Source organism: Pleurodeles waltl, chromosome 11 (genome assembly GCF_031143425.1).
Source record: "Pleurodeles waltl isolate 20211129_DDA chromosome 11, aPleWal1.hap1.20221129, whole genome shotgun sequence".
Classification (NCBI taxonomy): Eukaryota; Metazoa; Chordata; class Amphibia; order Caudata; family Salamandridae; genus Pleurodeles; species Pleurodeles waltl.
In genome coordinates, this window is record NC_090450.1 from 150829664 (window position 1) to 151983096 (window position 1153433).

At 45.1% G+C, this 1153433-nt stretch overlaps 2 protein-coding genes across 2 annotated transcripts; both read left to right on the forward strand.

Moving 5' to 3' along the window:
- Positions 1 to 378577: 378577 nt before the first annotated feature.
- Positions 378578 to 896270, forward strand: GPR149 (G protein-coupled receptor 149). Its single transcript, XM_069213318.1, has 4 exons — positions 378578 to 379873; positions 381492 to 381684; positions 396023 to 396486; positions 889153 to 896270. The coding sequence occupies exons 1-4, from the start codon at positions 378923 to 378925 to the stop codon at positions 889720 to 889722; spliced, it is 2178 nt and encodes a 725-aa protein (XP_069069419.1). The 5' UTR covers positions 378578 to 378922; the 3' UTR covers positions 889723 to 896270.
- On the forward strand, positions 537222 to 541905 carry LOC138265523 (uncharacterized). The gene is made up of 2 exons (XM_069213317.1): positions 537222 to 538542; positions 541510 to 541905. Exons 1-2 carry the CDS (start codon positions 537237 to 537239, stop codon positions 541539 to 541541), a joined length of 1338 nt encoding a protein of 445 aa, XP_069069418.1. The 5' UTR covers positions 537222 to 537236; the 3' UTR covers positions 541542 to 541905.
- Positions 896271 to 1153433: the final 257163 nt, after the last annotated feature.

A 1153433-nucleotide genomic window follows, 5' to 3' on the forward strand; every position in this document is an offset into this window, starting at 1 on the left:
AAGAAACACCCAGAGGGGAAACCCTAAAAAGCCCTGGAAGGAGGATTGGTCACCTAACCACGTAAGCACTTATCAGGGTAGGGCTCTTACGTCACCTGCTGGCACTGGCATCTCAGATGCTCCCAGAGTGTCCCACCACCTTGGAATCCAAGATGACAAAGCCCATGGACACTCTGGAGGAGCTCTGGGCACCACCGCTGGGGTGGTAATGGACAGGGGATGGTCACTCCCCTTTCCTTTGTCCAGTTTCGCGCCAGATCAGGGACTGGGGGTCGCTGAATCGGTGTAGATTGGATTATGCGAAGATGGCACCATCTGTTCCCTTTAAAGCATTTCCAAAGGCTCTGGGAGGCTAACCCTCCATGCCTGTAACACCTGTTTCCAAAGGGAGAGGGTGCAACACCCCTCTCCCAAAGGAAATCTTTTTGTTCTGCCTTCCTAAGCCTGAGTTGCTCAAGCAACAGGAGGGCAAACACCTGTCTGTCAGGTGGCAGAAGCTGGGACTGCCTGGAAAACCTCAGAAGGCTGGTATGGCAGTACTGGGGATCCACTGTGGAGCCCCCAGAGTACATGGGATTGTGCAACCAATACTGGAATCAGTATTGGGGTACAATACCCAGTTGTTAAACACCTTACATGGCCCTATTCAGGGCTACCATTGTGAAGCTTGACATAGGAATTGACCTATGTCCAGTGCTCGCGTAAAATGGTGTCCCTGCACTCACAAAGTGTGGGGAAATGGTCCAGGATGACATGGGGGCACCTCTGCTAGTGCAGGGGTGCCCTCACACACAGGTTCTTTGCACCCATCCATCTTAGTGGGAAAGCCGGACATATAGGTGAATTATAAGTGACCTGGTGCAGTTAAAATGGCTGTGAAATGGTGCATGCACCCTTTCATGCAGGCTGCAATGGCAGTCCTGTAGAAGCCTTTGCATGGGCTCCCTATGGGTGACAAAAGTAATGCTGCAGCCCATAGGGATCCCCTGGAACCCCAATGCCCTGGGTACCTAGGTACCATATACTAGGGATGTATAAAGGGGCACCAGTATGTCAAGTTGCAGTGACATACTGGGTTACCAGTATGTAGAGACAAATTTGGGAACAGAGAGAGCATAAGCACTGGGGGCCTGGTTAGCATGATCCCATTGACACAGACAAGCATACTGACAAAAACAGTGAAACATACTGACAGGTAGGCCACAAACCATAAGCACTGGAGTCCTGGCTAGCAGGATCCCAGTAACACAGTCACACACACTGACAGACATGCCAAAAATTGGGGAAACCATGCTAGAAAGAGGCTACTTTCTCACAAAAGCAACATTAAATTACAAATCATGTGTTTGATGTTAATTTTGTGTTTCTAATGCATCACACAATGATGTAAGGGCGGTGCTAACCTCTCATGAATCCGACCCCTAGTGCTGTCCGACATGGTGTGTGCCCCTTAGCACACCCCTGACAACACTATGGCCCTCATTACAACACTGGCGGTAAAAGCCGCTTACCGCCGTGCAGAAGACCGCCAACACACCACCGTGAAATTCCGCCACAGCTATTATGACCCACATCTCGGAATCCGCCAAAATTCAGACACCAACACAAGTCCGCCACACCAAAGGTCAGTGATAAACTGGCAAAAACAAAACCTCCACCATCACACCAACAGAAATACGCCCACACTATCACGACACACGATTCCACGCAGTGGTCTTTCAACCGCAGTATTCCATTGGCGGTACACACCGCCGCGCTCAAAATACACACACATCTCCAAAACACCACCACATTGGACAATTCAAAATACACACACCTGATACACATACACACACCACTCCCACACACCCAATACAATATAAAACACACACCCACATCACCCACAAACCCCTACGACAAATTTACAGAGAGAAGTCCAGAGAGAAACACTACCAGCAAGAACAACAGCATCCACAGGCACACAGCACCATCACCCACACAACTTCCACGCACCTCACACAACACACTACTACATATCACCACACTTATCACCACACAATCCACCCCACACATCACCTACACCACCCCATGGCACGGCAAAGACACCCCAGGTTCTCGGAGAAGGAGCTCAGGGTCATGGTGGAGGAAATTGTCCGGGTAGAGCCACAGCTATTCGGATCACAGGTGCAGCACACCTCCATTGCAAGGAAGATGGAGCTATGGCGAAGAATAGTGGACAGGGTCAACGCAGTGGGACAGCACCCAAGAAATCGGGAAGACATCAGGAAGAGGTGGAACGACCTACAGGGAAAGGTGCGTTCCGTGGTCTCAAGACACCACCAGGCGGTTCAGCGGACAACCGGCGGACCCCCACCTCCTCCCCCACAACTAACTACATGGGAGGAGCAGGTCTTGGCGATTCTGCATCCTGAGGGCCTCGCAGGAGTAGCTGGAGGAATGGACTCTGGTAAGACAAAGCTTTACAATTACCCCCCCCACCCTACCTGCATGCCAGCACATACCCCCACCCTCACCCCCAGCACCCCTACTCCTCACAAATGTCCCAACATCACAAACCACACATCCTAACACCAAGCCCTGCATGCAACAACAAAGCATTGACACACATCACCAAAGCATGCCCACTGCACATACCCATACACCCCCCTAAACCATCATCACACAAGCTCCCACACAGGAATGCTAGCACTGGGGTACACGGTCACCCACCCATTGCACACCATTACACACACAGATTTAATAAACATCCTTTTATAACCCTGCAGGAGCCCTACCCAACTTCTCCGGACAGGAGGGTCCACACATGTCCACACCACCAACAGAAGAGGCCCACAGTGATGACAGCACCTCTGTCCAACTGGATCTAGATGACCAGCCCGGACCATCGGGGACCTCTGGACAGTTGGTTCCCCTCACACAGGCACAGGCCACCACAGACATTCCCCCCTCTGGAAACACCAGCACAGCACCCACCCAGCGGGCCCATACCTCCGTCCCTAGGACACGTCAATTAGCTGTGTGTCCACCACTACAGGGAACCAAGGATAACCCACCTCCCCAACAACAACAGGGTCCTGGGGGCAGTGATAGTGGGCACACAGTCCAGGGGACGGAGGCACTGGAACACAGGGGAACTGGGAGGGCTGCCGTGTGACAGGGGGAGGACAGGCCAAGGGAACCCACTCTCCACGAGGCCCTCTCCCCCATCATGGGAGCCTACCACCATTCCCAGGAGATGATGGCAACGGTACTGGCCAAGTTTCAGGAGACCCAGCGCCTGCAGGAGGAACAGTATATGGGCTTCAGGGAGGAACTCAGAACCATCAGCTCCACCCTGGGCACCATCGTAGGGGTGCTGAAGGAAGTACTCAACACCAGGAGGGACACTGTGGCACTACAAGGGGCCCCTAACACTAGCATGGACGATGAACTGCCCACCACCTCCGCCGGCGCTAGTGGACAGGACGCCCCGCCACAGGACCACCACACCAGCACCCCACCCCTGCAGAGGGAGAACCACCCCACAAACGGTCCCTGAGATCCAGGACAAAGACAGAGCACGATGCCAAGACCCCCACCAAGAAATGAGACCACCCTGATTGTCATCCTACTGTCCCACCTTGTCACCCTGTCCATAATTAAACTGCCCCAGCTCCACTTCCTATGCCCATATGTGCAATGCACCTGTGAGACTAATAGACTGGACTTTGCCATGGACACTCCTCTGCCATCACCCCTTACCATTTCACTACCCCCTCCAATTTTGAGCATTTAAATAAACACACCTAAAGCACAAAAAGATCTGGAGTCTGTCTGTGATTTCGAAATAGTGTATTAGCAATTACAGTGACAAAATGTTTTTTTAAACTAGTTATGTCAACATTCCTATGTCACACAGCTCTAGTCCATGAGGAATCTAAGCAGATGTCACATAGTGGGACCCAAATCTGTGAAACCGTAAGGGAAAGTGACAACTCAGTGACCATACACTGGGTGAAAACGACAGACAGCAGAGAGGTAGTAGTGTTAAAGTACATGTAGTAGGCAGGATTGTATTCTTACCTGTGTCTCACTGGAAATATTGAAGGATCACTGAGTCCCCGTTGTGCATGTCTTCTTCCTCTGCTTCCTCCTCATCACTGTCCACAGGCTCCACAGCTGCAATAACACCTCCATCTGGACCATCCTCCTGCAGAAAAGGCACCTGTCGTCGCAAAGCCAAGTTGTGAAGCATACAGCAGGCCACGATGATCTGGCACACCTTCTTTGGTGAGTAGAATAGGGATCCACCTGTCATATAGAGGCACCTGAACCTGGCCTTCAGGAGGCCGAAGGTCCACTCGATCACCCTCCTAGTTCGCCCATGGGCCTCATTGTAGCGTTCCTCTGCCCTTGTCCTGGGATTACTACACTGGGGTCAGTAGCCATGACAGGTTGGGGTAACTTGAGTCACTTGTAAATGGTGAGGGGCAACTGTTATACACACACTAACCTGGAGGGATAACCTCAGACCCAGACACCCATTCCCACTGACTTGCTTCCAGGTGCTCACCTAATAGCCACACACAGTGCCTCTGGAGTTGACCCATCACATAAGGGATGCTGCTATTGCGCAGGATGTAGGCGTCATGCACTGAGCCAGGGAACATGGCATTCACATGGGAGATGTACTGGTCTGGCAAACATACCATCTGTACATTCATAGAATGATAACTCTTCTGGTTTCTGTACACCTGTTCACTCCTGTGGGGGGGGGACCAAAGCCACATGGGTCCCATCAATGGCACCTATGATGTTGGGGATATGTCCCTGGGCATAGAAATCACCTTTCACTGTAGGCAAATCCTCCACCTGAGGGAAAACGATATAGCTCTGCATGTGTTTCAGTAGGGCAGACAACACTCTGGACAATACGTTGGAAAATATAGGCTGGGACATCCCTGATGCCATGGCCACAGTTGTTTGAAAAGAGCCACTTGCAAGGAAATGGAGCACTGACAGCACCTGCACTTGAAGGGGGATTCCTGTGGGATGACGGATTGCTGACATTAGGTCTGGCTCCAACTGGGTACACAGTTCATGGATTGTGGCAAGGTCAAGCCTGTAGGTGATTATCAAATGTCGCTCCTCCATTGTCGACAGGTCCACCAACGGTCGGTACACCGGAGGATGCCGCCATCTCCTCACATGTCCCAGCGGACGGTGCCTATGAAGGACAACAGCAAGCACAGAGTCAAACAACTCAGAGGTACGTCCCCAGAGTTTACCCAGAACACCAATCATACGCAAAAGGTGGCCTGTATGTGTGTTGAGTCTAGGCCTAGGCATGTGTGACGCAGTTGAAAATTAAGCCATGTGGGGCCCTGAAATGGCAGTTGCCTGACCTCTGAAGTGGGACAATGGGATGTGAGATAACTGCGCTGGCGTTGTACACCGTCGTGGTAGGCGGTCGAAGACCGCGGCGCAAAGCTGCATTGGTTAACATTGGACCCTATGGGTCCCAGGAGCCAATGACGATGTACGCCGGCGGTGACGGTACGCACCGCCGCGGACGTGACCGCTATTTTCTATCACTTCAATCACTCGATACCTGATCTTCGACAGGAGAGGGCCTACACTGCAAGTGCTGCGCTGACCTCAGTCTGGAAGAGACAATGGCTCGTGCGTCTGGGGAAAGGGCCCCTGCCTTCACATCGGAGGAGTTGGAGAAGCTCGTTGATGGGGTCCTCCCCCAGTACACGCTACTCTACGGTCCTCCAGACAAACAGGTAAGTACACAGGGAGCATGTTGTATGGGCTATGCCTGTGTGGAGGGGGCTGGATGTAAGAAGGAAGGGGGCAGAGTGCTGCGTGCATGAAAGACGGTGAGTGCATGTGCCACATGGCAAGGGTAGGGATGGGGGCCACTCACTTTGAAGGTGCAGTTGGTAATGACTTCTCTTCTTCCCCTGTACATTTCATGTAGGTCAGCGCCCACCAGAAAAAAATATATTTGGCGTGCCATCGCCAAGGACGTCCGGACCCTGGGGGTCTACCACAGATGGAGCACCCACTGCCGGAAAAGATGGGAGGACATTCGCAGCTGGAGCAAGAAGACGGCGGAGGCTCAGCTGGGGATGGCCTCCCAACGTGGGAGGGGTGCCCGTCGAACCATGACCCCCCTGATGTTCAGGATCCTGGCGGTGGCCTACCCGGAGTTGGATGGGCGCTTGAGGACATCACAGCAGACACAAGGGGGTGAGTACACTCATTCAGCTGACTTTGCACGCAGTGGAGTTGTCTGGGTGGGGGAGGAGGGCTGTGGGTTTCCCTAGGCCAGGGCGAGTTCCGTAGGCTAGGCCCCTCCGTAAGGCATGGCCCTGTGGCACCCCACCCCACCTCTGTAGAGTGCCAAGTACAGCTATTCATGCCCCTGTGTCATCTATGTGTGCAGATGTCGTCCATAGCCTTGTAGGCCATTTTCCAGGAATTGAACTGTGGAGCCCAAGAGCACAGCGTAGTGAAGGGGGCCTCTGTGTCTGTCTTGTCCGCAAACAGTAGCGGTAATCCTTGCACTCAACATGTCTTTATTCTGTTTCCCCCCCTTTTTGTGGTCTCTCTGTTCTTGTGTGCATTAGCATCATCAGGCGGAGGAGCAGTGGCACCGGAGCACGAGGGAGCTGCATCCCACATGGCCATGGAGGGCCACACTTCGGACTCAGAATTCACCAGTGGGACGGAGGGCGAGGGGAGCTCCACAGCGAGGACAGGAGCTGACACCAGCGACACTGACTCATCCTCTGATGGAAGCTCCCTTGTGGTGGCGGCAACATCTGTGCCCCCCGCATCAACAGGTATAGCAGCCACCCCCCCTACCAGCACCGCCATCCCAGCAGCCCCTCAGCCTTCGCCCCGTGCCCGCTCACCCAGGAGGGTGGGCATCACCTTCGCCCCAGGCACCTCAGGCCCTGCCCCAGTCACCCCTGCTGCCCTCAGTGAGGAGGCCATTGACCTCCTCAGGTCCCTCACTGTTGGGCAGTCTACCATTTTGAATGCCATCCAGGGTGTAGAAAGGCAGTTGCAACAAACAAATGCATTCCTGGAGGGCATTCATTCTGGTCAAGCGGCCCTTCACCGAGCTTTTTAAACTCTGGCCTCAGCACTGATGGCAGGCATTGTCCCCGTCTCTAGCCTCCCCCCTCCAACTTCCTCCACCCAAACCCAATCCCCTGTACCTCTGCCTATCCCAAGCACACCATCGGACCAGCCTGCACACACCTCACCACACAAGGGAAGCTCAGGCAAACATAAGCACCACACATCCCACAGGCACTCCCGCAAGCAACACACGCATGCAGACACACCAACATCCACTGCCTCCACTGTGTCCCCCTCGTCGTCGTCTCCCTCCTCCCTCCCAGTCTTGTCTACACTCACACCTGCATGCACTACCTCCACAGCCACTTCGTCCCTCACCAGCACACCCCGCTCACGTGCAGTCACCACCCCCACTACCATTTACACGTCCCCTGTGTCCTCTCCCAGTGTGTCTGTGACGCCCCCTCAGAAGATACACAAACGTAGGTACACACCCACCCAACAGCCATCCACCTCACGGCAGTCTCCAGCACATGCACCTGCACCCAAAGTCACCAAACGTACACCTCCTACTACCACCACCTTTTCCTCCACTCCGAAACCCCTTCCAGCTACCCGCCCCAGTGTGTCCAAAATAATTTTCCTGTCCAGCCTTGACCTTTTTCCCACACCTCCCCCCCCGGTCCATCTCGTAGGTCCCAAAGTAGCACCTCAGCCACAACATCTCCGGGACCAGTGGTGCCTGTAGTCACAGGTATGTGGAGTGCGCTGGCCACCAGGACAGCCAGTTTGGCACGGAGCCACAGCACAGCCAGTCCCCCCCCCCCCTGTGAAGCATCAGAAGTTGGCCTGTGCCCGGCGGGAGAGGGGGAAGACACCAGCCACCAAAGCCGCTCCCAGGGGTCCCGGTGGGAGTGTGGAGTCAGCTGTTACACCTCCCAAGGTGGGGAAGGGCCACAAGAAACCCAGCAAGTCTGGGAAGAGCTGCACGGCGGAGAAGACCGCCATAATCCCCGCTGCCCAGGAGGCCACCGCCAGCCCCAGCCCAGCTGCCCAGGAGGGCCCGCCAGCCCCAGCCCACCTGCCCAGGAGGGCCCCGCCAGCCCCAGCCCAGCTGCCCAGGAGGGCCCCGCCAGCCCCAGCCCAGCTGCCCAGGAGACCACCGCCAGCACAAGCCCCGCTGGGCCATGAAGGACCGCCAGCACAAGCCCCGCTGGACCGGGCACCGCCAACTCAAGCACCGCTGGGCCATGAAGGACCGCCAGCACAAGCCCCGCTGGGCCATGAAGGACCGCCAGCACAAGCCCCGCTGGGCCATGAAGGACCGCCAGTACAAGCCCCGCTGGGCCATGAAGGACCGCCAGCACAAGCACCACTGGGCCATGAAGGACCGCCAGCACAAGCACAGCTGAACAGGGCCCCGCCAACTCAAGCACCGCTGAACAGGGCACCGCCAACTCAAGCACCGCTGAACAGGGCCCCGCCGACTCAAGCACCGCTGAACAGGGCACTGCCGACTCAAGCACTGCTGAACAGGGCACTGCCGACTCCAGCACCGCTGAACAGGGAACCGCCGACTCAAGCACCGCTGAACAGGGCACCGCCGACTCAAGCACCGCTGAACAGGGCACCGCCAACTCAAGCACAGCTGAACAGGGCACCGCCATCTCAAGCACCGCTGAACAGGGCACCGCCAACTCAAGCACCGCTGAACAGGGCACCCCCAACTCAAGCACTGCTAGCCCATGAGCGGCAGGGGCACTGACGCAACTGGGTCCGTCATGGGGTGAGTGATGCACTCTGGGCACCAGTCCCCCTCCAGAACCAGTGGAGAGATCCATCCACTACCTCTGTCCTTCACAGGATGAAGCGCTCTGGGCACCAGTCCCCCTCCAGAACCAGTGGAGACATCCATCCACTACCTCTGTCCTTCACAGGATGAAGCACCCTGGGCACCAGTCCCCCTCCAGAACCAGTGGAGACATCAATCCACTACCTCTGTCCTTCACAGGATGAAGCACTCTGGGCACCAGTCCCCCTCCAGAACCAGTGGAGACTATTATCCACTTGAGAGACTGTGGCTTTTCACTCCCCAGGAAATAGCAGTGGGCAAACCACCCACTGCAGAGACTTGAGAGACTGTGGCTTTGCACTCCCAAGGACATAGCAGTGGGCAAACCACCCACTGTAGAGACTTGAGAGACTGTGGCTTTGCACTCCCCAGGATATAGCAGTGGGCAAACCACCCACTTGTGAGACTTGAGAGACTGTGGCTTTGCACTCCCCAGGATATAGCAGTGGGCAACCCACCCACTGTAGAGACTTGAGAGACTGTGGCTTTGCACTCCCCAGGATTGAACAGTGGGCATTGAGCCCCCTCGTGGATCTGGCATCGTGCCCTCATCCGGCTGAGGTGCCCCCCCCTTCCCTTCCAACTGAGGTGCCTGTTGTATTTCTATCTGATGCCCCTGCAGTGTTCTCTCTGTTTTGATCGGGTATCGAGTGTGGGCCTCGCCCATGCATTTTGGGCCCAGTGGTCCACGGACTATAAATGGTGCAATACCTGGACTTGTATTATTGGTGTATATATTTGTTTATAGTGTATATATATTTTGGAGTACTGGATTTTAATATATTACAATCGTTACAATCACTTCCTTTTGTCTTTGCATTCTTCCGGGGGGCTTAGGGGGGTGTAACTGTAATGTATCAACATGTATTAGTGTGTGTGTTGTAGTGGGTGAGGGTGGGGGTGGGGGTGTTGCGTGTGTGTGTCCCTGTTTTTTGCCTCCCCCTTCCCATGTGTCGTAGGTGCAGTACTCACCGTGGTCTTCGCCGCCGGTGTTCGTGCTCCTTGTAGAGGAGCAGGAAGACTATCGCAGGTAGAATTTGGAGTTCCGGTTCCATGATGTCCTCGTTCCTCATGGGGTGTGTAGAGGTGAGCGTTTTCCCTTTGAAGTTCCTGTTTCCGCCGTGTTTTTATCCGTGGTGAATCCGCCCCGGAAAAGGTGGCGGATTGGCCTGTCATATTAGTGTGGGCGGTACTTTGTCCTCCGCCTGTCTGTTGGCGGTGACCGCTGCGTTGTTTGTTTGTACCGCTGTGGCGGTCTGAGTGTTAAAGTGGCTGTCTTTGTTGGCGGTTTCCGCCACGGTCGTAATTGCAATTTTTTTACCGCCGGCCTGTTGGCGGTCTTACTGCCGCTTTAACACCGTCCGCCAGGGTTGTAATGACTACCTATGTGTGGGATGTCTATACAAAAGGGCGCAACATGGTGTAAGAGGGAGTTGTGTAGTAAATACATGACACTACCCTGGCGCTTTGCAAGACTTACAACTCAAATACTTAAGCTAGTCCTGTAAGGCACCCAGAGGTGCTTTGTGACTGAAATGCAGCTCTATGGAAAGTCTGCAATGATTAGGCATACAATATTTGATGTGGCAAAGTAGTCTCATGGAATCAAATGCACCATATTCATTGCCCCCTTAAGGTGGGTAAACCCCTTTGCAAACATAATGGCTGGGACAGGGCTCAAGTGCATGAAATGCTGACAAAGTTGCTCTGTGCATGCATTGCGCCACTTTTTGACACAATCCTGGGAAAAATGGTATGGTGGCGGTGCCTTGGCATTTCAAACATGAAAAAATGCCAGTGCATAGGTGATGCTATGGGCTCTAAAATGTATGCCTTTGTGATCGTTGTTCAGGACTCATCAGACATCTGACCTGCATTGGTATAATTGTTGGAAATGTGTACTCCAGGCATGAACTGGCGCAGATACTCTTAATACCGGTTGCATACAACCTGTTCACAAGCATTGCATGCAGCACTCCAACTTATCTGCTACTGTCATTCAAAAGCAGTAAACAGTCGACAGTATGCCAATGGGAGACTTATCAACAGTTACACCGATCTCGATCCTCAGGTGATCTAGCAATCCTGCTCCCTGGCCACCAGATCTGCCCAGCAATGCCTCAGCTGGTGGTCATTCCGGCCTGTTTGGTGTACACGCCCCAGGTGGTGGAGCACCTTGCCTCACTGCAGGTGCCTGGCCCCTGTCCAGTAGCCGAAGATTAACCTGGTACCTACTTCCAGCATCATTGACAGGTAGTGTGCACCTAGCCAAATGAATCCTCCAAGCTCATCCACAGACATTCTGCTCATCTTCCCCTTGGCCAGACATGTCGACAGATGTATAGAGTTCACCCCAATAAATTATGATGCAATATGAAAGGAAACTTAACACCATTAACTTACCCCATCTATTCCAACTCATTAACAACCCCTGACAGAGACCCCACAGTACAAATACAAAACTGGACAAAAACTACACAAAACTAAAACTTCTAGAACAAAATGCACAAAAAGATTTCACAGCACACGGCACAAGGTGTACCACAAACTTGCAATCAGACTCAACAATCGACCACCAGCTCCAATACACAACCACACACAGTCACAAAGTCACTGACTGTGAAGAGAAAGTGAAACTACAACCACTGTCCCATGCTTGTAGACAGCATTTCCTGTTACGTCACTTCCTAGGCGTGTGCGTCCCATTTTTCAGTAATGCATGTTTTTATTTGATGCATTAGGCATATGCATAGTTTTTTTAGATGCATAACGCACGTGCGTCTTTTACATAGACGCATGACGGTTATGTGTCGATTTCACACAACGCTGCATTAAGAGGATTGTGAACGTAGTATTCATGCTTAGGGCACATGTATCATTGTCTTAATGTTTGTGGATGTTTTTACGCATTTGTGTCATATTTTTTGCCTAATTTCTTAATTAAATGTTTTATTGCATTGTCCTTGAGTGCACCCTGGTTCACCATACATATGAAATGAGCCGTGCTGCAATGTAGCAAATGGGGTACGGCCACATGTGGAAGTTAATGCAGCAATGTGGTAAGGGTGTGATTGGTCGGTTCCACCAATAAGTGTGTTATGGAGTCAACAGATTGCAATCATTTGCACTTCATGCACATACGTGCATGTGTAACAACAATGTGTCCACATATGTTTGGCACATGTGTGCCCTATTTGTAGATATATGTAGGTATCTAAATGTGTGGGTGTGCCACATAGTAAACTCTGTGACAATAGTGTTTAGACATTCCCATGACTGACGATATGAGATGACCTGACTCCAACACATGCTCTGTCATGTGTCAGCCATTACAATTTGGACTCAAAGTATGCAGTGTACTTGACCTGCTTTAACATCACATTTCCACTGATACGTTACGTGGCATTGTGTGGTTTGTAATTTTATGTTGTGTCTTGTTGCTCAGTGTTAGAAATTTGGTTTCTGGTTGGCTAGGGTATGCACCTCAGCCAGGCAGAACTTACCCACTCTAGTCAGGGCAAGGGAGTTACACGTCCAAGATAACCCCTGCTCACCCCCTTGGTAGCTTGGCACGAGCAGTCAGGCTTAACCTGGAGGCAATGTGTAAAGCGTTTGCACAACACACACAACACATGTGACGCAATATCCCCACCACAAAGGAAAGACAACACCAGATTATATGAAAATATACTGTATTGTACACAAGGCAATTATCAGACCAAACATCACATATCAGTACTATCCTGCTACCTTAGCAGTTGTCAGAATGTTACACATTAGTTACTTTGCAACCTAGCAGTAGTCACACATAACACACAGGTTACTCAGTATTCTACAACATAAGCAGTAGTCAGGAAAACACGTTATTACATCACAGCACTTATCATAAGAATATCATAAAATGCCCATAGTAGGACCATTAGAAAACATATGGCAAGTTAGAAAAACATATTAGCAAGCATGTCCATAAAAGGAACATTTGCATACACATAAGTAAAAACATAAAACGCAGGTAGGTAATATATGAATCAAACAAAAGTCTGTAGAAAGAACTTTGGATTGCAACTATATTGGTCCTTTAAACAGTACCTGGTTGGATGAAGGCACCTCCAGTGCCTAGAAGGCGAACAATGGGGGCCCCGGCGCTCCTATGCGCAAAACGGGGGCCTCCCTTATACTCTGGGGTCAGAAGAGGGCGACATGCACCTCCTCTCTTTTATAGACAGGCCCTTCTGGGGACCGTGATTACTGGGGGCCCCCCAGGGCCTTAACCGGCCCTCACAAGGGGGGCCAAAGCCAGCAAAAACAACTTAGGGCAGGAGGGGGGCACCACGCACCCCCTCCGGTTTAATGACAGGCCCCTCCCGGGACCCGCGATCTCTGGGCCCTCCCCCCCGGGCCTCCACTGGCCTTCCACCAAGGGGGAGGGCCCACAATAATGCCCGTTTTACCTAACAGCAGAAAAGGAGCATCCTGCTCCTAACGCAGAGGCCAGGGGGAAGGGAGCACTCCCCGCGCCTTCCCCTGGTCCTGCCGTGAAGCCACAAGAAGATCAGACCCCTCCTGGGGCCAGAGCAGACACTCGCCTGCACCCGATGCGGTGCGCGAGTGTTCTTCCAGCTTCCCGGGCCGCTGCGGTGATCTTATTTAAAGGGGCACAATGCAGTAAGGAGCCTACGAGCTCCCAAGGCTCCATAAGTGCGCTGCAATCAGCGCTATGGCAGCCGCAACCACGGAGAAGCACCCCTCGTGAAGAAATGGATGCAGGCGTCAGGGGCCACAGCACCCTGCCCCTGGGGAGCAGAATCTTAAGACAAGGTCCTCAGGTGGAGGGCCCAGCTACAGGCCAGCAGAAGGGAAAGGCAGCAAGTGGCAAGTCCTTCACAGTGACCAGGCAGGTCACAGGTCAGCACAGCAGCAGCAGCCCATGGTGGTTCCTGGTGAGTCCTTTCAGCCTTTGGTGTCCAGTTCAAAGATGATTCCAAGAGTCTCCACATTGTGGGGAAAATTCCCCTGTACTTATAGTCAGTTCTTACAGTGTTTTACAATGGTAGGGAGAGGAGGTTCCAGCCAGTTACAACTGGTTCTGGGAGTGCCCCCTCTCTCCTTTCAGCACAGGCTCCAAACATCAGTGGGGGGTTAACAACCCTATTGTGTGAGGCCAGGGCACAGTCTTTACAAATGCAGGGGTGCCCCGCCTCTCCCTTCTCTCAGCCCAGGAAGACTATTCAGTATGCAGATGCACCTCTGTGACACCTCCACCGTCCCTGTGTACAGGCTGTCTGAAAAGTATGCACAAAGCCCCAACTGTCACTCTGCCCAGACGTGGATTGGAGTCAAGCTGCAAAACACCAGAGTCATAAGCACAGATAAATGCACACTTTCTAGAAGTGGCATTTCTGTGATAGTAATAATAAATACACCCACACCAGTAAGCAGCATTTATTATCACCATCAGAACCATACCAAACACGCCTACGCTACCCCTCATAAATCAGACAATACCCCTTACACATAAGGCAGGGCATTTCTAATGCAATCCTATGAGAAGGCAGCACTCACAGCAGTGAGACACCAGTTAGGCTGTTTGTCACTACCAGGACAGGCCACGCAACTTGGCACATGTCCTGCCTTTCTACATACATGGCACCCTGCCCATAGGGCTAGCTAGGGCGTACCTTAGGGGTGACTTACATGTAGTAAAAGGGGAGTTCTGGGCCTGGCAAGTAAGTTTAGATGCTAGGTCCCTGTGGCAGAAAACTGCACACACAGGCCCTGCGCTAGCAGGCCTGAGACAGGTTTGAAAGTCTACTTCAGTGGATGGCGCAAGCAGCACTGCAGGCCCACTAGTAGTTTTTAATTTACAGGCCCTTGGTATAGAGATACCACTTGTACAAGGGACTTGTAGGTAAATTAAATATACCAATTAGGTATAACCCAATCATACCAACTTTAGATGGGAGAGCACCTGCACTTTAGCACTGGTCAGCAGTGATAAAGTGCTCAGAGTCCTAGAGCCAACAGTGAGAGGTCAGAAAAACCAGGAGGAAGGAGGCAAAAAGACTGGGGATGACCCTGCGTAAGGCAAAAAGTCCAGCACTCAGATACACATTTGTAATATGGTTACCCCTGCATCTCAGTTGCTGGTGATGTGATGTACACCAGTGTTTGTCATATATATGTAATATGCCCTGTGTGTTTAGAAACAGGTGTAATTGCATTTTGGTAACACAAATGAGATTGGTGTCTGAAGGGGATGTTCAAGGTCACACTACAATCTTACAACATGGGTGGATATTGGAATTTGACTATTGCATATGCAGTCATATCACTGGCACCTATTCAATATGTATGTGGGTACACATGTGGAGGTCATATATGGATGTCACAGGTGTTTTCCTACCCGGCCATCATAGTACTGGTAGGTTGTTTACTGTCCTCAATCTTGACACGTTACAATGCCAGAGCCATTATGGTTGAAAGTGTGCAGTGATATGTTGTATATGTGTGCTAGCCTCCAAATGAACTATCAGATTTGTCTCATTCATGTTTGTCATTACTGTCACATATTCTGCTGTACCACGTGGTACATCTGTTGCATTGTGGCTTAGTTTGCTGGGCTACTCTCCATCATCACTGTGTGTGTATGAATGGCAACAGAAACACGTTTGTTTGGGAGGCTGCAAGTCCCTGGTGTTTTATTTTGTTCATGCCCCTGTGCAGCTACAACAGGCACCTGTCTATGTCATAAGTTGATGTAGTCAGGACAGTGGTCCGTGACTTAACAAAGCTGGGATCTCAGCCATTATGATTAGAACTCAACAGCCTATGCTGACTCCCCATTGGTTCTACACGTGCACAAATGTATTAATACAGACCAGGATGTGCTGCTTTGCTATGTGGCACTTGATATCAGGCCTTCCCCTCTCAGGTACAGTGCTCAGATGCTTGCACTTGTAGGACATCTCACATTCATGGGACTCATCATCTGTTTCCATTTGCAGCATGTGTAGGGGTTGTATGAGTGTAGTCTCAACGATCAACTAATGGCATGGTACAGATGGTATTATACATAAGATGCTCATGTCATGGTGCCAGGTGTAGGCCAATTGTCATGTCATGGTAGTGCCAAAGATGTCTGGGTCATGTATGTACCTGGCTAGCCTCAATATGCATATGTGAACGATAGACCTGCAATCATTGATGTATTGCACTGTCTGTTTTAGAGTGTCTCTGTTCATTTTCCTACTAATTTGGGCATTACTGTGAAGTTATGTATTATCTCCTCCATCACTCACAGATATTTGGCAGCTACTGCTTTGTACGCACTTCTACAACTACATTGTGTGGTGATGTGGGGACATATGACGGGTGATTTTGGGATCTTGGCATCTTACCTGCGTTAGACTGAGGACCTCCTTACTTTCAGGAGACTACTCAAGACTTGGCTGTTCGAGCAGTAGCAGCTCCCCTTTTCCCCCAGCACCTTGAGACCCTCGGGGTTGAGTAGGGCACTTTACAAACTCCCTGACTTATTGATTGATTGCCTCCTCCCCCTACTGGCAACTTGTTAGTTCCCATACCATTGATGGTATTTGTGAGATGTAATGAGTGCCATGCACACATATCATGACTTACGGCTCATCACTTTTGTAGTCTCCAGGTGACATGGTGTGTACTATTTGGAACTATCAGTGGGTATCTCTGAGATGTCCATCCACACCCTCCATGAAACATGGTCATGCAAATCTTCCAGTATCCCACAACCTAGCTGACTCTAACCATGACTGTATGATGTAACAACTAGAACTCACCTCAGGTCTGTATTCATCTCTTGGAACAACCTCACTACATGGCTAGGTGTACTCCGACTCAATGTGATGTCAGATATCTAATCAAATTGGACATTGTAATACATAGTAGCGCACCCACTAAAGATTGTGCTTTTGAAGTCCATAACATGTACGGGACACATTTTTACATTTAGAACCATGCAATTGTTCTGTATTGTGATTGTGTATTGTGTTTTGGTATGAGATGTGTGATGTTGTCATACTGAGCATACTCTTTAAAGCAGTATACACAGGTCAGGCATTGTTGATGATAGGCAAACTGTTGCTACCTAGGAAATACAATCACACATCTGCCTTGGTATTTAGATTTAGATTTGATTTTCTGGAGACATGTGTGAAGACAGCATATTTGTCTGACATCTTTGGTACACAGGCCCTCTTTATGACATTGGCAGTAAAACCCCCTTACCGCCACGCTGACGGGCGCCAACTTACCGCGGCGGCGAAGGATATCCGTTCACCATATTATGACACAGACACACACACACCAAACCGACAGAATTCAGCCACAGACACAAATCCACCAGTCCAAAGGTCAGTGGATAAAACGGGGGTCCCAAAGCCCACACCGTTACGTCAACAGAACAACGCCTATCACATTATGACCAACAAATCACCACAGCGGACATTCAATGGCGGAAAACCATTGGCAGTGCATACCGCCACGCTCAGAATGGACACCCACATACAAAACAACACTACATTGGACAATTCAAACAACACACACCTGACACCCAAACACACACCACACCCGCACCACTATAAAACACACACCCACAGTACCCACAACCCTTTACGACTACAAAGCATTGCCACCAGACAGATACCAAGATCATTGTCACAATTAGAGCCACACACTACTCACACCTATTCAACCACTCACACACTCCACATCACACACCCCAACACATTGCCCAACACATCCTCACCAACACACCACACATGACACCCATGGCACCACAAAGACACCCCCGTTTCACAGAGGAGGAGCTAAGGATCCTGGTGGAGGAAATTGTCAGGGTAGAGCCACAGCTATTTGGAGCACAGGTGCAGCAGATATCAATAGCCAAGAAGATGGAGCTCTGGCAGAGAACTGTGGACAGGGTCAACGCCGTGGGACAGAACCCCAGAACTAGGGATCACATCAGGAAGAGGTGTAACAACCTATGGGGGAAGATACATTCCATAGCAGCAAGACACCAGCTCGCTATACAGAGGACTGGCAGTGGACCCCCACCTCCTCCCCACAACTCACAGCATGGGAGGAGCAAGTTTTGGCAATACTGCATGCTGATGGCCTGGCCCAAGTTGGAGGAGGAGTGGACGCTGGTAAGTCAACTTTCAACAATTATCACCCCCACTACCTACATTCCAAGACACACCCTCACCCTCACTCCCATCACTCCACTACTTCCCACACACTCCACCTTCACATCTGACTTAATCCAATGCCCAGCCCTGCATGCTGTACCAATGCATGGACACCCCTCACAGCCCTGCATGGACACTCATCACTAAAGCATGCACACCATAGAGAACTAACAATCCCATCATACACAAACATACACAAGTGAAAGCTGGCAGGGCAAATCCAACAATGGAGGGGAAGCCACGGATGTACAATATGTCAGCACTAACCAGTCCCCCAACAGAAGAGGCCCACAGTGACGACAGTAACTCTGGTCTTCAGAATCTGGACGATCCACCTGGCCCATCAGGGACCACTAGACAGCCAGTTATCCAAGCCCAGCCACACACCACCACAGAGCCTCCACCATCTGGAAACACCACCACAGCACCCACCCAGCGTTTCTGCAACTATGTTCCCAGGACACGTCAATCAGCAGTGTGCCCATGTCTACAAGGACACCGGGCCACACCTCGCCCCCAAGACAATCAGTGACCTGGGGTCAGTGGCAGTGGGCACACGGTTCAGGGGACAGAGGCACAGGCCAACAGGGAAACTGTGAGGACTGCTGTGCACAAGGGGGAGGACAGACCCAGGGAACCGACTCTCAAGGAGGCACTCTCCAAGATCCTGGGAGCCTATCAACATTCTCAAGACACGATGGGCAAGATCCTGGACAATGTGCAGGAGAACAGACGGCTGTAGGAGGGACAGTACCAGGGGATCAGGGAGGACTTGCAGGCCATCAACAACACCCTGATCTCCATAGCATAGGTGCTGGCAGACATGGCCAACATTATGAGGGAGGTAGTGTCACACCAGCGAGCCCCTGTCACTAGCCAGACATCTGAACAGCCTTCCACTGCTGCTGCTGCTAGTTGCTATGAGGCCCCGCTACAAGACTCACAGGCCACCATCACCCCTCTCCCTTCAGAAGGTGAACCACCCCAGAGACACTTGCCAAGACCCCCACCAGGAAATGAGACTCTCCTTATTGTCACCCGTTTGTCCCACTCAGTCACCCTGTCCACCTTGAACTGCCACTGCTCCCCTTCCTTTGTCCCCTTGGACAATGCACCTGTTCTACAAACAGACTGGAACAATACCCTGGACTTTCCTCCATCATCACACCATACTATTTCACTTCCCCCTATATGCTAGCACTTCAGTAAACACCCTTTGAAAAAAATCCATGCATGGTATGTCATGTATATCAAATATGTGTTCTTTGAAACAGGTACAAACATTGCAAATTAACTGTACATAGAATGAGCATAGATTAATGACCTGTAGCTGGCTGTAGTGATCACACCAGAAGTATATGTCAATTCACCAACATCTGCAAAATGAATTGCCAGAGGGAACAGTAAGTGGGCATAGAAGTGGGAAATATCAGGATGCCATTGCCACACAGATTACAAAGTCATTGAAATGCAAAGTTACACTGTCCTACTTGTGTGTCATTGGAAGTATTGTTGTATAACTGATAGTCTGTTGTCTTCATTCTCATACTCTGCCTCCTCATCCTCACTGTCCACAGGGTCTACTGCTGCCACACGGGCATCTCCAGTCTCCTCCTCCTGCAGAAAAGGGACATGTCGTTTGAGGGCCAGGTTGTGCAACATGCAGCATGCCACTACTATCTGGCAGACCTTCTTGGGTGAGTAGCACAGGGATCCACCTGTTAGATGGAGGAACCGGAACCTGGCCTTCAGGAGGCCAAAGGTCCTTTCAATTATCATTCTGCTTCGCCCATGTGCCTCATTATAACAGTCTTCTGCCATTGTCCTGGCATTCCTCACAGGGGTCAGCAGCCATGATAGGTTTGGGTGACCAGAGTCACCTGCAAATATTGAGGGACAACATTTAGCCACACACTATCCTATATGGCCCACACCATACCCATACACCAACATTTACTAGGTGGGAACCAGGGCTCACCTATTAGCCACACCCTGTGCCTCTGTAGTTGGGACATCACATTTGGGATGCTGCTATTCCTCAGGACAAAGGCATCATACACGGACCCAGGATACTTAGCATTGACGTGGGAGAGGTACTGGTCCACCAAGCACACCATCTGAACATTCATGGAGTGGAAACTCTTACGATTCCTGAACACCTGTTCATTCTGCCAGGGGGGTGACAAATGCAATATGTGTACTATCAATCACCCCAATTATGTTGGGGATATGTCCCATTGCATAAAACTCGGCCTTCACTGTGGCCAAATCCTCAATCTGGGGGAAAACAATGTAGCTGTAGTTTTATCAGGACAGACAACACTCTTGTCAGCACATTTGAGAGCATTGGCTGTGAGATTCCTGCTACCAAGCCCATTGTCACTTGGAAAGAACCAGTTGCCAGGAAATGGAGTACAGGTAGCACTTGCAGAGGGGGGATCCCAGTGAGGTGACAGATAGCAGATATCAGGTCAGGCTCCAATTGGGCACACAGCTCTGTGATTGTGGCCCTGTCAAGTCTATAGGTGAGGATAATGTGCCTGTTCTCCAGTGTTGCCAAGTCCATCAGGGGTCTGTACACGGGGGTATGTCTCCATCTCCTATTCATCTGCAGCAGTATTTAAGGGACACAAGAGTGAGGAGGCTGTCGCAAACGGAACATTGGAGCCACAACAGGAGTTTGCAATCTGTGAACTTGTAATTGGTCAGTGTGATTTGTCCAGTATGTGCTTATTTCTCCTGTGAAGCAGCATGAATCCATAGGGCAGCACCCCCCATGAAATGGCGTCCACCTGTCCTGTGTGGAGGAACAGGTGGAAGTGAGGTAATTCCGATGACGTTGTGCGCCAGGAACTGCCGTGCAACTCCTCATTGGTTAATATTGTACCTATGGGTTACAGTGGCCAATGGTGATCTACGCTGGTGGTGACTGTATGCACCGCCGTGGACGTGACCGCTGTTTTCTATCTGATTCCTCACTTGCTACCTGACCTTCCATGGGAGAGGACCTACACTGTATGTGCTGTGTGACCTGTGTCTGGAACCTACCATGGCCCATGGGACCGGAGAAAGGGCCCCAGCCTTCACCTCGGAGGAGTTGGAGAGACTGGTGGATGGGGTCCTACCCCAGTACAGACTGCTGTATGGGCCTCCGGACCAACAGGTGAGTACACTGTGGACACGATGCATGTGGCATGAATGCATGGAGTTATGTTTGTGAAGGCCTTGTGTAAGGGGGGTGGGTGGATGTCCTGTTTGTGGTGTACACGTGTGCAGGGCTATGTGTATACCAGTGGTGATGGAAACAGATATGGTGGGCCATATTTGTAACAGGCTGGATTGTTTCCTGTGTGTACTGCTTCTGCCGGTCAGTGCCAGTCAAAAGAGGGTATATGGCATGCCATCACTAAGGACATGCAGACCCTAGGGGTCTATGGCAGGCGGAGCACCCACTGTCTGAAACGGTGGGAGGACCTGAGACGCTGGGCACGGAAGACGGCGGAGGCCCAGATGGGGATGGCCTCCCAACGAGGAAGGGGTGCCCGTCAAACCCTGACCCTCCTGATGGCCCGCATACTGGCGGTGGCCTATCCAGAGCTGGATGGGCACTTGAGGACATCACAGCAGCCACCAGGGGGTGAGTACAGTGGCTATCATTACAACTTACTGCTGATGGGGAGGTATCCGGGTGATGGATGTGTGTTAGTGGGTGTCCCTAGGCCAGGCCTGATATAGCAGCGTAGGTCCTCTGGTGGCTAGGGTTCTGAAGAGATAATCCTACCTACCTTGCCTGTAAGCATCCACTACTGGTCAGGGCTGCGTGGGTCTCAGGTGTGCTGCAATTGGCGGTGTGTGCCCCTCCTCATGCCTTGGTGGCTAGCAATATCAGTGGTGGTGCAATGCATAGTGAGTAGGCCTGTTCCCTGTGTGTGAGGGTGCCCACCCTCCCCCTGAGGTGCCTGCCTATTTGCCAACTGATGCACCTGCAGTGTTCTCTCCGTATTGATGCAGGTGACAAGTGGGGCCTTGGACTTTGCCCTGTGGCCATGTAGGCCACGTGAACTGAGGACTGGGCAGTGTCCCTTTTCAATACATTTGTAGATATCTGTTACATTGGCTAAATTATTTTTATAATGTGTTCTTATTGCAATAACTTTAGTACATTTGTGTTGTCCTTGCATTATTCAGCCAATTTAGGGGGATTAACTTGTTTTTTTGTGCACCTGGTTGTGTGTATGGTGTGTTTGTGGGGTGTGTGTGGTGCATGTGTGTGTCACTCTCTTTTTCCACCCCCCTCCCGTGTGTGCGTCTGTAGTCACCGTCGTCGTCTTCGCCGGCGTTGGTGTTCGTGGTGGAGCAGAACGTGGAATATCATCAGAAATACATGCAGTTCTGGTTCCTTGGCGGCGTGGTTCTTCCCTGTGTGTCCAATGATGAGTCCTTTCCCTTCTGAGCTCTGTTTCTGCCAGGTTTTTGATGTCATTGGTACCGCCCTAGAAAAGGTGGCGGATTGACTGGTCATACTATGGTGGGCGGAACTTTGACTTCCGCCTGGCTCTAGGCGGCTACTGCCGTGGTGCCTGTTGTTTCCACCCTGGTGGTCGGTGTGGTACATTGGCTGTCTTTCAGGGATCTTTCCGCCATGATTATAATTTGGCGATAGTTACCGCCGACCTGTTGGCGGTATTACTGCCACTTTATCACAGACCGCCAGGGTCGTAATGAGGGCCATAGTGTGTAAGATCTACATTCCACCCAGAATATGGTTTGATCACACATTTTTTATTTAACTCATTCCATTTACCAATAGTTGTTGTCTCTGTATTGTGGACCTGCAACCCTAGCTGCATATATTCTCATCCATACCAATGTGCATTCCACAGACGTGTCTATGCAATGAGAGAGATCATGTTTACCCTGTGTCAAGGTTGTGCCCCATGGGAGTGGCAGGACAGTCTACCATTGATAGACTGTGCAGGCTCAACTTCTCCCATTGGTTACTATCCCTGGGCAAATTATGATAACCACAGATACCGATGAAGTCCCCCCTCATCACACATGTTCCATACAGCCATTGCAACTATCACACTGAGTTGTGACAGTGTTCAGTTCCAACATTACTTAATTTCAATATTTTAACATCCCCTACCTCATGTGTGGTCCCCTTGCATACATTGTATTAGGACATGATTCAGTTGGGTGTGATGGACTATTGATTAGCAAGTTGGCAACGTGAATGTAAAAAATATGTAGTGGTTCATGGATTGTGTCCTTCAGTTGTCACACACCAGTGATAAAGCTGTAAGTGATGCGCGTGATGGTGGCAGTATGATCTAAAACATCACATATGATGTTCCTACAATACTTGTCAGTTTAGTGTTTGTTGCATGCTCCCTGAGGTTAGAGTCACATTCCTATGGTATATATAGTGGAGATTGAGTAGAACAAAGCCGGATAGGTGGAAAAATGTGAACTGTTTATTTACAAATTTTACATGGTAATTTCTGTGGCTCTTATGTATAAAAGTTGTCAATATGTTGTCTCCGGTGTACCCCAGCAGCTGTGTTGTGCTGTTCCCCCTCCATATCATCAGCACCATCCTCCTCCTCTTCCTCCTCCTTAGGCAGGTCAGCTACCTGGTCGTACAAAGGCACATTCATTCGCACACATATGTTCTGCAGGATGGCACATGTGAGGATTATCTTACACACAATGGATGGAGCATGAAGGAGGCTGCCTCCTGTCAGGTCCAGGCACCTGAATCTGGATTTGAGGATGCCAAATGGCCTTTCCACCACATTGTGTGTCTGATGGTGTCCCTCATTGTAGACACGCTCTACTGCTGTGTTAGGGTTTGCAGATGTGGTCATCACCCACAGGTGTATGCTGTAACCCTGATCCGCTGCAAACGTAAAAGATGTAAGTTGTTGTTAAAGCTTGCAACACAACACTTGTTAGTTGGAGTTGGTTGCGTCTCAGACATGTTTGTGGTATGTGTCATTTCCCAGCCTTGTGCTAAGTTTTATTAGCACTGTGTTGTTGGACATGTCAATCTTGGGTAATTGGGTCAAGGACCTAGGACATATCATTTGGATTCCTAACTGATGTTCAGTATATATGTTCTATGTGTTGTGTAGTGCATCTTTAAAGCAGTCTGCTATCACTAGAGGGGACATGACACATCCTTGAACACAATGGGGTCAGATGTAGTGACAACATGGTAGCCCCACAAAGCCTGGACATCCCAGCCATTTTTACATGTGTCAGTACAGATGAAGTGCAACACTTAGGCCCATTTCAAAGACTAAGGCCCTCATTCTGACCCTGGCGGTTTGAAACCGCCAGGGCAGAGGGCCGCGGAAGCACCGCCAACAGGCTGGCGGTGCTTCATGGGCAATTCTGACCGCGGCGGTAAAGCCGCGGTCAGAAAAGGGCAACCAGCGGTTTCCCGCCGGTTTACCCCTGGCCCAGGGAATCCTCCATGCCGGCGCTGCTTGCAGCGCCGCCATGGGGATTCCGACCCCCTTCCCGCCAGCCTGTTCCTGGTGGTTTACACCGCCAGGAAGAGGCTGGCGGGAACGGGTGTCGTGGGGCCCCTGGGGGCCCCTGCACTGCCCATGCCACTGGCATGGGCAGTGCAGGGGCCCCCTAACAGGGCCCCATAATGATTGTCAGTGTCTGCTTTGCAGACACTGAAAATCGCGACGGGTGCAACTGCACCCGTCGCACCCCTGCAAATCCGCCGGCTCCATTCGGAGCCGGCTTCCTCTTTGCAGGGGCTTTCCCGCCGGCCCAGCGGGAAAGTTAGAATCACTGCGGTGGTCATTTGACCGCGGTGCGGTGTTTGGGCGGTTTCCGCCCGGCGGGCGGTGCCCGCCGCCCGCCGGGGTCGGAATGACCCCCTAAATGACAGTGCACAACACAGATCCAAAATTGGCAGCACTGTGCTGCATCATTTTCACTATGCAAGAATGAACCATGTGTAATATGTTACAAGGTGACCCTTTGTTGTGCCCTGCGCCGGCACCAAATATGCAGCCTTGCATCAGGGGGCTTGGCTGGCTGCCCTGTGGAGGTGGATAAATCTGTGCAGGAAGGGACACCTTCCTGTACATATACTATTTTCATGGGCAATTTGCTCTTTCTGTGTGTGCAGTATGCAGCACGCATAGCTGGCTCATTCATATGAGGGCAGATCACAGTCTCTTTCCTTATTGCAACCTCCAAACGCCACCCCTGGGGTGGTGTTTGATATTGATACTGCCTCAGGTTTTAGGAGACACCTACATCTGGGTCAGTGTCATCATGCTATGAGTCTTAAGGTGACACACCTATGGCAAAACACATTGCACTCCCCTTCCACGCAAATTGCTGCGTGGGAGGGGGCCCTATTTACAATGTGGCATCAAGTCACAAGAGAGTGGTCATCCCCCAACTTGTACATACAATGCAGGGCATGACAATGGCACCAGGAGCTGTTACATATGTCCCCTAGTGATCGTGAGTGGCAGCTGATGTTTCTGCCAGCCATCAGATGGCCAAGGGTGTGTATCTCATTTTTTCAGGATGATCAACATTACTACCAATGTTTCTCCTATCTTCCAATACATGAATCAGTATTTATACTGTCAACACATGCACAGTGCAGGCTATGGGATGGGGCACAGCTACTTTCCAAATGTGTCCCTTACACAGTGCATGTAAGGTCAGTGATGTCCTAAATACTCCTACAGGGTCTCACTATAGCATACATGATCTGCACTGTCTAACAGTGATTCTGCCTCATGGTGGGCATTTTATTGTTTACGGTACAGACATGATGGAGTTGTGGGTCAGTAAGTGGTGCATGTGAATTGGCACTACAGTAGGTGTGGTGCCATTTCTCACAAATCTGGCACATGGTATGTAATGGCCATTAATTTGGTATTCTTATTCGTGTGACCCAATGCATCAGGCAGATGTATATGCACACTACAGGTAAGTCAGGTATGTGCTGATGAGCTGTAGTTGTTATTGGCACCAGTTGTTTGGCATTTGCTGTATGCACAGCTTGCACAGCATAATTGAAGGGGTCTGTGCGTATGTGTGACTATCTTTACATGACAATGGTGTTTGCCATTGACATTGCTGTGCTATTCTTTGTTTGGTGTAATGTGTGTGCGAAGTGTATTTAGTACCCAATCTGTTTGCACTTGTAGTGGTTTGTGGACATCTTCTGTAAGCAATGGGTACATAGCTTCACCTGCCCTTCATGTGGTGTGCCTGTCAAGTTGTGGGTGTGTTATGTACATGTGGGTGTATGTGTTTGTGCTGTGCACTGATTGTTCTGTACTACAGCATGGTGCATATGTATTATTACCTGCACATCTGTGTTACCCTGGCCATGTGTTTTGGAGTGGTGTATGTATTGTGTGTCCTGCAGGGTTGGTGTGCTGTGGGTATATTGCTAGGTTTGTTGACTTACCCGCAAGTAGGCCATTACTATATTGGCCATCCTGGAAGTGTTTGTTGATCCTACTGTGCCTGAATATGTAGGCGTCATGGACACTATCAGGATACTTGACTATAATGTTTGTAAATTGTCCCTGGTGGTCCACTATGGCCTGCACATTTTTGAAATGCGTATGTTTCCGGTTCCTGTATAAATATTCTGTTGTTGCAGGTGGTACAAGTCAGACATGGGTTCAGTCCACTGCACCCTGCACACACGGAAAACCAGCAAATTGATAAAGCCTTATTTTATCTCCTGCTGTATTTGCTGGGTGTTGGGGAAGCAGATGTGACAGGGTGTCAGGAAGATGATTGCATCTAATACCTTCGGCAAGAAGACCGAGAAAGATGGTTGTGACACACTAGCATCCAATGCACCCGTTATCTGGAATGAGCCACTTGCCAACATATGCAGGACAGCTAGCAGCTTTGTGACAGAAGGTATGTTATGTGGTGTCTGCAGCCTGGCTGTGATCTGTGGCTCAATGTGGTGCAGCAGGCGTAGCAAGGCTTGCCGGTTGAGACGGTAAGTCCTAATGAGGTCTTGTTCCCTGAGGCCAAGGAGGATTGTCCTGTTCCCTAAAATCCTCTTCTGCCTTCTGCGTTGCCTTTCTGGGTGCCGTAGTGGTGGTTGTGGATGGTGGTGTAGTGGTGGCGGTTGCTGTTGTGGTTGCTGTCCTCTGCATCATGTCCCAAGATGGAGCAGTAACACTTCCATCTTGTCCTGTGGGTTGCCAATGTTGCTTCTGTGTGTTTTCCTTAAGTAGTGGTGTGTTGGCCTCATTTTAATGCCTGGTCTGACCAGGTGTTAAAACTTAATGCAAATCAGAGTTAACATCATATTTTGGGTCTGCCTTTCACCCGTGTGTGATTTTTTTGCACAGGTGGATAAATATGACGCTAGGGACTTAGAGTCATTTATTGGATGGAACGCCAACCTTGCATCTCATTAATTCAAGGTGGTTTCACGCATCCAAAAAATGACCATTAACTCCTAACTTTCGATGCTAGACGGGTCTAAGGTCAAAATAAAAATATGGATTTAAATATGCCCCTAATTCTTTAAAAATTCATATCTTTGGTTCCCCTTATCCAATTTTAATTGTTTTAGTGTAGTTTTAGATATACTCTATTGTTTATAACTTAGTGTTGAATTTTTATTGTGTTTTGTCCTTTACTTATTTACTGTTTTATACTGTTTGTATCTCAATTCTCCAAGTAAGAGATGTTCCATCTCCCAGCTTATTGTGAACCCAGGTATTCGGATAAAAACATATTATAAGACTAAGTTGTTTTGAAGGTGCACCCCAAGCTGTTAAATTTTGCCTTAACAATTTTCTGGGAACAATGTGAAAAGCTGCCTTCAAGTCTATGAAACAAATATGGAGCTTGTATTTCCTTAATAGGCAGACTTAACCAGGAGCATCAAGGTGAGCAGGTTGGTGGTGGCTACAGAACCTTATGAAAACTGGTTTCATTCAAAGGAATTTGGGGCCACATGTACGAATATTTGGAATTGCAATTCCCTATTGCGGTTCCATGTGAATCGCAATTAGGGAATCGCAATTCCAAATGTAAGAAACTCCACTGAGTTTCTTTTAATAATAATGAGGTAGGTGGCAATTTGCGACCAACCGGGAATCACAAAAATCACAGGGATGGTGGCCTGCTGGTGTCAGCAGACCACCATGTCTGTGTTTGCTTTTAAATAAAGCTATCTTTTTTTTAAACAAGCCAGTTTTCCTTAAAGGAAAACATCTTGCCTTTAAAAAGAAAAAAAGAAACGTTTCAGTTTCATTTTTTAAGAGTAGGCAGTGGTCCGTGGGAACACTTCCTGCTCTTAAAAACCGTTTTCGCATGCATTCACAAAGGCGAAGGGGCGCCTTGGGGACCCCTTCCCCTTTGCGAATGGACTAGCACCAATTTGAAATTGGTGCTAACTGCGATTGTTTTGCGACCGCATTCAGGGTCACAAAACAATTATACCTACTATTTAGATTTGGTATTAGGAAGGGACGCCCTGGACACGCCCCTTCCTAATACCAACGGTCAAAACCCAAATTGCAGTTTGGGCTTTGCACATCCCAAAAAGCATTTTTGTAGATGCAAACGGGCCGATTCTGTGAATTGGCCAGTTTGCGACTAGAAAAATGCTTTGTACTATCTGGCCCATAATTCTCTGCAGCCGCCCAGGCTTCAAGCATGATATATTCATGTCTGTTCACCTTTACATCTGTTAAGGCAATTAAAAGGTAATTTGCAGGTAATTCTGGCGGGCTGCTCTTATAAATAGGTTGCAAGTTACTTCCTTGCCAAAATTCTGCGAATGTCTCAATTAGGATGGTTTCATTGTAGAGGGAGGTCAATACCCTAGACCACATTTCGGGGTTACCCCTAAAAATGGCATTTGGCATGCCATTTTGATCTGGTGCCTTGTTACTTCTAATTTGTTTAAGACGTGTTGTTGTATCTTCCCGTTCAAAAGTTACCATAGTAGTGTCAGACATAAAAAATTGATATTTATACCTACGAGTCATTTTTAATGGTGAACAAGAACTAACGTGTTATTAATGGAGTCTCGTGAAAGTCTCCATGTCTCTGAATAAGTGTGGGTTTCATTTTCAGGTTATTTCTGAAATGAAAGTCCTCACAAATTTATATCTAACTCTACATTTGCAATCCTTGTGACATCTATTGACAGACATCCGAAACCATACATTTTCAAAATTCCAAAGAATGTGAAATCATTTAGAATACACTTTTGAAGACAGCTTTAAAATAAGCTGTAATGAGATCTTGTCGATTCATATTTACGAGGTTGAACTGTAGCTCTGTATAACCATGTCAATTATGAGTATGAGTCTTCACCTCTTTGCTAGTCAATCAAACAGCAAACAGCATAAATAGATGCGAAGAGCCTTCTAGAGCCGTGTAAAAGGAGTAGTGAAAATGTCTGCTAGACACCAACGTAGACAACTGTATATTTTAAGCATATGGACTTATTGATTTTAAAAGGAAGAAGGCAGTGCCTATCTCCCAAGCTGAATATGAGCAGAGAGACTTCCACAAGGCGAGGCATGGTGCCGGATGTGCAAGGGCAATGCATTAAAACAAGAGTCACTGCGCTCGAATCCTGGGTGGCTCTCTTCCTCAAAATGGCCTCCACAAAGGCTTCAGGTCGGTAGGCTTTGCTCTTTGTCTTTCTAGTTAGAGCTTGACCATTAAAAATTACAACTATAGATTTTGGATTTTCTAAGGGAGGTTGCAGTACCATGACTTCTCCGGCTCCTAACCCCTCAAATATGTCAGGAGGCATGCAGAGTTCAGATACTGTTGCCGCACTGAGATGGATTTTCGAGGGATGGGGAAGAAATCCTCAACCTACTTAACTAAAAGAAGGTAAAAGACAACGTGCCAAGTAGCATTGTGCACCCTTTAGCACATCTAGGCAATTTAGGACCAAGCTGGATTTCACGAGGCAAACGCACATCAAAGTGTTTGCTTTCATGGCTTTATGTTAAATAACTGTACCTCGGAACTCAAATTAGGGCCCTCATTACAACCCTGGCGGTCGGTGGTAAAGCGGCGGTAAAACCGCCAACAGGCCGGCGGTAAAAAAAATGGAATTATGACCATGGCGGAAACCGCCAACATAGACAGCCACTTTAACACAATGTACCACCCACACTATTATGACAGGCCAATCCGCCACCTTTTCCGGGGCAGATTCAATGCGAACAAAAACACAATGGAAACAGGACTTGGAAGGGAAAACACTCACCTCTACACACCCCACAAGGAACCAGGACGCCATGGAGCCTGAACTCCAAATATTCCCTGCGATTGTCTTCCTGCTCCTCTATCAGGAGCACGACCGACGGCGGCGAAGACCACGGTGAGTACAGCACCTACGACACAGGGTAGGGGGGAGGGAAAAGAGAGTGACACACACCCCCACAACACGCAACACCCCCACCCCCACCCTCACCCACAACAACACACACACCAATACATGCTGAAACATTACATTTAGACCCCCCAACCCAACCTGGAAGAACGCAAGGACAAAAGGAAATGATTGTAACCATTGTAATCAATAAACATCCATTAGTCAAAAATGTATCTACACTATAAACAAATATGTACACCAAGAATTCAAGTCCAGGTACTGCACCTATATAGTCTGTGGACCACTGGGCCCAAAATACATGGCAAAGGCCCAGACAAGATACCCGATCAAAACAAAGAGAACACTGCAGGAGCATCAGATTGAAATAAAACAAACACCTCAGGGGGAAGGGAAGGGGGGCACCTCAGCCGGATGAGTGCACGATGCCAGCTCCACGAGGGGCTCCATGCCCATTGATGTATCCTGGGGAGTGCAAAGCCACAGTCTCTCAAATCTCTCCAGTGGGTGGGTTGCCCACTGCTTTATCCTCAGGAGTGCAAAGCCAAAGTCTCTCAAGTCTCTCCAGTGGGTGGTTTGCCCACTGCTTTATCCTGGGGAGTGCAAAGCCACAGTCTCTCAAGTCTCTCCAGTGGGTGGTTTGCCCACTGCTTTATCCAGGGAGTGCAAAGCCACAGTCTCTCAAGTGGATAACAGTCTCCACTGGTTCTGTAGGGGGCTTTGTGCCCAGAGTGCTTCATCCAGCCAAGGACTGAGGTAGTGGATGCCTTTCTCCACTGGTTCTGGAGGGGGCTTTGTGCCCAGAGTGCTTCATCCTGCCAAGGACTGAGGTAGTGGATGTGATACTCCACTGACGGTGGGGAAACATGGAAGCTGCCCAGGCCCCTGGAACTGACCACCAGCCATGTACGGATGACCACTGGGGATGGCAGCCATGTCTGCGGTTGTGCCACTGGCTCAGGTTGTCGCGGGGTGCTTGCGGCGGTCATTGTGGCGGCAGTGCTTGCAGCGGTCATTGTGGCGGCGGTGCTGGTAGCGGCCTCACTGACTGTGGTGCTGGTGGCTGGCTTACTGACTGCCGTGCTGGTGGCTAGCTCACTGACCGCGGGTCTGGCGGCAGTGTCAGTAATGGCGGTGCTGGTGGGTGCTCACTGACCGCGGTGCTGGCGGCGGTGTCAGTAATGGCGGTGCTGGTGGCGGGCTCTCTGACCGCGGTCCTGGCGGCGGTGTCAGTAGTGCCGGTGCTGGTGGCGGGCTCACTGACCATGGTGCTGGTGGCGGTGTCAGTAGCGGCGGTGTTGGTGATGGGCTCACTGACTGCGCTGCTGCTGAAGGGCTCTGTATCTGGGCTGCTGGCGGCGGTGTCCTTGGCGATGGTACATGTGGAGGTGCCGGTGGTGGTCTTGTCCGCCATGCAGGTTGGTGGCGACATTGACTTGCCTTTCTGCTTCAGGCCCTTCCCCAACTTGGATGCTGGCGCAGCTGTCTTGCCACTCCCCACACTTGTCTTGGCTGAGCCATTGGTGGCTGGTGTTTTAGCCGTCTCCCTCCGGTATGTGGGCAACATTTTCTGTTTTGGAGGTGGGGGTATGTTCTTGGCCTCGCTCCTTGGGACACTGGCAGCCCTGTTGCTTGGTGCACTCCAAAAAGCGGGTATTGCTGGCACCACTGTGCCCGGTGATATGGTGGCTGAGGTGCTGGGTTGGGACCTGGAAAGGCGGGCCCTAGGGGACGGACGTGGGGGGAGGTGTAGGGAAGAGGTCAACATTTAATAGGAATCGTTTTTTTTTACACACTGGGACGGGTAGATGGAGGGGGTTTGGGAGTGGAGGAAGAGGTAGTGGTTGTAGTAGGTATTCGTTTGCTGACTTTGGGTGAAGGTGCATGGGCTGGAGGCTGTTGTGAGGTGGATGGCTGTTGGGTGGGTGGGGACTGCGTTTGTGTAGTTTGGGAGGAGGGCTCACAGACACACTGGGAGAGGACACTGGGGATGTGTGAATGGTAGTGGGGGTGGTGAGTGCACGTGAGCGGTGTGTGGTGATGGGCGTGCTGGTGATGGAGGTGCGGCTGAAGATGTAGTGCATGTAGGTGTGAGTGGAGATGTGACAGGGAGGGAGACGTGGAGGATGGGGACACAGTGGAGGCAGTGGATGTTGGTATGTGTGCATGGGTATGATGTTTGTGTGAGTGCTTGTGGTCTGTGTGGTGCTTATGTTTGCCAGAGCCACCCTTGTGTGTTGAGGTGTGTGCATGCTGGTCTGATGGTGTGCTTGGGATAGGCTGAGGTACTGGGGATTGGGTCTGGGTGGGGGAAGTTGGAGGGGGGAGGCTGGACACAGGGACAATGGCTGCCATCAGTGCAGAGGCCAGAGCCTGAAATGCTTGCTGTTGGGCTGCCTGGCCAGAATGAATGCCCTCCAGGTATGCATTTGTCTGTTGCAACTGCTTTTCTACACCCTGGATGGCATTCAGAATGGTAGACTGCCGAACAGTGATGGATCTCAGGAGCTCAATAGCCTCCTCACTGAGGGCAGCAGGGCTAACTGGGGCAGGGCCTGAGGAGCCTGAGGTGAAGGAGATGCCCACCCTCCTGGTTGAGCGGCCACAGGACACACGCTGAGGGGCTGTTGGGAGGGCGGTGCTGGTAGGGGAGGTGGTGGCTGTACCTGTAGATGCGGTGGGCACAGAGGGTCCCGCCACTGCAAGGGAGCTCCCATCAGAGGAAGAGTCGGTTTCGCTGGTCTCAGCTCCTGTCCCTGCCGTGGAGCTCCCATCGCACTACGTCCAACTGGTGAATTCAGACTCTGTTGTCTGGCCCTCCAGGGCCATGTGGGATGCAGCTCCCTCCTGCTCCAGTGGCACAGCTGCTCCGCCTAATGATGCTAATGCACACAAGACAGGGAGACCACAAAAAGGGTGGGAAAGAAAGAAGAAAGACATGTTCAGTGCATACAATACCGCTACCGTCTGTGGACACTACAGACACAGCAGCCCTCTGCACTACGCCATGCACTTGGAGTTCCCTAATTAATCACTGGGACATGGGGTACATGGCCTATGCCCGATTGCTGCACACATGGAAGTCACAGGAGCCTGACTAGGTGTAGATGGCTCTTACCACTGGTGAGGATGGGCTGCCACTTAGCCTGCTTCACAAAGGGTCCTTGTCTACAAAGCTCGCCCTAGCCTAAGGGAACCCACTGCCCACCTCCCCCACTCAGACACCTCCAATGCACGCAGAGTCAGCTGAATGTGAGTGTACTCACCCCCTTGTGGCTGTTGTGATGCCCTCAAGCGCCCATCCAACTCCAGATATGCCACCGCCAGGATCCGGAACATCAGGGGGGTCAAGGGGCAACATGCAACCCTCCCACATTGGGAGGCCATCCCCAGCTGGGCCTCCGCCATCTTCTTGCTCCACTGGCGAAGGTCCTCCCATCTTTTACAGCAGTGGGTGCTCTGTCTGTGGTGGACCCCCAGGGTCCGGACGTCCTTGCCGATGGCACGCCAAATATCCTTCTTCTGGTGGGCGCTGACCTACAGGAATAGTACAGGGGAAAATGTCACACTTTTACCGTCCGGACCGTCACAGTCATTATCTCACGATCCCACCCTTGCCCTGACGCACATACACTCACCGTCCGATCATGCAGGCCTCATCTCCCCCCCATATCTTCCATCCACCCCACTCCAAACATGCATTGCCCATACAGCATGCTCACAGTGTAATTACCTGTTTGTCTGGAGGACCGTAGAGTAGTGTGTACTGGGGGAGGACCCCATCTACTAGTTTATCCAACTCCTCTGATGTGAAGGCAGGGGCCCTTTCCCCAGACACATGAGCCATCATCGCTTCCAGACTGAGGTCACAGCAGCACTTGCAGTGTAGGTCCTCTCCTGTTGAAGATCAGGTATCAAGTGAGTGAACAGAGAGAAAATGGCAGTCACGTCCACGGCGGTGCGTACCGTCACCTCCAGCGTACATTGTCATTGGCTCCTGGGACCCATAGGGCCCAATGTTAACCAATGCAGGATTGCGCCGCAGTCTTCGCCCGCCTACCGCGACGGTGTAGAACGCCAGCGCAGTTACCTCATATCCCCTTGTCCCACATTACAGGTCAGGCAGCCGCCATTTCAGGTGGCCACATGGCATTATTTTTTAATGCGTCACACATATATAGGCCTTGTATATACACAGAGACAGGCACATAACGTATTGACAAAAGTGTGCAATACAATAGTTTTTTTCCTACCTCAGTGTTGGCTGACTCTGTGCTCGCTGTTCTCATCCATAGGGGACGTCGGCTGGGGCAGGTGAGGAGATGGCGGCATCCTCCGGTGTACAGACCGCTGGTGGACCTGTCGACAATGGAAGAGCGACATGTAATAGTCACCTACAGACTAGATCGTGCCACAATCCAGGAACTGTGTGCCCAGTTGGAGCCAGACCTGATGTCAGCTAACCGCCATCCCACAGGAATCCTCCCTCTAGTGCAGGCCCTGTCAATACTCCATTTCCTGGCAAGTGGGTCTTTTCAAACAACAGTGGCCATTGCATCAGGGATGTCCGAGCCTACGTTCTCCAACATGTTGTCCAGAGTGTTGTCTGCCCTGCTGAAACACATGCGCAGCTACATCGTGTTCCCTCGGGTGGAGGATTTGCCTACAGTGAAAGGTGACTTCTATGCCCTGGGACATATCCCCAACATCGTAGGTGCCATTGATGGTACACATGTGACCTTGGTACCCCCCAGCAGGAGTGAACAGGTGTACAGAAACCGGAAGATCTACCATTCTATGAATGTGCAGATGGTGTGTTGGCTGACCAGTACACCTCCCATGTGAACGCCAAGTTTCCTGGCTCAGTGCATGACGCTTACATTCTGCAGAAGAGCAGCATCCCTTATGTGATGGGGCAACTCCAGAGGCACCGTGTGTGGCTAACAGGTGAGGACAAGGACCCTATACCCTGTGAATAGTTGTCTGGGGCTGGGGTTGTCCCTAAGGGTTAGTGTGTGTCTAACAGTTGTCCCTCGACATTTGCAGGTGACTCTGGGTACCCCAACCTGTCATGGCTACTGACCCCAGTGAGAAATCCCAGGTCAAGGGCAGAGGAACACTACAATGAGGCACATGGGCGAGCTAGGAGGATTATTGAAAGAACCTTCGGCCTCCTGAAGGCCAGGTTCAGGTGCCTCAATATGACAGGTGGTTCCCTATACTACTCACCAAAGAATGTGTGCCAGATCATCGTGGCCTGCTGTATGCTGCACAACTTGGCTTTGCGACAACAGGTACCTTTTCTGCAGTATGATGGTCCAGAAGCAGGTCTTGTGGCAGCTGTGGAACCTGTGGACAGTGAAGAAGAAGAGGCAGAAGAAGAGAACATAGACAACAGAAACACCGTGATCCAGCAATACTTCCAGTGAGACACAGGTAAGAAGACATCACTGGCTCCTACATCTGATAAATTTTAGACCTACCATCGTTCTGTCACTTTCACCCAGTGTATGGACCCTGATTTGTCACGTTGCCTTTCAATTTCACAGATGTGGGTCCCACTGTGTGACCTCTGCTATGTTACCTCATGAACTAGAGCTGTGTGACATAGGTATGTAGACATTAGAATGGGCATTGGTTTTTTTCTCAGTTATTACAAATACACAATTGTGAAAGCACAGACTGACTCCAGATTGTTTTGTGATTTAAAGGTGTTTATTTAAGTGCAAAATAGTGGAGGGGGTTGTAAAATGGGCAGGGGTGATGGTGGAGGAATGTCCATGGCAGAGTCCAGTCTATTTGTCTCACAGGTGCATTGTCAAAAGGGGCATAGGAAGTGGAGCTAGGGCAGTTTAGGGATGGACAGGGTGACAAAGTGGGACAGAAGGATGACATTTAGGGTGGTCTCATTTCTTGGCGGGGGTCTTGGCATTGTTCTCTGTCTTTGACCTGGATGTCAGAGACTGCTTGCGGGGTGGTTCTACATCTGCAGGGGGTGGGGTGCTGGTATTGTGGTCCTGTGGCGGTGCCTCCTGTCCTCTCGTGCCGGTGGAGGTGGTGGGCAGTTTATCGTCCAGGCTAGTGTCAGGGGCCCTTTGTTGTGCCACAGTGTCCCTCCTGGTGTTGACAAGGTCCTTCAGCACCCCTACAATGGTGCCCAGGGTGATATTGATGGACTTGAGTTCCTCCCTGAACCCCAAATACTGCTCTTCCTGCAGCCACTGGGTCTCCTGAAACTTGGCCAGTACCATTGCCATCATCTCCTGGGAATGATGGTTTGCTCCCAGGATGTTGGAGAGGGCCTCGTGGAGAGTCAGTTCCTTGGGCCTGTCCTCCCCCTGTCGCACAGCAGACCTCCCAGTTCCCCAGTTTTCCTGTGCCTCTGTCCCCTGAACCGTGTGCCCACTGCCACTGCCCCCAGGTCCCTGCTGTTCTTGGGGTGGTGGGTTTGCCTGGGGTCCCTGTAGTGGTGGACACACTGCTGCTTGACGTGTCCTGGGGACAGAGGTATGGGCCCGCTGGGTGGGTGCTGTGGTGGTGTTTCCTGAGGGGGGAGTCTCTGTGGTGGCCTGTGACTGTGTCAGGGGAACCGACTGTTCCGAGGTCCTAGATGGGCCGGGCTGGTCATCTAGATCCAGTTGGACAGAGCTGCTGTCATCACTGTGGGCCTCTTCTGTGGGGGGAGAGGACATGTCTGGAACCTCCTGTCCGGTGATGTTGGGTAGGGGTCCTGCAGGGGTGTAAAGGCATGATTATTGCATCTGTGTGTGTCATGGTGTGCAATGGGTGGGTGACCCTGTACACCAGGGCTTACATTCTTGTGTAGGACCTTGTGTGATTATTGTTTTGGGGTCTGTGTGGGTATCTGTAGTGGACATGCATTGGTGATGGGTGTCCATGCTCTGTTGTTGCATGCAGGGCTTGGTGTTGGGATGTGTGGTTTGTGATAGTGGGACATATGTGAGGAGTTGGAGTGATGGGGGTGAGGGTGGGGGCATGTGATAGCATGCAGGTAGGGTGGGGTATATGGTAGTTAAAGTCTTGACTTAACAGAGTCCATTCCTCCAGCTACTCCTGCGAGGCCCTCAGGATGCTGTATAGCCAAGACCCGCTCCTCCCATGTTGCTAGTTGTGGGGGAGGAGGTGAGGGTCCACCGCCAGTCCTCTGAACCGCAATGTGGTGTCTTGAGACCACGGAGCGCACTTTCCCCCGTAGGTTGTTCCACCTCTTCCTGTTGTCATCCCGTGTTCTTGGGTGCTATCCCACTGCGTTGACCCTGTCCACGATTCTGCGCCATAGTTCCATTTCCTAGCTATGGAGGTGTGCTGCACCTGTGATCCGAATAGCTGTGGCTCTACCCGGATGATTTCCTCCACCATGACTCTGAGCTCCTCCTCAGAAAACCTGGGTTGTCTCTGCGGTGCCATGGGGTGGTGTGGGTGATGTGTGAGGTGGAGTGTGTTGTGATGTGTGGGGTGATGTTTAGGGGTGTGTGTTGTTTTGTGCGTGGATGTGTGTGAGTGATGGTGTTGTGTTTCTCTGCATGCTGGTGTGGTCTTTGCTTTTCTGTCTCTGTGCTTCTTCCAAATTTTTCATTGTAAGGGTTTGCGGGTAATGTGGTTGTGTGTTTTATATTGTATTGGGTGTGTGGGAGTGGTGTGTGTATGTGTGTCAGGTGTGTGTATTTCGATTTGTCCAATGTGGTAGTGTTTTGTAAATGTGTGTGTATTTTCAGCGCAGCTATGTGTACCGCCAATGGAATCCCGCGGTTGAAAGACGGCGTGGATTCGTGGGTCGCGATAGTGTGGGCATATTCATGTTGGCGTGACGGTGGAGGTTTTCTTATCGCCAGTTTATCACTGACCTTTGGTGTGGTGGACTTGTGTGGGTGTCTAGATTTTGGCGGATTCTGAGCTGTGGGTTGTAATAGCTGTGACGGAATTCTGCGCCCGCCGCTGTGTGTTGGCGGTCTTCTGCACGGCAGTAAGCGGGATTTACCACCAATGTTGTAATGAGAGCCTAGATGCCAACAATCTTCTAGTTTCTTACAGTCTCTAAATGGTCTGACAAGTGTGAGAAATAACAACACTCACATAGAAGTGATAGAACTCATTTGGGGTTTAACTATTGTTACTTTGAGGTGGTGGGTTTGGCAAGCATGAAGAGTGTTTCTCACTAGCTCACCAGTCATCCAGCTGTAGTGCTATGTAGAGTATTAAGTGCAGGGCTCAAAGTTTCTCCCAGAAGTCTGCCTTAAGCCACGCACTGTGAGCTGCCCTCTGTGGGCAGGCAACCAACCCAAATGTTATTCACAATGGTGGCAGATTGCAGGGCGTACCCTGCAGTTGGTCCTACACAACGCACTACAGAGAGTCAATGTTTTTCTACTGTTGTTTATTTTGTAAGTGAAATTTCTCTTACTTAAAACGTTTTTTAAAATTATTATTTTGACATTTTTTGGAAAACTTGAAAAAAATATTTTCTTGAGCTTTTTTTATATTTTGAATTCTTCACTTTTTCTTTTAAAAAAGATCCTTATTCTATTCAGGCCTTGCAAACCTCTGTCTGAGGATGGATGTTCAAGCAACCCCACCTATACCAGCCTTGGGCCTGGGCCTCTACCTCCTGGTTATGCCATGAATCTAATACTCTGCCTGTATCTGACCACCACTGCATTTCGTCTTTGACGGGTGCGCAGTAAGGGTGAGCCACAGGATATGGCTTCCTGCCATGCTGTATGACCCACCTCATGTGGAGGGGCAATCCTCACTGCACATGGATGTTGGCTGTGCACCCTGGTGGTAGGCCACAGGGTCTAGCCTCCTGTCCGGCCAGGCGGTGCACTGTTTGTGGGTGGGTGACCCATCACTGTGCATGGTCAAGCACAGCATGAGAGGGTTATACGGTCTGGACTCCAACCATGACCTGCAACCCACCTAACATAGGCAACCCACCCTAACTGTGCATAGCCTTTGGCCAGGGACAGTGGGGGTGAGCTGCATATTGTGGTCTTCAGCCAATCCCTGTGAACCATAATTCCAAGTGGGTAGACCATCACTGTGTACAGTCTTTGACTGTGTACAGCCAGTATGGGCCACATGGTCTGACCAGAGGGCAGTCTCTCCAATCCACCCTTAGGCCTCATTATGAGTTTGGCGGTCACTAGACTGCTGCGGTTTTGATGGTCCGACTGCCAAATTAAGAGTTTGGCAGTCGGACCGCCAAAAGACTACCTTCTCTGACAGGATCAGTGATCCCAATAGGATGATGGCAGTCATGGTTGTAATCAACCAAGGCAGCGCTGAAGTCGGCACCGCCATGCTGATTACAACCTTGTTCTCCACCAGTCTTTTCAAGGTGGTACACCCACTATGAAAAGGCTGGGGGAGAACAAGTTCAGGGGGCCACCGGGGGGGGGGACCCCTGCACTGCCTATGAAAATGGTACGGGCAGCCTTGAAATGTCTGTGCAGACAGTGTGCATTTTAAGGGTGATGGTGCACCCTGTGTGCTGCAGCATTGCCGTTGGCTCTATTATGAGCCAAGAACAATACTGCAACACCTTTCCCACTCGGCTGACCCATGTAAACCTTGGTTTCCACCAGTCAGCCCAGTGGGAAAGTTGTGATTGTGCTGGTGGGGTCACCAGCACCATGGCGGTCTCCTCATCAGGAGTTTGGTGGACGGATTTTTCCACCCATCAAACTTCTAATGACCCACTTAGTGCACAGTTGGATGACCCCCACCTGGTCTGGCTTCCAAACAGGGCCTGAAGCCCAGCCTGTGCATGCATCTGACTTACACTGCTCAAAGCCTTTGGTCTTGAAGAGTGAGGTGAGAATAGGACCTAGCTTTCTACCACATCCAGTGTCCCAACTTACATGGGCAGTCAACAATCACTGTTTATGGCTTTCAGCTGTGAACCATAGGGCCAAGATCCAGCTGCCTATTTGTGGGTTGGTGACCCCTGCTGCAAACAGTCTTAATCTGTGCGCAGCAGCGGTGGGTTTTACAAAAAGTCGGTAGCACCCCACATGGGCCTAGTAGTAAGGGTAACCTTACTTTGCCACTCTACATGTACTATTTTCTTTACCTTAAGGAGGTGGGAATTGAGTGTCAGCATCCTGCACTGGCAGCCACATCATGTAACCCTGATACATCGGCCAGACAAACATATTTTTCCGCTACCAGAAATCCGCCACTTGTTTCCAGGTACTGAAATGGCTGACAAAAGAAAAACACCTGTAAACTAATCAAAGTATTTTTAGAATTCTTTGAGCCACAGAGGTCTGCTAATCAATGGTATATATATCTCTAAAAGGTACCCTCTTAAAACCAACCCAAGCACCTTTTTCAAAGTGAATTTCCCAAACGCTACTACATGGATTTACACCAAACCAATCAAAAGCACTTCCTTGTGTAAGTTCAAACCTCATGCCAGTTATGGCTTAAATTCTGGTCAGACATTTTTTATGCATTGATGAGCAAAGAATTCTATTGGAATTAAAATGTAAAATTACACTTTTGAAACCTCGTCCTTTTAACCGCTTGACAGATTAACCAAATACTAGCCTTGGTCTAGGGGTTCCCCATGGACCCTGCCAGAGGTAAAAAAACATTTAAGCATTTAAAAGAAAAATTCAGAAAAATCTGCAGCTGGGTCTGTGGATTTGTAAGAATTCTTTTCACCTACCCTTTTATTTTATTTTGCCTTTAGGAGGGCCAGGTTCCATGTGCATTGTGAGCTTTAAAAAGGAGTGGGTAACGTGGGCCCCCCTCCTAAGGTTTGTATTAGTTCCCGGGACCGCCACATCTCCGGGGCGATCGCAAATATGCAGGGGTGGCAAGGCAACCCCACACACCAGGGACTACCACCTCCCTGGTGCAAAACATTAATTTGAAATGGGGATGCCCGTACAGCCTCCCTCACAGCCCCAGGGACCACCACCACCTTCCTGGGGTCATTCAATACATTTAGGGAGGGCCATGCAGCCCCCTGAAGTCCCGGGGACTGCATCTCCCTGGGGCTGAACTAAAATAATGAAGAGGGTCGATCGCAGTACCCCAGCTATATGGACCATCACCTCCCTGGTGCAAAATTGGTTAATTATACTAGGGGGGATCCGCAGGACAACCTTGGGGACTGCCACCTCCCTGGGGCTGACAGTAAATTATATGCAGGTGTGGTTTGGCACCTCCCGCAGCCCGCAGGAACTGACATCTCTCTGGGATGAATTATTCACAAAAAGGGGGGACTCATGGCCCTCCTGCAGCCCTGAGGAGCACCACCTCCAACAGCTGGAAAAAAAATAATGAAGGGGGTCCAATGCAGACCCCTGGCCCTGAGGACCGCCACCTTCTCAGGGCTAATTTTAACACTGGCGGGGGGCTGCATAGTTGCCCTCCAGGAGCCAATAATGGCCCTGGGACCACCAACCACCAGGATTGGCTCCTGCTTTGTCTGGGGTTGCCCACCCCATGAAATAGATGATTGCTCAGACTTGGCAGGAGCTTTGACAGCTCCCACCAAGTCACAGCAAACACTCCAGTTCTAGCAAGTGAGAGCTGACAAACCCCAAATCACACTGAGAACACTTTCTGGATCAAAATCGAACTCTGCCAAATTTGGTGTAATTCCGTGAAGCCATTTGAACTGTAGCACTGTTCATAAATCCCAATAGAAATTGTATGAGAAAACTGTGTTTTAAGATCGCCATTTTTTCTCGACCCCTGCTTGACAGATCACCCCAAAATTTTCAAGAAAGGAGCTGAGGTGTGTCTATATATATATATATATATATATATATACGATCACGGTGGACCATGATCAAGACTCAGTTGGAGTTGAAAAGTGTTGGTGTTTGCAGCAACAGTTTGCTTCAATACATTTTGCTGATTTCCTGAGATCTTGGTGTGCGGTGGTTCTTCTCTTTGCTTGTATACATTTCCCTGAGGTCTGGTCTCCCCCAGCCACCAGTTCCAGCAGTTGAGTATGCCTCCAGGGCCCTGAAGGTAACTATAACTCGTGCCCTTGCCGTGCCCTGCTAATTACCTAGATATTACAGCAGTCCTGATATGTTTTGTAACATCATTGATAATATCACTGTACCATTTGCAGTAACACTATTGATGAGAAACTTGTTCATGTTGTTGGAGTTATAGTTACCCAAGGGCACGGGTTATAGTTAGTTAAAATAGCTCTAACTATAACAGCTTTCTGTGGTTTTGTACATTTAAAATGAGAGTCTAACTGAAACATCCCTGTAACCTTTGTTTTTTTAAGTGAATTTCTAAGTTTGTTTAAATTCTATGTTCTAACTATAACATCACTGTAACTTTATTTTTCCTAAGTGGATATATAGCCCAGAAGTATCACCTGTGGTGCCGGGATCCTGAGCCGAGTCAGAGGACCCGTACCGGATAATGGGTAGGCAGGGGAGTAAGGAGTGGCCAGAGATGTTGAGAGAGTGATTGAGCTGCTGTGCAGAGGAGGTACTACTGCCGCCGGCAGTGAAGTAAGGCAGTTATGTCCGCTGACGTGCTGAGGAACAGCAAAGTGGCCACTGACCAGATCTTTGGAAATATAGGTTCAAAGAACACCTCAAAGGAACGTAACTTGAATACAGTAATGCAGATTATTGGAGGATCAAAATATGCACTAGAGAAATATTAATGAAGTTTGAGATGGCTAGATGGTGAGTGAAGAAGTCCATGATGAAGTATACGGAGGTGGGGCGTGTACTGCGGGGACTAAGAATCCTCATTGCACCCAGTTATGAAAAAATGAATCCGAGTATGATGAAGGAGTGGGCGGAGAGCAACATGATAGCATACAAACAACTGGTTGGAAATTCGAACTAAATATGCTGAGATAGCTCAAGCTGAGCTGCAAGCATTGATTGATGTATTTTGTATTGAAATTGATCAACGCGAGGAACAAGAAGTTATTAAAAAACTTCAGGAGGAATTGACTGTACATTTAAAGAAGTTTGAGGATACAATAAAAGCTAGAAAATTGCAAAACTTTTTGGTAGATAAGATAGACTATGAACAGGGTCAGATATTCACCTTCACCAGAAGGTTTGACACAATAAAGAGACAATGGCCCTCATTATGACTTTTTTGGTTTTTTTCAAAGACCGCCAAAGCCAAGGGCGCCTTCCGCCCACCATTTTACAGGTAGTGCTGGATTTCCGCCAGATTTTGGGCAGAAATCCAGCAGTAGTTATGCTGGCGGGTGGAGGTGCTGGGGTGGTTCCACAACAGGCCCGACCCACCAGAAGGACTCTGCCCACCATTATGTGCAATACTACAGCCTGGTGATGTCCTGCTGGCGGGGTGCTGCTGTAGGTGGAAGCACCTGTTCCTGTTCTCTGTGAGAGGACCTCCTCCCCGGACAAGGTAAGTTGATCGTACGACGGGAAGGGGGTGGGAGGGTATGGGTGTTATGTATGTATGTGTGATTGGTGAACTGAGTGCGTGTTGGTATGTGTGTGTGAATGCTTGTCTGTTGGTGCGAGTGAATTAGTGTATGTATGCGTGTTCGTGAATGCGTGTATGCGGGGTGCATGTGGGTGTGTGTGTGCGTGTTAGTGGGTGTTGTCTGCGTGTGTGCATGACTGTGTGTATGCATGGTTGTATGCATGTATGAATGTTGAAGTGAGTGCGTGTATGAATGTAAATGTGTATGCGTGTGTGAATGCGAGTATGAGTGTTCTGAATGCGTGTATGGATGCATGTGAGTGAATGCGTGTATGTCAGTGTTGGTGAATGAGTGTATGCGGGGTGCGTGTGGGTGTCTGTGTGCGTGTGCATGAATGCAGGGAAGGGGCGATCTACCTGGGGTGGGGGAGGGACCAATCCACCTGGAGAGGGGGTGAGGGATGTCTACCTGGGTTAGGGGTGGGGTGATGTTGCATTGTATTGTAATAGTATTTATATAGCACTTACTATTCCTGATGAGGCGTTGAAGCGCTTTTTGGCAAACAGCACGCTACACCGGAACCCAACAAGAATTAGTGATGGATTAGTATCAGGAAATATGAGTACAGTTTTAGTATTATTATAAGTTAATTTGAGCCGCGGTTATGAGAGTTTGTTAGTTAGATTGACTGGAGTAATGAAGGGGTGGAGGAGGAAAGAAATCCAGAAGTGATGATTGTGAGTATATCCCTCATTTACTCATCCCAAAGGCTTGGGATGAGTAAAGGGGGATGGAGGAGGGAAGAGTCTGTGGAAGGGTTAGGGAGATCATAGTAGCAGGGTGAGATAAATGAGGGCGAATTTACTAGGGTTGTTTGAGAGGTCATGGTAATAGAGTGAGGTTTGGTGAATTAGATGTGGAAGTGGAGGGGAGAGCTGAGGCAGAGTTATTTAGGAGATGAAAGTAGTAGAATGGATTTGGAATGAGTCAGAGTGGGAATGGAGGATAGATTGATAGAGACATGACATATGATGATGGGTAGATAAGTGTGATAAGATGAGAGCATGGATTCATAGATATCTAGTATAACAACCCATCTAGGAGCCATGCAATGACCCACGAACATGCCAAGCACAGAGCAACATACACACATACATACAAATATATATATATATGTATGTACATACAATACATAATTAGAACCATGGGTAAATATACTTAGTCAAACAGGTTTGAAAGAGTGTGTGTGTATTTTATTGTTATGACATAGTAGCGGTACATATTTTCAAAAGAACTATACATAACTATGAATATACACATAATCAGAAAACAAATTTATCAACATAGGAATATGCAGTCCATAGTTGGTTGAATATGGTGGTTATGAAGGAAAGAGCCAGCTCTTGAGTAGTTTTCTGAAGACAAGAAAGTTATCTGTGACTCTTATAGCTGGGGGTAATGAATTCCATAGTTTGGCTGTTTGAACGGAGAAGGATGTACCACCTATAGTCTTTTTCTTGTATGGTGGTGTTTAAAGGCGGGGTGACAATCTTGAGCGGAGGTTTCTTTGTTGGATGTATTTGGTTATTTTATTTCTGATAAAAAGCGGTCCTGTTCCATGTATAGCTCTGTGGGTGATACAAAGCAGCTTGAAAGTGCATCTTCTGGCAACGGGTAACCAGTGTAGTGCTCTCAAGGCAGGGGAGATGTGAGCTTGCGGCTTTACATGCAATAGTAGCCTGGCTGCGGAGTTCTGAATATGTTGTCGTTTTTTAATAATAGATAGAGATGGTCCATGGTAGTGGCCATTGGCAAAATCCAGTTTGGATAGTATAAGCGAGATAGTAGCTTGCACCTTGTGTGGAAATTCGAGGTGGGGGAAGATGCGTCATGGAGTCTTCAAGGTGATGAAGCTTGTTCGTGCTAATATGTCCACTTGGGCATTCATAGTTAACTTGGAATCCACGGTGATTCCAAGTTTTTTAACTTCCTTGGATAATTGAGGAGGTGGTCCGAGATCGTCAGGCCAGATGCGCAGAGGGTCATAACTTTTCCAGTCACCACATATGAGTATTTTAGTTTTGCAGGTATTTACTTTGAGATGGCTCCACATCATCCACTGATCAACGGCTCTGAGGCAACTGAAGATTTGTGAGTTTTCAATGTTTTTGGGGCATTCTAATTTAAGTAGTATTTGTGTGTCATCTGCATAGTTGTAGCATGTGAGATGAAAATCATTGATCAGTTCTGGTAATGATTTCATGTAGATGTTGAAAAGCAAAGGTGAGATGACTGATCCTTGGGGGACCCCTGTTTTTGTGAGGTAAGGTTTAGACGAGAAGGGGGGCGAGTAGATGATATTAGATCTTTTTTGAAGATAGGAAGTAATCCAGTCGAGAGCAGTCCCTTGTATGCCGGCTTCGAGGAGTCTTTGAATTAGGGTGTCATGGTCAACCGTATCAAAGGCAGCCAAGAGGTCCAAGAGAAGTAGTGCAGCAACTCCATTGGAGTCGACTGTGTTTTTAAGATCATCCCAGATTGCTATGAGTGCTGATTCAGTGCCTCTTCTTGGGCGGAATCCAGTTTGGAAGTCTGAAAGTATAGAATTGTCTTCAATGAATTGTGACATCTGGGCGAATGCTTCTCTTTTTATCAATTTGCCCAGGAAAGGTTCATTTGTGATTAGTCTGTAGTTGTTGGGGGTCTTGCGGGTCTAGGTTTGTTTTCTTTAATAACGGTCGTATGTATGCCTTTTTCAGGTCTACAGGAAAAGTTCCTGTAGTTAAAGAGTTGTTGATGATTCTTCTTACAGGTGTGGCAGCAGAAGTAGATAAAAGAATGTTCTTGAAGATTTGTGTTGGACAAGGGTCAGAAGGGCAAACGGAAGGCCTGCTTGCTTTGACCAAATCCATAAATTCACTTTGGGATATTTATTGGAAGGACTGTAAAGGCTGGGTTGGTTTATTCTTAGAGGGTATTTTAGCAAAGGGGTTGGTGCTGATGGTTTTCTTCTCTTTTAAAAAGGAGTCCAATGTGTCTGCCTTGGTTGTGTAGTGAGTTGCCAATTTATTTGTGAAATCTTGAGTAGTGGGATGACTTCCTTCCATGCATGTAGGTTTTCGAAATCCATTGAGAATTTTATAAAATTCCTTGGTTGTAGATTTAGCATTTTGAATTTGTCTGATTAGTACCTTTTTTCTAGCTTTTTTGATTGATGATTTGTATATTCTGTTAAGTTTGTGTAGCTGCAGTTTGTCTTGACTGTTGTTTGTTTTGAGTGTGGTAGACTGACAACTTCCTGATTTGTTGCTTTATCTTTTTAAGTTCTGTATTTCTCCAAGGTGTTGGTTTTCTTTTGTCGTGTTTTGTTTTCTGAGTGGTATTAGGATATCAAAAGCTTCCTGTAGCCACTCATAAAGTTTTGGCACAGAATTAATTGTATCTAGATCTGTGTTGGCTGTTAGTTGTGTTTCTAAGTCATCCAAATTGAGTTTTCTCCATGGTCGATAGGTGCATGTATGTAAGTAGTTGTGGAGTGTGCTGATTTGTGGAGTTTTATGTTGAAAAGTTACCAAATGGTGGTCTGACCAAGTGATTGGCGTGATGCTATGAATGGTAATTAGTTCAGGCTTAGCAAAAATTACATCTAGGACGTGTCCAGCGATGTGTGTGTGGGATTGTGTACGATCTGATGTAGGTTCAGTGCAACTAGGCCAGTGGTGATAGCTTTTGGATAGGGCATATTGGGTTTGTCAAACCAAATGTTTAGATCCCCAAGAATGCATAGGTTGGAGTATGGTGTAATAAGGTTTGAGCATGTATCTAGAAAAGCATCTGGGAATATGGAGTTGTTAGGTGGAGGTGTGTAAAGGAGGAGCAAGTTACAGGAGGAAGTTGGAGTAGGGTGGTATCTGGTGAGGAAGGCTTCACAACCTTGTATGGAAATGTTGTCTGTTTTACTGAGGTTTATGGTCTGTTTGAATATAATAGCTAGTCCACCTCCTCTCTTGCCTATATGATTTTTTGTGACGGTTTGATAGCCCGTAGGAAGGGCTTCGTGCAACACTGGGGTCATGCCATTTCCCAACCAGGATTCAGTTATGAATAGTAAGTCAGGTTGTGTGTCTGTGAGGAGGTCGTAGATGTGGTGCTTGTTTTTTGAGAGTGATCGAGCATTTATGAGCTGGCAGTTTAGAAAAGGTGTGTTAGTGGTAGTGGTGTTTTGTTTAGGAGAAGGGTAAGTAGTATAGTATGAGCTTGAAGCTGGAGTGTTGTTAGTTGTGATAACTGTGTGAGGGTAAAAATAGTCTTGCTTTTCAATACAGTGTTCCTCTTCCAGCAGGTTAAGGAGGCATTTTGTTGGGTCTGTCTGTGTGGGTGGTGGACTTGGTGGCTGAGAGAGACATGAAGACTGTACTGTTTTTTGTAGGGTAGTCTTATTATGTAATAGAGAAGGGGATGCAAGGTTGTTCAGAGTGGCATGTTGTTTATTTTGTTTGCGTCTGTTTAGTGTGGATGGAGTATGGGTTAGGGGTGGTGAAGGAGCATGTGGATCATGATGTAAGGCTGTAAATTGTGCAATGGAGGAGAGGCGAGTGAATGAAAATTGCTGGGTTGGGGTGCTTGTGGTAGGTGTTTGTGAAGAGTGAGAAAGTAGGGGTAAAGATAGGACGGGACTTGTATTCTTTGTGTAGTCCTGAGGGTGGCAGTGGGTGTGATGATAAGTATAATGAAAGTTTGTGTTGATTTGAGGTGCTGATGTGTGTGGTCTGTATTGTTTTGTGGAATAGTGAGAGGGGATATTCATGTTGTTGTTTTTGGTGAGGGATTTGTATGTGTTTGTAGGGATTTGGTGAGTGGAATTAGAGTGTTAGATGGGTGTTGATGTGTTAGGAGATGAATGTGCGAGGTGTGTAAGGGGCGATGGATGTGTGTCAGGGGAGTTAGTGTTAGTTGTGATGACTGGAAGAGGTAATATGTGTGGTGGAGTGAAGTGTGGGGATTGTATGGTTGTGTGTAATCGGTGAAGAGAGGGGAAGGGTGTTTGTAGATGGTGTGTTGCAAGGCTGAGTTTGGGCATTGTTATGATGAAAGGTGATCTGTGTGGAGCAAACACAGGATAATGTTGTTGGTTAGTATGAGCAGGGAGTGTGTATCTGGAAGGCTGAGACTGAGAGAAATGTGTAGTGTGGTTTTGTGTTGTGGAGGTGATGGCAGGTTGTGTTAGTGGGAGTGGACAGAGTAGTGTTTGTTGTGAGAATGCAGGTGTTTGACTGTTGTAGTTGTGGGGGGTATGTGTATATGTGTTGTATAATGGGTATTGTGTTGGGTGATGGGACATTGCAATCTACCTGCAGTCAGTTTGTGATGCATGAGTTGGATGTCTTTGCAGATAATGTTTTTGCATGTTGACGGATGTGTAGGGACTGTAATCATTCCTGGTCAATTGAGATTTGGGCAGCATTTCTGGCCCTAGTCCCTAGTCCCTAACAGGCCCAAACAGGCAACTGCCCTTGTCCTCTCCGCCCTTTGCCTCGACGCCCGGGCTGAGACGCCCTGAGTCCTAGGCTTAAATAGCCCACTGGCCATTAAGAACCTGGTCCTAACCCTAACCAGTCTGATTTCTAACCCTGATTCAAACAACTAATGGGAGACCCAGCCCTAATCACCAATCATTCCCCTAATCCTGACCACCAATTATAGCCCCAGCCCTAGAACCAGCAGCCAATCAGATTATCAGCCCTATCCACCAATCACAGCCCTAGAACTAACAGCCAATCATAATCTCAGCCCTATCCACCAATCACAGCCCTAGAACTAACAGCCAATCATAATATCAGCCCTATCTACCAATCACAGTCCTAGAACTAACAGCCAATCAGAATCTCAGCCCTATCCACCAATCACAGCCCTAGAACGAACAGCCAATCAGAATCTTAGCCCTATCCACCAATCATAGCCCTAGAACTAACAGCCAATCAGATTCTCAGCCCTATCCGACAATCACAGCCCCAGGCCTGGAGCCAGCAACCAATGGAAAGACCAGCTCCCAACAACCTATCACAACAACATATGCAACAACCAATAGGAACATATATAAGGAGCAAGTTAACTGAAGTCCAGTCCCTGTGGCCAGGGAGGAGGCAGCTGCTGCTCTATTCAGAATCTCCTTGGATACAGACAGGCTGAATCCATACTTCCAAGCTAGCAGAGTCTACTTTCCAGGTAAGGGAGAGATTATTTAAAAACAAACACTGAAACACTGCTAATCACGCGCTCAGAAATGTGGCTTTTTTTAAGGCAAAAAACAGGGGAGGCAGACAGTTTCTAAATACAATTTAAATCACAGAAACAGATTACAACAGTCTCCTAAAACACACCCTGCAAGGTGTACGTAGCCTTTTTACTTAGAAAAGAGGGGGGAGTGGGGGTGTTATGTAGTCATGTGCCACAAACTAGAAAGGTAATTCACACAGCCACGGCAAAAACAAAATTTAAAAAATACACAACTTTAAAAGGCCAAGCTGCCTGAAACACAGAGAGTCCACAGTAAAACAGGCACAGGTAGCTGAAAGAAACACTTTTGAACAAATAATACTATTTACCCAGAAAAGTCTGGGGGCCCCTTACCTAGGTCTTTTAGCAATCCTTGAACACTGGGCTGTATTAGGACACAGGGAAGATGGTGAGGCTCACAAAATGGAGGTGTGGGGAGGGTGGGGAGAGGGGTTGGGGAGAATGTTGGGGAGGATTGTGCTTGGGGGGAGTCATCTGCGAGTGACAGGGAAGTGATTCGCTGTCACCGATAGCCTTTCTGCCAGGGTTTTTGTGGCAGTGCTACTACTTTGTAAACCCTGGTGGAAAGGAGGCTCCTAATACCGCCGGCGGTCTGCTGTGGACCGTCGGGTCGGAGATGCTCATCTCCGGACCCAGCGGGTCCGACCGCCCTGGCGGTATGATCGTAGATGTGGCAGGTTGGCAGAGGCCAACCCGCCACACTCATAATGTGGCGGTCTTCACCGCCAGCCTGTTAGCCTTTCAATAGACCACTAGGGTCATAATGAGGGCCAAAGACTGACTAAGAGCATAAGCCGCACCCAAGCAAAAAGAACAGTAGAAACTGGCTCTGAACTAACTTCTGATTCGGGAACTGAACCTGAAGAGAGCAGGATGGGTGCAACAAGCCTCACATCAGATCAGAATCCAAGTATAGTGGATGAGCTGGATGTTTTGAGACAGGATGGTTTACAGCCAATAAGGTCCAGAAAACAAAGGTATCTTCCTAAAAAAGGAGGAACAAGACAAGGTGGGAGCACCAAAAAAAAGCCATAGGCAATGGCAAAGCACAAAAATAGAGGAACTGGAAGAGGAAATAACACAAGGGCAAAATATGACAGTGATCAATCTGACTTACATGGAGTTAAATGAGAAGGAGAAGAAGATTTTATTGTTGGGGCTCTCATTTGTCCAAGCAGAAACATGAACTATAGTGAAACTTGCATTGATCTATTGAAATTTGTCTGGAAGTTGAAATTGACAAAGTTTTATTTGCAAAAATAAAAAAATAGGTACCAGTGAAAGGAGTGCTGAGGACCCCAAACATCAAAGGGGTTAGCAAATATCTGATTTAGAGGTGCAAATTTAATTCTTTGACTTGGAAAAAGAGGACAGTAGTGCAACAAGTAAAACTTCAGGACAACAGGCTATTGAAGCTATAGACCTAGAATTATATGTATCAAGTAGTACACCATTTAAGCTGAAATATACCTTCATGCCATTATGCCAAAAGATAGTATAGATGTTGTTAGAAATGGGGTCTTTGGTTGACAGTCAGGTTACCTCCTGTTCAAGCAAGGACCCTCACTCTAGTCAGGGTAAAAGAGAATCACCCTCAGCTAACCCCTGCTTACCCCCTTGGTAGCTTGGCAGAGCAGTAGGCTTAACTTCAGAGTGCTAGGTGTAAAGTATTTGTACCAACACAAAGTAACTTAATGAAAACACTACAAAATGACACAAAACCAGTTTAGGAAAATAGAAAATATTTATCTAAACAAAACAAGACCAAAACGACAAAAATCCGACATACACAAGTCAAGTTATGAATTTTTAAAGATTAAACCCAAAAATAGCGCTTAGAAACACAAAATGCTTCGATGAGGTGTTAACACGTCGTCGTGACAGAGTCGTTCCCAACAAGCCGACACCAGCGGCGCCAGACACGGAGTCGCCTAGACCCCCAAGTACAGTACCTTTGGTGAAGAGTGAAAACAAGTCGATGCGCGAAGTTGGGGATTGCGGCATCTGTGCGAAACATTGAATCCGCACACTTCGAGCGGCGTCGGTCACGACGTGGTGCAGCAACTTTCACGGAGTCGCGGACTTCAGCGGGGCTGCAGCGGCATCGGGCCTGCAAAGGTCGCTGCGTTCCAGCGAAGATCACGGAGTCAGTTAAAGGCGGCGTCACCAGATTCAGCAGCGGCGTCGGTCCGAAGTCGATTTCCTTGGATTTCCACCAGCTTTCCTTTGAAGGGCCCAGGGACTGGATAGGGCACCACTTGTCATAGCAGGAGTCTCTCGAGAGACTCCAGGTGCTGGAAGAGAGAAGTCCTTGCTGTCCCTGAGACTTCAAACAACAGGAGGCAAGCTCTAAATCAAGCCCTTGGAGATTTCTTCACAAGACGGAAGGCACACAAAGTCCAATCTTTGCCCTCTTACTCTGGCAGAAGCAGCAACTGCAGGATAGCTCCACAAAGCACAGTCACAGGCAGGGCAGCAGTTCTACTCAGCTCTTCTCCAGGCAGAGGTTCCTCTTGTTTCCAGAAGTGTTCTAAAGTCTGTGGTTTTGGGTGTCCTTCTTATACCCAATTTCTCCTTTGAAGTAGGCCTACTTCAAAGTAAAGTCTCTTTTGAATGTGAAATCCTGCCTTGCCCAGGCCAGGCCCTAGACACTCACCAGGGGGTTGGAGACTGCATTGTGTGAGGACAGGCTCAGCCCGTTCAGATGTAAGTGACCACTCCTCCCCTCCCTCCTAGCACAGATGGCTCATCAGGAAATGCAGACTACACCCCAGCTCCTTTTGTGACATTGTCTAGTGTGAGGTGCAACCAGCCCAACTTTCAAACTGACCCAGACAGGGAATCCAAAAACAAGCAGAGTCACAGAAATGGTATAAGCAAGAAAATGCTCACTTTCGAAAAGTGGCATTTTCCAACACACAATCTCAAAATCAACTTTACTAAAAGATGTATTTTTAAATTGTGAGCTCAGAGACTCCAAACTCCACATGTCCATCCACTCCCAAAGGGAATCTACACTTTAATCAGATTTAAAGGTAGCCCCCATGATAACCTATGAGAGGGACAGGCCTTGCAACAGTGAAAAACAAATTTAGCAATATTTCACTGTCAGGACATATAAAACATATTACTCTATGTCCTACCTTAACCATACACTGTACCCTGCCCTTGGGGCTACCTAAGGCCTAACTTAGGGGTGCCTTACATGTAAGAAAAGGGAAGGTTTGGGCCTGGCAAGTGGGTACACTTGGCAAGTCGAATTTTCAGTTAAAACTGCACACACAGACACTGCAGTGGCAGGTCTGAGACATGATTACAGAGCTACTTATGTGGGTGGCACAGCCAGTGCTTCAGGCCCACTAGTAACATTTGATTTACAGGCCCTGGCACCTCTAGTGCACCTTACTAGGGACTTACTAGTAAATCAAATATGCCAATCATGAATAAATCAATCAACATTACAATTTACACAGAGAGCATATGCACTTTAGCACTAGTTATCAGTGGTAAAGTGCTCAGAGTTCAAAAGCCAACATCAACAGGTCAGAAAAAATAGGAGGCAGGAGGCAAAAAGATTGGGGATGACCCTGCATAAGCAAAAAAGTCCAACACAACTCCCTACCAGCCTAAAGCCAGAGGAGAACAATCAATACCTTGACGTACTTCCCTAATTGGGGCGATAGAACAAGGACCTAGGCCCACAGCAGCAGGGGCATGTTCCAGTTCTACGTCTTCCTGACTCCAGTTGGATCCCTCTGTCCATACTCTCAGGGCCCACTAAGCTAACCCATGGAGAACCCTTCTCCACATCTGCAGATACCATCTGTGCAGCACCTAACTTTACTTTGCTCACAGATGTATCCCAATGGGCAGATAGCATCACCAGGGCCAACACAGTGGTGTTGCCCACTCCACCCCCGGGGTGTGACTCTTGCCCCCCCCAGGGGCAACTCTGTCCACCAGGACAGCAAGCCACAGTGGCCCCGGACCACTGTCAGGGAGGAGAGCCCGAACTCAGGTCTCTCCAACCACTATGCCTGCGGAGAGTGGGGGGCCGTGGCCCCAGGTGCCTGGCACCCTTTGACCACTCTCTCTGCCATCAGGTCAAGGATGACAACCTGACCCTGGTCCTCCCCTCTGGGGCTCTGTACCCTCCCTGCAGGAGCAGCATCCCTAGAGTCCAAAATTGTCAGGGTGCTTGTAGAAGCAGTCCTGCACAATTCTCCCACCAGTACAGGGATGTAAACCTGCAACTGGCCCTCCAACCTGTGGTCTGTACCTTCAGGTTGGGCCAGGGGTGAGGCTTCCCTCCCCCTGTCCTCCCTTCTGGGGTCCTGCACCCCCCAACAAGGAGTGCCCCCCCCCCTCCAAGAAGACAACATGGTAGGGGCACTGTTAGCAGTAGCCCCTTCCTCCAGGTCAGGGGGGACACCCTGAACCTGGCCTTCCAATCTAGGGTCTGTACCCTTAGATTGCACTGGGGCAAGGGGTGAGTCTCTCTCTACCCTGCCCCTACTCTCAGGGTTCTGCACCCCCCCTCAGGGAGAATACCACTTGAAATCACACCAGGGGGGTGATAGGGCAAACTGCCCACCCCTTCAGGTCAGGGTTTACCCCCTGTACCTGATCCTCCAGTCCAGGGTCTGTACCCACAGACTGGACCACTGCCTTGCAACCCAGGACTTCCTGGGGGGGCATACCTACCCCCCACCAGGTCAGAGTTTACCCTCTGAACCTGGTCATCCAACCCAGAGTCACCACCCTGTGGTTGAACCACTGCCTGGCGCATCAGGACTTCCTTGGGAGCACACTTATACCCCATCAGGTCAGAGTTTACCCCTGAACCTGATCATTCAACCCAGAGTTACCACCCCATGGTTGAACCATTGCCTGGCACACCAGGACTTCCAAGGGGGCACACTTACCCCCCTCAAGGAACACACGGTCCCCAAGGGCCATACAAGAGTCTGGCTGGTGCAGGTCCCCTGACCTCTGCCCATCTGACAGAGCCTGGATTCCCTTCAACCCAGAAATGGTCTCACCAAGGTCATTCCTGGGGGGCTTTGCTCTCAGAGCTGACCCCTGACCCTCCAGGTTCTCCGCTGGGGTCCGCAACCCCCTCTCAACCCTCTCTCTGGACTTCTGCATCCCCTCACTAGGAGTGGTACTGCCAGACACCAGAACTGGTGGTACGCTGGCTACAGCCTCCCCCCCAAGTTCTCCAGACACTGTGGGGTCTCCCTCAACAGATGGCCCTATGGTACAGGCTAGGCTCCCCTCCTGGTGTTCCCTCATGGAACCCTCCAGGACCTGGGACCGGATCCTGGGCACCTTGGGCCTCAACCCATCCCCATTCCCTCTCCTCTGAGACTGGACATGGGGTCCCTCACCCATCCCACTACACGGGGACCTACCTGCGACACTACAATCCTTCCCTACCTCACCTGCTTGGGAACTACCTAGACCACTCCTCTCAGGAGCACCCCCCAATGCCTCTTCAGACTCTCTGGTACTCACCCAAAGGTCTGCCTCCAGTGTAGGTTCCCTGGGGTCAGAGAACTCACACTCCCCCGGGTGTTGGTGTAGCTCTGGAAAATAAGGACTAGACATATGCGCTCCAGTAATTACATCACTCAGCCCCTCACATGAATTAACCAAAGTACCCTTCACCCAAAACATTCCAGTGACTCTGCTTTGAAAAGCATCCCACATCACCCTCCTGAGACTGGTGAGACAGTACATGACTGTCCCTGACACTCAACCCACACTCTTCTGGGATGTCGTCACACTCCTTAACTTAACCAGGACTTCTACCTGGGGGGAAGCCCTCTCCCTGTCACTCTCACCTAGAGTCAGTAGAGTGTCCCTCCCACCGGTAGGAATATGACTCCCCATGCCAGTTCCCAAATTCACCTCAGGGACCCTGTGCATCACTGGAGCTACCTCATACCCCTGAGCTTCCTGGCGTGTGTTAACTCCCTCCTTCAAGTAGGGCACCACATCTCTGGGCATGTGCACTTCTTCAGCAGCCCTGGATATAAAATTGTTGCTGCCACCATTCCAGCTGGACTCAGCCCTCCTGACTGCTAGCTCTTCCAGTTTTAGCTCATAAGCCCAAATCATAGTTTCTATCTCTAAGTCCCTTTTCCACTCGTCGAACTCCCTTTGCATCCTCAACTTTTCTGCCTCCAACCGTTGAGCCCTTTCTGCCTGTCTGTCCTGCACATCTTTAGGATTTAGACCTTAGAGGACCTACTGCTACCACTCCTGGAGACCCTCCCCCTAGGTGTAACAGGTACCTCTACTACACCACTTTGTAGACTCTGCACTTTCCCATCCATATCTTCTGTGTGCCCCCCAGCTACCTTGACTGTCATCCAGGCACTCAGTGCGATCTTGAAGCTCCCCCTTCCTGGCAGAGCTCTTAACGGGACAGGCAAGATCTTCACAGAACTGTTTCAATTGAGCAACTGAGTACCTCTTCAGTTTCCCTAATTCAAACACAGCTCCAGCTGTTGCATCTCCAGATTGAGACATGATGGCAACAAGTGTAAAGTTCCAATGGCAGAAAACACGTTAACAATGAAGTAAAAAGAATCAGTCAAGGGATCAGCAAAATCATGGAAGTAGAACAAAAAGGAGGTCTTAACAGAAAAATGCAAGATCACCAAACAAGTAGTATGTGGTCACATAGTGGTCTGAGATCAAAACAGTAGTGTACACTTAATAACTGTATGTCAAGTACAAATACAAGTCCAAATCCCAACCGCTGATCACCAGTGTTAGAAATGGGGTCTTTGGTTGACAGTCAGGTTACCTCCTGTTCAAGCAAGGACCCTCACTCTAGTCAGGGTAAAAGAGAATCACCCTCAGCTGACCCCTGCTGATCCCCTTGGTAGCTTGGCAGAGCAGTAGGCTTAACTTCAGAGTGCTAGGTGTAAAGTATTTGTACCAACACACACAGTAACTTAATGAAAACACTACAAAATGACACAACACCATTTTAGAAAAATAGGAAATATTTATCTAAACAAAAGAAGACCAAAACAACAAAAATCCCACATACACTAGTCAAGTTCTGAATTTTTAAAGATTAAACATAAAAATAGCGCTTAGAAGCACAAAATGCTTTGATGAAGTGTTAACACGGCGTCGTGACAGAGTCGTTCCCATCAAGCCGACACCAACGGCACCGGACACGGAGTCTCATAGACCCCAAAGTACAGTACCTCTGGTGAAGAGTGAAAACAATTTGATGCGGGAAGTCTGGGATCGCAGCATCTGTGCGAAATGTTGAATCTGTGCACTTCGAGTGGCGTCGGTCACGACATGGTGCGACGACTTCCACGGAGTCGCGGACTTCAGCGGGGCTGCAGCTGCGTCGGGCCTGGGAAGGTCATCGCGTTCCAGCGAAGATCACAGAGTCGGTTGCAGGCGGCGTCACCGGATTAAGCAGCGGCGTCGCTCCGAAGTCGATTACCTTGGATTTGCACCAGCTTTCCTTTCAAGGGCCCAGGGACTGGATAGGGCACCACTTGTCATAGCAGGAGTCTCTCCAGAGACTCCAGGTGCTGGCAGAGAGAAGTCTTTGCTGTCCCTGAGACTTCAAACAACAGGAGGCAAGCTCTAAATCAAGCCCTAGGAGATTTCTTCGGAAGATGGAAGGCCCACAATGTCCAGTCTTTGCCCTCTTACTCTGGCAGAAGCAGCAACTGCAGGATAGCTCCACAAAGCACAGTCACAGGCAGGGCAGCACTTCTCCTCAGCTCTTCTCCAGGCAGAGGTTCCTCTTGTTTCCAGAAGTGTTCTAAAGTCTGTGGTTTTGGGTGCCCTTCTTAAACCCAATTTCTCCTTTGAAGTAGGCCTACTTCAAAGTAAAGTCTCTTTTGAATGTGAAATCCTGCCTTGCCCAGGCAGGCCCCAGACACTCACCAGGGGGTCGGAGACTGCATTGTGTGAGGACAGGCACAGCCCTTTCAGGTGTAAGTGACCACTCCTCCCCTCTCTCCTAACACAGATAGCTCATCAGGAAATGAAGACTACACCCCAGCTCCTTTTGTGTCACTGTCTAGTGTGAGGTGCAACCAGCCCAATTGTCAAACTGACCCCGACAGGGAATCCACAAACAGGCAGAGTCACAGAAATAGTATAAGCAAGAAAATGCTTACTTTTTAAAAGTGGCATTTTCCAACACACAATCTCAAAATCAACTTTACTAAAAGATGTATTTTTAAATTGTGAGTTCAGAGACCCCAAACTCCACATGTCCATCCGCTTCCAAAGGGAATCTACACTTTAATCAGATTTAAAGGTAGCCCCCCTGTTAACCTATGAGAGGGACAGGCCTTGCAACAGTAAAAAACAAATTTAGCAATATTTCATCAGGACATATAAAGCACATTACTATGGCCCTCATTCTGACCCTGGCGGTCCTAAACCGCCATGGTCACGGGCAACGGAAGCACCGCCAACAGGCTGGCGGTGGTTCAGTGCCCATTCTGACCGCGGCGGTAAAGCCGCGGTCAGAAAAGGGGATCCGGGGTTTCCCACTGGATTTCCCCTGGGCCAGAGAATCCTCCATGGCGGCGTTGCTTGCAGTGCCGCCATGGGGATTCCGACCCCCTTCCCGCCATCCTGTTCCTGGCGGTAAAACCTGGCAGGAACAGGATGGCGGGAACGGGTGTCGTGGGGCCCCTGGGGGCCCCTGCACTGCCCATGCCACTGGCATGGGCAGTGCAGGGGCCCCCTAACAGGGCCCCACAAAGATTTTCACTGTCTGCTATGCAGACAGTGAAAATCGCGACGGGTGCTACTGCACCCGTCGCACCCCTGCAACTCCGCCGGCTCCATTCGGAGCCGGCTTCCTCGTTGCAGGGGCTTTCCCGCTGGGCCGGCGGGCGATCTTCTGGCGATCGCCCGCCGGCCCAGCGGGAAAGTCAAAATGACCCCCGCGGTCTATTGACCGCATTGCGGTCTCTCGCCGGCTTCCGCCCCGCGGGCGGCGCCCGCCGGGCTCAGAATGAGCCCCTATATGTCCTATCTGAACCATACACTGTACCCTGCCCTTGGGGCTACCTAAGGCCTAACTTAGGGGTGTCTTACATGCAAGAAAAGGGAAGGTTTGGGCCTGGCAAGTGGGTACACTTGCCAAGTTGAATTTTCAGTTAAAACTGCACACACAGACACTGAAGTGGCAGGTCTGAGACATGATTACAGAGCTACTTATGTGGGTGGCACAACCAGTGCTGCAGGCCCACTAGTAACATTTGATTTACAAGCCCTGGCACCTCTAGTGCACCGTACTAGGGACTTACTAGTAAATCAAATATGCCAGTCATGAATAAACCAATCAACATTACAATTAACACAGAGAGCATATGCACTTTAGCACTGGTTAGCAAAAGTAAAGTGCTCAGAGTTCAAACAGCAACAGGTCAGAAAAAATAGGAGGCAGGAGGCAAAAAGATTGGGGATGATCCTGCATAAGCAAAAAAGTCCAACAGATGTCTTTAATGAATTGGTCATAAAAGATATCAAGACATTGGGGGTTATTCTAACTTTGGAGGAGGTGTTAATCCGTCCCAAAAGTGACGGAAAAGTGACGGATTTACCACCAGCCGTATTACGAGTCCATTATATCCTATGGAACTCGTAATACGGCTGGTGGTATATCCGTCACTTTACCGTCACTTTTGGGACGGATTAACACTCCTCCAAAGTTAGAATAACCCCCATTGTGTTCACATATTGGAATGGATGACAGCAGCTTTATCAGCAAAATCAACAATATTTTGAATTAATTATTAATATTAGATCTGACAATAATGTACTTGTGAGATATTCGGATAAAGGTGGAAACATAGGTCTCTTGCTGATGAAAATGTACCTAGAGGAGGATAATCACCAGATGAGCAATCCTAATTGTTATATGGAAAGTGATCCGAACCAGTGCTCATCAATGAAAGAAAAATACCACAGGGAACTTTTGACTTGGAGGGATGAGAGCTTATTAAGTCATGCACAATATCTGTTCCTTAAAAATGATTACCCCAGGATCCCCATATTACATCTAATGCGAAAGATCCACAAGGTTAACTCAAAGCCTCCAGGGAGACCTATTATTTCCTCAAACAAGAGGTTTTTTGAGAATACATCTAAACTTCTGGATTTCTTTCTACAAGAACACATGAGCAATCCTATATAAAGGATACAAATGATTTTCTGAAGCATATTTATGAAATTCCATGGGGTCATGACTCTAAATTATTGACATAGAATGTTACTTTCTTATAAGTGAGTATTAGCCATGATCATGGCCTAAGAGCAATTGAATACTATTTAAAGAAAAGACCTCTTAGGACGTTAGAACATACTAGAATGCTCTTGATAATGAGCCGTTGGTGTCTTAAGAATGTGTTATTTTTGTTTCAAAAAGAGATGTACAGGAACACGATGGGCACCTGGTTTCCCCCCCAGCTCTGTGTGTTTGCACATGGACTGGTGGGAAGAGCAGGTGCTCATGTGGGGCCAAACTTCATACAACACTGACAGTATAATGTGTTGGCTGTGATTTATAGACAATATTTTTTTTGGACTGGAAGGGTATAATGCAACCCGCAAGAAAGTTTGTTGAGGTGATAAATAAGAATGATCTTAACCTCAGATTTTCCGAAAACGTTAGCATGAATCAAGCGGAATTCGTAGACCAGCAGGTATATGTAAATGAAAACAGTTTACAGACACAATTATTCAGGAAACCACTGCGGGGACCTCTTTGTTGCTTGATTCTAGCTTTCTCCCTAAGCGTAGCATCAAAAGTATTCTGTATGGAGATATGTTAAGAGTGAAATGCAATACAAGTGAGGTGCCAGATTAGCAAAATTGCAAGATGGAGATCACACAAAGATTTAGACATAGGGGTTAAAATGAGAGTGTGATCTTTACAGCAATCAACAAGGTTGAAAGTAAAAGCAGTTGATTTTGTTTGGAGGTGAAAAAAACAGCAATAATGATAAACACCAAGATTGATTGATTACACCATATAGCAATCAGCACAAGAAATTACAGGCTACCTTGAATCAGAATTGGAAGATATTGCAGTTCGCTATTATATTAGGGCCCATTTTGCCAGAACATCCCCAAATTACATTCAGGAGAGCATGTTCCTTGAGAGACTCCACAGTTTGCAGTAGTCCTGAAATGAGGAAATCTCCCTCTTGGTTAAAGAAAAGTGGGTTTCATAAATGTGTCACAGGTGTAAAGACTGTAAATATGAGAAAAACATAGGTGAAGTAGTGACGTCATTCAGTAGCATAACCCTTAGGATCAGGGGTCCCTTTTTTTACAAAATGGAATTTGCAGTTTATGTACTAGGGTGCCAGTGTGGACTACAGTATGTTGGTAGCACCAAAATGCAAGTTGATAAAAGAATATTACAACATTTATGAGCCATCAGTAATAAGGACGATTTATACCCAGTGGCCAGGCATCTTACAGATGTACATGGAGGGGATGAGATGGGTTTTAAATATTTTGTAATATATTCAGTACCATTGCAACTGAGGGGGTGTAATAGATAAATTAAATTGAGGCAGCTAAAGAGCAGATAAATACTCACATTGGACACTAGATTCTGAATGGACTTAATATTGAAGAAGAATTGTTCACCTTTTTACGTGACGTTCAGTAATGGTTACATTCAGGATGTCCATTTTAGCATTTGACAGGATCTGGTGCAGTATGAATATGTGCAGGGGGAAGCTGATAGGAACCACAGGGAGAAGTTTGTTTAGCTAGGATATATTGGTCCACTTGGGAATGACCGTTTTGATTATTTATTTTTATCATTTGTTATATGTGTTAGGAAGGCAATGTCCATGAAAGTAATGGGATATAGGAATATGTGATCAAATGATTGTGAAGGAAATTTATTAAATGATTCATTTGTTTACCCACTTGGGTAAGACAGCTACAAACATTTATTATGCCATTGATGTGTTAATGTGAAATGATGAATGAAGTGAAGTTATACGGTTTAAGAATTGAGCAAATGTGTCAGGCTGTTAGGTACATTTTTAAGATTAATGTTAGTGACAAAATATGTATTTGAGTAATTCTTTTATGAAAAGGTTATAATAACTAATGATAATAATGATTACGGTGGGTTTTACATTACATTGAAGGACTGAATCTAAAATGATATTCGGATTGGACAAAGCCGGCATGTTGCAATCAAATCTTTTGTTTGTGTTTATTTCATTATTGGTGTTCAAGGCACTTTAATTGATAGGAAAATTCACTGTGGTACATAATGTATTGAAGGCCGGTTGTGAGGCCGAAACGCATGATGGCGAACAGTTAAATTGAATAAACCAAGCAATACTATGTGGTTGTTTTTTGATTGGCAAAAATATATACATTAACTAGTGGCAGTAACCACTAAGTAGTTATAGTTGGGACCTAGTTTCCATAGAAAAAGCAGCATTTTACATGTCTATATCTTTGGCACAAGTTGACAAATCTTCATGAAATTCTCCCAAAAAACTTGACAGTCATGTCAGCTGCTGTCTGGAATGTTTTCGGGTGATACTCCAAGCGGGGGCCAAGAACAAGGGAGGGTCCAAAAAGGAGCATTTCCAATGGTCATTTGAACAGCAATAGCACCCAAACCACTGGACGGTAATGCACCAAATGTGGCAGAAAGGTACCTCTTGGTCCAGTAAGTGCCCTTTTTGTTATTTTGTGTAAATTTATTCAGTAGTCTTGGATATATTAATGAAAATCCAAATTTGTAGATATAGGGATGTGTAGGATTCGCAACTCCTTCCGATCTTGTGCTGAGATCTGATTGGCTACCAATACTTCAATAAGGAAGTATTGGCAGGCATCTTGGGACTTGGCTTAAGCAGAGTCCCAGAAAAAAGGTAAATAATATTTTATAAAAACGGGCCAGGGTATGGACACCCTGACTTCTTAGCTCCGATGGTAGAGCCCCCAGGCTAAAAAGTGCTTTTTAAAAACTATTAACTGTAAATTTGCGACAGGGCCACAAATCCATGGCAAGGGCCAATTCCCAGATGCATTCTTAATTTTAAAGCAGGGTCTGCCCGCCCTCCTGCATCCCAGGGACCACCACCTCCCCAGGACTGCTATGTCCGGCTGTCACCACCCTAGGGCTTTATACTAATTTGATGCAAGAGCTGCGAGGCCACACACCGGCCCTGGGGACTGCCACCTCTTGGGGGTTACTAAAGAATTGTTATGGAGGCCACCAAGCCCCCCACCCTGCAGACCCAGGGACCACCACCTCCCAGGGCACAAAAGAATTCTAACAAGGGGCTGCCTGGCCCCCACATGAAGCTCCGGGGACTGCCGCCTCCCTGGGGCTTTAAAGTAATATGCCAGTGGGCTGTGCAACCCCCTGCAGCCCCGGGGACTGCCACCGCCTGGGGTTTCAAGAAAAAAGTAAAGAGGGTCTGTTTGTGATCCCCATGCCCCTGGTACCACCATATACTTAGGGTTTATTTTAGTTGGAAGGGGGCTGCGCCGTCCCCCTCAAGGAGCCACTGATTGTTCTAGGGACCACCACCCCCCAGGACCAGCTCCTGCTATGTCTCAGGGTGTCCATTGATTGGAGCTTTGACACCTGCTGCCAAGTCCCAGCAAACACTCTGCTTGCAGTGAGGGAGAGCTGTCAAGCAGCTCTCCCTCGCTGCGAGAAGAGGTTTCCTCTGTCTCGCTGCCTGCAAAAATGCATGCAGAGGCAGAGGAAACTGCTCTCACAGAGAGGCAGCTGCTGAATTTCTATGGTTTTGTATGAGTAAATTCAGAACCTAACTATAACGTCCCTGTATCCTTTGCTTTTTTTAAGTGAATATATAGAAAGAGTTTGCCACATATTTATCAACATTGTTTGAAGGCTTTATAATTCCCTGCAACACAGATCACTCCGTTTTTTTAATTGTATTTAATAGGCATATGCAGAGGGACAGGCCAGCGTTGCTCACTATGTACCCTACTTTTTTTTTTTTTTTTAGCTGATCCACTATTGCAGCCATAAAGCAGTCAGTGGATGTAAAAATGATTCTAAAGAACATGAGACCTAGTAAACCATTCCTCCAGCCTTACAATTTGTTGTTTGCAACTTCCTCCCCAGAATCTACTTTCTCTGCCCTGGTATCCCTAGCACACTTATTTCCCATGTTTTATTGCTATTAAATTAAATGGAAGAAGTACAAAGTGATACCTATATTGGGCTTTGCCACTAAGGGTGGCTTGTGTGAATACAACACAAGTGTCACGTCATCAGAAAAGTGATAGAACAAGGTATTTTTTCTGCATAGTTATGGAGGAAGCATGTACCCAGCAATCCTAGTGATCACTCCCTCACTATGGAGTAGTAGTTGCCTGCCTGTGGCATGATGAGTGACCACAAGGAAGGGGGTCAGATCCGAATAATAAACTAAAAAAGTTAACTAAAATAACAAAGAACAAGTATTGGTTTTCATTCTTTGCCTGTGGGCAAAACATACACAACCTTACCAGAATTGTCAATTAGATCTAGACACCTATGCAAGGTATCACTAGAGTTATTACTACACACCTCCCTAAATGGGTTTATATAAACAGATGTCTTTCAGGTATTCACCAGTTGAGCATAGCTTCTTTGCTATTGTTAAAAACAAAAATATCATGACAGGTAAATAGCACAACAATGAACAAGGACCACCCCTTATAAAGATTCCTCTTGGCCAATGTCCAACTGTATAAAGACTAGTACAGGTAGGATGCATTCAAGACAGACAATTTATTGTAAAGTTATTTAAAACATGTGTGACTCAAAAGGAACCTATAAATAAGAAAATGACCGGTCAAGTTAAAACATACTATAAAATGATTTCAAGTTATCCCCTTAGACTAGGTCATAAATGAGTGTAGCAGCTGTCATTGACGATTTGAGTTACATTACTGAGGAGAGCTTATATAACAGCAACTAAATAGGAAAACAACTGAAATGCTAAGGAAAGATTTCCTCAATTTCCCAACCTCAGACTCGATCTCTGGAATAAAAAATGCTACTGCTAGGATGAGTTGCCTCACCAGATGTCGGATACTTAAAAAAAGGTTTGAATGAGTAAAGTGACCATTCATTCCTGACATCATTTTATCTGAAGTTGTAAAAAAAACACAGGCACAACCAGCAACATCTCTGTGCCAAAAGTGACTTGCAAATACAAATAATGTGCACTATGGACTCAGTTGCAGATCCGCAAAGTCTACAGGCCTGATCCATTATTCCAGTCATGCTCCCAAAGTGGAACCTTTGAGAGGGATTATGCCACTCCTCAATTGTAGTAGTTGTTTTCTCAGGTGAAGTGTCAGCAGATAATCCCAAAAACTTGTAATGCTTCTTGTGTTGTATTGAAGTGAATCAGTAGTTATGAATGTAGGTTTGTTGGCAGCTTCAATGTTGAGGTCTATTGATATTAATTTTGCATGTTTTGTCATGATAATGATTTTTCATCTGAAATATTTTGCCAGATGACATTTTTCAATGTTCTGCTGGTTGCGTTCTTCGCTTTCAAGCTATATGCCAAGAAGCATGCTTTTAGCATCAGGCTTTGCCTTGGTAAATTAACTTCCAACAGCAAACAGGGTGCTGGTGACAAATTTGGAAGGGCAAATACTGTACAAAGGCATTTATTTTGGGCCTTGTCCAGCCAAGTCTCCAGGGGATCTTTAAACGTCAACACTCCATAAATAAAATTGACAAAAGCTTGCTATTAATGAATTTACAGGTTGTTGATAAATTAAGCCCATTAATTTTCTACATCAGTTTACAGAACGTCAAAGTCTAAGTGGACCTGGTGTGTTTCTGGGGTGATAGGTGATCAGAATGGCTTTCCCGTTGAGGCACACTCCCAGATACTTTATTGATCCAACTCTCTTGAGCTTTTTTTTGGATAAATATTAGACCCCCCTGTTGTGTGACTTCTGGCTTATTACTAGGATCTTGCTTTCGACACTGTTGAGGTTCTTAACCATCACAATTTAGAGTACAGAGATTCTGGTATTCTACTTATTTTTGTATGAGAGGCGTAGGCAGTCAGCTTGGCTCATTTGTGTTTTGGGACATGCTCCTACCCACACTGTCACCAACTGGGCTTTGAACACCAGTTTCTTTCAAGGCATCATACCAGGAGGCTGAAAGCTCAGAGTGCTGTTGACAAGTGTCACAGTCTCCCCTCATTCCCTCGGCTACCGCCTCCAATCTTTGGCAAGAGGAATCTGCCTGACCCTTCCCCCTGTCAGTTGTTCAGCCTCAAAATAGCATGTTGTCATTAAGATTTATATGAGGACCTCTTCTCCATTCTCACCTGTTGTAGGAGTGGGGCTACAAAGGCCACACCACAAGGCCTCAGTGAAACAATTAGTCTTAACATTGGCAGCACTAAGCACATATAACAATTAAAACATTAAAGTTATGTTCAGTTAACCCTGATAAAACTGCAACAAAATAAATGATTGCAAAGTTGCTGTGGGCAGCCTGGTCTCCCTAAAGTGTAAAGGTATCCACAATCTGATTGTTTATCAGAAATGGAGGAGAGGGGCTTTGAGGGCTATATAGAGTCCTACTACTTTTGACACCTACCTGGCCTGGATGTGAGCGACAAAAGATCTTACTGATGGTCTATTACAGTGATTCATTGCCACTCTGAAAAAAACAAAGGACTGTTTCCGGCATAATGTTATGTTTGGCCTTAGATTGGTACCCAGTCATGCAAGATAAATTCAGGCCCCCCAAGGGTGGCCTGACACCCATTTGAAGGCCCCCGGTCTGTTGGGAGCAAAACCTTGCTATGAATAGATCAACAAGTGGATGATCCAAGTCATAGAGGCAAACAGACAGGTCAATATGGTATTAGGAAGGTAGAGGCAGGTTAACTCAAAGCCCTTCAGATAATTCTTACTTCTAGAGTTAGAATGGATGACATTGTACCAGTTATATATGGATTTTCAAACATCTGAAAGCCTAAAATATTGCATAAAATCTGATGGATCCCATTCACAAATCTATTTACACAAGTATGTTTTGGCTCGTATGCACACCCACTCGCCTGACTATTTGTTTGTAGACCAACAAAAGAAATTCAAGTCTCCCGGGTAAAAAGGTACTGATACTATTATGTGGTTCCTACTTAGGTAATAGAATTACATTATTAGATAGCAGCATGGAAAAGTGGGGAGACCAAGGCCCATATTTATACTTTTTTTGCGCTGCATTTGCGTCATTTTTGTGGCGCAAGAGAGGCGCATACTTACAAAGTACAATTGTATTTTGTACGTTTGTGTTGCTTTTTCACCAAAAATCAGCACAAATGTGGCGCTAAAAAAGTATAAATATGGGCCTAAGTCCATCCATGCAATTAGTAACTGTCGGCCTAACTCCTGGCTCACTCAGGTGATGGCAACCTGAATATGACACTCTGACTTCCAAGGGAAGCCATGGAAACAGATCTTACCCCTTTAGTGTTCTTACTCATGTATGCCAAGGTGAGACAACAAAAGATGAGAAATAAGTTTTTCAATACATTTATTGAAACAATCACAATCTGACTTATAACTAATAAGCTGCCATAATTAGGCAGATGAAACAAAGCAATAAAGAAGATAAATAATCCAGATCTAGAGGTTCCTACCAAACCCTTTGTCTACACTGAGAGCATAGCGGGTATACCCTTCTGCCTGGACCCATCTAAAGGATTAGTCCAAGGTCCAGACCTAGAGATAGTGTCTGGAGTTGGCATGTGGTGTAGATGGCAATCCTTTCAGAAGGGTGGTAAATCAGCATCAGGCAAGCTGCATGTCACACATGTGAGTCTCAGGATAGTCATGGCCATGGCCCTGGGTCAGTGCAGAATATATGATACTGTATTGGAAGTACAGTTCCAATGCAATGATGTGTCTAGGTGTTAGAAGCTGTCTCCTGAATCGGCAGCACAAACCCCTCATATGGTGTACCCTGTTCTTAGCCTTGGACAGAAAGTGCTGATTATATGTTGTGAAAAGGCTAAGCTCTACTAAAATGAATACAATTTGAATTGTAAAATGAAGCTAAGACAGGGACCACTAACTCGGGTCCTAGAAGTACACACGACAATACCTAGAAAGGCAAAAAATGGCAAATCCCTTTTTCTCCCCCTTACAGAGGGCCCCATAAAAGGAGCAAGAGCTGAGACACAAGATTGGTTCACAGGAAATGACAATTTGAACATGTCGTTGTAGCCATATGCCGAAGACCTCAGTGCATTAGTATGAACCCCAAGATGAGAGATAAAAAATGAAAGAGGATATGAACAAGGTGACACACAACAGATGTTTACTCACTGAAGAAAAATAACAAATAAAGACTATTCTTCAGAAATTTGCAAATCAGAAGTGAGTTTGTCACCAACAAGGACTATATGCCATGGCATTGAATCTTACATTATACGTAACCATTGAGTCAAGTATTAAGGGCCATATTTATAAGGAATGAGGCATTGCTGGACTAAGGCAGTGATGCATCAAAATTACTGGTGCTGAGGCAAGGCAAGGCATTGAAGAGTCATATTTACAATGCAACACACCATGGTGTAAGGTCCCAAGGAGGAGAAATTCTAACACAAAGCATCAGCCCCAAAAGTAGCGCATTGCTGAAGTTGAGCTTAAAAATAGTGCAACTTCAGCAATGCCTCAAAAACATATGCAAAGCATCAATTCTGACTGATGCAAGTAGCCCAGTGTGTGGGGACCAACGTAATAGAGTATGAAATAGTGGAAAAGTCACCTTGAACTCTATTACATTGGTGCTGGATGTAATGCAGACAAGTATGAAGTATGGCTTTGTGTCACAGTAAAGTGGCCATAGTCTACTTACGTGTACGTAGATACCTAGCTGTGTGTGACATACTGAGTGACAGTTGAATGTGAGTGGATACCCTTATATGTTGTAATGTAAAGTGACAATTTCTGAGTTAGCTACCTAATGTGTGTACTTACCAGTTGTTCTTTGGAGTGCGCTTGGCTGGTCTTGGGGACCCATTCCTATAAACTTAATATGTGACAATCCTCGACAGTCCCTTACATGTAGTGCACAACATCATATTGCATTGCTGCAGTGGATGATAATATATCAAGTGCCATGGTTCCAGGTTGGTCCAGGGGTCCTACAACAGGAATGTTGCATGTACAGGCCTATTACTAGTTGAGGGGATGTGATTTTATTACTAATTACAGTGTGTTAAGTGATTTCAGCTAGTTACACAGCCACTGCATCATTTCCTATGCATTGGTCACAGAGGCATAGGAATTTTGACGCATTCCAGGCTGAAAGTGATGAAACGAAAAGATGCATCACACATTGCCAAACTCGTAGGTATCACTGTGTCAGTTGAGAGTGAAAAGTTCTGAGGGGAAAGCCTACCCTGCATCCATTATTAGCTGTGTGGCACAGTCACGTCTAACTCAAGTATTTTTTGAAGCAGACCTACAAAAACTGATGCATTGGGCCTAATGCATCGCCTAGTAGACATGGAGCAAACAATACGCCATCGGAGCATCAAAACAAATGACGCTATGCGATGCAAGCTCCTTGTAAATATGCCCCTAAGTATTCATGAAGGCTTTCATCATTCATCCAAACCATGGCCAATATTTAAAAGGATGGACGCATCACTACACTATGGCAGCATTCCGTCAAGATTACTTGCACTGACGCAAGACAGGTTATGACACTATGGATGTGTCGTATTTACAGTATGGCGACAATGGTGCAAGGTCCCACGGATGTGTCAGAAATTCTGCTGCATCAGTGGGAAGGATGCTGCAGCACATCAAACCCAAACATGGCACATTGCTGAAGCTGGGCTTAAGATAAGCACAACTTCAACAATGCATAAAAAAACATAGGGGATCCGTCAGTTATGACTGATGCAAGTAGCCTAACATGTGGGGAACAATGTAATAGAGTATGAAATGGTGGAAAAGTCACCTTGAACTCTATTACATTGGTCATAGATGTAATGCGGACAAGTATGAAGTATGGCCATGTTTCACATTACAGTGGGAATAAGTATGTGTGACATACTGAGTGACACTTAAAAGTGAGTGGTTCCCAGTATATATTGTTGAGTAAAGTGGCAATGTTACGTACTGCGCTGGACTTCTCACCTGGATACTGGGTTGGCGAATACACCAGCTCTTCTACAGGTTCTGGATACTCCCAGATAAGGGCGACCCCTTCTAGTAGCCATGGTGCCGCTTGACAGGCTACACCAAAGCAGACCATACCCTCCAGAAGGAGTCCCAGAGGGAAAAAAAAACAACACTGGGGAAAAACCTCCAACAGGAACTCCTGAAGAAAAACAAGAAAAAACAGGACTTGACAACAGGAGTAAAAATAGGTAAATCACCCAAGGCAAAAAGCAGGAACAAAGAACAGGCAAAATATCCCACGGCAAAAAGCAGGAACAAAGAACAGGCAAAATATCCCAAGGCAAAAAGCAGGAACAAAGAACAGGAGCGAACAGCACAACCAGAAGGAATTGTTTGCAACGCAAGGTGTAACAAGACTGACTGACTTATATACTGAGAAAAGGGAAGTGACATCACAGGAAAAGGAAAGAACATCATCTTGAATTGGGAAGAGCCCATAGAACAGAATAGAAGAAAGAAAGTAGTATAAAAGAAAAACAGAACATGCTGGGACAAAAACACGAAGAAGACTACATGGACACAACATGGACAGAGTCAGGAAAAAAGACTAGACAAACTCACCACCAACAACAAAAAAGAAGAAAAAAAGGCCTACAGGTAAGTGTAGCGCGACCAGGAGCGAAATATGTGCTTCCCAGGATATGCAATAAAAAAACGCGGGGAACGGCGCTCCGAGTGTGGGTAGCGCGTTCCATCCACGAGGACAGAAAGAGACGCAGCGTCTAAGCGCGGCGTTACATTAGGTCCCCTCCCCGAGGCCCCAGGTTTGTCAGGATGACGGTCATAAAACAGGCGGACCAAATGGGGAGCATGGACGGAGGAATCATCCTCCCAAGAACAGTAACTGAGAGGGTATCCTTTCCAATGAACCAAAAACTGTACTTTGCGCCGAAAAATTCTGGAATCACAGATTTCCTGTACTTCATACTCATGCTGTCCAGTAATGGAAAGAGGAGGAGGACTTTGGAAATGGCAGTGGTATGGATCAGGAACAAAGGGGTTTAACTGGGACACATGGAAAACAGGATGAACCCTCCAGGTATGAGGTAAGTGGAGACGCACAACTATAGTATTCAGGACTTGCGAAATCCGAAAGGGTCCATAAAAGCGTGGCTTGAACTTATTGATGGAAAACCGGGAAGGTAGAAATCTGGAAGAAAGCCATTCCTTGTGGCTCACTTGATACAAAGGTGCTACTTGACGATAACGATTCGCCTTTCGTTTCATTGCTTGTTTCGAAGCTAGGAGAGTTGTGTGAAGTAGGCCCTGGATCTGACGGATATGACGTGAAAAAGAAGTGACAGCAGGCACAGAAGAGGATGTTTGGGAAACAGTAGTGAAAGTCCTCGGATGAAATCCATACGTACAACAAAAGGGTGTAGCCTTGGTCGCACTATGTACTGTGCTATTATATGAGAACTCAGCAAGAGCAAGATACTCCGACCAATTGCTTTGTGTGGCATTACAATAACATCTCAGATACTGCTGAAGTTCTTGATTCACTCTTTCAGTTTGCCCATTAGTTTGTGGATGGAAACCAGAGGATAAGGAAATCTTAATGTTAAATAAGGCACAAAAGGATCTCCAGAAACATGATGCATAGTGAGGCCCTCTGTCCGAAATGACCTCTTGCGGAAGACCATGGAGGTGAAAAATATCCCGCAGAAAAATGCGACTCATTTCTGGGGCTGTCGGTAGTTTCTTCAAGGCTGAGAAATGGGCCCTCTTGGTGAAAGAATCTACGGTAACCATGATTACTTGGTTACCAGAGGAGGTAGGTAGAGAACATATGAAATCCGTGGATAGAGTACACCAAGGAGCGGAAGGAACCGGTAAGGGTCTTAATAAACCTGCCACCTTAGTTTGGGGTGTCTTAGTCTGAGCACATACTGGGCATGCTGACACATAGGTTTCAGTATCTGTCGTAAGCGAAGGCCACCAAAAAGATCGCTGAAGCAGCTCCTGGGTCTTCTTGATACCTCGATGACCAGCTATAGGAGAATGATGGCACATTCGTAGAGCTTCTGTCTGCACCTTCTTGGTAGGTAGGAGAAGGGCATGTTGATGATAGAAGTAGTTGCGCTTCTTCTGAAAAAAAGGAGTCACTCTATCCCATTCTGAAGCAGACAGAAACTGGTACTCAGATCAAACGCGTTCTTGAAAAGATTGAGTAGCTCCGATGATTCTGATAGACTCAATAAGATGTGGAGAGGAGTTCTTGGCTATGTCAGAATATCTGCTGAATAAGGCATTTGCCACTGAATTCTGGGAACTGGGTATGTACGTGATCACGAAATCATACTAGCTAAAGAAGAAAGCCCATCGTGCCTGATGACTATTGTGACACTGAAAACTCCGAAGACATTGGAGATTGCGATGATCAGTCCTGGCTTCAAAAGGCTCTCTGGAACCCTTCAAGAAATGCCTCCATTCCTTACAAGCTACTTTGAGATCGAGTAGTTCTCATTCCAGTACAGAATAATTGCGTTCAGCCTCAGATAAAATATGAGACAGATAGAAGATAGGATGTTCCAATCCATAGTTGTCTTGTTTCTGCAGCAGAACTGCCCCAATAGCTCTGTCTGAGGCATCAGTCACAACGATAAATTTCTTGGTATTGTCAGGATGATGCAAAACGGGTGCTTGGGTAAAGGCTGTCTTCAATTCTTTAAATGAGCGTTCAGCATCCTGGGTCCAGAGGAAACCCTTCTTCATGTTCTTTTTCTTAATTGTTTGTGTTATGAAACTTTGTAGGTGGGCAAAGTTCTGAATAAACTGACGATAAAAGTTTGATAACCCAAGGAAACATTGCGTTTCCTTAATGGACGTTGGAGAAGGCCAATCTAATATTGCACTGATCTTGTCAGGATCCATGAATATTCCGTGTTGATTGATACAGAACCCCAAATACTTTACTTTGGATTTATGGAACTCACACGTCTCTGGTTTACAAAACAATTGTTTTTTCTTGAGTCTTTCCAGGACTTGCAGGACATGATCTATATGTTGCTCAGGATCACGGGAATATATCAAGATATCATCCAAATAAATGACTACATATTGGTTGAGTATATCAGAGAACACTGAATACATAAATCGGTGAAAAACAGAAGGAGCGTTGGTCAGTCCAAAGGGCATAACACGGTACTCATAGTGCCCAAAAGGGGTACGGAAAGCTGTCTTCCATTCATCACCTTCCTTGATCCAAAGAAGATGATAGCACCCCGTAAGTCTAATTTAGTAAACATCTTGGCTCCTTGAATGGCATCCAATATATCCCTGATTAAAGGCAACAGATATCAATCCTTAATCGTTATTCTGTTGAGTTCAAGAAAGTCAACACATGGATGCAGATCCTTAGTCTTCTTGGGGACAAAGAAGAGAGGAGCCCCACCAGGGGATGTGGAAGGAGCAATTAAACCGTTGTGTAAGTTATCATCTAATTATTCCTTCAGCACTTTAATTTCTTGGTCTGTCAGAGAATACATTCGACCAAAGGGTACGACTTCAAAAGGAACTAAAGGAATAGCACAGTCATAACTGCGATGAGGCGGCAAAATAGGATTACTAGGTTTCTGAAAAATCCTGATATATTCCTGATAACAATCTGGAACTCCCTGGATCATATTGATAGAGTTAATGTTATCCTTGGTTGACTGACAGGGCTTTTTTGGGAGACCAATAAGAGGTAGTGAAATAATAATTCTGTTGACAAAATAAAGACGTTAGGGATATAGGTCTTGTTTCCCAATTGATATAGGGGTTGTGTTGGGCTAACCAGGGCATTCCCAATATCATGATGTGATTTGGCAAGGCTATGAGATCAAAGGCAACATGTTCTTGATGCCCCCCAAATGTCAAACAAAGAGTAGGAGTTGAGGCCATCACAGGACCTGAGGTTAACAGAGAGCCATCCACTGTGTGTACCTGCTCAGGAGTTTTTTTAAGAATGCAGGGAATTTCTTTATTCGTAGCCCAGGTCTCATCCAGATAGATTCCACTGGCTCCACAATCAAGGAGAGCCATAAGGTGTTCTTCTTGCTCTTGTGAACTTTGTAACTTGACAAGAGGATAAACAGGGTGGACATGCTTTCTCTGGAGGAACATATTGATGGTACTTCAGCTCCTCCCGTCTCCTTCCTCCTTACAGGGGACGGGAGCTGGCGTTTCCCGCAGGTCTTGAGAGACGTACCGGACAACTATGGATCAGATGGCCAGCCTTACCACAGTACAGACAAAGTCCCTTTCGTCTTCGTTCCTCCCTTTCTGACTCCGTCAATGGACCACGAACAGATCTATCTGCATGGGTGCTTCAGGGGGAGGTGGAGAGGCTTCGGATGGAACATCTTTCATTTGCTGACTGCTAGTACGAAAGGTACCAGACTGGTATGACGCTCGCGTTCTACGTCTTTCCATCTTGCGCTCTCGAAGTCTATATTCGATGGTCATAGATTGATCCATTAATTCCTTCAACAAGCTGGAGAAGAATGTACAAGCTCATCTTTTATTTCTTCACGCAGGCCTCGGCTGAAAAGGGTTCTGATGGTACGTTCCACCCAGGAAGTATCAGCTGCCAGCTGTTTGAAACGGGTTATATATTGCAGAACATCCTGATTCAGATGCTGCTTCTACCCCAGGTCTCTCAAACATTTGTTTGAAAAGAGTCAGGAAAGCGGGATAGTTAGCCAGGACTTGGTCTTCTTCAGAAACCAGAGGAGTCGCCCAAGCAAGCGCTAGACCAGACAAGGCGCTGATCAGATAGCCCACCTTAACCTTATCCGAGGAAAACTGGAGTGGACGAAAGACAAAGAAAAATGTCAGGGCATCCAGAAATTCCTTCATCTTTAGAGGATCTCCAGAATATCGAGGAGTAGTGGCAGATACGGGTGGTATGTCCATTGATCGGGAAGATAAGACCTGACGTAGCGCAGTGTTCTCTGCCCATAACTATTGTAACTCTTGGGCTTGTTGTTGGACAGTCTGCAACATTGCATTTTCTGACACCTCTCCTTGTGTATCTTCCATGGCGATCTCGCAACGCAGAATCTTTTGGCATTGCAATCTGTTACGTACTGCGCTGGACTTCTCACCTCTGGATACTGGGTTGGCGAATACACCAGGTCTTCTACAGGTTCTGGATACTCCCAGATAAGGGGGACCCCTTCTAGCAGCCACATGGCCACTTGACAGGCTACGCCAAAGCAGACCGAACCCTCCAAAAGGAGTCCCAGAGGGAAAAAAAAACAACACTGGGGAAAAACCTCTAACAGGAACTCCTGAAGAAAAACAAGAAAAAACAGGACTTGACAACAGGAGCAAAAATAGGCAAATCACCCAAGGCAAAAAGCAGGAACAAAGAACAGGCAAAATATCTCAAGGCAAAACGCAGGAACAAAGAACAGGCAAAATATCCCAAGGCAAAAAGCAGGAACAAAGAACAGGAGCGAACAGCACAACCAGAAGGATGTGTTTGCAAGGCAAGGTGTAACAAGACTGACTGACTTATATACTGAGAAAAGGGAAGTGACATCACAGGAAAAGAAAAGAACACCATCTTGAATTGGGAAGAGCCCATAGACCAGAATAGGGGAAAGAAAGTAGTATTAAAGAAATACAGAGCATGCTGGGACAAAAACACGAATAAGACAAGATGGACACAACATGGACAGAGACAGAAAAAAAACGACCAGACAAACTCACCCCCAACAACAAAAAAGAAGACAAAAAGGGCTACAGGTAAGTGTAGCGCGACCAGGAGTGAAATATGTGCTTCCCAGGATGTGCAATCAAAAAACGCGGGGAACGGCTCTCCGAGTGTCGGTAGCGCGTTCCATCCGCGAGGACAGAAAGAGACGCCGCGTCTAAGCGCGGCATTACAAGCAATTCATGTAGTACCTACCTTATGTGTGCATTTACCTGTTGTGCTTTGGATTACGCTTGGCTGGACTTGGAGACCCATTCAGATATGGGACAATCCTTGCCTGCCCCTTGCATGGAGAGCTCAGTGTCACATTGCATTGCTGCAGTGGGTAATATTATCTCAGGTGCCATTGTCCCAGGCTGGTCAAGGGGTGCTATAACAAGATTGTTACATTTATAGGCCTACTACTAGTTGAGGGAATGTGATTTTATTACATATTACCAAGTGACTTCACCCCTGGCATGCCATGGACGTAATGGTTACGTCCATGGCTGCGCCTGTGAGGCGCCATGCATGTAACCATTACGTCCATTAACTGGCCCTCAGGGGAAGCGCTAGCGCTCCCTCCAAGGGCCGCCCCCTTAATCCGCAGGTCAGGGCTGGGAGGGGAATCGCTTCCCCTTCCACCCCGACCCCCCCCAGTGACGTCTGATGCGCGTGCTGACCTCAACAGAGGTCACCTCCCATCGCGCTGGGAGATTGCTTCCAGCACGATTGCGGAAGAGGAAATGCTGAGCATTTCTCTTCTGCTCAGGAGGAGGGGGCCAGCAGAGACATGAAAGGAAAGGCCTTTCCTTTCCTTTCATGTCTATGCAAGCCTTTCTGATTGCGATGTGAAATGCCCACTAGACACCAGGGATTATTTTTTTTAAATGAACATAAGGGGAGTGGCCCATTCGGATAGGGCCGCTCCCCAGGGGGGCAAATAATATTTAGGCCATTTCTGCTCCCGGGTGGGGGGGCAGAAAACCCCCTAGACACCAGGGATTTTTCGTTTTTGTTTGTTTTATCTTTTATACAGCAAGGGTCGCTCCCTGGGGGGCCAAATTGTGTCTAGGCCTAATGGGGGCAGAAATCACTAGACACCAGGGATTTTTTTTTATCACATACTTACGTATAAGGGGAGCAGCCCCTTGGGTAAGGGACACTCCACAGGGGCCAAATCATTTTTAGGCTAGGGGGGCAGAAAACCCCTAGACACCAGGGATTTATTTTTCCCTTTTATGTATAGGAAGTGACCCCTTCAGCAAGGGTCGCTCTCTGGGGGGCCAAATTGTTTCTAGGCCATTTCTGCCCCCCGCCGGGCCTAATATAATTAGGCCGATCTACCCCCGGGGGGACAGAAACCACTAGACACCAGGGATTTTTTTTAATCATATACATACATATAAGGGGAGGGGCCCCTTGGTAAGGGCCGTTCCCCAGGGGGGCAAATAATTTTTAGGCCACTTCTGCCCCCGGGGGGGGGGGCAGATAACCCCTAGACACCAGGGAGGTTTTTTTTCTTTTTTTTTCTTCTTTTATGTGTAGGGAGCGACTTTGGCAAGCGTCGCTCCCTGGGGGGCCAAATTGTTTTTAGGACATTTCTGTCCCCCCAGGGGCAGATCGGCCTAATATAATTAGGCCTATCTGTCCCCGGGGGGGGGAAGAAACCACTAGACATCAGGGAGGTTTTTTTTTTTATTATCCTATTATCCTTACGCCTAAGGGGAGCAGCCCCATGAGCAAGGGCTGCTCCCCGGGTGAGCAAAATATTTTTTTGCATTTTCTTCCCCCCTTGGAGGCAGATTGGCCTAATATAATTAGGCCAATCTGCCTCCTGGGGGGGGGGCAGAAACCTCTAGACACCAGGGATATCTATATATATTTATTTACTTTATGTTTTTATGTATGGGTCGCTCCCCATGGGGGCAAATTGTAGTTAGGCCATTTCTGCCCCCCTTGGGGGCAGATCAGCCTATTTTTGTTTGGCCAATCTGCCCCCAAGGGGTGCAGAAATCACTAGACACCAGGGATTGGTGTGTGTGTATGTGTGTGTTTTGTTTGGGGGGCTGCCCCTTGGGCAAGGGTCTCTCCCCATGGGGGCACATTACTGTAGGCCATATCTGCCCCCCTTGGGGGCCGATCAGCCTATTTTTGGAAGCCCATCTGCCCCCAAGGGGGGGCAGAAAGCCCACCAGAGACCAGGGAAGATTTTTATTTCAAAATAAGAGGTTGGGGGTATGGCCATAGCCCCACCCTGAATAAATGGGGCCAAAGTTGTTTTGCCCACCAGTGGGCAGATAGGGCAATTACCCCAGATCCACACCCTGGGGGGCAGAAAGTCTACTAGATGGCATGGAATAAAAAAAAAATAGTGGGGTGGTGGCTATCAACCAGTATGGGCCTGGTTATGCCCCCACCTCAACTTAAGGGGGGTAACAGTCTTTCAGCTCTCCCCCCACACACTAAAACATCTTATTCCATGACAAGCAAGAAGACATTTGATTATTTGGGGTTTTACATTTGTGCCATGAGAGTTTGGTAACTTTCAAAATCGTCCCACTTAGAATGGTGAGGGCTGCACTTTTTTGACTTTGGGATGCTGCCATGTAGAAAAATCCACAAGAACCAGGCACATCTGAAAACTAAACATCTGGTTGATTCCAGGGTGGTGTGCTTCACATGCCCCCGCACCATTTTCTTATCCACAATGCACTGCAAACCTCCAACTTTTCTGGAAATCATACATTTTTCCCACATTTTTGTGATGGAACCTTCCGGAATCTGCAGGAATCCACAAAATTCCTACCACCCAACATTGTCCCATCTATACCGATAGAAATTCTGCTGCACTTGTCAGCCTAAAAATGTTTTTTTTGCCAAACTGCCCTTTTGGACCCACTTTGGTTCCCCCTCAATTTCGACATGTTTTTGTCTCTTCCCTGTCACAGGCACTTGGCCCACCTACACAAGTGAGATACCATTTTTACTGGGAGACTGAGGGGAACGTTGGGTGGTCAGAAATTTGTCCCGGTACGGAGATCCCACACAGAAAGGTGGGAAAAAAGTGATTTTTTTAGCTAAATTTGAGGTTTGCTGAGGATTCTGCGTAAGAAATCATTGGGGTATCCACACAAGTCACACCTCCCTGGACTCCCTAGGGTGTCTAGTTTTCAGAAATGTCTGGGCTTGGTAGGTTTCTCTAGATGGCTGCTGAGGATTCTGGGTAACAGAATCTGGTGAGAGCCCCACAAGTCACCCCATCTTGGATTCCCCAAGGTGTCTAGCTTTCAGAAATACGCAGGTTTGGTAGGTTTCCCTACGTGCCAGCTGAGTTAGAGGACAAAATCCACAGGTAGACACTTTGCAAAAACACCTCTGTTTTCTTTGGGAAAATGTGATGAGTCCACGATGTGTTTTGGGTCATTTTCTGTCGCGGGCACTAGGCCTAACCACAAAAGTGAGGTATCATTTTTATCGGAAGACTTGGGGGAACGCTAGGTGGAATGAAATTTGTGGCTCCTCTCAGATTCCAGAACTTCCTGTCACCGAAATGTGAGGAGAAAGTGTTTTTTAGCCACATTTTGAGGTTTGCAAAGGATTCCGGGTAACCAAACCTGGTGAGAGACCCACAAGTCAGCCCCTCTTAGATTCCCCTACGTGTCTACTATTCAAAAATTCACAGGTCTGGTAGGTTTCATGAGGTGCCGGCTGAGCTAGATGCCAAAATTCACAGCTAGACACTTTGCAAAAAACAGCTCTGTTTTCTTTGGGAAAATGTGATGTGTCCACGTTGTGTTTTGGGACATTTCCTGTTGCGGGTGCTAAGCGTACCCACACAAGTGAGGCACCATTTTTATCAGGAGACTTGGGGGAATGCTGGGTGGAAGGAAATGTGTGGCTCCTCTCAGATTCCAGAAATTTTTGTCACCAAAATAAGAGGAAAAAGTATTTTTTGGCCACATTTTGAGGTTTGCAAAGGATTCTGGGTAACAGAACCTGGTGAGAGCCCCACAAGTCACCCCATCTTGGATTCCCCTAGGTGTCTAGCTTCCAACAATGCACAGGTTTGCTAGGTTTCCCTAGGTGTTGGCTAAGCTAGAGGCCAAAATCTACAGCTAGGCACTTTGCAAAAAACACATCAGATTTCTATGTAAAAATGTGATGTGTCCATGTTACTTTTCCTGTCACGAGCATCAGGCCTACCCACGCAAGTGAGGTACCTATTTTTATTGGGAGACTTGGGGGAACGCAGAATAACAAAACAAGTGTTTTTGCCCCTTGTCTTTCTCTTCATTTTTTCCTTCCAAATGTAAGACAGTGTGTAAAAAAGACGTGTAATTGAGAAATATCCTGTAATTCACATGCTAGTATGGGCATCCCGGAATTCAGAGATGTGCAAATAACCACTGCTTCTCAACACCTTATCTTGTGTCCATTTTGGAAATACAAAGGTTGTCTTGATACCTATTTTTCACTCTTTACATTTCAGCAAATGAATTGCTGTATACCCGGTATATAATGAAAACCCATTGCAAGGTGCAGCTCATTTATTGGCTCTGGGTATCTAGTGTTCCTGATGAACCTACAAGCCCTATATATCCCCGCAAACAGATGTAACGGTATATTGCTTTAAAAAATCTGACATCGCAGATAAAAGTTACAGCGTAAAACATTGAGAAAAATGGTTGGTTGATTTTCACCTCAATTTCAATTTTTTTTTATTTCAGCTGTTATTTTCTATGGGAAACTCTTGTAGGATCTACACAAATGACCCCTTGCTAAATTTAGAATTTTGTCTACTTTTCAGAAATGTTTAGCTGTCTGGGATCCAGCATTGGTTTCACATCCATTTCTGTCACTAAGTGGAAGTAGGCTGAAAGCACAAATAATATTAAAAATTGGGTATGTCCCAGTAAAATGCCAAAATAGGGTTTTCTGATTCAAGTATGCCTGTTCCAGAAAGCTGGGAAGATGGCGATTTTAGCACCACAAACCCTTTATTGATGCCATTTTCAGGGAAAAAACCACAAGCCTTCTTCTGCAGCCCTTTTTTCCCATTTAAAAAAAAGAAATTCGCTTTATTTTGGGCAATTTCTTGGTATCCTTCAGGGGAACCCACAAAGTCTGGGTACCTTTAGAATCCCTAGGATATTGGAAAAGAAGGACATAAATTTGGTGTGGGAAGCTTATGTGGACAAAAAGTTATGATGGCCTAAGCGCGAACTGCCCCAAATAGCCAAAAAAAGTCTTGGCAACTGAGGGGGAAAAGGCCTGGCAGCAAAGGGGTTAAGGTGGTCACGGCCAATGCGTCATTTCCTACCACTGGATTACAGAGGCGTAGCACTTTTGATGCATTCCAGGCTGAAAGTGACAAATGAAAAAGATGTGTTACACATTGCCAACCACCTAAATGTCACTGCATCAGCTGTGAGTGAAAAGTTACAAGTGAAAGCCTACCCTGCATCCATTATTAATTACGTGGCACAGCCAGTTCTAACACAGGTATTTTTTTATGCAGGTCTACAGAAACAGTTGGGCCTAATGTGACACCTGGTAGATATGGAGCAAGCAATGTGCCACCGGAGCATTAAAAAAAATGACACAACAGCGGTGCAAGCTCTTTGTAAATATGCCTCCCTGTATCACCCACACTACTGGAGTGATTTACAACTTAGTGCGGTGTTATAAATGGGTTCTCTGGTTGGCAGTCATTTCGCACTCTGTCCAAGCAGGGACCCTGACTCTAGTCAGGGCAATGGAAATGCACACTTGGATATGTCCTGCTTACCCCCTTGGCCACTTGGCACAAGCAGTCAGGCTTATCTCAAAGGCAATGTGTTTAGTATTTGTGCCAACATACACAATAATACTGTAAAAACACCACAAAATGGACACCACACCAATTTAGAAAAATAGCCAATATCTAAATCAAACAAGACCAAAATGACAAGAATCCAACATATTCAAGTCAAGTTATGAATTTTTTAAGGAAAAAGAGTGTTACTCCATAGAAAACAATGGAAATGTTCTTTTTACATAAAGTTCCTGGTTTGCGTCAAAAATAAAGCTGCACGGGCAAGCGTGCATGGGAAAAGGCAGCAATGTGTTGATTCCTTCACCGCAAGTGAGGCCAGGAGTCGTTCCTTCTCCGGTCGGGTAGGCGATGCGTCGTTTTTCCATCCCAGAAGGGAGCGATGCATCGATTTCCAGACAGGGCACCTCGGATCCGTGCAGGTTCACGATGACTTTGATGCCCAGCGCTGAAGCGTGAGAAATCCAGCCACATGGAAATGGAAAACCGTGTTGCATGAGGTTTGTGTCATTTTAAGCAGCCTCAAGCAAGTGTTGCATTGTTTCTCCAGCAGCGATGCAGGTGATGCATTGAAACGAACCGCGAGGCAGGTGCCTCGTTGTTTTTACAGCTGCATTGCAGGTGGTATGTTGAAATTTTCCCCACACGGCTCCCTGTGCATGGATTTTTATCCTTGTTCTACTAACTTCACCTATCAAGGGCTCAGGGCCTGGATAGGGCACCACTTAGCAGGGCAGAAGTCTCAGCAGAGTCCAAGTGCTGGCATAGGAATTCTTTTATGGGCCTGAGACTTCAAAACAGGAAGCAAGCTCAATCCAAGCCCTTGGAGACACCTCACAAGCAGGAATATACCACAAAGTCCAGTCTTTATCTTCCTTCAGCCAGAAGCAGCAACTGCAGGCCAACCCAGTAAAGCATAGTCACAGGCAAAGGGGCAGAACTCCTCCTCCAGCTCTTCAGCTCTTCTCCTTGGCAGAGGTTCGACTTGGTTCCAGAACTAATCTGAAAATTTTGGGTTTTGGGTCCACTACTAAATACCCATTTCTGCCTTAGAAGGAAGCACACTTCAAAGGAAAGTCTCTGTTGTTCACAAGACCCTGCCTTTCCCAGGCCTGGCTCTAGACTTACACCGGCGGGTTGGAGACTGCATTGTGTGAAGGTAGGCACAGCCCATTCAGGTGTCAGTGACCAATACTCTCTCCACTCTAGCCCAGATGGTCCATCAGGATATGTGGGCTACACCCCAGCTCCCTTTGTGTCACTGTCTAGACGGGATTCACAAACAACCCAATCGTCAGTCTGACCCAGACAGGGAATACACAAGCAGGCAGAGTCACAGAATGGTTTAAGCAAGAAAATGCCCATTTTCTAAAGTGACACAACTAACTAAAAATCTAAAAAACAACTTTACCAAAAGATGTATTTTTTAAATTGTGAGTTCAGAGGCCCCAAATTCCATATCTCTATATGCTCCCAAAGGGAAACTACACTTAAAAGTTATTTAAAGGCAGCCCCCATGTTAACCTAAGAGAGTAGGGCCTTGCAACGGTGAAAACTGAATTTGGCAGTATTTCACTGTTAGGACATGTAAAACACATCACTACATATCCTAACTTTAACGTACACTGCACCCTGCCCATGGGGCTTGCTAGGGGCTACCTTAGGGGTGGCTAACATGTGCAAAAAGGGAAGGTTTGGGCTTGGCAAGTGGGTACACTTGCCAGGTCGAATTGGATAGGTTTAAACTGCACACACAGACACTGCTGTGGCATGTCTGAGCCATGTTTACAGGGCTACTCACATGAGTGGCACTATCAGTGCTGGAGGGCTGCTAGTAGCAATTGATTTACAGTCCCTGGGAACCTCTAGGGCACTTTACTAGGGACTTACTAGAAAACCAAGTATGCCAATCATGGAAAAGTCAATCACTAATACAATTTACACACACAGCATATGCATTTTAGCCCTCTTTAGCAATGGTAAAGTGTCCATGGTCCTAAAGCCAACAAAAACAGGTCAGACAAAATAGGAGAAAGGAGGCAAAATATGTGGGATGACCCTGCAAAAAGGAATGTAGCATGTAGGAAATGGGCAGAATGTTGCTGGCATGCAGGAAGGAAACAGTATTTTTTTATTTCTGCTGAACGAGACACCCAATTTGGGATTTAGGGTCATATTTATACTCTGTTTGCACCGAATGTGCGTCACAAATTTTTACGCACATTCGCGCAAACCTTGCCCCATATTTAAAGTATGACGCCCAACACCGCTGATGCAAAAATGCCTCCGTGTGCGTAATTTATTGGATGCAGGAAGCCACCTTGCGTTAATGACATGCAAGATAGGCGTTCCCGTAAAAAAAATGACTTAAAGGCCTGTGCGCCTTATTTATACTCCTGTGTCATTTTGACGCATAGGAGGGGGTGGCCCTTAAAAAATGGCGCACAGCCTGATGTGCGCCGTTTTTTAACACCTGAGTGAGGGCAGGCGTTAAGGGACCTGTGGGCTCACTTCCATGGTCTCAGACCACGGACGCAGTCCAGTGGTGCCCTTCCCTGCCCCCCAGGGACTTCCCCTGCCAGCCTCGCCCACCCCTGGAAGACACCCATGGATAGGGGGACCCATCCCAGGTAGGGACAGGTAAGTTAGGGTAAGTATCATTTTTTTTTTAAAGTGGCTTAGGGGGGACTAACTTGGGCCCCCCTACCTGCCACTGTGCCCAATGGCCATGCCCAGGGGACAGAAGTCTCCTGGGCATGGCCATTGGGCAAGGGGGCATGACTCCTGTCTTTGCTAAGACAGGAGTCATTTCAATGGGGGTTGTGCATCACAAAATCGCACAAGTCCGGTTTGAGCCATGATTTTTGACTCAAACCTGACTTGCACATTTTTTGACGCACAATCCCCATTTTCCCCTACGCCGGCACTGCCTGGTTTGAGTCTGACCAGCCCGCAGCGCCGGCTAACGTCAATCCTTAAATAAGGCGCCCACATGGTGCGTGGGAATGGCGTTAGCCGGCGGTAAATGTTTTGACGCAAACCAGCGCCGGCACTGGTTTGAGTCAAAAAGTATAAATGTGGGCCTTAATTCTGCACAACAACAAAGAATAAAGGGATGCATAAACATTGCAGCCTGCTTGCATTCCGGTATGCTGAAAGTGCATCCCACAGTGGCAAATACAGTTCCAGCCCAGAGATTCCCAACATTATGCTGGGTTCTTTAGACAGGGCTTGCAATTCTACATTCAGAGAGGAGGCAAGTGCTCCTAATTCCTTGAAGGCCAAATATCCTACCTTTTTGGCAGGCTTCAAACTGAGCAACATCATTGGCCCAATCATGTGTCTCAAGTCTGAATTAATGAAGGTATAAGAAACTAATGCCGTTGATCAAAACAAGCTTAACCCACAAAAAATGATCACAGAGAGGAACGTCCAAATACAATTCTGGTCTGAATGAAAGAGAAGTTTGGGTCACAGATAATCAAGCTGATGTGAGTTAGTGTCACCAAATGGGAACAAGAAAATTATTGTATCATTTTTTGGGGTTCAGGATGTTAACGATATACTGTAACAGATAGTTGAGGATAAGTAATTCAAAACTCAAGGTGATATCTGAAACATCCCCACTACTATCACAACCTATATTCAGGTCTAAATCCTTTTTCAGTTGCTTGTATATCTATGATTTACTTGTCCAAATCCAAGACCCTACTACACATTTGGGTAAACCCAGGATGAGTTCACCATGCTACAGATTTTGTTTTTTGCTGTTTTGATTATCCTGTGTAACAAATGATTGTAAGTACTCTGATGCAACAGCGATGAGCAGACCTAAGCTTATTTCATAAAAATGTAATCAAATAAATTTGGACCCTGACACCGACCAACAGATCAAGATAGTGGTCAAGGGAACTCACTTCTAACTTTCTCTTCCCTGGAACATCCACCATATCCTACAAAATAGCAATAAATAAAAGTGAGTCTTACATTAGTCATGGCTGCTTGGACACTGATCATTTAAAAACAAATCATCTCTATGTTGCAAAGGGGGGAAAATTGAGGCAGCCAGATTGTACTGACATGTACACAAATGTGACTTTATTAAGCAATCTTTTAACTGGATCCTCAATGGATTCAGGAGCAAATTCAAAATACTATACGTTAATCACAATCCACTCTGGAGCAAAGGTCATGCCTAACTTCAACATGAGTCATGCCACAATGATTCAGATGGGAATGTGCAGTTCTCTTTTTCTTTCCTGGTCAAAAACGCCCTTTTACCTGACTAAGGTATGTTGAAAATCCCCTGGACCACAATTATAGAACAGCCTCAGCCCCTGACTACATTCATTTGTCAACAGGAGGTTGACGAACGAATACCAGATCAACATTCATCATTCTCATCTAGTTTATTTTTACATATTGTATGCTCAGAACTTCTTTTTGCCTTATTTTATGGCCGATTTAGACATGACAGGTCAGAGAATGGAGAACTCTGTCCGCCAATGTCTCAGTTCACTGACTGATCAAGAGACAGTCAGACCATAAACTGTCCCTTCATGGAGCCCCCATTGGTTCAATTGACAGAAAGCTTCCCCAGATTGCGTGACAGAGTATGGGCCATTAGAGTAAACGCACTAAACCGCGCGCACTATTTAAGGTGAGTCGATCTGAAGTATTTTTTGCTTGTCCATGACTTTTAGGAAAAATATAGATGCGAGGAACAGTAAAAAAATAATGACTCCACACCAATCCATAAATCTGCCCCACCGTCTTTAGTGCTCTGGATGATGAGTTCTATATCATGTGGCATTAGGCACAATTCCTTAATAAACACATAAATATTGATACTTTCAAACCCTTAATTGTGGTACAGCTGAGCATCTAAGCCACTGTATATTGTCTCATGTTCTTATAGAGTTATAGGCCCCCGGACAATTCTTTGCTTCTCAGTTTGAAAATGCTTCAATAAAGCTGCTGTCTTCTTTCTGCTCTGCTTCTTTCGATTTCCCATTTGTCACAATGAAATTAATAGCAGTAACTGTGGAAGTGATGTACTGTCAGAGGTAATGGCTTTATTGTATTACTGACCATCATACCCTGCAGCAAGCCTGATTATAGCTTTATCCACCGGCTCACGCCTCGCCATTCATTTTCTCGTTCGACTCAATAGTACCTCACTTGTCTAAAAATAAGACTATCTCCTGTCCAGAAAATCCCAGTTGCCATTTTGTGCGCGCAATTTTGTGTCCGTGTGACTATATGCGTTACAGTAGATAATACAGCTGAAGTAAAGAGGCGAAATTTATTTGAAATGTATCATCTCCTGGACTGGAGATAAGAAGAAAAGAAAATATTAAAGAGCGGCCACAGGGAAAATGACTCATTGTAATATTTAGCGTGTTGTGTTCACGAGAAAGAGTTCACCTACTATACCATACTCATTTTATTCAAAACTGTTTGCAAGGTACAGCACTTATATGAAAAAAAGAAATGAACCTAAAGTGAAACATAACAATACTTACAATTAAACATTGTCTAGATAAGTGTATGAGCAAACCAAAGGATTGTTCATTAATTAGTTATTGAATCATTTGGGTATAGAAGGTAGCATCCCTTCATAATTACCACAAAAGTGAGCAAAATAAGGACAGGCGATATTTATAGTGTTAATTTGTGCAATGTGCTCTGGATCAAATGGCCGTCATTACATTGTATGGCAATGTACCTCTCTGTAATCACCGCCCATTGGTGTGCAGCAAATGTACACTGTGGCCTCGGTGCTGTGCCATTACTCTAACGTGAAGTAACTAATCATCAGTCGGCAGTACAGTGTTCCTTCAGTAAGAAACAGATATTATGTCAGTCAAGTCCCCTGTACATTTGGAACTAAGTATAACTACGACTATTACAACCTCTTCTGTAATGTGCTCAACAAAGGAAGTGATACTGTAGTGCCGCCATTTTTAATGTAGCTTTATACGCATTTGCTTAAAGTATTAGGCCTCTGTGCACTTTGCCCTAGATGCATTTTATTTAGCCTTGCACTGTTATTTTACAATAACCAGTTTCACGGTCTTGTTTTATTTTTTTCTATCACACTGTTTAGCTTACTTCAGCACTGAAGTTCTCAAACAATACATTCTTGCTCGCTCTGTGCTTCAGTCAAGGATACAGTCTGGTACATTGCCGATAGACGTGGTAGAAGTTTAGCCTTTAGGGTTCATAGACAGTACACATTCTTACGTTGGGACGTTTCTTAGAACACCGGCGTGTTAGTTATAAAAACACTTTCTAGTCCTGGTACACGTAAGAGGGAGATTCCGACCAGGAACCCACAACTAGATGCTGACTGCCCTGTTGCAAATGCTGATCCAGATCACAGGCTTTTGCTCAGGTATGAGGGTTGATGTCCTCCCGGGGGAACCTGAAAGGCAGGCTTAGAGCTTAACCTGCTGTGCTCAAAATATAACTTAGAGAGAGAACGTAACCTAGTTGCAATATGATAGCATTATTCTTATGTTTCACTCTCCTCGTTACTATTTCAATCCTACTGTGTTGTATGGTTCTGGTTATTGCAGCTCACGCCTTGTTATCTAAAATGCAGTTGTTTTATTAAACCAATCTTTAAAACTCAAACTGCTTTTGTCATTTATATATGAGACCGCACTGTGTATAAGAGAACTGGTTGTGACCTGAGTGACCACGACTTCCCTGGGAAGCACTAAGATGTCATGCGCTAGGCTGCCCAATTGTCTCTTCCCTTTGGGAAAGATAAGGCACTGCTAGTTAGCCGGAGCTTACCCGAGTTTTGGGGAGACAAGGGTTCTTCGCCGTGGGTCAGACTTAGGCGGTCATTCCTACTTTGGCGGGCGGCGGTCGCCGCCCGCCTGGCGGGAACCACCAGAAGACCGTACTGCGGTCAAAAGACCGCGGCGGTCATTCTGAATTTCCCGCTGGGCTGGCGGGCGACTGCCAAAAGGCCGCCCGCCCGCCCGACCGCCCAGCGGGAAAGCACCAGCAACGAGGAAGCCGGCTCCGAATGGAGCCGGCGGAGTTGCTGGTGTGCGACGGGTGCAGTTGCACCCGTCGCAATTTTCAGTGTTTGCCAAGCAGACACTGAAAATCAATGTGGGGCCCTGTTAGGGGGCCCCTGCAGTGCCCATGCCAGTGGCATGGGCACTGCAGGGGCCCATGCCAGTGGCATGGGCACTGCAGGGGCCCCCAGGGGCCCCATGACACCCGTTCCCGCCAGCCAGGTTCTGGCGGTGAAAACCGCCAGAACCAGGCTGGCGGGAAGGGGGTCGGAATCCCCATGGCGGCGCTGCTTGCAGCGCCGCCTTGGAGGATTCACAGGGGCAGCGGGAAGCCGACGGTAAACCGCCGGTTTCCCTTTTCTGACCGCGGCTTTACCGCTGCGGTCAGAATAGCCCCAGAAGCACCGCCAGCCTGTTGGCGGTGCTTCCTCCGTCCGAGACCGCCAGGGTAGGAATGACCCCCTTAGTCCCCCACACTGTGAACGATCTTGCTGCCCAAAAATCCAGTAGTGTCATTAAGGATAATGAGAGCCTACGCTACATGGCGCCGCCAACATTTGGTCTGGCTCTAATTTTCGGGTCCACCAGTTTCTCTCAGTCTCATATAATACAGTGATACCTCAGTTCCTTTAGCGGAGACGTCCGTGGCACTGAGGACTTCCACCACCGCGGTATAGGTAACCCTAATTACAGCGGATGGTTGTTCAAGCTTGAACCTTAAAAGAAAAGCCCCCGTTTTGTTGTGCCTTCTCTAAATTATCGCTGTTTCTCTAATGGCGAATCCCCAGGCAATACAAATAGCTCTTAACATGAGACAACCGCTCACAGCACATTTGCTTGCACATGGTCTTACGATCCAGGGTGGTCCGGTCACGTTTGTGGTGGCCACCCACGCAGCCTATAGAACTGAACTTTTTTACTCTTGGGTCACATTTCCTGCAGTTGATGGGAACATAAATACATTTCATACATATACGGTTGCGAACACGCCTGGACAGTACAGGGCGTACGCGTACCTAGAGATACCTCTATCTTATCAAGAACATAATAATTGGCTTGATGGCGCCCTACCCCATACAACAATACCAGTAAGGTTAGGTCCACTAAGTAATGATGGTCCAACCTGGCCTTTATTGGCTACGTATACACCACATCCTGCGGTTGCAAATATGGCGGTGGCTGAAGTTCGACGTTTATATACAGACTTAACGGCTACATATAGACGCTTAGTACAATTTGTGATGCAGACACTTAATACAAACCCAGCGCGTGCTGCTCCAGCACAACCACATGCAGTAACACCAGGTATAAACCCAGTGACTGTACACTCTATTATGGGTAAAGTTCCAGCAAAACGAGAGGAGACTCCGTTTTAGCTGGCACAAAAAATAAATACGCTGGAGGCGGTATTTCACCATACGGGACCTCAGGACAAACATAGAATACTGACTATGTGTTTGCCATTTGGAATGGTTCCCACAGTGGAACATTGTAATACATGGGGAACGGTGTATGCCGCGCTTTATGCAACGGCACACGGTACTCCAACATTGGCCAACCTACCGGAAGTGATTAAACAAATTCAGGATGAATACGGGGATGCCCCAGCCTTAGATTTAGGAATGCAACTGGATGCAAATTTGCCACGGTTTCTTCAATAATCCTAAGTAATCTTAAAGGGGAAGCAGTTGCACTTGCAGTGCATATGCGTCTTCGTGACGTCCTGCAACAAGATCAGGAGCGGGAACTGCCAAAAATAATAACGGAAACATATTTCAGTATCGGTCGAGATAGCCTAGGGGCTAGACCACAAAAACCTCAATTTCAGGGAAAATTTGCTAGGAAAACGCTAAACAGCAACCTGAGGGTAATAAGAAGAGCTGGGAGAAAAAACAACAGACACCTAAAAAAGAAAGGGGAGAATCTCCACGTACAGAGACCCCGCAGAATAGGTATAATCGCTGAAATAGGGATAAAATAAAAATGCCTGATAGATATCAATATACTGATACACGTCAATCTCGTTCCTTTCAGGACTCATCGGAACAGAGAAATGAGAGAGGTGGGTGGTCAGAGTGGAGAACAGAGTACGTTAAACCGAGACAGGAATCACAATGCTCTTCGGAGGTTTCTGTCAAGAAGGAAGAGACACCAATACAACCAAAACAACAGTTTAAAAAGAAAAAGGTGGTGGCAGTCTCAGTTAGACATGCCACTCAGGAAGAGAGTTCTCTTGAAGAACAAGACATGGGCACTAGCACTGCTAGACCGCGCAGCAGAGGTCACAATAGTTCGCCGGAATCTTCTAGAGCATCTGCAGATGAAAGCAACTGATGACTTCATACAAGTTGAAATAGCAGATATGCGTGTCTCTGAACCTGATAGGGTGTACACAGTGACTTTACAATTGGAGGGAGACACTGAATGCACTATACACGCAATCTTTTGGGATCGTGTAGTTAAGATATATGAAATTTTGCTGGCTGAACAAGATTGGCCGCCTGACTTTGTCCGCACCTGCCCAGTGGGGGAGGAGGTTATTAAGCCTTTGTTCTCGCCCCTTGTTCCAGGGGAACTCGCAGAGTCCTATTGCATTAAATGGGCTCTAGCACAAGCACCTGCCTTATATAGAAATCACGTAGGGTGGGATAGGGATTTTCCATATCATGTAATTCCGATTAAAGGTGAACCTCAGCCACAACCGCAATATCCCATAAAACATGAAGCAAGGGCACCGGTGAGGGAAATACTTACACAACTGGAATACCAGGGGGTGATTGAACCCTGTGTCTCACCTTTGAATAATCTCTTATTCCCTGTAGCTAAACCAGACCATTCATATAGAATAGTCTTAGACTACAGACATTTGAACGGACAGATACGTACATATGCTATACAAAATTCACATAGCGCCGCACTGATCAACAACATTGTGCGGAAAAAATATAAAACGACTTTAGACATCTCAAATGGATTCTTCTGCCAGAATATAGCACCCGAAAGCAGGGATCTGACAAGCTTTAGCGCATTAGGCTCCCAGAAAAAATTCTGTCAGTTGCCTCAGGGGTATAAGAACAGCCCAGGACTGTTTGTGGCTCGTGTGACTGCAATTTTACACGAGTTAGACCCTGAAGCATTGTCATATGTAGGTGATATATATCTCACGGATGACGAGTAGCTACAACATTTTAGACAAGTAGCCCGCATTGTTGTAGGGTTTGCCGAAGTCGGCTACAAATTTAACTTTAAAAAATCTAAAATTGCCTTCCTCAGCGTCATATTCCTGGGATACGAGCTGTCGAATGAAGGTAAGAGCCTAGCGCCCCACTTCTTGGAAAAGTGTGCACAATTGCAACCACCTAATACGATTAAGAAACTCCAATCATTGTTGGGCTTTCAAAATGTTGGCAGAACGTACATTCCTGATTATGCTACACGCATTAAACCATTATATGAATTAATCCGTCCTGATTTTTCAAGCAAATTCTGGACAATTGAACATACACATACTCTTCGGGAGTTGCAAGCAGATCTACTAGCCACTAATCATTTACATACACGGGACAATAAGACGCATTTGGTCATCCGGGTGATAGCTGGGGCCATTGGGTTTACGTATGTCACATTTAATGAAGGTGAGACAGTCCCGATTGGGTACAAGTCCCACTTGTATTCGGCTGCTGAACAACGATTTGCACCCACAGAGAAGATTCTCACTGCTGTGCAGATGGCTGTTATTAAAGAAAGACCTCTTGCCCAGGGAAAATGCATTATTTTCGTTTCCCCTATTCCGGCCCTCGAGGCTGTTACAAAAGCTAGCATTCTGAACGCAAAAGCACTGCACCCTCTTTAACAGCCACTGATGTAGATTACATTTTTGACCCAAAGTTACAAACTCAGGAATTTCTACAATAAAAGTTGAATATCTAGTTCCCGCTGACACGTTGCCTATTGATCAATATCAAGTAGTCATGTACACCGATGGCTCTGCGCAACCGGCGGTTGGAACAAAACACCAATATTCAGCTGCATGTGCAGTAGTGAGCGGCCATATGGAAGGGGAGAAATTCTGCCCCCAACATACTTATACACAGACCTTAGGGGATTGTACGGCACTATTGGCTGAGCTAAAAGCTCTACTGATGGCATTAGAACATACAGATCCGACGCAGTTTACACTGATAGTTTGTGATTCGTATTATTGCGTCCAGTCTTTTAATGAATACCTACATTACTGGCGCTTGAATGGGTTCAGAGATTCAAAAGGCAACACCATAAAACACAGACTACTGTGGGGGAAGGTAGCAGACCTGAAAGTGACGCTACCCAAAGTCCATGTTGTACATACTCTTGGACACCAGCGCGTTGGAATGCACGTTGCTGTGAATACTTTGGCTGATGAAGCCGCAAAGTCGGCAGTGGCGGTTGCCACTGTAGCTGCAGTGACTTGTTCGAGTTCCAAACCAGACACAGAGATTATGGCTGCCATAAGGGCTACGGTTGATGGCACGCCTTATCCTAAAGGACTTCCTAATAAATATCAACACCTCATGGGAAGTATGCTGAACGCTGAAGTTAAAATCCCTAGCATAGGCGTACGCGACATCCCCAATAAGAATGTAAGACCAGAATTGATTAAAGCAGCGCATGAGGGAGTGGCATCTGCACATGCGGGCGTGGCCGACACAATTTCGCTATTGCAGGCCCATTACTGGTGGTCTGGTCTCTATATAGAGGCTAAGCAGTATGTCCTTTGTTGTGACATCTGTTGACAAATTCAAGTTTCAACAGCTAAGCGCCTGCCGCAGACACCCCTCTTAATATCCAACACACCATTACATTGTGTGTACTTGGATCATTGCGGTCCACTAACACCAGATAGTGCATACAAATATATACTAGTCGCTGTTGATTCTTGCTCCAGATTTGTGTGGGTGTGGCCACAGCGCTCGGCTGACGCTCAGACTGTTATTAAAGATTTGCGAGTCTTTGTCTGTACATATGCCGTTGCGGCATTCCATTCGGACTAGGGCCCTGCTTTTGCCTCAAGGGCATTCAGGGACACAATGGCTTTGTTTGGGGTCCAGCTCCAGTACTCGTCTCCATTTCATCCCGAGGGAAATTCTGTCGTGGAGCGATTAAACCGCAATTTAAAGCAATCCTCAACAGCCAGAGTCTTAGGTACGGGTCGTAGTTGGCTAACCCACCTGTATGGAGTTCAGAGAGCACTAAATAACCTTCCTAGAAGGTCCTTCGGGGGTCGTACTTCATATGAGTGCCTGTTCGGAACACAAATGTTTGTTCCGGATCTTGATGGTCCTGGTGTGGAGGCGGCGGAAACGCCTTTTGACATAAATGATCGTGTCACTGTTTTGCAGGAATTACAGCAGTTCCATGAAGATAACTCTTCTAAAAGTGCTACCTCCACAGGAATTAAGGATGTGCCAGTAACACCTACCGGCTGGATTCCCAGGGTTGGGGATCTTGTGCGTGAAAAGGTCGCAGTGAAAAAATTATTTGGCCAGTCCCTGTGTTGGGGATACACGGAACGAGAACTGTTATTCTACCACCGTTGCCGGGAGCCAAAGAAAATCGCTTTGTTTCCATTGACAATGTCAAGTTACAACATTTGGCCGATTCTACACAGCAGACCAAGAGGAACGTCCAGTAGTTCCTGAATCCCTCTCACTACTGGGGAAGATGTTCCGCTTCAAGTTATCTATACCAACACTGTTGCCTCTCCGAGCTTGGGGAGGGTGGATGATGGTCTTGCATTAGTTCCACTGACAACAAATAACTTAGAAACTTTTGATCAAGTCACCATGACTACTGACGTGACGGATGGTGCTATCTACAGTGTACCACCGCGAGAAACACCAACTCCTCCATTGAATACGGCGACACCTTTTGCACGAACTGCCTCTGGTTACTTTGCCAACAACAATAGTGGTACATCGGCCTCGTTTGCCTCTTCGACTTCTGACCTATCAGGTCCACGTAAGCTGATGTGTTGGCTTAAAGATACGTATTTTGTTTTTCCATGGACCTATCTGTGGCTCTTTTTGACTATGCTAGCATTTTTTCTTTGGTTAGGGTTTGTCATTACGTTTTTTCTGTTGATACATGGTCATTTTCTTCCTGAGAGATCAGCGGTTGAACAGGTGGAGGAGGTGTTGAAGCCACATTTTTCATCACATAGGGTTCGAAGAGACTTGTCCTTTGTGAACATTTCTGCAGTACCGATTCCGGATGGGATTGTGTGGGATAAAGTAATGTTTGATATATACGGTCCCACTGAGATAATTCAAATACCGGATGTCCTAAAGTTATCTATGAATGATATAGTAGTACCAGCCATTGTATCTGATGATTGGGATGTGAACACAGTTGATTCCATGATGACTGAATTACAATATTGTACTGTCTATGAAAATGAAGATGTTTACCAGTTTAAGGACAATTATGGTGACATGTTTTGCTATAATTATTATGGACACCATTTTATACATAAAGCAAGTAGTCCAAAAATTATATTTGACTTTACGCAATGGGAGCATTGCCCAACTCCCCCGCAAGGGAGTTCCAAAACGTATTCTGACAAATTTACGTATTTTTCTGGGCATCATCAAATGAATGCTAAGTCATAATATTTTAGGTTAACTCCGTTTAAAGATAAACAAATGTTGTTGACTAATATGAAATTCATATACTCAGATTCTTTTGTTTCCCGACTGTCAATTGAAGGTTATGAATATTGGTCAAATAATGTTGATTTGAAAAGTGTTTGGGGAACAAAACATTGGCAGACAAGGGATAGAGAAACATTGTTTAGAGCATGTCTCATTCCAGTCCAAATGATTTTTTTAAATTAAACAGTACAACAGACTAGCTGTTTAGGCTTAGCAACAATCAGAGACTTGAATATGCCTAGTATAGCTGTCCCTGCAAAAATGAATAACTGGCAGAAATACATAAATGCCACTTTTAGTGAGCTTACAGACTGGGTCCAGAATGGTAAATTTAACACTTCATTGACACGTCCGGGCGGGTTGTTATTGTGGCCCATAGACACTAACGGGTGTCATCAACATTTTGTCACTTCTTCGGGGGGTTTCCGAACGAGTAGGTCAGACCCTCGCTATATATCACCAGAACATGTTGAAATAATTACTACATATAGTGTGGGAAAAATTGCCAACAATGGTTAAAATCATCCTCGCTAGATGCAGTTAAGACACATCTCACTCTCCTGTCTAATAACACTGACTTACAAGATTTTTTGTCAGGCCCAAAGACACCACGTAGGAAGCATTTCCTGTATGAAGTATACAATGAAATATGGAAACTTTCCCAGCAGGAGGCTGCAGCCCGGTTAAGGCAGATAGATCAGGAAAATATGGAAAAGGCATTAGCTGTTGTGGATAATGGAATTCACACCTTGTCCGACCGAATATATACGATTAACAACATTGTTTCTTCTGCGATAGACATAATACGATCTGATATGTCTTCTTTATATCATGGACAAAGTCAGACCAGGTGCATTATGCAGTTGGGTTGGACACTTCAGACATTGAAGGCGGGTCTCGTTACGTGGCAGCACATCAGTGCCAGGGAGATCTTTTTTTCCTTTAATTTGATGCGACAACAACAACTAATGGCTAAGAAGGAGGCGACTTATGTCATGCTCAACATTGAAAAATTAGAAAGATTGCCTTTTAACGTGGCCGAGATCCCCTCTGAAGAGTGGTTGATACACGGGGTTATTAATCTGCCCATTTCTACGTTACAGTTCACTTCCTGTTTGAAACATGTTCTGGTAGGCAGATATGAGAAGTTGGGAGATAATTATATACATGAGATGTGGGAGCTTCCCTTCTTATACAACTGCCTCAATGGCATGAAAGAGGTCTTTCTTAGCGGTAGTCAATGGGAGACTTCAGTCAGCCATTCGATGATTTGTAAGCAGCTGTCCTTGCATGGGGCATGTAATGCCTCGGTTGCGAACTTGGCTTGCTATCTGAAGGGAGTTCCGGTCCCCTTGATTAAACGCACATTCCAGGTGCTTTCAAACGGCAGCTACGTCCTCCTCAATAGTGAAGACTGTTGTGGCATGCGGGCAGGAATAGTTTATGTTGTTTCGGTCACTAAGGTCGTTACTTGCTGCAGGAGTGTGTTGTTTCCCCCCACTAAATTAAGGGAGGTAGCGGATATCTGGCCTCACATTGCTACTTCCAAGGTGAATTTCGACAAGTTAATTAGACTAAAGGCTTTATTGTTTCAGAAGCATGTGGCCCTTACATCTGCACGCAAGACCTACGCACTTCAGGTGGCAAGGTCATCGGCGGAAATACAGTCCCTGTTAAATACCAACTTTCCGAGCCACTTTGGTGAACTCGTGGGATGTATATTTAATGCATTCAGCATGGCTGGATCAGCACATTTTTTCAAAGCCGTTGGTGTTGGTTTCGTTCACACCTTCTCTTCCATATTCGGTTTTATACCTTCGGCTATTCATTCAATTTTCGGAAGCATTTATGGGGGATTTCCGATAACTTTGGCCTTATTAGCCGGCATTTTGCTGTTGCTGTTGTTTTTCCGCAATTGCTGTCCCGCCGCAACAAGGACGGATGTGGGCGCTCCCATCAGCGCAGCTGTGTCGTGAACGCATGATGCCGCACTTTGGAGCAACACTCCTGGGACATTTGGAGTGTAACTGGTCTCTGTCATTCAGACCGGTTTTGGATTGTGTGCAGCCCGTGTTTTGGTGCCGTTGGTGCGATTTGGAACATGCACTAGATGTCTGTCTCTCACAGCAACGCCCCCCAGTGGTTGATGCTGATCTGTTAATGTTCCTGATGAGGGCTCATTACCAGACATGAGTGCTGTGGCTGCGTTTGCTTCGTGAGGCTGATTACAAGATACCCTTCCTGGAGGAAGTTGATGTTAACTCGTTCACAGGCTCTGTACGGGATGCCGCCCTGGTTGACACTGGGGCTTTGGAGCACACCTGCTCTTTGATAGTCTTTGGCGTGGATTTTCCCGTTTTGTCATCTGCTGAAGTGGAGAATCTCCTGCTTTCCATGACCATTGTTTGACTTGAATCTAGTCTAAATTGACACTGTTATATGAATTTGGCATTCAGCCACATGCTTATTTTTAAATTGAGAATTAGTGTGCTTTGATGTCCTCTTGACTTGTTGAAATTCTGTAGGTTTATAATTATGATTTAGCTTAGGGCACTTTTAGCTTTGACTTAAACCACTTTCCACCGACAAGGGGAGGGTGTAGTGTAGCCATTTTTAATTAAGCTTTATGCGCGTTTGCTTAAAGTATAAGGCCTCTGTGCACTTTGCCCTAGATGCATTTTATTTAGCCTCGCACTGTTATTTTACCATAACCAGTTTCACGGTCTTGTTTTATTTTCTTCTATCACACTGTTTAGCTTACTTCAGCACTGAAGTTCTCAAACAATACATTCTTGCTCGCTCTGTGCTTCAGTCAAGGATACAGTCTGGTACATTGCCGATAGACGTGGTAGAAGTTTAGTCTTTAGGGTTCGTAGACAGTACACATTCTTATGTAGGGACGTTTCTTAGAACACCGGCATGTTAGTTATAAAAACACTTTCTAGTCCTGGTACACGTAAGAGGGAGATTCCGACCAGGAACCCACAACTAGATGCTGACTGCACTGTTGCAGATGCTGATCCAGATCACAGGCTTTTGCTCAGGTATGAGGGTTGATGTCCTCCCGGGGGAACCTGAAAGGCAGGCTTAGAGCTTAACCTGCTGTGCTCAAAATATAACTTAGAGAGAGAACGTAACCTAGTTGCAATATGATAGCATTATTCTTATGTTTCACTCTCCTTGTTACTATTTCAATCCTACTGTGTTGTATGGTTCTGGTTATTGCGGCTCACGCCTTGTTATCTAAAATGCAGTTGTTTTATTAAACCAATCTTTAAAACTCAAACTGCTTTTGTCATTTATATATGAGACCGCACTGTGTATGAGAGAACTGGTTGTGACCTGAGTGACCTCGACTTCCCTGGGAAGCACTAATATGTCATGGGCTCGGCTGCCCAATTGTCTCTTACCTTTGGGAAAGATAAGGCACTGCTAGTTACCCGGAGCTTACCCCGGATTTGGGGTGACAAGGGTCCTTCACCGTGAGTCAGACTTAGTCCCCCACACTGTGAACGATCTTGCCGCCCAAAAATCCAGTAGTCTCATTAAGGATAATGAGAGCCTACGCTACAATACTGATTCACTACAAATGTCAGTCAATGTCAAACTGGGTTCAAATACCTTTCATCGAGTTAGTGGGCAGAAAAAAATAAATACTGCATCATTGTACCCACATACATAACGGCGAGAGCGAGTCAGTTTCTCCCCATAAGGGCTATCCTTTCATATTTCTTATATGTTCTCTTTTTACTTCCTTCTACTAGCTCTTCCTCTCACTAATGAGACTATTTTCCTCTCTCTCACCATTCCAGTGTCTCCCTTCCCACTTTGTTTCCCTCCTCCCTATGTACCCCTCTTCCTATTATCTTCCCCTCTCTTCCTCCTGCCTACTCCTTCATTCTTCTATTCCCACTGTCCCTTCTCGCATCTCTCCTCTTGTCTCACTTGAAAACATAACTTTGTTTCTCTCCTCATCTCTCGTACATCTGCTTATTCCATGTATCCTTCTTTTCTCCCATTTGTATTTTCCTTTCCCTCGCACCCACCTTGTGATCCTAATATTCCCTTTGATCCTTCTGTCTCCCTTTTTCTCTCTCTCCCCCCACTTCTGCAAAATTGCCATAACAAGAATGAACTTGTTTTGGCCAGTTTTCTATCCCTCATGTGTGCTATTTAAATATAGACTAAACATTAATGCAGTGGATACAAGAAAGCTATCATTTAGACAAAAAAGGAAACAAGTTTAGTGTTCCTCTTCTATAAGGTCCAAAAATATTATGAAAATGACGTGCCTAAAAAATTAGTTTTGACAGCTATAAATGCCTTTCCAACACTTTCTATCGTGAGCTGTATAAGTTTATGGTGTTTAAAACATGGATTGACATAGCTTCTGCAATCTTAAAAGCCTGGTAGGGAAATACGTTTTTTGTCTTATTTTCAGTTCTTATTTTCAAATTATTAATTGCATATGAGACGTTTAGCACTTAGAAAGAACAGGAAAGTTTGGAGCATAAAGGAAACATATTTGAAGTGTATATGGTAGTCTTCCCACATGGATAAAATATTCCACAGATGCACATCATTACATTAGAGGAGGGAGACAAAGGCAGCTATGCCCTTGCTCGCTTCCTTGTTCAACACAGCTTCTGTCAAAAGACGAAAACGACGTCCAGTGATGGAAGCTAAGACTGGGTCTGAAGGTCCTCGACAGTATGACAAGCGAGATGATTTAATCTTACCAGACTGGGTAGTGCAACAGTGGCAGAAGTAACATATTGTGAGAAGAAATCCTAAAGACTAATAATGACAATAACATTAGCGTGAATCAAAACGCAAATAGATGCATCTATACGTAAAGGAACTCTTGCTTAGTGTATTTGTCTCACATCTGACAAGGCATTGAAGTGCTTTGCAGCTAGAATCACACTACTCCACAATCCGAGGTTAGTAGTTAAACCTGGTTGTTGTTCACTGTGGGTTATGGGGATTAGTCTTTTGCTCTCAAGAGAACCATTCCATGCATGCATCTTAGTGGTAAATTAAATTAATAGGAGTGAGGTGTGTTCATTAAGGGGATATCAGTCAAGGACTTTCTGTTACATGGTTCAGGAAACCTAATAGATTACAGTGCAACTTGTCTCATACATGGACGTCATTTAGGGCTCACAAGCGGTTGCATCTGCGATTCTCAGCGTGCCCCTTGTGTCCCCTGGCACTGCCTCTGCGACCCCTGTCCTCAGAGGTGTCAAAATCAGTGCCAGGAACACTGGGTCAGCTCGTCCTAATGGACGTTGCATGGGGCTCCACTTCCTTGTTTTCAAACAGTTTTTTATTAAACGAATAGTGAATATTATTATATTATTTCTTATTGGAGTAATAAAAAAATGGAGTACAGTTAGCTGGAATATGACCCTCCCAGTTAGTTGGGGAAAGTAAAAACCACTTTTAAATGTATGTTGTGTTCATGCTTGCAGGTGAGAGTGTGCTTACGCAAAAGAGAGTGTGTATGAGTCAAGGTGTGTGTATATGTAAGCATGTGTGTGTGAGTGAAAGTACCACACAACGACCACTGGATTGACGCAGCCCCTGTGACTTTGTCCTGAAATCTATGCATCATTCCCTTGGTCGTCCGAAAATCCAGCAGCCCAAAGAGATCCAAGACCGAGTCTCGGAAATCAATGCAAAGCCTTCCCTGCATGACGAATAAAAGACACATCTCTGTGTGCGCGGTTCTTTGCGGAGATTTTGAACGCAAACCAGGTACTTTGTGTTTGCAAGAGACATTTATTGCTTTTAAGAAACTAAAGACACTTCATATCATTTTTACAGTGATATCGCAACATATACTTATTGCATTTAAATCGTTTTGACCTGCATTTATCCAGGTAACTATTATATATTTTTCTAAACAGTGTGTGGTGTATGTTTGTGGTGTTCTACTGTGTTATTGCATGATTTATTGCACAAATACTTTACACATTGCCTTCTAAGTTAAGCCTGACTGCTCAGTGCCAAGCTACCAAGGATGGGCACAGGATAATTTGGATTGTGTGTGACTTACCCTGGCTAGAATGAGCATTCTTGCTTGGACAGGGGGTAACCTGACTGCCAAACAAAGAGCCTATTTCTAACACTCACCATCTTCAGCAGCTCTTGGAATACTCCGATCAACAACTCCATCAGAATGGAGATAAAGTGCAAAAACAAAAACAAAAACAAGACAAAATCAGATTTTCTCACTCTATGTACCCAAAATCTGGAACAACTTTTCTATATAAACGAGGACCACTCTATCCCTGCTCCAGTGTGGGACAGAACTGAAAACATGCCTCTTTAAAAATAACTGCATGCGAACGCTATGATAGACCACTTCCACCATTAGAACCCAACTGTCCTTCACATGTTGACTGTGTTTTTGCCTTTGATGTATGCAGCTCACAGTACACAAATACCACACAGAGACATATATTTTGAATGTTGTAATGCCAAATATTATTAACAGTAGGTTTTCTATGATGAGAACTAGACAAAAAAAAGACAGTGCCACAGCTGATGCTCTCATTCACTTGGTGACAAAGTTCACCATATTCAGTGGCCCTCGCCATACCCTGAGGTATGGTACCATCAGTATAGAGCTGAAGCATGGCAAACACGAAGAAACAGGGCAACAATCTCCATTTACACATCTGACTTCTATAACTAATAATGCATAACCATCAAGGACCATCTTGAACCTTCTGCAATGTAGAGAAGAGCTGCAAATATGCCCCTTCAAAGACCATTACATCACAACACTGTACAGACCACTTCTGCACTCGGAACCTGGCTGCCTCTCCCAAGAATTGTTAACTGTATTTTTGCTTTTGAGTATACAGAGCTCCCTGCAGCCGTCTCCTTCACATTATGCAAACACCCCTTACATACATACAGAATATTGTAAAAGAAACAATTAAAATAACCCAAGTCAAACAATAATGACTGTAGGTTTTCTATTATGCAATATCTTTGACAAATGGATAGTATACAATGTATGTGTTTTGTGGACAGGCTGTTACTGAGCAATCTTATTGACTTTGAACTGCGCACTTGTAATCTTTGGAAGCCCAGTGGGAGTGGTATTAGACTTAAATCTACTCTACCTCCCACGAATTGCTCTGGCGGGAAGATTGACATTAGCCACAAGCGTACTTTGACCTCGACAGGAGACAATTTTCACTCATTATCAGGTATCGACTGACTATCCACCGATTCTAATTCAACAATTACTATCCAGGTTGGTAGGTCGGGGGCATCTAATAAGTCTGTTGGTTTTGGGGAAGCAGTGCCCTGACTCCAATTTACTAATTTCTACCTGGGGTCCAGTGGGTAGGCCTGGGATGTCCATTGAGTCTATCGATTATGGGGAAGCCCAATGCTTTGGGCTCAGGACCTTGGGAATTAGAGTTGAACTTTATATCATGTCTTGGAATGTGGCTGGGCTGGGTAGGAAATTGTTGGATCCTGCATGCGTCAATTATATAACCAAGAGAAATATATGCTTATTCCAGGAGACTTGGGCCATGGACCCTGTCTCTTTGGATGGGTTTCTCAGATACCAGGTGATGGCACTATCTGCGGATGGAAATGCTGGCTCTGCCAAGAGAGGTCTAGTGATATTGCTTAACAGGAGGTTGCAGTGCAACCACTTGCTATTAAAAATTGATTCCCCGGATTTACTAGGCGTGCAGCTCGTATTTAACAGAGGCTTCAAGATTACTATAATTAATACTTATGCAAGGTCAGTGCCATGGGGACAGGAGTCTCAGACCCTAATTCAGTTGTCTGAATATATAGACACCCTGTCTCCTGACACCAAGGTAGTGGTTGCCGGGGATATGAACTATACTTTTGAACCGTCCTATTTAAGCAGTGATCTAGTAGCTGAAGAGGATGAGCAATGCGTCATCCCTCGTTTGGCTAATGAGCAATTTTATGGCCGCTCCCGTGTTGCCCTACATTTAACATCATTGTGTCTTAAGTCTGGTCTCAGGGCCTGTAATGGCCAAACGTCTTCTGATTCAAGTATTGCGTCCACCTTCAAAAAAGGCAAATCGTACAGTGTTATTGATTACTTTTTACTGGACATCAGGTTATGAAAGTGGAATTTCGCCATGATAGTGATCATAACTTCCTGCTTCTCACGTTGCACAGCGTTGAATTCAGGAGGTCCTTCAATACTCATTACACTGTTGTCCCTGAGCCACAATTGAATAACAGTTTTACTGGTGTCAGTTGGCCAAAAGTACTGTCCAATCTATATATGATTATGGAGATTTATAAATTGCTTATTGGTGCCATGTTGGATTATGAGGGATATGAGGTTGCCAATATCCCAATTCTTACCATCCATGAGATAATGCTACATAAATTGCAGAATGTTTTTATAAGAAAAGTCCTATCAAGCAATCTGATCACCCACCAAAGAACAAAGAGTGGTTTAATAAGAACTCTTTAAAGGCCAAACATATATTAAAACTAGCCATTGTGTCCCGCTCCCAGGGGGGCGATTAAAGCAGCTGACTAGCCTAATAAAAAGTTAGAGTGCAGGCAAAGAAAAGCCGGGATGATTTAATCTGGTAGGACCTGTTGGCTGCTGCCAGATCTAATAACAATAGGTCTTTTGGGGAAGTGCTGTCTGGTAGTCATAGAGAGGGCAAGAATTTAATTCCTACCAATATCCACCCTGAGAGTTGGGTTGACCATTTTTCTAATCTTTACGCTATGCCCTGTAATCCCTCCCCTTGTAACCCTGACTTTCAACAGTTAGCTGAAGTGAGTTAACCATCTGGTGATTCGGGTACGGATGTGTGTAAACAGGATTACTATATTGTCTTTCACCCTGGAGGAAACATTAGCTGCAATTAATTCCCTGGAACCCTCCAAAGCCCCAGGTCCAGATAAGATACCGGGGACCTATATAAGTCTGAGCCAGTGATCTGGTCCAGGTATATAAATATGATATGTGATGCAGTAGCTGCGGGGGGTCCAATACTTAGTACTTGAAAATGGGCTGAAATAGTTCCAATCTATAAAAAGGGAGTGGTGAGCTCTCCTGACAATTACATTCCTATTAACCTTATTAATAATATTTTTTTTTAAATCGCCAAGCAACTCCTGGAAAGGCTTTTAGACTGGGCTGACACCCATTATGAGATGTCTTCTCTTTACTTCCATCAGGTTCTCACCCCAAAATCAGTACTGTGGATCAGGTTTTCAGGTTGGCACTTTTATATTGGAAATATGTAACTTTGGCTAAAAAAAAAATATATGTTGCCTTCGGTCTGCATTTGACATGGTCCAGAGAGGGAAATTATGGGATGTTCTATATAAAATAGGTACTCCAACTAACATAATCTACCTCCTACAACGGTTACACGAGGGCACATATGCCCAGGTGAGATGGGGCAATCAGGGAGAACTGACAGACCATATTGCTATCCAATGGGAGGGTCCGTCAGGGGTGTGTTTTGGCACCAACCTTATCTACGTTATACATAAATGAGGTGATACAAGCGGTGTCTTTTTGTCAAAATGATGTCCCTTCCTTAAACGAGTAAAAGATCCCTATACTGCTTTTTGCGGATGACTCTCTCCTCATTTCCAAGACCCCATTGGGTCTCCAGACCCTTGTGGACAAGTTTATTACCTTTTGAAGTGATCATGGGTTGGAATTAAATGCTAGTAAAACTAAATTGATGGTGTTGGGTCCGCGACCAGCCAGAAGATGCACTATCACTCTAGCTGGGGCTCCTCTGAGGGAAGCAAGTTCAATAGATAATCTGGGTGTGAGGATCTCTAATAAATTGCTCTGGGAAGAACAGATCAACAAGAGTGTGTCCCTTCTTCAGCATAGATCAGGGGCCATTTTGCGCTTTTCTAAGAGCACAGCTACAAAAGCAGTTTCTCCGGCTACAAAGTTCTATCTAGCCAAAGCGCAAAATGCTGCTTCTTATGGTGCTGAGGTGTGGGGCTCCTGTAAAAGTTCTAAATTACTGGGGGGTGAGAACAATTTTGCTAGAGCACTTCTGGCGTGCCCAGGTAGCACCCCTTCGGTTCCCATTTTTTGGGATCTTGGCTTTAACCGTGTCTCTGATATGATAGCCCTAAAACCGCTACTTTTCTGGGTAAGAATCTGGACAACTCCCCAGCTCGCTGTTTATAGGGACTCTCTCGTTGATCTTCTAAAAAAGACCTAATGTAACTTCTATTCCATGGTTTGGGCATGTTTCTACTTAGTTCCATACCCTGGGGCTTGGGAACCATTGGGAGAACCCACAGGATTTAGAGAAGGTGCACAAATTGCTTTTGAAAATAGCATATTGGTCCTATGTCGGGAACAATTACCTTCTTGGCTCATCATATGGAGGATTGACCAATGCTTTCCTATTTTAAATGATATCCCGAGTTTGAGCCTTTTTTAGATCTTATCCTTGATACTCTGGGGAAGAGTTTGTATGTTCGCTTCCGTTATGGGTGTTTACCGCTATTGTCTTTTGCCGGCAGCTGGAGGTCACCGATGATATCTAGTTTATGTCCATGTTGTAATACTGTTCTGGAATCAGTTGAACATTTTATGCGTAAGCCCTCCCTCGACGTAAGTGGATTCGCCCAGTTTGCCAAATGTTGGGCGTTAGGCAAATTGTTATTGGCCTTAGGATCCTAAGGGTGATACTTCTGTTATTGTGATCCATGCAGTTAGCAAGTTCCTTGTGGCTGCATGGCATATACAGACTCATTATTAAAATTTATTGTAATTTATAACTCTGTATGCTTTGGGATGAGTACTGAGAGATCTTCTTGGTTTTACCATAAAAAATGTGTGATATTTTTAATGACTGTTACTTATTTATTATTTCTTACTAAACATTTATCTGTATATGTAATTATGTGAATAATGTTTTTTTTTTTGCTTTGGTGGTTTATGACCGATTAAAGCTTGTGTTATAAATATACAATTTAGAAAGGGCAATAATACAGAGATAATAGGCAGAAAGAGAATTTAGAGTCTGACAACCTTTAGCATAAAATTTAAGAATTATTTTGTTTTCCTGTGTCCGGTCAAACATGGCATTTCAAATTGATGGATTTTAACTATTTGTTCAGTTCTCCAATCTTTGATAGAGGTTTGTTTCATTGTAATGTACTATCAGTTTGAGTCTGTTTTCTTGATGACAGTTGTGAGATGCAAAAGTTTTAAAATTGGGCTTTTGCTGAAATGAAGGGGCACAATCAAAGTTTCCTCCCCTCCTCCTACAATTCTACATCTGACTCTTTATCATTCAGTTATACCAGTTCCCTTTACAAATTTCTGATAATTTGATAGAATCATGCTTTGACAGGTGCGGCTTCACCATGAGGGTGTAGGATCGTGACCCTGCTGAAGCAGGTGTTTTACTAAAAATATTAATGAATATTCATGTATTCTGAGTAATGGATTTGCGTGGAAAATGTAGTAATATAGAGAAAAATAATGTAGGCATTTGAAAATGTGTCCACGTGAGTTGCCGCCAATGTTCATGAAGTATACTTTTAATGGCTTATTAATATGAAACATGGAGCTTATGTTTGATTAATATAGTAATATGTCATATTGAGGGTAATGCATTATGTATTAGCGTTATAAATTGTAGGCCTTAACTTAGCGGAGGTCTCGGCCTAGTTCAACGACCTTATGTCAAGCTGTATTTCTGCACCGATTAATGAAACTTTTGCTTAGGGAATTAAATTGTAATTTTCCACTGGCTGACCAAATGTGTTTGTGGCTAAAAGTCTTTCTCATGAGAACCGCTTGCTAGGAGATGCTATTCTTGCAAAATGTAACATTGAAAGACTGGCTTTCCCAGGAGGAGAACAATGAAGACACTGACTGGAGTATAAGCTGCAACAATATTGTTACCTGACCAGCCGGATGATGAGGACTTCACAAGAGAAGCCAATCAGCGACATGTGAATTGTGTACTAGTAGAAATTACAGATTTGAAGTTTTAGTTTTATTGGACAAAGCGCGAACATGCGATCCCTTGACCAATAGGGCCTTGGGAGATAGTTTTATTTTAGGAAATCTAACTTAGCAGGACTGCACTGAGGGCAAACAGCCATATGCCCATTTTCTTTTTGCCAAAAGACCGTTACTTTCTTGAGAGTCATGACAAGAGACGTGGTAGCCTTTATTGCTCAAAGACTTTGCATTTTCTGAACTTTGATGCTGAATCCTGATGCCTTGCTGACCGAACTGTCCTGATGACGAAGACTATCTTAGCTTGCCGATCCACTTGAGGAGAGGTATATTATTACTGATGTGTTTGCTTTTAATTTCTGGGTACCAACTGCACTATTTTGATTGAGCCATCGTTAGATGTTTTCCAAATTTGTGCTGACTAAATTGTTTTGCATGAATCCCAACATGCTGATGACAATTTGGTGTTAGATCCTCTCTAATGAAAGTTTGCTATGTGGAGTAACAATCAATGTATTTTCTTTGCTTAATCTAAGTGTATGTGCTTTCATTTGCTCAATTGTTCTTATTATTTATTTGCACTGTAACTTTAGAATGTGTAGTGGTGCAAGCTTTGATTTGTTTTTGTATGTTTACCATTTGATTTTGAGATTCTCTTACATGACATTAGCATTGTTAATGGTGGAAAATAAATGGTATAACTTTTACTAAAAGGTATGGTTATTCATGACTGAAAGGTCATGGTGTGTGACAATTACTGACTCCAATTGATTGCTAATGCCATTGATTGTCATTGATTATTATTGTTACTGATTAGTTATTGATTATTGAACTACATGTACTGGAGTTATGGTGGGAACATCTTAAATGCGAGTCGAAAGGTTCATTGACCTATTCGTGTCACCTTGTAAGTTTACTTATTAAGGTCTGACGTGCTAACAGACGTGGTAGCAGAATGATGGTTTGTCTCCTTAAGAGCCCATCATAGATGGTCGGTACAGGTTCGTCTCCTGAAGAGCCCATCATAGATGCCCGGTATAGGTTTCGGATTTATTTTTCAATTATACAAATTAGAGAGAAAATGTTTCCCTAAGTCCTGAAATGACTTTCCCAGAATCTTGGAGCCTTCCAATGGTTGTTTGAGGATGTTCTCATCATTCTAATGATAGAGTGAATGAAGGAGGTTTTGCACTTGCACAGCTAATGCAAATTGCAGGTGAATTGTGATGTTTGTAAGAGTTTAAGGAGTTTGCATACTCCAAATGAAGTTGTAGAAGGAGTGTGCGTACTCCTCAGTGTGAGAGTAGGGAAGTCATCGAACTTCACATGTGTGTGGTGCTTTGTGCTCAAAAATTGTCTACGTGATTGTTGATGTACAGACCCTGCGTGGTCTAAGACTCGGTGTATATTAAAAGGTGTATGAGACACTTGCTTTCATGTTGTAATTTGTCTGGTTTAATAGGCCAATCGGGCGTGGTCGACAAGTCAGTGTGTGAGTCAAAGTGAGTCAAAGAGAATTTCGACTGAGATCTGGCCAGGACACACCCACTGATCAGTTGAGAGTAACATTTTTGGGTTGAATTTTGCTTGCAAATCAGGGAAGCTGAGAAAGAAGGAGTAGTTGTAAGAGTGGGAAGAGCCGTAAAGTTTCTCAAGCGATTGTGTTACCTTTCTTGTAGCAAACCAGTAGATTTGGGTTTTGATTTTGGGTAAGTGCTCGCAAAAATTTTGCATTAGTTTCGCGTGAATCAAAGTTTAGGAGGACAAGCTGCAAGACTTTGTCAGCCACAGTACATGTGAGTGTGACATCATTAGAGTCGCACTGGGATGGGTCGGTTTGTGAGTAGGGTCGCACACGGATTGCCTGCCGTTCGTGAGGCACAATTAGTTGAGAAAGTAGGCAAAGATTATTCTGAGATTAGACGTAATTTACTGATTTTATTTGGAATAACAAAAAGGTCAAAAAGATTACATTTTCTAATGCTTTAAAGAGTGCTTTAAGGGGAGAGACATACAATAAAAACATGTATAAGCGAGGCTACACCACCAGAAGGCACACCAGCTTATATTGTATGGAAGAAAAGGGTGTCACGCCATGTCTTTGGCTAAAGCAATGGTGCAAAGTGACAGAGAAAGATGTAAACTTAGCATTTCCTACAAATAGAACTTTCAACTTGAGGGTTCTTGACCATTTAAGGATGGTGCTATATGAATCAAAGCCCCTTCCGAGACCAGCACAGTTTGAGACATTAGCGATCTGGGAGCTAGTAGCCAGACAGCAACAGAATTTCGAGAGGAGAATGAGAAAGGCAGAAAAGACATTAACAGAGGCTAGGTGGGACAGTGCTCAGAGAATTTGGAGAAATTAGACTTTGCACGGAATTAAGTTGTTTCCAGCAATTACGCAGGAGAGTGAGAAGGAAGAAAGGAAAGCTACTATAAAGACTAACAGAAGCCCGTCCAAAAGTAGGGAGGCTAGAAAGACTTCAACTGTGGAGGAAGAATCAGATGATGATGAATTCATTTTATAGCTATTGAGAAATGTCCACTACCATATGCAGCACATGAGAGTGGTCCAAGCACCAGTGCTAATCCTTCAGCCCTGAAACAGGTTAATGGGACAGTGAGTCCAGAGCAGGTTAATACTAACCTGACACAGAGTATGATGCAGAGTAGTCTTAATGCACCCATTACTCCAATAGTACAGAATCAGGTGTTACAGCCAAATGTCGAGTGAATTTATTCTGATGTACCCATTATGGAAACAGCAACAAACTTAATGGTGCCTACGGTACAGGTTTTTCCAAGACCGATGTTGGTTCAGACAGAATCAACTCCACTTTTACTGCCCCAAGTATAGTCACAAGTCATGCTGAGATTCACTCCAGTAAAAGGGACACAGTCAGATATGTCCTCGATGAAGAATCAGTTACTGTCCCACAGAACTTATTTACCAGACCAACCCCAGATGCCATATCTTTACCTATTACTGTTGGACCAGCCGTGCTCTTATTTGCACAGAAGAAACCTAGTGTATGGAACAGGGTGTCATGACACTCAATGGGGGGAGGACATAACAAAAGCACTTGAGTAGTCTATCCTGTGGGACAGACCTTTGATGAATCAAGGTCCTTGTTAGACCTTAGTCCATTTAAAGTACTTTCAGATACTGTGATAGAGTCAAACATTAGCCAGAGCTTAAAATTACTGACAGCACAGAACCCGAATGCAGTTTCACAGCAGTTGACTGAATGGTTAGACAAGCTGAATACCCCGCAGAGTGCTCCTAAGGGAGAGGAGTATTTGAATTACGCTAAGCTAATTATGGAGCGAGTAAACTCATGGAGGGAACTATGGGTGTGAACAGGTTGGAATCCTACACAGAAGCAGAGCTGAGATGTCTGTGCCCGAAGATTACAAGGGAAGTGAGCAAGGTGTATCAGAAGCTAGCAGACCTGAAGAGAAGTGCAGCATAGAAATAGAGAAAACAAATCACTTGAAAAGGAGTTAAAGATTAGATTTTGAAACTAAAGATTTCAAACACATGAGATCTGCCGGAATGAAGGCACATTTAAGGGAATTACTTCAAAGTGTCAGACCTGGGGAGCATTAGACAAATGGGAAGGCAGAGGGATAAAGAAAAGAGACAAAAGGAAAAGGGATGCTGTGGAGCTGACAGCAAATGTGCAACAGGACAAGGATCCAGTGAAGATTTTACCAATGAGGGAGATTCCAGGGAAAAATGTTGTTCATGTCCCTTGGAGCAGAAGTGATATTCTATCATTTACAATTTATTATCCAAAATTGAGAGAGAAGCCAGTAGAGTGGTACCAGCAGACAGAGATGTTTGTCAAACTTGCAAAGTGCCCGTGGGAGGACCTGAACATCTGATTAGAGATAGTGGTTCCAGCTGATCTGTGGATAGAATGTAAGAGAAGTGTACATTGGCTATCCAGAGAACCAAGGAGAGATAAAATTACAGGCAGACCGTCTCCCAAAGTAATGAAATATTACTATAAGGTGATTGAATTTTTCAAAATGAGAATTTCACCTAAGAATATTGATTGGCAGAGAATTGACAGGACAGCTCATGAAGCAAATGAGTCGATTCATGCGTATTATAAGAGATTGCTACAGGCGTATAAGCATTACAGTGGTACAGAGACAATTGAGGCAAAGGACATGATTCATTTTGTGTTCAGATTTGTGGAAGGATTGAGACCTGAAATTAGCCAGATGATTAAGAGTCATTTGATTTGCTGACAAGCAAAGCCGATTGATGAGGTGTTGCAGTATGCAAAATACCGTAGTGATGAAATTGAGTTGAAGCAGAGAAAGCTGAATGAGAAGGCGATAGCGATGCAGATTAAAGCTTCTCAGACAGGCATGTAAGGGAATTTTCCACAACAGCTACTACAGCAGTCGCAGGGAAACATGATGTTTGAACCCCATATGAGAGGTAGAGGTTGCGGAGGTAATGTGAATCGTGGTCTAGATTTGGGTACTGTAGTGGTTCAGAAGGATGTACATGGAATTAAGCAATTGTTGCCTTGTCACGTTTGCGGAGCTGTCGAACAATGGAAATGGGAGTGTCCAACGTTGGTGCAGGAAGGTGTTGTTCACCAAGCTAATGATGTAAATTCATTCCAGAACATGAGAGGACTGAGAATGAGAGGTCCAAATGCAAATTTCCAAAATAATGTGAATCAAATGCAAGGTTTTCAACCCATGCAGCACAAGCAAATGCCACATGTACAAATGACACAGTAACAGCCAATGCAGCAGCAGGTTCCCATGGCACCTAGACAGCAAATTCAAATACCTCAAGCCCCAATGGAACAGCAGCAAACAATGCTTTCTCAACAGGTCACAGGTCAGAAGCTTAACCAAAGTACTAACACAGTACACCAATTCCAGTTACACAGTAAGAATGGAACAAATGATGATTGGGTGAGCGAAAGTTCAAATGAGGAGCCATGTGTGCTTGCCACCTCCTTAGAAGTAGAACAGAGAGGTCCTTATGTGAAGGGGAAAGTCATGGCTTACTGAGTTTCATTCTTGGTTGACACGGGAGCTACACCTTCTACAGTAAGATCAATTTAAGTTCCAAATTTGCCCCTTTAAGGTAAAACAGTTCAGATTGTAGGAGTACCAAATCAATATTCGACCAACCCGATTACAGAATCAGTTCAGGTTAAAATTGGGAACTTCCAGGGATTGCACAAATTTGTAGTCTGTGATTCAAGTCCAGTATCCCTGATGGGAAGAAGCTTGCTATGTAAAACAAAGTGCTTGATTACTTGTTCAAATGATTGAATTGAGTTTCAGACGAATAGCGATGATGAAGATGACCAAGCCCCAAAGACAGAGTGTGAAACAATAAATAAAGAATACCCTCTGATAGAATTTTTTTCCCAGTATTCACGGTGAAGGAGATTCATCCTGACTTGCAGGGAACAGTTAAAGAGAAAGTGTGGGATCTGACAGGAAAAGAGATAGGTCTCACATAGGGAGTTGAGCCAGTTAAAGTTACTGTAAAGCCGAATGCTATTTTTCCTCAAATTCCCCAGTACCACATGCCACAAGATCTTCTTATGAGGGTCGCTCAAATAATTGCAGACTTTGTAAAGCAAGGGGTTTTGAAGGAAGTATTGAGCAGCCCATGTAATTCGCCGATGACAGGTGTGACCAAAAACACCCTGTGGGAAAGTTCACATTTTTCAGGATCTGAAAAAGGTAAATGAAATTGTGGTATAATGTTGTCCCGTGGTGCCAAATCCAGCTGTGATAATGTTTCAGATTCCATGTGATGCTGAGTGGTTCACTGTCACTGACTTATCACAAGCCTTCTTTTCTGTGCCTCTTCATGAGGACAGCCTATTTCTCTTTTGTTTCAAATTTATGGATCGAGTTTACTGTTGGTGCCAAATTCCTCAAAGGTTTTCAGAGTCACCTTCCAGATTCAATCACATGTTCAAAAAGAATTTGGGGTCGTTGGAATTGCCTTTCTAATCGACCTTGCTAGGGTACATTGATGACTTGCTGATTGCGTCCAAAACAAAGGACGGGTGCAGTATGACACGATTGCTTTGCTGAACCATTTGGGAAAGAATGGTCATAAAGTGTCCCCGCTTAAATTGCAATACTGTCAGTAAGAAGTCAAATACTTGGTTACCAGATTGAGAAGGGAATGAGAAAGATATCCAGAGAAAGGGATACAATCATATTGCAGATGAATCCCCCAACCACACAGAGAGATGTAAGGCTGTTTCTTGGGATGGTGGGCTATTGTCGCCAATGGATTCTCAAATTTTCAGTCATTTCAAGACCACTGCAGAAGCTGACTCATAAAGAAGTCACCGATCCCATAATGCTAGACCAGGCTGGAATGAAAGTGTTTACTGAATTGAGAGAGAGTCTGTGCAAGGCTCTGGCTTTGGGCATGCCTGACTACACAAAACCTTTCACATTGTTTTGTCATGAGTGTGATGCATGTTCTTTGTCAGTCTTGATGCAGGTCCATGGAGTTGTAGACCCAGTTGCAGCAGCCTTACCAGGTTGTTTGCGTGCAGTTGCAGCGGTTGGACAGAGACTTACTGTGATGGGATATCCCTTGACTATAATGGTCCAGAACTCCATTGAGATCCTACTGACAAAGACGAAAACTCAATATTTGACAGGTGCAATATTGACCAGATATTAAAATGAGTATCCTAAAGTCACCAAATGTGTCACTGAAAAGATGTACAGTACTAAACAAGGCAACTTCACTTTCAAGTGAAAATGTTGAAATGTTGAAATTGAAAAATTGGAAGACATTGAGCATGATTGTCTTGAAGTAACTGACTTGTGCACAAAACCGAGACCTGTTATTAGAGACACTCGATTGGCAGAGAATGACCAAATTATCTTTGTTGTTGGTTCTTGTCCAAAAGACAAAACACGGACACTGACAGCAGGATATGCTGTGTACACAAATACAGGTATCCTGGAATCTTCTTGGCTTTGAGGAGTATATTCTGCCCAAGTAGCAGAACTAGGAGCCCTTACTAGAGCGTGCCATGTTTCTGCTCAGTTGAAAGTTACTATCTATACGGATAGCCAGTATGGATTTGGAATAGTCCATGATTTTGGCCTGTTGTGGTCACAGAGAGGTTTCATTACCTCTTCTGGTTCTCTAGTGAGAAATGGTGAGAGAATTAGAGATCTGTTGGATGCTATTCAAATGCCTAAAAAGATTGCCGTGGTGAAATGCAGTGCACATCTTAAGTCTCAGGACTTCATGTCAATGGGAAACGAATATACGGATCAAGACGCAAATTTTTACGCATTGAACTGTATATCGTTCAAAGATAAGTGGGAACTGTTACCCGAAGAAGATGAAAACTGTCCAAGTTTTGCATTGAAAGTAATTAATTTGTTGGAGGAATTGAAAATGTTACAGAATAATGTTGACAGGGAGGAGAAACGTTTATGTACAAAATTAAATGTGTGCAGCGACAAGATGAATTGTGGGTTTCAGAAGAGGGTCAATTAGTTTTGCGTAATAGTCTGTTGTCTCAAATGGCTAAGTATTATCATGGTCAAGCACATGTTGGGATTGATGCCATGATTCGTTTGTTCAAGCACGATTGGTTCAACCCAAGGGTTAGACAGTTGCTGAAGCATTTTGGCATTGTTACGTCATTTGCCAGTAAATGAACGCAGGGAAAGGGACAGTGGTTAATTGGAGCAACACTGGAAGAGCAGAAGGTCTATTCAGCAGAATGCAGATCGATTTTATTGAAATGCTTGTGTGTGGAGGTTTGCGATATGTGTTGGTGATTGTTTGCATTTTTAGTCACTGGATTGAAGCTTACCCCACACGAAGAAATGACAGTCTCCCAGTAGCGAAACTGCTGCTTAGGGAACTGATACCATCTTTCTGTTTTCCGATCTCTTTCGAATCAGATAGGGGAAGTCACTTCAACAATGAAGTAATTATATTACTGTGCAGCATTGAACACTGAAGAGAAGTTGCATTGTAGTTACCGCCCCAAAGCATCAGGACTAGTAGAGCAAATGAATGGTACCTTGAAGTCAAGAGTTGCAAAGATGTGTGCCTCCATGAATCTGAAATGGCCCGATGCACTGCCTTTAGTTATGATGACAATGAGAAACACACCTGACAGGAAGACAGGATTGTCGCCTCATGAGATCTTTATGGGCCGAGCCATGAGGGTGCCAGCAGCGCCTGCAAATGCACTTGTCAACATTACAGATGATATGGTGTTAGACTACTGCAAAGGTCTGGCTGATGTGGTTCGCCCTTTTTCTCAGCAGGTGGAAGCCACCACACTGCCGCCAATCCTTGACCCAGGGCACAATCTGAGGGCCGGTGACTGGGTTGTGGTCTGGAAACACATGAGGAAAACATGTTTAGAGCCTCTTTGGAGAGGGCCTTTCCAGGTAGTTTTGAAAACTACCACAGCTGTGAAGTGCACTGGAGTTCCAAACTAGATCCATGCCAGTCACATGAAGAAAGTGGTATGCCAGACTGATGAGGAAGCAGAGTTGTTGAAAGTACCAAGAACATCAGAACAAGTCTCAGGGCTAGAAGGAGAACAAAGGGGAACTGAGAACGGATCTGAGCCCTTTGAGGATAGTCTAGTCACTCCTATGATAGACGAAGGAGAGGACCTCCGGGAGGGTGAGAGTGAGCCTATCTCAGTTGAGGCAGCAAGAGAGCCTAATCAGAGGAGGGCTTTCCCAGAAGCAGATGATTTTGAGAGACAAACAGAGCAATTGGCAGACACCGAGGGGGAAGGAGTTGAGGCGGATCAAAGCCACTGTGATCTGACTCCTCCTGAACCAGTTGCAGGTCTGTCAAGAGAAAACACTATAGAGCAAGGAGAAGTTTCAAGTTCAACACTGAAAAGAGCATTCACCAAGGGTCCACTGAAAGGAGATAAGTGGCTGGAGTCACAAGCAAAAAGGAAGTAGTTGTTGTAACAACAAAGGAAGAAGAAGTAGAAAAAACAAGAAGAGAAGATCTGAGTGAAGGAGAATTGAATTGTGATTGAAAGTTGAAGAGAAAGAGAATAGCAAGTCGAAGATACGTAAGTCCTAAATGGGCATATGCAACTACAAGTGAATGGCAGAAAGAATGATTGTCTTTTTGTTTTGATAGAGACATTCCAGGTCAATATTTTGGCACTTGAAGGAAGCTGATGAACTGAACTGCCGGAACAAACTGAGAACATTTTTGAGAAAGAGACTATTGAAAAGGTAACCGGAAAAGACTTTGATAACCTGCTTTGACCTTTTGAAACCTGATTTTGACAAGCTGTTTACCGATTTTGAGAAGGGATCCTAGAAGAAAGGCTGAGATCTGTAAATAACTGCTGAAAGAAGATTTTGTTATGATTTTTGCTGCAGTTTTTTCTAAATTCCTCTTCTGCTCTCTGATTCTTTACATATCTTGAGTAACATTAGCCAGCAGGGAAGGAAAAATAGGTGCTGTAAATACATGAGTGTTGGTTTGGCAAGTGTGTAGGATATTTTTTGTGGTATTGATTTTGGGAGTGTCTGTTCTTAATAAGAGCAAAGCCAACCATACTTCTGCTTTTGAAACAACTACTGCACTAACAGCAATAGAGAAGTTTAGGTTAGATGAGAAGTATTTGCATGAGGGTTCTAATGCCCAAGGAGAACTTTCTTCTAATAACTTCTATCACTTGCTGAGTGAGTATGTTTAGATGATAGATGCGAAGAATTGTTATGTTTGTACGCAGATTCCTTCATCAGTCGAAGAATGAGTTACTTATCACAGTCTGCCTTTAACGTATAGGATAAGTTGTAGTCTGTTACTAACAAGATTCTATAACCAGGAGTACATCCAGTATTTCTACTCCAACTATGACGTGGTGTTTTCATTTGTTCCTAAAATTAGGAATTTGAGTAGACTAGCTTAGAATAATGACATAGTATTAGTTAAAGGTTTCTTTGAACCTACATTAACAATTGGCACGGCTTATGCACACTGCAATAACCTGACATGCTTGCTTACACTTTTAGAAGAGAGTTTTTTGGATCACACAGATGACAGGAGAAAGGCATTGAAGGAGAAGTTAGAAAAAGGCGTAGAAAAGAGGACTTACAGGAATGATCATACTTATAGTGCAATTAAAACACAAGGGAATTAGCTCTAGATGTGCAACACGTAGGGAACCTTTGTATATATAGGCCTAAATAATGCACTGACACTTTATTTGTGGGAACGCATGAATGTAGACTTGGGTTTTTGTTTCAGAGTAAATGAACATTTATGTTGAATGGACAGAATCAGGTGATTCCTGGGATATATTACATTTGTGGTCCTAATGCCTATTACTGTCTTCCAAGAGGATGGTATGGGACGTGTTATTTGGGAATAGTTTTCCCAAAGATTTTCTAAATTGACGACTTAAAGAAGTTTCCTAAAATGGCTGAATTGCATCATATGAAACAGATGAGAGAATCTCCTTCTGGTATAGTCAGAGATATATTTGGAGCAATGGCACCTTCAGTATGAGTTGTTTTGAATTTGCTAAACATTCAAAAGTTGTCTGCTATTGTGGATAACATGGTGAAAAAAAATTCGGGAGCCATACTTCTGACAGATACTGAATTAGCTGCTGAAAGAGCCATGACTCTTCAGAATCGGCTTGCTTTAGACATTCTTTTAGCAAAGGATGGCGGAGTTTGTAAAATGATTACCATTAGGCATTGTTGTTCATTCATTCCTGATAATAGTAAAGAAATTAGAAGTTTACTTTCTAACCTGACTAATGAAAGTGCTTATTTAAAAGAATTGAAAGAAGATGGTGTTTGGGAAAAAGGTGGTAAAGGTTTTGCTTCAGTGGGAAATTGGCTCAGCAACATTGGGAAAGGGATTTAATTGAAAATTATACAGGGGATATTAATTATCATGGTTTGCCTAATTTGAATATGGGGAATATGTAAATTGTGTAAAAGAATACTATTGAAAAGGTCAAAGAATAATCAGAGGAGGGAAGAAAAGAAAAGGGAACATTTGTTTAGTGAAAATTCGAAAAGGGAACAAAAGTATAAAGGGATTGAAATGACAGAATTTTAGCTGATGCAAAAATTAGTGAGAAATAGTTTAGTGTTATGACACATTTAGTCATCAGAGGAAGGATTGCTGAAGCAGGTGTTTTATTAAAAATATTAATGAATATTCATGTATTCTGAGTAATTGATTTGCGTAGGAAATGTAATAATATAGAGAAAAATAATGCACGCATTTGAAAATGTGTCCACGTTAGTGGCCGCTATTGTTCATGAAGAATACTTTTACTGGCATATTATTATGATACATGGAGCTTATGTTTGATTAATGTAGTAATATGTCACATTAAGGGTCATGTATTAGCTTTATTAATTGTAGGCCTTAACTTAGCGGAGGTCTTGGCCTAGTTGCACAGCCTCATGTCAAGCTGTACTTCTAAACAGATTAATGAAATGTTTGCTTGGAGAATTAAATTGTAATTTTCCACTGGCTGACCAAATGTGCTCGTAGCTAAAAGTCTTCTAATTAGAAACTGCTTGCTAGGAGATACTGTTCTTGCAAAATATAACATTGAGAGTGTAATATGTGTAAGACTGGCTTTCTCAGGAGGAGAACAATGAAGACACTGACTGGAGTATAAGCTACAAAAATATTGTTACCTCAGGAGCCGGACGATGAGCACATTACAAGAGAAGCCAATCAGCAACATGTGATCCGTGTACTAGTAGAAATTACAGATTTGAAGTTTTAGTTTTAGTGCACAACGTGTGAACATGCAATCCCTTGACCAATGGGGACTTGGGAGATAGTTTTAGGAAATCTAACTTAGCGGGACTGCATTTAGGAAAGATTGCCATTTGCCCATTTTCTTTTTGCCGAAAGGCCATTACTTTCTTGAGTGTCTTGACAAGAGACGTGCTTAACTTTATTGCTTAAAGACAATGCATTTTCTGAACTTTGATGCTGAATCCTGATGCCTTGCTGACCGAACTGATGTCCTGATGATGAAGACTATCTTATCTTGCTGATTCATTTAAAGGGAGGTATATTACTCATGGTGCGTTTCTTAAGACTGTTTGCTCTTTCTTTCCAGGTACCAACTGCACTATTTTGATAGAGCCATAGTTATATGTTTTCCAAATTTGTGTTGACTAAATTGCTTTGCATGAAACCCAACTTGCTGATGCCAATTTGGTGTTAGATAAGGATCCTATATAATGAAAGTTCACTATATGGAGTAACAATCAATGTCTTTTCTTGCTGAATCTAAATGGATGTGATATAATTTGCTCAATTGTTCTTATTATTAATTTGCACTGTAACTTTAGAATGTGTAGTAGTTCAAGCTTTGTTTAGATTACGTTTCTTCTGCCGCTTTGGACAACCAGTGTTGTTTTTGTATGTTTATCCTTTGATTTTAAGATTATCTTATGTGACATTAGCATTGTTAATATAGGGAACTAAATGTTCTAGCTTTTACTAAAAGGTGTGGTTATTCATGACTGAAAGGTCATGGTATGTGACAATTACTGACTCCAATTGATTACTAATGCCCTTGATTGTCATTGATTATTATTGTTATTAATTAGTTATTGATTATTGATCTACATGTACTGGAGTTATGATGGGAACATCTTAAATGCGAGTCAAAAGGTTCCTCAACCTTTTCGCGCCCCATTGTAAGTTTACTTATTAAGGTCTGATGCGCTAACAGACGTGGCAGCAGACTGATGGTTCATCTCCTTAAGAGCTCTTCATATATGTCAGGTACAGGTTTGACTCCCTAAGAGCCTATCATAGATGCCTGGTATAGGTTTTGGATTTATTTTTCAATTATACAGATTGGAGACAAAATGTTTCCCTAAGTCCTGAAATGACTTTCCCAGAATTTTGGAGCCTGCCAATGGTTGTTTGCGAATGTTCTCAGCATTCTTATGATAGAGTGAATAAAGTAGGTTTTGCGCTTGCACAGCTTATGCAAATCACAGGTGAATTGTGATGTTTGTGAGGGTTTAGGGCATTTGTGTACTCCAAATGAAGTTGTAGAAGGAGTGTGCGTACTCCGCAGTGTGAGACTAGGGAACTCGTCGAACTTAACACCCCCGCCAACAGGCACAGCTGCAAAACCTTTACCAATCAGCGATAATAAACTGTGTTTATTATCGTTGTTTGTTTGTTTGCTGGGGTGACGAGGAGTGAGGGGAAGTGCTCAGCTCTCCCCCTCAAAGCGCATGTGTGTTTCACTAGCTGTCTTGGGCCGGCCAAACACACATGCACTGTAGGCTCTCTGTAGAGAGCCTGCCTGGGAGCACCCTGGCTGGGCACTCCCAGCCAGATGAGGGACAGGGGAGCGGTTTGCGGTGGAGGGGGTAAGTGTTTGTTTTTTGTTTTTTTATTTCAAATTTTATTTTAATCCCCTCCTCTGTGTGCCTCCCCACCCCTTTACCTTGCCTCGGCCCACTTCTGTGGTTTGACATAATGTTTGTATAAACTAAGCTGACACTTTGCTTTTATTGCTGCTTTGGATTTGCTTTGTCCAATTCATAGAAGACTGAGCCATGGAAAATGTGGTTTTCCTTCATAGTGGCATCTTTGTTTCTGACTCCTAGTGTTTCAGACTTCCTAATACGAACACTCTTTTTTTTTAGCTCCCTTATCTTCAAAACAGTTTTTGCTGTTTTTTACTTTTGATTCAGGCCTTTCATCTACTCTGACTGCCTTTTCCATTCCTGTCAAGAGTCTAAATGTTGATCTATCTCCCTAGAGTTGTTGTGGGTTTCTAATCAATGTGTGAACAAATGCATCATGACATCTCAGAGGGGCCAATTGTAATAGAGCACACTGGTTTTACTCCTAGATCATCATGATTTTGTTCACAGAGATATTATTTCTGTTGAGCACATACAAGTTCTAAACTGTTTCTTTCAGCCATTTTGATAAACTTCATATTTGACTTACTGTCAGGAGTACTCTGCATCTTCTTTGTCGGATGAGATTCTGGACAACATGCTTAACAGGCTTGACTCAAGACAGCACTGCAGTTTTGTTGAATTGCTACATACTCTTCCATCACACAACTCTGTTTTTCATCTTTATCCTTCAAGTTCAGTCATCAGATCATCTACAACTAATGATCTTCATATGCTCCAATGTTTCCTGGTAATCCTGTGACAATATTAAGATGTCATTCAGTTAAACAATAGGTCACTCCTCTTTTCTTTAAATGTAACACTACTAGGTAAAATATTTGTAAAACATCAGCTATGATATGATAGGTCAAGTGGTAAACATAGATATTTCTAAAGTTCACATCTTCATCTGAACTGAAAACACATTTGACCACACTAGCACTGTGAAATAAGCATCTTTCAGATCCAATAGCACGAGCCAGCCTTGTTCATTTATATCTCCACTATATATGTAATGGTTAAATATTCTCTAATTCATTACTAAGTGCAACTGCTTGTCATTGTTTTCCATTGAAAATAGAAAGCTCACTTGAAACTTCAGCATTTTGTTCATTTCCTTCACTTAAAATGGTGTCCAGAACCCGCAAGACCCATTCTAATGCATGGTGCACGTGTCAGGCCTAGTCTCTATGTACATTGGTTGCATAAATCCATTCTCACACTCAGTGCATCTGCCAAACATTAAGCTCCTGTTCTCGCTGTTCTTGTCTCTACCTAACGACAAACTCTCAGAATACACAGTGGTTTGTCCAACATAGTTTTATGTTGTACCAACTTATGATTCCATGCTATCCCAACATATGACTCATAAACCCATCCTGACCTTTATCACTAGACTCTACAAAAATGCATTGCCAGTAACATAGCAAGACATGTGTGAAAGACACATCCATAAAGAAACATCCTCCACCTAATCCCACTGTATTCTTGAATTCATCCTACTTTTGAGACATACAGATTAACAATATTTATTAGGATTCTGAAATCATTAAACCATCAACAGTCCTCTATGACTTCAATATTTTCATGTACAGCCAAACAGTCTCACTGTACTCATGTCAGAATATCATTTTTCTAAATTGCACAAACTTGTTTCCAGCTTCTACTGCAGCCCCTGTAACAATTAAAGGGAGGTGTTAGTTGCTTTCACTTAGGGAGAAGAGATATGTACATCTTGTTTTTCAAGATTCAGGCTGCAGCCAGGACCATCAAGATCACAAGAGGGTGCCCACAACTTATGGGGGACTCTCCTCAAAATATAGCCCTCCCTAGCAAACCTGCAAGATTATTTTAAGGGTTCTCACCAACTGTTTTTCACTCCAGTGGCATGATCCATCATCAAGTCCTCATCACAGATATTTTAAACATATCTCAGTGGGCTCAACCTCGGAGATTGCTAGTGAGCTCTTATGATGCTACCTATTTTTTAGGAAGGGGGGTCTACTTCATTAAAATTGCCTCATGTTGTCTTTATTATAAAGTTTATTTCTCAAGGCCCCTAGGTAAAGTTAAAATTGCATTTGTTGATGCCTACAGAGTCTCATTAAGTGTTCAACATCATCTCTGGTATACATGTTTCTTGCTACGATGATCTCAATGGGTCACTTTGGCTTTATCAGGACCATGCTTGTTCTTGGTTAATATCTGTTATTAGCCCCATAGATAGCTCGAGGGTGGATATCTATGAACTCACACTATCATCGAAGGACCTGACCGGTGACTTGTTCATTTGTCTCCCAGTGCCTGCATCTTGGCTGACAACCCTTGAGCTGTCTATGAGTCTAATAGCAGATACTAAAAAAGAACAATCCTGGGGAAATTCCTTAGAAGGTTGCATAAATGTGTGGCATCCAAAAGGGAATGTGTACATCTGTCTTGTATGGTCACTAGAGAGATTTAACCAGTAGTAGAGATTGATAGGCTGGTGCTCCTGGTATCACCATAGGTAGGTATCACCATAAGAGCTCCGTTGGATTCTCCTAGGTTGAACCCACGTAGATATGTTTACAATATCCATGGTGAGGGCTCAATAATAAAGCAAGCCACTGGATTGAAAACACAGTGGGAGAGAGCCCTTAAAATAATACAATAGGTTTGCCAGAGAGAACCATATTTGGAGGAGAGTCCATCATAGGATGTGGACACCCCCTTGTTATTTTGATGTAGTAAGTGTGAAAGCAGGGAGTGCCCAGTCATTAGCTTCTTTCTCCCTTCATTTGATTGAACCCCAGTCAGGACCAATTCAAATTATCTTTCTGAATCTCTATGTTTCTCATCAAGAGGACTACAAATGTAGACTGCTTTAGAAAAGTGAAAAACATTACAGTTAGTTGCTTGCAATGTAGTTATAGGTGACTATATTTATGGGTAGAGTTTTAATATTATTAGTAACTTGCTCTAGTTCATAAAAGGCAAACTGATGAAAACAATATATTTTAAATATGGTGAAGAGGCAGATGAGTGTAATATATTTAATGTTAAATGAAAGGAGTATTTTACATTTCAAAGAGTTTTACTTGAAGGAAAATGTGTTGTACATATGCAGTAAATAGCTTCCGTAGTTCAGACATTTTCTGCCTCACTAAGCAGTATTTTATCTTCCATACCTAACCCAAGAGAAAATCTGGGCAACTGTGCTGTGCAGGAGGTTGAGTGTTGCTGAGGGTTAGATTGGAGTATCACTTTCATATGGATATTTTTCATCCCACGAGATTGACAGTGACTGAGATTAATTGAAGCATTCTATCCATCACCCTAATGTGTTTGCAATACTTTTAGAAAATTGTCAGGTTTGTACCCTACTTATGCTGTGCTTCTTCCTTGGTCACATGGCTGGGTGTAGTTGGCTATTGGACTTTGTTTATTCCTCCCAGACAGCCATACAATAGAGGTATTAGGTATGCCTGTATGGGCCATCACTGACAGGATGGGGCGAGCTGGGCACAGCCTCAATTACAAGTGAATAGGCTGCACCCCATATTCACATAAAGGACTTCACCCTATCTCATTGTTTATGTAGACAGGCTATGACCAAGGCAGAGGAAAAAGGAAATTAAAGGCACTTAAAAGGGAATTCTCTAATAATTACTTCAAAACGTTACACCAGGTATAAAAATAGGTCACTCACCACGCTCTTCAATTCAGTTTCTGGACCTGCAGAAGGACTCTCCGAGTACGGCCTTCTGCTGTTCACCTGCTATGTATTTCAGAAGACTGTTTTGCTGCCCTTGGAAGGACTTCCCAGCTGCCTGAAGATTGCTTTAAAGCCTCAGAGCGCTGCACTGCTGCTTGAGTCCAGTTCCACCTTTTGAACCCAGGTCTATCAGAGTGACTTGAGGGCTACTTTCCTGGCCTCCTGACCAGAGCCTCAGGGACAGAAAAGGCTCCAACCATCTTGAACCAGCACCTGGTCCCAGCCTGAGTGAGTCCTGATTGTCTAAGTGGTGCCCCTCCCCTGCTAGACTCTTGGTAACAAAGATGCCCAGAACTCGGAACTTAGAAAATGTTTAGCTAAAAACTGCTCTGAGAACCGAGAAGAGACTGAAAATAACTAGCTTATCTATCCTACCAAGGTGCATCACCAGTCAACCTGACTTCACTGCAGCTCCTGCTACGTTCTTCCCCACAGCAGCAATCCTTCACAGAAGGCGTATCCTGCCTTGTGGATGCAACAACTTCCAGCCTCTCCCACTGGAGTTTTTTAACTTTGAAAAAAGAGACTAGGGCCTGATTTATAGTTTGGCTGATGGATTATTCCGTCACAAACGTGACAGATATCCCATCCTCAGTACTGCAATTCCCATAGGATATAATTGGAGTGTAAATCAGGACCTAGGCCTGAATGTGGAAATCTTCACTGTGTCTTCATCCAGTGGCTCCCCAAAGGCAAAACCTCATCCTTAGACACTGACTGAAATCTTTCCCAGCTGAACTTCTACCTCCTCAAACATTTGTGTTGAAAATTCTTCTAAGTTCAAAGGTAAGTTTGGCCTCCCCAATCGACTTTTTGTAGTTGATTTGCACTTCATTGTAGCCAGTCATATTTTTCAACTTTGACTGAATGTAACAGGTCCAGATATCTGGGGTTGGTGCTTTAATGTTTTCAACTCTGGATTTTACCTTAAAATTTAAAAATGCATAACTCCGGTTCTACTGACTGGATGTTTGTGAATTTAGTGTCAAACTATTTATTAAAAAGTACTCAATTTTTATAAATTGTGTGGGATTTTTCTTGTGTTGTGTTTCCTTTATTGCTGTTTGTATGCTAAATAAATACTTTACACATTGCCTCTAAGTCAAGCCTGCGTGCTTTGTGACAAGCTACCAAACGGTTAAGCATAGGTGAATTTAGTGAGTTTTTTGGTACACCCTGACAGTGATTGTGACTGTTGCTTGAGCAGGACTAACACCACACTCAATCAACAAACCAAGTTTCACAAAGACGAAATCCAGCCACTTAACAGGAGTTTACTTTCACATAATATAATGCAGTGGTGGAATTATGGCAAGTGCAAGAAATTCTTTTGTGAATACCTTGCCCTCACAAAACTAGCAATTTCAGATCCTAACAAAACCTTGTTAGCACAGATTGCTTTATGACTCAGCCCCAAAGAGCTGTTGGTATTAAGCATGTTGTGAAAACCCAAATGTCAGAATACTTTTAGGTTATAAAAACTATTAAGTGCAATACTCCAGTGCTGACTAGTATTAAACTACTATAATTTTGTTTTTATGTTTTCATTAAATTGTTGACTTGGTGTTTACTAGCTGTAGTGAAGGCAAGAAACATCTTACTGTAATAGAAGCACCTCAAGCATAAAGATCTGTAGACAGAGCAGTAAGATATTTAGTTGTTTAGGGCTAGGGTTAAGCCATATTAGAGAAGTTAGGAAATGTTACTGCTGAGGGAAATGCTAACAAGCAGTTGAGGTTTTTATCAGGGGCATCACACACCTCCACCCTTAGAAGCTTGAGCAGGGACTGAGTCTCACAGGGTAGTTCTGATTATCATAGAAACATTTAGCTTTTTCTTTATAGCTCCTTTTCCTTTGATGGAAACTGCTGGTCGCATAACAGATGCAAATCTATATAACTGTAAGTGGATAGTACGATAGAACTATGGTGTGGGTAAAAAATGAACCAAAAGAGCATGCAGGGAAGGAAGGGAAATAGGGTGAGAGAAATATGCTCCATACATACTTTACACAATGCTTCTAAGTTAAGCCTGACTGCTTTTGTGCCAAGGTACCAAAGGGTTAAGCAGAGGTTAATTCAGAGACCTTTGTGGTTCACCCTAACAGGGACTGTGGGTGTTGCTTGAGCAGGGCTAATACCCCACTCAACCAATAACTCAATTTCTCCCATTTGCCTACTGTTTTCCCCCTGAACACGTAAGTGAACTCCAGACCACGCTGCCCCGCAAAAGCAGGCCAGTGTTTTTGGCAGGTTTGTCACCTCTTTGTCTATTACTTTTGTCCCTTGTATTTTCCTACTATCTTCTCAATGTTTTCTTCAGTTCCATCCTTGAACTTCATCTACGGTCCTGACTCCGGATACTGTTCAGCTCAGCTTGAATAGTCTAGTACCTGGTACATCTTCATTCTTAAACTGTTATGCTCAGGTTAGTTCTTGCAGAAAGGTTGTTTTACTTTCGGCTTTTCCTTCTTTGTGATCCACTCATAGAATGGCTTCCACAATATTTTCTTATACAGTGGAGCCATGAAGCAACTACTGAGAAAAGTTAACCTTAAACAAGGGAATTTAGGACCAAAGGACACTGGCATACTGCTACTGACAGGCTATTTCTGGTTTTGTCTTTTTGTGATTATGATCCCCAGAGTTTCAAGTGAAGTGTAAGTTATTGAAACTTTACAGTGGAGTTCTGATTCACTGTTTAAAAGGAAAGGATACTGATGGGAGTGCTGAACAAGAGTATCTGACAGTTCTATATAATAACTTAAGATTCACTGAAGAACCCAGGGATCTCAAGATGTATGAATCCAATCCACTTTCTTTTTAGAATGGAAGTGTAAGTATGGTTAGGAAGAACTAACTTGAGGAGCTCTGCTAGTAATGGACATGATTTTAGAGTCCACTTTAGTAGTTTAGAGCGCCTCATCCATAGTGTATAAAAGGGACACTATGAGCACATAGGAACACAGTCTTTCTTTGGAATCAACATTTTCATTCAGTAGTCAACCATAGTCAACAAAATCAGCTATATGTGGGAAGATAAAATAGTAAACGTACAGTCACATTAAATGACACGGGGTACAATATCATATTCTCCAGTAAAGATATTCAACTACTGAGTGGTGCACAAAGGAATTAGTGTTTTTTCAGTATATTTTTAGGTTGCAAGGACTTACTTGACTCATTTTCATAAGAAATGAGATTGGGTGAGCAGAAGGTGGAGGCATCATTGTAGAGGATTATGGCCAAGGTCAAAATGAAATGGCTCTCCCTGAATTAAATCTTAAAATGCGACCACCAAAATGTCTACACGCGGTGTTTTTGTACACTGAAGAGGAGGAACCTGCATGATGGTTCACTTATTCCAAAGGATGCTTCTCTAAAGTAAGGGAGGGATGTCTGTGTGTGTTAGTGTAGAATTAGCCAGAGAGGAGTAGTGATTAAAGGGAAAGGTATCTCTTCACTATAAAGTCAAACAAAAGCCCTCCTCTAGGCCTGTTAACTGCATCTTCAAAATGCCTGGGTCATGTAATGAACCTCCTGAAGGTGCAGAGTTAAAATGTGGGAGGAGCTAATGTAAGACAAGGAGGGTTTAAGTACAAAAGGGCAGTGCAGCTTATTGTAACCTGAATACCTAGATTTATGTTTAAGAAGCCCTCCTAGGAATTACTATTTTACTTACTACAAAATGACTTCATGAAAAGTTCTCAATTTGTATATTCAGACCGAAGGAGAAGTGCAATTCTTGTGGTCTTACTTAAGTGTCTTGGAGTGTCACAAAACTATTCAATTAGCACATAGTTTATGATTTTCTCAGGTGATAGGAGAACCATATGTGGCAGAAACAACGTGCCAAAGCCGATGGAAAATAATAGTAATGCTGTTAAAATGGCATTTTGTGTCTACTACAAACACTCTTACCATTGTGTACAATGAAATGGAATCCAAGGCATGATAGCTCCCACACCTTAGGAAGCTCATCACCCTGCGACAAGTGACACATAGCCTGACAGTAGATAGTAACTCCAGGCACACACGCACAGAAGCATCAGCGAATTACAGGCGGCTGTCAGGACACCTGGTAGGGATTATTTTTACATATGAGGAAAGTGTGAGCTAATGGAATGCACAGAGCGGGCATTAGGATGTTTGTAGGACTCCAAGTTTTTTGTGTTTGGGTGGGGAGAGTGGGTGGACACAAGGTCATGTTTTACAGTGAATGGGAGAGTGGAGACTAATGCCAATGGTGGTCTGGTTATGTATGGCTCCTCCATGACACCCTTACACATTTTCCATAGGAAGTATGTGGGAAGTATGAGAACCATGCAAGAACATAGGAAGGCATGGCATCAATTCAGAAAGACATTCAATCAAATAATTGTTTTATACACAACCACAGTGAAAGTAATAATAGGTAAATGTAACAGGATTCAGATGTAATCTGAGTGTAAACATAAACACTGTGATCATCAGTTAATAAAGGATAAGCCATACATACATATACCCCAAATACATCAGAAATCTTAGACACAAGCCAGTGTAGGCTCTGCGTTGTAGTCCAAAAATATTTTATCATTATCTGAAACTAATAGGATGGACATCTAGCTCCCTTATTCACCACAATGGTGATTAAAAATATATGTGAATGAAAATATATGTATATGTGAATGAAAAATACATTCTTAGAATAAGGGTTATTTATATAATCCTAAACTTTAAATTATTCATTACTTCAGGTGATCCTGGGAGTGGTTTTCAAGAAGTGTGTTTTGTGCACACTGATTAACAATTAAAATCAAATAATATAGATATATTCCATAGATAATAATTGAAAGCAAATCCTATAGATAATAACAAATATCCTCCATTCTGCCTTCCCACCCCTCTTCTAAAAAAACAGGAACCCAGGTGTGTGAGTGGTTCTGAAGCATGGCGCAGGTACTTTCCCATACTTCAACATAGGAGGAGAGGAACTGATGAGTAGGTAAGAGACTACATCCATGGAGCTTGTCTGCAATATATGGGACTACAATTGGTTGTCAAGCAAGGAACCTTTCCAAACCCAGACATTTATGAAAACTAAAGATTTTGGGACTCTAAGGTGGGGTGGTTTGCATGTATCCCATCATGCTTTCTTAACCAGAATGTCCTGAAAACAACAGAATGGAGGTGAGGTCATAGAATTTCCAAAATCTGTGAGGAAGTACAAAATTCCTTCCACGTCGCATTCTACTACATCCTCCAATGAAAGTATTTGCCCACTTGTGTACATGTCAGAGTAGAAAAAATGAAGAACTTTGGTTTAAATTTATATTGAGTTTTAAGATGAGCTAACTGTGGTATTTGAGCCTGGGGTCAGCCTGCATCCTAAGAAATCAAACAGTTCTGGGCTTTTCTGTAAATTAAGGGCACTGGAGAAACTGTGGTGCTGTGGCTTGCATAGACCCACACATTTTCGCACCCAGGATGCCCTGCAAATATCATAAATATGCCTGAAACATCCTATTATCTCACACTTTTCATGAAATAAATACAGTATTAGGCCCTTGTTCAGCTGACACACTGTGAAAAAACAGGGCTGATTGCAGAGGCCCCCTAACTTTTTGCCCCCATTTTCCACTTTTTGCTGGTGCTTTCCTGACTCTGATGGTGCCCTGGGTACTGCTAACCAGTCCCAGGGCCTGTGCTCTGTGTAAAATCAATATGCAAATTAGGCTAATTATAATTGGCTAAGTTAACCTACCTATAAGTCCCTAGTATATGGTAGGGCATGTAGGTTTAGGGACCACAGCATAGGTAGTGCACCCATAGGTGCACTGCTGAGGTGCCCAGTGTCATTTTAAAGACAGGCCTGCCTTGCTGGCTGCTTTTAAATTAAAGTTATATGCAAATTCGACTTTGGAATTAAAAGTAGTTCCAAAGTCTTAAACTACCTTATTTTTACATATAAGTCACCCCTAAGGTGTGCCCTATGTGCCCCTAGGGCTGGGTGCCATGTAACTATAAGCAGGGACTTTATAAAAATAGTTTTATAAGCCCTGGTGAGGTAAAAACAGCCAAATTCGTTTTTCCCTCATTGTAGTAAATGGCCTTCATAGGCTAGAATGGGGAGACTTTGTTTTAAATTTTAAAGTCTCCTTAAAAGATGCATACCAAGAATTTGGTATCAAATTAATTGTTGTAATAAATCCCACAACTTCCAGTTGTGGGATTTAATATAACTTGTTCAGGTAAAAAGTTTTAGACTTTACCTAAAAATTTGCCAATTTCAGCCCTGCATTGTTTTTGTTGCTGTGCTCTGATTGGCCAGCCTGCAGCAGCTTAGCCAAGCTGCCTTGATGAGGTGTGAAGTGGCCTGGCTTCACACAAAGGAATGTGCTTGTGGGAGAGAATCTCCCCTCAGCAGATGATGAGGCAGGAAGGGGGAGGGCTGCCAAACTGGTCTTCAAAGGCAGAGAAAGACATTTGGAGCAACCAGCAACAACCCCACATCCTGCAAACCCAGACAACTAGGTGCCCCCTTGATTAGATTAGGAGAGGGCAGGAGAGGGGTGTGTTTATGATTTTTAGCCACACCAGTGGGTGGGCTCAGCCAGATGTAACCTCCAAAAATCAGATTCAGCCATGTTGGATTTTTAGAGAATGTTGCCTTCTGGGGTGGATTTTTCCACACTTCCCAGGAAGTGGTCATCACAGGGGGACGACCCTGTACCTGATTGGAGAACCAGGACCCCCCTGCTTTTCACCCAGGTGCAAGGATAAAACTGGCAGACCTGCACCCACACCTCAGATCCCCACCAGATTTCAACAAGAAAAGAACTAAAGGAGAAGAAGGACTGCCCTGCTGGACCCCTGGCCTGCACCTGGAACCTGCACTCAGAAGGACTGCACCAGCTGCACACTTGGGCTTCACCACAAGAAGGACTTTGCCTGGCTTCAACTGGTTCAAGGAGGGACTCCCTGTTTGCTACAGGTGAAACATTGCTATCCAGAGTCCCCTGCACCAACTCCTGAAGAAAGTGACCAGCTGACCACTGTCCAGTGGCCAAAAAGGAGTTTGCGCCAGGTGCATTCTGGGAGTGGTAGTCCGCACCCCCCAAGGACCATCTCAGAACTTCTGGACCCTTTGGGTGAGCTATGGACCCCAAAAGAACCTTAAAAGAACATCTGGGTGAAGCCCCAGAAGTTTGGAGAAAATTTGAGAATTTTTGTAAAAAAGCTCCATAGAGGGACCGACCCGCCGCGGAAATTCTAGCCGGCTTGCCTCAACCGCGACCCGGCCTGATTTGGTGGTTCGTCCCGGTAAAGAAAAATCTCCGAAAAAGAGACTAAGTCCGAAGGTAAAAAGTTGACCGGGACCTCCCAGCCATCGTATCCGAGAAGGGCTCCATGGACGTCCGATCAAGATACAGGTTTACCCCGGTCGAAGGATTTTCACCTCGAAAAAACGACTAAGTCCGAAGGTAAAAATCTCCAACGAGGAATCCAGCATCGCGTATCCGGAGAAGGGCTCCAGGAGGTCGGATAGGACTGGCAGGTTCGTCCCGCTGAAGAAAATCTTCAAAATAAAGACTAAGTCAGAAGGTAACTTTTTAACCGAGGCCTCCCGCGACCTGTAGCCGAGCAGGGCTCCATCGCGGTCGGCCTGAAAGTTTGACTTTGTCCCGGTCGAGGTGGAACCAGATGACCCGATTGGTGCTTTTTGTTTCTAAGCGCTAGAAAAATAATAATTCTTTAAAAATTCATCTCCGGTTCCCTTTATCCGATTTTATTCGTTTTGGTGTCATTTTAAAGATAAAAATATAAACTATTTTTATAAATTGGTTTTGGATTTTTAAACTGTTTCCTGTGTTTTATTTAATTACTGTTTTGTGATATTTGAATGCTTTACACACTGTCTCCTAAGTTAAGCCTTGACGCTCGTTGCCAAGCTACCGAGGGTTGAGCTGGGGTTAATTTACTGAGACCTAACTGGACCTAAGTGGAGGTTAGTGGCTTGTTGCTAGGTGTAGGTACCTACCTGCCCTTACCAATAACCCATTTTCCAACATTTTTGGTGGCAGCGGTGGGATCCTGTACTTGTGTTCAGTATCACGTTACAGTTTTAAGTAAAACAAATTAAAAATCCTTTAAATTGTCTTAGTGCAAAAATTTTTTTTTTTTTTTTAAATAGATTTTTTTTTAATTTTGATTAATTTCTATTATTTAATTTTTGAAATTTTTCTAAATTATTGTTTCCAATTTTTGCAAAATGTTTTTGTTGACACAAAACTAGGGAACCATGGAGCTTGATCTGGCTAGCCTACCCATACTGACAGTAGTCCAGCTTAGGGGGTTGTGTACTAAAAGAAGGTTCCCTGCAACCACTGACCTCAGGAAGCAAGTCCTGATCAAATCCCTGACAGCATGGGCTGAGGCCCAAGAGGTAGACCTAGGGGAAGCTCCAGAGGAGGAAGAAACAGGGGAGGGTGCTAGCTCTAACCACTCAGGGGAGGGAGGGCATCTGAGCCTAAGTGAGGATGAGGAAGAACGGTCATCAGTACATACAGTCACTAGGGGCAGACCCAAAGCTAGTGGTGGGAAGGGGGTCCTTTCAGGAGGAGAGAACCCATCCATCAGGGAAAGAGAGCTGGAGGCCCAGCTAGCATATATAGCTTTGGAAGCAGACAAGCTGGCCCTAGAAAAGAAAAAGTGGGCAAACAAGGAGAAAAGAGATGGTGGCAGCGATAAAGAAGCTGAGGTGTCCATGGGTGGGGGAGTTTGCCCCAGATTACCCAAGGGGGTGGTTCCTGCTTATGTAGAGGGGGATGATATAGACAAGTGGTTGGAGGCCTTTGAGAGGGCACTCCAAATGAGAAGGGTTAGGCCTCAATACTGGGGTTCCCTTTTGTGGGAGTTGGTCCCCAACTCAGGGAGGGATAGGCTTCTGACCTTAAGGGGGGAGGAGGCAGATTCATACCCTAGTATGAAGAGCTGCTTGACTAAAAAGTTTGGTCTGACCCCAGAGCAGTATAGGCTCAAGTTTAGGGACACCCAGAAGGTCAGTACCCAGTCTTGGGTTGACTTTGTAGACACCTCACTAAAGGCACTAGAGGGCTGGATTATTGGTAACAAAGTAAATACTTATGAGGGGTTATACAATCTGATCATGAGAGAGCACATCTTGACCAATTGTACCCAAGAAAGGTTACGCCAGCATCTAGTGGACTCTAAGCAGACCAACCCTAGAGAGCTAGGGGAGGCAGCTGATGAGTGGTTGAGAACCAGGGTGGTTGTCAAGTCCCAGGTGGGAGACTCCAAGAAGGGGGGGGCAGGTCCCCAAAAACCTAAGGAGGGAGGTGGTAAGCCAACCACAGAGACTCCCTCTGTACCCCAGAACCCTAAGAAGGAGGAGAGTAAATCCCACTCCCACTCTGACAAGCAGAGACAGGGAGACGCAGGGTTAAAAAAGCTCTTGGACAGTAGGGCTTGCTTTGACTGTCAGCAGACAGGTCACTTCAGAGGAGATGCAGCCTGTCCAAAGGAGGTGGTTAGCACTGGGCTGTCCAGTGTAGCCATGGAGGAGGACTCCTCAGATGATGAAGTACTCCTAGCATTGAGCTGGGAGACAGGACCAGATGGTAAGCTGGTGATCCCTGAGGGTGGAAGTAGGCACTTCCACCCCATTCAGGTGAATGGGATCCCTACCACGGGCCTGAGAGACACCTGTGCCAGTCACACTATAGTGAGTGACCGGTTAGTGACCCCAGACATGTATGTCCCAGGAGAGACAAGGAAAGTCAGGATAGCCACAGGGGAGGTCACCACCAAACCTGTAGCCATAGTGCCCCTAGAGAGGGAGGGTATCCTTGACTGGTTTAGGGTGGTAGTCAGTGCTGACCTCCCCATAGATTGTATCCTGGGCAATGACCTCCCAGAGGTGGGTCTGGTCCCAGATGGGGCGGTCGCCCAGGGCGCCCCCCCAAACCAAAGTCCTGGGGAGTCAGTCCCTACAGTTAGGAGACAGGGATCCCCAAGAAAAGGAAAGAAGAAAAGGAAGGGTAGGCCACTCTTAAAGAGAGTTCCAGGGAGCCTAAGGCCTTCTGCCCCAGTAGTGGGGGAGCCCAGAGTTGGCACTGGTGAGGCCTCCCCTGACCCCAAGGAAGTCCTGAGTAGTCAGGCAGCTGTCCAGATGCAGGGTGTTGCCCCTGCACTGACAGAAGGGAGAGTGGAAGGAGGGTGTCTGCCACAGGAGGTGGTAGCCCCCCACTCTAGACAGCAAGAGGGGTGCCTGGACCCCAAAGTTGCCCCTAAAGCAGCTCAGCCACCTGTCAGTGGAGAGCTTAGGGTGTGGTTCTGGGTACTGACAGCTGTCAGTAGCCTCTGCTGGGTGCTAGCCTTCCTGGCAGCACTGTACTTGGCCTGGGAGGCAGACCCCAGGGCCAATAGCAAAGTAGGCACCCTGACCCTGTTGGTCATGGTGGGGTTGCTCAAGTGTTGGGTGACCTCTTTGGGTAAGCTAGGTGTTGCCCTAGCAAATTTAGGAGTAGGGGAGGGGGGCACCTCACTACCCAAGTTGGCAGAGAGAGTGGAGGAAGACCCCCCTAGAGGGAAGTTTCAGTTTGAGATGGGTCCTTTCACTGTTGGGATGGCTTCACTACCCAGAGGTAGTGACCATGACAGGAGGAAGTAAGGCAGAGTAGGCCCTGCAAAGGGACAGCCAGTTTTCTTCACTGTCTTCCTCGCCTAACAAGCCAGGAAGACTCTCCCAGGGTTGGGCTGAGTCTCCTGGGCGTGTGGGCTGGGGGGGGCTTGTGTGAGAAAACAGGGCTGATTGCAGAGGCCCCCTAACTTTTTGCCCCCATTTTCCACTTTTTGCTGGTGTTTTCCTGACTCTGATGGTGCCCTGGGTACTGCTAACCAGTCCCAGGGCCTGTGCTCTGTGTAAAATCAATATGCAAATTATGCTAATTATAATTGGCTAAGTTAACCTACCTATAAGTCCCTAGTATATGGTAGGGCATGTAGGTTTAGGGACCACAGCATAGGTAGTGCACCCATAGGTGCACTGCTGAGGTGCCCAGTGTCATTTTAAAGGCAGGCCTGCCTAGCTGGCTGCTTTTAAATTAAAGTTATATGCAAATTCGACTTTGGAATTAAAAGTAGTTCCAAAGTCTTAAACTACCTTATTTTTACATATAAGTCACCCCTAAGGTGTGCCCTATGTGCCCCTAGGGCTGGGTGCCATGTAACTATAAGCAGGGACTTTATAAAAATAGTTTTATAAGCCCTGGTGAGGTAAAAACAGCCAAATTCGTTTTCCCCTCATTGTAGTAAATGGCCTTCATAGGCTAGAATGGGGAGACTTTGTTTTAAATTTTAAAGTCTCCTTAAAAGATGCATGCCAAGAATTTGGTATCAAATTAATTGTTGTAATAAATCCCACAACTTCCAGTTGTTGGATTTAATATAACTTGTTCAGGTAAAAAGTTTTAGACTTTACCTAAAAAGTTGCCAATTTCAGCCCTGCATTGTTTTTGCTGCTGTGCTCTGATTGGCCAGCCTGCAGCAGCTTAGCCAAGCTGCCTTGATGAGGTGTGAAGTGGCCTGGCTTCACACAAAGGAATGTGCTTGTGGGAGAGAATCTCCCCTCAGCAGATGGTGAGGCAGGAAGGGGGAGGGCTGCCGAACTGGTCTTCAAAGGCAGAGAAAGACATTTGGAGCAACCAGCAACACCCCCACATCCTGCAACCCCAGACAACTAGGTGCCCCCTTGATTAGATTAGGAGAGGGCAGGAGAGGGGTGTGTTTATGATTTTTAGCCACACCAGTGGGTGGGCTCAGCCAGATGTAACCTCCAAAAATCAGATTCAGCCATGTTGGATTTTTAGAGAATGTTGTCTTCTGGGGTGGATTTTTGCCACACTTCCCAGGAAGTGGTCATCACAGGGGGACGACCCTGTACCTGATTGGAGAACCAGGACCCCCCTGCTTTTCACCCAGGAGCAAGGATAAAACTGGCAGACCTGCACCCACACCTCAGATCCCCACCAGATTTCAACAAGAAAAGAACTAAAGGAGAAGAAGGACTGCCCTGCTGGACCCCTGGCCTGCACCTGGAACCTGCACTCAGAAGGACTGCACCAGCTGCACACTTGGGCTTCACCACAAGAAGGACTTTGCCTGGCTTCAACTGGTTCAAGGAGGGACTCCCTGTTTGCTACAGGTGAAAAATTGCTATCCAGAGTCCCCTGCACCAACTCCTGAAGAAAGTGATCAGCTGACCACTGTCCAGTGGCCAAAAAGGAGTTTGCGCCAGGTGCATTCTGGGAGTGGTAGTCCGCACCCCCCAAGGACCATCTCAGAACTTCTGGACCCTTGGGGTGAGCTGTGGACCCCAAAAGAACCTTAAAAGAACATCTGGGTGAAGCCCCAGAAGTTTGGAGAAAATTTGAGAATTTTTGTAAAAAAGCTCCATAGAGGGACCGACCCGCCGCGGAAATTTTAGCCGGCTTGCCTCAACCGCAACTCGGCCTGATTTGGTGGTTCGTCCCGGTAAAGAAAAATCTCCGAAAAAGAGACTAAGTCCGAAGGTAAAAAGTTGACCGGGACCTCCCAGCCATCGTATCCGAGAAGGGCTCCATGGACGTCGGATCATGATGCAGGTTTACCCCGGTCGAAGGATTTTCACCTCGAAAAAACGACTAAGTCCGAAGGTAAAAATCTCCACCGAGGAATCCAGCATCACGTATCCGGAGAAGGGCTCCAGGAGGTCGGATAGGACTGGCAGGTTCGTCCCGCTGAAGAAAATCTTCAAAATAAAGACTAAGTAAAAAGGTAACTTTTTAACCGAGGCCTCCCGCGACCTGTAGCCGAGCAGGGCTCCATCGCGGTCGGCCTGAAAGTTTGACTTTGACCCGGTCGAGGTGCAACCAGATGACCCGATTGGCGCTTTTTGTTTCTAAGCGCAAGAAAAATAATAATTCTTTAAAAATTCATCTCCGGTTCCCTTTGTCCGATTTTATTCGTTTTGGTGTCATTTTAAAGATAAAAATATAAACTATTTTTAGAAATTGGTTTTGGATTTTTAAACTGTTTCCTGTGTTTTATTTAATTACTGTTTTGTGATATTTGAATGCTTTACACACTGTCTCCTAAGTTAAGCCTTGACGCTCGTTGCCAAGCTACCAAGGGTTGAGCTGGGGTTAATTTACTGAGACCTAACTGGACCTAAGTGGAGGTTAGTGGCTTGTTGCTAGGTGTAGGTACCTACCTGCCCTTACCAATAACCCATTTTCCAACACACACATAAAACCCTGTCAACCATAGACATTTCTGAAATGTAGAGATCATGGGAAAACCATAGTGGTGTGAATGTCAGTAATTCTTTGTACCCAGAATGCCTTGCAAATATCACAACTATGCCTAAAATAATGATTGCTTCTCTCTTGGCATAGCTGTCTTATTCGGCCTGGGTAAACCATCAACCAGGGAGACAAGTCAACCCTAGGATATTTGAAAAAAATAATTGAAAATATCTCAAATTTCTCATACTTAATTGACAGGAAACTCAAAGCTATACATATCAGAGAAGGTCTGTAAGGTAAGTGACAGACTAAAGGCAGGGAAAAACACCTAAGAGCACAATATGTAATAAAACATACTGTAAAATAGAATAATATGCTTGAACAAGCATTTACAATGTATTCATGGTGCTCTTTTACAGCATAATATGATTTAGTCTGTCACTTACCTTACAGACCTTCTCTGATATGTATAGCAACTATTTTCACTTGCTCTGTAGATCTCCCTCTTGGTTTTCTCTTTTAATAACCCCTCTCCTCTACTATGTGGCTTTTGGACGTTTCTCTGTCAAAATACACATTCCATTATTGTGGAAGGACTTTCCCTAACCTGGTTTTCATGCCCACTTCTTGTTTTTCCTTACATTTTTATACCTTATCATACTACTCCCTTGGTACACACTAGACTATACTCTCAAGATGGCGCCCGTAATTTTTGCCCTGCTTTTCATTTACACAGTGGAACTCCCTTGGTACACGCTAGACTATACTCTCAAGATGGCGCCCGTAATTTTTGCCCTGCTTTTCATTTACACAGTGCTCGGTGAACATTGTAGTTAGTCGTAGTCCTACTTCCATTTCTGAGTGCGCGTTTTTATACGCAGACACTCCGTGGGGACGGGGTTGCACCCATCGCTGGCAGCGTTATCATGCGCTGCGTTGCAACCTGACACTCAAGGAATTCTCCGCCCCGCACGCTGGACGGGTGACCATACAGGTAGGCTACATTCTATGGTTGATTGGCGCTTCTTTTATTTTATTTATTTTTTGTCACAATAACGGGAGGTTAATACCATGGAGGCCTCTTTTTGTGCAGTATTTTCGCTACCTCCAGTAACTGACATAGGCCCTCATTCTGACCTTGGCGGGCGGCGGAGGCCGCCCGCCAAAGTCCCGCCGTCAGGTTACCGTTCCGCGGTCGAAAGACCGCGGCGGTAATTCTGACTTTCCCGCTGGGCTGGCAGGCGGTCGCCTTCAGGCCGCCCGCCAGCCCAGCGGGAAAGAGGCTTCCACGATGAAGCCGGCTCGGAATCGAGCCGGCGGAGTGGAAGCTGTGCGACGGGTGCAGTTGCACCCGTCGCGTATTTCACTGTCTGCGCAGCAGACAGTGAAATACATTTAGGGGCCCTCTTACGGGGGCCCCTGCAATGCCCATGCCAGTGGCATGGGCACTGCAGGGGCCCCCAGGGGCCCCGCGACCCCCCCTACCGCCATCCGGATCCCGGCGGTCGGACCGCCGGGATCTGGATGGCGGTAGGGGGGGTCGGAATCCCCTCGGCGGCGCAGCAAGCTGCGCCGCCTTGGAGGATTCTATGGGGCGGCGGTACACTGGCGGGAGCCCGCCAGTGGTGCCGGTCCAACCGCGGCTTTACCGCCGCGGTCGGAATCCCCATTGGAGCACCGCCGGCCTGTCGGCGGTGCTCCCGCGGTCCTCCGCCCTGGCGGTCTTTGACCGCCAGGGTCAGAATGACCGCCATAGTATTTTGGATGCACGGAGGAGTCTACGCGTTTACTTTGTGTTAGTTACATGTCCTTTTGGCACATCTACATCATACCTTTGAACATGTTTCAAGACTATGTTATGAGTTCTTCTCCTCCGTAACCTCTCGAATTGGCCTGTTTGGATATTTGCGATTTAGGCTACTGCCTACATCTTGTACTCACCATGCCTGTTGTAATACGGTAGCAAGGCTATCTCCTCCTGATATATATCTGGATTTTTAGTACAAACCTGGTGGAAACTGGCCCCACCTCAGTTCATACTAAGTGCTTTATTTTCCACGCTTAATTCAAAGTTGTTGCTTATTAATCGGTCATCGAGCATTGTTTGTGTTTTTTGTTTTTTTGTTTTTTTGTTTTATCTTTTTGTTTTTTCCTTTTCTTTTTCTACATGTAGGGAGTTTTTACATAGTGTCTTTTTTCATCTGTCTCTTATTCTGTACAGATATTGGTCCAGTTTCAGACCTACAGTATATTTCCTTCTCAAATTTGAGAATACACAGAACACTAGTTGTCTTCAATTTTGGAAACTCATTGTTTTTTTATAACTCTACGGACTTTCGCACTGAAATACTCTTTTTTTGGTAGGTCTACTTTTTCCCCTTTTTCCTGTCTTGTTTTTGCTCTTTGTTGTTTTTTTGGTGTTCCACTTCTCCATCTCAGGAATCTCATTTTACATTCCAATTTTCTCTGCGGTTCTCTCTCTTAGATATCTACGATTTGGTCTGTAATTCAACAGAAGCAGTTTTTTTCGGACAGCATTTGTCCTCCACCATAGTTTCTGAGGTAAAATTGATCTTTCTATGGACACCATTGTATCCCACTCCTTGTACTCAGCATATGTACCGCACTCTTACTCGTTCTTTCTTAAATACAAGCAACTATTCCTCACGTGGTGACTTTGCATATTTTCCTCCACCAGTTTCATCTCTATCTTACCTCTCTTATGTACCCACCATTCCAGCACAAGCTGGCATGATTATGCTGTTCAATTATTCACTAAAGGACATTTCTCTGTTTTAAATCACGTGTGCACGCGTAATGGGACTTGCATTGTTTGCAGTCTTCCTGTATCTTTTGGATAATTTTGATCTTGTTCTACATGTTGCATCTACCGATTGTTAGTGATATTACTTGTAAATAGTTCCTATCTGTTTTATTTCAGCCTTGAAAAAGTCTGATAGGACGAAACACGTGTTGGCTGTTTTCTGTTATGTCATTTATGGACTTGTATACTTATTGAACACTATTTCCTTTTGCCGTTCTCAAAGGAATAAAATTTCTCCGGCAACTTGACTTACATGGACTTATTATTGACTTTGGAGTGCCCTGGTCTAGCTTTTTTTCCCCTGCATTTTGTATCTACAGCACTTAACATAGGTGGTTCCGCTTGTTCCACTTGTGTTCTTGTGTACTTCTAAAACCCGTGGTGGTTGGGTTTTCATACCAGGATGGCACCATGTGCACCTTTCTACAGATGGTATAAGACTTTCGAGTACTTTCAGATGTGCAACGAATAGCATCAACCACCACCCTTCTTTTATAGAACCCTTATTTTAGAAGATGGTGACATGTAAGCCTACACTTTTGAGTAGCTTTACAATCATCAATGAAGAATAGCCAAAAGTAGTAGCTACTCAAAGGCGTGGGAGCAAATTTACACATGTAAATTTACTCACATGTATGTTTACCTTCATGAAACGCCTCTATGTGTCTCAGTTTTTGACTCACCATTATGAATGACCAGTGGCTGTCGGTCCTGTAATTAGTGGGTGCTCAATTTCCGTACCTTACAATCCCAGGTCTGGAAACCTTAGGGGCAATAATTGTAGGTCCAGGGACAATGGGCCTAGTTTTACCAGGTGTAAATTTGCATCTGGTGAAACTGCTGCCAAGAGAATGTTTTGGATTAGGACAGGAGCAAAACCCTGTACCCGCCCAACACCTGCAGCACTATGGGTGAAGTTAATAACGTTCGCTCAGTCATGCCAGGGCCTTCACTAAGCCCCTCCCCCCACTTCCTCCTCCACTTCCAAGAGGCAAGGCATTATGCAGTTTTGCACCTGGCCACATATAGGCCCTCATTTGTCATTAGTGGTTAAAACTGCCTACCGCGGCGGTGACGGGCACCAAAATACCGTCACTGCAGCTGCCATCTGTCTGCCATATTATGATCACTTCTGGACTTCCGCCACAAGAAGGGCGGAAATCTGGCAGTGATCATATTGGCAGATGATGGTAAGCGGGTGCTGCTACCCCCAGCACCGCCATGCCAGTTGAATGCTGCCAGCTGTATCATGACCTGTGATATGGCCTGGCGGTGTTCTGCTGGCGGGCGCTGCTGGTGTTAGCAGCGCCCCTTCCGGTTCCCTGTTGGAAAACCATCTAGATCAAGGTAGGTCGGGTTTCTGACAGGGGTGGGGGGTGAAGGGTGTTTTGTGTGTGTGTGTCTGGTTGTGTGCATGAATGTGTGAGTGTGTGCATGAATGCGTCTGTGTGTGTTGTGTTGTCTGCATGGTTGTATGCGTGTGAGTGAATGCATGTAAGAATGGTGGAGTGAGTGCATGTCTGCATGTCAGTGTGATTGTGTGTAAGAATGTGTGCGAGCATGTCTGGAAGTATGCTTGTATGACTGCGTGTATGCCAGTGTGAGTGATTGGGTGTATGCGTGGTGCATGTCTGCGGATGTGTGTGTGTATGGGGATGGGGGAGTGTGAGGATCAGAGGGGGTGGGGCAGTGAGAGGATCGGAGGAGGTGGGGGAAGTTTGGATGGAGGTGGGGTGGGGGGTGTCAGGTGGGTGTTGGGGAGTGGGGGAGCTGCCTACCGGTGACAAGGAATTCCTTCCCTGTCACCGGTAGGGCCTACCGCCATGGTTTTCGTGGCGTTGCTAATACCACAAAAACCATGGTGGTGGGCAGGCTCAAAATGCCACCGGCAGTTCTATGCTGACCGCCGGGCTGGAGATTGAAAGCTCTGGCTCGGCAGCTGATACTGCCACGGTGGTATGAGTGGAGAAGTGGAGTGTTGGCTGCAGCCAACCCGCCATTCTCATAATGTGGCGGTTTGTACTGCCAGCCTGTTGGCGGGTCTACCACCACATTATCACTCACCACAGGGATCATAATGACCCCCATAGTGCCTAAGGTCATAAGCTGTAGCCTGTGGCCAACAGGACCCCCAGACACCTCAACGCCTGCTGAGGAGGAGCAGACCACACTCACCCCCAAGCAGGCCCCAGAATGAGAGATTCCTGTGCCCTGATAGTCTTGCACCAAAATCTTCAATTCTCACCATCAAGCCCTAAATCAGGGCATAATTATAATGTTCCCCACGTTACAACCTTCCCCAAGTCCCTGAGAGTACACCTACATACAAGAAAACGTGTTCCTCAAGGTAACTGACATGACATGAATAACATGAAGAGATATTACTCACTTTGGTGGCCTGCTAAAACTGTATAAATGAATGGCCTTATTTAGAGTTTAGCGGTGTGGATGCCAAATGGCCATTATGATGATGGCTGGCCATCTAACATAATGGCAATTGGGCCATCAAAATAACTGTATAGAATTGTATGTATTTTACAGTGGCTTTTAAACATTTTCAAGTGATGAATGGATCCTGGATGAGCATGAACCTCATTTTAAAAACATGACAAACGCTTCCCTTGTCATCAAAATCTCTTCAAAATTCCAAAGATTCATACTAAATAAAGTTCAAGGACTGCAATCCAATTACTTTTTCTTTTCAATTTCAACTATGGCATTTCAATCTTATGTCATCTATACAAAAATAGTCTGGCAGTAATAAAAGCTGTCCTGAATGCTTCAGCCCAGATCAACTCCAACTCTCCTAAATATGAATCAAGATTTGTGTCCCGTTCTCCCTTAAATGGCTTCAAATTGAAAGAACAGTCTTTTTTAACCTTACAACCAACACACTGAAAAGTGCATCTGAAGAAGTAACCATCTCCAAGGCCCCTCTAGAAGAAAAAGAAAGTTATCAGCTACAAATTCATTATTTCTAAAAAATATTCTGTTCTAAGACTAAGATCAAAAGTTACATAACTCTTGCCCCTTGGTTATCAAATTATCTCACTCAATCAACCAGTTTAGTACACCTGAAAACTTCACCTGTTTGAGAACTACTCTAGCAGAAGTCCTCTACGTTTCTGATATCCAGTTCGTGAAAATGCACACCTATTAACTCCAATTCGCTGGCCTAAAATAAGTAGTTTACTCCTGGAAAGAGTACCACAAGCGCGAGTAAGTTAAAGCAAAATCTTTCTGATTAGGCCCACTGTTTTAAATTGTTACACCTGAAAATGTTAGCTCCCTAAATGCTGTGAAATTAGTGATGTAAGTCTAAACTTACAGAAAATGTAAATGAAATATTGTAAAATGTACTTTATTTCACCTAGTATATTACCATCAGTTTTTGCACTAGTGAGCTATTATATAAGTGTAGATATGGTGATTGATAATCTCCTGAATGGCTGCCTAAATGTGTTGTAAATTCCTAAATCTGTTATATCAATAATTCCGAGAAGCTTTCTAACACCCTCTAAGAGCTCTGTGGCAAGAATATAAAAGTACATAAATAAATAGGCAGTATATCAAGTGTTAATGTATGCCAGATAACAGAGGGGACGTGTGCCCATATTTCCTGCTTGTTTTAAGCAAGCTGCAGTGCTTTGATCCTTTCACTTCCATTCTTTCATTTGGTCTCTGCTAGACCTGACAACCTTAGGGTGTCTTCCCCCATGCTTTTTCCCATACTCCTCTATGTTTGCTGCTCTCATTTCTGTTGGACCTAGGACTCTATGCACTTTACCACTACTAAGCAGTGCTAAAATGTTTGTGCTCTCTCTATTAAACATGGTAACATTGCCTTCCAACTAATTGGCATATTTAATTCACCTGTAAATCCTTAGTAAAGTGGCACAACATGTATTGAGGGCCTGTAAATTAAATGCTACTAGTGGGCCTGTAGCACATATTGTGCCACCCACTCAAATAGCTCGTTAAACATATCTGCGCAGTTTTAAACTGCTATTTCAACCTAGCAATATATACCTCCTTCAGTCCCATACCTCCCTTTTTAATGCGTATGTCACTGCTTATTTAGGCCCTACATAGCCCAGAGGGTAGGATGCAGAGTATTTAAAAAGTTGGCCATGCCCATTTAAGCTTTAAATGTCCTAGTAGTGAAAAACTCCTAAATGTATTTTTCACTACAGTGAGTCCTACCTCTCTCATGCAAGTGATAACGTTCAATTAGGGGCAGGTGACAGGTTTAGCTTGTTGTCTAAATAAAGGCTCTTCAATGGTAAAGTCAGGTTTGAAGTCACAATTCTGAAAATGCCACTTTTAGAAAGTTGACATTTTCTTGTCCTAACCATTTAGTGTCTGCTACCTCAACCCTGGTCACATATTTAGGTGTAGCTGGCAGTTAGTCTTTGTGTTTTGCTCCCAGACAGTGAAACAAAGGGCCGTAGCTATTGGCTGGATGGGTCATGTTGGACTTGCTGGAACTCTCACAACCACACTTGCCCACCACAAAGGCTTTGCCCAAAGCACATTTACAAATGGTTTGGCACTAGCCTATTGTGACCCCAGAAAAGCTGGGGCCAGGGCAGGGAGGTGGGAAATTCCAAACACCTCTCTGGGTCCAAACCTCCTGAACCTTCTCCTACTTCAAAGATGGCTCCAAGTATAAATGTTGGACCTTTAGGCGTATCTCGTCAGTACACCTTAGGACCTGTGGAAGACTAAGAAGGACTCTTGTGCTGCTCTACCAGAAGGACTGATACCTGACTGAAGTGCTGACCTGCTTCTTGAACCCAGGGCCACCAGAGGTACTTCAAGGGCCAGTTGGCAGGCCTTCTGATCAAAAGCCTACGAGTAGAACAGGATTCATCAATCTTGAACCCATCACCTGGACTCAGTCTGCTATGAGTCTTCTATCCCCCAAGTGGTGCCATCCCAGTTCTGGACCCTTGGAAGTAGACTTGAAGGTGCTCTGCTAGCCCAGCTCAGTCCTCATTGAGGGACCACATAACACTCTGAAACCAGTAGCTTTTTTTACTCTTGTGGCCTAACTTGGTCCCTCTATCCAGCCCATACTCCATCACCGTCGGCATGAACTTGTGCCTTTGTCCTCGTCACAATCCACATCGAGCATCACCATCTTCTATACAACACATTCAGAATTCAAAAGAACCACAGCACTGACTCAGCACTCATCATGACCACCAATGACATTTGAATTGTTCCTGACAGAGAAGAAACACCACCCCTCATCCTGCTCAACCTCATCAGAAGGCTCCGTGAGCTTGACACACAATGATGCACTCTCAGTTGGATCTGTTGATTTCCCACAAGACGATTCCAAAGAGTCAGGTCTCCACATTTCACATCAGAGATAAGAAACTGATATGAATAGTCCCACAGGGATCATCTCTCAGCCCATCCTCTATAGCATTACAGCATATATATGACACTGCTCGCCAATATTACCTGATTACAAGACATCACTGTCATCTCCTATGGCGATGATCTCTAGCTCACCCTCTCCCTGACAGACAAGACAACCATCACAAAAAACAACTTCACTTCCTACATGACCATGGTAGCGACTAAGGGCAAGATGTAGGAAAGTTTTTGTACGTCGCAAACAGTGAATTTCGCTGTTTGCGACGTGCAAAAACCACATCGCGATGCCCAATCCCCGTTTTGCGAGACGCAAAACAGGACTGCGAGTCGCAATTAGGAAGGGGTGTTCCCCTTCCTAATTGCGAGCCGCATCACGATGCTGCATTGCTTTGTGACCGCGAGCGCGGTTGTAAAGCAATCGCTGTTACCACCAGTGTCACACTGGTGGTAACCCATGCGCAAAAGGGAAGGGGGTCCCCATGGGACCCCTTTCCCTTTGTGAATGGCATGTAAAACATTTTTTCAGAGCAGGCATTGGTCCTATGGACCACTGCCTGCTGAAACTAAAGCGTTTCATTTTTTAAATTTTGTAATGCATCTTGATTTCCTTTAAGGAAAACGGGCTGCATTACAACAACAACAAAAAACTGCTTTATTTAAAATCAGTCACAGACATGGTGGTCTGCTGTCTCTAGCTGGCAACCATCCCTGTGAGTGCTGCGAGTTGCAAGGGGGTCGCAAATTGTGACCCACCTCATTAATATTAATGAATACTACCCTGGCGGTCGGAGTGTAGAAGTGGTGGTTTTGCATGGCGGTAACAGCCATGCTTATAATTCCATTTTTTTTTCCGCCGGCCTGTTGGCGGTATTACCGCCACTTTTACACCGACCGCCAGGGTTGTAATGAGGGCCTTTTTCTTCTCACCAGTGGGTCTTCATTTGCACCTTCATTCGGGTTAGCGGGGGCTCCTGTTCTCCCTGGACTCTTCAGTGCTTCTTGGACTTGGTCCCCTTCTTCCACTGGTCTTCAGGTCCAGGAACTCATCGTTGGTGTCTTGCAGTCTCTTCTGGTTCTTGCATTGTCTTCTATTACGACTTCTAGTGTGTTTCAGGAAACTTGCTGTGTTTTACTCCTGCTTTCCTAGGCTCTGGGGTGGGTGGGGTACATTACATATCTTTGGTGTTTTCTTACACTCCCAGTGCCCCTGTACACACTACACTTGCCTAGGTGGGAAACTGACTTTTGCATTCCACTATTTTAGTATATGATTTTTGTTCCACCAGGCCCATTGCAATGTATTTGCATTTTCACTATTTCCACAGTTTTCCTACTGTGCACCTACCTGTTTCTGGTTACTAGTGTATATACTGTGTGATTTACTTACCTCTGAATGAAGTATAGCCTTCAAAGTATGTTTGGCATTGTGTGACTAAAATAAAGTACCTTTATTTTTGTAACACTGAGTATTGTCTTTCATGTGTGCAAGTACTGTGTGACTATGGTGGTATTGCAAGAGCTTTGCATGTTTTCTAGTTCAGACTTGGCTGCTCTGCCTACAGCTACCTCTAGTTAGCCTGGCTTCTAGACACTGACTACCTTTCACTAATAAGGGATAACAGGACCTAGTATAAGGTGTAAGTACCTTAGGTACCCACTACAAACCAGGTCAGCCTCCTACACATATCCATAGTTAAGTGCAAAGGATGATGGTGATGATTCTACATGTTCAGTTCAGAGGTATGGGCAAGTGATTTACAAGTTACAGGTGGCCTTCATTTCAACCAGGTGTCACACTTACACGCAAACATGTATTTGGAGGTTACTGAGAGCTACAGGACGGAGATAACTGGGGTGTCTTGCACTGCCTACCTTTGGACAACCTTACTTTTAAGGGGCATCATGCATCATGTATCCTATGTATGATGTGATATGTGCTAATTTGTAAAGAAGTCTTCCACAACATTCAGAGCTGGTTCATCTTTGCACATCAGATTTTGCCAGTGCATTGCAGAATACATGTTCATTATATACAATTATCAACCAAGGTATGGTTAACATTCATTCTACTCCCCCCCCCCCCCCACCCGATGGAAGATTATTACCCATTGTGGACTGTGAGGTCAGCTATTTCTGCTGTGCACTCTTCTGGCCTGTGTTCCTAATGTACGAGAACAACATCATGGTCTATTTTGCCTGACACTGTATACAGTTATGTACAGCACACAACTTGAAGTCCTGTATTCCAAAGATTACTCATTTGTGATTAGGAGGCGAGGCAAAGTGAAATAAACATTGAGTCTAGGATCACACAATTTGGTCAACTGGAGAAGCTGGGTTGATACCCACTTTTACTGGTTTCATGCTGTGCAGTTTAACCACAAGATGTATATGCTTCCCCTCCTCTACACCCACCTTACCAGCCACAACCCTACTACCCAAACACAAGCATGCTGGTATCAGCTCACCCCTCATCCACATCATTACTTTAGCTGTTGGTTGTTGGTATTCTGTCAGCAAGTATCCATGTCATGGATTTCCAAACACATTTTGATTATTCCTCTCTATGAGAGATTTGGGAACATATTTATGAGCCTCTCAAGGCACCGGAGAATCACTCTTTGTATGACTCCAGCTAGTAGATCATCTCTATGAGGCCACGACACGTCACTTTGCATGGTTTGGAATGGCCTCCTCGTTATAGAGTGAGTCAAGGCTGCACAAAACATTGTGTTGCCATACTGTGCACTTGAGTGACATTCCATGAACATTGGAGGGGGAGCGTGTTGCCACACGGCACCTATGGATTGTGACACTTCCTCAGAGTGAAAGAACCATGTACACCTAGGGAGACCTGCTGCACTGATCCATGCAAAATCCACCTACATGAAGGCCAAAATGAACCCTTAGGTAGGTACTGTACACTAACATTTTGGGTTGACCTTTCATTGCCCAAGATGTTAGGATGTGTTATACTGGTATGAGCCATATGTGAGCATCCGGAGATGAGTGACAAAAGTGATATTAGACAGACAACACATGCTACTGACATTTAAAACACAGTTTAGGAACATAATCATTTGGTAAAGTAATTTTTATGTATCCTTAACAGTGTCTGACATCTGCGCAGTGTGTGGTGCCTGACCAGATGTCACACCCATACATGTTGCCAAGGTCACTGGAAGATGTGTCTTTCTGGCCAATGTCAGGGCCTACAACGATATGTGTGTTTTCACTTTACTTTCTAGTTGACACATGAGATACAAACTTTACTTAGTTCATTTCCCAGGTTTGGCACAGTTTATAGATTCCATGTAAGGTATCTATCAGTTAACTGACCACAAAGAAGGAGTTATTGCCCTCTCTGAGACATATTTATCTACCAGTTTGTGCTGATGGTATGGGTTGTTGTGGTCTGTGATGTTGCCTCCCTGGTCCTTTGCTCCAGTGTGTGACTGTACTCTGGCTATATGTGGCAACAAAAGAGAAAGGTCATCAAACGCAACCAAGATATTTGAATATGTGCAACCTGTCACATTTGTACACAATTGCATCTACATCCCAAAAGCAGTGGTAAGTGAATGAGGGACATTATCTATTGCCATTTACCAGGGTTAATGAGACTGCAGTGATGGGCCACTGCTTGGGACTGAGGATTTGGATGTTGCAATTGCCACCACAAAGGATTCTGGGACTTGGGCAATTTACTATCTGAGACACATGATGATCTAACTCACCATGCAGATTGCATATACTTGAGACAACATTCATGGTTATGTTAGTGGAGTACCACTGACATTGCTCATTCGGTGTCCTTGTTAGTATCATCACATATTACCTGGCACCACATTTAGGCCATCAGTCAGAGGCAGCACATGGAGCAGTTGGGGTCTATGGTGGAGAGAACATCCCTCTCATTTGGATGAGTTGGAGGTGGGCTCCAGTAGGCCCCCAAGAAGACTCTGGCCACCTCTATCCTGGTGTACTTCTCCTTCACCTTCCTCTTCTCATCCTGAGACTTCTTTTTTATGCCAGTCACAGTCTGTATGCCCTCCCCCAATGCAGTGAATGCAGTAGCCAACTGCTGCTGTAGGGTGGGAGACCATGCATTCTCTTAAATTTTCCTATTATGTAGGTAAGGATCATGGTGGTTTCCTCCTCAGTGTAGTTTCTCTTCCTCCTAGGAGGTAGCATGACTATTATGTATGCAGAGCAGGCAAGCAAAGAACAGTTGTAGAGAAACCAGAACCTTGCTTGTGTGCTGCTTTTATCTGATTTTTGGTGCAGGGTTGCAAGAGGCATTGATCATGTGCAGGTGCATGCAATTACAATGATTCCGGCCCAAGGTCGGATCATCTGCCCAGAGTATGGATGGTCCGCCCTCAGTGCAGATGATCCACCCTGATTGCGGATAATCCACCCCAAGTATAGATGATCCACCGTGAGTGTGGATAGCCCACCCGAGTGCAGATGAGCTGCCCCCAGTGCAGACATAAAGTTACTACTTGTAACTTACTTTTGTGAATACCAAAAAGTCGTAAACTTAGATCTTTGGTCTAAATTCAGACCAAAAGTTTAAGTTTACCTTTGTGAATCGGGCCCACAGTTTAAACATCAATAATAGCAGCACAGCAGCACATGCAGACCATTCTCACAGCTTTGGGTAACCTACAGTAGTGTAAATTGTTGCACTTGTAGTAGTGTGATGATTAATACTTGTGTTGGTACCGGAAGTTAGCAGTGATAACAGCAGCACTGACTGATGCAAGCTGCAGTTGTGTCTTAAAAAGTACCTGGCCAGTCCCTAATGATGTAGCGTTGTATCTCCTGTTGATGTGCTACTTCACAAGACTCTTTTTCGAACCTTGTGTCTTTAATTGCAGAATCCCATTTCCTGCACTGAGCATCATTAAAGCAATAGGAGCAGGCCTTAAAAATTAACAAGAGAAGAACGTGGAAGGGTTGCATTGAGCCTCTTAGACAATGTATGTCTTGAAGTGATGTGAAGAAATAATAACACGGTACTACATCTACAGAACAGTAGTCATTTAAAATTGTTATGCAAAACAAAGCTACATCTTTCAGGTAGCAGAGGAACTTCAAACTGACTTTAAAGTCCCTTATGACTGACAAAGACTTTAAATAGCCACAATTAAAACGAGCGTAGCTCATTTACATATTCTAAATAGCAAGTCGAAAAAATTACAGTATATCACACACTCCAGTTAGACTAAAACGTCAGTCAAGTGCAAACACTGTAACATGTGACAAACCAGGCATTATAGCATGCTTTTCAAGGTGTTATGAGTCACTGTATTAGATGCAGGAAAATGTAGCACTCTTTTGAATGCCAGAGAGATCACTTAGCCGGATTCATTTGGAAGGAACGCAATTACCTACAGCACACTTTGCGTGGAATCAGTGCATGCGTGCAGTGGCAAACCCTCATTGCTTTGCAGATTCGGCGCTGGGAGGCGTAATGCTGCCCCTTATTAAACGGTTCTGTGGAAAGGGCATTTTAACCATCTATTCGCTTTGATTTGGTGCCGATAGCTTTGAAAACTACTGCTTAAATATAATAATGCACGCATAGTGCTGAAAACAGCTTTCCTGGCTTTGTGGAGCAGAAGTGACACAAACCACAAAGTGGATGTTGACTCAAAACTAATATTTGTCAAAATCGCTTTATTTTAGCCCTTATTTGACGTGTTATATTTTCACCTGTTTTTCCCTGCCGTATATTTTGTATAATCTTTGCCGTGTAATTCATTCAAGAGAATGTCTCCGGATGTACAAAAATCCAAACATTACACAGCATGCAGATCTCTACCACCTTCCTAATTTCGACCAGTCCATCCCCTGGGGAGCTCTGATGTGGTCTTAAAAATATTCTAAACTGGATTAAGCTTTCTGACACTTCACAATCCTCTATCAGTGTTCTACTCAAGCTCATTCTCAGAACAATCCTATAAAATGTGATTTTGAAATATACCTTGATACCTACCTGGCATTATGATGCTCTTCGTCAATCCACCTCTCAACAGTGCTCTTCGCATAGGACAATATTTACTGTGGGTACTGGTGAGCATGAAACACAAGCAAACCTAAATTAACCTGTGCTTAACACACTGGTAGCTTGGCACGAAGCAGTGAGGCTTAATGTTGGGGCAATATGTAAATAATTTATGCATCAATTCGAACAGAAATAAAGTAAAAACACAACACCAGAGAAATCCCACACCAATTTTAAAAAATAGAGTACAATTTTATAAAGTAGTTGAGAATGAGGCAGAGTATAGGTGTCTGATGGATTGGTTGAAGTGTGTGCAGCTGTTCAGGTATTGTGATCCTGTGTTGTGTAGGGCTCTGTATGTGTGCATGAGAAGTTTGAATTGGCTGGGCTTGTGAATGGGAGCCAGTTGATCTTGCTTCGGTGCGGTGTTATGTAGGATATAGGTGCGGTGTGGGAGGTTCAGTCTTTATCTTGCTGCAGTGTTTTGAATGGTCTGGAGTCTGTGTAGGAGTTGTTGGGAGATTCCGTCGTAAACAGTGTTACCATAGTCCTGCCTAATGGTGATGAGTGCTTGTGTGACAGACTTTCTAATGTTCTGAAGCAAACATTTGAATATCTTTCCCAGCATGAGAAGGATGTAGAAGCAGAAGGTGCACACTGAGTTGTATTGTGATGCCATTTTGAGCATGTCGTCCAGGATGATTCCTTGATTTCTTGTGTGGTCTGTGTGTGAGGGTGTCGGTCGTAGTTCTGACAACCACCAGGTGACCCATGGGGATGTCTTGTTGCTGAAGACCTGTTCTTCTATTTTGTCAGCTTGAGCTTCAGGCAGTTGGTTCAAATTTAGGGCCAGATGTACGAAATTCCTGAATTGCAACTCGCAAATTGCAAGTCAGAGAGACTCTAATATTCATCACTAGATCGCCAGCGGTATCAGGACACCGCATACCGCAATGGATTTTGTGGGGTTTTGTACCTCCACGAAATCCACGGCGGTAGGCACTATCAGTGCCAGGGAATTCGTTCCCTGGCGCTGATAGGGGTCAACCTCTCCCCCCTCCCCTGAGTCCTCCCCCAACACCCACGACTGCCTACCACCATCCAAAGGTGGCAGGACCCCCTTCCCAACCCTGCACCTCGAAATACCCACACACACACCCCCACCCCCTACACGCACGCTCACACCATTCATAAACATACACGCACACATACATGCACAAATGCATGCACACATGCACACAGACATATACAACACATTTCTCATACACACAATATACCCCCGCATGCACACACATACTCACACAACCCCTCTACACACGCACAACCCCATGCATGCACACAACACCCCTCCACCCCCCTCCCCTAACAGACGATCACCTTACCTGGTCCGGTGATCTTCTGGGAGGGAACGGGATCCATGGGGGCTGCTCCACCGCCAGCACCCCGTCACCAGAACACCGTCACACCAAATCCTGGGACATGATTCAGTGAGCGGTGTTCTGATGACGTTGCAGTGGAGGTGGAGCAGCCTCCATTTCACCGCCGACCGCCAGTATGGCTGCTGGTGGCTCTCTGTCCGAAAAAGGGCGGTGGGCTGCCAGCAGTCATGAACGGTGGGCGGGAGACTGGCACCACTGGCGGTCTTCAGCTAGGAGTAACCTCTGCGGTCTTTGAAAAAGACCCCCGAGGTTAAAATGAGAGCCCAAGTCAGTATTGCACCAAAGAAGACAGACGCGTCTCCTGGTTGGTGCATAAGATGTCCCACGCTGGATGGATGAATGCAGTCTGGTTTGCATCACTGGATTATGCCAACAAGCCTGGATTATGCAAGGAGGGCACCATCTGTGCCCTTCAAACCATTTCCAGAGGCTCTGGGAGGATCCCCCTCCCATGCCTGTAACACCTATTTCCAAAGGGAGAGGGTGTGACCCTCTCTCCTAAAGGAAATGCATTGTTCTGCCTTCCTGGGATTCAGCTGCCCAAGCCCCAGGGGGGCAGAAGCCTGTCTGTGAGGTGGCAGCAACTAGGGCTGCAGTAAAAACCTCAGATGACTGGTATAGCAGTACCAGGGACCACGGTGGAGCCCCCAGAGTGCATGGGATTGTGCCACCAATACTGAAATTAGTATTGGGGTACAATTACCAGTTGTTAGACACCTTACATGGCCATATTCGAAGTTCCCATTGTAAAGCTACATATATGAATTGACCTATATGTAGTGCACACTTATAATGGTAGCCTCGCACTCCAGGAAAATGGGCCTGGACGATGTGGGGGCACCTCTGCTAGTGCAGGGGTGCCCTCACACACAGGTGCTATGCACCTAGCCTTCATGGTCTGAAGGGTAGACATGTAGGTGACTTATAAGTGAGCTGGTGCAGCGAAAATGGCTGTGAGATAGTGCTCACACTATTTCACTCAGGCTGCAATGGCAGTCCTGAAGAAGTGTTTGTATGTGCTCTTTATGGGGGGCAAAAGAAATGATGCAGCCCATAAGAATCTCCTGGAACCCCAATGTCCTGGGTACCTAGGAATCATATACTAGGGACTTATAAGGGGGGTCCAGTATACCAATTTGGAGTGGAATACTGGGTTACCATTATGTAAATACAAATTTGGAACCAGAGAGAGCATAAGCACTTGAGTTCTGATTAGCAGGACTCCAGTGACACAATCAAGCATACTGACAAAAACAGTGAAACTGACTGAAATGTAGGGCACAAACCATGAGCACTGGGGTCCTGACGAGCAGGATCTTAGTGACCCAGTTAAAATACACTGTCAAAAAGGCGAAAAATGGTGGTAACCATGCTAGAAAGAAGCTACTTTCTTAAAATATGTGTGTTACATTACAGCTGCTGCCAGGACTACTTCAGTGATCCAGATGACCCCATCCAGGGGTTTAGGATGCATCGTGGCTGCAGCAGTCAAACCCACTGCTATACATCCATCAGGTAAGTGTGCCATGTAGTTTTGAAGATAATTGAAACCCTACCCATGGAAAATAACCAAACATGAATAAGCAGATATTACCACTTCAGCATTACATCTGAAGTTGGTGTGTAAAATGCATCCAATATAATCAATGATGTGTGTGTCAAGTGTGCATATTCACATATAAATCATGCAGAACCTTAACTATGGTGTCACTTCTTTAACACGCTGCTGGATCATGGACCATATCTTATGCTACACACTCAAGGAGCCCATCCAGCAGCTGACATCAAGGACGATGTCAATCCCACACAGTGCTGTGGTTGAAACCGGTAAGTTTGCTTTTGCATTGTACATCTGTATTGAACACCTCAAGTGAGCTGTTATGTGTAGGTGTTCATAAATCAGTTACATGTGAAACACCTGTTGATGTGAATATTTGACTCAATCTCTGTTTTGCACCACACAAAATTGTAAGGCAAATTCATAGCCTTTTACAACCTCTGTCTCACAGGTGGTGAGGACGATGAGTCCAGTCAGGAGGAAGGACCGTCCACCAATGGTGGGTGACAGGCAATCCAAGGGGAGAACCCACTCCTCTTCCAAGCTGCCTAGTCTGCTGCCAGAACTGCATGAGAGGAGGAGGAGGAGGAAGTAAAGGAAGAGAAAGATTAGGCTCTAATTCCAATAGATGTAGAGGGCAACCCCCTACACATTATTGTTGGTCCAGGCAGCATTCCATCAAAGTCTACCTCTGCTCTGGTCAGCATTGTGCCTCCTCCCACACTTCCAAGTATTGTCCATTCCTCACACACCATCGCTTCCTCACAGCCCTCACATCCTAGTCAGACATGTTGGTCCCCCTACACACTCCTAACCTGACAGTGCCAACATCTGTGGTGCAAGCCAGCCCTGATGAGAAGCAGGTAGCCTCTAGGCACAAATCTCCTCCTCACACCCTCACACCTGTCACCCCCCCCAGTGGACATGCCACTTACACCCAAGGCAGTCCCAGGCGAAAAGGGCTGGCACGTATTCATGGTGAAGAGCGGGAGGAGGATTTCTTACAACAGCAGTCAGATGTGACTCAGGAGATACTAAAATAGTGGAGATCTGTGACATAGAGGCCACACTGTCTGACATGTCTGCCTCACTACAGGACATGTGCCAAACTCCCACAGTTGGAGAGGATGGGTACATCTTGGAAATACACTGGGAAGAGGCTGAATGACATCATGGCCGTACAGAGGGAGGAAGAGAGTGAAAGGCACCATGCATTGGTTATGAAGATGATGGAGGGCATACTCAAAATGATAAAAAAATAAGCCTCCACAGTCAATGCATGAAGGGGAGCCAACACATCTACCAACACCATAGCACCCCCAGCCCCTGGTTGGGAAACTTTCACAGTGCCCCCATCAATCTATGACAGCAACACACCCCTTGCGCATGCCTCCCATTGCACAGTCATGTCCTTCCCTTATATAGGGACTACAATCCCCTGTCCAGGAAGCACACCCACCTGTACAGGAACCACCCCCCTGTCCAAGAAGCACCCCCCTGTACAGGGACCACCACTCTCTGTCCAGGATGCACACCCCGTGTACAGGGACCACCACCCACTGTCCAGGAAGCAATCCCCTGTACAAGGACCACCACCCCTTGTCCAGGATGTACTTCCACATACAGGCACAGGCACCACACCCACCTGCACCTCAGAACCCCAGGAAATGTCCAACATCACAAAGACCCTCACAGATCCACCATGAGCACTGTAGCATATGTTTGCACAGGACAATGTAAATAATAGATATATTCCACATTTAATTGAGTTTAGTAGTAGCTTATTATAGTCAATTGCTTATTGTGGTTGTAGTCCATTTATGTGTTGTTTAATGTGGCTAAGACATGTTCATTAGTAGAATCATATGTGTACAAAGGTATCAAGGCATATCTAAACCACTCCAAATGTACACTTCCATACTTTGATTCCAGCACACACAATGAACTACCTGAAGCAGTACTTTAAAAAAAATGTAAATATGATTTGGAAGAAGAAAATATTGTTCATTTGGAAGAGAGAAATGTAATGAAATTATACTCTTCATACAGAATGGGCAGGGGACTTGGAGGAAGCATCAGGGAAATCAGGCTACATATAAGCTCTAAAACAAATGTCCAGTCACACTATATTTTCTAGGGGTGAAGAATTCTGCTCTGCTAGTGGAATTTGCAGAGTTCTCCTCACTCCTCACTCCGCACTCCACGCAGTATTCTGAAAAACTCCACGAAGTGACGCAGAACAGTTTTTTCTCTCATGTGAGTGGGATTTCTGAACATGAGCAGTTGTGGTGGTTGCGAACGTTCACAATGAAAAAGTTGCCACACATGTTGGGGAAGCTGCTGCTCAAGTAGAAAATCTACTTGAGCGGCAAAAAGAACTAAGAATCCTCAAACTGATGCAGTTTGCACTGATTTTACAGTACAGGAGTAGCTCCTGCAATGAAAATCAGTGCAAACGGTGCACCTTACCCAACCTCCAACACTCGCAGAACTCCATGTAACATGGTAGAGCTTTTTCAGCACTTCGCGGAGTTCTGCGTAGCAGAACTCCATGAACTCCACCCTGGCCTTTTATTATCCAGTCACATGTGAACTCAACATAGGCCTTTTATTGTCCAGTCACACGTCATCCTGGTCATCCTACTACTCTATGATAGTGAGATCCTCTGCATCTGTCGCCTCTTCCAGGCTAGCAGGTGGAGGAGCTAACAACCCACAGGACTGGTACACACAAGGGGTACGGAGGGAAACAGAGTGGGAGAACAAACAGGGAGACACATGGAGGGTGGTATTGAGGGATGCTGCAACAGGGCAGACATTATGGCCACACCCATGGAAGTGAGGGTGGCATTGCGGGTGCCCATAACAAAAGCATTTGTTTCTTGGGAGCTACTCAGACCTGCTATAAGAGCCGAGAGGTCATGCCATGCTTCCCCTCAGATGCCACCATCCCTTTCTGGGATGCAGGCACAGTGATGACATAACAGGTAGAGGTTTGGATTGCACAAAGGGGATATGGGTGTTGGAGACAGGGATGCTCCTAGAGCATATGGCAGGCACTTGGAACAGGACTAGTAGCAGGGGGTGCAACTGTGGGCGCTAGTGGACTGGAGACCTCAAGAGATAGGGAGGGGTCAGAGGCAGGCCCAGGTGTTGATTCAGCCCACTCTGGGATACCCCAGACAAGTCCAGTTCTTGTGTTTCATTGGGAGAGTACAATCCCATCCTGGGCGAGGTATCCGGTTCAATGCCCCCCCCCCCACAGTGTCTTCAGCCTCCACCTAGTCTGTGGCTGATGTTGTGTCAATCTGGGTGGGCACACTCCCACTGCCTAAAGATGTTCCAGGTCCCTCCTCTTCCTCTTCTTTTGATGAAAGACAAGCCATGCCCACCGACATCCTCCAGATGCCCTCTTTGTCTTTGGTCCTCTCCCTAATCTTCCTGGCCAGCCAGGTCCACTGAAATAGAAGTGAGAACATTATGTATCTGGTGTACAAATCTAGGGCACAGCACATGAATATATGAAACAAGTGCTGACTTTGTTCTTTTTTGATCTCACTAACCAAAGCTAGGTGACTTGGATCCCAAATCTATGTGTACCTTCACTGTAACTTTCTGACATTACTCACACATTGATATCTCTCACAACTGTGGGGTGTATACAATTCTGTAGTGGCGAAGCCTCACCTTAAGCATTGTTGCAATATTGAGCCCCGATTCACAAAGTTAACAAAGGCATTTGTTGTAAACTTAGATCAAATGTCTGTGCTTACCTTTGTAAATTGGGCCCAGTGTTTCCTGTCTTTTCTACCTAGTCATCTTCCAAAGTCAGTCTACAAGTGGAGATGGGACACAGTCTGGATCGATCTGCCCAGACCTAAGCATGTATCTATAATCACCTTGTAATGTGCAGACTGGATAGTCTTACACTGACTATTACATACCATCTGATATGTAGCATGGTCTGATTCCACACACATTCTTGAATGGGTGTACATATACAAACCTGGCCTTGTTTCTGACCTTTGCTAAGCTGTGGGTCTATGTATTGGAGGATCCCTGACAACATTAGCCAAACTATATGGCAGGTGCCACATTTGGCATGCCAAGACTGCCTGTTTGTGTGGTAAACCAGTTGGCACGTGTGCATAGTTGGTACAGCTAGCTACATTTTGCATTTGACATACGAGCCACTGTTGTGGAGACATGTGCCTTCGGTTCCCCTTGGAAATGTTTGTACCATTTTGGGTGGGACAGATGACACAAAGTCAGCCTTTACTCAAAGATACATGAAATTATACTTTGCACTGAAACAAATGCACAGAAAGCATGCATAATACCACATCCATCTGCCCAAAAAAATCTTGAACCCACACTGAACATTGTCTGGCCCATCTGTCCACCATTGCACCTAGCACTGATAAGGCCCTTGGTCCACCACTCATGTTGTTGGCATTGCATTTCTTCTTTCAAATGCACAAGTGAGACCCATTTCCCCAGTAGTTTTCATAACACTGCAAGTCCTAGGATGCACCCTGGTTTCTACATCCAATGAGCTCCAATGAGTCATTGGCTTAATGACTACTGCAGCAATTGCTCAGAATGTGTACACGGTAACATGAGACACATGATGGTATAGCACAGTCACCACTCACATGATACTAAGACACATGATGCAGCCCATGCACTTATTAGGGCTCTGCTGCTCCAACTCTTCCAACTGGTCATGGTGGGTCAGACAGGCTGTCCTCAGGACCATCCTTTACAGTGGGGTAAGGTGGGGTCGGTACATGTGGGGCTGAAAGGACTGTCCCAATAGTTCCTGTGCCGATAGTCAGGCCCAGCGTTTCAGGTTTTCCTAGCACTTGAGGTATGTCATGACTGGCCCACTGCACTGTAGCGCTGCACAATGCTCTCCCCGAGTCAGGTGCGTGCTGCATTCCTCAGCTGATCATCGGGCCCACTATAAAGTTGAGGGTAATTGTCATTGAAGGGGGGTGCCCTCTCATCAAGTCCCTCAGCCGTGGTGGGGCAGTTAGGATACACGGAGCAGCAGGATGGCAGAGGATATTATCTGTAGGTGTGGATTACTCATAATGGTAATAAAATGGCTGCCTGCAACTTCTTGTCATGAAGATCCTGCCAAGCATTACTTCTGGGTCATTCCCTGAGAAATTAATTGATTTCTGGCTCATCTGCATATTCTACACCATGAGTGCATATCATCCGCACCTGGAGCATACTCTGTGCACCCTGGGCGTACTCTCTGTACTTGGAGTGTAGAATACGCATTCGAGGTGGAAGACAAGGTCAATCAATTGTTATATATGCAAACAGGTGTAAAACGGGCAGAAAGTCAAATGGATGAAGGAAAGAGTGTATAGATACACACTGCACTACATTATTGCCCAGCACAGTTTGGCACTTTGCATTATTGTACATGTGGTCAACATATGGCACTTACATCAGAGTAGAGTGTAGTGTATCAGCAAAGGAGGCGCAGGTAGTGGTGTTAAACCCTGTACACAAATGGCCAGATTCTCAAAGGGCAGAGCAGGAATGGGAACCATAGCAGCATTGTCAAGTATGTCAGACCAGCCCCCACCCAGAGACAGAAAACCCAGGTGTGTGGATCATGCAGGATTGCTGCTTTGTTATAGGGGCACATATTGTGGACCAGTTCAGACCCAAAACAAAGTAACAAAACCAGCCCCGCCCTTAAATCCCTCTGGTGAAACACCAAATCCCCCCTGGCCAGTCTCACTGAGGGAGTGATTGACAGGTAGTCCCAGCATTATGTGGGCCCAAAGAAACAGATGCATGCTGCTGTCTACATTGGTGACTGGGGCCTTATGACACATAAGACACTTTCTCTGTTTGCACCATGATGGAGCTTTAAAAAGGTGCATAGGGGGAAGTGTCCCATCACATTGAATGCGGTGCCTCCAGAGGAAACACACATTTGCGATGCCGTGAGGGGGGATGCAATCAAGTAGAAAAAGGAGCTGTCTTAAAGCAGCCGCTCCATTTAGTACTGTGCAGACATCAACCTCCTTCCACATTTGAAGGGGATATGTGATGCCCTTTCAACAAGTGCAGTGAGTGACTAAACCTACATGCAAAGTTATGGCTCTGGGGTGTGTAGGACCACCTATCTTCCCTACAGGGGGCTCCCATCCGGGTATGCGCTGACAGTGATCCACCTTTTTTGTGGTAAACTGTAAGTGCACCTCCTGACAGCTTCTTTGCCTCTGCTCCTCTGCACTTGCATCTAATCTGCGATGTGGCTGCAGTGACAAAGGGATTCCATCATTAGCATGGGGCTATGCCGCCATGCTAATGAGTGGGCAACTGCTGGTTCTAGTACAGGCACTATATGTACACCAGCACTACCTGTATTGCAGAAAGGGCAGCATGAGTGTTTGCTGCCCTTAATGTACTGCAGAAGTGCCTTGGGAGTGTACAGAGCAGGTGCACATTCACAGTGTGTACCTGGGACTCTTTGAAGAATACAGCCAATGGAGTTTATTCACAGCATGCTGCAGGGTAGTATGTCTTTGTACCTGTGATAGGCCTTGATGTACCTTTTGAGTAGGGTGTGAGTGTTAGAATAACATTACCTGCCCAGATAGTGACAGCCACTCCATGTCATATTTCTCACGAGCTACCTGTGGAGTTGACAAGAAACAGTAACATGTCATCATAGGAGTACATGCGCCCTGCATGCATGCAGCATTTACCATTAAACACAATACAAATAGGCTACACATTATGAATGTGACCAGTAGGTGTTAGTCTGAATCATGAGGAGGACCACTTGTGATCATGGAGCACGGCCACATTTTCCATGTCCATTCTTGATGTGCTGATCCAGGCCAGATGATCATGATGAATTCCTGGTCTTGTAGTCTCTGTTATTCCATAGTGAAACAGGAGCAAAAGTCCCAGTCCCCACTATAATTACCCACATGCCTGGAGTGGCACATCCTATGGGTAGCTTCCAAACATCTCAGCTGTGAGCATGTACTATCCATGTTTCTACCCTGGTAGAATTGTTTCATGGTGCACATATATCAGACATATGGTCATGCTGCCACAAGATTTCCCACACACACCCATACAACGGGCCTGGTTCTCAAAGGGCCTCTGCCCTTGTGGCAGAGGCCATACATTTGTGGGTGAGTCCCTGTGCTTTGGGCAAAACCACTATACTGTGAACACTCATAGCAGCAATTTCCCTTTGGGTACAGGAACTCACCCTCTGACGTGGCACCTTCACCCCAAGGGGAAAGGCACTTTGTGAATCAGACCCCTCTTATGACAATGTCCAGGGAGTTCTCATACATGCAGACATTTAACCCCCAGAGTCAATGAAGCCCTAAGAAACATTATAAATGCTGATCCCTGACCTGTGTACATAAAGTATTGCCTGTCTTATCTTTTGACTCTTGGCAACGACTTTTGTTTACAGACATCATGCAATGCTGCCAAACTAGTCTCAGGATGAAATATATGGACAGAGTGTTAAAAGTCCAACTATTATCATTGGCGGTAGACTGTGAACCACATGAATGCCATAACACAACATGTTGTTCAGATGAAGAAATTGTCAACCAGCTGGTCATAGACCTGCATCCTCTGCCCTCTGTTTTGTACAATGGCCCAGTTGCCTGGATTCAGACCTAGTTGAGGCTGAAGAGGTATGTAGAAGCCATGAGCTAATGCTATGTTATGCAAGACACAACAGGCTACTATATTCTTGCACACAACTTGAGGTGAGGACAGCATCACCCCAGTACGGTCAAGACATCTGACACATGACTTCAGGAGACAAAAACTCTGGTCAGTGATGGCTCATGTACGTTTGTGTGCACTACTGTACCTCTGCTAAGGTAGAGTGGTTGCACGTCTGAATGGTGTGAGGAGAGGAAGGGAGAGTGTATATGTAGGATCACTGGAGGAGGGAAATTGAGTGATATTTGTAAATGTCCCTCTTGCATCAGTACAGTACATGATATATGAAATGATACATACTGGGGGTCATTCTGACCCTGGCGGTCATGGACCACCAGGGCGCAGAATGACGGAAGCACCGCCAACAGGCTGGCGGTGCTTCAAAGCCCATTCTGACCGCGGCGGTAAATCTGCGGTCGGAAAACCGGGGCGGCGGTTTCCAGCCGTTTTTGCCCCGGCTGGGCGAATCTGCCAGGGCAGCGCTGCAAGCAGCGCTGCCCTGGGGATTCTGACCCCCTTACCGCCAGCCTGTTTCTGGTGGTTTTCACCGCCAGGAAGAGGTTGGCGGTAAGGGGTGTCCTGGGGCCCCTGGGGGCCAGTGGCATGGACAGTGCAGGGGTCCCCTAACAGGGCCCCGGCCAGCTTTTCACTGTCTGCCTAGCAGACAGTGAAAAGCGTGACGGGTGCAACTGCACCCGTCGCACGCCGCAACACTGCCGGCTCCATTCGCAGCCGGCTTCTGTGTTGCGGCCTCATTCCCGCCGGCCCAGCGGGAATGTTGGAATGCCGGCAGCGGTCTTTTGGCCGCATGGCGGCCGATTGGCGGTTCCCGCCTGGAGGGCGGAGTTGGAATGAGGGCCATTGTGTCTGTTGGGGGCTTGAAAGTGACATGAGGATTACTGTTGTTGAATGGTTGTGCATCCTAAAAAAAATTAAACATATCATACTTTTGCGGTGCTAAGTACTTACCCCATAGCCACATATTGCCAGACTCTCCCTCTACCATCCGCCTGTCAAGGGATGATCTGTGGAATACATAGCTATGATGGGTGCTGCCTAGGAACACTGCATGCAAGCTACCACTGGCATCACAGACACTCTGCACATTGCTGGAGTGCCAGAGATGTCTGTTGCAGAGAATGTGCGCATTGTGGCAAGATGCCTGAGGAGGCACATGAGTTCAATCAATTGCACTCAGCACACGTCGGAAGCTGCAAATGTAGCAGAAATCCCTAGCTACTCTTGCCTTCTGGCCAGTGTATGAGGCATTTGTATGAGGTGATGTGCTCTCCTACTGATGCAGCTCAGTACCTGATAAAGGCACCGGGAATCGGTTGCCTGGCAGGTTCCCACAAGGTCACCAGAGACCCTCTAGAATGACCCCCATAGCAAAAAAATGGAGAGCTGTGAGGATCTTGACATATGCAAGGCCACAGAGTCAAGATCCTATTCCCACTCACAAACCAAGATGACATCAGGCGGAAAACTGAATCTGCCCATGACATTTTGGCTGGACATTCCAAAGAAGTTGGCAGCTCTGCTTTCATATGTGCAGCAAGGCTGGGATTGGGCATGGGCCGAGGAGTTTCAGCTGAAGCTCGTTGGAGGGATAGTATGCACTGACACAGCAGTGTCAGTATTTGGGATTGCCTCCTCCACCCTGTGTGCAGATGATCCGCACTGAGTGCAGATAATCTGCAGCGAGTGAAGATGATCCACTAGAGTGCCAATGATCTGGCCTGATTGTGGAATTAAAGATACTACTCGTAACTTACTTTTGTGAATACAGAAAAGTTGTAAACTCAGACTTTTGGTCCAAATTTAGACTAAAAGTCTAAGTTTACCTTTGTGAATCGGGCCCCGTATTTCTAAAACCCCTCTGCTGATGTGTACACTTTAAAATGGAACAAAGAGTGCTACCATGTGGTGAACTATTTTAAGTGCTGGTGTTGAGAATTAAGTGCTGATCCTGAGCACCAGCAAACACCACCTGAAATCAAGCCCTGCACATCTTCAGAGTAGCATGGATGCTTGCTGTTGATTGGCCCCTCTTTCCCTCTAACACCCTCTAACATCTTTGTGCTATTGTTACAATCACTGCTATGCAGTTATTCTAAACTACCTCATCTGGAAGACAAGCCCTATTTCCATCTGTGGATTAGTTGAATGTTACAGTGCAGTCAGTGAATGTGGTTTTCTCTATGCAATACAGTGCGTCTTTATAAACCTAACCCCCATATAACTGCACCGGCTTAATCTTCTTTACCTGTGTGCATGACTGAACGACTTATTTCTTGGCTACTTGTAGCAGCATTGTATTACTCTTTCTGCAGAAGGATGACAGGACTGTAACTTGCCCATCAGGAAAATAGTAGCATCCTTAAAGGCCTGCTAACTAGATACCTACAAAATTAGGGTGCCAGGGGGCATATTTATGAGAATTGACGCATTGCTGCACCAAGGCAGTGATATGTCAGAAAAAGTGGGACTGCAGTACGACATTAACCAATGCCATGGATCCCCCATATTTATGCTACTGCGCACCATGTCACAAGGTCTCAAGGTGCACGGATGCCACAGAGAAAACTGATGCTTGTGAAGCCAAAGTAATGCGAAGCTGCTTTGCTGATTGCAAACCAATTCTTATATGCCACAAATCACCTTTGTCTCACAACGGAGTGCTGCATGCATCAAAAATCCCATAAAAGGTGATGCATGGATGAAAAAAAGTCTCATAGGCCTCAAAAGGGACAAATGGAGCAAGCAGCAGGGGGCAGCAGCAGTAAGGGCAAAACTCCCAACAACCCCAACTCCAGCCAGGATGTCCCGATAGAATCCCAGAGGAAGAGGAAGAATAATTTCAGTAAGGAGGAAAATTAAATACTGATAACATAGGTGACAAAGCATGAACATGAGCTCTTTCTCACCTTCAAATTGGCATTATGGAAGAAAGAAGCAATTGGGCAGTTCATAGTTGAGAAGATCAACAGTGTAGGGAAAACTAAAAAGGCAGTGCCCAAGTGCAAGAGCGTTGGCATGATTATAAGCGTAGAACCAAAGAAAACTGGCCAAGAACCTTCTGGCAGCCATGAGGGCCGGAGGCTGATCTGAGGACCTGAAGGAGCTGGACCCATTGAAGAGGCAGGTGGCATCAGTTATCCCAGCAGAGTTAGTGGCAGGAGTAGAAGGACATGACAGTACTGGCTTTGAGGACCAGCAAGTCCACTAGCTTAAGACTACTAGGTTAAGTGGCAATAAGAGACAATATGCATCCAAATGCAATACTGTGCAGCACCAGTCCAGGTTCACCTTCATATACTGGAACTCGCAGTGAAATGTATAACTTGATTGACCAGGACTACAAGTCCCACAATACAATGCATAAATACCTGGATTTGAACAGCACATCATGCATGGACACTTGAATCCTGCCCAACCTCACTGGGACAATGCTGGTCCCCATGCACCATGAGGTCATTTTTAGGCATGTGCTGGTAAATCTGGACTGTAAAGCAATGGGAAGCAATTGGTAGGAATGGGGTTATCTCCTCACCTGAGAGTGGCTTCCTCTATTATGTATGAGGAGTTTCACCATCAGCATGTAAATAGCTATGTGTACAGTCACTAGCATGAAACTACATTGCATGCAGCTATGAAGATGTGTAGGGTGAGAGCACACAACTGCTGTCTTACATGTTAGAGACCACACTGCCTCCCGTCAACAACAAATTTATACTAGGAGTGTTGGTGAATGAAAGTGAGGCACATCAAAGGACCATGAGTGTTTGTGGAAAGAATAGATGGCGTGGGAGCCTGGTTTCCCCTGGTAGTGTAGTGCAATGTAAGTGGATGAGCACATTGAGCTGGTACTATGTCTGAATGGGGAGACATTGCTTAGCAAGGTGGTGAGTTGTGATGCATGTACTGAAAGTGTCACACTTGTTGTAGCAGCTGTGAAGGGATTCCCTGGAAGAGGTCATGGGTGTCCTACATCCCACATGGTATGTTGATCTGGGTGAAGATGTATCACTTTTAGGAGCTGGACAAAGAAATGTCTGACTATGACACATATGTCAACAAAGAAGGAGGAAGTGAAAAAGGGAATAGTGGAGGAACAAAACTGGATAGGTCCCCATGACAATGCACAATTTTAGGGGATGTTTGGAGAGTGAACTCTATTGGCATAGTGGTGTGGCCAACCCGTAGACTTATATGTAATAGAATATCATTAATACTATCATGTGGGTAACAGATTGTTCCATAGTTCTCAAATTCAGGTAGCCATGTTTATTTCTTGCATTTTGTAACTTTTATTGTTGATGTTGTGTTCAAATGAGAGTCAATGTACAATTGGGGGGCATCAGTGTGTGACAGTAAGTTGAGTCCCTGCTCCTTAATGGGGAGTGCCTGAGGCTCATGTACAGGTACAAGTGAGTGGACTGAGTTAAGAGAAGAGTAATACTCTGCAGATAGCCAGCTCTTGCAATGCCCAAATGGTGTGAGCGTCAGTGGTTGAAATGTTTGGTGATTGACTGGTCATATCCCCTCCGAGTTGTGACACAGTTCCTACTCTTCTGAACTATGGGAACAACTGTGTGTAATGAATATACATCTGTTCACACAAATAGGTAAATCCATTGTATGTGCATACCCTTATACAGTCCTGCACAGTAACCAGAGTGCTAGCTAGGTAGAGTTGTGTAAATGTGTGTCATACATGGGCTCTTGGTAACATGATTGCACAATTTAAAAGCAAGACAGGAAAATAATGCAGACTAGTGTGGGGTACAGTGTGCCAGGCAGACTGCAAGATAAATTGAAATACAAAGACAAACTGACAACACGTACTCTGTATATGTCGGCTGAGAAGTGTCTAGAGAGTGTACAGGCACCTTGCTGGCTTTGTGCAATTTGCACAGTAGTGATATCAAGAAGTGAAACAATATTGAGTACGGACAACATGGAAATTAAACAAGGCAGATGTGGACTGTACCTCAACTCACCATCAGAGGCAAGGCAGGCCAGCAAGCGGTGTAACTGTGTTGCTATGGGTGGAATGACTGGAAAAGTCACATTGTCGTGCAAACAATGGAAATATATTGCCATCTCAAAGGCCTTTTGCCTTATTTACTACTAGTAACATCTGTCCTATACAGCAATGTAGAAAGTGAATAAGAATAAAATGTGAATGTCATCAACATTACTCATGTCAACATCTACTATAGGTCACCTGTACCATATTGCTATTACATTGCAGAGGGATAGACAACACCTCCTGATCAGCAGCCTGTCCAAGATGACCAACCTGTTGGAGGGCACATCATGCCCCCAGGTGGGCAAAAACACCTCCCAGAAACTCCTAGATTCCATTGGAACACCTTCTCTGGTCATGGCAAGGAATGACAGTATTGCTTGGTCTCCAGAGGATCTGCCTACCCCAGGACATGCCCCACCTGCCAGCCAAGCACACGTAGGGAGTCTGAGGTTGTCTTCCAAAGGCGAGGGGTAGTAGTCCAGCAGGAGCTGATAGATGATGCACAAAGCTGGAACAAATCCACACCATACTCCAAACTATGAAGTGCAAGCAGGACTCCTATATTGCAACCATGGGTGCATTCAACAGTTCCCTTGTTGGCTTGTAGGCATGCTATCAGGCCCCCAGTCAGTGCTGTGCTGCCTTCCTTGCTGGAACAGACAAATGTAGCCAGGGACAAGGAAACCACATCTTCTACCCCTGATGTCTGTGTGTGTGCCTCAAATGCCTCCTGCATGGACACCACCACCCTCAGGGCAGGCACAACATACATCAGAGGATGAACGTATGGACTCCACCATTTTACAGCAGAGAACTACCTAGATATACTTGTCTGTGCCTCTTGGGCAGTTTCTAGTTGGACTGTTTTTATCATCATGCCACTTCCCTTGTCACCTGGTACTGTCCACTTTTTGCATGCCCATTGGCAATCAGATCCATTTGTGAATTGTCAATGGGGCCAATCTTCTCTAATGGCAATTTGGACCACCTCCTTACTGGAATACTCCTCACCTCGACATGTCACATGACATGCATGGACTCTGTCTGGACATCCTTTGGCTCTCAAGCCTTGTTGGGGTTGTTGCTGCAAGAACTGCTATTTGAAAACTGCTCATTTACACACCTGCAAGTAAATACATTTGCATGCACCAGCGTGTTGTATGTCTGTTGCAGATAGGACTAACTAGATCATTATGGGTGTGTTTATATAAAATACACTTCTTAGCATCTCAAGGTAATTTTGCTACAGTCCCCATCACATGCTCTGGTTGGACATGGCCAAGCATCATTGCCCTCCACTGCCATGGCATCATGTGTAAAGTCTCTTTGAACTACTGAATGTCATGGTGTGACAAAAAGCATCAGTAACTTGAGTGGCACACAATGAAAAAGCCCAACAATGCAATCCCACATTTGTATACCTGCACAAACTGGGTCCTATGATGCATGTAAGCCAATAACATATTTTCACACATCCACCGATATCTTGCTCAGTAATTATGACAATGTCATCATACACAAATAGAAAGCCTTAATGCTTACATTGAAGATATCGCATAAGTACTATAGTAATTCATGCGCTCACAACATGTAGATTCTAATGGCCAGACTCATTCAGATTTAGCATCATACCTATGCCACTGAAGGATGTAGAAGCTCAGTGTTACACCTTGGATGTCAGTAAATATGATCTACCACAACTAAGGCCCTCATTGTGAAGACCGCCAGGGTTAATGACGTGGTATGACCGCCAAAAGGCTGGCGGTGTATACATCCACATTATGAGTGTGGCGGGTTGGCCGCTTCCAACCTGCCACATCTCCACTCATACCACCATGGCAGTATGAACTGTCGTTCATCTCTGAACCAGCGGTCCACAGAAGCCTGCCGGTGGCATAATGAGCCGGCCTACTGCCATGGTTTCCGCGGTAGTAGCACCTCCACGAAAACCATGGCTGTAGGGTTACCAGTGACAGGGAATTCCTTCCCTGTCACCGGTAGATGACTCCCCCACACCCCCCAGCATCTCACATTCACAGCTCCTCCCACCCTCCCTCCCTGCATACATGCACATACACACACACACCTACACGCACCACGCATACACCCATTCACCTCCACTTCCAGACACGCATCCACTCACACACTTCTATACATGCATTAACTCACACTCATCCATAAACACATTCACTCGCCATCATCCATAAATGCATTCGCTCACACATTCTCACATGCATTCAGGCACGCATCCACACTAACATGCTCACATGCATACTCACACGCATACACACTGGCATCCAGACATGCACTCACTGCAACATTCATACACGCATTCATTCACATTCATACAACCAAGCATACACCACAACACTCACAGATGCATTCACACACTCACACACACATTCATACACACACGCAGAGTCACACACTCACACACAAAACCCCCCACATTCCCACCCTCTTCCCCTGCCGCACACCCGCCTTACCTTGTCAGACGAGGAAGTCATCCTGCAGGGAACGGGAACGGGCGGTATTAATGGTAATAATACAGCTGCCAGCGTCCTTCTAGCAGGGCGGCGCAGGTGGTAGCAACGCTAGTGTAACACCGTCCACCAGCATGGCTACTGCTGGATATCTGCCCAAAGTGTGGCGGAAATCCAACAGTAACCATAATATGACGGGCAGGAGACCACCATCACTGGTGGAATTCTGGTGCCCGTGGCTTTGGTGGTCTCACACAGAGACCACCAAAGTCATAATGAGGGCCTAAGTATTTCTGGTTCTGTGTCAACTGATAAAGGGTTTTGCAAGGCACACTAGGATATGTAGGGTAATTGGAATTCTCTGCCTTGGAGAGCCCTCACATGCATTGAGTGTGAGTGTAACCACACATGACATCAATTGTACAAAATACACAAATTACAAATCTTAAAAGAAAGATCACAGATCTAGGAACCAAGCGACCATAGTGTAAGAGGAAATGGGAGACTCATTGTTTACCAGAATTAGCAACTTAGTTGCACAAACTCACATACAGGAAGTGCCACACTTAGCAATTACTCAATGCCAAGGTTGATTGCGTCTCCTGGCAGGTGAGGGCCACTTTCATGGATGCTAACCTGTAAACAACAATGACGTACTCGTGCATTGGTGCAAGGTTGAGTGCGCAAGTGGCTGGCACTAGTGGGTGCCACCTATCCTACACTCATTTAGCTTAACACTACCTTAACTTACCTAAACTTAGCTCAATCTATGCTAGACATGTAACACAAAAGACGTGTTAAACATCATCTCCCCTTAAGACAAATATGCTCTCATTATGATATTGGCGGTACATTCTGAATACCGCTGCGGTGACTGCCGCCAACATACCACTGTGAAGGCGAACATCCGTCTGCCAGATAATGACATACACACACAAATCGGACAGAAACCAGCCAAACCACAAATCCACCAGACCCTCTGAACACAATAAACTGTCGGAAATAGCATCCATACTGTAGCGCCATGAAAATAACACCCTCCAAATAATGACCCACGAATCACCACAGCCGACATTGAACAGCGGTAGACCTTTGGTGGTGCACACTGCTGAGGGGGGAATGGCCACCCAAATACAAAACAATACAAGATTGGTCAGAACAAAAAAACAAACCTGACACAAAAACACCCACCACCAACACTATAAAACATCCCCCCACAACACCCACAAACCTTTGCAAACATGAGAAGACTGCAACACCTTGCCATGTCAATCCCAGAGACAACTGCAAACACATACCACAACTACCAATACATCCCTCACGCACCACACACCACACACCCCACCACATCACACATCACCCTCTGCACAACACCCATGTCCCCACAAAGGCACCCGTGTTTCACTGGTGAGGAATTGCGGGTCATGGTGGAGGAAATAGTCAGGATCGAGCCACAGCTGTTTGGTGCACAGGTACAGCAGCTCTCTATTGCCAGGAAGATAGAGCTAAGGCGGATAATTGTGGACAGGGTGAACACCGTGGGGCAACATCCATGCACATGGGACGACATAAGAAAGAGCCGGAACATCCTACGGAGGAAGGTGCGTTCCATTACAGCAAGGCACCAGCTGGCCATCAGGAGGACCCTCAACTCCTCCACAGCAGACAGCATGGGAGGAGCAAGTCTCGGCAATGCTGCATCCTGGGGGACTCACTGGATTAGCCGGTAGACTGGACACTGTTGAGACACCATTAACAACCTACCACTCCCCCATACCTGCATGCCATCTCACTCCCTCATCCTGACTCTCTTCACCCCACTCCACCCCACATTAGCACTACCCCAATTACCACACCTAAATGTCAACCCCTGCATGTCATACCCATAGCAAGGACATCCCTTCCAGCTCTGCATGCACACCCACCACCAATGCATGCACAGCATGGAGAACTACCAATCCCACAAGACATCACCATACACTACCAAAGGTGGGAGGACAACACCAACAACATTGGCAAAGCCAGAAATGCAAAATATGTCACTAATAAGTACCCTAACACATTACTTACATCCCCACAGGTGCCCCAGCCAATGTCAGAAACCGAGAAGGTGCCACAGCTACCCAGTCTCCCACCAGAAGATGCCCCCACTGATGACAGCAACTCTGGAGGAATCGATCTGGATGAGCTTTCTGGCCCATCTGGGACCACTGGCCAGTTGGCTACCTCATCCCACAGCCAATCCACCACAGAGCACCCTTCTGAATAAAACACCACATCAGCCCGCCAACGCTCCCAGACCTTTGTTCGCCAGACACGTCAATCAGTAGTGTGCCCACCTGTGCAGGGACCCGAGTCCACACCACACAGGCAAGACAATGAGGGTCCTGGTGCCAGTGGGAGTGGGCACACCATTCAGGGGACACAGGCACAGGGTCCAGGGACAGTCAGAGGACAGCTGTGCACCAGAAGAAGGACAGGCCCAGGTAACCATCCGTCCAGGAGGCACTCACAAATGTCCTGGGGGTATACCAACAAACCCAGGACAGGATGGGTCAGGTGCTCAACATCATGCAGGAGAACCAGCGGCTGCAGGGATAACACCACCAGGAGGTCATGCAACAATTGTAGGCCTAGAATACCACCATGGCCTACATTGCAGGGGTGCTGGGTGACATGGTGAACATCATGCAGGAGTACACAGCACACCAGCGGGCCCTTACCACTAGCAGGTGAATTGAGCAGCCGTCCACATCTGCTGCAGCTAGTGGAAAGAAGGCCCTGCCACAGGACTCACAGGCCACCAACACCCCTCCCCCTGCAGAAGGTGAACCACACCGCAAATGTTCCCTGTGACCCAGAGAGACACCAGAGACATTTGCCTAGACCAAGACCACCGCCAGGAAATGAGCCCCTCCAAAATGTCCCACTTGTGTTCCACTGTGTCAGCTTGTTCACTTTGAACTGCCATTGCTTCTCTTCCTATGGCCCCTTGGACACTGGACTTGGACTTTTCCCAACCATCACCCCACACTCTTGCACTTTGCATTGTATACCTAATTAAAAAATAAACACCCTTCAGTAATACTGCTTTATCAGAAAGAAATGTACAATGTATTGAACTGCATTGAACTGCAAAATCCTGTGCAAATGTCCTGTGATGTGTGCATCCATCCTACATATGTATCTCAGCAGTCTGTACACATCACAACATTACATTGTTGTAACCACACCAACATCTGCAATAAGGGAAGGCATAGGTAACAGTCAGTTGGGATGCAAAGGTAGTGATTGGCATTATACTACAGCCACACAGCACATCACTTAAATGGAGAAATGTAAAGATCAACAGTCTTACCTAAGTGTCAACAGAAGTACTGCTGAATGGTATGTTCCTGTTGTCCACCACATCCTCCTCCTTTTCCTCCTCCTCACTGTCCTCAGTGTCCACTGCTGTCACAGGTGCATTGTCACCCCCTCCTCCTGCAGATATGGCACATGGCATCTGAAAGCCAAATTGTGCAGCATGCAGCACACCACAACAGTCTTGCAGACCTTCTCAGGGGAGTAGCATACGGATCCACCTGTCAGATGGAGGCACCTGAACCTGGCCTTCAGGAGACCGAAGGTGCATTCCACAGTCCTCCTGGTATGCCCATGAGCATCATTGTACCTATTCTCGGCCCCTGTTCTCTGATTCCTAACAGGGGTCAACAGCTAGGAGAGGTTTGGGTAGAAGGAGTCACCTGGAAGAAGTGAGGGACACACACTAGCCATGCACAATGGCATGGGGTATGACTCCTGTAGGAATACACAGACATATATTGGGTGGGGACTCAAGCTCACCTATGAGCCACACTCAGAGCTTCTGTAGTCGTGCCATCAGATGTGGGATAATGCTATTCCTCAGGAAAAAGGTATCATGCACAGATCCAGGATACTTGGTAGTTACGTGGGAGATGTACTGGTCAGAAGGGCACACCATCTGGACATTGAGAGTCTGGAAACTCTTCCTATTCCTGTACACCTGTTCATTGGCCCTGGGAGGAACCAAGGCAATATGGGTCCCATCAATGGCCCCAATCACATTCATATGGCCTAACTTGGGCCTGCTCAGTCCTGACGTGAGCCTGTTCTGTCCTAGCCAGTGGGTGATGTTGGCATTGCAGGTGTGGTTGGTTGAGCATTGTTCCAGGACCCCACCACCCTTGCAAGCTCAGACAGCTTTTGCATCTTTTTGTATGCCTTTGTGACCTTCCTCACATGTCTGTAACATTCTAGACATATTTCAAAAGTGCAGGTCTCATCAGCTGTCATGTTGCCTAGGGTGAAAATAGAAATTGTTTGTTTGCAAAGGCAGTACATTTACATTACATCTGTGAGAAATAGTCTGACATTGTAACACTATCATATGTTCCTGACCCAACTAATACCAGCAATATAAATAGATTTATGGTCAATATGTTGTCACTACATAGACATCCCCTGCTTGAACCTGGAAAAGTGAATCAATTGCCATATTTGTGGGTGCGCAAAATGTAACAGTACTCACATTGAAATAGCAACTATATCACACAGGACACATTTTCACACAAATGGCGATGTCATGATCTACAATTTGACACACAGGCTTGGTTACCCTAATTTGGCATTTAGAGTTGCGTCCTGCAAATGGGCTGATCATTGTTCAGAACATAAGTGTAACTAAATAAGGTAAAACCCCATCTGAACTATCACAAGGCTGCACACATAGCTGCTTTTACTCACTGTGTCATATAGTCAATAAATAGGTATGGGTTCTTAATGTACTTCCTGTAGAACATGATTGGGGCACATTAATACAATTTAGCCTCAGGCAATAGTATGGAAATGTCACCATTATCTCCAGCTTCAGACTTGTAAAAAAAACATGATGAATCATACATAAACATGCTCATGTACACACATCATCCCAAGGCTGCATTTAGAGACATCCATCATGAAATGAACAGAGCATCTCAGTTGTGTGTGTCAGCCTGATGGACTAGTTTTCTGAGAGAAAAATGTATTTCACAGGATACATGGACGCTTGCCCTATAACTATAAGGGAGGCTCAAGTACCACTGAGGCTATGTCAAAACAGACATGCCTCATGGTAGGCAAACACATGGAATATATAAATGTCCATTCTATGATTAGAAAACACATGAACAGACACACAGGTAGGTATGTCATTGGTTGTCAGTAATGGCCCAAACACATTACATATGAAGATGTAGGTCCAGCACAATAAATCTATGCTACAACTACCATGATCTATTTTGTTTACATAGTGATGGCAACACAGGTGCCACTTACAAAAAAGTTGACATAGTTCTGCATCTATTTTGTCATACTGTTGCACTGACAGTTCTGTTGCTGCAAACTTAGTATGTGCAGAACAGCAGGTATGTTTACCCACCATTTTGGTCAGTGACACAGAAATAACTCATCTGAAGATTACTAAAGTGTGCTGCATGCCTGAACCCATGATGCTACATTGTGTAGAAATAATGCACATCATCTGCATCAGCTTCCTGCACAGATTGGAACATTGGGACCTGTATTGCTACATACACTACGTAAATGTATTGCTACATACACTACGTGCATGCGGCAGCACTACGTGCAAGGTAAACAGTGGTGCAGAGTGTGGACCATTGGCCTCTGCTTTCATTGGCCTTCGCTTCCATTTTGGTTCACGACTCCATTTTGTCGAGTCTGGTTCGGTGCGTAAGGCACTGTTCTGTGTTTTTCCACAAGCTTCGGCAAGCTGAAGGGTGGGGTGTTTTTCTGCTCAACTTCGCTCCATCTGCCTGGTACGAAGGGCGCTATTTACATTCCACGAGCTATCAGTTAGAACAACAGGGGGATGCGCCTGTACACAAGGAGGAATGCAAGCTTCACCTTGGAGTCCTCTCCTGGGAACTTGGCCCGTTCTGAGGAGACGTCTCGAAGGGTGAACAAGGTACCGCCGATTGCACAATTTGTAAAGGAGGGGGTCTTTTTCTAGAAAAGACTCCTGGGCGTTAGTAAATACTATAAAAGTTGGGGGCCTGGATGGGCTGGTTTAGGAACTCTCTTCTGGGTTGGACGCAACGCCAGGAGGACTGATTGTCCCGAACAGAGGCTCCCTGTGTCAGCTGATTTGGGTTCCCCAGCTTTGTGTACGGCGGAGGGATGCAGACGCTCTTTTCGGTGAAGCTTTTCAATTTATTAAGTGTATTGTGTGTGCGCGCGTAATGTGTACTTATTCTTGCAGTCATTTTCATGCTATTGAGCATTGAAGTATATGGTGTGTGCGCGCGTAATATGCACTTATTCTTGCAGTCATTTTCATGCTATTGAGCATTGAGGTATATTGTGTGTGCTTGTATTATATGCACTTACTCTTGCAATTATTCACAGAGTGCTTATATCTTTATCATTATTCTCATGTTATTCTCCTGATGTATATATATATATATATTAGTGTGGTTTAGTTTTGCTAGCTGAGAACTTGCCCCTTAAATAAACTTGATTATTCTACTTACGAAGGTGTTTGAGAGTGATTGCTTTACATTGTGCCTTAAAATATCCTGAAGTGCATAGTTTTGATATCCTGAAGAGTAAAGCAGCACAAATTGGCGTAGTCGTTAGCAGGATTCGAAAAAAAAAAGGGAAAATGCTTAATAAGATCAAAGCGAGCTCAAAAGCAGGTTCTCATGTAGCAAATCCAGACATAGAAATACCGGGGTGGGAAACCGCTCCGTATAAACTTTTAGCTCAGGAATGGTCACGTTGTGCTGGTTTGTGTGAAAATTGGAATGCGTGTATGTTAAATGTGGAACCTGAAGACCTTCTCATATGTCTACGGAAAGTTTCAATTGACAAGGGAAGGGAGGTTTGTGCGTTGGGGAGGCGAGGCTGGATCTTGCTTTCTGCGTACCGAAAGTTGTATGAAAAATGTTTACAGTTACAAAAAGACCACGAGCAGCTGGAGAAGGAGTTAGTGGAAGCTCGAAATTCCTCTACCATGCTAGCTTGTCAAAATAAATTATTAAGTGATAAGTTGGAAATGTACCAACTGGTTGCAGAGAGAACGGCTGTTAGCGTAGCTAAATATAAACACAAGAAACGAAGAGGGAAAGTTAATAAAAAGAAGGTGCATTTAGCTATCTCTCAGGCAGGATTAGCCTTTGACCCTGAATTTTGGGATGGAAACATCTGGGATACATCTGATTTTTCAGATGGGTCCGGGGGCGATGACTGCCAAGATGTTAGACAGGAGAAGACAGAGCGCAGGAATGTTGTCCGTGCGCAGCCCATATATCGGCGAAAGTTACAGCATAGCCCAGCTAATCCTGGAGGGGTGATGTTGGATGCCCTGGAGGATTATACACAGCAAGAACTAAGTGATGTGATAGACAGATTTCGACAGAGGTCTGGGGAAACATTGCTTACGTGGTTGGTGCGGGTGCACGATATGGGGGGCCAGGGGGTCCAATTGGATCACGGCGACGCCCCGAGGCTTTGTATGTTAAGTACAGACCCGGTTATTCAAAATGAGTTTAGAACCTATCCAGGGAATGGTCCCATGACCAATTTGTTAGAGCTAGCTGCGCAAGGGTGTGCTCAGAAGTATCCGACAGAGTCAGACTGGCCGCCTAATGATAAACCTTGGTATACTTTGAGAGATGCAGTACAGAGATTGAAGGAAGAAGGGATGAAAACAGCTATCTTTATGGGTAATGCCCATGATTTGATGAATGGAATTTTAAGTGTGTCTGTGCGAAACCGGCTGATTAGGGCCTCTCCTCCTGCATATAAGCATGTCATCATGACTTTGTTAATTAATCAGACAGGTAACCCATTGTCTCAGGTGGTAGAAGCGGTGCGTGGGTTAAGTGATTTAGGAGAATGGGCTAAGCCAGAGAGGAATTCACGGTCTGAGAATCGTACTGATAACAACAGGGTGACAAGGCGAGACATGTTTCAGGCCTTGATGCGAGATGGGGTGACCAGGAATGAAATTGATGGGATAAGCACCAAGGACATGTGGGAAATGTACCGCAAACGCGGTTTGGATAAAAAGGAGGGGAGTAGGAAAGGGAACAAGAAGGATAACAAAGTGGTGAACCAGAGAAAGGCAGGAGGGGAGGAGCGTGAGAGTGAAAAGGGGGAGAGAGGGAGAAAACCCCACAGTAGAGAGAGATCCCCAGAGGACGGAAATTGGGAGGAAGAGCACCGAAGCGCAGAGGGAACCCGGAGCAGGGAGAGAGACCGGGAACTGACAGGTTCTGGGAAAACTCGAGGAAGAGAGTGGGAGAGGGAGCTGGTAAGCTCAGAGAGGTTACGAAGCAGAGACAGGGAGGAGGAGTTCCCTGAGAATTACCGCAAACTGTATCCAGATTTGACTTGGGCAGACTCTGATGTGCGCAGAGTGAAAATAGATTAGGAAACAGGCCAAACTCCGGTGCAGGGATGGGCTCGCAAAGATAACAGACCTCATATCAAAGTAGAAATTTATTGGAAACGTGGAAATGTTCAAAAAGTTCGAGCCCTCGTTGACACCGGAGCGGAGGCCACTTTGATTCATGGCAATCCAAGAAAATTCAGGGGACAGTACTTCACCATTACGGGATTGGGCGGAAAAGAAACCCCGGCAGTGCAGATAGTGGTTCCCATGAAAATAGGGGCACTTCCAAAGAGAGAATACACTGTCCTGATTGTGCCCATTCCCGAATACATTATTGGAATTGACATTTTGAAAGGGATGACCCTACATTTGGAAGATGGATGTTATCAATTTGGTTCCAAAAGATTTATATCAATAGCCGCCGCAAGGGTGGGGCTGTTGAAGATTCCTCCGGTAACACTTCCCCAAGCTACTAAAGTGATTCAAATGAAACAGTACAGAATACCGGGAGGACATGAGGAGATTAGCCAGACTATACATGATTTACTAGAGGCCGGGGTAATAGTTCCCATCACCACTGCGTGGAATAATGCCCTCTGGCCTGTTCGTAAAAGTGATAACAGTTGGAGGATTTGCATTGATTATCGCCAATTGAATAAACATACACCTCCTCTGACTGCAGCGGTCCCAGACACCATTACCTTGATTGAGAACATACAGAAACACAGTGGGACTTGGTATGCAACCATTGACATTGCCAATGCCTTCTTTACGATACCAATAGCTACTGAGAGCCAGCCTCAGCTGCCATTCCAATGGGCGGGGCGTCAGTATACCTTCTGTAGATTACCCATGGGGTATTTACATAGCCCCACTATCTGCCACCGGCTGGTGGCAGAGCATTTGGATGAAGTACCAGTGGTTCCTGGAGTGCAAATTTCCCACTATATAGATGACGTGATGATGCAGGGAGAGACGCAAGAACAGGTGCAAATTCAGCTAGACAGGGTGGTGGAACATTTGCAGAATCAAGGGTGGGAGATTAATCCCGAGAAAGTGCAGGGACCGTCTCAGAGCGTGAAATTTTTGGGCATTCAGTGGAATCAGGGACACAGAGAAGTGTTGCCAAAAGTGAAACAAAAGATTAAGGAATTCGCAGTACCGCGAAATCGGAAGGAAGCCCAGAGTTTTATTGGACTATTCGGGTATTGGAGACAACATATACCCCATTTGTCTCAGATTTTGGCCCCATTGTACAAAGTTACACAAAAGAAAAATGCGTTTGAATGGGGAGAGCAGGAGCAGCGCGCGTTTGAATTGGCGAAAGACGCCATTCAGCATGCTTTGGATTTGTGGCGGATTCGAGAGGGAGACATTGAGTTGAATGTGACAGTCCAGGGGCAGTATGCCAATTGGAGTTTATGGCAAAAACAAGGAAGAAAGAGGGTGCCCCTGGGATTTTGGACAAAGAAGTTACCTGAGGCAGGAGAGCGGTATACTCCCTTTGAGAAGCAGCTGCTGGCCTGCTATTGGGCCCTGGTTGATACTGAGCAAATTACACTGGGACACAATGTGATTTTAAGGCCTGAAATTCCCATCATGCAGTGGGTGATGAGTTCCCCAAAAACTCATAGAATTGGACATGCGCAAGAAGCCAGCATTATAAAATGGAAATGGTATGTCCAGGACAGGGCACGAGCGGGTCCAAAAGGGACCGCCGTTTTGCATGAGCAGGTAGCGCAGGCTCCAGTGGAGAATTCCGAAATGTTGCATGATGTACCTTCAGTGTGTGAATCCCCAGTAGGGTGGGGCCAGCCGTTCGCAGACTTGTCTGCAGATGACAAAAACATGTGTGGTTCACAGATGGTTCAGCAAAATATGTTGGAGCGAAAAGGCACTGGAAGGCAGTGTCCTATAATCCTGTTACCAAGAAGCTTTTGACAACTACAGGACAGGGAAAAAGTAGCCAGTATGCAGAGCTTTATGCCGTGTATCAGGCTTTAAAACAGGAGCTACCCGGAAAATGTCACATTTATACAGATTCCTGGTCTACCGCCAATGGGTTAGCTACTTGGCTTCCCACGTGGCATGCACATCAGTACAAAATCCATAACAAAGAGGTATGGGGAAGGAGTTATGGCAGGAGATCTGGGAGATGTTACCTCAAAGCACCGTGACTGTCTATCATGTGGACGCTCACTGTCCAACTGATTCATTAGACCGATGGTTCAATTGTCTTGCAGACGATCGAGCCAAGATTCAAGAGGCTGAAGTGGAGGCGCAGAGTTCTGATTTGGTGGGAATGGCTAAATGGGCACACCAGAAATGCGGACATCTTGGAGAAAAGGCTACTCACAGGTGGGCTGAGATTAGAGGGATGCATCTTCCCCTAGATTTGATTAAAACAGCGATCATTGAATGTCCCATTTGTCAGCATGCACAGCACAGACCGGTCCCACAGGTGGTGAGAGGCCAGCTAGGTAGAGGTAAATTGCCAGGACAGATTTGGCAGATTGATTACATTGGACCAATGCCAGTGAGCAGAGGGTGTCAGTATGCCTGCACTGTGGTAGACACTTACTCTGGTTATCTCATAGCCTTTCCCTGCAAGCGCGCAACTCAGCAGAGCACCCTGAAAACACTAGATCTGTTGATTCTGTACTATGGAGTGCCACTCCAGATTCAAAGTGATAACGCCAGCCACTTCAAGGGCAGACTAGTGCAGGACTATTGTGCACAACGTAATATTGAGTGGATTTTTCACATACCTTACTACCCACAAGCAGCGGGACTGATTGAGAGAATGAATGGGTTGCTGAAAGAACAATTGCGTAAACTGAATGATGGGACACTGAAGGGGTGGAGGGATAATTTGTATGATGCTTTGCAAATTTTGAACAACCGACCCCTTACAAATGCTGAGACACCTCTCATGAGAATGCTCACACCTGCTTTACAGATTAATCCGTTTACAACGAGCAATACCATTGTGTATTGGGAAACAGCTCCAGGAGCTTTGGCCCCATATCGAGCTACACCAGAATCTGCAGGACTTGACTTACATGCTTTACACATGCATCGATTGAAACCTAGAGACATCACTCTGATTGAAACTGGGGTGGGAATTCAGATTCCCCCTGAGCATTACGGTCTGATCGCCCCTCGATCTGGGCTTGCCTTGAGGGGCATCCAAGTTTTAGGAGGCGTGATAGATGCAGACTACCAAGGCGAGTTGAAAGTCATTCTCTTGAACAGTGGTGACACAGACCTAGTGGTGCAACCTGGTGATCGCGTTGCCCAAATTGTCATCATGCCGGTTTATGGAGGTGTTGTTAAGAAGGGGAGCGCCCCAGCTCTTCTCACTGTGAGAGGCAAAGGAGGGTTCGGATCTACTGACAAGAACCCAGGGGCCAAAGTGTGGATTGAATCCCCAAATAACCCTCCTCAACCCGCTGATGTCATCGCCACTGGACCAGACAATGTCCTGGTAGTTATGCGACCTGGTCAAGACAAATGGGAACATGTTCCCGCTGACAAATGCTATCTGCGAGAATGATAATACGTGTTTTGTCCTTTGTTCTTTTCAGATCATCCTGTGGAGTGCCTGTGCCATGAGTGTGGTGTATGGAGCCCGTTCGGGAGACTCCACCGGGGAGCGGGAGGGGCTCATAGCCCAAAAATTCAACCGTCAGCCGCAGATGCCAACGCTGCTGCATCAACCGAACAATGTTTGGATTCATCTAGCGCAGGAAGTGCTGAATATATCTCACTTCTGTATGAGTAACATGCGAAGCGTTCAAGATTTGATTACCACTTGTCTAGTGGCAGTGCCCACTCCTGCTGCTGTATTATTACACATCTTTAACAATACAAACCAGGATGGAATGGTGGATGTGAGTGACGTTCGCTCCCATCTGTCACTCTATGAGTACTGCCGTCATTGCCCGGAGGTGGGCAGGCGGTTGTGGAGGAACATGACATCTATACTCACGTTTAACATCTCAAATGGGGATGTGTGCTATTCATTGACCTGTGATCCTATGAAAATAGGTAAATGTGCTCAGCTCAAATTGGAGAAAAGAGACAAAAACTTAACTGCTGCACAACGGACGTTGTGCCACTCACGGACTGACCTAACCTGTTTGAATGTAAATAATTCAATGTTTTGCCAACATGTGGTGCCTGCTGCCAGCCACATTCAAAATGTTAAGTTGCCTAAAGGTTGGCTCTTTTCTTGTGGTAATCTTTCTTTTACTTATATTCCAGCCAATCTAACCGGAGGGCCTTGTGCCTGGTCACGCTTAGGCTTTCTCATGTTTCCTATGGATACTGCTCTACACCCTCGCTATACCAGAGACACTATTCAATTACCTACGGACTGTGATTCTGAAATTTCATTGCTGTCCAAAACAGAATATGTTAGTTTAGCTGGTTCTATCGTAGGGGTGCCAGGACTTGCAGTATATAATACCAGAGTTATTAATAAACTTGCATGTTTAGTAGTCAAGAATATTAACTATACATCAGCTGCCTTAGCTGAGCTGTTATTAGATGTACAGGGAATTAGAAGAGCTGCTTTGCAGAATCGCGCTGCTATTGATTATTTACTGCTTAAACACAACCATGGCTGCAGTGATTTTGAAGGATTATGTTGCTTCAATTTATCCGACCACTCCATATCAATCAACTCCCACATAGAGGCCCTGCATAAGTTGGTGAAGGGGGTGCAGCAGGATGTTGACAAGGGGTGGTGGGATTGGGCTTTTGGATGGCTGCCTAATTTAGGCCAACTGCGTTATATCTTTGGTGTAATCATTATCATAACAGTTATTTTAATTTCATTATGTTGTTGTATTCAGTGTGTGCCTAACCTTCTATCTCAGTTTCGCCCAAGAGCATTGCCATTTCAGCTTATAGGATATACTTAGTTGTAAGTTGGCCAAATGGTCTAAGGGTGGAAATGTATTGCTACATACACTACGTAAATGTATTGCTACATACACTACGTGCATGCGGCAGCACTACGTGCAAGGTAAACAGTGGTGCAGAGTGTGGACCATTGGCCTCTGCTTTCATTGGCCTTCGCTTCCATTTTGGTTCACGACTCCATTTTGTCGAGTCTGGTTCGGTGCGTAAGGCACTGTTCTGTGTTTTTCCACAAGCTTCGGCAAGCTGAAGGGTGGGGTGTTTTTCTGCTCAACTTCGCTCCATCTGCCTGGTACGAAGGGCGCTATTTACATTCCACGAGCTATCAGTTAGAACAACAGGGGGATGCGCCTGTACACAAGGAGGAATGCAAGCTTCACCTTGGAGTCCTCTCCTGGGAACTTGGCCCGTTCTGAGGAGACGTCTCGAAGGGTGAACAAGGTACCGCCGATTGCACAATTTGTAAAGGAGGGGGTCTTTTTCTAGAAAAGACTCCTGGGCGTTAGTAAATACTATAAAAGTTGGGGGCCTGGATGGGCTGGTTTAGGAACTCTCTTCTGGGTTGGACGCAACGCCAGGAGGACTGATTGTCCCGAACAGAGGCTCCCTGTGTCAGCTGATTTGGGTTCCCCAGCTTTGTGTACGGCGGAGGGATGCAGACGCTCTTTTCGGTGAAGCTTTTCAATTTATTAAGTGTATTGTGTGTGCGCGCGTAATGTGTACTTATTCTTGCAGTCATTTTCATGCTATTGAGCATTGAAGTATATGGTGTGTGCGCGCGTAATATGCACTTATTCTTGCAGTCATTTTCATGCTATTGAGCATTGAAGTATATTGTGTGTGCTTGTATTATATGCACTTACTCTTGCAATTATTCACAGAGTGCTTATATCTTTATCATTATTCTCATGTTATTCTCCTGATGTATATATATATATATATTAGTGTGGTTTAGTTTTGCTAGCTGAGAACTTGCCCCTTAAATAAACTTGATTATTCTACTTACGAAGGTGTTTGAGAGTGATTGCTTTACATTGTGCCTTAAAATATCCTGAAGTGCATAGTTTTGATATCCTGAAGAGTAAAGCAGCACAGGACCTGAATGTTTTCTAGACAGTATGAGGGTATTATGGTGACAAGAGACAGGACAGCCATGGATTGACACGGGCCCTTAGGTTGCATTCTTCTTCAATAGCCTCAGAAAGGGTCTGCCCACCAAAATACAGAGTGGACTGGACATCGCTGTAGGGTAAGTCACCAAACCTTAATGGGAAATACAGGTCCACATATTACACTTCTGGAGGAAGAAGCAGGAAAAGTACAGGGAAAAATAGGAGCAAGCCCAAAGAGAGATAGCCGCCTTTGAGGGAATCACCTAGGCTGCAAGCATGCAAATGGCATCAGTCTGTCTTGAAGGGTGCTCCATCTCAGAACCCCGGAGGGGTTCCACCCAGTCCTAAGAGCAGAGGTCAGGGAGACTGGCAGAAGCCAGACATCAGAGAGTGCTACTATGGCCAGAGAATGGGTAACATGGCCGACCGTTGCTGCCTAAAGGTGTTTCATGAGCAAAGAGCAAAATTCCCTGGCCAGTCCCCACAAAATCCCCATCTACAAAATCAAGCCCAGGTCTACCCTAGTGCATCCTGCATTCAGCCGCAGGGAAATCTGGCAACCAACACACCACTACAACCAGGTGATTGGTCAAACATTTCAAGAGCAATTGCAGAGAGGGTACCCAGCCCAGCAAGGACTGGGGCCTCAGCCATGGCAAGGAAGGGTGGCTGTCTTTGAAAGCAGTGCCTTTTCACAATCACAAAATCCAAGTACGTAGTTGGTCGAAAATCCCCAGTAGGTTTACAATCACCACAAACATACTTCAAAACTCATCTCATAGATAAAGACTAGTGATGGCATTAGGAGAAAACTCATGCATTTACTTGCATTTGGGAAAAGCTCAGGGATGCTGTATGTTTTGTCAATCGGGAATTCACCTGGAGTCTGCCATTCGGGTTCTGCATGGGCCTAGGCCCCATTCTGTTGCTGTCCCACAGGGTAGGCTTTTCTGGCAATGTCACAAGGGGAGGGAAGTCTGACGAGGCGGCAGGGCGGGCCACCAATCATCCATAAAAGCAGGAACCCAGGTCCTTACTTCCAAGTCCTTGCTGACAGGCTAAAACTCAAAAGGACCAAATTCTTAAACAACAGGCCTCAAGCTAATGGAGGAATGCTTTCAGTTCCAAAGTGAAGTGATGTTCCAGTGCTGGGAGCCAGGTTCTCCACGCACTAGGGATAATGATGTCCCCAGAAAACTTCGAAGTCCACGCAAATCTGAATGGTTATGAAGCAACAACGTGGCTCCAAGTCAGTAAGGAAGTTTACTAGAGCAATCAGCCTTCCCAGTCATTACCACCCTTGAGCAAATCTCGAAGAGTCCTGGCTGTGCACCTGACTCCCGCCATAAGCAAATGACCTGCCTTCTCCTCTCCCCAAAAGGCTTCCAAACATCCAAAGGCATCAGACCATGTCTCTCCAAACCAGCAAGGGTGGAGTGTTGTCAAGTAGAAGTCCCGGGTCCCAACTGGGGCAGCAAACCCAAAAACATCCTGGATCCAAGAGAGAGCGCGTGCAAGGAGGTTAAAGGATTCTGAAAATGTTCACCACAACCCTATGCAAGGTGCACGGGCACGCTCACTGCCAAATCTGCATGCTGATCAGATAACATAAGAACACACACACACAGTCCAAGGAAGCAATAGGCTCGATCCCAGTCATTTGTTGCTTCAAAGGTCACATGGGAGCCATAGAGCACCTCTGTGACCCGCTCCACCATACCGCAATAAAAACAGCATCACATGTAGATCTATGAAGGCACCCAAAGATCTGCAAAAAGAAGCCCAAAGTGAAGCTTCCATAGTTAAGACATAGCCAAGACACCTGACTCTGCTAGGGAGAACCTCATTGAAGGCCATGTGCAGGAACTAAATGGCCATACATGTGCCCTCAGAAACCACCAGCAACACCCAAATTATGACACCCCCATTTCCTTTCACATCACGCCACGCATGTGAAGATCACTCAATAGAAACACTCTCCTCTGTCATCACAAAAGGGGAGGGCCAAATAGCCCGCAAAAAGAAAATCGAGAGATTCACAACTAAAACAGCCCCCACTCCCTAAAAAAAGTTGCCCCAACTAGAGTCATCTCCAAAGTAAATGCATAGAGCATGCATAAAAAGAAAGGCACAGAAATCCTTGGGACAAACCACAGCTCCTATCCAACAGGTCTGCGACACAAACATGAGTGCACTACCTTTACTGCACCCCGCCACCTCTTCAGCAGCAGTTTACAGCAGTTTACAGAAGACAAAGACCACCAACTGTTTTGGACTGTTTTTATGGACATTCTTCTGCAATCTCTTTTTCTAAAAACAACATCCTCAGTACCGCAGTATTTGCCTGAGCAGAAACTTCCCCGATCTCTAAAGGACCACAGATTTCTTCCAATTAAGTCATCCTGAGACCTGCAAAATTGCAAAAGTTATGTATTATTGCACCATTGTACACCTTCTTAAGTGGGTATGGCCACATCCATCCATATCCAGAAATCTGCCTAGTTACATGGAGTCCACCACAACACTTCTATAGCATTTGCCTAGGGCCTTTCCCACATCACTTGCAATTACACTAAATCTAATGTTAGTATTCCACATGCACTGCACAGTGCACTCTTATACAACACATGGTATCAGCAAATGACCACCATGGGCACCCAGACATCAGCCAGTCTGCGCTATGTCTGTGCACTGATACCACATGCAGTAGGCACAGATAGGCTTTACTTACCACAGGATATAGATTCCGAGAAGGCAATGTGGCTTATATATCTATACCTATGTAGAATTAGGGCCAAGATACAAACGAGTAGAGTGGAAACCCATTGGGTGGTAATAAACATCACTCAATATGAGACCAACTCCACCTAACTGTACCTTTACAATGAGCCTAGCGATATTCAAACTGAGCTGGACAGGGTGCGCAGGTGAGGCACTGTAGGGGAGGACACTGTGGCCCTCATTTCAACCTCGGCGGTCTTTTCCCAAGACCGCTGAGGTTCCGCCGGGCCGAAGACCGCCAGTGTTGGCAGTCTTCCCCCAACCATATTATGACCACTGGCGACCCTCCGCCCTTTTTTGGATGGAGAGCCGCCGGGCACCCATACTGGCGGTTGGCGGTGTAGTGGAGGCTGCTCCACCGTTACCGTCACGTCATCAGAACACCACTCACCGAATTACGTCCCAGTATTCTGCGTGGCGGTGTTCTGGTGACGGGGTGCTGGTGGAACGAATTCCCTGGCACTGATAGTGCCTACCACCATGGATTTCGTGGCGGTTCAAAACCCCACAAAATCATGGCGGTATGCGGGGTCATGATACCGCCGGCAGACTAGTGACGTCTGCTGGACTGGAGGCCATTGTCTCCAGCCTGGCGGATGTTACCGCCATGGCGGACGGTGCCAAACTGCCAATGTCATAATGGGGGAGTAATGACCACAGGCCTGTTTGCGGTCCTACCGCCATCATTGCACCGTACGCCAGGGTCGTAATGAGGGCCTGTTTGTCGCCAAGCCTGTCTGGATAAGAGGTTCTTGGAGGCAGCAAAACCACTGCACCAGTGCATAAACAAGTCTGCTCCTGCCTATGTCTGTCTCTCCAGGGAGGCCACTAGGCATGTCTGGGGGCAGTCTTTAATGACAAATTTACCCCAGACATGAAGTTCCTGTCTAAGGCCATCCACCTTAATGATAAAAAGGGAAACAAGTCTCAAAGGGGAGGATTGAATACCAGCATAGATGCCCCATGTCAGGAAATCTGGCATGCTGAGATAGATAGATACACGTGGTTGGAGGCAAAGGGGAAACCCCTAATTGTACGGAACTTACATTGTATTCCTTGTGTTTCTGAAGAAAGGGGCTGATCCCAATTGCTACAAATGAAAATTGTTAAGCAACACTGCACGCACCAGACATGCACTGGGGTACCACTGGACAAATGGTCTTCCTCTGGCAGTGGGGAGAATTCACCTACGATCAGTGCATCACTGGATGGCAGGGCCTCTGCTCTCGCATGACCATACACACCCTGACCCTGGTCATCCTTAGAGATGACCTGTATGAGTTGTTCCAACATCTGCTATAGAAGAAAACAACTCTGTTGCATCAGGCTTGCGAAAAAGGAACTGCTGATTATTTTGGCTTGGTTCAGTACAAGGACATTCTAGAAGAATTCAGACTATTCACGGATGCTCAAGTAATTGCGGGGGGCTCCATACCCTTCTTCACCATACAGACAAAAGCAAACACCTGCATATTGCAGATAAACAAGTGGGAAATGTTGAAAATGATCGCTGATACTGAGCTCAGCCTAAACAATAACAGGGATGAACAAAGAACCATTCGCCTCATGGTGATGCAACATCGATATATGTTGGACTTGATTACTGCAATGGAGGGTGGGGGGTGCACCTAGATTGGTGCTTCCTGTTGTACATTTCCCCCATTGGTAATAACCTGAACAATGGGACATTAACTTCTGCAATCCATGCACTGCATCATCTACAAGCCGACATGAAGAAGGTGAAAGGTGCCCCTGAGCAGGACTGTTCATTTGATTGGTTTTCCTGGCTCCCCAGTGGGTGACCAGACTGTGCATGTCATTTCTTCTGATCCTCATTCTTGTGCTGTTTTTGTGTTGTTTCCTACAAGTGGGGGTTTCCTGCTGTACAAACACAGTCCTCAAATTAGGTAGAATGCAACTAACTAGGGGAATAGAAATTGACACAACAGAAGAACGTCAAACCTCAAATAATGTGACTATCATGAAGTATGGGGTGGATAAAGTAGTTGAAAGTTCAACTAAAGGGGAGAATGTTGATAGAGATAAAAACAATGCCAGTCCAAAGAGTACATTGTTTATTCCACACAGAAAAATATGTGCTGTCACGTCAGGGCCATTCTTAGGACAACATATGTGTTATTATAAAACCACACTGCCCACACCATCTTAGAGGGGACATTCCAATCAGCTTGCTATCTCATGCAGCACGTTGTTGTCGCAGTTTCTGCAGAAACTCTGCTTCTTCTCTTCATTAATGTATGAGTATTCCCAGCAGACCAACAGACCTCTTCTCTACCCATGGCACATGTATGGGGTTTGGGTTTCAATACTGGGGGGCTAGATGGGCCGATTGAGCTATTGCTCTCATGTAGAATGTTAGTAGTGCAGGTAGGGATTTTAGAATCAGTATTGTGGCAGTATGGTGGGACTTTTCCTCTGTTTCACTTTCCTAGTCACCACTCTAATGGTGTTGTGTTTCATTAACCTAATATTCGCAATTCATGCCTTTTTACACAGAATGCAGTTGCTTCAATAAACATATTGAACCAAATCCCCTTCTGTTTGTCTTTTCACGTATGAGACATGTGTAACTGAGAGAAAGGTTTAAGATCTGTTCCACCATGACTTCCCTTAGGAGTCTCGGACTATCATTTGACAGACTGTCAGAAATCTCCTTTACCCCTGGGTACTAGTGAGGTCCTGCTGGCTAGCCAAAAAGGATTGGACTGAGAAGCAATCATATGGCATGGGATCAAACTCAGTCTCCCACGCTCGGTGGGTCTGCTGCCAAAAATGCAGCAGTCTTGTCATTACAACAAAAGTCTTATGACACTGCAAAGAATATATAGAATTGATTTATAACACTTCAAGAATTGTATATAAGGGCGTTCAGAACTCTGTAACTTTGAGAGACAGCCATCAGAACCTGACTCTGTACTGCTCTCTCCCGGCCACTGCACTTAATCAAATCAACTGTTCCTGTTTTGCCAAACACCTCCTGTCATTTATTTCATTAGGGTAAATCCGCATTCAAGCAACAGCAGCACAGCAAGGTGACTTGCTGCTCTTCCCTACGCTAACATTTTGTGAAGGAGGGCCTTAATCCATGAGCTCTCCTAAACAAACTTTAGGCAGGGTCTGTACTCAATCACACACTGACAGCTCATTGATGGTAGTTGAGTGTTGAATACCACCATACATAACAAGTGATCATTTCCACATAGATCATCCACAGACATCATAATGGTACATACATGCACTAATTACACGTACTAGTAGCATTGGGATTTTGGGAGGATTGCGCCTCTACCCATGAGAATGGAGGATGTCTAACTAGGAGACGTGAAAGAGGACATAGCATTGTAACCATTCTGTAAATATTGCTTTAACACGTTAACATTTTTATTAATTAAACTATTAGATCCCAGTATTTCAGAATTGCACATCAGCAGAAACACACATATGGTAATATGCACAGATCATTGTATGCATCTAGTCCATTTGTAGGCCTGAGCAGGCTGAATGCTGGACTTCAGATGTACCTTTATGACATGCCTAAAGAATGCGTCAAGGGTGTGATTGATTAATGCTGGGCAGTATACTGGCAGAGTCCAGTGTACCATGACACATGGGTGATAATTGACCCTAGGAGTATTTAAGAAGCATAATAAGGATCCTCTTGTGCCACACTAGCATCACTTTTAGTGATGCTCCAGTGACTATAACCACTACATCATATATATGCAGTCACACAAAGCCACTTTGTGTGGCATAGAATGGCCTCATAGATATGGAGTAAGGCAGCACAAAAAAGATGTGTTGCCTTACTCTGCACTAGGGAGGCATTACATGGGAATTGTGGTGGCTGTTCCCACACAACACCCATGAATAGTGACACTTCCTCAGATTTATGAAACTGTGTAGACCTGGGGACGGCCAAAGACCTTATGGCTCACCAGGTGAGGCACAATGAGGAGATATGACTTGGTTTCTCCTTGGTATTTCCTCTTTACATGTGTGCTGCGTTCTGCAGCACATATAGAAAGAGGATAAAGGGGCACCTTTTTGTGCAGGTAGTTGCCCCTTCCAGCACAAACACAATCCTTGCAACAACAAAGGCTCCCTTGTACCATGGTACAAGGGTTTGTGAGTTGGCACTAGTCTGCCAAAACTGCCAGTGCAGGGTGAAGGGAATAGGATTTCCCCATTGTGGATGAATACAGTGCATTCCTGCCCTTACAAGGCTACTTGCTCTGCTAACCTATGCCAAATCTACATAAACAAGGCCCTATGTTCCCTTAGTTTACATCATCCCCTCATTTATAGTTATACTGATATACTTGTTGCATGTCACTATGTTGCTGACAAACAGAATTGATGTACTATCCTTAGTTTCTGTTTTGCATTCCAGATAAAGGTACATCAAAATATGAAGACAGAACATAGATACATAATGACAGGTTCACCAATCTCAAGTCCCAGGTAGTCGATCACATTAGCCTTCCTTGAGATGATGTCCATCCTTTGGTGTTTCATCTGATGGGATGTCTGTACAACCTTGAATGTTTGTTCATCGTGCCTGTGCACCCACTCCTTCTTGTCCTTTGCACAGGAGTCCTGTTTCACCCTGCCACCAGCAGCAAGCATCCTAGGGAGGTAGTGGGCAATTAGCTATATGAGCCCTACCAACTCTGGTTCAGAAATATTTTGGTCCCTCACAGACATATTCCCAACTCTACCCAAAAATACAAAATTTCTATTTTAAATTTAACCCTGTACAGACTATAACTACCCCAATCGACAAAACCCAACAAGACTTACACCTGCCAGTACAATGACAAATAGCAATACAAAAGAATGACACAGTACAATGTATGTATGGGACATAGACAAACTATGGACACAACACACACTGACAACACCAAAACACACACTTTACTCTTTGACACCCTCAAACAACATCCTACACCAAGCACAGACTAACAGAGAGTAAGTAAAAGTGAAAGTAACTTCACACTTCCTAGTTTGCAGTCTTTCAAGCACAATGCATCATTTCCTGTTTGTATTTCACCCATTTTGATTAACGCTCAACTCATTGGCCACAATGCTTTTCAATACATTGGCGCAGATGCCCGGCTTATGACCAACACTACGGTTGCAATGCGCCGCACAAATGGATCAATGCATGGGTTCTGACCCCCACAACTGGCCTATTGTCTGTGATACATTGTAGTGAATTGTGCAAAGCTGGTAAACACACCTTGGGCTCACTTCCCTTGCTCCTTTTATCTTATGTGACAGGCTTGATATCTTCAGATGTGTGGATTGTTATTGGTAAAAGTACAACTATGTGTGGGTTTTTGTCTTCATCGTTGTGTCATATTGAGTGACAATATATTTACGTGAAAAACACATACACATTGTGATGTGTAGATACATTCAAAACTTTTTGCTGCTTTTGTCTTTTGTAATATGCTTCGGTGAATGTAGATAGCTGCGGAGCAGGCATCTTTTTGGTCAAATACATTACATTGCTATGCCTATGAAATACACTGTTGTATTCACTATTTTGCACATTGTCTACATTTGTACAATCTGTCTGCATTCCTGCCATAGGATTCACTGTGGATGCAATACACATTTAGTTTAGTTTAGTTTAGTTTAGTTTATTGGACTTATAAAGCCTGTGGCTACCCAAAGGCCTCCCAGCGCTAAAGGACAACAACCAGGACTATGAGGGAGGGACAGCTAGATATAAAACAGTCAGGTTTTGAGTTCCTTTCAGAAATTAGGATCATGACTAGTTAATCGGTTCCTGGGGGGGAAGGGAATTCCACAATTTAGCCCCCAGGTATGCCATAGTGGCACCGCCCCATCTAGCTTTTTTTACTTTCCGCAGTATTGCCAGTGCTGCTGATGCAGCCCTGAGGTCTCTGGTGGGGTTATAGAAGGTGGACAAGGTCTTTATCAGAGGAGGACCTCTGTTATATAATGATATGTGGATAACACATAAGGTTTTGAATTTTGTATGCTGTTCCACTCGGAGCCAATGAAGAGATGCACGGGCCGGCTTTGCTGAGGTATGCCTTGGAATGTCTAGTAGGAGGCATGCTGCGGCATTCTGAACCACCTGTAGTTTCCTTGTCACATATTTGAGAGAGCCAAGAAACAATCCATTGCCATAATCAAGTTGAGACATGATGATTGCCTGAATAATAAGCCTTTTTGCAAGGAGTGGAAGTATTACAAGCACCCTCCTTAAGAGCCTTAGTGATCCAAAGTACGCGGCATAAACTTTCTTGGCATGGTGTTCCAGTGTGATTTGGGGGTCTAACCAAATTCCTAAGCTTTTAATGTACTTCTTGGGGGAGGTAATTCCCCCAGAAAGCTAGGAGGCAGGAGATTCTTACCCGGATCCAGGTGGTGGCCCAAAAGCAGGGAAGCACAGAGACTGGCAGGTTCAGCCAGTGTACAGTGTATGGCATCCTGCCTCCCAAATTAACTAGATAGATATGATAGGCATTTTGTTAGGCCAATATGACACCTGAGCTTGTCGGGCAGAAATCAGTTAACACACTAAAATAGCTAACTTCCAGCATGGAATGTAGTGGTACAGACACATCTGCTGCCTGGGCTTGGTGTCTAAAACAACATGTGCAGCACATTCACAATGCACCTTGGAAAATGTCTTGGCTAAATCTGTTTGCCTATAGTTTGAGCATCACAAGTCCAGCTTGAATCGCCCAGACAAGAATGATGAATCCTAGGTTCCACTAAATATAGCAATTGATGTCCACCAAACCATCAGATTCCTTTACGCTTGAGTATGTTGAATTAATCCTGTGGCACCCTATGGCACTTATGATTCCATGACCATTGTTCCCCAATACCTATGATTCCATTGTGCTTAAGTCACAGCAAGTGTCACACAGAAACTGTGAACCAATGAGTACCTATTAGCGTCTTAAAGTTGTTTTTCTTTGTACATGTTTGAGCTTTAAAGATACATTTGTTTCCTAATTGATTGGTTTCAACCTTCAGTTTGCACTGACCCTTACTGCAAGATCAAAGCCAGTGTACTAACATTTTTCCTTCAGGAGTCTTGGAGTGCCTTCCAGGCTGCCACATATTTCATGTACCCCACGTGAACTGTTACATCTGTTAGACATTGAACTTTTTATATACCAGCCCCAAACCTGAGGCCCTTGCTTGGCCTATGCTCCCTGAGAAACAGGCTTCATCCATGCCACTCACCTGAAGAATCAGCTAGACAGGAGCAGTGCACTAGTATTCTGCATTCCAAGTTGAACCGGTGACTCCTGTGGGTCTAGCTCCCTTAACACCTCATTATTCTCCATCTCCTGCATAGCTACTCCAGGTCCCCAGTGATTCCTTGAGTCACGGCCTCAAGATCTTCTTCGAATGTCTGACAAGTGGAAGAACTAGGCAAAGTATTTGATATCAGGTTAGTGCATACTAAACCTTCTATAGTAGAAAACAGGACTGAGTATCAGCTTCCTCAAGACTATAGTCTTGTCTTCCATCTCTCTTCGTGATTTCCTCCAGCACACCCTTTCAGTTACTGGTCCGGACCCTCCTTGCTACATTGGCGCTTGATCTGAGAATTCTGCAAGTATCCACGACTTTGGCACTGCATGCCTCTGCTGAACAGTAGTGCAAAGAGAAAGCACTTCAACACGCTTGATATTTGGATGAACCTTGTAATCAAACGTGTGTTCCGAGTTTAACCTTGGGAGTGTCAGTAACTCCAATCTGTATTTCAATAGATTCCTGAGAGTGTTGGAAATGCCAATCAGTATTTCAAGTTTGTCCTTGGGAGTCTCAGATATTCCAATCTGTGGTCTTGGAAATTCTGTTCATATACCATGCTTCTGAAGGAGCCTGCAAGTGTGTGTCACTCAAGTTAATGCATTGTCATTGTATACAGAGGTCTGTTAGTGTATTTAGTGTACTGATGGTAACTGCATCCTCTTGTCATTTCCAGGGTATAGCATCTTTACAAAACCAGAGGGTCTAGTCCTGTGTATATCTACCTCACAAACAGAGAAGGCTTCAGGAGCAACAGGCCCTGTTAGGCAGTGTTACACAGCTGCAGAGCAGATCAAGTAACACAATTCTCTCTTGTTCTTATTTTATCCCAAACCCCCTTCCCCACAGGGGCAGTGCAGGATCTAAGGAGTTTTTGTTCTTTGATACTGTGTGGAGCTGAGAGGGATGAGGGATAGGAGGTCCAGCATAGGATTCAGTATTAGCTCCCTAGTTGGAACCAGGTGAGTGCATGACTTTCATGAAGTGCAGTACACACACTCAGCCATCGCACACTCTTTGGTACTAAACTAACTTTGGATGTGGCAGGGGTCTATACCTGAACACACTGTAGCAGCACACACACTTTCAGAATGTGCACAATGTTCCATATTTCTAGATTTCAGTTGTGTATGTCTTATACAGGCACATGCATTTAGCACATGGTGTTGATATGCACACTTATTTTGTTCTACACAACGTTGTGCTGGGATGAGTGTAACACTCAGTGACATGCCTTTGGTAAAGGCCAAAATCAAGATGAGGAGATGTGACTTTTTTGATGTTTACAGTGACTGTGAAAGAAAATTGCAAACACAAAGACAGTGTAAATAAATGTATTTACATTTTGCTGCAGTCAATTCATATCTCAGAGTTAGTCCATCCTGTAATCGAAAATTTAAGAAAAGAAGTTCTGTACCATGTGGTTGTGTCGCCACCTCCCCGCCATTGTTTGTTGTATTTCCCCTCTGTCCTCATCCTCCTCCATTGCATTCTTATGCCTCATGATGGACGGCCCATGGGACATTTGTCCTTACACATATGTTGTGAATGATGCAAAATACCAGTATTATTTTGCACACCATAGCTGTGGAGTATAGCAATCTCCCACTTGACATGTCAAAGCAGTGAAAGCGAGACTTCAGCACACCAAACAATCTCTCGATGATAACCCTGGTCTTTCTCAATGCCTGGTTGTACTGACACCCAGCCTCTGTCTGGAGATGTCCAAATGGAGTCATGACACATGACTGAATCTTATAACTTTGGTCAGCTGAAATTAGAATATAAGAAAATTCAATCAATGATTGTGGTGATTTTTTCACCAACATTCCTGTATATGTCTGTTCTAGGTTCTGAATGACTCATACTCATTTGCACCAGTATATGACAATATTAGTTACATTGACATTTGCCTCCATTTTATGCCACATGTCTCTTCAAGTTTTCTGTGTCATTGCACAAGATGTTAATGGCCTGATAATTTGGACACTTCCACATGCAGACAATGAAATTTGGGAAGTAGCTTACTGTGATAGGTCTATTGAGAGGTTCATTGCCACTTTAGGTTATGTGTACTCACTGTGTGTGCAAAGTGACAGTATGTTGATCTTATTTGAGCACTTTTGGTCATCCCTAGGTAGGCTGTGCCAGTGCCAACCTTTTTCACACTCACACATACATCAGTTCCTGTGGAACCCTTAATGTTGTTGCTGCACTACCTGACAATGACAAAGCATTTGTATTGTTCACTTAATTTAGCATGTGATTTTAATGAGTACCTGTGGTGTATTCCAAACATGTTCCATGAGTAGTTGTATAATTTATTGCCAGCCTTCAGCTGTTGCTTTTCATTAGACAATTTTTCATGGTGCACTGGGATTGCCACATAGGTATTGCAATATGGGGAATTTCAATGTAGGAAACACTGATGTAGTAAAAAATATTTGGCTGCCACAGACCCAGACACAATACGTTGGCTTTCACATGTATGTGTGTTACTGTAACTTGTAGGGGATTGTGTACCTGTATGCCATGATTCAATCATCATTGTTGTGGCAAATTAATGTTCAGATTGGTATCCTGAGAACACTGTGGTGGCTTGTCCCAGTTGCATTCAATTGTATGTTGATGACTGATGTATGCCAAACCATGTTTGCCAGCATTTTGCCACCATGGTGTTATACTTTATGGGTTTCACATTACTCATTTATAAGAGTTTAATTTGGACAACTTACACCACAGAACAGGTGCATCATCACATTGGTTGCACTTGTCAATGTGGTTTTAAGTTTAAGTGCATATCTGTATGTGGACCATCACATTTTTATGGTTTGTACTATTGATGGCACACTGTTATCCAGTATTGGCTTTTACCCATGTCTGGGGCCTACACTGACAACTTGTCACAAATAGCCTTTCAAAATAATTCTTCTTGTGTTGGCCTGACCTGATACTTTCATCAACATACAAGTGTACTGGAATGTGTGACACAACTACTCATTTCCACAATAATTATTCTCACTCCCCTGAAAATTTTGAGAATTGACTGATATAGAGAGTAGGTACGCTATTGAGGAGACACTTATATAACACTTCGCTATAGTGTTGCCTTTGTACTCATATTGGCTTTTCTGTCCTACCACGTGGTTTATTCATGATTCATCATCTGATGCAAATGATGTGGTTCTATTCTTTCACACAGAGTGAAATGACACATTACTAGTCACTGGCGTTTTGTAGCTACTGCCGTTGACAGATTAAAGAGCGTATGTCAATGTGGGACATCAAAGTGTACATGTTGCAGTGTGTTAGGGCCACTGCGTGCACATGACGCAAGGGCAAAGATAATTAGGAATGTGACACCGTATAGTGCAGCAAGTTACCTACCAGCACTGTACTTCATCACTGAGAAAAAGCAGTGGTGGGCAGTATTTAGGCCAGCATATTCCTGACTTTTAAACCCACACTGACACACAATGGGCTGCACGCACAGAGTCAGGCACACTTGCAACATGGTGCTCGTGTGCCTGTATTTCATGTTTGATTGACATTGTGCAGGAGGGGCTACCTTCCTGCACAAGATAAATCCTTGGAGGCCTGATAATCTACGTATGTGTGCCACAGAATCCACCACACATAGGCTGCAAAAGTGTCTTGGGTACTTATGTTATGTTTCCTTGGTACACATGACATTGGGAGAGCAATTGATTTGACAGATTTCACAGTTTACCTGATGTGGCATACAGGACATGCCTCATGAATCATGGGAGTTGCATGAGGACACACACAACAGCCATGGAACCCCTCCCTTACACACCGTGATGCAACACTACATTTTACACAGCATTGCATTGCTCTGGATCTTTACACCATTCAAAGGGACACACAGTGGTGTAGCCTGTTTTAACTTGTGCAACTTGGGGGTTTGCATTGCACATGTGCCATGATGTATGGTGCAGCTATGAGGCACACCCATCATACATATGGCCCTATCTTGGTCGACAGACACAGAGATGGCTATGTTGGAATGCGTTATTTAATGTTAGTAAGTCTGCTAAGTACTTCTGATGTTCTTTCCAACAAGTCGGCCATTCCCATATTGCCTGTCTCAGAAGTACCCATTGACGATGGAGTGCGCGAAGATGTAGGCATCATGAGCATGCCCAGGGTACTTTGCCAGCACATTTGTAAACATCCACAGATGGTCCATGATTGCCTAGACGTTGATGGAGTAGGTGTGCTTTCCATTTCAAAACAGGTGTGACGTTGCTGCAGGAAGAACCAGTTGCGCATGTGTACAGTCCATAGTCCCCAAGACATGTGGAAATCCATAACATAGAAGCCTTGCTTGGTGTCCAGCTGCAGGTGTTGGAAAAGGAGGTACTGGGATGTGAGGCTGATGATGGCATCTGGGACGGAGGGTAGGAATGCAGAAAAAGATGGCTACAATCTTCCTACCACTCTGGCTGTTGTGCTCTGTCATGAGCCAGATGCCAGTATGTGGAGGAGTGCCATCATCTTGACATGCGGAGGGATGTTGGTTGGCCTGGTAGTTGGTAGCTGTAGCCTAGACGCAGTCTGGTTGAGCAATTGAATGATTGACTTCCTCCTGAGTCTGTAGTATGTGATGACCTCATCCTCCCTGAGGTGAATGATGAAAATCCACATGCAAAATAAAAGCTTCTTTCTCCTGTTCTTCCTACGTGGTGGTAGTGGCAGTCTCCTCGCAATTCCCAGCTGAAGAATGAGCACCTCCATGCTGTAGTTGCGCTTGCCAAACTGCTTTGTGTCTCTTCTCTTTACGTACCGGAGCACTGAGTCATTTCTTATGGTTGGGTTGCAGATGAACAGTATTTTTGATGAATTTCAGGTTCTGTGCACCAGTTGGCGATGATGTGTCAAATATTAAGAACAAAACATAAATACCAATGCATCGGTTTTACATTAGAATTCACGAGGGAACACCTACCTTGTATATTTCAAAGTCAGCATGACACAGGCCTAGAAAAACTGACACATTGGACAACATGCATTGACTTGTAAATATGAAGTACTGCCTGCGCCACTGTTATGTCAAAGAAAATGTACTCAACAGTGATGCAAGGGTCTCATAAATATGCCCCAGGGTATCCTTTCTGTGGCAATATGCTGCATGCAATGGTTGTGTGATGGACTGTTCCCAAATGGAGTTGTCAATTTGTGCAACAAACAGTTAGTTTTTATCCAGGTCCATTTTAGAGATCCATGCAAAATCACAAGGTAATAGTCTACAGCCAAAATTGTGTTACCACTAAGAATTACCTTTAGATCAAATAAAGATTGAATACAAATTGGGAATAGCATTATCACACTTTTTTTGCACCATTCTATTCATGCATTTTATGCTTCTTGCAAAATGGCACAGGCTTTCTGTGATGTGATATGTTATTATCTCATTACTACCAAATTATTACCCTATCAAACATTTTCAGGGGATGTTTCTAACTGTGCAACAACAGGGAAATCTTTAAGTAGTTAGATATCAGAGGTACAAAAGCATTTTACATTCACAAACCGCCTAATTCACAGAATCACAGGGTCTGAGACTCCCAAAAATTATTTTTAATGTACTGAAACAGTTTTGTGATTTGGTAAAGCATTTCTTGAATCGCAAAGCGGGATTTGCATCTTATTTGGAATTACATGTTGGAGGGGCATGGCATACTCGCCCATTTGCCATTCACAATGAGAAATTTTAGTGGTTTTTGGCTACAATTACAGTTGCAAACCTTTGGAAAATTACAAACCTCACAAAGAAGGTGGTGACTTATTCACAAGGGAGTAGTTGTCCCAATTGGAGAACTTCACTTCTAGGAATTGTGTCAGGTGACCAAGGGTGGAGAATGTAATCGACCAGGGCACATAGGACAAGGAGTGGCTCCTCCATAATAGAGGAGCAGTATTGTCCCCTGCTCAGAGTCGGGCTGGCAGTGACAAATAAAATGATAATAAACAATGTTATTATCATTTTATTTGTCGATGTCTCTCTGACTGCCAAGGAATGTAGGGCGGGGCTGGGTCATAGGGAGGCAGAGTGGTGGGCACTGTAAAGTGTGTATGTCGGTTTGGCCGGCCATCTTAGGCTGCCCAAATCGACATGTGCACTTACATTTCTTCAACCCAGCTGTGTTACACAGCCGGGTTGGATAAATGGCACAGGCTCCATGTGCCTGAGTGAGTATCAAACCAGCCCGCTCAGGCTATTCTAGGCACTGCTCTCATGCTTGGTATAGCATGAGAACAGCATCTAGATTGGGAGCCTGTGCCTCAGTGTCTGCCGAGAGGAGAGGGAGTGGCTGGCAGCAGGACCAGGAACAGAAGTGGTGGGTACATTATTTTCATTTTAATTTTTACACAGACCCCCCCCATATCCTGTCTCCAACACACACTGCCCCCAGCCCCACCACGTTGATTTGTGGTAGCTCCCTCTGCACAGGGCAGAAGCAAAGGCAACCGTGACAGAGTAATTACAATGACAATGTGCCCTATTGGGTCATGCACTGCTTCACAATAATTTCAGGGCCATCTTAAACTTGAGTGGGAAAAGCTAAACATTGTTGCACAATTTCACCAATTTAACCTGAAAAGTTTAGTAGCTGCTTATCTTGATACTGATGATTAGAGATTACCACAAAAATTCAATTAGCAATTAATTGATCACAGAAATTATTGTTTGCAAGTACCAAAGAAATTGGTTTATATGACTCTTATTTCAAAAGTGACTTATCCATTTTTCAAAGTATCATAATTTTTTCTAAGTATTAAGATAATAATGGGTGTGAAACTTCAGCCATTATTTCCTTCATAACTTTCATGAAAGTGTAGAAGAGGTTCAATGTATTGTTTAGAGAGTTCATGCCGTACTGCTTTAGTGCTATTGGCCTTGCCCAAAGGGCAGTTTGATTTGATCGGGAGAGCTCTACCATTGCGACAGGTTTCGTAGATGTGTGATGGTCATTTAGCTATGGGAGTGGGATTTAAATAAAAAGTTCTAGTTTGCTGTAGGGTAAGCCTGACTGGTGAGTTCTGCAGTATATAGTTTTCTGTGGTACTTTGTAAATGTTGCAATGATATATACAGTGGTTGATTGGAAATTGCCTGCTTGGTCAACAATCTCTAACATTTGATTGTGGAGGTTTGAGCAGCCAAAACATCTTCTATTGTGTCTGCATCCTCTTGTTAGCAAAAGTTTGAGGGTTTGTTTGGCCATTTATTTTAAATTAATGGAGTTGATGTGCGAATAAACATAGAGCAGCTCAGTCAAAAAATGATGTTATTAAAGATTCTTTGCCTGGGTGAGAAGAGTGTGGTTGATTTTAAAATCTTCTAGGTGGTTGTGCAGAGTGCATTCTTCCTTTAAAAGGAACTTTAAAAGGAATTCATCATGTTAAGCATCATATCAAAGGGGAATAACCGCTTTATGTGTTTGTCCTTCAAAGCTAGAAAACAACTAAGAAGAAGGTATAAATGCAATCTAAAAACTCAATGATAAAATCTTTCAATCCACCAATGACAAGATCATCAAAGGAAGACATTTGTAAGGTAGGCCCTAGGTAGCCCCAAGGGCAGGGTGCAGTGTATGCTAGGACATATAGTACTGTGTTTTAAATGTCCTAACAGTGAAATACTGCTAAATTCGATTTTCACTGTTGCAAGGCCTATCCCTCTCATAGGTTAACACTGGGGCTTCTTTAAATATGATTAAAGTGAAGGTTCCCTTTGGGAGAGGATAAACAAATGGAGTTTGGGGTCTCTGAGCTCAGAAGTTAAAAATACATCTTTTAGTAAAGTTGATTTTAAGATTTTGTGTTTGAAAATGCCACTTTTAGAAAGTGACACAAAAGGATGATGGATGGAGTATTGAAACTTTTCAAACACTCACCCCCTGTCACAGATCTGGGTTTAATCCATTGTTCTTTTGCTCACCATGCCACCCCAGTTTGGACCCAGCCATATGCAAATCAGTCTTGATCCTGTTCCCAATGAGAACAGTCCAGCCCGAACTGCCAGGCCAGGTCCTGCCTGGACCAGAAACAAGCAACCTTGGACCGGTTTCAGAGTATCACCCGTCATCAGCCAGGCTAGCTTGAATCCAGTGGCACAGTAAGCAAGGGACCCACCTCTGGGCCTTACCTTCCCACTTAGGGCAACTTTAGCAACACAAAAGGATGATGGACGGAGTATTGAAACTTTTCAAACACTCACCCCCAGTCACAGATCTGGGTTTAATCCATCGTTCTTTTGCTCACCATGCCACCTTTTAGAAAGTGAGCATTTTCTTGCTTAAATCATTTCTGTGACTGTGACACTCGCCTGCAACGCAACCGGAAGATCGATGTCCATGGCTGGAGAAACGAGGCACAGCTTCGCTGATGGAGGCTGGTGAGATCGCAACCCTGCGCTGCATGCAGCAGGATTTCCGATGCAAGCATCGCTGGGGGTGCAAAAACGACGTAAGGCCTTCCCAGACCCGAGAGTGCGGTTTGAATTGACGCATCACTCTCCTGCAGAGAGAGGAAACGACGCACGCCGACAAGACTGAAGGAGAAACAACGCAAGGTCTCGTTCGTGAGTGATATTGATGCGTCGCAGGCCCTTCTTGACGAACACTCACCCGTGCGGGGTTATTTTTGATGCACCCAGGTACATTTTCATGCTAACAGCGTTAGCGGTGTGTTTAAAACTACATGAAGGCTCTTTTTGCTTTTTAATTGATAAATTGACTGGTGTATTGTGGATTTTTGTCATTTTGGTCTTGTTTTGTTTAGATAAATATTTTCTATTTTTCTAAACATGTGTTGTGTCATTTTGTAGTGTTTTCATTAAGTTACTGTGTGTGTTGGTACAAATACTTTACACCTAGCACTCTGAAGTTAAGCCTACTGCTCGTGCCAAGCTACCAAGGGGGTGAGCGGGGGTTAGCTGAGAGTGATTCTCTTTTACCCTGACTAGAGTGAGGGTCCTTGCTTGGACAGGCCTTAAGCTGACTGCCAACCAAAGACCCCATGTTTAACAAAAATATTTTTCTTGTTGACAAGCTCTGATCTCATCGTTTTCCAGTGGGCACCTGGGTGTGTTGTGCTTGAAACTAAGTGGAACTACAGGAAAAATTTGAATCTAATAACACTCACAACTAAAACACATTATAAGGTAGCAAAGAAAGATGTAGCCCCAAAATGTTTAAAGATATAATTATCTTTTAAGGACCTCCTTATCTCATGCAGGCATTCAAAACCAGACTTTAAGTGCTGTGGTTCTTATGTGACTTGTGCATGCATAGTATATACATTATGACAAATGTTTGATAGTTAACATATTTAGTGTACTGGGCAAAAGAGTTTAAAACAATATTTTTAAAAATCACATCAGTACTGTTTTCTTTTCATGCACCCCGGCCAAACCCATCTGCTGTTTGCCCCACACTGGAACCAATCATCCCCCACCCCATAATCCAACCAGTCACTACAGGAAATCTTCCCTCATGTCTTCAGCAAAAACCTGAAAAGAGCTTTACCAGTTAATTTTTAATCAAGGAGCCAGCAGCCAAGCTTGAAGGAATAGTGAGAGAACAAAACTCAATTATGAATTCCCTATTTTCTTATGGGAGATTATCAATTTCCCAAGCGAGATTCCAGAGTATTAAAAGGACATTTAGCTGCAGCATGTTTTTTCTGTTGAGCTAAAGCAAGAAATAACTCACTGATGTTAACGTCTTGGAAAAAGGCTATTATAGTCATGAGTCTGGGGATGATCAAGATTAAACATGCTCAGCACTGGCAATCAACAAAGCAGGGAACTACGAAAACAATCTGTGTCATATTTAACAGATTATTATAAAGTAGTATTCTGACGCAGTATTCCATCTCTATAGAGTTTCTTCCAGGCCTCACATCTTCAAATTAGCACACCTGGATCTCTTCCCTATTTCCTTAACCTTCTGGGTTTAAGATATACGGCATAGAGTGTTAGGGTACATTTATAAAATACTTTGCACCAGTACAAAATCACAGAAAAAGTAAAACTAGTGCAAATGTTTGCTGTGGTACTTACTTTCTAGCTCAAAATCTTTTTTGCACAGGAAAGTAGCATTTAAACGAATTTGAATAGTGTTCTGAGCTCCTTTGCATCATGGGGGTGTTCTGTAGATGGTAGCTGGGCCTTGTTACACTACCACTCATGGTTGTTGACACAAAGTGCCTTCTATTAGCAATAGTTGACAGAGCATGGTACCAAAAAAAGAATACCTCCTCCAGGAGGGAGTATACATGGGGAAAGTTTCTCATTTTGCCAAATGTTTCCCAGATTACATGTGTGCTGCACTGTGCAACAGACATCCAAAGCAACAAAAGATTGAAAGTATAGCAGACATAGAGCCTGATTTAGAACTCAGCGAATGGGTTACTTCATCACAACGGTGACAGATATTCTGTCTGCGGAAATCTAAATCCCATAAGGCATAATGGGATTTAGATTTCCGCAGACAGGATATCTGTCACCATTGTGATGGAGGAACTAGTCAGCCAAGTTCTAAATCAGGCCCATACTATTTTGTACTGGAAAGGCATCCTTCCAGTACAAAACATATGCTAGACTGCAAACATGCTCATGCAGCTAGCCAACCTCAAAGAGTATAGGCCCTTGGTGAGGAAGCACCACCACCATATGTTTGTATCCCTACATAGTAGTACACATTAATAAATGTGGCACTTTGTCTCAGCGTTCATCAGGGCAATGTCTAGGTCAGTAACCAGAAATTGACTTTTATAAAGTACTTCCACAAGAGGCCAATCACTCATCAACGTAATCTCGTAACGTGTTCACAGCATAATTTGCATATTGGAGTCAAGATATTGATTTAGGACGAATGACTACACCTTTGTTTCTTTAAAACCAATAATATATCCTGTGGATACTATTGCTTGGCCTTTAAGGACCCCACCCCTAGTAGTATGATCAGTTGAATCGCTACTCTTTTCCTGGAAGTCTCCTTGTAAAGATAAAAGAGAAAAAAAGGTGGCATGCTTCAGGATGCTCCACATTTAGCTATGAGTTCTCTGATTGGGAGCCATGTCAGAAACCACTAACCTGTACTCTGGCTCAAAAAAGAGCAATGTATGCTTTCGCCCATCATTTTGTGTACTGAGTGTTGATTTCCTTAGTTCTCACAACCTTAAAAATGGATATTATTATAAAGTGGTCTATAACTACAAATGTATGGATCCCTAATTTGTGTGGCTGCATTTTGTTTTACACTACAGGCTGTGTTTATAGAAGGTGCCCTTGAAATAATTTTGATCCATCATTCCATGAAAACATTACTCTGTATTTTATCAATTTTCTGTCATTTGTCAAAACAAGGAAGACAACTTAATGGCTACATATGTTTTTGTATCAACTTGTTTGCTTGGTGGCGTTGAAATCTGGGCAGCATAACAAACATTTCTTAGCATATGAGAAAAGATAAATCCTTTCAGTAATTACAAGTCTGACCAGTGAAGTCAGATTTGTAGTGTGATAGATGATAAGTAAGAGGGAGAAGCAATGATTACAGATTCCAATGGTTGAAAACCTGCTGTTCATAGAAATTTGGCCAGATGTTCTTGAGAGATTTAATGCTTCATTAAAGTATCGCAGACAAGAAGAAGACACATTAAACATAGAAATTCAAACATGACATAGACAATTTTTCCATTAAGGAGGTTGAATTTAAAGTGATAAGGGGAAGCAAATTTCTATAAAAAACAAGACATGCATTGAAAGTGTCTAATCGTCTAAGCTAACATTAGAATATGTATAATATTCAATATATTTCAACTTTTAGTTGTGTTGTCTCTATAGCTGAGTGGATATTGTCTAGCAGCAAAACCAATAGATTAATTTAGTGTTCTGACACCTCATGCCTCGCTCTTAAATAAATTATTAAATCTAAATCTAAAGGTTTAATAAAAACTTTAGGTAGTAATGCAAGGTGTATAATTTTTTTATTTTTTTTAACCCCTTCTATGAGCCAGACAGCTGGGAGCCATCCAATGCCACATTGCTGGTGTGCATCAGATTGGTCCCAGCCATCCACACACACAGCACAGGAGGAAGATGGGAGAGGTATCATTGGAAAAGGGAGAATCCTAGTGAATCCCTGCTTGGGGATCGCTAGAGGATGGCCATCACCAGGCAGGAATCCACTCCACCGGACCAGGGAGGGGGGAGCAGCCTCCCCCCCTTAAGGTTTGTGCATATTCAGTCTTTCTGCCCCCTGGGGGAGGGCAGAAAACCCAATAGGAACCAGGGAATCATTTGTATGTAAATTTAGGGATGGAACTGCTGCCCAAATGGCCATAGTAATGCTCCCACCCCTCCCAGAAATCGGCACAGTCTTTCTGCATCCCCCTGGGGGGCAAATGGAGACAATAGCCCCCGATCTGCAGCCCAAGGGTGGCAGAAAGCCCAATAGGAACCACATAAATTTAGGGATGGGAGCTGCTTTGAATAGGCATTGTAATGCCCCCACCCATCCTAGAAACTAGTGCAATCTTTCTGCCCCCCCCCGAAGGGAGAGGGATTTTTTTTCATCTAGGGGCGGGGGCTGCCCAGAATGGGCATTGCACTGCCTGCACCCCTCCCCCCCCCCCCCAATAATCAGCACAGCCTTTCTCCCTTTCTGGTAGAAAAAAGCCCCTTATCCCCCCCCCCCCTGGGAGTGCAGAAAACTCACAAGGAACCAGGGTTTTTTTTTTATGGTAGTGTAGGGGCTGCCCAGAATGAATATGTCAATGGCCCCATCACCCTCAAAATAAATGGGAAAGTCTTTATGCCCCTTCTGGGGAGCAGGTGGGATTATTACCCTGATATGACCCCAGGGTGTACAGAAAGACCACTAGAAACCAGGGAGGCATATTTTTTTATTTTTTATTAGAGGGGTGGGGTCAATCCACCACCATGGATATGGTTATGCCTGCCAGCTCAGCTGAAGGGGGCAAGAGTCTTACTGGCCTACTGCGAACTATAGCATCTCATCCCATTGGCAAGCAAGAGGTTTAGATTTTACATATGGGCCAAGAGAGATCGGTTAACTCCCAATATTGTCCCAATTGCAAAGGTGAGTGGCTGGGCTTTTTGGACTTGGGTATGCTGCTATCTGGAAAAACTTACCAGACCCAGACTCTTCTGAAAACTGAACATCTGAGGGAGTCCAAGTTGGTGTACTTCAAATGCACCTACACTATTTTCTTACCAAAATGGCCTGCAAACTTCCAACTTTGCACAACATCACACATTTTTCCCCCCTACATTTCCATGATGGAAACTTTCCTACCGCCCAGGATTGCCCCATTTGTACTAAAACAAACTCTTCCCAACTTGTGTGGATGCCCAAGCAGAGTCAGCCTAAAAATATTGACCCAATTTGGTTCTCACTCAATTTCAACATGTTTTTGGCCCTGGCCTACCGCAGGTTCATGGTCCACCTACACAAGTGTTGTATCATTTAGAAAAGCTTTGTGCTCCTATCAGATTCCAGAACTTTCCATCACAGAAATGTGAGGTAAATATGTGTTTTCAGACACATTTTGATATTTGCATGGGATTCTGGGTAACAGAACTTGGTGAGAGCCACACAAGTCACCTCACCCTGAATTCCCCTATGTGTTTAGTTTTAAAAAATGTACAGGTTTTCTTGGTTTCCCTCTGTGCCATCTAAGGTAGGGCCCAAAAATCACAGCTACCCAATTTGCAAAAAAATACTTTGGTTTTGTGTGGAAAAATGTGATGTATCCATGTTGTGTTTTGGGCCATTTCCTGTTGTGGGCACTAGGCTTCTATATAAAAGTTAGGTACCATTTTCTACAGGAGACTTTGGAGAATGCTGGGTAGAAGAAAGTTTGTGGCTCTGTGCAGATTCTAGAACGTTCCCTCACAGAAATGTGAGGAGAATGTGTTTGTAAGTTAAGGTTTAAGGTTTGCAGGGGATTCTGGGTAAAACAATCTGGTGATAGCCACACAGGTCACCTCATCCTAGATTTCCCTAGATGTCTAGTTTTAAAAAATGTACAGGCTTGCTAGGTTTCCCAAAGTGCCAGCTGAGATAGGTCCCAAAAACCACAGCTAACCACTTTGCAAAAAGCGGGTCAGTTTTGTGTGGAAAATGTGATGTATGCATGTTGGATTTTGTGCTGTTTGCTATTGCAGGCACTAGGCATACCCAAACAAGTTAGTTACCATTTTCATCAGAATACTTAGGAGAACGTTGGGTGAAAAAAGTTTGTGGCTCTGTGCAGACTCCAGAAATTTCCACCACAGAGAGAGTGTGGAGAATGTATTTATTTAATGAAAGTTTGAGGTGTGCAAGAGATTCTGGGTAAAACAACCTGGTCAGAGCCACACAAGTCACCACATCCTGAATTTCCCTAGGTGCCCAGCTTTAAAAAATGTCCAAGTTTACTAGGTTTCCCTAGGGGCCATATGAGGTAGGGCCCATAAATCACAGCTGCCCACATGCAAAAAGACATGTCAGTTTGCATCAAAAAGTTCATGTATACATGTTGGATTTTGGGCTGTTTCCTGCTGCAGGAACTAAGCCTACCCATACAAGTGAGGTACCATTTTCATCAGAAGACTTAGGAGGATGCCGGTTGGAAGGACATTTGTGGCTCTGTGCAGATTTCAGAACTTTCCATCACAAAATATTGAGGAGAATGTGCATTTTAGTCAACGTTGAGGTTTGCTGGAGAGTCTGGGTAAAACAACCTTGTGAGAGCTACACAAGTCACCCCACCCTATATTCCCCTGGGTGTTTAATTTAAAAAAAATACAAAGGTTAGCTAGGTTATCCTAGGCACCAGCTGAGGTAGGGCCCAACAACCACAGTTACCCACTTTGCAAAAACATATCTGTTTTGCGTACAAAAATTGTATGTATCCATGATGCATTATCAATTGAATAGTGCAGAATAGTAGAATACGTGTTATTACCAATTGTCTTTCTCTGCACTTGCACCTTCCAAATGTGAGACAGTAAGAAGTCATTTTGAGAAGTGACCTCTAATTCACATGCTAGTATGGGTAACCCTAAATTCAGAAATGTGCAAATAACCACTGGTTCTAAACTCCATATCTTGTGCCCATTTCAGAAATACATAGGTTTCCTTGTTACCTGTTTTTCACACATTATATTTTACCAAATTAATTACTGTATACCCTGTACACAATGAAAGACCATTGCAAGGTGCAGCTCAGTAATTGGCTCTGGGTAACTAGGGTTCTTGATGGACCTTCTAGCCTTATATATTTCCACAACCAGAAAGATTCAGTGGACATAACAATATATTGCTTTTGAAAATCTGGCATAGTTAGAAGAAGTTACAGATGTAAACATAGGCACGAACAGCTGTTTTTGTAACTCAATTTCCATAGTTTTTTTTATTTCAACTGTTAATTTCTTTGGGAAAACCTTGAAGGATCTACACAAATGACTCCTGTTGGAAAATGGGTTATTGGTAGGGCAGGTAGGTACCTACACCTAGCAACAAGCCACAAACCTCCACGTAAATACAGTTAGGTCTCAATAAATTAATCCCAGCTCTACCCTTGGTAGCTTGGCATCGAGCGTCAAGGCTTAACTTAGGAGACAAAGTGTAAAGCATTCAAATATCACAAAACAGTAATTAAATAAAACACAGGAAACAGTCTAAAAATCCAAAACCAATTTATAAAAATAGCTTATATTTTTATCTTTAAAATGACACAAAAACGATTAAAATCGGTTCAGGGGAACCGGAGATATGAATTTTTAAAGTATTATTATTTTCTAGCGCTTAGAAACAAAAAGCGCCAATCGGGTCATCTGGTTGCACCAGGACCGGGACAAAGTCAAACTTTCAGGCCGACCGCGATGGAGCCCTGCTCGGCTACAGGTCGCGGGAAGCCTCGGTTAAAAAGTTACCTTCTGACTTAGTCTTTATTTTGAAGTTTTTCTTCACCGGGACGAACCTGCCAGTTGGATCCGACCTCCTGGAGCCCTTGTCCGGATACGTGAAGTCGGTTTCCTCGGTGGTGATTTCTACCTTCGGACTTAGTCGTTTTTTCGAGATGAAAATCCTTCGACCGGGGTAAACCTGGATCTTGATCCGACGTCCGTGGAGCCCTTCTCGGATACGATGGCTGGAAGGTCCCGGTCAACTTTTTACGTTCGGACTTAGTCTATTTTTTGGATGTTTTTCTTTACCGGGACGAACCACGAAGTCAGGCCGGGTCGCGGTTGAGGCAAGCCGGCTAGAATTTCCGCGTCGGGTCGGTCACTTTATGGAGCTTTTTTCCAAAATTTCTCCAATCTTTTCCAAACTTCTGGGGCTTCACCCAGATGTTCTTTTAAGGTTCTTTTGGGGTCCACAGCTCACCCCAAGGGTCCAGAAGTTCTGTGATGTCCTTGGGAAGTGCGGACTTCAACTCCCAGAATGCACCTGGCGCAAACTCCTTTTTGGCCACTGGACAGTGGTCAGCTGGTCACTTTTTCAGGAGTTGGTGCAGGGGACTCTGGTTAGCAATTTTTCACCTGTAGCAAACAGGGAGTCCCTCCTTGAACCAGTGGAAGCCAGGCAAAGTCCTTCTTGTGGTGAAGCCCAAGTGTGCAGCTGGTGCAGTCTTTCTGAGTGCAGGGTCCAGGTGCAGGCCAGGGGTCCAGCAGGGCAGTCCTTCTTCTTCTTGTAGTTCTTTCTTCTTGAAATTTGGTGGGGATCTGAGGCGTGGGTGCAGGTCTGCCAGTTTTATCCTTGCTCCTGGGTGAAAAGCAGGGGGGCCCTGGTTCTCCAATCAGGGACAGGGTCGTCCCCCTGTGATGACCACTTCCTGGGAAGTGTGGCAAAAATCCATCCCAGAAGGCAACAGTCTCTAAAAATCCAAAATGGATGAATCTGATTTTTGGAGGAGAGATCTGGCTGAGCCCACCCACTGGTGTGGCTAAAAATCATAAACACACCCCTCTCCTGCCCTCTCCTAATCTAATCAAGGGGGCACCTAGCTGTCTGGGGTTGCAGGATGTGGGGGTGTTGCTGGGTGCTGCAAATGTCCTTCTCTGCCTTTGAAGACCAGTTTGGCAGCCCTCCCCCTTCCTGCCTCACCATCTGCTGAGGGGAGATTCTCTCCCCCAAGCACATTCCTTTGTGTGAAGTCAGGCCACTTCACACCTCATTAAAGTAGCCTGGCAGAAGCTGCTGCAGGCTGGCCAATCAGAGCACAGCAGCAAAAACAATGCAGAGCTGAAATTGCCAACTTTTTAGGTAAAGTCTAAACTTTTTACCTGCACTAGTTATATTAAATCCAACAACTGGAAGTTGTGGGATTTATTATAACAATCAATTTGATACCAAATTCTTGGTATGTAACATTTAAGGAGACTTTAAAATTTAAAATCAAGTCTGCCCATTCTAGCCTATGAAGGCCATTTACTTCAATGAGGGAAAAACGAATTTGGCTGTTTTTACCTCACCAGGGCTTATAAATCTATTTTTATAAAGTCCCTGCTTATAGTTACATGGCACCCAGCCCTAGGGGCACATAGGGCACACCTTAGGGGTGACTTATATGTAAAAATAAGGTAGTTTAAGACTTTGGAAGTACCTTTAATTCCAAAGTCGAATTTGCATATAACTTTAATTTAAAAGCATCCAGCAAGGCAGGCTTGCTTTTAAAATGACACTGGGCACCTCAGCAATGCACCTAGGTGTGCACCACCTATGCTGTGGTCCCTAAACCTACATGCCCTACCATATACTAGGGACTTATAGGTAGGTTAACTTAGCCAATTATAATTAGCCTAATTTGCATATCCATTTTACACAGAGCACAGGCCCTGGGACTGGTTAGCAGTACCCAGGGCACCATCAGAGTCAGGAAAACACCAGCATAAAGTGGAAAATGGGGGCAAAAAGTTAGGGGGCCTCTGCAATCAGCCCCAGTTTCTCACACAACCCCCCCCCCAGCCCACACGCCCAGGAGACTCAGCCCAACCCTGGGAGAGTCTTCCTGGCTTGTTAGGCGAGGAAGACAGTGAAGAAAACTGGCTGTCCCTTTGCAGGGCCTACTCTGCCTTATATCCTCCTGTCAGGGTCACTCCCTCTGGGTAGTGAAGCCATCCCAACAGTAAAAGGACCCAACCCAAACTGAAACTTCCCTCTAGGGGGGTCTTCCTCCTCTCTCTCTGCCAACTTGGGTAGTGAGGTGCCCACCTCCCCTACTCCTAATTTTGCTAGGGCAAGACCTAGCTTACCCAAAGAGGTCACCCAACACTTGAGCAACCCCACCATGACCAACAGGGGGCCTACTTTGCTATTGGCCTTGGGGTCTGCCTCCCAGGCCAAGTACAGTGCTGCCAGGAAGGCTAGCACCCAGCAGAGGCTACTGACAGCTGTCAGTACCCAGAACCACACCCTAAGCTCTCCACTGACAGGTGGCTGAGCTGCTTTAGGGGCATCTTTGGGGTCCTGGCACCCCTCTTGCTGTCTAGAGTGGGGGGCTACCACCTCCTGTGGCAGACACCCTCCTTCCACTCTCCCTTCTGTCAGTGCAGGGGCAACACCTTGCATCTGGACAGCTGCCTGACTACTCAGGACTTCCTTGGGGTCAGGTGAGGCCTCACCAGTGCCAACTCTGGGCTCCCCCCCTACTGGGGCAGAAGGCCTTTGGCTCCCTGGAACTCTCTTTAAGAGTGGCCTACCCTTCCTTTTCTTCTTTCCTTTTCTTGGGGACCCCTGTCTCCTAACTGTAGGGACTGACTCCCCAGGACTTTGGGTTGGGGGGGCGCCCTGGGCGACCACCCCATCTGTGACCAGACTCACCTCTGGGAGGTCATTGCCCAGGATACAATCTAGGGGAAGGTCAGCACTGACTACCACCCTAATCCAGTCAAGGATACCCTCCCTCTCTAGGGGCACTATGGCTACAGGTTTGGAGGTGACCTCCCCTGTGGCTATCCTGACTTTCTTTGTCTTTCCTGGGACATACATGTCTGGGGTCACTAACCGGTCACTCACTATAGTGTGACTGGCACAGGTGTCCCTCAGGCCAGTGGTAGGGATCCCATTCACTTGAATGTGGTGGAAGTGCCTACTCCCACCCTCAGGGATCACCAGCTTACCATCTGGTCCTGTCTCCCAGCACAATGCTAGGAGGACTTCATCATCTGAGGAATCCTCCTCTATGGCTACACTGGACAGCCCAGTGCTAACCACCTTCTTTGGACAGGCTGCATCTCCTCTGAAGTGACCTGTCTGCTGACAGTCAAAGCAAGCCCTACTGTCCAAGAGCTTTTTTAACCCTGGGTCTCCCTGTCTCTGCATGTCAGAGTGGGAGTGGGATTTACTCTCCTCCTTCTTAGGGTTCTGGGGTACAGAGGGAGTCTCTGTGGTGGGCTTACCACCTCCCTCCTTAGGTTTTTGGGGACCTGACCCCCCCTTCTTGGAGTCTCCCCCCTGGGACTTGACAACCACCCTGGTTCTCAACCACTCATCAGCTGCCTCCCCTAGCTCTCTAGGGTTGGTCTGCTTAGAGTCCACTAGATGCTGGCGTAACCTTTCTTGGATACAATTGGTCAAGATGTGCTCTCTCATGATCAGATTGTATAACCCCTCATAAGTATTTACTTTGTTGCCAATAATCCAGCCCTCTAGTGCCTTTAGTGAGGTGTCCACAAAGTCAACCCAAGACTGGGTACTGACCTTCTGGGTGTCCCTGAACTTCATTCTATATTGCTCTGGGGTCAGACCAAACTTCTTGACTAAGCACCTCTTCATACTAGGGTATGAATCTGCCTCCTCCCCCCTTAAGGTCAGAAGCCTATCCCTCCCTGAGTTGGGGACCAACTCCCACAAAAGGGAACCCCAGTATTGAGGCTTAACCCTTCTCATTTGGAGTGCCCTCTCAAAGGCCCCTAGCCACTTATCTATGTCATCCCCCTCTACATAAGCAGGAACCACCCCCTTGGGTAATCTGGGGCAAACTCCCCCACCCATGGACACCTCAGCTTCTTTATCGCTGCTTCCATCTCTTTTTTCTTTGTATGCCCACTTTTTCTTTTCTAGGGCCAGCTTCTCTGCTTCCAAAGCTATGTATGCTAGCTGGGCCTCCAGCTCTCTTTCTCTGATGGATGGGTTCTCTCCTCCTGAAAGGACCCCCTTCCCACCACTAGCTTTGGGCCTGCCCCTAGTGACTGTATCTACTGAGGACCGTTCTTCCTCTTCCTCACTTAGGCTCGGATGCCTTCCCTCCCCTGAGTGGTTAGAGTTAGCATCTTCCCCTTTTTCTTCTCCCTCTGGAGCTTCCTCTGTGCCTAGCTCTTGGGCCTCAGCCCATGCTGTCAGGGATTTAATCAGGATTTGCTTCCTGAGATCAGTGGTTGCAGGCAACCCTCTTTCAAGACATAACCCCCTAAGCTGGACTACTGTCAGTGTGGGTAGGCTAGCCAGATCAAGCTCCATGGTTCCCTAGTTTTGTGTCAACAAAAACTTTTTGCAAAAATTGGAAACAAGAATTTAGAAAAAATTACAAAAATTCAATAATTGAAATTAATCCAAATTAGTTTAAAAAAAAATTAAAATTAAAAATTAAAAACAATTTTTGCACTAAGACAATTTAAAGGATTTTTAATTTGTTTTATCTAAAACTGTAACGTGATATTGAACACAAGTACAGGATCCCGTCGCTGCTTCCAATTATGTTGGAAAATGGGTTATTGGTAGGGCAGGTAGGTACCTACACCTAGCAACAAGCCACAAACCTCCACGTAAGTACAGTTAGGTCTCAATAAATTAATCCCAGCTCTACCCTTGGTAGCTTGGCATCGAGCGTCAAGGCTTAACTTAGGAGACAAAGTGTAAAGCATTCAAATATCACAAAACAGTAATTAAATAAAACACAGGAAACAGTCTAAAAATCCAAAACCAATTTATAAAAATAGCTTATATTTTTATCTTTAAAATGACACAAAGACGATTAAAATCGGTTCAGGGGAACCGGAGATATGAATTTTTAAAGTATTATTATTTTCTAGCGCTTAGAAACAAAAAGCGCCAATCGGGTCATCTGGTTGCACCAGGACCGGGACAAAGTCAAACTTTCAGGCCGACCGCGATGGAGCCCTGCTCGGCTACAGGTCGCGGGAAGCCTCGGTTAAAAAGTTACCTTCTGACTTAGTCTTTATTTTGAAGTTTTTCTTCACCGGGACGAACCTGCCAGTTGGATCCGACCTCCTGGAGCCCTTGTCCGGATACGCGAAGTCGGTTTCCTCGGTGGTGATTTCTACCTTCGGACTTAGTCGTTTTTTCGAGATGAAAATCCTTCGACCGGGGTAAACCTGGATCTTGATCCGACGTCCGTGGAGCCCTTCTCGGATACGATGGCTGGAAGGTCCCGGTCAACTTTTTACGTTCGGACTTAGTCTATTTTTTGGATGTTTTTCTTTACCGGGACGAACCACGAAGTCAGGCCGGGTCGCGGTTGAGGCAAGCCGGCTAGAATTTCCGCGTCGGGTCGGTCACTTTATGGAGCTTTTTTCCAAAATTTCTCCAATCTTTTCCAAACTTCTGGGGCTTCACCCAGATGTTCTTTTAAGGTTCTTTTGGGGTCCACAGCTCACCCCAAGGGTCCAGAAGTTCTGTGATGGTCCTTGGGAAGTGCGGACTTCAACTCCCAGAATGCACCTGGCGCAAACTCCTTTTTGGCCACTGGACAGTGGTCAGCTGGTCACTTTTTCAGGAGTTGGTGCAGGGGACTCTGGTTAGCAATTTTTCACCTGTAGCAAACAGGGAGTCCCTCCTTGAACCAGTGGAAGCCAGGCAAAGTCCTTCTTGTGGTGAAGCCCAAGTGTGCAGCTGGTGCAGTCTTTCTGAGTGCAGGGTCCAGGTGCAGGCCAGGGGTCCAGCAGGGCAGTCCTTCTTCTTCTTGTAGTTCTTTCTTCTTGAAATTTGGTGGGGATCTGAGGCGTGGGTGCAGGTCTGCCAGTTTTATCCTTGCTCCTGGGTGAAAAGCAGGGGGGCCCTGGTTCTCCAATCAGGGACAGGGTCGTCCCCCTGTGATGACCACTTCCTGGGAAGTGTGGCAAAAATCCATCCCAGAAGGCAACAGTCTCTAAAAATCCAAAATGGATGAATCTGATTTTTGGAGGAGAGATCTGGCTGAGCCCACCCACTGGTGTGGCTAAAAATCATAAACACACCCCTCTCCTGCCCTCTCCTAATCTAATCAAGGGGGCACCTAGCTGTCTGGGGTTGCAGGATGTGGGGGTGTTGCTGGGTGCTGCAAATGTCCTTCTCTGCCTTTGAAGACCAGTTTGGCAGCCCTCCCCCTTCCTGCCTCACCATCTGCTGAGGGGAGATTCTCTCCCCCAAGCACATTCCTTTGTGTGAAGTCAGGCCACTTCACACCTCATTAAAGTAGCCTGGCAGAAGCTGCTGCAGGCTGGCCAATCAGAGCACAGCAGCAAAAACAATGCAGAGCTGAAATTGGCAACTTTTTAGGTAAAGTCTAAACTTTTTACCTGCACTAGTTATATTAAATCCAACAACTGGAAGTTGTGGGATTTATTATAACAATCAATTTGATACCAAATTCTTGGTATGTAACATTTAAGGAGACTTTAAAATTTAAAATCAAGTCTGCCCATTCTAGCCTATGAAGGCCATTTACTTCAATGAGGGAAAAACGAATTTGGCTGTTTTTACCTCACCAGGGCTTATAAATCTATTTTTATAAAGTCCCTGCTTATAGTTACATGGCACCCAGCCCTAGGGGCACATAGGGCACACCTTAGGGGTGACTTATATGTAAAAATAAGGTAGTTTAAGACTTTGGAAGTACCTTTAATTCCAAAGTCGAATTTGCATATAACTTTAATTTAAAAGCAGCCAGCAAGGCAGGCTTGCTTTTAAAATGACACTGGGCACCTCAGCAATGCACCTAGGTGTGCACCACCTATGCTGTGGTCCCTAAACCTACATGCCCTACCATATACTAGGGACTTATAGGTAGGTTAACTTAGCCAATTATAATTAGCCTAATTTGCATATCCATTTTACACAGAGCACAGGCCCTGGGACTGGTTAGCAGTACCCAGGGCACCATCAGAGTCAGGAAAACACCAGCATAAAGTGGAAAATGGGGGCAAAAAGTTAGGGTGCCTCTGCAATCAGCCCCAGTTTCTCACAACTCCTTGCTGATTTTAGATGTTTTTTCTACTTTTCATAAATGAATAGTTTTCCAGGATCCGCCTTTGGTTTCGCACCCTCTTCTACCACTGGCTGGAAGGAGGTGGACAGCGCAAAATGTTGGAAAAATGGGCATGCCCCAGTAAAATACCAAAACTGTGTGTCAAAATGTGGTTTTCTTATCCAAGTTCTATCTGTTCCTGAAAGCTGGGAATATGGTGAGTTTAGCAAAGCAAAATCTTTAATAATGCTATTTGCAGGGAAAAAACTGAGGCTTTCGTCTGCCGCACTTTTTCCCATTTTTCCTCCAAAAAACAAAATTTAGCTGTATTTTGGCTAATTTTATTGGTCCCCTCCAAGGAAATCCACAAGCTCTGGGTACATTTAGAATCCCCAGGATGTTGGAAAAAAGGACATACATTTGGTATGGATAGCTTATGTAGACAAAAGGTTATGGGGCCTAGGCATGAACTACCCCAAATAGCCAAAAAAAAAGGCTTAGCACGGGGGAAAAGGCTTAGCAGTGAAGGGGTTACTATGGACCACTTGGGACAGTGGCAGATGGTGCAACCAAACAGGCATCCAATCCACACACTGCTGTTAACCCTCTTCCCACAAACACTTGGATTAGTGGTTGGGCCAAAGTCTGTTCTGTTCCAGCCTGTGTTGTCTGCTCACCTGTGTCACCTGACACCCTAACCCAGTTCCACCCTGCTTCTTCTCGTTCACATATCTTCACAATACCACCCCCACCTCTACATTGTAAAGTCTTTCATATACTTCAGGGTACCTCCTATTGTTCGTGGGTGGGTAGAGCCTGTCCTCCCACATTTCCTACTTTATTGAGAAATTCCTGGAGTGGGAAATGCAAAGCAGGAAATGCAAAGGGCAGACTGGCCTCTCCCAAGGACCTTTGTATGTGACTGGGAGCTTAAATGGGACATTTTTATCTATGCTCTGCCTAGATGTTAGCAAATCATGAAACTTTGCCAACTACTCATTGGCTGGTAATTCTCCGATTTTTCCAACTATGTATTCATGATTTAAATTTTCCACACACCCAATTACAACCTTAAATGAATGTAAAGTAACTGGTTCCTGAAGTCAATTATCTTATAGGTCGTATAATAACTTTTTGTGAATTCTGTTTAGTACACAAGAATATACACATTTATGTTTTTCCATGCAAAAAAATAAGCAAGTGCAGTCTCACTTGCAAGTTTTTTTTTCTTTATTTCGCAATGCTATGTTATTTTAATTCAGTTTATAAAGCACAGCATATACCCAAAGGTTTCTTGGAGCTAGGATAATACATTTTCCCAAAAAGAGACTTGTTCATCTACATCCTGCCAATTTTGATTCACTTCCATTTTCCACCTGGAAAGATGATTTACTCTTCTCCTTAAACTTTCACAGTGAGAATGCGTGAGGAAAATAAACTATGAATCTGTGTACATTTGTAGGTACCCCTCAAACGCACAGGGCATTTGCACCCTGGGAAGGCCACTCCCCAAATGGAATTGTATTCAATTAATCTATTTGAATTAGTTAGTTTATCTTGCACATGCCATTAGCTTCAAGGCTGAGAACCCTAGAGAGGGTGGTTTGGAGGACAAAACTTCTTCTTTATGCTCAGAATACTTGAAAGGAACTAGTCAGCATGAATATTAAGTGGCTTGAATAAAAGATGAAGAATGGTGGAATAAGTGAATTAGTCACTGGGTTTTCAGATGAGAGGCAGAGCATAGGAGCTTAAGCCCTCAGAAACTCTGAATAGAAAGAGCATGACATCAGAAGTGTTACCATGGTACTTTTAGGGAGTTTGTTTAGACCTTATGCACGTGTATTACCTTCACATATTTCAGGTAACACTCCATTCATTTAGAAATTGTGCAATATTACACAGCCTATCATAAAAATAAGAGAGAAATATTGCAGTGGAGAGCGAAAAAGTCATGGCACAATTCACAAAAGCATGCTTTAAAAAGTCAGTATTCTATCCCTTTATGTTTACTCCAATATTTGGAGTAAATTTCTGTTGCCCAGGTGAATTTCAGGAAATCTAAAATAGTTGTACATTTCCAGAACAATTATTATGGCCCATAACATGCTAAACACATTTGTATGAATAAATGATGTATACATGCAACTGTACTGTTTTAACCTATTCATTCATTTTCTCTAGGAGACAGTAACCACAGGGATGATCTATCTAAAGTCCCTCTGTTCCCAATATCCCGTAGCTTTCAATATTAGCTTAATATGCAGATACAGCAGAGAGGTGATCGTGTTATTGCATGAATACATAGCATACAACATTATAACGCATGTTTGTCAGTGTTAATTTAGAACATCTTGAGGTGCTGAATCAGTGCTGGCTAAGAAGGACTTCTCATCACCCTTCATGAAAGACAGCAATGAGGACAATGGGGGAATACTACGCCTCAGGGGAAAAAGTCTGAATTTGTTTTAAGATACCTGAAGGTGGTACTCATAAATGCCCTTTTTGAATTCCCAAATTTGTAAACTTAGATGTTTGGTCTAAGTTTAGACCAAACTTCTAAGTTTACCTTTGTGAATCGGACCCATGATGTTTGTCCTGTGTATTAAGGCGCTGGAGATATACTCAGCGAAGTCTACCTTGCTATACAAAGAATAAGCCAATGAAACATGAGCAGGGCACTACCCCTACTATGGCCATCAGGTAGAGTGAGTTACAATTTGTGACCTACCTCATTATACTAATTAGGTATTTCGGGTTATGACCCACTTCAGATGAGAATTTGGACTCAATAAGTAACTGTGCAATTTGTGATCACTTTTTGTGATTGCAATTTTTACGCATTTGGCCACTTCTTCTATATAAGGTAAACATGGTTGTATTTGATTTTAATGTCTTCTAAACCATCTTCACTTTCAATCTCAGTTTATCAGTTTCCTGAGAAAGATCCAGAAAACCAAAATCTGTGCCTCATTTACTTTCAAAGTTTTTCAAACTCCCAGCAGTGTAGTGTCTGGTCTGGTTAAGAGGAGACATTTAACCAAAATATTTCTTTATTCCCTCCTTGACTTTGATTAGAGCAGAAATTGGATCCCTATGGATCCACTGATTGTTTGCATGAAGAGCAATGGTATCACCTGATTGGATCATCTGCTTATACAGAAATGAAATTTCATGAGAGCTAATTCTGATCATGGTGAGTAGTCCACTATCACTGTGGATTGGCAAATGCCTTTGATTCTGCCCTGTCAGTGGAAGTCAGCCCACCAAAGTTAGAAATCCACTTCATGTAAAAAATGGGCCATTTTGCCAAAACTGCTTCTGTGAGCACAACCGATGCATTTTTGGCAATGGATGACAGGAAAATGACTACATTGTGAGGGCCCGAGGAGTGTTCACTTTTGTTTTTCAAAAAATGAAAACAATTTGGGATTTGATTCTTGAAAAATAAAATGACAATGGGCTGAATCACAGAGAATTTTCCTCATGCCACGTGGACCACTATTTGTTTTCAGTGTGTAGTTTGGGCCTACCTTGACTAGTGCACACAGGCATAGAAATTTTAACATCAGAAGGACCTGAATAACGTTCACCTACCAAACTAATTAAAAATGTTGACCCTGTGACAGATAGGCTATCTCCTTCAATTGAACTGTGGTAGCAAAATAGAGAGGGTGTGATACTTAAGTAAGAATATGTTCAGGACCACACTACCCACAACCACCTGCTAAAACCATCATTTCTAGTGACAATTTATATCTCAACACTGAATAACAAGCATCATGCTTCATGTTTGTATATGTCATAAGCAGGTTGGAGGTGTGACATGTTGGTCCTGGATGCCTCGGTCAGGGTGAATATCAGATGCAATCTCTTCAGTGTTCGGAGACATCATTGCTGCAGCTGGGAATACGCTGGCTAAGAACAACCATATCTTACCCATGTTAGCACTCACCACCTGTGGTAGAAGTCTCCCTCAACTACCTCAAATAGAAGCTATGCTACTGAGCTAGACCACTGGTTGATGTCATGGCTTGTGACAGGATGTGGATCCTTGAATCTCAATCTCAATCCCCAATGATCACATGGACCTTTGATTCTTGACTTAAAGGGGACGTTGTACTGTGAAAGCCAGGGCCCGGGAGTAGAAAGGACTTCATTGCCCAGGCACACTCGTGGCAGGAAGCTGCATCCCACCTTCCTCTTGTGTCCAGAGGTGCTTAAAGATACTTTTTGTTCGCTACTGTGAGGGACGTTGTTGTGTGAATGCCAGGGCCTGGGGACAGAAAGGACTTCATTGCCGAGGCACACTGACAGCAGGAGGCCGCTTCCCACATTCCTCTTGCACCTGGAGGTTGTTAAATCTACTCTTTGTTTACTGCATTGCTGGACATTGTACTGTGAACACCAGGGCCTGGTCGTGGAAAGGACTTCATTGCCCATGCACACTCGTGGCAGGAGTCCACATCCCACCTTCTTCTTGTGCCTGCAGGCGCTTAAAGCTACTCTTTGTTTTCTGCTGCGTGGGACGTGCGCAGGATGCACCACTGCACATGCCTGGCCAAAGACCAGGCCAAGACTGGGTCCATCTGCGCACGTTCACGGGCTGACAATGCTGTGCTGGCCCTCCCCTTTTGTCATTGATTTCCTTGTTATTATTTTGCTGAAAGTTTGGTGATGTTTTTGCTGCTCTTTTACAGGTGGTTGCTGTAACACTGAATAAGTGGAAAGTAACTGGGGGCTCTTCTGTGACAGGTAAGCCCACGTACATCGATATGATGTTAGCACTTGTTATTGGGATTGTGGCAACTGAGATTGACTTGACAGAAAAGAGATTAACATTGGGGGGGGTGCAGCCATTGTGGACACTATGCCTAGATTTATGGGAATTTGGTGCAACAGTACTCAAGCGCCAGATTTCTTGTGCCTCCATCGCCACCTAATGACACCATGGGTATGCCGTATTTACAATACAGTTCACCAATGCACACGTTAGGCTAGTAGCATCAAAATTGCTGATGCTATTGAGGCGCTTTGCTCCACTAGTATCAAAAAGTTTGATGCTTGTGGAGAAAAGTGCAAGGAGGTCCATTGATTTCAATGGGTGCGTCCTTTAAACCCCTGCTTTGAGCAGGCGTTAAACTTGATACCAAAAATGGCACAATGAAATCTTGTAATTTCATTGCGCTATTTTGGTGGGCCTTCTAATGCCAGAGCACCCCCTTGCATACATTATGCCCGACAAAGGCATAATGTGCAGCAAGGGGTTGCAAAGAGGCGCATTGCATGCATTGCACTACGTTGTAAATACGCAGCTGCGATTTTTGCCTCGTTGAGCCACATTAGCATAAAAAACAAATTTCATGTGGCACAAGTAAGCACTATAGCCTTGTAAATCTGGCCCTATGGATGTTTCAAGTATTTTAAATGGTCCTGGTGGGGGCAGCCAGATGGAGGGAATTTTGCCGAAACGCATTGCCCTCATATATCTTCTAAAGCCCCTACACCCTTATTAAGTCCCACGTCTACTTTGTCTGCCATTTCTGACAAAGGAGTTTCTCTTTGCCATCAGAGAGGGCAGATTGAGCTGTCCCCTACTGAACCTGCCTCTAAGTGGGAAAAAAGAGGTCCTCGTGGGGGATGGACTAGCTTATAGTTAGATACACATGTGCACAAACTAAATAGTACTCATCTGAATACTGGGGGGTTTGATGGGTAAGTTATTTTTAAGCAGCTAGAGTCAGCTTTGGTAGCTCAATTGTAACCTATAAGATTATGGTTGGAGAAAATTGAGTCCCATTTGGAGTTTTTGTGCAGGCTACATTGTTCCTCAAATACTGGGGATGGTTTATATAAAGTTAAATCAAACTCGCCTACATGTGGATTTGGGGCCAAGCAGGTAGTCAGTTAGCTGATAGATGGCCAGGGGGTTGTATGATGTACAAGGTATTCTGGGGATTAGCCTTCGTCAATGTTTTCCTTAGGTGAACCGCTTCTGATGGCGGACTGTCCTGCTAGTGCCATCTGTGGGACAGCAGGGTCGGGCCACAAAAAGGGTCATTTAGGTTCTACTTTGCCCCAGCACCAGTCGAAGCATCAGCAGAAGGCATTAGGAATATTATCAACTAATTCTGAGAGGGTTTGTAACAGGTATAGGGTCCCATTAAGTCATTCTGCTAGGCAAACTGAGTCTCCAGGTCCGACGCTTCATCTTCCCCTGGCCTACACTCTTTTAGTGTCAATTTTGATGAATGCTCCTCCCTTTCCATCAGGGGAGGTAGAATCCACCTCAGAACGCATACAAAGAGCTAGGCATTGGTGTTTTTCTAAGGGGGAGTTATCCAGTTTAGACTGCAATAGGATCATTATGGGCCAAAAGGTGCATTGGCTTGGTTTTGGGAAGAAGCAATATGTTGGTGATTGTATTGTGCTGAATTTAAGGGAACCAGAATTTGCTAGACAATTCATTCTTCAATACATGGCTGAGATTTGTCATGGGGCTGGTATCTAAGGCCTCCCTTTGGGTTGTTTCTATTCTCCTTCTCAGGGCTACACGTTATGGGGACATAAGTGGGTGCCTCCCCATAATGAAGTACTAGTAGCTCCACAGATTTAGGGTACTGTGGCGCCGCTAGTATTGAGAAATAGATATCAACTCCTGAGGCATCTGGATAATATTGATTGACTTCCATCTAGATGTGGCGGGAGGTATCTACAGAAGTTTCCCTGTAATAGGGTTAGATTGTGGGGGGACTCAAATTGAGGACTTCAGTGTTGCAGGGTATGGGTGTGATAAGGCAGAGGGGAAACATTTTTTGAACATGGTTTGAGTCAAATAGTCAGTTGGAATATTGCTAGTCTTAAAAACAAAAAAGATGATGCAAGGTGTTTACATTTTATTTGTACTTATGAGCCCTGCAGGATGCATGGGATGTATCTAATTCGTATTTTATTGAGGGCGTCTCCTCTTTTATTTCTCCCACTACTCCACCTAATCATGGTAGAGCATGTGGGGGACTTCTCACTCTTGTTTCTTAAACAGTCCATATTCCTAAAGCCCAGGAGTGGGATGTGGTGGCAAGGTGCTGCAACCGAAGGACCAAGATCGCCGTATAAAGTGGGAAACAATAATCCCTGAATAGTTTGTCAGTAATCTTTATAGTTTGAATGTCTCTGTTTGTAATATTTGTTTAAGCCAGGATCACTCTGACAGGGAGATTTTACTTGTGTTTCGACATGTTTGTAGGCAGGTTGCTTTTGATCTTAGTAGGCCTGTGAGTAAGAGAGCTAAAGAGGAGTGTAGGTGATTTTATCAAAAGTGTTCACATGCCCACAGGAAACTCAGGAGGACGTTGAGTAAAGCCCCACGGCATGGTAACGAGATTGCAATGAGGAGGAAAATGTATTAACAAACCCTGACTGATAGGAAAGCAGAGATTAAAAGAAGAGCCTGGGATGATTTGCAACAGGTTAGTGTACTGAACACCAGTGTGGAGTTTTGGAAGGTGCTCAATCGACCCTTCTTTAAGGACTGTGGCAGTGATTCTATGGATTGCATAATTTTGCCTGAGGTTTGGTCTTGGTGTTTCCAGAGTTTGTATGATAACCCTGGGATGAGACTCAGTTTCTGTACCAGGGCTGTGACTTACTCACTAGAGCTGTGTGAGGAGGAGGTATTCAATGCAATTGTGACAATGCCTAGCGGGAAGGCCCCTAGCCCTGATGGGGTGCCAGATGACTTGTTTAAAGTAAAGCCTCAGTTTTGGGCTAAAATCTTAACTTGGGTTGGGAAAGTGGTCTGTACCTAAGAGATTCCTCAAACTTGGTGCAAAGCCATTATTGTTCCCATCTTTAAAAGGGGTTTAAGATGGGAGCTTAAATGTTATCTTTCCATCTCCCTTATAGATACAACCATTAAGGTCATAGGTAAAGTTATTATATCTAGTATAGTGGAGTGAGCTGATTATAACCATGTAACTTCTAGTCTCCAGTATGGATTTAGGTTGGGGAAAGGCACTCTAGACCAATATTTAAATTTACGACTGATTGTTGGGAAATATACAGTGGCAAAGAATGGTTCTTTGTACATGGCATTTATGAACTTTACTTCTGCGTTTGCTCGAGTGAACAGAGTGAAATTGTGGGGGATACTGATAGACCTCAAAGTGGAGAGAGATTTAGGCCCTCATAATGACATTGGAGGGCGGCGGAGGCCGCTTGCCAATGCCCTACCGCCATCAGGCCACCTGTACGTCCTGAACCTCGACGGCCCTATTATGGCTTCTCCGCTAGGCTGGCAGGTGCAAACAGTGTTTCCACCCGCTGGCCCAGCAGGAAACAGGGCCTTACAATTGCAGCCGGCAATGTGGCGGTGCAGCGGGTGCAGCAGCACCCGTCACGCATTCCACTTCCCTTAATTCGGGCAGTGGAATGCGCAATGGGGCTGTACATGGGGGCCATGCACTCCCTGTACCAAATGCATGGGCAGTGCAGGGGCCCTCAGGGGCCACACGAGTCCCCAATTCCGCCAGTTTTTCCATGGCAGTGTTTACCACCATGGACAGGCTGGGGGATGGGGACTCGTAATCCCGAGCTGCACTGGTGGATTACAACCGCTGGGACCGCCAGGCTGCAGGCGCCACAGTCATAATGTCGCGATCGGAACACCACTTTGGCAGTTGTCCCACCACGACCGTGTCCTTGGCGGTCTAGTAACCACAAGGGTCATAATGACCCCCTTAGTGTTTTTTTCTATTTGATCTGCACCTGGGTCTGGCCGTTAATATAAGCTATGACCACGAAGGGCAATTATCAGAATGTGTGAGATTCAATGGGGGGGCTTAGACAAGGTTGTATCCTGGCCCCTTTTTATTTGTTTTATATATTAATAAGGTTGGGATATGATCTAAGAGTAGCATGTAAAGACATACTGAGGGTGGCTCACAGTTAGTTCCTGCCCTACTCTATGCAGATGATGCAGTATTAATTGCTAGGACCGTGAAGGGTTTGCAATAGCTGGTCGATTCATTTGTGGCACTTATGAGTAATCTTGATTGGAGTACTCATTACTCTAAGTCTCACATGATGGTTGTTGGAACAAAAAAACTCCGGGGAAAGTGTTTTTGGGGGGTACGCAACTGGTTAGGGTGCCAACTGTTCAAACCTGGGTGTTAATATTGATGATAAAGGATCATGGGGTCCACAACTGAGGCTATAAGGGAATGTCTCTGTATAAGTGACAGCAGCAACGCTAGATTTTCCTAAGAAATCGAGTGCAAAACCTGCCCGCACCCTTGTTAAGGTTTGTCAGGGTAAATGCATTCCAACTGCAAATTACAGTAGTGGTATGTGGTTTTTTTAAAACATGAAGACATTTCAGATAGTGGAGAATACATATTTAAGAAAATTGTTGATTGCTCCACAGTCGGTCCCAACATATATCATAAATGAAGAGCTGGGGCTTGGGTACATTTCTGATCAATTAGCTCTGGCTCCTCTACCTAGGTGGATTAGGGTTTGGTATAATCCAGATCTTGCCCTTACCCAGGCTATTATTAAGGACTGTCTGATACTAGATAAAGTCCTACACATTCCTTGGTTCAAATCTATGCAGGCAGTCACCTGGAAGTTGGGGCACCCTGAGTTATTTGAGAATCTGCATGTTATAACAAAGAGGGTCCGGATCTGAACAAGGCAGCATTTTATTCTTATGCTAAAGTCAGAAAGAGAGATACAAGAACTTATTAAGCCTACTGTTCCTATATTATGATGAAAACCTCCCCCTTGATGGAACCCTAGTAACTTTGTCTCAGCATCGCTCACTATTGATGAGTGTTAGACTTAGGGCCTCATTACAATCCTGGCAGTCTTTAGGCAAGACTGTAGTGGTGGCGGCTGCCAAAAGACCGCCATGTTATGACCCACACCATGAAGACCGCCAAAAAACAGCCAAATTTCCGAAACCGCCAGGACACTGGCGTGTGGTGTGGAAAAGAGGCAGTCCCATCACCAGCACCACCAGCCCAACACAAATCCACCCACCAGATTACGATCCACAAATCAGCACAGCGGTTCTTCCATGGTGGTAAAACATTGACAGTGAGAGCCGCCATGGTCAGAAACCGCCACTGACAGAAGACAACACCACATTGGACAGTTTGAATAACACACACCTGGCACACATCCACACTCCCGATACACCTACACACTGCACTATAGAACACATCCCCACACAAACCACAATCTTTTGCAAATAAAACGCCATACAGAGACACTGAGAGCAGGCACATACCCAGAGAGAGTACCCTGACTCTATAGGCACACACACATCACATGCATCACACATCCAATAAATACACACAAAACACACATAATCACAACACACATTCTGCTACAACCATCCATCCCTCACAATGTACCCCCACACCCCATCATTCACCCAGCACTGCATCCTTTCATACACAACACCCCCCACACGTAAACACAACCTCAAACATGTCCAAACAAAAGCACCCAAAGTTCACCAAAAATGAGTTGAGGGTCATGGTGGATGAAATTGTCAGGGTAGAGCCACAACTGTTTGGAGCACAGGTCCAACTAACATCAATTGCCAGGAAAATGGAATGATCGCAAAGAATAGTCGACAGGGTCAACTTACTGGGCAGCCATCCACACACAAGATATGACATCAGAAAGAGGTGGAATGACTTACAGGGGCAGGTGCAAGACACCAAAGAGCAATGCAGAAGACTGTGGGTGGGCCCTCACCTCCTTCCCTCACCTTGGAAGGAGTAGGTTTTGGAGATACTGCATTCTGAGGGCCTGGCTGGAATACCTGGGGGACTGGGGTCTGACAAGGACCCACAACATCAATGTCACACAATTGTTGTGTCCTGCATGTTTCCTCACCACCCAAATACCCCATAATTCACTGGTTTTCCCACTGCAACTACCTGCCAATCACCCAATGCCCTTCTCTTGCATGCCACCACCCCACACAGCCCTACTGCCCACACAGCCTAATCCTATCACTACGACTCTGAAAATGCACCAAACCTTTAATGCAAAAACCTGCAATGTGCACATCAGGTCACATTTCATGCATGTATGACTACTGTACTACTTACACCATCTGGAATCTCTGATTAAGGGCCAGTACATGGCAATGACAGCAATGTAATGGCACACCACAATGGCAAGAAAGGCAGAACACAGCAGCAGCCCTGTAACTATTCAAAATGGACACTGATTCATATCCCAAAGTCTGTAGCACACAACAGGGAGTTTGGCACTACTGTCACAGACTCCTATATACCACCAAGCTATGTTGTGCATCAACTGTCATTGTCATTGCTGGGAAGTATGCTAATCCATTGTCTCTGTCACACACAGAGGGTACCAAATCCGCTTTCTTAACTATACTCTGTGTTTCACTTTATCCACAGGTAACCCTGCCATTTCCACCATGGAGAAGATACCAGACACTGCCAGCCCTCCTCAGTATGAAGGCCCTAGTGAGGACAACGCGACTGGATGTCTGGACAGTGAAGACCTACTTGGCCCACCCAAGACATCTGGGGCCAGATGTATCAAGCTCCCGGTTTGCATTTCTTAAATAGCTAATTTTAAGAAATCACTATTTAAGAAATGCAAAATGGGGTGTATGAAATTTGCGAGTCAGTAATAGTAATTTCCTGAAATTCACAATCGCTATTACCAAATCGCAATTAGGGAATGGGACTCCATTCATCCATATGGGCCTGTAGGCCCATAGGTGCAAATGGTTTTGCATTTCCCAATTTGCAAATTCCAGTGAGGAATTAGCAAATTAGGTACTGCAAACCCCAGGGTGCTGGGGGCCTAAGGCCCCCTCTGATGCACCCCCAAAAAATATTTGTGGACATGTGAAGCACACACATGCCCTAAGGTGATGTGTGCGCTCCATGTCATTTTAAAAAATGCATTTATAATGCATTTTTTAAAATTGCACATGCTTACCACCAAATTGGATTTGGTGGTAATTGCATTTCGTAAATGCCCACTTCGCATTTAGGAAATGCTTGATACATGTGCTTTGGAAATCGCAAATGCGAATTCCCTATTTGCGATTTCCTATTTAGAGAATCGCAATTTGCAATTCTCTAAATGGGGTCGCTATTTTAAGGAATCGCTATTTTTGCAATTCCTTAAAATTGCACAGCGAATGCCTTTCATACATCTTGAAAGGCATTTTTGCATTTGCAAATGGCCGAATTTTGAGATTCGCACCGTTTGCGAATGCAAAATTGCTTGATACATCTGCCCCTGGTCAGTCGATGACTACCAGCCTCACCCTGCCCACATCATTTCCCCCCACCCCAGTTGCTCAGACATCACAGCCAAGCAAGCCCCAAACCTGTGTCCCAAGGACTGTTCAGACTATTGTGTGCCCCACAGTACAGATTCCTGAGTCTGATCTTGACGCCCCAGACAGTTATGATCCTGCTAACACTGGGAGTGGGCACAGGGCACAGGCACCAAAGGGGTGTGTGGTAGGGATGCTGTGGGACACAGGATGGGGCAGTCAAGGGACTTCACTGACCAGGATACCATCTGCCATGTCCTGGGAGCATCCCAAGCTTCCTAGGAGAGGATGGGCCAGATCATCACCATGTTGGGGGAAAATCAAAGACTGCAGAGGGAATACCACCAGGAGGCCCTGCAACAGTGACAGGCACACAATGCCACAATGGCCTCCATAGCCAGGGTGCTGAGGGACATTAATACCACCGTACGTGATATAGCTACCCACCATCAGGCCCCTTTCAAAAGAATCATTACATTTGCCCCCTCAACATCTGCGGCAGCTAGTAGAAAGGAGGCCCTGTCAGGCCTCAGACAACCCTCCCTCTGAAGCAGAAATGTCCATCCAGACATCCGACTGCAGCAGATGCGTAGAACAACCCCACTGCTATGTAGTGAATGTCTCCTTAATTGTCATTCTTGTGTCCCCTGTTGACTGTTCTGGATCCTAGCTCCAATTTCCCATGGTACAAGGATACAGAACTTGTGAGACCAAATGTTGAAGCAGCTACTCTGATCAATCCATCTCCCATGACTCCACTCATCACTTGTTTGTTATGTTGTCCACTTTGATTTGACTACTCACAAATCTGATATGCACAATAAATCACTTATAGACACAGCTACTGTACATGTGTGGTTAATAGTACAGCATATATCCTTTAACACAAATGTGGTCTGGTAATGGTCCCCTGATTCCAACTGGCAAAGTAATGGCCTTCAGACGGATGCCCTCTCAGCAGGACACATGACAACAGTAATTTCACTGGACAGATGTTGCAGTATTATTTGGAAATCCACAGTAACACCAGGGTATAAACCATTAAGGCATATGCAATTAGAGCAAGACAGAGATTACCATAAAGTTGGAAGGGAAGAGTACACAGTAAGTACATGAACAGATAAGCAACTGTGTGCCTATTGTAATATGACTCCAAATCATGTGCATCTAGATAGGACCTATACAGCACAAGGTTCAAAGCCTTCCTAATATCATTTTAACAAGCTTTCAGTCCTGAACACCTCTCAGAACTGTACTCTTCAATCATTGACTACTGACTATGTATACCCCAAGTTCAAGATAGCAGACCCACTGATGAAATCCACAATTTGTGGGTGGGGGGAGCTGGCAATAGGAGAATACATGATATTCAGCTCAAAACTGGTCCACGAGAGAAGTGCATATTTGAATTAGTTGCTACAACACATGTTAGGGCAGAACCACTAATACGGTTTAACTAACATTCCTTCCGTCTGCTATAACAGCTCACACACATGCACTGGACATTATAACACCATCACATTTGCCAAGGGTCAGGAGGTGTAATGTCAGCTATCCACTTCTGATTGTGCACTGATAAGAAATGAAAGGGTCCACCTCACATACATGTATGTCAGTGGAAGTACTGATTGATATGCTCAATCCTACAGTCAGCAGCTCTTTCATTCTCTTGCTCTTCATCACTTTCCATATCACCATTTGCAGGCACAGGTACCGCTGCCTCACTCTCATCAGCTAGCAATAGTATCCAACACCTCAGGGTTAGATTGTGAAGCATGCAGCAGGCAATGATGATTTGGAAAACCTTGTGGGGCGAGTAGAGAAGGGCACCTCCAGATAGGTACAGGCACCTGAATCTTGCCTTCAGGAGGGCGAAAGTACCCTCTATTACATGCCTTGTCCTCCTGTGGGCCTCATTGAAACGAAGTTCCCCTGGCGTGGCTGGGTACCTCACAGGTGTCAACAGCCAAGGAAGGTTTGAATAGCCAGAATCACCTATGAACACAATGGGAAAACAAAACCAGTTGAGGTACTGCAAGTGTACAGATTGTGATGACAGGTCACAATATTACAATGCATACTCACCAACCAGCCAGGTCCTCTCTGTGTTTAGTTGTGCTATTATGGTTGAGAAATTGCTGTTCAGCCTAATGTAGGATTCATGCACTGATTCAGGAAACTTGGCAGTCACTTGGGAGGTATACTGGCCTGCCAGACACACCACCTGCACTTTGATAGAGTGGTAGTTCTTCCTGTTTTTATACACCTGTTCGTTGACAGTGGGAGGGACCAGGGATACATGGGTGCCATCAATGGCCCCTACCACATGAGGAATCGGTCCCATCTGATAAAAGTCCCCCTTCACATTGGCCATGTCAGCTCTTTGGGGAAACCTGATGTAGCTGTCCAAGTGTTGCAAGAAAGCACACAGTACATCCTCCAAAGCCTGACTGAACATGAGCTGAGACATCCAGGCTTTTAAGGCGACAGTATGGTGGAATGAGCTAGTGGCAAGGAAGTGTAGCACTGACAATACTTGAACAATGGGAGGTATACAATAGGGATTGCAATTGCCTGGCATGAGATCTGCCTCCAACTGTCTACATAGATCCATGATGATCTGGTGATTCAGACGGTAGGTCTGGATAACATGCTTGTCCTCCATGGTTGCCAGGTCTAACAGTGACTGTGTGCTGGTGGTTGTTTAATTTCCTTCCTGGCAGGATATCTAATTTGAGAGGAAAAAATGTACAATATGTCATGTAGTTTGCACACAACAGCAGCACGTTGTATACTTGCAGACACCTACACATGTGTAGGGGATGGGGAGCAGTGCTGATATAAACATTATAGACCATAGAAATGCACATCAGACACCGTCATTGCAGTACATTGGCTGGAATGTCAGCCGGATAGGAGATGTGATGCATATGTATGTGAACATGTGTGGCTGATGACCATATGTAACTAAATTAACCTATTTCTATCAGATGCCTATGTACCTCAGAGTAGCTACACAGACCTATCCACATACATACTGGGCACAACACATAATTTCTTCATGTTTGTCACATTATGGAGTACTATCATGAAGTCACTACATTGGGTTACCTAGATTTCTGGTCGATCAGGTGTCTGACGCACTTATTAAGCACATGCGTTGAGTACATGTGCCCAAAATGGCAGGTGCCTGACCTACTTTTCTGGACAGTTGGAAGTGACCTAAGTCCACCACCGGAAGTCGTCATGGCGGTAAGCAGTTGCAACTGATGTGTAACTTGTCATAGGTTGAGATTGCTGCCTATGGTGGACTTGGGCCAATGACGATGACCACCGGTGGTGACAGTCCTATACAAGTGGCCATGACCTTTATTTTATGCAGTCTTACTCACTTGACTCCTGGCACTGTTGCTAGCATGACCTCCACTATGTGAGTTGCTGTCTACTGCCTCTGGGAGCCATCATGCCACTTCCTGCAGATGATAGGGCCCCTGCCTTCACACAGAAAGAGCTGGTAATGCTGGTGGAGGAGGTCCTACCTCTTTTTGGACAGCTATATGAGTCACCAGAGGAACAGGTGAGTCCAATGCCCCAGCCATGTGTGATTGGTGTTATGTGTGACGATGAGTTGGCCATGTGAACAGTTGTTGGTGTAGATGCATGCATGTGGCATACCGTACAGGCATGTGGGCAGGGAGGATGGGTATGTGTGCTCACTTACTGTACAGTTATGTTGTGTCAACTGGTGTTGGTATGGTGCATGTGTACATGACTTTCTCCTTTTATCTGTGTCATCCATGCAGGTGAACGCCCAACAGAATAAAGGGATATGGTGTGCCATCACCAAGCAAGTGCGGACCCTGGGGGCAAAGCACCCATTCTTGTAAGCGATGGGAGGACCAGAGACGCTGGGCCCAGAAGACCATGGAGGCACAGCTGAGGATGTCCGCCCAATGAGGGAGGGGTGCCCGTTTGACCCTGACCCCCTAATAGCCAGCATTTTGCAGTCACCCACCCTGAGGTGGATGGGCATTAGAAGGCAGCACAGCAGACACCAGGGGGTAAGTACTGACTGCTATCTGGTACTTGGCTCTGGTTGAATGCTATTTGGTGTCTCACTGTACCTTCAGTGATGATGTAGTACCTGGAAAATGTTTCTAGACTAGTAGTAATAAGTTTGTACCACCTTGCCAGTGTATGAGATGTGGAGCAGTCATCATGGTTTGCTATATGTGAGTTTTGGAATCATGTATCAAGGTATCATTCTGACTGCATGTGGAAATGCCCTAATGTCAATGGCACATGTGTTGCACATCCTGCCATTCCTATGCATGTGAGCTGGTGTTTCACCATACTCTAGCCTATCCGGACCATCCCTCTGCATAAGTCCATCAGTGGCTTTAAGGTGTCTGACCACTCCCATCTGTGCTGATCACTTGTTGTAGCAACAGCTTTAGTCACTTATTTGGCACAGCCTCCGAGCATTACTTTTTTCTGGTACAGGTCTGGACTCCATGTGAAGCTGCCATCTCATATGCAATGCAGATATGGTCTGTCTAGGCCAGTACATATCTGTGTTTGTCGTTGTAACTCCATTGTCTGTTTATCTCGATTCAATGGGGTATGTGAAGAGAGCAACAAAGGGAGATTCTACTTTGGGGGTCTGCTTTGGGTATTCATTATACACTTGCTTTTCCATGTGATTGACATGTGGGCTTTTCATCTCAGTCCCAATGGGTATGGAAAAGAGAAGGTTAGTGGTTTGCCAGGACCAGCCTTACACAATATGGGACGTCAATGACGTTTGTGCCAATTCCTTTGTAACCTTGGTAATATGCTGCCTACATCATGTCACAATCGATAATTGGGGCACACCATGTGGAGTAGGACAATCTATGTTACCCTTGGCCTAGCTGATGTGTTCAGTCAGGTGAGGAGTATGTATTGCATCACTTATCTGGTCCTGAAGTGATGGTCTGGTTGTACCACTATGTCGAAAGCAGGTATGTGTTGTGATGGAACATGTGTTTAATGCACTGGCAGTCATGTCGGGCCATTTGTAAATCATGTGTACATGTTTTTTCCGTGTAACATATGTGTAGTCTTGAGTTAGGTACATGTAACCACATGTCAGGTATGGTGTGAGTGATGTAGGTGTACTCATGTTGCCAAGTCCTGGATACTTTGACTGTATGTCAGGTGGAATGGGAGGTGGCCTATGATGTCTATGGTGGCTGCGTGCAGTGTAGATGTTGTGAGACTATGCTCAGTGATTGCCTATGAAGGTGTGATGGGTGATATTTAGGCCATTGTAGCTGGACACGCATTAATGAAGTGATGTGGTAGATCTGTGTTTAGTGTGTGCATATATTCCTCTGTGATTGCCATGCCATGGTTGTTCTCCAGACGTTTTCTACACATCAGTTGTCACCTGTATGAGAGTGCCACTTGTTGTGGATTGATCAGTTCAGGTACCCCTGATGGCATATGTTAGACTTTTCATCCTTGGAGTGATCCCCCATTAACCTTTTGCCTCTGTTTTCCAGGTTGTTGATGTGTGCTGGACTCCGTTTTTGCTGTTTTTGTTACTCTTGGCACTTTACCATTATTAACCAGTGCTAAAGTGCAAGAGCTCCTATACAAAATGTGTATATAATTGGTTCATCCATGATTGGCATATTTGATTTACAAGTAAGTCCCTAGTACAGTGCACTAGAGGTATCCAGGGCATGTAAATCAAATGCTACTAGGGGGCCTGCAGCACTGGTTGTGCCACCCACATTAGTAGCTTTGTAAACATGGCTCAGACGTGCCACTGCAGTGTCTGTGTATGCAGTCTTAAACTGTAAATTCAACTTGGCAAATGTACCCACTTGCGAGGCCAAAACTTTCCTTTTCTTAAATGTCAGACACCCCTAAGGTAGGCCCTAGGTAGCCCCAAGGGCAGGGTGCAGTGTATAGTTAAGGCAGGACATATACGGCCTCATTTCGACCCTGGCAGCCAGCGGTAAGCCGGCGGTAAGACCGCCAACAGGATGGCGGTGTTCCGCCAGCTATTATGACTGTGGTGCAATACCCACGGCCATACCGCCGGCCCCGCCACTATACTGCCAGGCTTTTGCCTGGCGGTCATAATCCCCAGGGCAGCAGTGCAAGCACCGCTGCCCTGGAGATTATGAGTCCCCGACCGCCAGCCTGGCCATGGCGGTAAACACCACCACGGAAAGGCTGGCGGTAAGGGGGACTTTGGGTGCCCCGGGGTCCCCTGCACTGACCATGCACTTGGCATGGGCAGTGCAGAGGCCCCCAGGCATAGCCCCATCGCGCATTTCACTGCCCGAATTTCGGGCAGTGAAATGCACGACAGGTGCGACTGCACCCACTGCACATCATCATTGCCGCCGGCTCTATTACATGTTCAATGTTGATGTGACTTTTCCGCTGGGCCAGCAGACAGTAACACTGTTACCGTCTACCGTCCCCTGGCCCAGCGGAAAAGTCTAAATAGGGAGCCAGAAATACCGCCAGCACTGGCAGTATTCTGGCGCCTGCTGCCTCGACGGTCTTCTGAGAAGACTGCTGAGGTTGTAATGAGGGTCAAAGTAATGTGTTTTATATGTCCTGACAGTGAAATATTGCTAAATTCATTTTTCACTGTTGTAAGGCCTGTCCCTCTCATAGGTTAAGATGGGGGCTACCTTTAAATCTGATTAAGTGTAGATTCCCCTTGGGAACGGATGGACATGTAGAGTTTGAGGTCTCTGATCTCACAATTTAAAAATCCATCTTTTAGTAAAGTTGATTTTAAGATTGTGTGTTTGAAAATGTCACTTTTAGAAAGTGCCTTTTATTACTTTTAGTAGTCGAATAAAGTATTTTACTGACTGACTGACTGATTTAAAGTTTAAGAAAGGAGTTAACGTATGCAATGCAAGCACAGTGAAACCAATACAGTTCCACAGAAACAACAGTAAGGATGTGTCCAAACCTTATGGGTTCTATTGGTAATTTAGTTCAAGTGACAAATTTAATCAACATGAACTTTGTAAAAAATATTTTGTAGGAGCATACTTATTAATATGATCATGAACCTGATTTTGTACATTAGGAGGAAAAACATGCAAAATATAATTAAATATAGCAGACAATATATCAACCAAGCAGGTTCCATAAAGGAACTTCCATATTCTAAAGCATTGAAAGTGGCAAGGGATTTCTATGAGGAAGGTATCAGCATCAGATGAACCAAGTTTAAAGTTCAAGGGGTAAAAGTATGATTGGTCATGCTCATGCATGAAACTAGGTACTCATGCAGGGGAAATCAGCAGAGTTGAGAAGGTGTCTTCATTGAGCGAAGTCAGGTATTTAAAGAAGGAAGGAAGCTAGGAGACTTTCCATATCAGTTCCCACCAAGCAGAGCGATCAAGAATGACCCTTCTCTTGGTTCAGGTAAATGCCCCAGTTTCCCAGTGCTGAAAAAAGAAGGTGCAACCATCTGGGTGACCTTGTATCTAACATCAGTCCAGTCTTACTAGTTCAGCAGGATCTCTCCCACTATTTTATTCTCCATGTCTGAAGAGAATCTCTTATTTCAGCTACCTATCAGTCTAATCGTTTAAACTAGTAGCTTTTAACCATTTGACTTCTGTGAACCTTTACTTAATCATTCACCCTCAACTGAATGACCATTCGAACCTAGGCACCCCAGCCTAAGCTATTTCGATGACTTGAACTGCAAAACAATAAACAAAAACATATCACATTCACCAATCAAATATAAACAAGATAAATTATTTTATTCAATTCACAAATTTAAAAAAATCTACATTTGAATTTTAAAGAGGAAGATTAGAACTTGGATAAATTCAGTTGAGGCCACCCATCTCACATACAATAATCTGTTTGGTGGAACTATATTGCTCCCACAAATCATTCAGGAGCCACCAACCTAATATTTAGCCTTCAATTTGTTTTTCACATGTAGACAATGTTTTTAAATTTTCAGCTTTGCATTTTGCTTCTTTATTTGTACATATTTCATTAATAAAAAGGTATTACTTAATTTTCAAATTTTTTATTGTATTTCATGCTTAAATTTATTTTTGGGCACTATATCCCTTTTACTATATTAAAATTATTAAATATATTTTAAACATGTTTATGTTATGTATAGATATATAAATAAATATATATGTATTTTATATGTTATATTTTTTAGAGGTAGAACATTTTTAAAGTTATTATAACATTAAATACATATATATGCATGTGTGTGTGTGTGTGTGTGTGTGTGTGTATATATATATATCCACTCCAAAAATATTATATATATAAATCAAAGTCTGGCACTCCTTACAAAAATATAATGGCCTTCATTTATTCCAAAATTCCATAAAGCAGAAACATAGGGCAACGCGTTTCAACCTTCACGGTCTTCTTCCTTGGCCCTTCTTGCAATACATATCTAACAAAAGGAATGTGGCCCCGCCCATTTGCTATCTATATATACCCTTATCCATAGACATAGAAGATATACATTCCCCTTTTTTTTTTTTTTTTTTTTAAATATATATAAATATGCGTCTATATATATACATGGAAATGTATTCTTTTATATTTTCTTTTTAAGTGTCCGGTTTATCTATTCTTCCCATTTTCAATAACAAGTGTCATCAAAAATAATTCAGCTAGTTGGGTGAGCCACTGTTCCTAAAACAATAAATCATCAAATTAATATTTCAATACGCCTCTCAACAAAAAATAATGAATAACCTAAACATTATATAGTCAGACCCTGCCCTGGTATCTTCATATTAACCAATATGTACAAAAAGTTCTTCATCATTGTTCAGTCCCCAAGGATGACGACTGTTTAACTGAATGATGTATTCAGACTCCAATCTCCTTAGTTGTTTTTCTCTGTCCCCTCCTCTCGGAGTGGCAAGGACCCTGTCTATACCAAAAAATCTTATTTTCTCAACTTTGCCCTCATGCTCAAGATTACAGTGTCGCGCTACTGGATACGTAGCATCCTTATTCGAAATTGCTCTCCAGTGCTCAAGAATACGTTTTTTCAGAGGAAAGATTGTGCTGCCGATATATTGTAATCCACATGGGCATTCTATTACATAAACAGCAAAATCTGAATTACAATTGATATATTTTTTGATATTCACTTGACTGCCCGTGGGTGACTCATATTGCTTCCGATTTGAACTGTATTTGCATGCTTTGCACTTGGCACACTTGTAGAAGCCTTGATATCTGTCTAAGAAAGTTTCTTTATTTTTCCTTGTGTAACTGTGTACCAATATATCCCTTAGCGAACTACTTCTTTTATAAGTTATCAAAGGAGTACGGCTAACTAGCTGTCCAATTGTTCTGTCAGCCTTGATCAAATGCCAATATTTCATGAGAATCTTTTTAACTTCTGAGGAATATGCATTAAAAACTGTCACAAATCTTGGGGTGTTAGTTCCTTCACTTCTCTTTTTGGGAATCAATAGTTCCGCCCTTTGAACTACTGCTGTCTTTTCGCATGCCTTCTTTACTACTTTGTATGGATAACCTCTAGATCTAAATCTCTGTGTCATTCTTAATTGTTCTTCCTCAAAACTTTGTGGGGTACTACAGTTTCTCTTAGCTCTTAATAATTCCCCGTAAGGTATGCTCCATTTTACATTAGGAGGATGGTGGCTTGTTGCATGTAGAATGCTGTTCCCTGATGTACTTTTCCTGAACAGTTTTGTGTGTAAAGTACCTACTTTTACACAGACCTCTATGTCTAAAAATTCCATCACCTTTTTGTGTACTTTAAATGAAAATTGTAAATTCAGGTCCCTATTTGGTAATGAGTTTAGAAAATCATATAATACTGTTTCTGGACCTTCCCATATCATAAATATATCATCGATATATCGTGTCCAAAATACAATATGTTGGAACCATTTCATCTTTTCATCTGCCATCACCCATTGTGTTTCCCACCATCCCATAAACAAACAGGCATAACTGGGAGCAAAGCAACTTCCCATCGCCGTCCCAGTTGTTTGTCTATACCATTGATCCTCATAAATAAAGAAATTATTTTCCAAACAAAATTTTTACATATTCAGAAATAGTTCAGAATGTTCCAATAATCTGATTGGTTTATCCCTAAAGAAATATCGACACGCCTGAATACCCTTCTCATGTGGTATACAGGTGTACAGTGATACTACATCTATGGTTACCATAATGTAGTTCGTTTGCCAAGGGATATCTTGTATCTTTGTGAGGAAATCTGTGGTATCTTTGCAATATGAGCTTAAATTCAAAACATACGGACTTAAAAAATAATCTAAATAAATGGAAACATTCTCCAAAAGACTGCCTTTAGCTGATACTATAGGACGGCCCGGGGGGTTTTCAATGTTCTTATGTATCTTGGGTAGTAAGTAGAAACAAGGTGCCACTGGATTTTGTACCAGTAAAAATTTGAACTCATCATCTGAAAGTAAGCCTCTGCTAACCCCATCAAACAGTAAATCCTGACATCTCCTTATTGAATGTCGGTAAGCTGATATTGTAGAAATCTCATAACATGCTGGTTTAAGCAATTGCCTCTTAACTTCTTATTGGTATTTTGTAGCATCCCATAGCACTACATTGCCGCCCTTATCTGCCGGCTTTATCACAAATGAGGTTGCTTTCTTGAGAGATATCAATGCTGTTCTTTGGCCTGGTGTTAAATTCCGTGCATAAGCATCTTTCGACCTCTTCCACAGATTCAGCAGCTCAAAAATCACTGCTTCATTAAAAGCATCAATGTTATCATGTGGTAAGACTGGATTGCATCTCGATTTTGCTTTGAAACTGCTGCCGCTGGCACAGTCTGTTCGTAAATCTAGATCCTCAAGTAGCTCAATGTCTGTTTCCCATGTTCTCTCCAATATCTCCAGTTCTCGTAGAGACGCTAAACCGTCTATATCCCTGATCGTTAGTTCTGAAGCCAACTCTGAACTATTTATTTGTGTTGAATGTGATAAAGTTACATCCTTTTTTTGTTGTGCAAAGATTTTCATTAGCTTCAATTTTCTGATCAGGTGGAAGATGTCAATGCGTGTTTTCATATAATTGAAATTCGCTGTTGGACAGAAAGATAGCCCTAATTCCAATATTGATCGTTCATCCTGTGACAAAGTGTGAGAAGAGATGTTAACCACTGTCAGTTCTCTATCCTTTGTTATTTCTTTCTCCTGGTTTGTCTTGCGCTCCTGCCAACCAAATTTCCGTTGTCCTGTTGGCCTGCCCCCTCTCCTGATCTTTTTGTGTCTGCGCCATCGCCTTTGTCTCTTGGGGGTTTTCTCTGTGGTCTTTAGCTCATCTGTAAAAAACGATACTCCTCAAAAGTGGTGAAAGGTTGGCCCGCCAATGTGCTTGGGATCGGGGTTTCTTCCAGGTCTGATATGTTTTCTACACTCGATTCTGATGTCAATGTCTCCTGTCGCCGTAGGGCTTCACCTTGTCTATAATCTTTTCGAGCTTGGTCATATCGTCTGCTGAATGTTAAGACACGTCCAGTTGCATAATCATTTTTGTCCCGCAGAAATTTTTTCTTTTTCTTCAATTTTATTTCATCTTCATATTTTTTGAGACGTGCCTCCATCTCTTCACAGAATTTTTTGATTTCATCTTGTGTCTCATGTAGTTCGAGATTTGCCTTCAATTTAGTGATGTCTTCACTAGTTTGTGTGAGTTCCATCTCTGCATATTTCGATAAGAGTTCTAACATACTCTTGCAGGTAGCTGCCATCAGAAGTGACCATTCTTCCAACAGCTTAGGATGTGGATTGAAATGTGACGGAGTGATTAGAATTTGTAGGCCCCGTGGGACCCGACCAACCTCGATGTAATTATTGAGCGAAATCACTTCCCAAGCTCTATTAATCTCCTTTCTCCTTAATCTCTCCATTTGCCATAATTGTTGTTTGAGGGTCATCGCGCCTTGTGTTTTCCGTTTTTTCCCCTATGTATGTCAAAACCCGTACTTGTCGCTGTTTCGTCAAACAGGTTACGTGCCTCATCAATTCTTTGGCGTAATACTTCACTCATTTTTACTTATAGTCTTTTCCTTTTTTTGCTTTTTTTTTTTTTTTTTTTCCTTCTTTTTTTGTTGTGTATATTATTTACTCAGGTAACATTCACAAGAAGGTACTTTACACACAAAACTGTTCAGGAAAAGTACATCAGGGAACAGCATTCTACATGCAACAAGCCACCATCCTCCTAATGTAAAATGGAGCATACCTTACGGGGAATTATTAAGAGCTAAGAGAAACTGTAGTACCCCACAAAGTTTTGAGGAAGAACAATTAAGAATGACACAGAGATTTAGATCTAGAAGTTATCCATACAAAGTAGTAAAGAAGGCATGCGAAAAGACAGCAGTAGTTCAAAGGGCGGAACTATTGATTCCCAAAAAGAGAAGTGAAGGAACTAACACCCCAAGATTTGTGACAGTCTTTAATGCATATTCCTCAGAAGTTAAAAAGATTCTCATGAAATATTGGCATTTGATCAAGGCTGACAGAACAATTGGACAGCTAGTTAGCCGTACTCCTTTGATAACTTATAAAAGAAGTAGTTCGCTAAGGGATATATTGGTACACAGTTACACAAGGAAAAATAAAGAAACTTTCTTAGACAGATATCAAGGCTTCTATAAGTGTGCCAAGTGCAAAGCATGCAAATACAGTTCAAATCGGAAGCAATATGAGTTACCCACGGGCAGTCGAGTGAATATCAAAAAATATATCAATTGTAATTCAGATTTTGCTGTTTATGTAATAGAATGCCCATGTGGATTACAATATATCGGCAGCACAATCTTTCCTCTGAAAAAACGTATTCTTGAGCACTGGAGAGCAATTTCGAATAAGGATGCTACGTATCCAGTAGCGCGACACTGTAATCTTGAGCATGAGGGCAAAGTTGAGAAAATGAGATTTTTTGGTATAGACAGGGTCCTGGCCACTCCGAGAGGAGGGGACAGAGAAAAACAACTAAGGAGATTGGAGTCTGAATACATCATTCAGTTAAACAGTCGTCATCCTTGGGGACTGAACAAGGATGAAGAACTTTTTGTACATATTGGTTAATATGAAGATACCAGGGCAGGGTCTGACTATATAATGTTTAGGTTATTCATTATTTTTTGTTGAGAGGCGTATTGAAATATTAATTTGATGATTTATTGTTTTAGGAACAGTGGCTCACCCAACTAGCGGAATTATTTTTGATTTCACGTGTTATTGAAAATGGGAAGAATAGATAAACCGGACACTTAAAAAGAAAATATGAAAGAATAAATTTCCATGTATATATATAGACGCATATTTATATATATTAAAAAAAAAAAAAAAAAAAAAATGGGAATGTATATCTTCTATGTCTATGGATAAGGGTATATATAGATAGCAAATGGGCGGGGCCACATTCCTTTTGTTAGATATGTATTGCAAGAAGGGCCAAGGAAGAAGACCGTGAAGGTTGAAACGCGTTGCCCTATGTTTCTGCTTTATGGAATTTTGGAATAAATGAAGGCCATTATATTTTTGTAAGGAGTGCCAGACTTTGATTTATATATATAATATTTTTGGAGTGGATTAAAAAATGGGTCCTCTGCCCATTAACTGAGCACCAACCTCGACAGGCAAGCGCTGGAAGGAACACAGGATTACCTTTGGCTGGTATATATATATATATATATATTATATATATATATATATAAATATATATTTATATTTGTGTACTCTATATTTTTGTAGCTTACAATGTAACAATGTAAAGTAGATATTTCTACCGACAAAAGCACAACACTGCATTTACCATGATGCATTGTGGCAAATTGAGTGGTCCCACCCACCTTCTCTTTGAACAGGCTCCCTTGAGCTTCTGAGCTCACAAGCTTGTGTTGATGAACCTGCGCCCAGTGAGTGGTGCAGAGACCTGTGAAGAATTTGGGCAGCATTTTCAGCACTCCTAAAATTAATTGTTGCTCTCTACTGATGTAGGAGCAAATTAAGAAACACATATCTAGAGTTACACAGCACTCACCAACAAGAATAAAAATTAAAGACTACTACTGAAGTAAGTGTAATCATGCACTGCATTTTCCATGATCCATTGAAGCAAATTAAGTGCTGGGATATGAGGAAGTGTGCTCTCATTTTCCTTCTGTTTGAATAGTTTAGCTTGGGGACTAATGTTCCAATCATGCATGAACTTTCTCACTTAAATTGGGTGTTGTGTATTTGAGACAGAAAGAATAAAAAGATTTGTTCCATGAACATCACTGTTTGGAGTTTCTGTGTCTATATGTTTAATAAATATTACAAATAGTAATGGACTACACCATAGCCTGGAGTGGCACTTTTTGTTGTTCATGGAGGATACCATTGCCACTGGGTAGTTATGGCCACATTTGCATAGGAATTGTATTTTGAAGCTTGCTAATAACTTTGGAACTGTTTGAATGATTTAACAAAACTTTGTAAAAAAAAGGTTCATCCACCCCAGTGCCTTCTTGGAAAGTTTCAGTTTTATCCATCAAGTAGGGGTAGAGAAAAAAGGGGTGTCCAAAAACATGTTTGCCCTGTGCAATGTTTCATAGGAAAATTGACCTGATTCACTAACTCCTTTATTGTTTTTGTTTCAGGTACAGAAGACCAAAAGCCTCAAGGAAGACGTAGGAGATGGCAGGATTCTGGAAGCTGGGCATTCATTTCTGGAATTAGCCAGGAACGTGAGCTCTGTGGAAGAGGCAACCTCTTTCCTGTCTTGCAAGGAACACTGAAGCCAAACAAAAGCTGGGCATGATGGGTGTGGCATTTATACTACTGTGCCCAAAATGGCAACAGAATCTCACAAGGTTCTGAGATCTCTCGAGATTTCTGGTTGCCCACTCCGGATGGCTGCAATGCTTTTCTAGGCTAGAAGGAGGCCTGAACATACCTGGAGGGTGTAGTAATAAAGGGGGAAGGTCCATGGTGTCATTAAGCACTGAACCTTCAAACTGGGCAGCAGTGGAAAGGGCCAAGTGGTAATTTCATCATTAGTTGTCACCAGCAGGAAATGGGAAAAGCCTAGGTGCCTCTTTGGGGAATAGGTGACTGGAAAGCTACACTAATGGTTAGGCACCAGTGTCTGCACCACTTGGGATAGTGTCAAAAGCACTGGGGGGAACATGGGATGAGCTGCATGGGGTCAGATCTGAGCTGTACAGGGAGCCGGCTGAGTAGGGCATGACAGGAACCCTATTCCTTGAGGCTGAAACAACATTTAGTTGCTCTGAGTGTCTCAGTCCCACCTAGGACACACACAGAGGACACACCCAATAATAAAAAGCTTCGGGCCATTGAGGGGGGATTCCCCATAAACGCAAATTTAGTCCGAGGAGCTGAGGACTCTGGGCCCCTTCAGGAGCTCAGGTGGGGACCCTATTACCTTTCCGCTATAAAAAATTCAGCCCTGGGGATGAAGTCCCCTAAGTCCTTTCGAAGGGTTGGGTGGAAGATGCTCGCCCTCCCCATTACCATTAAAAGTAATCGGCCCTAGGGGATGGGGTCCCCAATGTCTTTGAAAGCCTTGAGATGGGGGAATGCATGCCCTGTACTCATTAAAAAAATATATCAGATGGGGAGATGGAGTCTCTAGGGTTTTCGTAAGGCTGAGGGAGCAGTGTTGCATGCCTCCTTACCTTCTATAAAGGTGATGGTCTGGATATGGGGTTCTGGGACCATGAAAAGAGTGGAGTAGCCACTGCTCCAGCTAGGAAGCACCCCATATTAATAGACATTGGCTTTTTAATAAATATTTCTTTATGCTAATGGTGCCCCTAGAATGGGTGAGCACACCACTAATTGTTTTTTAAATGTTGTGGAGGGCTGTGGGAAGCACAGCAGCCTCCCAAAAAAACATTTTAAGAATGCTGTGTCTTCTAGTTCTTTGAATTCATGACCCCAGCTGAGCTTACCTATCTTTTTCAAAGCATTCCAAAATGGAGCTACTTGCTCTTCAGCTGAAGTGCAGGCACCCATTAGGGTTGGTTCTATGCCTGTGCTTTGTGGCCAGAAAAATATTAAAGAAGACTCAAAGAAATGTTAATTTTTTTTAAAGAAATGCCTCATTGAAAATAGTGGGTGACAATAACTATTAAACATTGCAATGTGTGAATTTGCAAAATATAATTTACATTTGATTTTAGTTATTGGCAACATATGAACAAGTTCTACAAAACAATAGATGGTGGTCCGATCTATTGGGAGGGAAATGAACATATTTCAATGAAGAGACCCAGAGTATGCACTTTCCCGGTAGCATAAACACATTACTTGGGGTATCTCGAGGCAATCTAAAGTAGCTCCTATCCCATGGAGATACCTGGCCTAATTTCAATGGAAAAAGCGAATTATTTATTTTTATGTATGACCCTCACCCACTCTTCATCATCAGGACCTCTGGGCTAACCTCTCACCACACACGGCCATAGGCTGTGTGCAGTGTAGGGGGTGAGGTCTTGCGGCCAACCTCTTTACACACATGGCCAAAGGCCATGCACAGCATGGGTTTAGCTGCCTGTGGGGGGGGGGGGGGGGAGGTTGCCCAGGGCCGGGCCACAGACCACGCCGTTTGGCCAGTCTCGCAGCATTGGATTGGCTGCCTGTGGCCAACACCCCACTTCGCACGGTCTTTGACCATGACACAGGTATGCAGTGACATGTTTGTGTTCTTCTACTTTTATTCTATTATTTTGTGTATTTTGAAAGAGTCTGTGCGTGCTTTATTGTGTATAGGGGACTTTGTGGATGCAAGAATGAGTTCGTTTTGATGGATAGAGGCACAATTTCCGAAGAAGAGTAACAAAATGCATATACAATGGATTATTGAGTCCCTAAACTCTGCACTAACTATATAGGCACTTAGGGGCATATTTAGACTATGTTTGTGCCAAATTTGCATAATTTTTTATGCAAATTCGGAGCAAACTTAATGCCATATTTATATTTTGATGCTAGACAGGTCTAGTGTCAAACTATTGGAGTTAGCACCATTTTTGGGATGCATGCACCTGCCTTGCGTCAATGAGATGCAAGGTAGGCGTTCCCATCCAAAAAATGGTGTTAGCCCATAGCTCCATATTTATCCCCCCTGTGCTAAAATGATGCATGGGTTGGAGGAGCGGCTAAATAGTGGTGCAAAGCTTGTTTTGCACCACTATTTAATGCCTGGGTCAGACCAGGCATTAGGGGACCTGTGGACCTAATTCCATGGTTAAACACAATGGAAAGGGTCCACTGGTGCCCTCCCAAAGCCCCAGAAACACCCCCACCCACACCAGAGGGACACCAGAGGATGGGGGACCCCATCCCAGGTAAGTAGGGTAAGTATGGGTAAGTATTTTTTTTAAGTGCCATCGGGGGCCCTAACTTGGGACACCGTGCATGTCACTGGGTGCAATGGCCGTGCCAAGGGGACCCTGGTCCCCTGTGCTGGCCACTGGGGTGGTGGGCATGACTCCTAAGACATGAGTCATATGTTAGGATGGTTGTGCATCAGGAAATGGCGCCAGGCAAGTGAACAGCATTTTTGTGCCTCTCACCAGCCTAGCGTAATTTTTTTAGGCAAAACCCCCTTCACTCCTACCACTCCCATCCCCCCCCCCCCCTCCCCCGGCTAACGTCATTTTTACTGAAAGTAGCCTGCCGGTTTGCGGCATTCCATAAATTTGGCACCCGGTTGGCGCTTTGGAATGACGCAAGCCAGTGCTATACTTTTTGCTTCAAAACTGCGTTTGCTCAGTTTTACGGCAAAAAGTATAAATCTGGTCCTTGTAGTTTGTCAGACCTACTAGTAATGCAAATTAAGGCTATTGTGACGCTTGGCTGACTACTTTCATCAGGCAAATTTTTTTAAAACACCTACCACTTGCCCCTAATTATATGCTGAAATCCTTTTCCAGTCTAATCAACAAAAATAAAGATACATCTCTTTTTTCCACAAACCTCTTTTACCTTTAGAGCAGAAAAGCCTTTCTCAAATATATTTCTATAGTGTTCATGGCACCATTGTGTATTCCCGGTTTATCAGTAATCTGCTCTCTGGCAAAAACTGAAGCAGTTTGACAGTATCCATAAAAATGGAAATGCTTTATAACGCAGGTTATTTTCAGAATAAAAGAGTGCTGGAGCAGAAAAGCGTAACAGAACTACACTTGTTATTAATGAAGTTCAAGGACTTTCTGGTCAAACTGTAACTTGAAGCATGAACACGTTTTCTTTTCTGGGACAATTTTACATTCTCATTAAGGGATCAGCTGGAGAATTTAGTAGGTCTCACAGAAACATTATTTATGGGGAAAAGTGAATGCAATTTAATTGCATTTGTCTCTTCAGTGTGTTATAAAACTGCCACTGCTCCTTAAATGAAAAACAACTCCATTGGTGTGGTCCTATTAAAATCAAGTTAACTCTTTCAGTGCAGCATTATGAAAGTATAATATTGAAACACATTTTAAAATTGATTAAGCTAATCTAATTTTCAAAAAGGAACAGTGGGTTTTTTACACTGAATTTTCAATCATTGCCCAGCCACCTTGAATTCAGTCTCCTTATGATATTGTGTTTTTTCTGGCTGCAAACCATTGTTCAGGAATCTGCCAGACCTATATTGTAAATCTGGGCGTATGGACTGAGGTTTCTTTTATTCAAACCTCATCTCCCATGGTATCAAAACACCAACAGTGTAACAGTTGTACACCAGAATTAAATTATGAAGCATCATTCTGGAAATTAGTTAAAGCAATCAGAGGGTACTGCACAGATGCAAGACTATGCAACTGCAGACAATGGACTACAAACTGGAGTGAATCTTAATAAATGGCAACCCCAAGAGGGTGCAGGAGAGAGAGGGCAAGAGTTAAAAGTGATGCATTGCATTATAAGCAGTCTTACACACAGATGGCCGATGACTACACACAGACTACCTCTTATTACGCCGAATTAAGCAAGAAGGCAGACCGCATTCAAACGTGAAACATGGCTGTAAAATCGTCCTTTCTCATGTGGCAATGCTGGGTTTCTAGTGAAAAGAACTGTACATGTTGAATAAAGGCATACGGATTAGAAGATAATATCATGGACATTTGCCTGCCATCATTAGGTATTATACCTGGCAAAATGATGATTCTGACTGACAGGTCTGGCATTTTTTAAAACGTATTTTCTTCTGAATTTATTTTGTAATCTCTCTCGTAAACATATTAGCAAAGATCTGAATTTTGCAAGTGCTGTGTTTTGCAACAGCATTAGAAATGCTAGCCTAGACATATGGCATCACTGGAAGAATATGTCGCGAAAAGGCTAAAAAAGGCACATTGGCACTGTATGTGGGGGTTTGTGCCAAAGCTATGGCATTTCATTATTTGTCAAATATCAACTGCTGTCATTTCCTGGAAAACAGTACATATTAATTTGTGCTGCTGAAGAAGGTCCTACGTTCTTATGGGGTGTTCCTGCATCAACACAGAGCTGCACAGTAAACAGCAGCGACTTCAGTTGCTACACAAGAAAACTAGGGTTTCTCATGAGCAACAAATAATAACGTTTTTTGTGTTGACCTAATACAACTCGTGTCTGAACCATGTGAGGATGTTTACTTAATTTCTACGCTCTAACCTTTCCTGACATTTTGTGACTGGTGTTTGCAGTGAGTCAGACTAGTCATTGTTTCCATGTAAGTAGTTTAAAAAAAAAACATCCACTTTATGTCTTCCGCTGTAGGCCTCATTTTGACTTTGACAGAGTGTTGCACTTTAGGGAATACTCTTCAGTCAGATCCCACGTTTCACCATGGGGAGGAAGGCACTTGGTCAAAACAAATGTGTGTGGAAAAGGAGCAGGCATGGTAGAAATAAAATGCAAAGTTTCACCCAGAAGTTCTGGGGGCCAGCATGTTATTCCTCATTTGTGGGATGCTGAGAAATTAAATGAAGGGGAAATAACAGTCATAATCAATATTTGTGACCCTGATATCCACACAACTAATTACCAGATGACTCAGGTTGGGGACTTATGTGATATTAATAACGCATTGTACAGATAAAAGAAAATACTGGTGTCTAGATATGATACAAATATGGGAATGTGATTTTCAGACCTTCCAGTAATCTCAGATATCAATTAAATGAATTAGCAGAATAATTCAAGGAAGCTTTCCAAAAACGCTTTACATTGGTCTGGGTGCTGAAAAGAACATTTCCATAGATAAACATGCATTGTATTTAAAAAAAGGTTTGCCAGATATTGGAGACAAAAAATGTGAATGTGGAAGAAACGTACTCATGAGCATAAGGAGGCTACCCCTCTCCCCCTCAAAAAAAAAAAAAGAGTTATCCTTAACATATCTTTGTTTTACCTTTGAGCAGCACTGGCCAAGCTGAATTCGTATTTGAGGAAGGTGCTTGGGGGAGGTCAGATGGATGAATCAACAAATCAAAAAACTTTAAAGTTGACTGAATGAAAAATATAAGGACTAAACTAAACCCTGAAAAATATAAGAACTAAACTAAACCAAACCCGTAACACAAAAACTTTACAGTGCAACTGTCCAACAAACTGATAAAAGACAAGTTGGAGGGAAATATGTGTGACCAGTTTAATGAAAGGCAGTTTGAGTAACAGTCAACATAGCAGCCTAGGAAAGCCAAAGTCATCCCAAGGGCTATTGTTAAAACTTCTGAAAAAATACTAAGCACACTATGTTAGTTTTCAGCGTTACTTGAGACAGAGTTAGGGTGACTTGCAAAGGTATATGGAGATTTGGGTTTTGCGGATAAGGAAAATCTCTGAGTGGTGCAATGTGCTGATGCAAGGTTAGAGAGGTCAGGGTTTATTGTAATCACGGTTTGTATGTCTCCCCGGCCTTCTAAATAATCTGTCAAGACTCCCTTCGCCCAGGGAGAAACAAAGGCCTACAGCACATTGACATATTCTCCATATTGCTGTGGCGCTGATGAAACAGAAGAAACGAAGGAACTATAGTGGAGAGACGGTGTCAGAGGGAGGAAGAAGGGAATAGAACCAGTTTTAATCCTGCCTTTCCAATTCATAGGAACGCTTGCTAAAGACTTCAATCAAAATGCAGGGAGACAAATGCGTCTGCAGACCTGAAGGCTTAAACTACTGGTATGACAAACGACAAACAAGCATATATCGTTATAAAGAGAGAAATTGTATTTAATAAAATTAGCAAAGTTGCGAATCACTCATGGGAGCCATTTAGTATATTCTGTCTAAGCTGATTGCTGTGCTAGGGGTCCTTCTATTAACAGTTGTAGAAGAAATATATATAATTCGCTCATCCTGCTTCATACATATACAGTTTTATTTGCAGTGATCAGAGACACTTTCCTAATGGAGTGAGTGAACATAGAGAGTAGAGTGTATAGGTACAGGTCTTTCCTGAGTAGGGTGGGCATATTGAATTAAACTGGAGTTTTATGGTCAATCTTAATTACAGTGGTGCCCAATAGTACCAGACACACAAAGCATTCCCTGGAAACTGTAGCTGATATTGGAGCGGACAAGGAATACTAACGAACAGAAAAAACACAACAACCCACCTCCTAAATAGTGAATCTATTTGTTCAAAATGAACAGCTAACACGTGAACTGAAAGCAAAACCTATTTGCATATTACTTTTCTTTATTCAAAAGTTAAAACTTGCTAAACCAATTTTGATAAACAAATGATATACAGAGACCTCACCCCCCTAGAACATTAAACTATATGACACTCATAAATACCAAACATACCATTTGTACTTCACACATAACTTGGTTCATAAAAATATGTTGTGCAATGCCAAACCGGCATAATTGTATCAGAAGTCAGATAAACAGAAAAATTCAAATTGATATCAAGAAAGATAAATCACATTTATAATTATCCTAACCCCTAAAAGGGATATTTCTAATCAGTATGTTCTAATCCCAAAACTGGACAAAATAATGTAATGCAGAAGGAACAAAGTAATACAATGTATAAGAAACATCTGTTATATTCCTAATCTCTTTTGTTGCAGTTCAGACCACTGAAGTTGTTGTGTAGGTACCAATGCACATTTCAGTGCAAAGTGGGCCAACAACCACGCACCTTCCTCAGGACACAAACAAATAAGCCAACATCAAATGTAAAATCTCAAGGGTGAAAAAGGGAAGGAGGGGTGTCTTCGTCCCACAAGTTCTATATAATTGCAAAACAAAGATAACAAATAAACACAATACCTTCATACACTTAAAACTACCTCAATTAAAATTTTTGAAAAGATATTAAGAAAAAGAAGAAAGAAGTGTCACCACCAACCTCAGGTGAATTTAACAAATAAAGAAATAAACAAGCTGGTTTGATCTTAATTCCAGAAAGGTCCTAATCTTTTGCCACATAATCACCCATGAATTGTGAATCTCTTCTGTTTCCATAATGCCACCCTGTTCTGTATCTCCAAACAAAAAACAAAAAGGACTACTGCCATGTCTACAGAGGCAAATCAGAGACAGAGATTCATCTCCCAATTGTCATGCAGAGGAATGAATAGACAGGATCTCAAAATCCTTTTTACACAAGCAATATTCACAGCATACTTCACTCTGACTTTGATGTTGCAAGCCAAAAGGACCCAGCAATACAGAAATGGCTCTTAATCGTTGCTGAACAATGAACCACAGAGTCAGCTTCTGGCCTGGGTACTGCCAAAACAGAGAATATCTCATAGAGCATCCTTATCAGTAGTCCTGACATCAACTAACATACAGGATAAAAACAAAATATATACCTATTGGTATGGAGAAAAATCTCCCCTTAAAGATGTTAAGTGTTGGATGATAAGACTGATCTATGAACAACGGGCCAGAAGGGTCACTCATAGTAGTGGAGCCTGCTTAGGAAACAAAGCCCAATACAGCTAATACATAAAAATGGTCCAGGAGTTAATGCTTGTAACCAGCCCTGAGTCTTCAGGGACACTTACCTGTCCCTCCATCGGTTATGTCCCACACAATAAATGCTAATTTGGCTAAAGATCATATCATCATCTGAAAGACACGATAGTACTATGGTCCAGGTGCTGCTATTTGAGTCCTGGCAGTCCAGCTAGGAGCCATTGGGATACAGTGCAATGTAATGCCATCACATAGTTTCAAAAGGCCAACCCCGGATAGAACCCCTTCACATAATATACCAGTCATATTGGAAAGAGGTAAATAATAACAGTAGTGCTCTTTCATTGCTCATGGGAAGTACTAGTCTTGACATAGAAACTAAAAAAACTACTAAGTGCTCCGCTTGATAGAAACTTGAAAACCAAGAGTGCCTCAAGCAAAAAGACTCATACAAAGTGAGCCTGCTTCAAAGATGATACCTCAAATGGCAGGAATGTTAAAAAGGGGGGATTATGCTTTTGCTAATCACAAAATATATATATACAAAATCAACGAAAATGAGTCTGAAAATGAATGATAACTAGATCCACCATCAAAAGAGAAAAAAAGCCACTTAAATGTATGCAAGACTAGAAGATAGAAAGCTATGTTAGGAATATTGCTGAGGTGCACAGTGCTAAGATGGAGCCCGATTCAGTTGAAAGAATATTAAACATAGCAATATTGAGGCAAAAGAAAAGGTGAAAAGGCCTGATCCTCCTACTCCATATCACTATTGCTATTTACCCCTAGGCTCCCACACACTATTACTCCTATGAATATAGGAGCCCAAGCAACCAAGCAATTATTCCTTAAAAAGAAGCAATGGAAAAGGGGGTTGTTTGGGACAGGAGAGAGGGGGAGGGGGTTCCAGGACAATATTTTTTTATATTAAAAAGTAACCCCACATAGCAAAACATGCACTGTACATACTTCTCAAAACAGGTCCACTAGAATGCATACTCCCACGGTATCCTGTGCTAGCACGCCTTGTCCTTAGTAAGTAAACTTACAAGGGGACGCGTATAGGTCGATGAACCTTTTGAATCGCATGGAGTATCCTAGTCATGCAGCGACTATTGAATCAAGAGCTAATCATCAATAATCAAGAAAACATGCTATGCAAAACAGCTTTAAACCATAATACTCAAGAATAACTACAGATTCAGGAAGGAGTTAACAATTTCTATTCCCTATTAATTGCAATTCTAGATCATCCGTTAGTTCAATCTTTATTCAAGTCAATCTTTTTATTAATCCACCATAAAAGACATAAATTCTTAAAGAAGCTTGCTTATATGACAATACAATACCACAAACTAAGAATACCAGCATTAATAGTGACATTTAGCAATTAAGTTTGTCAGTCATTTGTCACTGGCAACATCACCCCTTACAAGCTACCTAACCAAGATTAGCATTAGCATGGGGGTCTTCATACGAAAACTATTTAGAGAAAACATCAGTTTGGAAAAATATACCTAAGTGAGAATCTTTAAACCAGCGCAGTTGGTACCGCCAAGAAAAGGCATACAAATATTCAGTCACATTTTCATAGCTACCTATCCAGGATAGATCAGCAACAAGTCAGTCTTCATCTTCAGGTCATCTATTAGTCAGCTACAGATCAGGCTCACAGACCATGAGCCCAATAACAGCACCTCGGACATGTCTCCTGACGTCATCAACTTTGCTCCTGCAACTCTGATTTCTTGCTCCTTGTCATGACTTTTTATTAGGGTCTTCCAGTCCATCCCCCTAATTGCTAATTGGTCAGTCAGTCGGCAGATATGATTTTAACCTACAGTTTTTGTTTACCAAATCTACAAATTTTCATATGTCTCTGTTCACAAGAAGCAGATTGTTTTTTCACACGATGTCCTCATCTTCGGGCCCTTCAGGTATCGAAATTGTTGCATATTCTTCTTCAGTCAGTGCTTCTATTGTTCCAGTCCTGGGAAAGTACATTTAGCCTGCTCTACACATAATTGTATCAAATTGTCTTCATCATCTCCTGTCCAGTGGTACATTGCAGAAAATTATTAGCGAAGTAACTTGAACTTCGAGCGGGACAAGGCTATTGCGACTTCAAGTCCTCTGCAAAGCATTCAGTATTTCAGATTGTCGAACATGCGAGGCCCAGGGAAACTAGGCCCTTAGTCCAGCTAACTTAATAATACAAATTAATACAAAACATAGGTTATACATCTCATTATGACATATTATTACATCTTTCTCATATATTTTCATTATTTCATACAATTTCAGTCATTTTAGTACACATGGTGATCATACCTCGAGGGCACAGTTTCAAACGTGCATATTATTTTTCTATAATTAAATTCTCTATGTGATTTCTCATTAGTAATAACATAGAGACCGTTAATAATTTTCTCAATTAGCATATCTTCTTCAACACCTGTCATTGAGGCCCTTTGCAGCAGAGTCATAAAAGAAAATCCAGACTATCTCTCTATTTTTTCTATAGACATTCGGATCCTTGGCATAAAAATTAGAAACTTTCTCAAGGATGGTCTTCCTGAGGTCATTCTCTGTATGCGCTTGCACCAAACAATGTGCAAAAAAAGGGGTGCCTGGATTTTTTGGTTCCAGATGGCCGATTTGTGCTCACTGAACCTGATTTTAAATTACCTCCGCCGTTTTACCAAAATTGTTTAGACCACATGGCAAATGATGAAATAAATTACAATTCGTCATATTTTAAAGTACAACTTTTTTATTATTGTAGGTGAGAACTACAGAAACAATAGCACTATCACAAGCATGCCACTGTCCACACTGATGACTGCCTACAAAGGGGTTAATCCCCACAGTGCCCAGTAATACCACAGGATTTCCTCTATCTCTTCAAGTGTTTGTAATGTTTATAAACCTTTTGACAGACTTCTCAGATCATTTCTGCAGTGTAGATGAAACTGTTAATTTGCAACCATAACTTCACATCTTCCACCACTAACCATAAGCTCCTCAGGTTTGTCATGTACTAATTCACAACAGGGACAATGATGAACCCTTAATGTTGCAGATTATATACACCACTGGGTCATACAGTGCTGTATTAATACTTGTATTTGTTTATAGGTTTTAGATATGAAAGGATCTACCTCTTGTACCTCAAACTACTTCTGTCATGATGTATTGGCTCACTAAGCCTCCTCATGTCTGACTCATTCCATGCTGTTATTGTGATTCAACTCTTACTTCTGGATCATCCCTAGTTTATATGGTCTCAAACTATCACTTCTTTATTTAATTTCCAGATTCAACATACAAATGGTTCTTTCTGTCCTCCCACATTGCTTTTGTTATAATGGCTTAAGTCACTTGAATAGCTTTTATCTGGTTAGGTCCCTGCTAGTCCATATGCTGAAGCATGTACTGTTTTATTTTATTTCGACTTGGCACGTACAAAATGCTATATGTTTACTCTCATAATACTTCTGTCACATTTTGTCGGAGGCACAACACTGTCCCATATCTGGCTCAATACCTGTTGTGGATATCCTGGAGCTGTTATTGCTCTATTTTATGTACAGATTATTTACAGCACTTTAAATTACTTTTGTTGTGATGGATGTACCAAATAAAGTGTTCAATCTCCAGGTCCAACACAAGAGGGGAAAAGGAAGGTTATTATTCCCCAATGATTTTTCAAGGCCCCATGCTCAAGCAGCAACATTTTTATGGATTTTACAGCAAGCCTTTCTAATCGTTAATTACAAACATCTAACATGACTAGTACCTCCAGAATCCACTAAAAGCTGCCAGTCTGATAACATAGATCCGGCAAAAACTTCCAACTCCAGATTATAAAGCTACAAAGGCCTTCTAACACCAAATCCAGCATCATCTCTGGGCACTCAGAAGCACTTTCCAATTATTGGGCCAGTCCACTGTATCTCCAAAATACACTAAATAGATGAAGGCTTCAACTAATTCCTTGCTATAAAGCTACTTAAAGGAAAAAAATATTTCGCCCAAAATACATAACCCTATTTATGAATAGATTTGCTGTCAAAAAGGGTTTTATTAAATTCTTCGAGTTTAAAAATGTAATACTTCTGACAAAATGAAGACGAGTTAACTAGTACATTTTTCGTTAACACAGTATTTCCTAACTGGAGAGGAAAACAGTTCAGGACTAACTAAATAGGTGCCAGATCAGTATTGTATACACAAACAAATGGTGCACAACACATCCTTGTTTCAAGCTATTTAAAAAACGCTTAGCGTAGGGGAGAGATGATAATCAATTCCAATGTATACACCTGCCCCAGTATCTGAGCAGATCTAAATTACTACTGACAGTACATAGTTCTCCTCAAGGTTAACTTTGTCACCAATATTCCTTTTTCAACCTTGTTATATGCCGCACAACAATGAACAAAAAGAAAAATAAGATGTATCTGGATCTTTTTATTTTCATATTAAGGGAGTAGCAAAAGTGTGTCTTTGCACTGTTTTGGAAAATTTGTTTGAGCTCTATGTAAAAGGCTGGCCTTCTCTGCACCTGTTTATAGCAATGTAGAAATATTTTAGTAAAGACTTTGCACTCTGCATCTAGAAGGGCTACCAATATATATATATGCTTGCATAATAGAGTGACGTTTTTGTTGTCAATGGCTGTAACATACTACTTGTATGCTGTAATGGTTTCTTAATTATGAAACAAATGCCCATAGCCTCGGCTTTGAGGATGTGAGCTGAATGCCAGTGCATTGGAGATCTTCTTTTCCTTTATGGTCCCGACTACAACTACAGAAGAAACATTGGCCAGTGTAGTGTGCCAGCACTTCCAGTATTGACCTTAAATTTACAAGTTATCCTATTTGTTGATCAAAACAAATAAGGTGTTTTTTGGCTGCAGTTAGTGAATTGTAAAAATTCTGACTAACTATAAGAATTTTCTGACATCTTTACTTTTTAATCCTGTCTTCAGTTCAACCCAAGATTCATTTCAGTGGTCCTGCTTTCACTGAGCGATTAACCTGTTGTACATTTTTATGTCTTTCTCATCCCTAAATGTCTCAGAACCATACTTCTGAGGTTAAACTTGCCTTCTTACACTGTTAAGACATGAGTTACTGTGACCGTACACACTCTAGTAAACTTGGGGTTGGATTTAGAATTTGTCGGATAGCCTTCTGCATTGCAGGAGAGTACCCTTCCCACCAGATCATCGATCCACCTACATCATTTAAGGTATTCTGTTGACAGAACCCCTGTTGTCTCCATTAATGGAATCCTTCCTCCAAGGGTCCAATGGAGTCGGGCCATTATAGGAAGGACATTACACCACCCACTCTGTTTAGGATGGGCGGGGTAATATATATTTTTTACTGTCCACCACCACAAGGAAAAACCAGGTGGCAAGGAACAGAAAAAAAGTACACCTTAGTAGAAAACCCCCAAAGTTTCTAGGCCATTATTTTTTATTTTAGTATTTTGTTTTTTTCTGAAAACAAGTTCCCTGTTTGGTGGCCATCTCTAAAGTTGGCAGTCGATTGTCCATCAGTGTGGTTAAGATAATGTCCGCCACCACCCTGATGGACTGAACTACATCTACCAAACTCTAAATCAAGCTCTTAGTTGATATCTAGTCCAAATTTTGATTTATGTATCCTAGGTTAGCTTAATTGCATTCCCAGGTTGGATATCTAACTATGGTAAAGAAAACTGAAAATGTTCAATGTTTATTAACCTTGAACAATAAAACTAAACATATTTGTATGCTAAATATTAATGTACATTGATGTTATATATTTATTTTAAATGTAGAAAAATAAAAAGCTAAAGCTCTATTAACTTAATTGTGCATTAAATATTTAATTAATTTAAATATACTAATTTATATTTTGTAAAGACGTTAAAAGAAAATCCCACATAAAGTAAAACATAATAAATTATGTTGTATTAATAATTATTGAAAGTGTTGCATATAATTAATAGTAATTTTATAATATTTTAACAAACATTGCTGTTAGTGTTTTAATTCGAAGAAGGTTATTAAAATACAATTCAAATACAATAAAAACATGTTTTATTTTTTGATAATTGTTTAAAATTAAGTTACCATTTTTGTATTTTATAACTATTTAAAAATATGTCACATAGTTTAACAATATTTTCTGATGAGTTTTGTCACTTCCTCCATAAGTATCTACGGGAGGGTGTTGCATTATCAGTGATTGGCCATGTGTGGTGCTGGACTTACTACTGATCCCTTTTGGCCACAGTTATTTGCACTCGCAAATTTGGCTTTAACTACTGTTTAAGTGGTGGAGACATATAAGTATACACTGTTGTAACTACACTCATGAATGGTAGTAAAGCAGTAAAGTTAATCAAAATGCAACACTAACCTTAAATGTGTACATATACAGATATGTAAATGTATCTTTGTGACTAGGTGCTAGTGTCAGTAACTCTACCATTGCCGAACTGGCATGCTGAATGTGCCGTTATAAATGTGGCTATTGGAAATATACTGTTTATCATTATTTCTCACTGTATTTCAAGGACATTTACGGGCCTTTCGCTGCAAAACCACCATGATTTACATAGTGTCCTTTGCACAGAGATGGAGCCACCTAAAAGGCAAGATATAAGCAAACATACTATAGGCTACTGGTTTGATTTTGTATCCTGCAGCTACATGACCGTCCAGCGGTTGAGACAGAAGAGGCTCCATTATTAGAAACAGTGGTGTAATACAGAGGAAGGTTTAAGGGACTTTTGTCATTTTTTAACTTAAACCCCTTTTCTACAATCCCAAATAACTATGTTGGTACGGGGGAGTAGGTCATGGATTTTTACTCCTAATTTAGCATTCCACTAGAAATAAAACAATTTTGTATTACATTCCAACCCTAAACCCTAAAGACCTGATTTAGAATTTGGGGGTAATAGAAAGTCCTCTGATTTTTGGAGAGGACAATCCACGAGCTTAATTTTCTCTACAGTGCTATTTCTTATGTAGATGGCATTCCACCATCAGGTTCTCCTCCAAATTTAGCACTCCTCCAAAAATCAAATGCCTTTCAATTGGAAAACAGGCTATAAATGTTTAGTTCTTAAGAAAGAAACAAAAAGGCATTTCATCAAAGGATCCAAACAAGAAGGACAGCTCGGTTGTTTTATTTTTTAACAAATAATACGTAGCTGATAGGTATCTCGAATTCTGTCATCTTAATTGGTATTCTTGCAAACGTGATTTTGCACAAAAGTGAAATAGTCGATTGTGCTAACACGCCTGGTCCTTAGTAAGTAAACTTACAAGGGGACGCATATAAGTCGATGAACCTTTTCAATCGCATGGAGTATCCTAGCTATGGTGTAACCAATGACCATCAATAAACAATACACAATCAGTAATCAATAAGCAAAACATTAATCATCAGTGAATAGCGTCAACATCTCATGAATAACCACAACTCAATTATACGTTTTATCAATTTTATTTCCCTATTGTTACAATTCTAAGTCACAAGGTTGATTCAAACTTTATTCAAACCACTCAAAATTAATTGACCACCAATAACATAACCTAATCAGAACTTCAGAAAACATGCGTTCTAATGCCTCAGCGTAAGCCAATAAAGAAGAATGTGTTAACATGAATAGCAGAGTTCAGCAAATCAGTCCATCATTTTTGTCACAGTATAAGTCAAAGTCTCAGAATCAGAACTCTACCTAACCAAGATTAGCATTGTCATGTGGGACTTCATGCAAAAACAGTTCTAGAACATGAATTTAGAAAAACACCTAGCTAAGAAATAAACTATAAAAACAGAGCAGTTTGTACCTAGAAGGAAAAGGCACAAAAAGTCAATCAGTCACATTGTCATAGCTACCTATCCACCGTATGGATCAGCAACAAGTCAGTCTTTGTCTTCAGGTCATCAATCGATCAGCAAACGCATCAGGCTCTCAAGAGCATGAGCCCAATGACAGAAACTCAAATCTTTCCTCCCTCAATACCGCATCAATTTTGGAATAAATTCTCTCCCAGATCAGTTCTCTTTCTAGAATCTAAAGTGTTCTCACCTTTGTCACGACATTATATTAAAGTTACCCAGCCTATCCCCCAAATCCTAATTGGTCAATTAGTCACCATATGTGACGCTAGCCAATGTCTTTTATTTTACAAATCTATGAGTTCTAATATTTTGTCGCTTTCAGGTTGTTAATTGGTTCACTGTACGACGTCCTCATCATCCGGCTCATCAGGCATCGAAAATGTTGCATATTCTTCTCCAGTTAGGGTCTGTATTGTTCGAGTCTAGGGAAAGTACATCTCATCTGCTTTTCACCAGGTTTGAAACAAATTTGATTCCCCATCTCCTGTCCAACGGTTCATTGCAGAATATTTTAGCTAAGCAGATTTTATTAACATAAGTGGTTCACGGTCAGTTCAATGCATCAGCTTTTCTACATTGCACGATTATTCAGCTTCTGCATGAGACCTGGCAAACTAGGCCACAACTTCGGCTAAGTTAACTCTACAATGTAATGCAAACATACTTTATATTTTTCAATATGGCATATTACTACATTATTATTACACATTTTCAATATTTCACATATATTTTAGTCATTTTTAGTACAATTCGTGAATGTTGGTTACCACTCTCCGTTGGCACATTTTCAAACGTACACATTAGTTCTCTACATTAATTTTCCGCTACATCTTATTATTATTATTCAAACACATAAACACTCATTAATAATTTCAATTAATATATCTGCGTCAGCAATTGCGTTCAGTTTTTTTTCAAATAGGTTATGTGTGAATCTGATTCATCATGAATTTAAGCAAATGGCTGGCGTGATCGTCTTGTCGTTTGACATCATGCTCCACATAAACTACTTAAGTGTTATATATTAACATAATGAAATCTGTCAGTGACTTGGCTTATCCCTCTAACCACGTATTGATTAGTACAAATAAATATATTCAGTATTTATTCGGGTCAGGCAAGTCACCGTCGCAGGCAGAGCCAGCCAATAAAGGTCACAGTTCACTGGAGCATAAATTCAATTTTGACTTTGAGATATGGACAGTGCTAAACAGTGAAGTTTTTTTTTAAAAGAAAGAATTAAGCATGTTCTGCAGTAATCTACGGTGTACTCTCAAATTAAGGGTTTTATGCAATGTGTATGAAACTCGAGCGATGAGTCAGGCTTGTTCACTTATATTTTAATTGGGTAGTCCTTGTTTGCGATGCACTCAAAAACCTCGAAACCACCGCAGGTGAAAATGTTTGCCAGTTTCTATAATTTATTTTTATTTACTGTAAATCTCTTGCAAGGTTTAATGTAATTGATGGGTGAGCTGGCATATAAAATAATTGCATCTGCCTTTTAGTGGCACGATTTGCAATTGAGTGATTGCTGCAAATGTAACGTTGTTTCTGTATTTAATATTCTAAGATATACTACATATTATCTTTAAGCCCCCAAGAGATCAACTTCTACTTTCATTTTTTGAAGAAAAAAAATAAACACATTTTCTCTCAATAACTATTAAGAAGTGTGAAAGATAAAAGAATGTGAACCGCAGTACGTGTCGTTTTTGTATGCCGGACACAGTGCAAGAGCAGTTTTAAATAAATGCAGTCTATAGGTTAAATGAACGCTATGCTAGTTCACATACATTAAAAATATGATATTTCAAGACTATTGTATGCTTAAGTAACACTAATGGGTATATTTAATAGGAGCGTTCATCTGGCAAACTGAAAAAAAAAATCTTTCGCTTCTACTGTGCAACACCAAGCTTTGTCTGAATTAACTAATTAGTACGCAAAGCACAGAGATTACCACAAGGGCATACTGTACTTCATTCGTGTAATAAATGTGTGTAATATAAGACATTTTGATGCAAATACATGAAAACGATTGCATATGAGTTGTCATGCGATGCATGCAATTACATGAAATCGATCACTCTATTCTGGTTAGGATGCTACGAACTCGGGAACATGATTATTAGATACATTTACATACCATAATATGTGATTTGATATTAAACATGATATCCCCACCACCATTTCATTTAATAATCAATAATTTTCTTAAAATTACACAAAAAGATATATATTACTAGGTTTTTCAGCTAAGGGCTCATCCTCCTTGATAACTGCGAATTATTCACTACTAGTTAATAAAAAAACATATTGTAGAGTTTGCTGGAAAAATGACCCTCCTTGGCAGCTTAGGTAAGCAAAACATGGTTTTAAATGGATGCTCTGTGCATGTGTACATGTGAGAGTGTGTTTATGTGAGAGGGAGTGTGTATATGTGATTGTGTGATTGTGTGAGTATGTGTAAGCCTCTGTGTGTATGAACGTAAAGGTAAAATGGCATGTACGTCACTTCCGCTAATTTTTTTCTTCATCGAAAAATTAGTGGACATGTTAGTGGAAATTAGAAGGGTGTTTAATGTAGCTGTACTTTGACGTGAGTCTGTTTATTTACCAGGATGTTTAGGGCATCCTTATCAATGTGTGGGCAGATGCAGTTGTATTGACTATTCACTTGATTTGACTATTCACTTATCCAATTATTGCCACATACATTCTTCATGCTGTGGGTGAAATCAAAGTAAGTAACCCTGGCCGTGTTTGGGGGCATATTTATACTCCGTTTGCGCCGAATTTGCGTCGTTTTTTTCGACGCAAATTCGACGCAAAACTAACTCCATATTTATACTTTGGCGTTAGACGCGTCTAGCGCCAAAGTTCATGGAGTTAGCGTAATTTTTTTGCGTGAACACCTTCCTTGCGTTAATGATATGTAAGGTAGGCGTTCCTGTCTTAAAAAATGACTCCGATGCTATTGCGTCGGATTTATACTCCCGGGCAAAAATGACGCCCGGGAGTGGGCGGGTCTAAAAAACCTGCATTAGCGCCGGATTTTAGCGCCTTGGTCAGGGCAGGCGTTAAGGGACCTGTGGGCTCAGAATGAGCCCAGAGGTGCCCTCCCCTGCCCCCAGGGACACCCCCTGCCACCCTTGCCCACCCAAAGAGGACACCCAAGGCTGGAGGGACCCACCCCAGGGACATTAAGGTAAGTCCAGGTTGGTATTTTTTTTTATTTTTTTTTGTGGCATAGGGGGGCCTGATTTGTGCCCCCCTACATGCCACTATGCCCAATGACCATGCCCAGGGGACAGAAGTCCCCTGGGCATGGTCATTGGGCAAGGGGGCATGACTCCTGTCTTTGCTAAGACAGGAGTAATTTCAATGGGGGATGGGCGTCGTAAAAAAATGGCGCAAATCGGGTTGAGGCGATTTTTTTGCCTCAGCCTGACTTGCACCATTTCTGGACGCCGATACGCCATTTTCCCCCTACGCCGGCGCTGCCTGGTGTACGTCGTTTTTTTTAACGCACACCAGACAGCGCCGGCGGCTAACGCCGGCTAACGTCATTCAATAAATACGGCGCCCGCATGGTGCTTCAGAATGGCGTTAGCCAGCGCTAATTTTTTTGACGCAAAACTGCATTGGCGCAGTTTTGCGTCAAAAAGTATAAATATGGGCCTTGATCTCTAATAAAGTTTATAGGCTCTCCTGACTTGGCAAGATGAAGTTTAACCTTTTGGGCACTTCCAAGTGTGGTGACTATCCTGTTACAGGATGACTTCTTGTGGCTATAAACATCATTTAGCAGATATACAGCGTGGGTCAGGAGAAGTACAACGGACAGGCCTCTGTTGTGGGTGAAAGCTATGGGTAGAGGACCTTTCCTGAGGGCTCGCAGCAGTAGACTCTGCCTTGCTGTGGGGAGGTTTCTTAGAGCAGTGGATGGTGGGGCCCAAGGCTCAGTTCTGAGAAGGGGAAGTGCACAGGCTAGAGGCCTTCATCATGAACGTAATGTAGGGGTCGCCAGAGGACGAACCTTGGACTCCTGCTTTGCCCCTTGTGACCCCTGGCACTCCCTTTGCGATTCCTGGCCTCAGTGGTGGCAAAATCAGTAGCAGGAGTACAGGGCCAGCTTGTCCTTGCAGATGTAGGTTGGCGCTCCATTTGGAGCTCCATTTTCCTTGTTTACTGTCAGTGTTTTATTACACTAATATTAAATAATAAATTATTCACTATTAGTGTAATAATGAATGGAGTACAATTAGCAGGAATATGACCATCAGTGGCATTTGAGGTAAGTAATATACTTTTATATGCATGGTGTGTGTGTGTGCTTGCAGATGAGAGTCAGTTTAGGTGAGAGTGTGTGTACGTGTGAATGTGTAAAAGTGTGTGTGTGTGTGTGTGTGTAAGCATTTGTGTGAGTCAAAGTAAAGGTCAAATGTGATGTCACTTCCGCTACTCCTGGCATTTTGGCGAATTTATGTTCACTGCCTTGATGGGAAACAGTTGCTAAGTCGAAGCAGTACATCCGCTGTTCTCTGCAGCTCTAAATGATAATAGGAATGGTTTCCCATTGTTTGAAAAGCTGCTAAAACGTGCTTTTTAAAAATGAAAATGTTTTATAAAACACCCAGTTTTAAAAAATAATTACAGAAGTCTTTCCAAGTTTGAATGCTGCTGTTTGATTTTCTCTATAAATAACACATCTGTACTGTGGCATAACTCAAACTGATTCCAACCGTACAGAATGTGATGAGAGGAGGGGACTGCACTGGCCTGTAGTATGCTCCTTCAACTCTAATAGCCTAGTGTTAGTATTTAAGTGACTTATTTCCTATGTGAGGAAAAAAACTGTTTCATGAGTAGCTTAACATACATTTCCTATCTGATTCGAAATTCCCTCTCCAATATCTTCCTTTTGGTAGAAGAAAGATGACTTTGCCATAATATGCGCCATCTTGGAATGTCCAAATGAGATCATGCTGTGTACAGACTGGGGGGGCTCATTATGACTTTGGCAGGCGGCAGAGTTTGCCCGCCAAAGTCCAGTGTGGGTATGACCACCTATACGGCTGTCCCTCCGTGGGCTCTATTACAAGTTTCTCGCCAGCCCAGCGGGAAACTCAGCACAACATTGATGCCAGCTCATAATCGAGCCGGCGGCAATGCTGCAGTGTGTCAGGTACGATAGCGCCCATCGTGCTTTTGCGACAGGGCTATACATAGGGGATCAATGCCCACTTTCCCCCACCCTTTGCATGGCGGTACAACCGCGATGCAAAGGGTGGCGGAAAGGAGACTTGTAATCTGAATGGCAGCACTGCTTGCAGTGCTGCCATGGTGGAGTATGACTGTCGAGACTGCCAGGCTGTTGACTAGCGGCAACCTGCCGGTGGTCCGAGCATGGCGGCTCCGTCACGGTCATAATGTGGTGGTCAGACTGCAACTATGGTGGCAGTCCGACTGCCACCGCAAGTGTGGTGGTCTTAAGACCGCCACACTCATAATGAGGGCCTGGGTGTTCAATTCTGAGATTTCTTTCAGCTGTTCAGGCTGATTTGTCTTGTAGATTTGCACTTATTGTCCATTTTATGTGTTTCGACCTATCTATATTAATCACCACTGCAGTACTATGAGAAAATATTCTAATATCCTTTTGATAAAATATCAGATGCAGAGAGGAAGCTAGTAAAGACAAATTAAATAATAGACTTTTTTAGAGAATTTCACATACACATTGTTAGAAATGGGGTTTTTGGTTGGCAGTCCGGTTACCCTCTGTCCAAGCAAGAACCCTCACTCTAGTCAGGGTAAGTCACACACAATCCAAATGATCCTGTGCCCACCCTCTGGTAGCTTGGCACTGAGCAGTCAGGCTTAACTTAGAAGGCAATGTGTAAAGTATTTGTGCAATAAATCATACAATAACACAATATGGCACCACAAAATACACCACACAGTGTTACTTAGAAAAATATATAATATTTATCTGGATATTTGCAGGTCAAAACTATCAAAGATGCAATATGAATTTGTTGAGATATCACTGAAAAGTGATATAAAGTGTCTTAAGTCTTTAAAAAGTAAACAGAGTCTCTTTCAAGCACAAAGTACCTAGTTTGGAGTGGAAAATCTCCGCAGAGGGCCGCAGAAGGGGAGATGCGTGGAAAAACGGAGTGTGCGTCGGTTACGCCCCTTCACACACAGACTTGCGTCGTTATTTTTCACGCGGGGAGACGTGTGTCATTCTATGGGAAGAATAACGGTGTGTGAGTCGCTTTCGCCCCTTCACACACAGACTTGCGTCGTTATTTTTCACTCGGGGAAGACGTGTGTCGTTTTCCGGCACGTGGACCGTCTCCTTCTATGGATCGCGGGATTACCAGATGTCCCAGGGTCTGTGCATGGATTCCTCGGCTTGTTATACGGCTGTGCGTCGTTCCAGGAGGCTGTGCGTGGAATTTTCTTTCTCACGGCAGGCGTTGCGTCGATTTCCTCTCTGGAAGTCGGGCACCGTTGTCCATGCAGGTCATGCGTCGAAGTTCCGGTTGCACTGCAGGTGTCGCGTCGAGCGGCGTCTTTCCGGATCGGTGTGCGGTGAATTTTTCACCACGGAGCAAGCTATGCATTGAATTTTTCAGCGCACACGGCGTCCTTTTGATAAAGAAAAGTCTTTTTGGTCCTGAGACTTCAGGGAACAGGAGGCAAGCTCTATCCAAGCCCTTGGAGAGCACTTTTACAGCCAGACAAGAGTTCAGCAAGGCAGCAGGCCAACAGCAAGGCAGCAGTCCTTTGTAGAAAGCAGTCAGGTGAGTCCTTTAGGCAGCCAGGCAGTTCTTCTTGGCAGGATGCAGGTTCTGGTTTAGGTTTCTTCTCCAGCAAATGTCTGAGGTGGTAGGGCAGAGGCCCTGTTTTATACCCAAATGTGCCTTTGAAGTGGGGGAGACTTCAAAGAATGGCTTAGAAGTGCACCAGGTCCCCTTTCAGTTCAATCCTGTCTGCCAGGGTCCCAGTAGGGGGTGTGGCAGTCCTTTGTGTCAGAGCAGGCCCCCCACCCCCCCAGCCCAGGAAGACCCATTCAAAATGCAGATGTATGCAAGTGAGGCTGAGTACCCTGTGTTTGGGGTGTGTCTGAGTGACTGCACATGGAGCTGTCAACTAAACCTAGCCAGACGTGGATTGTAAGGCACAGAAAGATTTAAGTGCAGAGAAATGCTCACTTTCTAAAAGTGGCATTTCTAGAATAGTAATATTAAATCCAACTTCACCAGTCAGCAGGATTTTGTATTACCATTCTGGCCATACTAAATATGACCTTCCTACTCCTTTCAGATCAGCAGCTACCACTTCAATAATGTATGATGGCAGCCTATGAAGGGAGCAGGCCTCACAGTAGAGTAAAAACGAATTTAGGAGTTTTACACTACCAGGACATATAAACTACACAGGTACATGTCCTGCCTTTTACCCACACAGCACCCTGCTCTAGGGGTTACCTAGGGCACACATTAGGGGTGACTTATATGTAGAAAAAGGGGAGTTTTAGGCTTGGCAAGTACTTTTAAATGCCAGGTCGAAGTGGCAGTGAAACTGCACACACAGGTTTTGCAATGGCAGGCCTGAGACAAGGTGAAAGGGCTACTTAAGGGAGTGGCACAACCAGTGCTGCAGGCCCACTAGTAGCATTTAATCTACAGGCCCTAGGCACATATAGTGCACTCTACTAGGGTCTTACAAGTAAATCAAATAGCCAATCATGGATAAACCAATCAACAGTACAATTTACACAGAGAGCATATGCACTTTAGCACTGGTTAGTAGTGGTAAAGTGCCCAGAGTTCAAAAGCCAACAACACAGGTCAGAAAAAATAGGAGGAAGGAGGCAAAAAGTTTGGGGATGACCCTGTCAAAAAAAGCCAGGTCCAACATGACCCCCCGCCAGGGGAGAACAATCACTATCCTGATGTACTTTCCTGTTTGAGACGATAGAACAAGGACCCAATCCCACAACAGCAGGGGCATGTTCCAGTTCTTTGCCTTCCTGACTCCACTTGGATCCCTCTGTCCATACTCTCAGGGCCCACTAAGCCAACCCATGGGGAACCTTTCTCCTTACCTGAGGATACCATCTGTGCAGCACCTAACCTTATTTTGCTCACAGATGTATCCCAGGGGCCGGATAGTACCACCAGGACCAACACAGTGGTGTTGCCCACTCTACCCCGGGGTGTGACTCTTGTCCCCTCCCCAGGGATAACTCTGTCCACCCGGACAGCAAGCCACAGTGGTTACTGACAGCTGTCAGGGATGAGAGCCAGGCCCCAGCCCTCTCAAAGCTCTCCAACCACTGTGGCTGTGGAGAGTGGGGGGCGGTAGCCCCAGGTGCTGGGCACCCTTTAACCACTCTCCCTTCCACCAGGTCAGGGACGACAGCCTGAACCTGGTCCTCCCCTCTGGGGCTCTGTACCCTCCCTCCTGGAGCGGTACCCCCAGCGTCCAACATGGTCAGGGTGCTTATAGAAGCCGCCCTGCACCATTCCTCCACCAGTGCAGGGCGGTTAACCTGCAACTGGCCCTCCAACCTAGGGTCTGTACCTTCAGGATGGACTAGGACCCGGGGTGAGGCTTACCTCCCCCTGCCCTCCCTTCTGGGGTCCAGCACCCTCCAACTAGGAGTGGCCTCCTCAGAAGACAACATGGTAGGGGCACTGTTATCAGTAGCCCCTCCCTCCAGGTCCGGGAGGACACCCTGAACCTGGTCTTGCATCCCAGGGTCTGTACCCTCAGACTGCATCACTGCTGGCAAACCAGCAAACCAGGACTTTCTGGGGGGCACACCTACCCCCCACCAGGGCAGAGTTTAACCTCTGACCCTGGCCATCCAACCCAGAGTCACCACCCTGAGGTTGAACAATTGCCTGGCACGCCAGGACTTCTTGGGGGGCACACTGACCCACCACCAGGCCAGAGTTTAACCCCTGAACCTGGTCATCCAACCCAGAGTCACCACCCTGAGGTTGAACAATTGCCTGGCACGCCAGGACTTCTTGGGGAGCACACTGACCCCCCACCAGGCCAGAGTTTAACCCCTGAACCTGGTCATCCAACCCAGAGTCACCACCCTGAGGTTGAACAATTGCCTGGCACGCCAGGACTTCCTGGGGGGCACGCTCACCCCCCACAAGGGACACACCGTCCCCAAGGGCTACACAAAAGTCTGGCTGGCGCAGGTCTCCTGACCTCTGCCCATCTGGCAGAGTCTGGATCTCTCCCAAACCAGAAACGGTTTCACCTTGGTCATTCCTGGGGGGCTCTGCTCTCAGAGCTGACCCCTGACTCTCCAGGACCTCCACTGGGGTCCGCAACCCCCTCTCAACCCTCTGTCTGGACTTCTGCACCCCCTCACTAGGAGTGGTACTGCTAGATACCAGAACTGGTGGGATGCTGGCTACAGTCAACCCCCAAGTTCTTCTGACACTGCGGGTCTCCCTCAACAGGTGGCCCTACGGTACAGGCTAGGCTTCCCTCCTGGCGTTCCCTCATGGAACCCTCTAGGACCTGGGACCTACCTGGGACACTACAATCCTCTCCCACCTCACTTGGTTGGGAAACACCTAGACCACTCCCTTCAGGAGCACCCCCAAATGCCTCTTCAGACTCTCTGGTACTCACCCAAAAGTCTGCCTTCATTGTAAGCTCCCTGGGGTCAGAGAACTCACATTCCACCTGGTGTTGGCGTAGGTCTGGAAAATAAGGACCAGACATATGCTCTCCAGCAATTACATCACTCTGCCCTTCACATGTATTAACCACAGTACTCTTCCCCCAACAATCCAGTGACTCAGCCTTGAAAAAGCACTCTACATTACCCTCCTGAGACTGGTGAGACAGTATCTGACTGTCCCTAACACTCAACCCATACTCTTCTGGGATGTCTCCACACTCTACATCCAGGACGTCCACCAGGGGGGAACCCTTTTCCCTGTCACTCTCTTCTAGAGCCAGTAAAGTGTCCCTCCCCCCAGTAGGAATATGACTCCCTGTGCCAGTTCCCCAATCCTTCTCAGGGACCCTGTGCATAACGGGAACTACCTCATACTCTTGAACCGCCTGGGGTGTGTCAACTCCCTTCTTCAAGTTGGGCAGCACATCTCTGGGCTTGTGCACTTCTTCAGCAGCACTGGATGCAAGATTTTTGCTGCCACCATCTGAACTGGACTCACCCTTTCCGGCTTCCAGTTTCAGCTCTTCACAGCCCAGCTCCTGAGCTGCAATCCTTTCTTTTTCCAGGGCTAAGACTCTTGCTGCCTCAGCCCTCTCAATAAACTAATCTAGCCCTTCCATCCGCTGCTCATTCATCTCTCACTGGTTCTCTTTCCTCATCTGAGTAGTCCTCCTCCTCATAATCATTCTCAGGGCTATGATTCCTTTGGTTCTTTGCTGCCTGTTCCTCTGCCCGTTGTGCTTCTCCCCAGGCTACATAGATATCTAGTAGTTCCATCTTAGTGGATCTCCTTGACATAGAAGTCCCCATTTTCTGCAAAGCCCCCTCAGCTCAGCCTTAGTGAGGGATTCAACAGGTACAAGGTTTGACACACCGTAGTCTTCTGTGAGGCTGGAATCCATTCCCAATCTGGCAAGGTATCACATGCAAAACCAAAAACCAAAGTCCAAAATCAATAATATATCCAGGAGGCCATCAGAGAACCAAAAGCAAAAAGATGAAAAAATCAAGTTGACCTTCAACTGTGGGTAGGTAGTGAAATACTTAGCTACTGTATGTCACTGCACAAATACAAGTCCTATCCTCACCGCTGATCACCAATGTTAGAAATGGGGTTTTTGGTTGGCAGTCAGGTTACCCTCTGTCCAAGCAAGAACCCTCACTCTAGTCAGGGTAAGTCACACACAATCCAAATTATCCTGTGCCCACCCTCTGGTAGCTTGGCACTGAGCAGTCAGGCTTAATTTAGAAGGCAATGTGTAAAGTATTTGTGCAATAAATCATACAATAACACAATATAGCACCACAAAAATACACCACACAGTGTTTAGAATTTTTTTAAATATTTATCTGGATATTTGCAGGTCAAAACGATCAAAGATGCAATATGAATTTGTTGAGATATCACTGAAAAGGGATATAAAGGGGGTGATTCTAAGCTTGGCCTGTCAAAAAAGGCCGGGTCCAACACACATTATTAAAGTTGTATTTCTTTTTGTAGTGTGAAACATACACCACGTACTTGGCAATCTATGAAATGTAAGTCTCTTCCTCAATATCTCTCTGGGCATCATTTAGATTCTGATGGGTGACCACCATTCCACCAAGGTGGCAGAGGTCTTTGTTTCTGCTTGCCCCATGACAATCTGCCCTCCACATTTAGACTTGCCCACTGCTTTTGCCGGCATTTTTTGTAAACGTTATTCCATCAATAAGGCAAGAATACTTTTGTCAAAATGTAATGCCTGGTGGGCTGCTTTAACATGGCGCTACACTTGGCATAATTTGTGTTCCTCAGACTTTATTGCAAAGCAGGGAGTTGACTTTTAGAAACAAAATGATCAATGATTCTTATGCTCAAGCTTTTTTGCTCTAAACATGGAATCCGTTATTATTGTCACTGCTTGGGACCAACATGCTTTGCACCTCAGTGGTCAGAATCATGGATGATACCTCACCTCAAAAAGAGGAGGGAGAGCCACTGGTTTAGTGTGGCAAGAGCTCACTGGTTTATGGTGGATCTCCCATTTTGTCAAACTCAACAGAGGGTTATGTTTAGCAAGACAGAATGATTGAGAGATATGATCTGTAGCAAGGTTTCAATCTCAACCTTTTTTCGGTATTTCCAAATTCATGCTTTACTTTACAGAAATAGAACTCACCCACAGTTTATTACTGATTGGACAAACATACCAAGCATACAACTAATCTGTAATCACATGTTTATATCTAAACTATAAAAATTCCCTGCCATTGTTTTGTTCAATGTTTTTGAAATCCTAATAATGAGAGGTTTTATTAATCCATAGTGTGACTACATATTAATTTGCATTGGTGAGCTAGGTCTAGTTGAACATTGTGAGAAAGAGCCACATTTTTCATGGTCACCCCCATTGTTTTGGGATGATGCTGCTGGTTGTTTGACTCTATTCACTAGGACACAATTTCACATGCCCTGTGCAAATGCTCTGACCCCTAGAACTTGGTTAAATTGGCTAGGTTCAAATTGCTTATTTAACTTTCCCAAAGGTCAATATGTATGGTGCAAAAAAAACATGGCATGGACAGTTAAATGTCACCTGTGGAGTACAGAACTTATTGCCACATCCACTAGTATGAGAAGGCCCACATGATGCCAGGTCTAACTTTGTTGCCTGAATGCCACAGTTTAAACCTGTGGTCTGACCAGTTAAATAACCCCTTTGGCATGGGGAAAAAACCTTTTTTCATCATTACTCCACATGTGGCCTTGTAACCCACGAGGTAGGGTGTCTGGTATTTAAAAATGTAGCATTTAGAAATTTTATGTCACCATGCCCCAGCAGTGACTGGTCCCCAAAAGCAATTTTCAATGTAGAGGCTCAGGCTAACCTATGAGAAAACTAGAATACCAATTAAAATATTAATTATATTACTTTGTATTTGGAACGAGCTGGAAAAATAATGCAACCACTTTTTATAATATTTATGACAAGCCCAGTTCAATAGTGAATTTTGATTTTAATTAAATATTTAAGAAAAGTAAGTTACCCTTTCTCTCCCTGAGGCTCCTGAAGGCTAATTTGCATTAGTGTAGCAGCACCTATCCAGCCAGTGCATGGCCTTAATTAGGTGTGAAGACTACTCTCAGAGCAGAGAAAGTGGCCTGAATGTCAGGAGGTGTTTTTTCTTCCCCTGGCAGGAAGACCATTAAATGTGAACCCGGGGACATCATTGACTTGCAAAAGAGCCTGTCCTATCTCAAGTAAATGTAAGATGAGACCTTGAGTGGACCAGCCTTTGGTTTCTCAGTCAGGCTAGCACCAAACACAGAGAGAGGAGAGTGACCAACAGAACTGGCTTTGAGTGGCCACAGAGGAAGGGACTGCACATTTCCCTGGCCACACCTCTGGGTGTGCACAGGCTATGCACAACAGGAAAAAGGGTTTCCGAGTTTGGATTTCGGGGTTCAAATGTACAGTGGGATTGTTTGCAGTAGGATAAACAAGAACAGATGCAAAGGTGGGTAAGGTTGGCCCTGGGAACATTTACACTGTTGTTAGGGAGGACACAGGAAAGAGTATCCTCCACCCTCTAGCTAGTGCCAACCATAAATGTGCCACCCCAAGGTAACCTCTGCTGGAAAACAGCTTGACCCTTCTATACTATCCCCAGATCCCAGGACCCTTGGCTGTGACTAAATGGACTTCTCCTTGCAACTCTGAAAAAGTTACAACTTCGAAAAAAGTCTGGTTTACTGTTGTCGGAGGATCAGGACCGATACTGTGGAGGACTGAATAATCATCACTTTTGTGACAGAGTATCCCATCTGCCAAGGTCATAATCAGGCCCAAAGCCTGAACATAGGAATCTTGACCAGGCAAATGGCTGAAAAGTATCAGACCGATGAGAAGACTTCTATGGGCAGAAAATTTGAATTTCTATGGCTCTGAGCTTTTCTTGCCAAAACAAAAAGGCATCAGCAAGACCTCATCCACTGGGTATGTGCCTTCAATAACACTTCCTCGGATACAGCCTGCAACCTTGTCCGGATAAAAGATTTTCCTTCCATGTCTCAAGGTAAAATCTCAGACCGGGACAAATCTACTTAGTGTACCAACCCATGCTACATTGTAATCGTCCCGTAATCACTGATGTCTCAGTCAACTGTGACCACTGGCACTTTACTTTTTCATGGTGCTTCTTCAATTAAATATTTAAAAATTCATGTCTCCAATTCCCCTTATTGCATTTTTGTCTTTTTCATATCACTTTGCTTACTAAACGTTTCTCTATTTTAATAAATTAGAGGGGGACATTTATTGTATTGGCTTATAAACTTCTTTCATACTTCTAAATGCTTTACACATTTCTTTAACATAAGCCTGTCTGCTTTGTGGCATAGCTACCAATGGCTGATCTCAGGTTTGAATTACTGAAACCTTTGACTAGATCCAACACAGTAGTGGCATTATTACTTGTGGTGGACTGCCATCCAATCCAATTAATAGTTCACTTTCATAAAAAGTTACTAAGTAACTCTTCTGGGTTATCATCTTCCTTGTGGATCAATGTGACAAAATAACCTGTAACCTGTGGCTGTAATGACTTTGATAGTAGGGGTGGGCCGAATATTTCATTCTGCCCACAGAATTGGCAGATTTTGGTGACTACGCCTTACTATTGTAGCACAGATGTTCAGCCAAATTTTGACAATCACTGAAAGGCAGACTTTTGTTCTGGCACAAGGCTCCAGAATGGTGAGTTGGTGAGTGTGAGTGAGATTTGGCGTCCTCTATAGTGATTTCCAGTCACTAGGACGACATCGTGGGTGATTGTTCTCATGCAGGTCATTGGGAGCATTTGTGGTCAGAAGACTACTGCTTGAGAAAAATTCTACTGAAGCAGCAGCAAAATCAACTGAAGTAGCTGTGCCCTCTGGCATTGCGTAGTGCCATTCACTCTGATTTTTTCAGAGCAAAATTCACTACCAGAGCTAAATCAGAGCACGAGCAGTGGAATGTGCCACCTGTTGGTGGAATGTAGCAGAATCTCACAGACGTTTTATGTTACTCTGCAGAATTCCACTGGGTAAAATTCTGTGAATTCTGCCCACCCCTGGTTTCTAGGTAATTTGGTGTATCTGCACATGGTTTTGTTTCCCTCATAGTTTTGTGGAGCTGGGAGAAGATTTTACGCTCATATTTACTCATTATCCACAATTATGTTTTTACATTTAGAGTGTCTACCTTTTTGCATTTACACTCCTCATAAATGCAAACCATTGTTCATATATAAAGTTTGCTGTCTTCTAAATACTGAAAATATGTTGACTGGTTTATTAATTTGCCCACTTTTTCCTTTAAACAACATGACTATTTTCTGGGCAACACTTTGCCTGCCTTTGGCATGTTAACTATTCATCATTAGCTATCAGTGCTCTAAGCGGAGATACTGGTATGATCATAGACAGGGCTATTGGAATTACATGATTGTGCAGCTGCAGTGATTTACATAATCCATCATCTGACCCATAATTTGTAGATTTAAAAAAAATGTTTTCAGCTCAAATGGTTCAAAAGTGAGTCCGGTCACCTTTCTGTTGCTAATTGATAAACTTGATAAACGTTAGTGGTAAATAGCTACTGAGGTGCACAAATACTCACAAAGTGTTTTCAAGTTTATAAATGATAAAGTAATACTATTACAATATGTGCTGCATTATGCCGCATAAATTGCCTTTTCTTGCCTCATAATTTACTCAACACTGCAGCATTATTTGGCCCAGAGGTCCTGACTATAGCAAGTCCTAGCCAATGTATCTGGATTCAAGCTTTCTTCCATTTTATTAAATTCTATTATTTTAAGATTCTTTATGTGGTCCCTGTTTATCAGAGTTTGCAATTTACTGGCAAAAGTATTGTTTCTACCATACTGATAGTCCAGTCTGGCATGGTTGAATTTGCAGGCTTTCATTTCTAGGCTATCCTTTTCTCGCTTCTCTAAACCTTTCTCCATTGTGTTTAATGCTTATTTTGTTTACTTCTTCTGTCTCCTTTATTGATTCCAGTTCAGTGAGTAATTTTTCTATTAAGGCTGTCTTTTGTTTCATAGTCCTCTCTGTGTACTCTATGCCATACCTTTCATTGTGCATTCTACTGTATGATATGCTTTCTTGTTTTAAATTTCTATTTATTGTTAATTCTGGCAGGGATTTTTCAGTGTTTCACAGTGGTTTCAAAAGTGTAAAAAACAATGGTTATCAGTGTTTACTATTTTTGTGCTCTGCACAAAATCATGGGGATGGTGTTTTTTCTGTTTGTATAAAGAATTTGACATTTACTTTCTTCCTTTCCTTGTTTCTGATTGTCCATTATTTTCTCTACTACTCCTAATTCCATTCTCTTCTCCCCTAACCCCCATATCTGTCTAATTTTACCTCACTTAAGCTTCTCTTTCTTCTTACCTCCCCATGTCCAGGAAATACATAGATGTGGATATGCTTACTCCTCTTTAAGATTTGATTACAGCACATAGAAGGTTAATGGCAATTGTTTATCATACCTTCTTGATGGTCCTCCATCAATTGCAGATGAAGCAATATTTTATTTGTGTGTCAAAAATGAATAATTTGCTTCATGTGCAGTCAAATAAATGGCCAATGCATTTTAGATTCCCCCAGCCTTTCAATGGACCATAGCCTAGCCTTTAAAACAGTACTCAATTTGCTTCCATTAAAAATAGCTAGCCCACTACTTGTGTAACATTTCCAATGACCCAGGATTTAAAACCCCATATTCAATGAAGACCATTATTAAGTGCATACTTGTCATCAATTATTACAAATTCTTACAAATCAGAGAGAACAGAATAATTCTGATTATCTGATTTAACTTTCCCAAAGGTCAATATGTATGGTGCAAAAAAAACATGGCATGGACAGTTAAATGTCACCTGTGGAGTACAGAACTTATTGCCACATCCACTAGTATGAGAAGGCCCACATGATGCCAGGTCTAACTTTGTTGCCTGAATGCCACAGTTTAAACCTGTGGTCTGACCAGTTAAATAACCCCTTTGGCATGGGGAAAAAACCTTTTTTCATCATTACTCCACATGTGGCCTTGTAACCCACGAGGTAGGGTGTCTGGTATTTAAAAATGTAGCATTTAGAAATTTTATGTCACCATGCCCCAGCAGTGACTGGTCCCCAAAAGCAATTTTCAATGTAGAGGCTCAGGCTAACCTATGAGAAAACTAGAATACCAATTAAAATATTAATTATATTACTTTGTATTTGGAACGAGCTGGAAAAATAATGCAACCACTTTTTATAATATTTATGACAAGCCCAGTTCAATAGTGAATTTTGATTTTAATTAAATATTTAAGAAAAGTAAGTTACCCTTTCTCTCCCTGAGGCTCCTGAAGGCTAATTTGCATTAGTGTAGCAGCACCTATCCAGCCAGTGCATGGCCTTAATTAGGTGTGAAGACTACTCTCAGAGCAGAGAAAGTGGCCTGAATGTCAGGAGGTGTTTTTTCTTCCCCTGGCAGGAAGACCATTAAATGTGAACCCGGGGACATCATTGACTTGCAAAAGAGCCTGTCCTATCTCAAGTAAATGTAAGATGAGACCTTGAGTGGACCAGCCTTTGGTTTCTCAGTCAGGCTAGCACCAAACACAGAGAGAGGAGAGTGACCAACAGAACTGGCTTTGAGTGGCCACAGAGGAAGGGACTGCACATTTCCCTGGCCACACCTCTGGGTGTGCACAGGCTATGCACAACAGGAAAAAGGGTTTCCGAGTTTGGATTTCGGGGTTCAAATGTACAGTGGGATTGTTTGCAATAGGATAAACAAGAACAGATGCAAAGGTGGGTAAGGTTGGCCCTGGGAACATTTACACTGTTGTTAGGGAGGAAAGAGTATCCTCCACCCTCTAGCTAGTGCCAACCATAAATGTGCCACCCCAAGGTAACCTCTGCTGGAAAACAGCTTGACCCTTCTATACTATCCCCAGATCCCAGGACCCTTGGCTGTGACTAAATGGACTTCTCCTTGCAACTCTGAAAAAGTTACAACTTCGAAAAAAGTCTGGTTTACTGTTGTCGGAGGATCAGGACCGATACTGTGGAGGACTGAATAATCATCACTTTTGTGACAGAGTATCCCATCTGCCAAGGTCATAATCAGGCCCAAAGCCTGAACATAGGAATCTTGACCAGGCAAATGGCTGAAAAGTATCAGACCGATGAGAAGACTTCTATGGGCAGAAAATTTGAATTTCTGTGGCTCTGAGCTTTTCTTGCCAAAACAAAAAGGCATCAGCAAGACCTCATCCACTGGGTATGTGCCTTCAATAACACTTCCTCGGATACAGCCTGCAACCTTGTCCGGATAAAAGATTTTCCTTCCATGTCTCAAGGTAAAATCTCAGACCGGGACAAATCTACTTAGTGTACCAACCCATGCTACATTGTAATCGTCCCGTAATCACTGATGTCTCAGTCAACTGTGACCACTGGCACTTTACTTTTTCATGGTGCTTCTTCAATTAAATATTTAAAAATTCATGTCTCCAATTCCCCTTATTGCATTTTTGTCTTTTTCATATCACTTTGCTTACTAAACGTTTCTCTATTTTAATAAATTAGAGGGGGACATTTATTGTATTGGCTTATAAACTTCTTTCATACTTCTAAATGCTTTACACATTTCTTTAACATAAGCCTGTCTGCTTTGTGGCATAGCTACCAATGGCTGATCTCAGGTTTGAATTACTGAAACCTTTGACTAGATCCAACACAGTAGTGGCATTATTACTTGTGGTGGACTGCCATCCAATCCAATTAATAGTTCACTTTCATAAAAAGTTACTAAGTAACTCTTCTGGGTTATCATCTTCCTTGTGGATCAATGTGACAAAATAACCTGTAACCTGTGGCTGTAATGACTTTGATAGTAGGGGTGGGCCGAATATTTCATTCTGCCCACAGAATTGGCAGATTTTGGTGACTACGCCTTACTATTGTAGCACAGATGTTCAGCCAAATTTTGACAATCACTGAAAGGCAGACTTTTGTTCTGGCACAAGGCTCCAGAATGGTGAGTTGGTGAGTGTGAGTGAGATTTGGCGTCCTCTATAGTGATTTCCAGTCACTAGGACGACATCGTGGGTGATTGTTCTCATGCAGGTCATTGGGAGCATTTGTGGTCAGAAGACTACTGCTTGAGAAAAATTCTACTGAAGCAGCAGCAAAATCAACTGAAGTAGCTGTGCCCTCTGGCATTGCGTAGTGCCATTCACTCTGATTTTTTCAGAGCAAAATTCACTACCAGAGCTAAATCAGAGCACGAGCAGTGGAATGTGCCACCTGTTGGTGGAATGTAGCAGAATCTCACAGACGTTTTATGTTACTCTGCAGAATTCGACTGGGTAAAATTCTGTGAATTCTGCCCACCCCTGGTTTCTAGGTAATTTGGTGTATCTGCACATGGTTTTGTTTCCCTCATAGTTTTGTGGAGCTGGGAGAAGATTTTACGCTCATATTTACTCATTATCCACAATTATGTTTTTACATTTAGAGTGTCTACCTTTTTGCATTTACACTCCTCATAAATGCAAACCATTGTTCATATATAAAGTTTGCTGTCTTCTAAATACTGAAAATATGTTGACTGGTTTATTAATTTGCCCACTTTTTCCTTTAAACAACATGACTATTTTCTGGGCAACACTTTGCCTGCCTTTGGCATGTTAACTATTCATCATTAGCTATCAGTGCTCTAAGCGGAGATACTGGTATGATCACAGACAGGGCTATTGGAATTACATGATTGTGCAGCTGCAGTGATTTACATAATCCATCATCTGACCCATAATTTGTAGATTTAAAAAAAATGTTTTCAGCTCAAATGGTTCAAAAGTGAGTCCGGTCACCTTTCTGTTGCTAATTGATAAACTTGATAAACGTTAGTGGTAAATAGCTACTGAGGTGCAAAAATACTCACAAAGTGTTTTCAAGTTTATAAATGATAAAGTAATACTATTACAATATGTGCTGCATTATGCCGCATAAATTGCCTTTTCTTGCCTCATAATTTACTCAACACTGCAGCATTATTTGGCCCAGAGGTCCTGACTATAGCAAGTCCTAGCCAATGTATCTGGATTCAAGCTTTCTTCCATTTTATTAAATTCTATTATTTTAAGATTCTTTATGTGGTCCCTGTTTATCAGAGTTTGCAATTTACTGGCAAAAGTATTGTTTCTACCATACTGATAGTCCAGTCTGGCATGGTTGAATTTGCAGGCTTTCATTTCTAGGCTATCCTTTTCTCGCTTCTCTAAACCTTTCTCCATTGTGTTTAATGCTTATTTTGTTTACTTCTTCTGTCTCCTTTATTGATTCCAGTTCAGTGAGTAATTTTTCTATTAAGGCTGTCTTTTGTTTCATAGTCCTCTCTGTGTACTCTATGCCATACCTTTCATTGTGCATTCTACTGTATGATATGCTTTCTTGTTTTAAATTTCTATTTATTGTTAATTCTGGCAGGGATTTTTCAGTGTTTCACAGTGGTTTCAAAAGTGTAAAAAACAATGGTTATCAGTGTTTACTATTTTTGTGCTCTGCACAAAATCATGGGGATGGTGTTTTTTCTGTTTGTATAAAGAATTTGACATTTACTTTCTTCCTTTCCTTGTTTCTGATTGTCCATTATTTTCTCTACTACTCCTAATTCCATTCTCTTCTCCCCTAACCCCCATGTCTGTCTAATTTTACCTCACTTAAGCTTCTCTTTCTTCTTACCTCCCCATGTCCAGGAAATACATAGATGTGGATATGCTTACTCCTCTTTAAGATTTGATTACAGCACATAGAAGGTTAATGGCAATTGTTTATCATACCTTCTTGATGGTCCTCCATCAATTGCAGATGAAGCAATATTTTATTTGTGTGTCAAAAATGAATAATTTGCTTCATGTGCAGTCAAATAAATGGCCAATGCATTTTAGATTCCCCCAGCCTTTCAATGGACCATAGCCTAGCCTTTAAAACAGTACTCAATTTGCTTCCATTAAAAATAGCTAGCCCACTACTTGTGTAACATTTCCAATGACCCAGGATTTAAAACCCCATATTCAATGAAGACCATTATTAAGTGCATACTTGTCATCAATTATTACAAATTCTTACAAATCAGAGAGAACAGAATAATTCTGATTATCTGATTTAACTTTCCCAAAGGTCAATATGTATGGTGCAAAAAAAACATGGCATGGACAGTTAAATGTCACCTGTGGAGTACAGAACTTATTGCCACATCCACTAGTATGAGAAGGCCCACATGATGCCAGGTCTAACTTTGTTGCCTGAATGCCACAGTTTAAACCTGTGGTCTGACCAGTTAAATAACCCCTTTGGCATGGGGAAAAAACCTTTTTTCATCATTACTCCACATGTGGCCTTGTAACCCACGAGGTAGGGTGTCTGGTATTTAAAAATGTAGCATTTAGAAATTTTATGTCACCATGCCCCAGCAGTGACTGGTCCCCAAAAGCAATTTTCAATGTAGAGGCTCAGGCTAACCTATGAGAAAACTAGAATACCAATTAAAATATTAATTATATTACTTTGTATTTGGAACGAGCTGGAAAAATAATGCAACCACTTTTTATAATATTTATGACAAGCCCAGTTCAATAGTGAATTTTGATTTTAATTAAATATTTAAGAAAAGTAAGTTACCCTTTCTCTCCCTGAGGCTCCTGAAGGCTAATTTGCATTAGTGTAGCAGCACCTATCCAGCCAGTGCATGGCCTTAATTAGGTGTGAAGACTATTCTCAGAGCAGAGAAAGTGGCCTGAATGTCAGGAGGTGTTTTTTCTTCCCCTGGCAGGAAGACCATTAAATGTGAACCCGGGGACATCATTGACTTGCAAAAGAGCCTGTCCTATCTCAAGTAAATGTAAGATGAGACCTTGAGTGGACCAGCCTTTGGTTTCTCAGTCAGGCTAGCACCAAACACAGAGAGAGGAGAGTGACCAACAGAACTGGCTTTGAGTGGCCACAGAGGAAGGGACTGCACATTTCCCTGGCCACACCTCTGGGTGTGCACAGGCTATGCACAACAGGAAAAAGGGTTTCCGAGTTTGGATTTCGGGGTTCAAATGTACAGTGGGATTGTTTGCAGTAGGATAAACAAGAACAGATGCAAAGGTGGGTAAGGTTGGCCCTGGGAACATTTACACTGTTGTTAGGGAGGACACAGGAAAGAGTATCCTCCACCCTCTAGCTAGTGCCAACCATAAATGTGCCACCCCAAGGTAACCTCTGCTGGAAAACAGCTTGACCCTTCTATACTATCCCCAGATCCCAGGACCCTTGGCTGTGACTAAATGGACTTCTCCTTGCAACTCTGAAAAAGTTACAACTTCGAAAAAAGTCTGGTTTACTGTTGTCGGAGGATCAGGACCGATACTGTGGAGGACTGAATAATCATCACTTTTGTGACAGAGTATCCCATCTGCCAAGGTCATAATCAGGCCCAAAGCCTGAACATAGGAATCTTGACCAGGCAAATGGCTGAAAAGTATCAGACCGATGAGAAGACTTCTATGGGCAGAAAATTTTAATTTCTATGGCTCTGAGCTTTTCTTGCCAAAACAAAAAGGCATCAGCAAGACCTCATCCACTGGGTATGTGCCTTCAATAACACTTCCTCGGATACAGCCTGCAACCTTGTCCGGATAAAAGATTTTCCTTCCATGTCTCAAGGTAAAATCTCAGACCGGGACAAATCTACTTAGTGTACCAACCCATGCTACATTGTAATCGTCCCGTAATCACTGATGTCTCAGTCAACTGTGACCACTGGCACTTTACTTTTTCATGGTGCTTCTTCAATTAAATATTTAAAAATTCATGTCTCCAATTCCCCTTATTGCATTTTTGTCTTTTTCATATCACTTTGCTTACTAAACGTTTCTCTATTTTAATAAATTAGAGGGGGACATTTATTGTATTGGCTTATAAACTTCTTTCATACTTCTAAATGCTTTACACATTTCTTTAACATAAGCCTGTCTGCTTTGTGGCATAGCTACCAATGGCTGATCTCAGGTTTGAATTACTGAAACCTTTGACTAGATCCAACACAGTAGTGGCATTATTACTTGTGGTGGACTGCCATCCAATCCAATTAATAGTTCACTTTCATAAAAAGTTACTAAGTAACTCTTCTGGGTTATCATCTTCCTTGTGGATCAATGTGACAAAATAACCTGTAACCTGTGGCTGTAATGACTTTGATAGTAGGGGTGGGCCGAATATTTCATTCTGCCCACAGAATTGGCAGATTTTGGTGACTACGCCTTACTATTGTAGCACAGATGTTCAGCCAAATTTTGACAATCACTGAAAGGCAGACTTTTGTTCTGGCACAAGGCTCCAGAATGGTGAGTTGGTGAGTGTGAGTGAGATTTGGCGTCCTCTATAGTGATTTCCAGTCACTAGGACGACATCGTGGGTGATTGTTCTCATGCAGGTCATTGGGAGCATTTGTGGTCAGAAGACTACTGCTTGAGAAAAATTCTACTGAAGCAGCAGCAAAATCAACTGAAGTAGCTGTGCCCTCTGGCATTGCGTAGTGCCATTCACTCTGATTTTTTCAGAGCAAAATTCACTACCAGAGCTAAATCAGAGCACGAGCAGTGGAATGTGCCACCTGTTGGTGGAATGTAGCAGAATCTCACAGACGTTTTATGTTACTCTGCAGAATTCCACTGGGTAAAATTCTGTGAATTCTGCCCACCCCTGGTTTCTAGGTAATTTGGTGTATCTGCACATGGTTTTGTTTCCCTCATAGTTTTGTGGAGCTGGGAGAAGATTTTACGCTCATATTTACTCATTATCCACAATTATGTTTTTACATTTAGAGTGTCTACCTTTTTGCATTTACACTCCTCATAAATGCAAACCATTGTTCATATATAAAGTTTGCTGTCTTCTAAATACTGAAAATATGTTGACTGGTTTATTAATTTGCCCACTTTTTCCTTTAAACACCATGACTATTTTCTGGGCAACACTTTGCCTGCCTTTGGCATGTTAACTATTCATCATTAGCTATCAGTGCTCTAAGCGGAGATACTGGTATGATCACAGACAGGGCTATTGGAATTACATGATTGTGCAGCTGCAGTGATTTACATAATCCATCATCTGACCCATAATTTGTAGATTTAAAAAAAATGTTTTCAGCTCAAATGGTTCAAAAGTGAGTCCGGTCACCTTTCTGTTGCTAATTGATAAACTTGATAAACGTTAGTGGTAAATAGCTACTGAGGTGCAAAAATACTCACAAAGTGTTTTCAAGTTTATAAATGATAAAGTAATACTATTACAATATGTGCTGCATTATGCCGCATAAATTGCCTTTTCTTGCCTCATAATTTACTCAACACTGCAGCATTATTTGGCCCAGAGGTCCTGACTATAGCAAGTCCTAGCCAATGTATCTGGATTCAAGCTTTCTTCCATTTTATTAAATTCTATTATTTTAAGATTCTTTATGTGGTCCCTGTTTATCAGAGTTTGCAATTTACTGGCAAAAGTATTGTTTCTACCATACTGATAGTCCAGTCTGGCATGGTTGAATTTGCAGGCTTTCATTTCTAGGCTATCCTTTTCTCGCTTCTCTAAACCTTTCTCCATTGTGTTTAATGCTTATTTTGTTTACTTCTTCTGTCTCCTTTATTGATTCCAGTTCAGTGAGTAATTTTTCTATTAAGGCTGTCTTTTGTTTCATAGTCCTCTCTGTGTACTCTATGCCATACCTTTCATTGTGCATTCTACTGTATGATATGCTTTCTTGTTTTAAATTTCTATTTATTGTTCATTCTGGCAGGGATTTTTCAGTGTTTCACAGTGGTTTCAAAAGTGTAAAAAACAATGGTTATCAGTGTTTACTATTTTTGTGCTCTGCACAAAATCATGGGGATGGTGTTTTTTCTGTTTGTATAAAGAATTTGACATTTACTTTCTTCCTTTCCTTGTTTCTGATTGTCCATTATTTTCTCTACTACTCCTAATTCCATTCTCTTCTCCCCTAACCCCCATGTCTGTCTAATTTTACCTCACTTAAGCTTCTCTTTCTTCTTACCTCCCCATGTCCAGGAAATACATAGATGTGGATATGCTTACTCCTCTTTAAGATTTGATTACAGCACATAGAAGGTTAATGGCAATTGTTTATCATACCTTCTTGATGGTCCTCCATCAATTGCAGATGAAGCAATATTTTATTTGTGTGTCAAAAATGAATAATTTGCTTCATGTGCAGTCAAATAAATGGCCAATGCATTTTAGATTCCCTCAGCCTTTCAATGGACCATAGCCTAGCCTTTAAAACAGTACTCAATTTGCTTCCATTAAAAATAGCTAGCCCACTACTTGTGTAACATTTCCAATGACCCAGGATTTAAAACTCCATATTCAATGAAGACCATTATTAAGTGCATACTTGTCATCAATTATTACAAATTCTTACAAATCAGAGAGAACAGAATAATTCTGATTATCAAAGCATGTTTGTTAGAAATGGGGTCTCCGGGTGGCAGTCAGTTTGCACTCTGTCCAAGCAGGGATCCTCACTCTAGACAGTGTAAGGGAGGTACACAGCTCAGATAACCCCTGCTCCACCCCTTGGTAGCTTGGGACAAGCAGTCAGGCTTATTTCAGAGGCTATTTGTAAAGTATCTGTACCAACACGCACAGCAATACAGTGAAAACACTAACAAAGGAACACAACACCAGTTTAGAAAAATAGCCAGTATTTATCTATATCAGACAAGACCAAAACAACAAAAATCCATCATACACAAAAGATGTGGATTTTTTAAGTAAAGGACTCTTACTCCTTAGAAACAAATGGATGCATTGCTTTTACACAAAGTACCTGGCATGTGTCAAAAATAAAATGCATTGATTCCTGACTTGCAAGTGAGGCTGTACGTTGTTTGTTCTCCGGTCAGGAAGGTGATGCATAGTTTTTCTCTCCAGCAGAAGTGCCATGTGTCGATTTCTGGACGGGCAACCTCGGGTCTGCGCGGGTTCATTGTGATTTTGACGCCTAGCGACAAAGCATGCAAAATCCTGGCACATGGTGGTGAAGAGCTGCGCTGCATGGGTGATGCATCATTTTTGGTTGCCACAAGCAGGTGTTGCATCAATTTCCCAGCCGATTTTTCAGCCGCGAGCAGGTGCTGCATTGATTTTTCTCCCGCTTGGCTCCTGCTTGTGGATGTCAGTCGTGGTTCCACCAGCTTCTCCTTTCAAGGGCCCAGGAACTGGATTGAGCATCCTTTGGCAGGGTAGGTGTCTCAGCAGGAGAGTTCAGGTACTGGCAGAGGACATCTTTGATGGCCCTGACACTTTAGAACAGGGGGCAAGACCTTGGAGACACCTCACAAGCGGAAAACACAGCAAAGTCTAGCCTTTGTCCTATCTCAGACAGAAGCAGCAACTGTGGGCCAATCCAGGAAAGCACACTCACAGGCAAAGAGGCAGTACTCTTCTTCCAGCTCTTCAGCTCTTCCCCTTGGCCGTGGTTCCTCTTGATCCAGAGGAAAATCCAAAAGTCTGGAGTATTGGGTCCACTGCTTATACCCATTTCTGCCTTTGAAGTAGGTAAACTTCAAAGGGAAGTCTCTGTTGTTCACAAGATCCTGCCTTGCCAAGGCCTGGCCCCAGTTACACCCCAAGGGGTTGCGTTGTGTGATGACAGGCACAGCCCTTTCAGGTCTAAGTGTCAACTCCTCCCTCCCCACTCTAACCCAGGAGACTCATCAGGTATGCAGGCTACACTCACTCCAACTCCCTTTGTGTCACTGCCTAGAGGGAATTCACAAAGAGGCGAACTATCAGTCTGACCCAGACGTGGTTTCTACAGACAGGCTGAGGCACAGAATGGTTAAGCAAGAAAATGCCCACTCTCTTAAAGTGTCATTTTCAAAATGACAATCTAAAAAACAACTTTAACAAGAGATGTATTTTTTAAATTGTGAATTCAGAGACCCCAAACTCCAGATATCTGTCCGCTCCCAATGGGAAACTGTGCTTAAAAGATATTTAAAGGCAGTCCCTATGTTAACCTATGAGAGAGATAGGCCTTGCAGCAATGAAAACCAAATGTGGCATTATTTCACTGTCAGGACAAGTAAAACTCATCAGTACATGTACTACCTTTAACATACACTGCAACCTGCCCATGGGACTACCTAGGGCCTACCTAAGGGGTGCCTTATATGTACAAAAAAGAAAGGTTTGGGCCTGGCAAGTGGGTACACTTGCCAGGTCGAATTGGAAATTTAAAACTGCACACACAGACACTGCAGTGGCAGGTCTAAGGCCTGTTTATATGGCTACTCCTGTGGGTGGCACAACCAGTGTTGCAGGCCTACTAGTAGCATTTGATTTACAGGCCCTTGGCACTTCTAGTGCACTCTACTAGGCACTTACTAGTAATTGAAATATGCCAATCATGGAAAAGCCAAATACCCATACAGTTTACACAGAGAACACTTGCACTTTGGCACTGGTCAGCAGTGGTAAAGTGTCCAGAGTATCAAAAACCAGCAAAAACAAATCCAGCACACAGTCCAAACATTGGAAGCAGAGGCAAAAAGACAGGGGAGGTTATGCCAAAAATGCCAGGTCTAACAATGATTCTTAGTGAATGTCAAGTAAAACAGTTCTCATTATTGTGAGCCTGCTCATGGCAGATTGCTTATTGCATTTTTCCTACTCAATTAATTGTTAACTCTATGCTACGAGGTGCATTCCAAAAATACTGTCAGACTAGCAGAGTCAGTCAATTAGTATTATCCTTGTGTTCATTAAATTCTTGTATCATGAATATGTGCACATGACATTCTTTGTCCTTTAATTCACATGGTATTGTTTTAGTTGGTGGATGGTTAAATGCCATATTTGGTGATGGCTCCATGAAACTCCATATTTTTTTGCAGCAAGGAAGGGAGTTATGAAGATGTCACTGTCAGCATTAGAGTTGTGGTTCTCATTGAGAGTCAGAATTTATTGGTCATTATTGCATCACGTTTCTACTGAATAATGAACATCATCTATGGCATCTTTATATTTTCATTGTAATCCGACTATGAGTGATCATACATAGTGCTCTATATGCAAACCATGAATATTGCACATGACCTGGTTACTCCATTTTGTTTCACAGTTCAGCAAGGACACATTGTTCAATTACATTCTTTACGTTGAACCGCATGGGCTCAGCTCCATTGCAAGGTGCCACCAAGGGTTAAAGTCGGGTTGGTAGATTCTATTCATTACGCCAGGTTTCAAATGAGTTCAAATATCCAGCTTGTTACTCGTTTTGTCCCATCTTAATTTGTATAAAAAGGCATTACATTTCTGATGTTGATGCAGTTATTGTTCCAGGCCCATTGTAAATGTAGATGTAGAAGGCTTGGCTTCTAGTCTTTTCCTTTATGCATATCTTAATTTTGAGGCTGCCAACAACCCAGATCCTTTAGTGGCACAAACTACATTAGGAATTTAGCTTCCCAGACAGTAATGCAGATGTGTTATTTCTGGTGGAGTTGTAGGAGATGTGTAATGCTAAGTGTATTTGACCACCGCCTCTATCTTGACTATTGACTCCATTTTGTGCTTAGATTCAGGTGCCATTGCAAAGGCGAGACAGGGTTCTTCCACACAAAGCCTGTTTTCCACACTGAATGTGTTTTTGCTCGTCTCACCAGAGCAGGTTCATACTGTGCTAGAACATATTATGGGGGATGAGGATGCGATAAGAGTATACCAGGCTGGGAATGTTTTCAGGGAAAAGTACAGCTCTGTCTCTGGAATGCGCACTGGGACAGGGCCCCTTTCTTTGCATGGTTTCGACACAGACCGAGTACAGCCAGCGCTGGAAATCCATAACTGAAGGGAGGGGGGTTACTAGAATCTTCCTCTTGAGTTGATTAAGGTATAAAAGATGAGGAAACTTGGCGCTAAGGTAGGAGCTCACTTGGGAGTGGACGCACTGCCCAAGAAAATCCCATTAAGGGGAACGGTTTCCTCTCTCAGCCTGGATGGATTCAATCCCATGGTGATGCATCTTAATTCTTAATTATTTAGCATATACATACAGTCACTACTGATATATTACACATTTTTGCCTGTGATTGTTTAAATGCTGTGATTGTTTCTGTTTCCACACATGTATTACTTCACTTGAGTTAAATGCTTATTTTCCCATATTTGTGTGCTTTTATTTGCTGTCTAGGAAGTGCTTAATAAATTAATTACTCAGACTAAGAAAGCTGCATTCTTTGGCATCGTTTCCTCTTAGTTTGAAGCAGGGCAACACAGATGGCAGTGGGTATTGAAGAGCATGAAAGCCTTCAATGAGAGCACACATACTTTAGATTGTCGAAACACTTAATCATAGCAGCACATTTTGTTGGTGCATGACCTCAGTACGGTACCTTCAGTAAACCCCTAGCATTGTGTTAGATGTTGTGTGTCCATCTTTCATTTGCCCTAACTGACTTAAAAAATAAATAAATGAATGTGACCTTCTGTAATGCAACTGGTACTCATGTAAACCTCTCCAATACTGTCTGGTCAAGTGTGTGCTATGTAAAACTCCCCCCAAAAAAAAACAAAGTACAGCTCTTTTTTTGCTGATATAATCTGACATTAAGGCATTTCATTTTCAATGAACATGTTCATAGAAGTTTAGCCTTATTAGGTGGTGCTTACTTTAAAGTCTGTAGAACGATTGAAATATAAAAATACATTTAATACACCAAAATAAGGACTAAACAATAACTAAGCCCTTTATGATCAGTGGAAAGGCATACAACATACAACATGTTCTTGCATTCCCTTACTCTTGATACAACCAGTCTCGTCATCACATCAGTATCCCTTATGACAAATAGATATGAAATGGGTGGCATAGATCTTTGAGCCACATATTCTTCTGCAACAGAATTACTATACACCAAATCACTAAGCCAATTGCAAATCAAAGGCTCTGGACATTATGGGGGTCATTCTAACTCTGGCGGGCGGCGGAGGCCGCCCGCCAGAGTTCCCCCGACAGAACACCGCTCCGCGGTCTGAAGACCGCCGCGGTGATTCTGTGTTTCCCGCTGGGCTGGCGGGCGACCGCCAGGAGGCCGCCCGCCAGCCCAGCGGGAAACCCCTTCCCACGAGGAAGCCGGCTCCGAATGGAGCCGGCACAATGGGAAGGTGCGACGGGTGCAGTTGCACCCATCGCGAATTTCAGTGTCTGCTCAGCAGACACTGAAATTCTTTGTGGGGCCCTCTTACGGGGGCCCCACGACACCCCATACTGCCATCCTGTTCCTGGCAGGCGAACCGCCAGGAACAGGATGGCGGTATGGGGTGTCGGAATCCCCATGGCGGCGCAGCAAGCTGCGCCGCAATGGAGGATTCCAGAGGGCAGCGGAAAACCGTCGGGAGACCGCCGGTTTTCCTGTTCTGACCGCGGCCAAACCGCCGCGGTCAGAATGCCCTGCGGGGCACCGCCAGCCTGTTGGCGGTGCTCCCGCCGACCCCGGCCCCGGCGGTCCGTGACCGCCGGGGTCGGAATGACCCCCTATGTCCAGCTCAGTGTCATCTTATCTTTGGAACTGAGAGTGCTTTGGCTACTTATCTATGGAAGTAAAAGGGGACATACTGAGCACATTCCAACAAGCTAACCAAAGCAGAGGGGTGTAATTGGAAGCTGATCATAAGAGACAGTGCCAAAAATATGTCCGGCTGTGGTTCATCATTTTTAAGCTCTTGATAACACTAGCTTCTGCATGGACTATGGATTTCAGGGATGCCCATGTGATGTCTAGAAGGTACTAAGCAGACGTTTTCCTTCACTAGTGCTGGCACAGTTGTTCTTAATTTGGTTTTGGGCATGCAGGATTTTACCTTTGTTAGGAAACAGAGAGAATTAGCAACATGCACTTTTGGTTTTCATGGTGATGCGTCCTTTGAAAGAGAGGTCTGTGTGGATGGAGAACCAAGTGATATCCCTTTGTGCAACATCTGGGATAGTCAAGCTGTCTAGGTTCATGGCAACTAGCCAGGCTTGTGAACAGGAGGAAGGTGGATTCTTGGGGGGGTCATGCAGGAGAATTCAAGTCTCTGAAATTTTAAGATTTGCATTTGGACAAGCTTGTAGTGGTTTGTGAAACAATGTTGAATTATGCTGAAAGGCAAAGCATATTTCTAGTGTATGGATCAGTTTGGCGGTTGAGTATATTAATGGCTCCTGGCTCAGAAGACAGGGTTTTTTGTTGTTAATGAGGACTTTTCCATGAACTATTTGAAGGATGACTATATCCATAATGCAGTGTGGAATAAAACTGAACTTTCAGTCCACTACTAGGTTATGTTTGTACATCTGATCTTGTAGTTGTGTGGATACTGTTTTTTGATGATTTTTTTTAAACAGCAGCTGGGTGCTAGATGATACCTCCTCAAATTTTCTTTAGCTAAGGATCGCATTGATTTGCGTGAAGAGATGTAAATATGAGTGAAGGTAGATTGTCATTATAGAAGGTGTCTTGAGTGAGTGTAAATGAACTTAAGGTGTCAGAAGATGTTAAAAGTGTCCACAGAGGATGGTCTCATAGAAGATTGAAGGCAGAGTTTTATTTTCTCATTGAAAAGGTTATTGATGGTGCTGTACTTGCCAGGGCGCGAGATCAGACGAACAAAGTGGACTGGTGCTGTACTTGCAACCTGGAAGAGTGTTTACCTTTCGTGATATCTTTGTTGAAGATGGTCTCCAACAATGTTAATTTAATTGTGAAGATTTAACATCTGGCAGCTGAACTAAATGATTTGACTTTCCACTTCTTTTTCTTTCTGCATAATTGATAAGTGTTTGACAATTTGATGTGGGCGCGTGGGAGTTTGAAAGGTTGATGAATTCTTCTTGGAGGGCATTCATTAAAGGACTGGTATGTTACTTTTTCTCTCGTTGGTTTACTCTGATGTATAGGTGTGGAGTGAAGGAGGGAGAAAGGGGGGGCAGAGAAGTCCACATATTGCAGCAGAATAAGGGCCTTGCAGTGAATTCAGAACTTACATTACAGACAGTATAAAATAGACTGCTACAAAATGTGCAAAATGTTTTAAGATAAAATGGTGGTACCAAAATATGGATTTTGTCCCTTCAACACCTTGTCAGGAGTAGTAAGCGCTATAAAAATACAATTACAATTCAAAGCAGGCACTTCACAGCTCAATTGCTTACTCTTTCCACTACCATTCAAAAAGAATAAATATTTTCCATCACAAATCGCCCAGTGATTAGATCAATTAAAAACAGTACAGGTTCCCAAGCATCCTTTACATTTGCAGATCATCCTTCACATTTGCAGAGTAACTCTTTTCACTTATTTGCATTTATTTCAGGCAAGCAGGAACCCTGGCAGAAAGGCTTGTTTGCTTTCTGTCTGGCTTCTGTTTCACAGCACAGGAGGAGACTAACTGAAAGACACTTCAGCTGAAGCACTTAATGTAAACAATTGGAATTAGCTATCCCCGGTTGTCACTGCTGCTGCTGAGAGAAGGAGAAGGACTCGGGAGAGAAAGGAGGAGAGAGCGACAGGTCAAGGACAGTGGGGAAAAGGAAGAAGTTAAAGATGAAGGGTACAAGGGAGGGAAAGTGAATCTACTACTACAGCAAAGTAGAGATAACAACACACACTCTTATAGTCTGATGTAGTCCGAAGTCTGATGTCGCAGTAGAAAGAGGTACTGCACTGGGCTTTCTTCAAATGAGGCTTAGCTCCTGAAATTGCTCCTCTGCTGAAATGTCCTAAACAGAATACACAAGATGAAGAAGCATGCACAGGGTATCTGTTTAGAGCACGTGACCATCACAGAGCCGTGAGTTGTCTCCTGACTCTGTGATGTCACATCATCTTACAAATGCTGCAACTACTCCCAAGGCATAAGTGGTAAAAGGCAGTTGATGATAGAGAATCAGTCCGGGAGTACAAGGCTGATACTCTACATACCAGGGACTGCTTCAGAATGTAACTTTTTTAAGAACCATTTGTGGGCAATCCCAGAGGACCCCAATTATTGCAGAATCCGGCTGGCAGCATGTTAGACTGTGCTGCTTAGTTTTCACTGTTTGCAATAGACACATGCGCACTAGCATATGTCTCTAAATTAAAACTGTCTGACTGCCTGGCATCCATTTTGAAGAATGAACTAGGCAGGCTAAGGCAATTAATGTCTTAAATATCATTTAGGATGGTAATTGCTTTCTGCAAAATCTTCCAATATGTACAAACTGTATGTGGAAGCTTCATGGAAAGCAATGTTCAAATGACCTATACTGAGACAATGTCTCTTTAGTAAAGACAATCCTTTGGTCTAAAACATTTCTTATGTAAAATAAGATATAACATTTTTAGTTCAAGTCTCTGAAGCCAGACATGCTGTCATTTGCACAAACCAATAACAGTGTTTTGTCTTGAGCCTGTCACCCCTATAATCAGCTTAGCAAGGGGAATGGTGGCTCAACAGTGCTGTAATTGGACGATGACAGTAAAAAGTTTGAGTCAAGATGCCTTCTTGCCAAATTTCAACTTGTCTAGACAAAGACAGAAAGTGCCACAACTGAGATTTTTCAATAGACCTTGTTTAGTAGACTCCTAAATGATGAGTAAAGAATTCAAATAACTGTCATATTTTTGTTTTATTTTCTTGATCTAAAGGGCAAGCAAAAATTCATACAACATGATCATCATAGCAGGATATTTCAGATTTTTAACAATTATAAATTCAATATTTTGGTAAACAAAGAGCAAAGTGCAGAAGTGCAAAAACTCAGAGCATCATAGCATTGCAGCAGAGAAAACTACATACAGTACTATTTCATGAGAGGCAGTCCCAGAAAGTAAAATACCTTTCACCCAATATACATATATCCCTGACACAAAGTACAGAACTGTGATGGGTCCAAACCTCATGACTAAATAAAGAGGCAAGTACTAGATATGAATATCCTGACAATAGGGTACAGAGATGCAATGGGTCCCTGTGCAATGGCTTAACAGCAAAGAGAGCTGGATATATTAAAAGTCCATGGGATTCAGTCCTGAGATATAAAGTGCCATGTACTAAATATGCATAGCCTGAGGCACCAACACAGTTCAGACTATTATCAAGCCACGAGAGTCATGTATATTTAAGTTCTTATGTGCAATACCCAAAGGTCCACAAAGAGTTTAAGTCTACCAAGCTTAATGGCAGTTCAAGAATTGGCCATTTTTAACACAACTGGTTATTTTGATACAAAGATGCATCAACAAATGTTCAGACTGGAGGAGAGGTTCCCTGCTTATAGTCATTAATGTATTTGGGTACTGGTGACCAAATTAGCTCTCCCCGCTTCCTGGCCTTCTGGTCTTCATGTTCATACAAATCCTTCTCCATATTGTTCATGGCTAGGAACCTTGACCTCCAGTCTTCAAAAGCCGGTGGATCTGGGCTTATCCAACTGGAGGTTATACAGGGGCAACAAAAACTGTATACACCTCGCCATGGCAACAAAAACCATATATACCTCGCCTTGGAAACAACTAGCGTATATACCTAGCGTTTGGCTAACCCAACATCTTCACTGAAGCCCAACAGCATTAATCGAGGAGTGATACTAACTGGTTTTGTGGATCAGTCCAATAGAAGCCCCAATTTCTTGAATGTAGCTATTTAGTTTCAGGAAAGCAAAAAACATATGCATACGTTCCACTTGGTCAGCTTCACACTTTCAGCAGCTAGAATCTAATCTCCTGCCCCATCTAAATAGTTTTGCCAGAGTGCACTATAAATCAAACACAGTTTTAAAATACTGGCTTTTGAAACACACCGTTAAAAGAGTTTATCTCCCAAAATCCAGAGAGCACTCAAGCAATGACCCCCAACATCCTCAACCTTTCTTCCCATCTAGTATTTTGGGCTTTCAGATCATCTGGACGACCTGCGTTAATAAACCATAAAGCTTTCTGATCCTGGTACTTTGCTTGATAACCTCAACAATGGGAGATTTTATCAAATTTATTTCTCATCCAGTTTCATAATAAAATCTCTCACCTACAAATATTTGAAGAATGTATTCCTACTCTGACCAAATTTATCTTGCACCTCACTAAATGAGCACAACAGACCTTCTTCAAACAAATCTCCCATTCTCGAGATACTATGCTCCTTGAATGTTTTTACCTAGACTATCATGGGCTAAAGCAGGCAGATTAGGGGATCCCCATAAGACTGTATCGACTGAATCTTGTAAAGTTTGTTTTCCTTTGCAACAATTGACATACCTTAAAGCCCCCTTCCAAAGTCTTAAAACTGGTCCTTTTGTAATAAGTCATTTCTACATTCCTCAGGAAACACCCCTTGGCTTCAGGCCCTAACAGAAGCTCATAGATTGTTGACTTCTCCAAATTATTTACATTAGGTGTGCAGCCCATAAGCTTAAAACCCACATATGCTGCAACATGCAGGACCAATGTAAAGCTAGGTGCCGCTCAGCCTCCTGAGTTCCTAGGGAGAACCATATATCTTGCAGCCCTTAATGGTTTCTAAACTGCCAAATAAAACTAGAACATAGACCATCTAGCTTAGCCAACCAGCATTTATTCACTTCCAGAGGCATAGCCCTAAACATATTTAAGACTTTCAGGAGGATAAGCACCTTCAAGACATTACACCACACTACTAATGTCAAGTGTACATTGTTGATTCTGTTTAACTCCTGCCTCATCTTCCCCATCAAAGGAGTCAAGTTAAGCTTGATTAGCTTGTCATGGGTGGGCGCTATCCCGACTAGCTTGTCATGGGTGGGCACTATTCTTACTCCTAGATAGATTGCATCTTTAGTAGTCCCGCCTGTGCAGATTATTTGACTCTTGCCTTCATTAAGGGGGTACCCCACAATTGAGTCAAAGGTTTTGACCTTGCTCTCTATCACACCTAGAGCTTTTCTGGGTTTGGGTGTCACAACCGCTATATTAGCAGCACAAGCCATGACTTTATAGTCCATTTGCCTAGCTGACACTGGCTTGATCCCCTTATTGCCTTCCAATAGAGCGATAAATGGGTCTACATACAATGCAATAAATAGAGGCAAGCACAGGCACCCACCTTGTGCCCCTCATGATGGGAATTGTATCTGAGTCTCCTCCCATCACCTGGAGCCTCGCATTAGGAGTCTGGTATAGAGCCCTAATGGCTTTGCTAAAACCAGAGCCAAGCGCCTTCCATTTCAAAACCTCCCAAAAAAATCCCCAAAAGACTTGATTGAATGCTTTTCCACATCCCAAAAAATTAGCGCCATGGGTTTCTTTTTTACTACTGCGATGTTGAATAAGTTGATGACCCTGTGGACATGATTTGTTGTTCCCCACCCTGTGATGAAACCGTGCTGATGGGGAATCACCACCTTGGTGATCACTTTGCCTAACCTTGTAGCTAATATCTTAGAGTGTACTTTGGTATCTGCATTCATTAAAGATACAGGTCTATAACACTCTGGATTCAGTGGAGAATTACTCTTTTTCTGAAATACCACAACATTTGTATCTTCCCATGAAGGGGGAGCTATGCCTTCCACCTGCAAATTAAGGAAGGTAGCAGTCATCACCTCCCTGAGGTCTGGAAGAAAAATACTGTACAATTGCAGAGGAAACCTGTCCAGCCCAGTGGCTTTCCCTGTTGTCAGAGACCTAACTGCTTCAGCTACCTCTTGCGGAATAATTTTCTGGTCAAGGATAGCCTCTCTTCCGCACTCAAGATATTCCGACCAACTAAGCTAAAGAAACTGGCATACCTGAGGCAGAATATCTTTAGCATAAAGTTCTTCTCTACAGGGTTTGTGTGGTGTGCCAGTAATTGACCTATGTGTTCCACGTACTCATACCACTTCGCCCTATGTCTCAGGTACTTGGTAGCTATCACATCACGATAATACTGGTTGATTGTAGATTTACACACTGCAATGTTCTGCAGCATAATGCACCACCTCACCCTTCATGGATACACTTGGCCAGTGCTACATTTGAGGAGAGCGAGATCCACATGAAAACTTTGTATCTGTGTACGCCTCTTCTTCTGTTTAAAGAGACTATAGCTAAGTGTCTACCCCCTGATACCTGCCTTACGACAATTCTACACCATCTTATAGGCGGCTGTCCCCTGGTTTACTGTCAGTAAATCCGTTAGCCACTAACGCATATGTTCCATGTAGTGCACTTCTAAAAGTAGTTTCCTATTGAGCGTCCATGCCGTGCTTGGTTTGATTAAACCCTCTATTACACAATTGATTACTAAGGAATTGTAGTCGTATAATAATCCTGGGAAATATCTAAAATTTTGCCTGTCCAACCACAGCCACTGATTCCAAAAAAGTAATCAACCTCACTAGTTTAGTATGGGGGAAGGAAAAAAAAGTGTATCCGGATTCTTCAATTTGCTCCACACATCAATCAGCCCATGGTCTCTGACTAACTGCTGAACTGCTCTAAATACAGCTGGCTTCCTTCCAGCATATCCACTACACTATCCTGTTGTCTCACTAACAGGCATAGGAATATTAAAATCCCCACATAAAATGGGAGGAGTTGGTCAGCCAGTCATATAGTTTTCTCGCTGATTCCAAAATATTTTTTAACACCACATCTTGCCACACTTTAATGGATACTCTGAACAATTTCCCCTGCCATAGAGTACCCTTCTGCCCCATCTCTCCCCCTCCTCCCCCTACCCCAATCACCTCCCTCAGCCCAGCCTTCCTACCGTCCACTCTCCCATTCCCCTCCTAGAAGCCCTGCCACCTTGGTGAGACAATAGGACTTCCATGGCCCGAGAATGGATGTGCCCCCCAGGTGCTCTCCAAAAAGTAAACACCCCAACAGTACAAAACCTTAAGAAGGTGTGTCCACAGAATTGCTACCTAATGGCTAGGTGATGAACAAAACACTGCAATATCCCTCTCACTTTTGTTGGGCTGTCACCAATTGTCACTCATAAATACCCTCCAAGTGAACATTACTCCAGAGTTTGTTGCGAAGAGCAACACTCACCCTTACAGAACAATTCAGACCCACCAAACATGACATCATCCAAGACTCCTCAGAAAGCCTTCTGCCTTGATCTCAGCAGAGAAAACATTAGTTTTATCCTGCCAGACATCCTTCATCTTAGTAGGATTCAACAAGAATGCATGTTTCCTTTTAGACCGAAAAGGGCTGGATCAACTATCTCAGGTGCCATGGTCTCTCCACTGTTATGTGACAAACATCTGGCTTAACAAAAAATGTGTGCCCATCAGCAGACTGCTTTGCATCAGGTTGCGCTCTTTCAAAGTTGGCCTGTCAAATGAGAAAGTTACAAAAAAATATTAAAATAGCCCTTGCTCTGCCACCTTCTTGTGTGTGGCGCTGATGCTGCCTAAAGGGGAAGTGATGAGCTCTCCTGACCTCCATTTACCAGTTTGCCAGCTCTGGAAAGGCACATCTAAGTAAGCCAATTATAAACTTGCATGGGTCATCCTTCTCCACCCTTTCTGTGACACCAAGAACACCCTCAAGTTATTCCCCCTTAATCTGTTCTCAAATTCCTTGAGCTTCCACTGGGTATTCGTTTAATGTGTTTCATTCTCTGTAACAACCTTCTGATTTTACTCTATTTTCCATTCCAGACAATTTCTCAGAGAGCAAACTTTAGCCACTTTTCATTTGGTGCCTTGATATTATTTATTAGCAGCCTGGGCTCTTTGGATGTCCACCCTGGCCTCTTCCCCGTGAGCCATGATCCCATGATGAATTGACTCCAGAGTAACTGCAGCAGCTGGGGTCGTATCCCCTCCTGCCTGGGTGGATGATAAGCTCTCTTCCCATCTTGGCATCACTGGGTAGTCTAATTTTAAACCCCCTTATCTCCATGCCACAGATCCACCAGGATAACCATTTTTCTCCTGTTTGCCAGGGGTCCTTTCTGACAGATCTGCCCTAGATAGCCTCCTCTTCCTCACTCATGTCACTAGAATGATTTGAATGACTGCCACGGGGACACTTCCTAATCACTTCATCTGTATCTTCGCCCGACCATTCAGATTGATCTGATAGTGAGAAGAAATGTTCTTCTAAATCAGTTTCTCTCACATCCTTGACCTGAGCACTTCTGCTTTCATTCAGAAGGCTCTTTGTGCACTGACTGACTCCCTCGCAGGTGCCCTCCAAGACCTTATGCCTGGGGGTTGTCCGTTATGGATGTCCACACTCAAGCCAGGGGCAGTGTGGAAACTGACCTTACTCGGCACTAAGGAGAGGGTTGTTTGCCCCAGGGTACTCACTGTTGTAGTAGCTGCAGTCATTGTAACAGCCACACTTGTTGTCTCGGTCTCTATAGCCCCTTCCACACCTGAAGCCACTTGATTACCAATGCCCAGGCACTGATCCTGTAAAACTTGCAATGCTTTCAATGTCTGACAAATTTGATGGGGGCGAGGGGCTGAAAGAGCTGGGAGGTCTGGGAGGGACCTTTCGCTATTGTAGCTAGCCCAGCAACACAGACCGCTCCCCAAAAAAAATCCACCTCCGCTGCTACCTTTATGGTGTATGGACCCCCAGGGCCTGCTTTTTCTGGAGCCATGCCTCCACTAACTCTCTGCTTAATAAGGGATTTACCTCAGGCAGCTGTGTTATTTCACTGGAGTAGCCTTGCTGGGATTTTGAGGCCCCAGCTGCCTTGGGTCACATCCTGGATTGTGATTGTGTGCAGCGATGCTTCCAGCAGTGTCTGCTGTGCACGTTGACCCAGGGATGATTCGTGATTAACCTGGTCAGCCAGGTCAGCGTTGTGACCCACAGTGAGCCCTGATCTCAGCACAAGATGTCAACAGCAGCTGGATACCATGCAGTTGGCGAGCATGCTGACTAGAGGGAGAGGCTGCATACATTTTGTCTCCTGTCCACGCACCATCCCTCTGAAGCACACTGAAGGGGGAGGGCTTGATTGACGTCTCACACAGCTGCCATCCTGCCCCTAGTTTATACTGACTTCAACTGTTACATTTCTTTATGCATTGATCATTCCTTTTATTGAACTAGTGAAGTGTATAGAGTGAAACAAAGAGAAGGTCAATTCATATTTCATCAATGTGGTTATGGTACTTGCTCATTCACATCACATGCTGTGGTCAAATGAGTGTACATAGTCATGGACATCTAGTAATACAAGAAGTAGCTGGGGTATATTTATGGGAATTTGACCTAGGGCAATTCAGAAAGACATCTTGCTGCACCACGCTATGCCAAAGTGAAAGGGTAGGAATGCACCATATTTATGCAAAATGGTACATTTCTGTCCTTTCCCCTTCCACTGGCACACTTTCAGCAGCCTAGCACTAATGCAGTTCCTCCATTGCATTCAGGATTGTTTTTGTGCAGGAAGCATTACCTTCCAGCACAAAAACAATCCCAAAGGAAAGAGGAAAAAATGAGGAGAAATAAACATATTTCTCCTCATTGCACCTCACCTTGGTAAATGTAAGATTTTGATGCTTCCCCAAGTTTACGTGATTCTGTAATTCTGGGGCAGTGTCAAAATCCATTGGAGTTCTGTGGGAAAACCCACTGCAATGCCCATGCGTGGTGCAGAGAAAGACAATGCAGCTACTTGAGCAGCTTGCCTCACTCCATATCTATGAGGCCATGCATAGTGGCTTTGTGTAGTCTAATAGATATGATTATGTAGTCTGCGCCACCAAGTGTCAAAAAAGTGACACTCCCTCAGTGCACGGGGCTCATAAATGTGCCCCTAAGTACAAAAGTGGGATTGGTGATTTGCAGTACTGCCTTTCTCAGACTCTGGTAGTCTCCCTCTCCTGTTATTAAACGCCTGTACAGTAATTTTTAGAAATTGGTTACCTAGTTGGCAGAGGTATGCTCCCTGTCCAGGTAGTGACCCCAATCCTAGTCAGGGTAAGTCATACCACAACCTAAATTATACTGTGCTCACCTTCCAGTGGCTTGGCACAGAGCAGGCAGGCTTAACTTTGAAGGCAATGTATAAAGTATGTGTGCCATAACTCATAGAGTAACACAGTGAGAACACCATAAAAATTACTCCACACTAGTTTAGAAAAATTGATAATATTTATCTGAATAAAATAAGACAAAAACAACAAAAATCCAATATGTACAATTAAAGATATCACTTTTTAGAGGCGTAAGTAAGCCTTAGTCCATATGAAGCAATGGATGTGTCTTTTTATCACAATATTTCTGGGATGCATAAAAAATGGTGACACAGAGGGCTGAAGAGGAGGTGATGCATCAGAAAGTAAAGCTATCATTGATTTTTCTGGCTTGGCGAGGTGATGCATTGATTCTATACTACACAGGCAAGATGATGCGTCGATTTCCAGCTTTGGTACCTTATTGCGTGCAGGGATGTTTTGATGTCCAGAGACAACACGTGAAAATCCAAAACATGCTGCAATGCTGAAACAGGTGCTGCGTCGATTTGGTAGGCGCTGCAGTGATTTTTCAGCCACGAGACAGGAGCTGCATCCAATTTTGCAGGCGTTGCATTGATTTTTCGGCACAGTGGATTTGGTCTCCATGCTTAAGTCTTTAATGGCCCAAGACTTCTTTATAGGAGGCAAGCTCCATCCAAGCCCTTGTGGGAGGAAGTCAAAGTCCTTCCAGCAGAGTCAGGGAGCAGCATTCAGCAGGGCAACAAGCAGGAGAGCAGTTTTTACAGAAAAGCAATCCAGATGAGTCCTTTGCGAAGCACAGCAGTCCTTCTGACAGAGTCACGTTGTAGGTCCAGCAGTGTCTGATTTGAGTGGGTCACAGACCCAATATATATAACCAAATGTACCTTTGAAGTGGGGGAAACTTCAAAGAGTGGTTTTGAAGTTCACCAGTTCCCTTTTAAACCCAGTCCTCTCTGCCAGGAGACCTGCAGGGGGTTATCGGTCCTTTGTGTGGGGTCAGGCTACTAGCCTTTGAAGTGTATGTGAGAGCCCCTCCACCCTTCCTGCCCAGGGAGACCCATCAGTATGCACATGAATGCAGATGCAGCTGAGTGTCCTGTGTTTATGGTTGTCTGGGTGGAATGCACAAAGGGAGCTATCAACCAAAACAGACCAGACTTGGATTGGAGACAGGCTTTAAAGCACAGAGAGGAGTAATGCCTTTCTAAAAACTGTCATTTCTAAAATAGTAATGTAAAATCCAACTTTACCAGTAAGCAGGATTTCTCACTACCATGCCAACCATACCAAACAGGATAATGCCACTCTTTTCAGATCAGACATTAACACTCAAAGGTATATAAGAGAACTTCTAATGCTGGCCTATGAGAGGAGCAGGCATCACAATAGTGAACATTTTTCACTACAAGGACATGTAAAACGTACATGTCCTGCCTTTTACTTACGTAGCACCCTTCCATATGGGTTACCTAGGGCCTACCTTAGGGGTGACATATGTAATAAAAGGGGAGGTTAAGGCTTGGCAAGTAGTTTAAATGCCAAGTCGAATTGGCAGGGAAACTGCACACACAGGTCATGCAATGGCAGGCCTGAGACACAGTTAAGGGGCTACTTATGTGGGTGGCACAATCAGTGCTGCAGGCCCGCTATCAGTATTTAATTTTAAAGGCCCTGGGCACAAGTATTTTACTTTACTAGGCACTTACAATTACATTAAATATGCCAACTGGGTATGAGCCAATGTTACCATGTTTTAGTGAGAGAGCACATGAACTTTAGCACTGGATAGCAGTGATAAAGTGTCCAGAGTCCTAAAGTCAACAACAATGAGGTCAGCAAAAGAGGAGGAAGGCAAAACATTTAGGATAACCCTCCAGGGAGGGACATTTTCAACAGTACAAAATTCTGATTTGTATGAATTTGTGGTGTTCACAGTGCATGCACCAACTCAGTTGCTGTATGAGTTACTAAATGTCCTGCAAACAGCATAGCTCTGAAACATTAGGTGGCAACCACCACAGACCACTGAATAAAGGTACACTGTTCCAAAGAAAAATGAAAGCAGGAGACCTGTGATCTCAGGAGCGGGAACCCTCAAGCATCACTCTGGATGACTAGCATCATCATCGGGAATTGCTCCTCACTAAGCCGGCTCTGCAATGCCTAGTGGGCACCCCGTAGTGGGGGCTCTCAGACGGATTTTTATAATAGTGACTAATAAGTTCAGCTATGCAAAGTGTGAATGCTACAAGTCACCACCAAAAGCAAAAAAATAGGTTAAAATTGGTTATTCATCCGCTAGACACCATCATTTAATAAATCTGATATAACAGAGACGAAGACCAAGGTTAAAATCAAAGACTTGAAAGTCGGGTTGAGGATTATGCTCAAAAACCTTTCAAAAATTGATAGATGTTGTAGAGAGTCCTAAACATTAAGAGAACCTCTATATTATGGTCGACATGTTTCGCGTCTATTGGTCCATCCGGATCCATTGACGCTTCATCAGGACCTACGTAACTAGATAAACAGACCTCTTCAAAGTAGGTATCATAAATAAAGATACATAGAAACCGGTCACTTACTTAAGTTAACTGGTTAACACAGGTACCCACTCCCTAATCGAGAACAGGTTCCTTGGGTAGTGCGTCTCTGGGACTCAGGGTGACACTAAGTAATGAATCACCGGTCCTGTTTGTTGGACCTACCCTCGGAGACAGCCAACCCGGAAACACCACAGACCACCAGTAGGCAATTCACACCCAAGTACAGGAGACTGCTGAATTGCTTGTGCTGCCAGTAACACACTGTATTGCTTTGTGTTTTTTTTAGAAAGCTGTTGAGTGGGGTTATCTTTATAACAGTGATATTCCGTTCAAAAAGAAAAAAGTCACACTTTATAGGCAGGACAATGCGTGACAACACATAAAATAAACGAAGAGAAGGTAAATAATGATAGAAAGTTTTGTCCTCAGCATCTACTGGCCGCATACCTCTTAAATTCCTCCATGCTTCTTACTCACCATCTCCCTCTTTTAAGTTTAGCCCAGTGGTGTAACAAAGGTCCCCCGCAGTGCGGGGGTAGGGCAGCTCCAGGGGCTCCTCAGCACCAGGCCTGAGTGAGTCCGAAGGGGGCCCCTTCTATGTTCTTTGCAGGGAGAACCCCTCCATGTTCTTTGCAGTTGGCACCCTCCAGTTTCATTCCACCACTGATGTAGCCTCAAATCACGCTGTCGAGTTCTGTTACTATTTCAAAAGTAGCAATATATTTTATATTGTCCTATTGTTAAACAACTACAATCATTGACTAATTTAAAAAAAGTCAAGATATATTTTTCTTCATTTGGTAATCGCCACAAAAAATACTATTGCATTTCTAACGCCATCCTGCAATGAATTTAGCAAATCCAAAAAAACGCATGACTGCAAAGTACTTTGACAAAGGACTAATGTTTCCTTGAAAAAATAATTGCCGGAAAATGCTAATCAGCTCTGACACCATTTTCAGCCGAAGAACCATAAATGCTCAGCTTTTCATTCTATTGTGATGTTAAACAATCATTGCTCTGCCAAGCAAAACTGTTAAGAAGGCGTAGGAGACATCTACTCTAATTGCTTGAATCAGAGCAATGTAAATCAGTAATATTTATTCTATTGGTTTCTAGGCTAAAACACCAATGAAAGCTCAATGTATCAAACTCACATCTGCCCACATAACTTATGACGAGTGGATTTACTATTTAAGGAAAACATATTAGCACTATTCACCATCTCAACAGAAATATTTCCTTGAGGGTTTCTAATGTTATAGTTCATGGAGACAGTGTGGTAGGTGTGTTAACCCCTTCATAGAACATCAGATCATTTAAATGCCCACTAAAACTTTTGACCTGCATGAGGCGTTAATGAATGCTAGAGGCAGGCTTCAGAGACATTTTCCTGTTCCTCGTCAGTTACTGAATGACAGCATCAGTAGGAGCCATACAGACTGCTTTTCCTACTCCTGATATCCTCCAAGGTGATGCCTTAGCTGTTATCAAGGACAATCTGGATAAGAGGCTATTACCACATGATGTACCCATGGAATTCGTGGATGAGCTAGCAAACCATTTGCCTCAAGAGAAACTACTGCTTCTTTAAAAATGACTTATTTCTACAAATTAAAGGATTCTCAAAGGGGTGGACATTCACCCCACAGATTACTATTCCCTACATGTCCCACTTTGAGGACAAATGTATATATGGAGAAGAGAATCTTTTTAAAGTCCACATTAGTACGAGGCACAAATACATAGACAACATCTTTATGCTCTCGCGGGGTAGAACTACCATTCTCTCAGAACTCCACTGCTTGTACATGTGATCTTAATTTCAGGGTTCCATGATATTCAGAAACTAAATTTCTTGGACGTATCGATTAAGTTTGACAGTGGACACTTGCCAATGAGTTTATATTCCAAACCCATTGACAATAACATGCTTTTACAATTCCCAAGTAGTCTCTCAACATCTTTGAAAGTAAATGTTCCTTATGTCTAATTCCTGCACATACGCATGAACTGTACGTATGAGGAAGAGTGTTTCTATAATAAGAACATTATGTGCAACAAATTGAGCATGGTTTTTACTCCGTGAGGATTTACTAGTTTCCAAAGGGAAAAGCACGTCAATTTCACTGACGTGTTCGCAATCCATTCACGTATGTTTTGCCTGGTATTTCACATAGAAAATTCGGCTCTTCCAGCAGCCAAACACTCTTGTACTTAGACTCAAGGTGAAATACTTCTGATCCATGATGGTACAGAGGCCCAAGTAATGCCAGCGAGCTTGGTAATTACCTTCCAGCCCCATGGGGATTGAGGACGTATATGCTTCATGCTGATGAGCAGAACACAGAACAAGCATTGGCATAGCCAATAGGTCTCACCTTTTGGATGTGCGTGCAGGTTTACGATTTTTGTTAGTTTGTGGTTGTTATTGTTGTGCATTAGTAGGAAAAAAGTAAAATGTAAAGATATGCCTAAGTGCATGTGTATGTGCATCAGTATTTGGTCCTCTCCTTTTCTCACCCTACACCACCTCTCATTCTGACATCACACTCTCCTTCAGTTTAAATCTGTCATTTACATGTCAATGATAATCTGATCGTTTCTTATTTTGCCACTAACATAGGCCTCCCGAGCTATATAGCGCTTCGAGGCTGCTAAACAAGTGATGCCACCCATTAACGAATGCTTTACCCTGCTCATCCCAGGACCAATGAATAAGCGGTAATTGTGCATCCATGGAATTGTCGACATATTTAGGAGATTGCTCAACTTTCCACATATTCAACCCTTTGCTTCACATACTTCATCAATAAAAAATGTTTCTAGCTCAAAAAGATCAAAACTTACGAAAATAAACTTGCAATACTTGGTGAAACGAAATGAGAGACACCTTGAAAAGTTTAGCTGGCCACCTTTCAGTTGCAGTGTGCTGTAAATCTGTATTGACGAAATACTAATCCACTGAAAGTACTACAAAGACGGCATTAATGTCCTCATTTAATGGCCTTAGCACAGTCACTTGTCTGGGGCTTTAACGTATATTTAAATTTAATTCAAAGGCGGTTTAAATAATGATTGCTACTGTGTCATGGAAATATTGTGCTTGATTAAGCATGCAAATTCATTGTACACCCCAGATAATGTTCGCAAAACACCAGTTCTTTCTCGGTTGAATGTCTGGAATCCCATAATGTCTCCAAGTGGGACACTTATACTATAAATAGGTATGTAAATATGTGGCTTGTATTGTGCTGCAATGCTCTTTCTTAATGGATAGAGATATTTCTTGAGGCCCACAATGTGACTCGGAGTAAAACCGAAACCGAGGAACAATTCTAAAACATAACTGGAATCCACAGAACAAAGCAGTCACACAATTTTTTCCACCAATTATTAGGTTTGCTTTGCAACATTGTATGTTTTACTATAGGATTTCAAGGTCCAATAATAATAAAAGTATTCCTGTGCTTCCATGCAAAATAAATAATTTGTTGGTTAAAAACATGTTCAGTAGGTTTATATGAGTGTGTATTAGATTCTTTGGTAAGGAACCCTTCTATTTTTGTTGGACCTGACACTTTTTGTAGGGTCATCCCCAAACTTTTTGCCTCCTTTATCCTATTTTTCCTGACCTGCTTTGTTGGCTTTAGAACTCTGAGCACTTAACCACTGCTAACCAGTGCTAAAGGGCATATGCTGTCTGCGTAAATTGTACTGTTGATTAGTTTATCCATGATTGGCATATTTGATTTACTGGTAAGGCCCTAGTAAAGTGCACTATAGGTGCCCAGGGCCTGTAAATCAAGTGCTACTAGTGGGCCTGGAGCACTGGTTGTGCCACCCTCATAAGTAGCCCTGTAATCATGTCTCAGACCTGCCACTGCAGTGCCTGTGTGTGCAGTTTTAAACTGTAAATTCGACTTGGCACCCACTTGCCAGGCCTAACCCTTCCCTTTTCCTACATATAAGACACCCCTAAGTTAGGCCATGGATAGCTCCATGGGCAGGGTGCAATATAATACTGCCAAATTCGTTTTTCACTGTTGCAAGGCCTATCTCTCTCATAGGTTAACCTGGGGGCTGCCTTTAAACATGATTAAAGCGTAGATTCCCTTTGGGAGCAGATAGACGTGTGGAGTTTGGAACCTCTGAACTCACAATTTGAAAATACATCTTTTAGTAAAGTTGGTTTTGAGATTGTGTGTTTGAAAATGCCACTTTTAGCAAGTGGGAATTTTCTTGCTTGAACCATTTTTGTGACTCTGCCTGTTTGTGGATTCCCTGTCTGGGTTAGTTTGACAGTTGGGTTGTTTGCACCTCTCTCCAGACAGTGACACAAAGGGGGTTGGGGTGTAGCCTGCATCACCTGATGAACCATCTGTGCTAGGAGGGAGGGGAGGAGTGGTCACTCGCACCTGACAGGGCTGTGCCTGCCCTCACACAATGCAGTCTCCAACCCCCTGGTGTGTGTCTGAGGCCTTGCCTTGGCAAGGCAGGATTTCACAAACAATTGAGACTTTCCTTGAAGTAAGCCTACTTCAAAGGCTAAAATGGGTATAAGAAGAGCACCCAAAACCACAGACTTTAGACACTTCTTGGGGTAGATGAGATCTCTTGTGTATCTATGTCAGTTACAAAATCAAGATAACAGCCACAGATTGTACCACATTATTAGCTTTCTTTTCCTCATTTTAGTAATCTTTGCCACATAATTTGGTCCTCTACTGCTGCAAATTCCAGTGGCATGGGAGCATATTACATGCAGTGGGGTGCTAGAATACCTCCCTTACATGCAAATGATACAGATCGTATTATTAGTCTTCTACGCCTTCTTAATTGCCTCTACCACCCTGCACCTTAATTTGGATGGTACTGAAGTGTGTGGAGGTATAGCATGATCCACCCAAGATTACACAATGTGGTCAAGTGGATGAAGCCAGGAGTAGTAACCCTTCTTATCCATCATATGCAAGTCAAGATTTCATAGGCCAATTTCAATTTATATACGAGAATTCTCATGCCTTCCTTTCTTCTCTGCTTGGGTTTAATTTTAAAATGGAATTAAGATTTAAAAGTGAACATTACGAGTGTTTCCCTAAGAAATAGAGGAGAGGGGCCCAAAGACAACAACAATATGCTCAGAAGCAGGATGAATTTATGTGAAGTAATGGTACCTAACTCGGGTGGCTCAGTTCTCAGGCTTTTTTCAGTTGGGAGTGAGATCATCAAATCAGCACAGCCACCATTATGGCACCATTATGCCAAGGTCAGTGAGATAGTTCAGATGGCTAATGCATCTGCTGATAGGATATGCAGGTCGCAAGTTTGAACGCCGACAGGGCTTACTTGACCTTTCATTTTTCGATGTCAAAAATGAATCACACTAATCTCAGATACACTGTTTCTAGGTGTTAAAGAGCTGTGAAAACCTGACAAGAGATAACCCTGTGCAAAAACCTGTTAGTACTGGGCAATATGATTTCTGTGAGCTAAGAAAAGAGCTGGAGTCCTAGGCACACCACCCTAAAGGAAGCAGCTGAGGCCTTGTTCCTTAGCAGCCTGGCTTCATCTACCTTTTTGTGTTCCACTGTTACCTTTGCATGTAGGTAAAAAGGGTTTTCGCCTGGCTGGCCTCTGTCTGCATTGCCATGGCCTAGCTAGAAATTAGGGACTATAAAACTACAATGAGCAATTCAAAGTATTTAAGGCGGAATAAAGATTTTCAGCCATTTTGAAAACTATCACCAGTTACTGGATTAAAGGAAGGGGGGGAGGGCTGACAAATGGAGGCCCGGAACACTGGAGATGGTAGACACAGAGTGATGGGCATGGTGTGGGCGTTGGTCTGCTTCCCACAATACAAAAAGGAGTTGGGCAGTAGGTGTGCGTGTTCAGCTTCTGGTGCCCCATCCCAACACTCCGCATTGCTGAGACAATAAAGAATAAAAACATTATCTACTAAAAACACTGACAAACAGAAAAAAATTGTGCGCACAATAAAACGTAAATGTACGCGAGTCAAAGGAAACAAGTAATGCGGGAGTGCTCCGTGGGCAGCAACAACACGCGAAAAGGAGGTACATGAAAGCTACCAACAACCACACACAAGCAAGCCTTTGCAAACAACAGCAATAGTTACCAATTAGAAGCAATGGGTCGATTAGAAGCTCACAAAGTGCATACAGCATGTCTCGGACAAACAGTGCATGTGCTACCTAGGCTCGACCTACAAAAGCCCGAGCTTATGTGCCAGCCCCATTCAGGAACATGTATTAACAGTGTAAAATGAGTAATAGTTGATCTTCCGCTGTTTGTCCAGTCTGCATGAAAGTATTGCATGACTGAGTTAATTTTTCCAGTCAGTTTAAAGCCTATTATACGGAATTCAATAGATAGGATTTTACCGAGAACCCACTGTTAACATAATATTGAGTAATAAATTCATTATTTAAATCAAAGAAATTATGTATTGAAATATCCAGCACTAACCTGTGGTAAATATTTGGTACATATGTGTTGTTCTTGTTAATACGGACATCATTGAACAAATGTGACAATTAAGTAAAAGAATAATGTGCATTGGTTTGTTTAAAAAGGTTGAGCTGTTAAACACAAGGCTCGCCGAGCAAGGTACATGTCAAATTGCATAATTACGTACACAGGTTTTTGTCTACAATGTGGAGTGCAAGTGGCAATTTGAAAAGACCATATCTGATTACAGAGCAGAGAGGCTAAAACAAAAAAAGTGAATTTTAAGATTGTCGTTGCACACCGAATATAGGTGACCGATCTATTTTAGTCTGCAGCTAGAGCAAATTTGTTGAGACACTTTAATGAATTTTAAAAATCCTAATGTGACTGGAGCTTTAATTAGCTGTCCATTCTGTTTTACGTCCACAACCTCACATCTGCCTCATTCCTTCCTGGTGACTGAATGGCTCGTTGTCTTGATGGAAATATGACTCTTTGCAACATGAAGGTGCATTCTTGTTATATAATGCAAACCTGACTTTCAGCGGAACCTGCCCTAATTAAAAACCTTTATCCCTTCAGACGCTATGACCTTTGCTTATGAATTATGAAATGAGCCACTGTTATACCAGAGCAACACACCTGTAGAAGAAGATTCAGTGCTTAATTTATGTTGGTGGTTGCCGGTGGGTGGCCACAGATCCTCACTTTTGGAGACAGGCACTTTTTGTTCCTCGACAGACATTTACCGAAAACAGGAAACAGAAAAGCACACAAAAGGTTCAGAAATGAGGAGAGAAAACGGAAATAGGGTAAAAAAGGGAGAAAACAGAAACCTGCAAAAGTGAGAAGAAGGAGTGGGGTCTGGGAGTGGATTAAATAGGTATGAGATGTATTCATGGGACAGCCTTGTTATCAGCACAGAGAAATTTAAAACTTGCTAGGTTCTGAACACAGATTTGGGCATTGACACTTTTTTTTTTTTACAAAGAAAACACTGAGGTCCCAGTTTTATTTATATTAGTGAAGATCAGCATTTATTAAATCTACTACTGGCCTCACTGCCATCTTAGCCCGCTCCACTTTCTCCTTATGAAACCTGACAAAGCCAGTTTGTGATTGAGGAAGAAAAATGTCCGTCCCAAATGTGGCCCAATTTGTGTTTTTGAGTTTTTGAATCCTCCTGAAAAAGATTACTATACACACAGCACTAGTTTGATCAAGACGAATAGCCTAAACAAACGTCTTCCATCGCGTGTTGCCCCAAACTGTCTTATTGACGCTTCAGAGACCCCAGTAAGCAGTAGCACATATATTATTGTCTTATTTACATTACTTCTCAGGTGCAGTTGCATTTGTCCTTTTGCACTGGCACTCAGTTGCTTGCAGGGTGTGATATAGCATCCTGTTAGCACCATGCATTTCAAATCCAGGAACCAACATTATTTGGAAAAATATGTGAAAATCATTTCCTACCTGCATTGTACAATCTTATAAATACACTTGGTAAAATGCTCACTAGGCAGGATGGTTCAGGTGTCATGCATTACCATACTTTGGTACTGAGCTTTACACATTTTTGCTTTCATCAATCAGATGTGTCTTCTGGGCATCTGATATTTCGCAAATCTCTCAACGCTTGGATATTCTGCAGTCCGTTTCACTAACTATGAGCTTTAGTGAATATTTTTCAGAATTACACTAGTATTGAGATGTTAGAGTTGAGTGAAGCATTTAATAGGTAGCAAGGTATTAATATATAAAATACTATAGAAAAAAGATTAATTGATTAATTGATTGATTAGTGGATTTGTATATAAAGATTACTTTGACTTTCGTTGTGATGACAAAGAGAAACTCACTAACTAATCAGTAAAACTAAAACACAACAGGTCGCTGAAACGCTGGATAACGGTTTAGAGTACAATGGACAAGATTTATCATGAAAATATTGGGCAAAGCAAAACCGGCCCTATTGATTAAGAAGGAATAACATCTGGGAGACAAGGCTAATGTTGTTGCACAGACAATGCTCCCAGCACCCTTGGAATGCACACTGTTGGCCACAGCAGACAGTTCACTTTCCGAGGTTGGCACGTCCATGCCTTTCCGCTGGCCTTTCCATGGCAGAATCCCCACCATGGAAAGGCTAGCAGAAGGGAAAGTCATAATCAGTATGGCGGTGGCGAACTCAGCACTGCCATTGCTGACCATGACTTGCAACGCTGCCAACCTGTCATGATCTCTGATCCAGGTGGTGTACTGGCGGTCCGACCGCCAGCATTGTAATGGGCAGTCGGATCCGAAGGTTGCGGCGGTCCCACCACCATCGCGGGTACGGCAGTCCATGGACTGCTGTGCTCGTAATGAGGCTCTATGTCTCAGTTTAAGGATTACAGCATGTCTGTGAAGAGTTTCACCAACTGACTCTAGGTGGCAAACAGAATTGAATGTAAGATTCAGTGAACCATATATGCAAGCCTGGACGTTTTAGGTGCACCTCATCATGGTACATACCCGCCTTGGACAAATATGACTGTTGGTCAAATAACAAGCAAGGTTTTAAAACAATAGTTTCATTGAAAGTACATCATGAACATTTCTCCAGGAATTACTTTGAGTATGGTGTCCTCATGAATGTGTTAATGTAGGTTGAAGATTAAAAAGTGGGAAAGGAGCCCCATTGTAGGTTCAATTACTGTCAGGAAGCTTGCACTTCCATAAACCCTTGCCAATACATGTTTAACTTAATCTTTGTCCATGTGGCTTAATCAGTGGGGACAAGTATGAAGGTTCGGCTTTAGACAGTAGTATTTATTTACCCTGTTTTAAAATAGGATAAAGTAGACATCAAAGGCAGGTCTGAAATTAGAAAAGGGAGTCCACCCATCTCCATGACTGCACCCTTTAACATATACATTGAATAGTATAGAGAATGGCCAGACTCCTGAGGTAGACTACATGTTGTTATCATATTGGCTCACATGTGGGTATCAGCCAGAGGCATGTGCATGGCATGACTTTAGAGGAGGACTGATTAATGAATTTAAATTGACAATTGCATCCCAATTGCACCTTCCGTGTAAAGAAAATGGATAAAAAATATAGTTTGATTAAAGGAGAGCTTCACTAACTCTTTATAGTGATCAAAACATTTTTAAGATACAATATTACATCTCATGTTCAGGGCACAGCATTCCTGAACCGCATCAGTGCCCCATGCAAACACAGTGCAGAGGTGGTCATGTCTCAGCAGACTGTTAGTTTGGACCTAGGTGGCAGCTCCCTGCTTGGAAAAGCTTTATAATTTAGGATCCAAATTCAGCTTTTTCTTGTCCTTTTTGCTTAGATCACTGGCACTTGCAAATTCTAAATGTGTTTCCACCTAATATTTATGGATAGTGATGTGTGTATTCAATATTGTAATATAGCAGCAGCTCACTATTGCAAATAGTCTCTGAGGATCACTGCTATGTGTCATATGTTAGGTCCTGTTTCAATCCAATAGGAACTTTTTTATGGATGTTCCATGGTAGTGTAAAATACAAACATTTCTCTGCATAATGTCTATAAAAGACTCGCACATATCACCCATATTAAAAATAAATGGAAAGACAGTGGTATTTAAAGCAATCTGTTTAGGAATCACTGACAGCCAGAGCTCACTTTGCCCCTACCTTAAAACGTCTCTGTTATGTGGCTTTTCTTCTTTACCTTGCAGAACATGAATCTCAAACACAAAGTGAAAGCAACCGCAGTACTTATAATTTTGGCATTATGGCATCACATCATATTTATGAAATGAGGATACAAATATACTGCGATGAAGGCCCATTTGCTAAACCTACAGTCATTGCAAAGTTGTGATCATTTAGTAGTTTGAGTATTGTTCGGCTTTTTTTCAATGTTTCCTTGCAGTGAATGTGTTTATAGTTGTGGCAGCATTTCATCAGTCCGTCAGGGTCCAAATTCCATAAACTGAACTGCTTGACATTCCCGACTGTTTTAAAATGCTTCTGTTTGGATTCAAGGATTGTTTCCCTATCCTAAAAATGGATAATGTGAAGGAGAGTAATGGTGTCCCGCCCCCATAAACAGAAAATGGGTAGGATAATTCAAATCATCACCGTGGGGCATGCTGCCTGCCTGAGCAATCGAATAGGAAACATAAGAATGTTAAAATGGGGCAACACCAAAATCATTTGTCCCTTCATCCATAGGGCAACAATTGGTGACATTAATAGACTTGCTTAGACGATTCCCTTGTCCTTCAGTCATATCCCCTTATACATTTGGCCATTGCTTCCAGACAGGGGGTTCTGAGTGCCAGGCAAAGCGAAGTCACAGATGAGGCAATAGTTCAAATGGCAGAAGGGGGACAGCTCACACATCCAAGAAATTCCATCTTCTGATATTGGAAATGGTTAAGTTCATATTAAAGGTCCACTGGTAAAAGGCAGGGATAGGATACGCTCAGAAAGAGGGTGTCATCACAAAGATTACATATTTTTAAATCAAATGGTGCCAGAAAATGGCTTTGATATGAAAAGCAGGCAGAAATGAACGGGGTACGTTTGTTCAATAGTGAGAATGCAGTGCAAGCTGATTAGGCAACATATGTACTTTTGTACAGGCGCAGTGAACGAAATAGTGACCAAAATATTGGCCAGGTGATGAGTCTTATGAGTTTCCTCTTATTCCTTCTGCTTTGCAAAAATATTTTCCTTGGCCCTTTTTAGTCACATTGGAATGATTGCTAGCTGAATTGCAAGTAACTGACTAGCCGCACAATGGGTGGGCAGGATGAGCACCATGTTCCGCTTGAATTGCCATAGACTGTCAGGTTTTGATGTGTACCACTCACCTTTACCCCAGGAAGCACTGTAAAGATAGCTCTATACAGACTGCTCTTTGGTTATTCGATAATTTCAGCAAAGTACCTTACCATTACACTGGAGGAAGGACTGACTACAGCAAAGTGTTGCTAGGAGGGGACAAAGTAATGGGGAAATTCTCAGAATTCGTTCCTGCTATTTTATGCTGTTTTCTCTAAAAAATGTCTCTTTTCTGTCAGTCAGCACCTTATGTGTGACACAGCAGAGACCAGCTGCGTCCCCCTCGCAGGCTGTGGTCGGATCTCCAGTCTGCGTTTCTGGTGGCCGGTTCTGCTGCAGGCTGCCTTTTGGGCCGCCACCTGCTTTTTAGGCCGCGGCATGGTCTGGGAGTCCTCTCTTGGGCTCTGGGTCATGCTGCGCTCATTCGGGGCCCCCCTAGGTTGCTCACCTGCTTTCTGGATTTCTTTTTCTTCTTTTTTTTTTCTTTTCCTTTTTTCTCCTTCCTTGGCCATATTTTCATTTCTTCCCAGGAGTCTGTGTTTCCTTCCCTGCATGCATTGCTTACCACCTTTTCTACTATAGCTATTTTCCCATTCACCTGTATGTGGCTTTCCCAATCCAAGATGGTGTCTTTAGCTCTTCCTGCATGTCACTTCCTGTCTGTCAGTATAAAAGCACAGAGGGCCCTCTGTTCCTTACGTTGCAAACACTTCTTTCCTGGTGGTGCTCCTCGCTCCTGCTTCCCGTGATTTGGATCTATCCTGTTTTTGCTTGAAGTTTTGTTGTTCCTGATTCATTATTTTTTCTCAGTTTTTTTCCTTTTGCCTCTCATCAGGAGTTACTGTGATCTGAGTTTTTTTCCTAATATTGGGTTGTTTCCTCTAGGACTCCTTCTGGAGGTTACTGCCTGCTAGGCGTTATACTGTCAGCAGCACAGTGCCTTCTGGAAAGGAGTTGCCCTTACCTTGGCCAATCCAGGACAAGCAAGCAACCAGAGAGTGTCCAGGCTTCAGACTGCTGAAGAGACTCTTCTGTAGCTGCCTTGACCTGCTCAAGCTCACAACCTGTAATGCTCGCTGGCTGGCACAAAATCTTGTGAAGTATGAGATGCATGCAATAACCACTTCCATATCTTCTCCCTGACTCGGTTGAGTACACAAATGCTCACAATTTTTTTTACTTCAGACAGGCCCGGACTGGAGACCCAAAGCAGTTCTGTCCATTCATCTCCTCAAGCAATCTTTTGATCCAACCATTCTCTCTCCATCCTTCTCTATTGTTTCTCTTCTCTCTCTCTCTCTGATCTCTTTCCCGCTATCTTCCCCCCTCTGGCCCTCTCTTTCCCTACCTCTCACTAACATCCCCTGTCTGCTGCAATTAACCTCAAGGAGCTGAGGAAAGTCTTGGGGCACCAAGAGCAGCAAGAGAACAATGAAAATCCTACAAGGGCTCCACCTCACCAGGTAAATGACCGGTGGAATAAAAGGACTAACTCCAGCTACAAAACAGGCAGCAGGGTGTTCATCAGGATAGTATTATTTAAAAGATGTCAGAGCTACCATCTGCAACAGTAGAATGAGGATGAAATCAAGCAACATGCCTCTAAGATTGATAAGGAGAACACTATTAAACAGTCTTGTACTTGCTTTACGCACAGCAATCTATGCAGTCTTGTCTTATCTGAATGGAATGCATCATGTCAAAATACCTTACTCATAATAGTTTACTCATAATTTTTTTTAGTAAGACTGTCCTGAAGAAGACCCCCTGCCTATTTCTCCTCCTAATTGAAACTCCGTTGATATCTTTGATGCAAATGGGTAGTGTTTGAAATGGGGGTTTTGGTTGACAGTCAGGTTACCCCCTGTTCAAGCAAGGACCCTCACTCTAGTTAGTGTAAAAGAGAATCACCCTCAGCTAAACCCTGCTTACCTCCTTGGTAGCTTGGCAGAGTAGTGGGCTCAACTTCAGAGTGCTAGGTGTAGAGTATTTGTACTAACACACACAGTAACTTAATGAAAACACTACAAAATGACACAACACCAGTTTAGACAAATAGGAAATATTTATCTAAACAAAACAAGACCAGAACGACAAAAATCCGACATACACAAGTCAAATTATGAATTTTTAAAGATTCAACGAAAAATTAGCGCTCATAAACACAAAGGTGGTCATTACAACCCTGGCGGACGGTGTTAAAGTGGCGGTAAGACCGTCAACAGGCCGGCGGCAAAAAATTCGCAATTACGACCGTGGTGGAAACCGCCAACAAAGACAGCCACTGTAACACTCTGACCGCCACGGTGGTACAAACAAACAGCTTGGCGGTCACCGCCTACAGACAGGCGGGAGACAATGTACCGCCCACACTATTACAACACACCAATTCGCCACCTTTTCCGGGGCGGATTCACCGCGGATAAAAACACGGCGGAAATAGGAATTCCAAAGGGAAAACGCTCACTTCTACACACCCCACGAGGAACGAGGACACCATGGACCGGGAACTCCAAATTCTACCTGCGATAGTCTTCCTGCTCCTCTACCAGGAGCACGAACGCCGGCGGCAAAGACCACGATGAGTAATGCACCTACGACACAGGGGAGGGGGGCGGGAAAAACAGGGACACACACACGCAACACCCCCACCCCCACCCTCACCCACTACAACACACACACTAATGCATATTAATACATCACAGTTACATCCCCCAACCCCCCAAGGAAGAATGCAAAGACAATAGAAAATGAGTGTAACCATTGTAATATATTAAAATCATGTAGGCAAAAATATATATATATACACCATTTACAAAATATATACCAAGCATAGTAGTCCAGGTAGTGCTCCAATTATGCTTGAGACGGGGGTGCCCTGTTCAGCGGTACTTGAGACGTCGGTGCCATGTTCAGCGGTGCTTGAGGCGGCGGTGCCCTGTTCAGCGGTGCTTGAGGCGGCGGTGCCCTGTTCAGCGGTGCTTGACACGGCGGTGCCCTGTTCAGCGATGCTTGAGACGGTGGTGCCCTGTTCAGCAGTGCTTGAGATGGTGGTGCCCTGTTCAGCGGTGCTTGAGGCGGCGGTGTCCTGTTCAGTGGTGCTTGAGGCGGCCGTGCCCTGGTCAGCGGTGCTTGAGGCGGCAGTGCCCTGGTCAGCGGTGATTGAGGCGGCGGTGCCCTGTTCAGCGGTGCTTGAGACGGCGGTCTCCATTGCAGCGATTGAGCTGCTGGCCGACCTCCATGGCCCAGCGTGGCTTTTGCTGGCGGTCCTTTATGGCCCAGCGGGGCTTTTGCTGGTGGTCCTTCATGGACCAGCGGGGCTTTTGCTGTCGGTCCTTCATGGCCCAGCGGGGCTTGTGCTGGCGGTGGCATCCTGGGCAGCTGGGCTTTTGCTGGGGGTGGCCTCCTGGGCAGCTGGGCTGGTGCTGGGCTCCTGGGCAACTGGGCTGGTGCTGGCGGTGGCCTCCTGGGCAGCTGGGCTTGTGCTGGTGGTGGCCTCGTGGGCAACTGGGCTTGTGCTGGAGGTGGCCTCCTGGGCAGCTGGGCTGGTGCTGGTGGTGGGCTCCTGGGCAGCTGGGCTGGGCTGGTGCTGGCGGTGGCCTCCTGGGCAGCTGGACTGGTGCTGGCGGTGGCCTCCTGGGCAGAGGGGATGATGGCGGTGGCCTCCTGGGCAGCAGGGATGATGGCGGTCTTCTCCACCGTGCTGCTCTTCCCAGACTTGCCGGGTTTCTTGTGGCTTTCCCCACCTTGGAAGGTGTCACAGCTGACTCCACACTCCCACCGGGACCCCTGGGAGCGGCTTTGGTGGCTGGAGTCTTCCCCCTCTCCCGTCGGGCAATGCCCAACTTCTGATGCTTCACAGGTGGGGGACTGTCTGTGCTGTGGCTCCGTGCCACACTGGCTGCCCTGGTGGCTGGTGCACTCCAGATTCCGGTGACTACAGGCACCACTGGTCCCGGAGATGTTGTGGGTGAGGTGCTATTTCGGGACCTATGAGACGGACGGGGTGGGGGAGGTGTGGGAAAGAGGTCAAGGTTGGACAGGAAAAGTTTTTTTGACACACTGGGACGGGTAGCTGGAGGGGGTTTGGGAGTGGAGGAAGAGTTTGTGGTTGTAGGAGGTGTTCGTTTGGTGACTTTGGGTGAAGGTGCATGCGCTGGAGGCTGTCGTGAGGTGGATGGCTGTTGGGTGGGTGGGTGCCTGCGTTTGTGTATCTTCGGAGGGGGAATCACAGACACACTGGGAGAGGACACAGGGGATGTGTGAATGGTAGTGGAGGTGGTGACTGCACGTGAGCGGGGTGTGGTGTTGGGTGTGCTGGAGAGGGACGTAGTGGCTGTAGAGGTAATGCATGCAGGTGTGAGTGTAGACGAGACAGGGAGGGAGGGAGGAGGGAGATGAGGAGGAGGGGGACACAGTGGAGGCAGTGGATGTTGGTGTGTCTGCATGTGTGTGATGCTTGCGTGAGTGCCTGTGGGATGTGTGGTGCTTATGTTTGCCTGAGCTTCCCTTGTGTGTTGACATGTGTGCATGCTGGTCTGTAGGTGTGCTTGGGATAAGCTGAGGTACAGGGGATTGGGTCGGGTGGAGGAAGTTGGAGGGGGGAGGCTAGACACAGGGACAATGGCTGCCATCAGTGCTGAGGCCAGAGTCTGAAAAGGTTGCTGAAGGGCCGCCTGACCAGAATGAATGCCCTCCAGGAATGCATTGGTTTGTTGCAACTGCCTTTCTACACCCTGGATGGCATTCAAAATGGTAGACTGCCCAACAGTGAGGGACCTGAGGAGGTCAATGGCCTCCTCACTGAGGGCAGCAGGGGTGACTGGGGCAGTGCCTGAGGTGCCTGGGGCGAAGGTGATGCCCGCCCTCCCGGGTGAGCGGGCACAGGGCGAAGGCTGAGGGGCTGCTGGGAGGGCAGTGCTGGAAGGGGGGGTGGCAGCGGTACCTGTAGATGGGGGTGGCACAGATGTTGCCGCCACCACAAGGGAGCTCCCATCACAGGACGAGTCCGTCTCACTGGTCTCAGCTCCTCCGTCCCACTAGTGAAGTCCAATTCTGTAGTGTGTCCCTCCATGGCCATGTGGGATGCAGCCCCCTGGTGCTCCGGAGCCACTGCTCCTCCGCCTGATGATGCTAATGCACACAAGAACAGGGAGACCACAAAAAGGGGGGGACGACAGAAGAAAGACATGTTGAGTGCATGCATTACCGCTACCGTTGGCAGACACGACAGACACAAAAGTCCCCTGCACTACGCCACGCTCTTGGGCTCCACTGTTCAATTCCTGGGAAATGGCCTACAAGGCTATGGACGACATCTGCACACACAGATGACACAGGGGCATGACTAGGTGTAGTTGTCACTCTACAGAGGTGGGGTGGGGTGCCACATGCCCTGCCTTACGGAGGGACCTTGCCTACGGAACTCGCCCTGGCCTAAGGAAACCCACACCCCACCTCCCCCACCCAGACCCCTCCACTGCGCGCAAAGTCAGCAGAATGCGAGTGATCTCACCCCCTTGTGGCTGCTGTGATGCCCTCAAGCGCCCATCCAACTCCGGGTACGCCACCGCCAGAATCCTGAACATCAGTGGGGTCATGATGCAATGGGCACCCCTCTCACGTTGGGAGGCCATCCCCAGCTGAGCCTCCGCCGTCTTCTTGCTCCAGCGGCGAATGTCCTCCCATCTTTTCCGGCAGTGGGTGCTCCGTCTGTGGTAGACCCCCAGGGTCTGGACGTCCTTGGCGATGGCACGCCAAATATCTTTTTTCTGTTGGGCTTTGACTTACATGATTTGTACAGGGGGAAGAGAAAGTTATTACCAACTGCACCGTCAAACTGATTGGCTCCCATCCCTACCCTTGCCATGTGGCACATGCACTCACCGTCGTTTCATGCACGCCGCACTCTCCCCCCTTCCTTCTTACATCCACCCCTCTCAACACAGGCATAGCCCATACATCATGCTCCCAGTGTACTTACTTGTTTGTCTGGAGGACCGTAGAGTTGCGTGTACTGGGGGAGGACCCCGTCCACGAGTTTCTCCAACTCCTCCGATGTGAAGGCAGGGGCCCTTTCCCCAGACACTCGAGCCATTGTCTCTTCCAGACCGAGGTCACAGCAGCACTTGCAGTGTAGGTCCTCTCCTGTTGAAGATCAGGTATCGAGTGATTGAAGAGATAGAAAATGGCGGTCACTTCCGCGGCGGTGCGTACCGTCACCACCTGCGTACATAGTCATTGGCTCCTGGGACCCATAGGGTCCAATGTTAACCAATGCAGCATTGCGCTGCGGTCTTTGACCGCCTACTGCGACGGTGTACAATGCCAGCGCAGTTACCTCACACCCCATTGTCCCACTTTAGAGGTCAGGCAGCCGCCATTTCAGGGGCCCACATGGATTCATTTTCAACTGTGTCACACATACCTAGGCCTAAACTCAACACACATACAGGCCACTTTTTGAGTATGAATGGTGTTCTGTGTAAGCTGTGGGTACGTACCTCTGAGTTGTTTGACTCTGTGCTCGCTGTTGTCCTTCATAGGCACCGTCCGCTGGGACATGTGAGGAGATGGCGGCATCCTCCGGTGTACCGACCGTTGGTGGACCTGTCAACAATGGAGGAAAGACATGTGATAATCACATACAGGCTTGACCGTGCCACAATCCAGGAACTGTGTACCCTGTTGGAGCCAGACCTGATGCCAGCTATCCGCCATCCCACAGGAATCCCCGCTCAAGTGCAGGTGCTGTCAGTGCTCCATTTCCTTGCAAGTGGGTCATTTCAAACAACAGTGGCCATAACATCAGGGATGTCCCAGCCTTTGTTTTCCAACGTGTTGTCCAGAGTGATGTCTGCCCTGCTGAAACACATGCAGAGCTACATCGTTTTCCCTCAGGTGGAGGATTTGCCTACAGTGAAAGGTGATTTCTATTTCCTGGGACATATCCCCAACATCATAGGTGCCATTGATGGGACACATGTGGCTTTGGTACCCCCCCACAGGAGTGAACAGGTGTACAGAAACTGGAAGAGCTATCATTCGATGAATGTACTGATGGTATGTTTGGCAGACCAGTACATCTCCCATGTGAATGCCATGTTCCCTGGCTCTGTGCATGACGCTTACATGCTGCGGAATAGCAGCATCCCATATGTGATGGGTCAACTCCAGAGGCACCGTGTGTGGCTATTAGGTGAGCACCTGGAAGCTAGTCAGTGGGAATGGTTGTCTGGGTCTGGGGATATCCCTCCAGGTTAGTGTGTGTCTAACAGTTGTCCCTCGCCATTTGCAGGTGACTCTGGTTACCCCACCCTGTCATGGCTACTGACCCCAGTGAGGAATCCCAGGACAAGGGCAGAGGAACGCTACAATGAGGCCCATGGGCGAACTAGGAGGGTGATCGAGCGGACCTTCAGCCTCCTGAAGGCCAGGTTCAGGTGCCTCCATATGACAGGTGGATCCCTATTCTACTCACCAAAGAAGGTGTGCCAGATCATGGTGGCTTGCTGTATGCTTCCCAACTTGGCTTTGCGATGACAGGTGCCCTTTCTGCAGGAGGATGGTCCAGATGGCGGTGTGGTTGCAGCTGTGGAGCCTGTGCACAGTAAAGACGAAGAAGCAGAGGAAGAAGACATGGACAACAGGGACTCAGTGATCCAGCAATACTTCCAGTGACACACAGGTAAGAATACAAACCTGCCTACTACATGTACTTAAACACTACTACCTCTCTACTGTCTGTCGTTTTCACCCAGTGTATGGTCACTGAGTTGTCACTTTCCCATACGATTTCACAGATGTGGGTCCCACTGTGTGACATCTGCTTTGATTCCTCATGGACTAGAGCTGTGTGACACAGGTATGTTGCCATTACCAATGAAAAAGCTTTTTGCCACAATAATTGCTAATACAGTATTCCGAAATCACAGACAGACTCCAGATATTTTTGTGCTTTAAGGGTGTTTATTTATGTGCTCAGTATTGGAGGGGGTTGTAAAATGGTGAGGGGTGATGGCGGAGGAATGTCCATGGCATAGTCCAATCTATTAGTCTCACAGGAGCATTGCCCAAATGGGCATAGGAAATGGAGCTAGGGCAGTTTGAGGATGGACAGGGTGACAAAGTGGGACTGTAGGATGACTATCAAGGTGGTCTCATTTCTTGGCGGGGGTCTTGGCATCGTTCTCTGTCTTTGTCCTGGATCTCAGGGACCGCTTGCGAGGTGGTTTTGCCTCTGCAGGGGGTGGGGTGCTGGTGTGGTGTCCCAGTGGTGGTGCCTCCTGTCCACTAGCGCCGGCGGAGGTGGTGGGAAGTTTATCGTCCAGGCTAGTGTCAGGGGCCCCTTGTAGTGCCACAGTGTCCCTCCTGGTGCTAAGTACTTTCTTCAGCACCCCTACGATGGTGCCCAGAGTGGAATTGATAGTTCTGAGTTCCTTCCTGAAGCCCATATAATGTTCCTCCTACAGGCGCTGGGTCTCCTGAAACTTGGCCAGTACCGTTACCATCGTCTCCTGGGAGTGGTGGTTTGCTCCCATGATGGAGGAGATGGCCTCATGGAGAGTGGGTTCCCTGGGCCTGTCCGCCCCCTGTCGCACAGCAGCCCTCCCAGTTCCCCTGTGTTCCTGGGCCTCCGTCTCCTGGACCGTTTGCCCACTACCACTGCCCCCAGGTCCCCGTTGTTGTTGGGGTGGTGGGCTAGCCTGGGTTCCCTGTAGTCTTGGACACACTGCTGATTGACGTGTCCTGGGGACAGAGGTATGGGCCCGCTGGGTGGGTGCTGTGCTGGTGTTTCCTGAGGGGGAAGGCTCTGTAGTGGCATGTGCCAGTGTGAGGGGAACCGACTGTCCCGACGTCCCAGATGGGCCAGGCTGGTCATCTAGATCCAGTTGGTCAGAGCTGCTGTCATCACTGTGGGCCTCTTCTGTGGGGGGTGTGGACATGTCTGGAATCTCCTGTCCGGTGACATTGGGTAGGGGTCCTGCAGGGGTGTAAAGGCATGATTATTGTATCTGTGTGTGCCATGGTGTGCAATGGGTGGGTGACCCTGGAACCCAGTGCTTACATTCTTGTGTAGGACCTTGTGTGACATTTAGTTTGGGGTCTGTGTGGGTATCTGTAGTGGACATGCATTGGTGATGGGTGTCCATGCTTTATTGTTGCATGCAGGGCTAGGTGTTGGGATGTTTGGTTTGTGATAGTGGGACAATTGTGAGGAGTTGGAGTGATGGGGGTGAGGGCAAGGGTGGGGGTATGTGATAGCATGCAGGTAGGGTGGGGGATGAAGTAGTGAAAGATTTTACTTACCAGAGTCCATTCCTCCAGCTACTCTTCCGAGGCCCTCAGGATGCAGTATAGCCAAGACCTGCTCCTCCCATGTTGTGAGTTGTGGGGGAGGAGGTGGGGGTCCGCCACCAGTCCTCTGAACCGCAATGTGGTTTCTTGAGACCACGGAACGCACCTTCCCCCATGGGTCGTTCCACCTCTTCCTGATGTCATCCCGTGTTTTTGGGTGCTGTCCCACTGCGTTGACTGTCCACGATTCTGCGCCATAGCTCCATCTTCCTAGCTATGGAGGTGTGCTGCACCTGTGATCCGATTAGCTGTGGCTCTACCCGAATGATTTCCTCCACCATGACCCTGAGCCCCTCCTCAGAAAACCTGGGGTGTCTATACGGTGCCATGGGGTGGTGTGAGTGATGTGTGAGGTGGTGTGTGTTGTGATGTGTGGGGTGATGTTTAGGGGTGTGTGTTGTTTTGTGCGTGGATGTGTATGAGTGATGGTGTTGTGTGCCTCTGTATCCTAGTGTGGTCTTTGCTTTGCTGTCTCTCTGCTTCTTCCAAATTGTTCGTTGTAAGTGTTTGTGGGTAATGTGGGTGTGTGTTTTATATTGTATTGGGTGTGTGGGAGTGGTGTGTGTATGTGTATCAGCTGTGTGTATTTGGAATTGTCCAATGTGGTTGTGTTTTGTAAATGTGTGTGTATTTTGAGCGAGGCGGTGTGTACCGCCAATGGAATACCGCGGTTAAAAGAACGCCGCGTGGATTCTTGGGTCGTGATAGTGTGGGCGTATTCCTGTTGGCGTGATGGTGGAGGTTTTGTTATCGCCAGTTTATCACTGACCTTTGGTGTGGCGGACTTGTGTGGGTGTCTAGATTTTGGCGGATTCTGAGCTGTGGGTTGTAATAGCTGTGGCGGGATTCCGCGGCCGCAGCAGTGTGTTGGCGGTCTTCTGCACAGAGGTAAGCGGGATTTACCGCCGATGTTGTAATGAGGGCCTATATGTCCTACCTTAACCATACTCTGCACCCTGCCCTTGGGGCTACCTAGGGCCTACCTTAGGGGTGTCTGACATGTATGAAAAGGGAAGGTTTGGGCCTGGCAAGTAGGTACACTTGCCAAGTCGAATTTACAGTTAAAACTGCACACACAGACACTGCGATGGCAGGTCTGAGACATGATTACAGAGCTACTTATGTGGGTGGCACAACCAGTGCTGCATGCTCACTAGTAGCATTTGATTTACAGGCCCTGGCATCTCCAGTGCACTTTACTAGGGGCTTACCAGTAAATCAAATATGCCAATCGTCGATAAGCCAATTACATACACATTTTGTAAAGGAGCACTTGCACTTTAGCACTGGTTAGCAGTGGTAAAATGCCCAGAGTAACAAAAACAGCAAAATCAGAGTCCAGCACACATCAACAACCTGGGGAACAGAGGCACAAAGTTAAGGGAGACCACGCCAAGGATAAAAAGTCTAACAGGTAGGAAATTCTGTTCAAAGTTTTATCATTGAATTACAACTTTTGATTTCCTTATTTGAAAATTGGGTTTGTATATATTTTTTTCATAAATACTCTTTACTACTGACGAATCACAGTGTCACCCTACACAGTTGTTATGCCACAAAGCAATTGTAATAAGCAGTTGTGGAAGAAATAGCAAGTATTTATAAACTGGAACTTTTCAGTTTACATCTTGTGGCTTTTTTGGCACGTTTTGAATTTGTAAAATTATAGCACTCTCATTTTTACAAAGGAAGGCAATGATTTGTATGTTTTTAGAAAATAGAACCCTTAGGTTTCAAACCACTCCAGAGGGCATAGGGTTATTTTTAACATTAACCTACTATAAGCCTCCAGTCAGCCAATAACTGGCTGCTCCATGTGTGGTAGATCCTTACAATACATACGTCTTGTAAAGTATTTGCATTGTAAGCTGCCTAATTCCATCCTTTCATCTTCTTTGACTCAATGACCATCTCATATTTAGGAAGCGAGTAACTTAGTGCCTGTCCTCAGTGGAGAAAACAAATATATATAGTTTGAATAGCCATAGTAAACATCATAGGAGATAAGACTCTGACATGGGAAGGGCTCCAATGTCCACGGATGGTCATTCTTCGTCAATAATGTGAGACTTATGAACATTAGAGAGCATAAATGTGAATCATCAATGACGTAAAAGTCCAAGTTTTCTATAGCATCTAATAGTGTTGTTTGAGAAATGTGATTGTTGATTGAGAGGGATGTGAACCCTTCTCAAGCAACAGCCACAATTCTTCTTAGGGTGAACCACTAACAGTCACTAAATTAACCTGTGCTTAAACCACTGGTAGCTTGGCAAAAAAGGATATAGGCTTAACTTAGATGCAATGCCTAAAGTATTTATGCAGTACTCAAACAGAAAGAAAGTGATAATACAACACAAAAAACCTACACCTATTTAGAAAACTAGAATAAAATATAACAACTTATTTGAAACCAAAACCTTAAAAATCCAATCACTGGAAACAGAGATATGCAAGTTTAATAATTTCAGGTAAGTAAAGCACGTTAAAGCGCAAAGTGCCACTCACGTTTGTATGGTTTTGTGGGATAGCGTGAAAGTCACAAGTTGAGGCAGACCCCGTTGGAGCAGGGGACGGTTAAAGAGATCAGGTTAGTCCTGCTAAAAAAGTTAACTTCTCAAAGTCCAGCCCAAAGAGTCCAGTTTGCATTGGAGAGGTCCTCAAGGAGCAGTGAAAGTTTTGTGGATGGCTGTTGCTGTAGTGAGAAGAGTAGCTGGGCATCACAGATGGTCATCGCTGTAGGGTGAAGGTCCTGTTGGCTGTTGTGGGCAGTCATGCTGGAGTTTCAGGTTGGCTGTCAATCCCAGCTTTCGATTCTCTGCTGCGAAGTGCAAATCTTGCGTTGTTGGTTGTTGTACTTGGCATCCCTGGCATGGTCTACCCTAACTTTTTGCTTCTGCTTCCCAGGTTGTTTCTGTGTACTGTTTTGTTTGCTCTAGACACTTTACCACTCTTGACCAGTGCTAAAGTGTAAGTGTTCCCTGTGTAAATTATATGTGTAAGTGGCTTTCCAAGATTGGCATATTTGGTTTACTAGTACGTCTCTAGTAAAGTGCACTATAGGTGTCTAGAGCCTGTAAACCAAATGCTACTAGTGGGCCGGCAGCACTAATTGTGCCACTCACATGAGTAGCCCTGTAAACATGGCTCAGACCTGCCACTGCAGTGTCTGTGTGTGCCGTTTTAAAACTGCCAATTTGACCTGGCAAGTGTACCCACTTGCCAGGCCTAAACCTTCCGTTTTTTCTACATGAAAGGCACCCCTAAGGTCGGCATTAGGTAGACCTTTAAATATCTCTAAAATGCAGATTCCCTTTGAGAACGAAATGTGAAGTTTAGTGTCTCTGAACTCACAATTTTAAAATACATATTTTAGTAAAGTTGATTTTTAGATTGTTAGTTCGAAAATGCTGTCACTTTCATACAGTAGGCATTTTCTTGCTTAAACCATTCTTTGACTCTGCTTGGTTGTGGATTGCCTGTCTGGGTCAGACTGACATTTGGGCTGTTTGTGAATCTCCTCTAGACAGTGACACAAAGGAAGCTGGTTTGTAGCCTGCATATTCTCATGAGCAATCTGGGCTGGAGGGGAAGTGAGGACTGGGCACTTAAACCTGAATGGCCTGTGCCTGCCCTCACACAATGCAGTCTCCAACCCCCTGGTGTGTGTGTGGGGCCTGGGCCAGGCAGGATCCTGTAAACAACAGAGACTTTCCTTTGAAGTAGGCCTACTTCAAACGCAGAAAGGGGTATACATATTGGACCCAAAACCCTTGAAAATCAGATTGCTTCTGGAACCAAGAGGAACCTCTGCCAAGAAGAAGAACTGAAGAGCTGGAGGAGGAGTACTGCCCCTTTGCATTTGACTGGGCTGTGCTGGGTTGGCAGCAGTAGCTGCTTCTGCCTAAGAGAGGACAAAGACTGACTTTTGTGTGACTTCCCACTGGTGAATAATCTCCTAGCGCTCAAACTGAGCTTGCCGCCTGTTGGTGAAATCTCAGGGACATCAAAGACTTCTCTCTGCCAGCACCTTGACTTTCAGCTGGGACTCCTGCCCTGCCAAGTGGTGCCCTAACCTGTCTCTGGGCCCTTGAAAGGTGAAGCTGGTGGAAAAGGACTGAAATCCATGCAAAGACCGCTGTGTGGGGATATTTTTGGGGCACCATCCACAATGCGGCTGATAAATGACGCACCACCGGCCTCGCAGCTGAAATTGGCACTCTGCCTGCATCACGGCTGGAAGATTGCTGCATCACTTCGGAAGAAATTATGCACAACACCTGCTACCGGCTGCTGATAACAACGCAAACCCCATGCAGCGTGGTTTCCTAACACCATGCAACCAGATTTCAACGCCACATCGCTGGGCATGAAAACTTGACGCACAGCCTGCCCGACCCGAGGTGCCCATCTGGAAATAGACGCATCACTATCTTCTGAAGGAGAAAATCGGAGCATCGCCAACCCGACCTGAGAGGGAAACGACGCACTGCCTCATATGCAAGTAAGGAATCAACGCATCTCTGACTTTTCTGAAGCATGCTCACCCGTGCGGCCTGCCTGCTTTTGCCATGCTACCAAGGGGGTGAGCAGGGGTTAACTGAGGATGATTCTCCTTTACCCTGACTAGAGTGAGGGTCCTTGCTTGAACAGGGGGTAACCTGACTGCCAACCAAAGACCCCATTTCTAACATTAGTCATCACTGGTGGTCGCTGGAACATGAAGAGTCAAGTTCACCAGAGCTTCACATTGACGGTTAACTCAGGCTGCAGCTCAGGCTGCAAGGCCTTGGCACAAATGGGCCCATTTACAGTTGTGAAGATGCCAAAACTTCAAGATTTCTCCTTTTCTTCCAGGAGGTACTCAACTGATGCCACACCTACCATCTATGACCTGGAGGCACCTTTTGGGGATCAGCAGCTCACTCCAGCAGAGGTCAGCATTGATCAGGCAGATCCAGGCAGGTCTAGTGCATCAGATCAGCTGGGTAGTTGAAAAGCCTCTGGAGCTCGTTGTGTCCCTATAGATCAGGAAGGGAGATCAGCTAACTAGCCCTTGGAGTCTCTCAGGTAGCTTGGTATGAAGGGAGCAGGTCCAGTCTTCCTTCCTCATGCAGCAGGACAGCAGGGAAGTCCTTCTTACAGCAGGACAGTCTTTCAGCAGCAGTGGAGCAGAGTGGTCCTTCTTCTGAATCATTCACAGGTCCAGAAGTGTTCTGAAGAGTGGGCCCAATGGTCCAATTTTTACACCTGATGCTAGATTTGAAGTGGGAAAAGCTTCTGGAGTTTTCTCTCACAAACGTGTCTGGTTCCAGTCTGTCTGAAGTAGCAGTAACCTAGTGTAAAGTTCTTTGTGTGTGAACTGAGACACTGTCTTTGAAGTGCAAATGTGACAGATGACAGCCATACCTCTCACATCAAGTCAGGATGGCCCATCGTGACAACACCCAGGTCCTTTATTGTGCTACGAAAAGACCAACAACATCGAGTCAAGTGACTTAGGATATAGATGACAGGCACAACATGGTAGTACAAGAAAATGCCAACTTTCTAAAAGTGGCATTTTTGGGATTGTGACTTAAAATCTGACTTTACCATTAAAGAAGGTTTTAGATTACAATTCCTCAAACACCAAACATGATATTCCGACCTTCTCCTAAACAAAAGTTATCACTTATTGAATGTAATAAGGTAACCTAATCTTATCCTATGGGAATGTTAGGAATGGCAATAGTAAAAATATGCAGACAGGTTCAGAATGTAAATAAAAAATCTTGATTATAAACAATAGAGTCATGTAATAAGGATTTTAATAATAGTTTAACAAGTGAACTTCCAGTGCCTGTTATGCTTTTAAGGCCATGAGAGTGGCTAGTTCTACCATAAGCAGTCAGCCATACATGTTACCGCTGTTTACTAACTTACAATATGGCCCAATGTTTCCACTTAGGAACACCTTTTTCAAATGTGTACCATTGGGCAGTGGTGGAAATGGAAAACAATCTACTTTAGGAACCCATAAATAGGGGGTCAGGGGGCTTAGCTTGAAAAGCATTGTCTAAAAGTCAATTTATACATTTATGTTAAAACAATCTGCTGCAAAGAAGTTGGTAACAAGCACATATGTGTCAGTACATCTGTTACAGTTTACTTAGTTGACTACAAAGAAGCTGTTTTTTAAATATCTTCTAAGGTTCCTGCAGAGATCTTTGTGTATTTTGCAATTTTGAAGGGCTTATAATAGGGGTAAGATAACTTTAATGGTAATGCAGTTCTGGGAGAGTTCTATGTTTTATCCAATCACTCTTTTGACTCATAAAGTAGCATAGGGGGTCAATGTGCCTGCTGCAAAACACTTAGACCCTCATTACAACCCTGGCGGTAAATGCCGCCTACCGCCGTGCTGACGGCCGCCAACATACCGTTAACGTGGAGGTATTCCGCTACTGGTATTATGACCCGCACTGAGAAATCCACCACTATAAAGACACCCACACAAGTCTGCCAGACCAAAGGTCAGTGATAAATTGGCGGTACCAACCCCCACACCGTTACGCCAACAGGAATATGCCCACAGTATCAGGACCCATGAATCAACGCAGCGGTCTTTCAACTGTGGTAAACCATTGGCGGGACACACCGCCGCGCTCAAAATACATACACACTTACAAAACTTCACCTCATTGGACAATTCAAACTACACACACCTGACACACATACACACACCACACCAACACCACTAGAAAACACACACCCACATTACCCACAACCCTTTCAACGTAAAAAAAAGATTGCCGGCACAGAGAGACACAAGCCAGGAGCACCCACTCAATCTGAGCCACATAACTCCATCACCCATAAACCATCCACGCACCTCACATCACACATCACAACACATCACCCCACACATCACCCCACACATCCTCACACATATCACTCACACCACACCCATGGCACCACAAAGACACTCCAGGTTTTCAGAGGAGGAGCTAAGGGTCATGGTGGAGGAAATCATCCGGGTAGAGCCACAGCTATTCGGTTCACAGGTACAGCAGACGTCCAATTGCTAGGAAGATGGAGCTATGTCAGAGGCTCATGGACAGGGTCAACGCTGTAGGACAGCACCGAAGAACAAGGGATGACATCAGGAAGAGGTGGAACGACCTACAGGGGAAGGTGCAATACGTGGTTGCAAGACAAAGGTAGCCGTACAGAGGACTGGCAGTGGACTCCAACCTCCTCCCCCACAGCTAACAACATGGGAGGAGCAAGTCTTTGCAATAATGCACCCTGAGGCCCTCACAGGAGTAGCAGGAAGACTGGACTCTGGTAAGTCAAATCTTTACTACTATATCCCCCACCCTACCTGCATGCCATCACAAACTCCTACCCCTACCCTCACCCCATCACTCCACCACCTCACATATACCCCACCATCACAGCCCACCCATCCCAAAACCAAGCCCTGCATGTAACACCAATCCATGGACCCCCATCACAGACCTGCATGGACACCCATCACCACAGCATGCCCATTAGTGAGAATCACCTAGCCCACTAAACAACCACACACACTAGCCAAAGCTGCCAGGGCTATCCCAACCATACAGGGAAACAACCCCATGCACAAGATGGCACACGCAGATACAATAACACTGCATTTTCATCCCCACAGGGCCCTTACTCAACGTCACTGGAGAGGAGTTGCCACCAACAGCCACCCCCCCCCCCCAGAGGAGGCCCACAGTGATGACAGCAGCTCAGCACGCATGGATCAGGATGACCAACCGGGCCCATCAGGGACCTCTGGATGATCGGTTACCCTGCCACAGTCCCAACCCACCACAGAGCCTCCCCCCTCAGGAAACACAAGCACAGCACCCACCCAGCGCGCCCATGCCACTGTCCCCAGGACACATCAATCAGCAGTGTGTCCACCACTACAGGGACCCCAGGCAACCCCACAAACATAGGACGATCAGGGACCTGGGGTCAGTGGCAGTGGGCACACGGTTCAGGGGACAGAGTCACAGGACAAAAGGGAAGCTGGGAGGACTGCTGTGTGACAGGGGGAGGACATGCCCAGGGAACCCACTCTCCAGGAGGCACTTTCCAACATCCTGGGAGCACACCACCATTCCCAGGAGGCCATGGGCCAGATACTGTACAAGTTGCAGGAGACCTGGCGGCTGCAGGAGGGACAGTGCCAGGGGATCAGGGAGGACCTCAAAAACATCTACACCATCCTGGTCACCATTGCAGGGGTGCTGGCAGACATGAGCAAGACCATGAGGGAGGCAATGGAACCCCAACAGGCGCCTGACACTAGCCACACCGAAGAACAGCCCTCCACCTCCGCCAGCGCTAGTGCACAGGAGGCCCTGCCACAGGACCAACAGGTCACCAGCACCACACCCATTGCAGAAGGAGAACCACCCTGCAAACGGTCCCTGTGATCCAGGCAGAAGCCAGAGTGTCATAGTTGGACTCTTGCTCTAGGCAAGACTGCTGGTTTAAGGATGACAGTACTTATGTTTGTAGGCAACTATGCCTATCCTACAACAAGTCACATCTGTTGTCCCAACCCTTCCGGCTCACTAGCAGCACCTCACCAAAAACCCAAATAGTAAAAGGTGATTCATGGCAGCCTTTACGCATGGACTCGAGAGTATGACATCTCAGGGAGCGTTGTGGTTAAGCGGAGATTACCCCTTTCTCACAGATATATCATGTCTCAACCAAACACAGGCAATAACGAAGATGCAGTGAAGTTTCAATTGTTTTTATTCAACACAACTGCAATCTGCGATAAGTTGCATGGGCTGCAATGATTAGGATAATGAACAGAGCAAGAAACAGAATGGTAAAGACAAGAGTCATTATTACAAAGACCCCCACTATCTTGCAATAACATGAAAAGACACAAAGGCCCTCATTCTAACCCCGGCTGTCTCAGACCGCCGGGGCCAGGGTCGGCGGGAGCACCGCCGACAGACCGGCGGTGCCCCGCAGGGCATTCTGACCGCGGCGGTTTGGCCGCGGTCAGAAAGGGTAAACCGGCGGTCTCCCGCCGGTTTACCGCTGCCCTTAGAATCCCCCATGGCGGCGCAGCTTGCTGCGCCGCCATGGAGGATTCTGACACCCCCTACCGCCATCCTGTTCCTGGCGGTTCACCCGCCAGGAACAGGATGGCGGTAGGGGGTGCCGCGGGGCCCCTGGGGGCCCCTGCCGTGCCCATGCCAATGGCATTGGCACGGCAGGGGCCCCCGTAAGAGGGCCCCACAAAGTATTTCAGTGTCTGCCTAGCAGACACTGAAATACGCGACGGGTGCAACTGCACCCGTCGCACCTTCCCACTCCGCCGGCTCAATTCTGAGCCGGCATCTTAGTGGGAAGGTTGATTTGCCCTGAGCTGGCGGGCGGCCTTTTGGCGGCCGCCCGCCAGCCCAGGGCAAATCCCAAAATACCCTCAGCGGTCTTTCGACCGCGGAGCGGTATTTTGGTGGGGGAACTTCGGCGGGCGGCCTCCGCCGCCCGCTGAAGTTAGAATCACCCCCAAAGTGTGTACTATACCTAATACCCTATCACAGTGGTTCCCAACCTGTGGTCCGGGGACCCCTCGGGGTCCCCGAAGCCCCCTCAGGGGGTCCGCGACTGCTTAGAAAATTTAATAATTGTAACAGATTAGGTCCCCAGCTTTCAGTAATTACTTAGTGGGGGGTCCCCGGATTCCAATAATGATTCAGTAGGGGTCCCCGGGTTCCAATAATGGTAAAGTGGGGGTCCACAGAAGTCAAAAGGTTGGGAACCACTGCCCTATCATGATAGGCCTAACCTCCTACCTAAAGGAGAGCTGGGTATGTTAAACCTAATCTGCCAATGCCATGTCCATGAGAGGAGCTCCCAACCCTCGTTACCTTGGAATGAGGTCTCTATCTCAGACTCCACAGGGACACGAAGACTGAGTCAGTGTCAAGATGACGTGCAGCATCGATTTCAGCGATGGTGGCGATGCCCTCTGGTTGGAATCCCTCTGATTATCTGTCTAAAGTGTGATGTATTTATACAGATCTACTTGGACCCCTGACGTAGGTGTGTTCCCAAACAATAGATAACGGCATGCTTGGGGCAGTAATTAATATAAACAATTCCCTCGAAAGCATGAAGAGGTAAAGTTCCTAAATGTGAACACCTACAGTTTGTTTGTCTTTGTCACTTGATTTTGATGCCTTAACGCGGTGGCACTGATAATGCAAATCATAACATGTGGCCTAACTATAAACAAGGCAGCCATCTTGGAAGAATTAAATAGTTAAATGGGCTAAGACAGAGCAGGCTAAGTAGGTTAAAAGTCACTAGTTTACGGGGGAACGAGTCCACAAGCCAACGGCTAAGCTAACTCCTGTTATTCCATTAAAACAAACTAGGATTCACTTCAAGAGAACATTGCCAAGACCCCCGCCAGGAAATAAGACTCTCCTGATTGTCACCCTTCTGTCCCACTCTGTCACCCTGCCCCCCTTGAACTGCTATTACCCCCCTTCCTATGCCCCATTGGACAATGCACCTGTGATACAAAGAGACTGGACTCTAACTGGACAACCCTCCACCATCACCCCAGCCCATTGCACATCCCCCTCTATGTAGGAGCACTTAAATAAACACCCTTGGAACAAATACTAATCTTGAGTCTGTCAAATGATTGAATCATGTATTAGTACAACATTCTGAAAACATTGCAAGTCATATATACAGTATTTATACATTGGTATGACCTTTAGTGGGCAGCAGTAAACATACCAGGAGCCAGAGTGGGCAGCAGAGATATGAAAATAGATATGCCAAAGGGTACAGTAAGTGGCCATAGACATAGGGAAATCAGGCTGCCATGTACAATGTCCAACAGAAAACTGAAATGTAAAGTGAAGTTACAGTGTCTTACCTGTGTGTCACTGGAAGTACTGCTGAATTATATTACTTCTGTTGTCCACATCTTCTTCCTCTGCCTCCTCTTCCTCACTGTCCACAGGCTCCACCGCTGCCACAAGACCATCTCCAGGCTCATCCTCCTGCAGAAAAGGCACCTGGCGTCTCAAGGCCAGGTTGTGCAACATGCAACATGCAACGATGATCTGGCACACCTTGGGTGAGTAGTACAAGGATCCACCTGTCAGATGGAGGCACCAGAACCTGTCCTTCAGGAGTCCAGAGGCTCATTCAATGATCCTCCTTGTTCGCCCATGTGCCTCATTGTAACATTCCTCTGCCATTGTCCTGGCATTCCTCACTGGGGTCAGTAGCCATGAGAGGTTGGGGTAACCAGAGTCACCTGCAAATATCGAGGGATACCTGTTAGACACACACTAACCCTTAGGGACAACCACATACCCAGACACAAACTTATACTGGGTGGTGACCTTGGGCTCACCTATTAGCCACATTCGGTGCCTCTGAAGTTGGCCCATCACATATGGGATGCTGCTATTACTCAAGATAAAGGCATCATGCACAGAGCGAGGAAACTTGGCATTCACATGGGAAATGTACTGGTCCGCCAGACACACCATCTGCACATTCATAGAGTGATAGTTTTTTCTATTCCTGAGCACTTGTTCATTTCTCCAGGGTGGGAAAATGTTACATGTGTACCATCTATGGCACCAATGATGTTGGGGATATGTCCCAGGGCATAAAGTCAGCTTTCACTGTGGACAAATCCTCCACCTGGGGGAATACAATGTAGCTGTGCAGGTCTTTCAGCAGGGCTGCAAACACTCTCCTCAACACGTTTGAGAACATTGGCTGAGACATCCCTGATGCCATGGCCATTGTTGTTTGGACGGAACCACTTGCCAGGAAATGGAGCACTGACAGGACCTGCACTAGAGGGGGGGATACCTGTGGGCTTGCGGATAGCTGACATCAGGCCTGGCTCCAATTGGGCACACAGTTCTTGGATTGTGGCCCGATCAAGTCTGTAGATTAGGATAATGTGTCTGTCCTCCATAGTCGCAAGGTCCACCATGGGTCTGAACACCAGAGGATGTTGCCATCTTATATTTATCCTCAGTGGCAGAAGCCTATGGAGGAAAACGGTGAGCAGAAGGTCTTATTCACACATCAATTGAAATAATGATGCATCTTTTACTTTACAGAACCTGTATGTGAATCTGAGAGTCAGTTGCTGTGCCAATGTCTGCTGTGACACAGTTCGGTGCCATGGCCTGTGCCCCCCTGAAATGGCGGCTGCCTGACCTGTGAGGATGGACAAGTGGAAATGAGGTAATTCCGCTGGCGTTGTGCGCCATTGCAGTAGGCGGTCGAAGACCGTCGCGCAACTTCACATTGGTTATCATTGGGCCATATGGGTTCCAGGAGCCAATGGCGATGTACGCCAATGGTGACGGTACGCACCGCTGTGGACGTGACCACCATTTTCTATCTTTTCACTCACTTGCCACCTGACGTTCAACCGGAGAGGACCTGTACTGCAAGTGCTGCTGTGACCTGTGTCTGGAAACGACAATGGCTCATGTGTCTGGGGAAACGGCCCCTGCCTTCACGGCGGAGGAGTTGGAGAAACTGTTGGATGGGGTCCTACCCCAGTACATGTTACTCTACGGTCCTCCAGACAAACAGGTGAGTACACTGTGAGCATGATGCGTGGGCCATGAATATATGGATTGCTGTGTATATAAGCCAAATGATGTAGGGGGGGGGCTGAAGCGTCCTGGCCAGGGTGATGCATGTATGGTGGTCAATGAATGTGCGTCATGGGATAGGAGGGATCTGGTGGGCCATGAGTGTGATAGTCTGGACGGTTAACTAATGCCCTTTTCTGCTGTCTTTTCCATGCAGGTCAGCGCCCATCAGAAAAAGGGTATTTGGCGTGCCATCGCCAAGGAGGTGCGGACCCTGGGGGTCTTTGACAGGCGGAGCACCCACTGCCGCAAAGGGTGAGATGACCTGCGCCGCTGGGCAAGGAAGATGGTGGAGGGGATTGGCCTCCCAGTGAGGAAGGGGTGCCCATCGTACCATGACCCCCCGGATGTTCCACATCCTGGCGGTGGCCAATCTGGAGTTAGATGGGCACTTGAAGGCATCACAGCAGCCACAAGGGGGTGAGTACAGATTCAGAATCATGACTGTGCGCGCGATAAGGTTTACCTGGGTGGGGGATGTGGGCTGTGGGTGCCCCTAGGCCAGGGAGAACATGGTGGGATAGGTCCCTTGTTGGGCAGGCTCTGAAGCACTCCACCCCCAATAGTGTAGGTGTTCATCTACTACTGGGCAGGGTCCTGCGGGTTTCAGGTGTGCAGCTAATGGTGTTAGGCATTGTACCCCATGGGCTGGTGACTATCTTAGTAACTGGTAGTTCATGGCCTAGTGCTTAGGGCTGCTCCCTGTGAGTTAATTACACCAACGGGAGTGTTTTTGCTGGCATTGACCAAGGGTATCCTCTGTCTCTCCCCCCCTTTTTGTTTTGTCACCCTGTCCTTGTGTGCATTAGCATCATCTTGTGGAGGAGCAGAGGCACCGGCGATGGAGGGAGCTGCATCCTACATGGGCCTGGAGGCCGAATCCACCGATGGTGAGGGCACCAGTGGGACACAGGGGGAGGGGAGCACCACGACAGGGACAGGACGGGGCACCACAGGCAGCGACTCCTCCTCTGACGGAAGCTCCCTGGTGGTGGCGGACACCTCTGTGCCCACCCCAACAACAGGTACAGACACCACCCCCCCTACTAGCACCGCCCTCCCAGCAGTCCCTCAGCATGTCATCTCACCAGGCACTCACACAAGCACCATCCCTATGTAGACACACCAAAATTCACTGCCTCGACTGTGTCCCCCTCCTCCTCCGCATCCACCTCCCTCCAAGTAGCGTCTCAACTGACACCTGCATGCACTACATCCTCATCCACTACCTCCATAACCAGCACGCCCATCACAACACAACCCTCACTGGCAGTCACCACCCCAACATCCATGCACACGTCCACTGTGTCCTCTCCCAGTGTGGCTGTGACCCATCCTCCCAAAGTACACAAATGCAAGCCCCCACCTACACAACAGCCATCCACTTCACAACAGCATCCAGCCCATGCACCTGCACCCAAACTCAGTAGACAGACACCTCCTACAACCACTCCCTCTTCTTCTACTCCCAAACCCTCTCCCTCTTTCCGCCCCAGAGTCCCTAAGAAGCTTTTCTTCAAACATTGACCTCTTCCCTACCCCTCCCCCCTTCGTCCTTCCCCTCAGGTCAGGGTGGCCAGAACCCAGCCCAGCACCTCAGCCACCAAATCATCATCTGCTGTGGTTCCAGCAGCTATCAAAGGCTCAAAGGGGGCACCCGTCAGCCCAGCCAGTTTACCACCAACCCCTGCCAAGGCCAAAGCCATTCCTCCACCTGGCAAGGTGAAGAGGGGGACAGGATCCAGCAAGGGGAAGGAGCCACCTCAAATACTCTAGCTGCCATTCCCAAGGTCACACCACCATCTGCCAAGGTGAGGAAGGGGCAGAACAAACTAGCCAAGGCACTTCAGCCATCCGAGGCTGCAGGTGAAGGCCTGGTGTGTACCAGCACAACTGCCAGCACCGCCACCTGCACCGCGGCCAGCACTGCCAGCAGCCCCGCCGCAAGTACCGCCACCTGCACCGCCACCTGCACTGCCACAAGCACCACTACTGTTAGCAGTGGCAGGCCCAGTGGTCAGCCGTCTGAGGCTGCAGGAGAAGGGCTGGAGCCTCCCTCCACCACTGGCAGCACCGGCACAAGCACATCGGCCAGCACCGCCACATGCACCGCAGCTAGGACTGCCGCAGGCCCCGCCGCAAGTACCACCACCTGCACCGCTGACATTAGCACCACTGGCAGCAGCAGCAGCCCCAGTGGGCTGCCGTCCGAGGCTGCAGGAGAAGGGCTGGAGCCTCCCAACACCACTGGCAGCACCCCCACTAGCCCCGAAACTACCACCAGTTTGAAGCCGTAGCCATCGCCCAATGGAGTCCAGCCCTGCCTCCATAGACTATCATGCAACCTGGTCCCTGCAAATCTCATGCCTCAGACACCCAGGTGAGGGACTGTGTACTGCCACTCCCCAAGTGTTGCATCACTGGGCACAGAGCCCCCTCCAGAACAAGTGGAAGAAGCCATCCACTCAGCTCCTCCTTGCCAGGATGAAGCACACTGGGCACAGAGCCCCCTCCAGAACCAATGGAAGAAGGCATCCACTCACCCTATCCTTGGCAGGATGAAGCACACTGGGCACAAAGTCCCCTCCAGAACCAGTGGAAGAAGGCATACACTCACCCTATCCTTGGCAGGATGAAGCACACTGGGCACAAAGCCCTCTCCAGAACCAGTGGAAGAAGGCATCCACTCACCCTATTCTTGGCAGGATGAAGCACACTGGGCACAAAGCCCCTTCCAGAACTAGTGGAGAAATGCATCCACTCACCCTACCCTTAGCAGGATGAAGCACACTGGGCACCAAGCCCCCTCCAGAACCAGTGGAAGAAGGCATCCACTCACCTTATCCCTAGCAGGATGAAGCACAAGCATCCTCCAGAACCAGTGGAAGGAGGCATCCACTCACCCTATACTTGGCAGGATGAAGTACACTGGGCACAAAGCCCCCTCCAGATCCAGTGGAAGAAGGCATCCACTCGAGAGACTGTGGCCTTGCACTCCCCAGGAGCAAGCAGTGGGCAAACCACCCACTTGAGAGACTGTGGCCTTGCACTCCCCAGAACATCGCTGTGGGCATGGAGCCCCGTCCAGGAGCGGTGGAGTTGTCCCATCTTCTGGCTGAGGTGCACCCCCCTTCACCCTCCCCCTGAGGTGCCTGTGTGTTTTCGACCTGATGCCCCTGCGGTGTTCGCTCTGTATTGAGGCAGGAGTCAAGTGTGGGCTTGGCCTATGAGTTTTGGCCCAGTGGCCCACAGACATTTTGAGTGGACAATGTACCGCCTTATGTACACATTGTATAATTTTGTAAATACTGTTTTAGAAATTCTTATGTGTATCTGACTATTTTTTTAATATATCACTGATTTGACTCTATTCCTTTTGTCCTTGCGTTCTTCCAGGGGGTTACGGGGTGTAAATGTAATGTTGATGCATGTGTTTGTGTGTATGGTATTGTGGGTGAGGGTGGGGATGGGGGAGCGTTTTCCGTGTGTGTGTCAATCTCTTTTTCCTCCCCCCCCTGTGTACTAGGTGCAGTACTCACCGTCATCGTCACCTCCGCCGTTGGTACTCCTGGTAGATGAGGAGGTAGACTAGCATGGGGAGGACCAGCAGCTCGGGCTCCATGACGTCCTGGTTCTTCGTTGAGTGTCGGGAGGTGAGTGGTTTCCCTTCCAAGTACTGTATCCGCCGTGCTTTTGATGGCGTTGGTACCGCCCCGGAAAAGCTGGCGGATGGGCGGGTTGTGATGGGGTGGGCGATACAATTTCTTCCGTCTGGCTGTTGGCGGTTACCGCCACGGTGTTTGTTGCTACCGCATTGCGGTGGGAGTGTTGAAGTGGGTGTATGTTTTGGTGGTTTCCGCCATGGTTGTGATCCCACTTTTTTTACCGCCGGCCTGTTGGCGGTATTACCGCCACGTTAATACCGACCGCCAGGGTTGTAATGAGGGCCTTAGTGTAAAATGTAGATCATAGATTTGTATTTTATGTGTATAGGTAAGTGGGGTACTGCTTTTGAAACTGAAAACTTTTTGTTACTTCCACTTCATAAGGTGCAATGATACCTAAGAAAAAAAGGAGTACAGGAGAAAACTGAAATCTGAAAACATTCAATCTATTACCATCATCTGCAGTAAGGGCTTAATTGAAGACTTCATAAATAATTTGGCATGCAGCAATAAATCATTGCTGGTCCTAAATGTTTTTTTATTCCTGGGAAAAATCCATTACTATCCCACCTTGTGGTAGTCAAAGGCCCATATTTATACTTTTTTAGCGCCGCATTTGCGTCATTTTTTGACGCAAAAACGGCGCAAACTTGCAAAATACAATTGTATTTTGTAAGTTTGCGCCGTTTTTGCATCAAAAATTGGCGCACATGCGGCGCTAAAAAAGTATAAATATGGCCCAAAGTGTCTTAACTCTGGAGGTAACACCAAGAGGATTCTGTCTGGTAAGTCATGGTAAATCTAGAAGAGAGATGTATAAATTATGTTAGTCACAAATTATCAAATTTAGGCATTAATCTGCTGGGGTGTGGGGTTCCTCTCTACCTCAGTCTTCTAGGATAACCATCAATCAAAACCCTGCGTATGGGTCAATGGATCTTTGATGTGGACAGAGTAGTAAGGAGTTGTAATCAACATAAAAGTATTAGCAACATTTATAACTTTTAGTTCAGTTAATGAAGAGATTTAGGGGGTCATTCTGACCCTGGCGGTAAAAACCGCCAGAGCCAACGACCGCGGGAGCACCGCCAACAGGCTGGCGGTGCTCCCATGGGCATTCTGACCGCGGCGGTACAGCCGCGGTCAGAAACGGAAAACCGGCAGTGCACCGCCGGTTTCCCGCTGCCCTGGGGAATCCTCCATGGCGGCGCAGCTTGCTGCGCTGCCATGGGGATTCCGAGCCCCATACCGCCATCCTGTTCCTGGCGGTTTTGGCCGCCAGGAAGAGAATGGCGGTATGGGGTGTTGTGGGGCCCCTGGGGGCCCCTGCAGTGCCCATGCCAATGGCATGGGCACTGCAGGGGCCCCGTAACAGGGCCCCACCAAGATTTTCAGTGTCTGCCATGCAGACACTGAAAATCGCGACGGGTGCAACTGCACCCGTCGCACCCCTTCCACTCCGCCGGCTCCATTCGGAGCCGGCATCCTCATGGAAGGGTGTTTCCCGCTGGGCTGGCGGCAGCCTTCTGGCGGTCGCCCGCCAGCCCAGAGGGAAACCCAGAATAACCGCGGCGGTCTTGTGACCGCGCAGCGGTATTCTGGCGGACCCCGCCAGGCCGGCGGCTACTGCCGCCGGCCAGGGTCAGAATGAGGCCCCTAGTGTGAGTTAAATTGTTTTGTTTTTTAATCTTTTAGTTATTTATCTTTTATTAAGGAATTATTCTTCAAGTGTCATCATTAAATGGTAATATAATCCATCAATCATATTTGATAATCATGTTAATCTACACATTAGCCATTAATACAGTCAGTACAATAACAATGCAACAAGCGTGTTCCATAAAGAAACTCCCTATTCTAAATTAAATCAGGATTAAATGCGAGAACAAGAAGGTGTCAGTCCAGATACCCATGAACGGCTCTGATGAGAGAAATCAAAGCTTTAGCATAACAAGCTGGAAAATATTCTCATCTAATATAACAACAGACCAAGAAATATGTTTAGGCCTCTCACGAAGCGAAGCCTAAGAAATTAAATGAAGTGTCTCCTCTCAGAGAGTCAGGAAAGGAATGGATCTGGGTCAATCTCTTAGTCTATAGTTTGTGAAACTCTCTAGTCTAAGAACACACACTAATATAAATACACATATTCTGTGTTGCAATGTTTCTCTTTTTCTTCTTCATGATGACAAGTAGGATTTCATTACACTCCTTGGAGCAGGTTTTACTCCCCATCTTCTCACCAGAGTATGTCGCCTGCATCCTTTGCGGTGAGAACTTTACTATAAGTTCTCTAATACAAAACACTATAATACAAAACAAGTGTCTAATCACTAGCTAACAAACAGTAGCTTCAGAAATGGCAACAGCTGCAACATAGATGAAAAACACATCTTGCACAACAGCTATTCATGTGAAAAACAGGCCTTTCAGTATTAATGTATTTTCTATTTAACTTGGCTTTGTCAGTTAGGCTAAGTTAAGAGTCTGTATTTCCTTTACGTGTTACAGGCCAATAATGTTTAAGTATGGCTACCTACTACAAATATTGCATTTAGTACTCTTCATTTTAAAAAGGTAAGCTTTGGACCTTATTTTAATAAAGATTTTTGTCAGTGACTAAAATTCGCTAATGCAAACCCACAACATAACATAATTTTTTTAGAACTCATTAAGAGAGTCAAGGCACTTTTCAGCAGCCTTTGTTGGAGTGAGTCAGTAGGTGATGTTGGATATTCTTCCCCAAATTTAGCGTTTCAGGGTGCATTTTTATTCAGAGACCTCAGATAGGTTCAGCTCACACAACTGTGTGCAAAGAAATACATGACAGAGATCAGATGTAGTTTACATTTGCCATGTGCAAAGGCAAAGAACAACAGCAAGCTTCAGTAAACACTTATCAGAACCAAGAAATCGATGTTCAGGATCCTGAAGAGATCGAACAACATACAGGAAAACAGCCTACATAAGAAAGGACTTTTGACAGAACTTGGCAAATACTGCGAAGTGCAAATACATTTGCATGTCCAGATGTTTGACTAGTCCTTAACAAACTCGTAAGGACCGGATATAAGCCAGATTCTTCGAATTTTTTAAGACCAAAGTAGTGAGCACAACTGAATTATTTTTATTAACTTTAACATCTCAGAGAGTAGCAAAATGTGGCAGATGGGACGCATGGGGTTGGATTGTTACAGTAGAGGATAATTAGAAACACTTTCTGTTGCAAATGTTCATTTAACCCTGTCTTGTCCCTAACCCCGTAGGCCACCCTGTGCTTTCCTGGTTGTGAGGGCAGTGTGTGTGTTTGTACCGAATCCGATTCCTCCATGCCTTCCAGTGCTGATAGGCTGTGCTGTTACCAGATAGCAGGTCCATGGCGTCGAGGCACTCGAAGGAAAAGGCTAGCTTTGGCACTGTGGCAAACAGCAGACTTGATTTTGTATACGTTGTGTCGCCACAAATTGTAGTTTAGTTTATGCACAATGTACTCATTAATTCACTTGCTTTTCTGTTGATACTCTCTAAGAATTTGTATGTCACATTAGTCTTGGGTATGTCATTTCTGTAATCGCAGACACTGTCATTTGTGATAGAAGTAACACTGCACACAAAAAGCAGAACAAATGTATTACCATTATTGCTAACAGCTTGATAGAAGGCCAATGTTAGTGACTGTGCTACAGATGTGTGAGAATGACTGCAGTAGAACACACCCACCATCCAGTGTTTCATGTCAGAAATATTCTAAAGCATATGCTAATGCATGCTATCTGTCTTTCAGTAACCTTGGCATGGTTCAACCTTCCGGGATTACTTGGTCATGAGATGCCTTTTGTGATGCAACTGGTACTCTAAAAAAAGCAAGTCAAAGGAATATGAAGGAAGTGCAGTGACATGGACAGGCTGACATGACATGGCAATGGGCGCCTTTTATGCCCTGAACCACCAAACCTTGCTTGAAATCCATGGTAAGGAAAGCTAGTGGTTGTCATCATGCTCTAAGTAGGGCAGGATGACTGTTACTATAAGCGGATGGCCCTGTTCAGGTGGGCCAGGTGGTCAGAGTTTTCTCAGGTCAGAGTCAGCAGAGGCACCGCCATCAATAACTCCATCACGCTATCCGGACTCTAATTAGAGCAGGGAAACCATGGGTTTAGAGTGGCTCGAATTCTGCCAAACTCTAAATGACCCCACATATAATCTAACACTTTAACTACATGTTGACAATGTCAAGGAAACGCCTCATTAAAACATGACTGTTCTCCCTAACAGAGATTTTCCATTTCTCAAAATGACAAGGCTTTATATTACCTAGAGAGGGCATAATAATATTGCAATACATTTGTTTAGTATGTAGCCTTCTTCGAGGTTCATGAGGTGTGTTGCAAAGCTTATATATGACTGTTAGCACACAGTTTAAGTGGGGTTGTGCGCTAACATCATTTCTGTTCGTGTATTTTCTGGGAACTGTGCAAGCAAACAGGCTCACCTGTCTTTGTCCAGCTAATAGATGTATGATTGTATTGCCATGTTTTCATAATTCGTGCAAACAAAATTAGAGAAGGTAAAAATCCTTTTTCTAATACATGCACTATTCATTGGATGGAAGCTGAAATATGGCTATATGAAAAGAAAACCTTGCATATTGCGTCTCATAAGAAGAAAAGGAGCGCAGGGTTTCAGCACATATTTTGAACACGAAGCATCGTTCACATAGCTTGTGCATTGAGAAAGGAGCTAATTACGAGTCAACCCCCTTCACTCTATTGACCACCATATTTCAGAAAGGTCCATAACATAAATGTGAAACGAATCGGGTCGGAATCTTGACCCGGCTGCCGAGGAGGATGTTGAATTCGCAACTTCAGGCCTGAGGGCACAAGAAGATATGTGGGAAAGCATTACATGACTTGGCATATCATGTCAAATTTTGAGCACCATGCTCTAAGACAGCTAGTTTTATCTAAGGTAGACTGATAGCAGAGGTGTGAATCCTCCGGCACTGTAAATGGGGATGTTAGAGTTTGAACGGATGGATAGATAGGTATGTGAAAGGATGGTAAATCAAATGGAAATCTGAGAAGATGGATGGGTGGGCAGGTGGGTGAAAAGATGGCAGAGTAAATGGAAATAGAGATGAATGAATGGTTGAATAGGTGGGTGAAAAAATGGAAAAGTAAATGAAAATCTATGAGGATGGATTGATGGGGTGGATGGCTGGGTGACAGGATGGATTAGTTGATGGGAATCTGAGCGGATGAATGGCAGACTAAATGGAAATCTGCTAAGGTAAATGGTGGATGAAAGGGCTTTATGTATCTGGCATAGGTATGTCAAATGATGGATGTATGGGGGTTGGATGTATGGATGCATGACTACATAGATGATGGATGTGTAAATGGATGAGTGGATAATATGGCCAATGGACAGATGAATGGTAAAAGAATGAATGATGGATGATAAAACGAATGGATGACAGAATGTAAAGTTGGAATGGTGGCTATCAGTGGGCTGACGGAAACTGAAAAGATTAATGGATAGATGCTTGGGTGGAAGAGACAAGAAAGCTCTTTTAGGTAGTGTGGACTTATTTGATTTGCTTGCTAAATTGACATCAGAGCCTTAGTTCAAAGTGGGAGTATTTTAATTTTCTGGCTACACCATTGCTGATAGGATAGAGATGGTTAATGAAATATGGTCGGAGCTTTTTTAACCTTTGTCCTACAATGTGTATTTACTGCTGAAATGTATACTTATAGAACTATTAAAAAAATTACCTTTACACAAATAGTGTAGCATAAATAATTATGTGTGTGAAATATCAAAAACTGTGTGTGCATAATGATTTCAGGCTTCGGGCCGGTCCCTGCAAATAATACTGGCAGATGAGAAATTTGCTGACAGGTTCGTTTGGCTCCTAACACTTGCTCTTACTATTTGGTAACTCAGTAGAGGTGTGATGAAAGACCTTGATGATGCTCCGGTCCACAATTCGTGCTTCTCTTCATCTGAGAGACCTTTTTAGGAGTCTTGGGGGTAGGTGGGAGTTAAAATCAACACTTCAAATTAATTAACAGTATGACTTCTTCGGTCACACATTCAATCCAGGTGATGGCGGTGAAAGTTCAAAAGTTTATTACAAATTAAGGGCAAACCTTATGCAAATGAATCTCAAAAACATGCTATATAAGTACAAAATAACCAAAGGTGAAGTAAAGCATCGAATTAAATCATACAAGCAAAAGGCATACAAGAATTTCGTCTGCAGCAATACAAAAGATGAGGGACAAGATCTGGCGATCAGTATGTAAGTTGCAGTCCTCTGTCACTGGAGAATTTAAGTAAATCTGGCTACCCTAAACTAAGCTATAGGGAAATTCTAATTAAGTCTCAAGAAGAATAAGAAATTATGTAAATATAGGAAAGTGTCAGCATAGCAGATGGCTCAGTAGACGTTCTGATAGAGATTGTTAGAAATGGGGTCTCTATTTGGCAGAGGTACACACCCTTGTCCAAATAGGGACCACAATCCTAGTCAGTGTAAGTCATATACAATCCAAATTATCCTGTGCATACCCTCTGGTAGCTTTGGCACTGAGCAGTCAGGCTTAACTTAGAAGGCAATGTGTAAAGTATTTATGCAATAAATCATGCAGTAGCACAGTGAAAACACCACAAAAATACACCACACTGGTTTAGAAAAACATAAGATATTTATTTGAATGAATTAAGGTCAAAACTATCAAGATTTGATAAGTACAGTTGAAATATCACTTTTGCAAAGATAAGAGGAGTCTTAAGGCTTTAAAAAGCAACAATTGTCTCTTGTGTGCACAACATACCTGGTATGCATCAAAATTAAACACACGGAGACTGCAGAGGAGGAGATGCATGAAAAACAAAGGGTGCGCATTGGATTTCTGGGTGTACACAGACGATGCGTCAATTCTTCGTCACACGGAAAGGACAGTGCATCGAATTGTGTGGGAAACCTGGGTGTGCTGGACGAAGTCAAAGGTGCTGCGTCGATCCGGTGGGCGATGCGGCTGAGTTTCTGTCAGACGCCGGGCGCTGCATTGATTCCTCATGCAGGAAGTTGGGCTGCGTTGTTCCTGCTCGGAGATGCATCTATCCAGTGGGCCATTCGTCAAAGTTCCAGTCGCAATGCTGGCGCTGCATTGATCTCCACTCGGGGACCCAGGCTGTGAAGTTCCAGAGCGGCGATGCAGTGATTCTTTCACCGCTAGGCTGGCTGTGCATCAATTCCAGTACTAGAGGTGTCCCAGGCCTGTAAATCAAATGCAACTAATGGTCCTGCAGCACTGATTGTTCCACCCACATGAGTAACCCTGTAAACATGTCTCAGACCTGTCACTGAGGTGTCTGTGTGAGCAGTCTTGCACTGCCACTTCAACGTGGCAAGTATACCCTCTTCCCATGCCCAAACGTTTCCTTTTACTACATGTAAGTTACCTCTAAGGTCGGCCTTTGGTAGCCGGATGGGCAGGGTGCAGTGTATTTAAATGGTAGGACGTGTACTGGTGTGTTTTACATATCCTGATAGTGAAATACTGCCAAATTCGGTTTTCACTATCACAAGGCCTATCTCTCCCATAGGTTAACATGGGGACTGCCTTTAAATGTCTTTTAAGTGCAGTTTCCCATTGAGAGATGATAGATATGTGGAGTTTGGGGTCTCTGAACTCACAATTTAAAAATGCATCTTTTGTTAGAGTTAGTTTTTAGATTGTCTATTCGAAAATGCCACTTTTAGAAAGTGGGTATCTCTTGCTTAACCATTCTGTGCCTCTGTCTGCCTGTGGAATCCACATCTGGGTCAAACTGACAGTTGGGCTGTTTGTGAATCCCCTCTAGACAGTGATGTAAAGGAAGCTGAGGTGTGTCCTGCATATCCTGATGAGTCTTCCTGGGCTAGAGTGGGGAGGGAGGAGCTGACACCTGCGCCTGAAAGGGCTGTGCCTGTCCTCACATAATGCAGTCTCCGACCCCCTGGAGTGTGTCTGGGGCCTGGCCTGGGCAAGGCAGGATCTTGCGAACAATAGAGACTTTCCTTTGAGGTTTGCCTACTTCAAAGACAGAAATATGTATAATTTGTGGACCCAAAGCCCTAGATTTTCAGAATAGTTCTGGATCAAGAGGAACCTCTGCCAACGAGAAGAGCTGAAAAGCTGGAGGAGGAGTGCTGCCACTTTGTTGTGTGTGCTTTGCTGGGCTGGCCTGTAGTAGCTGCTTCTGCCCTAAAGAGGAAAAAGACTGGACTTTGCTGTGTATCCTTCTTGTGAAGATTCTCCAAGAACTTGGACTAAGCTTGCCTCCTGTTAAGAAGTCTCTAGGATATCAAAGACTTCATCTACCAGCACCTGGGCTTTCTTGTTGAGACCCCCTAACTTGCCCAGTGGTGCCACACCCAGGCCTTGGGCCCTTGGAAGGAGAAGCTGGCAGGACCAGAGAAAAACCCACGCACCAGAGCCAAGCTGCAGAAAAGTTGATGCAGTGCCTTCACCGCAGCTGAAAAATTGGCGCAAAGCCAGTAAAATCAACGCACCACCAGCTCAGCACGGATTCATCGTTGCTGTGCATTCAGATTTTCCATGCATCGTCCCTGAGCATCTTCAACATTACCAAACGGATCCGAGGTTGCTTGTCAGTAAACTGACGCATTGCTTACACGGTGGAGAAAGAATTGATGCACGGCCTCACTTGTGTTGCTGTGTGTGTTGTTAAGAATACTTTACACATTGCCTCTGAGATCAGTCTGACTGCTTGTGCCAAGTTGCCAAGGGGGTGAGCAGGGGTTATCTGAGCTGTGATCCCCCTTACCCTGACTAGAGTGAGTGTCCCTACTTGGGCAGGGTGTAAACTGACTGTGAACTAGAGACCCCATTTCTAACACCACACAAAGGGATAAAGAGTAGAGAGGTCTGTACCCCTCCAAGTCTCATGGGAATCGGCTCTCTGAAGACGTTAAAGAGAATCTTCTCTCGTCTAACTAGGTGAATACCAATTAAACCTATAGGGACTTTGAGAAATCTACCTCATCAATTCCAGTAGTTCTCCATCTTCCTTGCAAGCTCAAATTGGCAACTCCCATCAAGTTCTCATTCCACAAATCAAACATCAGGAGGACCTTGAATGTGTCTGGGAGCCTTTTCATCTCAGTTTGTTAGTGCTCCTTTGTCCTTGAGAAAGTATCGCCCCATACCCCACTATACCAGATACATAATATGCCTTTAATTAACTGTAGGCTCAGGCAGACACACCAGCAAATAAAGAATATTGCAACATGAGCACAACTCCTGCTGTGACCTGTGTCTGGAACCTGCCATGGCCCATGCAACAGGGGAAGGGAACCCAGGCTTCATGTTGGAAGAGTTGGAGAGGCTCGTGGATGGGGTTCTACCCCAGTATAGGCAGTTGTATGGGCCTCCAGACCAACAGGTGAGTACTTTATGGGTACATTTCATGCAACATGGCTGCATGTAGATGTATGTGTGTGCTAGCAGTGTGTCATTTCGGGGGAGTATGGCTGCAGGTAATGTGAATGCAAAGGTACGGTTCATGTGTGTGCTTGATGGGGGGCAAATGCAATATGTAGGTCATTTGGGTGACAGGATGTATTGTATGGTTCATGGTGTCCTTCTGTCTGTGTTTCCTCTGCAGGTCAGCGTCCATCAGTAGAAGGGGATGTGGCGTGCCATCACCAAGGACGTGCAGACACTGGGGGTCAATAGCCAGCAGAGCACCCACTGCAGGAAACAGTGGGATGACTTGAGAAGCTGGGCCCGGAAGACCGCAGAGGCCCAGCGGGGGAAGGCCTCCCAACGCGGGAGAGGTGCCCATCGGAGGCTGAACTCCCTAATGGCCCGCTTACTGGTGGTGGCCATTCCTGAGTTGGATGGGTGCTTGAGGGCAGCACAGCAGGGGTCAGTACAGTGCAATGGTATTCATTATTCCTTGCCTGCCATGGGGTTTGGGTGCACGGTTCTAGCCAGTGGATGCCCAAATATACCAGTTTAGCCTTTCCTACGTGGTCCTGCTTAGCTATTTAGGGTGGTATGCATTTTTGCTATTGCTAGTTAGGTACCTTGCCATGGCTGACAGGGCTTAGTCGTTCCCAGTAAGTGTGCACATTGTAGTGTTTGGGTTCCTACCTGCTATAGTACCTAGGAAATGGTTTGTCAATGTGGTCCATACTGCCCAATCTTCGTCCAAGTGAGTTAGTGTGATGTGTATGCCATCTGTGCTTGTATTGCTGTGATTGACCCTGTGCTCCCTTTCTTTCTCCCCCCTCTCCTTTTGTCATCCTGTCCATGTGTGCATTAGGTTGATCTGGGGAAGGAGCAGGGGCACCGGCGAGTGAGGGTGCTGCAACCTGTGGGACCCAGGAAGCAGAGCCCACCGACGCCGAGGGGACCAGTGGGTTGGAGGGTGAGGGGAGCACCACGGGGGGGGAACTGGAGCTGAAACAATTGGCTCTGATTCATCTTCCGATGGAAGCTCCCTAGTGGTGGCGGACCCCTCTGGGATCACCCCAACTGGTTCATCTTCCTCTACCCTCGGTATCAGCACTGCCCTCCAAGTAGCCCCCCACCCAGTTGCCTGTGTCTGCTCACCCAGGCGGGTGGGCGTCTCCTTCGCACAAGGCACCTCAGACCCTGCCCCACTCTGCCCTACTGCCCTCAGTAACATCCTGAGATCCATCTTTGTAGGGCAGTCAACCATAGTGAATGCCATCCAGGGGCTGGAATCCTAGATGCAGCAATGCAATGCCTTCCAGGAGGTGTAGAAGGCTGGCCTGGCTTATAGTGGGTACCTTGTGGTACTTACACCTTGTGCCAGGTCCATTTATCCCTTATTAGTAGATTAGTAGAGTTCTAGCAGCTTAGGCTGATAGAGGTAGCTATAGCAGCGCTGCTTAGGCTGAACTAGGAGACATGCAAAGCTCCTACTATACCACTTATATCATATAGCGCTATATCACAAGAAAACACAATACTCAGAGTTACTAAAAATAAAGGTACTTTATTTTAGTGACAAAAGGCCAAACGTATCTCAGAGGATATACTCCCTTAGGAGGTAAGTACACAAAATATACACACAAACCAAAATCAGGTAAGTAAACAGTTAGGAAAATAGTGCAAACACTATAGAACACAATAGGATGCAATAGGCCTAAGGGCAACACAAACCATATACTCCAAAAGTGGAATGCGAACCATGAATGGACCCCAGGCCTAGTGTAGTGTGTAGAGGGTCACTGGGAGTGTAAGAAAACACTAAGGGTGTCCAAGATACCCCACCCCAAGACCCTGAAAAGTAGGAGTAAATTTACCCTACTACCCCAGAAAGACAGTAAAGTAGAGATAGGGGATTCTGCAAAGACAACAACTGACTGCAAAGCACTGAAGATGGATTCCTGGACCTGAGGACCTATAAAGGAAGAGGACCAACTCCAAGAGTCATGCAAGGGTCCAGGGGGGTCCAGGGGGGGCAGGAGCCCACTAAACCCCGGATGAAGGTGCAAAAGGGCTGCCTCTGGGTGGAAGAAGCCAAAGATTCTACAACAACTGAAGGTGCCAGGAACTTTTCCTTTGGTCAGAAGATGTCCCACGGCGTGCTGGAGGATGCAGAGTTTTTTTCACGCGGAAAGACCACAAACATGCCTTAATAGCTGCAAGAGTCACAGTTAAAGATAATGGGTGCTGCAAGGGCCCAGGAAGGAGGAGGAGACAGAGGGGGTGCTCAGCAACAGAGAGAGCCCAGGCAGAAGCAGGCAGCACCCGCAGAAGCACTTGACCAGGCAGTCAAGAAATCTGAGCACAGCGGTTGTCTCAACACAACAAAAGATAGTCCCACGAAGCCGGTGGTCAACTCAGCGAGTTGAGCAATGCAGGACGGAGTCCTGGGGACCTGGGTTAGGCTGTGCATGAAGGAATCCTTGTAAAAGTGCATAGAGGCCCTAGCAGCTGCAGATCACGCAGTACACAGGATTACTGTCTGGCGTGGGGAGGCAAGGACATACCTCCACCAAATTTGGACAGAAGGACCACTGGACTGTCGGAGTCACTTAGATCCAGCTCCTGTGTACCAGGGACCACGCTTGTCAAGATGAGAGGGACCCAGAGGACCGGTGATGCAGAAGTTTGGCGCCTGCGTTAGCAGGGGGAAGAACCCGTCGACCCACGGGAGATTTCTTCTTGGCTTCCAGTGCAGGGTGAAGGTAGACAGCCCTCAGAGCATGCACCACCAGGAAACAGTCGAGAAAGCCAGCAGGATTAGGCCCTACAATGTTTCTGGTATTCTTCTTGCTACTTTGTTGCGGTTTTGCAGGCGTCCTGGAGCAGTCAGCAGTCGATCCTTGGCAGAAGCCAAAGAGGGAGCTGCAGAGGAACTCTGGTAAGCTCTTGCATTCATTATTCGGAAGAGGAACCCACTGGAGAGACCCTAAATAGCCCTCAGAGAAAGATTGGCAACCTAACCAGGTAAGAGGCTATCAGGAGGGGTCTCTGACGTCACCTGCTGGCACTGGCCACTCAGAGGTCTCCATTGTGCCCTCACACCTCTGCATTCAAGATGGCAGAGGTCTGGGACACACTGGAGGGGCTCTGGGCACCACCCCTTGGGTGGTGATGGACAGGGGAGTGGTCACTCCCCTTTCCTTTGTCCAGTTTCACGCCAGAGCAGGGGCTAGGGGCTCCCTGAACTGGTGTAGACTGGCTTATGCAAGGAGGGCAACATCTGTGCTCTTCAAAGCATTTCCAGAGGCTGGGGGAGGCTACTCCTCCCCAGCCCTTAACACCTATTTCCAAAGGGAGAGGGTGTAACACCCTCTCTCAGAGGAAATCCTTTGTTCTGCCCTCCTGTGACTGGGCTGCCCAAACCCCAGGAGGGCAGAAACATGTCTGAGGGTTGGCAGCAGCGATAGCTGGAGAGAAAACCCCAGAGAGCTAGTTTGGCAGTACCCGGGATCTATGCTGGAGCCTCGGGGATGCATGGGATTGGCACCCCTATACCAGATTTGGCTTGGGGGGACAATTCCATGATCTTAGACATGTTACATGGCCATGTTTGGAGTTACCATTGTGAAGCTACACATAGGTATTGACCTATATGTAGTTCACGCGTGTAATGGTGTGCCCGCACTCACAAAATTGCCCTGAACAATGTGGGGGCACCTTGGTTAGTGCCAGGTTGCCCTCACACTTAGTAACTTTGCACCTAACCTTCACTTAGTGAGGGTTAGACATATAGGTGACTTATAAGTTACTTAAGTGCAGTGTAAAATGGCTGTGAAATAACATGGACGTTATTTTACTCAGGCTGCAGTGGCAGTCCTGTGTAAGAATTGTCTGAGCTCCCTATGGGTGGCAAAAGAAATGCTGCAGCCCATAGGGATCTCCTGGAACCCCAAAACCCTGTGTACCTAGGTACAATATACCAGGGAATTATAAGGGTGTTCCAGTGTGCCAATCAGGATTGGTAAAAGTAGTCACTGGCCTGCAGTGACAATTTTAAAAGCAGAGAGAGCATAAACACTGAGGTTCTGGTTATTAGAGCCTCAGTGATACAGTTAGGCACCACACAGGAAACACATGTAGGCCACAAACTATGAGCACTGGGGTCCTGGCTAGCAGGATCCCAGTGACACAGGCAAAAAACAAACAGACACACAAGTAAAAATGGGGGTAACATGCCAGGCAAGGCAGTACTTTCCTACAGGAGGGCATTTACAGTGGCTTGGTGGCCCTACAGAGGTCAATTCAGGCTCTGACCTCCTCTCTGACGCAGTCAGTTTCCCTGTTTCTTCCATCCCCCTTCCAACTACATGTTCCCAGTCCATGTCTCCTCTTCCCCTACCCATCCCACCCACACATTCTGACAAGCATGCATCCAAAACAACAGACAGGACTCGCACAAACACAGTCATCACACTTCAGTCCAGATTAACACACACAGCCAACACACAAATGCACACACAACAGCCAATGCCTCTACTGTCTCCCCCTCCTCCTCCTCCTCCCTCACAGTCACATCAGCACTCACACCTGCATGCGCTGCATTAACAGTCCCAGATTCTGCCATCTGTACAGCCTTGCCCACAGTTGCTACAACAACAGACCCGCAGACATGCACCACACACTACATGCGCAGTCACCACCACCATCACCACCTCATGCAGCACACCCACCTCACTTGTAGACACCATCACAACATCCATCCACACATCCTGTTTGTCCTCCCCCACCCTGTCTCACCCCAAAGACACACAAACGCTCCCACTCAGACCCCCCAAAGGCCATCCACCTCACACACACACACTGTCCATACACCTGCACCCAAGTCCAGCACACCTCCTAGTCCAACAACCACTCCTTCTACCTCCACTCCCATACCTCCTCCCACAACCCACCCCATTGGGCCTAAGAAGCTTTTCCTTTCCCTTCTTGAGCTCTTCCCTTCCCCTCCTCCCGTCCTGCCCATAACAGAAAAGTCCCACCCCCAGCCTAGTACCTCCATCCCCAAATCGACTCCTGTTCCTCCCCCTAAGACTTTAGCTGCCACTAAGGGGTACAAGAATGGCACTCCGTCCCCCGCCCCAAGCCCGCTCCTCCGCCCCCTAAATGGAAGGGTAAAGTCCCGTCCGCTCCCAAACCCAAGCCCAAGACCCCCTTCCCAAACCGGCCCCACCCCTCCCACCCCCTCCACCCTGGGGGTGCCTGCCTATTTACAAGATGATGCCCCTGCTCACTGTAGTGACTGGGCTGTCAGGAGTCAAGTTGGGCCTTGAACGTTGCCCTGTGGCTAATGGCTGACATTGGACTGGCCAGTGGGCCTTTGTATGTAGTTGCCTCAATTGTTGTGGGTTTAGGTCCAGTGGAATACTGAGGTTGGACCTAAGGTATGTGTCCTGGCTTTCTACACTTCTGGCTGATGTTGCTGTTGCTAACTCTGCAGATTGTTCTGGGTGCGTGGTGTGTGTTTATGGTGTGTGTTGTGCGTGTGTGTGTCACTCTCCCCTCCCTCCCTTGTGTGTTAGGCAGCTGTACTCACCATCATCATCTTCGTCAGCGTTGGTGCTCCCGAACGGCCATGGAGTGGTCCAACATCAAGAAGACCTCCAGTTCGGTTCCATGGAGGCCGCTGACTCCTCAGTGGCATTGCTACTGTGCCGGAAATCCTGGCAGTCTGCTATGTCCTGATATGGTGGGTGGATCATAGTCTTCCGCATGCCTGGAGAGGGCTACTGCCGTGTTCAGTGGTCATACCGCTCTGGTGGTGGGGGTGGTACATTGGCTGTCTATTGGAGGGATCACCACCATTGGTCATTATTTGGCAGTCACTACCACCAGCCTGGTGAAAGCACAACCACCATCGCCGGCGTGGCAGTCAGCTGACCGCCAATGTCATAATGACCACTGAAATGTGATTTAGGGTCTGGGTGTTTGTAGTTTTATGATGGGGTTCTGATTCTTTAGAAGTACACTGATCTCTTCTCTCTTTTTCTCTTGAAAGGCTATCTCCCAGCAGAAGAGACTCTGAAGCTGATAGTTCCATAACATAGGCCATGGACGTGACTAGACTTTAAACCTGGATGTCAGCCACAGTGATGTGAGAATAAAAAGCTTAATCCTGGGCTCCCAGCCCTACTCTGTAGGATTCCTTTACCAGCCCTATCACCTTCCTGAGATGTGTCAAGGCTACTTCCTTGTGACCCCTCACTGAATCAAAGAGTGAAGTGTACATGAGAGTAGGTATATCCTTTCTCCATTGTGTCTCTCACAACTTATAGAATTGCAGCAATACACAAGTCTATCTGAGAAGATTCCTCTAAACCTCATGTATTTACAATGAAGGCCTGGGCTTCACAAAATGAAACCCACTCACCTGAATATAATGTACCATTGAAGGCACTCTCACACTCAGTGTACATACACAGCACACACACTTTCCAACACTGTTATCGCCATGTGTTGTGCAGCCCGAGGCACACATACATTCAGTCCACATATTCACTGTGCACACACTGTTCAGTTCTGTAGACTTTCTGTAATGGCCATGGTGTGCCTGTGGTGAGCACACAGACTTCTAGCACACACATTCACCATGTGTGGCCATGTGTGGCCTGCACAACACTTCATCCTTCATGTATTGTACTTTTCACAAACACACTTTCAGGAATAAGGCCAGGCGCGGTCCAGGCCTCACCTGAAATTCCGCTGCACGACTCTGCGGCGCTTTATGCGCACCACTTGTCATCCCCTCTTGTTCCAAAGGTGACCTCCAGCGTCGTCTGCCCTGTGGCAAAGCTCATAGAGCTGGCCAGGCTCAGGGCATTGGTGGACAAGATGCACTTATCAGTGCTATTCTATGAAGGGACTACAATTCCCATGTTTTTAGAGGCAGCAGCCATCTTGGGGTGTGGCACGTCTATAAAGCCCAGCCACACCCAAGCACGTTGCTCACTATTTTGAAGACTTCGATGCAGCCAGACCTCGTGGTGGTTTCTCTGGAGGAGAGCAGAGTTTCTGAATGTCAGAGTGTCGTCTAACCAAAGTCCATGGTGCATTCAAAAACGAGTAGGTTGTACTCGTAGCGGTAAGGCCTTGCTGAATGCAAGTTTGGAGGAAGTTATTACTTCCAAAAGGTAAAGTGCTCTTTTGGCACAGTGATTCAAAGCGTTTCAGTTCACTGTTGTAAAGCGATTTTGTGCACAGTAATTCAAGGTGTTTATGTTAACAGTTGGAAAGCGCGCTTTTGGCACAGTAATTAAAAGTGTTTCAGTTCACAGATGTAACGCGGTTTTGTGCACAGTAATTCAAGGTGTTTCCGTTCACAGATGTAAAGCGCTCTTTTGGCACAGTAATTCAAAGAGTTTCAGTTCACAGATGTAACGCGCTTTTGTGCACAGTAATTCAAGGTGTTTCTGTTCAAAGATGTAAAGCGCTCTTTTGGCACAGTAATTCAAAGCGTTTCAGTTCACAGATGTAAAACGCTTTTGTGCACAGCAATTCAAGGTGTTTCCGTTCACAGATGTAAAGCGCTCTTGGCACGACAATTCAGGCGCTTCAGTTCTTAAATGTAAAGCACTCTTGGCATGATTATTCGGGCGCTTCAGTCCACAGATGCAAATTGCTCTTGGCACAACAATTCAAAGCGTTTCAATTCACAGATGTGAGCACTTCAATTCACAGGAGGAAAAGGTTCTTGGCATAACAATCTAAGTGATTCAGGCTACTTGAGTAAAAGCGCTTCCTTGTATTATTAAGTAAAGCGCCTTACATTCAAAGAGGAAAACCTTTTGGCATTTATTGTTGTGAATGTGAAAGTATTTCTGGAGATAAGCAAATTATAGTTTTCATTGTTCTTTGAATAGCTTAAGATGTGAAAAGCATATTTAATTATTTGAGATTTTCTAAGTCATGATCAAAGGATTATGTTGTGCATACATAGGTGTTACAGGATTGATAATCTGTGTATAATCATAGTTCAAAGTTCTTGCCATCTCTTGATTCTGAGGTTGTGTTTTACTTTTGTTTCATGTTTCAAAGAAGGGGCTTTGCCCTCATTTTAGAAGAGGTCTCCACCTGATATCTCGGAGATGCATTTAGTCAAGAGTCTATAAATGAGTTACGTTTCTATGAATGAGTAAATGCATATTTGTTCTAACCTTTACTTTTCAGATCTCTCTGCCTGCTGTTCCCTTCCCCAATTCCCTTCCCCCCGACTGGCTTCATCATAACTCTGTGCTATAATAGCTTTCTGAGTTGGTGACACCGGGAGTTGGGTTTCTTGTCCAGCGACATGCAGATCCCAAGGAAAGGACCCTGTGACACACACATTCACCAAGCACATGCTTTTGCTGCACACGCACAACACTTAGGGCCTCATTGCGACTTTGGTGGTCCTGTGACCAACATGTTAGCGCTGGTGGTCTGACCACCAACAGGCTGGCAAGGAAGACCGCCAAATAATGACATTGGCGGCAGAGCAAAAATAAGACCGCCAAAGCAATCCCGGCACCGCCAGGCAGGACAGACCGCCACTGTCGAATTAAGGCATATGCAGTCCAGCCGAGGCCCTGTTTCTGCTGGACTCATTATGAAGTTGCACATCACCAGCATAACCACCGGGGAACTCCAGGTGGAAACTCACAGCATAAAAGGAGACACTCATCTCCAGGAAGCAATACACGTCTGGAGCCACCATGGAACCACAACTAGACATCATCCTGCTGCTCCTACTCGCCAAAAGACAACGGAATCATCGCCGACGAGGACGGCAACAACCATAAGTACACACACACCTGTTACATTTGTAAATTGTCAAATTCTGTACAGTTACTTAACATACCATAGAGAGGGGAGTGAAAGGACTGCACTCACACGTAACAGTACAGTAACAAAAATACTCACATACTGCATCAAAGACACCCACACATACACAGCACACACACTGCAGTCAGCACACACACCACACATAAATAACACAAAGTTACGCATGGCAACACAGCACAAGCCCAGCCTCACACATTCCCATGCAACACACCAACACCTCACAACAACACTACAACCGCACAAATATGAACACATGTCACACAGTCACAACCAACAGAGGCCAGGGACTCGACACACATACAACACAATGAACAACCACCTGTGATGGGCCCCACACAATTACACCATCATACAACCTAGAAATTGACACACATATCACACACACAGCACATCGAACCCATTATGCCAACCCCAATACATGCAGATTCAAACAGTCCGAACACAGAAAGCCACACAGCTCAACAAACACACATCAACACAAAAAAACACCATAGCTTGACAACAAATTATTGTTCTACATATACATAACGCATCACACAACTCACACCCCATGCCTGGGGTAAAAAAACAACTGCACACAACCTCACATACTTCTCTAACAATACATGAAACACAAGCAGCACACACACACACACACCCACAAATACAGGCACACTACCAATGACATCCAGGGATAACTTAAACCTAGGAAAGGAAATGCAGGACAAATATCTAACCAAAAGACCAACAACTGGCTGGTTTTAATGTGTTCAAACTTTCAAAAAATAGGAATGTCCAAGGCCATAGGCCAGTCCGTGGTCCAGATGATTATCTCCAAAGGCACATAATGGTACCCCTACTTGACTCCTGACTGCCATGTAACCTCCACAGGTAAGGGCATCGAGGGGGCAGGTAGGCACCTCAGGGATTCTTGTGGGGTGGTGGTGGAGGGGGAGTTTGGGTTTGAGCTTGAGCTTGTGCTTGAGAGGGGGGTCTTTAGGCTCTGGTTTAGGAGGGGTTTGGATATTTTTTGGAGGGGGTGGACTTTTTGGTGGGTGGAGGGTCATGAGTGCTGGCTGGGTGGTGGGGGAGGCCTTGGAGGTGGAAGGGATGGCCTTGGGGAGGGTTACAGTTCTTTTAGGGTTGTCACAGGAGGAAGAGTAGGGAAAAGGTCAAACTCGGAAAGGAAACTTTTTTGACACAGGGATGGTCATCAAAAGGGAGTCTGGATGCAGAGGGTGAAGGAGTGTTTTTTTGACATTTATGTGTGGATGTCTTAGGTGTGTATTTGTTAGAGATGTGCTTGTGTGTGTTGGTTGTTTGTTGGGTGGGTGAATAAAGGTGTTTATGTGTCTTGGGCTGAGGGTTGTGGTGGTGCTGGCGGATGTTATTGTGGATGGGTAACTTTCTGTGGGAGTGGTGGCAGCAGGTATGGGGGATGTGCTGCATGTAGATCTGTCAGTGAATCTATTGTCTGCAGGTGTGGTTACTGGGGTAGATGTCTGAGGGTCTGCTGGGGTGCAGGCTGCAGGTACGATAGGTGTGGTAGCTGGATCATTAAATGTTGGTGTGGTGTCTGCAGGTATGGCAGGTGTTGTGTGTGTGATGCTGGGGGTGGTAGGATTGTCAGGGCAGGTTGCAAATGTTGCTATGTCCACAGGTGGATGTTGTCTGTGTGCATGCCAGTAGTGTGTCTTGTGGTGCTTATGTTTGTCTGCGCTACCCTTGGATGTAGAGGTGGATGGATGCCTGTCTGATTGTGTGCTTTGGCTGGGCCAGGGAAAGGGGAACTTGGACTGGGTAGAGGAATGTTGAGGGGGGGCGGTGGAAAAGGGGTGACTGTCTGCCATCAGTGAGGAGGTCAGAGTCTGAAATAAGCACTGTAGGGCGGAGACTGCACCATGAATGCCCTCCAGGAATGCATTGCCCTGTTGGATCTGGCTTGCCAGTCCCTCGATGGCATTCTCAATGGCTGTCTGACCAATAGAAATAGACCTCAGGAGGGCACTGGCCTCCACACTGAGGCAGCAGGGCTAACGGGGGCTGGGACAGGGGTGCATATGGCAAAGGAGACACCCATCTCCTTGGATGGATGGGCATGGCCAATTGGATTGGGAGCTACAGGGATGGATGTGAAAGAAAGGGGGGAGGGTGGACAGAGATGGTACTAGAGTGATCCCAGATGGGTCCGCTACCACTAGGGAGTGGCCACTGGAGGAGGATTCCGAAGAAGATGTAGTGGATACGGTCTCCCTCATGGCAGTTCTCTTGCCCTCCGGGTCACTGGATCCCTCACTGTCAGTGGTTTTACAACTGGCGATCCTGTAGATAGAAGCTTCCCCACTCAGCTGTGCCCCATCACCTTCGCCTGCCAGAGCTGATGCTGAAAATAGATAATTAAGTAGGGTCATCACATTCACAAGCTAACACCTCCATGATACATTACACATAAGTCTCATAACATCCTGTTCACTGACACCCTCAGGAAGTGCCAGTATAGTGCCAACATCATGTCACAACAAAATATAATGTATGTCCCTCATAATCTACATTGTGACACAACAGCAAAGCTCCCTAACAGACACCTACAATACCACGATTTATGTTTACCAATCAAACTGACCATTCCATGACAAGGTGTCTATCCCTCTTGATACAGGTTCTCTATCCAGAAAAACATAGTCAAGTACCAATCAAGCAATAGTTCAGAAATGTGAAATAGCTTTCCACACATCCAAAACACATATTTAACACAAAAATACTTTACCCTGATGTTATGCACCAGGCTATGACACATATTGTAAAGTAGAGGCAAGCAAAGCTTGTGTAAACATGCCATACCTTCTTCATGTCACATTATCACTACCACACACTATGGACACATGTCAACATGTAACACCTCAAATTGACACACATTTCAAATTTAGGTCAAGGATTAAGAACACATGTCACACACATGCACCAATTGTGATATACCAAGGAGGGAAAATTCAATGTGGACCAAGGCATCTAGGACTTTGGTCTCCAGAAAACGAACATTATCAGTCATGCAAGGACCAAGTTCAGACCAATGTCCCACACACAATCATACATTTGCAATAAATTGTATGGAACAAATGGAGTACTGTACTGGTCAGGTACGTGAGAACCAGACCTAGATAACTAAGCAATTAGTCTATCAAGATGCCACTGACTGAGTGATATCACTACACACACATCCGATATGGCAACCCTGACATCTGTCTTCCCATGTATCACACTGCCAACAGTATGCCGATGAAGGAACCTGTGTGGCCACTTTCTACCATCAGAACATTAGCATGGTAGTTATATTACTACCTCTGATACCAACATACGGGTGCCAATAGAAATGTTGCAACACTTCAATGATATCCAACATGCATATTGTCTTCTCAGATGAAACATCACACATTTTTCTACACATCCCTCACTTACCAATGTGGATTACCTTGCAACAGGTGTGAAGATGTCAACCTTGCATATCATGTGACATGTCAGATGGACATCACAGCCTCACATGATGCTGTCACTTCTCAGAAACCCTTGAAACACTAGAGAGGATTTCAATATGTCTGACTCTATGTTGCATATAGACATGAATCTAAAGACACTGCAGAGGGCCTACACATCTTACCATTAGGACCTTGAGAGGATTGACCTGTTGGTCGGAAGTAACAATCACCAGGGTAGAACAAGCTGTATAATGGTACTGTTAGAAATGGGGTCTTTGGTTGGCAGCCAGGTTTCCCCTGTCCAAGCAAGGACCCTCACTCTAGTCAGGGTAAGTCACACACAATCCAAATTATCCTGTGTCCACCCTCTGGTAGCTTGGCACTGAGCAGTCAGGCTTAACTTAGAAGGCAATGTGTAAAGTATTTGTGTAATAAATCATACAATGCCACCATATAGCACCACAAAAATACACCACACAGTGTTTAGAAAAATATATAATATTTATCTGGATAAATGCAGGTCAAAATGATCAAAGATGCAATAAGTAAATTTAGAGATATCACTGGAAAGTGATATAAAGTGTCTTGAGTCTTTTAAAAGCAAACAAAGGCCCTCATTCTGACCTTGGCGGGCGGCGGAGGCCGCCCGCCAAAGTCCCGCCGTCAGGTTACCGTTCCGCGGTCGAAAGACCGCGGCGGTAATTCTGACTTTCCCGCTGGGCTGGCGGGCGGCCGCCTTCAGGCCGCCCGCCAGCCCAGCGGGAAAGAGGCTTCCACGATGAAGCCGGCTCGGAATCGAGCCGGCGGAGTGGAAGCTGTGCGACGGGTGCAGTTGCACCCGTCGCGTATTTCACTGTCTGCGCAGCAGACAGTGAAATACATTTAGGGGCCCTCTTACGGGGGCCCCTGCAGTGCCCATGCCAGTGGCATGGGCACTGCAGGGGCCCCCAGGGGCCCCGCGACCCCCCCTACCGCCATCCGGTTCCCGGCGGGCGGACCGCCGGGAACTGGATGGCGGTAGGGGGGGTCGGAATCCCCTCGGCGGCGCAGCTAGCTGCGCCGCCTTGGAGGATTCCAATGGGCGGCGGTACACTGGCGGGAGACCGCCAGTGTTGCCGGTCCGACCGCGGCTTTACCGCCGCGGTCGGAATGCCCATTGGAGCACCGCCGGCCTGTCGGCGGTGCTCCCGCGGTCCTCCAACCCGGCGGTCATGGACCGCCAGGGTTGGAATGACCACCAAAGTCTCTTTCAAGCACAAAGTATCTGGTTTGCGTGAAAAATCTCTACAAAGGGCAGCAGAGGAGGAGAAGCGTGGAAACAAAGGGGTGTGTGTCGATTTCTCGGGTCCGCACATGGCGATGTGTCATTTAGTTTCCACACAGGGACGGCTGTGCGTTGATTTCTGGCGCTCGGTCATGGATCCTCTTTGGGTTGCGGGTCTTCAGACGCCCGGGGTATGGTGCGTGGATTTCCTGCGCTGGCAGGACGAAGTCACAGGAGCTGCGTCGATCTGGTGGGTGTTGCGTCGAATATTCTACCGCACGGCAGGCGCTACGTCAATTCCTCTCTGGAAGATGGGCTGCGTCATTCTGTCTCGGCTATGCGTCGATCTAGTGGGCCGTGTGTCGAATTTTCGGTCATTACACTGGCACTGCCTCGATCTTCTCATAGCGAAGTCAGGCTGCATCGTTCTGGTTCGGCGAGCAGTGAAATTTTCACCACAGTGCAGGCTGTGCATTGTTTCTGGCAGGCTGTGCGTCGAATTTCATCGCACAAGGAGTCCTGCTTGAAGAGATGAAGTCTTTTTGGTCCTGAGACTTCAGGGACTGTGAGGCAAGCTCTATCCAAGCCTTTGGAGAGCACTTCTTCACCTCAGCCAGAGAGCCGCAAGGCAGCAGGGCAACAGCAGGGCAGCAGTCCTTCACAGAAAGCAGTCTGGTGAGTCCTTTGGGTAGCCAGGCAGTTTTTCTTGGCAGGATGTAGGTTCTGGTTGCAAGTTTCTTCTCAAGGAGGTGTCTGATTTGGTAGGGGCAGAGGTCCTGTTTATCTACCCAAATGTGCCTTTGAAGTGGGGGAGACTTCAAAGAGTGGCTTAGAAGTGCACCAGGTCCCCTTTCAGTTCAATCCTTTCTGCCAGGGTCCCAGTGGGGGGTGTGGCAGTACTTTGTGTGAGATCAGGTCCTCCACCCTCCCAGCCCACGAAGACCCATTCAAAATGCAGATGTATTCAAGTGAGGCTGAGAATCCTGTGTTTGGGGTGTGTCTGACTGAATGCACAAGGTGCTGTCAACTAAACCCAGCCAGACGTGGATTGTAAGGCACAGAAGGATTTAAGTGCAGAGAAATGCTCACTTTCTAATAGTGGCATTTCTAAAATAGAAATATTAAATCCAACTTCACCAGTCAGCGGGATTTTATATCACCATTCTGGCCATACTAAATATGACCTTCCTATTCCTTTCAGATCAGCAGTTACGTGGGTGGCATAATCAGTGCTGCAGGCCCACTAGTAGCATTTAATCTACAGGCCCTGAGCACACATAGTCCACTCTACTAGGGACTTATAAGTAAATTAAATAGTCCAATTGGGTAAGATCCAATGTTATCATGTTTAGAGGGAGAGAGCATATGCACTTTAGCGCTGATCAGCAGTTGTAAAGTTGTCAGAGTCTTAAAACCAGCAAAAACAGTGTCCAAAAAGTGGAGGGAGGCAGGCAAAAAGTTAAGGGTGACCACCCTAAGGCTGTCAGGTCTAACAATTACACATATGATACAGTAATATGTCCACCATTATGTGCCATTGTTCTAAGGGGACAACATACTAGAGTAGCATGTCTCAAAATACATTTGTATGTGCACACCTGGCTACTGTACATCAATGTGTTCACAGGAGATCTGTGACACTTTGCACTTACCATGTTGACAGAGCTAACATTCTATTACATCACTCAAACACCTGCAAATGGGGCAAATGTGTTATCTCTGTTTGTATCCTATTGTGGCTGCTGTGCTGCCTTCAAATGCCCATCCAATTTAGGGTAGGCCACTACTAAAATGCAGGCCATTGGGGGGGTCAGGGTCCAACAGGCTCCCCCATCCTCATTGGGAGGACATCATCAGCTGGGCCTCTGAGGTCTTCTGGGCCCTGCATCTCAGGTATCTCCACCTCTTCCGACAGTGGGTTCTCCGCCAGCTGTGGACCCCCAGGGTCCACACTTTCTTGGCAAGGGCACGTCAAAGCTCCTTCTTCTGATGGTTGTTGACCTGCGTGGATGACATAGACAATAAAGAATGTCAGGTCCAGAAGTATCACACAAAAACAGGCAGAGTTATCTACAACTTAGTACAGCAAACCAAACACAGACTGTATTGTACATCCTCTCCACTGATAAAAGAGCATATGCAGTTAGGACATATTTGAGCTCGAAACAGGTAGACAACATGCATCTACAACACCAGCAGTCATGTTATCACATATGTACAGACACCAAACACGTATGAAGATATGATTTTTCTCGCAGATTATGACTTACAACCTCCAGTAACTATGTGCAACAGTCACAAGGTGGGTCATGGAACATACATTACAGACTCTCGACAGTGGTTCAGGACTCTAGCTCTCTCATCAAATATAAGTACATGCCCAGGAAGTCACCCATTCTAGCACAGCTTTAGCACATAAAAGACTTTAGGGACACAACCAGGAGCATTGCCCATCAGCCTTTACTTAGCATATCAAAGAATAGTCTAGCTAATGAGACATATGTGCACATGGTGCACTCCCTTGCTAATCTGGCCCACCATAGAGCTGTTCATACAGGGGTAGGACCTCCTCCACCAGCCCAGCTTCTCCAGCTCCTTGGCTGAGAAAGCAGGGGCCCTATCGCCTATAGGACATGGCATGATTGCTCCCAGAGGCAGTACACAGCAGCTCATGTTGTGGAGGTCTTGCTAGCTGCAGTGTCAAGAGTCAAGTGAGAGATGAAGTATGAGATGGTGGTAATGTCCACCATGTAAGAGACCTTCACCGTCGGTAGCCATCGCCATTGGCCCTAGACCGTCAAAAGCAGCTATGTGTTTCAATGGCAATGTCCACCACAGTAGTTGCCGCCTACCGCCATGATGACTTTCGCTGGCAGTCACAGGTCGTCTCCCATTGTCCAGTACAGAAGGTCAGGCAGTTGCCATTTTTAGTTCCTTAAATGCTCAGAAAAGATTATTTAGTGATGTGTCACAAGGTGGGAAACATATCTACTTCATAGTCTTTAGTACTGGCATTGAGCAACCATGTATGAATTGTCAGAATGAAGAGACATATTGTCATGTTGATAAAATAAAAGTAAGGTATATTTAGTGACACAGCCAGCACCCTCTTGGTAATGGGATAGTTTTCATGGCTTTTTAATTACAAGCATAGTCCATTGTCAATATCACAGAGACTCGCTGAGGCATGCATTTACATTTCCATGCTGAAATTGAGGGAAGGGGATGAAATTTCACTAATAAACCATTATTTCTATAGGGATGTGCTGAGTATCATGATTCTACTGTATCATATGGCATGTCTGATCATTATGTGAGTCATATGTATTTTAAGGCTTACAAGGGACACAATGACTGATAGTCACACCTTCTTATTTGGGCAGACAACCTCCAGGGTAACGTCCACTATCAAACCTGCAGACCATGAAGGATCAACATGTCATTCAGATCTACCGCCTGGATAGGCAGACAATCATGGATCTGTGTCATCAGTCAGAGCTAGATCTGATGCCTGCCATTCGTCATCCAAATAGCATACCCCCATTGCTACTGTAAAAGTCATGTCAGTGCTGCTTCTTGGACACAGGCTCCTCCCAAAATACAGTAGCCCTAACTGCAGCCTAAGTTCAGTCTGAATTTGAATGATGTACTGTCTGCATTGTTGAAACACCTGGACAGCTACATCAGCTTTCCAAAATGTGATGATTTTGCCTATGTGACTGCAGATTTTTCTGCATTGGCAGACATCCCACACGTAGTGGGAGCCATAGGTGGTACCCATGTAGTCTTGGTTCCCCCATATGTCAAAGAACAGGTGTATCAGAACAGGAAAAACTTCCATTCCATAAATGTCCAAGTAGTCTGTTTGGCAGACATCTACATTTCCCAAGTTTATGCACGGTACCCCGGTTTAGTCTATGATACATTCATCATGCGGAACAGCACTATCCCACAGCTGATGACACGACAGTACTCAGAGAGGGCCTGGCTGGTTGGTAAGTCATATATCTCATGTGTGTCAGTATCCTATGTCTGCTGCCAAATGTAAGGATGTCCAAGATTTAATTTTGGACACATGTAAGGATTCCTTACAGGAGGTTCTGGCTACGCAAACTGTCCCTGGTTGTTGACACCAGTGAGGTACCCAACCACACTAGGGGAAGTCTGCTTCAATGAGGCCCATGTAAGGACACTGCATGTCGTGGAGCGGACATTTGGGCTCCTGAAGGCAAGATTCGGTTGCATTGATAAGTCGGGTGAAGCCCTCCTGTACTTACCTGCCAAAGTGTGTCAAATCATTGTGGCCTGCTGCATGCTCCACAACCTCACCATGAGATGTCAGATCCCACACATGCCAGATGAGTGGGAGCCAGCAGTTCCAACAGGTGAGAATGCAGAAATGCCAAGTGGGGATGACAGTGATGAGGATGAAGGTGGAGACATCCTGCCTTATCTCATCAATCAGTACTTCAACTGACTGAAGCTATGTTTTGGTCTGTAAAATGATTGACTCAGTGGGGTTTTAGGGGGGTTAGGGATGTCTGAGAATGGTCTTTGTATGACCATCAGACAGGTTATTCGTTCCTTAGCAGTACATGTTTCAGGTTTCCATGCAAAATAATACATGGATTTGTGGCTAATGTGGTGATCTCTTTTGTCAGTGTTTGTCGCATTGCACAATCAGAGTTACCATTGTATGTGGGACATGTATTTCTAGGTCATGTTTACCTTTAACTACCTAAACTTTTGTTCTACATTTTTACTTTCCAGATTTCTTCTCAATGTCATCCTCAGATGGACATTTCTGAATTGTGTCACTGGAAGGTGGGTTTAGCAGGTCTGACATGTGAAGTGGACATGGATTGATCCAGGCACTGTATAAAATTGTATTGGTGGTCTCTGAGTGCCAGGCCCAGGCTGTCATGACAGTAAGGTGTCAGTGTTCTGTCCCACACAATAGACCTGTGTGGTCTTGTGTCTATAACACGTCTTTCTGTGCAACCCATTCCTTCAAAATTCTCATTGGTTTGATAATGATAATAACTTACTTGTATGTAGCTGTCACTGTGTTTCCACAGTGCAGGCCACTGTGCAAGTGTGTGAAGACTGACATAGGTGAGTATCATGCCTACAGATACCTGACCATTATAAGTGGAAGGCTCCCTGACTGAGGACAGTTGTACTGACCTCTGTTTGTTTCATGGGATATGTTAATTTGGTAGGTCTGGTATGGGTTTGTGATGTGGGTTTGGCTGATTACACATTGCATCAATCTGTTTGCCTATTCAGATATACAAAGTCTGACATGTCCCTTATTTCAGTGGTCAGTGGGATATTAGTTAACAACACCTATGCTGAAGCACAACATTGTGAAGATGGACTTCACTGTGTGATCAGTGGCATGTGGTCAGCCTATGTGCACACTGTGCTACAAATGAGGATTGATGATTATCCACTTGTGGAATTGTATATGCATTAAACCATGAATCAACAGTACATGTGACCTGTCCTTTCCCACATTTTGCTACATTTGTGTATACCATGTATTAGCAAGATATTTTACAGTTCATTTTCAAAATAAATGAAATTTGACTCTCAAACATATGTTGTGGTTTACTTGTGTTTATTTTCAAGTGTGCAGGAATATATTATGAATGGGATCAAAGCAACAAAGTGCAAACAGTGAAAGGTTCAGTCATGGTGGATGTAATTATCAGGGTAGCTGCTACAATATTTGGAGTCTCAAGTCCAGTGTCCTACTATCCTTGAAAAATGGACAGTGGTTGTAGAAGAGTCACCAGGGTATATGAGTGGCGCACATGGGGAACAAATCAGTAGAGGATCACTTACTGGCAGTGGTGGTAGCCTTGGCATCTGCTCCTCCTGGCTGTTTGGATGGACATCCATGTTTGTGGTGGAGTTCTTGAGCTACAGAGGCAGGAGTGTCTGAGGCATGTACTTCCGCTGGCAGAGCCTCCATTCCACTGGCTGCCACAGATGTGGAAGGAGCTGATGTTACATGGCCAATGGAAGGAGTCTGGTGTTGTGGACATACCCTGCTCAGGGTGGTGTTAATGTATCTCAGCACCCCTGTTATAGAGGCCATGTTGGCATTGAGTGCCTCCCACTGTTGCATGGCTTCCTGGTGGTTGTCCCTCTGCAGCTGCTTGATGTCCCCCATCATGGCAAGTACCTGGCCCATCATGTCTTGGGACTGTTGATGATCCCAAAATTTGGGAGATTTTGTCCTGACCAGTTGTATCCCTAGCTGCCTCAGTCTGCTGGCCTACACCATCCCTCTCCTGTACCCTATCCCACGTGCCTGTACCCTTGGCACAGTTTGACAACTGCCACTGGTGCCAAGTCTTTCATTATTAGGGTTTTCTAGTTGTGACTCCGGTACGTGTACTGTGGGCACATGATGTTTGTAACTGTCCTTGGGACATAGGTTTCGGGGCGATTGGTTGCTTGGGATGTAGATGCCACAGGGCTGGGAGGAGTCAATGTAGGCAGGGTGAGGCTGACAGTTGTAGACTGACCAGGTATCCCAGATGGGCTAGAGTTGTTCTCATTATCCACAGATCCAGGAGTGCTCTCCTCACTGAGATCTTCATCCAGGAGGAAGTGTCTGTCTCAGGTGTCCTCCCCATGGTCCCAATAGCAAGTAGATCTGTTGAAGAAGTGGAACAGACAGTTACAGATTGTAATGTAACATGTGGTTACGAACTTTGCCAGGTAGATATGCATTGAGCCATGTACAAAAAGGATGTGCCTGATCCCCTGATATGACAGTGACACCAGCTTTCAATTCCGGGGAACAGCTATATGGGATACAGTAATTCCTAACTTATACACCTTGCTACAGGATGTTAGAGTATACTGACACTTGGATGTATGTTCATAGAATCATATCATGTCTGCTGTGTAGCTGTCTATTTTTAATGTTACCTTCCAGTTAGCAGTAGTTCAGTATAGAGTCACCAGACAACTGCACAATGTAAAGTAGATACTGACCTGTCCATCAATTTAGGAGTAATTACTCCACCTGTCCATAAGTGTGAGGTTAGACCAAGTATAGCACACTGCATGTATACGTGTTCCCCCCAGGTGAGTATACTTCAATAGGTGATGGGAGGTAGTAGGGCCAGGTTAGCTGAGGACACAGCTGTTGCTGTGTGTTGGTGGTATTTTACTGGCAGATGTTGGTAGCATTGCTATCATTGCCAAAGACTGTATAATTGTGGAGCCTAAAGGTGGGTTTAGTTGATTGTTTAGTTGACAAGCAAGGCAATTGTCTTTGTGGTACACTGTTCTGGTTTTCTTAAAGGTGGTATGGTGCCTGCTGGGAGTTGTAGTGCTATCAGTCCCTGTACTACCCACACCATACACAGACACTGTGGCCTCAGATGAGTTTATTTTACATGTGGGATGCAGACAGGGGTATTTGGACAGTTGGAAACAGGGGTGGTGAGTGGGTTGGCTGTTAAGATATCAAAAGGTGATCAGTGAGCATACAAGACAAAGCTTTTGGGTGTAATTTTTGCTGTTGTGACTTACCTGACTCCACTCCCCGGGTATTCCTGTCAAACCATTAGGATGCAGGATGTCCAAGACCTTCTCCTCCCACGATCAGAACATTGGGGGAGGAGGTGGAGGTCCACCGACAGTCTTGATGACTGCCAGCAGGTTTGTGGATGCCAAGGAATGGACCTTCCCCCTGCGGTCTTTCCACCTCTTCCTGATGTCCTGCCTTGTGCGTGGATAGCTGCCTGAAGAATTCACCCTGTTGAGTATTCTTTGCCACATCACCATTCTCCTTGAGATAGATGTTTGCTGGACTTGAGCTCCAAATAGGTGGGGCTCTACTCTGATGATTTCATTCACCATGAATCTCAACTCATCGTCAGTGAACTTTTTGTGTTTTGTGGGGACATATTGGGCAACAGGAAAAGGTCATGAAAACGGGTGATGAGTGTTGTGAGTGGGTGACGGCTGGTGTCTGATGTGTAGGGTACTAATTTGTGTGCTGTGTATGTTGTGCAGGCGTGGTATGCATGTTTTTTGAAGTATGTAGTTGTGCCAATTCTATGGTTCTAATTGTATATTTGCCGCGTCTATCCTGCTGTGTGTGGCGTTCTTGTTGCAAAGGATTGTGGGATGTGAAGGGGTGTGTTTTATAGTGCAGTTTGTAGTTGTGTTGGCTGTGTGTAAGTTGTGTGGAATTCAAACTATCCAATGTGGTGTTGTGTATTACGGACTGTCGCCTTATGCACCACCATTGGTTTTCGGAAATGGAAGAACCACTATTGTGATTTGTGTGTCATAATAGGTTTGATGGATTTGTGATGGGCTAGCGCTGTTGGGATTTTGGGTGTCTTTTGGCGGGCTTGGCTGTGTAACTCATAATAATAGGTCTGTAACTGAATGGCGGTCTTTTGGCAGCCGCCACCACTGCGGTCTTGCCGTCAGGCCGCCAAACTTGTAATGAGGCCCTTAATCTCTCATGTAATGTATTCCTTTCCACTATACAGGCACCTAATACATGGACTCACCATTCATACACTGCACAGCCCTGCTGTACCCTGCGCTGTACTCTTACCAAGTACACTTAAATCCAGTACAGAGTCCTTTCCCCTGCTCTGTGCAGCAATGTACTTCTAACAGATGCAGAACAAGAGGGAGTTAAGCACACAGCAGTAAAACGTTTACAAAGTTGAATGCACTGGTAGGGCTCACTCCTGTGACAGATTAAAACAGACCTGTTCACTCCTGCTGATCACTACACTGTATGCCGCCACTACTGTGCTCATGCTGGTTGACTCTTGGTGAAGGTAGTGCTTTGGCCTCTCCTGCCAGTCCAACAAGGCTGCATTCCATGAGAAAGGGCTATGTCCTGGCTAACACCCATGATCCGTATTTGCCTATCACAACAAAATGTATCATTAAGGATCCAGACAACAGTACAGTTGGGCAATCGAAGCAGGGGTAGCCATCTATAACCATGCAGAGGACTTTTCTGTCTCCACAATCATGCATGTCGGAACATGCTCACTATGAAACATGGGTTGGAGGTGCTTACTTATGAAGGCTTCAAAATTGTCCTTGAGAGACTTCACTTTTGTGTCTGGTAAATCTCCAGCCACAAAGTATTTTGACCACTCTGGTAGTGTATATTACACAGGCGAATGTATGGAATAAGGGAGCTTACAGCTAAGATGCCACTGGCAATTCATCCTAGCAAGCTAAGCCATGCCCTGACAAACTTTAATTTCTAAGTGGTCTAACATCTCCCCTTAATTTCTTCTTTTACACCTAAACCTAGATCCACCATTCCTACTGTATGTTGTGAATAATGAATAGACATTTGCAGCGATTTGCTCATCTGTGCAGATGTTTGCCATGGGTGAGCACGAGAAGTCATGTTTGGGAACATTAACTTATTTTCCATCATCAGACTGTGACCGAGAGTAAGAGAGACAAAGGGAGAAAAGGGAGAAAGAAGGAAGAAGAGAACAGTATGAAAAATAGAGACAAGGGAAAGCAGGGATGAAAACACCCTACAAGTGGTACGAAGAGGTGGACATGTAGGGTAGTGAAATAAAGGGGAATGAGGTAGAGTCCAGTCTAAGGGTCCTTGGTATTTGTCAGTCCTGATAATAGTTGAGAACGCTCCTAAGATCAACGTTGGGCACTTGCAGGTATGTTTTCCACAAACTAGCACTCCACTCACAACATTGTGTGCCTGATGTTATTGTATTCTTATTTTACGTTTCCCCTTTTTGTGATAATATTACCGGAATTACCACGAAGTGAATCCGAAAGATTTTTTTTTAAATAAAAGCAACGGCTAGACTGACATATAGCATGTAATGGAAGTAAAGCTTAAACATTTTCATCCAGAGTCTTTTAGCAGAATGGTGCTTCACGTGAACTCGATCCCCTCCCGTTTAATCTCACCTGACTCTGCCAGGAAATGAAAATAAAACGCCTTTCAGTCTGGATGTAATGGTAATTTATTACCGTGGAATTGGGCTTGCCACTGGAACATCACGTCACTGCACAGAGATGTGCTACAACGTGGAGAAAAAGCTTAATGCAGCAAAGCTGAAGTTAGACATGCAAATGGTTCTAAATGCATTCACTCTATTCCCCTGGTTACAGTGCCGCCTGTGTCATTTGTTAATGTTGACGCACATAGTATTAAGTGGTGATGCGTTTGATGAACTTCGAGGAAGCTGGCAGGGATTTAGCTTTTGCTGTCTGTCCGCACACACACAACTGACGCTCACAGTGAGTCGCAGGTTATGCTTAGTGACGCCCACAGCGGTGACATAAAATTGTGTTTCGGTCTTTACCCTCTAAATTATGAGGAGGTGGATGTGAAATTTATCTCAGAAAACAATCCCCACTGCATTTTCCGAGTGAATCGGGCTTCTTTGTGGGTTGAAGGCTCGCCAGTGGCAAATGTGGCGACGATCGAGGCCACTGGAATTATGCAATTCGGCGTCTGCTGCTTTTTTTGCATCGTTATAGATTTGCCACATGATCCATCAACTGCTACATAACCACCTGCAAATTGTAAGCAAAAAAAAATATTTCTAGCTCCAACAGATGAAAAGTTACTAAGAAAGCAGCAACACGTATTGATGCACAGCAGAATACCCTTCACAAAGGATGACTGGTCACCTTTTAGTTCCTAATTGATGTATTAAGGTGTTTAACTAATATTAGTGAGATGAAACCTTTGGACTAATAGTGTTAACATGAGTTTTAAAAAATGAAGTAACACTCGCACAAAATGTGTCACGTTATGCCACGTAATTTGCCTGTTCTAATCATATAATCAGAGCTGCTGGAATTATGTGAAGGGGGCGCACCAAATTATGCACCAGGACTGACTAAATTATAATCAATCAATCAATCAGGGAATTTGTAATGCGCACTACTCACCTGTGAGCGATTCAAGGCACTGGGGAGGGGGGTGGGTGGTATGGGGGCTGCTACTGCTCGAACAGCCATGTCTTGAGATGTGTCCAGAAGGTAATAGGTCCTTGGTCTGACGCAGGTGGGTTGGAAGAGTGTTCCACATCTTGGTGGCGAGGTGTGAGAATGATCTGCCACCAGTGGTTGTTCTACGGATGCCTGGGACGGTGGCGAGGGCAAGGACGGTGGAGTGAAGCTGTCGGGTCGGGATGTAGAAGGAGAGCCGTCTGTTGAGATTCTGGCCCGGTGTTGTGCAGTACCTTGTGAGCGTGGGTAAGGAGTATGAAGGTGATTCTCTTGTTGACGGGGAGCCAATTCAGGCCTCTCAGGTGGGCTGTGATGTCGCAGTGGTGGGGGATGTCCAGGATGAGGCGTGCAGAGGCGTCCTAGATGCGGTGCAGTCTTTTCTGGAGTTTGGCCGTGGTTCCTGGGTAGAGGGCATTGCAGCAGTCCAGTTTGCTGCTTAGGAGGGTTTGGTTTCTTCTGGTTTCAGTGGGGATCAATTTGTAGATCCTCTGAAGCATGCAGAGGGTTTTAAAGAAGGAGGAGGAGATGGAGTTCACTTGCTGGGTCATAGATAGAGAAGAGTCCAGGATGAATCCCAGGTTGCGTGCATGGTCGGTGGGTGTCGGTGCGGTTCCCAGTGTAGCGGGCCACCAGGAGACGTCCCATGCGGAGGGGGTGGAGTCAAAGATGAGGACCTCAGCCTTGTCAGAATTCAGTTTCAGGCAGCTGTTTTTCATCCATTCGGTGATGGTCTTCATTCCTTCGTGGAGGGGGGTCTTGGCGGTGTCCTTGGTGAGGGAGAGGATCAACTGGGTGTCATCCGCATATGAGATGATGTTGAGGTTATGAGATCGGGCGATGTTACCGAGCAGAGCCATGTTGACATTGAAGATGAACCCTGGGGTATGCCGCAGATTATTTTGGTGGCTTCAGAGTGGAATGGAGGGAGGCGGAGTCTCTGAGTTCTGCCGGTGAGAAAGTAGATGATCCAGTCCAGGGCTCTGTTGCAGATTCCTGCATTGCTGAGGCGTGTGCGTAGGGTGTGGTGGCAGACGGTATCGAACGTGGCTGAGAGGTCCAGGAGGATGAGGGCCACAGTTTCGCCATTGTGCAGTATGGTTCTGATGTCCTCGGTGGCAACGATGAGGGCAGTTTCGGTGCTGTGGTTACTGCGGAATCCAGATTCAGATGGGTCCAGAGTGTTGTTCTCCTCAATTATATAGCAAGAAAAGGAAATTTATGCTCCGAAATGCAACACATTTTTATGGTAATTCATTATTTTGTTATATTTTCTCACGGTAATACTGTCTAGACAAAGATTTCACCTCTCTAGTAACAGTTTAACAGCTAAGTATAGAAATAGGCAGATGAAAAATGACCATTTAACCTTTGCAAATGGCCTTCCACTACTCATTAATCTGCCACTGCATTTTTAGTAACTTTTGATCCGTTTGAGCTACAAACATTTTTGTTACATTCTGCAGATTATACAGCAGATGTGGCAAATTTGGCGTTATGATGTAGCAGACGTGGCATTTTGTGGCAAATGCGGTAAATCCATAATTATGCAAAAGGGCCACAGTTGCCGAATCACAAAATTCCAGTGGTCCTGATAATTGGTCTACCCTTATCAAAGAATTTCAGAGGCCCAGGTGATTATCAAGTCCCCAGTATTGATCCCGACAGGTCTACTCACGCTTTCATTCTGAAAAGGTTGATAAACCGAGTACCATTACACGTGTTAATTGTACCAAGTCACTTACATTTAAAAATAAGCTATGGTTATTAAAATGCAACCGACACCGATGAAAATACTGTCACATGACAACATTGAGTGAAACATGATTTGCCTACAATCAGGAGCTGCCGATATATACAAATCCTCCTGGTGATTATTCAGTCTGAACAGTCGCCCTTTCTTAGCCGTGATGAGGGTAAAAGATGAAAGCAGTACCCCCCACCTTTGTTCTTGCGGTGTATTGTGTAAGTGATAGCATCAGAAAGCAGTGCCTCAATCCGCTTTGAGAACAGCGGTGTCACTACGGAGTGACAGCGGTGCTCAGACAGGGCTGGGCACGCGTGTGACTGCAGATGTGCCTTGTTTAGTAAAGGGCACAGCTCCCCTGATCGCGACCTGAGCAGGTCTGTGCGAGTGTATTCATTCTCCCTGTTTCTCTTCACTGCTGGGTGCCAGGCTCCGCCCTCCTGCAGCTCTCAACAGCACGCGCCTTATCGGAGAGACTTTCATTCCGCACTCCAGATTCTCACTGAGCCAGCGAGGGTGTCACCCGGAACGTCCCGCTTTCACGGCGCCCGCGCTTCGAAAACCGGCAAGGGATTTACATTCCGCCGACACTGGTTGGAGATGCTTCATCTCGGCGAGCAAACTTTGTGACCTGCTGGCTCTGACAGGTTTGAAAATGGAAATAAATATGTGAACGTGCGTGCAGTGCAGGCTGCTGACTCTGAGGGCTGCCACGGTGCTCTCAGCAACTGGTGCCCTCAGAATAACTGAGATGGATGCAATTGTTCGTCAGCTGAGCGCGTAAGATGTGTTCGGATGAGTGTTGGGCGGCTCCTTCAGGAGGACTTTTTGAAAATTAAAAAAAAAAAAAAAATCAACAAGCGAAAATACTGCAGAACAGGACAGCGGGCTGCCATGCTTCATGTGAGAAAACTGTGCCTTCCACAGCATCAGTGATAAAAAGGACCAAGACGAATGCAGATGACCATGTCAGAGACACCAAGTCACTGGTCAACGAATGGGAGCAATATCTTTGTCCAGAACCACGACATGGTGGATTTTCCAAAAGGGCAGAAAAGTTTGAATGTTCTCCTGTTCTGTCTGACCTTTGTGATCACATTCCTAACGCTGCTGGGCAGTGCCTACTCCCTTGTGTCTTTGCTTAGGATGCCCACCAAAAGCACCTTGTCAGTGATGGTTGCCTCGCTGTCGGTGGATGACCTGCTGAGTGTCCCCCCAGTGACTATATTCCTTCTAATGCAGTGGTCGGGCAGCACCCTACCACAGCCTCTGTGCACCACGTCTGCACTTCTATATCTGTTCCAGGGAATTTCTAGCACCCTGAAGGCATCTTTTATAGTTTTGTACAACTTCTACATAACCCGGAAGCCGAGCCAACATGACACGACCAGGAAGCCTGTGCGAATGATGTGGGTGGTCTATGCCATTTGGACAGTGAGCTTGCTGACAAGTGCTCTGCCACTCTGTGGTTGGGGCGCGTACGCACCCACAACCTGGGGGTGCCTCACCGACTGCACCAGTTCCTATGTCCTCTTCCTCTTTGCTTTATACTCACTTTGCTTTTGCATCTTGACTGTTTTTTCTGTCCCCCTAACTCACCAACTCCTGTGCTCCGATGACCATGAGAAGCGCCTTTTTGCCAATTACATAGAAATTTCCAGAGGGACCACATTAGGCAGCAACGATTCTTTCCTGGCTCCTGGGGACCCTGTGGATAGGACCTTGCGGAACTTGGGCGAGCAGTGTCAGAGCTCTGAGATGGTGTTCAGGAAAAGCCATAGTGGCTTGGATCTCCCATACTCAAGCAGCGTGCCAAGCAGTAGGAGCCTTGCAGTACTGTTTGCACAGAAGCGATTTTCCTTGATACTTGCTTTGCTAAAAGTGGTCTTATGGATGCCATTGATGGTAAAAAAATAACTTTAATGTTAAAAATAGTATACATATCTGAGAAATAATCTGAAAATGACGTGGTCCAGTGGTTAAATACACTCATACTAATTCAAAGAGAAATTGGCCATCAAGAGGTTATTTTACAGTGATGTCCAATTTAAAATAATTTACGCTTGTAAAAAGATCAGTTTCTAAAGATGTGGTTAACTTTATTATAAATGGCTGCCATTTTATTATTTGGGATTCACATTCTTATTTAATATATTTGTTTGCTTAAGCCATCACGTTTTCTTAAATTGCTGGTCCAGACACAAACTTTGGTCCAAGCCCTTTATTTTTAATATTTTTACATGCAGAATGTCTACTCAGACCATAATAGTTTCAAGTCACTCATATATTATTTTTTCTAGATTCTGCTTGCTAATTATATAGTGCCTGTTTGTAAATATCGCACACCTGTGGTGTTACGTTGTCTGTTTACATCATGTAGGCTTTTTCCATCTAAGCTGAATTCTTCTAGGCACTGCGTCCTGTCAGGGTGACCAGTTGTTAAGCTGAGCATCTACCAGCCACTGTGTACAATTGTTTTATCCCTTAGTTACTACTGGCGCACAGAGACAGGTCAGGATGACTAGCAGTGTGCCCTTAGTCATAATCAGGCCACGGTAAAAAGTTACTGAATTTCTGGTTTAAGTGACAGACAAGAATTAGTTCTAGCTGACTGTTTGGGAGACAAATATTCAGGGTCGGACTGGCCTACAGGGCAATTCGATAATGCATAAGGGCTGGTCTGATAGATTAGTGTATTTGCTTATTTTTGTGATATTTGTGGGCTGGTTCTGTGGTCTAGTGGAATGATTTTCAAAGTTTTTTTTTTTTTCCTGATTTGATACAAACATTGCTTGCAGCAAGCACAAATACACACTGTCTCTCATACCTTGAAAAACACCTATAAAGCATGTGTTTAGAAATTAAATACGGCCCAAATATGGGCCACCCTTTTGGCTATCTGATTCGCTAATGGGGCCACTTATATTTTAGTGTCTGGGACTATCTTCTGTCCCAGTCTGACCCTGCCGATATGTGGTACTTTCTTATATATTGGAATATTGATATGATCAGAAAATTGTTCCAATACATAAACCCACATACAATATTAGCATATTATTACTACAAATCCACATGAAACACACAAATAAAATGTTTAATTAGCATGCGGAAAATGTTTTAGAAAGCATTGCTTGGAATTAGAGAAGTTAACCAACTCATAACATCAGTGTAGTGTTCAAAACTTTCTTGTCTGGAAAAATATATCTTCATGGAGAAAACCCTGAGTCCTTCATATTCAGGAGCATGGTCATAGCATGACATAACCGTTTTTCATAATGAAGGTTGCTCGCTTCACTTCTAGGCACTATTGTTGCATTGCACCATGATAAGTGTAATATCTTAAGTTTTACATCCCGAATAGTAATGAATGAAATGCTTGATAAGTATGTCTTCTGCTAGAAATAGGCCACTTTCACTTAGTCTTCGTGTTTCTTAAGTCATAAGATGTATATTTATACACATTTTGAGAATTCAGATCACTGTTTTGCCTGAAAAAAATATTTTCCAATCCTCTGCCTTTCAGATACAATTGGCCGTTGAGCATCTTGTGGGCCTGCAAAGTCCTTCTTTTGAGACTTTGACCTTCCTTCTCACCTTGCTTGCTGCCTCCATCACTCCAGTGTTTGTCTTGTCAGAGCGCTGGATCCACCTCCCTTGTGGCTGCTTTATTAACTGCAGGAGGAACATATACTCACTGTCTTCAGAAGAAAGTAAAAGTAGGATATTATACTTTTTCCCTGTCTTTGTAAGAATGAATGGTATTGTGGATATTATGTGATGTAGATGATGCAAAAGTGAGTACCAGGGTGAAGGTGGATGACGAATCTGAGAAAGGTATTGGCAGGAAACATTGTCGGAAGAGGCTCTTCTTCCAGGAAAATTGTCACAACTACAGATTAAGTTCACAAGCCGGGGTGGGAAGGGCTTGAAGCAAAACATGGGCCAACCAATCTCTAACTGCCCTCAACTATCTGTAGGTGACAGCTGGCAGCTTCAGCATCTGTGTGAATAGGAGCTGACTTTGCCTCCGTCCACCGAAAATGGTAGAGAAAAGACCAAAAAGAGCCAGTCTGAACTCGTTCATACTGTACAGCTCATGCTGAGCACCTCCCCAACCACCTGGTATACAGCAGTAGCACCATAAGGAGGTAGTGTTCCCGCATTGTCTGAGAAGATTTTTGAGAAAAGCCAAGGTGGTTTGTATCTCCCATACTCAAGTCGCAAGCGTAGCAATTTTCTCTGATACCTGCTTTGCTATAAGTGATGTTATGGACTACATTGATGGATACCCCACAATCCCCCATTTGTCAATCTGGAAGTAGTGCTACCTCAGGCAGGAGGTGTTCCTGCAATGCCCGCTCCTGTGTGTGTGTTGTGCTCTGAAAGACTCTTAAAAACCACCAAGTCTCCCCTCTGGGAAAATAATGTTTTAAATTACGGATCCTGTGTTAGCAGTTCAAGCCTACATAGACTAAATAGTTTCTGAATGAAATTACAATGTGCTAGTGTTGCATATAAATGGAATCCTGTGTGATTTATGCTGCTCAAATGTGTGCATGCTTCAAAGAAAGGTGTTCTCTCTAGAATGCATTAAGGTGTGTGCTGGAGTTATAGCCACTTTGAAGATTGTCTCGTACTGCCTGAATCTACTTGGCTGAGAAGATATATATCCTGGTTAATGAATAAAGCAAAGTGTTGCATATCAATAATTGTCTGGAGGGTGGTCAGGGTGGGTGACAAAGAGAGATAGGTTTATGAATGTATGGAACTTCCGTCTTATGGCATGTGTAATTAAATGTCTATAGGTGTTTTTTATTATTTCAAATACTCACCATACAGCCCTCCCCAACCTGAAATTAACAGTTGTTTTTTATTAACAACCAACTTAAGTACTGAAAATAGATCACAAAATAATTCTATTAGTTATCAAATTCTCTCACAAATCAATTATACGGCTAACTTTGAGGTTGGGCGAGTTCATAGAGGGGACCCAGTTGAAATTTGCATATCTTTAAGCATTCTAAATATGTTGCAATATCAGTACGTACCCTAATTCAAACCTACAGATATCTATGCAAAGTATAGTTGTCAGAGTAAGTAAGCTTAAAATACAAGAATTACCTGACATGGAGTAGCAATTGAACATTCATCACAGCATTTATTAAAGCTACTTAAGAATCTAGATTGTGGACACAGACCTAAATAAACAAAAGAATTATACACAAGTGTTAGTAACTAAGGGCCAGATGTAGCAAGGGTTTTGCGAGTCGCAAACAGCGAAAAAAAGCCACTTTGCTATGTTGAAATGCATTTTGCGAGTCGGATCCGACTCGCAAAATGCATTTCCGAATCGCAAATAGGAAGGGGTGTTCCCTTCCTATTTGCGATTCGCAATGGTATGCAATTCCATTTGTGACCGCGTATGCGGTCGCAAATGGAGTCGCAGTTACCATCCACTTGAAGTGGATGGTAACCCATTCGCAAACGGGAAGGGGTCCCCATGGGACCCCTTCCCCTTTGTGAATGGACCCCAAAACATTTTTTCAGGGCAGGGAGTGGTCCCTTGGACCACTCCCTGCCCTGAAAAAAACGAAACAAAAGGTTTCGGATTTTTTTAAATGCAGCTCGTTTTCCCTTAGGGAAAACGGGCTACATTTCAAAAAAAAAACAAACTGCTTTATTTAAAAGCAGGTCGCTAACATGGAGGCCTGCTGACTACAGCAGGCCTCCATGTTAGCGAGTGCCTATACTCGCTATGGGGCCGCAATTTGCGACCCACCTCATGAATATTCATGAGGTGGGTCATTGCGACCCCATAGCGAGTTGCAGTCGGTGTCTGAGACACCGTACTGCATACCAAATTGCGAGTTGCAATTTGCGAGTCGGAAGGACTCGCAAATTGCATCTCGCAATTTGGTTTTTTCGTACATCTGGCCCTAAGTGGGTTATTCACACCGTACCAGACAGTCTGCTTGTCTGCCTAGGTGGCGGAGGCCTATCCGCTCTAATGAATGATCCCCACCTGCCTGACAAATATGTTTTACGCCATGGGCAAAAGTGGGCGATTGCCCACGGTCCCCAGCTTCACAGAGACCCCCGGGAAAGTGAACTTTCTCTCTCTCGCACCTCTATTTTTTTATCCAAGCCTCTTTCCTTCTCTCTGCCTAGCTCTGTCTGTGACTCCGCATCTCTTTACCTAGTTTTAGCGTTAGGGATTTTGGAGCCCCAAAGACATATAAAATTTGTTTTGTGTGACCCTCATTTCTGAAAGTTCATTTAGCAGGCATCACACAGGCGTTAACTAACAGAATATGGGTAATATTATTCAAAGGTGTCCAGACAGAGGCACCCAAAAACAATTGTTGCCAGGTGCCGCAAAAAGTCTTAAAATGACACTAGTGTCTCGCAGGGATCTTTTTGGTGTGAATGGGGAGACCTTCACTGCAGCTCCCCTCATGACACTGCAGATCTGCCATGCAGGCATGATGCTTGAAGCCCCCACTAAGCAATCTTATTGGTGTAGAAAAAAAAAATCCAGAGCTAGAGTCTGTCTTCTCTAAACTAAAAACATGCCTCGGCAAGCAGGGAGCTTCTCTGTGCCCATCCGGGCTATTTTACATTTTCACTGACCTTATCTACTAGGCATCATGTGGAAGATAAGTGCAGGGACAATCTATGATGGTAGCTCTGCCCTAAAAAGGTTGGGACAACCACCAATTTATCCATGTGGCCTTGAGGCGGACGAATGGCCAGGCCGGGGGGTTACCATCCGATGATAAAACTCCAAGTGGTGGCCCAACATCTAAATAGTGTCGGAGAACTGCAGATTTAATAGGACAAGACGACTATTGCTTTACAGAGGATCTTTGAAAACGCCAAACCCAAAAAGAGGCTCTAAAGGCCAACTCACTTTAAATTACTAAATAGGACAAAGACACACAAATCGTTGAATTTCCTTTGCAAATGCATAATGCGAATAACATATAGAAGAGAATGTATTTAGAACTAAAAAACATGTACTCAATTGCAAATAACAAATGAATATTATATTAATAAACACTGAGAATTATATACTAACCAATCTTATAAAATAAATGTAAAGTATATCCCTAAAGCGCCTGAAAATGGTGTATTATAAAGTACTGAGCACAATAAAGTGTGGCGACTGCCAAGCGGCAAAAACACTACTAAGGAGAAAACACCTGGGGGGAAGTCAGACAAAGCTCCTTTCGATTGTTATACTATGTGTTAATTTAATTAAATTGAGTGCCTTCTTTGAAAATCGGGGCCTAAGTACCATCAAAATCACGTATTAAATCATAGGTGTGTGTTGCTCTTATTAGCGTGAACGTCATTCACCAAAAGGCAAGGGGTAGCGGAAGTGACATCACACGCCAGTTAATCTGTACATTTACTCACATACACGCTGACACATATACATACAATAGCATATAAACACAAATTCTCACATCAACACACTCTCACATGACTGCATGCACGCAACATACATTTAAAAGCATTTAAATAAGTCTTTTTTACTTACCTCAACTGCGAGGAAGGGTCCCATTTCAGGTAATTGTACTCCATTTTTTATTACACTAATAGTAAATAATGTGTTATTATTTACTATTGATGTAATAAAAATTGGCAAACAGCAAGGAGTTTGCAGCCCCAGCCAATGTAATTGAGGACGAGATGCCCCTGTGTTTCTGGCACTGATTTTGCCACCTCTGAGGCCAGGGGTCATACATGCAGTGCCAGGGGTCACAAGGGCTAAGCAGAGGAGGGAGGGGTCTCAGCTGCGTCCCCTGGTGAACCCCATGACGTCAATGCTCATTCGGAGCCATAAAAAAAAAGCCCCCACCTTACAAAATCCTACAGGGGGTTATGACACACAATCATTATTAATGCCTTCCTTGGACCCATTTAAATCACGTACTTTCAAACACCTCCCATTTTGACAAAAAGTTAAAGTTCGGTGCAATAAATGAAGGTTTTTCTTACATTCTCTGGAATATTGTCACGTTAAAAAATTATTTTTTCACCGAATGTTGCCTTATAATGAAATAGAATTTTAGCATAATTGTAGCCATTCTTGAGTTTAGTTTAGTGTATATTGTTATTATTGATGCAGTAAATTTCCAACCTTAATGACACATTTCCTGCTAGCCTTTTAGTAGCTGCAGATGTGCTCTTTGGAGGAAAAAGCCCTCAGGGTATAGATTATTCATCCTGTCATTAAAATGGATGCTTTCTTTAATTTAGGAAGTCACTTGTGAACGTTTCCAATAAGCCACAAATCACTGTTTTTTTCTGTTGCTCGTAACTACTGAGAAGCTTTTCTGTACAAAATATTCTTGCAAATTTCCCCCCGACTTCAAACATCTATGTGTTCATGTTTTATTGACTACAGTGAATTAAATGGAGACACTAACTAATTCAGGAACAGGAGAGCCGCGTGTGTGTACTACATCTTAAACAGAATAATAGATAAGACTGCTGCTTATTCTGCCTCTGAGCATTCTGACATCACTGGATCGTTTGATGATTTTTTGCAAACTAGGTCAGGATTTGTTCTGAGCTAAGGCAGTGGAATTTTGGCGTTCCACAGCATAAGCATGTATTAAAGCTCACCTGGCCAAAGGGAGGGCGTGGAATGTGCCAATGGGCTATCACAACACTAAGTGAATGAAATGATCTGGTATAATTATTTATATAGCGCTTACTACACCTGGCGAGATGCTAAAGCAACTTGTCAGCGAGGTAGGCCTCCAAACTGGGTTCTGTTCATCCAGGAAGCTATGCAGGTGTGTACTATGAACCCCTGAGCACAAAGTGCCAGATGTACTTCTGTCCAGATCACATTAGAGTGTTTTATTCACACAGTGTATGCAGTGAAAGATGACTGCTTTGTGCTCTAGCCTGTGTATCAAGCTGGCACACTGCAAAGAAGCTGGTCACAAGCAATTGAAGCTCTCCAACTTTATTAATATTGATGAGCCAGGATTCCTTCTGCAAAGCTTTGTAACCAGCAGCAAATGAAATGATGGAGCCCTGTATGAGGAATAGATATCTGCATTTGCAAAGTAACAGTACTGCAATATCATTAAAGTGCCATTTTGCAAAAGGGAGTATAGGGGCAGAATCGAATAGCCACTGTAGTTTACTCCCTGAGGATTGTAGTAGGAAATATTAAATCTCAATTATTGACTGAACAGAATATCGTTACCCCAACATCAAGGGAGAACATATCATAAGGTAAATGCTCAGAGGGAGGTAAGGATTTACTACTCTTAACTCCACATCTGCAGAACTTGAAGATATATATATATATATATATATATATATATATACATATATACCCAGGTACATACATTTATGTGGAGTTAAGCAAAGAAAATTTATAGAAACTTACCTTTCACTATTTTGTACCTCAATATTGTGTTACGGTTATTCTTTACTAGTTGGCGTTTGATATTCCCAGCTTTTACCCTACCTAGTGCTCACAGTTGACATTTGAGCAACAAAAGCTTTCTTTCAGAGACAACTTACACTGGGTGAATGGTGAGTGACCAACCTGAGCTGTGAGTAGACATTCCGTGTTTGCACATCACCAGCAATGATGGCAAATCTCATTGTTACACCCTTTTCATGTGATTTGCAAGGAATCTCGAATTAAGACTATGAATGTAAAACATTTTTTGCATTATGCGGTATCCATAAGAGACTCCTCCTCTATGGCGGAGGAGCGTTGTCCCCGCTCCCCCTCCGCCATCAGAAGCAGCTGCAAAACTTGAAAAATAAATCAATAATCAACAATGTTGATTATTGTTTTATTTTTAAAGGGGCGGGCCATGGGGGATGAAAGGCACAGGGGGAGTGGTGTGCACTCTCCTCAGTACGCATGTGTGTTTGACCGGCCGTCTCATAATAGCCAAACACACATTCGCACTGAAGTCTCTCCAACCCGGCACTGTGTTGCCTAGTTGGAGACAGCAGGACCAGCCTCCCAGTCTGCCTGGGAGTGCAAAGCCAGGGCACTCAGGTCAATCTTAACCCTGCTCTCATGCATGAGAGCAGCGTTAGGATTGGCTGCAGGGCAGGCTGGGAGTCTGTGCTTGGGAGCCTGCAGTCCAGCGGAGACCCGAGGAGTGGCGATGTGGCTGTGTGGCTGTGTGGCGGTGTGGCGGTGTGGCTGTGTCGCGGATTCAAGGTACATTTAAAAATATATTTATTTTGTGTTGTTTACCCTCCCTCACTCCACTACTTTGCCCCACTGCCAGCTGTGACCTGCAGTACCATCATATTACAATAGGCATGTTTATTCACCCACACCAATCTTACCACTTGAGAACGCTTTGGAAGGGTAAACAGTATTGAATTAATAAGGACTTAATATTTCATTTATAAACCATTTATCCCTTTTCCTTCTGGAAATAAAGACAACATATGTTGGTGTTTGAAAGAAATTTGTATAGAAAAACCCAATGTCATAAAAAAATTAGCAATGCTTTTGCTCTACCTGCAGTCCTTCATCAGTGGGTATCAGCGGGGATCTTCTTTTATAAGCCTCAATGGGTCTTAGTTGCCATTGAAAATGGTTATAGTATAGCCTAGGTGTATCACAGAGCTATAAATAAATATGTGATAAAGTCAATTTCTAAAACGTAATGTATTGAAATAGTCCTCGTCAAGTGGTGGTACTAGCAGGTCAATACTTTCATTTCTAATATCTACTCCCATTGTTTATCAGTAAACTTCAGACTTTGTGGCACTGATCAAATCATCTGAGTCATTGTGCTTTAGATCCTGTGTTGCAAATAGTGTCTACAACATCTGTGGTAACATTATTGGGTACCTGTCCACCTACAAGCATGTGCAGCTCAAGCCTAGGGAACACGTTACAGCTTACAACAAAATGTCCATCTACCAATCTGTTAGTAGGTTTGGACTATATCAATATAACTACTAGTCCAAAGCAGTGTCCAGGGTTTATAAGGGTCAGGAGGATTTTATGAAAAGCTAAAAGCTGGATTAAAGTTTGGCAGGAAGGGGGCTGAGTCGCAACAGCAGCAGAATACCCTTTCCATCAAACTGAAGGTCTGCCCACCTCATTTACTGCTAGGTAGGCTTTAGTATGTCATCCACGGAGACTACTACATCTCCACAGCTGGCATATTCATCCAACAGAGTACAGGGCATTGGGAGTTTGGTGAGGTGACCACTACCTGACATAGAGTGGGAGGTAGAATGATCAGATTTCACTGCACCTTACCTCCAGGCAAAACCTGGCTGCAAGGGAAAGTGAAAACTGCAAACTGACACCTGTGACATTGAATACAACTCCCATAGTGTGGAGATCACCAATTAATTTATTTTAAAAAACAAAAAGGCAAAATCCTACTTTTGCATTTTGTTGTTGAATATTCAAAAGCATGTTAAAAGTTTGGTGGTCTGTCAAACTTTTGATAAATTGACAGAAACCAATGTCACAGGGGTGTCTGTCAATATCAAGAGGTTTATGCTGGGTCAGCGGACATCTCTAAGTTTGAAGAGGGAAGGGCCCTCAGTATGACATGAGTAAAGTGCTCCACTGTGTCAAGGGTTATACCGCCATCCACCAAAATCTAAATCAGGCCGATAATCCGTAGAATGTGATGCCCTCTACTAGAGCGCAATTGTGCAACTTAGAAAAAGCTCAACTTCATTGCTTATATTTCTGTAATATATTGCTTTGTTATGGGCCAAGGTCCAGTTGCAATCACAGGGTCATTTCAAAACATTGCCAAGTATAGATTTCATCAGCATATAATTGTGTCCCATTCGTAGATGGTATCTCAGTATATTGGAAGCCTGCATCCAGCAGATTATGATGTGCCTATAGGATTCTGTGCCCATGCCTGCCAAAAAGGTGTTTATGTGCTGTGGAGGGTACAGTAGACATTGTAATGATCATCTGAGCTACTAAAGTTATTCACACCTAGGTGGATATCCTCTATCATATGTCTTTAGTTACAACACTGAGATACCAGAGGATGTGTAGACAATCTGGCCACTCATTAAGTGCGTAATTCCTCATGTATAGTCTCACTCAATCTCGAATAGCACTTCCTGTTACACCAAAAGTATCCAACAAATCAAAGCATTAGGTTTACTTGCATCACCATTACCACAGTCTATGGAGCACACCATTACCTCGAAATTTGTGTGTTTGCATGCTTGTGTGCTTGTGTAAGACAGAGCATATATTTGCCCAAATACCACATGTTGGAATGTTTTCCTTTTGCAGGGTCATCTCAAATCTTTTTGCCTCCTGCCTCCTATTTTTTCTGACCTGTTAAGTTGCCTTTAGGACTCTGAGCACTTTGCCACTGCTAAACAGTGATAAAGTGCATATGCTCTGTGTGTGAATTTTATTGTTGATTGGCTTTCCATGATTGGCATATTTGATTTACTGATAAGTCCTTAGTAAAGTGCACTAGAGGTGCCCAGGGCCTGTAAATCAAATGCTACTAGTGGGCCTGCAGCACTGGTTGTGCCACCCACATAAGTAGCCCTGTAATCATGTCTCAGACCTGCCACTGCAGTGTCTGTGTGTGCAGTTTTAAACTGCCAATTCAACTTGGCAAGTGTACCCACTTGCCAGGCCTAAACCTTCACTTTTTATACCTGTAAGGCACCCCCAAGGTAGGACCTAGGTAGCCCCATGAGCAGGGTGGAGTGTATGTTGACTGTGGGCATGTACTTATGTGTTTTACATGTCCTGACAGTGAAATACTGTCAAATTCAGTTTTCACTGTTGCAAGGCCTAGCTCTCTCATAGGTTAACATGGGGGCTGGCTTTAAATATTATTAAAGATAGGATTCCCCTTGGGAGCAGATAGACATGTGGAGTTTGGCGCCTCTGAAGTCACAATTTAAAAATACACCTTTTAGTGAAGTTAGTCTTTAGATTGTGTTGGAAAATGCCACTTTTAGAAAATAGGCATTTTCTTGCTTAAACCATTCTGTGACTCTGCCTCTTTGTGGATTCCCTGTCTGGGTCAGTTTGACAGTTGGGCTGTTTGCACTTCTCTCTAGACAGCGACACAAAGGGACCTGTGGTGTAGCATGCATATGCTGCTGAGCCATCTGTGCTATCAGGAAGGGAAGGAGTGTTCACTTACACCTGAAAGGGCTGTGCCTGCCTTCACACAATATATTCTCCAACCTCCTGGTATGTGTCTGGGGCCTGGCCTGGGCAAGGTAGGATCTTACAAACAAAAGAGACTTTCCTTTGAAGTAGGCCTAATTCAAAGGATGAAATGAGTATAAGAAGAGGACCCAAAACCCCTGAAAATTTGATCACTTCTGGAATCAAGAGGAACCTCTACCAAGGAGAAGAGCTGAAGAACTGAGGAGAAGTGCTTCCCTGCCTGTGACTGTGCTTTGTGGAGCTATCCTGCAGTTGCTGCTTCTGCCTGTGAAAGTGGACAAAGACTGGACTTTGTTGTGCATTCCTGCTTGTGAATAATCTCCAATGTCTTGAACTGAGCTTGTCTCCTGTTGTTGAAGTCTCAGGGCCATCAAAGACTTCCCATGCCAGCACCTGGACTCTCTGCTGAGACTCCTGCCTTGTCAAGTGGTGCCCTGTCCATTTCCTGGGCCCTTGAAGGGTGAGGCTGGCTGAAAATCCACACACAGACTGCCATAAGGGGAAATTTTCGATACACTTTCTGTAATGTGGCTGATAAACGATGCGCCGCTGGCTTTGCAGCTGAAATCAATGCTCCACCTGTATCGTGGCTGGAAGATCAATGCAACACGGCAGGAGAAACGATGCGCAACACCTACTAACGTAGGCTGATAATGACGCAAACCCCATTTAGCGTGGTTTTGTGATACCGTGCAACCGGATTTTCAACGCAAGATCGCTGGGTGCGGAAAAACAACACAAAGCCTACCCAGACCCGAGGTGCCTGTCTGGATCGACGCGGGCCTTCTCCGACACACACTCCCCCATGCGGTGTTATTTTGAGGCTATCCAGGTACTTTTGTGTGCTAACAACGTTCTCACTGTTTTCTAAAGGATTTCAGACTCTTTTGCTTTTAAAATTCATAACTTGACTTGTGTATGTCAGATTTTTGTTGTTTTGGTCTTGTCTTTTTTAGATAGATATTACCTATTTTTCTAAACCTGTGTTGTGTCATTTTGCAGTGTTTTCACTGAGTTACTTTGTGTGTTGGTACAAATACTTTACACATTGCTTCTGAAGTTAAGCCTACCTGCTCTAGCCAAGCTACCAAGCGGGTGAGCGGGGGTTAACTGAGGGTGATTCTCCTGTACCCTGACTAGAGTGAGGGTCCTTGCTTGGACAGGGGGTAACCTGACTACCAACCAAAGACCCCATTTCTAACACCATGTATAATGTCTTTGTTGTTGATGCTCTGAAGCCTACAGCCAAAGTCATACCACTGATGGATTCCCCCCGACACGAGGAAGACAGTCACCCATGCCCTCATCACCAGCAAACTGGACTACGGCAATGCACTCTGTGTCGGCATCACCAAGAAACTTTAATCCAAACTACAAAGAGTCCAGAATGCAGCAGCCAGACTCAGCCTGGACATCCCCAACACAGCTGCAACTCCTACCACCTCAGAGACCTACACTGGCTCCCAGTCAACAAGCACATCAGATACAAACTCCTGATCCACACCTTCAAGACACTGTGCATCTTAGGACTGGCATACCACAACCATCACCTCACCTTCTACATACTCAACAGACGTCACCGTTCCTCCCAGCTCCCCCCTGCAGCCGTCCTTAAGATCCGAAAAGCACAGGAGGAGAAAGCTCCTTCTCCTACCTAGCAGCCTGGACATGGAACACACTACCTTTCAAGCTCAGGCAGACCACATCACTGAAGCAGTTCAAGAAGGACCTCAAGACCTGGCTCTTCGACTGAGCAGCACGCCTACATACGGCGCCTTGAGACCCTATGGGTGATTACTCATGCTCTACAAATCCGTGATTGACTGATTGACCTAGATTCTGTACCATGGATTTCTAAGTGACTGGGGTGATCAAGCTTTAGCCCCATCCTCCATGCTAGCTCTTCAAAACTGACTTGCTGATCCTTTGACAGCCAAACACGTACTATGAACTCACTATCTCTCACTCTAACTCTTTCATTAACTCTCCTTCGATGTACACCTCTTATCCCAACCAAAAACAGCTATCATACCAAATGCATTCCAGATTATTCCTCATTCAGTTAAATCCCTCTGAACATAATCCTGCACTTACATAAAAGGTGGCACTTTGTGATTATTGTAACTATGAAGAGAATACTCACCTTCAGTATGCCTAGCCTTTGATAGGCATCTGGCTCCAACCATGTATTAAAGAGTATGTTAACTTTGAGAAGCCCACAAGAGCTCAAAGAATTAAAATGGCATTGTTATAAGAGATTTGAAAAAATATATATATTATATCTTAGAAAAAGAGTCAGAAAATACTTGTCTGTGGGTAGAAACCCAGTTACAAAAACAGAGGAAAAGGGACTTTATATCTAGGAACAAACCAGTAAAAATTAAAACTAAAGAGAGATTAGACTAGAATATTGCGTAAACTGCAGTTCTCTTTAGTCAGTAAGTGTTTTGCGCATTTCACTGAAATTGCATACCAATGTTTACAAAAATTTCAAATTTCACAGATTTGTTTTAATGGTAACTCCTTTGAAAATTGAATGCGATTTTGTAGTTTGCTTGAACTAGTCTTTAACCAGTCTCTTACAGAAAAGCAATGCATGACACTGTGTGAAACGTCACATCTGCGAATTTGTGGAATTTTACACATCTGCACATTGTTCTCACATCACATCTGCGAATTTGTGGAATTTCGCACATGTGCATATTTTCCCACATTTGTAACTCAGAGGCCACCCAAATTTGATTGCCATACAAATTAACTTAATTTGTGCATGTTAGCTGAAGATGTGTTTCATGTTTCTCTCCTGGGAGACATTAAATTCCACTGGCCTCTTTCTTTGCTCTAATGTGTGGTTTATTTGTTTTGATGTATTACTTTTTCCCCCTCATACTAGAGTTGACTAATGGTGATTATCTCCAGTTAAGGCTGGAGCAGCCCAGAATTAGAAAGTATGCAGCATAAAGTGGCTAGTGGTTTATTCTTCTCTGGATGCCATTCCTTCATCACAAGTGGTCTGGGAGTGGAGTAGCATTTTAATCATCCGAAATCAGTACTTCCTTTGTGGAAAAAAGTTCAGACAAATTTTTATTAGGAGCCCACCGCTGGCACTGTATTATATAGAAGAAGTTGCTAAATACCATGACTGCATAGCTTTGATTCCACCTCATTCTTATTTCTTCCACCACCCTCCATTCCCTGTCTCTACTCTTACACTTTCAGAGTCTATGTCAACCTTGCATTTTCCCTTTATCACTGTTTGCCAATCTTTCCAGTCATTTTTCTTTCTCCCTTTTCTACCTTTCTTTTTTGCTCTGAGTCATAGTCTCATGAAGAAAAATTAATCATGATCCCCCAAAGGTTGAATGCTGTTGCATATCACTTGCAACAACCAGCAGAAACTGATCACTGGCCAGCACGTACGCCATCAGCACCCTGGCTTTTGCGCTGTGCTGTGAAAGACGGTACAGGAATAGGATAAGAGTTTTATGCTTCCACCCTTATAAATCCCTCATAAGGAGTATATGTGTGGGTCTGTGTGTATGTGTAACTAACAAGAAGCAGATTTGAGGAATAAAGGGAAGAAAATGTAATTCTTTGATAGGCCTACCCCTTTACTGATATTTTGTCACATCAGGCTTGGAGAGGAGTCCTTAAAGCTTCCCTGTAGGAAACCTTTTGCCTACATTTTCTGTTACCAAAGACATTCATCTCACTGCATGGATGCCAACGCAGAACAGAAAACACAGACCTGCCAGCTATTAGAGTTTAGCACAGCACAGATCACACATTGTTTTTGACATTGAATCGAAAATGCACTTGACATGGAACAGCAGGGATGTGACAAAGATGCAGCTTATAATAAACCTGAAGATTCTCTAAGTAAAGCAGGACTGCATTGTAGATATTGAAAGAGAAAGTATGACCGTGTATTGGAGAACGGAAGAAAGTTATACTGCATCCCTGCCATGCAGAGGGTACTGTTTAATCTCCCCTCTGATGCATAAGTCCTATTATGGCCTAGAAAAACACTGCCCCAGATATAAATGTGTCAGATATGAGACTGCTCATCTATTGAACCCAGGCTGTCATGGAAATCCACAGGTACAAATTAGAAAATGTGGTTGGCCAGTCAATATGATTACTTCACCCCAATCTTTGGCAAGGCCTCCCACTGGATACTCAAAGCCTGTCCCACTACTACACCTTTAGAAAGCATTATGTTCTTGTTCTGTTAATTCTGTTTCTCTGTTAAATGGTCCTTCTTGATGACCTCTAAATAAATCCTCCAAAACCAAGATGCTCTTAAGATATGAGCTTTAGAGTTAAATAAACCATAACTCGGTTATTATTATTATTATTATTATTATTATTATTATTATTACATCTGAGGAACTAAGAAAGCCTATTTCGATAAGCAGTTAGCCCACTATGGAATACTGTGCTGAGTATGATATCGACTTTGTTAATTAAAACTTGTATAGATACAATCAACCATAACAGTGTATTGCAGAGACTTTTGATAAGCAAGGGAATTAATTTCCAAGCGTTTCCGTTCTACATAGGCGCTGTATTCAGTTTCGCGTGGAGCTATATGGTCATTAGGGTAAGCATGTAAGTTTTAGTGGGTCGTTATGCCTTTTTTTACATAATAGATGAGACTGGAGACCGAACGAAATTGCTTACGTAGTTTCTTGTTTGGTAGACAGGCTCATTGCCTGGGAACTAGTGTGTTTTTTTTAAGCGAGTGAAGATAGAATGAGTGTGGGACGCCTCAACATCCAGTTTATTATATATTAGTGCTCTGTTACGCATGTTTTTTGTGATTGAAGCACTCACAGTTTGTTTCTGTCTTAATCTAGTCAAACGGAAAGGCTTTGAGTTTAATCTGTCATTCCACCAAGGATATGGAATATACAAAATATCCCAAGAAAACCATGCGGCTGGGGAAAAATCCATCTCATACCACAACTTGGTGAACCGAGACTGTGATCTTGCAAAGGATTCGGTGAACGAGAGGGGGTTCTTTTTCGATTCTGCGGCGCTGAGTTTCAGCACCGAGCCTGGGTTGGACAGCTCCCTGCGCAAGGATTTGTGCAAATTACCAAACAGAGAGGACGCGGAGTGTAAACAGTTCGAGTCAAAAGCCGTAGGACAGGGGCTAACTGACAAGGTCGGAGGAGTGAAAAGAGAAGAGACAAGAAACTTCGAGAAACCCTCCTTTTTTGAAGGGCAGGATAGGAGGCTATCTCATGAAGAGGGACACAAACCGGAACTCTCGGAATGGGAGTGGTGCAGAAGCAAATCCGAAAGAACACCCCGCCAGGTAAACCTTATTCAAAATTTCTCATTCATCGCAATGAATATGAGTAATACTGCACATATAAAGGCCTGATCATTTTTTACTGCAGCGTCAAAGTTTTGGAAGAATTTGACCGTATATTAATAAACTAGTAAATTGTTTGTATAGAGCTTTCTGTCGCACTCCTACTATTTTTTTTAGCGCCGCAAAAAGTTTTACAGGCATTGCTGCTGAATGTCCATTATGTAATAAAACTCGAGTATCCATGCCCGACTTCAAAAATGTTTGCATATCTATAACTCAGTTGAACATTTGAAGCAATTTAAGAAGGTAAAATGAAGGCATCCTGATGTATGGGATTTAATTGGTGGAATTTTATGTTCATCGAGTGTGGTTACATACGTACAAATCTATCAATATTACAGAATTGCCATATTCACAATTTTAGGGCAAGAGATGGGGTTTTGAGTGTTTCTGAGGGAGGAGAGATGGCCAAGCAAGAGGAAATAAATATCCAGAAACTTTTGTGCTTGGGCTACTCATGAACATTTTACAGACAGTTTTACACCCCGAAAAGACACACGGGTTTACTCCTAGAAATGGCAAAAGTAAGTACCTATTCACGTAGGCAAATGGGAGGGAACAGCACCATGCCAAGTTGGCCATTATTTACAAAAGTCGAATTTCCTACCTGGTAGAAATTACGCATGTGCAGATTTTACACAGTGGACTACTGGTAATCGGTGGCTGTCTTAGGTTTTTCAGGACAATGCCTCTATTTTTTGAGAACCCCATAACAGTTATATATCTACATCAAGCATAGAAGTAAGCTTAAAAGTGCAGATGTTTTACTTTTATAACATGGGCTTTTGTGAATCAGACTCTTTTCACTCAAATGTGTCTATCGTTGTGGCAAAATATGCCCTGCTATATTACCTGTGTGTCAACGCTGGCCTATGCATTTTTAGGTTTGGTTACAAACAACTTTAACTGTATGCCAAAGCTGAAGAATACAACAAAACAATACAGAGAGGGGTCACCCCAACCAGCGATTGGTATCTTTATGTCAGCCTTCTCCTGTTTTTGAAGTGTCTTTCACATTTTGAAGAAGCCAACATGAGTTTTGTGTAGGTTTACATTTTACTGTGGTGCGTGAAAAAGTAGTTCCTATGTGTGGCAGACTGCTGACTCCCAAGTACTTCAGTCTCAGTAGCAGGAGGGCATGGAGAGACAGACGTCTACAATCTATGCTGCTCGCTGGGTGTCTCTTCTGCCCATTGCCTGTTGCTGGGAAATCAGAAACAGGCATAGAGAGCTGTTTCACTGTAATCTTAATCCATGTATGTTGTTTTTACTGTGATGAATGATTTTAACTGTAGATATTGTGCACACTTTGGGCCTGATTTTAACCTTGGCGGACGGCGGAGGCCGTCCGCCAAGGTTCCGCCGCCAAATGACCGCACCGCGGTCACAAGACCGCAGCGGCCATTCTAACATTTCCTCTGGGCCGGCGGGCGCTCTCCAAAAGAGCGCCCGCCGGCCCAGAGGAAATGCCCCTGCAACGAGGACGCCGGCTCAGAATTGAGCCGGCGTAGTTGCAGGGGTGCGACGGGTGCAGTTTGCACCCGTCGCGTATTTCAGTGTCTGCATGGCAGACACTGAAATACTTTGCGGGGCCCTCTTACGGGGGCCCCTGCAGTGCCCATGCCATGGGCATGGGCACTGCAGGGGCCCCCAGGGGCCCCGCGGCACCCCCTACCGCCATCCTGTTCCTGGTGGGAGACCTGCCAGGAACAGGATGGCGGTAGGGGGTGTCAGAATCCCCATGGCTGCGGAGCGCGCTCCGCAGCCATGGAGGATTCCCCCGAGCAGCGGAAAGTCGGCGGGAGACCGCCGACTTTCCGCTTCTGACCGCGGCTGAACCGCCGCGGTCAGAATGCTCGTGGGAGCACCGCCAGCCTGTTGGCGGTGCTCCCGTGGTCGGTGGCCCTGGCGGCCACCGGCCGCCAGGGTCAGAATGACCCCCTTTGTTTCTTATACTCCAGAGTCATTATTCCACAAGTTTGTGTGGAAGCACTGGAAATGGGAAAGTCCTCTATATTGAACTTTCTCTTGTGCATGGTATAGGCCTCATGTAATACACAAAAAAAAATTCTAAGGAATGCGTTGGATTCCTGTGAAGGCACTGAAACGATGTGGTGTAACCTGATGGTGTACAATTATTATATGTATAATTTCATACTTCAACTTTTTTTAGATTGGCTCACTTACTGTCCTATCTTTTTATGTGCGGAGACTTCACAGTTGTAAAGAAACTGTTAGTAAAATGCCCTTGTGAATAGCAAACAGTTGTAAAAATACTCAAAAGTGTAAGGTTACCTTTGTGAATCAGGCTGAGAGTGTTAGGAGTCAGACAACTCTGTCGGAGAATTTTTAATCTGCCGGGATTTTATAGGAGAAGACACAGTCTGGTTCCCCAAGACAAATAACCCACACAGTGATTGACATTTTACGATTGGCTATTTATCACACGAAATTCATCTACCAAGCATACATATCTGAAAAATTATAATCACCATGAGATCTGAGCAGTCATAAAGCCAGAGCCAACATTAGGGAAGCCCCAAATGTATTTCATTACACATCTCTGCTCTGTTAGTCGAAAGCATACTTAATATTTGAATAGGCACACCCAGTCATGTACCTACCCAGCTGCATTTTCTGAATAAATTATAGCATATCTGGTCATGTTAGTTTCCCCACATAAATTATGTCTCTGTTGGGCCTGCAACTGGAATATCAACATTCAGTATGTTCCCTCAGTAACTGGTATATGTGAGCTGTCACTTCCCATTTCTACCATTTCTAGCATCTCTTTATACCGTGATTATACACAGTGATTTTCTATGAAGAGAAGGGGGAGGCCACTCCTTTTTGGCTCATTGTTGGGACAAAAAGGTTCCACGCATGGTAATGGGTGTGCAGCTGTGACCTGAGTGCCAAAGCTGTACTGATGTCTGGATCCTCTAATGTTGACTTTCGTTGTTATAGGTAAACACAGATAATGTGTGTGCCATGACACTGGCCCTTCTCACTTTCTGTGACCTCTCTCTGAATCAAACATCACTCTTTGAAGTGTACTTGTGGAGCCTGATTCTCCCTCTCTCCAGTGTGCCCCACCCAGCTTATAGGGATGAAGCAATTCACAAATCAATCTTGGGTGGGGGGGGGGGTCCTCTACTTTCTCATGCTTCACCATGCAGACCTGGGTCTCCCAAAATGGATTCCAGAGTCATCCATGTAATGTACCATTCACAGGCACTTTTACATCCAGAACATGTATTCAGTATTGACACACTGCACTCTTTCTTCATATATTGTACAAATCACAGACACGCAAACCCAGCATATACATATATCACACATTCACTGCATAGCTCTACATCTTTCATGAATTGTACCACCCATAGGAACACGTACACCCAGCACATGCATATAACATATATGAACTGTACAGGACTACACTAGGTTTGTATTGTACCATTTACAGGCACACATCCATCCAGAACATGTAACCCACACATGCACTGCACAGCACTACACACCAAACCAATGTAGGCCAAGGGTGAATTATGCATACAGCATCAGAACTTGTGAGCCTGTAGGTCTCACTCCAGTGACACAGGTGAAAAGGACATGTTCACTCCTACTGATCACTCTAGGGTACACAGTCACCACTTCACTCCTGCTGCTTAACTCCTGGTAAAGGCTGTATCCTTTTAACACTATGAGGGTAGTGCTTTGGGTTCCCAACCCAGTGTATCAAGACTGCAATCCAATGTCACTGCGGCCCGCGCATGATGATGAGAGAGCCATAGCCCTTGTGAGATGGTGAGCCTCTGACCCTATATGCCAGGAAATGCTGTCATAAGGAAATCAAATGTGCCAATTGGATCAGGTCCCTATGCAGTGGAGAGACAGTGACCCCTTGTGCCAGAGGGAGACACCGGTACTGTTGCGTAGGCTCTCATTATTCTAATGATACTACTGGATTTTGAGTGGCAGAATCACCTGCGGTGAGGGAGACTGAGTCTGACCCACTACAGGTGACACCTGTCGCACCAATCCGGGTTCTGCTCTGGCTAATTAGCAGTACCTCACCTCTACCCTAGGGCAGGGGTGTTGGTGCAGCCGAGCGCATGACATAACTGGTTTCTCAGGGAAGCCGTGGTCACTCAGGTCTCATCCAGTTCTCTCAGTTACATTAGTCTCATATACATAATGACAAAAAGAGGGAGTATATTTTTCAATAATGCTTTAATAAAGCAACTGCATCTTAGATAGCAAAGCATGGACTGCATTAACCAGGACGATACAGCATGACAAGATTAGGATTGTGACAAGGAGAGTGAAACATAAAAATAATGCTACCATATTGTCACTGGAGTCAACAGACTAATTCCTACCTCAGCTATAATAGAGCACAGCATGTTAAGCTCCAATTCTGCCCTTCAGGTTCACCTGGGAAGACGTCATCCCCCATACCTGAGCAAAAACCTGAAGTCTGAAAAGACAGCTGTAGTGAAGAATTCAGCAATCAGCATACATTTGTGGTTCTCTGGCTGGAATCTCCCGCTAACGTGTAAGGGACAGGGAAGTGTTTTTATAATAAAACAGCTGATGTTCTTAGAAAATGTCCCTACATAATGATGTGTATTTTCTATGAATGTCAGAGACTAAACTTATACCACGTTCACCGGCAACCTATCTTACTGTAGCTTTGGAAGACGCACAGAGTGAGCAAGAATGTCTTGTTTGAGAACAGAGTGCTGGCCTAGGCAAAAACCGTCAGATGGAGAGAAAATAAAACAAGACCGTAAAAGTGGCTACTGTAACAATAATAAAGCAAAGCCGAATAAAATATATCTAGGTTAAAGTGCACAGCCACAGGCCTAATATGTTAAAATAACGTGCATGAACCTATAACTAAAATGGCCACACAACACTACCAAGCAATAAATGTGACCTGGTCAGACGAGAAAGGCAGCCATGGGGACCCTTAAACTCCTGCATCATGACTGAGGACCAGTGTTGGGAACTTCCCACTACTCACCCCCACTCTCCATGGGGAGGACCAAAGAATGTACCAAGCTTGGAGGAGCCACAAAAAACCTCTAGTCTCTGTGGCAATACAACTGGGCTGTGTGCAGAGAAATTATGAGAGACAACACCTGTAACTCATACCACCACAAAGGGGTATGCTCAGACTCTGGTCTCCCTGATGCTGCAGATGTGAGTAATACTGATTTCCGGCCATTTGATGCCAAGACAACTTCCTTGCCAGATATCAATTTAGTGCAGAGCACTTTTGACTTTAAATACAGAGTCGGAGTGGAACTCCTTAGACTTGGTCTACAACTGGGGCTTCACCTGAATGTCACCTATATTGAATGGAGAATAACCACTTCATGAGAGCAAGGAGGGAGTAGGACTCAGGAAACTGCCTAAAGAAATACTAGAGCTCTTATCTCACAGGACTATGGAAGTTGTCTGTGAACTTTTTATTTCCCTTTTTGTTAGTAGCGGTAAAATAAAATACTTATTTTTTTCATAAAAGCAAGTATTATATCTGGGCAATCATTTACTGCTACTGCTGAGTGTATTTTGAGTTGTGAACCTGTGTTCACCCCCTGCCTCTACCACCCCTCGAGACATTTGGACTACTTGACCCACATTATTACTGGGAGACAAGTGCTGAAGGGGTACGTGGCTCATTTGTTCGAGATCCATTGTAGGTTGTGGCCTGTGATGTCAGGAATAAAAGGTTTCAGCCCCCAAGCATAGGTCAAGTAACTCCTGCTTGCCCCGTGGGCCCTGAAATGGGTTCTGACACTCATTCTCCAAACTAAAATGCACCTTTACAGATCTGTAGAGAAGTCAAACAAATGTAGCAGCCTCTGCTTCCTTCCAAGCTAGATCCACCCAAGACAAGATGGCTTTGTAGCTGTACACAATTCAGAGACCAGAGAGGTGGACATTTTCATTCTCTACTTTGTTTCCATGAGCAATGTAAAAAAGGAGTTTTGTGTATCTGTTTTTTAAAACTTTTCATACAATCAGAGATTTATCGAGCGAGGTACAGTGTTTAACATGATCATTAATCATTAAATCGGGAAAACAGAAAAGAAGAAAAAGTACTCATATACAATAAACCCAGTGAATATGGCTGGGTACGAAAGCACAGACAACAGGAAGAAATGCAAAAGGAAGTCCCTAAAACGTGTGGATAGTCATGACCATACTTTAAGCCTAACAGCTGGCCCCTCATAGGACCCCAACTCTTTCTAAGCCCTGCTCATCATTCGTCATTGTCGATGATGAGGCTCTTGAGAAGGCCAGTGTTGATAAATTCATGCCAACACAGCATAGGACTGAGAGCCTGAGCTAGTAGCCAGTGAAAAGCCAAAATCTGTTGAGCCAATATGATAGCAAAAAAGTAAACCCCATGCAAATATCCAGGGATATGAGGTGAGTGTCCCAAAACAATTAATTTAGGATTCCAACTCAAAGTAGTTGGGAAGAACCGATCAAGCTTTGCGAAGAGTGACTGCCAATAATAGGAGATGATGAGGCACTCAGCAAAAATATGAACTGAGTCAGCCCAATCTTCAGCACAATGAAAACACTTAGAATCTTGCCTAAGATTCATAGTATACAAACGATATGGCGTATAATAAAAAACATTAATACATTTAAACTGGTGGGTTTAACATTCAAGGCTTAATGTGAATAAAACATTTGTGCTCTTTATGTCGTCAGCCGTAATTTCAACCCCGGATGCCGACTCCACTTATCAGCCAGATGTTGATAAAGATCAGGCCATCAGCAAACTTAGGCCCCTAGAATCATTTTGTAGGCCAAATAATGCCTTTCTTTGATGGACCACATCGCAGATATCCGATGAAAGCGTTCCAAGAACAATTGAGGTCATCCATCCTTAGACTCGTGAGGAAATGCTGGAGCTGAAGATAATGAAAAAAAACACGAGAGAGGGAAAATCTTTGAGTTATGGTCTTGAAAGAAAGAAAACTATCTTCATCATAGAAATGGCCTAATGTGAGAAGATGGGATGTCTGCCAACAATCTTTGAAACTCTCATGTACTTGACACGGAAAATGAGGGCCATAACCAAGATAGGTGTAAGTATTATAGGAGGCAATACCCAAAGATCACATCTTTAAGTAAGCCCATATGCAATAGAAAACCCACAAGGTCTTAAACCAAGTTTTGTTGAAATACACTGTGTAGATAATTCCACAATGCAAGATGTTATCCACCCCCCCCCAGGAAAGATATTCTGGAAAAAATTGGCCTAAACCCCATTGTTCCTGGCCCAAAACCATATGTGAGAAGAGCCATAAATGCATCAAAGTAATATACATGTAAGTTTGGTATTGAAAATCGTGCCTCCTACCAAGGCCTCTGAAACAATTGTATACGAGCTCCAGGCTTTTTGTACCACCAAAGACATTTTTGCCACAAGGCCTCAACCTGTGAGAAAAAGGTTTTAGGCAGATAAAGGGGTATACAATGGAAGAGTTATAAATACTGTGGCAAGATGATCATTTTGCTAAGGTGACATCTTCCAATTAACCCAATGTGAAGACGATTCCACTTAATAAATCTCTTGATCATTTTTGTGAATAGTTGACCAAAATTAAATTCTATTACCTCATCCATCTTCAGAGAGATTTCTACCCCTAAGTACATCGCAGACTTGACCCAACTTGAATCATGCACAGAAGAAGCTATGTTTGCCAAGACCAGAGTTTTATTGAGGTTGAGCTTTTACCTGGAGATAGCTCAGAATTCCCTTGCTATCAATTCAACAGCTGATAAAGCAGCCACAGGGGCAGAAGTCAGAACCATTAGGTCATCAGCATAAGCTAACACCTTAAGTTGTAATTGATGGATCTGTAGAGAAAGAATGTCAGTATACCTTTTGATAGCTTGGAAATAGGGTTCAATATGAAGCTCAAAACATTGGGGTGACAATGGGCACCCTTGGTGGGTGCCCCGATTGCTCAGAATTGAATCCGTCATGCTGCCTAGGCAAAGAAGTCATACCATAAGATAGATTCTGGTATAACTGCTGACCCGAGAGATGTACTACCAGCCAAACCCTGATGCTTCCATAGTAGCCCAAAGGAAATGCCATGAAACCCAGCTGAAAACCTTTTCTGCATCTAACATTATCATTCTGACCAGGTTTCGCAGGACATAGCTAACCTCTAGAGCTGTGATGACTGTATTAACATGTGTGGGGGTGTCCCGCCCGGGAAAAAACAATTCTGATTCTTGTCGACTAAGTTTAGTATCACTGTGAGAAGCCTATTAGCCTGAATCCCAGTGTATATATCTTAGAGTCAGCATTGATCAATGATATAGGGTGATATGAACCACAGACTAAAGGGTCCTTCCCCTTTTTGGGGAAGAGGATGGTAGTAGTCTCAGTCCATGACCCAGGAGCATGGCTAAGTAGTTCAAACGAGTTGAGCCGTTCCCATAAGATAGGCACCAAGAAATGTGACAGTCTCACATATAATTCCAACAGAATTTGATTGTGCTGCAGGCCTTTCCCCCTGCCAGCTGACAGATCACAGCCTGCACTTCAGAGGGAAGAATTGGGCCCGCTAACCTCAACTGCTGTGCTATGGACAGCTTCCGATGATGAGGAGTCTGAAGGAAGTGATTGATATGCTCAATAGAAGGAACGAGGTACTGCAAATAAAGCTTTTGATAAAAACTACAAAATTCCTCTCGAATAAAAGATTGATCATCACCTTCTCATCTTTAGTGTTCATAATGACTTGAATGATAGAAGCATTAACTCTGCCTCTAACCCTAAAATAAATAGTTTGGCTCATTTACTCACAGTTTTCAAAAGTTGTTAATTGTTTGACCTGGGCCTTTTTGATAGTGTTGTCAAGATTCTGTTCCCAAAATGACATCTGAGCAGGTACGAATTGAAAAGACACCCCTTTTTAAGTGACTGCAGTTCATGCCAACAGAAGATCCAGGTGAGCAACAGAAGACTAGATACCAGCTTTGGCAAAACCTGCCTCCTTCCAATGAAAAGAGGAATATTTGAAAGTGTGGCCTCAACAGAAGGTTTGAGAGCATCCCACAGGGAAAGAACAGAAGTTGAATGTAGGTTCAGTTCCAAGAAAATCTCTGACTCCCTGTCCATCAAAAGAACAAAAGTCTTCCTCCAAAAGAAGCTTCCTATCAAAGGTCCAAGAGTGGGACTTAGGAGTTAATGAGGAACCCGCTACACAGACAAAAAGAGGAAGTGAATTGTGATCAGAGATCATCCTGGGGTTTCTAGAAATAGTAAGATAAGAGGAAAGGGTGTGAATAGCTCGAAACATACAAATCTGGAAGCATGAGCTATAGGAAGCCGAATAACAGGTAATCCCAGACTCCCGTGCCAGGGAATACTGCCAAATATCCACCAGGGCAAAATTTGTCATGGTTTGCAAAAGAGCAGCCCTGGAGTTTTTTGACCTGCTAAAGATAACATCACCAGATAAGGCAGCCATATTCCCTGGATAAGATGAATCAATGCGTGGGTTGAGGGTGACATTAAAATCACAACATAGTATCAAGGGTTTTGGCCACCAGTGCAACTCTGAGAAAAGACCGCTAAATACTACAGGATCATCCGTATCAACATTGTAGAGTGCACATAATGTAAACCAGAGTTGTCCCTAGTAATCACCATGATGATCCATCGACCGGCGGAATCTTCACTATGCCTCACAAGAGTTGAGCTCTTATCTGGGCCAAAAGAGCAATCCCTCTCCGAGCAGAGGTAATGCAGGCTGGGATCAGTACCTGATACCCCAAGTCGTCCAAGAGAGGAATCTGGGTATGAGAAAGGTGAGTTTCCTGTAAGGTGACTAAGTGTGGATGGAGATAATCTAGCTCCTCGCTATTTAGCTTACGCTTATGAGGTGACTTCATGTCATTTATATTCCGCAACATGTAGCTGCTGGCCATGCAACACCCCCAAACTAGCCATTAATACAATTTATCAAGCATCCAGTCCATCCAACAAAAAGGCAAAAATATAAGGCCTGACTTCCACATCCTTTTCTGAAGCAAATAGTAACTCCAAAGCACCATTATATGTTTTGCTCTTTTTCCCTTAACCCTCTTGAGTATTCAAAATGCAATTTGTAGAGGAAACCAACCCCTCCACCAAACAGACCATCCTCCCGCAACCCCTTCCCCAACCCCTCCAAGATCCCACTCCCCCATACAAAGTCCAAGAATGGGCCATCCATCCCCCCGGAACAAAATAAATACCTTTAAGCCTGCAAAGGTCACGAGTGCCACCACCACCCAGATACCCCAACCAAGAAAAAAAGTAAAGAAATACATATAGATACCACCCAGAAGCCACAGGACCACCTAATACAACCCCAAAAAATAGAAGATGTTAGCAAGACCAAAAAAAAAGTCATCATGAGATGTTGAGAGGACACATAGCTAAGCAGACAGTCAAAGAGAGAAAGGAGGAAAAAGAGGAAAGAAAATCTGAGGGCACAATATGTCAAGCAGTCCATCTGCTCCTGAATACAGAAGCTATATCTGATTCCCTGTATGAACATGAAAAGAACAGTCAAACTGGGCCATCTGTTCTGTTGGTTCCCCTTTGCCACTTAACCAAAAGCTCTTGAACCATCAGTGTATTGAAGTAAGAGTACACCTGCCCCTGATACATAATATGTTAAGTTGCGGGCTCCAACAATGAAACAGAGGCACCAAGTTTCTGCAGTGCAGGATGCATTCTCTCAACTGCCATCCTCGAACTACCATTTCAAGACAGAACTTGAACAAACAAATAACTCAATTCCGGCAGCCTTGATTTGAGAACTAGGGTGAGCAGTCTGGAATATCTCCTGGAGCAACAAAATATAACTCACATATATTAGGATTGCTCACAGATAATGGGGATGGGAACCTTCATGGGGTGGACAAAATGGGAAGTGGTGGACTCTCTGAATTATGTTGTCTGTGTCCCAGTCCTGTAAACAGGAAATACCTCCCTGAAAAGACAGACTATATACCCCTGGGGGTCATCCTCTTCTGCCTCCTCTGGGATACCCAATACCTGAAGGGTATTCGACTGAGAGAGGTTCTCAAGATCCTCAACCTTTGATGAAAGTGTAGAAAGCATGGATTTGTGTTGAGAAGTCTGTGTTTGAGCTGTGACAGCCTCAATTTAGATGCCTTCCTGACCCTTCTGGACTTTGCTGAGTTGCAAGTTGAAAGTATCCAATTTCCTTGTTAGTCACTTGGGGTCCACTTGAGTCTTTAGATGTGTGGTTTTGAGTGCAAGTGAATCCTTACAATCTAACTCCTATGCTGTTATAGTAGGATATAGAAGGCTGCTTAATTTGGAGAATCTGACGTAACTTCAGAAGGCATGAAGGCAGAAGGCATGGCACAGGCACTATCCTCACAGCTGGCCTGTATAGTAGCCAGTGTTAGAACAGCATTTAACTCTGTGGCAAGAGGGCAGCGGTTCGTCGGGTAAGTTCTGAACCATCAGGGTTCCAGAGCAGCTTATCCACAGATGCCAACACAGGATCCAATGTTCCCTGAGCAAATGCTTGCAATATCAGGACCTTGATGTGGGAAGCCATTGTAGTACAGTCCTCTGCCCCCATCTTCTCCCCTTGTTATTTGGGCCACTGTCTGGAGAAACAGCATGTGAGTCCTTGGAGGTGTTCCTCCGGACTGACCTCTCAGCATCATGGTCTTCCAGCTTGGAACCAGAATCTGGCAGGCTCTCAGAGTCAAAGAGAGATAAAAAGCATTGAAGGGGTCAAGTGGGGCATGTACCAATGTCAATGTCTTTGGTTAGCTCTGCTTGATTATCAAACTGCCAGGGCCAGGCCTCCTTGTTTCAGAGGTTGCCCCTCCATCTGCAGCCTGTAAAATCACCACTCCCTGGGAAGCAGTGTGGTTAGACTCCCTTATCACCTGTATCTCATTTGAAAGTAGAGGAGGTTCCTACTTAGCTCGGGGCAGTGTAGTCAGATGCTCAGGGCCACCAGCAGCCGAGTTAGTTAGAATGACCATGGCACTCTCTGATCGTCTCCCACCCATGATTAGAGCTGCAGGCTGTAGTGGGGCAAGAAACTGATCCAAAGTCTGCTGGAAAACAAAGACTGAAAACGAGAAAGGGACTGGTGAGGAGTCAATTATCCGTGCCGACCGAACAGGGTTCTAAGAGCCTTCTGAAGCACTCTCAGAAAGCTAAAGTTTGCTGCAACTTCTAGAAGCTCCTGATGAAGATATTATCCAATCTGTCCTTGGGGTAACGGCAAGAGGTACAGAAGGCACAGCAGAAGAGCTCCCCTACTGAATGTGTTGACACTCCCCTTGCTACACTGGGGTCTATTTCTTGCTGTAGTTTTGGAGTGATACTGTTCAGAGATGCCCCTGTCATGGCCACCAATTTTAGGGGCATGGCTGGCAGTGTAATAGGGAGAAATAGGCACAGAAACTGTAGAATCACAATGAGAAGTAGCCCCCACCAGATAACTGCAGGACTTTTCCCCCAGTTAAGCAGCTCAACAGATGCTAAAAACCTAGTAATCAGCTGCCTTGGATGCCAGCGTGTAGCAGGAGGTCGCCCAAGTACTTGCAGCCACTTTCACCAGTTGCCACTAATTAAAGTGCTTGAATTGTGACAGTAACACTGAATAAGCAAGCCTCTCTATTTGTTGCTAATCCAGAGAGACTGCCTGTGCTGTGACAACCCTGGTTGGGATTGAAACAGTGTGTCTAAGAGAAATGGCCTCCCAGACCTGCCAAATCTGCCCCATGCCACAATGAAGAGAGAGATTGCTGCTCACCAGACCTGTGGTTGTAACCTGCAGCAATGAATCTCGGCTGCCCTACACGTCTCTGCCACGTAGAGTTGGCAGCCGTCCCTAAATCCATGCGCACTGAGGCATCAATAATAGCTTCTCTGCATCCCCCACATGATTGGAGCTGTACCCAGCCGCCCTTCCTCATCATCCGCGAATAAGGAAAAGACAGTGGCGGATGACAGGTCACAGATTTAGGGGCAGGATGTAGCACAGAGAGCCATGACAGTTAGTTGGCCCTGAGGACTGGGGAGGTGTCTGGAAGTGCCTTTGCAACATCAGATGAGAGTGCGCAGGGAGAAAGCACCGACACACAACTAGAGTTGCACTGCCATCAAGGGTCCGTTTATTGGGGCAAGTGGAGGGGTGAAGCAACAGGGTACTTGTATTTTGTGGCCATCTTGGCCCTTAACCATTATCAAGTGTTTGCCATCAGTCTGTGTCAAATCCAGGATATTTGCAGTGCTTCGACTTTAGGTTGAAAGTTCTTTTACCTCTGCTCTTTTCCTCTGTGTGCACTATTGCTCTTAGACTGTTGTCTCTCTGTTTTGTAGCTTTTTCTCTGTGCCCACTCTGCTCTTTTCCTCTGTGTGCTCTGTTGCTCTATCTTAGTGCTGGGTAGCGGGAACCTCCCAAACAATGCACGCATAACCATGTTTGTCGGAACAACAGCTGCCTTTTTCAGTGCCTTAACCACGCATGTGGCAAACTATGCATATACATGGTTAAGGTACAGAAAAAGGCAGAGTGGATCAGGAGGGGACACTTGGAGGTAAGTGGGACTGGGGCAGGGTTGGGGGTTAGTTTTTGAGGTGGGGTGGATTAAGGGGTTCAGGGGTGAGTCAGGGTAGTTTTTTTGTGGGCTCAGGGTGGGTTTGGGTAGTTTACTTTTTAGGGGTGGGGTGGGGGTTCAGGATAGGTTGTTTAGGGCTTAGTGTGGGGGGTTGGGGTAGTTTACTTATTGGGGGAAGGTTTTAGAGCTCAGGGCTGGTGCAGGTATCAGGGTAGTTTAGTTTTTAGGGGCAGGGACAGGGGTGTCACAGTAGTTTTTTTAGGGCTTAGGGCAGGTGGGGGTTGGGGTCATTTAGTTTTTAGGGGCAGGCTGGGGGGTAGGCATAGTTTTTTTAGGGCTTAGGATGGGTGGGTGGGTTCGGGGTAGTTTAGTTATTAGGGGTGGGGAAGGTTTTAGGGCTCAGGGCAGGTGGTGGTGTCAGGGTAGTTTCATTTTTGAGGGTACGTGTGGGGTGTCAAGGTAGTTTAGTGTTTAGGGGCAGGGGTGGGGAGTCAGGATAGTTTTTTTAGGGTAATTGACACAAAAAGGTACACTGTTCCTAACTCTAGGGGGACAATTAAAGTTTCAGGAGCAAGAGCCCTCACACACTCAAATGAGTGTCATGCTTCATCATCGGGAAGCTCCTCGTCAGACCGGCTGGTGCAATATCTGACGGGCTCCCCTTACGGGGGCTCTTTGACGGAGATCTTTTTAAATGTCACAGGTGGCTGCCGTTAAGTTCACAGAGGTCAGACACTCATTATGGCAGGAGAGTGAAAGAATTTAAGATTGATTAGAAACCCCTAAACAAATCTTAGTTTACTGGTTATATGAAAAAGGGGTAACGATCAAGATTAAAAACATACAAAAGTGGAAAAAGAGGATAATGCTCAACCACTTTGGAAAAGCCTGGAGTACTGGGAAATATCACCTAACCCCAGAGGTGTGGTCTACATGTTTCGCTAATGCTTCATCAGGACCTTCATTAAACTAGACTTCTCCTGGCTATGTAGAAAAAGAAAAAAAGGAAGACACTGTCTCACTTATATGTGTAAATAGGTAGCAGTCACTTACATCAGTGTAAACTGTCTCGTCAAGAATCTGAATCAAAAAAGGTCGCCCTAGAAAATGATAAATACAGTAAAGGCTAAAAAACACGGTTAAATGACCTTCACACCCAAGGTGAAAATGTGCTTAAAGTGATGTTAACCATATAGAAAACATCTGCTTACCATCCCTCTTCGTGTAGGGGGCCCCTTGGGGAGTAACACGAACCGGCCTATTGCTTCTAATGGAAGTTACAAATCATTAGAAAAATATATATAGTATGTGCAGTATGAAAGGGGTCGAGGTACGTAGAAACCTGCCCCCTACGACAACAGGTACAAATGCAGGCAGTCATCATAATAGTACAACACTGTTTATAATAAATAGAACCAACGTTATACTTGCAGTATAAACTAGTCTGTCACTCAGCAATAAATATACAGAGGGCAGAAAAGTATGTTTTTTCATTTTGGTTTACTCATTGTCTTTGTGTAGTGTCTAATCAAAACGCTAAATTCATAATATGAGATCCTGGTTCAGCGCGTCCAATCGATCGGTAACAGATAAAGTCAAATATTAGCGAGGACGTGTCTCTCGCAGTCAGGACGGAGAAGAAGTCTCCGACCTGCCTAGGTGTACGGTGAAAGGATTGTGTAACTTACTTGTAGCAAGGCGTCCTCGTATGGAGTCACCTACCCATCGCGTACTATCCCCGGAATAAGAATGTCGGGGAGGACGCGAGGTATTTAAAATGCGGCGCGGGAGCTGATTGCTACCGCGTCGCGTCAGAGCTTTATCATAGAAAGTGAAAGAGGACTAAGAGGAAAAGACATCAGGGTTTTACCGAAGACCAAAGCCCCCGATAATTTCGTGGCGGCCATTTTGCAACGGGTTGGTCTGTAAGTTAATGGTCGGAGTGGCAGGTAAAAAATGGTCTAATTGCTCCAGCTATTTGCGAAGCGGCCATCTTGAAGAAGGTTAAAATGTAAAACAATAATGGAGAGGACGAGTCCGGAATAGACTAAATATGAGATACAAATCATAGGATTACGTCCATCTAAAGATTCAAATATTGTCTAATGACAGAAAGGAAAGATCGATAGACCGACCCGGAAATACACCAACTTTAGTTATATTACATATGTTTTTTAAGCCAAGGGATACTGACAGTCGAGGAAAGACATCACTACTATGTCTATAGGATGCAGCCTTGATTAAGGAACCACAGAAAAGCAAAAGAAGACTCATGGAAAATAGAATAATATCCAAGCAAGGTGTGGCAATGATCTCATGGGAAGGGTTTATCGAGATAAAGACACCCAAGGAATGTCATCGTTCAAACCACTAGTATCCGTGTGTAATTTAAACACCCATCGTTGTTCAAGTCTGAATAATGATTGCGAAGAATCATTGGTCAAGTTAGGTGATTCCAAAATGACCCAACGTAGGTCATCTGGTCTGTGTGGTGTCTCCAAAAAATGGGCACATAATTTTGTAGTGATGCGCCCACATCTTATGTTGCTCCTGTGTTCATTAATTCGTATCTTAACGGCTCTAGATGTCATTCCGATATAACGGAGACCGCACGGACATGTGATCATGTAAACACAATTCTTGGTATTACAATTAGTATGTTTTGTCAGGTTCCATCGGCCGATGGGAACCAAATCCAATGTCTTAGCATGGTATGTCAGGGAGCAAACATTACATTGTCCACAAGGATAGTGTCCTGACACTGGGGGAAGATTCCATAATGTTGGTTGAGTCTTAATGATGTTTTTAGGACGGGTGTGTACTACCAAGTCCTTGATGTTCTGGGACCGTTTGAATGCAAAAAGGGGTCTAGGAATTGTACAGCCACTGCTGCCGAGTATTGACCATCTTTTAAGGATCAGGCTCTTGATCTTATTGGATAAAGGGGTGAAGGTCGTTACGCATGTCAACAGATTGTTACTATGCCTAGTATTGGATGTGAGTAATGCTTCACGGTTATTATTCCTCGCTCTTTTCCGGGCTCGATTAACAACATCCGGAGGATAGTTACGTGCTATCAATTTAGTTTGGAGATCATCAGCCTGTGTCTTGTATACGTTGGTTGAGCTACAATTTCGTCTTAATCTCAAGAATTGGCCAAAGGGTAGGTTATTGCGTAACGATTTGGGATGTGACTGTCATATGTCAAGAGACTATTCCGGTCCGTCGGTTTATGGTATGTACTAGTAGATAGTTTGCCATTCTGGATAGTGATCAGTAAATCCAAAAAGCTGATCTCATTAGTTGACATTGTAGATGTAAATTTCAAGAAAGGATTAAGGGTATTTACCCAGTCAGTGAAGGTTAAGGCAGTCTCCAGAGAACCATGCCATACTACCAGAATATCGTCGATATAACGACGCCATAATTTGATGTTGGCAAAAAATGGATTGGTAGATGGCAGGATGAATTGTTTCTCGAAGTTGTACATATACAGGCATGCTAAACTAGGAGCAAAGGTACTACCCATGCAGGTCCCCCTTATCTGATGGTAAAAATCGTTTTCAAACTGGAAGAAGTTCTCAGTCATTGCCAAGTTGGCACATTGCATAATAAAAGAGACAGGTGACGTGAGGTTCTCACTATTTTCTAGGAGCGTGGTTTCCACTACCTGTAGAGTAGCATCCTGTGGTATGTTTGTGTATAATGCCTCAACGTCCAACGTAATCAGACCGTGGACATGGACTGTCTCATTGATCAAATCGATCAAATTCAATACGTCCTTAGTATCCTGTAGATAAGTAGAGGATTTTTTGACCAATGGTTGCAAAAAGTGGTCGCAAAAAACAGACAGAGGTTCTAATAAAGACCCTATGCCTGACACAATCGGTCGCCCTGGTGGTGGTGAGGTGTCTTTGTGAATCTTAGGGAGGCAATAAAAGTATGGGACTTTAGGATGGGGTGTGTCCAAAAAGGCCGCCTCCTTTGGAGAAATCCAAGCGTTATTGGTTGCTTCGAGAATCATTGTCTTAATCTGGGATTGTAATCTAGGGGTAGGGTCTCGAGTGATCTTAGCGTAGTAGGTATCATCACTTAGCAATCGTAGACACTCATGTCGGTAGTCTACGGTATTCATTTTGACAATAGCCCCTCCCTTGTCAGGGGCTATTGTCATAAGGCATAGGGTCTTTATTAGAACCTCTGTCTGTTTTTTGCGACCACTTTTTGCAACCATTGGTCAAAAAATCCTCTACTTATCTACAGGATACTAAGGACGTATTGAATTTGATCGATTTGATCAATGAGACAGTCCATGTCCACGGTCTGATTACGTTGGACGTTGAGGCATTATACACAAACATACCACAGGATGCTACTCTACAGGTAGTGGAAACCACGCTCCTAGAAAATAGTGAGAACCTCACGTCACCTGTCTCTTTTATTATGCAATGTGCCAACTTGGCAATGACTGAGAACTTCTTCCAGTTTGAAAACGATTTTTACCATCAGATAAGGGGGACCTGCATGGGTAGTACCTTTGCTCCTAGTTTAGCATGCCTGTATATGTACAACTTCGAGAAACAATTCATCCTGCCATCTACCAATCCATTTTTTGCCAACATCAAATTATGGCGTCGTTATATCGACGATATTCTGGTAGTATGGCATGTTTCTCTGGAGACTGCCTTAACCTTCACTGACTGGGTAAATACCCTTAATCCTTTCTTGAAATTTACATCTACAATGTCAACTAATGAGATCAGCTTTTTGGATTTACTGATCACTATCCAGAATGGCAAACTATCTACTAGTACATACCATAAACCGACGGACCGGAATAGTCTCTTGACATATGACAGTCACCATCCCAAATCGTTACGCAATAACCTACCCTTTGGCCAATTCTTGAGATTAAGACGAAATTGTAGCTCAACCAACGTATACAAGACACAGGCTGATGATCTCCAAACTAAATTGATAGCACGTAACTATCCTCCGGATGTTGTTAATCGAGCCCGGAAAAGAGCGAGGAATAATAACCGTGAAGCATTACTCACATCCAATACTAGGGATAGTAACAATCTGTTGACATGCGTAACGACCTTCACCCCTTTATCCAATAAGATCAAGAGCCTGATCCTTAAAAGATGGTCAATACTCGGCAGCAGTGGCTGTACAATTCCTAGACCCCTTTTTGCATTCAAACGGTCCCAGAACATCAAGGACTTGGTAGTACACACCCGTCCTAAAAACATCATTAAGACTCAACCAACATTATGGAATCTTCCCTCAGTGTCAGGACACTATCCTTGTGGACAATGTAATGTTTGCTCCCTGACATACCATGCTAAGACATTGGATTTGGTTCCCATCGGCCGATGGAACCTGACAAAACATACTAATTGTAATACCAAGAATTGTGTTTACATGATCACATGTCCGTGCGGTCTCCGTTATATCGGAATGACATCTAGAGCCGTTAAGATACGAATTAATGAACACAGGAGCAACATAAGATGTGGGCGCATCACTACAAAATTATGTGCCCATTTTTTGGAGACACCACACAGACCAGATGACCTACGTTGGGTCATTTTGGAATCACCTAACTTGACCAATGATTCTTCGCAATCATTATTCAGACTTGAACAACGATGGGTGTTTAAATTACACACGGATACTAGTGGTTTGAACGATGACATTCCTTGGGTGTCTTTATCTCGATAAACCCTTCCCATGAGATCATTGCCACACCTTGCTTGGATATTATTCTATTTTCCATGAGTCTTCTTTTGCTTTTCTGTGGTTCCTTAATCAAGGCTGCATCCTATAGACATAGTAGTGATGTCTTTCCTCGACTGTCAGTATCCCTTGGCTTAAAAAACATATGTAATATAACTAAAGTTGGTGTATTTCCGGGTCGGTCTATCGATCTTTCCTTTCTGTCATTAGACAATATTTGAATCTTTAGATGGACGTAATCCTATGATTTGTATCTCATATTTAGTCTATTCCGGACTCGTCCTCTCCATTATTGTTTTACATTTTAACCTTCTTCAAGATGGCCGCTTCGCAAATAGCTGGAGCAATTAGACCATTTTTTACCTGCCACTCCGACCATTAACTTACAGACCAACCCGTTGCAAAATGGCCGCCACGAAATTATCGGGGGCTTTGGTCTTCGGTAAAACCCTGATGTCTTTTCCTCTTAGTCCTCTTTCACTTTCTATGATAAAGCTCTGACGCGACGCGGTAGCAATCAGCTCCCGCACCGCATTTTAAATACCTCGCGTCCTCCCCGACATTCTTATTCCGGGGATAGTACGCGATGGGTAGGTGACTCCATACGAGGACGCCTTGCTACAAGTAAGTTACACAATCCTTTCACCGTACACCTAGGCAGGTCGGAGACTTCTTCTCCGTCCTGACTGCGAGAGACACGTCCTCGCTAATATTTGACTTTATCTGTTACTGATCGATTGGACGCGCTGAACCAGGATCTCATATTATGAATTTAGCGTTTTGATTAGACACTACACAAAGACAATGAGTAAACCAAAATGAAAAAACATACTTTTCTGCCCTCTGTATATTTATTGCTGAGTGACAGACTAGTTTATACTGCAAGTATAACGTTGGTTCTATTTATTATAAACAGTGTTGTACTATTATGATGACTGCCTGCATTTGTACCTGTTGTCGTAGGGGGCAGGTTTCTACGTACCTCGACCCCTTTCATACTGCACATACTATATATATTTTTCTAATGATTTGTAACTTCCATTAGAAGCAATAGGCCGGTTCGTGTTACTCCCCAAGGGGCCCCCTACACGAAGAGGGATGGTAAGCAGATGTTTTCTATATGGTTAACATCACTTTAAGCACATTTTCACCTTGGGTGTGAAGGTCATTTAACCGTGTTTTTTAGCCTTTACTGTATTTATCATTTTCTAGGGCGACCTTTTTTGATTCAGATTCTTGACGAGACAGTTTACACTGATGTAAGTGACTGCTACCTATTTACACATATAAGTGAGACAGTGTCTTCCTTTTTTTCTTTTTCTACATAGCCAGGAGAAGTCTAGTTTAATGAAGGTCCTGATGAAGCATTAGCGAAACATGTAGACCACACCTCTGGGGTTAGGTGATATTTCCCAGTACTCCAGGCTTTTCCAAAGTGGTTGAGCATTATCCTCTTTTTCCACTTTTGTATGTTTTTAATCTTGATCGTTACCCCTTTTTCATATAACCAGTAAACTAAGATTTGTTTAGGGGTTTCTAATCAATCTTAAATTCTTTCACTCTCCTGCCATAATGAGTGTCTGACCTCTGTGAACTTAACGGCAGCCACCTGTGACATTTAAAAAGATCTCCGTCAAAGAGCCCCCGTAAGGGGAGCCCGTCAGATATTGCACCAGCCGGTCTGACGAGGAGCTTCCCGATGATGAAGCATGACACTCATTTGAGTGTGTGAGGGCTCTTGCTCCTGAAACTTTAATTGTCCCCCTAGAGTTAGGAACAGTGTACCTTTTTGTGTCAATTATCCGCATTGGGAGTACGTACACTGGACCTTCAATTCTCCCGATCCCTCTCTTTGTTGATACTCTTGCACAGTCTCCGCTGTGGGATTAATTTTCTATTTACTACTCACCCAGTGTCTTTGACACTATGGATACTTTCCAGGGTTTGAGTTTTGACGACGAAATGGTTGCAGCAATCTTGCAAACACCGTCAATTTTAAACAATGATGGGGCAGCTCCAATGGGTAGCCTAAAGGAAGATTGGGACAAACTGTCCACCTTGAAACGTGACCTCATCAAAACCGTCATGCACGGAACTATAATGACCGAATACCTGAGGGCTAACATCGCTCCCAATGGCCTTTTAGTGTCCAATATACCCAGGATCTTCCTACAAGACCTTGCATTTAGGAAAGACTGGGCTCAGATAGCTTGGAAATGCACCAGAGACTGGCTAGTACTCATCATCAATACTTCCAGACGGTTGGTAGACACCATCACTATCCAGATTAACTCCTTAGAAGGTACATTGAGAACCACCGTGACTCTGGCTGCATTCAAGACCCGGCTAGCTGAGATCAATACAGATTTAAACGAGACTAAAGTCTTTTTGACTAATCAAAAGATTACCAAACTCCAAAAAGATATTACCAGATTCAGCCGGGAAAAAGTCTATCCCTACACCCTAGAGGATTTCGAGATAGATGGGCAGTCTCGTTCATCAGACGATTCTCAATCCTCCTACAAAAAATCACGTAAAATTAGCAATAGTTCATCCTCGGATGGATGGAGTACGGATGAGAATTCATCCACCCCACCATTTTACAATTACTCCCCTTTTCCTGTCAATCAACATATACCCTGGCAGCCACCTTATCCCTTCTACCAACCACGCCCCTTCATGCCATACGTGCCTTTTTTAGGCAGAGGCCGGGGCAGAGGGAGAGGCAGAAGAAGAGGCAGAGGCAGACGTGTTCAATGGGCCATGGAAGAACCCCAGATGATCACCAGAAGCCAGGGCAAGAACCAACCTCCGAGAACCTAGTAGTGAATCTTTCTACTAGACAACTCTCTGAGATCGAAACCAGGGTACTCAATCGAGGTCTGGGCTTTGTCCCCACACCGACTGAAGACTTTTTCAGGCTTAACTGTGAACTCTCACAATTTTTTCGTAAGATCAGATTACAAATTTACTTCTCAGATAAATCATCTGACAGTACTCAAAGTGATTCAGGACTTAGGCCAAAATCGACTTTTACTCCACCACCAACAACCATTCCTTGTGAGGTATTAGCCTTTGAGAAAGCAGTCTTAACCGACCTAGCCACGATACACCCGAAACGCCCTTTCATTAATATCCCTACAATTGAAAGGAAAGCTTTAAAGACTCTGGGTGAAGATACAACCATTGTCATTAAACAGGCTGACAAGGGAGGGGCTATTGTCATAATGAATACCGTAGACTACCGACATGAGTGTCTACGATTGCTAAGTGATGATACCTACTACGCTAAGATCACTCGAGACCCTACCCCTAGATTACAATCCCAGATTAAGTCAATGATTCTCGAAGCAACCAATAACGCTTGGATTTCTCCAAAGGAGGCGGCCTTTTTGGACACACCCCATCCTAAAGTCCCATACTTTTATTGCCTCCCTAAGATTCACAAAGACACCTCACCACCACCAGGGCGACCGATTGTGTCAGGCATAGGGTCTTTATTAGAACCTCTGTCTGTTTTTTGCGACCACTTTTTGCAACCATTGGTCAAAAAATCCTCTACTTATCTACAGGATACTAAGGACGTATTGAATTTGATCGATTTGATCAATGAGACAGTCCATGTCCACGGTCTGATTACGTTGGACGTTGAGGCATTATACACAAACATACCACAGGATGCTACTCTACAGGTAGTGGAAACCACGCTCCTAGAAAATAGTGAGAACCTCACGTCACCTGTCTCTTTTATTATGCAATGTGCCAACTTGGCAATGACTGAGAACTTCTTCCAGTTTGAAAACGATTTTTACCATCAGATAAGGGGGACCTGCATGGGTAGTACCTTTGCTCCTAGTTTAGCATGCCTGTATATGTACAACTTCGAGAAACAATTCATCCTGCCATCTACCAATCCATTTTTTGCCAACATCAAATTATGGCGTCGTTATATCGACGATATTCTGGTAGTATGGCATGGTTCTCTGGAGACTGCCTTAACCTTCACTGACTGGGTAAATACCCTTAATCCTTTCTTGAAATTTACATCTACAATGTCAACTAATGAGATCAGCTTTTTGGATTTACTGATCACTATCCAGAATGGCAAACTATCTACTAGTACATACCATAAACCGACGGACCGGAATAGTCTCTTGACATATGACAGTCACATCCCAAATCGTTACGCAATAACCTACCCTTTGGCCAATTCTTGAGATTAAGACGAAATTGTAGCTCAACCAACGTATACAAGACACAGGCTGATGATCTCCAAACTAAATTGATAGCACGTAACTATCCTCCGGATGTTGTTAATCGAGCCCGGAAAAGAACGAGGAATAATAACCGTGAAGCATTACTCACATCCAATACTAGGGATAGTAACAATCTGTTGACATGCGTAACGACCTTCACCCCTTTATCCAATAAGATCAAGAGCCTGATCCTTAAAAGATGGTCAATACTCGGCAGCAGTGGCTGTACAATTCCTAGACCCCTTTTTGCATTCAAACGGTCCCAGAACATCAAGGACTTGGTAGTACACACCCGTCCTAAAAACATCATTAAGACTCAACCAACATTATGGAATCTTCCCCCAGTGTCAGGACACTATCCTTGTGGACAATGTAATGTTTGCTCCCTGACATACCATGCTAAGACATTGGATTTGGTTCCCATCGGCCGATGGAACCTGACAAAACATACTAATTGTAATACCAAGAATTGTGTTTACATGATCACATGTCCGTGCGGTCTCCGTTATATCGGAATGACATCTAGAGCCGTTAAGATACGAATTAATGAACACAGGAGCAACATAAGATGTGGGCGCATCACTACAAAATTATGTGCCCATTTTTTGGAGACACCACACAGACCAGATGACCTACGTTGGGTCATTTTGGAATCACCTAACTTGACCAATGATTCTTCGCAATCATTATTCAGACTTGAACAACGATGGGTGTTTAAATTACACACGGATACTAGTGGTTTGAACGATGACATTCCTTGGGTGTCTTTATCTCGATAAACCCTTCCCATGAGATCATTGCCACACCTTGCTTGGATATTATTCTATTTTCCATGAGTCTTCTTTTGCTTTTCTGTGGTTCCTTAATCAAGGCTGCATCCTATAGACATAGTAGTGATGTCTTTCCTCGACTGTCAGTATCCCTTGGCTTAAAAAACATATGTAATATAACTAAAGTTGGTGTATTTCCGGGTCGGTCTATCGATCTTTCCTTTCTGTCATTAGACAATATTTGAATCTTTAGATGGACGTAATCCTATGATTTGTATCTCATATTTAGTCTATTCCGGACTCGTCCTCTCCATTATTGTTTTACATTTTAACCTTCTTCAAGATGGCCGCTTCGCAAATAGCTGGAGCAATTAGACCATTTTTTACCTGCCACTCCGACCATTAACTTACAGACCAACCCGTTGCAAAATGGCCGCCACGAAATTATCGGGGGCTTTGGTCTTCGGTAAAACCCTGATGTCTTTTCCTCTTAGTCCTCTTTCACTTTCTATGATAAAGCTCTGACGCGACGCGGTAGCAATCAGCTCCCGCGCCGCATTTTAAATACCTCGCGTCCTCCCGGACATTCTTATTCCGGGGATAGTACGCGATGGGTAGGTGACTCCATACGAGGACGCCTTGCTACAAGTAAGTTACACAATCCTTTCACCGTACACCTAGGCAGGTCGGAGACTTCTTCTCCGTCCTGACTGCGAGAGACACGTCCTCGCTAATATTTGACTTTATCTGTTACCGATCGATTGGACGCGCTGAACCAGGATCTCATATTATGAATTTAGCCTTTTGATTAGACACTACACAAAGACAATGAGTAAACCAAAATGAAAAAACATACTTTTCTGCCCTCTGTATATTTATTGCTGAGTGACAGACTAGTTTATACTGCAAGTATAACGTTGGTTCTATTTATTATAAACAGTGTTGTACTATTATGATGACTGCCTGCATTTGTACCTGTTGTCGTTGGGGGCAGGTTGCTACGTACCTCGACCCCTTTCATACTGCACATACTATATATATTTTTCTAATGATTTGTAACTTCCATTAGAAGCAATAGGCCGGTTCGTGTTACTCCCCAAGGGGCCCCCTACACGAAGAGGGATGGTAAGCAGATGTTTTCTATATGGTTAACATCACTTTAAGCACATTTTCACCTTGGGTGTGAAGGTCATTTAACCGTGTTTTTTAGCCTTTACTGTATTTATCATTTTCTAGGGCGACCTTTTTTGATTCAGATTCTTGACGAGACAGTTTACACTGATGTAAGTGACTGCTACCTATTTACACATATAAGTGAGACAGTGTCTTCCTTTTTTTCTTTTTCTACATAGCCAGGAGAAGTCTAGTTTAATGAAGGTCCTGATGAAGCATTAGCGAAACATGTAGACCACACCTCTGGGGTTAGGTGATATTTCCCAGTACTCCAGGCTTTTCCAAAGTGGTTGAGCATTATCCTCTTTTTCCACTTTTGTATGTTTTTAATCTTGATCGTTACCCCTTTTTCATATAACCAGTAAACTAAGATTTGTTTAGGGGTTTCTAATCAATCTTAAATTCTTTCACTCTCCTGCCATAATGAGTGTCTGACCTCTGTGAACTTAACGGCAGCCACCTGTGACATTTAAAAAGATCTCCGGCAAAGAGCCCCCGTAAGGGGAGCCCGTCAGATATTGCACCAGCCGGTCTGACGAGGAGCTTCCCGATGATGAAGCATGACACTCATTTGAGTGTGTGAGGGCTCTTGCTCCTGAAACTTTAATTGCCCCCCTAGAGTTAGGAACAGTGTACCTTTTTGTGTCAATTATCCGCATTGGGAGTACGTACACTGGACCTTCAATTCTCCTGATCCCTCTCTTTGTTGATAGTTTTTTTAGGGCTCTGGGCAGGTGGGGGTCAGGATGGTTTAGTTTTTAGGGCTTGGGGTGGGTGGGGTCATTGTAGTTTAGTTATTAGGGGAGGGTGGAAGGTTTTAGGGCTGAGGGCAGATGTGGGTGTCTAGGTAGTTTATTTATTAGGGGTGGGGGTAGTTTTGGGGCTCAGGGCAGGAGGGGGGGTTGTATGACAGAACCATGCATGCCATTTCCACATACGCCTTTACTAAGCATGCCTTTAAAATGAAATTTGTTGTAAAGACAGGCTTGGAAAAGACGCAGTCATGGTTCTGACCACGTTGTTAAGGGATTCGTTGTTCCGAGATGCATGGATCTGTCATGCAACCCTCGGTGGCAGGTTTTGCTTCCTTGTACTCTTCTCCCTTGTGCTCTTCTCCTTGTTCTTGCTGTTCTTCCGTACATTGCTCCGCTACTGCCTGCTTGTTTGTTTTCCTGCCTGCCTCCAGCCTGTCCACCATCATCGAGGACCCCTCCCATTTTAGGACCTACTTAGTGGTGGCCGCAGAACAGCTGCCCGTTGGGCACGCTGAAGGCACACCAAAGACAAGCCCATCTGCGCCTGTCCACGCCCAGACTGCGCACAGCAGCAGGAACCCTGGTTCTCCTATAATCTGTGATACTCAGCCTCCAAACTGTGGGACCTGGTCCCCAGGAATCGAAAACTGCTGAAGTATGACTCCGCAGACGACTGTAGGACCTTTCACCTGCTACCAATGCTGGTTCACCTGCCACAACCTTACCACACCGCCGACCATTAATCGTGAAAAACAACTTTACTGCCTTCTCCTCAATGTAAGATCCCTCTGCAAACACACTACAAAAAGCTGGGACACCATAACCACTCTCCAACACAACCGGATGTTCATCCCTGAAACTGGCAATACCTCGCATCAGCTCCAGAAACTTATGCGTAGAGACGCAACAACAAACACGGAGGAGGCATTGCCGTCATTCACAAGGAAAGCCTCCTATGTACGACCGCTGAGGATGATAGATCCCCGTCATGGACCACTTTTACTTCCAAATGAGTACCGACGCCAAAACCACCATCAGAGGAAGCATCACATACAGACCCCCTGGCCCCTACCCTGCCGTCTGAAAAATGTTCACCAATTTCATCTCCTCCCAGCCATCGGACCCAAACAACTGTAATTCCACCAACCTCCTGGACAATGTTAACAACAACAGACTCAAGCAAGTGATCACCAGTATCAGGATTAAATTATCCTACACTACAGAGCTAACATGGACCAACAACAGCATCATACACTTCATCATAACAAGCATACCTGAACCCTCCTTCCCATAAATTGGCCCCTCACACTGCAGCTTGGGAAAAATCACTGAGACCCTATGGACTGCTGCACTCAATACCAACAGACCCAACCCCACTGACAGCATCAAGCAAGATGCCCACAACTTCTCCGACTGGATTCACAACTGCACTGACAAAATCGCCCCCATTGGAAACACCAACACCAGTAGATCCAATAAGCCCGCTGGCTGGTTCACACCTGAACTCCACCCAATGAAGACAGAATGCAAACTTGAAAGGTGATGGTGCACTAGCAAGAACCCATCAGACTGCGCCACCTTTAAAGCTGCCCTCAACAATTATCATCACCACCTCAGGGAATCAAATATAACGCCCTGACCAACTGAATCGAGAAGAGCACCAACCATGTCTTGGAACTTTTCAGCATAGTGAGAGAGTTCTCCTGCTCTGCAGCCATGAAGAACACAATCCAACCCTCCCAGGCCCTCTGCTATTCTTTGGCAGACTACTTCCATGACAAAATAGCCGCCATTTACAACACATTTTCCCCTAAACCACCAGCAACAACCACCTTCTAACCCCAACAGATGCAACACACAGCCACCTGCTCACCGAATGGAAGACAATAACAACTCAGGGAACATCTGCCTTTGTCAACACAACCCACTCCAGATCACCCAATGACCCTTACTCCCACTACATCTTCAACCTGGGACAGAGTAAGATCAGTAGCACTCTCACCCTCATCCTTGACACCTCCATCACAATGACCACCATTCCTGACACCTGGAAGCACACAAATGTAAAACCACTCCTGAAAAAAACATCCGCTGACCCCAGTTAACTCAAGAATTACTGCCCAATCTCGCTGCTAACTTTCTCCGTCAAAGTCCTAGAAAGATGCATCAGCTGACAGCTATCTGAACACCTAGAAGAACATAATCTACTGGATGCCTCCCAAGCAGGTTTCCACTCTAACCACTGTACCGAGACAGTTCTGATCGCTGCAATGGATGACATCAAAGCACTCCTCGACTGCAGAGAGAAAGCAGCCCTAATCCTCCTCGACCTCTCAACAGCTTTTGAAACCATCTCCCACCACTCACTCATCACCAGACTCATCCACCTTGGAATACCAAGCTATATCCTCAAATGGATCCTTGCCTTCCTCACAGGATGCACCCAATACCTCGGAACCCAAGAACATCATCTGCAGTGTCCCCCAGGACTCCACTCTTAGCCCCACCCCTTTCAACACCTACATGACACCAATGGCAAACATTGTGCACAGCCACGTACTCAACATCATCTCATATGTCGATGACACACAACCAATCTTCTCACTTTCTGATGACCACACCACCCCTAGAGCGAATTTCAGCAACACCACAATCAACGTTGCAGAGTGGATGAAATCCAACTGCCTGAAACTGAGCATAGACAAGACAGAAGTGATAATTTTCAGAAACAATGCATCCCACTGGGATGAATATGGTGGCCTGTTACCCAAGGGCAAGCCCGGACCCCGACGGACCACACCCGCAATCTTGGCATCATCATTGACAACAAACTCACACTCAGGCGTCTAATAAACACAGTTTCCACCACCTGCTTCCTCATTCTCCACATGCTGCAAAAGATTTTCAGATGGACCCCCGTAGACGCCAGACGCCCTCGTTAGCAGCAGGTTGGTCTGTGGAAACTCACTCTACATCAGAGTCACCATCCAACTCCTCAACCACCTCCCAACTATACAGAACTCTGCAGCAAGACTCATCCTGGATCTTCCCAGATGCACCAGCATCATCCCACACCTCAGAAGCCTACACTGGCTGCCCGTGCAAAAGAGATGCAAATTAAAAAATCCGGACCCTTGCCTTCAAAGCCCTCCACAACATCAGACCTAAACACATCAACCACCATCTGACTTTCCACGAGCCCACCAGAGAAGTCTGGGAAACCACCCTTGCCTTAGCAGATGTTCCATGAGTCCACCGAAGCCGAGGCTGCTCCTTCTCATACCTCGCTGCCAAGACCTGGAACAACCTCCCCCTCCACCTGCCAACCACTCCCTTTTTCCCTGGCCCTTTGTCTACAAGAGACCCCCAGCACCAAACAGTACCTGTCAGAACCTGCATACTCCTCGCCATGCTCTACAAATACTGATTGATTGATTCTTTTGTCAGGTGATTGAGGATCTCTGGTTAGATGGTGTGGATGTGTGGTCAGAAAAAGTTCATTTATATGCATGTTTGGTATGCCTCTAATGAGTGCTGCATGATTCAGGATATCTAAGAGACAAATAGCCATTAATTCTCTGTCTGACACGTCTATGTAGAAAAATGCATGCCTGCTCTTACTAATTCATGGCGAACATGATGAAGTTTCTTCTGTAATGTTTGGATGTCATTTTAGTAGTGCTCCTCAATAAATGCAGCTCATGCTGTGGCCAAATATTTGGAGGGACATCTCATAAAAAGGTTTAATTTCATGATGCCTAATTAATCAAAAGTCTTGAGTACCAGCATCAGACACTTCCCCTGGGAAAGAAGTGCTAATTCCAGTCCATCCAGTTTAAACTATTCAAAATATTTTAAAACTACCAAAATCTTTCATGCTATTATGGGACTATGCAAAATATGGCACTCTAATTATGCATATAATATCATCCAGCCTTCTCATTCTTCCCATATCTCCTCTCCCATCCCCCTGCTGCCACAAATACCCTCATTCTTATCTAGCCACCCATCCCAATTTCTTTCCACACTCTCCTTTCTACCCTACTCTGTTTGCGCTGCTAATAAAATAATTTATCACTGTGACATTTTCCTAGTAATAACCTTCATCTTTTTATATGGATCTGCTACTTTTTGGAAAAGTTGTCAACCTTCTAGTGGGAATATGTGATGGAACAACCAGGTCCTAAACAACTACTTGCCTAAACCACTACTGCTAAACAACTAAAAAATCTCTACAATGAAGTACTGAACAACTATTGTTTAAACAACGATTTTGCCTGAATAACGATTGCCTGAACAATGAATTTTAAGGTAAGTTTTTCTTTTTTTTATGGTTATATAAATTCTAAAAAACGAATAAACCATAAAAACCATAGCAGTAGTGGTTTAGACAAGTAGTTGTTTAGGACCTAGTTGTTCAGGATGTTTACCTGCTAGTGGCCCATCTGCCAGATGGCCTTTAGACATCATAATTCACCAGCATGGAAGTGTGAGAAGCTCTGCTGAGATGAACTGCACGTGGTTGGGTACACCAATTACTCTGAAGTCCTGAAGTTACAAATCACACATAAAAAAGCTAAGAGCAAGATAAATCTTGAAAACAAAACTGCATCCTCTGCAACAGTTTAACACCTTTTCCTGTTCTTGCTAGGTTGGTCAAAGTCTCCACAACCAGGTCAGAGAATGGCTATAGTAAAGAGTAGGGAAAAGTAAAAACATTTATAATTGTTTTAAAAAATAAAAATATTTTGAAATTGACCATTATATATATATATATATATATATATATATATATATATATATATATATATATATATTATATATACATTTAGAGCAAAATAAAAAAAAATGCAGCAGCACTTATAACATTGAAATAAATTACTATTAGTTTTTTAAATACCTAAATTTTAAATTAAAACAATCTTGCATATATTTAGTTATTACATAAAAAAAAACTATTCAAAGTTATGAATATAATTAATTTAAATTAATATTTTTTTCATAAGCCAAATCAGAATTGTAAGAAATTTACTATGTGTCAATGCATTGCAGCAAACTGTGCCTTATCTGACACTGGGTTTTCTTACCACTGGAAATGCTTGCATGCCTACTGGGACCTGGAGGGCTTTATTGTGGGTTGCTGCACTGGCTGCTACAGTGGTGTTTTTGAACCTCATATGGCATAAAGAATGCCAAACCTGGGCTTCCTATTCAAGGTTGAGTAGACCACATAAGCTCCAAATTATGATCAAGCTTGCTCTACTAAAGTGCTATATCCAAGGTGGTAGTCAATCCATTGAGATTTATTAGAATATTCCAATCCAAGATATAGCAGAGATTATTCCTATGAGGTCACTTCCTGTTTCAAATATGTAAACGGTAGAGCTTGGCAAAGCATGATGTGACAACTCATCTTGTTCCCTGATTTTTCCTCTCACACAATGCTCACTTGTTAAATATCTAGTTACGATACCAGGATTTTTTAACGCACCTACAGCGCATTTTGCCTTTGGGTATATACAGTTTAATCATGATTAAGTCAAAGAAGATTATTTGACTAAATCGTCCTGCATTGGCTTTGGCAACTCCATCAAAAACGTATTCAAATGCTTGATTAAAATCCAATGCTATCCTATTGTCAGTTTTTAAAATGAGATTAGAATGTCCAGACTTTTAGAACTGAGCTCAGGATACCTTGTGTGATATTCGGAAAAGAAAATAGCCACTTTGACATATGCAGCCCATTTTCTACAAATTGGACTCTAAAAATAGCTGGGTTGAAAGAACTCAAATGACTTTGTTTCAAGGTGGATTAACCCCTTCTGTGCCGAGGACGTAGTGATTACGTCCTTCAGCACAGTGCTGCTGTGCCGAGGACGTAACCACTACGTCCTCGGCACACAGCCCAGAGGGAGCGCTCTTGCTCCCTCTGTGTGCTTCCCCCCACCCTCCCAAGTCAGGGATGGAAGGGGAAGCCCTTCCCCTTCCACCCCGACCCCTCCCCACCTCCCCTGTGACATCAGCGCGCGAGCACGCGCTGATTTGTCACAGGGTCTCCCCCATCGCGCTGGAAGCTCTGCTTCCAGCGCGATTGAAAGAGAAATGCTCAGCATTTCTCTTTCAATCACGTGGGGGAGGCCCGGAGAGGCTTCAAAGGGAAGGAAATGTATTTCCTTCCCTTTGAAGTCTCTCCCAGGGTTTCAAAAGCCGGATTGCTTGCAATACGGCTTTTGAAACCCCACTAGACAACAGGGATTTTTTTGGGGGGGGGAAATGGACATAAGGGAGCGACCCCTTGGGCAAGGGTCGCTCCCAGGAGGGGCATTTTTTTGGGAAGGCCCTTTCTGCCCCCACCGGGCAGAAACCTCTAGGCACCAGGGATCATTTTTTGTTTTTTTGTTTTGTTTGGTTCTTTTTTAGGTGGGGAGCGACCCCTTAGGAAAGGGTCGCTCCCCTAGGGGGCAAATTAAATTTAGGCCATTTCTGCCCCCCTTGGGGGCAGATTGGCCTATTTTGATGAGGCCAATCTGCCCCCAAGGGGGGCAGAAACCACTAGACACCAGGGAGTTTTTTTTTTACGTGAATTTCACGCAAGGGGAGCGACCCCTTAGGCAAGGGTCGCTCCCGGGGGGGGGAATTATTTTAGGCCATTTCTGCCCCCCTGGGGGGGTAGATCAGCCTATTTTGATTAGGCTGATCTGCCCCCAAGGGGGGCAGAAACCACTAGGCACCAGGGATTTTTTGTTTTTTTTATTTTACAGATGGGGAGCGACCCCTTGGACAAGGGTCGCTCCCCTGGAGGGGCAAATTGTAATTAGGCCATTTCTGCCCGCTTTGGGGGCAGATCGGCCGATTTTAGGTCAATCTGTCCCCAAGGGGGGCAGAAACCACTAGGCACCAGAGATCTTTTTTTTGCGTCGTCACGCAAGTTGAGCGACCTTGTAGGCAAGGGTCGCTCCCCAGGGGGGGGGGGTTGGGGGGCAAATTTATTTTAGGCCATTTCTGCCTATTGGTATTAGGCCGATCTGCCTCCAGGGGGGCACAAACCTCTAGGCGCCAGGGCAAATATTATTTTTTTTTTTTAGAGATGGGGAGCGACCCATTAGGCAAGGGTCGCTCCCCTGGGGGGCAAATTGTGTTTAGACCATTTCTGCCCCCCTTGGGGGCAGATTGGATGATTTTAGGTCATTCTGCCCCCAAGGGGGCAGAAACCACTAGGCACCAGGGATTTTTTTTTGGGCGCCAATGTCACACAGGGGGAGCGACCCCGTAGGCAAGGGTCGCTCCCGGGGGGGATTAAGGGGGTGGGGGACAAATTTATTTTAGGCCATTTCTGCCCCCCCTGGGGCCGGCTGAGCTAGAGGCCAAAATCCACAGGTAGGCACTGTTTTCTATGAAAAAATTTGATGTGTCCACAATGTGTTTTGGGCCATTTCCCATCGCGGGCACTAGGCCTACCCACACAAGTGAGGTATCATTTTTATCGGGAGACTTGGGAGAACGCTGGGTGGAAGGAAATTTGTGGCTCCTCTCAGATTCCAGAACTTTCTGTCACCGAAATGTGAGGAAAATGTGTTTTTTTTAGCCAAATTTTGAGGTTTGCAAAGGATTCTGGGTAACAGAACCTGGTCAGAGCCCCACAAGTCACCCCATCTTGGATTCCCCTGGGTTTCTAGTTTTCAAAAATGCACTGGTTTGCTAGGTTTCCCCAGGTGCCGGCTGGGCTAGAGGCCAAAATCCACAGGTAGGCACTGTTTTCTATGAAAAAATTTGATGTGTCCACGTTGTGTTTTGGGGCATTTCCTGTCACGGCCGCTAGGCCTACCCACACAAGTGAGGTATCATTTTTATCGGGAGACTTGGGGGAACGCTGGGTGGAAGGAAATTTGTGGCTCCTCTCAGATTCCAGAACTTTCTGTCACCGAAATGTTAGGAAAACGTGTTTTTTTAGCCAAATTTTGAGGTTTGCAAAGGATTCTGGGTAACAGAACCTGGTCAGAGCCCCACAAGTCACCCCATCTTGGATTCCCCTAGGTTTCTAGTTTTCAAAAATGCACAGGTTTGGTAGGTTCCCCTAGGTGCCGGCTAAGCTAGAGGCCAAAATCTACAAGGAGGCACTTTGCAAAAAACGCATCTGTTTTCTTTAAAAAAATGTGATCTGTCCACGTTGCGTTTCGGGGCGTTTCCTGTCGCGGGCGCTAGGCCTACCCACACAAGTGAGGTATCATTTTTATCGGGAGACTTGGGGGAACGCTGGGTGGAAGGAAATTTGTGGCTCCTCTCTGATTCCAGAACTTTTTGTCAGCCAAATTTGAGGAAAATGTGTTTTTTTAGCCAAAGTTTGAGGTTTGCAAAGGATTCTGGGTAACAGAACCTGGTCAGAGCCCCACAAGTCACCCCATCTTGGATTCCCCTAGGTCTCTAGTTTTCAGAAATGCACAGGTTTGGTAGGTTTCCCTAGGTGCCGGCTGAGCTAGAGGCCACAATCTACAGGTAGGCACTTTGCAAAAAACACCTCTGTTTTCTTTAAAAAAATGTGATGTGTCCACGTTGCGTTTTGGGGCATTTCGTGTCACGGGCGCTAGGCCTACCCACACAAGTGAGGTATAATTTTTATCGGGAGACTTGGGGGAACGCTGGGAGGAAGGAAATTTGTGGCTCCTGTCTGATTCCAGAACTTTCTGTCACCCAAATTTGAGGAAAATGTGTTTCTTTAGCCAAAGTTTGAGGTTTGCAAAAGATTCTGGGTAACAGAACCTGGTCAGAGCCCCACCAGTCACCCCATCTTGGATTCCCCTAGGTCTCTAGTTTTCAAAAATGCACAGGTTTGGTAGGTTTCCCTAGGTGCCGGCTGAGCTAGAGGCCAAAATCTACAGGTAGGCACTTTGCAAAAAACACCTCTGTTTTCTTTCAAAAAATGTGATGTGTCCACGTTGTGTTTTGGGGCATTTCCTGTCACGGGTGCTAGGCCTACCCACACAAGTGAGGTATAATTTTTATCGGGAGACTTGGGGGAACGCTGGGTGGAAGGAAATTTGTGGCTCCTCTCAGATACAGAACTTTCTGTCACCGAAATGTGAGGAAAACGTGTTTTTTTAGCCAAATTTTGAGGTTTGCAATGGATTCTGGGTAACAGAACCTGGTCAGAGCCCCACAAGTCACCCCATCATGGATTCCCCCAGGTCTCTAGTTTTCAAAAATGCACAGGTTTGGTAGGTTTCCCCAGGTGCCGGCTGAGCTAGAGGCCAAAATCTACAGGTAGGCACTTTGCAAAAAACACCTCTGTTTTCTTTCAAAAAATGTGATGTGTCCACGTTGTGTTTTGGGGCATTTCCTGTCGCGGGCGCTAGGCCTACCCACACAAGTGAGGTATCATTTTTATCGGGAGACTTGGGGGAACGCTGGGTGGAAGGAAATTTGTGGCTCCTCTCTGATTCCAGAACTTTCTGCCACCAAAATTTGAGGAAAATGTGTTTTTTTAGCCAAAGTGTGAGGTTTGCAATGGATTCTGGGTAACAGAACCTGGTCAGAGCCCCACAAGTCACCCCATCATGGATTCCCCCAGGTCTCTAGTTTTCAAAAATGCACAGGTTTGGTAGGTTTCCCTAGGTGCCGGCTGAGCTAGAGGCCAAAATCTACAGGTAGGCACTTTGCAAAAAACACCTCTGTTTTCTTTAAAAAAATGTGATCTGTCCACGTTGTGTTTTGGGGCATTTCCTGTCACGGGTGCTAGGACTACCCACACAAGTGAGGTATCATTTTTATCGGGAGACTTGGTGGAACGCTGGGTGGAAGGAAATTTGTGGCTCCTCTCTGATTCCAGAACTTTCTGTCACCCAAATTTGAGGAAAATTTGTTTTTTTAGCCAAAGTTTGAGGTTTGCAAAGGATTCTGGGTAACAGAACCTGGTCAGAGCCCCACAAGTCACCCCATCTTTTATTCCCCTAGGTCTCTAGTTTTCAGAAATGCACAGGTTTGGTAGGTTTCCCTAGGTGCCGGCTGAGCTAGAGGCCAAAATCTACAGGTAGGCACTTTGCAAAAAACACCTCTGTTTTCTTTAAAAAAATGCGATGTGTCCACGTTGCGTTTTGGGGCATTTCCTGTCGCGGGCGCTAGGCCTACCCACACAAGTGAGGTATCATTTTTATCGGGAGACTTGGGGGAACGCTGGGTGGAAGGAAATTTGTGGCTCCTCTCTGATTCCAGAACTTTCTGTCACCCAAATTTGAGGAAAATGTGTTTCTTTAGCCAAAGTTTGAGGTTTGCAAAGGATTCTGGGTAACAGAACCTGGTCAGAGCCCCACCAGTCACCCCATCTTGGATTCCCCTAGGTCTCTAGTTTTCAAAAATGCACAAGTTTGGTAGGTTTCCCTAGGTGCCGGCTGAGCTAGAGGCCAAAATCTACAGGTAGGCACTTTGCAAAAAACACCTCTGTTTTCTTTAAAAAAATGTGATGTTTCCACGTTGTGTTTTGGGGCATTTCCTGTCACGGGTGCTAGGCCTACATACACAAGTGAGGTATCATTTTTATCGGGAGACTTGGGGGAACACTGGGTGGAAGGAAATTTGTGGCTCCTCTCAGATTCAGAACTTTCTGTCACCGAAATGTGAGGAAAAAGTGTTTTTTTAGCCAAATTTTGAGGTTTGCAAAGGATTCTGGGTAACAGAACCTGGTCAGAGCCCCACAAGTCACCCCATCTTGGATTCCCCTAGGTCTCTAGTTTTCAAAAATGCACAGGTTTGGTAGGTTTCCCTATGTGCCGGTTGAGCTAGAGGCCAAAATCTACAGGTAGGCACTTTGCAAAAAACACCTCTGTTTTCTTTCAAAAAATGTGATCTGTCCACGTTGCGTTTTGGGGCATTTCCTGTCGCGGGCCCTAGGCCTACCCACACAAGTGAGGTATAATTTTTATCGGGAGACTTGGGGAAATGCTGGGTGGAAGGAAATTTGTGGCTCCTCTCTGATTCCAGAACTTTCTGTCACCAAAATTTGAGGAAAATGTGTTTTTTTAGCCAAAGTTTGAGGTTTGCAAAGGATTCTGGGTAACAGAACCTGGTCAGAGCCCCACAAGTTACCCCATCTTGGATTCCCCTAGGTCTCTAGGTTTCTAAAATGCACAGGTTTGGTAGGTTTCCCTAGGTGCCGGCTGAGCTAGAGGCCAAAATCTACAGGTAGGCACTTTGCAAAAAACACCTCTGTTTTCTTTCAAAAAATGTGATGTGTCCACGTTGTGTTTTGGGGCATTTCCTCTTGCGGGCTCTAGGCCTACCCACACAAGTGAGGTATCATTTTTATCGGGAGACTTGGGGGAACGCTGGGTGGAAGGAAATTTGTGGCTCCTCTCTGATTCCAGAACTTTCTGTCACCAAAATTTGAGGAAAATGTGTTTTTTTAGCCAAAGTTTGAGGTTTGCAAATGATTCTTGGTAACAGAACCTGGTCAGAGCCCCACAAGTCACCCCATCTTGGATTCCCCTAGGTCTCTAGTTTTAAAAAATGCACAGGTTTGATAGGTTTCCCTAGGTGCCGGCTGAGCTAGAGGCCAAAATCTACAGGTAGGCACTTTGCAAAAAACACCTCTGTTTTCTTTCAAAAAATGTGATCTGTCCACGTTGCGTTTTGGGGCATTTCCTGTTGCGGGCGCTAGGCCTACCCAAACAAGTGAGGTATCATTTTTATCGGGAGACTTGGGGAAATGCTGGGTGGAAGGAAATTTGTGGCTCCTCTCTGATTCCAGAACTTTCTGTCACCAAAATTTGAGGAAAATGTGTTTTTTTTAGCCAAGTTTTGAGGTTTGCAAAGGATTCTGGGTAACAGAACCTGGTCAGAGCCCCACCAGTCACCCCATCTTGGATTCCCCTAGGTCTCTAGTTTTAAAAAATGCACAGGTTTCGTAGGTTTCCCTATGAGCCGGCTGAGCTAGAGGCCAAAATCTACAGGTAGGCACTTTGCAAAAAACACCTCGGTTTTCTTTAAAAAAATGTGATGTGTCCACGTTGTGTTTTGGGGCATTTCCTGTCACGGGTGCTAGGCCTACCTACACAAGTGAGGTATCATTTTTATCGGGAGACTTGGGGGAACGCTGGGTGGAAGGAAATTTGTGGCTCCTCTCAGATTCAGAACTTTCTGTCACCGAAATGTGAGGAAAACGTGTTTTTTTAGCCAAATTTTGAGGTTTGCAAAGGATTCTGGGTAACAGAACCTGGTCAGAGCCCCACAAGTCACCCTATCTTGGATTCCCCTAGGTCTCTAGTTTTCAAAAATGCACAGGTTTGGTAAGTTTCCCTATGTGCCAGCTGAGCTAGAGGCCAAAATCTACAGGTAGGCACTTTGCAAAAAACACCTCTGTTTTCTTTCAAAAAATGTGATCTGTCCACGTTGCGTTTTGGGGCATTTCCTATCGCGGGCGCTAGGCCTACCCACACAAGTGAGGTATCATTTTTATCGGGAGACTTGGGGGAACGCTGGGTGGAAGAAAATTTGTGGCTCCTCTCTGATTCCAGAACTTTCTGTCACCAAAATTTGAGGTAAATGTGCTTTTTTAGCCAAAGTTTGAGGTTTGCAAAGGATTCTGGGTAACAGAACCTGGTCAGAGCCCCACAAGTCACCCCATCTTGGATTCCCCTAGGCCTCTAGTTTTAAAAAATGCACAGGTTTGGTAGATTTCCCTATGTGCCGGCTGAGCTAGAGGCCAAAATCTACAGGTAGGCACTTTGCAAAAAACACCTCTGTTTTCTTTAAAAAAATGTGATCTGTCCACGTTGCGTTTTGGGGCATTTCCTGTCGCAGGCGCTAGGCCTACCCACACAAGTGAGGTATCATTTTTATCGGGAGACTTGGGGAAATGCTGGGTGGAAGGAAATTTGTGGCTCCTCTCTGATTCCAGAACTTTCTGTCACCCAAATTTGAGGAAAATGTGTTTTTTTAGCCAAAGATTGAGGTTTGCAAAGGATTCTGGGTAACAGAACCTAGTCAGAGCCCCACCAGTCACCCCATCTTGGATTCCCCTAGGTCTCTAGTTTTCAAAAATGCACAGGTTTGGTAGGTTTCCCTAGGTGCCGGCTGAGCTAGAGGCCAAAATCTACAGGTAGGCACTTTGGAAAAAACACCTCTGTTTTCTTTCAAAAAATGCGATGTGTCCACGTTGCGTTTTGGGGCATTTCCTGTCGCGGGCGCTAGGCCTACCCACACAAGTGAGGTATCATTTTTATCGGGAGACTTGGGGGAACGCTGGGTGGAAGGAAATTTGTGGCTCCTCTCTGATTCCAGAACTTTCTGTCACCCAAATTTTAGGAAAATGTGTTTCTTTAGCCAAAGTTTGAGGTTTGCAAAGGATTCTGGGTAACAGAACCTGGTCAGAGCCCCACCAGTCACCCCATCTTGGATTCCCCTAGGTCTCTAGCTTTCAAAAATGCACAAGTTTGGTAGGTTTCCCTAGGTGCCGGCTGAGCTAGAGGCCAAAATCTACAGGTAGACACTTTGCAAAAAACACCTCTGTTTTCTTTCAAAAAATGTGATGTGTCCACGTTGTGTTTTGGGGCATTTCCTGTCACGGGTGCTAGGCCTACCTACACAAGTGAGGTATCATTTTTATCGGGAGACTTGGGGGAACGCTGGGTGGAAGGAAATTTGTGGCTCCTCTCAGATTCAGAACTTTCTGTCACCAAAATGTGAGGAATTTTTTTTTTTTTTTGCCAAATTTTGAGGTTTGCAAAGGATTCTGGGTAACAGAACCTGGTCAGAGCCCAACAAGTCACCCCATCTTGGATTCCCCTAGGTCTCTAGTTTTCAAAAATGCACAGGTTTGGTAGGTTTCCCTAGGTGCCGGCTGAGCTAGAGGCCAAAATCTACAGGTAGGCACTTTGCAAAAAACACCTCTGTTTTCTTTCAAAAAATGTGATCTGTCCACGTTGCGTTTTGGGGCATTTCCTGTCGCGGGCGCTAGGCCTACCCACACAAGTGAGGTATCATTTTTATCGGGAGACTTGGGGGAACGCTGGGTGGAAGGAAATTTGTGGCTCCTCTCTGATTCCAGAACTTTCTGTCACCAAAATTTGAGGAAAATGTGTTTTTTTAGCCAAAGTTTGAGGTTTGCAAATGATTCTGGGTAACAGAACCTGGTCAGAGCCCCACCAGTCACCCCATCTTGGATTCCCCTAGGTCTCTAGTTTTAAAAAATGCACAGGTTTCGTAGGTTTCCCTATGAGCCGGCTGAGCTAGAGGCCAAAATCTACAGGTAGGCACTTTGCAAAAAACACCTCGGTTTTCTTTAAAAAAATGTGATGTGTCCACGTTGTGTTTTGGGGCATTTCCTGTCACGGGTGCTAGGCCTACCTACACAAGTGAGGTATCATTTTTATCGGGAGACTTGGGGGAACGCTGGGTGGAAGGAAATTTGTGGCTCCTCTCAGATTCAGAACTTTCTGTCACCGAAATGTGAGGAAAACGTGTTTTTTTAGCCAAATTTTGAGGTTTGCAAAGGATTCTGGGTAACAGAACCTGGTCAGAGCCCCACAAGTCACCCTATCTTGGATTCCCCTAGGTCTCTAGTTTTCAAAAATGCACAGGTTTGGTAAGTTTCCCTATGTGCCAGCTGAGCTAGAGGCCAAAATCTACAGGTAGGCACTTTGCAAAAAACACCTCTGTTTTCTTTCAAAAAATGTGATCTGTCCACGTTGCGTTTTGGGGCATTTCCTATCGCGGGCGCTAGGCCTACCCACACAAGTGAGGTATCATTTTTATCGGGAGACTTGGGGGAACGCTGGGTGGAAGAAAATTTGTGGCTCCTCTCTGATTCCAGAACTTTCTGTCACCAAAATTTGAGGTAAATGTGCTTTTTTAGCCAAAGTTTGAGGTTTGCAAAGGATTCTGGGTAACAGAACCTGGTCAGAGCCCCACAAGTCACCCCATCTTGGATTCCCCTAGGCCTCTAGATTTAAAAAATGCACAGGTTTGGTAGATTTCCCTATGTGCCGGCTGAGCTAGAGGCCAAAATCTACAGGTAGGCACTTTGCAAAAAACACCTCTGTTTTCTTTAAAAAAATGTGATCTGTCCACGTTGCGTTTTGGGGCATTTCCTGTCGCAGGCGCTAGGCCTACCCACACAAGTGAGGTATCATTTTTATCGGGAGACTTGGGGAAATGCTGGGTGGAAGGAAATTTGTGGCTCCTCTCTGATTCCAGAACTTTCTGTCACCCAAATTTGAGGAAAATGTGTTTTTTTAGCCAAAGATTGAGGTTTGCAAAGGATTCTGGGTAACAGAACCTAGTCAGAGCCCCACCAGTCACCCCATCTTGGATTCCCCTAGGTCTCTAGTTTTCAAAAATGCACAGGTTTGGTAGGTTTCCCTAGGTGCCGGCTGAGCTAGAGGCCAAAATCTACAGGTAGGCACTTTGCAAAAAACACCTCTGTTTTCTTTCAAAAAATGCGATGTGTCCACGTTGCGTTTTGGGGCATTTCCTGTCGCGGGCGCTAGGCCTACCCACACAAGTGAGGTATCATTTTTATCGGGAGACTTGGGGGAACGCTGGGTGGAAGGAAATTTGTGGCTCCTCTCTGATTCCAGAACTTTCTGTCACCCAAATTTTAGGAAAATGTGTTTCTTTAGCCAAAGTTTGAGGTTTGCAAAGGATTCTGGGTAACAGAACCTGGTCAGAGCCCCACCAGTCACCCCATCTTGGATTCCCCTAGGTCTCTAGCTTTCAAAAATGCACAAGTTTGGTAGGTTTCCCTAGGTGCCGGCTGAGCTAGAGGCCAAAATCTACAGGTAGACACTTTGCAAAAAACACCTCTGTTTTCTTTCAAAAAATGTGATGTGTCCACGTTGTGTTTTGGGGCATTTCCTGTCACGGGTGCTAGGCCTACCTACACAAGTGAGGTATCATTTTTATCGGGAGACTTGGGGGAACGCTGGGTGGAAGGAAATTTGTGGCTCCTCTCAGATTCAGAACTTTCTGTCACCAAAATGTGAGGAATTTTTTTTTTTTTTTGCCAAATTTTGAGGTTTGCAAAGGATTCTGGGTAACAGAACCTGGTCAGAGCCCAACAAGTCACCCCATCTTGGATTCCCCTAGGTCTCTAGTTTTCAAAAATGCACAGGTTTGGTAGGTTTCCCTAGGTGCCGGCTGAGCTAGAGGCCAAAATCTACAGGTAGGCACTTTGCAAAAAACACCTCTGTTTTCTTTCAAAAAATGTGATCTGTCCACGTTGCGTTTTGGGGCATTTCCTGTCGCGGGCGCTAGGCCTACCCACACAAGTGAGGTATCATTTTTATCGGGAGACTTGGGGGAACGCTGGGTGGAAGGAAATTTGTGGCTCCTCTCTGATTCCAGAACTTTCTGTCACCAAAATTTGAGGAAAATGTGTTTTTTTAGCCAAAGTTTGAGGTTTGCAAATGATTCTGGGTAACAGAACCTGGTCAGAGCCCCACAAGTCACCCCATCTTGGATTCCCCTAGGCCTCTAGTTTTCAAAAATGCACAGGTTTGGTAGGTTTCCCTAGGTGCCGGCTGAGCTAGAGGCCAAAATCTACAGGTAGGCTCTTTGCAAAAAACACCTCTGTTTTCATTCAAAAAATGTGATCTGTCCACGTTGCGTTTTGGGGCATTTCCTGTCGCGGGCGCTAGGCCTACCCAAACAAGTGAGGTATCATTTTTATCGGGAGACTTGGGGGAACGCTGGGTGGAAGGAAATTTGTGGCTCCTCTCTGATTCCAGAACTTTCTGTCACCAAAATTTGAGGAAAATGTGTTTTTTTAGCCAAAGTTTAAGGTTTGCAAAGGATTCTGGGTAACAGAACCTGGTCAGAGCCCCACAAGTCACCCCATCTTGGATTTCCCTAGGTCTCTAGTTTTCAAAAATGCACAGGTTTGGTAGGTTTCCCTAGGTGCCGGCTGAGCTAGAGGCCAAAATCTACAGGTAGTCTCTTTGCAAAAAACAGCTCTGTTTTCTTTAAAAAAATGTGATCTGTCCATGTTGCGTTTAGGGGCAATTCCTGTCGCGGGCGCTAGGCCTACCCAAACAAGTGAGGTATCATTTTTATCGGGACACTTGGGGAAATGCTTGGTGGAAGGAAATTTGTAGCTCCTCTCTGATTCCAGAACTTTCTGTCACAAAAATTTGACTAAAATGTGTTTTTTTTAGCCAAAGTTTGAGGTTTGCAAAGGATTCTGGGTAACAGAACCTGGTCAGAGCCCCACAAGTCACCCCATCTTGGATTTCCCTAGGCCTCTAGTTTTAAAAAATGCACAGGTTTGGTAGGTTTCCCTAGGTGCCGGCTGAGCTAGAGGCCAAAATCTACAGGTAGGCACTTTGCAAAAAACACCTCTGTTTTCTTTCAAAAAATGTGATGTGTCCACGTTGTGTTTTGGGGCATTTCCTGTTGCGGGCGCTAGGCCTACCCACACAAGTGAGGTATCATTTTTATCGGGAGACTTGGGGGAACGCTGGGTGGAAGGAAATTTGTGGCTCCCCTCTGATTCCAGAACTTTCTGTCACCAAAATTTGAGGAAAATGTGTTTTTTTAGCCAAAGTTTGAGGTTTGCAAAGGATTCTGGGTAACAGAACCTGGTCAGAGCCCCACAAGTTACCCCATCTTGGATTCCCCTAGGTCTCTAGTTTTCAAAATTGCACAGGTTTGGTAGGTTTCCCTAGGTGCCGGCTGAGCTAGAGGCCAAAATCTACAGGTAGGCACTTTGCAAAAAACACCTCTGTTTTCTTTCAAAAAATGTGATCTGTCCACGTTGCGTTTTGGGGCATTTCCTGTCGCGGGCGCTAGGCCTACCCACACAAGTGAGGTATCATTTTTATCGGGAGATTTGGGGGAACGCTGGGTGGAAGGAAATTTGTGGCTCCTCTCTGATTCCAGAACTTTCTGTCACCAAAATTTGAGGAAAATGTGTTTTTTTAGCCAAAGTTTGAGGTTTGCAAAGGATTCTGGGTAACAGAACCTGGTCAGAGCCCCACAAGTCACCCCATCTTGGATTCCCCTAGGTCTCTAGTTTTCAAAAATGCACAGGTTTGGTAGGTTTCCCTAGGTGCCGGCTGAGCTAGAGGCCAAAATCTACAGGTAGGCTCTTTGCAAAAAACACCTCTGTTTTCTTTCAAAAAATGTGATCTGTCCACGTTGCGTTTTGGGGCATTTCCTGTCGCGGGCGCTAGGCCTACCCAAACAAGTGAGGTATCATTTTTATCGGGAGACTTGGGGAAATGCTGGGTGGAAGGAAATTTGTGGCTCCTCTCTGATTCCAGAACTTTCTGTCACCAAAATTTGAGGAAAATGTGTTTTTTTAGCCAAAGATTGAGGTTTGCAAAGGATTCTGGGTAACAGAACCTGGTCAGAGCCCCACAAGTCACCCCATCTTGGATTCCCCTGGGCCTCTAGTTTTCAAAAATGCACAGGTTTCGTAGGTTTCCCTAGGTGCCGGCTGAACTAGAGGCCAAAATCTACAGGTAGGCACTTTGCAAAAAACACCTCTGTTTTCTTTAAAAAAATTTGATCTGTCCACGTTGCGTTTTGGGGCATTTCCTGTCGCAGGCGCTAGGCCTACCCACACAAGTGAGGTATCATTTTTATCGGGAGACTTGGGGAAATGCTGGGTGGAAGGAAATTTGTGGCTCCTCTCTGATTCCAGAACTTTCTTTCACCCAAATTTGAGGAAAATGTGTTTTTTTAGCCAAAGATTGAGGTTTGCAAAGGATTCTGGGTAACAGAACCTAGTCAGAGCCCCACCAGTCACCCCATCTTGGATTCCCGTAGGTCTCTAGTTTTAAAAAATGCACAGGTTTGGTAGGTTTCCCTAGGTGCCGGCTGAGCTAGAGGCCAAAATCTACAGGTAGGCACTTTGCAGAAAACAACTCGGTTTTCTTTCAAAAAATGTGATGTGTCCACGTTGTGTTTTGGGGCATTTCCTGTCACGGGTGCTAGGCCTACCTACACAAGTGAGGTATCATTTTTATCGGGAGACTTGGGGGAACGCTGGGTGGAAGGAAATTTGTGGCTCCTCTCAGATTCAGAACTTTCTGTCACCGAAATGTGAGGAAAACGTGTTTTTTTAGCCAAATTTTGAGGTTTGCAAAGGATTCTGGGTAACAGAACCTGGTCAGAGCCCCACAAGTCACCCCATCATGGATTCCCCTATGTCTCTAGTTTTAAAAAATGCACAGGTTTGGTAGGTTTCCCTATGTGCCGGCTGAGCTAGAGGCCAAAATCTACAGGTAGGCACTTTGCAAAAAACACCTCTGTTTTCTTTAAAAAAATGTGATGTGTCCACGTTGTGTTTTGGGGCATTTCCTGACGCGGGTGCTAGGCCTACCCACACAAGTGAGGTATCATTTTTTTCAGGAGACTTAGGGGAACGCTGGGTGGAAGGAAATTTGTGGCTCCTCTCTGATTCCAGAACTTTCTGCCACCAAAATTTGAGGAATATGTGTTTTTTTAGCCAAAGTTTAAGGTTTGCAAAGGATTCTGGGTAACAGAACCTGGTCAGAGCCCCACAAGTCACCCCATCTTGGATTCCCCTAGGTCTCTAGTTTTCAAAAATGCACAGGTTTGGTAGGTTTCCCTAGGTGCCGGCTGAGCTAGGGGCCACGATCTACAGGTAGGCTCTTTGCAAAAAACACCTCTGTTTTCTTTCAAAAAATGTGATCTGTCCACGTTGCGTTTTGGGGCATTTCCTGTCGCGGGTGCTAGGCCTACCCAAACAAGTGAGGTATCATTTTTATCGGGAGACTTGGGGAAATGCTGGGTTGAAGGAAATTTGTGGCTTCTCTCTGATTCCAGAACTTTCTGTCACCAAAATGTGAGGAATATGTGTTTTTTTTGCCAAAGTTTGAGGTTTGCAAAGGATTCTGGGTAACAGAACCTGGTCCGAGCCCCACCAGTCACCCCATCTTGGATTCCCCTAGGTCTCTAGTTTTAAAAAATGCACAGGTTTGGTAGGTTTCCCTAGGTGCCGGCTGAGCTAGAGGCCAAAATCTACAGGTAGGCACTTTGCAAAAAACACCTCTGTTTTCTTTCAAAAAATGTGATGTGTCCACGTTGTGTTTTGGGGCATTTCCTGTCGCGGGCGCTAGGCCTACCCACACAAGTGAGGTATCATTTTTATCGGGAGACTTGGGGGAACACTGGGTGGAAGGAAATTTGTGGCTCCTCTCTGATTCCAGAACTTTCTGTCACCGAAATTTGAGGAAAATTTGTTTTTTTAGCCAAAGTTTGAGGTTTGCAAAGGATTCTGGGTAACAGAACCTGGTCAGAGCCCCACCAGTCACCCCATCTTGGATTCCCCTAGGTCTCTAGTTTTCAAAAATGCACAGGTTGGTAGGTTTCCCTGGGTGCCGGCTGAGCTAGAGGCCAAAATCTACAGGTAGGCACTTTGCAAAAAACACCTCTGTTTTCTTTCAAAAAATGTGATATGTCCACGTTGCGTTTTGGGGCATTTCCTGTCGCGGGCGCTAGGCCTACCCACACAAGTGAGGTATCATTTTTATCGGGAGACTTGGGGAAATGCTGGGTGGAAGGAAATTTGTGGCTCCTCTCTGATTCCAGAACTTTCTGTCACAAAAATTTGACGAAAATGTGTTTTTTTAGCCAAAGTTTGAGGTTTGCAAAGGATTCTGGGTAACAGAACCTGGTCAGAGCCCCACAAGTCACCCCATCTTGGATTCCCCTAGGTCTCTAGTTTTCTAAAATGCACAGGTTTGGTAGGTTTCCCTAGGTGCCGGCTGAGCTAGAGGCCAAAATCTACAGGTAGGCACTTTGCAAAAAACACCTCTGTTTTCTTTCAAAAAATGTGATGTGTCCACGTTTTGTTTTGGGGCATTTCCTCTTGCGGGCGCTAGGCCTACCCACACAAGTGAGGTATCATTTTTATCGGGAGACTTGGGGGAACGCTGGGTGGAAGGAAATTTGTGGCTCCTCTCTGATTCCAGAACTTTCTGTCACCAAAATTTGAGGAAAATGTGTTTTTTTAGCCAAAGTTTGAGGTTTGCAAATGATTCTGGGTAACAGAACCTGGTCAGAGCCCCACAAGTCACCCCATCTTGGATTCCCCTAGGTCTCTAGTTTTAAAAAATGCACAGGTTTGGTAGGTTTCCCTAGGTGCCGGCTGAGCTAGAGGCCAAAATCTACAGGTAGGCACTTTGCAAAAAACACCTCTGTTTTCTTTCAAAAAATGTGATCTGTCCACGTTGCGTTTTGGGGCATTTCCTGTTGCCGGCGCTAGGCCTACCCAAACAAGTGAGGTATCATTTTTATCGGGAGACTTGGGGAAATGCTGGGTGGAAGGAAATTTGTGGCTCCTCTCTGATTCCAGAACTTTCTGTCACCAAAATTTGAGGAAAATGTGTTTTTTTTAGCCAAAGTTTGAGGTTTGCAAAGGATTCTGGGTAACAGAACCTGGTCAGAGCCCCACCAGTCACCCCATCTTGGATTCCCCTAGGTCTCTAGTTTTCAAAAATGCACAGGTTTCGTAGGTTTCCCTAGGAGCAGGCTGAGCTAGAGGCCAAAATCTACAGGTAGGCACTTTGCAAAAAACTCCTCGGTTTTCTTTAAAAAAATGTGATGTGTCCACGTTGTGTTTTGGGGCATTTCCTGTCACGGGTGCTAGGCCTACCTACACAAGTGAGGTATCATTTTTATCAGGAGACTTGGGGGAACGCTGGGTGGAAGGAAATTTGTGGCTCCTCTCAGATTCAGAACTTTCTGTCACCGAAATGTGAGGAAAACGTGTTTTTTTAGCCAAATTTTGAGGTTTGCAAAGGATTCTGGGTAACAGAACCTGGTCAGAGCCCAACAAGTCACCCCATCTTGGATTCCCCTAGGTCTCTAGTTTTCAAAAATGCACAGGTTTGGTAGGTTTCCCTGTGTGCCAGCTGAGCTAGAGGCCAAAATCTACAGGTAGGCACTTTGCAAAAAACACCTCTGTTTTCTTTCAAAAAATGTGATCTGTCCACGTTGCGTTTTGGGGCATTTCCTGTCGCGGGCGCTAGGCCTACCCACACAAGTGAGGTATCATTTTTATCGGGAGACTTGGGGGAACGCTGGGTGGAAGGAAATTTGTGGCTCCTCTCTGATTCCAGAACTTTCTGTCACCAAAATTTGAGGAAAATGTGTTTTTTTAGCCAAAATTTAAGGTTTGCAAAGGATTCTGGGTAACAGAACCTGGTCAGACCCCACAAGTCACCCCATCTTGGATTTCCCTAGGTCTCTAGTTTTCAAAAATGCACAGGTTTGGTAGGTTTCCCTAGGTGCCGGCTGAGCTAGAGGCCAAAATCTACAGGTAGTCTCTTTGCAAAAAACAGCTCTGTTTTCTTTTAAAAAATGTGATCTGTCCATGTTGCGTTTTGGGGCATTTCCTGTCGCGGGCGCTAGGCCTACCCAAACAAGTGAGGTATCATTTTTATCGGGAGACTTGGGGAAATGCTGGGTGGAAGGAAATTTGTGGCTCCTCTCTGATTCCAGAACTTTCTGTCACAAAAATTTGACGAAAATGTGTTTTTTTAGCCAAAGTTTGAGGTTTGCAAAGGATTCTGGGTAACAGAACCTGGTCAGAGCCCCACAAGTCACCCCATCTTGGATTTCCCTAGGCCTCTAGTTTTAAAAAATGCACAGGTTTGGTAGGTTTCCCTAGGTGCCGGCTGAGCTAGAGGCCAAAATCTACAGGTAGGCACTTTGCAAAAAACACCTCTGTTTTCTTTAAAAAAATGTGATCTGTCCACGTTGCGTTTTGGGGCATTTCCTGTCGCAGGCGCTAGGCCTACCCACACAAGTGAGGTATCATTTTTATGGGAGACTTTGGGAAATGCTGGGTGGAAGGAAATTTGTGGCTCCTCTCTGATTCCAGAACTTTCTGTCACCCAAATTTGAGGAAAATGTGTTTTTTTAGCCAAAGATTGAGGTTTGCAAAGGATTCTGGGTAACAGAACCTAGTCAGAGCCCCACCAGTCACCCCATCTTGGATTCCCCTAGGTCTCTAGTTTTCAAAAATGCACAGGTTTGGTAGGTTTCCCTAGGTGCCGGCTGAGCTAGAGGCCAAAATCTACAGGTAGGCACTTTGCAAAAAACAACTCGGTTTTCTTTCAAAAAATGTGATGTGTCCACGTTGTGTTTTGGGGCATTTCCTGTTGCGGGCGCTAGGCCTACCCACACAAGTGAGGTATCATTTTTATCGGGAGACTTGGGGGAACGCTGGGTGGAAGGAAATTTGTGGCTCCCCTCTGATTCCAGAACTTTCTGTCACCAAAATTTGAGGAAAATGTGTTTTTTTAGCCAAAGTTTGAGGTTTGCAAAGGATTCTGGGTAACAGAACCTGGTCAGAGCCCCACAAGTGACCCCATCTTGGATTCCCCCAAGTCTCTAGTTTTCAAAAATGCACAGGTTTGGTAGGTTTCCCTAGGTGCCGGCTGAGCTAGAGGCCAAAATCTACAGGTAGGCACTTTGCAAAAAACACCTCTGTTTTCTTTAAAAAAATGTGATCTGTCCACGTTGCGTTTTGGGGCATTTCCTGTCGTGGGCGCTAGGCCTACCCACACAAGTGAGGTATCATTTTTATCGGGAGACTTGGGGGAACGCTGGGTGGAAGGAAATTTGTGGCTCCTCTCTGATTCCAGAACTTTCTGTCACCAAAATTTGAGGAAAATTTGTTTTTTTAGCCAAAGTTTAAGGTTTGCAAAGGATTCTGGGTAACAGAACCTGGTCAGAGCCCCACAAGTCACCCCATCTTGGATTCCCCTAGGTCTCGAGTTTTCAAAAATGCACAGGTTTGGTAGGTTTCCCTAGGTGCCGGCTGAGCTGGAGGCCAAAATCTACAGGTAGGCTCTTTGCAAAAAACACCTCTGTTTTCTTTCAAAAAATGTGATCTGTCCACATTGCGTTTTGGGGCATTTCCTGTCGCGGGCGCTAGGCCTACCCAAACAAGTGAGGTATCATTTTTATCGGGAGACTTGGGGAAATGCTGGGTGGAAGGAAATTTGTGGCTCCTCTCTGATTCCAGAACTTTCAGTCACCAAAATTTGAGGAAAATGTGTTTTTTTAGCCAAAGTTTGAGGTTTGCAAAGGATTCTGGGTAACAGAACCTGGTCAGAGCCCCACAAGTCACCCCATCTTGGATTCCCCTAGGCCTCTAGTTTTAAAAAATGCACAGGTTTGGTAGGTTTCCCTAGGTGCCGGCTGAGCTAGAGGCCAAAATCTACAGGTAGGCACTTTGCAAAAAACACCTCTGTTATCTTTAAAAAAATGTGATCTGTCCACGTAGCGTTTTGGGGCATTTCCTGTCGCAGGTGCTAGGCCTACCCACACAAGTGAGGTATCATTTTTATCGGGAGACTTGGGGAAATGCTGGGTGGAAGGAAATTTGTGGCTCCTCTCTGATTCCAGAACTTTCTGTCACCCAAATTTGAGGAAAATGTGTTTTTTTAGCCAAAGATTGAGGTTTGCAAAGGATTCTGGGTAACAGAACCTAGTCAGAGCCCCACCAGTCACCCCATCTTCGATTCCCCTAGGTCTCTAGTTTTCAAAAATGCACAGGTTTGGTAGGTTTCCCTAGGTGCCGGCTGAGCTAGAGGCCAAAATCTACAGGTAGGCACTTTGCAAAAAACAACTCGGTTTTCTTTCAAAAAATGTGATGTGTCCACGTTGTGTTTTGGGGCATTTCCTGTCACGGGTGCTAGGCCTACCTACACAAGTGAGGTATCATTTTTATCGGGAGACTTGGGGGAACGCTGGGTGGAAGGAAATTTGTGGCTCCTCTCAGATTCAGAACTTTCTGTCACCGAAATGTGAGGAAAACGTGTTTTTTTAGCCAAATTTTGAGGTTTGCAAAGGATTCTGGGTAACAGAACCTGGTCAGAGCCCCACAAGTCACCCTATCTTGGATTCCCCTAGGTCTCTAGTTTTCAAAAATGCACAGGTTTGGTAGGTTTCCCTATGTGCCGGCTGAGCTAGAGGCCAAAATCTACAGGTAGGCACTTTGCAAAAAACACCTCTGTTTTCTTTAAAAAAATGTGATGTGTCCACGTTGTGTTTTGGGGCATTTCCTGACGCGGGCGCTAGGCCTACCCACACAAGTGAGGTATCATTTTTTTCGGGAGACTTAGGGGAACGCTGGGTGGAAGGAAATGTGTGGCTCATCTCTGATTCCAGAACTTTCTGTCACCAAAATTTGAGGAATATGTGTTTTTTTAGCCAAAGTTTGAGGTTTGCAAAGGATTCTGGGTAACAGAACCTGGTCAGAGCCCCACATGTCACCCCATCTTGGATTCCCCTAGGTCTCTAGTTTTCAAAAATGCACAGGTTTGGTAGGTTTCCCTAGGTGCCGGCTGAGCTAGAGGCCACGATCTACAGGTAGGCTCTTTGCAAAAAACACCTCTGTTTTCTTTCAAAAAATTTGATCTGTCCACGTTGCGTTTTGGGGCATTTCCTGTCGCGGGCGCTAGGCCTACCAAAACAAGTGAGGTATCATTTTTATCGGGAGACTTGGGGAAATGCTGGGTTGAAGGAAATTTGTGGCTCCTCTCTGATTCTAGAACTTTCTGTCACTAAAATGTGAGGAATATGTGTTTTTTTTGCCAAAGTTTGAGGTTTGCAAAGGATTCTGGGTAACAGAACCTGGTCCGAGCCCCACCAGTCACCCCATCTTGGATTCCCCTAGGTCTCTAGTTTTAAAAAATGCACAGGTTTGGTAGGTTTCCCTAGGTGCCGGCTGAGCTAGAGGCCAAAATCTACAGGTAGGCACTTTGCAAAAAACACCTCTGTTTTCTTTCAAAAAATGTGATGTGTCCACGTTGTGTTTTGGGGCATTTCCTGTCACGGGCGCTAGGCCTACCCACACAAGTGAGGTATCATTTTTATCGGGAGACTTGGGGGAACACTGGGTGGAAGGAAATTTGTGGCTCCTCTATGATTCCAGAACTTTCTGTCACCAAAATTTGAGGAAAATGTGTTTTTTTAGCCAAAGTTTGAGGTTTGCAAAGGATTCTGGGTAACAGAACCTGGTCAGAGCCCCACAAGTCACCCCATCTTGGATTCCCCTAGGTCTCTAGTTTTCAAAAATGCACAGGTTTGGTAGGTTTCCCTGGGTGCCGGCTGAGCTAGAGGCCAAAATCTACAGGTAGGCACTTTGCAAAAAACACCTCTGTTTTCTTTAAAAAAAATGTGATCTGTCCACGTTGCGTTTTGGTGCATTTCCTGTTGCGGGTGCTAGGCCTACCCACACAAGTGAGGTATCATTTTTATCGGGAGACTTGGGGGAACGCTGGGTGGAAGGAAATTTGTGGCTCCCCTCTGATTCCAGAACTTTCTGTCACCAAAATTTGAGGAAAATGTGTTTTTTTAGCCAAAGTTTGAGGTTTGCAAAGGATTCTGGGTAACAGAACCTGGTCAGAGCCCCACAAGTTACCAAATCTTGGATTCCCCTAGGTCTCTAGTTTTCAAAAATGCACAGGTTTGGTAGGTTTCCCTAGGTGCCGGCTGAGCTAGAGGCCAAAATCTACAGGTAGGCACTTTACAAAAAACACCTCTGTTTTCTTTAAAAAAATGTGATGTGTCCACGTTGTGTTTTGGGGCATTTCCTGTCCCGGGCGCTAGGCCTACCCACACAAGTGAGGTATCATTTTTATCGGGAGACTTGGGGGAACGCTGGGTGGAAGGAAATTTGTGGCTCCTCTCTGATTCCAGAACTTTCTGTCACCAAAATTTGAGGAAACTGTGTTTTTTTAGCCAAAGTTTGAGGTTTGCAAAGGATTCTGGGTAACAGAACCTGGTCAGAGCCCCACAAGTCATCCCATCTTGGATTCCCCTAGGTCTCTAGTTTTAAAAAATGCACAGGTTTGGTAGGTTTCCCTAGGTGCCGGCTGAGCTAGAGGCCAAAATCTACAGGTAGGCACTTTGCAAAAAACACCTCTGTTTTCTTTAAAAAAATGTGATCTGTCCACGTTGCGTTTTGGGGCGTTTCCTGTCGCGGGTGCTAGGCCTACCCACACAAGTGAGGTATCATATTTATCGGGAGACTTGGGGGAACATAGATTAGCAAAACAAGTGTTATTGCCCCTTGTCTTTCTCTACATTTTTTCCTTCCAAATATAAGAGAGTGTGTAAAAAAGACATCTATTTGAGAAATGCCCTGTAATTCACATGCTAGTATGGTCACCCCGGAATTCAGAGATGTGCAAATAACCACTGCTCCTCAACACCTTATCTTGTGCCCTTTTTGGAAATACAAAGGTTTTCTTGATAGCTATTTTTCACTCTTTATATTTCAGAAAATGAATTGCTGTTTACCCGGTATAGAATGAAAACGCCCTGCAGGGTGCAGCCCATTTATTGGCTCTGGGTATCTAGGGTTCTTGATGAACCTACAAGCCCTATATATCCCCGCAACTAGAGGAGTCCAGCAGACGTAACGGTATATTGCTTTCGAAAATCTGACATTGCAGGAAAAAGTTACAGAGTAAAACGTAGTGGAAAATTGATGTTTTTTTCACCTCAATTTTAATATTTTTCTTTTTCAGTTGTTATTTTCTGTAGGAAACCCTTGTAGGATCTACACAAATTACCCCTTTTTTGAATTCAGAATTTTGTCTACTTTTCACAAATGTTGCGGTTTCTGGGATCCAGCATTGGTTTCATGCCCATTTCTGTCACTGACTGGAAGGAGGTTGAAAGCACAAAAAATCGTAAAAATGGGGTATGTCCCAGTAAAATGCCAAAATTGTGTTGAAAAATTGCGTTTTCTGATTCACGTCTGCCTGTTCCTGAAAGCTGGGAAGCTGGTGATTTTAGCACCGCAAACCCTTTGTTGATGCCATTTTCAGGGAAAAAACCACAAGCCTTCTTCTGCAACCCCTTTTTCCCATTTGTTTGAAAAAAACGACATTTTCACTGTATTTTGGCTAATTTCTTGTCCTCCTTCTGGGGAACCCACAAAGTCTGGGTACCTCTAGAATTCCTACGATGTTGGAAAAAAAGGACGCAAATTTGGCATGGGTAGCTTATGTGAACAAAAAGTTATGAGGGCCTAAGCGCGAACTGCCCCAAATAGCCAAAAAAAGGCTCAGCACAGGAGGGGGAAAAGGCCTGGCAGCGAAGGGGTCAAAAGGGAAATAAAGTATGAGTTAATTCAATCTCAGAGTCCCACTTCATTTCTTGAACTTATTGATTTCATTCCTGATCGAACATTTAAGTGCAAAAAAGACAAATAAAAAAAGGAAGATTCAAGTTGCCCAACTTTCCATAAAGCCTATCCATCTGGGGCATACAAAACATCCCTATAACCATTGTCTCTTGATTAACTTATGCAAGTTCAATCTGTGAGAGATATTTTGCTTGAGAATGTTTCTAGCCCCAATGTATGGCTGGATTGTGCTTGTATTGCGAAGATGCTTTGAGTCTGATATTGGCCTTAACTAAAGGGCCTTTGAAGAAGGCTTGAGGGTATCAAAATTAAAAAAAAAGTTGGCAGAGGATTGTCACGTTTACATTAGGTCTTTAATTTGTTTATCTTATCAATTACAATACTAACAAATGAAGACAAGGTTGGTATACATCTGCTTGGCTGGGAAGTGGAGCCTGTGGAATATGTATTTGACAGGATTGGGCCTTCAGAAATAACATGCCTGAAGACTTTAGAAGGCTGATGAAGTGATTATTTGAATGCTCACCATTGGCTTCTGGCCCTATATTTGGAATTATTACTACCAGTTTTTTTGGTGATCATAGTTAGGGGTTATCTTTTGATTTTATTGTTGTACAAAAAGTACTCTAAATGCTGGATTCCCTGGTTGAAGTGTCATCCTTATGTCAATTGGTCAACTATATCTTTGTCATCACAGTTCTGTCATGATTGCTATGAATGCTAAACTTGGTGAATGGTGCCCTTGCTCGGCTGCATGATTTTTGCGTAGTTTATTTGGATGGCAAAGCTGTTTTCAGTGCTAACCTGAAGGTTGTTAGGGGTCAGTCATCAGTCATCATTTCTTATTGAGAGAGCAGATCCTGATGGCAACTGAGAAAAAGGCTTATGCAATTTCACAATTAGACAGGTTTCTCTTGATGATATTGCCTCACAGCACCAGTTTTAATTGTGGTACTAGTTTTATTGATCATATGTGGTGGGTATTGAAATGAAAAACCCAAGGAAGTGTTCCTTTTCCACAATATCACAGTTTTGAAAGAATCAAGGGAAGGTTTTTGCTGGGGTATCCAGGTATTGGCATGGACTAAGCAGTGCTTGGTTCATTGTCAGTGCCCTTAATCTACTTAGCTCTGAAAGCAAATATATTTGATTGTAAACCCCATTGGAATATTTGATACTGACTTGCAGGATCAGGAGCACATTGAACATTATCAGTGAGAAGAAGAAGCCCTTGGAGTATTTTACAGGTGATATTGGTGTTACAGGAGGGGAATGAAGGGGTATAATTTTTCAGATGCCACTATCTATAAATGCATAGAACCATGTTAGAGTCATGCGTCTTTACTGATCACATTATTCAAATAATATAATAATATTGTGTGCTCAACAATGTTGAGTCACAGTGAGGTAAAACAGTATTGGAACCTGTCCTCAGTGGTGCCCACAACGGATCTAATGCATAGCCCATTACTTTTGCAGGTATAATTTATGAACAATGGAAGTACTTAATAGATAGGCTTACACAACTACTGCCCACATACATGCCCATAGAGAAGACAATCATCAAAAATTAACACCAACCATTAAGGCATGTAGTTGCAGATAGTTTCCCACACTGAAAACTCTTGCAAATGTAGTTTTGTCAATGGCAGAAATTAATGAGTTTGAGAATGAGAAGGGAACAGCCACATAATTCAAACATATTTTCTGGATAGAAAAAGGTATTAAAAATTAAGTTCACCATTGTGTCATTTCACATTTGTGTAAGTAGACATTTTAATGCTCTTAGACATCTAGTAATTGTGCAGTTCTTGAAGTATGATCTTGTTCCTCGCCCAGTTCCAAACACACCAGATAGTTTACTCCAAACATAGGCTTAACCCCCTACTGGAGAAAATGTATTACTTTGGTTCAGGAATATTTGTGAACTATGCCAGATTTGTTTACCAGTGTTACTTTCTCACTGTCAATTCAGTATTGCCATTTGACAAACATGGACCCACAATTCCCCTGGAGAATCCCCCAGGAATGTTTTTTGGCTTAAATCAGATTTTGACTAGTAGTACTATACTAATGCACTTACTAATACAAGAAATACAACAAACAACAAATACCACACATATTCCACAATATTAATTGTAAGGGAAACAGGAAGGATGCCCAGTAAGAGTTTTCAGCCCAAGACCAACAAAAGCTACTGACAGAAGTTACTATAGTGTTTAAAAAGCACTAAAACATTGATGCAACAGAGTTGAGTAAAACTCAGTGATTGTAAAATGGAGACCATCAAATTTGGTTCTCAGGCCAAAAGCACTAGGGCAAGGGAAATGAGTAGTATTTGTACACCTTCAGAATTACAAATACTAGAGTAGTGGTAAATCTAGATGTAAGTAATATCCATCCAGGTACAGGTTGCACTCTGAGGATTTGCTACAAAATTAGGAATTAGTGGGTGTGTTGTTCTTTCCTGGTCTGGTTGTCCAGTACTTCCACATCATGGCGTATACTTTCACCCAGAGATTTTAGCAGATGAAAGCAAGGGTATTTGGAGTGTTCCTCTGGATCTCATTATTCTAACGGCGCCGACAACTGTTGTTATCAGCCCAATAGGAATACGTGGCCACTCACACTGAGAACCTATGACTAGTATTAAAGATTTTGCAATAGTTGGGCCAATCTCATGACTTGTCAACAAGAAAGTCATGTATGCCCACCAGAGAACAATCTTGGCCGTGGCATGCTCCAAGACAAAACTCTATTTATGGAACCCATACAGATTAGGGAAAGTCAAATTGCAATGTTCAGTTGACCAACCACATTCTGGTTGAACTTTATTTAATTGTGACTGAGTCCGTGGGTAGTTAACAGTTTGATTATAGCAATGTTCTATACTTGTGCATCCTGGAAACCTCATGCAGCACACAAGTATTGAGGTGCCTTGGGGCATATTTATACTCTGTTCGCGCCGAATGTGCGTCAAAATGTTTGACGCACATTCGGCGCAAACCTTGCCCCATATTTAAAATATGACACCCGATCCTGCGTACGTCAAAAAACCTCTGTGTGCGTCATTTTTTGGATGCGGGAAACCGCCTTGAATTAATGACATGTAAGGTAGGCATTCCCATCCAAAAAATGACTTTAAGGCCTGTGCGCCTAACTTATACTCATTTTGACGCACAGGAGGGGGCAGGCCTTAAAAAACGGCGCCCAGCCTGATGTGCGCCGTTTTTTAATGCCTGGGTGTGGGCAGGCGTTAAGTGACCTGTGGGCTCACTTCCATGGTCTCTGACCATGAAAGCAGTCCACAGGTGCCTTCCCCTGCCCCTAGGGACACCCCCTGCCACCCTCGCACACCCCTGGGGGACATCCATGGATGGGGGGACCCATCCCATGTAGGTACAGGTAAGTTGGGGTAAGTATAATCTTTTTATTTTTTTAAAGTGGGATGGGGGGCCTAACTTTGCCCCCCCTACATGCCACTGTGCCCAATGTCTATGCCCAGGGGACAGAAGTCCCCTGGGCACGGCCATTGGCCAAGGGGGCATGACTCCTGTCTTTGCTGAGACAGGAGTCATTTCAATGGGGGTTGTGCGTCAAAAAATGTCCGGTTTGAGCCATGAATTTTGACTCAAACCTGACTTGCACCATTTTATGACGCACAACCCCCATTTTCCCCTATGCCGGCGCTGCCTGGTTAGAGTCATGGTTTTTTTACTCTGACCAGCCCGCAGCGGCGGCTAACGTCAATACTTAAATAAGGCGCCCACATGGTGCGTAGGAACGCCGTTAGCAGCCAGTAAAAAGTTTGGACGCAAACCAGCGCCGGCGCTGGTTTGTGTCAAAAAGTATAAATATAGCCCCTTATGTTTTGAAGTGGTTACCTGTCAGGATCTCACAACTCTGTTCACAAGTTCCATGCTGTTCACTTAGCTAGATGTAAGCTAAAGTAGCAAGAACTTACGTGGGACCAAATTGTGGAACCAATGTAAAGAAACATTTGGCTGTACCAATCCTATAATAAGTTTAATTCTATGGTGAAGTCTAATTTCTTTACTTTTCACTAATGTGGTCTAATTTTGGAGTGCCAATGTCTTGCCAATTCAGAGCTGATTCATAAAGATTTTGTCTAGGTGTTACCTCAGTGGCATAACGAAACTTACGGGGGCTTCCTTGCACAGTCCATGGATGGGCCCCCTCCATGAATCTGTCAGGAGTTATCAGGCCAGGTAACTGGCTGGGGTGCCTTCTGTAGTTCAAAGCCTCCCCTTGCACCAAGGTGGCTACGTGGACTAATGCTCCCCACTGTGTGACTTACGGCCTGATTACGACTTTGGTGATCCTAAAAGTGGACCACCAAACCTGTGAGGAGGACACCACCATCATACCAGGGGCATCCCCTGAGTATACTACAAGATTCCTGCAGAGCTGACTGGTGGCCTCCAGCACTGGCTTTCTGCCAGTCTTTTCATGGCGGGCTTCCCACCAAAAAAAGGCTGGTGGAAAATTGGGTTGTAATCAGCCTGGTGGCTCTGAGTTCAGTGCTGCCCTGGCTGGTTACAACTCCAACCACCCTCACAACGTCAGGAACAGGACGACAATCCCTTGGTGGGCCCACCCACCAGGGCTGTAATGTGGCAGTCAGACCACCACAGTTGCAGTGGTCTGGCCTCACCACAAGCCTGGTGATCCTAGGCCCACCAGCCTCATAATCAGGTCCATACTATTATAATAATCCTGGCTTAGTCATGGAATTCAGGAGTAGTACAAGAGTAAGTCACTGCAAAATCTTTGTGAATCAGGATCACCATCTGTATGGGGCACTATTCAAGTCACTTTCTCTGTCACTGACTCTCCCCAAACTTCACTCCAGCTCTGTTTGTTTAATTCTTCTGTTGTTTACACCCATGCTCTAATTTTCTCTCATGCTCTCTCCAACTAGCCTTTGAAACAGATCTTAGCTTAATCAAGAGTGATTGTGAAAATAAGAATCCTTCTTCGCTTAAGCAGTTTGGATGATAAATACATAATAATTTCATTAATGAAAACATCAGGGAGTGAGTGGCAGCGATTTCAGAACGTAAGTATGATGAGGTAGAAAAAGGCCAAAGAAACAGTGTTTTGAAAGGTGCGATACCAAGTTCTGTTTCATGCACATCAATACTTGCTGAACCTTAGGGCTGCTGTGTTTTGAATTCGAAATGTGATTTTTAAAAGCAAGTGTTTTTTCTTGTCTGTTTTATTTAAACTCCTATAACAGTGCCTGAGTTCTCCCAGCCACACATTAGAAGCCAGGGGCTTTGCAAGGCTTTCACAGCTGTCAGATATTTCTGGGATTCTGTGTCCTAAGTATCAGCAAATTCAGCCATGCATGTCCTGTTGTTTATTACAGAGAGATGTGTGAAACACTAGGAGCCTTCAGTAAATGCATTAAAAGACCAGATCCGTGCAACACTAAAACATTTTTGTATTTGCACAGGTATTTGCTGCAGCCTTCTTTAATGAATTACTATTGTTTTATAAATTTACCAAAAGTCCAGCAACAACGCATACTCGTTCTTTCAAAATATAAATCAGAAGGCTTAAATTTCAGACATGTAAATATGAACTTGTCTCTCAGTGTACATCTCGCATGGATGTAGGTTCATAAGATTTTGGTATTCATAAAACTTTACCAATTTATGCTGTTAAGACACAGAACACAAAGCCTTCAATGTTTAAAAGTATAATCCTGTAAAGATTTTGTGTTTTATGTTTCGTTTTAGTTGATTACAAACTTTTGAGTTAAACCATGCACTGGACTAAACTCTCCCCACTCTTGCGTGGGGTTTATTCACTTTGAATTGGGAAAGATCTGGAACAACGCGTCCGGAACCACATTTGCATTGTTCATGCAAGCAGAACGACACTTGCCTGAACAACGCAGGCCTTTTGCTCTGCCTTTACCACGCATGTGTTGAACAATGCATATGCATGGTTAAGGCATAAAAAAATGAAGATCCATCAGGAGAGGACACGGTCAGGTAAGTGGGGCTGGGACAAGGTTGGGGGTAGTTTTTCGGGGTGGGGTCGGGCTGGTTACGGTATTTGTTTTTCAAGGGGCAGGTCGGTACTATGGTTTTTAAGGCGGGTGGGGGGTTGGGGTTATTTTGTATTTAGGGGTGGACGGGGGTCAGGTTTTTAGGGACGGGGTTGGGGTAATTTTGTATTTAGGGTGGGTGGGGGACGGGTTATTAGGAGTGGTGGTTGTGGGTCAGGGTAATTTAGTATTTAGGGGAGGGTTTTTAGGGGTGGGGGTGTGGAAATTCTGTATTTAGGGCGCGTGAGGGGGTCAGGTTTTTAGGGGTATACTAATATGGGTTAATTTTAAACAAAAGTAAAATGATTCACATCTGCACAATCAGTCATGAACTACAGTATCAGACTTTACAACAAAGTGATTTATCCTGTGGGCATTACAATGCGTTGACCTTTACAATGCCTTTCAATACTATGAAGGGCTTTACAATGCATGTCTTTTCCTTGCTATGCAAAGGTATTGTTTCTCTCACACACAAATAAATGTAAATAAATACATATGCATACATACACATAGATAGACAGATAGATAGATAGATAGATAGATAGATAGATAGATAGATAGATAGATAGATAGATAGATAGATAGATAGATAGACTCTGCAAATCCTGTGTAAAAATGTGTCTCTAATGTCTTTAAAATCCGCAACTTGTGACTCAGACAGTCACCTATTACAGTACAGTTCTGATGTCACAATGCCTGCAGCTAGAGCCAGCAGCCAAGGGGAAAGGCAAGTCATGTCATGGTCCATAATTAAACCAGCTTTGTATAGAAAGGAAAACATAACTTGTTTTTTTCTGCTGTGTTTTTATAGCTCTACAGTGAAACCAACAAAGTAGATATTTATGACAACGTGTTTATTTTTTGCACTCTAGGAAATTATAGCGAAATTATAATCCTTCTGCATGCTTCTGCTGAGTCTTTCTTCTTAAAAAAATAACTTCTATTCTACGTCTTCTAATACCTTTTTCCGAACAATTAGCTAGAAACGTTTCTATGTGTTTAATTTTTAATTTTGCACTATTGTTTTAATTTTTATTCTACATGTTTGCAAATATGCTCTCTATTTCACATGAAAGAGCTATGCATCAAGGATTTAAGTGGCTTTTCTGAAAGGTGGTGGCTGACCATGAATTATTAGGGATAAAGTACCACCTCTCATACATGATAATGGTATTGCAAGTAATCTCAGATTTCCTTAATCTTTTAAAGGAAATCGGCAGAGATGAGTGACTATGAATTATACGGGATAAGTACTCCCTCTCATACATGATAAGGGTATTGCAAGTGACCTCAGATTTCCATAATCTTTTAAAGGAAATCAGCTTTTGACCTCATTCCTCTATATAGCCATGGAATTCTTTGGTGACTTGCAATATCATTATAAAATATTGCATGGATGCTTTACCAGACATGTGCAACACACGTGCACACACACACAGCCACACCCACTCACATCCACACACACATATATAAATATATATGTGTGTGTGTGTATATATCACTAAGATACCTACCTGCCCTCGAAGACTAGAGATCCCTTATCTGCCTTTACTTTCACCCATCCCTGTGCACTATAACCACCTTACTTCCCTTTACCTCTACCCACCCTTGAACCCTAAAAACCTTTTGCCTCCATTTTCCTCTGTCTGTCTCAGAAACCAATAACCCATTACCTCCCATCACCTCTAACCATCCCTGATCCTTATCAAATCTTAGCCTCATTTATCTCTACTCACCCTGAACCCTCAAAACACCTTACCTTCCTTTACCTCACCTTCCCCTAAACACTAAAAACCTCTTATTTCTTTTTACTACTATCCACCCCAGAACTCTCAACAAACTTAGCTTCCTTTACCTTTACCCTCCACAGTACCTGAAAAACCCTTACCTTCCTTTACTTCTACTGTTGAACGTGGTTCTCTCTGCACAGTCGCCTCCAAACTTTGTGCCTTCCCCCCACCTGTTTTCTGAATTTGCTTTTTTGTTGGCATTGGGTTTCTGTGCTGTTTGCCACTGCCAACCAGGGCTAAAGTGCTTGTATGCTCTTCCTGAAATACTGTACAATTGACTCACACCTAGTTTGCATATTTAATGTACTTATCAGTCCCTAGTATATGGTACTAAATGTACGCAGGACCTGTAAATTAAATGCTACTAGTGGACCTGCAGTACGTATTGTACCACCCACCTAATTAGCACTTTAAAACATGTTTCAGGCCTGCTATTACAGCCTGTAGAGAAGTTTAAAACTGCAGTTTTGACTTGGCAAAATAAAACTTTTTCCAGACCTAAACCTTCCTTTTTAATACATATGTCACCATTAAGGTAATCCCTGAAGGCCCATAGTGCAGTGTGTATTGTACTTAATAAGTAAGACATGTGGATGTCCAAGTAGTGAAAAATTCCTAAATCCATATTTCAGAAATGTAAAGCCTACCCTTCCCATAGAGGTATATTAGGGCACCTTATTACATTTAATACGTGCTAACTTGTGACTCGGAGCGGGTAGAAATGTCAAGTCATGTTTAGACTCCAATGAAATTTAATTTAAAATCCTCTTAATGGTAAAGTCAAGTTTTAGATTATAATTTTGAAAATGTCACTTGTAGAAAGTTGAAAGGACTTTCCAGAATCAGATGTGCGGGTAGTATACTGAAGCCCCCACTTCAAAGGCTGGCACTAGGTAAAAACAAATTGGACCATCAGGAAATCTCCTCAGTACACTCCTGGACTTATGGAAAACTTCAGAAGGACCGTCTTGTACCTGAGAGGTCTGCCTTACTGCTTGAGACCTGCCTCATTACCAAAAGTACTGATTTACTGCAAGAGTGGACTGCCCTGCTGCTTGAAGTGTGCATTGCTCCTCAGAGATATAACTTTTTGCTATAAGGCTTGCCTTGCTGCTTGAAGGATAACTGGGCCATCTCCTTGGGCCCAGAACCACCTGGTGTGACTCCAAGAGCTAGCTGACTGACCTTCTATGTGAGCAACAGGAACATAGAAACATCCAGTGACCTGTCCTGCATCTATCCACATGACCAGACACAACTGGACTTGCCTGTGTGCTTGCTGACCTCTGCTGGAGTGAGTTCTGATCCCCACAGAGTGCCCCAAGATCCTGTTCCCTTGGCTGCTATCAGATAATATTCTTCCTTGTCCAACCCAGGGTTCACTGGAAACCAACACAGCGCAATACACCTCAGCACAGGACCTCCCATCGCAGCACCTCACAGCTCCTGATCAGCGGCCTCATTGGAACTGATGCAGCACAACCCAACATGAACCCGATGCAGGACCTCCTATTGTAGACCTCACAGGTCCTGATCGGTGGCCTCATCAGAACTGACCCAGCGTGAAGCAACTCGGTGCAGGACATTGCATTGGGATGTCCTTGCAGCTACTGATTAGTGAGCTCACCAGCACTGACACAGTGTAATGCATTTCATTGAAGGAGCTTGCATCGCAGCACCTCACAGCTCCTGATCAGTGGCCTCATTAGAACCAACTCACTATGACACTGGACGTCCCATCTCAGCCCCACGTACAACCAGGTACATCTTCCAGTGGACTGAACTTGGTCCTTTACCCACCCTGCGTGCCACTGCGGAAGTCCAGAACTTGCGACTTTATCCCAGTACGAAAAGACCACATAATCACAGTTGTCACTATTGGCTTTTTGGTGCTACTTTTACATGAAACTTTCAAATTGTTCTACTTGGATTTTGTAAGTTTTGGTGTTGCTTTATTATTTCGAATTTGCTCTATTGTTCTTAACTGTTTAGAGATTTTTTTGTGTTATGTTTTCATTTATTGGTGTTTGCGTGCTGCATAAATACTTCACACGTTGCCTCTAAATTAAGCCTGGCTACTTTTGTGCCAAGTTACCAGAGGGTTAAGCACAGATTAACTTAGTGAGTTTTGCGGTTTACCCCGATAAGGATTGTGGGTGTCGCTTGAGTGTGGCTCCCAACCCTCTCAGACAACAACCAAAAGTGTTACAGCTATCCACCCATAAACCATATATGTCCACTAACATCATTTATCTCTACCATCTGTTACCCTTACACTTACCCGTCCCTTAACCCTAAATCCTCATTTTTTAAAAATAATTAAGTCACTTACAGAAATACTTACCTGTCTTGTAAAGTACTGTGTGGTAAATTGCCAGAAAGGGCCCACTTGGTACTTACCAACAAGGGTCCTGATTCACAAAGGTAAACATACTTTGGGGGTCATTCTGACCTTGGCGGTCCATGACCGCCATGGCGGAGTGCAGCGGAAGCACCGCCAACAGGCTGGCGGTGCTTCCTGGGCGATTCTGACCGCGGCGGTAAAGCCGCGGTCGGAAAAGGGGAGCCGGCGGTTTCCCGCCGGTTTCCCGCTGGCCCAGGGAACCTGCCATGGCGGCGCTGCTTGCAGCACCGCCATGGGGATTCCGACACCCTTACCGCCACCCTGTTTCTGACGGTGCATGGGCAGTGCAGGGGGCCCCTAACAGGGCCCCACAAAGATTTTCACTGTCTGCTTAGCAGACAGTGAAAATCGCGACGGGTGCCACTGCACCCGTCGCACCCCTTCAACTCCGCCGGCTCCATTCCGAGCCGGCTTCATTGTTGACGGGGCTGTCCCGCTGAGCCGGCCGGCGGTCTTCTGGCAGTCGCCCGCCGGCCCAGCGGGAAAGCCGGAATGACCGCTGCGGTCTTTCGGCGGGAACCGCTTGGCGGGCGGCGACCGCCGACCGCCGCGGTCAGAATGACCGCCTTTGTGTTTAACCTTAGACCAATAGTCTACGTTTACAACTTTCAGTATTCACAAAGGGCATTTACGAGCAGTATCTTTACATCCGCACTCAGGTGGAGATTTCACTCAAGACCAGGAATGTACTCTCCGCATTCGGGCATATCTCAGCCCGGAGTGCGGAGAGTACACTCCGGGTCTGGAGTGTACACTTTGGGTGCGAAGAGTACACTCTGTATCCGGAGTGGGATCTATGCCCCAAGTGCGGACATAAAGGCACTGTCTGTAAATGCCCTTTGTGAATACCAGAAGTCATAAACTTAGACCTTTGGTCTAAGCTTAGACCAAATATCTAAGTTCACCTTTGTGAATCAGCCCCATTGTACTTACCTGTGTGGCAACTTCCTGTGGGTTAAAGACAGCGGAGTAAAGACTGCATGCCATACATCTGGCCAGTTGTTCTCACAAGTCTCAGTTATGAGTAGATTTTGTGAAGTGAGCCCACTATGTGCCTAATAACAGTGCACACTATTGAGTGAGCCTTTGTATGTTTGGGAGATGCAATCTGATTTTATGTCAAAGAGAATTTTTAACACAGAATGTGCAAGACAGTTTGAGTATTTTATTTGGAGTAAAATTACTCTTAATAAAAACTAATACTCTAAAACTATTTATTGTAACTTGAAATATTGCATCATTTAAAATCTTATGAAACAACTCGGGCAGAGCAGTTGGTGGAATGTTGCTGCTCACTGAGGCAGAGGAGTTTGGATCACAAGAAGTGTTACACTTATAAGAGCGTTTTCCCAGAGAAAGTGCCACTTTCTGTAACTTGATTTATATTGGTGACATTCAAACTTTGGTGAGGAGCTCTTTCAAATTTTGCCCACTGGCAAGTTACTGTCCTTCTCTGAGCACTATATGCTTGCTAATAGAAAGTGGATTATTACTTTGGGTGGATGGTAGTCCAGTATAAGTTGCAAAAATGTAAACCTGAGCTCAACCCTTGTAACTCTGGCATAGAGCAGACAAGCTTAAGTTATGAAAATGAGAAAAGCACTCACTACAAAAACAGTTAGAAAGTAAAAATGCAACATAATAAAAACCCCATTCCAATTTATAAGACTAGGAAATATTTTAATGAACATAATAATATCAAAATGATCAAAATCCGATCCGGGGAAGCGGAAATTAGACTTTTTAAAATTTGAATTAAACTTTAGAGCTGAAAAGCACAAAGCGCCAATCACAGGCATCTGGTCGCTCTAGGCCAGGACAAGGGGAAGGTTTGAGGCTAACCACAATGGAAAGTGGGTCAAATACGAGGCCCACATAGGTCCTGTTGAAAGAGCTACCATCAGACCTGGAAAGTTTTCTGGCAAAAAGGTGATGAGTCATTGGCAGGGCAAGCTGGATCTATGACAAGGTTAGAAGAGGATGGGTTGGTGAAGAGCAGAGTCTCTGTGTGGACATCAGCAAAGAAAGGATATTTCTGAGTAGGCAATGTCCAGCATCCAGCTCAGGAATGTCTTGACATTGATCACCTTTTGCTTGGCATCACTCTTGGTGAAGCGTCCTACGATCTAAATGTTTCTGGAACTTAGATTTCCTTCAGCAGGGCAGATCATCAAGTTGTATCCGACCGGTGATTCAATGTTGATGGCTTTGGTTCAATTACAGCCCTGCTCTCATCTCCCACAAGTTCTTCCGAATAAAAAATGTAAAAAATCCCAGCTTTGTCAGTTTGGGTAAGAGGAGTACATTCAAACATGAGCCATGGGCTCCAGGCCCTAGGGAATTGCACTTAGGGGTCAGGACTCACTCCAACAGAAGCCACCACCAGAGTCTGGGGCAAGTCCACGTGGATCTGGTCAGCTAGTCTCTTTCAGGAAAATGGTCCCCTTGCAGCTTTTGTGTCACTATAGCTTAACAGGAGGCCAGCTAACAGACACTTGTATTCCTCTTCCTAGTCTTGGGCAGCAGGGCCAACCTTTAGTGTTCCCCTGATGGTTCAGAACATTAGGTGAAGTCCTTCTTCTGTCTTCCACCGGCAGAGTGGTGTTCTGAAGAGTGTGTAGGAGAGGGCCACTTTTAAGCCTGGAGCTAGTCTGTAGTGGTGGTGATTCATGGCCGCTCTTCAACCAATATGGAAAAAGGTTCCAGAGTTAACCATACCCACTTTTTCATCAGTTCTTGTGTGCCCTATGACAGACAATCCCACAGTGATCCTCTGTACCTAAAACCAAGATGACAGAAACTTTCCTACCCTGTGCAGAGCCCTTGTGCCCACCATATTGGTGAGGCCATTGAAAATGAGCAAACCCTTCCCTGTGGTCACCCAAATCCAGTTCTGGTGGCAGCTGGGATTGGAGTCTCTGAAAGGGCTCATCCCTTTGAAGATAACTAAGTTCCTGAGCACTCCCCAGATGGTCGTCCTGGCAGAGGAATAGGACTTTCCATACACAAACCTTTTCTCTCAGCTCTGTTAGCCACTTGGCATCTAATTTTTTAGGGTAACAGTTGGAGGCTTAACCAGATGGGCTTTTAGAGGTTTCAGGCAGGCTAAAGGTAGATTTTTTTAAATGTACATTTTGTAAAATGTTTGTTACAAATCCAACTTTACCAGTGAATTGGCCTGTAAGTATAATAAGCTACTTTTTTATTAACTTTAATAGAGTATCCCCGTGCTTTCCTATGGAACAGCTAACCCTGCCATAGAAAAGCACACAGACAGATTTAAGAAAAGTGGCGCTGCTCCCAGTGAAGCGCTACTTTTCTCGCTCCCCTTAGCCTCCCGCTACTGCCACCATGTGAGTGACGTATTTAAAATACGGCACACCATGGTGCAAGGTAGGGGGCAATAGCAGCAGAATGTTTGATGCTATTGTTGTACTGTTCAGGGTTAGAGCCAAAATTTGGGCGCTAAACCTGAACAGTACATTGGGGGTCGAATGTAAGTTAAAAATGCTGAAATAAATGACACAAAGAAATCTTTTAGATTTATTTGTGCTATTTTTACTGCCACCCTAACCGGGTAATTCCCTCCTTGCATACATTATGCCTGAAGCAGGCATAATGTGATTCAAGAGGTTACAAAGTGGCGCAATGCATGCATTGCGCGACTTTGTAAATATGGCGCTGAAAATGTGGCCTCGTTGGACCACATTAGCATCAAAAAAATTACGCTAATGTGGCACAAGGAGGAGCTAGGCCCTCTTACATCAGGGCTATAGCTTTTTAGTCATTTTCACTGTAAGGATATGTTTATCATTAAACTTTTACATGTCCCAGTGTTAAATACAATTCACCCTGTCTTCTGGGACTTTGTAATATTGAAAAGGAGGGTTTAGGCCAGTCAAAAGGGTTATTTTGACTTCTGGAATTTGCAGTTTAAACCTGCACAGCCAAGCTACTGGCGGAACTCCTGCAGCTATGTCACTTTAGTGGTGGCACAATATGTGCTGCAGTCAACTACTGGCATTTAAATTACAAGCCCTGGGTACACTTTTTTACTATATATTGGGATCTTATAAGTAAGTTAAACATGCTAATTAGAAGTATTGCCAATCTCAAATTGTTTTAGGGGTCATAGCATATGCACTAGAGCCAGGGTAGCAGAGTCTCAGTGCACAAAGTCAAAAAAACACAAGCTTCAGTCTAAAAAAGGGGGATGAATGTGCGACGATGAGGCATATTCTTACACGTGGTCAACCTAGTTTACAGCTATGCAAAGTCCTATGTCGGAGCACATACCCCTTTACCACTGGTATTTTGCCCCATTGGACTGAAGGGGCCTACAGACATTTTGGTACCCAAAGACTTAGCTATCGATTTCCCATGACTCAAGGGGAAAGCCTTGTTGGGCTGTATTGGTTATTGGCCTCGGATTTGTTTATTTTATTAGCATAAACACACACTTTCATGCTACTATGTTGAAGTGCATAGCATAGCCTTATCGAATATTCGAGCTTTTACGAAAACACTCCTTTATGTTAACCCTTAAAGAAAGAGACATTCATGTGACCAAGACAGAGGAAAGAAATTGCTTTATCCAATAATAAAAATGACTGGAAGCAATTCTATTAAAACGTATTAAGTGAAATGTAGCACAAGCAAAGCCTGACATTTGTACAATGACCTTCATAGCATAAGATGCTCGGCTAATGCGTCAGAGATGTATGAATGCTCAGTCAACACAGAGAACGGAACCTTCTTTGTATTGTCTACAAGTGAATATGCTTAGTGAGGACAAAGCAAGCGGGCTCGTCAAGGTCAGCCAGACCTTGACTTCTCTAATTCATGCCTGTAGCAGCACATTTTCACACCTGTTGTTTTATACGGTGTGGTCTGACAGCAAATTCATTTTTGATTTAACCAGGGCATCTTCTTTCCCGAAATTACGTCAGGCTCCCCCCCTTCTGGGAGATTATTGAAGACACCTCTCAGAGGGCGCGCGCCAGATGTCTTTCCCAATGCAGTTAGGATGTCCATGCAGCGGAATACTGATTTAGCATTTGACAGAAGTGCTGCATGATTTCCCACACCGTATTTACAGAATTGTGAACTGTGCCGACTCTTAGTTCATATTTACAAATGTTGGGGCGGAGGGAAACACCGTTATTGGGCGATGAGTCACAATGTGTGCATTTCCAAGTCAACATCCACAGGTCGCTAAAGACTAACCAACAGTTGTGTGCTTTTATATAGCAATGCTTAGCTTTCGAACTCTCAAATAAAATGTTCTCATTTGGCAATCACTCAGAGTAGCAGGAGGTTAAATACCCGACTTTGAAAAAAAAAATTCGGAAACCGAAAGGAAGCACTAATTTGCTAAAATAATCAAGTATGCATACAGTGAATGTCAAGCTTGACGAAGCAAAGGCAAAAATATATATGTTACACGTTTAACATGTCATCGCAACATCAAATTTTGTTTAAATTATTGTATTGATGTTTATGAAGAATTTAGCGCAAACCCGGGTTGATGTGTATAGCGAACCATTCGTACTCCGTACCGTTAAAACAAGGAAGCTGATCCCCAATTTTAAGTTGTATTTTTTTTATTTTTTACAATAGTTCACTTCTTTTGACATCAAGAACGAAATGCTTTTATGGGATAGGTGAAAATGTGCTTATCTTTCCGGGCATTACTGGTTTTCTTTGTAAGTGAGGCCAATGTGCAGCCCACATCTGCTTGTTCAGGAACTGATCATAGAAACATACGTACATAATTTTTAAAGTTAATTGTTCTTAGATTGCAGGAGACTGAATATGCATAATAGCTCGGAGGTTTCAAAGATTTTAATTTGAAATGTGGGTCTTCTAAATAATGGGCATCAATTATCATAGATCCCCCGAAAGAATTACAGGAGTAATTCAAAGAAGATGTTTTCTTAAAGAAGAAAGGCAGTCCCCAAAATGTGTGTGTGTGTGCATGTGTGTGTGTGCACATGTGTGAAGAGCCAAACCGGGGCATCCCTTCGACTTCTCAGCCTACCACTCTGTCTCCATCCATCCATTCTTTCTCTTTCTCTCTTCCCTCTCGTCTCCCCTTCTCTGCTCATTTTCACCTTACCTTCCCATTCCCTGACCAGGCCCTTAGCTAGTAGTATATTTTTAGGGGGCATAGCTCTGAGCTGTGACCAAACATTAAAGCTGTGCCAAATCGATGCATTCTTTCCCGAATACTGTTTTTACTACTAAATAATCAATAATCACCCCCTTAATATAGTTCTATAAGAATATCGAGGACGGAATGTGGAAAGGTAAGTTCAAATAAGTAAATATGGATTTACTAAGACTATCTCCACATTTACATACCATATATATATATATATATATATATATATATATATATATATATATATATATATATATATTCAAACCTACCAGCAAGTTTCCAAGCAAGGAAAGTGGCACTCCACACTGCTTTCATGTCAGAAGTGTATTGTGTTTCCATTAGTGGCAATTTTGTATCTGCTGACACGTTTCAAGGGTTGCGGTCTTATTCTTAGCCCAAATCTTTACAAAAGCCCCATCCCCATTAGAAACTATATTGAGCAGTTTACTAAACACAAAGGAAATACTACCCGCATTTGTCCTACTACCAAGAAAAAACATATTCATTTAGCTATAATTCTCATATTGTTATAGATCAACTGCCGTCCAGTTTTCCCTTTTCTTACAAGTCAGACACCCCTAAGGTAGGCCCTAGGAAGCCCCAAGGGCAGGGTGCAGTGTATGGTTACGGTAGGACATGTAGTAATTTGTTTTATATGTCCTGGCAGTGAAATATTGCTAAATTAGTTTTCACTGTTGCAAGGCCTGTCCCTCTCATATGTTAATATGAGGGCTACCTTTAAATCTGATTAAAATGTAGATTCCCTTTGGGAGCGGATGGACAGGTGGAGTTTGGGGTCTCTGAGCTCACAATTTTAAAATACATCTTTTAGTAAAGTTGATTTTGACATTGTGTGTTTGAAAATGCCAGTTTTAGAAAGTGAGCATTTTCTTGCTTATACCATTTCTGTGACTCTGCCTGTTCTTGGATTCCCTCTCTGGGTCAGTTTGACATTTTGGCTGGTTGCACCTCACACTAGACAGTGACACAAAGGGAGCTGGGGTGTAGCCTTCATATCCTGATAAGCCATCTGTGCTAGGAGGGAGGGGAGGAGTGGTCACTCAAACCTGAAAGGGCTGTGCCTGCCCTCACACAATGCAGTCTCCAACCCCCTGGTGAGTGTCTGGGGCCTGGCCTGGGCAAGGCAGGATTTCACATTCACATTCAAAAGAGACTTTACTTTGAAGAAGGCCTACTTCAAAGGAGAAATTGGGTATAAGAAGGACACCCAAAACCACAGACTTTAGGAAACCCTTCTGGAAAAAAGAGGAAACTCTGCCTGGAGAAAAGCTGAAGAACTGAGGAAGAAGAGCTGCCCTGCCCGTGACTGTGCTTTCTGCCAGAGTAAGAGGGCAAAGATTGGACTTTGTGTGCCTTCCATCTTGAGAAGAAATCTCCAAGGGCTTGATTTAGAGCTTGCCTCCTGTTGTTTGAAGTCTCAGGGACAGCAAAGACTTCTCTCTGCCAGCACCTGGAGTCTCTGGAGAGACTCCTACTCTGCCCTGTGGTGTCCATTGAGTTCCTGGGACCCAGAAAGGAGAAGCTGGCAGCCTAAAGACAAGGAAATCCAAGCACAGAGCGCCGTGCGGGGAAAAGATCGACGCAACTCCGATCTGCGGCTGAAGAAACGATATGCCGCTGGCTCCACAGCTGGGAAACGACGCTCGCCGGAAACGCGACCGAAGAATCGATGCACGGCGCAGGAGAAACAACACACAGCAACGCTGACGGAGGCTGGGAGATTGCAACCCACGCTGCGTGGTTTTCCGATCATCGTGCAGCTGGATTTCCGATGCAAGTATCGCTGGGCATAGAAAAACAATGCAAGGCCTGCCCGGACCCGAGAGTGCTGACTGGATTGACGCATCGCTCTCCTGCGGAGAGAAGGAACGATGCGCCCGACCCGACGAAAGGAGAAACGACTCAAGGTCCTGCTTGTGAGTGGAATCAACGCATCGCAAGCTCTTTTTGATGCACACTCGCCCGTGCGGGGTTATTTTTTACGCACCCAAGGTACATTTTCGTTCTAACAGTGCTAGTGTGTGTTTGAATCTACTTAAAGACTCCTTTTTGATTTTTAATTGATAACTTTACTTGTGTATTGTGGATTTTTGTCGTTTTGGTCTTCTTTTGTTTAGTTAAATATTTCCTATTTTTCTAAACCTGTGTTGTGTCATTTAGTAGTGTTTTCTTTAAGTTACTGTGTGTGTTGGTACAAATACTTTACACCTAGCACTCTGAGGTTAAGCCTACTGCTCTGCCAAGCTACCAAGGGGGTAAGCAGGGATTAGCTGAGGGTGATTCTTTTTTACCCTGACTAAAGTGAGGGTCCTTGCTTGAACAGGGGGTAACCTGACTGTCAACCAAAGACCCCATTTCTAACATTAGTGATCAGCTGTTGGGATTTGGACTTGTATTTGTGATTGACATACAGTGATTAAGTGTACACTACTATTTTGAGTGCAGACCACTACGTGACTACATACTACTTGTTTGGTGATCTTTTTAATTTTTTCTCTTTGGGACTGGTTTTGTTCTATTTCCATTTTTTCACTGATTTCTTGATTGACTTTCTTTGAAACTTCATTTGGGAACTTCTTTTTCTGCCTTTGGAACTTTGTACTTGTTTTTGAATCTTCTTCATGTCCCAAGCTGGAGATGCATCAGTTGGAGCTGACTTTGACCTTGAGAAATTGGAGAGTTATACCAAGGCTCAGTTGAAGCAGTTCTGTAAAAGTTGTGACTGTCCCATTAAGAGCTCATCCAGGAAGGAGGAGCTGCAAAAGGAGCTGAGGGCCTCGGTGACAGCCAAGAGCACTGAAGGGCACAAAGAGGATGGGGGAGATGAGGAGGAGGAGGAAGAGTGTTTCGTACACAATGGTATTGTGGGTGGGCCTGTTATGTCCAGGGAGAAGGTCTCCAGGGCAGGTAGCAGTGTCTCATCTAAGGGTTTGACACCTGAGGAGTTACAGGACAGACAGGCAGAAGTGGAGTACCAATTGGAGCAGAGAAGGCTAGCCCTTGAGGAGAAGAAGTTAGCAATGGCTCATCAGCTTAGCTTGAGAGAGATGGATCATAGAAGCCAGTCCAGTAGAGATGGTGGCAGCAACCCTACAGTGCAGCCTGAGAGGAGGGTGCACATTCCTAAAGACTTTGTGAAAGATTACAAGAGGGAGGATGACATATACTTGTAGTTCAAGGGGTATAAGTCTGCTCTCCACATTAATCTGGTCCCTGAAGCTCATTGGGGGGGGGGGGCAGGTCTCTGGAAGCACTTTGAGATACAGGGGAGGGAAACACTGACAGCCCAGGGGATGCTCAGAATCTCACTTACTCTGCCATGAAGGATGCTTTGCTTACAAGGTATATCTTACCCCTGAGCAGTACAAGGATACGTTTAGGTCCTTCAGGAAGAAGGAATCCCAAACATGGTTGGATTGTGTTGATTCTTATTGCAGGTCACTGGATGGTTGGGTGAAGGGCAGTAAGGTAACTACGTATGAGGAGCTTTACAATCTGATTGCTTTGGAGCACTTGTACAGTTTATGTTTTCCAGAGCTGTGCCAGCACCTGATTGACAGCAAGCTGACTGACCCCAGGAAGCTAGCGCAGGAAGCGGACCGCTGGGAGAGCACCAGGGTCCAGAAGAGGTATGGGGGAGACCACGCCAAAGGTGGGCATGGTCCCTCTCAGAAGAAAGGGGGGGTAAGGGTAAACAGGGGGAGTTCTCTAAAGGGCCCCAAACTAATTCCCAGGGTAAGGATTCACAACCCCCCAGTAAAAGGAAGCCATGGTTCTCCAAAGGGAAGTCAGTGGCAGGTGGTCACCCACGTAAGTGCTATGCATATGACCAGGTGGGTCATGTGAGGGGGGACCCCCAAATGCCCCAAAAGTACACCAGCACCCACTGGTGCGCTGTCCCAGGGTTTGGCAAGTGTAGCGCTTGGGGAGGAGTTGGTTTCAGGTGGGTGGGAACCAGCTGAGATGACCCTTGTCTCACTAGGGGACAGTGAGATGGTCCAGAGAACCCTAGTTCCTGAAAACACTAAGAAGTACAGGCAGTGGGTGACCATTAATGGACAGAGGGTGGAGGCTCTGAGAGACACAGGAGCCAGTGAGGAGTCAGCTGGTGGCTGAAAAGCAGATAGATCCCCAGGTAACACACCAAGTAGTTGCAGTGGACAACTCAGAGCGCCTGTGCAGAGTGGCGCAGGTTCCCTTTGAATGGGGGGGGTCTCAGGTTCCTTAAAGGTAGCTGTGAGTCCAACCACACCTGTTGATTGTTTGCTAGGCAATGACCTGGAGGATTCCCCTTGGAAGGAGGTGGAACACAGGTCTCACTTAGAGATGTTGGGTCTGCCTGGGTGGGTATGCGTATCCACCTGGTCAATGGCAGCCTGTCACGGTAATCACAAGCCCCTGGAGCCTGAAACAGAGGCCCAGGGGACTGTCAAGAAGAGGAAGGGCAGGGGGCGCAGGAAACTGGCCACAGAAGTTTCCACGGTCTGGGAGGAGGTGGAGCCTGAGGGTGATGCCCCGGAGCCTACAGGGGAACAGGTGGATGAACTGGGGGTGGTCCCTGAGCTGTCGCAGTGGCAGCAGGAAGGGGGGCCCACCAGGGAAGCATTCTGTGCAACACAGAAGACATGCCCTACTTTGGAGGGTTTGCAGCAGCGGGCTGCAAACCAGGCGGCTGGCAAGGAGCCAGGAACACATATGATCTATTAGGAGGATGACCTCCTGTATAGCGAGCCTAAGGTTCCTGAGCCTGGGTCAGTCCATGTGCTGGTGGTACCCCAGTGCTTCAGGGCCTTCCTACTGGGGTTGGCTTATGATATGCCTTTAGCTGGACATTTGGGGCAGGACAAGACCTTTGAGAGGCTTGTCACCCACTTTTACTGGCCTCTAATGCGCAGGCACTCAGATGCACATTGCAGGTCTTGGCAGACTTGTGAGGCAAGTGGCAAGAGTGGGAGGAAATGTAAGGCTCCCCTCCAGCCTTTGCCTGTTGTCAGTACTCCCTTTGAGAGGGTAGGCATTGACATTGTGGGGCCTCTGGATGCCAAGACAGCCATGGGCAACAGGATTATCGTGGTCTTGGTGGACCATGCCACCCGGTACCCAGAAGCCATTCCGTTGAGATCAATCACTTCCCCTGTGTCGGGTCGTGCTTTGATGGGGGTTTTTACCCACATGGGGTTCCCCAAGGAAGTGGTATCTGATAGGGGTACCAACTTCATATCCACGTATATGAAGTCTCCGTTTAAGAAGTGTGGGATAACCAACAAGTTTACCCCCCTTAACACCCCCAGGGTAATGGTCTGGTTGAGAGATTCAACCACACCTTGAAAGGCATGATCATGGGCCTGTCAGAGCTCCTGAAGCAGAAGTGGGACGTCCTCTTGCCGTGCCTTTTGTTCACCTACAGGGAGGTGCCTCAAAAGGGACTTGGATTTAGTCCTTTTGAGCTGACTTATGGCCACCCTGTGAGGGGACCTTGAGTCTGGTTAAGGAAGCTTTGGAGAAAGCTCCTAGTAAACCCCCCCAATATGTATTCAGTTACATGCAGGCTTTGAGAAACCAGACTGCCCGCTTCAGGAGTCTCGCTCAGGAGAACCTGGAAGCAAGCCAGGAGGACATGGAATGCTGGTATGACCAGAATGGCACTCTGGTCAAGTTTCAACCTGGACAAAAAGTGTGGGTGATGGCACCAGTGGAGCCTAGGGTGCTCCAGGATAAGTGGAATGGGCCATTTGAGGTGGTGGAGCGCAAGAGCGAAGTCACCTACCTGGTGGACTTGGGTCTCCAAGGAACCCTTTAAGGATCCTGCATGTCAACTGCCTCATGCCACACTTTGAGCGGACTGAGCTGTCACTGCTCCTTGAAACAGATGATGGGGTAGAGGAAGAGAGCAAGCCACTTCCTGACCTCTTGTCTGCAGGATTAAAAGATAGGTCAGTGGAGGGAGTGATCCTCTCCCCCTCCCTGACTGAGGAGCAGCAAGGTGACTGTCGCCAAGTGTTGGGACACTTTTCCTCACTGTTTTCCCTGATCCCGGGAGTCACACACTTGTGCACACATGATGTGGACACTGAGGACAGTACACCCATTAAACAGAAGGTTTACAGGGTGACTGACAGGGTCAGGGCATGCATTAAGGATGAGGTATCCTAAATGCTTCTCCTAGGGGTTATTGAGCACTCCAGCAGTCCTTGGGCCAGTCCAGTGGTATTGGTCCCAAAGGCTGCTGCACCTGATGCCACTCCAGAACTCAGGTTCTGCGTGGACTACCAGGGACTCAATGCGGTCAGGAAGACTGACGCACACCCCATCCCCCGAGCTGATGAGCTCATTGACCGGTTGGGAGCTTCCAAGTACCTCAGTACATTTGATTGGGTACTGGCGGGCTGCCTTAACTGAGGGGGCCAAGGAGAGGTCAGCATTCTCTACCCCAGGTGGGCACTTTCAATTTAAAGTGATGCCATTTGGGATGAAGAATGTCCCTGCCACCTTTAAGAGGTTGGTCAACCAGGTGTTGTCTGGGCTGGATGAGTTCAGTGCCGCCTACCTAGATGACATTGCTGTGTTTAGTTCCACATGGGAGGCCTCACTATTAAGGCGAGCAAGTGCCAAATAGGAGAGGGTTCTGTGGTGTACTTAGGACACCAGATGGGGAGTGGCCAGGTGGCACACCTATTGCCTAAGATTGACACAATTCTTGCTTGGGAGCCTCCCAAGACCCAGACTGAAGTGAGAACCTTTTAGGTCTCACAGAATACTACAGGAGGTTTGTTAAGGGGTATGGTACCATTGTTACCCCCTTAACTGAGTTGACTTCTAGAAGCAACCCAGGAAAGTGATCTGAGCAGAGGCTTGCCAGAACGCTTTTGATGCCCTGAAGGCTGCCGTGTGCACAGCACCTGTGCTGAAGGCACCTGACTACTCCAAGGAGTTTGTTGTGCCGCTTTAAGTTTTCATTAGGTTACTGTGTGTGTTGGTACAAATACTTTACACCTAGCACTCTGAGGTTAAGCCTACTGCTCCGCCAAGCTACCAAGGGGGTAAGCTGGGGTTAGCTGAGGGTGATTATTTTTTACCCTGACTAGAGTGAGGGTCCTTGCTTGAACAGGGGGTAACCTGACTGTCAGCCAAAGACCCCATTTCTAACAATCATCATTAATTTAATTGCTAAGTGGCTAATTATTAAATCATAAAGTCATGTTGTTTAACAAACCTATTCTTAGCTTGATCAAATTACATCAATATTATTCATCCCATAGAGACTGTTCCTGTAGGGGTGTGAACAACATTATGCAATAAAAGCCAATTATAAACTCCAAACCAAAACACCCAGATCAAAATCAAAACCCTTTCCAATTTTTTAATTGTTCAACCAACATGTACATAAAGCTCTTCATCCTGGTTCAATCCCCACGGATGTCTGCTGTTCAATCTGACTATGTACTTGGATTCCATCTGTCCGAGAGTCCGTTCCCTGTCTCCTCCTCTTGGAGTCAGCAACACCCTGTCAATTCGTAAAAAAGACATACTATCAATTTTCCCATCATGTACCAGTGTGCAGACACATGCCACTGGATAGTTTACATAATTATTCTTGATGGCACGCCAATGTTCTAGAATATGCTTTTTTACTGGACAAATTGTACTGCCCACATACCAGAGTCCATACGGGCATGAAATTACATACACAGAGAAATCAGAATTGCAATTTAGCAATTTTTTAATTCTGAATTCCTTACCTGTAGGTAAAATATATGTCGTACACTTCACGCTGTTTTTGACGGCCTTACATTTAGCACACCGGTAAAAACCCTGCTGACTTTCAAGGAAGGTTCCTCTCTTCTTTATCCTATAGCTATGTACCAACATATCCCGTAGAGAACTACTCTTCCTATATGTCATCCTTGGGTAGGGACTAACCAGCTGACTGATCACTTTGTCTGTTCTTATGAGGTGCCAATATTGTCTCATATTGTTCATCACCCAATATTAGTAAGAATTATAAGTGGTGATGCATCTCAAAATATTTTCGCCTTCTTTCAGTTTTTTTGGAACAAGGAGACTTTCTCGTTGCACCTCTGAAACCTTGTGACAGGCATCTCTATTAACTTTCACCGGATATCCCCTAGATCTAAATCTTCCGATCATATTAATTTGTTCCTTCTTGAAAATCTGAGCCAATCTACAATTTCTTTTGGCTCTGAGTAGCTTCCCATACGGAATACTCCACTTCAGTTTAGATGGATGATGGCTTTGGGCATGCTAAATACTATTGCCTGCAGTACGTTTTCTAAAAAGGCTGGTATGGAGGGTGGTCCCTTCCACTGTCACTAACACATCCAAAGATTCCATAGCATATCTGTCACATTTATGTGTGAAGCTCAAATTTAACTCATTGCTGGATAGCCAATCCAGGAAATCCTGTAAAATTCTATCTGGTCCATCCCAAATGATGACAATATCATCAATATATCTTGTCCAGAAAATAACATGTCTCAACCATTTCTCATTTTCGTCAGACATCACGTGTTGGGTTTCCCACCACCCCATAAACAGACATGCGTAGGTAGGAGCGAAGCAGCATCGCTATCCCCGTGACCTGTCTGTACCATTGATTCTCAAATAGGAAATAATTTTTCTCTAAACAAAATCTTAACATTTTCAAGAGTAGTTTGGAATGGTCATATAATCTTAAAGACTTGTCCCTGAAAAAATGCACACATGCCTGAATACCTAAATCATGTTTGATACAAGTATACAAAGATACCACATCTATGGTCACCATAATGTAATTATATTTCCAGGGAATGCCTTGTAACTTGGTAATAAAAGACATACTATCTCTACAATCTGAGGCAAGACTAAGTACATAAGAAATTATCTAGATATATCGAGGTGTTTTCAAGGAGGCTCCCTCTTGCTGATACCATGTGTCTCCCAGGAGGATCAACACTGTCCTTATGGATTGTTGGCAACATATAAAAACAGGTTGTCACTGTTTTTTTCACTGTGAGAAATTATAATTCATCATCTGTGAGAAGGCCATAATCATATCCATCTGAAAGCAGACAATAATATGATTCAACAGAGGACCGATATGTTTCCACTGTCAACCCCTAATAACAATTTGAAAATATTGCTATTTTCTGCCCGGACATAATGTATAAGGGAGGAGAGGACAAGGGCAGTTGCCTGTTTGGGCCTGTTTGGGATTGGTCGGGCCTAGGTCCAGAAATGCTGTTCATTTTCCATTTACCAGAAAAGGACCTTATTCTCTCATCATCCTCCAACATCCAAACACAATATCAGCAAAGACATCCAACTCTTGCACCACAGACTTACCTCATACAGGTTGCAATGTCTCATCAACCAACACAAAATCACTCATACCACACTTATACACATATCCATCACACCTACAATAGCAAGACACCTTCATTCTCACACCAAACACTACTTTGTCCATTCCCACTAACAGAACCTGCCATCACCCACACAACACAAAACAATTATACAATACTTTCAGCCATCCAGATGTACACTCCCTGTTCATACAAACCAACAGCCCAACAGCACTATCCTATATTTGCTCCTGTCAGACCCCTTTTATCATAATACCTAAACCCAGCCTTCCAGCACACCATCTACAAACTGCCCCCCATTTCACCAACTATACAGAACCATACAATCCCTCCACTCCACCGCATATATTACCTTTTCCAGATGATCAAAACTAACACAAACACTCCTAATCCACATCCATCCACTCTTACACACTTCATACACCCTTCTCCAAAACACATCAACACCCGCTGTAATATTCTAATACCACTCATTGTATTGTATTTTGTTTATCACGTGTTCGGTCACTAAAAACTATTACACGAAGAGAAGAGAAAAAAATGAAAAAACGAAAAAAGGAACCAAGGAATCATAAAATACAGTAATAAAATCGGTTTAGCTGAATTACGGAGTACTACAAAGATGCTTGCAGGCTGGCTGTGCACGCTTATCTTGCTTGTTCAGTCTCTTGAAGAAGATGCCCTAATTTACCCAAGAATTTAGCCATTCTGCAGCTGAGCTGCACGTCGTCCCCTATAAAGCCTGGATGAATTCGGCCTCAGAACCAGACGTAGCCATAGCCATACCAGAAAACTACAAGATCACCAGAAGACACCGAATCAACAGACCAGGAGGAGGAATCGCCATAGTCCACAAAAACACCATAAGCACCTCCACTTCAAAATCCACATCAACGCCAACAACACACTCAGAGGAACTCTGGTCTACAGACCCCCTGGACCCAGACCAAAGTTCTGCGACACCCTCGCACCGCTCAAAAAAAAAACAAACACCTCCCACAGAATCAAGGCCAGCTGGTTCACCCCAGAACTACAGGAATCCAAACGGCTATGTCGCAGAATGGAAAAAACCTGGCACCTTGACCCTACCAACTCCAACCACATCGCTTTCAAGGATGCCCTACGCAAACATCACCAACTGATCCGCACCACCAAAAGGACCCACTTCAAAAACCGCATCAACGCCAATGCTCACAACAGTAAAGAGCTCTTTGGCATCATCAATGAGCTCTCCACCCCCAGGACCTGCTCCAACGAACCCCCCCATCACAGGAGTTCTGCAACTCACTGGCAACCCACTTTCGTAGAAAGATTTAAGAAATCCATAATAGCTTCAAACCCCAGATCCACCAGCACACCACAAACACCCAAGAACCCAACGCTCCAAGCAACACCCACCTCCTCCACACCTGGACTCCCGTCAGCATAGAGGACACCGCCACCTCCATGGCCTCCATCCACTCCGGATCACCATCGGACCCCTGCCCACACCATATCTTCAATAAGGCAAACATTATCATCGCCCCCCACCTCTGCAAAACCATCAACAGCTCCTTCGAGTCAGCCACCTTCCCAGAAAGATGGAAGCACGCAGGAATCAACGCCCTGCTGAAGAAACCAAAGGCAGACCCAGACGACCCCAAGAACTACAGGCCAATCTTCCTCCTCCCCTTCCCAGCCAAGGGATCGAAAAAATCGTAAACAGCCAACTATCCCGGTTCCTGGAAGACAGTAAGGTACTCGACACCTCCAAATCCAGATTCCGCAGCAACCACAGAACTGAGACTGCACTCATTGCTGCCACAGACGACATTAGGACCATGCTCAACGAAGGAGAAACAGCAGCACTCATCCTCCTGGACATCTCCTCAGATTTCGACACCGTATGTCATCACACTCTCCGCACACGCCTCCACAAAGCTGGAATCCGCGACAAGGCACTCGACTGGATCTCGTCATTTCTCTCAGGCAGAACCCAGAGAGTCCGCCTCCCACTGTTCCTGTCAGAAGCCTCCAGAATCCTCTGTGGCATTCCCCAAGCATCTTCGCTCAGCACGACCCTCTTCAACATTTACATGGCCCCCCTCGCCAACATCTCACAAACCCACCACATCAACATAGTTTCCTACGCAGATGACACTCAGCTCATCCTCTCCCTCACGAAAGACCCTACAACTGCAAAGAACAACCTCCACAAGGGACTTCACGCCATCACCAGCTGGATGGAATCAAGGCACCTCAAGTTAAACACAGACAAGACAGAAATACTCATCTTTGGCACCAACCCGTCTACTTGGAATGACTCCTGGTGGCCCACCTCCCTAGGAACCGCGCCCTCACCCACCACCCACGCACGCAACCTAGGCTTCATCTTGGACTCCACACTCAGCATGACTCATCAGGTCAATGCCATCTCCTCTTCCTGCTACAATACTCTCTGCATGCTCCGCGAAATCTTCAAGTGGATTCCCGTCAAAACCAGGAAAACTGTCACCCACGCCCTGGTCAGCAGCCGATTGGACTAGGGAAACGCCCTATATTCAGGAATAACAACCAAACTCCTAACAAAGCTGCAAAGAATCCAGAACGCATCCGCCCGCCTCATTCTGGACATCCCACGCCGCGATCACATTTCCCCCACCTCAGAGACCTTCACTGACTAGCAGTATCAAAGAGGATCACCTTCAAACTCCTCATTCACGTACACAAGGCCCTCCACGACACATGCCCAGCATACCTCAACGACAGACTCACCTTCCACACCCCCACCCGCAATCTTCGCTCCGCCAACCTCGCCCTTGCCTCCACCCCCCGAATCTGCCGCACCACCGCCGGAGGAAGATCCTTTTCTCACCTAGCCGCCAAGACCTGGAACTCCCTACCGCTCCACCTTCACTAGACCCAAGACCTCTTGACATTCAGGAAACGCCTAAAGACATGGCTCTACGACCGGTAGCTCCCCCCCCAGCGCCTTGAGACCCTAACGATTGATTAGAGCACTCTATGAATCCTTGATTGATTGATTGATTGATTGCAAATATCGCCGGTCTGCATCTGTGCAGCCCCCTTTGAAGCCAAACTGGTCGTAGGAGCCTATTACGATCTGTTGTAGTGCTTTTGCATAGGCATTTCTGTTGGATTAGCGTTTCTGGAACCACCTAGGGAGGTGGGCATATGTTGGAAGGCAGCTCATTTTGTATTTCATAAAGGCTTCTTTAATCCATGGAGTAACTGCTGCTCCCAGATAGAGTTGAGGGGTTAGAGAGCCATACAATGACAGAACCAGCCAGGCATGGCTTTGTTTCGATAAAGCTTCTTTATCCTGAAGATGTAAGAGATACTTGACGCTAACTTTCGTGCACGTTTGACAAGCTGATGTGAGCTGAGTTGGGATAATTGATCTACCAGGCCCAATGTTGTCAATGAGGACTCGAGGTAGAGATGGAACTCGGAGGTTGGGGCCGAAGTCATTTCCACCCAAATAAGAGAGCTTAGGGAGCCTTCTCTTGCTACCTTAAGTTTATGGCTTAGATTGATAAATGCCCCTTTCCTTACTAGAGACTGCCTAACCAGGTCAAATTCTAGGCAGACTTGGGCTGGTGAAACATAATTTGGTAAGCTGAACAACCTCTTGAAAAGCTTAGTGATAATTTAGTCCAAATGCTCATCGCCATGGCCTCTTAAAACTTCGCTGCCATATGTAATTGTTGGTATTAATTTGGCTTGGATGACCTTTAATAGAGGCAGATAGGTTGAAAAACCAGTTGCTTTTTTGACACTGTTAAACGCGAATGCAAGTGAGATGGACTTCCGACTAAGGTACTCCAGACGAAGTTTGAAGGAGCTATTGCTGTCAAGAAGAACCCCGAGGTGTATTTATATTCAAGCACAGTTTCAACCGTGTTGTAACCCAAGTACCACTGATATCTCAGCCGCCCAGTTGTCCTAAAGGGTGTGATTTTTGATATGTTCAAATTAATAAGGAGAGCAATTGTTTCAGAGAATTCAGCTGTTGCATTAAGTAGCCTCTGAAGGCCTATTCTAGTGTGACTGAAAAGGATGAGATCATTGGTGTACATCAAGCTTGTCATGGCAGTTTGCCCCAAACTTGGCGGATGCGAGTTCACCTTGTCCAGTTCCTCCAGTAAGTCAGCCAAAAATAGATTAAAAAGAAGGGGTGCAAGTACACATCCCTGACGCAGACCCTGAAAGGTGGGAATTTTCCTGAAGAGGTGCATCCCGCCACCTAATTTGACCCTCACCCAGGTATCTGTGTGGAGAATGACTATTGCTTTCAACAACTGGGAAGGAATGCCCCAACTTGCGAGTTGAAGCCATAGTTTCCCTCTTTCTACTTGATCAAATGCAGCTTTGTAGTCTATAAATGAAAGAAAGAGGGACTTCTTGGCACATTGGCATTGGTCAAATAATAGCACAATGGCCATAAGATTGCCCACCCCTTTTAAGAATCCAGTTTGATTAAACGGGATCAGGTTATTGACTAATACTACTCACCAGCACTAACTCCCATACAAATCCTTCCAAGAAAACCACTACATCAATATCTCCTTTCTCTATTCCACAAAAACAAAACAGACACCACACATCAGCACATCAAAATAACACAAATTTTCTTAATACTTTCATCACACCCACTCCCGCCCTCATGACTACACAAATAATACAAATACTGCCTAATCTTTACTCCTGAATTCTCACTCTCCACAAACATCTACCACAAGCATCCCAACACAGCAACATGCATTCACCCACCTCTCATCCATTGCACAATTTAGAGCTTTACATTAAGATCCACATGCTCCTCCACCACCCCTAACCCATACACCTTCCACACTAAACGGGTGCAAACAAAAAGCAACATGCCACTCTTAACAACTTCACATCCCCTCGTCTATTACACAATAAGGCTGCTCTACAAAAACAACTACACTCATCGTGTCAATCTCAGCCAACAAGTCCACCACCAACACACACAGAGCCAACAAAATGCCTCCTAAGTCTGCTGGAAGAGGCACACTATATTGAAAAACAGGACTTTTGTGACCCTCACAAAGTTATCACAACCAACAATACCCCTGCCACAAGCTCAAAAATACTGCTCACCCTTTTCCAAAACAATACCACCACAAACACAAATTTTCTAAAATGCCTGTCAAAAAATGCTCGACCACTCTAAAAAAACAAGCACCACATCTACGACCTGCTCACCGACACACAACCTGACTGACTATTTGTAACGGAATAATGGTTGGGAGATGACATCGCCCAGTGCTGCATGAAGCCTTTCCTCCAGGCTATCAAACCATCACACAAAACCTTATAGGCAAGAGAGGAGCTGGGCTACCTATTATATTAAAACAAGCAATAAATCTCAGTAAAACAGACAACATTTTCATTAAAGGTTGTGAGGCCCTCCTCACCAGATGCAACCCTACACCATCTTCCTCCTGTAACTTTCTCCTCCTTTTCAGACCTCCACCTAACAACTCAATATTCCCGGACACTTTTCTAGATACAGTCTCAAACCTTATAACATTATACTCAAATCAATGCATTCTTCGGGACCTAAACATTTGGTTTGACATACCCAATATGCCCCATCCAAAAGCTATCACCACTGGCATAGTCACATTAAATCTATATCAGATTGTACACAATTCCATACACATTGCTGGACACATCCTAGATGTCATTTTTGCAAAGCCTGAACTAGTTACTGTTCAAAGCATCACACCAATCACATGGTCAGACCACCATTTGAATAAAAAAAAAGGTCAAGCTGCCTGAAATACAGAGAGTCCACAGTAAAACAGGCACGGGTAGCTGAAAAAAAAACACTTTTGAACAAACAATACTATTTACCCAGAAAAGTCTGGGGGCTCCCTACCTAGTTCTTTTAGCAATCCTTGAACACTGGGCTGTATTAGGACACAGGGAAGATACTGAGGCTCACAAAATGGGGGTGGCTGTCTTGGGCTTCCCTCCACAAACTTAAGGGGCCAGAGCAGGTGTGGGGGGAGGGCCGAGGTTGCCAGGGACTCAGAGAGCCAATCAGCTAAGTCTAGTTTTTGTGGTCAGGGAGGAGGCAGCTGCTGCTCTATTCAGAATCTCCTTGGATACAGACAGGCTGAATCTACACTTCCAAGCTAGCTTCTTTCCAGGTAAGGGAGAGATTGTTTAAAAACAAACACTGGAATACTGCTTGTCACGCGCTCTGAAATGTGGCTTATTCAAGGCAAAAAACATAGGGGGAGCAGACAGTTTCTAAACACAATTTAAATCACAGAAACAGATTAAACAGTCTCCTAAAACACGCTCTGCAAGATGTATGTAGACTTTTTACTTAGAAAAGAGGGGGGTTATGAAGTCATGTGCCACAAACTAGAAAGGTAATTCACACAGTCACGACAAAATTACATCTATTTTGAAACAACTACATCGTATTCAGAACTGCGCAGCCAGGCTACTATTGCATGTAAAGCCGCAAGCCCACATCTCCCCTGCCTTGAGAGCACTACACTGGTTACCTGTTGCCAGAAGATGCACTTTCAAGCTGCTTTGTATCACCCACAAAGCTATACATGGAACTTGCCCGCTTTTTATCAGAATAAAAATAATCAAATACATCCAACAAAGAAACCTACGCTCAAGATTGGCACCCCGCCTTAGAACACCACCATACAAGAAAGAGACTATAGGTGGTACGTCCTTCTCCGTTCAAGCAGCCAAACTATGGAATTCATTACCCCCAACTATAAGAGCCACAGATAACTTTCTTGTCTTCAGAAAACTACTCAAGAGTTGGCTCTTTCCTTCAAAACCACCATGTTCAAACAACTATGGACTGCATATGCCTATGTTGATAAATATTTTTTCTGATTATGTGTATATTTCTAGTTATGTATAGTTCTTTGGAAAATATGTATTGCTACTATGTCGTAACAATAAAATACACACACACTCTTTAAACCTGTTTAACTAAGTATATTTACCCATGGTTCTAAATATGTATTGTATGTACATATATGTGTGCATATGTGTGTGTATTCATGTTTGTATGTATGTTTGTGTATGTGTGTATATATATATATATATATATATATATGAATGTATGTATGTATGTATGTGTGTATATTGTCATGTTCGTGGGTCATTGCATGGCTCCTGGGTGGGTTATTATACTAGATATCTATGAATCCCTGCTCTCATCTTATCACACTTATCTACCCATCATCATATGTCATGTCTCTATCAATCTATCCTCCATTTCCACTCTGACTCATCCCAAATCCATTCTACTACTTTCATCTCCAAAATAACTCTGCCTAAGTTCTTCCCTCCGCTTCCACACCTAACTCACCAAACCTCACTCTACTACCATGACCTCACAAACAACTCTACTAAATTCACCCTCATTTATCTGTCCCTGCTACTATGATCTCCCTAACCCTTCCACAGACTCTTCCCTCCTCCATCCCCCTTTACTCATCCCAAGCCTAAATCCTATTACCATATACTTCCAATTAACACTTCTGGATTTCTTTCCTCCTCCACCCCTCCATTACTTCAGTCAATCTAACTAACAAACTCTCATATCCGTGGCTCAAATTAACTCATAATAATACTAAAACTGTACTCATATTTCCCAATACTAATCCATCACTAATTCTTGTTGGGTTCCGGAGTAGCGTGCTACTCGCCGAAAAGCACTTTGACGCCTCGTCTGGGGTAGTAAGTACTAGAAAAATACTATTACAATACAATACAATATTGCTTTGCGCCCAGCTATGTGAATTTGTTCATGGGCAGGTGGGAGGAGCAGGTATCCATGAATATATCAGAGTTTGAGGACAAAGTAGTGATGTGGTGTCAGTATATTGATGATATTTTTGTGATCTGGAAAGGTGACAAAGGGTTTGTAATAAGGTTTGTGGTGGCCCTGAATGACAATGAATATAATCTTCAGTTAAGTGAGCAACACAGTAATAAAAAAATCCAATTTTTAGATGTAGAGGTTATATTTCATAAAGACAACTTAAGTACTAGGTTGCATAAAAAAGCCACTGCAGGGAACAATGCTAGGAGTGCACATCCACCTAGACTGATTGAGAGTATCCCTCATGGAGAACTATTAAGAGTTAGACAAATTTGTAGTACATGGGAAGATTATCAAAATGAAAGCACGATAATGTGCAAAATATTCAAAGAAAGGGGATATAGTAATAAGACTATTTTACAAGACAAAAGTAAGGTAGATAACATCAGGAGAGAGGATCTCTTATACAAAAGGTATGAGGAACTCAAACCGGATGAAAGTTTAAGATTTATTACTACATTTTCTAATCAGGCACGTTCAATGAGACAGATTCTTACAAAAAGCTGGCATATCATGCAGACGGATCTCATTCTAGACACCCATATCACGAATATGCCACTGGTGACTTTCCGCAAGGGCAAATTTAAGTCAGAACTTGGTGACAAGTATGCAGGATGACAGATTATTATCCGGGAATCCAGCTGGATTTTACTGTTGCACTCAGTGTACGGTCTGCAAACACAGTATAAATTGCATGAATGTGTCAATTGACAATGGACATAGGATCCTTCAGATTAAGGGCCATTATAATTGCAATACAGATTTTTGTGTATACTGCTTAAGGTGTCCTTGCAATAAGATCTATGTGGGGAGTACAATATACAAGGCTAAAAAGAGAGTTCTGGAACATTTAAAAGCTATCTGTAACTATGACCATAATTACCCCGTGGCTAGACACTTTCATGAAATAACCAAAGGAGATGAAAGGTTGCTTAGCTTTGTGGTTATTGATCAGATTAAGCTGAATATAGGCGGGGGAAATAGAGAGAAAATGTTTCGGATATTAGAATCCAAATTGATAATTAGGTTAAATACTCTAAGCCCCTTGGGATTGAACTTGAGTGAAGAAATGAATGTCCATTTGGGTTAAACGAACAAAAGAAGACGCATAGAGATTTCAACCTCTAATTGGTTACCTGAGATAATATTGTTGCACTTTAGGTATATGTGCTTTAATGTGTGGGTGGTGGTTTGTTTAGATTTGGTATAGACAGTTGGGTGGAGCAAGGTAAGGAATGTTTAAATCAGATGTCACTGACAGAGAAATGATGTGAGAACTCTGTAGAGGTATAAGTAAATTAGGGCTATACCACGGCTCACTTGAACGTAGGATTGAAAAAAAGAAGAAGACAAATATTAAGAATATATTGATAATATAGGGCTTCTGTGTACATATGGTACATATTCCATTTGTAATTTTGGTAATGCTGCTTAATTGTAGGAATGTGCATTTGAAGATGATTATGATATTCAAGTAATATGGAATATGTTAGAGGATATTTTATCATTTAGAGTGGCAAGGTAATAACTGTATTTATGATGAGATGGTATGGATGGTAACATTTCAGATATACAATACACATTAGCCTCCATATTATAAAACGCTTTTTTATTATAAAAAGTTTTTATTAAAAAAAGCTTTTATAAAACGTGTTTCATTTTTAGAGACTGTGAGACATATAGCATATAACTGCAAGTACTGAATGATAAGAATAAGCAGGTTTGTCATTTTAAGATGGCGGCCGCCTTTCATTGTAATATATGAACATTTGTGCGCTAGTCTGTTATTTATGTTTTTGACACAAATGGTATTTAATATGCAAAGTAAACAGCCATCCCATCCGTGATCAAGGCTACGGCTGAAACGCATTGGGAGGAAGCGTCATTTTCCTAAAGAACATATGCAATTACAAACGTGTCCAAGCATTTCCATTCAATATAGAGGATTTGGTGTGATATACATATATATATATATATATATATATATATATATATATATATATATATATATATATATGTGTGTGTGTGTGTGTGTGTGTGTGTGTGTGTATATACATATATGTGTATATTATTCTATGCTTAACATGTTCATCGGTCATTGCATAGCTCCTAGATAAGTTGTTACATTATATACTTATGAATCCCTGCTTTCTCTTTTATATCACGATGAGCAAATGTCATAACTATTTCACAGCAAGCATTTCACTATTCAAAATTTGAGGAAAGATAAATGAATGTTAGAAAAGTACACTTATTAATTAACTTCAAATATTACAATTCTTGAAGGTCTGTGTTTATACAATACTACTTTTCTTCTCATATAATTATACCCATTATTACATTCCTTGCACATATATTCCTTTACTATGTATTTACATGTCTATTTATTTATTACTCTAGTCCTACTGCACCAGAGAAAAAAAAAAAAAAAAGGAAATCTATAAATAAAATTCAAAATATAATTAATGACATTAAATAATAAAAAGAAATATATATATAAAATAAATAAATACAAAATAATATAAATTTTACTTTCTCGTAAGCTTTACTGTCTTCCCATCTCCCTATGTCTCTATTAATCTATCCTCCATCCCCACTCTGACTCATCCCAAACCCATCCTACTACTTTCATCTCCAAAATAACTCTGCCTAAGTTCTTCCCTCCGCTTCCACACCTAACTCACCAAACCTCACTCTACTACCATGACCTCACAAACAACTCTACTAAATTCACCCTCATTTATCTCACTTTGACTCATCCAAACCCCCTCCTGTAACTATGTTTACCCCTACCCCTTTCCATAGACTCTTGCCTTCTCCATCTCTCCTTTACTCATCCCAAACCTCATCTTATTACTATAAACTCTCAATTAACACTTCTAGATTAATTCCTTCTCTATGCCGCCATCACTCCAGCCAATCCAACTAACAAACTTACATATCCTCTGCTCAAATTAACTCATAATAATACTAATACTGTACTCATATTTCCCTATACTAATCCACCACTAATTCCTCTTTGGTTCTGGAGTAGCGTGCTTCTCCCCAAAAAGCGATTCAATGCCTCATAGGGGTAGTAAGCGATATATAAATACAATTACAGTTACAATTAGTATAAGCAGAAATTTGTCAGAAAGCCTAGATTAACTTAGCCTGTCATTTGACCTGCCTTGCAACATACAACACATGTAACAAGATAAAGACATAATTTAAAACCATTTTTATTGTTCATTCACCTTCTACAATCTGAACTCTATACTATATCAGCTGCCTCAGTCATGTGGGGGGAGGACAAGACCCTCACATGCCCCCCAACAACTACATCCCTTCCCCTCCTCTTTTATCTCTCTAGGTGCTGCATTGGCCTGCGCTATGGCCCTGCTCGTGAAGTCTCCCTGTGCCTACTTCAATTGACCTGGGAGAGCTGGTAAAAATGGCAAGAGGCACCAGGGTTGGTGCTTTCAAAACCAGACTCCAAGGGCTCCGATAAACCAGGGAAATGTCCAGGGAAATAAAAGGCCTGTTTGGTTCTATATGTGTAAAGGGGTTAATTGTATCAAATGTTCATGGCTGCATATAACATGTAAGAGAACTTGGGTGATTATGTACTAACGTTGTGTGTGGGTACTCACCTGACATAATGCCCTGCAAAATATTGCATTCATTTACTGACTATGAAAAAGGACAGTAGGTGCAGCACCAAATTGTAGAACACTGCACAACTACTCTCACAACCACTAGTAAATCAGTTCATAAAGTATCTGGAGGTTCTTCTGATCCTACTACATCAGGTAACCCAGTTAGATGAGCCTTAGATTTTTCCTACCTATATTGCCTTCAAGAAAGCTGAATGAAAAACTGAAAGAGGTCGTCCTCCTGGAAGTTTGATTACATTGCGAGCTTTCCTAAATCGTCTAAACCTGCATATCGATTGTTACCATAAATGCATTTACAACTCATTGCTTCACCATGCAAGTAATAAAAAGTTTTGACTTTATTACAACGTGTTTTCTTACACACATTTTTTGTGGTAACGGATGTTCCTATGTGTGTGTGAATGTTGGTGGAGGGTGTATGTGTGTGAGAGTATGTCTGTTTGTGTGCATATGTGCGTATATATGTGTGTATATATGTGTGAGCATGGAAATATGTCCATGTGTATATATTTATTTTTAATTTCTCTAATCACTCTTCCAATCCAACTATCTTTAAATAGCAACTGATACCCATCTCTTACCCTTCCTTCAACCCTTAAAATCCTAATAACCCTTCACTACCCTGTACCCTTACCCGCTTCTGAACCCTAAACACCCCTTATTACCCTTTACTACTTCTACCTATTCACTTCCTTGAACCCTAAAACTTCTTACTTGTCACTCCCTACCTTGGGGTCGATGGTGAGGTTCTAATCCTATACATTAAAACTCTGTCAGAGAAACAAACATTTAAAAAGTGCAGATTCAGAGTGTTGGTGTTGTAGGTTGTGCATTATAAGGGAGATGCTCTCCACCTAAACTTGGGAACTACCCAGGGTTCCCTGCTTCCTTTTTGCATTTATATATAGTCTGTAGGTGAACACTTCCCCAAAATAAAATTTTTGCAGTAACTTAACCTAGAGAAGAGTTTAACACCTTTTTCAATAGGTAAACACAGTTTCGAAGTGTGAATATAATGGTAATTTGGTCATATATTAAGTCCCTAATGTGCTTTGAGTTTTGGCCTTTGGTTATATGTCTCGGATGCAGCCTTAATAAGATTTGGATTTGAACTACAGTGCTGGGCCAGTTTAATTACTCTGCTACCCAGCAGATAGATCAAAAGCTCCCCCATACAATAAGCCCATTTCAAGGGGATTAAGATACTTCCAGAGAGAAGAAAATGGTAGAGGCATAGATTGCTTACATTAACACTGCCTGAAAAGTATGGGTATGCCCTTCCTGTAGAAACAATAGGGGAGCAGCAACACCTCTGTCTTTTTTCTCTCCAGCAGGCCCCTTTGACGTTGAGATGGGAAGACACCCATTTGCAAGTGGCAGCTGTGGTAGGCCTATAGCTATAAGAGAGATGTGACCTCTGATCACTTGCAGTTGTCTTTTGAAAAGTCCCCATATGCTGTGCAGGAGGGATAGGATAGTAATGAGTGAAAATGTGTCATCTTTACGCTGGACGCAGGTGTCCACTTGGTAGAACCTTCCACCCCTACTTAAAACCACTGCACAACTAAAATACTTTGATAAGCACTGACATCTGAAGAATCCCAGGCAGGCCATCCCTTACTAGAAGAACCCCTGTCTCAAGTGATGGGACACTTTGGAATTATACTGACCTAGACTTGTTAGTCTGTGGCTCCAATGCCAATGGCACCAGCCTCCCCGCTTGCTCTGGGAGACAGTAGCAAGGTGAGCTTGCTGGGGACCATAGAGAAGCAGGTTTCTATGGAACATCCGTGGACTGATACTTAGGTGGCTCCACTAAAAATTGACCCCTGACGCCTGGTGTCCATGAGGCCTGGAGAGTGCAGGCAGCAAGAGTATTCTGACTTGTGGGCTACAGGGTGCTGCTGAGGAAGACCCTGGATCAAGAAGAATTTCCAGAAGCACAGAAAAAGGAGCAGGTACTGGGTACTGTCCAGGAACCTTAAAAGCAGCTCTGAGGAGATCAGGTGGAGGATGTCTGACCCTGAACTATCCCTAATTGCACAGAAAACAGCACCAGGAAAAGCTAAAACATTTAGAGGTCATGAAGGCTGAAGAAAACTCTCCTGCCTGCGACAGCCCACAACCAGGAGCAAAATGTTTCACATCTCAAATCAATCCACTAAAGTGGGAGAAAACAGCCATTGTCTGAGGCCTTCTGGAGGGCCTGCCCTGCAGGTCCACTGTGACCCTGGACACGCAAAACCTTTAACATACTCTAAAGTTCTTTAAATACCCCCCAGGGAGCACTAGTGCCCCAGACGTTTTGCCTGCTATGAGATGCACTTGGTGCTCCCAAGTTGTTCTGTTTGGGCATGAATCCTAGAGTCAGAAGTGGCTCAGGAATATGGTGCTTTTTCTGCCTAGAATAGCCATTCTCCCTTGGGAAGAACAGCACCCTATGAAGTCACCAAGCAAAACTGTGATGTTTAATCAAAGGCTTCTGGGGAGGGCTAGAGTCCAGCGAGAAACCTGGATGAACCCCTTGCTTCCTGGGCCCATGTCTTGGAGGAGTGGAGAGCCCTAGAAATGCTGGTTACTGCATGTGCTGACCTCTGTCAGGAGCCAACTCCTATGCCACCACATGAAGAGCTGCCCTGGTCAGGCACAAGGAGCCAGCCATTAGGGCTGTGGGGCACTCTCTCAGTAGAGAATGTAACCACTGTGGGCACCTGGTTGGGTCGGGCAGTCTACACAGCAAAACCTGTCAAACACAAGGTTTTAAGAATAAAGCAAAGAAAAGAAAAGTTTTACATGGCCTGAAGTCATAAACCTTGACCTTTGTTTGATCTGTTCCTGTCACAGGCATTAGGCCACCCCTACAAGTGTGGCACCATTTTATGAGATAAATGGGTAAATACTAGGTGGTGGAAATGTTGTGGATTCTTTCTGATTCTGGAAGTTTAGGTCACATAAATGGAAGGGACATGACAGATTTTAGGCTAATTTTAAGGTTTGCAAGGCATTGTGGGTAAGAAAACTTCATGGGATCCATGCAAGGCACATCACCCTGGACACATCCATGTGCCATTTTTCAGAAATTTCTCGGGTTGGTTGTTTTTCCGGGGTGACAGTCAACCGTAGCCCAAAAAACACAGATACTCCATTGCCAAATCTGATCCTTTTTGTGACAGAAAATGTTGATGTCTACACATTGTATTTTGGGCCATTTCCTGTTGTGGGCACTAGGCAGACCCACTCGAGTTAGATACCATTCCTATTAGGAGATTTAGGGAAATGCTAGGTGATAAGAAATGTGTGGCTCCCTGCAAGTTCCAGAACTTTTTAGAACACAAAATTGGGTAGGATGTGTTTTTTCATCCATGTTTGAGGTTTGCAAGAACTTCTGGGTAAGAAAATCTGATGAGAGCCTCACAAGCTACCACATCCTAGATAGTCCTAGGTATCTTGTTTTGATAAATATCTAGGTTTGCTATGCCTTCTTAGGGGTTTGCTGAGCTATGGCCCAAAATCCACAGCTACCCACACTGAAAAAAGGAGTCCGTTTTTGGTGGAAAAATGTGATGTATCCATGCTGAATTTTGCGGCCTTTCCTGTCACATGCACTAGCCCTACCCACACAAGTGAGATAGTGTTTCTATTGGGGGACAAGGGAGAGTGCTGGATGATAGGAAGTTTGTGACTTCTCACAGATTCCAGAAATTGTACTCTCACAAATGTGAAGAAAATATGTGTGTCTAGTCAAACTTTGAGGATTGTAAAGGTTTCTTAGTGAGAAGGTGTGGTGAGGGCCACACAAGTCACTGCCACATGGAGTCCCCTAACTGTCTATTTTTTTTTAAATGAGCAGGTTTTTAGATTTCCCTAGGAGGCACCTGAGCTGTGGCCCAAGTTCCACAGCCACCTACATTGAAAAAAGGGACAGTTTTCAGTAGAAAAAATGTGATGTGTCCCTTTTGTGTTTTGGGCCTTTTCCCATTGCAACATTAAGTCTACCCACACAAGTGAGGCAATATTTCTGTGAAGAGGTATGTGGAAATACAGAATAATAGAACATTTGATATTATCAATGGTATTTTTCAGCATTCCTGCCTCTCAAATGCAAGCCAGTTTGTAAGAAAGAAGACATTTTGAAAAATGCCCTCAGAATCACATGCTAATATGGGTATCCACAAATTCATAGATGTACAAATAACCACTGCTCCTAAACTCAGTTTCTGGTGTCAATTTCAGAAATACATAGCTTTCCTTGATATCCAATTTTCACTCTTTATATTTTGCCATTTGTATTGCTCTATACCCCATACACAATGAAAATCCATTGCAAGGTGCAGTTTAGTTGATGGCTCAGGGTATCATGGTTCTTGGAAAACCTACAAATCCTATATATACCAGCAACAAGAGAGGTCTAGTGAACATAATGGTATATTGCTTTTGTCAACCATCCATTGTGACAAGAGGTTGGAACTGAAAACATCAGAAGAGGTGTTTTTTCTGACTCATTTTCAATATTTTTTTATTCCACCAGTTAGGCCCAGATATAAGAAAAGTGGAGCTTCACATTGTGAAGCACCCCTTTTCTTGCGCTGACCTGTACCCCCCCTAATGCCACCATGTGTGCGCCGTATTTAAGATACAGTGTACCATGGCAGTATTAGGAACAATAGCTTCAACATTTTTGACGCTTTTGTGGTGCTTTGCTCCACTACCGCCAAAAATGTTGACGGTAGTGGAGCAGAGTGCAATGAGGCCCATTGATTCCAATGGGTGCATCCTTTTAATGCCTGCTTTCAGCAGGCGTTAAAAGTGACCCCACAAATGGCGCAATGAAATCTTTTACATTTTATTGCTCCATTTTTGCAGGCCTCCTTGCGCAGGAACACCCTCTTTGCATACATTATGCATGGTGCATGCATAATGTGGTGCAAAGGGTCATAAAGTGGCGTAATGCATGCATTGTACCACTTTGTCAATATGGAGCAGTGATTTTGCTAGCCTAATGCCACATTAACGTAAAAAATTACTCTAATGTGTTGCTAGGCCTTCTTAAATTTGGGCCTTAGTTTCTTTGGGAAAGTCTTTTGGGATCTACACAAATTAACTCCTTGTTAAATTCTGAATTTGCCTACTTTTCAGAAATCTATAGCTTTTCCAAATCAACTAAGGGTTTCACCTTAGGTTCCACCACAAACTGGAAGTCGGTTGAAAGCACAAAAAATAGGAAAAATAGGCTACCTCTTTGAAAAATACCAAAATTGTGGTAGAAAATAGATACTTTCATTCAGCACTGCATGTTCCTGAAAACAAGGAAGATGATGACTTTAGCATAGCAAACATTTTGCTGATTCAATCATTAGGGCATACACCAGATGTTTTTTTGAGGAGCACCCTTGCCCTATTTTTCCCACAAGTCTACATTTTTCGATAGTTCGCCTATATTCTGAGGTCCACTCTAGAGGAATCTAAAACTCTGGATAGCTTTGGAGTCCCCCGGATGTTGAAAAAAAAAGGATGCAAATATAGCGTGGATACCTTTTCTGGAATAAAAGGTACAGAGGCTTAAGCGTGAACTACCCCAAATAGCCAAAAAGGCTTTGCTTTCTAAGGAGAAAAGGTTTAGCAGCCAAGGGATTAAAAACATCTAAATTAATTTATTGTCTTATTATTAAAATGGTTCTATATGAGCAACAACATTGTGGATGCTTTATTCAAGGAGACATAAACCCATCACAAGTGAAACTGAGAAGTCACTCCAGCCATTAGTAACAATGAGCTGCAGATATTCTTAGCAATTCGGTCTTTTACAAGACTTTTCTGAGATACGATGGTGCTTTTCGTATGCTCTGTATATTTGCCAAAAGTGTTTTTTGAATTTCACCATAGCTATTTCCTCAATATTTTGCACAGCAGCCACAGCGCAAAAGAATGGGAAGGGTACTATGTTCATGCTAAACCTTACAGTGACAGAGTGAAAGACAGATCAATTGTTCTTTTCCATGAGCAGTCTTAACTAAGCAAAAGTTATTTCCAGAGAGGTACTCACAAGGTGGATAGATGCATGAATCAGTTATTACCTCATGAAAGAAAATTGATCTATTCAAAGATCTAATTGAGATTCTCTCAAATTCAGAGCATTAAGGAGCATCCTAGTCAGTTTTTACTAAGAGATTTCTCTTAAGTACCAATAAGAATGTACCACACATTTTCCAAAGCACTTCTGCCTGAATTTGGACGCCAGTGCCAATTGCAAGAGTGGCAGAAGATATTCTCAGGAACAGTTTGAGTAAGACTTTGGCTTCATTAATACCTTCCAGTGATTTGCCACTTGGTGCAATAACTTAAAATGCATGTCAGTGAATGATAGAAAAAACATGAATCAGGCAATTATTTGACCTCACTCCACCAGAAGTAACTATATGTAACTGTGTTGGGCGATCAAGAACCATCACAATTAACATTTAACATTTAATGTGCAATTGAATAACACTTTACACCACCCCAGTTTGTGCCCAAAGTCTGTAAAGTTCCACTAAAGCTGGGGCTCTTCTTAGTGTGAGGGACACCTCATGTTAATCAGAACATAGCAAAAATGAAAAATCCTGAGGTACAAAATGAAAGAACCATTGTGAAAGTCTATTGGATTGTCTCAAGAAGGTAAGCGCAAATAGGTAAGTATCGATTTACTTTTCTTGACTCCATATCTACATACCTTGAAAAAAAAAAATATATATACATATATATATATATATAGTCAAGGTACATATATATAGAGGTATACATAGTAAAACCTTTCTTACATATAGAAACTTACCTTCACAATATTTTTGTCCTCGATATTCTTGACACAATATTTTGACCACACAATATTTTTTTTCAGATATTTTGTCTAAACACTCACATTAGAGCCAGGACTACATGATTAAGTAATACTTGTAATGTAATCTCACGTAAGCTGGTTTCATAGAGAAAAGAATCACCAAGCAGGCAAGGCAGTTCCATTATAACTGTTTCGTAGGGTATTATCAGTTCATACGTTTATGTTTGAATGTGTATCTAATAGCACATATAAAATGCCTTCATTACATTTTCTGCAATGTGAAAAAAATATTGCTTGTTTTTAGAATCCATGTGTTCACGAATGAGGTGTAGCAATGTGTTCCTAGTGTTTGACCTGGCATCCTTAGTGTGATCTTTCCCCAGACTTTTAGCCTTTCACCTCCTGTTTCTAACTGTATCTTTTTGTTGACCTTAGGACTCTGCTAACCAGTGCTAAAGTGCATGTGCTTCTCCCCTAAACATGGTAACATTGGTGTATCCACAAGTAGCTTATCTCATTTTCTTGTAAGCCCCTTCAAAAGTGGTATGCCATATACCCAGGGCCTGTACACTGTATGCTGCTTGTGGGCCTGCAGCACTGATTGGGCCACCCACTTGAGTATCCCTGTAAACATGTCTCAGGCCTACCAGGGCAGAGCCTAGGTGTGCAGTTTCACTGCCACTGCAGCTTGGAACTTAAAACCTCTTGCCAAACCTTTAACCATCATCCCTCAGGTAGGCCCTAGGTAGCCCATAGGACAGAGTGACATGTAAGCAAAAGGCAGGAAATGTACATATTTGTTTTTCATGTCCTGGTATTGAAAAACTCCTAAAGTCATTTTTCATTACTGTGAGGCCTGCTCCTCTCAAGGGCCAACATTGAGAATTTTTTAACATACTTTTAGGCTGTAATTCCACATCGTCATGTTTGGGATCATTGGAATGCTAATAAGAAATCCTCTTTACTGGTAAAGTGGGTTTAATTATTACTAATTTAGAAATACCACTTATAGAAAGTAGGCATTTATCTCCTTCCACTGCCCTATGTGCCTACATCCTGCCTCCAATAAATGTGTAGCCTGAGCTGGGTGGCTGCTACAATTGTGCATTCCCTTCAGACACCCACAACACAGGATACTCAACTGGCTCTTTGTTCATCTGCATACTGATGGGTCTTCCTAGGGAGGAGGATAGGAAAAGCTCACCCTTACACTTCGCAGGGTAGTGGCCTGCGCCAACACAAAGTAGCTGATTGACTCCCCCCCATGAGAGTCTGAAGCCAGGGCTGGGCTGAAAGGGGAGCATGTGCACTACAGATAGATAATTTAAAGTCATCCCTCACCAGACACAAGCCACCAAATACAAAATTAAAATCCATGATCATTATAATACAAATATTCTTACAAAACTGATTATGCAAACATGATTTAATATAACTGTATCTCTACCTGAAATGCACATATTGTCATAACAATAATCTACTTTAATCAGTGCTGAATTTGTAAATGAAAAAGGTTGGGACCCAAAGTTGTTCTCAAAAGCCTGCTGTTGGCACTGCTGAGTGCTGATTCCCCCCAAACCAAGGCTGCCTAGTCTTAATTCCACCTCATTCCACTTTCATCCATTCCTTGTTACTTTACCTCACTTTTCCAGGTTCTTTTTAATCCCTGCCTCCTTCTTTTGTTGCTGTTTTCCTGTCTTTCACTTCCTCCTACTTCCGCCTCTTCCTTTCTCCTTTTGTTCTGGGTCAAAGTGTTCTGATGAAGAATAAGTCCACTATCCAACATGGGTACCAGTGGCCTCTACATGCAAACACCAGCTCATATTAAGCACTGATTGTAATGCATTGCAATAAAAACCAATACAAAGAAAATCCACCATTCAATAAATGGTTTAATATGACAAAATGTTTGTATGATTCACTGTATTCCAAAGGAAGCATTTCCTTAAACAGGGAATGATTAAACAGTTACTCCCCTGAAGCACAATGTGTGCGTATATTTTTGAATGAGTAGTGACAAAAGCTCTAGCAGAGAACTCCACTCAAAAACTGGGCCTAAAAGCAATTTTACAACTTTCCTACAGCACCATTTTATATTACATTTTGTATTATTTGTATCATTTCTAAACGCAGAACTCATTTTTTCATTGCTGCTACCTTCAGTGTGCAATTCCTGAAAGAGAACATTCATTGATCAATTCTGAAAGTCACACAAAGCCAGAAAGATTACTTGAGAAATACTTATCTCACTTTGGGCCTGATTTAGAGCTCACCGGATGGGTTACTCAATCATAACGATGATGGATATCTCGTCCCCTGAAATTTAAATCCCATTCCATCCTATGGGATTTAGATTTTGGCAAACAGGATATCCGTCATCCTTGTGACGGAGGAACCTGTCCACCTGGTTCTAAATCAAGCCCTTTGTCTGCAACAATGGTACCTTTTCCTGTGTAGAGAGAGAGAGAACTTCACAAGGAGAGGCAGGGAGCGGGCAGTTTTGGTTTGAGCATTTTTGCCATGGCTCTTATTGGTCCCCGGTTCCAACCCTGGTAGTGATGGGGAGCAGTCACAGGCATCTGAGGGAGTTTGTGTGGGATGCTTAAGATTAGAACTCAACAATCACCCAGCAGCACAGTAATTGATGATCCATTCCAGCGTTTTACTTGAGTTAAGAAAATAACTAAAGATACAATTAGCACTTTGGTGCTTGGACTACCAAAGCTTTGGATTCTGCCCATCACTCCCCCCTTCTTCTGTGTGTCCCCCCTTTGGTAATTCTAAGTAAGGTCTCCCTATCAGCTTTAGAGTGTTTCTTGGGCATGCATCAAGGATCAGACGCTGTGCTTAAGGTATAATCTCCTTACTTCAAGCGATAGCCCTCATTTAGTCAACACAGCTTCAGCAGAAAACAGTCATCAGAGTCCTTTTCCCTGGTGCTGGTGGCAACCTGCAGTACACATCTCTCCTCACTTCTTCTTCAGGGAGGAGATGCGTTGGCTTGACGTATGACTAGCATTCCAGATTTGTAGAAAATCATGAAAATAACGTAGACAGTCATTTGACATTCTCGCAGACAGGTATTGCTCCTGCAACGGTTAAGGTCTTAAGTGAATGGGGGACCTGATTCAGGGTCTTGAGTGAGATGCAGTGGATTTGCCGCCAAGGGCCAAAGGTCAAGGCAACACGAGGGGAACCACAGTGGAGTTTTGGTGCAACAGTAGGTTACCTGAGGTTCACTTCTTGATACCAACTGTATGTTCTAACTTAAGCACAGTCTCTTGGTGGCAATGTATTCTGAATCTGTCACAGTACATTGTGGCAGTGGCACAGTATGTCTCAGTAATGCTTCTTTCAGACATCTGCGATTACCACAGTCCAGGAGTCCTGTTTGGAATCACTTAGCTAAGAGGGCTCCCGCAGCATTAATCTCTGTATGGTTTCTCTATTTTACATGTGTTTCTTAATCCCTACTTCTGTCACTCTTCCAAATCAGAGTTTTTAATTGCACAAGGGGAGCCCCCCGGGGACACCCTACCTCACTCAGTCTATGTCCCTTTCTGAACTCCTAAACTCTTAACTTCCTTGCAACACCTACCTTCATTGTAACCCCCCAAAGCTTTTGATACATTTTGAATTTTACTTTGCTTTGCTTTTCACATGTATAATTTTCTGATATTAGTTTTCTCACTTTTCTCACTCATCCATTAAATGTATTTATATTTTTAACTTTTTTAATGAATTGTTAATATAATCTTGATAAAAATGTATGGGTTACAGTTATCATTGCAGGCAATTTTATAGAATTATCCAGAAACAAGGTAATGCAGCACCACCTTACACATTTGCTTCTGAGCTAGAATTTAAAACAATGAGAAATGCAATGAAGACTAATTCACTGCCACCTTTTCTATTCTCCAGCTATTCTATTCCTGGCTGCAGATATTTTAATACAAGATTTGTGAACAGATGTGCTTCTTTACAGTTCATCATAAACTTTGTACCTTCTTATATGCTTACTAGTGAATCAAAATGTGTTGCCCAAGTCTGGGGTGCACATTGCCCAAGAATCAGGAGCCTGTTTAATCTGTCTCTGTTTAAGTTGAGACAAAACTGAAAACCTTCCCAATTGATGACAATGTCTTTCCATATCTTTCTCACGCCCTTCTACGTATCAGCAGCTTTGGGCTTAAGTGTACATAATGACCATAGACAAAGTCCATTATATCAGTAAGCCACACTTTACCCTGGACACACCACAGATGTTATTCTACCTCTATTCAGGTAGGAGGCAGGGTACTCAAGAACTTTTCACATAGCCTCAAGAGCTGTAATAAGTGGCTCCTGTCACAAGCCAGCGTTTAACAAAAATATAAAAATAAGTCAAACTAAATCAGGGTTGAAATGTTAGTGTAATTCGTTTCAGGGAGAGAGATCATGCTATTGTGTCAGCTGTGTAAGATGCTTAGAGGCCGAAACTCTGGAGGAGTCTGGGCTCAGTCTAGAGCTTATAGAGGTGATAGCTAACATTGATACTCTTGTGATTAACAAGATTAGAATGCATTTAATACATGTGTTCCATGGAATGTTGATTTACCACGTACATAATTTTACCTGTTGCCCATGAAACAGACTGCATAACCTGCAATTTTCAGTAAGCAATGTCGTACATCAGGGGTAGCCATGGTAGACCTTATGAGTCCTCACTTATCCTTTGTTTTCATACCCCTGTACCTGCTACTACCAGCACTCAGCTTCAGGCTCACAGACAGTAACAGGCACAGAAAGTAAATGAGGGCCTAATAGCCTTATACATTTTCTGTGGTTTACACTTCTTGGACATCGCCTAGACCTTCAATAGCAAACAGGAGGCTGGTGAGAGGGTGTTAGAAAATGGCCCTCTATGAAGGGTCACCCCAAAGTTTTGCCTTCTTCCTCTTTTTCTGACCTCATTTTTGTTGGCTTCTTTTACTGTGTGCACTCTACCACTGCTAACCAGTGCTAAAGCTCCCTCCTTAATTGGTGTTAATATTGGCTTATCCACAATTGGCATATTTAATTTACTTGTAAGTCCCTTGTAAAATTGTATACCATATACCCAGGGAGTATAAATTAAATGCTACTAGTGGGCCTGTAGCACTGATTGTGCCACCCTCCTAAGTAGCCCTTTAAACATCTCAGGCCTGCTACTGCAGAACCTGTGTGCAGTTTGACTGCCACTTTGACTTGAGATTAAAAAAACTCTTGTCAAGCATTAAAGTGCATATAGGTCACCCCTAGGATAGGCCCTAGGTAGCAATAGGGCAGGGGACTATGTAATTAAAAGGTAGGACATGTACTTTTTTCACTACGATGAGACCTACTCCTCTCACAGTTTAACACAGGGAATTCCTTACTACACTCTAAAGCTGTAATTTCTGATTAGAAAGAAGTATCTGTGTCATGTTCCATATCTTTGGAATGGTAATGATAAATCCTCTTTACTGGTAAAGTTGGATTTAACATTACCATTTTAGAAAATAGACTTTTAGAAAGTGGACATTTCACTGCTCTCACTGCTCTGTGTGCCTGCAGCCTGTCTTCAATACAAATTTGGAGTAAGTGACAGCTGCACAGTGCACTCCCTCTAGACAGCCACAAACCTAGGAATGTTAGGTCTGTCTCAGTGCTCATCTGCATTCATCTGCATTTTCATGGGCTAGAAGGCAGGGAGGGACTGACACTAACTCATGGATGGGCAGTGCCTGTCCCCACACAAAGGGCTGATTACTCACTACTGATAGTCTGGAGCCACGGCTGAGGAAGAAAGGATACTTGTGCACTTCAGAGACCTTTCTTTGAATTCACCCTGACTTTAAAGACACGTTTGTATAAAAGTACTGGGTCTCTAACCCCACCAAATCAGACACTTCTGGACCTACAACTGGTCACTGTCAGAAGAACTGCTGTGCTGCATCATGGACTGTCACTCTGCTGACCTGGAAGAACTGCTTTTCTGCTGTGCTGTCCTGCTGCCTGCAGCTCTTTTACCTTGCTGAGGGAGAGCTTTGCATCCCAAAGTGTTCTCCAAGGGCTTGCTGGTTTGCCTCCTGTTGCTAGAGACTCAGGGATATAAACGTTTCTACCCCCAATTCCTGTGCCTGGTTCACTGGAAGTAGACCTAGATACTTGCACCACTGAAATTGATGCCTCTCCTGCCTTCTGGAAGTGGCAACCGATGCATCAACCCTGTTACGAGAGTAAAATTGATGTATTGCATTTGGGGCCGAGCAGCATCTTCAGAACTGCTGCATTGACAGATGCATTCCCTCCCTGGTGAAAGCGGCACCTGGCACTCGGCATCGTAGAACCACTGAAACTGCTGCATCACCACCATCACTGAAGAAAGATAGACAACTCCTTCAACAGCGTGCAGAAATCTGGCGCATGGGTTTCAGAATCAAGCTTCTAGAGGGTGATCACAGGTTACCTTGTAGTGTGTATTGACTTACCCGGACTAGAGTGGTACTTAGACTGAGTGCATACCCCTGCCTACTAGAGCCTCTATTTCTAACAGAGGTTAAGATAAAAGACAAGTAGTAACCCTGATGAGGTCATCAAATGTACAAGGATGTATAATGTTACTTGACAACCCTTAGCATTTTGCTGAATCAGCTTCCATTCAAGACTCTGAGGCCCAAATTCATAAAAAGTGGCACTACATTATATGCAGCACCACTTTTTCTTGCACACATCAGCACCCCTAATGTCACCATGTATACACCGTATTAAACATACGGCGCATCTTAGTGCAGGATAGGGACAGTAGCGTCAACATTTTTTATGTTATTTTAGTACATTGCAAGATTAGCGCCAAAAATATTGGTGTTCATAATCCTGGCCACAGCTCTGGACTGTTTCATACCATGACCCTAATTTCCCACGTACCTTTCTGCATCTGTCAGTGACAGGCCTGTAAATTATCAGGCTACAAGCCAGCTGGAAAAGACTACATATGCTGCTGTCAATTGGCTTAATAAAAAAAAGAGAGAGGGGGGTAGAGAGAGAGAGGGAGAGATACAGTCACTCCCAGGACTGCTTCTTTTTGAAGAATCTGAAATAGCCATCTGTTCACTAACTGAATTTTACAGCCCGTTGCACTGGGCGCTCTTCCAGGGGCCGGCTGCTAGTTAGTAACAGCATAAATGCTCACTTAATATTAATAACAATAAAGTATGCAAGTATCACCAAGCCAGCTTACATTTTAGGTGGGAGCTGTTTGCATCTTGGGGGACAGAAGCAGAAAATGCAATCAGGACCGAAAATAAAAACGAGTGTTTCCCTCACTTTTGAGATTAACATATTTCTAATGGTAGTGCTTACAAGCATTGCTTGAAGATCAGAGGCTGGATCACAAAACTGTTATAATTACTTAGTTGTAAGTAAAGCAGTGTTTGAAGTGGACATCCTTCATCAGCGTACTAAGAAAACCGACTTGCTTAGGTGTTAATGTATTATAAGAATATACCTGCATAATTTTGAGTTGCATTTTGGTCTAGATGCGATATGTTTTTGTGTTGTTATTTTATTGTGCCACGTTTTTACATTATGTTGTTGTTTCTTTATGCTGTCGCTTAATCTTTGCATTTTGTTTTTACTGTTTTGTTGTATTGTGTCCTGGTATTTATATGCTGTGTGTTATTGTATTGTGTTCTACAGGTGCACAATTTTAATACTGTGTCAAAAATATCACCTGGCACAAGCATCACCAACAAATATTGTGGTGCCCAGGATATTGTATGAAAAAACACTGCAGTTAAGAATATCATGTTTTTACATGGTTATTATCTTTTTCAAATACAGTGCATTTAATATTTAAATTATTTTAAACTGTTTACTGCTTTTCTGTGTTTTAAGTTATTAACATGTTAATTGAAGTTGTCTTATTTTTTTAGTAGTTGATTTATTATTATGGTAACATCTTTAAATTTATGGTTTTGTGTTTATTTATTGGTTAGTGGCTGAATTTCTATGGAACTGGGGTGGCAGATACCTTTAATATACATTTTATTTTTTATACGTTTTTATAGTCTCAAAGTGCATTTGGTTAGTTTAATTAATAATTATGTAGATTATCTAATAGCTAAAATCTTAAATAATACTTTTCAAAATTGCTACTTATTTTAACATGGTTAATTATATTACTAGTTATGTAAACATTTAATTGATTAATTATGTAATAGATTAAAAAATATATATTTATTTTACTTGCATTATTATGTAAATGATTTAATTGAGTGAATCAATGTATTTCCTTTATTTTAATGTGGTTTGTTGTTTTCACGGATTTATTATTTGTGTTTTTTTGTTTTGATCACTTTAATTGTTATAATTGTTTTCATGCTTTAATTTTGCAGGTTTCTTCTATTGCAGGTGCGAAGTGCATGTAGTGTTTCTACTGTAAATTGTTTTAATGATTTAATGTGCAAAAAGTATTTAAATTGGTATTTTTAGTTGATATTCATTTCAAATATTTGTTGAAGCAAATATATAGAAATTGTTTTAAAATATTGTTATGAATATTTTATTTAATATTTTTATATTACATTTTAATGTTGTGATTTTCGAAAATAATTAATAATTATTATTATACATTCCTGTACCTACTGTTGTTTTGCTTGTAGAGGGAATTTTAACCCTACCCATCCAAAGACCAGCACTTTCCATGCTGCTGCTTAACTTGGCGTGGGAACAGTATATCTGATCCCTCCAAAGTCCAGTGCTTTCCCTAATGTTGTTTAGGTTGGAGTGGTAATAGTAAATCTGGCCCCTGCAATGTCTAATACTTTCACTAATATTGCTTCGGTTGGAGTGTGAATAGTAAACCTGACCCCTCTTTGGTCCAACACTTTCTCTACTGTTGCTCTCAATGGCATGAGAACAAAAGAACAAATGGATATGGCAAGAAGGTTTAGATCCAGGGGATATCCAGTGGGAGTCATCAAAGATGCCTGTGATAAGGTGTCTAAGGTGAACCGAATTAGGCCCATATTTATAATATGGGCCTTAGTGTCCTTGTTCCAAAAAAACAGAAAGGAAAAGATAATATTTTTAGATGCATTACCACCTACAATTTCTGCTCGGATCAGGCGATAAAGATCATGAAACAATACTGGCATCTGATAAGAGAAGATGAAGTGATCAGTCAGTTGAGTCCCTATCCAAGGGTGACATATAGGAAGAGTAGTTCTCTGCGGGATATGCTGGTACACAGCTACACAATGAAGAAGGGGGCACATTGCTTAGAAGTTAGCAGGACTTCTATAGGTGTGCTAAATGCATGGACTGTATACATAGTGTGAATCGTAAGACATTTGACTTACCCACAGGTAAGGAAGTGAGGATCAAAGAATTCCTGAATTTTATTGTAATTCTGATTTCTCAGTATATGTAATATCCTGCCTGTGTGGACTACGCCTTGTGGGTAGCACAATTTTTCCAGTAAAAAATGTATTTTAGAACACTGGCATGCCATTAAAAACAATGATGTAAATTATCCAGTGGCACGACATTGTAGATTGGTGCATGATGGAAAGATTGATAGTATGTCTTTTTTCGGAATGGACAGGGTGTTGCAGACTCCAAGAGGAGGAGACAGGTCAGGAAGGAATGCAGGAAGCCTCTTTTTAAATGTATATATATATATATATATATATATATATATATATATATATATACATATACATATATATATATACATTCCAACCCGCTCACTGTGCGTGTCAAGAGTAGCAGGCAGGGAACTACGGCTCTAGTTTTTCCAGCGTTTATTGTGTACAAATGACAGAAAAATCTCAACGCGTTTCAGAGCAGAAGCTCCTTGATCACGAGTATAACTGATAAGAATAAATTTTGAGTCCATTAACCATTCTTATTGTCATTTGACCTAAAATATAACAAAAATAATAGAAGGACTAAAGCAAAATATGTACATGTCTGCCAGAGAAGCATGTCGGCCATTTTGGAATATACTTTATACCAATATTATCAGAGTCACTACTCCTTATTGTATAACTTTGTGCAATCAATGCAAAACAACATAATGATTGATAAATTATTAATCAAGTTGTTACACTTTGTCAATTTTTTCGTTTTTTTCCCATTTTTGCCAATTTTTTAAATTTTTTCAATTTCTTCAATATTTGCAATTATTCATTTGGATGCAATAAAAGCTGGAAAAACTAGAGCTGTTGTTCCATGCATGCTACTCTTGACACGCACAGTGAGCAGACAATGTGCTGGTTGGAATATTTGGGGTTCGCTACCCCACCACGAGCTTACCGTGTTTCAAGCGGCTGGAGCGCAGCAAATCATAATTTATTTCAATTTGTGGATCTCCAGCCCTCCACCACTTGGATTGACATGAATAACGGTAACAGGGAAGTTGCCGCTACATCGAGGGGACACATTATAAACCAAGGAGTGTAGGTCCGAGGTCGGAGGATGCCGGACTACATTCTGGTTAACCTATTAGGTGAGTGCAGCCCCGATACCAGGATTTTCAGGTACTGCTGGATTCCGGGTAAATGCGTCTGTGATACAAGTGGTGTGGCAAGCGGAATTGACTGTCGTGTTTCACAAGTCAAGTGTGACAGCGTTTGTAAGCAAATATATACAATATATAATAAGTAAATGAATTATAAGACTCACTAATGGCAGCTTTGAGAGAAAATAAAAGGATGGAAGCAGCATTAAACTTATTTGCAGTTTCAGTTAATGGTAATCCAAGATCTGATGGGAGAGATGGTCGAAAAGAGGAATTGATGAAAAAACAAACATGGGATAATGTGTGGAAAATATCGAAACGTGAACAAGCTAAATGGTGGGAAACCACCACACTACAGAAGTATGTTGAGTGTGATAGAATTCCCAGAGGACTAAGAATCTTTACCTTACCCAATATAGTTGATCCTGATCCGGATATGATTGAAGAATGGATGATTAATAATCATAATTGCTCTTTGGGGATGCTAAAAATATTAATAAAGCATGCAGATAAAGAAGTTGAAAAACTAGCACAAGAAATAGACAAATGCATGGCGATGTTAAAAGACAAGTGTACTCCTGATGTATATGGAAAGGAAATGATAAGACTAAATGAATGTTTAAACAAATTGGAGGGGGGAATAAGGGCCAAAAAATAACGTAAGTTTCATAGAGATGAAATGGATTATGAAAAGGGACGTATTCTGACCTTTGGAAGGAAATTTGATCATTTAAGGAATAGCAATTTATTACAGGATGGGAGGCAACACACATCTTTAGTGCATACTGCAACAACGGACACTTTACAGGCAGCAACCACTAGAGCGGAGACCCAAGAAGTACCCACTGGGAGCGATACAGCAAAGAGTGATGTCTCCAATCAATCAGACGTGGAGTCAGTAAAATCCAACATTTTAAAGGAGTTTAACCTCATGGCGCAAGGGAGAATAAAAATTCAAAGAGGTCGTGGAGCGCAAAGCAGACAGTGAACATTGCAATGGTGCTTGCCAGGGGAGCCCCTGCACTGCCCATGCCAAGTGCATGGGTAGTGCAGGGGCTCCCCTGGGGCCCCCTGAACCCATTCTCCACCAGCATTTTCATTGCGATGCTACCACCATGAAATCGCTGGTGGGGAAGGGGGTCATAATCGCCAGGGCAGCACTTCTTGCAGTGCTGCCTTGGCGGATTAGAACCACCACCACCTCCAGACTGCCGTGATCTCTGATCCTGGTGGAACTGGCGGTTCCCTGACGGCCTGACCACCTAGGTTGTAATGTGGTGCTTGGATGGCCGCATTGGCTGTGGTCCTAATGCCATCCGTGAGTCTGGAGGTCTAGTGACCACCAGACTCTCAATGACCCCCCCCCATGTCTTGGTAATATTAGAGGAAGCATCATTTGTTTTTTTTTAAACTGATTATACATCCTTTTTTTAAAGTCAATCTCTATTCAAAGTCAAAGAAAGCTTACTAATTAAAACTAGAAATAGTGAAAGGCATACTTAAATAGTCCTAACTAGCATCACTGGCACTGGTGCCAATAGATCACCTATTTTATGAAAGTGTATGTGGGCTACAGTAAAGGACTGTTACACACTCCAGCGGAGCAATAGATACCTGCACTGTCATAGGAATAAGTGAGCTTGCCAAAGTGCTGAAGCTACTATGCCTTACACAATATGCACCCTATGGGGTAGATTTATGAAGGCCTAGTGCCTCCTTGCGCCACATTAGTATCATTTTTTTACACTAATTGGACTCAATGAGGCCAAAATCGCCACACCAGGGCCCATATTTATACTTTTTTAGTGCCGCATTTGAGTCATTTTTTGATGCAAAAGCAGCGCAAACTTTAAAAATACAATTGTATTTTGGAAGTTTGCTCTGATTTTGCGTAAAAAAACGACGCAAATGCGGCGCTAAAAAAGTATAAATATGTGCCCAAATTTACAAAGTGGCTCGTTGCATGCATTGCGTCACATTGTACCCTTTGCGCTACATTATGCCTGTGCCAGGCATAATGTATGCAAAGGGGGCGTTCCCCCATTAGAGGGGCCGAAAAAAAGGCACAAAGAAATCTCAGAGATTTCTTAGTGTCATTGTTTTGGCACTTTTAACGCATGCCTAAAGCAGGCATTAAAAGGAGGCACACCATTATTCATAATGAGCCACAATGGGCTTTGCATGATTACCGTCAATATTTTTTACACTAATCCTGCAAAGCTCCAAACTAGCGTCAAAGAAATGCTGATGCTAGGTACCCTAACTACCACCATGGTGCACTGTATCTCAGATACAGCGCACACATGGTGATGGTAAGGGGGCGCTAAGGGGCACAGGAAAAGTGGTGCTGCACTGGGTGCAGCACCACTTTTTAAAAATCTGGCCCTAAATCTTTGAAGACATTTTTGCAGAATTATATTATTATTATTTATAATTGATTGGTAATTTTTGTTTGTATGATATACTAATAAATGAGAAAAAGGGAATTTATAAATATTCACAATCATCTTGTGTGTTTTGTCATGTCAGTGTACTGAAATTAAAAGTAGAAAAGAACATACCAAAATAAAGAAGATAGTATACTAGCACGTCATGTATATAGCATTAAATATGTTTCAGGTAGTGAAACATTAAGAAATGTTTCCATGCATGCAATTGGGAGAAACAACTAGAGTGAACTATCAGGGTAGGGGGAATGTCGAAGAATCCCAGAAGTTAATTAAGAAGATGTATCAACCTTCAAATTTCCAACAAAGGTTTTCAATATCTGGGAATACCAATAACCAGAGAGCTTCTTGCACTGTAATTTAGTGACTGTCCTTGTTAAATATAAATTTGATGCAATGCATTGGAGAAAACAGCTGCTCTCCCTGATGGGCCGGGCTTTTCCCTGTAGGACGATAGCCCTTGCCTGATTTTCACACATGCTCCAAAACACCATTATCTGCTTCTAGAAATACTATTTTGAAAGACAGATAGCACAACATGCACTTTACTGTGGTATGGGGCACAGCCAAAATTGCATGGAACACACTTTGCCAAAGGATATACGATGTGGGAATTGAATTGTACTCCCAGCCCTGTATAAATATTACTAGGCATTGCATCTAGTTGTAATCCATCACTGGGTGTTTGGTGAGGAGCAGAATGCATCAGTATTTGCCAACAGATGGGTGTTTGAACCTAGGGAATACATGAATACATTCAACTGTGGACAAACCCTGAAGAGAAGACTCAAGCAAACCAATATTGTAAATAAAGCCTGGAAAGGGGCAAACCATGAGATAGGATTGGGGGAGATGCTTATATTGGTACGACCTTTGTGGGACATTCCCATACTGAAAGACCTACATAACCTTTCTGGAATTAACAATATAAAGTCAATTGCTGACTGGCTGGAGGAATACAAATTATCACATTTCCAACATTATAGATATTACCAAGGTAAGTATGCACCATCTTATTATCCTGCACAATTACAAAACATGGAGTTGAAAGTATTAGGGGCACCCCTACATAAAAACAACATAAAGAATTGTAATTACCAACACACAGGCAATGCTCACAATACTTACAATGGAACGAGAAAAGGAATATATGTTTTGTAGATGATAGTACCTTGGAGAAGGCAAGTATGTACCATTGAGAAGTAGCGATAAGGGCAAGATTCAGACTGATTTAATTAAAAATTGTACATCTGCCATTGGTAACAGCCAGCAATATTTGCCATGATTAGAGACAGTGGTTGCCTCTGAGGTTGTTATCATATCAGTACCTTTCTACACATGCTGAGGGAATGTCCCCAAATAGAGCCTTCTGAAATAAAGTAAAGGATCTGATTAATGGAAAGACTGAGATAAAATATGAAATGTCTGTTGTTAGACATTTCATCCTTGGTGTGGTTTCCCTTAACTTTTTGCTCTGTTCCCCAGGTTGTTGATGTGTGCTGGACTCTGATTTTGCTTTTTTTGTTACTCTGTGCACTTTACCACTGCTAACTAGTGCTAAGGTGCAAGTGCTCCTTTACAAAATGTGTATGTAATTGGCTCATCCATGATTGTCATATTTGGTTTACTAGTAAGTCCCTAGTCAAGTGCACTAGAGGTGCCAGGGCCTGTAAATCAAATGCTACTAGTGGGCATGCAGCACTGGTTGTGCCACCCACATAAGTAGCTCTGTAATCATGCCTAAGACCTACCACTGCAGTGTCTGTGTGTGCAGTTATAACTGTAAATTCAACTTGGCAAGTGTACCCACTTGCCAGGCCTAAACCTTTTCTTTTCTTACATGTAAGACACCACTAAGGTAGGCCCTAGGTAGCCCCAAGGGCAGGGTGCAGTGTATGGTTAAGGTAGGACATATAGAAATGTGTTTTATATGTCCTGACAGTGTAATATTGCCAAATTAGTTTTTCACTGTTGCAAGGCCTGTCCCTCTCATAGGTTAACATGGGGGCTACCTTTAAATCTGATTAAATGTAGATTCCCTTTGGCAGCGGATGGACATGTGGAGTTTGGGGTCTCTGAGCTTACAATTTAAAAATACATCTTTTAGTAAAGTTGATTTCCCGATTGTGTGTTTGAAAATGCCACTTTCAGAAAGTGAGCATTTACTTGCTTATACCATTTTTGTGACTCTGCCTGTTTGTGGATTCCCTGTCTGGGTTAGTTTAACAGTTGGGCTGGTTGCACCTCACACTAGACAGTGACACAAAGAGAGCTGGGATGTAGTCTGCATTTCCTGATGAACCCTCTGTGCTAGGAGGGAGGGGGGGAGGGGCCACTTACACCTGTAAGGGCTGTGCCTGTCCTCACACAATGCAGTCTCCAACCCCCTGGTGAGTGCCTGGGGCCTGGCCTGGGCAAGGCAGGGTTTCACATTCAAGAGAGACTTTGCTTTGAAGAAGGCCTACGTCAAAGGAGAAATTGGGTATAAGAAGGGCACCTAAAACCACAGACTTTAGAACACTTCTAGAAACCAATAGGAACCTCTGACTGGAGAAGAGTTGAAGAGCTGAAGAGCTGAGGAAGAAGAGCTGCCCTGCCTGTGACTGTGCTTTGTGGAGCTATCCTGCAGTTGCTGCTTCTGCCAGACTAAGAGGGCAAGGACTGGACTTTGTGTGCCTTCCATCTTGTGAAGATCTCCAAGGGCTTGATTTAGAGCTTGCCTCCTGTTGTTTTGAAGTCTCAGGGACCGCAAAGACTTCTCTCTGCCAGCACCTGGAGTCTCTGGAGAGACTCCTACTCTGTCCTGTGGTACCCATCCAGTTCCTGGGACCCTGAAAGGAGAAGATGGTAGCCTAAGAGGAGGAAATCTACACACAGAGCACCGTGCGTGCAAAAGATCGACGCAACTCTGATCTGCAGCTGAAGAAACGACACGCCGCTAGCTCTGCAGTTGAAAATGGACGCATCGCAAGCCCTTTTTGGTACACATTCGCCCATGCAGGGTTATTTTTGACGCACCCAAGGTACATTTTCACGCTAACAGTGTTAGTGTGTGTTTTAAGCCACAAAAAGACTCTTTTTGCTTTTTAATTGATAACTTGACTTGTGTATTGTGGATTTTTCTCGTTTTGGTCTTGTTTTGTTTAGATAAGTATTTTCTATTTTTCTAAACCTGTGTTGCATCATTTTGTAGTTTTTTCATTAAGTTACTGTGTGTTTTGGTACAAACACTTTACACCTAGCACTCTGAAGATAAGCCTACTGCTCTGCCAAGCTACCGAGGGGGTAAGCAGAGGTTAGCTGAGGGTGATTCTCTTTTACCCTGACTAGAGTGAGGGTCCTTGCTTGAACAGGGGGCAACCTGGTTGTCAACTAAAGACCACATTTCTAACATTGGTGATCAGCGGTTGGACTTTTATTTGTACTTGACATACAGTAATTAAGTGTACACTACTGTCCTGAGTGCAGACCACTACGTGACCACATACAACTTGTTTGGTGATCTTTGATTTTTCTCTTTTGCTTGTATTTTTCCCTACATCCATTTTTGTGGCAATGTTTGATTGACTCCTGAACTTTATTTGGGAACTTTTCTGCTCTTGGAACTTTGCACTTTTCTTTTTTTTTTCTTTACTTTTCATCATGTCCCAATCTGGAGATGCATCAGTTGGAGCTGCTTCTGACCTGGAGAAATTGGATAGCTATACAAAGGCTCAGCTAAAGCAGTTCTGTAAAAGATTTGACTGTCCCATTTTGAGCTCATCCAAGAAGGAGGAGCTGCAAAAGGGGCTGAGGGCCTGGGTGACAGCCAAGAGCACAGAAGGGCACACAGAGGATGAGGGAGATGAGGAGGAGGAAGAAGAGTGTTCCATACACAATGGTATTGTGGGTGGGCCTGTTATGTCCAGGGAGAGGGTCTCCAGGGCAGGTAGCAGTGTCTCATCTAAGGATCTGACCCCTGAAGAATTGCAGGACAGACAGGCAGAGAGGGAGCACCAGAGGGAGTTGGAGAAAATGAGGATGGCCCTAGAAGAGAAAAAGATTTGGTTGGCTCATGAGCGTAGCTTGAGAGAGTTGGATCAGAGGAGCCAGTCTAGTACGGATGGTGGCAGCCACATCACCGTGCAGCCTGAAAGGAGGGTGCACATTCCTAAAGATATTGTGAAGGATTACAAGAGAGAGGATGCCATATACTTGTGGTTCAAGGGGTATGAGTCTTCTCTCCACATGAATCTGGTCCCTGAAGCTCATTGGGGGATGGGTCTGTGGCAGCACTTCGAGGTAGAGGGGAGGGACGCACTGACAGCCTTAGGGGATGCTCAGAATCTCACCTACTCTAACATGAAGGATGCCTCACTTACAAGGTATGGTCTTACCCCTGAGCAGTACAAGGATAAGTTTAGGTCCCACAAGAAGAAGGAATCCCAAACATGGTTGGAATGTGTTTATTCTTATTGCAGGTCACTGGATGGTTGGGTGAAGGGCAGTAAGGTAACTACGTTTGAGGGGCTTTACAATCTGATTACTTGGGAGCACTTGTACAGTTTATGTTTTCCAGAGCTGCGCAAGCACCTGATTGACAGCAAGCTGACTGACCCCAGGAAGCCTGCGCAGGAAGCGGACCGCTGGGAGAGCACCAGGGTCCTGAAGAGGTATGGGGGAGACCACACCAAGGGTGGGCAGGGTCCCTCTCAGAAGAAAGGGGGGTAATGGTAAACAGGGGGAGTTCTCTAAAGATCCCCAAACTGATTCCCAGGGTAAGGATTCCTAACCCCCCCAGTGAGAAGAAGCCATGGTTCTCCAAAGGGAAGCCAGTGGCAGGTGGTCCCCTACGTAAGTGCTATGCATGTGACCAGGTGAGTCATGTGAGGTGGACCCCGAATGCCCCAAAATTACACCAGCACCCACTGGTGCACCGTCCCAGGGTTTGGCCAGTGTAGCGCTTGGGGAGGAGTTGGTTTCGGGTGGGTGGGAACCAGCTGAGATTACCCTTTTCTCACTAGGGGACAGTGAGATGGTCCAGAGAACCCTAGTGCCTGAAAACACTAAGAAGTACAGGCAGTGGGTGACCATTAATGGAAAGAGGGTGGAGGATCTGAGAGACACAGGAGCCAGCATGACTACAGTGAGGAGTCAGCTGGTGTCTGAAGAGCAGATTGACTAAGTAGTTGCAGTAGACAACTGAGAGCGCCTGTGCAGAGTGGCGCAGGTTCCCTTTGAATGAAGGGGTCTCAGGTTTCTTGAAGGTAGGTGTGAGTTCAACCATGCCTGTTGATTGTTTGCTAGGCAATGACCTTGAGGATTCCCCTTGGAAGGAGGTGGAACACAGGTCTCACTTGGAGATGTTGTGTCTGCCTGGGTGGGTATGCGTATCCTCCCGGTCAATTGCAGCCTGCCAGGGCAATCAAGACCCCCTGGAGCCTCAAACAGTGGCCCAGGGGACCGCCAAGAAGAGGAAGGGCAGGGGGCACGGGAAACTGGCCCCAGAATTTCCCACGGTCCGGGAGGAGGCGGAGCCTGAGGGTGACACCCTAGAGCCTACAGGGGAACAGGTGGCAGAACTGGGGGAGGTCCCTGTGCTGTTGCAGTGGCAGCAGGAAGGGGGGCCCACCCCACCAGGGAACCATTCTGTGCAGCACAGAAGACATGCCCTACTTTGGAGGGTTTGCAGCAGCAGGCTGCAGACCAGGCGGCTGGCAAGGAGCCAGGATCACACCTGATTTATTGGGAGGATGACCTACTGTATAGCGAGCCTAAGGTTATTGAGGCTGGGTCCGATCGTGTGCTGGTTGTACCCCAGTGCTTCAGGGCCTTCCTACTGGGGTTGGCTCATGATGTTCCTTTAGCTGGACATTTGGGGCAGGACAGGACCTTTGAGAGGCCTGTCATCCACTTTTACTGGCCCCTAATGTGAAGGCACTCAGATGCACATTGCAGGTCTTGTCAGACTTGTCAGGCAAGTGGCAAGTGTGGGGGGAAATGTAAGGCTCCCCTCCAACCATTGCCTGTTGTCAGAACTCCATTTGAGAGGGTAGGCATTGACATTGTGGGGCCTCTGGATCCCAAGACAGCCATGGGCAACAGGTTTATCCTGGTCTTGGTGGACCATGCCACCCGGTACCCAAAAGCCATTCCTTTGAGATCAATCACTTCACCTGAGGTGGGTCGTGCTTTGATGAGGGTTTTTACCCGCATGGGGTTCCCCAAGGAAGTAGTATCTGATAGGGGTATCAACTTCATATCAATGTATATGAAGTCTCTGTGGAAGGAGTGTGGGGTAACTTACAAGTTCACCACCCCTTACCACCCCAAAAGTAATGATTTGGTTGAGAGATTCAACTGCACCTTAAAAGGCATGATCATGGGCCTCTCAGAGCCCTTGAGGCAGAAGTGGGACGTCCTTTTGCCATGCCTTCTGTTCACCTACAGGGAGGTGCCTCAAAGGGACTTGGGTTTAGCCCCTTTGAGCTGATTTATGGCCACCCTGTGAGGGGACCTTTGAGTCTTGGTAAGGAAGATTTGGAGAAAGCTCCTAGTAAACCCCCCAGGATGTATTCAGTTACATGCTGGCTTTGAGAAACCAGACTGCTCGCTTCAAGAGTCTCGCTCAGGAGAACCTGGAAGCAAGCCAGGAGGACATGAAACGTTGGTATGACCAGAATGCCACTCTGGTCGAGTTTCAACCTGGATAAAAAGTGTGGTCGATGGCACCAGTGGAGCCTAGGGCGCTCCAGGATAAGTGGACTGGGCCATTTGAGGTGGTGGAGCGCAAGAGTGAAGTCACCTACATGGTGGATTTGCGGTCTCCAAAGAACCCCTTAAGGGTCTTGCATGTCAACTGCCTCAAACCTCACTTTGAGCAGACTGAACTGTCCATGCTCCCAGCGACAGATGATGGGGTAGAGGAGGAGAGTGAGCCTCTTCCTGACCTCCTGCCAGCAGGAGAAAAAGATGGGTCAGTGGAGGGAGTGATTCTCTCCCCCTCCCTGACTGAGGAGCAGCAAGGTGACTGTCGCCACGTGTTTGGACAGTTTTCCTCAATGCTTTCCCTGATCCCAGGGGTCACACACTTGTGCAAACATGATGTGGACACTGGGGACCGTACACCCATTAAAAAGAAGGTTTACAGGGTGACTGACAGAGCCAGGGCATGCATTAAGGATGAGGTATCCAAGATGCTTGCCCTAAGGGTTAATGAGCACCCGGTGCCACTCCAGAACTCAGGTTCTGTGTTGACCACCGGGGATTCATTGCGGTCAGCAAGACTGACGCACAGCCCATCCCCCGAGCTGATGAGCTCATTGACCGGTTGGGAGCTGCCAAGTATCTCAGTACGTTTGAATTAACATCTTCGTACTGGCAGATTGCCTTAACTGAGGCGGCCAAGGAGAGGTCAGCATTCTCTACCCCAGATGGACACTTTCAATTTAAAGTGATGCCATTTGGGATGAAGAATGCCCCTGCCACCTTTCAGAGGTTGGTCAACTAGGTGTTGGCTGGGCTGGATGAGTTCAGTGACGCTTACCTGGATGACATTGCTGTGTTTAGTTCCTCTGGAGAGTGTTAGAGGCCCTGCAGAAGGCAAGCCTCACTATTAAGGCGAGCAAGTGCCAAATAGGGCAGGGTTCTGTGGTGTACTTAGGACACCAGGTGGGGAGTGGCCAGGTGGCACCCCTTCAGCCTAAGATTGACACAATTCTGGCTGGGAGCCTCCCAAGATCCAGACTGAAGTGAGAGCCTTTGTAGGTCTCACAGGATACTACAGTGGGTTTGTTAAGGGATATGGTACCATTGTTACCCCGTTAACGGAGTTAATTTCAAAGAAGCAACCCAGGAAAATGATCTGGACAGAGAGCGCTTTTGATGCCCTGAAGGCTGCCATGTGCACAGCACCTGTGCTGAAGTCACATAACTACTCCAAGGAGTTTGTTGCGCAAACAGATACCTCAGAGCAAGGTATTGGAGCAGTACTCTCACAACTTAATGAAGAGGGTCTAGATCAACCTGTAGCCTTCATTAGCAGGAGGTTACTACCCAGGGAACGTAGGTGGAGTGCCATAGAGCGTGAAGCGTTTGCTGTGGTCTGGGCACTGAAAAGCTAGGACCCTACTTGTTTGGGACTCACTTCTGAGTTCAGACCAACCACAGGCCCCTAGATGGTTAATGCAGATGAGGGGTGAGCATCCAAACCTGTTGAGGTGGTCCATTTCCCTACAGGGGATAGACTTTATGGTGGAACACCATCCTGGTACAAAGCACGCCAATGCTGATGGTCTGTCCAGGTTCTTCCACCTTAGTGATGAGAACTTCCATGAGGTTGGGTAGTTGCTCCCCACTTTCAGCTGGGGGGGACACGTGCTAGACTTTTCATCCTTGGTGTGGTCTCCCTTAACTGTTTGCCTCTCTTCCCCAGGTTGTTGATGTGTGCTGGACTCTGATTTTGCTGTTTTTGTTACTGTGGGCACTTTACCACTGCTAAAGTGCAAATGCTCCTTTACAAAATGTGTATGTAATTGGCTTATCCATGATTGGCATATTTGATTTACTAGTAAGTCCCTAGTCAAGTGCACTAGAGGTGCTAGGGCCTGTAAATCAAATGCTACTAGTGGACCTCCAGCACTGTTGCGCCACCCACATAAGTAGCTCTGTAATCATGTCTCTGACCTGCAACTGCAGTCTGTGTGTGCAGTTTTAACTGTAAATTTGACTTCGCAAGTGTACCCACTTACCAGGCCTAAACCTTCCATTTTCTTACATGTAGGCCACCCCTAAAGTAGGCCCTAGGTAGCCCTAAGGGCAGGGTGCAGTGTATTGTCAAGGCCAGGACATATAGGCCCTCATTACGACATTGGCGGTAAATGCCGCTTACCGCCGTGCAGAAGATCGCCAACACACCGCCGTGGCCGCTGAATTCCGCCACAGCTATTACGACCCACAGCTCGGAATCCGCCAAAATCCAGAGACCCACACAAGTCCGCCACACCAAAGTTCAGTAATAAACTGGCGATAACAAAACCTCCACCGTCACGCAACAGGAATACGCCCACACTATCACGACCCACGAATCCACGCGGCGGTCTTTCAACCGTGGTATTCCATTGGCGGTACACACTGCTGCGCTCAAAATACACACACTGTTACAAAAAACAACCACATTGGACAATTCCAAATACACACACCTGATACACATACACACACCACTCCCACACACCAATACAATATAAAACACCCTCCCACATCACCCACAAACCCTTACGACCTAAAATATTGACGAAGGCCAGAGAGACAGCACAGCAAAGACAACACCACCATACAGAGGCACACAGCACCATCACACATACACATCCACACACAAAACACCACACACCCCTAAACATCACCCCACACATCACAACACACACCATCTCACACATCACCCACACCACCCCATGGCACCTCAAAGACACCCCAGGTTTTCTGAGGAGAAGCTCAGGGTTATGGTGGAGGAAATGATCCGGGTAGAGCCACAGCTATTCGGATCACAGGTGCAGCACACCACCATAGCTAGGAAGATGGAGCTATGGCGCAGAATCATGGACAGGGTCAACGCAGTGGGACAGCACCCAAGAACACGGGATGACATTAGGAAGAGGTGGAACAACCTACGGGGGAAGGTGCTTTCCGTGGTCTCAAGACACCACATCGTGGACTGACAGTGGACCCCCATCTCCTCCCCCACAACTAACAACATGGGAGGAGCAGGTCTTGGCTATACTGCATCCTGAGGGCCTCGCAAGAGTAGATGGAGGAATGGACTCTGGTAAGTCAAAGCTTTCACTACTTCATCCCCCACCCTACCTGCATGCTATCACATACCGTCACCCTTGCCCTCACCCCCATCACTCCAACTCCTCACACATGTCCCACTATCACAAACCACACATCCCAACACCAGGCCCTGCATGCAACAACAAAGCATGGACACCCATCACCAATGCATGTCCACTGCACATACCCACACAGACCTCTAAACAATTAGCACACAAGGTCCTACACAGGAATGCAAGCACTGGGGTACAGGGTCACCCACCCATTTGCACACCATGGCACACACAGACACTAAAACTATGCCTTTACACCCCTACCCAACGTCACCGGACAGGAGGTTCCAGACATGTCCACTCCACCCACAGAAGAGGCCCACAGTGATGACAGCAGCTCTGTCCAACTTGATCTAGATGACCAGCCCGGCCCATCTGGGATTTGGGACAGTCGGTTCCCCTCACACTGGCACAAGCCACAACAGAGCCTCCCCCCTCTGGAAACACCAGCACAGCACCCACCCAGCGGGCCCATACCTCTGTCCCCAGGACACGTCAAGCAGCAGTGTGTCCACCGCTACAGGGAACCCAGGCTAACCCACCACCCCAATAACAGCAGGGACCTGGGGGCAGTGGGCACACCGTTCAGGGGACAGAGGCCCAGGAACACAGGGGAACAGAGAGGGCTGCTGTGCGACAGGGGGAGGACAGGCCTGGGGAACCCACTCTCCACAAGGCCCTCTCCAACATCATGGTAGCCTATAACCATTCCCAGGAGATGATGGCAACGGTACTGGCCAAGTTTCAGGAGACCCAGCGGCTGCAGGAGGAACAGTATTTGGGGTTGAGGGAGGAACTAAAATCCATCAATACCACCCTGGGCACCATTGTAGGGGTGCTGAAGGAACTCATGAACACCAGGAGGGACACTGTGGCACAACAAGGGGCCCCTGACACTAGCCTGGACGATGAACTGCCCACCACCTCCGCCAGCGCTAGGGGACAGGAGGCACCGCCACAGGACCTCGACACAAGCACCCCACCCCCTGCAGATTAAGAACCACCCCGCAAGCGGTCCCTGAGATCCAGGACAAAGACAGAGAACAATGCCAAGACCCCCGCGAAGAAATGAGACCACCCTGATTGTCATCCTTCTGTCCCACTTTGTTACCCTGTCCATCCATCAACTGCCCCAGCTCCATTTCCTATGCCCCTTTGGACAATGCACCTGTGAAACAAATAGACTGGACTCTGCCATGGACATTCCTCCACCATCACCACTGACCATTTTACAACCCCCTCCACTATTTAGCACTTAAATAAACACCCTTAAATCACAAAACTATCTGGAGTCAGTCTGTGTTTTCACAAATGTATATTTGCAATAACTGAGGAAAAATGCAATAACCATTGTATTGTCAACATACCCATGTCATACAGCTCTAGTCCATGAGGAAACATAGCAGAGGTCAAACAATGGGACCCACATCTGTGAAATCGAAAGGGAAAGTGACAAATCAGGGTCCATACACTGGGTGAGAGGGAGCAGACAGATGAGAGGTAGAACAAGTGTATCAGATGTAGCAGGCAGTTATGTCTTCTTACCTGTGTCTCACTGGAAGCATTGCTGGATAACGGTGTTTCTGTTGTCGATGTCCTATTCTTCTGCTTCCTCTTCTTCACTGTCCACAGGCTCCACAGCTGCCACAAGATCTCCTTCAGGACCATCCTACTGCAGAAAAGGCACCTGTCATCGCAAAGCCAAGTTGTGGAGCATACAGCAGGCCACAATGATCCGGCACACCTTCTTTGGTGAGTAGAATAGGGAACCACCCGTCATATGTAGGCACCTGAACCTGGCCTTCAGGAGTCCGAAGATCCTCCGTATAATCCTCCTAGTTCGCCCATGTGCCTCATTGTAGTGTTCCTCTGCCCTTGTCCTGGGATTTGTCACTGGGGTCAGTAGCCATGACAGGTTGGGGTAACCAGAGTCACCTGCAAATGTCGAGGGACAACTGTTAGACACACACTAACCCGTAGGGACCACCCCAGACCCAGACAACACTGTATAGGGTCCATGTCCTCATCTAATAGCCACACACGGTGCGTCTGGAGCTGCCCCATCACATAAAGGATGCTGCTATTCCTCAGAATGTAAGCGTCATACACTGAGCCAGGAGACTTGGCATTCACATGGGAGATGTACTGGTCGGCCAAACACACCATCTGCACATTCATTGAATGGTAACTCTTCCAGTTTCTGTATACCTGTTCACTCCTGCGGGGTGGCAAGGCCACATGTGTCCCATCAATGGCACCTATGATGTTGGGGATATGTCCCAAAGCATAGAAGTCACCTTTGACTGTAGGCAAATCCTCCACCGGAGGGAACACGATGTAGCTGCGCATGTGTTTCAGCAGGGCAGACAACCCTCTGGACAACACGTTGGAGAACATAGGCTGGGACATCCCTGATGCTATGGCCACTGTCATCTGAAAAGACTCACTTGCCAGGAAATGGAGTACTGACAGCACCTGCACTAGAGGGGGGATACCTGTGGGATGGCGGATATCTGACATCAGGTCTGGCTCCAACTGGGCACACAGTTCATGGATTGTGGCACAGTCCAGTCTGTAGGTGACAATTACATGTCGCTCTTCCATTGTCGACAGGTCCACCAGTGGTCTGTACACCGGAGGATGCCGCCATCTCCTCACCTGCCCCAGCGGACGTGCTCTATGGAGGAGAACAGCGAGCAGAGGGTCAGCCAACACTGAGGTACGAAAACACAACTTTATTGCACATATTTTTCAATCTGCTATGTGCCTGCCTTAGTGTGTATGCAAGGCCTAGATATGTGTGACACATTTAACAATAATGCCATGTGGCCCCCTGAAATGGTGGCTGCCTGACCTGTAATGTGGGACAATGGGATATGAGGTAACTGCGCTGGCGTTGTACACAATCGAGGTAGGCAGTCGAAAACCGCGGCGCAATCCTGCATTGGTTAACATTGGGCCCTATGGGTCCCAGGAGCCAATGACGATGTACGCCGGCGGTGACGGTACGCACCGCCGCAGAAGTGACTGCCATTTTCTATCTGTTCACTCCTTTGATACCTGATCTTCGACAAGAGAGGACCTACACTGAAAGTGCTGCTGTGACCTCAGTCTGGAAGCGACAATGGCTCATGTGTCTGGGGAAAGGGCCCTTGCCTTCACCACAGAGGAGTTGGAGAAACTTGTGGATGGGGTCCTCCCCCAGTACACGCTACTCTACGGTCCTCCAGACAAACAGGTAAGTACACCGTGAGCATGCTGTATGGGCAATGCCTGTGTGGAGTGGTGTGGATGGAAGATACAAGGGGAGAATGAGGTGTGCATGAAACGACGGTGAGTGTATGTGCGTCATGGCAAGGGTAGGAACGCGGGCCAATGACTGTGATGGTCCGGAAGGTTTTATCTTCTCCTTTTCCCCTGTAATATTCCTCTAGGTCAGCGCCCACCATAAGAAGGATATTTGGCGTGCCATCGCCAAGGAAGTCCGGACCCTGGGGGTCCACTACAGACGGAGCACCCACTACCGTAAAAGATGGGAGGACATTCACCGCTGGAGCAAGAAGACGGCGGAGGCCAAGCTGGGGATGGCCTCCCAATGTGGGAGGGGTGCACGTCGCACCATGACCCCCCTGATGTTCATGATCCTGGAGGTGGCGTACCCGGAGTTGGATGGGCGCTTGAGGGCATCACAGCAGCCACAAGGGGGTGAGTACACTCTCATTCAGCTGAATCTGCGCAAATTGGAGGTGTCAGGGTGGGGAAGGTAGGCTGTGGGTACCCCTTGGCCAGGGCGAGTTTTGTAGGCAAGGTCCCGTCGTAAGGCAGGCCATGTGGCACCCCACCCCACCAGAGTTAAGAGCCAACTACACCTAGTCAGGCTCCTGTGACTTCCATGTGTGCAGCAATCGGGCATATGCCTTGTACCCCATGGCCCTGTGATTAATGAGGGAACTCTAAGTGCATGGTGTAGTGCAGAGGGCTGTTGTGTCTGTAGTTTCTGCCAACTGTAGCGGTATTGCATGCACTGAAAATTTATTTCTTCTGTCTCCCCCCCCCTCTTTATGGTCTACCTGTTCTTGTGTGCAATAGCATCATCAGGTGGAGGAGCATTGGCACTGGAGCAGGAGGGAGCTGCATCCCACATGGCCCTGGAGGGCGAGACAACGGAGTCTGAAGGCCCCAGTGGGAGGGAGGGCGAGGGGAGCTCCACGGCGGGGACAGGAGCTGAGACCAGCAACACAGACTTCTCCTCTAATGGGAGCTCCCTTGCAGTGGTGGGCCCCTCTGTCCCCCCATCTACAGGTACAGCCGCCACCCCCCCTACCAGCACCACCCTCCCAGCAGCCCCTCAGCGTGTGCCTCAGGGCCGCTCACCCAGGAAGGTGGACATCTCCTTCGCCCCAGGCACCTCAGCCCCTGCCCTTGTCAGCCCTGCTGCCCTCAGTGAGGAGGCCATTGACCTCCTCAGATCCCTCACTGTTGGGCAGTCTACCATTCTGAATGCCATCCAGGGTGTAGAGAGGCAGTTGCAACAGACAAATGCATACCTGGAGGGCATTCATTCTGGTCAGGCAGCCCAACAGAGAGGTTTTCAGACTCTGGCCTCAGCACTGATGGCAGCCATTGTCCCTCTGTCCAGCCTCCCCCTCCAACCTCCTCCACCCAGACCCAATCCCCTGTACCACAGCCTATCCCAAGCACACCATCAGACCAGCATGCACACACCTCAACACACAAGGGTAGCTCTGGCAAACATAAGCACCACACATCCCACAGGCACTCACACAAGCATCATACCCATGCACACATACCAACATCCACTGCCTCCACTGTGTCCCCCTCCTCCTCCACGTCTCCCTCCCCCCTCCCTCTCACGTCTCCACTCACACCTGCATGCACTGCATCCTCAGCCACTACGTCCATCACCAGCACGCCCATCACCACACCCCGCTCAGGTGCACTCACTACCCCTACTACCATTCACACATCCCCTGTGTCCTCTCCCAGTGTGTCTGTGAGCCCACCTCCCAAACTACACAAACGCAGTCACACACCCACCCAACAGCCATCCACCTCACGACAGCCTCCAGCCCATGCACCTTCACCCAAAGTCAGCAAACATACGCCTCCTACAACCACTACGTCTTCCTCCACTCCCAAACCCACTCCATCTACCCGTCCCAGTGTGTCTAAAAAACTTTTCCTGTCAAACCTTGACCTCTTCCCCTCACCTCCCCCACCCCTTCCGTCCCCTAGGGCACGCCTTTCCAGGTCCCAGCACCTCAGCCACCACATCACCGGGAACAGTGCTGCCAGCAGTAACCGGCTTCTGGATGAGCCAAGCAGCAGGGCAGCCAGTGTGCCAAGGAGCTAGACCACGGACAGTCCCCCACCTCAGAAACACAAGAAGTTGGCCAGAGGGAGAAGGGCAAAACACCTGCCACCAAGGGCACACTCAGGACTACAGTTGGGAGTGGCAAGACAGCTGCGCCACCATCCAAGGTGGGGAAGGGGCATAGAAGAAAAGGGAAGTCGACGCCAACCTGCACGGCGGACAAGACCGCCACCAGCACTGCTTCCCAGGACACCGCCGCCACCAGCACCGCTGCCAAGTACACCGCCGCCATCAGCACCACTGCCAAGGACACCGCTGCCACCAGCACCGCTGCCAAGGACACCGCTGCCATCAGCACCGCTTCCCAGGACACCGCTGCCACCAGCACCGCTGCCAAGGACACCGCAGCCACCAGCACCGCTGCCAAGGACACCGCCGCCACCAGCACGCTCACTGAGCCACCCACCAGCACCGCAGGCCAATGAGCGCCTCAAGCACCGCCGCTACTGAGGCCGCCACAAGCACCGCCAGCAGCCACGCCAAATCCAGTGCCAGTGGCACCACCGCAGACATGGCTGCCATCCCCAGTGGTCAGTCGTACGAAGCTGGTCGTCAGTTTCAGGGGCCTGGACAGCTTCCAGGTAGGCCCACCATGAGTAGAGATTCACATCCACTACCTCAGTCCTTGGCAGGATGAAGCACTCTGGGCTCAAAGCCCCCTCCAGAACCAGTGGAATTTCACATCCACTACCTCAGTCCTTGGCCGGATGAAGCTCCCTGGACACAAAGCCCCCTCCAGAACCAGTGGAGATAGCAGGATGAAGCACTCTGGGCACAAAGCCCCCTCCAGAACCAGTGGAGTATCACATCCACTACCTCAGTCCTTTGCAGGATGAAGCACTCTGGGAACAAAGCCCCCTCCAGAACCAGTGGAGTTTCACATCCACTACCTCCGTCCTTGGCAGGATGAAGCACTCTGGGCACAAAGCCCCCTCCAGAACCAGTGGAGTTTCACATCCACTACCCCAGACCTTGGCAGGATGAAGCACTCTGGGCACAAAGCCCCCTCCAGAACCAGTGGAGAAAGGCATCCACTACCTCATTCCTTGGCAGGATGAAGCACTCTGGGCACAAAGCCCCCACCAGAACCAGTGGAGACTGATATTCACTTGTGAGACTGTGGCTTTGCACTCCCCAGGATGCAGCAGTGGGCAACCCACCCACTGTAAAGACTTGAGAGACTGTGGCTTTGCACTCCCCAGGATGCAGCAGTAGGCAAACCACCCACTGTAAAGACTTGTGAGACTGTGGCTTTGCACTCCCCAGGATGCAGCAGTGGGCAAACCACCCACTGTAAAGACTTGTGAGACTGTGGCTTTGCACTCCCCAGGATGCAGCAGTGGGCAAACCACCCGCTGGAAAGACCTGTGAGACTGTGGCTTTGTATTCCCCAGGATGCAGCAGTAGGCAAACCACCCACTGGAAAGACTTGTGAGAATGTGGCTTTGCACTCCCCAAGATGCAGCAGTGGGCAAACCACCCACTGGAAAGACTTGTGAGACTGTGGCTTTGCAATCCCCAGGATACATCAATGGGCATGGAGCCCCCTCATGGATTTGGCGCCATGCACTCATCCAGCTGAGGTGCCCTCCCTTCCCTTCCACCTGAGGTGCCTGTTTTATTTCTATCTGATGCCCCTGCGGTGTTCTCCCAGTTTTGATCGGGTATCTTGTGTGGGCCTCGCCCATGCATTTTGGGCCCAGTGGTCCACGGACTTTGTATGTGCAGTACATGGACTTGAATTCTTGGTGTATATATTTGTTAATAGTGTATATATATTTTTGAGTACTGGATTTTTATTGATTTTTTATTGATTACAATTGTTACAATCGTTTCCTTTTGTCCTTGCATTCTTCCAGACGGGGTTGTGGGGTGTAAATGTAATGTATCAACATGTATTTGTGTGTGTTGTAGTGGGTGAGGGTGGGGGTGGGGGTGTTGGGTGTTGCATGTGTGTGTCACTCTCTTTCCCTCCCCCCCTGTGTCGTAGGTGCAGTACTCACTGTGCTCTTCGCCGCCGGCCTTCGTGCTCCTGGTAGAGGAGCAGGAAGACAATGGCTGGTAGAATATGGAGTTCTGGCTCCATGGCGTCCACATACCAATAGTACTATTACACCCCTACTAAAACCTAACGATCCTGTTGGCAATACCCTAACGTGGGGGAGTACAACACCACCCAAATTTGACCTGGACCTATTCTCCATAAAAGAAACAACAGAGGCTCTCCAATCCACACGCAAGGGAAAGGCCCCTGGTCTTGATGGTATCCCAGGAGATTTATATCTTTCTCGTCTGACAACGTGGTCATTGTATCTAAACGCACTTAGTAACGAGATACTGAGGGGGGGAGGACTCCCTACTACATGGCAAGGAGCAGTTATAGTCCCTATTTATAAGAAAGGGCCAAGGGAACAACCTAACAACTATAGGCCTATCAGTCTTATTGATGTTAGCCAAAAAATCTTCGCTAAGCAAGTGCTGAACAGATTACAGACATGGATAGATGATGCCCAAATTCTCTCCGAATCCCAGGGAGGCTTCAGAAGAGGAGTGAGTACAATAGACCAGGCATTTAGGTTTAACCTCCTCTGCTGGAAAAACCTGTCACTCAATAAAAGTCAATTGTATGTAGCTTTTATCGACTTAAAAGCTGCTTTTGACATGGTACCTCGGGATACATTATGGGAAGTTATGGAGAGTTATCAACCCAATAGCGAACTACTAAGACTGATTAGATATCTCCATGAAGGGACTTATGCTCATGTACGTTGGTCAGATAGTGGCGACCTAACGGAAGCCATACCCGTCAATAGAGGGGTTAGGCAGGGCTGCATCTTGGCACCAACACTATTTAATCTCTACATGAACGGTGCTGTGGACCAATTGCTACACTGTAATCATGATGCCCCTAGATTAGCTGGAACCCCGGTCCCTATTTTAATGTTCGCCAATGACACCTTACTAATTTCAAGAACACCTATGGGCTTGCAAAATGAATTGGACACTTTTTATAATTTTTGCTCCAACAGAGGACTTGAAATTAATCCAACAAAATCTAAGTTTATGGCCTTTAACCCACACAAACTATTTAGGGGAAAAATGATGATAGCAGGCCAACCAGTGGAGAGAGTCAGACAATTTGATTATTTGGGGATTAGGTTAAGTGACGACCAACGTTGGTCGGCACAGATTAAGAAGAGTCTGACAACACTTAGGCAAAGGTCTATAGCGATAGCTAAGAAAATAGCTAATACTTGTGAAGGGGAGATAACACCTGCCATCACCGTCTACAAAGCAGTGGCAGTAGCAGCCTCAATTTATGGTGCCGAGCTTTGGGGTCATACCAACTCTAGGTGTCTGACCACTGTAGAAAACCGGTTTATTCGAAATTTCCTAAAGTTGCCGATGAGCACCCCTCTCACTCCACTCAGATTTGACTTAGCCCTAAATGAAATACACAATGAAATTGCATTAAGACCCCTAATGTATTGGATTAATCTTTGGACCTCAGAGGACCGGTCCACTCTCCATAAAGCACTAGATGAATTTCTTGCAAATTACAGCGTACTAAAGATCCCTTGGTTCAGACACATCAGAGATAAGTGTAAATTTCTCAAAATGGAGGAGGTGTGGAGTGCTCCCCACAATTTGGCAAAGGAAACAAAGGAACGTGTAAAAAGGTGCTACTGGGAGAGCATTCTGACCCAAATTTGGCCAAAAAATCATGGTAGTCTGACTTTGCAGTTCTTAGACCATAAATGTAGTCCCAAGTTCGAGGCCTATATGGATAATGTAAATCCTCCATATACCAAAACACTATTTATTAAATTTAGACTAGGGACTCTTCCGCTTAAGTCATTTACAGCGCAATGGAGACCGGAGGACTGCAATTCAATATACTGCCATCATTGTCAAAAGACAAAAGAGTCACTCGCGCACTTTATGTTTTTCTGCCCTAGATATTTGGTACCTAGGAAAAAGTGGATTGCTCCACTATGTAGTGCAATTGGGATAAGGGAATGGAATACGGCATTACGACTCCTAACAACTGATACAAATGATAAAATAGTTTTCTCTGTGGTGGGATATCTGCGAAGTGCATGGTTAATAAGAACAAAAGAACTATTATAAATGTGTAATTTTAATACATTGGTTTTAGACTATATTCACTTAATACATCAGTTCTTAACCGGATGAACCTAAAACCTAAACGGTCTGGATTTTTCGTTTAAAGAATAATGATGATTTGTATGTTTTATAAATATATGACCTCACTATTTATCTAGGGTTCTTAAAAAAGTAAATTATGCAATTTTCTCCTTTTATCCCAGATAACAGAGACAAATGATAAAATTGGTCACTCAGCGGCAAGGTTCTTGTAAAATACACAGGTGACACGAACTAGAATTCTGATAATCACGTGCTTCTAATAACTTGGTTTTAGATTATATTTAATTAGTTTGATAAAATTTTAATTAATTGAAGTAAAATTTTAACAACCTAATATTTTTATACGTTTTGAGATTTCGTAAAAACAAAAAATGTTTAAAAATAACGTTGTCTATACATTCTTAAAAATTTTTTAGTGCTATGTTTCTTAATCATGTTATGTCTTGTATTGTTTACTTTTATGGCTTATAGCAGAAATAAAGTTATATATGATGATGATAATGATGACTTATGTATTGTGGATTTTTCTTGTTTTGTTTAAATAAATATTTCCTATTTTTCTAAACCTGTGTTGTGTCATTTTGTGGTGTTTTCATTGAGTTACTGTGTGTGTTTGTACCAATACTTTACACCTAGCACTCTGAAGTTAAGCCTACTGGTCTGCCAAGCTACCAAGGGGGTAAGCAGGGGTTAGCTGAGGGTGATTCTCCTTTACCCTGACTAGAGTGTGGGTCTTTGCTTGAACAGGGGGTAACCTGACTGTCAACCAAAGACCCCATTTCTAACACCTGTACAATTAGTCATACTGGGATTATAAAGTTGCTCAACCATACTAAGCTAGACATGCACCTTTCTCAGTTCAGCCATGATGGTAACCAGCTGAGACACTGCACATAGATGAGCAAGGCATATATCACCTATGGCCACAGAATGGAGGAAAAACATGGATTGATGCATGTTAGTCACAAAAGAAATCTACAAAGCCCAAGGATGTCCTAAACAAATGCAAAGGTTGTGGGGCCTGTGGATTAAATTACGTGGCCTGATGGGATGAAGGGAGATGGGGGTATACAACCTTTACAATGATGGTATTACCGCACATAACCTTTACTACACATTTGTTTACCACACAAGTAAATATCACACAGGTAAGAAGAGTGTTTATGTTTTTCCTTTGCCACATATCCTTTACCATGAAGGTAACACTTTTTTTTAAATAGCATAATTTTAAATTGGTAAAGATGCTGCTAGAGGTAAATGGAGGAAAGGGTGATTTTAAGGTTTATGGTTGGGTACTGATAAAGGAAGGGAAGGATATTTTAGGGGTGGATAATGACAAAAGGAGTTAAGAATGATTTTACGTTTATGAGGTAGAGGTAAAGGAGAACATGGGTAGTGTTAGGAGAATAGTGATGAAGGGAGGGCAATTTTAGGGTTTAGGGGTGTGTTGCAGAAAAGGGAGGTAAGGGTACATTAGGCTTTAGCAGGGGTAGAGATCATTGGAGGTAATGTTAATTTTAGGGTTAAGGGGAGGGTATAGGTAAAGGCAGGTAAGACAAATTTAGGCCCAAATGTATTAGATTTTGGTGCGGGCAGCCCAGCAAGTCACATTTCTGTGCAGCCCTGCTTAAAAATGAAAGGGCAGGAATGTGCCTTCCTTAAGCAATATGGTGCATTCCTGTCCTTCTCCCCTGTGCTGGCTCCATTTTGGCAGCTTAGCACCAACACAGGCACCCTTGCACCGTAGTGCAAGGGCGCCTGCATTGCATGCAGCTTTTGTGCAGGAAGGGGCACCAACTTGCACAAAAACAGTCCTTGGAGGCTTTGTCCTCACATAGAAAAGGACAAACTAAGGGGGGGGTGAATAAAGGTATTTCTCCTTGTTGCACCTCCCCTAGGGAGGTGTAAGGTTTTGGTGCATACCAAGGTTTACAAGGTCTTGTAAATCTGGGAAACCCCCAAAATGCGTGTTAAAGGTCCACAGCGTTATGCAATGCAATATAAAAGTTAATGTAATGTATAACATGCATGGTAAAGGAATGTGTGGTTATGGCGTGAGTTGTAATTTCTGCTATTCAAGATGGGTAAGATTAGTGAGGGATAAGCACACCAGGTACACATCAATATGCCTAACACCTGGTTGGAAAGTAGAAGGGTACTCAGGGTCAAGGGGAATTTGCAAGTCGAAAGGGGAAAAGACACAATTTTGGTAGTCATAGTACCAGGCGAGGAAATATCAATTTATCTAATTGCAGTTATTTTAAATGTGAATTGTTTGGTGTGGAATTAGGGTGGGAATAAGACCAGGAGAATTTCGAGTAGAATTAATTAAGGTGGTTAATCAAAGATCATAGACTATGGCAAGCGCTACTTTGCAATCACTCATGTTTTTATAGCAAATATGGTGAGGCCAAATGTCATGAGCAAAGAAGAAGACTGGGTCAGGCAGAGTTATGCCTTCTTAAGAAAAGACGGCCAAATAAAAAACCCAAGCCTCTAAACTACCATTATTCATAGGTGGGTAATAGGATTGTCTTTTGAGAGGAATCAAACCAGAAGCTGGTATTTGTAGTCATTTTGTTTAGTAGCGGGAGAGGATACCATGAGCAGTAATGCTGTTCGTATTTGTTGACAAGATCAAGGCGGGGAAAAGAATCTAACGTTATTCTAGCATTTACACCACAAGCTCTCAAGAGGTGGGTGAGACCTATTGCAGTACTGCAGTCAACATCTAAGTATCAAGGTATCAAGGGGAGAACGGCAAGCAGTGAGCCATTCCCCAATCCAGTAACACATAGTAAAGTGACTTCATATAAACGTCATAAACTATGGCTAGAAGAGTGTGTTCAGGTAAGGGTCATGGTATATTCAAAATTCTGTGGAGATAAAACAGTCTCAGCTATAGCACTAACATTTGGGTGAGGGCATAGTCATATTGGTGGTGCAAGGAATCCAGCCCTTCAGTGACAGTTATATCACATGCAATCTTGGCGAGGGGAGATGCAGGTAAGAGGTAAAAGCAAATAGTGAGCAATAGACAATTGCAGGGGTTAATAGGAGAAATAGAGAGGACCTACTTAGAGAGGAGTAATGACAAGAAAATTGGAAATAAAAGACCTATATAAGTACGATGATGAATTTTAAGTGAAGAGGAGTCATGGTCTACATAAGGAAACACGCCTTTGGCATGTGAGGAGGCAGCTCAATGGGCAGGAAGAGGGGAAAAGGGTGTTAAAAACTGGCTATTTCCTAAACTTCGAGTACCCATCACTCCCACAGATCCTGTCCATGGAGACGTTATGCATTCGCAAAACAAAAGGTGAGAAAGGAGCTCTCTTTGCTGTTTTATGTTCAAAGACTCTAAGACAACATGTGTTGCTGTGTTTGTGCAAGAATAAGCACCTTAGACTTCTTGAAGGTTTGACAAGTCGTTCAGTTCATTAAGAAAAAAAGCTCCCGACCTCCTTAATAACTTCTGTGAAGTCTCCAGTCACCCATTCTTGGTAGGGAGGTAATGCACAGAATGTAAAGTGAAAATTACATGTTGCATGAAATACCATTGGCCGTTTTCTCTTGTGAAAGTTGCCCCATAGGTCATATTTCATGGACTGGCCTGAAACTGTTTTGAGCTGAAAACGAATGGTTTAGTGCCAACTTTTCTTCTCCTCTGAGCACAAATCATGCAGACGTGAGCTAATATGAAATGGTTTAAACCTTACACATTTAAATAATGCATAAGTTCTGAATTACGCAAAATGTTGACCCATGACGAAAATATTTATATGTCTAATTCTTAGGAAACAAACTTGAGGGTGGTATCATCAATCAACTGAAATTGCTTAAGTAGCCAGTGTGCAAACCATCAAAACACCTTGTGAATTCCGGATACTGCACATCTGCTTATTCTACTTGCTCTGTTAGATAAATTTGACACCATTGATCATAATATCCCCAAAACACACCATAAGAGACTGTATGCGTATTAAAATAAATGCCCTAAACTGTGTTGAATCCTTCTTCATAAATTGATATTAGCAGATGTAGGTTGACGCCTCCTTCTCTGTCCGCCTTCCTGTTCTAGCACACTCTTCAATATACAGTTTGACTCTCTGGAATTAATTATTGAGAATGCCTATATACTACATAGCTAACAACTGAAGAACACAACTCTATTTGAAAGTCTAATATCATGATCATTTCTCCAGTGTGGCTAATTCTCTAGGCACCAAACAGTCCTGAATGGCTGCAAATCAGATCTCGGAAATGGTTTCACCATATCTCTCCTCTTTTCCCGACACCCAAGTTCAATCTTGCCTTAGCTTCAAGTCTTTCAGAAAATGCTCTAGCCATCACTGAAAGAGCATCTCTTGGGTTTATTCTACATAGTCACCTGCACCAGGACAAACACAGGAACACTGCTGAAAAAAACAATTAACAGCTTAGACGTATCAGTGTAATAAAATTATTTCTACAGAACACGACCTCAAGGAAATTGCAGAGTCATTGGCCTTCTCCAGACTTTATGACTGGTATTTCTAGCATTTAGCTGGCCTGTTTTTAAAGCTTACCTTCATGCAGCACCCTGTATTTTATTCGGAAGAGACTGCTTCAACCGTAGTCCTCGTATACCTACCACCAAGACCTGACTCCTGGTTAAACACAAGAAAATACACAAACATGCAAGTCTAGTGTGCAACGTTCTACTCACAACCTGTTTAGGAAATTGAGTATTATATGTTTATCTGACCAAATAGGAATCTCATTCAAGTGACTTGACACAACTACTTTCAACAAAAGAATATAGATTGACCAAAATGTGATTGTGCACCGAAAGTACCAAATTCATTATGACCCAAACTCCTTACCCAACATCTGTCCCTTTCCTCATTCCACCATTTAGAAGAGAACGGTAACAAGTGCTTCTTAGCCAGCAACTCCATACCTTCTCCCTCTATCACTCCAGCCCGGTCTCTGAGGTTTGCAAATAACTTACAATTGCACCTGTATACACCCTTAAGTGTTCTGGCAGATTGTTTTTATTAAGTGTTTCTTTGAATTTTTAATATTATTGGGTGGATTTGACAATAAGTTCACTCTCTGTAGAGGTGTTGGTATTTGGTATTTATACTAATGATTGTCTCCTTGCATTTGACATATTGCAATTCTGTATGTATGTTTTCTATCCACATTGATATGATTTATCTACATACCACGAGCATCAATTCACCAAAATGCTAGGGGTAGTGAAAGTGGCATCACATAGCTTTTGGCCTTAATGACATTACAGTAAGTGACATCATATAACCCTTGACCCTATTTTTTTCTTGTAGATATGTCACATGACCCTAATCACAATGATTGACATCGTGAAGTTCCATTGTCAATCACTGATAAGGATAGCAACATAACACAGACAAATGCATATTTAAGATACCACCTATTTAATGGTGCTGACGTTATCTTTGAAAATTCTAAAAGGTAATATTTCTCCTGAATGTAGTAGTGAGCCAAGAGATTCATCCACACCCTCCATGGGGGTTTCTCCTCCCAAGAAAAATATGAAGAGAATAATGGAAAATAGTGCCTTTAGAAGCACAGTTTTCATATAAACTTGCTAAAATTCCATAAGCATGGAAAGAGCATTAAAAAAACATTCAAGGGCCAGATGTAGCAAGGCTTTTGCGCCTCGCAAACAGTGAAAATCGCTGTTTGCGAGGCGTAAAAGCCACCTTGCGATGCCCATTCCCATTTTGCGTGTCGGTAACCTGGTTACCGACTCGCAAAATGGGAATGCGACTCGCAATAGGAAGGGGTGTTCCCCTTCCTATTTGCGAGTCGCATCGCAATGAAGAATTGCTTTGTGACCGCGATCGCAAAGCAATTCGCAGTTAGCACCAGTGTCACACTGGTGGTAACCCATTCGCAAAAGGGAAGGGGTCTCCATGGGACCCCTTCCCCTTTGTGAATGGCCCAGAATTTTTTTTTTCGGATCAGGCAGTGGTCCTATGGACTACTGCCTGCTCTGAAAAAATGAAACTGACACGTTTCATTTTTTCGTGTGTAATGCAACTAATTTTCCTTTAAGGAGAACGGGCTGCATTACAAAAAAAAACTGCTTTATTTAAAAAGTAAAAAGCAGTCACAGACATGGTGGTCTGCTGTCTCCAGCAGGCAACCATCCCTGTGAGTTCTGCGACTTGCAAGGGGGTCGCAAATTGCGACCCACCTCATAAATATTAATGAGGTGGGCCATTGCGACCCCCTTGCGTCTCGCAGATGGTGTCAGGGACACCATCCTGCATCCGGCATTGCGACTCGCAAATTTCGAGTCGCTCAGACTCGCAATTTATGAGTCGCAATGCCGGAATTTGCTATATCTGGCCCCAAATTCTTTCAAGATGTGCAAAGAGAATCCTTACATTCTTCAGCAGTTAACCAATTTTGTGTTCAAAATGTGCTGCGGGTGCCCCTATGTCAACAATTATCTCCATTGTGTCAGGGTTAGCATTTTGTCATGGGTGCCCCCATCTGTCATGGATTCCCCAACCTATATCAATAAAAATGTAAATATGCCAGTGTCAGAATTTGTCCATTAATAGCAATCATATACTATGGCCCATATTCATACTTTTTTTGTACCGCATTTGCATTTGCGCATTTTTTTACGCAAAAGTGGCACAAACTTACAAAATAGTATTGTATTTTGTAAGTTTGTGCCAGTTTGAATATGGGCCTATTGGTGACCATTATGTCATAAAATACCTCAGTATGTCAGGGCCAGCATTTGGGTTGGTTGTGATAACGCGTCCCTTTATGACTAATTTACTCACTCTGGGACTCGTTTTAGGCCAATTAATCTTTTGACCCTGATTGAAGACACCTTAGGACGAGATAACTAATCAGCATGTCAATCAATATGTCAATAACGTCATCAATATTTACCATAATAAGACAATTCAGATTAGTCAAAGATATTAATAAAACTCAGAAACCACCATGACCTTTCAGTCATGAATAACCACACCAGTTTAGTACTATTATATGAAGTTTATTCCCTATTGATTACAATTCTACTAGTAAGTTTAATAGTCTCAAAACCAAGAAACACATTAGCATAGTCACAATATGGGAACTCTGATAAGATTTCATCAAGGCAAGAATCACAAATATTAGAATATAGCACGTCGTCAACATAGGTTATCCTTAGCAGAGAATCACTATCACATTGTTTCACAAAGCATAGATCCAGTCATTTGTCTATTTGCGTTGGTTTAGTGAACCCCTCACCTAACCTCGATTTAGCATTGGCATGTTGGGCTTCATGCAAAACAATTTAGCAACACCAATTTAGAAAAACATCTAACTAGGGTCTCTGTCAAAAGAAGCAGTTGGTACCTAGAAAGGAAAAGCAAACAGACAATTACAATTTCATTGTCATATAGTTACCCTCCATATTGGGTCAGCATACAGGTTCGGTCTTCGTCCTCAGGACATCAGTTGATTCGCCAGGAATTCAGCAGTCGGGTGAAAAGGGGGCACTTCCCTCATAAGGAGGTAAAGTGTAAATGGGCAATATAAGGGCAAGGCTAGTTTGAAGAACCAAACAGCAAAGTCTCTATGCAGAGTAACAAAGTGTCTGGGTCATAGCAAAACGCAACAGCATCTCTCTCTCCTCTATCTCCTAGTCTCCTATTCTGATTTACTTCCTTGTGTCAAGGGTTTTTAATCCCTTTTCTGTTGTACAATCCCCTAAATTTTAATTGTTTGGGGTCAGTACCCCACTATCTCCCTCCAATAGGGTTTCAATGACTTCATTAAATTTGTCACCCCATAACAGTTCTGACGTAGTTTAGTGGTCCTTATGGTTGACGTCTTCAGTGGGTAGAATGTCCGGTATGATTTTATACTCTTGTGGTCCTCTTTGCATCTTTAGTCAGTGGTTCCATTGTCTGTACCGGATCAGGCGACCTTGTATCTGCGAGTAGTCTACACTGTTGCATTCAGCAAGAAGGTTTCATTAAGCAAGTCGAATTTCATGAGAACAGATCTACTACAGTTACATTCATCTTCTAGCTTTGGAAAAATACGAGTTCATGTCCTTCAGCAAGTCAGCACACTGCACGTTAGAAAAACACATTTAATATGAAACCAGGCAGCTAGGCCTCAACTCATGCTAACTAAGGCCTAATGATTTATTAGCAGAACTTTAACATATAACCTTTTATTATTAGTGCAAAATTATATTCTTAACATAACATTTCATCATTATTAATCAGTTTCATTAGTCATTGTAAATATTGGTGGCCACTCTCCGTGGGCGCATTTCAAGCGTACGTGTAGCAAAATACATTAATACATTTTCTATGCGGCATTATTACGCAGTAGTTCATAAACATTACATGATAATTTCTAAGCATATAAACTGCACTCTCTCAGTTGCTATCCTCCCATATGTTAAGTTATTCTGATTTGTGCCAAGAATTGCATCCAATGTGCTAGTAACAACGTTTTGCCTCTGGTGTACACATGGCAAAGAATTTTCTCAAGTATGCCAGTATTTTTTTTTCATGTTGCCCTATATGCCAGGAAGCACCTCTAATATGCCAGTGCCAGGATTTAACCATGGGTGCCCATTATGCCAAAAATGACCCCCAGTGTGCCAGCGCCTGTATTCTGTCACAGGTAACTGCCATGCTAAGAATTGCCTCATCTATGCTATCACCAGTATTTTGTAGTGGGTATCGCCATAAGACAATAATTTTATGTCAAGACCGGAGGCTCCTATTATGCGTTTCTTTTCTTGCTTTATTTAATGAGCAGCAGTCAAGAAACTACAAATCCCATAAGGCTTAACATCTGTAGCCAATGGGATTAAAAAGATAGTTCAAAACACACAGAACCAATAGTAATTACGATATGGCATTATGACGTCACTTGACTGCAAGCAGCCCTCTTTTCTTGCTGCTGCAGTCGAGATAAGTCGCATTTTCTTTTCTCCTTGTTAATACATTATCTGATATTTTAATGCTGTTGGTTTGTAAATAATACTGTATTTTGGCCTTTGTCATGTTAGACGGCAAGTTGCCGCATGTTTATATCCGACTCCGACCACTCGTCAACTGTATTTCTGTTGTTTGGAGCTGACCCAGTCAGCTCTCAATTTATTTCTGAATTTCAGCACGCGTCGCGTGCGTTCCGCTTTTAGGCATTCCTTTCATGCCTTTCCAGCTCACGGCAACTGCCGTCTGTTTACATTTCTTCCGGCCCTCTCTCAGAGGGTTTCCAGCCGTGCGCTCCAGCTGACGCCGGCTTTGTTTACTTTAGACGCACGGCGCGCGCGTTCAAAAATTCCGAACATTCTTTTGCCTCAGGCAGCAACCGTCACTCGGTTTGCTCCTGAGGCAGAGACGTCGTATATCAGAGCGCTTCTGACGGCATTCTTCTTTATTATCTAGAGCAACTTTAGTGGCTTCTTTTAGACCAGGGTTATTTTATTAACCCTTTCTAGTCCCTCTGCTTTCAAAAAGACTCCGTTTTTTCTCGCTTTTGGTCTCCTGACTTTTCAAAATTAATTTTTTCAATTCAATTTTATTTCTACATATTTTACTGTCTTTAAAGACATAATGGAACCTGGCAATTCCTCTATGGAACAGAGTGTTTCCTCTGAACTGGAAGACATGAGACATGAACTTTGTGATTTCATCAGAAGCTCTGTCCATCAGGCAGTTTCTTCCTCATTACAAAAATTATCAAAAAATCTGGAGAATAACCTTTCTAACTTAATTTCCAAATCGGCCCAGACTGCGGGGGAATGCAGTACGCGTCCACCAGCGAAGCCAGATATGGGGACGCATATGGAAAGTGAGTCCTTCTCACGTATGCCAGAGGACGCGGTTCCTCACAAGGCTCCTGCCAAGGAGTATAACAATATGGCGCCAAAATCTTCTCTAAAACGAAAATCTAAAGAACGCAATGTTCTCCCGGTTATTTCTCCAGTTATTCAAGATACAGACGAAGATATGCCTGATGTAGATTCAGATTCTTATTTATCTGACAAAGACGATGATGAGTCCTTTTCCATTCCTCCAAAGAAACCAAAAATAACCTCTGCTACCCCTTCTCTCTTTGACTCAGAGGGTTTTCCTATGTTCGATCCCTCTCAAATTCATCATCCCAATTCCACGGAGTGGTTTCCAGCGGACCATGTGGGTCGTTATGTGGCACAAAAACTATTTTCTCCACTAGACAAACAAACCAGGTCCAAATTAAAGTCTGAATGTCCTCGTCCCGTACTTTCCAACAAAGCCACTATCACTCCTACTATTGATGAACAAATGTTGACTTTCTTCACCAAACAAGGCAAGGACCCGCGCAAGGGCGTAGATAAAGCTTGGTCCTCTTGCCAAGATAAACTCTTAGATATTACTGGGCCTCTTACTAGAATTTTCGATCTTGTGGAATCAGCCAGACTAGACGGGTCCTTTCTGGACCCAGAAGAGTTATCTTTATGGATTCAGCGTTGTTTCTGCCTTTTGGGAAATGCAAATTCTTCCTTTATTCACGAGAGACGTAAAGGTCTACTTATTAAACTTGATCCCAAACTCGTCAAATTGGCAACCGTTCAACCTCAGTTCCAATCGGATGGACAGCTTTTTGGAGACTCCTTTATCAAGGACCTCGGCAAATATGTTGCTACTTTCACCTCGTTAACCAAAGCCCAACAGTCCATGAGAAAAATGTTTCACCAGCGGGTTTTTGCCAGGGCCGGTAGAGGCAGGGGTCGCTTTACCGGCCGCGGATTCACCAATCAAGGCTCCAGAGGTTATTACAGCTCATATCAGCAGGACTTTAGACCTCAGTTCTACCCCCAACGTGGCAGAGGATACCGTGCCAGGTCGACCAGACATTCCAGAGCCACCAACCCAACAGGTAAGCCTCTTTGTCGATTCTTTCCCGACAGGAGGTCGTATTTCCCATTTTCTGTCAAATTGGCATGCAATAACAAAAGATGCTTGGGTGTTAAACACAGTTCTAGGTTACAAAATAGAACTTTATTCTACTCCTGTCCAAACTTTTTTCCAACCTCCTCCCCAATTTTCTACAGAAATGGTTCATCTAATTTCCCTAGAGGTAGACACATTGTTACGCAAACAAGCGATTGCGCCCACTCTTCCCCTTCCTTCAGGTTTTATCAGCCCAATTTTTCTTGTTCAAAAGAAAAACAAAAAGATGCGTCCAGTCATCAATCTAAAACATTTCAACCGGTTTGTAGTATACCGGCATTTCAAAATGGAAACAATCCTCCATCTCAGAGATATTCTCCTCCAGAACGACTGGATGGTCAGATTGGATCTACGGGACGCTTACTTAGTCGTTCCGGTTCATCCAGAATACAGAAAATTTCTCCAATTCCAATGGTTAGACAAAATGTATCACTTTACCTCTCTGCCCTTCGTTCTATCGTCGGCCCCATGGTGCTTCACAAAACTCATGAAACCCGTGGTAGCTTTTCTAAGAGCTCAAGGGATAAGATTATTAATTTATCTAGACGATATCCTCATCCTAAGTCAATCGCCTCAGACTCTCATACTCCACCTGCAAACGACTTGCTCTCTGTTGGAGCAATTGGGTTTCATAATAAACAGAGAAAAATCCCTTCTTATCCCTTCCCAAGTCGTAGAATTTCTAGGGTTTCAAATCAATTCCCTCTCAGCGTCCCTTCTTCTACCATCGTCAAAAATAAAATCCATAAAATCAGAAATTCTACAAATTCTCCGAAATTCCCTCATTTCCCTCCGAACTCTAGCCCGAGTTGTAGGTCTTCTCTCCTCCTCCATCCAAGCAATCTTTCCGGGTCCCCTTCATTATCGTGCCCTTCAAAGATTAAAGATTCAACACCTGAGAAAGGGGCTTTCGTATTCCGATCTCGTTCCTTTGGACATAGAGTCTCGCACGGAGCTTCAATGGTGGATAGACCATTTAGCTGCTTGGAACGGGAGAAGTATTTTTCCATCAGCCCCAGATCTTGTGTTAGAATCCGATGCAAGTCATCAAGGCTGGGGGGCCCGCTGTGGACCCATCTCGACTGGAGGTACATGGTCAAGCGAGGAGTCCAAATTGCACATCAATTGTTTAGAGATGCTTGCAGGCTCCTTTGCAATCAGAAGTCTTGCAAAGAACAAAGTACATTGTGCAATCCTGCTCAGGATGGACAACATATCTGCAGTCAGATATATAAACCATCTTGGGGGCACACGATCCAAACCTTTGGCAGATCTAGCCAAGAGCTTTTGGGAGTTTTGCCTCTCAAACCATCTTTCGGTACATGCAGAGTATCTTCCTGGGACTCTCAACACAGTGGCGGATTGGCATTCTCGTCACCTTCGAGACTCCAGCGATTGGAGACTTCATCCTTCCGTGTTTCACAGCATTCAATCCTTATGGGGCCCTTTTTCCATAGACCTTTTTGCATCCCGACTCAACACACAACTTCCCCAATTTTACAGCTGGCGCCCAGATCCCTTAGCCTTAGCATCAGATGCTTTCTCTCAAGACTGGTCGTTTTCCCTCAACTATGCCTTTCCTCCTTTCATAATGATCAACAGGGTTCTGGCTCAGGCCAGACGTCAACACGCCTCTCTCTCTCTTATCGTCCCGTTTTGGCAATCTCAAATTTGGTTCCCCACTCTTTTAGAAATGTCAATAGATTTTCCCTTGCTAATTCCATCCTTTCCGGATCTGCTGCTAGACCCTCTTCACCGTGCTCACCCCCTTATTCTGAACAATATCCTAACCTTATCCGCTTGGAAAATATCAGGAATCCCCAGTCTTCCCCTGTCATTTCGGCAGAAGCTTCCCATTACATCTCAAGCTCCTGGGCCCCAGGCACCAAAAAAGCCTATAAGGCGGCCTGGTCTCTATGGGATTGCTGGTGTGTGGGAAGACAAATTGATCCCTTTTCAGCAGATGTTATTTTTGTCGTAAATTTTCTAGCCTCGGAAGCTAGCAAAGGTAAAGCATTTCGCACTATCAATCTTTACAGATCTGCTATCTCTTCCAACCATATTCATGTTCACGGGAAACCAGTAGGCGAGCACCCGTTGGTCTGTAAATTATTGAAGGGAGTAAAATTTTCTAAACCTCCGTTACCAAAATACAACCACTTGTGGGATGTTAATATTGTTTTGAAATATTTGATTGCATTACCAGATAATTCAAGTTTATCATTAAAGCTTTTATCTGCTAAATTAACAATGTTATTATGTTTAGTTTCTATTAAACGGTTATCAGATGTTAAGGCTTTGGACGTCTCCAGCCGTCAATTCACCCCGTCGGGTGTGTTGTTTTCGGTTGTAAGACGCACTAAGACGAATTTGTCATCAGTCTTTTATCCCTATTTTCCGCTTCAACCAAAATTGTGTGTAGGACAATGTCTCAAAGTCTATGAGCATAGAACCGCAGATTTGAGAACATCCTCCTCCCAACTTCTCATATCTTTCAGAAAACCCCATAACCCTGTTTCTTCTGCTACACTAGCACGTTGGGTAAGACTGATTATGTCCTTGGCTGGTATTGATGTTTCCAAGTTTGGAGCTCATTCCTCTAGGGGGGCTATGGCTTCCAAAGCCTTTTGGGCGGGTTCCCGTTTGGAGGATATTCTAAAATCTGCGGATTGGTCCAATGATAATACTTTTAAAGTGTTTTATTGCAAACCAATTGATAATGCTTCTTTCAACGTGATTAATATGCTTTAAACTCGCATAATAGGAGCCTCCGGTCTTGACATAAAATGTAGATTTTCCTAGTTTATGACGGAAAGTCTTAATTTTATTAAAGACACGGAGGCGAGTATTATCCCACCTCTTGTATAACTTTGTTTTCCCTCCCTTTCTCTAGTTCCGGCTTCAACCACTCAGACAACGTCCTAATCAGATCCCGTCAGGTCATCCAAACATTTCGTTCCCTTCAGGACTTGGATCATCCCTGTCGGTTTGGCCGGACCACCCTCGCTTCTGCAAGCTCCTGGACTTTTTCTCTGATGTTTTTGCTTTCCTCATGGCTCTGTTTATTCTTTGCTTGTTGTTTCCTTTGTTCACAGTTAACTGACTTCATTTGCAAGAAAAGAGGGCTGCTTGCAGTCAAGTGACGTCATAATGCCATATCGTAATTACTATTGGTTCTGTGTGTTTTGAACTATCTTTTTAATCCCATTGGCTACAGATGTTAAGCCTTATGGGATTTGTAGTTTCTTGACTGCTGCTCATTAAATAAAGCAAGAAAAGAAACGCATAATACTCGCCTCCGTGTCTTTAATAAAATTAAGACTTTCCGTCATAAACTAGGAAAATCTACATTATCTTCAGTATGATGGGGCTAATGACAAAGTCACAGGCATAAAATCACACGCTCACTCATTCACACTCTTTCATTCTCTCTCATTCATTTTCGCTCACACTTTCTTACACTACTGCTTATTTATTCTAACACAGTCATTTTTAATGTCAGTCTCAAACAGGGATGGAAAGGGGCAAGCCAGGGGTTCCTAGTGCGACTCCTAAATGACGGCTATGCTACATACATCAGAACCACTGCACATTTATGCCTGTAGGTAAGAGTAATTGTTTTAACTTAATAAAACTGCTTTAATGGATTATGGAATGCTGCTTCGCTGTGAAAAGTGCTCTAAGAAAGGAAGGATAGAAATTAGGAAGTAAAAAAATAAATAAACCCAGGATCCACCAATGTGTCGAAATGCCCATGCAGCTATTTTCTCAGAATTCACATTTGCTCTTCAAGAAGCGAAAATAAACCTGAGGAACCCCCCTCAAGGGAAATGTGTGCAGGCATGAATACAGAGTCGCAGAGACCCAAACCTATTCCTTACTTGCCAGTCCGATTTTCCAGAAACAACTATCGTCGCCAAATTACTCTTCTGTGAGCGACTAATAGGAAATGGCAGGGACACCTTTTTATGGCTCCATGAAAGAAATAATGCAGTGGCAAATTATATATCAGTAAAGTTCATTGGCTATGCCTGGAAGCTGAGGCGGGAATGTAGACAATGTGCGTATATAATTCTCAACAAAACACAGCATTCCCTGAATATTGTGAATGTATATCGGTCTTTATTCTTTGAAATATATTCTCTTGATGGCTCTGTATACAACTGTTCTATGCGCCAATGTCTGTTTTTATGCAATTAGCTTAAATGTTCTCATTATTTTGTATTAACATTATGAGCCTAATTAAAAAAGCCACATGGGCCTACTGACATCAAAAGCGAAAATGCCTCTGCAGCTCAAGAAGACAATGTAGTTAGGTGAACATGTAGATTTTATGTAAAATAATCGTGCACTACGTTTACGCATTCTGTTTGTAAAGCGCATCAGCTTATAGTAAGGGGCCACCATGTAATGTCAGAAATAAGTTTTGTAAATAAAAGCATCGAACTCTCATCATGTATCTATAACTCTTGTTTTAGTGGGATTTGAAAATGACATTTTGGTATTGCAAGATTTACCTCTGCTGAGAGTTAAAATACTTAGCCTTGTCTTTAAACTGATGTCATTAAACGTCAGCAGGGATGGTTAGTTAGTGTTATTCAATGGTTTTGAATAAAATAATCGTTTACTCACAAGGCCTAATTTTGAACATTGTAAGTGACCTATAGTGGCGTCATCAATATGGTATTCGTACAACAGGACCCCACGAGAATGCATTTCCGCCAATTAAGAACATCCATTACAGGAAATGACTTAAATGGTTAAAATAGATATAGAGTTAATGAGGAAGGGCTTTGAATCCTGGGAAACTTGCAAGATGCAAGCAATTAGTCACCTCTACTGCAAAAGTATATACCAGAGAAGATATCCATTATAGATAAAAATTACTTGGCTGAGAGGCAAAATTGTTTTAGCTTTCATCATCTCATAGAAAATTAGAAAATTGCAGTACAGATTTTGTGGCATTTTATTTACCTCTACATAATGCCCCCTTGAAGCAGAACAAAATAGAATCTAAATGGGGTTTATTTGGAAAGGAGAGACACCTTGAACCATGGAGGGCTAAGAGAGAGAAACAAGACTTATAAAGAGGCAGCACATGAAACCAGAAATGACGTGTCCCCCAAAAGATGTCAAAGACGCTTCCTCCGCCTATGGCTGCTACAGGTTCACACTCGTCAAGTCAAAAGTTCCCGCAATGCGCACGGTGTAGAAAGCGTTGAAAACTACAACAAATATATTTTGCTTCTATGGAAATTTGTGTCCACGAAATGCAATCGTTTTTATTAACCATAAGTATAACTATTATGTCACGTGGATTGAAAATACTCCTAAATTACAAAAATGGGCACACCTCATCTCTCCTGGTTTCAAAACCTGGTTATTGACTCCTCTCTCATCAGAGCTGTGGAAAAAATGAGCTTCGTTTCTTCACAGTGCAAATGTCAGAGCAATGAGAAAATGGGCACTAAAGTCTGTGAGCTGGCAGACACCGATCATCTGTGTCAGGGCTGGCTTACCACAGATGGTCCTCGGTACAACCATCTTTGTTGGGCAAACCCCTTGTTATCCTTCTCTACAAATTCCCTCACTACAACCCTTCAACGGTGTCTCTATCTCTCCATAGTCCTTCCCTTGCATGTAATTAATTTATTTTATATTTACTCTGACCAGTGTAGAGTGTCAGTGCTTTATATCATGCAATATATCATGCAATATGTGCATATTATGCACATATTATGCAGCGACAATGGCTCTTATAAGTGTGTAAACAGTGCTTTCAATGGGAATGTGAAAGGGAAGGTACTCACTCTTTACAGTAGTTGTTTTCTCCTGAAAAGTGCCGGTTCTCTTCCTTTAAATGTATTGTAACAGTGCTGCGAAGTGCAGGGAATCTCCCTATCAAATTAAAGAAGTGCAGATACTGGAGAGCATCTGCCCATTTAAAACACTATGTTTAGATCAATGTATATAACATGTTACATAGCACAATGAGGACTAAAAGGTGTAGGAGGCACATGTCATTCATACTGGTAGGCATTATGGGCCTGATTGCGAGTTTAGAGGTCAGAAAGCCCAACCGCCAGACATGTGGTGAGGATAACGTCGCAGGGCTGGCGCTTTCCCCACCGGCCCCATTACGAGTTTTCCACTGGACCTGACTGGTGGAAACCAAGTTACCGCCAACCAGTTCAGTGAAAATCAAGCAGCGGCATTAGACTTGGCTCCACATGGAGCCGAGTCCAATGCCATCATACGGGGGCCCCCAGCATCCTCGGAATGTGCACTGTTTGCAAAGCAGACAGTGTGCATTCCTGTGGAGCTTGGGAGGGGTGCCCTTGCAATCCCCACAACAATGTCATGGGCAGTGCAAAGGGCCCCCTGTGGCCCCATGCACTTCTTCCGCCCAAGCCTTTTCATGGCAGTTGAACAGCCATGAAAAGGCTGGCAGAGAGCATGGATTTAATCCGCACTGTAGCGCTGACTTCAGCGCCGTCGTGGCTGATTACAACCCCAACCACCGTCATCTCGTCTGGATCAAAGATCCTGGCAGAGACGGCAGTCTTTTGGCGGCACCGACCGCCAATCTTTCAATAAGGTGATTGGACCGTCACAGCTGCGGCGGTCCGACCTCCTCCGTGAGCCTGGGGGTCTTTGTACCGCCAGACTCGCAATTGGGTTGTGATTGCTTGTCTGGAGAAATACTCATATTTAAAACATAGCACAGTGGATGAGTTTGTCGTTGCAAACAAGAATATATTACTATCCGAAGCAATCCTTTTTTGCAACCTTAGAATAATGAAAGACTGGGGAAAAAATAATAAAGTTCTAAACTCATGCTTTGCAGTTGATAGATCACTGTGCTATTAGGACTATAACTTATGAGCTGGAAGTAACAAAATGATCTGTGACAAAAGCTGTAACCCACTGTGCTATCTAGATGAAATATTATTCTGTGATCTGCATGTTACAGGTTGTGCTTTGCAGAAGGCACATTATCCAATTGACCTATTTTATGATGAGTTGCCTTTAAAAAATATAGGAAGTTTTGAAATGCAGCCTCCCAAGCTTTTTGGCACCCAGTGTGGTGGCACTGGTTGCACCACCCTAAAGAAGCATTGAACTGCGTACCCAGGGGGGCGGTCCAGATAACTGAGGGAGATGTTATAATGATGGTTGATGATCTGCTGCATTTCTCAGATCTCCTTTAGACATAAATGGTATGTGTCACACTGTCATAGTTTGACTTTTGCTCTAGGCAAGACTGCTGGTTTAAGGATGACAGTACTTATGTTTGTAGGTGACTATGCCAGTCCTACAACAAGTCACAACTGTCGTCCCAACCCTCTCGTTCACAAGCAGCTCCTCACCAAAAACTCAAACAGTAAAAGGTGATTTGTGGCAGCCTTTACGCATGCACTCTAGAGTGTGTCATCTCAGGGAGAGTTGTGGTTAAACCGAGATTACCCCTTTCTCTCATTAACAATATGTTTCAATCAAACACGCAATGTAGGATATGCAGTAAAGTTTTCAATAGGTTTTATTTAACAAAACTGCAATCTGCGATATGTTGCATGGGCTGCAATGATCAGGATAATGAATAATGGAAGAAACAGAATTGTTAAGACAAGAGTCATTAATACAAATATCCCCACCATCTTGCAATAACATGTAATGACATAAAGTATGAGCTATGTCCTAATACCCTAGCATAATGAGCCTAACCTCTAACCTAAAAGACAGCTAGGTATGTTAAACCTAATCCGCCAATGCCATGTACATGAGAAGAGCCCCCACAGCCTTGTTACCTAGGAATGAGGTCTCTAGCTCAGACTCCGTAGAAACACGAAAACTGGGTCAGCGTCAGGGCGATGTGCAGCATCGATAGCAGCGATGGCCTCTCATTGGAAACCTTCTGACTATCTGTCTAAGTGAAGTGCATTTATACAGATCTGCTCGGACCTCTGATGTACGTCTGTTCCCAAACAATAGATAACAAGACATGCGTAGGACGGCAAATTATGTAAACAATTCCCTCGAAGGTGTGAAGAGGGAAAGTACCTAATGTGAACACCTACAGTTTGTTTATCTTTGTCACTTGATATTGGCCCCTTATCGCAGTGGCACTGATAAGGAGAAGCTAAAACATTGGACTAACAAGAAACAAGGCAGCCATTTTGGAAACATATAATTACATAAATGTGCTAAAACAGAGCAAGCTAACTAGGGTAAAAGTCACTAGGTGACGGGACACAGGTCTGCAGGCCAAAGGAGAAGCTCACTTCTGTATCCCATTAAAACAAACTAGGATTCACTACACTTTCAGTAACAACAATTACTAACAAAACACCTGCCTATCTGCTGCCTGTGCAAGCCCTGCCCTTCTAAAATAGTTTATTATTATATTCACTATGACCTGTGCATACAACACCATCTACTCATTCACTCATTCATTTCTGTTAGGAATTGTTGGTCAATGATCGACAATATCTCTTGTGGGTATCAGTACCCTGATAATACTTAGGTTGTTCGAGCTCAAACTTATAAAAGGACTTTGCTCCCCATTTAGTGTTCCACCTCTTATACCCATTATACAACATGGCTAACACCATAGACATTTCAAAGAATGCTAGACATGCATCAACATTACATCTATTAGCGCATGGCTTAACAGATGAGGGCGGGGATGTCACATTCATAGTAGAAGCCAGTGAAGCTCACCAAAGAGAAACATTCTGTTATTGGGTCACCTTTCCTGAGGAAGACCAAAGATCATTCACATTTCATGCATATAGAATTGAAAACATACCTCAACGGTGCCAAGCATACCAGTATCTTTAGATTCCGATTACTTATCAAGAACATCTGAACTGGTTTAATGGCACCCTACAACATTTAATAAAACCCGTGAGATTAGGTCCCGTAGGTATTGATGGACCAACGTGGCCTTTGTTTGCCACACACACCTCACCCAGGTATTCAAAGTATACAGGCAGCAGACCTGCGAAACGTATACCTTGAAATGCTAACACTTTACAGACGACTTGTTCAGTTTGTAATGCGAACTTTGAACACTACACCAGCGCACCCAGCACCACCAGCACCTGCTGGACATCAATTGGCTACTGGGATTAATCCACAAACAGTACTACTATCATGGGTAAGGTACCCACGGAACGAGAGAAAATACCGTTCCTGATAGCCCAGAAAACAAATCAGCTGGAAGCTGTGTTTCTCCATACAGGACCACAGGAGAAACATAGAATTCTTACAATGTGCTTGCCCTTTGGGATGGTTCCCTCTGTGGATGACTGCACCACATGGGGTACAGTCCTTGCTGCAATTTATACTATCACACATGGTACCCCGACACTTGCCAATTTGCCGGAAGTCTTAAAACAAATACAGAATGAGCACGGGGCTGAACCAGCCCTAAATTTGGGGAAGAAATTAATGCTTAAATTCAACACGGTCTCCTCAATCATAATCAGTAACATTCAAGGGGAAGCGGTAACACTAGCTAAATGCCAGCGCCTCTGAGAGGTTCCACACTTGGACCAGGAGAAACAGCTACCGAAAAATATTTCCGACACCCATACCAGTATAGGAGGGGATAGTTTGGGAGCCAAGCCAAAGAAGCTTGAACTATAGTGTATCACCCCAAAGGAAGGTACTAAACAGGAACAGGAGGGTTCTAAGAAGCACTGGGATAAACAAAATAAATTTAAAGATCGACAAAATCAGAGAGCAGATTCTCCACATCCAGAGAACTCCGAAAGGAGATATACTCTCAGAAATAGAGAAAATATGAAAGATCCTGACAGATATACTGATTCCCTCTCGGTCCTTTCAGGATGCACCAGATAGACGTAGCGAGAAAAGGGCTATCCTGATTGACGTCCTGAATACGTGAAACTGAAGAAAGACTCATCACAGTCTTCAGACTAAAAAGAAGAAAGGTCCCCACAACTAAAGCCACAGTTTAAAAAGAAAAAGGTGGCAGCACTGTCAATTAAAAATGCCAGTACACTTGAGAACATTGCTGAAGAATAAGACGTGGGCAGTGACACTGTTAGACAGTGCAGCAGAGGTCATGCTATGTCACCAGAATCTGAAAGATCATCCGGATGCAACAGCAACTAGTGGTTTCATAGCAGTTGATACTGCAGATGTGCATGTTCTCCCACCCGACAGGTTTTATGATTTAAATATCCAAATGGGGGAGACGTAGTGCGCACGATTGGGGTGATATTCTGGGATGAACTTAGTTGTGACATCCTGCTGGCTGAACAGGACTGGTCACCTGAGCATGTCCGTAAGCTCCCACATGGGGAAGACGAAATTTTTCCTTCTTTCTCTGATCTTGTTCCAGAAGCTGTACAAGAAGCCTACGCTGTCAATTGGGCTTTAGCGCAGGCACTTCCTTTGTACGGCAATCATATAGATTGGGGCAAGGATTCTCCTTACCATGTAATACCTATCAGGTCCACACCCCACATTCAGCCATAATATCCTGTTAAATACAAAGCAAAAGCTCCAGTGAGGGAGATCCTCACTCAGCTCAACTACTAGGGAGTAATTGAGCCCTGTGTCCCTGCAATGACCCATTATTTCCCGTTGCAAAACCAGACCATTCCTACAGAATGGTCTTAGATTATAGACACTTAAACAGTCATACACATTCATACGCTATACAAAATTCACATAGCACGGCACTAATTAACAACATAGTGCACAAAAAATACAAAACAATGTTGGATATTTCCAACGATTTCTTCTGCTAAAACTTAGCACACGAAAGTCGGGACCTGAGTGCATTCTCATTTGGCTCACAAAAATGCTTTTGGCGTTTGCCCCAAGGCTACAAGAACAGCCCAGGGCTGTTCTCAGCCCGTGTAACATCAATATTACATGATATTGATTCTGAGGCGTTGTCCTACATGGATGAAATCTATGTCACAGATGACGACCTCAACATTCATCTTGCCAAGGTCGATCGGATCATTTTAGGATTCACAGCCCTTGGCAAAAAAATGTATTTTAGAAAAACTAAAATAGCCTTTCTCAGCGTATTATTCCTGGGATACAAGATTTCAAACGAGGGGAAGAGCCTGGCACGCATTTTCTGGAGAAATGTGCACAACTTCACCCACCTAACACTCAAGAGACTACAGTCTTTACTTGGTGTATTTTATTTTGGCAGAACTTACAACCCTGACTATGCACAACGTATAAAGCCACTCTATAACTTAATACGCCCTGATTTTTCTAGCAGTCACTGGGCAGTTGAACACACATGCATCCTTAGGGAATTGCAACAAGACATGCTAGAAGCAAAACACTTGAACACACATGACAACAAAACAAATTTGGCCATCAGAATAATTGCTGGTGCCATTGGGTTTACTTATGTACCTTTAACGAGGGTGACACAGTGCCCATAGCATACAAATCTAATTTATATTCTAATGTAGAACAACATTTTGCACCCACAGAAAAAAATCTAACTGCAGTTCAGATGGCTGCCATTAAGGAGAGGCCACTTGCCCAAGGCAAACCATCATTGTCGTTACCCTTGTGCCAGCTTTAGAAGCCGTCACCAAAGCAAGCGTTCCTAACGCTAAACTATTACATCCACGCTGGATTCAGTGGGCAACCTCCCTGACTGCCACCGATGTTGACTACATCTTTGATCCAAAACTTCAGACACAAGAATTTCTCCAATACGAAGAGGAGTACCCCGCTCCTCTGGATATTTTGCCACTTGACAGATACCATACTCATTTACACTGATGGTTCAGCACAACCAGCTGTAGGTACGAAACATCAATATTCAGCCTCTTGTGCCACCGTGAGTGGAGTGATGAAGGATGGAGTTTTCCACCATCACAATACCTACACACAGACCCTAAGGGACTGCACAGCTCAGCTGACTGAACTCAAAGCCCTTATTCTAATGCCAGAACATACAGAGCCAGGATTGCTCATTTGAGTTATCTGTGACTCATACTACTGCCTCCAGTCCTACAATGATTACCTCAATCATTGGAAGCTGAACGGGTTTAGAGACTCCAAAGGGAACACCATAAAACACAAAACATTGTGGGGAGAGTGGCTGATCTCAAGGATAAGCTACCACGTGTCCATGTAGTACATGAAGTGGGCCACTAACATGTAGGAGTACATGTTATTGGCAACACTCTGGCTGATGAAGCAGCCACATCAGTAGTAGCTATGGCTTCTGTGGCTGCAGTGACTGGTTCACAGGCAAGATTGGATAGTGAAATTATGACTGCCATGGAAACTTTGGCTGAAGACAAGCTTCTTCCAAAAGGATACCCAATAAAAAATACTCTTACCACATCAGTACACAGAATGTTGCTTATGCAACACTTCCTGGGGTTGGAGATTGAGCGATCCCCAGTGAAGACCAGAGATTAGATCTAATATAAGCAGTGCATGAGGGTGTCGCTTCTGCTCATGCTGGTATCTCAGCCACAGTAGCACTCTTACAGAAACGCTTCTGGTGGCCAGGTCTATACAAACAGGCAAAACAATACGTCCTTTGTTGTGACATCTGCCAGCAGATAAAGGGCTCCAACATCAAATGCCCACCACAGACATCCCTCTTAGTGTCCAGCAGGCCACTACAATGTGTGTACCTGGACCATTGCGGTCTACTTCAACCTGATGGTGCATACAAATACATCTTAGTCTCTGTAGATTCTTGTTCTAGATTCCTGTGGGTATGGCCTCAGCGGTCGGCTGACATTCGAACTGTTATAAAAGACTAGCGGATCTTTATCGATATATATGCGGTCACAGCATTCCATTCGGACCAGGGCCCTGCATTTGCCTCTAAGGCATTCAGGGACCCCATGGGGACAATGGGTGTTGAACTCTATTACTCCTCACCATCCCGAGGGAAATTTGGTCGTGGAGAGGCAGAACTGTAATCTAAAGCAGCCCTTAAAAGCTAGAGTATTAGGTTCTGGCCGCAGCTGACTTCATCACCTATATGGGGTCCAGAGAGCACTGAATAATGTGCCAAGACGGTCCTTGGGGGCTCGCACTCCCTATGAGATTCTCTTTGGGATACCTATGTGTTAGACTTTTGAGTTGATGCAGGGTCATCCCCAATCTTTTTGCCTCCTATTTTTTTCTCTCCTTTTGCTGTTGGCTTTTGAAATCTAACCAGTGCTAAAGTGCATATGCTCTCTGTGAAAATTGTATCGTTGATTGGTTTATCCATGATTGGCATATTTAATTTACTAGTAAGTCCCTAATAAGGTGTACTAGAGGTGCCCAGGGCCTGTAAACCAAATGCTGCTAGTGGGCCTGTAGCACTGGTTGTGCCACCCACATAAGTAGCTCTGTAATCATGTCTCACACCTGCCACTGCAGTGTCTGTGTGTGCAGTTTTAACTGTAAATTTGACTTGGCAAGTGTACCCACTTGCCAGGCCTAAACCTTCCCGTTTCTTACATGTAAGGCACCCCTAAGGTAGGCCCTAGTTAGCCCGAAGGGCAGGGTGCAGTGTATGGTTAAGGTAGGACATATAGGTGGTCATTACAACCCTGGCGGACGGTGTTAAAGCGGCGGTAAGACCGCCAACAGGCCGACGGTAAAAAAAATGGAATTACGACGTGGCGGAAACCGGCAACATAGACAGCCACTTTAACACTCCGACCGCCACGGCGGTACAAAAAAACACAGCGGTGGTCACCGCCAATAGACAGGCGAGGACAACGTACCGCCCACAGGATTACAACCTACCAATCCGCCACCTTTTCCGGGACGGATTCACCGTGAACAAAAACACGGCGGAAAGAGGACTTCGAAGGGAAAACGCTCACCTCTACACACCCCACGAGGAACCAGGACGCCATGGAACCGGAACTCCACATTTTACCAGCCTTTATCTTCCTGCTCCTCTACCAGGAGCACGAACGCCGGCGGCGAAGACCACGGTGAGTACTGCACCTACGACACAGGGGAGGGGGGAGGGAAAAAACAGTGACACACACAAGCAACACGCAACACCCCCACCCCCACCCTCACCCACGACAACACACACACTAATACAGCATGATACATTACAATTACACCCCCCAACCCCCGTAAGAATGCAAAGACAAAAGGAGATGAGGTGAACGATTGCAATATATTAAAATTCAGTATTCAAGAAATATACATACACTATTAACAAATATATACACCAATAAGTCCAAGGTATTACACCATCTCAGTCCATGGACCACTGGGTCCAAAATGCAAGGGCGAGGCCCACACAAGATACCAAACAAGACGGAGAGAACACTGCAGGGGCATCAGATAGAAATAAAACAGGCACCTCAGGGGGAACGGAAAGGGGTGCACCTCAGCCGGTTGAGTGCACGACGCCAAATCCACGAAGGGGCCCCATGCCCACTGTTCAATCCTGGGGATTGCAAAGCCACAGTCTCTCAAGTCTTTTCAGTGGGTGGTTTGCCCACTTCTTTATCCTGGGGAGTGCAAAGCCACAGTCTCTCAAGTCTCTACAGTGGGTGGTTTTCCCACTGCTTTATCCTGGGGAGTGCAAAGCCACAGTCTCTCAAGTCTCTACAGTGGGTGGTTTGCCCACTGCTGCATCCTGGGGAGTGCAAAGCCACAGTCTCTCAAGTCTCTACAGTGGGTGGGTTGCCCACTGTTCAATCCTGGGGAGTGCAAAGCCACAGTCTCTCAAATCTCTACAGTGGGTTGTTTGCCCACTGCTTTATCCTGGGTAGTGCCAAGCCACAGTCTCTCAAGTCTCTCCAGTGGGTGGGTTGCCCACTGTTCAATCCTGGGGAGAGCAAAGCCACAGTCTCTGAAGTCTCTACAGTGGGTGGGTTGCCCACTGTTCAATCCTGGGGAGTGCAAAGCCACAGTCTCTCAAGTGGATAACATTCTCCACTGGTTCTGGAGGGGGCTTTGTGCCCAGAGTGCTTCATCCTGCCAAGGACAGAGGTAGTGGATGTCTTTCTCCACTGGTTCTGGAGGGGGCTTTGTGCCCAGAGTGCTTCATCCTGCTCATGGCAGCCTCAGTAGCGTCAGAGCTTTTGGCGCTCATGGGCCTGCGGTGCTTGTGGCGGCAGTGTCCTTGGCAGCGGTGCTTGTGGCGCGGTGTTTTGGGCAGCGGTGCTTGTTTCAGCGGTGTCTTTGTCAGCAGTTCAGCTGCTGGCAGTCCTGACTGTGGCAGTGTGGCTGCTGGCAGTCCTGTCTTGGGTAGTGGTTCAGCTGCTGGCGGTCCTGTCTGTGGCAGTGTGGCTGCTGGCGTTCCTGTCTTGGGCAGCGGTTCAGCTGCTGGCGGGCACCTCCTGGGCAGCGGGGCTGCTGCTGGTGGTCCTGTCTGGGGCAGCGGGGCTGATGGCGGTTGCCTCCTGGGCAGCGGGGCTGCTGCTGGCGGTCCTGTCTGGGGCAGCGGGGCTGCTGCTGGCGGTCCTGTCTGGGGCAGCTAGGGCTGATGGTGGTCGCCTCCTGGGCAGCAGGGCTGCTGCTGGCGATCCTGTCTGGGGCAGCAGGGCTGATGGCAGTCGCCTCCTGGGCAGCGGGGCTGCTGCTGGCGGTCCTGTCTGGGGCAGCGGTGCTGCTGGCGGTCGCCTCCTGGGACGCGGGGCTACTGCTGGCGGTCCTGTCTGGGGCAGCGGTGTTGATGGTGATCTTCTCCGACGTGCTGATCTTCCCAGACTTGCCGGTTTTCTTGTGCCCCTTCCCCACCTTGGAAGGTGTCGCAGCTGACTCCACACTCCCACCTGTACCCCTGGGAGCAGCTTTGGTGGCTGGTGTCTTCCCCCTCTCCTGCCGGGCACTGGCCAACTTTTGATGCTTGACAGGTGGGGGACTGTCCGTCCTGTGGCTTCTTGCCACACTGGCTGCCCTGCTGCCTGGTCCACTCCAGAATCCGGTGACTACTGGCACCACTGGTCCCGCCGATGTTGTGGCTGAGGTGCTAGGTTGGGACCTGGAGAGTCGGGCCCTAGGAGACTGCCGGGGTGGGGGAGGTGAGGGAAAGAGGTCAAGGGTGGCCAGGAAAGGTTTCTTAGGAACACTGGGACGGGTAGATGGAGGGGGTTTGGGAGTGGAGGAAGAGGTTGTGGTTGTAGGAGGTGTCTGTTTGCTGAGTTTGGGTGAAGGTGCATGCGCTGGAGGCTGTCGTGAGGTGGATGGCTGTTGGGTGGGTGTGTGGCAGCGTTTGTGTACCTTGGGAGGTGGTCTCACAGACACACTGGGAGAGGACACAGGGGATGTGTGAATGGTAGTGGGGGTGGTGACTGCACAGGAGCGGGGTGTGGTGGTGGGTGTGCTGGTGATGGACGTAGTGGCTGAAGATGTAGTGCCTGCAGGTGTGAGTGGAGACGAGACAAGGAGGGAGGAGGGAGACGAGGAGGAGGGGGACACAGTGGAGGCAGTGGATGTCGGTATGTCTGCATGTGTGTGATGCTTGCATGAGTGCCTGTGGGATGTGTGGTGCTTATGCTTGCCTGAGCTTCCTTTGTGTGTTGAGGTGTGTGCATGCTGGTCTGATGGTGTGCTTGGGATAGGCTGAGGTACAGGGGTGTGGGTCTGAGTGGAGGAAGTTGGAGGGGGGAGGATAGAGACAGGGACAATAGCTGCCATCAGTGCAGAGGCCAGAGTCTGAAAAGATTGCTGAAGGGCTGCCTGACCAGAATGAATGCCCTCCAGGAATGCATTTGTTTGTTGCAACTGCCTCTCTACACCCTGGATGGCATTCAAAATGGTGGACTGCCCAACAGTGAGGGACCTGAGGAGGTCATTGGCCTCCTCACTTAGGGCAGCAGGGGTGACTGGGGCAGGGCCTGAGGTGCCTGGGGCGTAGGTGATGCCCACCCTCCTGGGTGAGCGGGCACGGGCAAAGGTTGAGGGGCTGCTGGGAGGGCGGTGCATGTAGGGGGGGTGGCGGCTGTACCTGTAGATGCGGGGGCACAGATGTGGCCGCCACCACAAGGGAGCTCCCATCAGAGGACAAGTCCGTATCACTGGTGCCAGCTCCTGTCCCCACCGTGGAGTTCCCCTCACCCTCCCTCTCACTGGTGAATTCCGAGTCCGTAGTCTCGCCCTCCAGGGCCATGTGGGATGCAGCTCCCTCCTGCTCCGGAGTCACTGCTCCTCCGCCTGATGATGCTAATGCACACAAGTACAGGGAAACCACAAAAAGGGGGAGGAGAAGACAGAAGAAAGACATGTTGAGTGCATGCATTACCGCTACCGTTGGCGGACACGACAGACACAGAAGCCCCCTGCACTACGCCGTGCACTTCGGGTCCACTATTCAATCCCTGGGACATGGCCTACAAGGCTATGGCCGATATCTTCACACATGGATGTCACAGGAGCCTGACTAGGTGTAGTTGGTACTGTACCCAGGTGGGGTGGGGTGCCACAGGGTCTGCCTGAAAAAGGGGACTTAACTAGCAAACTTGCCCTGGCCTAGGGAAACCCACAGCCCACCTCCCCCACCCAGACACCTCCACTGCACGCTGAATCAGCAGAATAAGGGTGTACTCACCCCCTTGTTGCTGCTGTGATGCTCTCAAGCGCCCATCCAACTCCTTATACGCCACCGCCAGGATCCTGAACATCAGGGGTGTCATGGTGTGACGGGCACCCCTCCCACGTTGGGAGGCTATCCCCAACTGGGCCTCTGCCGTCTTCTTGCTCCAGCGGCGAATGTCCTCCCATCTTTTACAGCAGTGGGTGCTCCGTCTGTGGTAGACCCCCAGGGTCCGGACGTCCTTGGCGATGGCACGCCAAATATCCTTCTTCTGGTGGGCGCTGACCTACAGGAATTGTACGGGGAAAAAGAGAAGTTATTACCAACTGCACCGTCACAGTCATTGGCCCGTATCCCTACCCTTGCCATGGGGCACATGCACTCACCGTTGTTTCATGCACGCATCATTCTCCCCCCCAATCTTTCATCCACACCACTTCACACAGGCATTGCCCATACAGAATGATCTCAGTGTACTTACCTGTTTGTCTGGAGGACCGTAGAGTAGCGTGTACTGGGGGAGGACCCCATCCACGAGTTTCTCCAAATCCTCCATGGTGAAGGCAGGGGCCATTTCCCCAGACGCACAAGCCATTGTCTTTTCCAGACTGAGGTCACAGCAGCACTTACAGTGTAGGTCCTCTCCTGTAGAAGATCAGGTATAAAGTGATTGAACAGATAGAAAATGGCGGTCACGTCCTCGGCAGTGTGTACCGTCACCGCCGGCGTACATCGTCATTGGCTCCTGGGACCCATAGGGTCCAATGTTAACAAATGCAGAATTGCGCCGCAGTCTTCGACCGCCTACCGCGACGGTGTACAACGCCAGCGCAGTTACCTCACATCCCATTGTCCCACTTTACAGGTCAGGCAACCGCCATTTCAGGGGCCCACATGGCTTTATTTTTAACTGCGCCACACATACCTAGGCCTTGGCTCAACACTCATACAGGGAAATTTTGGGTTATGATTAGTTTTCTGAGTATGCTGTGTTTACGTACTTCTGAGTTGGTTGACTCTGTGCTCGCTGTTGTCCTCCATAGGCACCGTCCGCTGGGACATGTGAGGAGATGGCGGCATCCTCCGGTGTACAGACCGCTGGTGGACCTGTCGACAATGGAGGAAAGACATTTAATCATCACCTACAGGCTTGATCATGCCACAATCGTGGAACTGTGTGCCCAGTTGGAGCCAGAACTGATGTCAGCTATCCGCCATCCCACAGGTATCCCCTCTCTAGTGCAGGTCCTGTCAGTACTCCATTTCCTGGCAAGTGGGTCTGTTCAAACTACAATGGCCATAGCATCAGGGATGTCCCAGCCTATGTTTTCCAACGTGTTGTCCAGAGTGTTGTCTGCCCTGCTGAAACACATGCGGAGCTACATCGTTTTTCCTCAGGTGGAGGATTTGCCAACAGTGAAAGGTGACTTCTATGCCCTGGCACATATCCCCAACATCATAGGTGCCATTGATGGGACAAATGTGGCCTTGGTTCCCCCCCCGCATGACTGAACAGGTGTACAGAAACTGGAAGAGTTACCATTTGATGAATGTGCAGATGGTGTGTTGGCAGACCAGTACATCTCCCATGTTAATGCAAAATTCCCTGGCTTAGTGCATGATGCTTACATCCTGCGGAATAGCAGCATCCCTTATGTGATGGGGCAACTCCAGAGGCACCGTGTGTGGCTACTAGGTGAGCACCTGGAACCAAATCAGTGGGAATAGTTGTCTGGGTCTTGGGATATCCCTAAGAGTTAGTGTGTGTCTAACAGTTGTCCCTCGTCATTTGCAGGTGACTCTTGTTACCCTAACCTGTCATGGCTACTGACCCCAGTGAGGAATCCCAGGACAAGGGCAGAGGAACGCTACAATGAGGCCCATTGGCGAACTAGGAGGATTATAGAACGCACCTTCGGCCTCCTGAAGGCCAGGTTCCGGTGCCTCCATATGACAGGTGGTTCCCTATTCTACTCACCAAAGAAGGTGTGCCAGATCATCATGGCCTGCTGTATGCTTCACAAGTTGGCTTTGCGATGACAGGTGCCTTTTCTGCAGGAGGATGGTCCAGATGGAGGTGTTGTGGCAGCTGTGGAGCCTGTGGACAGTGAGGACGAGGAAATAGAAGAAGAGGACATTGACAACAGGAACTCTGTGATCCTGCAATACTTCCAGTGAGACACAGGTAAGAAGACAAACCTGCCTACTTCATGTACTTTAACACTACTACCTCTCTACTGTCTGTCCTTTTCACCCAGTGTCTGGTCACTGAGTTGTCATTTTTCCTTACGATTTCACAGATGTTGGTCCCACTGTGTGACATCTACTTTGTTTCCTCATGGACTAGAGCTGTGTGACATAGGTATGTTGACATTACAATTGAAAGAGCATTTTGTCACTGTAATTGCTAATACACTAATTCGAAATCACAGACAGACTCCTTAATTTTTGGGGCTTTAAAGGTGTTTATTTAAGTGCTCAATATTGGAGGGGGTTGTAAAATGGTGAGGGGTGATGGTGGAGGAATGTCCATGGCAGAGTACAGTCTATTAGTCTCACAGGTGCATTGTTCAAAGGGGCATAGGAAGTGGAGCTGGGGCAGTTTGAGGATGGACAGGGTGACAAGGTGGGACAAAAGGATGACATTCAGGGTGGTCTCATTTCTTGGCGGGGGTCTTGGCATCCTTCTGTGTCTTTGTCCTGGAACTCAGGGACCGTTTGCGGGGTGGTTTTCCCTCTGCAGGGGGAGGGGTGCTGGTGTGGTGGTCCTGTGGCGGTGCCTCCTGTCCACTAGCGCCGGCGAAGGCTGTGGGCAGTTCATCGTCCAGGCTAGTGTCAGGGGCCCCTTGTTGTGCCACAGTGTCCCTCCTGGTGTTGAGGACTTCCTTCAGCACCCCTACGATGGTGCCCAGGGTGGTATTGATGGATCTGAGTTCCTCCCTGAAGCCCAAATACTGTTCCTCCTGCAGCCGCTGGGTCTCCTGAAACTTGGCCAGTACCGTTGCCATTGTCTCCTGGGAATGGTGGTAGGCTCCCATGATGTTGGAGAGGGCCTCGTGGAGAGTGGGTTCCCTGGGCCTGTCCTCCCCCTGTCACACATCTGCCCTCCCAGTTCCCCTGTTTCCCTGGGCCTCTGTACCCTGAACGGTGTCCCCACTGCCACTGCCCTCAGGTCCCTGTTGTTGCTGGGGTGGTGGGTTAGCCTGGGTTCCCTGTAGTGGTGGACACACTGCTGATTGATGTGTCCCAGGGACAGAGGTATGTGCCCTCTGAGTGGGTGCTGTGCTGTTTTTTCCTGAGGGGGGAAGCTCTGTGGTGGCCTGTGACTGTGTGAGGGGAACCGACTGTCCCGAGGTCCCAGATGGGCTGGGCTGGTCATCTAGATCCAGTTGGACAGAGCTGCTGTCATCACTGTGGGCCTCTTCTGTTGGTGGTGTGGAAATCTTTGGACCCTCCGGTGCGGTGACATTGGGTAGTGGTCCTGCAGGTGTGTAAAAACATGATTATTGCATCTGTGTGTGCCATGGTGTGCAATGGGTGGGTGACCGTGTACCCAAGTGCTTGCATTCCTGTGTGGGACCGTGTGTGATGATGGTTTAAGGGGGTGTATGGGTATGTGCAGTGGCCATGCTTTGGTGATGGGTGTCCATGCTTTGTTGTTGCATGCAGGGCTTGGTGTTGGGATGTGTGGTTTGTGATATTGGCACATTTGTGAGGAGTTGGAGTGATGGGGGTGAGGGCGAGGGTGGGGGTATGTGATGGCATGCAGGTAGGGTGGGGGATTTAGAAGTAAAGAATTGACTTACCAGGCTCCATTCCTCCAGCTACTCCTGCGAGGCCCTCAGGATGCAGAATAGCCAAGACTTGCTCCTCCCATGTTGTTAGTTGTGGGGGAGGAGGTGGGTGTCCGCCGCCAGTCCTCTGAACCGCAAGGTGGTGTCTTGAGACCACGGAACGCACCTTCCCCCGTAGGTTGTTCCACCTCTTCCTGATGTCATCCCTATTTCTTGGTTGCTGTCCCACTGCGTTGACCCTGTCTACTATTCTTTGCCATAGCTCCTTCTTCCGAGCTATGGAGGTGTGCTGCACCTGTGATCCGAATAGCTGTGGTTCTACCCATATGATTTCTTCCACCATGACCCTAAGCTCCTCCTCAGAGAACCTGGGGTGTCTGTGCTGTGCCATGGGTTGGTGTGGGTGATGTGTGGGGTGTGTGTGTTGTGATGTGTGGGGTGATATTTAGTGGTGTGTTGTGTGAGGTGCGTGGATGTTATGTGGGTGATGGTGTTGTGGTCCTGTGGATGCTTGTTTGTAGATTGTGGTGTCTCTCTCTGGCCTTCTTTCGGGACTTTGGTCGCAGGGGTTTGTGGGTGATGTGGGTGTGTGTTCTATATTGTATTGGGTGTGTGGGAGTGGTGTGTGTATGTGTATCAGGTGTGTGTATTTCGATTTGTCCAATGTGGTAGTGTTTTGTAAATGTGTGTGTGTTTTGAGCGCGGCATTGTGTACCTCCAATGGAATACAGCGGTTGAAAGACCGCTGCGTGGATTCGTGGGTCGTGATAGTGTGGGCGTATTCCTGTTGACGTGACGGTGGAGGTTATGTTTTCGCCAGTTTATCACTGACCTTTGGTGTAGCGGACTTGTGTGAGTGTCTACATTTTGGTGGAATCCGAGCTGTGGGTCATAATTGCTGTGGCGGAATTCCGCTGCCACGGCGGTGTGATGGCAGTCTTCTTCACAGCGGTAAGCGGCTTTTTACCGCCAATGTTGTGATGACCCCCATAGTAATGTGTTTTATATGTCCTAACAGTGAAATACTGCTAAATTCGTTTTTCACTGTTGTAAGGCCTGTCCCTCTCATAGGTTAACACGGAGGCTACCTTTAAATATGATTAAAGTGTAGACTCCCTTTGGGAGTGGATGGACATGTGGAGTTTGGGGTCTCTGAGCTCACAATTAAAAAATACATCTTTAAGTAAAGCTGATTTTGAGATTGCGTGTTTAAAAATGCCACTTTTAGAAAGTGAGCACTTTCTTGCTCATACCATTTCTGTGAGTCTGCCTGTTTGGGGATTCCCTGTCTGGGTCAGTTTGACAGTTGGGCTGGTTGCACCTCACACTAGACAGTGACACAAATGGAGCTGGGGTGTAGTCTGCATTTCCTGATGCACCATCTGTGCTAGGAGGGAGGGGAGGAGTGGTCACTCACACCTGAAAGGGTTGTACCTGCCCTCACACAATGCAGTCTCCAACCCCCTGATGAGTGTGGGGCCTGGCCTGGCCAAGGCAGGATTTCACATTCAAGAGAGACTTTGCTTTGAAGTAGGCCTTCAAAGCCTACTGAAAATCAACGCTCACCTGTAGCGGGACCCGAAGATCGACGGACAGAGCTGGAGAAATGATGCGCAGCATCGCTGACAAAGGCTGGTGAGAACGCAACCCACGCTGCAAGCACCGCTATGCATGTAGAAACAACGCAAGGCCTGCCCGGACCCGAGAGTACTGACCGGAACAATGCATCACTTTCCTGGGGAGAAAAGAAATGACGCGTCCCCGACCCGATGAAAGGAGAAATGACGGAAGGTCTCGCTCGTGAGTGAAATCGACACATCGCAGGCCCTTTTTGACACACGCTCACCCGAGGCGAGTTATTTTTGACGCGCCCAAGGTACATTTTCATGCTAACAGTGTTAGTGTGTGTTTAAAATTACATAAAGACTCTTTTTGCAGTTTAATTGATAACTTGACTTGTGTATTGTGGATTTTTGTCTGTTTGGTCTTGTTTTGTTTAGATAAATATTTCCTATTTTTCTAAACCTGTGTTGTGTCATTTTGTAGTGTTTTCATTAAGCTACTTTGTGTGTTGATACAAATACTTTACACCTAGCACTCTGAAGTTAAGCCTACTGCTCGTGCCAAGCTACCAAGGGGGTAAGCAGGGGTTAGCTGAGGGTGATTCTCTTTTACCCTGACTAGAGTGAGGGCCCTTGCTTGCACGGGGTGTAACCTGACTGCCAACCAAAGACCCCATTTCTAACACTATATATGTCCCAGATCTTGATGGCCCTGGTTTGGTGGCAGCAAGCACACCTTTTGACATAAATGAATACCTCACTGTTTTGCAGGATTTTGGAAATTTCATGATGATAAATCATCCGCCAATGCTGCCACCTTAGGAATAAGGAATTTACCAACAACTTCCACTGGCTGTGTTCCTAAAGTCGGGGATCTGGTTCATGAGAAGATAACTGTGAAGAAGGAATTCCGTCCATCCAACAGAGCACCGGTCCCAGTCCTGGGAGTACAAGGTACTAGAACTGTCATCTTGCCACCGCTGCCTGGTTCCAAAGCAAACATATTAATTTCCATTGATGACATCAAAGTCCACTATGTGACCGATCCTGCACAGTAGAACCAGAGGTCCCTTGGGTATTTCCCGGTCCCCTCTCACTACCCAACAGGATATACCTCTTCAAAGCAGAAATAACAACACTACTTCTGCCTACATAAGCAGGTCCAACGATGCTACCAAATACCTCCTCGACTATGGGGAGGGCAGAAAATGAGGTCTTGCTGATTCCAGTTACCACTTCAATGACAGCACCTGTCCAAGATTGGACTGTTTTCTACACCAACACTACACAGACTGACGATACCGTCTGCTATGAGCCTCAACGCAAAGTGGATCCATCCACTGGTGATGCACCTGCTCCTGCGTTTGCAGAGAACGCCTCTGGTTATTTCATCAACATTGATGACTTTTCTTCAGACTCATCCAGTGCAATAATTAATAAATGTAGCAAAGACACATAAGCTGTACCTATGGCTTAAAAATAACTATTTAAATCACACATGGAACTATTTATGGTTCTGCTTGACATTTTTTGCATTGTTTCTATGGATTGGTTTTGTGACTGTTTTCTTTTTGCTCATAAATGGTCATTACCTTCCTGAACACTCCTCTGTTGTGCCTGTGGATGAGGTCTTAACTCCATATCTTTCCTCACATAAAGTCCGAAGAGACTTGTCCCTTGTGAACATTTCGACTGTACCAATTCCTGATGGGATTGTGTGGGACAACGTTCCACTTGATATATACGGGCCTACTGAGGTCATTCAAATTCCATATGTCTTCAAAATTTCTATGACTGATGTAAATACACTTGGGGCCAGATGTAGCAAAGGGTTATTCCCATTCTGTGTCAATGGGAAAATGTGTTCATACATATGGCCCTTGGTTATGTATCTGATGATTGGGATGCCCAGACAGTTGACTATATGTTAACATAAATGAAGGACTATTCAGTATTTGAAAGTGATGATGTTTCGACTAATACAATGAATTATGGGGAAATGTTCTGCTATAATAAATGAGGACATTACTACCTGCACCGTGCCACTAGACACAGACCAGTACTTAACTACACACAGTGGGAACACTGTTCAACACCACATGTGGGGAGCCCAAAACATTATACAGATAAATGTACTTATTTTTTGGGGCATGATATAAAACTTCCACAGTCATACTATTTCAAATTACCTCCTTCAAAAATTAGGAACATTTTGCTAACTGATATAAGGCTGATTTATTCAGATTCCTTTGTTTGCCGTCTTCCAGTTGAAGGTTACGAATACTGGAGGAACACTGTTGATTTAAAGAGTGTATGGGGAACACAACATTGGCAAATACAGGGTAGGGAAGCTGTGCTCTTTTTAAATGACACCATTCAACATACATCCTGTCTGGGGTTAGTAAAAATAAAAGGAATGAACACGCCCAGTATCCCCCCACCAGCAAAGTTTAATGATTGGCAATTCTTCCTGAATGTCACCGAGGAAGAGCTAGAGGCAAAGGTTCAGGCTGGTACCTATAACTCTTCACTTTCCAGTCCGTGGGAGTGGTTGATTAAGCCAATAGAAATGTTTTTGGAATTCCTCAGGGGGTTTCAAGATTAGCCATCCAGACCCTTGCTTTGTCTCGGGTCAACGCACAGGTATAGTTACAAAATACATTGTGGGTAAACTGTGTCAACAATGGATACAGACTAACATGTTAGCAGCAGTTAAAGAACATCCTAACCCTCTTTCTGAGGACATAGACTTGCAGGACTTTTTGCTAGGTCCTAGGAATGTCAGATAGAAGCTCCTGCGCTTTTAAGGCAGATAGACAAGGTAAACTTGTCGACAATGGCATGAAAACTCTGTCCAACAGGATTTATTCCCTAACTAACATAGGGCCTGATTACAACTTTGGCAGAGGCGGTTAATCCGTCCCAAATGTGACAGATATCCCACCCGCCGTATTAAGAGTCCATTATATCCTATGGAACTCGTAATACAGTGGGCGGGATATTAATCACATTTGGGACGGATTAAGCCCTCCGCCAAAGTTGTAATCAGGCCCTTAGTGTCACCTGCGATTGATATCATTCAGAAAGACATGTCCATTTTATATCATGGACAAAGTCAGCTGCGTTCCATCATGCAATTAGGTTGGACGTTACAGACTTTGAAAAATGGCTGAATTCCAAGGAAGTACATTAATGGTAGTGAATTGCTCACCGCTTTTAATTTATGCAGGGAATAACAGACAATGGCTAAAAGGGAAGTGAGTTTCACCATGCTTCATATAGAGAAGTTAGAAAAGTTGTCTTTCACAGTTGCAGAAAGTCCTTCAACAGTATGGCTCCTACATGGCATCATTAACCTGTCCATTTCCACTCTTCGTTTTTCGAAAGGCAGGTAAGAGCGATTAGGCGATAGTTATATTAAAGAAGAGTGGGAGTTGCCCTTTGATTACAAATGTCTGAATGGCGAAACAGAGGTCTTTCTCAGCGGAAGCGAATGCAAGACTACTGTTAGTCATTCTATGATCTGCAAGCAGGTGTCCATTCACGGCCTTTGCAATGCGGGGGTCACAAACTTAGCTTGTTTTCTGAAGGGTACTCTCATCCCTTTGGTTCGACCAGTTTTTCTTGTATTTTCGACTGGAAGTTATGTGGTGCTGAGCGGCAAAACCTGTTGCGGTATGCAACCAGGAATTTCAGTCTTTAAGGTTGCTACGTGTTGTGGACAAGTTATATTTCCCTCCACACAAGACATAAAAGTATCAGAAATGTGGCCTCACATTGATACTGTTAATGTAAATTATGACAAGGTGAGAAGACTAAAGGTGCTACTGTTCCAAAAACAAGTCGTGTTAACACCAGCTAGAGAGACGTATGCTCTCCAGATTGTAAGATCAGCCGAGATACAATCCCTATTAAATACCAACTTCCCCAAGCACTTTGGAGAGCTGGAATATAGAATTTTCAACACCTTGAGCACTACTGGGATTTTGCACTTCTTTAAGGCTGTTGGGTCTAGATTTGTGTCCATCTTCCAAACTGTCTTTGGCCATCCATTCACACTTTTCCAGTGTGTTTGGTGGCTTTCCTATAATTTTGGCGTTGATTGGCAGAATACTGTTGCTATTTCTTCAGATTCTCAGTGGTGGTGTCTTTCCAGCTACGCAAAGCAATGGAGCCACTGCCACCAGCTCAACTGTGCCGTGAACGCATGGTTCAGGTCTTTAAAGCTTTGTTGCTGGAGGAACTGGAGCAAGATTGGTCATTGTCATTCCGACCACTCCAGTCTTTCACTGTGTATGGTGCCTCTTCGAACACTTGCCTACAGTGTATCTTGCAGTTACGCTCCTGTGGACCAAGCACTCCTGATGTCCCCAGTGAGGATTCAATTCACGGTCGTGCCCCTTGAGACTAAGGCTGATTCACGAGGCCACTTATGAGCCACCATTGGTGAACGATCTGGCTCTTTTTGGCGCTGTGGAGAGTGCCACTCCTGGAGGTGGACCTGCACAAGAGACTACTACGCACTACTGCTCCGTGGATCCATCTGCCTATCCTGTGATCAATCTTAAATCTGATGATGTGGCCTCTTTCCTGTGGTCCTTTCCATTCATTGGCTTCGAAGATGCTCTTCAAGGTCATGACTATTGTTAGAAAGATTTGATGATTGGCTTATTATACCAAATTCAAAGTTTGCATTTATTGCCCTTACTTTGGCCTGCTGTGCTTGTCGTGATTGACATTATGAGGGTCATTATGACCCTGGCGGAAGGCGGAGAAGCGGCGGTAAGACCGCCAACAGGCTGGCGGTCTTTCCTCAGCGTATTATGACCATGGCGGTTACAGCCATGGTCATCCGCCGGTTCTCCGTTCCACCCGCCAGGGCGGAGATGACCGCCGGGCTGGAGACCAGGGTCTCCAGCCCGGCGGCCGTCACTATACCGCCGGCGGTATTTGGACCTGGCTGACCGCCATGAAATCCATGGCGGTAAGCATTATCATGGCCAGGGAATTCCTTCCCTGGCACTGATAGGGTCTCCAACCACCCCCCACCCCGACTCCCTCCACTACCCCCCACCCCCCCTGTAACCCCCCAAAGGTGGCAAGACCCCCCTCCCCACCCCGACCCCTAACATAACAACACTCATACACACACGACATGCACGCAGGCACCACCAACACACATACACGCACACACACCAACATACATGCCAACATCCACACACACATTCAGACACGCACACCCACATTCAAACATAGACGCACACATCCATACAGCCATACCTACAGACATACACGCACTAATTTCCATACACACAACACCCCTGCAAGCATACACGCACTCACACACCCCCTCTACATACACACATGCACACCCCCATGCACGCACACAACACACAACACCCCCACTCCCCTCCCCTCACGGACAATCGATTTACCTGGTCCGACGATCCTTCGGGAGGGGACAGGAGCCATGGGGGCAGCTCCACCGACACCACACCGCCAACAGAACACCGTCACGCCGAATCACAGGACGTGATTCGCTGGGCGGTGTTCTGTTGACGTGGCGGTGGAGGTGGAGCAACCTCCACTTCCCCGCCGCCCGCCAGTATGGCTGTTGGCGGCTCTCCATCCGTAAAAGGACGGAGAGCTGCCAACGGTCATAATAGGCGAGCAGAAAACCGCCAACACTGGCGGTCTTCCGCACGGCGGTCCCTCGGCGGTCTGGAAAAAAGACCCCTGAGGTCAAAATGACCCCCTATATCTCTTTTGCTATTGATGTTTCACACGTTTTTTAATGTGATTTTTATATAGTTTTTATGCTTTTAGCTTTTAGTTCAGAGCATTTTTAGCACTGGGTCCATTCACCTTCTGTGGGGTCAGCATCTGGCGTCATACTTGTTACGGCAGTGTGGAGGGTGTAGTGCATCCTAGTTTATTTTAATGGGATACAGGAGTTAGCTTAGCCTTTGGCTTGCAGACTTGTGCCCCCATCACCTAGTGACTTTTACCCTACTTAGCTTGCTCTGTTTTAGCGCTTTTATTTAATTAAATCTTTTAAGATGGCTGCCTTGTTTTTAGTTAGGCCCATGTTTTAGTTTTGCGTTATCAGTGCCACCATGCTAAGGCATCAATATCAAGTGACAAAGATAAACAAACTGTATATGTTCACATTAAGTACTTTCCCTCTTCACACATGTGAGGGAATTGTTTATATAAATTATAGTCGCAAGCATGTCTTGTTATCTATTGTTTGGGAACAGAACTAGGTCAGGGGTCCAAGCAGATCTGTATAAATACTTCTCACTTAAACAGATAGTCAAAGGGATTCTGATCAGATGCCATCACAGCTATCAATGCTGCACATCGCCTTGATGCTGACCCAGTCTTCGTGTCCCTACGGAGTCTGAGCTAGAGACCTCATTCCAAGGTAACTACGGTGGGGAGCTCTTCTCATGGACATGGCATTGGCGGATTAGGTTTGATATAGCTAGCTCTCTTTTAGATTAGAGGTTACACTCATTATGCTATGGTATTAGGACATAGCTCTTACTTTATGTCATTACGTGTTATTGCAAGATGGTGGGGGTCCTTGTATTAATGACTCTTCTCTTCACCATTCCGTTTCTTGCACTGTTCATTATCCTAATCATTGCAGACCATGAATCGTATCCCAGATTGCAGTTTTGTTAAATAAAACCTACTGAAACTTTACTGAATGTTCTTCATTGCCTGTGTTTGATTGAGATATGTTGTTTATGTGAGAAAGGGGTAATCTCCATTTAACCATGACACTCCCTGAGATATCACACTCATAAGTCCCTGAGTAAAGGCTGCCACAAATCACCTTTTACTGTTTGGGTTTTTAGTGAGGTGATGCTTGTGAGCCAGAAGGGTTGGGATGACAGTTGCGACTTGTTGTAGGACTGGCATAGTCGCCTACAAACATAAGTACTGTCATCCTTAAACCGTCTGTCTTGCTGAGAGCAAGAGTCAAACTATGACAAAAGTTAGTCAACAATTGGTAATGAACTGAGGACCTCATTATGATCATGGCGGTGTGGGCCGCCATGCCGGTGGTGGTGGGAAATCCCACCATCTGGCATGGCGTCCCACACCACCACATAATGGTAACCCCTCCTGCACCGCCAGGCTGCCTCTGACAGGCAGCCTGGCGGTGGACAGCATCATTATGTGACAGGGCAGCGCTGCTGCCCCTCAGATAATGATCCCATTTCCACCAGCCTTTCAGGGCACTGCCCATGCACTTGGCATGGGCAGTGCAGGGGCCCCTGTGCAGTGCCCCATCGCACAGATCACTGCCCGATTTACGGGCAGTGATCTGGCAAATGGGTGCAGCTGCACCCGCCACACCGAGGCATGGAGTCACCGGCAATGTCCCAGGCAGGCATTCTGCTGGGCCAGTGGGCAGAAACAATGTTTCCGCCGGCCGGCCCAGCAGAATGTTTGTAATATGGCTGGCAGGGTTCCAGGGGGGCTGGCGGTCGATAGACAGACCACCAGCATGAACACGGTGGTGAAAACCACTGTGCTCGTAATGACCCCCTAAATGGTGGTTGATGCTTTGTGTTAATGGTGGTTAAACTCTTAGTTTGGCTAAAATGATGCCCCAACTGATGAACATTTTGTTCTATATGCAGTGTTTTTAATGTAGGTGTATCTTTTCAAAAGAAGGCAGATTGTAATGCTACATCAACTGATGATCTCACCAGATAAACCCTTGTTGGAATTACACCTGGTGCTTCAGTTGTCAGTAATATTTTTGCTGCTAATATTGCTATTGTGTAGGTCTTCTGGAATATTTTTGCATGTCCTTTTTAACGCTGATAGAAGAATTCAATGAAGGTTTGAATCACTACAGAGAGCGTTTTAAGGACTGATGCAAAAAGATTTAAGGGAGGAAAGGTTATTGGTTATTTTACTGAAATTAGCAAGTCTCTAGACTTTGCTGGAAGAGATGCAGGCAACAAAATTGAGTTAAGGGTGTGAGAGAGGATAGTAGTGACTAACAGCATACTGAAATTTCAACGCATAGTAGCAAAAAAGGTTGATTATTCTTAAAGCATTGATGCATATTAACTAGAGTATTACACTGAATCAATACGCATGATGGAATATACAACAGTGATGATGTCTCTTTGATCTCAAGACATGACATGGTTCAACAATGATTTATTTCAAGAAATTGCAGATATTTGAACTAGTAGATTACTAAACACAGCTCTTTTCATTTTTGTTATATTTGTTTACTTGGTAAAGTGAGAACAGGCTACATAGTTCCTGATAATTAAAAATTGATCATCCCTTCCAGTTTCTAGCGCTAAATGTCGAGATGCTGACATAACACGGTGAACGGCCTAAAGGCAATCATACAATATTAATTCCCTACATTTAAAAAAAAAAGAGAATAAGTGGGTTGCTCTGACTAAAACTATCTACTTTGTGGGACAATTCCTGAAACTATTCAGAGGGTCTGTCAGTTATCACATAATATATATAAAGAAGGAATGTGTATCAACTTTAGAAATCATCCATGTATGTGCAGCCTTGGGTATAAAGAAAGCTATCCCCTGGGGTCATTCTTGTGAGGAATTCATTTTTAAAGGAATGGTTGTGAGAAAAGTGTTGAAAATGTACCAATTGAAATTAAGGAAAGAAAGCGGAAAAAGTACATTTAGGGAACCTGCAGAGACATTGCACATGAAGGCAATGCCAATCTGTTTTATTCTGTCTAAAGCTCATCAACTATAGGGGGGCTGGTTCTACGTTCATTGCATTTTTCATGGGTTACTGCTGCTCTATAATCTCTAACATTTAGGATTTTACATTGTGCTGTCTACAAATCTGTACTACCAAGGTGTGTTTTTGAAAACATAAGCCACCACCATTCTCACTGGCCTGAATTAGAACTATTGTATGAAAACTGTGACGTAGAACATGATGTATCACACAGAATGGAAGGACAAAAGCAAACAGGCAAGGCTAACAATTTGTTTTCAGCAATTTATAATATTTAGTAGATAGGGTTGTTGTGAAGGAAACATGCTTTCTTATTTTAACATGATTGTGTAATTTGGTTTTGAAACTGATGTTCACGGCTTCATAGGTAGAAAAACATTTTCAAAATAAAACTGGTGTTTCAGAAAATCAGAATAAAAGCATTTTAAAAATGGGTTTTTAGATATAGTAATATTCTACAATAAGGCATATGTATATACATAGTTCTAGTAAAAGTATACTATTTTTTGCAATTAAAAAAGTGTATATTTAGCATTTATGAAGTAGCACTTGAACGATGTTAGTTGTTATATGAATATGATAGTATTACTATGTTTTAAAGTGTTTGTGCAAATTAATTGAAGGAGAGAATGGTTGTTTAGTATGTTTAATTATTTAAAAGTATATTTAAAATGGTTAGTGTTAGTGGAATGTGTATGCTGTATATGCAGAGCAAATTGCTTAAGGCAGGGTGGTTGTTGGCCATAAACAAAGTGGAAGTAGTTTGTATTGTCTTTTAAAGAAAATATATTTGTATGTATGGTTTTACTTTTTGAATAAGCAATAGCAGCTTTTTGTTGAATCATTAGGAATGCTTGTATATGTGTGCATCTTCACTTTTTGAATTACATAAAATATTATAAAAATATCTGATCATTATAGCAAAGTAAAACAGATGAACACACCGGAATAATATTAAATAACACTGTGCTGTTATAACAGTTTAAGATGTCCAAACAGTACCAACCATCCAAACAAAATTGCCACAAATGAACATTTAAAGTATTGTTTGCCAGCAAAGGAAATATTTTAAATAACATAAACTGGCCTTGTTATTTGTGCAGTCCAACTGAAGGACAAGTTGATGCCCCTTCATCAAAATCTATTGGGAACTCAAATGGGACAGTGTAATGATCATTGAAATGCCATGGCTTCCGTGGACAGTGCAAGCAATGACAACCATGAAAGCAATGGCTGAACTAAAGCACTCTTTTTCTCCATATTTGTTATTGTGCTTATTTCAAGAATAGATGAAAAACAATCTTCCATCAGCCAATGATATCTGTAGTCAGACTTAAGAGCAAACCAAAACACCTGACACCTATTTTTGTGTATTCAAATTTCGTCCGGTACACATGGAGTCTTCTCAGTGTGCATTTTCAGGGTGGTCCCCCTTGATGCGTTTTTTAGTTCATCATTATCCTTGACCCGAGTAACCTCTTGGTTGAAAGTCACATCTTTTTACCACTGAATGGTCGTTTTTTGTTTTTCCTTTTTATGAAACATTTTAACACTTTTGCTTCTTTTTTATTTTTAATGTTAAATGTTCATGTTTTACTTATACTTGATTTGGACATTGAAAGTTCTTGTTTTCCTAGTACATTTCAATACTATTTTGTACACTGCCTACATATATTTTCTTCCCCTTTGTCATGTTAATGAGGCCATGTAGTAAAAAACCAGCAAACATTCCTCTAATTGAAAGCTGCATATGTTTGTGGAAATAAATATGGCTTATTACCAACAGGCTAGTTTCTCAAAGATATGAAAATGTTCATTTCATCCTCGTTAGGACCTCTCAGCCAATTGTCTCATAATATTCAGATTTTGGCTTTGTAGTGTAATGAAATGTGATTGCTTTTTAAGGAGCATTCATAGACTCCAATGGTGTCTTATTCTTGAAAAGATACAAGAAAGTTGAATCTTTGGCTATCTATACCCCTCAGGGTGTGTAATGCCACCTTCCAAAGGTAAGCCACAAAACCTCTGGGTTAATTTTCATGCTACATAGAGTTTATTTGCAGTGTCCACATCAATCTGGCCAAGGCATCTTAATCATCTAAGAAATCATTAATACCAAATTTGTACCTACACTTATTCATGGACAAGATGTGTTTCCCGTTTTTCTGGAGAACTAGTGTGATTTGGTTCGGTGCCTCTCACTTAGAATAATATTCCTACTACTAAAATATTCTAAATATGTCAGGTTTGACCAGAACTTGCCCAAACTTTTTACCTATTTGTAGCTACGGCGCAGGTCACTAAACTCTGTTTTAGAGCCAGACAACACCCAGCCATTCAATTAAAGGCTTAAATTGGAACACTCTACATAGGTCAATATCATTGTGTAGCCTTTGTGTATTCAATTCATTAAAACCATTGGACCTGTTGCATAATTGTTCAAGTAAACCTAACTGCCTATTTTAATATGTATTGGTTGTTGTGAACTACACTAAATTTTGTGCCTTCATAATATTTCCTACTTTAATCTGTTCTCACCTGCACATTAGATAATGGTGAGCTATGGCACTACTAAGGCTCAAAAATATTTATTAACTCCATCAACTAAAATATATGTTAACGGTTTGTGCACTAATAACACCTAATAGGCATGCTTGACAAAGTTAAAAATCATCAAGGTAACTGTTGCTTGTGTAGTGGCCCAAATAGGATCTACCTAATATATTATTGCTCTATCCTTGTCTAATATGTGAGTGCCAGTCCTTGCTTAAATCCATTACTGAGTCTATGGTGCTCACACAATATCATCAGTAGTGGACGTGTGTTTGACTAATCACACCTCAGTTAATTGGGAGAGTGGTGAAATATTTTGAAAAGTAGATGAATTGTTGAAAGTCTTTGAAAACCCCACTGGTGGTAAAATCTTCAACTATGAATTAAACTTTGGAATGTTATTTTCTGACTGTTTCCAAAAAGGTTTGCAAACTTGTATTTATCATGGTTCAATTTAATACTGTACTGAGAGAAGTACATTTTCCTTTTAGTTTCCAAATACCAGGGATCATCTCTTTTTACCTACCCTAACTTAATTTGATTTGCAATGGTTTTAAAAAACCAACAGTGAAGAACTTGCAATCTGATCAGATCTGATCTAATCTCAAAGGAAGAGAAGAAACACGGACCCAATTAGCTGATTTAATAGATATGATTAGCCAGGTTTTAAAGAATATATGAAAGATAGTATATGAAACCACTTCTAATAGCACTAACAAAACCAGTCAACAAAAGGGAAGTGACTAATAACAACAAATAACAATTAAGTGCTAAATTTACTCAGTAATACTCACACCCACCATTATGAAAAAATTTAACTTCATTCTCCCCCACAAATGATGGAGACAAAAATGCAGACACTGTTGGATGTAACACTTGAAAAAAGATGATTGAGGTGCAAAGATCTTACATATCCACAGAACAAAGACCGGATACTTCTAGGAATCTTTGTTCTTTCACAAATGTATAACAATCTTTAAAATCCATCTGGAATTCAAATAGATGCAAAGCTGTACTTGAACCTTTGACCAAACACGTGCAAATATTTCTAAAACCATTTTTTCACAAATGCAAGCTTAAATCAAAGGCATCGTAGATAATAATAAAAACAAAATGATTTTCATACAGCGCAATGCTCAAATCCTTTTCACTATGTCTGTGGAGGCCTTATACACAAACTACTCCATGATAAACTCATGTAAGTACTGGGAATCTATCTAGAAAAAAGAGAAAGCCTGCAATGTATTTTACCAAGTCCATTTTCAGCCCCCCCAAACATTTGCTTAGGTGATAATATCTTCATGTTTCCTATTGAATGTTACATAGTGACAAAAGAAATGGCCATGACACACTTATTAACACCAGAAATAGTTAAAATTGTGATTAGCTGAATATGGAAAAATTGATCTTCGATAACAGCTACTTATTTTCCAACATATATGTCTGACAACAATATAAGACAGTGTGATCTTTTTTGGAAAAAGAAAAAGTGAATAACTAGAAGCCTTCTATGAATAGATAAACAATACACCTAATAACACAAAGTTTATGTGCAAGTCAGATTGAAGTGGAATAAGCGTTTTGATTAATCTTTGCAGATATGAAGAAGATGAATTCTATACATTCATGCACACTAACCTGACTATTAGGCTCTCATCTAAGAAGTATCAAGAACACCTTAATATAGGAACAGTTTAAAAAAAAAAAAATAATGAGAACATTTAAAAAAGAAGGACTGTTTCAGCAATGAAGAGGCCCTATTGCCCAACTTCAGATAACTAGGGCCTGGCCAAAAGCAACTGAATGAGAAATCAAATGTTTATAATCCACGCCAAATGAAGCAGACTGGACATATCCCGGAAAATAGTAAAACAACTCTTGTCTGTGTCACAATATACTGATCAGTGTTCAAATCAAAAAAGAAAAAATTTCTGCAGAACAGCCTATCCATTCTTTAAAGGAAAAATGAGTCTTCAACCAATACTGTTTAACTTTAAAAATACCACACCCAATCAGTCAGTGAGCAGAACAGTTGTTCATCTTACACCAATCCAAAGACAATAAAAGTATAAGCACTGCCTAGTGTGTGACCAAGCAGTGACAAGGTCAGGAACCAAGTGCAAGAGCACTCCCCAAACCCACTTTCAATTTGTTAACTGCAAATCTTGACAGTGGAAAAATAAAACCAGGTAGAGTTTAGTGATGAAGCTGATCCGGAGTGCTCTGAATTGCTATTTTCAAAATAGAGATCACTTTTTAAAAATTTGTAATCACTTTTCTAAGATTAAAAAAATGCTTCATTCGCCTGGCAATGTAACACTTATTTTGTTTCTGACATCAACCCATCCATCATGTTGTGGACTTTGTATAATGAATTCATTGAAAAGGTTACATTAACATGAGCACATTAATTCTATCCATCAAATATAAAAATCTATTCAATAGAAGGTGACAGATCACATTTAGAATCCACCCTTTATATACAGTATATTAGAACATTGGAATAAGGACAGCTTTATTGAAGTTTATGAACTATAGTGGGCTTTGAATACTGGCATGTACCCACTGCTGCCACCATTTCAATATCATAATCTGCAACCTCTGATCCTTCCTTAACTCTTCATACCCAGGATATGTGAATTATGCATGGATTGTACCTGGAAATGATAGAGGCTGTGAAAGAGGAAAAACTGAGGGTTTTTCCACTGTTCCCTCCTTTAGTTCCCAGTGTCATTAGAATCATGGAATGGGGAACGAGGGTTTCGTCAGCCACTATGTCTCCCTTGGCTCTGCCATATGTCTGCTAACTTCAGCCGGCTTTGACAGCTCCTGATCATATTTTTTGACAGTTACTGCAATGGCACTGCATGTGGCAGTAGTTGTTAAATATGCAAGCAGAAGTAGTAACTCAAAGACCAAAAAGCTTCAAAGTAGTGGGGAGTTTAACTAGCCTGTTTCCTAGGAGGCTTTTTATTACTACATTAAGCCCTCATAGGATAGAAGGTTTTAATAACCTTTTAGAGTTTGCTGTAGTAGGCTATTCTGGCTAGTAACATCCTAGTCCTTTGTTATAGGCACTGTGACACTGGAGACCACCTATTTTTGGCTGGTATAGCATGTTATTTCAGAGCTATTAGACTATAATAATGACAAACCAAAGACTTAGGGCCTCATTCCGACTTTGGTGGTCAGAATTCTCTAACCTCCAAAGCCACGGGGAGGAGGCAGCCGTCATACCAGCTACCTCCCCTCTTTGTTGTATTACAATGTTCCCACCAGGAGCTAAGGCCAATACCGTTGCACACCAGCACCCTTGGAATGCAGACTGTCTGCAAAGCAGACAGTGTGCTTTCCAAGGGTGCTGGGCAGGGGGGCCCTGCATTGCCCATGCCATAGGCTTTGGTATGGGCAGTGCAGGCCCCCCATGTGGCCCCATGCAATGTGTGTCAACCAGCCTTTCAATGGCGGTGTCCCTGCCATAGAAAGGCTTGTGAAAAAAGAAGTTGTGATCAGCCAGGGCGGGGCTGAGTTCGGCGCCGCCCTGGCTGACCTCGAGTCTGCCCACCGTCAGCCCGTCGGGATCCTTTTTCTCTGCGGTGACAGTGGTCCCTGGCTGTCCGAGTGCCAGGGTTGTAATGTGGTGTCAGACCGCTTGGAGTGTGGCGGACGAACTCTCACCAAGGGGCTGGTGGTCTCAAGATTGCCAACCTTGTAATGAGGGCCTTGTGTTTGTGGAAATATTGTTTTAGGCACCCTTTCCCACATAAAATATAGTTGTGCATTTCTACTCAGTGCTACAAAGGAAGTAGCTTTTTAAATAATTTTTTCTATATTGCACCATTATGCTAAATACCCTAACCAGACTGTGTTGATGATGTATGTAAATATATAATATTGGGTCATGACATGACATTGTATGGTCATGACATTTATTATCATGATTTTTTCATGAGTTTCCAAAAAATATTTTTATTTGTACACTTACTACAAACTCACCACTGAGTGCATAATTGGAAAACAAACAAGGTGCAAAGGGGACAGCAGAATTCCATGTAATGGAATTCATAATAGAGTGACTCCTGTTTTATTAGTTCTTTGCAAGCACTAACTCTGGAAACACAGGTACAATTAGCCAGCACCGTCCAATGGTACAGCAAACATGGGTATCAAAGTGCTGATATGAACATGATTAGTTGCCAGTTAGCTCATGACATCCAGACAACACAGTTGAGAACACTCAAAAACATAATTCACTGCCTAAGTTTCAGAACTGTGCTGTCTGCAGCTCATGATTTATCTTGCAGTGTTATCAAATTTGAAAATGGGTTTCAAACAGTACAATTTCCTTAGAAGTAAGAACGTAGACCTGGCATGCGCCTGTGTACAGACACCAACCATATTCATGGTATGGCCCAGGAAGGTCTAGATGGGCAGCTTCTCTCAGTACAGGTAATTATCCCAGCAGAACTTGACACACAAATTAAGTCTATACCAGTAATTGCATATATGATAAAACATGACTCATTTGAGCCACGCCACTGTAGCACCAGAATAAATAAGTTGCAACCTCTTTCCCCCTACAAAAGACTGCATAAAATACCAAGGCCCGTATTTATACTTTTTTTGCGCCGCATTTGCGTCGTTTTTTGACGCAAAAACGGCGCAAACTTGCAAAATGCCATTGTATTTTGTAGGTTTGCGCCGTTTTGCGTCAAAAAACGGGGCAAATGCGGCGCTAAAAAAAGTATAAATACGGGCCCAACATTCATTTAGCTATTTTTTAATTGTCTAATTTTATGCATCATTTAGCGCTGCTAAATAAGAGAAGACAGTTTTGATTAACACAAGCAAAAGTGTGCAGTAAGCTACTGTTGGAGGTAGCACATTATGGTTGGCTGGGGCTTGGCCTTGCCAGGCAGAACCTACTGCTCCCATCAGGGTGGGTGATTACACTCTGTATAACCTGCATTCACACTTGGGTAGCCTGGAACAGAGCAGTCAGGCCTATCACAGGGGCAATGTGTAAAGCATTAGCCCAGCACCACCACACAGCAATTACACTGAGGCTCACAAAAGAGTCTTCAGACAAGATGTATGTATATAAAGTTTGTATTCAACACACACATTAATTAACACAGCATAAACATCAGGTAAATCTCGACATATATTACATTTAGAGAAGTAATTAGTAGTACTAGGCCCAACTGTGGTTATACGACATTAGCAGTATGTACATGTGAGAAGAATAATACTTTCCCTCCCAGCACCCTCATGCAGTGCAACCATGTTGGCAGCACAAGACCCACCCCAGAAATCACCCCAATTCAATATCAACCAATTATACAATGCATCCTGGTTCCTACCGATAGCATCAATTGTACATTCAAAGAATCTCAGCACTTTTTAAATTACTCCGAGGCCTAGGCTGCACAGGTAAACTTCAATATAAACCGCAATAGTAAACAATGTGCACAGCATCCCCAGCGTGCGGTGCAGTCAATCACAGGAAATCACTCCCACACACTTGCTCTACACTGCTAAGCAGTGCCACAGATATCAGGCAGGCTAGTATATATACACTCTCACACACTCGCTTCTAGCACCCTAATGCAGTGCTCTGACATACGGCAGGTGAGTTGTGAATGAGTTGGCAGACCCCTCTTGGACCAAAACCTTCTTCCACCCTCCAACCAATTCTCGCCCCAAGAGCTAGCAATGTAGTTACCTTTCCAAGGATACCAGGCTGCTTGAGGCTGGTGGTTACACTTATCTAGGATCCCTGGGTAATGGTGGGTGGAAGAAAGATTGAATGGCTGATCAGATAACAGTCAACAAATGGAGATTTGGCCACAACTCAGGAAGGTCACTTAGGGGTCTCCACACCAGCCTTCTGGCACAAGGCCAGGCCTGCAAAGCACAGGGGAGGGTTGACTTGGGACAAATGCTGTTCACAGTTGTATCCCCACCAAGTGAAACACTTCAATTCACAAATACTTACCAATTCTGCACCTCCCAGGAACAGAGGCACCACGTCTGAGGCACAATGGCTTGGGCTGCCCTATCCATCCAGATTGCACACAAAGAGTAACCAAATCCGCTTCTCCCTGAAAAGAAGCACAACATTGGGTGTGCAATGACTTTAGTTGCACCAGATAATCCTGATCACACACACAAAGTAACCTATGCCATGCCTCACTGGAATGAGGCACAGTGTCTGGTGCACAATGACTTGAGTCACACCAGACAATTCTGCTCACACACGAAAAGGTGGCAATGCAACACCTCCCTGGAATGAGGCAAAACGTGTGGTGCACAATGACTTGAGTTGCACCAGACTGTTTCACTTGCGCACAAAAAGTTATCAATGCAGCTCCTCCCTGGAATGAGGCACATCGTCTGGTGCACAACGACTTGAGTCACACCAGACAATTCCGAACACATGATTAGGTCCAATCCTGTACCTCCCTGGAACGAGACACAATGTCTGGTGTGAGATGACTTGAGACACACCAGAGTAATCTGGTCACACACACACAGACACTAGTTCTGCAGTGCCACACGAGGTAGAATGCAGCACTTCTCCAGGTATTCCTCCCACCTCCGAAGGTCGCAACCAATGACAGGGACACTGCACACAATGGGTGTTGCATGAGAGAAATGACACGTGCTCAACAAAAGCAGCCCATGCGGGGTCTTATTACAAGTGAATCTGCTCACTACCAACCAGACGCTTATGGATGTTTTGGTCCCACGATGAAGGGCCACTCTTCTTGAATTAAGGCAGTACTTTGACAGCTCAGCACCAGGTAATCCACTATCCAGATGTAATACTTAGTTCTACGCTCACACTGATGCTACCCAGTAGAATCCAGCAGATCATGTAGATGTGTAGGAGGGCACCGTTCTACAGATGACACAGGTAGAAGGTGTAGGTCAGTCCATCACAGGAGGTCTTGGATATCTCTGAGACCTCCACAAAGAACAGGGGGCAAGTCAACAAGCCCTTGGAGAGCACACTTCAGAGTGTCACACTGCAGCAAGCAGTTTTCCCAGGCTAGCCATGATGCAGTAAGGGTGTGCGGTCCTCTCCTAGGGCAGCAAATACTCCTTTGCACAACAGGTTCCTCTGGCAGAGTGCTCCATTTAGTGCACGGTCTCTGTCCCGTGTTCCTGCAAGTGTTATCTTTAAGTTGCTGAAGTGTGGTACCCTTAGTTTTACTGAAGTGTGCCTTTGAAGTTGGGGTGGTTCATAGAGTTCCCCTTTGAAAAACAGATGTCTCCACTAAATTTCAGTCTTGTCTGCCATGGGCAATTGAATGCAGATCTTTATCTTTAGTGGATCCTTGATCTTGCTCTTTGAGGCCAAGTGGCAAAACCTCTCCCTCCAATCTATCCAGCCAGGCCCTCAATTGGCAGAGGTCTGTCTTTCTAGCTGCAGAGGTTTAATATATGACCCTGGAGAATGCACAGATGTGTTACCCCCAGCCTTCAGAGGAATGAAGCCATACAAAAGAAGTTTCAAAACAGAAATGCACACTTTCTAGAAGTGGCATTTCAAAGGCATTACCGAAAATGCCACCTTTGCCATTGTAAAGGGTTTGTCATTGTGAATCCAACGATAGTAAACATTGTGAGGCTGCTCCACTGCAATACACTATTGCAGCTGGGATTAGTTGTAAACTTTCTCCCATATTAATCTCTTGAAAAAACATCTCTCAGTGGTAGTGAAAACATGTGGGTATTCTTCACTCCCTGTGCACCTGTTCCCTAGCGCATGCACAAGCCTGCAGGGTAGGCTAAACACAAAGTTGAAGATCACCACAAAGGTGCAGATGCACCCATACAGGCCTGCTGTGACAGGCTCAGGATATATATGAAAACATCAATGTGCAAGTGTGCACATACTGGCAAGCTGTGCCAGGCTCAGTATATACATGAAAACACCATTGTGCAAATGTGCTCATGCTGGCAAGCTGTGCCAGGCTCAGTAAGTATGAAACCATAATTTTGCAAATGTGCACATACTGGTAAGCTATTCCAGGCTCAGCATATACATGAAAACACCAATGTGCAAGTGTACACATCCTGGTATCCTGGGCAAGGCTCAGTGTATATATATATATATATGAGAACACGAATGTGCAAGTGTGCACCTTCTGATAGGCGCCAAGTCCTAGCATATGTACTTACAGAGGGAAAGCATTGAGGGCACTAAGGCTACTTGAAGAGGATCAGCAAAACCTCAGAGAAGAGCTGACCTCCCAGGTCGGGAAGCCCACTTGGGGCTTCTCCTCTACTAGGGCATGGGACATCCTGGTGTACCTGCCCTGCCTTATGCCTACCACTTGCTCAGCCCTCCGCAGGGTGCTCTAGGTGAAGCGGAAGGTCTATTCAGGGATGGCAAAGGGTTGGAAATGCCACCCTGATCGCAGGCACTCCTGCACCTCCACAGGCCTGCACTATCAGGCCTAATACATGTTGGTCAAGCTACTCTGGTGGGTGGCACACCCAGTGCAGCATTCCACTAGTGACTGGGGCCGTACCTGCCAGGTATGTTGTATACCTTTTTACAGGACACTCCTGGGTGGGGCACCTCAACCAATCATGTGATCATCCCTTCCTGACATGGGTAGGAAGTACACACTCACTTTCCCACTGCAGTACAGTGGACAAGTGCCCAGAGTCCTAAGGCCATGCAAAGAGAGTCAGCTAAATAATTGTGGGAAAAGGCAAAACATTTTAGAGAAATCCCCTAAGAAAGGCCATGTCCAACAGCTACATATGCAAAAACCTGTTGAAATATTTAAGTGAGATATATTTTGAAGGTACTAGAAATGGCCCTGGACTCATGGTAGGATGTGCTTTGTGGAAATTTTAGGTTTGATGTGCGCAGTAAATATTTCATTCATATCAAATATGTATTCTATACATACTTTAATGTGCTTTGAGTAAGGTTCTCAAGCCATTGTCTTCTTTTGCTTTTGAACCTTCCATCACTGGTTTACAACATTTTCAAACAAATCTTGGATTTGCTCAGAAGAGGATTTACATGTCACAGTTTTCAAACTTGCTGGGTAGGTACAATTCTGTCTCCTTTAGAATGCATAAGGAACTACGTTTAGTGACCCACTAGGACTAAAACAGGAGTAATAATCAGAAAAATTGATTCTTCAAAAAAGGACTACTAATTTACTATAGGATCTATTTTTCAGATGTTTTTGTCAGTGCTTGCTCCCTTATGCTGATATTTCACCCACCAGCTGATTGTTAACATGCCACATCTCTTGGAATGATATTCAGTGTACCTTGTTATTATTTTACCTCTCCACAATGGCCACCATGTTTACAATGAATTTGCAAGTAATGAGACAGACCTGGTGATAGAGCCCTGACAAAGGCATATGAAAACAGACACAACAGAAAAGAAACACCTTTTTCTGTAACATCCATTTGAAGGTGCTCTTAGGAACTCTTACTGGCCAGTAAACAAATAACCAATGGCAAAGCCAAAAATATGCAGTCCAAATGTTAAACATATTGGCTTTGCCATTGCTTTGCTTTTTAGCTGTGAGACTCCCATTGTCTCAGTACTGACAATCGGAGATCTCTACTGAGTGTCCTTTGTTAAGTGATTGGGAAAAATAAAAATAAGCTCATTAAACGTGAAAAACTGTTTAAAATATTTTATGATAAGCATTAATGTGAATTAATGTTATGTATTTATTTTAAATATAGAATTACATACAAAATGTTACAGCACTAATAATTTATTTTTGTGTTAAATATTTACTACATATAAATCTAATAAATGAAAGTAACACAATTTTTCTGAAGTTTAAATTAAAGAATAAATTCCCATTTAGAGAAAACAAATATTATCACATTTTAACTATTAAAAGTGATCTACAGAATTTAGTTAGGGTAATTTAATTTGAATTACATTTTAATAAAATGTATTACTCCAAAATGTTAAAAATGCAAAAGTGTTATTATAATATGTTAGAAATGAATTAAAATATGTACTGTTTCTCCAATTGTTTTTAACATTAAATTATATATATTTATATTTTTTACTATTTTTAATCTATTTAAAAGTATTTCTTCTGGGGTGTTATATTGAGTCCCTAAGTAAATTTAATTTCAATCGGAGAGGGCTGTAAAATCAGTGATTGGTCATGCCTGGTCCTAGACTTACTCTAGTTATGAGTTGGGGTACTTTACTATTGTTTTGGGTCACTTTTTGAATGCACTAAATATAGCAGTGCAGTTTCTGAATAGTATGGCCGTACTATTGGTCGAATGGGTTGATGTCCTTTCCTAAACCTCTTACTGGCTCTCCCTGACTCTACCTAAACCCCTACTTACTCCTTCCTTGGCCCCTCCATTTAATCACTAGGTATTCTCCATTGTTCGGGCACCGCCCTGTGCCCTGCATACATTTACTACCAAAACAGTTGAAGCAGGAATCTCCCCACATGTAAGTATATCAGAGGGTGGCTATAAAACTTTAGCGCACAAGCATGTTGTGTTGTTTGCTTATGAAACAATTTATGCTATATGACACAGATGAGTTCCACTGTTCCACTGTTGAGATTCTGTTAATTGACAGTTGCTGGGGTGACGGAACAAGGGGAACGTTTTTCTTGTATTCTGCATACCTTCTCATCAAAGAAGTGATTTATTTCACTCCTACCACTCTTGTTATCTTTGTGTATGACTGCAACACAACAGTAAAAAAAGATGATAGTACATTGTGAATTCCCCATAAGGATGCTAGGTACCACTAAAGAACAGACTTATAACTTGTACATGTAAAGACAAAAAGCAGGGTAAAATGAATTATTTAACAATGAATGGGAAATACAGACACTTACTTAAACATAACATTCTTAAATTTGCTTACAAGACATGCACCAAACATAGCTTTGCATAGATAGAATATCTGTTTTTCATGTAATGCTTAATGGCGTAATTCTAAGCATCGACCTGAAAGTTACGTCACAATCTAACAACTGTATTGTCCTTAAGACACCACTTATGCACTTTCTAATCATACACCACTACACTACTTATGAAATTACTGACCACCATAATTCCCTTCCGAGCTTGCACTATGAATATGTCACCATGTGGTCCTGGGGTTTATATTGCATTGGTGAACAAGACCTTTTCGCAATGGTTTTGCATGTTACCATGTATGCATTTTAGAACACTACTAATGGGCAAGGATCAATTCAGAGACTAAACATAGGAAAACAATTACATTGTTTATGATTTTTCAGCATTTGTTTTTGTATAAATATTATGAACATCAGTGCCTCACCAAAAGCATGACAATTTATGACATTCCCACAAATTCAAATAAACAAGTTCAGCACTATTTGTTGACTCACATAAGCTATGAGTAATTTGGCTTCAAAGAACATTAACTTTTGAAGTAAATAAAGATGCTGCCATGAATAAGATTAAGAAAGTAATAGAGTTGCTTGACTCTGTCAAAATGTCTGGGCCATAACTAGAAAAATACTAAACAAATCTATGAAGCTAGATCGTTCCCATTGTAGTTGAAGTCCCCTTCTAGAAAAAAGCCAACAGCAGTAGATAATGAATGTTTTCCGTTACATTTGTTGGAAAGAGTGTTTTTTCTTTTACTAAATTCCCCTACCTCATTGAGGGTAAGAACATGTTATATGATGAATAGTCTAAATTCTGTCAAGGAAGAGGCACAGAACCAGCCCTGATATCCATACCGGAGGACTTACATCTTACTCTGGACACAGCTGAGTGAATGGATTTATCTGCAGCCTTTGTCACATCCATCACTATACACCTTTATTCAGAATACAGCATTTCAGCATAAGCAGGATTGCTCTAAAATGGACCATCTCCTACTTAAGAAATAGACAATCCAACGTTCTTGCACCTTTCACGTCTGCTCATTATGCTCTACAATACAGAATCAAACAGGATTCAACAGTCTCTCCTCTTCTATACAATGAATACTTAACTCCCTTATCTGATCCGATTAAGGTGGTCATTACAACCCTGGCGGACGGTGTTAAAGCGACGGTAAGACCGCCAACAGGCCGGCGGTAAAATTTTTGGAATTACGACCGTGGCGGAAACCGCCAACAAAGACAGCCACTTTAACACTCAGACCGCCACGGCGGTACAAACAAACAGCGCGGCAGTCACCGCCAACAGACAGGCGGGAGACAATGTACCGCCCACACTATTATGACAGGCCAATCCGACACCTTTTCCGGGGCGGATTCACCGTGGATAAAAACACGGCGGTAACAGGATTTCGAAGGGAAAACGCTCACCTCTACACACTCCACGAGGAACGAGGACCCGGAACTCCAAATCCTACCTGCGATAGTCTTCCTTCTCCTGTACCAGGAGCACCAACGCCGGCGGCGAAGACCACAGTGAGTACTGCACCTACAACACAGGGGAGGGGGGAGGCAAAAAACCGGGACACACACACACACACACGCAACACCCCCACCCCCACCCACTGCAACACACACACCAATACATATCTATACATTATAGTTACACCCCCCAGCCCCCCCGGAAGAATGCAAAGACAAAAGGAAATGAGTGTAATCATTGTAAAATATCAAAATGCAGTACGGAAAAATATACATATATACACCATTAACTAAATATACACCAAGAATAGTAGTCCAGGTATTGCACCATTCATAGTCCGTGGACCACTGGGCCCAAAATGCATGGGCGAGGCCCACACTCGATACCAGATCAAAACAGAGAGAACACTGCAGGGGCATCAGATAGAAATACAACAGGCACCTCAGGGGTAAGGGAAGGGGGGGCACCTCAGCCGGATGAGTGCACGACGCCAGATCCACGAGGGGGCTCCATGCCCATTGATGTATCCCCGGGAGTGCAAAGCCACAGTCTCTCAAGTCTCTACAGTGGGTGGCTTGCTCACTGCTGTATCCTGGGGCGTGCAAAGCCACAGTCTCTCAAGTCTCTCCAGTGGGTGGCTTGCCCACTGCTGTATCCTGGGGAGTGCAAAGCCACAGTCTCTCAAGTATCTCCAGTGGGTGGCTTGCCCACTGCTGTATCCTGGGGAGTGCAAAGCCACAGTCTCTCAAGTCTCTACAGTGGGTGGCTTGCCCACTGCTGTATCCTGGGGAGTGCAAAGCCACAGTCTCTCAAGTGGACAACAGTCTCCACTGTTTCTGGAAGGGGACTGGTGCCCAGAGTGCTTTATCCTGTGAAGGACAGAGGTAGTGGATGCATGTCTCCACTGGTTCTGGAGGGGGACTGGTGCCCAGAGTGCTTCATCCTGTGAAGGACAGAGGTAGTGGATGCATGTCTCCACTGGTTCTGGATGGGGACTGGTGCCCAGAGTGCATCACTCACCCCGTGACGGTCCCAGTTGCGTCAGTGCCCCAGCCGCTTATGGGCTAGTGGTGCTTGAGTAGGTGGTGCCCTGTTCAGCGGTGCTTGATTTGGCGGTGCCCTCTTCAGCGGTGCTTGATTTGCCGGTGCCCTGTTCAGCGGTGCTTAAGGTGGCGGTGCATTGTTCAGCGGTGCTTGATTTGGCGGTGCCCTGTTCAGCGGTGCTTGAGTTGGCGGTGCCCTGTTCAGCGGTGCTTGAGTTGGCAGTGCCCTGTTCCGCGGTGCTTGAGTTGGCGGTGCCCTGTTCAGCGGTGCTTGCCCTGTTCAGCGGTGCTTGATTTGGCGGTGCCCTGTTCAGTGGTGCTTGCCCTGTTCAGCGGTGCTTTATTTGGCGGTCCTTCATGGCCCAGCTGGTCTTGTGCTGGCGGTCCTTCATGGCCCAGCGGGTCTTGTGCTGGCCGTCCTTCATGGCCCAGCTGGGCTGGGGCTGGCGGTCCTTCATGGCCCAGCTGGGCTGTAGCTGGTGAGGCCCTCCTGGGCAGCTGGGCTGTGGCTGGCGAGGCCCTCCTGGGCAGCTGGGCTGTGGCTGGCGGGGCCCTCCTGGGCAGCTGGGCTGTGGTTGGCGAGGCCCTCCTGGGCAGCTGGGCTGTGGCTGGTGGGGCCCTCCTGGGCAGCTGGGCTGTGGCTGGTGAGGCCCTCCTGGGCAGCTGGGCTGTGGCTGGGGGGCCCTCCTGGGCAGCGTGGATGGGGCTGGTGGGGCCCTCCTGGGCAGCAGGAATGGGGCTGGCGGGGCCCTCCTGGGCAGCGTGGATGGGGCTGGCGGTGGCCTCCTGGGCAGCGTGGATGGGACTGGCGGTGGTCTCCTAGGCAGCGTGGATGGGGCTGGCGATGGCCTCCTGGGCAGCGGGGATGGGACTGGCGGGGCCCTCCTGTGCAGCGGGGATGAAGGCGGTCTTCTCCGCTGTGCTGTTCTTCCCAGACTTGCCGGGTTTCTTGTGGCCCTTCCCCACCTTGGGAGGTGTCACAGCTGAGTCCACACTCCCACCAGGACCCCTGGGAGCGGGTTGGGTGGCTGAAGTCTTCCCCCTCTCCCGCCGGGCACTGGCCAACTTCTGGTGCTTCACAGGGGGGGGACTGGCTGTGCTGTGGCTCCATGACACACTGGCTGTCCTGGTGGACGGTGCACTCCACATACCTCTGACTATCTGGCTGGTCCCGGGGATGTTGTGGCTGAGGTGCTAGTACGGGACCTATGAGATGGGCGGGGTGGGGGAGGTGTGGGAAAAAGGTCAAGGCTGGACAGGAAAAGTTTTTTGGACACACTGGGACGGGTAGCTGGAGGGGATTTGGGAGGGGAGGAAGAGGTGGTGGTAGTAGGAGGTGTACGTTTGGTGACTTTGGGTGCAGGTGCATGCGCTGGAGGCTGTCATGAGGTGGATGCCTGTTGGGTGGGTGTGTGCCTGCGTTTGTGTATCATGGGAGGGGGTGTCACAGACACACTGGGAGAGGACACAGGGGATGTGTGAATGGTAGTGGGGGTGGTGATTGCACGTGAGCGGGGTGTGCTGATGGGTGTGCTGGTGAGGGACGTAGTGGCTGTAGAGGTAGTGCATGCAGGTGTGTGTGTAGACGAGACTGGGAGGGAGGAGGGAGACGACGAGGAGGGGGACACAGTGGAGGCAGTGGATGTTGGTGTGTCTGCATGTGTCTGATGCTTGCGTGAGTGCCTGTGGGATGTCTGGTGCTTATGTTTGCCTGAGCTTCCCTTGTGTGGTGAGGTGTGTGCAGGCAGGTCTGATGGTGTGCTTGGGATAGGCAGAGGTACAGGGGATTGGGTCTCGGTGGAGGAAGTTGGAGGGGGAGGCTAGACACAGGGACAATGGCTGCCATCAGTGCTGAGGCCAGAGTTTGAAAGGCTCGGTGAAGGGCCGCCTGACCAGAAGGAATGCCCTCCAGGAATGAATTGGTTTGCTGCAACTGCCTTTCTACACCCTGGATGGCATTCAAAATGGTAGACTGCCCAACAGTGAGGGACCTGAGGAGGTCAATGGCCTCCTCACTGAGGGCAGCAGGGGTGACTGGGGCAGGGCCTGAGGTGCCTGGGGCGAAGGGGATGCCCACCCTCCTGGGTGAGCGGGCACGGGGCGAAGGCTGAGGGGCTGCTGGGAGGGCGGTGCTGGTAGGGGGGGGTGGCTGCTGTACCTGTTGATGCAGGGGGCACAGATGTTGCGGCCACCACAAGGGAGCTTCCATCAGAGGACGAGTCTGTGTCGCTGGTGTCAGCTCCTGTCCCCGCTGTGGAGCTCCCCTCGCCCTCCATCCCACTGGTGAATTCTGAGTCCAAAGTGTGGCCCTCCATGGCCATGTGGGATGCAGCTCCCTCGTGCTCCGGTGCCACTGCTCCTCCGCCTGATGATGCAAATGCACACAAGAACTGAGAGACCACAAAAAGTGGGGGAAACAGAATAAAGACATGTTGAGTGCATGGCTTACCGCTACCGTTGGCTGGACAAGACAGACACAGAAGCCCCCTGCACTACGCCGCGCTCTTGGGCTCTACTGTGCAATTCCTGGAAAATGGCCTACAAGGCTATCGACGACATCTGCACACATAGATGACACAGGGGCATGAATAGCTGTACTTGGCACACTACAGAGGTGGGGGGCCACAGGGCCATGCCTTACCGAGGGGCCTAGCCTACGGAAATCGCCCTGGCCTAGGGAAACCCACAGCCCTCCTCCCCCACCCAGACAACTCCACTGCACGCAAAGTCAGCTGAATGATAGTGTACTAACCCCCTTGTGTCTGCTGTGTTGCCCTCAAGTGCCCATCCAACTCCGGGTAGGCCACCGCCAGGATCCTGAACATCAGGGGGGTCATGGTTCGACAGGCACCCCTCCCACGTTGGGAGGCCATCCCCAGCTGAGCCTCCACCGTCTTCTTGCTCTAGCGGCGAATGTCCTCCCATCTTTTCCGGCAGTGGGTGCTCCGTCTGTGGTAGACCCCCAGGGTCCGGACGTCCTTGGCGATGGCACACCAAATATCTTTCTTCTGGTGGGCGCTGACCTACATGAAATGTACAGGGAAAGAAGAGAAGTCATTACCAACTGCACCGTCAAAGTGAGTGGCCCCCATCCCTACCCTTGCCATGTGGCACATGCACCCACCGTCTTTCATGCACGCAGAACTCTGCCCCCTTCCTTCTTACATCTAGCCCTCTCCACACAGGCATAGCCCATACAACATGCTCCCTGTGTACTTACCTGTTTGTCTGGAGGACCGTAGAGTAGCGTGTACTGGGGGAGGACCCCATCGACGAGCTTCTCCAACTCCTCCGATGTGAAGGCAGGGGCCCTTTCCCCAGATGCAAGAGCCATTGTCTCTTCCAGACCAAGGTCACAGCAGCACTTGCAGTGTAGGTCCTCTCCTGTCGAAGATCAGGTATCGAGTGATTGAAGTGATAGAAAATGGCGGTCACGTCCGCGGCGGTCACGTCCGCGGTGGTGCGTACCATCACCGCCGGCGTACATCGTCATTGGCTCCTGGGACCCATAGGGTCCAATGTTAACCAATGCAGCATTGCGCCGCGGTCTTCGACCGCCTACCGCGACGGTGTAAAATGCCAGCGCAGTTACCTCACATCCCATTGTCCCACTTTAGGGGTCAGGCAGCCGCCATTTCAGGGGCCCAAATGGCCTAATTTCCAACTGCATCACACATACCTAGGCCTAGTCTCAACACACATACAGGCCACATTTTGTGTAAGAATGGAGGAGCGACATTTGATAATCACCTACAGGTTTGACCGTGCCACAATCCAGGAACTGTGTACCCAGTTGGAGCCAGACCTGATGTCAGCAATCCGCCATCCCACAGGAATCCCCCCTCAAGTGCAGGTGCTGTCAGTACTCCATTGCCTTGCAAGTGGGTCTTTTCAAACAACAGTGGCCATAGCATCAGGGATGTCCCAGCCTATGTTTTCTAACGTATTGTCCACAGTGTTGTCTGCCCTGCTGAAACACATGCGGAGCTACATCGTTTTCCCTCAGGTGGAGGATTTGCCTACAGTGAAAGGTGACTTCTATGCCCTTGGACATATCCCCAACATCATAGGTGCCATTGATGGGACCCATGTGGCTTTGGTCCCCCCCAAAGGAGTGAACAGGTGTACAGAAACTGGAAGAGTTATCATTCCATGAATGTACAGATGGTATGTTTGGCCGACCAGTACATCTCCCATGTGAATGCCATGTTCCCTGGGTCAGTGCATGACGCCTACATCCTGCGGAATAGCAGCATCCCTTATGTGATGGGTCAACTCCAGAGGAACCGTGTGTGGCTATTAGGTGAGCCCCTGGAAGCAAGATAGTGGGAATGGTTGTCTGGGGATGTCCCTAAGAGTTAGTGCGTGTCTAACAGTTGTCCCTCGCCATTTGCAAGAGACTCTGGTTACCCCAACCTGTCATGGCTACTGACCCCAGTGAGGAATCCCAGGACAAGGGCAGAGGAACGCTACAATGAGGCCATGGGCGAACTAGGAGGGTGATCGAGTGGACCTTCGGCCTCCTGAAGGCCAGGTTCAGGTGCCTGCATATGACAGGTGGATCCCTATTCTACTCACCAAAGAAGGTGTGCAAGATCATCGTGGCCTGCTGTATGCTTCACAACTTGGCTTTGCGACACCAGGTGCCTTTTCTGAAGGAGGATGGTCCAGATGGCGGTGTTGTGGCAGCTGTGGAGCCTGTGGACAGTGATGAGGAGGAAGCAGAGGAAGAAGCCATGCAGAACAGGGACTCAGTGATCCAGCAATATTTCCAGTGAAACACAGGTGAGAATACATTCCTGCCTACTACATGTACTTTTACACTACTACCTCTATCCTGTCTGTCGTTTTCACCCAGTGTATGGTCATTGAGTTGTCACTTTCCATTACGGTTTCACAGATGTGGGTCCCAACGTGTGTCATCTGCTTAGATTCCTCATGGACTAGAGCTGTGTGACATAGGTATGTTGACATTACTATTTCAAGAACATTTTGTCACTGTAATTGCAAATACACTATTTCGAAATCACAGACAGACTCCAGATCATTTTGTGCTTTAGGTGTGTTTATTTAAATGCAAAATAATTGGAGGGGGAAGTTAAATGGTGAGGGGTGATGGCGGAGGAGTGTCCGTGGCAGAGTTCAGTCTATTAGTCTCACAGGTGCATTGCCTATATGGGCATAGGAAGTGGAGCTGGGGCAGTTTAAATATGGACAGGGTGACAAAGTGGGACAGTGGGATGACAATCAGGGTGGTCTCATTTCTTGGCGGGGGTCTTGGCATCGTGCTCTGTCTTGTTCCTGGATCTCAGGGACCGTTTGCAGGGTGGTTCTCCATCTGCAGGGGGTGGGGTGCTGGTGTGGTGGTCCTGTGGCGGGGCGTCCTGTCCACTAGCGCCGGCGGAGATGGTGGGCAGTTCATCGTCCATGCTAGTGTCAGGGGCCCCTTGGAGTGTCACAGTGTCCCTCCTGGTGTTTAGTACTTCCTTCAGCACCCCTACGACGGTGCCCAGGGTGGAGCTGATGGTTCTGAGTTCCTCCCTGAAGCCCAAATACTGTTCCTCCTGTATGCGCTGGGTCTCCTGAAACTTGGCCAGGACCGTTGCCATCGTCTCCTGGGAGTGGTGGTATGCTCCCATGATGGAGGAGAGGGCCTCGTGGAGAGTGGGTTCCCTTGGCCTGTCCCGCCCCATGTCACACGGCAGCCCTCCCAGTTCCCCTGTGTTCCTGTGCCTCCGTCCCCTGGACCGTTTGCCCACTGCCCCCAGGTCCCTGTTGTTGTTGGGGTGGTGGGTTATCCTGGGTTCCCTGTAGTGGTGGACACACAGCTGATTGACATGTCCTGGGGACGGAGGTATGGGCCCGCTGGGTTGGATGCTGTGCGGTGTTTTTTCAGAGGGGGGAAGGTCTGTGGTGGCCTGTGCCAGTGTGAGGGGAACCGAATGTCCCGAGGCCCACGATGGTCCGGGCTGGTCATCTAGATCCAGTTGGACAGAGCTGCTGTCATCACTGTGGGCCTCTTCTGTGGGTGGAGTGGACATGTCTGGACCCTCCTGTCTGGTGAAGTTGGGTAGTGGTCCTGCAGGGGTGTAAAGGCATGATTATTGCATCTGTGTGTGTAATGGTGTGCAATGGGTGGGTGACCGTGTACCCCAGTGCTGGCATTCCTGTGTGGGAGCTTGTGTGATGATGGTTTAGGGCGGTGTATGGATATGTGCAGTGAGCATGCTTTAGTGATGGCTATCCATGCGTTCTTGTTGCATGCAGGGCTTGGTGTTGGGATGTGTGGTTTGTGATATTGGTACATTTGTGAGGAGTTGGAGTGATAGGGGTGAGGGCGAGGGTGGGGGTATGTGATAGCATGCAGGTAGGGTGGGGGATGTAATAGTTAAGATTTGACTCACCAGAGTCCATTCCTCCACCAACTCCTGCGAGGCCCTCAGGATGCAGAATCGCCAAAACCTGCTCCTCCCATGTTGTTAGTTGTGGGGGAGGAGGTGGGGGTCCGCCGCCAGTCCGCTGAACTGCCAGGTGGTGTTTTGAGACCACGGAACGCACCTTCCCACGTAGGTCATTCCACCTTTTCCTGATGTCCTCCCGATTTCTTGGGTGTTGTCCCACTGCGTTGACCCTGTCGACTATTCTTCGCTATAGCTCCATCTTCATTGCAATTGAGGTGTGCTGCACCTGTGCTCCGAATAGCTGTGGCTCTACCCGGACGATTTCCTCCACCATGACCCTGAACTCCTCCTCCGAGAACCTGGGGTGTCTTTGCCATACCATGTGGTGGTGTAGGTGATGTGTGGGGTGGAGTGTGTGGTGATAAGTGTGCTGATATGTAGTGGTGTGTTGTGTGAGGTGCGTGGAAGTTGTGTGGGTGATGGTGTTGTGTGCCTGTGGATGCTAGTTTGTTGATGGTGGTGTCTCTCTCCGGCCTTCGTTCGTGAATTTTGCTCGTAGGGGTTTGTGGGTGATGGATGTGGGTGTGTGTTTTATATGTTATTGGGTGTGTGGGAGTGGTGTGTGTATGTGTATCAGGTGTTTGTATTTCGAACTGTCCAATGTAGCTGTGTTTTGTAAACGTGTGTGTATTTTGAGCGTGGCGGTGTGTACCGCCAATGGAATACCGCGGTTGAAAGACCGCCGCGTTGATTCGTGTGTCGTGATAGTGTGGGCGTATTTCTGTTGGCGTGACGGTGGAGGTTTTGTTTTCGCCAGTTTATCACTGACCTTTGGTGTGGCGGACTTGTGTGGGTGTCTGAATTTTGGTGGATTCCGGTTAGTAGGTCATAATGACCGTGGAGGATTTCCACGGCCGCGGCGGTGTGTTGGCGGTCTTCTGCACGGCGGTAAGCGCCTTTTACCACCAATGTTGTAATGACCCCCTAAATCATTCAGACTTAGGTGTTATGAGGATGACATACAAATCATACTAAAAATGGAAAAACCTTAATACCTATACACATTAAGCCTCAATGGTTGCCCTTGCTAATTGGATGTACGGGTGATGCACAATCACTTAAAACTCAACACTATAAATACTGAGATAAAGTCCCACAGACGATGGCTCAAACACCAACCCACTACCATGTGATCTAAATAATTTTATATCCCACTAGTTACATCAAAAGGATTGAGGAACCTCATGGTGAATAATAGACGTTTCTCTGATTTGCAAGTTAATAAGGACTCAGGGATAACCTTCTGCACAATCAAAAACCACAGAGATGCATCTCCTATATCTGGAATGGTAATAAACACTACAAGCTATCCTCACCTTTGTGAGTTGTATAGTCATGCCAAATAGTTTGTATAATGGCTCCCCATACTACATCACATGTAAACTTCATTGAATCGAGAATGCTGAAGCAAAACACGGGGAACAAATATCTCCTGCCACCCAAGCTTTCACAGGTAACCTATAAAGCTAGACACTAAATTTTCAAGGCACAATCAATCTTCTACAGAGCCTACGAAAGTAAATGGACCTTTAGTCCTGCAACTTAAATGTAAACTACATAGGGAAACCAGGATAATGCACTCCAGGTTAGCTATCTGGAGAGTTGTACCCACTTGCAATAAGATATCCATATGAGGATCTGCGTTCTCGGTCCAAGCCATTAAACTCTGGAATCCTTTGCCATCCAAAATAGGAGATATACATGAGCATCTGAAATTCAGAGGAGAGTTGAGTGCCTGCTTGTTTCCAAAATAATCACAGTCTAATGTTGCTGGTGTAGAGTGAGGAGCAACAATCCACTGCCAGCCACCAGAAGGCATTTTGCTATTGGCTGCTCTAGCAGTCTCCTGTCCATGCCAATCATACAGATGCATGCTCTCTATCTGGAGCAAAGGCTCCTGCCCGTCCCTCCAAGTAAAAAGCAACTAAATTAGTTCACTGTGGCCTAATTGTGACTTTGCCCCAGATGGGTGCAAGCAAATAACAATGATATGCTTTTCTTAGCCTAATCTTCTTAGAGTCTACTTACTAATTCTCAATATAAAGCTATTGGTTTTTTATGGTTGCTGGGAAATGCCAACCCAGCTGGTGATATGAAGGACTCTATTCATAGTATATCTCTGGATATCTCAACCAATACTAAATTATTGTTGTTTCTACCACAGAACAACTGTAAACCTCTAGGGGGTCTGATGAGGCACTCCATGCCGCCACCCCACACAACTTTAAACCTGTGTGTCTATCTCTCACACCCCTCATCCATTACACCACTAAGAACTCCTCCTAAGCAAGAGAACAACTCTCTGGTCACTCACATGCAACATCAAACCTCTTCCCACATAGGTGCACATCTGAGACATCACCATTCCAAATAAATATTCCTCACAAGTAGCCTGATCCTAGTCTGGGAAGGTTCTTTTGTTCCCCACATAGGTTCATGATTCACACCATAGATACTATCAATCAATAAATTCAATAACCCAAAAATGATTAAGCTAACAATTGGACCTAAGTGAAATCATGTTGGCCAAAATAAACACTAATAGTTATAATTGACCGGTCAGCCATGGATTCTTCACAACCAAGTGGTAGTTTCTGCGGTATTGCCATTACATATTTTGCCCAAGTGGAAGTGAATTATGTCCACCAGCATACACTGACTGCAGAAAATAAAGCAGCTAAGGAATCAGTTGTCTAATACTGGCATCTCTTCCCACAGGTATTATTCAGCTGGGGTCAGGGGTGCAAATTACCCTACTTAGAATAAAATATTGATAGCTAGAAAATCTGTAAATTCTAGGCACTGGCACCCTGAAGTCCAACCTCCATTCTTACATTACGTCTGTGTTTGGTGACAACATAATGCCCATGCTTCTTGGAGCTATATATTTTTTCAGACCATCCCTAAGTGATTGCAGTTTTGGGTGGTGTTTTCTCAGTCTTGGGGACCATTAAAAAGTCTACTTTTTTGATTGGTGTTATTACCACTTCTATATTATGACGCAACAGCAGGTGGTTTTCAAACACCAAACTGTTTTTGTGTAGGCGAGGCCCACTAGTGTTTTATGAATTCAGGTGTCTCTTTCTAGGAATTCTGTGGATCATATGTCCACTCATTTGACAAGCTGTAGAACCCACTCAAATATTACGCCTGGGCATATACGCAGAACTCTGCAAAGTGCCAAAAAAACTCTGCCCGCTACACAGAGTTCCACAAGCGATTTCTCTCACTCGCGCTTGTTAAAGCAGATCCTTGGCGTAGATATTTTATAATAGTAAGTGATTTGTCGCTGCTCTAAGGTCGGAGAACCTTTTGACTCATTTAGATTATATTGATTACCACATTGATTAACATATTGATTATTGTCACATAAAACAACATTAAATATTAATAATAATCACCAAAGAATCAATATATGATGCACCTTGACCCATTTGGCCACGAATAACCACACATTTTTAGTATCAATTACAATATTTATTTCCCTATATTAACAATGCTAAGGTCACGAAAATTATTGTCAACACCAAATTGTACAAATAAAGAAGCATCACAGACTGATGGATAGGCCTGAAGAATCTTAGTTTAAACAGAGAAAATAAAACAATGACCTCAATAGTTAGAACACAAATCAATAACATGAATATCTGTGTAAGTGCGATTGAATACATTTGAAACAGGAATGAAACAATGTCAAATCATAGGCAAAGAGAAAACACCTCACTAACCTCAACTTAGCGTTAGCATGTTCGGCATCATGCAAAACTTTGAGTAACATTAATTTAGAAAACATTTAGCTATGACACTATCAAAAATAGCAGCAGAAATTAAAACAGTAGCCGCTGGTACCGACAAAACAAAAGATAAATAACATTGCACAGAGTACTATATTTTCCTATCCTAATGTATTCAGCACCACAGCATAGCTTCATCAGGGGGTCCGCAGTAACAGCATCAGGACAGGGGACAGGGAAAAGGGGGGGTGATAGTTCAAAATTTGGACTCTAAGTTCTCCGAACCATCAAATTAACTATCTAAGGCAGGCAGCATAGCACTACAGCCTCTAAGCATTGAGTGCTAAAGGAAGCACCAGCATCATTGCACGGACCATAGAAAAATTATTCAAAATAATAAAATACCAGAACGTCAGTAGACTGACTAGCAAAGCATGAAATGTCAAAGTGACAGATCATAAGCATGAGAAGCGAAGTCTCTGGAAACCAAGAAGCAATGAACCCCCAATGTCTGGTTCTCAGACATTAAATTAAACTTGCTAAATGTGTGTGATTGGCTGAAAACCTCATATGTACATAAATCGTCCAATTACAAAACAATAGCTCATCTGAAAACATCCCAATATTAGCCTAAAGGTTTTACATTTCTCTGCCTCTTCCTTTTGCGTAAGCCCAAACAACATTAATTGTTATATCTGATGCATATTTCTGCACTGTTCAGTGCAGGTTTTTGTTCAATGCCTTTCAGAACACACTTGCTGCTCAACGATAGGAAGAAGTAGAAACATTTTTCAAATAAATTCTTCCCCTGGAGAGAACCACATTCCATTAGTACGAACACAGAATAAACTCAGGTTTAAGACAAAAGAAGCTTTCAATTCTACAGAGATGATCTTTTACAGTTGATACTTTAGCTCAGCTTGGCAGACAGATAATTACATGCTGTGACCTTGCTTGCTTGACACACAGCAAAGAACAAGTGTTTTTCGTTCTTTTTCCAACATTAGCTCTGGCCTTTCTCTGCTAAAAGGCACTGCAGAAACCCCAAAATTACTCAAATTATTTCAGCATTTATTTTTGCAAAGAACATGTTCTTAAGTAGAAAGAATATTTTTTTTCATCACTAAGTTAACACATTTTATAAAATATGTACAGGCCTTTAACTTGATGGTTGACGCTAATTAGAGACAATTTTCTCATATTAGTACATCAGTATGATTACATAAAAATATTTATGTCATCTCAGAAAATCTCAGCTCTCACAATCCCTTCTATGATGACTATACATGTCATCACACCTACAACTCAAATACATTTATTTGTTTCATTGTACTGATTTTTTAAACTTTTGTTTCCCTCATATGTTTATAAATTATTTTCTTCTATGAATTTTTCCCATATAATCTTTACAATTGAAATTCTACCCTCCTCTGATTCTTTTAAAATCTTCTTTCGAAAACTTTGTACAGTTTGCATATTCCCCATATTCCAATTGGACAAATCACAATAATAGAAACACCTTGTATTATTTTCATTATCAATCCTTTTCCCAGGTTGCCAATCCAGTTTCCCACGGAGTCATCCCTTTGCCAGCTTTTTCCCAAACAGTGAGTTCTGTTAGTTCTTTTAATTGTTTCATCCTTTGTTGAATTGATAATGAAGCCTCTAACCTTTTCACTGTTGTCTGGTATGAAGGTACAATAATGAAGCAGACCTAGTACTGTGTAAACTCTGCCCTCCTTTGCTAAATGAATGTCTAACACAAGGCGGTTCTGAAGACTCATAGCTCTTAATGCAGCCATTTCTGTATCCAAAAGTAAAATAGTTCCTGATATCTTGTCAGCATGTTATCGAGAACTGTAGAGAACTGTTGAATTTTAATAGAATTCAGAACAACTCCCACTGAAGGAATTATTACTCCAGATATGTCTCCAACAATGCTAGAAACTGATTCTCGCATTTGTATCTTTGGTTGTAATTCAGTCATTTTAGGAAATGTACTCAAGTCATCAAGTTGGTATATTTTCATGAAGACTAATCCCAAATAACATGTGCCATACCATCCTCTAGGAAGATGGAAATATTCATTTCTCCCACAGATGTAATAGACACCAGGCACAATGGGGGCTCGACCATTTATCATAAATGTCCACTTATTCTCAAACAAAAAACACGTTTACATTAACTCGTTCCCACAAATATTTTATCTACCCTAGATTGTGGTCTGTATATACACAAAGCTTTCCTTCATGTTGCACATCGAATGTTAGTCTCCCTTGTTTAGTAATGTCAGTGTATGCATAGTCAATCCCAGGACTACGTGAAACTATTCCCTCAGTGTAATCTAAAAAGCTCCTTTCTAAGGGTGAAAGTAAACAGGTCAAATTGTTCCTGTGTGTGAAAGCAGTTCCAAACGTTAATGTAGTTTCAAAGAAACCCTTCACTGTTTCTATGTTATTATCCTTAGCTATCTTATTGAAATCCCTAATGATAGGTACAAAAGAAAACACCATATCTACATTAGAATAGAAATATTGGATATACTCCTAGTTATAGAATCGTGTCAGTGAAAGACTACAACTTATGCTGCAAGTAAGCGGTAAACTATGATAGGCAATTCCCTCCTCAAAAGAGGCTGCAATCTGTGTGCAAACATAACAATCATTTGCATCCATTATATCAACATGCTTGCGAAATAAGCAATAGAAGACATTAGAAGAAAGTTCTCCATGCAAATTCAAATACTTCTCATCTATTTTAAACCTATGTATTGTTGAAAGAGTAGGCGCTAATTCTGAATAAGTTGTTTCTATAGCTATGGTTGTTCCCATTCTTATCAAAGACAATCACACTACAATCAATACCAAACATACAATTTCACAATCACCAAACCAATATCCATGTATTTTCAGCATCTATTTTTAGAATTCTGATGGTTTTGGCTACCATGCTCTGTAAAGAATCAAAAAATAAAAACAGATACAAAAATATGGCTATGCAACAAAAAACAGAAATAAAAAAAGTTTTCAAGAATTTTCAAGAATTTTCAATCTTCAATCTGAGTCTTCAGTTTCAATCCCTACTATTTTTTTTATAATGTTCACATCTTCATTCACACAAGAATCTTTTATGAAAAATCGGTGAAGTTGTCAAATCAATTTAGCAGCTTGTCAAAATCAGGTTATCAAAGTCTCTCAAAAACATTTTCTTTTCAACAAAGTCTCTTTCATTTAGTTTTCAAATTTTCAATTTTTCTCAAACAAATCTCTATCAGTTTTCTTCACGTGCCAAAATATAAACCTGGAATGTTTCTATCAAAGAAAAATTTAAAAATTCTTCTTGCCATTCATTAGTTGTTGCATATGCCCATTCAGGATCAGAGTATCTCTGATTGGCAACTCTGTTTCCTTATGATTTTCGACCATCACTTGATTCACCATCAGTCAGATCTTCACCTCTGGTGTTATCGACTTCTTCCTGTATTGGTTGCACCAGATTTGTCTTCTTTGACTTTGAACTTCTTTCTGGCCAGTTATCACCTTTCAGAGATTTTCTTGTTAATGCTCTTTTCAGTATAGGACTTAATTTCTTCTTCTCCTTCGATGTTCCCACAACGGGTTCAGGGGAAGTCAAATCTGTTTGGTTTACAGCTTCCTCAACTCTATTCCCGCTGGGGTCAGTCACTTGTTCAGTCTTGTTTGTCAGATCATCTGTTTCTGAGGACACCCTCCTATGAGCAGGTCTTCTCTGGACCGGTTCCTTTTCTCACTCTCTCTGGACCTCTTCTTTTACTGTTTCATTTGAGGACATTGATGACGTTTCAGATAATCATGTTCAGTATCATCCAATTTACCAATGTTTGCTTCCTCTATTGGAAGTAAATTGCTGGGTTAAGCACTGTACATCTCTTGCTGCTAACATTTGGAGACCCCAAGATTGCTGTCTCATATCTGGTCAGCCTTGAGCTGGTCAGATATTGTGCTTTAGACCTGGAAAGAAAACTCTCAATAGAATGAGGTACCATTATAGTAAGGGGATAACCCATCACTATACTCTCGCTCTGAGCGAGGCTCTGCTCAACTGCTGCAACGGACCACAAAACAACTGGGTAAAGCAGCTGCAACCAGTTCCAAAATGGCTGAAAAATATGCCACTGGGTGTTTCACACTACCATGAGTCTGATTCTAAATAGACAAAGAACATGACAACGTTCATGACAAAACAACAGAAAATGTTTAGTGTAGTCAGGCATACCCAAAGCCGGAGCTTGACACAAACTCTTTCAAATAAGTAAATGCTTTCAACCAATCCTCATTCAGCAATATAGGATCCAAAACATCCTTATGAGTCAACTTCTGTAAGGGCTTTGAAAGAACTGAAAAATTTGGGATCCATTGGTGACATTAACCCACCATTGCCAAGAACATACATCTTTCTGAATAGTTGGTTCTGGCATTTGTGAAATATTTGCAACTCTCTCTCTCTAGAAATCTTCCTAGTTCCTTTCTCAATCAAATGACCTAAGTATTGTACCTCTTTCTGACAGTCCTGCAGTTTAGCAGGGGACACTTTGGCCCTCATTATGACATTGGCAGTAAGTCCCACTTACCACCATGCCGACTGCTGCCAACATACCACCGCCTCGGTGGTTTACCGCTACCCATATAATGACACACACATAGCAATCCGTCACTATACAGCCACACACACAGGTCCGCCAGCCCAAAGGTCAGTGATAAACTGGCAGTACCAAAACCCATACCGTTATGCCAACAGAACTACGCCCACAGCATTATGATCCACGAATTACCGCAGCAGACATTCAACCGCAGTAAACCATTGGCGGTACATACTGCAGCGTTCAAAATACATACACTCAAACAGAACTATACCACATTGGACAATTCAAACTACACACACCTGACACACATACACCCCACACCCACACACCCACACCAATATAAAACACACACACACACACTACCCACAACCCTTTACGACTCAAAGAAATTGACAACAGAGAGAGACACCAAGAGCACCCCCAGAACCAGAGCCGCAGAACACCATCACCCATACACCATCCACAAACCTTACAGCACACACCCCAACACATCACCCCACACACCCTCACACACACTACACCCATGGCACCACAAAGACACCCCAGGTTCTCAGAGGAGGAGCTAAGGGTCATGGTGGAGGAAATCATCCAGGTAGAGCCACAGCTATTCAGATAAAAGATGCAACAGACATCCATTGATAGGAAGATGAAGCTATGGTACAGGGTCTACGCCGTGGGACAGCACCCCAGAACAAGGGATGACATCAGGAAGAGGTAGAATGACCTACGAGGGAAGGCACGTTCTATGGTAGCAGGACACCAGATTGCTTTACAGAGGACTGGCGGTGGACCCTCCACCCTCTACCCCACAACTAACAACATGGAAGGAGCAAGTCTTGGCAATACTGCATCCTGAGGGCCTGCAGGAGTATCAGGAGGACTGGACTCTGGTAAGTCAACTCTTTACCACTTTCACCCCCCCACCTGAATGCCATCACATACTCCCACCCCTACCCTCACCCCCATTACCCCACCACCACACATACACCCCAGCATCACAACCCACCCATCCCAATATCAAGCCGTGCTTGCACCACCAATGCATGGACATCACTCACAGCCCTGCATGGACACCCTTCACTAAAGCATACACATTAGAGAGAATCATCTAGTCCACAAAATCACTTCTAACACAAGGCAAAGCTGAAAGGGCAATCACAACCATACAAGACAACACACCCATGCACAAGATGTCACACGCAGAAACAATAACACTGCATTTACATCCGCACAGATCCCCCACTTGACGTCACCGGAGAGGAGGTGCCAGCAACATCCAGCTCCCCCACAGAAGAGGCCCACAGTGATGACAGCAGCTCTCGACACCTGGATCTGGATGACCAACCTGGCCCATCAGGGATCTCCGGACAGTCGGTTACCCAGGCACAGCCCCATACAACCACAGAGCCTCCTCCTCAGGAAATACCAGCACAGCACCCACCCAGCGGGCCCATACCTCTGTCCCCAGGACACGTCAATCAGCAGTGTGTCCACCACTGCATGGACCCCAGGACACCCCACAAACACAGGAATATCAGGGACCGGGGGTCATTGGCAGTGGGCACACGGTTCAGGGGACAGAGGCACAGGACAACAGGGAAGCTGGAAGGACTGCTGTGTGACAGGGGGAGGACAGGCCAAGGGAACCGACTCTCCAGGAGGCACTCACCAACATCCTGGGAGCTTACCACCATTCCTAGGAGACGATGGGCCAGATACTGTACAAGTTGTAGGAGACCCAGTGGCTGCAGGAGGGACAGTACCTGGGGATCAGGGAGGACCTGAAGGACATCTTCACCATCCTGGTCACCATTGCAGGGGTGCTGGCAGACATGGCCAACACCATGAGGGAGGCAGTGACACACCACCGGGCCCCTGACACTAGCCACACTGATGAACAGCCCTCTACCTCCGCTGCCGCTAGTGGACAGGAGGCCCCGCCACAGGAACAACATGCCACAAGCACCCCCCCCTGCAGAAGGAGAACCACCCCACAAATGGCCCCTGCGATCCAGGCAGAAGCCAGAGACTATTGCCAAGACCCCTCCAGGAAATAAAACTCTCCTGATTGTCACCCTTGTGTTCCACTCCGTCACCCTGTCCACCTTGAACTGCCATTGCTCTCCTTCCTATGCCCCCTTGGACAATGCACCTGTGATACTAATTGACTGGACTCTATCCTGGACATTCCTCCACCATCAACCAAGCCCATTCCACTACCCCCTCTACTTCTTAGCACTTAAATAAACGCCATGTAAAAAATCCAAGTATGGAGTCTGTCAAATGATTGAACAACGTATGCATTTAACAAGCTTTAAACACTGCAATGCAACTGTACAGGAATAAATACATAGGAATGATCTGTAGTAGACTGCAGTCAACACACCAGGTGAAAATAGAGAAGCGAAAGGGTACAGTAAGTGGCCATAGAATTGGGAGAATCTGCCTGCCATGTACAATGTCAAACACAAAACTGTCAATGCAAAGTGAAGTTACAGTGTCTTACCTCTGTGTCACTGGAAGTACTGTCGTATAATAGCTGTTCTGTTGTCCTCATCCTCATCCTCTGCTGCCACATCTTCACTGTCCACAGGGTCAACTGCTGCCACACGCCCATCTCCAGACTCATCCTCCTGCAAAAAAAGCACCTGGCGTCTCAAGGCAAGGTTATACAACATGCAGCATGCCACGATTATCTGGCAGACCTTCTTGGGTGAGTCGTACAGGGATCCACCAGTTAAATGGAGGCAATGAAACCTGGCCTTCAGGAGGCCGAATGTCCTTTCTATGATTCTTCTTGTTCGCCCATGTGCCTCATTGTAACGTTCCTCTTCCCTTTTCCTAGGATTCCTCACAGGGGTCAGTAGCCATGAGAGGATGGGGTAACCAGAGTTACCTGCAAATATCGAGGGATACCTGTTAGCCAAACACTAACTCTTATGGCCAACACCATACCCATACACCAACATGCACTGGGTGGGACCCAGGGCTCACCTACTAGCCACATCCAGTGCCTCTGGAGTTGACCCATCACATGTGGGATGCTGCTATTCCTCAGGATATAGGCATCATGCACCGACCCAGGATACTTTGCATTGACGTGGGAGATGTACTGGACCACCAGGCACACTATCTGCACATTAATTGAGGGAAAGCTCGTTTGATTTCTGAACACCTGTTCATTTCTCTGGGAGGGGGGCAAATGCCATATGTGTACCATCAATAGCCCCAATAATGTTGGGGATATGTCCCATTGCATAGAAGTCAGCTTTCACTGTGTCCAAATCCTCCACCTGGGGGAAAACAATGTAGCTGCGCATGTGTTTAATCAGGGCAGACAACACTCTGGTCAGCACTATTGAGAACATTGGCTGCGACATTCCTGCTGCCAAGCCCACTGTCACTTGGAAAGAACCAGTTGCCAAGAAATGTAGCACAGATAGGACTTGCACGAGAGGGAGGATTCCAGTGGGCTGCCAGATAGCAGATATCAGGTCAGGCTCCGATTGGGCGCACAGCTCTCTGATTGTGGCCCTGTCCAGTCTATAAGTGAGGATGATGTGCCTGTCCTCCATTCTTGCCAAGTCCACCAGGGGTCTGTACACAGGGGGATGTCTCCATCTCCTATTCATCCACAGCAGTTGCAATCTAGGGGGCAAATGGTGAGTAGCTGGTCAGTATTCCATATTTCCAAACACTACACTGCATTGCATGTTGTGACTGTAACAGCATGTTGTTGGATAGGCCCAAATGGAGCCTATGTGTACTTTGACACAGTTAGGTGCCATGGCCTGCCCCCCCACCTGAAATGGCATCCGCCTGTCCTCTGTGGATGGACCTGTGGAAATGAGGTAATGCTGCTGACGTTGTGCGCCGTTGCGGGAGGCAGTCGAGTATTGCAGTGCAACTCCTCACTGGTTGTCATTGGGCCATATGGGTTACAGTGGCCAATGGTGATGTACGCGGGCGGTGACGGTACTCACCGCTGCGGACGTGACCGCCATTTTCTATGTGTTCACTCACTTGCTACCTGATCTTCAACAGGAGAGGACCTACACTGCAAGTGCTGCTGTGACCTGTGCCTGGAACCGACCATGGCTCGTGTGACTGGGGAAAGGGCCCCTGCCTTCACCAGTGCAGAGTTGGAGAGACTGGTGGATGGGGTCCTACCCCAGTACCAAATGCTGTATGGGCCTCCAGACCAACAGCGAGTACACTGTGAGCACGATGCAAGGGGCATGAATGCATGGAGTACTGTTTGTGAGGGCCTCGTGTAGGGAGGGCGTTGGTGGAAGGGTTCTGGGCAGAGTGCTGCATGTTTTGTGGGCACTGTCTGTGGTGGGCCATGAGTGTAACAGGCCGGACGGTCCGACTGATACCTGTTTCTATGTTTCTTTTTCTGCAGGTCAGCACCCATGAGAAAAAGGATATATGGCCTGCCATTACCAAGAATGTGCGGCCCCTGGGGCTATGGCAGGTGGAGCACCCACTGTCACAAACAGTGGGAGGACCTGAGACGCTGGGCAAGGAAGACGGCGGAGGCCCAGCTGGGGATGGCCTCCCAACGAGTAAGGGGTGCACGTCGAACCCTGACCCCCCTGATGGCCCACATACTGGCGCTGGCCTACCCGGAGCTGGATGGGCGCTTGAGGGCATCACAGCTGCCACAGGGGGGTGAGTACAGTTTCCCAATAAACTACTTGTGCATGGTGGGGTGGTCTCTGGGTGAGGGATGTGGGCCTGTGGGTGCCCCTAGGCCAGGCCGGACATTGCAGGGTAGGTCCCATGTTGGGAAGGGGCTGATGAACACCACCTCCTACCAAGCTAGTAGGCATCCACTACTAGGCAGGGGTCTGTGGGTGTCAGGTATGCTGCTGTTGGTGTTAGGTATTCCTGTCCATGACCTGGTGACTAGTATTGTGACTGTTAGTGCTTTACCTAGTGTGTAGGGATGTTCCCTGTGTGTGTGTGTGTGTCGTGTACGCCAACAGTGGTGTTGTTGCTGCCATTGACCAAGTGTATCCTTTGTCACTCCCCCCCTTTTTCTTTAGTCACCCTGTCCTTATGTGCATTAGCATCATCTGGCAGAGGAGCAGAGGCACTGGCGACGGAGGGAGCTGAATCCCACAGGGCCCATGAGGCCGAATCCACCGACAGTGAGGGCACCAGTGGGATGGAAGGTGAGGGGAGCACCACGGCGGAGACAGGAGGGGACCTCCTCCGATGGAAGCTCCCTGCTGGTGGCGGACACCTCTTTGCCCACCCCAACTACAGGTACAGCTGCCACCCCCGTACAAGCACCACCCTACCAGCAACCCCTCAGCATGTTTCCAGTGCCCGCTCACCCAGGAGGGTGGGCATCTCCTTGTCCCAGGCACCTCAGGCCCTGCCATCGTTAGCCCTGCTGCCCTGAGTGAGGAGGCTATTGACCTCCTGCGATCCATCTCTGTTGGGCAGTCAACCATAGTGAATGCCATCCAGGGGCTGGCAGCCCATTTGCAACAAACAAATGCATTCCTGGAGGGCATTCATTCTGGCATGGCAGCCCAACAGAGATCAATCCAGGCTCTGGCCTCCTCCCTGATGGCAGCCATAGTCCCTGTTTCTAGCCTCCCCCGCTAACTTCCTCTACCCAGTCCCAATCCCCTCAACCACACCCAACCCCAAGCACACATTCAGACGACCATGTGCCCAAGACCACACACACTAGTGGCTCAGGCAAACACAAGCACCACACATCATCCCACAGGCACTCACACAAACACCATCCAGATGCAGACATACAAACATCCACTACTTCCACTGTGTCCCCCTCCTCCTCCACGTCCACCACCATCCCAGTAGCGTCTCCACTCACACCTGCATGCACTACATCCTCATCCACTACGTCCAACAACATCACACCTATCACTACAGACCCCTCACTGGCAGCCACTATCCCACATCCATGCACACGTCCCCTGTGTCCTCTCCCACTGTGTCTGTGCCCCCTCCTCCCAAAGTACACAAACGCAAGCACCCAACAGCCATCCACCTCACAACAGCATCCACCCCATGCACCTGCTCCCAAACACAGCAGACAGACACCTCCTACAACCACTTCCTCTTTTTCCACTCCCAAACCTTCTCCCTCTTCCCGCCCCAGTGTCCCTAAGAAGCTTTTCCTCTCCTCTGTCGACCTCTTCCCTAACCCCCCATCCTTCACGTCGGGCCAGGGTGGTCCGAACCCAGGCAAGCATCTCAGCCACCCAGTCCACGGCCACAGTAGTGTTGACAGCTACTGCAGGTGAGAGAGGCTCCAGGGATCCAGCCATCAGCACTGAAAGTGTGCCTGCACCAGCTGCCAAAGGGAAGGGCAAGGAGGCACTACCAGCTGCCAAGGGGAAGGGCAAGGAGGCACCACTATCTGCCAAGGGGAGGGCAAGGATGCACCACCAGCTGCCAAGGGGAAGGGCAAGGAGTCACCACCAGCTGCGAAAGGGAAGGGCAAGGGACCTGCACCTACAAGCAGGAAGGACAGGAGGCCTGGTGCTGGGATTGATTCTGAGCCCCCACCACCAACCATGGCAGTTCAGCCATCCGAGGCTGCAGGGGAAGGGCTGGAGCCTCCCCCCACCACTGCCTGCATGCTACCAGCACCGCCACCAGCAGCAGCAGCAGCCCCAGTTGGCAGCCATCTTAGACCGCAGGGGAAGGGCTGGAGCCTCCCCCCTCCACTGGCATCCCCGACACGAGCACCACTGCCAGCAGCAGCAGCCCCAGTGGGCAGCCGTCCGAGGCTGCAGGGGAAGGGCTGGAAACTACCCCCACCACTGGCATCCCCGACACCAGCACCACCACTGCCACTACTGAGCTGCTGTCACCGCCCACGGGCAGGCGGGCAGTGTGTAGTCCTGCCTCCATGGGCTGTAGTGCGTCCTGAACCCTGCAAATCCTGTAGGTGTGACACCCAGGTGAGAGACTGTGACCTTGCACTCCCTAAGTTCTACATCACAGGGCACAAGGCCCCCTCCAGAACCAGTGGAAGAAGCCATCACTCAACCCATCCTTGCCAGGATGAAGCACACTGGGCACAAGGCCCCCTCCAGAACCAGTGGAAGCTGTCATCCACTCAACCCATACTTGCCAGGATGAAGCACACTGAACACAAGGCCTCCTCCAGAACCAGTGGAAGTTGCGATCCACTCAACCCATCCTTGCCAGGATGAAGCACACTGGGTACAAGGCCCTCTCCAGAACAAGTGGAAGAAGCCATCCACTCAACCCACCCTTGCCAGGATGAAGCACACTGGGCACAAGGCCCCCTCCAGAACCAGTGGAGAAGCCATCCACCAAGCAGTGGGCAAACAACACACTTGAAAGACCGTAGCTTTGCACTCCCCAGGACCAAGCAGTGGGCAAACCACCCACTTGAGAGACTGTGGCCTTGCACTCCCCAGGACCAAGCATTTGGCATACCACCCACTTGAGAGACTGTGGCCTTGCACTCGCCAGGACCAAGCACAGGGCATGTTGCCCCCTCCAGGACCAGTGGCGTTGTACCATCTTCCAGCTGAGGTGCTCCCCCATTCCCCGTCCCTCTGAGGTGCCTGTGTATTTTTGACCTGATGCCCCTGCAGTGTTCTCTCCGTGCTGTTGCAGGAGTGAGGTGGGGCCTTGGCCTATGTGATGTGGCCCTGTGGCCCACGGACATTGAGGACTGGGCAGTGTCCCTCATTTGTATATATGTTTATACTGTTTTGATATAGAAGCACATATTTCTACTAATTTATCGTATTACACTCACTTAAATCAATTCCTTTTGTCCTTGCATTATTCCTGAGGGGTACTGGGTAGATATGTAATGTTATTGCATCTGGTTGTGTGTATGGTGTTGGGGGCGGGCGGGGGTGTTGCATGTGTGTGTGTCAATCCCTTTTTCCTCCCTTGTGTGCTAGGAGGCAGTACTCGCCGTGGTCGTCTTCGCCGGCGTTGATGTTCGTAATTCATGAAGAGGTATACAAGGGCTCCATGGCGGCGTGGTTCTTCCTTGAGTCTCTAGAGGTGAGTCCTTTGACTTCTGTGTACTGTTTCCGCCGTGCTTTTGATGTCATTGGTACCGCCCCGAAAAAGGTGGTGGATAGGCTTGTCTTAATACAGTGGTCAGAACACTGTCTTCCGTCTGGCTGTTGGTGGTTACCGCCATGGTGCTTGTTGCTACAGCCGTGGCGGTCGGTGGGTTAAAGTGGCTGTCTGTGTGGGCAGTTTCCTCCGTGGTCATAATTCAATTTTTTGTACCGCTGCTTTATCATCGACCACCAGGGTTGTAATGAGGACTTTTATTCAACAATGTAACTTTATCGTATTTACACCCTTTTTTTGTTTTGGGTGCATTTAACAGATCATCAATGTACTGCACCATTGTTGAGTGATAAAGCATCACTAATGATTCCAAATTATTTTTCAAGATCTGGTTGAAAATAGATGGTGACTCTGAAAACCATTGTGGAATTCTACACCAACAGTAGACTGTTCAGGAATTTAAAACAAAAGGGATATTTGTTGTCCTCACAAAGAGGCACGGAAAAGAATGCTTGACATAAATCTACCACAGTGAACCATTCAGCATCACATGGGATGTGAAACATAATCACAGCTGGATTTGACACAACTGGGCAACACTTGACAATCATGTCATTTATTTTCTCAAATGTTGCACAAGTCGAATTTTCCCCCAAGGCTTGTGCAGTCCCATTATTGGTGAATTACATGGGCTGCTCAACACTTCTTTCAGAATCCCTTTCTCCGCAAACTGTCCTATCAATGGTCTCACTCCCTCAATTACATCCGTCGGGTATTGTGGAGTCTGAGGGAAAACTACATTGGGCTTCACTACAACTCTAACTGTCTCTACACCTTTTAGCAACCCAATGTATTTTCCTGAAAGATCCCAAACTTCAGTCTTAACACTTTTCTGTAAGTCATCCGGAAGATCTTTCAATGCAAATACTGGAAAGAAACTATTCAAAGGAGCCTCCTCCTTCACTGGCTCATCAAAACGTATCAAAGAAAATTTTTCAGACACTGACTTATTGTTAACATATTGGGTTTGTCAAATATTGATTAGCAAACCCCAAAATCTCAATTGTCTTCCCTGACAAGGGCAAATATCGAACTTCTGCAGATCTCACTGTTGAGCATCTAGCTCCAGTGTCAACCAAAAATGAAACTCTCTAACCATTCACCTTTCCTTTAACATAAGGTCCTTTCTGATCCACTTCTAAAGAAGCTACCATCACACATTCTTCTTCATCTGAACTCTCAGACATCCATTCATTGTTTATTCCATCCTCACTGTGAAACGGACATTGGTGTACTGTATTGTTACTGTGATTCACACTTGGACCTGTGACCATCTGAGAAAGCATCACCTGCTGCTGATCCATAGTGGCTTGAGGTATCTGAATCTGTTGTCTAGGTAATTGAATTTGTTGTGCAGGCACCATCTGCACCTGTGGCTGCATCTGCTTCAACTGGGGCATTTGCATTTGTAAAGGCTGTACATTTTGCATGGGCTGCATGGGTTGGAAACCTGGCACTGGGTTTACACTATTCTGGAAATTTTTAATTGGACCTCTGATTCTTGGTCCTCTCACATTTTGAAATTAATTGACATAATTTGCTTGCTGAATCATACCTCCCTGATTTACAATTGGACACTGCTGTACCCAATGTCCAATTCCCCTGCAAGCATGAGAAGGTAACATTCTCCTTCCTTGCTGCTCCCCTTGAATCATTACTGTATTCATATCCAAACCACGATTAACACTTCCCATTCCACCACGACCTCTACCTCTGCCTCCATTCTGAAATGTACCTTGATTTGGAAACATGCCATTCCCTGTTGCTGCTGAGGCTGGAAACTTCCCTGAATCACTGTCTGTGCAGCCTTAATCTGCACTTTCTAATTCAACTTTTTCTGTTTCAATTCAATCTCATCACTACAGTATTTCGCATACTGCAGCACCTGATCAATCGGTTTGGCTTGCCGGCAAATCAAATGACTCTTAATCATCTGACTAATTTCTGGTTTGAGTCCCTCAACAAATATGAACACAAAATGAATCATGTCTTTTGGCGCAATTGTTTCTGTATCACTGTAATGTTTGATGCTTTTAACAACCTCTCATAGTATGCATGAATTGATTCTTTTGCTTCCTGAGCAGTCCTATCTATGCGCTGCCAATCAATGTTTTTGGGAGAAATTCTTGTTTTCAGACATTCAATGACTTTATAGTAATATTTCATTAATTCAGGTGATGGTGCACCGGTTGCTGGACCATACCTATAACCTATAACTTATTTTAAATCATCTGCTTCTTTTGTAATCTTTGGGCACAAGTATCTCAATTCTTCTTCAGGTTAGGACTCTAACCTATATACACCCATGGTTCCCTCAACAAGTTCCCTCACTTCCATTAAAAGCGTGGTGAAGTTAATATAATTCCCTCCACTAGAAGCATCTTGTGAGGGATTCAGCTTTTCTAACCACTGGGTTAATTGTTGTGCTGTCAAACTTTGTAAATGTTAATAGGCTGAGTACTAGGTATCTGTTGTACAGTTAGACTCAGAAGTTGAGGTGTCATCAGCCTGGAATCAGCACCAATAGGTGACCCTGCTCCAGTATTCAGAGGACCTCCAAAAAAGACTTAAGTCTATCAATGAACTTGTGCCATCAAGAGTCTGCGCCACAGGTGTACCTATTTTAAGGGCATTCAATGGTATGGGTGGACAAATAGTGACAGGTACAGACACTGCATCTGGACTTATTCTGGCATTTACATTATGAGACTGCATTACACCTGTGTTCTGCATTTGAGGTAGTACTAGCGTGGTTGGCTCTGGCTGAATCAACATTGGTTTCTGGTAAACTTGTCCTGTTGGAAATATTGCACTTGTTGTTGCCTTCAGAATTGGCACATTTGGATAAATCCTAGGAGTGCTAGGTTGTGGCAACTGTACAGAATCTGTTGACTGATTTATACTGCTCTGCATTGGCATTTGTACTAAAGGACTAGTCTGCACTGAGCTCTGAGTCATGTTAGGATTAACCTGTGGGGAACTCGCAATCATAGTAAGGCTACTCTGTATTGAACTCTGTGATATGTTAACCTGTGTTAGTTGTTGAGAAGGATTTCCACTAGTACTTGGACCATTCTCCTGTATCACATATGGTGGTGGTGGACAATTTCTTAATGTCTGTAAAATAAACTCATCGTCACTGATTCCTCATTATTAATCAAAGATCTTTCAGGTTCTTTTGATGGCTGCTCTTCATCTGATGAAGAAAAACTCTTTTTAGATTTCTTTAAAGCTTTCTTTAGATCTTTCTCACTGTCTTCAGACATTGCCAGAACATCCCAATACTATGTAAGGTATTGAGTCTCCACTGTCTCTGATCATTGTCCCACCTAGTTTCTGCTAGTGACTCCTCTGCTCTTCTCATTTTTCTCTCAAATTTCAATGCTTGTTGTTGTCTGGCTACTAGCTCACAGATCACTAATGCCTCAAACTGAGCTGGTCTTGGTGGAGGTTTTAGACCATGCATTGCCTGTCTCAAATTCTCTGAAATTCTCAAATTAAATGTCCTATTTTCAGGACATCATAAGCTCCCTTCTTTTCTTATGATTTTGCAACAATGTTTTAACCAAAGGCATGCTCCAGTACCTTCCTCTTCAATTACAATATATCTGGAATACATTCTGGTGGACAAATTTCTCCTACCCTAGCTGGAATATATTTATCTCCTCTAAGAGCACATTTTAAAGCTTTGATCCACAATCCTCTTTGTCTCCCTTCTCAACTAATTGCGCTTCACGGTTGTCCACCAATCCATTTGCGACCCTTCTCACTAACCAACCTGTCTCAGCGTTGCACAAAATGACATCACACTTCCACACAGCAGTTGACAAAGTCATGCGGCTTGTCCTCCTAAACTCAAAAACATTCTAAACTAATGCAATATTATTTGCGAGTGCTTCATCAAAACCAAAAAAAAAAAAAATTGTCTATTTACTACAGGTAGGGTAATACAATCACTTCAGAAACCTTACAGATTTTCACTGAAGGCTTTTCACCCTAGCAGTTTTTCTCCTTTCTCAGTTCCCTAGATTCCCAAGCAAAATTTGACCTGCAAATTTTACTCTCAACTGATAAATGGATACTGTCCTGGCGCACATAGGACTCACCAAATCTCAGTCAAAAAATACCTTACACTCAACTTGACTAACAAACTTGACTTGCCAACCACGCCTGATTGGCCTACTAAACAGACAAATTATAACAAAACCAAGTGTCTCAACACACTTTTAATATACTCCTGAGTCTTAGACCTACCTCAGGGTCCATTTACCAACAACCACGTGGACGATTTTTTGAGCACCAAGTGCCACATACTTCTGAAGTTCGCCAACTTCCCTACTCTCGTATACAAACCCCTTCTCCAACAAAATTTGGAGTTCGCCAACTCCCCTAAAATCTCACAAACACCTCAATCACCTGCAAAATTTGCTAAAGCTGTGCAAGCACATAGTCTACGTCATTCAGCTAACAATAGAATGCTGATAACATTTCCCACCAACATAGGCAGACTCCAAGGACCGGAGACAGTCATCTTGGGTGTTTGGGGAAACATCTTTGCCATATTTTTCATCAATTAAAAAGAATATCATAATTCTCAATCAAAAATTAATAATCATTAATAATCAATCACTATTAATCAACAATCCAAAGAGTCATAACCATCAAACTCTGGCTACCAAAACTGTCAAAGCAGATCCTTGGCTTATCTTTTTCATAGTAGTAAGTGATTGATGAACCTTTTGACTCAATTAGATTATAATGATTATCGCATTGATTAACATATTGATTATTGACACATAAAACAACAACATTAAACAATAATAATCACCAAAGAATCTATATATGACGCACCATGACCCATTTGGCCACGAATAACGACACCTTTTAGTATCAATAAAAATATGTATTTCCCTATAATAACAATACTACGGTCATGAAAATTCTTCTCAACACCAAATGATACAAATAAAGAAGCATTACAGACTGACGGATTGGCCTGAAGAATCTTAGTTTAAACAGAGAAAATAAAACAATGAACACATTAGTTGAGATAGAATACATTTGATTCACAGGCATAGAGGAAGCACCTCGCTAACCTCAAATTAGCATTAGCATATTGGGCATCATGCAAACGTTTTACTAACATTAGTTTAGAAAACATCTAGCTATGGTACATAAATTAAAACAGTAGCAGCTGGTACCTGTAAAACAAAAGACAAATAACATTGCACAGAGTACTATATTTAATAATCCTAATGGATTCAGCACCACAGCATAGCTTCATCAGGAGGTCAGCAGTAACAGCATCGGGAGAGAGGGCAAGAAAAAGGGGTGTGATAGTTCAGAATTTGGACTCTAAGTTCTCAGAACCATCAAATTAATTATCTAAGGCAGGCAGCATAGCACTACAGGCTCTAAGCATTCAGCACTGTTCTCACTGATTTTCAACTCTGGAGTTTCTCCCGTTCTCTAACATCAGTGGAAACCACATCACGCGAAGTGCCAGAGAGCACTAACTTCTTTTTGTTGCTTGAGTAGCACTCCCCAACTTAGCGATTTCTATCGCTCGCACTCACCATCTGAACGTTGACATGCGCAAGAGGAAAAACTCTGCTCCACGTCACTTTGCTGAGTTTTTTGGAACTCCACGCAGAGTGCAGAGTGGGGAAAACTACGAACGCCACCAGCGGATCGGAATTCTTCGCCCACCCCTCTTAAATTTCCAGTGCTAATGTTAACAGTACAGTTCTAAGTTAATTGAAAGATGCTTAAAAAGTCACATGGATGAGATGAAGTTTGGGATCAGATAATTTTGAATTTTCTTTCATCCAGCTCATATATTTCATGTGTATTCTGCTCCTGATATACAGGCCTGGCTCAGAAGTTTAGGATCGAATCCAAATTGGCGAAAGCTGGGGATACAGAGGTCAGCTAAAACTCTAATGTTTCTTGCATAATTGGGATAAGGGGCAAAAATAAGATATATCTAGCTTTGTAGTTTTTCAAAGTGTATAATATGAATCCACCTCAAGGAGTAAAAGAGCTCTTTACAGATTAAGAACCAATTATGTGACAATATTAAATGCCTCATGCAAATGGAAAGGTTGACGCAAATTACATATATGCAGTAATTTACAGTGCTAAAAAATAATGCCTTTTGAGGGAGCAGTAATTTTTATCTAAGGGGCTGGTGGTATGAAAACATGTCACGGGGATAGATAGTAGGGTATGTGTGACTTGCTGATCATAGAGAACACAAATAAAGTTTGGAAGTGCCCAGAGGCTGCTTTCAGGTAGATGTATAGAGGGCAGTGGCCCAGGGAAGAAGTGAAGGTGTTCATTTTAAACACACAGGGGCATTTAAGGAAAGTGGCACTGCACCTAGTGGAACGCCACTTTCATTGCTCTCCTTAGCGCACCCCTACCGCCACCATTTGTGCGCCGTATCTAAGATACCGCGCATCCTGGTGCAGCGTAGGGGGCAATAGTGTCATTTTTATTGACGCTATTGATGTACTCTGCAGAAGTAGCGCCAAAATATTGCTGCTACTCCTGCAGAGTACATAGGGGCCCATTATAAATAATGGAGGCCCCCTTTTAACGGCTGCTCTGAGCAGGTGTTAAAAGTGCCGTAAAATATTATGCAAGGAAATCTGCTAGATTTCCTTGCGCCATTTCCCCCCTTAACGGGGTAACGCCCCCTTTCCATACATTATGCCTGACAAAGGCATAATGTAGCGCAAAGGGTTACAAAGTGGCACAATGTATGTATTGCGTCACTTTGTATATATCACGCAAGGATTTTGGCCTCATTGGGCCCCATTAGCGTAAAAATAATGACGCTAATGTGGCGCAGGGTGGCGCTAGGGGCTTATAAATATGTCCCACTGTGCCTAATTAAACATGACTTTGGAAATGGGGTACGGGAGTGGAGTCTCAGTTTAACATCCTGTGATTCTGGGTAAATCACTTACTCTCCCCATGTCTAAAGGTAAAGAAATGAAAGTGTCCTTGTGTAATGAAATTTGTGCTAGCTCGAAGCCCTCCAGTAGCTTCGGTTCGCTCTATATAAAACTGCAAAACAGATTAAACTAGGATCTCGGTTCTCCAGTTCTAAATCCAACAAGTGGACCTACTGGATATTACGTCTTCTGTTCCGAACTAGGTCTAAACCTGCACATCTCTGCCTGCTTAAGTTGTTAAACTCCGTTATCTTATGAAGTTAAGACACCTTCCTATCACAAGAAGTGCAGTTTAATAGCAGTGAATATTTTATGACAGGAACTGGTAACGAGAATATCTAATTTCCACTGTTCTGTAAACAAAGCGTAATTACCTATGCAATTAGCTAACAAAAAAAAATCTACATCAGTCGCGGATGTTATGAAGCTCCATGCCCTTTGAGGTCTAACATAACCGCGCAACACAGAAAGGGAAGTTGTGAATGGCATTTCAGAATTACGTATTTATGTACAATAAGTGCATTTGTATACAGATGTATGTCCTAATTCGATTACACTTTTCAATGCTCCAGATGATCAAGTCTAATTGAAATGTGAATGCGCCTAATGTCCTGCATACTATAGAGGTCACTCGGCACATTTAAACCAGTTATTTTTCAAATCAGGCGAATGCATACAGCTAGTATGTTCACAGGAAATTAATTCGACAGTGAGATAGCTCAGTGGGTGGAGTGCTTTCTTGTTGACCACCATTTTACAGATTTCGACTCCATCCGGCTCCACTCTGCTTTTGATATTTACGAGTTCAATGCATTTGTAATATTGGATGATAATAGCGACAATTCTGCTAATACTCAGGGGCACTTCATTTATTGCTTCGTGCTACATACAAATTATTAATATTATCGTTGTAGCACAGGAGGTACGCAAAACATAGGGGCATATTTATACTCCGTTTGCACCGAATTTGCGTCGTTTTTTTCGACGCAAATTCGGCGCAAAACTAACGCCATATTTATACTTTGGCGTTAGACACGTCTAGCGCCAAACTATGAGTAAAGAGCGTCATTTTTTTGCGTGAACGCCTTCCTTGCGTTAATGAGATGCAAGGTAGGCGTTCCCGTCTAAAAAAGGACTGCGACGCAAATGCGTCGTATTTATACTCCCGGGCAAAAATGACGCCCGGGAGTGGGCGGGGCAAAAAACCCCGCATTTGCGCCGGATTTTAGCGCCTGGGTCAGGGCAGGCGTTAAGGGACCTGTGGGCTCAAAATGAGCCCACAGCTGCCCTCCCATGCCCCCAGGGACCCCCCCTGCCACCCTTGCCCACCCCAGGAGGACACCCAAGGCTGGAGGGACCCACCCCAGGGACATTCAGGTAAGTTCAGGTAAGTATAATTTTTTTTTTTTTTAATTTTTTTTTTTGGCATAGGGGGGCCTGATATGTGCCCCTCTACATGCCACAATGCCCAATGACCATGCCCGGGGGACATAAGTCCCCTGGGCATGGCCATTGGGCAAGGGGGCATGACTCCTGTCTTTACTAAGACAGGAGTCATGTAAATGGCGTCTGGGCGTTGTTAAAAATGGCGCAAATCGGGTGGAGGCGATTTTTTGCGTCAACCTGACTTGCACCATTTTTAAGACGCCCTAGCGCCATTTTTCCCAACGCCAGCGCTGCCTGGTGTACGTGGTTTTTTTCCACGCACACCAGGCAGCGCCGGTCTGCTTGCGCCGGCTAACGCCATTCAATAAATACGGCGCCCGCATGGCGCTTCCGAATGGTGTTAGCCGGCGCAAAAATTTTTGACGCTAAACTGGGTTAGCGCAGTTTAGCTTCAAAAAGTATAAATACGGGCCTTAGTGTCATACTAACGCAAATAAAGCAAAGATCTTGAGCTCGCAGATCGGAATGTACACAGCACTGCCTCGATAAGACTACAGGAAGGCAAATTAGGGACAATCATATGTTGTTTAGTTTCTGTTAATTCAGTAATATGAGGAGACATGGTTTAGTAACTGTTTCTGTTTTCAAGTTTCAAACAAGCCCGTGTAACACATTTTAAGTATGGCTCTCGTAAACAGTCAGCAGTGTGAATACATGTTTTTTAATCCCATTCGATCATCATTGTGTCATAACAGAATCAAACTCCCACAATTTCCATCTCTCCCGCTGGGTTTCCAGAGACATTCGAGAACTGGTGGAAAGGTCGGAAACGTATTCATTACCCTTTTCGGGCCGCCAAAAACCCTTGAAGAGTAGAGGAAAGAAGAATTGAATCTATACTCTCTCCCATTTCCCCTTTACCCCGGGATCTGTACAGTTCTATTAAAAGTGGGTGCTGTTTTGACACCATCTCTTTACCTCATTGAGGCCTGTGTAGACTGAGGTTGACATCACATGTCTGCCACAGTGCAACAAGAGCGGTGCTTTCTGACTGTTCTGTTGTAGAAAGCGGAAACAGCATACTTGGGGCGGGAATGTTAGAGTGAGATGGTGGAGAGTAGGGGGATGTAGACATTTTTTTTTTATTCAAAAGAGGGTAGGAGGCGGTATTTTCATTGGGAGTTGGGGAGTAGAGGAAGACTAGCTTGCTAGAGAGCCGAGAGAAACACTGGAATGAAAGAACATAATCTGCCATCTCTCCCATTTCTCCTGGCATCCTTTGGGTCTTCAAAGTCCTTTGAAAAGTGGGTGCTGCCTTGATACTATCTCCTTCTTTCAATCAGATCTATATAAAATGTTTGTGAAAGAACAAACATCTGTCATGCTAAGCAGGATCGACATGTGGCATCAGCTTTGAAGCACAGAGCCTGACTACAACGTTGGTGGCAGGGGTTACTCCGTCTCAAATGTGACGGATATCCTGCCCGCCGAATTACGAGTCCATTATATCCCATGGAACTCGTAATATGGCAGGCGGGATATCCGTCACATTTGGGACGGAGTAATCCCCTCCACTGAAGTAGTAATCAGGCCCATAGTGTTTCCATGGATTCGAAAGAAATAAAGATGGTGGAGGTATTTGAGTATGGTGGTTAAAGAGCTTGGAACACAAGATAAAAATAGTTTTGGTAGATATAGTTTATAACGGTTGGTGTAAGACCCAGGGTTATAGGAGTTTAAGCAAGCCTCTGACATTGTTAGCCCCTCGAGGAACCTAGTGATGCAGGTACGTTTGAAATGTTGATGATCAGTGTTTCCTAAAAGGAACTCTAAATCTCATAGCTAGTCACTAATTAGTTAAAAAGTATAATACATCTTTTCAATTTTCCCTATACTTTCTCATAGGGAGATCTTCTCATCCTACTGTGGATTTTCTTTATTGTAAGGTAGAGGGAAAAGTAGAAAAGTTTAGTTAACTAAAAAAAAATTAAAATTACTTTTTATTTTACCTATTAATGTAAATTAATTTTGTAAACGTCTTTAAAATGTAGATCAAAATACAAAATGATACAACACTATGTAAGTTATTTGTGAACTAGATCTTTAAAACAACAAATATATTAAAATAAATTAAAATGACTTTTTCTTAAGTTTAAATTAAAAATAAATTCTCACCTAAAGTCATTTTATGATACAATATTAACTATTATAAGTTGTGTTTAGAATTGTTAAAAAATGTTTTTAATTGTAATAATGTTACCTTAATTATTAATTCTAAAATGTTGGTTAAAATATAATTAAATAATATTTTTTAGGTATTTGTTACAATTACATTCATTGATTAATGTTTGTAACTAGTGTAAGTATGTTAATTTAACTTAAAATTGTTTCCAATGGGGTTTTGTTTTAACTACCTACCTCCGTTATTTTCTAAGGGAAGGTATTGCAGTACCAGTGATTGGCTATGCCTGGTACTGAACTTAATCTAGCTCTGAGCTGGAGTAATTTACTACTGTTTGGGTCACTTTTGGGTTGTAGTAACTTTAGAAGTGTAGTTTGTGAATAGCTACGAGCTTACTCTTTTGTGGATGGGTGCATTTCCCTTCCTAATTCACTTCTTACTTCTCCCTAAACCTATCATTCCCCTTTTACAATAACTCCCCCTGGTCCCTCCCACATTTACCACTAAGAAGTAAACTTGTAGGTTTGTGAATAGGCTTTATAGTACTATTTAGTGATACTAAATGTAATACAAAATGCAGGTTGTGAATCCACCCCTCAGTGATCACAAGATTATTGCCCACACATACCCTGAACTCCATTTTCATATGAAATACTTTCAGTCACCAGCAAATTACAGACAAACTTCAGTGAAGAGTACAAACATGTTGATGCTTTCAGTACAGCAGGCCTAAAGACTAATACATCAAAGAAATTCATTGACGTGATGTTGCCATCTACTTGTGGGCCACTCATGGCCAAGCAGCTAGTTAGCATGGAGAAATTTCAGGTGTTTCAGAATTTTCCAGACATATTACTCCACCAACTGTAACCAACTGTAATAATACATGCAAACTAATTTTGGTAATTTTATTCATCATTACCTATTTTTATTCATTATTTAATTCTTCTAAATTGAAGGAATTTATTTACTTAAGGAATGTGAATAGTATTAAAATAAGTAAATAATAGATACAATTTTTAAAGGCATAATAGTGATGTGACTCCTGGGAGTGGGCCCCCAGCCCCTTTAGTTATGGTACAATTATTTGAATTTTTGTTCCAGAGAATCAAACTTTCCCTGCATTGACAGTTTGTGTTGCGTGTGAGCCTCACAAACAAAATGTATGATTTCTTTGATGATGAGGCCTGCATGTCACACCACAAGCACTTCCCTGCATGGTTTCCACACTTCTATATTCCTTATAGACCTGCATGTCACAACAAATCCTGTTTAGCCTTTAGAATTATTTTCTCTTCACATACTCTATGCCCCCCTTCTGGTTAAATGGTCTCTAGCAAAGTGATATATTTGAGAACATACTGCTTCACAAGCGTGGATATAAAATATTAGTGCATCAACAGAACAATAAATAAGCGTAGTGAAAATAAATCTAAAATGCTACTAAATGCTGAAATTGCCATTAATAGGGACATATACATGCATCTAGCAAACAGATAATGATATATAATATATATAATTTCTAACAGTAGGTTTCTTTACATTGATCAGAAATTAGAGATAAATGGATTTATGTTTTTCGAAATGGTCACATTTTATGTTGGCCACAGAATAAAAATCACTGCATTACATTGGAAAGCCATCTGTTTCCCTTGAAGGCTTTAGGGCATAATTAAATCTAGGCACAGAGTTGGACAGCTGCACATTTTTTCTACCACTTTGCTATTAAGAGAATACTTTCACACTTTACGGTTACAAATTAAATTTGATTGTAAACGGGTGGCAAATGCCAATTTGATCTTGCACTGTGTGTATGTCACCATGTGGTGTGTAGTACTGGGCAGGGCCAGAGTTGGGATCCAAAGACAGTTCTGGCAACAATGCTCATACTAGCCCTATTCCTTTTATGTATGCACAGTCACTCTCATTCTTTCTCTCTCTCACTCTCCTTCTCTCTTTCTCTTCTTCTCTCCTCCTCTCTCTCTCTCTCAGTCTCTTTCTCTCCCTATCCATCCATTTTTCTCAATCTCCTTTTTGCTCTTCTTCTTTCTCCCTGTAATTTCAAAACTAGCTTAGGTGGGCTCCACCCCACTGGGGGCATGCCCAAAGGATCAAAAGGCCAGTTCAGCAAGGGATGTGGATTTTCCAGGTGACTTTCACATGAAATGTAAGTTTAGAAATAGATACTCTATTGTTTTACTCATGGAGAGCCTTAGAAAGCAACCTTGCAGGCAGGTCACCGAGAGACCGGGAATGTGAAGACTGCCCTATTCATTATGTTGCAAAGTCATAAGGGGCTCCCATGACGGTCCTGGGAATCTAAAAGATAGTTTCAAAGGCGACGTGTAATGAGAGGAGATCGGACCAAATGGCCTTCCGATCCTTGGGCATTACCAATGGACTAATCTTTGTTTTACCTGGGACTTTCACTGATCGATTTTAGGCAGAAGACTGATTTTCATGGAAAGGAGAGGTAAAGACCTCTTTTCCCTTGCCCTGCATTTTCGTAATACTTGCTGAGAGCACTTAGATTTTTCATTGACCCATAAGAAGACTCTTGATGGAGCTTTTGATATGCTGACACCTTCTCTTTTTACCTTCTTTTGCCTACTTTAGTTAGCTTTCTTTAATCTCCAGTTCTCCTTTTTCCAAGTTATTTTTGTCCTTTGCCTTTTTACTTTTTGTCCACATGTTTTCTAGTTTAGCTCATGTCAGTTAGTGGCATGGTGTTTAGGGAGGGTTTCCCTATTACTTTAGCTTGCCTATTAGGGTAAATTGATTGGCATCAATGATTAGAAGATGTGGTCAATGCTTATTTTTTGAGCATCACATTTTGTTACTGTTATTCTGTGTTACTGTTATAGAGTGCTTAGTTTGTTTGTTGCTTTTCCGTCTACATTTTTTAGAAGGTTTGGACATCTTATGGCCATATTATATCCTTACAGTCTGTTTTTGAGATTTTTCTACATTAACCTGAGTATTAATTTGTTATAATACCATGTAACTTTTTTTCCGATTTGGGTTTTCATTGTGTGGTCAAATTGGTCACACTGTAAATTAAATGTTGATTGATGTCATGTATTACTAGATCATTAACTTTGCTAAGGTGAAAAGATTCATTGACCTCAATCGGAGCATAAACAAATGCTCCAACACCAGTATAAAATGCTGCTCTCTCACAATTCGGTATACTGTATGCACAGGGACCCTACTGCATGCACTTCCCCTCTGTGATCACCTGAGCGTGTAGTGCACTTGAAACCAAATTGTGGAATCTGTTTCCTCCTCTGCTGAAAATTATAATAGGCTTAAGAAGGCCTTAAAAACTTTGCTACCTGGTCAGTCTGTCTAATGGTAGTGGACCCTTTGCAGATATTCTCCCTTACAAATTTCTATAGCAACAAGAGACCTCGAAAGGGACAACTACAAATTCCCTGTCACAAAGCTATATATAGATATATAGCACATGACTTTAGTTGCTACATTTTGTATTCAGTACTTTTTAAGGCCTAGCATGAACTCATGCTATTTTAGGAGACATTATTTCTATTAGAGGACAACTGGAAAGGTGATTTTCATGCTGAATGTTATTTTCCCTCCTGAAAATTTGGGGGATGCAGGTTGGCAACACAGATGATACTTTCCAAATACACCAGTGTTTTTTTCCATATTGAGGCCCACTACTATTTTGTTGATCTCAGCTGTGTCTTTCTAGAAAACACTCGACTCATACTCTTTGTTAAATTAATGATGTTTCTAAACCTTTTGGTTTACCAATGTTACTTATTACCAGCCCGCACTAACCACTATTCTTTACTGATTTAAAGATATTTTAAAAGTATGTGGATAAGATAAACTGAGAATGGAACCACAGAAGATGCATTAGGATAATTTGTCTCATGAATTCCAGGCGCATTTGGTCCAAATATGTAAACAAACTGTAGAGTTTAAAATAGAATCCAAATTTGCACAGTCCAATGATACAGCAGTAAGTTGAACTGTAAATGCTCAGCACAGCTGTGGCACTGAATAGAAAGAAGTCTGGTCTAATATCGAGTAGAAAAGACAAAGCAAATGACCAGATAAGCATGGCAAAGTTTACTTAGCTCAGTAATAATGCATTCTGAATGAGCTGTTATACTTAACACTACATGCCGCAGGTGATGTTTGTAATACATGCTACACGACACTTGTGTTGTATGTCATCAGTAGGAAGGCTTGGGTGTGTTGCATTGCTCTGAAGAGACCCTGAAGTGTGAGCTGACACATTGGGAATGGCTTGTAAAATGGGTACTACCATCTTCCCATGCATTTCTGATTTTGAAACAAAAGGCTGGATACATAAAACCCTTTGCTTTAAAGTTCTAAGTGAGGATCACAGTAAGATAAGCAACCTCACTTCCCAGTTTTATGATTTATTTATTTGTTAGGAAATATAACTATTTCAGGATACTGCATGACAAGATAAAATACAACAGCAAATAGGCTTAGGAGAAAAGAAACAAACAATTAAGACAACACAGTTCTTTAGCAGGTTTGATACTCATTTGTGTATTGAAATATCTGAAAACATTAGTCATATCATTAACTACTTGTAAAAATGGACATAAAATATTTTTGTAAAAAATAAAATGCTTCACATACAAAAGCAATAAATGTGGAAGGGAAACACGCATCACCTCACATAATTTTATATTTTTATCAACATTGCAACCAACCAAAGAACATGTTTTGTTTTAGAATGTTTAGATACCTCTATAAGCCAGCATTCCACAGAGAGCATTATAGCCACGGCCACCGGAATTATGAGATTCTGCAGCTGTGACATTGTTTGCATAATTATGGATTTGCCGCATTTGCCAGATGATCCATCACCTGCATAATTTGCAGATTTTAAAATTAGTTTCTAGCTCAAACAGATGCTGCACCAGGTGTTGCTGTGCAGCAGAAGACACTTCATAAAGGTTAACTGTTCCACTTTCAATTGCGTATAGCTCTATTTGACTGTTAGAGTTTTAAAAGAATTATTGAGGAGTAAAATATATACAATCATTGAACTAAAAAATGGGAATGGAGAATAATTGGAGTTAAAAAAAATAGTAATCCATTCATTAAATATATTTATAAAAAAAAGAATAGCAAAGGATCTAAAATATAAAAAAAAAACACTTATTTTAAGCATTTTTTGTGTTTTGGAGTAGGGGGTGGAAGGGGTACTTATGATGGATAATAGGAATTTTTGTATATATGGTCAGTCAAAACTGCAATAGAAAGATCAACAGTAGTGTCTGTAATAAAATATAAGATGTGAAAGAAAAATAATGTATGGAAATGTATTGTTAGTGACATAAATAATTTAAGGAGATTTAAATGTAGCTGGATTGGCAGCAGGACTGATAAGGGATAAAGTGATAACTGTAAGGGATTGCCAAATAAGGTCTGTGTTTTGGGTACCAAGGTGCTCATTCTGAGTTTGGCGGGCGGTGGAGGCCGCCGGCCAAACCCAACCCGCAATCTGACCGCTGGTGCTGTCAGGCACCGCCGGCTGTATTCGGGCTTCACTGCATGGCCAGTGGGCAGAAACAGTGTTGGAAAGGCTGGCGGAATGGAACTCGTAATTTGGTGGGCAGCGCTGCTTGAGGCGCTGCCCTGGCGGATTACAACCGCCAGGACCGCCAAGCTGGAGGCAGTCTCAAGGGTGGGAGTGTCGGCGGTATTACTGCAGCGTTTCACCCGTGATCGGAATGTGGCGGGTCAGACCGCCACTACTGCAACGGTCCGATGGCCACCTGGAGTCTGGTGGTCTCGAGACCGCTAAACTCGGAATGAGCACCCAAGTGTGGAAGTTGTATAAGCTCTATTTAGCTGATGATGATGGCAAACAGCATACCATCAAGCTTTAGTAGAAATCTTAAAAGTGTCCTTCTAATTAATAGTAATTTGCTGGTATGCAGTAGAGAGCAGAAGTTCAAGCAATGTTTTATCATTGAGAGAAGTATGCCAACAATCATCTAAGGAAGCCAGAAAAATGGATATTATGTTAAATTGGAGTGAAGCATGATAAATGCAATGTATTTGCCTTCTGACATTGTGCTAAAAACGAAGGGTAATTGGACAGGAAAATAACATGTCTATAATATCACTGTGTAAGGTGGATCATAACCAGCATGGGGCATTGGGATTAGAAGGAAAACTAGAGATAGAAATTGATGTAAAATGAAGTATATTATACATGAAATAAACTGATTGAGGACTAGGAGCAGTTCTGGAGGTTTTATGAAGTTTAGCCACAGTTTATTCCAAAGGGAGGGGGCCCATGAGAATACTAAATTGGCTTCCCATAGAAGTTCTAAATGAGATTTAGGGCAGCCGGAGGAAGATCCTTCTACCACATCGCCGCCAAGACCTGGAAGACCCTCCCCATCCACCTCAGGAAATCTCCCACTCTGTCACAGTTCAAGAAGGACCTCAAGACCTGGGTCTTCAACTGATCCGCAGCACCCCCTCTACCTCCCCCAGTGCCTTGAGACCCTCACGGGTGAGTAGCCACGCTTTACAAATCCCTGATTGATCGATTGATTGATTGAGGGCAGGAAAATGGACCAATCGTTAGAGATTTCTACAACAGTGATTTTTTGGGTAAAGTAGATAAAATTTGAAGTAATGGAGGAAGCGTAAGAGGAGTAGAATTGCTATCAGATGAAGTGATAATAATATCTAAAAACAATTGGTGAGAAGGGAGAATTTGTAGCCCAAGGAGGAAGGACAGTCAAAACTTTGCTGAAACTGAAGAAAGGAAATAGGGTTCTTCTGAATGAATGGAACTCCAACCCAAATTATTCCCTTAACTCTCCATAGTCTCCAAAAAATGGGCCTGGTTCAAAATTTGCTAACATGATTGTACCAGATGGACATATGAAGAAAACGGTTATGAGTAAGCGAAGGTGAAAAAAGAGAGGAAGGTAGTAAATGAGACAAGTGTTTGAATACTGGGGTGCATAAATATTCAGGAGTGGGTGCCTGGGAGAGATATTCTTGAAAAGAGAAAGTTAAAGTAAAAGTTTTATCTAGCGCTAGCCACTATAGTAAAAAAGAAGGTTGTGATTTTAATAACCAAAGTGCAGCCTAACAGAGCCTGAAAGCTTTGTGATATTGTTCAAAGTTAGGAAAATTGACCCCTCCTTCATTTTGGATTTTTTTTTTTTGCTGGAATAAGACTATAAGTGATTGTTACATAAGAATTTAGTTAACGGAGAGTTGATTTTCTGAAAGTAGAATTGGGGTATATGAAAAAGAATCATAGATAACGTATAAAGAACAATGGGAAATATCATCATCTTAACTGAATCACGACAACCCCACCATGAGTGAAAAAGAGGTGCTAGAGAACCATATTCCTAGATATTTAGGGGCAGATTTTTCAAAACTGGTGCTGCACTTCCTGCAGTAGCACCTTTCTTGTGCACCTTAGCACCCTCCTAATGCCACCATGTGTGTGTGTATTTAAAATATGGTGCACCATGGTGATAGTTAGGGAACTAGCGTCATCATTTTTTATACTAGTTTGGCGTTTTGCAGGACTAGTGTCAAAAAGATTGATGTTAATCCTGCAAAGCACCTAGAGGTGCCTCCTTTTAATGCTTGCTCTGAGCAGACTTTAAAAATACCAGAAAAAATGATGCAAATAAATATTTTAGATTTCTTTGCACCATTTTTTTGCCCCCCTAATGGGGAAACGACTCCTTGCTTACATTATGCCGGGTGCAGGCGTGATGTGGTGCAAGAAGTTACAAAGTGGCACAATGCATGCATTGCACCAATGTGTAAATATTTCATGGCAGAAAGCAACCTTAGCAATTATACTATGGCAGCACTAATTGGGCACAAGGGGCTTGTAAATATGCCCCTATGTACTCAAACATGATGTATGTCATGATGGAATTTAACACACAGAAAACATTCAGGGCAGAAATTAGGTCCTTCCATAATAAAGTGGATGGTGTCCAGAGACGGATGGTCATTGTTGAAAAGAGACTGGACAGAGCTGATGCTTGGGGCCCTGATATTTGGAATCTAAGACAGAATTTGATTGCTCTTGATGACAATGCAAGACATGACCATGTCCGACTTCATGGGCCCATCAGAAAATGATAGTGACAACATGAAAGGTTTTCTGTGTAAGCTCCTCCCCAGTCTGATGGGCATATACTTTCCTACTCCTCAGGAACTGTAGACAGTGTACAGAATCTGGACAGGAATGCCTACAGCCAGAGACGTGAAAAAGCCCAGACTAACAATCGCATGTTTCTTTCAGCATTACCTGGGATACATTTTTGGGAATGGCATGTAAACATGTTCTATATACAAAGGACAGCCATAAACTTCAAATAGCCGCTGACTTCAGATCAGACACCAATAGGAAGAGTAAAGTAATTTTGTCCATCTGATCCAGGTAAAGACATTGGACTACAAATATAGCCTCCTGAAAATAGCAGCTAGGTGGGTGATGGTTGACAGGAAATATAGGGTTTACAAGGTGCCCAAGGAACTGGAGTGGTTTCTGGGCAGCCCAGAGGGCTTCCACACAGATACAATGACATCTCCCTCGAAGGAACACAACAACTCACAGTGAGGTGAAAGGCACCACCACTGTCCTGGTAGAATTCAGGAACATCTGTTCAGAAGGCAGTTGGAGAGGGAGAAAGTGGTTATGTCTGGGGAAGACCTCATACACCTGAAATCATGTGATAAATCCAGATTGCTTTTAAAAGAGTCCCCAGAGTGGGAACCCGATGGATGGGAACACGATGGATGATCCTCTGACGATAACAGAGACAGACGAGTACAGCAAAGACATTACAATATGTGGATCAGTTTTATGTTCTAAAATCACTTATTGCTTCTTTAACTATATTTGTCTGCCATTCTATATTCCACATTATGAGTCTACTAGATTGTTATGATCTAGGTTTACTTCTCCGATTATAAAAATATGTGAATTACACCAGAGTAATTTAAATTTCACCCAGGTTTGTAAAATACCCTGTTTCCTGCTGGACATCTAGCAGGGTATACCCCTGGAGCAGTTGATATCAGAGGTTGAGAATGAATCCACCGTTTTGATGTGGCATCCAGACTACTGAATATTGTCTCCTTAAATGTCAATGGGCTAACAAACTATGTTTAAAGGAAGAACATATTATTTCGCTTGGCCTCAGAACAAGTGGACATTGCCCCTCAACAGGATGCCACACTGTCCAGAGTAGCTGAGAAGTAGTGCAGGGTGAATATCTTGGTGAAACAAGGTGCTGCCATGTACAGTGTTACAGACCTGGGTCAATGAAGGTGGGTGATATGGTAATCATTGTGTATTCGTAAATTCCCTGAACTGAATCAAATTGTGATTCATCCTCAAACTCAATAACATAATAGCTGAGATAGCAACAACATACATTATTTTGTGAACCTAGCCCCTGACGCAAAATAGGACAAGAGGGGGCCAATAACAAAGACACTGTGGGCCTCATTCTGACTCTGGCGGCCGGTGACTGCCAGGGTCACCGGCCACGGGAGCACCACCGACAGGCTGGCGGTGCTCCGAAGGGCATTCTGACCGCGGCGGTTCAGCCGCGGTCAGAAAGGGTAAACCTTACCGCTGCCCTTCTGAATCCTCCATGGGGATTCAGACACCCCCTACCGCCATCCTGTTCATGGCGGGAAACCTGCCATGAACAGGATGGCGGTAGGGGGTGTCGCGGGGCCCCTGGGGGCCCCTGCAGTGCCCATGCCAATGGCATGGGCACTGCAGGGGCCGCCGTAAGAGGGCCCCGCAAAGTATTTCAGTGTCTGCTATGCAGACACTGAAATACGCGACGGGTGCCACTGCACCCGTCGCACCTTCCCACTACGCCGGCTCAATTCTGAGCCGGCGTCCTCGTGGGAAGGTTGATTTGCCCTGGGCTGGCGGGCGGCCTTTTGGCGGCCGCCCGCCAGCCCAGGGCAAATCTCAGAATCACCGCAGCGGTCTTTCGACCGCGGTGCGGTTTTCTGACGGGGTTACTTTGGCGGGTGGCCTCCGCCGCCCGCCAAAGTAAGAATGACCCCCTGTATTGCTATGAGATAGTATAGAAGACCATTGGCTACTGGATATTTGGTGTCTCCTGCCAATTAAGATAGCTCTAGGGCATTAAAACTATGCTTGGACAGCAGACTCTACCTATTTTCCTGAACACTTGCTCTCACCTCTAGGCAGTCCTAAATGCTGATAGTAGTTCTAAATGTTTACTCTCTTTTACAGTGTTGGTCCTATGTGTGTTTTTCATGTTAAGAGATATATCAAGGGTTCTCTGCTCCTGATGTTTTGATGAAAAGTCGCAGACTACATTAATTGTCATTAAATATGCTGTTCCTTAGTCCCTATATTACCTCGGGATATCATTGTTTTATTGACATTTCTAGCAACAAATATTCAAGCTTGAGGAAGCTAATAAATATTTGTTAAAATATTTGTGAACAGCCAGTGCCTTATTTTTCTTCACACTGCACTTCCCATGCACAGTACTGCTTTGCTAAAAATGCATTTTAATACTCCAGATGCACTGCTTAACCCTTATTTGAGATATAAATACAACCACTTATTCATTCAATCATTCATTCATGGCATTCATATTGGACAACCATCATCCATCCTTATTCATTTTTTGGTCACTTTTTAAAGTATAACAACATGGAGAAATGTTGCAACCATCATTTTGTTTTGGACTAACTTCGATTTGGTACCCACTGACTTGCAAAGAGCAGTTTTAAAGCATAATGTTTTGCTTACATAATGTTATGCATCTTTTCAGTATCTCAACAGTATTAGCACAATTATAATTTCATCTTTTGTGCGACCTGAGTGTGGGGAGGCGCTATCAATAAGGAATGAAATAGTACGGAACTTTGTGAATAGTAGACTGACATTGGCTTGTTAGTAAGGTAACTACACTGTTTCTTGGCTGCACCCATACAAGTATGGAGAAGCTGGCCTGAATTCCTTTTAACACTCTGAGCTAAACAATGTCCTAAGAAAGTTATGGCCATTGGAGTAACAAAGGCCCCCACAGCCACCGTGATGAGGGGGTGCCCTGAGCTCCAGGGGTCTGTGCATGGGTGGCTGGCCCCCCACTGGGTATAGGTGGGAGGAGGTCCCCACAAGGTACTTTGCAGGTTGGCCCTCTCAAGTTTCGTTACTCCACTGGTTGTGACAAATTATCCTAAGACTGCATCTCTTTTTGGGACTGACAGGAAGCTGCTTTTCAAGCTTGTAGTTATTTACCTGTACTAATAAAAAAAACTTAGAGATGTATTATTGTCTCACAAAGTCTCTTGCATGCTCCAGGATCTCATTAAGGTTAAAACTGAATCAAATAATATTATCAGCCATAACACCTACTATCCTCTGTTAAGCGTAAAAGCCAAGTAATATGGTGGACAAACATAGTGGGATGAATGCTAGGTCTCTACTTGAAAGTAAGAAAATAATGTAAGTTATTTAAAATCAAGATAAAAGAGGAAAATGGCACAGTGTCAGTATCTAAAGAATATTATAGAACTCTTATGCTTTTGAAAATAATTCAGCCCAATAAGATTAAAAGAAGCACTATGATAGTATTTGAAAATATTCCCATAATCAGTAATACTGATTAGATTTACAAACATTGTTTTGTCTGATGCGGGGGCTCTAACTTCATTTCACCATTAACCAAATCTAAAGCTCATGGCCCAGTATAATTTCCACAGATGTCCTAGCTCCTTTTTCAAATATTCCTGCTCTGAAACGTTTGACACTTTTTATGATTTTCATATTCAAATCTGTGAGAGGGGCCTTTCCAAAACCTCTGAATGCTTTAATTCATAAACAAGAAAACAATGATAGCCTTTCTAAAACAAATCAGACCTATTGAGCTTGTTAACAGTAATTGCAGAGTGTTTGCAGAGACACTGGCAACATGGTTAGATCTTTTTATCCCTCATCTGGTTATTTCTGATCATTCTGTATTTTATTATGGCGACAGCTTAAGATAATACAAAATAATTTTTTAATAGACTTTTGAAAGCTGCTGCCATTAAAACACCTTCAGCAGCCTTTCCTTGCATGACAAAAAGGCATTTGGTAGAATAAATTAGCCTTTTAATTTTAAATAGGTGTCTTAGTATGGTGTTGACCCTAAATAAATTAACATGGTTCACATCATTTATGTGAATTTGAAAGCAAGTGTATTTTGCTTCGTGCTTTCATTTACACTTTGGAGCAAAACAAGGTTGCTCCAACCCACATATCGATCATTTCATCATTAGAACCCTTTTCTTTTAGAAAAACTAAGGTGCAATTTGGAAATAGAGGGTATCAAATATATGAATAAATCTTTTATATTTTCAGCTTGCAAGGATCACATTTTATTTTGCTTTCAGGATCCTGACTCTTCTTAATGATGTTCAAATATACTCTAATGTATGTTAGTTTAAGTTTAATACCATTCCTGTATTGCAGATTCATAAATTATACATGAAATACATGTACGATTGTGAATATTTTCGGTGGATCCACCAAAAATAAAATATATTTTATGGTTTTCTAAAGAAACTCAATGTAGTGTTAATGATGATCTACTACTTATGAAGGGTAAATTAAAGTCTGTATGGATACTTTATCACCTCTATATATATATCTCATGGTGTGGTAGGCGTGATACAATCACGACAATGTTTTCTTCAAATATTTTAGATTTGATTTATCTACTTCTCTTTAAATTGCCTATATAAATATTTTAAGAATTTGATACTATACTTTCAAAGTTCCTGTGAAACTATGAATTTCCTAAAATTGTGGTAGTGAAATCATGTGTTAGACATGCATGTTGATTACTTCACCATTTTGAGTCTACTGATCTTTAATGATGGATTGAAGTGGAAAGATTATTTTTTCCTGATTTTTCTGTTCAAGGATATAGGCACATGTTATACTGTATCGAATTAATTTTAACAACAAACAAGCTTTATTCGGTCAATTAACCATCAAAGCATCACAATACATTAAAAAAGAAGATCTAATTTTATAACCTATACAATCATTAAATTAATTAATAAAAACAGATAAATAAATATATAGATGTGTAATTTCAAACTACTCATCTAAAATCCCGCCTGGACAATCTTCATAAGTCCTTATTTAAAAGGTAGTTACATATATGCCATGCTGCCACTAAAAACTTACTAACTGCAAGAACTAACTCATTTGAACTGTGACTTTTTAAAACCCTTATTGCTATATTACAATTTTTCAGCCCCATTTCTCAACAAATTTTACAAATCCATTTTGACCGCGGTGTAAAATAGGCAGGGCAAAAGAACATAAAATTTCTGGGGCACCACCACATACCGGGCATATGTCAGAAATAGCATGACCCCCAACTGCCAGTTAAGGACAACAGCGGTAAGGTCCCAAAACGAAATCTAGCATATAAACCTTTGCCCTGTAAGTCGGGTATAGTATATAAATAAGGTTCATACTGCGGGTACCACTTAAAATCGATAAAAAGATTAGTTAATCGACCATGAGATTTGCGACAAATATAATCATTCCGTTCATGGGACCAATAAACTGATTTCAGAACAGTTTTATGGGAGTTCACTAAGTTATGGGGATTCTCTCAATAATCTTCCAACACCAAAATACGAAACCAATTGGACACATGTCTGATCCAAGGAATAGTAGCAGCATTTGGTCTCTTTAATAAATCGAGCAATGAGACCGTATATATATATATCCAGTTCAGGGACAGTCCAGACCCTTATCCTCTGTAATAAAGGTCTTGGACCAGTTAAATCAGCTACTTGATTTAACCCCAGGTCGAGAAACATTGGAATCAGTGGTGTACTGCGAGGGCACACAATCAAAGCCCTCGCAAAATTGTTTTCATCCACAGTTAACTTATTACTATTGGATGATCCCCATACCTCCGCACCATAGACAGCAGCTCCCTGCGCCTTAGCAATATAAAGCTTGATAGCTGGGGATACAGCTTTTGTTATAGAAATTTTATAAAAGCGCAGGATAGATGCTGCTCTGTGCTGTAACAGCCCCACACTTTTATTAATCTGGTCCTCCCAATGTAATTTACTTGTTAACCTCACACACAAGTAATCTATTTAGCTAACCTTGCTTAAAGGGACTCCATCCAATTTAATAATGCATCTCTTACAAGCTCCCGAACCAAACACCATCAATTTAGTTTTACTGATATTCACCTCCAACCCATAATCCCCGCAAAATAAATTAAATCTATCATCAAGAGTTTGTAGACCCATCATTGAATTAATTTAATTCTTAGTTAATTTGAAATACTATAATATCATATTTTGAGATGACTAAAATATAATTCCTCTTTTTAGAGGGACTTGAATCATAAGAGAGCCTTCCTAATATCCTAACAACTTACTGGAAATTGTTCTATGTCCTTTCTGGAATAATAAAAAAAGATTCAATCTACCAAAAGAACATTATCTCAGTTATTTAACAAAGAAGAATGCTTTAGTAAAATGTATGGTTCTTGTTTAAGATGATTATGATGTTAGCACCTCCCAGAAAATGCACAATCACAATTGTAGTGAAGACTTAACAAATGCCCCCAAAGATCTAAAGATATAGGACTCAAGACAGAAGGCCTTATTATAGTTATAAAGAGGATGATTCCCTGACATGGATCAGTGGGCTACCACCCCATCAAATACACAGTTCATTCCGCCTCATTTAGACAATTACTTTACACTGCAGGTGTGAGCAAACAGGGCTGATTGCAGAGGCCCCCTGACTTTTTGCCCCAATTTTCAACTTTTTGCTGGTGTTTTCCTGACTCTAGTGGTTCTCTGGGTACTGCTAACCTTTCCCAGGGCCTGTGCTCTGTGTAAAATCAGTATGAAAATTAGGCTAATTATAATTGGCTAAGTCAACCTACCTATAAGTCCCTAGTATATGGTAGGGTATGTAGATTTAGGGACCCCAGCATAGGTGGTGTCCCCATAGGTGCACTGCTGAGGTGCTCAGTGTCATTTTAAAGGCAGGTCTGCCTTTCTGGCTGCTTTTAAATTAAAGATACATGCAAATTCAACATTGGAATTAAAAGTAGTTCCAAAGTCTTAAACTACCTTATTTGTACATATAAGTTACCCCTAAGTTGTGCCCTATGTGCCCCTGGGGCTGGGTGCCATGTAAAAATAGTTTTATAAGCCCTGGTGAGGTAAAACAGCCACATTTGTTTTTCCCTCATTGTAGTGAATGGCCTTCATAGGCTAGAATGGGGAGACGTTATTTTAATTTCAAAACTCCCCTTAAGTAACAGATACAACACGTTTGGTATCAAATTAATTGTTATAATAAATCCCACAACTTCCAGTTCAGGTAAGAAGTTTTAAACTTTACATGAAAAGTTGCCAACTTCAGCCCTGCAGTGTTTTTGCTGCTTTACTCTGATTGGCCAGCCTCTGGCAGCCTGGTCAGGCTGCCTGGATGAGGTGTGAAGTGGCCTGGCTAAACACAAAGAGATGTGCCCGGGGGAGGAGATCTCCCCTCAGCAGATGGGGAAGCAGGAAGGGGGAGGGCTTCCAAACTGGTCTTCAAAGGCAGAGAAGGGCATTTGGAGCAACCCAGCAACACCCTCACATCCTGGAAACCCAGACAATTAGGTGCCCCCTTGATTAGATTATGAGAGGGCAGGGGAGGGGTGTGTTTAGGATTTGTAGCCACACCAGTGGGTGGGCTCAGCCAGATGTAACCTCCAAAAATCACTTTCAGCCATGATGGATTTTTGAGGAATGTTGCTCCCTGGGATTGATTTTTGCCACACTTCCCAGGAAGTGGTCATCACAGGGGGAAGGGCCCTGCCCCAGATTGGAGAAACAAGACCCCCTTGTTTTTCACCCAGGAAATAGGTTAAATCTGGCAGACCTGTACCCACACCTCAGATCCCTATCAGATTCCAACAAGGAAGAACTACAGAAGAAGAAGGACTGCCCTGCTGGACCTCTGACCTGCACCTGGACACTGCACTCTGGAGGAATGCACCAGCTGCACACTTGGGCTTCACCACAAGAAGGACTTTGCCTGGCTTTAACTGGTTCAAGGAGGGACTGCTACAGGTGAACACTAGGTAACCAGTGTCCCCTGCACCAACTCCTGCAGAAACCAACCAGCTGACCACTGCCCAGTGGCCAAAAAGGAGTTTGCATCAGGTGTATTCTGGGAGTTGTAGTTCGCACCCCCTAGGAGCATCTCAGAGCTTCTGGAACCCTGGGGTGAGCTGTGGACCTCAAAAGACTCTTAAAGGAACATCTGGAAGAAGATCCAGAAGTTTGAAGAAGTTTGGAGAACTTTTGGAAAAAAAGCTCCATAAAGGGACAGACCCGCCATGACAACTCTAGCCAGCTTGCCTCAACCGTGACTCGGCATGACTTGCAGGTTCGTCCCAGTGAAGAAAATCTCAGAAAAAGTGACTAGGGGCCAGATGTACGAAACTTTTTTGCACTCGCAAATGTTGCGAATCGCAAAAATCAGCCGTTTGCGAGTGCAAAAACGTGGTCTGTGATGCATGAAAGGCATTCGCAGACCAAAAATAAGAAATCGCAAAAATTTCGATTTTTTTTCGTTGGGACCTGGTTTTGCGAGTCGCATTTTGCGATTCGGTATTTCCAGCAGGAAATTGCGAGGGGCAAATTGCGAGGCACAAAATCCAAGTCGCAAATCGATGCATCAAAAAATCGCAAATTGCGATTTTTCGCAGAATGGCATTTTGCACATGCAAAATACCACTAACTGAAACCAGGTGGTAACCAGGTGCAACCTATATAAAGAGACCCAGAATGCCTCAGATTCTTTTCCACAATGGCTGCACTCTACGTCATGGCGAGGAGGATGAGGATCTTGGCAGGTTTGAGGAGAGGGAGGAGGAGACAGGAGCGCATTTTCAGAGTGCTCATTACACTGTTTAACCTGACAGAGGAGGAAATATATGAGAGGTATAGGTTGAACTCAGCCATGATACTTGATCTGATAGCTGAGCTACAACCCATACTGCAGCGCAGAACACTAAGGACTCACAGCATACCCACCCATGTGCAGGTATTATGCTCCCTCCACCTACTCACCTCAGGGAGCTATCAAGGGGTCATAGCAGCAGCTGGAGGGGTCTCACAGAGTACCCTCTCTAGATTTTTCAATGCATTTATCAACGCTATGCTGAGCAAACTACACCAGTACATCAGATACCCCACACCCCACAGGATATACAGCAGACAAAAATTGATTCTTACCAGATAGCACAGTTCTCCCACGTCCTAGGTGCCATAGATGGGACACATATTGCAAACTGTCCAACATCAGTCACAGAGTATGTGTACCGCAACCAGAAATACCAACATTCAATGAATATACAGGTGATATGCAATGCCTCATACATCATAACTGATCTCGAGGCCAGGTACCCAGGCACTGCGCCGTCTGGTGTCCATTGAGGGCATAGCGGCATTCACACAAGACTGCTAGCTGGTGAGTTTGGAGAAGGATATCTACTAGGTATTGTCCCTCTATACAATGGCGCATTGATGGCGTGCTGATGTCAGGTGGCTCAGTTACTCATCATACCCTCTGAACCTTCCAGGAGACAGTGCCTACGCAGTGCGCACCTACATGATGAGGCCCTACCTCAATCCTGCAACACCTGCTGAACGGCGATACAATGCAGCACACAGGTCGACCCGCAATGTGGTGGAGCGCACCATTGGACTGCTGAAGAGTCGCTTCCGGTGCCTCCACAAAAGTGGAGGGGCACTACAGTACAGCCCAGAGACAACATGTAGAATAGTGGCTACTTGTGCAATCTTGCACAATGTAGCTACCACCAGGGGCATACCTGTAGAAATATGTGAATCTGAATCTGATGAGGATGATGATCCCATACCACCCCTACAGCCAGCAGACAGGACCACTGCAGCAGAGGGAAGGCGAAGGCGTGCTGACATCACACACAACCATTTCAGATGTAAGTATGAATAACACAAATGCACTGACAAATGTACCTGTATTGAAGTAAATGTATTACCTTAATGTCAGGTAATGTTAGTTCAAAGATTAGCAAAGTAAATGAGGTAAAACACTAGAGACAATAGAAGTCCAGAGTAATGCACTATTACGTCATAGTGAACACATTACCCCTCTGGCCGCTACAGTTACTTTTTGCGGCCACGCACACCACTCGGATGCCCAGTTACCTCACTGGCACCTCGATTGTCCGCCTCAGTGGCAGTGCTGTGCCTGGCACTGCGCCGTCTGGTGTCCATTGCGGGTACAGCTAGACTGCTGAGGCTGAAAGTGTCCTCTGTGTCCCCCAATGCAAACTCACTAGGTGTGGCTGACCTCTGTCCCATAATGTTACCAATCACATTAGTGATTTGTACAAGTCCGTTAGCCACATCTCTGCTGCTGTGTGCTGCCTCCACCTGTGCAGCCACTGCACGACATGCAATCAGTGAGGTTGCAATAGCCACCCTGTTGACAGAGCGACAGAAGCCACCCAAACATGTTCATGAATCTGAGCTCCTGTCTGCGGTGACTCACCCTCTCATGGTGCAGCTCCTGGCATAGTTCACACACAGCACAAGTGAGCTCTCTTGTGTCCTGCGATGGATGCCTGCACCTGTCCCTCATGCAGCAGTTCTATGTTAGCAAAAACAACATTCAAGCTAGCCTGGCTGATGAGGGGTGAAACCCCAAAACCGGTCCCAGGATGCTTGTTTCCAGTCCAGGGAAGACCTGGCCTAGCAGTTCGGGCTGGACTGTTCCCATGGGGAACAGGGTCAAGACTGATTTGCATATGGCTGGGTCCAAACTGGAATGGAATGGGCAGCAAAAAAACTATGGATTTAGGCTCAGATCACTGTACTGGGGGTGAATGTTTGACAATGTTCAGCATTCCGTCCATCACTTGTTGTTTTTGCTTTGTCGTCCTAGGTGGGAAGGGTATGCCCAGACGTGGGTCCCGTGCTTCCCATGCCACTGGATTCAAGCTAGCCTGGCTGATGAGGGGTGAAACCCCGAAACCGGTCCCAGGATGCTTGTTTCCAGTCCAGGGAAGACCTGGCCTAGCAGTTCGGGCTGGACTGTTCCCATGGGGAACAGGGTCAAGACTGATTTGCATATGGCTGGGTCCAAACTGGAATGGCATGGGCAGCAAAAAACCGATGGATTTAGGCCCAGATCACTGTACTGGGGGTGAATGTTTGACAATGTTCAGCATTCCGTCCATCACTTGTTGTTTTTGCTTTGTCGCCCTAAGTGGGAAGGGTATGCCCAGACGTGGGTCCCGTGCTTCCCATGCCACTGGATTCAAGCTAGCCTGGCTGATGAGGGGTGAAACCCCGAAACCAGTCCCAGGATGCTTGTTTCCAGTCCAGGGAAGACCTGGCCTAGCAGTTTGGGCTGGACTGTTCCAATGGGGAACAGGGTCAAGAATGATTTGGCTGGGTCCAAACTGAAATAGCATGGGCAGCAAAAAAACGATGGATTTAGGCCCAGATCACAGTACTGGGGGTGAATGTTTGACAATGTTCAGCATTCCGTCCATCACTTGTTGTTTTTGTTCTATATTAGCATTCAGGCACTCAAGCTGGCGATGCAGGCCCCCCATGTTGGTGTTATGTTGCTGCATATTTTTTTGTAAGGCAAGGATCCTTTTGTTTTGTAGGTGCTGCTGCTGCAATATAGCTGCTTCCAGCCCACCAAAGAAGGAGGGACCCTCACCTGCCTCATTCTGCTGTGCACCAGCATTTGTCGCCATCCTGCGGGGTGCTGTGGTCTGCTGACATCTGGCCTCTTGCATCTGGGTGTGCCTGCTTGTTGGGGATGGTGTTATTGGCCCTTCCTGCTGCTCATCCGAGTCCTGACTGAGCTCAGGCAGTGGCAGTGCCTGGGCCTGTGTCGGACTGGCGCAATGGTGAGAGACCCACTTGTGTTGGAATCAGAGGCTGGATGGTTGTCAGTCTCGCCAATGCTGGCTGATGCTGTGGCTGCTAGGCCTGGCCCACCCGCAACGACAATATGCAGCATGTCAGTTATGTTTGTTGCAAGTAAGGTCACACAATGGTAATAAATGTACAGGTACTTCTCTTCACTGTGTTGTGGGTGTTGTGTTCCTCTGGGTGTTGCTCTACTTAATTACATTCTACGTGCTACTTTCAGCTCTGGGTTGTGGACTGCCACTCCCATAATGCATTGTTGTGCTGCTACTAAGATGTGGAATGGACTACTTCTCACAATGTTTTACATTACCTGCTAATTACTAAGGGGCTTTTGTGCATACACATATGGGGTTACAATTCAATATTGCACTTACCTTGGCTGGTACTTGGTGTGCCAGAGGTGTCGATCTCTGTGATCCCAGTCACAGCTTCAGGGAGGAGTGTGGACTCCACCAAGTCCTCTAATGGGGTGGATGGTGCCTCTGTGGGTGGACCACCTCCTGTGCCCCTGGCCTCCTGCAGTCTTCTTGCCAGCCTCTCCTTCGCACGGGACCGCAGGTCATACCACCTCTTCTTTATCTCGTCGACCGAGCGCTGTGCCACTCCAATTGTGCAGATTTTGGTTTGAATATCTGCCCAGAGTCTCCTTTTCTCCCTCTCCGGCACCTGGAGTGAGCTTTTACCAAAAAGGCGATCATGGCTCTTGACCACCTCCTCTGTCAGTACCTCCAGCTCCCTGAATTTGAGCTTCCTCTTTCTCTCTCCCTTCTCCTTACCTTGGGCTGAGGTGTCCATCCTTGTTCAGGTGTGCTGCCTCCTTCAGAGTGTTGCTCAGTGTGGCTGGGCTGCTCTTTCTGGGTGCTGGTTTGGGTGAGGCACCTGAAACTGCTTCGGATGACTCGCTTCCTGCTTGTGATGTCATCAGGCTCCTCCAGGTGTGCTTTCTCAAAATTACTCGCAATTTGCGACTTTCAATTACCAAATCGCAATTTGCGAAAATGCAAATTGCGATTCGGTAAATCGGCCTTGCAAACCACAAATAGCGATTTTTAATACATCGCTAATTCCGATTCGCAATTATGTTACATGGCCTATTGCGACTCAGAAATAGCGATTTCTTAAAAATCGCTATTTGCGATTCGCAAGGCCATTTCTTCATACATATGGCCCGAGTCCGAATGTAGGAAGTTGACCGAGACCTCCCAGGCCTTGTATCCAAAGAGGGCTCAGAGGACATCGGATCAAGATTCATGTTTTCCCCGGTCGAAGGATTTTCACCTCGAAAAAATGACTAAGTCCGAAGGTAAAAATCTCCACCTAGGGCTCCCGCGACGCATATCCCACTGAAGAAAATCTCCAGAAAAACGACTAAGTCTTAAGGTAAACTTTTGACCAATGCCTCCCGCAGGCTGTAGCCGAGCCGGGCTCCATTCCGGTCGGCCTTAAACTTTTACTTTGCCCGGGTCGAGGTGAGACCAGATGAACAGATTGACACTTTTTGTTTCTATGCGCTAGAAAGCATTAATTCTTTAAAAATTCATATCTCCGGTTCCACTTATCCGATTGTATTAATTTTGGTGTCATTTTAAATATAAAAATATAATCTATGTTTATAAATTGGTGTTGGATTTTTATTGTATTTTGTGTTTTACTTATGTACTGTTTTGTGATTTTTAAATGCTTTACACATATGTCTCCTAAGTTAAGCCTTTTCACTGGTTGCCAAGCTAACAAGGGTTGAGCTGGGTTTAATTTATTGAGACCTAACTGGACCTAAGTGGAGGTTAGTGGCCTATTGCTAAGTGTAGGTACTTACCTGCCCTTACCAATAACCCATTTTCCAACAGCAGGAAAATTAAATGAATGTTTGAGCTCTCACGAGTCAGCATGTTGGTCATGTAATTATGAAAAAGGTTATCTGTCACATTTTTTGTTCAGCAGCAAATATCTGTATGCATATTTATAATCTATTCAGTATAAATTGAATGTAGTTCTTGACTTATATTTGTCTCTTATCCTCACTGTTTATTTCTTCTAGTTATTCTTTATACCTTATTAACTATATCTATTATTTTGAAATAAATTGAATTTGTAGCATTTAAGCAAATACATATTTTTTGGAAAGATTTTTCTGTCCTGTAATTCCTGGTACCATGGAGTTTGTGCCAACCACAGGATAGACAGTACCTGTGTTTATACTACTCAGGAAAATGTTAAAATAGATTTATGTGGGTAATTAGCCACGAAATTTCATTTTCATAGTAATGATAAAGCACAACGTTCATATCTTACAAAAGTATATTGTGTTCATTGATAATTGCTTCTAAAACAATTAAATTGATATATAAAAATCCCATGTTCAGTTGTAGACAGTTAATGTAATGTTAGTATTCACTGATAATGCCAATATAGCCAACTTCCTAAATTGATTGCAATTATTTGCATATCATTGAGTTTACTTCTAAACCAAATACCTTCTAAAATAATCTTCTAGTATCCTTTGCTATTGGTGAGTAATGTATCTTTTTCCTGTGAAAATATCATTTAAAATCAAAATTATCATATTATTTTTATCTTATACAATTGTTGTTCATTTGATATACAGTTTTCTGATAAAAGTAATTGTATTATTGTGCAGTCTGGTAAATCTAAATAAACATATTTAAGATAAAAAAAGACAAGCTTTAGAAAAATCATCATCATTGTTGAATTGACTCCAGACAGCTCTAACTCATGTCAATATTTACTGAAAAACTGTAGCAAAAATACTTAGAGAGAGGGGGCATTCTTTTATCCTCCTTCACTAATTAAGGTTGCTTCTTATTATTGAATTGGGCATCGCTTGGAAGACCAGTTAATGACTCACAGGGCATTTAATGAATGTTTACGCTGTTCCCTTGAATTTACATTACTGCGTAAGTGATGGAATATAAGGTAGTTCTTTACTGTGACTGCAGTTGTTACAGTGTACGCTGCAGTCCATCAAATTTGGGTATTTAAAAAAAGGTATTGTATTACCTGTGATTATCCAAATGGGCAGGTCATCAACTAGCACTAACCCACTCGTGACTTCACAGCACCTGTGCTTATTTTGACATTTCTGTCACTAAGCTGCTCCTTTTTATGCAGAGTGGGAAGCAAGAACTTCAAAATCACTCCCTCCTGTATTTCCTCCTATGATGAGGCGTCTGAGGGACTATTTCATTCCATGCAGAATACCTATCAAGCACTCCAGTGGTCTCCCTGTACCTCTCCAGATGGTTGGTGGTAGGTGTGGCTGCTATATTTTATATAATGTTACGTCCCTCATTATCAGCATCCTGAAGAAGGATGCAGTTTTTATCACACTCAATGAAATCCAACTTTGCAAGGTTAGAACGTCATCGGGAGTGTTAAGTAACACCTAGCACAAGTTTTAGAAATTACAATGAGGATTTTGGCGATTACACAATCAAAACCTCCATTTTCTGGTAATTGCATGTCATTTCTCCACTGTTGAATTTTTACAGGTTTGACATGCTGAATTGTTACAAGGAGAATGTAAAGCATTGCAGAAGATGTCAAACCATTGTTCTTCTAATGATACATTTTACTTGTCATAAGCAAAACTACCTTTTGACATCCCTTATGCATCATTATATCCACTGCAACTGGCAGAGGTTGCAGAGTGCATGGGTAGGCTGCAACTGAGAGCTGGGTATCCTCACAGTCAGGTGCAGCCTTCTCCCTGTGGCAGCTGCAACTGGACATGTTATAGTATGCTATGAGTTATGATATGCCATGTTATGAAATAGCATGTTTCCGAGTGGCCTTCTTTTGTTGTTGGCACTTCTGTTTCAATGATGGATACATAAACATGAAGCTCAATGGTTTTTTATCTATGATTTGATATCTCTATGGCATAGCAAAGCAGTTACAACCTAAAAAGTCAGTCACGCTCTTTCCACGGTCTATAAAGCGTACAGTTGAGCTGGCAAAGAATAACAGCAGTTACAGAACTCCAATCTGGTGAAGTTCAACATATATAAAAACTGTATATGTTGAAAAAGTGCCACATACCACCTACATGGCATTGTGATGCTCTGGTACATAGGCACACCATAGGTCTGAGCACTGAAGTCTTGACACATTTTGCAGTAAAGATTACTAGGTGGCAACTTTAACCATTTATTATTGATTTTGGAGTAATGGTGCAACTCTAACCATATAGGGCCTCTTTATGAGTCTGGCGGTCTTCAGACAGCCAGACACACGGTGGTGACCGGAATGCCGCGGTTGTAGCGGTCCGACCCCCACATTATGACTGCGGCAATGCCGCCATGCTATGACCGCTGACACTGCCAGGGTGCTGCCATGGAAAGGCTGGCAGAATAGGTGTGTCGGGGGGCCCCTGCAAATGCCCATGCCCATGCACTTGGCCCTCTTCACCACAGGGTCGGTGGGCAGAAACGCTGTTCCCACCCGCCAGCCCTGCGGTGAACTCTTAATAGGGCCGGCAGTGTTCAGGCCGCACAGGCGGTCTGATGGTGTAACGAGTTTGGCGGGCTACCTCCGCTGCCTGCCAAAACTCCTAATGAGGCCCATTGTTAGAATTAATAAGTGATAGTGCAAATCTGAATATATGTTAGGATTAATGATTAATGGGGTAAACGTGAGCACACATCACGATTGTAGAGCTTGATGTATTGTGGGCACTCTTGGACCAATGATGCCTGACATTGGTGTAATGCTTTAACTGGTTTAATGTCAGTAATCACTAAAGAATCATCTGCACTTATGTGACAGACAGATCTATAGGGCTTTGTAGATGCTGTTCTAGATGCAGTTCCTGTGTGGTGTCTAGTTGTGCTCAATGGCATAAAACAAAATAATGACCCCCCTCTAGAATATGAAAATGGCCTCCTTAGTCTCTTATATCTCACAGATGGTCATTGGTTAAGTGGGGCCCCCTAAAGGGTTTAGGGGCCCATGAAATGTGGGGAGCACCCTGCATCACAGTCTCTGCTGGGGCCTGTGTTACGCCCCTTGGTGTGGTTGCAAGTACTTAAACATTATTTACTATTCCTTGTTTTGCTGTTTCTTCCTTTAATATGCAAAAAACAAACAGGCCTACGTAGAGTCCTAAAATTTGATTCAAGCAGGCGCCAGGCAGGCACTCTGTGACCCGAATGCATAAACCTGCTACATCATGCTATGTACACTGAAAGCATATTACTAGGAATATTGGTGAAGTCCCAAAACTGTTCGTGTGTACATTATGGCCAAAATGCCTTTGTGAGTCAATCTCACTGATTACAAATATACATTGTATATTAAATATATAATATATTAATTACACATCAAATTGTCACATGGCATTCCCGATACTAGACCTGGAAACATGAGCCTGGTGGAACTTTCCATGCATACTTATGAAACAGATTTTGTATTGCAAAAACGTGTAAAAGTACACTCAAGCAGAGGTGGAAATCTACACATGCACTTTTATTGGTGACATGGGCGCAGATTTTTTTGAACTAAAACACAGAAGTCATGCTGCTCCTATTGAGTGCAACGGAGCTTACCCCAGCGTGGCATTGTTTTGTGGATAAGGATTCTTTGCAGTTTTATATAGTGTAAACCTGGCCAGAAGCCATCAAAACATTTTACAAGAAAGTAAGATTACCTTACATATTTTTTTCTGGCACGTGGAGCTTAAGCGATTTGTCCAGGATGTTGAGCCGAGGCTGGGATTGGAAATTGCTTCCCCTGTGGCAGTTATAGCCATGAGACCTCTTTGCCTCTCCTATTTATTTATTCTATTCACATTGTCCAGCGTTGATTTCACCGATGCTGCTGCAGCGTTCCAAATGGTCTTTCTTTCCTAAATGCGACTGTGATTACTTGGCTGTGACCTTGATTGTTTCTTGCCTGGTGGCACTGAGACTGTAGTCTGTCCTGGTGACAAGCAGACCCACCAAAAGTACAACTGTGCTTGATCGTACTTGCACAGGCCTCTGGAACTCGGTAGAAATGTAAAATGTTGGACAGATTTTGAGAAGGAGGTGAAATTTCGGCATCCTCTCTTTTACCATAAATACACGTTCCATGACGGCTTGTTTAATAATTTTTTGCTGTCTGATAATTGTAAAGAATCAAGGGCCATATGTACGAACACTTTTTCCCATAGACACAGAATGGGTAAAAACCTTTGCTACATCTGGCCCCAAGACACTTAGCAGAAGGGACGTTTTATATCCATTTGAACTTCTCCTCTTGAATTTGCTTGCTGGTTGAGGTACTTTAAAAAAACATGGGGGCAGTGTTTTGAAAGACTTATGAAATGTCCACATTTAAGTAAACATTTTCATTACCTGAAGTCCCATGTAACAGGAGCTCTCGAGCCACATAATGATTCATATTAACGACATACAGTCTCAAAATATCGTATATCTCCTAGGTTGCATGTAACAAGATATGTAGCACAAGGTCACAGCACAGCAATTTAACCAACCGTTGTGCATCGAATTAATATAAAATCACAGCCTTGTGTAAAGGTCATGAATGCAGAAAATAGCTAAAAACAACAGCAAAAAAAAAAAATGACTATGTCACACTTCAAGCATTATATTACAAGACTCCATCAAGTTTTCAAGAATGCTGTGAGGAGTACTTATATTTTCAAAAATAGTTGAAATGGTTCTGGCTTTTAGCGACAATTACTGCCCGAAGGTGTTTAACTCCTTGCACTCTCAGCAATATCCACCCCTGATTCCATAAATAAAATTCATATCAGTGGATTGATAATTGACAAAGGGTTTATCAGTGATACATGGGGGATGATAATAAGTTGGACCAGCGGTATCCCAGAGTGCTACCACTCTGCCTAAATGTAACTGTCATTGTTCCCACACCCATGTGCGTGAGCCGTGCCCAGTTTTACCAGCTGCAATATCCACCTAGGAAAATTGCTTTAGGGTTGTGCTGCGATTGTAGCTCGGCTCCAGTCCCCAGAGCATACTGGCACCTGCAGCACCTATGGAGGATCTAATGCTCTCCCCTCCTAGGCCACATAATTCCTGCTCAGAGAAGGTGATAAATAGGTTCGGCATTCCCCATGGAAATGGGAATGCCGTGAGTATTTCCATGCAAAACGTTGCTATACAAACAAGGCCCACGCAGTTATTCCGCATGCCAAGGAGATTAACTTGCAATAGATAGTTTTATATGGACCTACACCAGCAAGAAACGTTATTCATGCATTACTTGTAATGGTGACTATGTAAGGCTTTTTTCAAATGAGTAGAGTGTCTTCATTGCTCCTTGTCATAGCCAGACAGGAAGAAGGAAGAGGAGGGCACAGTGTCTGGTGATCAGTAGACAGGAAAAGGGAGGGAGTGGACACAGGATTGGGTAGTGTGCAGGGGGCATGGAAACAGAGTTATGGGGCACATGTGCACTGGAGAGGATGTTTCGGAGGTATAGATACAAAGAAAGGGCAAGAACAGGTGTGCAAGGTGTAAGTCAGGCATGCATAGTCTTACAGAGGAAGAGTGGCAGGAATTTGGATTGAAGATGGCGGATACCTCTGTAAAAGGGAACAGAACATGGATAGGTGAGATGTAGGGAAGCAGGGACTTGTGTAGATAGAGCAAAGGAAAAGAGAGAAAGAGCAAGATAGAAAATGAGTGATTAGCATGTATCTATTTTGCACTTATTCACTACAAATTGATGTTTTTTTGTCTTCTAAACTGCAGTTACCTAATTTTTATGACTACATAATTGTATATAAAACAGGTCGCTTAACACAATTTTATATAATGTGATACAGGGAATATTTCTGCAGAAGGTTATGTTCAGTGGATTAAGCCACGCCCTGTTCCCATCGATCCTCTTGATGTACTTGAGCAAGAGTGCAAGGAAATTTAGCTTCTTTTTCATTTTATTTTATATGGGCCACCAGTATTTAGATTGTATATTCCTGCACTTTTGAATGAATGTTCTTTGCTCTTGTTCAAACAGCAGTACAGGTATAGTAACCAGCGTTTAATATGTGTATCCAAATAACACCCCTGCATTGGACGCTATTGCACTGGATAATTCAGGGACTGGAGTGAAAGTAGAAAGATTGTTTCACACATTTTGTTAAATACAGGGGAAGTGAGCACACTACCGGCATATCAGCACTAGTTCTCCCAAGGGCGTTTTGGTTGTGGCAGTTCCTAAATTCATGGTAATTTAAGTAACCACAAAACAGATGATGCGCCCCTTGATTCGGCAGACTAGCGGCTCCAGGAAAGCAGCCAGTGTTTGCATCTCTGGACACCTTTTTGTTGGTAATTTTCAGTCATCAGCAGAGAACAGTCATGTTAGATTTTGGGGTACCTGAAATGATACTTATGGTTTCTAGGGGAGAGTACTACTCCAGGCATGCTGGAGATCCACTGACCTGTCGAACGTCTGCAAAAGGAGCCTAACAGTGTCAAGGGAGAGAGGGGTTTCCACTGCCAGCATATCCGCACTAAGGCTCTGAAGTTCATTTTGGTTGTTGCAGGTCATAGTAATTTAAGTACTGACAAAGTAGCATGTGTTCTCCATCAGTGTCACTGGAGCTAGCGCTTCCCCATCTAGATGTATGTGTTTCTTGGTAATTGCCAGTCATCAGCAGAAAGTAGCTATAAGACATTCGGTTGTTGATTGACTGGGGTGTGAGCCCTGGTCAAGCAGCAAACACATTCCTTGGCAGGGTGAGACACAAGCCAACCCTAAATTAACCCGTGCTCAACTCTCTGATTGCTTGGGACAGAGCAGTCACCTAGAAGCAATGCGTAAAATATTTGTGCAATACGTCAGCCAGTAATAATGTGAAAATGGCACACAAAAAAGGATCCTACACCAAGTTAGAAAAATAAAGGGATTTTTAATAAATAAAACAAACCAAAATGACAAAAATCCAATAAGTAGACCCAAGGATATAAAATGTTAAAGATTTCACGGATAACTGCACCAAAAAGCACAGAGCGCCAACTGTGGGTATCTGGTTGTGCCAGACCAGGCAAAGTCACAAGTTCAGGCCACCTGCGATTGAGCACAGGCTGCAAACAGGGACTCCGTTGGACCTGCTTAACAAAGTACCATAGAACCTGGTTTGCAGGGTACTGTGAGGATCTATGTCAAAGATGTGTTGCACAGCAGAAGCAACGTGTTGGTTCAGAGGTGCAGCGAGGCTGTGATGTGAGGTTGTGCATCGTCATCAAGGATCCCATCAATCAGGGCTTGCAATGTGAAGTCCAGCATCGAGGATCTGTTGCGTACTAGGGGCAATGCATCAGTTCTGAGGAGCTGTAAGGCTGTGATGCAGAGTCTGGGATCGTCATCAAGGCTGCCTTTGATGAGGGATGAGAGGGTCTGCATCAAGGATGCATCAAGCAGTGCCAGTTCCAAAGAGGCTGTGGGCTGCAAAGGCGATACAGATCTTTGCGATTAGTCCAATCCATGCAGCAGCAGCGATGCGCCGGTTGTGATAGGAGCTATGCCGTGCAGCATAGGAGATGTGTCGGTTTCACTGGATCCACAGGGGCTGGTAGAGGACAACTTAAGGGTCCAAGATTCGAGTGGCATCACTTGGCAGTGTAAACTCACAGATGGCTGACTCCAGGTGCTGGATTGATAGCCTTCTGGAGCCTTCTGTCCCTGAGGCTCAAGTCAGGAGGCCAGCAAACTAGCCCTTCAAGTCACTATGGAGTCACCCTGAGGTCTTTGGTTCAACAGATGGTCCAGTCCTTCTCATTCAGGCAAGAGGGCAGCAGGTCAGCACAGGAGGGCAGTAGTTCAGCAGAGTGAGTCCTTTCAGCTGCCTAGCAGTCCTTGTTCTTGGGAGATTATCCACAATCCAGGAGTGTAATGGAGGGCTGGGGTCTGAGGTCCAATATATTTACCCATGGCTTACTTTGAATTTGGAGAAGCTTCTAGAGGTTTCCACCCCCCTGAGGTGTCAGGCAACCCCACCCTCCATGTCCTAGAACCCAGCTTGTCTGGGGTCACAATATCCTAGTGACAATTCCTTTGTGAGAGTGCTCAGGCAGAACCTTTGTGATGTGCAAGTGTGGTAGGTGACAGCTCCTCTCCCTTGTTTACTAATAGTGGTCCGTCCTGCCAACACCTATCTTACCTTTGCCTCACTGTCTGGGAGCAATAGACAAAGACCAACTGCCAGCTACATCTTGTCATGTGTCCCAGGACCAGGCTGCAGACACCAAATGATTAGGACAAACAAATGTCAGCTTTCTAAAAATAGTATTTTCAGAATGGTTCTAATTACAATTCTTTAGACACCAAACTCAACCTGTCTACTAGGTCCCAATTGGATGTTACAACTTATTAAATGTAATAGGGTAATATCAATGTTATCCTATCGGGCACGTAGGTCCTGCAGCAGTGGAAAACAAATTTAAGAGGTTTTAACTCCCACAACATATAACATTTAAAAGTACATGCCCAACTTTTAAAACACACTGCACGCTCCCCTGTGACCCATTTAGGGCCTACATTAGGGGTGGCTTATGTGTATTAAAAACTAAGGTTTGAGTTAGGCAAAATGTTTTCTTTGTGAGGTTGATGCAGCAGTTTAAATTTGCACACACAGGATGTAATGGCAGGCCTGAGACAAGTTCAAAGTGCTTCTTAAGTAGGTCACACAACCTGTTCTAGAGGCCCAATAGTAATATTTAATTTACAGGCCCTGGGCAAAGGTAGTGCCATCTTACTAGGGAGATTCAAGTAAATTGACTATGTGAATTGGAAATTGGGGGTAAGACAATTTTACCATGTTTTTAAGGAGAGAGAACAAGTACTTTAGCACTGGTTAGCAGCCGTAATGAATGCAGAGTCCTAAAAGCCAATAGAAACAGGTCCACAAAACAGGAGAGTGAAGGCAAAAAGTTTGAGGATGACTCAGTAGAAAGGATCAATTTCAGCAGCAGCCATTTTCGGCTTGGAGGTGCTTGAAATTCTGCTTATAGGTTCTCAGGTAAAATACTACATACAAGGGGAACCCATGACTCACATGCCAAACAACGCCAGGGCGTGTTATAATTACATGGGGAGGGAGCACAATGCCAGTATATCACTAGTACTCCCATATACATTATGATTATTGAGATTCATAGAAGTTTAATTATTAACTACTAGAAAGTGTTTACGATCAGTGTTAGTGCAGCTTGTGCGTGATATTTCTGGACACATGTTATTGTCAGTCATTCACAAAGTAGCCATGTTAGCAGATTGGTTTGTCAAGTAAAGTATCACTCAAAGTGTGAAGGTGCAGCTGATGACTCATCAGCCAACAAGCTCCAAGAGAAGCTTGACAGTTACAGGGAGGAAATAGCACCCTGCTGACCTATGAGCCATCCTCAATGCATTTTTGTTGTTGCAGTTCATGCTAATTCAAGTGCTCACAAAAAAGAAAATGTTCAAAATCAGTGTTAGCTTGATGGATGCTTGCAACTCTGGACATTTATGTTTATTCGTGATTGCCAACCAGAATGCTCTGATATAAATACTAGAGGAAGATTTTCACTTATGATTACATACTACAGAACACATAGGCAAAAACATAGGAAAGTGCAACACATAAGCTCAAAAAAATGACAGTTATTGCACAACTGTAATTGAAAAGGGATCGCTTCCCAACTAACATGCTTTATCCAGAACACATGCTCATCATATGTAACAACTGTACCAAAAACACTTAAGATGGTAGCTTGCAAGATAACCAGCAATGTGTAAACTAATCACTTAAAACACCTCAAGCTAAACTCCTTCACACTCACAGTCTTAAACCACAACTATATGCAGGTGAGTACTGTCTTTCCCAGCCTGCAACACACAACAGTCTTTTCACTCAGGTGGAAACTCACAGGCTTGCACTTATTCCTAAATGCACTAATTCCTCTACTGCCCCACTATATTGCAGACTCTTCAGATACCAGTTACAATCATTCATGACTAAAAGCCTAACTTCACTGAGAGGACCTCAGCATGAGGTCCCCATTGTGAAGTATGGTAACTCTGCCCCTTGGAGTCACCGAAACAAGAGGCACGCAAAACATAAAAGGCAGAGTTAACTTGTGTTACAAGTCCGACCTTGAAAGCCCCATTACTAAAAAGGAATTACTGGGGGACTTTGTAATTCTGTGGGTACCTCCTAGGCCCTAGACCCTTGATGAGGCATCAGTTGAGCTCTTCCTTGAAGAAAATGAGAACGCTTAGCACCAAGATCTTACGGCCCACAGCGACTGCCAATGGGAAGCTCCAGTGAACCTTACTCTACACTATAGTGACTGCCAACAACGATCGACAAGGCGAGATCTGTGCTTCACGCGCCAGCATCTCCAGCCCATTATGACCATCAACACAAATATCCAGCAACTGTCATCCATGATGACAGGGCTACAGTGACAACCGTCTGTGATACCCAGCTGGCTCTTCACTCTACAGTGACGACCTACTACAATGCTCTCCCTGCTCCTCCAGCACAAACAGAATTCTGCACTGCACTTTAAAAAGTAACTTTTTCAGTAGGGCTCACTTGCCCTCTGTATCTAGCCTGCACTCTGTCACAGTCAGTCTCATTCTCATTTTCTTTTCAATCATTTTTTTCCATCCTTCCAATCTGCATTTACATTTTGTGATTAGTTTATTATTCAGTCACCCAATCCTCCACTACTCTGCACGTTGTTCTCTTGTAATCTTATTTTGAGCTTATATCTGGGCACTTGCACATTTCAGATCAAACTTGAGGGAGTCCTAAAAACAATTTACATGTTTAGTGAGAACCAGCTAAATTCATCTAGAGTTCAGTCACTCAAGCGGCAAGAGCCTTATCCACTCAAGCTGCTGGAGTGGATGATAGTCCTTATCAATACCTTCTATATTTAGACACAGGCAATTTAGGACAATATGCTTCTGGTTAATATTCTAGAGCTTAAAATTATTTGATTTAGAAATGCAGAAAGATTGTCATTTGGACCATCGGGAACAGTCTGCAGGATATCAGGTAGAGTCAGAGGCAATGGACGTTGCCACCCTGGTAGAGGACTGCCCATCCTGTTTAAAGATCCCCACCTGCTTAGCAGGAATTTCTGTGCTCTGAAGAGCACTGCTGCCTCTTCTGTCATAGCACTTAACGGATGCTGAGTGGGCACCATGTTTAAAATGATCCCTAGGATTTTTTTTTTATTCAGCAAGCAAAATCTCCACGTGGGATTTTGTTTTTTTTCAATACAAAAAGGAAATGGCCCGATGCATAGTTAGTTTTCTTTCTGTTCATCGAGGCCATTCAACATTTTTGCTGCCCAGGTCCATCATGCAAAGCAGGGAACATGAGTCATGGTTGTCATTGTGAGTTTGCCAGTCCCTTGGCAAACCAGCTGCCAGGCCAGAGATGTGCATCGGTAGAGTCATGTGAGACTCAGCTGGTGTAACCGCACTGCACTTTCCCTGACTCTATATCAATTAACGAGATTATGGGTTTGCTGGAGAGGGAGCATTCTCGATTTGTGGTAGATATCTCGCTCCACCAATCTCTTGAGACCAAAGCGTTGTACAATTTTGGTATAGAAGATCTTCACATTTTCTATTATATTTTAAGGAGCATACAACAACTGACACATAGTTGACCAATATTTACACCTGAATATGCAGGGAAAAATCATAATATAATGAGACACAGTGAGGTGTAAATAAAATATACAAAGCACTGATACAAAACTCTGGAAAAGACCGGAAACCAAAAGTAGTCCCAGACAACCTTTTTGTAAAAACACCCAATGCACATGCTCACTTAAACTATGGACACAAAAAGAGGCTTATAGACACAGATCACAGAGGTAGGGTGGAGACAGGGAGGGCTGCGCCAAGCAAAAAAGATTGTAGCGTATGCAGCACTAAGGGGGTTATTACAACTTTGGAGGAGGTGTTAATCCGTCCCAAAAGTGACGGTAAAGTGACGGATATACCACCAGCCGTATTACGAGTCCATTATATCCTATGGAACTCGTAATACGGCTGGTGGTATATCCGTCACTTTACCGTCACTTTTGGGACGGATTAACACCTCCTCCAAAGTTGTAATAACCCCCTAAGTGCCTGTTAGCATTATTTAGTTTGCAAACTAATATCAAATGCACTCTTTAACAGAGCCACCAAAGTACATAACTTTGGGGCATATTTACAACCTCCTTGCGCCTCCTTTCACCACATTAGCATAATTTTTTTTTACGCTAATGTGTCGTTAGGTAGACATTTCCGATGTGCCATATTTACAAAGTGGTGCAATGCATGCATTGCGCACTTTGTAAACTATTGCGCCATATTATGCCTGCACCAGGCATAATGCATGCAAGGGGGGGTTCCCAGTGCTGGGAGGCCCTAAAAAATAGTGCAGTGAAAGCTACAAGATTTCCAATGACGCTCACATATATTCAAAAATTATGTACAGTGACATGCACCTTCGCTGATTTCCTCGAGCTCATAGCGCAAGAGCAATTCTCCCCACTGAGAAAATAGTGCACTTCCAATTTGCCAGTTTACAAAATAGCATTATGACTCATTGCTTCAGCAGAGTTAAAAATGTATTCAACGTAAAGTACTTCTACTACAATGTATTATACCTCTCTTCATACAGCATAGAAAGCTTTAAGTAACTATTTAAAGCTAATGTATTTTACTCTATTTTACACTAACTTGGTTTTATTTTTAGTAGTAAACACTTTTTAGCATGGGTGCAGTGCAGATTTATCAGGTTCACAGGCTGACATAATTTCTGTTGGACAGGAACATAAAATGACTAAATGGATTTCTATAAGCCTGACGCAGTCAAGCAAAGAAAGCAAGAAAATATTAACTCAAAGCTGCTGGTATTGAATCAAAGCACACAGGACACATGCAGGTCTCAAATGTGCAGAGAGATGCAGCTGATGCATTCTGCGGCGTCATATTCGGTGGTGAGATCACAGAATAAACCTTCAGACACATTATTATATTTGAACAATGTTCATGATACCGAGGCAAAAGGAGAATTCAAACTGCAAGTCCCACAACTCTCAGCTGAGGACCACCCTTTGAGATAACGCTCCAGGAGGCCATTCAGTATTCAGCTCACGTGCGGCTGTCGCTGCGCATGAACGTTTGTGAAGGAGTCGCCTGGGGCAAAGCGTGGCCGCCCTGAGCAAGACTGCAAGTCCCACAACTCCCAGCTGTGGACCACCCTTTGAGATAACGCCCCAGGAGGCCATTCAGTATTCAGCTCACGTGCGGCTGTCACTGTGCAAGAACGTTTGTGGAGAGTCTCCTGGGGCACAGCGTGGCCAGCCTGAGCAAGACTGCAAGTCCCACAACTCCCAGCTGCAGGACAGCTGTGTGAGATAACTTGCCAAGAGGTGCTTCTGTATTTAACCCAGGAGGGGCTCCAGCTGTGGGGGATCATTTGTGAAGGAGTAGGCAGGGGGAAAGCAAGGGCTGTGCTGAGCAGGACTGCAAGTCCCATAACTCCCACCCGCAGGACCTCCTTGTCTGATACCACACCAGGAGGTGCTTCAGTATTTAGCCTGTGAGGAGCTCCAGCTGCAAGGGATCATTTGTGAAGGAGTCGGCTATGGCAAAGCAGGGGCGATGCGGAGCAAGACTGCGAGTCCCACACCTCTCTGCTGCAGGACCACCCTGTGTAATACTGCACCAGGAGGCATTTCAGTATTTAGCCCACAAGGGGCTCCTGCTGCGCAGGATCATTTGTTCATGGGCAAGTGCAAGATACAAGGCACAAAAGATTCTACTGTTGGATCTTCAAATGGTCCTTCAAATGGTTCTACCTTAAACTCTTTTTGGCGTGGGCTGTGGGGGTAATAACTAGAGAAATTGATTTAGCAGACCTGAGGCTTTCCCCGGAGGTGGAGGAGGGTGAGAGCTCTCTGACAAGGCCTTGTTAAGCATCAAACTTGCCTTCAGTATTTCAAAGCCTACCTTGTAGGGAGGCCACGCCCCCATTGTCTCATTGGTGAATCAGGAATGCTTGAAAGAGTGGGCACCATCTGAGCCCTTCGATACCAGCACTTGTCCTCCGGTAGCTAAAGGGTAGCGCTAAACTAGGCATTTGCATCCTATTGCAAGACGTAAAACATGTTCTCCAAAGAGCCAGGTTCCACCAGACACTATTGAGACAATGGCAGCTGGAAATACAGATTGGGATTACATGTTTAAAAGACTTACAGACACCATTATGCAATGTGTTTCACCTATGTTAGAAAGTATTTCTTCATTGTAACCCATTATATCTGGTTTGATGACATTTATAGGGTCCACAAATGCTTTAACTAATTCTGGAATATGTGCGGGACCAAGTCATAGGAATTGAAATAATGGAAATATTAGCGCTCCTCTTCTCCAAGGTTCTGCTTCTGATCACTTGATTGGAGACTTGCCTATAGCTACTGAGGTTCTGGTACAGGTTCATCGTCCCCCTGAGGAGTGTGCCCCAATGGTCACATTGGGAACTGGAAGGTTACAATGTGATATAAATGCTGCTATGGAGGCTGGTATCATGGGAAGGGGAGCTGGCAAGAAAAATCACTGGCCAGCCTAAGTTGAATCTTCCCTCTGCTTGTTGCCCCTATGTTGCCATCTTGGAGGGAGTACCCCAGATAAGATTATGTGAGATGGAATCAACCGCGCAATTGAAAAATAAAGTTTGCTATTGGCTACATAGTAATACTAATTTTAACCCCACAGATTATGATTACATTCTGTTTGTCAGAAGCGTTGATTGGGCAGGTCCTTTGGCTAAAAACCTTTCAGGGGACTGTGTAGTGATAAACTGCAGGTCCCCTAACTTGGCCAAGCAACTGATATATGGTCCTATTTCCAAACCTTTAAGCAGTGCAGGAATTAGTATCCTCCCGCTAGGTTATTTTTATCTATATTTGCAGCCCAATTTTATAGTTCCAGATATAGTGAAACTTCATGTTTTACCTCAGTTCACAGTACCTACTGCTAATAGGTTTTCTCAATTAGATAGCTTAGACCAGATTGATTGACTCAAACCTTTGCTCCCCTACCTGATTAGTTGTAAAGCTAGATCTCCTGTTTCACATCCAACACAGGTTAAGCAAAATGAGCTTCCACCCATTATTTGTACAGAAGCAACTCAGGTTGCTCAGTTGGAATGTGGCTGGTATCAAGGATAAGATTCAAGACCCTGAATGGATTAACTTTGTTACTCAGTTTGACATTCTTATGTTGCAGGAGACATGGACCTTGTAGTCTGGGATGGTTATGAAAATCACAGTGTTGCAGCTATTCCCTCAACCTGGCCATAGAGCTCAAGGAGGACTTACTACTCCGATTCGTATTTCAAAACAGATGAAGGTTATACCCATCCCTATTGGACATACAGGGACTTAAATACTATGGATGGTGTTCTCTTGTGATTTGCATTTTTTATGATGCATTTCTAGAATGCAGTTTGAAAACTATGCTGCCAGATTGCAGCCTTGTTCCAAGCTATTTCAATTCTAGAGACCAGGTTGCTTGTTTATTTTAAGTCTTTTAATTGAATACTGTCTGGGGATTTTAACGATAAGCTGGGAAAATAAGTCACTGGTTGCAATCCCTTTATTTTGGGAGATCTACCCCCCTCTGCATGCAGTATCTGATCAAAGGGGGCGGGAGTTAGCCAAAGCCCTGGCATACTCTGGTCTTTACAATGTGACGTCAGCTTATGGGCCATTGTAAATGGTAGACAGCCTACTCTGGCTGCCCCAGATGATATTGGCTCTTACATTAAGCCTGAGCGTTCGGTGTCCCCTTTTAAAAGGGTTTATGATGTTGGCACAGACTCTACATCTGCAGGTAATGGAGAAGAACATTAGAGATCAGGTTTAAACTGGAAGAGGTATATGAGGCCATTCGGTCTAGTATGTCTCATAAAGCTTCTGAACCGGACGGGATCCCTATGGACCTTTATAAGGCTGAAATTGATTTTTGGTCTCCTGTCTTAACAAATATACCTAATGCAGCAGTGCAGGTAGGTCTCCCCTCATTATGGAAAGCTGCAGTAATAGTACCTGTGTTCAAAAAAGGAAATAAACAAAAAACAGTGTGCTACAGAACTATTTCCCTGCTGTTAGAAATGGGGTTTTTGGTTGGCAGTCAGGTTACCCTCTGTCCAAGCAAGAACCCTCACTCTAGTCAGGGTAAGTCACACACAATCCAAATCATCCTGTGCCCACCCTCTGGTAGCTTGGCACGAGCAGTCAGGCTTAACTTAGAAGGCAATGTGTAAAGCGTTTGTGCAATAAATCATACAATAACACAATATAGCTCCACAAAAATACACCACACAGTGTTTAGAAAAATATATAATATTTATCTGGGTATTTGCAGGTGAAAACGATCAAAGATGCAATATGAATTTGTAAAGATATCACTAAAAAGTGATATGAAGTTTCTTAAGTCTTTAAAAAGTAAACAAAGTCTCTTTCAAGCACAAAGTACCTGGTTTGGAGTGGAAAACCTCCGCAGAGGGCCGCAGAAGAGGAGATGCGTGGAAAAATGGTGTGTGCGTCGGTTACGCCCCTTCACACACGGCCTTGCGTCGTTATTTTTCACGCGGGGAGACGTGCGTCATTCTACGGGAAGAAAAATGGTGTGTGCGTCGGTTTCGCCCCTTCACACACGGACTTGCGTCATTATTTTTCACTCGGGGAAGACTCAGCTTGTTATCCGGCTGCGCGTCGTTCCGGGTGGCTGTGCGTGGAATTTTCTTTCTCACGGCAGGCGTTGCGTCAATTTCCTCTCTGGAAGTTGGGCAGCGTTGTCCATGCGAGGCAGTGTGTCGAAGTTCCGGTCGCACCGCAGGTTTCGCACCGCAGGCGTCGCGCCGAGCGGCGTCTTTCTGGATCGGCGTGCGGTGAATTTTTCACCGCGGAGCAAGCTGTGCGTCGAAAGTTTCGGCGCACGAGGAGTCCAAATGAAAAAGAGAAGTCTTTTTGGTCCTGAGACTTCAGGGAACAGGAGGCAGGCTCTATCCAAGCCCTTGGAGAGTACTTTTGCAGCCAGACAAGAGTTCAGCAAGGCTGCAGGCCAGCAGCAAGGCAGCAGTCCTTTGGAGAAAGCAGACAGGTGAGTCCTTTGAGCAGCCAGGCAGTTCTTCTTGGCAGGATGCAGGTTCTGGTTCAGGTTTCTTCTCCTGCAAGTGTCTGATGAGGTAGGGCAGAGGCCCTGTTTTATACTAAATTGTGCCTTTGAAGTGGGGGTGACTTCAAAGAGTGGCTAAGAAATGCACCAGGTCCCCTTTCAGTTCAATCCTGTCTGCCAGGGTCCCAGTAGGGGGTGTGGCAGTCCTTTGTGTGAGGGCAGGCCCTCCACCCTCCCAGCCCAGGAAGACCCATTCAAAATGCAGATGTATGCAAGTGAGGCTGAGTACCCTGTGTTTGGGGTGTGTCTGAGTGAATGCACAAGGAGCTGTCAACTAAACCTAGCCAGATGTGGATTGCAAGGCACAGAAAGATTTAAGTGCAAAGAAATGCTCACTTTCTAAAAGTGGCATTTCTAGAATAGTAATATTAAATCCGACTTCACCAGTCAGCAGGATTTTGTATTACCATTCTGGCCATACTAAATGTAACCTTCCTGCTCCTTTCAGATCAGCAGCTGCCACTTCAACAATGTATGAGGGCAGCCCCAATGTTAGCCTTTGAAGGGAGCAGGCCTCACAGTAGTGTAAAAAACGAATTTAGGAGTTTTACACTACCAGGACATATAAACTACACAGGTACATGTCCTGCCTTTTACCCACACAGCACCCTGCTCTAGGGGTTACCTAGGGCACACATTAGGGGTGACTTATATGTAGAAAAAGGGGGGTTTTAGGCTTGGCAAGTACTTTTAAATGCCAAGTCGAAGTGGCAGTGAAACTGCACACACAGGCCTTGCAATGGCAGGCCTGAGACAAGGTTAAGGGGCTACTGAAGTGGGTGGCACAACCAGTGCTGCAGGCCCACTAGTAGCATTTAATCTACAGGCCCTAGGCACATATAGTGCACTCTACTAGGGTCTTACAAGTAAATTAAATAGCCAATCATGGATAAACCAATCAACAGTACAATTTACACAGAGAGCATATGCACTTTAGCACTGGTTAGCAGTGGTAAAGTGCCCAGAGTTCAAAAGCCAACAACAACAGGTCAGACAAAATAAGAGGAAGGAGGCAAAAAGTTTGGGGATGACCCTGTCAAAAAGCCAGGTCCAACACCTGCTTAATTCAGTTGTGAAGGTAGCGGAACATGTCATCCTAGAGCAGGTGGAAACATGGGCCCAATCCCATAATATTTTGCCCCATTCAATAAGGGTTCAGGGAGGTTAAAGGCACAATGGAACAGTGCCAGAACCTAAATCTCCTGATTGGGAAGTATGTGACTGCAAAGCAGGGGTCCATGTTTCTTGCATTCATGGACTTGAGCAGTGCCTTCGACCGAGTGAATAGGTCACTACTATGGAACAACTTGATGGTGCTCGATTTACCTAATTCTGTGGTGAATTTTCTAAGAGTTCTGCACTCTGACGTAAATGCGTCAGTGAGATTTGGCTCAGGAGGGGAATCTACTGAGTCGATTGGCCTCCCAAATTGAGTCAGACAAGGTTGTTTGCTGGCTTCACTTCTTTTTTATTGCATTTAAATGGTTTGAATACCTTTTTGGCTGCACTTGGGAAAGACCTGCCTAAAATAAAGACAACTCCTGTGCCTTCTTTACTTTATGCGTGTGATGCTGTACTGCTGGCTCATATGGCTAATGGGCTTAAGACACTCGTTGACCTCTTTGTTAACTTTATGGATGATTTGGATTTGGAGGTGAATAGTAATAAAAAGCACTATATGGTGTGTGGGAGGAAGTCCTCCAAAACCAGATCAATTGCTGTTAAAGGGGATAGAGTCACTAGGGTGCCAAAGTTTCCTTATTTAGGGGTTTTGTTTGATTATCAGAAAAACTGGCTCACATGTATGTCCAAGCAATGATAGGTAACATGCCTATTCTCCCCTTATTACAAATTTATTTATGAAATGAAGTGTCTTCTGGTACTTCTATATGGTTCAGCCATATGTGGGTTCCAGAAATATATGTCGATCCAACAGGAGGAGGATCGCTTTTGTAGACGTCTGTTGGGTCTTCCCCTAAATACTGCCTAGGGTGTACACACTACCATAGAATACCATGGCTGAACTACATCAAGTTGGTAGCGTGGTCTTTGGGTTGCCCCAACCTGTTCCTTGAACCACATCTTAGCAAAGGTGACAGAAGACCAGTAAAGGAACAGTTTTCTAAGCATTTAAATACACAGGGGAGTCAGAGGGTCTTTTAAGATCAACCACTAGTTCAGTTCCCTCCATACAAACAGTGTAGGCCCTGAGCCTTATTTTCTATATAAAAGACAACTGTTAACTAAATTCAGGTTAGGGTCTATTCATACACCTATTTGTTTTCCTCCTGGTCTGTTTGATCCCAATAAGTTGGAGGTTTGCCCTTGTGATGGATGCTTTTTCCAGACATTGGAACACCTGGTGCTGTTTTGCAAATTTTATGAATTTTTATGGTATAAATATTTTATATCTCTTTTAAAGATTAGGGGTTTCCACCAGCTTCAGCCAGCATTTTTGCATTTACAGTTATTACCAGCCCAAGTTAAAATAGTGGCTGTTTCCTCATATTTGAAAGGAGCCTTATACTGGAACAAGAATAAGAATGCCTAGCAATTACCTGTGAATTTTGAAGGATGCCACCTGGGAAGGTAATTGATGGAGGACACCTATTTTATATTTAATATTTGTATTGTATATGAGGTTTTTATGCATTGCAATCTTAATGCGATTTTATGATTATACTTATTTTATGATCATGTTAAAATAATTGAATGAAGATTAGTTGAGTCAATTCAATTCATTCAATTCAATTTATTTAGTGTACATTTAGTGAACAGTTTGAAAGATTTATTCTCAGGCATACAGCGATACAAAAACATACATAGTTATGAAAACACTCACAAGGTCACCCAAAATTATGACACAGGCACAAATAGCACACACACACACAAACAGCTCACACACACATGCACAATATACACACTAAGGCACATAGAGAAAACACAGTACACTAAAACAAATTGCAAGATACCCACAAGCATACAGACCATCAAATACAGGTAAAGAAATGAACACTGCATAAACACAAACCCACAAACCAAGAGACGCACCACAAATCAACCAGGGGAACAACAAACTGGAGGAAGACAGGAGCATGCACAAACACTTTGTCCCCATACTTAAACAGACATACTAGCAAAGAAGCTATGAGAAACAGGAACATTTTCCGCAGCACACAAACATAAAATATACCTGCAGACTAATAGGCTCATAAACACAGTGGAAAATACATACAAAAAATGATGTAAAAACAAATACTACACACACAGTCATAGAATCACACTTGCCAATAAATAATTTTTATTTCTTCCTGTTACTGGTCTCCATTGTCAGGTAGAGCATGCTTAATGGCTGTTAGAAATGGGGTCCCTAGTTGGCAGTAGTTTGCACACTGTCCAAGTAGGGACCCTCTCTCTAGTCAGGGTAAGGGAGTCACACAGCTCAGATAACCGTTGCTCACCCCCTTAGTAGCTTGGCACAAGCAGTCAGGCTTATCTCAGAGGCAATGTGGAAAGTATTTGTATAGACACACAGTAACATAGTGATAACACCACAAAAGTACTCCACACCAGTTTAGAACAATAACCAATATTTATATGAGTAAACCAATAGCAAAACAACAAAAATCCAACATACACAAGCAAAGATATACATTTTTAAAGAATAAATCTCAGTAAAGCTCCCAGAAACAGAGTGACTCCAGCTGGGGTTAGAATGATGTCTTGACGGAGTCGTTTACAACACTCCAACGCCACTCGCGAGAACGTGCGGGCCGGTCACGGAGCCCAGGTACAGTACCTTTGGAAAACAAGGAAACAAAGGTGTTGCATGGAGTTGGGGAGGTGAGGCGTCACTGGAGCCAATGTGGCGTCAGTTCCTTACTCCTTCAGGGGAAGTGACTCGTCGGTTCCTTACTGCTAACAGGAGTAGATGAGCGGTCTGTTCCTTATGGTTGAAGGGGAGGTGATGCAGCATCGGTGGCGTGGCGTAGGTTCCTTATGCTCCAGCGGGGTTGACCAACAGGTCAAGATGCGATGAATCAACTTTGCAGTGTCAGGACCACTCCTCGGGACCACAGGTGCTGCATCGGAGTTTGAGTGTGATATCACAGATGTCGTTGACACTGCACTCGGGGCTCACACTGTGGCGGGACTTCGGAGGTGCTGCGGCAGCTTCTGGCTTGCTGCGTTGGTCACAGTTGTTGCACTTAGCATGGACCACTGCTCCAATGCAGGCAGTGGCGTGTAGTCATACAGGGCACTCGTTCTGAAGTCGCTCTGGAGTCCATGTACTTGGTTTCTTCTTGGTTGCATCAGGACTCACTCCAAGACTCTCAGCATGAGAGCCCAGGTGCTGGCAGATGAAGTCCTTGATGTCCCTGAGGCTTTGAACAGGAGGCAAGCTCAGTCCATGCCCTTGGAAAACCTTTAGAAGCAGGATGTAGGAAGCAAAGTCCAGTCCTTTCACTCCCAGGACAGAAGCAGCAAGCACCAGGCCATGTCAACAAAGTAACAGGCAGAGCGGCAGTCCTTCCTACAGCAACCAGCTCTTCTTCCTGGCATAATGTTCTCAGTCCAGAAGTGTTCTTAAGTAGTGGTCTCAGATGTCCAGTACTTATACTTATTTCTGCCTTTGAAGTAGGCAATCTTTAAAATAAAGTCTTTGTAGTGCAAAAGACCCTGCCTTTCTTGCCATGGGCCCAGACACACACTTCAGGGGGTTGGAGACTGCTTTGTGTAAGATCAGGCACAGTCCTATTAAGGTGCAAGTGTCAGCTCCTCCCACCACTCTAGCCCAGGAAGACCGATCAGGAAATGCAGGGCATACCTCAACTCCCTTTGTGTGACTGTTTAGAGTGAATTCACAAACATCCCAACTGTCATTCTGAGCCAGATGTGTATTCCACAGCCAGGCAGAGACACATAATGGAAGCAAGAAAATCCCCACTTTCCAAAGGTGACGTTTTCAAACTTACAATTTAAGAAACAACTTCACCAAAAGATGTATTTTTAAATGTGATTTCAGAGACCCTTCAACTCCATATCTCTATCTGATCCTAATGGGAAATTACACTTGAAAGATATTTCAAGGCAATCCCATGTTACCCTATGGGAGATATAGTCCTTGCAATAGTGAAAAATGAGGTTAGCAGTATTTCACTGTCAAGACATGTAAAACATGCCAGCACATGTCCTACCTTTTAAATACAGTGCACCCTGCCGATGGGGCTGCCTTGGGCCTACCCTAGGGTTGACTTATATGTAGTAAAAGGGAAGGCATGGACCTGGCAAGTGGGTGCACTTGCCAGGTCGAAATGGCAGTTTAAAACTGCACACACAGGCACTGCAATGGCAGGCCTGAGACATGGTTACATGACTACTCATGTGGGTGGAACAATCACTAGTGCAGGCCCATTAGTAGCATTTGATTTACAGGCCGTAGGCGCACCTGGTGCACTATACTAACCACGTACTGGTAAATCAAATATGCCTATCATGGATAAACCAATCACCAATACTATTTAGACAGAGTGTGCATGCACTTTAGCACTGGTCAGCAGTGATATAGTGCCCACAGTCCTAAAGCCAGCAAAAGCGAAATGCAGCACATAGTCAAAAACAGGAGATCAGAGGCAAAAAGTTTGGGGATAACACTGGAAAAATGGCCATTTCTAACACTGGTTTTACAGAGCTGTGCAATTTTTCTTTTTCCAGGTTGTGTGAAAGACTCAGAGATTAAAGCATCCCCATTGTGGACCTTTTGCAGCTACAAACCGAATGTGTGACCTGTATTACACCTCACATTTGCAACTGCCATGCTGTTTCACATAACTTCTCAGCAGCAAGGGAATGTGAACTTGTTACATGTAATATGTGGGTTTCTTTTCCTTGACCACTTACATTGTGTTATTTATCAAATGATTTCATTTATATTGTTCCTGTTCATTTTGCACCAAAGCCATGTGTACTATTTTAGCCCATATATTTATAACTCTCAGTATGTATGTATCCTCCTACAGAAGCTAACTTACATACACAAGATTTTTTTTTAAATGTTTTTTTCATACCAAGAAATAAGTAAGTACATCATTCTGTCAATCTTCTAAACATGTTCTATTAGTTGAATCCTTTGCATGGTTTTGTACTTTTTCATTTCACGTAGAAGTTGCTAGTAACAGATATTTCAAGAAACAAATTTTAAGAAGTTCCTTAATTAGCAAATTATGTTCTCTGCTAAACTTAAGCAGAATTTCGGTGCCTCTTGCTGTCTCTTTTCCAACTTCCCCTCCCTCTGCTGCCCCAGTTTCTTCACCTTTTGGGCCTGAGTCATCTGTGGTGGCACCTAAACTGGCTTTTTCTTGCTTGCTGGTTGAGAAATGCATATGGTTCATGATGTCCTGCATCAAGGACTCTGATATGCTGAAATTATCCAGCTGAAGGATGACCACTATGTTGATTGCAGGAATTGGTGCATGATGGATGGCACCTAGAGCATGAGCTTGACTGTACCAACTGACCATTTTTAATATTCTTCCCTTTGATAAGAGCAAAAGGTAGCCACTGGTTCTGGACTGTTAGTGTTCCTGCTGGTATTGTGTTGTTTCCCCCACAAATGTTACTTTGGGATGTGGGAACGGCAGTGTGTGGTTTGTAGGCTGCATTGCCCTATCTAACTCCTTGATTTGCATGATCTACTTTTTGGGTTACCTGGGTAGAAGTGGATGAGTGTGCAGTAGGGAGCTTGTGACCTTCTGGTCACTAAGCTATGTTTGTTCACTTAGGTTACCTAGTGGTCTTCTTTGCTTACTCACTCAACTAACAACTGTCTACTTATTAAAAAGCGGGATCTCAGGACTTGGAACCTAACACTTGTGCTCATGTAGAGAACTATGTGGTTTTGACACCTCTCAAAGCAAGATACAAGCATTTCATTTTCTATATTATGCACAGTAGTAATGTATTGCTTTTTTAATTATGTGCATTTTGTCTTGGTTGTGTTTTTTTCTCTTTCTTCTTTTGTCAGTATTTGTATTCTTTGTCAGATTTCATGGTTTAATTCTACCATTGCAATACATTTTGTAAAGCTCTGGGTTTATGAGTGATACATGTTCAAAAAGACATAAAACAAATACTCCAGTTTTCGTTCCCATGAAACGTTACAGTAACTTCAATGCTTGCTTTCATTTAATACTGTTATATACACAGTACAAAAAAGGTGCAGTTAGCTCCCTTTAATAGTGTTGATAAAACATTTATTATGGTCTATCTAACTGCCCTTGAACTCTTCAAGAGAACTCTATCTCCTCTGTTAACTAGGTTCTTCCCAGTATAGTTGGTTTCCTTATTAACTTTTTGTCTCACACTATCATGCAAGTGGGAAAAATAAAAGTTATTCCACCGATTTTGAATGATCTCTGAATGCTTGGCCACTACATCAGGTCTTCACTGTTTCTAGCAAATAATTTCTCACTGTATTTTCAGCATTTTCAAATTCTTCTTCTTTTATTCCTGATAGTTATTTTTATTCTCATACATATATTTTCTGTAGTAGACGCTATTATCCCTGCTTGTGCCCTGACTTACTTGTTGCATGCAGGACCTAGCCACTTAGATAAAAAAGAGAATGTAATATACTTGCAAAGCACTGAAGGTAAGTCGAAACCCAAACAGAGGTGAGTCTCAGACAGGCTGCATCATTCCAACCAGATTGAAAAGAAATGGGGGGGATTGTAAACTAGCAAATTACATCAAAGACAGAGAAAAACTTTAAAAACGTAGAATCACATAACATCATGGACCAAGGTGTGGTAACTGTGGGAATCAGAGAAGATAAGGGATTTAGGGCCAGATGTAGCAAAATCCGATTTTGCGACTTGCAAATTGCAAGTCTGAGCGACTCGCAATTTGCAAGTCGCAAAATCGGATGCAGAATATTGTCTCAGACACCTTCTGCGAATCGCTATGGGTCGCAAAGACCCACCTGAATAATATTAATGAGGTGGGTCGCATTTTGCGACCCCATAGCGATTCCCTGCACTCACAAGGATGGTGGCCTGCTGAAGTCAGCAGACCTCCATGTCTGTGACTGCTTTTTAAATAAAGCAGTTTTTTTTTTCATTTTGCAGCCCGTTTTCCTTAAAGGAAAACGAGTTGCAAAATGAAAATAATTACAAAACCATTTGGTTTCGTTTTTTCAGTGTAAGCAGTGGTCCATTGGACCACTGCCTGCTCTGAAAAAACCTTTATGCCCACATTCACAAAGGGGAAGGGATCCCATGGGGACCCCTTCCCTTTTGCGAATGAGTTACTACCAGTGTGACACTGGTGGTAACTGCGAATTGCAATGCGAGTCGCAAATAGGAAGGGAACACCCCTTCCTATTTGCGAGTCGAATTCACAAATTGCGAGTCGGTACCGACTCGCAATTTGTGAATGAGCATTGCGTTAGGCTGTTTGCATGGCGCAAACTGCGATTTTTGCAGTTTGCACCATGCAAACGGCTTCCTACATCTGGCCCTTAGTCAAATAAAACAATTGAGATAAACATAATGCAGGAAGAACAAATGGCAAGTCAAGAAGAAACCAGAAAGTCTTCTCAATACTTTTTATTCCAGCATAGGGAACCTCCTCAGGGCTCTAAAAAGAAAGAACAGTAAACAGCAAGACATTACAGTCATAAAAATGTATACATATAATACAACTACCTTACAGTTAAAACTCAAAACTTCCTCTGAAAAAGATAAATACACAAAGGATCAGTTTAAGTGGGTTAGTTGTGACAATAGTCCATTGTGATTATTAATATCCTAAAATGTCTTATATAATTCAATCTCCGAAAATGTCATACCCAGTAACATCCATGTACAGTCTATACTTGTATCATTGATATTATTAAACACACAGTTCGTGTAAAGTCAATTGTGCATCATATCATTAGGAGGAGAAAAACACAAATGGGCCTTTCTTTGAGTCTGTGTTCTAAGACTGCCAAACTCGTGGTGGAAGATGGACAGCCGCACTCCTGGTGGTCTGACTGCCAGATTGCGACCCTGGCGGTCAACTGCCAGAGGACTGCTGCCACAACCAAGAACATGCCAGCAGTTGAAGTCGTAGTCATCTGCGGCGGAACTCAGTTCAGCACCACTGTGCTGATCACAAGTCCCCTTTCCACCAGCCTTTTTGTGGAGGGCCCCTCGACAATATTGTGGGCAGTGTAGGGGCCCCCCTGCCCAGCACCCTCAGAATGTGCACTGTCTGATACAGCAGACAGGGCTCAGTCTGAAGGTGCTGAGGGTTCCCTTTGTGCGATGGCCAATGCCGCCACTCTGTTTCTACTGGGCTGACTGGTGGAAACCTCCTAATATGGAGGTTTCTGCTGGTCAGCCCAGTGGAAACATCATGATAGGGTCGGGGGAAAGACTGCCAGCTCCGTGGTGGTCTCCGTCCAATGGGGCTGGTGAGCCTGTGGTTGGCCCACCAACTTCATAATGAGGGCCAAAGTGTTACACAACAGAACTATCAAAAATATATTCAATTAGCACACAAAGACCGATATTTATACTTTTTTAGCGCCACATTTGTGTCATTTTTTGACGCAAAAGCAGCGCAAACACACAAAATATAATTGTATTTTGTAAATTTGAACCGCTTTTGCGTCAAAAAGCGGCGCAAATGCAGCGCTAAAAAAGTATACATACGTGCGAAAGTGTGTACTTTTTGTGTACTAACCGTGTGTACATTGTTGTCCCGGACATGTATGTCTAGTTCCTAATTATCCTAAGACAGTAGAGAATTCTTTCCTACTAGAGTATTTTGTGCAAAGTTTCAGATCTGCGATATGCCAAAAGTAGTTAATAACTGCATTGTATTCCCATGGTAAAGAGAATACAAAACAGACCTGATATAACATAGTTTTAACCATTTCAGGTGTCAATCAATCCTAAGCCTATATTCTGAAAAAGTTCAGCCAAAGTACCCTCATATTTTGTGGTAGTCAACAGGGTTACCCACCCCGTTTCTTAGTAACAAACTCAAGGTGCACATTAATCCGGCATATACAGGAGGACAATTTAGTCCTTTCAACTGTGTGTATTCTGAAAGTTTAGGGTATAGAGTAATCATCCACTACCAGTAATCACTAAAGGTAATATCTTTCAATACACTTATCATTTAAAACTTAAGCTAAAGTAATGGTGTTACTTCGATTGTGACTTCGTCCTATGGTCAATAGTTATAGGTTTTGGGACCAACATGTTGAAGCAATAGGTTTATAGCGTCAAAAACAAAAGTGCCCTGAAAAACATTTGTGTCAAATTTTTTTCTGCTCTACGTTCAAATATATTAACTTAATCTACAATAATATTTAATATATAAGTATGTCTGATATTTATTCTTGAGTTAAAAGTGTAGGAAAGCAATGTAACTAAAAACACATTTATAATAAGTATTAATGTAAATATATATTTAACATTTCCTTTAAATTTGGAACAAAATAAAAACAATGCTGCAGCACTATTAACTTAATTTTGAAATACATCTTTGAATCATGCAAATATATTAAATAAATTACACTTATTTTTCTCAAATTTAAATAAAATATAAAATCCCACCTAAAGAATAAAAAGTTTTTTTTTTCCCTGCATTACTAATTATTAAAAGTGATGTTTAGAATTATTTGAAATCAATTTAGTGTATTTTTGATCATTGGTACTTCAATTATTAAATTCAAATTAGGCCTTTCCTTAGAGTAAGGCGGGGTTTACAGAAGATCATGGAGGGATGTCACCCCCCACTAAATAGTAAGTCCAGTTCTTCCCATAACCTGCATGTCCAAAAGTACTACTGTTAAAAAAAGTAGCAAGTACAATTTTACTTTCCCATAGGGAGACTCCACAGTTGGGGCAGAGATCTCTGAATGGTCAGGTATAGGGGAAAATTACAAAAATATATTTATTTGGAAAAAATTATAAAATTATGTTATGCTAAATATTAATGCAAATTAATATTATATATTTATTTTACATATAGAACAAAACACACTACAGCACTGTTACCTTTGAATTAATTTACATATATATCAAGTTGAATTAAAAAATATGTCTGAAGTTTAAATTAAATAGTACATTCTTTCCCATAAAGAAAAAAATGCTTTAATAACTTTTAAAAGTAATGTATAGAATTAATTATAATAATTTTAATATATTTAAAAAAAATGCTACCTTAAATTTTAAATTAACTTATTTTACATATTTAAAATTAAATACATATGTACCATATATAAACACACATATATATAAAACATTATATTAAATTTAGTTTAATCTTTAACTGGTTAAAATAATTAATCTTAATTTAGCGTTTATTTCCATGGGGTTCTATCAAACATCCCTATCTCTGTTATTTTCAATGGGATGGTGTTACAGTATTGCTGTAAAGTGCTCTTTTTGGATGGTCACCCCCACTTTTGCTGCTTGATGCTGTCGTTTTTAATCTGAAAGTTTACCGAGGCCTGCTAATCAGACCCAGTGCCAGTGCTCATTCACTTAAATTGTACTGTGATTCCGTAAATCCAATGCACAAAAGCTTTACCAAACCTGTAAGCCCTGAGTAAATGCTACCAGCGGAAAGGGATGGTAAAGGGGTCAACAGGACTGCAGCACTGATTGTACCACGCTGTTTGACCTGAGTAAAAACAAAGCCTGCAGAGTTGCCATGTCAGCCTGCATGAGCAACTTGCCTGCTTGAGTTTGAGTCTGCCCAAACTAGGTGCAGGCAGACTCCTTTCACTGCCCATAGCACAGGTCAGTGATTCCCTATGGCATACCTCCTATAGCCCAGAGGCAGGGTGCATTGTGGAATTAATGTGGACATATATGCACAAGCATGCAAAACCCTGTGATAGTATTTAAAACTTAATGCTATCGCAAGGGGCTGGTGGTCCATTGGATAACATGGACTGGCACCTGGGCAAACCCCAGATGCACAGCTCCATGATGGCCCGATCGAATTCCCACATGTGTGAAATCAAACATTGGGCTTTTTAACCCTGAACATGAGCCACGTGCCTAGAGTTACTAGCCTGTATCCAATGGCATCCTCAGAGGATGCCCACTGAGTTGTCAGCTTTCTCCTGTCTTGGCAGGATCCCCTGAGCCATTTACCACTAAGATAAGAGTCTGCCCACCTGCTGGTTGTGCTAGAACTTCCCCAGGATGGAGTCAAAGGATCTAAGCAGGAAGGAGGTCACACCTCCTCCCTCCCAGAATGGCTATTATTTACAGTAATCAAGGCTGTATGCCTCAAAGGCTTTCACCACCCATGATATGTACTCTTCTGTCCTCCACTCGAGGACAAAGTCCTTCCTGCCCAAGCTAACTGGCAGGAAAATGAGGTATTCTGGAGCTGTACACCCCCAAAAGGCTAGTCACACCACTGTGGTGGGCTAGGAGGTCTGTACAGACGAGGAAGGGTTCTAACATGTTGGAAGATCCTGAAGTAGAGCATTTTGGGTAGCACAGTATGTTGTCACTACAAGGTTGGGCTGGCCGCAGGGACCTGTAGCCCATTGGTCACTGTCCCCATATTCTTAATGCCCCTAAACTAGAATTTAAGGGGCTCATCGGGCATCAGAACCTCAGTTCTGACTTTGGCTCGAAGAAGAGACATTGAGAAGATGCCGTCACAGACAATAGGATTTTGGACTTCACCACAGCGCAAATATAGGACACTTAAGTGAAGTGTCCTGAGGAAAAAGTATACTGGAACTGTGTGTTCAACCTGTGCCTGTGGCACAAGCCTGTTGCTCCCAGCAAGAGGGACTCCAGTGGATGCCAGAAACTGAAGCAGACTCCCCTGACAGGTCCAGGAACCAGTCCCCTGCAACCTGTAGAAGAATCATCAGACTGTGTCACAAAAAGTGAAACCCGTCGGGCTCCTCATGAGCGATCCCAAAGAGGAACAGTGACCTTCACCCTAGGAGTTGTTTTGAGGTTGCCACCCAGTTTGGAGCTGCTACACCACTCCTGTCGACCTCCAGCCAATTAAGTACCCATGGATTACTTTGGCTGCTGCCAAGGCTTGTCGGTCTCCAGCCCGCTAGCTGACCCCTTTCCAGACATCACCGACTCCAGCGCAACTTCCAGCAATAGTGATTGACATCACCAACAATCCCACTGCTGAGATCCTGCATCCTGAAAACGATGACTTCGACCAAGTGGCAAGGCATATTTGGCGTGATCCTCCCATGATTGACAGCTGCAAGGCCACCTCTGCATCCAGTGCTGCCAGACGTGGTAGCAAAGTTCCAGCTTTGGAATCCAGGTCCTGGGACCCCAAAGGCCTCTACTTTCCAAGGGTAGAGTATAGATCCACCTCCAAGTGTATTTTTGTCAAGTGCTGCAATTTTGACAGCTCTCACAGGTCCTGGCAGCACCAAGGACAGTCACGGCACCTCTGCCCCAGGACTCCCTGGTGAGGTAACAAGATAGTGTCTGTCGAGACTTGGTTAGGGACCCACAAGACCTTAACTCAAGGTGGGCTCCACGGAACTCACGGCACAAGTGACTGATGGCACACTGTGTTTTCTACCATTGACCGCAATTTGACAACTCTGTAAAGTACTTATTTATGTAATACTATAAAATTGATAACTCCACTCATCTGCAATATATTGACTTTGAGAACATGTCTAAATTCCTATAAAAATCTGCTTTATTTTTCTAAATTGATGCCAAATTTCTTTCAAGTCGTGTCAATAACGTATCGTCCATGTTGGTGTTGTGAAATGCCTAACACATTTTCCTCTAAGTAGCCTGAATGCTTTTTACCACTTTACCAGGATTGAGCTAAGGTTTGCTGGTGTGAATCAGAGTTTCACTTCTGGGTAACATGCTAGTATTACATTGTAAGACCCCAACCATAGTACATAGTACTGCCACCTTGCTACAAGTATCATTGGTTTGGTCTGTCACTCTTAGGATGGAGGGACAGGTATGTGCAGGGTATGCACAGATGTGGGTCCCATGCATACTGTGTCACTGGAACCAATCTCTACCTGGCTGATGAGCCCTCTAGAGAAGGGTCAAGCTGATTTGCATATGACTGGGACCAAACTGGGATGGCATGGTGTAAAAATTACGATGGGCTGGGATGCGACCCCAAGTAATTACCAGTGGCTGAGACTGAATCAATTAATCCATCCATCATTTCTTTGAATACTTTTAGAAAGTCTGCATTTTTCTGTGTAAACCAAACGTGCCTTTCTGCCAGTGGCTGTTATGTGTGGGTCACGTATTATGTTGAGACATTGGGACAAAAAAAGCCTAGGTGTGAAGATAGTGGGTCTTCCTGGCAGGATGGCTGAAGAGGAACTGTATCCTGCCCTGACTTCATTCCAAAGAGGCCCGCCTACAGCACAGATAAAAAAAAAACAACACCTGACTTCCCATTCCTATTGTCACTCTAGACAATTTGGAGTCAAGACCAAGGAAAGAATAAGAACCCACCAGAACGAGTTATGGGGGTAGGCCAGAGAATTCCCCCACACAAAGGCTGGCACCGGTTGTAAAAGTTGGAGTTTCAGAATCTCTAAACAGAACACTTTTAGAAATGGGGTCTTTGGTTGGCAGTCAGGTTACCCCCTGTCCAAGCAAGGACCCTCACTCTAGTCAACTAGTCAGGGTAAGTCACACACAATCCAAATTATCCTGTGCCCACCCTCTGGTAGCTTGGCACTGAGCAGTCAGGCTTAACTTAGAAGGCAATGTGTAAAGTATTTGTGCAATAAATCATACAATAACACCATATAGTACCACAAACACACACCACACAGTGTTTGTAAAAAATATAGAATCTTTATCTGAATAATTGCAGGTCAACAATGATTAGAATGCAATAAGTATATGTTGAACTATTACTGGAAAAGTAATATAAAATGTCTTTAGAATTGTAATATTACTGCAAAAGCAATATAAGGTGTCTTAACGTCTTCTAGAAACAACAAGTGTCTCTTGCAGGTCAAAGTTCCTGGTTTGTGTTGAAAAATCCTCGCCAGGGGCCGCAGAGGAGGAGATGCGTGGAAAACAGGTAGGTGTGCGGCGGTTTCGCCCCTTCGCACACGGACTTGCGTCAATATTTTCCACGTGGGGAAGCTGTGTGTTGATTTCCGGCACGGGGACTCGGATCCTATTCGGGTTGCGGGGTTTTTGGACGCCCCAGGGTCGATGCGTGGAAAAACCTGGGCTTGCGTCGAAGTCACAAGCACTGCGTCGATTCCAGTGGGCAATGTGTGGAAATTTCTCCCGCACAGCAGGCACAACGTCGATTCCTCTCTCGAAGTCAGCTGCGTTGTTCCGGGTAAGCTGTGCATTGATCCAGTGGGCCGTGAGTCGAAGTTCCGGTCGCGTCGCAGGCGCTGCGTTGATCTTCCTGTTGCGGAGTCGGGCAGCATCATTCCGGATTCGGCGTGCAGTGATTTTTCACCGCAGTGCAGGCTGTGCGTCGTTTTTCGACGCACATGGAATTTCTTGCAGAGATGAAGTCCTTTCTGGTCCTGAGACTTCAGGGAACAGGAGGCAAGCTCAATCCAAGCCCTTGGAGAGCACTTCTGCAGCACAGCAAGAGAGCAGCAAGACAGCAGGGCAAAAGCAAGGCAGCAGTCCTTCACAGAGAGCAGTCAGGTGAGTCCTTTGGGCAGCCAGGCAGTTCTTCTTGGCAGGAAGCAGGTTCTGGTTCAGGTTTCTTCTCCAGGAATTGTCTGTCTTGGTAGGGCAGGGGCTCTGTTTTTATACCCTAAAGTGCCTTTGAAGTGGGTGAGACTACAAAAAGTGGCTCAGAAGTGCACAAGTTCCCCTTTCAGCTCAATCCTGTCTCCCAGGGTCCCAGTAGGGGGTGTGGCAGTCCTTTGTGTGAGGGCAGGCTACTGTCCATTGTCATGTAAGTGTCAGGCCCTCCCAGCCCAGGAAGACCCATTCAAAATGCAGATGTATGCAAGTGAGTCTGAGTAACCTGTGTTTGGGGTGTGTTTGAGTGAATGCACAATGTGCTGTCAACTAAACCCAGCCAGACGTGGATTGTAAGGCACAGAAAGATTTAAGTGCAGAGAAATGCTCACTTTCTAAAAGTGGTATTTCTAAAATAGTAATATTAAACTTCACCAGTCAGCAGGATTTTCTATTACCATTCTGGCCATACTAAATGTGACGTTCCTACCCCTTTCAGATCAGCAGCTACCACTCAAACACTATATGAGGGTAGCCCCAATGTTAGCCTATGAAGGGAGCAGGCCTCACAGCAGTGTAAAAACGAATTTAGGAGTTTTGCACTACCAGGACAGGTAAACTATACAGGTACATGTCCTGCCTTTTGCCTACACAGCTCCCTGCCCTATCGGTTACCTAGGGCATACCTTAGGGGTGTCTTATATGTAGAAAAAGGGGGAGTTTTGGACTGGGCAAGTGCTTTTAAATGCCAAGTACATGATTATACATTTACTAACTGATTTTAAAGTGAGTTGAACGTATATATGTATCTAGTTCACTGCTTTGCAAAATTGCTACTATTTTCCTTCTAAAGGTACTTAGCACCGGAACTGTTGTTTGTACATCTCACTGACACTGCTTTTGGTTGATTAACACTCTATGAGAATGATCAAATCATATAAAGGGATACATAAATGATGGTCAAGTGAAAAACGAATGCTGCATGTTCGTTCTGATCAGCAGTATTCAAAGAGGTACTAGCCCATGTTCTTTCTCAGCAAAGATAAAGAGCAACTAACTCTGGGAGGCTTGGGCAGGAATGTATCTGTTTTTATAGAGCAAACGTGGTCAAAGGGCATTTGGTCACCAGACGATAACACATATTATTTCTCTTTTTAGTTGCTGAAAGAATAGCAAATCACCTAAGGGTCGGATTTAGAGTTTGGCGGATGGGTTACTACATCACAAAAATGAGGGATATCCCATCTTCTTTATTACAAGTGCCATAGAATGTAATGCACTTGTATTAAGGCGGGTGGGATACCTGTCAGGTTTGTGACAGAGTAACCCACCCACAATTCTCTAAATCAGGCCCTTAGTGATTTTTTCAGAATTAAAGGACATCGAGATGTGGACAGGCGTTGAACCTGGTTCGCCCTGTCCCGAGGGCGTCAGCTTTAGCACTTAGAGCACATCTCCTTTGATTTCCTCTTTTATGTAAATAGATCTGGGGTTGCTCATCACTACACTGTACGAGCTGTACCTCCCCCCCACACCCTTTGCTGGCATGTTGCTATCTATGAAAGAGCTACCACGCATCTGATTAAGGTACTTTCCGAAAGATTACCTTCACTAGCCAGCTTGCAAACTGCGTCTCCTTCTGAAACCTCTGCTAGAAACCCCAAATTCCAGAGCATAGTGCATGATGTTTAAGAACCTCTATATGTGGCAGTGCTGCTGCTTGCCTACTGTGAGTACTCATACATTTACTTCCATCACAACTGTAAATACTGTACCTGGGTGCTTCTTTCTGATTCTAGGGTCACTGGATAATGACGATGGATGTGCAGACAATTGACAGGATGGCGATAGGAATGGCACGTTTGGCAACCCTTGCATACTGTAATTCATCTAGGTATTCAATCCTTTTTAAAGGCACATCACCTATAAAATATTTTCCACAATTGCAGACCTGCTTTTTATCTTTGCATGATGTTTTGCTAATTTGCTCTGCCTTAAATGTTGCTGGACAAAAGCAAACTATGCAAATTTCACTGCCAGTTCTTCCCTTCAGATGAAATTAAATTGGGTGTGGGATGCCAAGAGGGATTCTGTTTGGCAAACAGCTAACCTTTATGGTCCTAATACAAGGATAATTTCAATCAATCACAATAAAGCCATGTGTTAAGGTCTTTTTGATTAGCTGGGGGCAGCCACTCAAAACAGCCCCTCCATGAACTATTGCCGACTTGTGTAGGCAATAATTTTCCAGATCCCTGAGCCACCATAAAATTCCCTCGTTAGGTCTGGCCTAAAGACAGTTTTATCTGTCTTGCTAGCCCCAGGCTTTCCAAACTATCACACAAAGTAAACCCATATACAAAGGTTCTCAATCAACACCTTTTTGTCATTGGTCTGTCCAAATGTCAGGCAAATAAATCTCGCTCGTTCCACAGCACAAATTATAGAGCAACCAACCAGCTCATTTCAGCCACTGGATATCTTCACTTCGAGTGAGTGAATTATTTTCCTTACACATGTATACAAAACCTAAAACAATACTTCCCCACAAATAAAATATTTTAGATAGTTGCTCTCATTAGTGACTGCTACTCATCATGTATAGTAGGGTGTCCTCAGATATTCCTAGCCTATCACTTTCAATCAGCTTTGGCATATTGATCTTTCAGAAAAAAAACAGCATAAGCCATGCCAGTATCAAAAGAGTACATGCAAGCACAAAGCCATGTCCCTCCAATTTCCATCTCCATTGCAGACTTATGTGAGGACCTCTATTAGTAGTATGGGACAACTGCAGCTTTCCCTTTTCATATCCATTGTACCCATCTGTGAGGATCAATATTGGTAGTAAAGTGCTACAAATTTCCGTCAATATTTTTCTACCTTGGTGAAGCACCCCTTGTTGGTAGTTAAAGCAACATGTACACATACACCTGAAAATAGTTTCCCTGGAATACAACTTTTTAGACACTTTTACTCCCCAAGTACTGGTAACCCATCTGTATATTAGAATATCTAAAACATTTTCCATAACACTCAAGATATTTATTGTAAGTTGCAATGATGACTCATCACTATCAATCTGCTTTGGTACATTTCATTATTCTTTAAAAAGTAGAGAGGATATATATGAAAATTTCTAGGTTGAATTCACACCCCTTCAGTTTTGCAACTGAAAAATAGTTCGCCATGAATTATATTTTTAGACACTTATACTCCCTCGTGACTGCTAGTCCCTATATATAGTGGAGTGTAATCAATGATTTCCATTATGTACAATACATTTATTGCACGTTGCAATGCTCACTTACCACTATCACCAGCTTTGGTGCCTTTCATTATCGTTTAGAAAACTTAGCACAAGGCATTACAGATGCAAGTATAGATACACATTTCTTTATTCAAGCCACATCTCATTGGCTTTGTGGTTGACATTTCAAGCAATTGTATGTCACTTGAGAGGCGCTTCTAGTAACAACTTGATGAACTGTATCAGCTTCGCAGCCCTTGCACCTCTTTTTGATACACTGGTGTTATTGCATATATTCATTGAGTGGAAAAATTCCAGGAGGTTAGAGTCATCTTAAAAAAGTCGCTATTCTCCCGGGTTTGACCATCCTAATTCCTAAAAAGAAAGGAAGAGTTTAATGGTAGATATCACACATATCATGGCATATGTGATAATGCAGAAGTTAATGTATGTTTATTTCACTTGTTTAAGGAAAACTTGTTCCTTTGTGTGAAGCAGTACTGTATGTATTTTCTCACAATGTCAATAATGTGTGCCTTTTGCATAACTCACTCTTCTAAAGTGTAAGTAAACACGCAGCAATGGATATGAGTATTCTTCTGTCAGGCAGTATACTGCTACAAGCTTTCCATCTTCACTGCACTCTTCTGTGAGAACCTCTATTGATAGTAACACGTAGCACAACTGTAGCTTTTCATCTCTATCTCCATTGTGTCTTCTGTGAGGACCTCTCTAGGTAGTGTAGCACAACTGGAGATTTCCAACTCAGTTTTACTCTTCTGTAATGACCTCTGTTGGTAGTACAGTGCGAACAACTTTATAGCTCCATTGCACTCTTCTGTGAAGACATCTATTGGAACTGTAGCATAACTGCAGCTTTCTATCACAATTGTACTCTTCTGTGAGGACCTCTATTGGACGTAAATTGCAACTGCTGCGTTTCATCTTCATTGCATTCTTTGATGAGGACATCTGTTGGCTATGTACTGCATTTTCAAATTTCAAGCAATTGTATTATAGAAAGAGGGCATTTGTTGGCTGCATAGTAAAAATGCATCTTTCATGGTCCTAGCTTGGTTGCAACTCATGGCACTCGTGGTAAAGGAGGATGGGACTTTTACATCTTTGGGTAGTGCAGAGACTCATGACTCTTATCATTCTGATGACCAAAGCAAATAAAAAATTCCTTCCGCAGTGCAAAACAATTGCTTAGTATATACAGTGCATGAATGAGGTGAAGAATTACATCTGTGATGACAGAGTCTCCTTTTCAGATATAAAATAGTTACGCATTCCACAGAAAGCAATAGGACACATGTACAGTTACAGAAATTCATGAGAGTAAAATGCTACTGTGGGATGAGCCAAGATATATTTAACAATATCTCAAGCCAAAAGTAAAAGAAGACTGACTCAAAATCCCTTCCTATACATATGGAGTATGTATTGAATGCAACATTTTTGCCAAAAAGCTGCAAGCACCATTACATGCCAAACCTAACGCTGGTGCAAGCACATACATATGTTCTTGTTCCTTTAATATATTTATAATGCATTCCATATTTCCAAATAAAAGGCAATGAGGCAAGAACTATTGGCTTTGCCAATGCTTGTTTTTTACATGCTGTAGGCACCTGCGGATAAGGTGGAAATCGTAGATTTACGTTGTGATTCACGTTTGCATACAGGCGACAGAAAATATTTTCACAATTCTCTATTGCTGACACTTTTTATTATCTTTCTGTCATTATAACACACAATTCAATCCCCCACATTTTAGCTTTTAATTATACCAGTGAATTTAGAAGCAGAGTTTGCCCAAAATTCCACATTTGCTCCATGAAGTGGAAATAGACAACGCATTTGCATTTGGTTCAATATTGAGAAAATAAAGAGCGTCATATATTAGACTAAACGTTCATTGTATTTCCCAGTAGTGCTGAAGTAAACTCTCATCAACTGTATGATCATGAGAGTAGTTTATAATCCTAGAAAGCTTTGAAAAATCATCTATGTACAAGTTTGCTTTGTTTTTCATTTAGTTTGATAGCTGTGTAATGTTATTATATCTATTGCTCTTTTCAGTTTTATTTGACTATTTTAAGGCTTTTCTATTTTCTCGGTTGCCTTTTGATTCATGATGTGTTCTTTTATTCCTGTGCCTTCTAATGCATAATATTGACATTCGGCAAGGTTACTCAAGAAATAATTTATATAAATCGAAAACAATCCTTAATTCCCTGGTGAGAGGCTTTTGATTAAGGAGCTCTGAGACTCGGAGAAGAGACGTCCCAATAAGATGCGTAGCTTCTGTGCTATTTGTTAATTTGCATTTGTGTTTTCTTTTGCCAAAGTAATAGTCTTTATTTTTTAGTTATTATTAATACATGTAATGCGAACACTGTACGTATCCTTGAATATTTTTAGTTAACAGATACTGGACGAAAATCATCATTCAGTTTTGTGGGAAATTACAAAATGTAGGTCAGGCTTAACAAATTAAAAAAATACGCTGCACAAGAAGTCTGGTGCAGTAAAAGTAAAAACATCATATGTAGAAAATGGTTATTAAACTCCCTGACCTTTCTTATTCATTAATTCAGTTTTCAGTTTAATTTCTTTATTAGGACCTTACAAAAATCCATAAAAGCACACAAATAAAAAAACAACCTCCAACACAATCAAAGAGTCTCTTATGTTCTCACCATACAATGTATAAAAACTGTGACATAAATTACAGGTTGGCATTGAAAGGTAGTAGGATAGACAATGAATACCAGCACCTTATTTTATAAGGAGATTTCCCTGGAAACAACCTTAAACTTTATAAGTCATAATTGCAACAACTTTATACGAAGTCAAAGGAGAGTTAAGACAACTGCAAGAAGGTCCTGCCCTTACACAGTATTTAAGATATTTAAGGGCATATTTATACTTTTTTTGCGCTGAATTTGCGTCATTTGCTTGACGCAAATTCAGTGTGAAACTAACTCCATATTTATACTTTGGCACTAGACCCGCCTTACGTCAAAGTTCTGGAGCTAAAGTTATTTTTTGGATGTGGAAACCTACCTTGCATCAATGAGATGCAAGGTAGGCTTTCCCGTGCAAAAAATGATTCTATGGCCTTAGTGCCATATTTATCCCCCATGCTAAAATCATGCATGGGGGAGAAGGGGTCAAAAATGGTGCAAACCTTGCTTTGCACCATTATTTAACGTCTGGGTCAGGGCAGGCGTTAGGGGACCTGTGGGCCTATTTCCATGGTGGAACACCATGGAATATGCCCACAGGTGCCCTCCACAGGCCCCAGGGACACCCCCACCGCCACCAGAGAGACAGCAGAGGATGGGGGACCCCATCCCAGGTAAGTATAGGTAACTACAGGTAAGTCTTTTTTTTATGTGTTATTGGGGGCCCTGAAATGGGTGCAATGGCCATGCCCAGGGGACCCTGGTCCTCTGTGCTGGCCATTGGGGTGGTGGGCATGACTCCTGTCTTTTCTAAGACAGAAGTCATGAGGTATGGATGGTTTTGCATCAGAAAATGACACTAGGCTGGTTAGAGTCATTGTTTTACTCTAATCTGCCTAATGTCATTTTTTGGTGCAAAACCCCCTTCTCCATACTGCCACCCCCACCCGTCTAACATCTTTTTTTTTTTTTTACGCTAGCCTACCCTTTGCACTTGGCTTGCACCATTCCATACATATGGTGCTCAGCTGGTGCTCAAGAATGGTGCAAGCCGGCGCAAAACGATGAAAAACTGTGTTAGTGCACTTTGCACCAAGAAGTATAAATATACCCCCTGGTGCTATAAAGACAAGATTGTTACCCACCTTTACTAATGATTGAATAAAAGAATCAAGTGTGCAAAAATACTGAGGTTATGATGACTCACATAAGGCCAGATATGATTTAATAAACCAAATCAGTATAAAATGTTTAACACAATAAATTATGTGATAAAATTCATCTAAGAGCAATTTAAAATACATATATTGCTAAAACAGTCCCATGTCAACTATCATACGATCCCATTAATTCCATTGTATCAAATAATCTTCCTGAGGTTTACCAATTGGTTGTAAAAATGAAGCAAAGACAATAACAAATTTGAAACCCAGTTTAATCTTGCTCAGCTATCATACCATCCAATTAATTCCATTTCATCAATAATATTCCTGGAATTTACCACTTGGCTGTGCAAATAAATAGGAACGCCAATTTAATCTTCCTCATAGCACAACCTTTCTAAGTAACTGAAGGCACTCCACCTCCTAATTGTTGTATTAATATAGATCAGGGTTGCACAGCAGGTATAGGCATCAGCAAGATTACGTAACAATTTAAGAGCTTCCTGGTGCCTGGAAATGAACCAGTCTCTGTGATACAAATAGTTGACACAATACACATGATCTAATATATTTATACAGTCTACAAAACAACATTAAGTAGATGGTCGATTGACTAGGTTTTCCATCGCATGGACACTTAGGTAAGTCTCCTGACCATGACTCTGCTTTAGGGAATAAAACCATGTAATGGAGCACCTGAAAACAGAGCCTGGTTAAATAAAATATATCCTGCATTTTGGTTGTGTTTATCAAGCAGGCTTGCATCCCTTGTTTCAATGGTCCAAACAATATCTATCCACAGTTAATTTAGTTCTTTCATGCAGCACACTGATGTCCTCCCTTTTCTTCATAAAAGATGCCCTAAATAATTTTTTACCCTATTGCAAGAAGATTCTCGAGGGGGACACAATAATTAAGTGGTTATCAAAGCCCTGCAGTAGACTACTTACGCAAAGCAACCATAGGAGTGTTTCATAGTGATGTAGTTCAAAGCAATCCCTTATAATGTCTCTAGTAAACCTGGTGCCTTTCATACCCCAGGTGCAATACCATTTGATTACATTACTATGGTTGATTGAGTCCTCAATATGCACAACATCTTGCTCTTTATGGATAATATATGTTTATGGCAGGACTGCTTAAAGGATACAAACAAAGGAATTCTCCTGTGACTGAAGCATTGTGCTATTAGTCATACCCCATACCGGAGCTCCATACGATGTATCTGATAGGCATTTACTTTTGTATATTTTCACCATTTCTTATATGGGTTTTGAGCCATGTTTATGAGCAAATCTAAATACCACCTCAGATGCTCTTACAAATTTGAGATTTGTGGATTTAACGTGTGGTACCCAAGAACTTTCTTGTGAAAATAATATTCCCAAACAGCTAAAGGTATTCACTTGTTCGAGCTTCTTTCCTGCTACATTATGGCTTCTACCCCTCTTTCTCCCTGTACCACAAGCTACATTTTAGATCTCTGCCCTCCACGTAGGCTACAAAATTGTCTATCAAACGTTGGAGGCTATTTGTTGTCTTAGCCATCAACACCACATCATCTGCATACAACAGAATTGTAGTAATGCGGGTGCCAACTTTGGGTGCATCAGGTTTTACCCCCTGGAGAACAGCATCCACCCCACTAGTATACAATGAAATCAGGAATAGGGCGAGGACACAGCCCTGCCTAATTCCTCTTGTCACAGGGAATTTATCTGTGCATTCCCCAGTTTTTCCCGAAGTGTACTCTAGCTGAAAGAGAGGCATGCAGCTGTGAGAAATTACACACAATATCTGCAGGGCTCCTATTTCCTTTTGGGGTCTGCCACAGTTTAGTGTGGTTGACTAAGTTGAAGGCACTGCTCAAATCTGCAAACAGAGATGAATATGCCCCTGACTTGCCAAGGTGTACTTACTAATTATTAGGTTCACGTTAATGCACTCCTCCACAATACCAAAATCTTTTCTAAAGCCATATTGTGAATCTGTCAATATGTGGTTTTCCGGGGCCCGGTTTCTAACCTGCCTAAAATCACCCTGCCCATTGTTGTAACTGAGAAGTCTAATAAAGATATTGGGTGAGAACACTTTGGATCACCCCTATACCCCTGTTTAAATAAGGGAACTATAATACTCTCACTCCATGTTGGAGGGAAATAACCTTCTGCTGCTGCATTAAAAACCTGGGTTAATATAGGCGCCTATAATGATGTATAAGCTTTAAAGGCATCACCTGAGACCCCTTTAGGGCCCAGCGTCTTCCCAAGGGCTCTATTTTCTAAGGCTAAGATAACTTCTCTTAGGCTTATCCTCTTTAATGGTATAAATGTTGAGGTTAACTGTGCATTGTCTATACATGGAACAATTTCTATATATTCTATACATAAAGATCCCTCCCCCCCCCCCAAATGACTAATGACTAATCCAGGCTCCCTCTGCAGTCGGCTGAAGGTTGTCCTTAAGAAAATGGGTGTCATCAGTTTCCCCAAACATAATGGAGTCCCAAGTTTCAGCAGCATGTTCTAAGTTTTCCCACGTTTTCTTTAATTTCACCTTTATCCCCAGGGGACTTTTTAAATCTTTTCTTAAATACTGATTTGCTCTAGAGCAATGTTTATCAAACAACCCATGAGTCTTACCAGTGCTATGAGGTTCATTATATGGTACTCTTAAGTTATCTGCAATGGTTGAAGTCATTTTTTGAAAAGCCATCAGAAGGTAATTGTGGTTCACACTCCAATCAGTACAGGTATTGAAGGCTTCTCCATTTTCCCTAACAACAGTATAGATGCCTGGGTTAATTTATACCCACCCACTTCAGACTGACACCATTTCAATAGGGAATACTAATTTAGAATCCTTTTCTTGGTTGCAGATGATGCTTAGAGTGATCTTTAGGACTGAGGCGGTCATTCTGACCGCGGCGGTCGCCGCCCGCCAAGCGGTTACCGCCGAAAGACCGCTCCACGGTCAAAAGACCGTGGCGGCCATTCCGGCTTTCCCGCTGGGCCGGCGGGCGACCGCCAGAAGACCGCCGGCCGGCCCAGCGGGAAAGCCCCTTCAACAATGAAGCCGGCTCAGAATGGAGCCGGCGGAGTTGCAGGGGTGCGACGGGTGCAGTGGCACCCGTCGCGATTTTCACTGTCTGCAAAGCAGACAGTGAAAATCTTTGTGGGGCCCTGTTAGGGGGCCCCTGCACTGCCCATGCCAGTGGCATGGGCAGTGCAGGGGCCCCCAGAGGCCCCACGGCACCCGTTCCCGCCATCCTGGTTCTGGCGGTAGACACCGCCAGAAACAGGCTGGCGGGAAGGCGGTCGGAATCCCCATGGCGGTGCTGCAAGCAGCGCCGCCATGGCGGATTCCCTGGGCCAGCGGGAAACCGGCGGGAAACCGCCGGCTCCCCTTTTCTGACCGCGGCTTTACCGCCGCGGTCAGAATCGCCAAGGAAGCACCGCCAGCCTGTTGGCGGTGCTTCCGACACCCTCCGCCATGGCGGTCATGGACCGTCAGGGTCAGAATGACCGACCCCCTGAATGATCCCTAAGAGATGAAGGTTCTATCTTGAGGGATCCGAACTAATTTGGTATATTCACAGAGATTATTATATGGTCAATAATATAATAGTGGTCATTACCGTGAAATGTAGGTTGCAAGGTGTTAAATTCCTCCTTATCCGGTTTGTTTAGCTCTAAATTTAAACTATACATTACTAGATTTAAGGATTCACCATGTGGGTCATGGGGAAAGTACAGCTGTTTTATCCCGTAACAATCTTGATAACCACAAATTGCACAGTTTCTTTCTTTCTTTCTTTTATTTTTTAAATTATTATTGAAAAATACCAAAATATTGCACCAGGCATTAATATACAGGCAGAGAATCTCATGATTCCTAACAAAATTCACACATTACAAAATGATGGCCATATTTCATGATTTACAGCAGCCTAGAGCACATCCCTCAAACAATTGTTGAAAGCCCCTAAACAAGTAAAGATAATAAGTGTCCTATTGCCCTTAATTGTACAGCAAAATTCCGTTCATCCAGTTGGTGACCGGGGCCCACATCCTAAGTCCTTGGTGCTTTTTTTTAGCCCCCTTACATTCATATAATGAAGTTTCCATATGAAAAATTGCTAGCACCCTTTCTCTCTAGGCTATAAACGTAGGGGGATCTCGGTTTAAGCATTGGGAGGTAATGCACAACAGAACAACTCACACGGCTATGAATAAGAAATCTGCCTCACGTCTCAGCCCCTCATTGTCCTCCGGGCAGTCGAGCACCCCTAGAATCATCAATGTTGGCGTTATTTGAAAATGTACCCCTGTTATTGCTCCTAAAAATCTCCCAATTTCATGTACAAATCATTGCAGGTTGGGGCATGAGAAAAACATAGGCAGGGAATCTGCTATATGGGCCCCACATCTATTACAATTACCCTTCAGCTATCCAACTCATTTTGCCACCTTCGCCGAGGGGTGATAAAGGTTAAAGATTTTCATAAAATATTCATGTTTTAGACTTGCGGTTAAGAGAACCCTGCTACCCAACTCCAAAGATTCCTGCAAATAGGGTCCCTCTATCACTAACTGAGTCTCCCATTTGGAATTCTGTGTCTCAAGATCATCAGGAAACATCCCCAAAAATAGATCATATATTGTGCCAACCCTGGCTTTCTGTTTAATAGCTTCAACCAAGGGGATTTTATTTACAGACGTTAACTCCCTCATACTCTAACAAAGAAAATCCATAACTAAAAGAATTGAAAAAATTCATCCTGGGCAGGCCAAACTGCTCTTGTAATTCGGTAAAAGAAAAACGTTGCCCTCAATGTAAAAATCCCACAGAGATGTCAGCCTCCTCCAAACCCAGTTGGCAGATATATAATCTCTAAACATGGCTGGAAGTATGGAGTCAGCCGTCATGGGTGTATATATATTTAGTTTCAGGATTCCCAATAGCCTTTTTACCAGACACCAAACACTAAATGGTGTTTTTGACAGTGTTAAATCTAGTTGTTTTTGTAATAGCTAGGGTCCAAATTCGTACCTAATAGCCATTGGCATAATCCCCCAATCTTATTTCATAAATGGAAGGAGTTTCACCTAAACTAACCTTTCTCACTTTGTTGGAGAGCAGAATACCCATATGCTGTAGTATACAAGTCCAATAATTCTAAGTAAAACTAGGAACAGTCCATCCCCCCCAGAGCCGGGGCAGAATCATTCACTTGGTTGCTCACCAAGGTGCACCATATGCCCAAAGAAACCTACTACAGATACTTTCCAGAATTGAAAACCACTTTTTGATGATTTGTAGCGGAACTGCTCTGAAAAGATATAGGGGGTCATTCTAACCCTGGCGGTCAGTGACCGCCATGGCTAAAATGACGGAAGCACCGCCAACAGGCTGGCGGTGAATCCTTGGCCATTCTGACCGCGGCGGTAATGCCCCGGTCAGAAAAGGGCAACTGGCGGTTTCCTGCCGGTTTACCCCTGGCCCAGGGAATCCTCCATGGCGGCGCTGCTTGCAGCGCCGCCATGGGGATTCCGACCCCCTTACCGCCATCCTGTTCCTGGCGGTTTTCACCGCCAGGAACAGGATGGCGGTAACGGGTGTCGTGGGGCCCCTGGGGGCCCCTGCAGTGCCCATGTCACTCGTATGGGCACCTCAGGGGCCCCCTAACAGGGCCCCACTAAGATTTTCAGTGTCTGCAAAGCAGACACTGAAAATCGCGACGGGTGCCACTGCACCCGTCGCACCCCTTCGACTCCGCCGGCTCCATTCGGAGCCGGTATCCTCGTAGATGGGGGTTTCCCGCTGGGACGGCGGGCGGCCTTCTGGCGGTCGCCCGCCGGCCCAGCGGAAAGCCAGAATGGCCGCGGTGCGGTCATTCGACGGTTCCCGCTTGGCGGGTGGCGACCGCCGCCCGCCAATGTAGGAATGACCCCCATAGAACCTTAGGAAAGATGGTCATCTTTAGGGCATTGCCCCTCCCGAATAATGAGAGATGTAAATAGTATATTCTCTCCCAAACCCGCCTAATGTTGCCTAACATTGGTGCCATGTTTATCTCCACAATCTTATCTACTGCCCTTGTAAGTTTCATACCAAGGTGTACAACCTCCGTAACCACCTGCGGGTCCACAAAACCAACCGCCTTTGTGCATAAAACTTGTGTTTAGGTTCATTAAGCTAATAACCGGAGTATAGCTGAAACAAATAAGCTTGAGTCTCAGTCTCAGGAAGCACGGTAAATGGGTCAAAGGGAAAGACCGCAAGTTGTAGCATATGTCAGAGCCTTGTATTCAATCTTGTGATTACAGGCTTGGTATCAGTATTCCCTTCTAGCTTCTGTAAAAAAGGATCGATATATGATGCAAATAATAAAGGGGGGACATCCTTATCAGGTGCCTCTAGATATAATAAAAGTATCTGATTCTTGTCCCATCATCCTAATCCCGGCCCTGGGAGATTTATAAAGAGCTCCAACGGCTTGAATGAACTGATTGCCGAAACCTTTCCATTGCAACACTACCCACAAAAACTGCCAGGATACGCAATCAAACGCTTTCTCTGCATCGAGTAAAGCGAGACCCAGTGATTCTCCTGTGGCTTGGGCAGTATCAAAAAGTGTAATGGTTCTACGAACATGATTTGTGGTACTTCTCCATGGAATGAAGCCATGTTGACAAGGGGATACTAAAGAAGCATCACTTTTCCTAATCGATTGGCCAGAAAGTCAACAACATATCCTGTTGAATCTCATGGAAGAAAAGCCTGTAAAACTCAACTGGAGTGTTATCAGGACCAGGGGACATGCCTGGCACTAACATACACAAGTATCATAGATCTCTTCAACTGGTATTGGATCCTCCAGCATGGTCTCTTCCTCCTTATTGATCTTAGTGTGGAAAGCCCTTGAGAATGCTACACACAGCTAGCCACCCGGGGAGCAGGCTCTACCATATATAAAGCTGCGTAGAATTCACTAAAGATCCCTAGAATATCTATGGGAGATTCCTACAGTTGTCCAGCCTGATATTATGTAGCCGAGATCCGGTTGGCCACTTTTTTCTGTCTAATCAGGAAGGAGTTAAACCTAGAGCAATATTATTCTCTGTGGGTGATTTTCTGCTCTGCCAAGCTATTTCCTGTCTGGCTCATCCAGATCATAAGCGAGTAGGGGACGGTTTCTCATTCTTTGTCAGGCCTGATTATTGCCATTATACTGTAGAGCAACAATGGTGATTGTGCCAGTTAATCCAACCCTTCCAGTCAAAGTCAGATATAGTTTATCTACAAGAGACAGATATATATTGGGATACATTCTCCTGGTTGGAACATTTAAGGCACCCTAATGGCATCCTCTCGTCAAGGGTATTACATCAAAATTGCATACTCTTGTAAACGTGTGAAGGAAGATAAACTGGGTCATCGGCTAATAAAATAGCTTGCTCTTGTAAACGTGTGACGGAAGATAAACTGGGTCATTGAGTAATTGATCAAAGTGACATCAGGGGTGCTCAGTTTACGAATTGTTCTGTATATGGTTCTAACACTGATGAGGCAGACGTGATTGACTATTTGAATACAGAGCTGGCTCTTTGGCCTTATCCTCTTGTTTTTTGTGGGATCTTAAATAAACATTTGGATATATTTAAGGACTTATACGTGGGGAATCACTTTTTTTTCAGAGAGGAAACTGGGTGTTTTCAAGACTTTACAATGGTTGGTGGTGAATCATGGCCTAGTAGATGTTTGGTCCAAGCAATAGGCTCCAGATCCAGGCTTTACTTTTTACTCCATCCCACACAACAAATTAGCCTGTCTAGATTATTTCTTCATCTGTTCATTCAGGGAAGGCACTAACAGACAGGTTGCCCAGAGCTATGTCGGATCATAACACGCTGGTACTGGAAATCCCAGTCGAAGACCTTATGAATGGCAAGAAATCATGGACCTTTGAACGGAAACTGCTATTAGATCATTCATACAGGCATTATATGTCTAAATGGATTCTAGAATTTTTAGAAAATAACACTGGAATGGTTTTGGTAGGCTCAATTTGGGATATCTTTAAGGTTTTAAGGCCAGGGTTAGGGGCGAACCCCTTATTTCTCCTTGAATCAGCAATGATTTAAACAAGAGAAGATTCACAGCTTGTCTGTCAGGGTGGGGCCGGCAGAAGCTGGACTTGTTAGAAGCATTCATACTGGACAAAATACACCTAGACTGCAACAGCAGATAGCAATGCCTAAATCTTTAATCAATATGCATTTCGTCTCTAAGGTTGCAGCCAAATTCCATTTATATAAGTGGTAATGTTATGAGCTGGGGGAAATTCCAGGGTAACTTTTGGCAAATTGCACAGTTTATATGTTGCCATTTACCTGCATTAAAATCCCCAGCCCATACATACATATTATTAGTTTGAGTATTCTTCTCAAACTGATCCAAGTCCTTTCTAAGCTCCACCATGACTGCACTTTTTGTACTATCAAAATAATGTTATAAAAATTGATCAGAATTACCTCATGTTTTTGGTCAATAAGTAATAACAAAAGTTGGTAATATGGTGAACTAGTAAAGGATTTCTTAATAACAATAGGAGCTAAAGTTGAGATGAGCGTTGCTAGGCCGCAACCTGAAGGGATAGCTGCAGTAAAAATAGATATTTAGCCATATACATAAAAAACATCTGTGAGCCAAGTTTCTTGTAGGCAAAGTAAATGAGCAGAGTTGATAAGTTTTAGCCAACTAGGATTCCCTAGTTTATTTCTCACCCAAGCAACATTTCATGATTTAATTACCAAACAGCAAACTGATTCGCCAGTCTCCACCAGTTCTCCCCCTTCACTTTGTTGAATCAAGTGTGGTACTAAGACTTTAGGGCAGATACCCCACCCTTTAGGTTCCTCTCACCAGCCCTGTTCACCTAAACCAGACAAAGGGGCAAATCTGTTTGAAGTAGTGAGCGGAGTTTGATAATGAAAACCCTGTGTCTGGACTGCTACTCAGTCGCGCCCTAATAGCTGACTGGCAGACAAAGATTTATCAAGTAACGCTAGATTGAAAGACCCATTTGGTCTATAAAAGTACCCTTATGGTAATGCCCTTATCTTCCCCAAGGAAGGATCCATCTGAGCGAGTTGCTGCAACAATAGTTCCACAATCCTGGAACTCTTGTAGTTGACTATAATGCAGCCTCCTGTCTTCTCCTTCTTAATAATACCCAACCAAGCCATCTTCCTCACATGCATGACTTTCTGTGACAAATCCCCCTTACAACCAAAGTTGGATTTTAGCTTGGAAAATGTACTTGTTTTTCAGGGCCATGTAGTCTTCTCATTTTTGGAGGGATAACACAGGAATGTCCTTTAATATAATAAAGTAAGGAGCACATTCTGGAAGGAGTTGCAGGTAGCCAATAGGGAGGATACCAGTGATTTGATATGGTTTACTAACATCAGTAGCCCTCGTAATAAGGATTTTAGCAGGTCCCTTTTCTCAAGGCCCAATGTCAGCCATAGCTGTGCTACTTACTTGGAACTGTGATGTACTAGGGGCATGGCAGGTGTGGAGCTGGGTAGTTGTTTTATCTAAGGCCTTAGTTGTTTGTACGTTTCACTTGTCTTGTACTAAGACCACATCGTCCTGAGCAGGCTCCATAGCTTTCTGGGTGGTTCCTTCCGAATTTTGGGCCAAGTGGTTTGTTACAGCCATGATGTGTGCTTCCATGGCTGCAAGGCGGATGAATAGGGGGAGTACTCTTGTTTTATTAATTTCTTAATATAATTGGAACATCTTTCGACAAAGAAGTACAGGGTGCGCTGGTTAACAGATAGTGGTTCCACACCTACCACAATAGATAGCGGTAAGGCAAAAAGGTTTTTTTGCAGCCCCCTTCCCTTTGAATCAATTGCTTCTTATATGAGGCTTTAGAGGACCTTTGGGCGCTACTAGTAGTTTTACTCTGACTTGACCCCTTAGCCCTTCTATTGATCTTTGAGCTAGAGCCGGAGCACAGGCTGTTGGTTTCTTCTTCTGTGGGAATCATGCTATTCGAGACACAAATGGGCTGTTCACGACGGTACTGAGAGTGAGATCAGACTCAGGGAGCAAATAAGTGATTGATGTTTGTATATTGTTCGGTGCCACAGTTGCATTTGGCAATGCAGTGCCATAATTCAAAGATAATCTCCTTTCTGACAGTTCATTTTATGTATTTACAACCCCTATTGCCCTTTCCAGCATGTGGTCAATGACAGTGTACTTTGCAGGTGGAGTTGTTTCAAGCTGACCCTAGGCATTTTTCTCACACACTATTAGGTCAGGGTTCCCAAAGATGGAGTTAAGACCTTTGCTGTGGCCCAGGCACCGTGTATTGCCCCTCCCCCACCTCTGCATTCAGGAGGATGGTGTCTTCTGACTGCAACTCCTATTTGATAGCTGTTGCCATGACAGTCTCACAATCCCTGTCTCTGTGTTGCAGTAGCAGTATCATCATGAATCTGCTCGGTGCAAACAAAAATGTCAGTGTGTCCATCAACATGTGCTGCTATTGCTCTAAGGTTTTAGTCATTCTAGGCATAGATGGCCACTAAACTAGACAGGTGTTATCCTTCAATAAGAAAAATGAGACAGAATGAGACGGAGCCACCTGTCAGTGACTTTAAGCGGAATGCTTATTGCAGTGGTTTAGACATTGTCAATATTTTATGGATTGTGAATGATCTGAAAAAGATAGAGTCTTCCTGTTCCCACTTTATGTGAGTAGCAATACGCCTAACCAATGCTTCCAAAATGACGATTTGGGTACTGATGATGGCTCTTTAAGTGCATAATCTGTGTCCAAACGGTGGCATATGAAATAAGTTAACTGGAGGGAAATTCCCCTCTGATAGTCTGCGTAACAAAATCCATGTATGTACTTTGAGAAGTAGCATATTGGATAACACCATGTGACACTACCTTTACTCAACTTTTGGTCTGATTATAAGATAGGCACAGGAGCCAAAGGCAAACATTCCCTCTAGTTAGTTAATGCGTGAATTAATAACCCCAAAAGCACAGACAGCATCGTTTAGATGTAATACTGGAGTCTCACAGATTAAAAGAGTTTCGCAGGGCATGTACAGCATGTGTCCCAAACTCTTATACCTCATTCTAATTGGTATATTTATGGTTAGTGTTTTTGTAACCCCCTTCTTTGGGGTGTCAGAAAGTCTCTGACTAGAATCAAGCAACACTATCACTATTTGGCATCTCATATCAAAATAAGAAAATATACTCTTGATAGCAGCCCTCCGTCCACAATCAAGTGTTTTCTACTGATTCATCATAAGAAGTTGTGGTACAGTTGACAATTAAGGTATTTTCTTCAGTTCACAAACGGCCTTGAGCGTACACCTAAAATTAGAACATTATAGAAAGCGTATAAAGTGTTCATTTGGCAAATAAAAACATTATGCAGAAGCTAAATGGGCATAGATTCCTGAGAGAAACAATATATTAACAAATTGGATAACATTAGCACTAGGGACTCTGGTTAACAATAACCCCTCTGGTTTGGGTTCATTACATGAAATCTCTTTGTTAGTGCATCATTAGTCACTGACAAAAAAAAAAACTTGCTGAGGGTTGTATGTCAGTAACGCTGTTTGGCCGGCCAAAAAGACATGCGCACTTTGCATGTTCTCTACCCGTCTGTATAGCACAGCGGGGTAGAGAACAAGAACAGGCTCCCATTACAAGTCTGAGTGGCAAAGCAGGCTGCTCAGACCAGTCATAACATTGCTGTCAGCAGCATCATGATTGGCTGGGAGCCTGTTCAACTGGGAAGGCGACGGAGGGTAGAAAAACGCTTCTCCCCTCAAAGGTAAATGTTGTTTTTTTATTACATTTTTTTTACCCCCGTCCCTTTGCGCCCTGTCCCGCCCTGCCACCCCTGTTCAGTAGCAGCTGCCACTAATAGTGATCTATGTTGATCGGCACAATTATTTCAACTTCTCTACTTCAGGGCCACTTAAAACATATATGTGGCAACTTATAAGGGCACGGGGGACCACAAAGTCCATCAAATATTTGGGCTCTAGAGTTAAATAGTTGTATTGCAGAACTCTTCAGAAAGGGACTATCTGGACTTGCAAGCTAAAAGTCTTCCAAATACATGTTGAAGCCATGTAGTCCTGTGCAAAAACTGTAGTTATCTTCATGTCCGAAAGACCTAAGTGTGAGACACCGAATACTTAGAATGCAATCTAATAGCTTCACAAATAAAACAGTTTTTTGCAAATTATTCTTTTGTTGGTGGATATAATACTTAATGCTTATGATGTGAATGTGTGGGGCATTTTACCAGGGAAGGTGATACTGGCTACGAAGGGTTGTACATGCAGGATGCTATATTTTTCATTTATGAAAATCAGCACGCTTTATATGACGTTGCTAAATTTCTCAAAGTGGCTATAAACAGACTTCTAAAGTGCAAATCAGGGCTGTAAAGGATGCAGGCTGAGGATTTATTTTGGAGGTGTATGGAGGGAGGGATCATTCGATACCTAGCCTGGAGAACTGCCTGAGGGAACAGACACATGAGGGTAGTATCCCTCTAAATTCTGCTGGAGACTTTCAGACTCATTCATTATCCTTACTAGATAAAATATGGGCTTATATTAACCCATTCTGCAGGGTTGCTTTTATCTTCCATCCACTAGTGGTATGAATAGATCGATCAATCAATCAAACATTGTTCCGGTTCCAAAAACCATAAAAGACACAAACATAGATAAACATTGTGTAAAAATGTGAATAAAACATGAGGCAATGAAAGAACCAAAGAGTAAAATATTATTCAATAAAATATAAGATTTTCCTACTCTTAAGTCATTAGACGTAAAAGATACCAGTGAGTGCCAGCATTTTAAAAAAGCAAAGCCGGCCTACAATGCCTCGAAGAGGCACTTCTGAACAGAAATCTTAAGTATTCTTGCTGCTTCATAAAACTTGAGAAAAGTTATGCCACAATCAACCAGCTCCCCACAGTTGAAAAAAGCTACTATAAAATGGGCAATATCGAGGTAAAAACGTGTCAACAAAAACAAATGATGGCTATTAATCATCGAATATAAATAAAATGGCATTCATTGTCTACGAGACACGAGCGTTTGATCACACTTGTTTTCATTGTATGAGTTATGACCCTACTCTCTTTGCAAGACCCATAAAACTATGCTGTATCATTCCTTACAGTTAAACTATCCAAGGATTCGGGGCTATTAAACAGGTCTAGTCTTTCTAGATTATTGCATATGTTCCTAATAAACTTTTTCCAAGGAATACTGAATGCGTGATCTAAAGAAAACATAGCCTGTAAAATCAGCTTATGGAAATGTGTTTTAGGTTTTGTCCATACTGCATGTAACATGAGGAGAGGGTGAAGCCTCAATAGATCTTCTAAAAAAAAAAACAGTCTCAATTCCTTATGACATATATAATGAGGTACCTCGTGGGACCCCCACCTCCCCGTTCAAGAAATCATTTTGAACAATTTGTATTGATCAACGGTCTATGTATTCCCACAGCCCTGTGTCATAACCTACAACTGAGGTTGTTTAATTTGTAGACTGTACAGATTTTCTTGATAGGTTTCCCACCCAAATTAGAGACAAACCTAAAAATACCCTCTGTAGGTGTCTCAAACTGCCCTCTGCACATAGTTCTCAAGTGCAACCAACGTACAGCCTCATCTAGGTCGATCCATAAGAAACCAGAAGTGGCAAAGTGGCAAAGCAGGAAACTGAGCTTTGGTTGCAGTAGCCCCCCACCCCACTTTTTGTCTGGTATTTGACACAACTTTGAAAGAAGTGCACAGGGTTCCTGCTAACCAGATCCTCAGTGGCAGTGTTCCTTCCTCAAACCCAAGACAGGACTTGAGCACCTCTGTAAGTCCCTAGTAAGTGGAACCTCTGATACCTATGTCATTGGTCCTAAAGAGGGTCCCCTAAGAACTGCAGCATGACTTGTGCCTCTCCAAGGGACCAGGCACCAAACTAATTCAGACTGCCACTGCAGGCTGCATGACAAAGTGCTATAAAAAGTGAAAACACAACTTGACACACACTTGTGTGCCATGTCCCATAACACTGCCTGTAATAGTTGTAAATCACCCTACAAAAGGTCTTACAGCTCTAAGCCAGAGTTCATTCTATTACAAGTGAGGACACATCTACATGAGAAAATATGAACATCTCATATTAATAAACTCTATCTGATTCCAGTGATGGATTCATTAATACATGCACCCAGAAGGCACCTTCGAGCTGCCCCCTTGAAACTTGTCAACTGCTGGTGTGCTGACTGACTGATTTTCACAAGTCTGCCACCAACAGATGGGTTTCTGACCCCCAAGGGTGAGAGCCTCTGCTCTCGGACAGTCAGGAACAAAGCCTGCTCTGGCAGGGATGTTATACAGCTTTCCCAACAGGATGACCTGCAGATCTGCATTCCAAGACAGAGGGCTTCAAAGAGCACATCCCCTTTGCTGTGAGGATCTAGCCTCCTTCAGAAGTGAGGAGATGGAAACCCCCTCCCCCAGGCCAGGGTCCATTAGGCACCTGGATAGGAAGGAAAATGTAGATTTTCCCAGTAATTTATGAAGGAAAATCTTAAATATATTAAAGACACAGAGGTGAGTATTATGCTTTTCTTTTCTTGCCAAATCTAATATCAGCAGGCAAGAAATAGAAAGGAACTACAAATCCCATCAGGCGAAGGTTACAAAGAAAATGGGAAACAAAACATAGTACAAAGTGAACAATCATTCACTATAAAATACACCGTATAATGACATCACTTTACTGCACACAGCCCTCTTTTCTTGCTCAAGAAGTTATTAAGTATGGAATTGAGGCAAAAAAAAGACAGCATAACAATCAGAGCCATGACAAGAGAAAGACGTCAATGTCTAAAGTTCATAAAACCAGGAAACGGAAACTTGGAAGAAGGAACTGAAGCAAATGGGTTCAATAGTAGGTTCGTAGAATGAGCAGAGACATGTCTGAATCCAGAAGTAAATGCATATTATCAGGTAGCTTGTGAAGGAGCCGGAGCTGCTGTCAGGGTGGTGAAAAAAACAAGAAGGTAAAAAACATTGTGGGAGAATAATACTCACCTCCGTCTCTTCAAAAAAATTAAGACTTTCCTTCATAAATTACTAAGAAAATCTACATTTTATATCAAGACCAGATGCTCTTATTATGCTTATTTAAAGTGAATGAATCACAGTTGAAGAAGCATTGTCAACAGGTTTGCAATAAAATACTCTAAACCCATTCTGATTTGACCTATCAGTTGATCTGAAAATGTCCTCCATACGGGACCCGCCCAAAACGCCTTAGAAGCCAAAGCTCTCCTGGAAGAATGGGCACCATAAATGGCAGGATCAATACCCTCTAAGGACATGATCTGTTTAACCCAACGGGCAAGTGTAGGAGAAGACACTGGTTTATAAGGTTTCCTAAAGGAAATGTGTTGTGATGCGGAGGACATTCTTAGATCGGCAGTTCGCTGTTCATAAACCTTTAGACATTGTCCAAAACAAAGTTTGGGATGATCAGGAGAATAAGGGTAAAACACTGATGTCAGGTTAGTTTTGGTATGTTTAAGAACTGTGAACAGAACACCTGTTGGAGTAAATTGATGAGATGAATAGACTAAATCACTAACATCGGAAAGTATTTTAATAGAAATGAGGCATAACTACAGTCTGGGTTTCAGGTAACATCTTCAGAGAGAGAAGGAGATTATCAGGCCATGACAAAAATGGATTTAAAATAACATTTACTTCCCATAGCGAACTGTATTTAGGAACAGGGGGATTCGAAAATTTGACTCCCTTTAATAGTCGGCAAATGAGTGGGTGTTCCCCAACTGACTTTCCATTAACGTAGGGATGGTTGTAAGAAATCGCTGACGTATATAAATTAATTGTGTGATAAGTTTTCCCTTTGCTAGCTTCTGCCACTAGAAAATTGATAATGTAAGACATTTGCTGAAAAAGGATTGATGTATTTTCCCATGTACCACCTGTCCCGTAAAGACCAAGCTGACTTGTAAGCCTTTGTAGTTCTTGGAGCCCAGGATTGTTTGATATAGTTTGAAGCTTCTGGCGAAATGAGTGGGAAAGATTGGGAATTCCGGAAATCTTCCAAGCTGAAAGGGTAAGAAGACAGTCTACAACTAGGTTATGAGGATGGTTTAGAGGATACAACAGAAGGTTCGGGAAAGAAGGTAGAAGAATGGGGAAGTTCATGGACAGCTCCAGAGGGTTCGGAACCACACCTGGGATTGTCAGAACAGAGCTGTGAGCACCAGGACAGCTTGTTGTCATCTTACCTGAGTGAACAATCTGCTGATCATGAGAAGTGGAGGAATGGCATAATTCAGAGAAGTTGACCAATCCTGTAAGAAAACATTTTAGGCTAACGCTAATGGATCTTGGCACCAGCTGTAAAATTGAGGAAGCTGGGAGTTGAGACAAGAAGTGAAGAGATCTATGAGAAAGAGACCCCATATGTGCTGAATTGACTGGAATTCAGAGGGATGAAGTTTCCAATCATTGGAGCCTAGAAGATTACACAAATGCCAACCTGCTATGGAATTTAGATTGCCTGGTGAATATTGGTCATGAACCGAGATTTCATTTAAGATCCCAAAAACCTTTTGCTAATTCTGCCAAAGGTTTGGATTTGGTTCCCCCTAGATGGTTGATGTATCTTCCTGCTGAAATGTTGTCCATTCCGAGAAGAATAGCACATTAAACTCTGTTTTTTGCAAGATTCTGATCGCAAAGGAGTCGGCAAGCATCTCTAAACAATTGATATGCAATCTGGACTCCTTTAAAGACCATGCACCTCCAGTTGAGATTGGTCCACAGTGAGCTCCCCATGCGGCTTGCATCTGATCCTAATACAAGATCAGGGGCTGATGCAAAGATGGTCCGCCGTTCCAGGCATCTAAGTGGTCTATCCACCATTGCACTTCTACACAGGAGACCTGATCTAAAGAGATGGTGTCCGAATACGTAAGACCTTTTAGTATGTGTTGAATTTTTAATCTTTGAATAGCCCAATAATGTAAAGGACCTGGGAAAATGGCTTGGGTAGAGGAGGAAAGGAGGCCTACTATCCTGGCTAGAGATCTGAGAGAAATTAGGGAGCTCTGTAGAATCTGAAGGATTTCGGATTTTATGGATTTTACCTTTGCCGAAGAAAGATGGCGGAGACTGAGTTTATGAGGAAACCTCAGAAATCTATTTGTTGAGAAGGAGACAGAAGAGATTTCTCTCTGTTGATTACAAATCTGAGGTCTGACAAAAGAGAACATGTTAGACGGATGTGAGATTGAAGAGAGGAAAGATTTTGGTTCTTTATAAGGATATCATCTAGATAACGGATGAGTGTGAAACATTAGCTCTGAGGAGAGCTGTCACCAGTTTCATGAGTTTGGTAAAGCACCATGTTGCTGAAGAAAGACCAAAAGAAAGAGAGGATAAATGGAAGGTTTGATCTAACCACTGAATTTGTAGACATTTCCTATAGTCTGGATGTATAGGAACAGTTAAAGTATGCATCTTGCAGGTCCAACGCAACCATCCAATCGATTTGGAGTAAAGAATCTCTGAGATGAATAATCCTTACCATTTTGAAATGAAGATAAACTACAAAGTGGCTGAAGTGTTTGAGGTTGGTGACTGGTCCAACGTTTTGTTTTTCTTTTGTACTAGAAAAATGGAACTGATGAAACCTGAACAGTAGGGATGACAAGGGACAATTGCTTGTTTCTGAAGAAGAGACTGTATTCCTATATGTCGGACATTTCTGTTGACAACTCGGGAGGATGTGGAAGAATTGATTGAAAATGTTTTGAGCAAAGTTTGATAACATAACCTTGTACTGCGTTTCACACCCAATGGTCTGATGTTACAGAAAACCATTTTGGGAGAAATAAGTGAAGACGGCCTCTTACGGGAGGAAGGCCAGAAGGTAGGCTCACCTGTTTGGGTAATGTATCTGGAACTTTTTTATCTTCTGCTTCAAGAGCCTCTGCCTCTTTGGGGGTAAAATTGAGGGTTGAATTCTTGATAGGAAGAGTTGTAAGATCCACTGGAACCTTGGTTGGTGTAACCACAGCCAGCAAAGCGGTTCCTACCTCTGCCAGCCCTGGTTAAAAAAAACTGTTGGGAAACATCTTTTTTAAGGACGGTTGAGCCTTATCTAGTGAAGCAAAGGTGGAAACGTACTTGCTTAGTTTTTTTTACAAAACAGTCACCAAAGAGCAGGCCTTCTGCCTTAATACCTGGGTCCACCACCGCTAAATTTATCAATTTTGGGTCTAATTTCAGCAAAAGACCCTTTCTGCGTTCCTGAGTAAGTGCTGATTTGCCATTGCTGAGTAAGCAGAAAGCTTGTTGGACCCATAGAGGTAGTTCTTCTGGATCAATTGTAGCATCTTCTAACCTGGCCGCTTCCACTAGGTCGAAGATACGGGTTAATGGACCAACCACATGAAAAAACTGATCCTGACATGTACACCATGCCTTGTCTACACCCTTGCATGGATCATTTCCAAATTTAAAACAGAAGCTAAGGAGGGATGGGTCAATAGTTGCAGTAGTCGTAATCTTCAATGGGAGAGAAGGACCATGACTGGGACCCACTCCATGGAGGTTGGGAGGTGAATGTCATTAGGATCAAACATCGGAACTCCATCCGAATCTGTGATTGTATTGAAACAACTTTTGTAGAGATAGTTTTTTTTTTAATGGGAGGTGATAAAAGCTCTCAATTTTCATTATCAGATTTATCATTGTCTGAGTCCATATCACCCATGTCATCATCCGTGTCTGAAATATTAGTGATTATAATAGGGGAAAAAATCAGTTTAGTTTTTTATCTGCATTTTGTTGACGATTCATGTTTTTCCTGAATATTCCCCTCCTTAGAAGGAGGCCTGTGAGGAGCCACGTCCTCTGCCTTGTGGGAGGGAACCTCACTGACCAGTGCCAAGTAATGTGATTTTTTTAGATTTCTAAAAGGTAAAGGGTGCTTTCTGCTTTCCCCGCAGAGAGAGCAAAAATCGTCTTGGACATTATGTTAAAAACTGAATTTTCCAAATGTTTTTTTATAAGGCAAAAACTGACCGTTGCATGGAGGCTTGCATAAAGTCATTTAAATCATCTTTAAGTGCATGTTCCTCTTAAGTAGCATCCTGCAGTAAAGTAGAGCTGTCAATCTCTATAACCTTCAGTAAATGCACTTGAAATAACCCAGTAAATATGAACAGCAGTAAGGAAGGGGTTAATGTCTTGCAGGAATGGAGTAGAGGAAAGGAACTCTGCCTGTGGGTGGTAAAATGAGGCCGAGGGGCATGAGAGAGGGTGGGGATTTCCGAGACCTCGTTGCTGAACATAAGAGAACAGGCCTCGAGTGAAGAGGAACGACAAGCCGCTCACTGGTAGAAAACAAAGGAATTGATAAAGAAAAAACCTGCACACATGGTAAGTGTTGCCAAAACACGACTTCCTCAGAAGCGACCCAAAATGGGTATCACTATCTGAGGAACACTTCTAGAGCAGAGCGCGAGGGACGAGGGGCTCGCGAGTGGTGCGGCAATGTGTCAACTGCAAATATGAAACCAACGATTAAAGCATGCAGGGCTTCAGAACTATAAATATAGATATAATAATGAAACCAGCAGCATTAAAGATATAAGCCAACAATAATATGCAATCTGAATGTTAAGTACTTAACTTGACTGCAAGCAGCAAGAAAAGAGGACTGTTCGCAGTCATTATAAGTGTATGTTATGGTGATTGGTTGTTCACTTTGTACTACGGTTAGTTTCCCATTGGCTTTGTAACTTTTACCTGGGATTTGGAGTTTTGTTGTATTTCTTGACTACTGCTATTAAATTTGGCAAGAAAAGAAAGCATGATAGGAGCCTCTGGTCTTGAAATCATATATTAACTATGCAGGAGGCGGGCTGCACTTGCAGGTTGGACACACCTCTAGAGTGAACAGCCTGAAGTGAACACAACCTTAGGAATTTCAACATCTTGTGTGTGCTGGAATTTGGAATTCTGGGACAGGGTGATGCCCACTCCCCAAAGGAAGTGGTCATCTAGGGGACGTAGTGACCCCAGGGGTAAGTGGTCCATTGGCTAGTATCCCTCACTTCCTTTAACACCCCGAAATAGGGTATTCAGTGCACCCCTTAATACCAGGACTTCAAATTCACTGAAATACAGAAGAAGAAGGACCGAAGAGCCACAAAAAGTAAGAACTGAGGAGCAGCAACTCAGTTGGCCCAACCTCATAGGCCTGCCTACTGTCCTCAACAATTGCACCAAAGACAACTCGTCCTGCCTCCAAAAGCCTGGGAGGCCTGCCAGCACTTTGAGAAGTAACCAGGTTTTCTAGTAGCGGAGCTGCTTCCCTGCACCCTGCAGGCACCAAAGAAGACTCATGAGGACTTCGGACCACCAAATCCTGACACCGGACTGCACCACTGCACCCATGCCTGCTTGACCGAATTTAAGTGGGCCAATGGTGCCAGCGTGGTCCCAGACCCTCCAGAGCCAAAGCCCACATTGGGATTGCCAACAGTGGACTTCCCAATGCCTCCTGCAGCCTATTTCTGCAGGCCCCCTCCAACTGCGAGTATCCCTTGTATCGGAACTCAATGCCAAGAGACACAACTGAGCCCGAGCCCCACAGCCTGACGAGAAGTGAGACAACAGTGTCCATTTGTGTCCAAGGAACTCAATGGTCGAGCATCCCCCCCCCCCTCTTTCTGACTTGACTGATCACCTTTGAAGTGAACTGGACACCAGACATAGTTACACATCTCTGCAGCCAAACGTCCCAGAGCCCCCCTAGGTAAACTGTTTGTGTGGCCTTAGACCATGCCACATACTCACTTCAGGTCCAGAAGAACAGTCATGTAAGTTGTTGCTAAGTACCAGTATGCAGTGTCTGTTTCTTTCCCATAGGATAACATTAAGGGACACAAGGTTGAAATGCACCTCTGCACCCAGATGCCTCAGTGCACCCCAAAGTGACCTGTTGATGCTGCTTTGAGGCTTGCTCTATACTTACTATAACTCCAGAAGAACAGTCCTGTAGGTCGTTGCTAGGATCCCAAATGCAGCATATGTTTCTTTTCCCAACGCTGATAAGCACTTCTGCACCTGGACGCCCCAGTGCCTCCCAAGGTTACCTGTTGGGGCTGCATTGGACTTTGACCCATACTTTGCTTAACTCAAAAGATTGGTCCTGTAAGTCCCTTCTAAGTACCCATATGAAGTATATGTTTTCCCCTCATAGAGTAACATTACTGCTCCAAAAAGTGCATTGGGTCAACTTTTGAAAACTGTAAAAATTAATACCTCGAAAACTACTTACCTGACTCCAATGATCTTGGTATCTATAGTCATAGAAAAGTACTTATTATTTATGTAAATTGGTGTAGGATTTGTTTATTGAATGTGTGTCTCACTTACTGCCTGTTTGTGTGAAATAGATGCTTAACACCTCCCTCTTTTATGCCTAACTGGCTCACCCACACTACTACAAAATAGATCATTTGAGGTGTCATTTGTGCCTCTGTAATTCCTTTGGGATTTTTCTAGACTCTCTGCCCAGTGTATCTCTTTATGGTCCACTATAACAAGAGCCAGCTTCCTACAGGCAACTCCGCCTACCTTGGTACCCTGGATCGAATGAGCATGTGACTTAGGGCTGCATAACACTAAAAAAAGTTTGCTCAAAATACTGCTAAGGTCCAGCTGGTTCATGAATAAGATGAATGGCCCAAGCAACTTTTGAAGATCATTAGATGTACAGGATATAACCGGATCATCAGCTTAAAGAATTGCGATAGAACACACCCCAATTTGGGGTATATTCTGCCCCATATATACCAGGGATGATTCTAGACTATTGATATATAATGTAAATAGAAAGGGTGCTAAGACACATCCCTGCCTTATGCCCTTGCATATACCAAAAGATTATGTGCACTAACCATTGGGACCAAATCATCCTTTAGCAGAGACATCAGAGCAAAGTTGGCTGATAAATTGAACAATTGCATTCTCTACTTCTATATCCAGTATTATCCACCATAAATTGGAATGAGTGACACAACTGAATGCTCAGGAGTGATCCATAAACGCCAAATTATGGGAGCCCTCTTTACCTTGTATGTAAATGTCAATTAACACATTTAAAATCAGTGCCTGCTTCATGGTGCCTAGCCCTTGGTTGAACCCACCCTAATTATCAGTTAGGATAGTATACCCCTCAGCTCAGCTCGTTAATCTACCAAGGAGGGTATGACCCACCACCTTTACTAATGAGTCAAAGAGAGATACAGGGCTATAACATATTTGACCTTCTTTGCCCTTCTTCTTAAAAAAGGGGAACAATAGTAGACTGTGATCATGAACTGGACAAACCACAGGTGTCAGCTATATTCAACACATTCATCAATGCAACTACAGCTACAAGTTTGCATTCTGTCCCTCTCTCTTTGAACCTTGTTAAGTACTGCATTAAGTTTGCTGTGTTCTCTTGCAAATATTCTATCAAATAAGCTATCATACTGCTGAATATAGCTCTTTATTGTTAATGGTTTGTAATTGCCTTGAAGTATCACTGAGTAGGCGTAAATGATTTTTTTCTCTGTCTTTTAAAAGAAACGGCACAATTTTAATTTCATTTTGATTATGTGATAATGACCAAAATCTTGAGCGTAATTACTTTTATTAGTTTTTACAATATATTTTGAAGTTCAACTTAAGTACATTAGCGAACACTATTGATGATCATATAAGTGATAAAAGTGTGCAACATAAGCCTAAATTACACATTTGCCTACCAAATAACAAGGTCACCACTCATCCATACTACGGCTATAAACGATATTACCTTTGTTCTGTTCTTCAGCAAGAAGTCCGCAACTACACAAATAGCAATGTGACATTTCTCTTTACCCAGCATACCATGAGATGCAAATACATGGTTGGTTTGTCTTTCTGAATTGTGGGACATCAAATATGATATTATTCTCTGTTTAAGTGTATCGTTTTGGACTCCGTGACATTTGTATTGATGTATTCGGGGGCTTAGCTAGCTGAGTATGGTTGAGGGGGCTGTGAGCTTCGGATTGCCCAACAATCACTCTGGGACATTGTGTTAAAACACATGATATGAGAAGCAGAGGAGGATTAAGGGTCAGTGGAAAGAGAGGAATGCAATTGTTAAGGGTGCTTAAAAGGCAATATTTCTTAAACTAATAAACAATTTGTAAGGCCTTAAAACATAGACAAGAGTGTGTGTGTTTTTGGCAGTGTGGGCATGTAAAAGTCCCAGGTGACACTTCACATTACTGGACTGAAAGCGCTTGTACCCAACTATTTACTGCAGAATATATTTTTAGGGGGTGTAACACCCCAAAAACCCCTCCTAGAGCTACACCCCTGGTTGTATTGCTCATGCTTCTAAGAAATATCAGGAGAACACACAGGGCTGCATTTATGAGGGCCTATTGGCACACTGCGCCACAGGAGAATCATTTTTTTTGTGCTCCCGTGGCGCAGTGTGCCATCCCATATTTACAAGGCCACGCAAAGCCACCGTTTGTGACTTTCCATTGCCTTGTAAATATGGGCCTCTCTCATGGATAAAACTGCATGCAAGGTGCATTCTATGGTTGTTGCTGTGGGTGTTCCCACACAACACCAATGGAACTCTACAGAATCTGACACATTCCCAGATTTACAAGTTAGGGAGTGCATCAGATTCCTATGCCACCTAAGAGGTGGCATGGAAGTGATGTAAAGGGGAGATATATCTCTATTTCTCCAGTTTTTTCCTCTTTCTACGTGTGCTGCATTCTGCAGCACACAGAAAGAGGAAAACGCCTCTTGATTGTTTTTGTGCAGGAAGGTGTCCCTTCCTGCAAAAAAACAATCATCGACCACAACACAGGCATCCTTCCACCATGGTGCAAAGGTGCCTGCGTTGACCCTAGGTTGCAATTTATGCACCAGCGCCGAGGGAGAGGACAGAAATGTGCCATATCTTGTAGATACAGCACATTTCTGCCCTTACCCAGTGGTGCAGGGTGGCACAGCAAGACCCAGTAGCCTCCAGAGGAGATTACCAAAGCAGACGGGCAGACTGCAATCAAAGCTGGACACAGAGCAGGGATGTTGAAGGATATTGGACCAGGAAGGAGAATCGAAGTAATGGCATTACTGGTAAATAATCAAAGCATTATTACCTTATCACTTCCTACCCCAACCCTCATGCCCAGAAAATATACCAAAGTAGACAGTACAGAAATCAGCCATCCACCAAGTTAGCCAGCCATAAATGAAAATTTTGCATATAAAGGCGGAAGGAACAAGCCCAGAAGGTCAACAAAACCCCATGTACCACCGCCAAAGCGGTCAACAAAGTCTGAAGGCCAAAAAGACACAGGACACATCATGTGTGCCCAGAAAAGCAGGGCCCAAAATTAGGGAGCTCCTGCATTAGGGACCCACATGAGGCAGCAAAAGAACCAAGAGAGCGAAAGGCTGCAGCTCTACCCCACAAGCAGTGCTGTGGAAAAAAAGTCATAAGGGACAAAACAACACAAATGCCCTTCATTAAAACAGGTACTCCACAGCTCAAGCAAAAACAAGAAGAGAATGGCACTAAATCCATCTATGTGGGGAGGCCGGAAAAATAACATCATTTGTGAAAGGCCAGGTCTGTGATGGGCAACAGAGACTCCCAAAACAAACCCAATCCCAAGAACTTTTGAAGTTGCTTGGGAGAGGCCATAACCAGATGCCACAATACACCTAGAACAGGGCACAAGAACACAACAGGCTGAAAAAGGTACCACATTCAAACAACAGCGGACACCAGAAGCAGGGCCAAAAGTAACCAACAAGGCAGCAGATTAGTGTCTTACACATGGTAGGGGAACATAACCCCAAAGAAACAGGCACATCAGTGTACCCTACCCACACCAGAGCAGAGGCATGACCTTCAGAACACAAGCAAAGCAGGTCAAGAAACACTCAAGGAAATAAACAGACAGCAGCTGCCGAGTTCCCAAAAATGAGTGCCACACAAAGTGTATGGCTAGACAAAAGGGAGAGAGAGAGGAGGTCCAAGGCCCCAACAGGAGGGCATGTAACAGTAGGTAAAGCAGGACTACTGAAGGTCAGCTTCCCAACCCATCAAGGAACACAAGGGTAGAAATTCCGAGCCAAAAAATCCAGCAGAAGGGGCATAATGAGAATAAGAAATACCTCCAATGTATCCCATGCCCTAAGCTCTAACACCCACAAAGCAGCCAGAGCTGCAGACATCCAGAAGAGAAACTAGAGGCCGAAAAAGAAGCATAGTGGAGCAGTAGAGGAACACTCTTTGGAATAAAGACCCAGCAAGCATGGCAGACCTGAAAGACAGAACTATCAAAGAACACCACAACCCCAGGTAACTGCATGAAGAATTTGGCTATATACAAGGAGCAAAACAAGAGCTCTACACACTTTTTGAAAGCCACCAAACACATAAGATGTGGAGGTGACGAAGGAGCAAGAAGAAAAAGATCAAGATAAGGCAGCCCACATAATCCCATGCAAACAGAGACAAACATCAACAGGAGGAGAGAAGGCAGCTAAAAGTGATAACCAGACAGGGATCCCATATGTGTCAAAGACTCAAACTCCACGATGAGCAGGCAAGGACACAATACACAGGAGAGCAAATATACAGAAACAAAGAATATAAACACCCAAATCCAAGAACAGGTGGACACCTCAGCAGGCCCACAAAGAGCAAGGTGTGAGGCCTGTCACAGATCCCGCTTCAAGACACAGACAGTGCCCAATGAGCTGTTATCACACAAGTCAGCAACACCAAAATGTGGCTGTAAAGGCAGAGAATACCATAGTGAAAAAAACATCCAGTAAAATGTAAGGCCATCAATCCCACCAGGGAAAAAGTGACTGCCCCCAACAGAAGTTCAAGTTCCAACAAAATGTACATAGGACCGTTTACATGCCAAAGAGACACTAGGGTGTCTATGGAAACCCATTAACTACCACACACATCACTCAAACCAAGCAATCAGGAGTGAACTAGCAGAGCAGCAAGATGGAACACAGAGGCAAATCCCAATTCCACATGCATAAGCCAATGTATACTGAGAAAGCAAAACCATTTCTGGCTGAACACAAGGAACAGCCTCATGACAAACCCAGGTCTTTATGAGCAAGAAAAAGAGATGGCAGTAGGACAAATGGGCCTGGTTAAACCAAGACACATGCCTCATACCCAAGCAACAAAAGGGATGGTGGCACGCTAGTGAAGGAGCCAGTGAAGAGTAGGACAAACATCAGAACCAAAATCACATTGACCCTAACAAACTGAGTAGAGAGAGGAGGATACACGCAGGACAAGGAGGCAGGACACACATTCCAAAAGCCTGAAGCCTAACAGGGATCCCTGGGAAAAGCCTAAAACAAGTATAGAAACACAGGGTCAAGAGGGGGCACCACCTGTCATACAGTTTTGGGGCCCCAAAGTTGCAGACATGGCACAACACCCAAGGCCCACAGGGAGCACAAGGAGGAGGGCCCTAGGCCAGCCCACCAGTTCAGTGGGGGGGAATACATAGCCAATTAGTGGCAACAAGCACCACCAGGCAGAATCAACTCACTTCTAGTTCACAAGACCATTAGCAAGCAGTGAAGAATAGGTACCATCATAGGAGCGCCACAGCACATATCAAGCCATGCAAGGGGGCTGGATCATACGACACTCAACAGAAGGTAATGAGAGAGGGAATAGCCCACAAATTGAGAGCACTCATATGTCCTCCAATAAAGAGTAAGCAACATTCAGGAACGAAGCCACAATACCAACCCCATGCCCAGGAGAAAAATATGGAACAGCAGGCCAATTAGAGGAACCAGCAACACATAGCTCCAAAGAAGCCCAGTAGCGCAAGCCACTGCGTTGTCTCACCCTGCGACAGGGAGGTGTGCCTTGGGTGTTACGGTGAGTGTTCCCATGTAATACCCATGGCGTTTGACAGATTCCCAGATTTACAAAATTTTGTAAAGCTGGGACTGCGTCAAAAGCCTATGCCCCCCCCCATTGGAGGCATAAGAGAGGCGCAACAATGAGAAAAATTACTTTATTTCTCCTTGTTACATTCTGCAGCACACATAGAATGAGGAAAACACCTCCTGTAATTGTTTTTGTGCAGGAAGGTGTCCCTTCCTGCACAATAACAATCATCCCTGCAACGCAGACGCCCTTGCACCAAGGTGGCTACGTTGGCGCATGGTGGCCCATTGTGCACTGGTGCAGGTTAAAAGGACAGTTATGCACTGTATGTCATAGAAACGGCACATTCCTGCGCTTTTCTTTTGATGCATGGCAGCACAACAAGAAGGCTTGTGGTGCTGCCCTGCGCCAAAGCATAGTAAATCAAGCCTTAAGTATACCAGGGGTGCTCTGCTGCAATTTAAACACTCTCAGTTTGCTTTGCCCAATCTAAATTAGTGGTAACTTACGTTCTTCCTGAAGCCAGCTTGTAAAGGTGTTAGAATATTGTTCATATCAGTGCATTCATGTCATTTGTGATGAAAAAATATTTTTGAAGGTTATTGACGAAACTTATTGGCCAGTACTTACAGGAGTTGCCTATATTTCCCTTTTAACAAAATGGGACAATTTCTGCCCTTTTCCATGAGGAGGTAATGGGAATGCCACTCCAAATGGCACTGGACAATTGGTTTGTATAAGGTATCCAAACTTCTGGTTCAGGTACAAATAAGTACCGTGGGAAATTACCAGTGGCAGGTGCTTGGTCTTGTTGTGTGCCTATAATGGCCGTCGGTATATCATTCAGGTCTAGCTTTAATGGTTCATAGGAATTACAGAGAAATATAGATTCCATAGGGTATCTCGTATAATTCTCAAGACTACTTTTGTTATGCGCTTGCTAGTCAGATAATAGGACTGCGGTTTTAGGACAGCAGAACGTCAGAGTGTGGGAGACTGAATATATTCACACCATTAGTAACTCGTGGCCTAACTATTGGCTAGCTCTCAGGGCTTCAACGAACCCCCAAACCGAATGGGGTGGATGGTGATTATGGCAAACTGAATATGATACGCTGATTACCTGGCGAAGTCGTGGAAAAAGATGTAACCCCTTTCATGATATTACTCATGCATTCCAAGGCAAGGCACAAAAGATTCAAGATACATTTTCAATACATTTATTGAAACAATCACAATCTGGCACACAGAGAAACAGCTGCAATAATTAGGCAGGTGAAACAAAGCAAGGTAATCATCATTACAAACATGGTAAAAAATACTAACAATCCCGTGTTGAATGTGGTCCTAGATGTTCTAGAGGTTCCTACCTAATCCTAAACTATGTTGAGATCATAGTAGGTGTACCTTTCTGCCTGGCTCGATCTAAGGGATTAACCCTAGCTCCATACCTAGAGACAGTGTCAGGTGTTGGTCTGTGGTGTAGATGGCAATCCTCTCAGGAGGCTGGTAGATCAGCACCAGCCAAACGGCATGTCACACAGCATTCATCCCAGTATAGCCATGTCCGGAATGCCCTCTGCCTCCTCCGGCTCAGTGCACAGTTTATATAATAAACCATACTGCATTGGAAGTACAATCCTGATGAAATACTGTGTCTAGGTGATAGATTCTCTCTGCTGAAGGGCCAACACAGATTAGCATATTGTGTACACTGTTCTAAGCCTTGGACAGAACGTACTGATTACATGTTGTGCAAAGGCTAACTAAACAAACAACTCATACCATAGATTCCTAGAAACCTATCATGGAGGAAATGTGTGTAAATGTCTTCACTAAAAGCTGTTTAGCTAAAACGAATGAAATATAAATATGTAAAATGAAGAAGAGATGACAAATGCAAGTCCAATTGGTCCTAATGACACTTTTGTATAGTTTGGCAAATTGTATTGTCCTGATGACAGACTGAATGTGGAAATCTATGCTAGTAGAACCAGTGTGAGAGTCTTGGGAGATTATCTGCCAGAATGATGTGTAAACTCAATCTTCAGTGTGTGGAGCTTACCCTGCACCTGTTAGAATCACAATGTCTCCTAGCTCAGGACTGCTGCACTTTGTGGGTTTTCCAATGGTTCCCAAACAAATCGTGGTCACCCTTTTTAAAAGCAAGGATAAGATCTTTCTTTGCAGAATGTGTGGCATTAGAGGTGGCGTGATGTGGATCATCCTGAAGAAACAACATCCATACTTACAGGAATGTGGCTTGTGATCTAATAGATAATAAATGATTTGTTTGTGTGCCTGTTTGGATCATTGCCACCGTCTAGTCCTCTGGTGAGGGTGGGATGAGGGAGCACCATCGGTGAATTCAGATCTTGGCAGTTGCTAGCCCTGTAGGCATAAGGTGCTTCTGGGTTGAAAGAGGGCAGGAGATTCTCCTGTATCATGGAGGAGTATCAGGGAGCGCGAGAAGGGTACATTTAGAATCATGGTAGCCCCGAGAGCAGTCTCCACTTCCCGCCAGAAGGGTTGTACGGAGGGGCATTAACAAATTATGTGGGTTAGGACACAGTGGGTGTCTCGGCATTGCCAGCAGTTCGCATGAGGCAGGAGGACTACTCTGTGTAATCTGTCTGGGGTCCCTGGGTACCAAATGACAGTCCTGACTTCAGATTGAAATAGAGATAGAGGACTGGCTCATTATGGAAGCTCTGGATAGAGGCACAAAAGAATCCCCACTGAAATGTTGTCTCTACAAAACAATTCATGAATTGTGAATTGTGTAAATAGATCCTAGACTCACCTCCCAGGAGGGATACTCCAGTAAGAATGGGTGATTGTCGGACTATTGCTGCCAGAGGTTGCATGGTCAGTAGGAACAATGAGCCTTCTCCCCTTGTTCATAGTGATGGCCTTTGAGCCGTTTCAATGATGTTGCAGTCTATACTCCTTGGACGTGTACATGAGGGCCATCCATGCTCGTTCCAGATTACACCTTTCCGGCGGGGAGGGGAGGGCTTTATATTGACATGTAAGGGAAGCAATTTCACTCTCTAATTCTTTTTGCAGGGCCACTGTTTTTTTATTCGACACCACCTCATCACCTATCATTTGGCCCCTAATGGTTGCGTTCGCAGCTGCCCAGGGCACTCTATGGGATGTCACCGCTGCCTTATTATTATCCAGGTAGGTGGAGACATGCGATCGCAGAAGTGATTTACCTTTAGGGGTGCAGTAGCGTTGTATGGCCAGACGCTATGGTTTGCAGCCCGGAGAGACAAGGCTTACAAGGAGCATGGTCAGATAGTGCAATTTCCAGAATTTGCGATTCCTGAAACTGTGCCACTAACTCCTGAGAGACCAAAAATTTATCTAAGCATGATTGGGTGCCATGGACAGGTGAGAGGAAGGTATACTGCCTCTCCGTACGATGAGCAAGCCTCTAGTGGTCCAACAGCCCATGGTCCTCCGTTATGTCACCCTGAGAGGGTGTGTGGTGGTTATGCCTGGAGTTGTTTCTCTGGGGTCTTGTAGAGGTCCGGTGGCCCCACCTCCATTGCTGAGGTCGAGAGTTCATCCAGAGGTGTAGGTCCTCCAGGTCGAAGAAGTCCTAACATTTGACGCCCTTGGTGATCCACATTCTGGCCCATTCAACTAGGCTGTACTTAACGTTCATTTGACGGAGCCAGAATGTAGAGCAAGAAATGCCCTGAGTTTGTTGCTGGTTTCTTTTGAAAAACTGCAGTAGTATGGTTCTCATGTCTGTCATGTGTTTAGGAGGTATGAGTGTGAGCCGCGGTTAGGAGCTGTCACACCTGTAAATGGAGAACGAAACAGGTGATGATGTGGCGGGCCATTTCATGCTGTTTTGGCATGCTGGGCCTATCCGGTGCACCCTCTGTAATTTCAGTAGGGGATTCAAAGGTCAGGCCAGTGAGGGCCAGGAGGATATCCCTGTGGAAGCTTCTCACATCTGACCCTTCTTATATCCCAAAGACACAGATGTTGTCACTGTAGTTCCTATCATCTAGGTCTATGACCTTGCTGCAGAGGTAAAGGAGGTCTTGGCCCCTGTTCGGGAGCATGTCGAGGCTGTGTTCCACTGAGGTGAGGCAAGTCTCCATGTTCGACATCTTGCTCTGAAATCCCACGATGGCCGCACAAATGGATTTTGTCTCTGCAGTCAGGGCAGAGATGTTGGAGTCCATGCCTTCAAGCCTGCGGCTCACTGCCGTGATTTTGTTGAGGATATGGGCCATGGCATTGTCCGCTGCCTGGTTGGTCATGTTCTACAGCTGTCCAGGTGCTGGGGATCACACAGGCCATGGCCATGGAGTGAGACTGGAGTAGTGCTTCCGAGAAGAGAAGCTGTTTTGCTGGTTTGCTGGTGGGCTTGCCAGGAGTCTTTCCAGGGAACATCTCCAGATTAGGCACCTGGGGTCAGGTTTGTGCTCAGTGTCCCTTTGTGTACATTGTGCCCTCAGGACTGTCCGGACATATAGGTTACAGTAGGGTTGGCTTGTGAGGACCTATGACAGTGACAGTGTGTCCCCTATTGCTGTTTTCGTGTCCTGGGTGGCAAAAGAGCTTGGTGGGGCAGGGTCAGACACCACAGAGGAGCTTGGCAAAAAGTGATGCAAGGCCAAATCAAGTCCAGCCGGGTCTGTTTATCCTCAAGACCACAGGTCTGCCCAGTCAAAAAGGTCTCTATGGATTACCCACAATCCAGACATGGCAATGATCTGTATCCACAGGTCGGACTGCCCTGCAAAGGCAAGTAGGGCAAGGCAAAGTGCAGGTGGTGGGGTGCAGGGCGTGGGCATGGCAGGGGAGAACAGAAGTGCCCTGTGCCAATTGGGATGGCAGGTGGGAGGTCGTGGCCCCACGTTTGAGTGCAAGCCCACAGGCGGTGCCAGGCTGTGCCTATGTTTCTGTGCAGATACTGAAGGGGCTCCTAAACCACATATGCATGTGTGAAGGTGACTGGGTCACGACCCCCTCTGCAGAAAGGGTGGGATATGCCCAGGATGGGTAGACTTCTCAGGGTGAAGGTAGGAGATTTTCAGGTCAGAAGGCTGCTTCAGGGCCAGGGAAAGCAGGCTGGTGTTGTATGGGTGGAGCGTGCTGCATTCCAAGAGGTGGGCAAGGCAATTCTAACTCCACGCTGCCCTACAGTAGGGTGGATGAAGCAGGGTATTGGTGTGTGACCAGTCATTGCCGGATGGCCCCAGGGTTTATTGCTGATGTCCAGGTCATAACTGGGTGTGGTTGCCAGTGGATGAGTACCCTGTCGCGGGGGAACAGGAACACATCCTCAGTGCTAGAGGGCAGCACTATTCCTTTAGAATTCAGAGTTGTGGAAAGCAGGCTCATATTGCCTTTTAGGCCCCTCTACCAGGCCAGGGTAAGCTGATCGTCCAAGACACCCTGAGAATTCCATTGCAGGTTCAACTCATATTTAGGGACTACCTTGTTCACAATATCTTTCACTACGGTCATGTTCTGCAAGTAATAAAAATGCTACCCCATGCAGCCGGTGTTTTTTACTGTACTGCATTACTACTGTACTTTATATATGAGTGTGAGCAAGAATTATATGAGTAAAGTTGTGAGTTCTTCTTAGAATGTATTGAATTCCTGATATATTTAAAGGCCTGTATTTTTGCTTCTTATCTGTATACACTAACAATGAAGATAAGAAATCTGAGCTGCCTTAATGATCCCTAACTGATAAAGTAAACAAAGACTGAAAGGCAATTTTAAAAATGAATACAGATGATCTTCTATTACGTCCTAAAGGGATATTATGTGCAGGCTTTTGTAGAATCTTAAAATGAGCAAACATGGGCGCCATTTCTCTCTTAAATAGGTGGCATGGCAACCCCACATAGTAGCAGACCATATGGTCTGGGGCCAGCAGCAGCAGTTACATGCTGGTCGTACTGGTCACCCTGCCGGTGAACAGATCAGCAGATTATATTCGGGCATGGGCACCTTTGGGTGATACGATCCAGGTATCTGGGTAGGTTCTAAGAGTCAAAGCCTCAGCCGAGCCATCAAAAGATGTGGCATCACATCATAAAAAATATGATAAATGCTTTCAACTGAAAAAATATATAATTTCAACATTTGACAGTGTCTTAGTTAAGTACATACAAAAATATCACTGAGTTGAGTGACATTTATTGAAAGTAATATTTTTTAAACATTCAAGAATACCCACGCCCTGATGAGCTTGGCACAAGTTGCTGAAAATACCAGTTTGTCACATTCTATTTTTATATTGCCTATATTAATATGAAATGTAAACCAAGAATATTTCATATTAATCACATATAAGTGAGGTTTTGTAGGGCACAGATCCTGTTCTGAATTACTTCAGTGGGCCCTCAAAGTGAATACCTAGGGGAAAAGATGTATAGTGAAGTAAAGTCATGGGCCTCAGGTAACACAATTCGGTCAAGTGAACAATAGGCCTTGAACCAACCATCTTATCTGTACCACTTGGGGGATGGGTTCTAATATGATTTATCTGCAAGGTATGGATGCCTAGAGATGGAAAATATGTGATAGCAAGTCACAACTCTTTGCCTTTTTTGAGGTACCACTCCAGTTACACAAAGATACCTTGATGTAAATGGAAAATGTTTCCTAATTTGTATCATTGTGAATTGTATTATTAAAAATTGCAATTGCAGTAAATCTGATCACATACATTGATAATAATTATAATTTTGATTATATGAGGTACACCAAGTAAAATGTATACATTTTTGGATTAATTTATTTTTTCAGAGCTGGTGGTGAATGACCGTGAAGCATCATGAAGATCCCCAGTGTATAATTTATTTATGGTCAAATGTCCAACTTGGAGATTAGCTGACGAGCCCGTAGGACTACTGATCATGGAAAACTTTGTTAGAGGCAGCTCAAGTAAAGAATCACTTTCCACTGTTAGACGTTGCGAGAAATGTACAAAGCAACACAGTTCCCCAAGTATTTTACTACAGGAAGTACAGTAGCTTGTTTACTATGAAGAGAGATTTACAGACTATTAAGTGAAAGGCTGAAGCAAGTGTCAGTGATGATGTTGGAATGAGTGAGTGCCCAATTAAACGCTTAAACAGAAGAACACCACTAAAGTCAAACCTGTATGCTGAGAATGTATATTGTGTAGAAAGGTAAATGCTACAAGGGAACATCAATGCGTGAGGCATGAATTAAGGCACAGAGCTTAGAGATGACAAAAGACTCAAAAACTACAACCGTTAATTGTGATTCAAATATCTTAGCGGTTTGTAGTAGGGACATGGTGGTTGCAGAAGCTCAGTATCGTGCATCTTGTTATAGGAACTATACAAGGACTAAAGCAAAGGAGGAAGATCATGCATCAAGCATTTAAACCAATGATCACTACAAAAATAGGAGAGATGGACCATATTATGAACTACTTTAATACTTTAGAAATGTGAATATTTCTAACAAAGAAGTAGTATGTGTGACAACTCTCACCGAAAGACTTGACACCCTCATGACACGCATAGGAATAAAGGGAATAGATGAATCAACCAAGAAGCATATTAGAAGACAATTGGACTCCTCCGAGTTTGGTGACACCCTTCACATTTTCTACACAACCAAGGAAAAATATTGGCCAAATCTGATAGTGTCACGCTGCAGGACATTGTAAGAGAAAACCAGACTTTGAAAATAGAATTATTAGTTTTAAAGGCTAAGGCAACAGACATGAACAAAATCATTGATCAAACATAATCGCACATAAGAACAATGATTAAAACAAACTTGACATCAACATCATGGTCATATCATCCATCAGACATTTAGAAAGATTAATTTACAGTGCCTGATTACCTTAAACGGTTCCTATTAGGATTTCTGACTGGAAATCTAGAAAACACAAGGTTGTCCAAAAGGGCTGCCTTACTTATGCAATCATTCAGTAACCACATTATATATGCAGACACAGATGGCCAGCAGAAAGCCCATAAGCAATTGTTGCTCCCATGCACTGTAAACACACTGACAATGTTGAAATCATTTGCACTCTAAACAGACTTGGTCTTGGGATTTCATACTCACAACTGTGAGAACATGATACTGCCTTGTGTCTTAAGAAACTTGTTGCTACCTTAAAGGAGCAAATTTCTCTTCCAGCCGACATTCAACCTCATGTCTTCACTAACTTAGCATGGGATAACATTGATAGGCTGGAAGAGGCTGTTACTGGTAAAGGGGCAATTCATTGAGTCAATGGTATACTGTGCAGCCCAAATTGTTAGAACGACAATTTTTTAAAGCTCCTCTCCAAAGCATTGAGAAACAAAAGCAAATAATATTGACCACCACAAATACTGAATAATTGTTCATGTATGCTTCTGGTGAATAAATTGGGCATCATCCATTGAAGACAAGTACCGAAGTCATGCCGGAATGTTTTGCCCAATTGAAGCTTGCACAAAATAAGACCATAATCTGGGTTACAAACCAAGATGGGAGCCTAACACAGATAATATCAAGGTGGACGGGATTCAACATCAGTACTAGAGACCTAGTTAATGTATTACAGGATTCCATTGGCTACTTGCTCACCATTAATGCCCCTGCAACTGAGTTGATAACATTTTCTGAAATTTTGAAACAGTCACAGCTGATAAGGGAATCAGTGCATTTGGCTAATATTGTAGTGATCATGGATCAAGCTCTCTACGCAAAAGCAACTGAGATCGTGTGGGAGCATAAAGCAACGTACAACAGAATCATTCTTCAAATGGGCACCTTTCATACCATTTTCAATGTCATGTCCATTCTCAGAAAACACTTTCAAGACGCTGGCCTTCGCGACCTTGGCATCGAAGCAGACAGGATAGCAGAAGGATCAATATCATCAGTACTAGAAGGTTGTATGTACAATCATTCAGTTTGAGTACACAAGTGTGTGTATGAAGCTATGTTGAGACTGGCTTGGTTGGGATTTATCTCTTGGGTGGTAAAGAATTACGAAGAGAACATTCAAGTAGTCTACTCCTTCATTGAGAATGTTAATGACTTTGCAAAAGACCTGTGCCTACAGAGATCAGACGACCTCTTGCAGAATGCTGCTTTTGCTGAAGTAAAATAGCTTTGGGATGTATACCTGGGACATCTTCGTCACAACAATAGAGATCTCTCTGCATTTTGGTTTTCATATATGATATTGTTGAAAATGTTTTGCTGGCTCTGCTGCGTGCTGCTTGAGAAGGAAATTGCCATTTGCATTTTACCACCATACGCTCTATGATCCCATGGTGGTTTGCATATGACACGATGAACTACACTAGATATCATCCTGTATACTATGCTGAAATGACATTACTTGCAGTGAAATATCCAGAGATACACCACAACTGCATTAGCGGATGCTTTTCAGTTCAACTGTCAGATGTTAATCCATTTGGATGAATTCCGGTCGATCAAGCGATAGAGGTGTCAGTCAACAGAGACACACAGACTCTGGGTGGTACATCAAGGTTCAACCTCAAGGCACTGTGAAAAGATAATATATGATGGCTGAATACAGAAGCGCCTTTTTGGGTCAGTTAAGGGGAAATGGTTTGTAACAAAAGATCAGATCTTACTCATGTAAATCTACATAAGTCACGAATTGAAAAAGACAAAGATACTGTTCCGAGAGCTGTTCATCTGGATAAACCCATTTGTTCAGGCCACATGATCTCATTAGTCTCTCCACAGCAAAAAATACATCTCAGTACATGGTATTTGGTATAATGAAAGTGCATGAAATAGGTGAACAGTGCCATACAGACTTCAAGCTTGAGCAAGTTACGAAAAAAACACCTATTAAGACGTTTCATGACCCAATAAAAAATAGCAAACTAAAAACCTTCCTTGACATGTCCAAGAAGAAGGCAGTGAACAGCAATGACAGGATAATCATCATGAAACGAGACAAAGCACTATTTGGTTGAATCGTTGTGACAGTACATAATCAGAACCTTCAAATTGCAGATGTACTCTCTCTTCCCTTAGGACCTTTACCATGGGCTTTAGCAAATCCAGAAGATCTTTTGCGAAAGACAAACAAAACATTTTGGCAACAAACTTGCAGAAAAATGTTACCCCTGCTGATGAAATACCTGGAAATTCAGCCACACTTGTTGAAAGGTTCTAATACAGAGAATAAAAGGAGAGGAATCTAACTTTGGTGAGGTGGCTATGTCTGTCTTATCCATGGCTTTGCAGGAAGGAAATAGGAGTCAAAGAATCAATGTTGTGTTTGATATGCACATTGAGATGTCTATTGAGAAAATCCAAAGGACAATCAGAGGGGAAAAACTCGGGCACCAATTACAGAGCATCACACCTTCCCAGATTGTTAGACAGTGGAGGAAATACCTAAGCCTCATATGGAATAAAACTCTCTTCGCATTTCTTGATAACAAATGGAAGAAACCAAAGTATTTAGTAAAACTTGAGTGTAAAACACAGTTCGCAAACTGTGAAGATAAATGATACAAAATCACATCTGAAGAGATCCACAAAGTGCCCATTCTCGACAGTACACACGAAGAAGCAGATGGTTGTTTGTTGCTGCGTGCTGCACACTCTGCTTTTGAGGGTTGTGAGGCAGTAATTGAAAGTTCAGATGGCACCAATGTGTTTATTATATGTTTGGGATTCCATGACAGAATCATGGCTAAATTGTTTCCGAAATGTGGTACTAAAATACACATACGAATCTTGAGATTCGGAAAATAGCTCCAACTCTTGGTGAAAATGTTTGTCGAGCTATGATAGGTGTCCATACATTTACCGGATGTGACACAGTAAGCACATTTGCGGGAAAAGTAAGTGCATTCAAAATCATGTCTGCCCAGAAACATACACAGGAAACATTTCCATAGCTCGAGACAAATGGAATCTCTCTGAAGAACTAATGGACAAATTGGAGCAGTTCTTATGCTTGCTGTATGCACCAAAATCTTTGGCTCATTGCATGAATGACTTGAGATATCACCTATTTTCCGCAAACAAGGGTAAGATAGACAGTCATCAACTTCCATGTTGCAGGGACTGTCTGAAGAAACATGCTGAACATGCAAATTATAGAGCTGCTATAAGCAAACGATGTCTTCTGAGTGATCCACAGACACCTGGTCCAATTGGGAGAGGGTGGAAGTTGGAAAAACATGAGGGAGCTGAGCAACTGGTAGTGGAGTGGATGGAGATGCAGCCAGCACCACAGACTGTGTTGGATCTAATAGCTTGCAACTGCATTAGGAACTGCAAACTGCCAACATGTGCCTGCTATCTAAATGACCTCAAGAGCACTGACATGTGTAGACTTCTCACCTGTGAAAATCAAACAGATGCAGAGAATGATGACACCTATTCAGAAAAAGAAGATGATGATGAATGTGAATGGTTGTGTTTATATGCACTCATAACATACATTGCCTATGCAAAATATGGCAACTATTATTATTTTACATTTTAAGTGAAAATTATGCATATGATCTATATCAATAAATGAGGAATACAATAAAGTTTATTGTTACTATTTTAAGGACTATACTGTTATTATTGCAATTAATAATCATACTTACATTTAAATCATGTTGAATTTAACCAATCGTGTAGCATTAGATGTATTATTCGACATATTATGATGAATTGAATGCTATTTATAAAAAATATGATAACCATTATTTGTTTTCAGCTATGGTTGCACATCCATTAATATCAGACAAAAGGCAAAGAGTGATGACTTGCTATTACATAGGCATCCATACCTTGCAAATCAATAATGTTAAAACCCATCTGCCCGAATGGTACCAATGGCCTAAATTTGGAGTCCTAACTCATGGCCTAGAAGCTGGGATTTGTATCCAAGACTGCATATTGTGCAGTTCAGAGACTCTAGGGTGACATGCTTCTCTCTTGTGTTTGACACTAAAGGTCAGTGATGTGCTTTCATTTACTCCACTGTAGTATCTGCAGTCCAATAAATACACTTATCAACCTTTAAATCAAACAGACTCTATAAACACAAATATACACATACATAGTTCTACGATTTAAAAATGTGTTTTTTCTGTTTGGCATGCTTCCACAGACACTGACAATCAAACATAGTGATAAAACAGGGGACTTCAACCTTTTCAATAGTGAGAGTTACTTCTTATCAATAAAGGCCATTCACAGCTTTTGCCCAATTATATATAGAAGCCAAGCCACTTAAACGCTGACCCTTGAACACCCAGTCCTGTTGGAGAGAGTGGAGTGATTAATATCATAATAGCTGTACTCTTTATAGTCCACAAACAGCTGTTTAATCCTTTCAATTTGATATATGAACTACCTGTGAGACTTGAGTGTCACTTTTTGTTATGAAGTAGATGGGTTGACACTATTCTCATTATGTGAGATAAGGCCCAAAAGACTTTCATTAACGTACTAATTGCCCTAATATCTATTGTTTGATAGCCAGATTTCAGACACGTCACCCTGCCTTAACAAATGGATATTAGGAATATTGTTCATTGATGATTGGAATGGTACAAAGATCAGTGGCAAGACCGGCCCTTGAGATTTTGCTGCTCTACAACGAAAACCCCAAGTACTCTGCAGCACAGACACCAAATAATAAAGTTATTTTTTTAATATATACCTTTTACTGTTGCAGACTTCAAAGGGCTCTGCAGGAAAATATGTTTCTGCAGCCATAGCATGTCCATGGATATATATTTGAGGCAAAAATGAAACGTACATATTTGAACAAACAGGCTGGACTAGGAATTATGGCACTCTTGAAAGGAAGTAGCAAATGAAAGAATAGGTACAAAGAAAGAAATAATAAAGAGAAAAGTGAGAGAACGGATGAAATGATAGAAAAAAGAAAAAATAACAAGGGTGTGAGAAAGGAGAAAGTAAAAAAAAAGTAAAAATCGAAGTGACGGGAAGAAGGGAAGGGGCAGGAAGGTATGGAGACAAGAAGACAAGAAGGAAGATGAAGACGGAAGAAAGGAAAAGATGAAAAGGAACAGAGAAAGGAAGAAATGACTGATAGAAAAGAAGAAAGTAGACAAAAGAAAGATGGAAGAAATGAAGAAAGTAGAGAAGGAACAATAATGAAGAAAAAGTGGAAAAGAAAGAAGGACTGATGGCAAGGAAAGAAATAAAAAGGGGAACAAGAAGGAAAGGATGAGCAAAGAAATAGGAAAGAAAGGAAGAAATGAAGATAAGAAACAAGCAGGTATAATGAAAGAGAGTAGGATAAGGAGAGAATGAAAGAAAAGACTAAGGGCTAGATGTATCAAGATTTCGGTTAGCGATTTCCAAATTGCGATTTTTAAGAAATCGCAATTTTAGAAATGCAAAACGCAATGTATCAAATTTGAAAATCGCAAATAGTGATTTCTTAAAATTCGCAAACGCAATTTGTGAGATGCAAATACAGAATTGCAAAAATAATTGCGATTCAGTAATTGAAATTCGCAAATAGCGAAAACAGCAAACCGGAACAGCCTGATGACATCACAACCAGGAAGTGAGTCAGCCCATGCTGTTTCCAGGAGCCACACCCAAAGGAGCAGTGAGAGAGACACAGCCCAGCACCAGGGAGTCAGCATTGTGAGGAAGCCAGGATCAAACTGCAACATGGCCAATGCTGGCAATGGGAAGGAGAAGGGAGACAGGAAGAGGAAGCTAAAATTCAGTGAGAAAGAATTGGAGGTGCTCATTGAGGAGGTTGTTGTGAACCATAGCAGACTCTTTGGCAAGAGTTCACTCCAAGTACCTGAGAATGACAAGCGGAAACTCTGGTCTGACATACAGACAAAAATATGCGCAGTGGGTGTTGCGCAGCGCTCTGTAGAGGAGATACACAAGCGATGGTACGACTTGCGGTCCCGTGCCAAGGAGAGGGTGGCCAGCAGGCTTAGGGAGGCAAGGAGCACCGGAGGCGGACCATCCACCCACACACCGTCCACCCCTATGGAAGACCTGGTGGAGTCCACATTGCTGCTAGAAGCTGTCAGTGGTGTAACTGACATTGACACCTCAGGGACACCCAGCACCAGGTAAAGCCAGTGATTATGTGTATCCCCACACCTGCATGCACACATGCCCCTTAGGAAATAAAACATAGCTTGATGCACAATGAAAAGTAGTCCATGTCACATCTTACATACAACACAACAGTGCCTTGTAGGAGTGGTAGTACACAACCCTAATGTGAATACACAACATAAATAGCAAGATAGTGGGCAGGCACATAGAGAAACCCCACAAATGACTCAGGGTGACATCATTTATTTGTACACATAAAGCAACACTGTGGAAATCTGTGACAAATGCTAGAACTGACATGCTGCACATTATCATTGCAGATGACTCGTTCCCTGCTGCTGCAGGATCAGAAAAAGTGAGAGAAGCAGAAACACAGCCACAGTCAGACTCAAATACAAGTGAGTCCTACAGTATTGTTCCTACTAGACTAAGGGCAAGGGTGTTACCACTGCCAGAGTACAACCTCGACTCAGATGAGATGCCAGAACATGAACCCACACCACCACCAGAGCTGAGTCCCACAGGAAGACAGCAGTCCATGCACCAGCACCAGCGCCAGTCAACTCTCCTCAGGAGGCGCCACGATGCAGGCAGACAGGGCACAGAAGAAGGAGTGGGCCCCTCAATCTTTGGCGGCCTGGAAGCTCCATGCTGAAGGTGCAGCACCTGCAATGCAAACATTTGAAGTCACTGCACAGACAGTTTGTGTCTCACAATAACAATATGGGGTTACAAAACAAGCATTTGGAGACCCTGATTGAGGTAATCAAAGCACAGAGTACACTGTTCCAAAAGGATAAATCCAGATAGGACGCCGGATAACGGTAAAGTGATAGGAGAGCCCTCATGCGTCAATGAAGACGCTAAGCATCATCATTGGGCTTACTCCACGTCAGACCGGCACTGCAATATCTAACGGGTCACCACTCGGATGGTGGTGGCTCTATACCGAAAAATGGTAGCTCAGATCCATTGGTATCTGCAGTACGTGCTGACAAAAAAAGAGAGGAGAGTGCAATGTGTGGTAAAATTGGCTCTGTACATCCAAAAACTAAATTTAATAATTCAAAGCGGCTGTCAGGCCAAGATTAAAACCAGTGGAGGAGTATTCGGAGGAGATAATGACCACCGTCACTCCTATATGGGGGGAAGGAAGAGAAATACTCTAACCTTACACTCAGGGGTCGACATGTTTCGCGCTCATGCGCTTCTTCAGGACCAAGATTCGTCACTTCTCCTACAGAAGAGGGTGCAGTGTGTGCTAAAAAGTCACTTACTGTACGTAGGTAAGTCGTCAAAGTCAGACACCCACTAGGTCGCCCTAAAAAGGAAGAAAAAACATAAAAAAACATAGAATGGTGCTGAACACAAATACCCATGATTAGAGGGGGTGGACATCATACTTGAATAGTATCATCAGGCACAAATCACACAATAATAAAGAGGGCTTACCATCCCAAGTTGAAATTAGGCATTTTAGGGACGCGTAGCCCTCAGACAAACGGAGAATGCACTGTGTAGAAGCATAATAGCAAAAATGTCTCGTCAAAAAGCATTCATATTGACATATAAAATTCGAAAACATATACTAATGTTTGGCTCTCTGTGTACACCTATAGTCTTAGCAAGTGTGACATTGATGGTATAATAGATGTAAAGAGAGGTGAATAGTCCTACTCGTGAAGGCTAAAAAAATTATGATTGTGGACCAAGCAGAACTGTTTGATTAAGTAGAACTGGCTAAGAGTGTTTACATCTAATGTTATTATTATCAGAGCCAATGCACGTTTATCTAAGGCACAAAACAATAGTCAAATTCATAAACCCAGGAGATTACCACTCCTCAGGTTGGGGCTCGAACAGCGCTGTCACATGAATACCAACCGCCGTGAATTAAGGCGTCGTTAGAGTGCAGAGATGTCATGAAAGCTACTCGCACGAAGGTAAAGAGAAAGCAAACCTCTGATTGAGGGACAGCAAAGAGTTGCTGAGAACACCAAGGAGTTGCCACAGGCCATTGGGGAACTATGCACAGAGATACAGCAGAAGCGTGTCAGCCAGCGCAGGCGCCTTCACCAATATTTGCCTAAGTTTGACAGCTTCTGTAGATCAGTCAATCGGCTTGCAAGTTCAACAGCCCAGATATCACGGCATGCCGTTGCCACACAGGTGGAGATGACACATTGCAGTGGGGACATTGCACAGGGACTGGTGCAAATTACCAACGTAGTGGATGCCATGCAAACAGCACGCAGTGCCACAACCAGCGAACTGGGTGTTGGTGACAGTGAGGAATCGGATAGCCTCTGCAGTCTGACAGTCCCTGTGATTGATCAGCAGCATCGCAGTGCCAGACACAGTACTGCAGGTGAACCTGCTCCTAGAGGTGCCAGCGAGGGCACTGAGCACTCAATTGGAGTACGTGGACAAAAGAAGTGATGTTGAGGGCTCTCAGGGGACCACCTCAACATGTGTAATAAAGTCATGCTATGATGCTAATAGTGTGACACTGTTAATAGATCATGTCTGCCCATTGTGAATAGCTATGTCCTACTGACACAATGTTTACCTGAAGTCAAGGTAATAAAGGTGCTAACTACTGAAAAACATATTCTTGAAGTGGATTTGTCATTACTTACATCAAAAATGGTTGCGTGTGATTTCAGCACGTCTTTGCCTGCCTTCTGCTGCACTGGTCCTGTCGGCTGGTAGAAGGGGTGGTAAGAGATCATCATCCTCCTCTGAGTCTGGCTCCATGAGTTCCACTGGTATGCCCCTGGTGGTTGCTATGTAATGCAGGATAGCACATGTGGCCACAGTTTTGCATGTCATCTCAGGGCTGTACTGTAGTGCACCTCCACTCCTATGGATGCACCTGAAACGGCTCTTCAGCAGCCCAAAAGTGCTCTCCACCACATTGCGGGTAGCCCTATTTGCAGCATTGTACCTCCTCTCTGCTGGGGTTGCCGGGCTCAGGTAGGGTGTTAGCATATAGGTAGGCACTGTCTCCTGAATGCACAGAGAATACAATGAGTACATTTGCTGTCTGACGTTATGCTTACATCAATGCATTATTGTGAACTATTAAATTACCTAGTAGATATCCTTCCCCAAACTCCCCAGCTAGCAGTCTTGTGTGTATCCCGCTGTGCGAAAGATGTAGGAGTCATGTGTGCTCCCTGGGTATCTGGCCACGAGATTGGTAATGCATACCAGGAGGCATTGCATATCACCTGTATTCTCATGGAATGATGGTTTTTACGGTTGTGATACACATACTCGGTGGCCGATGGTGGACAGATTGCTACATGTGTCCAATCAATGGCACCTACCACATGTGGGAACTGTGCTATCTGGTAAAAATTAACATTGGTTTGTTGTACTGCCTGGGGTGTTGGGGAATCTGATGTACAGTTGTATTCTGCACTGCTTGGCATTGAGAAATGCATTGAACAATCTAGAGAGGGCACTCTGTGATACCCCTCCAGCTGCTACTATGACCCCTTGATAGCTCCCTGAGGCTAGTAGGTGCAGGGAGCATAATACCTGCACATGTATGGGTACGCTATTGGTCATGTGTGTTGTGCGCTGCAGCATGGGTTGTAGCTCAGCTATCAGGTCAAGTATTATGGCAGAGCTTAACCTTTACTTATCAAAAATGTCCTCCTCAGTCTGGTCAAAAAGGGTTATGCGCACTCTGAAAATGTGTTCCTGTCTCCTCCTCTCTCTCCTCAAACCTGCCAAGATCCTCATTCTCCTCACCATGACGTAGAGTGCAGCCATTGTGGAAGAGGGGCTGAGGCATTCTGGTCCTCTTTATATAGGTTGCACCTGGTTACCACCTGGTTTCGGTTTGTGGTATTTTGCATGTGCAAATGGCCATTCTGCGAATAATCGCAAAAAACTGACATTTGCACCATTTGCGAATGCAAAAACGCTTGATACATCTGGCCCTAAATGCAGGAGAAAAGGAAAAAGAAAGATACAAATCAATGAGACGAGAAAGGAGAGAAGATACAGAGGGGAGAAACAAATAAACAAAATGAAATGAGAGGCAACTAACAAAATGCCAGAAAGAAGAGCAAGAAAAGAGGAGACAAAACAGAAAACAAGGGAAGAGAAACAGAAAGAAGCAACAAGGAAGACAGAAGAAACGGGTGAACAGTAAAAAATTGGCAAGAAAGGGGAGGAAGAGACAGAAAGGAGAGAAAAAAGAAAGAAGGAAAGAAAGAAAAAAGAAAAAAAGACAAACGAAGCAAATGAAAAGAAAGAAAGGAAAAAACAATGAAGAAATAAAGAAGAAAAAGGAAAGGAAGTATAGTGCAACTGTGAACAATGTGTTTTTGGATGTAGTCATTAACCCTCCAAAGTTTTTGGATTGAATTTAATAAAATAAAAGCCTACGGGAGTGATATGCTTTAGATTCAAATGTTTTCAAATAGTATAGTTTATTTAGTTGACTTTGTGGGGGATTTCTCATCAAGCATGCATACAAATCGAATTCACTGCTGAAATAAAATGTCATATAAAAACAGAAACATAATATATAAAATAAACAGAAAAAAGTTAAAAGGCATTGCTATGCCCCTTTTTATTTCCTTTCAGCCTGAGCCCTACACCCCATGATGAATATAACAATAATTAATCAAAGAAAGCAATCAATTCATTGTTATAGTTGGACAATGGGTCATTAGTTGTGTGACATGCGCAAGTAATGGGTCCACATGTGTCCTCCCCTGGAAACCATACACCCTATTGTAGCGCTTGACTCTCACAGGGTAGCGAAGCAAAGCAGTCCAAGGCCTACGCAAGGGAAGTGATGTAGCTAGTAATCATCATTCACAGATACACAATAATAACACTCAATGAATGATTATCCAATGTGTGCTTTTTCTTTTGAAAAGGGGAAAAAGTACATTTCTTACACAAACTACTCAATGTTATGCAACAATTTACAAATATATACAAGCTGATGCTATTACTTTTGGATTACTTTTGGATAACATTGCATAATCATTCTTACCCCTCCCTAAGGTGGGGCAGGACCACAGCTCACATGTTTAAATATTATCTTGTCCCTAAATGCACATAACTTGGACAGAGAGATGGCACCAAAGAAAGTGTCGGCCCACCTCATCTTTTCAACAAGCATTTCACTATAGGAATAAATGCAATAATTACACCTAACCTAGACTGAGGGCATCTAATGCTGGCAATAAAGCAGATACACTTTAATCATGAGTGGCTATCAGACTCATTCTGTAAATAAAGCATTAGCAAGAGCAATCGCTAAGCATGACTGGGATTGTGGTATACTCATCAAGACTGTCAACATAAATAATGCAGTTTATTCACATTTATAATTACTGTACTTTGTATTTTTTGACTTTCACCCCTAGTGTGTGCATGCAACATTTGTCAGAGTCACTGTTCAAGTACAATATCAAATTTTAACATAGTCTCTACAAGACATCACTTGGGTAATACCAAAGGTGTAATACTCATCTCTCACCCCTAGAGGGGGCCTCTCCATATAAAAAGCCAAATGGCAGTTTTCTAGGCCACAAACCTGTAGCCATACGCTTTACTCACAAAAGGGACCATCACTCCCAGCTGTAGAGCAAAACCTCCAGCCGAGGAAATGCTTAAAAGTATCACAAAACTCTTAGGGGTTATCGTTTACAAGTTGCACCAGACTTAGGGTGGGGATGTTTGAATTACTTTTAGGGGAACGCTGCACTCCTCCTGCAGCACTGCAGCTCCCCCGGACTTTAGTATCATTTTGGTGGTGATCCCATCCTCCTGGGGCCACCACATGCCACAAACGAGCAGTTTCTTTGGAAAAATATGGACCAGGTCCTGCAGGGCATTATGGGGCACTCCTTGCGCAATTCCATAAATATGTGATCAGTGACTCTCCTGCTGTGCCAGAGAGAGCTGATGTGCATTTCCCTTTTTGTTTATCTTTCATTTTGGCTTCACCTCAGCTTCATTTCCCTTAGGGTGGCCGGTTCCACCCGGGCATCTTGTGTGCACATCCATTAATCGGAGGGCAGCTCGGGGAGCCCAACACCAGCTGCCCTCGCCAGCACCCTGCATGAGCAGCACTCTTCACAGGTTGCCGCAGGAGAAGGCAACAGCGTTCTGATCTGCCCACTCCTGCGGGCAGACACAAACTCGTGACCTGGCCTTCCCACTGCCACCAGACACAGGCACTGGGAGTGAGGAAAGTGGATTGCATGGTCCTTCAAGGTTCTGGGCCCAAGGATGGGGTCCTGGCCCCTTCCTGCGGTCGCAGGGGAGTGCCAAGGTGCTCCCTTGCCGTCATCACCTCACAGGCCCCTGGGATGGTGTCCAGAGCCCCTTCACTGCTTAGGCAGGGAAGCACGACAGTGCCCCCGGGTTAGACTCTTCTTCTCAGGGCCCAGGGATGGAATCCTGTGCCCCTACACCATATTACAGTGAGTGAGACAGCACTCCCCCACATTCCTTCTCCTCAAGGGGAAAGCACAACAGTGCTTTCCAGCATTCTTCTTGTTCTGGGCCAGCCTCCGGTCTCTGGCGCACCCCGTAGGCAAGGCTGCGAAAAGTGGTGGTGCCCCATGTGCTTTTTCATTGGTGCAGCACTTCAACCAGGATATCTCAGGCGCCTTATGGCCGATTCTAATGCTGTTGGTCTCCCTTGGCTCCTGCTGGTGAGCCCTTGCCACCTGGGGCACTTTCCAAAGGCCTCCTGGCCTCAAAGATGCCAAACTTTCAAGGGAGCAGGTTTCACTGGTTTCCGGTGCCAGCACTTCTCTCTGTTCTCCTCTGGGCCTCTCCTCTCTGTGCAGTGCCCAGTCTTCCTCCTCAACTGTTCCTGTGGCCAATTAGAAGCAGTATACTTCATCCAGTGGGCAGTCAGGGGGTTCTCCCTTCTAATTGGCCATGGCACCAGCCTCCAGTCCCAGCAGTTGGTAGAAAAGCACAGCCAAGAGAGTGCTTTCTCCCTTGTGCATGGTCTTTTAAGTGGGGGCAGAAGTGTCCAACAGGGCTGTGCCTCTGGACTATCCTGATGTGCCACATCACCTCTCTGCCCCTGTCCCAAACTCCCTTCACAGTCATCTGGGATAGCTCAAAATGGTGTCACTCAGGAGTCTGTTGCCACATGTGCTCTGGGGATCTCAGCTCCACTCCTGCTGACATTGCTGCAGGGCGTACCCTAGCAAATATTCAAAGGAGCCTCCCCCTCTGGTTTGGTTCCAGGTGTCCCTCCTTTGTTGAGTAGCCTGGAGCAGGCCCAGTTCCTTGCACAGGATGACAGCTAGCTGATTGATGCAGAGCCATGCTCCTGCAGATGGAGAGAACAGTAATTAATCTAGCCCAGCAAGGTCAAAAAGGCCTGTGCCCTGATCTTGAGCTGAGTCAAAGAAAGATGACATTCCTGGATGACGCATAAGCTACACAGATATGCTTTTGTACTCAACAGCACTGTTATTTTCATACAGGTTACAGTTTACATTTGTGTGACTCTGGAGTTTGTGGACTCTAGGGAATTGGAGTTGCACCCTAGGGCAGCCTTTCCCATTGGAATATAATGAATGATCACCTCAGTCAAGAGAGTAAAGCACACTGGCTTTCCTTTGCATCTGTATACCAACATCATAAGGCCTATTCCAGGTAGCCACCCACTCTGCATAGGTCTCTTATGCACCAGGCTACCTGTGCGTAGTTCTTGGGCTGCACGTGACAAGAGTCTCCATGTGTAACCTGCCATTTGTCTCTTACCCTCGCTGCGTCACAGCAGCCTTGTCTTAAAAGGCGGCACTGGTGGTAAACATGTGCAGTCCATTTTACCATGACTTTACTGTGGGTGAGTCCCAGGCGATGAGGCTTCTCACGGTAAAAGGTCAATACCCAAGTGATCCAACAGCAACAAAAAAAATCTGCGAGGATCAGATGGTCAGAACCGCCTTCCTACAGTTATTAAATCTGCACAAAGTATGTGCGTCTCAAAGGGCAAATGTTTTTATCTGCCGCTAGTTTCTTCCACGATGAAGTTTTCAGCTGAGTAGCTGATCTAAACTGTGAGGTGAGTCTATTTTCAGTTGATTTTTATGCCCAACCAAACTACATGTATGCATTAATGTTAAAATATTGATGTACAATGAGCTCTCAGCTGCAGCGTAACTGCCAGTCAGCTATGTTTGCACTTTTTGGAAAAGAAAACAAGGTTTTAAAGCCACTCTCGAGTGCTGTCTGCAGGTTCACACTCAGTGAGATCAGATTAATAATGGTCAGCATTGATGATACTGTCTTAATCCATACTCATGAAATTAAGATTTTTCTGTTGAGAATGTACAATGATGAAATTCGTTTTTGTCGGTTTAAAAAAAAAAACTAGCCACTAATGGTTTTCTCAGCTGATTTGACTCCTGAAGTTCTTGCTGTCAAAATAAGATCACAGGATGCATTACAATAATCAGGAACCCATTTTAGGAAAAGTCCTGAAAGATTTCAATTTTGGACTTAATGAAAAATGTTTTGATGCCCTAGAGCTCTTCAAATCATGGGAGTCAACAAGAATGTCTGATGTTGTCTTAACATTTTTCACATCATTGTTTATTATCAGCAAAACTGTTACAAACTAAAGTTCTTGAGTTTGGAACCGAAGCTGACAACATTGATGATGGCTTTCAAGATATAAGCAAAGACGTGGCAGGCAATCCAATGAACCAACAGGTGTATTCTGTGCAAATGTACTCTTTTCCAAATCATGTTTTATGAATTACATCACGGCAAAAAGAAAATTCTGCTGCACATGATGACTGCCCCCATAATCTATGACAAGTGCAAAAGTAGAGAGCTAATCACTTCAATGAATAGGATTACTATATCAACAATTTACAATGACAATACAGAGCAGGATAGCAGCTCATGCCATAAAATCATGTGAATCCGACAGCACACCACTTCCAAGTCACTTTACAAGGAAAGGATTACAAGTGTTGCTCTTGATAATTTTGATTTTGAAGACATCTCTTCTTTGTCTGGAACATCCAGCACACATGACCCTGCTGTGATGCTTTTTAAGGACTGTGTCAATGAATTAGCCGCTGGAAAACAAGCTGTGTCATCTGTAGGCATAAACAAACAAAGCTGCAAAATTATAACCCAGCTGCCTTGCCAACATGTGCAAAATTACTAAAGCCCATCAACATGTCCCAGTCTACCAGAATATTTCAAAGTGGCTGAAGACATGGATCTTCTACCTGATGCTAGGGCCACAAAGCTGCCTTAACTGAATTTATCATGCTGCTTATTCAGCGCAGACTGAAAGATGCAGAAAAGGCAGTTCCTTCGTGAGCTGGAATTCATGGTCTGGACTTCCAGAATACTGTCCAACTGAAGAAGGTTGGGTGTTTACCAGTAATACCATCGCCAGTCACAAACTATGAAACAGTATACACAACTCTAAAATATTTCCAAAATGTGTATGCTCAGCTTGAAAACCAGCCTATCCTGCCAATTGTCTGCAATGAATGTGTTTTCTGTATTGTAGCTGACATTTTTATGAGCAATCTAGCAGAATTTGATGATCTTTGTTCAATGTTGGGCATTTTCCACTTGAAAAAAGTTGTATTGCGGTGTGCAAGAAGTTATCTCAGTGGATGTGGCATCGATGTTGCACTTATTGAGGCTGAAATCTTTGGAAACAAAACTTTCCAGTCAGTATTGAGCAGAACTCATTATGTTAATTTGTTACAAGGTATAGTCATCATATCGGAGGATATAGAAACATTGCATTGGAATGCTTTCTGTAACAAGAACGACAAACTAGGTTTTGCATTTCTTATCTCAGAACTGAACAAGGCACAGGGTGCCCTTTGTTCAAAAAAGATAATGCAAAGCCAGGCAATTTTCAGTACACTCAGTTCATAATCAGAAAACCTCAAAACCAAGTTCATAGAGTTTGTCAAAGAATGTGAAGAAAAATCAGAACTATGCAAGTACTGGGGAAATGTTTTATGTATGATAGCTCTAGTGTAAAACATAGTACATCCTGATCGATTGGGAAGGTGATTGGGAGATGCCCTGAAGACTGTTGAGTCACTGATTACTATGTTTGCAAATTCGACTGAGATATGGGTCCTGGTATTTGGAAAGAATGAAGAAGCTGGAAGTGGAAAAAACATATCTCTACAGAAAATTCATCTAAAGACATTTTCTGGTGAAAGACAGAGAAAGAAGGTTCAGTGATGTGGCTCCAGATATGAAACTAGAACAGATGATCTAGAGATCACAGAGAAGCTCCAAGGGAATTATTGGTCAAGCATGTAAAAGAGAATATGTTGCTCAATGGCAGCTAGATTACCATGAAGTCGTTTCTATTTGCAATGTTTTCAGAGAAATCATGAATTCAAAATTAATGGACCATTGTGAAACTGTTCCTCACCACAAACTTGTGGGAAAGAGAGGGGAACGTTTTAATAAACATGTTGACAGCCTTCTTCATTTCATTCAGAAGCAAGGAAACAACTTTGAAATGACTGAGCCTGTGTGACTACACAACTTTGTGACCAAACAATATGTGGATAACAATGTAAAGATCCGTCTGTTAGATGTCCTGGAACATGAATCTAAACTATACACAGAACTGAAGCAGGAGAGATTTGTATTGAAAAAGAAAAGGCTGTTTGAGATAATCACTAAAGCTGAACTTCCAAGCTTTAATTGTCATAGTATGAGTTTTGTCCAATCAGCCACTACCAAACAGGTTACAAAAAAACAACTTTTGCAAGCACAAAGAGAAATGGATGCAGCAAAATAAAGGGATTAATTTATCAAGGAAATTCAGTTGCATGATTTTCTTCCAACAAACGTATTATTTGATGGAGATGGTGCAACCAAACCAGTGATACACAAGCTTGAAAAAAACCTTTCACCTGAAGAATTTCAATTCAAAAAGGTGTCCTCATTGAAAACTCCTGTTGTTGTGGACTATATGTCACAATTGCGAATGGTCAAGGTTCCATCCATGCAAAACTTTGGCGAGATTGTTCAGACTGTATATCAAAGTCAGTGTTCACCTCGAAAGAACTGCATATTGTCTTTGACAGTTATCCTGAACTATCTGTCAAGGAATGTGAGAGAATGAGAGAAATGTCTACAAGTGAAACAATTAACCTTGCCTGCATCAAAAATTCAACACCTATACCTGTGCAACTTGATAAATTGTGGTCGTCAACATCAAACAAGATGAACTTGGAAATGTTAACTCGCCAAAACTTTGCCGATGCTTCAGTGAACACTGAATTTCCAATTATCGCATATGTAACGATTGTCTTATACGGAGTTGGTGGCTGCAGAGATTATTCAAAAGGTATGGGCCACATTGTTCAAGAATTTTACAGCAAATTGGAGGAAGCTGACCATCGTGCTGTGCCACATGTTGGGTGGGCTGTTCGAAATGGTTCCAATTGAGTCATTGTACTGACACACAGATAATATTAATGTGCTGCTTAGATTTGTTGCAGTGTTCAGAAGCCAAAGATTGTTAGAGTTATGTATATGTTATGAAGCAGGGGAGAAAAGACACTTAATCCAGCCACATATTATGTACAAGAAACTTGATCTAGTGGTGCCCAGTGTTCTTTTCAAGCCACACATTCTTATGGGTGATGACACTGTGAGCAAAATAATAATGTTTTTTTAATCCTTTTATGTATATACCAAATACTGTTTATGTCTGAATAAGAAAAGAATAATGTTCATGTTATAATAGAGGAATAAGAGACATATATAGAAATGAAACAAAACATTTGTATAATTGTCAGCAACAATGGTATGTGTATGGGCAAGTAAATCATGTCTCGCCATAAAAAAAAGACTTAAGTCATCTTCCATTATTGATATGGAAGCTAGGCAGGTCAAGATGAGGCCAACTCAATAAGTGGGTGACTTTGAGCATCAGAGATAATGTATTATGATCGCTGTCACATCTTTGGATGACTTCCATATCGTGGATAAGAAACCACAGTTACAGGTTTAATAAGAAACCACAGTAAACAGGTTGGTGGCATTCCCTCTCTTAAATATGTGTGCAGCTTCCTTATCTGAAAGATGTGAGCCACTGCAGGCCTGAAGCCCATTTGACAAAGTAAAGGTTGATATTTTGAGTGCGAGGGACGTTGAGTTTTTTATTAAGGTGTCCAGCAAAGTAGGGATGCCCATTCTTCATCCTCTGTCATCAGAAGAGTTTTAATTATCCAGAAGTTAGAAAGTTCCATTAAAATCACCTGCTATCATACTTGGGATATTACCTCTATCCAACAAATGTAAAGTAACATGTATCATGCCTAGTGTCTGAACATATCACTGAGTGGCATTGGCATGTATGACTACTTGAATAAATAATATTATTCTTGAGGAAGTAACGATCTTCTCTAGGCTGGGGGGACAATTTATGGATTCCAACAGCATAAAGATCCCTCTTCCCGCATATTGTCTTGCCAGATACTTGGCTGGTGCTACTTTGACAAGCTATCTTTTATTCCAAGGGTACAGCCTTTCTCTTGGATTATGTTTTTTTCGGCCTCCCTTACGTGAGACACTGGGAGAGCATAATTCAGATAGATCTTTTTTGGGGAAACTATTTCTTTCAGATTTAAACTCGGGTCTCCACACACCAACTACGCCTGTCTTCCTTATAATACCTATATTTGTTGTTTGAACTTGTTTACCAGTTGTTGAGCTACTTCCAGCTATCTGTCTTTCAAAGGATCCCTGTTCTCCTTAACCATGTGCATTCTCCAATCCCTCTTGTCTCACACCCATGAGATTCTCAAGTTTCTTAGTTAATCTTAGAACTATGTTTTTAATTCCATAATGTCGTCCCTAAGGGACTACAGTAAATTTCATTGACCAGTCTGACCCCCCCTTGGATTCATCTCCTTCTCTAACCATTTCATACTTTCTTTATAATCCATGGAGCTAGCATTATGATACACCTTAGAAACTGCTAATGGTGCAAACCTATTATGGCAAAATATTGTGGGCTCAAAATTCACCTACGGCTCAAGTGTGGATGAGGGCGTGATACCTAGTTGTTTGCTTACCAAAGGTACTTGGTCCCAAGTTGTGGCACTAGATTAACTTGTGCTCATCTGCTGGAAACACGAGGTAATCTGTGAGGTGTTAAGTGGTGCTGAAAACATGGGTACTTTAATCTTTCTTTTTTGTGATAGGGTTAAATGTGGGGTTGTGACCTTTAAGTGGTCTCTTTGCTCCTAAGGAAGACGCCTCCTCTATGAGTACATCAATCAAATCCATTGTGCCATTTATGGCACTTTCTTCTTACTTTTTTCAGCCCACTGCAGGCCCTCTGCTGCTTTTCCTTTGCCCATTGAAAATGGCTTGGACCTGAATTCACTAAACCGGCTTGCAATTGTATACAACTAGAAGCTTGCAAATCTCCACCTTGAAAAACGCTTGTGAATTCCTAAGCTTTTCTTCCACTCAGAATGCCAGTTATTATCCTTGCTTAGGTCCAAGGCAATTATTTAAGAATGTTAAATCTGCATCAATATCCATTAAAATCTTAACCGCTCAAACTCAGGTAGACAATTTCACATAAGGTTCAACAATGGCTAAAGAATGAAAACAAAACAACATCAGACTCAGAGGTAAGAGGCGTCAGCATGCAGATGGGCTCTCCTTTTTCTGGGTATCACAGTGAGAATGTTGCCACCCTAAAAAGTGCTAAGAATAAAACGTGACTGGTCTCTTCAGCAGGGGATTGTATACCTTGTAGTCCCCTTCCTGGGCCATTGTTCCAAATACAATCCTCAGCTGCAACAGCAACGTGCTTCACACAGTGGGAGTGCTGGTGCTAAATAGCGTAACGAAGAAGGTGGGGTTGACCTCTTCAGCAGGTGATTATTGATCTTGTAGCTCTTCCACAGTGGCCCTATTTGAAATACATTCCTCCGCTGTACCAAAAAAAATCATCCTGCGCAGTGGGAATTTAGGAGCCATAAATAGCTCTAGGATGAGGGAGGGGTTGGTTTCTTCAGCAGGGAATTGTGGGCCTTGTAGTCTTTCTCCTGGGCCCTTGTTTATCCTCTGCAACAAAAAAGCATACTCTGTTCTGAGACTTTTATTTATGGTCAGGCTTCTTTCTCAAGCAGAAAAGCTATATGATTTACAAGAGGCTGTGGTGCCTACTGATCCTTTCCCTGCATTACAGTACCTGTGCACATAGTTTAAAAATGCAGCATCTCAGGGAGACGGCTGAATAGTCCCAGACGCAGCTGTGAAGCTAAGAGCTACTATAATATAGGCTATGAGCTAATTGCATCTTGTGATTGACCTACTGGAGACTCCTCTGACAGAAAATACCGGTTTAATTTCATTATGCATTTCACCAGCATCCCCTTGAAGAGGTGTAACCTACAGTTTTTCTCTGTGGGGGATCTGCAACCTCTTTGATTTTACTAATTATTTAGTTGTGATCATAGAGCTTTTGAGCCTTTCATATCCTAAGATCCTTCTTTTTCTCAAATCAGAAGTAACATTAACATGAAATTGCATCTCTTGCCTTCCTTACTTTGCTGCTTCCCCTGACTGGACAAGCAGTGATTTTAGGAATGACTCAACATCTCAAGGGCTGCAATTAAATAGTATCAAAATAAAGAGGGCATTGTACCCCACAGAGTTTATTTCTCAGGTTAAGGTAGTTCAAAGAGACTTAGGAGATGTTCTGTTTGACTTCAGAGAGACATGCTCTGCCTGCTACTATTTATCCTTCCATTTATACTTCAAAATCTGGAGGGGATATTGTCTTTTGAATTTCCCCTGCCCCAAAAATACTCCTGTCCCCATGGTTCCTATGTCCAATGCAGTTGGGCTACCTGGGGCATATCTCAGTTAAAGAGATTTATGGGGGGTGAATCTCAAATTCCCAACTAAAAAGCAGTGGGCTGCAGGGTGGAGGGGTGAAATAACCAAGGGTTGGAATGGACTGTTTTAATGAGGAACAGGATCAGTACTGATTTGCATTTGGTGACTCTGTCTAGGATGGCAAAGTGGAAACAAAACAATGGGTTGGTTTGGAATGCTGTCCCTTACAATTACAGCTGGTTGGACTATTTCCAAGCATTCAACCATCACCATTTGATTGCCAGTAGTATGCTTGGAAACTTGAGCCTGCTGTAGTTTTCCAGGCCCATTACTGCCAATATTTGTGAATTACAAAAGGTAGTACATTTGCACCTATTCAAGGAATACTTCTGTGGGAGCAGATTTTCTACTTTTTTTGATAAACCAGTCAGAACACATAGTTAAGATCCCAATCCAAAAAATAAACAAGTTAAAACCTGGTAATGAAATGAGAAAGATGATAATAAACGACGCAGACATAGCAGATCCCACTCTGGGCCCCCAGGCCAAACCACTAAAACCAAAATACAGTTAAGGAGTGTCACACCCCAAACACCCCAGCTGAAGTTACACTCCTGCCAGCCCCACCTGGACCTGGTAGTGCGTAGTACAGCATAACAAACTATTTTATAAATGTATTTACACTGCACACACTCTTCTTAATCTCTGTTAAAAGACGCCTTGATGGTAGAGTTGTCAGTTTAGTGCTGGTGGGCATGGCTCTATGTTTTTATTCATCGCCTTTTGCAAATCTTTTTATCAAATGACCGACGGCCCCATGTACTAAGCTTGAGATTCAAGTAAAGGAGGTGTTGAAGGCTAGTTATTAGTATAAAACATCAGCCCCAGGCTTATTCCCTGGTAGCTTGGCAAACAGCAGGCAGGCTTAACTTATGAAATAGTTACGTAAAGCATTTAAATTCACCAATACAGTAAATAAGTATGGCACAGTACACAATACAAATCCCACACCAATTTATAAAAATAGTAAATATTTTTATATTTTAAATGACACCTAAACAACAAACATCCAACATAGGGATTCCGAGTTATGAATTTTTTAAGATTAAATTCAAAAATGTGCTTTCTAGAGCTTAGAAATCAATAGCGCCAAGCAGGGACATATGGTCATGCTTAACTGGGACAAAATCAAAGTTTGAGGCCGAACGAGATGGAGCCCTGCTCGGATAAACTGAGCGGGAGCCCTCAGTAAAAAATTTACCGTCACACTTAGAAACTTTTCAGGAGCTTTTCCGTGGATCCCCAGTCAAATCCTGGAAGTCTGGACCTCCGTATATTTCAGTGGGATTAACCTGGAATCCAGGCCAGGTCGCAGTTGAAGGTTTTTGGCTTGACTCACGACGGCGAGTCGGTCCACTTATGGAATTGTTTCTCCAAACTTCTGAAACTTCTTCCCAAAAGTTCCTCTTGAGAGTTCAAGGTGTCCAAAACATAGATCCAAGGGACTAGAAGCTCTAAGCTGGCCCTTAGAAGGTTAGAACCCCAATTTCCACAATGCACCTGGCCAAATCCTCAAATGTCCACAGGACGCACTCCAAGCTGGGGACTTTTGTGATAGTTGGTGCAGGCAAGCTCTGTTAACCTGTTGCTTTCAGGGAGTCCACTCCTGAGTCCTTTTTGAAGCAAGTCAAAGACTTTAGGGCTGTTGTTTCAGTGTGCAACAGGAACAGTACTTCAGTGTGCAGTCCTATGGGTTGCAGATCAGGCTTCTCCTTCTGGTGATTTCAGGCAGCAGATCTGAGTTATAATTTTTTCAGTCATCTTGGAGCAACAAGCGGGGACACCCTTGTCCAATGAGTTGTAAGGTGCCACCCAAAAGCAAGACAGCTTCCTCCAAAGTGTGGTATTTTCTTGTCCTATAAAGCACAAGAACTTTAAAATTCCAAAATGGATGATTTTCCTCCAGAGGATCAAGACCTGGTTAAACCAACCTGCTGGTGTGTCTCATTTCAATTTACACTCCCCCTCTGAACATCTGCAAATTACTTTCATGGGCCTGCTATCTATCTGTGGGGTGCAGGGTGAGAGGACAGGCCTGTCTGGCATTCCTTTCTGTCCTGCTTTCTTGGAAATCCACTTTGATTTACCCAGCCCACTTCCTGGCTTTGCCTTAGCATCTGTCAACCTCCCCCATCAGCTAACCTCTGTTCAGTGCAGGATACTTTTCACTCATCAAAGCAGCCTTGCTAATCCTGTTAAGGCTGACTTATCAGGAAAGGAACATCTTATAACTTATTTTCTGTATTATGTATGATAGATTCAACAGTGACAAGCTGTTGGATTTATCATTACCATTCTATTAAGTCCTTTCATGAGACATTTAGCTCCTTCTTAGCAATACTTATGCTTATGGAAAATGCTCCCATGATAGGCTATCGAGCTTTGTGGCAGATTTATGAAAAGTAGCACTGCACCTTGTGCAGTGCCACTTTTCGTGTGCCCCTTAGCGCTCCCTAATTCCACCATGTGTGTCCGTATTTAAAATACGGCGCACCAAGGCATTAGTCAGGGGCATTAGTATCATAATTTGTTATGCTAGTCATGGTGCAGTGCAGGATTAGCATAAAAAATGTTCATGCTAATCCTGCAAAGCACCAAGAGACCCATTGAAAATAATGGGAGCCTCCCTTTAACGCCTCCTCTTAGCAGGTGTAAAAAATGCAGAAAAAATGATGCAGAGAAATCTCTTTGATTTTTTGCACCATTTTTTCACCCCAGCGCTGGAACGCCCCCATTGCATTCATTATGCCAGACACACGCATAATGTGCCGCAAGGGGTTACAAAGTGGCGCAATGGAAGCATTGCACCACTTTTTTAAATATGGTGCAGCGTTTTTGGCCTTCCAACGCCACATTAGCCTAAAAAAATGGCGCTAATGTGGCGTTGGAATGGTGCTAGTCCCTCGTAAATCTGGGCCTAAGTATCTACAATGAGGAAACATGATAGGTGCAGTTTTTCCCTTACTAGGACATATTAAATATCTTTTATATTGTCCGTGCTTATAGTTACATGGCACCCCACCCCTGTGGCACTTAGGGGAGACCCCAGGGCTGACTTATACTTACAAAATAAGGTCAATTATCACTTTGGAAGTACCTTTTATTTCAAAGTCGAATTTTCTCACATTTTAGTTTTTAAAGACAGTCTGCAAGGCAGGGTTGACTTTTAAAAATGACAGTAGACAACACAGCAGTGCACACTTCAGTGCAGGAAATCGACTGGGCCTCTAACCTTCCCTGCCCATTACATACTAGGGACGTATATGTAGTTTTAATCCCCCTTGCCCTACTATCTACTAGGGACTTACAGGAGTCTGTCATTGTCGACTGTAACTGTACCACTTTACCATATACCTTTTTTTCAGAGCTCTAGCAATGTGCCTGTTTAGCAGAACCCAGGACACAGTCAGGGTCAGTTATCACCAGTATCAGTCAGAAACATTAGCGTGAACATGCTAAAAGGATAACTTTCTCACAGGAGGGTTGTACAGGCAAATTAACAGGGCAAGCTGAGCCAGACAGAGCCATGGGTCTGATTTGGCTCTAACAGTCTGTGCACGAGCTAAGCAGTGAAAATGTTTGTATTGTATATTGTTCTCTAGACATAATTTAAAAATATGAAACTCTCATTTTAAAATTCAGAAAAGTGTATTCCTTTAACATGGAGAAGTGTTTCACCATGATACAACAATTTTTATCTCTGCATAGACCGACATTTATTAAAAGTGATAGCAGTTAGAATCATTCCTGTCTCTTCATCAACTACAATGCAATTACTGAACTAAGGGGCCGATTTAAGAAAAGTGGTGCTGCACCCAGGCGTTTTTGAAGCCTAACACCACATTAGCGTAAAACAAATGACGGTAATGTGGCGCTAGAGCTTTTTAAATCTGAGCCTAAGAGTCATGTCAGTGGTCATATTAATGCTAAACATGGAGTAGATTCCTAATATAGATGGAGCAACATAACAGTCTATTAAATCAAATATACGAGGTCCTTGTACCCTGCACATCCTGAACTCAACTTTAACCTGTAAGATGGGCTTCTGCAAATATGCTGGTCTTCAATAACAATGCATGTCACCAAAATGACATATCTTTTCCAGGGATTTTTCCACACCATCACTCATTACCCACACCACTGTGCATGCCAGACACATGCAGGACAGAACTACATGACACATGTCCTACTAGCAAAGCCTTGTTGTGCAAAGACTGACTCCGATTCTGCACATGGTCCCAACAACAGTGACAAATGCCATCCCCAGAGAGCACTGTGTCAGGATTTCACTTGTGCTTATGAGTGAGCCTGTTGTGGTAAGCAAATAAATTAATGGTGACTTAATCTCCACGAAAATGGCAAAAACAAAATCTGGCCGCGTATGATGAAAAATGTACTGGCAAATGCTGCCTTCTTTGCCATATTTTTGTAAGGGTGTGTTTTTTGGGGGCCAGCTTGGCATCATTATCAAATATGCCAGAGACGCTTTTGGCTTCAAGGCCTGCCCTGTCTGCAGCCTTTTTTTTAGAATGTTACACATGCGATAATGAAGAAGTTTGAGATAAAACGCATTCAATTTGTGTTCACCCTTTGAGGTTTAGGGGTCCTGACAGTAGAACAACTATTACTTTGTTTTTTCTGTACAGATATGAAATGCAGCTTGCAGGGAGAGAGCTTAATCAAAAGCTGCAAAAGCATGTGGAGAAGTGATATAGACAAAAACGAACTTTTTGTTGAAAAAGACAGAGGTATGTAGGCAGGCCTGAAGTATATCTGTATGAATCTAAGGAGATGAAAGAAAGCATTTGAAGAGAAGGGGTGGTTTTGGTCATAGGGCCAGATGGTCACAAAATACTGGTTGAAATTTGCGACCACTATTTTCACGACCAGAGTGGTAATTTGAGAAGTGCCCTTTGTACCAATAGGTCATTTCGAATTACCAGTTCATAGTTGGGCACAATATTCTAGTTAATGAAGGAGGTGTCAAATCGTGACACATAATTATTCACAGCCATCACAGGCATGGTGGCCAGCGGAAGTCAGCAGACCACCATGTCTGTGATTGCTTTTAAATACAACGATGCATTTAAACAAAAACAATAAAAAGTGTACTTTTTATATTTTAGGAGCAGGCTGTAGTCGACTAGACGACTGTCTAGTTTAAAAAAATATTCTTTCAACATTCACAATGTAGAAAGGGTTTGTGAATGGGTTATCACCTCCTTTCAGGTGTCAGTAAAATATTCATGTTTTTGACTGCATTTCGGTGCCAAATATTGATATTTATTGGTACAATTCGGCATACCAAAGGGACGCCCTAAACACGTCACTTCAAAATATTGGTATTTGGCCCTACATCCAAATACCAATTTGCTAACGTGCTACTAAATCACAATTGGGGCTAAATAAATTGGGAATAGCCTTTTTGCAGTCACAAACAGCCCGATTATAATTAGTTAGTATAAGATGGGGTTTTGAACCGAAACACACTCTCTTCACACAGTGAAGAATGCTTTCATGAGCATATTATTAAATGTGCCAATTATATGACATAATTGCCCTGTTTACCAAAAAAATAGAGTTCTAACAATACTCATTTAAAATAATGCTCACATTTAAGGCAAGGCAGAAAAGGCACAACATAATAGAGCGACTTGCTTCATTAGCCCTTATGGTTGTCAAGAAAATCCACTCGAGGTTTATTCCTTTGCCATAAGAACATACTAAACCAGAGTTGATTGTTTCTAATAATTGTTTATTGAACCAAATACATAATAGATGTGTGGAAACACAGAGAAATTGTGTGCCCATTGTTTTTCAAACATATTATTTCATCCATGAAGGACTTCCACTAAGGGAAGGCTGTTACACAGTTGCTATGATTGTGAGATTTATTTTGCTATTTCGGTTAGTGGAAAGACTTTCAGTGATGTATTTGTTTGCCTACATAGAGTAGATGTTCTCTTTTGAGAAGCGGCGGCTGCCTCATAACTCAAGGGGGGGTGTGGGGGTAGGTGGTGGTTGAGATGGGTACAAAGTAAAAATAAAAAAACACTTACCTTGCCTCCGTCCCTGCCTCCTCGCAGTCCTCATCTTCTGGTGTCCCGACCTTCACTCCTGGGACACCAGCACAGGCTCCCCAGCAATCCTGGCACAGCTTTCATGCAAAGTCCTCCATGAAAGCAGTGCCAGGATTGGTCTGTGGCAGTGAGGGGGGGTGGGTGATTGTGCATTGGTGTGCTTGTGGGTGTGTGTGTATGTGTGTATGTGTTCATGTGGGTGTGGGTGTCTGTGTGAGTGTGTGCACAAATAGATGCTCAGAGACTTTGCTTGTTGCACACATTTTAGGCTGAGATGAAGGTTATAGGTTTGTGTCATTGAGGAAAACAAAAAGGTGATGGGTAGAATGGTTCATTTAATTTCAGTCACTGATAATTATGAGTGTTAAACCTGGCATCCTTGGCGTAGTCTACCCTGTCGTTTGCTTCTGCTTCCTGTGTTTTTGACTGTGTGCTGGACTCTGTTTTTGCTGTTGTTGGTACTCTGGGCACTTTACCACTGCTGACCAGTGCTAAAGTGTAACTGCACTCTGTGTAAACTGTATGTGAAATTAGCTTTTCCATGATTGGCATATTTTGTTTACTAGTAAATCCCTAGTAAAGTGCACTAGACTAGAGGTGCCCAGGCCCTGTAAATCAAATGCTACTATTGGGACTCCAGCACTGATTGTGCCACCCACCTGAGTAGCCCTGTAAACATGGCTCAGACCCACCTCTGCAGTGTCTGTGTGTACAGTTCTAAACTGCCAATTTGACCAGGCAGGTGTACCCATTTACCAGGCCCAATCCTTCCCTTTTTGTATATGTAAGGCACTCCTAAGTTAGACCCTAGGTAACCCCATGGGCATGGTGCAGTGTATGTTAAAGGTAGGACATGTACTGATGTGTTTTACATGTCCTGACAGTGAAATACTGCCAAATTCGTTTTACACTGTTGCAAGGCCTATTTCTATTATAGGTTAACATGGGAACTGCCTTTAAATATCTTTCATGTGCAGTTTCCCATTGGGGGCTGATAGAGATATGGAGTTTTTTTTTTTTTAGATTGTCAGTTTGAAAATGCTACTGGGGCATTTTCTTACTTAAACCTTTCTGTGCCTGTGCCTGCTTGTATATTCTATGTCTGGGTCAGACTGACAGTTGGGCTGTTGTGAATTCCCTCTAGGAGTGACAAAAAGGGAGCTGGGGATATAGCCTGCATATCCTGATGAGTCTCTTGTGCTAGAGTGGTGAGGGAGGAGCTGACATACCTGGATGGGCTGTGCCTGTCTTCACATAATGTAGACTCCAACCCCCTGGTGTGTATCTAGGGCCAGGCCTGGGCATGGCAGGATCTTGTCAACAACAGAGACTTTCCTTTGAAATTTGCCTACTTGAAAGGCAGAAAGGGGTATAAGCAGTGGACCCAAAACCTCAGACTTTTAGAACACTTCTGGATCAAGAGGAACCTCTGCCAAAGAAGAACTGGAGGAGGAGGAGTACTGCCTCTTTGCTGTGTGTGCTTTGCTAGGTTGGCCTGCAGTTGCTGCTTCTGCCTTAGAGAGGGCAAAGTCTGGACTATACTGTGTATCCTGCTTGAGGAGATTCTCCAAGGGCTTGGACTGAGCTTGCCCCTTGTTCTGAAGTCTCAGGGCTATCAAAAACTTCCCCTACCAGCACCTGGACTCTCTTGCTGAGAATCCCTGCCAAGTAGTGCCTAATCTAGTGTCTGGGCCCTTGAAAGGAGAAGTGGGTGAAAAACCAAGAAAAACCAAGTGCATCCACTTCGGATGACGTCCAGACTGACACCGCTGCCGGATCCCATGATGCCACCTGCAACTGAAGTTGTGGTCCCCGCTGCAGACTCCTCCACGGTGCCTGCAGCCTTGTGGCGTGACAGCGACCCTGTGAGATTGCCACACCACGCTGGGTTTTCCGATATCAACCCCGCCGGAAGTGCAAGGATCCAACGCTTCACAACGACACCGCCTCACCTCCACAGCAAGGACGAATGCCTCACACCAATGCCTCTACTCCTCTGCTCCACAGCCCTGGAACCAACGTCGCACCAGATCCAGTGATACCTTGATTACCGACTCCGTGCCCCGGCTTGTTTCCTCATTTTCACAAGATACTGTACCTGGGGGTCCGTGCAACTCCGTGACAGGTGCCATTTTTGCTGGGAACCACTGTCACAACACTGTAATATCACCAAATTGAAGTATTTGTGTTTCTTAGATCTATATTCTTTTAAAAAATTCATAACTCTGCTTATGTATGTTGGATTTGTGTTGTTTTTGTCTTGTTTTCCTCTGATAAATATTGGCTATTTCTCTAAACTAGTGTTGAGTCCTTTTGTGGTGTTTTCACTGTGTAACTCTGTATGATTGTACAAATATTTTACACATTGCCTCTGAGATAAGCCTGACTGCTTGTGCCAAGCTACCAAGGTGGTGAGCAGGGGTTGTCTTAGGAGTGTAACTCCCTTACCCTGACTAGAGTGAGGGTCCCTGCTTGGACAGAGTGCAAACTGACTACCAACCAGAGACCCCATTTCCAACAATTTGGTCATACATCCTACAGTTCATCTTTTTGTAACCACCATACTACCTCAGACAGGAACTTGCAATGTGCATATTCAGCCATGTTCCTGTCTTATTAGGAATAGCCCAGCCTAAACTGCCAGATAAGGTCCTGCTCAATAGAAGCACAGCAACTCCTTACGTGTTTTGCCTATTTAGATCTCATCAGTGGGGTGCAGCTGGTGCTTTATGGTTCAGTGATTACTTAATCCATCTCACCCATATCACTCTTAGGTCATCACACTGAGGAAAAGACAAACTCATGGGTGGAACACATGAAATAATGTCAGCCACTGGTAATTACTCATGGTCCAGACTTTGGGGGTCAGCCAACGACCACGGAAGCACCGCCAACATGCTGGCGGTGCTTCCTGGCCAATTCTGACCGCGGCGGTAAAGCCGCGGTCAGAAAAGGGAAACCTGCGGTTTCCCGCCGGTTTTCCCCTGGCCAAAGGAATCCTCCATGGCGGCGCTGCAAGCAGCGCCGCCATGGGGATTCCGACCCCCTTCCCGACAGCCTAACTGCCAGGAAGAGGCTGGCGGGAACGGGTGTCGTGGGGCCCCTGGGGGCCCCTGCACTGCCCATGCCAATGGCATGGGCAGTGCAGGGGCCCCCTAACAGGGCCCCAGCAAGATTTTCAGTGTCTGCTTGGCAGACACTGAAAATCACGACCGGTGCCACTGCACCCGTCGCACCCCAGCAACTCCGCCGGCTCCATTCGGAGCCGGCTTCATTGTTGCTGGGTCTTTCCCGCTAGGCCGGCGGGCGGCCTTTTGGCGGTCGCCCGCCGGCCCAGCGGGAAAGTCAGAATGACCGCCGCGGTCATTTGACCGCGGTGCGGTCTTCTGGCGGAATGACCCCCTTTGTGGGTTCCCCTAAAGGAGCCCAAGAAATCAGCCAAAATACAGTGAAAATTTCATTTTTTTTTTTTAAATGGGAAAAAGGGGTTGCAGAAATCACCAGCTTCCCAGCTTGCAGGAACACTCAGACTTGAATCAGAAAACCCAATTTTTCAACACAATTTTGGCATTTTACTGGGACATACCCCGATTTGTTTGTGCTTTCAGCTTCCTTCCAGTCAGTGACAGAAATGGGCATGAAACCAATGCTGGATCCCAGAAACCTAAGCATTTCTGAAAAGTAGATAAAATTCTGAATTCAGCAAGGGGTAATTTGTGTAGATCCTACAAGGGTTTCCTATAGAAAATAACAAATGAAATAAATAAATATTGAAATTGAGGTGAACAAAACAGCAATTTTTCTCTATGTTTTACTCTGTAACTTTTTCCTGCAATGTCAGATTTTTGAAAGCCATATACCGTTACGTCTGCTGGACTCTTCTGGTTGCGGGGATATATAGAGCTATATAGGGTATCAAGAACCCTAGGTACCCAGAGTCAATAAATGAGCTGCACCCTGCAGTGGGTTTTCATTCTATATCGGGTATACAGCAATTCATTTGCTGAAATATAAAGAGTGAAAAATAGCTATCAAGAAAACCGTTGTATTTCCAAAATGGGCACAAGATAAGGTGTTGTGGAGCAGTGGTTATTTGAACATCTCTGAATTCCGGGGTGCGCCTACTGGCATGTGAATTACAGGGCATTTCTCAAATAGATGTCCTTTTTACACACTCTCTTATATTTGGAAGGAAAGAATGTAGAGAAAGACAAGGGGCAATAACACTTGTTTTGCTATTCTATGTTCCCCCAAGTCTCCCGATAAAAATGGTACCTCACTTGTGTGGGTAGGCCTCGCGCCCGCAACAGGAAATACCCCAAAACACAACGTGGACACATCACATTTTTCTACAGAAAACAGAGGTGTTTTTTGCAAAGTGCCTACCTGTAGATTTTGGCCTCTAGCTCAGCCGGCACCTAGGGAAACCTACCAATCTTGTGCATTTTTAAAAAAAAGAGACCTAGGGGAATCCAAAATGGGGAGACTTGTGGGCCTCTCACCAGGTTCTGTTACCCAGAATCCTTTGCAAACCTCAAAATTTGGCTAAAAAAATACTTTTTCCTCACATTTCGGTGACAGAAAGTTCGGGAATCTGAGAGGAGCCACAAATTTCCTTCCACCCAGCGTTCCCCCAAGTCTCCCAATAAAAATGATACCTCACTTGTGTGGGTAGGCCTAGCGCCCGCGACAGGAAATGCCCCAAAACACAACGTGGACACATCACATTTTTCTACAGAAACCAGAGGTGTTTTTTGCAAAGTGCCTACCTGTAGATTTTGGCCTCTAGCTCAGCCGGCACCTAGGGAAACCTACCTAACCTGTGCATTTTTGAAAACTAGTGACCTAGGGGGATCCAAGATGGGGTGACTTGTGGGGCTCTCACCAGGTTCTGTTACCCAGAATCCATTGCAAACCTCAAAATTTGGCACAAAAAAAACCTTTTTCCTCACATTTCGGTGACAGAAAGTTCTGGTATATCTGAGAGGAGCCACAAATTTCCTTTCACCCAGCGTTCCCCCAAGTCTCCCGATAAAAATTATACCTCACTTGTGTGGGTCGGCCAGGTGCCTGCAACAGAAAAAGGCCACAAACTTGTAGAGATTATGGCGATAGCACAGCGAGTTGATAAGCACATATTCTTCTTTTATACATCTATAGGCTGACTCTGCTTTGGGGACCCACACAAGTGAGGTGTCATTTTACTTGGGAGACTAAGGGGAATGCTGGGGAGTAGGAATTTTGTGCTGGAGCGGTGATCGTACAAAGAAAAGTCAGGAAAATATGATTTTTTAAGCAAATTTTGAGGTTTGCAGAGGAGTCTGGGTAAGAAAATGTTGGTGGATCCACGCAAGCCACACCTCCCTGGACTCCTTGGGGTGTCTAGTTTTAATAAATGTCTGGGTTTGGTAGGTTTCCCTAGATGAAGGCCGCACCCAGGACCAAAAACATAGGTGCCCCCACACCCCAAAACACAGGTTGTTTTGTAATATATCGTTTTGATGTGTCCACATACGTCTGTGATGTGCCAAACACTAAAACTGTGAAAAGAAACGCACTTAGGTTATGTGAAAAAGACCCCTCACCCACCAACTAAGTTGGTGGCATGCGTCTTCATCGGGGTCCCACCTGAGACACCTAGCGTGTCACAAGTGTGCTGTGACGCCTGATTACAGCGGAGCAGGTTTTTGAATTTTTACCACACATACTGGTTGGATTTGGCACGAGGGTGAGTGATGGTTCAGTAGATCAAATTTTATTAAGAAGAGATTTCACAAAAGTGAAATGCACTGTTAATAACTGAAAGGCCAAAAAACTGAACCAATGACTCACAGCTCGTGAGCTGTAAAGCCACGGCAAGGCAGCAACCGCTTTACAGTCCATTCACACACCTTTCATACATGACATGCACAAGACCATTCACGCCGCCAGCCACAGGCCCAGCACATTACAACACTCGCATCGACAGACAGCGCCAGTCAAAGGCCCATCACTTTCATATGCTCACATGCCTGATACAGCACTCACACCAGCTGATGAGTGTGTGGACTGGCGTTTGGCTGTCACCACTAGCCAAGCACCACCCCACGCACACCACCAGCCAAGCGCCACCCTACGCACACCGCCAGCCAGGCGCCACCCCATGCACACCGCCAGCGAAGCGCCACCCCACGCACACTGCTAGCGAAGTGCACCCCACCCATGCCGCCAGCCAAGCACCACCCCACGCACACCGTCAGCCAAGCACCACCCCAAGCACACCACCAGCCAAGCGCCACCCCACACACACCGCCAACCAAGCTCCACCCCATGCACACCACCAGCCAAGCACCACCCCACGCTCACCGCCAGCCAATCGCCACCCCACACACACCGCCAGCCAAGTGCCACCCCAAGCACACCGCAAGCCAAGCGCCACCCCACGCACAACACCATCACATTCTTTTTTATTTATAAACAACAAAGAAACCACTAACTAATTATAAAATAAGTACAAAACTACAAACACAAAAGCTCTGACTAAATACATGACAGTAATGCCAACCGTGAAACTGAACATATGAAAATATAAAATAGTCAGTTTACGCTCACGGTATTTCCCAAAAGTTTTTCCTGGTGTGGTAACCTCTAAAACAGCCGGGCACACACAGCCCAGGCTTTGAAGGGCAATCTGGGCAGTACATCCGGCTAACCCTCCGGATTGCTCTCCGGGCACATACTCTACATTTCTTTGTGGGAAAGTCATTTTTGGGAGTGGGAGGAATGTGATCTGGAAAGTGCCGATCTTTCAATCTAGCCACATCCTCCACCACTTCTACTCTAGGAACTCTTGCCTGTTCCACCACAATAAGGCTTTCTATCACTGACTCCTGAAATTTAACAAATGTCATCCTTGACTCAGGTGACAATCCTTGAACACAATAAAAGCATTAAAAGTTGCCAAATGAAATAAATGTAGGGCCAACTTTTTATACCACACATAAGACTTATGAAGAGCAGTGTAAGGTTCTATCCTCTGATCTACTCTATCAACACTACCCATGTGCCTATTGTAGTCCAAAATTCACGCAGGTTTGCGCACTTCCGCAACCTGACCCCAAACAATCACAGGGGAAGCACTCTCATCATGGATGGTAGATAGCATGTACACATCTATCCTGTCTGACAATTTCAGAGGTAGCAGCTTATTATTCCGCAAGGCACTGCACTGTCCCCTCTCAAGTTTTTTACAGACAAGCTCCCTTGGATAGCCTTTCCCGTTAGAACGGATTGTGCCACAAGCAACAGTGTCCACTCTAAACAACTCCTTGAACAACTGCACTCCAGTGTAGAAATTATCTACGTACAAATGGTGACCTTTGTTAAACAGTCGTCTACCAAGTTCCCACACATTTTTTTCGCTAACTCCAAAAGTGGCCAGACAACCAGGAGGGTCAATACTGGAATCCCTACCAGTGTAGACCCGTAAATTATACACATATCCTGTACTGCTTTCTGACAGCATATACAATTTAATCTCATACCGTGCCCTCTTACTAGGAATGTACTGCTTAAAAGTTAAACGCCCCTTAAAAGGACTAAAGACTTGTCCAAACTTATCTCTTTGCCTGGAACATAGACCTCTGAAAACCGATCTACAAAATGATCAAGGACAGGCCTAATCTTAAAAAGACGGTCACAATCAGGGTGATCTCGTGGCAAGGCTAAAGCATTGTCTACAAAATGCAGCATACGAAGAAGATGCAAATAGCGATTACGTGTCATAGTTGCAGGAAATATAGCCGTTGCCATCAAGGGACTAGTAGACCAATAAGAAGCCAGTGACGGCTTCCTGATCAACCCCATCAAAAAAGTCAAACCTAAAAACGTTTTCATCTCTTCCAGATATGTGGGAACACACTGAGTAGGTCTAGACTGAGGCCTAAGTCTGGCAGGGTTGTCCCTCAAATATTGCTCTGCATACAAATTAGTCTGCTCTACAATCTCTTCCAAAAATACATTGTCCATAAACAAGTGAAAGAAATGGACAGACAAAAAGTTTTCCGTACTGACTCTACACCCTGGGAGACCAGTAAATTCAGGTAACTGTGGCTGCTCCATGTTTGGGGCAATCCAGGTGTCAGGTCTTCTAAAGGGAAACCCTTCAGCCCCAGTCTGCTGCACTCTTGGCACATCAATGTCCTCCTCTAAAACAGACCCTTCATCTGCACTGAGAGTAGCTTCCTCATCAGAAGAACACTCTCGGACAGAAAACTCACTGCCAAAATCTCTCACTTCCTCCTCTGCCTCAGATGCAGAGTCAGTCTCGTAATCATGGTCTGAAGACACTCAAAGAGCATGCCAACAACCTGCTGAGCGGTCACTCTGTGGCTAGCCATCATCCTCACTAACAACAAATTAATTGCCAATAACAACTAGCACTAAAATAAGTAATAAACAAAGTGTAGCTTTATCACAAAGAGTTATGTACTAAAAAACTATACCACTCACTTGCCTGAAAAAGCTACTCACCAGCAACTACTCTGCACAGAAACAGCAGTCACCAATGATATCCCACTAAAAAGAAAAAAGAAAAAAGAAAATTAGACATATGACAACACAAATATCATTGTGCTCAAATCTAAGGACAATTCCACACACAATACTTCATTTAGTACACCACCTACCAACATGTCATTCATGCATGTCAACAATACTCCTTTGGAGTAAATTGCTTTCACTTACCTAAAACATGCAACTATGCAAACCACAGGACAACTACTGCCAAAACCGCAAGGATTCACAGCAAAGGAAGCAAAAGCTTTGAACTAGAACAAAAAAAAGAAATAAACTGTTATAATCACAAATACAAATACTTCGTCAGTTGACAAACACCCCGCCACCAAGAACTTAGAAATTGTCCCTGGTGCCTAAGTGGCTTCTGCCTCACTAGGAGGCAGATGGGCCTAAAGAAAAATAGGCTGATCTGCCCCCAAGTGGGGCAGAAATGGCCAACAGCTCAGTACCCTGTTTGGGGGGGGGCGGTCCTTGACAAAGGGGGCGAATAGGGGTGCCCCCAGCACAAAAAAAACAAAGGGAACAAAAAAAAAAATCTCTGACATCTTGGAGCCTTCTGCCCCCCTTGGGGGCAGATGGGCCTAAAAGAATAGGCTGATCTGCCTCCAAGGTGGACACAAATGGCCATCACTAACGTGCCCCCTTTGGGGGGGCGACCCTTGCCAAAGGTGCCCCCCCACATTAAACACACACAGGATCCCTGGTGCCTAAGTGGATTCATGGGCGTAAAACAATTTGGCTGATCTGCCCCCAAGGGGGGTAGAAATGGGCAACAGCTCTGTGCCCCCTTTAGGGGGCGACCCTTGGCAAAGGGGGCAAAAGGGGGCACCCCAGCACAAAACAAAAAAAGGGGAACAAAAAAAATCCCTGGCGTATTGGTGGTTTCTGCCCTCCTTGGGGGCAGATGGGCCTACAAAAATAGGCCCATCTGCCCCCAAGGGGGGCAGAGATGGCCAATACGAAATATCCCCCCTTTGGGGGGTGACCCTTGCCCAAGGGGTGCCCCCAAATACACAAAACACACACACACCACACAATCCCTGGCGCCTAGTGGGTTTCGACCCCCCCGGGTCCAGATTGGCCAAAAACATGGCCGATCTAGCCCCAGGGGGGGCCGAAACATAATGAAATTATTGCCCCCGGGGCAGCGACCCTTGCCTTAGGGGTCGCTGCCCAAAAACATAAAGAAAATTAATTTCCTAGTGTCTAGTGGTTTACGGACCCCCCTGGGGGCAGATCAGCCGAAAAATCGGCCGATCTGCCCCCAGGTGGGCCAAAATAGGATCAAAAATAGCCCCCAATGGGAGCGACCCTTGCCCAAGGGGTCGCTCCCAAAAATCATAACTAAAATAAATTACCTGGTGTCTAGTGGTTTTCGGAACCCCCCTTGGGGGCAGATCGGCCTAAAAATCGGCCGATCCGCCCCTAGGGGGGGGGGGGGGGGGGGCTGAAATGGGATTAATTATGCCCCCCAAGGGGAGCGACCCTTGCCCAAGGGGTCGCTCCCCAAAAACCATAACCAAAATAAATTCCCTGGTCTCTAGTGGTTTTCGGCCCCCCCTGGGGCAGATCGTCCGAAAAATCGTCCGATCTGCCCCCGGGGGGGGGGGGCGAAATAGGAAAATAAATAGCCCCCAATGGGAGCGACCCTTGCCCAAGGGGTCGCTCCCCTAAATTACATTAAAAAAGAATCCCTGGTGCCTAGTGGGGATTCCTGCTCCATGATCGCGGGCCCCACCAGCGATCGTGAAGCAGGAATCCACTGAAAACAGGCACAGGGGGAAAGGAAAAACCACTGTTTTCCCCCCCAAAATCCCCAAAAAGGGAAGGACTCACCTGTTTTGGGTCCTCTACCTCGACGAGCTGGAAGCAAATGGCTTCCATCGCGTCCTCTGCAATACTTGATGACGTTGGCGCGCTGTGAGCGCGCTGATGTCATCAGATTGCCGAGGGAGGGATCGGGGGTGGAAGGGGAAGGTATTCCCCTTCCATCCACGACCGGGGGCGTGTGGGTTGGGGGCCCACAGGGGAGCACTAGCGCTCCCCCCGTTGGCCAGGTGCAGGACGAGGTGATCTCATCCAAGGCACCGGGGAACTGGTTCCTTGGACGAGATCACCTAATCCAAGCCCACAAGCAGTTAATGAGCAGCTGATTCTTAAAACTGGAGTTAGAACTCAGACAGCATAGGTAGAATAGTCTGTTGTTCCAGGACTTTTTAAAGAGATGCAGCTCAGAAATATAAACAGGTACAAGAAGGGGTCTTGGCACTTTCCTGATGTCGATCATTAAAATCGGGGATAATCCCCGAACCCACTTACAAACTAGGTTAGGGAAAAATATACCAAAGAGAGAGAGGGAAAGACTCCAACTAGCAGATGAAAAACATAAATTGAATCTTCCTCTGGAGAGATAGTGAGCAACTGTTTCACCTCAACATTTAACCTATTCTCTCCAATAATTGATTACCAGTCACCAGAAATGTCCCTCTCCACCGCCACCATGTTGGAGTTATCTAGTTATGACCAATAAGGGAAGGGTGGTTCACTGAATTTAGCTCAGACAAACACACATTTTAGGCTTTGGGAGGTTAGCTTATTGTTGGAGTTCCTGTTTATCTGGCTCCTGGAACAGATTCCAGAACAGATCAATTTTAAGTTGCATCTTTGCACCTTCTACTCCACCATGAGTACCAGTACACTCCTCTGGTAACCACAGCAAACCAAACTCAAGACGAGTAAATGATAAGTTCCAGTACTGCGAGCTAGACAGTACTGCCCTTTCTAGAGCATACCTGCTGAGAATTCAAAAATTACTACTAATATAACAGTTAATGGGGTATCTTTTCCTCCTAAAATTCAAGTTGTAGCATCTCTATTAACTCTAATAGAATGATATTTTTATAACTGGCATTTAAAACCTATAATTTTGTGAGATGTTTCGACCAATACCCACAGGGCCTTGTGATCATAAAATTGGGGCTTGCAGACTCCTGACTGCAAGGATGCTACACCAACATATAAAATAAAGTGCACACTACCTGACAGAGCTAAAGTGTAATTTAATCTTTTGTAAGTTGCATGCGTCTTTTACACACACCCTGGGTGCAAGTGAACTTAATCAATTCTTGGATTCATAACCCATAATGTTATAACACATTTTGGCAACATCTCTCTTACTGTGAGTCTTCAACTGTTCTCCATATCCTCCAGGAGGTCAAAACAGCCCACTCAGTGCCCCTGGATAACCCTCTATTATTTTTTATTGCAGCATCAGATTCAATGAGACTTCATCTCACTACACAAATTTTATCCCCTGCATCACAGTTCCAGTTCTTAACTTTGTTTATACTAATACACTTGCCAACAAATCAGGATATAAGCCATACATGTAGCTCCACAGGTGGCAACATGGCATTTATGATCATTGCTGTGCAAGGGGAGGGGCATCTTTACCAACTCAGGACTTCGCCTTGAGTGCATCATGGTTCAATCTTACACTCAGCAATAGTAATATATAGCATATTATAATCAGCACATCTGCATATAGACTCTGAGAGACAGAGCTATAGAGTGTGTGTGTGTGCTTGTGTGTGTGTGTGTGTGTGTGTGTGTGCATGTGCGCCTGATGTTGAGATGGCTTACACAATTTATCCAGTCCTCAGCATTAGTGTGAATACTGCAGTTTCAACACTACCCATGCGTCCCAGTGTAAAGTAATAGGTGCTGACAAAGAACAAAGACGTGGGAAGATTAAATTATGAAATTGAATACATTAAAAGGACATACTGCAAAAATGCTATCTACATTTTGCTTAATTCTTTTAGGCCCCCCTCTAGCTCCAAGCCCTGCCATCAGTACTAGCATAGATTGGTTTGTGGATAACCTAACATAAATGTCTCCCAACAAAGAGGTGCGTCCTCAGCTCTTTTCAAATTGTAGCTGATTTGGCGTGGTAGTCCTCATTGATACATGGATGTCATTCCAGACTCTGGGTGCCTAAATGAAGAAGGTTCTGCTACCTTGTTTTTTAAATGTTTTGCTCTTCCTTGTGTCCAGTGTGCTGGTGTCTTGCTACGGTTGTGCCATGAGCCACCGGAGATAGTGAGCTTGTCAGCCAGAGAGGCAAATGTGCCAGTAATGATGGCTTTTTAGATGATGCAGCTGGTTTTGAAGGTGATGGGATTTGGTATGGAAAGCTACTGCAGGTCTATCAGGATTAGAATTTGTGGTCATATTTTATAGGCCATGGGGGCACGGCATTGCCATTATTGGGATGCAAGTATGTCGGTGCTTTGACAGCAGTTTAAAAGTCACTTTCTGGAAGGAATTATTTCAATTTCTTCAGAAGAGAGAAGTGGTACCACGCCATAACATGTCTCAGGTGGCCTGCACAATTTCAGATTGTCGCAGATATTCCACATGTTTATTGGCATGGTAATCTAAAGCCAGGCGACCTAGACTGAAAAGCCTTTTGCTCAGATGCACATGTATTAAGCCAGGCTTTTCATAGGACAACTAGCAGAGCACCACAGATTCTGTAGTGTAGTATTTCTGGAAGTTACATCTAGAAACAAAAAGTCCAAACTCATAAGAGACTGGTGGTCCTTGCAAAGTGATTTTTACACCACTATTTTTGCACTTTAAGCAAGTGAAGAGATTAATGGACCAGAGAGAAGTGGTGCAATTTTCTCTGTTTCAGCAGAATTCTGCAAACATTGAATTCTTGATGACTGCAATCACTTGATGACCTTTACATAGAGATCGAGGTAGATGCCATTTCCATCATGGATAATAACTTAACTTTAATACCTGCTCCAGTTTGCTAAAACAGTTTTATAAATTAAACCTATTCACACCTGTTGGAATGTCACTTTTTAACACCCAGGTTGCAGCAGGTAGTTTCACTTACAGTACTGTACCATACTCAGCAGCTGCTACCTCGTGCAAATTAAATACCAAGTGCTGCTTCAAAGCTGCTCTTTAATTCACTGTGCTGGCGGCAACCCACCTGCACTTTTAAGAGGGATTAGTGATCCCCTTGCATGGCGGGTGCAGTGAATGACCAGCCTGCATGGAGATGTCTGCGAGGTCCTTAGGATCCCCTTAACCCCCTCAAGAGGGCTGCCATCAGAGAATGCACTGACAGTGCACCACCTTTTGTGGCACACTTTCAGGGCACTTCCTGACAGTCTCTTTGTTTTTGAGTCTGTGTCCATATTGTGACAAGGGCACAGAGAAAAAGAGATTCCCTCATTTGCATAGGGCTACTCTCCTATGCAAATGTGAGAACGCCCTCTTGAGATAGAATTTGTGCCAGATGAGTGCCAGCGCCATCTGTAGGAGTCACAAAAGCATCTGCAGCCCCTTCTGTAATACCAAACTTCCCAGCGGGGACCCAAAGTGGGTACACATGCCTTTTGCACCCCCGGGACACTTTCTACAATAGAGCCCGTGAACAGTAACTTTCGCAGGACAAACAAAGGGATGCAAACACAGCAAGATCAATTCTTCATAAGTGCCTGTCTCACTAGAATTATAAAAAGGAACTCTCATTTGCAAACAAACAGATATGTGGTTTTGCATCCCACAGTGGAGCATGAGGACGCACACCCATGCAAATGAGGGTAGCAACTTTCTTACAATAGCAGTGCAGAATGGTACTAATGTGCAGTATTTAGTTTGTAAAAGAAAGTGTGCTGGTGCCTGAAGCTCTGCTCAGAAGCCTGTAGCCAGTGCAATTAAATGCCAGCATGCCATTACCAAGCTTGGTATTCTTAAATATGCTTCATGCCCCTTTAATCCACTACCACACACTCCCTGACCCTTTATCTCTCTCTTGCAGGTTCTGCTTTCCTCCCTTTATAGCGTTTTTTCTATCTTTCACTTTCTTCATCTTTCCAATATGTGTGTTTTTCCCTCCCATAGGCTCGGTAAATATCTTATGTTGAAAAATAAGTGCCAGTCCACAAAAATAAGTGTATGGCCCCCACCAACAACCACCGGCTCAAATTAAGCATGGCTAGAGAGTGATATAACAGTTGAATCTTCATTTCATGAGCCCTGTAGAATATGCTAAACTTTTGGAAGCAGTGAAACATGAGGACAGTTGGATAGCATGTCTTATTACTGGTTTTACAATTTGCTGATGACTCCTAATAATAGTATGTTAGTGATTGCCTGGCACTTTCTGACAGTTCAAGCAATTTAATCTATGAATCTTAGTTGCACCTCAGTTTCCTGACTTACTGACAGTTTATGGAATTGAATCTAGGACTCTTTGTTGCACCTCACTTTACTTAGAACAAAAATACGTAGAGGAACCAATATAAGGCGGCAACATAAAAGCACCAATGATATGTCTGGGAGTCTGGTAAATGTATTTTTGGTTCCACTTGATTGGCTCCCATGAGATATTCCCAGTCCTAGGTTTTTTGGAGTTTTCCATGTAGGAAGCTAGCCTGGTGTGTGGTGGAAAGTGGAATCCCAAATGCAGCCCCCCACCAAAGGATTTGGAGTTGTAAGAGAGGAGCTGGAAGAACTAGGAACCCCAAGAGGTGACTACCTGAGTGACCCCCAGCGACCTGGAGATGAAGAACCAGATTGACAGGGGAAGAAAAAGATCAGCTGCAGAGCCCAGGAGCTCAAGAGGAGTCCTTGGAATGGTGCAGATGGTGTCCCACATCAGTTGTCAGGTTGCAGTTGATCAGTGATGCTGGAGAACCACCAGACATTGGCAAATGCAAGAAGGCAAAATACAAAATAATAGTTGCAAGGCTGAAGAGGACCAGCAACGCACAGGGGACTTGACCCTTGGAAGGGAATCCAGAGTGACCATCAGCAGTCAAGAGAGCCAACAAAAGCAGTTGCAGCCCCCAAAGGCAACCCACTGGCTGCAGGCACAGTAAGTCACAGTGAGGGTCAGTCAGCACATCTGAAGAGGAGACCTACGTTGCAGGAGACTGTGCTTGGCAGGAAGAAGTGCTTGGGGCCGGGGCTTCTTGGTGCATGAAGATCCCTTGGAGCAGGAGAAAACAAGCCTTGGCTGCTTCAAGAGTCACAGTGCAAAGCGGTATTGTCCTGCAAGAAAAGGCAAGGGTTCACCATCTCCCAAGTTGGACAGCTGACAGAGAGGACCAAGGGGGCTATTCTAGACCACCAGCTGTGATGCAGGATCCACACAGTTCCAGTGGAGAGCAGATCAACGCAGCAGAATGTCATAGCATGTAGGTGCCTGCAGAATCAGGGGAGTGACACCTTCACTCCAAGGGAGATTCCTTCTTGTTTCTTGGTGCAGGCTGAAGTCGTGTCAACCCCAGATGATGCACAGCTGGGGAAATGTAGCAGTTGCTGAAAGGAGCCAGAGAAACAATGTTGCAAAGCAAAGTTGTTGCTCGAGTTGCAGTCTTGTCGGTTCCTGAAGAGTCAAGTTGCGGAAGTCAAAGTAGATGAGGCAGAGGAGTCCAGGTGGAGTCTTGCAGGTCAAATCTGAGGACCCACCCAGAAGAGAGTCCCTAAGTAGCCCTAAAAGGGGGATTGGTCACTTAGCAAAGTGACCACCTATCAGGAGGGGGCTGTGACGTCACCTGTCTAACCTGGCCACTCAGATGCTCCCAGGGGCCTCTGGTCTTGGTTTCAGGAATTGCAGAATCACGTCGCCACCTGGAGGAGCTTTGGGCACCACCCCTGGGGTGGTGATGGACATAGGAGTGGTCACCTCCTTTACTTTGTTCAGTTTTGCACCAAAGCAGGGAGGAGGGGTCCTGGGGCTGGTAAAAAACAGTTTATGCAAGGAGGGCACCAAATGTGCCCTTCAAAGCAAACCAGTGGCTTGGGGAGGCTATTCCCTCCAAAACCTTATAACACCTATTTCCAAGGGAGTGGGTGTTACCTCCCTCTCACCCTGGAAATCATTTGTTCTGCCTTACCCTACTTGAGCTGGAGGGCAGAAACCTGTCTGAGGGGTGACAGCAGCGTGGGCTGCCTGGAAAACTCTAGAAGACTGGTAGGAGCAATACTGGGCGGTCCTCTAAGGAGTCCCCAGGGTGCATGGAATCATACAACCAATCTTTGAAACAGTATTGGGGTATGATTCTGACATGTTTGATACCAAACATGTCCAGGTTGGGAGTGACAATTATGTAGCTGGACACAGGTGTCCATTACACGGGTAAAAGAGCTTCCCCACACTTACGAAGTCCAGTGCAATAGAACTGGAGTTTACAGGGGCACCCGTGCTCATGCAGGGATGCCCCATATATCCTGTAGATCAGAACAGGAGGCTAGCTAACTAGCTCATGGAGTCACTCAGGTAGCTTGGGATGAAGGGAGCACATCTGACCTTTCTCCTTAGACAGCAGGAAAGGTCCAGGAGAAGGGCATTATTCAACCAGTAGGGAAGTCCTTCTTCTGTTGTGTCCACAGGTCCAGGAGTGTACTGAGGAGTCAATCAATCAGGTACTTGTATTGCATAGCTCATTACCCATGGGGTCTTAAGGCACTGTTGATGGCGTGCTGATCATTCAAAGAGCCAGTTCTTGAGGTCCTTCCTGAACTGCTTCAGTGAGGTGGCCTGTCTGAGGTTGAGTTAGAGCATGTTCTAGGTCTGAGCTGCGAGGTAAGAGAAGGATCTGCCTCCAACTGTGCTCTTCCTGATTCTGGGGATGGAGGCGTGGCTGCGAGGAGGGCCATTTCGGTGCTGTGGTTGCTCCTGAATCTGGACTGGGAGGGCTCTAGATGATGTTTGCCTCAAGTAAGTCTGTTAATTGCATGTTAATGACCTTTTCCGTTACCTTGGCTGGTAAGGAGAGCAGAGAGATGGGTCTGTAATTCTTCATCTCTCTTGGGTTGGAGTAGGGTTTCTTTAGGAGATGATTGATATCTGCGTACTTCCAGTCAGATGGTAAGATGGAAGTTTCGATGGAGCGGTTGATAGTCCGGCATACCTCGGGGTGACGGTGCCATTGGCCAGGTTGAAGATGTGATGTGGGCACGGGTCCGAGGGTGTCCCTGAAAGGATGGAGCTCATGAGTTTCAGGTTGTATTCTGTGAAGATAGGGATACAGTGGCTCAGAGCAGGCTGTGACGTGGGGTCTATGGTGGTGCTGGTAGGTGGTGGGGGTGGGCTTTCGTTCTCAGATCCTTGATATATGTCCTGTATTTTCCAGTGGAAAAAGGTGCTGAGTTTGTCACAAAGCTCATGAGAGGGGGAGATGTCTGAGTTGTCCATTCTGGGGTTCGTGAATTCCTTGTCTATGGTAAAAAAAATCCTTCCTGTTGTGTGCATTGGTGCTGATACGCTCTTGAATGGTAGCCTTCTTGTAGGCTTTGCTGCGCTGATGATGTGTGTTGACTGCGTCTTTGTAGGCTGTGTGTTCTGCTGTTGTTTTGATGTTTCTCCATTTTCATTTCAGTCGTCTGCAGGTGCGTTTTGGTTCTTGGAGTCCTGTCATGAACCAGCTGGGTTCACAACAAAACAGAGTGGGTCTGAGAGTCCTACATTTATACCTGGTGCCCACTTTGAAGTATGAGATGACCAGATTTTTTTAATCTTTATCTACGGGCTTAAACCTCTCGGTAGTCAAATACCCTCTGGTTAGGTGCACCTTATGAATGTTTGATTTTGACTATTATTAATCATGGTGGATATGTAAAGGGCTAATTCCTTCTGGTACGCAAGCTTTCTGGCCACTACTGGACGGTGAATCAGGACACTTCACCTATTGGCTAACTTTACTGTGAGTGATGGCATTCTCCTCTTCCAAAAAGAGAACAGTACCAGGCACTGCTATGGCAAAGTACGGATTTTTATTTTGGTCAATGTTCAATTTGAGGCAAGTTAGCCAAGTAATTCCGGACTTATTAAAATTAAAAGTATAGTATACTTACTTGTGGAGCCTTTCAGACAGCAGTCTTCATCCACTGGTCTGTCATTACGTCTGTCACAGTTTTTTATGCCCACATCATAAAGTATGGGGCAATGCATCTGCCACTTCAGCCTTTGGCTAACCTTAGTGTAAGTGATGTCCTTCTACCCTTCCACAAGGCACACATCCATGCCCAATCTAGTCCATTAATTGCCTGGGATTACTATGACAATGTGTGCTTTTTTTGGACCAAAACTTTTTTTTTTGCTGTTAGCCAATGTTTTTTTGGCTCAGTAACTTTCCCTTCAATAAAGTTTTGCAAAAAACCATGACAAATCAAAATACAGATTTACTTAGCGAAAAGGCTAGTGGCCAATGCCAGACCTATTGACATTTCTAAAACTTATTATGTCTTGTTTCCCAGCTTCTTTAAAGTTAAATGTTACTTGCTTTATAGTAACTATTTATTTCCATGGGCTCAAACAAGACCACATGATGTTCCAGATAGAAAATTAATTGCACCTGGGACACTCTGACACTCAAGAAATCGTGGTTTTATATTGTTAAGGCTAAAATTGTGGTGTGGAATTAATATGAATTCACATAATTGGTCCCAAAGAGGTTCTCATATTCACGGAGTTACATAATATTTCCCCTTAAGATTAATGTGTGCAGAAATATCTATATCGACAGGGCTGAAACTATAAAAAATACCCTGGCAATTATTGGTCTCATGTGGCTTTATTTTTATATATATAAAGGACATATTACCGTATTATCTGAACATGTTTGAGCTAAAAGAAAAAGTGTTGCAGATTCTAGGTGGAACGAGTGTGCTTGTGAAAATATGAATCTTACCTTAAATAGGGCTATACATCTAGGCTTCAATTGATCGCCAGTGTTGTCCCTTCTACAAAAAGCTGTATTTGTCAAACATCTGCTAAAAGTAAACAGAAACTTAGTAAGTAAGGTATAGAAAGTTATGGTATGACGTTATAATTAGGTTTGGTATGTTTGTTTTGTATTGAAAAAAAATCTTACAAATTTACTGAAAAAAGAAAGGTTAAAGTGATGTTATAGTTAGATGTGAATGTTACTTTCAACTTAATATTTTAAGTTATAAAAGTCCAAAATGGACCAGTTATAGTTAACTGAAGTAATAACTTGCGCCATGAAGTAACTATAGCGCACACTATTGCCACACACTGCTTATACCCTGCAATATTGCATCCCTCATGACATGTTCAATGACAGAACTGATAAAATCATTGATAAAATCATTAATGACATCTCTCGATCGGCTAATCATGGTACCCAAGAATGTAGCGAATATTACATGCCATGAGGAGTTGGGAATCGGCTTCATTACTGATTTGATAGACATTGCTACCCTTTTGTTATAGATAAAAGTATGGTCATACCGGGCGGCTATTTTAACACAGGATTGTGTAAAAGACTGTATTTCGTTAGCAAACCACAACAAAATTCCATGGTTAAATTTTATTCAAAATTGTTTTCGAAATTTGGACTTGGAGTTTATGTATCTTAAACCAGAGCTTATGCCTGCCAATGCGAAGGAAATTGTTAAATTCCGTTATAAGGAGTACGTTACGAATCTTAGATATCAAGTGGCAGAGATATTGAGTTCTTTTGAGTTATATGTACAAATTTCATCTTCAAACTCGATAGAACCTTATTTTGTCTGGTTTCCGTTCCCCTCCCTATATTCCCTACTTGTACTTTTTAGATTTAATATGATTCATTTTAGAGTGGCGTTTCCAACAAAATGCGTGTGGGAAAAAATATTACTGCCATGCCCTTGCGACAATTTCTCGAAACAAAGTACTTGTCATTCATTTTATTTTGTTCACTTTATTTAGTTCCTAGGAAAACTTTTATATTGCCAATTTTGCACAATCTACACACTCTTTCTTATAAGGAAGGACTGATTGGTATTCAAAGCATTTCATCCAGACAAATGTGCAGCTCTATTTTAAGTTTTATCAAATCAGCTATTACCATCAGAAATCGATATGAACTAGTTGATGTGACTATTTGTTTATGTAATTTTAAATACTGTTTTATTGTTGTATATGATTTTATAAGTATTAATCATTATATATTGACTTAGAAGGGCTGAGGGACATGCTTAGATTTTTTGTTTTGTAAACTAGCAGATCGAAGAAACTCGCTTTCTGAATTAAGTAATAAGTATTGTATTTTTTATGGTGATATTTATGTATGCATGTGCACTTTTATGGCAATATGCTGAATAAAGTTTTTTGACTGACTGACTGACTGACATTAATGACATCTGAAATGACATAATTTGTAATAACACTGCACATGACAGGAGCGTGAGTTATTGTTAATTCATGGTGCAAATTATAATTACTTCAGTTAACTATAACAGCTGATTTCTCATCAATAATTTTGCTGCAAATGTTGCAGTGATATTATCAATGAAATCATAGAAGATGTCATTACTGATATAGTATGTGGGATAATTAGCAGTGCATGGTCAGGCCACCCCCTACATGCAGCCTTTGGCCATGTGCATTGGAGGGTTGGCCACAAGGCCTGACCTGTGGGCAGGCCCAGTGGCCAAACTCCCAAAGGCAGCCAACTCGAGGGCACCATCCCTGGGCCGCTTTTGGTTCTGGGAACCCCATCCCCCAGGGTCTGGAGGATATTTTGGGGGAGGGGCACAGAGCCCTCTACTATGGATTGCTTTTGGCCCCAGGCACCCATAGAGCCTGGCAACATATTTCAGGGGAGGAGGCACGGTGGGACTCCTCCCCAGGCCGATTTTTGTCCCAGGGACCCCATCCCCTTCGGCCCAACACCATATTTCATGGGGAGGGGTCATGCTGCCCGCCCTCCCGAGACTGATTTTGGCCCTGGGGACTTCATCCCCTAGGTCCTGGACAACAAAAAGGTGGGTGCCCTGGTCCACTGCAGCCCCAGTCGGCTCCCTGCCTCCAGCAGGAGCTGGCATTGCTCCCAGCTGCATGGCAGCGCTAAAAATGCTACTCCCTGTGAGCGGGTGCAATCTCTTCATCTGTTTCCCTGTCTGTTTCAGTGTAGGCAGGGAAATAGATGGAAAGACACTCCCGGAGGGCGGCAGCATTTTCCATGCTCCCATTTGCTGGGAGTGGCCCGCTTCCACTTGCATGAGTTTTTAAATTGCTCCTACTAACTGAGAGCAAGCACAGATTTGCTTGCCAATGCCAGTGCGGGCAGGGAAACCAATATGTCCTGGGAGTGGGCACCACGGGACATAGCATGAGCCAGCCCGGGGAGATGGGGACTCCAGGGCCATTAATGGCTCAGTGAGAGGGGCTGCAAGACATCTATGTCTTTTTAAGTGTGGCTGGGCCCCGAGGAATGGGGTCCCTGAGTCCAAAATTGACCCAAGAGGGAGACTGCATGCCCCCTCCCACTTTTACCATAAGGTCAGTCCCCCTCGGATGGGGTCACCGGGCTAGAAATCGGCTTTGGGAGAGGGGTTGCATGACCCCCCTTTTCAAAATCATCCTGGCCTTGAGGGGATTGGCTCCCCTGATCAGAAGTAGGCCTGTGGAGGGTGTGCTACACATGTCCTCCTCCCCCCTTACATCATTGTCCCACCCCAGGGACCTGTCCAACCCAGGGGGCTTAAAAAAAAAAAGTGCGGAAGACCACACATGTTTTTTTTTATTTTGCCATGGAGCCACAGTAAATTCACAGCAACATTTTTTTAAATATGTTTTTGGCCCCAGATGGGGTTGCCGTGTGCAGGCCTTTGGGACAGTGTATCCCTAACCTGCTCCCATATCTTGCTATTTTCCCTTGTTTCTAAGGACTCAGGACTGAGCCCTGAGTCCTATGATGGCTGCCACCACTTTCTGGCTGGAGTGGTGGAAGCCAATCAAATCTCTCTGTTAGTTCTGTTGGATCTGCGGACCCTCTTCTTCTTTAGATATGCATAAATCTTTTTTCTTTAATTAGTTATTAGGAAAAAAAAACAAATATAACAACTGACTGTCAGTAGGTAATATATATATTACCTATTGCCAGTTATAGTTAGGACCTAGCTTCCATTGGAAAGCATTTTTTGACGTGCCTATATCTTTCGCACAGTTAAATGCATCTACACAAAGTTTTTCCAATAAAGTGTGCCCAAGAGTCTTGCAATGCATGGAACGTTCTAGGATGATCCTTCAAGCAGGGGCAGAGGAAATGGGGGGGTCAAAAAAGTGTGTCTTCCATGTTAATTCCCAAAGACTCTTCAGATATGTCTGCAACTCAAACCACTAGACAGAATTACACCACATTTGGTAAAAAGGTAGCTTTCGGTACTCAGATCACCCTTTTTTGAAAAATGTGTGTAAATCCATTCAGTAGTTTTTGTGATATTAGAGGGGAAAAGAAATATGTATATTTAGGGCCCCGGATCCAGGGAGATCACCTGCTGAGATCTGATTGACTGGCAACACTTCAAACAAGAACTGTGGGCAGACATTTTGGGACTCAGCTTCAGCCAAGATCTCCAAAAAAGTGAAAAAAAGAAAAAGGGGCAGTTTATGTATACCCTAAGCCAGTAGCCTTTGTCCAGGGGTCCCCCTGGGACCTACCCATGGCTTAAAAGTATTTTTTTAAATCACAGAGAAATCTGTGTCTGGATCCGTGGATCTCACCGTGATTTTAAAGAAACAAAATGCGGGCTCCTGCACTTCTAACTGATTTTGCTCCCAGGTGGGCCAGGTCTGGGAGGCATTTTGGGCAAAACAGGAGGGAGTGCACGGCCCCCTTCTTAGGTCTTTCAGAAGCCCTGGGGAACACATCTCCCGGGGCTTGGCTTATCAAAAGTCTCATGCCCCAGGCACTGCCACCTCTTTAAGGCAGTCAATCAACTGTAATGTATGTGGGGGCCCGCATAGCATCCCCGTGACCTAGGGATTCCACCTTCACATGGAAATCAATTTTAATGTATGTGGGGGTGGCCAGTGCGTCACCCCTGCATCCCTTGGACTTCTGACTGCCCTGGGCAATCAATCAATTGCAACGTATGTGGGGGGGCATGCAGCACCCCCACACATGGGTGTCTGCCACCTGCCCAGGGCAATTCATTGTAATGTGTGCAGGGGGCCCACACAGCACCACCACACCTTGGGGATCGCTACCTCCGAGGGGCAATCAATTGTAATGTATGCTTGGGGACCAGGTGGCCCCCCCGCAGCCTAGGGACTGCCACCTCCTCGGGCAATCAATTGTAATGTATGCAGGGTGTCCCTCAGAGGATCCTACCTGTGACATATGCCATTTCATTTCCACGTTGCTGACATCAGACCGGTCTCTAAAGCCAGCCAAGGAGAGGGTGAGCAGACCACTTGTTTTAGGTCTGGGGGGCGGATGTTCTTTCAATGAACTAAGTAGGGGCAGATGATTGGGCTATCACTGCCAGGATCTCATACAGATGCTAGGAAGTGTGGATAGGAATTCTTAAGCACATTTTTATTCCAATATGCTGGGGTTGGTTATTTTCTTTTCACTTATGGTAGCAATCCTGATTGTGCTATGTTTCATCTTCTTAATAGTCGCAGCTCATACATTTTATCATAGATTACAGACCTTTCAATAAATGCATTGAAAACTGTCCTGCATCTCTTTGCCTGCCTATGTGCATGTGAGACTTGTGCTAATGAGAGAAAGGAGCAGTATGTGAACACAGCGACTTCTGTGAGGAGTCAAAGAGTGTCATTTGTCAGGCTGCCACAAATCACCCTTACTTTAGGTTTGGGTGAGGTGCTACTAGCTAGCCAAAAGGATCAGGTCGACAACTCCCAAAAGATGTAGTATTGACTCAGTCCCCTACATGAGGTGGTGCTGCACCCTGAAACCAGCAGTCTTGTCCCCATGACAAGAGTCATACAACAGCATCCCAGGGACCTCCACCTTCCCGGGCACTCAATAAATTGAGATCTATGCAGAGGGCCTGCTCTGCACCCCGCATCCAGAAGACAATCACCTTCCAAGGGCAATCAATTGTAATGTCTGCAAAGTGGGCCCGTGTGGCACCCCTGCACTCCAAGCACCAGCACCTCCTTGGGGCAATCAATTGTAATGTATTCTGGAGGGCCCATGCTGCATGCTGCATCCCCGTGCCTCGGGGACCACTATCTCTCCTGGGTAATGAACTGTAATGTATTCAGGGGCCTTGCGGACCCCTCCTCATACCCTCTGGACCACCACCTCCCCAGAGCAAATACATTGTGAGGAATGTGGCCAAGGCCCCCCGGTGCCATTTATTTTATTCCCGAGGTGCCCACCCTCAGGAGGTAGCTGCTAGCTTTTGCCTGGTGGGAGGTGACAGCTCCTGGCCATGTAAAAGCAAACACTTCGCTTTCAGCACATGGAAGCTGTCAAAAGCGGAGTTTTCATCTCTTTCCCTGCACGCTAACATGCGGGCAGGAAAAGAGATTAAAACATTGCTCCTGCACACAGGAGATGCTATTTAAAGCTGCTCCTTGCATTTGGGAGCAATGGTGGCTCCCGCAGGAGAAGGTAGGCAGTGGAACTGCGGGGGCTTTGAGGCTCTCCCCTATGGTCCCCATAGGTTTAAATCGATGACCTGAGCACCGTTGAATAGATGGCGGGGCCCTGTGGGATGGGGGCTCAAGGAAATAAGAACCCAGGGAGGGGGGCCATGTGGCCCCCATCCATTTTGAAAAAAAATATTTTGCTCCCTAGGGCCAAGGGGGTCCTTGTGCCCCCCATAAACATTTTTTATATAGCTTCAGGGAGGTGGTGGTCCCCTGTGCTTGGGGGTGTCCTCATGCCCCCCCCACATAGTTTTAAAATTTAGCCTCGGGGAGGTGGTGGTCCCTGGGGCCTGGAGGGGTCCTTGCGACCGGCTATACATATCTTAAATGTTGTCCCATGGAGGTGGTGGTCCCCTTGACCTGGGGTGGTATGCGTGGCCACCCTAAGTTTTTTATTATGTAGCCCCATAGAGGTGGTGGTCCCTGAGGCCCTGTAGGTCCATGTGGTCCCCTCATATATTTTTTTAATGTTGTCCCAGGTAGGTGGTGGTCCCTGGGGGTGGTCTGTATGGCCCCCTAAGTTTTTTTATGGGTAGGCCCAGGGAGGTGGTGGTTCCCTGGGGGGCCCGTGCACCCACCTAAATATATATATTTAATGGTATCCCCTTTAACCTTCAAACCCCTTTCGCCATGCGTGGTGCAGTGTTTGGAGCTTAAATGGGGTTGACCACAGTGCCTGGCCACAGGCCAGGCTCTGAGGCCAACTGGCCAACCCTTGCTGCCCATGGCCCACGGTCCGGCGTAGCAAAAGATTGATGTGGTTATAGGGGTTGGCCGCAGGGCCTGGCAGCAGGCCAGACCGTGCAGACAAACTCTGCTGTGCAAGGCCAAAGGCTATATGTGGAGTTGGTTTAGGGGATTATGGTGGGGTTGGTCACAGGGCCTAACCACATGCCAGGCCTTGCAGCCAATCCCTGTTGCACATGGCCAAATGTTGTGCGTGGTGCGGGGTTGGGAGGTTGGTTGGATTAACATATAGTAATTAATTTATGTTAAAAAAATAGAAATTCACTGAAAAAAAAACAAAGGTTACAGGGATGTTATAGATAGGTTCACATTTTAAATGTATGAAAGAATAGAAATTCACCTGGTATTTCAAGTAACTGTAACTCATGGCCTAAGGCAGCTATAACTCATACTCTCACCATGAACTACTAATCACCCCATATATTACAGCACTCATGACATCTTTTATAACATAATTAATAATATCACTGTAATATTTGCTGTAAAATTATTCAGAAAAACTGTGCATGGCAGGGCATGAGTTATACTTACCTTAGGGCATGAGTAGAAACTACGACATAACAGGTGAATTTCTTTCGTTTTGTACATTTAACATGTGAGTTTAACTATAACGTTTCTGTAACCTTTGTTTTTTAAGTGAATGTATGTATCTATTTATAAGTATATATATATATATACATATATATATATTTATATATATATATATAAAAATTAAAATAGGTGAGATCGTGGGATAGCTCACCAGTCAAAAAGTGTATAAATATGGAAATATGGTGTCTCATCTAGTAGAGAGAAGGAAAAGGTAACTGAATAAACACAGTTTTCACATTATGTCTCAGCTTTAGTTATAGGAGATACTCATTAAATGGTTTTTGAGTCACTTGCAGTTTGACAGACCATTTAATCAGATCCCTGATGAAGACTACATAAATACTGCTCAACGAGATAATAAAGGGGTGTGCACAATTATATGGCATTAGTGCTGGAGCCGCTTCTAAAACAAAAAAAGAAAGACTCCTTCAACAATGCTTCCACCATTAGATCTTAAACTTGCCTTTTTCTAAACGAGAATCCTCTTGTAAAAGATAGTAGTTCACACCATTAAAATACCCTCCACAGTAATGAACTTTCTAAATGAAAGAAATAACTTTGTAACAAGCCCATTATCAGTTACAAGACTTAAAAAACGTTTTAATTTGTGCAGAGAATTCTGGGAATATGTATTTGAATAGATGGTTAGCAGGTACAATTTCTTTCAGAAGTTCCCTTTGTTTTTTTATTTGCTCATTTTTGCATGAAATATCTAGAGACCAGACACTGTGAATATGCATTCTGGTTCCGTCAATCATCTCAATTGCAATAATTAATTATCATTGTCTTAAGTATATTTACGCTGTTGTATCTGTACACCCACCTTCTATGCATATAGCAAGAAATATCTCAATGTTCATTAGGGCGGCTACATGAGTTTTCTCCTGGATCAATATGAGGAAGGATGTGGTAATACTGCTTGCAGTGCTACCACACAGTATGTATTTATGTGTTGGAAAGGGAATGTCTGCTGCAAGGGAAACTGATGTGCACCACTGCTGCAAGTAGGCATGTGAAACTGGTATTTAGATGTCCTTTTGGCTCCTGCATACAAAAACACTGCATGAGCAGATGCCTAGGCCAGAAATGAACCACAAGATCCAGGAACTTGCTATGAGGTTGTGAGGGGCACCAACAGCATATTCTCTAGTGGGCACAAGATAACTTCAAGTCTGCACATCATACCTAAGTGCTGTGGGTCTGCCTAATACCTGGGGTCTTGCCTGCCTTGTCTGTGAGTGTAATAATTGGCTTGTCCAACAGGAGCTGTCCGCGAAAGGAGATCAAGCACAGTGACAGAGTGTGAGGAGAGGCCTCTTTTTGACATGGTTAGCCCCCTTCTTTTTTGCCTGATGAATGATGTAGCCTAAAAATTGTAGTACCCAGGGCCCCTGCTAATCAGGTTCTTTGGGCCAGAGTTCTTTCCCTAAAACTGTTGCGATGTCCTGCCACAATTGGAGACCCCTTCTGCTACCACTATCAGTCCCTAGTAAATGGTACTTAGGTACCCAGGGCATTGGGCACTAAGGGTAGGCTCCTGAGGGCAGCAGAACTGATTGTGCCACCCTCTAGGGCCAGGCATTCCAGTACTCCCAGCACTGCCATTACAAGCTTAGTGCCCTGATGCAAGCCTAAAACGTATACTCAACATTGCACTGCCTGTGTCCCCTCCAACTGCTCACTGCCTGTGTCACCTCCAACTGCACACTGCATACAATATGGGTAAGTGACCCTCTGGCTGGCCTTCCAGGCCTTAGGCAGGGTACACCATGCTGTATGTGAGGGAATAGGTACATGAGCAATATGCCCCCACTATGTCCGTGCCAAACCATGGGCATAGTGAGTGGACAGAGTAGCCATTTTAATGCATGTTCTGGACACTGGTCAACATGAGTTTCATAGCTACATGATGGCAACTCTGAACCCTGGATTGTTTGATATCAAATAAATCGGAATAGTAAACCCAAACTGGTACCAGTACTGTATTTATTACTAAATGTACCCAGGGGTCACCTTAGAGGTTCCCCCACAAAAGCTAACTACCCTGGCATGGTTGCTGACTGGTTCTAACAGCCTGCCATCTCCAGATAGCCAATCTACAACCTTGGGGTGAGAGATTCTTCTCTCCCACCTACCGCCTTTGAAACTTGACCCACAGGCCTGCTGCTAGAAGCAGATTGACACACCCATTGCACACCCCTACTTTTGGTGGGAGAAACAGTGGGAAACCACACAAAGGACAGGAGAAGTAGCCCCATCTGACGTGCACCAACCTTAAGGTGTTGCATGCGAGGTGGACCCTCCATTTCATTTTCATCCATTTAGGATCAAAGGAAAATAGCCACTCAGGTGTAGGGAAGTGACCTCTGCCCCCTGGAAGTGGTCAATTAGTGGGTGTAGCCACCATAAATATAGATGATTGATTGGTCACTACAGGTTCCCCCTGAAACACCTACTTTGGTATTTAGTGGGCATCCCTAGACAAGGAAATAAAATTTGATGGACACAAGAAGACCAGCACCAAGAAGATCCAAAGCACGAGAACTGGGGACCTGGTGCACCACAGAAAAGGCTCCAAACCCTGTCTGCTGTACCCAGGACCCAACAATCGCCGATGAAGAGCTACTGGACAACTGGACAACTCTACAAAAACCCCAGAGGACCCCCAGGCTTTGTCAATTGCCAGACAACTCCCTCCAGAGTGGAGCTACCAATCTAAAACTTCAGGGAACCAGCAAGCCAGTGAGGTTCACTTCACTGACCAGCTGCTAACTCCTAACCAGACACTACAGCTGGACCAAACTACACCCCAACAACCATGAGGACAAACCCTACCAATGCTCTAAGTTTGGTGGCACTGCACCCTCCAGTGGCCAATCCATGCCAATACCCTGGGTATTAGTCAGCCAACATCAGACATCAAGAAAAACAAACCACCTAGGGCTCCAAAAGGACCAGGTGGAAGCCCCAGTCTAGGGACTTAAGAAAGAATCTGGACCGCCCACCAGAGTGCCCCTGTTGCCCTGTTAACAACCCTTGACCCAACTTACCTCCTGCTCCTGAGGGCATCCATGCGCACATCTACTGGCTCACCGATTTGCTGTGCACCTGGCTGCCCTGTGCCCTGCACTAAAGAACTGACTGTGCTCTAAGGGTCCCCCACCCATTGCAACATCAACACTCCAAGGGGACCCCCAGGATTCACAGTTAAACTTACCTGTGAAGTGATTTTCCAAGTGGTCCCCCGCAGTGGCTCTGCACCAGCTCTAGAGATCTTCTCCCGCTGCTATGCCAGAACCGGGAGATGCCTGAACTTCTCCAGCTGGCACAGTGTGCCCACCGATGACCTTGACCAAGGTGCAAATGAAGAAATTGGTAAACCAACTGTATGATTTTATATATATTTTTAAAGGTGAGCCTCCATTGATTCCTATCTTGTGTAATTACGTAAAAACTAAAGACTATTTTTATTAAAATTCAAAAATTCATATCTTGAAAAGGATTTGTCTGATGATCTTGGTCTTAAAATGTATATACAAATATGAAGTATTTTTTATATATTGGTCTCATTTATTCCTTTGAGTGCGAGTTGCAAGATGAATTCTGTGGATAAAACAAATACTTGCCCATGATTGGCCTGACTGCTCGACCAACCTACCATAAAAATTAGAGTATTAGGTGGTATAGTTTTTACCCTTGTTAACCGTCGTGTGGTTGCTTCGACTCCCCTCACAGTGTGCCTATCTTTGCACATTACATAGAGAGCCAGCCTCCTACACTGAGTCCAGATGGAGGAGAAGCACAGGAGAGGTTGACTGTTGTTGGAGTGTACCTAAGTGTGTCCCTGGGGGTCCCACAGCCTCCATGTATGCCAAAGACAAGTCAACATCAGCCTGCAACTCTCCGGGGTGTCAGTTCCAGTGACCACCACAGATAAAGGCCAGAGGACCTATGCTGACTACCTTTTCTGTACCCAGAGGGCTGTGCCCCTGCACCATAACTGAAGTAAAGGAATCTCCCAGCTGCCGGTGCTTTTGCCAATGCTGATGCATTTTCTATAAAGCCTGATGTGGTAACAAGAAGGGGAGACCACCTGAATCAGTCTACCATGCTACCATGACAGCTCACACTGCAGGACTGAAAACTGCACACCCGCACTTTGGGATCCAAAGTGAGCTTCACTTCATGTAATGCCAGAAGAGCACATTGAATGAGAGCCTAACTAAGAGATTTTGGTGGGACTTTATTTATATGTTTTCCACCGCCTTAAGAAAAATGTGTAACCAAAGCATATGGCCTGACCTACAGGTTACAGACCTTAGGAAAGCTGCTCCATTTCACAAAAGTGAGCCTGCATCTACGGTTAATTATATAGCTATTATTTGTCTGTGTAGTAACTCCATAGCCTCCATTGAATACCTTTGTTGTAGTGCTGCATATTTCTTCTGTATAGTATTGATTTGTGATGTGAAGTGAAGCACTCGAATGGACATTCACTTAATGTCCCTTTTGCTTAACATATTGAGTTCTGAGTATCTACACCCCATTACTATAACTCTTAGAAGCCGGTGGATTGCTTGCCATATTACCCTGATGAAAGTCAAGTGTCGTAATTGTCTACTTAATCCAGTTTGCAGCTCTAAAGTAGGATAGACCCCAGGGCACCATGGGCAAAAGAACCCAATCCCAGCATATGTGGTCCCTGCCGGCCCAGTAACCCCCCCGAACTGGGTCTGACATGGTGGACATGATATTGGTATATTGTGAACTTAGCCAACATGGAGCAGTTAACTGTAAAGGGGCACAGCTAAAGAGTGAACAAAAGATTGAAGAGATAGATGGGTTATAGGAGCACAAATGGAGTATTACTGCATCATGATGTTTCTGAAGACAAATCCTTCAGTCCAGGCAGCACTGGCAACACAGTATGGATTTCCTGAAGTCTGCACTCTAGGAATGGTCTGATCTTTTCCACACATACATTGTAGACTGATTTAGAAGCAGTGCATACAGTTCAGTGGTTTATTTTTGTTAACTTATCCCTCTAAGGGCCAGATGTACAATGCCACTTTGCATTTCTTAATGGTTCAAATCGCTATTTCAGACCATTAAGAAATGCAAAATGGGCTTTTTTGATGTACAAAGCCCTTTAGGGAATCACAAATTGGGATTTCTACCCAGTAGAAATTGCAATTTGCGATCCTCTGAATTGGAAATCGCAAATAGGGATTACCTATTTGCCATTCCTATTCACATGTATAAAGCGTTATCTAAATGCGAATTGGCAATTTAGGAAATGCAATTGCCATTGACTTCATCAATGGTAACCATGTGCAATTTAAAAAAAACACCCCAAACTTTTTGTCCAATCGAGCACACACACGCTTCTGGGCATGTGTGTTCTACATGTGCATCACTATTTTTGGGGTGCACTTCTAGTGGCCTTTTTGCCAATAGCCATCCTTTGTTTTGCATTTCCCAAATAGCAATTTCCTAATTTCCTAATAGGAAATTGCTATTTGTGAAATGCAAAACTCACTCATTGTCACAAATGGCATGGTAATTGTTATTTGCCATTTCCTAATAGTGAATCCTACTTAGTAGGAATCACTATAAGGAAATCTGTATCTTGGTACATAGCATTTTGCATTTCCTAAATAGCGATTTCTATGAAGTTGCTATGTACAAATGCAAAACTGTCTCTACATACATCTGGCCCTCAGTTCCTAACAATTCTGTGTGAGAATCAACCTGTAATCAGTGAGGAAGGAAATGTTGTTGATGTTACAATTTGAACAGATATCACAGGAGATCATTCACTGTGTGACAGAATACATCTAGTCACACCTTAATATGAGGGATTCAGGACTCAACGGGGCACTTTTTTGAAGCATTGCCTCAAGGTACAATGTGAAACCCATATTCCTCATACTAATGCCCTCAACTTCCTCTCAGATGAAAAACGTTCTGTGTGACTGCAACAGGGAGTTGCTAGCTCTTTATGTGGATGCCCCAGTTGCAACATTTCACACACTGTAATACAGTGTGACCTATAAAGTCCAGATTTGTTTATTATGGTATTGCAGTGCAGAGTTGCTGCCTCAGAACATGGTAGAACAGTAGCAGGGTAGATTTTGCTGATGCCAAAGCCCCAAGTAATTTCCATATAACCAGAACACTATTTCTTCAATAGCAAGTTGTGTTTTATTGCCTTCCAGGTCATCATGTACACCCCCTACTGTTATCATGGTGCATTGTGGCTGCCCCAAAAACTTTTTAAGACGTTCTTTGTTTTACATTGCTAAATATGCTAGACCAAGGACTAATACAAGGATAATTTCTGCACTGATTCTAGTGCCAATGGATCAATTTCAGCTTTCTCAGAAAAATGAAATAATTTTAGTCTCTTTTGCATGCATATTAGTAGATATAGGGCCAGATGTAGCAAAGAAACATTTTGCGACTTGCAAATAGCGAGTCATAGCGACTCGCTATTTGCAACTCGCAAAATGTTATGCAGAACGGTGTCTCAGACACCGTCTGCGAGTCGGTATGGGGTCGCAATGACCCACCTCATTAATATTAATGAGGTGGGTCGCAAATTGTGGCCCCATACCGACTATGGGCACTCGCAAACATGGAGGCCTGCTGTAGTCAGCAGACCTCCATGTTCGTGACTGCTTTTAAATAAAGCAGTTTTTTTTTTTTAAGTGTAGCCCGGTTTCCTTAAAGGAAAACGAGCTGCACTTAAAAAAAATCCGAAACCTTTAGTTTCGGTATTTTTTCAGGGTAGGTAGTGGTCCCTTGGATCACTACCTGCCCTGAAAAAATAATTTGGGGTCCATTCACAAAGAGGAAGGGGTCCCATGGGGACCCCTTCCAATTTGCGAGTGGGTTACCATCCACTTGAAGTGGATGGTAACTGCGACACCATTTGCGACCGCATATGCGGTCGCAAATGGTATTGCATACCACTAGGAATCGCAAATAGGAAGGGAACACCCCTTCCTATTTGCGATTCTGAAATGCATTTTGCGAGTCGGTCCCGACTCGAAGAATGCATTTCTGCATAGGAAAATGCCATTTGCGACTCGCAAACGTCAGTTTTTGCCGTTTGCGAATCGCAAATCCTTTCCTACATCTGGCCCTAAGCCTTTTCATTCTGTCCTGGCAGAGAGGTTATTTTCAGTTCCTTCAAGGAATCATCAGGTAATCTCTTCGCTAATCTCTAAATTACTGCATTCCTTAGCATTGCCATTCACACTTCTTTCTCCTCTTCCTTGGCCTCCTTAGCTAATGTTTTTGATCAGTGTACAGGTCTCTCAGGTCTGCAAAACAGATTGTTCCACAATCAATCAACACAGGATGTCAAGGGATAATGATAAGAATATATTACCTACTACTTTCTATCATATCTCACTAATTTTGGTTTTCTGAGTCAAACAACTTATGGCATTATGAATAGTTTAAAACCACTAGCCTGGCTTGTGAAACAAACCTACGTCCTTAAATGTTTGAGATAAAAACAGAAAATGACATTTTGGTTTAATGAAGATCTGTATCAACCCCCCGACAAAGTAGTTCAATGTGATCTTGCAAGGTTCAATGCAAGCTCTTAAACTGGATAAAGTCTTGTCAGGAAATCCATGTTCCTTTCGATTTATTAGTCCAGGCCTCTGTTACTTTACCCTCTGCTGTGGATTTTACCTGCTAAACTTTTCATTCACTTGTACTCCTTTCTTTTATTTTCCAAGGTGCCTAATCTGCCACTTCGGTAAGGCGTCTGTCAATTACACCTTGGGCTAATATGGGCAGGGTGATAAATTAGGCACACCCACGCCTTTTTAGATTATATACTTTCCTAGAAGAAATGTATTTACCATATTTCTATTGTATAAACTGTGTTTCAACTTTAAATCTGTAACATTTGCAAAGTGTTATGAAAATAAATTTACCAACATTTATGTGACATAAGCAGAAAAAGTGGTGAATTGCTGTCATTCAACATGCTTAGGTCCTTTATGGATTATGACATTTATTGTACCTGAGCTCACATTAAGTGCATTTAAATAGGCATATACATTTCTGTTTGTGATCACATGGCATTCATTCAAATCTGGTCTCTGCTTGCTAACTGATACACTAAAAAATGTGTCACAGAATGCCTGGGATAAGTGGGGGGGGGGGGCTTTGGGCTTCCAAGTCGGACCTATGTCTTTGAGTAGGACTATTTTCTATCTTTTCTATTCCTATCTTTTCCATTCCTAAAATAAGTCCCATTAGACCCTTGCCCACATGTTGGATCAGGAGGTAGGTGCTTTCCTTTGAAGTCAAACGTACTAGATTTAACAGTCACCGGTGCACAATATCGGATTTTAGGTGCATAGAACTCCAGTACTGTTTTGTTACCACAAAGCACGTCCACAGAAAAGGAAGTTTATTACTCTGGAGACAGGTAGGGCTTGGGAAGCCTGGAATTTGTTTTTATATTAGATGAGACTTTATCACCAAAAACTCTCCCGTGTACCCTTTAAAATATTCTACTTGACCCATTCCAATGTGAAACTCTGCCAGTATCTAAAGGATAGGAAAGCCTTGGCAACATTAAAGAACTACTGTTGCCTGCCAGAGGGGTGGGGAGAGTTGCCTCCAACTCTCAAGAGAGTCTTATAAGACTGAAGGACACAGAAGTCAGAAAAACAGAAGGATCATTTACCTGCCCAATCTAATTCCAGGGAACAGTCGGACGTTGACAGTTCTTCTACTTGCCCCTCCAGAACGCACATCCTGATGCCTAATATTGTGGACGATCATGAGACCTAGATGATCATCAGACCAGAACACACTGTTGCCTGCCTGAGGGAATTACAGTGAACCAACTTGTAACTGACATTTTTTGTGGGTCTGAAAAAGGCTTGTGGTAGCACTCAAGGAACAGGAAAAAGTGAACTAGATGATGCTGATCTGCCGGACCTGACAATTTGAGGACTTTTCTTCATGGTATCAGATCAGGGCACTAGAAATGTGCAAATAACAATCAATCTCATCTTCGCATCAATGTAATTTGCCACTCTGACATCCTTATAGGCATGTTAGGCACTGTTAGGAGACTGGGCAGGCAGTGTCTCTATGCTTGTGGAGCCCTTCCTGGCTCTAGCTTCTGTCCAGTTCTGCTGAAAATCATTTACCTCTAGAACGATGTGTAAATCAAAATGTAAAACAATTTATCAGAACTAACTACCATGCCAGGCTCATGGGATATCCAGGGGTGCTTAGGCCCTGTTCTTTCAAAAAGAAGACACTGGCATCATTTCACTTGTTTTCTTTTCCCATGGCATGATACTGAACACCTCTCGTGCTGGACAAATGTTTTTCTTTATAACATTTCTCCAACATTTCTTAGGTTTTTCTGGTGTATTGTGCTTATTTCCTATTTATTTTTCGAATAACTTTACTTTGGGCTTCTAATTTCTTTATGCGGGTTATGTATTCTTGCTGGACTCGTTTTTTCCCATAATGCTACAAGTAGTTTTATTCAGTGTAACCTTCCTGCTTGATTCAAGCTACTAAGTTTAAGCCATTGATTCTTCTCTGAAACCAGTTTATCTTTGTAGGTCAAACTGTTTGGCCATTGTGGAAGCACAGCTCCAGCTCACATCAAGACGCCTCTCCCTAATAGCCTAACAGTCTGTTTACCTAGAACACTCTAAGCCTGCCTCCTCATGACTGTTCTCATGACATGCCCCATCAGTCTCATCAAAACCCATCTTGTCTATGGAGCAATTCAGTATGGACGCAACTACATTTTTAATCTCAGAGTCCAAACACTTGTATACTAAATATCGTACAAAAAATTATGAGGTTTTTGTGTCAAGTGGAAAACCTTCAGCTATAGGAAACTGGGAAAGAGAAATTATCAAAATAAATCTTTATCAATGATGCAATTAAATTCTGCCACTGTCATGTGCTGTTAAAATGTACAAAATTGTGACAGCATCAAGAAATTTATAGATGTTCTCCCTCCTATACCAGCGCAAATAATGTATCTTCCTAAATTCAGAAACCAAAGAATTTGAACACCAGGAGCTACACATAAATAAAAACCTAGTGAGCCCTGGAACTAAGGTCAAAATTGGTGGAATGTGTATGTGGATACATGGTTTATAACATTCTCACCTTATGTGGAATTTTATGAACAAGTACTAGATTTTCACTGTGATGACAATATTCGATGAAGAAGTGCAAGACAAAAGTAGTCACAACTAAGTACCAGAGTTCAAGACAACAAAGTTTACTTAATTTCCTCCTTCAGCATTCAAAACCCTTAAGGCCTAATACACTTAAAAATGAGAAACAATCTCCTACAGAGAACACCTCAAACAGAGGTGTGTTGCCTGATCTTCTTGAGGAACTTCTAAATATTTTGCATTACTCCCCCTCTGCAAGGATGACTTATCATCTTTCATGCAAAGTGGACTTTCAACGCTGATGACCCCTGTGTTTTGAACATTATCTCCCATCCAAGAAAGATTATCGTCAGGGCTTCTACAGGTGATTGAAAAGTGTATGATTTCAGAAGCTATCCAGCTTGATCCATATAAAATGAAAGACCAGGGATATTACTCCTGTGTCCTCTTAGGCACCAACAAATCCTAAAACCTACTTGAAATAATTGGATCGGAACAATTTCTTCTAGGAAATATATTTTGTATAATAATTCAGGCATTCTATTGTTATCAGTGTAGACATTGTTCATGGATGTGTTCTATGTGGTTAAATATCATGAAAACTAGGCTTATCTCTAGCTTTACCTTAATGACCAGGGACAACTGCCAGTCCTCTACAGTTGACGTACAACATTAGTCAGAACTAAGATATTTTTCATAAATATCAGGAGCCCCATTCACAAAGGTAAACTTTGACCAATAGTCTAAGTTTAGATCAAAAGTCTAAACTTAGACCAAAACTCTAACTTTACTACTAGTAAAGTTAGACGTTTGTTGTAAGTTTAGACTTCTGATCTAAACTTAGACCTAAAGTCCAACTTTACGAGTAGTAAAGTTAGACTTTTGTTGTAAGTTTAGACTTTTGGTCTAAACTTAGACCAAACGTCTAACTTCACTATTAGTAAAGTTAGACTTTAGGTCTATACTTGGACTTTGTTCTAAGTTTACCTTTGCGAATGTGGCCCAAGGAATCATCAGCTAATTCCTGGCCAACCTCTTTAGTTTATATGAGCTCTGATCATCACTTTTCTGGAGTGGCCTTTTTTCCACCAGAGAGACTGAAGACATTGAAATTGCACACTCAGTATCAAGCCATCAGACATTAGAATGGAAGGAAGAAATGTCCCTAGGCATCCTAGTCTCCTGTACCCATGTACTTACTTTGACGCATCTATAAAGGAAAGCTTTGCCGTGCCTTGCACTTTATTTGGACCATCCTCGAAAATCACAGTCAACTTCATTGTAATAAGAATCAAGAATTTGTACTCTTATCTGCAGGAAGCAAAACTTTTCAAAGACCAACCTTCCAGCCTCTAGTCCCACAGATTACAATAACAACCAACGTCTTTCCTTAGGTCTAGGGAGCACACATCCAAACTCTGCAAACTTTTGAATTATTTTCTTTCCAGCAAATTAATCTCCACATAAATCATTTGGAGTTCAAAACGATTTTGTTTGGACAGAAGTCATTTTATCCCCTTCCACATCCTCAAAAAAAAACTGTAGGAAATGTAAAAAATAAACACTCTGTAGAAAATATGAAACATTAAATCTCAACTCCCACACTGACACAGGGAATGTGAAAAGTTCACCTAAGAATATAGTGCAATAGGAAACTTGAAAGGGTTTTCAGTTAAAGGCCAACTCATGTCTAACCGAGGTAAAGACATTTACAACATCAGCACACAAGTCCCCAGCACACACTCCCTGCCTTCAAACAGATTGTGACCAGATTAGACAATGGGTTCATAATCAAATTAACCCAGAGCACACAGGGGCTTGATTAAACAATGGGTGCAGGAAAGAAAGTAAGTTCTGAGCACACAAAGGTCTCAGGCACACAATACTGTCAACACACACTTTAAGTAACTTGCATCTACCATGAAACACACACACGTTCATAGGCTAAAGAATGCTCTGTGTTAAGCCTTATCAGAAGTATAATGAAGAATGTGTAATGGTTTAATTCAGGAATTCAGGGTTATGAGGTCACATGTCTTTGTGTGTTTTTCCATCTGAAATCCTTAACTTGTAACTCAACTATTATTTACTATGTGTAATACAGTATGGTATTGATTTGTATAAAAAGGCCTGTCTGTGAACATGCATTAGAGAAAAAACCCACAAATAATTTGAGCAGGGCTTAGGTGCAGTCCTTAGTGTTTTTCATCCTGTCACAACAGTTAGTAAATACTGTCTGTGCATTGCTAAGAAGACTCTGCATGTTTATTCCATTATTGGTACCCCGCAATAGTTACAAAGTTCTGTATGAACCCAGGGGCTGGCCCGTATAGCTGTTCAACTGCTACAGGACTGGTGCTTCACTCCATCTTATTATCATGCTTTTTAGCTAGAAAAGAAAACAATATCCTAGCTGGCACACTTAGAAGATTGTACCATACTCATAAAGAAAGGTTCAACAATTGGAGATTTCATCAAAAGATCTTTTTACAGCAAAACACATATCTGCTGTCTTTAGTTGGTCACCCACTTGGAGAGGCCAAACGTCCAAGGGGATGTTCCTTGTTTGGGTCCCTGGCAGATCCCTGGAACTAGTAAGCATTCCCTGTTGATTCTACAGTGGTAGGACAAAATTGTTTATGAGGACGCGGAGACTGGGATTACTTGTTTCTGATGCCACTAACATTACTTGCAGCAGTTGTGTGTATTGTCTACAGAAAACATGTCTGACATAAAAGTTACATCCCAAATATGGTTCTTAAAAATATAATCCCATTGGGTGTAGATTTTCTATTATTAACATCAATGAGGCAATATTTGTGTAAATGACATTTAGGAGCAATATTTACGTCAGGTGGTGGTTGCTGGGCATGGGAAAGACAAACATTACCTATTGAAAGGCATGTGGAAACTGGCATTAATTTTGTCCAGGGAACGTGGAGTAAGTCAGCCCTTTAAACTTTTAATGTTATCTCACTTTTTACAATGTAGCTTACCCAATATGATTTAATATTTACGATCATTTCTTGTGGTAGAACACCACAACCTATGTAAACAGTTTTTTCAAGCAGATCACCTTTTCTTTGGTATTGTGGCAAAAACTATCTCAAATACATCACTCAGCATTGTTTTCCCAAACATTTCTTGAGGGGTACGGCACACACTCTAAAAAGTGCTGTCTACAGGTTACCAGTCCACTGCACTTTTTATCCCAAAACTTCATCTTCCACTGCAAAACTGACCCATTAGGCTGCTGTTGATACTTTTACATTTGTATAGTGCACAAACACCAAGATATAGGGTTTCAGCACCCTGTTTCTAAAAGTAGTATTTGCCAGCACCGTTCCCTAAAAGAGTGTCTTTATAATGGCATGGAACTTGAAGCTCATAGAAGCAGGCTATCCAGAATAAGCTGAGGGGCCCATCTTTCAATCCCTGTGCGAGCCTGCGGCCAAACTGGTGTGCAAGGCCCTTCTTATGTGAAAGGCTTCAGTAGGTGGCTCTGTCTGTGATTATGCAACTTCTCTTGTGGCATGAGCATGTGCAGCCTCTCCTCACAACCACAGTCTGGGTCACTGACATCCAAACTGACACATGCACAGATACAACTACTTACTTGTAATACGTTCTTACAAGACACTACCATTATCCTAGTAGAGGTGTGGTTTATAGACATAATGCGCCTCTGACAGGAAAATACTGGGCTCCATTTTATATAGAGATGAACCTCCCCAGTGAATAGAAAACAGATGATAAAGGAGAGCTATGTTTGGGTGAAGATTAAGTCAAGCTCCTCCTGCAAATATGTAAGATACATACATAAAGGGCCTTATTTATACTTTTTGGTGCAAAACTGCACTAAGGCAGTTTTGCCCCAAAAAGTTTTGCACCGGCTTGCGCCATTTTTTAGCACCAGCTGGGCACCATATTTATGGAATGGTGCAAGCCGGTGCAAAGGGTAGGCTAGCTTAAAAAAAAACGACGTTAGGCAGTTTTGAGTCAAAATAAATGATTCTGAACAGATTAGCATCATTTTTTGATGCTAAGGGGCATATTTATACTCTGTTTGCACTGATTTAGCATCATTTTTTTTACTCTAATTCAGTGCAAAACTAACTCCATATTTATACTTTGGTGCTAGACCCGTCTAGCGCCAAATTTATGGAGTTAAAGTCATTTTTTGGAAGTGGAAACCTACCTTGCCTTAATGAGATGCAAGGTAGGCGTTCCTGTGCAAAAAAATGACTCTATTGCCTTAACACCATATTTATACTCCCATGTAAAAATGGTGCAAGGGAGGGAGGAGGGGTCAAAAAATGGGGCAAAGCTTGCTTTGCCCCATTTTTTAAGACCTGGGTCAGGGCAGGTCTTAGGGGACCTGTGGCCCTATTTCCATGGTGGAACACCATGGAATAAGCCCAGAGGTGCCCTCCCTAGGCCCTAGGGGCACCCCCACCCACACTAGAGGGACTGCGAGGATGGGGGACCCCATCCCATGTAAGTACAGGTAAGTGCATTTTATTTTTGAAAGTGCCATAGGGGGCCCTGAAATGGGCCCCCATACATGGCACAGGGTGCAATGGCCATGCCCAGGGGACCCCTGTCCTCTGTGCTGGCCATTGGGGTGGTGGGCATGACTCCTGCCTTTTTTAAGGCAGGAGTCATGTGGCATGGTAGGTTTAGCACCATAAAATGACGCTAATCTGGTTAGAGTCATTTTTGTTTACTCTAACCTGCCTAAAGCCATTTTTTGGTGCTAAACCCTCTTCTTCTATACTGCCAGCCCCACCCGACTAAAGTCATTTTTTAAAACTCTAGCCTACCCTTTGCACCGGCTTGCACCATTCCATAAATATGGTGCCCGGCTGGTGCACAGAAATGGTGCAAGCCGGTGCCAAACTTTTTGGTGCAAAACTGAGTTAGTTCAGTTTTGCAGCAAAAAGTATAAATAAGGGCCAATATTTTGTAAATTCGCGCCACTTTTGCTTCATAAAATTACATTAATGCAGTGCAAAAAAAGTTTAAATCAGGGCCTTGGTGCTAGATGGGTCTAGCACCAAAGTATAAATATGGAGTTAGATTTGCACCGAATTAGAGTAAAAAAAAAATGACGCTAATTCGGTGCAAACAGAGTATAAATATGCCGCAGAGTATAAATATGCCCCTAAATATGGCGTTAAGGCCATAGAGTCATTTTTTGCACGGGAACGCCTACCTTGCATCTCATTAAGGCAAAGTAGGTCTCCACTTTCAAAAAATGACTTTAACTCCATAAATTTGGTGCTGGAGGGGTCTAGCACCAAAGTATAAATATGGAGTTAGTTTTGCACCGAATTAGAGTTAAAAAAAATGACACTAATTCGGTGCAAACAGAGTATAAATATGCCCCAAAATGTTATTAAATGAAGGAAGCATAACATTCAAGAAGCAACCGGTTAGACCTTTTTCCGAAATAAAACTAAATGCAAGCAATGTCAAAAATGTATCTCAGGTACTACCTTTTGCAAAGTCTAATATATTCTAATGCTTAGTATATCTATTTGTGATGTTAATAAATCTTGAATACTTAACTCTTCCTATTCTAAATATATTCAAATGATGATTGCAGATTTATATTGGCTGCATCTGTGGACTGAATCATTCACAGCAATTTTTTTCATGTTTTTTGACACTTCGGGCCATATGTACAAAATTCCATTTTTGCATTTCCCAATTAGTGAATCCTAAGTAATCCCTATTTAGGAAATGCAAAATGGAATGAACAAAAATAAAGATTTCTTAATAGTGATTCCTACTGAGTAGAAATCGCTATTAGGAATTCACTATTTAGGGAATACTACACCATTGGTTCCTATGGACCTAAAGGCCCATGGGTATGAATGGTTTTAAATTTCTAAATTTGTGATTTCGTAATTGGAAATCACAAATTAGGAAATGCAAAACCAAGGGTGCTACGACACCCCCTTGATGCACCCCACAAAATATGTTGCACATGTAAAGGGCACTGTGGCGGGCCGATCGGAGTCAGCCCGCACACAACCCCGACTTGTGCTGCTGCTGCTCCGGATACCTGGGAACCTCATGAGGCGGGGACCAATCCAAAGCCTGGGCCGGCCGTGACCCTCAGTCCCGGAAGCCACAACGCGGGACCTGAGAAGAATGAAAAGGCGGCGTCTCTGGGAAGGGAGGCGCGCAACAAGGAGATGGAGGAGAGAGTGTGTCATGGGAATCCAGGAGAAATCCATCGAGAAACAGGACGAGAAGAGCGATGGAGAATCGGAGTTTGCAGTGCCCCCGGGAAGCAGAGCGAGACACCCTGCCATGCTTCTGGAGAAGCGTGGCAAGACCAGGTGTGTGTAAATAACAGAACTAAGGGAACCAGGGTGGCGGGGGGAAAGGAGGGAAGAGGATTAGGTACGAGGGAGTGGGTGGCAGGTGCAATAAATAGGGGAAACAATTCACTCGACTCTAGGATATTCCAGAGAAAAAAGAGGCGTCCAGGTAGTGAATTGCTACCGACCAAGAGCCCATAGCAGGATAAGACTGAGAATAAGAGTATCAGTGAGATAAGGACAGGAAGAACAGTAGAGGGTGAAGAAGGAGCCATAGAAAGAAAAAACACTTGAAAAGATAGAGGAGAACCTAAGAGGTTAGCAAAGTCTAGGCAACAGTAGGAAGAATTGGTATAGCAGAAGAGTAGCGATACAGAGATTTAGGAAAGAAAGAGACAAAGATGAGAAATAATTTGAAGACCTAGTAACAGCGAAATAGAAACCAAGAGGAGAGAAAGAAAGAAGGAGAGACGGAAAGCAGAGGACGAAAAGAGAAGGAGAGGTAGAGAAGGAAAGAGACAGAAAAAAATAAAACTTACTTACCAGTTCCTCTCTTGTTCATTTCACATGCATGCGCTTACCGGACGAGCCCTGGAAGAAAAGGAAAAAAACAAAGAAGAGTTGAAGAACCAAAGAAAAGCAACAGAAGCTAATCAGGAAACAAAATAAAGACAACAAAGAAAGACTTATTCACCACTCTAATATAATCTTCAATAAAGCACAGTAACAAAGACATCCAAAACTCCGTGTCGTCCTTCAACCCGGCCAACCACAAGTGGTGTCAGAAGTGGGATCGGAAAAGGGACCATCACTGCCAGGGAGGAGAAACCAGCTCTGGCAGACATGATTGCCCAATTGGCTGAGGGGCAACGACATCTACAAATCGTTTGGGAACAACAATTGAAAGAAGTGAAGGAGGAAAGAGAAGCCTTACAAACGTCTCTGAAAAGTCAAGCAACAATAATAGCGAACAATCAGTTGGTCCACGAAACAGCCCTGATAAAATTGACTGAAACTATTGCTCATGCAAAAGTCCATCCGAACGTTCCGAGTAGTGTGCTACAAAGATAACAGGAACAGGAGGATCCTGATTCATTCTTCACTAATTTTTAAAAAGTAGCCAGCACAGCCAATTGGCCAGAAGATAAGTGGGGTCAATATATAGCCCCGTTACTTCGTGGACAATTGCAAGCTGCCTATCAGTCAATCAACCCTGGTGGCACCCTTCCGTATAAAGAGGTAAAGAAAGCTATCCTGGAACGCATAGGCCTAGACAGTGAGAGCTACAGAACCAAGTTCAGACAGACAAAAAGGCAACAACAAGAAAATCCACGCACTTTAAATTACCGGGTGCTTCATGCTGCAGGTAAATGGTTACACCCTACAGAAACCACTAGGGAGGAGATGTTCGCCACCATAGTCTTGGAACAATATCTGGACGCCCTACCCCCCAGTACAAGGAACTGGGTGAGACAACATCCAGGGCTGACAAACCAGGCTGCCGTTGACCTAGCCTGTGCTTATCATCGAGCACCAGACTTTCGTACCGCGTCCAGTAGACATCCCCCCCTCCTTCTGTCCGGCCAAGCGCAGCCAAGAATACATCCCGGAGACCTACAGCCATGCATGGTCCGGATCGTGCTCTCCCCACAGCCTTGGCAACTGCAAGTTATCCAACCACAGGACCCCAATGTTATCATTGTTCAGAGTGGGGTCATATTGCTAGGCACTGTCCGTTAAAAAAAAGGATCCGGAAGAACCAATGGAAATAGGGCTGATGAAAGGGAGAGTATTATGGTCCGGAGGGAAAAGACCGACTTATACTCTCACAGTCCTACTCAACGATGTTGAAAGAACAGCTTTAGTGGATTCAGGGTGCAGTCAAAGCGTGATCAGACAGAACTTGGTGCTGCCGGGACAAGGGAATCCTCACAGCCAGGTATTAATAGCTTGCGTACATGGAGACCAATGACCCTATCCCGTGGCTACTGTACGCCTCAATTGGAAGGGAGAAGATGAGACCATAAGGGTGGGAGTAATTCCCCATTTGGGAGAAGATCTCATCCTCGGAACAGACTACACAGATTTTGCCGCCCTCCTAAATAAACCAGGACAGGAGCAAACCTTTAAGAAATGGTGGGAAGAGATACCTTTTGAGATCGGTATGGAAGAGAACAGAAAACCCCGGACTACCCTGAGTAGGAAGCAAAAGAGAGAGCAATGGCGATAGTAGCAGTCCATTAAGGATCCCCGAGCTACAGAACCACCCCAGATGTCATCTGCACCATCGCGGGTGATTTCCGACAGTGCCAACACGAAGATCCTACGCTGAAACATGCATGGCACAAAGCCTTGTACCCGGACGACTAGGTGGTAGGTCCCAAGTTCCTGGAAAAAAACAATTTACTGTATAGGAATCCCTCCGGCATAAGGGAAAGAGAACTGCAGCTAGTGGTACCCCGGGGTCATAGACAGCAGGTCCTACAATTGGCCCATGGGGATAATGGGGAAGGACATATGGGGAGAGAAAAAACGGAGGAGGCAGTATTACAGCGGTTCTATTGGCCTGGAGTGTGCGGAGATATTCGGAAACATTGTATAGAATGCCCGAAACGTCAACTCCTGAATCCCTCTCCACACCGTCCTGCCCCCCTTCAACCACTTACCATTATAGAAACCCCTTTTTCTAGAGTTGGGATGGACATTGTAGGTCCCCTAACTCCTTCAGTGAGAGGATGACAGTATATTCTGGTATTAGTTGATTATGCAACCCGGTACCCTGAAGCCATCCAAATCCCCAGTATGCACACTAAAACCATAGCTCAGGCAATGATAGAATTCTTTTTTTCACGAGTCGGGTTTCCGAAAGAGATACTCACAGATCAAGGGACTCCATTTATGTCGAGAATGATGGCAGAGGTGTACCGTTCCCTAGGGGTTAAACAAACCAGAACATCTGTTTACCATCCCCAAACAGACGGTCTAGTAGAGAGATATAATAAGACCATTAAATCCCTACTTCGAAAAAGCATTACTGAAGCTGGGAAAGATTGGGAAAAGAAACTACCCCTTTTGCTCTATGCCACACGCACCCACGTTCAGACCTCCACAGGACATAGTCCCTTCAAGTTGTTATTCAGGAGACAACCTCAACCCTTTTAGAGATGTTGGCTGAGCAATGGGAAGAAACCGAGGAAGAAGTTAAAGATCTGTTGACCTATACTCGAGAACTACGAGAAAACCTCCACACGGTATGGGAAGAGGCCCATACCACTCTAAGAGAGGCCCAAACCAAACAGAAAGAGTGGTATGATGCTAAAAGTGTTGTTAGAAGCCTGAAGGTTGGAGATAAGGCCTTAGTACTCCTACCCAGTAGTGAAAATAAGCTGTTAGCACGGTGGCAGGGTCCATATGACGTCGTAGAGCAGATTAATCCCACCACATATAGACTAGCCATACCCCAAGGCTCAGGAAGGGAGCAAATATTCCATACCAATCTGCTTAAAAAATGGCAGGAACCCTCGGATAATCACTCTATCATGTATATTACACAGGAAACCCATGATGAGATTCCCTTCCCTTCCTGCCATTTCACCTCACTCAGACTCCCAGACCCTTATCTTAGGCAACTCCACCATCTGATCGATAACAATAAAGACGTGTTCTCTAAATCACCGGGACGAACATCCTTAGTACAACATGCGATTCGTATTATGTCTGACAATATAGCCCGTCACCAACCCTATTGTATCCCCGAAGCAAAAAGGAAACTCATAGAACAAGAAGTGCACTCCATTTTAGAAGCCGGTATCATTGAACCCTCCAGAAGCCCATGGTGCTCCCCGGTGGTCCTAGTACCAAAGCCAGATGGCAGCACTCGCTTTTGTGTTGACTATAGACGCGTCAATGCCTTAACCCAGTTTGACGCATATCCCATGCCCCGCATCGATGAACTTTTAGATCAATTAGGTCAAGCACGAAATATGTCCACATTAGATCTGACAAAAGGGTACTGTCAATTACCATTGCGGCCAGAGGATAAGGAAAAAAATGCCTTCGCGACCCCATCTGGTCTCTATCAATTTACTGTCCTTCCGTTTGGTCTTCACGGAGCCCCAGCTACCTTTCAAAGACTCATCGACAGAATACTGCGACCTTACCATCAATATGCCGCAGCATATCTCGATGATATTGTAGTCTATAGTAGGACCTGGGAAGACCACCTGAAACACCTAGACAACATCTTACAGGCCCTGAGGAAGGCCAATCTGACAGCAAATCCCGAAAAATGTAGGTTGGACATACAAGTATTAAATATCTGGGCTATGTATTAGGAGAAGGGCAGGTTAGACCTCAGTTTGAGAAAATACAAGCCATCACTAACATCTCCCTCCCACGCACGGAGAAGGATGTACGAGCCTTCCTTGGTCTCGTACGATACTAGAGATGATTCATACCACAATTCTCCCACTTAGCAGGACCACTTACAGACCTCTTAAAGAAATCATGTCCAAATGCCTTACCCCCTCTCTCAGAGAAAGAGCGTCAGGCCTTTGAAGCACTGAAGTCTGCCTTGACATTCAGACCGGTATTATGTTGTCCGGATTTCCAGAAACCTTTTTTTGTTCAAACGGATGCCTCAGATGTAGGCCTTGGAGCCATCCTCTCACAGGAACAAGACGATGGGGAGCTCCACCCCATTGTCTACATAAGTCGGAAACTCCTTCCACGGGAACAACATTATCCCACCTTAGAGAAGGAATGTTTAGCCATCAAATGGGTGGTGGAATCCCTGCGGTACTATTTGGAGGGCAGAACTTTTACCCTAGTGACTGATCATGGTCCCCTTACCTGGCTCGCCCAGAACAAAGATACCAACTCCCGTGTATTGCGATGGTTTCTCTCACTTCAGTCTTTCTCCTTTCAGATACGTCATTCCCCTGGCTCCCTCATGACCAATGCTGACTTTTTATCATGCTATCCATCGTCGGAGCGTCTCTATCAGCTGCTCGCTAGGGGGAGTGTATGTGACGGGTCAATCGGAGTCAGCCCGCACACAACGCCGACTTGTGGTGCCGCTGCTCCGGATACCCAGGAACCTCACGAGGCGGGGACCAATCCAAAGCCTCGGCCGGCCGTGACCCTCAGTCCCGGAAGCCACAACGAGGGACCTGAGAAGAATGAAAAGGCGGCGTCTCGGGGAAGGGAGGCGTGCAACAAGGAGACGGAGGAGAGTGGCGTCGTGAGAATCCAGGTGAATTCCATCTAGAAAGAGGACGAGAGGAGCGACGGAGAATCGGAGTTTGCAGTGGCGCAGGGAAGCAGAGCGAGACACCCTGCCACGCTTCTGGAGAAGCGTGGCAAGACCAGGTGTGTGTAAATAACAGAACTAAGGGAACCAGGGTGGCAGGAGGACGGGAGGGGAGAGGATTAGGTTTGAGGGAGTGGGTGGTGGGTGCAATAAATTGGGGAAACAGTTCACTCGACTCTAGGACATTCCATAGAAAAAGGAGGCATCCAGGTAGTGAATTGCTACCGACCAAGAGCCCATAGCAGGATAAGACCGAGAATAAGAGTATCAGTGAGATAAGGACAGGAAGAACAGCACAGGGTGAAGAAGGAGCCATAGAAAGAAAGAATACTTGAAAAGATAGAGGAGAACCTAAGAGGATAGCAAAGTCTACGCGAAAGTAGGAAGAATTGGTATAGCAGAAGAGTAGCGATACAGTGATTTAGGAAAGAAAGAGACATAATTAGAAGACCTAGTAACAGCGAAATAGAAACCAAGAGGAGAGAAAGAAAGAAGGAGAGACGGAAAGCAGAGGACGAAAAGAGAAGGAGAGGTAGAGAAGGAAAGATACAGAAAAAAATAAAACTTACTTACCAGTTCCTCTCTTGTTCTTTTCACACACATGCGCTTCCCGGACGAGCCCTGGAAGAGAAGAAAAAAAACAAAGAAGCGTTGAAGAACCAAAGAAAAGCAACAGAAGCTAATCATGAAACAAAATAAAGACAACAAAGAAAGACTTATTCACCACTCTAATATAATCTTCAATAAAGCACAGTAACAAAGACATCCAAAGCTCCGTGTCGTCCTTTAACGTGGCCAACCACAGGCACATATGCCCTAGGGGCATGTGCGGGCTACATAGCACTTTAAAAAATGCATTTTGGGTACATTCATGAAAATTGCACATGGTTACCATCAACTTGGAGGCTATGGTAATAGTGTTTTCTAAATGCACATTTTGTCTTCAGGAAATTACTTGTACATGTGCACAAGAAATTGCACATGGGAAATCCCTATTTACAATTTCCTATTTAGGGAATTGCAATTTCTACTAGTTAAAAATCACACTTTATGATTCCATACCTGCCTTTGTACATTTTGAAAGGCAATTTAGCATTTCGTAATGGACCAAAATTGTGATCCAGTCCATTAAGAAATGCTAAATCCTTTTGTACATATGGCCTCTAGACCCTATATTCTGAATACCATGATGTTCCTGATACGAGTGCCAATGGGTATTACATCCAAATTGGGATACAATTTGCACAAAATAACCAAACAGATCTGGTATATATTTTCCCCAATGCACCAAAGTTGTCTAGAAAAAAACACAAGATTCTGAATTTTTCAACTTGGAATAGGGGAGAAAATCAGGAATTAACACGTTATCCTGATAACCTGTGGCCCTCGGAATGATATAGCAATACTGCACCTGGTAAAAATAGAACCCAATGATGTTTGTATTTCCCTAGATGGCATGATTGCATTGCTTTATGGGACTCATGAAATGAGACCCTTAGCTACTGGAGCACAACACTGTGGGACCATTGCTTGCTCTTAAAATATGTTTGCACCCCCACTTGCAAAGGGGAAGGAGTCCCTTGGGGACCCCTTCCTCTTTGCAAATGGCTTACCACCAACTTGAAGTTGGTGGTAACTGCGAATGTTTTTCAACCACATTCCCGGTCGCACAACATTCTTACATCCCCCTGCCACTATTAAGAAAGGGCACCCTTGGCATGCCCCTTCCTAATAGCGAGTCGCAAACCCTATTTTTAGAGTTGCTAATAGGTTACAGACTCACAAAATGGGGTAGTACTTGACAAAAAGCCTTCTTTTCCCTGTCGCAAACTTCCCAACTGGCAGGTTGCGATCAGTAAAAGAGCTTCATACATCTGACCCCAGGTATGCAAACTCTGCCTGCCCATGACATTATAGTGGTTTATGTTTACTAGTGATCGCAATCATTAATTTGACAGTGCCCATCAATATCCTTGCATTGAAGGAATGCCCTGTAAAGACGATTTGCAGTTAATGTTTCCAGGAACCAAGCTTTTAAAAAAATATTAATTAGATGTTTTTTCAATCCTTTCCCAGATTTTCTCAGGTCATATTATTATTGTTTTGTCGTTGGTCTTGTACTCTTTTCTAAGTGTTAAAGCTGTTATATTTGCATTTTGACGTTCATTTTAGTGTTTTAAGTCAATATATTTGTGCATGAGTAAGGGTGAGAGTATTTCGTAGTTAATTCATGAGTACGTTTTGCCTACATTCTTGTACAACTCGACTCTGATGAGGTGTAGTTTATGACCTAAATGACTAGGACGGGCGTAAGCAATTTTATCCACTGGCCTGGCTTGCATGTGTTATTTTGTCTGACACATTTTTATTTGCCTTGGTTATTAATTTCCTCAATATTCAGGTGCGTTTTTAGCTATATTAAGGACACTATGGAGTAATGTTCTATTTTAACTGTGCTTATTTGATGCAAAATAAAGGTATACCATTTGTAATTTGCTTTGTGTTAGATAATTATGTATTCCTCAGGTTGATAATTTACTTTGAGTGGTTTGTCTGCATTGTAGTGTTATTGCTAGCCGCCATTTTGACTGAATTTATAATTAATAATAAAATTGTCAGTAGGTAGGTGACATGTATTAGTCAATCTTTGGTGAGGTGCGGTACATGATGATTATTACCCATGCATGTTACTTTTGATTAGATAATACCATATTAAGAAGTTCTTACCATAGCTCCAGTACATGAACCAATAATCAATGCACTATAATCAATAATCATTAGTAATCAATAAAATCAATAATCAATGGAGTCAGTAAATGTCACGCACCATGCCCTTTCAGCTATGAATAACCACACCTTTAGTAAAGTTTAGTAAGTTTATTTCCCTTATAATAACAGTACTAAAGTCATGTAGATTAATCTCAATATCAAATGAAACACATGTAACAGCAATACAGGTTGTCCAAGGCGCGAAAGACACGCAGTCTAATCAAAGCTTGAATCACGACACATTCTAGAGCTACAGTTCATATCAATAGCAGAGTCAGTTGCGACAAAATTATAACATACATAGAATTCAGCAAGATAACTCATCAATCATTAGTCTCTGTAAATCGTCTGTCAATTTGAGTGCCTTAACTAATGTCAGATTAGCATCAATATGTTGGGCTTCATGCAAAACAATTTAGCACACAAATTTAGAAACTCATCTATCTATGGATCTATCAAGACAGCACATTTGGCACCTAGAAAGAAAAGGCATTAAAAATGCATAATAGTCACATTTCGTCATATCTACCTTTCCACGGTATGGATCAGCAAGCAGAATCAGTCTTCATCCTCAGGTCATCAAATGATCAGTAAAGCATCAGGCTTTCAGTCAGAGAGTATGAGCCCAATGAAAAAATGAATCTCGAAAGTCTCCTAAAGTCTCTTCTTTTCTCAAAATCTGAGAAAATCTGAATAATTCTCCTCTGCCGCATTGTTATATCAAAGTCAACTAAACTATCCCCTAATTTCCTATTGGTCAGTTATTCGTACATTTATACTCTACCCAATAATATTTCTATACCAAAACTATGAATTCTAATATATCTCTCTTCTCATGAAGTTGATTGGTTCACTTTACGATGTCCTCATCATCCGGCTTGTCAGGTAACAATATTGATGCATCTTCAGCTCCAGTCAGTGTCTTCATTGTTCTCATCCTGGGAAAGTGGATCTCACACACATTACACACAAGTTGTAACTCTAGTGGGAACATCATCTCCTGTTAGTCGGTTCTCACGAAAAGCTTCTGTTAAGCACTTTTAACAAGACAATGGACATTTCACAGTTTAGTTCACTCTGTCAGCAATTTTATTAACCGCTAAGAAATAGACGTATGACGCCTGGCAAAATAGGCCAAGACACTTGCATAGTTAAGGCCTACAATTAATAACACTAGAGCATACTTCATAACCCTTAATATGACATACTACTATATTAATCTGATACATTTTCAATATTTCATAAGTATTAATCATCAATTAGTACATTTCGTGAACACTGGTGGCCATTCTTTGAGGTCACATTTTCAAATGTGTGCATTATTTTTCTCTACATTATTCTTTTTCTACATAATTAATTATTCAAATTACATAAACACTCATCAATAATTTCTAGTTAAAACACCTGCTCTAGCACTATCAGTGGTGGGGCAGGTGAGGCGCTGCCGGGGCCCACAGAGGCAAGAGCAACAGCCTGCCTTTGAGCATAATAGGTGTATTTAGCAAGCTCTCTCCTCAGAATTTATTTTGTGAGTGCCTCCCTGTAGTATTACTTTGCTTCTGAGGACGGGTTTGGAGAAAAGTCACTCACGAAGACAGCAAGACAGGCCTCTGGCAGACACTGGCTTACACAGCGAGACTCATAGCATTTCAGTTACTTTATACATGGCGCTGCTCTTCAACTGAGATGGTTTGGTATTGGATGACTATAACAACTGCCATCTAATTACAAACTGCTCACCTCAACCTAGTGTCTAACTACCAGTTTGGGAGGCTTGTGGAACTCTGCCAAAGGTGAGGTTGATGGGGGAGGGGCAGAAAGAAAAAAGCAGGAAATATTGCAGGAGAAATGGAAGGGAGAGGACAGGGAGGGAAGAAAAGGAGAGGTGAAGGGATGTAACGAGAGGTGAAATTGAGAGAGGGGCTCAGGGAGATATGGGCACGAGAGAAGGGAGAAGAGCAAAGTGGACAAAAAATAATGGCGCCTGGAAGACTAGTTGGACTAACATGGGAGAGTGACAATCTATAGATGAGTGGAGGGAAGGGGTAGAGAAGGCTGTGAGATAAAAATAATTTGTGGAAAAATATGGTAGGACATAGTAGTAAAGAGACTTGATGAAACAGAAAGGAGAAGAGGAAAGGGGAAAGAAAAATGAAAGGTAAAAGGGAGAAAAGAAGAGAAAGGTAGCAAGAGGAAAAGTAGACAAGGACATGTCAATGAGAAGGAGAAAAATGAATGAAGCATATAGAAGGGAGAGACACTTAAAGATAGGAAAAGATTAGCAGAGAGAGGAAAGGGGATAGGAAAGTGACAGGTAAGACAAGTTAAATGAGGAGTTCAAGAGCCCGTTTGAGGTACCAAAGCTTCATTTCGTGCTGCAGGTGCAGTGGCACAGTCCTGCTTAAACACCATTCTTTTAATACGAAGCCAAGGGCCAACAAACCAATTTTAGGGCTGGCATTAGCCAAGACCTTTTGATTTTACTAAAATATTATATTTAATATACTTTCTGAAAAGGACTTTCAGCAGGCCTTCTTCATCCATCAGTGAGCTGTGCCATTCACATTTTTCTTCTGCCCAATGAAGCATACAGCATGGGACGATGAGTAAGTCTGGATGTTTGACATTACAACGAATGTCATTATCATGCATGCCTTTACCACGTTTTGCCTTTACCACGCACGTCTTTACTACACATATGTCTTTACAATTAAATATATTTATAGTTATACTTATGTTCAAATATTATAACTTGTAGTCTAAAGTAAGGTTACACAACGGGGAATAGTTTCTTCCAATAAGTATAACTCTAAGTATTACTATAACTGCGGAATTTCTCTGGTTTTGTGTGGGTATATCGTCGACCTAACTATAACATCTCTGTAACCATTGTTCTTTTCAGTGCATTTGTATAGTTTTTTTAATGAAAAGTAATATATTTACTATACGTTAATACAACCACCACTACACACAGCCTCTGGCTGTGCATGGTGGGGGTTGGCAGCCAGGCTATGCAGCCAAACCCCCCCCCACTCCGCTTGCACCTGACGCCATGCCAGAAGGTTGTTGTGTGAGTGGATAGATTGTTTTTAAATTGTGCTTTGGTTCTGAGGATTTCTCGCAAGTTTACACTAGGGAGACGTGCTGACTCCTGCAGCATAGCTGCGAAATGGGCAAAAACAAATTTGTACAAGAGTCCGTCAGAGGCTCCTCCATCTGTTCTACAGGTCAGGATACCTGTATCCTGACCCCTTAATCGTTTTCACACTTTATTTTTATCTCCCCCTGCCCAAATGCCAAACAGAATAGCGGCTGCAGCTTTCCTTCCAGGTTGCGGTCAGCCAGTCAGGGCTTTGCTTTTCCCTCAGATTCGTGAATCCTCCGCGGGTGGATCTGTGAAGGATCAGTGTCCATAAATATCTATATTTTATTTCCTTTCATTATTCTAAAACTACTGAAACATTTACACCAAATTACAAAAAGAGCTCTTTCTAAGCATTCTGCCAAATTTGGTGTAACTGCGTTCAGCGATTCAGGCTGTAGCCATGTCTAAAAATAGCAAAATCCCCATAGACATTGCATGGGGGAAAAGTGTTTTGGGATCCCCCCCTTTTTCTCATCGCCTGTTCGGCAAATCCCCACTAAAATTTCCAGACAGCAGCTAAAGTAACTAGGTCAGTACCTTTGAAAATGTCAAGATCGTCAAACGGCGCCATACTTTTTAACAAAACAAAAAATGCTTTGTCTATGGGAAAAGTTGGTCCTAACTCTAACTTCTTATATACATATATATTATATGTATGTATATATGTGTGTATCTATATATATATATATATATAGATATATGTTCGCTTATCAATGCTTAACCCCTGAACTCACCCACCCCTAAACCCTAAAAATACCCTCACCACCTGAATGTCCTCACCCACCTTAAACCCTAAAAATACCTTTGCCACCCAAATACTCTTACCCACCCTAAAACACACTTATCTCCTGTATGCCTTAAAAGTACCTTAAATACCCAATAAACCCACCCACCCCAACCCTAAATTTGCAAACGCTTTTTCAAATACTGCCAGTCATTGCTTACCGCAGAGCTCCCAATGTACGATTGCTTATTGTGATAGCTGAACATATGCAAGCTGTAACGAATGCAGGAGTTCATTGCTGTGATTCTAAAAGGTGCACCACATGTGAATACCTTTTACAAACATCATCAGTAACATACTCTGTTACAAGAAGGACCTATGGAATAAGGCTGCATCTTACATGTTGCTCAAAATGCATTATTTATGTGAATCAGTGCCAACGCCAATGTTGTAAAAAACAATATGTAGGCCAAACAGTGAATGACCTCCATACAAGATTCAGGAACCACAAATCAGCAATAATTAACAAGAAACGTGACCAGCCTGTAGCCAATCATTTTAACCTTGTGGATCATTTACTAGTAGATTTGAAGATTTTCCCTGTGGAACATATCTTAAAGGAAGAACTACTGGACATTAGAGAAAACCTCTGGATGTATCTTTTGAAATCACTGCATCCAGATGGACAAAACATCACTTACAATACTGCTTGATTTCTGCATATCTGAAGAGTTCTCAGGACTGCATTCCAATTGGAATCTTCACTCATGATGCTTTTTGAAAATCCAGCAGTGTCAGCTGTGCAGCCACTGAGCAAACCATCTTGTAATACCTGAGGAAGGCCAAAGCTGAAACGTTGTAGTGGAAATATATTTTTGTTCTTTGGAAAGATCATCTGTTTCATTCACTTCTTTCTTGGATATTACATTTTCTTGTAACTCATTGCATCCTTTAGGATCCTGGCTGGCTGTTGTTTTCTTGTGTTCCTTTATCTTCTAGTGTACTGTTTTTGGGATTACTAACCTGTATCCTTCTTGGATTTGACGCTCAAGCCAGAAGCAACCATCATTTCATGAACACATCTACATCCTACCTATGCACTGTTCATCCAGGAGAACATCTGTAAGTGTCAATTTACAATAGCACATTTACAAATCTATAAGAAACTCAACATCTATCCCATGGGGTTGGAGAATAAATCTACACCACCTTTTAAATTAAGCAATTTTGAATGGTCTGCTTCATGGAATATAACTCATCAATGGCCCTACTACTAGTATATGTTAAAGTAACCATTCAATAAATGCAGATGCTGAAAACCAAGTTACAAAAAGATCTGGAACCTTTAAATAACACAAAAAGTGACTCTGAAGTGGCACACATACTACAGAGGATTGCAGAAGTAAAAAAGATCACAGCAAGGAATACTTTTAAAATTAAATCTGCAAAATTGAAGAGAGACATGTTAAGATTTCATATACCTCCTCTCTCAAATCACCATTTTATAAATCATTCTGTTTTTTGAGATTCACTTGTCAGTGAATGTCCCGTGAGTAAACAGCATAAAAAAACAGGTTTCTAAGACAAAAAAGACTGCATAGCACCAGCCAGCTACAACCCTTCCAGACATTAGATACAGTTATTGACTTAACTGGAGGGCTGCTATCATCAGGTGAATTAAACCTTTTTAGTAAAGGCCTATATTTCTGTCCTGTACCTAAGGACCATAATACAGCCAACATGGTGAGTGACCTCAAAAACTTCGAGAGAAGATGCAGACTTGCAGAATACTTTAACAATAATTCTAATGTTTATCTGCCAAGCTACCTTCCAGATCCATTTAAGAAGTTCTGTCATCCCAAATCATGGACTCCTCAATGTGGTAGAAATCCTGTTTTTGATAGATACATTTTATCCATTAACAAACTCATCAAGAAATCAACACCTAAAGGGATTTTTGATAACATTACCAGAGATGAAAGAAAAGCTCTTCACCACCTTCAACAGAGAACAGAAGCCATTATAAAACCAGCAGACAAAGGTGGTGAAGAGGTTGCCATGAAAGTATGTGATTATATTGAGGAGTGAATGAGACAACTGATGGATACCAACACTCGCAAACGTTTAGAAACTGATTCCACAGAAGACTTGAACAAAGAAATTAAGAACATGGTTACAAAGTATAGGAGCCTAAACCTCATTGATGAAACAACAGCAGGTATACTTGTTAATCCCAAACCAAGACCTGGAAGATTTTATATGCTTTCCACAAAATTCACAAAATGAACAATCCAGGCCACCCCATCATCTCTGGCAATGATACAGCCACTGAGCCACTATCTTTATTTGTCGACCTTCACCTCCAACCTGTTGTCCAAGAACTTCCATCATTTGTTAAGGACACCAGTCACTTTCTTCAGATTATTGAAAAAAATAAACCAATCCAACATATTTGATGATGACACTTGTCTGCCTACATTTGATGTTAATCATTATTCACCAATATACCACATGATGATGGGCATATGCCATTATCTGAAGCTCTTAATTAAAGAACTGTGAAAAAAACATCAACAAATGTGCTTACCAACTTTGCAAGAGCTATCCTTAAATCCAACAATTTTACCTTCAATGGTAAACACTATCTGCAGATTCAAGGAACATCCATGGGCACTCAGATGGCTCCTTCCTATGCAGATATCTTCATGGGTAACTGGAGGACTATAAACTTGCGAGTTCTAGCATCAAACTACTGGTATGGCTATGATACATTGATGACATATTCATAATATTGAATGCAGGAAGCATAACACTGGAGCAATTTACAGCTTTTTAACAGTATCCATCCTACTATCAAATTCACCAGCAGCAATACTAAAAAGAAGAGTCATCTCCCTTTTCTGGATGTGTTACTCACCATTTATGAACAAAAAGTTATAACTGATCTCTATCACAAGCCTACTGATACTCATTTGTATCTAAACTGGACTTCATGTCACCCACGCCACACTAAACTCAGCATCATCTAAAGCCAAGCACTCAGAATAAGAATGCATCTGCTGCAATGAAGACACTTGTAAAGACCATCTACATGAGCTTGTTGCATTATTTAAAAAGCAAGGCTATCCTCTGCATATCATTCTGCATCAAATGTTCAAGTCTTTGCAGTTACCCCGGGAAGCACTTATTTGGAATACCAACAGAAGAAACAAAAGTGACAGAATCCATCAACTTCCAACTACATAAATATAATACAAACAACTTTTCCCTTACTATCCAATTGTGAAAAATTGCAAAAGCTTTTTCCAAAACCTCCAGTCATTGCTTACCGCAGAGCTCCCAATTTACGATCTCTTATTGTGAGAGCTGAACTTAAACCAAGTAGAAAACAGGGTCCCTAAATCAATAAAGAGAGAGATCAAGGGTAATCTACCAAAGGTACAAAAACATCCCTCTCTTGCATCATGTCATATGCAAATAATTTTTTGTCATAGAGAATAATATTGTCACACATCAATGATTTTATTCATAGTAAACACAATAATATCATACTTTGTATTAATATAGAAATCATTACTATATACAATCACCCCCTCTATACAAGAAACAAGCCAACATAGGACCAAGACACAAAATATACCACACCATGGACAAAGACAACATAAACCACATAAATAAACACAAACAATATCAAAAAACAAATCTCGAGACAAAACAGAAAAATCCAGATCACAAATAAACCCCACCAGACATTTTTGCCATTTAACACAAAACTGACATTTCAAACATTATAACACAATCAACACTCAAAATTGTATATAAATTCATAAAGATGTTACACAAATTTGATAACTGAATTTACATATAATAATCAAACAATAATTCAAAAATTAAATTAAATTGAAAATATTCCATATGTGAGAGACCTTTCCACTCTCCCTCTCACTTAATATAATACATTTACCAATGGGTTCCAAGATATTGGGCCAGATGTAGTAAAGGATTTGCAACTCGCAAACGGCAAAAACTGCCGTTTGCGAGTTGCAAATCGCATTTTCCTATGTAGAAATGCATACTGCGAGTCGGACCGACTCGCAAAATGCATTTCAGAATCGCAAATAGGAAGGGGTGTTCCCTTCCTATTTGCGATTCCTAGTGGTATGCAATACCATTTGCGACCGCATATGCGGTCGCAAATGGTGTTGCAGTTACCATCCACTTCAAGTGGATGGTAACCCACTCGCAAATTGGAAGGGGTCCCCATGAGACCCCTTCCAGTTTGTGACTGGACCCAAAAACATTTTTTCAGGGCAGGGAGTGGTCCAAGGGACCACTCCCTGCCCTGAAAAAATACCGATACTAAAGGTTTCGGTTTCATTTTAAGTGCAGCTCGTTTTCCTTTAAGGAAAACGGGCTACACTTAAAAAAAAAAAAACTGCTTTATTTAAAGCAGTCACGAACACGGAGGTCTGCTGACTACAGCAGGCCTCCATGTTTGCGAGTGCCCATAGTCGGTATGGGGCCGCAATTTGCGACCCACCTCATTAATATTAATGAGGTGGGTCATTGCGACCCCATACCGACTCGCAGACGGTGTCTGAGACACCGTTCTGCATTACATTTTGCGAGTTGCAAATAGCGAGTCGCTAAGACTCGCTATTTGCAACTCGCAAAATGCTTCTTTACTACATCTGGCCCATTGTTCCTTGTATCAAATGTCCTGTTAAATTAATTTAAAAAAAAAACAAAATCGTCAGGTGTCTTTTCCAATTCAAAATTGTCCCATCCAGTTCGCCACTTCAAAATCGCCAACGCGTGTTTCGGTGGACATACAACAACAATATATTCAAATTGATTGACTCCACCTTCCTCAGGGCATTCAATAGTCAATGAAACATGGGGTCTCCTTTGCCATTTGATATAAAGGCGTAAATGCCAAATGCGACTTCATTTTATGGCCAACTATCACCCGGTAACACAAAAGGTTACTCGATCATCCATCACACCTTTAAATAAAAGCTGTACTAAGTCGAATACGCCCTCTGAACTTAAGCAAGCTTTAACAAATGCAAGAGTTCAATGCTGTGATTCTAAAAAGGTGCATCACATGTGAATACCTTTTACAAACATCATCAGTAACTAGCTCTGTTACAAGAAAGACCTATGGAATAAGACAGCATCTTACATGTCGCTCAACATGCATTATTTATGTGATTCAGTGCCAAAGCTGTGAAAAACAGTATGTAGGCCAAACAGTGAATGACCTCCGTACAAGATTCAGGAACCACAACTCATCAATAATTAACAAGAAAGATTTTCCCTGTGGAACATCTTAAAGGAAGAACTACTGGACATCAGAGAAAACTTCTGGGTGCACCACTTAAAATCACTGCATCCAGATGGACTGAACATCTCTGATAATACCACTTGATTTCTGCATATCTGAGGAGTTCTCAGGACTGCACTGATTTCACAGTCCAATTGGAATCTTCACTCATGATACTTTTTGTAAATCCAGCAGTTTGAGCTGCGCAGCCACTGAGTAAACCATTGTGTACTACCTGAGGAAGGCAGAAGCTGAAACGTTATAGTGGAAATATATTTTTGTTCTTTAGTAAGATCATCTGTTTGAGTCACTTCTTTATTGGATACTACATTTTCTTGAGACTGATTGCATCCTTTGGGATCCAGATTTTTGCCCTGGCTGGCTTTTGTTTTCTTGTGATTTTTCATCTTCTAATCTTCTAGTAGATATATATGTATATATATATATTCACTGTCAAAAAACAAAGGTTACAGGGATGTTATAGCTAAGAAATAAAATTAAGAAAAACAGAAATTCACTTAAAAAAACAAAGGTTGCAGGTTTGTTATAGTTAGGCTCACATTTTAAATGTACAAAACCATAGAAATTCAACTGCTAGAGTTATCTCAAGTAGCTATATCTCATACCATAAGGTAACTGTAACTCACACCCTTGCCATGCACTGCTAATTACCCCACAAATTACAGCACTCATGACATATTTGATAACATTATTGATAATGTCACCTTAACATCTGCAGTTAAAAGTATTGATGAGATAACATGGTGGGGGTGCGAGTTCCAGTTACCTTAGAGCATGAGTTATAGTTACAAACTCTAACGTCCCTGTAACCTCTTGTTTTTTAAGTAAATGTCCATGTTTTTTGTAATTCTATTTCCTAGCTATAACGTCCCTGTAACCTTTTGTTTTTTTCTGTGAATTTCTATTGTTTTTTTACGTAAAGTAATTTTAATTTTAAAATGTAATTTTAATTACTATATGCTAATTAAATCTATGGCGTGCATAGCCTTCATCCACGCATGGTGTGGTGAATCCATTTTAGTTTCCCTTTGGGACACAGGAGTCAGCTTAGACTTTGGCTTGCAGGCCTGTGCCTCCATTACCTAGTGACCTTTACTTACTTAGCATGCTCTGTTTTATTTCATTTGTTTTAGCTTTTGCCATGTGCTTGCATTTTATAAGAAATGTTTTGATTTTCATTATCAGTGCCATTTTGAGAAGGCGTCATTATCGGCATCACTATCAGTGATACACGTAGGTATTGTCATCATGTCCCTTTCCCACTTTCGTGTGATGGGAACATCATGCACACTTGTTAGGGATTGTTTATGCAATTGCCAACACAAGTTTTCTGACATTATCCGTTGTTTAGGAACGTACCTGAGTCAGGTATTCTACATGATTTTTTTCAATACATCTCACACGGACAAGGTCATTATAGGGATTCCATTCATATGCCATCTATGCTGCACGTCACCTTGCTGCAGAATTCAGCCTTTGTGTCACCACAGAGTCAGTCCTAGAGACCTCATTCCAAGGTAACAAGGGTTGGGGGGGGGCGCTTCTCAAGGACATGGCACTGGCAAACAAAGGGGCATATTTATACTTTTTGATGCAAAACTGCACTAACGCAGTTTTGCATTAAAAAGTTTAGCACTGGCTTGCGCCATTCCCGAGCACCAGCCAGGTGTCATATTTATGGAATAGTGCAAGCCGGTGCGGAGGGTGGGCTAGCGTAAAAAAAAAATGGTGGTAGCCGGGTGGGGGTGACGGTATGGGAACAAGGGGTTTTACACCAAAAAATTACGTTAGGTTGGTTAGAGGCAAAAAAATGCCTCTAACCAGCCTAGCGACATTTTCTGATGCAAGACCACCCATACCACATGACTCCTGTCTTAGAAAAGACAGGAGTCATGCCTGCCACCCCAATGGCCAGCACAGAGGACCAGTGTCCCCTGGGCATGGCCATTGCACCTGCTGCCATGCAGGGGGGCCAAGTTGGCCCCTGATGGCACTTTAATTTAAAAGAAAATAATACCTATACTTACCCTACCTACCTGGGATGGGGTCCCCCATCCTCCAGTGTCCCTCTGGTCCGGGTGGGGGTGTTCCTGGGGCTTGAGGAGGGCATCTGTGGACCCATTCTATGGTGTTTAACAATGGAAATGGGTCCACAGTTCCCCTAGTGCCTGGTCTGACCCAGGCGTTCAATAATCGCGCAAAGCAAGCTTTGTATCATTATTTAGCCTCTCCTCCCACCCATGCATCATTTTAGCATGACGGGATAACTATGGGGCTAGCACTCTTTTTTTAGATGAGAACCCCTACCTTGCATCTCAATAACGCAAGGTAGGTTCATGCATCTAAAAAATGGTGCAAACGCCAATATATTGAAGTTAGTCGTGTCCATATAATAAATTTAATAAACATAAATATGGAGTTAGTTTTGTGCTGAATTTGCATCAAACAAATGACACAAATTCGGCACACAGGGAGTATAAATATCCCCCTAGGTTTATAATACCAAGCTCTCACTAAGGTAGAGAACTAGGCTTTCTTGGTTAGGAATTTTATATTTCACGTTTATTGTAAGATGGTGGGGGGTTTAATATTCACAACTCTCATTTTCACAATTCTGCTTCTATTACTGTTCATTCTCCTAATCATTGCAGCACATTCATTTTATCATAGATTGCAGACTTTTCAATACATTTATTGAAAACTATCCTGCATCTCCTTTATTGCCTATGTGTGTATAAAACTTATTGCTCATGAGAAACTTCCGTTCCACCACGACTTCCCTGAGATGTCTCATCTAGAGTCCATGCATAAGGGTGCCAGAACTCACCTTTGCTTTATGTGTTTTGGTGAGGTACTGCTTGTGGTACTGCTTGTGAGCCGGGAGGGGTGGGTCGACAGTTCGACTTGTTGTAGGAGTGACTCAATCGCCTACAAACAAAAGTGCTGTCATCCCTAAACCAGCAGTCTCGCCAAGGAGTAAGAGTTCCACTACGACAATGGCTGGCCAACTCCCTGTAACCACCCAACCCTATGCCACTCAGGCCTTTGGCTTTGGGCAGTGGGGGTTGACTACAGGGCCTGGCCGCAGGCCCATATAATCACCCAATTTGGCACCACCCAACTCTGCTGCCAATGCCCTAATACCACTCAGAGAGTTTTTCTAGACTTTGATGAATTATATACTTAGAATTAGATATTTTAGGACAAATTGAAAAGTAAAATGCATTTATCAAGTAAAAAGAGTGCAATCACATGTCGGTACATACCTTAAATATGTTAATATGAAAAGTAATTAAAGTAGGAGAGTGACTACGGACACACCTAGGCTGGAACCCCCAACCTGCAGGGTGAGAGCTTGAGACGTTAACCACTAGGCCACAGGTGACTCTTTGCGATGCACTTTCCAGACATAGATAGGACGCCCCAGGACATAGCAGGACCCGGCCCTGGGGGGTGGCAGTCCCCAGGGCCATCATTGGCTCCTACTCATGCATAGCCCAAAGGAGGTGGTGGTCCTTGGGGCTAATAGAGGCTCTGAAACGGACCCCCTTCATATTGAATATGTGCTCCGGGGTGGTGGTCCATGGGCTGTGGGGGAGGCCATCGGGCGTCAGCCACATATGAAAAACATTTTTGCCCTGAGGGTGGTGGTCCATGGGGCTTGGACGCTCAACCCCGCTCATATTTTACAATTCACCCCGGGGAGATGGTGGCCCCTGGGGCTGTGGAGGAGTCAGGAGGCCACCCAATTAAAAATTTTAAACGTTTCCCTGGGACCTGGCCCACCCTAGGACTTAGTTAAAAACAAGGTTGGGAGCCTGTGCTTGTTTAAAAAAAATATTTTTACCGCAGATTCGTGACCCCTTTGTTATTTGGGGTAATGTTTTTACAAAAAATGCCTTTTAGCCATGTGGGGGTCCCTTTGGGACCCCAGCACCAGAGTTAAGGGGTCAGGGTGTTCGTACCCTGCCCCTTTTGTAGTTTTTTTTTTCCCTCTCAGACTCAGCTTCAGCTGAGTCCCAAGGTGGCTGACAACACTTCACTGGTTTCTGTTTGTTGAAGTGCTATCAGCCAATCAGATCTAAGCACGAGATCGAGAGGGGTCGCAAATCCTTTGTGTCCCTATATAAACACATTAGGATTTTCTTACATTTTCCTAAAACTACTAAAAGGAAATACACCAAAACAAAAAAAGGTTGCTTTCTAGACTAGGGCTTACCTTTGTGCCAAATTTAGTGTAATTCTGTCTAGTAGTTTCTGCACTGTTGCTGTTCAAAATCCCTATGGAAAAATGAATTGGGAAAACATGTTTTGGGACCCCCCTTTGTCTCTGCTCCCCTGGACAGATCACACTGAAACTTTCCAGACAGCAGCTGACATGACTGGCAAATGTTTTTGGAAAGTTTTGTCAAGATTCGTCAAGCGGTGTCAAACATAGAGGCAAGTATATATATATGTATATATATATATATATATATATATATATATATATATATATATATATACTGAAAAAACTAAAGGTTACAGGGACATTATAGTAAGGAAACAGAATTTTTAAAAAACATAGAATTTTTTTTAAAAAAGGTTTAGAGGGACTATATAGTGAGTTTCAGATTTTACTTGCTCAAAACCATAGAATTTCAGCAGGTATATACTGTATATGGTTATCTCTAATGTAACTATAGTGCCTTAATGCACGGGCTGGCAACGGGGATGTGGTGGTCCCCAGGGCCCGGGACTCCATGTGCCCCTCTGCATTTCTTTATCTTTGGCCCTGGGAGGTGGTGGTCACTGGCGCATTGAAAAACCCCAGGAGGGCAGTCCGTGCTCCACTAATAATGTAAAGCCTCAGGAAGGTGGTAGTCCCTGGGGCTCAAACAAATCTAATGGTGGGGGGTCCATATGGCCCCCCTCTAATATTACAATAAATCCTTGGAGAGGTTGTGGTCCCCAGGGTTTGAAAGAGCCATAAGAGGGGGGCCCGTACACCCACCTCCTTTTTATTTTCTATCCCTCATTGCCCCCAGGCCATGGCACGCCTGGACACTACATTTTGAACAAGTGCAGGAGATTTGGAGGTCCTCCGCAAGTTCCACCAGAATTTTTTTTAAACATTTTTTTTGCCCTGCCGTGGTCCCAGGGGAACCCCACCACCAAGACTAGAGGGTCAGGATACTCCTACCCTGCCCCTTTTTCTTTTATTTTTGGGACTCGGCTGAAGTCAAGTCCCAAAATTGCTGCCAACAGTGCCTAGCTGAAGTGCTGGCAGCTAATCAGATCTCACCATGAGATGTCCAGGATCCGCAGAGCCGCTCTCTCCATCTATATATATATATGTATATATGTATATATATATATATATATAAAATGTTCCTTTAATTTCTCTAAACCTACTGAATAGATTTACACCAAATCACACAAACCATGATGTGTATACCACGATCTAGCTTCCTGCCAAATTCAGTGTAATTCAGTTCAGTGGTTCGGGCTGTAGTTGTGTCTAAAGACCGTATGGAAAAATGCATGGGGAAAATGCATTTAGGTACCCTCCTTTTTTCCTAGTCCTCACTTGATGAATCACCTCAGAAATTTCAAGACAGCAGCTGAACTTAATGTTGCATTATTTTTGAAAATTTCGTGCAGATTCGTCAAACGCCACCAAAGTTATTGGCAAAACAAAAAACCCTTTTCCTGATTTTTCCTATGGGAACTACGTCCTAACTATAACTACCTACTGGTGACTGGCAATAGGTAATCATATGTATAAATATATTCCCAAGGCTGTTACTTGATAAAGAAGAGATCAGCACTCCTGTAGGTACTTTGCCTTGTCCTTACCCTTACCAGATCTTAAAATAACAGAAAAGAATTTCATTAAAAACATCACCAGAAACTTGAACTAAATCAGAGTTTTAAGGGAACAAAGCTATTACACAAACTTCTTTCTTCATAGAAAAACATGTCATGCTTCATCCATATTTAAACCATTGGATTCTCTACTATCCTTTTCCAAAATGAGTTTTGTAAAGGCATGCAAGGCAAAGACATCTGCATGGTAAAGACTTAAAGACTTACATGGTAAAGGCAATGGATGATAAAGACATTGGGGGTCATTACAACATTGGCGGTAAAAGGCGCTTACCGCCGTGCAGAAGACCGCCAATACACCGCTGCGGCAGCGGCATTCCGCCACAGCTATTATGACACACATCTTGGAATCTGCCGAAATTCAGACACCCACACAACACCGCCACACCAAAGGTCAGTGATAAACTGGCGGAAACAAATCCTCCACCTCCACGCCAACAGAAACACGCCCATGCTATTACGACCCACGAATCCATGTGGCGGTCTTTCAACCGCGGTATTCCATTGGCGGTACACACCGCCGCGCTCAAAATACACACACAGCTCCAAAACACCGCCACATTGGACAATTCCAAATACACACACCTGACACACATATAAACAACACACCCACACACCCAATACAATATAAAACACACACCCACATCATCCACAAACCCCTATGACCAAAAATTTGAGACGAAGGCGACAGAGAGAGAGAGCACAGAATAGACAACCCCACTACACAGAGGCACACAACACCATCACCCACACAACATCCACGCACAAAACACCACACACCACTACACTCACCGCAACCATCACCACATACACCACCCCACACATCACCCACACCACCCCATGTCACGCCAAAGACACCCCCACTTCTCCGAGGAGGAGCTCAGGGTCATGGTGGAGGAAATCGTCCTGGTAGAGCCACAGCTATTTGGCTCACAGGTACAGCACACATCAATAGCCAGGAAGATGGAGTTATGGTGCAGAATAGTGGACAGGGTCAACGCAGTGGGACAGCACCCAAGAAATAGGGAGGACATCAGGAAGAGGTGGAACGACCTACGGGGAAGGTGCGTTCAATGGTCTCCAGGCACAACATCGCGGTACAGCGGACTGGCGGCGGACCCCCACCTCCTCCCCCACAACTAACAACATGGGAGGAGCAAGTCTTGACCATCTTGCATCCTGAGGGCCTCGCAGGAGTCGGTGGAGGATGGGACACTGGTAAGTCAATTCTTAACTATCATATCCCCCACCCTACCTGCATGCTATCACACACCCACTCCCTCACCCCCTCCCCTATCACTACAACTCCTCACTAATGTACCCATGACACAAACCACCCATCCCAACACCAAGCCCTGCATGACACAACTAAGCATGGACACCCCTCACTAAAGCATGCCCACTGCACATACCCAGTACAGTCCCCCCACCCATCACCACACAACCCCACACACAGGAATGCTTGCACTAGGGTACAGAAACACTCACCCATTGCACACCATTACACACACACATGCAATAATCTAGCTCTTATGCCCCTGCAGTAACCCGAAGGACCGTCACCACACCAGAGGGTCCAGACAACACCACTCCACCCCCAGAAGAGGCCCACAGTGACGAGAGCAGCTCTGCCCTACTGGATTCTGATGACCAGCCCGGACCATCGTGGGCCTCAGGACAGTCGGTTCCCCTTGCACAGGCACAGCCCAACACCGACCTTCCACCCTCTGGTAACACCAGCACAACACCCATCCAGCGGGCCCAAACCTCCCTACCCAGGACAGGTCAATCAGCGGTGTGTCCACCACTACAGGGCACCCAGGATAACCCACCACCCCAACAACAACAGGGACCTGGGGGCAGTGGTACTGGGCACACGGTCCAGGGGACGGAGGCACAGGAACACAGGGGAACTGGGAGGGCTGCTGTGCGACAGGGGGCGGACAGGCCAAGGGAACCCACTCTCCACGAGGCCCTATCCTCCATCATGGGAGCCTACCACCACTCCCAGGAGACAATGGAGACGGTCCTGGACAAGTTGCAGGAGACCCTGCGCCTGCAGGATGAACTGTATTTGGGGTTCAGGGAGGAGCTCGGGACCATCAGCTCCGCCCTGGGCACCATCGTAGGGGTGCTGAAGGACATACAGCAGACCTTGAGGGACACCGTGCCACTCCAAGGGGCCCCTGAGACTAGCCAGGACGATGAACTGCCCACCACCTCCGCTGGCGCTAGTGGACAGGACGCCCCGCCACAGGACCACCCCACCCCCTGCAGACGGACAACCACCACGCAAGCGGTCCCTGAAATCCAGGAACAGAACAGGTCAAGATGGCAAGACCCCCGCCAGGAAATGAGACCACCCTGATTGTCCTCCCACTGTCCCACTTTGTTACCCTGTCCATACTTAAACTGCCCCAGCTCCACTTCCTATGCCCAGATGGGCAGTGCACCTGTGAGACTAATAGACTAGACTCTGCCACGGACATTCCTCCACCATCACCCATCCTCATTTTACAACCCCCTCCCATTTCTGAGCACTTCAATAAACACCCTTGAAACACAAAACAATCTGGAGTCAGTCTGTGATATAGTAAAAATGTATTATCAATGACAGTGTCAAAATGGGTTTACCATTGTAAAGCTAACATACCTATGTCACACATCACAAGCCCTTGAAGGATGCAAGCAGTTGACACGTAGGTAACCACACCTGTGAAACCGTAATGGAAGGGTACAACTCAGTTACCAAATAGTGATTTAAATCGAGAAACAGGATAGAGGTAGACGTGTGAAAGTTAATGTAATGCTAAAAATGAAAATGTTCTCACCTGTGTCTCACTGGAAATATTGCTGTATGACTGACTCCCTGTTGTCGTTGTTTTCTTCCTCAGCTTCCTCCTCATCACTGTCCACAGGCTCCACAGACTCCACAGCTGCTACAACACCGTCATCGGGATCATCCTCCTGCAGAAAAGGCACCTGGCGTTGCAACGCCAAATTATGGAGCATGGAGCAGGCGATGATGATGTCGCACACCTTCTTCGGTGAGTAGAATAGGGATCCACCTGTCATATGGAGGCACCTGAACCTGGCCTTCAGGAGGCCGAAGGTGCATTCGATCACCCTCCTAGTCCGCCCATGGGCCTCATTATAGCGTTCCTCTGCCCTGGTCCTGGGATTCCTCACTGGGGTCAATAGCCAGGACAGGTTGGGGTAACCAGAGTCCCCCAATAGCCATACACGGTGCCTCTGAAGTTGACCCATCATATCAGGGATGCTGCTATTCCGCAGGATGTAGGCGTCATGCACTGAGCCAGGGAACATAGCATTTACCTGCGAGATGTACTGGTCTGCCAAACAGACCATCTGTACATTCATGGAATGGTAACTCTTCCGGTTCCTGTACACCTGTTCACTCCTGTGGGGGGGACCAGAGCTACATGGGTCCCATCAATGGCACCTATGACGTTGGGGATATGTCCAAGGGCATAGAAGTCACCTTTCACTGTAGGCAAATCCTCCACCTAAGGGAAAATGATGCATCTCCTTACGTGTTTCAGCAGGGCAGACAACACGTTGGAAAACATAGGCTGGGACATCCCTGATGCCATAGCCACAGTTGTCTGAAAAGAGCCACTTGCAAGGAAATGGAGCACTGACAGCACCTGCACGTCAGGGGGGGATTCCAGTCGGATGGCAGATTGGTAACATCAGGTCTGGCTCCAACTGGGTACATAGTTCCTGGATTGTGGCACGGCCAAACCGGTAGGTTACGATGACATGTCTCTCTTCCATTGTCAACAGGTCCACCAGCGGTCGGTACACCGGAGGATTCCGCCATCTTCTCATATGTTCCAAGCTGACGGTGCCTACGAAGGACAACAGCTAAGAACCAGTCATTATTCCTCCAGGTATGTACCCACAGTTACACACAAGACTACACCACTCACAAAACCCTTCCTGAATGTGTGTTGAGTGTAGGCCTAGCTATGTGTGACGCAGTAGTAAATGAAGCCATGTGGGCCCCTGAAATGGCGGCTGCCTGACCTCTAAACTGGGACTATGGGATTGTGGGGTAACTGCGCTGGCATTGCACACCGTTGCGGTAGGCGGTCGTAGACCGCGGCGCAATGCTGCATTGGTTAACATTGGACCCTATGGGTCCCAGGAGCCAATGAACAGGTGCGCTGGCGGTGATGATGCGCACCTCCGCGGACGTCACCGCCATTTTCTATCTGTTCAATTACTAGATACCTGACCTTCGACCGGAGAGGACCTACACTGCAAGTGCTGCTGTGACCTCGGTCTGGAAGCGATGATGGCTCCTGCGTCTGGGGAAAGGGCCCCTGCCTTCACTGCACAGGAGTTGGAGAAACTGGTAGACGGGGTCCTCCCCCAGTACACGCTACTCTACGGTCCTCCAGACCAACAGGTTAGTACACAGGGAGCACGTTGTATGGGCTAGGCCTGGGTGGAGAGGGCTGGTTGGAAGAGGGAAGGGGGCAGAGTTCATAGAACATTAATGCATGTGAATGAATGGGCCAAATGGCCAGAGTAGGGAGGGGGCCACTCACAACGACGGTGCAGTTGGTAATGACTGTTCCTCTTCCCGTGTGCATGTCATGTAGGTCAGCGCCCACCAGAAGAGGGACATCTGGCGTGCCATCGCCGAGGAGGTCCGGACCCTGGGGGCCCACTAGAGACGGGGCACCCACTGCCGTAAGAGATGGGAGGACATTCGCCGCTGCAGCAAGAAGACGGCGGAGGCTCAGCTGGGGATGGCCTCCCAACGTGGGAGGGGTGACTGTCGCACCATGAACCCCCTGATGTTCTGGATCCTGGCGGTGGCCTACCCGGAGTTGGATGGGCGCTTGAGGGCATCACAGCAGACACAAGGGGGTGAGTACACTCTCATTCTGCTGACTTTGCGTGCAGTGGAGGTGTCTGGGTGGGGGAGGTGGGCTGTGGGTGTCCCTAGGCCAGGGCGAGTTAGGTTGGCAAGGCCCCTCTGTAATGTAGGCCATGTGGCACTCTACCCCACCTCAGCAGAGTGCCAAGTCGTTGGTATAGTTGCCCCTGTGGCATCCATGTGCGCAGATGTCCACCATTGCCATATAGGCCATATCCCAGAAATTGCATGTGCAGAGGGCAGGAGCACGGCGTAATGCAGGGGCTGCTGCGTTTGTCTTGTCCGCCAACGGTAGCGGTATGCCATGCACTAAAACTCTCTTTCTTCTGTCTCCCCCCCTTTTTCTGCTCTCCCTGTCCTTTTGTACATCAGCATCAACAGGCGGAGGTACAGTGGCACCGGAGCACGAGGGAGCTGCATCCCACATGGCCATGGAGGGCCACACCACGGACTCTGAATGCACCAGTGGGACGGAGGGCGAGGGGAGCTTCACGTCGGCCACCGGATCACCCAGCAGCGACACGGACTCGTTCAACGATGTGGGCTCCCTTGTGGTGGCGGCACCATCTGTGCCCCCCACCTCTACAGGTACAGCCGCCACCTCCCCTACCAGCACCGCCCTCGCAGCAGCCCCTCAGCGTTCGCCCCGTGCCCGCTCACCCAGGAGGGTGGGCATCACCTTCGCCCCAGGCACCTCAGGCCCTGCCCCAGTCACCCCTGCTGCCCTCAGTGAGGAGGCCATTGACCTCCTCAGGTCACTCACTGTTGGGCAGTCTACCATTGTGAATGCCATCCAGGGTGTAGAACGAGAGTTGCAACACGGTAATGCATTCCTGGAGGGCATTCATTCTGGTCAGGCTGTCCTTCAGCGAACCCTGCAATCTCTGGCCTCAGCACTGATGGCAGCCATTGTCCCTTGTCTAGCCTCCCCCTCCAACTTCCTCCACCCAGACCCAATCTCCTGTACCCCAGCCCATCCCAAGCACACCTACAGACCAGAATGCACACAAGTCAACACACACAAGTAGCTCAAGCAAACATAGTCACCACACACACCACAGGCACTCACGCAAGCCTCACCCACATACAGACACAGCAACATCCACTGCCTCCACTGTGTCCCCCTCCTCCTCTTCTCCCTCCTCCCTCCCAGTCTCGTCTACACACACAACTGCATGCACCACATCTACAGGCACCATGAATCGCACGAGGACACCCAGCACCACAAGCCGCTCACCTGCACTCACCCCCTCCACTGCCATTTACACGTCCCCTGTGTCCTCTCCCAGTGTGTCTGTGACGCCCCCTCCCAAAGTACACAAACGCCGGCAATCACTCACCCAACATCCATCCACCTCACGACAGCCTCCAGTACCTGCACCTGCACCTAAAACAGCTAAAGTGACACCTGCGACAACCACCTCCTTTTCCTCCACTCCCAGACCCCCTCCAGCTACCCATCCCAGTGTTCGTCAGAAACTGTCCCTCTGTAAAGTTGACCTTTTTGCCCCCACCCCCCCCCCTCCAATTCATCAGTCCCGTCGTAGCGCCTCAGCCAAAAAGCCTCCAATACCAGTGGTGCCTGTTCAATGTTTGTGGAGTGCACCGGCAACCAGGGCAGGCAGTAGGACCTGGAGCCAAGGCACTGGAAGCCCACCCCCTGTAAAGGCTCCAAAATTGGAGAGTGGACGACGGGACCGTGTTAAGACTCCTGGTGGGAAAAGAACTGACATGGGTTCCAAGGGGATTGGAGAGTCAGCTGTGACTCCACCAAAGGTGGGGAAGGGCCAGAGGAAGTCTGCCCAGCCTGTTGTGAGTGTCACGGCGGAGAAGTGCGCCATCATTTCCGGCAGTCCAGACACAACCGCCAGCACCGTCGTCACTGGTCCAGAGACCACCGCCAGAGTCACAGCCCAGGAGGGCCCAAGTACCGTCACTGGTCAGGAGACCACCGCCACCACCTGAGTCATTGCCCAGGAGGGCACAAGTGTCGTCACTGGTCAGGAGACCACCGCCACCGCCGGAGTCATTGCCCAGGAGGGCCCAATTATCGTCACTGGTCAGGAGACCACCGCCACCGCCGGAGTCATTGCCCAGGAGGGCACAAGTATCGTCACTGGTTCAGAGACCACCGCCCGAGTCACAGCCCAGGAGGGCCCAAGTATCGTCACTGGTCCAGAGACCACCGCCAGAGTCACAGCCCAGGAGGGCCCAAGTATCGTCATTGGTCAGGTGACCACCGCCACCGCCACCGCCGGAGTCAGTGCCCTGGAGGGCCCCGGCTGCCACAGCCCCGCTGGGCAATGATGAAATGTCATGCCACACACCAATGTCCAGTGTAGAGAACGTCATGCCACACACCAATGTCCTTATCAGAACCGCCATGTCAAAGCACTGCTGAACAGGGCAAAGACCGCCATGGCAAAGTACCTCTGAACAGGGCAAAGACCGCCATGGCAAAGCACCGCTGAACAGGGCAAAGACCGCCATGGCAAAGCACCGCTGAACAGTCCTGAACCGCCATGTCAAAGCACCGCTGAACAGGGCAAGGACCGCCATGGCAAAGCACTGCTGAACAGGGCAAAGACCGCCATGGCAAAGCACCGCTGAACAGTCCTGAACCGCCATGTCAAAGCACTGCTGAACAGGGCAAAGACCGCCATGGCAAAGCATCGCTGAACAGGGCAAAGACCGCCATGTCAAAGCACCGCTGAACAGTCCTGAACCGCCATGTCAAAGCACCGCTGAACAGGGCAAAGACCGCCATAGCAAAGCACCGCTGAACAGGGCAAAGACCGCCATGGTAAAGCACCGCTGAACAGGGCAAGCACCGGGTAGGAATGAATGGACCGCCACATCAGGCATCCTTATCCCATGTGCAGCTGGGACAGTGACAGGACACGACCTTTCACGGGGAGACTCATCCAGTCTGGGCACCAGTCCCCCTCAGTACCAGTAGAGACCTGCATCAACTTGAGAGACTGTGGCTTTGCACTCCCCAGGATGGCACAGTGGGCAAACCACCCACTGTAGAGACTTGAGAGACTGTGGCTTTGCACTCCCCAGGATGGCACAGTGGGCAACCCACCCACTGTAGAGACTTGAGAGACTGTGGCTTTGCACTCCCCAGGATGGCATAAATGGGCATGGAGCCCCGTAGTGGATCTGGCTTCGTAGTCATCCGGCTGAGGTGCCCCCCTTTCCCTTCCCCCTGAGGTGCCTGTAGTATTTCTATCTGATGCCCCAGCAGTGTTCTCTCCGATTGTGGTCAGGTATCGTTTGTGGGCCTCGCCCATGCATTTTTGGACTAATGGTGCACGGACGTTGTTATGTACATATCTGCACTACTTCTCGTATTCTATATAATTATGACTGATTTTCAAATATATATCTGTATATTTTTGTATGACATGTATATTGGCACATTACATTGTTTGACCGATTTTCGCTTTGTGTTTTCATTCTTCCGGGGGGATTGTGGGTTGTTTTGTGAATGCATTGGTGTGTATGTTGTAATATGCGAGGGTGGGGGTGGGGGTGTTTGGTGGGTGTCCCCCTAACTTTTGCCTCCACCCTCCCCCATGTCGTAGGTGCAGTACTCACCGTTGTCTTCGGCGCCTACGTAGCTGTTGGTCATAGAGGAGCAGAAACACAAGGGCAGGGAGTATTTGGAGTTCCGGCTCCATGGAGTCCTCGTTCCTCGTGGGATATGTTCAGGTGAGCGTTTTCCCATTGCAAAAGCTTTTTCCGCCGTGTTTTTATCCACGGTGAATCCGCCCAGGAAAAGGTGGCGGATTGGTGGGTTGTAATACTGTGGGCGGTACATTGTCTCCCGCCTGTCTGTTGGCGGTGACCGCCGAGCTGCTTATCTGTACCGCTGTGGCGGGCGAAGTGTTAAAGTGGCTGTCTTTGTTGGCGGATTCCGCCAGGGTCATAATTCCCTTTTTTTGTCCGCCGGCCTGTTTGCGGTATTTCCGCAGCTTTAACACCGTCCGCCAGGGTTGTAATGACCACCATTGTGTGGTAATGGATGTGTGATAAAGGTATTGCTTGGTAAAGACTTCATTGTAAAGGGTGTCTCCTAGCCAGCCCACTTCATCCATTGGCTATCTTCACTATGAGTCACTACATTTTTCTCTTGCACATGTGCAAATTGGCTTAAAAATTAGTCCTCTTCAGTACCGGAGATGGGTAAACAATCTTACCTCATAAAAAATGCAGAGAAGGGTGACAGCATGTTCTACATACAGACTTCTTTGTTTAATTAATTGAACATTTTGCCTTTTCAAAATGGTATACATTTTTTATTTTTGTATTAGCAACATGCAAGATGTGACTTTGGAATGCATTATTACAATGTGTTTCAATTTTGTTTGTGAAATGCATGGGATGCAATCAGACTTTCATACTGTGAGCAGGATTCACATCTCTTGACATTTAAACAGGATGGCCCGTGCCACATTATAGTGCACTCATAGAAGACATTTCTGTGCTGCTCATAATTCAAGGCATGCTGTGTTGTGAGCTGTGGCTTCACTCAGTACAAGCTCTTAGGTCAGTGCTGCTTCCCCAGAGCACTCTATCACATGTTTTTCAGAGGGGATTTTGCAAGATAAGTCATCCATTATGCCCCAATCAGTCCAGTGACATAACACACAATGGTGGGCCCCACCATGCAGAAAGTGATGAGAGACCCCTGACTTAGGTTATGTTAAGTTATATTGATTTGTGTAGCACACTTATCACCTGACAAGGTATCCAGGCACTTAGGCAGATGTGTAGGTCTATGGTCCCCAAGGTGCACAGCTTCTTGCGGCATTAAAGAAGGAGGAGGAGGCTTTGATGTGTTGAGGGAGGTTGTTTCATGTCTTGATGATACGCCGCAAGCAAATTTCCACCCACAGCGTTACATTCTCGACCCCCGACGAAGTTCGTGATACATTTTTCGGCCCATCAGACCTCCCACAGGCCACGTGCAAGGCTGCACCCTTTCTCTCTTTTCTTGCTGTGAGGGCGGGCAGCGTAGGAATCGGGCCGCGGATCTCGCTGTGGATAATTCATAGCCTGCTTTTGCATCATGGATGTTCCCTACAATGCACACATAATTGCTTACATGTTCTTGGGTTCTTGGGCTGTTCTTTCCCCTGGACATTTCTCTTTCCCAGAATCCTGTTCTTTTCCCAGCATGCACTGATTCCTTTTTCTTTTTCCCTTTTCAAGATGGCGTTCCGTCCAGTCTTTTCTATGGCATTTTCCCAATCCATTATGGCATTTTTCCTTTTTCCTGTTTGTCACTTCCTGTCTATCGGTATATAAGGAGCTTGGGTTCTTTTCTTTTTTGCGTTGCAATACTTCTAGTTGGTGGTGGTTCTCGCTCCTGCTTGTTGCTCCTGTGAAATTGCTCTTGCTTGTATTGCCTTCAGCTTCCTGTAGTTCTAGTCCTTGAAGTCCTCGTAGCCTGCCGCTCTCTCCCCTGCTTCTTGGATTCCTGGCATGGAGGTTTTTTTCCCTGTGGTTTTTCCTCTGAGACTCCTTCTGGAGGACACAGACTGCTTTGGCGCCTACCTTGTCAGCAGCACTGTGGCTAGTGGAATGGGGTTCCCTATTTAGACCAAATAAGAACATGCAAGATCTGAAGTCGTACCCCTTTTTTATCAAGCAAAGGTGGTAAGAGAGGGGCGGAACATGACAGATCGCAATACACAAAACTCAATTTTGGCCAAAAGACAATGAAAGTTCTATCTGGCAAGGAAGTGGAGACAGCTCAGTCGCTAGTGCATACAGTAAAACAACAGGCCCAAGTTCTACAACAGCTACATTCCGAAAATGCTGCTTCACGATAAGCCTTGCCTTCTAGAACCATGGATGTTTCATCAGTCTCCGCTACTACACCATGTTTTTCTGGCGACTCAAATAAGTTGAAAGAATTCCTTGATTCCTTGACAGTCTTTTTTGTATTTCGCCCATCTCAATTCACTCAGGAGAAGACCAAGGTAGGTTACCTGATTAGTACCTTGTGTGGTCCAGCTTTAGCTCGGGCAACTCCTTTGGTGGCCATGGATGATCCTAAGTTGTCCAATTATACTGCTTTTGTTGAGGCCTTTAAACATATGTTCTATCGACCTGGGTTGACTCTTCTGCTGAAGAGGCCTTGTGTGACATCCAGCAGGGTAATCAGGATGTCTTACAATACATTACACAGTTTCAACAATTGGAGGCAGAGTCCACTTGGGTGAAGCGCACCCTCGTCACCCTTGTTTGTAGAGGGTTACATAAAGAAATAAAAGATGAACTAGTACATTCTCCTTTAGTAAACGACATGAAAGACCTTAGGACTTTGCACTGCCCATTGAATGCTGTCATCATGAGCACCATTTGGAGAAACAGAAAGATCATGTTCATTCGCACATGGGAACCTCACGTACAGTGGCCCACCATCAAGAAGATACTCAAACTGATACTCCCACTGTCTCTGGAGATAAACCTATCCGAATAGATATGACCCATTGACTATTATCTGAAACTGAATGTGAACACAGACGAAAGAAGGGACTGCGTCTTTAATGTGGCAATTCAGGCCATATGATTCGGGCCTGCCCGACTCATCCTGCAAAGGCGATGGGAAACCCCAACTCCCATCCTCTACAAGAACGGAAGGGATGGAAAGATCATAAATCCCTTCTATATGTTCATCCAAGATGAATTCATCATCCCTTTTTCTGTTGCACACGTTGTTACAATTAACGGACAAAAGAGAAGAAAGAGTCCTCGCCTTATTGGATTGTGGTGCTACTTGAATATATCTTGACAAGGAATGGGCAAATGAAAAGGAAATACCTAGTGTACCCAAGGAAACACCTGAACAAGTCCACACTGTAGATGGTACTCCTATTTCTTCAGGACCAGTTACGGACACAACTCTATCTTTGTATCTGAAGTTTCAGAAACATGAGGAATATATCACTTTTGATCTGATTGCCTCACCTAACCATATGATCATACTAGGCATACCCTGGCTGACCTGACATAATCCCATTAATTGGGAGACCAGAGCCATTTCTTTATCTTCACAGTTTGTGAACATAACTGCCACTCTGCAGATATGTATAGGACCACTAGAATTATACCTTTCAAGAACAAAGAGGCAGGTTATTCCATTAAAGCTATTTGAGGGGTACCGAATCGTTATGGAAAATACCTGGATATTTTAACAAAAGCCATTAAAACCTGTCTCGCCACCACACAGAGAATACGACTGTGCCATTCCTTTGGAGCCTGGAGCGGTGGTTCCTTTTGGGAAATGTAATCCTTTTCTGAACCTGAAAAAGAAACACTTAAAGAATACCTGGAAAAGAATCTATGAAGTAGTCTAATCACACACTCTTCCCCACCTGCTGGGGCTCCTCTTTTCTTTGTGCTAAAGAAGAGGAAGGACTTATGTCCTTGCATAGACCTTCGCAGTCTGAACAAGATTATAAAAAAGGACAGGTATCCTTTACCCCTCATAAAGGATATCTTCGAATCAGTTAGAGGGGCACAGATGTTCACTAAGTTGGATCTGAGTGGAGCATATTACCTTCTCAGAATCAAGAGGAGAGATGATTTGAAGCCTACTCTTTAGACTCCCTTAGGTCACTTTGAATATCGGGAGATGCCTTTGGCCTAACCAACACTCCTTCTATTTTCCATAGGATCATGGACTACGTTGGTCGGATCTCCTAAATAAAATAGTTGTCATATACGTGAATGACATCATAATGTATTCTGCTCGTCCAGAACAACATACGTCACATGTTACTCAAGTCCTAGAAAGTCTCCGACAACATAGATTGTTTTGCAAGACAGAAAAAATGTGAGTTTGATAAGGCCCAAGTGGAGTTTATTGGCTACCGTATTAACAAGATCTGTATTGCTATGGATCAGGAAAAGGTTCAAGCTATTCTGGACTGGCCGTCCACTTTCACTATAAAAGAGATGCAGTGTTTCCTAGGTTTAGACAATTTTATCAGCAGTTTATAGAGAATTTTGCTCAGCAAACAAGTTTCATTACGCAAACCTTGAGGAATGAAAGGCTTCAGGTGGATTCTGCTGGACAGAAACCGCTGAGACAGCCTTCTAAGATCTGAAACAAGCTTTTACTCAGGCTCCAATTTTACGGCATCCCGGTACTATGAACAACGAATAGTAGAGATTGATGCTTCTGACAGAGCAATGGGAGCTGTTCTTCTACAAAGACAAGATGAAGATCGATTGGAAAACCCAGTCTTTTATTTATCTCATGTCCTGACAGATTCCAAACCAACTATTCAGTATTGGAACGAGAATTGCTTGCCCTAAAAGTAGCCTGTACTGAATGGAGGCATTTCTTATGTGGATCAAAGAACCTTTTGAAGTCAGGACTGATCATCGGAATCTACAATGTCTCCGGAATTTCCAGTGTCGGAACAGCCAACAAGCATGATTGGCCTTCTGCTTCAGTCAATTTGACTTTTTTATTACTTATATACCTGGATCACAGAATATCGTAGCTGATGCTTTAATCGATCGTTATCCATAGAGTGTGAATATTCCTACACAGCATATCATAGAGCCCCATTGGATTATTGGTATGGTGCAATCCTTCCTTGATAGAGTACTAACAGAATGTGCTTCACTTCCTAAGGAAGAATGAGACACAGTAAATCCCCAGCTAGAGAAGACCAAGGGATATTATCACCATGGCAAGGCGTTATTCCTTCCCACTAAAAAGTTGCAAATAGAAGCATTGCAGATGTGTCACGACTCGCCTATTACTGGTCATCTTGGAGTCAAGGCAACTCAAGAATTATCCCTTTAGCTTTTTTGGTGGCCTACCATCATAGAAGACACTAAGATGTATGTGTCTTCTTGCCCTGTGTGTGCACAAGCCAAGGTACCACATTCCAAACCAGCCAGACTACTATAACCTTTACCTGTTCCACCAGCCCCCTTGAATACTGTGTCTACCAATTTATTGTGTTCATTATCACACTCTGCAGGGAAGTGTGATCATGGTAACTGTAGATTCTTTTTCAAAAATGGCTAAAGAAACTAACCACTGCTCAGGAGCTGAGCCACATCTTTTTACAAGGATTTATTCGCCTTCATTGTCTCTCTCAAGTCATCATTTCTGATTGAGGCCCCCAGTATGTTTCACATTTTTGGAAGCATTTTTGTAAATCCTTACGTATTGATGTAGCTTTATCCTCTGGTTTCCATCCTCAAACTAATGGACAAACAGAGCACCTAAATCAGGGACTCGACTAGTACCTCTGTTGCTTTTGTAAAGCAACCCAAAGTGACTGTTCCAAATATCTAACACTTGCAGAGCTTACATACAACAGCACAGTACACAGCACATCGAAGGCTACCCCTTTTTTCGGCACGTATGGTTGACATCCTAGGGCCTTTCCTATAGAGATTTCAAATTCACCCACTATTCCAGCAGTAACCTCTTTGTCGCGTTGACTTCATAACATGAGGAAGATTAGACATTCTAATCTATTGGCTGCAAAACAACACATGTAGAATGCCCCTGATGTAAAACTATGTTCTTCCCCATTATACCAGGTACAAGATGAGGTCTGGATTTCATCAGAATTTTTGCCCCTTTTGTTTATTCACAAACAAATTCAAGCTTCGATTTTATGGTCCTTTTAAGATTATGCAAATGGTGAATCCAGTATCCTTCAGTTTACTGTTGCCTTGGACATGCGAGATACATCCAGTATTTCATGTATCACGTTAAACCCATACATTTCTGATCCTTTTCAAGGACATTATGCTTGTCCACCACCTCTTTTGGTGGATAATGTGCCTGAGTACGAGGTAAAAGAAATATGTGATTCTCGGTTCTTTCGGAATCGTCTCCAATTTCTTATTCATTGGAAGGGATATCCTCCTAGCGAAAATTCCTGGGAAGATGCTTCTTCTGTTCATGCTCCTCTTCTTGTCCACCATTTTTTCCAACTTTTTCCAGATAAACCTGGGGTTTTGGGGGGATTCTACTGTTACGCTGCAGGCAAGTTTACAACCCACGGCATTGCATTCTCGGTCGAGGACGAGGTCCACGGTCTGTTTTTCTGCCCGTCGGATCTTCAACGGGCCACGGGCATGGCTACAGCATCTCTCTCTTTTCCAGATGTGAGGTCGGGTGGCCCAGAATCAGGCAGCAGATCCCGCGGTGGATAATTCATGGCCTGCTTTTGTGTTGCGGGTGTTCCCTGTGACACACACATAATTGCTTCCCTGTTCTTGGGTTCTTGGGCTGTCCTTTCCCATGGACATTGGGGCCATATTGTCTCTTTCCCAGAATGCTATTCTTTTCCCAGTATTTACTGTTTCCTCAAACACAAACATGACACAGATCCAGTCCACCGTATTACTATTCCATTGTATCCTATGGACATCCTAATACAGAGGACAGGATATCCATCATGTTTGTGACAGAGTAACCCGTCTGCCAGTCTCTAAATAAGGCCCTAAATCTTCTTTAATACAGTAGGACTGTGGACTCACCAAATTTGTATGATTGCCAATTTGAATGCTTTACAATGAGGTATTCTGTTGATCAATTAATAAAAATGACTGAGTGGTGTAAATATGATTAAGGCATAACATAGTGGGCCAAATGTAAACACATTTAATGGATGTGAATATTCACATATTGTGTCCATTTTTAGCACTCTGTTAAGTAATGCTTCCACTGGCATAGGGTTCTAATTGTAATAAACGTATGCAAAATCATATAACAGAAAAAGATGGTGTCAAAACCAAAATGTTGGTAGATAATGCTAGAGCTATTGGCTTTGGCAATACTTGTTCTTTGCTTGCATTAGGTAGGGCCCATGATACCCTTACTATGCTACTGTACATTGGACCTTCAATGCTTGTAGATGGATATTGTGTCCCAATGGCAAGAGATCACAAGTTAATCACATCCATCTCCTCTGAACACTCACAAAGGAGTAAAACACCAGCGCCTGTGGCTAAAAAAAGATGGCACAAGAGCTTGGCGCACACATAAATTAAGCGAGGAAACACAAAAGTCATCTCACTGCTGCAGTCTGCTGCACTCGTTTTTGCCCTGCAGTGGACTTGCAATAAGAACCTATTTTTATGTGAACCTGTTAGAAGAAGCTCAGATTGAATTCCTGGCTATTAAATTGCTTCAATTAAAAGCATGGTTAGCTAGAATGGTCAGCACTGGTCGAAGGTCACTTACACCTACTACAATTAGAAAGCAGCTACTGTATGCGTAAGAGGTATCGCAGCTGGGTCACACAAGGTTGCTAAGTGCAGTATTACCTCGTGATTTATGGCACACGAAAAAGCTCAAAGTGTAGCTATTGCAGGAAGTACAGCAAGATAATGAAACAGGCCTGTTACTTTTCGAGGAAGCACTTCATGTAATAGGGTTTATTCTATAATATACATTTTTCGTGGGAAATAACTAAACAGACGCATTCTTGAGAGGCAATTGTTTGTTTCACTCTGTAGATGTGGTATTTCCAGGTACCTCCAAAGTTATAATATATTAGATGCTGGTTTTCCTGAAAAAGCATTTTGATTCGTTTAAGTTTGGCTATTTTTAAAATACATAATTAAGATGGGTAAATAATGATGGTTCGTTTAGTATCACATAGGTTTTGTTTAATGCTTTCTGAATGTTGAAGTCAGAAACGTGTTGTTAATTTCTCAGTGTATTTTGCAGAACCAAGTGTTGAGTCTCTGATCACTGGAAACCGAAATCAGTGTGATATCCAACCTGTATATGTTGGCAGAAGACAATCTCGCTAAATGAGCATTAGACCCATACTAAGAGCCATAGCAAACCTCTCCGAGCATTCTGATGTATGCAGTTTTCATTACCCTCAGTGCATTACTGTGAAAGCATTGGTGGTTTAGGACTTTCTAGCACACAGTGGATGTGAAATCCTTAAATAATTTTCATCAGCTCTTGCAGACTCAATACAGTTCAGCTAGTATTGAAAATGTTCTTTTGCGTGTTTCTTGTTTATTGCATTTTTCAGAGAAAGATAACCCAAACCTTTTCAGTGCGAAAGCGCCAATATGCTATTCCACCAGCCTGTTTTTGTTCAACACCATGTAGGATATAACCAGAATAGACTATTCCACCTTAACAAAATTTATAAAAACTCTTTATCTATCCGTGGCCCTGGTGTGTTTGGCATTGCCTTCATGATGCCATGACTGAAATGTAAAAAAAACATCACAAAGCCTCAATTTTTTCTAGAGAATACTAAACATGGCCGCATGTTTGCCATGTTAGATATATTTGCACTTTCTTTTAAGATAGGGATTTAGGGCTAGATGTAGCAAGTCTTTTGCGCCTTGTAAACAGCGAAAATCGCTGTTTGTGAGGCGCAAAAGCCACATAGCGATGCCCATTCCCATTTTGCGAGTCGGTAACCTGGTTACCGACTCGCAAATAGGAAGGGGTGTTCCCCTTCCTATTTGCGAGTCGCATCGCGATGCAGAATTGCTTTGTGACTGCGAACGCAGTCGCAAAGCAATTCAGAGTTACCACCAGTGTCACACTGGTGGTAACCCATTCGCAAAAGGGAAGGGGTCCCCAATGGACCCCTTCCCCTTTGTGAATGGCCCTGAAAACATTTTTTCAGAGCAGGCAGTGGTCCGGAAAAAATGAAACTGACATGTTTCATTTTTTCCTGTGTAATGCAACTCGTTTTCCTTTAAAGAAAACAGGCTGCATTAAAAAAAAAAAAAAACTGCTTTATTTAGAGGCAGTCACAGACATGGTGGTCTGCTGTCTCCAGCAGGCCACCGTCCCTGTGAGTGCTGCGACTCGCAAGGGGGTCGCAAATTGTGACCCACCTCATTAATATTAATGATGTGGGCCTTTGCAACCCCCTTGCATCTCGCAGATGGTGTCAGGGACACCATGCTGCATCCGGCTTTGCGAGTCGCAATGCCGGAATTTGCTACATCTGGCCCTTGGACTGATTAATCTCTGAGGCAGAGGGTTCCTAGAAAATACTGGGAGGGCAGAATGAGCTAATCAAGCTGAAAATAATTAGCAATTCAGGTTTAGAAAAGTAAATGTGCAAAACTACAAATAATTTCAAGCACACTTCTCAGATACGTCCTAAGATTATTTACTCTTAACTGACATATAGCTCTGGGAATACCAGTGATGTGAATATGTTAATTGGCCTACAGCAGATTAAAACAGTGAAACAAAGCACAAGATGCACACCTTTAGGAAGATTAAGAACACAAACACTCTTAATGCTCAAAGCTTTCTCATTTTTAATTTTACATTCCATACCTGAATAAAGAAGCTGGGTTGATAGGATTTCTCCTTGAAAATTGGATTTGACTAGACAGACATTCCACAAGAATGGTGGAATTTTCAGGGAGGCAAAGGTACAACGAGGGGAAGGCAAGTTGTTTTTTTCCTGGGGCTTGGTCCACCAACAACAGAGGTCGAATATCTACAAACTTGCAAGGCTGAAGATACTCAAATGCATTTTGCAAGTAGGTTCCCACATGGAACGTTCTACTGGATTGACTTCTGTCAAAGAACATGAATGCATGCACTTTCTTTGTGTATATGGGGAGAGACACTTCTAAAAGTGATTATAGTCTAAGGAGAAGTGGTTAATCCACAGGAACACAATATTTTCATAATGGAGAAAAGCAATGTCAGAACTTGTGGGAATTGCCGATTCTAGGGAGGGTTTCTGGTGCTGCTACTTTGCTATGCCGAAGGGGCGACACCCCTGGTTGAGCCAGCAGCAGAAAAATAAAACAATAAATTACAATTCTTTTATTTTTCTGCTGCTGGCTCAGCTAGCAGGGAGAAGTGGGGTAGCATGAAAGCAGCACAAGGATTGATGGCGAACCTGTGCTGGTGTCCCAGTGAATGGTGGGAAACCACATACAGGCAAGAGGAGCGGGAGGTGGAAGGAGACGCGTGCATCATGGCAGAGGTAAGTTTATTTATTTTTTATTATTTTTACCTCCCCCCCACTCTGTCTCCATCCCCTCACCCCTCCCCTTCGATTTGTGGTGGCCGCTGCTTAGGGTTCCCTATAACTCTTTCAATTAGTAAAAATTTGTAAAGGTAATCCAAATGTCACAGTAAACATACAGACAGAATTGTAACTTTCTTTCAGACACTTTTGGGAGTGCTCCCCTCAGTATATTATAGTACTTCGTGTAAATAAAGGCAAAACATTAGAAGCAAGTGAGGGAGAGTAATGATTAATAGAATGGTTTTTGAAGAACCCACACTGCCCCTATAGATGATGATCGAGTAGAATACTTAATATGACTCAAAAATGAAGCTGTTTGTCAATGATCTTATGTGACAGCTGTAGCTTAATATGCTTCTGGTGCAAATATGTCCCTAGCTTCATTTAATAAAATATTGCCATGTTACTGAATTCTATTTCCTAATCTCAGCTTTTTAGGCTTCACGATGACACCCCTCCACATAGGATGGGATCCTAAGGACACAGCCTTCATCAGTGATCTTTTTGACACTCAGTCCCACATTAAACTTGATGGCCAATACTAAGCATAGATTAACCCAAAGCACTCAGTCATACCATAAAATCTTCACTCAAACTATTCCACAGTTTGCCCAAACACCAAATACCACCTACTGAGCCATTAGAGATTGGCATTATGATGAACAGAACACTTACTGTCACACAGCTAATCAACTACCTCTATGTAGCCACAGGCATTGTTTGTCATCCTGAGCTTTAATGTGATGATCCAGTGTACTTTAGATGTAGTACTCCTAGTTAATTATAGTCATATACCTAACACCATTCATTTTCGGGGTTTGAAGCCCATGGCTGTAAGCATTGTCCTTGATGGTGTGAAGCAAGGTGGTCACCCTATCACACCTCCCATAATACCAAGTACACCCTATAAATAATTTCATATACGTCATTTCCCTCTTTAAAAACTAACATTTCACATATATCCTTTTCTTCTTTAAAAACCAACATTCTAATACTCTCTCATTAATTAGGTGGCATTGTTTCTTTCTTTCTGGACCGCAAAACTGTCACTGACCTTTCTGAACATTTCACCTTTCTCCTCATCCTATTTGGGAACTTACATTTTTTTACTTAAGCTTTCAAATTCAGACCATCCAATTAGTTCTTATCCCTCGCTTCTTTGCACATACTCTTCTCATGAACAGACAGGCTGAGCCTTTAGACCTCACAAATCATTACTATCACACTACATTTCTTCCCACCCACCTCTTATCACTCCCCTTCGAAGCAAGTCTTCAAACATCTTGTACTAAGATCAGTATTGCGACTAGCCCTAAGCTTACTTCTCCTTCACTAACTTATACAGAAAACATACTTCTCACTCTTTCCCTGCTTTCCAAAGTCACATCTTCAGCACACTACATATTTTGACTAGTTCAACAACAACCTTCATTCTCTCTTGACTCCACTGGCCTCATTTACAAGAATCTTACTCATCAGCTCCTATGCACCAGATTTCTTGTGCTGCCCTATGACCCGCTAAAGACACCATAGAAACGCTGTATTTACAATACTGAGCTCCATGGCACACGTTTTCACAGATGCACCAGAAATTCGGACACATCTGTGGATAACCTCACACATTGCTGGACAAGCATCAAAAAATTATGCCCATCACTAAAACTCATCACTTACCCCACTCCATTCCCCAGCAAGGACTCTACACCATCTTCCGAGAAAACTACTATTGAAGACACCATCTCTACTTTTTTTTACTCTCCCTCCTACCGATTCTTTCACTCTTACCGCCCAAAGCAGATTCTGCTAGTCACTCTTACTTCTCTACAACTTCATCTATTTAGTGCATCTCTACTGTATACTCAGATCCACCAACATTTTATGTGCCCCATTTGTCCCTTTCAGTCCAAAGTGTTAAAGACTTGGGGCCTGATTTATACGTTTTGTTGCAAAACTGAGCAAATGCAGTTTTGTGGCAAAAAGTATAGCGACGGCTTGCGCCAGCCGGGCACCATATTAAAGGAAAAGGTGCAAGCTGGCGCTAAGCTTGGTTGGGCTAGCGTCTTAAAAGAAGACACTAGCCGGGTGGGGGTGGCGGAAGGGAAAGAGGGGGTTGTGTGTCACAAAATGACACTACCCTGGTTAGAGGCAGAAAAATGTCTCTAACCAGACTAACGCCATTTCCTGGCGCACAACCACCAGGTCTTAGGAAAGACAGGAGTCATGCCAACCACCCCAATGGCCAGCACAGGGAACAAGTATCTCCTGGCCATGGCCATTGCACCCTGTGCCATGCAGGGGCCCCCAAATTAGGTAGATACTTACCCAGACTTACCTGAGATGGGGTCCCCCATCCCCCAGTGTCCCTCTGGTGGGGGTGGGGGTATTCCTAGGGCTTGGGGAGGGCACCTGTGGACCCATTCCATGGTGTTTAAACATGGAAGTGGGTCCACAGGTCCCCTAACGCCTGGTCTAACCCAAGCTTTGCACCATTATTTGGCTCCTCCTCCCACCCGTGCATCATTTTAGCATGGAGGGATAAAAATGGGCTATGAGGATAGCACCAATTTTTAGATGGGAATGCCTACCTTGCATCTCATTGATGCAAGTTAGGTGCATGCATCAAAAAAATGGTGCAAACTCCTATATTTTGACATTAGATGTGTTTAACGTCAAAATATAAATATGGAGTTAGGTTTGCTCTGAATTTGCGTTAAAAATAAATGACGCAGATTCAGCGCAGAGTATACATCTGCCTTTTGTTTTTTTCTTCCAAAGCACTTATCTGACTAACCTCCCATTCAGTCACTAATTTTCTACTGAGGTTTTGCCACAGTGCAGTGATTGAAATCTGCTCTTACTGAAAAAACATGACAGACTATTCCACCAACACCCATACAGTATCACAAGTACCTTTATTCTCTAATATGTTGTAACACTTAGTTATCAACCAACTTAATACCTATCTCTCTTCAAACAACATTATCCACCCCTTCGAAACAGTGGAACTCCATCAGTATTTCACAGTTCTTTTTTCTGACCTTAGAAAAAGGAACACAATCAGTAAAGTAATTTACATTTTACCCCTATCAGCATTGTAAAAATAATTTAAAAACATTTGCAAATGTGCGGTTGACATATGTTTATGGAGTAGCAGCCACGCATAACCATTACTTTCTAGAATTACAAAACACTTAAGTATTAACTTCTTAGACAGCAGAAACCACTGAGTACCAATAAAGTCAAGCAACACCGTACTTAGAAATATACTGTATAACCGAATTATGTAGGTGTTGGTATTGGAAATGTTCTCTGCATAGTCAAGATGTGTACCCCTGTCCTGAGTGCCCCACTGGACTGTTGTCTGGATCCCTAAGACAGATTTTTTGTCATAGCTGAACACAGATCATACCTATGCGTCACAATGACATAGGCCTATTTAACAGATTGAGGTCTTGTTGGACCAGGAGGGGTGTGCAAAGCGTTACAGTCATAGTGGTGGAAGGCTACCGTCTTCACCAGGAGTTAAACAGCACAAGCAAAATGGTGGCAGCAATACATATAGTAATCAGTAGTACTAAAGAAGACCTTTTTTCCTTGTGTCAAAGGAGGGGGTCCTACAGACTCCCTTTTTAAAAGCTCCAATGCCATTTGTTTAGCTTACCCTTGGCCTAAATCACATAGCTGTGAAGTGCAGCATAGTGATGAGGAGTGGTGACCCTGCATTGGTTGTTTGCGTTCCTGGGAAAGGTACAGTACGCATATGATGCACTACTCTGCAATACATGTGTGGTTAGTACATGTGCGTGGTGTATGTATGCCTGAGAGGAATGCATTAAATGAGAAAGTTAATGCTGTACAGTGTGTGCCCAGGGCCCTCATATGCTGGGTGTATGTGTGCCTGCGTGAATAACAATACAAGAAGGGTGAAGATTTGTGCAAATGGGCACATAGTGAGTGTGCATGTTCCAGAAGTTCATATGTTCTAAAAAAAAGCACACCCTGGTGAATATAGGAAAGTTTCAGTACTGAAAAGTGTGCACAGATTGAGTGTGTATACTAAATGCATGTGTACAGTTACATGTACAAGACACAGAGATATTAGTGCTGGACAGTAAGCTTAGAATGTACACTGAGTGAATGTGCCTGCAATAGTACATTGTACAGAGGGCTCTGGGTTTCATTTTGGGAAGCCCAAGCCTGCCTGATGAAGACAAGAGGAGGAGAGAAATCCCCCCAGACAAATTTGTGGATTGCTGCAAATCTCTGAGCTGGATGGGGACACACTGGAGGGAAACAGACAGACTTCTTTTACATTTCAAAAGGCTGCTCTTTGATTCAGTGATAGATCACAAGGACTGGATCTGAACCCATTTTAGGAAGGGAGATGGGATAGATAAGAGAATCAAAAAGAGTAGGGCTGGGGGTCCGGGATTAACCATTTGATGTGCATACCACTGTGGATGTCATCCAGGTGTGAACCCTGGTCCCTCCCATGAATTATGCTGTGGACAATCAGCTTTGGAGTTGTGCCTGCTGTGAAAGACATCTTTCATGAAGGAAGATGAAAAGTAGAAGTGTCCACTTCAAAAGAAGCAAAACCCCACCATAAAATTACAAAGTCCCAGACCCAAATCACATTTTGTGTCTGAAAAAAGACAAGAAGAAGTGAAGGTTGAGCCCCCAACAATTTGCCATCTCCCAAGCAGCCAGTTGGGCTCTATGAGGAGGGGAATCTCTGCAAGACTTCTGTCTGTGACAGGACTCTGGCCATGGCCTGCTAGCCTCCCTGCTGGGTGAGGTGATATCACAGCAGAAAAGTAAGACCACCTTCCCTGGAGCACCATTGCCTGCCTGCTAGCCAAGATCAGTGTGACCTGTGAGGAAGTGGAGAGCGTTGAAAGGAGCGAGGTCCAGTGGGGAGCCCTGCTGAGAGGAATCCCTGAGCGAGGTGTGGGGAGAGTTGCTGTGCACCAATCCGGTCGTTACCTGTGTGGATGAACAGTCCGACAACCCTTGTATGCCAGAAGAGAGCCACCATGTGTTTTGCTTTCTTTATCTTATGACCGAGCTGACAAAACTTCTCTGGAATGCACTTCTTAGTTTAAAGAAGACATTTATTAATATTACTTCACCACGAGGTTCCTGAGAGACGAGATTAGTAGGTTGGAAGCACACGTTTAAAAGTAGTCACAGCAATGAAAGCAAAATATATCAAAGCACTTCTCAATTGCAATGTACACAGCAAATACATGTGATTATATTATAGAATAACTTCAAAGCAAAGAATAAAAGTCAAAATTCATCACCATAGGGCCTATCACTGCTCGTCATCTTTCTCATGCCTGCAAGTTGATGACTCCTGTTCAACTGCGAGAAAGAGATTTTCCACCCAAACGAGAGGTCAGGCAGCTGACGTCCGCTCCTGACTGAAGTCCTGGAAAAAAAACCCTTGCTGCTGTCCAGGGACACCGTAAAAAGCCTGCTAACAGGCCCCTTAGTCAAAACATGCTGGCTCAGAGTGGGAACAGAACAAGAGTTGGAGAGTGGCCAAGTCTCCAAACCTCACTCGTTCCCTGGCTAGATAGAGAGGAAAACACAAAATGTACGCTCTCTTATCACGCTAGGGTTCGATGTGAACACAATACGAAAAACACAGCTTGGTCTATCATGTGGAAAAACACAGCTCATCTGCAATGTCTCAACTGCAATGTTGAACTCCACGTTAAAGCCAATAGGCAGCTAAACTGAATGCAAAATGTAATGTCTAATGCCATGTTTAAGCCAATAGGCAGCTAAACTGAATACAGAATATAGGTTGTCATTACAACCCTGGCGGACGGTGTTAAAGCGGCGGTAAGACCGCCAACAGGCCGGCGGTAAAAAAATGGGAATTACAACCGTGGCGGAAACCGCCAACAAAGACAGCCACTTTAACACTCCGACCGCCACGGCAGTACAGACAAACAGCTTGGCGGTCACCGCCAACAGACAGGCGGGAGACAATGTACCGCCCACAGTATCACAACCTACCAATCCGCCACCTTTTCCGGGGAGGATTCACTGCAGATAAAAACACGGCGGAAACAGCCATTTCAAAGGGAAAACGCTCACCTCTACACACTCCACGAGGAACGAGGACACCATGGAACCGGAACTCCAAATTCTTCCTGCGATAGTCTTCCTGCTCCTATACGACCATCATCAACGCCGGCGGCGAAGACAACAGTGAGTACTGCACCTACGACATAGGGGAGGGGGAGGCAAAAGTCAGGGACACACACACGCAACACCCCCACTCCGACCCTTACCCACTACAACACACACACCAATGCATATCCAAATATTACAGTAACAACCCCCAACCCCCCCGGAAGAATGCAAACACAAAAGGAAATGAGTTCAACCATTGTAATATATCAAAATACAGGAAGCAAATATATACAGATATAATTACACATTCAACAAAATATACATCACGATTAGTAGTGCAGGTAATGCACCATTCATTGTCCGTGGACCACTGGGCCCAAAATGCATGGGTGAGGCCCACATCAGATACCTGATCAAAACGGAGAGAACACTGCCGGCGCATCAGATAGAAATACAACAGGCACCTCAGGGGGAAGGGAAGGGGGGGCACCTCAGCCGGATGAGTGCACCACACCAGATCCACGACGGGGCTCCATGCCCATTTATGTATCCTGGGGATTGCAAAGCCACAGTCTCTCAAGTCTCTACAGTGGGTGGGTTGCCCACTGTACCATCCTGGGGAGTGCAAAGCCACAGTCTCTCAAGTCTCTACAGTGGGTGGTTTGCCCACTGTAATATCCTGGGGAGTGCAAAGCCACAGTCTCTCAAGTGGATAACAGTCTCCACTGGTTCTGGAGGGGGACTGGTGCCCAGAGTGCTTCATCCTGTTAAGGACAGACGGAGTGGATGCATGTCTCCACTGGTTCTGGAGGGGGACTGGTGCCCAGAGTGCTTCATCCTGTTAAGGACAGACGGAGTGGATGCATGTCTCCACTGGTTCTGGAGGGGGACTGGTGCCCAGAGTGCTTCATCCTGTTAAGGACGGACGGAGTGGATGCATGTCTCCACTGGTTCTGGAGGGGGACTGGTGCCCAGAGTGTATCACTCTCCCCGTGACGGTCCCAGTTGCGTCACTGCCCCTGCCGCTCATGGGCTAGCGGTGCTTGAGTTGGCGGTCCTTGCCATGTTCAGCGGTCTTTGCCCTGTTCAGCGGTGCTTGCCCTGTTCAGCGGTGCTTTAGTTGGCAGTTTCTGACCTGTTCAGCGGTCTTTGCCCTGTTCAGCAGTGCTTGCCATGGCGGTCTTTGCCCTGTTCAGCGGTGCTTGAGTTGGCGGTCCTTGCCCTGTTCAGCGGTCTTTGCCCTGTTCAGCGGTGCTTGCCCTGTTCATCGGTGCTTGCCATGGCGGTCTTTGCCCTGTTCAGCGGTGCTTGAGTTTGCAGTTTCTGACCTGTTCAGCGGTCTTTGCCCTGTTCAGCGGTGCTTGCCCTGTTCAGCGGTGCTTGCCATGGCGGTCTTTGCCCTGTTCAGCAGTGCCTGAGTTGGCAGTTTCTGACCTGTTCAGCGTTGCTTGCCATGGCGGTCCTTCATTGCCCAGCTGGGCTGGGGCTGGCGGTCCTTCATTGTGCAGCTGGGCTGTGGCTGCCGGGGCCCTCCTGGGCAGCTGGGCTGTGGCTGGCGGTGGCCTCCTGGCCACTGATGATCGTGCTGCCCTCCTGGGCACTGACTCTGGCGGTGGCCTCCTGGCCAGTGACGATGGGGCTGCCCTCCTGGGCACTGACTCTGGCGGTGGCCTCCTGGCCAGTGACGATGGGGCTGGCGGTGGCCTCCTGGGCAGCGGGGATGATTGCGGTCTTCTCCGCCATGCTGCTCCTCCCAGACTTTGGCGATTTCTTCTGCCCCTTCCCCACCTTGGGAGGAGTCACAGCTGAGTGGACACTCCCCCCGGGACCCTTGTGAGCGGCTTTGCTGGCTGGAGTTTTCCCCCACTCCTGTCGGGCACTGTCCAACTTCTGGTGCTTCACAGGGGGGGGACTGGCTGTGCTGTGGCTCCGTGTCACACTGGCTGTCCTGGTGCACTCCACATACCTCTAACAACAGGCACCACTGGTCCCGGAGATTTTTTGGCTAAGGTGCTAGTACGGGACCTATGAATTCGAGGGGGGGTGGGAAAGAGGTCAAGCTTGGTCAGGAAAAGTTTCTTAGGAACACTGGAACGGATAGCTGGAGGGGGTCTGGGAGTGGAGGAAGAGGAGGTGGTTGTAGGAGGTGTAACTTTTGTGGCTTTGGGTGCAGGTGCATGCGCTGGAGGCTTTCGTGAGGTGGATGGCTGTTGGGTGGGTGTGTGCCTGCGTTTGTGTACTTTGGGAGGGGGCGTCACAGACACACTGGGAGAGGACACAGGGACGTGTAAATGGTAGTGGGGGTGGTGAGTGCAGGTGAGCGGGGTGTGGTGGTGGGTGTGCTGGTGCGGGACCTAGTGGCTGTAGTGGTAGTGCATGCAGGTGAGACTGTAGACGAGACTGGGAGGGAGGAGGAAGACGACGAGGAGGGGGACACAGTGGAGGCAGTGGATGTTGCTGTGTCTGTATGTGTGTGATGCTTGCGTGAGTTCCTGTGGAATGTGTGGTGCTTATGTTTGCCTGAGCTTCCCTTGTGTGTTGACGTGTGTGCATGCTGGTCTGATGGTGTGCTTGGGATAGGCTGGGGTACAGGGGGTTGGGTCTGGGTGGAGGAAGTTGGAGGGGGGAGGCTAGAGACAGGGACAATGGCTGCCATCAGTGCTGAGGCCAGAGTTTGCAGGGTTCGATGAAGGGCAGCCTGACCAGAATGAATGCCCTCCAGGAATGCATTTGTGTGCTGCAACTCTCTTTCTACACCCTGGATGGCATTCAAAATGGTAGACTGCCCAACAGTGAGTGACCTGAGGAGGTCAATGGCCTCCTCACGGAGGGCAGCAGAGGTACAGGGGCAGGGGCTGAGGTGCCTGGGGGAAGGTGATGCCCACCCTCCTGGGTGAGCGGGCACGGGGTGAATGCTGAGGGGCTGCTGGGTGGGCGGTGCTGGTGGGGGGGTGGCGGCTGTACCTATAGAAGTGGGGGGCACAGATTTTGCCGCCACCACAAGGGAGCTTCCATCGGAGGACGACTCCGTGTTGCTGGTTGCAGATCCTGTGTCCGCCGTGAAGCTCCCCTCGACCTCCGTCCCACTGGTGTATTCCGAGTCCATGGTGTGGCCCTCCATGGCCATGTGGGATGCAGCTCCCTCGTGCTCCGGTGCCACTGTACCTCCGCCTGATGATGCTAATGCACACAAGAACAGGGAGACCACAAAAAGGGGGGGGGACGAGAGAAGAAAGACAGGTTGAGTGCATGGATTACCGCTACCGTTGGCGGACAATACAGACACAGAAGACCCCTGCACTACGCCGCGCTGTTGGGCTCTACAGATGCAGTACCTGGGAAATGGCCTACATGGCTATGGTGGACATCTGCACACATAGATGACACAGGGGCATGTATACCTGTACTTGGCACTCTACAGAGGTGGGGTGGAGTGTCACATGGCCTGCATTATGGAGGAGCCTAGCCTACAGAACTCGCCCTGGCCTAGGGGAACCCACAGCCCTCCTCCCCCACCCAGACACCTTCAGTGCATGCAAAGTCCACAGAATGATGTTGTACTCACCTCCTTGTGTCTGCTGTGATGCCCTCAAGCACCCATCCAAATCAGGGTAGGCCACCGCCAGGATCGGGAACATCAGGGGGGTCATGGTGCGACGGGCACCCCTCCCACGTTGGGAGGCCATCCCCAGCTGAGCCTCCGCCGTCTTCTTGCTCCAGCGGCGAATGTCCTCCCATCTTTTACTGCAGTGGGTGCTCCGTCTGTTGTGGACCCCCAGGGTCCGGACGTCCTTGGCGATGGCAGGCCAAATATCCTTCTTCTGGTGGGCGCTGACCTACATGAAATGTACAGGGGAAAAAGAGAAGTCATTAGCAACTGCACCGTCAAAGTGAGTGGCCCACATCCCTAGTCTTGCCATGTGGCACATGCATTCACAGTCCTTCATGCACGCAGAACTGTGGCCCCTTCCTTCTTACAACCAGCCCTCTCCACCCAGGCCTAGCCCATACAACGTGCTCCCTGTGTACTTACCTGTTGGTCTGGAGGACCGTAGAGTAGCGTGTACTGGGGGAGGACCCCGTCCACGAGCTTCTCCAACTCCTGTGCAGTGAAGGCAGGGGCCCTTTCCCCAGATGCACGATCCATTGTCTCCATTGTTCCAGACCGAGGTCACAGCAGCACTTGCAGTGTAGGTCCTCTCCTGTCGAAGATCAGGTATCGAGTGATTCAACAGATAGAAAATAGCGGTCACGTCCGCGGCGGTGACGTCCGCGGCGGTGCGTATCATCACCGCCGGCGCACTTCGTCATTGGCTACTGGGACCCATAGGGTCCAATGTTAACCAATGCAGCATTGCGCCGCGGTCTTCGTCCGCCTACCGCGACGGTGTACAACGCCAGCGCAGTTACCTCACATCCCATTGTCCCAGTTTAGAGGTCAGGCAGCCGCCATTTCAGGGGCCCACATGGCTTCATTTTCAACTGCGTCACACATACCTAGGCCTAGACTCAACACACAGACATGCAACTTTTTGGATTATGTTTCGTGTTGTGTGTAGACTGTGGGTACATACCTCTGAGTTGTTTGACTCTGTGGTCGCTGTTGTCCTTCCTAGGCAGCGTCCGCTGGGACATGTGAGGAGATGGCGGAATCCTCCGGTGTACCGACCGCTGGTGGACCTGTTGACAATGGTGGAGCGACATTTAATCATCACCTACAGGTTTGACCGTGCCACAATCCAGGAACTGTGTACCCAGTTGGAGCCTGACCTGATGTCAGCAATCCGCCATCCCACAGGGATCCCCCCTCAAGTGCAGGTGCTATCAGTGCTCCATTTCCTTGCAAGTGGGTCATTTCAAACAACAGTGGCCATGGCATCAGGGATGTCCCAGCCTATGTTTTCCAACATGTTGTCCAGAGTGTTGTCTGCCCTTCTGAAACACATGCGGAGCTACATCGTTTTCCCTCAGGTGGAGGATTTGGCTACAGTTAAAGGTGACTTCTATGCCCTTGGACATATCCCTAACATCATAGGTGCAATTGATGGGACCCATGTAGCTCTGGTCCCCCCCACAGGAGTGAACAGGTGTACAGGAACCGGAAGAGTTATCATTCGATGAATGTACAGGTGGTATGTTTGGCAGACCAGTACATCTCCCAGGTAAATGCTATGTTCCCTGGCTCAGTGCATGACGCCTACATCCTGCGGAATAGCAGCATCCCTTATGTGATGGGTCAACTCCAGAGGCACCGGGTGTGCCTATTAGGGGACTCTGGTTACCCCAACCTGTCATGGCTACTGACCCCTGTGAGGAATCCCAGGATCAGGGCAGAGGAACGCTACAATGAGGCCCATGGGCGGACTAGGAGGGTGATCGAACGCACCTTCGGCCTCCTGAAGGCCAGGTTCAGGTGCCTCCATATAACAGGTGGTTCCCTATTCTACTCACCAAGGAAGGTGTGCCAGATCATCGTGGCTTGCTGTATGCTTCACAATCTGGCTTTGCTACGACAGGTGCCTTTTCTGCAGGAGGATGGTCCAGATGACGGTGTTGTGGCAGCTGTGGAGCCTGTGGACAGTGATGAGGAGGAAGCAGAGGAAGAAGACATTGACAACAGGGACTCAGTTATCCAGCAATATTTCCAGTGACACACAGGTGAGAACACATTCATGCCTACTACAAGTACTTTCACACTTCTACCTCTATCCTGTCTGTCGATTTCAACCACTATATGGTAACTGAGTTGTACATTTCCATTACGGTTTCACAGTTGTGGTTACCAACGTGTGTCATCTGCTTAGATTCCTCATGGACTTGAGATGTGTGACACAGGTATGTTGACATTACATTTGAGAACAGATTTTTTCATTGTCATTGCTAATACACATTTTCATAATCACAGACTGACTCCAGATTGTTTTGTGCCTCAAGGGTGTTTATTGAAGTGCTAAATATTGGAGGGGGGTGGTAAAATGGAGATGGGTGATGGCAGAGGAATGTCTATGGCAGAGTCCAGTCTATTAGTCTCACAGGTGCACTGCCCATATGGGCATAGGAAGTGGAGCTGGGGCAGTTCCAATATGGACAGGGTTACAAAGTGGGACAGTGGGATGACAATCAGGGTGGTCTCATTTCTTGGTGGGGGTCTTGGCATCGTGCTCTGTCCTGTTCCTGGATTTCAGTGACCGCTTGTGGGGTGGTTCTCTGTCTGCAGGGGGTGTGGTGTTTGTGTGGTTGTCCTGTGGCGGTGCCTCCTGTCCACTAGCGCCGGCGGAGGTGGTGGGCAGTTCTTCGTCCATGCTAGTGTCAGGGGCCCCTTGGAGTGCCACAGTGTCCCTCCTGGTGTTAAGTATCTCCTTTAGCACCCCTACGATGGTGCCCAGGGCGGTGCTGATGGTTCTGAGTTCCTCCCTGAAGCCCATATACTGTTCCTCTGCATGCGCTGGGTCTCCTGAAACTTGGCCAGGACCATTGCCATCGTCTCCTGGGAGTGGTGATATGCTCCCATGATGGAGGAGAGGGCCTCGTGGAGAGTGGGTTCCTTAGGCCTGTCCGCCCCCTGTCGCACAGAAGCCCTCCCAGTTCCCCTGTGTTCCTGTGCCTCCGTCCCCTGGACCGTGTGCCCACTACCACTGCCCCCAGGTCCCTGTTGTTGTTGGGGTGGTAGGTTATCCTGGGTTCCCTGTAGTGGTGGACACACAGCTGATTGACGTGTCCTGGGTAGGAAGGTATGGGCCCGCTGGGTGGGTGCTGTGCTGGTGTTACCAGAGGGTGGAAGGTCTGTGGTGGCCTGTGACTGGGTGTGGGGAACTGACTGTCCCGAGGCCCACGATGGTCCGGGCTGGTCATCTTGATCTAGTTGGACAGAGCTGCTGTCATCACTGTGGGCCTCTTCTGTGGGTGGGGTAGAGATGTCTGGACCCTCCTGTCTGGTGACGTTGGGTAGTGGTCCTACAGGGGTATAAAAGCATGATTATTGCATCTGTGTGTGTCATGGTGTGCAATGGGTGGGTGAGCGTGTACCCCAGTGCTAGCATTCCTGTGTGGGACCTTGTGTGATGATGGTTGAGGGGGGTGTTATGGGTATGTGCAGTGGGCATGCTTTAGTGATGGGTGTCGATGCTTTGTTGTGTCATGCAGGGCTTGGTGTTGGAATGGGTGGTTTGTGTTAGTAGTAAATTAGGGAGGAGTTGGAGTGAAATGGGAGGGGGTGAGGGTGGGGGTCTGTGATAGCATGCAGGTAGGGTGGGGGATATGATAGTTAAGATGTGACTTCCCAGAGTCCATTCCTCCACCGACTCCTCCGAGGCCCTCAGGATTCATAATAGTCAAGACCTGCTCCTCCCATGTTGTTAGTTGTGGGGGAGGAGGTGGGGGTCCGCCGCCAGTCCGTTGTACCGCGATGTTGTGCCTGGAGACCACGGAACGCACCTTCCCCGTAGGTCGTTCCACCTCTTCCTGATGTCGTCCCTATTTCTTGGGTGCTGTCCCACTGCGTTGACCCTGTCGACTATTCTTCGCCATAGCTCCATCTTCCTAGCTATGGAGGTGTGCTGCACCTGTGATCCAAATAGCTGTGGCTCTACCCGTACGATTTCCTCCACCATGACCCTGAGCTCCTCCACCGAGAACCTAGGGTGTCTTTGCCGTGCCATGGGGTGGTGTAGGTGATGTGTGGGGTGGTGTATATGGTGATGAGTGTGGTGATATGTAGTGGTGTGTGGTGTTTTGTGCGTGGAAGTTGTGTGGGTGATGGTGTTGTGTGCCTCTGTATGGTGGGGTTGTCTCTGCTGTGCTGTCTCTCTGGCCTTTGTCTACATTTTTGGTCGTAGGGGTTTGTGGGTGATGTGGGTGTGTGTTTTATATAGTATTGATTGTGTGGGAGTGGTGTGTGTATGTGTATCAGGTGTGTGTATTTCGAATTGTCCAATGTGGCGGTGTTTTGGAGATGTGTGTGTATTTTGAGCGCGGTGGTGTGTACCGCCAATGGAATACCGCATTTGAAAGACCGCCGCGTGGATTCGTGGGTCGTGATAGCATGGGCGTGTTTCTGTTGGCGTGACGGTGGTGGATTTGTTTTCGCCAGTTTATCACTGACCTTTGGTGTGGCGGACTTGTGTGGGTGTCTGAATTTTGTCGGATTCCGAGATGTGGGTCATAATAGCTGTGGCGGAATTCTGCGGCCGCGGCGGTGTGTTGGCGGTCTTCTGCACGGCGGTAAGCGGCTTTTACCCCCAATGTTGTAATGACCCCCATAATGTCTAATACCATGTTAAAGCCAATAGGCAGCTAAACTGAATACAACATGTAATGTGCTACTGATGAACATTGAACAACTAATATGCGCAGTGGTGAAACACAAAGTCATTGGGCAAACACAATTAATGGCATAACACCATGTTATCAGCCATGGTAAGTGTCCCATGCAGGAAGCACCAGACCCACACTGCCACACTTTAGTGACTCCATGTTTCATAATGGGGCACCAGTGAATTTAACTGGGCTGGAGCATCAGACTATTGTTTCTCATGTTTATAGCAATTGCAACAAAGATTTTGAACCCGACAGTGAGCAACACAGCTACCCCGTATGCCAGAAGGGGCTCACTGTGGCCAACTGTTTGGTCATGGCCGACGCAACAATATTATTGCCATGACTGGCTGGTCTAGCCCACCAACTGCACCTGAATGTTTCCCTGAGGAAGCCACTGAGGACATCGAGCCCTTGACGTAACTTTATCCAGGATCCGGGGAACTCCCCTTCTCTTTTCTTAGGGAACGGCAACTTACCTTTTGTGTCCGCCGAGTGGGAGCAGCTCTGATCACTGGAAACTGATCAGCAGGCTGCTGGACAGGAACAGCCTGCGCTGCAGGGAGCTGCCACGTCCATTGCAAGCGGCCTGACTTTACCGTACAGGATCTGAATTTGGAAGCACATAAGGAGAGGACGCTCTCTACACTGCTGAACACTGTCACAATGCTGGAGCAGATAAGACTGACACTGGGCTTTTGGTTCTCAGGGACACTCACTGCTGAAGGTGCTACAGCACCCTAGACACTTCTGATGAGCAGGGGACTCGGCTTTTGAATGGATTCCATACTATAAATCTAGAGGTACAGAGGACGTTTTAAACTGTGCAAACGTTTTAAAATTGATATGGGCACTACCGGGCCTGAACCATGTAGAATCAGGCAACAGCATCTCCATCAAGATTCTCCCAGTCAGAGGAAGGCATTTCTCGGAATCTACAAAGAACATCCAACGTGGTGGGCTAATTTTCTGTCTGGTTTGTTCAACAACATTCTAATAGGAGGGTCAACCACAGGAATCTGGAAGGCCTCAATCATTATGCTCATTTTTAAAGGTGGAGCTGCAACATCCCCAAATAATTACTGTTTAATAGCACTATTGGATGCAAACTTCAAGTACTTCTCAAATTCATTGGTGCAAGGTTTAGAATCATGGGCATCAAAGACAGGTAGGCTACCACTGAATCAAACTGGGTTCGTGAGGAAGCAAGGCACATTAACTAAACTCACGGCTGCAGGTTTAATTCTCAATAGAGCAAAGTCCATTGGTACACCATTATATATGTGCTTTTTGGACTTCAAGGCAGCTTTTGATAGCATCCTACTTGACAACCTGTGGATAAAGCTCCAGCAGTGGGGATTCCAGAACAACCTTTTAAGGGCAGTCTAGCTGCTTTATACAGATTATTGGATAAAAGTTAAAGTTGGCGATGGCACTCATCTTTCACGGGCAGTTAGAACATCCACTGGGTTAAAGCAGGGGTGCGTCCTTGCAACTCTTCACTTTAACATATACATCTCTGACCTTTCACGCGCATTCGAGGTGCTGGCATCACATGGCCCAAGCCTTGGTGGTACCCTGCTTTCTAACATCTTGTTTGCAGATGATTTGCTTTTACCCAGCAACACTAGGGTAAGTTTGCAGAGATCGATCAACCATCTGGCAACTTATGCTGCCTATAATGGCCTTGTGATTAATCTAAATAAATTTGAAAATGATCACATTGAATAGCTGCATTTTGAATAAATGTGAAAAGCAACTCAATGGTGATGCGTTGATGAAACTTTGTTGTATACATCCCTAGGAGTCAAACTAGATTCAAGGAATTTGTTTGCCCCTAAAAAGGGAAGCAATCAGGCGTAAAGCCTTGGCTTTACAGTTTGCCTTTTTAACTTGGGCAGATTAGCTCTGGGGTAAAAAATTTCACAACCGCTGGCAGCAGTCATGAAAGTGAGACTGATACCACCTCTTTCTTACAGTGGTGAGATGATGATGGGCTCAGACACTAATCTTTTGGAAAAAATTATATTAAAAATCTATAAAACTGTGTTTCAGTTCCTGAGATCAGCATCACTTGCCCAAGTCAGGTTGGAGTTCTCACTGACCAGGCAGGATCTGGCTGAGGTAGGAGCATTCATGAAATGCTGCCATAAGCTGAGATCGGTTCAGGAGGACACGCTAGCCATCCTAGACTGGTCTGAAATCAACCCCTCAAGAGGAGGGGATGCTTATAAGAAATACTTTGATGACAGTACAAACATGCTACAGTTGAGTGAATTATGGGCTTTGGATACAACCGTCCAAGAATATAAAATGGTCGTAAATAAAACTGTAAGACTGCAAAGTTGGATAAAGGACAAAAGAGTAGTTGATAAATGTTCCCATGGATGACTAGTGCAGAACTCCTCCAGTGAACAAAAGGCTTCTTGTCTCTTGGAAGCTCCCTACTCTCTGAAAATAAAACAGAAAATTCAACTGTTAAGGCTAGGAATGGTCCCTACATTGGATTTCCTACCAAAGTGGCAAGAAAAAGATCAGCAAGGTGACAAGTTATGTTGCTTGTGCCATCAGGCAAATGAAACGTTGCTGCATATCTTATATATTTGTCTCCGATTACGCCAGCAGTGGAGGACCCTGCTAAGGAAAGAGTTCAAGTCACTGGGAATTATGTCATGCAGATTGGCATTAAAAGAAGTGTTCAGTCCTCAGAACTTAATGCTTAACATACAATTAGTGCAGTTTCTGGACATCTTTAAGGATCTGGTTAAAGAAAACCCTGTTATTCAGCCCAAGATTGTTTGATGAGTGTGGGTACTGGAAGGGCTTGTGAAAGTGTTGGGTCACTAGGGAGTAGCAGGCCTATTCAACCCTGTGCCCTTCCTCTCTATATCAGGGTATATAAGACTCAGTACCTGAAGGGACCACTGATGTGACAGATTGTTAAGGGCTATGAGCGCCATTTAGCCCCTATCCCGTCTTTCAGCCTTGTGGACCTTAGTAAAATTCATTTAACCCTGAACCCCCCTCTCCTCATCAGGGACAGCTAGACAAGACTTATCCCCTGAAGGGCCCACAGACACGATGGGTTGCTTGGGACCATGAGTCTACTAGTCCCTATCCTCTTGCTGCCCCTGGCCCCTAGTAAAAAATGTAATTTGAGAGGGACCACTTGCACTTATTTTTTGCTATAGCACACTAGAACCTTATGCTTTCCTGTCTGCCTGCCTTAGGGCCCTTAGTTAAACTCAAAATCGAGAGGCACCACTTGCACTTTACTTATTGCACTAGCACTCCAGCACTTTATGCACCCATTCAATGAGTTAGCAGACCCATGACAGCATCAAGCCATATACACAGCACTTATGATTATGCATCATATGATTTGAGTCAGAGTGTTATTAAACTGATCTAACACAGCAAGTTTTTAACTTGGTTTAACTAGCTGAGTCGCTAGGGTGCAATAAGCATACCTATAACTCAACTCCTCTATCATAGGGAAATATCTAAGCCTCTCAATCTTGGTAGGAGCATAAAAGATTTGGGGGCATATTTATACTTTTTGATGCAAAACTGCACTAATGCAGTTTTGCATCAAAAGGTTTAGCAATGTCTTTTGCCTTTCCTGAGCGCAAGCCGGGCCCCATATTTATGGAATGGCACAAGCCAGCGCAAAGGGTGGGCTATCGTAAAAACAAACGTTAGCCGGGTGGGGTGGCGGTATGGGAGAAGGGTATTTTGCACCACAAAATGACATTAGGCTGGTTGGAGGCAAAAACAAAAAAATCCCTCTAACCAGCCTTGCCTCATTTTCTGACGCAAAACCATCCATATCATATGACTCCTGTCTTAGAAAAGACAGGAGTCATGCCCACCACCCCAATGGCCAGCACAGGGCACCATGGTCCCCTGGGCATGGCCATTGCACCCAGTGCCATGCAGGGGGCCCCAAGTTGGGCCCCTGATGGTACTTTAATTTATAAAAACAATACTTACCTATACTTACCCTACTTACCTGGGATTTTTTAGATGGCAATGCCTACCTTGCATTTCAGTGACGCTAGGTAGGTTCACGCATCTAAAAAATGGTGCAAAGTCCAATATTTTGACACTAGAAGGGTGTAGCGTAAAAATATAAATATGGAGTTAGTCTTCTGCCAAATTTGCATTAACAAAGTCACAAATTTGGAGCAAATGGTGTATAAATATGCCCCCAAGTCTGTAACAATGGAGGCATTATGGATTATGGATAAAGAGCGTGGGTCTTAATAAATTGTCATGTTTTAAATTGTTGAAGGGTATGTTTGTAATTTGATTTTGTTAGCGGTATGTTAATGTATATTATGTAATGGTTTATGGTTTTAATGAGCTAAATAAATGTACTGCTAGTACTAACTGGCAATATCCCTTCATTGGCAAGAAGGGACTTCAAGTAGGATTCTTTATAGAGGGCGAACAATATTGGGGAAATATTTCAGATGTTGGGCAGTGGCTACCCCCATAAGTTATCCTAGTCCTACAACTTTGGTACAATGATTGTATCCAACGAAGGTATTGGCTCTTAAAGCCCCTGACCTCCACTGTACACCATAGACATTCCCAAACCATCCGGTCAAAGGCCTTCTCGGCATCCAGTACAATAATACCCATCCTAACCCCTTCCTTCTCTGCAGCATTGAATATTGCCACAGCTGAATTAGTTTGACTTGCTGTATGCTTTCCCGGAATGAAACTGATTTGTTGTGGGGAACGCCAAATATGATATTAGCGGAGCCAGCTGGGTGGACAATATCTTGGAAAATATCTTTGCATCTGAATTTATGAAGGAGATAGGGTGATAATATCCCAGTTCTTTTGGCAGTTTATCCTTCTTCAAGAAGACAGCAATATTAGTAGTACTCCAGGTTACAGGTACATCCCCAACTCCTGTCAATATGCATAACCAATTTCATGAATTCTGGTATCATAGTGTCCCTGAATACTTTATAAAATTCAAGTTGAAAATTATCATTCCCTGAGGGCAAAGCTTTAGTAGCATTGCCTGAGGGCAAAGCTTTAATAGCTTCTCCTAATTCCATCTCAGAAATATTCTCCTGCATACCCAAGGCCTGGGTATCATCTACCTGTGACAGTCTACAGTCTACAGCCCTGTAGGTATTCTACCAGATCAGATTGGTTGGGTGAGAATAGAGATCTTGATAAAACATTGTAAACTGATCTGCAAGAGTCTGAGAATTAGTGTGCAAAGCTCCATCTGCCCCTTTAACACTGTTTATAGTGCCCTTGGATTTATTATCTGCAATCTGAAGGGTCAGCACTTGTGCTGCCAATTCACCATACTCATAATGGTTTCTCTGGTAAATTGCAATGAATTTTTCCTTAATTCCTCAATCTAGGAGCGAAGGCTTACCTATTAGCTCGCAATATATTGCTAGCTCCTCAGGATCACCAATTATAATTGCCTGGGCATGTAACTGCTCTAGATCCCACACCCTTTGATGTAACTGATTACCCTGTCTTGCATTGCCCTGTTCTGAGAGAGAGCGGACTGGATGGTGACACCATGTTTATATTTTTACTCTCTGAGTGATTCACCCATATAGTTTCAATCGTCTGGATTGGCAAGAATATGGCGAGGGAACGTAAAGCGCCTGCTCTCCCATGTACCAGCTGGTACTTACTGCTTGACAAGGACTGGATTACGATATGAAGTGAACTTGGGACAAACATCCAGCTCAGCACCATGAAATTCTAGCATAGTGTTATGTGGAGTGGAATAAGAAGTGTACTCAGGGTTTGTAGGGTGTAAGACCCTCCACACATCTTTGAGACCATGTAACTGAGCTACTTCCAGGATAGATGCCCATGCTTTAATCATTTGTCTATGAGCCTGATGATTAGTGGAGTCTATCTCATAGTTCATTGCACAGTTAAAATCACCCATCAGGATAAGAACCCCCACCCAATTTAATAATTCAAAACACACATGTCATACATCTCAGGATCTTTGGAATTTGGACCATATACATAAACCAAGACCTGAGTGACCGTCAACCTCCACCTGGCATTCGCCACCACTTTAAGGGCCAGATGTAGCATTTTCCGAATTTGCAATTCGGAAATTGCGAGTCGGTGCGACTCGCAATTTCTGAATCGCAAATTCGGATGCAGAACGGTGTCTCAGACACCGTCTGCGATTCGCAATGGGGTCGCAAGGACCCACCTCATTAATATTAATGAGGTGGGTCGCATTTTGCAACCCCATAGCGACTCCCTGCACTCACAGGGATGGTTGCCTGCTGAAGACAGCAGACCTCCATGTCTGTGACTGCTTTTTAAATAAAGCATTTTGTTTTTGTATTGCAGCCCGTTTTCCTTGCAATACAAAAAAAATAACAAAACCATTTGGTTTCGTTTTTTCAGAGTAGGCAGTGGTCCATTGGACCACTGCCTGCTCTGAAAAAACATTTTTGTAAACATTCACAAAGGAGATGGGGTCCCAAGGGACCCCTTCCCTTTTGCGAATGGGTTACCACTAGTGTGACACTGGTGGTAACTGCAAATTGCTTTGCGACCGCGTTCGCGGTCACAAAGCAATTTAGCATCGCAATGCGAATCTCAAATAGGAAGGGGACACACCTTCCTATTTGTGAGTCGCATTCACATTTTGCGAGTCGCTACCGACTCGCAAAATGTGAATGAGCAGCGTGATGAGCATGTTCCATGGCTCAAACTGTGATTTTCGCAGTTTGCACCATGCAAAATGCTTCCTACATCTGGCCCTAAGCATCCTAACCTCTGCATATCTGGCTATCATTATAGCTACCCATCGAATAGACACCAATTGTGAAGTACAAATGATGGCATTGTAGCCCTATTGTTTCAGCATAGAGTGGTCCTTATAGGCTAAGTGCGTCTCAGTTAGAGGTAGTAATTGAGGTTTGTATATCATGACTTCCTCCCTCACTAGTTGACGCTTAATGACCTGGTTCAAACCGGTGACATTCTAGCACATTATTTTTATCCCATCAATAGCCCTATGTCACACGCTCCAGAACAGAAACCATCATACACCAACCTACATACTTGCATAGAAAGAAACCTAAGTATGATCATTCTGACTCTTTTTGTCCCTCTAACCATCCTTATCCCCACCACCAGAGTCCCTTTGTAGAGCAACTTATAACTCTTCCCCTGTCACCTTCCCCTCTCCTTGCCCCCCTCCCCCGTATTCTCTGAAAGGAATCATTCCACCCTTAAGCTGGTGAGGCAGTGTCGAGAGGCCGCAACTCCAGTGCCACCAACCCCATGGGGACCCACCCTGCCCTGGCCGGGCGCACCCGTGCAGCATCTAAGAAGTATTTTTTATTTTAAACCAAACTATCTGGAGATAAGCATTTGTGAAACCTGACCCAGAACCCAGTAAATGAGTTAAAATTATCAGCAGCTAAACAATAATGTATGCCTGCACATTTTCAAGTCAAGTATCTGAGGAGGACCCCTTCATAAATTCTAAAACTTAATCTGCTTCTTCCTGAAAGAGACTGAACTGAGTTCGGACCTCCAATCTAGCTGGCTCCTGAAGGAAAACTTATGCCCTGGCAGCCTTCAAAGGGTTGATCATCTGTTGTAATTTCCACCGACGTTCCATAGTAAATTAACCAAATTCAGACTTCACAAACAGGTCCATTGAATCCACATTGAGCGGTGCCCTGGGATGAGCTCTAGGAGAGATTGCCTGTCTAAATAGGAAGTTACCCACATATATAAGGAATGGGTGGAGGAATTTAGAGCTTGCACTGGCACGATTCAAAATCATTGGCAGGCAGTGAGCCCCCTATATTGGGAGACCATATGTCAGTCAGATAGATCAGAAAAAATATTTTCAAACAAGCTTACAATAAAAAGTAGAGGATCATCATCTTCTCTTTCCTCAGGCACGCCAAACACCCTCAAATTGTTGTGGTGCTGGTGGTTCTTTAAATCTTTGTCCTTGGCTTGTATCACAACCAATTGATTCTCCTGATTTCTCACATTTCTGACTGTAGCAGTTCCCACTGCTATGGCCCTGACCACCCGCTGCTGAAGTTCGGTGACTTCGGATGCAAGTTTGGTTACCTTCCCAGCCACCATCCCCATGATTGTCTCAAAGCCTGGTTATCTAAACAAAGCTGCATATAGTGCTGAAGCACCTGTGAGCGCTGGACCTGCAGAAGGTGTGGTATTGTGGACAGCGAGGGCTCCAGCTCAGTATCCAGATCAGAATCCGGGTCTGGTTGCAACAACTGTGCAGGACCTCTGGGTGCTCTCTCCAATAGCTCTGTAGCTTCAATGAAAGGAGCATTTTGAGCTTGTCATTGATTTGGGCTTCTACCGCAGATAGAGATGGGGCTGGTGTTAGAAACAGTGGAATTCAGTGGGGCATCAGAGGGGGAAGGAACTTGAATTGTTACTACCTGTGCTGACACATTTGTTCTACCATTAGTGGATGATCCTGTAGTATTCATACCCATCTTGGAGACAATCCAGCTCTGAAGGTCCTTGAAGGCGGTTTTTGTACTTGTGGTAAAGTTCTGCTTTAGATGACCATGTTTCTTCTGAACCGGCATCTTACTGTCTTTTACTTGTGGTGCAGCCAATGTCAAAGGTGCCAGGGGCGCCTGGTCTTGCGAGTGCCATTGCTTCGGGGGCGAGGATGCACCTCTTTACTGCCTGAGCCTCATTGAGCTGCCTCTCAGGTATTAATGTCCTGGATCCCACACTGAGCTGCCAGGGGTCCAAGGGATGTTGAGCTGAATGGTCAATAGGAGCCGGCAGCAATGCCCATCTCCACAGGTTCCATTCTGTCTGCGGGGGCGCACCGCAATCCCCAGCTTTATCAAACTCACTTGGTTTCTCCATGGCACCAGCATTAACCATGGCCCTATCCATAAGGGGCCCTAGTAGAAGCCCCACATTCTGTTCAATCTACTCAGCACACACCCTGCGGATTTCATAAGCACTGGAGCACTCAGTGTTAGTATTGTAAAGGCTTATAGCATCAGAGATACCTTGCAGCATACCAGGCTGCTCCATGGTAACAATCTTGCCAACCCCTTTGGTCATCTGAGAAGCAAAGTGCACAGGGGTAAACGCTTGCCAGTCCCTAGAGTCCATAGAATCACCAAAGTCTTCCATAGCATGAATGGCGTCCACTAATGCCTTTGACACCAGTGATATCTCACACATCCCCTGCTGTTCTTCCCTGCTTGCATACAATACAGTTCCAGCCAGGCCTTACTTCAGTAGTTTGATAATTGGACGGCCTACACAAGTAATCACTCCTTTTTCCTTTACCAATCCATCTCCTGCAACTCTTCCCGTGATCGGCCTTGCCGTACCTGCTGTTCATGCCATCGCTGCAGAGCCATGCCCCCCCGAAGTACACTTGAATGAGCCAGCGCCATAGTGAAAGCAGTGTATAGCCGTGAGGGCCAAGGAACCACAATGTTATTCTTATTGAGAATATAAATAGCTGCCACATCCAAGCCTACTTTAGTTTGCTCCTTTTCAGAGGGCTGTGCTTTTGGCTATGCTTTTCAGAAAAAGCAGCATTAGCCTCAGTGCCTTCCTGCATTGGCCTAAGCAGTGGGTGATGGGCGGCAGGCGGTGATGAGAGTGGCAAGGGCGGCGGTCATCAGGAGCAGGCCCACTCAGTGGTGTCATCAACCCGCCATCTTCTTTCCACCTAATCATCCACTTGTACCACTCCAAACAGCGCAATAGTAGAGAAAGTACTGGACTTCGGAGGGGTTAATTTTACTATTCCCTGTGCAACAGTAGGGAAAGCGTTAGACTTCAGAGGGGTCAAGTTTACTATTCACAATCCAGTCCCTGCAAGTGGAGGAGTTAAATTTACCTTTATCACTCCAAACATGGCAACAATAGAGAAAGTACTTGATTTCAGAGGGATACAATTTACCATTCCCACTCCAGACTCTGTAGGGAAAGAAATGGATTTTGGAAGGGTGGTGAAATGTAATATTCTATGGTTCAGTTTGCCTGATTGACTACTAAATACCTAATGCCAAGGATTTAATCTGTTTCTTGTCTGGATCTTGAGATTCAGAGTTAGGTCTCCAACAAGACACACAGTTTCCTCTACTGAAAACAGAAAATAACATGAGCTTTTTCTAGAATAATACTTCCTGACAACTGCATTTGTTTCCTTCCATATTCTGTGCCCAGATTATTTGAATGTGCACATCGCACTGATTTTTGTATGTGTACCTTGTAGGAATTTTAATTAAAATTTGATGAGAAGTGTTTGTAGACTCTTTTATTGGGTAAAACCTACAATAGTCTCTACATGTAGACACTACCTTATTTGAGACAATCTAGAGACCAGTGGTTTCCCCACAATATTTCTGGAAACCCTTGATACATTGACATTGATAACTGTGTGGTCGTCTAACAACATATGTCATTGACAGGGTCTAGGCATGGAATTCCATTGAACGAACATGAGCTTAATTTATTTTCTTTGAGTGAAACACCCAGTAATAAAGCTTTAGAGCTCTCTGGACCCAACATTTTCATGCACTTGCCCCGATTAAGTAGACAAAGTGTAAGCGATTTCTATGTCCATACAAAACTGTTTTAGTTACTAAATGATGTTGTTTATAAATCATTTGCGCCTGGGAAGAGGGAGCTATTTATTGTTGTTCATTTATTCATTAAGATTTAGTTGTATTCTTGCATTTTTTTTCTAAGTTTAATCTTGATTTTCATTATTAATTCAATAAAATGTACTCTACTTAGATCATTTGTTTGGATTGCAAGCCAAATCCCCATGGGTCTCTTATTTTGTGTGGTTACAAAGTCAGCTATGGCAATTGTTTTCATATTGACAATATTCTTACAATGTAAATAGCAACAATTATCTGCATAGACAAGTATCTACCTCAGGTTGTTGCTAACGATGAAAACGATGACTCCCTTATGCTGCTACTATTCCCACCAAACAGGTGAACTCCATGTTCTAATAGAGCTGGTCATAGAAGACACCTTAGCACATTAATCTCCAAACTTTAAACTTTTTTGTTAATTCATTTTTGACCAGGGTGAATATATTTGCTTCTTTTATGGAACACAACTCACAAAAATCACCCCTTTACCTATGACAGATTTGTCTCCAGCAGTCCAAAGGTACCTTCAGTTCACACATTGAGATGCCTTTTTGGCATCAGGAAATAAAATGAACAGTGGGACTTGGAAGAACTCTGCCATGTTTGATGAAATTATTATTATTTCTGCAAAATGTGTAAAATAGTATCCGTATCAAATCCTTTCTGGTACGTGTACAGAGTAAATCCCTTTTCCCTCCTCTAAAGAACCAAGCAATTTAATTGTTGCACCTTGGTCTTGATCCTCCAATGAGCATACGTGCCTCAGGTTTAACATGTGTGTGTTAACAGACGCTTCCTTCAGCGGCGTTTTCAGCCCCCCTTGCATTAGCAGCCAAAGTGGGAGTTGTTCCTGGCCCATTGGCCTGGTAAACTGTCCCTAAAAAAAGTTCAATAGCTTCAATCTTGGATTCTGTAAGCAAATGACGAGAGCCGAAAGAGCTGGTAACTGAGTCAAGTTATTTTAAGAAGAATGAGAAAGAAATGTTGGCAAATGGAGACAGTTGCAAATAGAGTAAGAGGAGACAGTAAGAAGAGACAAGCTGGGATGTTTAAAGAAAGATTGGAAGTCGAAAACCGGAATGATACAGGTGAAAAGGTAGAAACAAATGGTGAAAGTAAGAAAATGTAAAAGGAATGAATGAAACATGGAAAGAAGGAAAGGTGAAAGGATAGGTGAAAGAAGGGCAAGAAAGGTAAAAAGAATAAAGACAGGAAGGCGTTAAGAAAGAATAAATGCAGATGTAGAAGAATGGATGAAGGAACAATGAAACACTATTACAAAATGGATTGATGATGAAAGAATGGGTAGAATAGTTAGCGAATTAATGGAATGGTGAAAGGATGAAGGAAAGTGTGAAGGGATCGAAAGGTGGAAAAGCTTGCAAGAATGAAGAGTGAATGATAGGATGGGAAGTTGAATGTATTGAGGGGTGGCTGTAAGTGTGAATGGAACAATTCTAGAATGGGTCGGACTAATCTCTCTGTGTCATTAATTGTCTAGTTCTAAGGGTGCATTTGAATCTTTTGGCTATTCCTTTGCAGGCAACGTTGGTACAATAAGTGCAATTCAACATCAGACAGACTAAGGGCCTGACTTACATGTGGGCGGTAACAGTCCCGCTTTCAGTTTTCCAATGGTCCATCCACTATATTTAGATTTTGGCATTGCCATAGACTTTAACTTACCCAAGTCCTGCGACTCCGCCAAGCATTCCCATCCACCAAAGGAAACAGTGGCTGACGGCGGTACTCCAGTCAAACTTACAGCTGAGCAGATATGATGTGCCACACCGCCAACAAAAAGTGGCGGTCCGACCTCCATTCTTGATTTGGCAGATTGAGGGGGTAAGAGGGTGAAAACTCACCTTTTCACCCTATTTAAATTCCTTTTCTGGCTGGACACAACTGGATAGGTCCCTCTGCCGCTGCTGCCACTGGACCCCAGAGAAAACATAACCCCCCCACAATTGCTGGACAAGAAGGTAGGCAACCCACATTGGCTTTGTACATTGGAGGGGCTCATTACACATGGGTACGGGACCACTTTAGACATATACATGTTACAGTATTTTTTTTTAAATTACTTTATCATGCATATGTCAGGGACACAGTTGGCTCAGACACGGATGGAGACACACTGGTACATAAAACATGTTGAACACATGCACAGCTGTCATTATGGCATCACTATTCATTGCCAAATGAATTCTGGTACCAGAATGATGGTACATTCACCTTTGTCAACAGTGCCAATGTGTGCACATTGCAAGGGGACCTCTACCTGTCATGTTGTGCTTGAGTTGTGTGGATGAGTCAATATGTGTTTATGTGTGTGCGAGGTGATTGGCTTGGGGAGGTAAAGGGAGGTGTTCAGGGTGATGTGGTGTGCCAGTATGTGTTGTGTTGTGTGTTGTGTTGCTATGTGCAGAACTCAGGAGCATGTTGTTCTGTGGTGGTCACTGTTGTGATGTGTGTAGTTGTGCTTGTCTGCACGTGTTTTTGCGTAGATGAGTCTGTTGATTTTTGCGGTTGTGTTGAGTGTGGGGGACGTGTCACTGGTGTGTGCATGTTGTAAGATGGATGTACATGTATGTGTGTTTGCGGTATGATTATGTTATCTGTGGTGTAATGGCAATCGATAATGGTGTGTATGTGGTGTGTTGTGTCATGTGTGATGCAGGGGGATGCATATGTGAAGGGCAGAGTGTGTGTGACTTACCTGTCTTCCACGGCCACAGGCATTGTCTGATGTCCATTGGGTCCTGCGGTGTCCTCACGTTGTCAGCAAACCACCGCTAGTACACCACCTGTCCAACTGCGACATCTAAATATGGCCAGCCGGAACCCATCTGTCTGATGGCTAGGAAGAGCACTCCGTCTTGATGGTCTTCGGCTCAGCTCCAATGCATCTAAATATGGCGGGCAGAACACAGTCAATATGGCGGTCTTCTTGGGCCCGTCACACATGGAGCTTGGTGATAACACCACCAAGATCTAATTCAGGCCCTAAGTGCTTCCTTTACTTCCATTTCACTTTTAATAGGAGAGCATCAATTAATTCTCTCATTTGTGTGTGGGCTCAGAAACTCTGACTGTCATGTTCTCTATATTAAAACACCCAGGAAGAGAAATCATAGTTTTATGTTGTTGGACCTGGCTCTTTTTGCAGGGTCATCCCCAAACTTTTTGCCTCCTTCTTCCTATTTTTTCTGACCTCTTGCTGTAGGACTCTGAGCACTTTATCACTGCTGATCAGTGCTAAAGTGCAGGTGCTCTCCCTAATAAAGTTGGTATGATTGGCTTACACCTAATTGGCACATTTAGTTTAGCTGTAAGTCCTTTGCACAGTGGTAACCCTATACCCAGGGCCTGTAAATTAAATGCTAGTAGTGGACCTGCAGCGCTGCTTGTGCCACCCACAGAAGTAGCCTTTATAACCTTTCTCAGGCCTGCTAGCGCAGGGCCTGCATGCGCAGCTTACTGCCACAGGGACCGGGCATCTAAATTTACTTGCCAGGCCCAGAACTCCCCTTTTACTATATGTAATTCACCCCTAAGGTAGGGCCTAGCTAGCCCTATCGGCAGGGTGCTATGTATGTAGAGGGCAGAACATGTGCCTGGTTGTGTGGTCTGTCCTGGTAGTGACAAACAGCCTATTTGGTTTCTCACAGCTTTGAGTGTTGGCTTGCTCTTAGGATTGCATTAGCAATGCTCTGCCTTATGACTAAGGGGATATTATCTGATTTATGGGGGGTGGCGTAGCCATGTTTGGTATGGTTGTAATGAGAGTGAGAAATGCTGCTTACTCGTGTAGGTGGATATTTTATTACCATTATAGAAATGCCACTTCTAGAAAGTGAGCATTTCTCTGTGCTTGTGACTTTGGTGCTTTGTAGCTTGACTCCAATCCACATCTGGGAAGATTGGCAGCTGGGCTTTGTGCATACTTTTCAGACAGCCTGTACACATGGAGGGTGGATGTGTCACAGAGGTGCATCTACATATTGAATGGTCTTCCTCGGATGAGAGAAGGGGAGATGGGGCACACCTGGATTTGTAAAGGCTGTGTTGTGGCCTCACACAAGGGCTTGTTTACCCCCAACTGATGTCTGGGGCCTGTGGTGGAGGAGAGAGGGGACACTGCTGGAACCAGTTGTAACTGGTGCAACCCTGTGCAAAACTGATTATAAGTATAGGGGATTTTCCCCATGTAAGAAAGACTCTTTGTGCTGGCCTGTTGCTGGGCCCTACCGCCGTGTGCTCCCATTCACTGTATCCAGGGGCTGGGTGCTGATGCCCCTGTTCCCTGCACTGCAGTGCTAGAAGAGCACATTATTATCGGCTTTCCAGGCATAAGGGAAGCATTGTGCTCTCCTTCCTTCAAATTATTGGCAGCACAGGAAGAGTGCTTTACTTTTGGCACACTACAGCGCAAGAGGAATGCTTGGATTCTGTTTTTGTGGCCTAAAGCACATGAAGAGTGTTTCTCCCTGTGTGGCCTGAGGGGTGAATCACTACTGCGACCCAGGCAGTTTGTCAGGAACTAAGCCGAGAGCGCGGCTGAAGCGTGCTGTACCCTGTGCTCCCCAGGCACGGTGGAGTAGAATCTGGAGCGAGATCACTCGTAGCAGGTCCCCCAGGGTGAAGCACACTACAGAGAGCACCCCCAGGGCACCAAGCAGATCCGATTGTTGCAAGGCTTTACTGCTGCGGCCCTGGCGGGCTGTGAATAGGCTCATGTACCACATCAGGTGCGGGTGCCGTCCGGGTGTGGAGGAGACCTCATCAGACACTCCCTGCTCCCTTGGGCACAAGAGAAGTCGTAGACAGGACAGACAGGGAGGAGGCCTCGTCGGAGGCTCCCTCCCCCACCAGGCTCCAACAAGGGAGATCGTATGAGCGGGGTGAAAGCCTCGACGGAGGCCCCCCCACCCCACTGGGCCACCACAACTGTGCATTAGTACTGTGTAATGTTCTGACAACTGCATGGGTTGCAGGGTATTACTGACGTGTTTGGTCTAATGATGTTGGGTACAATACAGTTTATTTTTATAGAACTGGGTGTTGTGTTTCCTTTGTGGTGGGGGTAATGAGTCACGTGTGTTGTGCAAACACTTTGCACATTGCCTCTGGGGTAGGCCTTACTGCTCGTGCCAAGTTACCAAGGGGGTAAGCAGGGGTTTTCTTGGCTGTGTAACTCCCTTGCCCTGACTGGAGTGGGTGAGTTCTGCCTGGCTTAGGTGCATATCCTAGCCAACCAGAAACCCCATTTCTAACATATGTCCTGCACTTGAGTCTACCTATGTAGAGAGATTTAACAGGGAGGCTGTGCCATCAAATATCTGGATAAGTAGAAATAATTTTTCTAACATTGTCCTTGTTATATATCTAATTATTATGATAATGTAAACAGAAATGTTGTTTTTGATGACACATGTCATTAGTTTGGCAAGGGCTTGACTCCAAATCATATGTTTTATCGGTATGAAACATAACTTTAATTCTGCCAGCACTACTAAAAATTGCATGGCTTGGCTCTGAAATGTATATAGTCAACCATATGGTAAGGGGCCTACTTAGGAAGGCCACAGTGGAATTTCCCATAGGGTCTCTATTCAGGATAACCAATTGTCTTTGATTTCCCACACTATATATTATTTATTTGGGAAATATGTTGCCTTGATTGCTCTATTCCAATCAAAAGGACTGTGCTCCAAACTACCACATAACTTCAATTTAAAGTAAGGGTAACAGAAGAATAAACAAAGCTATATATGCTGTTAAAACACTCTGCCCTCTTCGAATTCTCATTTTAAATTTTACTTGCATGACACCTAATTTTGCACAGTTTATTGTAGTCATTATGTAATATTGGCAGATTAAGGTTAGGGTAGAAGTGTATTACTATATGTGCAGACTGCACCAATAGTACTGTGTAGTGCTTGTAGAAACATAAGATGCCTAACTCAGGCCCACTGTCGATGAATAGATTCCATTTTTGAAGATGTTCCTAATTGCAGAAGCAAGTAAAAGAAATAAAATGTTATCTTCCATGCCAAAATCTCCATAGAACTGAACTTTTTCATATTAGAACTGGAGGAGGTAACTCCCTACATTTCCCATGGAACCAATGTAAAGCCTTTATTGCTGGCCCACTCTAGAAGCCCAAATGACTGGATTAAGCCCCAAGTAACTACTACTGGCTGGAAATAATTCAAGCATTCCACCCATGACTTGTTTGTACTACTCAGTGAAACACTGTATGTACAATGGGGATATCCAGACAAGTCCATTTGTCACTGTGCCACTGGAGCTAAGCTGCACCCTATTGAAGTGGCCCAAATAGGTTGAAACAGGTCTGTAGTGCATTGTGGTCCAGCTCAGAAAGGGCCTGACCTAGTAATTCAGGCTTCACTGTTCCTATCAGAAAATGACCAAGGCTGATTTACATATGGCAGGGTTGTGCCAGAGTTGGTGTGGTGGGTGAAAAACAGGGGACTGGAATGCAGCCCCAAATAATTACCAGTAGTAGAGATTCATTCAACCATTCCACCCACCACTTTTTTGTATTCCTCAGTGAAACACCAAGCATATGAAAGCCTGCTAACAGTAGGAGCCCAAGAAAGGTATGGGAGCCAATATTGCAGTGCACAGCAAAAGAGGCCTGAGTGATTCTATACACACTGACCTATGAATGGCTTTACAAATGAAGAGTAAGAGAGACACAGAATTGTGGCTCACAATAGAACTGTGGTGTGTATTAATTTGGTCTTTTGACAACAAACATGAGTAACCTTAAAGTGCTAGCTGCAGGACTCTCCTGCCATTGAATGTGTTTTATGTACCTCTGTCTACAAACCAAACCTCCTTGAACTCTACTGACTACCAGGCAAACATCTGCATTGCCTACCTAAGCTCCAGTACTTCCCTTTTTCTGTCCCCCTGAGCCATGTTCACTGGGTTACAGAAGAACCTCTAAAAATAGGGGAAATACTTTTTTTCCAGGTCAGTGACTTCCCTGGTGACTAGTCTAGTTGCAACACATAAGTTGAAAGCTGCATGCTAAGTTGAGAACAAGAGCAACGCTAAAGAAAAAAGTGAATGTCTCTACTACGGTGCCTAACTTTCCACTCACACCACCAGCCATGTGAACATTCTTCAGTCACTTTGGCCCTATAATGGGCACACTTCATTTTGTTACATTTCAAAAATATTTTGTCACCAGGTTCTGTCAAGGATCAAGGAATGGCTAGAAGAGTCTCAAGCGCTTAGCGACCTCCAAGCAGGGTTCAGATAGAAAATTAGAACAATTGACCAGATATTTAGGTTCCTCACGATCAAATGGAAGATTGTAGATCTGGATGGTGGGAATCTTTTTGTGGCCTTTGTGGATCTCAAATCTGCATTCGATCTGGTCCCGCGCTGCAAATTATGGGAGGTACTACACGAAGTTGGTTTTCCAAGCCCTTTAATTGAATTTAATTAAAAGTTTGTATACTGTGAGCTTTGCAAAATCCGATGGGGAGTACATGGGGAAGTAACAAATGAAATTCTGAATAAAAGGGGGGTGAGGCGGGGATGTGTGTTGGCTCCCACTTTGTTTTTAATATTCATTAATGCATGCATCCCTTACTTACTTGCCTGTGAAAATGACGCACCAAAATTAGAAGGCAACAAAGATCCTATGCTTATTATTTGCCGATGATACCTTGTTACTATCTCAAACTGCTTCCGGTCTTGCCAATTTACTTGCGAAGTTTTCATCCTTTTGTAAAGACCATGGTCTTGAAGTCAATTCCACGAAAACTAAATATATGATCTTTGGTGACAAAAGGTGTAAAATAAGGTAAATGATTTTAATGGATGGGGAAGTGCTAGAGAGAGTTGCCGATTTTGATTATTTGGTAGTTAGATTACAGAATACGCACAAATGGCAGGCCCATTTATTAAAGGCACATATGAGACTAAAACAGAACTCAGTGGTGTCCTGCGATTTGCCAATAGATCTCCCAGATTTGCAATCTCCTCTGCAATGGAAATATACAAAATACAAGATAGAGGGAGTGATTTGTATGGTGCAGAGCTATGGGGGCATGGCAATCTGAGGGATTTAGAGCTTACTGAGAACTCATTTATAAAGGCTCTGCTTAAAATACCCACTAGTTCTCCTACGTTGGCAATTCGAATGGACCTGAATTTGGACTCTATTGCGCAAATAGTGGCCTTAAGACCAATATTGTATTGGATTAAGATTTGGTCCATGGATACCAACGGCCCTTTTAGAACATGGCTGAATGCCCTGCTTAGTACACATACAACAAGGAAAATCCCATGGTGTAACTATGTTGAAAATAGCTTGATTAACCTAAGACTGGCCCACCTTTGGACAGCTCCTCATGGTCTTCCAAAAAATGTGACGCAAACTGTCAAGGATGCATATTGGCTAAAACTAAAAATAGGTAAACTGGTTGAGGCACCTTCGCTCAGCTTGACAGATAGGTTCACATTAGTTAAATGTCACTATGAATTTGAAAATTATATGGACTTGATCCTATCCCCTCGAGCATGTGCACTTTACATCAGGTTCAGGCTGGGATTGTTACCATTACGTACTTTTACCTGTAGATGGGGCTTACAAAACCTCCAACAGGACCTATGCCCAATGGGCTGCGGGTCACCAGAATGAATTGCACATGTGCTATTTCACTGTCCTGCATATGTGAAACAGCGGATCCAATGGATTATACCTCTCTGCAGATCCATGGGCATAAATAACTGGCTTTCAGCTCTTAGGATCTGCAGAACAACACCAATGGTATTGTTGTATGTGCGCTGGCTAGATTTTTAGATACAATTTGGCATGTAAGAGCAAAGCGCTTAGAGGTACCCCATGAATAAGTGTATAACTGTGGGCAAAAATGGAAATGTTATTTCTATAGGGAATAATTGATATCAATCCTAATACTGCTATATTGTTTTTTATTTCTTGTTGCTCTTTTAGTCTATTGGGCGAAGGCTTTTATGTTATTGCTCTTATATTGATGGATTTTAATTTTTGGTCATGTTTTACAAAATTTTGGGGGTCATTACAACCTCGGCGGTCTTTCAAAAAGACCGCAGAGGCTGCGGGAGCCAGAATACCGCCATTGCCGGCGGTATTCCTGGCTCCCTATTATGACTTTTCCGCTGGGCCAGCGGACGGTAACAGTGTTACCGTCCACTGGCCCAGCGGAAAAGTCACATCAACATTGCTGCCGGCTCGTAATAGAGCCGGCGGCAATGCTGATGTGCAGCGGGTGCAGTAGCACCTGTTGCGCATTTCACTGCCTGAAATTCGGGCAGTGAAATGCGCAACGGGGTTATGCCTGGGGGCCCCTGAACTGCCCATGCCAAGTGCATGGGCAGTGCAGGGGCCCCCAGGGGCACCCCAAGTCCCCTTACCGCCAGCCTTTCCATGGCAGTGTTTACAGCCACGGACAGGCTGGCGGTCGGGGACTCATAATCCCCAGGGCAGCGGTGCTTGCACCGCTGCCCTGGGGATTATGACCGCCAGGCGGAAGCCTGGCGGTATGTTGGAGGGGCCGGCGGTAAGGCCGTGGCTATTGCGCCACGGTCATAATATCTGGCGGAACACCGCCAGCCTGTTGGCGGTGTTACCGCCAGCTTACCGCCGGCCGCCAGGGTCGTAATGACCCCCTTTGTATTTTACTGTTCTTTCCGAATATTTTATAGACAGAGTGTTTTATATCACAGTGTTTTGTATGGCTCTTACTTATTTTTACATGTGTACGATGTGTACATGTGTACTGTACGATGAGCTTTTATGGTATGTCTATTACAGAAATAAAGCTAATGATGATGATGATGATGGTTACATTTCATCTGTTTGTATCCAGACAATTCAAGTGATTTTTACTCTTGCAAAGATTGTTTCCTCCACTTTCAAGTCACTGGTTTCTTTGATTAGATTTTTATTCGATGCTATTAGTAAATATAATCATTCATTTTTGTCCTTGGCTTGACCTCTTCAACTTTTGTATTCTTTTTACTGTATTGCATTTTATACTTGTTTGTGTTTCCGCTCCTCACAAACTAGCATCTCTATTAGAGTGAGTTTGCGTTTGGTCAGTGGTGGCCGGTAGGGGAGAGGGACTGTTGGGCCTCACATGCACACATATGCATACACTCATTCACTCCCATGAATTCACACACATGTGCTCACACACACCCATTCACAACACTCACAACACATACATACATGCATGCAATAAACATTCAAAAACATAAATCTTAACTGTCCTACAGCTCCCAAAGCAGAATGCCTTGGAGGTACCAGGAGGGTTGGGACTGCTGCCTTCCCTCATTGGCTGATCTTAGGTGAGTCAATGAGGGAAGACAGCAGTCCCTAACTTATCTCAAAGTGGGATTAGGTCAGTGAGACTGCTGGCCCCACCACACTCTGTGACAAGGTGTCACTGATTGGCACTCAACCCTAAGAACTTCAGGGATTAAAACTGAAGTGCCCAGGTCAGAGGCAGTCAATGACATGAGGCATTTTCGCTAGGCTGAGGAGGTCACGCCCACAGGGCTAAGCTTGGGAAAATTTGGCTCAGGCAGCCAGGAGCCTCTGCATTTAGTACATGTCTAGCTTTTGGCTGCCTGGCCTAAACAAGAAGACTCTCTGTCAGACTGACCTTTGCTCAGCCTGACAGACACTCTTCTTCTCTGAAAAAGGATATGTCACAAGGCCCCTTCGCTCGCTCGTATGGATGAGCTGTGGCTGCATTTGGCTCAAACATCTAAAAGGTGAAAAAATATGTTTATTAAATACATTTCTAATATGAGCACACACTGTTTTCTTGCCTGACTTCAAAATCAAGGATGATAATTTGTTGCTCCAGGTCTAAGAAATACTCACCTTTTGAATAATGATTTGCTTGGTTTATCAATTATGAGATAAAAATGGAACAACCTTGTGCTATGTGCAACCTATGTTTATTGTTTAAAATATTTAAGCACTTTCTTTTCTAACATTTGTTTCTCAAACTTGTTGTTACTCAATGTGCCTACACTAGAATGTAGCAGGTCATCATGAAAACATATTCTGTTGACGTGACCTCATATTTATAAACATTTCTATCATGCTATCCAAACTGGATTGTATAATCCTAAACATTATGTTTTATTGTGTTTGGGGGTTGGGGCAGTCCAGAAACTCTCAAACAAAGTCTTGGCTATTGCTTTTCATACCAGGACCAACACATATTGTTCCTTTTAGCTTTAGCAAGGCAGCTTTGGGAAGATATTCATCAGCATCAGAAGAGCTTTATTCTGCATAACTCCCTATTGAACTAATTTCTGGGTTCTCCAGTCCTATTATCTTTGAAGTATTGGGTCTAATAGACCAATTTCTTCCTCCAAAATCTTCATGATTGTTGTTAAAATAAGAGAATACATTCAAAGAAAGATGTAGATGATGTATATTAGACTTATAATATATAAAATCAGATGAAGCTGTGAATATTCTCACACAGTGAGAATATTAATATCTAAATTGGGGTGTGGAGCATATTCCTAGTTTGGATAAACTACATGATATTTTTTTTGACTTTGACCCTGATTGCAGTGTGGCGATTGCTTCAGATGCTTGAGGTCTGTTGTAATACCAACATTCTAATCATTGATTAATAAAAAAACTAAAATATTGATCGCTTCGTCATTAACAAGTAACATACTTTGGGCCAGATTTACAAGGCCGTAGCTCCTCCTTGCACAACACTAGCCTAATTTTTTATGCTAATGTGGCTCAAGGAGGCAATTTTCACCAATCCATATGAAAAAAAAAATGTCTCAATGCATGCATTACGCCACTTTGCAACCTCTTGCGCCACATTATGCCTGTGTCAGGGTTAATATATGCGGGGACCATTCCAGCATTGGGAGGCCTACAAAAATGGCACAGTTAAATCTACAAGATTTCACTGCACCATTTCTGGTGTCATTTTTAATGCCTGCTCAAAGCAGGTGTTAAAGTGATGTACCCATTTTAATCAATGGGCCCCCCTGCACTTTGCTGCACTAGTGGCAAAACTTTTGACTCAAGTGCAGCAAAGAGCTACAATAGCGTAAAACATTTTGATGCTATTGGCCTATCGTGCGCCAAGGTGCGGCGCACCCATAGTGTTGTTAGGTGTGGCAGGGGTGACGCAAGTAAACTGGCGCATCAGCACTGATCTGCCAGTTTCTTGTAAATATGCCCTTTAGTATATTAAGGTTAAACCTCTGGAGCTGGTGTATGCACCTGGCTAAATAAACATAATTTTAAATGAACCTTTCAAATAGAATGTTAGGTACTTTAGCATATATGCTACACTGAGCTATATGTATCGTCCAGGTAGGTAGATGTGTTGTTAAGAATAGCAAATCTATACTTACCTATTTTTATTTGCCTTGACATTATAGTGGCAGTTGCTATTCTGCGGAAGATACTTTTGTACTCAATATTATGGTAATGCATTGTAAAAAATGCACAGTTAGTGTTGGACTTGGCCCATTTTGCAGCGTCATCCTGAAATATTTTGGTTTCAGACTCATATTTTGTGAAACCCTTTTTGCCATTGCAGCCTGTGTGTGCAGTTTAAAACTGCAGTTTCATCCTGGCAATATATACCTTTTGCAGGCCCAAACCTTTCTTTTTATTACATATGTCACCCCTAGGGTAGGACCGGAACAGCCCATAGGGCAAGGTACTCTGTATTTAAATCATTGGATGTGTACTTTTAACTTTTTCATGTTTTAGTAGTGAAAAAGTCTTCAATTTGTTTTTCACTACTGCAAGCCATAACTCTCCTATAGGATAACAGTGGGCTAACTTATTACATGTAATGAGTGATAACTCTCAATTGGGATCAGTTAGGAATGACAACTTTGGTGCCTAAAGAGTAGTAATTCAAAGCCATCTTTAATGGTAAATTTGGATATTAAGTCACCATTCTGAAATTGCTACTTTTAGACAGTAGGCCTTTTCTTGTCCCAACCATTTGGTGTCTGCAGTCTGTATCCTGGGTCACCTGACTAGGTGTAGCTGGCAGTTGGTCCTTGTGTATTGCTTGCAGACAGTGAAACAAAGGGCAATACTGTTGGCAGTATGGGCCATCTCTGACTTAATGAGGGCGAGGAGCTGTCACCTATCACACTTACACATCACAAAGGCTCTGCCTGGGCATACTCACAAAGGATTTGACACTAATCTTTTGTGACCAGAGACAAGCTGGGGCTAGGGCTGAGTGGCAGGAAATTCAAAGCACCTCTGGGGTGGAAACCTCCATAATCTTCTCCCAATCCAAAGCTGGCACCAGGCATACATATTGGACTCTCAGATCCAACTCTACAGTGCCTCTCTGGACCTATGGAAGACTCAGAAGGACTGCTGTGCTGCTTTGCAAGAAGGATATCTACTCTGTTGCCCTGCTACCCTGCTTCCCTGCTGCCTGAGCAAGAAGGACTGAACCTGCACCTTGATCACAGTGACTCCAAGGGTTAGCTGGCTCGCCTTCTGATCAGAAGCCTCAGGAACAGAAAAGGCTCCAACTACCTTGAACCTAGCATCTGGATTCTGTCTGCTGTGAGTCTTGCCCCCAAGTGGTGCAACTCAAGTAGTGGTCCCTTGAAAATGGGCCTTAAGGTACTCTGGCAGCCCAGCTGTGTTCCCGTGGGCAAAATGGATGCCTTGCAACGCATTTCCTTGCAGCTGAATTTCAGAACTTCTGCTATGCGACAAATCTCCAACCCAGGTCTTTGCATCGTAAGCCCCCTGTTGAGGGCATCCTCGACAACAAAGCAGTCCTCTGCATCACAAGCTCCTCACAATGCATCTTCAATGCAGGGCTTCGAATTGGAATCCCTTCATCAATGGCATCCTCAGCAATGATGCATGGTTCACATTGCAGACTTGCAGCTCCTCGAAACCACTGCTGTGCAACACATCCTAGACACAGCATCTCGAACGCTGTGCAACCAGGATTTAAAGTACACTTTTTTTGGCGGGCCCAAATTAGTCCCTCTATCCGGCCTGTATTCCATCTCAGTCGGCCCCAACTTGTGACTCACAATCAGATAACCACAGTTGGGGCTTTGTGCTTCTAGGTACTAATTTTACCTAAAACTTTGAAAATGCATGTCTCTGGTTCTACTGAGTGGATTTTAGTTTTTTTGGTGTCAAATAATTTATTAACCTTTACTATATTCTTCCAAATTAGTGTGGTATTTTTCTTTTGGTGTGTTGTGACTTTATTACTATTAGACTTTGCATCCTAGCGTGGTCTCCCATAACTTTTTGCCTCTGTTTCCTAGGTTGTTGATGTGTGCTAGACTCTTTTTTTTGCTGTTTTTGATACTCTGGGCACTTTACCACTGCTATCCAGAGCTAAAGTGCAAGTGCTCCTATGAAGGCTGTGCCTGCCCTCACACAATGCAGTCTCCAACTCCCTGGTGTGTGTTTGGGGCCCTCGCCTGGGCAAGGCAGGATCTTACAAACAAGAGAGACTTTCCTTTGAAGTAAGCCTACTTTAAAGGCAGGAAGGTGTATAAGTAGTGGACCCAAAACCCTAGAAAATTTGGTCACTTCTGGAATCAAGAGGGACCCCTGCCAAGGAGAGGAGCTGAAGAGCTGAGGAGAAGTGCTGTCCCTGCCTGTGACTGTGCTTTTGTGGGGTATCCTGCAGTTGCTGCCTCTGCCTGTGAAAGGGGACAAACACTGGACTTTGTTGTGTATTCCTGCTTGAGAAGAATCTCCAAGGGCTTGAACTGAGCTTGCTTCCTGTTGTTGAAGTCTCAGAGCCATCAAAGACTTCCCCTACCCACACCTGGATTCTTTGCTGAGACTCCTGCCCTCCCAAGTGGCGCCCTATCCAGTACCTGGAAAATGTAAAGTTGGCAGAGAAAAACAGAATATCTATGCACAAAACACCGTGCTGGCGAATTTTAGATCCACCTTCTGCAACGCGGCTAATTAATGATGCGCCGCCGGCTTCGCGGCTTAAATCTACGCTCCACCTGCATCGCGGATGGGAGATCGATGCATCGCGGCTTAAGAAACGACATGCAACACCCGCTTACCGAGACTGATAATGACGCAAATCCCACACAGCACAGTTTTCTGATACCGTGCGACCGGATTTTCCACGCATCGTACCTGGGTGTCAAAGTCAATCCGACTCTGCGCAGATCTGAGGTGCGAGGAAACGATGCATGGCCTCACTTGTGAATAAGGAATCAACGCATTGCTACCCTTTTCCGACACACGCTTGCCGTGCGGCTTTATTATTGATGCTAACCAGGTACTTTGTGTAACAACAGCATTCTCACTGTTTTCTAAGGATTAAGACTCTTATTCTTTTGAAAATTCATATCTTGACTTGTGTATGTTGGATTCTTGTCATTTTGGTCTTCTTTGATTTAGATAAACATTATCTATTTTGCTAAATTGCTGTGGTGTCCATTTTGTAGTGTTTTCACTGTATTACTCTGTGTGTTGGTACAAATACTTTACACATTGCTTCTGAAGTTAAGCCTGCCTGCTCGTGCCAAGCTACCAAGTGGGTGAGCGGGGATTAACTGAGTGTGATTCTCCTTTTACTCAGACTAGAGTGAGTGTCCTTGCTTGGACGGGGGAAACCTGACTGCAAACCAAAGACCCCATTTCTAACAATTACTATATGAAGTGCTGCATAAATACTTTACACATTGCCTCTAAGTTAAGCCTGACTGCTTTGTGCCAAACTACCAGAGGATTAAGCATGGGTTAATTTGGGGTTTGATGTGTTCCACCCTGGCAGAGATTGTGGTTCCTGCTTGAGTACAATTTCGTACCTCTCAACCAGTAACTCAGTTTCCAACAGTTAGCATGCTTGCCCCCATTTTGAGGAATGCAAATTGGAATCATGTGGTAAGAGCATTAACCCAACAATACCCCTTACTGCAGTATTGCAAATTGGTGTACTATGATTGAATCCGCTTTTTAGCAGGGCCCAAAATGATCCCTTATTAGTCAGATTATTATTAAGCAGTATAACACCTGACCTAAATATTGTGGCCCAAATATCGTTTACAAAAATATAGGTACATTGGGTGTAGATTTTCTAATATTTACTCCAGTGGGTCAACGTTTTAATGTATACTGTATTCAAGACACAAAATGTTTGTCTGAGGAGAATTACGCTTTAATATCCCCAGCAGTATCTATATAGCGGTCTCACATTGCACTCACTGGAAATAAATTGTGTAGTAACAGAGCCTTCAATTCCATCTGCATATACCGTAGACAATGTATACGTCTTAGACTTTTCATCCTTGGCGTGGTTTCCCCTAACTTTTTGCCTCTGTTTCCCAGGTTGTTGATGTGCGCTGGACTCTGTTTTTGCTGTTTTTGTTACTCTGGGCACTTTACCACTGCTATCCAGTGCTAAAGTGCAAGTGCTCCTGTATAAAATGTGTATGCAATTGGCTTTCCATGATTGGCATATTTGATTTACTAAGTCCCTAGTACAGTGCACTAGAGGTGCCCAGGGCCTGTAAATCAAATGCTACTAGTGGGCCTGCAGCACTAGTTGTGCCACCCACATTAGTCTGCCTGTAAACATGGATTAGACCTGCCACTGCAGTGTCTGTGTGTGCATATTTCAACTGCCAATTCGACTTGGCAAGTGTACCCACTTGCCAGGCCTAAACATTCCCATTTCTTACATTTAAAACACCCCTAAGTCAGGCCCTAGGTAGCCCCATGGGCAGGGTGCATTGTATATTTATGGTAGGACATATACTAATGTGTTTTATATGTCCTGACAGTGAAATGCTGCCAAATTTGGTTTTCACTGTTGCAAGGCATATCTCTCTCAAAGGTTAACATGGGGGCTACCTTTAAAAATTATTAAAGCGTAGATTCGCTTTGGGGGCAGATAGACATGTGGAGTTTGGGGTCTCTGAGCTCACAAAAATGTTTTAAGATTGTGTGTTTGAAAATGCCACTTTTAGAAAGTAGGCATTTTCTTGCTTAAACTATTCTGTGACTCTGCCTGTTTGTGGTTCCTTGTTTGGGTTCGTTTGACAGTTGGGCTGTTTGCCCCTCTCTCTAGACCGTGGCACAAAGGGAGCTGGGGTGTATCATGCATATCCTGATGAGCCATCTGAGCTACGAGGGAGGGCAGGAGTGGTCACTTACACCTGAAAGGGCTGTGCCTGCCCTCACACAGTGCAGTCTCCAACCCCCTGGTGTGTGTCTGGGGCCTAGCCTGGGCACAGCAGGATTTCATAAACAAGAGAGACTTTCTTTTGAAGTAGGCCTACTTCAAAGGCCAAAATGGGTATAGGAAGAGCACCCAAAACCACAGACTAGAGATCACTTCTGGACATCAAGAGGAACCTCTGCCTGGAGAAGAGCTGAAGAGCTGAGGAGAAGTGCTGCCCTGCCTGAGACTGTGCTTTGTGGAGCTATCCTGCAGTTGCTGCTTCTGTCTGTGCAAGGGGACAAAGACTGGACTTTGTGTGCCTTCCTGCTGGTGAAGAAATCTCCAAGGGCTTGTCCTGAGCTTGCCTCCTGTTTTTGAAATCTAAGAGCCATCAAAAACTTTTCCTGCCAGCACCTGGACTCTCTGCTGAGACTCCTGCCCTGTAAGGTGGTGCCCTATCCAGTTCCTGGGGCCTTGGAAGGTGAAGCTGGCAGACCAAGACTGGACATCCACACACAGACCGACGTGCGGCGAAAAACGATGCGCTGCCGGCTTCACGGCGGAAATCGATGCTCCACCGGCATGTGCATCACCCGCTGTCGGAGGCTGTTAACGTCGCAACCCACATTGCGCGGTTTTGCTGATACCGTGCGGCAGGATTTTTGACGCAAACCTTGCTGGGCGTGGAAAAACAGCGCAACGCCTGCCCAGACCCAAGTGCTGCCCATATCGACGCATCGCTCCCCTGCGGGGAGGAAAAACAACGCACACTGACCCAACCGGAGAAGGAGAAACAACGTAAGGTCTCGCTTGCGGGTGAGAAATCGACGCACCGCTTACTTTTTTCGACGCACACTCGCCTTTGCATGGTATTTTGACGCTACCCAGGTACTTTTCAATGCTAACAGAGTTTTTACTGTTTACTAAAGAATTTAAGACTCTTTTTGCTTTTTAATTCATAACTTGGCTTGTGTGTGTTGGATTCTTGTCGTTTTGGTTGTGTTTTGTTTAGATAAATATTTTCTATTTTTCTAAACCTGTGTTATGTCATTTTGTGGTGTTTTCATTGTGTTACTGTGTGTGTTGGTACAAATACTTTACACCTAGCACTCTGAAGTTAAGCCTGCCTGCTCGTTCTAAGCTACCAAGGGGGTGAGCGGGGGTTAGCTGAGGGTAATTCTCCTTTACCCTGACTAGAGTGAGGGTCCTTGCTTGGACAGGGGGTAACCTGACTGCCAACCAAAGACCCCATTTCTAACAATACACCACCAACAAAAGCATGTAATGTAATTTAATGAAATAGGAATGGCTATAGCACAGTCCACAAATTCATACAGAGTAGTAAACAAAGCTGGGGAAAGGCAGGGCAAGAGGTAAATGACAGCAAAACTGTTGTAGAAATGTAATATTGCATCTATAAATTGCAAACTACAGCCATGGAAATACTGTTATATGATTACAAACTAGACATCACAACTACAGTGACACCAATGTGTATTTATTGATTACAAAATGCAACTAAAGAAATGCTAAAAGAAAAAAGAAGATAAACCTGTTGAAATGTTGGTTTCACAACAGAGCAGAACACGAAGCTATGGAAATGTTCTGAACTCTACAGAATTAAACCACATACATGGAAGATGAGCACGCTCCTGCTGACTGGAAAATAACTACTGCAATAGAGAAGCTCTGGAAATAACAATAACTTGTGTTTCTTCAGCTCTTGCTACTGCAGTTCGTGCTATTTTGTAACACGGTAAATAGCAGCTGTTGCTATTATCCAATTTAACAGCACTCCGTGTACCAAACTTCAGGGACATCGTCCTTGCTAGAGTTCAATCCTGTAACCGACAGGCGACACTAGGATCCCACCAGTGAGCACTTAAAAGCTATTGTACTGGCTTTAAAAACTGCGTATTGCATCCAGCCATCGAAATTACACAATGTGCCTACAGGACAGAATACACTGTCATCGGAATTATACGATGTGCCTACAGGACAGAATCATCTAGGCACTCATTACAAGTGGCCTGGTAAATGGATCCAGTTTTCCCCACACTCTGAGTTACTGATACTGGGAGTCCTAGTAACTCCGTGGGTGGGCAAAATCCAGTCTATAACAAGCTGGAACCTGAGGGTCCACTAACTAATGAGGAATTACTAGGGGAATCGTAATTCTGCGCCTGATTTCTCCTGGAATTTCTCTTGTTGGGCTGGACTTTCAGCAGGAGATCTCTGAGGGAAATTTAAGAGATCTGCAGGGTTCCTGTGTATATCATAAACTCCGATGGGGCCGGTAACTACTGTTACCTGCCTCATCAAAATTAAGAGGCTGCTCATAGTGAGGGTCAGAGATGAACATTAATGCTCCACTTACAGAGAACAACTTAGGAAGTTTTATGTATGCTTATCCAATGGACAGTGCAGCTATAAACACAGCTTCACATACAGAAATTTTGAATCAGAGCATACGCATTGTATGAACCTGTGCCTATACTACTGTGTATGCTCCCCAAATACAAGTAATTAATATTAATTAATTTAAAACACATGCATTTGGCCCTCGCCTCAACATAGAAGCATGGAAAACCTGCATAAAAAGCGTAGCAGATTTAAAACAAGTTGTGATGAAAATGTCCAGTGAAAATCTTGCACACATAGGAAGTATTTCACACATGTATGTGAAAGCGCCAAAAGAACATATATTTTATTTATTTAATTAACATGAATTTTTTAATCATGCCTGCAGGTGAAAGCCGCCACAGAATGCCAAGGTGATACAGAAGTAAAAAAACACTTAGGCCCATATTTATACTCTGGTTGCGCCGAATGTGGGTCAAGCGCAAACCTTGCCCCATATTTATATAATGACACCGACACCGCGAATGTCAAAATCCCTCTGTGTGCGTCATTTTCTGGATGCAGGAAACCGCCTTGCGTTAATGACATGCAAGGTAGGCGTTCCCATCCAAAAAATGACTTTAAGGCCTGTGCGTCTTATTTATACTCCTGCGTCATTTTGGTGCACAGGAGGGGGCAGGCCTTCAAAAACAGCTGTGCGCCGTTTTGTTAACGCCTGGGTGAGGGCAGGCGTTAAGGGACATGTGGGCCCACTTCCATGGACTCTGACCATGGAAGCTGTCCAGAGGTGCCCTTCCCTGCCCCCAGGGACACCTCCTGCCACCCTCACCCACCCCTGGAGGACACCCATGGATGGGGGGACCCATCCCAGGTAAGTACAGGTAAGTTGGGGTAAGTATAATTTTTGTATTTTTTAAAGTGGCATGGGGGCCTAACTTGGGCCCCCCTACATGCCACTGTGCCCAGTGGCTATGCCCAGGGGACAGAAGCCCCCTTGGCATGGCCATTGGGCAAGGGGGCATGATTCCTGTCTTTGCTAAGACAAGAGTGATTTCAATGGGGGTTGTGCATCAAAAAATGGCGCAAGGCCGGTTTGAGCCATTATTTTTGACTCAAACCTGACTTGCACCATTTTTTGCCGCACAACTCCCATTTTTCCCTACACCTGCGCAGCCTGGTTTGAGTCATTTTTTTTACTCTGACCAGCCCGCAGCATCGGCTAACGTCAATCCTTAAATAAGGCACCCGCCTGGCACGTAGGAATGGCGTTAGCCGGCGGTACATTTTTTGACGCAAACCAGCGCCGGCGCTGGTTTGCCTCAAAAAGTATAAATATGGGCCTTACTATTCTATGAACAATATTTCACAGGGAAATGGGGCAGTGGTCAGCCCGCCAGGCATGTGGTAGCATTACATTTTTGATTAAAGTGTTTCCTCCATGTCGACTGGAGAATGTTCACAAAACAACCAATGTCATCAAAGCTAATATCTCTAACTATGGCAGCTAGGCCTTCACTGTGGGGGCAGAGGTGAGGACATCTGCTGCAATGGCGGCCGGGAAGGCCGGAGGGATGCTCTTCTCGATCTTAATGGCCCTTTTAGATCAGGACATATTTTGTTTAAAACTATACAGCTGAATGAGAGACTGACTGACCAATGTAGTATCCAGTTCCAGGAGTCAGTTCTACTCTGTAATGTTGAACAGGAAATACCGTCACCCATAATATCACAGGCAAAATATTGAGGACCATAATTTCGAGAAGGTAAGAGCATATACATAATTATAGATTTAATCTTCTTAACTTCATATCTAAGTACCTGGAAGGTATATATACCATCACGGTACATATAGGTGGAACTAACGGTAGCAAACTTGTACTTATTTACATGTACTTTTTTGATACTTGTTCTCGAAATTTTGACTATGTTATGCTTTGCCCTGTACCTCTCACCAGGTGTCTTACTAAAGAGACAAGAACTATGCTATGTTATTTGCCCATATGCTAAATGTAAGAGGTGGATGAGAGTCCTCTCTGAGACTTCAGCAAGTCCTTCCTTAACCTTAATTTTGGAGCCTTGCGAGCAGAGCAGTCTTGCCAATTTTTTTAACTGACTGAGCGAGTTGCAAGAGCATTTCGGGAACCTGACCTCTGGCTTATGAAGTTTCACGTTTTGTGAAAGACCTTAGAGGCATTGTTTGGGATGTGAATATGCAATTCCTTGCTTGACAGTCACAGTCTTTTAAACTCATGCCTCTCACTCAAAGGGATCGAATGTCGCATTTAAAAGGCATCTGTGATATGATTTGGGTTGTAAATGAGTCGGGCTTCAAGATTCTGAGTCTGTGAGGAACAGTACCTTTCTGAGGACCATTCCTAGATGGAATTGCACATGCCAAGCGGTTTCCAGTCGGGTTAAGGTCCCAAAGATCCTTCTTCCTGTAATTGACGACATCTGAGTGTGGTGCAAATAGCTGCTGCTCAAAGTGACGGGCTTCTAGTGAGGCCATGTGAAGGTAAAAAGGTTTAGTGAAAGTGACGCACCATGTGGAACTCAGCAGTCGAAGTAAGTGATGTTGTAGAGATATGGGTCTTGTTTATCTTAAGGAATGTGACTGCATGCGGTTATAAACCAGGGCAGGTTATACTTGTAGTCGCCAGCATTAATGGGCAGTCAAGGGAGCAACATACTACATTGAATGGATCAAGACCCTAAAGATACCCAGAAGAATCGCTTGAATGGCCCTAGGCAAAATAAAGTTTCAATTCCCCAACTTGGAATACAAAACACGCCGTTTTAAATAGCAATTAACTAATACTAGTGGTATCTTCCTCTATATCACAGCATGAAATAGATTATAGTGTCCAATAGCTGTCAGGGCCGTGAAATAAAGAACCTATTTAAGAGATTATGACACAAATATTTTAGTCATTGCTGTTGAATACTATATTCAGCTCACTGATGTTGCTCTGGTGGTGTAGCTGTGCACAGTTGAGTTGCTGAAAAGTTACCTGTCAAGCAAAATATTACCAATGTCCTTTGACGGCTTAACTAAATGAAACTTGGAGAAGTTATTCTGCTATAATTTCATAACTACAATACAGCCTGACAGAAATATTGTGTTGTAAATATTGTTTACAAAAATATCACCTTATTAGGGGTTGTGAGAAAAGGGGTCTCTGGTTGGCTCGGGTATGCACCTAAGTCAGGCAAAACCCACCAATCTAGTCAGAGCAAGTAAGTTACACACCAAAGACAACCTGTACTCACCCTCTGGTAGATTGGTGCAGAGCAGGTAGGATTATCATCAGAGGCAACGTGTAAAGCTTTTGCACAACACACTCACACAGCAACACAATGTAAACACCACAAAAGAGACTCCACACAGAATTATAAAAATATATAGCATATCATACATAAAGTTAGACCAAAGTGACATAAATATTGTGCATACTATGCAAATACTGAAATAGTACTCATCCTGGACAATGTAAGGTTAAAGCACCATATATCTGTAAACATTTTGCATGTAATGCAGGCTAAATTAGGTACCAGAGCACATGAATCACAATATTACCATAAAACACACAGGATGCAACCCCTGCGCTCCTACTAAACTTTATACGGTACTTAGGCATTATACGTAGGTTGCAGGAGTCCTTGCGCACCTGATAGCCTTATTACAGTAATTCTGCCCAGTTCCTAACTCAGCTATATCCCTGGTGACTGGAGACCTCCGACGAGGGTTCACCCTGTAATGTGAAAGGGAAAGCAACGTAATGTAAAGGTAGACTCCCAGCTGCCCATGAACACGCAGATCAATGGGTGAGGCCTTGTGGGTACCATCTCCCAAGCAGAGTACCTTCCTTGGTACACCGAAGGCCCACATCTCTGTGGCTCTGCTGAGGGAAGGCAGGGAGATAAGGATCCAAACCGGTCTGCCCTCGCAGCAGACGCGATCGTCGTTTGCACAAAGGAAAGCTGCCGCTTTGGGCATGCAGAGGGGGCTCCGCCCAAAGGCACGCCCGCCCCTGGAGTAACCAAGCTCCTGTTGTTGCAGTGATCATACGGCAATGCACACATAGGACGTTCCTCAGTGCTGCACAAATGCCGGCAGGAGTCTCTCTTGTTCCCCTGGATAGCGCATCACAGGAATGGGGTTCTGCGGTTGGCACGCTCTGGCGGTGAGTTTGAGAGGCACAATAAAGGGGATACATCTATTTCGGAGGTAGCATTTGCTTCTCTCTACAATGGGCACTTGGCTCTAGGCAGCGCATAGTGCTGAGTTGCTCTTCCAGCCACACATCGATTAACCATGTGCTTACTCTGTGAAAGCCTGTGCTGGGCTCCTCAGTTGCTGAGTCCCGTGGCAGGGGCAGAGTGGGGTAATCTTTGTTAGCCCTGAGATTCCATGAACGGGAGGGGTAAGCCAACAAGCTCTTGGAGAACACTTGTGGGGGAACAAAGCATTTCAGGCCACCTGATCAAGGCAAAGTGCAAAAGTGGTACTCCCTCCTGCAGCCCAACAATCAGCAGGCAGCAGGCTAATACAGCCAAGCAGTCAGGAGTAATGGTGGTTCCATCTGCGTCCCCTGGTGTGTTGCTACAGAGCCTATTTTTGCAACCTGTCACATTATTTAACAACACTGAGTCCTGATGAGGGTCTGGCGGACCTCTGACTGCCACTACAGGCCGAAACGTCGACATTACCTTCTCATTTGACAAGCTGAATTGAAAGTCCATAATATTGCTTTAACTGGCACTGAAAACCAGGCAATTATTTTGCAAACTGTGTCATGAGGAGGGTTATAACCCCTTCTTGGATCAGCAGTTGGGGTTCAATCTTATGATCTAGAGGGGTTATATACAGTGTTGTTCTTTATGAAATGGACATTCGTTGGAATTGTTGTACATTTTTTGGAACTTCCTGAATCCTATTGAGTAATATATTGGATTTTAACAGTACGGAGTTGTCTTATTCATTAATTGAAGACTGGATCATATGTACGCATACTATATCTAAATAATTCCTCTGGGAGCATTTTTAAGTGAGACACTTTCAGTCAGTAAATGAGTCAGTATACTTTATTCAGCAGTTGCCATAAAAGTGCAAACCAGAATACATATTACCGATCTATAAATAATGTAGAACATGTTTAAAACTATAAAACGGTTTCTAAAAACACCATATAAACATCCGATCTAAAACCCCTAGACAAATAGCAGATAAATATACTAAACATGATTAAGAAATAACAAAAGCTCAAAAGTACAGCTATTATCTTAAATAGTAGACTTTCACTAAGATATACAAATTTAAAATACAGTAGACCTTTTCCTAATACTTAAAGAAGCTATAACAAAATCTAATACATGATGACAGGTTTGAATATCTGACAGTCTCTGGAAATATAATAAAGCTTCCTTGTAGTGGATAGGTCTAAGGTGACATAAAATCGGTAGGATAAAAGCCTTTCTGGGAGCAGCGTATAGAGGGCAAAACAGAAGAAAATGCGAGTTACTCTGATTTGACTTGGAATCACAAGGGCAGAATGGTAAATCCTTTTTCGAGAGACATGGTTCGGGGAAGGCTACCTTAAAATGAATTAGATTAAATCTAAAAAGTGTTAAAAGAGAAATTTTTCTAAAACTTGAAAACCAGGTCAAATAGGGTTTAAGGCATGGAGCAGTCACAATCCGATTATAGGGATCAAAGGATTTCAGTTTCAGGGAACTATAAAATCTCAGTTCTGAAACGTGCTCAGAATAAGTTGACTTCAAGACAGTCCTAGAATTTGTAGTTAATAAATGGGGTTCGTCAAACATATACCTGAGCCCTAGCTTCTCAATGGAGTTTCACAGAAACTTAAGCCAGGGAATCCTATTTGAATTGTCTAATTGTAGGCAATCAGAAATGCAGTCTTGAACAAGTTTTGCCGCGGTGTTTAACCAGCATCTAATCCAGAATAGTAGGGGAGCAATAGAGACCCTGTCCTCCAAAAAACGCTGACCCATTTCTTCGTGGCAGATGTTATTTGCTGTACATTTTGGAACCATCAATAATCTACGCAGGAATTTATTTTCAACGCTCTGGAGAGAGGGAATTTTGTTATAGCCCCAAACTCCTGCCCCGTATAGGACTGCTGCAGCGCACATGGAGTTATAGAGTGTTTTCATCTGTGCAGGGGGTCTGTGGCCTTAGTTTACTAGTAAAGCGAAAAATTGCTTCGTTATTCCTTGTCATCTGTTGCAGCTTGAAGTTAATATGTGTCTTCCAGGACAGGGAGGAACTCATATACAAGCCTAAATAAAAAAAATATTCACCTTATTTAAAACATGACCTCCCATAATAAATTGTTTAGACTTTGTGTTACGTGGGCCACATGTCATAACAAAAGTCTTGGAATAATTTACTTTCAGATCAAGGTTCAACATAAAATTGTAAAATAGGTCCAGAAGTCCCTGTAAACCATTTGCGGTGCGAGCAATTAAAACTGCATCATCAGCATATAATAAAACTGGGAGTGATCTCTGGCCCATCTTTGGTACATCCTTTGCATGTTTTACCAGCGAGTCATAGAGCCCATTTATGTAGATCAAAAAAAGAAAGGGCGCTAAGATTCATCCCTGTCTTAAGCCCCTTGTTGACGGAATGGGAGAGGTTCTCTGCCCATGAAATCCAGTCTGAACAGAAACCGTTAAATCTGTGTGTAGCCGTTTAATAAGCTCCAAAGGGACGTATCGCAGCCTAATGCGCCTGAGATTTGCCATAGCTTTGACCTATTAACCATATCAAAGGCACTAGTTAGATCAATAAATGCCAAATGAATGGACTCTTTTTTGACTATCACATATTTACTGAGTATCAGATGCAGATTTAAAACTTGCTCAACTGTACCTGCACCGGGTCTAAAACCAAATTGAATAGGGGATAAAATCTGGGCCTCAGTCACCCAATCTTCTAAACGGGATAAGATCACGGTTCCTAAAATCTTTGCAGTTGAATCAATAAGGGAAATTGGTCTGTAACAGGAAGGATCTTGTCTGTTTCCTTTTTTGAAAATGGGAACAATAATAGCCGATTTCCATGAGATGGGTATATTACTATTTACCGCCCTATTTAGTACATTTGTAACTAGTGGGCCCCAAAGGTCAATTTCAGATTTAAAAAGATCAGCGGGACACTTTCTAAAAGAGGCATTTCTAAAATAATAATGTATAATCCTGTATGCCAGTAAGTAGGTATTTTCATTACCATTCCAGAAATATCAAACATGACAAAGCTACTCCTTTCTGATTAGGAATTACCAGCTAAAAGGGTATAAGGGAATCCCCAATGCTAACCTATGAGGGGAGCCAGCCTCACAGTAGTGAAAAACAAAATATGCTTTTTGTTACTACTAGGACATGCAAAACATAAAAGTATATGTCCTATCTTTTACATACTAAGCAACCTGCCTAAAGGTTTTTTGATATTCTGAAGCTATACGCGCACTCGCGTTTGAGAATCGGTATCGGGAGCACTCATAATTGAAAGTCTATACTTGAAATCAGTAGATAATTATCATAACAGAAGTGTCTCTGGATACGTCTACAAGGAGTACTTAAGTTATAATACGGATTTACATACATGTATAGCCCTGACGAAGTCATTGGGAAATTCCCAGACGAAACACGTGTTGGCTGTTAATTTGGATGTGAGGTTGGAAACGGCATTGCTTACATGACGCTTTTAAAAAATATGACTGAACTTTGATTGGAGAAATCTGGACCTTGACTCTGGATCATGTAACAAGTTTGGAGTAACAGACCTGAAACTTCTCTTCTTTTAGATTTGGACATTGATATTTAATTTGAGGATATTAATATTACGTTGAAAGTCATCTTATTTTTCTCAGAAATATATGGAAAATCATTGTTTAATGTAGACTGACTCATGAGTACTATATATTTTATATTATAATGAGTGCCTCTTGTATTTAATGACACCCTGCCTACAGGGCTACCCAGTGCCTACCTTAGTTGTGAACTGTGTATAATAAAATGCCAGATCAAAGTGGCAGTAAACTGTGCATACAGGCCCTGCAGTGGGGGGCCTGAGACAGTTTTGAAAGGCTACTCCTGTGGGTGGCACAATCAGTGCTGCAAGCCCACTAGTAGCATTTAATTTCCCGGCCCTGGGTACATGGTATGCCACTTTACAAGGGGCATAAAAGTAAATCAAATATGTCAAACAAATGTTTAGAGGAGAGAGCACATGCACTTTAGTACTGATTAGTGGTGCTAAAGCGCACAGAGTCCTAAAGCCAACAAAAAGAGAGGCATTCATTTCTAGTACAAATCCTTATCTAGAAATGTTTATATATAGGGATTTGCAGCAAAACCCAAGGGGTTGTATGTAAACACACTTGTATGCTACTTTGCATTACTTTAGGCCAGTTCCCAACACCATCTTGATTTTCGTTGGAAAGTAAATGCCACCACAATGCTTTGCATTGGATTTTCGTCACTTTTGTGACAAACCTGGTGCAAAGCGTTAATAAATCAGGGCCGAGGTTCCCTTCTATTTCACTGTCTCTCTCCCCATGTCTCCATTTCTCTGTTTGAGTCTTCCTCAGTGCATTTCTGTTTCTGTCTCTGTTTCATCCCTCTGTTTACCTTCATCCCTTTGTCTGAAAGTGACAGTGCCATGCCTTCCACATTTCTCGTAGCTTCTGTTCATCATCTGTACCCTGGTTTCTATCCTTAACTGCATGCTTTTTGTTACTATGTCCCTTCCTGTTTTTTCGTTTCTTGGTTTACACATTTTTTAACCACCCCCATCAACCCTCTTCGTGTTTCAATGTTGATGTGTTGCTATTTCCCATAAAATGTCATTGTGGCTTTGTGAACCTCCCCCTCATGTCTCTCTCTGTGATTCTCTGTGTCTGACCCCTTGATCTCAGGTTTTCATTTCTCTTTGTTCCCTCTTCATCTGTCACTGACTATCACCCTATTGCTCTGTTTCTAGGTCTTTCTTTCTTTCCAATCTGTATGACTGAAGGTAAGCTCCTGTCACCCACTCCTCTGCATTCTCTGTTCCTGCGAACCCCACCTTCCTTTTTCACTGCCTTTCAGGCCGGCCACTTCCCTTTCTCCATCTCTCTGTGTGCTTGTATGCTTTCCCCCTTGTTGTGCATTTCTACCACCCAACTAGGGCTCAACATACTTCCTCTAAGTAGTGAAACGATCTGACTGGGTTCTCTGCATATTAGGGGTACCCTAAGTGATGGGTTTTAAAGATGTGGGACAGACAGAATATATCGATGTTAAAAAGGTTTGGTGAATAATCTGATCCTAGTGGACAATTTCTGTGGGGTTGGATAAGTAGAAAAGTGGCGTCATTTGCTAGATGTTATTGCACGTGAAGATTGTAATCCAGGAAGAGGGCCCTACAGACTTCAAGCATGGCCAGGCAATTGGGCAACTTGTTGTGATCAATGGCTCATACCCACTAAAGCGGTCAGAAGAATCAGAAAAAATGCATAGCCCCAGTAAGACTCTTCTACGCATGTGTTCTAGTCACACTTTCTCTTTGAGTTTGTGACCGCAGGCTTTCCACCACGTATCTGTGTCTTCATGACCATGTCTCCATATCACCCTCTTTAAACTGTCTGTTTCTTTATCTATGTGTGCCTTGGACACTCACACACACATCTCTGTGTTTCACTGGCAGACTTTGGATGTGTCTTGGCAATAGAAGCATGACCCTTGCAAACATGCACTTCACTATTTCATTGAGCCTCCAGCACTTTATTCTCTGGGTTATAGACATGACCCTCTCCCACGTGATACAAGACATCATCTGCTTAAGCTTAGAACTAACCTTATTGGGACACATATCTTATGTTAAAATATAGAATGATCTAGCTATTAAACATGTTCTGATTTGTACTTGTCTGTCAAAAAACATTGACTCCCAGGAACCTGCACATATTGAGTTCTGGTTCATGTTTAAGGCCCTTTAGAAGGTTCACCTGCAGCTGAGAATGAACAACATGTAGTATCGCCATTTTGCCTCCAATCATGGCACATGACCAGAAACAGTCATCACTTTTTGAATGAAAATGTATTTAGCAATTAGATGTTAGCTACCTTACTGTGTAACCATGTACTACTGACGCATGCAGGTGTAAGAAGTCTTTAGAAATTGTTTTTGTGCATTTGTGCATGTGCTACCTATACATGTCAATGTGAATGCACTGTGTGACATGTATTGCTGCAGACAGCTGTAGTCTATAGGCCTTGACTCACAAAGCACACTTGTTGAATGGTTGTGACTAATAGGCATATTAACATGCAGGAAGAATATGAATGAAGACTATTGGAAACAGTGTGATATAGTGGCAGTAAAGGCAATGGAAGACGGTATGTTATGGTTTGAGACATTGACGGGGGTTGTATGGTGAACAGGAGAGGGCAAACACAGGGATGAATGAATAACAGTATGAAATACTTTACACATACCTAACCACAAATCAGGTAAAGATGAGTGAGAGTCTAGTATTAAGTGCAGAATTCTAAAATGTCCATTGTCAGTCCATCAACATTCGCCCCCATCTGAAATTTACACACAGGTAAGATGGGTCTAAGACCACCACCTTCTAAGCACTGAAGAGGTCACGGGGTTGTGACTGAAGTGCTGATTTCGGTGACAGCAGGCCTTCACCTTTCCTTTTTTTTTTAATTTGTTTCTGTTGTCATTAGGACTCTGAGCAATTTACCAATGATAACCAGTGCTAAAGTGATTTTGCTCTCTACTTCAAACAAGGCAAAATTATCCTACACCTATTTGGACCATTTAATCTGCATTTATGTTCCTAGTAAATGATCCTACACATACCCAGGGCTTGTAAATTAAATTCTACTGGTGGGCTTTCAGCACTAATTGTGCTACCCACTAAAGTAGCCTTTCAAAGCATGTCCCAGGACTACCACTGCAGCCTTAAGTGCAGTTTTAAAATGCTATTATGACCTGGCAAAAACAAAATACTTTGCCAGGCCTAAACATTCCTTTTTAATACCTATAGATCACCCCTTGAGGTAGGACCTAAAGACTGATAGGACAGGGTGCAGTGTATTTTCAAGACATGTGTGCTTATATTTTACATACCCTGGCTGAGAAAAACTCCTAAACTTATTTTTCACTGTTGTAAGGCCTTTCTCTCCAATTTACTAACACTGGGTTCATTATTCCATTTATTAAGTGATAACTTTAGATTGGGAGTAGAGAGAGATATGCTGTTTCCACTCAAATGAATTGTAACTTAAACTCCTCTTTAATGGTAATTCAAAAAATGCCACTTTTAGAAATGTGTGATTTTTCTTTTTTGTTCCAGATATTTGTGCATTCTGCCAGTGTCCTGGGTCACATTGTTGTGAATGGCTCTGCTGTTGGAGGTTGTGTATTGCTTTCACACAGAAACACAAAGAGGGTTTAGGTGTGGAATGGATGGGCCATGCTGGCAGGATGACTGGGAAGGGGGTGTTACTAGCCCCACTTACACTTCAAAGTTCTTTGCCTACTGCACACATAAAGGAACATGATACTAGACCTTCCTTGCCTTTTGTAACCTCCAGACAGTTCGGAGCCTTGAGAAGGGAAGAACATTTTAGAAGCAGATGTGGAGATATAACAGGGAGACATACCCAAATGCTGGCAGTTGCTATACATATTGGACCTCCAGAGCATCGTATCAGACCACTTCTGACCTTGGAAGTTACAGAAGACTCACCCTGCTCCCATAGGACTGCCCTGCTGCTTGAAGGACTGCCTTGCTGTCTGAGAAGGAAGTGTGGACCAGCTTGCCTTTATCCCAGATTACACAGAGTGAATCTTAGGGTCAGTTGGCTGACCAACTGTGTGAGCTACAGGGACACAGCAAGCTTCAGAGGCCTTCCTGCATCTGCTCAGCTGATCTGCTACAACTGGACCTGCAACTGGATCTCCCTGACCCCTGCTGCTGGCCTCTGCTGGAATGAGTCCTGATCCCTGAGAAATGCACTCCAGCTCCTGGACTTTGGGTGGCATTAGAGAGAACTCTTCCTTGTCTAACTGAAGGTTCCATCAAATAGGGTGCGAAGCTCCGCAAGGCATGCTGCTCAGCTGAGAGCTTCATTGGAACTGATGCAGAGCAAAAAAAAGCTTGCCGCACAGCTGAGAGCTTCATCTAAACTGATCCCCAGCAAAGCCTCATCGCCCAGCGAAGAACTTCATCTGAACCAATGCAGAATGACGCAAAGGTCCACAAATCTCACCAGACAACTGACAGCTTCATCAGCACCTCACAAAGCACCACTGTGCAGACCTCACATCAAGGAGATAAGGTAGAACTCTCAGCAGGCCAAACCCAATCCTGCACTCCAGCAGATTTATCTTACTATGATTATACTACATATAATTGTAAATGTTTGTATGGGCGATTTCTACTACTGAGAACCCTTACACAAAAAAGAAACTAAATACACTCTGTATAAGTGTTACTGACAATTATGGTTCTTTTATTCCTAACATTGTCAAATAAATAATTCTCTTACATGAGCTATCAGCAAACAAAAAATATGTCCATGTGGAAAATACATTCTTTGCATAACAATGTTATTATCACTCAAAGTCCTTTGCAATGATGAATGTATCTTTTTCCAATTTGAATAGAGAAAATCACGGTTGTTCACTTGTTAGACCTGGCATCCTTGGTGTGGTTTCTCCTATCTTTTTGCCTCTGCCTGCTGTATTTTTGACTGTGTGCTGGATTTCACTTTTGCTGGTTTTGGTACTCTGGGCACTTTACCACTGCTGATCAGTGCTAAAGTACAAAGTGCTCCTTGTGTAAACTGTGATCATGATTGGTTATCCATGATTGGCATATTTGATTTACTAGTAAGCCCCTAGTATAGTGCAACATGTGTGCCCAGCGCCTGTAAATCAAATGCTACTAGTGGGCCTACAGCATTGATTGTGCCACCCACATGAGTAGCCTTGTAAACATGTCTCATACCTGCCATTGCAATGTCTGTGTGTGCAGTTTTAAACTGCCATGTTGACCTGGCAAGTGCACCGACCTGCCATGCCCAAACCGTCCCATTTAGTACATGTAAGGCGCCCCCAAGGTAGGCCCAGGTAGCCCCAAGGGTAGGGTGCAATGTATTTAAAAGATAAGACATGTATTGTGTGTTTTACATGTCCTGATAGTGAAAAACTGTCCAAGTCGGTTTTCACTATTGCAAGGCCTATCTCTTTTATAGGTTAACATGGGGATTGCCTTGAAATATCTCTCAAGTGCAATTTCCCATTTGGAGCAGACGGAGCTATGGAGTTTGGGGTCTCTGAACTCACAATTTAAAAATACATCTTTTAGTGAAGGTAGTTTTTAACCTTGGGTATGTGAAAATGCCACTTATATGAATATGGCCATTTTCTTGCTCAACCATTCTGTGCTTCTGTTGTCTGTGGAACACTTTTGGATCAAGAGGAGACTCTGACAAAGAAAAAAACTGAAGAGCTGTAAGCAGGATGTCTGCCCCTTTCCTGTGTGTGCTTTGCTGGGCTGGCCTGCAGTTGCTGTTTCTGCTTTGGAGAGGACAAAGACTGAACTTTGCTGTGTATACTGCTTGTTAAGTTTCTCTAAGGGCTTGGACTGAGCCTGTCTCCCATTAAGAAGTCTCATGGACATCAATGACTTCACCTGCCAGCCCCTGGGTTCTCTTGCTGAGGACCCTGACTTGCCATGAGGTACCCACTTCAGTTCCTCAGCCCTTAGGAACGACATCTGGGAGAAAACAAGAAGAAACAGACACATTGACTCCCAATGATTCCAAAACTGGTGCCGCTGCCTCGCTCCATGCCGCTGCCTGCACCAGAAGCTGTAGTCCCTATCTGAAGTGTGATGACCACGACAGACACTGCAGGCTTGACAACGCAACATTGTGAGTCTGGAGTGCCTTGTCACCGATCTCTGTGACACCCAACCGCGCCGCGGTGTCTGTGACCCTGTGGTGTGACCATAACACTGCAAAGTCACCCCATTGTGTCTTGACCAGCTGGACTCATTGACCCTGCCAGATTGTAAGGAACCAGCGCTTCACCACCGCCACTGCCTCACCTCCACTGCCTTTATAAGGAACCAATGCCTTACCTCCCCTATGTAGTAGTAAGGAACGGACGCGTCACCTCCTGAGCAGCATTACAGAACCAAAGCTGCACCGGATCCAGCGATGCCTTATCTCCCCAACTCCGTGCCATGACTCTGACTCTGCAATGTTTCTAAGGTTCTGAACTTGGGGTCTATGTGACTCCGTGACCAGTGCCACATTTCTTCGCAAGTGGCATTGGACTATTGGGAATGACTCCATCATGAGGCCGTGATAGCACCAGTTGGAGATATTTCTAAGCACTTTATTGAGATTTAATCTTTGAAAAATCATATCTTTGCTTGTGTATGTTGGATTTGTGTCATTTTGGTCTTGTTTTATTTGGATAAGTATTGACTATTGTTCTAAACTGGTGTGGTGTCCGTTTATAGTGTTACCACTGTGTGACTGTGTGTGTTGGAACAAATACTTAACACATTGCCTCTGAAATAAGCCTGACTGCTCGCGCCAAAGCTATCAAGGAGGTGAGCAGGGGTTATCTTAGGAGTGTGATTCCCTTACCCTGACTAGAGTGAGGGTCCCTACTTGGACCGGGTGTAAACTGACTGCCAACTAGAGACCCCATTTCTATCATCACTCAACTCTGACATTCAGTTACGAAGTGTGAATGAATCAAAAATGGTGTATGTATCCTTTGGAGTTTGTTTTATGGCACCTTATCCACCTTGATTGTTGACTTTGTTTCAGAGATACCCCACTCTCTGATAGTGTATTTGTACACTACACATATTTTATTGGATGTCTATTTCATTATTTTGCCTTTGAGCCAGTGTAGGACTTTTACATCCCCTTGATAAATGTAGCGGGAAAACCCCATTGATAATTCTTCACCTTAAGTTGCTACAGTAATTCCAGAATGAGGAATTACCTCAGTGTTCTCCGTTTTTTACTGAGAAATGGGGAATTACTGCTGAAATTAGATGTTGAGCACCAATCCCTGCAAGGTTTTTCCCACACATTCCAGGTGCTTTTCGCCACTGACATTTGACAGTTTTTCTGACAAAATGTGCATGGGGAAAAATCTGAATATATGATCTTCCCTCCAATCCTGTTTCTGCCCCAATCAGAATTACAATGGCACCTATGATGAGGGTCTTAGAGAGCAGTGCATGTCTTGAATCAACCATTACCCATGGAAAATGACTAAATTAACAGTTTTGCTCTAAAGGTAGTGTGTTCCTAAAGTCAATATTTCTTTTCTGTTTATTTGCAGCGCTCTGGAGGTGCCTTGGCCATACCAATCTGTGCATTCCAAGGGACGGTCTCACTCCACGCTCCCACTGGGAAGACCCTCTCTCTGTCAACGTATGAAGTAAGCAGAGAAGGTCAGAAAGTCAGCCCTTCCAAGAAGATTGAAGTCTATCGATCAAAGAGTGTGGGCCATGAGCCAAATATTGAGGACTCCCCAAACAAATTTCTAGACACAAATGTTAAAATCCACCTGGAAGTCCTTGAAATTTGTGACAATGAAGAGGCCATGGACACTGTGTCAATCATCAGCAATATCAGTCAGTCCTCCACCCAAGCCAGATCACCATCGCTGCGCTACTCCCGCAAGGAAAATAGATTTGTCTCCTGCGACTTAGGTGAAACAGCCTCTTATTCTCTCTTTATCCCTACCAATAACCATGAAAGTGACATCAACATATCAATCCCGGATACTGTTGAAGCTCACCGTCGTAACAGCAAAAGACAGCATCAGGACAGAGATGGGTACCAGGAAGAGATACAAGTGTTAAATAAAGCTTATAGAAAACGAGAAGAAGATGATCAGGCCAGCTGAAAGAAGCAATGTGATTTCTAAATGTGATATAAAATAGAACAAATGCATCAAAACTCAAAAATTTACTATTTGTAGAGGTATAGATATGCATTTTCTTTTTAGAGCCATTGATGTAATAAGGCTTTCACTAGGGCTTTTACGTGCAAGTATATCAACTGTATTACTGTTGATGAAACATGTCTTATAAAAGACCTCCGTTCCAACAATTATGGTTTATTGCCAGAATTTCTAACTTTTAATCATAACGCACGAATTCTTATACCTTGATTTTGAATAAGTTGGGTCAAAACAGCAAACTTCTTAGATGATCCACCTGGGTAAACTGATTACTATTAATTTAGATACAGGAAACATCTTGTTTTGCAGCACTTAGAAACAGCAGAGCTGTGCTTTTTACGCTATAGAAAGACAGTGTTAAATATTAAGCTTCTAACTTACTTTAGTCAGGAGTGCACCTGTTACATTTGAATCAAGCACAAGACTAATGGCACCACTTTACTGTGTTTGTAAAGGTGCACTTCCCAGATTGAAGAACAGAATCCCAGCATTTGTGCACACTGTTCCCAGCAGTTCATAGAATTGAGCACATCAGGTCCCGTTAATGGACAAGCCAGAGTTTAGGTAATATATATCGTGTATAGCATGACTCACACCATGCATACTAATCATGTGATAAATGATGTCATGGATACATGTTAACAACTTTGCCGGATGCAATGGTTCGCACCATACAAATTTGACCCCAACGTGTTATTGTTTGGGAACAAGTGGTTATTTTTGTTCTTCAGATAATGGGCAGATTGGATTATTACAAGCAGTGTTCACATATTACCATTCAAACTTCAAAAAATGCATTTTAACATAACTTGACTAATATCGCAAGAAATGCTGTTTGCACTCATCAATAAGCTCCTTCTTGTACACCACAGGGCAGTCTCTTAATTACATCTGTTTCCATGCAGCGTTAGAATTGGCTGCAGGGCAGGCTGGGAGCCTGTGCCTGCTGAGGGGACAGAAGAGCGACGTGACATTGCAGGTACGTTTTTTAAAAACTATTTTTATTTTTTATATTATTAATATTTTCTAACCCCCGTCCACCACTTGTAGCCCCTGTGAGCCACGACTGGAATAGCACCTAATTTGCACTGTTATTAGTGCACCTGTACAAATGCAAGCTGGAAAAAAGCTATTTTCTAATCAGAGTCCAACTTTGTAATTATTAATTGTTGCAATAGATGCACCTTGCTTTAAGATAACCTCTTTTCTATCTGCTGAACCTGGACTCTCTGCTCCTATTAAATCCAAAATACCAATTTTCTTGTGCTCAGTTTGTAAAAAGTAGTCGTAATTCACCATACAAATTACTAACTGAAAACCGAAGTTCAACATTTTCAGACAGTGGCGGCTCCTGGGGATTACTGAGGGCAGGGCGGTGCGGGGGGGAATTAATAACATTTAAAACTTTTTTTTAAACTTACCTCAGTTCTCGCACCGCTCCTCTGCTCTTCTGCTGCAAGCAGACACAGGCTCCCAGCCTGTCCTGAAAGAAGTTTCTATACATGCTGTGTGTTAATCGGAGGAAGGAGAAATCCAAGCACTTCACACACTGCCTCTCAGCATGGTTTTGGATGCCAGGTACATGGATGGACGTCCTTTCTGTCTGAAGTGTTCTGTGATTCTGTCAGTCACGTAGACAGGTGTCCACAGGCCACCTGGATCATTCTTCATAAAGAGCAGTGGATGGACTGCAGAATTCAACATGGTATGAAGGATGTCAAACTTGTCTTCCTCGTTGCCAAATGAATGCCATTTTTGTCCCTGATTTTAGCAAATGGAACTTCCACTGGGTGTTATGTCTGGATATTATGCCTGACTGTTTTCTTGTCCCTGATTTCAGAGGGAGTTTGGTCTCTTTTCATCTCCATCAAGAGCACAAGATTGGCAATAGGGTATTTTAAACTTTACCTTAAGCATGTAAGATTATGTGCATGGTGGCACCATAGCTACAGGGAGGAGTCGATTTCACCATGCAAGGAGAAAGGAGACTCAACTGACATCAGCGTCCACTTCATGACTATACTTATGCAGTAATTGAGTTACCATTGTTGGATGCAAAAATTATTGCACACAATAAAATCCACCTTCCTGGTGTTCGGAATTTATTAGGTGAGGTAATTACAACCTAATCGGAGCTTGACTCAAATATGGTGCAGAACATGCAGATTTCGGTGCTTTCGACACCAAAACCCACTTGTTCCAGTATATACTTAACATTTGTACCCCGTAAATGTCAGCAGATCTGACCTTAAATTTACGTGGGAAAATTGTGTACATGCTGTGTTTGCAGCAAAACTCACATTTTTTAAATGTAGCAACAGGATCCAATTCCCAAATTACCATGATCTATATTTAAATTAACTACAGCATACATAATCAGGTCTATGTAGAGTAGTGGGATAAAAGGACAACAAAAACAATGAATCCTATCTGGGTAGTGGCTGAGGAAATGGAAACAACCTACCACCTTCACTGGATCTTAACGAGTGGTCTCCCCTCTGGAACTTACTTAAAACCTTAATGTGTAATGTGACAAATAAACATCAAGAAACACCGCCACCTTTCTTTCCAGTTGTTCATATTCTTCATTCTCTCCCCGTATGTGCTGTACAAGCCATATAGAAGAGTCTCTCTGCTGAAGTAATTCCTGAAAGAATATGTTATGTCAGAGGGTTGTACCCGCTGACTGAGCTTCAATGCACATAATTCTGCTGAATGATCATTCATAGTGCCAATCAACAGCTCTTCTTTTGCAGAATTATGATAGGCTCATTCATTCATCAAGATCAGGCATATTCAGGAACTGTCCAAACTAGGCCCTTCCAAAACCTGTATTTAATAACTAATCCTTACGACTTGTCCACTGCCTCTGGCACCAGTTCACACTTCACACCACTGCCCAATAATGATTTTTTCCAACTCTGCTTCTACATTTGTCACTGTTTCCTACGTTTCTCTATCTTTTTTATCCCCCCTTTGCATTTCTCTTTCTTGCCCCGGGCCAAAGTCTAATAATGAAAAATAAATCCTGGTCCTCAAAAATGAGGGCCTCTGACCACCACCTACAAATGCCAGGACAAATTAAGAACTCACCAAGAAGTTTAAACTGTGCTTTCTCTTTAACAGTTCAACGCCCATGTGTACGACAATATGTTCAGCATCTGGGTTCTGTTGTGGCTGATATCAATAGAGTGAGTGTAAATTACATAGGCAAGTGAGCCCAACGTCCAGAAAATAATCCATGTTTTACAGGCCACTATTTCAGATATAGAGCAATTCTGCTAAATAGTACCACCGTCTGATAAGCGAAGTAATCATCAATGTGTGAGAATTCAAATCATTTTATAAAATGTTGGTTTCATTTGTCATGATTACAAAGCCTTCACTTTATTTTTGCAATGTATTGCTTATTGAAGCTTAGAAATGTGTATGTGATATCACTCGATTCATTGCTGTAAAACAACATTCAACACATTATTCTCATTTCAGGTAGAAGCAAAGATGATTTCAATTAGGGATTAAAACCTATTGAGATATTATTGGGCTGAGTCACAGTCATAGATTGAGAGTGTGAGCTATACAATGTGAGTTATGTCTATCCATCTGCATAGTTTACGGCTTGATGGATATTTAACTACATATCTCTACCACACGTGTAAATTATGCATACAATATTGTTTGCCATGCTCGTATGGTTCTCACATGGAAACATAACTTGTGATCATATTTCTGATCATATACCTGTATAACATATACTCTACATGTATTAGCAAATTGTGTCAGGGTTCACAGTGCAATTTTCTTGTGCAAAAGTCAGTGCCTGCCTACAAAACTTGAAGGTGATTTGAAAATCCAAGATTTTGGTCAAGAAAATGCAAAACAAAAGAAGTGTGCACCCAAAAAGTCCTTACTTTCAGAATATTCACAGACGTTTACAATGACTGTCTTGCAAACGTTTTCAATCTATCAGGCGGAAGTAGCACTGAAAGTGTGGTAAACTGTAGAGAACAACATTATTCAAGAACATTGATAGTAGAGTAGGGAAGCCTTCACATGGAAATGTATTGTGCACGTGAAGAAAAATAGAGAAAAATATCATGCTTTGGTTAATATTCACAAATATCTCAAATCTCTTCACATAAAGTTAGTGAAAAAATGAAAACATCATAAAAGTTACTCAACTATGCTTTATCCACAATTACTTCTAATTGGTCTGTGTATCAGATGGGAAATTGTAAGTTTCCCCGTTGAATGGGCATTGACAATACTTGTTTTGTCAAGTTGCCTAACTGCATTTATGGATGTTATACAAACACATTTTAACACACAGAACACACGCTTATGGAAGCATGTATGTGAAATTAGCCTAATAGCAGAAGCTTCCCCCACTTTCAGCACTACATATGCTAGATTGATGCAAGTCTAAGTGTGTTGTTCCTCTAAGTATAGGAAGTGTGGATCCATATGTTGGCGACTGTTGAAAAGGTTGCAACGTTTTGCACAATAATCAAATATGCATTTCATTTTTTTCTGAAATTCTCCTTTGTACTAAACGTTGGTGACTTGTGTGCAATACACATGCATATTCAGTGGCTGCAGCACTTTTTGAGTAAGTATGAATTTACAGTACTTGCTGCTTAATCCCCCATCTGCTATATACTTTGCAGATTTCAACAAAACAAATTGTTTGTAGCTCAAATAGATCACAAGTTACTGAAAAACAGAAGTGCCACACATGATGCTGTGGAGTGGCAGGACCCTGGCTTGTAAAGTTAATTGGTCAAATTTCAGTTTCTGATTACTATTCAGGTTGGGAACTGGTAAAACATTTGCCCAGGTAGTATTGATGCCTGTTAAAATACAAAATGGCTAAATAATACTTGCACAGAATGTGCCACATTGTGGCACATAGGGGCATATTTACAAGCCCCTAGCGCCACCTTGCGCCACATTAGTGTAATTTTCTACCTAATGTGGCCCAACAAGGCCAAAATCCTCCAGCCACATTTACAAAGTGGCGGAATGCATGCATTGCACCACTTTGTAACCCTTTGTGCTACATTATGCCTGCACCAGGCATAAAGTATGCAAAAGGGACGTTCCCCAATTAGGAGTGCAAAAAAAATGGCGCAAGGAAATCTCACAGATTTCCTTGCGTACTTTTTATACGGCACCTTTAACGCCCACTCAGAGCAGGCGTTTGAAAGGGGACCTTCATTATTTATAATGGGCCCCTATGTACTCTGCAGGAGTAGTGCCAATATTTTGGTGCTACCCCTGCAGAGTAAATCAATAGCGTCATGAAAAATGACACTATTGCCCCTTACCCTGTGCCATGCTGTGCCGTATTTTAAATAGAGCGCACAAATGAGGGCGGTATGGGGGCAGTAAATGGCGCAAGAAAAGTGGGGCTGCACACTGTGCAGCACCACTTTTCTTAAATATGCCCCATAGTTTGGTTTTCCATTCTTGCCTAATTCCAGAAGCTCTGCACAAATGGCATGTGTATTACATTTATAATTCACGTTCTTTCATCATAGGTAACTATACTTGGTAAGTTATTTAAGAAACCTAAAAACAAATAAACTAGAATTCAAATTATTAATGGTTAAATCTCGAAACTATAACAGATTGTTTGTAACTTTCACAGTTATAAAAAGACAGTTTGCATCTCTATTTCAAAGTTGTTAACCAAACAATCTCTCTTTGAGCTGCCGCTTGGCGTCAGGGGTTGTCTCCGAAAACATTTGCACAGTGGACAATTTCAAAACAACGGAAAAAAATGCTGAAAGTGTTTCTTTGTGTGCCAGAGCAGACTGCAAAATAGCTCAAGTCAAAAGTATCGACGTGTATTCGTAGCCTAAATATACTGCAGTTCCATGCTAAAAATGCTTATTTATTTCAACAATTGTCTGTGTTTTGTTTACTTATTCACCTGTAAACGATTTCGCACAATTAGAATTCTTTGCAATCTGTATTGCAAGTATGAATCCATATATTTCAAAGTATGTACAAGAAGATATTTTTTATCGACAGTGTATAAACCCGACACATTTAGGTAACCTTTTTGGAACTAAGTTATGGCATAGCTTGAGCTCCAATATAGTGCATATGTATCAAAAATATATGGAGATATCGATGTACATAGTGAATGAGGTTAAGGCCACAAGTATTCTGAAGTCACTGAAGAAAATGACCGACTATTCGAGACTATTAATTTTGAAACTCCATGAACCGGAAGTAAAACGCTTTCAAGTAATTTATACGAGTAAATAAAGCTGTAGATGCCAGAGGGATGTTTTCTTAGAAGCCAGCAAGGTTGAAATGAATGATATAGAAAGACTTTATGCTCGTGGAAATGCGCCTCTCATCTGATAATAGAAGGACACGAGCTGGCTCTGCTGGGCATGAAAAAATGTCGAATTGTGAAGCCTTAGCCGGGCCTTTCAAGCAAGGAATGTTCTGTTGGTATATAATCCACAACAATAAAATACAAAGAAAGATCTTATTTTTGTGTCATGCTCATTAAATGCTTGAGTGGTTTTGGCTCTCATTCTTCGTAATTTCAAAGAAAAAAACGGTTGATGCACTTCAAGGAATTGAAAGGTGAGGCTGCAAGGACGAGGGAATAAGGGGGAGTTGGGTAGGCGGAAGCTACGCGTCGCGCGCGTATGCGTTAAAACATTCTTTTGCCTACGCATTTCTGCAGAATAGATAATGAGACGGAATTACAAGAATTGCTGAACAGGGGTCTTTGTTAGCTAAAATGTAATGCTGGTTTTCTTCCTGTAGAATTTACAGTAACTGCAACTGAGGTTTGGAACCTTGCGCTTATATTTGTTCACTAAGTCAAATTGATCAGAACTGTCAAAGCCAACAGGTGTGACTTTGGGATAGCAATGAAATATTTTTGCCAAAAGGCTCAAGAGGAACTGAAGGGCGTATTTATGAGCGGCTTGCACCTCATAACGTGGTACATGTGTGAGGCAAACTACCAAGTCGTATTTTTGAAGCCATGCAAAGCCCCTTTGTGTAGCTTTTAACGGCTTCAAACATTCGGGACAAACATACATTGACACTCATTTTCTAGTGCAAAAGGTCATTTATTTAGGACAGGATTTTAACATCAATAACAACAACTTTGAACTGTATGAAATCCCTCTCACCCATCTTTGAACTTAGAAGCTTCCTTATGCCCTTCCTCCTCTTCTAATAGCTCTCCTCAAATCCCCTCCCCTAGACACTCCCCCATTCCTTCCATGCCCTCCTTGTTTGTAAACAATCCTCCCCCCCCATTCTGATCCTTCACCTCATTTTTCCCCTTGGAAGGGGGGAACAAGCCCGCATCTGGCTCTCCCCCCTCCCCCATTTCCTGCCAACCCTTGTGCACTGCACCTGTCCTAGCTGACATTGAAAACCTAACAACCTACCTAACTGACTCCCCCCCTACCCTTAACCCCAAATCCTTGTTGCCTACCTTCTGTGCAGGGCGGGTGGGTGGTCAACACCTTCCTCCCTCTAATGGTCGGCCTGGAAAGAGGCCGACCCCACCCAACCCAACCCTTTTATCCCCTCCCTAAAACCCCACCCCTACTCACCTGTCCCCCAATCATGGCGCACCCGCGCCACTTCCTGTAGTCCCGAAAAGACCCGCGGAGAGACTAGAGCGAGTCTCTCTCTCCGCGGGCCCCCCCATCGGGACAAACATACATTGACACTCATTTTCTAGTGCAAAAGGTCATTTATTTAGGACAGGATTTTAACATCAATAACAACAACTTTGAACTGTATGAAATCCCTCTCACCCATCTTTGAACTTAGAAGCTTCCTTATGCCCTTCCTCCTCTTCTAATAGCTCTCCTCAAATCCCCTCCCCTAGACACTCCCCCATTCCTTCCATGCCCTCCTTGTTTGTAAACAATCCTCCCCCCCCATTCTGATCCTTCACCTCATTTTTCCCCTTGGAAGGGGGGAACAAGCCCGCATCTGGCTCTCCCCCCTCCCCCATTTCCTGCCACCCAGGAAAACCCATGTGGCGTTTTTCTGCCCCACCCGGCAAACCCTCGTTTGCCCCCTGGCTCCTTCTCATGTCCTAATCCACAGATCCTCTCCCCACAACTTCTCCAGCATCAGCCTCAAACCCATTAAATAATACGCATTTCCCATTTGCGATAAATGAACTCCGTCATCTCTGAACAATGACCCCTCTCGTTCCTTAATATCCTCGTGCCTCAGCACCTTAATTCCTTGAGCCCAGCAAAACACCCTCATTGCCCTGTTCAACTTTTTCCGAGCCCGTTCTATGGCTCCATGGTTAATTGCCCCTCTCCATACCCGTCTGGGTACAAACTCTGTCCATACCAAACATGTCCCGCACAGGTTCCGCTTCAACAGCTCCAAATCTTTCTGCATGAATTGCATCAATGTAAGCCCTGATTGCCTCACCAAATCATTTTCTCCCAAGTGTATCAGCAACAAGTCCGGGCATCCCCACTGTGGCAACATCCCTGTGATAAATGGGAGTAAACTCCCCCACCTCATTCCGCTCTTTCCCCACCAACGCACTTCGTGGTGTCTGCTGGGCAGTCCCATTGATCTGCCGTAGATCTGTTGTTCCGCAAATTTTGCCGCCCAGTGTACGAATGAATGGCCGACCAGCCAAGTCACTGTTTTATCATTCCGCGGTCCGGCCACGCACCCTAAAAGGAAAAAACACTGTAACAAATGTAATACAACCTAAAAAACCCCATCCCTCAACCTGGGTTTCCTTATGGCCTAACATAGCGCTCGCAGCATCGGGATTTCCATCTACCTATTGCTTTAATCTTAGCCCAATCCCATCCCAAATGGGCTGCAGCTGTTGCTGCCCCAATCCTAAAGGAGTGTGTGCCAAAATCCCCTGCCTGCCGCCCCGTCCGGCCCAAAGCCATCCTCAAAACCTGTAGCAACTGATAGCTGGTAAGTTTCTTTCCTGATGCATGTACAAACACCCCTGCTTCCCCCGCCTGCCCCCACTTCTTTTTGAAATCCATCCACTCCTTCACTGGGCATGCTAGCTCATCACCTCCTTTCTCCAACCACACCCACTTCCCTTTTCCTAGTTGGTCCGTCTTGGACTTCCTGAGCCATATGCCCAATCTCCCTTGATGCATGCAGATCTCCCTCTCCTTCACACCGCAGTCCTTGCCTATGCCTAGCAATTCAGATACCCTAAAAGCCCCAAAAAACATCTAAACCATACACAACCTGAAAAGTCCTACCTCGTGTTCATCCGTGCAACATACTGGCAAAACATGCAAAAGTTCTTTCAGTATCCCAAACGTAATGGGCTCTCTTGCGTTAGATCCCTCCCCGGCCCTAAACCTGCCCCATCCTTTCAACATTTTCCCCAACAAATCATTCCGTGCCGGATCTGTACCGAAGAAAAGCTTCCCATAAAATGACACTCCTGCTAATTTTCCACCTATCGTGGCCGGGGATAGCCCTTCTTTAATCAAGTACAGCACAAAGCGTAAAGCCCGTGCTTCCAAACACTCAGACCCCTGAGCCCAGAAATTGCCCTTAAACTCTTCAAAAGATTGAAAGTCCAACCATGCCAGCCTGTAACTTCGCCGCGTAGAGACTGCCAAAGACATTTCCACCAGCCCCGAGATCATCATGCCCCCCACTCCCAAATGTCTGCCGGGACCGTAGTCTTGGACTGCTCCGCTCCTGGCGCCAGGTCGCGAAAACGCCGCCACTGTGAACGAGATAGGGAGTCTGCAATCTCGTTGTATACCCCTGGTATGTGTGCAGCTTTAAAAATAACATTAAGAGATAAACATTGCAGCATGAATTGACGCAACAAGCGCAAAACTCTCAGATCCCTGGCTCTCTGTCTATTCACCAACTCAACTACTGTCATATTGTCCACTTGGAAGACTACCGTCCGGTTGGCCAGTTCCCGTCCCCAGACCGCCAGCGCCACCAGTAAAGGAAAAAACTCCAGGAACGCGATACTCCTTCCTTGTTGCAACCACTGCCTAGGCCATGACTCCGCGCACCACCTCCCATCCCAGTATATGCCAAAACCCGACGCGCCTGCAGCGTCTGAAAATATTTGAACTTGCCATACTGTGTCCACATCCCCAAAAGACATTGGTACTCCATTAAACTCCCTCAGGAATATCTCCCATACCCTTATGTCCTCCCTCAGGGCCAAAGACACTCTTATCCTATGGTGAGGTAACACCGCCCCTGACATGGACAGCCCAAGTCTTCTACAAAAAGCACGTCCTCCCCTCACCACTCTACACGCAAAATTGAGATAGCCTAGTAGTTTCTGTGCAGTCCGTAACTCCATTTTGTGCAGTGTTCGCACACATGCTAAGCATTCTAGGATTTCCTTCACTTTTGCTGCTGGCAGTCTTGCTACCATTAGTTCCGCGTCTAGTTCAATGCCCAAAAAGGTCATGATTGACATCGGGCCCTCTGTCTTTTCCGGTGCCAATGGCACTCCTGTCTGCTGCATAAGTCTCTGAAAAGCTCCCAAGGCCCGTCCACAAGCCCCAGATGCCGCTTCCCCTACAAACAGAAAATCGTCCAGATAGTGTGTCACCGTTTTGTGGCCACTTGTTTTCACAAAAACCCACTGCAAAAAGGTACTAAAAGTTTCGAATAGCGCGCATGATATCGCGCAACTCATAGGTAGAACCCTGTCTACGTATATGGCTCCGTCTAACTGCATGCCTAGGAGGTCAAAATCTGCTGGGTGAATTGGTAACAACCTAAAAGCAGACTGTATATCGCATTTCGCCATTTCCGCTTTTAACCCACACCTCAGGACTAATTTCATTGCATCATCCACCGACGCGTAAACTACTCTGGTATCCTCTTGCGCGATAAAATCATTTACCGACGCCCCCTCCGGCCATGACAGATGATGTATAAGCCGAAATTCGCCTGGCGCTTTCTTGGGTACTACTCCTAGTGGGGATATCATTAACTGATCCGTTGGCCAGTCAAAAAATGGACCTGCTATTCTCCCGAGTGCCACCTCCTTGTCTATTTTGCTGCGTATTACTTGCGGCTGTTCTTTTGCCGACCGTAAATTGTCTGCCCATCGCCTCTGCCGAGGACCTTGATACCCTACCCTAAAACCTTCTCGAAAACCCCATTCCAATTGTCTGGCCCTATTTTTGTCTGGGTACCTGCGCAGCCATGGCAACAATACTTCTAATCTAACTGGCGTAGGCCCCTTTTTGCGCAGGAGCACCTTGTGCGCCCCTTCCTCTTGACGCCCTCCATTGCTCTGCCGGGCTGTTGAGGGAGAAACAGTGTATGACTGGGTGACGACCCCCGCACTTGGAGCAGTCATGTTTGAACCTACACTGAGCCCTGGAACAGAAACCCTTGTTGAAATTCCAACAAGCCCCTGTGTTACTCGCCTGCGTTTTTGTAGTATTTCCCGCCCCTCCCAGGGCGGGGCGCGCCTGAAAAGGCTTATATGTTACCGGCAATCCGCTCGCCGTATGAGTGGATGCCGCTGTCTGTGCTGATGCCATCCATTGCATCCATAATTCCGGATCTACGTCCCCCCATGGTTTCTCGGGATTAATGCTCACCCGGGCCCTAAACTCCTCGTCATAACTTAACCATGCAAAACCCCCAAAATGCATCTGAGCTTTTCTAATGATATCCATGTATTTGAAAAGCGCTATGGCCCGGTCTGGGTATTTTTCGCAGTATATGCTAGCGAAAATCAAAAAAGCAGATGTCCAATTGTCCATGGTAATGGGAACCCTAGGCCTGCGCGCTAACTCCCACTCCTCTTCCTTAGAGCCCTCCTTGGCCTGTATGTCCCTATGTAGTAATTTGAAAACATCAACATATTCATGTTTCCATATCTTTGTCTTAGTTTTCTCCGCGACATGAGACCCTAAAGGCATAGCCAGACCCATGTACGGAAGGCGCTTCCTATGAGCTCCCCCTTCTTTGTCCTCCGCACTCTTGCTCTCACCCATGGGCGGGCTAACCGCTGTTGTAGTACTGGTGGATGCCGTCTCCTTATCCTTGCTCATGTCACCCTTCTGTGCTACGACCTCTCCCGGGTTATCCAATACTGACCCATCTCCCACACCTATTGACTTGCTCGTGCGAGTAACCGTACTAGCTACTCCTCCGTCCCCCCAAACCGACCACCATCTCCCCTTACCTCCAATTGGTTCATCCCCATAACGCGGCGTTCGCCTCGTCATTCCGCCACGTGGCCTCATTAGCCTTCCACTTGACGGTCTTTCCGCCATGACGTTGTCCTGCAAAAGAAAAGCAGAGGCAGGGGTTGCGCCGCACTTGCGCCCCCGCCCCCCCCTCTCTTAAACCCGCTCACTTCCTCCTCACGCACTTCTCCATCTTCCCACTCTCCTTCATCCTCGTCATAATCCAATTCCAACTCATCCTCCTCTTCCCCACCTCTTTTGTTCTCCATATATACTTGAGATTTATTTAACGGCGGTTCCGTTGTGTTTTGACCCACATGGCGTCCGCCAACCTGCTGGTGTCCCCGTTCCCGCGGTGTAGAGAAGGCCGCCGTAGACCCCTCTATTGCTTCGTTCCAACGCGCTAGGGCCGTATTGCGCCCCGTTGGTGCCACCTTTTTCTTGTCAACCTCTAACGCTGACATTGTGCTGCCTCTCCCCTTGTGGTCGCCTGAACCACCGGGGCTTCCCAAGCCAACCTGCCCCTCGGCCGCAACAGCCTCCTGAACCCTACCCTCTCCTGCCTGTGGCATCCAAACCCAAGTACCTTCGCTAACCCCTGCTGTCTGAGTCCCCTTCTTGTCAGTGACCTCTCCGACCTTTTGAGTACCCTCGTGTCGCCTCCCTAGCTCCTCCCTGTCCTTGCATAATTGCATCCATCGGGCCTCGGTTTCTGCCACAGCCCTGCGCTGTTCTCGAATTCTAGCTTCTCGGTCCCATGTTTCTGACTGGTCCCAACTGGCCTGTGGGGCTGGTCCCCGCGGCCCCCCCACCAAAACCCCTTCCCTGGCCTGCTTAGGTAACTTCGCCTGGCGTGGGGCCGGGGGGACCCGGCCCGCCCTTGCCTTGGGTTTCCCCAAGTATTTACCTCTTTTCCTGGCTGGCGGCCCGTGGCCCATGTGTGAGGCACTCCCGCTCTTAGGGCGTGACAGATCCAAGGGGAATGCATCCCACTGGGCCCCGGCGCTGGCTGCTCGATCCCGTCCCCTTGTTGCCCCGGGGTTTGCCCTTTCATGTCATCCCCTGCTCTGCCTATGAGCCCCCCGTGCGGCGAGCCTGCGAAACCTGCCTCGATATCGCCTGCGCCCGGGTCCTGAGTGCCCTGAGATTCCCCCCCAAACATCAGCGGGCTCGCCACGTTAAGAGTCTCTGGCCCTATCTCCGCGGCCCGTTCCTGTCTCACTGGTATTGCCTCTGTATCCCCTTCTGAATCCTGGGAATCGCATGCCGCGATTGCCGCCGCTACCCCGCTTGACGCAGCCCGTGTTGGGCGTGTCATGCCCACCCACGCCTGCTCCAATACCCCGGGCCTAAGCAAATCAGCCCTCCCCGCCTCGCCCAGTACCCGTAGCGCTGCCCTGACCGCCTCCGCATCAGGAACGTTAGCCATGTCCCCCAAGCCCTGATATGCCTCCCTGTTTGTTACTGTGCAGTATATATATGGCCTGGCCACCTACTTGTGGCCCCCCACCCCTTTTGCCCCGTGTGTCTGGCCCCCTCACTTTGATATCCCTACCGCTCTTACCCTTTCTCTCCCCTCTTCTTTCTTTTTTTTTTTTTTTTTTTTTGGGCCGAGTCTCCCAGGCACCGCGGCCGCGTGGCCTAATCTGCCTGCCTTCGTGTGCTCCCCGAGCCTGCCTGCTCCCGCGGCCTCCCGGCACCAATTACGGCTCTGCCGCGATGCGCGCAGCAATCGCGGAAACCCCCGCAGGCCTCCGCGCGCCTGCGTCCTCACCGTCCGCTTCCCGGGGCCGCCAAAACCAAAACCGGGTTCCCGGGGTCTGCCGGGGACGCCCAGGGGGCGCGGCCGAGACCGCGTGTGTCCTTTTTTGACGGCGGGGCGCCGCCTCCTAATTCACCTGCCCTGCCCCTGCGCACCGTTCCTACTCTGGCTCCCTGCCTGCCCAAACACGCCCCGGCCGGTTGCGTGTGCGCCGGGCCCACCCAGCGCGCTCCTAACTAACCCGCCTAAACCTAACCTCACCTCGCTACACTAACCTGCCGCTCCCTCAACACCTTCCTCCCTCTAATGGTCGGCCTGGAAAGAGGCCGACCCCACCCAACCCAACCCTTTTATCCCCTCCCTAAAACCCCACCCCTACTCACCTGTCCCCCAATCATGGCGCACCCGCGCCACTTCCTGTAGTCCCGAAAAGACCCGCGGAGAGACTAGAGCGAGTCTCTCTCTCCGCGGGCCCCCCCAATGGAGTAAGGCGAATCAGTGCAAGTCACTGTATTGCCTTACTCTGTGCAAGGGAGGCATCCCATAGGCATTGCATGGGTTCCCATGCAAGTTCCATGGTTTATGGCGCAATTCCAGATTTACAAAACCTGGGAATGCACATGGGGATGCACCAAAAAGATATGCCACAAAACCCAGAAATATGGGCCTAATTGCCAGCAGATTAAAAAAAATGGAGTCCCCAAGTGGACTAAAACCTATATATACTAAAATTTGCCCAGTGAGAACATCTGCTCCGCTGTCTCCTGCGAAGGGTAAACATTTTTAGAATTGCATGCCAGTGATGTCATTGGTGGTGCTCGCACAAAAAAGCTGTTTTTGCCTGACAATACATATAGTGCTGCGGTACAAAGGCAAACAAAGATATCTTTCTACTGTATCAGCTAAAAGACATACAATATATACATTAAAATATTAAAAAAATAAAACAATTAGTCTAAAATTAAATTATGTCTTACAATAAAGATGAAAAATCATATACATATTCTATTCTAGACTAAGCCACTTTTTATGTCCTTTTATTGACCAAAGGCAAGATGTGCCTGGGAGGTAGATTGAAGCTGAATCAATCCTGTGACAAAATTACATTGTTACATTATAACGTGAAAATCAAATACCCTTAAATACATATAATAATATTTTCCTTTTTTAAAGCCAGTTGTTTTGGGTGAAAAAACTGCATAAAATTAGTAGTGGTCTCTATTCTACTCATTTCATAGTCACAGATACCCACCATATTATCTTTTGTGTATCTCTTTGCAGCCTAAACACACCTTCCTAATGGTCAAAATCTGAATTTTGAATGCCAAGGGTCAGATGTATCATGACTCTGCCAAGTGCAAAGTTATGCAAAGCGACATAAAGTCATGTTGGGGGATTAACGTATCAGTACGAAATCATTTCTGTACTGGAAAGTGTCTTTTTAGTGCAATAAGTATTTTGCTTTAGCTTGAGGCATTTCCTGCCTGGTACTTGACTTTTCCAGCGCAACCACCCATGATTTTTTATATAAACCTCTATCTGCTAAAATTGGTATATTGTGCTTTGTATCGATAAACAACTCTTCCTTGATGCAGATGTAAAGTTGGAGAAATTGTTTTGTTATCCTAAGATTTCACACATTGCATGTTTGCTGCACTATACAGCTCACATCCTATGTGTAAAATGGTTCGAAGTCTGTTGTTGCATTGAGATTTGTAGTGGAAGGGAACCATTCAGTACATGGCCTTTGGTAGATAGGTATGTGCATGACACTAGGCTGCTTGTTAGTGCACTACGCTAAAGTTACCAAAAAAGCATAGACAAAAGTGATGTATGGAATGTTTGAATTATTCTCAGACACTAGTTATTACCTGGTGCCCTATCCCAGTCCATTGTTATTTTGCACACCATGCGACCTCAGTTTAGACCCAACCATATGCAAATCAGTCTTGAGCCTGTTCCAGTGGGAAGTGGTCAGGGCAAACTGGCAGGCCGGGTCCTCCCTGAACCCAGCCAAATGCAAACCAAATATCTGTTTTTCCCTAGCTAGGGCTCATCAGCCAATTACAGCTTGGTTCCAGTGGCAGAGTATGTACAGGACCCAAGTGTGGGCAAGCCCATCCCACTTAGGTTACACACCAAAGTATACAAAGAAGTGATTTTTAGCAGCCAGCCATAATTAGTAAATATGGTTCTGCGCTGCTCACTCCTACAGTGCAAAGCAGTTCAGGATTTTTAGTTGTTGCGATGAGTTGCACTATAATTTAGTACATACTTCTCATAAGTGTGTCAGATCTCAGTGAAAATTTATCTAGGGATATGTACAATGTGGGTGTGTCTTACTTACAAAGTATCCAGAAAGTAAATAGACCTCTCTCACAGAGCTTACAGTCAGTTCTCACTTTGAACACCAATAACATATTTTAATGGCCACAATAAATGTCCCTCGTTAATGATGGGAGGTCCCAGTAACCTCCACATCCAGTCTTTTTCAGTGTGTTCTACAGGCACCAACTACTCAGAATTCCCAAAGTTATCAATGTGTCTGACATCGTTTGGAGATTCACATATAAGCTGGTCCAGATATTCTCTGGCTGCATAATGATCACATCTGATATACAATATAGACCTAGTTTTCTTCTCAAAGCTTGTAGAGTGTTATCGGTCCCCAACCAGGAGCGGTCTAGGAAAGCAGTTCTCTAATTTCTGAACATCTATAGGATAAAAATATCTCCATAATTCTGCATCATAAATTGCTGCCAAAACAGCCTTCATTTTATACTCTTGCAAAATGGTGCCTAGACTATCAGAGCCTATCATTTTCCTACAAAGCAGAACTGCATCAGTAGTTTGCCATTTACTCCACATAGTTGTAATCTTTGGATGCTCCCCACATAGCTTGTGGTCAACCCAAGTAACACAACTTTAAAATTAAAGGTGCTTTTCCACACATTACTAGGGATCATGATCACCTACTTATTCTTAGCTACACTGATAATTAATTTTTTGTCAAAGCAATATCTTTTAAATCCCTCGAACTAATAATGCATTTAAAGTTCAGTTAAAGCCAGTGACCTTGAGTCATCTCCAAATAAAATTTCAATTTTTCCACTCCTAGCTTTGACTTGTCAAAATCTATATCAGCAAGTAAATCGCCAAATGTTTTGTAAGATTTGACTACCTGGGGTACTCCAACCTTACCTCTAGCTAGACCCCACTGTCTTACTACTGTGGAGTTTGTGCTCTATCATGGATTGTTGCAACTCAAACTGACCTGTTACTCAGCTTCCACTGATACAAAGTGCTATTTTGTACCCCTACCTATTTTCAAGTGGTTCTCACAGCCTCACAAACAGGCAATTAGGTTTTAGTCCCATCAGACATTACAGGCCTCTCATAGCCCTACTCTCCATTAGCATACATTTTGTGGCTTGAAGAAACCAACAGTATGCCATTTCTCCACTGACTTTGGTAACTTGGTAATTACTTTACCAACACACTTATGGGACACATTTCTATACCGAGACCTTATGCTAATGGATATACATGATAATTAAGGACTACCATAATCACCGTAGCTACTACTCCTACTTCCTCTGAGGGGTATTACCTGTTTCCAAGTCATACTATAATATTCTTTGTCATTCCACAGCATTGCTATTTACTCAGAACACTTCTACATAGGCCTTGAGAAAGTCCAGTGAGATGAAACACATATTGACCATATGGACAATTTGTTCCTCTTATGTGTCTCTTTGCACTAAATATACACATCTTTTAAACCGAATTACTGTTGCGTTTTGAGCTTTATTGTAATACTGTACTTTTGAGTGCTTCATTGCTATTTTTTGTTTATTCTTGTGTTCAGCTGGGGCCATTGTGGCTGCCAGTGCATATGACTTACCTAGGTAGGAAGGGGACTATTCAGGCATCACAATAAGACAAATAAAAACAATTTAACCAATAAAACCATCAAACACTCACCATATATATGGTCACAGTCAATGTATACCCATACGGATGTGCATCAGTCCTTCCACAACTACCAACATTGTTGCATTGTCCCCAACCCGAGTTCAAGATCACATACTGTGAATCTCCTTTGAGATGCCTGCCAAGAAAAGTACAAATGGTTCTGGCAGCTAAGCTGCTTTGGACTAGTATGTAAACCAGTGGCAGCTCCTCTGCAATTGTGGAGGAACATCGCCCCACTGGCTCAGAGCCAGCAGCTGAAAAATAAACAATAAGTTATTATTGTTTTATTTTTCACCTGGTGGCTGAGCCAGCATGTGCAGGGTGGGGTGGGGCCAGGCCATGGGAGGGAGGAGGAGGAGTGGAGTGGAGTCACTAGAGTGCACTTAATAGTGTGCATGTCAGTTTGGCTGGCCGTCTCAGGCCGACCAAACAGATGTGCATTTAGGCTTCTCCAACCCTGCTGTGTTGCACAGCTTGGTTGGAGAAACAGTATAGACTCCCATGCACTGTCTGAGCGGCAGACCAAGCCGCTCAGACCTAATCCTGGAACTGCTCTCATGCTAGCTATAGCATGAGTGAAGCATCAGGCTTGCATGGTAAGCGTGTGCTGGTGTCCCAGGGACTACTGGGACATCATCAGGAGCAGGAGAGAAGAGGAGCGAGGCAGCAGGCCGTGTTTGCAGCAAGACAGGTAATTTGTTTTTTATTATTTCCCTAATCCTCTGCCCCCCCACTGTCTCCCAAACCCCTCTTTTGAGATTTGTGCCAGCTGCCATTTATGTAAGCTCAAAGTAGATGAAGCTGTTTTAGAACTTTCTGCTAATAAATACCAAAGTGGTGCCAGCAGCTATGCCATTACAATAGCTAAATTTACATTTTAGATGGAATTTATACTCAAAACGTCAAACTTAAGTGGTCTTGTTAGGTGAACCTCTAACTCTTCAGGTACATATACATCTGTGCATAAAACATCCATACATGGCAACAACCACGCTCTTTCCAACTACACTCTCCTAAAATATCCTTTTCTCCAACTCTCTTTTAAATTAATCACAACTTTACCCGTTCCAATTATCTCTTATATTTATACTTTAACAATACTTATACTATCTATACTTATAATTATCTTTCATGCTGCTTCCCTATCATACTGTTAGACTTGTCCCTGTCTGCAGAGTCATCCTAGAATGTTTTGTCTTCACCCTCCTCTTCCCTCCTCTTTTGTAAACCCGTTTTTGATGGATTTTAGGACTCTGCACACATTACCGCTGTTAACCAGTGCTACAGTGCTTGTGCTGTCTCCTTAAAACATGATATAATTAGCTTACACCGATTTGGTCTATTTAATTTACATGCATGTCCCTAGTAAAGTGGTACAACATGTACCTAGGGCATCTAAATTAAATGCTACTAGTGGGTGTGCAGGTTTGTTTAAAGTAGCCCTTTAAACATGCTTCAGGCCAGACACTGCATCCTGTAAGCAGTTTTAAACTGCCACATCGACCTGCCAAAATAAACCTTTTGCGAAGCCAAAACCTTCTGTGACATTGTAGTAACTCATCATCCGAATGAAACCAGCAGCAGCATATAGAAGTTTCTTCTGGTTTATTACAAGGTTACATCTTCTAAGGGCCATCCCAGCCACTGCCTTCAAGCTGCTCTCACTGTTCACCTTCAAAGAATCACATGCTGCACTAGAACCCATTGAAGGCTGGTGACATGTACCATTCCATTTGACATAATACTATTCCATTACATTTAGAAAATACCACACACCTCCCTCTTATACACGCAAAACTAAACAATATATATTACAACAACAGGACCAAGTTTCGCCAACTAAACTAACTCTATGTGGCTGCAATTATCTAACTACACATATCAACATAACATCACTATTAAGTGTTGTACACAAACTTAACTATTTTCTTCTGTCGGGTAGGTTCTCATTATCCTAATGAGACTACTGGATTGGCACTAGAATCACCTGTACAGCGGTGGACTGAGCCTGATCCCGCACCATGTGACACCTGTCAGCCTAATCCGGGTTTGTTTCTTCTAACTAGCAGTGCCTCACCTCCACCAAAAAACAGGGATGATTGGGCAACCGGGCGCATGACATAAATGACTGCCCAGGGAAATTGTGGTCACTCAGATCTCATCCTTTTCTCTCAGTAACATTAGTCTCACGTATGCAAGAACAATCAGAGGCAGAGTATATTTCAATAAGGTTTTATTGAAGTAACTGTATCTTAGATAATAAGACATGTATTGTAATAACTAGGACGATGAAGCACAATAAGATTAAGATTGTGACAAGGAGAGTAAAACACAAAAATAACGCTACCATAGTGTCACTAATATTGTTAAGGATAGTTCCTACCTAGGCTATGTTAGAGCACACAAGGTTAAGCTCTAATTCTGCCCTTCAGGTCCCCCTGGGAAGACATCATTCCTCATACCTGAGCAAGAGCCCTGTAGCATACATAAGCAGCTGAAGCGAGGCACTCATCAATCAGCATACAGTCATGGTCATCTGGCTGGAAGTTCCCTCTAATGTACATGAGTCAAAGTAGTGTTTTTATAATAAAACAGCTGATGTTCCAAGAAAGGATCCCTACGTAAGAGCTTGTATGTTTCTGTGAACATTGGAGACAAAGCGTACACTTTTGCCGGCAACCTATCTTACTGCAGCCTTGAGAAAAGCACAGAGTGAAAGAAATGTCTTGTTTAAGAATGCAGTGCTGACCTAGGCAAAGAACAGCTAGATAGAGAACATAAAATAAAGACTGATAATGTGACTACTGTTAAAATAATATAACAAAGCTATATTAAAACATATCTAGTTTAAAGCGCACAGCGACAGGCCTAGTTTTCTAAAATAACATGTATAAAACTATAGCTAAAATGGCTACGCAACACTTCTATAATCGTCTAAATATCTTGGGGTCTTTAATATTCTCTGATTCTTGCTTCTCAGTTCACTCTTTCCACCTCCATCAAATTCCTTACTGGTTGCCTCTTCTTCTTTCACACCTCTTACCACCACCACTCTGTTCAAATTCTAACTTTAATGAGATCAAAGAATATAGGGGCATATTTACAAGCCTCTTGTGCCACCTTAGTGCCGCCATAGCATAATTTTGTTTATGCTAACGAGGCGCTAAAGTGGCTTTTCTGCTGCACCATATTTAAAAAGTGGTGCACTGCTTGCATTGTGCCACTTTGTAAACTCTTGTGCCACATTATTCCTGCGACAGGCATAATGTATGCAATGGGGTGTTCTGGTGCAGGGAGGCCCAACAAAATGGCGCAATGAAGTTTATAACATTTCACTGTACCATTTATTCCATAATTTTTATTTCTGCTCAGAGCAGGGGTTAAAATGATTCACCCATTATATAAAATGGGCCTCCCTGTGCTTTGCTGCACTAGGGTCAACATTTTTGACGGTAGCGTAGCAAAGCACCACAATAGCGTAAAAAATCTGACTCTAGTGTGGTATCGACTGCCATGGTGCACCATATTGTAACCATGGTGCCGTTAGGTGCCGGTAGAGGGACGCAAGAAAAGTGGGTCATGATGCTTTACTTTCTTGTAAATATGCCCATTAGCTTCTTGACTATCCCCTGGTTTTCTGAACCTCATCCAATCACCAACTTTCATTCTTCTTCTGTCATCAAACCACAATTTCCTTTTTTCCAGCTTTTCCAATTCTCTTTCTCCCCAATTTTTCTTACTCTCCTTGCTCACAAGACATTTCACATTGCCCCAAGCTGGAGCCTTTACACTGATTGTTTTTCTCCCTCTAAACAACTCAAAGGGAGCTTTTCCTGTTACTGATTGGGGAGTGAAACAATACATTTCATCTTTCTTACGTACTTTTTCCTTCCATTTCAACCCGAAACTGTTAGCAAGTTGAATGGTCTCCTTAAGAACTCTAATAAATCGTTCAACCATTCGGTTGGCGTCTGGGTGATAAACTGGACATTTCTTGTGCTTCATATCATATTGATGTAGTTGGCAGGATCCTCATCACCAGTGTGACACTGAAGTAATTTACCATCAGATTGTTACAGTTTCAGTTGACACTAGACATTTAAGAAGATACCACACCTTTCTTTTCAATACATTTAGGTCACCCTAGGGAAGGCCATACTTAGCCCATAGGGCAGGTTTCAGTGTATTTAAAAATGTGTACATGTACTTGTAACCTTTATATACCCTTACAATGAAAAACTCTTAAATTTGTTTTTCACTACTGCAACACCTACCCCTCCCATAGGGGAACATTGGGTTACCTTATTCCATTTATTAAGTGATAATATTCAATTGGGAGCAGTTAGACAGGTTGAGTTAGGTGTCTAAAGAGTTGTAATTAAAAGCCCGCTTTAATTGTAAAGCTGTTTTTTTGTCACAGTTCTGATAATGCCACTTATAGATTTTTTTTTTTTTAAAGGAACAAGGGTCCCTTTCATAAATGGACTATAGATTTAAATACCACATATAATCACAATGAAGTCTATGGGAAACATGCAATAAATCAGTATATTTATTCCAAACATAAGTAAGAAAACAGTGTACTGGGAAAACAAAAACACTGTGGAAACCATAAATCATAATTGCTCAGGCATACCCCATGTGACAGAAAGCACAATAAAAGTCACAATTTTATATTACTCTTGCTCATGTCCAAACAAGGGACCCTTGTTCCTTTATAAAATTCTTGCCCCTGGTCACTTAGTACCTGTTGGTTGTCCCTTGTGTGTTTTAAAACGTATAGAAAGTTGACATTTTCTTCTTCTATCATTTGGTGCCTGCAGCCTGATGCTGGGTCACATGACTAGGTGTAGCTGTCCATTGGCCTATGTGTCCTGCTCCCACAAATTGAGACAAAAAAAGATAGGTGTTGGAAGGATGGCCACTCTGAGTGAACGAGCGGGGGGCCTGTCACCCTACATGTGTCTCACAAAAGCTCTGTCTAACCATTCTCCTCACAAAGGATTTCTCACTAGTCTTTTGTGACCCCTGACAAGCTGAAACCAGTGCAGGCAGGAAAGGGGATGCCTGACACATAAGGAGATGAAAACCCCTAGAGGCTTCAAAGTGTGTACCATGTATAAATATTGCGCCCTTATACCCAACTCATCAATATACTTCTGGACCTTTGGACTCTGCCAGGAAGAGGGACTGTTGTGCTGCTGAAAGGACTGCCACTCTACTGGACTGCTGCTCTGAAGAACTGCTATTGTAGTGTGCTGAGCTGTAGTCTTGCTGCCTTCTAACCTGGGTGAAAAGGACTAAGCCTGCATCTCTAAACCTAGGACCCCAGAGTGACATCATCGAGATCAAAAGCCTCAGTGACATACCAGGCTTCCAACAACCTTGAACCCGGCACCTGGACTCTGCGATCGGTGAGTCCTGCCCTGTCAAGTGTTGCCACCCCAGTCCTGGACCCTTGGAAGTGGGCCTGAAGGTACTCTGGTAGCCCATCTGAGGATCCAGCAGAACCGACGACACATCTACTCCATGTGGCAGTACATCTCCAGCAGATACAGCTGCTCGATGCATTGCTGTCAGAACTGACACATTGCCTCTGTTGCACAGACTTCCCCAACGCATTGTCCATCACAGTCCATCAGAGCCAATGTATCTTCATGCAAGGACATTGCCTGGTACTTTGCAGCTCCTCAGAACCGCAGTACCACAGCAGGATATGAACTACCACTGCATGATGCATTTCCTCACCCAGACCTCGCATCGCCTCTGCTGCACGAAGCATCCTTGACACAGGACTCTGCATCTGCAAAATTTGATGCATTCTGTGATTTAATTTTGCTTTTAAAATCTATAACTCAGGTTATTCTGTTTTAAATCTGTTCATTTTGGTGTCTAAATTAAGATAACAATAAGCTCTATTTTTAGAAACTGGTATCCGATTTCTTTTGAGTCATGTCTGTTACTTATTGTCCATGTTGGTGCTCTGAAATGCTTTACACATGTTCCTGAAAGTAAACCCTGGCTGATCTTTGCCACGCTACCAGGACTGTGCTAGAGATTTACTCAGGTGAATCCAAGGGCCATCCTTAGGGTATTGTGAGAGTATCTCATGGTGAGAACTAACCCCTGAACAACATATTATGTTGTGCAGGGGTTAGTCCTCACCATGAGATACTCTCACAATATGTTGTGCAGGGGTTGTTGTGCAGGGGTTAGTCCTCACCATGAGATACTCTCACAATATGTTGTGCAGGGGTTGTTGTGCAGGGGTTAGTCCTCACCATGAGATACTCTCACAATATGTTGTGCAGGGGTTAGTCCTCACCATGAGATACTCTCACAATATGTTGTGCAAGGGGTAGTCCTCACCATGAGATACTCTCACAATACCCTAAAGATGGCCCTTGGATTCACATGAGTAAATCTCTAGCACAGTCCTGGTAGTGTGGCAAAGAGCAGCCAGGGTTTACTTACAGGAACATGTGTTAAGCATTTCAGAGCACCAACTTGGACAATAAGTAACAGACATGACTCAAAAGAAATCGGATACCAGTTTATAAAAATAGAGCTTATTTTTATCTTAATTTAGACACCAAAATGAACAGATTTAAAACCGAATAACCAGAGTAATAGATTTTAAAAGCAAAATTAAATCACAGAATGCATCAAAATATTGCATTGAAGTCTATAAAGGAAAATCACTAGTTACAAAACAGTACTTAGAAAGCAAGTTGCGTTAAACCCTTTCGGGGTTCTGGGTGTGCAGTCTCGAGGACCCGATCACAACAGTGTAGTTTCAGCTGGCCCATAGTGTCCAGGTGCAGAGTTGTCTTGGCTATCAATGGTGCTGAATGGGACTCGCACTGGTGCTGGTTTTACAGCTTACACAATGGCGCTGAACAAGAAATGCAAAATCTCAGTTGGGGCTGGGTTGGAGATGTTGGGTGCAGGCTGCATGATGTGCACTGCACTTGCAGCATCGTGTATGATGGGTTAATTACTGAACTGGCAGCCAACATGCCTTGGCTGCAGTGAAGGTGCAGAAATCCTTTGGGGACTTCACTGAGACCGGGAGAGAGGTTTAGCGCCCGAAACATGGAGGCAGGCAAGACTACAACTCCCAAAAGACACTGGCCCACCTGAATTTTGTCAATTCCATGCCAGGCCCGATAGTCAGTGAAACTTTGGATCCTGCAAGTGTTTTCACCTGCAGTTGGGAGGAGACCAGTGCCAATAGTCTAGGGTAGTCTGAGGGTGCTTCTGGCTTCTACAAAGGTCCCTCTGGTCGGAAGTGTTGAGTTTCAGCCACGGACGAGGGACATTCATGCAGTTCCCAGTCTGTTGTCTCAGGGACAGAGTATCCCTCTTTTGCCTTGGTGCAGTAGGCAAAGTCCGGTAGTCCGTGATGTAGAGCACTTCCTGGTCCTTCTTTAAAGTTGGTTGATTGGAAATGAGGTTCCATGGCAGGGTTATTCCTTAAATCCTGGATTTAGGGAAGTTAGGGTGTGGAGACTAGTGGACAATGGGAAACTAGCCCCTACATCTAATCCGCCCCTGAGGTAAACACATCCGTGGCGTAGGTCTACTGTAGCTACCCAGAGCCCTGGATTCTGCCACTCCTAGGATGGCGTAAATCAAAATTTAGTGCACAGACCAGGCTGCTCACCCTAGAGGTGTGGTTAGCCTGCTGGGGGTGTGCACTGTACTGTATACCTAATTTCCCACCTGAACATGAGCAAATGTGCCTGAGGGAATGGGGGGCCTCTTTGCTCTGCTGGGGGACAGCAAAGATGCATTTGAAGCTCACCTTCCTGATGGCTTCATACACTAGCTTGGCTGAGGAGCAGAAGGTGTGACCTCCTCCCTACCTAAGCCTTTTTCTCTGACTCCTGGCAGCACCCACACTGCCTTGCAGGAGGTCATAAACCTGTTTTGTGGCAGTTAGCATATGAAAAAGCATAGGCTGACCAGCCACAGCACAAAGACGTGTAGCTAACAGGTGGGCAACCCCTAGTGTGCCACCTGGTTGAATGCCAGCTATCCATTGACATCAGATTCATGTTGGGGGAGTGAAAGCAAGTTGTTTGACATCACATTCGACATATCTAGGAGGTACCATAATGGAGCTAGCAGCATGGGTCTGCCCGGGCTTAAGTCCTATGTTATCCTACAAACTGTCCTGCAGTTATAGTGTACCTTAATGTAAAGGACACTATAGAGATATATAAGCTCGTACCTACATGCCTGCACCTTTATTAAAATACGCCCTCCCTCCTGGGGTGCAGAGGCCTCCCTGATATAATGGAACTTGGTTGCTTTGGGAAATGTTTTACCAGTATGAGATTGGCTCCAGAGAATGCCGGGAGCCATTAACGTACAGAATTGAAAAGGGGAAAGGTGGCCACTAAAGAAACATTATTAACGAAGTGGCTTATTCACCCATGAAAATCTCCCTGACAGTTTGCAACTCTGAATTAGACTTTGGAGATCTAGGCCAGATAAGGCATCTTTGTTCGAACTTTTAGGTCTTACTATTGTGCATTACCTTACTCTGTATTTCCTGCTGCTATCTCAACACCAGACTGTCGGGAAACTTGGTATAGGCATCAACTCTTTCATCGCCATACTTGTGGCACTTTGCAAGTGCTGCACTATTTAACTCTGTGTCCTTTGCTGCCATTGGAACATTAGATTGTTGGAAATCCTGGCACAGGCATCTTCCTGTTTATCGCTGTGCTTTTGGCACTCTGTAAGTGTTGCACCTCAATGTCTAAACCTAAAATTGCCCACCAAAATGTAACCTCCCTGAAATTAACTAAACTGGATCATGCGCCATTAGGCACAATAGGGTATTCTATCCTTTAGATCTCACCATTGTGCACTACTTTTACTCTGTGCAGTGATTTTATTGCTAGATTGTTAAGAAATTAGGTATAAGCATTTGCTCTCTCATCGCTATGCTTGTGGCACTTTGTAAGTGCTGTAGAAGTGTCTTCTTCTGCTACTGTAACGTTAGATTATGGAAATTGTGGCTTAGGCATTCACTCGTTCATTACTGAGCCTGTGGTACTTTACAAGGGTCGCACTGGCATGTCTAAGTCTAGAATTGCACACTAAAGGATGAGACTGTGCGGTAAAATCAAGCACTTCTTGTCATCTGCACTCTAGTTTTAAAGCTTTAGATCTTTTATAATAATTAATTTTATTAGATATAATGACAAATCTCAAGGACAGCCTTTGGCTTGAGCATCTACACGGACATGCAGATAGCATCATATGTAGGCTGGTCATATATTTAATGCCATTAGAACTGATAACAAACTACGGGATTCTTATTATATTGTACAAATTTGCACTGACATTTGCATTTGGTTGCAGGGAGGTTGACAATATTGTACATGACTAGAAGTATTTTATGGTAAAAGTATTTGTATTTTATGCAATGATTTTAAGTAATTATGCAATAAAGCTGCTACTACTACTACTGATATATATAAGGCAGTGCATGGGACTGCGCCACAAATGGTGAGGGCACAATTGAACTTGAGCAGTTTGCAGCGCTCAGGCAGTGTGCAATGGCAGGCCTGCCATCAGCAATTTTGTGTGGGGCACCTAGTGTGGCACAAACATGTGCTGCAGCCATGGGGATCACTTTACCACCTGTGCCCTAGGTACCCTGTGATACATTTACTACAGGATTACAAGGGGGGTAAAGTATTTACCAATCATGGAATTACCAAATCAACAAATCAATTTAGGGCAAGAGAATGGGTACTGGGGCCTGGGTAGCAGGCTTCCAGTGCACTAACAGAGTCATACGCATCAGCATTGGGGCAAAAAGTGTGGGGGCATACATAAAGGGGCACTTTCCAACACCCTGGTAACCTGGGCTGATAAATGCAGGATGATATATAGGTGATAATCATAATATATACAGGGAGTGCAGAATTATTAGGCAAGTTGTATTTTTGAGGATTAATTTTATTATTGAACAACAACCACGTTCTCAATGAACCCAAAAAACTCATCAATATCAAAGCTGAATATTTTTGGAAGTAGTTTTTAGTTTGTTTTTAGTTTTAGCTATGTTAGGGGGATATCTGTGTGTGCAGGTGACTATTACTGTGCATAATTATTAGGCAACTTAACAAAAAAAAATATATACCCATTTCAATTATTTATTATTACCAGTGAAACCAATATAACATCTCAACATTCACAAATATACATTTCTGACATTCAAAAACAAAACAAAAACAAATCAGTGACCAATACAGCCACCTTTCTTTGCAAGGACACTCAAAAGCCTGCCATCCATGGATTCTGTCAGTGTTTTGATCTGTTCACCATCAACATTGCGTGCAGCAGCAACCACAGCCTCCCAGACACTGTTCAGAGAGGTGTACTGTTTTCCCTCCTTGTAAATCTCACATTTGATGATGGACCACAGGTTCTCAATGGGGTTCAGATCAGGTGAACAAGGAGGCCATGTCATTAGATTTCCTTCTTTTATACCCTTTCTTGCCAGCCACGCTGTGGAGTACTTGGACGCGTGTGATGGAGCATTGTCCTGCATGAAAATCATGTTTTTCTTGAAGGATGCAGACTTCTTCCTGTACCACTGCTTGAAGAAGGTGTCTTCCAGGAACTGGCAGTAGGACTGGGAGTTGAGCTTGACTCCATCCTCAACCCGAAAAGGCCCCACAAGCTCATCTTTGATGATACCAGCCCAAACCAGTACTCCACCTCCACCTTGCTGGCGTCTGAGTCGGACTGGAGCTCTCTGCCCTTTACCAATCCAGCCACGGGCCCATCCATCTGGCCCATCAAGACTCACTCTCATTTCATCAGTCCATAAAACCTTAGAAAAATCAGTCTTGAGATATTTCTTGTCCCAGTCTTGACGTTTCAGCTTGTGTGTCTTGTTCAGTGGTGGTCGTCTTTCAGCCTTTCTTACCTTGGCCATGTCTCTGAGTATTGCACACCTTGTGCTTTTGGGCACTCCAGTGATGTTGCAGCTCTGAAATATGGCCAAACTGGTGGCAAGTGGCATCGTGGCAGCTGCACGCTTGACTTTTCTCAGTTCATGGGCAGTTATTTTGCGCCTTGGTTTTTCCACACGCTTCTTGCGACCCTGTTGACTATTTTGAATGAAACGCTTGATTGTTCGATGATCACGCTTCAGAAGCTTTGCAATTTTAAGAGTGCTGCATCCCTCTGCAAGATATCTCACTATTTTTGACTTTTCTGAGCCTGTCAAGTCCTTCTTTTGACCCATTTTGCCAAAGGAAAGGAAGTTGCCTAATAATTATGCACACCTGATATAGGGTGTTGATGTCATTAGACCACACCCCTTCTCATTACAGAGATGCACATCACCTAATATGCTTAATTGGTAGTAGGCTTTCGAGCCTATACAGCTTGGAGTAAGACAACATGCATAAAGAGGATGATGTGGTCAAAATACTCATTTGCCTAATATTTCTGCACTCCCTGTATATATACATATACAACAGGTGGGATCTCTCTGTTGCCATTAGTCAATTCCACAATTACGTCCAGTTCATAAAGGTGATTTTTGTTCCCTTTGTATTGAGTGCTTCCGTTATTTTTGTCCTGATAAATCACTTTCTACAGGGTTGAAACATCGACAATTGGACTAGTGGGCTGATATGTCCTATTTTGATGTACACATTGTACTCTGATTTTAAGTCATACAGAGAATTTATAACTTTATCAAACCATAGCGACACCTGTAAATATGTTGTGTATATATTTTATGTAGAGCACCAATGCACAATCATTCATAAATGTCACTATTCACCTTCAGTATGTAATTTTTGGACCGCATGGAATGTGATATGATATACTGAAACAAACTTTTTACAGTGAACGTATTTAACTGTATATTTATAATGTATTGTTTAAAATCACATCACTCCCTTAGGGAACAAATGTCTTTCTTTTGAACAAATACTTTACATAAAGTTAAGCCTGGCTGTTCTGTGCCAAGCTACCAGAGGGTTGTGCACAGGTTAATCTGGGGTTTGCTTGTGACTTCACTTTGAAAAGGGTTGTGGTTGCTGTTTGAGCAGGGTTTCAGTCCCTTCAACAGTGAATCCAGTTTCCGACACATATCCTCTTCTCGCCCTCTTCTTTCTTATCACTCAGGTTAGCATCTTTCCATAATTCCACACAGCCATTGATCTCACCCTCCCCTACCTCTTCCACTGTCTCCCAGTCTCCTTTATCTATCTATTCATCTCATCCTCCTCAACCTGCCTAAAAAACACAATTTCAATAATTTTCTTCTTCTCCTCTTGGAAGCCTGTTGTCACAAAATCCAAAAAAAAAGACATAGACAAGCTCTTTAACATGTGTCACCATCTACTATATCTGCCTTACTTTCGAGTCTTACATCACCTCATCAGTAACACTCATCAAAGATTCTGAATTCTGTGTTCTCTCCCAACCTATCCATTAATCAGCATCTACTATATCCTATGCTATGCTATCTCCTTTGCCATCAACATCTCACCCTAACCCAGTCAAACTCCTATTTGACTTCCTCAACCATCCAGATGAACCTTTGGTTTCAAAATCTCTCTGCACCCTGCTATCAAATCAGAGAGCATCAAAACAATGGCAGTTGTCCAACATCCAAGAGAGGGAAAATTACTTAGGATATTAAAGCACAACACTAAATTGAACCTACCTTTAATACCTCTTCTCCCTCTCCTGCAAAATATGTCACCATTCGTGCCCTCACAACCATAATGGGTGAAGGTATCACAGGACAAATCACCACTACTCACTCCTTCACTGACCTGATATGCCTGATAAATTGCTTCAACCGCACTCCACTGGCCACTCCATCAGCGACTCTACCAGCCAACACTCCAAATAGAGCTTTTGAGAGAGCAATTGTCAGCAAAGTTGACAGTCATCCAGGAATCTGTGACATTACAAAAGGGGAAAACTGTTGAGGATTCATCTTCCATTATGCAGCCTCACCAACCAGAGTAATCATTAAACTTCCCAGTCCATGTTTTATGGCATGTTGGACCTGCCCCTCTATGCAGGGTCATTCCAATCTTTTTGTCTTCACCCTGTTCCTTTGCTGAGCCCATTTTTGTTGACTTTTAGAATTCTGTGAAATCTGTATCAAAATACCATAGCTAACCAGTGCTAAAGTGCTTGTGCTCTATCCTCAAACATGGTAACACTGGCCTACTCCTAATTGGAAAGCTCAATTTACATGTAAGTCCCTAGTATATGGTGCTACATGTATCTAGGACCTGGAAATTAAATGCTACTGCCAGGGTGGCTGGAGGTCAGAGCTGTGCATTGCTCCACTTATACTTCAAAAGGCTTTCTTCCAGCATACACAAAGGAACATGACACTAATCTTATGTCACCCCACACTTCTCAGAGCCCTGACGGGGGAGGGAAGAACTTTCCAGAACCAGATGTGTTTGTAGTATAAGGAACCCCTCACTTCAAAGGCTAGCACTAGGTATCCTGCTACTCGTCGACTGTTCCCCCGTAAATGGAACTCTTTGCACTGGAACTTGAGAAGTTAACTTTTTCAGTGCAACTAACTTGGCCCCTGTGTCTTGCGCTCCATCACGTTGACCTGAACTTGTGACTTTCCTTTGGTCTACCATGACAGTGCCTGGCACTTTGTGCTTTTCGGCTCTATACTTAAAACTTTGAAAGTGTATATTTCCAGTTCTACTGATTGAATTAATATTGTTCTGGTATCATATCTTCATTATATTTTACACTATATTTCTAAATTGGATCAGGATTTTGCTTGTGTTGTGTTTTAAATGTTTTACTATTTAAGTGCTTTAAAAATAGTTTACACATTGCCCCAAGTTAAGCCAGACTGCTTTTGTGCCAAGCTGCCAAAGGGTTCTGCACTGGTTAATTTAGTGACTTTTGTTGTTCATCCTGACAAGGATTGTGGTTGAAGTGGGGATTCCACCCCATCAAGCAATAACCTAATTTCTTACATGGCAAAAACCTTGAATCCCACAAGCCATTTTGGTGAACCAAGATCAATGCAAGGTCTTTAATAATGGCAGGGTTCACACTTCTGACTTTCTTCCTGGTTCCAAATCAGACCACACCTCATCACTGAAAATTGGTTTAAAGAAAATGCCTGGCCTCTACACGAGAGGTGATTCATAATTCCACTCAGAAAGTTTCCAAATGAAGAAAACTGGTAGAGTAATGACCCTGCTCCATAATCCTACAATCACTAACCAGGCAATGGAATGAATGAAACATGGGTGAATTTCACCGCTGTCTGCTAAATGACCATTGGTCCAACTGATGACAGTTAATCAAGTCCAGCAATGGCTTACAAAGACCTTTGACGAATTGGTTCCCCTTAAGGTATACAAAATGAACAGCCTCCTATGAAAGTGGCCTGGCTCATCTGAGTTAAAAATCTAAAATAAACGTAACTAGAAGGACAGTGGAGAAAAATGTGACACAAGCAGAATTGGAAACTACAGAGACAGTACACATGGTACCATGGAACTACCAGAAAAGCTCAGAGATGATACTTATCACATGACAGCTAGAGGGAGCTCTATGCAAAACTAAGTATATCTGTAATTGCATAACCTTGATTAAAATTCAACCTGTGAGAATCATTTGTGCGAGTTCTACAGGTCAATTACTGATCATTTAATTGAAAAAGCTGACAAACTGAACACTTGTTTCCAGTTGAATTTAGATGGTGACAGTTAATTTGTGCATATTCAAAAAAACAAACCCACAGAACCAAACCATTGCACATGTATCACACTGACCCTAAAGAAGTCTGTCCAACTGATCAAATCTATCTCTACTTATGCATCTCCAGCTGGCACTTGCTCCAAAAACATTATGAAAGTCATCCTTCTTCCATTACCGAATGTCATCACAACCAGAGTAACCATGAATTAATCTCTCTCAACCTGATAGCTCCCTAAAGAACTCAGTGAGTTTGAGAGGTTTTACTGCACAGCAATTAAATGATTGGCTAAATAATTTGAGTGCTGCTGGTGCAACTTGTGTAGCAAATTGCAGTGCAAAATCAGACAACATTCAAGAGAGAGAGTCATCACTGAATGTGTCCAGACTGAAAATGGAATTAAATTAAATGATATTAGGAACTTTAGACACTGCCCAAATAGAGATTTACACAGAGGGCTAACTGCAGTTCGTGTGCAAAACATTTCTAAACATGCAGAACAGGCTTATGAAAGGTTATCTGAAGTGGCCTAGAAATATGACGTGGATTTGGAGAAATCAAAGACCTTAAAGAGAAGTTACAGATTGGAGTTTAGTGACAAGGATACAGTTAACATGAGACATCCTTGAATGAGATTGCAAATTAGCAATATAATCATGTACATCCCAAAATGGCCAGCGTCGATAAGTAGGAAGGTAGGTGAGGGAATAAAATGTAACACAAGAAAGCAAACCCAGATGTGCCTCCGGTATGAGAAAATCAAGCTGAGGCTAAAAGAGAAATTCTAGAAGGAGGTTATGTTCATGTACCTTGGAGTGGGAGTGATATTTTGTCATTCACAAATGATTATCTGAAATTGAGAGAAAAGCTGGTGGAATGGTATAAGCAGACAGAAAGGTTTGTGAAACTTGAAAATGCCTTTGGTGGGATTTGAATACTTTGTTTGACATTGTGGCTCCAAGTGATATGTGGACTGAGTGCAAGGTTTTTGTTGGTTGCCATAAAGCTGAGCCTGTAAGAGATCCAGTAACAGGTGCGCCATCTGAAGAGAAGAGGAAGACGTTTTATAAAGTAATTGGCATATTAAAGTACAATGGACTTGATTTAGAGTTTGGCGGATGGGTTACTCCGTCACAAATGTGAAGGATATCCTGTCCACCATATTACAATCTCCATAGGTTATTATGGGATCATAATACGGGGGACAAGATATCCGTCACGTTTGTGACAGAGTAACCCCCTCCCCCAAACTCTAAATCAGGCCCAAAGTGTCTCCAAAAGACATTGATTGTGTCAAGGAGACCAGATCCTCGGGGCTTGTGCATGTTCCCAACATGTCCACCTCTTGACAGCTCCAAACTCCACTAGTTATATAGCACAGAGTTAAAGAATGGCCAAGTGGGGGAATGGGATTTGGGTTGGGAACAGCGGGGAAGGAGACCTGTGGAAGCAAGAGTTAAACAACACAACTGCAAGATTAATCACAATGACTTTCAATAAGTTTTTGTTTCAAATAAACACTTAAGCTGAAAACATGAATGGCCTAAGGCTTCACTATAACTAGGCCTCAAGAATCTGGGTACCTGGAATTCAAGAAAGGTTATGCAAGACATTTTTATGAACATTCCAGAATTAACATATCATATTTTGAAAAATAAACTCTCTCTAAATACTTCTTAGAATAATCTCTGCATGGTAGCAAGTATCAAAGAGCACATGTTTATTTTCGCTGCATGAATGAACTGTACTAGAACCATGAATAAAACTGCTACGTCACTCTCTGATTAAGAGTTTCAAGACTCAAATGCTCAGGGAATATTATGCACCTTAATCAAACTGCACATCTAGATTTCAATGTCTAGAAATGATCGTGCACTCTGCCGATCTGTATTTCAAAGGTTAAACAACAGGAATGAATCGCGCACCTTGCTGCTGATTCGAACATCGAGATTCACTTGCAATGAAACGATCGAGCACAACGCCGATCTGTGATTCAAGAGTTTAATGCCGGGAAAGAATTGTGCACACTGTTGCTGATTCTAAAATCAAGCACCAAATGCCATGAAAGGATCGCGCGCATTGCCGATCTGAATGCCAAGAAGTAATTGCCTGGAATGAATCACACACGCTGTTGCCGATTCGGAATTCATGATACAAATGCCATGAAATGATTGCGCGCACTGCCGATCTGAATGCCAAGAAATAAATGCCTGGAGTGAATCGCGCACACTGTTGCCGATTTGGAATTCACGATGCAAATGCAAATGAAATGATCGCACACACTGCTGATCTGAATGCCAAGAAATAAATGCCTGGAGTGAATCGTGCACACTGTTGCCAATTCGGAATTCACAATACCAATGCCATGAAAACAATCACACAGGCGATTTTTAGTTTAGGCCCAAAACTCGAGTGTCACTGGAAAATGGAGTAGGGGGCCTAACCGGACCTCCGCCTTACCGCCCTGCTTGAAGATCACCAAATAAACGAGGGCAGGCCTGGAAATGACTGGATAGGCCTCCGGGACAGGAGCTCTGGAAAATGCTGCTGCTCTGCACCAAGACCTCTGAATAGTGAGCACGTGGAGCTGGGCTGGCTCCCTTATATAGAGCCAAGCCCCGCCCACAAGCCACACCCAACCATGCTGCAAGAAAGGCTTCTAGAAAGTCTTAGAATAAAGGACCACACCCTGTAGTCCTGCAAGCAAGCCTTGCAGATGAACAATGAAGTACAAACAGCATTAATGACAAGGTAAAAGCTCTGCAATCCAAAAGGTTAACATACTGCATAGAAACACAATGCATGAAATATGACTTTGCATAAGCACTGGGTTTTTGCATTTACGTCGCCCATAGAGTGCGTACTGTCCTGATGTTGACAGTACGCCCCCCTCCCAAACGCGCTCTAGGGCCTGGTTCGTCTGGCTGTAGGCAATGAAAACGCCTCACTAGTCGTGGAGCATGAATGTCAGATGCAGAAACCCATGAATTGCTCTCAGGACCGTAACCTTTCCAAGATATTAGAAACCAGAGATTACGACATCTAAATTTTGAATCCAGCACCTGTTTTACTTTGTATTCCAATTCTCCCTCTACTAGAACTGGAGCTGGTTGGGAGCGGACTTTTTCGACAGCTCTTTTCAGGAGTGAAGTACGAAATACTGGATGAATACGTAGTGATCTTGGTAACTGCAGTTTATTGGTCACTGGATTGATTTTTTGAAGAACTGTGTAAGGACCTATGAATTTGGGATTAAACATATGCTTTTTCTTGAAGTCAATATGACGTGTGGAAAACCACACTCTATCAGCTGGCTTATATTGGGGTCCTTCACAATGTTTCTTTTCACAGTGTTTTTTATACGTTTGTTTAGCTTTATCTAGGTGTAGCTGAATTTGTTTCTGGGTTTGATGGAGTTGTTGAATCGTCTCTGACACGGCTGGTGTAAGTGTACTTTCTTGTGGAATTGTGATTGTCAGGGTAGAAGGATGATAGCCAAACAGACCAAAAAAGGGGGTGACACGAATGGAAGTATGATACGAGTTATTATAGGCTAATTCAGCTAACCAAAGCATTGATGTCCAAGAATGAAGTGCTTCCTCAGCATAAGCTGTCTGATTTAATCGCTCAGTTTGGCCATCTGTTTGAGGATGATGACTGGTAGACAGTGTAGAAGTGATTTGAAGTGTTTTGCACCACGTTTTCCAGCATTTAGAGGCAAATTGTGCATGCATTGCGCCACTTTGTAAATATGGTGCAGCGATTTTGCCCTCGTTGGGCCACATTAGCATAAAAAAATTATGCTAATGTGGCGCAAGGAGGTGCTAGGGGCTCTTAAATCTGCCCCTAACATTTTCTAGACCAGAGGTAGAGGATGTGGTGTTCAGATAGACCCCAGTGGTGTTTTTGATATCCAGACTTTGAAATTAACCAATTTGTCACACATGTGGAAATTTAGGAAATTGGAGAAGGGAGTGTCCCCTTAATGTGAGTAATAATCAGATGCAAAATGGAGGAATAATGCAGCCACATGATTATAATCATGTTCAAATACAGAGAATTCAAGGACCCCAAATGCAAAATGTAAAAGTACCCCAGGACAGCAAATGCAAATACCACAAGGTCCGATGGCTCAGCAGTAGACAAATGTCTCCCAACAGAATTTAAATCAGGGTGCAAATGTTGATGTGAATCAGTTGGCATCACAGTTTCCTTTAATGGATCTGAATGATAAGGATTTTTTAAGAGAGTCTTCAAGTGGATTGTTCAGATGATGAGGAGTGTACGCTAGGTGCTTCCTTAGAAGTAGGTCAACATGGTCCCTATTTAGATGCTGATGTAATGAATCACCATGTGTTATTTCTGGTTGACACAGGGGCTACATACTACACTGTTAGAACAACAGGAAGAACAATTCAGGTGGTAGGAGTTGCAAATAAACAAGTTCCTGATAGCGTGCCTGGTCCTTAGTAAGTAAACTTACAAGGGGACGTGTATAGGTCGATGAACCTTCTGGAATATCCTAATCATGTAGTGATCACTAGCATCAATATCAGCATACCCAAATAATAACATTTAATTAAAACAGCTAAAACCATCTATTCATGAATAACCACAACTCGGTAAACCGTTTAACAATTTTTATTTCCCTACTGATTACAATACTAAGTCAGCAAGTTAGATCAAACTTTATTCAATCAGCTAAATGAAATAACATAATCTAATCAAGACTTGAAGAAAATATGTACTTGAATGCTCCTACATAAGTCAATAAATGAATACACAGCATCAATAGCAGAGTTCAGCAGATAGTTCATCAGTCATTTGTCACTGTCCGTGTCACCCCTAGCAAGCCTACATCAGCATGTGGGGCTTCATGCAAAACAATTTAGGAAAACATGAATTTGGAAAACATCTTTCTAAGTGAAAATCTGTAAAACCAGTGCAGTTGGTACCTAGAAGAAAAGGCACAAGTTAGTCAGTCACATTTTCATAGCTACCTATCTTTGGAATGGATCAGCAATAAAGTCAGTCTTCATCTTCAGGTCATCAATGGATCAGCAATACATCAGACCCTCATAGTATGAGCCCTATGACAGAATCTCGAATAGCGTCTCCTGACGTCATCAACATCTCACTCCTATTCTCCTGCATCTGAAATCTTAGCCCCTTGTCCTGACTTTTTATTAGAGTCTCCCAGGCCATCCCCCTAATTCCCAATTGGTCAGTCAGTCAGCAGATATGACTTTAACCTATAATATTTATTTACCAAATCTATAAATTGTAATATTAGTCCTTTCACAAGATGTGGATTGGTCCACTATACGATGTCCTCATCATCCGGCTCTTCAGGTATCGAAAGTGTTGCATGTTCCTCTTCAGTCAATGCTTCCATTGTTCAAGTCCTGGTAAAGTGCATTTAGCCTACTCTACACATAAATGTATTAAATTGTTTTCATCATCTCCTGTCCGCCGGTACATTGCAGAAAATTCTAGCTAAGCAACTTTAACATCAGGCAGTTCAGGGTCAAGACATGCATTTGCTTTTCTACAGCACAGTGGTGATTCAGCCCTTCTTGTGAGACCTGGAAAAAGGATAGGCCTTAGTCATGGCTAAGTTAACTCTACAAATCAATATAAGACATACGTTATACATTTCAATATGACATATTACTACATTTTCTTATATATTTTCATGAATTCACACATCTTTAGTTGTTTTAGCATAACTTCGTGTAAATGGCTGCCACTCTCCGTGGTCACAATTTCAAACGTGCACTTTATTTTCTCTACAATTAATTTCTCTACAAACGTTTCATTGATCAAAATACATAAACATCATTAATAATTTTCTAATTAGCATATTTGCATCCGCATTCCCAATCCAGTACCAAAATCTGTTCCAGTAAAAATAGGTTCCTTTGAGGATGAGCATCAATTTGTGGTGTGCTATTCAAGTCCTATAAGCTTTCTAAGATATGATCTGTTGTGTAAATTAAATTGCTCCATTAGCTGCCCCCAGTGGAATAGAGATACTAACAAATGATGAGGATGTTTGCATGTAAAATTATGAATCAATATCACATTGTACCAAATGCTGACACGTAAAGATTTGCCCAAGGATTTGATAGACACCGTGTCACCTGAAGTTGGAGATGTTTCAGGAAAAGAGATAGAGTCTGTAAAAATAACACTGAAACCAGATGCAGTGTATCTGAAAATTCCCTGAGATGATTGCAGGAATTACTCCCCTGATAAATTGTTCAATTGAACAGGGTATCCTGAAAGAGCTAATGGAAAGCCCAGGTAACTTGCCCATTATGGGAAGTGGAATCTCAATCGAAAATATTGCATAGTCCAAGACTTTTCAAAAGTGAACAAAATTGTTCCCTGATGTCCTGTGGTACCGAATCCATCACTGATTTTATTTCAAATTTCATGTGAAACAGAATTGTTCACTGTGATTGACCTTTGCAAAGTGTTCTTTTCCATGCCGATGCATGAGGAGAGCCAGATTCTCTTCGCGTTTTGATTTGTCAGTCAGGTTTTGGTATGGTGCCACAAGGGAATTCCACAAGTCCATTCATTTTCAACCCGATCTTGAAAAAGAATCAAGAGTCCCTTTAAATGCCCAACCATTCAGTCTTGTTCCAGTATATTGATGACTTATTAGTAGCATCAAACACTCAAGACTCATGTAGGAGAGACATAAGTGCTGTCTTGAATCAGTTAGAAGAGAATGGATATAAAGTTTCCCCAACTAAATTACAGTATTGTCAGAAAGATGTCCTGTACCTAGATTACTACACTTAGAAAGGTGTCTGGAAGGTGTTGATAGAAAGAATCTCAGCAATTCTGAAAATGAATCCTTCTACCAGTCAGTCAAAATGTTCATAGGAATGGTTGGCCACTGTTGTCAGTGGATTCCAAATGTTTCCCTTTTGGCCAAGCCTTTACAGAGACTAACTCACAAAGTTGTGTCTGATCTGATACCATTGGATGACAATTGCAAACCTGCCTTTCCAGAGCTGCGAGAAAATCTTAGTCATTCCCCTGCTCTGGGAATGCATAATTATAACCAATGTTTTTCTTTGTACTGCTCTGAGAGGGGGGACTCGATCACATGGAAATGCTAACAAGCCTGTGGCTTATTTTTCTTACACACTTGATCCTGTAGGTTCGGCTTTGCCTGGTTGCCTTAAATCTGTTGCAGCTGACAGCGTCCAATAGAAAAGTGCAAAGGGATTGGTATGGGCCATCCCCTAAACATTTTTATTCTCCATTCAGTGGAAATATTGTTAACCTGAACCAAAACGCAGCATCTTACGAGTGCGCCTTTGACCCGTTATTAACAGGTCGTCCTTGCCACCCAAATGTTAGTTTGAGATCTTGCACTGTGTTAAACCCTGCTAATCTTTTATCTGCCCCTGTTGAAAATGTAAATACTTGTTCTGAGGAGACTATGCATGTCTGTCTTAATGTTACTGAACTATGCACCAAGCTGAGGCCTGATATTCAAGACATTCCCCCAACTAAAACTGTTTATGTCATGTTTGTTGATTGCTCCTGTTTAAGAGACAATGATGGTACCCTGAGAGATGGTTATTTAATTTGCACAGTTGCAGGTGTGATTGAACCTTCCTGGTTTCAAGGAGGCTTTTCTGCCCAAGTAGCCAAATTAGTTGGTCTTACTAGAGGATGATGTGTTTCCGAACAGCTGAAAGTGTCAATTTTCAGTATAACTTTATGACCTATTCTGGCTCACTAATTTGAAACAGGGATAAAATATACAACTTGTTAATTGCATTACAGATGCTGTTGTGAAATGTGCTGCACATCAAAAATCCACTGCAACACTAGGAAAAACATATGCAGACGAAGTGGTGAGATATTACACCCTAAGCTGCACTACCTTTAACAGAGAGTGATATAATGAATCAAAAACATTCCTTGTTAACTCCTGTTGATACATGGAAAGAAGGTAAAGGATTGCAGGAAGAAGTGACAGAAAAGGAACAGCAGAATTCGGTTAGAGGAGGATGTGTTAAAAGAAATGAGGATGCTATTTGGGTTTCAAGTGATAGAAGAGCTGTGTTAGCAAACAGTTTATTATCACCCATGGCTAGACATTTTCATGGGCACACTCATATAGGCCATTATGCAATGATTTGAACTTTCAGGCAGACATGGTTTAACCCCAGATTCAGGTTGATAGCAGAAACTGTGTGTCCCAAAGTTGTCATATGCCAGCAGATGAAAGTAGGGAAATGTACATTAGCCACACTAAGTCACATTTAGATTAGGAGGACCATTCAACAGAATTCAGTTGCACTTTAGTAAGCTACCCATGTGCAATGGGCTGAGATATGTTGTGGTTATTATTTGCACTTTCTCTCGTTGGGTTGAAGCTTACCCGTCCTGGAGGAATGATAGTCTCACAGTAGCAAAGTTGTTACTTAGAGAACTGATTTCATGCTTTGTATTCCTGACTTCTCTAGAGTCAGACAGAGAGACACACTGCAACAGTGAGGTCCTAAAATTATTATATGTGGCATTGCAAGTTGATCAAAGACTACATTGCAGTTACAGCCCTCAGGCATCAGTATTGGTGGAACAAGTTAACAGAACTCTGAAGTCCAGACTGGCAAAGGTATGTGCATCCACCGTTCTCTTTTGATGAGTAAGCGTAGTACTCCTTACAGAAAGACTGGGTTGTCACCTCATGAAATCATCATGGGGGGTGTTAATGCACTTGTAAATATGATAGATGACTTGGTACTAGATTATTGCAAAGGTCTAGCTGATGTGGTTCGATCTGATTCCCATCAGATTAGAGGAGCTACTGTACAACCGCAGCAGGAGCTTTGCCATGACCTGTGTCCAGGCGACTGGGTCATGTTTAAGAGCCACGTGAGGAAATCATACTTAGAATTGCTTTGGAAGGGGCCTGACTAGGTAGTGTCAGACACTACACCATCTGTGAAAGATGCTCGTCTCCATAACTTGGTGCATACTAGCCACACTTGTCAAGTTCCAGATCCCATAGATAATACAACACATGTTCCTGAAGGTCGGTTCCAATGAGTGAGAGGGAGCAGGTGTGTCAAGCTGTTGGAGATAAATAAGTGGCTGATTCAGCACAATTGCGGTCTGAAAGGGGGTCTGAATGAGTCGACAATAGTGCCCCCAACAGTTGCTGAATAAACTGAGGATTCAAGTCAGAGTAACAGTGATGCTGAGAGTCAAGTAACTTGAAGATCAAAAAGAAGAAGAGTACCTAGTCAAAAATACTTAACTCCTGAATGGACATAGTGCGCAGTAAATGAATGGGAAAAGGAATTTGCAACCTTTTGCTTTAACAATACGAATCCATTTCGGCAGTCTTAAATTTGTGATTGCAGTGGAACTGAACTTTGATAACTCATTACTGCTACATGAACATATACATTATACTCTGGAAGTGATTATTAGAGATTATGAATTGGGCTTTTATTAGGGACAATTGAACTTTTGTCGGAGATTTTTTGAACGTCTGATAGAGAACACTTGCTGAACTTTCTATAAGATCAAAGAAACGTTTAGTAAAATAATTTGATCTTTTTGCATATTTATTGAATATTTGCTTTGCTCCAAAATAAAAAAGGCCTGAAAGTGAAAATTGATATAGTGAAGCAACTTTTGCATTTTTGTATGTTGGTTTGTTTGATTTTTGATTCTTGGTCTGAAATTAGAGAACTCATGGGGTCTAGTGGAAACAAAAAGTGTAAGCTTAGGTACATGTGTGTAGGAGTGGTAGTTGTAACAGTCATAATGATTGTATTATTGCTCATTGGATTGAGTTAACTCACCTCTAGAGATGTAGAAAAGGTTAAATACACAACTGCCCAGAGTTTTGCAAGCCCAATAGTGAACCAAAAGTCCTTGCTTAATGAGAATGAGTTACTTGCAGATGGATGCAAAGGTGATTTGTCTACAGATGTTTAGCACAAATTGCTAAACAATTATGTGAATATCATGGAGGTTAAAGATTATGGTGGTCATTCCAGGGCCGCGGGCAACGGAAGCACCGCCAACAGGCTGGCGGTGCTTCAGTGCCCATTCTGCGCCGCGGTCAGAAAAGGGGATCCCGCGGTTTCCCGCCGGATTTCCCCTGGCTGGGCTGAACCTCCATGGCGGCGCTGCAAGCAGCACCGCCATGGGGATTCCAACCCCCTTCCCGCCAGCCTGTTTCTGGCGGTTTTGACCGCCAGGAACAGGATGGCGGGAACGGGTGTCGTGGGGCCCCTGGGGGCCCCTGCACTGCCCATGCCACTGGCATGGGCAGTGCAGGGGCCCCTTAACAGGGCCCCAGCATGTTTTTCTCTGTCTGCATAGCAGACAGTGAAAATCGCGACGGGTGCAACTGCACCCGTCGCACCCCTGCAACACCGCCGGCTCCATTCAGAGCCGGCCTCTGTGTTGCAGGGCCTTTCCCGCTGGGCCGGCAGGCGCTCCCTTGGCGGGCGCCCGCCAGCCCAGCGGGAAAGTCAGAATGGCCTCCGCGGTCTTCTGACCGCGGAGCGGCCATTTGGCGGTTCCCACCAGGCGGGCGGCGTCCACCGCCCGCCCGGGTCAGAATGACCCCCTATGTGTGCACACAGTTGCTTTCATCAGTGAGTGAGGAAATCACTTATCATAGTATCCCCTTAACCTATGGAATTTCCTGTAGCTTGTTGTTAACACTTTTGTATCAGCAGGAATATTATCAATATTATTACTCAAACTATGGCCTTGCTTTTTCAATTGTCCTAGTCACAAACATTGACACAGTAAGAGGTTTCTTTGAACCTACCTTGATTTTGGTACATTTTTTGCCCATAGACATACTCTGACCTCTATCCTTACCACAGTAGAAAAAAACATATTGGACAGGTTGAAGTCAGAAGAAGAGCAATTACAGCTAAAATAGAAAAGGGAATAGTGTTACAAAGTTGGCAAAGAGAAGAAACTCAGTCATTTGCAGGGAGAAATTGGTCCCTTGCTTTAGATTGGCAACATGTATGTTATGTGCCTATAGACCTAAGTCAATAATTGACACAATGTTTGCAGGGACTAGTGAATGTAGACATGTTTTTGTTAAACAAGTGTGTGGACTTTTATGGTAGCTGGACAAGACCACACCATACCAGGTGTTTATTTTATTTGTGAGAAAACGCCTATTACAAGCTTTCGAAAGGCTGGTATGGTACATCATTTCAAAGATTTATCATGTGGAGAATTTCAGTGATTCGGTCTGGGATGAAAAATCAAATACCACCAGTAGAAGAGGTGCCAGTGCTTCAACAATAGTAGGTGATATTTTTGATGCCATAATTCCATCACTGGGTGTGATCCCAAATGATCACAATGTAAAGAAGTTGTCAACTACTGTAAATAAGCTTTCTACAGATTCAGTAGGTGCCTTCTTGTTAGTGGACATAAAGATGGTTGCCGTAAGATCAATGGTTTTACAAAATCGCATTGCCTGCAAGGTCCTATTTTCTGACTGCAGAAATTGTTTAGTCATTCTTGCTAATGTGCGCATTTCTTTCAGAAATCATTCTCATGAGAATCTAACTTGGCAATGGATATTCTATTGTTTTACATATAGGCCGTTATTATGACCCTGGCAGTCTTATGACCGCCAGCTCAAAAGTGGCGGTTTCACCAGCAAAAGGCTGGTGGTGAACACCACCATATTATGAGTGTGCAGGGTTGACCTCTGCCACCAGCCACATCCCCACTCATACCACAAGGGTGGTCAGACCCGCTGGGCCGGAGATAAGCATCCTCGACCTGGCAGTCCACAGAAGACCTTCTGAAGTATTAGGAGCCGCCTTTCTACCAGGGTTTCCGAGGCGGTAGCACTGCCATGAAAACCCTGACGGAAAGGCTACCAGTGACAGGAAATTTCTTCCCTGTCCCCGGCAGGCGACTCTCCCACCCCCAGGAAGCACAATATCCCCCCAACCCCCACCCCGCCTTCATGTACAGCACCCCCCTCAATGTACAGCGCCCCCTCCAGGTAAAGAACCCCGCATACATGCACAGTCACACACACCTACACGTATCCCGCATACACTCATTTACAAACACTGACATACACGCATTCACTCACATGCATCCATACATGCATTCACCACAACACTCATACTCACTTACATACACAGATGCATGCACACTTACATTCATAGACGCACTCAATTCTACATTCATACACGCACACACTTACATTCATACACGCACTCACTTCTACATTCATACATGCATACACACTTACATTCATACATGAACTCACTTCTACATTCATATACGCATACAACCACGCATACACATATACATGCACGCACGCAGACAACACCCACTCACACACGCACACACAACACTCCCCACCCTCCCACACCCCTCCTGTCAGACAATCGACTTACCTGGTCCGGGGAGGAGGTCGTCCAACAGGGAAAGGCAACAGGCACTTCCACCTCCGGCAGCACCTCGCCATCAGGACACCGCCAAACTGTATTACTGCACATAATGCGGCGTGCAGAGTCCTTCTGGCAGGGACGGTGGTGGAACTGCCCCAGCAACTACGCCCGCCAGCACGACTACCACTGGATTTCCACCCAAAATGTCACGGAAATCCAGCAGTACTCGTGATATGGTGGGCGGAAGACCGCCAGCACTGGTGGTCTTCTGGCACCCGTGGCTTTGGTGTCTTGCAATAAGACATCCAAAGTCATAATGAGGGCCATAGTAAGGTTGGAAAGTTAAACCTTGAGTCCAGTACCTCCAGGAACTGTGAAATTGACAATGCATACATTTGTTTCAACTTGCATGGATGAGCTAAAATGGAAGCCTTTTGTCATGATGAACCTGGAAATCTACACTGATGTTGCAGTCTCTGTCATATGACCGATTTCTATTGGATGATTACAACTTCAGCGTCATATGGAGTACTAGATGGATGAATAATCATGCCCTATGAACATTAATACACTGTTCCCCACTTGGATTTGCAGCACTTCTCACACTCCTTTGGAGAGTCCTACTCCACACCCGACATCGGCATTCTCTCCTTGCATTCCTCTTCGAGCAGACTTTCCCCGCTCTTTGATGCTTGCTGAATCCAGTGAACTCTGAGAGGTATAGTCCTCTCCAACCTTGCCCCTTTGAAATGCCTGTCTGAGATTTAGAGATTTTTTCCCTGACCCAAAGAAGAAGACTCTTGGTCGAGCATCTGAAATGCTGACACCTACCCATTTTTCTTTTTAAATGCTTTTTGCCAATCATAGTTAGTCACCTGTTTCCCCAGATTTCTTTCTTCAAATTAATTTTGTCCCTTTTGTTCTTTTTTCCCTTTGGGTCACATATGCTTCACCAAGCACACCATTGATATGGATTTGTTAATTTGTAGCATTATCCCTTGCATTATCCCTTGCCCAGCATTATCCCTTGCCCAGGGTATTAAATTGTAGGATTTAAACAGCTACATGATTAACAGAATTAGAAAACGTTTGCTTCCTCCTTTTCAAATGTCCTTATTGGTTTTGTGTGTAGCATTGGTTGAATGTCTAGTCTTTTTGATGTTAGTTTGTTTGAACCTCTTTAAGAAGTTTGGATAACCTATCATATTTCAGTATTTTTACTGTCGTGTATTAAGAATAATTTATGAGACTCTGAGCCTTAATTTGTAGTAAATACCCTTGGAATTTTCAGACTGGAGTTTTCCTTGTGTCATAGTGTCACCCTAAATATATTTGTTGTGTAGTTAATGCCTTTATCTCCACATCCCTCTGCTGGGTCCAAAGATCCCTTGGCCCTGTCAGAGCATAATCCTAAAAAGGAATATCCTACAGTGTCTATCATCACAACTTGATATCATGGACTACCTGTTATGGGTGAAGAGCTGACTGACATTGGAACAAATGCATTGTTCTTGATTGGATGAAGACATTCCTGGTTGAAAGAGTCAAAACTCTCATAATTTTCCACTCTACTGATGTAGTCTCAGTAAAACCACTAGGCAAGTTGCAATCCTGTTTCTTACACTCCTTTTGCTATACTCTTCTCAAAATACTACAAAGATGCTCCTCTTTGGATGCTTGTTTTATTTACCATGTTCACAGCACATCTCCAGGCCTCACGCACCTCACCCAGCATGCACTTTAGAGACAGAACTACAAACAACACTTTTTAACCATGCACTGAAAAGGAAGTCCAGATACGTGATGTGAATTAAATACCCTGCAACCTCTCTAGGGATTACAGATGGCAAATAAATGAAACAACCCCATAAGCTACTTACATGTTCACCTAGAAAATACTTTGGGTCTATCAAGGGGGACAAAAGTTTTATAAAAGTAGCTACACAGGTACCTATAAAACTACATACAAATGTGGGTTGTACTGCTTCTACAGTTCTTTGAGGGAAACAGCTTTACAATGCAGGCATTACCACTCAATGCCTTTCCCCACACATCCTTTACCACACAATGGTGATCATTACAACCTCGGTGGTCTTTTAACAAGACCGCCGAGGGTACGCCGTGCAGAAGACCGCCAGTAGTGGCGGTTTGCCGCTCAGCGTATTATGACCGTTGGCTGCCCTCCGTCGTTTTTCCGACGGAGAGCCGCCAACAGCCATACTTGCGTGCGGCAGGGAAGTGGAGGTTGCTCCACCTCCACCGCCACGCCAACAGAACACCGCCCAGCTAATCACGTCCTGTGATTCTGCGCGGCGGTGTTCTGTTGGCGGTGTGGTGTCGGCGGAGCTGCCCCCATGGCTCCCTTCCCCTCCCGGAGGATCGACGGAAGAGGTAAGTCGATAGTCCGTTAGGGGAGGGGGGTGGGTGTTGTGTGGGTGCATGGGGGTGTGCGTCTGTGTATGTAGGGGGGTGTGAGTGCCTGTATGCTTGCGGGGGTGTTGCGTGTTTTGGGAATGAGTGCGTGTATGTCTGTAGGTATGTCTGTGTGGATGTGTGCGTGAATGTGCAAATGTGGGTGTACGTGTCTGACTGTGTGTGTGGATGTTGGCATGTATGTCGGTGTGTGTGCATGTATGTGTGTTGGTGGTGCCTGCGTGCGTGTCGGGTGTGTATGTGTAAGGTAATGTCGGGGGTCGGGTTGGGGGGGCCCTGCCACCTCTGGGGGGTGGCAGGGGTGGTGGGGGGTGTAGGGGAGGGAGTCGGGGAGTGGGGGTGGGGGAGACCCCTATCAGTGCCAGGGAAGGAATTCCCTGGCACTGATACTGCTTACCGCCATGGATTTCATGGCGGTTCCTACCGCTGGAAATCCACCGCGGTAAGTCGGGTCAAAATGCCGGTGGCGGTATTGTCACGGCTTCCGGGCTGGAGACCCAGGTCTCCAGCCCAGCGGTCGTCTCCGTCCTGGCGGGCGAAACAGAGAAGCGGCGGATGACCATGGCGGTAACCGCCATGGTCATAATACTCAAAAAAAGACCGCCAACCTGTTGGTGGTCTTACCGCCGCTTTAACACCGTCCACCAGGGTTGTAATGACCCCCAATGTCTTTGCCATGCATGATTTTACCATGTATAAACCTTTATCACGCATGTCTTTACCACGCAAAGTATATTTAAGGTACTTTGTGTGTGTGTGTATAAATATATACATATATATATATTCACTTAAAAATCCAATGATTACAGGGACATTAAAGTTAGGCTCTGATTTTAAATGTACAAAACCAGAGAAACTCACCTGTCAAGTAACTATAACTTGTGTCCTAAGATAATTATAAATTGCACCCTCACCATGCACAGTTTTTTCCTCAGAAATTTTACTGCAAATGTTACATTGATATTAGCAATGATGTTATCAAAGATGTCATGAGTGCTGAAATTTGTGGGGTAGTTAGCAGTGCATCGTGAGGCCACAAGTTACAGTTACTTGAGATAACTCTAACTATAACAGGTGAATTTCTATGGTTTTGTACATTTAAAATGTGAGCCTAACTATGACGCCCCTGTAACGTTCGTTTTTTCAGTGAATTTCACACGTTTTTAATTCATCTTCCTATCTAAAATGTCCCAGTTACCTTTGTTTTTTTCTGTGAATTTCTATGATTTCTTTAATGTAAAAAAATGTAAACCTCGGCTGTAAACCTCAGCAGTGCATGGCAGAGGTTGCCTCATTTAGAATGCGACCAACCCCCATATAACCATCCAAACCTGAAGGCAATGTGTAGTGCGGCTTAGCCACAGGGCCTGTGGCCAACTCCCTATAGCAAAACCAACTGTGCCCCATGCACGCCCGAAGGGGTTTGGAGCTTAAAGGGGGCAACAATAAATATATATCTTTGGAGGGCTGCATGGGCCCCTGGGCACTAGAACCACCACCTCCACGGTGCTATATATAAAAAAAAAACATATGGCTGGGACTGCACAGACCAGAGCCCAGTCTCGGGGTCCATCAGCTCCCCTAAACATCAGTAAATAGTATATTGGGAGGGCAAATGACTCCAGGGACATAGGGACCACCACCACCCCAGGGTTTCACATTAAAAAAACTAGGGTGGCCCCCACAGAACCCCGGGGGCATTGGGATCACCACCTTCCCAGGACAACATTTAAAAAATATATGGGGGCCACATGAACCCCCCCCCCCCGGGTCCACCACCTCCTCAGGGCTAAATTTTTAAATTATGTGGGGGGACTGCGCCTATCCTCCCCAAGCCCCGGGGACCACCACCTCCACTGGGTTAAAAATATTTATACCTTCAGGGCTACATTTTATAATTATGTGGGGGGACTGCACCAACCCTTCCCAAGCCCCAGGGTTCACCACCTCCCCGGGGCTACTATTAAAAATATTTATAAGGGGAGGCAACAACAACAATCCCCCAGATCCCTGGGAATACCACCTTGCCTTGGCCAAATACTTTTTCATAAAGGGAGGGGGGCAAAGTTGCCAGTTGCACAGAGCCCAGCAATATCTCCAACGGTGCCAAGGGCACACATAATAGCCTATGGGGACTGTGGGTATAACCTTAAGGCCCGTGGTTCCAGCTGGCTCCCGACTCGTGTAGGAGCTGGCATTGCTCCCACAAGCAGAGAGCTGCTTCAAATAACACTTCCCTGCTTGGGAGAGCAATGTTTTTATCTGTTTCCTTGCATGCATATTTGCATGTAGAGAAATGGATGAAAACAGCAGGAGCTGTTTGACAGCAGAGTTATGTTTTCTTTTTCTTGGTAGGAACTGTCAGCTCCCACCAAGCCAAAACAAGCAGCCATCTCCCAAGGGGGAGGTAGCAGGAGCCAGCCCTGGGTGGTGGTGGTCCCCCGGGCCATCTATGGCTCAGTGAGAGAGGCTGCACAACCCCCTCTGTCTTTAGAATTTAGCCCCAGGGATGTGATGGCGCCCTGGGCTGGCGGTCCATGATGGACCCCCTGCTTTACTTTCAGGGAAGCCCCAGGGAGGTAGCAATCCCTGGGATCCAGGGGTTCCGCATGACACCCCTACTATTTTAAAACCATTTTGACCTGGGGAGGTGGTGGTCCTTGGGTTGAGGCCCCCCCATACAAATAATAGAAACTCAGCTCCGGGGAGGTGGCCGTCCCTAGGGCTTGGGAGGGAGTGGGGAGTCTGCAGGATACCCTTCAATATTAAAATAATTTTTCATCAGGAAGGTGGTGGTCCACAGGGTGTGGTGGGACAGTGTGGCCTTTGCCATGTAATAAAATCTAAGTCCCTGTGAGGTTGTGGTCACTGGGGCCTGGACAGTCTGCAGGTTTCCACAGGGAAAACATTTTTTGTTTTGCCCATAACTTTGATGCTGTTTGAAAAATCTTCATAGAATTTTCTGAACTAGTAGGCCAGTCATATTAGCAGCTGTGTGGAAAGTTTCGGTGTGATTCGTCAAGCAGAAGTTGATACCAAGGGAGGGTCCCAAAACATATTTTTCCCATGCAATTTCCCATAAGGATTTTGGACTACAGCCCGACTGCTGGAAATAATTACATCAGATTTAGCAGAAAACTAGTTTTTGGACCTGGAAAAGTCCTTATTCTTATTTGGTGTAAATCCGTTCAGTAGCTTTGTAGTTATTAAAGGCAAAATAAATTTGTACATCTAGTTACACAGATACTTTGCAGATCCAGATCACAAGCCCAATGGGGACAAAACTCATGCACCGTAGCCCTGTTCTGCACGGCCTTTGCCTGTGTGCAGTAAATTTTTGGATGCATATGGACGGGTTGGCTGCGGGGCCTGGCTGCAGGTCCTATCCTGTGGCCAACCCCGCTGTACATGTGTCATATGCGGTGGTGGTTGTGTTCATGTACAGTATTTATATATCACTTTACATTAAAAAACATAGAAATTCACTGAAAAAAACAAAGTTACAGGGATGTTATAGTTAGGTTCACGGATTCTCACACAAAAGCATAGAAATTCAGCAGCTATAGTTATATTTATACTTATCTAAAGAAAGTTTAAATTGTGCCAGATAGTAACTTCAGGCTGGGAGGTATAGTTTCTTGACATGAGTATATCTATAACTGCTGAATTTGAATGGTTTTGTGTATGATGGTTTTGTGTGGGTAAATGGTGATATAGGTTTGGGAAAAAGGTCTATAACGTCCCTGTGATCTTTTTTTTTCAGTGGATATATACATTATGGGGGTCATTCCAACCCTGGCGGTCGGTGTTAAACCTGGGGCCAAACCGCAAACAGGCTGGCGGGGTAAAAAATGGAATTCCGACCCTGGCGGAAACCGCCAACAGAGAGCGCCACATTACCACACCGCCCGCCACGGCGGCACAAACAAACAGTGCGGCGGTCACCGCCAACAGACAGGTGGGAGACAATGTACCGCCCACTCTATCACAACCTACCAATCTGCCACCTTTTCCGGGGCGGTAGCCCCTCCGATAAAAACACGGCGGAAACAGCCATTTCGAAGGGAAAACGTCCACCTTCATATACCCCATGAGGAATAAGGACAGCATGGAACCCGAACTCCACATACTCCCAGCGATAGTGTTCCTACTCCTCTACCAGGAGCACGAACGCCAGCGCAGAAGACAACGGTGAGTACAGCACCTACGACACAGGGGAGGGGGGAGAAGAACAGATTACGGGTACACACAGACGCAACACACCCACCCTCACCCTCAACCACTACAACACACACATCAATGCATAGCAACACATCAGAGTGACACCCCACAAACCCACCGGAATAATGCAAATACAAAATGAAATGATTCAAAACATTGGAATATATTGTATAACTGGCTTAAAAATATATCTACCCATCAAAAAATCTTATATACATATATGTACAAGTCCGAGCATTGTAGCATGCATTGTTCGTGGACCACTGGGCCCAAATCACATGGGCAAAGCCCACACAAGATACCTGACTCCAACGGAGATAACACTGCAGGGGCATCAGATAGCAAAACTACAGGCACCTCAGGGGGAAGGGAAGGGGGGGCACCTCAGCCAGATGAGTGAACGACGCCAGATCCACTAGGGGCCTCCATGGCCACTGTTCAATCCTGGGGAGTGCAAAGCCATGTCTCTCAAGTAGATGCAGTGGGTGGTTTGCCCACTGGACCATCCTGGGGAGTGCAAAGCCACAGTCTCACAAGTCTCTGCAGTGGGTGGTTTGCCCACTGGACCATCCTGGGGAGTGCAAAGCCACAGTCTCACAAGTGGATAACAGTCTCCACTGGTTCTAGAGGGGGCTTGGTGCCCAGAGTGCTTTGTGCAGCCCTGCCCAACACAGATGCGGGCCAGCCCCTGCCGCTCATGGGGCAGCGGTGCTTGAGACGGCGGTGCCCAGTTCAGCTGTGCTTGAGACGGCGGTGCCCAGTTCAGCGGTGCTTGAGATGAAGGGACAAGTTCAGCGGTGCTTGAGATGGCGGTGCCCTGTTCAGCAGTGCTTGAGACGGCGGTGCCCTGTTCAGCGGTGCTTGATACGGCGGTGCCCTGTTCAGCGGTGCTTGAGATGAAGGGCCCAGTTCAGCGGTGCTTGAGACGGCGGTGCCCTGTTCAGCGGTGCTTGAGATGAAGGGCCCAGTGCAGCGGTGCTTGAGACGGTGGTGCCCAGTTCAGTGGTGCTTGAGACGGCGGTGCCCAGTTCAGCGGTGCTTGAGATGAAGGGCCCAGTGCAGCGGTGCTTGAGATGAAGTGCCCAGTGCAGCGGTGCTTGAGATGAAGGGCCCAGTTCAGCGGGGCTTGAGACGGCGGTGCCCTGTTCAGCGGTGCTTGAGATGAAGGGCCCAGTTCAGCGGTGCTTGAGATGGCGGTGCCCTGTTCAGCGGTGCTTGAGATGAAGGGCCCAGTGCAGCGGTGCTTGAGACGGTGGTGCCCAGTTCAGCGGTGCTTGAGACGGCGGTGCCCAGTTCAGCGGTGCTTGAGATGAAGGGCCCAGTTCAGCGGTGCTTGAGACGGCGGTGCCCTGTTCAGCGGTACTTGAGATGAAGGGCCCAGTGCAGCGGTCCTTGAGACAGCGGTGCCCAGTTCAGCGGTGGTTGAGACGGCAGTGCCCAGTTCAGCAGTGCTTGAGACGGCGGTGCCCTGTTCAGCGGTGCTTGAGATGAAGGGCCCAGTTCAGCGGTGCTTGAGACGGCGGTGCCCTGTTCAGCGGTGCTTGAGATGAAGGGCCCAGTGCAGCGGTGCTTGAGACGGCGGTGCCCAGTTCAGCGGTGCTTGAGACGGCGGTGCCCAGTTCAGCGGTGCTTGAGACGGCGGTGCCCTGTTCAGCGGTGCTTGAGATGAAGGGACAAGTGCAGTGGTGCTTGAGACGGTGGTGCCCAGTTCAGCGGTGCTTGAGACGGCGGTGCCCAGTTCAGCGGTGCTTGAGATGAAGGGCCCAGTGCAGTGGTGCTTGAGATGAAGGGCCCAGTGCAGCAGTGCTTGAGGTGAAGGGCCCAGGGCAGCGGTGCTTGAGACGGCGGTGCCCAGTTCAGCGGTGCTTGAGACGGCGGTGCCCAGTTCAGCGGTGCTTGATACGGCGGTGCCCAGTTCAGCGGTGCTTGAGATGAAGGGCCCAGTGCAGCGGTGCTTGAGATGAAGGGCCCAGTGCAGCTGTGCTTGAGATGAAGGGCCCAGTTCAGCGGTGCTTGAGACGGCGGTGCCCTGTTCAGCGGTGCTTGAGAGGAAGGGCCCAGTTCAGCGGTGCTTGAGACGGCGGTGCCCTGTTCAGCGGTGCTTGAGATGAAGGGCCCAGTGCAGCGGTGCTTGAGACGGCGGTACCCAGTTCAGCGGTGCTTGAGATGAAGGGCCCAGTGCAGCGGTGCTTGAGATGAAGGGCCCAGTGTAGCGGATCTGGCCATGGCGTGGAGGTCATTTGCCACCTGTCCTGTGGCTGGCGGAGCCTTCCTGCCCATCTGTCCTGTGGCTGGCGGGGCCCTCCTGGGCTGCAGTGCCAGGCCTGTTGGTGGCCTCCTGCCCACCTGGGATGGGGCTGGCGGGGCCCTCCTGCCCACCTGGGATGGGGCTGGCGGGGCCCTCCTGGCCAGCTGGGCTGATGGCGGTGTTGTCGGGCGTGCTGCCCTTCCCAGCCTTCCCTGATCGCCTGTGTCCCTTTCCCACCTTGGGCGGTGTGCCAGCTGTCTCCACACTTCCTGCCGGAGCCATGGTAGAGGTTTTAGTCCCTGCTGTTTTCACCCTCTCGCGCCGGCCACTGCCTATCTTTGGATGTTTCTCCAGGGGTGGGCTGCACGTGCCTTGGCTCCGTACTGAACTTGCTGCCCTGGAGGGTGGGGGACCCCACAGTCCATGGCAGACTGTCATGACAGGGCCCAGTTTTGTCGTGGCTGAGGTGCTGACTATAGTCCTATGACATGGACGGGGTGGGGGAGTTGGTGGAAAGAGGTTGAGTTTGGACAGGAAAAGCTTCTTAGGAGCAGTGGGACGGGTAGGTGTAGTGGGTATGGGAGTGGAGGAAGAGGTTGTGGTTGTAGGAGTATGAAGTCTGGTGTCTTTGGGTGCAGGTGCTTGGGCTGGAGGCTGTCGTGAGGTGGATGGCTGTTGGGCGGGTGGCTGCCTGCGTTTGTGTATCTTGGAAGAGGGGGTCACAGACACACTGGGAGAGGTCACAGGGGACGTGTAAATGGTAGTGGGGGTGGTGACTGCACGTGTGCAGGGGGTTCTGGTGTGTGTGCTGGTGATGGACGTAGTGGCTGAAGATGTTGTGCATGCAGGTGTGAGTGGAGACGTGACAGGGAGGGAGGAGAGAGACGAGGAGGAGGGGGACACAGTGGAGGCAGTGGGTGTTGGTATGTCTGTATGTGGATGTTGCTTGTGTGAATGCCTGTGTGATGTGTGGTGCTTATGTCTGCCTGAGCTTCCCTTGGGTGTTGAGGTGTGTGCAGGCTGGTCTGATGGTGTGTCAGGGATAGGCAGAGGTACAGGTGATAGGGTCTGGGTGGAGGAAGTTGGAGGGGGGAGGCTAGAGACAGGGACAATGGCTGCCATCAGTGCTGAGGCCAGAGTGTTGAACGATCGCTGTAGGGCAGCCTGACCAGAATGAATGCCCTCCAGGTATGCATTACTCTGGTGCACCTCTCTTTCGACACCCTGGATGGCATTCAAAATGGTAGACTGAGCAACAGTGAGCGTCTTCAGGAGGTCAATGACCTCCTCACTGAGGGCAGCAGGGGTGACTGGGGCAGGGCCTGAGGTGCCTGGGGCGAAGGAGATGCTCACCTTCCTGGGTGAGCGGGCACGGGGCAAACGCTGAGGGGCTGCTGGGAGGGCGGTGCTGGTGCGGGGGGTGGCGGCTGTACCTGTTGTTGCGGGGGGCACAGATGTTGCCGCCACCACAAGGGAGCTCCCTTCAGAGGACGAGTCTGTGTCGCTGATGTCTGCCTGAGTCCCCGCTATGGAGCTCCCCTCGCCCTCCGTCCCACTGGTGAATTCGGAGTCCGTTGCATGGTCCTCCATGGCCATGTGGGATGCAGCTCCCTCGTGCTCCGATGCCACTTCTCCTCCGCCTGATGATGCTAATGCACACATGAACAAGAAGACCACAAAAAAGGGTGGGGGGAGAAAATAAAGACATGTTGAGTGCATGCACTGGCGACACCGTTGGCGGACAGGACAGACACAGAAGCCCCCTGCACTACGCCGCGCACTTGGGGTCGACTAATCAATCCGTGGAATATGGCCTGCAAGCCTATGGACGACATCTGCACACATAGATGACACAGGGCCTTGATTAGCTGTACTTGGCACCCTACAGAGGTGGGGGTGGGGGCACAGGGCCATGCCTTACGGAGGGGCCTAGCCTACAGAAATCGCCCTGGCCTAGGGATACCCACAGCCCTCCTCCCCCACCCAGACACCTCCACTGCACGCAAAGTCAACAGAATGAGAGTGTACTCACCCCCTTGTGTCTGCTGTGATGTCCTCACGCGCCCATCCAAATCGGGGTAGGCCACCGCCAGGATCCGGGACATCAGGGTGGTCAAAGTCCAACTGGCACCCCTCCCACGTTGGGAGGCCATCCCCAGCTGAGCCTCCGCCGTCTTCCTGCTCCAGCGTCGGATGTCCTCCCATCTCTTCTGGCAGTGGGTGCCCCGTCTGTGGTGGACCCCCAGGGTCCGGACGTCCTTGGCGATGGCACGCCAAATATCGATCTTCTGGTGGGCGCTGACCTAAGTGAAATGTACAGGGGGGGAAAAATAGTCATCACCATCTGCATGCTCAATGTGAGTGGCCCCCTATCCCTACCCTTGCCATGTGGCACATTCATGCTCTCATCCGTCGTTTGATGCATGCCTCAATCGCTCCCCTCCCCACCATCATTCATCCACCCCACTCAACACAGGCATTGCCCACAAAGCATGGTCCCAGTGTACTTACCTGTTGGTCTGGAGGACCGTAGAGTAGCGCATACTGTGGGAGGACCCCATCCACAAGTTTCTCCAATTCCTGAGCAGTGAAGGCAGGGGCCCTTTCCCCAGTCGCATGAGCCATTGTCTTTTCCAGACCGAGGTCACAGCAGCACTTGCAGTGTAGGTCCTCTCCTGTCGAAGATCAGGTATCGAGTGATTAAGCTGATAGAAAATGGCGGTCACGCCCGCGGCGGTGGGTACCGCGGCGGTGCGTACCGCGACCTCCGGCGCACATCTTCATTGGCTCCTGAGACCCATAGGGTTCAATGTTAACCAATGGTGCTTAGCGCCGTGTCTTCGACCGCCTACCGCCACGGTGTGCCACGCCAGCGCATTTACCTCACATCCGCATGTCGCACTTCACAGGTCAGGCAGCCGCCATTTCAGGGGCCCACATGGCTTTCTTTCTACTGCGTCACACATACCTAGGCCTTGCATCAACACTCATACAAGCCATTCAATGCATTGGGAATCGTGTTATGTGCAAGCAGTGGTTACGTACCTGTGGGTTGATTGACTCTGTGCTCACTGTTGTCCTTCATAGGCACCGTCCGCTGGGACATGCGAGGAGATGGAGGAATCTTCCCGTGTACAGACCGCTGGTGGACCTGTCGACAATGGAGGAACGACATGTCATACTGACATACAGGCTTGACCGAGCCACTATCCATGAACTGTGTGCCCAGCTGGAGCCAGACCTGATGTCACCCATCCGCCAACCCACAGGGATCCCCCCTCTAGTGCAGGTGCTGTCAGTGCTCCATTTCTTTGCAAGTGGGTCATTTCAAACAACAGTGGCCATATCATCAGGGATGTCCCAGCCTATGTTTTCCAAGGTGTTGTCCAGAGTGTTGTCTGCCCTTCTGAAACACATGCGCAGCTACATCGTTTTCCCTGAGGTGGGGGATTTGCCTACATTGAAAGGTGACTTCTATGCCCTTGGACATATCCCCAACATCATAGGTGCCATTGATGGGACACATATAGCTTTGGTACCCCCCAGCAGGAGTGAACAGGTGTACAGAAACAGGAAGAGTTATCATTTGATGAATGTACAGATGGTGTGTTTGGCAGACCAGTACATCCCCCATGTGAATGCCAAGTTCCCTGGCTCAGTGCATGACGCGTACATCATGCGGAATAGCAGCATCCCTTACGTGATGGGTCAACTCCAGAGGCACAGTGTGTGGCTAATTGGTGACTCTGGTTACCCCAACCTGTCATGGCTACTGACCCCAGTGAGGAATCCCAGGACAAGGGCAGAGGAACGCTACAATGAGGCCCATGGGCGAACTAGGAGGGTGATCGAGCGGACCTTCGGCCTCCTGAAGGCCAGGTTCCGGTGCCTCCATATGACAGGTGGTTCTCTCTACTACTCACCAAAGAAGGTGTGCCAGATCATCGTGGCCTGCTGTATGCTTCACAACCTGGCTTTGCGACGCCAGGTGCCTTTTTTGCAGGAGGATGGTCCAGATGGTGGTATTGTAGCAGCTGTGGAGCCTGTGGAGAGTGAAGACGAGGAAGCCGAAGAGGACGACATAGACAACAGGAACACAGTAATACAGCAGTATTTTCAGTGACACACAGGTAAGAATCCACACCGGCATATTACATATACTTAACCACTACTACGTCTATACTGTCTGTCCTTTTCCCCCAGTGTATGGTAACTGAGTTGTGACTTTCCCTTCCGATTTCAGAGATGTGGGCCCCACTGCGTGACATCTGCTTTGTTTCCCCATGGACTACAGCTGTGTGACAGTGGTATGTTGGCATCACAATGTAAATATGCATTTTGGCACAGTAATCTCTAATACATTTGTACTAAATCACAGCCAGACTCCAGAATGTTTTGTGCTCTATATTGGTGGGTGGTTGCAAATCGGTGAGGGGTGATGGTGGAGGATTGTCCGTGGCAGAGTTCAGACTAGTATTATCACAGGTGCATTGTCCAAATGGCTGTGGGAAGTGGAGCAGGGGCAGTTTAAGGATGGACAGGGTGACAATGTGGGTCAGTGGGATGACAATCAGGGAGGTATCCTTTGCTGGCGGGGGTCTTGGCATCTTACTCTGACTTCTTCCTGGATCTCAGGGCCCGCTTGCGGGGTGGTTCTCCTTCTGCAGGGGGTGGGGTGCTGGTGGCCTGTTGGTCCTGTGGCGGGGCCTCCTGTCCACTAGCGCCGGCAGAGGTGGTAGGCAGTTCTTGGTCCATGCTAGTGTCAGGGGCCCTTTGTGGTGCCACAGTGTCCCCCAATGTGGTGACTACCTGATTCAGAGCCCATACAATGGTGCCCAGGGCAGAACTGATGGTTCGTAGTTCCTCCCTGAACCCCAAATACTGTTCCTCCTGCAGGAGCTGGATCTCCTGAAACCTGGCCAGTACCGTCGCCATCGTCTCCTGGGAATGATGGTAGGCTCCCATGATGGAGGAGAGGGCCTCGTGGAGAGTGGGTTCCCTGGGCCTGTCCCCCCCCCTGTCGCACAGCAGCCCTCCCAGTTCCCCTGTTTCCCTGGGCCTCTGTCCCCTGGACTGTGTGCCCACTACCACTGCCCCCAGGTCCCTGTTGTTGTTGGGGTGGTGGGTTAACCTGGGTGCCCTGTAGTGGTGGACACACCGCTGATTGACGTGTCCTGGGGACAGAGGTATGGGCCCGCTGGGTGGGTGCTGTGCTGGTGTTCCCAGAGGGGGGAAGGTCTGCTGTGGCCTGTGGCTGTCTGAGGGGAACCGACTGTCCCGAGGTCCCCGATGGGCCGGGCTGGTCATCTAGATCCAGGTCGACAGAGGTGCTGTCATCACTGTGGGCCTCTTATGGGGGTGGAGGGGACATTTATGGACCCTCCTGCGCGGTGACGTGGCGTTCGGGTCCTGCAGGGGTATAAATGGATGGTTTTTGCATCTGTGTGTGCCATAGCGTGCAATGGGTGGGTGCCCGTGTACCCCAGTGCTGGTATTCCTGTGTGGGGGCTTTTGTGACAGTGGTTTGGGGGGGATGGGGATGTTCAGTGGGCATGCTTTGGTGATGGGTGTCCATGCTTTGTGGTCGCATGCAGGGCTTGGGGTTGGGATGGGTGGGTTCTGATCGTGAGACATTTACAAGGAGTAAGTGTGATGGGGTGAGGGTGAGGGTGGGGGTGTGAGTTGGCATGCTGGTGGGGTGGGGGGATGAAGTAGTGAAGCTGAGACTTACCAGAGTCCATTCCTCCAGATACTCCTCCGAGGCCCTCAGGATGCAGCATCGCCAAGACCTGCTCTCCCATGTTGTAAATTCTGGGGGAGGAGGTGGGGGTGCGCCGCCAGTCCGCTGCACTGCGATATTGTGCCTGGATACCATTGAACGCACCTTCCCCCGTAGGTCGTTCCACCGCTTCCTGATGTCGTCCCTATTTCTTGGGTGCTGTCCCACTGCATTTACCCTGTTGACTATTCTGCTCCATAGCTCCATCTTCCTGGCAATGGTGGTGTGCTGCACCTGTGTCCCGAAGAGCTGTGGCTCTACCCGTACGATTTCCTCCACCATGACCCTGAGTTCATCCTCAGAAAACCTGGGGTGTCTTTGCGGTGCCATGGGGTGGTGTGGGTGATGTGTGGGGTGGATTGTGTGGTGCTAAGTGTGGTGATGTGTATTGGTGTGTTGTGTGAAGTGCGTGGTAATATTGCTGGTTGAAAGTAAAATGCGCGTCTGGGTGCTCGGATCTCTATTTCTCTGTGCGTGGTCCCGATTCTGGAGGAGTGGGGGTTTGAGGGTGATATGGGTGTGTGTTTTATATTTAATTGGGTGTGTGGGAGTGGTGTTTGTATGTGTATCAGGTGTTTGTATTTTGATTTGTCCAATGTGGTTGTATTTTGTAAGTGTGTGTGTATTTTGAGCGCGGCGGTGTGTACCGCCAATAGAATACTGCGGTTGAAAGACCGCTGCGTTGATCCGTGTGTCGTGATAGTGTGGGCGTATTTCTGTTGGCGTGACGGTGGACGTTTGGTCATCACCAGTTTCTCGCTGGCCTTTGGTGTGGCGGACTTTTGTGGATGTCTGTATTTTGGCGGTTTGCCTGTTGTGGGTCAGAATGACCGTGGCGGTTTACCGCGGCCGCGGCGGTATGTTGGCGGTCTTCTGACAGCGGTAAGCTGATTTTACCGCCAAGGTTGTAATGACCACCTATATGTGTCCAAACTGGAATGGGATGGCATGCAAAAACACAATGTATTAGGGTCCAGATCTGTGACTGGGGATGTATGTTTGACATTGTTCAGCATACCATCCATCATCTGTCATTTTGCTTGAGAGTCAGGGATATCAAAGTCTCTACCCCTGCTCCAGTGCCTAATACACTTGAAGGGGACCCAGATACTTGCACCAGAGAAATCAATGCATCTCCAGCCTGCTTGCAGAAGAACCCATGCATCAACCATGTTGCAGGAGTAGGACCGGTGCATCACTCTCATAACCAATGCATCAGCTTGAGATCCCAATGCTCGAACCGTTCATCACCGTTGCAGCAACTTGGAGAGATTGATGCATCCCATTGACTGCATGGAGAAACTGGGTGCATTGCACTTGCACTTCTGAATCAACACCTCTCTGCTCTGAGATTTATCCCCAGAATCGATGGATTGCCACCAGTGAGTGAAGAAAATCGATGCATTACCCCGACTGGGGGCCCGACCGACATCGATGCATTGCTTGGCTGCACCCTGCAATGCGGTGTTGTGGCCAGGATCAAGCTACTTCTTTCACCAGGCCTGCGTGGCTTTTGTCTCAGATCAGTCATACACCATAATACTGCCTGCTGACATGTTTCTGCCCTTAGTGATAGCCAAAACAGTCTTTGGCATTACTCAGGACTTGCAAGGCTATTCCTACACCTAAAAATGATGTTAGGGCGGAGGACATGGGGCATACAAATGTCAAGTAGTTGATCTACCTGACACTTTTAGTTAGTTTACAGTAATACAAGGCCTTCAAAAAGAATGAAGGATAAGAAAACTTGGTATCCACATTTCCTTTGCCCAATCCATAGGCAATTATGGGGTGTGACTGTGCATAATACAAAAAAAAACACCTTAATACCTTGTTAGTATTATTTTAATCATATCCTGGATACCACCTAATTAAAAAAGACACTTTTTTTGGTTTATCCTGAGATATTTTTACATTTACATCTGGACCCGAGATTCCTGTCCAGTTGGATAGTTTCTAAGCACTCCCTCTGGGTCGCCTCACTTGAGGTTGAGTTCACCCTGGTAGTATCATCTTACCAGAGTGGGACGAGGTGGCCGATGATAAAGCATGTCACATTACGTGAGTGAGCCCACCTCATCCAAATCTCTGGGATGTCTGAGGACCCCTGAATACAAAGTGGAATGTAATAGATTCACAAAAAGAACAGTTGTTAGGGTAGGATTTGCTGGAGAACCACACACTTTTGTGGCTTGTGTGGCGCTCCAAATAAAAGCCTCTTTGTCTTCTATTTGTGTTTTGAGACAAATTTCCTTTATAGTCATTTATCCTACATTCTCACTGAAGCTTACAAAAGTCATACTGTCTAGTACCTATTTCTTTGGTGATAGGCACACCATTTGCTGGATCTCTGACTAGCCCTTTTCTAACTTTCAGTGCTTGTCTTCAGAGTGACAGGCACATCATTTCTACAGGTGAACTATGCAACCTCCTCCCTTTTCTCAAAACCAGTTCAGCCACCCATTTCTTGGAAAAAATGGTTAAGGATGTTCTAAAATTATTCAGTTGCAGTGGATGCTACAAAGTATAATGATTTTCGTAAAGCAGCACTATTATTTAATCACCTAGGAAAAGTTGGCCAGTGAACCTATGAACGAAAATATTGAGGACTGCTTCGCTGTTTTGAGGGTTTTAGCTGCAAAGTGTGAATTTGGTGAAAATTTATATATATATTTGAGTGATCAGTTACTGTTTGACTGTTCCAACAAAAAGATTCAGGAACATATTTCAACTTGGAAGAATCCTTCTTAAGATGAAGTTCCCAGTGAACTCAATTAGACTGAAAATAATGCTATATCCAACAAAAGCAAAGGAAAGAAAACAATAGCAATCCACAAACACTAGAAGTAGTAGGCTTGGAACTGCACCATCTTCCGGTTTCCACACATAGTTCTGGCCAACAGATACCAAAAGGCAATGAAATGAATACACTAAATAGTCTACCATGGGGCAATCCCTTGGGGTAACATTCTAAATCATTGTTTTTCATCCACTGTGCTACTCTGGAGAAAGGCCCACCTAATGCAGATCAGTACTGACTGTGTTCCTCGTGGAAAAAGTCCATCCTGAACACTGGTCATCTCAACCCTCTGCCCACTGCCCACTGCTTTTTTAGTTGGGACATTTCAGATTCACACCCCACAATTCTCACTGACTAACCTGCGCCCCTGGTGACTGCATGCATCATTAAACTCAAAGTTCCCATGATGGAATGGAAAGCGACACTTATTTAGGTTGTCTGTGCTGTCTTCCTATTCCAAGAAAGGGAAAATATAGGCGTGAAAACAATTCAACTGATCAGTTGTAAAAGTAATGTATTCTTTATAGAAAACTGGATTATTTAGTTTCTACGTGCTGTGAGCAAAATGTGTTGCTACAGGAGAAATTAATCATTCTTTTAAGTCTTGGGGATGGCTGAATTCTGACGGGCTACGTTTGGGCTTCAACTAATGATTCACATGTCTGAGAGGTGACAACTGAGGAACTAAGACATAATTGATCAGTGCTTAATTTGTAAAACAATTTGTGTCTGGCCTAAAATTTTGCTCAGGAGCTTGCTGCCAGCACAGCCAATTGCGGGGTGCAGAAAGGCAAGGCTGGGCAGCATTGAGTCCATCCCATCTCTCTTTTATCTACCACCATATACTCTCCACCCCTTTATCTCTCTTACAGATTATTTTTCATTTCAGCTTTCTTACTTTATCACTGTGTTTGTATCTTACTTTTCTTCCATCTTTACCCCCTTTCAGCCTTACTCGCTCTTGTTCTCAGTCAAAATCTGATTATTGACATAAGCCGTGGTTACCAGAAAAGAGTGCTGGTGGGCCCCACTAACAACTACTGACTCAAATCGAGCATTGCACCCAAAGGGAATTCTATCTAGCCTTACTGAGTTATAGTGAATTTAAGTCTGGACACCAAGTGCAGAATTGCTGGAGGTATGGTAAAGCTCACAATTTAAATAACCTGACTTGCTGCCTCCCTCCAACAAAGAAAGAGGAACCATTTGCAGTCCCATAACATTTTAAATGGCTGCATCACCCAATATCAGACACAGTTGTTTTTTATAGCTTCTATGTGAATGATTTTGTGCAGCATTTCCACTTTCTTTATTAACTTACATGAAAAAAATATATATGCTTTTACTGCTGGGGTATTTGCATACCTCTGCTCATTCATATGTACCTCTTTGGTCTCTTTGGTTATCCGTAAAAACGATGGGCCTGATTACAACTTTGGCGGAGGGGGTTATTCCGTCCCAAATGTGACGGATATCCCGCCCACCATATTACGAGTTCCATAGAATATAATGGACTCGTAATACGGCGGGCGGGATATCTGTCAAATTTGGGACGGGTTAACCCCCTCCGCTAACGTTGTAATCAGGCCCTATATATTTCAATTTTGGCACACATTCGGGGTGATGCTTGCTGCAAACTTTGTATTCTTATGTGGTGATATTGTCAGTTTTCTGTAATAAATGTCCTCAAAAGTAGTTTCATTTCTCAAATAGACAACTTAAATCCCTACAATGCTTACCAAACAAACGCTGCCCAAAATCTCTGAAAAGAGGCACTAGCAAAATGTCTCTTTCCTTGCAAATGTAGTTTGTACAATTGTGTGATATTAAATCAGATCATTATATTGTGGCAGAATAATTGTTTATGCAAACTGACACATATCAAACTCAGGAATACATGGAAAATTTAGAAACTATGGGGCATATTTATAATCATCTATTGCCAACTTGCCCCACATTAGCATATATTTTTTTTACGTTAATGTGGCCCAACGAGGCCGATCTCCTTGTGCCGTATTTCAGAGTGGCACAATGCATGCCTTTTGCCACTCTGTAACCTTTTCCACTACATTATGCCTGCGCCAGGCATAATGTATGCAAAGGGGATGTTTCCGTGTTACGGAGGCCGAAAAAATTGCGCAAGGAAATCTATGAGATTTCCTTGCGCCGTTTTTTACTGAACTTTTAATGACTGCTCAGGGCAAGCATTAAAAGGGGGCTTCCATTATTTAGAATGGACCCCTATGTATTCTGCAGGAGTAGTACCAACATTTTGGTGCTACTCCTGCAGAGTACATCAATAGCGTCACATTGGATGAAGTGATTGCCCCCACCCTGTACCACATGGTGGCGGTAGGGGGATGCTAAGGGGCGCAGGGACAGTGGTGCTGCAGTCGGTGCAGCGCCACTTTCCATAAATCTGTCCCTATGCATTTTCTAATTCTGTACAACAATTCTAAGTGTCCCTTGCCCTGACTAGCTTGCTAAAAGAATGCTCTAAGCATGATATTTGAGAGATTTTCAACAATTTATTTCCAAAATATGGTAATTTCCCCAAATCTCCCTTGCGCAGGTGCATATCCCTTCAAGGACTGACCAATATATCCCTTTCCATGGATATCTTGAGAAAGGTGGTACAAGACATTTATGCTTTTCAAAGGGTTTGGGTGCCTTCAAGCCTTCAGGCAAAAGTAGTTTGCAGTGCATTCAGAAAAGTTTAAACACCACTGAAGGGGAAATGTTGAAGGAGTCTGTTTTTTTGTTTCGGGTATCACCTTGAGCCTTACACTAACAGCACATGCACATTCATATATTTTCAACATCTACACACTCCAAAATTTCCTTCACTGGTTGTTGCATCTCCTTCAATGAGACTGACAGACTGAGACAAGGTGTTGAACATGTTGTGTGTCAGATTTTCAACAGTTGTCCACAAAACATGGCAATTTCCTTCAGTCTTTTTCACAAAGAAACAGCTCTGAGCTTAAGCTTGACCTGCATATGTTAAATGATTTGGAGTAACAGAGAGCCATCTAAGTACCTCAAAGCCTTTCACATACCAGTACCCGACTAGCATCGTCTTCAGTTATATAATTAAACCAATGTCTAGTGTGGAAATCCCTGCTCAATTCCACTGAAAGTCCACACAGCTCTCAGATACCTGACTCAGGACAGACACCAAGTGGAACACAGATGTGGGCCAACATAATTAAACCAATGTAGAGGCATATCATCTTTCCTTTTAAAATTCAATTTCTTTACTGAATATGTAAGAAAAAATAGCAATTGAGAAAGAATATAATAATATGAAGGATACATGATATATTGAAAATAGGGCTATTTTAGGAATAAGATATGGAAATATTAGAATTTAACTCCTTAAAAAACATAAGAATTTGCTAACTAGGAAATACAACTTCATCAATTTAAATTAAATGGGGAATGGCGCTTCTTATAAATTGCACAAAGTGATGCAGACATTTATATAGCGGTATAGAGAAATATTTTAGATACAATATGTAATTCTAAGAGGATCAGACAGAAAGAGTGTTGAAGTTTAGAAGTATAATATATCATTATTGCAACAGCAAGAAGGGAAAGTGTGATGTACTTCTTTCAGTGTACATATAATTTTTAAGAGTGCATTCATTGTAACTGAAGATTGAGATAGAAATGTGTACAACATGTTAAGTATATAGTTTCTGATTTTTGGTTTTTGAATCCTTCATAAGCTGTGGTACATCAATAGAATAATCATGATGTTTTAGAAATAATTATAGAGCACTGAAATGATCAAGTATATAAGCTGGGTCTTTCAATTGTGAACATTGGATGATTACAGGAATAAGACATTCTCTTTTTTCTATAGACGTGCAAGGTATTTTAGTATTTTTTTAAAGAAAGGGTGTCACTGCATATGAATTGATTTGACGTTTTATCATTTTACAGCCCTGATCAATCAGGAAACCCAAAACATGTATTTATTGTGTTTTATGCTTACTGAAAGTCAATAAAGAGATGGAATTTAAAAAATATACATGTGCCTCTACTTTGATTTAATTATATGGCACTCATCTATATTCCACTTGGTCTCTTAAGCATGATCATATGAGAGATGTGTGGATTTTCAGCAGCAAGTTCACACAATAGACATAAGGGATTATTTTGATAGGAAGCTTCCTTGAAAGATGTCTGTATGGGAAGAGCAGGCATTGGCAAGCACTGAAAACGTACCATCTCAGATCCAGCAAAATCCAGGATGATCAAACTTGCATGAATCACAGCAAGTTTTAATACCAATAATCTCATGCAAATATCAAAATGTGTGTAAAAAAACATTTTTTTCAGTTTTGTGTGGAAAACAATGTAAGAACTTTTGACAAATGTCAAAATTACTTACATCCAGTATTCCTGCGCCTCTTCCAATCTAGAGTGTATTCCACATGTGTGGGTGGTCCTATTGCATGAGACAGGACTAAGCGAGACCTTTGACCTAGTGAAGATCACATTGGCACTACAGTATAGTGACTTCAGACCAACAGGTTTTGACTTGTTCCAATCCAATCTGTTACTATAGACACTCACAGAAATATAAGGCACTATCTTTATCAGTAGAAGGGTAAGAAGACTGAGACTGGATGGTTCAGAACTCCAAACTTTTGGTTGCATAATTGTGAGGAAATTTGTTTATAGAACTAAAGTGTTATGTTAGCAGGGCATCGGGGGTAAAATAATGTGATGGTATCCACGTAGAAAACTGATATCTAGGTGTCAGAAATGAATCATGATTATAGATTTCTGTAGCTTCTGGACAGCCATGGCCATAAATACTGTGGCGACCCACATCCCAGAAATCAACATAATTCCAAGCTTCTTTCTTGCACTTTCCATGGCTGTGTTCCTGAACATTTCCTATCCCATACGTTTGGCCCACCCACACGTCTGGGGCATGGTTTTAATCAGGAGAAGTGTGGAAGTGTAGGACAGTGGCGCGTTTGCTATCATATATTGAATTTTCCTTTATTTTACCCCATACATTACGTGAGAGTACACAAAAGCACTATGGGGGTCATTATGACCCCACCGGTCAACGATAATGTGGCAGTAGTACCACCAACAGGCTGGCGATACTTACCGTCACATTATGACATTGGCGGGTTGGCTGAAACCAACCCGCCAATGTACCACTCTGCCCGACACTACAGTAACAGCCGCCAGGCTGGAAATATCCATCTCCAGCCCAGCTGCCACCATTGTGCCACCTGTGGCATTATGACCCCACCTACCGTCATGGTTTTCGTGGCATTCGCAACGCCACGAAAACCATGGCGGTAGGCCCTATCATTTACAGGGAATTTCTTCCCTGTCACTGATAGGTTCCCTCCCTACCTTTCCATTGACCCTCCCCCCTGTACATCCATGCCCCCCTTCACACACACACACGCAGACACACTCATTCACACATACATACACGCATGCATACATCCAATCACTCACACATTCGCACACACTTCAACACATACACGCAGATATGCATCACGATTACAATACATACACGCACTCACACTTCGTTACATTCACGCATGCAGTCAACATCCAACACACCCGCAAACACACACACACATACAGGCACACACCCCCACACATACACACAACACCCACCCCTCCCCTGTCGGAGACCTTACTTACCTGGATCCAGGGTGTCTTCTGGCAGGAGACAGGACGGGCGATGCTACCGCCAGCAGCGCCCGCCAGACGAACACTGCCAGGCCATATTATTTGTCATAATACGGCTAGAGGCAGTCTACTGTCGTGGCGCTGCTGGTGGTAGCGGCGCCACCTTACCTCCATCCGCCAGTATGGCCACAGCCGGCTTTCCGCCCTTTTTGTGGCAGAAATACAGCTGTGGTAATATTATGGCGAACGGCTGGTAGCCGCAGCGACGGTCTTTCGGCAGCCGTCGCTGCGGCGGTAGGCGTTTTTTACCGCCAATGTTGTAATGAGGGCCTAAATTTGAACAATAAAACTACCTCAGAATCACCTTCCATCTTGGGTAATCCACAAGCCAGCATTATAAAATTTCCCCTATTCATGATCTCAGTATCTTTGGCACATTTACAAAAAGCATGACTTCTTTTACCCTCAATTTCTATACATTAGAGTTTTAATTATCCAAAAAAACAATGTAAATGATGGCTCACTTCTTGGGTTGCACACTGTTGGCCTTTAACAAAACCACAATCACAATACTTTCTCTGCAATAGGAAAAGATTGATGGACGTAATGGTACACAATTTTTTGATCCTGATTTCTGTGCAAAACATTTCTGGTGTAAACCTTTTGACCCATTTGATGACTAGAGAAGTATTGTCAGAGGAGAGAGCTGGTGTTTATGTCCGAACAAGAAGCCACGTGCTGTTTGGATTTTTTAAGCTTAGAAAACTACAAACAGTATCTGCCCCCTCTGAGTATTACAGATTTGTGCGCCTTTGCCCCAGAAAGGAAACAGAGCTCTTCACATGGATGAATACACCCAGATCCTTTCAGAGGTCTGAATGTACCGGAGCCATTCACAATGGCAAATGCACTTTAGTCATTCACAGAGGTGAATGCACCAGAGTCATTCATAAGTGTGAATGCACCACAGTACTTCACAGGAGTAACTGCACCAGATTTTTTCACACTGGGGATAAAAACCATCACTGATATTGCATCAAGAAGATAATAGTAAACAGCTGTCCAGAGAAGAATGCACCAGAGACCTACATTAGAAGGAAATGCACCAGTGCTGATTTCCAGGAACAACATGCACCACAAGCCTTTACACGAGTAAATGCATCAAGCCCTTCAAATTCTAAAGATGTACAGAACAGCATCAAACAGAGAAGAAATGCTACATAGACTGCACAGGTAGTATACACCTCATTCGTACACAGGAAAGACTTTAAATTGTGCCCCTCCTTGGGAAGAAATACACTGCTGGAATGCAGAAAAACTTTGCACAGGAAATGCTCCAAAGCCCTGCTCTAGGGAAAAGGCATCAGATCCCAGTGATGTGGAAATGGATATGGTGCATCAGTGTCCAGCACTGGAGGCACCTCAAACCCTATAGAGGGAGGAAACACAGAGAAGCTGTCAGACCCATGCACTGGAGAGTTAACAAATCCTTCACAAGTGGAAAACAGTATAATCATCCAAAGTGGAAAATACACACAGTTCCTGCTCAAGGAGGAAATTTGCCTGACTCGTGTTCCAAAAAAAAATATATATCCCAGAGTTATGTTGGGACAATGGGATATAATCCATTATAGGATGGAATGTGCCATGGTCCTTCAAGAGAGAGAATGCAGCTCTGCAAGGCACTGGAAAAAATGAAAACAGATGAGGCACAAGAGGGTCTACAAGTACCCTTAAAGTTAGACGCAACAGGGTTCTCTGGACAAGGTAGGAACAGATGGTAGCAGAGTTTTGCATGTAAGGAGACACTTGCTTTGTCCTATGGATGACTTGTGTAAATCCCAAATCCAAGGCACACTTGCCTTGCTCCATGGAGCATGCACCCTCATCTGTCTCTGTTTCTAATGAAATGAAATAGTACCTTGTATGGTAGCAGCAACCACAATTTGCAGATTAAACCCAACTATCTGAGACAAATAACCCAAACATTGCCACACTTTCAGATGATGGGCTCTGCTTCTTACTTAAGTGTACCAACACTTCCTATAACAATAGCAACCACCATTTCAGGAACAAGCTGAACCGGAAAAAAAATAGATGCCCAAGAGATGCCAGCCTCCTGAACTATGTACTCTGTGTGATGGTTTTGCAACACCACAACAGCAGTACACCTCATTGCCAAAACAAGCCCTAAGCAACCTCTGAGAATAAAGAAGATAGGACTAGGATGTAAGAATCACATCATGCTTACATGAACACAGCAGTTATAGGTAACATTCAGCACACACAGATACTTATCATATCAGTACAACACCTGTGGCCTCTTAACGGTTTGATATAGAGGATCAAGTCATTTAAAGCCCTGGGGCCTGGCTGGAGTAGCCAAGATGTGGACATGAATTCTTGGAGCTCCACTCTCCAGCCCGTATAATCATAGAGCATCTGGACTTGGGCTTTCTCCTCAACACACTAAGGCCATCATTACAACCCTGGCAGTTGGTGATAAAGTAGCGGTAATACCGCCAACAGGCTAGTGGTAACTACCGCCAAATTGTGACCATGGCGGTGAGAACTCAGATAGTCAGCCACTTTACCACACCGACCGCCAGAGCGGACACAACAGCAACCACGGCGGTGGCCGCCTACAGCCAGGCAGAAGTCAATGTTCCACCCACCATATTAAGACACATCAATCCGCCACCTTTTCCGGGGCGGTACCAACGACATCAAAAGCCTGGTGGAAACACATCACAGAAGGGAAAGGACTCACCTTTGGAGACATAGGGAAGAACCACGCCGCCACGGAGCCTGAACTTCAAATATTTCCTATGATATTCTACGTCCTGCTCCACCACGAACACCAACGACGGCGAAGACGACCACAGTGAGTGCAGCCGCCTAGCACACAAGGGGGGGAGAGTGACATACACACGCAACACAAACCCTACCCCTAACACCATACACACAATCCGCTGCAGTAATAAAACATATTTACCCCGTACCCCTGAGGAATAATGCAAGGACAACAGGAATATATTAAAGTGACATAATAATAATAATAACAACACAGTAGAAATACGAAAAGTCAATCTCATAGTATATACATATGTACAGTTCAAGGGACACTGCCGAGTCCTCATTGTGCGAAGGCCACAGGGCCACAGGCCAAAGTCCAAGGCCCCACTTGTCACCTGCACCAACATGGAGAGAACACTGCAGGGGCATCAGTTGGAAAATAGGCACGCACCTCAGGGGAACGGGGAACGGGGGCACCTCAGCTGACAGATGGAACAAAACCACTGGTTCTGGAGGGGGCAACATGCCCTGTGCTTGGTTCTCGGAATGCAAAGCCACAGTCTCTCAGGTAGGTGTCTTACTCACTGGTTATGGAGGGGTCATCATGCCCTGTGCTCCTGATCCTGGGGAGGCTGGTGTTGGTGGATGTCTTACCCACAGGTTCTGGAGGGGGCCTTGTGCCCTGTGCTCTTGATCCTGGGGATGCTAGGGTAGGTGGGTGGCTTACCCACTGATTCTGGAGGGGGCATTGTGCCCTGTGCTCTTGATCCTGGGGGGTGGAAGGTCACAGACTGTCAGGTAGGTGTCATACCCACTGGCTTTGCAGGGAGCAGGCCGCACAGCAGCCCATGGAGGCAGGACTACATCCATCCGCCGGCGGTGACGGCTGCCCACTGCTGGTGGTGGTGCTGCTTCTGCTGCTGCTCGTGGTGGGGGGAGGCTCCAGCCTATCCCCTGCAGCCTCGGACGGCTGCACAATCATGGTAGGTGGTGGGGGCTCTGTCTGAGTCCCTGCACCAGGCCCCTTGTCCTTCCTGACACAGGTCACAGCAGCACATGCAGTGTAGGTGCTCTCCTGTTGAAGGTCAGGTAGCAAGTGAGGAATCAGATAGCAAATGGTGGTCACGTCTGCAGTGGTGCACACCGTCATCACCAGCATAGATCTCCACTGGCCACTGCACCCTTTAGGGCCCAATGTTATAGAATGAGGAGTTGCACAGAGATTAACAACTGCCTCCCGCAACGGCGCAGAACGTCAGTGGAATTACCTCACTTCCACCTGTCCCTCCACACTGGACAGGAGAATGCCATTTCAGGTGGCAGGCCCTGGTAATAACTGCATCACAGTAAAAAATAGGACATACAGGACAAATCCCACTTACCCATTACTTGTAAACATCATGAAATGTACTGTTGTGTGTCCAATGTACAGTTTGTGACCGGCTCCTCACTCTTTTGTCCCTCAGACTGCAACCTCTGTGGATGAATAGGAGATGGAGACATACTCCTGTGTACAGACCACTGGTGGACTTGGCAACAATGGAGGACAGGCACATTATCCTCACTTATAGACTTGACAGGACCACATTCACGGAGCTGTGTGCCCAACTGGAGCCTGGCCTGACATCTGCTATCTGTCACCCTAGTGGGATCCCCCGCTTGTGCAAGTCCTATCTGTGCTCCATTTCTTGGCAACTGGTTCTTTCCAAGTGACAGTGGGCTTGGCAGCAGGAATGTCACAGCCAATGTTCTCAATAGTGCTGACCAGAGTGTTGTCTGCCCTGATAGAACACATGTGCAGCTACATTGTTGTCCCCCAGGTTGAAGGTTTGGCCACAGTGAAGGCTGACTTCTTTGCAATGGGGCATATCCCCAACATAATTGGGGCAATTGATGGAACACATATTGCATTTGTCCCCCCGTCAAAATGAACAGGTGCACAGAAATCAAAAGAGTTCTCACTCAATGAATTTGCAGATGGTGTACTTGGCGGACCAGCACATTTCCCATGTTAATGCTAAGTATCCAGGGTCTGTGCATGATGCCTTTATCCTGAGGAATAACAGCATCCCAAATGAGATGGCCCAACAACAGAGGCATCGGTGTGGCTAATAGGTGAGCCCTGGGTCCCACCCAGTAGATGTTGGTGTATGGGTATGGTATGACCCATATAGGATAGTGTGTGGCAAAATGTTGTCCCTCGATATTGCAGGTGACTCAGGTTACCCCAACCTATCATGGCTACTGCCTCCTGTGAAGAATGCCAGGACAAGTGCAGAAGAACGTTACAATGAGGCACATGGGCGAACAAGAAGGATTATCGAACGTACCTTTGGCCTCCTGAAGGCCAGATTCCAGTGCCACTATCTAACAGGTGGATCCCTGTGCTACTCACCCAAGAAGGTCTGCCAAATATTCGTGGCATGCTGCATGTTGCACAACCTTGCCTTGTGACACCATGTGCCTTTTCTGCAGGAGGAGGAGGCTGGAGATGGCTGTGTGGCAGCAATGGACCCTGTGGACAGGTAGGATGAGGAGGCAGAGGATGAGGATGAGGACAACAGAACTGCAGTGATTCAACAATATTTCCAATGACACACAGGTAAGACAGTGTTACTTCACATTTCATTGTCTTTTTTTAAATTATCTATGGCACTGGCATGCTGTTAATTTCCATTTCCTATTTCTATGCCTACTCACTGTACCCTTTGGCAACTCATTCATTTTGAAGATGTTGGTGCCCCACTATTGCTCCTGGTGTGATCACTACAGCCAACTACAGGTCTTTACTATGTCAACATTACTGTACAGGTAAATTGCAATGTTTGAACCTCTTTAAAATGAATACGTACTTAAAACATTTGACATACTCCATACTAGTAAGTGTGTTTATTTAAGTGCTAAGAAAAAGAGGGACAAATTCTATTGGAATTGGCCACAGCCGGCTTTCCGCCCTTTTTGTGGCAGAAATACAGCTGTGGTAATATTATGGCGAACGGCTGGTAGCCGCAGCGACGGTCTTTCGGCAGCCGTCGCTGCGGCGGTAGGCGTTTTTTACCGCCAATGTTGTAATGAGGGCCTAAATTTGAACAATAAAACTACCTCAGAATCACCTTCCATCTTGGGTAATCCACAAGCCAGCATTATAAAATTTCCCCTATTCATGATCTCAGTATCTTTGGCACATTTACAAAAAGCATGACTTCTTTTACCCTCAATTTCTATACATTAGAGTTTTAATTATCCAAAAAAACAATGTAAATGATGGCTCACTTCTTGGGTTGCACACTGTTGGCCTTTAACAAAACCACAATCACAATACTTTCTCTGCAATAGGAAAAGATTGATGGACGTAATGGTACACAATTTTTTGATCCTGATTTCTGTGCAAAACATTTCTGGTGTAAACCTTTTGACCCATTTGATGACTAGAGAAGTATTGTCAGAGGAGAGAGCTGGTGTTTATGTCCGAACAAGAAGCCACGTGCTGTTTGGATTTTTTAAGCTTAGAAAACTACAAACAGTATCTGCCCCCTCTGAGTATTACAGATTTGTGCGCCTTTGCCCCAGAAAGGAAACAGAGCTCTTCACATGGATGAATACACCCAGATCCTTTCAGAGGTCTGAATGTACCGGAGCCATTCACAATGGCAAATGCACTTTAGTCATTCACAGAGGTGAATGCACCAGAGTCATTCATAAGTGTGAATGCACCACAGTACTTCACAGGAGTAACTGCACCAGATTTTTTCACACTGGGGATAAAAACCATCACTGATATTGCATCAAGAAGATAATAGTAAACAGCTTTCCAGAGAAGAATGCACCAGAGACCTACATTAGAAGGAAATGCACCAGTGCTGATTTCCAGGAACAACATGCACCACAAGCCTTTACACGAGTAAATGCATCAAGCCCTTCAAATTCTAAAGATGTACAGAACAGCATCAAACAGAGAAGAAATGCTACATAGACTGCACAGGTAGTATACACCTCATTCGTACACAGGAAAGACTTTAAATTGTGCCCCTCCTTGGGAAGAAATACACTGCTGGAATGCAGAAAAACTTTGCACAGGAAATGCTCCAAAGCCCTGCTCTAGGGAAAAGGCATCAGATCCCAGTGATGTGGAAATGGATATGGTGCATCAGTGTCCAGCACTGGAGGCACCTCAAACCCTATAGAGGGAGGAAACACAGAGAAGCTGTCAGACCCATGCACTGGAGAGTTAACAAATCCTTCACAAGTGGAAAACAGTATAATCATCCAAAGTGGAAAATACACACAGTTCCTGCTCAAGGAGGAAATTTGCCTGACTCGTGTTCCAAAAAAAAATATATATCCCAGAGTTATGTTGGGACAATGGGATATAATCCATTATAGGATGGAATGTGCCATGGTCCTTCAAGAGAGAGAATGCAGCTCTGCAAGGCACTGGAAAAAATGAAAACAGATGAGGCACAAGAGGGTCTACAAGTACCCTTAAAGTTAGACGCAACAGGGTTCTCTGGACAATGTAGGAACAGATGGTAGCAGAGTTTTGCATGTAAGGAGACACTTGCTTTGTCCTATGGATGACTTGTGTAAATCCCAAATCCAAGGCACACTTGCCTTGCTCCATGGAGCATGCACCCTCATCTGTCTCTGTTTCTAATGAAATGAAATAGTACCTTGTATGGTAGCAGCAACCACAATTTGCAGATTAAACCCAACTATCTGAGACAAATAACCCAAACATTGCCACACTTTCAGATGATGGGCTCTGCTTCTTACTTAAGTGTACCAACACTTCCTATAACAATAGCAACCACCATTTCAGGAACAAGCTGAACCGGAAAAAAAAAAGATGCCCAAGAGATGCCAGCCTCCTGAACTATGTACTCTGTGTGATGGTTTTGCAACACCACAACAGCAGTACACCTCATTGCCAAAACAAGCCCTAAGCAACCTCTGAGAATAAAGAAGATAGGACTAGGATGTAAGAATCACATCATGCTTACATGAACACAGCAGTTATAGGTAACATTCAGCACACACAGATACTTATCATATCAGTACAACACCTGTGGCCTCTTAACGGTTTGATATAGAGGATCAAGTCATTTAAAGCCCTGGGGCCTGGCTGGAGTAGCCAAGATGTGGACATGAATTCTTGGAGCTCCACTCTCCAGCCCGTATAATCATAGAGCATCTGGACTTGGGCTTTCTCCTCAACACACTAAGGCCATCATTACAACCCTGGCAGTTGGTGATAAAGTAGCGGTAATACCGCCAACAGGCTAGTGGTAACTACCGCCAAATTGTGACCATGGCGGTGAGAACTCAGATAGTCAGCCACTTTACCACACCGACCGCCAGAGCGGACACAACAGCAACCACGGCGGTGGCCGCCTACAGCCAGGCAGAAGTCAATGTTCCACCCACCATATTAAGACACATCAATCCGCCACCTTTTCCAGGGCGGTACCAACGACATCAAAAGCCTGGTGGAAACACATCACAGAAGGGAAAGGACTCACCTTTGGAGACATAGGGAAGAACCACGCCGCCACGGAGCCTGAACTTCAAATATTTCCTATGATATTCTACGTCCTGCTCCACCACGAACACCAACGACGGCGAAGACGACCACAGTGAGTGCAGCCGCCTAGCACACAAGGGGGGGAGAGTGACATACACACGCAACACAAACCCTACCCCTAACACCATACACACAATCCGCTGCAGTAATAAAACATATTTACCCCGTACCCCTGAGGAATAATGCAAGGACAACAGGAATATATTAAAGTGACATAATAATAATAATAACAACACAGTAGAAATACGAAAAGTCAATCTCATAGTATATACATATGTACAGTTCAAGGGACACTGCCGAGTCCTCATTGTGCGAAGGCCACAGGGCCACAGGCCAAAGTCCAAGGCCCCACTTGTCACCTGCACCAACATGGAGAGAACACTGCAGGGGCATCAGTTGGAAAATAGGCACGCACCTCAGGGGAACGGGGAACGGGGGCACCTCAGCTGACAGATGGAACAAAACCACTGGTTCTGGAGGGGGCAACATGCCCTGTGCTTGGTTCTCGGAATGCAAAGCCACAGTCTCTCAGGTAGGTGTCTTACTCACTGGTTATGGAGGGGTCATCATGCCCTGTGCTCCTGATCCTGGGGAGGCTGGTGTTGGTGGATGTCTTACCCACAGGTTCTGGAGGGGGCCTTGTGCCCTGTGCTCTTGATCCTGGGGATGCTAGGGTAGGTGGGTGGCTTACCCACTGATTCTGGAGGGGGCATTGTGCCCTGTGCTCTTGATCCTGGGGGGTGGAAGGTCACAGACTCTCAGGTAGGTGTCATACCCACTGGCTTTGCAGGGAGCAGGCCGCACAGCAGCCCATGGAGGCAGGACTACATCCATCCGCCGGCGGTGACGGCTGCCCACTGCTGGTGGTGGTGCTGCTTCTGCTGCTGCTCGTGGTGGGGGGAGGCTCCAGCCTATCCCCTGCAGCCTCGGACGGCTGCACAATCATGGTAGGTGGTGGGGGCTCTGTCTGAGTCCCTGCACCAGGCCCCTTGTCCTTCCTGACACAGATCACAGCAGCACATGCAGTGTAGGTGCTCTCCTGTTGAAGGTCAGGTAGCAAGTGAGGAATCAGATAGCAAATGGTGGTCACGTCTGCAGTGGTGCACACCGTCATCACCAGCATAGATCTCCACTGGCCACTGCACCCTTTAGGGCCCAATGTTATAGAATGAGGAGTTGCACAGAGGTTAACAACTGCCTCCCGCAACGGCGCAGAACGTCAGTGGAATTACCTCACTTCCACCTGTCCCTCCACACTGGACAGGAGAATGCCATTTCAGGTGGCAGGCCCTGGTAATAACTGCATCACAGTAAAAAATAGGACATACAGGACAAATCCCACTTACCCATTACTTGTAAACATCATGAAATGTACTGTTGTGTGTCCAATGTACAGTTTGTGACCGGCTCCTCACTCTTTTGTCCCTCAGACTGCAACCTCTGTGGATGAATAGGAGATGGAGACATACTCCTGTGTACAGACCACTGGTGGACTTGGCAACAATGGAGGACAGGCACATTATCCTCACTTATAGACTTGACAGGACCACATTCACGGAGCTGTGTGCCCAACTGGAGCCTGGCCTGACATCTGCTATCTGTCACCCTAGTGGGATCCCCCGCTTGTGCAAGTCCTATCTGTGCTCCATTTCTTGGCAACTGGTTCTTTCCAAGTGACAGTGGGCTTGGCAGCAGGAATGTCACAGCCAATGTTCTCAATAGTGCTGACCAGAGTGTTGTCTGCCCTGATAGAACACATGTGCAGCTACATTGTTGTCCCCCAGGTTGAAGGTTTGGCCACAGTGAAGGCTGACTTCTTTGCAATGGGGCATATCCCCAACATAATTGGGGCAATTGATGGAACACATATTGCATTTGTCCCCCCGTCAAAATGAACAGGTGCACAGAAATCAAAAGAGTTCTCACTCAATGAATTTGCAGATGGTGTACTTGGCGGACCAGCACATTTCCCATGTTAATGCTAAGTATCCAGGGTCTGTGCATGATGCCTTTATCCTGAGGAATAACAGCATCCCAAATGAGATGGCCCAACAACAGAGGCATCGGTGTGGCTAATAGGTGAGCCCTGGGTCCCACCCAGTAGATGTTGGTGTATGGGTATGGTATGACCCATATAGGATAGTGTGTGGCAAAATGTTGTCCCTCGATATTGCAGGTGACTCAGGTTACCCCAACCTATCATGGCTACTGCCTCCTGTGAAGAATGCCAGGACAAGTGCAGAAGAACGTTACAATGAGGCACATGGGCGAACAAGAAGGATTATCGAACGTACCTTTGGCCTCCTGAAGGCCAGATTCCGGTGCCACTATCTAACAGGTGGATCCCTGTGCTACTCACCCAAGAAGGTCTGCCAAATATTCGTGGCATGCTGCATGTTGCACAACCTTGCCTTGTGACACCATGTGCCTTTTCTGCAGGAGGAGGAGGCTGGAGATGGCTGTGTGGCAGCAATGGACCCTGTGGACAGGGAGGATGAGGAGGCAGAGGATGAGGATGAGGACAACAGAACTGCAGTGATTCAACAATATTTTCAATGACACACAGGTAAGACAGTGTTACTTCACATTTCATTGTCTTTTTTTAAATTATCTATGGCACTGGCATGCTGTTAATTTCCATTTCCTATTTCTATGCCTACTCACTGTACCCTTTGGCAACTCATTCATTTTGAAGATGTTGGTGCCCCACTATTGCTCCTGGTGTGATCACTACAGCCAACTACAGGTCTTTACTATGTCAACATTACTGTACAGGTAAATTGCAATGTTTGAACCTCTTTAAAATGAATACGTACTTAAAACATTTGACATACTCCATACTAGTAAGTGTGTTTATTTAAGTGCTAAGAAAAAGAGGGACAAATTCTATTGGATAGGGTGATGATGGAGGGTATTGTTCCAGTCTATTTGTAGCACAGGTGCATTGTCCAAGGGACAAAGGAAGGGGAGCAATGGCAGGTCAAGGTGGACAGGGTGACAGAGTGGGACACAAGGGTGACAATCAGGAGAGTCTCTTTTCCTGGCTGGGGTCTTGGCAATAGTCTCTGGCTTCGGCCTGGATCGTAGGGAACGTTTGCGGGGTGGTTCACCTTCTGCAGGGGGAGAGGTGCTGGTGGCCTGTTGGTCCTGTGGCAGGGCCTCCTGTCCACTAGTGGCAGCGGAGGTGGTAGGCAGTTCAGATGTCTGGCTAGTGGCAGGGGCCCGCTGTTGTGAGACTGCCTCCCTCATAATGTTGGCCATGTCTGCCAGCTCCCCTGCTCTGGAGACCAGGGTGGTGTTGATGGCCTGAAAGTCCTCCCTAATCCCCTGGTACTGTCCTTTTCTTCTGCACGTTGTCCAGGATCTGGCCCACCGTATCCTGCGAATGTTGGTATGCTCGCCAGGACCTCTGCAAGTGCCTCCTAGAGAGTCGGTTCCCTGGGCCTGTCCTCCTCCTGGTGCATAGCACTCCTCCCAGTTTCCCTATTATCCTGTGCCTCTGTCCCCTGAACCGTGTGCCCACTGCCACTGACCCCAGGTCCCTGATTGTTTTGGGTATGTGGTGTGTCCTGGGGTCCCTGTAGTGGTGGATACACTGATGATTGGCGTGTCCTGGGGACAGAGGTATGGGTACGCTGGGTGGGTGCTGTGGTGGGGTTTCCAGATGGGGGAGGCTCTGTGGTGGTGTGTGACTGGGCCTGGGCCTGGGTAACCGGCTGTCCAGAGGTCCCTGATGGGCCAGGTTGGTCATCCAGATCCAGGTGACCAGAGTTGCTGTCATCACTGTGGGCCTCTTCTGTGTTATTGTTTCTGTGTGTGACATATTGTGCATCGGTGAGTTGCCCTCTTTGTTTGTATGTGCCCTGGCATCTTTCACTTGTGTACGTTTGTGTATGATGGGATGATTAGTTCTCGCTAGTGTGCATGCTTTAGTGATGGGTGTCCATGCAGGTCTGTGAGTGGTGTCAATGCATTGGTATGGCATGCAGGGCTTGGCATTGGGATGAGTGAAATGTGATGGTGGGGGGTGTGAGAGGTGGTGGAGTGATGGGACTGAGGGTGAGGGTGGTGGTATGTGATGGCATGCAGGTAGGGGGGTGTTAGTAGTAGAGAGTTGACTTACCAGAGTCTAGTCCTCCTCCTACTCCGGCCAGGCCCTCAGACTTGCTCCTCCCATGTTGTTAGTTGTGGGGAGGGGGAGGTGAGGGTCCACCCCCAGTCCTCTGTACAGCGAGTTGGTTCCTTGATGCAATGGAACATACCTTCCCACGTAGGTCATTCCACCTCTTCCTGATGTCATCCCTTGTTCTGGGGTGCTGTCACACGGCATTGACCCTGTCCACGATCCTCCGCCACAGCTCCATCTTCCTAGCAATGGATATCTGCTGCGCCTGTGCTCCAAATAGATGAGGCTCTACCCTGATGATTTCCTCCACCATGACCCTTAGCTCCTCCTCTGAGAATCTGGGTTGTATTTGCAGTGCCATGGGTGTTGTGTGAGTTGTATAGGTGAGGGTGTGTAGGGTGATGTGTTGGGGTGTGTGATGTGGGGTGCAAGGGTGGTGTATAGGTGTATGTGGTGTGTGGCTCTGGTTTTGTCTGTAGTCGGGTGTCTGTCTCGTGCCAATGGTTTGTAATGGTAAAGGGATGTGGGTAATGTGGTTGTGTGTTTTATAGTGGTGTGGGTGTGTATGGGTGTCAGGTGTGTGTCATTTAAATTGTCCAATGTGGTGTTGTTTTGTTTGAGTGTGTGTACTTTGAGTGCAGCAGTATGTACCGCCAATGGTTTACCGCCAATGAATGTCCGCTGTGGTGATTCATGGGTCATAATGTGGTGGGCGTTGTTCTGTTGGTGTAATGATGTCGGTTTGGATACCACTAGTTTTTCACTGACCTTTGGTGTGGCAGACTTGTGTCTGTGGCTGAATAGTGACGGATTGGTGGTTGTGTGTCATAATATGGTGAACGGATATCCGCGGCAGCGGCGGTATGTTGCTGGCAGTCAGCATGGCCGTAAGTGGGTTTTACCACCAAGGTCATAATGAGGGCCTAAGAAACCAACATAGATGTGGTGACAACTGCCGCCCCCCGGGGTATCCCCCACACCCAATGTTGGCAAAATCACTCCACTTCAAAGACCAGGATGCCATCCTTCAAGCAGCCCACTCTCACAGCTGCCTCCAGGTAGATGATAAAGTAGTTATGCTGTTTCCTGAATACACAATGCCTGTGAGCCTCTTTTCTGGAGGTCAAGAAGCACTTACACCAATTGGGAGTCCAGCACTCACTTCTGTTTCTAGGACGCCTCAAAATCCTATTCAAGGGCACTTCCAGTTTCTTCAATGATCCCAAGGATGTGTGGGACTGGTCAGACCAACACTATGTCATGAATCTCCCATGCCACCCACCCAAGACCTCAACAACCCCCAAACCACACTGAAAATGGTAACGCAAGATGTCGGGGCACTCCGTGTCATATGCCTTTCCAATGACTCCTCCGAACCTGGACAGATCATTGAAAGCTAATGGTAGGCCCTACAGATCCACACATCTTTACCACAGATGACAAAACTAACTTCTCTGAAAACACCCAATGGGGTTCCAACACCTAACCAAGTGTGATTCGACAAAGTGCAGCCACGCTTATTTAATTGCTTCTCTCAGTACTCATCTCACTTGACATGCATGTGTCTTTGCATGCTTTCTAGTTTAGCCTTAACACAGTGGTATGTTGTTGAATATGAATATACTGTACTTTCTAATCATACTCTACTCTCTTTATTTCCAGCTAACATCAGGCACACATCACTAAACAATGCCCCTAGATACACCTCCCCATGGCGTACAATATGTGCTTTCACTGTGGGGTCCCCTTCACATGGAACATATCTAGCTAGCCACTTGGAGGCCCTCCCATAATTTCTACTCATTAGTATGTGTATGCTTCTGCCACCGGTCATCTAATGCCCCCCCCACTACATTAGGTTGTTGATTATACAAGCACGATTCAGAAGAGAAAATACATTTATTCAGAAAAGCATTACAGATACCTATGTCGTATTAGGCAATCACCGATGTGGAACTTGTCATGCTTATGTTCAAGCTATGGAATCTGACACTTTTCATTATAATAACAAAATGATATATCTCAAGACCATGACCAATTTCCAAAGTTGCAATGTTACTTACTGTATTATAGGTCGTTGCCATCTGGGATAAGTAGGAGAAACGGGACAACAGTTTAGAGTTTGTTTCAGTGAACACAAGTCAGCAATTAGAAATAAGTGTCTCCAAGCACCTTTAGTTGATCACTGTGTAGAATAGCAACACCATGAAGGAGAACTACAATGGATTATCCTAGAAAAGATTACAACATCATATGCGGACTATGACAAATATAGGAAGAAAAGAGAAGTCTTTTGGATCTAATTATTTAATACTGTAGATCAAGGACTGAGGGGGTCATTCCGACCCTGGCGGTCCATGACCGCCAGGGCAGGGGACCGCGGAAGCACCGCCAACAGACTGGCGGTGCTTCCAGGGCTATTCTGACCGCGGCGGTAAAGCTGCGGTCAGAAAAGGGGAACCAGCGGTTTCCCGCCGGTTTTCCCCTGGCCCAGGGAATCCTCCATGGATTCCGACCCCCTTCCCGCCAGCCTGTTTCTGGCAGTTTTCACCGCCAGAACCAGGATGGCGGGAACGGGTGTCGTGGGCCCCCTGGGGGCCCCTGCACTGCCCATGCCACCGGCATGGGCAGTGCAGGGGCCCCCTAACAGGGCCCCATACAGATTTTCACTGTCTGCTTGGCAGACAGTGAAAATCGCGACGGGTGCCGCTGCACCCGTCGCACCCCTGCAACTCCGCTGGCTCCATTCGGAGCCGGCATCCTCGTTGCAGGGGCTTTCCCGCTTGGCCGGCGGGAAAGCCAGAATGGCCGCCGCGGTCTCCTGACCGCGGAGCGGTCATTCGGCGGTAACCGCATGGCGGGCGGCGACCGCTGCCCGCCGCGGTCAGAATGACCGCCTGAATGTTAGAAGACCGTGGGAAACTCCTTTCTGTGAGGATTAACAGACTAATACCAATTTGAGTATTATTATATAATGAGGATTTCCATCTATGAGATGGTCCATGTCTTGATTTATTATTCTGTACACTTCATTTCATTGTCCAACAGCTGTGTCTGTTGGAGACAGATGTATATTCTATGAATTTAGTTACATTAATAATTCTATTAACCTTATACAGTGTACTATATACGGTTAGATGCCAGCTCAATATGAGGCTTTAGCGATTTGGGACTTGATGGCTCTTAAACATAGACAAGAAAGGTTTCAGAAAAGGTTGAAAAGGGCAGAAAAATCCTATGCAGAAGCTAGGTGGGATAACGAGAACAAAATGTGGAGACGAGGGATTGTTGATGGATTAAAATTGTTCCCCGCCATAGCTCAAGGAGAAGAGTCACAGGGAAAGAAAGCCTCCTGTAAAACAGATAATGACTCTAGTAAGTCTAAAGAGAATAAGAGACCTTGGGAAGAGGAAGACGATTCAGACGATGAGGAATTAATGGACCGATTATTACATGTTCGCCCGCCACCTTATGCGGTGAGCGACAGTGTTCCAAGCACTAGCATGGGTCCTGGGAACCTGACGCAGGAGAAGGGAGTTGCTGATACGGTACAGACTAGTGAAACGACTTCGATACAGAATGGTGTCAGTGTACCCACTGCGCCAGACATGCAGATACAGTTGCAACCCCCACCGTAGATCCAGAGAATCTATCCAGACTTTCCAGTACTATGGAACACCAATATGGAAAAACATCTAACTATGGTCTCTAACAAAATTAGCAGTTGGTACCTAGAAAGGAAAAGAAAACAGACAAATTACAAATTGCATTGTCATAATTACCCTCCAAGGATTAGGTCAGCACTCAGGATCAGTCTTCGTCTTCAGGACATCAGTCAAAATGCCATCAATCAGAACTCAACTAAAGGGCATAGGGAACACTTCCCTCATGAGGAGGAGAAGTGTAAGAATGGGCAGTCTATGGATGAGGATGGTTTAATAATTCTCAAAGTCACCAAACAGAGTGACAGAGTTTCTGGATAAAATCAATAGCATTCCCTACCTAGTTCCAACGACCCTTCTGTGACATGGGTTTTTATCCCTTTTTCGTAGTACATTCCCCCAAAATTCAATTGAACATTTACTATACCCCACTATCTTTAACCTATCAAATTAAACATTAGGTAATCCCAATTGTCACCCCACAATTATTCATAAGACTTTGATTGGTCTTCACAATTGACGTCTTCGGAGGTAGCACGTCCGGAGTTACTTCATACCTTGGCACGTCTTCTTAGGTCAGCAGTTCTATTGTCCATTGGTCTAAACGTCCTTGTAATTACATTAATCTACATTTGTTTCAATTTGTTATACAAAACTTAAACCAAGGCACCAAATATGCGCTTGGGAACGGAATCACAAAAGATACATGCATCTTCCAAGTTTGAAGAAAAATGAACATTTGCAGGGTCATGGCCCTTTGCGAGTCAGCACACTGGAAAGCAGAAAAATGCATTTAATATGAGAGCTGAGCAACTAAACTGCAGCTCACGCTAACTTAAGGCTTACAAGGAATTTCAATACGGTTTCATCAATACGAACGTTAATATAAGCTTAATTGAATCTAATATAAACCTTTAATCATCATTATTAGTTTGCGTATACATTGGTGGCCATTTTACCGTAGTCGCAAGTCAGATGCGTGTTTAAGCAAGTTTGCTATTATTACAGTTCTCTATGCAGTATCGTCACACATTAATATAGATATTCTGCTCTAATATAAGTTATATAAATCTACGCTCTCTCATATCTACCTTAAAATGGCAAATACACAGTAATTTGGTACATAGATGCCTTTTTCTTCTCTTTCTGGTAGTCCACAATCTATTTTTATGGTCCATAATCTATTTCGGGAGCATATCGGACATAATTACAAACACTTCCGTTTCCGATGTTTCCATTGCCATCTATCTTGATGGTCCGTCATCTATCTTTAAATACTTCAGGTGCAACCACAAACACTTCTGCCTCTGGTGGGGTTTTTTGCCGCATCAGTTTTGAGACATCTTTTGGCGTGTTAAGACAGCCATTCGGTGGTTGAATAAAAAAGGGTGAGAGCCCATCATTTCTGTTGATTTAGAATTCATCGTAAGCAATCTCAGTGCTGGCGTTTGTTTGCCGCCTCACATTTAGGACATCTCTGGCGTGAAACAAAGAGAATGGACAAGTGACAGTGATTTAATATCACTGATATTTCGATATTAAGATTGGTAAGGTAAGAAATAGGAAGTATTTATAAAGTAATCGTTGTTAATTAGATCTGTCAGTCATGAGACTGGTGGTCTTGGTCTTCTCAGCTGATGGTTCAAAACAAGTGGCTTAGCAAGTTTCTATGGGGCATATTTATACTCTGTTTGCGCCGGAATTGCGAACATTTTTGACGCAATTCCGACGCGAAACTAACTCCATATTTATACTTTGGCGTTAGGCGCGTCTAGCGCCAAAGTCCATGGAGTTTGCGTCAGTTTTTAGCGTGGACACCTACTTTGCGTTAATGATATGCAAGGTAGGCGTTCCCGTCTAAAAAATTGACTCCGAGGCATGTGCGCTGTATTTACACTCCCGGGCAAAATTCACGCCCGGGAGTGGGCGGGTCAAAAAAAATGACATACGCCCGCTTTTGCGCCGTTTTTTAGCGCCTGGACAAGGCAGGCGTTAAGGGACCTGTGGGCTCGGAAGGAGCCCATAGGTGCCCTCCCATGCCCCCAGGGACACCCCCTGTCACCCTTGCCCACCCCAGGAGGACACCCAAGGCTGGAGGGACCCATCCCAGGGACATTAAGGTAAGTTCCGGTAAGTATTTTTTTTTAAAAAAATTGTGGCATAGGGGGGCCTGATTTGTGCCCCCCTACATGCAACTGTGCCCAATGACCATGCCCAGGGGACAGAAGTCCCCTGGGCATGGCCATTGGGCAAGGGGGCATGACTCCTGTCTTTGCTTTGGGAGTCGAAATAAATGGTGCAAATCGGGTTGAGGCGAAAAATTTGCCTCAGCCTGACTTGCCCCGTTTTTTGGCGCCCAAGCTCCATATCCCCCTACGCCGGCGCTGCCTGGTGTACGTCGTTTTTTTCCACGCACACCAGGCAGCGCCGGCGGCTAACGTCATTGATTAAATACGGCGCCCGCATGGCGCTTCAGAATGGCTTTAGTCGGCGCTAATTTTTTTCACGCAAAACTGCGTTAGCGCAGTTTTGCGTCAAAAAGTATAAATATGGCCCTATATATCTGAACATGATCTTTCATCGCATTTAGGTACCTTGAGCATAAGGAAACTTTGAGGAGGTATTCCCTTTATGTAGACAAGTAACAGAAACTCTAACAGCCCTTCTATTTTGAAGTAAGCGAGTATTTTTCCTCTCCTTGATCTTTAAATGGAGGGACACTTTTTATAAAGCACGACTTTGGGAGTTATTTTGTAACATTATCCATCTGGGATATCACGCAGATTGGAGCATTGATTAACTCTAAGCTATCCTAATTCACTCTTTGGATGATTTATTTTTTTATAATCACAAGGATCGAGTCAAGAAAAGACATTAAATAAGGAACCATCAATGATTAGGGATAGTACATTATACTCCATTGAGACTGATTTAGGACACACCCCTTTATTTCCCTGTATGATAATCACATATTTTCGGTGATATGGGAAATCTTCATTTTACTTTTTCTTTTTTCTTGTTTCTTGTTCTTTCCTTTTCTTTTCAAGCAGTATGTAGTACTTGTCCCAAGCCCAGAGATATATTAAACCTGTCTTTTATATTTCAGGAATATATATTTCATGGATAATACATTTGTTCCTGGGATTATTTGACTCATATCAACTCTATGTGCCCTGAAGAAGGTGAGTGTCCCAGGGGGGCCACATATCACCGTAACATATGTTGGCAATACTATACAGGACAAAGACACTACATTGGATTTAATTTCCCCCCTATAGAAATGTTGTAAATAAGGATCTATATAAAAGATTGAGATTTATACATAAGATATTCTGATCTAATACATAATTTAATAGAAACAAAGGATTTCCTTAAAACATGATAATCTTTGGACTATGAAGCTGGATACATAGACTCATTATTATTTTGTTGGAGTATAATTGGTGACACCGGGTGGTCCGCCTGGGGAAGGATTTCCTATGTTGTTATTGACATTGTAATACATGATTATGTCTTGCCCTTATAGTATTTTTTATATTTTTGTATGCGTGATTTGGTGTGATTGTGCTCACTGTTTTAATTTGTTATTGATGTTTCCCGTGGGATAAAACAATTATTCTTTATTAAGTAATTGAATTTCTATGTTATAATTGGATTTATGGTTATATATATCATCAAATAATAAAATATGATTTTTGATATTAGATACATCTAAATGTGCTTTGATTGTTGTGGCTTGAGACATTTGGCTTCTTTGGAGTTGGGGATTCAAATTTTAGGAAGCCACTTTGTATGAGGAGCATTTTTGTATGTTTGATTTGTTTAGGTGTACTGTCTGTTGCAGTAGGTTCTCCCTGTTAACTTCCCTACAATGGTTTCACACTCTAAGATACTCCCTTCTACCCGCCCAGAACCGGCAGGCCACATGACACACATTTAATGCTACTAAACGAGGAGGGGTGCAGATTGACTCCTCACAAACAGGACTCCTGCCATCTCCCAGATTACATAGGATGACATGCAGCCTGAAAACACTGATATATGCCTCCTAATGCTTACAATACGTGGCATACACACTGCTCGCAAGCAATACACAATTAACTTTTACATAAAGGCCAGAACGCCCAAATTATCTTATTAAAGGAGATACACATGACCCGTGACTACCTTGCACGCTTCCGTATGTGATGGAAGGGCACGATACAGGCAACTACTTAGGCCGCAAATATGCGCAAGGCATTATAACTTCAGCCAAGTATCCCTTTTCAAGTCTCAGAAACAACTATAGATAAGGAAGGCCATTATGTGTTCCTAGAGGGCCGGCTGGATGGCTAGCCCCTTCTACTTGGGAACATATACACCCCAAATTCTGAGGGATACCCTCTCCCCAGTCCTAGCCCCAACAACAGCACTCCCATGGATCCTGAGAGGGAATTACAATTGTGAACTAGATCTCTCCCTTGATAGTTCACACCCTCCCATACCACATTCCCCTCCACATTCACAAGCAGCATGACTCCGCACCTGGATGAATCACTGGTACTTACTAGACGCCTGGCACATGCACAACCCAGCTATCAAAATGTGTTCTTTTTACTCGATACCACACACACTCCACGCACGTTTGGACCCCTTTCTCTGTTCAACCACCCTAATCACCTGATACCACACACTGACTATTTAAGCCAAGTAGTCTCCGGTCACAATGCAAACTACATTGACCTCAGATGGGCGACCCGCAGGTCACCAACACCTACCTGGAATCTTCTGTGCAACACCCTGGAGGACCCAGTCTTCACTGATGACCAAAGCTCCCTAATTCAACAATATTTCACCGAAATCCATAACAGAGCATCCATCAGGATGCTGGAATGAGATGCTTCTGAAGTAGTGATCTGTGACAACTGCATCCAACAGATAGTGGGGCTCTAGAGATTGATAGAGCGGGAGATAACAATTGCAGAACAACAGCTTGAGGAGCTGAGAAGGGCATTTGATCCTGACTCCACGCTAACCACCTAGCTAGTTACAGCAAAACACACATTATGCTGTGCTCTTGGAACATCTTAGCCGCTTTAACTTTGCTGCCCAAGCAGCTAAACTCCAATGATAAGTTGATTAATATAGCTGACGCTTAGCCTGGCTGATTTGGCAAGACCACACGATCACACTGGTTACCAAGATAGTCAGACCCTCAGCCCCCACGATCTACATGCAGGAAAAAATCCTTCAAACCTTTCATGACTATTATGCTACATTATACAGTGCCCCATCAGACTCCCAAAAGGTCCAAACTACTGATTTCTTGCACAGGATTGAGGTACCCCGTAACCCCACTAACACTAACCATGCTCTGGATGGCAAAATAACCAGGGGGATGTCATCCAGGCCATCTGATCCCTGGCCTGCAACAAGACACTGGGACTGGATGGCCTTCCCTGGAGTACTAGAGCACCTTTTCCGGCCATGGCTGCTCTGTATGAGACAGCCCTGACTGCCGGTGAACTCCCCCCTTCAATGTTGGAATACCTTTTAGTCTCTCTGCAAACCGGTTGGGATCCCACACATCTCCCATCGTGTCGTCCAATAGCGTTCTTGGGCACAGACTACAAGATACTGGGGGAAATCATCAACGATCGATACACCTGTGTCCTCCCTGACCTTATACATATGTTTTTACAGGCAGTGTGCTTAATTTTAGACCTGGAAAAGGGATTAGATATCCTAACATGGCCCTACCTCTTTCAGGTGCTTGCTTGCCTGGGAGTGGGCCCTCACCACATTGTTATAAACAAACTAGCCTCCAGGATACAATTGGGGTGCTCCATCTTGGCCTCTTTCGTGGTCCCCCGGGCACCTAGACAGGGGTACCTTTTGGTACCCCTGTTGCTTGCCCTTGCTATGGAACCCCTGGCCATTCATCTCAAGGTGGAGGGTTGCAACTGGGGCATACCATTGGAAGACAGGACCCACTCCCTGTGTCTCCATGTGGACGGTCTGTTGATCTACCTCTGTGACTTTGTGCATGATCATAGTTGAATACGCGACACCCTGTTAGCATTTGCTGCAGCCACTGGGCTGAATGTGAACTTGGAAAAGTCAGCCTTTTAGCCCCTTAATCCAGCCTCACAGATACAACCAAGCTATATGCGAGACCCCCCCGTGCTGACAAGGAGCTGCAGTTTGTTATCTCTGGGTTATGGCTGTATCACACTCTGGCTAATTTCTATGAAGGTAATCTTCATGCGATGTTACCCGGTAGTAGAGCACAACTCCTTTGGGTGAATAGCTCTATCAAAAATGGTTTTGGTGCCCCAACTCATCTGCTATATTGCCAACCTTCCAGCTGTGCCACCTCGCACTTTCTTTCAGGAACTGGATACCCTGCTAGGAAACTTAGGACCTAATTTACAAGAATCTGACGCAGCAGCTCTGATGTGTTAGATTTCTTGTGCTGCCCTATGACCCCCTAGCAACTCCATTAATGTGCTGTATTTGCAATACAGAGTTCCATGGTGCACAGTTTCACAGATGCATCAGAATTTCTAATGCATCTGTGGCACTAAACTGACACATTTCTGGACTTGCATAAAAAAATTATGCTACTCTAGCAATGCCAGGAGGCCCCCATTGAGAAAAGCCCTGTGTCAGTTTTACGCCTGCAACCAGCACGCTGTAAAATTCTTATGCAGTGATGTAGCAGAATGTTGCAGTGAAATTTTATAAATATTACTCTGTCAGTTCTGCATGGCTTTTCCAGAGGGAACGCCTACCTTTGATACATTATACCAGGCACAGGTATAAAGTGGCACAAGGCTTGACAAACTGACACATTGGGCCCTATGCGTCAGCTCGTAAATGTGGAGCAGTGTAGAGAACTGCTTGTGTCACCGTCATATATAAAAAATGACTCCATTACAAACAGTGGCGCAAAAGCCTTGTTAATGAGGCCCCTAATTTGGAGCTCTTCAAGGCGCTGGATGGCCCTTTGGAAGCTGAAATTACCAGAGGACTTGGAAGGCACCTTCTTTTGAAGCCTACTATTTAGTAGCACAGTTACAATGGATTTCTTGGTAGATGGTTGGGCGATATATATGGGTGGGACTAGAGGCAGCACAGTAATCCTTCCTCTGTCCACAGTATGGGGTATCTTGCTTCCTAAGTTTGCACCTCCAAAGTCCCCAACACTGCAGGTTACCATGGCCCGAAACTGCATCTGCCACACATTCTGCTTAGATAAAGAGGCACCAGCAAATGCTCTGGCATTCCTACTGCTCGGTCTCCCGCAGTTCCCTGGTACCTATACACAGCGTGACATGTTATATTAGACAGCCCAATCACTCCTCACCATAGGTGACCTATTCATGAGTGGCCACCTTTTTTCTTTCGAACAACTAATGATTGACTATCACCTACCACCAGGTCAATTCCTCCTTCGCAGACAGATGGTCCGTCCCTGCCAATGTTTATGGCACACCACAGATGCAGAATCGTCTACCCATCCAGTCATACAAACTATACTTACTGTTAGAAATGGGGACTTTGGTTGGTAGTCTAGTTACCCCCTGCCCAAGCAAGGACCTTCGCTCTAGTCAGGGTAAATCACACACAATCCAGATTATCCTGTGCCCACCCTCTGGTAGCTTGGCACTGAGCAGTCAGGCTTAACTTAGAAGGCTATGTGTAAAGTACTTGTGCAATAAATCATGCAATAACACAGGATAGCACCACAAAAATACACCACACAGTGTTTAGAGAAATATATATATATAGTATTTATCTGGTAAAATGCAGGTCAAAACGATTAAAATGCAATAAATATATGTTGAGATACCACTGTAAAAGTGATATAAAGGGGGTGATTCTGATTGCCGCCCGCCAGAATTCCGCCCCCATTATACCGCTCCGCGGTCAGAAGAAAGCGGAGGGTATTATGAGTTTTTCCCTGGGCTGGCGGGCGGTCTCCAAAAGACCGCCCGCCAGCCCAGGGAAAAACTCCCTTCCCACGAGGATGCCGGCTCGTAATCGAGCCGGCGGAGTGGGAAGGTGCGACGGGTGCAGTGGCACCCGTCGCGTATTTCAGTGTCTGCAAGGCAGACACTGAAATACTTTGCGGGGCCCTCTTACGGGGGCCCCTGCAGTGCCCATGCCATTGGCATGGGCACGGCAGGGGCCCCCAGGGGCCCCGTGACCCCCCCTACCGCCATCCTGTTCATGGCGGCTTTCCCGCCATGAACAGGATGGCGGTAGGGGGGGTCAGAATCCTCATGGCGGCGGAGCGCGCTCCGCCGCCATGAAGGATTCCCCCGAGCAGCGGTAAGTCGGCGGGAGCCCGCCGACTTGCCGCTTCTGACCGCGGCTGAACCGCCGTGGTCAGAATGCTCGTGGGAGCACTGCCAGCCTGTTGGCGGTGCTCCCGTGGTCGGTGGCCCTGGCGGCCACCGGCCGCCAGGGTCAGAATGACCCCCTAAGTGTCTTTAGTCTTTTTGAAGCAGTCAATGTCTTTTTCAAGCACAAAGTAACTGATTTGCATTCATAATCGCCACAAAGACCCACAGACGATGAGATGCGTGGAAACAGGGAGGTGTGCGTAAATTTTTCGGGCCGCACACAGGGAAGCTACGTTTAGTTTTCACGCAGGGACAGCTGTGCATCGACTTCCGGCGCCCGGTCGTGGATCCTCATCGGGTTGCAGGGTTTTCGGACACCCCGGGGATGATGAATGGATTTTTGGCACTAACAGGACGAAGTCACGTGGGATGCATCGATCCAGTGGGTGTTGTGTGGAAATTTCTACCGCACAGCAGGCGCTGCATCAATTCCTCTCTGGAAGTCGGACTGCGTCGTTCAGGGTCGGCTGTTGCGTCAATCCAGTGGGCTGTGCGCTGAATTTCCAGTCACTATGCTGGCACTGCGTCGATCCTCTCATTGCGAAGTCAGGCTGCGTCATTCCAGTTCGGCGTGTGGTGAATTTTTCACTGCAATGCACGCTGTGCTTCGTTTCCAGCAGGCTGTGCATCAATTTTCACAGCACAATGAGTCCTTCTTGTAGAAATGAAGTCTTTTTTGGTGCTGAGACTTCAGGGAACAGCAGGCAAGCTCTTTCCAAGCCCTTGGGGAGCACTTCTCACCACAGCCAGAGAGCAGCAAGGCAGCAGGGCAACAACAAGGCAGCAGTCCTTCACAGAAAACAGTCAGGTGAGTCCTTTAGGCAGCCAGGCAGTTCTTCTTGGCAGGATTCAGGTTCTGGTTCAGGTTCTCTTCTCCAAGAAGTGTCTTTCAGGTAGAGTGTCTACCTCAGAAATGTGCTTTTGAAGTGGGGTAGACTTCAAAGAGTGGCTTAGAAGGGCACAAGGTCCCCTTTCAGTTCCATTCTGTCTACCATGGTCCCAGTAGGTTGTGTTGCAGTCCTTTGTGTGAGGGCAGGCTACTGTCCTTTGACATGTAAGTGTCAAGCCCTTCACCCTCCAAGCCCAGGAAGACCCATTCAAAATGCAGATGTATGCAAGTGAGGCTGCGTATCCTGAGTCTGGGGTGTGTCTGAGTGAATGCACAAGGGAGCTGTCAACTAAATCTAGCCAGAGGTGGATTGGAAGACACAGAAGGATTTAGGTGTACAGAAATGCTCACTTTCTAAAAGTAGCATTTTTAAAACAGTAATATAAAATCCAACTTCACCATTAGGCAGGATTGTGTATCACCATTCTGGCCATACTAAATATGACCTGGCTACTCCTTTCACATCAGGATCTACCACTCAAAAAGTATGTGAGGGTAGCCTCAATGCTATCCTATGAAAGGAGCAGGCCTCACAGCAGTGTAAAAACACATGTAGGAGGTTTAAACTACTAGGACATATAGACAACACATGTTCATGTCCTGCCTTTTACCTACATAGCACCCTGCCCTATGGGCTACCTAAGGCATACCTTAGGGGTAACTTATATGTAGAAAAGGGGGAGTTTAAGGTTTGGTGAGTACTTTTAAATGCCAAGTCGAAGTGGCAGTGAAACTGCACATAGTCACTGCAGAGGTAGGCCTGAGACATGATTAGGAGGCTACTTATGTGGGTGGCACAACCAGTGATGCAGCCCACTAGTAACATTTAATTGACAGGCCTTGGGCACATGTAGTCCACTTGACTAGGGACTCACAGTAAATTAAATAAGCCAATTGGGTATGAGCCAATGACACCATGTTTTAAGGAGAGAAAATATGTACTTTAGCACCGATTAGCAGTGGTAAAGTGCACAGAGTCCTAAAGCCAGCAAAAATGAGGTCAGAAAAAAAGAAGGAGGAAGGCAAAAATCTGGGGGTGACCCTGCAGAAAGGCTATTTCCAACACTCACTATAGGCAATAGTCGACATCTCATTACTTGGCTCTACAAGCCATCAAGGATCTGTCAGCAAACCACGTGACTTCCCTCTGGCACAAATGGGAGGATGACTTTGGGAAAGTATTGCATGATAAAGAATGGCAGCAGGCCCTCGAGTTCCCTGTGCAAGTCTCGCAAAATTCCCACTTTAAAAATGTACAATTCTTCACTCTACAAACAGCATACCTTACGCCGTCTCCAATCTACCATTACTTCCCAGATACGCAAGCGAGATGCCCACACTGTGAAGCCCTAGATGAAGATCTGAAACACAAGCTGTGGTCATGCCCAGCCCTTCAACACTACTTGAAAATGATCCACGATGTTCTCAGAATGGTCACAGAGTTGCCTGACATCCACACCTGGGAAGCATACTTGTTAAGCATTTTCAAGTGCCATAATCAATACAAAGTCAACACTCGCTTTACCTCCTTAGCCCTCCTCCTTGCTAAATCAAATCAAATCAAATCTTAAACATTTATAAAGCGCGCTACTCACCCATCTGGGTCTCAAGGCGCTAGGGGGATGGGGTTACTGCTGCTCGAAGAGCCAGGTCTTGAGTTGCCTCCGGAATGCGGAGTGGTCCTGGGTGGTCCTGAGGTTGGTGGGGAGGGAATTCCATTTCTTGGCTGCCAGGTAGGAGAAGGACCTCCCACCCGCCGTGGTGCGGCAGATGCGAGGGAAAGCGGCGAGAGCGAGGTTGGCGGAGCGAAGTTGACGGGTGGGTGTGTAGAAACTGAGGCGGCGGTTGAGGTATTTGGGTCCCTTGTTGTGGAGGGCTTTGTGTGCGTGGGTGAGGAGTCGGAAGGTGATCCTTTTGTTGACGGGAAGCCAGTGCAGGTGTCTCAGGTGGGCGGAGGTGTGGCTGTTGCGGGGTATGTCGAGGATGAGGCGGGCGGAGGCGTTTTGAATTCGTTGCAGACGTTTCGGGAGTTTAGCGGTGGTTCCTGCGTATAGGGTGTTGCCGTAGTCCAGGCGGCTCGTGACGAGGGCGTGGGTCACGGTCTTTCTGGTGTCGGCGGGGATCCAACGGAAGATCTTTCGGAGCATGCAGAGGGTGAGGAAGCAGGAGGATGATACGGCGTTGACTTGTTTGGTCATGGTGAGAAGTGGGTCCAGGATGAAGCCGAGGTTGCGTGCGTGGTCTGAGGGGGTTGGTGCGGTGCCAAGGGCCGTGGCCCACCAGGAGTCGTACCAGGCGGTCGGGTGTTTCCGAGGATGAGGACTTCCGTTTTGTCTGAGTTCAGTTTCAGACGGCTGAGTTTCACCCAATCTGCGATGTCTTTCATTCCATCTTGCAGGTTGGTCTTGGCGCTGGTGGGGTCCTTAGTGAGGGAAAGTATCAGCTGAGTGTCGTCGGCGTAGGAGGTGATGATGATGCTGTGTTTGCGTACGATGTCGGCGAGGGGGCTTATGTAAACACACACTTGTCCTCCACTGGTACTCCCTAAACACCCCTCCACTCGAGGCCTGGAATGGGGCAATACATAAATGGGCAGCAGTGAACGAGGATGTTCTCTTTTACGAAGAAGTCTGCAGTTTTCACAAAAAGCCCATTTCTCCAACCAGGGTGACTCTGTTGTTGGAGTTCAATCAACATACGAAGAATGACGACTTACCCTCATTGTCATGTCCGCATAGTTCACTACCCCTTCCCATAGCCCAAAATCCAGATTACCCTCCATAAAGTATATCACTTTGACATGTGTGCTCAGTATAGACCCCTCTCAATGTACCTCACACCACTCCTATTACCCCTCCTCATTCCACCTCAACTGTCATTATGTCCTGCCATACCCAACTCTCTGTCCCACCCTCAGTTTTGCCCCGGCCAGTTAATTAAGAATGTTACTTTACTTCCGACTTCATACATGGCATTCTCCGGATGACACGGTGTGCAGTCACTCTTTTTTATTCACTCATAGACTACTGCTGTTTATTGTTTAATCAACCCAGAGGTGACTGCTGAACACAAACTGTCCCATAATGTGATGCACTGAAATATTTCGTTCCATGACATGTACTGTGATAGACATATGTTGCTGTAATATTCTGGAAAAATGTAATAACATGCCCCTGGGTTGCTGCCACCTGTCTGCCCTCTGAACAGATGTGAGCTACTTGATCCTGATTTGGAGGTGACATATAAGAAAGGGACGTGCAGGTGTGACTGTGAGAAAAAGGGAAGGTCAAGAGCAGTTTGCGTAGTGGGGATGAAAAGTGGGAGGAGAAGACGAGCATTACTGAGGGGGTGGCAGCGCCGTAATGAACCTTGAGAGGGCGCCCTTGTAAAATACATGAATGGAGCTCCCACTGTAGGAGGCTGGCCTGGTTTGTAATGGGTACCTTGGGTACTCACACCTTGCCCCAGGTCCAGTTATCCATTATTAGTGAAATGTAGTAGTGTTCTAGTAACTTAGGCTGAGAGTTAGCTATAGCAGAGCAGCTTAGGCTGAACTAGGAGACATGCAAAGCTCCTGCAATACCACTTATAGTTACACAGTACTTATACACAAGTAAAGACAATTCTCAGTGTTCCCAAAAATAAAGGTAGTTTATTTGAGTGACACAAAGCCAAAATATCTTAAAGGCAATACTCCTTCTGAAGGTAAGTATTGTACACAATATATACACTAGACATCAAAATAAGGTAACTAATTAGACGTAGGATAGTGCAAACAATAGGGAATGCTATAGAATGCAGTGGGAGAAAATAGGTCTAGGGACAACACAAACCGTATACCAAGAAAGTGGAATGTGAATCACAAATTCCCCCCTAGACAAGTGTAGTGTGTAGAGAATCGCTGGGAGAGTAAGAATATAGCAAAGGTAAGTAAATTCCCCACCCCAGTGCCCAGAAAAGCAGAAGTAAAGTACTGAAAGTTTCCTCAGGACACACTACAAGTTGTGAATAGAGTTATTGCAAGAATCAAGCAATACTGCAAACAACAAATGGTGGATTCCTGGATCTGAAGACCTGCAAAGGAAGGAGCCCAAGTCCAGAAGTTGGAAGAATTCCAGGAAGGACAGGAGCCCCTGCCAACCCAGAAGAGGGTGCAAAAGAAGACTCCTCAGTTGGACGAAGACTGCAGAAATGCACCCAAGGAAGATGGCAGTGGGTTCCTGAGTGATACACTGGATGTCCCACGAAGAGAAGTTGGATGCAGGTGAGTTTTGGCGCTGGTTTCCTCCAACAAGCCTTGCTTCCAGCAAAGTCGCATTTTGCGTCAAAATGGCACTATCTGGACCAAGGAGGGACCTGGTGGCCTCAACTGTGTGAGGAGGAAGCGGGGGCTCTCAACACTCTAGAGAGCCCTCAGAACACCAGAAAGCAAAGGAGGTGGAAAATGCAGTTAGTGCAGCACCACAAAGGAGATTCCCATGCCGCCAGAGGTCAACTCAGCGAGTTCAGCATCACAGGATAGAGTGCTGGGGACCTGAGCCAGGCTGTGCATGAAGGGATTTTGCAAATAGTGCACAGAGGCCTCAGGAGGTGAAGACGATGCGGTGCACAGAGGTACTGTCATTCTCGGGGAAGGCAAGGTCTCACCTCCTTCAAATTGGGACTGCAGGACCTCAGGACAGTCTGGGTTGAAGGAGTCCACCCTCTGTGTTCCAATGAGCAGGCTCGTCGCCAGGAGAGCAGTCCAAGAGAACCAGTCGTCGACTTAGAAGGTGCGTGCTTGAGTCGCGTAGTGACTCCATCACTCCACAGGAGATTTCTTTGGTCCTTCTGGTGCAGGATGAAGTCAGGGAGTCTCCAGAGCATGCCCACCTTGGAAACTGCTGCAGTTGCTGGCTGGAGCTGAAGTTGCAGAGGAAAAGTAGTCCTTCAGGATACTTTGTTGCTGTTACAGCAGGTCCTGGAGCAGTCTGCGGTTGATCCGAGGTCAGAGGATGAAGTAGTAGTTGCAGAGGCTCCCTGTTGGAAACTTAAACTTGCAAGTAGAATCTGAAGAGAAACCACAGGAGAGACCCTGAATAGCCCTGAGAGGGAGATTGGCTACCTTATCAGGTATGGACATATCAGGAGGGGTCTCTGACGTCACCTGTTGGCACTAGCCACTCAGAGGCCTCCAGAGTGTCCCCACACCTTGGAAAACAAGATGGCTGAAGTCTCTGACACACTGGAGGAGCTCTGGGCACCACCCCTGGGGTGGTGATGGGCAGGGAAGTGGTCACTCCCTTTTCCTTTGTCCAGTTTCGCACCAGAGCAGGGACTGGGGGTCCCTGAACCAGTGTAAACTGGCTAATGCAAGGAGGGCACCATCTGTGCCCTTCAAAGCATTTCCAGAGGCTTGGGGATGCTACCCCTCCCCAGCCTGTAACACCTATTTCCAAAGGGAGAGGGTGTAACTCCCTCCTCCCAAAGGAAATTCTTTGTTCTGCCTTCCTGGGACTGAGCTGCTCAGACCCCAGGAGGGCAGAACCCTGTCTGTGAGGTGGCAGCAGCTGTAGCTGCATTGCAAGCCTCAGAGAGCTGGTTTGGCAGTACTTGGGTCCATGGTGGAGCTCCTCCCCAGATGCATGGATTTGGCTCCCCAATACCATATTTAAAATAGGGGGACAATTCCATGATCTTAGATACCTTACATGGCCATATTCGGAGTTACTATTGTAAAGCTACATATAGGTATTGACCTACATGTAGTGCACGCTTGTAATGGCGTCCCCGCACTCACAAAGTCCCGGGAATTGGCCCTGAACTGTGTGGGGGCACCTTTGCTAGTGCAAGGGCGCCCTCACACTTAGTAACTTTGCCCCTAACGTTCAGTAAATGAAGGTTAGACAAATAGGTGACTTATAAGTTACTTAAGTGCAATGAAAATGGCTGGGAAATAGTGTGTGCACTATTTCACGCAGGCTGCAATGGAAGGCCTGAGGAAGAGTTTGTCTGAGCTCCTTATGGGTGGCAAAAGACATGATGCAGCCCATAAGGATCTCCTGGAATCCCAATGCCCTGGGTACCTACGTACCATATACTAGGGACTTATAAGGGGGTCCAGTGTGCCAATTGAAATTGGTAAATGAAGTTACTAGACTATAGTGACAAATTTAAAAGCAGAAAGAGCATAAGCACTGAGGTTCTGGTTAGCAGAGCCTCAGTGACACAGTTAAGCACTCCTCACAACACATACATTAGGCCACAAACTATGAGCACTGGGGTCCTGGCTAGCAGGATCTCTGTGAGACAGGCAAAACACACTGACAGATAGGGTTGCCACTATGAGCACTGGGGTCCTGAGAGGGCCTGCATCACTGCATTCATATTCAAAGTGTCAAAATAAACGTGGCATTCAGTAGATGAGACTAGGGCAGCAGGCAGTGCTCCCTTGGACCATTGTCTGCTACGCCATGCCCACAGCTGGCATTCACAGAATGGAAGTTGTCCTTCAGGAAAAGCTCCAACTTTGTAAATGCACTCTCACCCCCTTTCATGTCCCAGAAACAGATCAATGGTTTGCGACTGCAATGTCAGTTGCAAACCACTGATGCTTTGTAAATCAACTGACAAAGGAGAAGGGGCGCACATTCCGCATCAGCTTTCCATTTCCATTGCAACTCATTATGGTCTCAAGGAGTTTTTTTTGTAGGCAGAAACACATTTAATACTCGAAAAGTAAACTTTGATCACTGCAACTTCCCTATTGGAAGTCGCATGCCCTGTGATGTTGCGAATCGCAAGTTTTGTAACGGCACAGTAGTTTCCCGGCCCTATGTGATAAAACACTTTTGCAATAACATACCCCACAAAACATGACAGACAGTGGCAGAAGAAATGGAAGACGTGGGATGTAGGTTCAAAAGACACTTCGTAGTCAAATTGATTCCTACTATTACCTAGAATAAAGTATGAGAGCAATGGTTTTGTTTAGTAAGGAGAGCATTTGTCAGCGCCATATAAATAGTAAACGCTGGTACTTCAGTAATATTTTACTTTAAACTCCTTTATCTTGGATATCTGTTTGTGTATGTGATGTGCAAAAAAAGTATTCCCATGTCAAAATAAAGTCAAGCCCAAAAACGTTTCAATAGAAGTAGCAGGGTAAAGCAACGTAAACATTTCATACTTGCACTGTTATGAGTTGCCACCACTATGCTCCACACAAACATTGCAGGCATTTAAAAGAACAAAGAGCAGAACTTAGGACAGACTTATGAAACAAGTATCATCAACTGCAGTAACTACACAAAGCGGTAGAGAAAGCTAATAACAAGAACACAAACACTATCAAAAAACATACATTCACATTTCCCAACATAGTGTCAGCTACCACTCCTTAGAAATACGTTGTGAACCTTCAAAATAAACAATCTTTCTCATTCTAGTCATTTAGTAATGTCGCTCTACCCTGGCCTGCAATTCTCTAGGCATCAACACATTATTTAAATAAGTTCTCGTTTGCATTTCCACTGTTAAGGCCACTGCTTGGAGCTCGTTTTTTATTAACCTATTCATAAATCGTATTCCTAGCATTTCTGTACCCACGTCTCTTGTCCACAATCCTAGCTCTAACCTTCCAGCCTTAATAGTAACTGCAGTGGCAACAACAGCAAACAAGCATTTGCAATGAAATAGGTCCAGTATTTGCGAAACTTAAAGCTATTGGTGTTGTAAATGACAGTCTTTTACCCATGTGTTTTGGAGTGGAGTGTAGTGGATGTATGTGGTTTGGAGTGGAATTATGTAGGTTGATTGGAATTGTTAACTGTGGAATTGTGTGAAGTGAAATTGTGTGGTGTGGAGTGGATTTGTGTAGCGGAATTAGGTGGCATGGTGAATAGATAAGGTTTGTGGCTGTAAAGATTAAGAAGACAAACGTGGGAGCTGCAGCAGCAACAGGGAGTTAGGGGAACAAGACAGGAGAAAAATGGAATCACAACCATGGCGGAAACCGCCAACAAAGACAGCCACTTTAACACTCCGACCGCCACAGCGGTACAAACAAACAGCATGGTGGTCACCTCCAACAGACAGGCGGAAGACAATGTACCACCCACACTATTATGACAGGCCAATCCGCAACCTTTTCCAGGGCGGATTCATCGCAAACAAAAACACAGTGGAAACAGGACTTGGAAGGGGAAACACTCACCTCTACACAACGCACAAGGATCCAGGACGCCATGGAGCCAGAACTCCTAATCCTCCCTGTGATAGCATTCCTGCTCCTCTACCAGGAGCACGAAAGACAGCGGCGCCAACCATAGGTGAGTACTGCACCTACAACACAGGGGAGGGCGATGGAAAAGAGAGTGACACACACACACGCAACACGCAACACCCCCACCCTCACCCACAACAACACACACACCAATACATGCTGCAACAATAGATTTACACCACCCAATCCCCCCTGGATGAACGCAATGACAAAAGGAAATGATTGTAACGATTGTAATCAATAAAAATCCATTAGTCAAAACTTTAAATACAGTATAAACAATTATGTACACCAACTATACCAGTCCGGATTGTGCACCATTCAAAGTCCGTGGACCACTGGGCCCAAAATGCATGGGCAAGGCCCACACTCAATAACAGACTGCAAACGGAGAGAACACTGCTGGGCATCAGATCGAAATGAAACAGGCACCTCAGGGGGAAGGGAAGGGGGGGGGCACCTCAGCCGGATGAGTGCACGACGCCAGCTCCACGAGCGAGGGAGCTCCATGCCCATTGATGTATCCTGGGGAGTGCAAAGCCACTGTCTCTCAACTCTCCAGTTAGTGGGTTGTCCACTGCTTTATCCTGGGGAGTGCAAAGCCACGGTCTCTCAAGCCTTTTCAGTGGGTGGGTTGCCCACTGCTTTATCCTGGGGAGTGCAAAGCCACAGTCTCTCAAGTCTCTCCAGTGGGTGGTTTGCCCACTGCTTTATCCTGGGGAGTGCAAAGCCACAGTCTCTCAAGTCTCTCCAGTGGGTGGTTTGCCAACTGCTTTATTCTGGGGAGTGCAAAGCCACAGTCTCTCAAGTCTTTTCGGTGGGTGGTTTGCCCACTGCTTTATCCTGCGGAGTGCAAAGCCACAGTCTCTCAAGTGGATGCCTTACTCCACTGGTTCTGGAGGGGGCTTGGTACCCAGAGTGCTTCATCCTGCCAAGGACTGAGGTAGTGGATGTGATACTCCACTGGTTCTGGAGGGGGCTTGGTGCCCAGAGTGCTTCATCATGCCAAGGACTGAGGTGGTGGATGTGATACTCCACTGGTTCTGGAGGGGGCTTTGTGCCCAGAGTGCTTCGACCTGCCAAGGACTGAGTTAGTGGATGTGACACTCCACTGACGGTGGTGCAACATGCAAGCTGGCCAGGCTCCTGGAACTGACCACCAGTCTCGTACGACTGACTGGGGATGTCAGCCATGTCTGCGGTGGTGCCACTGGCTCAGGAAGTTGCGGGGCCGCTGGCGGTGCTGGCGGCGGTGTCAGTAGTGGCGGTGCTGGCGGCAGTGTCAGTAGCGGCGGTGCTTGCGGTGGACTCTGTGGCATCAGTGCTGGCTGCGGGTTCTGTGACATCGGTGCAAGCGGCGGGCTCTGTGGCATTGGTGCTGGCAACGGACTCTGTGGAAATGTTGCTGGCGGTGGTCTTTGTGGCAGCGGTGCTGGTGGCGGCCTCACTGACTGCGGTGCTGGTGAAGGGCTCAGTGTCTGCGGTGCCGGTGAAGGGCTCACTGTCTGCGGTGCTTGTGGTGGTGTCTGTGGCGGCGGTGCAAGTGGTGGTGCCGGTGGCAGTCTTGTCCGCCGTGCAGGTTGGCCTCGACGTGGACCTGCCTTTGATTTTTTGGCCCTTCCCCCCTTTGGATGGTGGCGCAGCTCTCTTCCCACTTTCTACTTTGTTTTGCCTGAGCCATTGGTGGCAGGTGTTTTCGCCTTCTCCCCCCGGGATGTGGGCAACTTTTTCTGTTTTGGAGGTGGGATACTGTCCTTGTCCTCGCTCCTTGGGGCACTGGCAGCCCTGTTGCTTGGCGCACTCCAAAATCCCACTATTGCTGGCACCACTGTGCCCGGTGATGTGGTGGCTGAGGTGCTGTGTTGGGACCTGGAAAGGCAGGCCCTAGGGGACGGACGGGGGGTGGTGTAGGGAAGAGGTCAACATTTAATAGGAAAAGCGTTTTAGACACACTGGGACAGGTAGATGGAGGGGGGTTTGGGAGTGGAGGAAGAGGTAGTGGATGTAGGAGGTGTACGTTTGCTGACTTTGGGTGACACTTGCTGAGGGGCTTCTGGGAGGGTGGTGCTGGTAGGCGGGGTGGTGGCTGTACCTGTAGATGCACAGAGGGGCCCGCCACCACAAGGGAGCTACCATCAGAGGAGAAGTCGGTGTCGCTGGTCTCTGCTCCTGTCCCCGCTGTGGAGCTCCCCTCACCCTCCGTCCCACTGGGGACTTCAGACTCCGTTGTCTCGCCCTCCAGGGCCATGTGGGATGCAGCTCCCTCCTGCTCCGGTGGCACTGCTCCTCCGCCTGATGATGCTAATGCACACAAGAACAGGGAGACCACAAAAAGGGGGGAGGGAAGAAAGAAGAAAAACATGTTCAGTGCATGCAATACCGCTAGCGTTGGCGGACACTACAGACACAGCAGCCCTCTGCACTACGCCATGCACTTAGAGTTCCCTAATTAATCACAGGGACATGGGGTACAAGGCCTATGCACAATTGCTGCACACATGGAAGCCACAGGAGCCTGACTAGGTGTAGATGGCTCTTACCACTGGTGGGGTTGGGGTGCCACATACCCTGCCTCACAGAGGGTCCTTGCCTACAAAGCTTGCCCTGGCCTAGGGTAACCCACTGCCCACCTCTCCCATCCAAACACCTCCTAATGAACGCAGAGTCAGATGGATGTGACTGTACTCACCCCCCTGTGGCTGCTGTGATGCCCTCAAGTGCCCATCCAACTCCGGATATGCCACCTCCAGGATCCAGAACATCAGGGGGTCATGGTGTGACGGGCACCCCTTCCACGTTGGGAGGCCATCCCCAGCTGGGCCTCTGCCGTCTTCTTGCTCCAGCGGCGAATGTCCTCTCTTGTTTTCCAGCAGTGAGTGCTCTGTCTGTGGTGGACCCCCAGGGTTCGGAAGTCCTTGGCGATGGCACGCCAAATATCCTTCTTCTGGTGGGCGCTGAACTAGAGGAATAGTACAGGGGAAAAGGATGATCTTTAACCGTCCGGACTGTCACAGTCATTGGCCCACGTTCCCACTCTTGCCCTGACGCACATACACTCATTGTCCACTCGTGCAGGCCTCAGTCCCCCCGTATCTTCCATCCACACCACTCCAAACAGGCATTGCCCATACAGCATGCTCACAGTGTACTCACCTGTTTGTCTGGAGGACCGTAGAGTAGCGTGTAGTGGAGGAGGACCCCATCCACTAACTTCTCCAACTCCTCCGAAGTGAAGGCTGGGGCCCTTTCCCCTGACACATGAGCCATTGTCGCTTCCAGACACAGGTCACAGCAGCACTTGCAGTGTAGGTCCTCTCCTGTCGTAGGCCAGGTATCAAGTGAGTGAACAGAGAGAAAATGGCGGTCACATCCGTGACGGTGCGTACCGTCACCGCCGGCGTACATCGTCATTGGCTCCTCTGACCCATAGGGCCTAATGTTAACCAATGCAGGATTGTGCCGCGGTCTTCGACTGCCTACTGTGACGGTGTACAGCGCCAGCGCAGTTACATGATATCCCCTTGTCCCACATTCCAGGTCAGGCAGCTGCCATTTCAGGTGGCCACATGACATTATTTGTAAATGCGTCACACATATCTAGGCCTTGCATACACACAGCGACAGGCACATAGCAGATTGACAAGTGTGTGCAATAAATTCTTTTTTTACTACCTCAGTGTTGGCTGACTCTGTGCTCGCTGTTCTCGTCCATAGGGCACGTTCGCTGGGGCAGGTGAGGAGATGGCGGCATCCTCCGGTCTACAGACCGCTGGTGGGCCTGTCAACAATGGAAGACAGACACATCATTATCATTTACAGACTTGATCGTGCCACAATCCAGGAACTGTGTGCCCAGTTGGAGCCAGACCTGATGTCAGCTATCCGCCATTCCACAGGAATTCCCCTCTAATGCAGGTCTTGTCAGTACTCCATTTCCTGGCAAGTGGGTCTTTTCAAACAACAGTGACCATTGCATCAGAGATGTCCCAGCCTATGTTCTCAAACGTTTTGTCCAGAGTGTTGTCTGCCCTGCTGAAACAAATGCGCAGCTACATATTTTTCCCTCAGGTGGAGGATTTGCCCACAGTGAAAGGTGACTTCTATGCCCTGGGACATATCCCCAACATCATAGGTGCCATTGATGGGACACATGTGGCCTTGGTACCCCACTGCAGGAGTGAACAAGTGTACAGAAACAGGCAGAGCTACCATTCAATGAATGTGGAGATGGTGTGTTTGGCCGACCAGTACATCTCCCATGTGAACACCAAGTTTCCAGGCTCAGTGCATGACGCTTACATTTTGAGGAATAGCAGCATACCTTTTTTGATGGGGCAACTCCAGAGGCACCGTGTGCGGCTAATAGGTGAGGACAAGGACCCTATACCCTGTGAATAGTTATGTGGGTCTGGGGTTGTCCCTAAGGGTTAGTGTGTGTCTAACAGTTGTCACTCGACATTTGCAGGTGAGTCTGGGTACCCCAACCTGTCATGGCTACTGACCCCACTGAGAAATCCCAGGACAAAGGAAGAGGAATGCTACATTGAGGCACATGGGCGAACTAGGAGAGTGATCGAACGGACCTTCGGCCTCCTGAAGGCCATGTTCCGGAGCCTCCATTAGACAGGTGGTTCCCTCTACTACTCACCAAAGAAGGTGTGCCAGATCATCGTGGCCTGCTGTATGCTGCACAACCTGGCTTTGCGACGACAGGTGCCTTTTCTGCAGGAGGATGGTCCAGAAGGAGGTCTTGTGGCAGCTGTGGAGCCTGTGGACAGTGAAGAAGAGGAGGCAGAAGAAGAGGATATCAACAACAGAAACAATGTTATCCAGCAGTACTTCCAGTGAGACACAGGTAAGAAGACATCACTGCCTCCTACATCTCATATATTTGTTAGACCTATCATATGTCTGTCACTTTCCCCCAGTGTATGGACCCTGACCTGTCACTTTGCCTTTCCATTTCACAGATGTGGGTCCCACTGTGTGACCTCTGCTATGTTACCTCATGGACTAGAGCTGTGTGACATAGGTATGTTGACAATACAATGGACATTGCTATTTTCGTTAGTTATAGCAAATACACATGTGTGAAAGCACAGACTGACTCCAGATTGTTTTGTGATTCAGGGGTGTTTATTTAAGTGCAAATTAGTGGAGGGGGTTGGAAAATGGTCAGGGGTGATGGTGGAGGAATGTCCATGGCAGAGTCCAGTTATTAGTCTCACAGGTGCATTGTCCAAAGGGGCATAGGAAGTGGAGCTAGGGTAGTTTAAGGATGGACAGGGTGACGAAATGGGACAGAAGGATGACATTCAGGGTGGTCTAATTTCTTGGCGGGGTCTTGGCATTGTTCTCTGTCTTTGTCCTGGATCGCAGGGACCGTTTGCGGGGTGGTTCTCCATCTGCAGGGGGTGGGGTGCTGGTGTCGTGGTCCTCTGGCGGTGCCTCCTGTCCACTAGCGCCGGCGGAGGTGGTGGGCAGTTCATCATCGAGGCTAGTGTCAGGGGCCCCTTGCTGTGCCACAGTGTCCCTCCTGGTGTTCACAAGGTCCTTCAGCACCCCTACAATGGTGACCAGGGTGGTGTTAATGGACTTCAAGTCCTCCCTGATTCCCAAATAATGTTCCTCCTGCATCCGCTGGGTCTTCTGAAACTTGGCCAGTACCGTTGCCATTGTCTCCTGGGAATGATGGTACGCTCCCATGATGTTGGAGAGGGCCTCTTGGAGAATGGGTTCCCTGGGCCTGTCCTGCCCCTGTCGCACAGCAGTCCTCCCAGTTCCCTGGTTTTCCTGTTCCTCTGTCCCCTGAACCGTGTGCCCAATGCCACTGTCCCCAGGTCCCTGATGTTCTTGGGTTTGTGGGTTTGCCTGGGTTCCCTGTAGTGGTGGACACACTGCTGCTTGACGTGTCCTGGGGACAGAGGTATGGGCCCGCTGGGTGGGTGCTGTGCTGGTGTTTCCTGAGGGGGGAAGCTCTGTGGTGGCATGTGCCAGTGTGAGGGGAACCGACTGCCCCGAGGTCCCAGATGGGCCGGGCTGGTCATCTAGATCCAGTTGGACAGAGCTGCTGTCATCGCGGTGGGCCTCTTCTGTTGGGGGGGTGGACATGTCTGGAACCTCCTGTCCGGTGACGTTGGGTAGGGGTCCTGCAGGGGTGTAAAGGCATGATTATTGCATCTGTGTGTGCCATTGTGTGCAATGGGTGGGTGACCCTGTACTCCAGTGCTTACATTCTTGTCTAGGACCTTGTGTGATATTTGGTTTGGGGATCTGTGTGGGTATCCGTAGTGGACATGCTTTGGTGATTGGTGTCCATGCTTTGTTGTTGCATGCAGCGCTTGGTGTTGGGATGGGTGGTTTCTGAAAGTGGGACATATGTGAGGTGTTGGAGTGATGGGGGTGAGGGTGGGGGTATGTGATAGCATGCAGGTAGGGTGGGGGAGGAAGTAGTTAAGATCTGACTTACCAGAGTCAATTCCTCCTGCTACTCCTGCAAGGCCCTCAGGATGCAGTATAGCCAAGACCTGCTCCTCCATTGTTGTTAGTTGTGGGGAAGGAGGTGGGGGTCCACTGCCAGTCCTCTGAACTGCAATCTGGTGTCTTGAGACCACACAACGCACCTTCCCGCGTAGGTCGTTCCACCTCTTCCTGATGTTATCCCGTGTTCTGGGGTGCTGTCCCACTGCGTTGACCCTGTCTACGATTCTGCGCCATAGATCCATCTTCCTAGCAATGGAGATGTGCTGCACCTGTGATCCGAATAGCTGTGGCTCTACCCGGACGATTTCCTCCACTATGACCCTGAGCTCCTCCTCAGAGAACCTGGGGTGTCTTAGCAGTGGCATGGTGTGGTGTGGGTGATGTGTGAGGTGATGTGTGTTGTGATGTGTGAGGGGATGTGTTTGTGTGTGTTGTGTGAGGTGCGTGGATGTTGTGTGTGTGATGGTGTTGTATGCTTGTGGATGCTAGTTTGTTGATGGTGGCGTCTCTGTGCTTCGTTCTCAATTTCTGGTAGTAAGGGTTTGTGGGTGATGTGGGTGTGTGTTTTATATTGTATTGAGTGCGTGGGTGTGTTGTGTGTATGTGTATCAGGTGTGTGTATTTCGATTTGTCCAATGTGGGTGTGTTTTGTAAATGTGTGCGTAGTTTGAGCACAGTGGTGTGTACCGCCAATGGAATACCGCGGTTGATTCGTGGGTCGTGATAGTGTGGGCGTATTCCTGTTGGTGCGACAGTGGAGGTTTTGTTATCACCAGTTTATCACTGACCTTTGGTGTGGCGGACTTGTGTGGGTGTCTAGATTTTGGCAGATTCCGGCCTGTGGGTCGTAATAGCTATAGCGGATTTCCGTGGCTGCAGCGGTGTGTTGGCGTTCTTCTGCACGGCGGTAAGCTGCATTTACCGCCAATTTTGTAATGAGGTCCAATGTCTTTTACCCATGTATTATGGAGTAGAGTGGATGTATGTGGTGTGGAGTGGAATGTGGTATTGAGTGTGGATTGTATTTATGTGGATTGGTATTTTGTGTTGTGGAGTTGTATGTAGTGGAGTTTAATTATGTGGTTTACTGTTGAAGTTTGTGGCATGATGTAGAATTTTGGGCAACGGTTTGGATGTATGTGGTGTGTTGTGTAATTGTGTTGTTGAGTTGAAATATATGGTTTGTTGCCAACTTATGTGGTGTGGAATGGAAATGTGTGGATTTGAACTATGAGGCGTGGAGCTGTATGGCTTTGAGTGAAATTATGCTGATTGGAATTGTGTGGCATGGTGTGCAGTGTCTTTTTGTGGATTGTTGGCATGTGGCATAGAGTGGTTTATGTGGGGTGTATTTATCTGGTATTGAGGTGAGTGAAATTATGTTGATTTGATTCATGTTGCATTGAGTGGTATCATGTGGAATGTAATTATGTTGGGTGATGTTTATTTGTGTGGCAATGAATTGTGTGGTGAGGAATTGTGTGATGTTGTATGTCATGTTAACAGGAATACTGTTTGAAGACTGGGGAATGCCCCCAAGATCAAAAGTACTGACCCTGTCAAGCTCACCGACAAATTGCAGCTATTTAGATGCAGGAGTCATCTGATGTTCTATGAAAACCAAAAAGTGAAGCCTACATTTTTTAAATATGGCCGGGTGGAGAGCACTTGAAAAGCAAAAATCAAGCCCCATCATAAAGCCTGCTCATGGAAGGGCTATGCAATTGATTTAATAACTTACTTATCATTTTATCATGCTACTATGAATTATGCACCATTTACTTGACATCACAAAGCTCTTTTATGGCACAAATTCATGTAACGAAAATGTAGTGTCGCTAAGGCACTCATTATGCCCCTGGAGGCAGCGGTATTTTGGAGAAAAGTACTGCCAACAGGCTGGTGGTACCTTTTCCCAAAATATGACATTGGTGGTTTGGCCCAAGCCAAATTGCCAATGTACCACTCCGTCCGCCAGGGCGGTAACACCCGCCGGGCTGCAGACTTCAGTCTCCAGCCAGGCGTCCGTCACTGTCCCTCCTGTGGGATTATGAACCCGCCTACTGCCATAGTTTTTGTGGCAATCTTACCGCCACAAAATCCATGGTGGTAGGCACTATCAGTGCCAGGGGATTCCTTCCCTGACATTGATAGGAGTCTCCCCCTCCCCAAAGTTCTCCTCCACCCTCCCACTCCCGCCCCCCAGACATACACGCACATTCACGCACGAACATAAACAAGCATACACACACTCATACCCACATTCACCCACGCATGCATAAATTCATTCACACACACATCAACACACACTGATATACATTCTAGCACACAAGCATTCATACCACACAACATACACACACACTCACACCCATTTATGCACACACGCATTCCACACGCCACACACCCGCATGCACGCACACAATCACATATACACACCCCTTTACATCCACACAACACCCCCAACCCCCTCACCTGTCCGAGCACCCATCTTACCTGCTTTCAGGGGGTCTTCCGGCAGGAGACGGGATGCGGCGCTGCTGCCAGCAGCAGCGTCCTCCAGCAGAACACCGCCAGGCTGTATCATGGATCATGATATGGCCTCTAATGGCATGGCGCTGCTGCTGGCAGCAGCGCCACCTTACCACCGTCCGCCACCATGACCGTAGCCAGAATTCCGCCAACCTTCTGGTGGAATTCCGGCTCAGGTCATAATATGGCAGATGGTAGGTAGCCGCAGCGACGGTGTTTTGGTGGCCGTCGCCGCGGCGGTAGGCAGTCATTACTGCCAATGTCTTAATGAGGGCCTAAGTGTCTACTAAGAAACTGCAGAACTTTAGAGAAGTGTGATTTTTAAGCTATCATTCTGCATTTTATTCTTAAAATGCTATACGTACCCACACGCTGGATGAATATATATGCAAAACTCAGTACCAACAATCACAAACACCAAACTTTTAAATATAAACAGGCAGTGCAGTTTCAGATGGTGAAAAAATACATCTTAGACACTGAGATATGGCAAGAAAACCAAAAACCACAGGTATCATATTAGAAACGCTGATTCAACGGTTCCCAGCACCAGCACTGGCCTTTACCTGTAGATCATGGCATACCAGGAAACGTGATCAAGGATTAACACAACATGGGGCTAAAGATCGAAGATTGTGCTGATTACACCAGGTGCAACACTGCAGAGCTGCCAATCGTACCGCCACTTGCCCCATGAAAATCTAAACTGCTTAACGACAGACATGGGTGCAGGTTCAGGGCAGTACCATCACATTCAACAACAAATACCCAATGGAGGTGTATGTGTGTAATCTGTGGCCTCAGTTTGAATCCTGGCATGATTGATTTAACCCTTCCTCCATGCAAGGTCGATAAAATTAACATCATTGCAATAGTAGTACTTCACCAGCAGTGAATATAAACAAACCATTTTGGAGCTTGGGGTGGTTGTGTACTAGCAAATATTAATTACCTGTTTACTGCCCTAGGCATCAGAAAAACGACATTTTCTTTTATTTTCGTATCCCATTTTCACACGCTACAGCTCTCAGTGGCTTGTCATTGTACCATCCCTTTAAACCTGAGATGGTGCTAGACTGATATACTAAACAACAACAGCATGCCAAAAAAGTTCAAAATCTCCCAAAAGACACCCCTTGCACGCAGCCTTTGCTGCAGAAGAGCAGCGCACACCTCTTTCTCCCCAGAACTGTCTCTGGCTTTAAAGATTGCAGATGATAAAAAAAATTCTAGCTATCGCGTCAAGAATTTTAAATTCTATTAAGGACACGGAGGCGAGGATTATGCTTTCTCTGTCTTTACTTACTTAAACAGCAGCCAATGAAATACAAGTAACAGAAAAAACTACAATACCCAGGACACCTAATATCCTGTCACATGGTCCAATCACCATCCATGTCCTTGCTATGAGTCCTTTGACCTATGAAGTCACTTCCTCTTTCTTTGTTCAAACAGATAATGTCAAATTGAAAACGCAAACTTCTTACGCCATCCCGAATCCGGAGTCATAAACTTCTTCTCCATACTGAAGAACCGAAACTTGAAGGCTCCATGCCGGGGAACAACCAGTAGAACATATAACTCAAACTTTACTTGAAATTACGACTTTCAGGCGTTCTTCTGATCAGAAGCTGTAACAATAAACAGGTAGGTAATATCTCATAAAATATACGTTATCTCAAACTTTATAAATACATATAATGGGAGGGTTAAATAACAATATCACATCAGATAAAGATACTAATTGATAATAAATATTGCATAAATATAATAAGGGAGGGATAATCCTCGCATCTGTGTCCTTAATAGAATTGAAAATTCTTGAAGCGATAGCTAGAGAATTTGTTATTCTATGTCAGGACCGGAGGCTCCGATTATGTTAGTTTAAAGCTGTTCCATCACCACACTAGCTACATCTAATACAGGTTTATGATAAAACTTACGAAAAGTATTTTCTGAAGACCAATCTGCAGCTTTCATTATGTCCTCTAACCGAGAACCTAAGGCAAATGATTTTTAAGCCTTTGCCCCTCTAGCAGAATGGGCCCCAAAAACAGAGGTATCAATACCTGCTTCACTCATCAGCCATCTCATCCATCTAGCTAAAGTAGCTGAGGAAACTGGTTTAAAAGGTTTTTGCAAAGCAATTAACAATTGACCTTTAGAATCCTGTCGAAATTCTTCTGTGACAATTTCATAATCTTTCAAACATTGAACCACACATAATTTTGAATTTTCCGTATAAACCGGATATGATACTGACCTGCAATTCGTTTTGGTTCATCTTGTCACTGAAAAGGAGACTCCTTCTGGTGAAAAAGTTCTACCTGCTAAATCTAAAGCTCTGATGTCCGATACTCTTTTACAAGAGACAAGGCATAAAAGCATGGTTAACTTAGCTGAAATCTGTTTGTGAGACAAATATCTGTTGGCAGGCCAAGAATCAAGGAATTTTAATATAATATTAACATCCCATAAAACAGTATATTTAGCCTGAGGTGGTTTAGAAAGACGTATACCCCTCAAAAGCGTACAAATTAATGGATGTTCACAAATGGGCTTGCCTTCTAACTGTGAATGTCCGGCTGAAATGGCAGATCTAAAATTATTGACCGTCCGATAAGCCAATCCCGAGCTGACTAGTTCTGCTAGAAAATTTAGAATCAAGCCAATATGTGCTTCCAAAGAATCAGCACCCCTTCCATCACACCAACTAGACCATCTGCGCCAGGCTGAATCATAACTCTTATGGGTATCACTGGCCCAGGCCTGTTTAATGAAGTCCGCAGCTTGTTGCGAAACATCTGGGGTATTCCATCTCGACCTGAAATTAACCAAACTAGAAGTGTCAACTTCCCTGACAAGATCAGAGGATGTTGAAGGCCCTCTGGACTCAAAAGAAGATTCGGACGAGGAGGAATCAGAAGAGGAGAGGCACAAGCTAAATGTAGAGCACTGGGGAACCTAGGCTGTGCTCTCCAGAATGGAGTCACCAGAACAATCTCTGCTTTCTGTCTCCGCACTTGAGCCAGAACCCTGGCAATCATCAGAAACGGAGGAAACGCATAACCCCGAAACTGGGACCAGTCCTGAAGAAAGGCATCTGTCTTTAGAGCATAGGGGTCTGGACGCCAACTGTAAAATTTTTGAATCTGGCAATTGAGACGAGAGGCAAATAGGTCCACTTTGCAATTGCCCCATTCCTGAACTATCTGGGCAAAAATCAGAGGATCCAACTTCCAGTCGCTTAAGTCTGATAGGTATCTGGAATTCCAGTCTGCTATGACATTCTGGTCCCCAGGTAGATATTCCGCTATGACCACTAAACGCTGAGTTAGGCAAAAATGCCAGAAATCCTTGGCAATCTCTGCCAGAATTCTGGACTTCGTGCCTCCCAACTTGTTGACATACCTCACTGCCCATATATTGTCCATCCGTAGTAGTATGCAACAATCTGTTTTCTGCGGGGAGAGACTCTTTATAGCAAAAGATCCCGCTAGAAGCTCCAAACAATTGATGTGAAGGGATTGTTCCCATTCTGACCATCTGCCCCCCTGTCACTAGGGAGTTGCAGCGAGCTCGCCATCCCCATCTGCTGGCATCAGATTCTATCACTACTTCCGGGCGAGAGCCGAAGATCACTCTGCCATTCCATGCTTCCATGTGATGAAGCCACCATTGAATTTCCGATCTTACTTCGGTAGTCAACGGAATTTGTTCTGAGTAACTCAGACCCTATTGTAAATGTCTGATCTTGAGCCTTTGAAGTGCCCGATAATGTAGTGGTGCAGGGAAAACCGCCTGAATAGATGAAGCTAATAAGCCCACTATCCTGGCTATGGTCCTCAATGATACAGTCTGATATGTCAATACTGATCTCAATTCCCTCTTGATGTTGCGAATCTTCTGAGAGGGAAGAAGAAGTTGGCATAAAGTGGAATTTATCTGGAATCCCAGAAACTCTACTATCTGTGAAGGCTTCAGCAATGACTTCTGTACATTGATCAGGAAACCTAAATCTTGTAGGAGACTGATGGTCCAATCCAAGTGCAAGATTAGGTCTTGAGGGGACTGAGCCATCAGTAGAATATCGTCCAGATATATAATCAATCTGACTCCTTTGGTTCTGAGATATTCCATCACTGGTCTCAGTAACTTCGTGAAGCACCAAGGGGCTGACGATAGACCGAATGGGAGTGCAAGGAATTCTAGACATTGACCCTTCCACTGAAATTGCAGAAACCTCCGGTGCAGAGGAAATATTGGAATTGAGAGATAGGCATCTTTTAGATCCAGGCGCACCATCCAATCCCCTTCTAACAGGATGTCTCTTAGCATGTGGATACCCTCCATCTTGAAATGCCTGTATAGTATCCACTGGTTGAAATCTTTTAGATTCAAGACTAGACGGTGACCTCCTCCCTTTTTGTCTACTACAAAAATAGGGCTGAGGAAACCGAAAGGATGAGGGGAGGCAAATTGCACGCCTCCTTTATCTAAGAGAGCTTGTACTTCTTTGTCTATAAAATCTTGATTTGTTTGGGAAAAACACATTTGTAAAGGGGAAAAGAGTTGTTTGGGGGTACTGACAAACTCTAGACGAAATCCCTCTACTGTTTGAAGAATCCACGGATCTCTGGATATCCGTTTCCAATTTATTAAGCAAGATGCAATTCTTCCCCCAAGTTTGACCTTAGAAAAATGAATAATGCTCACCTGTGAAACTTGAATCTTGGATGGCTCCTTGCTGCCCGCTACGGTGACCTCTGCGGAAGCGGGGACGACCCCCTCTGTGTCTCGTGGGGTAGAAGGTGGAGTCCTGATCTCTGTACCAACCACCTCTGCCTCTAGGGTAGTAGTTTTGGGGACTGTTAAAGGAGCTGCGGCCGGACATACATCCTCCGAAACGACCGGCCCTGCCAAAAAGGCCTTGCTTGAAAACCTTCTTGAGTGACATTTGTGCTTTGTCAAGGGAAGAAAAAGTGGAGCAGAACTTTGCTAAGTCCTTGATGAATGAGGATCCAAAGAGTAGTCCTTCAGCCGAAGGTCCCGCCTCTGAGGATGCAAGATCCGATAGCTTGGGATCAATGCGCATAAGCACTGATTTCCTTTGTTCTGCTGAAATGGCACAGTTGGAATTTCCTAACAGACACACAGCTCTTTGTGCCCACCCGATAAGGACATCGGTGTCCACCGGGGTACCAGATTCCTTGGCTACATATGCCAGTTCCAGGATCTTGGTCAAAGGACCAGAAAGGTCCAGTAGTTTGTCTTGGCAGCTACGCCATGAACTGTCTAAACCTTTTTTAGGATCTTTAACTTCTTCATAAAAGTGACCATGGTGGGGTCTATCTCTGGAGTCTCAAAAACTTTACCCTCCAGGTCAGGCCTGGGGCACTCCGCTTTCAGACGCGACCTAACCTCTTTATCAAAACTTTTACGTAAGTTGGTTTGGACATACTGTGCTACTTCTGGAGGGGGAAGCCAATTAGAAGATCTAGGGTGAATAATTTCTGTAGGATCAAAGTCCAGGACTTGGGACGGAGGGGGCATTTTCTTCCTTTTCTTACTCGGAATCGGCCCATCAGAATCATCTGAGTCGTCTGAGGAGGAGGTTTTATCAGAGGAGGAGGTAGAAAGGGGGGTTCCTTTTTTCGAACTGTAACTATGTTCACCACTGCGTTTTTTCCGCAGTTTCTCAAAAGCGTCAGCGTGGATAGCACTGACCTCTGCTCCTGGTTCCAGATTTTTTGCTTCATCTTTTACCTTTTTTGGCTCTTGTTGTCCCTGAGGCCAAGCTTGTGATTGAGCGAGATCAAATATTTGCCCTGAGAATGGGCCTAGAGCTCTCACTAGAGCATCATTGACTGATTGCTGAACCCTGATATCAAGGGCTTCCACCAGATCAACTTCAAGTTGATTGCCCGGCTCCTCTGGGTAGTATTCAGCTTCATGCTCATCCCATTGAGCCATGATGTGATGAAGTAGTAATATCTTTGTTTAGAAAATTATTTAAATCTATTTGCTTGAAGATACCAATTGGGGGAGTGCAAAAACCCCAAGTTCAGGTCAGGAAAAAGGAGCCCTTGAAATAAAGTGTGGAGGGAGCGACCTGAAAGACACTCTAGGCAGAAGCCTGGTAGTTATTTTACAACCCAGTCAGCTTTCAGGCTGCTGGGCGTCAGGGAGCAAGTTGTCAAAGGGGAAAAGACCCAGACGAGCACGTAGCACACACGAATCGATCGATTTCTAAATCAGAAGGAAATCGTCTCGAAATGCGTGCTCGAGGGCAGTCCAGCTCCTGCTCCACCATAAAATCGGGCTGACAAAAATTGGCAAAACGCCCATAAAAAGAAGCGCGAGAGCGCTTACAATATTACAATAATAGCGCGCTGAATCGCAACGCTTATGTAACACAAATACACATGCAATAACACTCATAAAACATCGATAATGTCGGAGAGAAAATAATCATGTACTTATCTGCTGCGAAGCAGCAAAGAAAGAGAAAGCGACTTCATAGGTCGAAGGACTCATAGCAAGGACATGGATGGTGATTGGACCATGTGACAGGATGTTAGGTGTCCTGGGTATTGTAGTTTTTTCTGTTACTTGTATTTCATTGGCTGCTGTTTAAGTAAGTAAAGAAAGAGAAAGCATAATCGGAGCTTCCTGTCCTGACATAGAATTTAAAGCTTCCAGGCCAGAGTTCTTTATTTTTGATAGACACAAAACATGGTAGCTTCAAATATGGTGGGGAGCAGTGTTTTCCAGCAAGTTGCACCTCCTGTCCCCAAGGCCAGTGATGACTACAAAGAGATGTGGGATTCCATGGAGATAGACAGTGAGGCATGGAGCCTCATTGTTTGCCAGCTATCATGTGAAGTTATGGCCGAAGACCACAGTAGTATAAAGTGGGAGTAGAAACAAAGCTTTTTAAAACGTTTCGGGAAGTGTGTGTGTGCGCTTCGGAAACCTATTTGTTTATTTTTCTAGGTGGGTGAGCCGCTCTGTGTAGAACAAAAGACAGCACAGCTACCATACTTAAAGGTAAAGTGTAGCGTGTCGCACTGATCATGGAAAACATGAAGACTTCAGACAGAGGAAAGCCAAAGTTTCAAACACTGCTAAATAAGCAAGTGACAAAGACACAAGCAGGAAACAATAACCAGAGTGTGTGGGAGAAGAAATTGATCCTCAATCACAGTGCGAGCAGAAGATGTGCACTAATTAAGTTTAATTATTCTGTGCTTGGTCACTGTTCCAGTGACAGAACCGGAAGTGATGTTCGCCAGTACTGGCCAATTAAAAAGGCTGCAGAAAATGAGGGAGGCTGCAGCCAACAAATGGTAAGCCATGGGTGGGCTCCAAGCCCTTTTCTAACTTCAACAGTGTCTTGCTAGCGATACACATGCGCTAGAGCATGCTATTGCAGGTTCAAATCTAACAAGCATTTTCAATACAACAGGGCTCGCATTTGCTCGAGTTGGAGCTATATGCGTTGCAAACTCCTAACCTAACTTTTCTTGCCACCCAAATTAAAAGAAAAAAAATACAGCGCGATTGCGCTATATAAAATGCAGCGCAATAGCGCTGAAATTGAAAACAAATAAAAAGAGCGCGATTGACCTATGTAAACCCCAGCGCGATTGCACTGCAGGGACAATTAACAGATAAAGTAGTCCAGAAACCAGGCTCAAAACATCGAGCCTCGTATGCTTCTAGTAGTTTACCAGTGCTGTGTAGGCGGGCTAAACACCAGAAAAGGCATGACGTATGCCTGCCTTTCACAAATGAAAGCAAGCAGATTTTAAAGAGCAAGCCCAGGAACCACTGAAAGAGACTGACGTGACCTGGGCGTGGTTTGAAGCCCAAAGAGAGATTACTTTACGGACTGAGCGCTTTGCGCTCGCCTATAAAAAGTACTGTGTTCAGGAATCAAGGCAGCTGTCAGGTATAGTATAATTGGGGCTGCTTTCAGTAAACATTAATTTAATGCACCTGGGAGTGTAGTTCTACACATAAGCAACTGAATCTGCACAGTTCATTGGATGCCACCACAGCATTCAAAGAAATAACATTGTGTTAGTCATTCCATTCAAGCTAGCGTAAATCTTAAACCCAGTATTAGTTTCTTTAAGTTTTAATCATTCACTTGCCATATAACTTCAGGTAAAGTCACTATCTTTCCTCCAAAAACATTACCTGAGTTTTTATGTCATTATGAATTAATTTACGTGTTTCACATTGAACAGAAAAGACCTCAAGTTGACTTTGAAATGGAACAGCTGAGTGGTTCACAAAACAAAATCATCAGCATACAATGAAAAATAAATTAGCGCCTTTGTTGGGTTTCCATTTTATTTAGTGAAAATTGCTGATGGATCTGCCTAAGGTAATTTAAATAACGAAAGAACAAAAACACAACCTTGTTTTGAGGCCATTTTGTATTTCTATATTTTTTTGCAAGATCACCTCTTAAGCCATTCTGAACCCTGGCCAGTGATTCAGTATGTAGCCTCTACACGATGGCTAACAGTTCAGTGGGTCTAAACGTCTGTAATTTATCCCACAACAAAATGCGATCAAAACGATCAAATGATGCATGGAAGTCCGCAATATAAACAAAGAGGTTAGCATTAATTAGGAGTGTAAGAAATTGGGTTACTGGTTGACTAGTATGTGAGCTCTGGTCAAGCAGCAACCACAATACCTGTCAGGGTATGGCACAAGCCAACCCACATTAACTTGTGCTTAACCCCTTGGTAGCTTTCCACAGAGCAGTGAGGCTTAACTTAAAGACATTTAAAAAAATATTTGTGCAACACTTCAAACAGCAAAACAGTGAAAACATCACACAAAAAGATCCAACACCTAGTTGGAAAAATACAGCTAAATTTAATAAATTAAACACGACCAAAATGACAAAGGTACTATCAATAGAACCGGAGTTAAGAATTTTTAAAGAATAAAGTGTAACATAGCGCCTAAAAGCACAAAGCGCCACCCCCGGCAAGCTGGTTGCACTGGATCATGTCAAAGGCCAACTGAGATGGAGCGCGGGTCATGTACTGGCCCAGGTTAGCCCCGACTTCTCAAGTCCATGCCAAGAGTCCAGGTCGCATTGCAGAGGACCTTGAGGAGAAGGGAGAACATCACGAAATGCTGTTAGCGAAAGGCGAGGAACCAGCTGGAATCATAGGTGGGCATTGCTGGACGTTCGTGGTGGAGGTACTTGCAAGTGATTGATGCTGCGGTGCAAAGAGTCAGGCTAACGGAACTTTGCACTGATTTGCTGTGCGAGAAACAAGGTCTTGGTGCGAACGGGTCCATTGGTGGTTGTGAAGAGCCCACAAACTTTATTTCAGCCCAAATGAGCCCCATCAAGGGTCCAGGCCCACCAGAGAGACCCCACATGGTGGTCAGGAACTCCCTACAGCTACGTCCAGAGGATGGTACAGGATTGTGGGGAGCCTTTTATGTCCCTGAGGCTCAGAACAGGAGGCAGCAGACTGGACCTTGGAGTCACTCTGGTGTCCTGGTTCCAAAATGAAGTTGTAAGTCCTGTTCTCCTTCCCAAGGCAACAGAGCATCAGGTAGCAGATCAGCATAGCACAGAACAGTTGCAGTCCTTGTAGCCGCACAGCAGTCCTCCTTCTTGACAAAGTATCCACAGGTCCAGAAGTGTACTGATGGTGTTTGAGGTCCAGTATTTATACACAGTTGTGCCTTTAAACTGGGGAGAAGCTTCTAGAGGCTTGCCTTTGAAGTGCAGAGGTGCCCTGCCCAGAGCCAGCTTTAGGGCAGTGTGACCAGTGCAGTTGCATCTTACACTGTCTTTGGTGGGGGTGTGCTGTGTTTAAAAATATCTTTTGGTTTAAAAGCACCTTAACTTCCCTGTACATCTAGCAGCTTTCAGGCAACAACAAAATTGTCAAGGTAACTCTGGTGATTAATGTTCCTACTGGTGAGTGATGGAATTTAGTCTAGTGTCAGTATTCTTCATCCTAAAGCAGAGTGGAGGATTAATGTGCCTGCTGCAAAGAATGTGTACCATGCAGATCACAGAACTGAGTGTGAGTAAACTATGAGTAGCACTGTAAAAAATAACTATGTCAGAGAGCGACTATGGAGAGATGAAGTACACTGTTGGAGATTGGTAGTGAGGGAATTCATGGAGAAGGAGGTCATACGGGTGCCAAAAAAATTACAGAGGCCTTCCTGGCCATAGCTCCAGACAGGTGCATTGTAGGTGTATGGTATCACAGGTACATTGTCCAAGGGGGCATAGGAAGGGGAGCAATGGCAGTTCAAGGTGAACAGGGGAACTGAGTAGGACAGAAGGGTGACTATCAGGTGAGTCCTATTTCCTGGCGGGGGTCTTGGCAATGTTCTCTGTCTTCTGCCTGGATCACAGGGACTGTTTATGGGGTGGTTCTCCTTCTGCAGGGGGTGGGGTGCTGGCGGCCTGTTGGTCCTGTGGTGGGGCCTCCTGTGCACTAGCGCAGGCAGAGGTGGAAAGGTGGAAGGCTGTTCCTCGGTTTGGCTAGTGTCAAACCCAAAGGCGCCCTTTGTTGTGCCACTGCCTCCCTCATGGTCTTGCCCATGTCAGCCAGCACCCCTCCAATGGTGACCAGGAGGGTGTAGAGTTTGGTCAAGTCCTCCCTGATCCCCAGGTACTGTCCCTCCTGCAGCTGCTGGGTCTCCTGCAACTTGGCCAGTACCTGGCCCATGGTCTCCTGGGAATGGTGGTATGCTCCCAGGATGTTTGAGAGTGCCTCATGGAGAGTGGGTTCCCTGGGCCTGTCTTCTCCGTCGCACAGCAGTCCTCCCAGCTTCCCTGTTATCCTGTGCCTCTGTCCCCTGAACCGTGTGCCCACTGCCACTGAACCCAGGTCCCTGATCGGCCTGTGTTTGTGGGGTTGCCTGGGGTCCCTGCAGTTGTGGACACACTGATGATTGACGTGTCCTGGGGCAGTGGCATGGGCCTGCTGGGTGGGTGCTGTGCTGGTGTTTCCGGAGGGGGGAGGCTCTGTGGTGGTTTGGGACTGTGGCAGGGTAACCGACTGTCCAGAGGTTCCTGACAGGCCAGGTTGTTCATCCTGATCCAGGAGTGCAGAGCTGCTGTCATCACTGTGGGCATCTTCTGGGGGGACTGGATGTAGCTGGCACCCCATCTCCGGGGATGTTGGGTAGGGGTCCTGTTGAGATGCAAATGCATTGTTAATGTATCCGCGTGTGCCATCTAGTGCATGGGTGTGTTTCCTGGGATGATTGTGATTTCCCTGTCAGCTTGGTATTGTGTGAGTGGTGATTTTGTGGGCTGGGTGAGTCTCTCTATTGGGCATGCTGGGTGGTGGTCGTCCATGCAGGTCTGTGACTAATGTCCATGCATTGTTGTTGCATTCAGGGGCTTGGTATTGGGATGGGTGGGTTGTGCTAGTGGAGTATATGTGAGGTGTTGGAGTGATGGGGATGAGGGCAGGGGTAGGAGTTCGTGATGGCATGCAGGTAGCGTAGGGGGGATAAGGTAGTTAAGATTTGACTTACCAGATTCCAGTCCTCCTGGTACTCCTGCGAGGCCTCCAGGATGCATGATCGCCAAGACTTGGTCCTCCCATGTTGTTAGTTGTTGGGGAGAAGGTGGGGGTCCTCCGCCAGTCCTCTGTACAGCAATCTGGTTTCTTGATACCACAAAACGCACCTTCCGCTGTTGGTCGTTCCACCTCTTCCTGATGTCATCCCTGGTTTTTAGGTGCTGTCTCACGGCGTTTACCCTGTCTGCGATCCTCCGCCATAGCTCCATCTTCCTTACAATGGACGTCTGCTGCACCTGTGATCCGAATAGCTGTGGCTCTACACGGATGATTTCCTCCACCATTACCCTTAGCTCCTCCTCAGAAAACCTGGGGTGTCTTTGGGGTGCCATGGATGTAGTGTGAGTGATATGTGTGAGGATGTGTGGGGTGATGTGTGGGGTGATGTGTTGTTGTGTATGCTGTGATGTGCGTGAATGGTGTATGGGTGATGGTGTTCTGTGCCTCTGATTGGGTGGGTGCTCCTGCCTTGTCTCTCTCAGTTAGCTATCTTTTTTTTCGTTGAAATGGGTTGTGGGTTTTGTGGGTGTGTGTTTTATAGTGGTGTGAGTGTGTGGGTGAGGTATGTGTATGTGTGTCAGGTGTGTGTAGTTTGAATTGTCTAATGTGGTGGTGTTTTGTAAATGCGTGTGTATTTTGAGCACGGCGGTGTGTACCGCCAATGGTTTACCGTGGTTGAAAGACCGCTGCATTGATTCCTGGGTCGTGCTACTGTGGGCGTATTCCTGTTAGCGTAACGGTGTGGGTTTTGCTATCGCCAGTTTAGCACTGACCTTTGGTGTGGCAGACTTGTGTGGGTGTCTGTATAGTGGCGGTATTCTATGTGTGGGTCATAATACCTGTAGCGGAATACCGCAGCGGTCACTGTATGTTGGTGGCCGTCAGCATGGCGGTAGACGGCTTTTACCACCAGTGTTGTAATGAGGGCCATAGTGCCTTATTACGACCCAATTGGAGGGTTTTCCTCCATCACAAATGTGATGGATATCCCGTCTGCGTATTACGATCTCCATCGAACATAATGGAATCATAATATGGTGGTCGGGATAGCCGCCACATTTGTGATGGAGGACATCCCTCTGTCAAGTCGTAATAACGCCCACAATGTATAGGATTTAAAAGATGCAAAAAAGGGAAAATTGCAGAAAAAGAAAACAAATCAAATTGACCATTGACTGTGGGTGGTTAGTTTACACCAAGCTATTGTATGGCACTGCATAAACACAAGTCCTTTCCTACTGCTGATTTCCAGTCTTAGAAGTTGGGTCTCTAGTTGGCAGAGGCATACACCCTTGTCCAAGTAGGGACCACAGTCCTACTTAGGGTAAGTCACAACGCTATCCAGATTATCCTGTGCTTACCCTCTGGTAACGTGGCACTGAGCAGGCAAGCTTAACTAAGAAGGCAATCTGTAAAGTATTTGTGCAATAACTCATACAGTAACACAGTGAAAACACCACAAAAATACACCACACAGGTTTAGAAAAATAGCTAATGTTAGATCTGACAGCCTTAGGGTGGTCACCCCTAACTTTTTGCCTGCCTCCCTCTACTTTTTAGATAAAGTTTTTGCTGGTTTTAAGACTCTGCACACTTTACCACTGCTAAACAGTTCTAAAGTGCATGTGCTCTCTCCCTTTAAACATGGTAACATTGGATCATATCCAATTGGATTATTTAATTTACTTATAAGTCCCTAGTAAAGTCAACTATATGTGCCCAGGGCCCAAATGCTACTAGTGGGCCTGCAGCACTGATTGTGCCACCCACGTAAGTAGCTCCTTAACCTTGTCTCAGGCCTGCCATTGCAAGGTCTGTATGTGCAGTTTCACTGCCAAGTCGACTTAGCATTTAAAAGTACTTGCCAAGACTAAAACTCCTCTTTTTCTACATATGTCATCCCTGAGGTATGCCCTACGTAACCCCTAGGGCAGGGTGCTGTGTAGGCAAAAGGCAGGACATGTACCTGTGTAGTTTACATGTCCTGGTAGTCCTAAATTCATTTTTTACACTGCTGTGAGCCCTACTCCCTTCATAGGCTAACATTGGGGCTACCCTCATATATTGTTTGAGTGGTAGCTGCTGATCTGAAAGGAGTAGGAGGGTCATATTTAGTATGGCCAGAATGGTGATGCAAAATCCTGCTGACTGGTGAAGTTGGATTTAATATTACTATTTTAGAAATGCCTCTTTTAGAAAGTGAGCATTTCTCTGCACTTAATTCCTTCTGTGCCTTACAATCCATGTCTGGCTGGGTTTATTTGACAGCTCCTTTGTGCATTCACTCAGACACACCCCAAACACAGGATATACAGCCTCACTTGCATACATCTGCATTTTGAATGGGTCTTCCTGGGCTGGGGGTGTGGAGGGCCTGACACTTGCATGTCAAAGGACAGTAGCCTGCCCTCACACAAAGGGCTGCCACACCCCCTACTGGGACCCTGGCAGACATGATTGAACTGAAAGGGGACATTGTGCACTTCCAAGCCACTCTTTGAAGTCTCCCCCACTTCAAAGGCACATTTGGGTATTCAAACAGGGCCTCTGCCCCAACCAACTCAGACACTTCCTGGAGAAGAGAACCTGAACCAGAATCTGCACCCTGCCCAGAACGACTGCTTGGCTGCCCAAAGGACTCACCTGGACTGCTTTTCTGAGAGGGACTGCTGCCTTGCTGTTGGCCTGTGGCCTTGATGCTCTCTGGCTGTTGTGAGAAGTGCTCTCCAAGGGCTTGGATAGAGCTTGCCTCCTGTTCCCTAAAGTCTCAGGACAAAAAACACTTAGGGGGTCATTCCAACCCTGGTGGTCGGTGTTAAAGCGGCGGCAACACCGCCAACAGGCTGGCGGTTAAAAAAATGCAATTCCGACCCTGGCGGAAACCGGCAACAGAGACCGCCACTTTAACACACCGCCCGCCACGGCGGGACAAACAGTGCGGCGGTCACCGCCAACAGACAGGCGGGAGACAATGTACCGCCCACCCTATCACAACCCACCAATCCGCCACCTTTTCCTGGGCGGTAGCCCCGGCGATAAAAACACAGCGGAAACAGACATTTCAAACGGAAAACGCTCACCTCCATACACCCCACGAGGAATCTGGACAGCATGGAACCCGAACTCCACATCCTACCAGCCATTGTCTTCCTGCTCCTCTACCAGGAGCACGACCGCCAACGCAGAAGACAACGGTGAGTACTGCACCTACGACACAGGGGAGGGGGGAGGAGAAAATATTACGGGGACACACATACGCGACACACCCACCCCCACCCTCACCCACTACAACACACACATCAATGCATAGCAACACATCACAGTTACCCCCCCAAACCCCCCGGAAGAATGCAAAGGCAAAAGGAAATGATTATAAATTTAGAATTATATTGTAAGACTGATTATAAAATATATCACACATCAATAATTTTATATACATAAATTGTCCAGTCCGATATGTCTATCAGCCATTGTTCGTGGGCCACTGGGCCAAAGCACATAGGCAAAGCCCACACAGGATACCTGCCTCCAACGGAGAGAACACTGCAGGGGCATCAGATAGGAAAACGACCTCAGGGGGAAGGGAAGGGGGGTACCTCAGCCAGATGAGTCCACGACGCCAGATCCACGAGGGGCCTCCATGGCCACTGTGCCATCCTGGGGAGTGCAAAGCCACAGTCTCACAAGTCTCTCAAGTGGGTGGGTTGCCCACTGTGCCATCCTGGGGAGTGCAAAGCCACAGTCTCACAAGTCTCTACAGTGGGTGGGTTGCCCACTGTTCAATCCTGGGGAGTGCAAAGCCACAGTCTCTCAAGTGGATAACAGTCTCCACTGGTACTGGAGGGGGACTAGTGCCCAGAGTGCTTCGTGCAGCCCTGCCGACACAGATGCGGGCCTGCCCCTTCCGCCAATGGGCCAGCGGTTCTTGAGATGAAGGGCCCAGTTCAGCGGTGCTTGAGACGGCGTTGCCCAGAGGAGCGGTGCTTGAGATGGCGGTGCCCAGCGGAGCGGTGCTTGAGATGAAGGGCCCAGCGGAGAAGTGCTTGAGATGAAGGGCCCAGTTCAGCGGTTCTTGAGACGGCGGTGCCCAGCGGAGCAGTGCTTGAGATGAAGGGCCCAGCGGAGCGGTGCTTGAGATGAAGGGCCCAGCGGAGCAGTACTTGAGATGAAGGGCCCAGCGGAGCAGTGCTTGAGATGAAGGGCCCAGTTCAGCAGTGCTTGAGATGAGGGGCCCAGCAGAGCAGTGCTTGAGATGAAGGGCCCAGTTCAGCGGTGCTTGAGATGAAGGACCCAGCGGAGCGGTGCTTGAGATGGCGGTGCCCAGCGGAGCGGTGCTTGAGATGAAGGGCCCAGCGGAGCACTACTTGAGATGAAGGGCCCAGTTCAGCGGTGCTTGAGACGGCGGTGCCCTGTTCAGCGGTGCTTGAGACGGCGGTGCCCAGTGCAGTGGTGCTTGAGACGGCGGTACCCTGTTCAGCGGAGCTTGAGACGGCGGAGCCCTGTTCAGCGGTGCTTGAGACGGCGGTGCCCTGTTCAGCGGTGCTTGAGACGGTGGGGCCCAGTGCAGCGGTGCTTGAGACGGCGGTGCCCTGTTCAGCGGTGCTTGAGAGGGCGGTGCCCTGTACAGCGGTTCTTGAGACGGCGGTGCCCAGTTCAGCGGTGCTTGAGACGGCGGTGCCCTGTTCAGCGGTGCTTGAGAGGGCGGTGCCCGTTCAGCGGTGCTTGAGACGGCGGTGCCCTGTTCAGCGGTGCTTGAGATGAAGGGCCCAGCGGAGCGGTGCTTGAGATGAAGGGCCCAGCGGAGCAGTGCTTGAGATGAAGGGCCCAATTCAGCGGTGCTTGAGATGAAGGGCCCAGCGGAGCGGTGCTTGAGACGGCGGTGCCCAGCGGAGCGGTGCTTGAGTTGAGTGTCCTGGTCAGAGGATCCGGCCCAGGCATGGATGTCACTCGCCACCTGACATGTGGCTGGCGGGGCCTTCCTGCCCATCTGTCTGGTGGCTTGCGGGGCCCTCCTGGGCTGCACTACCCGGCCTGTGCGTGTCCTCCTGCCCACCTGGGACGTGGCTTGCGGGGCCCTCCTGGGCTGCAGTACCGGGCCTGTGGGTGTCCTCCTGCACACCTGGGATGAGGCTGGTGGGGCCCTCCTGGCCTGCTGGCCTGCTGCCGGACTTGTCGGGCGTGCTGCCCTTCCCACCCTTCCCTGTACGCCTGTGGCCCTTTCCCACCTTTGGCGGTGTGCCAGGTGGCACCCGACTTCCTGCCGGAGCCAATGTAGGGATTTTGGTCCCTGGTGTCTTAGGTCTCTCGCGCCGGGCACTGGCAATCTTCGGATGCTTTTCCGGGGGAGGGCTGGACGTGCCTTGGCTCCTAGCTGAACTGGATGCCCTTGAGGGTGGGGGACTCCACAGTCCATGGCAAACAGTCTTTACAGGTCCCGGTTTTGTGGTGGCTGAGGTGCTGATTGGAGTCTTATGAGATGGACAGGGTGGGGGAGTTGTTGGAGAGAGGTCAAGTTTGGAAAAGAAAAGCAATTTGTAAAGAGAGGGACGGGTAGGTGTAGTGGGTATGGGAGTGGAGGAAGAGGATGTGGTTGTAGGAGTGTGAAGTCTGGTGTCTTTGGGTGCAGGTGCTTGGGCTGGAGGCTGACGTGAAGTGGATGGCTGTTGGGTGGGTGGCTGCCTGCGTTTGTGTAGTTTGGAAGAGGGGGTGACAGACACACTGGGAGAGGACACAGGGGACGTGTAAATGGTAGTGGGGTGGTTACTGCACGTGTGTGGAGTGTTCTGGTGGGTGTGCTGGTGATGGACGTAGTGGCTGAAGATGTGCATGCAAGTGTGAGTGGAGACGTCACAGGGAGGGAGGAGGGAGACGAGGAGGAGGGGGACACAGTGGAGGCAGTGGCTGTTGGTATGTCTGCATGTGGATGTTGCTTGTGTGAATGCTTGTGATGTGTAGTGCTTATGTCTGGATGAGCTTCCCTTGGGTGTTGAGGTGTGTGCAGGCTGGTCTGATGGTGTGTCTGGGATAGGCAGAGGTACAGGGGATTGGGTCTGGGTGGAGGAAGTTGGAGGGGGGAGGCTAGAGACAGGGACAATTGCTGCCGTCAGTGCTGTGGCCAGAGCGTTGAACGATCGCTGATGGGCAGCCTGACCCGAATGAATGCCCTCCAGGTATGCATTACTCTGGTGCACCTCCCTTTGTACACCCTGGATGGCATTCAAAAGGGTAGACTGCCCAACAATGATGGTCCTCACGAGGTCAATGACCTCCTCACTGAGGGCAGCAGGGGCACAGGGGCAGGGCCTGAGGTGCCTGGGGCGAAGGAGATGCCTACCTTCCTGGGTGAGCGGGCACGGGGCAAACGCTGAGGGGCTGCTGGGAGGGCGGTGCTGGTGCGCTGGGTGGCGGCTGTACCTGTTTTTGCGGGGGGCACGGATGTTGCCACCACCACAAGGGAGCTCCCTTCAGAGGACGAGTCGCTGTCACTGACATCAGCACGAGTCCCCGCTGTGGAGCTCCCATCGCCCTCCGTCCAACTGGTGTATTCGGACTCCGTTGCATGGCCCTCCAGGGCCATGTGGGATGCAGCTCCCTCGTGCTCCGATGCCACTTCTCCTCCGCCTGATGATGCTAATGCACACATGAACAGGAAGACCACAAAAAAGGGGGGGGAGAAATAAAGACATGTTGAGTGCATGCATTGGCGACACCGTTGGCGGAGAGGACAGACACAGAAGCCCCCTGCACTACGCCGCGCACTTGGGGTCCACTACGCAATCCGTGGGACATGGCCTACAAGCCTATGGACGACAACTGCACACATAGATGACACAGGGCCATGGATACCTGTACTTGGCACCCTACAGAGGTGGGGGGCGGGGGCACAGGGCCATGCCTTACGGAGGGGCCTAGCCTACAGAAATCGCCCTGGCCTAGGGATACCCACAGCCCTCCTCCCCCACCCAGACACCTCCACTGCGCGCAATGTCAGCAGAATGTATTTGTACTCACCCCCTTGTGTCTGCTGTGATGTCCTCACGCGCCCATCTAAATCGGGATAGGCCACCGCCAGGATCCGGGACATCAGGGGGGTCAAATGACGACTGGCACCCCTCCTACGTTGGGAGGCCATCCCCAGCTGAGCCTCCGCCGTCTTCCTGCTCCAGCGTCGGATGTCCTCCCACCTCTTCCGGCAGTGGGTGCCCCGTCTGTTGTGGACCCCCAGGGTCCGGACGTCCTTGGTGATGGCACGCCAAATCTTGACTTTCTGGTGGGCGCTGACCTATGTGACATGTACAGGGAGAGAATAATTGTCATCACCTTCTGCTTGCTCGATGTGAGTGGCCCCCCATCCCCACCCTTGCCATGTGGCACATGCTCTCATCTGTCGTTTGATGCATGCCTCAATCGCTCTCCTCCCCACCATCTTTCATCCACCCCACTCAACCCAGGCATTGCCCACTAAGCATGGTCCCTGTGTACTTACCTGTTGGTCTGGAGGACCGTAGAGTAGCGCATACTGGGGGAGGACCCCATCCACAAGTTTCTCCAACTCCTCCGCAGTGAAGGCAGGGGCCATTGTCTCTTCCAGACCGAGGTCACAGCAGCACTTGCAGTGTAGGTCCTCTCCTGTGGAAGATCAGGTATCGAGTGATTAAGCAGATAGAAAATGGCGGTCACGCCCGCGGCGCACATCATCATTGGCTCCTGAAACCCATAGGGTTCAATGTTAACCAATGCGGCTTTGCGCTGCGGTCTTCGACCGCCTACCGCTGCGGTGTGCCACGCCAGCACATTGACCTCACATCCCACTGTCGCACTTCACAGGTCAGGCAGCCGCCATTTCAAGGGCCCACATGGCTTAATTTCTACTGCGTCACACATACCTAGGCCTTGCACCAAAACTCATACAAACCTTTCAATGCATTGGGAATCGTGTTATGTGCAAGCTGTGGTTACGTACCTGTGGGTTGATTGACTCTGTGCTCGCTGTTGTCCTTCATAGGCACCGTCCGCTGGGACATGCGAGGAGATGGAGGAATCTTCCCGTGTACAGACCGCTGGTGGACCTGTCGACAATGGAGGAACGACATGTCATACTGACATACAGGCTTGACCGAGCCACTATACAGGAACTGTGTGCCCAGCTGGAGCCAGACCTGATGTCACCCATCCGCCAACCCACAGGGATCCCCCCTCTAGTGCAGGTGCTGTCAATACTCCATTTCTTAGCAAGTGGGTCATTTCAAACAACAGTGGCCATATCATCAGGGATGTCCCAGCCCATGTTTTCCAAGGTGTTGTCTAGAGTGTTGTCTGCCCTGCTCAAACACATGCGGAGCTACATCATTTTCCCTGAGGTGGGGGATTTGGTTACAGTGAAAGGAGACTTCTATGCCCTTGGACATATTCCCAACATCATTGGTGCCATTGATGGGACACATGTTGCTTTGGTCCCCCCCAGCAGGAGTGAACAGGTGTACAGGGGCCAGAAGAGTTTTCTCTCCATGAATGTACAGATGGTGTGTTTGGCTGACCAGTACATCTCCCATGTTAATGCCAAGTTCCCTGGGTCAGTTCCTGACGCCTACATCCTGCGGAATAGCAGCATCCCGTATGTGATGGGGCAACTCCAGAGGCACCGGGTGTGGCTATTAGGGGACTCTGGTTACCCCAACCTGTCATGGCTACTGACCCCAGTGAGGAATCCCAGGACAAGGGTAGAGGAACGGTACAATGAGGCCCATGGGTGGACTAGGAGGGTGATCGAGCGAACCTTTGGCCTTCTGAAGGCCAGGTTCAGGTGCCTCCATATGACAGGTGGATCCCTAATGTACTCACCAAAGAAGGTGTGCCAGATCATCGTGACCTGCTGTATGCTTCACAACCTGGCTTTGCGACGCCAGGTGCCTTTTCTGCAGGAGGATGGTCCAGATGGTGGTGTTGTAGCAGCTGTGGAGCCTGTGGAGAGTGAAGAGGAGGAAGCCGAAGAGGACGACATAGAGAACAGGAACACAGTAATACAGCAGTATTTGCAATGACACACAGGTAAGAGTACACACCGGCATATTACATTTACTTAAAGACTCCTACCTCTCTACTGTCTGACTTTTTCCCCCAGTGTATGGTAACTGTGTTGTGACTTTCCCTTCCGTTTTCAGAGATGTGGGCCCCACTGCGTGACATCTGCTTTGTTTCCCCATGGACTACAGCTGTGTGACAGCGGTTTGTTGGCATCACAATGTGAATGAACATTTTGGCACGGTCATGTCTAATACATTTGTTCTAAATCACAGCCAGACTCCAGATTGTTTTGTGCAATAAGTGTTTTTATTCAAGTGCTCAAAATTGGATGGGTGGTTGCAAATCGGTGAGGGGTGATGGTGGAGGATTGTCCATGGCAGAGTCCAGACTATCAGTATCACAGGTGCATTGTCCAAATGCCTGTGGGAAGTGGAGCAGGGGCAGTTTAAGGTTGGACAGGGTGACAATGTGGGACAGTGGGATGACAATCAGGGCGGTATCCTTTGCTGGCGGGGGTCTTGACATCTTACTCTGTCTTCTTCCTGGATCTCAGGGCCCGCTTGCGGGGTGGTTCTCCTTCTGCAGGGGGTGGGGTTCTGGTGGCCTGTTGGTCTTGTGTCGGGGCCTCCTGTCCACTAGCGCCGGCGGAGGTTGTAGGCAGTTCTTGGTGCATGCTAGTGTCAGGGGCCCTTTGAGGTGCCACAGTGTCCCGCAATGTGGTGACTACCTCATTCAGGGCCACTACGATGGTACCCATGGCGGAACTTATGTTTCTTAGTTCCTCCCTGAACCCCATATACTGTTACTCCTGCAGAAGCTGGATCTCCTGAAACCTGGCCAGGACCGTCGCCATCGTCTCCTGGGAGTGGTGGTATGCTCCCATGATGGAGGAGAGGGCCTTGTGGAGAGTGGGTTCCCTGGGCCTGTCCCCCCCCGTCGCACAGCAGCCCTCCCAGTTCCCCTGTTTCCATGGGCCTCTGTCCCCTGGACCGTGTGCCCACTACCACTGCCCCCAGGTCCCTGTTGTTGTTGGGGTGTTGGGTTAGCCTGGGTTCCCTGTAGTGGTGGACACACCGCTGATTGACGTGTCCTGGGGACAGAGGTATGGGCCCGCTGGGTGGGTGCTGTGCTGGTGTTTCCAGAGGGGGGAAGGTCTGCTGTGGCTGTGTGAGGGGAACCGACTGTCCCGAGGTCCCCGATGGACCGGGCTGGTCATCTAGATCCAGGGAGACAGAGCTGCTGTCCTCACTGTGGGCCTCTTCTGAGGGTGGAGTGGACATTTGTGGACCCTCCTGCGCGGTGACCTGGCGTTCGGGTCCTGCAAGGGTATAAAAGTATGGTTATTGCTTCTGTGTGTGCCATAGCGTGCAATGGGTGGGTGCCCGTGTACCCCAGTGCTGGCATTCCTTTGTGGGGGCTGTTGTGACGGTGGTTGTGGGGGGTTGTATGTGTATGTGCAGTGGGCATGCTTAGGTGATGGGTGTCCATGCTTTGTGGACGCATGCAGGGCTAGGTGTTGGGATGGGTGGGTTGTGATGGTGAGACATTTGCAAGGAGTAGGTGTGATGGTGTGGGGGGGAGGGTGGAGGTATGAGTTGGCATGCAGGTGGGGGGAAGAAGTAGTGAAGATGAGACTTACCAGAGTCCATACCTCCAGCTACTCCTGCGAGGCCCTCAGGATGCAGGATGTTCAAGACCTGCTCCTCCCATGTTGTAAATTCTGGGGGAGGAGGTGGGGGTCCGCCGCCAGTCCGCTGCACCGCGATGTTGTGCCTGGATACCATGGAACGCACCTTCTCTCGTAGGTCGTTCCACCGCTTCCTGATGTCGTCCCGATTTCTTGGGTGCTGTCCCACTGCGTTGACCCTGTCCACTATTCTGCTCCATAGCTCCATCTTCCTGGCAATGGTGGTGTGCTGCACCTGTGCCCCAAACAGCTGTGGCTCTACTCATACAATTTCCTCCACCATGACCCTGAGTTCATCAGCAGAGAACCTGGGGTGTCTTTGAGGTGCCATGGGGTGGTGTGGGTGATGTGTAGGGTGGATTGTGTGGTGCTAAGTGTGGTGATGTGTATTGTTGTGTTGTGTGGAGTGCGTGCAAATATTGCTGGGTGACAGTGAATTGGGCGTCTGGGTGCTCGGATGTCTTTTCTCGTTGCATGTTCACAAATCTATAGGAGTGGAGGTTTGTGGGTGATGTGGGTGTGTATTTTATATTGTAATGGGTGTGTGGGAGTGGTGTGTGTATGTGTATCAGGTGTGTGTATTTTGAATTGTCCAATGTGGTTGTATTTTGTAAGGGTGTGTGTATTTTGAGCGCGGTGGTGTGTACCGCCAATGGAATACCGCGGTTGAAAGACCGCCGCGTGGATTTGTGTGTCGTGATAGTGTGGGCGTATTTCTGTTGGCGTGACGGTGGAGGTTTGGTCATCGCCAGTTTCTCGTTGCCCTTTGGTGTGGCGGACTTTTGTGGATGTCTGCATTTTGGCGGTTTGCCTGTTGTTGGTCAGAATGACCGTGGCAGTTTACCGCGGCCGCGGCGGTGTTATGGCGGTCTTCTAAACGGCGGTAAGCGCCTTTTACCGCCGAGGTTGGAATGACCACCTTAATCTCTACAAGAAGGACCCCTTATGTGGTGAAAACCGATCCACAGTCTGCCAGAAATGACACATAGGGGGTCATTCCAAGTTTGGCGGGCGGCGGTTGCCGCCCGCCAAACGGGAACCGCCAATTGGCCGCTCCGCGGTCAGAAGACCGCTGGGGCCATTCAGACTTTCCCGCTGGGCCGGCGGGCGCCCGCCAAGGGAGCGGCCGCCGGCCAAGCGGGAAAGGGCCTGCAACACTGAAGCCGGCTCCGAATGGAGCCGGCGGTGTTGCAGGAGTGCGACGGGTGCAGTTGCACCCGTCGCGCTTTTCACTGTCTGCTATGCAGACAGTGAAAAGCATGCTGGGGCCCCCAGGGGCCCCAGGACACCTGTTCCCGCCATCCTGTTCCTGGCAGTAAAAACCGCCAGAAACAGGGTGGCAGGAAGGGGGTCAGAATCCCCATGGCGGCGCTGCTTGCAGCGCCGCCATGGAGGATTCGCCCAGCCGGGTGAAATCTGGCGGGAAACCGCCGGACCCGGTTTTCCGACCGCGGCTTTACAGCCGCGGTCGGAATGGGCAATGAAGCACCGCCAGCCTGTTGGCGGTGCTTCCGTTGCCCGCGGCCCTGGCGGTCTTTGACCGCCAGGGTCAGAATGAGGGCCATAGTCTGCACTGCAGTGAAAGTTTCACCACACTTCGAACCGTAATGACGCAGCCTGACCTTGCAACGCCAGCCTAACAACCGGAAATTTGACACACGGCCCACTGGATCGACGGACAGCCGAGCCGGAACAACGCAGCCCGACTTCCAGAGAGGATTCAACTCAGCGCCTGCCATGCAGTAGAAATTTCCATGCAGCGCCCACCAGATCGATGCAGCTCTTTTGACTTCGTCCTGTCAGTGCAGGAAATCCAGGCATTATCCCTGGGGCGTTTGAAAACCCCGCAACCCGAAGAGGATCCACAACCGAGTGCCGGAAATTGACACACAGCCATCCCTGCGCGAAAGCTAAATGATGCATCGCTGTGTGCCGCCCGAGAAATCGATGCACACCTCCTTGTTTTCCATGCATCTCATCCTCTGCGGTTCTTTGCAGAGATTTTGAATGCGAACCAAGTACTTTGTGCTTGAAAGAGACATTTATTGCTTTTAAAAGACTAAAGACACTTTATATAACTTTTTCAGTGATATCTCAATATATATTTATTGCATTTTAATAGTTTTGACCTGCATCTTATAAGACAAAACATATATATTTTTCTGAACACTGTGTGGTGTATTTTTGGGGTGCTATACAGTGTTATTGCATGATTTATTGCACAAGTACTTTACACATTGCCTTCTAAGTTAAGCCTGACTGCTAAGTGCCAAGCTACCAGAGGGTGAGCACAGGATAATTTGGATTGTGTGTGACTTACCCTGACTAGAGTGAGGGTCCTTGTTTGGACAGGGGGTAACCTGACTGCCAACCACAGACCCCATTTCTAACAGATAATATTTGTCTGAATAAAATAAGATGAAAGCAACAAAAATCCAATATACACAAGCTGAGATAACACTTTTTAAAGGTTTAAAAGAGTCTCAATCCTTAAGAATCAGTGGTTGTATCCTTGTAACACACATCACCTGGGATGCGTCAAAAATAAAGACACACAAGGCTGCAGAGGAGGCGGTGCATTGAAAAATAAGGTGCTGCGTCAAATTTTCTGGTGCAGCACAGACGATGCATCTTTTCTTCCCATGCTACAAGGTGATGCGTTGATTTCCAGAAGCACAGCCTTGGTTCCTCACTGCAATACGGGGATATTTTGACGCCGCTGTGTCTATCCGGTAGGTGATGCTGTGAAGTTTCAGCCACAAGGCAGGCGCTGCGCCGATTTCTGCAGGTTTTGTGTCAAAGCACAGGTATTTTCTTCACTGGAATGAAGTCTTAGTGGCCCTGAGACGGGATGCGAGCTCAATCCAAGCCCTTGGAGAGTACTTGTGGGGAAGGCAGAGTCCTTCCAGCACAGTCAGAGGCCAGCAGGCAGCAGGGCAACAAGCAGGGCAGCAGTCCATCTTAGCAAAGCAGTCCAGATGAGTCCTTTGGGAAGCCAGGCAGTCCCTCTGACAGCTTCCAGTTGTAGATCCAGAAGTGTCTGATTTGGTGTGATCAGAGACCCTGTATATATACCCCAAAAGGCCTTTGAAGTGGGGCAAACTTCAAAGAGTGGTCTTGAAGTGCACAAGTTTCCCTTTCAGCCTAGACCTGTCCGCCAGGATCCCTGTGGGTGTTATCAGTCCTTTCTGTGAGGGCAGGCCACTGGCCTTTGTAGTGTAAGAGAGAGCTCCACCCTTCCTGCCCAGGGAGACCTACTCAGTATGCAGAAGAATGCAGAGGTGACAGAGTGTCCTGTGTTTTAGCATGTCTGGGTGGAATGCACAAGGGGAACAGTCAACCAGCACAGACCAGACGTGTATTGGAGATGGGCTGTATGGCACAGATGGCAGTAAGTACAGAGAAATGCCCACTTTCTAAAAGTGGCATTTCTAAGATAGTAATATTAAATCCAGCTTCACCAGTAACTAGGATTTTGTATTACCATTCTGACCACACTAAACATGACAGGATTCATACAAAATTGGCTACAATAATATCACAAAAATAATTACAATATCATTATTAAATATTAAATAAAACACCTTTTAGGTAAAACAGGTATTTAAACTAAATATGTAACATTTCATACAAATGTTTAAATTAAAAATAAACATATTACATCACCACAATATTTATAGTTCATCCCTAAAAACAAATTTCAATTCCTAACCATATAAAAAAAATATTGCCGTTAACTACAAACACACACCAACGTATAGGTTAATAAATGAATATATAAATAAAATGCTATTAAAAAGTATCAAAATTTATAAATAAAACTTTAAATAGCACTTACTCTAGAATCAAATTAATACTAACACATAGGGGGTCATTCTGACTCCCGCCAGCGGCGGTAACCGCACGCCTGGCGGGAGCCGCCGAATGACCGCACCGCGGTCAAATGACCGCGGCGGTCATTCTGAGTTTCCCGCTGGGCTGGCGGGCGACCGCCAGAAGGCCGCCCGCCCGCCCGCCCAGCGGGAAACCCCCTTCCACGAGGATGCCGGCTCCGAATGGAGCCGGCGGAGTGGAAGGGGTGTGACGGGTGCAGTTGCACCCGTCGCGATTTTCAGTGTCTGGCACGCAGACACTGAAAATCTATGTGGGGCCCTGTTAGGGGGCCCATGACACCCGTTCCCGCCAGCCAGGTTCAGGCTGGCGGGAAGGGGGTCGGAATCCCCATGGCGGCGCTGCTTGCAGCGCCGCCGTGGAGGATTCCCTGGGGCAGCGGGAAACCAGCGGGAAACCAGCGGGAAACCGGCGGGACACCGCCGGTTTCCCGTTTCTGACCGCGGCTGTACCGCCGCGGTCAGAATGCCCATGGAAGCACCGCCAGCCTGTTGGCGGTGCTTCCGCGGTCGTTGGCCCTGGCGGTCCATGACCGCCAGGGTCAGAATGACCCCCATAAAGTTGAACTAGAAACAACCTTAACCAATCAAATCAGTCAAGCAATTAAACCAACAGTATAAAAGTCACACTCATTTTCCCAACTAAATACTTCTACAATGACAAACATTGCAAAATGAGGAAACTCTAGTGGATTCTCTAACCATGCCCTTAAAGATGTACAAAACACATCTTGACTACTACCTAACCAAGTAAGTAAAACTCATATTTAAACTAAAATTAACTTGTAAATTAACTTAAAAAATGTGAAATGTCAATCAACAAAACACTGTCCAACTTCCATATGTTTATATGTAATGCTTAAAAGAAAACACTGCAACCTCAAAACGTGATTAGATGTCAGAAAAATCATGAATCACCTGCTCTACATTATAACACCCATAACGTAAGAGCTTCAAAACAGTGTGAAACATCTAAAAAAAACACATTAATAAGTATAAAAAAATAGAAGCTGTTGCATACATTTATTTGTAAGTTAAAAGCGTATAACCTTTACACAATTGCATTTCTTTACACTATTACACTACTTTCAGATACAATGGCACAACAAGCCAAAAATGTAACATCATAGAAAGAAAAGCAATTACTAAGGGCCTCATTACGAGTTTCGCAGTTGGACCACCAGACTGCCATGTTGGCGATCCTAAAAAGACCGCCGTGTTGGCGGTCTCTCACTCTCCTGAACTATCAGTCAAACAGGCAGGACCCCAACCAAAAAAGGCAGACTGCCAGCGGCGTGAAGGCACATTAATAGGCGGTCCAATCTCCAGCCCTGACAACACAGCAACCAACAACTGAACGTATTACAAAAGTCGCAGTGGTAGGCAGCCAATGGTGGTCTGAACCACGGCGGTTCACGGTCACCAAAGTAATACACAACAGCACATTGGATATTTGAAAACAACACAGCTGACACACATTGCCACACTGAACACACCAGCAAAGGACACTATAAAACGCACCCCTTCACAAACCACAATCCTTTGCATATACACTGCAACACATACAAACCAGAACCAATAATTCTACACAGAAGCACAGATACTAGGCACCACTTTTTTCTCACCATCTTTTTTCACATACAGCAAACCCTTTTGTACAGTCACACCCTTTTGTGCTTCTCCTCTTTAGTTAGTCATTGACACGTTTTTCAAATTCCACCTTGTCATGTTCTAAAAATTCAAATTTTTCTGAGGATGAGTTGATAGTCATGGTGGATGCGATCATAAAAGTAGATCCACAATTGTTTGGAGGAAAAGTCCAGCACACCCCTCCTAGTAGGAAAATGGAAATGTGTGACAGAATGGTTGACAGAGTCAATGCGGTAGGCACCATCCTGCACACAAGGGAAGGCATTAGGAAGAGGTAGAACAACCTCAGGGGTAAGGTCTGTTCCATGGTCTCCAGGCACCTGCTGCAGGCCAAGAAGACTTGTGGTGGCCCTCCCAGTGCCCCATTACATCTCATTCCATGGCAGAAGAAGATCTTGGCCATCCTGCATCCTGAGTACTTGACAGGAATACCTGGGGGAATGGAGTCTGGCAAGCAACAACAATACAAATGTCACCAAAATACCATGTCATGCATGCTCACAACTCATCTTTTGCACTTTTACTGTCACCCCACTCACCAGCCCAGTGTCTACCCATCCAAAGACCTCTATTTTGAAGTGTACTCACTTGGGTAGATGACATTTGTATAGTGTGTGTAGTACAGGGACTGACATGACTACAACTCCCAGCAGGCACTGTACCATAACTCCAAATATCATACCAGTGGGCACTTCTACAAATACCCCTGATTAGTACATGTCAAATAAAGGGTTCACACTGGGCGAGATAACATTTATCAAGTGTGTGTAGTACAGCCACTGATGTGACTACAACCCCCAGCAGACACTAGTCTTGTAACTACATACACTAGCACAGTGGTCATATGCCACAATACATCTGTTGGTGAACTCTCAATTGAAGAAGACTCACCTGGGGGGAGAACCCTGGTCAAGTGTATGTACTAGAGAAAGTACCTGACTGCAACTCACAGGAGGCACTGTTTCAGCAACTCCAAACACCAGGACAGTGATCACCTGTCCAAAGACCACTGTCTGCCAACTCACAATTTAAGTTTACTCAGCTGGGATGATATAATTTGTCAAATGTGGGAAGAAAAGACAGTTACATGATTACTAAGGCCAGGAAGACCCTGTTTCTGTAATACCACCACCAGCCCAGTCATTCTCTTGTCTAAATATCATTGTTTGTGAACTCTCAATTGAAGTATACCTGCCTGGGAGGACAACATTTGTATAGTGTGTGTAGTACAGGGTGTTACCTGACTGTAACTCCCAGGAGGATCAGTTCCTGTCACTCCAACCAGCAGTCCAGTGTCCTCTCCTCCAAAGACTCCTGTCTGGTAATGTACCCATGAAGTGTAGTCATCTGGGGGGATAATATTTGCATAGTGTGTGCAGTGCATGGACTGACATGACTTCCAAGGCCAGGAGGCACTGTTTCTGTAACTTCAACCACCAGACCAGGGTACTCTTGTCCAAAGACCCCTGTTTGGCAACTCAGTCCCAAATTAAGTTTACTCACCTGGGGGATACCGATTGTCAAGTATTGGGGAGTAGTGAGAGTAACCTGGCTGCAAATCCCAGGAGGCACTGTTTCTGTAACTCCAAACACTAGCCCAGAGTTCTCTTGTCCAAAGACCCCTATTTGGCAACTCACTCCCAAATGAAGTTTACTCACCTGTGGGGATACCATTTTTCAAGTATTGGAGAGTAGTGAGAGTGACCTGACATCAACTCCCAGCAAGCACTGTTTCTGTACCTCCAAACACCAGCCCAGAATTCCCCTGTACAAAGACCACTGTTTGTGAACTCTCAATTAAAGTATACTCACTTGGGAAGATAACATTTGTCAAGTGTTGAGAAGCAGTGAGAGTGACATGACTGCAACTTCAAGGAGGCACTGTTACTGTTACTCAAACCACCAGCACAGTGTTTTCTCCTCCATATACCCTTGTCTGTTAACTCACACATGAAGTGCACTCACCTGGAAGGATGACATTTTTTAGTGTGCGTACTAGAGAGAGTGACAGGACTGTAACTCCCAGCAGGCCATATTTCTGTAAGTCCAACGATCAGCATTTGTCCAAATCCATCTGTTAGGGAATACTCAATTGAAGTGCACTTATCTGGGGAAGATCATTGGTCAAGTGTGTGTACTAGAGAGAGTGACATGACTGCAATTCACAGCAGGCACTGTTTCAGCCCCTCAAAACACCAGAACAGGGGTCACTTGTCCAAAGACCACTGTCTGCCAACTCTCAATTTAGGTTTACTCAGCTGGGAGGGCACCATTTGTCAAATGTGAGAAGTATGGAGAGTGATGACTAGTAAGGCCAGGAAGGTCCTGTGTCTGTCAAACCAACCATCAGCCCAGTGTTCTCTTGTCCAAATACCATTGTTTGTGAACTTTCAAACATTAAGTGGACTCACCTGGGATGATAACATTTGTATATTGTATATAGAACAGGGAGTTACATGACTACATCTCCCAGGAGGCCCTGTTTTAGTAACTCCACACACCAGCCCATTGTACTCTTTTCCAAAGACCACTGTTTGTCACTTACCAAATGAAGTTTACTCACCTGGGGGGATAACATTTGTCATGTATTGGGGAGTAGTGAGGGTGATATGAATGTAACTCCCAGGAGGCACTGTTTGTATGACTTCAACCACCAGACCAATGTCCACTTGTCCAAATACCCCTGTTTGTGAACCTTCAATTGAAGTGTACTCATCTGGGAGGATATCTTTTGTATAGTGTGTGTAGTGGAGGGAGAGAGCTGACTGCAGCACCCAGAAGGGTCAGTTTTACTAACTCAAAACACAAGCCCTGTGTTTAGTTCCCCAAATACCCTTCTTTATGAACTCAAAAATGAAGTATACTCACCTGTGGGCTGACAGTTACCAAGTGTATGAAGTAGAGGGAGTGACATGACTGCTAAGGCCCAGAGGTTCTGTCTCTCTCAATCTAAACACAAGCCCACTGTTCTCATGCCAAAATATGTGTCAACTTTCTAATAAAGTGTACTTGGGAATATAACATGGGGTGGGGAAGTGGGAAAAGTAGGAAAAAGTAGAGGGAGTGACCAGAATGCAAAACTCAATAGATCTTGTGTCCCTAACTCTAAACACAAAAACAATGTACACTTGAGCAATGCCATCTATTTATGGAATCTCAATTGCAGTTCACTCACCTGGGTGGATACCATTTTACCTACCTGGGAGGGACCAAAATACAGATCATGCTCAACTCTGAGATGTGTCTAGCTGCCTAGCTCCATCTTGACCTGCTAACTCAAGATGAAACTATTGAGGACAGTAAGGACACCTTATCCAGTGTGCAAAATAATGATTCCAAAGGCCTCAAGATGCATAACCAGAATGGTATTGGCAGCAGGCGCATTCACAATGCACTGACCACATAATCACATATACAATAAAGTCTTGGGTCAGCCTGCATGACAGTCAACTAGGCCTCAAATCCATATTTCGCCTAGACACTGTTTGGCCTGCACTGGTGGCAAGATGGTATTCTCAGGCCATTCTCCCAAGGGCTAATGACCTGCACACTTCAGCAGCTACTTGACTCAAATGGAATTGCCATGCTTCACAAATGTCAGGTCAATATAAGCAATAGCACGGGTACTTGTCACAACAGGCTAACCTGCAAATCAACTATGTACAAGGGATTTGAGAAATGTCACTGTAAAGCTTTGGAGGTAAATGTCAATCAATCAATCAATCACTTGTACAGTGCAACTCATCACCCATGGGGTCTCAAGGCCTTGTTGCTCGCATGCTGCTCCCTCCAAAAGCCAGGTCTTGAGATCCTTCCTGAACTGCTTCACAGAGGCAGCCTGTCTGAGGTTGCTTGAGAGCGTGTTCCATGTCTGGGCTGTAAGATAAGTGAAGGATCTGCCTTCAGCTGTGTTCTTCCTGATTCTGGGGATGGCCGTAAGGGCGAGTTGGGAGAATTGGAGCTACCTAGTGGAGGTGTAAAAGATCAAGCAGTGGTTGAGGTAGGCTTGTCCTATGTTGTGCAGTGCCTTATAGGTGCGCATCAGTAGCTTGAAGGTGATGCATTTGTCAACAGGGAGCAAGTGCAGTTCTCTGAGGTGTGTTCTTCCTGTGAGGAAGGATCAAACTTATTCTAGTGCTTTACAGTGGATGCCAGCATCATAGAGTCTAGTGCAGAGGGTGGGGTGGGAAACCGTGTCAAACACAGCAGAGAGGTTAAGGAGGATGAGGGCAGCCATGTCTCCGTGGTCCAGTATGGCGTGGATGTCATCAGTAGCTGTGAGGAGGGCTGTTTCTGCACTGTGTTTGCTCCTGAATCTGGACTGGGAGGGACCTAGAACCTGGTTTGCTTTGAGAAACTTCGTGAGTTGCATAGTTGATGCCCTTTTTAGTTATCTTGGCTTGCAAGAGGAGCAGAGAGATGGGTCTGCAATTCTTCAAATCCCTTGGGTCGGTGGAGGGTTTCTTTAGGAGTGAGTTGATCTCTACATGCTTCCAGTCAGATGGGAAGGTGGCTGTTTTGATGCAATGGTTGATAGTCCAGCAGAGCTGTGGTGCGATGGTGACGCTGGCCAGGTTGGAAATGTGATGTGGGCACGGGTCTGAGGGTGTCCATGAGTGGATTGACTTCATGAGTTTCGGGGTGTCTTCTGTAGAGATAGAGGCCCAATGGTTCAGGGACTGGTGAGGTGTGGGGTCCGTGGTGGTGCTTGTGGGCCGTGGGGGTAGGCTTTGTTTCTTGAATCTGTCATATATGTCCTGGATTTTCCAGTGAAAAAAGGTGGCGAGGTTCTCGCAGAGGTCTGGGGAGTGCCTGAGATGTCAATACCGGGGTTCGTGAATTCCTCAACTACGGTGAAGAGCTCCTTGCTGTTGTGTGCGTTGGTGCTGATCCGTTCTTGAATACAGCTTTCTTGGAGGCTCTGATGAGCTGGTGGTGCGCCGTGACTGCGATTTTGTAGGCTGTGTGGTCTTCAGCTGTTTTTCTGTTTCTCCACTTTCATTCGGGTGTTTAAGATGGATGCTGAGGGCCAGAGGGGTGAGGCCATTGGGGATGCTTCTGACCAGGACACCATCAGCCATGTCTTGGCGGTCTATCAGGAGTCCCAAGGCGTGATGGGCTAGGTACTTGCTGAATTCTGGGAAATTAAACAGCTGCGGAGGGACTTCTATTGGGAAATGTGTGAACAGTGGGAGGTTCACAATATAAACAAGGCCTCCCTAACAGGGGTGCTGGGAGTCATTAACATCACCCAGAGCTGGGATCGATAAAAAAAACCTACCCCTTCCTTTTGTGCATCTGCGCCAGGCACCTTTATGGGTGCCAGCCACTGGAAGGATTAGAAGAACCCGCCCCAGATACGTCCAGAAAAGACTCCAGGAGGTGCGGATGGCAAGACACCCAACACTACCAGCAAGTGACCTCTTCCAAAATGACCTCGTTTGTGTTCCACATATTCACTCTATTGACTGTTCTTCAACCACTTTACATTTCCAATGGGAGGAGTACACTGGACTTTGGACTTCCAATGGTGTTGCATCTACTCCAATGATTTTGTCCTTCACAACTGAATCCTTTATTTTTCTTTTCCATCATGCCCTAATTTTGTTTTATGCACAATATTTTAGTAAATCCACCAATCACAAAGTCATTGTCTACCTTGCTTCTGTTCCACCTTTTGCTATGCCGAGAAGTAAGACCATGTGAATCAAATGAGGAAGACACAAGAGACTAATGCACAGAGGAATATGTTACAGGTACAGTGTCCTGCTAAGGATCACTACCAACACACACAAACCCATTGCTGCAAGGGTCTGATCATACGTAACATTTTATTTCAGTTTACAGCACATAGGCTGTTGAAATGTCTGGACTGTAATAGCCAAGAATGGCTGACTCATATAGTGTGTCAAGGAACACATACCAATGTACAGTCCTCAGACCACGGAAGGGAGTGCTTATCAGACATTGTCCTATAGAATAGGCAAACAGAAAAGAGGATGGTGTCACCAGCTTGAGCCTTATCAAATACCACACCAAAGAAATCCAACATAACATAAACCAAAATACATACAGAGGGCAGTACAACAGTCCCTGATCACAGGCCTATCATAATCCAAAGACCATGCATATTGTGGTATGACACAAACAAATGTCAGTGTTGTGGCACATGCACAGTGGTCTGCAATGATGAAACACATCTACAGCAACATACAGGTCATACAAGAATAGAGATTAGCCTATGTGAAGGGAGAATGTCTTGCTTGCAATTGATGAAAACATATTTCCTGCTCATATGCACGCACACATAATGCAACCAGCCCAACAGAGCACACTAAACAAGTACAATGTGCACTTCTGATCTTCCACCCAAACACTGTTCAAGCTGCCTTGGCACAGGTCTCATACACAACAAACCTGTGACCTACATTACCTGGAATAATCCATGTCCACTTCATATGTCAGAAGTGTATCAAATACCTGCCAATGTAACAACTCTTAAATGCACACATGAGGATGTCAAGGTTAAGGCACCTGTACAGAGACAATGCAAGGAATCAAGGCTTGAAAACATACCTATTACACAAATCACTTGGCAAGTATCTTGAAAGGAAATTACATTGCAATGAGACTGACACAAACAAAATAGCTACTTCAAGGTGGGGATATGTCAAAGGCTAATACTTCAAGCACACTTTGGCTGAATACTGCAGAGTGTCTGCTCCCTAGTTGTTTCCAAAATAGTCATCTCCACACATTCTCACAACTACAGTTCTTCGTACAGTCACAGTCATCACATCACATGACATTCTTACACTCTTGAAAAGCAGTTGTTGATAAGATCTTCCCAGACGTCAGCTCCTTCCTCTTCACCACTGTGATACTCACTGGGCATTTCATGAGTCTCACCCGGTGCCACTGCATGCTCCTCTTCCTCTGGGATGTACGGAATATTCCTCGACAGGGCAATGTTGTGGAGCATGCAGCATGCCACAGGTATCTGACACACATTACCGGGTGAGTAGAGGAGGGCCCCATCAGTCCGGTCCAGCTACCTAAATCTGGCCTTCAGGAGCCCAAAAGCCTGCTCTGCTACCAGCCTTTTTCTTCCATGGGCCTCATTGAAGCAGACTTCCCCTGACAAAGTTGAATTCCTTACTGGTGTCAATAACCAAGGACTGTTTGGATATGCGGAGTCTACTGTTAAGTAATGGGACATATGTGCAACAATGAGCCACTCACTATGGTGGTCATTCTGACCTCGGCGGTAAAAGGCGCCTACCGCCGGTCAGAAATCCTCCATAATCCCGCCGCGGTCGCGGAAACCCGCCACGGTCATTCTGACCCGCAGAAGGCAAACCTCCGAAAATCCGACAGCCACAACAGACCGCCAGACCAGCGGTCGGCGGAAAAGTGGAGGTGACAAAACCTCCACCGTCACGCCAACAGAAATACGCCCATGCCATTACGACCCACGAATCCACGCGGCGGTCATTCAAACGCGGTATTCCATTGGCGGGACACACCGCTGCGGTCAGAATACACACAAACGAACAAAACTCAGCCACATTGGACGATTTGAATTCCACACACCTGATACACATACACACACCACTCCCACACACACAATACAATATAAAACACACACCCACATCACCCACCAACCCCTACGCCAAAAAATTCTGAAAGAAGGCCAGAGCGAGACACCACCATCCACAAACTAGCAGCCACAGCCACTCCACACCATCACCCACACACTATCCACACACAAAGCAACACACACCACCACACTCAACACACTTAACTACACATACTCCACCCCACACATCATACACACCACCCCATGGCACCCCAAAGACACCCCCGCTTCTCAGACGAAGAACTCAGGGTCATGGTGGAGGAAATCGTTCGGGTAGAGCCCCAGCTGTTCGGCACACAGATACAATACACCAGCATTGCCCGGAGGACGGAGCTATGGCAGAGGATTGTCGACAGGGTCAACGCTGTGGGACAGCACCCCAGAAATCGGGAAGACATCAGGAAGCGATGGAACGACCTACGGGGGAAGGTGCGTTCCATGGTATCCAGGCACAACATCGCCGTGCAGAAGACTGGCGGAGGACCCCCACCTCAACCCCCACAATTTACAACATGGGAGGAGGAAGTCTTGAACATCCTGCATCCTGACGGCCTCGCAGGAGTCGGCGGAGGAATGGATACTGGTAAGTTGAAGCTTCACTACTGCTTCCCCCCCACCTGCATGCCAAATCATACCCCAACCCTCACCCCCATCCTCGAACCCCACCCTCACCCCCACCCCCATCCTCACCCCCACCCTCACCCCCACCACCATCCTCACCCCCACCACCATCCTCACCCCCACCCCCAGCACACCTATTCCCTGCCAATGTTTCACCATCACAACCCACACATCCCAAAACCTAGGCCTGCATGCGTCCACTAAGCATGGACACCCATCACCAAAGCATGCCCAATGCATATACACATCCCCCCCACAAGCCACCCTCACCAAAGCCCCCACACACGAATGCCAGCACTTGGGGACACGGGAACCCACAGATACACCCATATGCCACACATTGAAACTATAACCATACCTCTATACCCCTGCAGGACCCGACCGTCAACACACCGCCGCGGAGGGCCCAGAATTCTCCACACCCCCCACCCAAGAGGCCGTCAGCGATGACAGCAGCTCTGTCGACCTGGACACCGATGACCAGCCCGGACCATCGGGGACCTCTGGACAGTCGGTTCCCCTCACACAGGCCCAGGCCACTACAGACCCAAACCCCTCTGGGAACACCAGCACAGCTCCCACCCAGCGGGTCCATGCCTCTGTCTCCAGGGCGCGTCAATCTGCGGTGTGTCTACCACTACAGGGCACCCAGGATAACCCACCACCCCAACAACAACAGGGACCTGGGGGCAGTGGTAGTGGGCACACCGGCCAGGGGGCAGAGGCCCAGGGAAACAGGGCAACTCGGAGGGCAGCTGTGCGACAGGGGGGGGACGGGCCCAGGGAACCCACTCTCCACGAGGCCCTCACCACCATCATGGGAGCATACAACCGCTCCCAGGAGACGATGGCGACGGTACTGGCCCGGTTCCAGGAGATCCAGGTACTGCAGGAGGAACACTATCGGGGGTACAGGGAGGACATCAGAGCCCTCACCTCCACCCTGGTTACCATGGTAGGGCTGCTGCAGGACCTCGTCAACACCAGGACGGACACTCAACAACACCCAAGGGCCCCTGCCACTAGCCTGGACCAAGAACAGCCAACCACCTCCGCCGGCGCTAGTGGACAGGAGGCCCCCGCACAGCAGCAGCCCACCAGACCCCCACCTCCTGCAGGAGAAGAACCACCCCGCAAGAGGGCTCTGAGATCTCGCAAGAAGACAGAGTAGGATGTCAAGACCCCCGCCAGCAATGGATACCACCTGATGTCATCCCACTGTCCCACATTGTCACCCTGTCCATCCTTGAACTGCCCATGCTCCATCTCTCCACAGGCCTCTGGACAATGCACCTGTGTGACTGTTACTCTGGACTCTGCCATGGACATTCCTTCACCATAGCCCCCACCCACTTGAAACCACCCATCCCATTTTGAGCACTTAAATAAACACCTATTTTGCACAAAACTATCTGGAGTCTGGCTGTGATTTCAATATATTGTAATTGACATGACAGTGCAAATATGTCCTTGTACATAGTGAAGTCAACAAACAGCTGCCACAAAGCTGTAGTCCATGGGGAAACGAAGCACAGGACTCGTAGTGGGGACCCCAGATCTGAAATAGGGAGGGAAAAGCCACAACTCAGTCATCATACACTGGGGCAAATAGACAGGCAGCAGAGATGCAGGAGAGTAGTTCACATTTACTAAATTATCTTTGAATTGTTACCTGTGTCCTATTGGAAGTACTGTTCAATGATTCTGTCCCTGTTGTCTGTTTCAGCCCCGTCGTCTTCCTCCTCGTCACTCTCCTCAGGTTCCACCGCTGCCACAACACCACCGTCTCGACCATCCTCCTGCAGGAAAGGCACCTGGCGGCGCAAAGCCAGGTTGTGAAGCATGCAGCAGGCCACGATGATGTGACACACCTTCTTAGGTGAGTACATTAGGGATCCACCTGTCATATGCAGGCACCGAAACCTGGCCTTTAGGAGGCCAAAGGTGCGTTCGATCACCCTCCTAGTACGCCCATGGGCCTCATTGTACCGTTCCTCTGCCCTGGTCCGGGGATTCCTTACTGGGGTCAGTAGCCACGACAGGTTGGGGTACCCAGAGTCCCCCAATAGCCATACACGGTGTCTCTCTAGCTGTTCCATCACGTAAGGGATGCTGCTATTCCTCAGGATGTAGGCGTCATGCACTGACCCAGGGAATTTGGCATTTACATGCGAGATGTACTGGTCAGCCAAACACACCACCTGGATGTTCATTGAATGGTAACTTTTTCTGTTCCTGTACACCTGCTCCCTGTCTCTTGGGGGAACCAAAGCCACATGGGTCCCATCAATGGCACCAATGACGTTGGGAATATGTCCAAGGGTGTAGAAATCACCCTTCACTGCAGCCAATTCGCCCACCTCAGGGAAAATGATGTAGCTCCTCACGTATTTCATCAGGGCAGACAACACTCTGGATAACACCTTCGAAAACATGGGCTGAGACATCCCAGAAACAATTCCCACTGTTGTCTGAAATGAACCACTTGCCAAGAAATGGAGTACTGACATGACCTGCACCAGAGGGGGAATCCCTGTGGGTTGGCGGATGGGGGACATCAGGTCGGGCTCCAGCTGGGCACACAGTTCATGTATAGTGGCACGGTTAAGACGGTAGGTCAGGATAATGTGGCGTTCTTCCATTGTCGACAGGTCCACCAGCGGTCGGTACACGGGAGGATTCATCCGTCTCCTCGCCAAACCCAGCGGACGGTGCCTAGGAAGGACAACATGGAGCACACAGTCAAGCAACCCACAGGTACGTACTCACAGCTAGCACAGTAAACGATTCTCTATGCAGTGAATGGCGTGTCTGAGTGGCTATGCAAGGCCTAGGCCTGTGTGACGCAGTTGAAATTGAGCCATGTGGGCCCTGGAAATGGCGGCTGCCTGACCTGTGAAGTGTGACAATGGGATGTGAGGTCAATGCGCTGGCGTGGCACACCGCGGCGGGCGGCGGGCGAAGACCGCGGCGCGAAGCCGCATTGGTTAACATTGAAGCCTATGGGTTTCAGGAGCCAATGGCGAAGGGCGCCGGCGGTGGCGGGACGCACCGCCGCGGTACGCACCGCCGCGGACGTGACCGCCATTTTCTATCTACTTATCCACTTGCGACTTGAACTTTCACAGGAGAGGACCTATACTGCAAGTGTTGCTGTGACCTCGGTCTGGAAGGGACAATGGCTGCTGCGCCTGGGGAAAGGGCCCCTGCCTTCACTGGAGAGGAGTTGGAGAAACTTGTGGATGGGGTCCTCCCCCAGTATGCGCTACTCTACGGTCCTCCAGACCAACAAGTGAGTTTAATTCAATCTGGATTTGGGGCCACTGGCTGGCTTGGGGGCCTGGCGGGGATGGGGGGGCATGTTGGGGCTGGCGGGGGGCCTGGCGGGGATGGGGGGGCATGTTGGGCCTGGTGGGGGGCATGGCGGGGGGCCTGGCGGGGATGGGGGCCGTTGGGCCTGGCTTGGGGGCCTGGCGGGGGGCCTGGCGGGGATGGGGGGGCATGTTGGGGCTGGCGGGGGGCCTGGCGGGGATGGGGGGCATGTTGGGCCTGGTGGGGGGCATGGCGGGGGGCCTGGCGGGGATGGGGGGGCATGTTGGGGCTGGCGGGGGGCCTGGCGGGGGGCCTGGCGGGGATGGGGGGCATTGGGCCTGGCTTGGGGGCCTGGCGGGGGGCCTGGCGGGGATGGGGGGCATGTTGGGCCTGGTGGGGGGCATGGCGGGGGGCCTGGCGGGGATGGGGGGGCATGTTGGGGCTGGCGGGGGGCCTGGCGGGGGGCCTGGCGGGGATGGGGGGCGTTGGGCCTGGCTTGGGGGCCTGGCGGGGGCCTGGCGGGGATGGGGGGGCATGTTGGGGCTGGCGGGGGGCCTGGCGGGGATGGGGGGCATGTTGGGGCTGGCGGGGGGCCTGGCGGGGGGCCTGGCTGGGATGGGGGGCATGTTGGGGCTGGCGGGGGGCCTGGCGGGGATGGGGGGCATGTTGGGCCTGGTGGGGGGCATGGCGGGGGGCCTGGCGGGGATGGGGGGCGTTGGGCCTGGCTTGGGGGCCTGGCGGGGGGCCTGGCGGGGATGGGGGGCATGTTGGGCCTGGTGGGGGGCATGGCGGGGGGCCTGGCGGGGATGGGGGGGCATGTTGGGGCTGGCGGGGGGCCTGGCGGGGGGCCTGGCGGGGATGGGGGGGCATGTTGGGCCACTGGCAACGAAAATGCAGACAAACTTGAACGTGGTATTTCTCCCTCCCTGTACGTGTCACATAGGTCCGCGCCCATGAGAAGATCGGGATTTGGCGTGCTATCGCCAAGGAAGTCCGGACCCTGGGGGTCCACCATCGACGGGGCACCCACTGCCGCAAGAGGTGGGAGGACATCCGACGCGGGACCAAGAAGACCGCCGAGTCTCTGCTGGGGATGGCCTCCCAACGTAGGCGGGGTGCCTGCCGTCAACTGACCCCCCTGATGTTCCGGATCCTGGCGGTGGCCTACCCTGATTTGGATGGGCGCGTGAGGGCAGCACAGCAGACACAAGGGGGTGAGTACAAGCATTATCTACTCTGTTGTCGCGCAGTGGAGGTGTCTGGGTGGGGGAGGAGGGCTGTGGGTCCCCCTAGGCCAGGGCGATATCTGTAGGCTGGGCACCCCCGTAAGCCCCTGTGTCCCCAGCCACCACCCTCAGTAGTTTGTCAGTACAGCCATCCCTGGGCCGTGTCATCCATGGGTGCAGTTGTCAACTCTAGGCGTGTAGGGCATGTTCCACGGAATGCGTAGCGGACCCCAAGTGCGCAACTTAGTGCAGGGGGCATCTGTGTCTGTCATGTCCGCTAAGTGTACCGGAGATCCATGTACTCAATATCCCTTTATTTCTCTCTCCCCCCCCCTTTTTGTTTGTCTTTCTGTGCTTGTGTGCATCAGCATCATCAGGCGGAGGAGAAGTGGCATCGGGGCAGGAGGGAGCTGCATCTCACATGGCCCAGGAGGGCCATGCCACAGAGTCAGACTGGACCAGTGAGACGGAGGGCGAGGGGAGCTCCACAACGGGGACGACTGGACCCTGCAGCGACACGGACACGTCCTCGGAAGGGAGCTCCCTTGCGGGGGTGGCACCATCCGTGCCCCCCGCCATTACAGGTACAGCCGCCACCCAGTGCACCATCTCCGCCCTCCCAGCAGCCCCTCAGCGTTCGCCCCGTGCCCGCTCTGCCAGGAAGCCGGGCATCTCCTTCGCCCCAGGCACCTCAGGCCCTGCCCCTGTTACCCCCGCTGCCCTCAGTGAGGAGGTCATTGACCTCCTCCGAACGCTCATTGTTGGGCAGACTACCCTTTTGAATGCCATCCAGGGGGTGGAGAGGGAGGTTCATCGCAGCAATGCGTACCTGGAGGGCATTCATTCGGGTCAGGCTGCCCATCAGCGATCGTTCCAGGCTCTGGCCTCAGCACTGACGGCAGCCATTGTCCCTGTCTCCTGCCTCCCTCTACTAACTCCCTCCTCCCAGTCTCCTGTTCCTCTGCCTGTCCCACCCACACCATCAGACCAGCCTGCACACACCTCAACACCCAAGAGAAGCTCATCCAAACATAAGCACCACAGATCACGCAGACATTCACACACGCAACATTCCGATGCAGACATGCCAACAGTCACTATCACCTCTGTGACCCCCACCTCCTCGTCTCCCTCCTCCCTCCCTGTGACGTCTACACTCACACCTCCATTCACCTCACCATCAGCCAGTGTTTCCATCACCAGCACACCCTCCACTCCAGTCCGCACACGTGCAGTCACCACCCCCACTGCCATTTACACGTCCCCTGTGTCCTCTCCCACTGTGTCTGTCACCCCCTCTTCTACACCACACAAACGCAGCCACCCACCCACCCAACAGCCATCCACCTCACGACAGCCTATCCCTCCTGCACCTGCACCCAAAGACAGCAAACGTGACTCACCTACAACCACATCCTCTCCCTCCACTCCCATTCCCACTGTACCTACCACTCTCCATTGTCCCAAGAAACTCTTCCTCGCCACTGCTAACTTCTTTCCTGACCCTGAGCCCCCCCCTCCTTCTCGTCGGGGTAAGAAGAGCACCTCAGCCACCACCAGCCCTGCAGCCCCCTTGACAAGGGTGCAGGGGTATTGGAGCCCACCAGCCCGCATGTCTGGATCTTCGCCCAGCAGCAAGGGGACAGCCAGCCCACCCCCTGGGAAGAGGAGCAGAAGGCGGAAGGGGCGCCGCAGGAGCCCGGCTTCTACATGCCCCCCGGACACCACCCAGAGACAGTCACCAGCCACAGCTCCAAAGGGAGGAAAGGGCCACAGACTCCCGACTAAGGAGGGCAAGGGCAGCAAGTCGGAGAGGTCAGGCAGCAGGCCTGCTGCCCAGGAGGAGCCCACCACCCCCATAGCCGCTGCCCAGGGAGGACCCAGCCCAGCTGGCCAGGAGGGCCCCACCACCCACAGCCCAGGTGGGCATTGAAGGAGCACCATCCCCGCTGCCCAGGAGGGCACCACCAGGCAATGAGCAGTTGGCCATAGACCGGCCGCCGTCTCAAGCCCCGCTGAACTGGGCCCCGCCGTCTCAAGCACCGCTCCGCTGGGCCCCGCCGTCTCCAGCACCGCTGAACTGGGCCCCGCCGTCTCAAGAACCGCTGAACTGGGCCCCGCCGTCTCAAGAACCGCTGAACTGGGCCCCGCCGTCTCCAGCACCGCTGAACTGGGCCCCGCCGTCTCAAGAACCGCTGAACTGGGCCCCGCCGTCTCAAGAACCGCTGAACTGGGCCCCGCCGTCTCCAGCACCGCTGAACTGGGCCCCGCCGTCTCAAGACCTGCTGAACTGGGCCCCGCCGTCTCAAGAACCGCTGAACTGGGCCCCGCCGTCTCAAGAACCGCTGAACTGGGCCCCGCCGTCTCAAGAACCGCTGAACTGGGCCCCGCCGTCTCCAGCACCGCTGAACTGGGCCCCGCCGTCTCCAGCACCGCTGAACTGGGCCCCGCCATCTCCAGCACCGCTGAACTGGGCCCCGCCGTCTCAAGAACCGCTGAACTGGGCCCCGCCGTCTCAAGCACCGCTCCGCTGGGCCCCGCAGTCTCAAGAACCGTTGAACTGGGCCCCGCCGTCTCAAGAACCGCTCCGCTGGGCCCCGCCGTCTCAAGAACCGCTGAACTGGGCCCGCCGTCTCAAGAACCGCTCCGCTGGGCCCCGCCGTCTCAAGAAACGCTGAACTGGGCCCCGCCGTCTCAAGAACCGCTGAACTGGGCCCCGCCGTCTCAAGCACCGCTCCACTGGGCCCCGCCGTCTCAAGAACCGCTGAACTGGGCCCCGCCGTCTCAAGAACCACTCCGCTGGGCCCCGCCGTCTCAAGAACCGCTGAACTGGGCCCCGCCGTCTCAAGAACCGCTCCGCTGGGCCCCGCCGTCTCAAGAACCGCTGAACTGGGCCCCGCCGTCTCAAGAACCGCTGAACTGGGCCCCGCCGTCTCCAGCACCGCTGAACTGGGCCCGCCGTCTCAAGAACCGCTGAACTGGGCCCCGCCGTCTCCAGCACCGCTCCGCTGGGCCCCGCCGTCTCAAGAACCGCTGAACTGGGCCCCGCCGTCTCCAGCACCGCTCCGCTGGGCCCCGCCGTCTCAAGACCCGCTGAACTGGGCCCCGCCGTCTCAAGAACCGCTGAACTGGGCCCTTCAAGGCAAGACCCGCTGAACTGGGCCCTTCAAGGCAAGAAGCGCTGAACTGGGCCCTTCAAGGCAAGAAGCGCTGAACTGGGCCCTTCCAGGCAAGAACCGCTGGCCCTTTGGCAGACGTGGCAGGGCAGGATCTATCTCGGGCAGGGCTGCAGGATGTCCTCTGGCCAACATGCCTCCTCCAGTGGCAGTGGGGTCTGTTATGGACTGTTTGGACTGTGGCTTTGCACTCCCCAGGATGGCCCAGTGGGCAGGCCACCCACTGTATGGACTGCATGGACTGTGGCTTTGCACTCCCCAGGATGGCCCAGTGGGCAGGCCACCCACTGTATGGACTGTATGGACTGTGGCTTTGCACTCCCCAGGATGGCCCAGTGGGCAGGCCACCCACTGTATGGACTGTATGGACTGTGGCTTTGCACTCCCCAGGATGGCCCAGTGGTCATGGAGTCCCCTCGTGGATCTGGCGTCGTGTACTCAAGTGGCTGAGGTGCCCCCCCTTCCCTTCCCCCTGAGGTGCCTGTCCTATTTTCTTTCTGATGCCCCTGCAGTGTTCTCTCCGTGGAGTTCTTGTCGTGGGACTGGGCCTTGCCCCTTTGCACAGGACCCCTGTGGTCCACGGACAGTGGTTGGACTACATTTAGTAGCTGTATATATTTTGTACATAGTTTATTTATTTATTGGGATTACTGGTGTCCATATTTCAATATATCTGCCCGTTTATGATCTCTTCTTTTGGTCTTTGCATTATTTCGGGGGGGCGGGTTTGTGGGTTGTGACAGTGATCTGTGGGAATGCATTGATGTGTGTGTTGTAGTGGGTATGGGTGGGTGGGTGTGTGCCGGTAATCTTTTCCCTCCCCTGTGTCGTAGGTGCAGTACTCACCGAAGTCTTCCGCGCCGCCGGGCGTGCTCCTGGTATATGAGCAGGTATAGGAGTGCGGGGATGACCTGCAACTCGGGTTCCATACTGCCGGAATCTCGCGTAGAGTGCGTAGAGGTGAGCGTTTTCCCGTTCGTAGTCTGTTTCCGCCGTGTTTTTATCGGCGGTGCTCCCGCCCCGGAAAAGGTGGCGGATTGGTGGGTCGTGATAGGGTGGGCGGTACATTGTCTGCCGCCTGGCTGTTGGCGGGGACCGCTGCGCTGTTTGTTTGTCCCGCCGTGGCGGGCGGAGTGTTAATGCGGCGGGCCGTGTTGGCGGTTCCCGCCAGGGTCAGAATTGCATATTTTGGACCGCCGGCCTGTTGGCGGCTTGGCCGCCGCATTATCACCGACCGCCAGGGTCAGAATGAGGGCCTATATGTTTGTAGTACCTGACATTGCACACAAACAGAACAGATGTGACTTACCACCCAACCAGGCCCTCTCTGGGTACAGTTGTGACATCAGCTGGGGTACTGTGCTGTTATGCATTGTGAAGTAATCATGGACTGAAGCTGGTTAACAGTCACAGACCTGTGAAATGTATAGATCCGCTAAACAGAAAACTTACACGTTGATGGAATGGAAGTTCTTTCTGTTGCATTATATGTGTTCATTGGCATGCCATGGGAGCAAGCCAACATGTGTGCCATCGATGGCCCACACCGCATGTAGGAGGCATGCAAAACCATAAAAGCCAGCCTTCACATGGGCTAAACCCTGATGTCGGAAAAACTTGATGTAGCTTTCCAGGTGTTCCAACATTGCTGAGAGGGCATCCTTCAACACCAGGTTGAGGCATGCCAGCTGACAGGGCCACTGTATGTTGGAAAGACCCTGTGGCTAGGAAGTGCAATATTGACATGACTTGTACAATGGGTAGTATGCTGGTTAGATAACTAATAGCTGGCATCAGATCTTGCTCCAACTAATGACATAAGTCCTCTATTGTTTGCCGATTCAGACAGTAAAGGATGATTATGTGGCATTCTTCCATGATCTGAAGGTGTGTCAGTGGACAGTAGACAGGAGGTTGTCACATCCTCCCTCTCCCTGGGTACCTATGTATGACAAGACATGATTCCTAACATTAGTCATTGTGTCCACAGAAACATACATGATGCAATCAATTATATCATGTGACAAGACATTTCAGAAGGGATAGACATGGCTTCCAGTACACAATATAGCTGTAAATAACACACGTGTCACATGTGACCCCCATAGCTTTCCACACATGTGCACACAACATATATTTGGACCAAACTCAAAGATGTGCAACACAATTGCCCCTCGAAATGTGACTGGAAATCCCACCTGCCAAAATGACCTTCAGCAGGGGATGACTGTGCCCCACTGTCAGGTCCGGCCTTAGCACGGTTTGCACCCTGTGTGACAATGTTTGTTGGTGCTCTCCAATGAACACCTACTCCACGGATTCCCTCACTACCACCCTTTAAAAGTACCTCGCAAGTCTCCATGACTACTATCTCGCAGATACATTTAAATACTTTTGAAGTCCCATTCATTTCAGTGTGTGGTGTCAGAGCACTTTACATCACACACATATTACACAGATACAACCAGTTACAAGTTTTAAAATCAGTTTATGAGAAAGGTTACATAAGAAAGGACAGTGAAAGATGTAGGAGTCACATGTCATCCATAATGGTAGGCTGTAAAGTTTAGGAGTGCTTAGTCTGGAGAATCACAAACTCAGAATTTTAAACGTAACACCATGGTTGGTGGTTCTCTTCAATAAAAAGAATGGATTTATATCCAAAAGAACTCTTTTTGAAAAATTAGGATAATTAAAGACTGAAGGAAAATTGATAATGCTCTAATCTACTTTGAGGAATGCATGCATTTCTTTTATTACTGTTAATAGCTTACTGTTCTATATTACGATTTTAACTGATAAACTATTAGTGATAAAAGGATCTCTCTGACAAAAGCAGTAACCCATTTGCGTCATATGCCCTTTATGATTTACATGGTACATGTTCTTTGTAGGAGGCATATTAACGCACTATCCTACCTCAAAACATCCGCTAGAGAAAACTCCAAACTCTCTCTAGGAAGAACATTAACCTCCAGAGTTATCTTGATATTTTTATTGTTGCCTGAAAATTCCTAGAGGCAAGGAACGCTGCAGCAGGGGCTTTAAAAACTATAATATAGTTGCAAACAGAGCGCCCGCTCCCAAAGCCAGCACCCGGTGCGGTGGCACAGTTCGCACTGCCCTAGAGCTGGCCCTGCCCACTGTTAAATACCATCTGTGCCCTGAAACATACTAGAATGGTGTTTGATTAGTAGGTCCTACATGACAAGACAGGATAAGCATGTTTGTGAGCTCAAAACAACATTTTTGGAGGTGTGACGCAGTTTGTGAAGCCCAATATGGCATTTCAAGCTTCAATAACGAAGGCTGCATGACGTGCTCCCCTGGACATTAGAAACTGCCCACGACCTGGAAGGAGTTGTCATAGCAGTAGGCGGTTGCAACCCTGGCAGACACAGCCATAGGTTAACCTTTTCTGCAGGCTCATTCACTTGACTCCTGGCACTGCTGCCAGCAAGACCTCCACGACATGAGCTGCTGTGTAGTGCCGCTGGGAGCAGTCATGCCACGTCCAGCAGGTAATAGGGCACCTGCCTTCTCTCCAGAGAATCTGGAAAGGCCAGTGTCTGAAGTCCTCCCCCTGTTTTGACAGTTCTATGGTGCACAAGAGGAGCAGGTAAGTACTTCATGTGCAGAGTTTTCTCAGTACTTCACCATCCTTTTACTGCTCATAGGTTACAATGTGGCTGTTAGAAATGGGGTCTTTGGTTGGCAGTCAGGTTACCTCTGTCCAAGCAAGGACCCTCACTCTAGTCAGGGTAAGTCACACACAATCCAGATTATCCTGTGCCCACCCTCTGGTAGCTTGGCACTGAGCAGTCAGGCTTAACTTTGAAGGCACTGTGTAAACTATTTGTGCAATAAATCATACAATACCGCAATATAACACTACAAAAATGCACCACACAGTGTTTAGAAAAATATATAATATTTATCTGAATAAATGCAGGTCAAAACGATTAAAGATGAAATCAGCAAACTAAGGGATATCACTGAAAGTGATATCAAGTGTCTTTAGAGTTAAAAGATTACTGTAACAGCAATAAAAAGTGTCTTAGGTTCTCCTAGACACAACAGGTGTCTCTTGCAGTGCAAAGTACCTGGTTTGCGTTGAAAAATCCTTGCAAGGGACCGCAGAGGAGGAGATGCGTGGAAAACGGAGTGTGTGCGTCGGTTTCGCTCCTTCACACACGGACTTTCATCGTTATTTTCCATGTGGGGAAGATGTTGCATTGATTTCTGGTGCGGGGACTTGGATCCTCTTTGGGTTGCAGGGTTTTCAGATGCCCAGGGGATGATGCGTGGGATCCTGGGCTTGCGGAGCGAAGTCACAGCGGCTGCATTATACATTAGTACATTATATAGCCCAATTGGGTGTGATCCAATGTTACCATGTTTAAAGGGAGAGAGCATATGCACTTTAGCACTGGTTAGCAGTGGTAAAGTGTGCAGAGCCAACAAACCAGCAAAAACAATATCTCAAAAGTGCAGGGAGGGAGGCAAAAAGTTAGGGGTGACGACCCTAAGGCTGTCAGGTCTAACAGTGGCCATGTGTGCCAACTGGACTAATCATGTGCCTGTCACTGCAGTCTGTGTGACATTAATGGGAGGGGCAATGTGCAGGTATTGGTGGCCAGTGCCATATGTTAAGTTCAGTCACATTGTGTTGTGTGAGTTTTTTAGGTTCCTAGATCATCCTTGTGTTGGATGCACATATTGAGGTGAGGAGACATTACTACCATCCACTGACATCTCTTTCCTCATGATAGTTGTAAATGCCAGGCAACATTTATGTGCATGACAGTATGAACTGAGTATGCATGTTGTATGAGTCAGTTGAGAGTAATGTGAGCAATGTGTATGGTGCCACAGAGATTTCATAACACATCTGCCCTTGGTAAACTGTTGTTTGGAAGACAAATCTTGAATCACCCTGCCCTTCAGGTTGCCAACACACCACATGTCAAATTGGTGTTGGCTACATGATGTACTATCATGCATGGAAGTGATGGGAATGGATTGTCATGTAGGTTCATATGCTCAACCTGCAAAGACCAGGGCCTGTCAAATGTATCTCCCAGTATGGGTCCTATTCTAGGCTGGGTAGAGTCGCTGTAGCTATGCAACTGTGGCACTGTGTCCACTCCCTGTACCCCAGCAGATCCTGTCATGTGGTCAAAAAGGATGTTCTGGTGGCAAATCATGCTCAGAATGCCTCATTCCTTTGATTGGATTAGGAATGGGTACAGAGGTAAGTTAATAATCTTAGCCATTTGTGCACTTAGCATCATTGTAAATGTGTGTCTTTGACTCATGGCAGGTCCCTTATTCCCACTGCCCTGTTGTCACCTTCACACAGGTCATATTTGTCCTGTATAGGCTTATTGCACAAATGACAGTCCCATAGAGCAGAAGGTTGTTGATTCATGGGAGGCCATGACATGTGACTCCTTAGCTTGGTCACATAGCAGAAACTGGACAATGCATGCCTTTGTTTGTTGGATGCCATCTCTGTAGGATAGACACATATGTCCAAAGGAGTGTTCTGTGGTAGAGGTACATACCACAGGCCCCCACGTCCAAAAGTGCCATGAGTCTGCATTTGTTATGGCACATGTCCAAACATAGACAAGAAAGACACTTTCTGTAGCCACCATGCCAGTCTCTATATTGTTGCCTATGTGTAATGTTTGAGTTTGTACTTTGGCAGTTTCCTGTATGCGGAGAGTCATTCTCCCAGAGTGTGAATGTGTTGGTCCATTCATGCTTAAGGAGTTTACCCTTCAGAAGCCACATAGGTGTGATGTATTTCATAGTGGCTCATATAACAGTCGGATTGCTAGAGCATGGGCTACATGATGTCTGTCAGCTTGCTTAGTCATTGTAGGGCCTGAGCAGGGTAGTGGGTTAGTCTGTAGATGGAAACATATACATCTGTAGTAATGTCCTTGTACTTATTGGTTTGTGTGTGTCACACTTGTGGAGTATTGACAAATAGGATCGTCCTAGCTTGATGTTACTGACGTATGTGACTCAACCATTTGTGATTAAACTTGTGATCATGATCTCTTGATTTGTCTTTTGAATCCATGCAGGTCAATGCACATCAAAAGAAGGGGTTATGGAGAGCCATCGTCCATAAGGTGTGGATTCTCTGCAGGAAAAGGTGGAAAGGTCTGAGACACTGGGCCCTGAAGATCACTGAGGCCCAGCTGGAGAGGTCTTCCCAACATAGGTGGGGTGTCCGTCAGACCATAACACCCCTAACGGCCCACATTCTGGCTGTGGCCTATACGGAGCTTCATTGCCATTTGAGGACAGCACAGCAGCCACAAGGGGAAGAGTACAGGGCATATCCCTGCCTAATTTCTAAGTGAATGACTTAGGTTCTGAATGTTCCTCCTGACAAATAGGGATGAGCCATGTGTCACACAGTAAATGAGTGATTGTTTGTGTAGACATGTCATGTGGTGCATACTGATGTGCCTAGCATATTGGCACAGGGACCCAGGCCACAACTTAGTAGAAACCACAAACCACTTGCTCTGCAGGGACGACATATGGCTGGGTATATTGATCAAGCAACTAAAGTTTGTTGTATTGTGTGTAATGTCAATGCAACAGACCACTACTCCTAAATGTTACGTGCCAAAGGGAGTAGGTGATGGATCACTGTCCTGAGCCATGTGTCTGGCTAAATGTGTATATAGGCATCTACCACTCAGAGGCTAGTTGCCTTCTGCATATGATGGGTGCTGCTGCCTCACTGCGGTCTGTAATGTGAAGATGTCCAACATACATGTGACAGAACTTACATTGTTCTTTGGATGCAGCTATAGGTCAATACTTTCCCTTATGTCTATTGAAATGATTTATGTGCCATCACTGTTGCCTACATTCCTTATGCCTACATGTCAGCATGTGGCCCTTTCCCTATTGAAAAACATTTGTAAGCTGCTGTTTCATCTATGGTCTACCTATGTTGATGGGATGATGTCTGTATTCCCTCACATATATGTGCCTGGCAAACTGTTTGTGGAATAGTATATTTACAATGGGGGTACCATTCATGTTGTGCCTCAGACAGGGGTGTGTCACCATTGTTTACTGGCTAACACATACCTCAGTGAGGAGGCTATTGACCTTCTGAGAAGTATCTCTGTGAGCAGTCTGCCACTGTGAATACCATCCAGCGATTGGCAACTCAGCTACAACAGACAAATGCATTCCTGGAAGGCATTCATGGTGCAATGGGTGGCCTACAGAGATCTTTTCAGGCTCTGGCCTCCTCACTAACGGCAACCAGCCACACCCTCCTTCCATCTCCCCTCCACCTCCCTCTTCTCAAGCCAAACCTCCCTTACCCTACATACCCAAAGCACACAGACGGATCTGCACGCAAGAGTAGCACACACAAACACAAGCCCCACAAAACACACAGGCATGAAAGCACACAACAGCCACTGACAGATACAACAACAGTCACCACTTCCCCAGACACCCCACCACGCCAGCATTACACACAGAGCATAAAGCATACCCACACGCATGACTACAACAGCCAATGAAATAGCCACCACACCCTGCATTCCCTCAGATACCACACCAACAGATACATAGACATCCGCCACTAGAAGCATATCCACAGATACCACACCAACAGACACACACACATTCACCAATCCATCCCCTAGCACCTGCACCTCTAAGCCCCCAAGACACACAAACACACACACTCACTCAGGCAACAGACACCACACAAACACAAGCATACCCTGGACATGCATGCACACTCACAACACCCACAAAAACACAGCAGACAACTACTCCCTTGACTTCCAAATACCCATACTTTTCTGCTAACCATCCCCATGTACCTAAGACATTTTTTTTGTTTGACTCTGACCCTTCCCCTGTTCCCTTCACTCCATCCCAAACCCAAGAGGCCCTGACCCACATTCCAACCCCTCCCTTCCTCCTCCAAGTACTCCTCTGTCACACCTGCCTCCTTGCAAGCACTCATACCCCTTCCCCCAAGAAGAAGCCTACCTCTGCAAAGAAAAGACCCCCCCAAACCCAAGACCAAACCCACCCCTCCCAAATTCACCCCGCTCCCCAAAGATGATCCTTGGAGTGCCTGCCTGCTCACTTGATGCCCCTTCCTGTAGAGGTTCCCTGGCAGTTATGAGTAAAGTGACAGCACCAAGATGTACACGTGCATATACATATGGACTGGCCAATGGCCATGGACTTTCAGAAAATTACATTTAATAAATCCAAACAGTTGTCTTTTGTGGTTATGCATTTGTCCTGCAATTTCCTTTCTACCTTTAAGTTGTTCTTGAATGACTTGTGTTGTGTGCCTACAGTTGTATGTGTTTCAGCCTGCTTGTTGATCTGCTTGCTGTTGGTTGCAGTGTCTGACTTTGTGGGAAGTGCTGGTGTCCCCCAAGACAAGGGTATTCATTGATTGTATGGATATGTGGGTATAAATGCAGTGGTGGTGTCATGGCATTGTGTGCTGTTTGTTATGGTAAGTATTCCATCTTGTGTTTTCCAATGTGAGCATGTATGATGTTAGACTTGCCCCCCTGATATCGATTATGGATTATGGATTCATCTAATGTGTGGCAGTTTGAGTTTTGCTTGTGCAGACATGTAGTGTGTTCAATTTGTGCTTCCTTTGTTTGCATTTGACTGTGCATGTATCAATTTAGCTGTGTGTACCTTGCAGCTACTTCATGCACGGGTATGTCCCATGCAGTTGGCGTTGTATGTGCTTTGTTGACTTGCATGTCCCGATTGTGCAGATAGGCATGCCACTTGGGTCTAATATTGTTTGTCTCTCAGATACCTGTAGGGCCAGTTCCTGTGCAAATGTTGTTTCAGGAGCATATGCTAAGTGGTATGTGACCCAGTGCTGCCTCCTTCCCTGGGTGTTCCAGATGGCCCCATCCCTATTGTGCAGGTATTGTTTGCATAGTGATATTTGTACATTTGTCTCTCTGTCTATTGTGCATCTCATTGACCTTCCATTGTGTTGCAATATGGGTGATGTGCGGGTCAATTGAGGGGCTCTTTCATGGGAGTGGTGTTTGTGTCACATGCAACATCCATACATATGTGTGTTGAATGTGACAACACCCCATGCCATGTGTGCAATGTGGGTGTGTAAGTTGTATTTTTAGATATGATGTTGGTGTGTTCTTGGTGTTGTGTGAGACAATGTTGTATACACTTCACTGTCCCTGTGCCTTAGATGAGTAGACACATGTTTTTGTGTAGTGTTGTGGTGCAGTGTGAGTGACCTGCCCAAAGGCGGTGTTTTATGACTGTGCATGTGTCCTTCTTTGTGTGTCATTCCAATGTGGGACACAATGACAAGTGTACTTGGTTCTCATACCATGACCTCCATATGATGTGCCTGACGGTGAGACAACTATTGTTGAGCGTAATGACACAGGTAGGTGTATGTAGTTATGGGCGGTTGCATCCACAACGGCATGGACTTTGTGCTCCAACGATGATCATCAGCAGTGACAGGATATGTGTGATGGGCTCATGAAGGCACAGGAAGTGTGATGCTGCCTGCAGGTGAGTGTCTCCCTTTATAGTCCCCATTTCCGCCTGCTGAGGCGTGGTTGTTGGACCGCCATGGTCACATTGGCGGTGTGAAACCTTATAATGTGTCTGGCGGAAACACTGTCTCCGCCAGCATTTTTGTGTAGCCTCATGACTGCAGTGGTCTGTGCTGCCTGGTGGTGATGGTGGGAACGCCACGGTCTTTGCTCCATTGGCCGCAATGACTCGTAATATGGTGGTCCAACCACTAACCCGATGGTGGTCGGTGCACAAATGCCGCCATGGTGGCCACGGACTACCAAATGTGTAATGAGGCTGAAAGTAACCCCTTAATGGATTATGGAGAAGACACTTTGGTTAGTATCCTGCATCGCTCCGGACACAGAAGCCAAACTAAGGGGCTGATTATGAGTTTGGCGGTCCGAGGACCAACATGTTGGCGCTGGCGGTCCGACCACCAACAGGCTGGCAGAGGGGACCGCCATAGTTTGAGTTTGGTGGTGGAGGCAACAGAAGACCACCAACAGCCCGCCACCACCGCCAGGGAAAACAGACCGCTGTGGTCTGCCTGACCCTCAAACAGGCCGGTGGAGACCATGTTTCCTCCAGACCTATTAGGAGGTTGTACACCACCAATGTGACCACAACAGTCCAACTACCACATATCATGAGGCGGAAATTAACAGGATAAATGGAGATACTCACCTGCAGACAGCCATCCACGTCCGAGCCACAATGGAGCCATTCCTTGACGTAATGCTGCTGCCCCTGCTCACCAAAAGACGACAAAACCACTGCCAACGTGGATGATACCAACTGTAGGTAAACACACCTACCTGTAACATTAACTCTTTAAAAACAGCACGCTGTGCCAGCAAACACATCATAAGGGGGCGACAGGCAGCAGCTATACCTATCATTCTAGGCACACACACTCACATAGCAAGAACACCCACACATTCACAACAACCACACCCACACTGCACGGCAATACTATGCATATACACACGGCTACACAGCACAGGCTCAAGGACACTGAAGGCCACACAACGTACACACACACACACAACAACCACAACACAACTACTGCACACATACAAATACATTCCACACACTCAGACCCAATAATGGCCACGGACTACGCACACATACAACGCACACATACATCCAAGTGCCATGGAACACACAATACCACCATCAAACAACCCTGCAATCGACATAAACTTCACAAACACACATTGCACAGTGGAAGCACAATGCCATGCACAATACCCACAGAAGCACATAGACAAATGACACAAAGCACACCTTCACAACAAGACCTGCACAGCTGTGATGGGAGCAGCAGGATCATACATGGAAGGAGGATCCACTGGGACACATACCATGTTGAACAAACCCCACAAAACATGCACACAGGAATTGCCCACAATTGGATCCTAGGGACAAGCAATTTCAACATCAATTGTCATGCACAGTCACACAACGGGTGAAGGGTAAGGCAACAAAGCACATATAAGTCAAACCCCATGGGCCATACCCTACACAAACTAGCTCAGAGAGACATGCACCTAAATGGACACACGCACACACAAATGCAAAGCAGACTACCACAACTCAACACACTCCATGTCTGCACTGACAAAACTCAAGAACACACAGACCACATGTAGACAATATCCACATCACGGGTCAAGTCATACACCATGCCTGCCCACATTACACATTACAAAAAGAAAATCATACCACTACAAACACAACACAATGCCATTACACCAACATTTTAGCTGCATACACATAGCCATCACACAAATCACACCATAACCTTGGGGGGGCAACAGCACTGCCCACAAACTCATAAACGTCCATAAAACATGGAGCAGCAAGCAGCACAAACACACACAACTACAGGCACACAACCAATGGAAGTCTAGAACAACAGAAACCTAGGGAAAGAAATACAGGACAAAGGTGTATCCAAAAACTTAACAACTGACTGGAGTTAATAAGAGTTTTTGTCCAAGGCCATAGGCCAGTCCAAAGTCTGTAGCCCAAAAGGCACAATATTGGGCCCCAACTCAACTCCTGACTGCCATGTAACCTCCACAGGTAGGGGGAAGACAGGCACCTCAGGGATTATCTGGGGGGGGTTGGTTTGGGCTAGGGAGAGGTGGGTTTGGGTTTTGGCTTCAGAGGGAGGAATCTCTTCTTGGGAGGGGTAGGCTTCTTCTTGAAGGGGAGGGGACTGGGTGCTTGCAGAGGGGACAGGGGAGGCCATGGAGGTGAAAGGGATGGCCTTTGGGAGGGTAACGGTCCTTTTGGGGATGTCACGGGGGTGGGGCAAACAGGGGTAAGGTCAAGGTCACAAAGGAAAAGTTTTTTAGACACATGGGGACAGGAATCTGTAGGGTGTGGGGATTTAGAGGTTGAGAGAGTGGTTGTCCGACATGCAGGTGTGGATGTCTTGGGTGTGTGCTTGTGGGAGGTCTGCTTGTGTGTGGTGGTATCTGTTGAGTGGGTGAGTGAGGGTGTGTATCTTTCTTGGGTTTAGGGGATGGAGGTGCTGGGTTTTGCTGTGGTGGGTCGGTGTGTGTCTGTTGGGGTGGTGACTGCGGGTATGGTGGATGTGCTGCATGTAGGGTGGGTCTGTGGTTGTGTGTCTGTGAGTGTGTGACTGGGGTGGATGTCTGAGGGTCTGCTGGGGTGATGTCTGTGGGTTGGATGGGTGTGGTGGAAGTATCAGTGACTGTTGATGTGGTGTCTGTGGGTGTGCCAGATGTCATGTGTATGATACTGGGGGTGGGGGGTGTCAGGGCAAGTCATGACTTTTGCTGAGTCTGCAGGTGGATGTTGTTTGAGTGCGTGCTGATGGTGCGTCTTGTGGTGCTTGTGTTTGTCTGTGCCTCCCATGTCTATGGAGGTAGATGCATCAGAGTCTATCTGGGTGCTTTGGCTGGGTCGCGAAAGGGGGGATTGGGACTGGGAAGAGGAAGGTGGAGGGGGGACGGTAGAAAAGGGGTAACTGGCTGTCATCAGTGTGGAGGCCAGAGCCTGAAAATATCTATGTAGGCCAGCCATTCCACAGTGAATGTCCTCCAGGAATGCGTTTGTCTGTTAGAGTTGTGTTGCCAGTCCCTGGATGGCATTCACAATGGCAGACTGACTAACCGAAATGGTTCTCAGGCGGTCAATAGCCTCCTCACTGAGGGCAGTAGGGCTAACAGGGGCTGGGGTAGAGTTACCTGTGGCAAAGGAGATGCCCACCCTCTTTTGTGAGAGGGTACGGCCATCAGGGTGAGGAGCAGCAGGGAGGTCAGCGATAGAACGGGGGTGGTTGACAGAGATGGTTCTGGGATGGTCCCCGATGGGTCCTCCACCACTAGGGAGTGGCCACTGGAAGAGGAATCCGAGGATGCAGAGGCTGATCCAGTCTCCCCCCTGGCACTCCCTTTGCCTTCTGGGTCACTAAGTCCCTCTGTGTTGGTGGTGTCATGACCTGAGGTCCCATGGGCAGATGCTTTTCCACTTGGCTCGGCCCCGTCTCCTTTGCCTGCCGGTGCTGATGCTTACAGAAGAAAGTGAAATAGGGCCATAATATGTACATCATAATACATCAATTACAACTCTGAGAGACAACCCATACCATCATGTCAAGTGGCACCCTGCATGAATTGACAGCAAAGTGGCACCATCTTGTGGCAACACAAAACCATGCATACCACCTTGAATTACAAAGGTAACACATGAGCAAATCTTGGTTACATATGACTACATTAGCAGGGAAGAAGTCTAGCTACCACACTAACCATACCACAACTAGGTGACCACTCCACCCCAAACATGTGCCACATGCAGCACAACACAGTGAACTAGTAGCCACAGTTAATAGAATTGTAAGGTACACTACCAATTACACAGACATAGTCCTATGCACACATCTACCTTGCATTGATATCACAAATCAACAAGAACAGATGTTGCTACTGAAAGGCAGACAACACTGGTACAAACTTACAATTCCATCATAAGGTGACATGGAAACATCCATGTCACTATGGACAAACCCCAACAAATTTTTGTTCTGAAAGTAACACCTACCCTAATTGAGTCAAGGAGGTAGTTGCAATGTCACTCAGACGTGCACCACATGTGGTGTTGCATGGGACAACAATGAAGTCTGGTCCAAAATACCTTGGAGCATTGTCTCCAGATTACACACAAGAATGGTGCTGTAAGGCCCAGGATAGCCCTCACCAATGTCTCGCACCCATTTCCATGTCAATTTCTGAGTGTGTTTGTAGTTGACAAATGTATCGTGGGGGAAGGAGTGGGGCAGACCTGGCAATCACTAACAGGAGGACACCAAAATGATGTACAATGAGAACCAACATCTCTACCCACATATCAGACATGACAAGCATAGCATATGCCTGTGGAAGAATCCTTGACACCAAACACTAGTAATTCAAACATCACTGCAAGTCATTCCATGATGCATCACAACAGTCAGGGTGCTTTTTCCAAACAACACTCAGGTGTTGTGCACCTACAACAACATACCCCATCAAGGCTACACTTGATCATTAAGTAGATCAATACCATGACCTTATCTGTCATGTCCATCATAGCTAAAGCAGTTACACATGACAAAGTACACACTATGAGGCATGATGGCATCTGACTATATATGATGGTGGCACAGTCCTGTCTGGGGCATCACAGTAAATGGACAACCATTGCAGAAGTATCGTACCAACAACAGGACCCCGTGGCTATACACGTGAGAGATTTCAGACATGCCATCAGCATGGCTAGCACGAGCTTACATCTAATGCTTACATATGTGTCCTAGTGGAAATGGAGCACTTGCACACACATATGCAAAAGGTATGCTGGCCACAACTATGAGATATCATCCATGACAAAGAACATTCCCCACTTACCAAGAGAAAGTATGTTGCTACAGCTGTCAAGATTTTGCCTTGTAAGTCATGTCACATGTATGATAGACACCCATACATCACATGCTGCAGTGAGACATCAGTACTCAACATACAATGGAGAAACATTGCCCCTGACTTTAAGAATTCAACCTAGACGTATCCCCAGATACATGGCAGAGGACAGTGAGCCACATCCTACCCACCTTTGTACTGTGACAATTGGGAGGAGTGATCTGTTGGTGGAAACTGACACCCACTAGGATAGTTAAAGCAGAATAATTGAACACCAAACACAGTCACATGTGCTCCCTGCTGTGCAATCGGACTGAGGGGTGCCTACGGTTCAGTCCCAGGTCCCAGACCCCAAAGGATGAGCACACCAGTTGTGAACACATGACCCGTCCACATCAATATGATCACAGATGATCTGTCACACATGACATGTCCCCCATTGTCGAGGGGAGCATTCTGTCCCTCACTCAATTACCTGGTAAAGGGTCAATAATGTAATTGTATTCGACTCACCCCCTTGTCGCTGCCATAATGCCCTACAAATGCCCATCCAAGGCCGGGTAGGCCACCACCAAAATGCAAGCCATTGGGGGGGTCAAGGTCCAATGGGAACCCAGGTCCTTTTTCGGAGGACAGCCCCAGCCTATTGTCTAGAGTCCTTCCACCTCTTACGACAGTGGGTGCTCCGCCAGCTGTGGAACTCCAGGGTCTGCATCTTCTTGGTGATGGCTTGCCAGATCCGCTTCTTCTGATGGGCATTGACCTGCATGGATGCAAAAGACAAGACAAGATCTTATGCCCACATGTCCCACACAAAATGGCTGAGTCTCAGACATGTCAACGCACCTAGCTAAAAACATCCTGTCTTGACCATCCTTTCCATCTGTGTCACATAGCAGTCTTTGGACACAGTACCATGACTGCAAACACTCCTCAATAGGGTGCCCTACACACCCCCAAGATCAGGCCCTGCACTTACCAGGTAGGAATACAACATCTTTTGTGGGAAACCACAACAATGTCCTGGAACACAATGGAACACATCACAGAGAGTGGCAAGTGACAGGTACACAACACAGCTAATAATGCACAGAAACATCTACTACCCCTGACTGTCACCTGCTGCATACACGCCTTACAGCTCACAGCCAGCTTACAGACAAACCCATTGTGCTTGGACCATATTGAAGGGAGTGACATGTAGAGCACACAAAGAAGCACGTCTGTCCATGTCTGGATATGTGGAGGTACAGAAGCAGGCACCTGCTACTTCAGGGGTTAGGGGCCTGTGTGACACATCAACATTGATATACACACTTCCACCCATGTGTGTACACAAACCCCAAAACACTGTAAGAGAAGCCTGGCCGTGCATTTTACATGTCCGCCTCATGGCCAAACCACAGAGTCCAACATCATGGCACATCAGTGAACAACACACTGTTTGCAGTTCTGCAATGTCCAAAACTCCAGGATCCTGCGCAGGACACATCAGAGCTAGATGAAAGAGTAAACAGGGCCGTGGAATCAAGGGACCTGTCAAGGATATGTGACACACATAGTCAGAATTGATACGAGTGCATCAGTTACGGACCACCAATTTTCACAGTAATTACAGAGCATAGGCTCAAGAAGCTGCATGTTGGCAGTGAGGCATGATTTGTCAACATCACATGTTGCCCAGGGATCCAGAGCATGGGCAAAGTGTCACCCTTGCAGTCCAAAAGGGAATTTATATCAGCCCAGGTTTCAGGTTTTGCAGTGAGTAACAATTGGCAAGGCCAGTTCTCTGCAGGCTGAGCAGACAGACCTACACAATACAACATGTCCAACAATCACATGCATCAGAGAACATCATGCAGCCAATAACCAATGGGTGTCTATGTGCAGAGCTGAGCGGCATAGTGAGTCATTGTCTGGCTTCAGAACAACAGTCCGATAAGGCCAGATGTGGCCACAAATCAATGTGCAAACACAGTTGGGCCTCAAAGAACAAGCAACCGACCAATACAACATGCATTCACCTGTCCAGCTGTAATGCAACCACATGTGATCAAACATTTTCTACATCCTCTGGCAAGATTAGCCTGGGTTGACACCTCACCTAGTCATGTGCATCAAACACAAGTTGGGTCAGAGAAAACTCAATGCACACTCACCACACTGCCTCAGGATTCCAAACCTGTCACTTGACATAGGTACATGCCCATTGACTCTACCATTGATGAACACTGACAGCACCTACAGGGCATTTGGGACACAATCTGACAAACTGGGTCTAAGCCTAGCTTAACTAAAGCTAAGTAGAGGTACAGAGAAAAGTGTGCACATGGTGCACTTACCTGCTCCTCAGGTGCACCATAGAGCTGTTCATACAGGGGTAGGACCTCCTCCACAAGCTTCTCCAGCTCTTCTGGTGCCAAGGCAGGGGCCCTATCACCTGTAGGACACAGCATGATTGCTCCCAGATGCGGTACGCAACAGCTCCGGTCCTGGAGGTCTTGCTGGCAGCAGTGTCAGGAGCTGATTGAGAGATTCATCAGAAGATTGCTGTCGCATCCACCACGTACATGACCGTCACCACCAGTGGACACTGCCATTGACCTAAGACTGCCACAGGCAGCAGTGCTATCCAATGGCAGTGACCGCGGTGGTAGCATATGACTACTGCCACAGCGACTTCCGTCGGTGGTCGAGGGCAGTTCCTAATGTCAGTAGAGTAGGTCAGGCAGCTGTCATTTTAGGTTTAAGATCGCTTTTTTATCTTTTTAGAGAAAATAAGGAACAGTACAACTTCTCCCGCTACAACCACTGGCCGGTGGGGAGCACAAATGAGACAAAGGAAAGGGTGAGAGGGATAGATACAGAAAAGAGGGGGGATTAGGCACCTCTATTTGCAGTTTATCATTTACATCACTTAATGGGTGAGGTAAAGGATGTACAATGCAACCAGGGGATCTCCCAATGGAAGCACATCAGTCGGGTTAATGGAGGAAGGTCTCCAGAGGTACCTGTTAGTCGGAGGATGCGTAAGTACAATGGGCATATTAGTTCCCTGAATTCATTCAACATATACCCGATACAGGGACCGCAGGTTTTGTCGAGATGGGGCAGCTGGCCAGTCACTTTTGCTGTCAGTTTTTCCATTGGCATAATAGCCCATAGTTTATGCAGCCATTCAGTGTGTGTGGGTATGGCATCTGAGCCCCATCGAGAAAGTAGTAGGTGTTTAGCCGCTCCCACAGTCAGTGTGTTAGCACGACCCTTTGGCGTGCGAAGTGGGTATGTTTGAGAGTTGGGAAGGCGCAGTAACATGTAGCTAGGAAACCGTGGTATGTTAGTGTCATATATTTCATCTACCGCCTGGAGTATGCTTTGCCAGAAGGAGGCAATTTTCAGGCAGTGCCACAAAATGTGCGTAAGTGTGCCTTCCTGTCAGCATTGATACCAACACTTGCCATTTCCAGCTACCCTCCACTTGGCGGTCCTCGCAGGTGTATCGTACATGTAGTGGGCTATTTTCAAAAACAATTATTTGGCGTTTGTGGCACGCACAGTGACTCTTGCCCAGTGCAGGACATCTCACCATTCCTTATCTGTGAATGTGTGTTCGCATTCCTTCTCCCATCTACGCCTTGCTGATGTTTTAGACAGTACAGGTGGTATGTGTAAAAATGTGTAAATATCGGACAGGAGTCACTTATCCATCTCACGGGTTAGCAACCATTGTTGCGTGAGACGTCTGCTCGCATGCAGGCGGACCACGGGGGAGGTTACCCAGTGGTGGACCACCAGGTATTGCCAGTGAGTTGAGGCTGGGAGACCATATCCTTCTTGGAGACGGTTAAAGTCCATGATCCCTTCCTCATCAAAGAGGTTGCCTATCCTCTTACAATTTGATTCCTGCCAAACTGAAAATGATGGTTCGCTATGTGCAGGTGGAACGTCTGGGTTTCCAATGAGCGGCGTCTTTGGAGAAATCGGTGTGGGCAACCATTTTCTAACCTGTACCTTGTCCCATGTTCCCAGTGTAGCACGCAAGATAGGGGAGATGTATCCCCTTGGTGGTCGGTGTTTCTTTGGCAGCCATGGAATTTTCCAGATATGTATACCAGCAGCAGCTTGGTCGATGAAGCACTAACACTTCTCCATGTGGAGTCTGTAGGAGGCTGGCCTGGTTTGTAGTGGGTACTTACACCTTACACCAGGTCAAGTTATCCCTTATTAATGAAATGTAGTACTGTTCTAGCAGCTTAGGCTGATAGAGATAGCTATACCACAGCCGCTTAGGCTGAACTAGGAGACATGCAAAGCTCCCGCAATACCACTTATAGTTACACAGTCGTTATACACAAGTAAAGACAATACTCAGTGTTACCAAAAATAAAGGTAGTTTATTTGGGTGACACAAGGCCAAAAATATCTTAGAGGCAATACTCCTTCTGAAGGTAAGTATTATACACAATATATAAACTAGACACCAAAATAAGGGAAGTAATTAGACATAGGATAGTGCAAACAATAGGAAATGCTATAGAATGTAATGGTAGAAAATAGGACTAGAAGCAACACAAACCATGTACTAAGAAAGTGGAATGCGAACCACGAATTCCCCCCTAGACAAGTGTAATGTGTAGAGAATTGCTGGGAGAGTAAGAATACAGTAAAGATAAGTAAAGTACCCCACCCCAGAGCCCAGGAAAGTAGGAGTAAAGTTCTGGAAGTTTCCTTAGGACACACTACAAGTTGTGATTAGAGTTATTGCAAGAACCAAGCAAGACTGCAAACAACAAATAGTGGATTCCTGGACTTGAATACCAGCAAAGGAAGGAGATCAAGTCCAGAAGTCAGAAGATGTTCCAGGAAGGACAGGAGCTCCTGCCAACCCAGAAGAGGGTGCAAATGAAGAGTCCCCGGTTGGACGAAGACTGCAGAAATGCACCCAAGGAAGAAGTCAGCAGGTTCCTGCATGATGCAATGGATGTCCCACAAAGTGATGTTGGATGCAGGCGAGTTTTGGCACTGGATTTGTCCAACGATCCTTGGTTTCGGCAAAGTCGCATTTTGCATCAGAAATTGTGCTGTCTGGACCAAGGAGGGACATGGGGGCCTCAACTCTTTGTGAGGAGGAAGAGGGTCTCTCAGCACTTTAGAGAGCCCTCAAAACACCAGACAGCACCCACGGGAGTCCCAGGACACGGGGACAAAGGAGGTGCAAAATGTTTGTCGGTGCAGCACTACAAAGGAAGGTCCCATGTCGCCGGACGTCAACTCAGCGAGTTGAGCGTCACAGGACAGAATGCTGGGGACCTGGGCCAGACTGTGCATGAAGGAATTTTGCAAATAGTGCACAGATGCCTCAGGAGGTGAAGAAGACTTGGTGCACAGGGGTAGTGTCATAATCGGGGTAGGCAAGCTGTTACCTCCTCCAAATTGGGACAGCAGGACCTCAAGACTGTCTGTGTCGAAGGGGTCCACCTTCTGTTGACTTAGAAGGTGCCTGCATGAGCAGGGAAGTGACTCCGTCACTCCACTGGAGATTTCTTCAGTCCTTCTGGTGAAGGGTGAAGACAGGGAGTCCCCAGAGTGTGCACACCATGGGAACTGTTGCAGGTGCTGGCTGGATCTGAAGTTGCAGAGGAAAATTAGCCCTTCTGGATACTTTGTTGCTGTTACAGTGGTTCCTGGAGCAGTCTGCGGTCGATCCGAGGTCAGAGGATGGAGTAGTAGTTGCAGAGGATTCGTGATGGAAACTTGCAAGCAGAATCTGAAGAGAAACCCACAGGAGAGACCCTAAATAGCCCTGAGAGGGGGATTGGCCACATTTTCAGGTATGAACCTATCAGGAGGGGTCTCTGAAGTCACCTGCTGCACTGGCCACTGAGAGGCCTCCAGAGTGTCGACACACCTTGGAAAACAAGATGGCTGAAGTCTGGGATTCACCGGAGGAGCTCTGGGCACCACTCCTGGGGCGGTGATGGACAGGAGAGTGGTCACTCCCCTTTCCTTTTTCCAGTTTCATGCCAGAGCAGGGGCTGGGGGGGTCCCTGAACTGGTGTAGACTGGCCTATGCAAGGAGGGCACCATCTGAGCCCTTCAAAGCATTTCCAGAGCCTGGGGAGGCTAGCCCTCCCCAGCTTGTAACACCTATTCCCAAAGGTGAGAGGGTGTTACACTCTGATTCCAAATGAAATGCTTTGTTCTGCCTTCCTGGGACTGAGCTGCTCAGACCCCAGGAGGGCAGAACCCTGTCTGTGAGGTGGCAGCAACTGTAGCTGCATTGCAAGCCTCAGAGAGCTGGTTTGGCAGTACTGGAGGTCCATGGCGGAGCCCCCAGGATGCATGGAATTGGCTCCCCAATACCAGATTTGGAATGGGGGGACTATTCCATGATCTTAGACACCTTACATGGCCATATTCGGAGTTACCATTGTGAAGCTACAAATAGGTATTGACCTATATTGTAGTGCTCGCGTGAAATGGAGTCCCTGCACTCACAAAGTCCCGGGAATTGGCCTTGAACTACAGGGAGTGCAGAATTATAAGGCAAGTTGTATTTTTGAGGATGAATTTTATTATTGAACAACAACCATGTTCTCAATGAACCCAAAAAACTAATTAATACCAAAGCTGAATATTTTTGGAAGTAGTTTTTAGTTTGTTATTAGTTTTAGCTATGTTAGGGGGATATCTGTGTGTGCAGGTGACTATTACTGTGCATAATTATTAGGCAACTTAACAAAAAACAAATATATACCCATTTCAATTATTTATTATTACCAGTGAAACCAATATAACATCTCAACATTCACAAATATACATTTCTGACATTCAAAAACAAAACAAAAACAAATCAGTGACCAATATAGCCACCTTTCTTTGAAAGGACACTCAAAAGCCTGCCATCCATGGATTCTGTCAGTGTTTTGATCTGTTCACCATCAACATTGCGTGCAGCAGCAACCACAGCCTCCCAGACACTGTTCAGAGAGGTGTACTGTTTTCCCTCCTTGTAAATCTCACATTTGATGATGGACCACAGGTTCTCAATGGGGTTCAGATCAGGTGAACAAGGAGGCCATGTCATTAGATTTCCTTCTTTTATACCCTTTCTTGCCAGCCACGCTGTGGAGTACTTGGACGTGTGTGATGGAGCATTGTCCTGCATGAAAATCATGTTTTTCTTGAAGGATGCAGACTTCTTCCTGTACCACTGCTTGAAGAAGGTGTCTTCCAGGAACTGGCAGTAGGACTGGGAGTTGAGCTTGACTCCATCCTCAACCCGAAAAGGCCCCACAAGCTCATCTTTGATGATACCAGCCCAAACCAGTACTCCACCTCCACCTTGCTGGCATCTGAGTCGGACTGGAGCTCTCTGCCCTTTACCAATCCAGCCACGGGCCCATCCATCTGGCCCATCAAGACTCACTCTCATTTCATCAGTCCATAAAACCTTAGAAGAATCAGTCTTGAGATATTTCTTGGCCCAGTCTTGACGTTTCAGCTTGTGTGTCTTGTTCAGTGGTGGTCGTCTTTCAGCCTTTCTTACCTTGGCCATGTCTCTGAGTATTGCACACCTTGTGCTTTTGGGCACTCCAGTGATGTTGCAGCTCTGAAATATGGCCAAACTGGTGGCAAGTGGCATCGTGGCAGCTGCACGCTTGACTTTTCTCAGTTCATGGGCAGTTATTTTGCGCCTTGGTTTTTCCACACGCTTCTTGCGACCCTGTTGACTATTTTGAATGAAACGCTTGATTGTTCGATGATCACGCTTCAGAAGCTTTGCAATTTTAAGAGTGCTGCATCCCTCTGCAAGATATCTCACTATTTTTGACTTTTCTGAGCCTGTCAAGTCCTTCTTTTGACCCATTTTGCCAAAGGAAAGGAAGTTGCCTAATAATTATGCACACCTGATATAGGGTGTTGATGTCATTAGACCACACCCCTTCTCATTACAGAGATGCACATCACCTAATATGCTTAATTGGTAGTAGGCTTTCGAGCCTATACAGCTTGGAGTAAGACAACATGCATAAAGAGGATGATGTGGTCAAAATACTCATTTGCCTAATAATTCTGCACTCCCTGTATGTGGGGGCACCTTTGCTAGTGCAAGGGTGCCCTCACACTTAGAAACTTTGCACCTAACCTTCAGTAAATGAAGGTTAGACATGTAGGTGACATAAGTTACTTAAGTGCAGTGAAAATGGCTGGGAAATAGTGTATGCACTATTTCACGCAGGCTGCAATTACAGGCCTTTGGAATGGTTTGTCTGAGCTCCTTATGGATGGCAAAAGAAATGCTTCAGCCCATAAGGATCTCCTGGAACCCCAATGCCCAGGGTACCTAGATACCATATACTAGGGACTTATAAGGGGGGTCCAGTGTGCCAATTAATATTGGTAAATGAAGTCACTAGCCTATAGTGACAAATTTAAAAGCAGAGAGAGCATAAGCACTGAGGTTCTGGTTAGCAGAGCCTCAGTGACACAGTTAAGCACTACTGACAACACACACATTAGGCCATAAATTATGAGCACTGGGGTCCTGACCAGCAGGATCCCAGTGAAACAGGCAAAAAAATATTGACATACAGTTAAAATTGGGGGTAACATGCCAAGAAAGATGGTACTTTCCTACGGGGTCACGCCCATTCAACCATATAACTCAACTGAGCTACTTGATAGTAGCTCAGCAAATGTGGGACACCCAGACCTCCCTCGGTCTGTAGCAAGTAGGCCTGGGCCTTCACCAGTCTAGCCCTCTTGCCATCCTAGATGTATTCCCAGATGAGCGTTTGTAGTTTGTCTAGTAAGTTAGGGGATGGTTGCAAAGGCAAAGTCTGCATAATGTAAAGTACCTTAAGCAGGAGTGTCATCTTAACCGCAGCTAAAAGGCCAAGCCAGGAGAGACCATGTGCTTTCCACCCCATCAAATCTGAGCATGCGGTACGTAGGATTGTATTATAGTTGTGTTCTACTATGGCCTCCAGCGTGGCAAGTATCCGCAGGCCCAGGTATGTAATCCCATCCATGGTCTATGAAAAAATGAGAGTTGCCTCCAAGGAGGCCCTTTCAGCTTCCGGTGTAGTAAGGTTCAAAATGGACAATTTATTGAAATTGGTTCTGAAGCCAGATACCTCACTAAAAGCCGTCAACTCTGCCATTGCCACTGGGAGGGAGGTTTGAGGATGAGACAGGTGGAGCAGCACATCGTCTGCATAAAGAGCCAGTTTATGAGATCTGCCACCCATCTGTATGGCAGATATGTCTGGATGCCACCGGATATGTTCAGTAAAGGGCTCTGTATATAAGGCAAATAGTAAGGGTGAGAGGGGGCATCCTTGTCAGGTGCTCCTAGAGATTGGAATTGCTGGGACAGTATCCCATTCACCGTGACAAAAGCTCTAGGCTTATCATAATTGCAGCGGATCCACATGCAAAACCTGGGACCCAGTCCGAGACACCTCACTACTGTGTGGAGGTACTGCCAGTGCACCCGGTCAAACGCTTTCTTCGTGTCGATAGAAAGGAGCAGGGCTGGAATTTCAGAGAGGTGAACCTTATCCAGTAGGTGACTGAGGCCCTCATTATGACATTGATGGTAAATCCCACTTACCACCACACTGACTGCTGCCAACATACCGCCACCACCGCGGACATCCGTTCACCATATTATGACACACACACACAAATCCATCACTATTCAGCCACAGACACAAGTCCGCCACACCAAAGGTCAGTGAGAAACTGAAGGTATCAAAACCCACACTGTTACACCAACAGAACAATGCCCACCACATTATGTCCATGAATCACCACGGTGGACATTCAATGGTGGTAAACCATTGGTGGTACATACTGCTGCGCTCAAAATACACACACACATACAAAACAACACCACATTGGACAATTCAAACTATACACACCTGACACCCATACACACACCACACCCACACACCCAAACCACTATAAAACACAACCACATTACCCACAACCCTTTACGACTACAAACCATTGGCACGAGACAGATACCAAGACCACAGACAAGACCAGAGCTACACACCACCATCACCTATACACCACCCATACACCCCACATCACACACCCCAACACATCACCCTACACACCCTCACCCACACAACTCAAACAACATCCATGACACCACAAAGATACCCCTGATTCTCAGAGGAGGAGCTAAGGGTCATGATGGAGGAAATCATCAGGGTAGAGCCACAGCTATTTGGAGCACGGGTGCAGCAGATATCCATTGCTAGGAAGAGGGAGCTATGGCGGAGGATCGTGGACAGGGTCAACGCCGTGGGACAGCACCCCAGAACAAGGGATGATATCAGGAAGAGGATGGAACGACCTACAGGGGAAGGTATGTTCCATTGCAGCAAGGCGCCAACTCGCTATACAGAGGACTGGCGGTGGACCCCCACCTCCTCCCCCACAACTTACAACATGGGAGGAGCAAGTCTTGGCAATCATGAGGGCCTGGTCAGAGTAGGAGTAGGACTAGACTCTGATAAGTCAACTCTATACTACTACTACCCCCTACCTGTATGCCATCACATACCCCCACCCTCACTCCCATCACTCCGCCACGTCCCACACACCCCGCCATCACACCTCACTCATCCCAATGCCAAGCCCTGCATGCCATACCAATGCATCAACACCAATCACAGACCTGCATGGGCACCTATCACTAATGCATGCACACTAGAGAGAATCAGCTAGCCCACCACATAACAACTCACACAAGTTAAAGCTGCCAGGGCAAATACAACCAAAGAAGGCAACCCACCCATGCACAATATGTCACACACAGAAAGTATAACTCTGCATTTGCATCCCCACAGGTATCCCAGCCAATGTCAGTGGAGAAGAGATGCCAGCAATATCCAGTCCCCCCACAGAAGAGGCCCACAGTGATGACAGCAACTCTGTTTGCCTGGATCTGGATGACCACCCTGGCCCATCAGGGACCTCTGGTCAGTTGGTTACCCAGCCACAGTCATACACCACCACAGAGCCTCCTCCCTCAGGAAACACCACCACAGCACCCACCCAGTGTACCCATGCTTCTGTCCCCAGGACACGTCAATCAGCTGTGTGTCCACCACTACAGGGACCTCAGGGCACACCTTGCACTGAAGAAAGTCAGGGACCTATGGTCAGTGGCAGTGGGCACACGGTTCAGGGGACAGAGGTACAGGTCAACAGGGACACTGGGAGAAGTGCTGTGCACCAGGGGGAGGACAGGCTCAGGGAACCGACTCTCCAGGAGTCATTCACCAAGATCCTGGGAGCCTACCAACATTCCCAGGATACGCCGGGCCAGATCCTGGCCAACGTGCAAGATAACAGGTGCTGCAGGAGGGACAGTATCAGGGAATCAGGGAGGACTTGCAGGCCATTAACAACACCCTGGTCTCCATTGCAGGGGTGCTGGCAGACATGGCCAACATTATGAGGAAGGCAGCCTCACAACAGCGGGCCCCTGCCACTAGCCAGACATCTGAACTGCCTTCCACCTCCGCTGCCACTAGTGGACAGAAGGCTCCTCCACAGGACCAACAGGCCACCAGTACCCCTCCCCCTGCAGGAGGAGAACCACCCCACGAGTGTTCCCTGCGATCCAGGCAGAAGCCAGAGACTATTGCCAAGACCCCCGCCAGGAAATGAGACTCTCCTGAATGTCACCCTTGTGTCTCACTTTGTCACCCTGTCCACTGTGAACTGCCATTGCTCCCCTCCCAATGTCCCCTTGGACAATGCACCTGTGCTACAAATAGACTGAAACAATACCCTGGACTTTCCTCCATCATCACACTGTCTTAGCTGTGTGTCATTGGAAGTATTGACGAATCACTGTTGTCCTCATCCTCATCCTCCCCATCTTCACTGTCCACAGGGTTCACTGCTGCCACACGGCCATCTCCAGCCTTCTCCTCCTGCAGAAAAGGCACATGGCTTCTCAAGGCAAGGTTATGCAACATGCAGCATGCCACGATTATCTGGCAGACTTTCTTGGGTGAGTAGCACAGGGATCCACCTGTTAGATGTAGGCACGAAAACCTGGCCTTCAGGAGGCCAAAGGTATGTTCAATTATCCTTCTTGTTCACCCATGTGCCTCATTGTAACGTTCCTCTGCCTTGTCCTGGGATTCCTCACAGGGGTCAGTAGCCATGATAGGTTGGGGTAACCTGAGTCACCTGCAAATAATGAGGGACAACATTTAGCCCCACACATGCCATATGGCTCACACCATACCCATACAGCAACATCCACTGGGTGGGAACCAGGGCTCACCTATTAACCACACCCTGTGCCTCTGTAGTTGGGCCATCACATTTGGGATGCTGCTATTCCTCAGGATAAAGGCATCATGCACCGACCCAGGATACTTTGCATTGACGTGGAAATGTACTGGTCTTCCAGGCACACCATCTGCACATTCATTGAGTGAAAACTCTTTCGAGTTCTGAACACCTGTTCATTTTGCCAGGGGGGGGACAAATGCAATGTGTGTGCCATCAAATGCCCCAATGATGTTGGGGATATGTCCCATTGTATAGAAGTCTGCCTTCACTGCTTCCAAGTCCTCCACCTGGGGGAAAACAATATAGCTGCACATTTGTTTAATAAGGGCAGAGAACACTCTTGTCAGCACTATTGAGAACATAGGCTGTGACATTCCTGCTGCCAAGCCCACTGTCTCTTGGAAAGAACCAGTTGCCAAGAAATGGAGCACAGATAGGACTTGCACAAGGGGAGGGATCCAAGTGGGGTGACGGATAGCAGATATCAGGTCAGGCTCCAGTTGGGCACACAGCTCTGTGAATGTGGCCCTGCCAAGTCTGTAGGTGAGGATAATGTGCCTGTCCTCCATTGTTGCCAAGTCTACCATGGGTTTGTACATGGGGGTTTGTCTCCATCTCCTATTCACCCACAGCGGTAGCAATCTATGGGGCAAAAGAGTGAGGAGCCAGTCACAAACTGTACATTGTAGCCACAACTGTACAATGCATGATGTTAATTTAAAATGTATAAGTGGCATTTGTCCTGTATGTCCAATTGTGAAATGTGACAGTTATAATCCAGGCCCTGCCCCCCCCCCTGAAATGGCATCCACCTGTCCTGTGTGGAGGGACAGGTGGAAGTGAGATAAATCCACTGATGTTGTGCGCCGTTGCAGGAGGCAGTCGGGAACCGCAGTGCAACGGCTCATTGGATAAAATTGGGCCCCATGGGGTACGGCAGCACTTTCAATTTGTTCACTTACTTGCTACCTGACCTTCAACAGGAGAGGACCTACACCGCATGTGCTGCTGTGACCTGTGTATGGAACCTACCATGGCCTGTGTGACTGGTGAAAGGGCCCCTGCCTTCACCTTGGCGGAGTTGGGGAGACTAGTGGATAGGGTCCTACCCCAGGACGGACTGCTGTATGGGCATCCAGACCAACAGGTGAGTACACTGTGAGCATGATGCATGGGGAATGAATGCATGGAGTGGTGTGTGTGAAGGCCTCATGTAGGGGGCGTTGGTGGATGTCCCGTGGGCAGTGTGCAGCTTGTGTGCTGGGCCACGTCTGTGCAAATGGGGATGGGAAGGGGTATGCTGGGCCATGAGTGTAACAGGCAGAACGGTCCGAATAATACCTCTCCCTGTGTGTATTTCCTCTGCAGTTCAGTGCCCATCAAAAGAAGGTTATATGGCATGTCATCGCCAAGGACATGCGGACCCTGGGGGTCTATGGCAGGCGGAGCTCCCACTGTCGGAAACGGTGGGAGGACCTGAGACACTGGGCACGGAAGACGTCAGAGGCCCAGCTGGCGATGGCCTCCCAATGAGGAATGGTTGCCTTGTCAAACCCCTGACCCCCCTGATGGCCTGCATACTCACGGTGGCCTATCCGGAGCTGGATGGGCGATTGAGGGCATCACAGCAGCCACAAGGGGGTGAGTACAGTGCCCATCATTACAATTTATGCCTGATGGGGTGGTATCCGGACGGGGGATATGTCTGTGGGTGCCCCGAGTCCAGGCTTGACATTGCAGAGTAGGCCCCATGTTGGGCAGGGTTCTGGTGTGATATTCCTCCTACCTAGCTTGTAGGCATCCACTACTGGGCAGGGCTTTATGGGTGCCAGGTATGCTGCAGTTGCGGTATGTGTCCCTCCCCATGCACTGGTGACTAGCATTGTTACTGGTAGTACATTGCATAGTACGTAGGCCTGTTCCCTGTGTGTGAGGGTGGTATGTACACCAACGGTGGTGTTTGTGCAGCCATTGACCCAGTGTATCCTTTGTCTGTCCCCCCTTTTTGTTTTGTCATCCTGTCCTTATGTGCATTTGCATCATCTGATGGAGGAGCAGAGGCACCGGCAACGGACGGAGGTGCATCCCACAGGACCCAGGAGGCAGAGTCCACCGACGGTGAGGGCACCAGTAGGACGGTGGGTGAGGGGAGCACTACGGTGGAGACTGGAGGGGACAGTTCAGACACAGATACCTCCTCCGATGGAAGCTCCCTGGTGGTGGCGGACACCTCTCTACCCACCCTAGTTACAGGTACAGCCGCCATCCACTGTACCAGCAACCCCCTCCCAGCAGCACCTCAGCGAGTTGCGTGTGCCCGCTCACCCAGGGGGGGGGGGCATCTCCTTTTCCCCAGGCACCTCAGGCCCTGCCCCAGTGAGCCCTGCTGACCGGAGTGAGTAGACTATTGACCTCCTGAGATCCATCTCTGTTGGGAAGTCAACCATTGTGAGTGCCATCCAGTTACTGGCAGCCCAAATGCAACAGACCAATGCATTTCTGGAGGGCATTCTCACTGGCTTGGTGGACCAACAGAGATCAATCCAGGCTCTGGCCTCCTCTCTGATGGCGACCATTGTCCCTGTTTCCACCCTCCCCCTCCAACTTCCTCTTCCCATTCCCAATCCCCTCAACCCCAACCTATTCCAAGCACACAGGCAGACCAGCATTCACACAAGACAACACTCAAGAGTTGCACAGGCAAACACAAGCCCCACACAACATCACACAAGCACTCACACAAACACCATCCAGATGCAGACATACCAACATCCTCTGCCTCCACTGTGTCTCCCTCCTCCTCCTCCTCCAGCTCCCTCCCAGTTGCGTCTACACACACACCTGCATGCACTACATTCCCATCCCTTACCGGAATCACCAGCACACCTATCAGAACACACACCTCACTGGCAGACACCACCCCAACAGCCATTCACACGTCCCCTGTGTCCTCTCCCACTCTGTCTGTCCCCCCTCCCAAGGTACACAAATGAAAGCACTCAGACACCCAACAGCCATCCACCTCACGACAGCATCCAGCCCATGCACCTGCACCCAAACACAGCAGACAGAAACCTCCCACAACCACTCCCTCTTCCTCCACTCCCAAACCTTCTCCCTCTTCCCACCCCAATGTCCCTAAGCAGCTTTTCCTCTTCACCAGGGACCTCTTCCCTACCCCCGTCCTTCACGTCTGGCCAAGGTGGCTAAATCTCAGGCAAGCACCTCAGCCACCCAGTCCACGTGCCCAGTCCTGTCCACAGCAACTTGTGGTGGTAAAGGATCCAGGACACCAGGAAGCCTCACAGAAAGGGTGCCTGCCACAAGTGCTGGCCGGAAGGGCAAGGAGCCCGCCCAGCTGCTGCCAGAAAGGGCAAGGAGCCATTCCCAGCTGCTGCCAGGAAGGGTTGGTGTTGGGGTTGGGGGAGTTGCGTGTTGCGCGTGTGTGTCACTCTCTTTTTCCTCCCCCTCCCCTGTGTGCTAGGCAGCTGTACTCACCGCTGTCGTCTTCGTCGTTGTTGGTGTTCATGGTGGAGTAGGACGTAAAATATCATCAGAAATATTTGCAGCTCGGGTTCCATGGCGGCGTGGTTTATTCCCTATGTCTCCAATGGTGAGTCATTTCCTTTCTGAGCTCTGTTTCCACTAGGCTTTTGATTTTGTTGGTACCGCCCCGGAAAAGGTGGCAGATTGGATTGTCATAGTACGGTGGGCAGAACATTGTCTTCCACCTGGCTGTAGGCGGCTACCGCTGTGGTGCCTGTTGTTTCCGCCCTGGTAGGCAGTGTGGTAAAGTAGCTGTCTATCTGAGCTCTTACCGTCATTGTCATAATTTGGTGGTATTTACCGCAAGCCGGTTGGTGTTATTACCGCCACTTTATCACCGACCGCCAGTGTTGTAATGTATGGTTATCATTGGGCAGACATTTGGGGCCATATTTATACTTTTTGACGCAAAACTGCGCTAACGCAGTTTTGCGCCAAAAAAATTAGCGCCGGCTAACGCCATTCTGAAGCACCATGCGGGCGCTGTATTTATTCAATGACGTTAGCCGGCGTTACCCGCCGGCGCTGTCTGGTGTGCGTTAAAAAAAACGACGTACACCAGGCAGCGCCGGCGTAGGGGGAAAATGGCGTATGGGCGTCCACAAATGGTGCAAGTCAGGCTGAGGCAAAAAAATCGCCACAACCCGATTTGCGCCATTTTTTTACGACGCCCATCCCCCATTGAAATGACTCCTGTCTTAGCAAAGACAGGAGTCATGCCCCCTTGCCCAATGGCCATGCCCAGGGGACTTCTGTCCCCTGGGCATGGTCATTGGGCAAATAGTGGCATATAGGGGGGCACAAATCAGGCCCCCCATGCCACAAAAAACAAAAAAAAAAAACACTTACCTGGACTTACCTTATTGTCCCTGGTGTGGGTCCCTCCATCCTTGGGTGTCCTCCTGGGGTGGGCAAGGGTGGCAGGGGGTGTCCCTGGGGGCAGGGGAGGGCACCTCTGGGCTCATTCTGAGCCCACAGGTCCCTTAACGCCTGCCCTGACCCAGGGGCTAAAATCCGGCGCTAATGCGGGTTTTTTAGACCCGCCCACTCCCGGGCGTCATTTTTGCCCGGGAGTATAAATACGAAGCATATGCATCAGAGTCATTTTTTAAGACGGGAACGCCTACCTTGCATATCATTAACGCAAGGAAGGTGTTCACGCAAAAAAATGACGCTAACTCCATGAACTTTGGCGCTAGACGCGTCTACCGCCAAAGTATAAATATGGAGTTAGTTTTGCGTCTAATTTGCGTCGAAAAAAACGACGCAAATTCGGCGCAAACGGAGTATAAATATGCCCCAAGAAGTGCGCTAAGCTATGCATCATTTGGCCTGCTCATTGCTGGAAAGCCCCATTGGGTGGACCTATAGGTGACGATGAAGGGAGGTGCAGCCCTATCAGGGTGAGTGTCAGGGGGTAGAAAAAACTATTGTAAACATGAAGTAAACGGTTAACAGTGTTCCTCGCCTGGGAATGGAAATAGGCAAATCAGGGGGTTCAAATCAGTTCATCAGTCCATTGTTCAGTCATCCACCGCTCAAGTGGATCGGAGCTCTGCCATCTGGGTGTCTCTGTCTATTGTCCCTTCACATCCACCAGCTCGTGGCCAGCACGTCCGACCGACCCATCATTCATCTTCCATTTAGGCGAGTGGGGAGTCCGTTGCGGACCAGCAGAGGAACACTATTGGTCTGAGTCTGCCTCTGATACGTTGTCATGGCTCCGAAGGCTTCTAAGCAGTGCCGCCCTCTCCTTTTGGATCTCCATCGTTGTGGGTGTGTTTGATTTGGTTCTTCAGGTGTGGGCCTTTTGACGCCCCCTTTCAGCCTGTGGTGGCTGTGCTTGTGATGGTGGCTGATGACCATAATCTCCCAAATGCGACGGCATTTGCAACAGACCTTGAGCGTCTTCCAGCGAGCAGATGTTGAGTGTTTTGTTCTACCAGACGAATTAAAGGTGAAAGCGGTGGCCCCATTTATATCTAATTCCTCTCTCTCTGAGGAAGTCCATCACAAGTTGGAGGGCTCTGTGGCACTGCAGCGTCAGCATCGACAAGTCGTGAAACAGGCCTTTCCGGTGGCCCTCAAACTCAATCATGGTCTGGTCACGGACGGCTGCCATTATGGCCTCTCTTTGTTTGTAGTAGTGCAAACAGATAAGTATGTCCTGGGTCTGACCTGGGGAGCGGGTAGGGGGACCAGCTCTTTGTGTTCGTTCAAGCACAATGTTCTGTTCTTTCAGAGCCGGGGCCACATGGCGGAAGTGGCGGACCACATATTCTTCCAGATTCCCTGTCATTGCCTGTGCCGGCACTACTTTTATGAGTATGTTGGAGTGACGCAATCCGTTCTCCAAGTCTTCTAGTTGATACTGCAGTTCTTGGTTCTTGTCTTGTAGGGTGAGGAGCTCTCCTCTGTGGCAGTCCAGTTCCTCCTCGCATGCATTGTGCGTCTGCTCCAGTGTGTCTATGTGTTGCCCCCAGGTCAGCAGTATCTCTTTTGAGGTACTTAACTTCTGCTGCCATTTCCTGTTTCAGTGTAGCAAAATCTTCACGAAGAGCCCCGAAAAGCTGCTCCATAAATGCTCTCATTATCAGTGCCTCGCCGCCCTCCGGTGGCCGCGCATCCACAGCCTCTCTCCCCTCCACCGCTGAGACTCCTGGGAGGGGGCTTGTTTTCTTGGCAGGAGTCTTATTGAAGAGGTCCTTGAGGGAGCTCTCCTTTTTGTTATTTCTCTGAGAAGCCATCACAATTGACAAATTGAGCAGTGACGGTGAGGCAGTCACACACCAGATCCTTTCGGTCTATATGTAGTAAGGCGCTAACAGGTTGTTATTGGCCCTGTCCAGGTTTCAGCTTCCCCGCTGTGGCTTCAGTTAGCCAGCCATCAAAGGCAAATCTGTTTGCACCGGTTTCTCCAATGCTGCACTGGTCTTCGGGTGTGAGGGACGCCCAGGTCAGATGCAGCATCTAGGACGGGACATACCACCCCAGCGCCAAGCGGGCAAGGTGTCAGTTAGCAGGCCCGGTATGTGGGATTTCTGCAGCAGCTATAGCTGACTTCTCACCCCTCAGACAGGTCAATGCTGTTACAGCGAGAGACTCGGTATTGCCAGGCCCACACTGGGGTCTTCTTCACGTCACTCAGCTCTCCCCAGACTCCTGCACCATCGGCACCACCCCTCTCTTGACCAGAGCCATTAGTTCCCGAATGAGGCATTCCAGGCCTGTGGGTTTTCAACACTTGTCTGTTGAGCGAGAGATATCTGCAACGCAGTAGGTGCTGGCCGGCCACGCTCAGTGGTGTCACGACTGGGGCGGTCTCTCAACTTCACCCCCTCCTTTGCCTCCTTACCAGGTGTCTCTCTGCCCTCCGTTACTTTCTCGTCGGGCCCCCGCGGCTCCAGCCATCATCCACCACCTGGTTCCTGCTCCGCACAGCCGCTGTACACACACAGCCAGGGCTGGTAGCTGCTGGAGTGGCATCTAGGCCGGTGGTCTGTCAATATCTGTCTGCTGGATGAAAAGCACCTGGAGCGTAACACCGTCAGACGGCTGCTTTCAGTGGATCGGCGGTGGGGAGGGGAGCTCTCAACTTCGCCCCCTCCATTGCTTTTCTTGTCAAGTGTCACTCTTCCCCCAGCACTGGCTCTGTGCAGCCTTCTTCTCCTTCTGCTGCATGGGGCCACAGCACCCCAGAGCGCACTGCCGCCACCACAGCTCCCAGCCCACAACGGAACCCAGGGGTCTGGTGGTCAGATGTGGGGCTGCAACACCAATAGATGGCCATGGTGGGCACTAGGTCCAGTCTCGATCTACAGCCAGTGGCGGAGCTCCGTTAGAGCACTCCTACAAGGCAAGAGGGTAACATCATACAGATGTGCTATTGTTACCCTTGGTTGGGCTGTGTATCACGTTTTCACTGACTCACATAGCATGTCACAGTTCATGTATGACATCTATCATGTAAATTGAAAGGGACACAATGAGTGATGACCTTATGTTCCTTTTGTTCCACATAGTTACCCTGGTAGGAGAAGGATCAGACAACCACCTGTGTACCGTCTAGTAGCACACTTGCAGTCCATGGAGAACAGGCATGTGATTCAAATCTACCACCTGGATCAGCAGACAATCATGCATCTCTGTCGTCAGTTGGAGCCAGATCTGATGGGAGCCACCACTCATCCAAATAGCATGCCAGCCATTGCACAAGTCATGTCAGTATTGCACTTCCTGGCCACAGGGTCCTTCCAAAACATAGTGGCGCTAACTGCTGGGATGTCCCAGCCTATGTTCAGTCTGATGCTGAAGGATGTTCTCTCCCCAATGTCGAAAGACCTGGACAGCTACATCCATTTTCCTCAATGTTAGGATTTTGCCCAGGTGACTTCACAGTTCTGTGATTTAGCACACATCCCACATGTTGTGGGAGCCATTGATGGTACCCATGTAGCCTTGGTTCCACTGCATGGCAATTAACAGGTCTATCGGAAGAGGAAGAACTTCCAGTCTATAAATGTCCTAGTAGATTGTTTGGCGGACCTCTACATTTTCCAAGTATGTACCTAGTACCCGGGTTCAGTTCATGATGCCTTCATCATGCGGAATAGTGCTATTCTCCAGCTGATGACACAACTGTACCCAAAGAGGGCCTGGCTGGTTGGTAAGCAACATATATCATGTGTGTTTTTATGCTATGTACGCTGCCAGTGAAAAGATGCTCTGGATTCATGATTGCACACATGATTAATTCCCTTACAAGGGACTCTGCATACCAAAACTGTCTCTGGTTGCTGACACCAGTAAGGAACCCAACCACACCAGGGGAAGTCCGCTTCAACAAGGCAAATGGAAAGGCACGGGTTGAGCTTTTGGACTCCTAAAGGCAAGATTCAGCGGCATAGACAAGACTGGTGGAGCCCTCCTCTTCTCACCCGCATTAGTGTGTAGGATCATTGTGGCCTGCTGTCTGCTCCACAACATTGTCCTAAGGAGAAACATCCCATGCATCCCTGATGAGTGGGATGCGGCAGTTCCACCAGGTGAAAATCCTGAAATGCCAAGTGAGGATGACAGTGAGAGAATGAAGGTGGAGACATGCAGGCTGATGTCATCAATCAGTACTTCACGTGTGTGTAAGTATGTGATCTTTTGTGATTTCTGTGACTGCTTGCGGTACTGTAGGGGGTCAGGATTTGTGTAGAACTGTGTCTCTGTCACCATGAGACAGGGCATATGATGCTATGTATTGTACAGCCAAGGTTTGCTGGCTACATCAGACTTGAAGATGTGACTCTCTTGAGGATCTAATTTGTTTGGGGCAACCACATTGCATTGTCAGAGAAACTACAGTATCTTGAGAAAAGTTCACTGTCTCATGTTTGCCATTACTGGCCTAAAGTCCTTGTTTATTACTTTTTCCTTGTAGGTCTCTTAACCATGCCATCCTCATGTGGGCATTTCAGAGTTGGGTCATTGGCAGGTGGCTGTTGCTGGTCTGACATTAGAAGTGGACATGTATTGATCCAAGTACTGTTGTTTTCAGATTTGGGGTGCATGAGTCCCATGCACAGGCTGCCTGGACAATGGGAGGGCAGATATCAGAGCTACACAATAGACCTGTTTTCCCTAGTATGCTGGACCAACGGTCTGATATATATCATCATGTGTCATTGTCACATGTCATCCTGTGCAAACCATTTCTTCCACCTTCGCATTGTGTTGACAAGGATCCTGTATGACCTTTATGCAGTTGCCAATATGTTACCTCATTACAGACCACAGAACCTATGACAGAACACTGACATAGGTGTGCAACATGGCAACAGATGGCTGACCATTGTAAGAGGATGGACCTCTGAGTAGGAAAAGCTGTACTGTCCTCTGTGTCATAGGGTATGTTAAGTTGGTAGACATGGTTTTAGTGTGTGGGTCGAGCTGGTAACAAAATCCACTAATTTGTTTGCCTATTCTACCGGACAGGGTCTAACATAACCCTTTCTCCTGTGGCCAGGGGGGTGGTACTTTGCAATATCTTTCCAGAAGCAACAATGTTTTGTCATTCTTGGCCATGACAGTCCAGATCTTTTGGCAGCCTATGTGCTGCATAGTGTAAATAAAATGTTTTGTGTGCATGTCACTTGTGTCATTTTGTTGGTAGTGATACTCAGCATGACACTACCTGTGACATATCTCTCCTTACATTACCATCTAGTATATATTGAATGTGCTTTAGTTTTGTTTATTTGCATGTGCACAGGACATGGAGCTGAAAATGTGAAAAAGAAATGTCAAACAGTGAAGGGGTCAGTCATGGTGGATGTATTCATTAGAGTAGCTGCCACAACATTTGAAGTCCAAAGTCCAGTGTCCAAAAATCATGGAAAATGGTTGAAGAACAGTCAACAGAGTGAATCTGTGGCACACAAAGGTGTTCCATCAGTAAGAGCTCACTTCCTGGCAGTGGGTGTGATTTTGCCATCTGCACCTCCTGGATGTTTGGGTGGACGCCCCAGCTTGTGGGGGGATTCTTCAGCTAAAGAGGCAGGGGTGTTTGAGGCAGGTCCTTCCCCTAGCAAGGCCACCCTTCCACTGGCTGCCACAGATGTAGAAGGGGCTGGTTTTAGTTGGCCAATGGAAGGAATCTGGTGTTGTTGACGATCCCTGCTCAGGGTGGTAATGATGTCTCTCAGCGCTCCTGTTAAGGAGGCCATGTGGGCATTGTGGGCGTCCCACTGTTACTAAATTTCCTGGTGGTTGTCGCGCTGCAGATTCTGGATCTCCCCGAAAATGGTAAGTACCTGGCCCAACATGCCTTGGGATTGTTGGCAAGCTCCCAAGACTTTGGTGATGGTGTTTTGGCCAGAACTATCCCCAGCAGCCTCATGCCACTAGCCCACAGCATCCCTCCCACACAGCTTACCCCCATGTGCCTGCGCCCTTGGCACAGCTTGACCCCTACCATTGGTTCCATGCCCTTCATTGTCAGGGGTGTCGTTGTGACTACAGTACCTGGTCTGGGGGGCACGAGATGGTTGTAACTGTCCTTGAGGCGCAGGTTTGTGGGCGACTGGATGCCTGCGATGTTGATGCAATAGGGCTGGGAGGAGTCCATGCGGACAGCGTGACGCTGATAGGTGTTGTCTGACCAGGTTCCCCAGATGGGCCATCCTCGACGTACACATTTCCAGGGGTGCTATCCTCACTGAGGGCTTCATCCGAGGGGGTGGCAGTCACTGGAGTGGTTTCAATGTTTGCAGAGGCAGGTAGATCTGTTAAAGTGGGAAACAGAATGTTACTGATTGTACTGTGACATGTATCTCTAATATTTAACAGTGACATTTGTTTAGAGCCGCGTACACATTGGCTTTGAAGTTTTCCCTGATGTGACAGGCACACCTGCTATCAACAGTTCAGAGCTGACATTTGATGAACAGATCATTTCTTTTTAAATCCAACTTGCTACAGCATATCTCTGTATCTTGGCACTTGGAGGTCTGCCCATAGACACATATTTTTTCAGCAATGCAGTCAAAAACGTGGCTGGGCATGATGTAGCTTGGGGCATCTTAAGACCTACTTGACTGTTGCGCAGGCAGACCAGTAAAATCGTTGTTGTATCTGTTAGTTGTTATAATGTGGTCAGTGCATTGTGGATACGTGCTCTGCCACAAGCATTTAAATGATGCTTCTTGTGACACTTGATTTGTATTTCATTGATTTGGCACACCGGTTGGGCTGTCCTTCCAGTCCACAATATTCTCCTCTTGGCTTAGCTACTCAAGATGGATCTAGTTGATTAGGCACATCACAGGGTGTAGAGTTATCTGTTTCTAGGTACCACCCAGGTATGTAAACTTCATTTGTGAGCTCACAGACAGCTGCACAATGTCATGTGGATACTGTCCTGGTCATTGGAGTTAGAAGGACTGGTCCTCCTGGAAGTTACAGTCATGTTACAGCATATACTACACACAGCACACATAAGTCATACTCTCAGGTGAGTACAGTTCCATTGCAAGTTAATGTACCAAAATGTTAGGACAGATGCACAGTGGGCTGGTGTGCTGCATTGGGTAGACAGTACCTGCTGGCTTTCGTATTCTTGTAATTGCCTGACCTATACCCACACACTATACAGCTGAGATCCGCTCAGTTGAGTACAGTTCAATAGCTGAGTAGTGGGAGAAGGGTCATAGTAGCAGAGAACAGTGTTGTTGCTGAGTAAAGTTTGAGCCCCAGTGCCTACTGGCTTTAGTATCTCTGCCATTGCCTGTCCTATACCCACACACTATAAAGTTGAGATGCCCTCAGGTGAGTACAGTCCAATAGCTGAGTAGTGGGAGAATGGTCATAGTGGCAGAGGAGAGTGTTGTTGCTGAGTAGAGTGTGACTCCCAGGGCCTGCTGGCTTTAGCATTTCTGTCATTGCCTGTCCTATACCCACACAATATACAGTTGAGATTCCCTCAGGTGAGTACAGTTCAATAGCGGAGTAGTGGGAGAAGGGTCATAATAGCAGAGGACAGTGTTGTTGTTGAATAGAGTGTGAGACCTAATGCCTGCTCGCCTATAGCATATAAAGTAAACTACATATATATAAAGCAAAATATGTACATAATATTATTTACTACAAACATACAACTAACTATTTTTTAATTATATCACTAAACATGAACAATACTAATTGAGAAACACAAACTATTTCTACTACACACAAATACAATTAAGACAAAGGATTGCACACAAACTTTATGAAAATGAATTATTACATTCCAACAGAAACCATTTTGAACAAAGTGTTTGATGCTAAAGAGGTGGCATTTACAATCCCCAACTCCAATCAATACTAATTTGGGGAAGGTGTTGGACATTAAAGGGTGACGTATACTATTCACACTCCAATCTATACTGATTCGGGGGAGGCATTAGAGACTAAGGGGTGACATTTATTATTCCCCCTCCAACCTATACAAATTTGGGAAAGGCGCTGGACACTAAATGAGTGACATTTACTATTCCCTCTCCGTTCCATACCAATTAGTGGATAGTGATGGACCCACTCCAATGTATACCAACTTAGGGAAAGAGCTGGACAATAAAGGGGTTAGATTTACTACTTCCCCTCTAACCTATACCAATTTGGGGAAAGTGTTGGAGACTAAGGGGGTGCCATTTACCATTCCTACTCCAATCTATACAAATTTGTGGAAGGTGCTGGACACTAAAGGGGTGACATTTTCTATGTCAGCTCCAATCCATACTAATTTGGGGAAAGCGTTGGACACGAAAGGGGTGGTATTTACCATTCCTACTTCAATCCATACAAATCAATACCATTTACTACTCCAGTGCCAATCTATACCCACTTAGGTAAGTAATTGGGCACTAAAAGGGTAACATTTACTATTCCCACTCCAACTTGGACAACATTGAGGACATAATTGGACACTAAAGGAGTGACATTTAGTATTCCCACTCCAATATATATATCAATTTGTGGAAAGTGTTGGTCAGTAAATGGATGACATTTACTATTCTCACTCTAATGCATGCCAATTTGTGGAAGGTCTTGGACACAAACGGAGTGATGTACTATTCCTGCTCCAATCTAAGCCAATTTGGGGATTTTGTTGGACACTATAGAGGTGACATTTTCTATTTCAACTCTAATCTAAACCATTATATGCAAAATGCTACAAACTAAAAAAGTATATACACAATCTTTACTCCTTGCAAACACAAAATTTAGAATGTATAAAATCAACTAATATTTACATTAAAAACATACTAACCAAAGCTACAAATCTATATCTTCACATGTAGACATTAAAATATAACTTACTTTTTTACACCATTAATAATTCATGTATTTTTTAAATTATTAATTACTGGTCCCAAATTTGGAAACATAAAATATAAAATCAAATCAAAATCCAAAATTATCAATCATAAAATTTAAAAAAACCTCTTTTTAAAATAGAAATCTAAAAATATATGCAACATTAGAATTTTCAACAGAAAGCATTATTGTAATTATAATAATTTTTTTAAATGTACGGAAATTATTATTGTAACAAAATGGATGCAGACGTTTTATAACAATATTGTGCATTACATTAAAATAATAAACATTAAATTTAACTTAAAATATCCACTGTTTACAAGTCTCCTCAACTTTATCCCCTAAAAGCCCAGAATCCCACTGCTAAAAAATTATAAATCCTTTATTTTTATATATTACTACAACTAAAAACACACATGTTTTCAACATTTTCAAGAAATTATCTTAGTAAAAACACAAATTATAAAAATATACATATAAAGAATAGAACACACTACAATAACTTGCATACAAAATAACACTCCCAAAAGATATTACACACCTTATTTTATAAATCAATATTTTTACACTAAAAATAACACTTAAAAACAATATTTTTACTTCCAGTATTCCTGTCATCAATGTTTTAACATCTCGATATTCTTGACACAATATTTTTGTATCACAATTTTTTGTTAATTATATTTTGTTCATACACTATTAAATCTATAGATATCTGCAGCTAAATTATACCAAACTTCCTCAGACATTAGGACCCAAAACACAATTTGTTTAATTTTAAATTCTTGACTTTAGCAATTGTACCAATATTATTTCTGCCCAGAGAATCAATGCAATAACAATGGTGATAACAGTGGTGGGAAAAAAAACAACCTGCTTCTGAAATCAGAATCAACTTGGCACCTGCATCAAGAGCTTCACTTGTACCTACATGAATGGCTACATGGGTGATTACCTCAGCATCAATGTGTGCAAAGTGCTGAGCAGAACAGTTCAAAAAAGCAAGCAACCAGCTCTGAACTTTGGTGGAATGGTTTATCAACAAGCTGAAGTGCTCAAGGCAGCGAGAAAGACAGAGGCCCATATTTATACTTTTTGACGCTAAACTGCGCTAACGCAGTTTAGCGTCAAAAAATTTTGCGCCGTCTAACGCCATTCTGAAGCGCCATGCGGGCGCCGTATTTATGGAATGGCGTTAGCCGGCGCAAGCAGACCGGCGCTGCCTGGTGTGCGTGGAAAAAAACCACGTAGACCAGGCAGCGCCGGCGTTAGGCAAAAATGACGTTAGGGCGTCTTAAAATGGGGCAAGTCAGGTTGAGGCAAAAAAATCGTCTTAACCCGACTTGCGCCATTTTTTAACTACGCCCATCCCCCATCAACATGACTCCTATCATTGTAAAGATAGGAGTCATGCCCCCTTGCCCAATGGCCATGCCCAGGGGACTTCTGTCCCCTGGGCATGGTCATTGGGCATAGTGGCATGTAGGGGGGCACAAATCAGGCCCCCCTATGCCAAAAAAAATTATTAAAAAAAAAAAAAAAAATACTTACCTGAACTTACCTGAATGTCCCTGGGGTGGGTCCCTCCAGCCTTGGGTGTCCTCCTGGGGTGGGCAAGGGTGGCAGGGGGGGTCCCTGGGGGCAGGGGAGGGCACTCTGGGCTCATTTTTAGCCCACTTGTCCCTTAACGCCATGCCTGACCCAGGCGTTAAAAAGCGGCGCAAATGCGCCGTTTTTAGCCACGCCCACTCCCGGGCGTCTCTTTTGCCCGGGAGTATAAATACCACGTAAAGGCCTGGGAGTCATTTTTTAAGACGGGAACGCCTCCCTTGCATATCATTAACGCAAGGAAGGGGTTCACGCTAAAAAATGACGCACATTCTGGGAACTTTGGCGCTAGACGCCTCTAACGCCATAGTATAAATATGGCGTTAGTTGGCGTTAGTTTAGCGTCGAATTTGCGTCGAAAAAAACGACGCAAATTCGGCGCAAACGGAGTATAAATACGGGCCAGAATGTGAGGATTCAAAAGCTGCGAGTTAGGGATACCACATCTGTCAGCCCCATGCACACTGAAGATGCATGCTTTCCTGTTACCACTTCCACCCAGGCACTCAGTATGATATCAGCACATGTTGTAGATCACTTTGAGGGCCAGAGGTAGTTTGCACTTAATAGAAGAGATTCCCAAGGGAAAATTATAATCTGCATTGAGAGGCCATACTGAGACAATGGTGGTCTGCAGGGCTTGACTGGCAATGGCTTCCACTGCTCCACACATACCCCATGCCAAATAGAAGTCCACCACTGCATTTGTTTATTTGTACATGTCACTGAGGTTCTCCAATTCCACTGGCATATTATGAAAGCAATCCAGTTTTTATGATACCAGACAACATCAAGTTTATGTGGCTAACCAGTGCTTAATTTGTAAAAAGTATAAGTGCCAGTGTTGTGAGTTTATTTTAGCATTTATGTCGGCACATTTATTTTAGCTTGGGTCTGAGGCCTGCGCCCTCTCACCTAGTCACTTGTCATTTTATTTCTCTTATTATTTTAGCATGGCTTAATTTTAGTTCCATGTTTTATTATTTGTATCTGTTGTCCTTCCTTGCAGAATTTGTTATTTATTTTTTTGCACGACATTTTATTCTCTACTCGCTCCAAGGCAGTACACAATAGTTTATCGGGTATTGCCAGTTCAGAGAGTAAAATGTCTACCCTACACCGAAAACGTATGTTGTCACATCCGGGTAGTTTTCTGAGAAACAAGATGTTTTATTATAAAACAACGTGCTGCCCCCACCAACTTAGATGGGACATTCATGCCAGCCTGCCATCTCCTGCTGCACAGCATTTCAGTTTCTGCTGAAACTCTTGCTTCCTCTTTGTCTATGTGGAAGGACTCCCAGCACACCAACAGACCTCTTCTTTACCTCTAAACACAGGTACAGGGATTGGGCTTCTTTACCGGAACCTGATGGGCGGATTAGGGCTTCCACTGCTATTTCCTCTAATGTAGAAACTTGGGGCTTCAGTATGAGTTTGGCGGACCCACCGAGGGACCGCCAAACTCTAGGGGAGGATATCATCACCATGGCGGTGTCACCCCCGAGTGAATTACAATGTGTCTGCCATGCTGACCGGCAAGAACATTGTAATACGCATTTCCTCTGAGCAGTCCGGCAGGAACAGTGCTACGATATAGGGGGGTGGACCCGCACCCTTGGAATGTGCACTGTCTGCAAAGCAGACAGTGTGCATTCCAACGGTGCTGGGCAGGGACGCCTCTGCACTGCACATGCCATGGACATGGTTAGTGCAGGGGCCACCTTGTGGCTTTTGGCCAGCCTTTTCATGGCGCGGGGCTCCACCATGTAAGGGCTGGCAGTAAAGTGGGGTTGTAATCAGCCAGGCAGCACTGAGTTTAGTGCCGACCTGGCTGGGTACAACACTGACCACTGTCACCGTGATGGGAATGATGTTCCTTGTGGGGACGGCTGTCTTTAGGTGGGGTTGCCTGCCAAAGTTGCAATTTCCCGGTTGGACCACCTGGAGTGTGGCGGTCCGACCGCCACGGCAAGGCTGGTGGTCCTAGGACTGCCATTCCCATAATGAGGCTGTTAGTAATGTAGGTAGGGATGTTAGACATGCTGTTGTGACAATATGGTAGAACTCTTCCTGTGTTTCAATTTCCTGGTCGCGGCTGTAATAGTGTTGTGTTTCATTATCCTCATAATTGCAATTCATGCCTTTTTACATAGAACGCAATAGCTTCAATAAGCCTATTAAACCAAATGCGTGCTTCTGTTTTCTTTGCAAGTATGAGACTTGTATAACTGAGAGAAAGGGGTATGAACTGTTCTACTACAGCTTTCCCGAGGAGTCTGAGGCCCTCATTATGACTTTGGTGGATGGAAAAGGTCGTCCGCTGAAGTCCTGTGGTCAGGAGACTGTCAGTGCGGTCTCCTTCCTGCGGCCCTTATTACAAAGTTTCCACCCACTGGCCCAGAGGGAAACAGCACACAACATTGACGCTGGCTTGTAATTGAGCCAGGAGCAATGATGCGATGTGTATGGTGCACCCTCACCTGTCGCATTTTTCAGTGTCTGCAAAGTGCATGGGCAGTGCAGGGGGCCCCATGGCCTCCCTACACCCTGTCTCTGCCAGCCTTTACATGGCAGGGCAACCGCCATGAAAACACTGGTGAAGAGGGAGATTGTAATCCCCAGGGCAGTGCTGCTTGCAGTGCTCCACTGGCAGATTGAGGCTGCCAGCACTGTGAGGCGGCCATTAGGTGGCAGTGCCAGCATTCTGCCACGGTCATAATGTGGCTGCCGGACCGCCACATTGGCGGCGGCCCGACCGCAGCCCTGGCAGTCTGTAGACCGCCAGGGTCGTAATGAAGGCCTGAGTGTCATGTGATAGGCTGCCACAAATCAATTTAACCACTGACACTGGTGATGTGCTGTTAGCTAGTCAGAAGGGTTAGACGGACAGATGTCACATGGTGTGAGATCAGACTCGGTCCCTCATGGTCGATGGTGCTGCCACCTAAACTCCAGCAGTCTTGTTACTACAACTGGGTCTTACAACACTAGGGAACACATCAGGAGCTACTACACTTTACACCACCCTATTCCCTAGCTATCACTGTCAATGATAGTACATCAGATCCACAAAATATAACACTCCTACAAGTGAGACAATTCAGACCCTTTCCAAGCCCCCAAAGCTATAAGAATGGCTTGGGTAGCCGTATTAGTCATTTTGAATGTACAGGGAATAAATAAGCAGCTGTTGTTGCGCTCATCTGTAAATTAGACCACGATTACCACCATGTGGCAGACTGTCATAAGTGCCAGTGTTGCCAATTTAATGCTGATGCTGAGCACTGGAAACCACAGGCTCAAATTAAGCACTTGTGGCTATCATACAGAAACCAGAGATCAGAGTTCAAGAGATGGAAAATATAAAGTTCAGCATCTCATGGTAAAACTTGTTTCATGGATTGTTTCAGAAACAAATGAGGTGGCAATGATATATATATATATATATATATATATATATATATATATATATATATATATATATATATATATACATACAGAGAACAACACAGCCCCAGGACTGCCCACAAGCACTATTCAAAATGATTTCTATTATTAACATACTTCATAATATGATCACGGACCTGGACCATGAACTGACCTTACCTGACAACTGCTTAGAAGAATTCTAAACTCTTGTTGAACATTGGACACCTATTTAACAAATCAGTGCTCGAAATTTGACAGGGATATGATTGCCTGCAAAAAATATATTAAGCAATCTTTCTTCATAGTGATTGCAGAAACAGGGGTTCGGTTTGAATACTGATGTGCCTTCTCGTTTAGAGTTCACATATGTAATGCGATGCATCCCATTTACCTAGCTTTAAAGATGACATTTAGCTCATAAATCTTGTTTAAAGAGTGGTCTTATGATTAACCTGGCACACAGTTGTGCTGAGAATCCCTTTCTTAAATTGCCTCCTTGATTAATTTCAATTGTCACTTTAAATTGCTGAACATGATGTGTTCCTCGCTCCTAGCAATTTTAGAACATGCTTTTGTGGCGTGAGAATGCATACCTCAAAAATAAAGACTAAGATGAACAGCATCTTAAAGGAAAACACAAGTCCCTCTCAAATATTAGATTTTTATGCACATTATCTCTTCCCATCTGACGGTAAATATCCAACACGCTCTGAAGAACTAATGATGCTTGCCATATTTATATCTCTATGCGATGGCCCTACATGCCTAGTGGAAATTCCTGCTGAGCATCTATGAACGGTTTCTGCTAGGTTTCGTGTGTCTTATGGGGTTTTGGACATTGGAATATAATAGTCTGATTAATAATCGTTTTTGCAATTGGATGGTCCACTTTCAATCTTAAAAAGTTGGATTGAGGGTCAGAATTCTCAAGCCCAAATATGACGTATCCGAATTTGAGGAATCCCTCATGCACATCTTTTTTATCTGCCGCTACGGTTGGTTTTCCGCTTCGATAAATAAATGGTAAGTGTTGGGAATGTGAGTGTACTCAGGTGAGAGCAGAATGTTGTACAGTTGAAATATGGTGGACATTCAGTAGCTGGAAACGTTCTAAGTTGTTGTCATACATTGTCATACAGGCTTTTACAATCAATCTGAGCTTCTACATATTATTTTATAAAGTTGCTAGAGAAAGTGTGAAAATTGTCGGTTCCAAAACCCACCATATTAAAGAAGTCTACAAGCATGGATCGCTCCATATTGAATTTTTTTTTTCATGTGAAAACACAAACGTGCATTTTCTTTAACTCTTAGTTCCAGCCAATGAGTTGAATGCAATTTTGTCCACATATTGACACATGGAAGGAATGTCAATTTCGTTTAGCAGAACCTCATCTCCAAAAATGTGGTCCTTATTTATGCCAAAGTGGTGCAGCGCGGTGCTGCACCAAAAATAGCAGCGCCGCGCTGCGCTGCGCTGCATCCCTTCTGAATCGCAGGGATGCACCATATTACAGTAATACAGGGCACCTTCCTGCACATAAAGAATCATCCATGGCATTTTGCTTCTTCTATCTGTTCTGCTGCAGCACAAATAGAAAAACAAGAGAAAGACAAGCATTCCTCCATGTTACACACGAGGGAAACGCAGGGGTGAGCCATATTCCTGTAAATTGGGGGGGGTTAAAGTGGTAAGGAAGCATGCAGGACATGACAAATGGGTGTCAAATACATGACACATGGGTGACATGTATTTTGTGGTGCCTTACCAGCCTCCACTTCCTCGGGTATGCAGTATGTCTAAGACCATCTCCTCCCAAGATGTGAAAGTAAGGGGAGGAGGCTGGGGCCCGTCACCAGTCTTGAGTACCACTAGCTGGTGCCCGAAGGCTATGGAATGTACCCTGCCCCTCAGGTCGTTCCACCTCTTCCTGATGTTCTCCCTTGTGAATGGATAGCTTCCTACAGAATTGATTCTCTTTGCCACGAATCCATGTTCCTGGCAATTGACGTTTGCTGGACCTGTGCTCCAAACCAGTGTGGCTCTACCCTAACAATTACATCCACCATGACCCTCAACTCCTCATCCGTAACATGGTAGTGGTGCTGAAGACAGTGTGGTTGTGTTGAAAGATGAAAGGCTGGAGTTAAAGGTAAGTGGTGAGGTGTAGGTGCTGTGATGTGAGTGGGTGACAGTTGTTGTGGATTGTGTGTGGCAGTAAAATGTGTGTTGTGTATGTTGTGCAGGTGTGTGATGTGTGTGTAGCTCAGTGTTGTCCTTTGTATCAACTGATAAAGCCTTATCACATGACCATACCTTTGCTCCCTAATATGCATACCTCATGATACAGAAAGATGTCAGTGTTGATGTCCCCAGTACAGGGATCATTTTCTTACATTGGTCACGTACCTGTAGGGTTGCCACTCACCTATGTCAGTCCACAGAAACATGTGCATTGTTCTGCAAAGTAGGAACACACTGACAGCTAGGTCCAGGGTAGTTTAGATATAACAACAAACATTGTGATGGTAGAGGCTATGGTTCCACATTTTCAGATGTGCTAGACACATATTATCAAACCAATTGCACCATTTGACCACCTCCAGTACCCTGCAGTTAAACTTGAGGGTTAGATACAATTCCAGCCTGGTGTCTTGATAGTCTGGCCATGTAACGTACACTCCACAGACTCACTGCATTCAGTACCTGGTTTCAGCCATGTCAAAGTCTCATCTGTGCCTGCAATTCCCATTTGCCTTTGACACTGACTGTGACTTGACAATAATAATGAGCCAATGTGTAATTCTCCAAATCTGCGATTGACATAGACGACAGATAGGACATACCAGAAAACATTTTTCAATGCAGACAAGTCATGTTCACATAAGTGTTATTGCAAGTGCATTATCAATACTTGATACTGTATACCAGTCTGTTCTTTCCACAATACCACATTATAGCCTGCATGCACAACCCACCCATAGGCATTTCAGCTACCTAATATCCCATAGCTCATGGTAAAGAGGAGGTGACATGCTACACATCAACACTAGCTTAATATCTTTAATTACTGCATCACAAATACATCACATACATTGAGTCAGTTGAAGTACTGATTGATAAGATCTGCCCTGGTGTCTCCTGCTTCATTCTCATCTGGCTCATAATCACTTGGCAAATCAGCATTTCCACCCACAGGTACTGCAGGCTCCCCCTCATCTGGCAGAAATGGTATCTGACGTCTCAGGGCAAGACTGTGTAACATGCAGCAGGCAACAATTATTTGACATACCTTGTTGGGTGAGTAGAGGAGGTCTCCTCCTGAAGTGTCCAAGCACCTAAATCTTGCCTTCAGAAGCCCAAAAGTCCACTCCATGACACACCTTGTCCTCCAGTGGGCCTCACTGTAGCAGACTTCCCCTGGTGTGGTTGGGTACCTCACTGGTGTCAGCAACCAAGGATGGTTAGCAGAGCCTGAGTCATCTGTAAGCAATTAGGTAGAACAATACAAACATATATGTGGGACATGCAACATTGTGATGGCTGGAGACATACTTTTCAAACACACATTTTAATTGTAACTTACCAACCAGACAGGCCCTCTGTGTTAAGTTGTGTCATAAGCAGTGGGACATTGCTGTTACGCATGATGAAGGAATCATGAACTGATCCTGGATACTTAGCACTGACTAGTGAAACATACTGGTCTGCCAGACACACACTTGACCGATGTTGGAGTGGTAGTTTTTCCTGTTCCTATACACCAGTTCATTGACACTGGGGGTACCAAGGCTACATGGGTACCATCTATGGCTCCAGCCACATGTGGAATGCGTCCCATAGGATAAAACTCTACCTTCACATAGGCCAAATCCGCACCTTGGGGAAACCTGATGTAGCTGTCCAGTTGTTTCAACAATGCATACAGTGCATCCTTCAAAACCAGACTGAACATGGGCTGAGACATCCCTCCAGTGAGGGCCACTGTATTCTGAAAGGACCCAGTGGCCAGGAAGTGTAGCACTGACATGACTTGAACGATGGGAGGTATGCTATAGGGATTGCGTATGGCAGGCATAAGATCTGGCTCCAACTGATCCCAAAGATCCATGATAGTATGCCAATTCAGCTGATATGCCTGGATAGTATGTCTTTCCTCCATAGTGTACATGTCTACAAGTGGACGGTACACTTGTGGTTGCCTTCCTCTCCTCATGGCTGGGTAACTGTGTGGAAACATGTAAAATAATATGTGACATGAAGCATGCACACATCATGTAAATGTCCATATACAAGTCACACATATCTGCTGTTGAGGTCGCATACAACCTCTAACATCTACAGTACAGCACATAGCTATGCATCCAACAACACTCTCCTTGGTGCACATTCCCTCAATTACCTAATGAGCTACACATGAATAATCACCTGTGACTGTATTTGTTTGTTGGTCCAACCGACTTAACATTTCATACATATATTGTTGCACATTATCTACATGAACAACACACAAAGGATCCTCAGAATAGGTGTTCATTGCTATCACTACATGCCCTTCAGTTACACAGCTTTTACTTATCACATGCACAAATAGAGAACTAAACATGAAGGAAGTACTGCTTTGTTTATGATGCAAATTACATAGCTATTCAATACATGAAATGTGCTCAAAATGGCAACCGCCTGACTTACTGTACCAGACATGTGGAAGTGACCTAAGTCCACCGCTGGAAGTCGTCATGGTGGTAGGCGGTTACAACCGCGGTGCAAATTGCCAATGGTACACATTGCTGCCTATGGTGGACTTGGGCCAAAGGCAATGTCTGCCGGCGGTGACGGTCCTGTACATGGCAGACGTGACCGCCTTCTTCTGCAGTATTGTTCACTTGATTCCTGACACTGCTGTCAGCAAGATCTCCACTCCTGAGCTGGTGTGTACTGCCTCTGGGAGCTATCATGCCACGTCCTGCAGGGGATACGGCCCAAGCCTTCACCCTTGAAGAGCTGGAGAAGCTTGTGGAGGAGTTCCTACCCTTGTATGAACAGCTATATGGTGCACTAGAGGAGCAGGTGAGTCTAATGTTTCACCAATGTGTGAAAGGTGTGGTGTACAATGTTGCACCAAAATAAAGTAGTGAAGTTGTTGATGCATGCAGATGCTAATTTGTACATGAGTGTCAACTGAGGAGATGAGAATGTTTGCCTACTTGCTGTTACTGAAGTGTTACTGAAGTGTTCTGTCCACTACTATTGATATAGTGCATATGGACATGAGCTTTTCCTTTTGTCTGTGTCATCCATTCAGGTCAATGCCCATCAAAAAAAGGGAATTTGGTGTGCCATCACCAAGCAAGTGCAGACCCTGGGCATCCACAGCCGATGGAGCACCCACTGTAGGAAGCAGTGGGAGGACCTGAGACGCTGTGCCCGGAAGACTGCAGACGCCCAGCTAGAGATGTCCTCCCAACAAGGTAAGGGTGCACGTCAGACCTTGACCCTCCTAATGGCCCGCATTTTGACAGTGGCTTACCCTGTGGTGGATGGGCATTTGAGGGCAGCACAGCAGGCACAAGGTGGCAGGTACAGACAAACCCCATGTACAAACCTCTGCCAGTTAAGTTTGTGATGTCTAAGTATTGCAGCTGTGACAATGTGGTAAGTGCAACAGGTAAAGTGTCTCCTAGGAAGACATAGTACTACAATTGCCAACATTGAAACACACATTTGGCTATTGTATAAAAAATAGCGACATGTTAATTACATGTGTCAACCAAATAGTGTGTCTGTATGTGGAGATGCACATGTGACTGTGTCATATGTGTAACTCTACTCAGCCATACAAATGTCTACCTGCAGTGCCATCTTTCCCACCTAGTGTGCCCAGGTACATGTACCCAAATGGTTAGTTCTATTGCTCTTTGATCTCTGACCAATCCTATGCCACTGGAGCTTGCTCTATGTGCAACATTGGGTCTGAACGATGAGTAACAGGGCCAAGTTATCCTGTGTCATGAAATAGATGGTAACTTCATGTGAGGCTGTCACCCCAATCAGGATTTTGGTAGGGCAAACTTTCTACACTCCCTAAGAGGTTTGAGGAAGTGTCCCCATTGTCATGTCAGATTAATACATTGGGAAATGTGCTGTTTGATCAGGCTGGACATAGTACATATTGAAAAAATCATGGTGGTAACAATACAATGAAATTTCAAACCACAAGCGTTCAAATACATTATATTCAAATGTAGTTGGTGTTGAGCAGGTAAGTGGCTAGGCTGCTGATCCCTTAGCCCATGTATACTGTCCATGCTACATAGGGCAGTACCATGCCTATATGGGTGTAACACAAACTATTTTGGGCCAGATGTAGCAACATTTAGAATTGCGACCAATTTGCGAGTCGCAATTCTGAATGTTGGATGGTGTCCCTGACACCATCTGCAATTCGCAAGGGGGTCGCAAATGCCCACCTCATGAATAATCATGAGGTGGGTTGCGATTTGCAACACCCTTGCGAATGGCGGCCCTCACAGGGATGGTGGACTGCTGCGGACAGCAGACCACCATGTCTGTGAGTGCTTTTTAATAAAGCAGTTTTTGTTTTTTTGTAATGCAGCCCGTTTTCCATAGGACCACTGCCTGCTCTGAAAAAATGTTTGCAGTGCTATTCACAACGGGGAAGGGGTCCCCTGGGGACCCCTTCCCTTTTGCGAATGGATTACCACCCATTTGAAAAGGGTGCAAATTGTGATTGGTTTGCGACCGCGTTCGCGGTCACAAACCAATCCTGCATTGCGACTCGCAATTAGGAAGGGAACACCCCTTCCTAATTGTGACTCGCAAACCCTTTTTGCGATTCAGTAACCAGGTTTGTGCATTGCGATGTGCTTTTTGCACTTTGCAAACAGCGAAACTCGCTGTTTGCGACATGCAAAAAGCTTTCTACATCTGGCCCTTTGTGCCTACATCATGTGTCAATTGAAAATTTGTGCATATTGTTATGTTGAGACCTTATCTTTGCCAGACCAATCTTTGCTAACCTGAGGCTGTATGGACAGTTCTAGTAATGGATCTACTCATTTCTTCCTGACCTAATAGTGTAGCAGGGCTTTCATTTGACATACACATGTTGATCTTATGGTATATATTGTCATTCAGTTTGCTTAACTCTAGGTGTATGTGTCATTCATGGTTACATCAGTAATTGGTTATGTTAGTATTAGTTCTAGAAGTAGGTAATGGGATTCACATGCCTGTACAGTTGTTAGTGATGTAGGTCAATAGATGTTGTCATGTAGAGGTGTCTAAACAGCATGTGTAGTGTAATGGTATATGGCCTTCATGCACATTGCCTGGTGTCCATTGTATTGGAGGTGTTGGTATGCTCTGTGTGGTTGTCTGTGGTTGTATACTGTGTGCTAATGGGGGCCCTATTGCAGGGCATTGAAATGTCTGTGTCAATGAGTTAGATAAGTGGGTCTAGATAAATGTTTCAATGGCATGCTACGTCTCTTTGTGAGACACACTATTTGGGTATGCCATATGTAGTGTCTTCATCTGAGGTAATTGATATTGTGAAAGATATGGACAGGTTCACAGTGTAGGTATATGACTGCAAAGCAATATGCTGCGTTGTATTTGAAGTGAGATGAGTTTACTTACATGGAACATGACTACTGGTGATGGATTGGGCAAGTGTGGAGTAGAGGGCGGCATTATATTGTGGTGTTAGTAAACTACATTCCCTAAGAATGATTTATTGATACACAGTGATGATTTGTATGGGGAGAGACTTCAGATGTTTCCAATTAATCTTGTGCATGGACTTTTTGAGTAACTGCTAAATTGATAGGATGATAATGGAGTGGTCAGATGGTTGGCTTATGTAGTGGGTGAGATTGTGGTCATAGGGAATGTTTTAAGTATGTAATTCTGACATGATTTTGGCTCTAAATGGTTCCTATCTGGGGCTTTATGTGGCATAGATGTGTTGTTAGTGTTGAGTATGTTGTAATGTATGTGTATGTTAAGAATGTGATGACCCTCTCTTTCTTTTTAAGGGCATTAGCATTGGAAGGGGAAGGAGACGAGACACAGCCAAGTGGGGAAGTAGCTGGCCACAGGACCCGGAGTAATGAGACCACCGACAATGAGGGACCCAGTGGCCCAGAGGGCTAGGGGTGTGTCACGGGGAAGACAAGACCCAGTTCTTCATCATCGGAATCCTTCTCCAGTGGACAGTCCCTGGTAGTGGCCGACCCATCTGGTACCACCCCAGCAGCATCTCAGTCTGCCACCCCACTTACTACTACAACCTTCCCTGTAGTTCCACACCCAGTTGGCCATGCCTGCTCACCCAAGAGGGTGGGCATTTCCTTTGCCACAGGCACCTCTGCCCCTGTCAGCCCTGCTGTCCTCAGTGAGGAGGCTATTGACCTCCTGAAGTTAATCTCTGTGGGTCAGTCAACCATCGTGAAGGCCATCCACGGACTGGCAACTCAAGTGCAACAGAGTAATGCATTCCTGAAAAGGCATTCACGGTGTACTGGCTGGCCTAAAGAGATCCTTTCAGGCTCTGGCCTCCACACTGATGGCAGCCAGTCACCCATTGTCTTCCATCCCCCCCTCCACCTTCATCTTCCCAATCCCAAATCCCTCTCCCCGACCCAGCCAAAGCACACAAACAGACAAGCATGCATCCAAGGGTAGCTTTGACAAACACAAGTACAACAAGACACATCACTGGCATGCACACAAGCAACACACACCTGCACACAGAGCAACAGTCATAACCTGCCCTGACACCCCTACCATCCCCAGTATCACAGACACAACACCTGACACACCTGCAGACACGTTCACATTCACAGATCCAACCACTACACCTATCCTACCCACAGACAGCACCACAGCAGACCCTGAGATATCTATCCCAGTCACCACATCCACAGACACCACAACCACAGACAAACCTACATGCAGCACACCCACCATACCTGCAGTCACCACCCCAAAAGATACTCACCCACCCACCATGGCATCTCCGAGCACCTCCCCCACTCCCAACACCCACACTCACCCACCCAACCGACAACCATCACCCACAAGCAAACCTTGCACAAACATGCACCAAAAACATCCACACATACACATCAGACAACCACTCTCCATCCCTCTACACCCAAACACTTTTGCTATGACCATCTCCTTGTGCTTAAAAAAGGTTTCCTTTCAGAGATTGCCCTTTTCCATACTCCTCTCCCACCCTAAATGTACTGTGTCCCTCCCAAGCCTGGCCCTTCCCTACCCCTCCACCTAAAAGCAACCTTCCCCTAAACCTACGTCCAAGCCCAGACCTCCCCTCCTAAACCAGTTCCCAAAGACCCCCCTCCAAAACCCAAACCTGACCCTCCTCCACCCCCCAGATAAATCCTAAGGTGCTTGCCTGCCCCATTGATTCCCCTTTCTGTGGAGGCTAAATGGTAGTCAGGAGTTAAGTTCGGGGCACACGTAGGTGCACTGTGTGCATTGTGTACTTTTACAAATGGACTGGCCTATGGCCTTTATTTTTCAAATTTGAGGCTACAATAATAATGTAAGCCAACCAGTTGTTGGTTTCCTGTTTACATCTTAGTCCTGCATTTCTTTCCGTAGTATGTAGTTGTTCCTGGCTGACATTAGTTGTGTGTCTGTATCTGTGTGTATGTGTGCGTGTGTATGTTCTGCTTAGGCCACGTGTGTTATTTCTTCAGTATGTGAGGTTTTATCTAGTGATTTTGTCCAAAAGTGGTAGGATATGTGCTGTGTGAGGTACATTGGTGTGTTCAAAGGTTTTAGTTGTGTTGGTATTGTGTGTTGTGTGTTGTGCTGTGTTTGTTAGTGTGTTGAGTAGCTTTGTGTGCATTGACTGTGTGAGCATTATGTGCATGAAATGTTGGACAGAGAGTTCTTTGTAGATCATTCAGTAAGTGGTATGTTTGTGTACTTGTATGTGTGTCGTAATCTGTCCGGTAGAAACATGGTCCCCTTTGGCCTGCAGGTGGCAAGACCGCAGTGACAGTGCAGGTGGTGCTGTGGCTGTATTCTGTTGTGATCATAATATGGCGGTCTTCTCTTCAAGCCTGTTGGCGGTTCGACCGCCACCATCAACATGGCGGTCCTGGGACCGCCAAACTCGCAATGAGGCCCTTTATCTCCAAAGAATCAATATTTGATGTGAGTTTTTTTGCAAATCTAACAAAACATCACTCATTACCAGCGGTAAAGGATGAGTAAAATATATTTATTGGCCCATCAAACCAATCTGAATTATGTGCAGATTCTGAGGAGAAAGAAGGGAAGTAGACATATAAACAAAATAATTCAGACAATCAGGGTACGTTATGCTAGTTTACAAAATCAGTGTTTTACATTTTTTATCTCTTCATCTGATTTTATTATTTTTTGTTGGATCTGTACATCAGTCACAGCACAGGTGCCAACCCAAGTTCTCCATACCATAATGGTGTATGTGCAAGAGAACACTATTGCAGGAAGCCCAAACTAAAAAAGCAGTAGAAGGGCATTATAACTCCTTCCAAAGCACACTTGGCAGGAACCACCCTACTCATCACTACGTCATGGCATTCTTTACTCACAAAATAGTTGTTATTAATTGGGTTTCTGGTGGGCAAAGATATGCACCCTGTCCAAGCAAGAACTACAATCCCAGTCAGGGTATGTGAGATACACTCTATCAATTAAGCTGTGCTCACCCTCTGATAGTTTGGCACAGAGCAGTCAGGCTTAAATTAAGAAGGGATATGTAAGGTACTTGTGCAGCACTTCAAACAGTACAATAGTGACAAAACCACACAAAAATACACCACACCTAGTTAGAAAAATAGACTTTAATGTTGTGAGCTAAAGAAGACCAAAATGGCAAAATAAAGTAAGTAGAAGTTGAGATATGAATTTTTTATGTATCCAACCACGATGGAGTGCAGGTTGGCTACAGTCCCAGTCAAGTCCCACTGAAGTTTTCTCTTCTTAAGAATAGAGAGTGGGGAGCTAGGAAAGCGTTGCTGGCAGTGGTCCAAAGGCGCAAAGAGTAGACCAGGAGTCGTGGATGGGCATGTGGAGTCTCAAGCAGCAATGATGCTCTGCATAGAGTGGAACTAGTGGCGGCACACACTGATTCTTCTGGCGAGCTGTGCAGACCCATTTGTGTTCATGAAAAGCCTAAAGGCTGGATTTCAGAAGACAACTATCACTACATGGGTCCAGGGCTGGAAAGGCACCTCTTGTGGGTTAAGAACTTATTTAAGACAGTTCCATGAGCTATGGCAGGTGAGATGGAAGCATTTTGTGTCCTTGAGACTTCAGAAGAACAGGAGACAAACCAGCAAGCCCTTGGGCTCACTCTGAGTTCAAGTAAGAAGAGTCCAGTCAGCAGGGCAGAGGGCAGCACAGAAGAAAAGTCCAGAGTGGCAGTCCTTGTAGAAGCAGCACAGTCCTTCTTCCTGTTCACAGGTCCAGCAGTGTACTGAGTTGATAGGGTCAGAGGTCCAGTAGTTTTATCCAGTTGTGCCTTTGAAGTGGGGGTGACTTCGAAGATGGGTCTTTGAAGTGCACAGAAGTCATTTCCTCCTGTCCTGGTTCCAGACTCACTACAGGGGTTATGCAGCCCTTTGTGTCAAAGCAGGACACTGTCTATTAAGGTGTGTCAGTTCCCCCCTCCCATCCTGCCCACAATCAGGACATTGATGGCCCATCAGTCACTCCTAAGAGTCCTTTGTGTGTGACTGTGTGAGGGAATGCACAATCAGAGCTCTCACCCAAGTCCAGATGGCTATTGGAGACAGGCTGCAGGCACACAGGTCTAAGAGCAGGAAAATGCCAACTTTCTAAAAGTGGCATTTTCCAAAATTGGAACAATATATCTGACTTTACCATTAACGAGGATTTATTATTATGATTCCATAGGTACTAACATGACATGTTGTTTGCCCACGGCGTCTGTCTCTGTCAATAATTGTTGCCCCATACGCGTCAACTTCATAAGCGAGGCTGCTAGCCCCTTGTTTTTGGCTACATACATAGCCGACGCCGATACTAGGTGCTTCAGCACTATCAATGTGAATATATGGATTTACGGAACATATAACCATGGAGACGTCATATCGTTTCGGCACTTGAGAGAAACATAACGATCATATTTTGCCACAATATCAATAGAAGGTATTTCGAGTCTCTAAACAGAAAGAGAGGTGACTCCTTTGAGTGGAGATTATTGCTAGAATCTCCAACAGCTCCCTCTTCTACAAAATATAGACCATATGAATAGTAGATTTTACCCTGGAAATGTTCTTATGTATGTTAACTGTTTGTGCTCGGATGAAGAATGTGAGTGACTCGGCTGGGCCACTTTTTCACCGAAACGTACGTCTGCACTATTATGTGAGACAAGTACGTTTCTTTGGCTCAACATTGGAATTCATAGACAATACAATTTATTCTACAATTGATTTATCCATCCAACAGAAAGAAGCAACAAAGGACATATAGGCCCTCATTACAACCCTGGCGGTCGGTGATAAAGCGGCGGTAATACCGCCAACAGGCCGGCGGAAACAAAATTGAATCACGACCATGGCTGAAACCGGCAACATAGACAGCCACTTTAACACTTCAACCGCCACGGCGGTAGAAACAAACACCGTGACGGTAACCGCCAACAGACAGGCAGAGGACAAAGTACCGCCCACCCTATCACAACAGGCCTATCCGCCACCTTTTACGGGGCGGAACCAACTCTATCAAAAGCACGGCAGAAACAATACACAGAAGGGAAACCACTCACCGCTCGACACCCAACGAGGAACCAGGACGCCATGGAGCCCAAACTACACACCCTGCCTTTGCTGCTCTTCCTCCTGCTCTATCAGGAACAGGACAGACACCGTCAACGACCACAGTGAGTACTGCACCTACAACACAGGGGAGGGGGGGAGGGAAAAGAGAGTGACACACACACGCAACAAGCAATACCCCTACCCCCACCCGCACCCACAACAACATACACACAAATATATGCAGCAACATTACATATACACACCCCACCCCCGGAAGAACGCAAGGACAAAAGGAAATGATTGTAACGATTGTAATCATGAAAATTCTGATAGTCAAAATTCAAAATTCAGTATATACAAATATGTACGCCAACTACAGAAGTCCGGATAGTGTACTAATCATTTTCTGTGGACCAGTGGTCCCCAAATCCATGGGGAAAGCCCACACAACATACCTGACTGGAAATGGAGAGAACACTGCTGGGGCATCAGATCGAAAATAAACGGGCACCTCAGGGGGGTGGACCACCTCAGCCAGAAGAACGCACAACGTCACTGCTGCACGAGGGGGCTCCATGCCCATTGCTGTATCCTGGGGAGTGCAAAGCCACAGTCTCTCAAGTCTCTCCAGTGGGTGGTTTGCCCACTGCTTTATTCTGGGGAGTGCAAAGCCACAGTCTCTCAAGTCTCTCCAGTGGGTGGTTTGCCCACTGCTTTATCCTGGGGAGTGCAAAGCCACAGTCTCTCAAGTCTCTCCAGTGAGTGGTTTGCCCACTGCTTTATCCTGGGGAATGCAAAGCAACATTCTCTCAAGTGGATGTCAGTCTCCACTGGTTCTTTAGGGGACTTTGTGCCCAGAGTGCTTCATCCTGCCAAGGACTGTGTTAGTGGGTGCTTTTCTCCACTGGTTCTGGAGAGGGCTTTGTGCCCAGAGTGCTTCATCCTGCCGAGGACTGTGTTAGTGGATGCTTTTCTCCACTGGTTCTGGAGGGGGCTTTGTGCCCAGAGTGCTTCATCCTGCCGAGGACTCTGTTAGTGGATGCTTTTCTCCCCTGGTTCAGGAGGGGGCTTTGTGCCCAGAGTGCTTCATCCTACCGAGGACTGAGGTAGTGCATGTAATTCTCCACTGGTTCTGGAGGGGGCATGGTGCCCAGAGTGCTTCATCCTGCCAAGGACTGTGTTAGTGGATGTCATTCTCCACTGGTTCTGGAGGGGGCATGGTGCCCAGAGTGCTTCATCCTGCCAAGGACTGTTAGTGGATGTCATTCTCCATTGGTTCTGGAGGTGGCATGGTGCCTAGAATGCTTCATCCTGCTAAGGACTGAGGTAGTGGATGTCATTCTTCACTGGTTCTGGAGGGGGCATAGTGCCCAGAGTGCTCCACGTGCAGTGTGGCCGGTACCATTCCCTCACCTGGGTGTGTATGCCACGAGATTGCCGACGAACAGCGAGCATGATACACCATGGAGGCAGCGACATACTCCACACTGCTGCGGCTTCGCCTTCCACCTGCAGGTGCAAACAGTGATGGAAGTCATGCCTCATGGAAGCTGGCCAGGGTCCAGGAAGTCTCCTCCAGCCTCGGACGACTGACCACTGGGGATGGTAGCCATGTCAGTGGTGGTGCCACTGTCCGAGCATGTCGCGGGGCTGGTGGCGGTGCTTGCCGCGGTGTCTGTGGCGGCGGTGCTGGCAGTGGTGCATGGGTCAGCACCTGTTGAGGGACACAGCAGGACGTCTCCTGCAGCATCGGATGGCTGCCCACTGGGGAAGATGCTGGGGACTGTCACTGAGGCTGCAGACGTGCCGGTGGCTGTGCAGGTGGCGGTGCAGGTAGCGGTGCAGGTGGCGGAGCAGCTTGCGGTGTTCGCCGCCATACAGGTTGGTGTTGTCGTGGACAGAATGGGTGACACTGGTCCCTCAGTCGGTGCCACCATGCACTGTCCTGACCTGCTCTTCTGCGTGTGTCCCTTCCCCACCTTTGATGGTGCTGCTGGTGTCTTGCCACTATCCCCTTTTGTTTTTGCGGAGCCCTTGGTGGCTGGTAGCTATGGCTTTTCCCTCTGGGATGTGGGCACTTTCTTCACCTTGGCAGGTGGCGGAATGTCCTTGCCCTCACTACGTGGCACACTGGCAGCCTGATGGGTGGCACACTCGATGAGCCCGCAGTTGCTGGCACCACTGTGCCTGGGGATTTGGTGGCAGAGGTGCTGGGCTGGGACCTGGAAAGCCTGGCCCTAGGGGATGGACGGGGGGTGGTAAAGGAAAGAGGTCAAGGTTTGCAGGAAAAGTCTTTTAGACACACTGGGACAGGAAGATGGAGTGGGTTTGGGAGTGGAGGAAGAGGTAGTGGTTGTAGGAGGTGTACAATTGCTGAATTTGGGTGAAGGTGCATGGGCCGGAGGCTGTTGTGAGGTGGATGGCTGTTGGGTGGGTGTGTGCCTGCGTTTGTGTACTTTGGGAGGAGGGCTCACAGACATACTGGGAGAGGACACTGGGGATGTGTGCATGGTAGTGGGGGTGGTGATTGCACGTGAGTGGTGTGTGGTGATGGGCGTGATGGTGATGGAGGTAGAGGATGAAGATGTAGTGCATGCAGGTGAGAGTGGAGACGAGACATGGAGGGAGGAGGAGGACGTGGAGGAGGGGGACACAGTGGAGGCAGTGGATGTTGCTGTGTCTGCATGGGGATGGTGCTTGTGTGAGTGCTTGTGGGATGTGTGGTGCTTATGTTTGCCATGTCCACTCTTGTGTGTTGATGAGTGTGCATGCTGGTCTGATGGTGTGCTTGGGATAGGCTGAGGTACAGGGTATTGGGTCTGGGTACTAGAAGTTGGAAGGGGGAGGCTGGACACAGGGAAAATGGCTGCCATCAGTGCTGAGGCCAGAGCCTGAAATGCTCTCTGTTGGGCCGCCTGCCCAGAATGAATGTCCTCCAGGTATGCATTTGTTTGTTGCAAATGCCTCTCAACACCCTGGATGGCATTCGAAATGTAGATTGCCCAACAGTGAGGGATCTCAGGAGGTCAATGGCCTCCTCACTGAGGGCAGCAGGGCTGACTGGGGCAGGGGCTGAGGTGCCTGGGGCGAAGGAGATGCCCACCCTCCTGGGTGAGCGGGCACGGGACACACGCTGAGGGGCTGCTTGGAGGGTGGTGCTGGTAGGGGGGGTGGCGGCTGTACCTGTTGATGCGGTGGGCACAGAGGTGCCCACAACCGCAAGGGAGCTCCCATCAGAGGAGGAATCGCTGTCACTGGTGCATGCTCCTGTCCCCGTTATGGAGCTCCCCTTGACCTCCGTCCCACTGATGGCTTCAGACTCCGTTGCTTCACCCTCCAGGGCCAAGTAGGTTGCAGCTCTCTCCTGCTCCAGTGCCACTTTTCCCCTGCCTGATGATGCTATTGCACACAAGAACAGGGAGACAACAAAAAGGGGGGAGAAAGACAGAAGAAAAACATGTTCAGTGCATGCAACACCACTAACGTCGGCGGACACAACACACAGGGAGCAGCCCTCAGCACTACACGATGCACTGACAATTCCTAGCAAATTCCCATTCCCATGGGGTACGAGGCCTAAACCCAATTGCTGCGCACCAGGAAGTCACAGGAGCCTGACTAGGTGTAGATGGCTCTTATCACTTTTGGGGTTGGGGTGCCACAGAGCCTGCCTCACAAGGGACTTTGTCAACCAAGTTCGCCCTGGCCTAGGGGAACCCACTGCCCACCTCCCCCACCCAGACGCCTCGTAATGCGCGCAGAGTCAGCTGAATGAGAGTGTACTCACCCCCTTGTGGCTGCTGTGATGCCCTCAAGCACCCATCCAACTCCAGATAAGCCACCGCCAGGATCCGGGACATGAAGGGGGTCATGGTGCGACGGGCACCCCTTCCACGTTGGGAGGCCATCCCCAGCTGGGTCTCCGCCGTCTTCTTGCTCCAGCGGCACAGGTCCTCCCATCTTTTACGGCAGTGGGTGCTCGGTCTTTGGTAGACCTCCAGGGTCTGGACATCCTTGGCGATGGCACGCCAAATACCCTTCTTCTGGTGGTCGCTGACCTAGAGGAATGGTACAGGGGGAAAGGAAATTACTCACACGTCAGGACCGTCATACTCATTGTCCACCAGTTCCCACCCATGCCCTGACACACATACACTCAACATCCGCACATGCAGGCCTCAGCCCCCCCATGTATCTTCCATCGACACCACTCAAAACAGGCATTGCCCATGCAGCATGATCACAGTGTACTCACCTGTTTGTCTGGAGGACCGTACAGTTGCGTGTAACTGATGCTGAATTGCGCTGCGGTCTTCGCCCGCCCACCGCGACAGTGTACAACGCCAGCGCAGTTACCTCATTTGTCCTTGTCCCACCTTACAGGTCAGGCAGCCGTCATTTCAATGGGCTACATGGGATGGATACAAACTGCGTCACACCTATCTAGGCTGGGAATACAGACAGATACCGGGACATTGCGAATTCCAAACGTTTCTGCAAATAACACATTGTGATACCTCAGTGTTGGATGACTCTCTGCTCGCTGTTCTCCTCCATAGGGCACGTCTGCTGAGGCAGGTGATGAGATGTGGCATCCTCCGGTGTACAGACCCCTGGTGGACCTGTCAACAATGGAAGAGAGACACATCATAATCACATGCAGACTTGGTCGTGCAACAATCCAGGAACTGTGGGCCCAGTTGGAGCCAGACCTGATTTTAGCTATCCGCCATTCCACAGGAATCCCCCCTCTAGTGCAGGTCCTGTCTGTACTCCATTTCCTGGCCAGTGGTCTTTTCAAACAACAGTGGCCATGGCATCAGGAATGTCCCAGTCAATGTTCTCCCACGTGTTGTCCAGAGTGTTATCTGCCCTGCTAAAACACATGTGCAGCTACATCATTTTCCCTCAGGTGGAGGATTTGCCCACAGTGAAAGGTGACTTTTATGCCCTGGGTCATATCCCCAACATCATTGGTGCCATCGATGGTACACATGTGGCATTTGTACCCCCCGCAGGAATGAACAGGTGTACAGAAACCAGAAAAGCTACCATTCGATGAATGTGCAGATGGTGTGTTTGGCAGACCAGTACATTTCCCATGTGAATGCCAAGTATCTGTGCATGACGCTTACATTTTAAGGAGTAGCAGCATCCCTTATGTGATGGGGCAACTCCAGAGGCACCTTGTGTGGCTAATAGGTGAGTCCAAGGTCCCAATACAGTTGACATAGGTGTCTGGGTATGGGGTTGTCCCTAAGGGTTAGTGTGTGCCTAACAGTTGGCCCTCGGCATTTGCAGGTGACTCTGGTTACCCCAACCTGTCATGGCTACTGACCACAGTGAGGAATCCTAGGACAAAGGCAGAGGAACGCTACAATGAGGCACATGGGCGAACTAGGAGGGTTATAGAACGCACCTTCGGCCTCCTGAAGGCCAGATTCTGGTGCCTCCATCTGACAGGTGGCTCCCTATACTACTCACTGAAGAAGGTGTGCCAGATAATCGTGGCCTGCTGTATGCTGCACAACCTGGCTTTGCGATGCAAGGTGCCTTTTCTGCAGGAGGATGGGCCAGATGGTGGTCTTGTGACATCTGTGGAGCCTGTGGACAGTGAAGAAGAGGAGGCAGAAGAAGAGGATATCAACAACCGAAACAACATCATCATGCAATACGTCCAGTGAGACACAGGTAAGAAGATGTAACTGCTTCCCACATCTCATAGTATTGTTGGAACTAGCATAAGTCTGTCATTTTCACTCAGTGTATGGACCCTGACTTGTCACTTTGACTTTCCATTTCACAGATCTGGGTCCCACTTTGTGCCCTTTGCTATGCTTACTGCTGGCCTACAGCTGTGTTACATTGGTATGTGAACAAGTACATTGACATTGCTATATTCCATAGATATTGCAATTATACATTTGTGAAAGCACAGACTAACTCCAGATTGTTTTGTGATTGAAGTGTGTTTATTTCTGTGCAAATAAGTGGAAGGGGTTGCAAAATGGGCTGGGGTGATGGTGGAGGAATGTCCATGGCAGAGTCCAGTCTATTTGTTTCACAGGTGCATTGTCCAAAGGGGCATAGGAAGGGGAGCAATGGCAGTTTAAGGTGGACAAGGTGACATAGTGGGACAGAAGGGTGACATTCAAGGGGGTCTTATTTCCTTGCGGGGGTCTTGGCAATGTTCTCTGTCTTGTTCCTGGAACTCAGGGACTGTTTGCGGGGTGGTTCTCCATCTGCAGGGGGGGGTGCTGGTGTCCTGTTGGTCCTGTGGCGGTGCCTCCTGTCCACTAGTGCCGGCGGAGGTGGAGGGCTGTTCATCGTCCAGGCTAGTGTCAGGGACCCGTTGGTGTGCCACTGTGTCCCTCCTGGTGTTGAGAAGGTCTGCCAGAACCCCTGCAATGGTGACCAGGGTGGTGCTAATGGACTTCAAGTCCTCCCTGATCCCCAGGTAGTGTTCCTCCTGCAGCCGCTGGGTCTCCTGAAACTTGGCCAGTACCGTGCCCATGGACTCCTGGGAATGGTGGTAAGCTCCCATGATGTTGGATAGTGCCTCGTGGAGTGTCGGTTCCCTGGGCCTGTCTTCCCTCTGCGGCACAGCAGTCCTCCCAGCTTCCCTGTTGTCCTGTGCCTCTGTCCCCTGAACCGTGTGCCCACTGCCACTGCCCCCAGGTCCCTGATCGTCCTGTGTTAGTGGGGTTGACTGGGTTCCCTGTAGTGGTGGACATACTGCTGATTGATGTGTCCTGGGGACAGAGGGATGGGCCCGCTGGGTGGGTGCTGTGGTGGCGTTTTCTGAGGAGGGAGGTTCAGTGGTGGTTTGTGACTGTGTCAGGGGAACCGACTGTCCCGAGGTCCCTGATGGGCCGGGCTTTTCATCTTGATCCAGGCTTGCAGAGCTGCTGTCTTCACTGTGGGCCTCTTCTGTGGGGGGACTGGATATGTCTGGCACCTCCTGTCCGGTGACGTTGGGTAGGGTTCCTGTTGGGGTGTAAATGTATAGTTATTGTATCTGTGTGTGCCATCTTGTGCAATGGATGAGTGACCTTCTACTCCAGTGCTTGCATTATTGCAGTGGCATGTGTGTGATTGGTGATTTTGGGGCATGAGTGAGTCTCTCTACTGGACATGCTTTGGTGATCGGTGTCCATGCATTGGTGTTACATGCAGGGCTTGATTTTGGGATGTGTGGGTTGTGTTAGTGGGGTATCTGGGGGTTGTTGGGGTGATGGGTGTGAGGGTGAGGGTGGGAGTATGTGATGGCATGCAGGTGGGGTGTGGGGATGAAGTAGTAAGATTTGCCTTACCAGAGTCCAGTCCTCCTACTACTCCAGCGAGGCCCTCAGGATGCATGATCAACAAGACTTTTGCCTCCCATGTTGTTAGTTGTGGGGGAGGAGGTGGGGGGAGCAATCTGGTGTCTGGATACCATGGAATGTACCTTCCCTCGTAGGTCGTTCCACATCTTCCTGATGTCATCCAGTGTTCTTGGATGTTGTCCCACTGCGTTAACCCTGTCAACAATTCTGCGCCATAGCTCCATCTTCCTTGCAATGGATATCTGCTGCACCTGTGATCCGAATAGCTGTGGCTCTACCCGGCCGACTTCCTCCACCATGACCCTGAGCTCCTCCTCAAAGAACCTGGGGTGTCTTTGAGGTGCCATGATGTGGTGTGGGTGATGTGTGAGGTGGTGTCGGTTGTGATGTCTGAGGGGATGTGTTGGTGTGCGTTGTTTGAGGTGCGTGGATGTTGTGTAAGTGATGGTGTTCTGTGTCTGTGGATGCTGGTGTTGTTTTAGGTAGTCTCTCTCTCTGGCCTTCTTTCAAAATTTTGGTTGTAAGGGTTTGTGGGTGATGTGGGTGTATGCTTTATATTGGATTGGGTGTGGTGTGTATCAATTTTGAATTGTCCAATGTGGTTGTGTTTTGTTAGTGTGTGTGTATTTTGAGCGCAGCGGTGTGTACCGCCAATGGTTTACTGCGTTGAATGACTGCTTTGTTGATTCGTGGGTCGTGAGACAGTGGGCATATTCTTGTTGGTGTGACGGTGGAGGTTTTGGTATCGCCAGTTTTTCACTGACCTTTGGTGTGGCGGACTTGTGTGGGTGTCTGTATTGTGGCGGATTACGAGATGTGGGTTGTGATACCTGTAGCGTAATTCCATGGCCGCAGCGGTATGTTGGCGGTCTTCTGCACGGCGGTAAGCAGCATTTACTGCCAGGGTTGTAATGAGGGCCATATTATATTACAAGGAAAAACAAAAAGAAGAACGTTGGATCATGAATATAATATGGTGTATGTGAAGAACTCTTTTGGGACATTGGAGTCTGTAGATTATGACATTAACTCAGCACTATTCTTCTGTGATATTTTTGGCGAGACCGGTTGGCCCGCCTGGTGTTATAATATTTGTTCCTTCTGATATGTTACTTGTTGTTCCTCTAGTATTATGTTGGGTCCTTGTCACATTTTTTAATATGGTATGAGTGAATTAGTATGAGTGTGATTATTGTTTTTTATGCTATGTATTTTTTTCAGAGTCTATGTCAGCTTCATGTATCAGTTCGTTGTATCTTTTTGGGTATTTTGGGCCTGCATTTAAGTATATAATTTAATAAATGTAATATTGATTGGTCATCTTTGATGCAGTTAGCTATTTATGTATCAGTTGTGTTTCTGATACTTCCTTTGTTTAGGATACCTGGGATTCCTCCTCTAGGTACCCAGTGTGCCAGTGGGACATTGTAAGTCTTACTAACATGACATATCTACTCCTTCTCAATTAGGAATTACAGCTTATTAAATGTAATAAGGAATCCCCAATGTTAACTGACGAGAGGGGTAGTCCTCACAGTACTGAGCAGCAACTTTGTTTTTTTTTCACTACCTGGACATGTAAAACTTAAAAGTACATGTCCTACATTTTAGTTACATAGCATCCTGCACAATAGGCTCCCTAGGGCCTACCTAAGACATGACTTATATGTAAGAGCATCTCGTGCCTTGGTGTGCTAGAGGTTCTTTATAGCATATGTACAGAAAGCGCCCGCCTCCTTGACAGACTGCTGCATGGTAGATGAAGTCTCATTGCAGGTAAAGTGGCCAGGGCAAGTTTGAATAGTTGTGCAGCAATTAGAGCATCCTACGCCATGGTATGTTAGAAGCACTTTGTAGTGCGTCCAGCAAGAGCCCTACCTCCTCGACAGTCTGCTGTCCGGGGGATTAATTCCCACCTCAGGTAAATTGGCAAGTGCATGTTTGAATAGTTGTTCGGCAATTAGAGCGTCATTTGCCATGGTGTGATAGAGATGCTTTGTGGCATATGTCCAGCAAACCACCCACTTCCTTGAAAGACTGCTGCCCGGGGGATAAAGTCCCACCCCAGGTAAAGTGGCCAGTGCAAGTTTGTATAGTTGTGAAGCAATTAGAGCGTCCCACACCACAGTGTGCTAGAGGAGCTTTGTAGCACATTTCCAGCAAGCGTCCAGGCATCCTTGACAGACTGCTGTCTGGGGTATGAAGTCTCACCCTAGGTAAAGTGGCCAGTACAAGCCTGGACGGTTGTGCTGCAATTGGAGTGACTTAGATGTAATACAAGGAGATTTTAAGGCTTGGCAAGAGGGTTTAAATGCTAACTCCACGTGGCAGTGTAAACTGCACACACAGACTCTGCAATGGCAGGCCTGAGATATGTCTTAAGCCTACTTGAGTAAGTGGCACAAACAGTGATTCCGTTCCACCAGTAGCATTTCATTTACAGGCTCTGTGCACTTTAATAGGGACTTATAAATAAATTAAATATGACAATTGTGGATGTACCAATCAGACCATGTTTAGGGGAGAGAGCACATACATTGTAGTACTTGTTAGCATTGGTAAAGTGTTCAGAGTCATAAGGCCAACAAAACAAAATTATCAAAAAGGCAAGGCAAACAGACAAAAAGTAAGGGAGATCACCACCTTAAGACTGTCAGGTCTGACAATAGCTATGCCAAAGAAAAGCCTTAGCACAACAGTTAAGGCCTCAAGTTTCAAAGGGGACTCACTAAATGCATGACATGCTCACTAGAAAAGTCCTACTATTCACAAACAACAAAGGAATACACTACCTTGACACAACTTTTCATACACTATTATAATCTGCTAAACCATACACATATGTACACAATATCATAAGCAAACTAATAAAACAAGCCATACAAAACTTTGAAATAATAGGTTTCAAGATTACTAATTAATTATTTTTTTGCGCATCATTCTGACAAATGTTGACTATCTAACCAAAATATAATATTTTTAGTAATTTAAAATTAGAATCCAAAATAAAGCACACAATATTTTTAGAACATTAATAAACAGATATAGGCCCCCATTACAACATTGGCGGTAAAAGCCGCTTACTGCCATGCAGAAGACCGCCAACACACCTCCGTGGCTGCGGAATTCCGCCACAGCTATTATGACCCACAGCATGGAATCTGCCACAATTCAGACACCCACACAAGTCCGTCACACCAAAGGTCAGTGATAAACTGGCAAAAACAAAACCTCCACCATCTCGCTAACAGAAATACGCCCACACTATCACGACACACGAATCCACGTGGCGGTCTTTCAACCGCGGTATTCCATTGGCGGTACACACCGCTGCGCTCAAAATACACACACATCTCTAAAACACCACCACATTGGACAATTCGAAACACACACACCTGATACACATACACACACACCACACCCACACACCCAATACAATATAAAACACACACCCACATCACCCACAAACCCCTACGACCAAAATCCCGAACGAAGGCCAGAGAGAGACACCACAAGCAACTACCAAGCATCCACAGGCACACAATACCATCACCCACAGAACTTCCACGCATCTCACACAACACACCACTAAATAGCACCCCACTTATCACTACACACACGACCCCACACATCACCCACACCACCCCATGGCACAGCAAAGACACCCCAGGTTCTCTGAGGAGGAGCTCAGGGTCATGGTGGAGGAAATTGTCCGGATAGAGCCACAGCTATTCGGATCACAGGTGCAGCACACCTCCATAGCTAGGAAGATGGAGCTATGGCGAAGAATAGTGGACAGGGTCAACGCAGTGGGACAGCACCCAAGAAATAGGGATGACATCAGGAAGAGGTGATACCACCTTTCGGTTTAGCGGACTGGCGGCGTACCCCCACCTCCTCCCCCACAACTAACAACATGGGAGGAGCAGGGCTTGGCGATTCTGCATCCTGAGGGCCTCGCAGGAGTAGATGGAGGAATGGACTATGGTAAGTCAAATCTTAACTATTATATCCCCCACTCTACCTGCATGCCATCACATACCCCAACTCTCACCCTCACCCCCATCACTCCTACTCCTCACAAATGTCCCAATATTGAAGTACTAGAGATTGTCATTCTCAGGGTAATATAACAAAGAACTTGGCAAAGAAGCTGAAATATGAAAAGACATCTTTATTAAACTCAAATGAGTGAGACTACGTCTCCCAGAAGCTGACCTATAGCAACTGAAAGAGGCAGTCTGCCGAAATGGTCTTAGCTCAGACCTTTTATATCATTTATTATGCCCTAGGCATGCAAGGGGGCTGTACCAGTCACATTCCTAAACAAATGAGAAAAGCTAGAGAGGCAACATGTGAGTAGCCTTTGGGGTTTTAACAGGATTACAGTTGACCATTCACATATTTCACTACAAACGACAAAAACAGAGCCATGATGATGTTCCCATACTTCAGCTAGGACAGCCTCCAATTATTTACCCACGAGGGTTCAGACATCAGCAGACCCCAATAAAACCGGGCACCTCCTCCTCGTAAAGCAAGCCATAAAGCAGGAAACAGGGACAGGTGTGTGTAAGATTAGGCATGGTTTGTGTGTGATGAAAGGTTTATGATGTGTTGTGCCTTGATACTAATCTCATTCGGCCACTGGGAAAGAAACTGGCCGAACAGGTTTGGCTTCAGGCAGTGGAGTCAGCTTGCCCAGGTCACAGAGGAGTCAGCAAAGATGTACGTGTCCTTCAGACTCGTTTTCAGCATTAGACATTGGCCTATGTGAGGGCAATCATAAAATGGCTGTCGTTTAAATGGAACAATATGCAGTATCATATACAAGGTCATTCCATTGATGAAACGCAATAAAAACACTCGTACATATTGTATTTGCCATTTGCGGCTCTCTGATACTAAAATCGGCATGATAGGGCCATGCCTCCAGTGTGGTTCCGAAATTTAAAGTACCACAGACCCTCCTTTTGCCCTTACATAGGCAACAACTATACTCATACTAATCTGAGTCCGGGTCTATATTCATAAGGCCATGGAGATGTTGCTGGAGCAAAATTCTAGTACTTGGTAACTCTCTTCTGGACAGGTCTCCTCGAACATGAAGTAGCACAAAAGGCCACATATGGCAGGACAAAATAAGGAATACCTCTATCTGCAGTAGGTGGCATAAGATCACACACCCAAAATTAGTGATGTTCACTACTAACTAGTGTTGATGCAGAAGCTGTACAAAAGAATTGCTTACGAATTCTGATCTTCTAACCTGCTCATGTTCAGGAAAAGGGTGAAAAGAGTGCAAAGAAACAATAGTAGGAAAAGACATAGGTTGGGAAGTGGGTGCAGAAGTCAATTGAGTAGAGAACAACAATCCCACCCATAAATGACAACGTCATGTTTAAAAGACACTAGAAAACACGTTATTAAGAACATATAGACAACGGGAGAAAGTAGTGACCACTATTACAAATGAAATAATATTTTTTCACAACCCTAACCAAAAAGCAAATCCTAAAATTATCTAGTAACATTTTTAGGGCTCCTCTGCATTTCAGTAATTTTTGTATGTTCAGGTGGAACAGTGGTGACTCTCATCAATGCTCTAAGGTGAAAAGGGGGTACTCTTTCCACAGAAAATGGACTTTATTCTGCTTTTACTAAACAGAATAGTACTTTAAAACAATGTCAGCAAAACAATCAGTCTCCTAACACCTAGTCTATACAATCACACGGAAACCTCTTGTGAAACCAACTATGCCCAGAGTCCGTTCAAAAAGCCTCTCTGGCAGGCTTCTATTGTCCATCAAATTTTCTTTTGTTGTTTTATTTCGCATGGGCCTCTCAATTCAGGCCTCTTCGTGAGAAAAGTACTGCTTAGTTGGAGTGCCCTCCTGGCAAACACCCACAGCTCACTCGAAAGTCTCAATGTCTTAAAGCAATGCACCAGTGTCTCTCCTCTGTGGCAGACACTACAAACAATGTGCTCTTCATTGATCAAGGGCACAAATCATCTCGTGCAGACCCAAGCACCATTAATTGGGAAATAGCTCAAGCTCAGCAGCACTTTCAGACTCCAACACTCATTATTTAGTGTCAGAGGACGCTCAAGCTGCTCTTTCATGGGCACTGCAATATAATGCCTTTTTCCAAACTTGAAATCTCCGGTGCACTGCCCTTCTTCCGTTGGAGCAAAGAAAAGGGGGGGTGTCGCCAAAACTCAGGCCAAGGGGCTCAAGGGATTGCACACTGTCAGAGGTTACCAGCACATGACAGGTAGAGAAATGAAACCTCAAAACAGCTCTGCCATCAACAACAGGAATGCTTCTCTTTAGCTCTTTTACACTGAAACTTTGGTTTTGTGATGTCCAACGCCGTCTGATGGAGCAAGTACGATACCATGCGCTGGCGATCGCTGTCCAGCTTTGCTACTTTCTGGGTGCTGAGACTGTAGGGCCAAGACGTCCGTCTTTCATCTGTAGCTGTCACTGATGGGAATTAGGCTTAAATCAATGTCCTGCAGGTTATTATGACTTGATACCCGCAGAATCTAGTGACGTAGGAAATGTGCCACAGTTGTTAGTTTCCTTCAATTTAGTACAAAAACAGTTCATGGTTTTTAACAAGGGGACTGCAAGCAGGTGGTCTGCAATCTTCAAAGGAGTAGCCATACACCATGGGCATAAAATACAAAGGCAGAAGGGCAAAACAGGGTCTCTAGCATCTTTAATTGGGTTCTTTCCATTATTCTCTGCCATCTATAGCTACATGAGAATTCTATCTGAATGGATTTCCTCACACAGTGGCATTGTCTAATGGGGTAAACACATATTTTCCTCAATGATTAAGTCTAGGTGTTCCTCCTTATCTTAGAACATCTCAATAGAGAAATCACATGATACCGATTATCAGGGACATGTAGAAACCTTCCTTTAAAAACTGTGCATCAGGTGCACTATGCAATACACAGGCTAATAGTCAAATGTGCAAACAAAAAGACAAGAACTAGAGGGTCCTGATATTTGCATGATTAGGACACATCTGAGCCCACCAAAAATTAAAGTAGCAGGAACAGAAGGGAACCGAAAACCAAATTAAAATAGACATTGAAAATTTGTCATGTTCAAAAAGGTAAACATAAGATATCTCCTATTGAGATGGAAAACTTGTCTTACTATAATATTGAGTCAGTTAACCAGTCTATCGCTACCCTGACAGTCAGGCTGGAAAACATTGAAGCAGGCCTAAGGCAAATTCTTGAAAACCAGTCTGGTCATACCAAAGGGAATTATACATAACATGGGGGTCCCTGGTACATCACTGCAGTCTGGAAATGTGAACCTGAACAATACATCAATAATAATAAAAGGGCTGACTGGTGAAAGGAATTCGAAAAAGAGAAATGGGACTAGGACATAGCTAAAATCTCAATAACTAAGCATGATGCGACATTGGTCAGGGGAAGTAACAAAAGAAAAAATCTATAGGAAGAACAAAAAATTATTTGGGTGATAGTCAGGCATGTGACACAACACCGAGAGTACGGGTGATACACAAAGGCCAAAGTTACACAAATTTTAACTCTACCGTTGGCGACTACACCATATACGGTACTCCTAGCTAATGTTTCAGTTCCTTCTTCAGGAAAAAATGAAAACCTGGTTTTCTTTTAAGGAACAAAAGCCATATGCTACTTAGGAAACAGAACATCATTAACTAATGTAATATAGAAATTAGGCCACCTTGAGTCACAGATCTATAATTTCATCCTTAGGTCCAATCAAGGCTACATAAATGTAGGGCTGCCTGTTCCTTTAAGGGAAGGGGCAGTAACGTGACTAACTGCAGGTGACACACTTTGATCCTGTATATCTCTTTTTATTTTCCTTCAATACCATTATAGCCAAATAGACATGCACTGGTGAAGTGTTGTCTCTTATGTTCACAGCATGAAATATCATTATCTGTGGAATTTAGTAACCAGAACGAGTTCAACCAACTGTTGCGTAGCGATGGGCATCGTCATGACCATCCCCTCACAACACAGGGGAGCTTGTAATAGTATCAAAAGCAGCAACAAACATGCAAAAAACAAATAAAAAATAATAAAAACGCACAAAACGTCAAGCCATCAGATATACTTGCTGTGTATCAAGCACAAAAAGCATAGACAAAACAATAGCATGTGTGAATAAGCGGTGACACACAACACCATGTCATGTACTTTATGCACTGTAAACCTGCAGCCCAAAACCCAATATTTGGGCCTGTTTAATTTGTCAGGTTTAAAATCCTTACCCTCCTTTTGACAGTAGATCACCAGGCAATGGAAATCTGCTGTCAAATATAACTTTACTGTTTCTCTTCTAACATACAGGACCAGCAAGAACAATTCATGATAGGACCAAATACACGAAAATAAATTTCCATTACTTAACTGTTACCCTCTTGTCAGTTACTTCGCAACATCAAGCCACCTTAGTTTTACCTTTCTAAAAGTAAAAATTGTTACACTGACACTCCATATTAATTTGGCACCTACAATTTCCACTGTGAAAAATAAGTCTTAATTGGCAAATCGTTCTCATTAAGACATGTAGCCTTCAAAATTTTAGAAAAGGGCTGCATCTTATTTTCTGTCTAAGACTTAATGCAACACTTCGTTTTCTGTCAAATAAAAGCAACTAGCAGGCATCATTTTATTTTTTTAGAGCGGAGACACAAATGTATCAGTTCTGCAGAGCATTTAACATGATGTTGGGACCTTCGAAGAAACCCCTTTTTTAAATATTTTCCCTTTGGAATTAAGTTCTTTAATTGTATTGATGTTCTTCTGGAGAAACCAGAAATCCCACTTTTAGAGGCCCGTAGGGTCATTCTGCATTTCACAGAGACAAGGCCCTAATTTAAAAGGTCACAAGTGTCAACATGACAGCCTCCTCCATTGTTTATGGGAAAACTAAAGATAGCATCTCAGCAGCGTGACTTGAGCCAGCCTCTGTAGCTCTCCTAGCTTCTGCCACTCTGAATCTGTCAAAGACAGTAGGCCTTCCTATTTTCCTTCTAACCTGAAATAATTCACTCTATTTTAAAAAATAATTTTTCCTTTTTAGGCGCTAAAAAAAAATATCTATATTTCCAGATTATTAAACTACATTTACTGTGAATAATTCACAAACCTTAATAACACACATACCAGTTGTTAGAATAAATGCTTGTTGCAATCCCATGCAATGGTACATATTTCATCAACCTCGAATGAATGAACGTCTCAGTAGGCCCAGCTGAAGTTAGAACCTTCAAACTTGATATTAAAACAAGACTTTGTACTGGCACATTGACTCATTGAATCATAAGAAGGCACAACCTGCAAATATATATCAAACCTAAATGTATGCATTTACTGAAGCCTGAGACACTTTAAAAAGTACTCTGAATGAAAGAAAATGCAGTTTAAACAGTGCTTTTGCCCAAAATCGACTTTGATATTTTAGGCATTAAAAAATCAATATCCTACAATTGTCTTGCATAATATGCATTACCAGAATGTCCATTACACAATCCATGAGTCAGCCATTGAAAATATTAACTTATACTTTATAGAAATGAGCTTGTTTGCTCCTGCGCCAAGGGAAAATTGCACATACAAATGTAATTTTAGCGGTGCAACATAACTTAAATTAAATTTTAATGCTAGGAGGTCATAGTATAGGTATTAAGCTTTATAAATATTAAAAAACGATTTTGAAAGGCACTTATTTTTTTAAATAATTTTTCCATAATTAATAATTTTCGTTTAAAAAAAACAAAAAAACAATTATTCTTTTTTTTGTGATAATTCCACATATAAAAGCAAGCTGCATCCCTTGCCTATTATTTGGGATACATTAACTCACAAGCCTAAGCGCATAAGCCTAACTTGAAATGCGTCACATTTTTGCGCCACTTTCATTTAAAGGGAAGGTTATGCAAAATTCCACCCGTGTTTAACTGGGAAAGTGCTGGCTGAATTGAACATTCCTATCAAATATACTGCAGTTGAAAAGTTTGCCTGTGAACATCTAATACAATGCATCTAAGAAAAATGCTGTAAATTTATTTATTTGTTTTGCAAAAATAGATAACTTTTTTTTTTTTTTTTTTGGGGACTATTTATATCTATTGAATGTGTTTTCTAATTTATTAAGCATTTAACGGCAGTTTTGTATATGTGCACAATTGCTCATTCTATAAATTAAAGAGCAACATATAGCTATGCTAGCACATTACATGGTTCATTTCTGGATTTTTTTCTAAGTTTCTACTTAATATTAATTAACCAACATTTTACTTAACAAACTGAAAACATCAAGAAGACCCACAAACACACATTGAGCTCATTTCAGATATAAACAAAAAACACTCAGGACACAGCACGCTTCAGCCATTTTTCATAAATAGCGCCGTCGCAATTTACTTACAGAACCGTTTGCAGATCCTAGTTGTAAGTCATATTTACAAGAGAAAAGAAAACTTTTCTCAATAGTGTTCCAAAAAACTGCAAAAACAGCCTCACAGACATTTATTTCCAAGAATAGCGGACCCATACTTTATTAAACGTGATGGGGCCCACGCCGTGTTTAAAATAGAACTCATAAGTTGGAGTTCCAATCGGAGGTATCAGACATGAATCCTCCAATCGGGAATCCCTGTTGCCACCAAAAACCAAACCAAGTACCAAATTTGCTACGATTAGGCATCTTCGCTCACTAACCGAGCTTCAAACTTCAAGGGGCTATCTCTATCGATACACTCGCAAATGTACGAGACCCTCGGTTTTTGAAAGTTGCAATCTTCAAATAAAACTAAGGACCAATACTAAGAACCAAGAACCAAAAACTAAGAACCAAAGGACCAAAGAACTAAGGACTGGGAGCGACCCACTTATACTTCAACTAAAGCAGATGGAGAAAAAGTCTCTTCATTACCTGCCTACACAAATTGCAATTCGCGTATACAAACCTATACAAACCTATCAAAGCTATACCAAACAAATAGTTGTCCAAATTCTAATTGCCAAGTTCTAAATGACCTAACAGTCTTTTTTTTTTTTTTTTACTTACGCCAAAAAGGTTCTCAGTCAGGGGTGACATCATGTGGAGGATCAAAATCAGGAAGATCTGAAATATACTGGGCTGCATAATCAAAGAATCTCCAGAATCCCTGCGCACAGAGTACCTTCTTGGTAGAATCCTGTTCTGTCCTCCTCAGTAGATTTCAGTCTCCTGACAAGATCACTCCCACAGAAAGTCACTTCTCTGATGAGCCCCACGTTGGGCGCCATATGAAGTACTAGAGATTTTCATTCTCAGGGTAATATAACAAAGAACTTGGCAAAGAAGCTGAAATATGAAAAGACATCTTTATTAAACTCAAATGAGTGAGACTACGTCTCCCAGAAGCTGACCTATAGCAACTGAAAGAGGCAGTCTGCCGAAATGGTCTTAGCTCAGACCTTTTATATCATTTATTATGCCCTAGGCATGCAAGGGGGCTGTACCAGTCACATTCCTAAACAAATGAGAAAAGCTAGAGAGGCAACATGTGAGTAGCCTTTGGGGTTTTAACAGGATTACAGTTGACCATTCACATATTTCACTACAAACGACAAAAACAGAGCCATGATGATGTTCCCATACTTCCGCTAGGACAGCCTCCAATTATTTACCCACGAGGGTTCAGATATCAGCAGACCCCAATAAAACCGGGCACCTCCTCCTCGTAAAGCAAGCCATAAAGCAGGAAACAGGGACAGGTGTGTGTAAGATTAGGCATGGTTTGTGTGGGATGAAAGGTTTATGATGTGTTGTGCCTTGATACTAATCTCATTCGGCCACTGGGAAAGAAACTGGCCGAACAGGTTTGGCTTCAGGCAGTGGAGTCAGCTTGCCCAGGTCACAGAGGAGTCAGCAAAGATGTACGTGTCCTTCAGACTCGTTTTCAGCATTAGACATTGGCCTATGTGAGGGCAATCATAAAATGGCTGTCGTTTAAATGGAACAATATGCAGTATCATATACAAGGTCATTCCATTGATGAAACGCGATAAAAACACTCGTACATATCGTATTTGCCATTTGCGGCTCTCTGATACTAAAATCGGCATGATAGGGCCATGCCTCCAGTGTGGTTCCGAAATTTAAAGTATCACAATATCACAAACTACCCATCCCAACACCAAGCCCTGCATGCAACAACAATGCATGGACACCCATCACCAAAGCATGCCCACTGCACATACCCATACAGCCCCTAAACCATCATCACACAAGGTCCTACACAGGAAAGCATGCACTGAGGTACACGGACACCCACCCATTGCACACCATGGCACACACAGATGTAATAAACATTCTTTTATACCCCTGCAGGACCCCTACCCAACGTCACCGGACAGGAGGGTCCACACATGTCCACACCACCAACAGAAGAGGCCCACAGTGATGACAGCAGCTCTATCTAACTGGATCTAGATGACCAGCCCGGCCCATCGGCGACCTCTGGACAGTCGGTTCCCCTCACCCAGTCACAGGTCACTACAGAGCTCCCCCCTCTAGAAACACCAGCACAGCACCCACCCAGTGGGCCCATACCTCTGTCCCCAGGACACGTCAATCAGCAGTGTGTCCACCACTACAGGGAACCCAGGCTAACCCATCACCCCAACAACAACAGGGACCTGGGGGCAGTGGTAGTGGGCACACGGTCCAGGGGACGGAGGCCCAGGAACACAGGGGAACTGGGAGGGCTGCTGTGCGACAGGGGGAGGACAGGCCAAGGGAACCCACTCTCCACGAGGCCCTCTCCTCCATCATGGGAGCCTACCACCACTCCCAGGAGAGGATGGCAACGGTACTGGCCAGGTTCCGGGAGACCCAGCGCTTGCAGGAGGAGCAGTATTTGGGCTTCAGGGAGGAACTCAGAGCCATCAATTCCACCCTGGGTACCATCGTAGGGGTGCTGAAGGAAGTACTCAACACCAGGAGGGACGCTGTGGCACAACAAGGGGCCCCTGACACTAGCATGGACGATGAACTGCCCACCACCTCCGCCGGCGCTAGTGGACAGGAGGCACCGCCACAGGACCACCACACCAGCACCCCACCCCCTGCAGAGGGAGAACCCCCCGCAAACGGTCCCTGAGATCCAGGACAAAGACAGAGAACGATGCCAAGACCCCCGCCAAGAAATGAGACCACCCTGAATGTCATCCTTATGTCCAACTTTGTCACCCTGTCCATGCTTTAACTGCCCTAGCTCCACTTCCTTTGCCCATTTGGGCAATGCACCTGTGAGACTAATAGAGTGTACTCTGCCATGGACATTCCACCACTATCACCCCTCACCATTTTACAACCCCATCCAATATTGAGCACTTAAATGAACACCCTTGAAGCACAAAACAATCTGGAGTCAGTCTGTGATTTCGGAATAGTGTATTAGCAATTACAGTGGCAAAATGCTCTTTCAGTAGTAATGTCAACATACCTATGTCACACAGCTGTAGTCCATGAGGAAACAAAGCAGATGTCACAGTGTGGGACACACATCTGTGAAATCGTAAGGGAAAGTGACAACTCAGTGACCACACACTGGGTGAAAACGACAGACAGTAGAGAGGTAGTAGTGTTAAAGTACATGTAGTAGGCAGGTTTGTATTCTTACCTGTGTTTCACTGGAAATATTGCAGGATCACTGAGTTCCTGTTGTCCATGTCCTCTTCTTCTGCTTCCTCGTCTTCACTGTCCACAGGCTCCACAGCTGCAACAACACCGCCATCTGGACCATCCTCCTGCAGAAAAGGCACCTGTCGTCGCAAAGCTAAGTTGTGAAGCATACAGCAGGCCACGATGATCTGGCACACCTTCTTTGGTGAGTAGAATAGGGATCCACCTGTCATATGGAGGCACTTGAACCTGGCCTTCAGGAGGCCGAAGGTCCATTCTATTATCTGCAGAGTTCGCACATGGGCCTCATTGTAGCATTCCTCTACCCTTGTCCTGGGATTCCTCACTGGGGTCAGTAGTCATGACAGGTTGGGGTAACCAGAGTCACCTGCAAAAGGCGAGGGACAACTGTTAGACACACACTAACCTGTAGGGATATCCCCAGACAACCATTCCCACTGACTTGCTTCCAGGTGCTCACCTAATAGCCACACACGGTGCCTCTGGAGTTGACCCATCACATAAGGGATGCTGCTATTCCGCAGGGAACTTGGCATTCACATGGGTCAAATTTGGTCAGCCGAACACACCATCTGCACATTCATGGAATGATAACTCTTCCGGTTTCTGCACACCTGTTCACTCCTGCGGGGGGTACCAAAGCCACATGTGTCCCATCAATGGCACCTATGATGTTGGGGGTATGTCCCAGGGCATAGAAGTCACCTTTCACTGTAAGCAAATCCTCCACCTGAGGGAAAACGATGTAGCTCCACATGTGTTTCAGCAGGGCAGACAACACTCTGGACAACACGTTGGAAAACATAGGCTGGGACATCCCTGATGTTATGGCCACTGTTGTTTGAAATGACCCACTTGCAATGAAATGGAGTACTGACAGCACCTGCACTTGAGGGGGGATTCCTGTGGGATGGCGGATAGCTGACATCAGGTCTGGCTCCAGCTGGGCGCACAGTTCCTGGATTGCGTCACGGTCAAGCCTGTGGGTGATGATCACATGTCTTTCCTCCATTGTCGACAGGTCCAACAGCGGTCTGTACACCGGAGGATGCTGCCATCTCCTCACATGTCCCAGAGAACGGTGCCTATGAAGGACAACAGCGAGCACAGAGTCAAACAACTCAGAGGTACGTACCCACAGTTTACACAGAACACAAATCATAATCTGAAAAGTGTCCTGTATGTGTGTTGAGGCTAAGCCTAGGTATGTGTGACGCAGATAAAAATTAAGCCATGTGGGCCCCTGAAATGGCGGCTGCCTGACCTGTAAAGTGGGACAATGGGATGTGAGGTAACTGCGCTGACGTTGTACACCGTCACGGTAGGCGGTCGAAGACCGCAGCGCAATGCTTCATTGGTTAACATTGGACCCTATGGGTCCCAGGAGCCAATGACGATGTACGCCGGCGGTGACGGTATGCACCGCCACAGACGTGACCGCCATTTTCTATCTGTTCAATCACTCGATACCTGATCTTCGACAGGAGAGGACCTACACTGCAAGTGCTGCTGAGACCTCGGTCTGGAAGAGACAATGGCTCGTGCGACTGGGGAAAGGGCCCCTGCCTTCACATCGGAGGAGTTGGAGAAACTCGTGGATGGGGTCCTCCCCCAGTACACGCTACTCTACAGTCCTCCAGACAAACAGGTAAATACACTGGGAGCATGCTGTGTGGGCTATGCCTGTGTGGAGTGGGGTGGATGAAAGATGGGGGGGGGGATTGAGGCGTGCATGAAACAACGGTGAGTGCATGTGCATCATGGCAAGGGTAGGGATGGGGGCCAATGACTGTGACAGTGCATTTGGTAATAATTTTTTTTGCCCCTGTACAATTCATGTAGGTCAGCACCCACAAGAAAAGAGATATTTGGAGTGCCATCGCCAAAGACGTCCAGACCCGGGGGGTCTACCACAGACGGAGCACCCACTGCCGGAAAAGTTGGGAGGACATTCGCCGCTGGAGCAAGAAGACGGCGGAGGCCCAGCTGGGGATGGCCTCCCAAGTTGGGAGGGGTGCCCGTCGCACCATGACCCCCCCTGATGTTCAGGATCCTGGTGGTGGCGTACCCGGAGTGAGATGGGCGCTTGGGGGCATCACAGCAGCCACAAGGGGGTGAGTACACTCTCATTCTGCTGATTTTACGCGCAGTGGAGGTGGCTGGGTGGGGGAGGTGGGCTGTGGGATTCCCTAGGCCAGGGCGAGTTTAGGAGGCAAGGTCCCCTTGTTCTGGCAGAGCCTGTGGCACCCCACCCCATCTGTGTCCAGTGCCAAGTACACCTAGTCAGGCTCCTGTGTCATCCATGTGCGCAGATGTCGTCCATAGCCTTGTAGGCCATTTTTTCCAGGAATTGCACTGTAGAGCCCAAGTGCGCGGCGTAGTGCAGGGGGCTTCTGTGTCTGTCTTGTCCACCAACGGTAGCGGTAATCCATGCACTCAACATGTCTTTATTCTGTGGCACCGGAGCACGAGGGAGCTACATCCCACATGGCCATGGAGGGCCACACTATGGATTCTGAATTCACCAGTGGGACGGAGGGCGAGGGGAGCTCCACGGCGGGGACAGGAGCTGACACCAGCGACACGGACTAGTCCTCTGATGGGAGCTCCCTTGTGGTGGCGGCAACATCTGTGCCCCCCGCATCTACAGGTACAGCAGCCACCCCCCCTACCAGCACCGCCCTCCCAGCAGCCCCTCAGCCTTCGCCCCGTGCCCGCTCCCCCAGGAGGGTGGGCATCACCTTCGCCCCAGGCACCTCAGGCCCTGCCCATGTCACCCCTGCTGCCCTCAGTGAGGAGGCCATTGACCTCCTCAGGTCACTCACTGTTGGGCAGTCTACCATTTTGAATGCCATCCAGAGTGTAGAAAGGCAGTTGCAACAAACTAATGCATTCCTGGAGGGCATTCATTCTGGTCAGGCGGCCCTTCACCGAGCCTTTCAAACTCTGGCCTCAGCACTGATGGCAGCCATTGTCCCTGTGTCTAGCCTCCCCCCTCCAACTTCCTCCACCCAGACCCAATCCCCTGTACCTCTGCCTATCCCAAGCACACCATCAGACCACCCTGCACACACCTCACCACACAAGGGAAGCTCAGGCAAACATAAGCACCCCACACATCCCACAGGCACTCACGCAAGCATCACACACATGCAGACACACCAACATCCACTGCCTCCACTGTGTCCCCCTCCTCGTCGTCTCCCTCCTCCCTCCCAGTCTCGTCTACACACACACCTGCATGCACTACCTCTTCAGCCACTACGTCCCTCACCAGCACACCCACCAGCACACCCGGTTCACGTGCAGTCACCACCCCCACTACCATTCAAACGTCCCTTGTGTCCTCTCCTAGTGTGTCTGTGACGCCCCCTCCCAAGATACACAAACGCAGCCACACACCCACCCAACAGCCATCCACCTCACGACAGCCTCCAGCACATGCACCTGCACCCAAAGTCACCAAACGTACACCTCCTACTACCACCACCTCTTCCTCCACTCCCAAACCCCTTCCAGCTACCCGTCCCAGTGTGTCCCAAAAACTTTTCATGTCCAGCCTTTACCTTTTCCCACACCTCCCCCACCCCGTCCATCTCATAGGACCCGAACTAGCACCTCAGCCACAACATCTCCGGGACCAATGGTGCCTGTAGTCACAGGTATGTGGAGTGCATCGGCCACCAGGACAGCCAGTGTGGCATGGAGCCACAGCACAGCCAGTCCCCCCCCTGTGAAGCATCAGAAGTTGGCCAGTGCCCGGCGGGAGAGGGGGAAGACTCCAGACACAAAAGCCGCTCCCAGTGGTACAGGTGGGAGTGTGGAGTCAGCTGCGACACCTTCCAAGGTGGGGAAGGGCCACAAGAAAGTCAGCACGGCAGAAAAGACCGCCATCATCCCCGCTACCCAGGAACCCACCGCCATCATCCCCGCTGCCCAAGAAGCCACCACCAGCACCTGCCCTGCTGCCCAAGAGGCCACTGCCTGCTCCTGCCCTGCTGCCCAGGAGGCCACCGCCAGCACCAGCCCTGCTGGGACAGAGAGGACTGCCAGCAGCAGCCCCGCTGGGCCAGAGAGGACCGCCAGCACCAGCCCCGCTGGGCCAGACAGGACCGCCAGCACCAGCCCCGCTGGGCCAGAGAGGACTGCCAGCACCAGCCCCGCTGGGCCAGAGAGGACTGCCAGCACCAGCCCCACTGGGCCAGACAGGACCACCAGCACCAGCCCCGCTGGGCCAGACAGGACCGCCAGCACCAGCCCCGCTGGGCCATGAAGGACCGCCAGCTACTGAGTCACTGCAAAGGACACCGCCGCCACAAGCACTGCTGAACAGGGCACCGCCGCCACAAGCACCGCTGAAAAGGGCGCTGCCGCAACAAGCACCGCTGAACAGGCCACCGCCGCCAAAAGCACCGCTGAACAGGGCACCGCCACCACAAGCACCGCTGAACAGGGAACCGCCGCCACATGCACCGCTGGCCCATGAGCACCAAGGGCACTGACGCTACTGAGTCCGTCACAAGCAGGATGAGGCACTCTGGGCATCAAGCCCCCTCCAGAACCAGTGGAGAGATCCATCCACTACCTCAGTCCTTGGCAGGATGAAGCACTCTGGGCACCATGCTCCCTCCAGAACCAGTGGAGAGATCTATCCACTACCTCAGTCCTTGGCAGGATGACGCACACTGGGCACCATGCCCCCTCCAGAACCAGTGGAGAGATCCATCCACTACCTCAGTCCTTGGCAGGATGAAGCACTCTGGGCACCATGCCCCCTCCAGAACCAGTGGAGACTGTCATCCACTTGAGAGACTGTGCCTTTGCACTCCCCAGGATGCAGCAGTGGGCAACCCACCCACTGGAGAGACTTGTGAGACTGTGGCTTTGCACTCCCCAGGATTGAACAGTGGGCAAACCACCCACTGTAGAGACTTGTGAGACTGTGGCTTTGCACTCCCCAGGATTGAACAGTGGGCAAGCCACCCACTGTAGAGACTTGAGAGACTGTGGCTTTGCACTCCCCAGGATTGAACAGTGGGCAACCAACCCACTGTAGAGACTTGCGAGACTGTGGCTTTGCACTCCCCAGGATTGAACAGTGGGCATTGAGCCCACTCGTGGATGTGGCGTCGTGCACTCATCCCGCTGAGGTGCCCCGCTTTCCTTCCCCCTGAGGTGCCTGTTGTATTTCTATCTGATGCCCTGATGCTGAGTGTTCTCTCTGTTTTGATCGGGTATCAAGTGTGGGCCTCGCCCATGCATTTTGGGCCCTGTGGTCCACGGACTATAAATGGTGCAATACCTGGACTTGTATTATTGGTGTATATATTTGTTTATAGTGTATATATATTTTGGAGTACTGGATTTTAATGGATTACAATTGTTACAATAATTTCCTTTTGTCTTTGCATTCTTCCGGGGAACTTGGGGTGTGTAACTGTAATGTATCAATATGTATTAGTGTGTGTGTTGTAGTGGGTGAGGGTGGGGGTGGGGGTGTTGCGTGTGTGTGTCACTCTTTTTTTCCTCCCCCTCCCCTGTGTCGTAGGTGCAGTACTCACCGTGGTTTTCGCCGCCGGCGTTCGTGCTCCTGGTAGAGGAGCAGTAAGACTATCGCAGGTAGAATTTGAAGTTCTGGTTCCATGGTGTCCTCGTTCCTCGTGGGGTGTGTAGAGGTGAGCGTTTTCCCTTCGAAATTCCTGTTTCCGCCGTGTTTTTATCCGCGGTGAATCCGCCCCGGAAAAGGTGGCGGATTGGCCTGTCATAATAGTGTGGGCGGTACATTGTCTCCCGTCTGTCTGTTGGCAGTGACGTGGCTGCCGCGCTGTGTGTTTGTACCGCCGTGGCGGTCTGAGTGTTAAAGTGGCTGTCTTTGTTGGCGGTTTCCGCCACGGTCATAATTGCTATTTTTTTACCGCCGGCCTGTTGGCGGTCTTACCGCCGCTTTAACACCATCCGCCAGGGTTGTCATGCCCACCTATGTGTTTATATGCAGCTTAATGAGGCTCTTTTCTCTGATAAGAATGTGTTAGACTTGGCATCCCTGGCATGGTCTTCCCTAATTTTTTGCTTCTGTTTCACAGGTTGGTGATGTGTGCTGGACTCTGTATTTGCTGTTTTTGTTACTCTGGGCACTTTACCACTGCTATCCAGTGCTAAAGTGCAAGTGCTCCTATGTAAAATGTATGTGTAACTGGATTTGCATGATTGGCATATTTGATTTACTGGTAAGTCCCTAGCACTAGAGGTGCCCATGGCCTGTACATCAAATTCTGCTAGTGGGCCTGAAGCATTTGTTGTGCCACCCACATTAGTAGCCCTGTAAACATGGCTCAGACCTGCCACTACAGTGTCTGTGTGTGCAGTTTTAAACTGCCAATTCGACTTGGCAAGTGTACCCACTTGCCAGGCCTAAACCTTCCCTTTTCTTACATGTAAGACACCCTCTAGGGAAGGCCCTAGGTAGCCCCACGGGCAAGGTGCAGTGCATGTTTAAGGTAGGACATGTAATAATGTGTTTTATATGTCCTGCAGTGAAATACTGGCACATTTGGAGTTTGGGCCCCCTGAACACACAATTTAAAAAATAAATCTTTCAGTAAAGTTGGTTTTGAGATTGTGTGTTTGAAAATGCCACTTTTAGAAAGTAGGCATTTTCTTGCTTAAACCATTCTGTGACTCTGCTCATTTGTGTATTCCCTATCTTGGTTAGTTTGACAGTTGGGCTGTTTGCACCTCTTTCTAGACAGTGACACAAAGGGAGCTGGGGTATAGCCTGCATATCCTGATGAGCCATCTGTGCTAGGAGGGAGGGGAGAAGTGGTCACTTACACCTGAAAGGACTGCCTGCCCTCACACAATGCAGGCTCCAACCCCCTGATGTGTGTCTGGAGCCTGGCCTGGGCAAGGCAGGATCTCACAAACAAGAGAGACTTTCCTTTGAAGTAGGCTTACTTCAAGGCCAAAATGGGTATAAGAAGAGCACCAAAACCCCTGAAAAATTAGATCACTTCTGGAAATCAAGAGGAACCTCTGCCAAGGAGAAGAGATGAAGAGCTGAGGAGAAGTGCTGCCCTGCCTGTGACTGTGCTTTGTGGAGCTATCCTTCAGTTGCTGCTTCTGCCTGGGAAAGGGGACAAAGACTGGACTTTGTTGTGCATTCCTGCTTGTGAAGATATATCCAAGGGCTTGTCCTGAGCTTGCCTCCTGTTGTGGAAGTCTCAGGGCCATCAAAGACTTCCCCTGCCAGCACCTGGACTCTCTGCTGAGACCCTTGCCATGCCAAGTGGTGCCCTACCCAGTACCTGGATCCTTGAAAGGTGAAGCTGGCAGACACAGACTGAAAATCCATGCACAGACCGCCGTGGGGGAAATGTTTGATACACCTTCCGAGACGTGGCTGAGAAATGACGCACCGCCGACCTTGCGGCTGAAATCAATGCTCCACCTGCATCGCAGCTGGAAGATCTACGCATGTGGCTGGAGAAAAGACGCACAACACCCGCTGACGAAGGCTGTTAATGTCACAACCCACATATTGTGGATTTCTAATACCGTGCAACTGGATTTTTGACGCAAACCTCGCTGGGCATGGAAAAACAACACAAAGCTTGCCCGGACCCGAGGTGCCTGTCCGGATCGACGTATCACTCTCCTGCGGAGAGGAAAAACGAAGCACGCTGACACAACCAGAGGAGGAACGATGCACTGTCTCGCTTGCAAGTGAGATATCGATGCATTGCTGGCCTTTTCCGACACACTCTCGCCTGTGCGGTGTTATTTTGATGCAATCCAGGTACTCTTTCACACTAACAGTGTTAGCACTGTTTTCTAAGGATTTAAGACTATTTTTGCATTTTAATTCATAACTTGACTTGTGTATGGTGGATTTTTGTTGTTTTTGTCTTACTTTGTTTAGATAAATATTACCTATTTTTCTAAACCTGTGTTGTGTCATTTTGTAGTGTTTTCACTGAGTTACTGTGTGTTGGTACACATACTTTACACCTAGACTCTGAAGTTAAGCCTAGACTCCGAAGTTAAGCTACCAAGGGTGTGAGCGGGGGTTAGCTGAGGGTGATTCTCCTTTACCCTGACTAGACTGAGCGTCCTTCCTTGTACAGGTGGTAACCTGACTGCCAACCAAATACCCCATTGCTAACAGAATGTCAATAGGTTTAGGGTAAAGTTAATGACCTGTGTCTAATGTGCACTTGCCATCAAAATCATTGTCAACCCTGTTGTCACCTTCATACAGGTCACATATGTCCTGTGCAGGCTCATTGAATTTCTGACATTTCAAAGGTACATACTGTGAGAACCCATGATATGTGATTCAGTAGTCTCACACAGCTGGAAATGGACAATACATGTCTATGTTGTGTTGGCTGCAGTCTATGTAATATGGACACATATGTCCAAAGGTGTGTTATGTATTAATGATGTCACACAGAACCCCACCCCCTGAAGTGGAATGAGTCGGCAGTTGAATCTGCACATGTCCACACATGGTCAGGCTAGACCATTTCTGGACCAACCATCTCAGTCTCTTCATTGTTAGACATGTGAAATGTTTGAGTTTGTACCCTGACAGTAGCCTGTAGGGGCTGTATGCAGAGAACCATTCTCATAGATTGTGAGCGTTTTTATGCATTCATATCTCATGAGTCAGCCTTTCAGAAGCCAGAGAGGTGTGATATATCACATAGTTTATCAGATCTCAGTCAGATTACTAGATCATTTCCCACAAGATGTCAGTTGACCTACCTAGTCAGTGCATGGCCTGAGCAGGCTCGGGGGTTGGTCTACATATTGGGAAGTGTTTGTAGTCATGTCCCTGTACTCAATGGCTAGTATGTGCCACGCATGGGCAGTAGGGGCAAAACAGAATGTGATCAGCTTGATGTACTGACATTGATGTGACTCAGACATTTTGGATGAGACCTGTGGACATAAATTCTTGTCTTGTCTATTGCATCTATGCAGGTCAACCTCCATCAGAAGAAAGGGATATGGAAAGCCATCGCCAAGAAGGTGCAGACCCAGGGGGGCCACTGCCAGAGGGGCGCCCACTATGGCAAGAGGTGGGAGGACTTGAGACTCTGGGCCAAGTAGATCGCAGAGGCCCAGCTGGAACTATACTCCCAACATGAGCCGAGTGCCTGTTTTGACAGTGGCCTAACCGGAGTGTGATAGGTGTTTAGGGCAGCACAGCAGCCACAAGGGGGTGAGTACACAGCAAATTTCTGCCTCTCCAATTGCCAGGTGACTGAGTGAGGTACTGACTGCTCCCCCTGCCAATGAGGGAAGAACCATTTGTCACACATTAGATGGGAGATTGTGTGCATGCCCTTTTAGACCCTAGGACAAAACTGGGTTGAATCCACAAACAACTTGGCTTGCAGGGACAACAAATGGATGTGTACAGTGATCATGGATGTGTACAGTGATTATTCATGTACTGATTGTTGTTGTAGTGGGTGTAATCTGTATCCAAGCGATCGCTACTCCTACATATTACCGGCCCAAAGGTAAGTAGGTCATGAATCACTGTAATCTTCCATGTGTCTGTGTATTTGTGTATGCAGTCATCTGACACACAAAAGCTACTTATCTTCAGTGTGTGATGGGTTCTGGTGCCTCATTGTAGTGTGTGATGTGTAGGAGTCCATCATACATGTGACATGGCTTACATGGCTAATTGTTTGCTGGTGGAGCAAAGTACTTTCCCTTGGTAAGTGGGACATGTCAATTGGCGGGATTTATGTGACATCACTGTTTTTAACATTCCTTGTGTCTACATGTCAGCATGTGTCCCTTTCTCTTTGGGAAACATTTGTAAGCTGCAGTTTCATGCATGTTCTACCTATGTTGATGGATGATGTCTGTATTCCCTCACATTCATGTGCATGGCAACCTGTTTGTGGTTGGATTTATGTGCCATCACTGTTTCTAACATTCCTTGTGCCTACATGCCAGCATGTGTCCCTTTCTCTTTGGGAAACATTTGTAAGCTGCAGTTTCATGCATGTTCTACCTCTGTTGATGGGATGATGTCTGTATTCCCTCACATATATGTGCATGGCAACCTGTTTGTATAATTGCACATTTACAATGGGGTTAAATTTCATCTTGTGCCACAGTCAGGAGTATGCCACCATTGTTTTTGTGTCTGACAAATGACTTCATGCGTCCTAGTATGTCATTTGTCATGTAGAACTGCAGTAGCAATGAGGGACATGACCGGTAGGTCCAAAGTGTGTAACCACTTTGTATATATCTATGCCCTTGATGTGGAATCATGTGGAAGAGTGCACTGCACATGTTTAACAGTTAAGGATTTTGGATTGACTGTTGGCATGCATCATGGAGCGACTTGCAGTGATGTTGACATAGCATGTGTTTGGTTACAGTCATTCATCCACCGGCAGACACCACAGTTGCTATGTCCAAGATGTAGATAATGTTGTAGCTTCTGATTGGATGACAGGTTGAGGGGCTTCTATTAGTCCTTGCAAGTTCTTTGTCTTTCCAACATGCAAAGGTCAGATGGCTGCAACAAATACACTCAGAGGATGTCATTGTAATGGGTTTCAGACATTAGTTCTGACTAACCTGGGGCTTGCTGATTCATTGTTTCGTTTATTCTGGAGACATCTCTCTCTGACATTTTGAACCTGGCCTCAACAGTGTTCCTTTCAATGCCTCATGTGTGGACTATCTGAGTGAACTGATACTACCTCCTTGACTCTGTTGAGGCAGATGTCACTTGAAAAGTGTACAGTGTTGATGTGTTTCTTGTGTGACATAGGTATATCCATGTCACCTACTCCATGATATTGTAATTTTGTAAGCAACATTGCAGGATGTCAGGGCATCATTTCTCATTGTTGGTGCATTACATATGTGCCGGGGATATGTGTGCATGACCTTGAGTGGTATATGTGGGAATGGATTATAGAATGGGATACTATTGTTTGTTCTTAGTTGACCGAAGTCTGTTGCATGTGGGACAGCTTTGAAGATGGAGAGGTCTCCTAGTTGCTGTATGGTTATTGTGGTTCCAAGACTTCAGCCATGCAATTGTAGTTGTCTGAGATCCTGATTTTCCTGTGGGCAACTTTCAGAAATCCACATTGCAAGAATGCATATGTAATGGCACATGTATGTGCCACTTAGGTACACGTTTTTTCTGGGGCCTACTTGACATGATGGTATTGCTTGTCAAGCAGGGTTGTGGGTCAAGTGTAATCATGGACATTTGATGCCCCAATTCCTCTCTGTCCTTGCAGCATCAGCACCAGCAAGCGGAGGAGACGGGCCGAGCCAAGGGGGAAAGCATCTGGCCACTGGACCTCAGGTGAAGACACTACCGACACAGATGGACCCAATGGCCTCAAGGGCGAGGGGAGTGCCCTGGTGGAGAACTGATCTATATTTTCATCATCCTCTGATTCCTACTCCAGTGGCCACTCCCTAGTGGTGGCAGACCCATTGGGGTAACCCCCTGTACCATCTTTGTTCACCACCCCTTGTTGTATCACCAACCTCCATGTTGCTCCCCAGCCAGTTAGCTGTGCCCACTCACCTAAGAGGTTTGTTGTCTCCTTTGCCACAGGGACTTCTGCCCCAGCCCCTGTGACCCCTGCTGCTCTCATTGAGGAGACTATTGACCTCCTGAGGAGTTTCTCTGTGGGTCACTCACCCATTGTGAATGCCATGCAGGGTTTGACAACTCAGCTCCAACAGACAAATGCACCCCTAAAAAAGGCATAAATAGTGCAATGGCTGGCCTACAGAGAACATTTCAGGCTCTGGCCTCCTTACTGACAGCAGCCAGTCACCTTCCACCTTCCATCCCCCTTCCATCTCCCTCTCCCCATCCAAATCCCCACTTCCGTTACCTGCCCAAGGCACACAAACAGATCCACATACATCCACCTCAACACACAAAAGTAGCTCACACAAATACAAGAACCACAAAACAAACTGGCATGCACATACACAACAGCCATCCACAGACATAACACTCCCTACTTCCCTGGACACTCCCACCCCCCCAGCATCACAAACAATACATCAAGCATACCAATAAACACAACACCAACAGTCACAGGCACACCCAGTACACCCATCAAACTCACAGACACCACCCCAGCAGACGTCCACCATAAGCACCACACCTGCAGACACCACAGCTACAGACACATCATATATCCACCACATCCAGTCAACTTGCAGTCACCACCCCTCAACCTGCAAATCCTGACACCCTTCTGATGACCGTCCCCAGCTGCCCCAAAAAAATTTTTGGTCTAACCTTGACCTTTGGCCTGCCCCCCCATCCTAGAATCAGAAGTAACTCACCAAGTTCCCAGGCCATGCCTTCCACCTCCAAGGCCTTCCCTGCCCCTCTGCAAGTAGCCATACATCTCCCTCTCAAAGAGGAAGTCCACCCATCCCAAGAAGTCCACCCTTCCCAAGCCCAAGCACAGGGCCGGCTTAAGGGCAGTGCAATCGTTGCGACCGCACCTGATGCTGACCTCAGGGGTAGCGATGTCTTTAGCAACAACTTAGAAGCTTGAACTTTAAAAGCACCTCCTGAAAAGTTTCTTATGCGTCCATCCTTCAGGAAGCAATTAAAACATCAAGACACCTCTTGTGATTAATGTTTCTGCTGGGGAGAGAGATGGGAGTTTTGTCTAGTGGCATAAAGTAGTGTAGAGGATTAATATACAGAGGCTTAATATGCCTGCTGCAAAGAACAGAACTATATTTTATGTGCATGGCCGAGTGGATTAGTAAAGCCAGCCTTAACAAGCTTTTTAAAACAAATGAATGTATGTGAAAGGGGGCTATGGAAAGATGAGGGACACATTTGCTGGGCGGTGGTGAGAGAATCCGAGGAGGTGGTCATATGGAGGGGTGGGGGTTTTGCCAAAATAGGCCATCGCACAGGGCGCCACCGGCGCTAAAGCCGGCCCTGCCCAAGCCCAACCCACCCTGCCAAATCTCCAACACAACACCAACAGTCACAGGCACACCCAGTACACCCATCAAACTCACAGACACCACCCCAGCAGACGTCCACCATAAGCACCACCATCTGATCCCCCACCACCAGATAATCTCTGAGTTGCCTGCATGCCCCCTTGATGCCTCTTCCTGTGGATGTTCCCTTGCAGTTAGGAGTCAAGTTTTGGAACAATCCTGTGCTACCTTTGGTACCATATATATGGACTGGCCAATGGCCTTTGGACTTTCATATTTTCATTTTGAATAAATCTCAAACAGTTCGTTATTTTGGGAATACATTTGTCCTGTAATTGACTTGTGTTGTATGCCTTCAGTTGTGTGTGTGTTTGAGCCTCCTTGCTGCTCCATGTGCTGTTGTTAGCAGTATGTGAGTTTGAGGGCAGGTCTGGTGTCCCCCAAGAGAAGGGTACATGTTGTGTGTATGGGTATGTGTGTGTAAATGCAATGGTGGTGTAATGGCATTGTGTATTGATTGGTATGGTAATTATTTATTTTTGTGTTGTTCAATGTGGGAATGTGTGTTGATTGGTATGGTAATTATTTCTTTTTTGTTGTTCAATGTGGGAATGTGTGGTGTTAGACTTCTCCCTCTTGATATAGCTTATGTATTTATGTGATATGTGTCTGCTGGATTTTTGTTTGAGTGGACATGGAGTGTCTACTAGCTGTGTTTGCATTTGCTTGTGCATGCGTCCATTTAGGTGGGTGTCCCTTGCAGCTAGTTCCTGTAGAGGTATGTCCCATGCAGTAGTAGTTATATGTGCTCTGTTGACATCCTCTTCCCCATTGTGCAGAGGTGCATGACATTTGGGTATAGCATTGTTTGTCCCTGAGACCAATGTAAGGCCATTTCCTGTGCACATGTTATTTGAGGGGCCTGTTGAAAGTGATATCTATCCCAGTGAAATCTCCTTCCCTGGGTGTCCCATATTGTCCCCAATTGTGCTGGTATAGTTGGTATGTTGTTATTTTACTTTTTGTGTCAGTATGTTTTGTGCATGCCATGTGCTTCCATTGTGCTGTGTGTATGTGTGAAGTAATTGACCATTATAAAGTGGTTTCATGGCTGTGTTGTTTGCATTGCATGACACATCGATGCATATGTGTGTCGTATGTGAGGACGGACCCTGGCCAGTGATGGATGTGAGTGTTTGATTTGTATTTGTATATGTATTCTAGGTGTGTTGTGGTTGATGTGTATGACAATGTTGTTTAGCCTTAAGTCTTCTTGTTCCTGAGCTGTGTGTATTTGTGTAGTGTTGCAGTGCAGTGTAAGTGTGCTGCCTACAGGGGACGTATTGTGACTGTGTGTGTATTCGTGTTGATGTATGTTTGTGAGTGTGTGTATTTGAGTCGTGTATATGCTGCCTGTGACGTGCCCCCCATAGGATGTGTGCATTGGCACGACAGACAGTTTAAAAAGTTTTGGACAGAGGTAGGTGTGTTTACTTGCAGTTGTTGGCATCCACAGACGTGTTGATTTTGTTGTCTTATGATGAGCATCAACAGTGGCATGACTTTTGTGAAGGGCTCCATGTTGGCATTGGATGTTTAAGGTTTCCTGCAGGTGGGAGCATCCCTTTATACTCTCTGTTTCTGCCAGCTTCCACATGGTAGTTGGACCACCACTGTCACATTGGCGGTGTGCAACCTCATAATGGGCCTGGCGGAAACATGGGCTCCCCCGGGATGTTTGTGCTTCCTCGTGACTGTGGCGGTCTATACTGCATGGGATTGCTGGTGGAGCGCTGGTGAGCTTTTGTTGGTTTGATCTCCAAACTTGTAATATGACAGACCAACAACCAGAACGATGGCAGTCAGGTCGCCACCACCCCCATGGTGGTCCGCGGAGTGCCAAACCCGTAATCAGGACCATAGTATCCTTAAGCACCCTATGTCAGTATTTCTTAACCTTTTGAGTTTTGTTGACCTCCACTGAATCATTATTGGAATTTGGGGACCTCTACACTGAAACATTAATGGAACCCAGGGGTGCTGTCCTAAGCAAAACAATACACAAATATCCATATATAACCAACAATTCATCAATAAATACACAAATGATGAAATATTTTATGTAATTAGCAAACACATTAAAAAAAAAAAAAATTCAATGGTAGGTTGGAGCTTTTCTAAATTCATTTGAGACCATTCTTCACACATATATACCATATGCTATTTGATGCACTTGCAGTGCTTCCACGCGTCAATGTGAAGATACAACTTAATTTGTATTCTCCAATTTCAAAATGATTCACATTTTCAGAACGTTTTTAAAGTTTTCAATTTTAAATTATTTATATACATTTTAATAATCTGTAAATATAATTTCATTTTGTAAGCAGTTGCAGGCCTCATCAGTAGGTGGCGTGGAACCTGAGGGGTCCCCAGATCACAGATTAGGAATTGCTGCCCCACATAACATAAATACAGTAGTCTATATAGAAAGCAATAAATTAAAAATATCGCTAAACCAAGCACTAGGCCCTTTAGCACTTAGTAGGCTAACAACATATTTCCCTAGCCCAAATAAACAAACCCGTAATAACTAAACAATCAAATAAACATGATCCTTACATTACACTCACCCAACCATCTGCGAATATGTACAGATCATAAAGGAAATGTCCTTAACAGAAATACATTGTCATTCCCCTGGGACCACTGTTCATGTTGAAAAACACTGCCTACTGAATACAAAGAAACTTGAAAATCCAGTTAGTGCTAAAAAAAAGACAGTAAAATTGAAATAAAAGAAATACCTTTACATTGAACTGAATAAAAATGTTTTTGAAACAACAGTTTTTTAACAAAAACGTTTTACAATTTTTAGACATGTTTGTTAAATTGTTAGAAAAAGGTTTAAAAACTGAAAAAAACAAATATGTGAATCTATAAATAAGTAGTGGCTATTACATGACCAAAAAGTTGGCAGTATTTATTAATATGTAATTAATGTAACTAAGTTATTGAGCTGTTTTTTAATGTCCGTCACTATCTACCTAAATTATTATTCTGTGTTTCTTCAAACAGTAACCCCTCAGGTACCTGGGATGAGGTGGTTACATTGGCTGCCGTGGCGCTCAAGCGCCAGGGACAAGCGCAATCGCTCCCCTGAGGGCCTGGCACCCCCCTCCCTGGGCAGGGATGGAAGGGGAATCACTTCACCTTCCAACCCCGCTCCCCCGACCCAGCGTGGTTTCTGATGACGTCAGCGTGCGATCACGCACTGACCTCACCAGAGGCCTACCTCTGAGCTTCCAGCGCAGTTCGGAAGAGAAATGGAAAAGCAGTTCTCCTCTGATCATGTGGAGGGGGCAAGAGTGGGATGAAAGGAGAGGAAAGGCCTTTCCTTTCATGTCTTTCCCTGCAATGCCACTAGACACCAGGGAATTTTTTTATTTTGTTCATTTGTGAATGACGGGAGCAAAATATTTTTATTAGGCCAATCTTCCCCCAAGTGAGGCAGAAACCACTAGACACTAGGGATTTCTTTTTGTCAGTTTCACGTGAGGGGAGCGACCCCTTAGGCAATGGTCGCTGCCGTGGGGGGACATATTTGTTTTAGGGCATTTCTGCCCCCTTGGGGGCAGATTGGCCTATTGTAATTAGGCCAATCTGCCCTGGGGGAGCAGAAACCCCTAGACAACAGGGATCTTTTATTTTGTTGTTTATTTTTATTTATTTTTATATGTGGGGAGCGACCCCTTAGGCAAGGGTCGCTTCCCTGGGGGGCAAATTGTCTTTAGGCCATTTCTGCGCCACTTGGGGGCAGATCGGCCTATTTTTATTACGCCAATCTGCCTCCAAGGGGGACTGAAAGCATTAGACAACAGGGACTTTTATTTTTTTGCGTCAATTTCACACGAGGGGAGTGACCCCTTAGGCAAGGGTAGTTCCCCTGAGGGGCACATTTATTTTAGGCAATTTCTGCCCCCCTTGGGGGCAGATTGCCCTTTGTTTATTAGGCCTATCTACCCCCAAGGGGGGCAGAAACCACTAGGCCCAAGGGATTTTTTTGCGCCAATTTCACGAAAAGGGGAGAACATTTATTTTAGGCCATTTCTGCCCCCCCTGGGGGGCAGATCGACCTATTTCTATTAGGCCAATCTGCCCCCTGGGTGAGCAGAAACCACTCAGGCACCAGGGATTGGTGTTTATATGTGTGTGTTTTGTTTGGAGCAAGGGTCGCTCTCCATGGGGCACAATACTGTTGGCCATTTCGGTCCCCCTTTGGGGCAGATCAGTCTATTTGTATTAGGCCGATCTGCCACCTGTGGGGCAGAAACCACGTAGGCACCAGGGATTGGTGTTTGTATGTGTGTGTTTTGTTCGGGGGCAGCCCCTTGGGCAAGGGTCGCAAGGGTCGCTCTCCATGGGGCACAATACTGTTGACCATATTGGTCCTCCTTGGGGGCAGATCGGCGTATTTTTGGAAGGCCCATCTGCTCCCCCAGGGGGCATAAAGCCCACCAGAGACCAGGGAACATTTGTTTATCAAAATAAGAGGGTGAAGGTATGTCCATACCCCCACCCCAAATAAATGGGGCCAATGTTGTTCTGCCCACCAGTGGGCAGATGGGGCAATTACCCACGATCCACACCCCGGGAGCCGAAGGTCTACTAGATGCCAGGGAATTAAAAAATAAAATAGTGGGGCGGTGACTACCAACCACTATGGGCATGGTTATGCCCCCACCCCAACTGAAGAGGGTAACAGTCTTTCAGCTCTTCCCCGCACATTAAAACATCTTATCCCACAGCAAGTAAGAGTACATTTAATTATTTGGGGTTTTCGTTTTAAATTTGGGCCATGAGAGCTTGGCCAACTCTCAAAATCGTCCCACTTGGAATGGTGAGGGCTGCACTTTTTGGACTTTGGGATGCTGCCTTGTAGAAAAATCCACAAGACCTAGACACATCTGAAAACTAAACATCCGGGTGAGTCCAGGTAGTGTGCTTCACATGCACCCTGCACCATTTTCTTACCCACAATGCCCTGCAAACCTCCAACTTTATTGGAAATCAGGCATTCTTTCCACATTTTTTTGATGGAACCTTCCGGAATCTGTAGGAATACACAAAATTCCTACCACCCAGCATTGTCTCATCTATACCGATAAAAAATCTGCCCCACTTGTCAGCCTAAAAAATTTTTTTTTTCAAACTGCCATTTTGGACCGACTTTTGTTCCCCCTACTACTTGGCCCACCTACACAAGTGAGGAATCATGTTTACCGGGAAACTGAGGGGAACATTGGGTGGTAGGAAATGTGTCCCGATGTGGTGTGATTTATTAGCAAAATTTGAGGTTTGCTGAGGATTCTGGGAAAGACAACACTGGGGGATCCACACAAGTCACACCTCCCTGGACTCCCTCGGGTGTCTAGTTTTCAGAAATGTCTGGGTTTGGTAGGTTTCCCTTTATGGCTGCTGAGCCCAGGACTAAAACGCAGGTGCCCCCTCACCCCCTCAAAAGCAGGATGTTTTGTATTTGATCATTTTGATGTGTCCAGGGCACTAGGCCTACCCACACAAGTGAGGTACACTTTTTATTGGGAGACTTGAGGGAACACTGGGTGGAAGGAAATTTATGGTTCCTCTCAGATTCCAGAACTTTCTGTCACCGAAATGTGAGGAAAAAGTGTTTTTTGGGACAAATTGTGAGGTTTGCAAAGGATTCTGGGTAACAGAACCTAGTGAGAGCCTCACAAGTCACCCCATCCTGGATTCCCCTAGATGTGTAGTTTTAAAAGATGCACAGGTTTGGTAGGTTTCCCTAGGTGCCTGCTGAGCTAGAGATCAAAATCCACAGCTAGGCACTTTCCAAAAAACACTTCAGTTTTCAATGTTAAAATGTGATGTGTCCAGTTTGCATTTCCTGTCGCAGGAGTTAGGCCTACCCACGCAAGTGAGGTACCACTTTTATCACGAGACTTGGGAAAAACACAAAATAGCAGACCGAGTGTTATTGCCCCTTGTCTTTCTATAAATTTTTTCCTTCCAAATGTGAGACAGTGTGTAAAAAAGACGTCTATTTGAGAAATACCCTGTAATTCACATGCTCGTATGGGGACCCCAGTATTCAGAGATGTGCAAATAACCGCTGCTTATCAACACCTTATCTTGTGCTTATTGTGGAAATATAAAGGTTTCTTGATACCTATTTTTCACTCTTTATTTTTGACCAAATGAATCGTTTTATACCCGGTATAGAATGAAACCCCATTGGAGGGTGCAGCTCAATTATTGGTTCTGGGTACCTAGGATTCTTGATGAAACTACAAGCCCTATATATCCCTAAAACCAGAACAGACCAGCAGACATAATGGTATATTGCATTAAAAATCTGACATCGCAGGAAAAAGTTACATAGTAAAATGTGGAGAGAAATGGCAGTTTTATTTACCTCAATTTCTATATTTTTTTATTTTAGCTGTTATTGTCTGTAGGAAAACCTTACAGGATCTACACAAAAGACCCCTTGCTAAATTCAACATTTTGTCTACTTTTTAGAAATGTTTTGCTTTCCGGGATCCAGCATTGGTTTCAGACCCATTTCTGTCACTAACTGGAAGGAGGCTAAAAGCACAAAAATTAGAAAAAAATGGGGGATGTCCCAGTGAAATGCCAAAATTGTGTTGAAAAATGTGGATTTCTGATTCAAGTCTGCCTGTTCTTGAAAGCTGGGAAGCTGGTAATTTTAACACCGCAAACCCTTTGTTGATGCTATTTTCAGGGAAGAAACCACAAACCTTCTTCTGAAGCCCTTTTTTCCCTTTTTTTTTTTAAAGAAATTTTTGCTGTATTTTGACTAATTTCTTGGTCTCCTTCACTGAAACCCCCAAACTCTGGGTACCTCTAGAATCCCTAGGATGTTTGTAAAAAAGGATGCAAATTTGGCGTGGGTACCTTATGTGGACAAAAAGTTATGAGGGCCTAAGCACGAACTGCTCCAAATAGCCAAAAAAGGCCTGGCACCTGCGGGGGTAAAGGCCTGGCAGGCGAAGGGGTTAAACTAAATAAATAAAAATGTTACTCATTTCAATATTTTTTATAAGAATTACATATTTTTCCATTATATGTAAATATAGAAATACATTTACGATATACACATGTTGAGTAAAAATATATTGAAATAAAATGCTTCAAAATTATTATATGTTTCATATGCGTATTAATTTTAAACATTTTATTCTTTACATTTTGTTTAATTTGGATATACGTACACATTTTTGAATATAACTGTTTAAAATTTGTAAATATGAATATATTAATGTTTACTACTAGCAGAAAATAAACTAATTAGCAAACATTTACCCTTTTTAAAACCATAAAGAATCATTATGTCAATTACATAAACACATAAATCAATTTTAACATATATATTTTAAGTAAGACCATACTAGCTATTGTAAGTATAACTACACTCGAAAACATAAATGATACCACTATCAGTAGGGGAAAAACTAGGTCTGGATGGTGAAACTTTTGTTGCTCCCCACATATTTAGGAACTTTCTGTCAAAGAAATCTGTGGAAATTGCTTTTTGATGCAAAATTAGACGTGCAGGGCATTCTGTGCAAGAACACATAGTGGCGTATAAACAACTGTCACCTCCCTGGACTACCCCATGTATCCAGTGTTCAGAAATTTCTGAATTTCAATAGGTTGCCTTAGGTGCCTACCAACACTGGAACTAAGGGCCCCAACAAGACATTTGGCAGTCCTAGGAGTGCCGCACTCCTGGTGGTTGGACCATTAGGGCATGGCTATCCCTGCCAGGAACATGGTCACCGATGGGCTGGCAGTGGTCGAAGTCATAGTAAACAATGGCGGCATTGACTTCTGCGTCTTCGCGCTGATCACAAGTCCAGGTTCCACCAGCCTTTTCATTGCGGGGACTCCACCATTATGAAAAAGGCTGGCGGAAACAAAGGTCATGGAGCCACAGGAGGGCACCAGCACTGCCCATGACATGGCCCCCCCCGCTAGCACCCTCGGAAGTGCACTGTTTGCTTGGTAGACAGTACGTAGTTCAAGGGTGCTGGTTCTACCTTAAGGGAGCCGGGACCAATACCGTAACACTGTTCCCGCTGGGCTGACCAGCAAGAACGCCATAATACAATCTCCCCACCCGTCAGCCCTGTGGGAACATTGTAATATGATGGGGTGGGGCAGCTGGGTTGATGGCTGCCTCATCCACATGAGTTTGGCGGACGGCTCGTCAGACTGATAAACTCGTTTTGAGCCCCTAAGTCCTCTGGTTACATCCATCCCAAAAGTAAACTTAATTTTAAGCTTCTCTCTTACTTTCCACAATTGTGTTCTTTTGGCTTTTCTTGTCTTATGCAATAGTCACACCTACACAAGTGAGGTGCAGTTTTAGTTGGGACAAGTGTGGTAATGTTCGATGACAGGGCATTTGCTTTTATCTTTTGAATTTCCATCTATTTCTGACTTCTTATTGTAAGTCATTCTCCATATAAACAAGATTTTAAAAAGTTTACTCAGAAATAATTTTGTATTATTGGTAAAGATCCAGAATTTCCAGTGATACACATGACCACTATCCTTTAATGTAGACTCTTGGGTACATGGTAAAAATGCATTGCTTACATTCTTCATTAATTTCTGTTCAGACATTTTGTCAAGTGATGGTACATAGTGAAAAAGATTATAAATCATCGATCGCTTGTTGGCTTTGGGCATTGTGAGCTTTTCAACAAACTACAACCACCCTATATCTCTGCAACAGGAAGAGTCTTAAGGTTTATGTACTATTTTTGTGGATCTGCTTACTGTGCAAAAAGTTACTGGTGAAAGCCATGTAGCCTGATTCATGGAAAAAAAACAATATAATTGAAATAAATGTTTGTGCAAAGTGAAGAGCCAGATCCTGTTTGGATCTTATCATAAGGCTCCTAGCTTGGGGACAGAATTGAGTGTCTGTACCTCGGGAAAGAGCCTGAAGTTATTTGACTTTCTCTAGACTAAAAAATATTCAGACAGCATCTGGCTGGGGCACAGGTGAGGTTTGTCCCATAAGAAGCATGTTGAGAGGTAGGAGCAGTCAGTTTGAGCCCCAGCAAGAAACCACATGCTGTTTGGATGTATTCTTTTAATAAATAAACCCAAACACCATCTGACTCTGTTTTGCATAATTGGATGTGATTATGCATTTGTGTATGAGAGTCGAGTGCGGGTGTTTATGTTAGCATGCACAGGTGTACAGGTGAAGTTTTATTAGTATCAATATGGTTGTGAATGAGCACTTGTGCGAGAGACCCTGATTACTTGCGTGAGTATGCATATGTGAGAGTGTATATATGCCAGTGTAAAAGTACACTGGTGAAAGGGTGCGTGTATTGCAAGAATGTGAAAACAAATGTGAGCAAGCCTGTATAGGGGTCTGAGTGTGCACATTTGTGAGATTGGCTGTGTACACATGAAAAACACACACATTAACAGAGTTTGCAGAAGTGCATAAATGTATAAAGATGCACAAATATGAATGTGTGCAGGCCCACATCTGGCATTAGCTTAGATGTGTACATCCGGGTATGTGCAATCTTACAAATATGCATGTGTGGGCATGCATTTACATGCATGAGTCTGTGAACAGTAAGCACTTGGAGCCCGATGAATGACCTTTTGTTTTGCAACTCGCAATTTGTGATCCGTTTGTGAATCACAAATTGTGAGTCACAAAACAAAATGTGCAGTGGTGCGAACCACACTGTTTGCAATTCCCAAATGGGTCGCACAGGACATGCCTCATTAATATTCATGAGGCAGCTTGCAATTTGCGACCCATTTTGGAATGGCTGCACTCGCATAGACGGTGGCCTTCTGGCTTCAACAGACCACCATGTCTGTGACTGCTTTTCAATGAAGCAGGTTTTTTTAAATGCAGCATGCTTTCCTTAAAGCTAAAATGGATGCATTTCAAAAACTAAAACTAAAACAAAAAAGATTTTATTTTTTCAGAGTAGGCAGTGGTCCGTGGGACCACTGCCTGCTCTGAAAATATATTTTTGCATGTATTCACAAAGGGGAAGGGGCCCCATGGGGATGCCTTCCCATTTGCAAATGGGTTAACACCAATTTGAAATTGGTGATAACTGTAATTGATTGCGACTGCATTCATGGTCACAAAACATACATACATACCACTGCAACTCGCAATTAGAAAAGGGGATCCCTCAAGACACCCCTTTCTAATTATGAGTCGATTACTGTGTACTGACTTGCAAAATAGGGATGGTACATCATACCTGGCCATTTTCGCCTTTTGCGACGGCAAAAAGGCGTTGTACATCGGGCCCATAGTGAGGTCATGTTTGATGTGTATGTGCAGGCGCATACATGTTTGTGTGTTCATATATGTGTGTGCCCTCATTTGAGTCAATGAACATCAGTTTTATGCATGTGTACTTAGATATGAGTGACTGCAGATGTATGCATGTATTCTGTTAAGTTATGTTTAGGAATGTACTATAGACACTCTCTTTCCCTGCATTCTCTCGAGTTCTGACCCTCACAAGGATAACCTAAGGCACCAGGATGAAAAGGAAGGAACAGTCATGGTACAAGACTTGGAGAATTGACCACTGAAGTGATATTTAAGAGAAAAAAGCTCAAAAAAGTTGAAACATACAAAATTTGTTAGAAGCTATTTTGTGTTACTTCAGGCCCTCTTTTCATAGCAAAACAAGATTTGTGCTGGAACGTAATGCTTCAGGGTTGTGGCATAAACCTAGTGCAGAAGGTTCCAAAATCTGGGCCAAGTTATCTGGTTACTTGCACAACCTTTTTTCTACTATGCTCTTCACTCATAATGCTATCTATAAAACAGGTATCATTAAATTAAACAACTAATAACATTCCATTGAAAATCATACACTGTATCTTCACATGCAGTCAAATACAACGTAATGGAATTAGTAAACATTATTTTTATATAAAAAAGTCTTAATCAAACCTACATTTAAGTCAGCATAAAGGAGACAAGAATAAAAATTGTAGTAGTTGCTCAATGTATCAGGTACACATAAGATGCTCAAGTGAAAAGATGGCACAAGATGATGGTCACGATGAAAAAACTGGGGGAAAGAGCAAATTTTTTCTTATGGATGCAGAGAGATGTTTTCAATGACCAAAGTTTCTTCAACTATTAAAAGCAATCCTCTCTACTTAGAGTCCATCATTAACTGTCTTTTCTGCCTAGTGGTGTCAACAGCGTTTCGACCCACGGCAATGTAATGGGTGACAATCAAGAAAAAGCAAATAATAACTGAGTATACTGGATGTAGAGACTCTGGTTTCACATGATAAAACAACTGTTTGTTTCATAGCAAACGCCAGACATGCTGTGACTCTCCAAATGCAGTTAGAAGGCCAAAACTAGAGAAACAGCATCAACGGAAATCCTTTATGAGGCACTACAAGGAGTCATCAAAAGAGGTCATCATGAAAGTAACTGAGGGGGGAAGCTAAAGGAGTATGTAGCCACTTCTAAGAAAACAGGGCTTTTTGCAGCTATCCTCCCACTTTTTGCCCCCATTTAGTCTACTAGCTGCTTGTTTTCTGACTCTGATTGTGCTCTTGGCCCTGCTAACCAGGCCCAGTGCCAGTGCTCTGTTTAGAAGGTACATGATAATTAAGGGTAATTACAATTGGTTCTGACAACCTACCTGTAAGGCCCTACTATATTGTAGGGAATGTAGGTTTAGAGACCCCAGTGGATTTAAGGCGCCTAATGGTGCATTGCTGTGGTGTCTGCTGTCATTTTAAAGTCATTATAAAAGATGTTTTATATGCCCTCGTGAGGAAAAAGCTGCAAATTTTTAGTTACAATAAATCCAACAAGATCAGAATTATTTTAACTATTGCAGGAAAGTAGTTTTAGAACTTGCTTTCCTGAAGTTACCTAAAAAGCAGCCCTGTAGCAGCCTCTTCTGATTGGCCAGCCTTTGAGAGGCAAAGCCAAGCTTCTCTGAAGAGGTGTGAAGTGACCTGGGCTGAGACAAAGGAACATCTGGTGGGGGTTAGATCTGCGGCTGCAGATGCCAGGACAGTATAGGGACTTGGTAGCCAATCTGGTCTACAAAGGGAGAAGGACAGACAGTGTAGGGAGCAGGCCCACTCCACTTCTTGCACCTCCAGCCAGGTGGGAGCCTATTTGAATAGATTAGGAGAGTGGCAAGAAGGGGAGTGTAGGGAAATGTTAGTCACACCTGTGGTTTGGGTTAGCCAGACTTAAAACTCAAGGAGAGATTTTCCCCATTTTAATTTTGTGTTGAGATGTGCACTCTGGGACAGAAATGTGCCACACTTTCCAGGAAGAGGTCATCACAGAGGGTGGCAACCGGAACCCCATTGGTTGTTGTTGCCCCACTCCTTGCCAGCTCAGAATGAGGAATACATATTGGAGAGCTGCACAGCACCTCAGATCCATGCTGGAAGAAATCCGAAGAGAAAGGACTGCCCTGTTAAACCCCTGGTCTGCACCAAGAGAGGATTGCACTCCCAAGGACTGCACCTGCTGCATACTCGGGTCATCACCAAAAGAGGACTTTGCCTTGCTTCCAAGACTCAAGAGTAGACTTCCTGAAAGCAACAGGTAGAAATGAGCTACCAAAGGTCACCTTCATCACCTCCTGCAAGGACAAGCCCAGCTGGCCAGCTCAACTGGACTTTAAAAGATTTGCCCAGGTGCATTGTGGGAACTGTAGTCCCAGACTGCCAAGGAGCAACAAAGATTTTTTGGAACCTTCCATGGCTGGTGTTAGGAACCCTTCAAGTCCCCAAAAGGATCTTCTGGAAGAAGCCATTGAAGTTTGGCATCATTTGGAGAATTTTTGGAAAAACCTCAATAAGTTCAATGACCTGTCATTGAGAGTCAAGCCGGTTATGTCAAACTGCGACTCAGCCTGAAATTCAGGTTTGCCCTGCTGAAAGCTCCAGAACTCTTCACCACCAGTGACCAGAAACAAGACCTCCAGTAATCATTGAGGCATTGCGCTGAACAAGCCGTCATCGTTGAACTGGAAAATGGCAAGTCGAGGAAACTCACTCGATGTTGAGAGGAAAACTCAAAAAAAGTGGCTAAGTGCAAAGGTAAAAACTTGACTGGCCTCCAACTACTGGTTGTTTCTGACCCACGCTTCATCACAGTCTGCCTATACCTTTGAATTGTTCACGGTCCGCATGACCAGATAGCGGCAGTTGGTGCCTATTGTTTTTTGGTCCTAGAAAGCACATTTTTAAAAATTCATGTCTCTGGTTCTTTGCATTGCATTATTGCCACTTTGCTGTCATTTTGAAGATAAATGTATTTTCTGTTTTTATAAATTGTTGTTGGATTTTTATTGTGTGCTGTGCCTTACTTATCTACTGTTTTGGTGATATTAAATGATTTATACACCTGTCTCCTAAGTTAAACCTGACTGCTCGTCAGCCAAGCTACCAGGGGTTGAGCAAGGGTTAATTTGTGACCTTATTTGTGATTATGGTGTTATTACAAGCTGAAGGTACCTACCTGCACCTACTAATAAACTACTTTCCAATACCAGTGAAATTAGTATGGTGCCACAGGAAATGCTTAATTGTAGGATAAACTGGCAAATTTATGTATACCGAAAATATTCCTTTGCAGGAAGCTATAAAAATAGCCAGCCTCATTAATATGTAGAACACTGGAGGAATTTTGTGGATCCTTGCACATAGCAGCAGGTGCTGAGATGCGAAGCTGTGAGGCACCTCCGATGCTGTAGTCATATTCACTGAAAACCCAAATATATGTTGAAATTCTGTGTCTCTCTTGCATTTATTTTCAATTGTTCAATCCCATACAACCCACATTTTAAATGTGTTAGCTGCTCTTATAGATTATTCTCCTCTGTGGAGCACACACCCGTCTGGACTTTCTTCCTCACTTCAGTGCAGATCACAGCCAGGATATGGTTAGTAAGTCATAAACAACCATTCCCTCTTAAGTAGTGTGCACCCTAATGCTTTCTGTCCTTTCTGCGCTCCTTTATTCCCAGGCTTACTATCACTGCTTTGTAAGTAGCAATGTAGATGTGCATCACTTTCACAGGTGATCAGTTAGTTCTAGGACCTCTTTTATTTCTGTTTTTTGCAGATATCACTGCCTCCGGCCTATTGTGTGAGCACCTCACAGGCATCCTATATTGAATAAAAAACAAACACACCTATGACTAGGTACTTATTCTCTTCTTTCCCTTCCTTTTAGCATTCCCTCTGGCCTAACTTCCATTTTCCCTAGCCCTGATGGTGATTATCTATCCTACTAGGTTTGAATTCATTGCATGTTGCTGCAATCGTCAGTACTCTCTCCCTTCAATAACATATCCTTATTCTGGTGTGCAATGGAAACCATTGAAACCTCTTCAATGTCATACATTGTGGCCAAATTGGAGCCTTCTTGTTTTCTATACAGTTTGTTCATATTTATTTATTGCGTATACCTCGCGTTAGCACAACCTTTTTGCTCAGTGCCAGAGCTTACATCCTTGGTATGATATTCCCTCTAACTTATTGCCTTCACTCCCTGATTTTTGCTGCACTCTTTTTTGTTAGCACTAGGACTGTGCAGTTTATCCCTGTAAACCAGTGCTAAAATGCATGTTATCTGTCCTGGTAATATTCTACTACAATCAAGTGGCACATTTAATTTACTTGTACGTCCCCAGTAAATGGTAGTATCTGTACCCAGGGACTGTAAATAAATGCTAGTCATGGGCACCCATTGTGCAGCTCCCTAAAGTATCATTGTAATGCATGCCTCAGGCCTGCCACTGCAGAAGTTCAATTTGTAACTGCCATTTAACCAGGCCTTTACTTTCCTTTTTAATAATCATAAATCGCACCTAAGGGAGGCCTAAAGGTTCATGGGGCAGAGTCCATTGTATTTGAAAAGTAGGTCATGTGTACTTAGGTTTTACATGCCTTGGCAGTGAAAAACTCCTAAAGTCATTTTTCATTGTCACTAGGTTACCTTATTTAACGTATTAAGTACCAACTTCAGATTTGGAGTAGGTAGAGATATTCTGTATGCACTCAACTGAATTTTAATTTTAAATCCTCTTTAATGGTAAAGTCAGATTTTAAGCAACAATTCTGAAAATGGCACTATTAAAAAGTTAGCATTTTCTTGTCCCCACCAACTGTGCCTTTTCTTCAATGTACTGGGTCACATGACTGTGAATGGCTCTGCTGTTGAGGTTTATGTATTCCTTCCAGACAGTGAGACAAAGGGGGCTTAGGTCAGCACAAAATGGCTTGGGAGAGGCTGTACCTAGCCTCACTTACACTTCATAGGGCTTTACCTACAGTACACACAAAGAAACCTGACCCCAGGCCTGCCTTGCCTTTTGCCACTTAAGACAGTTTGGAGCCTGAAGAAGGGAAACAACTGCCCAGAACCAGTCTTGGGGGTAGGTCAGGGAATTCCCAAACACAAAGGACCTGACTACAAGTTTGTCAGTCTTCAGACAGCAAGGCAGGCATTGAAAGAACAAATAGAAGAACTCAGGACAGACTTACAAAACTAGCATCATCAAACTTGCCCTTACACATCTTCAACCTCGGAAGCAAGACGATTGGTGATGAGCTCAAAAAAGTCCTTAGCTCCTCCATCACCGTGGCCTCCTTCCCTGAGGACTGGAAACACACTGAAGTGAGGCCCCTCCTCAAGAAACCATCTGCTGACCCAACAAAACCTAAGAACTATTGGCCCATCTCCCTGCTCCCCTTTCCAGCTAAGGTTCTCAAAATATCAATCAACCAACAACTTACCAAACACCTGGAAGGCAACAACCTCCTGGACCCCTCTCAATCCAGATTTGGAGCTAACCACAGCACCAAAACAGCCCTATACACAGCAACCAAGAACATTAGGGCCGTTCTGGACTGAGGCAGAACGGCAGCCCTCATCAACTTGGACCTGTCAGCTGCCTTCGACACAGTCTCCCATCACATTTTGATCAACAGACTCCACCACATCGGAATCCAGGCAAACACCCTTAAACGGATCACCTCTTATCTCACCAGAAGAACCCAGAGAATTAGTATGCCACCATTTACCTCAGAATCCAAGAAGATCATCTGCGGTGTCCCCCAAGATTCATCCCTCAACCACACCCCCTTTAACATACAGATGACCCCCCTGACCAGCACAGTCAGATCTCACAGACTCAACATCATCTCCAATGGTGACAACACCCAGCTCATCAGCTTCCACAGGCGTATGATGAACATTGCTGACTGGATCAAGGACATCTATCTCAAGTTCAATATGGACAAAACAGAAGTCCTCATCTTTGGGAACAACATCTTTCCATGGAATGACACATGGTGCCTGCTGAATTCAGCCCAAACCTGCCCCGACAGACCACACCCGCAACCTTGGCATCATCTTGGACAGCAAGCTTTCCATGAAGAAACAGGTCATCACCTCATCACCAGCAGACTGGGCTAAGGTTACACTCTCTACGTAGGAATCACTGGACGCCTCCTGAAGAGACTACAGACAATGTAAAACTCAGAGGCCAGACTCAACCTCAACCTCCCCAGATGAT

Bases quoted from the DNA above. Each gene is read 5' to 3' on its own strand.
- GPR149 (XM_069213318.1), top strand. From the start codon at position 378,923: ATGCAGATGACCATGTCAGAGACACCAAGTCACTGGTCAACGAATGGG. The intron at 379,874-381,491 runs GTAAAAAAATAA...TCTGCCTTTCAG, and splicing joins TCTTATGGATGCCATTGATG to ATACAATTGGCCGTTGAGCA. The intron at 381,685-396,022 runs GTAGGATATTAT...GTCTTAATCTAG, and splicing joins GTCTTCAGAAGAAAGTAAAA to TCAAACGGAAAGGCTTTGAG.
- LOC138265523 (XM_069213317.1), top strand. From the start codon at position 537,237: ATGGAACCTGGCAATTCCTCTATGGAACAGAGTGTTTCCTCTGAACTG. The intron at 538,543-541,509 runs GTAAGCCTCTTT...CCCTTTCTCTAG, and splicing joins CAGAGCCACCAACCCAACAG to TTCCGGCTTCAACCACTCAG.